At 43.4% G+C, this 1,153,433-nt stretch overlaps 1 protein-coding gene across 1 annotated transcript; it reads left to right on the forward strand.

Annotated features, from left to right (window-relative positions):
- The first annotated feature begins 29,549 nt into the window (after positions 1–29,549).
- On the forward strand, positions 29,550–648,370 carry LOC124589405 (brain-specific angiogenesis inhibitor 1-associated protein 2). The gene is made up of 13 exons (XM_047131551.1): positions 29,550–29,809; positions 254,223–254,298; positions 402,619–402,711; positions 473,177–473,238; positions 519,263–519,334; positions 537,030–537,230; positions 543,686–543,880; positions 548,727–548,934; positions 560,170–560,304; positions 564,275–564,377; positions 624,249–624,507; positions 631,691–631,830; positions 647,898–648,370. Exons 1-13 carry the CDS (start codon positions 29,765–29,767, stop codon positions 647,968–647,970), a joined length of 1,662 nt encoding a protein of 553 aa, XP_046987507.1. The 5' UTR covers positions 29,550–29,764; the 3' UTR covers positions 647,971–648,370.
- Positions 648,371–1,153,433: the final 505,063 nt, after the last annotated feature.

Genomic DNA, 1,153,433 nt, shown 5'->3' on the forward strand with positions numbered 1-1,153,433 from the left:
TGTATTTCGCTACAATTTTCTAATGCAGCAACTTCTCTGTATACTACAGCATCATCCGCGAAAAGCCGCATGGAACTTCCGACACTATCTACTAAGTCATTTATATATATTGTGAAAAGCAAAGGTCCCATAACACTCCCCTGTGGCACGCCAGAGGTTACTTTAACGTCTGTAGACGTCTCTCCATTGATAACAACATGCTGTGTTCTGTTTGCTAAAAACTCTTCAATCCAGCCACACAGCTGGTCTGATATTCCGTAGGCTCTTACTTTGTTTATCAGGCGACAGTGCGGAACTGTATCGAACGCCTTCCGGAAGTCAAGAAAAATAGCATCTACCTGGGAGCCTGTATCTAATATTTTCTGGGTCTCATGAACAAATAAGGCGAGTTGGGTCTCACACGATCGCTGTTTCCGGAATCCATGTTGATTCCTACATAGTAGATTCTGGGTTTCCAGAAATGACATGATACGCGAGCAAAAAACATGTTCTAAAATTCTACAAGAGATCGACGTAAGAGATATAGGTCTATAGTTTTGCGCATCTGCTCGACGACCCTTCTTGAAGACTGGGACTATCTGTGCTCTTTTCCAATCATTTGGAACCCTCCGTTCCTCTAGAGACTAAAGGATTGCTGTCAGAGACAGCAAAGGACTTGGAAGAGCAGCTGAAAGGAATGGACAGTGTCTTGAAAGGAGGATATAAGATGAACATCAACAAAAGCAAAACGAGGATAATGGAATGCAGTCCAATTATATCAGGTGATGCTGCGGGAATTAGATTAGGAAATGAGACACTTAAAGTAGTAATGGAGTTTTGCTATTTGGGGAGCAAAATAACTGATGATGGTCGAAGTAGAGAGGATATAAAATGTAGACTGGCAATGGCATGGAAAGCGTTTCTGAAGAAGAGAAATTTGTTAACATCGATAAAAGATTTTAGTGTCACGAAGTCGTTTCTGAAAGTATTTGTATGGAGTGTAGCCATGTATGGAAGTGAAACGTGGACGATAAACAGTTTAGACAAGAATGGATTAGAAGCTTTCGAAATATGGTGCTACAGAAGAATGCTAAAGATTACATGGGTAGATCACATAACTAATGAGGAGGTATTCAATAGAATTGGGGAGAAGAGAAATTTGTGGCATCTCGACTAGAAGAAGGGATCGGTTGGTAGGGCATCTTCTAAGGCATCAAGGGATCACCAATTTAGTATTGGAGGGCAGCGTGGAGGGTAAATATCGTAGAGCGAGACCAAGAGATGAATACACTAAACAGATTCAGAAGGATGTAGGTTGCAGTAAGTACTGGGAGATGAAGAAGCTTGCACTGGACAGAGTAGCATGGAGAGCTGCATCAAACCAGTCTCAGGACTAAAGACCACAACAACAACGAAAAATACGATGTTTAACAAACCTTATGTTTAAGAGCAGAAAAGTAGAAGGGTATTCATGGAAAACATTCTTAACTCGGATCGTCTTACTTATTTTGGCTAATTCTGAGACAATTCATTGAAGACCGTGGACAATACTCTCTCGTCTCCTTCCTCGATTTAGAGCTACCATCGCGAGGTAACTTGACACAGCTCTCACCATGCACTGGTTAACTGTTTTACGGAAACATCTGAGATACTCGCGTTCTAGTAGAGGACTGAGCTCGGCGGAAAGCGACTCTGCGCTATCGGCAGAAAGCCATCGGCTCGCCTGGAATTCCTCGCCGGCCGCGCCGTTTCCGTAAGAATTATGCCGGCTGGGAGCGCGGCGACCTCGCCCGGACAATGGCAGACGGGCAGGCGGTGCGCGGCTGTTTTATTGCGACGGGTTCCGTGGCGCGTGGGAAGCCTGGCCGAGCCACTGGCGGCCGTCTATCGCCGACTGCCGCCCACCGCCGCCGCGGTAACTCAGGGCCGCACCTGCCACCAGACACCTACTCTGTCGGCTGCTGCGCTCTGCGCTGCCGGCCGGTGAAAGTCGCTGCTACGTCAGACACGAAAACTGTACGAATACGCTGATCACACGTAACTTTATGACCACTGAACTAGCGTTGATATACACTACTGGCCATTAAAATTGGTACACCAAGAAGAAATGCAGATGATAAACGGGTATTCATTTGATAAATATATAATACTAGAACTGACATGTCATTACATTTTCACGCAATTTGGGTGCATAGATCCTGAAAAATCAGAACCCAGAACAACCACCTCTGGCCGTAATAACGGCCTTGATACGCCTGAGCATTGAGTCAAACAGAGCTTGGATGACGTGAACAGGTACAGCTGCCCATGCAGCTTCAACACGATACCACAGTTCATCAAGAGTAGTGACTGGCGTATTGTGAAGAGCCAGTTGCTCGGCCACCATTGACCAGGCGTTTTGAATTGGTGAGAGATCTGGAGAATGTGCTGGCCAGGGCAGCAGTCGAACATTTTTTGTATCCAGAAAGGCCCGTACAGGACCTGCAACATGCTGTTGTGCATTATCCTGCTGAAATGTAGGATTTAGTAGGGATTGAATGACACACTACACTATTCAAAGTGCCGTCAATGCGAGCAAGAGGTGACCGAGACGCGTAACCAGTGACACCCCATACCATCACGCCGGGTGATACGGCAGTATGGTGATGACGAATACACGCTTGCAGTGTGCATTCACCGCGATGTCGGCAAACACGGATGCGACCATCATGATGCTGTAAACACAACCTGGATTCATCCGAAAAAATGACGTTTTGCCATTCGTGCACCCAGGTTCGTCGTTGAGTACACCATCGCAGGCGGTCCTGTCTGTGATGCAGCGTCAAGGGTAACCGCAGCCACGGTCTCCGAGCTGACAGTCCATGCTGCTGCGAACGTCGTCGAGCTGTTCGTGCAGATAGTTGTAGTCTTGCAGACGTCCCCATCTGTTGACTCAGGGATCGAGGCGTGGTTGATCGATCCGTTACAGCCATGCGGATAAAATGCCTCTCATCTCGACTGCTAGTGATACGAGGCCGTTGGGATCCATCACGGCGTTCCGTATTACCCTCCTGAACCCATCGTTCCCATATTCTGCATACAGTCATTAGATCTCGACCAACGTGAGCAGCAATGTCGCGATACCATAAGCTGCAATCACGATAGGCTACAATCCGACCTTTATCAAAGTCGGAAACGTGATGGTACGCATTTCTGCTCCTTAGACGAGGCATCACAACAACGTTTCACCAGGCAACGTCGGTCAACTGCTGTTTGTATATGAGAAATCGGTTGGAAACTTTCCTCATGTCAGCACGTTGTAGGTGTCGCCACCGGTGCCAACCTTGTGTGAATTTTCTGAAAAGTTAATCATTTACATTTCACAGCATCTTCTTCCTGTCGGTTAAATTTCGCATCTGTAGCACGTCATATTCGTGGTGTAGCAATTTTAATGGCCAGTGGTGTAAATCTGTCCAGGCGATAGCAGCGTCTGCTGGCGGGGAATGACTGCTAGTCAGACACAGGCACGGCCCGTGTAGTATCAGCGAGGGTGGTATCCGTGTGTAGAATGGGGAAGGTGTGCGATCTATCTGCACACAGCATTTAGGAAACTGCACGACTTTTCAGGTGTTCGAGGCGTGCTCTAGTGAGTCTCTTGAACACGTGGCAAAATGAAGGTGAAACTACGTCCAGACGTCTTGGGGGGGGGGGGGGGGGAGGTGGCCACCCCTCGTTAAAAATGACTCACGTCGTAGTTTTGGCAGACAGGTAAAGCAGGAGAGGCGGCTAACTGTGGCGGAACTAACATGAGACATTAGTGGTGGGCAGAGTACGAGCATGTCTGAACACAAAGCGCACTGAACACTCCTAACGAAGGGCTTCCGTAGCTGCCGACCCATACACGTGCCAATGTTAACACCACAACATCGGCAACCACGACTGAAGTGGGCCCGTGAACATCGGTAACGGACGTTGGGAGCAGGCAGCGCGAAGCGGCCACGCGGTTTGAGGCGCCTTGTCACGGATTGAGCGGCTCCTCCCGCAGGAGTTTCGAGTCCTCCCTCGGGCGAGGGCGTGTGTGTTGTTCTTAACATAAGCTAGTTTAAGTTAGTTTAAATAGTGTGTAAGTCTAGAGGCCAACGACCTCAGTAGTTTGGTCCCTTAGGAATTCACAAACACACGTTGGCGCAGTTGCTGTTCGTTACATGGTCTGAATGAATCCAGGTACCATCTTCATCACGCAGACAGGAGGGCGCGAGTCTGTCATCTTGTAGGAGAACAGCTCCTTGACACATGTACTCGTGCAAGGCACTATGTCGGACAAGGACCACGCACACCGCTTCATGACGACCATGTTTCACGACGGCAGTGGCATTTTTCAACTAGATAAAGCGCCATGTCACAAGCCCAGGAGTGTGATGGAGGAGTTCGAGGAACACAGTGGCGAGTTCCAATTCATGTACTGGCCCCACGACTCAGCAGATCTGAACCCGATCGAACACATCTGGGATCTGATCGAACGCGTCGTCAGAGCTCATTGCCCCCCTCCCCGGAATTTACGGCAATTACGTGACTTGTGTGTGCAAACATGGCGCCAACTCCAGTGACCTTCCAATGCCCCCTTGGTCCCATGAAACGACTCATCGCCGCTGTTAACAGTGTCAAAGTTAGACATACCGGCTATTAGATAGGTGGTCATAATATTCTGGCAGGTCAGTGTACAGTTGTAAGTGAAACATGTTTACTGTGTGGGATCCGCCTATTATATGAACAGTTGTCCTTCTTAATTCCCAAACATGTTTCAGTATGTACGGTCTGTGATGTAAGAGCATGGTCAGTTTTACCTAGTTGTTTCACAGTCCAGTAGAGGGAACCTTTGTCTTTCATGTAATGTCCATAAAGCGTTAGTTTATTTTGAATTCTTGACTAAGGTACGCAAGAAGAGACATGAGTACAGCTTACACTTCGCGTATTGAGGCTGAGTTACTATGTAGCCACCCCAAAGGTACGAAAATCAGCCGTGCGATGGCGTCCAAACATTTGTACAACGGCGGTTAACACTCTATGAACTAGTTAAAAAAGTGGATGACTTTGAAAAACGTAGCTCAGTCATCAAGGCGACTTCAAAAGTGGAAAATCATCATTCTTAATGTTTTCTCCGGAAACCCATTCTTAAAAATGCGACAAGTGGAAGTAAAATTCACTTTGAAACAGCTGTTAACGCAGTTTCAACGAATTTGGAGGTCTCTTCCAAGTGAATTCACGGAAAACTTGATTTCAAGCATGCCCCGGAGATGCTAAGCAATTATCGATGCTGAAAGTGAGTGGACATGTTATTAATTGTAATTGCAGTTTTCTTTTGTTCATATTGATGTACCGGGTGACCAAAAAGTCAGTATAAGTTTGAAAACTTAATAAACCACGGAATAATATAGATAGAGAGGTAAATATTTACACTCATGTTTAGAATGACCTAGGGGTTTATTAGAAAAAAAACGAAGTATTGCTAGACGCGTGAAAGATCTCTTGCGCGCGTCGTTTGGTGCTGATCGTGTGCTCAGCCGCCACTTTCGTCGTGCTTGGCCTCCCAGGTCCCCAGACCTCAGTCCGTGCGATTATTGGCTTTGGGGTTACCTGAAGTCGCAAGTGTATCGTGGTCGACCGACATCTCTAGGGATGCCGAAAGACAACATCCGACGCCAGTGCCTCACCATAACTCCGGACATGCTTTACAGTGCTGTTCACAACATTATTCCTCGACTACAGCTATTGTTGAGGAATGATGGTGGACATATTGAGCATTTCCTGTAAAGAACATCATCTTTGCTTTGTCTTACTTTGTTATGCTAATTATTGCTATTCTGATCAGATGAAGCGCCATCTGTCGAACATTTTTTGAACGTTTGTATTTTTTGGGTGTAATAAAACCCCATGTCATTCCAAGCAGGTGTGTCAATTTGTACCTCTCTATCTACATTATTCCTTGATTTATTCAGTTTTCAAATTTATACTGACTTTTTGATCATCCAGTATATACACGTTTTAGTTTGTTGCCAAATACGTTTTTGTACTGCGTAACCGGATCACGATTTTACGAACTGTACAAACAACTTACGTGAAAGGAGACAACCACTGATATTTCGACAAGTCAGCACGCTGTCATTTTCAAGCCACAAACACGGGATGAGTCCTTGATGATGTTAAAAAATTTCAGGGATGATGTCTCAGTCTGAGGCAGTCGAACCTAATCCACAAACGATCGAGTCGAAAATTATAATTGAAAACCGTTCTGATACCTCTGACAGTAGAATACATGTAGCGGTACGGTTGTTGCTAAGATTCCAGGCTAGGCAAGTTTCAGAGGTGTTAGTCAGGACCAAAACAAGAAAAGACTTTCTAGTAAACACTGACTCTAACTCATACCTCAACAGCTATGAGCAATTGTTTATCTTCGATATTGTGGAACAAATATCTTCTACTGCAAGCTCTTTGGTTTCCAAATTTTTAGAGGAGGTAGCAAGGACCAAACAGGAAAAAAGTGTCAAATATGGGATCTAAAATGCATACCTTAAGAGCTACAGGCACTTGTTCAGTAGAAGAGATGTGTTTCACAAAAGCGAAGCTTAACAAGGATGTGTTTCAGAGACCACGTCTACTGTTTCTTCCTTGTTACGGTCCATGCCAGCACCTATCATGCTAGCAACCCAACTGAAGTGTCTGTTGGTGACGTTATTGTGAAGTGGCAACCACAACTATGTACAAGGTATACAGTACAGGGATCTTCAACCCCTGACGAGAGTGGTTGTAAAAAATCGCATATAATTAGCGGATAGAATCACTAGTGAGTTAAAATAGTGCTAGTAGCAGTCGAGCTGCGTTTAGGGACTTAAATAGAATGGGTAGCATGGTCGAGCAACTCCTGATAAGACATACATTTCTGTAATGCTAAGTGACTGGTGTAAAGAGCGACGGTGGACGAGTGGAAACAAGTAATTTGGAGTGAGAATCACACTATACCCTGTGGCAATCCAATGGAAGAGTTTTGGTTTGGTGAATTCATGGAGAACATTACCTGTCATGTTGTGTAGTGCCAACACTGCCCTACGCAGCAGGTGGTGTCACGGTATGGAATAGTTTTCCGTGCTTACTGCACTTAGAAAACGCTGAATGCGAAAGGATATGATCAAATTTTAAAACATTGTGTACTGAGTGCTGTAAAGGAATACACTCCTGGAAATGGAAAAAAGAACACATTGACACCGGTGTGTCAGACCCACCATACTTGCTCCGGACACTGCGAGAGGGCTGTACAAGCAATGATCACACACACGGCACAGCGGGCACACCAGGAACCGCGGTGTTGGCCGTCGAATGGCGCTAGCTGCGCAGCATTTGTGCACCGCCGCCGTCAGTGTCAGCCAGTTTGCCGTGGCATACGGAGCTCCATCGCAGTCTTTAACACTGGTAGCATGCCGCGACAGCGTGGACGTGAACCGTATATGCAGTTGACGGACTTTGAGCGAGGGCGTATAGTGGGCATGCGGGAGGCCGGGTGGACGTACCGCCGAATTGCTCAACACGTGGGGCGTGAGGTCTCCACAGTACATCGATGTTGTCGCCAGTGGTCGGCGGAAGGTGCACGTGCCCGTCGACCTGGGACCGGACCGCAGCGACGCACGGATGCACGCCAAGACCGTAGGATCCTACGCAGTGCCGTAGGGGACCGCACCGCCACTTCCCAGCAAATTAGGGACACTGTTGCTCCTGGGGTATCGGCGAGGACCATTCGCAACCGTCTCCATGAAGCTGGGCTACGGTCCCGCACACCGTTAGGCCGTCTTCCGCTCACGCCCCAACATCGTGCAGCCCGCCCCAGTGGTGTCGCGACAGGCGTGAATGGAGGGACGAATGGAGACGTGTCGTCTTCAGCGATGAGAGTCGCTTCTGCCTTGGTGCCAATGATGGTCGTATGCGTGTTTGGCGCCGTGCAGGTGAGCGCCACAATCAGGAGTGCATACGACCGAGGCACACAGGGCCAGCACCCGGCATCATGGTGTGGGGAGCGATCTCCTAACTGGCCGTACACCACTGGTGATCGTCGAGGGGACACTGAATAGTGCACGGTACATCCAAACCGTCATCGAACCCATCGTTCTACCATTCCTAGACCGGCAAGGGAACTTGCTGTTCCAACAGGACAATGCACGTCCGCATGTATCCCGTGCCACCCAACGTGCTCTAGAAGGTGTAAGTCAACTGCCCTGGCCAGCAAGATCTCCGGATCTGTCCCCCATTGAGCATGTTTGGGACTGGATGAAGCGTCGTCTCACGCGGTCTGCACGTCCAGCACGAACGCTGGTCCAACTGAGGCGCCAGGTGGAAATGGCATGGCAAGCCGTTCCACAGGACTACATCCAGCATCTCTACGATCGTCTCCATGGGAGAATAGCAGCCTGCATTGCTGCGAAAGGTGGATATACACTGTACTAGTGCCGACATTGTGCATGCTCTGTTGCCTGTGTCTATGTGCCTGTGGTTCTGTCAGTGTGATCATGTGATGTATCTGACCCCAGGAATGTGTCAATAAAGTTTCCCCTTCCTGGGACAATGAATTCACGGTGTTCTTATTTCAATTTCCAGGAGTGTAGTTCGGAGACAATGACTGTATTAGCATAACAGTGTACCATGTCATAAACAGTGTCAATGAGGCAATGCGTTATGGAGAATAACTTTGCAGAAAAGGACTGTCCTGCCCAGAGTGCCGACGTGAACCCAATGGAACACCTTTAGGTCGAGGATGAATGTCGACTTCGGTCCAGATCCCGGCGTTCGACATCCATTTCTCTTTATTAAGTAGCAATAAACGAATTTACAACCATTCGTCAAGTAATGCAAAAATTCATGCATTCCATGTATCAAACGCCAGCAGCTTTGCCGCAGTGGTAACACCGGTTCCCGTCAGATCACTGGAGTTAAGCGCTGTCGGGCTGGGCTAGCACTTGGATGGGTGACCTTCCAGTCTGCTGAGCGCTGTTGGCAAGCTGGGTGCACTCAGCCCTTGTGAGGCAAACTGAGGAGCTACTTGATTGAGAAGTAGCGGCTCCGGTCTTGTAAACTGACATGCGGCCGGGAGAGCGGTGGGCTGACCGCATGCCCCTCCATATCCGCATCCAGTGACGCCTGTGGGCTGCGGATGGCATGGTGGTCGGTCGGTACCGTTGGCCCTTCCAAGGCCTTTTCGGACGGAGTTAAGTTATCGCTTAAAGAGAACAGATGTCCATTTCGGTAGATGGAATAATGGTGACGACCGTGGCGTCAAAGGATACTGCCTGAAACGCACACCAGACTTGAATCCTGACCCTGGTACAAATTTTCATTCGTCCTTTCAGTCAGCATATATGTATTACAGATGTTAGAGACTTGAAAAGCTCTCTTCAAACAAACAGTTCAACTTGAAATAAATATTTTAACTTATTTGTATGAATTATTGCCGAAATGTCATAATAATTTTTGGTTCCAAAATATTGTCCATAGTGAGTTTTTTGCATCAAATGCTCAGTCAGTATTTAATCTATATAATATCAGGTGTACATATCTATGGTATTACATAGAATATACAACTTCCAACAATAAGACAAACAAACAAATATTGAATTTCATGTAATGTTCAGACATGTGCACTCCAAGTAATATATCAATACACATAAACATAAGAAACATACATAAATACAAACGATTAAAGATGAGAATAGTTCGAGGTTCTGCCGAGGCCTTCTCACTTGGAATAGGTTGAAATAGGCTATCATCAACCAAGAAGCTGCTTAGACTATGTTACACATCCAAATATAGTATATTACTTCCCTCTACATATTATAACTTATTTTCACCACACTTATTACATTAATTTTTTTATTTGACATATGTATTAAATACATTATATACTCATCAACTAGGGAGAAACAAATCATGTACAACGACTTTAACAACTGTTAAACATTCAATTCTCCGTAACCTTAGAGAAATTCTTATATATTTTGTTCTCTATATTATTTTAAAAATAAAACTGTGTACCAATAAGATTTTAATAATAAGAAGTGTTTGCTGTTAGATTTAGAAGCATCCGACCTACTTTGCATTTCAAGGCGGTGGGTTACTCTGCATAACTTTGCCTGGTTTCGATTCTTGAGGAAGAATGGGGAGTCATTGTCCCACAGGTATTCAGACACACCACTGAAAGTCTACCCTGCACAGGCTAGACCGTAACAGAGATGACGGGTAGAAACATCCCATATTAATGCCCACTAACAGGTTTCCAGATACTTTTGATAGGGTAGTGTATGAAGTCGACACTGTTGTTTTGCCTCGTGACAGGGAAAATTAGCACGGACATTTACAACATCTAAGTTGAATCCAATCGAATATTCGCTTCACTGTAGAGATAGAAAAAGGATGGCTTCCTTCCGTTTCTTGTTGTGCAGGTCAGAAGGAAGGAAAACCGTTCTTTGTTGTTTGTGGGCATCTAATTTCTCGGATTTGTATTTTTAGGCTGATAGTTGTCACTATCTGGCTTAATCTCGAGGGATACATCGTGCCACCATTCAATAGGAACTACATCATCTAACACTTTGAAAGCTTGTCAGCTTAGATAACCCACCCCGACGTCACGTTTCGTCAAAATGGTTCTAGTGAAAGCCAGATCAGTCACATGGTGCGATATCAGCCAACAATGAATCGGGTGAGTGATAAAACTAACAATGTGACTCTTAAGACTACGGCATACTGTGCTTTGAGCGTGTAGCATTCCAAAGGGAGTAGCAGCGTATTGCGGAAACTCGCTGTGAAGTGTGTTTTTCGACCACTAGCGAAGATTAGGGTTCATTTAGGAAAGGATGACCTTGGTTTGTGTAAAGCGTGTGTCTACCATAGCCCCTACAGTTGTGGCGTGTCTTACATAGGTCACATCATCCGTGGAGGACCCGCTATAGAGCATAAGCTCACACACGATTACAACTGAGTTAATCTGCGATTGCAGAACATTGTCTTGGTTCTCTTGGTTGTCTTGGTTCAGGTCGTCGTATGGAATATAATAGAAAAGTGCACTTAGACTAGTGTTAATAAGGACGTAGCTGAGATTAAATTAGCAAATCGCCATATAAATGAAGACGGAGGTTTTAGCTTAGTTTCTGCTTGATAACCTGCTCTCTCCTTTGCCAAACAGCAGAGGGGCAAAGTTAGCGCTGCTCCTTCAGCCGTTCCTAAGTAATGCTCATTATCGATAACTTATAACGTTTGGTTATTTTTGGTTGGCTGTTGGCGCTAGTTGTTTATGTTGTGCATGTTGTCTTTCTGCGCATGCTGCATTATGGTTCGGCGTAGCCCCGCCTATCGAAGGTTTAAATTTCCTTGTACAGTTTAAATTTCCTTGCACAGCGCACTCCGGTTGTATTTATGATTTAAAAGCGACGGGATGTACACCTGTTAAAATATCACCGCTCGTGAAAGATGTCACCTGTCGGCATTTCCGTATTTGGTCTGAATATTTTACAAGCTGGAAGAAACTGAGGTTTCATATGTTTCAACTTCGTGTTCATTATCCAATGAACAGAATACTTTCTTCCTGATATCCAGCCTCGACATCGCAAATGTCTGTCAGCTGAACCCCATCTGCGATATGTGCAGATGTCATCTTAAAAAAATTAAAGCAGAATAATTATTCCCACCGTAATTTCTTATTTTCATTCTTGAGAAATGCTTCATCATGTGGAACAGAAATTTCAATTTGAAATATCCATTCGCAGCTGTGTCCGAAACGAGGAACATTTTACCAAATGGATTTTCAAGGACGGAATCTGTCTACCAACAGACGACACTGTAGTGCTTGTGTAGTTCAAAGTACGATAGAATGTTGCTTCGGACATGTACGTTGAATCGTACTTCTGAACACAGGCACTCAAATACCATACTTATCCGCGAACACCGGGCAAGCGACTTTCCATTAAAATGTCCCTGTACGGGAATATATAAAATATAAAAATGCAGTAAATGAAGCAGGCAAAAGGGAATACAAAATCTCAAAAATGAGATCGACAGGAAGTGCAAAATGGCTAAGCAGGGATGGCTAGAGGACAAATGTAAGGATGTAGAGGCTTATCTCACTAAGGGTAAGATAGATACTGCCTACAGGAAAATTAAAGAGACCTTTGGAGAAAAGAGAGCCACTTGTACGAACATCAAGAGCTCAGATGGAAACGCAGTTCTAAGCAAAGAAGAGAAAGCAGAAAGGTGGAAGGAGTATATAGAGGGTCTATACAAGGGCGATGTACTTGACGACAATATTATGGAATTGGATGTAGATGAAGATGAAATGGGAGATACGATACCGCGTGAAGAGTGTGACAGAGCACTGAAAGACCTAAGTCGAAAAAAGGCGCCGGGAGTAGACAACATTCCATTAGAACTAGACGGCCTTGGGACAGCCAGTCCTGACAAAACTCTACCATCTGGTGAGCAAGATGTATGAGACAGACGAAATACCCTCAGACTTCAAGAAGAATATAATAATTCCAATCCCAGAGAAAGCAGGTGTTGACAGATGTGAAAATTACCGAACTATCAGTTTAATAAGTCACAGCTGCAAAATACTAACGCGAATTCCTTACAGACGAATGGAGAAACTAGTAGAAGCCGACCTCGGGGAAGATCAGTTTGGATTCCGTAGAAATGTTGGAACACGTGAGGCAATACTGACCTTACGACTTATCTTAGATGAAAGATTAAGGAAAGGCAAACCTACGTTCCTAGTATTTGTAGACTTGGAGAAAGCTTTTGACAATGTTGACTGGAATACTCTTTTTCAAATTCTAAAGGTGGCAGGGGTAAAATACAGAGAGCGAAAGGCTATTTACAATCTGTACAGAAACCAGATGGCAGTTGTAAGAATCGAGGGGCATGAAAGGGAAGCAGTGGTTGGGAAGGGAGTGAGACAGGATTGTAGCCTCTCCCCGACGTTATTCAATCTCTATATTGAGCAAGCAGAAAAGGAAACAAAAGAAAACATTCGGAGTAGGTATCAAAATCCATGGAGAAGAAATAAAAACATTGAGGTTCGCCGATGACATTGTAATTCTGACAGCAAAGGACTTGGACGAGCAGTTGAACGGAATGCACAGTGTCTCGAAAGGAGGATATAAGATAAACATCAACAAAAGCAAAACGAGGATAATGGAATGTAGTCGAATTGAATCGGGTGATGCTGAGGGAATTAGATTAGGAAATGAGACACTTAAAGTAGTAAAGGAGTTTTGCTATTTGGGGAGCAAAATAACTGATGATGGTCGAAGTGGAGAGGATATAAAATGGCAAGGAAAGCGTTTCTGAAGAAGAGAAATTTGTTAACATCCAGTATTGATTTAAGTGTCAGGAAGTCGTTTCTGAAAGTATTAGTATGGAGTGTAGCCGTGTATGGAAGTGAAACATGGACGATAAATGGTTTGGACAAGAAGAGAATAGAAGCTTTCGGAATGTGGTACTACAGAAGAATGCTGAATATTAGATGGGTAGATCACACAAATAATGAGGAGGTATTGAATAGAATTGGGGAAAGAGGATTTTGTGGCACAACTTGACTAGAAGAAGGGATCGGTTGGTAGGACATGTTCTGAGGCATCAAGGGATCACCAATTTAGTATTGGAGGGCAGCGTGGAGGAAAAAAATCGTAGAGGGAGACCAAGAGATGAATACACTAAGCAGATTCAGAAGGATGTAGGTTGCAGTTGGTACTGGGAGATAAAGCAGCTTGCGCAGGATAGAGTAGCATGGAGAGCTGCATCAAACCAGTGTGAGGACTGAAGACCACAACAGCAACGGGAATATACATAATGTATGTATGAGAGGAGTTTGTTGACATGTGATTGACGCCATATGGAAGGTTTGGTATGGCCGTAGACGTGCTCAGACAGCCCAATTGTAAGGTAACCGATTGGCGATAAGAAGGAAACCCAGGCTCGGGTCCGGGTCGAAAACAGTTTTTCGTTGTCGTCATTCCATTATACAACTGGTGGTTGTTCATATTCGCAACTGCTTACACATTCCATATAACAGAAAATAACCTCGGATTTGTGTTAAACAAGCGTGTGGTATATAATTATCACAAGTTTACACTATATATGAACAGCATTACAAACTTTGCTAGGCTTCTTTTAGGTCAGGGGACTATCCATTCTTATGTTTCTAATGTGAAGATATGTGTACCATATCCAGTCTGATAGACGAAGTTGTGCTGTTGTAGAACGAAAAAACTAAGAGATGCAAACTGGAATCAGTATAACTACAGAAATAACTAAAATTGAGTAGGGAAATACGAAGTAAATCGTTTCCTTATTTACACTTGTAAAGGAAGGGTAAGGATTTTTTTTTGATAGGATACCTGAATTTTGAAATTAGCGATGTAGGAGCAGGGTTTATATTTTTCCGTTATGTGAAATCTAAATGTAACTAAAGCAACAAGGAAATTCGAGCACTGCCACTTGGTTCATCGATTTTTTGTGAAACTTGTCACAGCGTGCACTACTGCACCACAACAAATGATTGTCTAAAAACGCAAGCAGTCAGCCATGTATCGAAAGCAAAGGATCACAACGACCGATATATCTTGTTGACTCATGTTAAGTTTTACAAAGTATCGTTTAATTTCATTTGGCCTCTAAGAACAATACAGGATACACGGTAATGTCAAAACCTTCCTGCAAGATTCCATTAAGTGGTTTCCAATGAGGGATATCGTACATGGCGATTCAGCAGGAATCACGAAGTAAAATTACTCACAGCCTACCCGGAGGTATATAAACGCACATTCCTATAGCAGCGCAGCCAAAAGGAATTTATTAAAGAGAACTTGTGTTTGTTAACAACGAGTAGCTTGCCAACAATGCAGACAAAAATTACAAGAAAAAATTAAGAGCACAATTACAGATGCTTTTTCCTTTAGCCCCATTTGACACTATATATTTCTTGAAACTTTCCTGGCAGATTAAAACTGTGTGCTGGATCGAGACTCGAAGTCGGTAGAGCACTTGCCCACGAAAGACATAGGTCCCGAGTTCAAGTCTCGGTCCAGCACACAGTTTTAATCTGCCAGGAAAGTTTCATATCAGCTCACACTCCGCTGCAGAGTGAAAATCTCATTCTGGAAACACCCCCAAGGCTGTGGCTAAGCCATGTCTCCGCAATATCCTTTCTTTCAGGAGTGCTAGTTCTGCAAGGTTCGCAGGAGAGCTTCTGTAAAGTTTGGAAGGTAGGAGATGAGGTACTGGCAGAAGTAAAGCTGTGAGGACGGGGCGTGAGTCGTGCTTGGGTAGCTCAGTTGGTAAAGCACTTTCCCGCGAAAGGCAAAGGTCCCGAGTTCGAGTCTCGGTCCAGCACACAGTTTTAATCTGTCAGGAAAGTTTTATATCAGCTCAAACTCCGCTGCAGAGTGAAAATCTCATTCTATATATATCTTGTTACATCACTCGCCTGCTGATACATCGTCCGTCTTTACACTGTCAATAAATTTCGAGCTATAATCAGAAAAAGATGGCATGATAAGCCTCAGGAACACCTTAAACAGTGCCGGTATTCGACGTTGAGCATTATTCCACCGTATCCTCTCTGTAAATAACGCAGTGCAATTCTCCCGCTTCCAGTTCTGTAGGTTTTTGCTTGGATATACCAGACCACTGCTTCTCCTTATAAAATAATGAGGTCGATCGGTCTTTAAATTTTAATGAGAGTCGGAAACAGGGAAGATTTGTCACTTACGGTCTGGAATATTTACTCGTATTAGGTGTTCTACATAATTCATGTCTTGAGACAAGCCAGTGGTAACGCTGGTGGTAATCTTGATAACAGACCGTCGCGCCGTTGTTCGTCAGTCACAGAGAATACTCAAGAGCTTCATGGAGCATGGGGTAAGTACGACAGCTTTCCCACTGCACTTAGAACGGTGCCGTCACACGTTTTTATGTGAATCTCCGATAATGATCGTAGGAAAACGCGACTTCATGTCTTACTCCCAGGAAGTTTACTGCAGAGAACAACGAGGAAGTAATCATCCTTAGCTCTCAGCACATTTTAAAGCCCATTACAGAGTCTTCGTGAAATTGTGTTTTTAATGGAACATTAAAACGGAAGGAATGTTAGCGTGTAAAGTACTGTCGCCTGTCGATGGCGTAGTTATTAGCCATGGATCACTTGTTTAAACTGACAAGTATGAAAAGGGCAACAGGTCGTTGCATACTCGAAGGAGCCATTTAACAGATTTAGGTTAGTCAAGAAAAACCTAACATGAACGGCCGGATGCTTTCACCAAAGCAACTAAGCAACTGTACCACTCCACTCGACAGAAAATAAATGTAGACTATGAACAGAAGTCTGTTGCTAAGGCAGAATATTCAGAATTTCTGGGCGTGTGCATTGAAGAGAAATTGTATTGGAAAGAACACATCGATGATCCGCTGAAACGGCTGGGTTCTGCTACTTATGCTATCAGGGTTATTGCAAATTTTAGTGATAAACATATCAGTGAATTAGACTACTATGCCTATTTTCATTCACTGCTTTCATATGGCATCATATTTTGGGGCAATTCGTAAATAAGTGAGAAAGTATTCATTGCATAAAAGCGTGTAATCAGAATAATTGCTGGGGCCCACCCAAGATCACCTTGCAGACATTTATTTAAGGATCTTGGGATATTCACTTATGAAATTTGTCATTAATAACCCATCCCAATTCAAAAATAACAGCGAAGTGCATAGCCACAACACTAGAAGAAAGGATGATATTCACTATTCTGGATTAAATCTCACTTTAGCACAGAAAGGGGTGAATTATGCTGCCACAAAAATCTTTGGTCATTTGCCAAATAGTGTTAAGAGTCTGACAGATAGCCAACCAACATTTAAAAGCAAATTAAAAGAATTTATGAATGACAACTCCTTCAACTCAATAGATGAATTCTTAGATATAAAGTAGTAAAAAAATAATTAATTAATTAATTAATTATTTTGTGTAAAGAAAACTTACGTTAAAGTGACACGTTCCACATCATTACGAAATGTCGTATACATGATCTATGGAACAATGATTAATGTATGTATGTATGCAGGTATGACGTTACGTAACGCATATAAGTACATATATCAGCTCATACGAAACGTCTTTAGTTTCCTAAAATACCATGGCTGAATTTTGCGTCTGGAACGATTACAGCTTGGCAGAGAAATAATTCGTACTTTCAAAGCTCTTTTTGCATATTTCTTTGAAACTGAGTTATAAGAAAATATTCGAAGCTTTTTTTTTCTTTTAGAGAGTCAATCCAGATTACACTTGACGTAATTCACGATCTCTATAGCTTCCTGGAGATACCAGTTTCCTCCTTCTTAGGTTTGTTAGACATCTGAGTTTTGTCATCATTATTCAGCCCCTACCAAAATTCACTAATGCACAAACATTACGACGAAAATAATGAGAATAAGCACGTCGAAATATACTTCTATTACCTGTTAACAATTCATATTGCGTTTCTAAATTCTGACATATAACCAAAGCCTGTGCGTTGCAAGTACACAAGATATGTGCAGTCAACCTCTCGAACAGTGGTCGTTCCGAGACAGACAACAGTGTATCTAGAGTAGAAAATGTAGGCTGCTCATCTGCGCAATAATGCTATTTTAATTAATGGAAAGCACTGGTGTGCTTTTGTTGTACAGTATTACTTTTATTGTGTTAACCGGTTTTCGGCTTACAAAGCATCATCAGACATTCACTGAGTACTGTCACCAAAGAAGTTACAAAGTTTGTAAGCAACATTGGAAGAGAAGTTATATGCCTACATTGAAGCAGAAACATACAGTGAGTGACATCTTTGACAGTGTGGTGGTAATGTAATGTAAAAAGTAAATTTTTTTGAACAGTAGATAAATAAAAATAAAAACGCAGAAGACACGAAAAAACTTTAAAGAAACAGCATGTCTACATAAGTTTTTATTAATAAACAAAACTAATAAAATAAAATAAAATTAGTACTTGACAAGTCTACTTCAGGAGGTATAAAACATGGAGAGGGATACACAAATCAATTAAAAGCAGAAAGAATTATAAATGTAACTACAGAGTATATGAGGAATGTAAGCAATAACAATAAGATAAAGAGAAATGCATAAATGCAGGAAATGGAGGGATATGAGGGAACATACTGTAAGTGCAATCTTGGAGAGTGTGGTGGTACTGCATTTTAAAAGGTACAAAAGGCTGACCAATACACAAATACAAATGAAGCAGAAAAACATTAACATTATACTCGAAACTGTGACTATGTAACAGTTTTCATTAACTAAATGAACCAAGTAAAATAAAAACAATATTTGATGAGACAACTACAGGAGGTATTAAACATGGAAGGTAATACAAGTACCAGTTAGAAGAAAGCCTTAACAATTGAAACTACAGTTTATATGGACTACATACACAATTTCAAGAAAATAAAAGAACTTGATGAATACAGGGAAATGGGAGTATGTAGGAACAGACAGTATAGGAAGTAATGAAAAACAGAGATGGTTATGTGAAGTTTAGGAGAGGGAAGTATTGAGCTGTGTCTGGTCATTTGGGATTGGATCAGGACTGTGAGCTAAATACTTGTTAATCTCCAGGGCTTCCAGCAGATTGAGTTTATGGCCTTTGTTTTCTAAGTGAAGGACATGGGACTCTGTCTAGTAGTTGCGACCCTCATTCAGTACACGCTCAGCAAATGCAGAGTCAAAATTCTGCAACCTCCAGCTGTGTTCGTGTTCAGCCAGTCTAGTTAGTATGTCTCTGCCTGACTGACCAATGTAAAACTTGTCACAATCAGAACAGGTAATTCTGCATACCCCGCAGTTGGCTAATAACTGGATCTTATCTCTGCTATTGAAAATACACTGGGCTGTCGTGTTCTTAACATAGTAGGAAAGCCTATACCTGCAGGCTTTCAATGCTTTGGCTGTAATCTATGATATCTCTCCTAGATATGGGAATGTGCTCCATTTGTTGCAAACAGTAAATGGAGAAGCAGATGGGGCTTAGAGGAGGGGTATAATTTTCTGTTTTTGTCTCCTATGAAAGATGTGGTCAATAACGTCTGGACTGTAGCCACTGTGGACATGGGGACAGATACGAGACGGTGTACCATTAACTGAAGAGCTGCATGTTTGTGAGCTGTGGGGTGTTGTGAGCAAGAAGCTATTACTGTGTCTGTACTTGTGGTTTTCAGATGGTTCAAATGGTCTAAGCACTATCGGACTTAACATGTGAGGTCATCAGTCAACTAGACTTAGAACTACTTAAACCTGACTAACCTAAGGATATCACACACATCCGTGCCCAAGGCAGGATTCGAACTGGCGACCATAGCAACCGCGTGGTTGTGGACTAAAGCGCCTAGAACTTGTGGATTTATTACAAATTTTGAAATAATGTATCTGTGTGCTGATGACCATGGTGAGATCTAAGAAGTCTATGGATTGTTGCCAATGTCCATTGTGATCAGAATATTTTTATGTTGACTGTTAGGTTTTTCAAAAATGTGTTGGGTTGTCTTGTAGTAGCCTACCAGCCCACATACACAGGACATCATCCACATATCTAAACCAGTATTTGATATTTGCACTTAAAGGTTCTTTTTCCAGAAAATATTGTTCAAAATGGTCCATACATATTTCAGCCAATAGTGGACTAAGAGGGGAACCTATAGCTAAGTCATCTAATTGTTTCTAAAGAATCCCTTGGATGTGGAATTAGTTCTGGGTCAAGCATGTCTGAGTGGACAGTTTCAAATCATTCAATTCCACAGGATTGACATTAGACTCGTACATCAGCTCTGTCAGGATATGAATGCATCCCACTACTGGCATGTTGGGAAACAAACTGCAGACAGAAAAGGATACTAATTTGTCACTGCATGAGACAGATATACCTTTTATTCTATTTACAAGGTCCACAGAGTTTGAAATACCATGCTTTGATTTGAATTTAGCTTTGCTCTTAATTAAGGCATCCGGTTTACTAGCTAGTTTGTAATATGGAGCAGTAAATGATGATACAACTGCATGGATAGCAACATCTTGTTTATGAAGTTTAGGATGCCCACACATTGTAGGAGGCACTGGGTTCATATTAATTAACACCTTTGCTTTAAAATCAGAGAGTATGTTTTTGCATGAATTGAGTGCATATTTAACATCCTGTGTGAATAATGTAGTAGGACCTTTAGGAAGGACTTGGAAGCATGTGGTACTGAGGAAATCATTAACTTTATCCACATATCACGTATTTTCAAACGTACAGTACTGCTGTCTATATTAGATTTTGTGGCAACGATATCTTGTTGTTGTAATTTCTGTTTTAAGGACTTGAGGGTATGAAAGTCAATAGCTCGTGGGATGTTACACTCGAATTGGTTTCTTTCTTTGGTGTAGTGGCAACAGTTTTTTTTTTTTGCAGTGGTATCTTGGTAATGCCAATGCACTTTTTTGTGTGTTTGTGTACGTGTGTGTGTGTGTATCCGTTGATGAATCAATGTTTATTTAATTATTGCTTTAATTTAATTTTATTTATTTATATTTTTATTTGGTTTTTGTATATTTAGAAAAGAAAATGAGAAAATGTTAAATTCTCCATATTCACTAAATTCACCACTTTCAGCACAGCCATAAACTAAACTCTAATCATTCAATTGTGCAAAAAGTAGCTGGTTTCCAGTATATGCTGCACATACAGAAAAAAACACTGATGACAACTTAGAAAATGAATTACAGACAACTAATATGATACAAACATTGTAGAGAAACTGAATCACAAAACTAAAACTAAAACAAAGAGGACACTCAGCACACAAAAACAACCTGTCACCAACTTACAAACCCTGACACACAGAACATAAACACACTTAACACTGTGACACAGAACACACTCACAAGCACACATGAACAAGGAACACCCATAATAAGAATCAGACGGCACACTCTCGTTTACAGCAAGAAAGCAGTCCATAGAATAGGCAACGTATTCAAAAACAAGGACTAAAAATAGCCTGCAGGACAGACAACTAAATACAGAGAAAACTAAGGGCAACCAACACCAGCACAGACAAACAAAAATTTGGCATTTACCAGCTGATATGCCAAGACTGAAAATCCCTCTATGTAGGGTAGACAAGTAGAAACTTTAATACCAGATACACAAAGCGCAGAAGAGCATTAAAAAGTAACAGCTGTCATTTTACATTTGCTTAAAACCTTATGGACATAAAAAACAGCCCAACAAACATTAACACTGACCAGAAAATTCTCAAAAGAAGCAACACCTACGCGCAAAAACTGATAACTGAAGAAAACTATCAAATACAAAAATCCACAGTTGAAGGTAAATAAGTAATAAATGAATATAGACTTCCCCTCAATGGAACACATACACACACAATTTAAAAAAATAAAAAGTCAAATAAATACATAAATGAATAAAGTTAAATTAAAAAGCAATAACTAAATAAATAAAACTCACACCCTTCCACTATCGCTCGCATGCACGCACGCAAACACACACACGCATACACATACAAAATGACAGACACACTCCGCCAAGACTCACTTCGCCAACATTCACTCCACCAAGATTCAAAACTCCCATCCACAAAGCATTCAATGTTCAGATGCCTGCCTTCTTGTTTCTATTGTTTGCAACCAGTGACAAGTAAAGTTTCTTAATGCAGGCCTTCACAATGAAGAAAATGGGGAATCCGGCGAAAGTAAGTGAAACATATTGCAAACACACACACTCACACACACACACACACACACACACACACACACACACACACACACACAAGCACACACACACATACACACACAAACAAACACAAACACAGTACTCCACGTAGTATTAGTTAATGGTAGGCATAATCATAACGAGCCGAGTCGTAAATTTTCGAATTTAATAACTGTTCTACATTAAGTTCTATATGGTAGCCACAAACAAATCAAAATCAATTTGCTTAAAAAAAGAAAAGATATTGTACATTACTTTCTGAACGCCCGTCTTTGATGTAGTAAATCACCCAGCAAAATATCTCCGACAATATTTAGGCATCGTCAGTTTTGAGCGATACACTGTACTGTACTATAGTATAGACTGTGTACTACAGACTTTTTTTTCTCTTTCTGTGCAGGGGGGTATACGGTATCAAACTAACGAAGATCCTCACAAGAAACTAGAGATAATCCATTCACAATTTTAGTGACACAGGTAATATTAAGGCATATTTTAATCCTCGATGCCTGAAGTTGAGCACCAATGGCTTACAATGCTTCACAAATACGGTAACGTTATAGGCCTATAATTAGTTATCCATAAACATTGTGACTGAATAATCCACCGGAAAAAAATATATACATCCTTTTAGGGGTATCCATTTCACTCTGTATTTATTACTGCACAGTGTATATGGAGTACACAAAATGATAACATTTACAGGTCAAAAGCAGAAATGGCTCTGAAGTACACCCATATTAATGCGTCGTGTAGCCTCTACGGGCAGCAATGCTGGCCTGCTCCACCTGTTCATGTAATTGCGAAAGAGTAGTTGGTTGACGAGTCGCGCGACTTGTTTTCGTCCCATCGTATCTCACACTTGATAGATTGGAGACAAGTCAGGAGATAGTGCTACCCAGGGAAGTTGCTGCATGTCTTACAGAGCACGTCCAGTTACACAGAGAGCGTGAGGGCGAGTCTTAACCTGTTAGAAGAAAACATTCCTGTTGCAAGAACGGCAAAATATGATCTAACAACGTCTTGTACGAGGCCTGTCCAGAAAGTAAGTTCCGATTGATCGCGAAATGGAAACCACAGTGAATATCAGAAATGTTTTATTTGTAACAGCTAGCTATACCTTCGAGCTACTTCTCTAGGTAGGCGCCGTTCTGACTTAGACATTTGTCGTAGCGTTGAACCAACTTTCCAATACCCTCATCATAGAAAGCAGCCACCAGTGCTTTCCGCCGATTCTCCACGCTGGCCTACAGCTCGTTGTCTGTGCCAAAATATTGTCTTCATAGACAGTGGTTCATGTGACCAGAGATCAAACTCAGAGGAAACAATTACGGGCTGTATTGTGGGTAATCAAACATTTCCGATTGAAAACGATGGTGGAACCTCTTCATTGCCCCTGCAGAATGCGGCTGAGAATTATCTTGAAGAAGAAACACCACGACAGTTTTGTAATGTTGACTGCATAGCTTCAGGCGAAATTTCTCACCAGGCCCTCGTACTTGGCGGGAGATACTATTTTCTAGACATACGCTCCTGGAAATTGAAATAAGAACACCGTGAATTCATTGTCCCAGGAAGGGGAAACTTTATTGACACATTCCTGGGGTCAGATACATCACATGATCACACTGACAGAACCACAGGCACATAGACACAGGCAACAGAGCATGCACAATGTCGGCACTAGTACAGTGTATATCCACCTTTCGCAGCAATGCAGGCTGCTATTCTCCCATGGAGACGATCGTAGAGATGCTGGATGTAGTCCTGTGGAACGGCTTGCCATGCCATTTCCACCTGGCGCCTCAGTTGGACCAGCGTTCGTGCTGGACGTGCAGACCGCGTGAGACGACGCTTCATCCAGTCCCAAACATGCTCAATGGGGGACAGATTCGGAGATCTTGCTGGCCAGGGTAGTTGACTTACACCTTCTAGAGCACGTTGGGTGGCACGGGATACATGCGGACGTGCATTGTCCTGTTGGAACAGCAAGTTCCCTTGCCGGTCTAGGAATGGTAGAACGTTGGGTTCGATGACGGTTTGGATGTACCGTGCACTATTCAGTGTCCCCTCGACGATCACCAGTGGTGTACGGCCAATGTAGGAGATCGCTCCCCACACCATGATGCCGGGTGCTGGCCCTGTGTGCCTCGGTCGTATGCAGTCCTGATTGTGGCGCTCACCTGCACGGCGCCAAACACGCATACGACCATCATTGGCACCAAGGCAGAAGCGACTCTCATCGCTGAAGACGACACGTCGCCATTCGTCCCTCCATTCACGCCTGTCGCGACACCACTGGAGGCGGGCTGCACGATGTTGGGGCGTGAGCGGAAGACGGCCTAACGGTGTGCGGGACCGTAGCCCAGCTTCATGGAGACGGTTGCGAATGGTCCTCGCCGATACCCCAGGAGAAACAGTGTCCCTAATTTGCTGGGAAGTGGCGGTGCGGTCCCCTACGGCACTGCGTAGGATCCTACGCTCTTGGCGTGCATCCTTGCGTCGCTGCGGTCCGGTCCCAGGTCGACGGGCACGTGCACCTTCCGCTGACCACTGGCGACAACATCGATGTACTGTGGAGACCTCACGCCCCACGTGTTGAGCAATTCGGCGGTACGTCCACCCGGCCTCCCGCATGCCCACTATACGCCCTCGCTCAAAGTCCGTCAACTGCACATACGGTTCACGTCCACGCTGTCGCGGCATGCTACCAGTGTTAAGGACTGCGATGGAGCTCCGTATGCCACGGCAAACTGGCTGACACTGACGGCGGCGGTGCACAAATGCTGCGCAGCTAGCGCCATTCGACGGCCAACACCGCGGTTCCTGGTGTGTCCGCTGTGCCGTGCGTGTGATGATTGCTTGTACAGCCCTCTCGCAGTGTCCGGAGCAAGTATGGTGGGTCTGACACACCGGTGTCAATGTGTTCTTTTTTCCATTTCCAGGAGTGTATTTACGCGCTCACTGTGAGCTCAGAAACGAGAAGAGCGACGTGATGCCATCTTGGGTCATACTAGAGACACTGCCCAACACATCTATGCAAAAGCTTTATGGGATTTTCATAGTAGTTTCCATTTCGCGACCGATCGGAACTTACTTTCTGGACGCCCCTCGTACATACCGAGCGCTCGTTGGCACCCCTTCAGAAAGACCAACGAGAGTAGTAGCTCAACGCACCTCGGACTGTAAGGCCTGGGGTATGGCCGGTGTGTCTCGAACGAATATACTCTACGAGAAGCACTCACCAGGCATACGTCGTATGTGGAAACAACCATCACTTGCGTGCAGGCAGAATCGATTTTTTTTTCGCTGAAGACCACAGCGCGCCATTGCATCTTGCAATCGATCCACTGACGCCATCAGACGAGCCGTGTACCATAGTGCTGTGGAGATACTATACGAGGTGCATTCAAGTTCTAAGGCCTCCGATTTTTTTTCTAATTAACTACTCACCCGAAATCCATAAACCCTGGCGTTACTTCTCGACGTAATCGCCCTGCAGACGTACAAATTTTTCACAACGCTGACGCCATGATTCCATGGCAGCGGCGAAGGCTTCTTTAGGAGTCTGTTTTGACCACTGGAAAATCGCTGAGGCAATAGCAGCACGGCTGGTGAATGTGCGGCCACGGAGTGTGTCTTTCATTGTTGGAAAAAGCCAAAAGTCACTAAGAGCCAGGTCAGGTGAGTAGGGAGCATGAGGAATCACTTCAAAGTTGTTATCACGAAGAAACTGTTGCGTAACGTTAGCTCGATGTGCGGATGCGTTTTTTGGTGAAACAGCACACGCGCAGCCCTTCTCGGACGTTTTTGTTGCAGCGCAGGAAGGAATTTGTTCTTCAAAACATTTTCGTAGGATGCACCTGTTACCGTAGTGCCCTTTGGAACGCAATGGGTAAGGATTACGCCCTCGCTGTCCCAGAACATGGACACCATCATTTTTTCAGCACTGGCGGTTACCCGAAATTTTTTTGGTGGCGGTGAATCTGTGTGCTTCCATTGAGCTGACTGGCGCTTTGTTTGTGGATTGAAAAATGGCATCCACGTCTCATCCATTGTCACAACTGACGAAAAGAAAATCCCATTCATGCGTCAACATTGCTTGGCAACATGCCACACGGGCAGCCATGTGGTCGTCCGTCAGCATTCGTGGCACCCAACTGGATGACGCTTTTCGCATTTTCAGGTCGTCATGCAGGATTGTGTGCCCAGAACCCACAGAAATGCCAACTCTGGAGGCGATCTGTTCAACAGTCATTCGGCGATCCCCCAAAACAATTCTCTCCACTTTCTCGACTGTGTCGTCAGACCGGCTTGTGTCAGCCCGAGGTTGTTTCGGTTTGTTGTCACACGATTTTCTGCCTTCATTAAACTGTCACGCCCACGAACACACTTTCGACACATCCATAACTCCATCACCACATGTCTCCTTCAACTGTTGATGAATTTCAATTGGTTTCACACCACGCAAATTCAGAAAACGAATGATTGCACGCTGTTCAAGTAAGGAGAACGTCGCCATTTTAAGTATTTAAAACAGTTCTCATTCTCGGCGCTGGCGGTAAAATTCCATCTGCCGTACAGTGCTGCCATCTCTGGGACGTATTGACAATGAACCCGGCGTCATTTTAAAACAATGCGCATGCTTCTATCTCTTTCCAGCCCGGAGAAAAAAATCGGAGGCCTTAGAACTTGAATGCACCTCGTAAGACAGGCCAGAGGTGTACGTGCCCGTATATGCCGTTTGCAACAATTCGTGTTGACACGTCTGGGATCACAAGTCCTCTTACCTGTGCTGTGATAGCTGTACGATCTGTCACTGCTGCCCTTACAATACGATGACCTTGGCGGGTGTTTGTGCTGGGTGGACGTCTAGTACCTCGTCTAAGGGTGTGAGAATGTTCACGTGACCACTGATGCCAGCATCGTTACACAACTGACGCAGCACGTCCAAATTGTGTGACGGTTCTCCGCAAGGACCATCCCACAACTCGAAAGGCCACAATCTGACCACTTTCAAACTCGCTCAGGCGGCTGTAGGAAGCACGAGTGCGTCACGGTGGTAGGGTTGCCTGCTTGCTTCACACGTTTGTACCACTCTGAACCTTCTGGCTGTGAGCATTCCCCATTAAAGACTAGACACAGATGACGCTCTGGTAGCTATGACACTATGCTAACTGTTCGCGCACGACGTTGAAACTATTATCAGTACAACTACTATCCCCCAGATGGCATAAAGGCGTCATCGGATCAGAATCAACATCATCTTTTGCCAGGTGTAGTAATTTTTTCCTGGCAGTGTATAACCTTCAATGCAGGGGTTGTTTTGTTGGGAAAGGACATCGCTGATATCGATACCCTATGCGAGGTTGCACCCCCGTATCTATTGACATCCTTTGTCGAAAAGATATCAGTCTCCAATTCATTGATTCATTTCCGTGTCCGATCAGCATTTCCAGAAGGTAGCAACTCCAATGGCCTTGTTGTTTCCCTCGATCAGGTCCTGTGTTGTGCAGGGTTGTTCAGGTTGAGGACAAATTAGCAGGCCGGTCGGGTCTTGTGTTGTTCCGCACTCGCAGGATGTACCTCCATCAACTGGAAGAATGCTCCGTTTTCGCATGTTGGTCTTGCAAAGAGGAACGGCCACCCTAAGAGGATTGAGCGACATCCAAATAGGGTAGGGCAAGTCATTTTTTGGAGCTAGCTCTTCCTTTACAGGGATATCAGGTGGTATCTTGCTCTTCCACCTGGTGATGCGGTTAGACTCTGGTGCCCCCTCTAGTGGTTGAGTCCTGGCGATGAAGCTCTTTCTCGACTTCAGTCGCCGGTCTACAGCCTGATGATCAAGCAGTGGATGTCGGGGATCATAAGTTTGCTTAGCCCTCTCTACATCAGCAGCAACAGCCCTTCTAATAGTGTGTATGTGGGGGGGGGGGGGGGGGGGGAGAGCTATTCCAACAATTGGGTGGTTTTTTTAATCGACTGGAGTTGGCTTCATACATCCCGACATTCGGACGGTCTATATTAGATTAGATTAGATTAGTACTTGTTCCATAGATCATGAATACGACACTTCGGAATGATGTGGATCGTGTCAGGTTAATAAAAGGTGTCTATACAAGATATTACATTACACAAAATATTACGACACTCAATATTTTCAAATATTTTTTTTTTTTTTTTTTTTTTTTTTTTTTTTGTGGGGGGTTCGGGAAATTACCCACTCACTATATCCAAAAATTCATCTAATGAGTGGAAGGAGTTGCCATTAAGAAATTCTTTTAATTTACCTTTAAATACTATATGGCTATCTGTCAGACTTTTCATACTATTAGGTAAGTGACCAAAGACCTTTGTGGCAGCGTAATTTACCGCCTTCTTCTGAGCCAAAGTTATATTTAATCTTGAGTAGTGAAGATCATCCTTTCTCCTAGTGTTGTAGCCATGTACACTGCTATTACTTTTGAATTCGTTCGGATCGTTAATAACAAATTTCCTAAGTAAATATATATATATATATATATATATATAATCAGGTGGTAGCTTGTGTTCATTGCACAAAAGCGTGCAACCAGATTAATTGCTGGAGCTCACCCAAGATCATCCTGCAGACACTTATTTAAAGAGCTAGAGATCTTCACTGTAGCCACACAATATATATATATAGTGTGGCTACAGTGCAAAGCTTTGCATATATATATTGTGTGTCTGCAGGATGACCTTGGATGAGCTCCAGCAATTAATCTGGTTGCACGCTTTTGTGCAATGAACACTCTTTTACTCAATGGTGAGCTACCCTGGAATATGAAGCCATACGAAAGCAGAGAATGAAAATAGGCGTGGTAAGCTAATTTACTTAGATGTATATCGCCAAAATTTGCAATGACGCTAGTAGCATTAGTAGCTGAACTCAAACGTTTCAGTAGATTCTCAGTGTGTTTTTTTCCAGTTCAACCCCTCATCAATGCATACACCTAGAAATATTAAATATTCTACCTTAGCTACAGATTTCTGATTTGAGAAATCACCAGTTTTTGGCATATTATGTGAACTGCTTATTTCAACTTTCTGCACTCTTCCAGTTAGGTACGACTTAAACCATTTGAGCAGTGTCCCATTAATACCACAGTACTTGAGCTTATCTAGAAGTATTCCAATTGATTTGCAATATCAACCGGTTTGGCTTGAGTGGATGCATTGCACACAGGTGAAGCATACTCTGCAGCGGCCACACACAGAGCAAGAGCCGAAATTCTCAGGACGGGAGGACTTGCTCCCCAGGCGGTGGATGTGAGCTTCCTCAAGATGTTATTCTGTGGACTAGCTTTCAGCCCGGTGTTATGGCAATGTCTCCAATGAGAGTTGGTCTTTTGTCAAAAGCACAGCCTCACGTGGAGTCTCCGGAGTCTAGTGTAGGGACTGAATGTTACTGCTGTATTCGGAAGGAACAGAAGAGTTACGATGTCTCATACTGCAATGAAAGCAATAAAAATTAGGTACGTGAGGGTAAAATAACTATGTGAGGACTATATACGAGTTGTAAACAATGATTCAGAGGGTAGAGTCGATTAAAACGGAGAGCCTTCCAGGAAAGGGACGGGGAGCAAAGAGTGCCCACACTATGCTCGCTTAGGAGAAATCGAAGAAGTGCGTGAGCGCGTCGGGGCCCTGCTTCGCGCCTGCGCACTGCGGCGACTGTGGACGCGGCGCGCCACGGACGGGCGCTCAGTCGCGCGCGGACCGCCAAACCGCGCACATCGGCAGAGCCACGACTCGGCTCCCCCACTCTTTGCGCGGACGCCCGACACACTGCCGTCGGCAGCCGATAGCTGGGCGGGGTCTGGGAGCGCGCGAACTGCCGCCGTGTTGAGTCAGGTCGAGTGCGCTTCGCCGTAGTCGCCACCTTATTTTTCTTATCCGCACGATGACTTACTCGGGATTCTGAAGTGACGGACAACAGCCATGGAGACGGAAGAGATAACGAAGCTGGTCGACGGCATCTACAAGGTAAGTGACCACTGTGCGCGGATAAACTTGTACCACTCTCTCAGGACTCTGGCGATACAGTTCCATTGTTGCTGTCGACATTTCACTATGAAATAACAGAAAAAAAATGTAGTCTATGATCAATCTGGCAAGCAGCTCCACTGGTACAATGCGCGATGAGCAGATCATTGGACACACCGGTACCGGGTTCGACACAATACAGGACCACGAGTTGCCTAGCATCTTGGTATAACTCTCATCATTGTCATATACTGTTCTCTTAATGTCCTGCTGAAGAAAAAAAAAAATTAAAGCAGACGTTCTTGTCGTATTACGCAAGTTCTTCTCACTTTGCAGAAGCCACTGATCACTTAATCTATGAAACACCGGGCTAAATAACAGTGCAATCTGTCTTGAAAGCGGCTTCTGGTGTGTATCTCATGAGCTGTTCATTTCATTCAGTGGCGCTGGGATTCTGTATTGGGGGACCAGTTTAATTACCTGCTTTGCCGTAAATATCACCGTAATGGCTGCATATTATCTTTAGTTCTCTCAATTCATGATTTAAAATACCACTGTTTTGCCCAAAACTTCTCTTTATGTGTACGATTTTAATATTCTTCTCGTTCGTTCCAAATTCTCGGGAACGATAAGGTAATGAGTGATTAAGGCCTCAGAATAACTAAGATCTGATTCTCATTGGCATTTGATGCACATACCATCCAGCCAACACTACATTATATAATACAGTTTTGCACGAGATGTTAGCCTATCAGCTTCTGTTATTCTGTGTTACCTGTTCTTCTGGATGCGAAACATCATAGGTGCATCAAGGTAAATGACTGACAGAAAAGCGATTAAAGAGCAGCATTGTTAAAAATGTCGCAGAGAGGGCGGTTTACTGTTTTGAGCCGCTCTAATAAAGATCGAAAACGCAATAAAGTTCCCAGATTTTTCAAATTTCTCGCGTTAAAGCAGACGTAGTCACACGTTCTTTTATTATCCTGATCACTGGATAAAATGAAATGCTGTCTTCTAAGCTACGTCTTCAGTTTTAGTACACTTACTTCTATTCTGAATTTTACATTTAGAAACTATCACAAGCAACGGGAATGGACTATTTAAATGCAACAATCTAACGACTGGATATACATCTTCTTCAATTTTAATTTAGGAAAAACGGAAATAGTTCAGTTAGTTAAATGGGAACCGAATTAAATCATGAGAAGAAGAAAAAGGAGTAGCTTATGTGTGTGAAGATGATAATTGCTGTGTGTTCTCAACGGCCCTTACACTCTGGAAGGTATGTCACGTCGTATACCTACTGTGGAAAAAAAATAGCCACACAGTTTTCGTCGACATGCTTGTCTAGCTCTTTTCATCGTTTCTGACTTATCATGAATGACGAAATGGAGCAACGCTGCAAACCTGTGGCTGTGACTGAAAGTACTTTTTAAGATATAGGAGTGCCTTCGGGTGTGTGTTTAATACTAGTTTTTAAAATATCAAGTGACGCAAAGTGTGATTTTTGTAGCTGATTTATAACAACGCCCTTCTAGTAGTTCTCATATTGAAACGAAATACGAAGTAGCCAATTTTTAATAAATTTGTGTAATATAGTATGTGGGATTCAGAATACGTTACAGCTCGCTGATGAACTATATTTCTCGCCTATATCTGGATAATACCACAGAAGACAATGGCAACTGCTATTTTTTCCAAATATCACAGACATCCATGCCCGAGGCAGGATTCATACCTGCAACCGTAGCAGCAGTGCCTAGAACCGCTCGGCCACAGCGGGCGGCAATCGGTTTGAGTAAAAGTCGTTTACAGAGGGAAGCTCTTATACGAGACGTATTATTAATTCGATGGACGCTGCTGCTACATAGGCGTCTAAAACGACATTAAATTCAGCATCTTGAACAAAAAAAAAAAAAAAAAAAAAAAAAAAAAGAAAAAAAGGAAACGATGTAACATACTAGAGTATTCTGAAAATTAACTGATATTACTAACAAAAATGCGCCTATGGTAAACACGCATTATGTGGAACAACTGAGAATAGAAAAGAGATTGCTGCTAATGTTTACATTCAACCAAATAAACAACAAAGCTGTGCAGAATAGACGAGTGAGAAAAGAATTTATACTGAATTCACAGAATATTTATTTCTCCCTGGACATAATTTATATTTAGAATCAATATCAGTTACAGCTATGTAAGAGGTGGAAACACGAGTCCCAACACCTACTTGTCCGGGCCAATAATCTTGAAATTGAGTCATCCGAGCACTCGTCATGAATACGTTCAAAGCTTCGGATTGTTGTTTGTCTGTTCCGTACAAGGACAAACCAGGGTGTATTGACTTTCCACTCTTGAAATTTAAGTTCGCATCTAAAATGAGATCATCTGGGATGAAGTTATAGGGTCGCGTTCGAAGGAGAAAACAACAGGGGGCTTAACATGCCCCCAACGATAAAGTCAGAAGAGACAGAATAGACACTTACGTACGAGGGTAATCCCAAAAGTAAGATATTCTATTTTTTATAAGTTCATAAACTTGTTTATTTCTACAATGATTTGCATCAGTTTACAGCTTGAACATTTAGCTATTTTTCGACATAATCACCATTTCTGTCGATGCATTTTTGTAGACACTGTGGCAGTTTTTGTAAGCGCATGTCATACCAGCTCGCCGCCATGCTGTTCAGAAAGTTATGAACCTCTTCTTTCACCTTGTCGTCGGAGCTGAATCGCTGGGACCACAATTAACGCTGACAGGTACTGTGAGACTCTGAAAAAACTCAAACGGGCAATTCAGAACCGGAGAAGAGGAATGTTGAGCAAGGGCGTACACATTCTCCATGACAACGCTCGCCCACACGTCGCTCTTGATAAACCGTTGCTCTCCTGCGACAGTTTCAGTGGAACATAATCACCCACCCACCCTACAGTCCTGACTTGGCGCCCAGTGACAGTCACCTGTTCCCTAGGTTAAAAGAATATTTGGCCGGAAAGCGATTCAGCTCCGACGATGAGGTGAATGAAGAGGTTCATAACTTTCTGAACAGCATGGAGGCGGTATGACATGGGCATACAAACACTGCCACAGCGTCTATAAAAACGCATCTACAGAAATCGCGATTGTGTCGAAAAATAGCTAAATGTTCAAGCTGTAAACTGATGTGAACCATTGTAGAAATAAACAGGTCTTTGTACTCATAAAAAAATAGGAGACCTTACTTTTGGGATTACCATCGTAGAAGAATGTTTCTAAAGTTAGCCGCTGGATGCTTTTCAACGCAAACATCACAGAATGACCCTCAATGGGCATACAAAATCGTGGAAATTATAAATCTGACAGTAGAGACTGCTTTTTAACCCCTGATCATCCACAAAAAAAATTTTGTGCCTTGATTAATCCATCACCTCATTCGGTGTTTGGAAGTAATACTCACTTTAACAGGTGCAACAGCAAGTACATAATCTTAGTGAGATTTGGTCAGTATTTCGTAGACGATGCATCACAAATGGCTGAAATAGCTCTGAGCACTATGGGACTTAAGTTCTGAGGTCATCAGTACCCTAGAATTTAGAACTACTTAAACCTAACTAACCTAAGTACATCACACACATCCATGCCCGAGGCAGGATTCGAACCTGCGAGCGTAGCGGTCGCGAGGTTCCAGACTGTAGCGCCCAGAACCGCTCGGCCACTCTGGCCGGCGATACATCACATTTCTACTGCATAATGTCGATTTGTAGTATACAATCGTCACTGCTCTCTTTGAGACCGTTAACTCCTTTGGCATACTAACGGTTCTTTGTGCTTTATTAAACAATTAACTACAGAAACGACTTTACATTTGTCCATCTACGAAAAAAACACCTTCTTGTGTACTGACGCTTATCATCGTCTGCAGTTGGTGAATTGGTGCCTTGGAAACCACAGTGTAAATCAGATGAAACCTTGCATAGAACCGGAACAAGGTGGCGCAGTGGTTAGCACACTGGACTCGCATTCGGGAGGACGACGGTTCAATCAAGCGTGCGGCCATCCTGATTTAGGTTTTCCGTCATTTCCCTAAATCGCTCCAGGCAAATGCCGGGATGGTTCCCCTGAAAGGGCACGGCCGAATTCCTTCCCCATCCTTCCCTAATCCGATGAGACCGATGACCTCGCTGTCTGGTCTCCTCCCCCACAAACACCACCTTGGATAGATGTGTTGGACAGTATCTCTAGTATGTCTGTCGATCGCGTCATGTCACTCATGAGTGGGCACCTAAAGATGCCAAGAAAATAGTGTTTCCCAACAAGTATGAGTGCCTGTGAGAGATTTCGCCTAATTTAATGCAGCCTACACAACGAAGCTGACATGCATTCGCTTCTTCGTGACAATTCTCGGCCGCACACTATAGAACCAATCAGGACACCCCTGCAGTGTTTTCAGTGGGAAGTGTTTGGTCCCCGAACGTACAGCCCGGCCTTTTCTCCCTCCGATTTTTATCTATGCTCAGATGAATCGTTGGCACAGACAACAAACCGCCGATCAGCCTAGAGAATTGGCAGAAAGCACAGGCTACTGCCGTCTGTGACTAGGATATCGCAAAGATGGTACAATACTACTAGAAGTGTTTAATCGAGAGCGGCGATTATGTAGAGAAGTACCTGGAAGGTGTAGCTACCTGTTGCAAATAAAACAAATTTGATTTTCACTGTGGTTTCCACTTCGCGACCATACGGACCTTACTTTTCGAATAGCCCTCGTAGGTGGTGCCAAAACGACTGCTCCAACATTATTGTTCCTTATGTTATGTACACCAGTGATGTAACACTGCAGAAAGGCGTCAGCCTCTTTAGCGGAATATACAGGGTGTTACAAAAAGGTACGCCCAAACTTTCAGGAAACATTCCTCACACACAAAGAAAGAAAATATGTTATGTGCACATGTGTCCGGAAACACTTACTTTCCATGTACAGCTCATTTTATTACTTCTCTTCAGATCACATTAATCATGGAATGGAAACACACAGCAACAGAACGTACCAGCGTGACTTCACTTTGTTACAGGAAATGTTCAAAATGTCCTCCGTTAGCGAGAATACATGCATCCACCATCCGTCGCATTGAATCCCTGATGCGCTGATGCAGCCCTGGAGAATGGCGTATTGTATCACAGCCGTCCACAATACGAGCACGAAGAGTCTCTACATTTGGTACTGGGGTTGCGTAGACAAGAGCTTTCAAATGCCCCCATAAATGAAATTCAAGAGGGTTGAAGTCGGGAGAGCGTGGAGGCCATGGAATTGATCCGCCTCTACCAATCCATCGGTCACCGAATCTGTTGTTGAGAAGCATACGAACACTTCGACTGAAATGTGTAGGAGCTCCATCGTGCATGATCCACATGTTGTGTCGTACTTGTAAAGGCACATGTTCTAGCAGCACAGGTAGAGTATCCCGTGTGAAATCATGATATCGTGCTCCATTGAGCGTAGGTGGAAGAACATGGGGCACAGTCAAGACATCACCAACAATGCGTGCCCAAACGTTCACAGAAAATCTGTGTTGATGACGTGATTGCACAATTGCGTGCGAATTCTCGTCAGCCCACACATGTCGATTGTGAAAATTTACAATTTGATCACGTTGGAATGAAGCATCATCCGTAAAGAGAACATTTGCGCTGAAATGAGGATTGACACATTGTTGGATGAACCATTCGCAAAAGTGTACCCGTGGAGGCCAATCAGCTGCTGATAATGCCTGCACACGCTGTACATGGTACGGAAACAACTGGTTCTCCCGTAGCACTCTCCATACAGTGACGTGGTCAACGTTACCTTGTACAGCAGCAACTTCTCTGACGCTGACATTAGGGTTATCGTCAACTGCACGAGGAATTGCCTCGTCCATTGCAGGTGTCCTCGTCGTTCTAGGTCTTCCCCAGTCGCGAGTCATAGGCTGGAATGTTCCGTGCTCCCTAAGGCGCCGGTTAATTGCTTCGAACGTCTTCCTGTCGGGACACCTTCGTTCTGGAAATCTGTCTCGATACAAACCGCGCCACGGCTATTGCCCCGTGCTAATCCATACATCAAATGGGCATCTGCCGATTCCGCATTTGTAAACATTGCACTGACTGCAAAACCACGTTCGTGATGAACACTAACCTGTTGATGCTAGGTACTGATGTGCTTGATGCTAGTACTGTAGAGCAATGAGTCGCATGTCAACACAAGCACCGAGGTCAGCATTACCTTCCTTCAATTGGGCCAACTGGCGGTGAATCGAGGAAGTACAGTACGTACTGACGAAACTAAAATGAGTTCTAACATGGAAATTAAGCGTTTCCGGACACATGTCCACATAAAATCTTTTCTTTATTTGTGTGTGAGGAATGTTTCCTGAAAGTTCGGCCGCACCTTTTTGTAACACCCTGTATGAGTGTATTAAATGGTACGGCAAGCACATACGAACATGCTCCTCAGAAGTACGTCATCGCATGCAAGAATGGTCCATTGTGCGGTACGTGGTGTTTGTAATGCAGCCGCCGCAGCAGGTGGGGCGCCAGAATGTGCTCAAGTGGAAGCTCGAGGGGGTCAGGGCGCAGGGGGGGGGGGGGGGGGGGGGGAGCGTTAGCAGGTTTCCTCCGTCACCCTAGCTCGGGCGCCGAAACTCAATTCTGCTGAACCGCGCGACTGCGAGTGTGCAAGGAGCAACTGACATCACCGTCCCCTCGCCTCCCCCCTTTCACCACCCACATCTCATTGGTGTCAAAAGCACATGATATGCTTTGTGTTCCTGCCCGCTACGAACACCCACACCCACCTACGAAAGCACACACACACACACACACACACACACACACACACACTTACATAAATTCAACTTTGTACCTTCTCTGCCTCCTCGTGCTCCTACTTCCGCGACCACCTCTCCCCGCCCCCTCAACCCCTTTACCACCATCCTCCCCTCTCATTTCCTCCCTTCCTCACCACCATACACACAAAAAATGCGAGTCCTACTCTCGGTACACCTAGTGTAGTGTCCGAACTATCCTTGACAGTTACGAAAATTTTCCACATTGTTGGTGTGACGTTTGATACCCACTACGAAATTAAAAAAAAAAAAAAAATGGCACTGAGCGCTATGGGACTTAACTGCTGAGGTTATCAGTCCCCTATAACTTAGAACTGCTTAAAGATAATTAACCTAAGGACATCACACACATCCAGGAAAGGAAACATATTCGGGAGAACGGCGACTGAGATCCACATCCGGCATCCAGATAAAAGTTTTGCGTGATTTTTCGAATCCGTTTTAGGCAAATGATAGGATAGTTGGTTTCAAGCTAACGGTGGACTCCCTTTCCCTGTCCACGCTCGTATTCAGTCACTAATGACAGCATCGTCGACCGGCCGTTGCACCCCAGCCTTTCTTTCTTCTTTCCTTTTCACTGGACCAATTTTAGTATTCCCTTTATGTGGTTCTGGGAAGCTGTGGAGCCTTAAATTTCACTGGTCGAAAGTACACTCCTGGAAATGGAAAAAAGAACACATTGACACCGGTGTGTCAGACCCACCATACTTGCTCCGGACACTGCGAGAGGGCTGTACAAGCAATGATCACACGCACGGCACAGCGGACACACCAGGAACCGCGGTGTTGGCCGTCGAATGGCGCTAGCTGCGCAGCATTTGTGCACCGCCGCCGTCAGTGTCAGCCAGTTTGCCGTGGCATACGGAGCTCCATCGCAGTCTTTAACACTGGTAGCATGCCGCGACAGCGTGGACGTGAACCGTATGTGCAGTTGACAGACTTTGAGCAAGGGCGTATAGTGGGCATGCGGGAGGCCGGGTGGACGTACCGCCGAATTGCTCAACACGTGGGGCGTGAGGTTTCCACAGTACATCGATGTTGTCGCCAGTGGTCGGCGGAAGGTGCACGTGCCCGTCGACCAGGGACCGGACCGCAGCGACGCACGGATGCACGCCAAGACCGTAGGATCCTACGCAGTGCCGTAGGGGACCGCACCGCCACTTCCCAGCAAATTAGGGACGCTGTTGCTCCTGGGGTATCGGCGAGGACCATTCGCAACCGTCTCCATGAAGCTGGGCTACGGTCCCGCACACCGTTAGGCCGTCTTCCGCTCACGCCCCAACATCGTGCAGCCCGCCTCCAGTGGTGTCGCGACAGGCGTGAATGGAGGGACGAATGGAGACGTGTCGTCTTCAGCGATGAGAGTCGCTTCTGCCTTGGTGCCAATGATGGTCGTATGCGTGTTTGGCGCCGTGCAGGTGAGCGCCACAATCAGGACTGCATACGACCGAGGCACACAGGGCCAACACCCGGCATCATGGTGTGGGGAGCGATCTCCTACACTGGCCGTACACCACTGGTGATCGTCGAGGGGACACTGAATAGTGCACGGTACATCCAAACCGTCATCGAACCCATCGTTCTACCATTCCTAGACCGGAAAGGGAACTTGCTGTTCCAACAGGACAATGCACGTCCGCATGTATCCCGTGCCACCCAACGTGCTCTAGAAGGTGTAAGTCAACTACCCTGGCCAGCAAGATCTCCGGATCTGTCCCCCATTGAGCATGTTTGGGACTGGATGAAGCGTCGTCTCACGCGGTCTGCACGTCCAGCACGAACGCTGGTCCAACTGAGGCGCCAGGTGGAAATGGCATGGCAAGCCGTTCCACAGGACTAGATCCAGCATCTCTACGATCGTCTCCATGGGAGAATAGCAGCCTGCATTGCTGCGAAAGGTGGATATACACTGTACTAGTGCCGACATCGTGCATGCTCTGTTGCCTGTGTCTATGTGCTGTGGTTCTGTCAGTGTGATCATGTGATGTATCTGACCCCAGGAATGTGTCAATAAAGTTTCCCCTTCCTGGGACAATGAATTCACGGTGTTCTTATTTCAATTTCCAGGAGTGTAGATCTGAAGTCTACTCCGCGCGATTGCAAATTTACTGCCATAACCGGTATGCTATCCCTTTCAATTATTTAATTTATGTTTACTATCTGAAATACGAACAGCTTCGAGAATTGTTTCTCGTCGAGAAGTCACTACATCTTGGCCTTCTTTCAGCAACACGTCGATGTTTTGTAATTTTCCTGTCTGTCACTTTGTAATAAGTAACTTACATAACGACAACGCTGAAATTTTGCTGCAGTTGTTGAGAAACATACATCGGTCCAAAGACTGGCTTGGACACAGCACAGTTTCATTAGCCTTTAACCGTCTACATGCCTTCCATCGACCCGTGAACCGGCCTGGTTTCCTCGCTGGAACGTTGTTGATGCCCTTTGCTGGCCTGGCCTCTTGAGTTCCGGAGTTGTGAACTTCCGCGTCATCCGAACTTTAGGGGCTGAGTTTGCTATAACCCACACGATGCGTAACTGTGCAGCGCGTGTTGTCGGCGCCTGCTGTCTCGGGCACTACGGCAGAGATGATGCAAGGAAGGGCTACGAATTTAATCATGGCATCGTTAAGTAATTGGTAAAGCTTCAGGGTGATGTTCAACTTATAACACTGCAACAGCATTTACGTAGCTTGTACTATGAAATACCAAATTTGGTTTATTACGTAGTATGCCCCAACAGAACAATTAGTCCTGTCACGGAATAGCCACGTATAACACGACCGTCTGCTACTGTTATACCATAACCTTAAAGTTGGAAGCAGGTCGTGAAATAACACTATCTTGTTAAGGCAACTATGGTATAAAGCGACAGAGCAGTGTTACCCTCTGAGAGGAATTTTGTTATGTTGACCGTGTTGTACCTAACAGAGGTGGCCTACCGGAAATGAAAGTCAGAATTACGTAAATGTTTGAACAGTAACAAACAAAATTTTGCCTATCTGCACTGTTTAACTGATAATGGAAAACGGTCGCCAGCCTAACTAGGCAAGAGATTGATTAACATTCTCGTTCAAGGAAATAGTTATTAGTAATTTTTAACGGATAAACACAACCTATACTTGGCCACACGCGAGTGCAATGAACTCTGACACACTCATATGTTTACGGTAAGATTGAAACTAACAGTTGGAGCAGCACAAACTATTTACAAAATTATAACAGGTACAGAAAAACACTATCACTTTCAGGGCTTACACAAACTGAGTGGTCTTTATAACACTACCATTAACATTCCCTCTAGGATCATAAATTGGACATAGGTTTAGGTTAAGTCTCTCTCAGTTAAATACTTTACTATTTAAAATGAAAGTTAGTTGAAATTCACTGACAGGTTACTTATCACTGTCTTTCTAATAAATAGATTATGGTTTTCATAAATAGAGATCTTTCCGTTATTTATTACCTAGCATTAGCACACTAGACAAACTGTGGATCCTGTTATACTGTTAATATGCACTTATAATACACAAGAGAGACAAACACTTAGTAATCATGAACATATAATTTCCTACTATGCAGTTTTCCACTTTTACTACCGTGAGACATAAAATTAACATTTGTGTAAGATACTGACTCACTTTCTGCGATTAACAACAGGTAGTAATGTGATCATTTACTAAGCAAAACTTTATAAGCCTCAGTCTTGAGAAATTTTAATTTGAAGTTGGCAACAACACATTAATAATCAGTTTTACTAGGAAAATTATTTCAGCAAGCATCATTAACTTTAACTCGCTCTCTTGCCACATTAACTTTAACTTTCTCTTTACTATGTTCAAGAGGCATTAATTAGAAAACTGGGTTTTAATGTACTTTCAGTAAGGACACTCGGTAATCACTTTAGTTCAAACGGAGAGGGCCCTGAGAGGTGTTATGATGAGGAGAAAAATCAAGGTAGGTACATAAATTCAGATATAAATTACCTTTTATTTGAGCACAATAACACATCCATTAAGCTGATCCTTCACTGTACATCATTATAGCATTCCGATGCAATGATTGCGCAATGTGGTGGCAACTGCAAGTTGGTAGGTGGAATTGCAGGTAGAATTGCTGGACTCAGTCATTTCTTGGTGGCTATGATAGATACAAATTTCAGAATAGTTCCAGCTATTTATCCATCCATCCGAAGCATTGGAAAGCAGCAGAAAAAGCCTCTCTCGAAACCAGCACTATGCAACTTTTACATGGCAGTGCCCCGACTCGTAGCTCGTCTCCGACTCACTATCAGTTCCACCTTTTCTACGTAGGCCAACCACAATTTGCGAGCGCTACACAGTTCCGTTCCCGAGGGGAACCACTACACCTTTTACTTACAAACTAACTAAGAACCCTAAGTGAGGATCAGCAGTTTATATAACAGTAAACAATCATTTTAAACAAAACAGAACATTTGTATATATAGACATTTCTACCAAAAATTATTCACACAAAATTACAATCATATATAGTAAGTTTTGTTCCCTCCAAATGGGACAAAGAGTTTAAATGAAAGATATGCTACACAGTATAGAAACAAAACATGACATCAAAGTTTGTATAAAGAAAGCAGTACACAATTTTATGTTATCGATTCAATCACACACATTTACAGAAGCACAGCAATGTAACATTAAATGAAACAAAAGCAAAATAAATCAGTACAGCATTAGAGCTATGGTGTTACAAACTCAGTGGGAGATGCCTAGAGGGAGGCGTTGTGGTTCATGGAGAGGTTTACTTGCGAAATTCCTAGAACATACGTTGCAAGAAGCGTGAAACAAAATATTCCTTCCTCCCAGATATGCCTCGCGAAATGATCACAATGAGCAGATCAGAGAAATTAGAGCTGATACGGAGCTTTATCGGTAGTCGTTCTTCTCATGTACCTTTCGGGAATGGAAGAAGAAAACGTGATTTCAGATGAAAGAGAAGGAAATTTTAAGCAAAATGTCAAAGCCGTAGAAAAATATAAACATAAATAGGAATAGGAAAGGCTTGACATGACTTGAAAACAATGTCCAAAAGATAGTAAGAAAACAATATTAAGAAAACAAGTAGATATTATCGCACATTGTTCGCCCCTGTGGAGATGTTACAAAATCTTAATAATGTGTGAAAACTGATTTTTCTCTTAGAAGGAGAAGGTGTTTTAGACGTAGAACTAATTAGTCTGGGCAAGGAACAAGCCGGAAAAAGCCTTTGCCGATTTCAAGCTTTGGGATTCGCCTTAAAATAATCTACGGAAATCGCCAGACATAGGAGACTAGGTAGCAGCCTCGGGATTCAAAAGACGCTCCTACAGTTTACGAGTCGTTTAGCTTCACCATTGCGCCATCTCTCTGTTACTGCCTCGTATGAGGAGCAACACAATCTCTATTGGAGTCGTATATCGTCATATGACTCACAAGAGATGCGTTACGCATGACGTTTACACAACTCTGTGGGTTGGATGCGAAAGTGTACCTCATGTTATCGTTCACAAGCTATTTCCGTAAGCGCGCCACGTGAAGCGAAAAGGGTATAAAACTTTCCGGAGAACTGCGATAGGCTGACGCCATTTCATCGAACTCCGGTAGGCGGGATATTCCTTTCACCGAACGAGGATCCATTGCAGATCACACCACTAGCGCTGCGAACTGCTGGGGAGTAATGAAAGAGAGTCTAGAAGGCTCTTGGCGATTGCGACAGCCGTCCTCGAAGCATTTATCGATCCTAAGGCATTTCTGTCCAAGGTCTAGAAGTACAGGGCAACATCAATAAACAATACTATTTTGGGGAACACTGTGTAACTGTTTTATTCGTAACGGCATCCATTCTTCTAGAGATGAAAATGTCTAAAATTTGACTTACGTTTACGATTTTCATTCTCTGAGCGTTATGCCATGAGACTTATGGCATCTGGCATTTTGGGGTAACTCATCATTGAGGAAAAAGTGTTTGTCTCACAGAAACTTGTATTAAGGACAACACTTGTAAGTGGTGCCCACTCTAAAATCTCTTGCAAACTGTTCTTTAAACAGTATTACTACAAGAAACTTCTATTAGAAGTCTTGAAGAGCTACTCCCTCCCGATACGTTCTGACACAGCCATCGGCCAAGAAGCATTTTGGGCTATTGAAAATGACCAAAGAGTCGAAATAGATATAACTACGGTAGTAAACAAAATATACGTCAGCATTGATTGTTAGTCTTTATAGTCAAATGAAGTGATCTCATTCACCCTCTCCGCCAACAACATCGCAAATGCGAACTTACTTCGCAGCACTTTCTACATGACCAGGATATAATTGTAGTTTTGTATAGTGGCTCATCTCCACGATCAACATGCTAAAGGGCTTGGTCACAATGTGACCGGTTTGTCGGCCTATTTTACCGATCGACTTTTGGTGATAAAGTGTGGTAAAAAATGTCCTCCATCTTTGCCACATCTTCTGATATTCCAACCCACATGGAACCGAAAACAAAGACCATATCACCGTATGTTCTTTTCAGGGGTGCTTTATTTATCTGAATTATTCTGTGATCACTTTTGTTATCCCATAGAGTTCTGCAAAAGTCGATGCGTTTGCATCTTAATGGCTTCAGAATATACTTGTGTGTGGTAGGAGCTGCAGCTTGGCACTGGGCCTTGTCTGTTAGCACACTCTCAGTGGTTGGTTGTGGCTGGCCGCTTGTCAACCGTACTCATCAAAGTCATTAGACAGAGGGTCCTAACTCATTTGGACAAATATGGGGAGGGAGGGAGCAAGGAGGGAGTGGGAAAATATGCTGAGATATTCATGAAGGAACCCCTTTGGCATTAACCTGCAATTATTAATGACGGCACTGAATAAAACTAAACGTAGGTAGCCAGATAAGAGTACTAAGGTCACTGCTGCTGAATAAGAGGTCAGATTCTCATTCACTGTGACACCTAGCACGATGTGAATATTTGGATCTCGTACAAACGGCTGTTGCAAGTTTCTGTGCCAAGTGAAATTGTAGACTTCAGTGTAACACGCAGTTAGGCACCTGAAGACTCAAAAAGACTAGAATGTCTGTTTCAATGCATAAGGATCATACAAATGAAAAATGAGCCAGGTGACTCAGTGGTTAATTCAGTGGACTAGTACTTAAAGAGGACGGCAGCATTAATCTCCGTCCAGTCATGCAAAATTAGTTTTCCTGTGTTTTACTGCACGCAGATGTTGAGATGATTCCTTTGAAAAGAACACGGTTGATTTCCTTCACTATCATTCCCCAATTCGAAGATGAGCTCCATCTCTAATGACCTCGACGTCGAAGGGACGATAAACCCTAACGTTTCTTCCATCAGCCATCTAGAATCTCCTCTAGGGAATGGGATGTTGTATTGTTCTTACGTTCGTGTCGTCATAACTGACATGAAAATCGTCTCAAATACACTGTCGTGTTATCTTTCCGTTATTGAGGTGGGCGAATGGACCAATAAATTGAAACTAGAAAAGAAGAGTGCAACTGCCATTATAATTCATCGCGCCCTTGAGAAGATAGCTCTCCCACAAGACTGAAAAATTTCCGTACGAGAACGGAACAGGCCAGATCCGTCAGCAAACTCAATCTGTTTTAGAATACGCTAATTCAGATTCTGCTCTGCTCTTCAAAGTTCCCAGTCATATGATGTGGAACGGAATTCACCCTCGCGGTCAATTTATGTAAAGCGTCTGCTTCAGTACATCATACACATCCACTGAAGAAAGGTTAGGTGAACGTAATGTGACTGAAACTTTATGTAACGGGACTGAAACCACCGCGGCAGGCAGAATACGGCGCCGTCGTGTGGAGTGAGAGAGAGTTCCCAACGGTCTCTGAGATAACAGCTAGTGTGCCTCGGGGTTTCGTGAGGGGGCCACTTGTTTGTAATGTGTGTTAATGGCTCAACGCTAAACTTTAGGATGTTTGCAGATGACGCTGTTGCCTCTGATAAGGTAGAACCGAATAAGGCCCCCCGAATTTCCTGTCTGGTCTGTGGCGTTCAAGCTTAATGCAGCTGGTCTGAAGTGTGTGAGTAATTATGAGCGTACTTAAAGCGGATTTTGTCAAAGCCTGAACTTATCAGTAGATATGCGAGGGAGAGTGGATTGAACTCGTGTATAGGCTTCTGTGATACTGAAACTCTAGCTCGAGGCTTAGTTCTGGTGATACGTTATATATGCTGAATACCAACAAATTTAGTAGGGACCTGACAGTTCTCAGTGAAAAGCATTGATTAAAGTATAGCACTTAGCTTCATATGGCGGTTTTAAGGTGTTCGTAATTAGAAGAGAAGCTTGTAGCTTTGTTCGGAGTGTTTCCTTCACATGTCTTGAACATGAATCCAGCCGAAGTTCTGTTTTCGACAAAAATTACGCCTTAATTTTGATGAATTGTGTGATCAATATTTACACCCTCTCCGCAACAAACTCCTGAAACTGTGCAACGTCATTTAAGATATTCCACGTTGGTAGCCACCAGATAACTGAAATGCTAGTACATAAGGGAAGATATTCACCAGTATACAGCAGTGAACGGTCTGTGTGGGCCGCAGCAAGTCGGTCGAAACGTCGGCATTTTGTTGTTTTAGTAATTTACATTGACACACCCCAATACCCAAAATTATTTCATCCAAAGTATTTACAGCGTTTATTTATACATAGAAAAGTCATGTCGTTCAAGCATATGACGTGTTTAGAAGTAGCGAAGAACATATCCCCTTTCGATTTTCGTGCTTTAAAATTTCCCTGACTTCTCCAGCTCACTTGAGACGAATTATGATTTTTTTTTTCGTGTGTCTAGGATCACCAAGATGGCCAGGAGACATTAAATTCGAAGCTAGTTCGGATTTAATTTGTGGAGCGATTCCATTGGTGTTTCAAGAATCACGAGATGGTTCCCCGTCTCTGAGTCATAAAGAGAATTAACACGTGCTGCAAATTTGACAGTATGAATTTCATAGAAAAATTAACCGCTTTCAGTTACATGTTATGTTAAGATAAAACGTTGTGGTAGCAGACAGGAGAGAAGTCATAGAAATAAATACCTCTTCCAGGACGGGCTAATACTGACCACAGATAAATGCAGAGAAATATTGATTGGACTCTATGTATAGATAAAGTACTCGTGTTGGAGGAGATCTCTAATGAACTTCGCATAATATTCTAGATAAGACACTAGTTAACTTTCTTATGATTTTCTTGAACGTGTTTTCCTTGGAACGCTTTCATATTAGAATAATCGTTTACATATCTCCTTCAACTATTCCTGAAGCCCATATTAAATGATACGATTAAGAATTACGATGTCGTTGACTCAGCTCTTGCTCTGCTGAAAGAACTTCTATCTGCAAGAGCACTGTTACGCACACGCCGCTTTTAATCTTCTCGATTAGAATTTCGTACTCTGGGAAGAGACGCTTCTCAGACTCTTTATATGTTTGCACGGATTAAAGCGTCTGTCATACGCTCTCACAATTATACTACCCGGTCTGTAGCAGACAACCGTGATGCAGGTTTCATGTTCGAATCTTGATGGAGGGACGAATTTTCATCTGGAGTATATGGTCACAAAGTAGGATGTTACCATCAACAGACGTTCCTCTTAGGTCCTTGTTTAAAAACCAAACCTCCCCATCATGTACAATGAGTACGTATGACGCTGTTAATGGTACACAGACCGTTGAATGGTGAAGATAACGACGACGGACATCTTTGCTCTGCTTAAGAATATTACGGTGTTTGCCGGCAACGTGTTTACGCTCTCCATTGCATAATAGCGTCGTTAACTTGAGGATGTACTATATACTCCCTCTTTACAGTCACCATCACGAAGAAACAGTTACGCTTAAGACATCTGGAACACATATCGCCAAAATAGTGCGAAACAGAAAAAAAGGAGACAGCCTACACTATGCTTGTCCGTCCTCTTTTAGAATAGTGCTGCGCGGTGTGGGATCCTTACCGGATTATACTGGCGGAGTAGATCGAAAAAGTTCAAAGAAGGGAAGCACGTTTCGTATTATCTAGACATATGGGAGAGAGTGTCATTGCAATGATACAGGATTTGAGTTGGACACCATTAAAAGATAGGCGTTTTTCGTTGCGACGGAATCTTCTCACGAAATTCCAATCACCAACTTTCTCCTCCGAATGCGAAAATATTTTGTTGATACCGACCTACATAGGCAGAAACGATCACTACGATAAAATAAGGAAAATCGGAGCTCGTACGGAAAGATATAGATGTTCGTTCTTTCCGCGCGCTGTACGAGATTATAATAATAGACAATTGTGAATGTGGTTCGATGAACCCTCTGCCAGGCACTTAAATGTGATTTGCAGAGTATGCATGTAGATGTAGAGTCACAGAGCTGGCACAACGTATATGCTACAATGCAGAGTGTTTTTGAGCGGTTGATTGATTATCTATTAGATGTTTTCATTACCACTGATAAATTTCATTCTGTTTCACTGAATTTCAGTCAATGCGAAATTCATATTTACGTTGAGGTAAGGGCGTAACGTCTGCCTGGCTGTAGTTGCTTCACGTACAGTGACGGAAAAATGGCGCAACGCCAAAAAGAAGTTGTGCGACATCAAAGAAAGTTGGTATGCACGTTGTAACACGCCCGGGAGTACTAATTTGTGAGGGGGACTCTTAAACTGGTTGTCGTTTCGACCGTGCGCCCTGTCCACACCACGTACCTGGTAATCCCGCGGCGGTCGTACTGTCCTGCTCCACACTGCTGGCTTGCCTGAAATTATCTATCGAAATATGCAAGCGGGTTTAGGGGAGTCACTCAACGTTAGAACACAACACTGTTCGACGTCTGGTATGAACAAATATATTCTGAGACGATTAAAGGAAAATCGCAGGTTGCACTGTTTACATTCCAATTCAGAAGTTTCATCCCAATTAATGGATGATTAACAGTCCACAAAATCATTCGGACGAGCTTACGCGTAACCGACACGACGCGGATGATTGTTGATGATGCAAAAGCCGAATGATCGCACGAAAGTTCTTACGCTCGTCACGCATACACAGATATTTGGTACCAGTCCTCCGTGTCACTAGTAATGATATACCACTGTTCGTAAAGTTAATTTTTCAGTTCTCCGTTCTCACTTGTGCGAGCGTGCGCGAAACCGTCACGGCGCGGCTGATTGTTGATGATACGGAACGCGATGAACGAACGCACGCCTTCACGCTCGCTACAAGACACTGGCACTTAAATGCTTTCTTCTGTCGTAAATAGTATTACTGATTCACATCAGTTCATTCTTGGAGACCGAACATGGCGCGAATGATTGATGAACGGTGCGACGCGCAACGAGAGGATACACAAATACGTCATTGGTGGAACTGCTCTCTTTTAATTACGTCATTACGCACTTTCCTCTGAATCATTTACTTATTTTATCTCTTTGCTGTAATAGCACTTGTAGCAACATATCAACTTCCATACTAAAAATGCCTCTCACATGCAGAGCTACACACTGCACAACATAACAGTTACGTGTCCCGCGCTTGACTCTGCAGACGCGGCTGCCTGCAAAGATACTTCACAACTAAGCCAGCGATATGACAGTACGCTTACAATGACTCTACATCTGAAAGATGATTCCTATACAAATTTTTTGTGAGTCGCAGAAGAGTGTCACCAGTAGCACCACTATGAGGATGTAAATGAGGTTTGCTTTAAATGCACGCTATAACGGTCGTGAGCTTTATTTACCTTTGAGGATTGGACGTGCTGAGTTGATGTTAGCCAAGAATGCCTTTAAGGCCTCGAAGACGCCATTATCATACCTTACTCAGTTTGAACGAGGTCATGTAATAGAACTACGAGAAACTGGAGGTTCCTTCTGCGATACCGTAGGTAGGATTGGCAGAACTGCAGCCACTGTACATGACTGCTGGCAGTGGTGATCACGGGAATGTACGGTCGCTAGAAGAACGGGCTCCGGAAGGCCAAGTGGCACTACCACCAGCGAAGACCATCATGTTTGACATACGGCTCTGGCGCATCGTACTGCAATATGCAGCAGCAATCTGAGGAGCCATTGGCGGCACAGTCACAAAACGAACAGTTACAAATCGGTTACGTCAAGGACAGCTCTGAGCCAGACGCCCTCTAGCATGCATTCCACTGACCCCAGACCACCGCCATTGGAGGGCATGGAGGAGATCTTTTGTGCTTACTGATGAAAGTTGGTGTTTCCCTCGGAGCGAGCGATGAGCGTGTGTTGGTTAGGAGGAGGGCAGTTGTGGGCTTGCAACCATCGTGTCTGCGTGATGGACACACTGGATCTACATCTGGAGTTAAGGTCTGAAGTGCGATTTCGTATGACAGCAGGAGGACTTTCGTGGTTATCCCACGCAGCCTGACTGTAAATTTGTACTTCAGTCGACCCGAGGAGCTGCTGTTCATTAATAGCATTCCATGGGATTTTTTTTTCTAACAGGACAATGCTGCCGCACGTATCGTATTTATAATCCAACATGCTGCACAGTGTGTCGACGTTTTGTCTTGGTCTTCTCGATCACCAGGTCTGTCTCAATTCGACAACAATCGTACGACGACTCCAGGGTCATCCAAACACAGCATTAACCATCCCTGTATTCTCCGACCACGTGCAACGGATGTAGAACTCTATTCCACAAACTGACATCTGGAACCCGTGCAACACAATGCACGCAAGCAGCCAACATTCTGGCGGTTACACCGGTTATTACCGTACCAGGATTTCACATTTGCAATGGTTTTTCTCTAAGTTAAAATTACCTGTGATCTTACTGTGTTAATCTGTTAAATATGTTACAAAGACAAGTGTATTCATGAAATTTGATTGCTCTACATTAATTAGTTCCTACTATTGAGGTTTTTTTCCTTCTACATCGGGATATAAAGCAAATTCTCTTGTTTGCTATACAATATTGTTCTGGATAAAGCAGATAATACACAGTATTTTACAGATTTCCCGTCAATATTTCGGGGATATCCGCTTCTCGTGCAATAAACGCTGCTCTGAACTGACATCAGCTGCATGGGCATCGGACGCCCAACGGCAAGATCGTGAAGAGATTCCCTTTCAATCAGCTGGAGTACGAACGTTCTAAATGAAATGTATTGTATCATTGTGCAACATTTACATTATCATCCAGAACTGATGTATAGTCAAGTAGCAGCATTTTGCCGTTACGGTTTTCCGGAAGTGTTTGAGACCAAAATAAAAACAAATTATTATCTCGTAAGTGTAATTAGAAAGTTCCTGGAAACGTCTGTATATACAGAAAGAACAAAACTGGAATATTTCTTACACATCAGCCAATAGAGGTTGCCCTTTACTGCCACACATGCTTGGTAGTGATATTTGTTGAGGTGGTTTTAGGTGTGCCATTCTATAGAGGCCTCCCTATAGGAACTTTCCGAGAGTCCGGCTCCTACTTACCTGCACCAGGACCAGCTGCCTGTCACGCAAATAGTAGGGTCCTCGATTAGCCGACGGGGGGGGGGGGGGGGGGGGGGGGGGAAGGAATTGGGCGCCTCTCGAAATAGGAGGTTACTGCTGAATATGTATCAATAATCAATAGGCGGCTGCAGACTCAGGCATTGTGACTCCAACTCTGAGGGCCTCTTGAAATGAAAGGCTGCTGCTGAATGTCCTGAACAGGCAGTACTACACCAGAGACTATGGGCTCGCTGTAAGATCGATTCCAGCTAAGGGATAGCCCACGCATCGGTACCAGGCCTGGCCTGCTGTAGTGGGAGGTTGCTGCGAATAAACTGAATAAGTGACTGGCGTGGGCCCGTCCCAGTGGACGGTCGCTACCGAATATAAGGAACAGGTAGTTCCAGATAGATCCACAGAACCGGGTAACTGGCCAGGGCAATCGTTGGAGGAGTCGGGTTACGCTTCTCAACTTGGGAATAACTAGCAACAGAGTTCCATCATATCAGCATGGCCACGTTGCAGTCATGACAACTGCACAGGGATTACACGTTACAAATGACCAGATGCTACCAAATCCCTATTCACGCCTTTGAGGAAGGGTATAGGACAATCTCAGCAGACCCATTATTGTAGTAGAAGCTCGCATTGGCGACCTCGGTTGTTACTCGTCACGCTGCGAGAGGAGTCACGGAAACACAAGCAGTATGGTGGGTAAGCACCACACGAACAAGCGGTACATGTTGGGAAAGCCGTTAGAGGTGCCGCTTCACGTCGTGGCGTGAATTACACTCATGCTCATAAATTAAGGATAATTGCAGAATGTGGTGCCACGCAACGTGGCACTACACAAAACTGGCGCTAATAGCATAGGGACATCCGGAACATACACGACACAGATCTGTAAGTCCACGGTGTTGGTGATAAGTTGAGAAAACCGTCCCGAAACACATGTGGTACAAAACGCCACTGTTTCCAGCGCATGTACCCCGACATCAATATCGGATATGATCACATGCACACGTACACAGGCCGCACAGCGGGTTGGCATACTCTGGGTCAGGTGATCGAGCAGTTGCTGGGGTCTAGCCTCCCATTCTTGCACTAGTGCGTGTCGCAGATCCTTAAGTGTCCTAGGGGTTTGAAGACGTCCAGCGATACGTCGACAGAGAGCATCCCAGATGTGCTCGGTGAGGTTTAGGTCTGGAGAACAGGTACACCACTCCATTTGCCTGATATCTTCTGTTTCAAGGTACTCCCCCACGATGGCAGCTTGGTGGGGCCGTACGTTATCATCCATCAGGCGGAAGGTGGGACACACTGCACCCCTGAAAAGGAGGACATACTGGTGCAAAATGACGTCCCGATACACCTGACGTGTTACAGTTCCTCTGTCAAAGACATGCAGGGGTGTACGTGCACCAATCATAGTCCCACCCCACACCATCAAACCACGACTTCCATAAAGGTCCCTTTCAAGGACATTAAGGGATTAGTATCTGCTTCCTTGTTCACGCCAGATGAAAACCCGGCGAGAATCGCTGTTCAGACTATGCATGGACTATGCATGGACTCGTCTGTGAACATAACCTGCGACCACTGTTCCAATGACCATGTACTGTGTTCTTGGCACTAGGCTTTACGGACTGTCCTGTAACTACGGTCAGTGGAATGGCACCTTGCAGGTCTCCGGGCCAATAAACCATGCCTGTTCAGTCGTCTGTTGACTGTGTGTCTGGAGACAACTATTCCAGTGGCTGCAGTAAGGTCCCGAGCAAGGCTACCTGCAGTACTCCGTGGCCGTCTGAGGGCACTGATGGTGAGATATCGGTGTTCTTGTGGTGTTGTACGCTGTGGACGTCCCGTATTGTAGAGCCTGGACAATTTCCTGTCTGCTGGAATCGTTGCAGTAATCTTGAGATCACACTTTGTGGCACACGGAGGGCCCGTGCTACGACCTGCTGTGATTGACCAGTCTCCAGTCGCCCTAGTATTCTACTCCTGATAACATCATCAACATGTGTTCTTTGAGCCATTTTCAACACACAGTCACCATTAGCACTTCTGAAAACGTCTGCACACTTACTCGCTGCACCGTACTCTGACATGCACCAACACACCTCTGTGTATGTGGACTGCTGCCAGCGCCACCGTGCGACGACAGCAGGCCAAATGCGTCGTATGGTCATAACCCGAGGTGATTTAAACCCGAAAACCGCCCATCAGAGCGCTGTTTCACCATGTATTAGCATTATCCTTGACTTATGAGCACGCTGATGACCTCGACGTTGAACGCCCATAAGCCCCAACACACACGAGTTATGAGCATGAGTGTAGAATCCGAATCCTAAGTAATACAAGCGATGTCCGTTTACTTACAAAACTACCGGAATTTACTCAGTCCTAGTGCGAAGGATTGATACTCTAGGGAACCGGCCATTTCCGGTAAAAGAGAGATGTGTGATAAACACTCGCTATAGAGTCTCGACATTGACTCGTCTCACTGGTGAGATAAAGCTTGTATATCAAATAGGTAGTATTTATTCTGTACTGTGATTACCAGAAAGTAGAACGCGTTTTACAGAGAGAGGGATTGCAGCTGGTGTTCCGTACCACCTCCTATGATGGCCACGTTCTCATCGACTCGCTATTTGCTAGCAACGTTTCTGGTGTAACCGTTCCATCCTGGTTATTGAGGGTCTGATCAATCAGATGTCGTCGTGTTGCGGGGCATAGAGAAAGTTGGGAATACGAAGGGGGAAGTGGATTTCTAGTTTCTAGTTCCAGTATTTGCCTCATGACCATGAGAAACCACCAGAAAACGTTATGCAGGAACAAGGGATGGGAACTAGTAGGGGTGTTCTATAAGCATCGCGCCACATTTTGTTCTCAGCCAATTTCCGTTGGAAAAAAAATGCGGAATTTCTTGTGGGACATCGTGGAATATACCCGCTTCAGTCCCTATGGTTTCCCGAAGTTCCGATAGAGGCGGAACTATACGTAGCTTTCCAAATGGTGTCGGTAATGGAAGTGCGTTCCAATCAGAGCTGTCGGCGGAAAACCAGAGCATCGCAGATATTCATAGGCGCTTCCGCTATGTCTGGGGAGACCTCGCAGTGAATAAAAGCACGGTGCGACGTTAGCCGAGGTGTCTGTCATCATCGCAGTAAGGTCGCGCAAAGCGGCTGACTCCTGCAATGTTGGAACGTGTGGACACTCTCATTCAAAGTGATCGACAGATGAGTCAACACCTCCCTGCACAACTGGACGTCTCTGCTGGTAGTGCAGGCATACTCATCCACCAATTTGGATACGCAAAGGTGTGTAAAGCTGAAGAAACCACTTCAGCGCGTGCGTCTCCACAAAAATGCAAACGAACTTCTCCTTCTCCGTGACAGCGCGAGGCCTCACCGAAGTCTGCGCACCCGAGAGGAGCTCACAAAACTTCACTGGACAGTTCTTCCTCATACAGCCAACAGGACGGATCTCGCACCATCCGACTTCCATCTGTTTGGCCCAATGAAGCAGTACGTGGATGATGCAACAAGACGTTGGCTCTGACGTCAGCCAGTAGAGTGGTACCATGCGGGCATGCAGAGCCTGCCAGTAAGGTGGCGGAAGGCCGTTGCACTGAACGTAAATTATTTTGAAAAAAATAGGTTTTGTAGGAAAAATAGTTTGGAGTAAAATGGTGTAGTGCAATCCTGAATAAAACCAACCTGTTTTCGGAAAAAAAACGGTGTTGGATTACTTATTGAGCGCCCCTCGTATTAATTCTGGACAAATATGTCACATACAAAAAATTCAAAACTTCGCGTATTTGTATGCAAAGTAAAATCGATGACACACTCGAAATTGGCAGCTTACTCACACTGCTCTCGGCACACTGCATGGCCGTCGGCGCCACAGAGGCTGGACCGAGGTATACTTTGTAGTTGTGTACCCTCTGTGGCAGATGGAGAAAGCGCTCAAATGGCTGAATTCTTGCTTGATACACAGAATTCGATATGGGGCAACACAGTTGTGAGTTCTCTGTGATTTAATATAGCGGGGGCCCGATTACAATCTCGTCCAAATCAAGAATACTAATGTGATTTACTGAATGTGTTACCAATCGAATCTCCACGGCCTCCTCAAACACAGAGACCCAAGACGGTGAAGTGGATGCTAGACTCTTCACTCTGTACTCCATAGAGTGGCTCATATCTATGCAATGTTCCACCACTTCTGACTTGTTTCGCTATAGCTAGTGAGTGTACGGTTGGTGCACATCGCGCCTCTCCCGAGTGGTTTGTGTTGTTTTGCTAATATCTGAACTACGACAACTTTCACAAGGAGTCTTTCGAAGCAACAAGTCATCCTTCGCAGTGGCGAGTAGGCCTGCAGTCTTTACAGGAGGGCAAAGGATCACTTGGTGTTTTCCGAGGATACTGTCTATCTTCAAGCAAAGAGAAGTCACGTAAAGAAGAAAAACAATAACAGTAAGATACTGATACGTATTTGGGTATTTCTTTCAGCACGAAACGCTTTGCGAGTCTGTTGCTGGAAATATAACAAACGAATAAACATAAACACTTGATGAGTGTATTTTATCCATAATAGATGCAGTTGAGCTCCGTGACTGTTACTTTATAGGGCGTAGAATAAACACCGCTGCTAGTCACAACACAAGGTGGTTTTATCTAACACATGGCCGGTTTCGGACGTGTGCCCATCTTCAGCTGGTTTGCGTTCATGTAGCTTTTCCCATACCACCGTTGGGATCACTGTGTAACTCAAAAACAAATAATGTGATGATGAGTGAATAGAAACAAATGAAACATTTGGGAGTGGATAAGCGACATGTGTTGCTAAATATTATAGTACTTACCTGTAGGTGGTGCACACATATCGTTTTCACATTACATTCATCATATTTTTTCAAAAGTATTCCGTTTTTTACACGCTAATTTTTGGTGCTTCCACATTGTTGTTGTGGTCTTCAGTCCAGAGACCGGTTTGATACAGCTCCCCATGCTACTCTACCCTGTACAAGCTTCTTCATCTCCCAGTATTTACTGCAACCTACATCCTTCTGAATCTGCTTAGCGTATTCATCTCTTGGTCTCCCTCTACGATTTTTACCTTCCACGCTGCCCTCCAATACTAAATTGCTGATCCCTTGATGCCTCAGAACATGTCCAACCAACCGATCCCTTCTTCTAGTCAAGTTGTGCCACAAATTTCTCTTCTCCCCAATTCTATTCTGTACCTCCTCATTAGTTATGTGATCTACTCATCTAATCTTCAGCATTCTTCTGTAGCACCACATTTCGAAAGGTTCTATTCTCTTCTTATCCAAACTATTTATCGTCCATGTTTCACTTCCATACATGGCTACACTCCTTACAAGTACTTTCAGAATCGACTTCCTCAAACTTATATCTATACTCGATGTTAACAAATTTCTCTTCTTCAGAAACGTTCTCCTTGCCTTTGCCAGTCTACATTTTATATCGTCTCTATTCCGACCATCATCAGTTATTTTGGTAACCAAACAGGAAAATACATCTACTACTTGAAGTGTCTCATTTCCTAATCTAATTCCCTCAGCATCACCCGATTTAATTCTACTACATTGGGTTACCCTCGTTTTGCTTTTGTTGATGTTCATCTTATATCCTTCTTTCAAAACACTGTCCGTTCCGTTCAGCTGCTCTTCCAAGTCCTTTGCTGTCTCTGACAGAATTACAATGTCATCGGCAAACCTCAAAGTTTTTACTTCTTCTCCATGAATTTTAATACCTACTCCGAATTTTTCTTTTGTTTCCTTTACTGATTGCTCAATATACAGATTGAATAACATCGGGGATAGGCTACAACCCTGTCTCACTCCCTTCCCAACCACTGCTTCCCCTTCATGTCCCTCGACTCTTATAACAGCCATCTTGTTTCTGTACAAATTGTAAATAGCCTTTCGCTTCCTGTATTTTCCACTCTACCTTCAGAATATGAAAGAGAGTATTCCAGTCAACAATCATAATGTAAGGTAATTTTATTTAACACATGACCGGTTTCGGGCCTGTGCCCATCTTCAGGAGTTTATGTTGTGTACGATTTCAAACACAACGGTAAGGTGAGGTGGACTACAGAGTGGTGTGACAACTGTTGTCGTGAGAAAGCTGAACACGAGCAGAAACGTACAAGTGATCATAGTAAACAGAAGATTTACTTGATTTGTATTTCTGCCAACCGTGAGAAGACTCATTACAAATAATGCAGCAAGAGGTAGAGTCCAACTAATACAAAGACAACAAGGATGAGACACTAAAGCACGAACGATGGTCTCGCAGCCGCGACTGTGCGGCGTCTGTGTAGGGTCACGCAGCGAAGTGGCTCCGAGTGCGAGTGTGCTCTGTGGCAGCCGCCGGCCATCGTATACTGCGGCGGCAGAGGCCGCCCACAGTCCTGAGCTGCTGGGGGCGTGGCGCAGCAGGCTGGCGCTATTGGGTCTGCCAGACCCCACACGACTGCTGTCGGCCCTATCGAAGTCTGACGGAAACTTGCACTTCTGTTGCCCACTATAAGACGCCAGTAGGGTGGTATCACTATGTGATACCACAGTTAGCATTCATGTACATGTTTCCGTACTCAGTGTTGGAGAACGCAGTTAAAATTAAAAACAAACAATGTGATAATGACACAATAGACACAAATCAAACTTCTGGAAGTGGCTACGTGACATGTAAAATATTATAGCACTTACATGTTGCTTCCGTGTCCATATCGTTTTAACATTACACTTATTAAATTTTTTTACAAATATAGTTCTTTTTTTACATATTAATTGTATATTAGTCACCATGCTAATTGTTGGTGCTTATTTCCACGATCTCGCGCACTTCTGCCTTAGATGGAGCCATCAGTCGTGGTCAAAGATCACCTCTGCGTCCTTTCTCATTACACAATACTTCAGAACAATTGAGACGACGGCTGTGGTCCAGTGTTTCGCACTGGCCTTGCTCTCTTTCTCTCTCTATCTCTCTATCTCTCTATCTCCCTCTCTCTCTCTCGCGTCGACCATGGCGTCATGGAAAAGAAACTGTTATGTAGTTGTTTTAAATTTCATTTTTCATAATTTGTAATATCTGTTATGTATCTGTATGGGAAATATCTCTGTACTCCTCTGACCGAAGCTCTTTGACCATAACTTCTTTTTTCCATTGTAAAAGAGTTTGGATCTCGCGAATGGATGTGCTTCTGCAGTTACTAAAACCTTTATCGCAGACATAATATTGAAGCGACTTCAAGAAGAATATAATAATTCCAATCTACAAAGAAAACAGGGGTTGTAAAAATTACCGAACTATCAGTTTAATAAGTCACGGCTGCAAAATACTAACACGATTATTTACAGACGAATGGAAACACTGGTAGAAGCGAACCTAGGGGAAGATCATTTTGGATTCCATAGAAATGTTGGAACGTGTGAGGCAATACTGACCCTACGATTTATCGTAGAAAATAGATTAAGGAAAGGCAAAATAACTGATGATGGTCGAAGTAGAGAGGATACAAAATGTAGACTGCCAATGGCAAGGAAAGCGTTTCTGAAGAAGAGATATTTGTTAACATCGAGTATAGATTTAAATGTCAGGAAGTCGTTTCTGAAAGTATTTGTATGGAGTGTAGCCATGTATGGAAGTGAAATGTGATGATAAATAGTTTGGACAAGAAGAGAATAGAAGCTTTCGAGATGTGGTGCTACAGAAGAATGCTGAAGATTAGGTGGGTAGATCACATAACTAATGAGGAGGTATTGAATAGAATAGGGGAGAAGAGGAGGTTGTGGCACAACTTGACAAGAAGAAGATACCGGTTGGTAGGACATGTTCTGAAGCATCAAGGGGTCAGCAATTTAGTACTGGAGGGCAGCGTGGAGGGTAAAAATCATAGGGGGAGACCAAGTGATAATTACACTAAGCAGATTCAGAAGGATGTAGGTTGCAGTAGGTACTGGGAGATGAAACTTGCACAGGATAGAGTAGCATGGAGAGCTGCATCAAACCAGTCTCAGGACTGAAGACCACAACAACAACAACGTTATGACTGTTAGCGGTTATTATTCTACGCCATGTGAGTGTGGAACACGTGGAACAACAGTACTGATTGTCTTGTTAAGTATACAAAATTAAAGTGAAACTGAAGAAACACAAATGCATAGTAAGGAAACGCGGGTTCAAAAAAGATGAAAAACTGCGAGAAGTGTTCTTCAGCAGGGTGGATGCATGCAGTTTACAGAAGGGTCTTTCTTTGCTGACACCTGTTCTCGATACGACTTGTCCCCTAAACACGTCGACGGAAAATAAACATTCGTACTATTCCTCGGTATGGCACGAGGGGGCCGAGTAAATTTAAATAGACGCCGCATCTCAATTTAAGTAGGAGCGACACCCGACGACTCGGACTGATGGACGGCCGCTCGGAAATCGCTTTCGAGGCGGCGCGGCGGCGAGAAATAAATATTTCCAGTTGCGTAGCCGGCGCGCTCCTTGGTGCCGCCCCTGAGGGCTGCGGGACAATTATAAGAGCGGCCTAAGTTGGATTGGTGGCGGCTGCCCCTCGCCACAACTCACGGCCGTGACAGCCGCCGCCTGGGGGTTGGGCGGCCAGGAAGAGGCGGGGGCGGCAAGGACAGGCGGGGGCGGACCTGCTGCCTGCTGTCGGCCATGGCGCCTGCCTCTCCACGCTGAGCCTCGACAATTAACCGTACGGCATCTGCCCGTGACAACAGGGGCAGGACCGCTTCAGATTAATTATCCCGTGTGATAACACCATCACATATATCGCTTTGCGATTTTAAGTAAAATTAGTAACCTAATCTTCTTAACTGTTCTCGATGGAAATACATCGTTAGTTACCTGCTCCTTTGAAAAGCGTTGCCACTGCTAAAGGACAACGGTTGTGACTTTTGGGTGATGGGGCAATACTCCAGTTTCTTCAATGATACAGCATCAACGCAAACATTTAATGGCCGAAAATATCCAGTATCGTTGTCTCCCATACGCATCACCTTAAGCCCTTCGATTTCTGGTTACGTGTCAGTTTAAAAGCTTTGCTACATTCCACACCTATCGATAATATGCTCACATTACAAAGCGTGTGCCACATGCATGGGGACATAGCCAAGTGTCACAAGAAATGTTGGCGAAAATTCTTGATTCATTGAGGAAAGTTGGTTAGTATATAAGAATCAGCGAAAAGCAAATTGATCACCTCCTGTAGAATCAAAAAATGGCTCTGAGCACTATGCGACTTAACTTCTGAGGTCATCAGTCGCCTAGAACTTAGAACTAATTAAACCTAACTAACCTAAGGACATCACACACATCCATGCCCGAGGCAGGATTCGAACCTGCGACCGTAACGGTCACGCGGTTCCAGACTGAAGCGCCTTTAACCGCACGGCCACACCGGCCGGCTAGAATCAAAAGACTGATTGTTGTCGTAGGTCTGGATGACACGTATCTCAACCAACATTTCTTTCTGGACATATATCTATAGGACGATCAGTTAGTTAGTTAGTTACATGTTTCATACAGCATTTGACCGATTCTTTGATCGAAATGTTGTCGAACAGGTTTGTGTACTTGATTGGTCTTAAAGAACATATTCTTCTCTTTTAGAGCTATTCATGCAGCTAGAGTTTTTGCTTTACTACCTGTCACACATTTTATGTTATCGGATAAATGACCAAATATTCCTGTTGCTGCATATGTAACTCCTTTCTGAGGCACTGATACCTGTAATAATTGGTAATAAAGGTTATTTTCCCTTTAGTGTTTTAGGTATGGGCCTCACTGTTCTTCCCAAAATGTATTGTGGCCGTGCAGTTAAAATGCCTAGTTGCTTGAAGACACACCTAGACAACATCGGCAACTGGCTGCCTCATGAGACCGGCCATCCTCCTACAACGCCTAACAAAGGCAGCGTATCTGTACTTCGTGTAAGTAACGCTGCATTCCCTGCTGGAATACGAGTGTTCGGTGGTGCAAAGGATATTGTGTACACCATGGAGCTCCAGCTCACTGCTCTCTTGAGTGTGGAGCTAGCTCGTTTAGGCAAAATATTCGAACTTTTCTGACGTGTTCTCACGCGTGTTCTCAATCACTGAAACCTACAGTATCAAAGGTTCTCTACGTCCACCTTCGAATGGTGTCCATCTCCCGGAACGCATTTCCGTCCACATGTCCATTTCATCATTCTTTCTCTTTATCCTATCCTGCAATTTACCCGCCATTTAGCAAAATCACCCTGCGTAAAGAATGCAGACGATGTTAATCTCAGTCTTTTTTCAGCTGTTGCTATTACACTTCATGCCAATTTGACATTCGTTGTATGCTTTCTCGATGGATTTACAATATTAATAACAATTAATAGCGCCTTGCCGGAAATATTCATCATTTTGTTTTGCAGCTCCTTGTATTGGCCGTGTTTGCAGTTAAAATTGTTGGATGTGAGGTCCGCCAGTTATGCAAAACAGCGTTTTTTCTAAGTACCCAAACATGTTTCGGCACCACTGTGCCATCATCAGTGGGTTTTCGTTTTTATTTACTCTGCAATGTGAACATTTTTGTTAAATGATTATAAAATTATGTGTATCTTTAGTTAAAACAACTGATTCTTTCTTTTTGTATATACCTTTAAATTTGGCGTACCTGTAGTAATTAACACAAAAGTGATCCAGAAAATTCATGCACACAAAATTAAAAGGTATTTACAAAAAGAAACGATCTGTTGTTTGAAATAAAGATGGGCATAATTTTATAACTATTTAACAAAAATGTCAACATTGCAGAATAAATAAAAAGGGAAACCCACTGATGATGGTACAGTGGTGCCGAAAAATGTTTGGGTACTGAGAAACAACGGCGTTTTGCATAACTGGTGGACCTCACATCCAACAATTTTTGCTGCAAATGTTTAAATTTCTCTGACCGAAGCCAAAAGTTCGTTCAAAAGTAATCCCGACGGCACATAATTTCCTCATTATTCGTTGCATCAAGCCACGACTGCAAAATACTAACACGAATTCTTTACAGACGAATGGAAATACTGGTAGAAGCCGACCTCGGGGAAGATCAGTTTGGATTCCGTTGAAATATTGGAACACGTGAGGCAATACTGACCCTACGACTTATCTTAGAAGATAGATTAAGGAAAGGCAAATCCACATTTCTAGCATTTGTAGGCTTAGAGAAAGCTTTTGACAATGTTGACTGGAATACTCTCTTTCAAATTGTGAAGGTGGCAGGGGTAAAATACAGTGAGCGAAAGGCTATTTACAATTTGTACAGAAAGCAGATGGCAGTTATAGGAGTGGAGGGGAATGAAAGGGAAGCAGTGGTTGGGGAGGGAGTGAGACAGAGTTGTAGCCTATCCCCGATGTTATTCAATCTGTATATTGAGCAAGCAGTAAAGAAAACAAAAGAAAAGTTCGGAGTAGGTATTAAAATCCATGGAGAAGAAATTAAAACTTTGAGGTTCGACGATGACATTGTAATTCTGTCAGAGACAGCAAAGGACCTGGAAGAGCAGTTGAACGGAATGGACAGTTTCTTGAAAGGAGGATATAAGATGAACATAAACAAAAGCAAAACGAGGATAAAGGAATGTAGTCGAATTAAATCGGGTGATCCTGAGGGCATTGGATTAGGAAATGAGACACTTAAAGTAGTACAGTAGTTTTGGTATTTGGGGAGCAAAATAACTGATGATGGTCGAAGTAGAGAGGATATAAAATGTAGACTGGCAATGGCAAGGAAATCGCGTCTGAAGAAGAGAAATTTGTTAACATCGAGTATGGATTTAAGTGTCAGGAAGTCGTTTCTGAAAGTATTTATTTGGAGTGTAGCCATGTACGGAAGTGAAACGTGGACGATAACTAGTTTGGACAAGAAGAGAACAGAAGCTTTCGAAATGTGGTGCTACAGAAGAAGCTGAAGATTAGATGGGTAGATCACATAACTAATGAGGAGGTATTGAATAGAATTGGGGAGAAGAGAAATTTGTTGCACAACTTGACTAGAAGAAGGAACCGGTTGGTAGGACATGTTCTGAGGCATCAAGGGATCACAAATTTAGTATTGGAGGGCAGCGGGGAGGGCAAAAATCGTAGAGGGAGACCAAGAGATGAATACACTAAGCAGATTCAGAAGGATGTAGGGTGCAGTAGGTACTGGAAGATGAAGACGGTTGCACAGGATAGAGTAGCATGGAGAGCTGCATCAGACCAGTCTCAGGGCTGAAGACCACAACAACTATACATACAGAATAAATGAGCGTTCCCACCAGCTGGCTGTCCGCTACGGTCCGACCTCTACGTACGGCCCAGACACTCAGGGCATTGCCCCACTGTGCAGACCGTCATTTGCAGTTCGCTGCACTGCCTTACGCCGCACAATCGTATTCTTCTCGTTCTAGAACAACGTGTCTCGGGGCACTCGTTACGGCCTACCGTAGCTGCACCTGCAGAACAGACAGTGGCCTAGCTTGCCACAGGCGGCTGCAACGGACACGACGCCCGCGGCTCTCCTTCTCCGCTGCTGGTGCGAGACGCCGTCCAAGGTCAGGGCCATGGGCGTGGCCGCACTAATTAACCAGGGGGTGGTGGCGGCTGTTTACGCAGCCCGCCACTGCTACACGACGCTGTTAATTAGAACAAGTTCCCCGAGAACGGGCCGCCTGCTCGGGCGCCGACTGCGCGAGACGGCGCCGCCCCCGCCGACGCCGCCTCCGCCGCCTCCCGCGCTGGCGACGGCGGGTGGTGGGAGGACGCCGGGCATCAAGATTCTATTACTGCAGTAACGACGTGGCGCCAGCCGGCGACGTCGGAGGGTGGTCGCCCCTTCTCAAAACGACAAGCGCTTCTCCCCTGGACCTAGCTTCCCCTGTCCCGCGCCTTGCTTGCATTGTCGTTACCGAGAATTATTTCATCGCGAAAGGGGGATGGCCAGCTAATAATGCCTGACGCTTTCTCCTTCCGCGTATTATGATCTCGCAGTCCGAAAGCCCTCGCTCGATGACTGTAGTGAATGTTTGAGAGCTGCAAGCGTTGTGTCCCAACAGAAACTGAACGGCGCCGTTGTCAGAATGGCCAATAATTCCTTTCAGTTCCTAGAAAACGCGTAAGGCGACCTAAGCACTTCCCAGCGTCATGCACTGAATTAAGAAAATAATTCATTGTCGGAAGAAAGTGTTATATAATAATGTCGTGTGACTACGGCCTGAAATTGGATTGGGCATATATTAAGAAAGAATGATGGACTGATAAAAGCAGTTTTAGAAGGTTATGTAGAAGGGAAAAGGAAGCGAGGAAGGAAGAGATTCCAGATACTGGATGACATAATGGACGGTACAACATACAGTAGCCTTAAGAAGGAAGCAATGGATCGCAGAAAATGGAGAGGCAAAGGACCTGCTAATATAGCAGATAACTGATGATGTTGATGACTACGGCCTCCCGTCGGGTAGACCGTTCGCCGGGTGCAAGTCTTTCTATTTGACGCCACTTCGGCGACTTGCGCGTCTATGGGGATGAAATGATGATGATTATGACAACACAACACCCAGTCCCTGAGCGTATAAAATCTCCGACTCAGCCGGGAATCGAACCCGGGGCCTTAGGATTGACATTCTGTCACGCTGACCACTTTTTTCACTTTTTTTTTATTTTTTTATTTTGTAAGGGCTTCCCATTTCCCCTTCTGGCCCTTCCATTCGCTCTCCTTCAAGCGCCTTCTTCGGCGAGCGTCTATGCCCCACTTATTTTTATGGGTTATGAAACTGAATTGCATCTTGAAGACAATGTTAGAAAATTGTAATCCGAATACATTACCGTGAAAATAACTCTCTCTATAATATTGTTGACTGCATTAACGGAACGCAAAATATTCTTCCACTAGAATTTAAACAAAAAGGAGAGAGAAGCAAAAGTAAAAATTAAGAGAGGAAGTTAAACTTCTTCAGTGATGCATGTCTTATGCATTAGAATAGCTTGTCCCTACTATTCTTGTGCTGTGGCATGACTCCTGTTACTTTTTGACCTCGCGACTGCTACGGTCGCAGGTTCGAATCCTGCCTCGGGCATGGATGTGTGTGATGTCCTTAAGTTAGTTAGGTTTAAGTAGTTCTACGTTCTAGGGGACTGATGACCGCAGATGTTAAGTCCCATAGTGCTCACAGACATTTGAACCATTTGTTACTTTTTGGGAAAACATGCTTTCTCGGGGTTCTGTTGACGCCTTCACGGCTACCGTATCGGCCCCGGGGCACACGAAGTCCCCACCGTACTTCACCCTCAACAGCAATGCCCTACTTTGGCAGTCTATCTTGTTCCGTCGATTTCATATTATTTAGGTATTAACCGATGCCTTGTTTCTGAAACAAAATTTGCATTATATTCCCGAACTTATTTTTATGGTCTTTGTTGCGGTATATTTTGAAGTAATCGTCTTTCATATATTCTCGATATTCTTGTATATTGTCATTGCCTTTGTTGTTGACAACATAATTGGCAAAATTTCCGAATAGCCACAAGATGACATTATTTTTTCGGGGTGGCCACTCAGCTACCGGGGGCGGACGGAAGAAAGTATTGAAACGCATGGATAAACCAGCAGGACAGAACAGGTAGTTGGAATTGTGGAAAGGGGCCAAAAATGAGCGGCTGTCAGTTACACTCAAACACATATACCTTTATTTAGTAGCCCAAACATTACAGCGCAAATTTCCGAGCTTGACTATCGACCGAATATGTCACACAATCGTATGGCTTAAGGGCACAACCTCTTTAATTTTTAAATCAGCTCAAGGTCCATTATTTAAAACACAACTAAAAGCATACAAATTCAAACCATCGGCTATGAGCCATTAAAATACACAATCAAACACCAATGAGAAAAGGCAGTACAGCCAGTGGAGCTCAGACGTTTCCGGGGGTCGGTCTGCACTTGAAATATTAACGTTCGCTTAGGGGACACAGGTAGTCGGCCCAACTATATCTTCCCACCTGCAACCCAACAAAGAGACAGTCAACGGACCCACCGTCAAGACGATTTGCTTCCTACCCAACCAGTACACAAGGAACTCCAAAGCCAAAACGTAAAAGTCGTAGCCGCCCAAATCCAAGTATGCATAAGCTGTCAAAACTACACACACTTGTTGGACAGCGACAACACGGTGAGGAAAGGACACTGCCTGAATTTAACGTCAGCGGCCAGGGCAGGTAACCGGAACGCTAACGGCCAGAAGAGAGAAAATTCCGCTTGTGCACTTGGACTTCAAATAACCAAAATACAGGTAAACTCCACAGGATGGTGGCCAAACTTGCGCCAGCTCGAACACTCGCTGTTGCTCACGGGAATACCCCCAACAGCGAACCACGAAAACCAACGGGACAATCCGAATAGTCTGGCTTCGGTAATTAAATCACCTTGATGCCCTGGGTCAGTGAGCCACGAATCTCGTAGCAATCGGAACAGCTCCCACACACTCCGACACTGCGTAGAGACCGCCAACGCTCCCGGCCCACTGCGCCGCGCGGAGATTTCCTGGCTGATCCACGCCAACCGACCGACTGCCGCACAACGGGTAGCTGGAAACTATAAGCACCAGACCAAAAATAGTACAAGGTGCGAATATCGATACACACCGCTGCTGCCACACGTAGAAAGACGAAGAACCACGGGTAACCGCAATAACCGCGGAAAACCAAATGCAGAATAACAGTCAAGGTTTAAACCAATACATCAGCCGGGGCCAGCACGGCTCAAGTGTGTTATCGTATTTTCTTGTACCGATTTTGATCCGATGACGGCATATGTCACCTGGAGGGAAGTAGATGTACTGATATTGATTTCAGCGTCGTCCGTCCACACATAGCGTGGTGGCGAAGCTACTACAGCGCCATCTGTGTCTAACCTTTGATCGGGAATGCTTACTGCCAGACGGTTCAGTGTGGAACAGATATGTGAAGCACGGAAGCAATAATGCCACGGTGGGGCACCTGTGCTTCCTACAGCCAACGGAACGAGTTTGAAAGGGGTCAAACTGTGGCCTTCCGGTTGGTGGGACGGTGCTTTCGGAGACGTGTTGCGTCAGTTGTGCAACGATGCTGGTATCAGTGGTCACGTGAACATTCTCACACCCATAGACGAGCTTATGAACGTCAACGCAGCATAGACGGCCGCCAGGATCGTCATATTGTAGGGGCAGCAATGGCAGATCGTACAGCTGCCACAGCACAGATAATAGGGCTTGTGAGCTCTGACGTGTCAGTACGAAGTGTTGAGAACCGGTTACTAGCACTGGGATTATGGATACGGAGAACTTTGGTCTGTCTTCTATTCAGACCACAGCATCGATGTGCACGATTCGACTGGTTCCGTCAGAGGATCATTTGGAAGATGGAATGGCGCTCCATGGCCTTCAGTGATGAAAGGAGATTCTGCTGCACGCAGTTGGTGGTCGTTTGCGCGTACGAAGTAGGCCTCATGAACGCTGTCTCGTAGAGTGCATTCATCCAAGGCACAATGGTCCCAGTCCAGGCCTTATAGTCTGGGATGTGAGATGCTTCAGCTCTCGTTCACCTTTGATCTTTCTGGAGGCGCTTACCAGCTCTCGGCACGTGGAGAATGTTGTTAGACCCTCTCTTTCCCCATTTTTGCAACAGGAAGGTTATGTATTGTTCCAACAGGATAATGCTCGCCCACACACTGCCTGTGAAGCTCAACGTGCTCTTCAAGACGTGCAGAAACTTCTCTGTACAGCACAATCACCGGACTTGTTCCAATCGAACATGATGGAACGAGAAGTGACTAGTGTGACTCGTCAACCAACAACTCTAACAGAAATACAGGGTGTTTATAAATGAATATCGGGTTTTTAACGGTTTATAATATTTATTATATTAAACGTACAGTTATAAATGATATGCCAAATGAAAGAGCAACTCAAACAGTTTTACCAAGAACCTTATAAATGTTCAATATGAGTACCTTTTGTCACGCGGCACACATCAAGTATATAGCCGAGTTCTTCCCAAACGTTGATAAGTGTGTCTTCAGTGATTGTAGCAACAGCTGCTTCAATCCGGTTTCTTAATTCAGGGAGGTCTGCTGGTAGCGGAGGCACGTACACACGATCCTTGATGAAGCCCCAAAGGAAAAAATCGCATGGCGTTACGTCGGGTGAACGTGGAGGCCTTGCAAAGCAAGCCCTGTCATTGGGCCCCTTGCGGCCTATCCAGCACTAGGGTACAGTGAAGTTCAACGAATCGCGTACTTCGATATGCTAGTGAGGTGGCGCACCATCTTGCTGGAAAATGAAGTTCTCTGGCTCACCTTCTTCCAACTGAGGGAAGAGCCATTGCTCTAGTGTGTCAAGGTGAGAAGTGCCAGTTACAGTAGTTTGACCAAAAAGATAGACCCATAAACTTTCTGCCGGGATACGGCACAAAAAACAGTCACTGTAGGGGAATCTCGTTGCGTTTGTACCACCTCGTGAGGATTTTCTGAGCCCCAGATGCGCACATTGTGAGTGTTAACATGTCCACTAAGGTGAAAGGTCGATTCATCACTGAAGACATGATCCAGAAAATCTTCATCGCCATGAAACAACGTTTCGTTTGCGAAGTTGGCACATAATCCATGGTCTGCCGGCTTTAGAGCCTGTAATAACTGTAAACGGTAAGGACGCAGTTGTACGCGTTTTCTTAAAACTTTCCAAACAGTCGACACGAGAACTTGTAATTCGCGACTAGCCTCTCTCACTCACACAACAGTCTCTTCACTAACTCTTGGTCGTCCTGTGCTCTTCCCTTTACAAAGGCAGCCGGTATCTTCAAATTGATGATACCATCTACGAATGTTATTATCACTTGGAGGATCACAACCGAACTTCAGCTGGAACGCACGTTGCACAGTAACTACAGATTCGGTCTTTGCAAATTTGCAAAACACAAAACGCTTTCTGTTCACTAGTCGCCATCTTCGCTAACACCGCTGTGTAGCGGATTGCAGCGGAAACATTGCGCGCTGCGCAGTGGTGCCAAACACAATTGTTAAGAGTTGCTCTTTCATTTGACGTATCATTTATAACTGTAAGTTTAATGTAACAAATGTTGTAAAGCGTTAAAACCCCGATATCCATTTATAAACACGCTGTACATTAATAGGTAGTGCAAGAGCATTCGCCGTCTGTGTTACCGGCTCGATACCAGAGTCAGCACCTTCATAGCCGCCTCTGAAGGCTACACCACATAGTAATATGGGTGTTTCAGTGCGGGACGATACCTGGTAGCTCGGAAGTGATCGTGCTATTGAAGTGTAAATGTAATCATTTCATGTACTCGATGTGCACTGTTGCAACAATAAATCTCGAGTGAATTTTAAATCTCTGAAAGGGTGCACTATTTTTTTCTGTAGTGTATATACCGGGGGGCCAAAACAAGGGAATGTTGTCCAATTTAATGATGTACCGCGTATGAAAGATGAATACGTAGGCCTGATACTGGGCATGGCCTAAATATGGAGCCATTATCTGACCAGTCTGTTACAGACTCATGTGTGATGAATATGGAAGTACATCGTGAGTTTGCGTGGGATGATAATCGCTGCAAGACGCATGGTTCACAGTATATCTGAGGTTATACAAGAATTCGGCATTCCCAGCGAACAGTATCCCTAGTGGATCTTGAATGCACAGAGACAGTGAGTGTTTTCACACGCGTTCACAGGAGGGTCAGAAATGAATTAGGAACGGACGTCACATGACCCCTTAATGGATGATCGACGGTCCCATACGAGTCAAACCGCCTCTGATTTTGTGTGTGTATGTATGTATGTGTGTATATATGTGTGTGTGTGTGTGTGAGAGAGAGAGAGAGAGAGAGAAAGAGAGAGAGAGAAAGAGAGAGAGAGAGAGAGAGAGCGCCCGCTCGTGAGTGAGAAATGGTGGTGGAAGTGGCGTCAGGTTGTCAGGAATTCGTTTCTACAAGGACTGTTCGAAAATCAGTCACAACCTGTTTCTTCCCAGTACTTTTGGCCTCTCGGTATATTTACACCACACATACGTACAAACACACACACACACACATAAAATGTTTACGCAATACAGGGCCTACGTCTGCGTGAAAGTGACGAAACTGGAAATGGAAGCTCCGGATGGCTAAGGGTTTAGAAAGAATCTCATCTTTGGCGCGGGTACGGCGCTGCATGATCCTTTAGTGTTATTGCAGAGTAGGGAACCCTAATCCAAGGGTCGTTGGGTAGAGTCCCTGTGCAGCAACTTATTGGTTTTACTTTCCATTTTTACGTTACTTACACTGCAAATAAATCGAAGAAATGCTCAGTATTTTGTATTTATTAACACTTCATAAAAGTTTGAAAAGAAAATGAGAAGGAAAATTTGGGGGAAGAGTACATGGAAAAATAAAGGAATGTCGTCACTGCTTCATCAAACCCTAGGGCTCTTGCAGCAACCCTAAAGAAAAATTTTCTGACTCGTGTGATGAAGCCTTACGTGGAAGAGAATAAATTCCTTCTCTTGAGAGACTCGTGGGGAGAAAAGAGAAAAAAGAAATCTGTAACTATACGAAGAGATTTTTCAATTCAGTATTAAAGCGATTTCACCCCTTCGCCTCCACCACCATACGCAGTCGCTAGCGCAGCCCTTAGATATCTATTTTTATCGTCAGCTAAAGAGTTTGATCCAAAAGCTTCCAAGCTGCTCTTATCTCATCGAGAGAGAAGGAGAAATCACATACCGTGAAGACTGCTTCAGATTATATTCCACTTCCAATACTTGCAGAAATGATGCGTTACGCATTTTTTGCTGCCACACTGTGCGATGGGAGGGAACCTTTTATTAATAAACCGAATCTGTTTTTCTGTAGATACTTTAAAACCACCACGTAGTTCTTAAAACGCGGCGTGTATAACGGGTGCAAGATGGCAAAACAGTTACTTCTTTTCCTGTTTTTAAGATCAATACATACTAGCACCTCTCACCATCCGCTGTATCTAATATTTTACCCAAAGTTCTCAAGCACGCCTTACGATGCCTTTCTGAAAATTTATTTGCAATCCTATATTTCCATTGGCGTTTCCTTCACGCCTTTTATGAAAATATTAATAAATACTATATACTGAGCATTATTTTGGTGTATTAGCAGTGTAGGTGACGTAAAATGTAAAAATATGAGAAGGAAAATGATCTTTCCGCATTACTATTCTCTACTCTTTCTGCTGCGCCAACCGGTCCCTGGAAACTACACTAACGGAAACGGCTTATGATTCCCCCCGATAGCTGCCGAAACGCTATTTTTTCCAAACGCTTGGCCACTTCTGTCGCTTTTATTTAATATACCATAAATTTGGACGAAATCGGTGATGACGTGAAGGCCAGTCTCCATGTTAGTACCAGAAGACAAATACCGTGGGGTGTAAGACGTATGTAGTATCCATATTTGTGGGTGTGCCTATACAAATCTAGGGCACCTGGTATAATTTCTGTCAAATTTGGTGGCTCTAACACACTACTTTGAAGGAATATACTGTTGGTGTCAGCATGCTTTATAATTTGTAGTCTGTATTTACGCTCCCAATGGAAGCATGGAAAAATCTGGGAGAAAGGGAACTGATAGTCTCTGGGATCTAACGCAGAAGATCTGGAAAGGAGAAAGAATGCCGCATGCGTGAAGAAGCAATATACTGGTTCCAATATATAAGGGGAAAAGTGGATATCCAAAGCTGTGGCAACTATAGAGGGATAAAACATATGTCCCACACAATGAAAATTTGGGAAAGAATAATTGAGAAGAGGTTGCGTCTAGAAACAGAAGTATGTGAAGAACAGTTCTGATTTATGCCGGGAGACGAACAACCGACACAATATTTGCAATAAGGCGTAGAGAAGTACAAGCCAAACTGCAAATGCCCTTTATCGATCGTGAGAAGGTGTATGACAGAGTACCGAGGCAAGAGATCTGGAGGTGTCTGAGAAGTAAATGCCTGCCAGAAAAATATATCAGGGTGGTAGAAGACATGTATGAAAGTGCAATGACACAAGTCAGGAGCTGTGCAGGTGTACATCAGGGATCTGCTCTCAGCCCATATATCTTTGACTTTGTCATGGGTGTACTAGTCAAAGGTGTGAAAAAAGGGCACCTTGGAGCATGATGTTTGTCGATGATATTGTAATCTGTGAACCCACCCAGGAGGCACTTCAAGACAAGCTTGAACAATGGAGAAAAGTTCTAGAGGAAAGGGGAATGAGAATTAGCAGAGTGAAAACAATGTGTACGAAGGATGCCAGAGACCTATATATTAACCTGCAAGGAGAACAACTGACGCTGGTCAAGATATTTAAATACCTGGGCTCTTATATGCAAAGCGATGGAGGACTGGAGGCCAAAATACAGTACAGGATAAATAGTGGATGGATGAACTGGAGGAAACTGAGCGAAATAATGAGTGATAAAAAGTTTAGCTGCAGAGTGAAAGGAAAGCTTTACAAGTCTGTGGTGAGGCCTGCGATGCTGTATAGTGCAGAAACTTGGCCAATTAGCAAAGCCCAAGAGAAAAAGATGGAAGTGGCAGAAATGAGAATGTTAAGGTGAATGAGTGGGGTGACACGAAAGGATAGACTAAGGAAAGAGTACATCAGGGGAACTGTGAAGGTGGGGCCCATAGGGAAGACGATCCAAGAAAGTAGGCTAAGATGGTGTGGACATGTGTAGAGAAGAGGGGAGTACTACGTGGGGAGAAGAATTGAAGACCTAGAAGTAGAAGGATTAAGGAGAAGAGGAGGACCGAAACTGAGATGGAAAGACAAGGTAGCAGGGGACCTACAGGAGAAAGGATGACTTAAAGAAGAAGCACTGGAGAGGCATCTATGGAAGAGAAGGATCCAGCGAAGCAACGCCGACCACGCATGACGTGGGAAAAGGCTGAGATGATGATGATTTACACTTTTAAAAACATATAAACTAATTTTACACTCCTAACAGATATCCTATCTAATTTAAGATTTGAATAGGTGAGTAATTTCTAACAACATTTAAGTGCAACTTAGTTCAGGTTAGACACACTTTAAACAATATTAAGTCTGCTTCCAAATTAAATCTTCAAGTGTAAAACATTTAATTGTGAATGGTTTCAGTATTAGAGTAGATCTTTTGTTCCTGGTGGCCAGATTAGAATCGCGCGCGGTTCTATACGCGACACTTCTGCATAGCTAATGGCCAGTGATAAGTATACGTATTTCTTTTTATTTTAAATTTTAAGTTAGTCAAAACAAGGCCGCAGACTGCATGTTCTCACTCGCCTGACCAAGAGCCAGCAAAAAGAAACCAGAACCACACAAGTTATATAAAATGTCAAAAAAGAATAAGTTTCGCAATTAAGTATTGAGAAGAGCTCAATGATCGTATGAAATCACCAGTTTTTTGTAGCAGTTTCTTGACGATGAGCAGTGGAAAGCACGACACATTCAGGGTGTAAATTACAATCGAATAGCATGGAATCACCATTATCTCTTTTCTTTTTGTTCAGACCATGTGCAATGGAGAAGTGACTGCAGGAGCACAGACAACAATACTCGCTGTGCGCTCTTACGATACTCGCTAACGCAGTACACTCTGAGCCATAAAACGTGACAGTATATAACGAGACGTTGTACCAGGTAACCAGTTAACTGAAAATAAGACAGGCAACAATAATCGCTGGAGCCTGATGCCAGATTTAAGGGCCAGAGCTGTAAAATGACCGGCTTTATACTGAGTTGTCTTTGGATGTCTTCTAATATCGTGTCGGAGCTCTTTTTGACCAACGTAGTTCAAACGTCAACGTGTTATGGACTCAACAAGTCGTTGGAATTCCCCTTCAAAATACTGAGCAATGTATTGTGCGGCCGCTGTGACCGAGCAATTCTACGCACTTCAGTCCGGAACTTTGTTGCTGCTACGGTCGCAGGTTCGAATCCTGCCTCGGGCATAGATGAGTGTGATGTCCTAGGATTAGTTAGGTTTAAGCAGTTCTATGTCTAGGGGACTGATGACCTCAGATGTTAAGTCCCATAGTGCTTAGAGCCAGTTGAACCATTTTCGCCTCTGTAGCCGTCCATAGGTGCGGAAGTGTTGCCGATGCAGGATTGTATACGAACTGAGGTCTCGATTATATCCCGTAAATGTTCGAAGGGATCAAATTCGGGCGATCCGGGTCGCTAAATCATTCGCTCGAATTGCTCAGAAAATGTTTTCAAACCAGTCGCGAACTGTTGTGGTTCGGTCACATGGTGCATTGTCGTCCGTAAAAGTTCCATTGTTGTTTGGGAACATGAACGCATATATTGCTGCATGGTCTCCATGTAGCAGGTGTGCCAGAGGACCCAATCTGTTCAATGTAAACACAGCGGACACGTTTACAATGCCATCACTAGCTTGCACTGTGCACTAATGACAACTTGTGTCCACGGCTTCGTGGAGTCTGCGTAAAACTCGAACCCTGTCATCAGCTCCTACTAGTCGGAGTCGAACCTCATCTGACCAGGCCACGGTTTTCCAGTCGTCTAGAGTCCAACTGATGGAGTGACGAGTCCCGAAGAGGCGTTGCAGGATGTAAGCAAAGGCACTCGCGCCGGTTGTCTGCTGCCGCAGTCCATGAACACCATATTTTGCTGCACTATACCAACAGATACTTTGGTCGTGCGTCCCACGTTGATTTCAGCGGCTATTTCAGGCAATGTTGCTTGTCTATTAGCACTGACAACTGTGCGCATACGGTGCTGTTCTCGGTCGTTAAGCGAAGGCCGTCGGCAATGCGTTGCCCTTGGAGAGAGGTAATGCCTGAAACTTGGTATTCTCGGCACACACTTGACATTGTGGATCTCGGAATATTGAATTTACTAACGATTTTCGAAATGAAATATCACATGTGTCTACACTCATGCTCATAAATTAAGGATAATTGCAGAATGTGGTGCCAGACAACGCGGCACTACACAAAACTGGCGCTAATAGCATAGGCACATAGGGAACACACACGACACAGATCTGTAAGTCCACGGTATTGGTGATAAGTTGAGGAAAAAACGCCACTGTTTCCTGCGCATGTACCCCGACATCAATATTGGTTATGATCACCATGCACACGTACACAGGCCGCACAACGGGTTGGCATACTCTGGATCAGGTGGTCGAGCAGCTGCTGGAAAATAGCGTCCCATTCTTGTACCAGTGCCTGTCGGAGCTCCTGAAGTTTCCTAGGGAAGACGTGCAGCGATACGTCGACCGAGAGCATCCCAGACGTGCTCGATGCGGTTTAGGTCTGGAGAACAGGCAGGCCACTCCATTCACCTGGTATCTTCTGTTTCAAGGTACTCCTCCACGGTGGCAGCTCTGTGGGGCCGAGGAGGACGGTGGGACCCACTGCAGCCCTGAAAAGGCGGACATACTGGTGCAAAATGACGTCCCGATACACCTGACCTATTACAGTTCCTCTGTCAAAGACATGCAGGGGTGTACGTGCACCAATCATAATCCTACCCCACACCATCAAACCACGACCTCCATACAGGTCCCTTCAAGGACATTAAAGGGTTGGTATCTGGTTCCTGGTACACGCCAGATGAAAACCCGGCGAGAATCGCTGTTCAGACTATACCTGGACTCGTCCGTGAACATAACCTGGGATCACTGTTCCAATACCATGTACTGTGTTCTTGACACCAGGCTTTACGGGCTCTCCTCTGACCAGGGGTCAGTGGAATGCACCTTGCAGGTCTCCAGGCTAATAAACCGTGTCTGTTCAATCGTCTGTAGACTGTGTGTCGGGTGACAACTGTTCCAGTGGCTGCAGTAAGGTCCTGAGCAAGGCTGCCTGCAATACTCCGTGGCCATCTGCGGGCACTGATGGTGTGATATCGGTCTTCTTGTGGTGTTGTACACTGTGGATGTCCCGTACTGTAGCGCCTGGACACGTTTCCTGTCTGCTGGAATCGTTGCCATAATCTTGAGATCACACTTTGTGGCACACGGAGGCCAGTGCTACAACCTGCTGTGTTTGCCCAGCCTTCACTCGCCCTAGTTTTCTACCCCTCATAACGTCATCAATATGTGTTCTTTGAGCCATTTTCAACACACAGTCACCATTGGGACGTCTGAAAACGTCTGCACACTTACTCGCTGCAACGTACTCTGACATGCACCAACACACCTCTGTGTATGTGGACTGCTGACAGCGCCACCGTGCGACAACCGCAGGTCAAAGGCACCACACGGTCATACCCCGAGGTGATTTAAAACCGCAAACCGTCCACCAGAGCGTTGTTTCACCATGTATCAGCATTATCCTTAATTTATGAGCATGAGTGTAGCTCTAGGTCCCATTCCGGATTCAACATCTGTTAATTCCCTGTAGCACGGCCATTATCACGATGGAAACAGTTTCACGTGGATCACCTGAATACACATGACAACTCCTCCAATGCATTGCCCTTTTATACCTTGTGTATCGCTCTATTACCGGAATCCGTATATAAGCATATCGCTATCCCATGACTTATGGTTCAAATGGCTCTGAGCAGTATGCGACTCAATTTCTGAGGTCATCAGTCGCCTAGAACGTAGAACTAATTAAACCTAACTAACCTAAGGACATCACACACATCCATGCCCGAGGCAGGGTTCGAACCTGCGACCGTAACGGTCCCGCGGTTCCAGACTGCAGCGCCTAGAACCGCTCGGCCACCCCGGCCTGCTGACTTTTGGTACCTCAGAGTACAAAATTGAAGTTGGACCGGCAACGAGCTGTTACTGCAAAGTATTCGTAGCTTCTTCAGACAAATTCCGTGACAGTCTGTTGGTAAAGTGTAGGGCTTGATCAGCTCCATAAGCAAATTTCTATAGACGATGCAGTTTCAGTGGTTGGTTTGTGTGAGCTCGCTATGTGCCGTTTTATTACAGTGCTATCTTCATCGACTGATTCTTTGGTCGAGGCGCTGTATCAGTATATGTTCAGGTGTTCCATATTTTTCTCGGATATACTTGTGGACGCTCCTTGTAATGAACTGGCAAAGGTAATCAGTATACCGTTCGTTGCATTTCAGAGTGTGGATCATATCCTTCGACATAATTAGATGATTTAGTTTCGGTCGTTCGCTAATGTCTGGTAGAATACTATACGTACGTTGTACCAGTAAAATGCATTTAAAAAGTCATAGTTTGTGAGGTATAACAGGGACGAAGTCGAACGTGTTGTAGTGCACAGAATATGAAATGCTAGTAGATTTGCCGGCCGGAGTGGCCGAGTGGTTCTAGGCGCTACAGTCTGGAACCACGTGACCGCTACGGTCGCAGGTTCGAATCCTGCCTCGGGTATGGATGTGTGTGATGTCCTTAGGTTAGTTAGGTTTAAGTAGTTCTATGTCCTAGGGGACTGATGACCGCAGCAGTTAAGTCCCACATTACTCAGAGCCATTTGAACCATTTGATAGTAGATTTGGTTGAGACTCTGTGGGAATCTCAAAATCTATGGATCCTAGACGAAATGGTAATTCATAATTCTCTAATTTAGTTCATGACATACAGAACGTTCATAGAGCGATACCCACGTTTAAATGCTGCTTGTTTGTTTCGTGTTGTTAGGTCAATTTTTTTGTTTGTCGTATCACATCCAAAGGTTTACTTTTGAGAACCGTGTCGTTTAGCGCAAACAATAAACTCATCGATGATAGATTCAGTGCTCATCTCAGCATCATAGAACTTGTGTCGGGTTCTGAATCTATCGCTTAAAGCTGCTTATATAGGTGAAACAACTGATTTTCGGAAGGCAGATCAGAGTTTGTTTGCATATAGCGGTGACAAAGTTTAGCATTTGTTACCAAACGTTTTGGTGTTCTGAAAGGGCAGTTAGCTTTGTGTTTCAACACTGTGCAAGACTTGCGTTCCAGCTGTGACAGGCGCTCTGTTTTCCAGGAAACTGGCGCAATGAGAGCGTGATTGCGCTTTAATGTAACGTCGTGCGCAGCGGCGCCCGCATCACTCATTTCGCCGGCGGGGCCGTTTCATTTCACTTTGGACCGCCAGAAGCTATCAATTCGGGCTGACAGTTACTGCTCAGTGATTGACAGTTGTGCCACGCAATTTACTTCCTGCTGGTTGGACGCAAATTTGTACGCCGCTGTCTGTTTTAGGAGACAGGCCCGGACGCGACGTCACGTGCAGCCTTTGAAATTTGATTTTTTTTTTCATTTCGTTTTTTTTTCCCAGTTGGTTAAGAGGGACATTTCATATTTGGTGCCCGGCACGCGTGCACATACTTTTTTTTTATTTCCAAAAGCGCAGCAGTACTGTATGTAAAATTGAGTTACTCGATGCGCGTGATGCAGAGCTATTACGAAGAAGCGGATTTTGCCTGTCTGGTATTATTATGCCGGGGGCCGTGAGATGGTGTTCTAACTCCAAAACAGTTCCAGAGCCACAACTGTGTGTTTAGTTGCGAGAAACGCGGGACAGTGTCTGTGCATCAACATCACTTCCATCTCAGCTGCGAAAACATTCTGTTGGCACCCACCTACATAGGGAGAAACGATCATCACGATAAAATAAGAGAAATCAGGGTTCGCACAGAAAAATTTAAGTGCTCGTTTTTCCCGCGTGCCGTCCGAGAGTGGAACGGTAGAGAGTCCGCAGCTCGTGGTCGTGCGGTAGCGTTCTTGCTTCCCGCGCCCGGGTTCCCGGGTTCGATTCCCGGCGGGGTCAGGGATCTTCTCTGCCTCGTGATGACTGGGTGTTGTGTGATGTCCTTAGGTTAGTTAGGTTTAAGTAGTTCTGAGTTCTAGGGGCCTGATGGCCATAGATGTTAAGTCCCATAGTGCTCAGAGCCATTTTTGAACGGTAGAGAGACACCGTGAAGGTGGTTCACTGAACCCTCTGCCAGGCACTTTATTGTGAATAACAATCACGTGATGTAGATGTAGATCTCATGATTGACTGCTTGCAAGCTCTCGTTCTTGATCAAGTTATTCTTCTCCCCGCAGTAGTCCATGAACAGGCGATATATGTCACCTAGCGTAGAACGCAGAGGAATTCTATAGTTCTACTATTCACTGAAAAACGGTTGCCATGGTTAACGTTTATGCCGAAACATTGGTCGTGGTGCCATAAACAAGGGAATTATTGCCATACAGATACAAGTTCGCAGTTATTGTTGAAAATGAGACGATTATAATTTAGCACGACCACCAGAGAGCGATATATAAACCATTTCATGCAACATGAAATTGGGAAAGTAAGATTTACCTCTTCCAGTTGTTAAGCCTGCTATGCTTCCTTTCTCAGGAATAAAATAAGTATGATAGTCTCCTGCACTGTGCCAAGTAACGGAAATAACCAAATTTCTCCAGCAATTAAAAAAAAAATATCATTAGTAATACTAATGCGCTTATCATTTTCGAAAGTCTGTCTTAGGACTCAGATGAATAAAAATTGAAACAAGAAATTTATCGAGTTGGGGAAAACTTATAAGCGGAAGGTCCGAACATGGGAAAATAAAATTTTGTGACATACAGAACCAGAATAGGACGGAACAACTAGCACACGTTTCCCTGAAAATCGCACACAACAATGTATCGCTCACTAAGCTGTATGGATCCCTAGACGAAGCACAGCTTTTTGTTGAAAGGGCCTGCATTTCTGAAAGCCAGAAAAAATTGTGTAGGTGTTATGGCGTCAAAAATAACAACGATTTGTCTTATAGTCTTCAGTCCAGAGACTGGTTTGATCCAACTCTCTATATTACTGTATCCTGTGCAAGCCTCTTCCTTTCTAAATAACTATTACAACCAACATCATCCTGAATACGTTAACTGTTTCATCTCTTGGTCTCCGTCCAAGATTTTTACCCCAGAACCTTCCCTCCAGCACTAAATTAGTGATCCCGTGATCTCTCACAATGTGTCCTATAAACCGATTCCTTGTTCTAACCAGGTTGCGCCACAAGTATTTTTCTGCCTCTTCATTACTTACGTGATGTTGTGAATCTACCCATTAAATCTTCAGCATTCTTCTGGAGCACCACATTTCGAAAGCTTCTATTCACTTCTGATTTAAACTGTTTATCGTCCATGTTTCGCTTCCTTACATTGCTGAGCACCATACAAAAACTTTCAGAAAATAAGAATTTTAAACATTGCAGAGCGTCAGAAGTCGTGAATAATTTAATGATTATAGAGAATCCGCCTCGAATGCAAATTGAAACCGGATGTCGACCTAGGTTTCGGTGCGGATAACCACGCCTTCTTCGAAACACATTTAAACTACAAACTGCCTAAAGAGGCATGTTCCAACATTAACGTTCTGTATTAATGTTGGACCATGCCTCTTTAGGCAGTTTGTAGTTTAAATGTGTTTCGAAGAAGGCGTGGTTATCCGCACCGAAACCTAGGTCGACATCCGGTTTCAATTTGCAATCGAGGCGGATTCTCTATAATCATTAAATTATTCACGATTTCTGACGCTCTGCAATGTTTAAAATTCTTATTTTCTGAAAGTTTTTGTATGGTGCTCAGCAACATTAACGTTCTGTATTAATGTTGGACCATGCCTCTTTAGGCAGTTTGTAGTTTAAATGTGTTCCGAAGAAGGCGTGGTTATCCGCGCCGAAACCTAGTCAACATCCGGTTTCAATTTGCAGTCGAGGCGGATTCTTTATAATCATTTCAGAAAACACTTCCTGACACTTAAATCTATATTCTGTGGTAACAAATTTCTCTTGCACAGAAATTCTTTTCTTGCCATTGACATTTATATCCTCTCAACTTCAACCTTCATCAGTTATTTTTCTGCTTAAATGTCAAAACCCGGTCTACTACTTTAGATGTCTCGGTTGCTAATCTAATTCCTTCACAATCACTTGGTTCAGTTCAATACATTCCATTTTCCTCGTTTTGCTTTTATTGATGTTCACCACATACCCTCTTTTCAAGACACTTTCTATTCTGGTGAACTGCTCTTGCAAGGCCTTAGCTGCCTCTGACAGATAACGTATTATAAAATACGTCGTGCAGTTTTATAGTAATCAGGTTTGTAGAAAAGCTGGTATATCGGAGATACTGGTTTTAAGAATGTCAGTTGCAAGTATAGACGCTGTATGTGTGGCAACACTAACGCCACTGGCTCTCCTATAGAGAACATCCACTTTTGTTAGTGTAGTTAGATTCGTCACACAAAGCAGTAGAGGGGGACTGGGTTGTCGCAGCATGACAGGAAGGGGGGTGGGGGTGAGGGGAGCACATTGGGATGTGGGACCGCAGCCACCGGCGAGCCGCGCTGGGGGAGCGTGGAGTAGAGTCGTGTAGGGCCACGCGCAGCAGAAATAGATTAGCATACGAAATTGAATTTCAGATTGATCGCCAACCTGACTTGCGCAGATTTATGCGGCAAAACTTCAAACAATCGTTTTCATCACATGTAAATTTTACTAGTGCCGCTGCAGCGCTGGCACCCACAATTTGTTTTTCTGCACAACAAACATTACATAGAGATGTTCCTCCGTGGAACCCTTTCGCTCTGAAATGCATTGATTACCGCGACAGAGGATAGCGGAAAAAAACTGAATTACCTCCACTGATAGAGGTTCGGAATATATATATATATATATATATATATATATATATATATATATATATACACTAAATTATGAAAGCTTTGCGTACTGGCCGAGCTAAGCGGACATCGATTGAAATATCCAGACTCGAACTACCTACGAAATATATATTTTAGTTTCTTTCCTACTTTTCCTTTTCTCTATTTTGCCATTAAGTGTGTGTAGAAACATGCAACCTCAGTCAAGAACTTGCGAGGTGCCGGGGCAAGCAGTGTATTTAACACTAAATTCTTCTAGAATCTACATATGCAAATGATGCTCTAAGCCCCCCCTATTCTAACTCCGACTTTTGCTGTTGCACATGGATTAAAAAATATACGTGAACTGACTGTAATCAACCCTGCAAGTGGAGTAGAAAAGAGTTTGGCACCTGCAATAATTTAATTTGATAAAGAAGTTAAATAAAGGAAGGTTTCATTAACGTAGTGAGAAATGATGGGTTGCTCTACCGATTAACAGAATGAAAGTTCTGTCCAAAATAACAATATGATTTATTAAGACTAAACACAAAATAATAAACAAAAACACATGAAACATTTATAATACATCAAATTGGCTCAAATTGGATACTCAAACAAACGCTGTGAAGGAGAAGTTGTCCCTAAACTAGATTGTGAGGTTTATGACGAAGTGGTATGTGGAGCCAATTCCTTGCCACTCAAATCTTAAGAGAGACACACAGCTAACCCAACATTAATTGCTGCTACTCAAGACAGAACAAAGTTAGAAAAAAGACGAACAGGCGCGCTCTGCTGAGCTCTGATTATCACCTAGGAAAATCCCTATCTGCCGGTGCTGCGGACATACATTACCAAACTGTCTTCTTAACAGGCAGAACACGATCTGGCATACCGGAGGCGAGAGCTGGTGGCTTCGACGTCCTCGACCGAAAGGCGAGAGCCGACTCTCCACAAGAGCACCCGTACAGGCCGAACACAGAACATTCCCGCCCCCACGACAGTGGCCGTGGTTAAACATTCCAATCAGCAATTCGAAAACCGGCGGAAAATTCCACTCCATTGCCGGAGCACTACCATTCCACCAATGGAGATTCTTGGCGCCAATTTCTGGGCTGATTTTGCTACATCACGGAGCTATGTCCTGAGCAAGCCAATCACAGTTACTATTTTGCAGAAAGCGCGGGAATTTTCCCGCCACAACTGCCTGGGTACACAGGTCATTCCCACGCCTCGCTGGTAGCCCGCCAGAAAGTGTTTTCGCTAAGTTTCTGCGAAGTAACGGAACCTCAAGCCCAGCCGCTACTTCAGGCCCCTCCGGGCGTGTCTTTTGACAATATCGGCGTCTGGAAAGCATTCAGTCGACTCCCTCACACTCGTCAGCTTAACCCTCTCGAGATCCGCAGAGCCCGCCTGTCACCGGACCACCCGGGTGACAAGAGACGCTGCGTGGGAAGTCCGCGTGTGAAGGAATAGCAACTTTTCACCGCATGCAATTAGAGACGAAAATCGTAAGATAGAAATATGAGAGGGGGCTCATGCCACCTCTCAAACTAACCTCTTAAACTTAAGCCCCATCAGTAAATGAGCAACCATACTCGTGCATCGTTATTGGCATTACTGGAAAAAAAAATTGCAACACTCACAAGGACAAGACCATTTTAATTACAAGTGATGTAACTGGCAGTCCTTCAGTGTAGGAGTAGGTGATAAATGTAGACCAAATGAAACAGACAGTAAAGGGTACCCAAACAATGGCATCAGTACACAAGGTACACAGGGAACCCCCCTCTCGCGGCATCACTGGAGTGTATTCTCGCATGCAAACAATCGTAAAGGTGTCGAATGGCTCCAAGAGATAGATTGTCCCGAGCGCCTTACACCTTTTGTTGCAATTCGGCAGTTGTTCTTGCAAGCTCTGGATAGCTAGTAGTCCCCGCTTCACCATGTAGAGGACCTGTTCAGCTGGCGAGAGATCTGATAATTTTACTGGCGGTTGTTCTGCACCACGAACAGCACATCGCATTGCACCAGCCGTACGTGGACGTACAGTGTCCTGCTAAAACACACATCACCTTCCTTTCGCCGGCCGCGGTGGTCTAGCGGTTCTAGGCGCTCAGTCCGGAACCGCGGGACAGCTACGGTAGCAGTTTCGAATCCTGCTTCGGGCATGGATGTGTGTGATGTCCTTAGGTTAGTTAGGTTTAATTAGTTCTAAGTTCTAGGCGACTGATGACCTCAGAAGTTAAGTCGCATAGTGCTCAGAGCCATTTGAACCATGTGAACCTTCCTTTCGAAGAAATGGAAGACGCATGGGGATAACAACCTGTGCAATGTAGCTGTCACTTGTTACTTTACCCTTCAGAAACAGGAAATGTGACCGCGAATTGTAAATGATGCCCCCCGCCCCTACACCATGAAGCCTGGGATGGTGTAATCCCTGACACAGTACTCGTTAAAGCCTGTGCTATGGTAAGTGAGCGGGATTCACCTTATGAGAAAGGATTTTCGTACAGTTATCGACCGCGTATACCTGAATGGTGGCAAATCAGACTTATATCCATTCTTTAATAACAATTATCCGTCAAGTAAGTTCGAAATGCAATGACACGTCAGGATGGACCAAAAGCAACCCAGAAGATAATAATATGGTCGCCAGCCTAATTAGGCATTAACTGAATTTCTTCCCTATACAAGTTGGTATATATTCATGCAAAACAACAAGTTGTAACACTGCATAATATAGTAGAATTTTAGAACCAGAAAATCTATTGAACTGATAGTTTCACGTTCTGTACTGATGTGGATGAATACATAACACTACACTATAATGTATACTACAAAACTTTATACTGTCTATTAACCTGATTAAAATCGGGCATAGGTTACCCTAGAAAATGCACTTTCGTGCCACACACAAAATGTCAATTTTGATCAAGATAAAACACTGATAAGTTTTGACTTTTGTATTGACTTTAACTTATGCTGGTCAAACCAATTTAGAACACTTCAGAATTCAAATGTATGAGGGGGGACCCTGAAACTATTATGATTGCTGTGTTTAAAAAATTGCTAACTGAGTTTATTATGCGTTCAAGATTTCCAGTGTATAAGTTACTACTCTTTTCATCTTATTTACTGCTCATTTAAATGCCTTTAAATCTGTCTCGAAATAATGAACTTCATTACTATATCAATACACAAAGTTATCTTTCAAGTTCGTTAGACCTTCGTTATTCATTTACTGGTTCATTAACAAAACATTTCTTTAAACACCATTCTAACATAGCTAGTTCTGAAAATAATTAATATTATCACAAATTTTAATTTTCATTTCGGGACACTCGGATTGCGCAACATTTGGAAAGGACCCTGTATAGGTTAGTTGTGAGGATAATTAAATGATGGGAAAGTTCTGCTAAAATTTGAGTTATTATTGCACCAAACAAACACAGTGCACTCTGTGATCCACACGAATACAGTACTAAAAGTTTCAACCTGCTAGTATCGATGCGGCGGCTGGCGGGCGGCGAGATGGCGAGGCACAGAGCACACATACAACCACAGCTATGGCTCTTGATGAATCGGCACTTTAATTCTTCTTAGCGTCGCAATACTTTTCCATTTAGTGCCTATGAAATTTGGCCATCCTGTGTGGGCGTTGGAACAGCATACTCGAGGCTCAGTGAAGCTGTCTTCCAGGAGAGCCTCTTCGCCCCAGAAGGTGTTGCTCAAAGCAGTGCCAAATTCCAAAAACTACTGTGCCCCTTGTGCCGTGCAGTGCCCGTGCGCATTTTCCCGCGCTCGCCTGCCATCCACCTTTTACCACTCCCTGACTGACCGGGTATTCACCCGATGTTTTGCATTCTACATATCCTAACACATTGCCTACGTATGGACCAGACGCACAGTTACAATTTTAAACATCTTTCAACAGTTTCAACATTTGTTGCATTTCAATTGTATTACAATATTACTTGACATTTAACATAAACATTAATATTCACATTTAAACTTGTTTACAGTTTTCTTAACACAATGGCATGAAAAAAAAATTGAAATCAGAACATCAATTACCCAAGCTTATCGAAAAATCAGATGGAAAAAATTACTTATATGTACAATAGTACAGCGTCGTTGTTGTTACCTTGGGACTTGTGTGCCGCTGGCGAATGCACTCCGGAATACGCCACTCAGCAGGTGAACGACCATCGCCCGCATGTATACAGAAACCTACTCCCATCACTGAAGATAACACAGTGCCATTTCATTCCCTAGTCGGCTCTCTCTCGACACCAAGGTAGCCGTACCTGTCGCGGTGCCAGTAGTAGCCTGGCTAGATCTTAGTAATGCTGCAACCAGGCTTTCAAAAAATGGTTCAAATGGCTCTGAGCACAGTGGGACTTAACATCTGAGGTCAAATGGTTCAAATGGCTCTGAGCACTATGGGACTCAACTGCTGAGGTCATTAGTCCCCTAGAACTTAGAACTAGTTAAACCTAACTAACCCAAGGACATCACACACAGCCATGCCCGAGACAGGATTCGAACCTGCGACCGTAGCAGCAGCGCGGTTCCGGACTCAAGCGCCTAGAACCGCTCGGCCACAGAGGCCGGCGCAACCAGACTTTGCCCAGTGGTCCTCGGTGACACATGAGAAGCAACATGTGCCCACATTTGTTTCCCTGGTCACTGCTGCTCTCGTAACGCTTCGATATTGATATGCATCTGTTCTATTCGGACGCCCAGAATCTGTCTATATGTGCTGAAAGCGGCGGCACACCAACGATAGAATGTGCTCAATATGTGCCGCAACCCCTTGATGCGCCCATCTAGATGTGGCAAATACGTGATTTCTAACAAGTTTGTTTGTATGGCCATCCTCCGCAGCAAGCATATAAATACTTGTTTAGCAAATCAAACTGCCTTTTCCTGCTGCTAGTTATTTTATTTATTCCATACGCGTTTCGCCTTCTCCTGTTCTAAGGCATCATTAGTGGGATGATTTGTTGATCTGCGTTTCCTCACATCTGATCTGGAGGGCGCACTACCACTTTTATCACTGTCCTACATTCATATCTTTGCGTTTTCGCCATCCACACACTGTTCACCATGTTTCACACTCTTTTTTGAGGTGGGCTTTTGTTCTTCTGTCACTCGATACAACTGTTTCCGAATTAGTTGTATCGAGTGACAGAAGTGTATGGTGAACAGTGTGCGGATGCCGAAAACACAAAGACACGAATATAGAACAGTGATAAAAGTGGTAGTGCGACCTCCAGACCAGATGTGAGGAAACGCAGATCAGCAAATCATCCAACTGATGATGCCTTAGAACAGGAGAAGGCGAAACGCGTATGGGATAAATAAAATAACTAGCAGCAGGAAAAGGCAGTTTGATTTGCAAAACAAGTAGGTAATTTCTATTTTTATATACGTACCGAGGTGATAAAAGTCGTCAGATAGCGACTCACATACACACGGACGGCGGTAGTGTTGCGTACACAAAGTGTAGAAGGGCAGTGCATTGGCGTAGCTGTCATTTGGACTCAGGGGATTCACGTAATAAGGTTTCTGACGTGATTATGGCCGCACAATGGGAAATAACAGTGCTTGGATGCAGAGTGGTAGTTGTAGCAAGAAGTATGAGACATTCCACTTCGGAAATCGTTAGAGAACTGAGTGTTCCGAGATCCACAGTATCAAGAGTGTGACGGGAATACTCCATTTCAGCCATTACCTTTCACCTCGGGCAACTCAGAGGCCGACGGCCTTCTCAAAACAACCGAGAACCGCGGCGTTTGCATAAATTTATTAGTGGTGGTGGTGGTGATTGGTGTTTAACGTCCCGTCGACAACGAGGTCATTAGAGACGGAGCGCAAGCTCGGGTTACGGAAGGATGTGGAAGGAAATCGGCCGTGCCCTTTCAAAGGAACCATCCCGGCATTTGCCTGAAACGATTTAGGGAAATCACTGAAAACCTAAATCAGGATGGCCGGAGACGGGATTGAACCGTCGTCCTCCCGAATGCGAGTCCAGTGTGCTAACCACTGCGCCACCCCGCTCGGTATTTATTACTGACAAGCAACCGTACAGTAGGGGGGCAGTTACTGAATGGGTTTATTAATATAAAAATTTGTTTTTCATTTTTTCACCTTATGTTCGTCAGAGCCTTCTGCCTGGCGGTAAGCTGCAGCGTCTCAGTCACGTTGCCCGGAACCGGATAGAACCATCCTGAAACTCACGTGCTGAACCATCAGCAGCTAAACTCACGTGTTGCTGACGAGGTAACGCTACCGAACTGCGCGTCTTACGATCTGACCGACCAATAGGGAGCCTTGGAGGTGGTCAAGTGCGGGTGGAACCGCGACCAGCTGCCGGGAGAGGGCACGCCGTCCGCTCTCTTCTGCTGGCAGCTTCCAAACCGACCAGACGCCCTCCTCGCCTGCTCTCTTGGACGGCTGTCCATTCAGTCTCGGTGACTTGTCCAGGCCTGCCTTCCTTTACGGCATCAAAACCTCATACACTTTAAACTATGTTTTATTCTTCACCTCAACAGGTGTCTACTGCTTTCCCCTCCTGGCCATTCCTGACGCATTAACACAACACTGCGTCAAATCGACATGGCACGTACGACGAACGTATCGGTTACGATAATGCTGCGAAATCTAGCGTTAATGGGCAGCAGACGACCGACGCGAGTGCCTTTGCTAGGAGCACGACATCCCCTGCTGCACCTCTCCTAGGCTCCTGACCATACCTGTTGGACCCTAGACGACTGGAAACCCGTGGCCTGGTAAGATGAGTTCCGATTTCAGTTGGTAAGAGCTGATGGTAGGGTTCGAGTGTGGCGCAGACGCCACGAAACCATGGACTCAGGACGTCAACAAGGCACTGTGCAAGCTGGTGGAGACTGTGTTTAGGTGGAATGGACTGGGTTCTGATTATGTTGGCTGCTTGGAGAACGTTTGCAGCCATTCACGGACTTAACCTCGCCTAACAATGATGGACTTTTTATAGATGACAATGCGCCATGTCACCAGGCCACAGTTATTCGATTGGTTTGAGGAACACTCTGGGCAATTCGAGAGAATCATTTGACTACCCATATCGCTCGACATGAATCCCATCGAACGTTTATGGGAATATTCGAGAGTTCAGTCAGTTTCCAAAATGCTGCAGCGAAAACGCTTTCGCAATTATTGACGGCTATATAGGTAGCACGGCTCAATATGTTTGCAGGGGACTTTCTATGATTCGTTGTACTTCGAGTCGCTGCACTATGCCGGGCAAAACGAAGTCCTTCGCGATGTTAGGAGGTATCTTACTACTTTTGTCGCGTCACTGTAAACCGATCTAGGTCAAAGAAAGGTTGTATCCGTACTCATTTTAATAATACAAAGAGCTGTACTTTATGCAATGTGTCCCGCAAAACACCAATGCTCAGCGCTTAGTTGAAAGTTTACCGTCTAACCTCCTTGCCTAGGGATGCCAGATGAAAGTTGATGTCGTCAAGCCCTGAATCAAAATTGCGCAACGGATAACTGGGGAGGGGAGCTTGAGAGCGCTACCTAGAGAGCGTGTCCTTTCTGTACGATACTAGGCAAGGGGCTGGAGGGCTCACACGCTGATGTGTGGGTCCCTGCATTCTATAGCTTTTATTTTAAATAAATTCCTTTAACTTGACTTCTTTGTGATTTTTTAAGGTATGTTAAAGATTGATGACAGTTGGTTTCCTATTTATTTTAAACATTATCACTCGACTTTACAGCGATTCCAGCAATTGTTTCAGTTTACAGATATTACAATTTTACAACTTATATCTCGGGTATATTATATACTAATCTGCACGCACATTTCTACGGGTAAGACGGAATTGCGTTGGCCAAATGTATACCACCAAAGCCTCCCAATATTTTACATAGGACACCCACTACGTGAGGAAGATAACAGGCAAACTGGAGACCAGATACATTAACACAGGGGGTCAAATTTCCGAAATTAAACGAGAACGTTCATTTCCTTACACAATCCAAAGCTGGAAATAAAAGAATTAGTACAAATATTCAAATACCTCTCTTCCATGCTTGAACATTGAGACAGACGCATTGAGGGCACGTCTGCTCACTTAGCCGTCTTCTGTAACACTCCTTGAATATGGCGGGCACCCGGAGGTCTTCCTGGGCCCCGGTGGAGGGGATGGTCGAACCACTTGGCCGTGACCAACCTCTCCACCCCAAATCTTGTGACACTGGAAAGTCTTTGACTTTTACCTGCCTGTGCTGTCTCTCTGATCCACTACCCAGGAGTAAGGTTGGCACTACTATACTACAGAACTACTTCCCAACAAAGGTTTGACCACGCTTTACGGAAAGGTGTGAGGAGGATTAGGAAAGTTCATGTGCAGATTCACATTCACGTACAAGAAATGCATAATACACGACACATATAAATACGAATTATGAAGCCTGACGCATTTCTTTCCACCCGTCCACATGGGTTCTGTTGCACCCGCGGCCGGCCGCGTCGTGTAATAAAATTGGCTGCGGAGCCGCCTCTGTTTCTATTTCCCGGTGCGAGCGAGCAACGAAACCTGCTGCTTATAGACGTGGAAACTACTGTACCGTTTCATAGTACGTCGTGCAGGAAGGCACATTGAATGGTTATCGAGAAGGAATCCGTATCCCGTAAACGCACTCCTTGGGAGCTGGATAACGTCGAAGTCTGAGAGCTGTGACGTTGTGACGATTTGTCCAATTCGTTTTGGTATCTGTTTACGGAAGGTATGCAACCCTTTAGGCAACTGTGTATTGGGAATGGACTACCTGAGCATAGTAACAGTCCTGCGGCGCAGTCGCTACGCTCCTCCTTACAGCCCTTGTGCACATCCTAAGGCGGATCTTCTGTGGTGTGCCAGTGCACTAACGTTCCTGTAAATGTGAATGAGCGTACGGCTTTGTGGGCCGGGAGTCCCCACTCGGGGAAGTTCGGCCGCCGAGGGCCAGTACTTATTGCATTCGACGCCATACTGGGCGACTTGAGCGTCGGAGATGGGGATGAAATGATGATGACGACAGCACAATACCCAGTCACTTAGCGGAGAAAACCTCCTGCCCCAGCCGGGAATCGAACCCGGGCCCCTTGGCGTGGCATTCCGCCGCGCTGAACACTCAGCTAACGGGGGCAGACTGTGAAGTTGCTGACAGAAGTATATAGCTGCGAAAATGACCAACATAGTGCTTGCATACGGCGAAGTGGATTGCAGTGGGAGATTTGCTGCAAGATTTATGCGGAAAGTTTTCCAAACTGACGTAGCAAACATTATTGCACGTGCGCGGCCATCGAGATACGTCTCAGAGAAACCAGAATGTTCCACGTAGATATTTTCTGCCTGAGGTGTGTCTGTTGTACATTAAAGTAGTAGCAATTTGTGTTCATACTTCCGAATACTACCCACAGTCTACTGTTTGTTGTCCGGTAGCTGCTGATACGAGATGCGAGTCGCCCACGTTAGGCTCGAACACTAAAGGAGGAATCGCTGAGGACTCAGCCACCAGTACTCGTCGGGTGCCACAGGGGCTGCAGACGAGTAAAAGTGTCGTGTGCCGTATTGTCCATGAACACCGGCTTCACCCATACCAGAAAGCAGAAAGTCCTCGAAGGATACAGTTCGCGCAATGGTATTTACAAAAACGCATACTCCAGCCACAATTCCCGAACTCGGTGCTATTCACGGACCATCACAGGGCCGGTGCTAAAAAGCGAGGTGCAGTGTCAGTACTAAAAGCCTATACCTACTAGGTGCATAAACTAACGTCTTAGCTAACAAATTTTACAAGCAGAAAGTTTTAGCCGCCATGCTGCTTTATTGTGGCGAGCGTAACCTTCCAATTCTTTTTTTTTTTTCTTCTTCGCGGATGGATCACTTAGGACCACGCGTAATCAACATTTGTTGGCCTTCCTTTTCGCCCAGTATTCCTTCATAAACAACGAATGGGCTAGCTTTTGTTGCGTACACCATATATGTCGGTTAGTTTTTCTCTCTTCTTCCTCAAAACCCCGTGTGTTCGTGATTTTTCTGATTTCATTTCTATCATGTAGATTTGGAGACCCTAATTCTCTCAGGTCTTTTTCCGTCTGTTTGTACCAGTTCGGTCTTGTAATTTTGTTCTTTAAAAATGTATGGATTTTGTGCGTTAACCTGTTTGAGTCCATTCTTTCTAAGTGCCCCATGAATTGGATTCTTCTCATGCGCATTGTGTCTGTTATTTTGGAGATATTTTTATATATTTCTGCATTGGGTTTTGGATAATGTACCCCATCTTTAGTTCTTGGTCCTAGGATTTTCCTCATTATCTTACGTTCTTTCACTTCTAATTCCTATTTTAGTGTTCTGTGTTGAAGGTTTAGTGTCTCAGATGCGTAGAGAGCTTCGGGTCTAATTACTGTTGTGTAGTGTCGTATTTTGCAGTTCCACGCTAGACTCTTTTTGTTGTAAATGTTTTTTGTTAACTGAAACGCCGTCTCCAATTCTATTTATTTTTTATGTTCTTTTTTCCCCCTCGTACGCGTACTTACAGAACGACAGATCTTTAAGTCTTCCCACACTCACAGGGAATCTGGTATATGCCGGCTTTCCGTAAACCGAGATGGTCTTTGACACTTCCCAATAATGTTCGTGTTTTATTGGGCGGGCAAATGATAGTTCCTACTCGGTGTTTCCTCAATATTCGTCCTATTTTCCCCGATAGTGCGCCAGTATACGGTATATAGGCGGTGGCTGTCTCTTCCTCCGTGACTTCGTCCATCTCCACACGCTGTACTGTAGAGGTGGGGCGGAGAGCGCTTCTGATCTGCCATTCCGAGTACCCGTTTTTCCGAAATACAGTTTTGAGGTGTTCCAACTCATGGGGAGACTCTCTGCATCCGAGATGGTGCGCATCCTGTGCACCAGTGTTCTTAGTACCCCATTCCTCAGCGAAGGGTGGTGGCAGCTGTTTGCATGCAAATACAGGTCGGTGTGCGTTTTCGTCCTGTATACCCCATGGCCCAAGGTGACATCCGCTCTTCTTTTGGCATGACGTTCAGGAATGGTAAACTTCCTTCTGCTTCGGTCTCCATAAGTTGGGTTGGGTTGTTTGGGAAGGAGACCAGACAGCGAAGTCATCGGTCTCATCGCATTAGGGAAGGACTGGGAAGGAAGTCGGCCGTGCCCTTTCAAAGGAACCATCTCGGCATTTGCCTGGAGCGATTTAGGGAAATCACGGAAAACCGAAATCAGGATGGCCGGACGCGGGATTGAACCGTCGTCCTCCCGAATGCGAGTCGAATGTTTAACAGTCTCCATAAGTAATTTGATGTTCGGATGTATGGAGTTCAAGCGTGTAAGGAAGTCTAGGAGCTTGTCCATTCCATGGGGCCATATCACGAACGTGTCATCAACATAACGTAGAAAACAAGTAGGTTTCCATTTGGATGACGCCAAAGCTTCCTACTCGAAATACTCCATGTAGAAATTGGCGACCACAGGCGAAAGTGGGCTCCCCATTGCAACTCCTCCTGTTTGCTCATAGTATCCTCCATTAAACAGAAAATACGTGGAGGTCAGGACGTGCCTGCAAAAAAGGTCGGTCGTCTTCTCGTCAAATTTCTGTGCAATGGGCTCAACTGACTCTCGAAGAGGCACCCTGGTGAATAACGAGACGTCAAAAATCACCAGGATATCTTCTTCTTTAACTGACAAGCTAAAAATGGGATTATTGGCGGACTAACAATCACGAGCCTAACCCTGCAGTTGCTTTTGCGCTATGCTAGCGAATTTTACCTTGAATTCCATCTTCAAGCATAGTCAAGGCATCTAAATCTCTCCTGGCTATATAAATGAAATCAAGCACTGAGTGTGGTAAGATCTCCCATCACCGACTTGAGGGCAGCGTAACACGTCTTCTGTCTCAGAGCTCTCGACCGCGACTGCTACTTCCACTCTCGCGAACAGACCCCGTCTCACAACAAAGCTTAGAATCACGCTCTCATGTTTCGCCCTCAGATTGTTACTATCGATATCTGAGTGCTTACACCATCCAAAGAATAGCGTTAAGTTGGGTATATTGTTTTCAATGTAATGGAGAGTTCTGACACACTCCTTACATTCGCCATATATAACATATATGCAATATTTACAGCCAATGTTGTCTATGTTCGTCTGTGAAAATAGATTCGATAAGCAACCTGAGCTGTCAGCAAACGGAAACTAACTTGCCCAACACTGTGTGCGTGTTGTATGAGCGTCAGTTTTGTTTACGACTTGTAGAATCACTATGGGACGGGGGCGCGAGGAGGAAGTGACATATGGAGCATTTGTAATACACACACACACACACACACACACACACATATATATATATATATATATATATATATATATATATATATATATATAAACAGGGTGAGTCACCTAACATTACCGCTGGATATATTTCGTAAACTACATCAAATACTGACAAATCGATTCCACAGACCAAATGTGAGGAGAGGGGCTAGTGTAATTGGTTAATACAAACCATAAAAAATGCATGGAAGTATGTTTTTTAACACAAACCTACGTTTTTTAAATGGAACCCCGTTAGTTTTGTTAGCACATCTGAACATATAAACAAATACGTTATCAGTGCCGTTTGTTGCATTGTAAAATGTTAATTACATCCGGAGATATTGTAACCTAACGTTGACGCTTGAGTACCACTCCTCCGCTGTTCGATCGTGTGTATCGGAGAGCACCGAATTACGTAGGGATCCAAAGGGAACGGTGATGGACCTTAGGTACAGAAGAGACTGGAACAGCACATTACGTCCACATGCTAACACCTTTTTATTGGTCTTTTTCACTGACGCACATGTACATTACCATGAGTGGTAACGGAAACCACGTGTGTACGTGTACCTCACCCCTCATGGTAATGTAAATGTGCGTCAGTGAAAAAGACCAATAAAAAGGTGTTAGCATGTGGACGTAATGTGCTGTTCCAGTCTCTTCTGTACCTAAGGTCCATCACCGTTCCCTTTGGATCCCTACGTAATTCGGTGCTCTCCGATACACACGATCGAACAGCGGAGGAGTGGTACTCAAGCATCAACTTTAGGTTACAATATCTCCCGATGTAATTAACATTTTACAATGCAACGAACGACACTGATTACGTATTTGTTTATATGTTCAGATGTGTTAACAAAACTAACGGGGTTCCATTTAAAAAACGTAGGTTTGTGTTAAAAAACATACTTCCATGCATTTTTTATGGTTTGTATTAACCAATTACACTAGCCCCTCTCCTCACATTTGGTCTGTGGAATCGATTTGTCAGTATTTGATGTAGTTTACGAAATATATCCAGCGGTAATGTTAGGTGACTCACCCTGTTTATATATATATATATATATATATATATATATATATATATATATATATATATATATACTACTGGCCATTAAAATTGCTACACCAAGAAGAAATGCAGATGACAATGACAAACGGGTATTCATTGGACAAATATATTATAATAGAACTGACTTATAATAGAACTGACATGTGATTACATTTTCACGCAGTTTGGATGCATAGATCCTGAGAAATCAGTACCCAGAACAACCACCTCTGGTCGTAATAACGGCCTTGATACGCCTGAGCATTGAGTCAAACAGAGCTTGGATGGGGAGCACAGGTACAGCTGCCCATACGGCTTCAACACGATACCAGAGTTCATCAAGAGTAGTAACTGGCGTATTGTGACGAGCCAGTTGCTCGGCCACCATTGACCAGACGTTTCCAACTGGTGAGGGATCTGGAGAATATGCTGGCCAGGGCAGCAGTCAAACATTTTCTGTATCCAGAAAGGCGCGTACAGGACCTGCAACATACGGTCGTGCATTATGTAACACGCCCGGAAGTACAAATGGGTGGGGTACTTTATACTGACTTCTCGTTTCGTGACCATTGCTTTTCTTGACCGTGCGCCTTGTTCACACCACGTACCTGATAATCCCGCGGCGGTCGTACTGTTCTGCTCCACACTGCTGCTGGCTTGCCTGGAATTATCTATCGAAATATGCAAGCGGGTTTAGGGGAGCCACTCAACGTTAAAATTCAACACTGTCCTATGTCTGTTATGAACATCTATATTCTGAGACGATATGGAAATCACAGGTTGCACTGTTTACACTGCAAATCGTAAATGTTTATACCAATTAACAATCTTGATGATTAACAGTCCAAAAAGATCATTCAGACGAGCGTAAGCGTAACCGACACGACGCGGGTGATTGTTGATGATGTGGAAGCCGAATGATCGAACGAAAGTTCTTACGCTCGTCACACATACACAGATATCTGGTAATAGTCTTCCTTGTGACTAGTAATGATATAACATTGTTCGTAAAGCTAATTTTTCAGTTCTCAGTTCTCACTTGTACGAGAGTGTGCGTAACCGTCGCGGCGCGGCTGATTGTTGATAATGCGGAGACGCGATGAACGAACGCACGTCCTCACGCTAGTTACAAGACGCTGGCACTTGACTGCACTCTTTTATGGTAACTAATTTCTACTGATTCACATCAGTTCATTCTGGGAGACCGAACACGGCGCGGATGATCGATGCTGCACGGCACGACACGCAACGAGAGGATACACAAATACGTTATCAGCGGCAATGCTCATTTTTAATTACATCTTGACGCACTTTCCTCTGAATCACTTCCATATTTCATCACTTTACTGTAGTAGCACTTGTTGCAACACTTCATCCTGAATACTAACAATGCTTCTTGCATGCAGAGCTACACACTACATAACATAACAGTTTCGTGTCCCGTGCTAGACTCTCTACAGACGCGGCTTACCGCAAAGATACTCCACAACTAAGCCAGCGATATGACAATACGCTTACAATTGTTGTTGTTGTTGTGGTCTTCAGTCCTGAGACTGGTATGATGCAGCTCTCCATGCTACTCTATCCTGTGCAAGCTTCTTCATCTCCCAGTACCTACTGCAACCTACATCCTTCTGAATCTGCTTAGTGTATTCATCTCTTGGTCTCCCTCTACGATTTTTACCCTCCACGCTGCCCTCCAATGCTAAATTTGTGATCCCTTGATGCCTCAAAACATGTCCTACCAACCGATCCCTTCTTCCCTTCTTCTAGTCAAGTTGTGCCACAAACTTCTCTTCTCCCCAATCCTATTCAATACCTCCTCATTAGTTACGTGATCTACCCACCTTACCTTCAGCATTCTTCTGTAGCACCACATTTCGAAAGCTTCTATTCTCTTCTTGTCCATACTAGTTATCGTCCATGTTTCACTTCCATACATGGCTACACTCCATACAAATACTTTCAGAAACGACTTCCTGACACTTAAATCTATACTCGATGTTAACAAATTTCTCTTCTTCAGAAACGATTTCCTTGCCATTGCCAGTCTACATTTTATATCCTCTCTATTTCGACCATCATCAGTTATTTTACTCCATAAATAGCAAAACTCCTTTACTACTTTAAGTGTCTCATTTCCTAATCTAATTCCCTCAGCATCACCCGATTTAATTTGACTACATTCCATTATCCTCGTTTTGTTTTTGTTGATGTTCATCTTATATCCTCCTTTCAAGACACTGTCCATTCCGTTCAACAGGTCTTCCAAGTCCTTTGCTGTCTCTGACAGAATTACAGTGTCCACGCTTACAATTATCCTGCTGAAATGTACGTTTCGCAGGGATCGAATGAAGGACAGAGCCACGGGTCGTAACACATCTGAAATGTAACGCCCACTGTTCAGAGTGCCGTCAAGGCGAACAAGAGGTAACCAATGGCACCCCATACCATCACGCCGGGTGATACGCCAGTATGGCGGTGACGAATACACGCTTCCAATGTGCGTTCACCGCGATGTCGCCAAACACGGATGCGACCATCATGATGCTGTAAACAGAACCTGGTTTCATCCGAAAAAATGACGTTTTGCCATTCGTGCACCCAGCTTCGTCGTTGAGTACACCATCGCAGGCGCTCCTGTCTGTGATGCAGCGTCAAGGGTAACCACAGCCATGGTCTCCGAGCTGACAGTCCGTGATACTGCGAACGTCATCGAACTGTTCGTGCAGATGGTTGTTGTCTTGCAAACGTCCCCATCTGTTGACTCAGGGATCGAGACGTAGCTGCACGATCCGTTACAGCCATGCGGATAAGATGCCTGTCATCTCGACTGCTAGTGATACGAGGCCGTTGGGATCGAGAACTGCGTTCCGTATTACCCTCCAGAACCCACCGATTCCATATTCTGCTAACAGTCATTGGATGTCGACCGACGCGAGCAGCAATGTCGCGATACAATAAACCGCAATCGGTATATGCTACAATCCGACCTATATCAAAGTGGGAAACGTGATGGTACGCATTTCTCTTCCTTTACGAGGCATCGCAATAACGTTTCACCAGGCAACGCCGGCCAACTGCTGTTTGTGTATGAGAAATCGGTTGGAAACTTTCCTCATGTCAGCACGTTGTAGGTGTCGCCACCGGCGCCAACCTTGTGTGAATGCTCTGAAAAACTGTTCTTTTGCATATCACAGCATGTTCTTCTTGTGGGTTAAATTTCGCGTCTGTAGCACGTCATCTTCGTGGTGTAGCAATTTTAATGGGCAGTAGTGTGTATAACCTTTCTTGTTTTCTGTGTCTGTGCAAAGCCCTGTGAGAATACAGCAAAACTGGAAAAACGCTTCAGTCATTTAAAATAACCTTGAACTTTGAGGAAAGTATGGGGAGTGGGATCAGAATTTGGTTGGGGTTGATCCGGCAGAGAGTTGTGTGCAGAACGATAGAGACAGGATGGAGTGGGAAACAGAGACGAGAATACTGCAGTGGGCGTGGCGCGCTCAGGTAAACGGATCGGCCGGCGGGGAGCGCGGAGACTGCGGCCTGCGGCGGCCGCTCCGTGTGGTGTGTGTACTGCACGGCGCTGGACTGGACGGGGCATATTGATGGCGAGGCAGCCGGCCCCTTTCTTAGCAGAGGACAGCGGCCGGCTGGCGGCCATTGTTCCTGCGGGCATTATGCCGCGTCTGCCCACAGCCCGTCCCGCAGGCAATATCTGGCGACGCGGCTGTTTGCCTTCCGCATTACTGGCACGGTCCCGCCACGCACGCGTGCGCCAGGGCCCACACTGTGCAAGTACAGAAGGGGGCGCGGGTGGGATTGGAGGTTACTGCCTGTGTCTCAAGGGGGAGCGCGCGCTACGGCCGTGTCGCTGAACGCTGAGGAGTCTGTGGTTCCAAACGAGGCAGTACAGAAGAAGCCAGTAGCCTCCTCCGAGGAAAACAGTGTAGGCTCCTGTATCATTTTTATCACGCAAAACTTGGCGTCCGATTTTCTAACTTGCTTGGTTTTTTTGAGTCTTTCAAGAGTTTCGAAAAGCTTTCGATGCAGTACCTAAATCAATAAATCCCTATGGAATATCTAATTACGTTTGTGACTTGATCGAAAACTTTGGTTTTCGACGTAGATAGTACAGAGAAAGCTAATAACCCTCTCCAACGGAATCATCCCGAAAACACCAATCATGCGACACTCATCAAACGGTATCCAGAGTCCCATAGTTAGAGAAAACCCGATTTCTTCGGTCGCAATGGGAACATTCGAACTGCCCGTCACCGACTGAATTCACATTGAGATGATATGTAGGGCACGGCTAGGACTTCAACATATGTATGCAAATTTCACCCCTTTTCGAGGGGAGGAAGTTCAAAAATTTTAGAGGTGCCTATATACTTTGTGTGGTCTCTAGCATTCCATAAGTCAAAAACAGTGCGAGTAAGCTCTTGGATTCATAAGTGCGAGTTTGTGGTTCAAATCTCACTGCCGGTACATTTTCCTTTTCATTCCAACAACAGATATGTTTACTTGCGTTTAAGTCCTAATCGTGCCCCAGTCATCTTGTCAACGTGAATCAAATTTCTGAGTGGAAGTTCGTACGGCCTCCTTTTCAGTTATCACGGCAGTGGCATCTAAATAAAATACGTTCCTTCGGAATAGCTAAACGGATTTGCTACTGAATCGAACGTTTCCTGGTACGCTCGGCGCAGCACCTCATTTTGGATGGATGGTCGTCTACGGTCAGTGAATTGTTGTGTCCTCAATGGGACTGTAATAGAACCATTGTTGTTCATGAATACGCTATTAGCGGAGAGATCTTTTCGTCATCAGGCTTCTGACTGATTCCGTCCGATCTGCCACGAATTCCTCTGCTTTGCCAACCTCTTCACCAGAGTGTAGTTCTTACACTACACCCAATGTCCTCGATTATTTGTTGATTACTTTCCGATCTACGTCTTCCCCACAGATTTTTGCTTTTATGGCCGCCTCTAGTACTGTGGAAATTACCCCCAATATCTTATCACATGTCCTATCATCATATCCCCTGCATTTATTTCCTCCCTCGATGACACTGTGGAGGATATCCTCATTACTTAACTAATTTTCGGCATCATTCTGTAACACCATAACTCTTTTTTCTACAGTCCTTAGTACACATATGCTGTGCTACAGACTTATTTTCCGAGGAATTTCGTCAAAATTAAGCACAATGATAACTAGTGGATTTCTCTCTTTGAGGAGCGCCCTCTTTGTTTTTGCTAGTTTGTTTCTTACATCTTCTTTCCTTCGTGCTTCATGCACGTGTTTGCTTCCAAGGTAGCAGAATTTCTTCGTCTGTTTCGAGGTCCCCAATTCTGATTTGAAGTTTATCACTAATCTATTACTTTTATCTTTCTTTGGTTTACTCTCAGTCCATATTCTTTGCTAATTAGATTATTCAATCCAATCATCAGATTGCTTCTTCGACGTGTAAGGTGAGCAGTAGAGGAGAATGATTGCATGCCATCCTTAATACCTCTTTAATCCGAGTACTTCGCCTTTTGTATTCCAGTCTTATTGTTTCGTCTGTTTGTCACATATGGTATGTGCCAACCGCATTTGCTCATAGTTTGCCCTTGTGTTATTGCACGCTGACCGACCCTTTTTCAGGACGACAACGCGACAGCAGAAGCCTCTATGTGAAGAGGACATAAGCGCCGCGACCTACTGGTCGCGGCTCAGTCGATGAGTAGCTTCAAGGCTAGCGATCTGAACAGAAGAGTGAAAGCTCATTACTTCACCTGTATTAGAATTGTTATAGTGAAGAAGCTTGTTTATTTCGGATGTCGCCCTTTGCTTGGGACACATCTATGTAATTCTCAAAGTTAAGTAATATCTTTTACTTTTCGTAATGAAACTCATTAATTCGATTTGCTTGAATTGTTGTCTAGCGATCTGAGAAAGCAAGTTTCCTAGACACCCCATATTCGACTACTAGGCAGGATTTAACTGTTCCTACTTTTATGAGAATTTAAAACATATTGTACTATTGATGAACTCTTGTTATCAGCCGAGTCGCGGAAACCTGTTGTCTGAAAGCTTCGACAAGTTTCATACTCGTCACCTTCGTCTCAAGAGCAGGAAATCCGTTTAAACGTTGTGACAACACGACGCTACGATTCGGCTGATAGAGAGAGGAAATAGATGAAATGTTACCACTGATCGACGAAAGAAGGTAGCACACAGATGTTGAGGGAAAGGCAAGCAATATAAGTCACTTAAGAATGAAATAAAGTCAAGGCAATATGGCTGAGAGGAAAAAGAAATCCAAAATAAAAATGGTTATCACAAGAACTGATTCAGCATGCGGGAAAGTTATAGCACCCTACTGCGAAATTAAAAACTAGGGCATCAACATTGAGAATACAATGTGCACTCCACAGTTAAGTGCAGAGGAGAGAGCCGGTTGTTGGAAAGAGTATACTGAAGGCCTCTTCGAGGGGGAGGACTTGTCTTACGACGTAACTGAGGAAGAAATTGGAGTAGATGAGGGAGACATAGCGGATCCAGTATTAAAGTTTAATACGGAAGGAATGGAAGATTTTCGACCAAACAAGACGGAAAGGAAAGACAAAATTCCTCCGAAATTTCTAAAATCATTGGAGGAAGTTGGAACCAAGCTACATTGAAAGTGGGTTTGAGGAACCTATGGGGCTAGAGACACCAGATGCTCGGAAAATACCGGTATCTTCCACAGAATCGCAAAAAGTAACAAGAGAAGATAAGAGCGAGAACTAACGCACAAGCAGATTAACAGCTCATGAATCCAAGTTGCTGACAACAATAATACACAGGAGAGTGCAAAAGAAAATTTAGGATATGATGAATGACGACCAGTTTGGCTTTCGGGGAGGTAGCGGCACTAGAGAGGCAGTTCTGACTTTGCTATTGTTAATGGAAGAGAGACTTCAGAAACATCAAGATACGTTCATATGATCTGTCGATCTGTGAAAAGCACTCGACAGTTTGAAATGGTGCAAGATGTTCGAAATTCTGAGAGAAATAATAGTAAGCTGTACGGAAAGACGGATAAGATAGAAACTTAACATCTAAACCTGACACCACGAAGCTGACGAAGATCAGAAATTCAACTACCTTAGAAGCAAAATGACACACGACGGACGAAGCAAGGAGAACCTAAAAAGTAGACCAGCAAAGGGAAGGAGCGAATTCCTGACCAAGAAAAAACTGCTAGCATCAAAAATATTCTTTAATATGAGGAAGAATTTCTTAGAGTGTACCTTTGGAACACAGCATTTTTAGATAGTATATCATGGATTGTGAAAAGAAAAAAAAAAGGAACAGGAAAGTAAGAGAATAGAGTTTGAGATGTGGTGCTACAGACGAACGTTGAAAATTAGGTGAACAGATAACGTAAGGCGTGAAGGAGTTCTTCGCAGAATCGGCGAGGAAAGGAATATGTGCATAACACTGACAAGAAGAAGGAACAGGACGATAGGTCACATATTAAGATACCAGGAAATAACTTTCACTACAGCTGTAGAGGGTAATACAGGACGCTAATACGAGACTGGAATATATTCAACAAATAATTGAGGACTTGGATTGCTAGTAATAGTGAAGTGTAAAAATTTTTGTGATCAAGACGGACCTGTAAAATAAAGTGACAGTCTCCTGGCGTCGCTACCTTCTTACTGACACGTACATCATCTTTGAACAGCCTCACGGAACTTCCGACGTTATCGACGACATCTTTTACATACATTGTAAATATTAGATGTCCTATGGCACATCCCTGTACTCCTAAAAATACCTTTAGATCTGTCGATTTTGTTCCGTTAAGATCGACCTGTTGAGTTCTATTTGCAAGGAAGTTTTGCACTGAGTTCACAAATTCGCTCTGATACTCAGTGATCTCGCATTCGTTTTACTAAGCGACGTCAGGGAACACGGCATCAACTTGCGATGTGTACTGCCCTCAGTCTTCATTGGCGAACAGAGAGAACAGAGTATTGTAGGATCTCTGTTTGTAGAACCGTGTTACCTTTTGTTGAACAGATTTTCGTTCTGCAAAATCTTCACACAATACGTGAGTGTAGAACGTGTTACCTAAAATGTGTCGGATGGCTGTGAAGGAACGTTGTGGGTTGTACCTGCGTAGCACCGTCGATAGACCTATGTCCATGAAAGTTTTAAGCTTCCACGAAATTTCAACAAAAGTCTCTTCAGACAGCAACTGGCATTATAATACCAGCATTGGCGTACTTCCAGTAGCAGTGCGCATTGCTTTCGGAAGAGATTCACTTCAAAGAACTTTAAAATGATAGCATTAGCTGCCCCAGTTTTTTTGAGTCATCAGTCTTGTGACTGGTTTGATACAGCCCGCCAACCTCTCCATTTGATCTGTCAGGCTGTAAGATTTTATTTTATAGATGTTTTTAATCTTATACTTTTTTATACTAGCTTTTATACAATTGTATGTTTTACCTTGCCAGCTAGGAGTTTCACATTGCTAGTATTTGCACTTTTTACGTGAATTTTAAGTATGGATCCAATTCCACGTGTAGTATGTCAGTACATGTTTTATTGTCAGATGCTCGTTTTGCTTTGAGAAGTAATTTTAATTAATGAGTACGCATACCGCTGTTTAACCATTACATTTGCGACACTGCCCTCTGCTGGCCTCGGTTTCCTTGTATAAATACCGGAAATACCAGACGCATTCTGATCATCAGCAGCACTTACTATATACCTACATGCTTAGTTTGACGTTGATACTACAGCAGAATATTTTATGAGATGTATGGCTGGTACACATGGCTGTTAATCATGTAAATACTTTTTATCTTTATTATGTACCACCGGGACTTTTATAGATTTAGCGTCAGCAAACTGAACTTAGTTGGTTACACACTGTTTTCGTTTGTAACAAATCTGAAGATGGCAGTAGCCGAAACCGGCAATAGTGAAGTGTAAAAATTTGTGTGATCAAGACGGACCTGTAAAATAAAGCGCCAAAAATACGATCACAGACTCATTTTCAGAATTTATGTCTTCAATTGACAAGGGGACTGTAGCGAGTTGCTGGCCGGAGTGGTCGAGCGGTTCTAGGCGCTACAGTCTGGAACAGCGCGACCGCTATGGTCTCAGGTTCGAATCTTGCCTCGGGCATGGGTGCGTGTGATGCCCTTAGGTTAGTTAGATTTAAGTTGTTCTACGTTCTAGGGGACTGATGTCCTCAGAAGTTAAGTCCCATAGTACTCAGAGCCATTTGAACCATTTTTGAACCATTCGTAGCGAATTGCAGAAATATCTCCAGAGGAGCGACGACTTGTGCAGGGTCTGGCAGTTTACCCTGAACATATGTAAAGGTAAACGTACTGCGCGTTAATAGCCGAATAAATCCACTGCTTTGCGATTGCACAATTGGCGACGAATCACTGGAAAGAGCAACCACCGTAAAATATCTAGGAGTAACCATCAGGTGGGAATTAAAATAGAATGACGATATATTACGCCGGCCGTAGTGGCAAAGAGGTTCTAGGCGCTTCAGTCTTGAACCGCGCGACCGCTACGGTCGCAGGTTCGAATCCTGTCTCGGGCACGGATGTGTGTGATGTCCTTACGTTAGTTAGGTTTAAGTAGTTTTACGTTCTAGGGGAGTGATGACCTTAGCTGTTAAGTCCCATAGTGCTCAGGGCCATTTGAACCATATATTACGTTGCTGCGTAAGTTCGTAGCGTTATTTTTGCTTGTTGGTGTTCGGGTCGCTAGAGGTTTTGCTCATAGATTGTCAATTTGTATTTGTAGTTCACAGTTGCTATTTGTGTTTACATACTGTCGGTTTGTGATCAGGAGTTAGTGAGCGGAGCTGTCTACACTAGAAAATTGAGTGCCAAGTGGAGAAATCGGCACATTTCCTTCCGTGTACTTCTATTTGAGTTTAGTATAGGGGTGACAACAGCGGATGCGAACACAAAAGTTTGCACCGTGTTGGGGAATACGGCAAGAAAATGATTTTATCGTTTTAAGGAGGATCTTTTTGACATTAGTAACTCTCAAAGTTCAGGAAGTGTTTCGGGGTTTGATGAAGGATATTTAAATGCATTAATCCTCAATTATCCACGTCAATATGATGGATTGTGATCATTCGACCATCATGCGACGTTAGCACGCAATGGGGAATGTTCAAAAATCGGGTGTATGGGTAACGCATGTTCTAAGCCAAAGTCACAAAAATCAACAGATGACCATATGTGCATCTCTACTAGCTCGTCATCAATTGGCTCGTGAACAGTACCGACCGTTATTGCACTGCTCCTTTACAGATGGCGAGAAATTTTGACTTGATGCTAACTTAAGGAAAAGAAAGGAATGGCTGACCCAAAACGAAGCAGCAACTCCCATTACAAAGATCTGCGCGCATCCAGAAAAAATAATTCAAAAATGGTTCAAATGGCTCTGAGCACTATGGGACTTAACTTCTGAGGTCATCAGTCCCCTAGAATTAGAACTACTTAAACCTAACTAACCTAAGGACAGCACACACATCCATGCCCGAGACAGGATTCGAACCTGCGACCGTAGCGGCCGCGCGGTTCCAGACTGTAGCGCCTAGAACCGCTCAGCCACTCCGGCCGGCAGAAAACGTAATATTATGCATCTGGTGGGACAGCGACAGTGTGGAGTAATATGAAATGCTTCCAAGAGGTTTAACCATCACGGCTGACATTTACTGTCAACAACTGAAAATTCTTGGAGACGCAGTTCAAAAAATGTTCAAATGTGTATGAAATCTCATGGGACTTAACTGCTGAGGTCATCAGTCCCTAAGCTTACACACTCCTTAAACTAAATTATCCTAAAGACAAACACACACACCCATGCCCGAGGGAGGAATCGAACCTCCGCAGGGACCAGCCGCACAGTCCATGACTGCAGCGCCTCAGACCGGGAGACGCAGTTCAAGGACAACGACGAGGAAGACTGCGTGATGTGATACTAGTCCACGATAGCGCCAGCCTGTATTCTGCTACCCTTACGAAGAACACTATACAGGAGTTGTGTTGGGAAGTCATTCCTTATCCACCTTATTCACCTGGTCTTGCGCCTTCAGATTTTCAACTATTGCGCTCTCTATCTAACGACTTTGAAGGAACTTCCTGTACGAATGAAAATGCGCGCCGAGCATGACTCGACGAGTTCTTCGCCTCAGAACCACGTGATTTCTACGGTCGAGAAATCGAAAAACTACCCCAGAGTTGGCATACTATTGTAAATACTGAAGCAGAATACGTTATTCATGACTGAAGTCTCTGTTATGAGAATCTATTGTGTTTACTGAACTTACGGAAAACGCTCAGAACTTGCGCCCAACCCCATTAAACAAATTGTTGGAAAAGTACATGTCGGGCTATCAAGGGGAGGCCGCCAATTGTGAAATTCAGATTCGATTCATACTGCACATAATAAAAGCTCATGGCCAGAGGTGTAATGTGGCAAAGCACCAAGATGCACTTCTCAGCCGTTGTCGAGAAAATCGACAGTTAAAATAAACCATTGCGGTGAAATACTCTCGACGATTAATAAATCTCTACAGCGTCGTGGCGCAGCGGTAAACGCTCGGGTGTGTAATCGGAAGGTCGCCGGATCGAATCTCACGCCATGCAACATTTTTTTTATTATTAGTTTTTCGTAATTCAAATATATATATATATATATATATATATATATATATATATATATATATACTATTAATGAATTGCTTATGCATTTTGGTGAAGGCGGATCGCTCTCCAATTGTACCGCCTCCATTTTTCCGTTTGTTTAACAGGGTGTACCAAAGCTCTCACGTCCGCACTGATTTTCGACGATGTTATAAGTTGCCCTAGGGACCGCATCTACCTTCTTTCGAAGTTAGCACGCAACTACGCTTTTATGCGGCGGCTCGTTTCGGCCCATTCAACATCTGTCCTTCAAGTGTAACGAGCGAGTAACCGAGCTTATATTTCATACCTGCCACAGCAAATTTGTGTTCGTGGGGTTTCTATTCTAATTCGAACGTTTGACTTACGCTATACGTATTCGTTTTGGAATATCGTTTCTACGTCTTCCGTTAACTATACGTGGTTAACATTATGAAGACAATAACATTTGTGAAATACAACTTTGTTTGCGGAAAAAATAATGTGTGTGTGTGTGTGTGTGTGTGTGTGTGTGTGTGTGTGTGTGTGTATAGACACATTTGAATAACAAAAAACAAATACCAAAAAAAAAAAAAATTGCATGGCGCGAGATTCGATCCGGCGACCTTCGGATTACGAACCCGAGCGCTTACCGCTGCGTCACGACGCTGTCGATTATTATTAATCGTTGAGAGTATTTCACCGCAGCGGTTTATTTTAACTGTCGATTTTCTCGACAACGACTGAGAAGTGCATCTTTGTGCTTTGCCATATTACACCTCTGGCCATGAGCTTTTATCATGCGCAGTATGAATTGAATCTGAATTTCACAATTGGCGGCCTCCCCTTGTAAGATACATTGGAAGACTCTTAAGGGAATGTAATTCACCCAAGGAAAAAGTGTCATACGAGGTGCTTTTTCGACCGATTCTTGAGTTTTGATCATAAATCTGGAACCCTTTCAGGTAGGACTGATAGAAGAGGTAGATATCCAACGAAGAGCGGCGCGTTTCGTCACGGGTCGTTTTGTCGGTGCTGGAGCGTTACAGAGATTCTTAACAAACTTAGATTCTACAAAAGAGGCGCTGTGCACCACGCTGTGGTTTACTATAAATTCCGGGAAGAGTCGGGCAACATGTCACTTCTCTCCACACACGTCTCGCGAAAAGATCGCAAAGAGAAAATGCAAGATATTAGAACTAATACGGATGTTTACCAACCAGTACTCTTCCCACGCGCCAGAAATCTACCAAAGGGAAAACGAAAGTGGTACTTTCCCTCCGGCACCCACAGTAAGGTGATTTCTGAAGTATTGATGGAGCTGAAGGTGTCGACTGAGTAGATCTAGTCACCCGCAACACCTGTAAATCTGTATGTGCCACAGACTGTTCGTACTCTTGATACGACGAGTTTGCCACGATAGCATTCTACTGTACGTAATCGATACAGAACATACTCCACCAAGAACAATTTTTTCGAAACTTTTTCCTCTGTGTAAATTTTGTTTTTGTTTCTGAAATTCCGGGAGTTTCAAATCTTAAAGAGGGGCTTCTACAGTGGATATGGAAATGGAAATGAGCGTTTGGCGTCATTGGCCGGAAGGCCCCTTGCGGGGCAGGTCCGGCCGCCTTGGTGCAGGTCTTGTTACATTCGACGCCACATTGGGCGACCTGCGCGCCGGATGGGGATGAAATGATGATGAAGTCAACCCAACACCCAGTCCCTGAACGGAGAAAATTTCCGACCCAGCCGGCAATCGAACCTGGGCCCGTAGGACGGCAATCCGTCACGATGACCACTCAGCTATCGGGGCGGACTACAATGGATATGATTAATTCCCACCTCTGTAAAGGATAATAGACTTTTTGTGTGCTGATAACGGTGTGATGTATACAAGCGCAAAACAGGACCGGGCAGAGCAAGCTGTCGTATTAAACAGCTGCCTGAGAGAGGTTTATCGACCACAGCAAACTGATTCTCGCCATATTTTAATTTAAAAACACAGTGTCTCTGTGCGTAAATATTTAATGTCAAAAGCCATTACTGTACGCGAACATAACAAGTTCTGTGTTTTAACGCGTGAAATGTCACGCTGGTCGCACTAGCATCACATGAAGTGGATACAGCGCATTTCTCTGCAGAGAGTTTTTAAAATGTATGGAGAACTGTACTGCGTCCACAAAATAATTAACTTTTTTAAACTTTTTAGCGGAAAATTCTGTCTGGGCTCCGCATTATATCAAAGCAAAGAATTTATTTGTTCAGTGACGGTAAAAAGTGATTGAAGTACTAAAATAACGTCCAGTGTGAAAGGCATCAGTTTTAAAATGCAGTTATTCTAGATGCGTGACGGCTTAGTTTAAACGAAGAAGACATTTCTAACGAAAGTGCTTAACTGATTCACACTCGATTGATATAGCTTATATATATGGAGATGGTATCTATTCTAATGGAAAACTGACATGTCTGAAAGAACATATACCATCTTTATATATATCGTTAAGGCCTTTTGACCATCTTCTTCTGTGCGGATGCATAAACAGTGCCTGAGCTCTTACGGGAATCGGCAGTAAAGCCGCGAGTAATGAGTATAGTGGGCAGCGGCACTATGAATATAGTGCGGGACAATAAGTTGCGAATGTTGGTCTCACGGTAGGTGTGCCAGAGATAAATCCTATGTGTCCTCGGTGGCTCAGATGGACATTTGATCAAGAGCAGACGGCGGGGACACTTCGCTTGCTATTGAGACTATGTACTACTTACGACGGGTATAAGACTTCGCACCTCATTGCAAAGTTATGTATGCCCTGTATTTATTCATTCACCAGTACAGCCGGCACGGTAGCTCAGCGTGTTCGGTCCGAGGGCTGCGTGCTCTCTGTAATAAAAAAACAGAGTCAAGGACACAACGATCAACTTGAACGGATGTCTTGTGACGTCCGCCCAGACCAAACACAACGAACTATGTCGAAAAGAAAAAAAAAAGATGGATAGAGCGCCTGCCCTGTAAGCAGGAGATCCCGTGTTCGAGTCCCGGTCGGGGCACACATTTTCAACTGTCCCCGTTGACTTATATCAACGCCTGTACGCAGCTAGGGGTATTCATTTCATTGTGATATAGTTTATACCAGTTTTTTGCTGCCTAACACGGTCACTTAACCTAAGAATACGTAGTATGTTCCTACATATTGCGCTCCACATTTAATATTTTCAAACCAAAGCTTTAATGCAAATTGGTTGGCATGAGAATACTGAGAGTTGAGCAGTCTTCCGTGTTATCTTCAGCTCAGTCAGTCCTTGAGAGCTGTTACATTTCCAGTCTTCGAATCGCCTAAGTCCAATTATTATTGCTGCATTGATCTGATGAATACCTCTTTTTTACTTTTATTTCTCATTAGTTTTTTTCCTCCTGCTTCTCCCTGCTCTTCACCTTCTCCTTCTCCGCCTCCTCTTCCTCCTTCTCTTCGTTCTGGCTCTTCTTCTCCTTCTTCCTCTTCTTCATGTCCTAATCTCCAGATGCCATTGGAAAGCTCTTTATTTGTTACTGACATATTTTCTGAGAAATGGATTTTTATACATGACATGTAGAAGCCAGTCGAAATGAAAAGAGGATAGACTAATGCTCCGTCGATGTCAAGATCAGGAGATAACAAAGACGAAGGAGGGAAAGGAAAGTGACTGTAATGAGGGAACCAACGCGGCACTCTCCTGAAGCATTTCAAAGACTCAAATGTAATTCTGCTGCAATAAATAGTAACTCACTTGTGGAAAGAGACGACCTCGTGAATAACTAGTAACTCACTTGTGGAAAAGGGCGATCTGGTGATGTGGCATGAGCGCCTAATGTACAGAGAATGGATGGAAAGACAAAGGTCTGAAAGAAAAGAATTAGACAGCATTTCGTACTCTGTTAAAGAAAGGATTGGTAGATTTCTGGCCGCATCTCATTGTCAGGAAGGAGTAGGTGGTTCAAGTTTCGTTGGAGCAGTATGTGCAATCCGTAAGAGTGTGAGGTTGGAGAGATGTGTTGGTTAGTCGTAGCACAGTACAAGTCTTAATAAATTAGGATTAAAAGATAGGGTGGTTGAAGTCTGTCGTAAGTGTAGGAAATCCTAAGGTGTTCATTGTAGGAGAGGCAAGAGGAGGAAGTTTATACATGAGCCTCGTGAGAGAAGGGAGAGTCTGGCCGTGCGGTTCTAGGCGCTTCAGTCTGGAACCGCGCGACTGCTACGGTCGCAGGTTCGAATCCCGCCTCGGGCATGGATGTGTGTGATGTCCTTAGGTTAGTTAGGTTTAATTAGTTCTAAGTTCTAGGGGACTGATGACCACAGCTGTTAAGTCCCATAGTGCTCAGAGCTATTTGAGCCATTAGAAGGGAGAGTTGTACGGAAGGCGAAATGGAGTGCGCGTTCGAAGGATTGGAGGCAAAGGTAACTTTACGGGGGAGTGGAAACACAGGAGACGTGGATAGAGAGGGAACTGATCGGATTAAGGTCTAGGGGTCGCCGGCACGGTAGCTCAGCGTGTTCGGTCAAAGGGTTAGCTGCCCTCTGTAATAAACGAAAACTGAGTAAATGGATCAACAACGAACTTCAACGGGCGTCAGGTGACGTCCGTCACGAACAATTGAAACGAACAATAATGAACAAAATGAGATTTAAAAAAAAGGGGATATCGTCTTTGATTCATAATCAGCATTGGCTGCCGAAGACTTCCGGCATAAGAAGTCAGCCTCATTCTGCCAACGGCCTTGTCAAAGAGGGCGGAGGAGCGGATAGTGGTTCAGGGCACTCTCTTGTCCTAGGGGTGGGAAATTGCCCCTAAAGGCGGAAGAATCAGCAATGATCAACGACATGAGGATGCAGAAGGCAATGGAAACCACTGCATTAAAGACACCTAACGTGTATCCACAGGACATGTGGCCCGTAATTGAAGAAGTGTCATGATGATCTCTCCATTGGCAAAAGATTCCGGAATAGTCCCCCATTGGGATCTCCGTGAGGGGACCGTGAAGGGGGAGGTGACCATCAGAAAAAGATTCAACATCAACGAAAGTATCACGTCCTACGAGCCGGGGCAGGGAATTTCAGAAGCTTGAACATGGTAGGGAAACAAGAAAATCTGAAAAGGGAAATGCAAATGCTCAATCTAGATATAGTAGGGGTCAGTGAAGTGAAGTGGAAGGAAGACAGGGATTTCTGGTCAGATGAGTATCTGGTAATATCAACAGCAGCAGAAAATGGTATAACAGGTGTAGGATTCGTTATGAATAGGAAGGTAGGGCGGAGGGTGTGTTACTGTGAACAGTTCAGTGACCGGGTTGTTCTAATCAGAATCGACAGCAGACCAACACCGACAACGATAGTTCAGGTATACATGCCGACGTCGCAAGCTGAAGTTGAACAGACGGAGAAAGTGTATGAGGATATTGAAAGGGTAATGCAGTATGTAAAGGGGGATGAAAATCTAATAGTCATGGGCGACTGGAATGCAGTTGTAGGGGAAGGAGTAGAAGAAAAGGTTACAGGAGAATATGGGCTTGGGACAAGGAATGAAAGAGGAGAAAGACTAATTGAGTTCTGTAACAAGTTTCAGCTAGTAATTGCGAATACTCTGTTCAAGAATCACAAGAGGAGGAGGTATTCTTGGAAAAGGCCGGGAGATGCGGGAAGATTTCAATTAGATTACATCATGGTCAGACAGAGATTCCGAAATCAGATACTGGATTGTAAGGCGTACCCAGGAGCAGATATAGACTCAGATCACAATATAGTAGTGATGAAGAGTAGGCTGAAGTTCAAGACATTAGTCAGGAAGAATCAATACGCAAAGAAGTGGGATACGGAAGTACTAAGGTATGACGAGATACGTTTGAAGTTCTCTAACGCTATAGATACAGCAATAAGGAATAGCGCAGTGGGCAGTACAGTTGAAGAGGAATGGACATCTCTAAAAAGGTCCATCACAAAAGTTGGGAAGGAAAACATAGGTACAAAGAAGGTAGCTGCGAAGAAGCCATTGGTAACAAAAGAAATACTTCAGTTGATTGATGAAAGGAGGAAGTACAAACATGTTCCGGGAAAATCAGGAATACAGAAATACAAGTCGCTGAGGAATGAAATAAATAGGAAGTGCAGGGAAGCTAAGACGAAATGGCTGCAGGGAAAATGTGAAGACATCGAAAAAGGTATGATTGTCGGAAGGACAGACTCAGCATACAGGAAAGTCAAAACAACCTTTGGTGACATTAAAAGCAACGGCGGTAACATTAAGAGTGCAACGGGAATTCCACTGTTAAATGCAGAGGAGAGGGCAGATAGGTGGAAAGAATACATTGAAAGCCTCTATGAGGGTGAAGATTTGTCTGATGTGATAGAAGAAGAAACAGGAGTCGATTTAGAAGAGATAGGGGATCCAGTATTAGAATCGGAATTTAAAAGAGCTTTGGAGGACTTACGGTCAAATAAGGCAGAAGGGATAGATAACATCCCATCAGAATTTCTAAAATCATTGGGGGAAGTGGCAACAAAACGACTATTCGCGTTGGTGTGTAGAATATATGAGTCTGGCGATATACGATCTGACTTTCGGAAAAGCATCATCCACACAATTCCGAAGACGGCAAGAGGTGACAAGTGCGAGAATTATCGCACAATCAGCTTAACAGCTCATGCATCGAAGCTGCTTACAAGAATAATATACAGAAGAATGGAAAAGAAAATTGAGAATGAGGTAGTTGACGATCAGTTTGGCTTTAGGAAAAGTAAAGGGACGAGAGAGGCAATTCTGACGTTACGGCTAATAATGGAAGCAAGGCTAAAGAAAAATCAAGACACTTTCGTAGGTTTTGTCGACCTGGAAAAAGCGTTCGACAATATAAAATGGTGCAAGCTGTTCGAGATTCTGAAAAAAGTAGGGGTAAGCTGTAGGGAGAGACGGGTCATGTACAATATGTACAACAACCAAGAGGGAATAATAAGAGTGGACGATCAAGAACGAAGTGCTCGTATTAAGAAGGGTGTAAGACAAGGCTGTAGCCTTTCGCCCCTACTCTTCAATCTGTACATCGAGGAAGCAATGATGAAAATAAAAGGAAGGTTCAGGAGTGGAATTAAAATACAAGGTGAAAGGATATCAATTATACGATTCGCTGATGACATTGCTATCCTGAGTGAAAGTGAAGAAGAATTAAATGATCTGCTGAACGGAATGAACAGTCTAATGAGTACACAGTATGGTTTGAGAGTAAATCGGAGAAAGACGAAGGTAATGAGAAGTAGTAGAAATGGGAACAGCGAGAAACTTAACATCGGGATTGATGGTCACGAAGTCAATGAAGTTAAGGAATTCTGCTACCTAGGCAGTAAAATAACCAATGACGGACGGAGCAAGCAGGACATCAAAAGCAGACTCGCTATGGCAAAAAAAGCATTTCTGGCCAAGAGAAGTCTACTAATATCAAATACCAGCCTTAATTTGAGGAAGAAATTTCTGAGGATGTACGTCTGGAGTACAGCATTGTATGGTAGTGAAACATGGACTGTGGGAAAACGGGAACAGAAGAGAATCGAAGCATTTGAGATGTGGTGCTATAGGCGAATGTTGAAAATTAGGTGGACTGATAAGTAAGAAAGAGGAGGTTCTACGCAGAATCGGAGAGGAAAGGAATATGTGGAAAACACTGATAGGGAGAAGGGACAGGATGATAGGACATCTGCTAAGCCATGAGGAATGACTTCCATGGTACTAGAGGGAGCTGTAGAGGGCAAAAACTGTAGAGGCAGACAGAGATTGGAATACGTGAAGCAAATAATTGAGGACGTAGGTTGCAAGTGCTACTCTGAGATGAAGAGGTTAGCACAGGAAAGGAATTCGTGGCGGGCCGCATCAAACCACTCAGTAGACTGATGACAAAAAAAAAAAAAAAAAAAAAAAGGTATGGAGTGTGGTAGATGGATAGTCAGCAGTTTAGTTTTTTGTGAGATTATTTTGTTGGAGTAAGTGCGGTTGGTTGACTCTCAAGTGTTAGTGCGAGGCACTGTAGAGCGTTATTTACTTGGATAGGTCTTCTGTAAATAGCTAAGTGAGGTCATGGGGAGGGGGACCGAAGCTGCTGGTAATTCGAGGTATACACTGCTGAAAAAAAAATATTAATATACCCGGAAAGAAGACTTCGATTTTAATATGATGACGTCATATGCTGTGTGGGAGATAGTAGATGTAATGATAATAATTTCAACAACTGCCAGCAGGTAGTGTAGTGGCATAGCTAGCAGAGCGCCATTTGTATCTACCCTGTAATAGTTAATCAAATGGCTCTAAGCACTATCGAACTTAACATCTGAGGTCATCACTCCACTAGACTTAGGACTACTTAAACCTAATTAACTTAAGGACATCACATACATCCATGCCCGACGCAGGATTCGAACCTGCAACCGTAGCAGCAGCACGGTTCCGGACTGAAGCTCCTAGAACCGCTCGGCCACAGCGGCTGGCAATAGTTAATCCTCACAGCCAGAAGGCCCAGTGTGGTGCAAAAGTGTGAAGCGAGCAGACACTCGTGCTTCCTACAGCCAACCGAACGAGTTTGAAAGGCGTTAAATTGTGGCTTTCCGAGTGGTGGGATGGTCCTCTCGGATTACCGGCAGACAAGATGGACGCGCTGCGTCAGTTGTGCAACGATGCCGGTATCTGTGTCACGTGAACGTTCTCACACCTTTAGACGAGATTCTGGACGTCCACCCAGAACAGACAACCGCCAGGACCGTGGCAGATCGTACAGCTACCTACATCTACATCTACATCTACATCCATACTCCGCAAGCCACCTGACGGTGTGTGGCGGAGGGTACCCTGAGTACCTCTATCGGTTCTCCCTTCTATTCCAGTCTCGTATTGTTCGTGGAAAGAAGGATTGTCGGTATGCTTCTGTGTGGGCTATAATCTCTCTGACTTTATCCTCATGGTCTCTTCGCGAGATATACGTAGGAGGGAGCAATATACTGCTTGACTCTTCGGTGATGGTATGTTCTCGAAACTTTAACAAAAGCCCGTACCGAGCTACTGAGCGTCTCTCCTGCAGAGTCTTCCACTGGAGTTTATCTATCATCTCCGTAATGCTTTCGCGATTACTAAATGATCCTGTAACGAAGCGCGCTGCTCTCCGTTGGATCTTCTCTATCTCTTCTATCAATCCTATCTGGTACGGATCCCACACTGTTGAGCAGTATTCAAGCAGTGGGCGAACAAGCGTACTGTAACCTACTTCCTTTGTTTTCGGATTGCATTTCCTTAGGATTTTTCCAATGAATCTCAGTCTGGCATCCGCTTTACCGACGATCAACTTTATATGATCATTCCATTTTAAATCACTCCTAATGCCTACTCCCACATAATTTATGGAATTAACTGCTTCCAGTTGCTGACCTGCTATTTTGTAGTTAAATGATAAGGAATCTATCTTTCTATGTATTCGCAGCACATTACACTTGTCTACATTGAGACTCAATTGCCACTCCCTGCACCATGCGTCTATTCGTTGCAGATCCTCCTGCATTTCAGTACAATTTTCCATCGTTACAACCTCTCGATACACCACAGCATCATCTGCAAAAAGCCTCAGTGAACTTCCGATGTCATCCACAAGGTCATTTACGTATATTGTGAATAGCAACGGTCCTATGACACTCCCCTGCGGCACACCTGAAATCACTCTTACTTCGGAAGACTTCTCTCCATTGAGAATGACATGCTGCGTTCTGTTATCTAGGAACTCTTCAATCCAACCACACAATTGGTCTGATAGTCCATATGCTCTTACTTTGTCCATTAAACGACTGTGGGGAACTGTATCGAACGCCTTGCGGAAGTCAAGAAACACGGCATCTACCGGTGAACCCGTGTCTATGGCTCTCTGAGTCTCGTGGACGAATAGCGCGAGCTTGGTTTCACATGACCGTCTTTTTCGAAACCCATGCTGATTCCTACAGAGTAGATTTCTAGTCTCCAGAAAATTCATTATACTCGAACATAATACGTGTTCCGAAATTCTACAACTGATCGACGTTAGAGATATAGGTCTATAGTTCTGCACATCTGTTCGACGTCCCTATTTGAAAACGGGGATGACCTGTGCCCTTTTCCAATCCTTTGGAACGCTACGCTCTTCTGGAGACCTACGGTACACCGCTGCAAGAAGAGGGGCAAGTTCCTTCGCGTACTCTGTGTAAAATCGAACTGGTATCTCATCAGGTCCAGCGGCCTTTCCTCTTTTGAGTGATTTTAATTGTTTCTCTATCCCTCTGTCGTCTATTTCGATATCCACCATTTTGTCAACTGTGCGAGAATCTAGAGAAGGAACTACAGTGCAGTCTTCCTCTGTGAAACAGCTTTGGAAAAAGACTTTTAGTATTTCAGCCTTTAGTCTGTTATCCTCTGCTTCAGTACCATTTTGGTCACAGAGTGTCTGGACATTTTGTTTTGATCCAAAATTTCTTAGGATTTTCTGCCAAGTCAGTACATAGAACTTTACTTTCGAATTCATTGAACGCCTGTCACATAGCCCTCCTGACACTACATTTCGCTTCGCGTAATTTTTGTTTGTCTGTAAGGCCTTGGCTATGTTTATGTTTGCTGTGAAGTTCCCTTTGCTTCCGCAGCAGTTTCCTAACTCGGTTGTTGTACCACGGTGGCTCTTTTCCATCTCTTACGATCTTGCTTGGCACATACTCATCCAACGCATATTGTACGATGGTTTTGAACTTTGTGCACTGATCCTCAACACTATCTGTACTTGAGACAAAACTTTTGCGTTGAGCCGTCAGGTACTCTGTAATCTGCCTTTTGTCACTTTTGCTAAACAGAAAAATCTTCCTACTTTTTTTAATATTTCTATTTACGGCTGAAATCATCGATGCAGTAACCGCTTTATGATCGCTGATTCCCTGTTCTGCGTTAACTGTTTCAAATAGTTCGGGTCTGTTTGTCACCAGAAGGTCTAATATGTTACCGCCACGAGTCGGTTCTCTGTTTAACTGCTCAAGGTAGTTTTCAGATAAAGCACTTAAAAAAATTTCACTGGATTCTTTGTCGCTGCCACCCGTTATGAACGTTTGAGTCTCCCAGTCTATATCTGGCAAATTAAAATCTCCACCCAGAACTATAACATGGTGGGGAAATCTACTCGAAATATTATCCAAATTATCCTTCAGGTGCTCAGCCACAACAGCTGCTGACCCAGGGGGCCTATAGAGACCTCCAATTAACATGTCTGGTCCTGCTTTAACCGTGACCTTCACCCAAATTATTTCACATTTCGGATCTCCGTCAATTAGCACAGATAGGAAGGCCTGTGAGACCAGGTGTGTCAACACGAACTGTTGCGAAGCGGCTATTAGCAGTAGGACTACGGGAACGCACACCTGTAGCCCGTCTTCCACTCGTACCACAGCATCTACGTGCACGGCTCGACAAGTGCCATTAGAGGATCACTTGGAAGCTGCAATGACGCGCCGTCATCTTCATCGATGAGACTAGATTCTGCGTATACGCAAGCGATGGTCATTTGCGAGTAGATTTAGACCTGAAGAGCGCCAACTCGTTGAGAGCTTTCGTCTCTGACACACTGTTCCCACGCCAGGACTTACGGTGTGGGGTGTGACAAGCTGCAACTCTCGTTCACCTGTGGTGTTTCTGGAGGGGACGCTATCCAGCGCTCGGCAAACGCAGAATGTTGTTCGACCTGTCCTTTGCCATTCTAGCAACAGTAAGGTGATGTGTTGTTCCAACAAGGTAATACTGGCCCACATACTACTGTATAAGTGAAACTCAAAGTGTTCTGCAAGACGGGCAGCAACTTCTTCGGCCAGTACCATCTCTGTTGTTACTGTATCTCCAATCGAGAACTTGCGGGATATGGTGCGACTCATGTCACGGACTGCGCGGCTACTCCCGCCGGAGGCTCGAGTCCTCCCTCGGGCATGGGTGTGTGTGTGTGTTGTTCTTAGCATAAGTTAGTTAAAATCAGTTTAAGTACTGTGTAAGTCTACGGACCGATGACCTCAGCAGTTTGGTCCCTTAGGAATTCACACACATTTGAACATATGATGCGACGAGAAGTGACTCGTGCAACTCGTCTGCAGACACCTTTTACAGAACCACATGGACAGGTTGAGCAAGAGTGGAATATCGTACCCCAAGACATTATTTACCATTTGTACGAACGACTGCATGCGAGAGTCGGCGCATGCGTTGCAGTCCCATGGACAGTGCACTACTTAATAATACGGGTGCTTCAGCATGGGCTGATACCCGGTGCCTCAGAACCTCTTTTGCTAGTGATATGTAAAATTAATAATTTCATGAACTCCATATGGACTGTTACATCAATAAATTTTGAATGAACTGGAAACCCTTAAGTGGTATGTACTAATTATTTACAGGACTGTAGATATTGCCTGGGTCTTGATAGCATCGACCTTGAAGAGCCGTTGGTTGCACCAGAGAGTAAACTGGTTGATATCGAGTTGAAAGGGTCATTGGGATTTCAGGGGGGTTGGTATAGTAGTGTCGTCGAGGTAGTGGATGAGGCACATAGGGGGACGGGATTATATCGGCAGTGTAGAGGGTGGTTGTAAAAATACTGGAGTGTACCCCTCCCAGTTTATCGGGCGTAAAAACGAAAGTGCTGCCACAGTGAGCAGGCCCTAGTCTAGTTTGCCTCGTAATATGCGTCTGTAAGCAGTACACGCCATGCAACTCCCAAACATGAGTCGATGTCTCCTTTATTAGCACTAACAACAAAATGAGTTACAGCAAGCACCACGTAAACAAGGTTAGGGCGAAATGTATCACGCAGATCCTCAAATTCTCTCCTTGAAACATAAACGCTGTCTACATCTACATCTTCATGGATACTCCGCAAATTACATTTAAGTGCCTGGCAGAGGGCGGTTCATCGAACTACCTTCACAATTCTCTATTATTCCAATCTCGTATAGCGGGCGGAAAGAATGAACACCTATAATTTTCCGTACGAGATCTGATTGCCCTGATTTTATCGTGGTGATCGTTCCTTCCTATGTAGGTGTGGTGTGCGTACTGTGAGACCTTCAGTACACACACCATCAGATTATTTGACTTGTCGCTCTAACGAAGTAGGCGAGTGTCGGCAATATGTCTCGTGGTCTTATCGTGGCGTGTTTATCTTCTGCCGTTAGGTCAGACGATAGAAATGCCACTTGCACGCTTAGAGTAGAAGATTGACGGTGACCAACTTTAAACAGAACTTGATTAATTTTCACACACATTTATTAAAATAATAACAAGCATAAAAATTACTTAACTTGGTTCTGGATGCTATTTACAATTCACAATCTGAAGTTCCTTTGGTATTGGTACGTTAATCTTTATTTTCACACATATCTCTGATACTTGAGAAAAGTGTCTATTCATTTAATTTCATGGCTATGTACAGGAATAGGGTGATCTTATTAGGTGCAGACTGAAACTTGACTATGGACTGGTACAGACTAATGCAGACTGGTACAGACTGATGCAGACCGATTAATCGGAGGTCTGTACACTCGTTATAATACCTCACGCATTCATGAATCACATCGTGAGTGTGATCCGTGAGGAGAAAAGGTTCTACGTTAGCAGCAATCTCATTGGCTGCGTTACATATTAATACGCGGATCGGCGGAAGCAGAATTTGGTCCGTCTTTATGGCAGTGCCATCTCGTAGTGCGGAGACGGACGAGCGATGCGCCAGCGGTGTTGTGCTTAGTGGGGCGCGCTCTAGTGGGAAAGTTGTGTACGCGTTGACTACGCGGAATTACGTACACAACAGTTGGTCGGTGTCATAAAAATATTTTCACATTCGGAGGAGAAAGTTGGTGATTGGAATTTCGTGAGAAGGTGGCGTCGCAACGAAAAACGCCTTTCTTTTAATGATGTCCATCCCAAATCCTGTATCATTTCTGTGACACTCTCTCCCATATTTCGGGTTAATACAAAACATGCTGCCTCTCTTTGAACTTTTTCAATGCACTCCTCAGTCCTATCTCTTAAGGATCACACACGGCGCAGCAGTATTCTAAAAGACAAGCGTAGTGTAGGCAGTCTCCTTAGTAGGTATATTCTAAGGAAACGCGTATCTGATTGCAGACCACTTATTTTATTACGTGCCAAGCCCGCAGCTCGTGGTCGTGCGGTAGCGTTCTCGCTTCCCACGCCCGGGTTCCCGGGTTCGATTCCCGGCGGGGTCAGGGATTTTCTCTGCCTCGTGATGGCTGGGTGTTGTGTGATGTCCTTAAGTTAGTTAGGTTTAAGTAGTTCTAAGTTCTAGGGGACTGATGACCTCAGATGTTAAGTCCCATAGTGCTCAGAGCCATTTGAAACATTTATTACGTGGCAAAACAGTAAATGTTAGGACTAACCCGGCATGAAATGCCGAACCTTTTATTTTGCAACTGACGCGTACGTATACCACCACATCGCCGAAATGCGAGACGGTTACCTGGAAATTATTCCACGCAGCGGCGCTCTGGGGAATCTCGAATGAGAATCTTCATCCAAGGTAGGAAGTAGCACACCAGAGATCGGGAGCAGCCCCGCCGTCATATCTGGGCGAGGATCATCATAGGCCGCCATTACCTGGCGTGGGCACGCATTCTGATGCACGGTGCATCACAAGGAGTGCAGTAATTAGCGGGTGTGCGGGAACGCTGGCTGGGAACGCCGCGGCATTGTCTCACACGCAATGGGCGGCGGCACGCTGGGAAAGGAAGTGTGTTTTACTCCAAACGTGCAGCAGTCTAACCTCAGTAGCGTTCTTAAAGTCACCCAGATTTACGGTCAGCGCTACCGGTTCCCACGCACGCTGAACTTTAAGTTATCATTATATACATAACACTTTACACCCTGCGACCAACATGTTTTCAACAGTTGCTTTAGTAATAAACGACAAACATATCTGTAAATTAATACTATTCTCTACATGAATGGAGAGCTTATAACGTCATTAGTACGGGAAACGTTGTTAACAAACAGTTCGATTTGAGCTGTCCGTGACTAGCTTCTATACGAATATTACATGTATTTTCTACTGATATTATGCTGTCTTTAGCCACAAAAGTTTATATTTCTATTGAAGTCCGCCGCATATCGGAGTTGTAGCTCCGTTTTCCGGGGCTTTATTGACCTTTCGTGATTTTAAATGTCCTTCAGTTTATCGTCCGCACCAAAACATTCGCCATCGGCATTGGCGCAAAACTAACACAATTGTGTTGTCGACTACAATCATAAACATATTCAATCAAGTGAATACGTGCGGATTTTTCTCCAGTACAAAACACATGCCATTTACGACCAGACACGGGTAACAAACTGAAGGAAATATAACGCCCCAAAACGTCAATGTACTTCTCGGAGTGCCGGCCGCGGTGGCCTTCAGTTCGGAACCGCGCCACTGCTACGGCCGCAGGTTCGAATCCTGCCTTGGGCATGGATGTGTGTGATGTCCTTACGTTAGTTAGGTTTAAGTGGTTCCGAGTTCTAGGGGACTGATGACCTCCGGTGTCCCATAGTCCTCAGAGCCATTTGAACCATTTTACTTCTTGGAAATGTAGTTGAACATCTGAAACGTGTTGAACATCAACAAGAATAATATACTGTGGCTGGGGACGTATTATGAGTAAAAAAAAATCTGAACCTGGTATTAGTAAAAAATCAACAATAACGCATTAAAATTCATTCACATGCATGCAGAGTGGACGAATTTTGTATATTTTCGACTAACGTTGGTGAGCATCAATTTCCGATCGAAACAGTTGAATAAAAGGAGTTTCAGATTGTGGTGTGCGTACTGTGAGACCTTCGGTACACACACCATCAGATTATTTGACTTGTCGCTCTAACGAAGTAGGCGAGTGTCAGCAATATGTCTCGTGGTCTTATCGTGGCGTGTTTATCTTGTGCCATTAGGTCAGACGATAGAAATGCCACTTGCACGCTTAGAGTAGCAGATTGACGGTGACCAACTTTAAACAGAACTTAATTAATTTTCTCACACATTTATTAAAATAATAACAACCATAAAAATTACTTAACTTGGTTCTGGATGCTATTTACAATTGACAATCTGAAGTTCCTTTGGTCTTGGTACGTTAATCTTATTCTCACATATCTCTGATACTTGACAAAGTGTCTATACATTTATCTTCATGGCTATGTACAGGAATATGATAATTTTCTTAGGTGCAGACTGAAACTTGACTATAGATTGGTACACACTAATGCAGACAGGTACAGACTGGTGCAGACAAATGCAGACTGACTAATCGGATGTCTGTACACTCGTTATAACACCTCGCGCGTTCAGGTATCACTGCGCGAGTGTGATCCGCGAGGAGAAAAGGTTCTACGTTAGCAGCAATCTCTTTGGCTGTGTTACATATTAATATGCAGATCGGCGGAAGCAGAATTTGGTCCGTCTCTAAGGCAGCGCCATCTCGTAGTCTGGAGACGGACGAGCGCTGCGCCTGTGCTGTTGTGCTTAGCGTGGCGCGCTCTAGTGGGAAAGTTTTGTACGCGCTGACTACGCGGAACTATGTACACAACACAGACTCAATTTCTTTCTGTTTTACGCCCTTTTGTTGAAATTTGTAATATCGGCGCCACAAAATGGGACACGATACTATTTGCTCATTTCTGAAGCTCATATGGTTATAATTTTTTATTATGTTATTTTTGCTATCGATCACAAAAACATATACTGATTTCCGCTGTTCATTCCACTTTCAGCGTCACAGTGAAGGAGGGAGAAGACAAAAAAGTGCTGTAACGAGAGCCATACATGATGCACTCAACGATTTGAAAAACAAAATCCTATCCGTCTTAAAATCTCCTTGTTAAATCAGCATAAGGAACAAAGCTCTTTGTCCAGACACTCGATGAACGAAAGGGCATCGAAACGGCTGATGACAAAGACAACGCTGAAATAATAAATTTATTTGATTTTTCAGTTTCTCGCGCCGTATTTCTTGCTCCAACAGTCCACGGAAGTACTGCCAGTCCACAGTGTCTATAAGGCACTATGGACCGGCAGTACACCCGTGGACTGTTCGAGGAATAAATTTATTTCTCCGAAATTGTTTCATTGTGTAAAATTGATGTACGGTCCCTCCTTTCAGTCATTCTATGTACAGGAGTGCTGCTACGACAAAGTACTGCAGGATACCTTGTATGAAGTTTGGAAGTAGTATGTGCGGTTCTCGTGGAAGTAAAGCAGTGAGGATGGAGGGTGAACCATGCTTGGATAGTTCAGTCAACAAAGTGCTTCTTGCAAAAGGGTAAGGATCTAGGATTGAGTCCCATGTCCGGCACACAGTGAATTTTAGTAAAATGACAAATGTTAACGACCGCGGGAAAAGAAGTCGACTAAACTGGTTCATAAGAGGAAAGGCCCCTGAACTTGATGACATACCAGTGCGACTCGAAATAGTGTATACGATTGATATTTTTCCCTTTCCAACAGAATATACTGTAGGTAGCTGGAGAAAAAAGCGTTCCAATGGATTGGAAACATGCGCAGTTCATTCCTGACATCAAGGAAGGTGATCAAACAAACGCACACACCTATATCTCCGACGTCAATCTATTGTGGAATTTTGTGCTCACTTAATACGCGCTCTTTGGAGGCAGAAAATCTCCGTCTTAGGAAACAACATTGATTCCGCAAACAATGATCGCTCTTTTCGCCCACGATACACGAAAGCTACAGGCGCGTAGGTTGATGGCTTGATCATTGACTTTCAGAAGGCGCAAAATACGGCTCTATACTATCGAATAATGAACAATATATGAGCATACTGAAAATAAGACCATCTTTGTGGTTGAAGTGAGGAATTGCCAACAAATAGAATGGCAGAGCACTTGCCCGCGAAAGACAAAGGTCCTGAGTTCGAGTCTCGGTCCGGCACACAGTTTTAATCTGCTAGGAAGTTTCATATCAGCGCACACTCCGCTGCAGAGTGAAAATCACATTCTGGAAACATCCCCCAGGCTGTGGCTAAGCTATGTCTCCGCAATATCCTTTCTTTCAGGAGTGCTAGTTTTGCAGGTTCGCAGGAGAGCTTCTGTAAAGTTTGAAAGGTAGGAGACGATGTAGTGGCAGAAGTAAAGCTGTGAGAACGGGGCGTGAGTCGTGCTTGGGTAGCTCAGTTGGCAGAGCACTTGCCCGCGAAAGGCAAAGGTCCTGAGTTCGAGTCTCGGTCCGGCACACAGTTTTAATCTGCCAGGAAGTTTCATATCAGCACACATTCCGCTGCAGAGTGAAAATCTCATTCTGGAAATAGAATACAGCCTTTCGCTCTGCGAGAAATCATCAGACAAAAAGGAACATTACCCAGACGATAACATCAGAAGCTCCATGAGGTTTTTCAAATGTTCAAAATGTTCAGATGTTTTGGAATTCCTAAGGGACCAAACTGCGGAGGTCATCGGTCCCTAGACTTACACACTACTTAAATTAATTTAACGCCAAAGACAACACACACACACACCCATGCCCGAGGTAGGACTCGAACCTCCGGCGTGAGGGGCCGCACACTCCGTGACATGGCACCTCTGACCGCGCGGCCACTCCGCACGGCTGAGGTTCTTCGTGGACGATGAGAAGTTACATTGCTAGACGACTTTAGCGAAATCCAGGAAGACCTGAAGAGGATCGATGTTTGTTACAGGAAGATACAGTTGATCCCTATCGTAAACAAATGTAAAATTTTACCTGTTACTGTATGCCAAGAGCGTGCATTCCTAGGAGAGTCGAGCAGTATATTAATCTTCCTACATATATCTCTCAAACAGATAATTAAGATATAAGGAGCGATGAAAACGTTTCCTTTCGAAGGCCGTCCAATCCAGAATCGGTATGCAAATCAGGAAAAATCATAAAGAGCAATCATGTCACCGACACACCAGGTTGAAAATACCTTTCTGGTAAATCACCGTATCCTGCTGCGTGATGAAGTCCGTAACTCCCTATTCCACATATTCGTCCGATACGAATCGTTGACCTTCAATGCCTTTTCTTTAAGAGAGCAATGGCGTAATGGTCGCATGGGGAGAGATCAAGACTCTAGTGCTCAAGTGTTTCCCACCTGAGTTGGCGTAACTTCTGCGTTACGACATTTGATATATGGGAACTTGCGTTATCATGAAGCGCCCCTTGTCGCAGTTTCCCCGGATGTTTCGCCTTAATTTCGCGCCGCAATTTCTCCGGCGTAGAACATTCCTGTTCCCTAGTAACGGAGACACCAGGTCCCTTGAAATAAACTAGCACTGGGCCCCGGCAGTCAAAGAACAGGGTGCCATCACCTTTCCAGCAGATGGTTGGCTCTTGAGCTTCTTGGGACGAGGGGAGGATGGTTGACATCACTGCACTGCCGACTATCATTTGTACTGAGGCGATTTATGTGAAAAGGGGTCCGAACTGGTTATGGCCGGACGAAAGCAGAATGGTGCAATAGTTGGAGCTAGACGCATGGGACATCCCATTCTGGGAATATTCGGAGATCCAAAGTGTCAAGAGAGTGCCGAGAATACCAAATTTCGGGCATTACCGCAGTGACCGACAACCTTCACTTAACGAGCGAGAGCAGCGGTGTTTGCGTAGAGTTGTCAGTACTAACAGACAAACAACGCTGCGTGAAATAACCTCAGAAATCAATGCGGGACGTACGACGAACCTATCCGTTAAGATAGCGTGCCGAATTTTGACGTTAATGGACTCTGGCAGCAGACGATCGACGCGAGCGCCTTTGCTAACTGCACGAAATCGGGTATAGTGCGGTTCCTAGGTGAACTATAGACGACTGTAATATCGTGGTCTGGTCAGATGAGTTGCGATTTCAGTTGGTATGAGCTTTTTAATTTAATCGTATGGCTAGGGCCCCCTGTCGGGCAGACCGTTCGCCGGGTGCCGGTCTTTCAATCTGACGCCACTTCGGCGACCTGCAGTCGATGAGGATGATAGGATGATGACGAGGACAGCACAACACCCAGTCCCTGGGTGGAAAAAATTCCCCGTCCCAGCCGGAAGTCGAACCCGGGCCCAGAGGATTGACAGTCCGTCACGCTGACCACTCAGCTACCGGAGGCGGACTTGGTATGAGCTAATGGTAAGAGTTAGGCTGTGGCGCAGACCGTAGGAAGACATGGACCCAAGTTGTCAACAATGCACTGCAAGCTGGTAATGGCTCCGGAATGGTGTGGACTGTATTTACGTATAATGGACTGAGTCCTCGGTTGCGTTCGGCTACTTGGAGACCATTTCCAGCCATTCATGGATGTCGTGTACCCAAGCAACGATGGAAACTCTATGGACGACAATACGCTCTGTCACCAGGCCATAACTGTTCGCGATTGGTTTGAGGAACATCTGGACAACTGGAGCGAATGATTTGGCCACCCAGATCGCCCGACGTGAATCCCATCGACTGGGACACAATCGAGAGGTCAATTCGTGCACAAAATCCCGCACACTTCCGCAATACTGGACGGCTGTAGAGGCAACGTGGTTCAGTATTACCTCCATGGGATTCCACCGGCTTGTTGAGCCCATGCCACACCATGTTGGTGCATTATGCATGGCAAAGGGCACTCCGACACGATATTAGGAGGGGGACATCCACCGGCTTGTTGAGCCCATGCCACACCATGTTGGTGCATTATGCATGGCAAAGGGCGCTCCGACACGATATTAGGAGGGGGACTTCCACCGGCTTGTTGAGCCCATGCCACACCATGTTGGTGCATTATGCATGGCAAAGGGCGCTCCGACACGATATTAGGAGGGGAACTTCCACCGGCTTGTTGAGCCCATGCCACACCATATTGGTGCATTATGCATGGCAAAGGGCGCTCCGACACGATATTAGGAGGGGGACTTCCACCGGCTTGTTGAGCCCATGCCACACCATGTTGGTGCATTATGCATGGCAAAGGGCGCTCCGACATGATATTAGGAGGGGGACTTCCACCGGCTTGTTGAGCCCATGCCACACCATGTTGGTGCATTATGCATGGCAAAGGGCGCTCCGACATGATATTAGGAGGGGGACTTCCACCAGCTTGTTGAGCCCATACCACACCATGTTGGTGCATTATGCATGGCAAAGGGCGCTCCGACATGATATTAGGAGGGGGACTTCCACCGGCTTGTTGAGCCCATGCCACACGATGTTGGTGCATTATTCATGGCAAAGGGCGCTCCGACATGATATTAGGAGGGGGACTTCCACCGGCTTGTTGAGCCCATGCCACACGATGTTGGTGCATTATGCATGGCAAAGGGCGCTCCGACATGATATTAGGAGGAGGACTTCCACCGGCTTGTTGAGCCCATGCCACACCATGTTGGTGCACTATGCATGGCAAAGGGCGCTCCGACACGATATTAGGAGGTATCTCATAACCTTTGCAACCTCGGTGTATAAGATCGGGAATAGGTTAGAACCTTGTCTCACACGCTTCTTAACAACTACTTATCTAACGACTACAGTCTGGTTTCTGTACAAACTGTAGATAGCTGTCAGCTCATTGTATTTCATCCCCGTTACATTCTAATCTCCGAACATTGTATTCCGGCCAACACTATCAAAAACTTACTCTAAATCTACAAACGTTACAAAAGTAGCTCTACCCTTCCTTAACCTACCTTCCAAGAAGAGACGGAGGATCAGTCTTACCTCGTGTGTTGTTACATTTCCCCGTAACCCAAATTGATCTTCGCCGTAATTTGTTTCTACCACTTTTTCCATTATTCTATACATAAAATGATTGTTCGGTATTCGTGGGAAAGACTATTAGCTACTCGCTGGCAGCTATTCTTCGATGTTTCAGATTTTAATCGCCCCTGAACGATATGAACATTGGTAGGGGTAATGTGTTACTAGACCCATACCTCCAAATAAGTTTCCCGTTTCTTGCGATTAGAGTATTGCAGAAAGTACCACGTTTCTCGTAGAATTCTCTTATGGTTTCTTTACTTTAGTTATACACGAGGTGCGTTCCATAAGTAATGCGACCAAATTCATAAAAAACCATTTATTGAATATATTCGTACAAACAATCAAAAATTGTCAAAATAACACCCTCTTGCGTCGATACACTTCTGGAGACGGTGTTTCCATGCCTGGAAGGCATCCCGGAATGCCTTTTCCGGAATGTCCTTTAGAGGTGATGTAACATGCGCCTGGATGCTTTCAGTCGTGTCCCAATGTTTTTCTTTCATGACTCCTTTTAGCCTAGGAAACAAAAAAAAGTCAGCGGGAGCCAGATCAGGACTGTAGGGAGGCTGGGTAACCAATGGGGTCTTGGTCCTGGCCGAGAAGTCGTTGACAATGAAGGCGCTGTGACTCGGCGCGTTGTCGTGGTGAACTTTCCACGTGTCCTTGATGTCGATTCGGCAGCGCGAGACCCTCCTTTTCAGTCTTTTGAGCACTTCCAAATAGAACGCTGAGTTCACTGTAGTCCCGGTAGGTACGAATTCGTGGTGGACAATGTCTCTGACGTCAAAGAAGACAATGAGCGTGGTTTTGATCCTGGACTTGCTCATTCTTGCCTTCTTGGAACGGGGCGATGATGGGGTGTGCCACTCTGAACTCTGCCTTTTTGTCTCAGGGTCGTACTCAAAAATCCACCTCTCATCACCAGTGATAACTGAGTTTTAAAAAATGAGGATAATTTTCACACATTTCCAACATTTCTCGGCACCGAAGCACTCGCATGTGCTTGTGTTCGTCGGTCAACACTTTTGGGACGAGTTTGGCACAAACCTTTCTCATGTTCAAATCTTCGGTCACAATGCGAAAATCGGTTGTTTTTGACATGTTTAGAGTTTGTGCTATCAATTGAAGGCTCAGCCGTCTGTCAGAGTTCAAACAATCGCGCACACGCGTCACATTTTCGTGGACTCGTGCGGTTGATGGCCGTCCACTGCGAGGTTCGTCGGTAATCTCCTCTCGGCCTCCCATGAACGACTTTTGCCATTTGAAAACTTGTGATTTGGACAAGCAATCATTCCCAAAGGCACGCTGAAGTAATGGAAACGTTTCGGTGGCGGACTTCCCAAGGTTAATGCAAAATTTGATAGCGTACCGTTGCTCTACAGAATGATCCATTGTGCCGTGTTACATAAACTCAAAACGAGGTGGACGGAGACGCAGCTCGTAGCCGAATGAGACAAAGATCGTTTTGAAGACAACATCCCCCTCCACTTAGCCCAGCCGGTTACAACACGCTGTGGTGTACCGTCTGCGTCAGAAAACAAAAAATGGTCGCATTACTTAAGGATCGCACTCTGTATGTACTATTCTGAAGCTTCGAGTGAAGTTTTAAATTTATCATTAAGCTCAAGTTAAAGCTTCCCTCTTTCATTGGATTCAGTAGACGGCAGGCAGTGCTACGGTAAAGACTGCAGCGTCATTTTCGCGGACTGTTCCACCGAATGATAAAGCTTTGCAACTGCACGCACAGTCGAGCATTGGGAATGAACTGTCCGTTTCCGTTTAAATGGAGCTCAGTGTAAGCCCCTCTCTCGCTGAACGGCTTCGGAGATCCAATTAAAGCGTCTCGATAAGTATCCGCACGAGAAAGAACTTTCCAAGTTCCCAATCCTATCGAGGAGTAAATTTAAAGTTGCTGCCCCGCTGAGGGTTTGGTGATGGCTCGTGCTACTCAGCGCTTTAGAGACGGTAAAAAAAAAGTGGAATAGACAGGGACGTGCAGATTCAGATTTCTCAGGTTTCCACCTTCGGGTGACGAAAATCTGAAAAACGGAATTCAGGTGAAGAGAGAATTCTCGCAGTTGTAAATACCTAATAAAAATTACTGTTAATTATGTTTCTGCACCGCATGGTACAGTGTGTAAGGGAGTGAACTCATATTCGGGAAGAGTGGAGTTCAAATTGCGTATTGGATTTTCCATAGCTTCCCTTAATCGCTTCTGCTGAGTGAATGACACAGGCAAGTATAAAGCCTTTCTCATTCGATAGTTGTGCTTCTTTCTGTTTCAAATACATTACATTCCAAGCTTCCTTCCTCTGAAATTCCAGTTTCTTTTTTATGAGCAAAATACAGTCAAGATCACGTGATGAAAAAAATTTTAATCGTTTGTTTCAGCCGAATGTGGCCATCTTCGGATCTAAAATACAGGAGGATTGTAGGTACCATCGGCGCCATCAGTACCATTGAATTTTATTTGTAGTAGAATTTTTAACATACACTGAAGAGCCAAAGAAACTGGTACACCTGCCTAATATCGTGTGGGGTCTCCACGAGCACGCAGAGGTGTCGCAACACGAAGTGGCATTGACTCGACTAAGTAGTGCTGGAGGGAAGTGATACCATGAATCCTGCAGGGCTGTCCATAAATCCGTAAGAGTACAAGGAGGTGGAGATCTCTTCTGCACAGTACGTTGCAAGGCATCGCAGATATACTCAATAATGTTCAAGTCAAGGGGTTTGATGACCAGCGTGGTCGGAAAAGTGTTCCTGGAGTCACTCTGTAGCAATTCTGAACGTTTGTTGTGTCGCATTGTCCTGCTGGAATTGCCCAAGTCCATTGGAATGCACAATGGACATGAATGGATGCAGGTGATCAGACAGGATTCTTACGTGCGTATCACGTGTCAGAGTCGTATCTAGACGTATCAGGGGTCCAATATCACTCCAGTTGCACACGCCCCACGCCATTACAGAGGCGCCACCAGCTTGAACAGTCCCCTGCTAACATGCAGGGTCCATGGATTCAGGAGGTTGTCAAATGTTTTTTTAATTCCAGTCTTTGATCACAATATAATGTCTTTCGACGATGACCGGTTTCAGTCAGTAACGACCATCTTCAGATCTACAATATAAAAAATATACACCTACTGGGCAGCCTATCTTTCAAAACAATACAGCATTTCATGTCACGATATACTCTCATACACACTGGGAAATGTACAGGTAAAAAAGGGTAAAGCGTGCTTATTCTAGACCATGTCCTAACGTGATAAAACCGTAATGGCATCGTCAAAACATATAATACACATAGCAAAGCATCGTCACGTAGAGCTAAAATATGGTGTAAAATAGGCCACACCGTCCGCATAGTCCTTTTGCAAACTGTCTTTACTGTACAAAACATACTGAAGTGCAATAGCTACCAGAAATGTGTTTGCCTACATGCTTCACAGATGTCGGTACTGTGGGCTTAGATGTATTCTTCATTTACGTAAAAGCCATAATATGATGTAGGTAAAATACATGTAGTAGATTTTTAAATTTTGATACCTATTATAGAAATCAATTGTAATAAAATGAAAGACTAATACAGTTACCGAGCGAGGTGGCGCAGTGGTAAAATGAAATGTCGTGTGGCTAGGGCCTCCCGTCGGGTAGACCGTTCGCCTGGTGCAGGTCTTTCGATTTGACGCCACTTCGGCGACCTGCGCGTCGATGGGGATGAAATGATGATTATTAGGACAACACAACACCCAGTCCCTGAGCGGAGAAAATCTCCGACCCAGCCGGGAATCGAACCCGGGCCCTTAGGATTGACAGTCTGTCACGCTGACCACTCAGCTAACGGGGCGCAGTGGTTAGCACACTAGACTCGCATTCGGGAGGACGACGGTTCAATCCCGCGTCCGGCCATCCTAATTTAGGTTTTCCGTGATTTCCCTAAATCGCTCCAGGGAAATGCCGGGATGGTTCCTTTGAAAGGGCGCGGCCGACTTCATTCCCCATCCTTCCCTAATCCGATGAGACCGATGACCTCGCTGTTTGGTCTCTTCCCCCAAAAACAGCAACAACTAATACAGTTAACATTTTAAAATTATTTAAAGGATATATATAAGGCTAATAGGTCTGTCACTTTTATGTCATGAGGTCGTCTCCATATGCGTGCGCGTCCATCTGCTCGACACAGTCTGAAACGGGACTTGTCCGACCAAGCAACGTGTCTCCAGTCTTCAACAGTTCATTGTCAGTGTTGGCGGGCCCATGCGAGGCATAAACCTTTGTCTCGTGCAGTCATCAAGGATACACGAGTGTGGACCTTCGCCTTCGAAAGCGCATGTCGATGATGTTTCGTTGAATAGTTCGCACGCTGACACTTGTTGATGGCCCAACATTGAAATCTGCAGCAACGTGCGGAAGGGTTGCATTTCTGTAACGTTGAACGATTCTCGAAGTGGTCATTGATCCCCTTCTTGCAGGATCTAGATCCGGGCACAGTGATGTCGGAGATTTGATGTTTTACCGGATTCCTGATATTCACGGTACATTCGTGAAATGGTCGTACTGGAAAATCCCCACTTCATCGCTAAATCGGAGACGCTGTGTCCCATCACTCGTGCTCCGACTATAACACCACGTTCAGACTCACGGAGATCTTGGTAACCTGTCATTGTAGCAGCAGTAACCGATGTAACAACTGCGCCAGGCACTTGTTTTCTTACATAGGCTTTGCCGACCGCAACCCCGTATCCTGCCTGTTTACATGTCTCTGTACTTGAATGCGCATGCCTAGTCCAGTTTTTTTGGCACTTCAGTGTATACAGGTACAAGAGACTGTCAAATGGAAGCGAAAGACGGAAAAGAAGTAAATAAACTGCCTATAATTTCAAAAGTAATCGCCGCGATGGTTAACACATTTATCTCACTGAGAGGCAAGACGCTCAATGCCTTCATGAAAAATGTTTGCGGCTCCTATGGGAATATGTTTATATCTAGGCCTGCAGCTTTTCATCCGGAGCAAGCTGACGGCCACGAATGCAGTTCTCCTGGGCTCCACATAAATGGAAATCGCGTGGGGAGCGATCGAGACTGTGTAAAGGATGTGTAAGCGTCACCCAGAGAAACTCCTGCAGCCTACTCGAAACAGCCCTGTCAACATTTAGGCTGCAGCAAGGCAATAGCAGCCACTGCGGACCATGGTCGTGCTGTCACCGCTGGAATACTGAATATTATTCGTGTTGTACTGTCCCTATTAATGCATATCTGTAAACGGGATATTGCATTAGAGTAATTTGGGATTGGTGGTTAGCATTACGTACTCGCATTCGGGAAAACAATTTAGGTTTCCTGTGATTTCCTTAAATCGCTCCCACAGAATGCCGGTATGGTTTCTATGAAAAGGTCGCGGCTGATTCCCTTCCACATTCTTTGGTAATCTGAGCGTGTGCTGCGTCTCTAATGACCATGTTGCCAATGAGATGTTAAACTCCAATTATCCTTCCCCGTTGCATCGGATTGTGATAAAGAGACGACGTACTGCCCCAACTTTTTCCCTTTCTTCCTCCGTCCCATTTGCACTTACAATAGAACCCAACTAGCTCCCCGCCAAATATGATGTTTCACACCTTTGTTGTGATTTGTATCAGGAGAGAAATCTGTCACATCCCACTCACATCTTTTTCTTTTCCACACTGGTCTTTGACTTTTTCCACTTTCTGAATGTTTGTGAATACAATCAACCTCTCGGAGAGAAGTGTGCCATTGTTTTCTTTGGGTTCGCGTGCTTGATAAATGACTGTCTGGGTCAGCAATCCTGACTCCATTTCTAATCGAACTACTGCCAAAATAAATCTGACAACAGGCGACAAAGAGGCAGATTAATAAAAGGAATATGCGAATATGCTGGCGCGTGTCTCACCACTTGCGTTATGATAGAGACATCCGACTGCTGTGATTAAAAGTCGGTTAATACTGGTTTCACCATTAATTTGACTGTGTGCCTAAGCAGAGCAGAAACGATTGCTGCCACCTTCGTAATTAGCTCCTTTTAATATAATCCAGATAGACAGTTTGATACTCCTTGTAAAAGGACAAGCAACAAAAACTCTCTCTCATTCGTACAAGGAGGCCCACACAAATGTTTAAGATATTCCTCTACTGTATTCCACTGTACCTTTTCTTTCCTCTTCATATCGGAATAATTTAATGTGTGAAGAAGAGAGTGTAAGTAACATTTAAATGTGTATATTCGCAGGAGTGAGGTAGTCTGCTACTGTGACAGTATAGCCAACTTCAGGAAACACGTAATGGGTAGCTAAGAGCGTTCTGTTTGCCTTGGTCAGACTTTTCGTGTAGGCTGACACCCTACAAAGGGCTGGTTCACTGGTCACTTCCTTTGGAGGACAAACACCGTTTGTCGGAGAACGATATCGTCGCTCTTCCGAGGGATACGAGATGGGTCCGGTCGGCTGCGCAGAGCAGTCCCTCTTCAATACTAAGTTAATGTTGTTTCATCTAAGTTTTCGAGTCTAGTCAAAGTTAGTGATTCCTTTCATCGTTCATACGTTATTGACGCTGTGTAAGAAAATTTACTTTCTACACTGAAGCGCCAATGAAACTCGTATAGGTATGCATATTCAAATACAGGCAGAATACGGAGCTGCGGTCGGTAACGCCTGTATAAGACTACAAGTGTCTGGCGCAATTGTTGATCAGTTACTGCTATTAAAATGGTAGGTTGTCAAGATTTGAGTTTGAGCGTGGTGTTACAGTCGGCGCACGAGCAATCGGACACAGCATGTTCGAGGTAGCGATGAACTGGGTATTTTCCCCTACGACCAATTTACTAGTGTAGCGTCAATATCAGGTATCCGGTAAAACATCAAATCTCCGATATCGCTGCTAGAGCGCTACCAACGACGACTGAAGAGAATCGTCCAACGTGACAGAAGCGCATCCCTTCCGCAAATTACTGCAGATTTCAGTGCTGGGCCATGAACAAGTCTCAGCGTGTGAACCATTCAACGCAACATCATCGATATGGGCTTTCGGAGCCGAAGGCCCATTCTTGTACCCTTGATGACTGCACGACACAAATCTTCACGCCGCACCTGTGCCCGTCACCACCGACATTGGACTGTTGATGATTTGTTAACATGTTGCCTGGTCGGACGAGTCTCGTTTCAAATTGTATCGAGCGGATAGACGTGTACGGGTATGGAGACAACCTCAAGAATCCTTGGACCCTGCATATCAGCAGGATACTTCTCAAACTGGTAAAGGCTGTGTACCGGTGTTGGTCGTGTGCAGTTGGAATGATATGAGACCGCCCATACGTCTAGATACGACTCTGACAGCTGACACCTACGTAAACATCCTGTCTGATCACCTGCATCCATTCACGTCCATTGTCCATTCAGACGGACTTGGGCAATTTCAGCGGGACAATGCGATACCCCAAACGTCGAGAATTGCTACAGAGTGGCTCCAGGAACACTCTTCTGAGTTAAAAATTTCCGCTGGCCATCAAACTCCCCAGACATGAACATTATTGAGCGTATCTGGGACGTCTTGCAACGCGCTGTTCAGAAGAGAACTCCAACCCCTTGTACTGCTACGGATTTATGGACAACCCTGAAGGATTCATGGTGTCAGTTCCCTCCAGCACTACTTAAGGCAGTCGAGTCCATGCCACGTCATGTTGCGGCACTTCTGCGTGCTCGAGGGTGCCCTACACATTATTAGGTAGGTGTACCAGTTTCGTTGGCTCTTCATTGTAGTTCGCGAGTGTTAAATGCATTAGAATCCACGGTGTGTGTAGGCTGTTGTTCAGTTCAACCGTTTACTCTAACACGTGGAGCCGTATTAAGTGTATTTGTGAAACAGTTCATTTAGTTTATTGTTACTTTCACGAGCGTATCTATATTGCGGATGATTTCAGTGGTCTTATGACTGAATTTTCTGCATTTCGGCCCACATGTTAATTTTCAAATGGTTCAAATGGCTCTGAGCACTATGGCACTTAACATCTGAGGTCATCAGTCCCCTAGAACTTACAAGGGAACCTCCCCATCGCAGCCGCCTCAGATTTAGTTATAAGTTGGCACAGTGGATAGGCCTTGAAAAACTGAACACAGATCAATCGAGAAAACAGGAAAAAGTTGTGTGGAACTATGAAAAAATAAGTAAAATATACAATTTGAGTAGTCCATACGCAAGATAGGCAACATCAAGGACAATGTGAGCTTACGAGCGCCGTGGTCCCGAGGTTAGCGTGAGCAGCTGCGGAACGAGAGGTCCTTGGTTCAAGTCCTGCCTCCAGTGAAAAGTTTAATATTTTATTTTCAGTTTATGTGACAAACTCTTATGTTTTCATCACTTTTTTGGGAGTGATTATCACATCCACAAGAAAACTTAAATCGGGCAAGGTAGAAGAATCTTTTTACCCATTTGCCAAGTGTACAAGTTAGGTGGGTCGACAACATATTCCTGTCATGTGACGCACATGCCTTCACCAGTGTCGTATAGAATATATCAGACGTTTTTTCCTGTGGAGGAATCGGTTGACCTATGACCTTGCGATCAAATGTTTTCGGTTCCCATTGGAGACGCACGTCCTTTCGTCTACTAATCGCATGGTTTTACGGTGCGGTCGCAAAACACAGACACTAAACTTATTAAAGTGAACAGAGATTTCAATGAACGAACGGACAGATGATAACTTTGCGAAAATAAGAAATTAAAATTTTAACTCCAGGGCGGACTTCACCGTTGACCTTTCGTTCCACGGCTGCTCACGCTAACCACGGGACCACTGCGCTCTAGAAGTCACACTATCCTAGATGTTGCCTATCTTGCGCATAGACAACTCAGTTTGTATATTTTGCTTATTTTTTCATAGTTCCATACAACTTCTTCCTGTTTTCTCGATTGATTTGTGTTCAGTTTTTCAAGGCCTATCCACTGTGCCAACTTATAACTAAATCTGAGGGGAGTGCGATGGGGAGGTTCCCTTGTTAGAACTACTTAAACCTTAGTAACCTAAGGACATCACAGACATCCATGCCCGAGGCAGGATTCGAACCTGCGACCGTAGCGGTCGCGTGGTTCCAGACTGAAGCGCCTAGAACTGCTCGGTCACACTGGCCGGCCATGTTAATTTTCTCCTTCGCTACTTGCTTGTTCTTGTTAACGCTTGTCAGCGCTTAGGTCTAAGAGTCTTAAACTCGTAGGTTTCCATATAGTGAATTCTGTGCACACTCACTTCTTCATTTAATATTCCACTCTTACATTGTGCACGGTTTTGTTTGTGAGGACCACGTGTTCTTGTTTTACTGAAAACGTCAACAGTGCCATAACGTAAGTGATATACCCCCATAGAGTATCCAAGTTAATTGTGATTCTTAATTATCCTTCACTCTTCAACAAGTCATTTTAATAAAAAACAGCTCCTCTTGGTAAAAATGTGTGCTGTAGTGTAGGTTTTTAGTTCTTTGCCTTCCTTTTAGTCTCACGAGTGCGTGTGAATGAAACTGTTTTGATTAAAACCATCCTCTGATCATTCCTCTCCTATAGGTCATAAACCTCGAAGGGGATTCCGAAGTAAAGTTCCAGGTTTCATTTATATACAGCGTAGAAGATCGCAGGTAACAACAACCATCACGTTACTTACTGTACGTACTCTTGTGTGGAATTAAATTTACCAAATCAAATAAGTGTCCTTCGTCCAGAGTTTGTGCTTACGCTGAGCTGCTAAAATCCCATTCCATGCTTCATCCAACTCTTATTTAGGGTACATCCTACTGCATTCCTTTTACGCAACAGTTAAACGAATGAAAAAGTTTACGATTCACAATTAACTGCCGGCCTGAGTGGCCGAGCGGTTCTAGGCGCTACAGTCTGGAACCGCGCGACCGCTACGGTCGCAGGTTCGAATCCTGCCTCGGGCATGGATGTGTGTGATGTCCTTAGGTTAGTTAGGTTTAAGTAGTTCTAAGTTCTCGGGCACTGATGACCACAGCAGTTAAGTCCCATACTGTTCAGAGCCATTTGAACCATTTGAACAATTAACTGTGAAGATACCTCCGTAATAGTTTACCTTTCACATTCAAGATTAAGTATAAGCCAAGATTCACACGCAAGTCGCATGCGTCTTCCGGCAAGGTGACCCCTTGTGCCCTGCGGACAATAGAGAGCTCAAGTAATGTATGTATAACAGAGTCGCTGCCCAGGGCGGTCACTTTATTAGCCCGGCATGGGTTCGTCATGATTTGTTCTCTGCGGTATGCGCCGTGGAGGAGACATCACTGATTAGCGGTGAAGACACGCCTCCTGCAGTAGCAAAGAGATAGCTCAGTAACTGACGACTGCTTACGCCTCCCAGCGACACTATGGCGCCCTTCGAATGTTGATAGTTTGCTGATTAAGTGGGAAGTTACGCCCCCGGCAGACGTACCGATGCCAAAGGTGTTTACCAAAACCGTGGGAAGAGTTAAGACGGTTTTTAAAACTATTCAGATTGGCAGGAGGAGAACGAGCATTTAGTCGGGTTTGATAGGCGACTAATATATGATGTTCACCTTTATGACCATCATAAGACGAGAGGAGGGGACTCATTTCGAAAAATTTCTCCCTTCTTGTTGGTGAAACAAATAAGCACGACCTCTGGTTGACTGTGTTTTTGGCAGAATTGTTTTTTGGTGAGACGCCAGAGTTTGAGAAACGAGAAAGTGGAGAGAACACTCAGTTTCGGAGAGCACTATAGAGAAGATTCGGTTTTGGAGAGCGGCGGAGAGATTTGGTGGACAGAACTTTTGGTTTGGGAGATTGACAGAGAACATAAACTTTCTGGTTCTGAGGTCAATGGAGAACAGATGGCGTTCATTATAGATACGTTGCAGCAGCCAGAATGGTGGGTATTCGAGCTGCAGTATTATGATTAATTGAAGTCGGCACCTTGTGAAGTTTAGGAACTTATCTGCCAATTTAGAGTCGTTTCAAAGCCATAGCCATGTTTCTTCACTATTCATTTCAATTTTTTTTCGATGTGGGACTTGACAATTGTTACGGTGAGGTTGAGTTGCCAAGACTTGCTCCTTAACTCGCCCTGTCCACATATTAACCATGGTGTATGTCTAATCTCTCCTTTATAACACGGCCAATGCAATTACGAGTATTTTTGGCACCTCATTTAAAGATGATTCAGTCGCGATCTCTGGAAGAAACGCCTCTTGCACAATGTGTTTTCCAGGTCTTTGCAGACCCACTGAGACAGTTTAATACTTGATTTACATCTTGTTATTCTTGAACGAAGACGTTCACCGTGTTTAGTTTGTACCATGTGTTAAGATCTTTGTAAAATAAATGTGATATAAAACACGTAAGGCCATCATCCATACATGTATGTGAGGGGCTTTGTTTCTTATGACAGTTCCGTGGTGCAAATCTTCTTTTAAATAACAGTTTACGATTAGCCTACAGGCCATGGGATATAGTCCTTTATTTTGTATTACTCGTTGATGCTCAAGCATCTGGCGACCCTTATAATTGGTTCCTGAATAGAAACAAACAGCAACAGCTTACTTAGTTCCTCCTCTCACAGCAATAGGGAGGTTTCGATATAATTGTGATTTTTGTGTTTCGGATATTTGTCCACATTCCTTTCTTCCTCCATTGCCAAGGCTCAACGGAGGAGCACCTCTGAGGATGTCTGGCGCAGTCCTGGACGAAACGTCAGGAACAGAAGAGCTTGTTGGACCACGACCTCACATCCCGAACGGTTTACCAACAGCTATATCTTCCGGTCGTGAAAGCCTTCATTCTTTATTGTCTCAAAAGCCAAGTCGGTGAAGCGAACGGGTTTCTTCTAGTAAGTTCTGTTTTTTCAAGTTGTCTTTTATATGACTTCGTCATCCAGAAAAAGGAACGGGGATTGAGACTACTGCTTGCTTGATTCTACAGAGGGCCAAACGGAGGCACCTCTGCATGAAGTCAGGCTAGCTGTTTTGAACCTATGAAGCGTCAGCGATGCTAGCAAAACATTGTTGGAGTGCAGATATTTACTCACAACGTCTACAAGTCGTCCTTATTCCGCACCAGCCTCGGCTGTTGCTCAGTCAGCCGTGTGTTGGATTCCAGCTGACGTCCGCCGAGTCAGATCAGCATTTGCACCACTAGCAGAAGACGTCAGCTACCCTGGCGCAACGGCGTAATGCCGGCGAGCTGCCGCTACCATCTCGGGCTGGCTACTGGAATGTCCTCGGTCCCACGCCAAAAATCTACGATGACCCCTGATGACCCACCTGCGATGTACGTGGAGTCAGCAGTCGTGTGGTCGGTTGATCTCATCCTTACCCTTAGTAGGTGTCAGCACCGGAAGGCGCCTCAGTGTTGAACAAGAATGTGAACCCCATGTGGCCCTGTTGCTGGCTTCCGAGTTGAAGTAAGGTATTGGCAGCTCTGTGCGGTCCCATGTTATCGAAAGGTAATCAGTTTGTCAGTATGGTAGGCAGCGAGCAGCATGAACTTCTTCAGGTGGAGGCCATCGTCTTGAGTATATCTTCGGCTCGTTCATAGATTGTTCTGGAGCATCTGGCACATAGATTCACTGCAGTATCGCAATCATGGAATCAGATGCTATTAATGTGAATGCCATCGATCTCAGTGATCAACAAATCGTTAGAGCTGTAGAGCTGGAGTATTTAAAGTAAGCTAGAACGAGAGAAAGTAAAATTTCTCGCTCCGTTATGACAGAACGTGTCCTACTCATTGTCTAGTCATTTAAGAGGCTGTTAGCTGCTGTGTCGGTTTCTCTTACGAAAGAGACAGAGTCTCTTGAAATATGTCTCAGGAGCTAACGAATATGCTTGTCTCGCTTCTTTTGCATTTCTGTCGCAGTCTACTTCTGCTGGATGCGTATCCTTATTCGGCAGACGGCATCGTCGATCTGACCCACTTGCAACATACTGGCTCCCTTCCTTCTTCCGCCTGTGTCTCTGGCATGACTTGAATTTTCCTGAGCCAATGCGAGCTTTAATACACTACTGGCCACTAAAATCGCTGCACCAAGAAAAAAATGCAGATGATAAACGGGTATTCATTGGACAAATATATTATACTAGAACTGACATGTGATTGCATTTTCACGCAATTTGGGTGCATGGATTCTGAGAAATCAGTACCCAGAACAACCACCTCTGTCCGTAATAACGGCCTTGATACGCCTGGGCATTGAGTCAAACAGAGCTTGGATGCAGCTTCAACGCGATACCACAGTTCATCACGAGTAGTGACTGGAGTATTGCGACGAGCCAGTTGGTGAAAGATCTGGAGAATTTGCTGGCCAGGGCAGCAGTCGAACATTTTCTGTATCCAGAAAGACCCGTACCGGACCTCCAACATGCGGTCGTGCATTATCCTGCTGAAATGTAGGGTTTCGCAGGGATAGAATGAAGGGTAGATGGTTCAAATGGCTCTGAGCACTGTGCGACTTAACATCTGAGGTCATCAGTCGCTTAGAGCTTAGAACTGATTAAATCTAACGAACGTAAGGACAGCACAAACATCCATGCCCGAGACAGGATTCGAACCTGCGACTGTAGCGGTCTCCCGGTTCCAGACTGTAGCGCCTAGAATCTCATGGCTATGAAGGGTAGAGCCACTGGTCGTAACACATCTGAAATGTAACGTCCACTATTCCAAGTGCAGTCAATGTGAACAAGAGAAGACCGAGACGTGTAAACAATGGGACCCCATAGCGTCACGCAGGGTGATACGCCAGTGTGGCGATGACGAATACACGCTTCCAATGTGCGTTCACCGCGATATCGCTAAACACTGACGCGACCATCATGATGCAGTGAACAGAACCTGTATTCATCCGAAAAAATGACGTTTTGCCATTCGTGCACCCAGGTTCGTCGTTGAGTACACCATCGCAGGCGCTCCTCTCTTTGATGCAGCGTCAAGGGTGACCGCAGCCATGGTCTCCGAACTGATAGTCCATGCTGTTCCAAACGTCGTCGATCTGTTCGTTTAGACGGTTGTTGTCTTGAAAACGTCCCCATATGTTGACTCAGGCTTCGAGACGTGGCTGCACGATCCGTTACAGCCATGTGGATAAGATGCCTGTCATCTCGACTGCTAGTGATACGAGGCCGTTGGGATCCAGCACGGCGTTCCGTATTACCCTCCTGAACCCACCGATTCCATATTCTGCTAACAGTCATTGGATCCCGACCAACTCGACCAGCAATGTCGCGATACGACAAACCGCAACCGCGATAGGCTACAATCCGACCTTTATCAAAGTCGGAAACGTGATGGTACGCATTGCTCCTCCTTACACGACGCATCACAACTACGTTTCACTAGGCTCAACTGCTGTTTGTGTATGAGAAATCGGTTGGAGACTTTCCTCATGTCAGCACGTTGTAGGTGTCGCCACCGGCGCCAGCCTTGTGTGAATGCTCTGAAAAGCTAATCATTTGCATATGACAACATCTTCTTCCTGTCGGTTAAATTTCGCGTCTGTAGCACGTGATCTTCGTGGTGTAGCAATTTTAATGGCCAGTAGTGTATTTGTTGTACTGAACTGAATGTATGTGTTACTTCAAAGTTTAGGAAGAGTTCATTTCGAGAGAACGACTTAATAATTCTCTCTAATGGGAGTTATTATAACACTAGTATCGTTTGAAGAAGGCACCAATTTTGCTTATTGAATTTTATGCGGAAGCTCCTTCACGCATATAAAGATTAGGAGTGGACCTCAAATTGAACATTGTGGGATACTCTTTGTTATTTTTTTCCCCCCAGTCACTAAAGTTTCTACCTTTCCGATACTGTCTGAATTCTTTATAATTGTCTATAACGGATAAGAGGTCGTGGTTGTTACAGTAGTGTGTAAAATTTTTCTAATATCTCTCCCTTAGTATTCTGTCCCGTAACAATTCAGCAAACCTCTGATTTCTTGCTGTAACTGAGTTCCTGTAGTCTACTTACACATTAGTGACGGATGTACACGAAGGTTGATGGTAGCTTTAAGTTGCACCGTTCGGTCTGTCGAATCCACAGTGGCTGTGTCACTATGTTTGGTGCGGGTGGGTGGGAGACGGGCCAAAATGCCACCTCTCCGCCAGCTGCCTCCTCCCGGCGCAGATACCGTTTGAAGCGCCACAGCAGCTGGCGGGGGTCCGTCCCTTTGCGACGGACAATACGGCCGGTGCTTATTGTTGCCGCGCTCGCTAACGCGCCCTTTTAGCGGCGTGTGGACGCGGGCGCACGCACGCACGTCGATGAACCCCAGAGGCGAAGGCACGTGGCGAGGGCCGTCCCTCGGCAGCTGCTGCGCAGGGCTGCGCTGCGCTGCACCCTGGAAAGAGAGGAGACGGGGCGTCCGGACGGGGCACAAAGTGCACGCGCGCGGCTCGGGGGAGGTGGCGCGGCGCAGCTGTGGGGATGGCTGCGCCCACAAAGGTAGCCCAGCCAGCCAGCCCGCTGCCTGGCCGTCGGCAAGCGTTTCTTGCTGAAAGGCAATCTGTCCGACATCTGTACCGCGGGCGATTAGCTCCCTATACTGCAGCTAATGCTGTCAGTGTTATTACGTCGCGTCTCTACTGCAGTGATTTATACAGGGTGTTACAAAAAGCAGAAATTTGTCAAAGATTCCCGTGATAAGATCCTGACCAACGATAGGGACATAGCTGAGAGATGGAAAGACTACTTTCGACAGCTGCTAAATTGTGATGAACCCGAACTGCAGTTTCATTTCCGGTACCCAGTTACAGCCGATGCAGACTATCCCCCACCCACCCTGGATGAGATAAAAACCAGAATCAGACACCTTAAACAGAATAAGAGTCCAGGTCAAGATGGAATACAGGCTGAAATTATCCTGGCAGGAGGAGAGAAACTTGCAGAAAAAATACAACGACTGATACAGGCAATATGGACCAAAGAAGAACTACCAGGAGAACGGAAAACAGCTCTGATTTGTCCAATACATAAGAAGGGCGACAAACTGAAATGTGACAACTATCGAGGAATCGCCCTGCTTAACGTCTACTATAAGATCCTGTCCAATTGCCTCATACACAGAATTCAGCCAGTGGCAGAATCGGTGATTGGGGAGTACCAGGGAGGTTTCCGGCCAGGACGGGCAACAGTAGATCACATTTTCAGTCTCCGGCAGCTCACTGAGAAACTGGGTGAATATGGTAAAGATTTGCAAATTTTATTCGTTGATTTTAAGAAGCCTGTGATTGGGTACATCGCAAGAGCCTGCTCAACTGTTTAAGGGAATTTGGCATAGCAGAGAAACTCATCAATCTGATAAAGATCTGTCTGAACGAGACACATGCAAAGGTGAAGATAGGAAATCGCGTAACTGAGGAATTTGAAATTGTGACAGGACTCAGGCAAGGAGATGGGTTGTCCCCTATCCTGTTCAACTTTGCCCTCGAGAAGATCATACGCGAGACCTTCCAAGAGAACGAAGGGATTGAAATTGGAGGAAAGAGACTGGCATACTTAGCCTATGCAGACGACATCTGTTTACTCTCTAGGTCGGAAGAGGAGTTGGAGCAAATGACCAAAGCACTAAAGGAGGCTGCCAGCAAATTTGGGCTAAACATAAACGAAGCCAAGACAGAGTACCTCGTTATGACGCGTGGCCATTGTCAGACTGCTGATCATCTACAATCACTGCAGGTTGGGGACCAGTCCTACAAGAGAGTGCAAGAATTCAAATACCTAGGGGCACTTTTCACTGAGAACTCGTCATGTGAAGCAGAGATCAATGCCAGAATACAAGCAGGAAACCGATCTTACCACAGCCTAGCACAACTGCTTCGGTCCAAATCTCTCTCCAGACGGTTCAAGATTCGACTGTACAAAACCCTGATCCAGCCTGTTGTTCTATATGGCTGTGAGACATGGAGTATCCGGAAACAGGACTTCCATAAGCTCCTTGTCTTTGAGAGAAAAGTGCTTCGGAAGATCTTCGGTCCGGTTCTGGATGCAGATACAGGGGAATGGAGGATCAGGTACAACCAAGAGCTTGAGGAACTATACCAGCAGCCCAACATAGCAGGAGCTGTCAAAGCCAAACAAATGCAGTGGGCCGGCCATGTGGCCCGGATGGAGGATCACAGATGGCCTCGGAAGCTCCTGGATTTCACACCTACAGGAAAGAGACCGCCAGGGAGACCCAACAAGCGTTGGAGGGATGGACTCCATGAAGATTTAAACCAAGTGTCAACAGATGTGGACGGCTGGCGGATAGCAGCAATGGACAGAATACAGTAGAGGAGGAAACTTGTAGATGCGTGCGGTCCACTGGGCCTGATCACGTAGTAGTAGTAGTAGTTACAAAAAGGTACGGCCAATTTTTCAGGAAACATTTCTCACACACAAAGAAAGAAAATATGTTATGTGGACATGTGTCCGGAAACGCTTACTTTCCATGTTAGAGCTCATTTTATTACTTCTCTTCAAATCACACTAATCATGGAATGGAAACACCCAGCAACAGAACGTACCAGCGTGACTTCAAACACTTTGTTACAGGAAATGTTCAAAATGTCCTCCGTTATCGAGGATACACGCATCCACCCTCCGTCGCATGGAATCCCTGATGCGCTGATGCAGCCCTGGAGAATGGCGTATTGTATCACAGCCGTCCACAATACGAGCACGAAGAGTTTCTACATTTGGTACCGGGGCTGCGTAGACAAGAGCTTTAAAATGCCCCCATAAATGAAAGTCAAGAGTGTTGAGGTCAGGAGAGCGTGGAGGCCACGGAATTGGTCCGCCTCTACCAATCCATCGGTCACCGAATCTGTTGTTGAGAAGCGTACGAACACTTCGACTGAAATGTGCAGGAGCTCCATCGTGCATGAACCACATGTTGTGTTGTACTTGTAAGGTCACATGTTGTAGCACCACAGGTAGAGTATCCCGTATGAAATCATGATAACGTGCTCCATTGAGCGTAGGTGGAAGAACATGGGGCCCAATCGAGACATCACCAACAATGCCTGCCCAAACGTTCACAGAAAATCTGTGTTGATGACGTAATTGCACAATTGCGTGCGGATTCACGTCAGCCCACACATGTTGATTGTGAAAATTTACAGTTTGATCACGTTGGAATGAAGCCTCATCCGTAAAGAGAACATTTGCACTGAAATGAGGATTGACACATTGTTGGATGAACCATTCGCAGAAGTGTAACCGTGGAGGCCAATCAGCTGCTGATAGTGCCTGCACACGGTGTACATGGTACGGAAACAACTGGTTCTCCCGTAGCACTCTCCATACAGTGACGTGGTCAACGTTACCTTGTACAGCAGCAACTTCTCGGACGCTGACATTAGGGTTATCGTCAACTGCACGAAGAATTGCCTCGTCCATTGCAGGTATCATCGTCGTTCTAGATCTTCCCCAGTCGCGAGTCATAGGCTGGAATGTTCCGTGCTCCCTAAGACGCCGATCAATTGCTTCGAACGTCTTCCTGTCGGGACACCTTCGTTCTCGAAATCTGTCTCGATACAAACGTACCGCGCCACGGCTATTGCCCCGTGCTAATCCACACATCAAATGGACATCTGCCAACTCCGCATTTGCAAACATTGCACTGACTGCAAAACTACGTTCGTGATGAACACTAACCTGTTGATGCTACGTACTGATGTGCTTGATGCTAGTACTGTAGAGCAATGAGTCGCATGTCAACACAAGCACCGAAGCCAACATTACCTTCCTTCAATTGGGCCAACTAGCGGTGAATCGAGTAAGTACAGTACATACTGACGAAACTGAAATGAGCTCTAACATGGAAATTAACCGTTTCCGGACACATGTCCACATAACATCTTTTCTTTATTTGTGTGTGAGGAATGTTTCCTGAAAGTTTGGCCGTACCTTTTTGTAACACCATGTATAGGGTGACCATTAATAAAACCGACAAACTGCAGGGACGGATTCTCGGCTGGAAATAGAGGAAAATAGGTCTTAAGAACATACCGGGTGATCAGAAAGGCAGTATAGGTTTGAAAACTTAATAAACCTCGGAATAATGTAGATAGAGAGGTAAAAATTGACACACATGCTTGGAATGGCATGGGGTTTTATTAGAACAAAAAAAAAAAAACACTCCATATTGCTAGACGCGTGAAAGATCTCTTGCACGCGTCTTTTGGTGATGATCGTGTGCTCAGCAGCCACTTTCGTCATGCTTGGGCTCCCAGGTCCCCAGACCTCAGTTCGTGCGATATTGGCTTTGGGGTTACCTGAAGTTACAAGTGTATCGTGATTGACCGACATCTCTAGGGATGCTGAAAGACAACATCCGACGGTAGTGCCTCACCATAACTCCGGACATGCTTTACAGAGCTGCTCACAACATTATTCCTCGACTACAGCTATTGTTGAGAAATGGTGGTGGACATATTGAGCATTTCCTGTAAAGAACATCATCTTTGCTTTGCCTTACTTTGTTATGCTAATTATTGCTATTCTGATCAGTTGAAGCGCCATCTGTCGGACATGTTTTGAACTTCTGTATTTTTTCGAAGTGTCTAAGGCAAGTAGATGGCCAAGGAAGAAGGTTTATATAAAGGCATAGTTGCAGGTCATCGCCGCTGTTATTCAACTTCTACAGCGAAGAAGCAGAATAGAATGTGAAGGAAAATTGTGGAAGTGCGGTAAACACCCTAAGCTTCACAGACAACATAACCCTCTCCGCTGAATGTGAGGAAGACTTAGTATACAATATAGCTCAAGAATAAACAGAGCAAAGTTGAAAATGATGAAGAGTAGAAAAATGGAGAATTACGAGATGCTTAACATCAAAACTGGGAACGACGCACTAGTGTAAGAGATGAATGAATTGTATCCAGGAAGTAATACTACACAGGACGGTCGAAGTAACGAAATTATCGGAAATGGACTGGCATAAACGACGAAAGTATGCTTCAATAAAAGAGATCACCATCAGTTTCGTATGAGTAACTGACATCGGAAGAAGTTCCTGACTGTGGACGTCAGGAGTGCAGAATTTTACGAGTATGAAAAGTGGTCCTTTGAAATGTTGGAAACGAAATTGGAATCATTTGATATGCAGTTCTTTCCAGGAATGTTGAATATTAAATGGATAGATAAAGTACAAAATGCAGATGTACTAAGAAGACTTGTTGAGAATAGAAGCCTATGGAAGACAGTTACCACAAATCGGGACAATGCTACGGAATGGTTAAAGTGGTGGTAAAAGGTGTATTAGAAAAGAGAATTCGAGAGGACTTGAAAAAGTATGTACTATATTATTATCGTGCGCCAAGTAACTTACGTTCAATGCTACGTTATACGACAAAGTGACATAGACATGCGATGCTATTTTTTACCACAGTCTTCAAGCGTCTGTATACAACAGATGCTGTACATAATGAATGACATCGATTATAAGGACGAGGTAGTTTAATAAATAAGTTATCTTTTTCTATCACAATTGATTACACATAAAGGAAAATATGCATGTGCTGCAACTTTTAAAGTTACTTTTGCACGAGTGCGAAGTTTCAAAAAAAGGGCCGTAGTAAACAATCAAACTGGTGCCTACGTAAAACATTCTTTACAGCAAAGTGCTGTAACCGAATTCTAGATTGTGGGAAAAGAAACAGTGGTGAACATCCATACACGTTTGCGTACTGCAATGACGCAGATGATAGGAGTGCTGTGGACGATGGATAAATAGAGCTAAAATGTCAGGAAGAGCGGAAACTGAGGACTATGATCGCCCACGTCCTTTCACAGACGCTGTTACCGACATGGTGATTCGTGAGGATTCCATTATTCGTACAGACTGTTTCATCAAAACTCGATAGTTGGCCTACAGCTATCGGTGAGAATTGAAAGAGAGTGTGCAGTGACTAACCAGTGTCCAAATGGGTTCCACAAATGCACACATAAGATCAAAAGATCCAAAGAAACGCCATTTAATTTGAACTGTTGAAGGAGTTTGAGGCCAATCGAAAGTCCTCTCTCTCATGAAGCACAAACAAAACGGTAGTCAATGTGGTGACACCGCCAAAGATCACCAAATAAGAAGAAAATCAAGGCAGCTCCCTTTACTGTCGGGGTCATGATGACAGTCTTATGCGATAGTGATTCTCGTGCGTATGTCACCAAAAGGGTTAATCATTAATTCAGAGGCATATGGGATGACTCTCAATCAACTCGAGAACCATTTCCGATGTGTTCCTTCTGGCAAGAATCAAAAAGAAATTTTGCTTCGCTAAGACAATGCATACCAACTGCCTTGCCACAGTGGTAACACCGGTTCCCGTCGGATTACCGAAGCTGTCGGGCTGGGCTAGCACTTGGATGGGTGACCATCCAATCTGCCAAGCGCTGTTGGCAAGAGTCCTTGTGAGGCAAACTGAGGAGCTACTTGATTGAGAAGCAGCGGCTCCGGTCTCTAAAACTGACATATGGCCGGTAGAATTGTTTGCTGACCACGTGCCCCTTCATATTCAAATCAAGTGACGCCTATGGGCTGAGGATGACACAACGGCAGGTCGGTACCCTTGTGCCTTCACGGGCCTGTTCGGGAGGAAGACAATGCATATTCCCACGCTCACCTGGGAATGCACCACCGGGTTGTATTGGACATCACTGCCTCGTCAACCCTACAGCCTTGACCTTGCACCCTTGGATTTTCTTCTGTTTGGACCCATTGAGAGTTTGCTACATGGGTCACACTTTGAGATCACAAGAGCGTAATTCACGGAATGAAAAAATGGCTACGGAGCATAGGGCAAGACCTGGTACTAACAGGGAATACATGCTCTTGCTCAACGCTGGCGCAAGGGCAGCAGACGTGACATCTGCATCTACATCTACATTTATACTCCGCAAGCCACCCAACGGTGTGTGGCGGAGGGCACTTTACGTGCCACTGTCATTACCTCCCTTTCCTGTTCCAGTCGCGTATGGTTCGCGGGAAGTACGACTGTCTGAAAGCCTCCGTGCGCGCTCTAATCTCTCTAATTTTACATTCGTGATCTCCTCGGGAGGTATAAGTAGGGGGAAGCAATATATTCGATACCTCATCCAGAAACGCACCCTCTCGAAACCTGGCGAGCAAGCTACACTGCGATGCAGAGCGCCTCTCTTGCAGAGTCTGCCACTTGAGTTTGTTAAACATCTCCGTAAAGCTACCACGGTTACCAAATAACCCTGTGACGAAACGCGCCGCTCTTCTTTGGATCTTCTCTATCTCCTCCGTCAACCCGATCTGGTACTGATCCCACACTGATGAGCAATACTCAAGTATAAGGCGAACGAGTGTTTTGTAAGCCACCTCCTTTGTTGATGGACTACATTTTCTAAGGACTCTCTCAATAAATCTCAACCTGGTACCCGCCTTACCAACAATTAATTTTATATGATCATTCCACTTCAAATCGTTCCGCACGCATACTCCTAGATATTTTACAGAAGTAACTGCTACCAGTGTTTGTTCCGCTATCATATAATCATACAATAAAGGATCCTTCTTTCTATGTATTAGCAATACATTACATTTGTCTATGTTAAGGGTCAGTTGCCACTCCCTGCACCAAGTGCCTATCCACTGCAGATCTTCCTGCATTTCACTACAATTTTCTAATGCTGCAACGGAGATTATGTAAGGAAAAAAAATAAAAAGAAGATAGTACATTGTTATGTGATCGCCGGGAACTGCCACGTCATAACGCACGAAAATTCGTAATGAAAGACTCACTTGCTCGGAATTTTTAACTGACGCTGAGGAATATGATAAAAGACAGTACTAGTGATTGCCAGTTACTGACTAATGTAACGTCACTCTTCTTTTACTCTTGATTTGGGTTTGCATGCCTCGTAGAAATGAAATAACAGTGCAAAAAGTCAGGGGCAGTAAGAGTCGGCCGCCACCCTTAGAGTCATTTCGCAGAAGTCCCTCTGAGAAAGAGGCGAAGACCAGTTGTGCACGTCCAGGCAATTCTTTTTGGTGCTGCCCTGGAGCGCGCAAGGCTTCGTGGACTCACAGGTAGGACCTGCTGCAGCGCGAGCTCCCGCCGCCAGCATTTTACAACCCGGAAAGAGAGAAACGTTTTAACAGAAAGCACTATTGTGGACTAAAGCAGAATCGTGGACCCACAGTTTTGGGCCTTTGCATATGTGAGACACCGCTGGACGTATTGACTCCACAAAAAAATCAAATTTTCGTGTCACATAAGTCTCGCAGGGACTGACTCTAAAAAATTACAGGTTCAATTTAGGGGTGTCCGTCAGATTACATGGACGAGGGACTTCAGCTGTTAATATGTAAGAAAAATTACCAGCACAGCTGTATCTTTATTGTGGAAATGCGCCAAAGACATCTAATGGTCTCTTGGCAGTGGTGGGGCCTGAAGATGGCGGTAATGTGCCACCGAAACTAATCGTTTGAGACAATGATGACATTCTCAGGATACAGCTGTGGTGATACTTTTTCTCGTACAAACTACAGGTTATACAGAGAAGTTCGGCTGTGCCTACGAAGACCGCTTCATTGGTCACAGAGAGAGAGTGAAGTTACATTTTTCTACAAAACATGATAGGAAGAACGTTACTGGTTAACGAAACGGAGGAGAGGAGAGAGGAGTGACTAGCACATTCTAAGGGGTGGGTTGGTTTGTTTGGGGAAGGAGATCAGACAGCAAGGTCATCGGTCTCATCGGATTGTGGAAGGATTGGGAAGGAAGTCAGCCGTGCCCTTTCAGAGGAACCATCCCGGCATTTGCCTGGAGTGATTTAGGGAAATCACGGAAAACCTAAATCAGGATGGCCGGACGCGGGATTGAACCGTCTTCCTCCCGAATGCGAGTCCCGTGTCACATTCTAAGGAGCATTCATCTATTGGATCTTTAGGAAGTACCAATGGTCTTTCGCCCACAGAGCTGGTGTATCGAGTGAAGATTTGCACTTTGCTGTTGGAATGAGTTGTTGGTTCTGCCAATGACTGATTTAGGAGTCACTTTAGCTTCCACCTAGAACACTCGGGTGAGATTCAGCTGTAACTGCGATCCGAAGTGTAGGAAAACTACAGCCACTTAATGAAATATGGATCGTTTGAAACTTCACGTTGAAGATTTGTCTTTCGTATCAAACAACAGTCTGATTTCAATTCCAACCACAGGTGTGACGTACTCCCTTCTGAAGTACTAAGTGTTTTCAGTTAACGCCGCGACAATCACGTGGCACTTCGCGACTGTAATTAATTCACTTTGACGGTTATTAGCACGTTTCCCCCTGATATTTATGTAAGTTATGACATGGTCTTATTATATTAATGCTGCCACTGTTTTTATTAGTATTGTGAATAATTTTATTGGCATAAATCAAAGGAATTTTGATTAGTGTCTCGTTTAGTGGTCATAAGTTTCCTCATTCTTTAGTTTGGAGGGCACGCTAATATTTTGAGACGCTTACCAGGATTATAGTTCATTTAAAACCTAGTCACCTTGCAAAATGTAAAAGAAATTGTGGTTGATATTGTCCACATATTCTCTTACGAATGAATGTCATAGAGAGAAATAAGAAAAAAAAATGTGAGGGCATTCTTTATTGAACGAGTCTCGTATGTATTTACTTTTCTCGTACTTTCCTCTTAGCCAGCTCCTGTAACAAGTGATTTTGTTCATTGGAAATGTCAGAGAAAATGTCTTTCATGTGCCTGAAAATGGTAAAGTTCGCGTAAAAGGTTGCTATTTGTATCGGATTTTAGTAAAATGCTTTGTGATGTTGCCCCATCACTGAAACTGCTTCATTCAAGTTCAAAACGCAACAGCCCGCCTGCTCCGGGACTATTGATTACATAGGCGAAACGAGTGTCCGTACTAGAAAAGTGTGCCACGCTGGTCGGAATTAGGTCACTCTCGGGTGGGGCACTTATCCTCCGCGGCACGGCACGTATTGGCCGCTACGCCCGCTTCAGTGAGTAAGACGAAGCCCCTGGGTCGGCGAGGAAACCCCTGAAAAACCGCGCCTCGCAATGACGTCATCCGAAGCCGCGCGATGCGACTTACGGGCGCCGCTAAGAGGCTAAAGAGCGGCGGCAGCGGTGGCGCCGCCACGCGCTCGAAAAAGAAAACGCTCACGCGGCACCCGCGGCCCGAGAGCCAACTCAGCACGCTGCACGGCCAGCCTCAGGGGGCGGCCGTGCTCGAGCGGCGACTCCACTCGGCTGGCCGTGCGCGAGAGCGACGGCCGCTCGCCGAGGGCAGCCTCAATTAAAAGCGCCTCTCAGCACGCCGGCAGGAGCAGCGGCCCATTTGCTTCCGCTGCTAGTGTCTACAGCAGAGTCTGTAGAATGTTTTAGCTTCGTAAAAGTGTCGTGTACAGCAGTGCTCGTCAAACTGCAGGCCGCTTGAGGCTCAGATCAAGTATTCATGATTTTAGAAAGAATTTGACAATGTTGACTGAAATACTCTCTCTCAAATTCTGAAGGTGGCAGGGGTAAAATAGCGGGAACGAAAGGCTATTTACAATTTGTACAGAAAGCAGATGGCAGTTATAAGAGTCGAGGGACATGAAAGGGAAGCAGTGGCTGGGAAGGGAGTGAGACAGGGTTGTAGCCTCTCCCCGATGCTATTCAATCTGTATATCGAGCAAGCAGTAAAGGAAACAAAAGATAAGTTCAGAGTAGGTATTAAAATCCATGGAGAAGAAATAAAAACCTGTCAGAGGCAGCAAAGGACTTGCGAGAGCAGTTGAACGGAATGGACAGTGTCTTGAAAGGAGGGTATAAGATGAAGACCATCAAAAGCAAAACAAGGATAATGGAATGTAGTCAAATTAAGTCGGGTGATGCTGAGCGAATTAGATTAGGAAATGAGACATTTAAAGTAGTAAAAGAGTGTTGCTATTTGGGGAGCAAAATAACTGATGGTGGTCGAAGTAGAGAGGATGTAAAATGTAGACTGGCAATGGCAAGGAAAGCGTTTCTGAAGAAGAGAAATTTGTTAATATCGAGTATTGATTTAAGTGTCAGGAAGTTGTTTCTGAAAGTATTTGTATGGAGTGTAGCCACGTATGGAACTGAAATATGGACGATAGATAGTTTAGACAAGAAGAGAATAGAAGCTTTCGAAATGTGGTGCTACAGAAGAATGCTGAATATTAGATGGGTAGATCACGTAACTTATGAGGAGGTATTGAATAGAATGGGGGAGAAGTGGAGTTTGTGGCACAACTTGACTAGAAGAAGGGATCGGTTGGTAGGACATGTGCTGAGGCATCAAGGGATCACCAATTTAGTACTGGAGGGCAGCGTGGAGGGTAAAAATCGCAGAGGGAGACCAAGAGAGGAATACACTAAGCAGATTCAGAAGGATGTAGGCTGCATTAGGTACTGGGAGATGTAGAAGCTTGCACACGATGGAGTAGCATGGAGAGCTGCATCAAACCAGTCTCAGGACTGAAGACCACAACAACAACAAAATGGTTCAAATCACTCTGAGCACTATGGGACTTAACATCTATGGTCATCAGTCCCCTGGAACTTAGAACTACTTAAACATAATTAACCTAAGGACATCACACAACACCCATTCATCACGAGGCTGAGAAAATCCCTGACCCCGCCGGGAATGGAACCCGGGAACCCGGGCGCGGGAAGCGATAACGCTACCGCACGACCACGAGCTGCGGACAACAACAATAACAATGATAGTATGCATCTAGCAACTAACAGCGGACTCCAGAATAGTCGACCAACCTTAGACATTCTTAAGAGTGCAGTTCTCTTACTCACTAATAAACAAAAATTTTTACTATTAAAAACAGTCTTGATCACGATTTATTGATCAAGGTGACCGGTTTCGACCACTACTGTGGTCATCTTCAGAACATTGAGTAGGAACCTCTTTCTGCTGGAGAATCACTACTGATTAGTGATTCTCTCAATGTTCTGAAGATGACCACAGTACTGGTCGAAACCGATCACGTTAATAAATAAATCGTGATCAAGACTGTTTTTAACAGTAAATATTTGTAACACATTGATCACTGTCATTCCCATAATGTATTCAAAAGTAATTAATAAACAAAAACACGTAAGACAGAGAGTATTATTTTAAGCGGTGCTCAATTTTAACTGACGCTGGTAAGCTCGGCCATGAGCTAATTAAAGTTGGTCGGTTGCATCAGGGCAAGGCCCACAAGAAAGGCAGGCTTTGGGGCGTACGTCAGAGCACGTGACACTGCAGGTCTTACGAGTACCAGCAGCCGTCTCCAACGGAGAGCGAGTAACTATTTCAAACTAGTTTAACAATTATTAAATGCGCGTTTAAATGCAGTTGAGTTCTCGATAGCACACGACAGAATTAAGATCTACAGTGGATACCTTTTCGATCAGATATTGATTTCACGTTTACCCTGCACGGAGCTGATCGTTCGTAAAGTGTGGTGGACAAGGCGACTGGAGGCCTAAGAGAAAGACAGGCCGCGGCGCTTACGTCACGAAGGTAGGCCTGAACTCGCTCGCTCGCTCAGCTCGGCAGACAAAATGCGTTTCTAAACCTGTTGACTCACGGCTGTGCATGTAAGTACTGACGGGAATTGCATCATCTAATGGAATCTGCTACTATAAAGTCTCAATGATTAACAGTACTACAAAACAATTTAAGACCAATACTCGATCAAAATGGATAATGGCTTGTTTATAGCATTTAGTCTCTTCTGTTTAACAGCCCTTCTTTCACACAAGATGTGGTGCCTTATGCAACTGAATCATTTTGGCATGAGTTTAATTATATTGTACCCCAGTTCAAAATTTAAATGGCTCTAAGCACTATGGGACTTAACATTTGATGTCATGAGTCCCCTAGACTTAGAACTACTTAAACCTAACTAAGCTAAGAACATCACACACATCTATGTCCAGGACAGGATTCGAACCTGCGACCGTAGCAGCAGCGCGGTTCCGGGCTGAAGCGCCTAGAACCGGTTGGCCACAATCGCCGGCTGCCCCAGTACAGCCGTAACAAGTTATAAGTAGGTGTATGGACTGTCGATCCTTGCAGGATTAATAACAGAAAGTCTCCACAGTAACGGATTCCAGTAGGTGATGCAATTGTCGTTTGTACGTACCCACCTAGTTATGCATTAAGAAGCGTAGAAACGCAGTTTTTCTGCTGAGCTGAGCGAGTTAGCGAGCGCAGGCCTACTTTCGTGACGCACGCGCCGCGGCCTGTGTCTTTCTCGTGGGCCTCGAAGACGACTAGTGTGACGTCACAAGTTCGTTGCAGGGCCCGTAAATCTCGTTGGCCCCGCTTCAGGGCCAGAGGGGTAAGTAGCACAGCCACTGCAGAGTTAAAGGATGTGACAGCGGGAATGTTTTACTATTTGTCAACTCAAGGGCGGACGCGACTCGCACAGATCAGCACCTACGGTATAAATTTTGACACGTAAGTGACATAGATTTGTGAATGTGCATTACAGAGACAGTCATCTTCAAGTGCGGTACTAATTTTTAGCAAATAATATCATATTATGTTAAGGATGTTGAAATAAAGCACAACGAATAGAAGAAAAATGACAATCAAACATTTCATAAATTGTTTGAATCGAGTTTCCGATTGCATAACGCATTTAGACATAAGTACAATTACTGTTCTTAACCAGTTAACAATTACCTCATACAGACAACACAGAACCACTTCGTTAGGCAGGTACAGCGTCACAACTGTTAGATTCCTGAAGGTGGCGCGATATGAAACAGAACAGTAGGCATAAAGAGTTCAGAATGGAGCCGTCTTTTAACGATGTGTACCTGAGGGCCGTGGTCTACTTACCAAGCCCTTACTATCGCTAGACTATTCGGAGCTCATAACATATTGTTTAACGTATAAGACCAATTAATAATAAGATCAGTGCATATGGGGCCGGAGGTGCCGCTCCACAATATCAGTATTGGCTCTTGAGCAAAAAAAGTATTGATGAACACTGGTGTAGAGCGCGTTTTCTTACGTTTCCCATACTGGTCCGTCATTGTCGTCCTCTGCCATGGCATCATTCGGATAGGGCAGAGAGAGTACACCACTCTACGGGCTGCCGCCAGTTTCTGAGACCCTCGAGGCGCTGTTTTCCGCACCACAGGGACAAAATATTTCACTAGTACTGGGAACTGAACCCTGGTCCTAAGCATAGGAACACGCGCGCTGATCACTTAGCTCCGGAGCAGAAAATCGATTTTTACGACCTGATGTGAATTAGTTGGCGGCTGATGTTTAAGGTTCAAAGTTTCGACGTTGTTGCCAGAAGTATTGTCTGCAGGTAGCTCCCACAATAGTCTGCATTCGGCGGCGCTTTGAAGACTATCAGGGTTGGTTTAACATGCCGCGCAGCCCATATCATTGAGGAACTGTGAGACCCCTGCGCAGCATTATGTGCTTGCATTTTTCTTTCATATATATTGTTCTGCTTCCTCGTAAAATATGGAGAAAACATCTGACATAATTTTATTTCATAATTTGAACGACATCTTGTCTAATAGATATAACAAAAATGTTGGTTTGAACACAGCATTGCTTTATTAGGCATTGTCTTATTAGAGATGATATGCCATTGCATTCCTCTGACTTTCGAGATTGAGGGATGGGTAGACTGGGGGTGGTGGAGGGGGGGGGGGGAGGGGAGGAGGAGGGAGACCTTCATTTTAAGGTCGATACGTCGATTGTAACAATGTAAATATTCGGAATTTATCACATTATTGAACACTGACGTTAGTGTGACAAATGATATGTGGCAGAAAAAAATCCCAGGAGTGACTGATTAGGATGATGAAACAAAGAACCCTAAATTTCTGGATCCACTTTATCACAAAGCTACTAATCCACGGAGACTATCATAACACTGAATGCAATTTTAGAACCACTACCTACTTAGATCGTGTATACAATGATATTATCCGAGCGATTTCAGTGTTCTAGCTCTCGTTTTCACTGGATGGGACGAGTAAGATAACCGCTCTTCCAGGTTGTTATTGTTCGAACTACCCGTAAATGGAAATGACAATCACCCACCGTTGCAGGTGTTGACTTGTACAGCCAGTCTCTGAACTATAAATTATTGCAGCTCATGCTGAAATTAAAGTATGTTGTACTACAAACTTGGAGTCAATGGTCTTGCCACGGTGGTAGTACCATTCCTGTCGGATCACGTAAGTTGAGAGATTGGATGGGTAACTGTCAGGATCTACCGAGCGCTGTTGGCAAATGGGGTGCACTCAGCCCTTGTGAGCCCAAATGAGGAGCTACTTGACGGAGAAGTAGCGGCTCTAATCACGAAAACTATCAACTGCCGAGAGAGCGGTGTGCTGACCAAAGGCCACTCCCTATCACCCAGTGATGCCTATCGGCTGAGAACGACACGACTGTCGGTCGGTACCGTTGGGCCTCCCGACAACTGTTCGGATGGAGTTTAATTTTATTATAAACTTACAAAGCTTGCACCTCTGTACATCACAAAATTTTGTGACTGATTCAATGGGAGTATACCATTCAGTAAAACAATGCGATGCATCCTTTGGGAAAGCGTGATGTACACTCCTGGAAATTGAAATAAGAACACCGTGAATTCATTGTCCCAGGAAGGGGAAACTTTATTGACACATTCCTGGGGTCAGATACATCACATGATCACACTGACAGAACCACAGGCACATAGACACAGGCAACAGAGCATGCACAATGTCGGCACTAGTACAGTGTATATCCACTTTTCGCAGCAATGCAGGCTGCTATTGTCCCATGGAGATGATCGTAGAGATGCTGGATGTAGTCCTGTGGAACGGCTTGCACGCCATTTCCACCTGGCGCCTCAGTTGGACCAGCGTTCGTGCTGGACGTGCAGACCGCGTGAGACGACGCTTCATCCAGTCCCAAACATGCTCAATGGGGGACAGATCCGGAGATATTGCTGGCCAGGGTAGTTGACTTACACCTTCTAGAGCACGTTGGGTGGCACGGGATACATGCGGACGTGCATTGTCCTGTTGGAACAGCAAGTTCCCTTGCCGGTCTAGGAATGGTAGAACGATGGGTTCGATGACGGTTTGGATGTACCGTGCACTATTCAGTGTCCCCTCGACGATCACCAGTGGTGTACGGCCAGTGTAGGAGATTGCTCCCCACACCATGATGCCGGGTGTTGGCCCTGTGTGCCTCGGTCGTATGCAGTCCTGATTGTGGCGCTCACCTGCACGGCGCCAAGCACGCATACGACCATCATTGGCACCAAGGCAGAAGCGACTCTCATCGCTGAAGACGACACGTCTCCATTCGTCCCTCCATTCACGCCTGTCGCGACACCACTGGAGGCGGGCTGCACGATGTTGGGGCGTGAGCGGAAGACGGCCTAACGGTGTGCGGGACCGTAGCCCAGCTTCATGGAGACGGTTGCGAATGGTCCTCGCCGATACCCCAGGAGCAACAGTGTCCCTAATTTGCTGGGAAGTGGCGGTGCGGTCCCCTACGGCACTGCGTAGGATCCTACGGTCTTGGCGTGCATCCGTGCGTCGCTGCGGTCCGGTCCCAGGTCGACGGGCAAGTGCACCTTCCGCCGACCACTGGCGACAACATCGATGTACTGTGGAGACCTCACGCCCCACGTGTTGAGCAATTCGGCGGTACGTCCACCCGGCCTCCTGCATGCCCACTATACGCCCTCGCTCAAAGTCCGTAAACTGCACATACGGTTCACGTCCACACTGTCGCGGCATGCTACCAGTGTTAAAGACTGCGATGGAGCTCCGTATGCCACGGCAAACTGGCTGACACTGACGGCGGCGGTGCACAAATGCTGCGCAGCTAGCGCCATTCGACGGCCAACACCGCGGTTCCTGGTGTGTCCGCTGTGCCGTGCGTGTGATCATTGCTTGTACAGCCCTCTCGCAGTGTCCGGAGCAAGTATGGTGGGTCTGACACACCGGTGTCAATGTGTTCTTTTTTCCATTTCCAGGAGTGTATATATTACAGAGCTTAGCGCTGGAAACTTGACGCTGCAACAGTCAAAGGGAGAAAATCAGCACAATGGCGGATCATATGAAAACAATGGTTAAATGCCTTGGAACGTAGGAGACGAACCTACAGTGAAAGTACACTCACTGGATTTAAAACTAATGAAAAATTCCGAACTAATTTAGCTAAATGAACACTAACCTTAATTCAGATGGTTATGGGACGGTCAAAAAAAGAGATCTTTGATGCTGTAGTATTACGCTGACCATCTCGTCACTGCAAAAAATAATGATGCAAATTAGAAAATACCGAATTTATTAAGAACGTCATTGGGAAACTGACTTGTTGTGCCAGTACGAAAGTTTTTGTTCCAAGTGTCATTAACACAGAGGCAGTACGTTTTGTTTCTGATAATAAAAGTACGGAAATACAATAATAATATTTTAACTGGAAGTATTGCAATTAACAAGAACCATTTCAGATTTATTTTAAATTTTTGTAGGAGAATAACAGAAATTAAAAAAAAAAAAAAAAAAAACTCTCGGTACTGACGTCTGTTCCTTACACAACTCCATTCTTGCTATTGTTTGTTGCAAAATTGACAGTCTACAGAATGTCTACAGGTCTTTCTGTTTTGTAGCTGACAAACATGGCTGGTCTTTCAGTTGGAGTAGTGCATGGCATACATTAACCGAGGTCTTCCCTCTTTTGAATACGTTGACGTATTTCATTCTTCTGCTTCAGAGTAAGTATTTTATGTAGCTGTTTGAGATGGAGGAGCATGAGACACTTTGATCACACTGGTTTAGGAGACCTTACAAGCCTGCATTGGCAACAGTGTTTCAGCAGCATCTTTAAGTCAAAGAAGTCAGTTGTATACACTGGAATTATACGGAATGAGTTCATAGCTTTAGCAAACTGAACAATCTTGTGTAAATCCATCGACACAAAGACTTTACTTACCTTTCTCCGTTTCTTTATAATTGTGAAATCTCTCTCGCAGCTCAAAAAGATGTGCCCACTCACCAAAAACTTCTGTGTTCTGTTTTCACACCAACCCCATGAGACCTTAACTTATGGAAATTGGAACTCTACTGGGACCACTATTTGGCAAAAAGACCATGCGCCTTCTAGTAGTGAATGTGTGAAACATTTTATCAACGACTGTCTCTTGGAACAAGTCTAGCGATATGTAGCAGAATACAGAGAACATAGTAGCACTGTAAACATGTTTTGTGACCAAATAGCACGTAAAATGGTTTCCATTTCCACTAACCATATGATTTTAGGCTACAAAGTAAACCGAACAACATCTGATGACAATATTGTGACACAAGTTCGTATCAATACACAACAGACGACAAAGGAACCTGTAACTAAACCACTCGTGAAATTTTGTAGTACGTAAAATGTGGGTCAATAAAGTAAAATTACAGTCACTGTATTCTTCAGACGTTTAGAAATACACAAAAATTTTTGTCGATGGTCCATTATTTCTAGTGTTGCACAACCCTACGCACATAATTATTATTTTCAGTTCTGAGCTTCTAACTTTAATTTACCCCCAATCAACGGGCAGTTCGGTTGCGGAGTCTCTGGCAACGTGGTGCCTGTACTACAAGTACCGTGTGGATAAAGCGCATATAGACTATACTCTTGCAAAAAGCACGAAAAGATCTGAAAGTACGTCAAAAATGTGTTCCTAATCTTAATTTGTACCAGAATTATGGTATTGTTTTTGAAGTGCGTGAAATTTTCAATCCTGTTAAACAGATTCAGACTAATCACCTCGTATCTGGACAGCTATTAAACTCATTGCAACAAAGCCTTCAAAAGTTTTTTTTATCGCAGTGCGTTTGATTTGTATAAATTTCGGAAAGTGGCGGCTTTAGCAATTTTATCAATATTTAAATCGTAAGAAATACGAAATTTTCTTTTCGTGTATCCCACAAAAATTGTGTAAAAACTTGAAATTCTCATTTACTCTCATCTCTGTCTCAACACCTCTAAAACCTGTTCTCATTTTTAATCAGGATCGGAGTTGCGTTTCGTTCTTGAAATATCGACATTTCACGTCCGGAAAAGTGTCCTCCTTTACAAATGGCAGACAGTGCCTTTCGCAGCGGGAACGCCACCGCAGTGGGAGATAATAATACCAGGTGCCATTGTTGGACTGGAGGTTGAGAGCAATTCAGCCCCTTAGCCGCCAGATATCTACTAATTTAAACTGGCTACACATTAGGCGCACTCTCATAGACTGCAAGTAATGACCAACACTCGTGGTCACTCTGCAGGATGTCTCACAAGATTTGTTCGAGAAGTTCGCTAGTGATGTGGTACCATATCTATGAAGAGTGGCTGTTCACTAGCCCCTTCTTAAATGCTTTGCCATTTTAGCACTCATTATCTATAATGAATATAGACTGTAGAGGCCTGTAGAATTCGATGAACGTCTGACACTTACCAGTAGAGAGAAAGCGGAGCCTACTGTTCTCTTCATCATTATCAATGATAGCTTGTAAGCCTGTATTCCTCAAAGAACTTAAAATACTAATCAGACAGATGTCATGAAATAGCAGCGTAACTTCCTGTGCGAGGCTTTTGTTCCGTTTCGTCAATTTTTAGATCTTATATCCCTTATTGTGCACTTTAATTTTATCGCTTACAGTTCTTCGTAATGTGGAATGAGTCGATAAAAATTGAAAGGCTGTTTTCTTTAAACCCAGTTTTCTTTAAACAACTCTGTTCATTGTTTCATTTGCTGTTTGATTCGAAGCAACATTAACACTTTGGTCGATGTGATATACCACCGAAATTATAACCTGTTAATGTTGACCTTGCATTATTTAGAGTGGTAACTACTGCATTAGGCCTTTACAGCTGCCACAACTAGAGGGGTTTAGAAGATACTAACAGGATACTCTTTCTGCGGTATATCAGTTCGATCAGAGTGCTAAAGAGCTTCAAGGTGAAGGCGTAGTTGCTTCAAGATCAACTGCAAATAAATTAAAACTATTCAGCGAGCGAAAGAAATAATGATAAAAGCCTTTATTCTCAGTAACGAAATATTACGCAGCTGACATCGCCAGTTGCGATATGGTAGCAACAAGATTGAAATACTGATCGCGGTTACCATGTAGTGGTAATTTTTATTCTTCTGGAGAATTCAGGAAAAATTGTGACAATAAATAAAAGGTGTACATTCAGAATGGTGAATGATTTCTGTAGCAATACCACAGGGATCAATATTGGGTCCGTTTTTGTTCTTGTTACACGGCAGTAATTGTACGCTGGTCCGTTCCCATCCATGTCTCGCAAGCAGTTTCACACAGAGTTAACGCACTGCAATGGAATTGCTGACCATCAGATCAGAGATTCGTGAGTAGTCTGCAAACGCAGCTCAGATTAACATTTCGCATAACCAGTGTTTCGATCTCCTGCACTCACATTGGAGCACAAACAGGTACTTTGAGCAAATTTCAGTCACATGGTTGTAAATGCGTATCGAGTTTCTCTCATGTTGATTACTGGTACTCGAATGTTTAGCACAGCGAATGAAGCTGGTTCATTGAGGGCGCATTTAAATAATGTAAATGTTCTTACACTCGCGCTGCCAGTTTGCTGAGTGATACATTTCGATAGTGTATTTGCATGTCATACATCCATTAACTCATTTCTGTAAGTAATTGTGTTTCTTCCACACGCTACTTTCAATGCCCCCCCCCCCCCCCCCCATTTGTCAGTAAGATACGGTAAATGTTTTTAAAGGGTTGACTTTGTTGTGCTACTTGTGATTAAATTGCCTTTTCGTTTTGATGTCATAACGAATACGTTTTGTTAATGAAGGAACGTCCCAGCATATTTGAGTTTACTCTGATCAGTCAAAACGTGACGACCGCCTATGTGTAACCGAGCTGATCCAATGTTGACTTGCAACAATCGTATGTGTGCTCGTGAAATGGATTCTACTACTCTTTGGTGTTCCCCTAGTATAGTTAATTTTAAACGTTCAGCCAAAGTAGAGCTCTATCTGCAAACTATAACAAGAATCGGTCGCTATGATAGCATTCTATAGGATTCCAAAAGCGTCCAATAGTTTTCGAAGTAAGCAAGGTTTGAGCAAGGAGCACAACTTAAATTAATTAGCGTACTCCTCATATCACTGTTATACAACTTTGCCATTGTAACGCGGACTTTTGTCCCGCTGTTGCTGTTGCAAATTCGCGAAACTGCAACAAGCACAGTTACATAACGTACTAACAGCCAAAGACTTTGACCCCGTTTTTTTTTCTTCTCAACGCCCGCCACGATTTCCTTTCCCATGCCAACCTCTTCGTATGAGTGTAGCCCTCACAGACAATGTCCTTATTTATTTGTTGAACGCATTCAAATCTCTGTCTTTCCCTACGGTCCGCAGCTCGTGGTCGTGCGGTAGCGTTCTCGCTTCCCACGCCCGGGTTCCCGGGTTCGATTCCCGGCGGGGTCAGGGATTTTCTCTGCCTCGTGATGACTGGGTGTTGTGTGATGTCCTTAGGTTAGTTAGGTTTAAGTAGTTCTAACAAGGGAATCTCCCCATCGCACCCCCCTCAGATTTAGTTATAAGTTGACACAGTGGATAGGCCTTGAAAAACTGAACATAGATCAATCGATCAATCGAGAAAACAGGAAGAAGTTGTGTGGAACTATGAAAAAAATAGTAAAATATACAAACTGAGTAGTCCATGCGCAAGATAGGCGACATCAAGGAAAAATGTAAGATTAGGAGCGCCGTGGTCCCGTGGTTAGCGTGAGTAGCTGCAGAATGAGAGGTCCTTGGTTCAAGTCTTCCCTCGAGTGAAAAGTTTAATTTTTCAGTTTATGTGAAAAACTCTTATGTTTTCATCACTTTTTTTGGAGTGATTATCACATCCACAAGAAAACCTGAATCGGGCAAGGTAGAAGAATCTTTTTACCCATCCGCTAAGTGTACAAATTAGGTGGGTCGACAACATATTCCTGTCATGTGACGCACATGCCGTCACCAGTGTCGTATAGAATATATCAGATGTGTTTTCCTGTGGAGGAATCGGTTGACCTATGACCTTGCGATCAAATGTTTTCGGTTCCCATTGGAGAGGCAAGTCCTTTCGTCTACTAATCGCACGGTTTTGCGGTGCGGTCGCAAAACACAGACACTAAACCTATTACAGTGAACAGAGACGTAAATGAACGAACGGACAGATCATAACTTTGCGATAGTAAAGAAAGTAAAATTTTCAGTCGAGTGAAGACTTGAACCAAAGTCCTCTCGTTCCGCAGCTACTCACGCTAACCACGGGACCACGGCGATCCCAACCTCATATTCTCCTTGATGTAGCTTATCTTGCGCATGGACTACTACGTTTGTATATTTTACTAATTTTTTTTCATAGTTCCACACAACTTCTTCCTATTTTCTCGATTGATCTGTGTTCAGTTCTTCAAGGCCTATCCACTGTGCTAACTTATAACTAAATCTGAGGGGGGTGCGATGGGGAGGTTCCCTTGTAAGTTCTAGGGGACTGATGACCGTAGATGTTAAGTCCCATAGTGCTCAGAGCCATTTTTTTCTTTCCCTACAGTTTAGGATAGTTGTGAACTGACGCTGGCAAGAGTACGAGGTGACGGCTTGTGAATTCACAACCAGGGCTGAAATGGAGTGATACACTGCATGGGAAGTCAAAATTCTTTATTTGAACCTATTTTGTAGTATTACAATCGTTGTAACTGAATACACGGAAGTAGGGGCAACAAACTTGCAACTTGTTCTTACTGTCAAATTATACACTCCTGGAAATTGAAATAAGAACACCGTGAATTCATTGTCCCAGGAAGGGGAAACTTTATTGACACATTCCTGGGGTCAGATACATCACATGATCACACTGACAGAACCACAGGCACATAGACACAGGCAACAGAGCATGCACAATGTCGGCACTAGTACAGTGTATATCCACCTTTCGCAGCAATGCAGGCTGCTATTCTCCCATGGAGACGATCGTAGAGATGCTGGATGTAGTCCTGTGGAACGGCTTGGCATGCCATTTCCACCTGGCGCCTCAGTTGGACCAGCGTTCGTGCTGGACGTGCAGACCGCGTGAGACGACGCTTCATCCAGTCCCAAGCATGCTCAATGGGGGACAGATCCGGAGATCTTGCTGGCCAGGGTAGTTGACTTACACCTTCTAGAGCACGTTGGGTGGCACGGGATACATGCGGACGTGCATTGTCCTGTTGGAACAGCAAGTTCCCTTGCCGGTCTAGGATGGTAGAACGATGGGTTCGATGACGGTTTGGATGTACCGTGCACTATTCAGTGTCCCCTCGACGATCACCAGTGGTGTACGGCCAGTGTAGGAGATCGCTCCCCACACCATGATACCGGGTGTTGGCCCTGTGTGCCTCGGTCGTATGCAGTCCTGATTGTGGCGCTCACCTGCACGGCGCCAAACACGCATACGACCATCATTGGCACCAAGGCAGAAGCGACTCTCATCGCTGAAGACGACACGTCTCCATTCGTCCCTCCATTCACGCCTGTCGCGACACCACTGGAGGCGGGCTGCACGATGTTGGGGCGTGAGCGGAAGACGGCCTAACGGTGTGCGGGACCGTAGCCCAGCTTCATGGAGACGGTTGCGAATGGTCCTCGCCGATACCCCAGGAGCAACAGTGTCCCTAATTTGCTGGGAAGTGGCGGTGCGGTCCCCTACGGCACTGCGTAGGATCCTATGGTCTTGGCGTGCATCCGTGCGTCGCTGCGGTCCGGTCCCAGGTCGACGGGCACGTGCACCTTCCGCCGACCACTGGCGACAACATCGATGTACTGTGGAGACCTCACGCCCCACGTGTTGAGCAATTCGGCGGTACGTCCACGCGGCCTCCCGCATGCCCACTATACGCCCTCGCTCAAAGTCCGTCAACTGCACATACGGTTCACGTCCACGCTGTCGCGGCATGCTACCAGTGTTTAAGACTGCGATGGAGCTCCTTATGCCACGGCAAACTGGCTGACACTGACGGCGGCGGTGCACAAATGCTGCGCAGCTAGCGCCATTCGACGGCCAACACCGCGGTTCCTGGTGTGTCCGCTGTGCCGTGCGTGTGATCATTGCTTGTACAGCCCTCTCGCAGTGTCCGGAGCAAGTATTGTGGGTCTGACACACCGGTGTCAATGTGTTCTTTTTTCCATTTCCAGGAGTGTACATGCCGAAGATAATCTTTACCGACCGGATGCATTTCGCCGATAACGTGCAACATTGCCTCTAGCCTTACTAGTAGCCTCAGTTTGGCGAGGACGCTTGTTGTACCAGGGACAGATGGACAGAGAAAGAACAAGCTCCCTACTAGACAAGTAACGGTATATATTTAATTAGGAACAGCATAAATAACGACCCCGTCGTAGTCACGTAGGCTACCATTGAATTATTCATTGAAGAACACAAGAAGGAACTTCTGAATGTAGTGTGCACTGTTACAGTCTCATAGTTTTGTTAATCGATGACACTTCTTAATTAGGTGTGCGTGATGAAGCACAAACTCTGTGAGTCGTAGTCCAGCGTCTGTGTGCCGACAGGAAACAAACTGGACTGCAGCCTGGTGTTCACAAGAATAAAGTCTATGATAGTACTATACAAATTCCGATGACCTGAGTCCCCAGGCGCCATGCTCGGAGATGACAGGCTGCTCAAGAGGGTGAAGCTGGTGAAGACAAAGTTAGAGTCCCCAAAGATCACAGTCAGTGGGACTAAGACTTTGGACTGACGAACTTGCAACGCAGGAGTACAGTGCTTGTTAAGACGGAGAACAAATCTGTGGCCAGAGTCTCGCAGTAAACCGTCTGGCTGCTCTGTGTCAGTGGCCGGACTGTGTCCTGCTTTGGCTGCTGAGTCTGACAGGTTCCGTGGGAAACAGACTGACAAGGGGGCGTTACAGCCTCGGAAATTCAGTTCGGGAGACACTCCACAGGATAGTAGCGGTCTCGCACTGCCTCGTGGGCGATCCAGGTTCCATTCTACCTTCTTATAACCTTTTATTTTGTGTTTTAAATTGTTTCAAAAATTATAACAACTTTTAAATAAAGTTAATGACCTAAAATATTAGCCTTTAAATCATAAAGAATTTTATCTTTAGTGATATGATTATTACAGAAAATTAACATAAAATATCCATTACAATTAATACTTCTTTTTAAAAAGTTTTATAATTTCAAATGCATTTTAGTGGAGATAAATTAAAGCTGTGATTACAACTGTAACAAAATTTCGGATATGGTTTTATTTATGTAGAACGGTTCACAATATCGTCTTTATGTGCTAATTTTGTATTTTACACAGAAGCGCTACAATAATAACTATGAAAACAATGAGAACAAAAAAAATATTTTGACATTTTGTAGAGTTTATGAAGGACGATTGCTTACACGAACAATAATCTTTTTTTAAATATCTGTTGGAAAACATATTCTATTAACAATCATAAAACATCTCTTTCAACATAACACCTGATTGCATGTCAATAAATTAAAAATTGGAAATCATAGTCGATGATCCGTTACTGATTTTGTTTTTGTACAGTCTTCACAGAAATTTATTTCTCTATTATTTTTAGTCAGATAAGCGCTATTTTGTATATGTCGTTAGATTTTTTGCGTACCTATGAAAACAGACGTCATGAGGTTGAACAGAAGTAGTACATTTTGGAGGGATCAGTTTAATTGTACATGTCGGTGATTTCTCGTCTTGTCCACCCCAAGAGTCAGCAATTAATAAAAACTGACCTTTTCCCACATAAGTTTGTAAACAACGGTTGAGATAGTCAATATATGGTCCTGGCGTTAGCTTCCCGGCTTAGGTGTAACATTTATTTCACAAATAATTTTTTTATGATTTAATTCATAATACCTTAGGTCACGAACTGTATTTAAAATTTGTTACAATTTTTAAACCAATTAACAACACTAAATAAAAAATGAACAGAAGGAAGATTCGAACATTAATCGCTCGCGTGGCAAGGCGGGTCCGTTACAGGCGCAGCCAATTCGCTTTGCTGCCGTTATGGCCGTGCGGTTCTAGGCGCTTCAGTCTGGAACTGCGGGACCGCTACGGTCGCAGGTTCGAATCCTGCCTCGGTCATGGATGTGTGTGATGTCTTTAGGTTAGTTAGGTTTAAGTAGTTCTACGTTCTAGGGGACTGATGACCACAGATGTTAAGTCCCATAGTGCACAGAGCCATTTGCCGTTATGTGTAAACAGACTGATGTATGAGCTGCTCGTAAACATTTAGACCCTTTTTCTCGGATTTTTTGGTTAGCGCGATTTACAATTTTTATGTGTGGACCCTTGAGGTATACTGCGAAGTCTCAATGAAGCGGGGTCAGTAGGCCCGCGTTGTTACTATTGTCATTCAGGACTGTTGTGTTCGTTGGTCGATGACGTGCCGCCAGCTGGCCCGTTATCCGGTAATCCGCCTAAACAATCTGTATTTGCTGGTGGACTACTTGTCCCGATTCAGCTATCCTTCCAAAAAAAGATGGGAGACCATCTCGCCTCCTTGGAATCTGGCTGTGTCGGCGTTGCACTACTGAAGCCACCCACTGATTATTAGATAGAGTACAGCTACCAACTTGCTGGGAAGTTGATTACTAAGTTTCACCCGCTGTTCCAAATTCTTGCAGACATTTTCTATGTGATTAGGATCAGCTACTTTAGCGGGCCAGGCCAGACGCAGTAGAGAGTCTGAGTGTTCGTAAGACTTAATTTTGCAGCCCCGTGAACACGTTTGTTGTCGTCTTGGGAGTGTCCACAGTATGCTCATCGTGAAGGAAAGGGACCCACGTGGTCATTCTTCAAGTTGATATGTATGAGTCAGTCTGTGTCACGGTACGAAAAATACCCCATAAACGCCACAGAACCATATCTGTCCGCAATTAACCCTACAGACATTGCTGGTTAAACGCCGCATTGGGTCGCTGGTGCTCTCAACAATTTATGTGTTGTTTGACCTACTGAAAACGTGCACCTTTACAGTATGTGCCACTGTGAGTTGTGCTGTTATGACAAATTGTATGTCTATTGAGCATCGTCTCACTTGTGCATCAAGATTCTTGCTTTGGTGTCAGCCGCGCGGGGTAGTCGTGCGGTCTGAGGCGTCTTGTCACGGTTCGCGCAGCTTCCCCTTCGGAGGTTCGAGTCCTCCCCAGGCCATGAGAGTGTGTTGTTCTTAGCGTAAGTTAGCTTAAGTTAGATTAAGTAGTGCGTAAGCCTAGGGACCGATGAACTCAGCAGTTTGGTCCCATAGTACTTAACACAAATTTCCAATTTCCTTTGCTGTCATGAATGACGGGAATTCGTCAAGTGAAGCAGAACTGATATAGGCACTTTTCTGCTCCTGATCTGTAAAAATGATTTAGGCGACAATCTGAGCAGTTCTCTGAGATAGTTTGCAGGTGCTGTTGTCGTTTAATGTCTAGTAACGTTCCTCAAAAGATCAAAAGAAACTGAAAAATGATTCGGACATGATCCCTGCTTGGTGCAAAAAGTGGCAGTTGACTACGACCAATAAAAAGTGCGAGGTCATCCACATGAATGCAAAAAAAAGTGCGTCAAATTTAGGTTTCACGATAAATAACGGAAATTTCATAGTGTAGACTCTACTAAGTATCTATGGATTGCAGTAATATAGAACTTATATTGGAACCAACCCAGCAGAATTTCTGCATGGAAGGCGAATCAAAGACTGCGTTTTGTCAGAACACTTGGGAGATGCAACAAATCTACTACAGAGACTGCCTACGCCACGCTGCTCAGTCCTCTAATGAAGTGTTACTAAGCGGTATGCGATTCTTACCATATAAGACTGTCGGAGGACACCGAAAAACTTAAAGGAAGGACGCCTCATTTTAGGTTATCGCGAAGTTGGTGGGAGAGCTTTACGTATGAGCTTAAACAGCAGTTATTAAAACAAAGACTTGTTCATTGCGGCGTGAGATTTCCACGAAATTTCAACCGCCAACTTTTTCTCTCTAATCTCAAAATATTTTATTAATTCCCATCTACAAGGGGGGGGGGGGGGGATAAATATCCATTAGGAGAAAGTCAGAGAAATCAGAGCTCACACGGAAAGATCTGAGTTTCCATTTATTGCAAGTGCTCTTAGAGAGGGGAACGGTCAAAAGATAGTCTAAAAGTGGTCCTATGAATCGTTTGACAAGCTCTTAAGTGTGAATTGCGGAGTAACCATGTAATACACTAACCAGCGGGCCGTATCGTGACTCAAACTTATAACACAAGGATTTAGTTCATGCGGATAACAAGTTCGAGGAATCTGGTGTTCGTGGAGTTATTTCCTTCGGATGGGTTGGAGAGAGAGTCGGAATAGCGATAGTAATGCGTATAGCCAATACTGGAAATCCATGCAGTATTTACCGCAGCGCGGCTCGAACACAATGATGTTGGAGTCAGTGATAAGTTGCTGTTAACTGCATCGCATGTGATACCTGTATGACAGACGCTAATCTGCGAAGCCCTCAGTAATTACCTCGTCACAGAGTCAAGTCGCTACTCTTCCCAAATAAAATGAAAACATGTGATCCTCTTCCGGGTAATTACTGAACATTAAAATTATCTCTCAGTCGTTCGTTGACAATATGCGCTTTGAAACCGACAACGTTAAAGTTACGGTTAAAAATGCAAATTAAAACCGAAACATTACTCCCTCAACTTTTTATGGTCAGAGTTTAACGCTCAATCGCCATAGAAGTAATTACTGGTGGGTATTTTAATTGGTGTATCACACCGCAGAATAGCCAACAATCAGAAGCTACCCACGAATGATAAATATTCTGGAGTGGTGTGTTTAAACACGTTGCCTCGGTGACGCAAGCCACTGAAATTTCGACGTATCAAATACTTATTGTCTTGTACAGCTTCTATCTTTATACATTTTCAAGGCGGATTCCTCACACCAAAGCAAGAACAGAAGTCCATACAACAGTAAGTCCGAAAACCGTTACTAGTGAAAGATCATTTTACGGAGTCATCAAGTTATAAATTCGTAACAAATGTCAAAAACTCCTCCATTTGCTTCTACATATAAGTGGGCTCTCACTTAAAATCATAGTTGGATGATAATCTTAATGTTACAGTTCAGACTACACGACAGCAGTAGGTTAAAGTATGGGCATGAATTGTAGTTGTGTGTGTGACGTTGCAGCATGTTCAGCCCGACAACTGGATTATTTCAGACGGCTTGTTACTCGAAAATATGGTTTTCCGATACAGTAGTACATTTCGTGGTACGGTATTTAAAAACTTAACTAAGTAATTATGTGATTACACTTTTATTTTAGTCTGTGAACTTGAGAATTGTTTCGCATTTGAGAGAGCAATTTCTGTCGAAAATTCTTTGCAACGGGCAGGGACAGATCGTCATACTAAACAGTCATAGACTTAGAAATGAAAATGGTGCCATCTGTTTAGCTAAAGAATAGCCAACACTCAAGGGTCACTTTGTAACTGTCTGGTAAGTCCTTATGTTTTATCTACACGACTTGTAGGCACTGTCGACAACTGCTTTATTTAGAATAGTCTTCCAGATTTATCAAAGGATGAGGATCAGAGGATACGAGTGGAATAAGTGTAGCTGTTGTGCTACTTGGCTTCAGCACATTTCACACATTTTGTTCAAGATGCTCTGGATGCAATATACTGTGGCACATGGGTATGTAGGGGAGGCCCTTGTGACAAGGCCTGCTGATCCTCCAAACATTAGTTCTCTGCATATTATATTTGCGGACATCTGAAACAATTCATTTATTCAGCAGACAATCCTACAGCATATACACTCTGTGATCAAAAGTATCCGGACAACTGACTGAAAATGACTTGCAGGTTCATGGCACCCTCCGTCGGTAATGCTGGAATTCATTATTGTGTTGGCCACCCTTGGCCTTGATGACAGCAGACATACGCTAAATCAGGTGCTGGGAGGTTTCTTTGGGAATGGCAGCCCATTCTTCACGGAGTGCTGTCTTAAGTAGAGGTAGAGGAGTCGGTCGGTGAGCTCCTGCACGAAGTCGGCGTTCCAAAACATCCCAAAGTTGTTCTATAGGATTCAGGTCAGGACTCCGTGCAGGCCAGTTCATTACAGGGATGTTACTGTCGTGTAACCACTCCACCACAGGCCGTGCATTATGAACAGGGGCTCGATTGTGTTGAAAGATGCAAGTGCCATCCCTGAATCGCTCTTCAACAGTGGGAAGCAAGAAGGCGCTTAAAACATCAATGTAGGCCTGTGCTGTGGTAGTGCCACTCAAAACAACAAGGAGTGCAAGCACCCTCCATGAAAAACGCGACCACACCATAACGCTACCGCCTCCGAATTTTACTGTTCATCACTCCACAAAACGTTTATCCATTGTTCGATCGTGCAATGTTTACGCTCCTTACACCAAGCGAGGCGTCGTTTGGCATTTACCGGCGTGATGTGCGGCTTATGAGCAGCCGCTCGACCATGAAATCCAAGTTTTCTCACATCCTGCCTGACTGTCATGGTGCACGCAGTAGATCCTGACGCAGTTTGGAATTCCTGTGTGATGGTCTGGATAGATGTCTGCTTATTACATATTACGAATCTCTTCACCTGTCGGCAGTCGATCTGTACGCTTTTATGCTGTACGTGTCCCTTCACGTTTCCACATCACTATTACATCGGAAACAGTGGACCCAGTGTGTGAAAATCTCGCGTACAGCCGTATGACACAAGTGACACCCAATCACCTGAGCACGTTCAAAGTCCGTGAGTTCGGCGGGGCGCCCCTTTCTGCTCTCTCACGATGTCTAATCACTACTGAGGTCGCTCATATGGAGTACCTGGCAGTAGGTGGTAGCACAATGCACCTCATATGAAAACGTATGTTTTTGGGGGTGTCCGGATACTTTTGATCACATAGTGTTCTATAGAAGCTCATCAAGGAGCCTGTGAGACTATTTGACACTACCCGGCTGTGTCTGAAATGGAGTATACATAGGTAGAAGCAAGCGAAGAACATATCGACTTCTCACATTTTAATGATGACGTTAATAATCAACAAGGTACGTGGTTTACGTTACTGTTAAACAATCTTTGGTCTTGTTCGGGGCACAGTCTTTGGCTCTCCGCAATCTGATACATTCTTAGAAGAAGTGTGGTAGGGGGCATGTGTTTATATAGGATTTTGTTCTTGTCTTGTGTGAGAAATCTTCCCCTCCCCCCTTTCCCCACCCCCATAGGTTGTAATCTATATTTGATACTCTTTGTATTTTAATTGAACAAAATAATGTAAATACACTCATAAAATGGTTTCTGTTTACGTATGGCTTTCGAATCAATCTATTCCTCCTTAGGTACCTGAATGTGGTCAATAAGGCTTAGTAGGAACGAAGCATCAAAAGAAACGTGCTCGGATTAAAACTCGTGTAAGGCAAAGATGGCGTCTGCCTCTCACGTTGGTGAACCAGTGTATGGAAGAAATAATGACGAAGTGAAGTGTAGGTTTAGCATTCGGATTAAAAGTCGCTACGGTCGCAGGTTCGAATCCTGCCTCTGGCAAGGACGTGTGTGATGTTCTCAGGTTAGTTAGGTTTAAGTAGTTCTAAGTTCTAGGGGACTGATGACCTCAGATGTTAAGTCCCATAGTGCTCAGAGCCATTTGAAATGATATCAGTGATTAGATTAGCCAATGATAATGTTATCCTCAATGAAATGTGAGAAAGTATCACACGGCCTGTTGACTGGGATAAACAATCTAATGAGCACAGAATTTGGATTGCGATTAAATCCAAAAAACTGCAATTAAGACATAATAAGCAGACTAGCATACCCAAAGAGGGTATCCCACGGCTAAAAGAAGTTTAATGGTATTAAACAGACCTGAATTGGAAGATAAAATTTCTGATGACGGACGTCTTGAGCACGACATTTATTGTATGATCACACGATTGCAGAAAAATCACTGGAAGCAGTTACGTCCATGAAATATCTAGGCGTATGCGCACGGAGCGATTTGAAGTGAACAACATAAAGTTAATCGCGCGTACGGCAGATATCAGATAAGATTCATTGGAAGAATTCTCAGGAAACATAGTGAATCAGGAAAGGAAATAGCCTACAAAACACTCATTCTACCAGTACTTGAAAATTGCCCGTCAGTGTGGGATCCGTAACACATTAGACTGATAGAGGAAATAGAGAAGATCCAAAGAAGAGCAGCAGGTTGCGTTACAGGGGAAAGCGTCACGAAGATGCTCGGTTAACTACAGTGGCAGACGCTGAAAAACAGGCGTTCTGCATCACTTTTTTTTTTAATTCCGATATATCGTACGTTCCTTGCAGCCACAAACAATATTCTCTTCCTCCAACGTATATCTAGCGGAAAGACCATCGAGATAAAGTTAGAAAGACTCGAGGCCACACGGAGGTTTACCATCAGTTGTTCTTCCTGCTCTGGCGTTAGGATTTGCATATTCTGTATAAGAAACAGTAGTAAATAATAATAGTGAGGCTGTCACTGTTGGTTGGTAATATTTACTGGCAAAATGCAAAATGGTTCAAATGGCTCTGAGCACTATGGGACTTAACATCTCAGGTCATCAGTCCCCTAGAACTTAAAACTACTTGAGCCCAACCAACCTAAGAACATCACACACATCCATGCCCAAGGCAGGATTCGAATCTGCGACCGTAGCGGTCGCGCGGTTCCAGACTGAAGCGCCTAGAACCGCTCGGCTACCGAGGCTGGCGGCAAAATGCAACCTAACACTAGATTGCGTACTTACGGATATCCTGTGTGGCCGTTTTTCATTACGACTTGAGAGGAGGGAGAGATTATTAATTGATCACCGATGCGTCGGTTCTCTGTTGTGTTCAGGAGACGTACGGACTGATTACGCGAAGGTGTTTCCTTAATCGACCTTTTGACCCCGATTGCCTTCATACAATCAGAATCTTCGATGAAAATACCTAAGGGACCTGTTTGAATATGAAAATGGAAATGAAAGCAAATTAGTGGAATTTTGCAAGAAAAAGATTAACGGATCGGGAGCTGAACACATTAGTGGCCTGCTAAATACAATCGAGACACCGCGATAAAGAGCGAACCTGTAACAAAGCTCACATACACTTTGAACATAATTTTTGGTTAGTGAAAGAAAAGAATAAGAAGAAAATTACTGCCTCGTGAAATATTAATATATTTTGAACAAATTGGCTTTAAACTTCTAGACATTGACAAACATACAATGAATACATGACTTATATCTGATATTTCTTTTGTACATGACGCAGTCCAATAATCGCTGTTTTGTCAGTCTGTTCCTTCCTAAAATTAAATGTCCTTGCATGTGCGTAAGTACATTATATCTTCACCCAAGGTACCGAAACGTTTGTTCGTCGTTTCACGTAGTTTTTACACAAAATAAAAGAACAACTTGTAGCTATGCTGTGTAGTACGTCTTAACATGTCGGCGACCAAAAGTACAAAGGGTAATTAAGTCTCTAGAATATTTCTTAACAAATGATAGATTGTTATTTATTCTGTTGCGCAACTTTCTTGCTATCAAGCTCTGCGGCAATGATTTTAAATATCTGCGCTCAGCGGGGCATAATGTTTGTTTAAAGTATTTAAACGCTGGACGCACGTCTTGGTATAAGCGCACATTAAAAAAATATTTCGTCTCTTTATTCTCGCGCTGTAATGCTTAGAATCTTGACGAACCACAGCTCATTGGCTGTCCTTTTCTTTTATGACAAATATCTCATATGCAAAGAATCTGAAATCGAATAATATTACACTGGGAACCACGCCCGACTTGAACAGGAAAATGGGGAAGTCTCAGTCGTACACAAAGTACACGCCGCCAAGCACAGTAAGGTTTCTTCTGGTGTATAAATGTAGATGAAGATGTAGAGATTATGTGGAAGTGAAAATTAGACTGTGGGAAAACCCAGAAACGATGGGAATCGAAGCGTCTGAGTCTGAGATGTGGTGTTACATGAGGAAGCTGAAAATGCAGCTATAGTAAAAGAGAAGACAAGGTTCTCTGTAGAATTTTTGACGAAAGAAATATGTAGTAAACGACGACTAGAAATGAGGCCAGGATGAGAAGTGTAGTGAACTCAGAGAATAACTTCCATATTTCTGTAGAGATCGTAAAAGGGAAAAAACTGTAGTGGAAGAGAAAGATTGGAATGTGCCAAACAAATAACCGATGTCGATGGTAAAACCTTCTTAATCGCTTTGCCGCATCGTCATACTCCTGTTCAAAGGTCTTCAGTGCTCGATGTTTCGATTCTTCTGCTGGGAGGATGCTTTCCAGGAGTCCACTGGTGTCCCTCGACAGCATCCACTCTTTTACATGAGGAAGCTTTCTTCACCTGTGCCAGTCTATTCCTCCTGCCTGATTTGATTTAGCATTATTGTATAATCTTGCTCAAAATGGTTCAAATGACTCTGAGCACTATGGGACTTAACATCTATGGTCATCGGTCCCCTAGAACGTAGAACTACTTAAACCTAACTAACCTAAGGACATCACAAAACACCCAGTCATCACGAGGCAGAGAAAATCCCTGCCCCCGCCGGGAATCTAACCCGGGAACCCGGGCACGGGAAGCGAGAACGCTATCGCACGACCACGAGCTGCGGACTATAATCTTGCTGTCCAAGAAGGAAGACCCAAGTAACGCATTTTAATTTTGAACCAAGTGGTGTGGATACCTTTGTCTGATTCAATCGAAGAGATGTTCCAAGAAAAACAAAAAAAAAACTGACGGCTTCACCCTAATCTTCAGCCAAACAGCTTCTGATACTTCAGTCACTTCACATCACAGCACCCCCCCCCCCCCCCCCATTTCCTTGCCACCCATACCTCGATAAAAGCTGCAGAATTTTTTATTCCGACAATATGTGATCGAGATATACTCTGCATAGGAAGTTATTCCATACAGCTAAACAGCAAAGAGAAAAATAAAAGAAACAACTCTCTTTAAGTGATCTACATCTCGTATAGACATACGAAAGAGGCACATTCCGAGTTCTACAAGCAGGTATTCCCTGATTACACCCATCACTGAGTGATCAACTCTTCAAAATTATCATCAAAGTACATAACTCAGAGAGTGAAACTGACCTCATTAAAAAATAAACAAGGGGTAGATAGTGTTAATTAGGGACGTGGGATGAGCGGACGCCGTGCGTTGGTGCCGCAACACACCAGCCGCAGTGAAATATGGTTTCCTGTGTAATTATGCAAACATGCCCCAAGGCAACGCGCACGTGTACACTGGTTTCAAATGAGGGCGTGCTTCCCAATACTATCGCCCGCAAAGGCGATAATTTAGCGTCACTGATGATGTCAGCCACTCCGCTGATCCCAGCTAGCGGTGGCACTAATAAACATTTAACATTTAGCTTTTTCACTTCTGGTAAACTAACACAAATACATTGTTTTTTTGCAGAAACTGAAATATCTGTACAGAACGGGATTTGTATGCACAATGTTCTTAGGACTGCTACGAATCGATGAGTTTCTACATGTTATGTCGTCAGTCATACGACCACACTGCCGCCACAGAGATCGATCCGCCGGATGCGATTCTCTCGATAAACGGAACAGGTGAGCGGCTGTGCTAGCCAAAGAGTACACAGCCAGTCGCAGTACTTATGCTCGCCGTGACGCCACTTCATGTGTAGCAAACGTGTAGTGCAGTAGTGCCAGTCTACAGTTCGTAGCCGCGCTCAGTGGTCAGCCAGTGCCATGTTAGTCATCGTCTGCAGCTCAGTCATTGCTGCCATCAACCAAATACTAAATTGGTGATCCCTTGATGCCTCAGAACATGTCCTACCAACCGATCCCTTCTTCTAGTCAAGTTGTGCCACAAACTCCTCTTCTCCCCAATTCTATTCAATATATGCTCATTCGTTATGTGATCTATCCATCTAATCTTCAGCATTCTTCTGTAGCAGCACATTTCGAAAGCTTCTATTCTCTTCTTGTCTAAACTATTTATCGTCCATGTTTCACTTCCATACATGGCTACACCCCATACAAATACTTTCAGAAACGACTTCCTGACACTTAACTCTATACTCGATGTTTCCTCGTTTTGCTTTTTGTTGATGTTCATCTTATATCGTCCTTTACGTCCATTTCGTTCAGTTGCTCTTCCAGGTCCTTTGCTGACTCTGACAGAATTACAATGTCATCGGCGAACCTCAAAGTTTTTATTTCTTCTCCATGGATTTTAATACCTATTCCGAATTTTTCTTTTGTTTCCTGTACTGTTTGCTTAATATACAGATTGAATAGCATCGGGGAGAGACTACAACCGTGTCACACTCCCTCGCAACCACTGCTCCCCTTTCACGTCCCTCGACTCTTATAATTGCCATCTGGTTTCTGTACAAATTGTAAATAGCCTTTCTCTCCCTGTATTTTACCCCTGCCAACTTCAGAATTTGAAAGAGAGTGTTCCAGTCAACATTGTCAAAAGCGTTCTCTAAGTCTACAAATGCTAGAAACGTAGGTTGGCCTTTCCTTAATCTATTTTCTAAGGTATGTCTTAGGGTCAGTATTGCCTCACGTGTTCCAACATTTCTACGGAATCCAAACTGATCTTCACCGAGGTCGGCTTCTACCAGTTTTTCCATTCGTCTGTAAAGAATTGGTGTTGGTATTTTGCAGCCAGACTTCAAATTCACCAGATTCGACATTCAAGATTACGAGACATTAATTCGTCACTGCAAAATTTGTGACTTGTAAATTATGTCATTCTACAGACGCTTTGTCTGCTCACGTAATTTTCAACCAACAGATCATGGGCTACAACCAAGTTCAGTGCTAAATACTTTCTTATTTTGTACTCCAGCTAATTACTTGTGTTTTCCTGTTGTAGCTACCAAGCAGTCTCGGCGTAGTAGAACCCACGTTTCCACCTCATTGGCTACCTCATATTTGCTACCTCATGTTGATGGACTCGGTTATGGTGGAAGATCGAGAGCCATCACTACAGAAGTCTTATTGATAACAGTGTTTATTTACATCGCACTACTGGCTAATTTCGTGTGTAAGTTACTATCTTTTGCATCTCGTACCCCTGAAAATGAGTCTAAAATTGCAATTTTGTAAATAAACGTACATTGAGGTGAGAAAGTCACGGGATAGCGATATGCACAAATACGGATGGCGGTAGCATCGCGTAGACAATGTATGAAAGGGCAGTGCATGGGCAGATTTTTTCCGAGGTGATTCATGTGAAAAGGTTTCCGACGTGATTGTGCAAGCACGACGGGAATTAACAGGGTTCGTAAGGGGAATGGTAGTGGGAGTCGGACGCATGAGACATTCCATTTCGGAGAACGTTAGGGAGTTCGGTTTTCTGAGATCCACTGTGTCAAGAGTGTGCTGAGAATATCAAATTTCAGGCATTATCTCTCAACGCGGACAGTGCAGTGACCGATGGCCTTCACTTAACGATCGAGACCAGCGGCGTTAAGTAGAGATCTCAGTGCTAACAAACAAGGAACACTGCGCGATATAATGGCAGAGATCAAATTGGTTCAAATTGGTTCAAATGGCTTTAAGCACTATGGGACTTAACATCTGAGGTCATCAGTCCCCTAGACTTAGAACTACTTAAACCTAACTAACCTAAGGACATCACATACGTCCATGCCCGAGGCAGGATTCGAACCTGCGACCGTAGCAGCAGTGCGGTTGAAGATTCAAGCGCCTAGAACCGCACGGCCACCGCGGCCGGCGTAGGAAGAACGTATCGGCTTGAAATTGCAGAGAAATTGAAGGTTCATGGGCTATGGCAGCGGACGACCGACGCGACTGCCTTTGCTAAGATCTACATCTACATCTACATGTATACTCCGCAAGCCACCCAACGTTGTGTGGAGGAGGGCACTTTACATGCCACTGTCATTACCTCGCTTTCCTGTTCCAGTCGCGTATGGTTCGCGGGAAGAACGACTGTGTGAAAGCCTCCGTGCACGATCTAATCTCTCTAAATTTACATTTGTGATCTCCTTGGGAGGTATAAGTAGGGGGAAGCAATATATTCGATACCTCATCCAGAAACGCACCCTCTCGAAGCCTGGCGAGCAAGCTACACTGCGATGCAGAGCGCCTCTCTTGCACAGTCTGCCACTTGAGTTTGTTAAACATCTCCGTAACCCTATCACGGTTACCAAATAACCCTGTGACGAAACGCGCCGCTCTTCTTTGGATCTTCTCTATCTCCTCCGTCAACCCGACCTGGTACGCATCCCACACTGATGAGCAATACTCAAGTATAGGTCGAACGAGTGTTTTGTAAGCCACCTGCTTTGTTGATGGACTACATTTTCTAAGGACACTCCCAATGAATCTCAACCTGGTGCCCGCCTTACCAACAATTAATTTTATATGATCATTCCACTTCAAATCGCTCCGCACGCATACTCCCAGATATTTTACAGAAGTAACTGCTACCAGCGTTTGTTCCGCTATCATATAATCATACAATAAAGGATCCTTCTTTCTATGTATTCGCAATACATTACATTTGTCTATGTTAATGGTCAGTTGCCACTCCCTGCACCAAGTGCCTATCCGCTGCAGATCTTCCTGCATTTCGCTACAATTTTCTAATGCTGCAACTTCTCTGTATACTACAGCATCATCCGCGAAGAGCCGCATGGAACTTCCGACACTATCTACTATGTCATTTATATACGAGTATATTGTGAAAAGCAACGGTCCCATAACACTCCCCTGTGGCACGCCAGAGCTTACTTTAACGTCTGTAGACGTCTCTCCATTGATAACAACATGCTGTGTTCTGTTTGCTAAAAACTCTTCAATCCAGCCACACAGCTGGTCTGATATTCCGTAGGCTCTTACTTTGTTTATCAGGCGACAGTGCGGAACTGTATCGAACACCTTCCTGAAGTCAAGAAAAATAGCATCTACCTGGGAGCCAGTATCTAATATTTTCTGGGTCTCATGAACAAATAAAGCGAGTTGGGTATCACACGATCGCTGTTTCCGGAATCCATGTTGGTTCCTACATAGTAGATTCTGGGTTTCCAAAAACGTCATGATACGCGAGCAAAAAACATGTTCTAAAATTCTACAACATATCGACGTCAGAGATATAGGTCTATAGTTTTGCGCGTCTGCTCGGCGACCCTTCTTGAAGACTGGGACTACCTGTCCTCTTTTCTAATCATTTGGAACCATCAGTTCCTCTAGAGACTTGCGGTACACGGCTGTTAGAAGGGGGGCACGTTCTTTCGCGTACTCTGTGTAGAATCGAATTGGTATCCCGTCAGGTCCAGTGGACTTTGCCTGCAGCGCCTCTCCTGGGCTCTTGACCATTTCGGTTGGACCCTAGACGGCTGGAAAATTGTGACCTGATGAGATGAGTCCCGACTTATGTTGGTAAGAGCTGATGGTAGGGTTCGAGTGCGGTACAGAACCCACGAAACCATGGCACAAGCTATCAACAAGGCACTGTGCAAGCTGGTGGTGCCTCCATAATGGTGTAGGCTGTGTTTGCGTGGAATGGACTGTGTTCTCTGGCTATGTTCAGCTACTTCGAGACTAATTGTAGCCAAGGACTTCAAGCTCCCAAACAACACCGGGAATTTTAAGGATGAGTGTGCCCCCTGTCACCAGACCACAGTTGTTCTCGGTTGGTTTGAAGAACAAATGAACAACTGGAGAGAATTATTTTGCCACTGAGATGGCCCGACTTGAATCCTATTGAAGACAATCGAGAGGTCAGATCGTGCAAAACTGGTGCACCGGCAACACTTTCGGAACTATGGACGGCTATATAGACTGCATGATTCAGTATTTCTGCAGAGGACTTTCAGTAACTTGTAGAGTCCATGCCATCTCCGGGCATAAGGAGATCCGACATGATATTAGAAAGTATCCCATGACTTTTGGCACCTCAGTGTTGTGAGAAAACGCGTTTTCTATTGGTCCAAACGCGATAATGCTCATCAGAATTACGACATCCTTACGTCAATCTTGAGACTTCAGCTACCTTTGAGCCACTTGTTAGCTTTTTGTGTCACATACTTAATGTAGGGCCGGCCGCTGTGGCCGAGTGGTTCTAGGCGCTTCAGTCCGGAACCGCGCTGCTGCTACGGTCGCAGCTTCGAATCCTAAGGCATGGATGTGTATGATGTCGTTAGGTTAGTTGCGTTTAAGTAGTTCTAAGTCTAGGGGACTGTTGACGTCAGATGTTAAGTTCCATAGTGCTTAGAGCCATTTTAACCATTTTTTTTTAAATTAATGTAGGAACCATTTGGCGCAGTGACTTCCTCATACTCTTCACTTACCTTCTTAGGTAATTTATTACTTGTTTCGGACCCTGTTTTTTCTTCTTGGTCTGCCAACATTTCTCTTCTGGCTTAAATTCTTTTTGTTATCTATTGACAGCCTTTCAGGAAGCAAGAAATTTAAGGATTTGTGTTGTTAAACTGAATTTCGCAGCAGGCTTGCCTTCCTTCCCGCCCAGTCGGCAGAGGCAGTGATGCTGTATCGTTCTCAGAGTTTGACCAGAGGGTGTGGTTGACGCCGCAGCAGTGCCAGCCACGCCAAGCTTGCGGGTGATTGTGAGGGGGGGGGGGGGGGGGATTGGCGCGACTTTGTTTACACCGATTCTTTTCGTCTCCATTTTAACCTGACTGCGAATGTCGCTCACAATAACCGGTTTCTGAGATAATCGATTTTCGCTTTTTTTATTGCTGTTACTTCCAGTAATAAACGTAGATTTCAAACAAAGACTGAAAAATTCTAATGGAGGTGAAGGAGCAGATCACGATTGACATGTGGCTGAGGCTGCGGCTGGAGTCAGTGTCATTGCGTCCATCAAAGATTGTGAAGATGAAGGAGACGGACACAGCGATAAAGTGAGCGAAAAGTCACGAGTTGTTAACTTCTCTGCATCGTCACTTTTGAATGGTATCAGTTTTTCATCTTGCATCAACCAGAAAATTAAAGGTTTAATTATTATCGAAATTTTATAGCAAGCCATAAAATTACAGAAATATAAATCAATTACCGTGTGTTACTATGGTCTTCGTGGATATTTTTCTCCTTATGAGACGTCCAAAGTTTGTTGTTCCTCGTCCCGTTTTTAATCTCTTACAGCAAATGGAACATTGTACTTCATTGCTACCTCACGGCCGGCCGGTGTGGCCGAGCGGTTCTAGGCGCTTCAGTCTGGAACCGCGCGACCGCTACGATCGCAGGTTCGAATCTTGCCTTGGGCATGGATTTGTGTGGCGTCCTTAGGTTAGTTAGGTTTAAGTAGTTCTAAGTTCTAGGGGACTGATGACCTCAGATGTTAAGTCCCTTAGTGCTCAGAGCCATTTGAATCATTTTTTGCTACCGCACTCCGTAAAATACTTCCTAACTAGTGTGATCCTATTCTGCAATACAACTAGTGTCCGAGGACGACAGCGAGAAAGCACCCAAGAGACCACATGCTGGCAAGCCTTACAGACTGCACGTACATGCTTAATATCTAATAGGGCATGCCACACGGCAACAAGTACTTTACTATCTCTGCAGTGGTGCTTGTTACCTGTTTCTAAGTGTAGCCAGCCGTTGCTATTAATATAGTCGCGATTGCTTTCTCCTATGTCTGTAATTATTCATTACTACGGAGTATCGAAAATTTTACGAATGAAAATTACTCGTTTCTTTTAAAAAATACTGTTATATTTAAAGACAAAGAAATTAACACCACTGTTATGACAAATTGGTAGGACGTCTTTTTTTCTTTTTACTCAGTCGTTAATGAAAAGTTAAAAAATCCTGTTATCACCCAGACCAAACATGTACCGATTATTCAGAACTGAGATACTGGTATCGGTCTTAACTAGTAGGTTTCTCCCATCCCTATGTACAACACACGAGAGATTAGTCAGCTGCACCGAGTGGTGACGACAACCTCATCTGGAAGCCAGCACCACCGCTGTGGTGAAAGCCTCGGGAGACAAGCCTGCGGCATCTCGTCGGGGCCAATGATCTCCACTGTGGTTGGGGTCATCTGTATTGGCGGTCTGAGCCTGGACTTTTAGGGCAGTGGGAGGTGGAGATGCAGCCACTACTTCAGGCACTGCTGGAAATCGCAGAGGCTGGCAGCGGATGAGTCACGCAGCGGCGCCGGTCACGCTATGGGGTGCTATCAAGACTTGCGTTGGGTGTAGCGTGGCGGCCCACGTTGATGTTAGGCCAAATCTGCTTGGTGACAAGCAACTGGGACGGAAGTTCCCGTCCGTGACGTAGTGTGCTGCGGAGCGGAGCAGCCTGTCATGATGATCAACGAGGGGCGTGGCCGAGCTGTCGTGGACATGGACTATCTGGACGACAGACTGTGCCTTCTCCCGGATGCCAGAGAACGGGGCCAGCAGCCAGAGACGGGGGACAGTGGAGCTTTGATATTGCTGTAGTGTACCGAACCCTAGGAGTGTGCTTTGGATGTCAACAGTGGTTGGTTGGCAGCTGGTAAGTGTTAGGCTGATGTTATTGTACTGAGCACACTGATGATGGTGTTTGGCTTGTAGGGCGCTCAACTGCGCAGTCATCAGTGTCCCAATTTTTTGACAGTCCAATTTTTTTTTACAGTCCAATCTAGCCACTGTCATGAACGATGAGAATGGTGATGAAATGAAGAGGACAACACAAACACCCAGTGTCTGGACAGAGAAAATCCCCAATCCGGCCGGGACTCGACACCGAGACCCCCTGATCCAGAGTTAGCAACGCTGGCCACTAGACCACGGGCTGCTGACACTAAGCACACTGATACAGGCATTGAATGGTGTGTGTTTGAATATGGCGCGTTCGTTATAATGCTATACTGTACGTCGTTGCCATGTTGGCGTAAGAATGTATGTTCTGTAGTGTATTTTCGTGCTGGAGGATTGTTCAACTGTTGTACATAAGTTTTCTGAATTTTATATTGATGTTTGTCTTTATACAGGTTGGTCCATTGATCTTGTCGGGGCGAAATATCTCACGAAATAAGCCTCAAACGAAAAAACTACCAAGAACGAAACTTGTCTAGCTTGAAGGGGGAAACCACATGGTGCTACGGTTGGCCCGCTAGATGGCGTTGTCATTACACGTATTGCCAAATGCATTGAGGTTGACGGACAACTTTTTGAGCATTTACTGCATTAACGTGGCATTTACAGCTAATCACGCTGTAACAGTATGTCTTCTCAGAAATGATAAGTTCACAAAGGCACATGTATCACATTGCAACAACCGAAATAAAATGTTCAAACCTACCTACGTTCTGTATTTTAATTTAAAAAACCTACCGGTTACCAATTGTTCGTCTAAAATTGTGAGCCATATGTTTGTGACTATTTCAGAGCCACCTATCACAAAGCGAAAAAAGTGGTCCAATTAAAACATTCATATTTCTTTACGTACTACACGAATATGTAATACAAATGGGCCAACCATAGCGCCATCTGGTTTCCCCCTTCAAGCTAGACGAGTTTTGTTCTTTGTAGTTGCCGGCCGCGGTGGTCTAGCAGTTGTAGGCGCTCAGTCCGGAGCCGCGCGACTGCTACGGTCGCAGGTTCGAATCCTGCCTCGGGCATGGATGTGTGTGATGTCCTTAGGTTAGTTAGGTTTAAGTAGTTCTAAGTTCTAGGGGACTGATGACCATAGATGTTAAGTCCCATAGTGCTCAGAGATATTTGAACCATTTTTTTCTTTGTAGTTTTTTCGTTTGATGCTTATTTCGTGAGATATTTGGCCCGGTCACGATCAATGGACCACCCTGTAGATTGGGTGGTCTGAGTAGCCTGGTGCGGTCCTGTTGTCTGGAGCAGCAGTGAGTAGCTCACACACGTCCTTGCTCCTGTTGCGATTTTATTCATTTATTGCGCTGTGTTATTACGATTTTCCTACCATGACGTACTGCAGGCTGAAATTGTGAAGACGGTGACTGCTATTCTGCTGTTCTCGATTGGTGCCCGCTTGTGTGTCTCAAGGTTTGAATCAGATTACAGTTATACGTCTTGCACTGGTGTGCAGCACTTAAAAACGAGAGCAACTTTCACATGATGTGGCACCGCCAAGTACCATAGCTCGATTATACTTTAACCACACGTAGAAAGAACTGCTACAGCAGACCACAGATGAAAACAGAAACAAGTACTCAACGAGGCGAGCAGCTATGATTCCTCTGTTCTAACATAATATTTACGATGAGGAAACTGTATAATTTTCTATTTCGCCCGTCTCAGTAACACTGACACAAAATTCTGTAGCAGTGGTTACCAGTTTTGGGCTGACACGTCCATTCTCAGACTATGCATCTTCACATTAACAATAGTTATTTGTACAATACGGCGACAAGTACCCTCACTGATATTAACCTATGCGTCTGTTGCAACTAACTGACACAACCAACTGGTGGCCTCTTTTTGCACAAGAACTATTTCTGGACAAAATACTGTTGATGTTTTGCTAACTGACAGTCATTTATTGTGATGTCATTCTACTTGCATAAACCCTAGCCCAAACCACATTCTAAACATATCCCGTGCCACGGATATGACGTCCTATCAAAGACGAGGTCATCAGAGACGTAGCACAAGAACGAATTGGGGAAGGATGTGGATGGAATCGGATTTCTTCCTTTATAAAGAGCCCACATCGACATTTGCCTTACGGGTCCACGGAAAAAGTACGAGTAAATGTCGATTATCGGAGAGGAGTCTGAAAGGACGTTCTCGTGAATGCCAATGCAGTGTCTTATCTGTCATCTGGTTAGCCTTTCTAAACCCACAGTCCACAGAGCTTCACTCCACCTTCCATTTGTTTCTCGTAACCTTCCTAACACTTACAGTGATTTACGAATATCCGTTTTTACATACTGGTTTTCCACTTTACAGTCTGTTACAGAACTGTATGAAACTTGTATTTCCGCGAATGATGGACGATTTACAGAAAACGAATAATCTTTCGTTCTGCAGTGGAGAGTACGCTGTTTTGAAACTTGATGGTAGATTTAAAATGTGTGTAGGGCCAGGACTCGAACCCGGAGCCTCACATTCGAGGTATGCGTTAAATGTGAAGAAGAGCTAATGCCTAGTATGGAAATTAGTAGGGAGGTACTAGCAGAAGTGAAGCTGTGAGGGTGGGTCGTGTTATCTCAGTCAGTAGCATCATTGACCACCAAAGGCAAGATATTAAGTTCGAGTCCAAAACCGGGACGCAGTTTTTGTCTGAAAGGAGGCTGCAATCGATAATTTTTCTGAAATTCATGAAATATCGTTCGTGTGAAACACAAGTGGCTCTTTATTCAAATGAAGTAATGATTTCTATCTACAGGACATGCTAAATCCGTATTTATTGCTTTCCAGAAGGCTCTTGACACGATTCCTCATCAGAGGCTTCTAATCAAATTGTGTGTTATTTCCTGTCACAAGGGGCACAGGCCGTACAAGCTGACGGGAAGTCATCCACTGAAACCGAAGTGATATGTGGGGCTGCCAAACGAACTAGGGAGCCAATCTGAAAGAACCCTCTTACACTGTTTGCACATGTTGCTATCGTTTATCGTCTAGTAAAGCCGTTAGAAGATCAGAATGAATTACAAATGATTTAAGACAAGATATCTGCACGGTGCGAAAAGTACAGTTGATCATAGTCAATACAAAGTGTGAGGTACCCACCTTGAATACGCAAAAAATTCCATTAAAATTCAATTACACGATGACTCACGTGAAATTTGAGCTAAATACAATTAGTAAGAACTTAACTTGGGACAATCATATACAAAATGTTGTGGGGAAGGGGAACAAACAACTGTGTTTTATTAGCATAAAAGTTAAAAGGTGCAGCTCGAACGAGACTGTCTACAGTACGCTTGTCCGTCATCTTTTGGAGTATAGCTGTGCAGTATGATATTCTTACCAGATAAGACCGACGGAGGACATCGAGAAAGTTCAAAGGAAGCGAAACTCGTTTTATGTTATTGCGAAACAGGGGCGAGAGTTTCCCGGACATGATAAGCGTGTTGGTGTAGCAATCCTTAAAACGAAGGCATTTCTCATTACTGTGAGACATTTTCACTAAATTTCAGTCAGACACTTTCTCTTTCAAATCCCAAAATATTTTATTACCTTCCCCCTCCCCTCACACACACAAAGAAAGAAACTGCCGTCACTTAAAAGTGAGATACATCATTGCTCACTTGGAAAGCTTTAGATCTTCATATCGGCCACGTGTTGGTCAAGAGGAACGGACGAGAAATAGTCTGAACGTGATTCTGTGAGCCTTCTACCAAGCAAAATGGTTCAAATGGCTCTGAGCACTGTGGGACTTAACTTCTGAGGACATCAGTCCCCTAGAACTTAGAACTACTTAAACCTAACTAACCTAAGGACATCACACACATCCATGCCCGAGGCAGGATTCGAACCTGCGACCTTAGCGATCGCGCGGTCCCAGACTGTAGCGCCTGGAACCTCTCGGCCACTCCAGCCGGCTCTACCAAACACTTAGGTGTGCATTGCAGAGTAGCCTTGTAGATGTACAGGGTGGTCAGCAATAGTCTGACATATTCGTAAGGATGTTGGAGGATAGGTTGTGCTCAGAATTAACTGTTAAGAAAAAAAATTCGATAGGTTGCACCGTTTCCAAGTTAATTACCATTGAGGTTAACCAGTTAGGCCGTTGCGCACGCAAATTCAAGCACTCCGCCAGAGAAGGTTTCGCCAAACTTGTGCTTATTTGGTTTCCTAAAACGGAGCAAGAGAGCGATACAACAATCTAACATGCGACGGTAGTGAGGATCGAACCCGAGAAAAAGGCTGTGTGGCTGGATTGAAGAATTTTTAGCAAACAGAACACACCATGTTGTTATCAATGGAGAGACGTCTACAGACGTTAAAGTAACCTCTGGCGTGCCACAGGGGAGTGTTATGGGCCATTGCTTTTCACAATATATATAAATGACCTAGTAGATAGTGTCGGAAGTTCCATGCGGCTTTTCGCGGATGATGCTGTAGTATACAGAGAAGTTGCAGCATTAGAAAATTGCAGCGAAATGCAGGAAGATCTGCAGCGGATAGGCACTTGGTGCAGGGAGTGGCAACTGACCCTTAACATAGACAAATGTAATGTATTGCGAATACATAGAAAGAGGGATCCTTTATTGTATGATTATATGATAGCGGAACAAACACTGGTAGCAGTTACTTCTGTAAAATATCTGGGAGTATGCGTGTGGAACGATTTGAAGTGGAATGATCATATAAAATTAATTGTTGGTAAGGCGGGTACCAGGTTGAGATTCATTGGGAGAGTGCTTAGAAAATGTAGTCCATCAACAAAGGAGGTGGCTTACAAAACACTCGTTCGACCTATACTTGAGTATTGCTCATAAGTGTGGGATCCGTTCCAGATCGGTTTGACGGAGGAGATAGAGAAGATCCAAAGAAGAGCGGTGCGTTTTGTCACAGGGTTATTTGGTAACCGTGATAGCGTTACGGAGATGTTTAATAAACTCAAGTGGCAGACTCTGCAAGAGAGGCGCTCTGCATCGCGGTGTAGCTTGCTCGCCAGGTTTCGAGAGGGTGCGTTTCTGGATGAGGTATCAAATATATTGCTTCCCCCTACTTATACCTCCCGAGGAGATCACGAATGTAAAATTAGAGAGATTAGAGCGCGCTCGGAGGCTTTCAGACAGTCGTTCTTCCCGCGAACCATACGCGACTGGAACAGGAAAGGGAGGTAATGACAGTGGCACGTAAAGTGCCCTCCGCCACACACCGTTGGGTGGCTTGCGGAGTATAAATGTAGATGTAGATTTAGTCTCGTGCGCTATGAAAACAACTGACAACAATAGTATCTGACGTGCCGCTTGAATTTGCATGCGGAAAGGCGTGACTGGCTATCTTCAATGGCAATTAAGTAGGGAAAGATGTAACGTATCGAATATTTTATCAACAGTTACTTCTCATCACAGCCTATCCTGCAATGACTTTACAAGCTTTATAGACTGTTCATGACCACTCTGCAGATTTGGAAATGGATAAAGTTCTTTTGGAGAGAGATGTGTGCAAATTGTTCATTTGAACCTACCTAGTTTGTAAAAGGTGGTTCAGTCCTTGTGGGAAAGTTTCGGCGCCCCTTATAGTTATAGGTTGGAACGTATTACGAAGAAAATAAGCGTTGTAACAGGTGTCGTTGTCAGTGGGACAGCTGCGAAACTTCATCATCTACACTTTGCCGCGTGAGAGACGTTTGTCTCGCAGCCACAACAGAAGCCTACGATTACTGGAAATGGCCTTCCGGAGAGGCGCTTTACGTGAAAGCCGGCGTGGCGCGGACAGGTCCACTTTGCGAGAGACTTTCCGCCGGAAATCGAATGAGGCGGCGCCCCCCTTGTTTGCTCTCCTGCGGACACTCGCGACCCTCGACCACTTGTTCGACCCTGCCGAGTCCCACCCGCAGGACACCGCGCCATCTGCGGTGCTACCAGTTTCTACAGCTGCGCGCTCGCTGTACTAGATGATGGTGTTGTCTTGCAACACTAACAGGCGAAGTTATCGGTTCGACAACATGATTTGGTGCAGGTGATACAGCACAGCTGCTAAAAATCACAAGAAAGACATATTTAACATGCGACAAGAGCTGCTCATGAAAACCTTAATTCACTGCTGGTAGTCGGAGACCGACGCTACAAAAGAGTTCATAATATTAAATGGTTCAAATGGCTCTGAGCACTATGGGACTTATCATCTATAGTCATCAGTCCCCTAGAACTTGGAACTACTTAAACCTAACTAACCTAAGGACATCACACAACACCCAGTCATCACGAGGCAGAGAAACATAATTTTAAATGTCTGAGGGTAATCTTCACAAAGAACGCATCTTATGCGCCAGAAATGAAAGTGAGGATACAAGCAGCAAACCGATCGTACTTTAGTCTGAGTCATTTTTTTTTAAATAACGCAGTCTTTCAAGGAATTTCAAACTATAGCTGTACAAAACAGTGATCCAATCCGTGAAGGTATGTGGCTGCAAAACTTGGAAAAAAAAAGACTTAACTAAGCTCCTCGTTTTCGAGGGTAAAGTGTTGTGGAAGATCTATGGCCTGGTACAAGATGTGCTGGATGATATACACAAAATATCAAACATTGCAGCTCTGATGAGAACCAAACGGCAGGTATGGGCAGGGAATTGTTGCTCTGAGGCGTAACGCCTTCGCATCGCTCCTGTCACTTGTTAGGACGACATCGTTATAGGCATGAGTCATCGACAGATGTCACCAGCTGACATGGACCTGAGTTACAGAGCTGCACGTAGTTGTACTAGTAGGCGGCAGAGGTCAGCAGTTGACGGACAGTGCTAGCAGTCGTAGTCGAAACAATGTCGTAAAGTTATGTTTGACTAATATTTAATGTATTTGCATAATTATAATTATTTTATATGTGTAGTAATTAGCAGTGTGAGTGTTGAATGAGTGAAGAAGAACAGAAGTAAATGAAAATTGTTTTGTTTATTCACGAAGTACCAGTTAAACTATACAGGGGATTTACAACAGTTAAATGTGCAGTCAGTTTATGGTACTAATAAATCGTGAGTAGAACGCAAATTAATAGGTAATTTAGGAAGGAGTAGTTTTATATTTGATACTTTTCTAAATTTATTTATTTAGCAACTGCCATAGAAAGAAATGCTTTACCGTGATTGGTCATTGAAGTAAAGCGCGGGTTAGCGCGGGATAATACTGCAACCTGATTTGCTGTTTGTGATATCAGCCAATCAGAAAAATGCAGGCTCGCGCCAATCTATGCTGGGAAGAAAGCCTTTGGTGTGATCTAGTCAAGTCGGGGCTGAGGGTTCGAACTAGTAACATGTCATTGAAAGCATCTCCGACGAAAGTACTATAAAATCGCAGAAAATTGCTAATTACGATTTCGCGAAGTAGTACAAAGTGTACTTAAGTGAACGGTATAGTGCAAGTCGTGTGGAATTTCGGACGGAATATCAAAGTTATTGCTGTTGACTGTTAGTTAAAACCGCGTGGCGTGTTGTGCGATCTAAGACTGGAACAGGTATTACATGTAGAGCAGAGTGCACAACATTTGAGCGAGCATTTTCATAACTAAACGATCCCGTGAACTCTATTAACTTCGGTGACGGTTGTAAATACCATAAACTGGCTACGTGTGTGATTGTGGTGTGCGAGGGAACTTTACATTGTGTAACCACTTAGCACGGACTTGGCAGCATTAAATGTGATCTTTATCGTAAAAATACACCGGAAAATTTACATTGCCAAGTTAAAACTTTTATTTCAGTAGCTGGCCACATCCCGTTTACCGGACAATTCTATGTATGTTGCGACCTGCAGTAGACAGTAGTGGTCTAGTATTTTCTACTACAGCTTTTAGCTAGACAAATGAACATTGCTGGACACTGGCAGGGCGGTAAAAAGTAACGTGCCGCGCCGTAGCTCGGATGAAGAAACACCGATAAATTTTGAATTTCATGGATTTTAGTACCTCAGAAGAAGGCCTCTAGACAGACACAAGAAAAGTGGAGAGACATAATGCATGAGGACTTGCTGCAGGTCGCCATAAAGGGTGATGGGAGGTAAACACCAGGAAACAGAACTTAATGGAAGTGGAGCCTTGTTGCTGTATCTTTTCCTTTCTGCTTCATCGTTTAAAGTAAAGTACTTCCCATCATCCTGTTCATCATCAGGTAAAAAAATTATTTACATCAGCCTGTATGATGCTGCGGTCTTCAGTCCAAAGACTGGTTTGACGCTCCTCTCCATACTAATCTATCCTGTATGGGCCTCTTCATCTCCGAATAACTACTGCAACACATATCCTTCTAAATCTGCTTCCTGTATTCTTCTCTTGGTCTCCTTCTACGACTTTTACTACCAACAGCTCCCTCCAGTGCTAAATTGGTGATCTCTTGATGTCTCAGAATTGTCATATCAACCGATCCCTTCTTTTAATCAAGTTGTGCAACAAATTTCTTGTCTCGTCAGTTACGTTCAGTACCTCCTCATTAATTCCCTGATATACCCATCTAATCTTCAGCATTCTTCTATAGCACCACATTTCACCCCTATCCTCTTCTTGTGTAAACTGTTTATCGTCCATGTTTCACTTCAGTCCATGGCTACACTCCAGACAACTACCTTAGGAAAAGAATTTCTAAAACTGACGTCTATATTCGACGTTAACAAATATCTCTTCTTCAGAAACGATTTTACTGCCATAACTAGTTTACATTTTATATCATCTCTAGTTAAGCCATCATTAGTTATTTTGATGCCCAAATAACATAAGCTATCTACTGCTTTAAATGTCTCGTTTCCTAATTTAATTCCCTCGCCATCATCTGATTTAATTCCACCACATTTTATTATTATTGTCTTGCATGTGCTGATGTTCATCTTGTATCCACTTTCAAGACACTGTCCATTACATTCAGCTGCTCTTCCAATTCTTGTGTTGTCTCTGTCAGATTTACACTATCATTAACAAACCTCAAGACTTTATTTTTATTTCTTCTTCCTGAACTTTACTTCCCACTCATTATTTTCCTTTGGTTTCCTTTAATGCTTGCTCAGTGAACAGATAAAATAACATCGGTGATAGGTTCAATCACTGCTTCCCTATCATGTCGCTGTACTTTTATAACTACCACCTGGTTTCTACAAAAGTTGTAAACAGTCTTTTGCTCCCTGTATTTTACTCGTGCCACGCCGAGTATTTCAAAAACGGTATTCGAGTCAGCACTGTCAGAAGCTTTCTCTAAGACTACAAATGCTCTAAACGTAGGTTTGCCTTTCCCTAACCTAACTTCTAAGGTATATCGTAAGGTTAGTATCACCAAGCGTGTTTCTAGATTTCTTCGGAATCCAAATTGATCATCCCTGAGGTCGGCTTCTACCAGTTTTTCCATTCTTCCGTTAATAATTCGTGATAGTATTTTGCAACCATGACTTATAACTGCTAGTTCGTCAATTTTCACACCTGTGAGCAACTGCTTTCTTTCGAATAGGAATTATATTCTTCTTGAAGTCTGAAGGTATTTCGCCCGTCTCGTACATCTTGCCCAGCAGATGGATGAGTTTCGTCATGGCTGGCTCTCGCAAGGTATCAGTAGTTCTGACGGAAAACTGTGAACTCCAAGGGCCTTGTTTCGACTTAGGCCTTTCAACGCTGAATCAAATTCTTCTCGCAGTATCATATCCTCTAAGTCATTTTCATCTACTCCCTCTTGCATTTCTGTAATATTACCATCAAGTTCATCTTCCTTGTATAGACCTTGTATATACTCCATACAACTTTCAGCTTTCCCCTCTTTGCTTAGCACTGGTTTCCCATCTGAGCTGCTGATATTCATGCAAGTCGTTCTCTTTTCTCAAAAAGTCTCTGTAATTTTCCTGTAGGCGATTTATATTTTCCTCCAAGTGAAACATGCTTCTAAGTCCTTACATTTGTTCTCCAGCCATCCATGTTTAACTATCTAGCACTTCCTATCAGTCTCATTTTTTAGACGTTTGAATTTCATTTCAGGTGCTTCATTTGCTGCATTTTTATATATTCTCTTTTCATCAGTTAAATCCAGTATCTCCTGTGTTATTCATGGATTTTTACCACGTCTTGCCTTCTTACCTATTTGAGCCTCTGCTGCCTTCACAATTTCACCTCTTAAATCTACCTATTCGTCTTCCATCGTATTCCTTTTCCCTCTTGCAGTCAACCATTTCTAAGGCACCCTCTGAAACTCTCCACAACCTCTAGTTCTTTCAACTTATCCAGGTCCCATCTCCTTAATTTCCTACCTTGTTGAAATTTCTCCAGTTTTAATCTACAGTTCACAACCAATAAATTGTGATCAGAGTCCACATCTGTCTATGGAAAATCTTACAGTTTAAAATCTGCTTCCAAAATCTCTGTCTTACCGTTATATAATCAGTCTGAAAACTTCCGATGTCTCCAGGTCTTTTCCACGTATATGAACCTCTCTCACTATTCTTAAACCAGGTCTTAGGGATATTTAAGTTATGCTCTGTGCACAGTTCTATCAGTCAGCTTCCTCTTTTATTCCTTTCCCGCAGTCCATATTCACCTACTACTTTTCGTTCTTTTCCTTTTCCAATTACGAAATTCCTTTGTCAAAATCACAGAGCTCAATGAATTTCCCCTTATCTTCGCTAGGGTGATTACCCTCGGTGACTGCTCCGGTTGTATACTTTTGTTACCGCGTCACACGCCAGCAACGCAGTCAGGTCGTATCCATCGTCGCTGTGGACCGTGGTCGTAATGTTTTGGCTGTTCACTGTGTTATCTCGTAGGTGATGATACACGGTCCAGTCACATTAATGTGACCACCGGCTATGTTCGACGTCAACGTGCAATAACCACTCAAGAACGGCAGGTGGTCACTGACAGTGGAGGGTATACAAAGCGTGTCGGGAGAAACGCGAAAACAGTGTAATCGTCGTCGTTATGCGGTAACGGTGCGATTTATCTGACATCCACAATGGCATAATGATTAGTTTTCGGGCCAAGGATGAAAGCATTTCCGAAAAGGCAAAGTCTGTAAACTGTTTACGTGCCGCCGTGATTGAAGTATCACGTGCGTAGGAAAATGGCGTGATGCAAAACCAGCGCCGAGCCAACTATGGTGAACTAGGGGCCTTAGATGACACATGTGAACGACACCTGCCCAGATACGTAGGGGCGTATAGACATGCAGCAGCTGAGCTGCTGGCCACCCGGATGAAGCATTGTGCTACTGACAGTGCCTCTGCAACGGTCGGTCAGCGAACAATGCTACAGACGGGTCTCCTTAGCAGGTACCTGGTTCATGCATCCCTGCTGACTGCTACTCATTTGCGACGAAGACTGGAATTTGAGCACCAGTACGGCAGCTCGACGTCTTCTGAGTGGCAACACGTGACCTTTTCAAATGAACCACGGTTTATGTCCCATCGGAGAGATAGCAGTTTCCGTGTGTGAATATCTGACAGCGAAGGGTCCAGACCAATAGAGGGAGCGTTATGGTTTGGGGAATGTTTTCGTGGCATTCCCTGGGTGATATCGTCATTCTGGAAGGCACACTGGATCAAGAGACAGGTATGTTTCTGGTTGCGGGGTTGCTGAGAACAAAAGCGCGGCGGGACCAAACGGGAGCGGCCTGCGAACAAACAAAACGGACGGGGAAGGACGGACACGAACAACGACGGCCGAATGAGCAAGACGTTATGAACAACAAGAAGCAAGAAGCAACGGGGTCACCAATCAAGAACGTCCACGGAAACAAAGTGAAGTAAAAACGCTGTCTGTAGGCGAGATGCTGATAGGACTCCAGCTGATATCAGACTGCCTCCCTGATGGAGAGGCATGCGCTTAAATACACTACTGGCCTTTAAAATTGCTACACCAAGAAGTAATGCAGATGGTAAACGGGTATTCATTGGGCAAATATATTATACTAGAACTGACATGTGGTTCCATTTTCACGCAATTTGGGTACATAGATCCTGAGAAATCAGTACCCAGAACAATCACCTCTGGCTGTAATATCGGCCTTGATACGCCTGGGCATTGACTGAAACAGAGCTTGGATGGCATGTACAGGTACAGCTGCCCATGCAGCTCCAACACGATACTACAGTTCATCAAGAGTAGTGACTGGCGTATTGTGACGAGCCAGTTGCTCGGCCACCATTGACCAGACGTTTTCAGTTGGTGAGAGATCTGGAGAATGTGTTGGCCAGGGCAGCAGCCGAACATTTTCTGTATCCATAAAGGCCCGTACAGGACCTGCAACTTGTGATCGTGCATTATCCTGCTGAAATGTAGGGTCTCGCAGGAATCGAATGAAGGGTCGACCGACAGGTCGCAACACATCTGAAATGTAACGTCCACTGTTCAAAGTGCCGTCAATGCGAACAAGAGGTGACCGAGACGTGTAACCAATGGCAACTCTTACCATCACGCCGGGTGATACGCCAGTATGGCGATGACGAATACAGGCTTCCAATGTGCGTTCACCGCCATGTCGCCAAACACGGATGCAACCACCATGATGCTGTAAACAGAACTTGGATTCATCCGAAAAAAATGACGTTTTGCCATTTATGCGCCCAGGTTCGTTGTTGAGTACTCCATCGCAGACGCTCCTGTCTGTGATGCAGCGACAAGGGTAACCGCAGCCATGGTCTCCGAGCTGATAGTTCATGCTGCTGCGAACGTCGTCGAACTGTTCGTTTAGACGGTTGTTGTCTTGCAAACGTCCCCATCTGTTGACTCAGGAATCGAGACGTGGCAGCACGATCCGTTACAGCCATGCGGATAAGATGTCTGTCATCTGGACTGGTAGTGACACGAGGCCGTTGGGATACAGCACGGCGTTCCGTATTACCCTCCTGAACCCACCGATTCCATATTCTGCTAACAGTGCTTGGATCTCGACCAACGCGAGCAGCAATGTCGCGATACGATAAACCGCAATCGCGATTGGCTACAATCCGACCTTTATCAAAGTCGGAAACGTGATGGTACGCATTTCTCCTCCTTACACGAGGCACCACAACAATGTTGCACCAGGCAACGCCGGTCAACTGTTGTTTGTGTATGAGAAATAGTTTGGAAATTTTCCTCATGTCAGCACGTTGTAGGTGTCGCCACCGACGCCAACCTTGTGTGAATGCTCTGAAAAGCTACTCATTTGCGTATCACATCATCTTCTTCCCGTCGGTTAAGTTTCGCGTCTGGAGCACTTTATCTTCGTGGTGTAGCAATTTTAATGGCCAGTAGCGTACATGATAGGATACGTCGCTATTGGCCGCTGGGACCACATGCTCCACTGTGCCGCCCTCACGCTATACACTGCCAGGAGCACGCGCAGCCACTGCTTATGGCGCGATGGCTGCAGAGACCTCTAGTGGTAACCGGGGTCATGCCGTCTGGCGCGGATTCGAAACCCGTGGTGCTCGGTACCAGACTATGCTTCTATCTTTCGGGACAGTGTCCACGCCTACATGCATTTTGTTTTCTTTAGTACGAAGGTATCTACCAGCAGAACAATGCAACATGCCACACAGCTCGCAGCGAACGTGTGTGGTTAGAAGAGCAGCGGGATGAGTTTACCGTACTCACCTGGTAACCGAACTTCCTGGATTTAAACTGATTTGAGAATCTGTGAAACCACCGCGATCGGGCTGTTTGCACCATGGATCCTCGACTGAGAAACCTAACACAGGTGGTCAGGGCACTTGAGTCGCCATGGCTTCGCATCCCTGTCGGTACCTTCCACAACCTCATCGACTCTCTTGCTGCACGTCTCTCGGTACAAAAGGTGGCTATTCAGGCTTTTGACAGGTCATCAAGTTAATATGATTGGACAGTGTAGTAATCAGTTATGAGAACGTATAATTTTCTTTGGTTGCGCTTCATAAAGCTTCTGCACGGCAAAGTTACCATTTTCTTATTTCTTTATATTTCTTTTAAAAATGTACGTATCTTCACTATGCTCCTATTCTGATACATTTCGCTTCAGATTTTACAAATATTGTACATGTACTGTATTTGACAATTGAATTCCTTTATTTTTATCTTGAAGCAACAGGCTGAAGGAAAAAAAATGTGTTAAGTATTGGATTATGCTATGAAGTGTTTTGTTAAAGAAGTGAGCCTTCACTGACAAATTTAACAAATATCTTTCTGTGAAAGTGCTTTATTACAGTAAAGAGCGCTTGAATTCAGAACAGCATTTGGAATTTATACGATTAAATTAAAAAACAACTACGAAAATACATTCTTCGTCATAATATACGAATCGACTAACACTCATGACCCGATTTTTTCGCTACGTTTCTTATAATTTCGTGGACTACAGTACGCAGATTTATCTCTATTTTCTCGAATGAAAAACAGCCCACAGTTGCACTAAATTCTGTTTATTTTAAACCTTGACCATGGTTTCTGCTATAATAATATAGCCTTCTTCAGAAGTCATACACTCTAATAAATGAAAAATGTCTTAGCCCAGCAGCTGCGTAATTTTATTTATGAAACTTCCTGGCAGATTAAAACTGTGTGCCCGACCGAGACTCGAACTTGGGACCTTTGCCTTTCGCGGGCAAGTGCTCTACCAACTGAGCTACCGAAGCACGACTCACGCCCGGTACTCACAGCTGTACTTCTGCCAGTACCTCGTCTCCTACCTTCCAAACTTTACAGAAGCTCTCCTGCGAACCTTGCAGAACTAGCACTCCTGAAAGAAAGGATATTGCGGAGACATGGCTTAGCCACAGCCTGGGGGATGTTTCCAGAATGAGATTTTCACTCTGCAGCGGAGTGTGCGCTGATATGAAACTTCCTGGCAGATTAAAACTGTGTGCCCGACCGAGACTCGAACTCGGGCTGTGAGTACCGGCCGTGAGTCGTGCTTCGGTAGCTCAGTTGGTAGAGCACTTGCCCGCGAAAGGCAAAGGTCCCGAGTTCGAGTCTCGGTCGGGCACACAGTTTTAATCTGCCAGGAAGTTTCATATCAGCGCACACTCCGCTGCAGAGTGAAAATCTCATTCTGGAAATTTTATTTATGTTATAAACAGGCTTATGTCTGTTGAAGTTATTTTATTGGGCTTGACGCAGCCACTGGGCTAAGACGTTTTTCGTTTGCTAGTGTGTATGACTTCTGAAGAAGGCAATATTATTATAGCAGAAACTAAGGTCAAGGTTTAAAAGAAGCAGAATTTAGTGCAACTGTGGGCTGTTTTTCATTCGAGACAATTTCGTAACGGTTGCTATTGTCGCTGCCATGATGAAAATAATATTTCTATTTTATTATAATCTCACCCGGATGTAACCTAGTAGTGATGCTAAGCCATAGTCAGTATATTTTCTATTGCATGCTATAACAATTTGGGACTCACGGCCAGTTGAGAATATCGTGTGAAATTCAGTATCAGCAGACTGAGAAATAAGCAAAGGCAATGAAAGCAGCTGATAAAAATCTGTTTCTTCAGAAAATGTTTCGGCAGTAAAAATACGTACCTGCTCGTCGGTACCTTATTTCACATATGGCAGCGAAATGAAAAAAAAAAAAAAAACCTTCCCGGCACGACTCGGTATTTATTGAAACAACCAGAGGATCCTGAAAATGATGATCCGTTTGATGGACGGTACGCGCCACAGGTTCCCGCGTGTGTACACAACGCGAATATCTGTACGCGATATTGGAGTAGCGAGCAAATGTTTATTCGTTACCTGTTTTTATTTCGGCGCCAGCACCGGCGCCGGTGTGATTAAAGGCGTGTTTGCTCTGGGCCTCCGACCCCAGTCGATCAGAGGCGGTGGGCTGAGTTGCGTGTTCCTCCCATACATCTTCCAGGAACTGTAAGCTGCAACCCTGCTGCGGCAACAAGGCTTGATCCTCCGGTAGTAGGAGACTTATCACCTATCCCATGACCTATTTCCGTAGGTGACGTCCTTCTTAAATTGCAAACGTATGCCGCAATATAATATGGTGCTGGTCCGTAGGAAATTAATCTAATATTGGTGTAGGACGTAATCTACTGACTAAAATACTTCTTCCAATCCATCTGTGCCATGAATCAGCAAACCAATGCTTAGTAGTATTAGTTGAAAACAGTCTTGGTTGCAATTTTAGTTTTTTATTTATCAACTACGCGTTTCACCTTATTTAGGCATCTTCAGGCTGATCTTGACGCTGCTGTGAACGTGATCGCGTTATGCAGGTCTTGGAGACACTCGTGTCCATCTAGAAGGTATTTACTGAGGTTAACGAAGGCGATGTTGGCCTGATGTACTCGACGATGCCCTTTAGCTACATACTAACAAATACCAAATTAAGATCAGCCTGAAGATTCTTAAATAAGGTGAAACGCGTAGTTGATAAATAAAAAACTAAAAGTGCAACCAAGACTGTTTTCAACTAATACTAAAATACTTCTCTTGGATTGTAACATATGAGTCTTCTTCTGATAATGCTGAAACTATTTAGCACTTATTAGCTACACAGTTGTAAACAGTCGATCTGGTTGTCGTTGTTGTCCCTATTGATTCGGTGGAAATAAGATGCGCTGCCTATCGCAGTTTCCCTATTAGCAGATAAATGTACTCCCACCTGCCAGTCTTCTGTCCCCTGACCGTGGAGACATCAGAAGTCTTCTCCTACGGTAGATGTTTCTATCAGATCGGTTCGTAACATAATTAATGAAGGGGACAGAGAGAAAAATAAGACCAGTAACAGGGAGTCAAATGAGAATGAATAAAATAAATTGACGGAAAAATTTCCAACACCCAGAAATAATTAACGTAGAGTAGTGAAATTTAGACAATACTTTTCTGTAGTTAACATAGCACAAGTAAGATAGCAGCAGTTGACATAGCAAGTAATAGAACCCAGTACGTTGTCCTCGATGGTAACTGTTCATCGGAGGTGAGGGAATCATCTGGAGTGCCCCAGGTGAGTGTGGTAGGTCCGCTGTTGTTTTCTATCTACATAAATGATCTTTTGGATAGAGTGGATAGCAATTTGCGGCTGTTTGCTGATGATGCTGTGGTTTACGGGAAGGTGTCGTCGTTGAGTGGATGTAGGAGGATACAAGATAACTTGGACAGGATTTGTGATTGGTGCAAAGAATGGCAGCTAACTCTAAATATAGATAAATGTAAACTAATGCAGATGAATAGGAAAAAGAATCCCGTAATGTTTGAATACTCCATTAGTAAGGTAGCGCTTGACACAGTCACGTCGATTAAATATTTGTGCGTAAAACTGCAGAGCGATATGAAGTAGGACAAGCATGTAATGGCAGTTTTGGGGAAGGCTAATAGACGTCTTCGGTTCATTGGTAGAATTTTGGGAAGATGTGGTTCATCTGTAAAGGAGACCGCTTATAGAACACTAATACGACCCATTCTTGAGTACTGCTCGAGCGTTTGGGATCCCTATCAGGTCGGATTGAGGGAAGACATAGAAGAAATTCAGAGGCGGGCTGCTAGATTTGTTACTTGTAGGTTTGATCATCACGCGAGTGTTACGGAAATGCTTCAGGAACGCGGGTGGGAGTCTTTGGAGGAAAGGAGGCGTTCTTCTCATGAATCGCCACTGAGGAAATTTAGAGAACCAGCATTTGAGGCTGACTGCTGTACGATTTTACCGCCGCCAACTTACATTTCGTGGAAAGACCACAGAGACGAAAGAGATTAGGGCTCATACAGAGGCATATAGGCAGTCATTTTTCCCTCGTCCTCTTTGGGAGTGGAACAGGGAGAGAAGATGCTAGTTGTGGTACGAGGTACCCTCCGCCACGCACTGTATGGTGGATTACGGAGTATGTATGTAGATGTAGATGTAGGATCACAGGTTAGCATAAGCGCGAGAAAAGCCATTGCCAATGTGAAATGCAGGTACGTTGATAATCGGTTGCGAGCTAACATCCCCAAGATGTTTGGGCTCACATGCGGTTCCTCTTCGTCGAAATATCTTGGCTCAAACTCGTCTAGGGGTCGAACCGCACGTGTCACATCACACGCCCTAAATTACACACTTGTGACCCTTTGGTTAAATCGTCTGGCTGATGGCAAGTTTGCGAAATACAAAGTTGACATAACATATAATAACAGTAATAATAATGTCGGGAATTAAATTAACGACCCGTAAAAGATGTAGGCCTCACGGTTGCGATTTGGTTAGAATAATGTTTATTCAGAAAGCAAACGAATAGCGAAAGTGGTAGTATTTAGAGTTACTGTTACACTCGAGCGCATATCCATTTGACAGAGTTCGATCATTCACAATCTCCGTGAGAAATGCAAGTTATCTACGCGAAAAGATAAGAGACTAAGTCCCACGATACCACACAACGCGAAATTTTCTAAGTCGTTTCACTTCCTAACTCCATAAAGAGCGACTGTCCGCTTTCGCGTCTCAATCCCAACTGTACCCTTTGGTGTCTCCAGCCGAACTGTCCGCTTTCGCGTCTGCACCAGCACTCCCTCTGACCGTCCCCGGCCGCGTTTCCCGCGCGCCAAATATCCTCGCTCAACTGACTATGGCAGTTCCCACTCCTGAAGTCGTCCATCTGATTGGCAACAGCTTATTCTGTATTACTTCACATTTTAACATACTTAAATAATCAAAACCTGAGCACTTTCACGTTCTAAATGGAGTAACAATAGCCGGCGAAGTGGCCTAGCGGTTCTAGGCGCTTCAGTCTGGAACCGCGCGACCGCTACGGTCGCAGGTTCGAATCCTGCCTCGGGCATTGATGTGTGTGATGTCCTTAGGTTAGTTAGGTTTAAGTAGTTCTAAGTTCTAGGGGACTGATGACCTCAGAAGTTAAGTCCCGTAGTGCTTAGAGACATTTGAACCATTTGAAGTAACAATAATATCCATTACATAATTAACGTTAAATTCTTTTACATAAAACCGATACAATTTCCTTCTTAACTTTGAATGTCACGGTCAGTAGCCTTGCACCAATGTGCTTTCTGATAAATAAATGAAGAACAAAAGTAACTATTATGCACTAAACTTAACAACAAATATTCTATTATCTAATGGTTCAGTAAGGTGTGATGCTGTCATCGTTCAATGGGTTTGTGTGGAGGAAATGACGATCTGATGCTTAAGTGTAAATACTGATAATTTAACTTTACTGTATCTTTTAACCAAATAAAGTTGCAGAGTTGATATTTACAACGTATGTCGTTTTAATGATGCGCTTCTATATGAAATGTCATTCGTTAAGATCGACCAAAGCGTTCAGATTTTAGCGTTCAGGTCTTTGTTACAAAACTTGTTAATTTCACTTAAACAGTAAATCATAAGCTATTATAGATTTGATCAATATTCAAGTTTTATTGGGACCACCATGAAAATTTATGGAGAATGGCAGATTAAAATTGCTGTGGCTTGATTCCCTGAAGCAGTACAGAATTAAATAGTTTGCATAATGTTTCCCTTTGTGGACGATCTTAGATCCGCCATATTTACTAGTGCTACGTCTCATTGGCCACAAGAAGCTTCTACTGGGTTTCCCTATGATGACGTAGGTTCTCGTATGTCCCACTCGTACGCGTAGGCCTCAATAGACAGTGGACGACTGTGAGTTTCCCTAATCTCGTGGTGAATCTGCGCCCTTTGCGGCACTCGATCCTGGACGACAGGGTTCGTTTCACAATTCCTGTAGGCCGACTATTTCGGCCATATATTTAAATGAGAGCTCAATGCTCGTTTGCTCATCTACATATACATCTACATCCATACTCCGCAAGCCACCTGACGGTGTGTAACGGAGGGTACCTTGAGTACCTCTATCGGTTCTCCCTTCTATTCCAGTCTCGTATTGTTCGTGGAAAGAAGGATTGTCGGTATGCCTCTGTGTGGGCTACAATCTCTCTGATTTTATCCTTATGGTCTCTTCGCGAGATATACGTAGGAGGGAGCAATATACTGCTTGACTCCTCGGCGAAGGTATGTTCTCGAAACTTCAACAAAAGCCCGTACCGAGCTACTGAGCGTCTCTCCTGCAGAGTCTTCCACTGGAGTTTATCTATCATCTCCGTAACGCTTTCGCGATTACTAAATGATCCTGTAACGATGCGCGCTGGTCTCCGTTGGATCTTCTCTATCTCTTCTATGAACCCTATCTGGTACGGATCCCACACTGCTGAGCAGTATTCACGTAGTGGGCGAACAAGCGTACTGTAACCTACTTCCTTTGTTTTCGGGCTGCATTTCCTTAGCAGTCTTCCAATGAATTTCAGTCTGGCATCTGCTTTACCGACAATCAACTTTATATGATCATTCCATTTTAAATCACTCCTAATGCGTACTCCCAGATAATTTATGGAATTAACTGCTTCCAGTTGCTGACCTGCTATATTGTAGCTAAATGATAAGGGATCTATCTTTCTATGTATTCGCAGCACATTACACTTGTCTACATTGAGATTCAATTGCCATTCCCTGCACTATGCGTCAATTCGCTGCAGATCCTCCTGCATTTCAATACAATTTTCCATTGTTACAACCTCTCGATATACCACAGCATCATCCGCAAAAAGCCTCAGTGAACTTCCGATGTCATCCACAAGGTCATTTATGTATATTGTGAACAGCAACGGTCCTACGACACTCCCCTGCGGCACACTGAAATCACTCTTACTTCGGAAGACTTCTCTCCATTGAGAATGACATGCTGCGTTCTGTTATCCAGGAACTCTTCAATCCAATCACACAATTGGTCTCATAGTCCATATGCTCTTACTTTGCTGATTAAACGACTGTGGGGAACTGTATCGAACGCCTTGCGGAAGTCAAGAAACACGGCATCTACCTGGGAACCCGTGCCAATGGCCCTCTGAGTCTCGTGGACGAATAGCGCGACCTGGGCTTCACGACTTCCTACAGAGTGGATTTCTAGTCTCCAGAAAAGTCATTATACGTGAACATAATACGTGTTCCAAAATTCTACAACTGATCGACTTTAGAGATATAGGTCTATAGCTATGCACATCTGTTCGACGTCCCTTCTTGAAAACGGGGATGACCTGTGCCCTTTTCCAATCCTTTGGAACGCTACGCTCTTCTAGAGACCTACGGTACACCGCTGCAAGAAGGGCGGTGTAACCGCCAGAATGTTGAATGTAGGCTTGCAAATTGCATGAACTGTGTCATACAGGCGCCGGTTATCCGTTTGTGGGATGGAGTTCCATGGCTGTCGCACTTGGTCGCTCAATACAGGATGGTTACTGCTGTGGACGACGCCGGGATTGTCATCCGATGATGCCCAATACGCGCTCGATTGAAAGCAGATGTGGCAGTAGAGCAGATCAAGGCAACATGCCAACACTCTCCAGAGCAATTTGGGTTACAACAGCGTTGTGTGCGCGAGCGTTATCTTGTAAGAAAACATCCCCTGGAATGCTGTTCGTGGATGGCAGCACAACAGGTCGAATCACCAGACTGATGTACAGATTTGCAGTCAGGGTGCTTGAGATAACCACTAGAGTGCCCCTGCTATCATACGAAATGTCACTCCAGGCTATAGCTCCAGGTATAGATCCAGTGCGTCTAGGCCGCAGAGAGGTTGGTTGCAGGCGATCGCCTGGTCTCCTTCCAACAAACACACGGCCATCACTGCCACAGAGGCAGAACTACTCTCATCAGGAAACACGACAAACCTCCACTCCACCCTCACATCAGCTCTCGCTTGACACAACTTGTAACACCAAGATTGATTATAAATAGTTTATACTGTGTAATTTTATTTATTGTATGTAACTATGAAATGTTTGGTCTTTAGTGATTAATGTCTTTCAATTGCCAGAGGGAAGTGGAAGTTTGTGATAGATATTTGAAAAAACTTAACAGTGTATTTAAGTAATGAAAAGGTGGATCTGGCAGTCAATCTTGGTGGCAAGAGAGAGAACACATTACGCAGAGGGAAGTGGAAGTTTTTGATAGATATTTGAAAAAACTTAACAGTGTATTTAAGTAATGAAACTTTATAAAATATGCCTGTTTATAAAAGAGAAATTGTACGTATAAAACTGGTTCATACTTAGGGAAGTTGTATTATAAGGAAGGAAAAGGTGTAGGGAACCCCCTCCTCTACGGAAAGGGCTTGGCGCGTGGGAAAAGGTGGATCTGGCGGTCAATCTTGGCGGCAACAGACAGAACACATTACGCAGTCGGTGACCAGCAGTTGTACAGTCAGCACTGCGGGTGTCAAGTGAGGCACTCAGGAATGGCTCTAAAATGCTTAATACGTCGCCAAGAAGATTTGAATAGAGCATTAAACCGCAAGAGGCGAGACCAGATAGCCGCCACGTGCTTGCCACCTCTATTGCGCCACTGCTTCACTTTGAAAATCAGATATGTATTCCAGTATGAACCAGTACGCTTGTGTGTGAGTGTTTCTCAATACTAATTTCAATGATAAAAATTCGTGTTTGAACTTTGAAACTGTTCTGTTCATGAAACCAAGCAGGGTTATATCCAAAGCGTGCTAAAGACCGAGTATCCTGTTTATGAAGAACCACTAACTTGTTTCTACTCGAATGTGTATAGCATATAAATGTTGTTAGTTAAAATCACTTGCATCACAAGTAATGAAAGAGGCACACGATATCGAACCTACTTGAAACTTAACTGTACCTTGAACTTAGTTTTGAAGTTAATTAAGAATATTGTCAGTGTAAATTTGTCGACCTGGAAAAAGCGTTCGACAATATAAAATGGTGCAAGCTGTTCGAGATTCTGAGAAAAGTACGGGTAAGCTATAGGGAGAGACGGGTCATATACAATATGTACAACAACCAAGAGGGAATAATAAGAGTGGGCGATCAAGAGCGAAGTGCTCGTATTAAGAAGGGTGTAAGACAAGGCTGTAGCCTTTCGCCCCTACTCTTCAGTCTGTACATCGAGGAAGCAATGATGGAAATAAGACAAAGGTTCAGGAGTGGAATTAAAATACAAGGTGAAAGGATATCAATGATACGATTCGCTGATGACATTGCTATCCTGAGTGAAAGTGAAGAAGAATTAAATGATCTGCTGAACGGAATGGACAGTCTAATGAGTACACAGTATGGCTTGAGAGTAAATCGGAGAAAGACGAAGGTAATGAGAAGTAGTAGAAATGAGAACAGCGAGAAACTTAACATCAGGATTGATGGTCACGAAGTCAATGAAGTTGAGGAATTCTGCTACCTAGGCAGTAAAATAACCAATGACGGTCGGAGCAAGGAGGACATCAAAAGCAAACTCGCTATGGCAAAAAAGGCATTTCTGGCCGAGAGAAGTCTACTAATATCAAATACCGGTCTTAATTTGAGGAAGAAATTTCTTAGGATGTACGTCTGGAGTACAGCATTGTATGGTAGTGAGACATGGACTGTGGGAAAACCGGAACAGAAGAGAATCGAAGCATTTGAGATGTGGTGCTATAGACGAATGTTGAAAATTAGGTGGACTGATAAGGTAAGGAATGAGGAGGTTCTACGCAGAATCAGAGAGGAAAGGAATATGTGGAAAACACTGATAAGGAGAAGGGACAGGATGATAGGACATCTGCTAAGACATGAGGGAATGACTTCCATGGTACTAGAGGGAGCTGTAGAGGGGAAAAACTGTAGAGGAAGACAGAGATTGGAATACGTCAAGCAAATAATTGTGGACGTAGGTTGCAAGTGCTACTCTGAGATGAAGAGGTTAGCACAGGAAAGGAATTCGTGGCGGGCCGCATCAAACCAGTCAGTAGACTGATGACACAAAAAAAAAAATGTATAAAGCATTCAGAGATAAATAATAACAAGTGGGGTTGGAAATCGGTATTAGTGTGATGCAAATTGTTTATGGAATGGGTGCATAGTTTGCTTATAAAGGAAGTGAATGTTTAGAGTCCCCACTTTAATCTTTAATATGAGAAATTTATTCTAGTTATACTAATAAAATATGAAACATTTTCACAGCAGAGTAAATATAAAATGGGTATATAAAGTGCCATGATTTGCATTTGTGATGTTTGGGTTTTAGTTAAATCAGGACTCTGTTCATGCTCAAATTTGGTCTTGTGATGCCTTTGATAACATTTCGAACTGAATCGGCAAATTGTTGAAATGATAATTATTATTAATAGATGTATAGGGCCAACTGTCTTTCTGTGACTGCCCATCAGGCGAATCATAACTACTGTTCAGTTCGTCTGGTAGTTGCGTGTGTTCATTGCAGTTTACAACGCAACGAAAGTTTCCTTTCGTAAAATTATAGTTAAATTCATTGAATTTTAATATTCTAAATTATTATGCCTAATTAGGCTGGCGACCGTATGTTCATTCTTTTACGTGAATTCAGTTATTTTCTTAACTTCCAAAAATAAAGTCTTTCAGTTTTTCTGCTAATTGCAATTTGTACGAAATCACAGTTTGTTACCCTCTGTCCACTAGGTCAACACGGTTAAACTACGCAAAATTCCTCCCAGGTGTTGACGCTAGTTACAATGAAGTGTTATACTTAAGATTATACACGACATGCATTTGCGTTACAAACTGAAGTCGCAAACGGCGGTGGTTTGGGGTCAGTGGAATGCACGTTACATGGCTGTCCTTGTAGTAACCGATTTGTAACACTTCTTTGTGTCACTGTAGTGCCAATCGCTTCTGCAGCCGCAGTACGATACGCCAAAGTCATACATCGGAAACTACGGTCTTCCGTCTCTGTAGTGCCACGAGGCCGTCTTGCGCCCAGTCTTCTTGGGACCGTCCCTTTCCGCGACCACGGTTGTCACCAATCGTGTGCAGCAGCCACATTCCTGCCAAGTCTTTTTGCAATAACTGGGAAAGAACATCTAGGTTCTCGTAACTCTTTTACTCTGCCCCTTTCAAACTCAATGAGTTGTTTTTAATGGCGACTTCGTCGTCTTAAAGGCATTCTTGACTAACATCAACTCACTACGTCCAGTCTCAGAGGTAACAAACGCTGACGACCGTTACAGCGTGTTGTGAAGCAAACATGATTTGCGTCCTCATAGCAACGCTACTAGCGCATCTCTTATGTGACTCGCGCAACGTGAACAGACATCATTTCTCAGATGTAGGGACACACCTACCAACTTTGTTTTGCACAAGTCTTTGGTGTTGAGATTCTTTCTATTAGTGTATCTTATCTTAGAAGAAAGATTAAGGAAAGGCAAACCTACGTTTCTATCATTTGTAGACTTAGAGAAAGCTTTTGACAATGTTGACTGGAATACTCTCTTTCAAATTCTGAAGGTGTCAGGGGTAAAATACAGGGAGCGAAAGGCTATTTACAATTTGTACAGAAACCAGATGGCAGTTATAAGAGTCGAGGGACATGAAAGGGAAGCAGTGGTTGGGAAGGGAGTAAGACAGGGTTGTAGCCTCTCCCCGATGTTATTCAATCTGTATATTGAGCAAGCAGTAAAGGAAACAAAAGAAAAATTCGGAGTAGGTATTAAAATCCATGGAGAAGAAATAAAAACATTGAGGTTCGCCGATGACATTGTAATTCTGTCAGAGACAGCAAAGGACTTGGAAAAGCAGTTGAATGGAATGGACAGTGTCTTGAAAAGAGGATATAAGATGAACATCAACAAAAGCAAAACGAGGATAATGGAATGTAGTCGAATTAAGTCGGGTGATGCTGAGGGAATTCGATTAGGAAATAAGACACTTAAAGTAGTAAAGGAGTTTTGCTATTTGGGGAGCAAAATAACTGATGATGGTCGAAGTAGAGAGGATATAAAATGTAGACTGGCAATGGCAAGGAAAGCGTTTCTGAAGAAGAGAAATTTGTTAACATCGAGTATAGATTTAAGTGTCAGGAAGTCATTTCTGAAAGTATTTGTATGGAGTGTAGCCATGTATGGAAGTGAAACATGGACGATAAATAGTTTGGACAAGAAGAGAATAGAAGCTTTTGAAATGTGGTGCTACAGAAGAATGCTGAAGGTTAGATGGGTAGATCACATAAGTAATGAGGAAGTATTGAATAGGATTGGGGAGAAGGGAAGTTTGTGGCACAACTTGACCAGAAGAAGGGATCGGTTGGTAGGACATGTTCTGAGGCATCAAGGGATCACAAATTTAGTATTGGAGGGCAGCGTAGAGGGTAAAAATCGTAGAGGGAGACCGAAAGATGAATACACTAAGCAGATTCAGAAGGATGTAGGCTGCAGTAGGTACTGAGAGATGAAGAAGCTTGCACAGGATAGAGTAGCATGGAGAGCTGCATCAAACCAGTCTCAGGACTGAAGAGCACAACAACAACAACAGTGTATATTGACGATAACAACACGTTACATCAGAGATAGTCTTGTCACATAAATTGGAACTTAATCAACTCAAAGGCCGCCGTCTTTCTGTAGGAGACAACCAGAAACAAAATATAACGCGTCCCGTACCGAGAGAGGAGAGAGAGGGACAGAGAGATAGAGAGAGAGACAGAGAGAGAGAGAGGCACAGAGAGAGAGAGAGTGAGAGGGAACGAGAAAATTGATATGACTTCTGGGAAGTGAAAATCACGAAAGGCAGTTGTTAGCCATAAGAAGTTTCGTAATACGAACGCCTGGACGGGAGCAACAGGACAAGACTTACCGTGTAAACAGTTAAACAGTTACGAAAGCGCAACTCCGGGTGCTCGTGGCGCAGTCGACGTAACCGCATAAAAACCAAGACTGAAGTTCTACCACAAAACATCTTAACTATAACTGAGCCTGCCGGCCGGAGTGGCCGAGCGGTTCTAGGCGATACAGTCTGGAGCCGCGCGACCGCTACGGTCGCAGGTTCTAATCCTGCCTCGGGTATCGATGTGTGTGATGTCCTTAGGTTAGTTAGGTTTAAGTAGTTCTAAGTTCTAGGGGACTGATGACCTCAGAAGTCAAGTCCCATAGTGCTCAGAGTTATTTGAACCATTTTTTTTTAACTGAGTCTGCACATGGGTCCGTCCAAGGCTATGAGAGCCAGCCCATGTACAATAAACTCCCGCACTACTACTAATAACGCCTTGAAGCCCACCAAGAACTGCAGTGGAATGGATTCCGGAGAGCATTTCTGTGCTTTTGTAAACTAGGATGCAACACAGCACTGTGCGTTCTCCGATAGACAAGACTGCCGTAGCCAACTTGTATGTGGGTAGCAGCGAATACTGTTGCTGCTGCTTTCAGCAGGTCGGCAGCTCGGCCTCCTGGCTCTCAAGTTGGGAACCTGTCCTGGCCCCACAGTTGCCAGTAACGTGGGCGGAACTTGCGACGCTACACACCAGTTTTGCTGCAGCTACAATCTGAAGGCCCTGACTTTCTACATACTGTATATTCGCTTTCTTATGAATTTTCTGAATTATATACCACACTGTAATTTAACTGAAGCACTTTGCCGATGGTTCATTGAACCACTTCCATGCTGTTTCCCTACCGTTCCAATTCTTCAATAACACCTGGGAAAAACGAGCACCAAAATCTTCCCGACTGAGTAGCAATTTCTCTTATTAGTATTAGGGTGGGAGTCGGCAATATACGATTTTTTTTTCTAATTCTGTGGAGAAATTAGGTGACTAAAATTTTGTGAAACGATCTCGTCGCAACGAAAAACTTCTTTGTTTGTTGACTGTCACCCGACCTCGAGTATCATGTCTGTATCATATCACCTTTTTCGCATTCTTGCAAAATGAGCTGCCCTTCCCAATTTTTCCAATTTGGACTTCACTAAGGTCCGAATAATACACTTCTAACTACACAAAACTCTGTTCTGACCACGGTTGACACTCGAGATGTATTGAGGACTTTGTTTGGATAACGTTCGTGGTGCAACTTGGAGACTAGGCTAGCATGTGTATTTATTTTGTTGATGCATAAGTTCGTAGCGTTTTTGATTTGCTATGGGTTAGCAAAGAGAAAGCTTTTGACAACGTTAACTGGAATACTCTCTTTCAAATTCTGAAGGTGGCAGGGGTAAAATACAGGGAGCGAAAGGCTATTTACAATTTGTACAGAAACCAGATGGCAGTTATAAGAGTCGAGGGGCATGAAAGGGAAGCAGTGGTTGGGAAGGGAGTAAGACAGGGTTGTAGCCTCTCCCCGATGTTATTCAATCTGTATATTGAGCAAGCAGTAAAGGAAACAAAAGAAAAATTCGGAGTAGGTATTAAAATTCATGGAGAAGAAGTAAAAACTTTGAGGTTCGCCGATGACATTGTAATTCTGTCAGAGACAGCAAAGGACTTGGAAGAGCAGTTGAACGGAATGGACAGTGTCTTGAAAGGAGGATATAAGATGAACATCAACAAAAGCGAAACGAGGATATTGGAATGTAGTCAAATTAAATCGGGTGATGCTGAGGGGATTAGATTAGGAAATGAGACACTTAAAGTCGTAAAGGAGTTTTGCTATTTAGGGAGTAAAATAACTGATGATGGTCGAAGTAGAGAGGATATAAAATGTAGACTGGCAATGGCAAGGAAATCGTTTCTGAAGAAGAGAAATTTGTTAACATCGAGTATAGATTTAAGTGTCAGGAAGTCATTTCTGAAAGTATTTGTATGGAGTGTAGCCATGTATGGAAGTGAAACATGGACGATAACCAGTTTGGACAAGAAGAGAATAGAAGCTCTCGAAATGTGGTGCTACAGAAGAATGCTGAAGATAAGGTGGGTAGATCACGTAACTAATGAGGAGGTATTGAATAGGACTGGGGAGAAGAGAAGTTTGTGGCACAACTCGACTAGAAGAAGGGACCGGTTGGTAGGACATGTTCTGAGGCATCAAGGGATCACAAATTTAGCATTGGAGGGCAGCGTGGAGGGTAAAAATCGTAGAGGGAGACCAAGAGATGAATACACTAAGCAGATTCAGAAGGATGTAGGTTGCAGTAGGTACTGGGAGATGAAGAAGCTTGCACAGGATAGAGTAGCATGGAGAGCTGCATCAAACCAGTCTCAGGACTGAAGATCACAACAACAACAATGGGATTATTTGTCGCTTGTTATGTTTTTATTTGTAGTTCACTGTTGCAGTTTGAGTTTACATATTGTCATTTTCATATTTGGAGGTGCTGAGTGGAGGCATGGACGCTAGAAAATAGAGTTCCAACTGGAGTAATCGGAATGTTTCCGATATATTGTTGTGTTTGAGATCAATGGATAAGTGACAGCAATGGAGGCAGACACATTTGCGCCGTGTGTGTGGATGATGTCATTAAATAGAGCACGGCAAGGTAATGGCTTTTTTTTTTTCTTTTAAGGAGGCTCGTTTTGACATTAGCGACTCTCCGCGTTTAGGAAGACGTTCGGGGTTTGAAGAAGATCGTTTAAACCCATTAATCCTCAATGATCCACCTTAATGTACTCGAGAACTGGCGACTGTGATGAAGTGTATCATTTCACTATCGGGCGACATGGGAAGGTTCGAAAATCAGATGTATTAATACCGCATCCTCTAAGCCAGCGCGTTCCAACATGTACATTTATGATTGCTCGTCATGGATTGGTTATTGAGCAACACCGATAATTCCTATGCTGTATCATTACGGGTCACGAGGCACGGTGTCTTTATGCTAACATAATGAAAAGTAAGGAATGACTGAGCCCGAACATAGCAGCAACTGCCCGTACAAAGAGGTGCGTGCACCCACAAGAGAATACGTTATGCTTCTGATGGAACAGTGACGGTGTGGTGTACCACAAATGGCTTCCCCGAGATGTAGCCATCACTGGTGACATTCACTGTCAACAACTGAGACGTGTTGCAAGTGCAGTCGAAGAACAACGACCGGGCAGACAGCGTGAAGTGCCGGCCGGTGTGGCCGAGAGGTTCTAGGCGCTTCAGTCTGGAACCGCGCTACCGCTACGGTCGCAGGTTCAAATCCTGCCTCGGGCATGGATGTATGTGTTGCCGTTAGGTTAGATAGGTCTAGGTAGTTCTAAGTTCTAGGGGACTGATGACCTCAGATGTTAAGTCCCGTAGAGCTCAGAGCCATTTGAACCATTTGAACAGCGTGAAGTGTTGCTGCCCACGTGCATTCTGCTAGACTGACAAAAAAAAAAAACACTGTATAGGTGTTGGGCTGAGAAGTCATTCGGCAGCGCCCTCGTTCACTTGATCTTGCGGCCTAAGAGGATTGCGGTTGGACTGTCTGGGGAAGGAGTCCAGACAGCGAGGTCATCGGCCTCATCGGATTAGGGAAGGAAGTCGGCCGTGCCCTTTCAAAGGAACCATCCCGGCAGTTGCCTGGAGCGATTTAGGGAAATCACGGAAAACCTAAATCAGGATGGTCGGATGCGGGATTGAACCGTCGTCCTCCCGAATGCGAGTCCAGTGTCTAACTACTGCGCCACCTCGCTCGGTATTGCGGCCTAAGATCTTCACCTTTTCCCCTCTCTATCAAACAGCCTTCCAGGAACTTCCTTTCCAGATGGAAATGCACTGCGAACGTAGCTCGACGAGTTATTCGCCTCAAAACCAAATGATTTCTATAGTCACAGAATCAAAAAGCTACCCCAGCGTTGGCAGACTGTTGAAAACATCGAAGGAGAACATAATACTGAGGACTGAAATGTCTGTTATATGAATCTGTTGTGTTTATTAAACTTATAGGAAAGAGGGACGAACTTATTCATCAACTAAAATAATATATTCTAGCGTGCTATTCTCACGATATTTCCATATTTTTGTGCACCTTCCTCCAGATCACAAGTATCACACACCGTAAAGCAGCATGTGGAGCATATATGTAGATATAGTAGTGTACTTTTATTTAGAGCGGTGCTATACTTTTTAAAGACGGTCAACATGCTGTGAAAAGTAGCAAGGTAGCGCGTAATCTAAGCCTGGCTGCTCGCCGATTCGTCTTCCTGACACCCGCCTTCCCTCCAAGCCGCTTCCTGCGGTGTGGCATAGCCGGTGTCAGCTTCTTGCTGACTTGTGTTTATGATGCGCCAGCAGCCTCGAGCGTATCACGCCGCCGTCTCGACGTGCGCCGTGCGTAAGCCAAGTCACATTAATTATACCACAGCTTGACAGCTCTCTCGCACGGCTCTGTGGCCTTATGAGCACGCAAACACGCACACACACACACACACATTATCCGCAGTCAAGCTCCTTACATCTAACTCCTCTAATTATTATATGACCTTTGTATACGGTCCTGATAACAACACAGAATTTTTATTTGTCAGAAATTAATGATGTTCTCTTAATGCGATTCTGTTGCGGTGCAGCAGAAATGGTTCCCGCATGTGAATAGCACCCTGCCACATCTACGGGGAAAAATCAAAATTATTCTTTTTTCATAAAAGAAGGAACGCGACTTTTTCTGTGATTTATAAAAATGGCTCTGAGCACTATGGGACTTAACTTCTGAGGTCTTCAGTCCCCTAGAACTTAGAACTACTTAAACCTAACTAACCTAAGGACATCACACACATCCATGCCCGAGGCAGGATTCGAACCTGCGACCGTAGCGGTCGCGCGGTTCCAGACTGTAGCGCCTAGAACCGCTCGGCCACCCTGGCCGGCTATGATTTATAGTGATTATATGGTTCAAGAGACAGTTGTTGAGGATAACACATTGTTTTAGCAGTTCATCGTTCAGCCACTTGTCTGTGTAAAAATGTAAAGTAATAAAAATTATATACGGCAGTATATTCATGAACGTCTGTCGTATAGCCCCGATGAAAACTCTATGGTGCGCTATAAAGGAATTTGTCGTATGATATCGATGCGTTCACAATGAAGAAAATTGTATGACACTTCCATTACGGAAGTGTGTGGCCCGATCTTGATGAACTTGTAGCCTATAAATCAAACAGTTCACACCCTTTTGCGAGAGGAAAATACCCAGACCATAGATATTTTTGGCACTCTCGATCTAGAATAATGTTTTTCACTGAAGGGACATAAAAGCTAAAATCTTTGCATGTAGTTTCCACTATTATTCAACAGTTAAAGAAAGTAATACGATTAGGAGGCAATGCTATTTCACCAGAGACACAATTAACATCGCTTAACATATCATGAATAATGGATGAAAAAATCCATCTTTATAGATTATTTTAAAAATACATCGTGCATTTTTTATGTAACAGTGCTCCTCAAGAATAAATTTACTCTGCAATTCTTTGTTTAAAAGTCTTGACTTTTTTTTAATACACTTTAGTGATATGACAATCTTACCCTTACGGCAGATAAATGTAACGACCACGCATATGAAAGGACCAACTCATTCGGTATCAGCTTTGGGGCTAATCAGTAAAACCTTATTATGTTATTTTCCATTATTCTATCATTTATAACATCTAAGATATTAAAAAATTTTCCCTGCACGGCAACGATGACCTGTTCTGCTACTTAAAGCAATTGTGTTCAACTTGCATTCAGTACTAAAGGACCACTATCAGTTGCCTGTGGATGTCTTCTGCCGGCAATTGTGTGCATCAAGATGGAGATTACCGTAAATTTTACGAGGGCACTGCGTACACACAGTGTAATATCGACAAAGCCTATGCTTCCAGTAAAATAAGAAGAGCAGTCTCAAACTGGAAGTATTTTTACATACACTTTTCCTTGTCCTTACGCCCGTGCATCCTTAGATGTGTTTGAGTAGATCGGAATGTTGTCAGGCATAGAATCAGTAAGGTTTAACTGCGCCATTTGGAATGCTTACTGACATTTTTAGGAGCTTTGAACGAAATTTTTATCTTGAATATGTTCCAACATTGTTATAAAAAGAAATAAAAGTGGTGTTTCCACAGTTTCATTACTGTGGGTCTACGATGAGATATTTCTAAAATACTGTTACTGGGGCTAAGTGTTCCATAAATCCGTCTATGATCCTGACGTCTCAGTGATACTGGCAGACGGATTTGGAATGGTGTGAAAATTATTTCTGTTTATGAACTGTGAAAAGTTGACCGAAGTGCAATAGCCCTCACAATCGATTCACGCTGAAACGAGTACTGAATTTGATTTTCTACAAATGTGTCACTGTAGCACTACAGTGAACTCTAATGCTGGACGCCCTGCTTCTATATACGATCTTTTGAATTGCGATTTTTGTATGTCGTGCTTCTTGGAACCGTCTTAGGTGAGTGCCAGTATGTTTCTTTAACGATGCCAAAGAAGATATACACTCGGGTGACGACAGTCATGGGATAACGATACGCACACTTACGTAAGGCGGTAGTATAGTGCACACGAGTTTGTTGTTGTTGTTGTTTTCGTTTTCAGTCCCGAGACTGGTTTGATGCAGCTCTCCATGCTACTCTATCCTGTGCAAGCTTCTTCATCTCCCAGTACCTACTGCAACCTACATCCTTCTGAATCTGCTTAATGTATTCATCTCTTGGTCACCCTCTACGATTTTTACCCTCCACGCTGTCCTCCAATGCTAAATTTGCGATCCCTTGATGCCTCAAAACATGTCCTACCAACCGATCCCTTCGTCTAGTTACGTTGTGCCACAAACTTCTCTTCTCCCCAATCCTATTCAATACCTCCTCATTAGTTACGTGATCTACCCACCTTATCTCCAGCATTCTTCTGTAGCACCACATTTCAAAAGCTTCTATTCTCTTCTTGTCCAAACTGGTTATCGTCCATGTTTCACTTCCATACATGGCTACACTCCATACAAATACTTTCAGAAACGACTTCCTGACACTTAAATCTATACTCGATGTTAACAAATTTCTCTTCTTCAGAAACGATTTCCTTGCCATTGCCAGTCTACATTTTATATCCTCTCTACTTCGACCATCATCAGTTATTTTACTCCCTAAATAGCAAAACTCCTTTACTACTTTAAGTGTCTCATTTCCTAATCTAATCCCCTCAGCATCACACGATTTAATTTGACTACGTTCCATTATCCTCGTTTTGCTTTTGTTGACGTTCATCTTACATCCTCTTTTCAAGACACTGTCCATTCCGTTCAACTGCTCTTCCATGTCCCTTGCTGCCTCTGACAGAATTACAGTGTCATCGGCGAACCTCAATGTTTTTATTTCTTCCCATGGATTTTAATACCTACTCCAAATTTTTCTATTGTTTCCTTTACTGCTTGCTCAATATACAGATTGAATAACATCGGGGAGAGGCTACAACCCTGTCTTTCTCCCTTCGCAACCACTGCTTCCCTTTCATGCCCCTCGACTCTTATAACTGCCATCTGGTTTCTGTACAAATTGTAAATAGCCTTTCGCTCCCTGTATTTTACCCCTGCCACCTTCAGAATTTGAAAGAGAGTATTCCAGTTAACGTTGTCAAAAGCTTTCTCTAAGTCTACAAATGCTAGAAACGTAGGTTTGCCTTTTCTTAATCTTTCTTCTAAGATAAGTCGTAAGGTTAGTATTGCCTCACGTGTTTCAACATTTCTACGGAATCCAAACTGATCTTCCCCGAGGTCCGCTTCTACCAGTTTTTCCGTTCGTCTGTAAAGAATTCGCGTTAGTATTTTGCAGCTGTGACTTATTAAACTGATAGTTCGGTAATTTTCACATCTGTCAACACCTGCTTTCTTTGGGATTGGAATTATTATATTCTTCTTGAAGTCTGTGGGTATAAAAGGGCAATATACTAGCGGAGCTGCCGTTTGTGCTCAGGCGATTCATATGAAAATGTTTCCAACGTGATTTTGGCCGCAAGACGGGAACTAACAGACTCTGAACACGGAGCAGTAGTTGGACGCATGGTATAGTTCATTTCTGGAATCGTTAGGGCATTTAGCACTCCGTTATCCACAGTGTCAAGAGTGTGTTGAGAATACCAAATTTCAGACCTTACCTCTCACCACGGACAAAGCAGTGGCCAACAGCCTTCACTTAACGACCAAGAGCAGCGACATTCGCGTAGAGAGTTCAGTGCTGAGAGACAAGCAACACTACGTGAAATAAAGTGGGATGTACGACGAACGTATGCATTAGGACAGTGAGGCGAAATACGGCGATAAAGATATATGGCAGCAGACGACCGACGCGAGCAGTTTTGTCAACATCACGACATCGACTACAGCTCCTCTCCCGAGTTCATTGCCATTTCGACTGGACCGTAGACAACTGGAAAACCGTGGCCTCATCAGATGAGTCCCGATTTCAGTTGGTAAGAGCTAGTGGTAGGTTTCGAGAGTGGTGCAGACCCCTTGTCAACAAGACATTGTGGAAGCTGGTAGTGGCTCCATAATAGTGTGGGCTGTGTTTACGTGGAATGGACTGGGTTCCCTGATCCAACTGAACCGATCATTGACAGGAAATGATTATGTTCGGCTGCTTGGAGACCATTTGCAGCCATTCATTGACTTCATGTTTCTAAACAACGGTTATGGATGACAATCCGCCATTTCATCGGGCCACAACTGTTCGCGATTGGTATGAAGAACATTCAGGACTATTCGAGCGAATAATTTGGCCAGCCAGATCCATCGATGAATCCCATCCAAAATTTATGGGACACAGTTCGTAAACATGAAACATGAAGAGAATCGAAACTTTTGATGCTTGTGGGATATGGGCAATGATTAATTTTCCGAATGTCTGATGCAGCACAACTACAGATATTCACTGCCAGATCTGTGGCATTCACGTGGATAAGACAGAGAGTTAATCGGAGGCGGAAATGTTCAGTTCAGATCGGGAAATGCTATTGATACAGAAGAAATCGAGCGAACATCAAAAGAGAGTGATATACTGGAAGAATTCTGTTAGAGATATCATTTCAGATTCCTGCAACGAAGATATATAAAACTGATCACAAGCTAGCACGTTTCAGCAATGGAGGAAGTTACGTAGAAGTTTAGGACGTTGTTAAAAATGGTTCAAATGGCTCTGAGCACTATGGGACTTAACTTCTGAGGTCATCAGTCCCCTAGAACTTAGAACTACTTAAACCTAACTAACCTAAGGACATCACACACCCATGCCCGAGGCAGGATCCGAACCTGCGACCGTAGCGGTCGGCGGCTCCAGACTGTAGCGCCTAGAACCGCTCGGCCACTTCGGCCGGCTTGGACGTTGTCTCCATACGTGAGGAATAAACAGTATCATTGTTATTATTTGCAACTTTTCAGTTTCGCCTGTATTAATATTCACACAAATACGACATTAAACAGTGTACAATGATTTATTTACCTTTTAGTACATTGGCACTCACTAAGCAATATGTCAATGGATGAACCGAATCTCCTGCCAACACGATCCTTTTTTCATTCCTACATAACGTTGCATTATATGGTAGTATTCTTTGGGCCACATATATACACTCCTGGAAATGGAAAAAAGAACACATTGACACCGGTGTGTCAGACCCACCATACTTGCTCCGGACACTGCGAGAGGGCTGTACAAGCAATGATCACACGCACGGCACAGCGGACACACCAGGAACCGCGGTGTTGGCCGTCGAATGGCGCTAGCTGCGCAGCATTTGTGCACCGCAGCCGTCAGTGTCAGCCAGTTTGCCGTGGCATACGGAGCTCCATCGCAGTCTTTAACACTGGTAGCATGCCGCGACAGCGTGGACGTGAACCGTATGTGCAGTTGACGGACTTTGAGCGAGGGCGTATAGTGGGCATGCGGGAGGCCGGGTGGACGTACCGCCGAATTGCTCAACGCGTGGGGCGTGAGGTCTCCACAGTACATCGATGTTGTCGCCAGTGGTCGGCGGAAGGTGCACGTGCCCGTCGACCTGGGACCGGACCGCAGCGACGCACGGATGCACTCCAAGACCGTAGGATCCTACGCAGTGCCGTAGGGGACCGCACCGCCACTTCCCAGCAAATTAGGGACACTGTTGCTCCTGGGGTATCGACGAGGACCATTCGCAACCGTCTCCATGAAGCTGGGCTACGGTCCCGCACACCGTTAGGCCGTCTTCCGCTCACGCCCCAACATCGTGCAGCCCGCCTCCAGTGGTGTCGCGACAGGCGTGAATGAAGGGATGAATGGAGACGTGTCGTCTTCAGCGATGAGAGTCGCTTCTGCCTTGGTGCCAATGATGGTCGTATGCGTGTTTGGCGCCGTGCAGGTGAGCGCCACAATCAGGACTGCATACGACCGAGGCACACAGGGCCAACACCCGGCATCATGGTGTGGGGAGCGATCTCCTACACTGGCCGTACACCACTGGTGATCGTCAAGGGGACACTGAATAGTGCACGGTACATCCAAACCGTCATCGAACCCATCGTTCTACCATTCCTAGACCGGCAAGGGAACTTGCTGTTCCAACAGGACAATGCACGTCCGCATGTATCCCGTGCCACCCAACGTGCTCTAGAAGGTGTAAGTCAACTACCCTGGCCAGCAAGATCTCCGGATCTCTGGTCCAACTGAGGCGCCAGGTGGAAATGGCATGGCAAGCCGTTCCACAGGACTACATCCAGCATCTCTACGATCGTCTCCATGGGAGAATAGCAGCCTGCATTGCTGCGAAAGGTGGATATACACTGTACTAGTGCCGACATTGTGCATGCCCTGTTGCCTGTGTCTATGTGCCTGTGGTTCTGTCAGTGTGATCATGTGATGTATCTGACCCCAGGAATGTGTCAATAAAGTTTCCCCTTCCTGGGACAATGAATTCACGGTGTTCTTATTTCAATTTCCAGGAGTGTATGTTCTCTTGATGCTCGAAGATGTGCCTTTTGCGTTCAATATATCAAATGTCTCAAAGATATAAATTATGATATTAGGACCCTTTTCTCACTCTTACATAACGTTGCATTATATAGTAGTATACTTTGAGTCCCATTGATATGTTCTATTGATGCTCGAAGATGTACCTTTTGGGTTCAATATAGCAAATGTCTCAGAGATATAAATTATTATATTAGGATCCTTTTCTCACTCCCACATCAAGTTGAATTATATGGTAGTATACTTTGGGTCCCATAGATATGTTCCCTTGATGTTCGAAGATGTGCCTTTTGGGTTCAATATAGCAAATGTATCAAAGACATAAATTATTATATTAGATTGTCAATACGAAATCTACACGGCATTACCTTCATTAAATAATGACTGAAGTATATTACATTTAAATACAATTGTCTTAAGTATCTCAACGATTAACCTTTTCAGCAGAGAAGAAGGACTTTATTTAAAGCAGGTTCCTCAGCTTTAAACTCCACTACATTGTCCTCAAGACATATATGATTTATTTATTAGATAACTATATCTATGTAAATCGTTTCTCTTCGTCTCTTGAACTCTTTGTCGGATATTTTTTTAAACGTAGCATTGTACTCGAGCTTTAAGCTGTTCTTCTAAATCTGAAACAGTAAAGAATTTCTCAACGTACTTGGTCTCAGGCCCCTTACGTGGATAAAAGACGTAATTAAAACTTTTAAGCAACAAAGTTTCGCAAGATGATTGCTTATTTTACTGTTCTTTTATCATTGATATCTGTAGCAAGGGGTATTATTGCTTTGAAGGTGCTTTCAGATCCATTTCCTCCTTTTTGCTGAGACTGATGTTTGTATCAGAGCTAAGGAATGAACAGCAGTGAAGTTAGCAGAAGGAGTCTTCTTCAGATGAATTACGTTTTCCCAGCAGCCATTCAAACCTATACAGTATACTAAGTTGTTCTGACGTTAGCAACAGTGCGCATCCATTACGTAATTGCATCTACAGAATTTTTTCCCCCATTAAGTTTGATTACTTGGAAGCAGGAGACTTCGTGGGTTGGAGAAGGAGAGTAAAGTAACGATTTGGTAAGAGTACAGCGAGTCTCTAAACTTCATAGGTTTCATGTGTAATACAAAGCAGAAAGAGTGAATAAGTACGCGTTAGAATATGACGGGAGAGCTGCGTTTAAAAAAGGCCATTGATCACAAAAGTAATAAAACAATTTAATATATGGGCCGAATAAGCATTTAACACAATAGCTTCGTCTTGAATAAATTTCTTTCCGGACAGAATGCTGACTTATGCTATGAAATGAGGTGAAGTTTCGATAAATTTTGAAAGGTCCTTGTCGGGACGTCCAAATGTGTTATCAAATAAGCTCCATTGACTGATAGTGAAGCAAAATAGTATAGACAGTACATCAGTTCTCATCATTAGCAACTTTATATACTAGTGAACAGAAGAATAAATCTGTAGAAGAATCTATGGAATACCATATGAAATTAACGAAAGATGTAAATAGGAAATCTAAGTGAAGCTAAAGGGACTAATGTGGGTTCCACCAACACAAAAGGAATTTAGCGTTGTAATGACAGGCGAACAAGCCATTTAACTAAAACGAAACGAAACTTTCAGAATCAGTCTTTTATCTCAGCTGTCTTGAGTTCCGTTCACGATACTCTCACGTATTATTTTCTTTAATGAATGATCAGCAGAGGAGAGTAAAGTAGAAGAACGAGGGGCACGGAAAATGATGTAGGGGAGATTAGTGCTTAACATTCCATCTGCGACGTGAGCTTCAGAAACTGAACACGAACGTGGCGATAGTGTGGAAGTAAGCCAGCGAGTGTCTGTCTTCTTTAAAAGAGCCATGCGGCTTTCGACGTCACTGAAACCCCTCAAAATCTAAATCCCGAGGGTCGGACCGGTGCTTGAACTCCGGAACCCCACTCCTCCCGGATGCGGGCTAATTGGCCTAACCAGTAAGCAGTCACGTAGGAGAACAAGAGGGATTAGAGAAAGGAGGAGGAGGCTGACGTCACGTGCCCTGTGGAAGTGATACGGTTGTAACATTTTACAAAGACCTTCGTACACAGGACAGAGGCAGGTATCCGTGATACATTTTGATAGTTAAATTTGACCGTTTACCAGTTAATTAGGGTCTGAATTCGTTTAGCCTGTGCTGATGCTGCTATGAAACTGGCTGGGACTGTGGGTAGGAATGCGTTAAATTTACAGTCATATTAATGAAAAGTAGACGCGGTTTCAACCGTTAATCACAGTTTGTGATGCGTCCGTAGCCGTGAGGCTTTCCATCTTCACTATATCAGCAAAAACTTTCGTTTCGGTATTGCATTTTTTGATGTCTAGGCTATGGTTTTCGTAAGCAATTCTCACTGTTACGGCTTTTTAAGCAGCCATTCCCCATCGCAGTGCAGCAGTTTTAGTGAAGTACGGTAATTACCTCCATATCAGCAATATATTAAGCTACTTTTATGTTACTGCTATGTACATCGATGACTTTATTTTGCAAACGTAGGACAAGTAGAAGATATTTACTTTACGATGTCATGGGTAACAACCCAAACTCTTTGCAGAGTCTAGTGGGACGAGCAAACTCGGCCGAGGTGATAGTGGTTAGTAGGACGCATGGCCAGTAAAAAAGTGACAATCATCGTAATTCTGTATGTGAGGAATATGCTCTGTGTGTCGAGCTTCCTCTTTCGTGATAGATGACTCGTCAATAATTTACAAGTTACAAGAAAAAGGTATGTAGAAACTTTCGGGACATCTACTCACACAGAGAAAATACAGGACTTTCGTGAAGTCTCTTTTCATATTCAAAAACGTATTACACAGGAAAATGAAAATAAATTTATATGTGTTAAGGTTTTTGGCCATAACTGTTACACCTCAATACAGGCACGGTTAGATGGACGAAGTTCATGAATACGATATTCATTTTCCTGCCATGTTCGCTGTAGCAGATGCTCAACAATTTTGGCAACGGCGTCGGTAATCCTGTGCTTAAGTTCAGTGATGTACGGTACTTCTTTAATGCAGTCCCACAGAAAGGAGTGATGTAAGGTGAACGAGGTAACTAGAGCATTGGGCTACACTTCCAGTTCACTGATATGGAAATGTTTCATTTATGAACTCACTAACATGCATTCTGTAATGCAATGATGCCTTATCAAACTGGAAAATGATGGTCTGTTGAAGGTCATGTAGTTCTGGAGTCTCGTAATGTGTTAAAAAAGTTCCCGATGAATATTTGCAGACATCTCACCGCACAAAAGGGCCAATGGTGCGATTACACGCATGTTTATTACATCGCTGAAGTTCCCTAGTTACATTGTTTTCTGATTCCCGGGTTCTGACATTGCGAAAGATAAAATGTTGCCTAATCAGTGAGAACAACTTGGTTGATAAATATTTCATGCGTGGACATTCTTTCCAGCACGTTTACTGCAAACTCTTTTCGTCTTAGTTCATCAGTAGGCACAAATTCCTCTAACAGTGACGCATTAAAAATGCAGAATCGCAAATTTTGGTGTAGGACTTTGTGGACTGTTTAAAGCTGTAGCTGTAACTGCCTGACAACAATACGGAGTGACTATCTCGGAGAATGATCGTCTTGTCTTACACGAAGTTTTCCTCAGACTTCTCCCATTCTCTCCGTCTCCATAAATTTCCTGTGCCATGTTATAATTGATGAGCGCGAGTGTGGAGCTCTTTCATACTGCGTTCTGAAGTTTCGCTGAGTCTACATGTCCGATTTTGTTTCAGTAAAAATTAAAACACACACATAGAGCTTTCTCTTCAGGAGGAACCATCTATGGAGTTCGTTTTATTGTATCTCATCGATCAACAGGATACGTGAACTTTACAAATGCAATCTGAACAATTGCTTTTGTCGTAAATTTTTGAAACTGTAAAGAGGCTTTCTGGACAACTTTTATGTCAGACTGAGGACGCACCAGGCTGCAACATGAAAGTCTTTCATATGGAAACTGCCCACTTGTTTGCTACCGTAGGACCCACAACTGACAAGCAAGTAAAGGGGCTGAATCACGATGTTACACAAATCACATCCAAGTTGGTATATTTTGAACCTGCACAAAGTGTATGACGCAATCTTTCAATGGCCCTGATATAAGTCCTATGCGGGAGGCAAGCCTTTCATATAATTTATTCATTAAATTAACTCAAGGACTTTCTCTCCAAAAATGACGATGGGAAAGGATTATGGTGAGGGTGATTGCTTAACAGATAAATGTCGTCCCAAAATATTACAATTACGTTTACTTTCTATAAATGGAACACACACAAAAAAAACTGGTTCAAATGGATCTGAGCACTATGGGACTTAACATCTGAGGTCATCAGTCGCCTAGAACTTAAAACTAATTAAACCTAACTAACCTAAGGACAGCACACACATCCATGTCCGAGGCAGGATTCGAACCTGCGACCGTAGCGGTCGCGCGGTTCCAGACTGAAGCGCCTTGAACCGCTCGGCGACAACGGCCGGCGAACACAAAATTGACATGAATCTACAGGGAACAATCACATATATTAATATGAATGGAATGTGTGAATACCCTCACCTGGTAGAGGTGTTGGAAAGAACCTAGTACAAACGACACTGCTTAGGATCTAATGTGCTTTTCTGCTACGAGAAGGGGGAGCTAAGAGACCAGTTAAAATATATAGTATCGAAAAACAAGTGGGTAATCGGGTGCAGTACCGTGATATCACCTAAGGAGGCAAAGTGGTACTATGGATGTCACCGCAGAGCAACCTCAATTCGAATTTTGCCTGGCTGAAAAATCGGCTGAAACCCTACAGACGGGAGCTGATTATTTTACCGTCAGTATGGCGCAAGGCGGTATGCTGATGACAGTTTCTACTCGTGGTCGCCTCACGTACGTGGAAGTGGGCTCCCACTCGGACAGCAATCGAAGCGCAAGCACGGAAAAACTCTAAGAGTTTGTCCGGGTGGCCAGACAAGTGAAATTGCGAATGAATCTACTGTGCAGAAAGGGCGGCAAAGTACGCGACCGACTCCTGCGGCAGGCAGGAACCAACTTCCCTCAAACTCTCTGCTGCCTGCGCCTAGAGAACGACTGCTCTGCTTGTGCGCATAAGTCGGCCAGTCACCGCGATAAACAAGGTTTTCGCCAATTACGGCCTTACAGCCGACCACAGCCACTGCGGGGACGTTGTGCGAGAAACTTTCTGCCGATGGGCGCCAAAGGAATATGATAGTTGGTGTGACACGTGTGGCGACTTTCTGTCGGCTATCCCGTGGAGCGGGCGACCGTTTACCGGAAACGTCCAAAACAGGAGCGCAAATGTGCCATAGAGCTGACGCGTTCCTCTCAAAAACATGAAGCTTTCGTGAGAAAATTGCCCTAGCCACTGTAAAAATAGCGAGCGTCCTTCGCTCTGGTTCCTGAGACCTGACATCAAAAGGAGAAAGATGCCGCTGCGACGGATTAGTCGAGCGGTCTCAAGCGCTGCAGCCATGTACTGTGCGGCTCATCCCGGCGGAGGTTGGATTCCTCCCTCGGACATGTGTGTGTGTGTGTGTTTGCCCTTAGGATAATTTAGGTTAAGTAGTGTGTAAGCTTAGGGACTGATGACCTTAGCAGTTAAGTCCATAAGATTTCACACACATTTGAACATTCAAAAGATGCCAGCCTCGGCTCGGGTTCAAAAATGGCCCAAAAGTTCCCACTCGTATCCAGCATGAAATGAATAGAATTATGATACGCATGCATCATACGCCCAATAATGTAATGCTGGTACATAGCATCCGATTATCTACTACGCATGACAGTGTAATACGTTAACATAATGACGTAAATTTGCATTTGTGCAAATTCAGGTTTTAGAAATGCAAAATAGAGTAGTTTGATGGCCCTTTATAAGTGTATAAAGAGGCTAAAGGGTCGCCTTCCACGTACATGAGAAAATATCTATCTCTCTCTCTTTACGGAGAGTCAGGAGTGCCTCAGGGAAAATCGGTAGAACCACTGTTATCTTCTGTTTTCACTGATAAGCCAAAAATTATGACCACTGCCCACCACGACGTTGGATGCCAGCTGGTGGTTCAGCGGGCGCGTGACGCAGTAACAAAAATATGGAAGCGGAGCAGACATCACCCTACCGATGATACGGGCTGCAAATGGCGGAATCCATTGAGACAAGCGGCTTTGGCAAAGGACAAATTATTGTTACACAGAGCCTGTAAATGGAAATGAGCGTTTGTCGTCATTGGCCGGGACGCCCCTTGCGGGGCAGGTCCGGCCGCCTTGGTGCAGCTCTTATTACATTCGACGCCACAGTGGGCGACCTGCGCGCCGGATGGGGATGAGTCATGATGAAAACAGCACAACACCCAGTCTCTGAGCGGAAAAAATCGCCGACCTAGGCAGGAATCGAACCTTTTTTTGTAACCATATATATTTATTTAAATATATTAACAACGATACATTCAAAATAAAAAATTTCATTCTATTAACCTATTTCTAGAGTTGGTTAACATTACTGTCATTTTATGGGCTTTCGTTTGTATATTCTTTTCGTTTTTCGCTTTTCTCTTATTGTTGTTCCTTGAACCCTTTTACACGACCATTTGTCTTTTTTTTTTTTTTTTTTGTTTAAAAGTATTGCAGGACAGGCATAATAATTTATACATAGCATCGACAGGTTGATTTTGAGTTCAAGTTTCTGTATGTCACGCACTTGTGTTGCCACATTCACATTGTGTATTCTTGTTTGATGTCTTCCTCTAGTTTGCACTGTTACGTGGGACAATAAGAGGGAAAACATCAACATGATAGATGGAGCAGGAGTGCAAGAAATTTTTTTACATGTGCTACATATTATACATAAATTGAATACGAAAGAAAAACTTATGTCTTATTATATACACTCCTGGAAATTGAAATAAGAACACCGTGAATTCATTGTCCCAGGAAGGGGAAACTTTATTGACACATTCCTGGGGTCAGATACATCACATGATCACACTGACAGAACCACAAGCACATAGACACAGGCAACAGAGCATGCACAAGTCGGCACTAGTACAGTGTATATCCACCTTTCGCAGCAATGCAGGCTGCTATTCTCCCATGGAGACGATCGTAGAGATGCTGGATGTAGTCCTGTGGAACGGCTTGCCATGCCATTTCCACCTGGCACCTCAGTTGGACCAGCGTTCGTGCTGGACGTGCAGACCGCGTGAGACGACGCTTCATCCAGTCCCAAACATGCTCAATGGGGGACAGATCCGGAGATCTTGCTGTCCAGGGTAGTTGACTTACACCTTCTAGAGCACGTTGGGTGGCACGGGATACATGCGGACGTGCATTGTCCTGTTGGAACAGCAAGTTCCCTTGCCGGTCTAGGAATGGTAGAACGATGGGTTCGATGACGGTTTGGATGTACCGTGCACTATTCAGTGTCCCCTCGACGATCACCAGTGGTGTACGGCCAGTGTAGGAGATCGCTCCCCACACCATGATGCCGGGTGTTGGCCCTGTGTGCCTCGGTCGTATGCAGTCCTGATTGTGGCGCTCACCTGCACGGCGGCAAACACGCATACGACCATCATTGGCACCAAGGCAGAAGCGACTCTCATCGCTGAAGACGACACGTCTCCATTCGTCCCTCCATTCACGCCTGTCGCGACACCACTGGAGGCGGGCTGCACGATGTTGGGGCGTGAGCGGAAGACGGCCTAACGGTGTGCGGGACCGTAGCCCAGCTTCATGGAGACGGTTGCGAATGGTCCTCGCCGATACCCCAGGAGCAACAGTGTCCCTAATTTGCTGGGAAGTGGCGGTGCGGTCCCCTACGGCACTGTGTAGGATCCTACGGTCTTGGCGTGCATCCGTGCGTCGCTGCGGTCCGGTCCCAGGTCGACGGGCACGTGCACCTTCCGCCGACCACTGGCGACAACATCGATGTATTGTGGAGACCTCACGCCCCACGTGTTGAGCAATTCGGCGGTACGTCCACCCGGCCTCCCGCATGCCCACTATACGCCCTCGCTCAAAGTCCGTCAACTGCACATACGGTTCACGTCCACGCTGTCGCGGCATGCTACCAGTGTTAAAGACTGCGATGGAGCTCCGTATGCCACGGCAAACTGGCTGACACTGACGGCGGCGGTGCACAAATGCTGCGCAGCTAGCGCCATTCGACGGCCAACACCGCGGTTCCTGGTGTGTCCGCTGTGCCGTGCGTGTGATCATTGCTTGTACAGCCCTCTCGCAGTGTCCGGAGCAAGTATTGTGGGTCTGACACACCGGTGTCAATGTGTTCTTTTTTCCATTTCCAGGAGTGTATGAGAAGCAGAGTGGAAAGTGTGAGTAAACAATATAAATATTATTGGACACATAGTATAGGAAATCATTCAAAAAAAATTATGAGTAGTTGGCACTTTCCACTAAGTACCCCGGGCCCGTAGGACGGCAATCCGTCACGTTGACCACTCAGCTGTCGGGGCGGACAAACAGAACCTGTGAACGAGTGTGTCTAAAATAGCGAAGCTGGTCGACTGTTCACGTGCTGCTGTCGTGGGCATCTACGGGAAGAGGTAGAAGGATAATAAAACTATCGCTAGACGCTAAATAGTTGGACGTGCACTACTCTTCACAGAACGTGCGGTTCGGAGGCTTACTTGCTCTGTGAAGTAGGACTGATGGTGATATGTGGCATCTCTGGCGAAACAGCACAATGCTGGTGGACGCACGAGTGCTTCGGAGCAAACCGTTCACTGTAGATCGTTGAACATGGAGCTCCGCAGCATGCCACCCTTACATGTTCACGTGTTGACCTAACGGCATCGTCAGTTACGGTTATGGGTGGCACGGGACCATCGGCATTCGACCGTCGATCAATGGAAACGTGTCAGCTCTTCCGGTGAAACACATTTTTGCTACACTAGGTAATGGCCGCTATCGACAGGGGATCTCAAGTTGATTCCGTATTTCTAGATTTCCGGAAAGCTTTTGACACCGCTCCTCACAAGCGGCTTCTAATCCAGCTGCGGGCCTGTGGGGTATCGTCTCAGTTGTGCGACTGGATTCGTGATTTCCTTACAGGAAGGCCGCAATTCGTAGTAACAGACGACAAATCATCGAGTAAAACTGAAGTGATATCAGGTGTTCCCCAGGGAAGCGTCCTGGGACCTCTGCTGTTCCTGATCTATATAAATGACCTGGGTGACAATCTGAGCAGTCCTCTTAGGTTGTTCGCAGATGATGCTGTAATTTACCGTCTAGTAAGGTCATCCGAAGACCAGTATCAGTTGCAAAGCGATTTAGAAGAGATTGCTGTATGGTGTGGCAGGTGGCAGTTGACGCTAAATAACGAAAAGTGTCAGGTGATCCACATGAGTTCCAAAAGAAATCCGTTGGAATTCGATTACTCGATAAATAGTACAATTCTCAAGGCTGTCAATTTAACTAAGTACTTGGGTGTTAAAATTACGAACAACTTCAGTTGGAAAGACCACATGGATAATATTGCGTTTCATTGGCAGGGCACTTAGAAGATGCAACAAGTCCACTAAAGAGACAGCTTACACTACACTCGTTCGTCCTCTGTTAGAATATTGCTGCGCAGTGTGGGATCCTTACCAGGTGGGATTGACGGAGGACATCGAAAGGGTGCAAAAAAAAGGGCAGCTCGTTTTGTATTATCACGTAGTAGGGGAGAGAGTGTGGCAGATATGATACGCGAATTGGGATGGAAGTCATTACAGCAAAGACGTTTCTCGTCGCGGCGAGATCTATTTACGAAATTTCAGTCACCAACTTTCTCTTCCGAATGCGAAAATGTTTTGTTGAGCCCAACCTACATAGGTAGGGATGATCACCAAAATAAAATAAGAGAAATCACAGCTCGAACAGAAGGGTTTAGGTGTTCGTTTTTCCCGCGCGCTGTTCGGGAGTGGAATGGTAGAGAGATAGTATGATTGTGGTTCGACCAACCCTCTGCCAAGCACTTAAATGTGAATTGCAGAGTAGTCAAGTAGATGTAGATGTAGGTGCTCGTCTCCAGAAACGCCGTCGTCGAGGTGAATGCGACGCGAAACGGGTAGTTCGCCATGGACGCAGGCTCGTGGGAGCAGTATTATGCTGTGGGAGACATTCTCCTGTGCTTGCATGGGACCTGTGCTAGTAACCGAAGATACGCTGACAGCTGCGAACCACCTGCATGGTTGCGCGCTCGATGTCTTCCCCGATGGCGATGACATCTTTCAGCAGTTTAATTGTCCGTGTCTCGGAGCCCGAACCGTGCTACAATAGTCTGAGGAGCATTATAGTGAACTTACGTGGATATGTCGGCGACCGAATACACGTGATGTAAATCCTATGGAACCCATCTGGGTCGCTATCAGGCGCCATCACTGCGGCCCCATTATTTACGTGGATTACACGACCTGTGGGTAGACATCTAATGCTACATACCTCTACAAACCTAGCAACAAACTGTCTGATCCCTGACACGCAGTATCAGTGATGTATTTCGTTCCAAAGATGGACAGACGAGCTATTAAGCAGATGGTCAAAATGTTTTCGCTCATCTGGGTACATAAATGATTTGACGGACAGGTTAAGCACCAGAATGAGATTTTCACTCTGCAGCGGAGTGTGCTCTGATATGAAAGTTCGTAGCAGATTAAAACTGTGTGCCGGACCGAGACTCGAACTCGGGACCTTTGCCTTTCGTCGGCAAGTGCTCTACCATCTGAGATACCCAAGCACGACTCACTCCCCGTCCTCACAGCTTTGCTCGTCTCCTGCTTTCCAAACTTCACAGAAGCTCTCCTGCGAATCTTGCAGAACAAGCACTCCTGGAAGAAAGGATATTGCGGAGACATGGCTTAGCCACAGCCTGGGGGATGTTTCCAGAACGAGATTTTCACTCTGCAGCGGAGTGTGCGCTGATATGAAACTTCCTGGCAGATTAAAACTGTGTGCCCGACCGAGATTCGAACTCGGGACCTTTGCCTTTCGCGGGAAAGTGCTCTACCAACTGAGCTACCGAAGCACGACTCACGCCCGGTACTCAGAGCTTTACTTCTGCCAGTACCTCGTCTCCTACCTTCCAAACTTTACAGAAGCTCTCCTGCGAACCTTGCAGAACTAGCACTCCTGGAAGAAAGGATATTGCGGAGACATGGCTTAGCCACAGCCTGGGGGATGTTTCCAGAACGAGATTTTCATTCTGCAGCGGAGTGTGCGCTGATATGAAACTTCCTGGCAGATTAAAACTGTGTGCCGGATCGAGACTCGAACTCTGGACCTTTGCCTTTCGTCGGCAAGTGCTCTACCATCTGAGACACCCAAGCACGACCCACGCCCCGTCCTCACAGCTTTGCTTCCGCCAGTACCTCGTCTCCTGCTTTCCAAACTTCACAGAACCTCTCCTGCGAATCTTGCAGAACTAGCACTCCTGAAAGAAAGGATATTGCGGAGACATGGCTTAGCCACAGCCTGGGGGTTGTTTCCAGAATGGGATTTTCACTCTGCAGCGGAGTGTGCGCTGATATGAAACTTTCTGGTATATTAAAACTGGTAGAGCACTTGCCCGTGAAAGGCAAAGGTCCCGAGTTCGAGTCTTCGTCCGGCAGACAGTTTTAAAATGCCAAGAAGTTTCAGGTTAAGCACCAGTCGGCGGCTGTTTGCTGATGATGCTGTGGTGTTCGGGAAGTTGTCATTGTTGAATGACTGTAGAAGAATGCAAGATGGTATACATAAAATTTATAGTTCGTGTGATGAATGGCAGCTACCTCTAAATGTAGAAAAATATAAGTTAATGCAGATGAGCAGGAAAAATCAAATCCTTGAAGTTGGGATAAAGCGTCGGTGGCATCCCGCCTGACACAGTCATGCCAATGAAATATCTAGCTATAACGTTGCTAAGGAATGTAAAATTGATTGATCGTGTAAGGTTTGTAATGGGTTGTCGGTTTATTCGGAGAATTTTAGGAAAGTGTGGTTCATCTGCAAAGGAGTCTGCGTGTAGGACACTAGTGCTACCGACTGTTGAGTACTGTTGAAGTGTTTGGGATTCTCACCAGGTCCAATTAGAGGAATAAATCGAAGCAGGTGATAACCGACTGTTACATTTGTTACCAATAGGCTCTAGCAGCATGCAAATATTACTGTGATGCTTCAGGTACTCAAATGGGAACCACTGTATGGAAGGCGTCATTCTACTCGAGGAGCACTGTTGAGAAACTTTAGAAAACTGTCATTTGAGATAGTCGGCAGAACGATTCTACTGCCGCCAACTTACATTTCGTGGAAGGGGCCACGAAGGTAATTTTAGAAAGATTATGGTTCGCACGGTGGCATATGATGATGTTGAGTTCCCATACTCCGAGGAGCATAGGGAACTATGCGGGAGAGCCGCACCGCCGTCTAGGCAAGGTCCTTGCGGAGGTGGTTTTCCATGGGCTTCCTCCGACCGCAGTGGGGATGAATGATGATGTTGATGATGAAGGCAACACAACAACACCCAGTCATCTCGAGGCAAGGAAAATCCCTGACCCCGCCGGGAATCGAACGAGGGACCCTGTGCGCGGCAAGCGAGAACGCTACCGCAAGACCACGAGCTGCAGACCGGTGGCATATAGAAAGTCGTTTTTCGCTAACTCTTTTTGCGAGTGGAACAGGAAAGGAAATGACTAATACTAGTACAGGGTACCCTCCACCACGCACCACACGGTGGCTTGCGCAATTTGTATGTTGGTGTAGATATACAGGGTGGTCGATTGATAGTGACCGGGCCAAATATCTCACGAAATAAGCGTCTAACGAAAAAACTACAAAGAACGAAACTCGTCTAGCTTGAATGGGGAAACCAGATGGAGCTATGGTTGGCCCGCTAGATGGTGCTGTCATAGGTCAAACGGATATCAACTGCGGTTTTTTATTGCATATTCGCGTAGTACATAAAAAAATACGAATGTTTTAGTTGGACCACTTTTTTCGCTTTGTGGTAGATGGCGCTGTAATAGTCACAAACGTATAAGTACGTGGTATCACGTAACATTCCGCCAGTGCGGACGGTATTTGCATCGTGATACATTACCCGTGTTAAAATGAACCGTTTATCAATTGGGGAAGAGGTCGATATCGTGTTGATGTATGGTTATTGTGATCAAAATGCCCAACGGGCGTGTGCTATGTATAATGTTCTGTGTCCTGGACGACATCTTCCAAGTGTCCGGGCCGTTCGCCGGGTAGTTACGTTATTTAAGGAAACAGGAAGTGTTCAGCCACATGTGAAACGTCAACCACGACCTGCAACGAATGATGATGCCAAAGTAGGTGTTTTAGCTGCTGTCGCGGTCAATCCGCACATAAGTAGCAGACAAATTGCGCGAGAATCGGTAATCTCAAAAACGTCGGTGTTGAGAATGCTACATCAACATCGATTGCACCCGTATCATGTTTCTATGCACCAGGAATTGCATGGCGACCACTTTGAACGTCGTGTACAGTTCTGACACTGGACACGACAGAAATTACTGGACGATGACAGATTTTTTGCACTCGTTCTATTTAGCGACGAAGCGTCATTCACCAACAGCGGTAATGTCAACCGGCATAATATGCACTATTAGGCAACGAAAAATCCACGATGGCTGCGACAAGTGGAACATCAGCGACCTTGGTGGGTCAATGTACGGTGCGACGTTATGGGAGGAAAGATAACTGGCCCCCATTTTCTCGATGGCAATCTAAATGGTGCAATATATGCTGATTTCCTACGTAATGTTCTACCGATGTTAGTACAAGATGTTTCACTTCATGACAGAATGGCGTTGTACTTCCAACATGATGGATGTCCAGCACATAGCTCGCGTGCGGTTGAAGCGGTATTGAATAGCATATTTCATGACAGGTGGATTGGTCGTCGAAGCACCGGATCTGACGTCCCTGGATTTCTTTCTCTGGGGAAAGTTGAAGGATATTTGCTATCGCGATCCACCGACAACGCCTGACAACATGCGTCAGCGCATTGTCAATGCATGTGCGAAAAATTACGGAAGGCGAACTACTCGCTGTTGAGAGGAATGTCGTTACACGTATTGCCACATGGATTGAGGTTGACGGTTACCCTTTTGAGGATTTATTGCATTAATGTGGTATTTACAGGTAATCACGCTGTAACAGCATGCGTTCTCAGAAATGATAAGTTCACAAAGGTACGTGTATCACATTGGAACAACCGAAGTAAAATGTTCGAACGGACCTACATTCTGTATTTTAATTTGAAAAACCTACCTGTTAACAACTGTTCGTCTAAAATTGTGAGCCATATGGTTGTGACTATTACAGCGCCATGTATCACAAAGCGAAAATTGTGGTCCAACTCAAACATTCATATTTCCTTACGTACTACAGGAATATGTAATAAAAAATGGGGGTTCCTATTTAAAAAAAAACGCAGTTGATATCGTTTGACCTTTGGCAGCGCCATCTAGCGGGCCAACCATAGCCCCATCTAGTTTCCCCCTTGTAGTTTTTTCGTTTGACGCTTATTTCGTGAGATATTTGGCCCGGTCACGATCAATGGACCACCCTGTATATACGATTGTCGTTCGTCTAGAACAACAATAAATGTGACCGGTAACTGAATGACTACACTTGGAACTTTTCGCGAACAGAGCCCACGCTGCGGGTATGCTGTATTTCACCCTCAGTGTTCCTGGGGCCGGCAGGAAGACGTGTGCCAGCCCCCGACCCCTGCAGCCGCGGACACACTCAGGTTCCCGGCTGGCGGCCTGCCACGTGGCCAGCCGGGCGGCAGAGCAGAGGAACAGGTTGCCGCCCACCGGCTGGCCTGCGCTGATTGATTGCAGCCGCGGACACCGGGAGCCGTTCCCACGACCCCGAGAATCCATCATCCGCCGCGAGATACACGGCTCCGCGCATCCCAATAACTCCTCTCCTCACTTTCCATCCGCCGTAAACTTACTCTTCCAACTCCGTGGCGGAAGAGTGGCCACCTGGGATTCACCGAGTCTCAGCTGTTTGTGGCTACCAGTGCTAAGACGTAAGCAATGGAACACACTAATCACTACGGCAGCAACTGATAGAGAAGGATTAATTTATAGCTGCTATAAATAAATATGCGATACACTGTTGTTGTTGTGGTCTTCAGTCCGGAGTCTGGTTTGATGCAGCTCTCCATACTACTCTATTCTCTGCAAGCTTCTTCATCTCGCACTACCTACTGCAACCTACATCCTTCTGAATCTGTTTAGTGTATTCATCTCTTGGTTTCCCTCTACGATCTTTACCCTCCACGTTGCCCTCCAGTACTGAATTGGTGATCCCTTGATGCCTCAGAATATGCCCTACCAACCGATCCCTTCTTCTAATCAAGTTGTGCCACAAATTTCTCTTCTCTCCAATTCTATTCAATACCTCCTCATTAATTATGTGATCTACCCATCTAATCTTCAGCATTCTTCTGTAGCACCACATTGCGAAAGCTTCCATTCTCTTCTTGTCTAAACTATATATCGTCGACGTTTCACTTGCATACATGGCTACACTCCACAGAAATACTTTCAGAAACGACTTCCTGACACTTAAATCTGTACTCGATATTAACAAATTTCTCTTCTTCAGAAATGCTTTCTTTGGCATTGCCAGTCTACATTTTATATCCTCCCTACTTCGACCATCATCAGTTATTTTTCGCCCCAAATAGCAAAACTCAGTTACTACTTTAGTCGTCTCAAAAATGGTTCAAATGGCTCTGAGCAATATGAGACTTAACTGCTGAGGTCATCAGTCCTCTAGAACTTAGAACTACTTAAACCTAACTAACCTAAGGACATCACACACATCCATGCCCGAGGCAGGATTCGAACCTGCGACCGTAGCGGTCGCGCGGTGCCAGACTGCAGCGCCTAGAACCGGTCGGCCACACCGGCCGGCTTAAGCATCTCATTTCCTAATCTAATTCCCGCAGCATCACCCTATTTAATTCGACTACATCCCATTATCCTCGTTTTGCTTTTGTTGATATTCATCTTAAATCCTCCTTTCAGGATACTGTCCATTCCGTTCAGCTGCTCTTCCAGGTCCTTTGCTGTCTCTGACAGAATTAAAATGTCATCGGCGAACCTCAAATGTTCTCGCTTCCCGCGACCGGGTTCCCGGGATCGATTTCCGGCGGGATCAGTGATTTTCTGTGCCTCGTGATGACTGGGTGTTGTGTGCTGTCCTTAGTTTAGTTAGGTTTAAGTAGTTCTAAGTTCTAGGGGACTGATTACCATAGATGTTAAGTCCCATAGTGCTCAGAGACATTTGACCATCTTTTGAACCTCAAAGTTTTTATTTCTTCTCCATGGATTTTAATTCCTACTCCGAATTTTTCTTTTGGTTCCTTTACTGCTTGCTTAATATACAGATTGAATAACATTGGGGATAGACTACAACCCTGTCTCACTCCCCAACCACTGCTTCCCTTTCATGCCCCTCGACTCTTATAACTGACATCTGGTTTGTGCGATACATACAATGACAGGAAGAAAATCGCAATACCAAAATATAATTAATGTAGAGTAATGAAATTTAGGGAATACATTTACCTCGGTAACATGAGAAACATTGCAAGATCACGAGTTAATGTAAGTGCGAGATAAGCCATTGCAAATGTGAAATGCTGGTGCATTAATAACCGGTGTAACCACCAGAATGTTGAAAGCAAGCGTGCAAACGTGCATGAATTATGTTGTATAGCTGACGGATGTCGATTTGTGGGGCGGAGTTCCGAGCCTGTTGCAGTTGGTCGGTCAATACAGGACGGTTCATACTGGTTGTAGATGACGCTGGGGTTGTTGTCCGATCAGTCCTTTACTGGAGACAGATCAGGCGATCGAGCATGTCAAAACTACATGTCGCCACTCTTTAGTGCATATTGGGCTGCAACAGCGGTATGTGCGCGAGCGTTATCTTGCAGGAAAACACCGCATGGAATGCTGTTCATGAATGGCAGCACAACAGACCGAATCAAGAGAATGACGTATAATTTTGCAGGCAGGATGCGTGGTATAACTATGAGAGTGGTCCTGCTATCATACGAAACCTCACCGCGGACCGTAACTCCAGGTGTTGGTCGAGTGTGTGTAGAACGCAAATAGGTTGGCCCTTAACTGACATCCTTCTAACCGAGACACGGCCATCACTGGCACCGAGACAGGAACCAGCTATCATCAGAAAACGCAACAGACCTCCATCCTGCCCGCCAATGAGCTCTCGCTTGACGCCACCAAAGTCGTAAGTGCCGATGGTTTTGGGTCAGTGGAACGCACGAAGCTGTCCTTCAAGTAACTGATGTTACTGTGGAGCCAACTACTACTGAGATTGCTGCTACAGATGCAGTACTATGCACCATAGCCATACGCTAAACACAGTGGTCTTTCCTGTCGGTAGTGCCACGTGGCAATCCGGTCTTCTTGCGACAGTACAGTCCCGTGACCACCGCTACCAGCAGTCATGTACAGTGGCTTCATTCCTGCTACGACTTCCTGCAATATTTGCGGAAGTAATATCCACCTTGTCGTATCCCCATTACACTTCGTTCTTCGAACTCGGCGAGGTGTCGATAATGGCTTCTTTGTCACTTTAAACGCATTATTGACTGACATCAACTCACCAGTCTGAAAGGTAACTAACGCTGACGACAGTTAAAGCGTACCTGATTTACGTCCTGATAGAGGCGCTACTAGTGACATTGTTATGCTACTTGCGCGAAACTTGAATAGACGTCATGTTTCACAGGCAGAAACACTCTTACCAATCTTCGTCATGTCGCACAACTAGTTCTTGGTGTAGCGGTTTTTCTCCGTCAGTGTAGTAATGAAAAACAAATCATCTTATTCTGCCAGTCCAAGATTAGGTCTTGTGGCCTGTTCTGGACACAGCATCTCCTCCTCGGCCCCCTTATACGCCTTCTTCCAATAGGACTGTATACCACTGCATGTCGAGAGATTCCAATCCTGCGTTTTTGGATTACCTTTTCAGTTAATGGCTGTAATCCCCCGTCCCCCGTTCTTTCCTTGTTTCTTCGTTTCTTGTTATGTCTTCACCGATCTAATGAACTTCACTTCTGACGTCTCAAGGTGTCTTAGGTCTTTTGACCTTGATATCCAACTTTTAGGTCCATATAGTACTGTGGATAGTGCAACGATTTTATAAAATTTCATTTGAGTTTCTCTTCTAGTTTTAGTCTTTATTGTTCTTCTTATCGAGCCACCTGTTGGTTGAAAGATGTTAATTTCTTTATGTTTTCCTCTTCTTCAAAAGTTATCTCATATCATAACTACTGGAAATGGGAGACCTGTTCTATTATTGTGTTATTTATGACTATCTTATTCCTTGCAAGGTACTTTCCTAAAAACGCCATTACTTTTAATTTTCCTGTTCATATCTTTAGATTGTAATTTAGGCTTGTATTGTTTAAGCTACGTGCCACTGTTTCTAATTTTTCTTCATTGTCCTATCTGATTAAATGGTTCAGCAAAATGAATTGTACTTAGAAATTTGCCTGGCCCAATTCTTATGCCTTGAGGTATTCTGTCCATCATCCACTACCTGACCAGGTCGTCGATGTAGACGTTGAACAGTGTTGGTGACATACTACAGCACTGCCTTACTCCCTGCTTTATCTCAATTTCCTCGTGTCAGCTCTTTGCCTGTCTCTATCCTTATTTTGGTGTTTTTGTATAAACTGTAAGTAGGCTGTTTAGGTTTTCTTATTGGTAACGCCACGTAGCGCTCTGTATGAAAAATCACTGGCTGTGCTGTGTGCAGTCTGTGGCTAGTTTGCATTGTTGTCTGCCACTAGCGAAATCTCTTTGCTCCATTACTGACCAGAGTTTTTGCTGTTGATGCCGTCAGATGCCTTCTCGAAGTCGGTAAGTGCTGTGTTTGTTTCCAAATTAAAATGTCATCTTTTTTGTGTAACTTGTTTCATAATGAAAACATCGTCAGCAGCTATGCTTCCTTTTCGGAAGCGTGCCTCTTGTTCTAATGAAACAGAATCACAGATGTTTGAAATCCTGACGTTAATTATTTTGCTGTAGAGTTAATAAGAAGCATCCAGAAGACTGGTTGCCCTACAATTAGTTCTGCATCTTCTTTCTCGTTTCTTAACAATGAAATGACTTTAGCGCACCTCCATTATTTCGGTGTTTCACCTGTAAACCAACACGTGTTATATAGGTGGAGCACTCAGAATTCTAGAAATGTTTCGCCGTAAATTATCAGCCCTCAGTTAACTTCATCTAATGTAGGTGTTTTTCTATTTTTTGTTTGACTTGAATGACTGTTCTAATTTTGTTAAATCTGTTAGATCTGTCCCTTCCTCCGCATTCTTTGCGTTGTCTTTTCTGCATCCAGATTACACAAGAATTTCATGTAGTGACTTATTCAGTCTTCTGAAGGAATGATATTTATATTTGCAGTATATATGTATGTTTTAAAACCACCATGAGCTCATGATAATTTTCTTTTTAGCTCACTACCGTTTTCGATAAACAGTTCATCTTTAGACGAGTTACAGTTATTTGCGAATGCCAGGAAGACAGCATTATTAATCTACAAGCCATCCTACATCATTTTACAATGACTGTTCAAATCCTTGTTGTACTGTCCACATTTACCTTTCCAGTAGTTTCCTGTATTCACACAAGGTGAATGCTACCATAACTGTGCCGATCGGGCTTCTGATGTCTTTCTTATTTGTTCGCTGTCAACAGGACGTTAAACATTACTTCATTAGAAATTCACCGGAGTCGCCTATTATGATGAACCTGATGTTAACGTTGTTCGCTGATATTGACTAATTCCGACGTCAAGCAACTTCAGCTATTCATTATATTTATAATTTCACTTGTAAACTATTCACTTTTCTGAAACGTATTGAAAGTGAAAATAATTGCATCACCTCATTTTCTGATGCCAAATTATCATATCGTGTCATGGAACTTTCGTTCTCTGGTTCCCTGCGTTCGTCCTGTCATACGTATTCTACTGTTATTTGCGATTTGGCAAATGTAATTTATTTAATTTTATTGACCTAACGACAGGGAGTAATGTGCATCACATGTCTGTACGTAATCGTTTTAACTGTTTGTACAGGATTATTCATAAGCACCTCTAGTGTTTCAGAACACGACTGCACCAAAACTACAACACATGCGGAAAAGAGACATACAACATGTCCAGCGAAGGAGCCCCTGGCATTAAAATTAAATACCTCGAAAACTGAGATCGATAGACGAGTGCAACAAAAGGTGTGTTTATTGTGAAAGCTGTAACAATTTTACACAGATTTTAAACAGAAGTTTCGAAATAATTCGAAAAGTTGATAAAAGATGGCGCTGTAAACGCAATATGTAGAGTCTGTGAGACAAGAACGATCATTTCCATTGTTGAAACGCGAATGAGGTTAGTGTAACGGAGGGAGAGGTTTAAATAATGTATTCCCCACTACAACGTGTCTTCCTGGTACTGAAATATTTAATGAATCTTGCCTCGTTGGAACTTGCGTACATCAATTGAAATGAAATTTCCTGGCAGATTAAAACTGTGTGCCCGACCGAGACTGGAACTCGGGACCTTTGCCTTTCGCGGGCAAGTGCTCTACCAACAGAGCTACTGAAGCACGACTCACGCCCGGTACCACAGCTTTACTTCTGCCAGTACCTCGTCTCCTACCTTCCAAACTTTACAGAAGCTCTCCTGCGAACCTTGCAGAACTAGCACTCCTGAAAGAAAGGATATTACGGAGACATGGCTTAGCCACAGCCTGGGGGATGTTTCCAGAATGAGATTTTCACTCTGCAGCGGAGTGTGCGCTGATATGAAACTTCCTGGCAGATTAAAACTGTGTGCCCGGCCGAGACTCGAACTCGGGACCTTTGCCTTTCGCGGGCAAGTGCTCTACCAAACGCGAAAGGCAAAGGTCCCGAGTTCGAGTCTCGGCCGGGCACACAGTTTTAATCTGCCAGGAAGTTTCATATCAGCGCACACTCCGCTGCAGAGTGAAAATCTCATTCTGGATCAATTGAAATGTTCCATTTCGTACAGATTCTGGCCAGACTTGGGTGAATTTCCACACTTAAATTGTATGTTTCACATCTGAAGATGTATTTGAAGTCATTTGATTGCCATAAGTCTATTATTCTGATAATATATTTTTTATTATTCATAACGATCCATTTCGTTGTGTCGATCTTGAACCACGAAAATTAGTAATCATAGTTGTCCACACAATTGATCTAAAAACCACTCTACAGTAAAGACAATATTGATATGCTTCATTTTTCATTCTAACTAAGTTTTTGTCTTTGTCTAATTTTCTGATTAATATTATTAATATATAAAAATATATAATATGTAATAATATATATAATTTAAATATAATTAATATATAATAATGTTTATCATTTTTCTAATTTCACTATCGATAATTAAATCGATCTGATAAGATTGCAGGAAACTGCTATTCTCTATATTGTCAAAATTTTCAACCTTTGTTATAAATCTTCATGTATGTAATTATTTTCAGAAAACACTATACAAACTAAATATGAAAAAATTATTTCAATTAAGACGGTCATGTTAATATTAATTTTTATTACGTCCTGTTCTAGAAGGTGATGAAAGCTAGGTTCATAATACTTATATAGATTTTGGTACCAAGTGCATCACAGTTCTTTTAGACATCTTAAGATGGAGAGAATGGGTTTAACTGACATAAATTTTGTTACATGTTACTCTCTGATCGACCATGTTCTTCTTCTACTTTAAGAATGTTGCACAATGTATTTTTGAGAAGTTATGTTGTAAAAACTGTGTCAATAACATAGAAATAAATAAAGACTGCCTTTAAAAGCAACACAATATTCCAGTGATCTGTTATCTTAAAAGACCTAGTCGGAATATTCTAACGGTTTATATAGGAACAATGACGCCAACCCAGGCACTGAGGCAGACTTTGCAAGATAAGTAACATTTATCTGGTACTGTAATGTAGTTTCCCTTACGTAATAATTTAAACATTGTCCTAACACTATATAGTTAGGACAATTATTGCACACAAATTTCAGTTCTTCGGTATAGCTGAACATTAAGAGAATTAAATAATAAATACAAAAGATCAGAACACAGTCCTGCGCCAACAAGGCGCAGTTTCCAAGCACTATTTGATGTTCCAAAAGGATCCGATGTGAAAACCATTCACAAGCTCTTCGCCAGATTCCGATACACAGGGAGGTTGGCCGATTATCTAGCGGGGAATGTAGGCCGACTGTAGTACTGCTAACAACGTCGCCATGGTTTGCAGAGTTATTCAGCAAAATCATAGGAAATCCGTCCGAAGAATTGCAACAGAGACTGGTTTGGAACGTTCCAGCATGCAAAAGTATTGAGACATAGCCTGCACACGTTTCCAGTTCAAAATCTAAAGCCACTATTGTTCCACCGGCATGAGTTGTGCGAAAGCGGGCTCAACATGCGAACCACATTATTGATTGATAATGAAGGATTCGATGTTGATGCATGTGGATCACAGGTGAAGCACACTTCCACGAGAATGGAGTAGTGAATAACCAAAAAGGGCGACTTTGGGGTTCCGAAAAATCTATTTTTAGCGACGCGAAACCACTGTATTCCCACAAATTTATTGTTTGGGCTCTAGTATGGAGCAGACGCATTATTTGAATGTTTTTCATGCAAAAACTGTCACTAGTGAACGTTACATTGAAATTTTGAAAAAAAGTGTCACACAGCTAGCGCTGCGGGATCGACCAAGCACCGAGTGGTTCATGCAAGAATGGGCCAGGTAACATCACAACTAACAAGTGCATCACTTCTTTGATGTTTGCCAGATCTGAAAATGTAGTAAACGAAAACACAACACTTTGCAACAACACACTCTTTACCGCTCTGTGAGAACTGACCTAGGACACAGAACAGAAAGCACACACACGCAAAAGAACCACTTCCGCATCACACACAGACATAAATAAGGGACAGAAGTCGCCTAATTCCCGCTACAGTTTTCATAGCCTTTCTCGCCTCATGGAATACACCTCTCACGAAACACGCGAACAGCAAGATGGCGTAATATTCTTGATCATAAACAAAGTGCGAAACTTTTGTTTTTATGTGTATAGAATCAGCCACATACCATCCAACGAACGTGAGTACACGAATAGGTAAGTAACAGCTCAGTACACACCAATTACCTGGATTCCACTGCGCTATCGCAACCCCAAGTGTATATTGCTAACATACGAAGTTCACCTTTTAGTGTTTTGTCTAGTAACAGCCGCTCACACAGTTGCAGATGATATCATGTTCTCTGAGTAAAAACGGCAACAACAAAAAAAAGCGCACAGAAAATATGTCGCAAGCAGCGACAATAATTCTCAGAAACATGCTGTAACATACAATAAATAAGGTAGTATGAAAGTATCCATAGAAAACTATATTTCAAACACGTGTAGTGAAAATTTAATAATGTGTCACTGTGTTTTAGAACCATGCTATTTTCTGCATGTTTTAAAAAAATCCACTGATGATGGTGATATTTGTCGCCGAAACTAGGTTGGGAAAATAAAGAAATAAACAAATAACAAAGTGTTTTGCATCAAGGTGGAGTCAGTTTCTGATATTGTCGTTGATCTGACTCCTTGTGACCTCTTTTTGTGGAGCGCATTAAAAGACACTGCCTACCGAAACCATCCAATCATCCTCGGCTAGCTTGAATCGGCGGTCTGTAAGGCATCTAAATACGTTAAGTCACTACAGCACATGATGGCGAATTTGTCTGTTTTCGCCACATCCATACTGAGAGTGGTGGACATTTCTAAAAGATTGTGATGTGACTGTGAAGACTGCTTGCAGAGGATGAGTTTATTTTTGCACTCTGATACTGTACGACCTGCACAGCGTACAGCTCCATGTGTTACCAGCTTTTCAAACTATTCCGAAACTCCTGTATAAAATTCTTACACCTTTCACAATAAACGTACCGTTTGATTCACTCGGCTGTCGATCTTAGTTTTCGAGATATTTGATTTCAAAATAAGGGACTCCTTCGCTGGACACTCTGTGTCGATGGAGAGAGCGTGTTTTGAATGTTTTTGACTCCCATTAGAGGTGCCCAACATGGGCAGTGTTTGCTACGCAGCAGACCTCGATGCTGCTGCTGGCCGGAAAGCAGTGACAGCTGATTGCTTTGGAAATATTTTCATTGGGTCGCCCATCCGCAGGCGGAAATTAATTCGATGTGACAATACGGAGAGGTGATTTGTCTTAATGTTCTGACACGCCGGCCTCTACTGGTGCCCTCGGCAGCTACGGCGTGGCCATGCATATGACGAATTACGACTGTGGCCCCTAACCAAGGAAAAAGCGTAGCAGAAGATCCTTTATTCATCTGTATGTTGAGATAAGCTTCATTACGAAAATTTGACTATACTTACAAGAAGTTTCCGCAGTTCGTTTCTGAATGATGTAGTGACGTTTTGTTTTTAGGGTCCCATATGAGAATGGATCCGGAATGAAACCCCATTTCTGTGCACCAGAAGCAGTGAAGCTCTTTCAATGTTGGTTTTTTCTTCAGTGGTTCATAATACCGAAGAAATTGCTGGGTAATAACACATCCATCCATACTGCTAAGCAAAAACTGTGTGCACTTTGCTTCTTCTTTTCAGCAGATACTTGAATACCTTGATCCTTGGCAATAAGCCACTCCTTCCCCAATTTTCAAACATTTTTACACGTTAGTCTTGCAGTGCCATTAATTTCTTCTTCTCATCATCAACATATTTAATGAGTTCAAAAGTTGGTCATTGCACCTGCCTGCGAAAATATTTTTCGCGATCACTACAACATACCAACGTACACTACTTTGAACTTCAACGAGGCTGTACGTGACCAGATGATCGAGTTAGCTATCGATACGGGTTGAAATGATGAATCGAAAAGTATGGAGATGCTCTAACCACTGATAAATGTCATTCTTCGGTATGGTTTGTAGTTTTCGCGTATTCGTCTTTTGTAACCCCAGAGGTGCTTACGGATAATCCTGCACATCATATTATCTGAAGCTGAGATTGGCGACCATCCCACCATTTGCTTAAATGATCTATCCAAACCTTATGTTCTGGGTGGATGTTGTACCAGATCAATGGTCGTTAAACTACCACTTCTGATCTCACAATCTTGAGCGTCCTGCTTCAACATATCCTAGTAGGTGCGTATCTTATCACTAATAATACCCCACTGTGATAAAATGGTAAGACTGAAGATTGCTCTGAGGACTGTCTTCTCTAAGTCATTTAGAAAGCCAGACATTTGCAGCCTCAAGCACACCTTTCTCTGATAAACCTTGCTGACGAAAGTAAGATAAATTCATAGGGAGACGCTCGTAGAGCAAGATGGTTAAAGAGTTGTTGCAAGCCCTCAAACATCATTCCCACAATAAAGACAATTTTATTTAAGTTTCTCAGCACTGCGCACAACAATAAATAACAATACTATTCAGTTCCAGCAGATGCTCATTAAATCAGATATTACAATAATACAAATGCGGGCAGGACTCAAAGCTGCCACCAGTTCGCAATACTAAATTCGCTATACTGAGTAGCGCAGTTAATGATACTTCTGAAACATAAAATAGAAATACACTTAACGTACACACAAAATCAGTTTACAAAGCGAACACTTCTTCTAAGTTCGCCAAAATTACAGACTGCATTGCATGTATTCAGAAGAAGTTTAGAATAATCACTCAGCACACAAATAAATAATGTAAACCGCATGGATAAAATAAACAAGTTAAACCAACACTGCTTGTACGTTACGACAGCAACAGCTAACTCTGGAATAGCCAACCATCAGCCAGCAGCAGCTAACTCTGGAATAGCCAAGCATCAGCAACAAGTACTTGAATATATTAAATGGCACAAATAAAAACCAGAATGAATTCAAGCAGAGCTTGTGTCTGACGGCATTTTTTTTAAAATAATACTTAAAAAAGCAGGGAGTAGTTAAAACGCTAACAGCCATAATTTATGGCGATGGCTGTAAACTCTTGAACAGTCAAACGGGGAGTCCTGGCGAACTTGGTACAACAGTAATACAGCTAGCTTGAAACTTGTAAAGACAGTGTAAATGATTGGAGACTAATCAAATAACATTATGCAAAGCAGAGCTCCAAATAAAACAAGTTACCAAAACCACGTCACAAAAATTTAGAGCCAAACACGCTGACTAAGAAAGGTGAGACCAGTTGTATCGAACTTTTTTTTTAACAATTTACCCTGGGACACAAACTGATAAATGGTCAATTTAAACCATAAGCAAAAAAATCTAATTCTAACTGGCAATTTAAAAAATCTTACTGTGGGTGGAAACCATTTAACATGAAAAATAGTCCACTATCTTCTTAGGCTGTCGACAAGTATTAACCACCAAATAAAAGGTGACGGCGCTTAATAGAAAATAGCGCTAAACAGATTGTACTATATTTGAAAGTCAGCTTCGCGACACAAGCTCACTATGACAGGCAGAGTTCTGAAACGTGGTCACCGGGTATAGATCTTTTAGTTGAACATCGGGTGCCCCAAATGGCCATTGATACACCAGTCTTTCTGTGGCCACTTCCCGCGAGCCGGCAGTTTCTTGCTTAGTATACACTGAGGTGTAAAAAATCAAGGGGTACCTCCTAATATCACGTCGGAAGCCTCCGGCGTAGTGCAGCAACTGGGCGTGGCATGGACTCAACAAGTTCGTTGGATGTCCTCTGCAGAAGTACTCGTATTGAGCCACGCTACCGCTATAGATGTCCATAATTGCGAAAAGGCCCTTGCTGCATTTTGGGCAGGAACTGAACTCTCGATTACGTCCCATAAATGTTCGATAGCATTCATGTCAGGCGATTAGGGTGGCCAAATATTTCGCCCGAACTGTCCACAACGTTCTTCAAATGAATCGCGAACAATTGTGGCCCGGCGTAATGACACAGTGGTTTGCGAACATAAAGTTAATGAATGTCTCCAAATGGCCCCAAAGTAGCCGAATATAACCATTTCCGGTAAATTCCAAGAATGATTGCCTATTGAATCGCGGGGTCCAAACGACACATATCGAACGTGCGATTGTAACTCGATCATGCGAGTCTCGCGGCGCGTTTTGATCAATTATTTGTGATCATCATTTTTATCTGTTTTATGTTGTTCATTTACTTGCTCTGTTCTCCGTGAAATAGTTGTGACTTGCTTGGGAAACGCAGACGATTTCTGTGGATAGTGAGTGTGGTGTCCGGTGTTCCTGACGTTTCTTCGGTGGATTCTCTCACATGGAAAAATCTCATTCCATGCGTATCCACCTGAGAGAATTGACTTGCAGGCAACAGCATCAGAAAGTGAGTTATTCGCAAATAACGTGAGTGACTATTTCGGGTTTTACCGAGAAGTCTATTGTGTGGTAGTGACAAACAACAGTGTACCAATTGGTGGAGAAAATAAAGTTGTGGAAGTTGACGAATCTCATATAGCTAGACGGAAGAACCATAGAGGATGACCTTCAAAAAGTGAAATCGATCTCATTTGGGTATTCGGTTAAAAGAGACTCGCGGAAGTATTTCGATGTCAGAGTATTGTCCAGAGGGAAGGTCACTTTAGTGGGCCTGATAAAGCACCTCATACTCCCTGGTACTAAAAGACGGGTTTCAGTCATATAAGACTCTGAAAGCTGAAAAATTCGATCACGAATTCGTGAACCACTATGTGGAGTTTGTATCTTCGGATGACCCCAGCGTCCACACACTGTATATTGAGCGGTTATGGAAATCTGTAAAGTCTTCCATTAAAAGAGAAGGGCGTCCAGAACATCTTGCGTTTGCAGGGAAAAGTTAACGCATGTGACACTCTGCCGATATTCTTGCGTGATATTGGCAGCGTTTAACCAGGCTATGGGAAAAAGGGAATTGTCCCTGTATCGTACACATCACATGGACTTTCCCATGACGATAACAATGGCGACGATTAAGGTAAGACGTGTACTTTGTAATTACAAGTATTTTTTAACGCTCTTCTTTTGCCGTAGCCAGGATGGCCGAGCGGTTCTAGGCGCTGCAGTCTGGAACCGCGCGACCGCTACGGTCGCAGGTTCGAATCCTGCCTCGGGCATGGATGTGTGTGATGTCCTTAGGTTAGTTAGGTTTAAGTAGTTCTAAGTTCTAGGGGACTGATGATCTCAGAAGTTAAGTCCCATAGTGCTCAGAGCCATTTGAACCATTTTTTTTTTCCGTTGCTTTAGTGACCACCGTAAACAGACTCGTAACACCCACCACGAAACTCAAATGATCGAGTAACAATCGCACTTTCGATATGTGTCGTTTGGACTCCACAAGTTCGATAGGCAATCATTCTTGGAAAGTACCCCATTTCCAGTGAATGATCGGTTCAAATGGACCCCCCACCAGCTTTGTCCACAACTAAGGTCAATGGCTTCGTGGAGTCTGCGCCACACTCGAACCCTACCATCAGCTCTTACCAACTAAAATCGGGACACATTTGATCAAGCCACGCTTTACCAGTCGTCTAGGGTCCAACCGAAATGTTAGCGAGCCCAGCAGAGGCGCTGCAGGCGATGATGTCATGCTGTTAGCAAAGACACTAGAGTCGGTCGTCTGCTGCCATAGCCCATTAACGCCAAATTTTTCCGCATTATCCCAAAGAAACCATTCACGTTGATTTCTGCGGTGCTTTCATGCAGTGTTGCTTGTCTGTTACCAGTGACAACCCTACGAAAACGCCGCTGCTCTCAGTCGTTCAATGACAGCTGTGGGCCACTGTGTTGTCCGTGGTGAGAGGGAACGCCTGGTATTTGGTATTCTCGGGGCACTCTTGACACTATGGATCTCGGAATATAGCATTTCCTAAGGATTTCCGAAATAGAATGATTCAAATGGCTCTGAGCACTGTGGGACTTACCATCTGAGGTCATCAGTCCCCTAGACTTAGAACTACTTAAACCTACTAACCTAAGGACATCACACACATCCACGCCCGAGGCAGGATTCGAACCTGCGACAGTAGCAGTCGCGTGGTGCCGGCCTGGAGGGCCTAGAACCCATCGACCACAGCGGCCGGCCGGAATGGAATGTCCCAGGCGTCCAGCTCCAACTAGCATTACGTATTCAGAGTCTGTTAATTCCTGCCGTGCGAGCATAATGACGTCGCAAACTTTTTCACACGAATCACCAAAGCGCTGGCCTTTTTTTACTTTGTGTGCGCAATACTCCCGCCAACTTTATCTGTGCATATCGGTAGCCCATGACTTTTGTCACGTCAGTGTAACAGCTGCCGCCTACGCCTGCTGCGCGCACGCTCACGCAGCTGCCGGCGCAGAGTTCATGGACTCAGTCACGCCCTCCTCACCTTATCCGTCTGTAGGTGAAAGTCACTAGTTTGCTTCTTGGCCACCAGGCCAACACACCAGTTTGCGAGTCCGGTACGTCTGCAAAAGGCTGGGAACTCGACGCGCACCTCATTTGTTGCGACACGCGCGAAGCTGAGATTAGATTAGATTAATTATTCATTCCATAGACCCACAAAAGAGAGGATCCTCCTGGGTGTGGAACATGTCGGATAAACGCATTACAAAAATGTAATTATAAAAACTTGAGTTTCATTAATTTTAATGATCCTCAGTCAATAAACGCTAAAATTATGTACATGAATTAAAATTAAACTTCTAATATTTACAGGTTTAATACTTACATTTGCTTTCATTAAATCCATCATTCACACAGTAGCTAGTTACTTGGCTATTGCAACCAAGTATTGTCAAAAATTATAGTAAATTATTCATTTCATTGATCCTCAGCTAAGAACAGTCAAATTATGTACAAGATTTAAAATTAAACTTCCACTATTCACAGACTTGAGACTTACATCTGCTTTCCATACGTCCATCATTCACACAGTAGGTAGTTACTTCGCTGTTACAACCAAGAATTGTCAAAAATTAAAGTATAATAAATTTTCATTAAAATGATCTACTGCATTTGTTGAGAATTTCATGGATGGGGCAGAGGGAGTTGGCCACCAAAAATTCTTTTAAATTATCTTTAAACTTTGCCTTGTCTGAAACTAAACTCTTAATGATTGCTGGTAACTTATTGAAAATATGCGTTGCTGAATACTGGACTCCTTTCTGGGCAAGAGTAAGTGATTTTAAATCTGTATGTATATTTTTCTTATTCCTAGTACTGATGCTGTGTACTAAGCAGTTAGTTGGAAAAAGAGATATATTATTTACAACAAACTTAATTAAGGAATAAATATACTGAGAACCTGTGGTTAGTATGCCCAATTCTTTGAATAGGTTTAGACATGATGTTCTTGGATTTACGCTACATATTACTCTTATTATACGCTTCTGTATTCCAAACATTTTTTCTTGGTTTGTGGAGTTACCCCAAAATACGATACTATATGACATAATGGAGTGAAAATAAGCAAAATATGCCAGTTTTTTTATATTTATATCTCCTATGTCTGACTTCATTTGCATTGCAAACACAGACTTGTTTAGGAGCTCTAGAAGTTCGTTAGTATCTTGCTCCCAACTGAATTTATTATCAAGTTGTAATCCCAAGAATTTTACACTCTCACGTCTCCTATTTCCACACTGGAAGGAAATCTCTTGGAAATTCTGAACTGCATATAGTGGGTCTTTTCAAAGTTTAATGACAGTGAATTGGGTATGAACCACTTATTAATGTCAGTAAAAATATCATTAGCTGCCATTTTTAAATTTATATTTGATTTACTATTTATTGCTTGGTTTTTGTTGCTTAGTAACAGTGAAAGAGTCTAACCACCCGCAGTACGGACAGGAGCCGACACGCTTCACACAGCAGTACGAAAGAGTCTTTTGTATCCCATTTGTCAAGTTGTGTGCTGTCTTTGGAAAATGGTTAGAGGTTTAAAAGGAAACTTGTCCCAGCAGGAGCTGAACGAAAATATAAACCTACTTGTCTACGAGTTGTACATGTATATAATAAGCTGCGATTTTTTGTAAGTAGTACATTTACTAATTATAATCTTTAATAGGACGGAAATAAAAGGAAGATATTGTTTGTTCCAGAATATCCTAGACAAGTTCAACCCAGGAGCGAGACAGCTGATTCAGGCTGGAAAGGCATACCTCAAAGCCCTGCATGGTGAGTAACAGAGGTCTCTCCTTGTTTAAGTACTTAGATAAAATCTTTAGTAAGATACTGTACATGTTATAAAACTCCCTCGCTTCGAATCTCACAATTTTTAACTCGACATACCGCAATTTAGTGATGCATAAATTTAACATGCAGATAAATATAGAAAATGAAATTTGTGTCCAACATTCACAAGAAAGCGATTAACACGAAATTAAATGAAACAAAATCTGGTTTCTCATTGACGCTATACGTATTCTGCAAAAAATAATAAAGCGGCTACCTGAAATCTTGTTTTCGAGCAATATCCTTAGGTACGCTTCTGCGAAGATCGTAGAGGTAAGAAAATGATACCGGCAGAATGAACGTAGGATGCTGGAATGAGATATGGCTTGTAAGAGCAATGCCAGCGACATACTCTCTGTACTACAGATATTTTTTAAAATTAAAGACGTTTCATGGCAGCTTACTCTCTATACAGAAAGACTGAGTCATGGCAAAACGTCTTCTCCACGAAACATGTGGGTAGTGTTTAGAAAAGTGATCAACAATGCACGCAGACAGTTTATTTTTGGGAACGCTTGTGACGACTCATTTCATTAACTCAGGCCGAAGAGACTGATATTTCAGACAGGTTATGAGACAAATAGTTGTTTTCCGATTACGATGTTGCTAGTGTGCCATCACCTGACACGTGTTCCTGTCATCAAGCGAGACGCTCAGCTAAATTGTAAAGTTTTCATCGATTGACGAAACCTGTTCAGATTCAGAAAAGAAAAGTTTTCAGCTACGATCATAAGGATTTGTAGTTGGTCAGTGACAACTCATTCCTGAGGGTACATTCGTCGGGACCGCTGAACCAGACAGCTTAGCATCATCGAGGAAGATACGTTTTACGCAACCACTACAGAAAACGCAGGGGAAGAAGCTAGTATCAAAGTGCCAGTAGGATCTGGCTTCACTGGGGAACAACGTTGGTGGGTGATACAAGTTCCGAATGCCTTAAGATCTTGTAGGAAACACAAGCGGCCCATGCTGAAGCACGATATCTACGACTGGGGATCACCCATCAATTAGCCAGCGCTCATACAGATTGTCGCCCGCTGAACTACAAATAATCCTCGAGGCAGTGGAGAAGATGCGGCAAGATTACACCAGTGAACCTTCAGAGAGTCCTTGGTCCTCTTCGGTGATCCTTGAGAAGGAAAAGACGGCACATAGCGTTTCTGCGTCGTGTACCGACAATTGGACAAACTCGAAAAGAAGATGTTTGTCCATTGCTGCTTGAAAGGGGCAAAGTGCAAGGTGCATCTGAAAAATTCCACGAATGGTCTCAGAAAATAAAGGAAAGAAGAGTTAGAAACAAATTACCTTTACTGTCCTTTCAAGTAATCGCCATTAACTGTAATACGCTTCTGACATTGGTTGTAAGGTTGTTGGAAACTGTGTAGAAACGCTTCTTGTCCAATCACTCGAAGCACAGTGGCCGCGCTTTGTTTGATAGCTGCGTCATTACAGGAGATTGGCGCTACCAGTACGATCTGGAGATCAAGCAACGATCATCATCTTCCCCACCTCCCTCAGCGAGAAATTCTTGGTGGATCAAGGCCTTGCTGTCAAGGAAGACGATCAACGTCGTCTTAATATTGGATTTTGTAAGCTGATCTTTTTGTTTTGTTTTAGGTCGTTGAAGAACATCTAAGTCCATTGACAACTGTGTTGAAGTGTGGTCAGCTAACAGACCTCTACCTGAGTCTGAGGAAGCACTGTTTGCTACCACATAAATAAAAATCTTGCGGCACCTAATGAATGGTGATAGGGTCCATCCCGATACAAAGAAAATAAGATCAGTCACAAATTTTCCAATTCCTCGGAACATTCGTGACGTTAGAAGTTTTCTCGGAATGTGCTCTTACCACCTGTTACCAAATCACGCACCTTGCGAGAACTACCGCACGGAGATGCCAAATTCTCCTGAATCGACGTGTGAGAAAGATCTTTTCTTGTTCTTAAAAAGGCACTAAAACCTTCTCCAGTCCTAGTATTTGTGGTGTCACCGCCAGACACCACAGTTGCTAGGTGGTAGCCTTTAAATCAGCCGCGGTCCGCTAGTATACGTCGGACCCGCGTGTCGCCACTATCAGTGATTGCAGACCGAGCGCCGCCACACGGCAGGTCTAGAGAGACGTCCTAGCACTCGCTCCAGTTGTACAGCCGACTTTGCTAGCGATGGTTCACTGACAAATTACGCTCTCATTTGCCGAGACGATAGTTAGCATAGCCTTCAGCTACGTCATTTGCTACGACCTAGCAAGGCGCCATTATCATTTGCTATTTATCTTGTGATGCATGTGCCGTCAGACCGATGTTCACCAATTATGGATTAAAGTTAAGTATTCCAACAGCTACGACCTTTTTTGCTAAAGTCTAACTTCCTTAAATGTTCCAGACCTCACGCCAGCCTGCGTGAGCTTAACGCGTGCCTTTCGGCTAGCAATCATAGTGGCTTGGCTGTCTTGCCAAGTCACAACAGTATTATATAAGGAGAATACCGAGACAGAGCTTTACACGCTTGCGATAATGGTACAGGTGCAGTTATAGTACAAATTCAGCAAGGTGCTGAAAAGGTGTGAACTTAAGCTTCCAGAGTATTGTCCAAGACGGAGGTGAACTACCCTCTGACCGAAAAGAAGTGCCTTGTAGTTGTTTGGGCGACAACAAGTTCCACGCCTATTTATTTGGCAAACTGTCCATCGATGAGGTAGAATACCATTATCTTTGCTGGCTGACTAGCCTGCAACAACCGTTGGGTTGACTGTTGACGTCGGCGCTGTAGCTGCAGGAATACTTCATCACGGTGGTGTACAAAAGCAGACGCAAACACAAGGACGCCGACTGCCTTTCTAGGAATCCTTTGGCGGAACACAAGAGCGTGGATGAGATCTCAGTCATCGCTGCAGTAAGTGCCATTGTTGCTGAACGGAGCTAAAATCCATCACCGTTGGAAACAGAGAAACCCTGAAGAAATTTCAACTTACGAGGGTCTATTATCCAATTGGCGGATACTGTGTCTCGGCTTCTGAACATAAGCATCACACACGCTTACAGCAACCGTGCAAATTTGCTATTGGCGAACATTGTCTTCGCACCGGTCATCCTATGGGTTATGACAACACTGAGATTCTAGGCCTGGAGAAATTAAAATTTCGTATAGAAGACCTAAAGCATGAGGGTGACGCTATAAACTAAAGAGTGGTTTGGACTTTGAAATGAGATACAGGGAATAGGTGCAGTTCAACGGAACAGGAGGTCCGCAGCTCGTGGTCTAGTGGCTAGAGTTGCTGCCTCTGGCTCATGGGGTCCCGGAATCGATTCCCGGCCTGGTTGGAGACTTTTTCTGGCCAGGGACTGGGTGTTTGTGTTTTCCTCATCATTTCATAACCATTATCATCACTCGTGACAGTAGCTCTACTGGACTGTGAAAAAAATTGGGACTTCGAAGGTCGCTGATGAGCGCGCAGTTGAGCGCCCCACAAACCATGATCATCAACGGAACAGGAAGAGTGTAGCGAGTACACGGTACCAGCTATACTTTTGCTACGTTATACGCTCGTGTACCACTGAGAACAGGGTGAACATGATTCCGACTTCAGTTATGGCTCGTTAGTACGATGAATCCCACGAATGAGAGGAACAAATGAGGCAGATAACTGCAGTATTCTCCAGTGCGACACGTTTATCTGGGATGAAGCTGGGTCTGTCATATGTGTACCATCGATTCTCGTGGACGAGCAAGACGGGAAACTGTTCAGGTGAATCCGTTTGTCTGAGTACAACACCACTATGACAACCTGTATCTCCAAAAAGGAATTGCACAACCTCTTCGCTCCTTCTTTGTGTGCGAATAGTTTGAGGGGGGCACAGCGAATACTCATATCACCTGTCCTCAGTGGTTAGAAGGACATTTGGGACACAATGGCGCTAAATTCAAGCGTCTTGGACCCAGCTCTGAGTTGTTGGTGGAAGTTAAGTAGTCGCAGAACAAGGCAGCTCCACAATGCTAACTATGTTTCGTAGAGTCTATGGCAGGAAGTGTCGTCAAAGCGTCAGAGCAGAAGGAATTGTTACGCGCTGCTAATCAAGTTGTTCATAAGTATGTTAGTCAGACATTTTGATCCTTTAATATCTGCTTATTTAGTTTTATTTCACTATCTGCGTGTTTAATCCAGTTTGTATTTTATATATCTGCCTGTTCACTTCGGAGGAATAATAATTACATTTCTTTTTCGAGCCTTCAGTCTTCTGACTGAAATGAATTAAGTGGGAAGAACCTCGCTGATTAGCAGCCGGTAGTAATCTACGGAAATCACGGGAGGAAAAAGCGGTGACATTAGATGTTTGAGTAAAGCCTGATGGTTAAGGCGAATGCCCACGATAAACAGAAAATCTGGGTTCAAGTTTCCGTCTGCCGGAAATCAACAGTTGCCATTAAATACACTGCTTGACAAAAAAAGTAAAGCACACACAATGATAGTAGGAAACGAAATGGAATTTCACTGGTCGAGAGGTTGTGTGATATTACCGCAGTGATTACAAAATCGAGTCAATTCTACAAAGAACTTGTCAGTGTGAACCCACTTATCAGTATCACGCTACCCCGTCTCTGGCCTGGATGCTGGACTGACTCGGTCGGGAAGTGTGTCATTAATCCCTTGCATCCCCTCATGAGGCGAGCCGTCACTTGTAGCCAGCCGTTAATGTCCTCGATACAGCTACTGGGTCAGAGTTGATATCGGAGCTGGTCCACACATGTTCTGACGAGGACTGATCTGGAGATGTTGCTGGCCACTGGAGTACCTCAGAATCACACGCTGTTTGAAAAGGCCGCCGCGATATTGTCAAGTAAAAGGAAATATAGGAAGACGCAAGGTGTCTGTGACGTACCGATGTGCCGACAGATGTCTCTGAATCACTACCAGGTATGATCTGAGATCATACCCTATCGCCTATCGTTCCCCGCATCATAGCGCCGGGAGTAAGACTACCTTGCCGTAAGGGGTTCAGAAGGAGACCCACGATGAGGCCACTTTCAAACTATCTCATGTACTGGAAACGCCATCTCACTGGAATAACTCCGTTTCCTCGAATCCCCGTTGCTCAATAATTTGTGATCACTCAATATCTGTCCACCCCCGGTAGCTGAGTGGTTCGTGGACATTCGCCTTAACCATTAGGCTTGACTCAAACATTCAGTGTCACCGGTTTTATCCAATGGATCCACTAGTATGGGCGTCTTTCGGGTAGCGTTCTCAATGTCCGCAAATCGACTATGATGCACATTGGGCGCGGCCTCCCGGTTATGGTGCCGACCCCACTCCCAGTCAGTACTATCCTTCGTTACTTGTGTATAGAATTTACGAGCACTCCACACCGCGCAGTGAACCTCGCTTACTGGCGGCTTTTGCAGTCGATTCGGCACCATGTCCGCGGTCGAGTGGACCGTATCTTAAACAAACTTCAACGTGTTTCCTATGTCAACATGTATGTCGCCCCAAAACTGGTACACGTCACCCAGATTCTCGCAATGCCGTTACTCCTTGGCAGCCGCATCCAATCAGCCTTTCGATATTTCGTGTCAGCAGGGATACTTTTCAAAGTCCGCTACAACACTCTAACACCGCCTCCTGCAAAAGGTGGCCTCGGTCTCGTCAACGTGCGGGCACGAGCTTCTGCACTCTTTGTCCACACTATGTTGCGGCACTGGCGGGGACCGGTCCCGTCCTTAACACGCAGTCTCTTAGATATCCTCTGACCAGCTTCTCTCGATCCACCGATCAATGTGGCACCTATTTCTCCATTATTGTACCACGTCGCCAATTGTTTCATAGAATTCAGCTACGTTCTGGCCGATCTTCCAGTCATCCGTCTTCCCTGTACAAAAGACTGTTATCGTTTGTTTATGCTGTCCAACCCTTGCGACCCCATGGTGCTACAGCGCCCTGACATTAACTGGCGAACGGTTTAGTGGTGTGTGCATGCACCCTCTTTACTGTCTGCACTCTGGTATGTTTTAGTCTATGGCAAATTCCCGAGTAATAGTCGACTTCATCGCATAGAACTGACCACCTCCCCACTCTGCCCTGACTGTCAGCTCGAAGACACCGACGAGCACCATATTACGTGCCCCTGAAACGAAACGTATGGCTCCTCATCCAACGAATCGTGGGCTTTTAGGCTTTTACCTCCGTGCCCCGCCAACGTCGGTAACCCCAGATTTCTTTTGTTGCCTCAGACATTTCAGTACCCTCTTGCTAAGCACCAAACACTCATCTGGTTTTGAGGACAGGCTTTAGAATACCTCTTTCAGAGTGGTCCGCTTACAGTCCTCGACTTCTGGTACCAAGTTGTGACCGCGCATAGCACCCTAACCCGAAAACTATCTTACCGACAAATTTTTGCTGGTTATCTCCGCAGCGTCTTCCCTGACCCCCTCAAAGTTGGGGTGTGCCATGCCTACCCGTCACATGATGCAACACCCTTATCCACGCTCACATGCATCGACAAATAAAGAAAAATAAATAAATAAATAAAATAAACACAGAATATCTTATATTTTGTTGTATTTAATGTTTTTCTAATATTTCTGTAAATTCAAAAAGAAAGAAAAAAATGGTCAGCACGATAGACTGTCAACCATAAGGGCACGGGTTCATTCCCGGCGGGGTCGGAGATTTTCTCCGCTCAGGGACTGAATGTTGTGTTGTCCTAATTATCATCATTTCATCCCCATCGACGCGCAGGTCGCCGAAGTGGCGTCAAAGCGAAAGACTTGCACGCGGTGAACGGTCTACTCGACGGGAGGCCCCAGTCAGACGACAGTTCTTTTTACTCAATATCTGACGCTGTTCACCCTCCCTAACACCTTTCTAGGCCTTGTAGCAACACTAAACACGAAAAACATTAAAGTACTCTGCTGTTCGTTTTGCCTATCAAAAATGGTTGCAAATACACTCCTGGAAATTGAAATAAGAACACCGTGAATTCATTGTCCCAGGAAGGGGAAACTTCATTGACACATTCCTGGGGTCAGATACATCACATGATCACACTGACAGAACCACAGGCACATAGACACAGGCAACAGAGCATGCACAATGTCGGCACTAGTACAGTGTATATCCACCTTTCGCAGCAATGCAGGCTGCTATTCTCCCATGGAGACGATCGTAGAGATGCTGGATGTAGTCCTGTGGAACGGCTTGCCATGCCATTTCCACCTGGCGCCTCAGTTGGACCAGCGTTCGTGCTGGACGTGCAGACCGCGTGAGACGACGCTTCATCCAGTCCCAAACATGCTCAATGGGGGACAGATCCGGAGATCTTGCTGGTTGACTTACACCTTCTAGAGCACGTTGGGTGGCACGGGATACATGCGAACGTGCATTGTCCTGTTGGAACAGCAAGTTCCCTTGCCGGTCTAGGAATGGTAGAACGATGGGTTCGATGACGGTTTGGATGTACCGTGCACTATTCAGTGTCCCCTTGACGATCACCAGTGGTGTACGGCCAGTGTAGGAGATCGCTCCCCACACCATGATGCCGGGTGTTGGCCCTGTGTGCCTCGGTCGTATGCAGTGTTGATTGTGGCGCTCACCTGCACGGCGCCAAACACGCATACGACCATCATTGGCACCAAGGCAGAAGCGACTCTCATCGCTGAAGACGACACGTCTCCATTCGTCCCTCCATTCACGCCTGTCGCGACACCACTGGAGGCGGGCTGCACGATGTTGGGGCGTGAGCGGAAGACGGCCTAACGGTGTGCGGGACCGTAGCCCAGCTTCATGGAGACGGTTGCGAATGGTCCTCGCCGATACCCCAGGAGCAACAGTGTCCCTAATTTACTGGGAAGTGGCGATGCGGTCCCCTACGGCACTGCGTAGGATCCTACGGTCTTGGCGTGCATCCGTGCGTCGCTGCGGTCCGGTCCCAGGTCGACGGGCACGTGCACCTTCCGCCGACCACTGGCGACAACATCGATGTACTGTGGAGACCTCATGCCCCACGTGTTGAGCAATTCGGCGGTACGTCCACCCGGCCTCCCGCATGCCCACTATACGCCCTCGCTCAAAGTCCGTCAACTGCACATACGGTTCACGTCCACGCTGTCGCGGCATGCTACCAGTGTTAAAGACTGCGATGGAGCTCCGTATGCCACGGCAAACTGGCTGACACTGACGGCGGCGGTGCACAAATGCTGCGCAGCTAGCGCCATTCGACAGCCAACACCGCGGTTCCTGGTGTGTCCGCTGTGCCGTGCGTGTGATCATTGCTTGCACAGCCCTCTCGCAGTGTCCGGAGCAAGTATGGTGGGTCTGACACACCGGTGTCAATGTGTTCTTTTTTCCATTTCCAGGAGTGTATAATCATTTACAATCCCGTCTAAGGTTCGCTTTGACATCCGACTATGTTCCATGTTTTCTGGGTGCTTTCCCCCTTTTCTCAGGCCGTGTACTTCAAAATGGTTGCAAATATAATCATTTACAATCCCGCCTATGGTTTGCTTTGACACCCGACTATGTTCCATGTTTTCTGGGTGCTTCCCCCCTTTTTTCCGTCCGTCTACTTAAGCATTATACTTCTTTTAGCAATTCCTGATTTGATGCTCAATACTGCCATAGATTGACTCTTCTCAGAAGATACGAAGAGCGCGCTACAGTCCTCGTACATATTCTACAAACGATTTGTGCGTCCTCTTGTGATCGACACTCCGCAAGCCACCCAACGGTGTGTGGCGAAGGGCACTTTGCATGGCACTGTCATTACCTCCCTTTCCTGTTCCAGTCGCGTATGGTTCGCGGGAAGATCGACTGTCTCAAAGCCTCCGTGCACGATCTAATCTCTCTAATTTTACATTCGTCATCTCCTCGGGAGGTATAAGTAGGGGGAAGCAATATATTCGATACCTCATCCAGAAACGCACCCTCTCGAAACCTGCCGAGCAAGCTACACCGCGATGCAGAGCCCCTCTCTTGCAGTCTGCCACTTGAGTTTGTTAAACATCTCCGTAACGCTATCACAGTTACCAAATAACCCTGTGACGAAACGCGCGGCTCTTCTTTGGATCTTCTCTATCTCCTCTGTCAAACCGACCTGGTACAGATCCCACACTGATGAGCAATACTCAAGTATAGATCGAACGAGTGTTTTGTAAGCCACCTCCTTTGTTGATGGATTACATTTTCTAAGGACTCTCCCAATGAATCTCAACCTGGCACCCGCCTTACCAAAAATTAATTTTATATGATCATTCCACTTCAGATCTTTCAGTACGCATACTCCCAGATATTTTACAGAAGTAACTGCTACCAGTGTTTGTTCCGCCTTCATATAATCATACAATAAAGGATCCTTCTTTCTATGTATTCGCAATACATTGCATTTGTCTATGTTTGGGGTTAGCCGGCCGCGGTGGCCGAACGGTTCTAGGCATTTCAGTCCGGAGCCGCGCGACTGCTACGGTCGCAGGTTCGAATCCTGCCTCGGGCATGGATGTGTGTGGTGTCCTTAGGTTAGTTAGGTTTAAGTAGTTCTAAGTTCTAGGGGACTGATGACCTCAGATGTTATGTCCATTAGTGCTCAGAGTCATTTGAACCATTTATGTTAAGGGTCAGTTGCCATTCCCTGCACCAAGTGCCTATCCGCTGCAGATCTTCCTGCATTTCGCTGCGATTTTCTAATGCTGCAACTTATCTGTATACCACAGCATCATCCGCGAAACATCTGTATCAAACGATCGAGACCCTTCGTGAAACTGATGCGTCAGGAGTATCTAATTTTTTGGGACAAAGATGATCTTATTCTTGCCTCAGAAAAAATATGATAATCGCAGAAAAAGTGACACTACATAGACCTCTTGCACCCTCATTTAATTAAATAGGCAAGAAGGAAACTACTGCTGCATAAATTACTCTGTAATTTGGCCCGGACTGTCTCATTCATCTACCTTCGCGAGGCGCTATTTCTCCCGAGAAGGTTTACTACATTCCGCGAGGTAGAGGTTTTCTTTTTGTGCAGAATTAAGTTTCGATAGAGCGCTTCTCCAGGAGCGCACCAGAGGCCGGCCCGGCAGTTAATAGCACCTCTCAGCGGCGCCCCGCCGTCGCTCCAGGGAGTGTGCTCTCCGTCCCTCCGGCTGGAGCATAACTCCAGGGCTGGAGAGTTACGACGCTCCCCGTGGCTTCGCAGGATTAATTGCCTTAATCGCGCTGGCGCCCCCTCGAATACATCTTTCTGGGCGGGAGGCACCTCCACTTTTATGAGCTGTGCCACGAGGCCGACGCCACACCCCTACCGCGCCCGAATTATCTTCCCATATTTTCTGTGCGCCACCTGTAAGAGGTACTCCGACTGCGTTTTTGTCCTGCTTTCATTAGCTCGTCCTGGCTCTAACATGCAGGGTGGTCAGAAACAGTCTGAAAAGCTTGTAAGGGTGTTTCAAGCGAGGCTGTCCTGAGAAATAACTGGGATTAGCCCAGCGATTGCCGGCACGGTAGCTCAGCGTGTTCGGTCAGAGGGTTAGCTCCCTCTGTAATAAAAAAACTGAATTAATCGATCAACAACGAACTTAAACGGATGTCTTACGACCTCCGCCCCGAGCAGATGCAACGAACAAAATGAGATTAAAAAAAAAAATAGCGGTCTAAGGCGCTGCAGTCATGGACTGTGCGGCTGATCCCGGCGGAGGTTCGAGTCCTCCCTCGGGCATGGGTGTGTGCGTGTTTGTCCTTAGAATAATTTAGCTTAAGTCGTGTGTAAGTTTAGGGACTGATGACCTTAGCAGTTAAGTCCCATAAGATTTCACACACATTTGAACTTTTTTGTGGGGGGGGGGGGGGGGGGGGAATAACTGTTAAGAAAAAGATTTGACACGTTGTGACGTCCCCTTGTTATTTGTCACTGAAGTTAGCCAATGGGGTCGTTTGGCGCTCGTATTCAAGCAACTTGCTGGAGACTGTGCCGCCAAACGCGTTTTTCGTTTGGTTTCCTCAAACCGAACCAACGTATCTGTTGCTCACCTAGCTTAAATTTATCACTTGCGAAAAATGCTCATTTTAAGTGAGAATGGGCGTTTCAAAGAGTCGCAGCTTATGGACCAAGATATGTCTGCCACTATCCCATTTTAGCGCGTACATATGATTGAGTTAGCGCGCGAGGTCCTGACTGGATAAATTCAATGCCAAATCAGACTGATCTTTCATCGTGAGAGGATTAACAGCCAAGAGTATATCAGATTTCACCATAGCATGGGTGTACACAGTATTCTTACACATTTACGTGCATGCCTGGATGAACAGACATTAATGACAATTGACAGCAGTCCGAAATTAAGATGAACGCTTGCGATAAGCGAGAAATCCGGGTTCGAGTCCCAATCCAATACAAATTTTCATATGACCAATAGGTAGTAATATCAAATATACTTAACGGAACTGATGCCAAGATATTCGCAATCACGGAATTTATTCTGAACTAAGTTCTTATACGGGGTGAATCAGGAGGAAAGGTACATACTTTGAGGTGTAATAGTCTTTGTAATTCTGAACAAATAACTTCATATAAATATCTGGTCCTAACGGTTTCCGAGCAAACTGATGAAAACAGTGGGGAACAGGGTAAATGCTGGTGATAGCAAATGAAACAATGTGATGTAATGTTCCGTTTGATTGTGTACATTTCCTCATAAAAGGCGTTCAAAAAGTCCACCGTCAACTGCAGTGCATTTTGCCGCTCTTGTAGACAGCTACTGTGTTACTGATCTGAGCTCATTCGTATGCTCCAGTGGTTCTGGAAGTTGGTACGGGACATCCTCCTCTAGCATAATTTTTCCTCAACAGTAGTCGTCGATATCAGAATTGTTTTTCCAATTTTGAACAGGTAAATATTATTTCAGCTGCTTTTCTGAAAAATTTCATAAAATTTTATATATATATTATGTTATATTTCAAGCTAAAATTTATGAAAAGGAATTACTTTACTTTAGATGTTACAATCGATAAGTACTATCTCTGATGTACAGTTAAAATTATTTATTTAGAAATATTTCAAATTACGAATTATTTGCCATACTTAAAGTATCTATTACTAATAATCTAATCTACTGTTTACTATTTTTATTTCTCGGATTTTTTTATGGAATAATAATCGAAACTAACAGAAATTCTTTTATCAAGAAAAATAGTAAACTCTTTGGAATATAATTATTACCGTAGACTCAAGTAGTACCAAGCATGCCTCTGATGTGATAGGACGTGTTTTTGTATTTTGTGTGAACAGTATAATTTCGGTTTTGTTAATGTGAAAGTTCAAAAGACTGTATGATATACCAAAATGTGACAAAATATATTAACGTAACAAGAAAAATTCTACAACAAAAACCTTCAATTATATTTAGATCAATTCAACGACGATGATCTAAAATACGAGAATTTCAGCTTGAAGAATCAGACCCCTAGACAAGAAGAACTGGAGCCAACTCTACACGAAAAACAAAGTAAACTAGAAATTTTATTGTAACCTTCGCTCCTCTAAAATTTTTCATAAAAGACTTTGATTATTGTGGACAATGACCGTAATTAGGAAGGGGAGAGTACAAAGTCCCATTGCAAAACCCATAGGCAACGATCATGTGAGCATACTCCGCATGTGTGAAGAGCTGTGGCATTTTTACTACACTGACCCGTACTATTTTGACTGTACACGTAACAACACTGTAGTACTGAGACATTAGGTAAACAACGTGCCGACTTGCAGGAATTGTCGTCCCACCCTACGGAAGCGAAGTGCGCATTGAAATGCTCGGTAAAGACAGCACGGGACAGCTTAATTTCACTTTCGTTGTATTCGCATGTGTGTGGTGGGGAAGCAGGATATGCGACTGACGCCTGTGACGTTTAAACAGCTGTCTGTCGGATACGGTTAAGAAAAGGGCATATGTTCGTTTGGAGTTTTCTCTTCAGAACAACCAACACTATCACCGATAAGAGAATGCGTTGCAGAGGAGATAGTACTGAGAAATAATTGTTAAGAAAAAATGCGATACGTTGCGCCTTTTCCGAGTTAAGAATTGATCTTTTTTGCATATTAGTCAGCTTGATTATGAAGTGGATTTCTTTCCGCTGTTGACAATAGCTATTGTGATTACTTACTTCGAAATGAAATAAAGCACAGCGCATATTTTGCAAAGTTTGCAGTAGAAAATGTAGTCGCCGGCCACTTTACGATTGGCGCATTTTAGGTCATACAATACTGGATACCAAATGTAGCTAACATATCCAGACTCTTTTTAAATGCATGGCGTATTTGGAAGTTTTAGGCGACGAGGGTGGCAATTGCGCAACACTCGCAAGGCTCTTGCCGTCTGCTGTGTGTTGCTGCTTGCCGCATCACTCCTGTGGGTACACGAGTATCACACGGAAAACTGTCGTATGGTGCGACCTTTACTTAAACATGTAGTTCCCGATATCGTATTGCCTCAGTGAGAACCACGCCTTGCAGTGGAACTCAGGAAGGGTGTTGTCGTTCAGTGGAGTGTTACTAGCTGTTTTTTGTCATTTTCTTTAATTTATTTCCTTTTTCAATTTAGTTTTTTATGTTTCTTAGGCTACTGAGAGATGAAATAATGAAGACAGCAGAGTATCACATGGGTAAAAAGACAAGGCCTAGTAGAAATCCTTGTATATCAAGCGACATATTGAATTTAATTGTTGAAAGGAGAAAATATAAAAAATACTGCCATTGAAGCAGATGAAAGCGAAGATAGGCATCTAAAAATGGCATTGACAGAAAATAACAAGTAGCTAACTGCCTATAAGAAAATTAAACTTAATGAATAACAAGAACTCAGATGAGAAACAGGTTCTAAACAAATAAGGGAAAGCTGGAAGGTGAAACGTGTATACAGACGGTCTTTATAAGGGAAGTGAAGGCAATTTCATAGACAGGGAAGAGGACTTAGATGAGATAGGAGATACGATACTGCGAGAAGAATTTGACAGAGCACTGAAAGAGCTAAGCTGGAACAAGGACCAAGGAGTAGACAACATTCCTTTAGATCTACTGACACCCTTGAGAGAGTACTCTGTGATAAAATTACTCCATCCGATACAGAGAGAAGGGAAATACCCTGAGACATAAAAAACGACGTAATAATTCCAGTTCCAAAGAAAGCAGTTGTGGACAGATGTGAATATTACCGAACTGTCAGTTTAATAAGTCATGGTTGCAAAACACTGACACGATTTATCTACAGAAAAGTGGAGAAACTGGTAGAATCCGACCTCGGGGAAGACCAGTTCCGGAAAATTTAAGAACATGTGAGGTAATGCTGTTCCTACGACTTACATTAAAGTAGTGGTTCCCACCCTTCCTTAGATCATTACCCCTGAGTGCAATTAGACGTTAGTCAGTGTGCCTGCCCTTCCTCCCCCACTCCCATCCACCCCACCGACTGTGGCCCCTCCCCCGCCCAATATTATCACCAACTTTAGCACGTAACTGTAGAATGAAAGACTTTTCTTGGAATACTTTTATTTTTAAAATGATGAAAGATGAATGATATGTAGTTTGTGTGTGTGTATGCTAGAATGAGTGACGAAGGAATTAGTGGTGCATTGCAAGTGGTAGTCAAAACTGCTTCTCAGATGAGAAAGCTATAACAGTGAGAGTAGACACTTGCTACATAACATACTACTTCTGCATTACTCCTCTGCATTGGGGCACATTCTTGGCCTGCACACTGCAAACCCATTTAAAAACAACCAAGCTGAAATGTGTGCACCGTACTTAACGTTCGTGAATCACTTGACTGCTGCACTCCTTACGTCTGAACTGGCAGAAATTAAAAGACTTCAGGCTGTTGATGCTTACTAATAGTAATAATAATAACGATAATAATAATATTGCGTACAGCACCATGTAGGCCTTAAGTAATTACAGCTGTGCCGTGCTGTCAATTAATTCATTTCTGGACCTCTGCAGGTACTATCTACAACTTGGAAACTTCATTTTCTTGAGGTATTTAGCATTTGTTGCGTATTTGTCTCACTTTTCTGTACAGGATGTACAGGACAAACCACAACTTACGAGTGTAGTTCGTGGACTTGGTGAGAAACTTCCAACGCGTTAACGTTACTAATTGACAAAACGTGTCGGCCGCTGTGGCCGAGCACTTCTAGGCGCTTCAGTCTGGAACCGCGCTGCTGCTACAGTCGCAGGTTCGAATCCTGCCTTGGGCATGGATGTATGTGATGTCCTTACGTTAGTTAAGTTTAAGTAGTTCTAAGTCTAGGGGACTGATGACCTCAGATGTTATGTCCCATAGTGCTTAGAGCCATTTTTTGAGAAAATGTAATTATTGATAACTTATGTAACTGTATTAGAGTCTTATAAAATCATGATAGTAGTAATAATATTTTGAAAATAATTTAGTTTCATGACTGAAACAGAATCGAATCTTTAGTTTTTACCCTTCAGAAAATTTCATTTCACTCCTCAGGGGTTAATTACCCCCAGGGTTGGGAACCACTGTTTTAGAGGATAGGTTAGCGAGAGGCAAACGCACACTTATAGCATTTATAGATTTGGAAAAAACCGTAATACATTCTTCGAAATTCTGAAGATAGCAGGGGCAAATAAAGAGGCGAAAGGTAATTTACTACTTGTGCGGAAACCAGGAGGCAGTTACAATAGTCGAAGGATGTGGAAGGGAAGTATTGGTTTATAAGGAAGTGAGACAGGATTGTAGCCTATCCCAAATGTTATTCAGTCTCTACAATGAGCAAGCAGTAGATGAAATCAAAGGGAAATTGAGAGAAGTTCAGGGAGAAAAAAGAAAAGCTTTGACGTACGTCGATGACATTGTTATTCTGTCAGAGGCAGCAAAGGGCTTGAAAGAGCAGTTGGACGGAAGTGACAGTGTCTTGAACAACAGCAAAACAAAGGAAACAAAATGTAGTCGAATTAAATTAGATAACAGTGAGAGAATCAGATTAGGAAATGAGGCAGTAAAAGTAGCGGATCAGTTTCGCTATTTTAGGAGCGAAAGAACTTATGCTGAATTAAGTAGAAAAGAGATAAGGTTTACACTGGCAATGGCAAGAAAAGCCTTTTTGAAGAAGAGAAATTTGTCAACACTGAATAAAAAATTTAAATGTTAGAAAGTGTTTGTTGAAGGATTTTGTATGGAGTATAGGTTTATACGGAAGTGAAACAAGGACGATAAGCAATTCGGACAAGCTTTTGGAATGTGGTGCTTCAGAAGAATACTACAGATTAGATAAGTAGATCACGTAACTGATGAGGAAGTATTCAGTAGAAATGGGGAGAAAATAAATCTGGGGTATAACTTGATTCGAAGAAGGAATTGGTTGACAAGATACATTCTGAGACATCAAGGAATTATCACTTTTAATACTGAAAGAGAGTGTAGAAGATAAAAACTGTAAATGGAGACTAAGAATAGGTTCAGATGGATGTGGGTTAAAGAAGTTATTCGGATACGAAGAGGCTTTCATGGGATTGAGAAGCGTGGAGAGCTGCATCAAACCATTCATCTGAATTGGGACCTCTACAATAAAAACAGACTTACAAGACTATATTGTGTATTAGGTGACATAAATATGCGACATGTTGATGCTAGTAGACTCAGGAGGATTGTTTCCAGAGTACAGAAGTCTGGGTAGTCACAGTCAGCATTCAACAAACAGAAAGACGTGTTTTATAGAAAATTTAATCGTTGACTTAGAAAAATATGGTCTCCAACAAAATCTACACTGTAGAGTATTATAAGGCATGCGCTATCGCAATTTGTTTTGAAAATATGTTAGTATAATAATAATAATAATAGGGAAAGTGATAAAGAAATAATCCCTTGAAGCTGTTTGGTGGGACATCGCAAACAATGCCTAGTCACAGAGTACAATAGAAGTGCAAGTATCCTCTGTGAAGCCAGTTTCCAGTACATGCTACGCATAATGAATAAAGCTTCACTCAATGAGAAGAACTATAAAAACGGGCTGCATACAAACAAATAGCTGAAACTTCCTGGCAGATTAAAACTGTGTGCCCGACCGAGACTCGAACTCGGGACCTTTGCCTTTCGCGGGCAAGTGCTCTACCAACTGAGCTACCGAAGCACGACTCACGCCCGGTACTCACAGCTTTACTTCTGCCAGTACCTCGTCTCCTACCTTCCAAACTTTACAGAAGCTCTCCTGCGAACCTGCAGAACTAGTTCTGCAAGGTTCGCAGGAGAGCTTCTGTAAAGTTTGGAAGGTAGGAGACGAGGTACTGGCAGAAGTAAAGCTGTGAGTACCGGGCGTGAGTCGTGCTTCGGTAGCTCAGTTGGTAGAGCACTTGCCCGCGAAAGGCAAAGGTCCCGAGTTCGAGTCTCGGTCGGGCACACAGTTTTAATCTGCCAGGAAGTTTCATATCAGCGCACACTCCGCTGCAGAGTGAAAATCTCATTCTGGAAACAAATAGCTGTTGATAATGTATATGAAACTAACATGATGGGAAAACCGAGCAATAAAATTAAAACAAAGACGAAATGGACACCTGAAGAACAAAAATAAATAGAACGTTGCCAATAAGCGGATATGGAAACTATAACATAAATGCACAGAACACAAACACAGAGTTGGTAACATGCTCACAAAACAAGGACGGGAAATAGCCTACTGGATAGATAAGTAAACACAGAAGGAACTGAGGACATTTTTAATTAAAAATTGTTGAAATGGCTCTGAGCGCTACGGGACTTAACATCTGAGGTCATCAGTCCCCTAAAACGTAGAACTACTTAAATCTAACTAACCTAAGGACATCACACACATCCATGCCCGAGACAGGATTCGAACCTGCGACCGTAGCGGTCGCGCGGTTCCAGACTGAAGCGCCTAGAACCGCTCGGCCACACCGGTCGGCCATTTTTAATCAATACAGACAAAGACAATATATCCGGCAGTTACCAGGCGCATGTTAAAACTGTAAGGCGGTTTATATCAAACAGCCTGTTAGAAACTTTAATATTAGATACTCAGAACACAGAAGGGCACTAAATAGCAACAGCTGCCATTCAGCATTTGCATAGCAGCTTATGGACATGAACGCCAAGTCCACAGACATTAACACTGACTTACAAATTCTTAAATTCAGCAACAGTCCTCCATAGAATTTAATAACCGACGAAAATTGCCACATACAGAAAGTCATAACAGCAGAGAATCAAATAAATGAATACACGACTCTCTGTAATGGAACTCTGTTGTCTGCTCTCAAAGAACTGTCAGAAGATCCAAACTCATATAATACAAAACAAAACTGAAGTTCTGTCTCTCTCTCTCTCTCTCTCTCTCTCTCTCTCTCTCTCTCTCTCTCTCTCCCGCCCCCTCTATCTCTCTCCCTCTATCACGCACGCGTACACGCGCGCACACACACACACACACGCACACACACACACACACACAAACTTCAAAGCATGAAGCTGTCAAAACAGAGTACGAAATTTCCTCTCGGAAAACGTAAAATGAGATGACCGAACATTTCGTAAACAGTGAGACAGTGTGTGTTTGTGAGAACAGTTTCACAGTTAACGTTAAAACCACGAAAAGTAAGTAAAAACAGGTACACCACCTGCCCCTATACACGAATTTACAAAGCCTTCACAACGAACAACTACAGTAACCTAATAAAAGTTGAAGGATAATTAACATAGCACTGTTTACACAGAAAATAACAACGCATTAACAGTAGTAAGATAATAATAACATTAATAAACGGCAAAAAAGCCAAACACAACATCTTTATTTTAGGGTCAACTTTTTCACTCCATATAAGCAGTGTGGTCTAGAGAAATTACTGTTATCTGTAATAAATGTACTGCAGACGGTAGACAACTACACTGTCTGAATAAAAGTATGTGGACACCTATTAGTAGACATTAATACGGGGAATGTCCACCCTTCGCCTTTATGACGACAGGCCATGTCTGGAGACGCAGTTATTTATTTTTGGCAGTACACAGTAGCAGTACATAAAACCTGAAATATATAAATATAAAATCTTAAAAATACAACATACAATATATTACTGGAAGCTTTGCAATTTTGTATCAGATTTGTAAGTCCACTGCCATCAACCAGGCTATGCATCGATTCGATTAGAACTCCGATAGGTCCTCGATACACTCTTTCTGGGCACTTTCACATTATGCGGTCTACAGTTTGCTCAGGTTACCCAAAATCACACGCCGGAGAAGTTGATAAACCCCACCCACCTGTCATGGAGCTGCATCGCGCCTGGCCTGTTTAGCTTTTCCACGCGTTTGTAGGGAAATTCGTTCCTGGAAGTTCTTGCAATTGGATCTGCGATATCTAACATATCATCCTCCACATTTTACTAATACCGAAGTTTGGTTTTCTGATATTTTGCCAAATTGTTTTTCGGAACTTCAGCAGACGTTGTGGCAGAGGTTTCTGCTCATACGGGAAGGCTAGTTTTGCGGTGGGTTATGGTCATGAAATTCCTTGCACACTCGCAAAGCTGCCTGTTGGTCGTGTCTGAGGTGGCATAACCAGATACACTGTGGTGGCAGCGTAGTTTTGAAGTTACCTGCTTATTATACACGAAATTTCGGTGAGATATATATATCCATTTTCTCACTGAACCTGCATCACTAGTATTTAATATTTGTGTCAGTGACATGTCAGCCATTTTTTTTTGGGCTTGATCAGTCTTCTGACTAGTTTGAGGTGGCCCACCAAGAAACTAGGCGCTTCAGTCTGGAACCGCGTGACCGCTACGGCCGCAGGTTCGAATCCTGCCTCGGGCATGGATGTGTGTGATATCCTTAGGCTAGGTAGATTTACGTAGTTCTAAGTTCTAGGGGACTGATGACCTCAGATGTTAAGTCCCATAGTGCTCAGAGCCAATTATTTTCTGGGTGTATTCCAGTCTCCTTTTTTCCCTACAGTAACTTTTTCCCTACGTAACTTTTAGAGTGACCTCTAGTACGATGGAAGTTTTTCCCTAACCTGTCCTTTCTTCTTGTCAGTGTTTTCCATATGTTCTGCGGAGAACCTCCTCATTTCTTATCTTATCAGTCGATCTAATTTTAAATATTCTTCTGTAGCACCACATCTCCAATCCTTCGATTCTGCTCTGTCTGGTTTTCCCGCTGTTCATGATTCAGTACCATACAATGCAGTGCTCGAAACATAAATTCCTGTAAGTTTCTTCTTCACATTAACGCTTATCTTCGATGCCAGTAATCTTCTCTTGCAGGAATTCCCTCTTTGCATGTGTTAGTCTGCTTTTTGTGTCCTCTTTGCTCCGTCCATCATGACTTATTTTGCTTGTCAGGTGGCAGAATTCCTTGACATCTACATTATGACCACCAATTTTAATGTTAAGCATCTCGCTGTCATCGTTTCTGCGATATCTTACTCAAAGTTACTTTTGTTTTCCTCCGGTTTACATTCACATCATATACCGTACTCATTAGATTGTACTTTTTCATCCAACAGATCCTATAATTCTTATTAACTTGTATTGACAGCAGCAATGTCGTCGGCGAAGATTATCATTGAAATACGCTCACCTTGAAGTTTGACTTGACGCTTGGAACTTTATTTCATTTCCGTCATTGCTTCTTCATTGCATAGACTGAACAATAAGAGTGAAAGACTGCATCCCTTGTTACACCCTTTTGATCCAGAACTCTTCGTTCTTTGTCTTCCACTCTTATTGTTTCCTCTTAGTTCTTGTACATACTGTGATCAGCTGAAAAATGCTCCAGTCGCTGTACGTAAACGGTGAATACGCTGCTCTGTAAAAACACCGTGTCAGGATAAAAGGTAATCAGCTGCTTCCATCCTCATTCCACCTCCCTCACTAAAAATTTTGGTGTGCGAACGTATTCGCAGTCTTTCAACGCAGCACATTCTACAACTTCTTCCCATTCTCTCTTTGTAGTGAAGCCTTCATACTCAGCATCTGTCTCTCACTGCCACTATACAGAGTAAAGAAACATTCGCGGACTCGGACTTATCAGCGAGATTCCTCACATACCAGCAATAGAAAAAAGTCTCTCAGAAAATTTCGCCCTGCGTATATTTACGACAGTAAATGGGACATTAAACTTTGGCAATCCGGCAACACTGTAATTACATTTACGGTGACTATCTGCGTCAGCATACAGGATTAATGCTGTGCGGTAGGTCCAGTGGCTAGCGTTTTGGTTTAGCACCTAGGAGACCGACGGTTAGATTCAGGTTCTAGGCGTATTTGTTTTTGTTTGTTAATGTTGTCTGCATGGTACGGTCTCTGTCGTCTTAATCGTCATACAGCGATTAGAATGGATCTTCTACAAAATATTTGCACTTACGCACTACAAACGTAGAAATGGAAGTAGAATCCTTCCAGTCGTCAGCTTTTAAAGAAGCCGTTTGCAAGTCGTGGACGCGAATTGTTTCGCAGCAGTGTATCAACTACATTCCAAACCTTTCTTCTTTGTATCCTCCCTCTGCGGTCCCATCGATTAATACCGACTATTACTTTTGCCATGTTCAGGTCCATTCCAAGTTCAGGTCCATTACATTTCGTTAGGACCTTACGCCACCATTAGGGCTAGCAACTTTCTTTGCAAATAATCTCCAAACTCGGTTACTATATGCATGTATTATCATCATGGAACCACTAATTGTACCTTCCAGCACTGAGTCTGACAAGCGCATTTTTTATTATCTCTATGCATTACTGTTATTATTCATTTATTATTATTATTATTATCGATGAAAATGTGGAAACAACGCGTCCCTACCGCTAGGGAAACAGTGTAAATCGAAACCGAACATTTCGAAATTAGCAGAAACTGAACGGATCATGCAGAACAAAAGCTATAAGACAGGTGACGCGGGTTAGGTGGAGCAGCCAGCTGCCACTAATTAGGTGTTTATACTGTATGTGCTAGTCACCAGACAGGGACTAGTTGCTAGCGCAATAACGCACGTGACAGCCTCTATGTTCATCCCTACACATATCGTATTTTCTTCTTGTGTTATTCTAAAACAATGTGGCCGATGTACGGCATACACAAACGATGAATACGTGAATATAATTCTGGTCTCGGAGCGCCTGATAACTGGGCTGGTGTTGCCACTCGCGGGTACGCTGCTAGATGAACTGGTCGACGTCCTCCAGATAAAATGTGTTCCCTCGTCTGGAGCTTCGCCTTCTACATCTACATCTACATTTATACTCCGCAAGCCACCCAACGGTGTGTGGCGGAGGGCACTTTACGTGCCACTGTCATTACCTCCCTTTCCTGTTCCAGTCGCGTATGGTTCGCGGGAAGAACGACTGTCTGATAGCCTCCGTGCGCGCTCTAATCTCTCTAATTTTACATTCGTGATCTCCTCGGGAGCTATAAGTAGGGGGGAAGCAATATATTCGATACCTCATCCAGAAAGCACCCTCTCGAAACCTGGACAGCAAGCTACACCGCGATGCAGAGCGCCTCTCTTGCAGAGACTGCCACTTGAGTTTGCTAAACATCTCCGTAACGCTATCACGGTTACCAAATAACCCTGTGACGAAACGCGCCGCTCTTCTTTGGATCTTCTCTATCTCCTCTGTCAACCCGATCTGGTACGGATCCCACACTGATGAGCAATACTCAAGTATAGGTCGAACGAGTGTTTTGTAAGCCACCTCCTTTGTTGATGGACTACATTTTCTAAGCACTCTCCCAATGAATCTCAACCTGGTACCCGCCTTACCAACAATTAATTTTATATGATCATTCCACTTCAAATCGTTCCGCACGCATACTCCCAGATATTTTACAGAAGTAACTGCTAACAGTGTTTGTTCCGCTATCATATAATCATACAATAAAGGATCCTTCTTTCTATGTATTCGCAATACATTACATTTGTCTATGTTAAGGGACAGTTGCCACTCCCTGCACCAAGTGCCTATCCGCTGCAGATCTTCCTGCATTTCGCTACAATTTTCTAATGCTGCAACTTCTCTGTATACTACAGCATCATCCGCGAAAAGCCGCATGGAACTTCCGACACTATCTACTAGGTTATTTATATATATTGTGAAAAGCAATGGTCCCATAACACTCCCCTGTGGCACGCCAGAGGTTACTTTAACGTCTGTAGACGTCTCTCCATTGATAACAACATGCTGTGTTCTGTTTGCTAAAAACTCTTCAATCCAGCCACACAGCTGGTCTGATATTCCGTAGGCTCTTACTTTGTTTATCAGGCGACAGTGCGGAACTGTATCGAACGCCTTCCGGAAGTCAAGAAAAATAGCACCTACCTGGGAGCCTGTATCTAATATTTTCTGGGTCTCATGAACAAACAAAGCGAGTTGGGTCTCACACGATCGCTGTTTCAGGAATCCATGTTGATTCCTACATAGTAGATTCTGGGTTTCAAAAAACGACATGATACTCGAGCAAAAAACATGTTCTAAAATTGTACAACAGATCGACGTCAGAGATATAGGTCTATAGTTTTGCGCATCTTCTCGACGACCCTTCTTGAAGACTGGGACTACCTGTGCTCTTTCCCAATCATTTGGAACCCTCCGTTCCTCTAGAGACTTGCGGTACACGGCTGTTAGAAGGGGGGCAAGTTCTTTCGCGTTCTCTGTGTAGAATCGAATTGGTATCCCGTCAGGTCCAGTGGACTTTCCTCTGTTGAGTGATTCCAGTTGCTTTTCTATTCCTTGGACACTTATTTCGATGTCAGCCATTTTTTCGTTTGTGCGAGGATTTAGAGAAGGAACTGCAGTGCGGTCTTCCTCTGTGAAACAGCTTTGGAAAAAGGTGTTTAGTATTTCAGCTTTACGCGTGTCATCCTCTGTTTCAGTGCCATTATCATCCCGGAGTGTCTGGATATGCTGTTTCCAGCCACTTACTGATTTAACGTAAGACCAGAACTTCCTAGGATTTTCTGTCAAGTCGGTACATAGAATTTTACTTTCGAATTCATTGAACGCTTCACGCATAGCCCACCTTACGCTAACTTTGACATCGTTTAGCTTCTGTTTGTCTGAGAGGTTTTGGCTGCGTTTAAACTTGGAGTGAAGCTCTCTTTGCTTTCGCAGTAGTTTCCTAACTTTGTTGTTGTACCATGGTGGGTTTTTCCCGTCCCTAACAGTTTTACTCGGCACGTATCTGTCTAAAACGCATTTTACGATTGCCTTGAACTTTTTCCATAAACACTCAACATTGTCAGTGTCGGAACAGAAATTTTCGTTTTGATCTGTTAGGTAGTCTGAAATCTGCCTTCTATTACTCTTGCTAAACAGATAAACCTTCCTCCCTTTTTTTATATTCCTATTAACTTCCATATTCAGGGATGCTGCAACGGCCTTATGATCACTGATTCCCTGTTCTGTACATACAGAGTCGAAAAGTTCGGGTCTGTTTGTTATCAGTAGGTCCAAGATGTTATCTCCACGAGTCGGTTCTCTGTTTAATTGCTCGAGTTAATTTTCGGATAGTGCACTCAGTATAATGTCACTCGATGCTCTGTCCCTACCACCCGTCCTAAACATCTGAGTGTCCCAGTCTATATCTGGTAAATTGAAATCTCCACCTAAGACTATAACATGCTGAGAAAATTTATGTGAAATGTATTCCAAATTTTCTCTCAGTTGTTCTGCCACTAATGCTGCTGAGTCGGGAGGTCGATAAAAGGAGCCAATTATTAACCTAGCTCGGTTGTTGAGTGTAACTTCCACCCATAATAATTCACAGGAACTTTCCACTTCTACTTCACTACAGGATAAACTACTACTAACAGCGACGAACACTCCACCACCGGTTGCATGCAATCTATCCTTTCTAAACACCGTCCGTACCTTTGTAAAAATTTCGGCAGAATTTATCTCTGGTTTCAGCCAGCTTTCTGTACCTATAACGATTTCAGCTTCGGTGCTTTCTGTCAGCGCTTGAAGTTCCGGTACTTTACCAACGCAGCTTCGACAGTTGACAATTACAATACCGATTGCTGCTTGGCCCCCGCATGTCTTGACTTTGCCCCGCACCCGTTGAGGCTGTTGCCCTTTCTGTACTTGCCCAAGGCCATCTAACCTAAAAAACCGCCCAGCCCACGCCACACAACCCCTGCTACCCGTGTAGCCGCTTGTTGCGTGTAGTGGACTCCTGACCTATCCAGCGGAACCCGAAGACCCACCACCCTATGGCGCAAGTCGAGGAATTTGCAGCCCACACGGTCGCAGAACCGTCTCCGCCTCTGATTCAGACCCTCCACTCGGCTCTGTGCCAAAGGTCCGCAGTCAGTCCTGTCGACGATGCTGCAGATGGTGAGCTCTGCTTTCATCCCGCTAGCAAGATTGGCAGTCTTCACCAAATCAGATAGCCGCCGGAAGCCAGAGAGGATTTCCTCCGATCCATAGCGACACACATCATTGGTGCCGACATGAGCGACCACCTACAGATGGGTGCACCCTGTACCCTTCATGGCATCCGGAAGGACCCTTTCCACATCTGGAATGACTCCCCCCGGTATGCACACGGAGTGCACATTGGTTTTCTTCCCCTCTCTTGCTGCCATTTCCCTAAGGGGCCCCATTACGCGCCTGACGTTGGAGCTCCCAACTACCAGTAAGCCCACCCTCTGTGACCGCCCGGATCTTGCAGACTGAGGGGCAACCTCTGGAACATGACAAGCAGCCATGTCAGGCCGAAGATCAGTATCAGCCTGAGACAGAGCTTGAAACCGGTTCGTCAGACAAACTGGAGAGGCCTTCCGTTCAGCCCTCCGGAATGTCTTTCGCCCCCTGCCACACCTTGAGACGACCTCCCACTCTACCACAGGTGAGGGATCAGCCTCAATGCGGGCAGTATCCCGGGCAACCACAGTCGTAGTCCGACCGGGGGATGCGTGGGACGAGCTGGCCGTCCCCGACAAACCCCCATCCGGACCCCCACAGTGATGCCCATTGGCAACAGCCTCAAGCTGTGTGACCGAAGCCAGCACTGTCTGAAGCTGGGAGCGAAGGGATGCGAACTCAGCCTGCATCCGAACACAGCAGTTGCAGTCCCTATCCATTCTAAAAACTGTTGTGCAAAGAGCGTCTGAACTAATCTACAGAGAGCGCAAACAAATCGGCAAAATTTAAACGGTTATTAAAATACAAGATTGCCTAGTAAATGCAGTAATGCTGCTACTTGCGCACTGCTGACACACTGCTCGGCGGCGGAAGGAGACTACGCGATTTTACACTATTCAGGTACTAAAACGCGATGCTACAACTCTCAAATACTATAATACGACCGAAATTTATGAATTAAACAATGCAAGTGCCAAAAACACGCAAAGAAATTAAGAATTAAACTATGTAACAAATGAGTGAGCTAGGAGTATACGACTTGCTGCTGCAGCTGCTTATCCAACGGCGGCAGGGAGCACAGGTTCTCTCTTTCCACTGTACGTGTGATTACAGTGTTGCCAGATTGCCAGTCTTTAACATCCATTTACTGCCTGAAATATGCGAGAGACGAATTTTTTTGACCGGCATTTTTTGCACTGCTAATAAGTGAGGAATCGCACTGCGAAATCCGAGTGCGCGAATTTTTCTTCACACTGTCTCCTTTTCCTCCCGCGTTGTCCGCCTCTCACAGTGTCACTGTCTTCATCCTTTTCTTTCGCTCTTCTTTACCAACGTCTTCTTCTCTCCCACTTTCATTATCTCTCTGTCCCACTGACATTGTCTTTACCCATTCTTTCTCATCGCCACTGTTTCTTCCTTTCTTTCTCGCATATAGACTTGTGTTTTCCTCGAAGTTCGCCGGTCTGGAGCGGGGAAGGACGGGGCGGTTGGGAGGTGTGTGGGAGAGGGTATGGGGTGGGGGGTCCAAGCACGTCAAATTTATACAGGGTGATTTACGAAGATATGCAAATATTTTAATATGTTATTCTAGAAGTAAAACTAAAGAAAAAGTTCATATAAACATAGCCCCGCAAATGTTCAGATACGGAGTAACCACTAATAAAAGATTTTGCTTGAAATTCAGCAGCTTGGCTAATATGAAGCCATCGAAAAACTGTACGAGGTTAAAGTACAGCACGATTTCCATTTATGTTGTTGTTATTGATCTGGAGAATATAATAAAACGTGTGCCGGACGTGTATCTGCAGTAGTTTTCCAGAACAACCAGAGAAGCAAAGACGAAATTTTGTAAAATTTTTAATTTATTAACTACTTGGACCAATTTGTTTTTTAAATTCCAGACAAATCCATGAAGTTTTCAACAGAAGCTGCAGAGAATTTAATTTTGGAGAAATTATGACAATAACATTAACTGAAACTGTATGAATCTGCTTTTATTAATACCATAGCACACTTGAATTCATGTTAAATCGGAAAAAAACAATGCTTATTGGGTAAGGAACTTGTACAGTGTACATACAATTTCACAAGATGTTCACAATAAATGTTCCAAAACGTCTCCACCGATTTCAATACATTTAGCTGCTCGTGTATGAACAGATTTTGTTGCTCGTTTCAGTTTCAGAGCGTTCTTATTATTTTCTTCAAATAAACGTCTGAGACATGTTTTATTAGATTCACCACACCAGTAACAACAAAATATATGGAAATCGTGCTTTACTTTAGCCTCGTACAGTTTAGCGATGGCATCATATTAGCAGTTGCTAAATTTCAGGATAAATCTTTTATTAGTGGTTACTCCGTAAGTAAAAATTTGCGGATCTAGGTTTATATGAACTTTTTCTTTAGTTTTACTTGTAGAATAACGTATTAAAATATTTGCATATCTTCATGAATCACCCTGTATATGGTCTCCACTCATTTCTATGTCTTTTTTAAAATCTTTTCTTCGCTCTTTTGCTCCCACTACTACTATCTCCACATCTCTCTCTTTCTCTTTTACTCCGTCTCTCATTGACTATCACTGTTTCCTCTCTCTTTGGCTCCCACTGCTATTGCTTTCATCCATTTCTTTTCCTCTTCCACTGTCACTTTCTCTCTCCATCACTTATCTCATTCCTCTTTCTCTCCTACTGGCACTGTCTACTCGCACTTCCACTTTCACTGACTGTATGCTACTGTGTGCTACTCTCTTCCAGCACAAAAATGAGCGAATATGTTCACTTGCCAAAATTTTTGCGGAGGAAGGTGATATGACGATCGAAGCATCTGGTTTCCCTCTGTTCTATCAGAGTCTTTTAAAGAGGACCATAGCTGGTTTCCTTCATCTCCTTGTTACAGCAGGGTGTGCTGCTCATATCAAACGAATTTAGTAGATCAATAGCGTTCTGACAGTTTATTTATATACTACGATACAATTACATAGTTTGACGCAATAAACGACAAGTAGGAAAGCACAATAAATTGTTAAAGAAAATCGTCCCCCATCCAATATAAGTCCCCTTCACATTAATTTACTTTGAAATGTACAATATATTTAGGATACACCTACAGTACACAAAAATGCGGTGTTTGAGTTGCAAATACAAAGGATTTCGTGTGACAAAACAGTTTTTGTAAGGTCTTTGCGCCGCCAGGTGAAATCAGAGAATAATTTCCAGGTCAAGACAGCCTCTATAAGTGCGAGGTGCCTATTATATAGACACAACTCGTCATAAAGTTTTACTGATGAAAGAATGTTGACTAAAAATATAGTTTGGAGACCTCAGTACCCTGGCAACGGCCCCAGAACGCTTCTCACATCTTCACCACGTCAGGCATAACTGCATTTACGCCTCAGACAGGAGAGTACGTGAATAAGTACGGTAAATTTGAAACTGTGGATCTCGGTAACGAATAATGATATCGAAAAAAGTTTCAAGGATTCTCGAGAACATCTTTTTAAGAATACATGATAAAAATTTTAATGATTTGCCATAAATAGAAATTAGAGAAGTGGCTGTCCACACAATTGCTACTTTTGGCGCCCAAAAGTCACATTTAATGCAAAAGGACCAAGCAATTTGCTCAATTTACTTGGGCTGAAGGAAGTGGGATAGCTACACTATGCTTTGAGTGCCTGAAATGTGGCTGACCCATACGGTAGCATGGTCTTCCCCCACCTCGACAGAGATGGGAGATGACCTAGAGAACGGCCATGTTTCAGCACTCTGCCGCTGGATCTTGTGCTGTTAAGACCTGTTTTAGTTGTGCTCTGTAATGACGAAAGAGTGGAGACATGGTATGCATGTGGAATATTTAAGAGTAGTTTGAAATAATAATTTCTCTATTTCAGGAACTTTTGTGGGGAGAATTAAATGTCAGGCAGGTAATATTAATGGGATTGTAGTAATCTTCGGAAGTGACCAACGCTCACAATGAAACCACATGTAGCAATAAGTTGAAATACTTCCGTGTGCTTAAGTTAAGCTGAATTACTAGCGTGTGTACAATAAGTTGAAATATTTAAGAAATAGTGTGTGTAGCATAAGTTGAAATATTTAAGAAATGGCGTGTGCAGGACTTGAAATTAGAGACGAGTACTTCCACGTGGTGAGTACTGTGTGAGTCTCAATCTGTGTATGAGACAAAAGATAAAGAGAAGTACTCGTCCATGGTATCAGTTGAGGACTCGCGTGTGTGATGAATACGTTCTTAATATTACTTTGCGTGATATGATTCCGTGTGACGCTAGATTGTAACTCTGAGAGAGAGGCAAGGTGAGTCGGCCGTCTATCCAGCAACACTACTTGGCTTGCAGTGCACAGGAAGACGTGCATATATCTCCAGTGTTCATAGTAGGAAAGTAGAATTACAAAGTGGGGCAGTGTCGTGTGAAACTGGTTCAAATGGCTCTGAGCACTATGGGACTCAACTGCTGAGGTCATTAGTCCCCTAGAACTTAGAACTAGTTAAACCTAACTAACCTAAGGACATCACAAACATCCATGCCCGAGGCAGGATTCGAACCTGCGACCGTAGCGGTCTTGCGGTTCCAGACTGCAGCGCCTTTAACCGCACGGCCACTTCGGCCGGCGTGTGAAACTGGGATAAATACTAATTGAAGTGGGAAAGCTGAAAGTGATAATGTTGTGACTATTTAGTGTTTTGTATTTCATGTCGTAGAGTGGTGTATGTCATGTAATTTAAGTATGTGTGGTTTGCATGGGAGAGTAGCAAGGTAGTTTCAGAGGTAGTGGGTATGCATGTTCCCTTTGTACTGCTCGGTCTGGAGGATAGTTTCGTGATGATGATTGTGAGAGTCGAAGTATGAGAAATAATAAAAGATCCACCATCCTATCCTGTAGCGTTAAATAATTACGAGACCATAATATAGAGATTCACCAATGTAAAGCCATGCCCACTGGGCGGAATTTCTCATGTGTTATTGTTGTAGGTTATAGAATTTGTGTGTTTAGGTTAGAGAATTTATCGGAATAAATAAGATAGTGAAAAGAAAAAGATTGGTGGACTTTTCCATTGAATTGTATGTTGTCATGATGTCCCGAATTTATAATGTGTGCGCCATTCATATTCAGTGCGGTGGCCACGTGTTGATAAAAGCCGTTAAATAAAAGACAAAAAGAAAATGTGGTATTGCCAGTGCGTAGTGAACAGTCAGAGTTCTATAAATTACCGATAGTCAGATGCGTGTTTCCGTTGCGTATTGTTCATACAGGAGGATAATTTGTAACTAAATTGTGAGTACGAGAGTTCATGTTACTCGATAAATTAAGAATGAATCCACTCGCTTGGCAGACCACTCATCTTGCAGGCCTGACTGCTTGATGCCACAGTATGAGCAAGGCATGTGGGTGCCTCTCAGCCTAAAGAGCTGCATTTTCGTGCTCAACATTTTAGAACATACTGTGCACTATCGTGACGGACCAATTACATGCCTTCCCCTATGGCTTACTCCCATTTTTTCTCAGAATTTCGAACATCTTGCACCTCTTTACAGTGTCGAACGTTTTCTCTGCGTTGACATATCCAATAAACTTAATTTTTTCTGTGTTTCTTTCATTATTAAGCGCAATGTCACACTGCTTATCTAGTGTATTTACCTTCCCTGAAGTCAAACTGATAGTCATGTAACACATCGTCAGTTTTCTTTTGCCTTCCCCTGTATATTATCTTTGTCAGCAGCTCAGATGCATGAGATGCTAAGCTAATTCTGCGTTAGTTTTCGCACTTACCTGCCCTTGCTAACTTCAGAACTGTATGGATGATATTTATTTTGATTGCCACTTTCACCAATGATTCTACAAATTCCGATGAAATGTTGTCTATTCCTTCTACCTTATTTGACCTAAGGTCTTACAGAGCAAAATACCTTCGCTCAGCAGCAGTTGCTATCGTCTATCCCTGTGTGATTCAAAAGTTCACAAGTTAAAAAAAAATGGATAGGAAGTGGTACATACTGAACATGGAGAAAGATGAGTTCACATGAGTCTAATAACCACGTAAAAAATAATAGTGGACGATATTCAGTCACAAAAGATACTGAAACTATTTGTTTTCAGTCTGGGTACATATACACGCTAACAGTAATAATAAATAAACCTTATGGAGCAGAAATCGGTAGATGTAATATACATGTATGGACAAACAATACAATTTCAGAGAAACTGGATAGTTTATTCAAGAGAAAGAGCTTCACAAATTGAGCAAGCCAGTAAAGCGTTTGTTCACAACAGGTTATTATGCAAGCAGTTATTTGGTTTTGCGAGGTGGTGGTTGTCCTCTTGAGGGACATGGTGCCAAGTTTTCTCCAATTGGGGCGTTATATCGAAATTCACACCGTGTGTGGGCGGGCTTTATCTTGCTGAAATTTAAGCCCAGGATGACTCGAAGGGCAACAAAATGGGGCATAGAATATCGTCGACGTACTGCTGTGCTTTAACGGAGCCATTGATGACAACGAAAGGGAAAAATCTGTGAAAAGAAATGTCTCTGCAGGGCTGTATGGTAGGGGGGAAATCAAGTTGATATATCTCCCTTGTCCGGAGCGTCTCCAGAGACGTTTTCGCTCGGCATCAGGGCTCAGCTCTCGCAGCGTAGACGATAGCGCACGAGACTGCTCAGACATTGGCTTAGTTTCGATCCTCACTACAGTCCGAAGTCCAGTTTTTGTGCTGCTCTTTTGTCCGGTTCTAAAAAACCAAACGAAGAACAAGTTCGGCATCGCCGTCTGTGGCGGGCCACTTGAATCTGTACGTGCAACGTCCTGATTCTCTAACTTCAAAGCTAATTAACTCGGAAACGACACAATAATCGAATTTTTACTTAACAATTTTGTCTCAGCACAGCGTACACTCCAGCACCCTTCCTTACAAAGGTCTTGAGACTGTTTCCTACCACTCTGCATTTCCGCTTCACAGTCACGCCACGTTGTGTGTAACTGCACATGGTGGCATGTAGTCAAGGTATATTAGGAAATTGCTTTAAAAATTTATTTCAGAGGGCTTGTCAAATATTTACAGGTTTTCTCACAGAGCAACTTCGGCTGTGCTCACGTGACACACATTTCCTGCCTTTCAGAACCGAGGCAGTTTTGTCCAGTTATAGCTTCTGACAAGGCATACCTTGAACCCTCTGCTGAAATTGGTAGTGAATTTACACCACCGGTTTTAGCCAACAGCGTGCGTGGGATTCAGGTCACGTGTGTGGACTCTGGACGGTTCTGCAATGCAGTACACACTCGGTTCGCTCTCTTGTGAGCCAGAGCTTCGCTAGCACAGACATCTGATGTGGGAGGCACAACCTCTCGTTCTGTACCCCGTGATTGGCCGCCAACATAACTTAATCCATTCCGTTGCCCGTTTATTTAGTTGTTCGTCCTCCTAGGCTTGCCTACACATGTTAACTTCCTCCCGAGGCGCGCCCCTTTTATAGGGTACATTGAAATATATTCTTTTTATTTTACCTAATTTTCTGTTCTGTCATTCAACGGCAGCCCTGAATGCCCACTTACATGTCCTGACCGCTCGACCTCCTGTACATTGTCGTCATGGACGCAACTATCTTCTTCCCTCTTCCTGCCCATACACACACTCTGCAGAAACGCCCTCAGACGCAGACTTTTTGATCACCCCTTATACATTACAGTCGGACATCGTCGATGTCTTTCCACGATATTTCGGCTGACAACTTTTCAGTCTTCTTCAATTCAGTCTTTTAGGCTGAAGGCTGCTGTTGTCTGTCTCGAAGTTTATAACAAAAATTTGCAGGGAGGCACATGTGCATAGACTAGCGCTGCGTCAGCGCCCTCTGCCGAGTCACCACCCTCTATCGAAGCTACAAATTCGCATATCAAAACAAAACTTTATCATTCCAGATTCCACTTAAGACGTCTTAAAGTAAAAGCCAAAAAATGTCTGGAAGAAGTAAAATACATTGCAGCAAGAAAAGGCGGGTTTTATTTACAAAACGAATATTCTTCCATCTGAGGCATGTAGGCCTCCATAGTTGTGATACTGCTTTGCTCGCCCACTGTCAAATTGCGGGCCCGCAGAGTTAAGATTCAGGTCTCACAATAGAAAAATTACCTTCGCTAATAGTTCCCCCCCCCCCCCAAATTCTATAAGTCCCTCCAGATCCTCGAGCGCCAAGCAGTCCGCCTCGCCTTCCATATACACCTTCCGTCCCACACGCGGATCCTCTATGACCTGATTCCCTTCCCCCATCTGCTCCTTTTCCTCAAACATATTCACTTCCTCTACACCTCCTGCCGCCTTGATCCACTCATCTTCTGGTTGCTCCTCTCCTCTACAACCCCTGCCCTATGAAACCCCTACACTGTAGTGTCCCCCCTACCCTTCAGCTCTACATCTTCCATCTCCTTTCCCAAGGTGGCTTCCATCAACTCCCCCTCCTGGATGATGCCCTCTCTCCCTCCATGTTTACCTCCTATCAACTCTGATCCTCACCTCCCCCTCCCTTCCTCTGTCCTTTTCCCAAGCTCCCTCTTCCCCCTCTTCCATCCTGTTTTTTTTTCCCCACCTACCATCCCTCTGCCTCCCTTCTTTCTCCCGAGTCCTTCTTGCACTCCTATCCATTGCCTTTCCCACTCTTTCTCACGTCCACCCAGCCCCTCACCCTTTTCTATATCCCCTCCCTCCATCCGCTCCTCCTTTTTTCATTTCCTCTCCTTTCCCCATTTCCCCCTCCAGTCTGGGTCCTCCCTCCCCCTGCCCCCCATATGCCGCCGTGTCACCTGTATAGTGCTGTTTTAAGTGAGTGTTCAGCATTGTGCGTCCCCTGTCAGTGTTGTGAACAGCCACCATACTGTTACTAGTTGTGTTTTATATCTCGTGCGAACAGAACCCAGACTGTCGCCTTGTTTTTTAATTATGCTTGTCTACTTATTGTGTGTCTGCATCTGCATCGTCACTGCAGTGCTTTTATATTTTAAATTCCACAACTTTCAGCCATTTTACAGTTTTTTTTATATTGTCACAGTTTATCGTCTTTTTTCTTTTTTCTTTATATTCTCATTAGCTTTTTTAACTTTTCTGTAGGCTGTAGAGCAGCATATTACGCTGCCGGCATGCCAGCCTGCCGCCCCCCCCCCCCCCCCCGCACTCTGGAGTCGGGGGTGGCGGAAATCGAAATACAAAAAAGGGAAAAAAAAGACGCTAAACGTGTCTTTAGCCGAATTTTCTTCTTTGTCTATATATTAAAGTAAACCTCATCAAGATGTAAGCCGTTATCAAGACACGACATCGGACGCTAAGCATGACAGAGGGCGCTCAAGCAGCAGTAACATGTGCATTTGACTTAGCACCAATTTCCGGTACGAATTAATCGACGTGTACAAGCGATCTCCTGTATAAAACTCTCACTTGACGACGAGTTAATCGTCATCAGCTGAAACATCAAGACAAGATGACGACGTCATCCGGTTACAATCCCTAAACCTCATTACGCCAGAAAAAGTTCCAGAGTCACATTAGTTTTAACTATTGAGAAACAGCACTGTCACTGTGCACGGTAAAAGTGGTAGACGTGGGGTGTGTCTGTCACATCCCACAGTTATTTGAGCAGCATTTTTCCTGAAGCGAGGCCGCCCCTCGAACTCTCAAGGACAACAAATTGAAAAATGTTACTCTGCGCCACAGGAACGGGAGACGCGAACCGCGGATGAATGCATCTCTGCGGGGTGGGGTGGCTGGAAATGTTAATGACACGCCACCCCCGTCTCCGCAGTGACGGAGTAGGGGGGAGGGAGCAGCGGGAGGGCTCTTAACACATTTCGGCGCTATACATCACGGCGCCCCTCCTATTGTCTGGCTTATCCCGCCGCCGGCTCCGGGCGACACCCCCTCCCAGCCGCCAATACTCGACGCGCGGCCTCAATACAAGATTTACATGGGTCGGCCGCACCCCTGCCACCTGCAGACTCCCCCGATAGCGCCGTCCTAATCCTCTGCGAGACGAAATCTTTCTGCAAAGTGCCACGTCTGCCCGACCGCGACCCGGAGCTAGCGGCTGCAGAGCAACAGCAACCATTGCGACAGCGCGTTGAGTAGCACGCGGGGGGTTTGCCTTTTCGGACTGACTTCAAAGCCCCTGAACCTTAGGTGTTGCGAAACAACTCAAATCTGGTCCAGATGCTATACCAATCAGGTTCCTTTCAGAGTATGCAGACACAATAGCACCTTTCTTAGGGAACCATATACAACGGCTCACTTTTGACGAAAGGTCCGTTCCTAAAGACTGCAAAGTAGCACAGGTCACACGAATATTCAGGAAAGGAAATAGGAGAAACCCATTGAATTACAGACTCATACCACTGACCTCAATTTGCTGTAGGATTTTGGAGCATGTACTGTACTCGAACATTATGAATCACCTTGAAGAAAATGGCTTATTGATACATAACCAACACAGCTAGCTCTTTATCCCCATGAAGTAATGAGTGCTGTCGACAAGAGATCTCAGATCGACTCCATATTCCTAGATTTCCAGAAGGCTTTTGATACCGTTCCTCACAAGCGACTATTAATCAAATTGCGTGCATATGGAGTATCGTCTCAGTTGTGTGACTGTATTCGTGATTTCCACTTAGAGAGGTCACCGTTCGTAGTGATGGACGGTAAATCATCACGTACAATGGAAGTGATATCTGGCGTTCCGTTAGGTAGTGTCGTAGGCCCTCTGCTGTTCCTGATTTACATAAATGATCTAGGTGATAATCTGAGCAGCCCACTTAGATTGTTTGCAGATGACGCTGTAATTTACCGTCTAGTAAAATTATCAGACGATCAATTCCAATTACGAAATGATATAGAGAGATTTTCTGTATGGTGCGAAAAGTGGCAATTGGCACGAAACAAACAAAAGTGCGAGGTCATCCACATGGGTACTAAAAGAAATCCGATAAATTTAGGGTATACGATAAATAGCACAAATCTAAGGGCTGTCAATACGACTAAATACCTAGGAATTACGATTACGAGCAACTTAAGTTGGAAAGACCACATAGATAATATTGTGGGGAAGGCGAAACGGAGACTGCGCTCTGCTGGCAGAACACTTGGTAGTGCTCAGAGCCATTTGAACCATTTGAAGGCACTTGGGTTTGACCTTCGAAGTTGGCGGACTGGTCTAGTGTGTCTTTCCAGGTATCGTGGTATCGTCCGGCTATCACCTCTGATACTACCACCCTTCAGACAGATGTGTCGCAGAAATGGACTGCATTCCTCGACCACTCGCTACACGGACTGAGGCGATCAAATGGAAACAAGTTCCCTGGGCGTGGAACCACAATCGGACGAACGCTACGCTTGAGCGATTTGGTTGGGAGACACTGCAGCGTCCTCTGTACTGCTTGTATCTTTCGCCTTTCGATTTTGACACCTCTGGCGACCTGAAGAAAGACATGCAAGGACGTCGGTTTCAGTCGGACGAGGGAGTGCAAGAGTGGGTGCGGTTGTTGATCCAACAGCGACCGACGGTGTTCTACGAAACAGGAATTGATCGTCTCGTCTCCCAGCGCGATAAATGTCTTAAAGCGTATGGTGACAAGTTTTGAATGGAACCGTTCCATGGTCCATGGTCCCATTGTGACGGGTGTTCGGTTTTCGTTTGTCTGCCCTCCATATTTCCATTTTAATCTAGATGGCCTCCAAAGTGGAATACCGTCGAGCATGTACGAAATATATGCGTCTATAGTCTAGTGATATGTTTGTGTTGATAATGATGATGAACGTCCGAGGGTGAAAAGCACTGCCGGTACATATCCGACTCACCAACGGCCGTCAAGTCTCAGGGTCACCGTCGACAGTGTCATGTGTCCTCACTTCAGAAATGACAGCGTGTGAAGGCATTGCTAATTACGCATATAAAATTTTTTTTCGTGATTTTCTTTAGATTTCTATTCTTTTTCTTTTGTTCATATGGGCATTTCTAATTGTGATTACGTAACATTCTACTGTGGTTTTTAATGTAAAGATGTGATTGTGATTATTTCTTTTGGCAATGGATAAATATGTTTCTTGCTTTGTACCTGTGGTAAAGTTTCTAAAGTTGTGAAAAATGCAGTCAATAACATTTATAAAGGTTTATGTAATTTACGATAACGATGTAACATCTATAGACAGGGGACAGCGATAGTGATATCGAGAGTCGAAAGGTTGTTGCGTAGTAGAGGGGGATGGTGGATGGCGTGTCTGTGAAGCGCGCGCGGGAAAAAATAGTACTGTGTTTCATGAAAAGCATACGTAATTTTATGGACAGTGATACCGAACTATCAGATTGTTAATTCTCTTTACTACTGCGGTGTGTAATGCCGTCGCCAGCGAACTTTAAGAGCAAATAAACCGGACTGTGAAAGTGCCGCTAACTTTACTTTGTTGTGGCCGACACGAACTGTGCTTTTACGCGAATGAACTTTGCTGGTATTGGTTTTGGGTGGTGGAACTGTTGTATACCACATTCTATCAATCCATGAAAGTGAAGACTAATTAACTGTGCAATATAAATGACTTTCAGTGACGTTGTCGAAGTTTGAAATGCGAGAACAGAGTGGACATTGTTTACGGTGAGCTTCACACACAAGAACAATTCTATGAACTGTGTATTTGTGGCTAAGACTATATGAATGTGACGAACTGTGTAATTATGGACGATAGGGTCACGGACAAGAGAGGACATGTCAACAACGTTCGTATACTGGCGTCTTGTGGTTTGTTAATCACCACGGGGTTAGTGATACAGCTGTGCCGGAACTTTTATTTGCGTTTCGCCGGAGAAGATTAACCAGCGGAACTGCCTGTATCCTGCTCTCCTCGTCGTAACCCGCCGACACCGTGCTGCCTAACGCAACGCTTCGTATGCAACAAAAAGTTAAGGGATTTCGCTGAACGCTATCCTCTGACCTAGAAACTTTCTTTCTCTATTAAAAGTATAAGAATTACAGACTCTGTTTAGTTAAATTCTTTGTTTAGTTTGTTTGCTTTCTGCTAACGAAAATAAAATTACAATCAGTGAATTAAAAGTTGCCTGGTAGTCATTGTTGAAACACCAGTAAATATAAACTTCTTCCTCTCATTAGGACTAAATCTCCTTGCATGTCAAAATTATTGTAGATTTTATGTAGTTTTATGTATTGTTATGAGACTAGATATATGACAGTAACTAATAAGAGTACTTTGTCGCTAAATATGGCTTCGCGCGAAAATTACGGCGACTGCCATAATTGCTTGCGTTCTGACCAATAATGTAAAAGCTGCTATTCACGTATTGGTGCTTTTCCTGACGTGAGCGTGAATTATAAATGTCAGCTGTCAAATCACGTAGTGACTCTTTACCCAGTAAATATTGTATTGCTACGAGTCGTAGTATTAAGAGACACTGGTTATACTCAAAAGTGGGTAGATGTATGGTGAACCCCCCCCCCCCCCCCCAGTGTTCATGCGATTATTAACAGTATTGTGTGTGATTCACGAAATTTTATCACTTTTTCTAATTCCTTTGAAGTTTCAGAGAATATACACACAATTTTGTCGGTTCAGGTTAATTTCAGAGCAGTTTCTAGTGAATATTAGAGTTTTCAGTTCATAAACAAAGTTGGATTGTGACCAATTTAGAAGTATAACAAAGAGTGTGGTTTTCCAACTAGAATTTTGGATGACTTCACAGTTCAGATTTTGATAATTATTTTTCCTGTGGGTTGAGGTCATCACAAGCGGAGAGGTTTGGAATTTCATCCACGACATTGGTGCATAGACCGATGATTGGAAACCTATCGCCACCAACACCCCTCCCCTGACCGGTCAAATACTACCAGTGAAAATGTCATCCCTCACGAGAAGTCGAACTGACGTCTTTCCAAATGGTTCAAATGGCTCGGAGCACTATGGGACTTAACATCTGAGGTCATCAGTCCCCTAGAACTTAGAACTACTTAAACGTAACTAACCTAAGGACGTCACACACAACCATGCACGAGGCAGGATTAGAACCTGCGGCCGTAGCGGTCACGCGGTTCCAGACTGGAGCGCCTAGAACCGCTCGGCCACAACGGCCGGCATGTATCTCCAACTCGACGCCACCGGACACGCTTGAGTTAGTGCCCTCGGCTACGTGGCGGGTGTTAAACCGGGACTCCAAACCGTACCGATTAACGTATGCACACACAACTGTCGCTACTCGCCTTGACCACATTATGTTGCGACGTTAGCGAAAAACACACACTCTTTAAAAGATGCACCAAATCCACAATTTTGAAAATACGGTAATAAATTGTTGCAGCACGCTTTATAAGAAATTAACACGTTTACTGGTAAGTTCCATGTATTATAGACATTTTACTTTTTCATGTCAATTTTATTTTCAAAAAATAATAAATTTATCTTTTTCTCAGAAAATTTTCATGAGCTTTCTTCAAAATTACCAATGTTCACTTTGCATGTAGCAAGCTTCTCTCATGAGGCTTTCTTTTAAATATATATCGAATAGGACAATTTCGTAGTGAAACATGGACGATAAATAGTTTGGACAAGAAGAGAATAGAAGCTTTCGAAATGTGGTGCTACAGAAGAATGCTGAAGATTAGGTGGGTAGATCACATAACTAATGAGGAAGTATTGAATAGGATTGGGGAGAAGAGAAGTTTGTGGCACAACTTGACCAGAAGAAGGGATCGGTTGGTAGGACATGTTCTGAGGCATCAAGGGATCACAAATTTAGTATTGGAGGGCAGCGTGGAGGGTAAAAATCGTAGAGGGAGACCAAGAGATGAATACACTAAGCAGATTCAGAAGGATGTAGGTTGCAGTAGGTACTGGGAGATGAAAAAGCTTGCACAGGATAGAGTAGCATGGAGAGCTGCATCAAACCAGTCTCAGGACTGAAGACCACAACAACAACAGGACAATTTCAATAATTTTTAATTAAATTTCTGTACGTATAACAAAATTCATGCAAAGCTCCAAGTACTTCACTCCATATCTCAGCTTACACTCAGAATTTCAAAATTTGCTGTTGGGATAACATTTATTGGGTTTATAGAAATATGTGTACAAAATTTCATAATTCTGGCCTTCATAGATCCCGAGAAAGAAACCACATAAACCTTAAAAACATGATTTTCTGGAAATGCAATTTATAATTCAAACTAATGTTTCCCCTTATTTCACATCCTCGCCGGCCGGGGTGGCCGAGCGGTTCTAGGCGCTACAGTCTGGAACCGCTAACGACCGCTACGGTCGTAGATTCGAATCCTGCCTCGGGCGTGGATGTGTGTGATGTGTTTAGGTTAGTTAGGTTTAAGTAGTTCTAAGTTCTAGGGGACTGATGACCTCAGCTGTTAAGTCCCATAGTGCTCAGAGAGCCACATCTTCATAAGGCCCCAGATTTGTGCAGAGGACGCTCTGTCCTTTGTTTTCCGCCTTCTTTCCGTTACCAGGGCCTCAGCTGACATTCCAGGTGCATAGAGGCGCTGTAAATCCATTTTTCTCAAGATATCTCTTTAATACCATCATCTCTAAATTCCCGTCATTAAATACAAGGGCTTCATCATAAGTTGCAATTCTGACAACTGTAACAGATGAAAATGTGGTATTAGGGCATCGTCTTCATATGAATGAATTTAGAGACTCGGTTGGATTCTGGATTTTGCCATAAATACGCTCTTTTGGAAGTTCGGGATAGCTCAGGGGCCTATAAGTGGGCTTGACAACACGCAGTATACAATTTGGAAGCCTCTCCTTGTGAATGTAGCGGTTATTATCCCTTTGAGCGTGTAGACATTTACACCAGATTATGTGACACAGTTGATGAATGGGAAGTTCATCTGTATTTTTCATACACTTCTGACGTGAATTTCGTCATGGAAACTTTGGAACTTATCGTACATGAGTTCTACTAATTAATAAAGAATATATTGAAAATTGCCATTTTCTGTCAGTTTCATGAACGTTCCCCATCTGCGGGTCGTGATGCCTGGTGGAAAGTGCACTTTTGTAACTAGGTTGTCTGACTACGTAGAGAAAGCAAGACGGATAAAGAAAAGCTAACAACAAGGTCGTATACTTACACAGTTTAAAGGATTTGTGAGTGTGGAAGCAAAAGAAAATCAACGAAACATTAGAAATCACGCAGTTGATACAGCGCGACTATATGCACGAAACTGGGAGGCGAAGGGGGTAAGGGCAATGTTTGCCGGAATTAAAATTCAGAAATTATTTGGAAGTGCGTGACGTAGTGAGCGAGTGCAGATATGTGCCGATGCGGCGCGCCAGTGTGGGCTATAACACGTACTCGCGATGCACGCCCCGAGCGCGCTTGCCGAATTCAAAATATACGCGACATATTGGTTAGAAGCTGTGTTCCGGACGAATTACTGCCAGTCTGAATTACGGTCTGGGCCGTCGAGTCGCGTCGTAACACGGACCTCAATTTATCCCGGCCGAGCCTGCAAATCAGCCCCCGCGCGCAGTGTTTATGGGGTCGTACGAACGCACGCGCGCACTCCTCCCCTTGGCGGCTTGCGGTCGCCCTGTTTCGTCCCCGGGGCGAGTGTTTGTTGTTAATTATAGACGCGCGCCAAGCGCCGAGCTTCGTGTCGCCCGGCCGGCCTTCCCAGTGAGACCCCGCGTGTCGCTTTGTTACGTCGCTACTGCGCGACCACTGTGCGACGAACGCGGGAACAAGTAGGCAACACGCGGCCGGCGAGGTTCGCTGCTTTGTCGTGTTTGTCCCTGAGAGACACGGATGAGCACCAGCAATTGTTTACAAGGAAACGAAGTACCACAAATAGTACTCAGAATCTTCCTTCTTTCGTCAAGGGAAATTTCAAATGTTCCTTCCACAGATGACAGAAATGAATAGCGAATCTTTTCATCTTCTTCTTCGTGACTATACAAGCAGAATTTTCTTTCTCGGTCGGTAGCTGATAAAGTATTTTTCTGAGACAACCAGCTCTACACACATACTCCACTGTTTTCATTTTCTTTATTTTGCTTTCTTTGCGTCCAGTTTCGGGATCGTAGCCTCATCTGCATCTGTTGATTCTTATTCAAATGATACAAAACAACCAAGCTGTCAACATGGATCCTGGCATCATCAATGGTCACAGTAGGTCCCAAGAGTCGGGTGTTCCTGTTTGACAGGTTCGGTGATTCCAAGAATGAGAGCTTGAGAGTGGTGCAGCGAATCCTGAACTAGCTGGAAATAAATGTTGTTGTTGTGGTCTTCACTCCTGAGACTGGTTTGGTGCAGCTACTCTATCCTGTGCAAGCTTCTTCATCTCCCAGTACCTACTGCAGCCAACATCCTTCTGAATATGCTTAGTGTATTCATCTCTTGGTCTCCCTCTACGATTTTTACCCGCCACGCTGCCCTCCACTACTAAATTGGTGATCCCTTGATGCCTCAGGACATGTCCTACGAACCAATCCTTTCTTCTAGTCAAGCTGTGCCACAAACTCCTCTTCTCCCCAATTCTATTCAATACCTCATCATTAGTTATGTGATCTACCCATCTAATCTTCAGCATTCTTCTGTAGCACCACATTTCGAAAGCTTCTATTCTCTTCTTGTCTAAACTATTTATCTTCCATATTTCACTTCCATACATGGCTACACTCCACACAAATACTTCCAGAAACGACTTCCTGACACTTAAATCTATACTCGATGTTAACAAATTTCTCTTCTTCAGAAACGCTTTCCTTGCCATTGCCAGTCTACATTTTATATCCTCTCTACCTCGACCATCATCAGTTATTTTGCTCCCCAAATAGCAAAACTCTTTTACTACGTTAAGTGTCTCATCTCATAATCTAATTCCCTCAGCATCACCCGACTTAATTCGACTACATTCCATTATCCTCGTTTTGCTTTTGTTGATGTTCATCTTATATCCTCCTTTCAAGACACTGTCCAGTCCGTTCAACTGCTCTTCCAAGTCCTTTGCTGTCTCTGACAGAATTACAATGTCATCGGCGAACCTCAAAGTTTTTATTTCTTCTCCATGGGTTTTAATACCTACTCCAAATTTTTCTTTTGTTTCCTTTACTGCTTGCCCAATATACAGATTGAATAGCATCGGGGAGAGGCTACAACCCTGTATCACTCCCTTCCCAACCACTGCTTCCCTTTCGTCCCCCTCGACTCTTATAACTGCCATCTGATTTCTGTACAAATTGTAAATAGCCTTTCGATCCCTGTGTTTTACCCCTGCCACCTTCAGAATTTGAAAGAGAGTATTCGAGTCAACATTGTCAAAAGCTTTCTCTAAGTCTACAAATGGTAGAAACGTGGGTAAAGATAAATAAATAAATGAAATAAACTAAAATCAGTTCCAACATGGTTCTAATTGCTCTACGCACCATTGGACTTAACATCTGAGGTAAAAAATGTTCAAATGTGTGTGAAATCTTATGGGACTTAACTGCTAAGGTCAACTGTCCCTAAGCTTACACGCTACTTAACTTAAATTATCCTAAGGACAAACACACACACCCATGCCCGAGGGAGGACTCGAACCTCCGCCGGGACCAGCCGCACAGTCCATGACTGCAGCGCCCTAGACCGCTCGGCTAATCACGCGCGGCATCTGAGGTCATCAGTCCCTTAGACTTAGAACTACTTAAACCTAACTAACTTAAGGACATCACACACATCCATGCCCGAGGCAGGATTCGAACCTGCGACCGCAGCAGCGGCGTGGTTCCGGACTGAAGCGCCTAGAACCGCACGACCACTGCGGCCGGCTCTAAAATCAGTAAAATGTAAAACGTATCTGTAGAACTGTACACAGTGATGGAGGTTTGTTGTCCGTGAAACTCCAACAGTTGTTGTCACTTTTTTGTTCTTTTCTTTTTTTAAAGAGTGCGACAAGCCTCCATATGTTACAGCTCTCTTTGTACGTCAGTTACGGCTCCATCTGCTTATGAGTACAAAATATGGAAGATATTTTTAAAATTGTGTATCCAGTCAAAAAAGCCGGAAAAATTTTGAAAATTGAATATGAGGCAAAACATCATAACCACCTGCTTAATAGCTTATTTTTCCAATTTTGGAACGAAACACATCGCTGATTGTGCATATCAGGGATCCGGCAGTTTGTTGGTAGGTTTGTGGAGGTATACGACATTAGATGTCTACGCACAGGTCATGTAATTCGCTTATATAACGGGCTCCTAAGCAGCGTACGCGCTAACGCGGCCGGATAGTGACCAAGATTAGTTTCATAGGATTTACATCAGGAGTATGTGGTCGCCGAGACATCAACATGAGTTCAGTATAATGCTCTTCAAACCACTGTAGCAGAGTTCTGTCTCCGAGACACGGACAGTTATACTGCTGGAAGGTGACATCGCCGTCAGGGAAGATATCAAGCGTGAAGGGATGCAGTTGGTTCGCAGCTGTCAGCGCGTCTTTAATTACAACCACAGGTCCGATGCAAGCGCAGGAGAATGTCTCCCATAGCATAATACTGCTCCTGTCAGCCTGCGTCAGTGGCGCGCTCAATGTTTCGAGTCGCCGTTCATCTCGATGACAGCGTTTGTGGAAAAGGGCATCGATCTTGTGTAGCAAGAGCCGACACGTTTCCATCGATCGACAGTTGAACCCCCGATGCTCCCGAGCCCACTGCAATCGTAACTGACGATATTGTTGGGTCAACAAGTGGATACCTAGGGGTGGTCTGCTGCACAGCTGTTCAACAGTGTTCTATGAACGGGGTGTTCCGACATTTGAGAGTGCGCCAGCATTGTGCTCTTTCGGTAGAGATGACACAGGTCACCACCTGTCCTACTTTACAAAACAGACAAGCCTCCGAACTCTACTTTCTGTAAAGAGTCATGGACGTGCAAATATTTGACGCCTAGTGGTAGCTTTACTGTCCTTCCCCTTTCCGTAGATGCTCACGACAGAAGCACGAGAACATTCAACCAGCTACGCCGTTTTCGAGATACTCGTTCACAGTCTCTGCATAATAATAATAATCTACCCTTTGTCATAGTCGTTGATCTCAATCGATTTCCCCGTATCTTCGTTAGGGTGATTGAACCGTGAATTTACTTTCAAAACTTTTTTTTAAGAATTTACTTTATTTACCAGCGATTCATCAAGAACATTAACACATTTAATCACACAATGTGAGCGTGGAAGTAGTTGCCAATGGGTGACTGATGAAAACAAATTAAATTTCTTTCAACAAATGGAAATTTTATTCCTAAAAGCATTTTTTAAAAACAGATTTAAAATTATAATCAGAAAGCACCCTCAAAATATCAAGTCACAATTTTATTCAGAGGCAGAAAGAACAAATATTGACAGTATGAGCTTTCGGGCTGAGAACCTTGCCGCTGCCTTTTGACACGGCCGTAGTCACGACCGCTCACAGCAACCTCTGAAACACTACACTGGTGCAAATTCTTCAACACACCAGATTACTTTAAACTAAAAATTTTAACAACTCACACAAGAACATAAACTATGCACCCCGTAGGAGGGATGGAAATGGTACAAAACACTAACATGAAAAAAATTAACTTGCCACCGAAGGTGCAACTTCATTTAAAAAAACGGTGGCAGGGCGGCAACTTTATATACTAAAATGACCATTTAAATAAAAACCCATGAAATTCAGTCTTACATAAAATATACAAACATGCTATACATTACACATATACCGCCTCTGAAGATGATAGGCAAACAAAAACGTATTTCAGGAATTCGGCCGTTACAATTCAAGCAATAAATTCGTTAACACCGAATCCGACAAGCATGACAGAGGCAGCTATTAACGTACGGCAGAGCGACAGACAGACAGACAGACACTAACTGCCTAACAAATGCCGACGAGAGACAGACGAGCAAGCTGTGGACGAGAGACTGACCAAGAAAAGAAGTAGAATTTAACAAGTAAATGGAACAACATATCACGAATCACTTAACTTATAATACACTGCGATTTATGGCGAAGACACGGCGCAGCACCCCCAAAACGCTCTCCCGAACCGTCCACTGCCAGCCGCTTCAACGGACGCATGAAGGCGCGCCGATCTCCCGTCTCACGGCGTCACAGCTCGCACCGGCCAGACCATGTCGTGGGTTGACTCCTGTTGCTCTCGTGTCGGCCGCGAAGCCACTACCCCTCGCTATACGGCGCGGCCCACTAGACTGACGTGGCGACCTCACATGCGCCGACGCTCAAGACGGAAAAGTCATCTTGTGTCTCAGTGCGCGACCGACCAACCGATCGATCCAACCGCCAATGACCATTGCCTGAACAAACTCGAGCAGACTGGTGGCCTAACACATACTAACACTCCGGACGACAGACAGACACTGACTGCTCCACACTGTCCCAGCTGACCAACTGACCAGACTTACCGCTAGCGAGTTTTTGTTTTTTCTTTATTGTTATTGTCAAACCTGTTAACAGGCAGGCCAGCAGCAGCATGCTACGCCGCTCTTTGGCCTCAGAAAAACACACAAGATACAAATGAAGACATCGAGAGAAAAAACATGGTGGACATAGAAACGGAGACAAACACTTTTTAAAATACATGGAACCATTCACGGGCCTAGAGTCCAAGATAAAATTTGTTCAGACACTTGGACAGAGACGAATATTGTCACACGTGAATGTAAGTGCACAAAAACGAATAACACTGAACCACTTAAGCACAAAACGACGACACACACAGAACACGAGGCGTTGATCTCCGGCGCGGGAATGTTCACTAACCGTGTAGGAGTCCCGGGACCTGCCAAGAGAGGAGGAGTGGGGGTGGGAGAGGGAGAGGGGAGAGCAGATGCCAAGGGCAGGGGAAATAGGGGGAAGGGAGGAAGGGGGAGGGGAAGCCCGGGGGAAGAGGGGAGGAGGGAGGGGACAGGGGAAAAGGAAAGAGAAGGGAAGAGAAGGGAAGGAGGGTGCCGAAAGGAAAGGACAAAGGAAGTGAGGCGGGGAGGATCAAAGTTGATAGGAGGGGTAGATGGAGGGGAGGACATCATCAGGGAGAGGGTAAGGAGGGTGGAGAGATGGAGACCGCATGGGACGTGGGAATACAGGCTCGGCAGGGGGCGGGGGGGGGGGGGAGAGGATGGGTGAGACAAGCGGATGAGGAGGATTGAGTTTGCGGGAGGTGTACAGGATCCGTATCCTTTTAAGGAAGAGGAGGAGGTGGGGAACCGCTAGCGAGGGGAGGACATCATCAGGGAGAGGGTAAGGAGGGTGGAGAGATGGAGACCGCATGGGATGTGGGAATACAGGCTCGGCAGGGGGCGGGGGGGGGGGGGGGGAGAGGATGGGTGAGACAAGCGGATGAGGAGGATTGAGTTTGCAGGAGGTGTACAGGATCCGTATCCTTTTAAGGAAGAGGAGGACGTGGGGAACCGCTAGCGAGCTCATAGCCCCCCTTAAATGCACGTGAGCAGGCTACCTTTCCCCTTTCCCACCAGAGGGAGACACCAAAGTTGCGACTGCCACAGCGGCGCCACCGCCAGAAACGGATGGCGGCTGCATCACACTACGCGCTGTGGCGCGCTCTTCAAAATACGCAAATTTACCATGGCTCAGTGATCCCACATCGGTGTCTCCGCTTATACACTTTTTTTTTTTTTTTTTTTTGTTTTACCGCGTCACGTGCCTGCAAAGCCACTGGCTGGCATCTAACGTCCCGTTGGGCAGTGGTCACACTGTTTTGGCTGTACAGTTCGTAATTGATAACACACAGTTGAGGGACGTTAATGTGACCACCGCTTATGCTCGACGTCAGCGTACAGTAACCACTCACAGACTGCAGGTGGTAGCACTAGCAATGGAGGCAAGCAATACTGTCGTTGTCGTAATGCAGAAACGGAGAAATTTGTCTGCACACAAAAACTGCATGATCATCGGCTTTTAGGCCAAAGGTGGAAGCATTCTCTAAAAGGACAAGTTTGTAAACTGTTCACCTGCCGCTGCGTTTAAAGTATACCGTGCTTGACAAACTGGCGCTATCCGGAACCGGCGCTGAGGCAACAGTGGTACTCTATGGGCCATAGAAAACAGGGATGGACGATGGCTGTCGAAATGTGTGCGGGCGAATATACGTGTAGCTACTGGTCAGCCGATCGCCCAGATGAACCAAAGTGCTACCAATAGTGTCTTCTCAACGTTGTAGCGTATAGGCCTTCGCAACAGGCGACTGGTTCACGCACCGATGCACACTGCTGGTCATAGGCGACGAAGGATGGCATTTGCACGTCAGTAGAAGAAGAATGGGTAGCTCTGAGGGATGAAGTAGTGAAGGCAGCAGAGGATCAAGCAGGTAAAAAGACGAGAGCTGGTAGAAATCCTTGGGTAACAGAAGAAATATTGAATTTAATTGATGAAAGGAGAAAATATAAAAACGCAGTAAATGAAGCAGGCAAAAAGGAATACAAACGTCTCAAAAATCAGATCGACAGGAAGTGCAAAATGGCTAAGCACGCATGGCTAGAGGACAAATGTAAGGATGTAGAGGTTTATCTCACTAGGGGCAAGATAGATAATGCCTACAGGAAAATTAAAGAGACCTTTGGAGAAAGGAGAACCACTTGTATGAATATCAAGAGCTCAGATGGAAACCCAGTTCTTAGCAAAGAAGGGAAAGCAGAAAGGTGGATGGAGTATATAGAGGGTCTATACAAGGGCGATGTACTTGAGGACAATATTATGGAAATGGAAGAGGATGTAGATGAAGATGAAATGGGAGATATGATACTGCGTAAAGAGTTTGACAGAGCACTGAAAGACCTAAGTCGAAACAAGGCCCCGGGAGTAGACAACATTCCACTGGAACTACTGACGGCCTTGGGAGAGCCAGTTCTGACAAAACTCTATCATCTGGTGAGCAAGATGTATCAGACAGGTGAAATACCCTCAGACTTCAACAAGAATATAATAATTCCAATCCTAAAGAAAGCAGGTGCTGACAGATGTGAAAATTACCGAACTATCAGTTTAATAAGTCACAGCTGCAAAATACTAACACGAATTCTTTACAGACGAATGGAAAAACTGGTAGAAGCCGACCTCGGGGAAGATCAGTTTGGATTCCGTAGAAATGTTGGAACACGTGAGGCAATACTGTTCCTACGACTTATCTTAGAAGAAAGATTAAGGAAAGGCAAACCTACGTTTCTAGCATTTGTATACTTAGAGAAAGCGTTGACAATGTTGACTGGAATACTCTCTTTCAAATTCTGAAGGTGGCACGTGTAAAATACAGGGTGCGAAAGGCTATTTAGAATTTGTACAGAAACCAGATAGCAGTTATAAGAGTCGAGGGGTATGGAAGGGAAGCAGTGGTTGGGAAGGGAGTGAAACAGGGTTGTAGCCTGTCACCAATGTTATTCAATGTGTGTATTGAGCAAGCAGTAAAGGATAGAAGAGAAAAATTCGGAGTAGGTATTAAAATCCATGGAGAAGAAATAAAATCTTTGAGGTTCGCCGATGACATTGTAATTCTGCCAGAGACAGCAAAGGACTTGGAAGAGCAGTTGAATGGAATGGACAGTGTCTTGAAAGGAGGGTATAAGATGAAGATCAACAAAAGCAAAACGAGGATAATGGAATGTGGTCAAATTAAGTCGGGTGATGTTGAGGGAATTAGATTAGGTAATGAGACACTTAAAGTAGTAAAGGAGTTTTGCTATTTGGGGAGCAAAATAACTGATGATGGTCGAAATGGAGAGGATATAAAATGTAGACTGGCAATGGCAAGGAAAGCGTTTCTGAAGAAAAGAAATTTGTTAACATTGAGTATAGATTTAAGTGTCAGGAAGTCGTTTCTGAAAGTATTTGTATGGAGTGTAGCCATTTATGGAAGTGAAACATGGACCATAAATAGTTTGGACAAGAAGAGAATAGAAGCTTTCGAAATGTGGTGCTACAGAAGAATACTGAAGATTAGATGGGTAGATCACATAAGTAATGAGGAGGTAATGAATAGGACTGGGGAGAAGAGGAGTTTGTGGCACAACTTGACAAGAAGAAGGGACCGGTTGGTAGGACATGTTCTGAGGCATCAAGGGATCACAAATTTAGCATTGGAGGGCAGCGCGGAGGGTAAAAATCGTAGAGGGCGACCAAGAGATGAATACACTAAGCATATTCAGAAGGATGTAGGCTGCAGTAGGTACTGGGATATGAAGAAGCTTGCACAGGATAGAGTAGCATGGAGAGCTGCATCAAACCAGTCTCAGGAGTGAAGACCACAACAACTACAACATCGCAGCTGGATGTCCAGTGAGTGGCGGCAGGTAACTTTTTCAGATGAACCACTTGTTATGCTCCAGCAGAAAGACAGCCGCTGGGCCTGTACGACTCGGCAACAATCGTCGGAAGAGGGAGCGTTGCGGTCTATGAAACGTTTTCATGGGCCTCGCAGGATAGTCTCGTTATTCCGGAAGGCACAGTGGAGCAAGAGAAGAATTCATCTATCGATAGGCATCATATCCAACCCCAAAATGCAGTTTGCATTTCCTCGGCACGATGGCATATACCAGCAGGACGATGCAACGTTTTACATAGCTCGCAGTGCACGTGCGTATTTCGAAGAGCGCCAGCATGAGATACCGTACTCTCATTGCCACCAGACTTAAAACCTAGTCGAGAATCCGTGGGACCATCTCGACTGGGCTGTTCGCGCCATGGATCCTCAGCGGCACTGGAATCGGCATGGTCCCACATCTCTGTCCGTACCTTCCAGAACCTCACTAATTCCCTTCCTGCCTGTCCACGCTGCAAAAGGTGGCTATTCAGGCTTTTGACAGTTGGTCGCGTTAATGTGCCTGGATCGTGTATAACCTCACGAAAAATGATAAAGACAAACACAGCATTGTGTGTGGTAAGCTGTTTCGTCTTACAGATGGTAGCGACGCATCATGTCGTGGACTCTACGAGACATTAAGAGATTCGTGAGAGATCTTCTTCAGTGTTCTGACTGGTCTGATGCGGGCCACAACGATTTCCTCTTCTGCGACAGACTCTTCATTTCGGAGTAGAAAACTCAACGAATTCTAATATTTGTTGGATACATTTCAGTCTCTGTTATCGCCTACAGTGTTTGCCACATGCGGTTCTCCCTACCACCATTGAAGTTACTGCGTGATGTAACACATATCCTATAATTCTGTCCTTTCTTTTTGTCAAAACTTAACATACGTTTGTGTTATGTATGAGGCCGACTATGGGCCCCATGAAGAAAAGCGTGACCCGCTGAGTCACACAATTTGATTCTTAGTCTCATCACCAGGTGTGGCCATTAATTGCACGCGTTCATCACGGAGGCTAACGTGAGGATCAATGAAATATACTTGACGGGATGTACCTGGAACATCTTAGGTGATTAGAAAGTTAGTAGACAGGAATACAATTAAATACTTAGCTTTAATTCAGCATAAGCGGTGAATGTCGATCTTGACTTTGTGCAATAATGTTTACAAGTGCAGTTATAGACTGAACTGGGAATACTTCTTTACAATTCAGATTGCTTCACACATATAGACCAATTATCATTGCATAAACTGTGTGTGGCGCCTGGCTGAAGGCTATACTAACTAACGTCTCTGCAAATGAGATCTCTGAAGCTATAACGAGTGAACCATTCCTATTAGAGTCGGCTGTAGAACTGGCCAGTGCGCCAGCTCGTCTCGTAAGACCAGCTTAGTGGCGGCGCTCGGTCTGCTAGCGTGGACAGTGGCGACTCGCGGGTCCGATGTGTACTGACGGACCGCGGCCGATTTGAAGCCTACAGCCGAGCAAGTGTGGTGCCTTGCGGTGACACCACAGTTTCTCTACTCCCCGTTTTTGTGGAGAACCTTCTCATCCATACATTTTAAAAGTGTATGTATCTATGTGAATATCACATCTCTTCCTAAACGACCGGTCCACATTCAACCAAGCTTGGTACAAATATCACTTACTGTCTGGAAAGAGTCACTGTGGGTTTAAGAATCACCTACGTATCACAGGGATGTGGATGAGAGCGAAAAAATGGCATAGCCCATGACGTGCGAATATCCATATTTGATTCATGGAGTATTTGAGAAGGAGAGGAATTAGTGACTTGCAACAAATTTTACACATAATTTCAAACATTTACAAGAGATTGTCTCGTTGATAAACCACACAAAATGATGAAAGGAAAAATGTTCATCGCTTACTGCATTTTCGCTGTTCAGGCTGTAAAACTGTCCCATTAAGTATGACGTTTTAATCTATCACTTCTTTACTACTAACTGCAGTCGGGAAAAATTTTGCAGACAGTATTTACATACACCACGGTATGTACCAGAAAAACCCTTGTACGAGTCATAGTTCAGGAGATATGACTTCATAAACTGTGAGATTCGTGAGAAACTGTCGCAGCATGCAAGACGTTAAAATTTATTGCTTATTTGCTTCTAACTGTATTCGCATTTCCCAGAAAATAGCCATGTATACCATTTTATTCCGAAATTCGCTACAGACGTGTACAAATACGTGTGAAATATGTTAAATATTTGTGAAATATATCTGAAATGTACTTATGAGGGCAAAACCAAGGATAAAAAGCACGTCGTAAGCACCTGGAACTGTTTCAACCAAATTTGGTCGCTAAATGGAAACCACCGTGAAAATCAGAAACATTTTATTTGGAAGAGTTAGCTACACTTTGAAGATACTTCTCTACATAGTTGCCGCTCCGACTTAGACATCCGTCGGAGCGTTATACCAAATTTCCAACACCATCGTCATAGAAGGCAGCCGCCTGTGCATTCCGATAATTCTCTACGCTGGTCTATAGCGCGTAGCCTGCGTCCAAGTGTTGTCGTGGTATCCAGCGTTTCATGTGAACAGATATGCTACTCAGGACGAGCCAATTAGGGCTGTGTTATGGGTGATGGAACACTTCCCATCCAAAAGGCTGCAGGCGCGTCTTCACTGCCCCCGCAGAGTGCGGCTGAGAATTGCCACGAAGAAGGAAGTGCGCGGCAGTTGTGTTAAGTGGGCTGCATTAATTAAGGCGAAGCCTCTCAGCTGGCCCTCCTACCTGGCCGGAGACATCGTTGTTCGAGGCACCTTTACTCGCTCACAGTGCACTCACAACTGAAAAGAGCGTCTTGATGCGATCGACGGGCATACTAGAGACACTGCCCAAAACATCTGTGCAAAGCTTCATCGGGTTTTCACTGTGGTGTCCGTTTCGCGACCGATCGGCACTTACTTTCTGGACAACCCTCGTATTATTTACGGTCTGGAAAGAAGTACTATAGCAGTAAGAACCACCAGCCCCCTAGTGGAGTGGTGGTGATAACGTGAAGAGAGAAGGGGGATGAGGAGATGGGCAGACAAAGGGGGACGGAAGGAGGTGAACACTGATAAGAGGGACGAGGGCACGGGTAGTGAGAAGGTGTGAAAAGGAGGAGGGGTGGAGAGGACGGTAAGAGGAGGAGATGTACAGAAAAACGAAAGAGGAGATGGTGGACACAGACAGGGTGAGGAAGAGGTGGGCAAAGAGAGGGGGAGGAGGAAACAGGCAGGGAGGGAGGGAGGAGGAAATATTTGGAAAATGGAAGAGAAAGTGATGGACAAAGAGAGAGAAAGAAAAGAGGAGGAGATAGACAGCGACAGGATGGAGGAAGATATGAAGAGCGAAAGGGGGGGAGGAATAGATGGACAGAGACAGGGGGAAGTGGAGAAAAACAGAGAGAGAAGGCGGAGGTGAAGGAGAGAGAGGAAGGGGAGGAAGAGATGGACTAATAGAAGATCTGAATAAATACATATACAGAGTGGTCCATTGATAGTGACTGGGCCAAATATCTCACGAAATAAGCATCAAACGAAAAAACTACAAAGAACGAAACTCGTCTAGCTTGAAGGGGGAAACCAGATGGCGCTATGGTTGGCCCGCTAGATGGCGCTGCCACAAGTCAAATGGATATCAACTGCGTTTTTTTAAAATAGGAACCCCCATTTTATATCACATATTCGTGTAGTACGTAAAGAAATATGAATGTTTTAGTTGGACCACTTTTTTCGCAATGGGATAGATGGCGCTGAAGTAGTCGCAAACGTATAAGTACGTGGTATCACGTAAAATTCCGCTATTGCGAACGGTATTTGCTGCGTGATACAGTACCCGTGTTAAAATGGACCGTTTACTAATTGCCGAAAAGGTCGATATCGTGTTGATGTATGGCTACATTGATCAAAATGCCCAACGGGCGTGTGCTATGTATGCTGCTCGGTATCCGGGACGACATCATCCATGTGTCCGGACCGTTATTTAAGGAAACAGGAAGTGTTCAGTCACATGTGAAACGCCCACCACGACCTGCAACAAATGATGATGCTCAAGCAGATGTTTTAGCTGCTGTCGCGGCTAATCCGCACATCAGCAGCGGACAAATTGCGCGAGAGTCGGGAATCTCAAAAACGTCGCTGTTGAGAATGCTACATCAACATCGATTGCACCCGTACCATACTTCTATGCACCAGGAATTGCATGGTGACGACTTTGAACGTCGTGTACAGTTCTGCCACTGGGCACAAGAGAAATTACGGGACTATGACAGATTTTTTGCACGCTTTCTATTTAGCGACGAAGCGTCATTCACCAACAGCGGTAACGTAAACCGGCATAATATACACTATTGGGCAACGGAAAATCCACGATGGCTGCGACAAGTGGAACATCAGCGACCTTAGTGGGTTAATGTATAGTGCGGCATTATGGTTCAGAAAATGGTTCAAATGGCTCTGAGCACTATGGGACTCAACTGCTGTGGTCATAAGTCCCCTAGAACTTAGAACTACTTAAACCTAACTAACCTAAGGACATCACACACATCCATGCCCGAGGCAGGATTCGAACCTGCGACCGTCGCGGTCGTGCGGTTCCAGACTGTAGCGCCTTTAACCGCTCGGCCACTTCGGCCGGCCGCGGCATTATGGGAGGAAGGATAATTGGCCCCCATTTTACCGATGGAAATCTAAATGGCGCAATGTATGCTGAATTCCTACGTAATGTTCTACCGATGTTACTACAAGATGTTTCACTGCATGACAGAATGGCGAAGTACTTCCAACATGATGGACGTCCGGCACATAGCTCGCGTGCGGTTGAAGCGTCTGATGTCCCCGGATTTCTTTCTGTGGGGAAGTTGAAGGATATTTGCCATCGTGATCCACCGACAACGCCTGAAAACATGCGTCAGCGCATTGTCAATGCATGTGCGAACATTACGGAAGGCGAACTACTCGCTGTTGAGAGGAATATCGTTACAGGTATTGCCAAATGCATTGAGGTTGACGAACATCATTTTGAGCATTTATTGCATTAATGTGGTATTTACAGATAATCACGCTGTAACAGCATGCGTTCTCAGAAATGATAAGTTCACAAAGGTACATGTATCACATTGGAAAAATCGAAATAAAATGTTCAAACGTACCTGCGTTCTGTATTTTAATTAATAAAAATCTACCTGTTGCCAACTGTTCGTCTAAAATTGTGAGCCATGTGTTTGTGACTATTACAGCGCCATCTATCACAAAGCGAAAAAAGTGGTCCAACTAAAACATTCATATTTCTTTACGTGCTACAGGAATATGTAATAAAAAATGGGGGTTCCTATTTAAAAAAACGAAGTTGATATCCGTTTGACTTGTGGCAGCGCCATCTAGCGGGCCAACCATAGCGCCATCTGGTTTTCCCCTTCAAGCTAGACGAGTTTCGGTCTTTGTAGTTTCTTCGTTTGACGCTTCTTTCGTGAGATATATGGCCCGGTCACGATCAATGGACCACCCTGTATGGTCATCGCAGAATACTTAGCTAGTTACATATAAGTGCACCTAATTTTTAACATTCTTAAGAAGCAGGTACCTCAAACGCTGTTTCCGTTTTTTTCCGTTTCTTCCTAAGTCCGTGATTGCGATTCATAAATGATGTGCTCCAGATGTACCATGTGAAAAATTTCAGAGGCGCACAATGGCGTCCCAGAAGTCCTCCTTCGGACTGAGGTCTTCCGACAGCTTTTACGACCATTACATTAGTCTCATGTTCATTCCGATAAAATTTGCGAAAGGTGCATTACGCCATATGGCCAGGTAGACGAGAAATCGATGCACATGATCAGAGAGTAAGTTGCTATATCATGCTGATTGTGTACCTTCGTCACTTTACGATACAGTCGACTGCAAATGTTGTCATCAACACTTTTCCTACGTCAGTTGGCACTCTGATTTTCTTTGACACAGTGATTTTTTTTAAAACTCCTTTCTTTGCGCGTCACGTAAGTGGTTCAAATGGCTCTGAGCACTATCAGACTTAACATCTATGGTCATCAGTCCCCTAGAACTTAGAACTACTTAAACCTATCTAACCTAAGGACATCACACAACACCCAGTCATCATGAGGCAGCACGTAAGTGGTGTGACACATGAATCTGATGCCCTAATTATGCCCACATTCAACAACTCTGATATCGCCTCTTTCTCCCTTCTGCACTTCACTCTCACGCTGTTGACTAATGCTAAATCTGGCGTAGTCTCAGTCACGTGACACGCCGATGTATCACATTACCTGAGATAACAGCTATTTATAATTCGATTGCTTGCAAGTGTAAGGTTAGAAACACCTCACTTATGCAGCACCGCCTTCTTGGATACACATTTTCTACATCTACATACATACTCCGCAATCCAATATACGGTGCGTGGCGGAGGGTACCTCGTACCACAACTAGCATCTTCTCTCCCTGTTCCACTCCCAAACAGAACCAGGGAAAAATGACTGCCTATATGCCTCTGTACGAGCCCTAATCTCTCTTATCTTTGTGGTCTTTCCGCGAAATGTAAGTTGGCGGCAGTAAAATTGTACTGCAGTCAGCCTCAAATGCTGGTTCTCTAAATTTCCTCAGTAGCCTCCTTTCCTCTAGATACTCCGACCCGAGTTCCTGAAGCATTTCCATAACACTCGCGTGATGATCAAACCTACCAGTAACAAATCTAGCAGCCCGCCTCTGAATTGCTTCTGTGTCCTCCCTCAATCCGACGTGATAGGGATCCCAAACGCTCGAGCAGTACTCAAGAATAGGTCGTATTAGTGTTTTATAAGCGGTCTCCTTTACAGACGAACCACATCCTCCCAAAATTCTACCAATGAACCGAAGACGATTATCCGCCTTCCCCACAGCTGCCATTACTTGCTTGTCCCACTTCGTATCGCTCTGCAATGTTAGGCCCAAATATTTAATCGACGTGACTGTGTCAAGTGCTACACTACTAATGGAGTATTCAAATATTACAGGATTCTTTTTCCTATTCATCTGCATTAATTTACGTTTATCTATATTTAGAGTTAGCTGCCATTCTTTACACCAATGACAAATCCTGTCCGTCATCTTGTATCCTCCTACAGTCACTCAACGACGACACCTTCCCCTACACCACAGCATCATCAGCAAACAGCCGCACATTGCTATCCACTCTGTCCAAAAGATCATTTTGATTGACGTTATTAGAGGAAGATACGACCGACAGCACAGGGGCTAAAATATTTTGCAATGGAGATAGCGTTAAAGGTTATATAAATTTAAGGGAAGACGCAGGTTCTAATTCATACCTCGCATTAAGGAGAGAACGGTTTAAAATAAAGTACACGAATTTGCAGGGAGTGGAACTGTGTAGAAAGGCACCTCAGACCACGTTCGTCTGAAAGAAAATTGCCCATAACGAGGTGCTTTTCCTCGACGAGTTCTTATTAGAGCGAGGAGCTCTCATTAATTCGCGCCGCCACACCCCGGGCTGTCTGTTCGCGTCGCGTCGCGGGCTCCGCCTCGACAGCGGGCAGTTTAGCGGCGCGCGGCCGCCGTAATTAAAGAGCCTCACGTGTGACTCTAAATGAAATTAATGAGGCTTTAAACGCTAAGCCGGAGCGCGCCACAAAGGAATTCCAACTTTAATCCGCTCAGCGCCGCCGGCGCAGCCAGCGCAGCGCACCGCACCTCACCGCACTCCACCCTGCCACGGCTCCGGAAGACGATCCGTCGCGGAGCAGACACCACTCGCTGTCCGTCTACCTGCCGCTCGCTGCGACTCCGGTGTCCCTCGAGGGATAGCCACTCTGGTACAACGATAGCAACACTCTCCTACTCAACCCTCCAGGCGTGACAAAGTTCTGTCACCTCGATAAAAATAGAGATTTGACCATGAAACTTGGTGGTGGCGTTCGTTCATTTCTACTTATTCACTCGTAAATGCGCAACACCTCTGCAAGCAGTCGATAACTTCGCAGAGACCTAAACTGCACAAAAGAATTAAAGGACCACTTCTTCGAACCCCCCCCCCCCCCCGGCCCCCTCCACCTCCATGTCTCCCATAGCGACGCCTAAGTTTGAAATTTGGCTCAAACGTGCCCACAACCTTCAGCAGTAATGGTGTAAGTTCGTGGAGTCCTACATTTCAACGCCGGTCTTTCCAACTCTTTATCCGCAAGGTGCCTACACATGGTGAAAAAAAAGGAGAGAGAGAGAGAGAGAGAGAGAAAAAAGGAAAGGGGGGGGGGCAGTTGTTCATGTGAGCTGTATGGTGGGTTAATGATGTCACATTGGCATCACAATTCCGCCCAGCTTGAGGCGTAGCGCCGTATAACGATCCTGCCTTGGAGGCGGTTAAGTGGGAGATGTGTTTCAGAGCTGGATAGTGACAAATGGTGACGCGAGACTGGATGCGCACGTAGTTTATGTGTCAGCCGATAGAGGACAGTAGTGGATAGGGGACTGATTTAGTTTCGATTGTGCCCAGTAGAGTGCACTAAAATAATAGACTGCTTTTCATAAACTGTTCTGGTATATTCATAAAGTGTTATTATGTCTTTTTCTGTATGTAAAATGTTATAAATGTGTTTTTAGCAGTATGAATGATGCGTGAGTGTGGATGAATGTTAATATGACTATAATTGTTTAACGAGTTATGTAGTAGGATTTAGTGTGGGAACATTTCGAAGAGGTATGGATATGAACAAAGGGGACTTTTGTAGAATAGATTTGTAAAGTAAGTTTACGGTAAAGGGAAAGTTAATGCAGGTATAAATAACATTAGTAAATAACTTTATGCATAAACCAAACTTCAGCATATTACATAATTACGTCGGTAAAAAGTGCAGTCATTAGGTTTACTATTCTGTGATTGGTTATGGACGAAAAGCGCGGACTGACGCGGGAGAATGTTGTTTTGCTATTGGCTGTTGAGTAAACTGACCAAAGGTAAAGCAATATTCTTCGCGCGCCTTTCTCTGCGGGTGGAGAAGACTGAGAGTATTCTAGAGACGAGTCGAAGCCTACCCATGAAAGAGTAGTAGTAAGTTGCTGGATCTAACAGTGTTTCATACATCAAAAGTGTGGTAAAGTGACGGCATAATTATTCCAATGGGTGTGTAGAAATTTCAGAATTTTTAAGTGAATTTTGTGACGACAAAAGACATATATTCCGTGTGGCGTATTGAGCAGGTCGGTGGCTAAAAACTGTGACTGCATTTGGTACCGACAGGCTTAATATTTGGCGAGCGTTCTCAATCAAAAACAATCAGTATTTTTGTGGCTATTACGTTTTCGGGAAATGCAACACCATAAACTTGCTAACGTGAGTGAAAGGGACTGTGAGTGACTGTGTTAAGACTAGCACGGGCTTAGCGGTGATACTTGTTCACCTAAGTTTCAGAATGTATTAATTGAGGACAAAATTTCCAACCTTTCATTTCGTGTTTCTCCCGAAACGTAGATTAGTGATTATAATTGAAGCCTGGTTCACGTCGAAGTACAGAAGGTTTCACTCAGCTTTCCTACTGATGATCTCCTGAGACAATGTTCACAGGTAGGTGCAGGTTCGTCGTAAAGGGACGGAAAGAACCGCGCCGCCGCAAGCTCTCTGTTGACGAGTCACACGATGGGAAGTTCGTCACAGCCCTGCTTACCCTTCTCTCACTCCCTCTCTTGACGCCTCTGCCATGGAGGTCAGAACGGCGAAGGCCAGCGTCGAAATTACGCGGTTGTCTTAGAAGTGGCCGAGCAAAGCGTTTCAGACAGCGCTGTTCAGAATCGACAAGAAAAGGCCGAAGGAGGTGACAGGAAAGCCGTCAACGAAACCACTCCTGCTCTTGGGGTGTTCACCGAACACTTTTTCCTGTCGAAAACGATATTTTACACTGCGGTTAGCAACAGAACGACAATCTCTACAACTTTTGACACTGCTGACACCTCCAGGCTATTCAGTCTTTCTCCAAGGACATAATTTTTCTGCGACCCAAATGAACGTGATCTGACCACTTTGGAGTGTAGCCAGACTGCAATTTTTGCTCTGCTATGAATGATGGAACCAATAGCGACTGATCAAACCATTCGACGGAATATCAAAGTGATCTGAGGCAACAAAGAGTGTTTATGCTTTTACAGCCCCCATATTTTGGAAACTTATGTGGCGTGATCAAGGGGAGATGTCGTGGCGAGTGAGACTTAACACGTGTATGAATAACAGTGCTAAGGGTTCATCTATGACCCCCTAGTTCAGAAACACTGAGGGTCATATGACTGCAATTCTTGCTCTGCTGTAGAGGGCATAGTTAAAAATCACGAAATGTGAACGTAGCTGCAAAGCCTGTTTATAATTTTTCAGCCCTCATATTTTGCAATTTTATTTAGTGTGATCAATTAGGGGGGGGGGGCGGGGAGGGCGACGAGTGACATTGACACATGGAAGAAAAAAACGCGGCTAAGGGTCTATTTGAAACCCCCAGGTCAGCAACGCCGTCGGTGGCACCCTCACACGTTTGTTGAGCACCTGTGCGGAGGAAACCTTTGACCGACTCCTGGCTGTCTGTGAGCAGGCAACCCCTTTGACTCCCCTCAGATTCTGCATAAATCCAGGACGAGTCAAATGTCCTTGGACACCTTCATAAGTTGGAAGATTAAAGTGAAAACTGAAATGTGATGATGTGTACACTAGTTTGATGTGGGGCCGCAACTTTTGGAGTTAATGACATTCATGGCCGCCATCTTGAAATCCGCCATTTTGGATTCAAGTAATTTTTTTTAGATGGGAAGGGGGGTGTATGACACATCAGAGAACACTCGCTTGAGCTCTGTTATTTAGTGGTGTACTTTGTTTTTGTCTATCTTGTACAGTTTAGAGGTTATTAATGTTCAAAGTTGGAAATTACCTTCATACCGAATGCTACAACACATGTTCTACGTGTAGTCCATCCCGTGCAATCCACAACTCTAGTCACCGCAACTACTCTGTACAAGATAGACAAAAACAAATTACACTACTAAATTCCAGAGCTCAACTGAGTGTTATTTGATGTGTCATACACCTCACCTTCCTACTTAAAAAAATAGACTTCAATCCAAAATAGTGGGTTTCAAGATGGCGGCCATGAATGACATTCACTCTAAAAGTTGCGGCCCCACGTCAGACCTATGTTCCCATAATCACATTTCAATTTTCCCTTTAATTTTCCAACTTATGAAGTTGTCTAAGGACTTTTCACTCGCCCTGTACTTTTATTACAAACCCACGATCGATTTCGCATCAATGGATGTGAGGAAATGCATGTTCGCGTAATCTGTGCAAGAAATTGTAATATTAAAGAATTACAATGTCATAAAGCGCCATATATCAATGACAGCCAAGAACCCATAGGTTATTTTTTAAATAGTCATGGTACGTCAAAGTGAATGCTTAGAGCAAAGTCCCATCGTTGAACCAATATCACGCTACAAGCGGTGATTTATCATTAGACTGACTGGGTTCAAATGGTTCTGAGCACTACGGGACTTAACTCCTGAGGTCATCAGTCCCCTAGAACTTAGAACTACTTAAACCTAACTAACCTAAGGAAATCACACACATCCATGCCCGAGGCAGGATTCGAACCTGCGACCGTAGCGGTCGCGCGGTTCCAGACGCAGCGCCTAGAACCTCTCGGTCACTCAGGCCGGCGACTGACTGGGATGGTGCTGCGCCAGTAAGTGACAAGAAGCCGCTTAGAACTATTGAAATTTCTGAGTCCTGCCTATTTTAAAACCGTTGTAATTCTTCAGTGTTTCAGTTTCTTATACAGATCACCTGAAGACACATCTTCATTGACGCGAAACCGGTCGTGACTTTTCAATTAAAGTATTTCAACAGCCAGTGCGGAACATTTTATTCACCATGTGGAACTTTGGCTGGGGTTGGCCGACCTCTAAAACAGTATGGTGTAAATGTGCTTTAGATTCAAAGGAACAATGTCGAGAGCTACTGAGAGACACATACCAAATGGATTAATAAGAGGTGGTACAGATACTACATAGTACAGTAAACAGGTCAGAATACTGTTACGGAACCAATGAGAAAAGCATGTCTAATTTTAAAGAATGCAGAACCCTCAACACTGGCGATGTTTTACAGAAGCTCGAAATTTAGCACGAACTTCGAATCGAGATTCTCTTCATAGTTTCTATAATGAAACTCTGTCTCGAAATCTGGCAGAAAATTCAAAGAGATTCTGGTCGTACGTGAAGTACACCAGTAGCAAGACACAATAAATATCGTATTTATCCATCAACAGCGGGTAAGCGACTTTCACGTAAAATGTCTCACCTGTACGGGAATATACATAACGGATGTACAAGTTGTAGACGCATGGTTGGCGTAATCTGGAACTTTGGGTCTGGGATAACCAAATCGCAAGGTGACAGCTGGCGATAAGCGGGAAATCCGGGTTCGAGTCCCGCTGTGGCATAAATTTTGATTATCGTCATTCCATTCGAAAGCTGATGGTTGTCCATATCCGCAATTGCGAATACATTTAACGTATTTCATAACAGCTGTAGTCGACGCCGTGCCTGTTGCTCTGAACATGCATGCGTGTCCAAAGGAACTTTGCATCGTAATTCAGAATAACAGGGGCACTGCAGTACCGTATCATACCGATTTTCAGCAGGATTTTGGAACATACGCCATGTTCAAACATTATGAAATACCTCGAAGAAAACGATATCCTAACAAACAGCCAAGATGGATTTAGAAAATATCATTCTTCTGAAACACAGCTAGTTCTTCACTCATACTAAGTAATAAGTGCTCTCGAAAGGGAATGTCAAATTGATTCCATATTTTTAGATTTCCAGAAAGTTTTTAACACGAATCCTCACAAGCGAATTCTAATCAAATTGCGTGCCTGTGGTGTATTGTCTCATTTGTGCGACTGGATTCGTGTTGTTCTTTCAGAAAGGTCACAGTGATCGAGTAAAACGAGTAATATCTGATGTTCCCTAACGAAGGTTTATATGCTGTCTGCTGTTCCTGATCTACATAAATGATTTAGGAGACAATCTGGGCAGCCCTCTTAGATTGTTTGCAGACAATGCTATCATTTACCGTCTTATAAAATCATCAGACGATCAAGAAATTGCAGAATGGTTTAGACAACATACCTGTAAGGTGCAAAATTTGGCAGTTGGCTCCACAAAAAGTAATTAAAAGTATGTAGTCATCTACAGGAGTGCCATACTAAAGGGACTCCACCAAATTTCAGTTACTGGATAAATCACACGTATGTAAAGGTTGTTAATTTAACTAAATACTTAATGATCGCAATTATGAATAACTTAAACTAGAACGATCGCATAGACAGCAATGTGAGGAAAGTGAACCAAAGACTCCGCTATACTGGCAGAACACCTAGAATACGCGACAGGTGTACGAAAGAGCCTGCCTACGCTACACTTGTCCGTTCTATTCAGGAGATGTCTCACTCTTAGGACGTTACCTCAGCTACTCATTCGACCAAATGACATCCTTCCATTGTTCCATAGTCCAAGTTTTATGTCTTCGCCAGCACGTTTTCCTTTTATGTGCATCTGCATGATTGATGAGTGGTGCTGGAAATCCAGCTCGCGCTGATTGAGATCCCTTCGTGTTGTTTTGGTGTTGACAGAGTTCCCAAGTGTGACAATCAGCTCAACAGCGATTTTTCCAGCTATCAGCCTCTTATTTTTCGTCACAATGCTCTTCAATTAACGTCCGTCATTATCAACAGAAACGTTCTTCCGGGTTGTGACTGATCGAATCATGTATTTCCGATTTCCATGTAAAATATTCCATACGGTGCCTCTTGAAACACCAAACACTTGGGCTATCTTCGTTACGGAAGCTCCCACCGTACGAACACCAACAATTTTGCCACGTTCGAATCCACTTAGCTCTTACATAGTGCACTCATAACTACATGGAACGCTGTTATGACCGTAACTGACACTTGTTACGTTTTGAGGTCATACCACAGGTGCAGTTTGTGGTCAAATACTACAGTGAAGCCTGTAGGATTGGCTTGAATCTGCTTTTATATTCAGGCCTGTAGTTTTCACAATGTTTTCATATTTTTGTCCAACCCCGTGTACATTGGGCTTAGAGTAAAGCAAAGAAGAACTCGATGAAGAGAAATAGCAGAATTTGGCGTGGTAAACTTGAAAACTATGGAAGACAGTAGAAAAAGTGAAAGAAATCTCCTATCGAGGCAGCAAGATTACGAAATTAACAGGAAGAGAGAAACTGAGAGGGAAATAACAGAAAAAATTAACGTAAAGTATTGTACTTGTTGATTAAACGCACTTTCCGGTAAATTAAATCTGTATGTTATCAACTTACGGGGTAATACCCTATTAAGCCCAGAAAAATGTTGTGAGTCTGCTGGACGTTCTAAAGTACTTACAATGGAAACGTTATTCCAAAGTGCGATAGAGACGAAGGCGTTAATGTGGAAGAAAAAAGTAATTGGTATTGCTAAAAAAATCTGATGAATACTTGCATGTTTCAGCTCAAATAAGTACAAGGAAATACGTACGCTAACGCATGAAGTTCTAAAAGCACCAGAAAGTAGAAACGTAAATCTGTGAAACTAAAAAAAGGAAACGAAAACTGGAGGGGAACAAGTGCCAGTACAGATAAGTGCAAGTGCATCGAATACAAGCACCATTGATTAGCGGGGTGAAAGATAAATTACTAATTAAAGACAAAGAAACAGTAGCAGCAGAAGTAGTGAAATCTTTGCTACATAAGAAGCAGGACTGTAGACGACAGACAGAAGGAGATCGACATGGGCGAACAAATATTTCTTCAACAGTATGGCCGTACTCTTGACAGTTACTGATAAGGGGTTGAGGGAAAATTTTTAGAAATAGTATGTCTGTAATTGAGTATTGTGAGGAAGTGAATCATGGACAATGGCAAAAACGGAACAGGAGAACTGTCAAAGGGGAGCTTATACGCGTTCAAGAAGAATTACTTGCACAATGGACGGAGCAGTGAGGAAGAAGAATTGTACCAACGATTGAAAATAAGTGTGAAAATATTAGCACTAGATGGAAAGAGATGACGGACTAAACCGAAATAGATTTGTGGAAAAAGAAAGAAAAAAGTTTAGAGATACAAATATGATGCCAACGGCCTTGCCGCAGTGTTAACACCGGTTCCCGTCAGATCACCGAAGTTAAGCGCTGTCGGGCTGGCCTAGGACTTGCTTGGGTGAACATCCGGTCTGCCGAACGCTGTTGGCACGCGGGGTGCACTCAGCCCTTGTGAGGCAAACTGAGGAGCTACTTGACAGAGAAGTAGCGGCTCCGGTCTCCGAAACTGACATACGGCCGGGAGTGCGGTGTGCTGACCGCCTGCCCCTCCATATCAGCATCCAGTGACGCCTGTGGGATGAGGATGACACGGTGGCCAGTCGGTACCTTTGGGCCTTCATGCACTGTGCGAGAGGAGAGAGAGAGAGAGATAAAAATATAATCAAAGGGGTCCAAATTACTGTAGATTATATAAGATCAGACATTTCGATCAGACATTTCTCGTGATGTTATTACGTTATTTCACAACCTCTTCGTTCGTATGGTCAGGCCAAAATAAAAATAAAGGTGTTGCTTGCGCTGCGCACCCAATAGCACGACGGCACGTGAACTTCGTCTGTAAGAAAAAAATGGCTCTGAGCACTATGGGAATTAACTTCTGAGGTCATCAGTCCCCTAGACTTAGAACTACTTAAACCTAACTAACCTAAGGACACCACACACATCCATGCCCGAGGCAGGATTCGAACCTGCGACCGTAGCGGTCTCGCGGTTCCAGACTGTAGTGCCTAGAACCGCTCGACCACCCCGGCCGTCCGTCTGTAAGAAGTATTTGATACGAAAATATGATTCACTTCAGAGAATACGATTTCTTTAGTTATCTGCGTCCTTATTTCGTGTTAGGGTAACATGGTGACAGGCTGTTTATGCAGCTGTTGTAGAATCTCTTCTGGAACAGGCGGCGAGCTCTGCACTTCGACCATTGACAGTAATTTTTGTCCCTCATGATGACGTACCCGACAGTTCGCGGTTTGTTGATGGGCCCTGTGGACACGAGAGAAATTGCTCTGCTATGAAGTTGAGAGGATCGTTAGGGTTTAAAGAGCCGCATTATTCATGTCAAGCGATAAGCTCGACGACCCCGAGCCGTAATTTGAGAGGCGTACGCTGCGCGGCGCCACTGCGCTCCAAGCCCACCCCCACTGTGCCTCTCGTCAACAACATAAACACAGCACTCTGTACGCCCTTATCGTAGCATCTATAACTGGGCTAATGGTTTCCAACGGGGGTGGCATCGTCCACTTGGATGATCCAAGGGAGCTTCTTTGACGACAGAATTTTGAGCACATCTCCCCCGTTTCCTCTTCCTCTCCCAGTCTCACCACTAACAGTTAAAAAAAATTGCACTGAAATATTTCACCTACATCTGTCTATACCCATACATGAAAGCGGATGAGCGTTCCACATCTGCTCCTAATCCACGGGATCGATTTCAATCAGACTTGACCTTGAAGATAATGCATCAGGAAGCTTGCAAGTCGACGCGCTACGAGCTTGTTTCTCAAAGTAAGCACCTCTGCAACGTTCGAGGCGGTCAGATGCAAGGACGTTGCCATAGAGCCACATAAATTAACAGCAGAATAATGATAACATGAAATATCTCTTGCTACAAGTCGATTGTGGTCCCACTAATGGTAATCATCTTTCTAGATAGTAAATAACATTATAAAAACAGTTCTATAGATTCTTGTGTCAAAATGCTCGACGTCGAATTATTCTAATGGTAAAGGATCTGAATCAAATATTCTGAGATATGGAATTAATGATAATGATCAACTACCCCCCCCCCCCCCCCCGCCCCCCACCATTTTTCATTTTTTACGCAAATCTGTATCTATACTACTATATAGAGACCAGACGGTGTTTAACGTTTTAACCAAAAATCCGAAACTTTCTTAACAGATTTACTTCATATTCTTACACGATACGCTAGTAAAAGTTCCGACGGAAATAGACTACATAATTTTGAATGTATGCGGTGTATAAAGGGGAAACTTTGTTAGCAAAAATTTCGAGAAGTCCCTGACGATTTACTTCCAGTTTTTACGCAGTGCTCTAATAAACTTTCAGATGGACATGGCCTACAATACATTATATGAAAATTTTTTAGCAGAAATCTCGAAATGTTCTTCACTGACTTCTTTCAAATGATTACATGATTCTCTAACAAACATTCGGATGCGGATAGGCTCTATATATATTTCAAACAACAATTTACAGGTTTTCTATTACAAATAACTGTAAGAAAGAAAATACAATGATATGAAAATGCCCTGATTTCGTTTTCTTCCCCGCACCCAGTTTTAACTACAGTGCCAGGGCATGTAAAACGTTAGACCAATGGTTTCCCCCATATATGTTCTTACTCCTTATATACAGTTTTAAACGAAAATTGTATACACAACTATGTGCTGTTTTTCTTCTTCCCCGCAGTCGTTTTTAGCAGGATGCAGGGTAGATATACTTAAGACTTATCGGCCTGTGATTAGAATACTACTACGGAATCTGAATGGTCCGAAACATTGTAACTCAACAGTTTGCAAACTAAAACTGTGCAGAATACTGTCATCGAAGGTACTATCGTCACAGATCATCAGCAGCAGGAGTGGTCTCTTACGTCTCTTGTATCAAATAATCCCAAGTGATTTACCCATTCACTTGAAGCGACTTAAATTCCCATCAAAGTTTCATTGACAACAACAAAAAATAAGGCTCAAGGTCAGAGAGAGAGAAGAGGAGAAATTCATGAAGAGAGAGGAGGGAAGATAATGCACATAGAGGGGAGGGGGGAGGAGCAGTTAGAGAGAGGGTGTAGGAGAAGGTAGAGAGACATAGGGAGTAGGAGGAGGCAAGGAGAGGGGGCAGCTACTGATAGACGAAGAGAGAGGACAAGGAGAAGATGGAAAAATAGAGAGGAGGAAGAGATGGGCAGAGAGAAGCGGCAAAGGCGTTTAAGACATAATCCAGATCCCATACATATTTAGCATTTGTAATGCATTGCTGGGTTCGCTATTAACGTTATATGCACAAATTATCAGAAGTGTTATGGGGGCTGTTTATTGTGGCCGAGCGATTCTAGGCGCTTCAGTCCGGAACCGCGCGCCTGCTACGGTCGCAGGTTCGAATCCTGCCTCGGACATGGATGTATGTGATGTCCTTAGGTTAGTTAGGTTTAAATAGTTTCTAAGTCTAGGGGACTGATGACCTCAGATGTTAAGTCCCACAGTGCTTAGAGCCATTTTGTTAAGGTGGTTACTGCAAATCTCTGCTTAAGCATTGTATCGTCATTTCTTCTTCAGGCATCATTCTTCTGACTGATCTGATGTGGCCTCATACGAATATCCCTCTTGTGCCAACCCCTTCCCCTCAAAGTAGTACTAGCACCCCATGCCCTCAATTTTTTGTGGGATGTATTGCAGTCTCTGTCTTCCCCTAGAGTTTTCACCTTTACAACTATGTCGATTGCCAGAAAAGCCACTCCCTGACATTTTAACTTATGTCTTATCATCTTGCCCCTTCTTCTTCTCAGTGTTTTCTGTATGTTCCTTTCTTCGTCGAGAATACGTCTACCCAATTTTCAGTGTCATTGTATAGCACCACATGTCACCTGCTAAGGTAGCCGAGGGTGCTAAGGCCTTGCTTCCTGGACTTGGGTAGGCCCACTGGCCCCGGATCGAATCCGTCCAGTGGATTAACGACGAGGGTCGATGTGTGCTGGCCAACCTGGATGTGGTTTTTAGGCGGTTTTCCTCATCCCGCTAGGTGAATACCGGACTGGTCCCCATGTTCAGCCTCAGTTACACGGCTCGCCGACATCTGAATACATTCCACATTCGGACTCTTCCATAGATTACACTAGACGCAGGCAGTTGGGATCCACTAATTCCTTCCCAGGCTGGCGACAGCAAGGGCATCCCGCCACCCCTTAAAAGAAAAAAAAAACTTTCGTCTGCCTGCGGTTTAATCTCAGTCCACTGTATGTGTTCACTAGACTGTTCATTCCATTCGACTGAATCAGTTACTATTCACTTTCGCTATGTATAAATGTGTCATCAGTGAATCTTAATATTGCTGTCCTGTCCTCTGAATAACAATAGGGGTGAAAGGTTAGATCCTTGTCTTACACCCTTTTTAATACGAGCTCTTCGTTCTTGGTCTTCCACTCTTATTACTCCCTCTTGGCTGTTGTACAAATTGCACATGACCCGTCTCTCCCTATAACTTACCCTACTTTTCTCACAATTTCAAACGTCTTGCAGCATTTTACATTGTCGAACGCTTTTTCCAGGTCGACAAATCCTATGAACATGTCTTGTTTTTTCTGTAGTCTTGCTTCTATTATTAACCGCAACGTCAGAATTGCCTCTCTCGTGCCTTTACCTTTCATAAAGCCAAACTAATTGTCATATAGCGCATCCTCAATTTTCTTTTCCAGCCGGCCGCGGTGGCCGTGCGGTTCTGGCGCTGCAGTCCGGAACCGCGGGACTGCTACGGTCGCAGGTTCGAATCCTGCCTCGGGCATGGGTGTGTGTGATGTCCTTAGGTTAGTTAGGTTTAAGTAGTTCTAAGTTCTAGGGGACTTATGACCTAAGATGTTGAGTCCCATAGTGCTCAGAGCCATTTTTTTTTTCTATTCCATTCTTCTGTATATTAGTCTTGTCAGTGGTAATTCTCGCACTTGTCACCTCTTGCAGTCTTCGGAATTATGTGGATGATGCTTTTCCGAAAGTCAGATAGTATGTCGCCAGAGTCATACATTCTACACAAGGACGTGAATAGTCGTTTTGTTGCCACCTCCCACAATGATTTTACAAATTCTGATGGAATGTTATCTATCTCTAGTGCTTTATTTGATCATAAGTCCTCCAGAGCTTTCTTAAATTCTGGTTCTAGTACTGAATCCCCTATCTCTTCTAAATCTAATTCTGTTTCTTCTTCTATCACATCAGACAAATCTTCCCCCTCACAGGCGCTTTCAATGTATTCTTCCTACCTATCCGCTCTCTCCTCTGCATTTAACAGTGGAATTCCCACTGTACCACACAATAAATGTCTGCCTCTGTGTGACACTCCACGACTGCCAACGAAAAATGAATAACGAAGACATCAGTGCGGACGCGTCGCAGACGATTGTCACCTAAATTTCGTTGTAACTCTACCACCGTCTTCATGATAACCACTGTTTTGTTCGAAAACGTTATTAGTTTACAAACGTGTGTCTCACAACCGATTCCCATTCAATACCGCATACATCCGGAAATTTGACCTGAAAATACTCTTCATATTAACAGAATCTTCCGTCGGATCTTGGTAGAATAACCTTATAATAAATGAAAAGCACCAGTTTGCTTTTGTTCTACAGTAAAAAAGCAAACTGGTGCTTTTCATTTATTATTGAAAATACTCTGTTGGTGTGTGGTGCTAAAAGTGGCAAATTACGCCAAACAATAAAGAGGGTACTAATTCAGTTAAATACCAATACGAACAACTTAAATTTGAACCACGCACCGAAAATGTTGTGGGGAAAGCGAAGTGAAGACTGTTTTTTATTGGCAGAACACCTAGAAGATGCAACGGGTCTTCTTAAGTAACTGTCTGCGCAAATCGCGTCCATCCTCTTCTGGCATATTGCTGCGTGAAATGGAATTCATGCTAGATAGGGTAGACAGAGGACATCGGAAAACTTCAAAGAACGGCAGCTCGTCTTGTATTATTGCGAAATAGGGGAGAGTATGCGATGGATATGATACGAGAGTTGTGGTGGCAATAATTTAAACAAAGGTGTTTTTTTAATTAAACAAACACTGTTTTTAGCCTTGTTTCACAGTGTTTGTTTAGTTAATTTACAATGTTCCACCAAGAACCCACAGTTGATTCAATTAAAATGTTTTTATTTAGTTATTTTTAATTTTTTTGTTTACGAAATTTCAATCGCTGTCTTCTTCGAATTTTAAAATATTTCGTTGACTACCACCTACACAGGGAGAAATGACTATTGTAACTAAACAAGTGAGCGCCGAGCTCGTATGAAAAGATGTGGGTACTCATTTTCGCCATGTGGTGTTCGATAGTGGAACGAATGAAAAATAAAGTGCTTCTGTGAATCTTACACCACAAGTCTGAATTGCAGAGTAGTGATGTAGATATAGATGTTTAGTGATCTGGAAGGTCTGTGTTATGATAACATTTAGGGTTTTGGATACCTTGTAGAGTTTGATGACCCACGCACTGAGACAGGCATTTCTCCTGTGTGGAGAGAACCCTTTGATCTGACTCCTAGTTTGCAACTCCTGTATTAATGTAGCAGTTTCCTAACGAAAACAACCATTTTATTGGTCATATGTACCATACGGATAGGAAAATAAGCGAGTCAACTCACAAACCTAGTGTAATTGTGCTTAGAGTATTTGTTTCCACCACTAATTTGTTGTTCTAACCAGTGTGATGGAAATGTAATTGTGAATGTTGTCTCTTCTACTGAATGATATGGCAAGAACGTCACGTGAAGATGGTTTGCCTATCATTTCATGCTATGATAATGGTATCTCCATCGGATGATATCATAGGTTTTCTAAACACACTTTACGAATTACGAAACATCTGACAAGAACTAATCCATTCCGCTGTCAGAGATTCCTCCCTCTTAGTGGTACGATGTGTTTGGAAACGATGTACCCTGTGTTACTGTGGCGGACGACAAGCCATACTTGCTCCGTGTAGAATGTAAAGCCATAAAGTTCCCCCTACTTCCTGAGAAATCCACTTAATAGGCTGGAAAACGCAGTGACAGATGACTGCGAACGCTGCACGCGACGGCTGCGCGAGGGTCACATAGTTCCCTCTCTGAAGGACAAAAAAAAAAAAAAAAAAAAAAAAAAAAAGTTGGACTCGTGTGATTACATACTTTAAATGAGGAGGAATAGATTAGGGGGGCAGGCTGGTGCGTATGCTGATGTTCTTTAAACGTAAGATGTACGTGTACTTGAAAGAGAAATATAAGAAAGCAAATGTAATTACGTCGTGTAAGTATACATGAAAGACTAAAACATGGATTCCCGCCGGCCGGAGTGGCCGTGCGGTTCTGGGAGCTACAGTCTGGAACCGAGCAACCGCTACGGTCTCAGGTTCGAATCCTGCCTCGGGCGTGTATGTGTGTGATGTCCTTAGGTTAGTTAGGTTTAATTAGTTCTAAGTTCTAGGTGACTAATGACCTCAGAAGTTGAGTCGCATAGTGCTCAGAGCCATTTGAACCATTTGAACCATGGATTCCGGTTATCTCTGGTTTTTTTATGCGGGAGATACATTTGACGACGACTTAGAATATTTTAAAAGGGGCTAAAAAATTTAATATGAAGCCTTCAGCAAATTATATTTAGCAAATCAGTTTTTTTTAACTCATTGTACTCACTGCAGATTTTTAACTATTGCGAAACAGGAGCAATAAGGTATTGTTAGTTTTTATTTTAATGGGATAAAGTATTTGTTTTCGAGCCGGCCGCGGTGGTCTAGCGGTTATAGGCGCGCAGTCCGGAACCGCGCGACTGCTACGGTTGCAGGTTCGAATCCTGCCTCAGGCATGGATGTGTGTGTTGTCCTTAGGTTAGTTAGGTTTAAGTAGTTCTAAGTTCTAGGGGACTGATGACCACAGTAGTTAAGTCCCATAGTGCTCAGAGCCATTTGAACCATTTGTTTTCGAGGCATTTGACATGTCTTGAAAAGATACTTCTTGTTGCTTTCAGTCAAACGTTTCGCGAAACAGTAATGCAAATGAGGTAAAGACATGGCAGATGTTTACCGACACGGGTTAGTTTTAATTTCACGACTTTAGTTTCCTCTTGCTAGAAGGAAGGAGAATTGGAATTCAAGGTCCCGTTGAAACTGGTGTTTCGAGTTAATGGACCATAACATGACGACTCTTTTGGGTTGGTGTACGAGGAAGTATATAGAACTTAAGGATTTATCTGTCAATATACTGATTCGTTACATGCTGGTCCCGATCACTTTAGTTTGTAGGTTGTTTCTGGAATATGCCAAGGTCCTCTGAAAATGAAATAAATAAATTCAACAGGTAACAAAACGTTTCGAAAGATGTATGGTGTTCATTACTTACACTGCGCACAGAACCCGCACTCCAGAAGCGTAAAGAGAGTCGTTGTTTAATTAAAGTTGTAAGATGGTCGGCAAAAATAATTCTGGGGGCAGGTCATTTTTATTGCGACTCCGTAATTTGTGTATGGCACATGAGTACAAAATTTCTCGATGGTCACACCATGCCGAATTTATGTTAAGCTATCGAAGATAATCACCACCTTTCGTCATCTCCTAAATAAGAAAATGATCACCTTCGATAATTTGAGCTTTAACTCAGACTTGACGCGGTCTGAACACAGAGAAAATTTTACTCAAGAATTTCGTCGCAAAAACTGTCGATATCGTGTCATATAATGTCTGTTCTTTATATAAGTTACTTCAATAAAAGTTGAAGATTGACTAACATGATGTGTGAAAGCCATGGCACGAGGAACGTCTTTTTCAGCTGAGAACCTTCAATAATGATCGCCACCACAAAGGGAGGTAAGACCACCTTAAAATCAATGACTTCGTGGCAACGTATGTCCGTGATTTCCCTAAATCGTACTCTTCAAACTTATCGTTGCTCTTCGTTCCTATAACGATTTCAGGACTTTTTCTTAGTTCCTTACCGACCGCTGTGGCCGAGAGGTTCTAGACACTTCAGTCCGGAACCGCGCTGCTGCTACGGTCGCAGATACGAATCCTGCCTGGAGCGTGGATGTGTGTGATGTCCTTAGGTTAAGTTAGGTTTAAGTTGTTCTAAGTCTAGGGGACTGATGATATCCGATGTTAAGTCCCATAGTGCTTAGAGCCATTTGAACCATCTAAATTCCTTAAATGTGTCAACGAGGTGTAAATTAAATGCTGTAGAATTTCTGCAGTCAAAATAGTACTGTACTACTTAGCGAACGCAAGGGAAGACTGGTTAAAGCACTGGACTCGCATTAGGGAAAAGCAGGGTTGAAATTCACCTTTGGCAATCTAGATAAAGTTTTCTGTCGTTTTCTTACCATAGCCTAAGATCAATGCCGGGTTGGTTTCTTTAAAACGTACGTACTCTGTATCTTTCCCCTTTTTTGTCTTATTCGAGACCGTTCATCATCTCTGGCGGGACGTTTAAACTTAATCTATCTAGTTTTTTCTCCCTCCTCCTCTTTGTGGCGGAGATAATAACGTTGTGGAGCTGTTGACCGTAGGAATGGTGGACATGAAGCTTAATTTCTGCTTCAGGATTGTCTTTGTATCGATGGGCATTATTTATAATGATATACGCTCTGCGTAGAACATCTGAACACAAAAAAGTTCGCTTATTTCTCATTTAGAAGTTTAAAATACTGACACAGAGGAGGAGCATTTTTAAGAATTTTGTATCTATCCTTGTAGTCTCCCCAGCCTCCCACGGGAATGCAGTACTGTGTACGAGGCAATGGCTTGATACTTTCCAGTCGACGTCTTAAACCAGCACGGGTGGAACTGCGTCTGTTTCAGTTTCGTTTGTGGCTTCGTGCACCGCCAGCGTCAGCAACACCGGTTGTTCGGAAGCGGCATTGCTGAACGCGTGTAGATGATTGGAAACATTGTCGGACAGCTAATGTGGATGACGTTCAACCTGCAGTATTCTTATCGAGGTATTGGATACGTAAATATGTTGGTCCCGGCCAGTTTTAAAATCTACAAATCATTTGAAGTGAACGTTTACGTCAATACAAAACCAAAGAACCGAAATAAATTACGGTTCGTAAAGACAAGCGGGACAGTTCTACTTTTCGATAGTAGTGGACTCGGTATTTAGTGTTAGGATTTAGCGGGTCTGTAGTCCCAGGGCACCGCAATTAGGACTGTGTCACCCCGTTTAAACACAGGTAATAAATTAAAGTGATCCGAGCCTCGCCACTCTGCTTAGACCAGACTTCCTGTGGCGCTCTGATGGATTCTGTCGGATTACGGATTGTTTACACAGCAGCCATTCACTGTTTTAATCTGGAGTCTAGTCCTGGATTTCCGCTACAAATTGCTCAACTAATTCCCCGCTGCAACTCACGGAACTGGGGCGAAGCTGGAAATAGCCCAACTGGTTTGCAGAACTGCTGTTCGTAAACCGCGGATCTTTCCAGAACGTTGGATGCAAAAGATCAGCACATTTCGTATCTATGGGATTTTAATCAACCGTTACAATTTTTCGTGAGAGACCAGGTGGATTTCATCATTTCTCACACTTGATGTGACTACACAATCCATACATTCATTCGTATCACAAAGATGTATGTATGTATGTTCCACATCCCCTCCTGAACTACTGGCAGATTTCAACCAAACTTAATTCACACATCCCTTACCGTCAGGTAGCAATCGAGGCGAGGTTAGGACCACCTATCTATCATAATTCAGGAGATCGGACGGCATAAACAAGATCCATGAAACAATGCCGCATCATGCATGACGTTCAAATTTATTACCTCTGCGGTACTATATTATCAGTGAATTTCTCAGACAGTATCCAAATATGCCGTTAAATGTAGCAAAATTTTTTTATCATGGTAGCATACATAATTGAGGAGATATGACGTCATAAACACTGAGATGGGTGAAAAATTGCGTGATCGAGCATGACGTAGATTTATCATTTCTTTGCTACTATATTCGCATAATATTTCACAGATAATATCCACATATACTGCTGGATTTACCTGTCATTGTACGACGTGCTAACCACTGGGATGCGTGAAAAAATGTCGCGCCGCACACGAAGTTTTAATACATTTGTTATTCGCTACTAAGACAATCCTACAGTCGAGACAACTTAAGCAAACCCCTGACACCTGCCAGCGCTTTTGACAGTTTTCAGCTGAGAAGTGCGAAGGAGTGTAGGGGGAAACAATATCTGTTTATATAGCTATGAAGAAGCATTGCCATAGAGAAGCTTACAAAATGGAGTTGTAGGCACGGGAAGCAGGTATACCTATTATGCATATTTCTTTGTACGACTGTTTCGTAATTTCAAAGACGTTTTGACGAATACATGGAAATGAAACATTTGTAATTTACTCTACAAACACAGTTCATTTTTTATTATAGTTTCTAATAGAAAATTGGCAAAATGAGTACCCGGGCTATGCCGGGTTTGTCACTTAGTCATTTGTCAATGACACTCCGTTTTGAAGAGGAAAATTGTCACTTAATCAATAATTAAATACAGAACATGATTAAAAATACAACTTACACCATTATGATCAGTCGAGAAGGTTGAATAGCACTATGCGCAGGTAAGGTTCATCAGTGAATTACAAAATTCGTAAGTTTCGCGTACGCAGATACGTGACAATGGCAGTTTGCTTTATACTGACCTTCACACGGCTGGCATCCTCACATATGTGGGTTCACAACAGAGTGCTAGAGAAGAAATCGGGAAGAGCTCCACTGTTAGTCACATGATTGTTTGGTTATTGTGAGAGTCACACAGAGGTGCTCAACAAACTACAGTACGGGCGTTACCAGAAAGGCGTTGTGCATCATGGTGAGCATTATTAAAAAATATTTATCGAGAGACCAAATTTCAAACTGAGTAAAGAAGCAAACTACTTTATTCAAAATAACATATCGCTTTATCACCAGTACACTAAGAGAAATTCGTGCCCTTTGAGAGACATTACGACAGCTCGTGAATGAGAGAGGAAGAGCAAAAACCTTAAGTCTGCTGTCAGATGTACTCGTATTTCAAGCCGTGTATCCTTGAGCGTTCGGTAGGCGCTTGTCTGTTTCAGAGAACCTGTAGCTGCCTGCTGCGATAGCATATCGCTAGGTGGAAAATGCAAGGTATGTCTTAGCAAGTCGTCTGAAATTTGACATGACGCAGCCAATAGAAAGGCCAGGTGGGCGGAATCGGTTAGCGAGTTGTCTGGACTGTCGGTTCTTCTTCGTGCTGCTGTGTGGACGTCCTGACCTGTTTAGTACAGATACTTTTCTTGTGATAATGAAACGGGCTCATTGAAGCTACTTCGTTGTGGATTATAGTAAGATGGTTGCCGGCTCGCATACTTACACTGCATTCGTGTAACTGTACGTTTTGTGTTTCTAGATTACGGCACATTAGACTGTTTCCTTCGGATATTTTCCAATCTTATTTAACATGGGAAAAGTTTAGTCATTTTTTGAGTTCAGAACTTCGTTAGAACACGTGAGAATCAGTATTTAAGTATTATTCAGTTATCCTAGCTTTCAGGTTGTTTATGTCATTGTTTTTCCCATGTTAAATAAGATTGCAAAATATCTGAAGGAAATAGCCTAATGTTCCACAATCTAAAAACGCGAAACGTACAGTTACACGAATGCAGAGTAAGTATGCGAGTCAGCAACCATCTTACCATAATCCACAACGAGGTAGCTCGTTTTTTTTTCAGATAATTCCGGGCTTTAACGGTAATATATGATGATTATATTTGTCGTATGTGGATGGTCATGTTAAGATATGTGATCCGTCCCGTTGAATGGGATTTGTTTGGGAAATATGGGATATTGTATTCAGTTTCTGAATACAGTATTAACTGAACACATCAGTTGGCCTTTTTACGAAGTTACTAATCCTGTGTGAGTCACATTTTTACAACTGTACATCTACATTTACATCTACGTGGAAACTCTGAAAATCATACTTAAGTGCCTCACAGATGTTTCGTCGAACGACCTTCAAAATAATTCTGTATTATTCCACTCCCGAACAGCGCGCGGAAAAAACGAAAATCACCATCTTTCCGTGCGACCTCCGATTTCTCTAATTTTATCGTGATGATCATTTCTCCCTATGTAGGTTGGTGCCAACAGAATGTTTTTGCAGTCGGAGGAGAAAACTGGTGACTGAAATTTCGTGAGAAGATCCCGCTGCAAGAAACGCCTTTGTTTTAATGATGTCCACTCCAAATACTATATCATGTCCGTGACACTCCCTGCCCTATTTCTCGGCAATAGAAAACGTGCCGCTCTTCTTTGAACTTTCTCTTTGTATTCCGTTAATCCTATCAGGTAAGGATTCCAGAACGCGCAGCAGTACTGCAAAAGAGGAAGGGCAAGCGTAGTGTAAGCAGTCTCCTCAGTAGATTTGTTTCATCTTCTAAGTGTTCTGCCAATAAATCGGAGTCTTTGGTTTGCCTTCCCCACAGAATTTTCCAATTTAAGTTCTCCTACACGTAATTCTCAGGTTTTAGCTGAATTTACGCATTCAGATTTGATTGATTTATTGCGTAACCCAAGTTTAACGGATTTCTTTGAGCACTCATGTGGATGCCTCAAATATTCAATTATTTGTGGTCAATTGCCAATTTTTGCACCACACAGATATCTTTTCTACAGCGTTTTGCTATTTGTTTTGGTCTTCTGATAACTTTGCTAGACGATAAAGGACAGTATCATCTGCAAACAGTATGAGACGGCTGCTCAGATCGTCTCCTAACTCGTATATAGATAAGAAACAGCAGAGGGCCTATAACACTACCTTCGGGAACGAAATCACTTGTGTTTTACCCGATAGCATTCCGTCAATTGCTACGAATTGTGACCCTTCTGACAGGAAGTCTCGGATCCAGTCGCATAACCGAGACGATATTCCATAAGCACGTAATTTCACTACAAGCCACTTGTGAGGTAGAGAGTCAAAAACTACAAATACGTAGTCAATTTTTCAGTAGAATTCAACACTTCGTGTGACTAATGAGCTAGTTGTGTTTCATAAGAACAATGTTTTCTGAATCCTTGTTGACATTGTGCCTACAGACAATTTTCTTCGAGGTAATTCGTACTGTTCGAACACAGTATATGTTCCAAAACCCTGCTGCATATCGACGTTAATGATACGAGCCCGTAATTTAGTGGATTACTCCTATAGCATTTGTTGAATACTGGTATGACATGTGCAACTTCCCAGTCTTTGGGTACGGATCTTTCGTCGAGTGAGGGGTTGTATATGATTGTTAAGTATAGAGCTATTGCATCAATATAGTCTGAAAGGAACCTAACTGGTATAACGTCTGAACCGGAAGACTTCTTAAGTGATTTATGTTGCCTCACTAGTCTGAGGTTATCTAGTTATAAGTTACTCATGTTGGAAGCTGTTCTAGATTCGAATTCTGGAATATTTACTTCGTTTTCTTTGGCGAAGGAATTTTGGAAAGATGTGTTTAGTAACTCTGCTTTAACAGCACTCTCATCGATAGTATTTCCATCGCTATCTCGCAGAGAAAGTGTTGTGTCTTGCCGCTAGCATGCTTTACAGACGACCAGAATCTCTTATCTTCGTTGATCCATTATGGATCGTGGGACGACGGCTGGCATGAACTTCTTGATGCAATAATTTACCAACAGCCGTATGTAATGCAGAAATTTATTTTATTTCATGAACATCTGTGTGCTACCAGTTTCGGCATTATATTGATGCCATCATCAGGCCCCACTCGTTATAGTCGTAAACCACCACACACGGAAGGAGCCGCATAACTGGATCCGTGAATCAATTCGTCTTGCAACAGCTCTTGGTGGCCTGGTGGTTGGACGGTTGGTGGTACAAGAATGCGGAGCGCTGTCGTCAGTTCTGTGTTACGTAGACGAATGTCATTAAAGTGCAGGCACCCAAGACTAAGACGTCAACACTTTTGTGTTGATAGCAAGTGGGTGGTTGCGAATGGTTTGTCCAGTGTCCAGTGGTTCAGTGTGATCGGGTGCAGTTATACGACGACTGCCATATGTTAGACCAACCGGAGAAGGACTAGCTACGGGAGATACTAGTGAAGGGAAGAGACATTTCGACGTTTATTAAAATGTGTTGAACTACACTGCCGAAAAAAAAACGCAACACTGGCAAATAGTTATGCAAAATAGATGAAATTTTGAAGACCTGTTTCTGCATCTGGAAGATGATGTCTAATCATATTTCACAGCAGTCTCATAACAGTGGCTCTAGTTGCGCCACTATAAGGATGCAAATTAGGTTCGCCTTAAATACACGCATTAACGATCATAAACGTTAGTTGCCTTTGAGACTGGGAGTGGTGAATTGATGTTAGTCAAGAATACGTTTAAGGCGACAAAGCCACCATTTACAATCACTCACTGAGTTTGTACGAGGTCGTGTAACAGGTCTACGAGAAGCTGGATGCTCCTTAATCGATAGTTCACCAAGACTTGGCAGGAGCTGCGCGGAGTGGCTGTGCGGTTTGAGGCGTTGCAGTCACGGACTGCGCGGCCCCTCCCACCGGAGGTTCGAGTCCTCCCTCGGGCATGTGTGTGTGTGTGTGTGTGTGTGTGTGTGTGTGTGTGTGTGTGTGTGTGTGTGTGTGCTGTTCTTAGCATAAGTTAGTCTAAGTAGTGTGTAAGTCTAGCGACCGATGACCTTAGCAGTTTGGTCCTTTAGGAATTTACGTACACACTTGGCAGGAATGTAGCCACTGTACATGACTGTTGGTAGCGGTGGTCACGTGAATGGACGACCAGAAGAACACCGGGCTCCAGACGGCCTCGTGGCGCTACCGAGAGGGAAGACTGTCGTGTTCGGCTTATGGCTCTGACGCATCGTACTGCATATGCAGTAGCAATTTGAGCAGCATTTGACACCAAAGGCGACATTGGAAGAATCCTAAGGAAATGCAATCCGAAAACAAAGGAAGTAGGTTACAGTACGCTTGTTCGCCCACTGCTTGAATACTGCTCACCGGTGTGGGATCCGTACCAGATAGGGTTCATAGAAGAGATAGAGAAGATCCAATGGAGAGCAGCGCGCTTCGTTACAGGATTATTTAGTAATCACTAAAGCCTTACCGAGATGATAGATAAACTCCAGTGGAAGACTCTGCAGGAGAGACGCTCAGTAGCTCGGTACGGGCTTTTGTTAAAGTTTCGAGAACATACCTTCACCGAAGAGTCAAAGTACATTGCTCCCTCCTACGTATATGTCGCGAAGAGACCATGAGGATAAAATCAGAGAGATTAGAGCCCACACAGAAGCATACCGACAATCCTTCTTTCCACGAACAATACCAGACTGGAATAGAAGGGAGAACCGATAGAGGTACTCAAGGTACCCTCCGCCACACACCGTTTGGTGGCTTGCGGAGTATGGATGTAGATGTAGACGTAGACACAAAGAACTGTCACAAGTCGGTTATTTCAAGAACAGCTGCAAGGCTGACGCCGTGTAGTGTGCATACCACTGAGCCCAAATCGCCACCATTTGCGACTTTAGTGAAGTCAATCGAGAATTCATTGGAGGGCAGGGTCGAGGTTTGTTGTGTTTCCTGATGAAAGCTGGTTCTGCCTAGGTGTCAGTGAAGCATGTGTGGTGGTTAGATGGTGGCTAGTTGATGAGCTGCAACCAACGTGTCTGCGTGTTGACACACTGGGCGTACACTTGGAGTTATGGTCTGGGGAGCGATTTCGTATGACAGCAGGAGCACTCTCGTAGTCCTCCCAAGCACCCAGACTGCAAAACTGTACGTCAGTCTGGTGAGCCGACCTGTTGTGCTGCCATTCATGAACAACATTCCAGAGGGTGTTCTCCAACAGGATAACGCTCCCACAAAAACCGATGCTGTAACCCAACATGCTTGCCTGCTCGATCATCAGTTCTGTCTCCAGTCGAGCATATATGGCACACCATCGGGCGACAAATACGTCATCCACAAACCGCAATATCCGTCTCAGAATTGGCCGGCTATGTGCAACTGGTGTGGAACTCCATCGCACAAAATGGCATCAGACACCTGCACAACACACAGCATGCACGTTTGTGTACTTGGATTCAACATTCTGCCAGCTACACCGCTTATTAATGTACCAGCATTTCACTTTGGTAATGTCTTATCTCTCCCTTGTATTAATCTGTGATCTTGCAATGTGACTCAGTTAAATATGTTACTTAGACAAATGTATTTTCGAAGTTTCGTTACTCTAAATTAATTATTATTTGGTGTTGCGGTTTTTTTTCGCAGTGAATTTACCCCCTTGAAACAATGAGAGGTTAGCTGGGAAGCTAGTATCCGAACTTGATAAAGCTGAAGAAATAAATAAGTCACTGAGACAACGACCACTTTCGAACCTGAAAACGTTCATAGCATAAAAAATACAAGTTCTAATCTGTCCTTGATAATGTTTTAATTCTGGTACCATAGTGTCGATTTTCGAGTTACATTCATTCGTGCCCTAGTGGGAGAGGCAAATACTGTGCATTGGCCTATTCACGGACACGGCAAATAACCAGAGAGACGCGTGTAAGCCATTTCTCTTCACGTTAACTGCTCCACACGTCACAGATTGCGGTTATGGGCTGCCCAACGTTGTGGTTACTGCGCTTGTGGGAACGAGAACCACAAGTACTTTCAGCAGAACTTCACCAGTCACAGCCAAATGTTATACGACAAACTTGGTCGTATGAAAGAGCAGTAATTGTTTGTTTTGTAATATTCTGTGTATGTCAGTATCTTTTAAATGGTTCTGTGCACTGAGGTTCCGATAAAATTTGGTTCCGATAAATTCTACTGGGTTGTTAATAGTGTGAAGACCAGACGTTTCGATCACTAGAGGTGTCATTACTTCCGTATCACCCAGTCAGTTTTAGAGGACATATAGTGTTGAATGTGGAATCAGAACCGTGGTTGACTTCGTCATTTCTCACACATACAAAAAGGCCCTGACGGTCCCATTATAAGGTGTTCCTCCCTCTCTGTATAAATCTATATTTGTATGTGTAAACGAAATTTAATTACGACGCTGACACATCGGAATTACGGTGTCAACACTACAAGTAGCGGCACATCGATGGAAAAATATTCAAGTATTGTACCTTGAGTGTTATACAATGATCATAACATGTTAACCAAAAACACAAAATCCTTTCACAGCCTGCAGGATGGCTTCTCGCAAAAACAACACAACGTTGCCACGAATATTTTATCCATACACCGCTACTGACACAAAACTTGTTCTTTTGGATCGGAGAAGACATTAAAAAAAAAGTCATCACCACTGAGAAACGTAAGTGCACCCCTTCCACGATAAAAAGAGGGGCATTCCTTTGGATTTGAATAAGCGTTAAGTACGAAAATTGTTAGGTTGGTATGAGGGCTACAATTAATTTAAAAATTATGTCGTCCACAAAACATGATTTCAGTTGTTGCTACTTGCTTCTATAGTACGAAGAAAAGAATTTAAGGATAGGTATCATGCTAGAAATTTTCATATTATAAAAATTCTGTCATTCTGCCGTATAGATTTTTCCGAACAATACTCTCTACGTCCTCTATCTTTTTCGGAGGAAATACACTCCTGGAAATTGAAATAAGAACACCGTGAATTCATTGTCCCAGGAAGGGGATACTTTATTGACACATTCCTGGGGTCAGATACATCACATGATCACACTAACAGAACCACAGGCACATAGACACAGGCAACAGAGCATGCACAATGTCGGCACTAGTACAGTGTATATCCACCTTTCGCAGCAATGCAGGCTGCTATTCTCCCATGGAGACGATCGTAGAGATGCTGGATGTAGTCCTGTGCAACGGCTTGCCATGCCATTTCCACCTAGCGCCTCAGTTGGACCAGCGTTCGTGCTGGACGTGCAGACCGCGTGAGACGACGCTTCATCCAGTCCCAAACATGCTCAATGGGGGACAGATCCGGAGATCTTGCTGGCCAGGGTAGTTGACTTACACCTTCTAGAGCACGTTGGGTGGCACGGGATACATGCGGACGTGTATTGTCCTGTTGGAACAGCAAGTTCCCTTGCCGGTCTAGGAATGGTAGAACGATGGGTTCGATGACGGTTTGGATGTACCGTGCACTATTCAGTGTCCCCTCGACGATCACCAGTGGTGTACGGCCAGTGTAGGAGATCGCTCCCCACACCATGACGCCGGGTGTTGGCCCTGTGTGCCTCGGTCGTATGCAGTCCTGATTGTGGCGCTCACCTGCACGGCGCCAAACATGCATACGACCATGATTGGCACCAAGGCAGAAGCGGCTCTCATCGCTGAAGACGACACGTCTCCATTCGTCCCTCCATTCACGCCTGTCGCGACACCACTGGAGGCGGGCTGCACGATGTTGGGGCGTGAGCGGAAGACGGCCTAACGGTGTGCGGGACCGTAGCCCAGCTTCATGGAGACGGTTGCGAATGGTCCTCGCCGATACCCCAGGAGCAACAGTGTCCCTAATTTGCTGGGAAGTGGCGGTGCGGTCCCCTACGGCACTGCGTAGGATCCTACGGCCTTGGCGTGCATCCGTGCGTCGCTGCGGTCCGGTCCCAGGTCGACGGGCACGTGCCCCTTCCGCCGACCACTGGCGACAACATCGATGTACTGTGGAGACCTCACGCCCCACGTGTTGAGCAATTCGGCGGTACGTCCACCCGGCCTCCCGCATGCCCACTATACTTCCTCGCTCAAAGTCCGTCAACTGCACATACGGTTCACGTCCACGCTGTCGCGGCATGCTACCAGTGTTAAAGACTGCGATGGAGCTCCCTATGCCACGGCAAACTGGCTGACACTGACGGCGGCGGTGCACAAATGCTGCGCAGCTAGCGCCATTCGACGGCCAACACCGCGGTTCCTGGTGTGTCCGCTGTGCCGTGCGTGTGATCATTGCTTGTACAGCCCTCTCGCAGTGTCCGGAGCAAGTATGGTGGGTCTGACACACCGGTGTCAATGTGTTCTTTTTTCCATTTCCAGGAGTGTATGTTAGTATTAAATTGATAACAAGTAAGTAAAAATTATATCTTTTATGAACTTTCTACGCTTCCTAAATATTTACCCAATATAATTTCTTTTTCTACATTCAGTTACTTCCAGCAGTTTACTTCACACTTTTGTGAGCACCTCTTTGCCTATCACTCTGAAGTTTTTCGTACTCAACTACTTTCTTAAGGCGTACCGTTTTTTTCCAATTCTTTACTTGTACTTCAGCTTTTAATACACTACGATCGTCATCTGTTTTTCTCAACCCCATTAATATACATTTCTTTCAGATCAAATATACTCGTCGACAGCAGCTTCACCAAATTTATCATCAAAACTATAAAGCGTGAGCACACGCACACACACACACACACACACACACGCACATAATATATCGGCCCGTACATTAAGCAGACATCTTAGTGTCTGATACGTTAACGCAGTAATAAAAATTTTAAAATGTTTTGTAATCTCGCAGTTATCTATTTATCAACCACGAAGCGAATATTTAAATCGGTAACAAATGTCTTATCAATAATATAGTAATGTTCACTAAACTGAATCCCCGAATACATCCACAAGTATCTCGCGTGAACAGTTGTATCAGACAGGCTGCATTCCATTTTTCCCGCCAGTGTAACCAGACACAGTAACTGTTCCATGCAAATCTCGCGGTGCGCGACCGCAACATGACGCGGAGCGTGTTCCTCACCCATCATTTGAATATAGGCTTACGCCGTCACCGACACAGCTGTCTCCACTGAGTTGCGGAATGCATGCATCAGCTTTGGCTTTCTGACAGAGCAGCCTGCCTGCTGGAACGAGGTTCACCGTTGTGTTAGCCTACGCACTCAGTACAAGCCAATCACCAACGACACGCAGCCGTTCTGTATTTAAAAACTCGCAGCACGTGTAGTGAGGCACATAAATACCGGCGCAGCTTTCACAGCAGCTCCGTGAATTCTCGCGGCCTGGCACGGGCCCAGTTCCGGTTCGCCGCGGACCAACAAGCTGCCGCACCGCGCCTGAAAACCTGCAACCCACATTACGGAGGTGCATCGCAGGTAGAGTACATGCCAGTAGTCACGGTCGCTGCACGTTGAAGAGGTGACGTTATTCACACCTCGAGAACAGGGAAGACAAGAGGGCACACATCGAACAGGTTCTATAAAATGGTACAGTTTCCGAAAGTAGGCAAGATACTTACTGGTTCAACTACATCTATATATTACGAAAAGAAACTTACGTAGTGTATCGGGGATATAACTTACACCATTATCTTTTTCCCTGTTCCATTTACGAATGGCACCTTGGAAGAATGAGTGTCGCTAAACCACCGTACTAGCAAATAATTTCTCTGATTTTCATTTTCATATCGCGGTCATTTCGCAGGACTCTTCTTCGAAAGTAAGATCTCTGAATTTGAACAATAAACGTTTCCATAATCCACAACCACTCTCTTCATCTGCCTTTCTAAGTTTCTTGGTCATCTTAACGCTCTCGTGTCGATTAAACGCTCACGACACAAAACCCTGTGATCTCATCGATGTCCTCTATTGCTTCTAGTAATCTTGTTTAATAAGATATGACATGACAAATACTCAAGTATCAGTCGAACAAGTGATTATTATGAAACCTCTTTAGTGTATACAGTCCTCTTAAGGAATCTCATCCTGGCATCAACTTTCACTATATTTTGTTTTACGTGTTAATCCTAGTTTACGTCTCTCTAGATAGTTCCACGATCCGTTACTAGTCGGGCCACTCGGGACTGACCGACCGCCATGTCATCCTCTGCCAATGGCGTCATCGGAAGCGGTATGGAGGGGCATGAGGTCAGCTCTCCTCTCTCCAGCTAGTGTCGGGTTTCTTGACCTTGGAGCAGCTACTATTCGGTCGACCAGCTCCTTAGTTGGCCTTATGACGGTTAGTGAAGCCCATACTAGTCTTCTAGCCAAGGAAAATTCCCGGGTGGTACCGAAAATCGAAGTCGGGTTCTCCACTTGGTATTCAGCTGTCCTGATCACTCAGTCGCGAAGACAGATTCTCTGAATAGCTACTGCTACGTGTTTTGTGGTAGTCATTTTCGTATAGCCATTTGTCGACTAAGCGTAATCGAACTGTAGTAGTTTTTTTGCGTTTTTACACGAAACGCGTTTACTTATTTACTTAAGAGTTAACTGTCAGTCCTGCTCTAGTTGTCAATCCTTAGTAAGTCTTAATGCGTTTCGCTTCAGTTTGCTGTCTTTGTAGCCTTCCCATAGATAAGAGCATTTTCTGTGAATAGTTTCACGGAGCCTCCAACTTTATCCCTCAAGACCATTAATATAAATTCTAAAATATAGTGGACCCATAACATTCTCTTGTGGTGTTCAAGAAACTGCCTTTACGTCTAGTGGTACTGCTCAGCTAAGAACAACACGTTGAATTCCTTATGTAAGGCAATGCTGAATCAAAATATGATCCAATAGTCGGTAAGCTGGTATACTTTCCACTAAGCAATAGGTCGGAAATGTATCGAAAGCATTCAAGAAGTTAAAGATTAAGGCATGAACTTCGGAGTCGTTTTTCTTCAGCACTTCTGTTCTCGTGCTCGAACTGAGCGAGCAAATTTCCTAAGTTCTCCGTCTGCGGAATACGGGAGAGTTCCGTCCTTCAAAAAGTCATAATACGCGAGCGTAAAATATGTCCCATAGCTCTACAACAGATTGTCGTCAGCGAAGTGTTCCTATAATTATGTGCTCCTGTCGGATGCCACTTCATGACAGCAGCGATATTTTAAACTTTTTTATCGATCGCTAGGTAGAGGTATTTGTGGTGGACTGAATCAGTTCAGTCAGAAGACGAGAAAAATGTCCCTCCGTACTTTCGTTTCTACCATATACTACTGCAAGAAGGGGAGCAAATTGGGATATTCTCAGTAGAGCCTCATATGCATCTCACCCGATCCAACTGCTATTTCACTGAAGAGCAGTTCCATTTGAGTTTCCATTCCGCGATTACTGATCTCAGTTTACGCAGTTGTAACATCTTAGAACAGTTCTAGTGGTGGCTTCAGCGGCCCTTCTTTCCAGATTATGTGACCGCATCTTCATGTTCCCTAAGTAAACGTCTCGGCGACTGTTGCAAGTGGTCTTCATCAGGATGATGTGTTTACTATTGAGCAGCATAGAAATCCTATACAGGGTGAAAAGTATTTAAACCGACAAACTCTGGGAGGTTTTAGGGGACATCAAAACAAATATTTTTCCCTAATGTCATTTTTTTAGGATTATTTAAACCGGTGGAGGCCCTATTACGCTCTTCAGTTGTTAGAGGCCGTATTACGATCTTCAGTTGTTAGAGGGCGTATTACGCTCTTCAGTTGTAGGCAACTACTGTCCACCAGTGTAGTAGTGCATTGTCTCTGTTTACTAACATGAGCGATACACCTGGAGTGAGTACACTGATATGGTTGGTGCGTACTACGTAGCGCACCACAACGGACGAGCTACACAGCGGGTTTATCAACAACAATATCCTAATCGCCGAATCCCGCATACGACCTTTGCCACACACCGTCAGTATGGATGTAGATGTAGATGTGTACCAACGTCTGCGTGAGACCGGATTTCCATCCTCTGTGTTGTTTACCGATGAAGTAACGTTCGGGGGTGATGGAATCTTCAACATGCACAATTCGCATGTTTGGAGTGAGGGTAACCCACATGTCACAGTTACTAGCGCTCATCAAGTGCGGTTCTTCGTTAATGTGTGGGTCGGTGTTGTTGGGGACTGTTTAATTGGGCAGTATCTTCCACCTAGGATATTAAATGGTAGGCACTATTACAATTTTCTCGCAAGAGCGTCGCCAGAATAGCTGGAATACGTCCCGCTCCCTACAAGACAACGCGTGTGGTTCCAACATGACGGGGCGCCGGCACATTTCAGTCGTCGTGTGCGTCGATTCCTCGACCGACGGTTCCCAGGAACGTGGATTGGCAGAGGTGGTCCTGTACCATGGCCTGCTCTATCCCCAGATATGTCCCCTCTGGACTTTTTGTGTGTGTGTGGGGGGGGGGGGGGGGGATGCGCAACCTTGTTTACGCAACCCCTGTTGCATCAGAAGAGGATCTGGTTGCCCGGATAGTAGCAGCAGCAGGAACAATTCGGGATAATCTTGGGGTTTTTGCCCGTGTCAGACAGAACATGATTCGGCGGTGTGTTTACGTGTCAATGGAGGCATTTTTGATAATCTACTGTAATTGGAATTGGGTTATGTTAATGTGTTGTCTCTTGGTCGTAAAAAAAAAATGGAAAAATGTTTGCAGGTTTTATTAATTTGCTGCCAGAGAAATCTTCCTCTACTGGTTTAAATACTCCTCACAGGAGAAAATGACACTAGGGATAAATATTTGTTTTGATGTCCCCTACAACCTCCCACAGCTTGTCGGTTTAAATATTTTTCACCCTGTGTAGTGTAAGTTCATCCAGCTCGCAGAGTAAGTTTGTCAGGAGCTTAACTGAGTTTAATTGTGATTCGATGACACGAGAAGTTTTTGTTATAGTTCATATTGGCTAATATCGGTGAAAACATTTACATCTACATGCCTAGTCTGCAGTTTGCACGTAAGTACCTGGCAGACGGTTAATCGAACCACCTTCAAGTTTTATGCCACCATTCCATTCTCCAACAGCTCGCGGGAGAAACAAGCACTTCAGTCTTTCCGTGGGAGCTCAGATTCATCTTGCTTTTTTCCTTTTTAATTTTTTTTTTGGTGGTGATCATCTCTGCCAAATATTTTCACATTCGGAGGAGAAAGTTGCCGACTGAAATTTCGTGAAGAGAGCACGCCGCAACTAAAAACGCCATTTTTATATTCTCTCGCGCATCATATTCGCGACATTCTTAATATTTTGCAGTTATTTTGCAATAATACTAAACGAATTGGCCTTGTTTGAACTTTCTCAGTTTCCTCCTTCAATCCTGTCTGTTGTGGATTCCACACCGCGCACCAGTATTCCAGATGAGGGCGGACAAGCGTAGTGTACGCATTCCCTTTAGTAGAACTGTTACATCTTCTAACAAAGGAAACTTCCCATCACACCCCGTTCAGATTTATGTGGTAAGATGGCTCAGTCGGTAGCCCGTCAAAAACAGAAGACAGATTAAGTATGAAAAGAGGAAGAAGGAAGGTGAAAATTAAGAAAAATAGAAACAGTGAACGGTCGAACTATAAGAACTCCATTTGAGAGCAGCCGGGAACAGCAACGGCGCCATGTGTAGTTGCTACGATGTTGGACTACTGAGCGGGTGACCCATGCTCTGACCTCTCTCGTGCTTTTTTTTATTTATTTTTTCACAACCTTACGAACTGTTCGTTCGGACAGTGAAATGTTTGTTCGCTTTCTGTAGTCTTGGTAGTTGTCGCAATATACACTAATTATAGAATATAAGTCATGTGACAAGTATACGTTAACGTCGCAAGTAAACGTGATTAATAGTGAGAACAGGCGAGATACCACATAGGCGTTACGCAGAAATAAAAACAACGAATAGACGGGTGTGAACTATGTTAAAACAAAGAAATTCAGGAGTCGAAACTTGCAAAACGGGACACATCTTCAAGAACACTAGAAACATATGTTTTGGCAGAGCACAGAGAAACTGTGTGATTGTGAAAGTGTTACGTTAACTTGTTGCAGCTTGTATGACAAACTATTTCCTTGAGAGTGAACAAATTCATACGAACACCTGAATTGGACAAGGCGGCATATCTCAGTCACTTAGAAGACGTACAAATTAGATGCGCTGGTAAGAGACTGCTGCCATATGACTCACGTACTATCACTAGTGGCGTGTATGACATACCAGACGTGTTTTTCGGTGGAGGATTCGGTTGACTTGTTGCCTTGTCATTAGACTTATGCGGTTCCCATTCTCAAGCCACAACTTTCAGCGGTTATTGGAATAGTTTTGGAGAATCACTATCATTATAAGTCCCTTCCTTACACCTCGCTGTTGCAAACGGACGTTACACCACTACACAGATACAAGTTTGAATACGGCGAACAGCAACAATAAGGAAACAGCATTAGCGAGTCTTGAAACCGGATCGCTCCCATGGCACTTCAACACCGTGAACACTTAGCCACAACGACATTGCTGTCGCTGGCTACTCCAAATTTTACTTCTTGTTATTCGATGTTCACAGTTTCTAATGTGCTTTTTTTTTTTTTGCGCAGTTCAGTACACCTTCTTCCTGTTTTCATGCTTGATCTGTGTTCAGTTTTTGACGTGCTTTCGACTGAGCCATCTAACCACTAAATCTGACGGGGTACAATAGGAAGTTCCCTTGTAAGTGTTCTGCCAGTAAGTCGCAATCTGTTGGGAATACACTCCGCGCGGGATTAGCCGAGCGGTCTAAGGCGCCGCAGTCATGGGCTGTGCGGCTGGTCCCGGTGGAGGTTCGAGTCATCCCGCGGGCATGGGTATGTGTGTTTGTCCTTAGGATAATTCAGGTTAAGTAGTGTGTTAGGGACTGATGACCTTAGCAGTTAAGTCCCATAAGATTTCACACACATTTGAACTTTTTTTTGGGAATACATCAAAGATGCAGCTATTTTTGCACTTATACATGAAAACGAAACTTCACAACTGGACCCTGCACGTATTACTGATTCATTTATGTAGAACTTCAACAACTGTGATCCTATCTTTATTTCCTGTTTTTATCTGAGAGTGTCCTCGTTGGCAACCCTGTTATAATATCATCTTATCTTGCACGTGAAATCCTCACTCCAGTAACGATTCACATGTCCCGTGGAACCATTTATTCGTAAAAAGTATATGATTTCGTACAATGTTATTCACGTTGTGCATCCAGAATCGTAGACTGTATCTGTTATTATTGCGGCCGGCCACTTGTAGCGAATCATGTGGAGCGCGTGATATGGGTTTCTCACTGGCGGCGAGTGATCCGCTTCCCGCGGCGGTAATCCCACGTTAATCGGTCATAGATGTCTGTATTGGTTCCGCTAGCAGCGCCCTTCCTATTAGCCAGTCGCGCCTGCTCGCTAGAGACCTCTCAGGCTATGAGCCGTCGGTCGTCCCGGAGCAAACAGCTAAATGCGCGCGAGCTGGTGCTCCACCGGAGCGATGTTTGTGGGACTCCGATACTTAACAAGGCGATAATTGCTGACAGCCTGCTGTTTCAGCTCGTGAATTATCTGGCAAAGTTCAGGTCTAGAGAAACAGCTGACAAGGGACACCTTTGAAATCGAACGCTCTGAACCGCACGAAACCATGCTTAGAATAACAGTCGGTCATAAAAAACAGCGGTCTGTGGCATTTCTATGGAAAACTTTGTACTCCACTACAACTGTCATTTTAATAGGAGAAACAAATTAACAAGACATCAGTACCACAGGAGATAAAATTCACGTAATTCAGTGGCGGCAGCGTACCGTTACATTTTCAACGAACAGTGCCAAAAACCCTCTGCTAAAAGTAATAAACGCAAATATCCTACACAGCTGATAGTGCTTGTATTAATCCTCATAATGCATAAGTGGGATTTCGGTGAAGTGGCTAAAACAATGTGGGAAGAACAATTGCACGTCTCACTAAAGCCACGTTTTTACATTCAAAATCACTTCCGCATTCAAACAGCTCTGTATCAAAACCCACACTAATTACACTTTTCAAATGATGATACGGGTATGTTTCTGTCATAACCTACCTATCGCCAAGCATATCGTGATACAGGCGTATACTTTGGTGCAGAAAATGGATTGTACATCACATAGAGGAGTTCATGATAAAATAACGATAATGTATCTTCGCTTGTGGTTTGGTGCACTTCAGTCTCACAAAATCAGCAATCCTTCTGAAATAGAGCTTATATTGCCAAAAGAAGTAAACGTCGAAGGGTTGGTAATACTTTTTTTTGTTTTCGATGGAAATATCTACAGCATAACACCTTTGTGAGGAAAATTTGCATCTACAGGGTTATTACAAATGATTGAAGCGATTTCACAGCTCTACATAACTATATTATTTGAGATATTTTCACAATGCTTTGCACACACATACAAAAACTCAAAAAGTTTTTTTAGGCATTCACAAATGTTCGATATGTGCCCCTTTAGTGATTCGGCAGACATCAAGCCGATAATCAAGTTCCTCCCACACTCGGCGCAGCATGTCCCCATCAATGAGTTCGAAAGCATCGTTGATGCGAACTCGCAGTTCTAGCACGTTTCTTGGTAGAGGAGGTTTAAACACTGAATCTTTCACATAACCCCACAGAAAGAAATCGCATGGGGTTAAGTCGGGAGAGCGTGGAGGCCATGACATGAATTGCTGATCATGATCTCCACCACGACCGATCCATCGGTTTTCCAATCTCCTGTTTAAGAAATGCCGAACATCACGATGGAAGTGCGGTGGAGCACCATCCTGTTGAAAGATGAAGTCGGCGCTGTCGGTCTCCAGTTGTGGCATGAGCCAATTTTCCAGCATGTCCAGATACACGTGTCCTGTAACGTTTTTTTCGCAGAAGAAGAAGGGGCCGTAAACTTTAAACAGTGAGATTGCACAAAACACGTTAAATTTTGGTGAATTGCGAATTTGCTGCAGGAATACGTGAGGATTCTCTACCGCCCAGATTCGCACATTGTGTCTGTTCACTTCACCATTAAGAAAAAATGTTGCTTCATCACTGAAAACAAGTTTCGCACTGAACGCATCCTCTTCCATGAGCTGTTGCAAAGCGTTTGACTTTGTCATCGGGTGTCAGGGCTTGTAGCAATTGTAAACGGTAAAGCTTCTGCTTTAGCCTTTTCCGTAAGATTTTCCAAACCGTCGGCTGTGGTACGTTTAGCTCCCTGCTTGCTTTATTCGTCGACTTCCGCGGGCTACGCGTGAAACTTGCCCGCACGCGTTCAACCGTTTCTTCGCTCACTGCAGGCCGACCCGTTGATTTCCCCTTACAGAGGCATCCAGAAGCTTGAAACTGCGCATACCATCGCCGAATGGAGTTAGCAGTTGGTGGATCTTTGTTGAACTTCATCCTGAAGTGTCGTTGCACTGTTATGACTGACTGATGTGAGTGCATTTCAAGCACGACATACGCTTTCTCGGCTCCTGTCGCCATTTTGTCTCACTGCGCTCTCGAGCGCTCTGGCGGCAGAAACCTGTAGTGCGGCTTCAGCCGAACAAAACTTTATGAGTTTTTCTACATATCTGTAGTGTGTCGTGACCATATGTCAATGAATGGAGCTACAGTTAATTTATGAAATCGCTTCAATCATTTGTAATAGCCCTGTATAAGGGTACGATCAGTATAGCCCGACCAGGAAAGCCACAGGAATAGGCTTTTTTCACTTTTTACAGGCTTTTGTTTCTTTCGGTTAGGCTAGCTCAGTATCGGTTAGCTCGTCTGTGACAGAGCACCTCGAGTTCCTGCTGCTAATAAGGCGAGTACACGCTCGTTTCTTACACATTTTTACGAGCTTCAAACAGGAGCGACTTCAGTAACGGATAGGAACCGTGATTGCTGTGTACAGATGCAAGCTGAGCTGGAGACCCTTCGCTCACAGCTTCCTCACACAGCTAGAGGCTGCTGCCGAGGGGCGTCACTGTAGGGGTGTCGGTTGCGGGGATGCGAGGGACGTCGAGCACGTCCCACGTGTTCCCCTATCGGCCCACTGGTGTGGCCGCCCCGAGAACTGCCCCTTTCTAATGGGGCCCCCAGTAGGTTGTCACCCGCAGCCGATGGTCCTGCAGCTCCGAGTAAGTGCGCTGGCATGCGCGACAGCGGCATCTCCCATCCGTCCTCAAAGTGATGTTGTGTAGTGTCGTCACGTGACCGGTGCTCCGTCGAATTAGAAGCTGTGTTATGTTGGATATCCTCGGCTTCTTGACTACTACTGGTAGCATTTTCGTACTGGCTTCTTCTGAATCCCAGAGCGGTACGCAATTGTTTTTGAAGAATTTGAGTGGTCTAGGTGGCGTCCGTATGCATCTATTTTGAAGCGCATAGTTGAGGGACGACCTGTGACCGTTAATGTGAAGAACAAGCCAGGCATGGTTATCAAACACCGAGTCTTGGTCATATTTGTATCAAATGAATTTGCTATAGGTGATGAAGCTTTAATATCACGTTTGGACGTAGTGCATGCTGATTGTCATATTATTCATTGTTTACCTATGAAGGCGGAAATGGCGTCGGACTCGTCGGATGTGGAGGCCCCGGAGGAAGTTATTTGCGTTTCGTCGGATAAAGATGAACCGCAGGGTTCGCGCTGCACGCCCGAGGCGTTGGATACGCCGTCGGACGATTCTCAGTAGGCCGTTTTTCAGTCGTATGTGTAGGTGGCGCACCGAATATACGCATTCGGATTCTGCTAGCTTCGAATATGGAAAGATGGGTGCCACCGAGAAATACGATGAGAATGCCATGAATTTTACTACATTAAAACATTATGACATAACAGATGAGTTTAAGTTTTTTGCTAACAAATATGCATCAGTAATAATTAATAAAGTAGTAATGTATGTATGTAGAATTAATGTAAGAGTGGAACGTTTAACATTGAATGATAGAGCAAATAAGAAAATCTTTGAAGACCAAGGAGCTTTGGAAAAAGTTCGTATAGCCTGTAGCAATAAAATAGGTCCATTTAGTCTCAGACCTGAACGTTCATCTGGTGTTCCTTGGCGTAAGTACACTAGAAAGAATCGATTCAAGTTTGTAACGTATTCCAAGCCCGAGACAAGTGCTGATATTTCAAAAGTTAAATCATGGACGGATTTGGAGACCCAATGTCGAGCAAAAAATAAGATATTTCAAGGTGTTAATCCTTTTTATATTGGTTTGCAAATTGCTGGAGATCAACCTGCTAAGAATGATGTAGTACAAAGTGAAGTGAAATATGTAACGTTTGTTGTTAGAAATAGAGTGTACATGACTTTTTGTAAACGCAAGGGTACAGTAACGTTCTGAATAAAGATTGTTGTTTACAGCTAATGTCTGCGTTGACCCCTCTCCGGTGGTCGATTGGGAGATAATTCCAAAGTCTGGCAGGCAGCAAAAGACTTTTCGAGGGCCGGATGCAGTCGTCCACCCTGTTCCAGAGGAAGATTCTCGGCCCACAAGGTCTGGGCATTCACAGAGGGTGGGTTTCCTGGTAGTTGGGAGCTCCAACGTTAGGCGCGTAATGGGGCCCCTTAGGGACATGGCGGCCAAGGAGGGGAAGGAAGCCAGTGTGCACTCCGTGTGCATGCCGGGGCCAGCCAGCGTGCAGCCAACTGTAGGTGGTAGTTTATGTCGGTACCAATGACGTGTGTCGCTTTGGATCAGAGGAGATACTCTCTGGTTTCGGACAGCTTGCGGAAATGGTAAAGACTTCCAGTCTTGCTTCTGAGATTAAGATGGAGCTCACCATGTGCAGCATCGTCGATAGAACCGACTGTGGTCCTTTGGTACAGAGACGAGTGGAGGATCTGAATCAGAGGCTCAGGCGGTTCTGTGACCGTGGTAGGCCGTAGATTCCTTGACTTGCGCCATCGGGTGGTGGGTTTCCGGGTTCCACTTAATATGTCAGGAGTCCACTGCACACAGGAGGCAGCTACACGGGTAGCGTGGGCTGTGCGGAAGGGACTGGGTGGTTTTTAGGTTAGAGGGTATCGGGGAACCACAGAAAGGGCGTCCGTCTAAAGGGGAACAGGTAAAACACAGTAAGGTAATTGTAGAAACGATCGGTATTGTAGTTGTAAATTGTCGTAGCTGTGTTGGGAAAGAACCAGAGCTCCAAGCCCTAATACAAAGCACTGAAGCTCAATTAGTTATAGGTACGGAATGCTGACTAAACCCGAAAATAAGTTCAGCAAAATTCTTGTCAAACGGCCTAACAGTGTTCAGAAAGGACAGATTAAATACGGCAGGTGGGGCCGGCCGCGGTGGTCTAGCGGTTCTAGGCGCTCAGTCCGGAACCGCGCGACTGCTACGGTCGCAGGTTCGAATCCTGCCTCGGGCATGGATGTGTGTGATGTCCTTAGGTTAGTCAGGTTTAAATAGTTCTAAGTTCTAGGGGACTGATGACCACAGATGTTAAGTCCCATAGTGCTCAGAGCCATTTGAACCATTTGAACAGCAGGTGGTGGAGTATATATTGCTGTCAGAATTAGTTTGCCTTGTTGTGAAATTGAAGTAGATAATTCCTGCGCCTGCGTAATAATATGTGTAGAGGTTATACTTGACAATCGGAATAAACTATTAGCTCTATTAGCTGGATCTTTTTACCGACCCCCCCCCCCCCCCCACCGACTCAGAAGATATAGTTGCTGAACAGTTCAAAGAAAGCTTGAGTCTCATTTCAAATAGACACCTCAATCACACAATTATAGTCGGTGGTGACTTCAATCTACCCTCGATATGCTAGAAAAATTATACGTTTAAAGCCGGCGGCAGGCATAAAACATAATCCGAAATTATTCTGAATGTTTTCTCAGAAAATTATTTTGAACAAGTAGTTCAAGAGCCCACTCGAAGAGTAAATGGTTGCGAAAGCACACTTGACCTCTTAGTAACAAATAATCCTGGACAGACAGGGAGTGTCTTGACGAACACAGGGATTAGCGACCAGAAGGCAGTTCTGCTAGGCTGAATACCGTGACCCCCACAACCATCAAAAAGAAACGCAAAGTACATCTATTTAAAAAAAGCTGATAAAAATACTCTTAACGCCTTTTTAACAGACAGTCTCCACTCCTTCCGATCTGATCATGGTAGCGCAGAAAAGATGTGCAATGATTTCAAAGAGATATTATCGACGGCAATTGAGAGATATATACCACGCAAATTAATAAGTGATGGTACTGATCCCCCGTGGTACACATTACGGGCCAGATAGCTGTTGCATACGCAACGAAAAAAGCATAGCAAATTTAAAAGAACGCAAAAATCCCAAGATTGGCAAAGTTTTCCAGAAGTTCGAAATATAAGGCGTACTTCAATGCGAGTTGCTTTCAATAATTTCCACAACGAAACTCTGTCTCGGAATCTGGCAGAAAACCAAAAGAGATTCTGGTCATACGTAGAACACACCAATGCCAAGACGCAATCAATACCTTCACTGCGCCATGGCAACGGTGAAGTCACTGATGACAGTGCCACTAAAACAGAGCTATTAAACATGGTTTTCCGAAACTCCTTCCCCAAAGAAGACGAAGTAAATATTCCTGAATTCCAACCAAGAACAACTGCCAAGATGAGAAACATAGAAGTAGATACCCTCAGTGTAGTAAAGCAGCTTAAATCACTTAATAAAGGAAAGGCCTCCGGTCCAGATTGAAACCAGTCAGGTTCCTTTCAGAGTATGCTAATACAATAGCTCCAAATTTAGCAATCATATAGAACCGCTCGATCACAGAAAGATCCGTACGTAAAGACTGGAAAATTGCTCAAGTCACACCAATAGCCAAAAGGGGAAATAGGAGTAATCCGCTGAATTACAGGCCCATATCGCTAACGTCGATTTGCAGCAGATTTTTGGAACATATACTATGTTCGAACATTACGAGTTACCTCGAAGAAAACGATTTATTGACACATAGTCAGCACGGATTCAAAAAATATCGTTCTTGTGAAACTAGCTCTTTATACTCATGACGTAAAGGGTGTATCGACAGGTGATGTCAAAGTGATTCCATACTTTTAGATTTACAGAAAACTTTCGACACCGTTCCTCGCAAGCGTCTTCGAACCAAACCGCGTGCCTGTGGAATGTCACCTCAGTTGTGCAACTGGATTCATGATTTCCTGCCAGAAAGGTCACAGTTCGTAGTAATAGACGGAAAGTCATCGAGCAAAACAGAAGTAATATCCGGCGTTCTCCAAGGAAGTTTTATAGGACGTCTATTGTTCCTGATCTATATTAACGACATAGGAGACAGTCTGAGAAGCCCTCTTTCATTGTCTGCAGATGATGCTGCCATTTACCTTCTTGTAAAGTCATCAGAAGTCCAAAATGAATTGCAAAGATAAGTAATCTGTATGGTACAAAAGGGGCAATTGACCCTGAATAAAGAAATGTGTGAAGTTATTGACATGAGTACTTAAAGGAAACCGCTAAATTTCGATTACGTGATAAATCACACAAATCTGAAGGCTGTAAATTCAACTAAGTACTTAGGGATCACAATTACAAATAACTTGAATCATCACGATAAAATAAGAAAAATCAGGGCTCACACAGAAAAATTTAAGTGCTCGTTTTTCACGCGCCCCGTTCAAGAGTGGAACGGTAGAGAGACAGACTGAAGGTGATTCACTGAACCCTCTGCCAGGCTGCTTATTGGGAATAGCAGAGTAGTCACGTAGAAGTAAATGTTACATTATCGCCAAGGACTGAAGGTAGAAAACGTTTCACGTGTTCTTTAGTCTTTTGTCCACTTCTGCTTACCTCCACGTGAACGTTACGTTGGCAGGTTGTTTCAAGATTCTTTCAAATATGTGGTCCGAAAGTGAATTGTGTCTCTTGAAAACAAATGTTCAACTTGTTTGCTAGTCTGCCTGTTATTGGCAAAACCACATAAATTGTTTAGCTGCGGCTAGAACTACTTTATGTACGGACTACAGCACACTAGTTGGTTGGTGGTTAGTGTTTAACGTCCCGTCGACAACGAGATCACTAGAGACGGAGCGCAAGCTCGGGCTAGGGAAGGATTGGGGAGGAAATCGGCCGTGCCCTTTCAAAGGAACCATACCGGCATTTGCCTGAAACGATTTAGGGAAATCACGGAAAACCTAAATCAGGATGGCTGGAGACGGGATTGAACCGTCTACAGCACACTATCTGCAGTTTTCTCTGCTCTATGAGACAGTATTGATGATGAAGACATTCCATGCTGGAAATGACTCTGGTCACTGTCCCAAACAGTTCCTTATCCTGCACCCTGCACTTTTATCAGCCTGTTCACTTCCTCCACAAACTGTCGTATATTATTATAGTCTTTTACGTACTTACGTGCTACAAATGTAGTAATATACCTGAATGAAATAGCATACTCAGTTGTAAGATTGTAGATAAAAGAAATCGAAGCTTTGAAATTTTCCAAGAAAACCATTTTACACGATTCTAGTGCCCACATTTACAGATGGCTACAGTGAATTTTAGATCCTTACAACCTTGCTCTAACAATTAACGATATTACTTGATCTTTTATAATTTATAATTGCGACAGCCTGTTTCTTCTGAAACAAGCTCCTGCTCGCCTCTTGCTAGACATAATTTAGAATTAAGATGCAATTTGATTAACTTTTAATGCACTTATAGCGCCTCATTGGTTCGCTATGGGAATTGAAGTCACGATTATAATAGTCACCATATATATTCTTTAGTACTATGTCACCAATATTTTCTAATACACTGGGCCTCGACTATCTGGTTGGAGATAGTGCATGTTGCTCTGGAGATGAACGTCGTGTACTACTGGAATAGTAAACTTCAGATTCAAGTCCTTCCTGTCCTTCAAAATCAGTATATCTATTCAACGTGAAGTCATGTATTTCTGTGTCATCCTCGATATATTTATGAATTATCCGCTAACTCTCTGACCTCGACCCCGATTTCATTTCCGTATTCAGCACTTCGCATCTTTGTCCCTAACATTTGGTCCACTTTCGTAGGACTAATTCTGTTCATGAAGTAACTGTGTACAGTTTACACAGTAACCCGCACGTGAACACTCGAAGAGACACATTCGTACTGCTGCTGTACCATTAACATAAGTCGAGCACTTGTTAGTGCAGCTACAACATACCACCATCTGGTGACGCTACCAGACAAGTGAAGAGTTTTTCTTGGAAATGACACAGACCACTGTTGTGCTTGTGATTGAATGTTAGTCTAAGAACGATTTCGTGTGATTCCGAACGTTCGAGGTCAAAGTTGCCCTTGTGAATAGCATATACTGTATAAATAACCAGTTGATCTGGTTAAGCCGGAGACATAAATGTTTTCACTCGATTTATCACTGGATGAAAACTTCACAAGAGAGCGACGATTGGCGCCAATTTTGTTTAGGATATAATGAAGTATCTCTGATCAAAGAAATGTAGACGATTATGTTTTAAGAGTCGTGGAATTGGTATGTACAATTAGTTGATGACAATGCTATTAGTCATGAGAGAAATAGACTGAAGGAACTAGCCATGATTACACGATTCCAGACGATATGTTGGGTCTTTGAGAAGAATGTAGTAATCCCAATTCAAAAGAACGAAGGTGCTGGCAAGTGTATATTGAACCATTAGTTTAAGGTCATGACTGAAACATACTAACAGCAATATCTACAGAAGAACAGCCGAGCCGGCTGGGGTGGCCGAGCGGTTCTAGTTGCTGCAACCTGGAAGCGCGCGAGCGCTACGGTCGCAGGTTCGAATCCTGCCTCGGGCATGGATGTGTGTGATGTCCTTAGGCTAGTTAGGTTTAAGTAGTTCTAAGTTCTAGGGGACTAATGACCTCAGGAGTTAAGTCCCATAGTGCTCAGAGCCATTTGAACCACTTTGAACAGCCGATGTAGCGGAAGATCAGTTTGGGTTCCAGAGATATATAGGAACACGCGAGTCAGTACTGATCCTATACACATCTGAGAAGGTAAATCGAATCGGAGTCACATTCAAAACATTCGCAGATTTAGAAAACGCTTTTGACAGTGTTGACTGGAATACACAGATTGAAATTATTAAGGCAGCACGGACAATGTACAGGGAGAAAAAGGTAATCTACAAGTTGTACAGAAACTAGCGTGCAGATGGTAAGAGCTATAATTATAACAATTTCGTGTGAGTCACTGCGCTGGTGAAAGTCTTTCAATTGTATACCACATCGGCGACTTGTAGTCTTCAGTTATTCGACTGGGGGAAGGGCACCTACAGTGTAACATGATCCGGTTCATGTGACTTTTCTGTCGAGTTCTCACATCCTTGAGAGACGAAGACTTGGTTTAAAAGTAGACTGAAAAATCTGTCGTCGCACCAGGACTCGATCCCGCGATCTCTCAGTGTCCAGACACGCGCTTTATAGATCTCTTTTTTCTTTTTTCGATTCTATCTTTCTGTTGCTTCGTCACTTGTCGTTAGCAGTTTTAAGTGAATGTCGCATGACATCTCTCAGATTTCGTCGATGAAAACTTCACTCGGTTTTTTACTGTAGAGGATGGACAGTCCTCTGACGGAACCACAATGACGACCGTTCCGATTTCTGTTGGACCACCAGGCCTGAGAGTAAGAGTGAAGGACATGAAAAGGAGATAGTAATGCAAAAAATAACGAATGACATACATTGTTAGTGTATCTGCATATTGAGTGAGAAGTCAATAAGCTAGGAAGAAATCTAGGAAGCAATTATGGTTCAGGGACAAGAAATAAATCTTCAGTTTTTGCTGACGACACTAATAGTGAAAACTGACAAGGGGGAAAGTGCACGGTAATACAAGCAAAATCGTCCTAGTATATGTGGATCCGCAAACGAGCTACTTGCTACAGAATTGCAAATGTTTCCTTGTGTGTCACAACTGACTTCAGTATATAATCTGGCACTCCTAAGTAGAATTGTATTTGAAGCGGAACTTTTAGGTTAAGTCCCCATTTAACTCGATTTAAATGTCATGTCTGACCCGTGGTTGAAGAATGCGGTACATGCCTATTGGGACACTAACGTATTTTGCTGCCTATGTATGGCATTCGATGCAGCAGTATGACCCATGTTTACTGGAACGGCTATCGATTCTGGAAATATGTACTTCGACATATGTTAATTTATGCTATTAATGATACAGCCTGTATATTACGTGCCAGTTAAAGTCCAGGTTGTGTCCACTGAAGACCATGCAATGTGTAAGTGGGTACAGCATGTGACTTTTGATACGCAGTGATAAGGAGGATGTATCTCGATCCGTTTGTAAATAATTTCACTATGTGTGTGAAATCTTATGGGACTTAACTGCTAAGGTTATCAGTCCCTAAGCTTGCACAATACTTAACCTAAATTATCCTAAGGACAAACACACACACCCATGCCCGAGGGAGGACTCCAACCTCCGCCGGGACCAGCCACACAGTCCATGACTGCAGCGCCTTAGACCACACGAATTTCACTATATCTTGTGAAACATTCCATCGATCTTTCATTACTTTTACCACTTATATTAAAACACTGTATCTAGTCCAGTTCTACAGAATTTTGTATTTTTGATTTCTATTCTACTTTGGTATGTTTTTATTTTGCAACTGTACTTGAAATCACGAGCTCCGCAATATCAAAGGATACCGCATCAACCGAGGTGCCACATTCTTTAAGGGACGGACACTTTCTTGTGGCAATGTCCTGTTAACATTGTGAGTTTTCGATCCGAAAGCGCTGACATTCTCTGTAGTCATTTGGTAGGAGCCCAATGTGGAAGGGCGTCGCGAGCGGAGGTAGAGAGAATCTACAGTGTATCAAAGTTATATTGATTATTATTGAAGTATCATCGTCATGAGGAGTGATCTAAGACACTTTGAATTACTGTTTATTAACAAAACAGAACTCAAATATGATGCCCCTGGGTGAATATCCGGTCTATGGCGCTGCAGTCATGGACTGTGCGGCTGGACCCGGCGGAGGTTCGAGTCCTCCCTCGGGCATGGGTGTGTGTGTTTGTCCGTAGGATACTTTAGGTTAAGTAGTGTGTAAGCTTAGGGACTGATGACCTTAGCAGTTAAATCTTATAAGATTTCACACACCTTTGAACATTTGGATGAATATCCACACAACTACATACAGCAGAAATGACTTTTCTGTGACGTTGTCTGTGATGTGCCCACAGAACGAACCCCAGAGCCGTGGTACGTGGTAGTCTGATGTAACTGTCAGAAATTTCACGGGGGATATTACAGGGTGACAGTAACCAGACTAAAAATAGTTTTGTGAAGGCAATTGTGAGTCTGCCTGCGGATTAAAGTGTTGTTATGATGTTACTGTGATTTTAATTGTAAGTGCCTTTGCTTAATTATTTAATGCCAATAAAGACACTATGCAGGATGAATCCGTGATGATGGATAAGGGTATATGTATTAATCTGAAGTAACAGAGCCTCGTCTGGAAACAACCGAGTCGAAAGTTATAATCGAAAGTCATTCTGATACCTCTGACAGTGGAACATACGTACCAGTACTGGTGTTGCAAGGATTTTGGGTAGGCAACATTGTGAGGTGATATTATGGACCAAAATAAGGAAAAAAAGTACAATAAACATGGTCTCTGAAATGCATACCTTAAGAACTGTCAGCACATGTTCATCTTCGATACTGTGAAACACATGTCTTCTACTCCAGATTTTTGGTTTCCTTACTATTGGAGGAGGTAGTACGGACCAAAAGAAGAGAAAAGGCCAGTAAATATGGGTCTTCTACTCCATATTTTTGGTTTCTGTACTACTGGAGGAGGTAGTAAGAACCAAAACAAAAAAAGTCCAGTAAATATGGGCTCTAAAGTGCACATCATAAGAGGTATGAGCACCTGTTCATCTTCGATAATGTGAAGGACGTCTCATCTACCCGACAAGTACTGTTAATGTTTGCATTTTCGAGCCCATGTTTACTAGACTTCTTTCTTTTTTTGGTTTATACTACGAGGACTATTCGGAAAGCAAAGCCCAGTCGGTCGCGAAATGAAAACCACAGTGAAAATCAAAAATATTTTGTTTGCCATCGTTAGCTACACCTTGCAGCTACTATCTACATAGTCGCCGCTCCGACTGAGACACTTGTCGTAGCATTGTACAAACTTTCCAGCGTCCTCATCGTGGAAGACAACCGCCTGTTTTTTCTGCTAATTCTCTACGCTGATATGCAAATTCTTGACTCTGTCAAATAGTTGTCTTCGCAGCTAGTGGTCCATGTGAGCGGTTTGTATGGTGGGTGATCAAACAGTTCCCATCGAAAACGCTACAGGAACGTCCTTATTGCCCATTCAGTTTGCGGCCGAGAACTGTCATGAAGAAGGACATGTCTGACGGCTAAGTCGTGTGGGCTGCACGAAATAAGTCGACAACTCTCACAGGCACTCATATATGGCGGGAGAAACTATTTTATAGGTGTCTTTACATACTCACTGTGCGCTCAGAGCTGCAAAGAGCGACGTGACGCGATCGACAGGCGTAATAGCAAAGCTTCATCGGATTTTTACTGTAGTTTACTTGCTGCTGCCGATCGAATATACACTATTCGCCATTAAAATTGCTACACCACGAAGATGACGTGCTACAGACGCGAAATTTAACCGACAGGAAGAAGATGCTGCGATATGCAAATGATTAGCTTTTCAGAGCATTCAGCCAAGATTGGCGCCGGTGGGGACACCTACAACGTGCTGACATGAGGAATGATTCCAACTGGTTGTCGCCGGTGGCGACACCTACAAGGTGCTGACATCAGGAAAGTTTCCAAGCGATTTCTCATACGCAAACAGCAGTTGACAGGCATTGCCTGGTGGAAAGTTGTTGTGATGCCTCGTGTAAGGAAGAGAAATGCGTACCATCACGTTTCCGAATTTGATAAAGGTTGGATTGTAGCATATCGCGATTGCGGTTTATCGTATCGTGACATTGCAGCTCGCGTTGGTCTAGATCCAATGACTGTTAGCAGAATATGGAATCGGTGGGTTCAGGAGGGTAATACGGAACGCCGTGCTGGATCCCAACGGCCTCGTATCACTAGCAGTCGAGATGACAGGCGCCTTATCCGCATGGCTGTAACGGATCGTGCAGCCACGTCTCGATCCCTGAGTCAACAGATGGGGACGTTTGCAAGACAACAACCATCTGCACGAACAGTTCGATGACGTTTGCAGCATCATGGACTATGAGATCGCAGACCATGGCTGCGGTTACCCTTGACGCTGCTTCACAGACAGGAGCGCTTGCGATGGTGTACTCAACGACGAACCTGGATGCACGAATGGCAAAATTTCATTTTTTAGGGTTAATCCAAGTTCTGTTTACAGCATCACGGTGATCGCATCCGTGTTTGGCGACATCGCGGTGAACGCACATTCGAAGCGGTTATTCGTCATCGCCATGGACGTTACATTTCAGATGTGTTACGACCCGTGGCTCTACCCTTGATTTGATCCCTGCGAAACGCTACATTTCAGCAGGATAATGCACGACCGCATGTTGCAGATCCCGTACGGGCCTTTCTGGATACTGCTGCCCCGGCCAGCACATTCTCTATATCTCTCATGAATTGAAAACGTCTGGTAACTGGTGGCCGAGGAACTGGCTCGTCACAATACGCCAGTCACTACTCTTGATGATATGTGGTATCGTCTTGAAGCTGCATGGGCAGCTGTACCTGTACACGCCATTCAAGCTCTGTTTGACTCAATGCCCAGGCGTATCAAGGCCGTTATTACGGCCAGAGGTGGTTGTTCTGGGTAGTGACTTCTTAGGATCTATGCACCCAAACTGCGTGAAAATGTGATCACAAGTCAGTTCTAGTATAATATATTTGTCCAATGAATACCAGTTTACCATCTGCATTTCTTCTTGGTGTAGCAATTTGAATAGCCAGTAGTGTATTTTCCGAGTAGCTGTCCATCACCTCTGAAAGTTGCTTATCCTGCAATCTGGCAACAGCAGTACCGTTAGATGCATTCTACTGTCAGAGTTAGATGGACGATTTTCGCCTATAATTGTTCATTCGCTAATTTCCGGATCATGGACCAGTACCTCAGATCGATACCTTTACCATTCTCAAATATCCCTGAAAATTTGTAATATCGACGCGGAATCATCTTGTATAACCTATTAATTTACATTGAACATTGCATTAAATAGTAGTAAAAAATGGAAAGAACGACATGGGATTGGTATCAGACACACGGTCACATCTTTTAACCTTCCCTCGTTCTCCTGTCTGTAACTTCCTCTACCCCAGTTAAATATTTTCCAATCATCTTTTATTCAAATTCGCGAATGATAAATGAAAATTATTAGTGGTGTGAGAGGGAGGGGAGCGTTACGTACAGAAATTACTTCCTCGAAGCAAACAGCTGGATGGTAATGATGCCGTTCTTCGTACTAAAACAGTAGTCTGAAATGTGCTCCCTGAAGTGTAGCACGTTCCTTTTTGAGAAAGTGTGGCCCGTGGGAAAGAGAGCACCGCCAGATGTTGTACAGACCCTAATGAAGAGAGACGCCAGCCGATGCTGCTGCCTCGGTCGTGAAGCAGCTATTTACAGTTAGTCCGGACATCGTGGTACACCACTGGCCGCGCGGAGGCGCTGCATCCAGGGCCGCGGCTGGCTTTACGAGCGCCCCCGCCCGGTCCTAATGGTAACCAGGTGTGGCGGCCCAAATTGGACTTTACTCCGCAATCAGCGGCCGCTGCTTAAGTCGCCGGCCAGCGGCACAAGTTTTAATGAAGCTGTCAGTGGGTCGCGGGGCGCCGCCGCCGCCGCCGCCGCCACAGCCCGCTCCGGACGCGCCAATCATTGACACGCCTGCCATCCCGTCGCGAATTCTGCCGCTGCCGGCTAACAACCATTTTCCGGAGTTCCAGCGCCACCAATCCGATAAATTATGTACGCTTACGAGTTTCTGTTGTGAAGACTAAGCCAGTTCCAGTTTCTCAGTACTGACCCCAACAAATGTAGACTTCCCTGCGAAACACAGGTTCATTACCTGTTAAAACGTCAGCTGATCCACTTACTTAGACTGTAAAAAACACTAAAATTGACACGTTTCTAAGGTCAAGACTTCATCATCAGCATTGAACAGAAGAATTTCTTGACCTTGGAAGAGTATAAATTTTTTACACTGTAAACAAGCGGTTGAGCCGATATTTTAACACTACTGTAGCAATCACGACCTCTTCTTGTTATAGATAATTATAAATAACTCAGACAGTATCGGAAAGGTAGAAACCTTTAGTGACTGGGAAAAAAAATCACAAAATGAGTCCCACAAAGTTCAATTTTGGGTCCACTCCTATTCTTTATATGCGTGTATGAGCTTCCACATAAAATTCAACAATCAAAATTGGTGCTTTCTGCAAACGGTGCTAGTGTTATAATAACTCCCATTAGAGAGAATTATTAAGTCGTTCTCTCGAAATGAACTCTCGCTAAACTTTGAAGTAACACACTACATTCTGTTCTGTACAACAAATAGATTCATACCAACAATTAATATAGGACACTGGCAGTAATCCGTAAATAGGATAGAATATTCCAAATTTTTGGTTGCAGATACTGATGAAAACGTGAACTGGAAGAAGCAGATTACTGAGCTTCTCAAACGGCTAAGTTCATGTACTTTTTCTCACGTATAATTCTTTCAAAAATGGTTCAAATGGCTCTGAGCTCTATGGGACTTAACTTCTGAGGTCATCAGTCCCCTAGAACTAAGAACTACTTAAATGTAACTAAGGCCATCACACACATCCATGTCTGAGGCAGGATTCGAACCTGCGACCGTAGCGGTCTCGCGTTTCCAGACTGTAGTGCCTAGAACCGCTCGGCCACCCCGCCGGCGTATTATTCTTTATTCTGAAATCAAACGTATCAGCCTCGTGATATAGTTTACACATTTCCACTCAATAATGTCTTGAGAAATAACTTTCTGGGGTAACTCATCATTTAAAAAGAACGTATTGATTGTACAAAAGCGAGGAGTAAGAATAATATGTAGTGTTCACCGACAGATGTTATTGATGCACAACTTCAAGGTGCTAGGCGTTTTAATGTGCCGTCACACTACATATATTCGCCAATCAACTCCGTCATAAATAACCCATCGCACTTTGAGAATGACAGTGATGTTGATATCTGCAACACTAGAGACAAAAATGATCTTTATTACCCATTGTTAAAACTGTCAGTGGCGCATAAAGGGGTTCAGTGTGCTGCAACAAAAATTTTTGATCGTTTGCCCAGCAACACAAAGTTTCTGGGCAACACATGCTATTCCACTGGCGAATTTAAGTGTATCAGGACTAAAAATAACAATGTGTTCCTTAATGCACAAGATTTTGAACGTAGGATATCCGCAGTTGAGAGACACGATAATTAACTTAGAGAGAATCCGTTACAGTTGTACTGATATTTATTTAAACCACGACCAATTTCGGGACTTAAAATCTCATCTTCAGGTGTATGAAATTATTGTGTCGGTAATACACAACGTGCAGTCGGGCCAGTCAGTGCAACAGTTCGAATCACTGCAAGTTGGTGGAAACTGTCCGCCACTGGGCAGCCACACATTACGAGCGCCAACCACTACTGCTATTGCCTGCCTGTCGTCTGTGAGTGTTTATTGCACGTTGACGTCGAACACAGGTGATAATTACATTACTGTGATTCAGCCGTGTACGTCCATGCTGTGCGGACTACCATAAAGTGTAGTGTAAAAAGTATGTCACGTTGAACCCATTATTAGTTCTTTTTCCATTTCAGTTAACGTATTGGGCGCGGAAGGAATGGCTGTTGGAATGCATTTGTGCTCTCTGAAAAATAACCAAATTTTGTCCTCACCACCCCAATGGAAGCGATACGTAGGGGGTGTAGTACATTCCTAATGTCATCATTTAAACCTGCTTCTTAAAACTACGTAAGTAGACTTGGCATGGATAGTTCTCATCCATACTCAAGTGTCTGCCAGTTCATTTTCTTTAACGTCTCTGTGACACCCACGAGTCAAAAGAAACATCTGAACAGTCGTGCTGCCCTTCTCTATATACCTTCTGTATCCCCTGGTAGCTCTATGTAGTAGAGGTCCAACGAACTTGAACAATATTCTACGATGAGTAGCACAAGTGGTTTGTAATGATCTCTTTCGTAGACTTACTGAATTGCGTAACACTGCGTAGTAAAAAAATATGGCTTTCAAAGAAAGGAGAATATTTCAACAAAACTTTTAAGAAACCCAAATACAATAACATAGATGGCCATCAAGATAGTGTCTTGATATCCATTAATGACATCCCAGGAAAGTGTTAGGCAGCGAACCATCCTGTTGGTGGATCATATCAACAAGTTACCTACAGGTAAAATGCCTCCTGTTAGTGGAAGAAATTTTGAACCTTGAGAGACGTTTACAGTTGGTCAATAGCAGTAGGCTGAGGCTAAATGTAAAGAAAAAAAATGACATGGATTTCAGTTTCAAGAATGTTAGTATTACTGTCAAACTTAAGACAGACGACATTTCCGTAGACTAACAATCTCACAAGCTCTAGCGATGGATACTGTTTGAATACATGTAGGAAAACTTCCCTCAAGGACAGAGGAATGAACAATGATCATCAGCCCGAGAGTAAGGAATGCAGTGAAAAATGGTGCATAAATACACATACTGTGAAGCCGAAGCAAACCTGCCCTAGTACTGAAAAAGTGTGATAATAATGTTTCCAGATTATTTCTTGTTCCCCTGTTCGTATCTTCGGGAGGGGACCGCAGAGAGGAAGGTGAACATGAGAAATAGACCGGAAAACTAACGAAAGGGTAACGTGCTACGCATTGCAGCGCGGAATATGAAAAAGTCTGTATTATGTAGGGAAGTTAGAAAGTATGATGAGGGAAATATACAGTCTACATAATGATGCGTTAGATGACAGTGAAGTGAAATGGAAAGAAAATAAGTACTTCTGGTCTGGCGAATTCTGAGTAATGTCAGTACCATAACAAAATGATGTTACTGGATTAGGATTCGCTATGAATACGAAGAAAAGGCAAATAGTAAGTCACTGAAAACAGCTCAGTGACAGAATAAATGTAATCATGATCGAATCCACAGCAACGCCTATAACTGTGGTTCAGGTATAAATGCTACGCCGCAGACAGAAGATGGCAGAGTGTGTGAGAGAAATGAAGGGATCTTTCAGTATTTGAAGGGGGATAGAGTCTAGTAAGGGACTCGAAAGCTGTAGCAAAATAGGAACAGGCAATGAAACCGAAAAATATGGAATAGACAGTATGAACGAAGTAGGAGAGTGATACTTTAAGTTTTCCAAATAGTTACAGCCAGTAACAGCAAGTACTCTGCTCAAGAACCTCAAGAGGAAGTGGTGCACATGAAGAGGCCTCATAACATTGAAAGATACCAGCTTGATTACATCGTGATGAGACAGGTATTTCGAAATCAGTTATCGGATGTAAGCTGTATGCAGGAGCACGTTTACATTTACCCAACATTTAGTAATGTTGAAGCGCTGGCTGAAGTCCACTAGAATCATGAGAAAGAGTCAACGTACTTTGAAGGGGATATTGAGGTACTGATGATAAGATGCGTTCGAAGGCTGTAGATCCTATGACAATGAATACCACCGATTGCAGTGCAATGGAGGAGAAATAGCCCCTAAAAACTGTGGAATCAATAACCACAAAGAAGTCTTGGATAACGAAAGAAATATCTCGATTAAGAGCAAAAAAAGATATACAAAATGTTCAGAAACCGCAAAAGCTCTCACGAGTACCCCGTGATTAGGATTTCTCGCACTGATTTGGTGCTGGAATTTGGACGCTGGTCATGAATTCGAACTAACCAAATGCACAGCTGCACATTTTTGTTTATTTACAAAATTCTACATTCCCGACAAGAAACTGCTCCTGAAACGGACTGATACATTCGGAAAGCTCCACTCTGCCATTTGTTCCAGGTTATATAGGTTTCTTGAGTGCGAATATAAAACGTTTTTTGCTATAAATCGGTTGTCCAGTGGACTATTATTACTTTGATATCACGCGTCAGCCTGTCTCCGCTACCATCTCCAGGGTTCTATCCTGGCAGCTAGATTTCTATGTGTACCAGACGTTACGTAATATAGTCGCGTCGTAGCCCTGAAATATGTGAAGGCCGCGTAATGCAAATCGGACCTTGAGGCAACATAGTGCAGATCCAGTAAATTTCTAAGTTACTCACACTTTAGTAAGCCAACCCACAGTTCGACAGGAGACTGCACTAGTTCTATTAAATTGTGCAATTGATCTCTAAATCAAGTGTTCAAAACAATTTTGAGAATGTTTTGAAGAAGATAAAAGTGCCTGGAAGTTTGTCCCGTGAACTTTGGCTCCCGTACAAAAACAACAACGCGTAGACGCCTGCCGCGACTTGATTCAAATACGAAAAGAGAACAATTATTTTCTGTAAAAACCGTATCTAGTGAGTCGATTTGGTATTATCAATAAGAACCTACCAGCGAACGACAAAGTGCAGAAATTCATACGAAAGATCTACACTATGATGTAACCGACATTCAAATTAGTCGGACGTGTGAATTGCACAACATCCAAATAATAAATTTTTTACAGTATCACATCTTTATGTGGACGTTCTGTGAGTCACAACAAAGAGGGTGAAAAGAACACCTGAAGCATTAGAGCCACCATCTTAAGTTTTCTCGATTTCGTTATCAGTCCTATCTCGAAGCTTTTTGGACGGAATTTACAAAGAAATACGCATGCCGATAGATATTAAAACACTTTGGAACTGCATATAGTCGTTGTTAACTTTGTGAGGTACCTGGAGTTATAAATTTTATTACGAACTTCCAGCAGGCTGGAGTAATTGCAGGGCAACAACTTGTGTTAATCAGTATAAGTGAAAGCACCCTAAGATGGAAATTTCACTCTTACTTATTTGATGATTAGTTTCGTGTCGGAAACATTTTCAAATCATCCACATAGTCAAAATGGTTTTTCCCAAAATACAGGCACCATGCAAAGACAATGAACATATACATACATCAAAGTGCACTTTTTTATAGGTATATGTTTATTGACTTGACATGCTTCTTACATAATACCATTATGACTATCTGGATGATCTGAAAATGGGTCTCGGCCCGAAACTAGTCATGAAGTAATTAAAATTAAGTTTGCTACTTTGGCTGTTTTTCAGTTGTACAAATTTTATTATCTCGGTACCTTCCTTCCGCATCATGTAATGATTCTATGGATAACTATTCGACCCAGGAAGACGAATTATTTGATGCGCTGCAAATCAAGTTCCGGAATCAGTTTCATTTCGCAATGTTAGAGTGGCACTAAACGACACGTTAAAAATGAAAAATTTCTGAAGAAAATTTAAAACGTTAGGAGATTTTACGCTTTTCCTTCTGATTGCCTTCCAAATTTAACTGTCACCAATTAACTTGCTTTACCCTCTTTTTCTTCTCGTCCGTATTCATTCTTTAAGTTTTTCTGTTATGCATACTGAGATACATTTGAACAATGAATAAGACAAAGTTAGAAGTAAATTCTAAGATCAGGTTCACTTGATGTTTGTTGGTTACGTTGAATAGGATAATCTTAACGTGATAAAAGAAGAAGAAATGCAATCGCATATATATGAAATATCTCAATCGATATCCCTGAAACTACTCTTCCTCACGGGAAGACCTATTTCACTTCTTAGGAGATAGTTGGTGGTTGTGGTGCTATTTTTAATTAGTGTTATGAATACACGGTGTTCTTCCTCAGTTCTTTTCACTTCAGGACACCACTTCAGTTAGCTTTCGGCTTTTACACTGCCAATTTAATAAGCCATTAAAGGACATTTAATCTTAATCCTAGACCACAGTTCAATACTTCCAGTTGTTCTCTTCAAAATAATGCTTTCCCTGTGCTAGTTCCTTTTATGACTTTCTTCCTTTGCTTGTATCGTTTCCTGAGAAGAAAAATACCGTCATACTTTTATCTACTGAATCGTTCTTAGCCTTCACATTCATTATCTCTCTCTCGTTTCTTACTTTTACATTTTCTTCATATTTACTCTAAATTCGTCCCTGCAGAGGTTCTTATTTCTTTGTAGTAGCTCGTAAGGTCTTATTTACCTTTAAAGACCAGGAAATGAGGAAATATTTCTAGCGAAAATTGACGCACTTCATTTCCACACTGTCACTTTTTCTTCTCGTACTGCTACTGCTACTACAACTACTATTACTTCGTGTTTTCCTTTCGTGTACTTCAATATATAAATTAGCCAGTTGACACAACTGGATTGATTCCTACACTGTGGATGACAACTGTGTGTCATTTCCTTAATAATAAAAAACAGGAATATTTTCAGTCAACATCGACTTTCTCTCCTTTGCTTCACAGTCTAAACACGAGTATCAGTAAGTACTTTTGATATCTTCTTCTCTTCTTCTAATGGTTTCAGAATGTGTGTTATGGCTGTAAGACTGGTGCATGTTATTTCGCGAGAGTTCATTTCACCGCATTGTATGTCACCGTCCCTGTGCATTCACTTCGGTAACTTCTCAGCTGGCCTCATAGAGGTGAGTGCATCCCGTCCCAGACGTTTTCATGGAAAAAAACCGTCTGAAGCCATGACAAAGTATCGAATCTGAGACATATATGTCAACAGCCAATTACGTTAACCATCACATTCATGGCGACTCGTTAAAATGATACCGCGTCTCGAAACGGCGTCAGTGTGAGGCATGCCAGCGAATCAGTCTCGTTTAATGGAAGTGAATATGTTTAGTTGCAGAGCATAATAAATATTAACGCGAAATAAAATTAATGAAATACGCGAATGCAGTGGAGCGGCACACTGAGATTACACCGTTTGTTTGAGTTGCGATGCAGAGTCACAAAACTGGATAAATGTGTCAGTGTAGCGCCATACGTCACGCCCGCAGAAAATACGGCAGAGCAAATAGCAGCAGGGTTGTGGGATGGGGTAGGGGTGTGAGTGGGCGGGGCCACGGGGGGTGGGTGGTTGGGGTGGCGGAAGGGGTGGCAGAGGGTAAATAAGCCGGAAGAGCGCGCTCCGGCCTTGCGCCGCCAAACACCGCTCATCGATGTGTCATTCTCTGGCGGCGAACCTTGTTTGGCGAAATGATTTACAGAGGCTATGCAACGCGCTGTTCCTCGCAGCTTTTTGGGGAAACTCTTCATGCGGCTCCGCTTCCTCTCCTTTGCTCCACAGTCTAAACACGAGTACCAGATTCATTGACAATTTCATCTACACATGGGTATGAATTGCAGGTAGAGCTTTAACTACTGGGTTATAAAAAAGTCAGTATAAATTTGAAAACTGAATAAATCTCGGAATAATGTAGATGGAGAGGTACAAATTGACACACATGCTTGGAATGACATGGGGTTTTATTAGAACCGAAAAAATACAAAAGTTCAAAAAATGCCCGACAGATGGCGCTTCATCTGATCAGAATAGCAATAATTAGCATAACAAAGTAAGACAAAGCAAAGATGATGTTCTTTACAGGAAATGCTCAATATGTCCACCAACATTCCTCAACAATAGCTGTAATCGAGGAATACTGTTATGAACAGCACTGTAAAGCATGTCCGGAGTTATGGTGAGGCATTGGCGTCCGATGTTGTCTTTCAGCATCCCTAGAGATGTCGGTCGATCACGATACACTTACGACTTCAGGTAACCCCAAAGCCAATAATCGCACGGACTGAGGTCTGGGGACCTGGGATGCCAAGCATGACGAAAGTGGCGGTTGAGCACACGATCATCACCAACGAAGCGCGCAAGAGATAATTTAACGCGTCTAGCAATATGAGGTGGAGCGCCATCCTGCATAAACATCGTACGTTCCAGCAGGTGTTTATCAGCCAGGCTGGGGATGATGCGATTCTGTAACATATCGGCGTACCTCTCACCCGTCACGGTTGCAGTTACAAAACCAGAATCACACATTTCCTCGAAGAAAAAAGGCCCGATAACGGTATATGTGGTCAATCGTGAAGTGGAGTTTCCACGACAGTTCTAGGATTTTCGGTAACCCAAATTCTGCAGTTGTGGGCGTTGACAGACCCTCAGAGCGTGAAATGAGCTTGGTCGGTCCACAACACGTTACTCAACCAATCGTCATCTTCCGCCATCTTTTGAAACGCCCACACCGCAGATTCCCTCCGCTTCACTAAATCGCCAGGTAACAGTTAATGATGCCAATGGATTTTGAACGGCTAGCATCGGAGGGTACGCTAAGTGCGAACCAAACAGTAGTGTATGGAATGCCGGTGCGACGTGCGACTGCACGAGCGCTGACTTCCCCGTGCATAGACGAATCCGCTACAGTCTCCATTTCTTCCTGAACTGTCGCAGCAGCATTACGCCTTGTGCTCGGTCGGCCACTACGGGGTCTATCGTCTAAACAACCCGCGGCTTCTCGCCACAGCTGATTTGTCTACGGACCTGCACCCGTTCGAATCCCCTTCCTATGACGATAGGATCGAAACGCTGAACTAGCACATTCCCCATTCTGATAATACATCTTCACTAAAAGCGCCTTTTCAGTGAACATCAACATACTGCGACTGCTGGCGCATCTGATTCTCTCTCTCATTACAGCTCCTTTTGACACGATTGTCATGCATAGTCACTGACGTTTTGCTGTCCAGCGCCATCTGTCGGACATTTTGTGAACTTTATTTTTGGTTCTAATAAAACCCCGTGTCATTCCAAGCACGTGTGTCAATTTTTAACTCTCTATCTACATTATTCCTTGGTTTATTAAGTTTTCAAATTTATTCGGACTTTTTGATCACCCGGTATATAGTATAAAAACCTAACATCGTTCCTGTCAGCTGAGGAGAAGACCACCGTGGCTGTATCGGCTGGTTCTCCAACTTCAGCAAAACGTAATACAGGGAAAAATTTTCGAAAAATGGTCATAAAGTTCAGTTCAAATACCGTCACTTAATTAACAGTGAAGAAATTGGGTGACAATCAACTTGGCAATAGGGAAGGTCGAGGCATCAATGCTTCTTACACTCTCCTTACTTCTTCACGCACTATTCCCTGAAGTATTAGCACATATCATTTCATCGTGTCAGCTCTTCAAGTCAGAATTTTTTACGTATCATTACTCCGACGATTACTCGGAGAAACTCCGGCTTTTATCGTATAAGCCCACTACATTTTGCCGGCCGGTGTGGCCGTGCGGTTTAGGCGCTTCAGTCTGGAACCGCGTGACCGCTACGGTCGCAGGTTCGAATCCTGCCTCGGGCATGGATGTGTGTGATGTCCTTAGGTTAGTTAGGTTTAAGTAGTTCTAAGTTCTAGGGGACTGATGACCACAGATGTTAAGTCCCATAGTGCTCAGAACCATTTTGAACCCACTACATTTTCAGCATCCTTGTATAATATTACTTCTGAAACAGTCCCATTCTTTTCTTTTCCTGTTTTCACACTATCCAAGATTTATTTTCATGCAATGATGTGCTCCAGATGAGTATTCCTAAAAATTTCTTCCTCAAATTATGTCCTTTTTTGGTATTTGTAGGTATCTTTTAGTGTAGAATGCTTTCTTTGCCTGTTCTGTTCTACGTTGATTCGTCCATCACGTGTCCTTATGCTTCCAGGCTAGCAGAATCACTTCAGTTCATCTACAACATGGTTTTGTCACCTTTATCAAGCGCAACAACAGTTGAGGGCCTGGGAACAACCTGTCTGCGTGTTAGAAACCTATACCTACACCTGGTGTTATGGACTGGGATGCGTTTTCATATGATAGCAGGAACACTGTCATGGTAACCCCACGCACCTGATTGCGAAACTGTACGTCAATCTGGTGATTAGACCGGTCATGCTGCCGTTCTTTGACAGCTCTGTTTTCCAATAGTTTAACTTTCGCCCACATACCACAGTTGTTACCCAGCATACTCTATAGAGTGTCGACATGTTTCCTTGAGCTTCACGGTCATCAGATTTGTCTCCAATCGTGTGTAACTGGGACATAAAGGGACGGCAACTCCAGCGTCATCCACAAACGGAATTAACTGTCCCTGTAGTGACCGACCAAGTGTAACAGCCATGGAACTGCATCCCACGAACTGACACCAGGCACCTGTACAACACAATGCATGCATGTTAGCATTGTTACGTTCAGCATTCTAGCGGTTACGCCAGCTATTAATGTAGGAAAGTTGCAGGCACCTTGCCGGCTGCGGTGGTCTCGCGATTCTAGGCGCGCAGTCCGGAACCGTGCGACTGCTACGGTTGCAGGTTCGAATCCTGCCTCGGGCATGGATGTATTTGATGTCCTTAGGTTAGTTAGGTTTAAGTAGTTCTAAGTTCTAGGGGACTGATGACCACAGCTGTTAAGTCCCATAGTGCTCAGAGCCATTTGAACCATTTTGCAGGCACCTTTATTAAAACTAAACTGATAATCTAACGACTACCTCCTTATAATGTGCTTACGATATTGTGATAAAGTTTCATTTCTGCAATGTGATATGGGGAGAAAGAAAGAAAAGTATAAATGGCAAGAACGCAGTTGCTTATAGTACCTATATTTGTCATTACATATATTATGACAGCCTATATTGGACTAAAAACTTGCTTTGCTACTAAGAGCTTCACTTTAGCTTGTCAATTTTATTTAATTTAATGTCTCTGGAGCTATATCCCATTAGCATGCTGTTAATATGCTCAGATAATGTCACAGACTGGGTGCGTCAGTGCTGTGCAGACTTGCTGGCGTGCCCTTATTGTATGGCATTGGATGTTTTCCACCGCCAAACATTTTCTTACGCGTTGGCTACTTGTCCCACTAACATAATCGTTTTAACTAAGAAGGCTGCGCCTTCTACATTCTTTGCAATGTTGTGTACCGTATTTTAATCTTTATTTGCACCTGATGATTGGGATACGAGCCACCAAACCTGTAGTGTCTTAATAAAATTGGTTTAAATACAGCTGTTTGTGCATTTCTTGCTACACAATGCACCACAGCTGTATTAAAGTACATTTACTATGCCACAACGGGTTTCGTTCATTTAACATCAGGTACCACTGCCTAAGTGAAGACAATGAGTAATTACTATAAGAATATGTGTGTTTGTGAATGCCTATAGACGACGTCTGTGAGCATGTTTAAGTATCTCATGTCATAATATTTGTGCAAACATGTAGTATTTTAATATTTTCTGTATTCATATGGCTTATTTCCATACCTTAGTCGGAATGACGGACATATTACACCATAGATAAATCTAATTTTGTGGGGTACCTTAAGCAATAAAATTTCTTTAACTTTCTGGTAGCATTTATGGTGACTAGCGTAACAAACGTTTAATTCTAAATTTTCTTTATTTTATGTATCAATTGGCTACTTTTCAATATTTCCTTAAATATCACGTTTGTACACTCACTGATTCAATTATATTGCCAGATTACGAAGCTATCGTAACGTTACGTATGTCTGGTGTTGCACGAGATCCCGATAACAAGTAGTTTCAACTATTTTTTGCGAACGCTTACGACACCTGTAAAGTAGTTCTTCGAAGAAAGAAAACTAAAATCTCTTCGGAAGTCTTATAAAGCGTCATATCACGAATCTAGGGGATATGAAAAGCAACAACTTTGCGAATTTCTGTCAATTTGTGCAAATCAGTAACTTCTGTTTTGTTTTGATCTTAACAGAGTCATTCACTACCTACACTAACAGTGTAACTGTTGAGAAATGTAGCACTCATATCCCTCTTGGCACAGCAGAATTCTGTGATTGTTCTCTGTTTAAAGCGTGGTTAGACCAATAAAGTAACTAAAAGGGCTTTTGTCGACTTTGACAATGGTATTAAACTTCCTCCTTTAGCGGTATCGTGCAGGAATGGTTATCTCCAGTGAATTCTGCCTGCAGCAACATTTATTGTGCTGGAATGTGCAGGAGGCCTTTCTCACCCAAAAAATGACCGTAAGGTTGCTGATATATCTGAAATTTTATGACTAACGTGAATAAATGTGAGTGTTACCATTGGGAGCCACAGTTCGTTTCAGTCTTTTGTGGTTGTGAAGACGCCATTGTAAAAATACTGATCCCAAAATTTGGAATAAAATTACAGGCGACTATCAGCTGACTATGGTAGGACAAAATACAAAAAAATCCTCAAAAACGTAGGTAACAGTGCTGTGCTGTCATATGAAAGTGCTCGCCAGTATTTTTTCACAATTGCAAACACCTCTAAGCAGTAACGTCTGCAAACTTGATGAAAGATAATACTTACTTGAGATGTAACACTCTAAACGACTTGGCCATTTTATTGGCAATTGTTGACTTGTAGTTCATCATTGCACGAGTATATGATAATAAATTCAGACCATATGAAACGCACATGTCACAGCAAAGCATGCCCAAATTGTCGTATCAATACACATTGTACCCCCCTCTGGCAGCAACGCAAGTGTGCATTCCCGCATGCAAACAATCGTAAACATGTCGAATGGCAGCCTTTGATAGATTGTTCCAAGCACCATTCACCTTCGGTTCCAATTCGGCAATGGTTCTTGCAGGTTCTGGAGAACGAATGGGTTCCCACTTCACCATGTCCCATACGTCTTCAGTTGGCGAGAAACAGAATGATCCTCCTGGCCAGGACATTACTGTACACAGTTGCACAATGGTGGTGGGGGAACAATGCATCGCAGCAGTCGTATGCGAACGTGCTTTGTCCTGCTGAAAAATCATATAACATTCCTTTAGAAGTATTGGCACTAAACCTGGAATAACAACCTGTGCACTTTGGCGGATACTGGTTACCTCAGCTTACAGAAACACCAAATGTGACCTCACACCATGAGGTCTGGGGTGGGACTCGTGTGTGGTGGGTGAATATATCCCTGAATAACGTCCACCACTCACATGAAGACAGAACCTGGTCTCTTCACTGAAGACCACAGAGCACCATTCCACCCTCAAATCGACTCTTTCAGGACACCAGAGAAGCAGCGCTTTAACGTTATTGTGGTGTCATTCGTAGTCTGGTCACAGGCACATGTGATCTTAGTCCTGCAAGCGCACGGTTCCCAGTGGTCTTCAGTGACACTTCAGGGGCAACATGTGCCCACACTTCTTCTCTGCATGATGTTAGACTCGTCACTGCTTCTCGCACAGTGCGTCGATAGTCAGGTGAGCCTGCCCTGCGCGAGCGATCACAACCTGTTCTACGGCTGTGGCAATGTTGTAAGACGTCGTGGTCTCCTGACCTTCATTCCTTACATATTCCGCCCTCACAGTCATATTCCGTACGCCAAGACGCTTCATTCGAACCCAAACTCGATAAGATAAAGTCAATGTTGTATGAATTCATGTAAACGATATGCGAATAACAATACTCGAGGCTGGCATACACACTCACATTCAAGACACGATGGTCACAAAAGCTTTTAGTTCGGGAGAGGCAAACCACACGCCAGGAGGCCGGTCCCTTTAGAGGATGAGTCAACCTATCTATGTCGGCTGGCGACTGCACATAGAGCAGAGAGTGTTTGCCTGAGTGAAAGTGAGAATGACCCCGTGTTCAGCTTAAAAGCAAATTCCGCTACATTGTGTGGGAGCGCCCAGCCTACGCATTCTTTTCAAACATAGCACGCAGTTTCAGAGGTTTTCACAGGGAGACAGCAAACGCCAAACGCCGATGCTACAGATTTCCGGATTGGTCGCCTTAAATGAAATGTCATTCTCCCGTTTTAGAAGAGCAATGCTGATTGGCAGACAATATTCCTGACACTGTGAGCTGAAGGAGTAATGGAAGAGACCGAAAGATATACCCCTTCACATCTGGCATGGAGAGGGGCCGTTCCATTGTCGCTCTTGGAGCGAGAACACGTAACGAGAGCGTGCGCGCTCGTACGTGTACTCAAAGAGCGAGGAACAAGTCTCTCCTCAGTACTTCACTGGGAGAGCACCTCTGTCGAGAGCGAATCAGAGTGCGAATCTATACTGAGTCCTTGCGATTAAGTGTTGTTCACTGTGTTGGCCGCCACACTTATTGTGTGGTGTGAACGGACAGAGTTATAGTTAAACGCCTGCTAGCGAATTTTTGAGTGGCACCGTGGTGGACTGGTTATCTAATCGGTGTACTACGCCAATAGTTAGACTAGGGGCGAATAGAAGTCCTTGACTTCATCAAGGCGTAGGGAGAGTTTGATTGGCGAAGGTCAATCCAGACAGAACGAGAGTTATCTTACTTGTCAGCAGTGAGAGGCGCAGACAGCAGTCATCGCAGCTTACTGTACTGTGCGCTACAGCTCTTGCGAGCCCCATATTTCCTCCACAACAGTACACATCACTGCATTTCACACGCAACAGCCTCGACTATACCTAGCAAGATTCTAACGGATAATTATTCAAGTTGAGTAGGTGCGGCTCTCAGCCATTCTGCCAAGTCTATAACAATCTTAAACTTTGTATAGAAATTTCATTAGGGAATCCTATCCTTAAGAGGTAACTTTACATTCAGAAAAGAACCTGGAAATAACTTGTTCAGTTCATAACTAAAAGTGCCATTGTGATTTCTCAGAATTTTTGCAAAATAAATAATAATTTTCGTTAGTTTCATGTTTTTCTTACACTAACTAGCACTACTCCAGTACCCAAGTATCCCACTAGTTAGGTAAGGAATTTTGTGCATTTTTGTGTCATTTCCTTACAGCGAACGACTCCAGAAGATATTTATTGCTGAAAGTTTTTCAGGCATTTCTCTTTAGAACGTTGGGAGCGTCTCTCTGACTTCTGTAGTAGTGTGGGGGTGGAAATTACGTCTTGCAGGAGACACAGGGTAAAGGGTTCATCTCAGATTAATCCGTTGCGCAGAATGACAGAATAGCACCCACATGTTCACCACAGAATGTTCCACAGACCACTGTGGCAACACACCACCGATATATCGTGCCCTTGTGCCCAACATGTTTGGCAACCCGTCACTACTTCCATCCAGCCTACCGCAGGCCTATAATGCAACTCTAATCAAATGGCCGACGCTGTCTAACAGAAGTATGTACCAATCGGTAGGGCGCGGTTGTATCCACCGTTCCCCACTAAACTCAGCAGAGTTACTGCCTGCGGCGTCAAAACAGTGGGCTCACAGACGGGCCTCCAGAGTGCCATCTGATTGCCGATGACCGCGACAAATGAATCACTAACACCAAAACCCCTTAGTATGCACACTACCGCCACTGAACGCAGTCCATGAGGGCGATGGAATTTTTTCCGATAGTGTATGTGTTACAGTATTTCACTTACTGGAGTAAAGGAAAAACATAGCCAACGACATGTAGAAAGGGTTAGTTTCCCTCTGAATGCAAGTATTTAATTTAAAACGCCACGTGTTCTTTCTTGGTTAAGTTGTTCACATGTTTGCAGGAAGATGATGTTGACGATTGTGCATATTGTTTCGTCAGATGTTCTTCCCAGACACATGAGGTGTTGCAACGTGGGAGTCAAACATGATATTAGATGTGATGGAAGTTGGGCAGGGCAGGAAATTCTTACTGCGGTATAATACCGTACCGCACCGACGATGTGTTGCGGTATTTAAAACACTGGAGTCCCTTTTGGCAGACTCTACCTTCCAATTTCCGATCACAGTCCAAATTCTGTGTGGATTCCTTAGGGTGAACTATTGGATGGTTCATTTGAAACCGAAAAGGTCGATTTCCTACCCCGAACCTTGTCCTGCACTAGACTGATGTTAGACTCAAATGATTGTTGCTTGTTTTATGACTAGATGCCTTGACTAGCCTGCTTATTTAGGCGAATACGCAACTACCATACTAGTCGCTGAATCACGACGCTGAAATTAGTGGAAAATATGTGTCAACGTGACCCTTCTTCATGGTTTTTTGTTCCTAGCCCAGAAAACTAATTGTGGGGACGCCACTTCTTTAAAATCTACGCTAGTGATTTACATGTAGGTTGCTACCACGAGTTATAAGGCTCTGAGGCATAGATACTGAAGTGGGGAACCTGAATAATAAATAATGAGGTAGAAAAATTTCTAACAAAAACCATCTTTAGTTTAAACTTCGCTTATTATCACAAAACAGAGAAACAGCGACGAACGCCGTCTGCGTGAAACTAATGAGTTCTGGTTATTTTGGATTACAGAGTTGCTCTCCTGTCTCCCACATAGACACGGTGAGCTGAGACGCAATTTGAAGCTCACGTTTATCCTAAGAATTCCTGACAGAACCAGCGACTGGAAGCTTGCAGTCTGCTAGCGAAAATCATGCACTCGACACATGTAGCTGATCGTGAGACTGGCAATCGAATCGAGTCCCCTCAGGCAAGGGACAAACTGACTTATTTCGCCGGTGCTGCCTGCAGTGCTCACCTTGAATTGTACGCTGTGATGAATGGTGCTGATATGGATGTGTCTCTGCAGAGAAGACGAGGGAGAGTTGCGACAGTTGTAACTTCGTCCCTTGCTGGTCTGTCTAGCTGCTCTGCTATCCACCTCACCTGAAATCCGCAATCGAATATTCGTCTCCTCTCCACCCGCTCGAGGCCCGGACGCCTGATTCCTAGCGCCCACGGTCGGTGACCGAATCCCCTCAAAATGTCTTTGGTCTGCGCTCATTCCCCACCAAGCAGTGCCTGGCGTGTTTTTTTTGGGGGACTCCTGCAAGCTGGCAACCCGCGACGTAGCATCGCTATGCGGGTCATCGCTCCAGTTCCGTAGGCGCAGCGACCGAAGTCGCCCGAACTTCGCTTGACCTACAGGAAGCTTGCTAGTTCAGAGGGCGCGCGCAAAAGCAATAGAGGCAGCCACCTGAATGGACCTTTTGCCGCATCCGCCCCACCATTTACCTTACCCAAAATGAGATTACAACGCTAGACCAGTAGTTGTCTGGTAGTCATTCGCCACGTGGGCATAACTGGCCTCGCCCCCCGAGCAGCAGGCAGTTCCGTCTCCGCCTGCTGAATTAGATCACCAGCACCACACGGCCGCTCGGACTCGACTTCGCACTTGCCACGCGGAACCACCGGACATTGCGATCTGCTGCTCCGTCCGTGGACTCTGTTGCTGGAACTCCGTGGCCTGCTCGTGGTGGGCGTCTAAGAAGGTAGTCTGTTTCGTTTGCAAGAGAACTTTTCAGTAGATCGTTTCACGCAGAGACTTACTTGTGTTGTTTTCCCATAACTTTAAGTTCTCAAAGAGGTCATTCTTTTAGTTTCAAGAAGAACTTTCCTTATTTCTTTTGAACTGCTAACGGATCGCGAATAAAAACTGATTGTGTCAATAAATTGGTTTTTGAGGGTAATCAACAAACTTACTGTGAAAGTGCCGTAAGCCAGGACGCTTCAGTATCCGTTGCAAGTAGAAAACCTGCAAAAGCACTGCGGCCTAATAGCAAGGTCTCCCTCCAGAACAGACTTCCGCCAAAACAATGCATCATCTTGAGACACCAATCACGTCATACAGTGCCCCCACTACATCCAGAAAACATGCGCCCTCGCTATGTTACCGTGACATCACATTCGAACACTCCAATCCTGTGCCTTCACGCCCACGGCACTAGTCTTGCATCTGAAGGCTTGCGAAATGAGGAAAATGCTGCTAGCAAGACGAGCACGTTATTTTGTGAGCCTTCCATCTTCCGAAGTGACCGATGGCGATTTCCAAAGCCACACTGCTAAAGCACGCAGAAACAGCCCTGGCCTCCCTCCCGTGATTCCTCCACCCCTGACGCCTCGGCGTCCCACACGCAGCTAGAGGCTGGAAACGCAGACAATGCCTAGCCGACGCCGGGGCACCCCGGTTGGCTCGGTTCCACGAATTCGCCACATGATCCTCCGGTCTTCCCGCACGGGGGCGCTGCCTGAAGCATTTCCTGTTTCCCCAGTCTTAGTTCCATTACACTGTGTCTCCTCACAATGCTAAAAACATTCAGAACGATTGAGTACTTCACCATGTTAGAGGAAAGAATAGATACTTAGGGAAACGTACTATCAGGCATAGTGGTACTTGCTCATTAATAAAGTACTCAGTAACCCCGTTAGTTCTCTTTATCTAAATTATGCAATCAACAGCCGAAGAAAAATGAAACAGCCATTCAAATTTCCCTGTCGTGTTTCAATATTTTCGAAATCGAATTTAAATTGCTCCACAAAAAATCGCATTCCCGAAGTGTTACCTGTCGAATTTTGTGCTAATATTCCTAAAAACCATTTCTTTGCCTCAGAACTGCCAATATAAGGTTTCAATGCTCAAAAGCAGAGATATCGTGATTCCAGCCACAGGTTATCTGTAATCGTTGTGCAGCACCTTACGAAGCAAAAGTCAGTGTAAGATGAAACGTTATTCACTTTTAGGAATAATGTGTACCTCCAAACATGGGAGTAGCTACATTATGATACTACTGTGGTAGTATTTCGTAATAATGTTAGAGTTGGAAAATGAAGTCGAGAATATAAATGAGTGGAAAAGTTATAAAGAATAGAAACGTTGAAATAAGGAAGAGGAAAAGTGGCTCAGATTGGAGTAAGGTACACAAAACGGTCTTTGCCTTCAATTACCATCCCGAAAGTAATTTAGGGAACGTACGAAAAGCTTAAATCTGCATAGTCGGTCTTGTAGCTGAATCCTTATTTATATTTAGACATAATTTTTCCCCGTAAAACAACCTACGGTATATGGCGTAGGCCAAAACGTATCATAATCCCATACCCTATGTTTGATACTAAAAATGTACTTAGAGGCCTGTGCATATTTCGCGATATTAACTCAAAGTAATTTTGGTACTTTTAACTACCTTTTGGAGAAGATAAGTTAGCTTAGTCATTACGTCACCTCAACTCCAACACAGCATCCAAATCACTGTGGAAATAATGAAACAATGTGTTCCGCCTTCCTTAGACAGTTTGGTTAGACGAAAGAATGATGACACTGTAGTGCATTCAATTTCTTCATCTACATGGATATTCTGAAAATCACACTTGACTGCGTGGCAGAGGATTCATCGAACCACCTTCACAATAATTCTCTATTATTCCAATCTCGAACAGTGATCGGGAAAAACGCACACCTATATCTTTCCGTACGAGCTCTGACTTCCCTTATGTTATTGTGGTGATCGTTCCTCCCTAGGTAGGTCGGTGTCAACAAAATATTTTCGCATTCGGAGGAGAAAGTTGGTGATTGGAATTTCGTGAGCAGATTCCGTCGCAAAGAAAAACGCCTTTCTTTTAATGATTTCCAGCCCAAATCCTGTATCATTTCTGTGACACTCTCTCCCATATTTCGCGATAATGCAAAATGTGTTGCCTTTCTTTGAACTTTTTCGATGTATTCTGTCAGTCCAATCTGGTAAGGATCCCACACCGCGCAGCAGTATCCTAAAAGAGGACGAACAAGTATAGTGTAGGCAGTCTCCTTAGTAGATCTGTTGCATTTTCCAAGTGTCCTGCCAACAAAACGCAGTCTTCGGTTAGCATTCCCCACAACATTTGCCGGCCGGTGTGGCCGAGTGGTTCTAGGCGCTACAGTCTGGAACCGCGCGACCGCTACGGTCGCAGGTTCGAATCCTGCCTCGGGCATGGATGTCTGTGATGTCCTTAGGTTAGTAAGGTTTAGGTAGTTCTAAGTTCTAGGGGACTGATGACCTTAGAAGTTAAGTCCCATAGAGCTCAGAGCCATTTGAACCATTTGAACTACAACATTTTTCTATGTGTTCCTTCTAATTTGAGTTACTCGTAATTGTAATGTCAAGTTATTTAGTTGAATTTACGGCTTCTAGATTAGACTGATTTATCGTGCAACCGAAGTTTAACGAATTCCTTTTAGCACTCATGTGAATGACCTCACGCCCATCGTTAAATAGGATCAACTGCCACTTTTCGCATCATTCAGATATCTTTTCTAAATCGTTTTGCAATTTGTTTTGATCTTCTGATGAATTTATTAGTCGATAAACGACGCCGTCATCTCCAAATAACCGAAGATGGCTGCTCAGATTGTCTCCCAAATCGTTTATATAGATAAAGAACAGCAAAGGGCCTATAAAACTACCTTGGGGAACGCCAGAAATCACTTCTGTATTACTCGATGACTTTCCGCCAGTTTCTACGAGCCGGCCGGAGTGGCCGTGCGGTTCTAGGCGCTACAGTCTAGAACCGAGCGACCGCTACGGTAGCAGGTTCGAATCCTGCCTCGGGCATGAATGTGTGTGATGTCCTTAGGTTAGTTAGGTTTAATTAGTTCTAAGTTCTAAGCGACTGATGACCTGAGAAGTTAAGTCGCATAGTGCTCAGAGCCATTTTTTTTAGTTTCTACGAACTGTGACCTCTCTGACAGGAAATCACAAACCCAGTCACACGACTGAGACGATATTCCATAAGCACACAATTTGGCTACAAGCCGCTTGTGGTTGTGAAGGCAATTCGGAAGGCTGTGTTTAGTAACTCTGCTTTGGCAGCACTGTCTATCGCGCAGAGAAGGCATTGATTGTTTCTTGCCGCTAACATACTTCACATACGACCAGAATCTCTTTGGATTTTCTGCCATGTTTCGAAACAAAGTTTCATTGTGTAACTGGTATAAGCATCTCGCATTGAAGTCCGCGCTAAATTTCGAGGTTCTGTAAAAGATCGATAATCTTGGGAATTTAGCGTCTGTTTAAATTTGGCATGTTTGTTTCGTTGTTTCTGCAGCAGTGTTCTAACCAGTTTTGTGTACCAATGAGGATCATCTCCGTCGTTTGTTAATTATTTTTGGTATAAATCTCAATTGCTGCCGATAGTATTTCTCTGAATTGGTTCAAATGGCTCTGAACACTATGGGACTTAACTTCTGAGGTCATCAGTCCCCTAGAACTTAGAACTACTTAAACCTAATTAAGCTAAGGAAATCACACACATCCATGCCCGAAGCAGGATTCTAACCTACGACCGTAGCGGTCGCGCGGTTCCAGACTGTAGCGCCTAGAACCGCTCGGCCACTCCAGCCGGCTCCTCTGAATTCAAGCCACATCTGGTCTCCACTTATATTATTAATGTGGAATGAGTGGAGATTGTCTCTCAGGAAGGCGTCAAGTGAATTTTTATCTGCTTTTTGAATAGGTATATTTTTCGATTATTTTTGGAGGATTTGGGGATTACAATATTCAATCTCGTTATAGCAACTCTGTGTTCACTAATCCCTGTATCGGTTTCGATGCTCGTTAATAACTCAGAATTATTTGTTGCTAGGAGGTCGAGATTGTCTTGTAAATCGTTTATATAGATAGATAAGGGGGAGAAAAGGGCTGTAACACTACACTGGGGAACGCCAGAAATAACTTCTGCTTTATTCGATGATTTTCTGTCAACTACTACGAGCTGTGACCTCTCTGACAAGAAATCACTAATCCTGTCACATACTTGAGATGATACTCCATAAGCATGCAGTTTGACTACAAACCACTTCATCATAGGCCAACTCATTCTTATTGGCATTTATGGAAGTCGAGTTGTCATCACCCGTCGAAACTATGAGCGTGCCTAAATGATTTGCTCACAGAGCTCACACAGTTTGGGATGCGGACGGTTTGCCTTAAGAACTAAATACCATTCAGAGTAGATTAACAGTTTTGTACTAGTTAAAGCAAACCGTGGATAACTAGGAGAACATTTCGACAAAATCTTCAGCATTTCTTATTTTTGGTGTAAATTTTTCGTTCAAGATTGAATTCGCCGTACATTTCAGATCAAGATAGTTTTACACTCACCGCCTAAGACTGCAGACCATTTACGATCAGTGAAGGACGCTTTCTTATTGCCATGTCCGGAATTTACAAAATACCTCACCAATGTAGTACGGCTTCCATAGGACAGACTATGTGCACCATTGTAGAACGCTGCTGCGAAAATCAATGCTGCAGTCGCCTTTTGCGAAACATTCCTAGTTTGTTATTGCTGAAAATGTTATCTCCACAACAAATCTAGTTTCAGCTTTTAGGGACTCCATTGTTACAGAATCCGTGAAAATACGCATTGTGGAAAACCTGGTGAACCATGATAGCAGATACAAGTTGGATTATTCGTGGAACCTCATCATTTTCAACGTTTGCGCAAAACTAAGACGACAGAGTATTCCGATGGTCACGGCTTGTGACTAACCTGACAGCAGTTGATTGTGAGTTCTCCAGTTTCACCAACAACGTCACTGGTCGCCTCGTTGTGTGCTCAGTCTGTCATCACGATTGTAAAGCACGCGCAGAGATATTTGTAGAACAACACTGTTACACAAAGGCAACTGAAACAAGAATGGAGTTTCATTAGGCACTACAGCTGTGCAGAGCGTAATTGAATACCTTTCCTGGAGCTGAGGATGGTCAGATTCACGATTGAAATCAATCATTAAAAGAAAAAAAATAGTAAAGTTGTGCATTACACAACATATGCGTAAACTCCATCATACCTGCGTAGCAACGCCTATGAATAATAATTCAGATTATTGGTTTTCTTCTTATGAATCCACTTCATACAGCTGTATTTGACCTTCTTTTCTAAACGCTGTCGATTATTTCGAAGCCCTCGAGGTAGCCGTGGTGGCCATCCCGATACTGTGCGACCGCATCTTTCTCGTGTCTGGGACATCAAATTGGTGTTTTTCTTTCTGAAAATATGGTTTCTGTCTTGCACAGGATTCACAGGACGGAATATTCGAGAGGCGTTTATGATTAGAGACTCGCTTGATAAACTCTGTCCGTGGATTGGAACATTTTGTAATGCACTTGTAATGTAATAAAATAAAAATAGTTTTGACTCTTTTTCTTTACTATAGGTGTAATGTAATAGAATGAATATGAATCGTGACTTATATAAAAAAACACACATCAATGCAATGGCTCAGCATAAAAGAGAAATAACTAATGTTGGAATATTATTAACAGAGTAATATGCTGTTTAATTTAGTCCGACGCGTATAAGCACTCAATAACCCAGCTCAGTGCTCAGGGGGTAAGGAATTGTAAATACTCATTGGCTTAGCTATTAAAACACTAAATATATTCGTCAATACATGCCTAGTCGACGTCAAGTTAAAAGTCGTGCTTGTAGCACCAAAGAATACTTCACCAGTCCGTTCACTGTACAACAATAAATTCCGTAACTCAAAATCGTGGTTTCGTCTTCATTCCCAATATAATATAACAAGCGTAGCTTTTGCAAATAAAATCTTATACCCGAACTAGAATCCTGTGACCACACCTTCCTGCCTGGGATGTTATCTCGCAACTTTGAGAAAATGTGAAAGTGAATGTTATTAAATTATTTGCAGCGACCGCCAGGCTCGTAGAATCTGAAAGAAAGGTTTAGTTCTCTAATCGGCAGCAGCTTTCGACGATGAGCTAAAAGGAAGTTCTTAATTATTTTTTAAGATGGCGCCTAACAATGAAGAATTTCTGTTAAGGCCCATCTCTACTCTAGACAAGGAAGGTTTAAGATTACAAATGAATTCAATACGGACACAATTTTTAGGTCACAAACAACTCTATTTTCAGTTTTGTTAATAACTAACACTGGCAGATACAACAAGATGAACCTTCATTAAACGCTCCTTACGGTTGGCGTCCATATCATAAGCCAAGAAGAAGAATAGTAATGACAAAAAAGGTCAGAGTTTAAACACAGAATCTCAATTCCATGGAACAGGCATACATTGTAGCATAATATATTGTTTCTTGGTAAAACTCGCAAGTTATTCATTCAATACTTATGGTAAAAACATGTGATCTATACATTTCACATTCATGTCCACCCAGGAGAAACAGTACACGCTAAGAAGGTCGTATTCTGTTTAGGGTTGCGGAAGCTGTTTTGCTACTGCTAACGTTATCATTGCTTGTAAGTTACACTGTCCAGTCCTGTTAAAGCGACCACCTTTCAAAAGCCTGAATAACCAACTTTTGTAGGGAGAGTATCGATGAGGTTGTGGATGATACCGACAGGAATGTGGGGCCTTGCTGATTCCAGTGCCGGGCCAACTACACTATGTTTCGCGGTTGAACAGCCCGATGGAGGTGGTCCCACAGATTCTCGGCTAGGTTTAAGTCTGAGAAGTTTGATAGCCAGAGGAGTACGCTAGACTCATCTTGGTGCTCTTCGAAACACGCAAGGACACTGCGAGCTGTGTGACACGTCGCATTGTCGTGGTGGTGGATGCCATCGTGCCGATAAAAAACAGACAGCATGTAGGGGTGGACATGGTCGCCAAGGATAGATGCATAGTTGTGTTGATCCATTGTGGCTTCTAGAACGGGGAGATCAAATGGTTCAAATGGCTCTGAGCACTATGGGACTTAACATCTATGGCCATCAGTCCCCTAGAACTTAGAACTACTTAAACCTAACTAACCTAAGGACAGCACACAACACCCAGTCATCACGAGGCAGAGAAAATCCCTGACCCCACCGGGAATAGAACCGAGAACGCTACCGCGCGACCACGAGCTGTGGACCGAGGAGATCAATTAGACAATGCCACAAAAATAATCCCCAGATCGTCATGTTCCCTGCCAGTTGCAAAGTGTTTGCTTTCAGACGCTCCCACGTCCAGCTGTCCGATGGAGTATAAAAGGTGGTTCATCTGAGAAAGCCACCTGTTGCCACTGCGGTACTGACGTGCGAATAACAGTCTTCGTAGCCGACGAAAAGCAGTGAACATGGGTGTTCGAAGCAGGCGTTCGCTAAACGGTCGTTGAGGAGACACTGTCGGTAGGACCTTGGCCGATCTAAGCAGTCGGTTGCTCAACCTTCACGCGTGTACTCTTTACACTTCTCAGCAGGCGTCGTTCACCCCTGTCATTTATGGCCTGTGGTGCACCACATTTGACTCAGCGCCTGTTTTGGATAGCGATGCAAAATGGTTTCACCCTTGGCCCGGAAGCAAACTATCATGGCCTCGTGCATGTCAGATGACTGGCTCTGTTTCCGCATTACGACAATGACTCCACTGTTCCCACGTCTCACCCACACGCTTGATATACCCTCCACTACCAGTGTTGCCACCTGCCGTCTGCGGGTTAAAATAGAGATGGGGCCCCTCCACGCGCGCACCAACGTGGTGACCAGACCAAAAGTTCTACTGACATCTCCGTCAACACGTTAGTTATCTAACAGGTGGATCACAGGATGCTGGGCTGTGATGTTATCCGTGCGTCTGAGTAAGACTACGCATTAAAAGGGTTCATCAGGTGATAGATAGTGGACGAAACGCGAATGAGGGTAACAATTTGAAGAGCAGAGGGGAAAAAGTGCCATGGCTAGTCCTGAGGGGAAAAAAAATCCTCTGCGACAGTGGGATGGGTAATAAGAGCAGTACTAGCTGCTATAGTTCACGCAGGATTGTGTTTGTTAGTGTGGGTATCATGCGTCAATACCGTGGCAGGCGATGGTGATGTATCCCTGTTTGCTGCAGCCGCTGCATTCCTGGAACAATCAGGATCGTTGTATATTAGTGGGAGATCGACCATAGATCATCTCACTGTGTGGGGGATGTGTGGAGCTTGTTTGCATGCAGTGTACGGTACGGCTTCCCTGCGTGGTGCCAGTTTTTCGGCAGTGTGTTCCAACTGGGTATCCAGTAAATATGGCTGATTAACCGGGGGCTCACCTGTACCGTTGTGTTTGCGTGTACTTGGCCATAGATGTTAGGTCCTTGCAAGTATGTCTTTTGGTCTGCTATGTTTCCATCTATGGTTGTGGTGGTAGTTCCCCAGATTCAGAATAAACGGGTTCTGTTTATATCTGGAGTTTCTGTATAGTCTTGTGGTGAGTTTGTGGATTACCTCCGTGAGAGTCTCAAGTCGGTATTCCCGTTGAAGATCTGCGATGCGCGTGTATCGTGGAGCATTGCTTATGAACTCGAGTACTTTGTTTTGTATGATCTGCAGACGGCGCAGGCGTGTGGGCGCAGCGTATCCCCCGACAGGGGCTGCGTACGTCATCAGGGGTGGAGTAAATGTCATGTACATGGACCTCGACGCCCGTCTGTTCAGTGTGCTACGCCTGTTGAGCATGGGGTAGAGCTGTTTGAGCCTCGCGCTTGCTCTGTTGGTCATGTGTTGTATGTGGTCCCCCCAGAGTAATTTCCGTTCCAGCCAGACACCAGGGTATATGACTTTCTTGCGCAAACGTATTGGGCGTGCATGTAGAGTTATTGGTCTGCAGTAGCGGTGTTTGCGCAGTTGCTTCGGTCTTCTAGTCAACAGAACGGCTTCGCACTTGTCGACGTTTACTCTAACACGCCATTTCTCTAACCAAGGCTCAGCCAATCTGAGTGCAGTCTGCAGTCGTGACGTAATGTTTCGGGTGGTTACTGCACGTTAACGTCGAACACAGCCGGTGGTCAAATTATTGAGAAAAATTTGGAAATTTGTGGTAAGTTCCTATGGGACCAAACTGCTGAGGTCATCGGTCTTACACGCAACTTAATCTAACTGAAACTAACTTACGCCAAGGGCAACACACACACCCATGCCCGAGGCAGGACTCGAACCTCCGACTGGGGTAGCCGCGAGAAACGTGGCAAGACGCCCTAGACCGCGCGGCTACCCCGCGCGGCAAATTAATGAGACTAGCACTTATTTATCTGTGCTGTCACATGGCACCAATCTTTTGATTAACAATGGCATAATGTTAAAATTACAATAGCAAAATTAAACTTCTACACCCGTAAGCGGGTGTGAAGTCCTTCCATCACTACTGCCCATTAAAAATGCTACACCAATAAGAAATGCAGATGATAAACGGGTATTCGTTGGACAAATATATTACACTAGAACTGACATGTGACTGGATTTTCACGCAATTTGGGTGCATAGATCCTGAGAAATCAGTACCCAGAACAACCAACTCTGCCCGTAATAACGGCCTTCATACGCCTGGACATTGAGTCAAACAGAACCTGCATGGCGTGTACAGGTACAGCTGCCCATGCAGCTTCAACACGATACCACAGTTCATCAAGAGTAGTGACTGCCGTATTGTGACGAGCCAGTTGCTCGGCCACCATTCACCAGACGATTTCAGTTGGTGAAAGATCTAGATAATGTGCTGGCCAGGGCAGCAGTCGAGAAAAGCCCGTACAGGACCTTCAACATGCGGTCGTGCATTATCCTGCTGAAATGTAGGGTTTCGCAGAGATCGAATGTAGCGTAGAGCCACGGGTCGTAACACATCTGAAATGTAACGTCCACTGTTCGAAGTGCCGTCAATGCGAACAAGAGGTGACCGAGACGTGTAACCAATGGCACCCCACCCCATCACGCCGGGTGATACGCCAGTATGGCGATGACGAATACACGCTTCCAATGTGCGTTCACCGCGATGTCGCCATACACGGATGCGACCATCAGGCTGCTTGAACAGAAGCTGGATTCATCCGAAAAAGTGACGTTTTGCCATTCGTGCACCCATGTTCGTCGTTAAGTACACCATCGGAGACGCTCCTGCCTGTGATGCAGCGTCAAGGGTAACCGCAGCCATGGTATCCGAGCTGATAGCTCATGCTGCTGCAAACGTCGTCGAACTGTTCGTGCAGATGGTTGTTGTCTTGCAAACGTCCCCATCTGTTGATTTAGGGATCGAGACGTGACTGCACGATCCGTTACAGCCATGCAGATAAGATGCATGTCATCTGGACTGCTAGTGATACGAGACCGTTGCGATCCAGCACGGCGTTCCGTATTACCCTCCTGAACCCACCGATTCCATATTCTGCTAATAGTCATTGGATCTCGACCAACGTGAACAGCAATATCGTGATACGATAAACCGCAATCGCGATAGGCTACAATGTGACCTTATCAAAGTCGGAAACGTGATGGTACGCATTTCTCCTCCTTACACGAGGCATCACAACAACGTTTCACCGGGCAACGCCGGGCAACTGCTGTTTGTGTATGAGAAATCGGTTGGAAACTTTCGTCGTGTCAGCACGTTGTAGGTGTCTCCACCGGCGCCAACCTAGTGTGAATGCTCTAAAAGGCTAATCATTTGCATATCACAGCATCTTCTTCCTATCGATTAAATTTCGCGTCTGTAGCACGTCATCTTCGTGGTGTAGCAATTTTAATGGCCAGTAGTGTAATTAATACAAGCTTTGCATATTTCTTACAAGAAGTTGTTTTTAAATAAATTATGTGACGACTCACTAAAGCTTTACACGAAAAGCCAAAAAAAATGGAAATCTCAATCATGTGTGTTCTGAAGCTGTGAAAACGAGAAAAAAAAGAAAATACCGGATGCTAGGTAGCGAACGTGAGATTATATAGAATGGAACTGAAAACCTAAACCGGCTGTGCAGCCAAGTTTCGATAGTCGAAAACTCTCTTAGGATGCGCTGGTTATCTGACAGGAATGGACAGAAAAAGTGTTGAAACCGGTGACGCGAATAATTAATAAAGTAATACTCGAAAGAAGCGTTTTCCTCGAGAGGCAATTTACCAGGGATCTGGCCGTAAATCTCTCGCTGAACGGTCGCAGCTAAATTTACTCCTTTTCCGCAATAAGAAATTTTGTCAAAGAAGAGCAACGGACTTGGGTCTTAATGAAACGGGCGAGGCGCACAGCGACCCTCGCCTTGCCACCTACCTAGGTGGCATTATTTAATGGTCTGATTCGCCCCGACCTTAGAAAGATAATTAAGGCACACGAGGCAAATATCTTACACGGATGATAAACATCTTTCGCATTAATTTCGTTCCAGCGCCTAATTGAGCAGAAGGCGCGACGGAGGAGCTCCGTAATTGAAACCGTGCCGCGTGAAGGACAGGCGAGGTCGCCCCGTGGTGTGCTGACATTCGCCACGCCGGACATTTGCCACGATTTTACCTGCTCCGAAGGGTTGGGTCCCTTGTCTCCCCCTCCTCCTACTCCTCCTCCTCACTCGCCGCCCGACCCGCAGTAAAGGTACTTACTGAGCCTTTCCGCTGCTTTTCTTAACATAGGACCAGAATCTCTATGGATTTTTCGCCACATTTCTAGAGACAGTTTCGTTGCGGAAACTATTAAATGCATCTCGCATTGAAATCTGCACCAAATTTCGAGCCACAGTAAAACTTCGCCAATCATGGAGATTTCGCGCTCGTCTAAATTATACTTGCCTTTTTCGGTGCTTCTGCAGCAGCTTTCTGTCGTGTTTTGTGTACCATGGGGGATCAGTTCCGTCTGATATTAATTTAATTGGTATGAATCTCTCGAATCTTGTTGATACTATTTCTTTGAACCACATGTGGTCTTCACTTACATAGTTTGGAAGGATTGGAGACTGTCTCTTAGAAAGACGTCAACCGAAGTTTTAGTTGCTTTTATAAATATATATATATTTCGCGTTTAGTTTTGGTGAATTTCTTTGTTACGGAATTGAGTCTCGCTACGACTGTGTATTCACTAATTCCTGTACCCGTCATGATGCTCAGGATTATTTGTGGCTAAGAGGTCAAGTGTGTTTTCGTAAGCGATTACAATTTGAATGGCCTCGTTAACTAATTGTTCAAAATAATTTTATAAAAAGCATTTAGAACAATTACGGAAGTTGTTTTCTATCTACGGTAGGGTCTGAAAATATATTTTTTTCGACATACGGAAGGTAGATTGAAGTCACTGCCAACTATAATTGTAAGAGTAGGGTACCTATTTTCGATTAGACTCGAGTTTTCTTTGAAATGTTCAGCAACTGTTTCATCTGATACCGGGGGCTGGTAAAAGGAGCCAGTTATTAATTTATTCCGGTTGTCGAATATAACCTCTGTCCATACTAAGTCACAGGAACTAACTGCTTCAATGTCGCTTGTGAGCTGGAATACACATTACATTACTTTTCCTTAAGTTGTGCTTCTTGTTTCTGTTGTAGTGGAAATCATTACAATTACGGCTTTTTCCTCCAAAACCTAGAATGCATTCTCTGTGACCCTGTAAATGCCAGAGCTAAACAATGCAGAACAACAACGTACGGTACAAGCGTAACATTCTGTATTACTTCATTTCCTTACTTCTAACATTTTAAAATTGTACGTCGACTTTAGATGACATGTCAATCATAGACGTTCTTATCTCTGTTTATGAACGTACTTTCAGTCATGTTTTGAACATTGTCCCGCTACACTTTATTAACTAATGTTTCGCAGCAAGGGATATCGGATTTTAGAGTAAATTAATATGAAGTATGTCGTCCTTCTTTTCAAACATTCACATACCCGTTTCTTCTTTCCTTATTGTCTTTTGGGCATGAAGTTGTAGCAATTGAAGTAGGCACAAGTGCAGCGATCAAAAAGAAATGCTTAGCGCACATTCGCGTTCTGTTTACAACGTTCCTTTCTTGTTGCTACCATGGCGATGGACTTCTGTATCGCAATTAGTAAGCGTGAAAGGAAGCTACCGTACAGACAGATGGATCTATATTTATACTTGGCAGAACTAATTACATACTGACATAATCGTCGGCATTGCTTTCGTTTGCCAAAAGATACAAATATTTCCATTTCGGAAAAGAAGCTCTGTATTTGGCCAAGATGTCGAAGAAGAAGCTCCCTTACGTACTGGTTGTATCGAGTAAGATGTGGAGACGGTGTTTTGAAAGCGGACAGAAGAAGTAGGAGAAAGGGCGTCCCTTACGTGAGGGATCGCTACCTGGCGAAGGGGCAAGTGTGGCAAATGTCCGGCGTGGCAAATGTCCGGCGTGGCAAATGTCCGGCGTGGCAAATGTCCGGCGTGGCAAGTGTCCGGCGTGGCAAATGTCCGGCGTGGCAAGTGTCCGGCATTCCGCCCCGTCGGGACTGGCAACACCTCTCCGGCGAGCGGAGGCGACTTGAAGGACTTCGGGACAGAACAGAGCAGCGTCGTGTAGCGCACGCCGAAGCGCCTTAGCGGCAGCTTTCCGCTGCGGCCGGAAGGGCTAATTGTAAAATTGCTCGCGGTTTTAATTAAAGCCAGGAGATGTAATCTCAGGATGGATGTCCTGTGTTGTTGTTGTTGCCGTTAGTGGGGGAGGCGCCCGCGCCCTTGTAATTTACAGCTGTTTGCGAGACCCCGCGCCGCTTGTAGCGCTGTAAGCCGGCCCTGTAAATCTCTTCCGGGGCATCGCCGGTCGGAGCGCCGCTGTCGGCGTTTATCCCACCGGACGTGATTGGTGGCCGTCAAGGGGCGCCTTGCCCGCTCGCCGACGTCACGGGCAGGTTCTGGCTGTCGCCACACGCCTCACTTCCAGGTCGCGGTGCTCGTCCGAGCTGTTGATTCCATTTTCCGCACCATACTTCCTCCTCTTCAGGTACTACTATAGTTCAATTCTTTTATCTCGGCGGTTCGCTCATGCCCGCCCAGACGCGGGAGATAGCTGCGTTGCCAGTTCTACGCACCAAGAGAAGCAGCGCCATAGTATAGTTCGCAAACTTACGTTTAGGGGGGAGCGCGCAGTTCACGAAGTAAAGCCACCACGGCCGCATTAACCCTCTCGCTGCTACAGATACGTGCTCCCCGCATTCCGCGCTGTGCGCGATTTTGTCATCATTGCACTGCTCGCCTGTGCAGACACATGGTGTTTCGACTGCTTTGACACACTTCATCATTCGATTTCACAAAAACTATTTGGCCCAAAAATTTGATTTTTACACATCTTCTTGACTGATACTCCCCCCCCCCCCCCCATAAATGACTTAATTTTGTTTCGATGTTCAACGCAGTTATTGTGCAGCATTATATGTAGTAAACCATTGCATGAAATTTTTGCAGAGGTAAAAATCCATAGCGTATACTTTCCGTATGGTCGATTTTAGCTGCCACTAGAAATTTCAAAAAATTACATTCAAATGAATAAAATTCATGAAGTAAAACACTTCAATATTGTTTTTAAAATAATGAAAACATTAATCACCGATCAAGGTTTGAACATACTTTTTTTTTTTTTTTTTGTAACCCAGCTTGGCATTCAATATGTCTCCCGGAGAACTTAAACATATCACGCAAAATACCGACAAACACTGTTGGTATGATTATGAATTACTCACGTTTACTCGAAGTACAATAGGAAATAAACAATTACCGCTGTTCTTCATTGCGAAAAAGCGGTTAGTGGGAATGATTGAAACACCTTTCCTTGCAATCGCCTGAATTAGGAGATTTATTGCTTGTTTGTTTTAATTAATTAATAGAGTATGAAGCAATTGGTATAAAGAATGCTTTTTCCAAACTTTGTATAAAAGAAAGTCTGCTATCAAGACATTGCTTTAGTTCAATTACTTTATTTATGACTGAACGTTTCTAAAACTGAACACACTCGTCCGTGCTCTGCACTGCAGTCGAGCTCTGGCAACGTCGTTCTCTGTTCATTGGCTGACTGTGTTTTGTGACGTCAGATGCGCAAAACGAATCTAACCTCGGCCGCCGTCATAAATGACGCGCACTTTAGCTGTGTTGTTACCTGTACTGGCTGTCCGCACGAGACTGTCAAGTAAATGTAAATGTATTTTGGATTGAGGACAGTGACAGAGCGAGTGGTCGACGAAATGCAATAATACTGTACCAACAGCATTTATGTTGTTGTTGTTCTATTAGGCAACCAGTTTCGACGTTCCGATGATGTTATCTTCAGGGCTGTCGCATGAATTACACCGAGTGCCCCTCGTGCATGTATAAGACAAGGCAGTTGTTGTTGTTGTTGTTGTTGTGGTCTTCAGTCCTGAGACTGGTTTGATGCAGCTCTCCATGCTACTCTATCCTGTGCAAGCTTCTTCATCTCCCAGTACCTACTGCAACCTACATCCTTCTGAATCTGCTTAGTGTATTCATCTCTTGGTCTTCCTCTACGATTTTTACCCTCCACGCTGCCCTCCAATGCTAAATTTGTGATCCCTTGATGCCTCAGAACGTGTCCTACCAACCGATCCCTTCTTCTTGTCAAGTTGTGCTACAAACTCCTCCCTAATTCTATTCAATACCTCCTCATTAGTTACGTGATCTACCCATCTAATCTTCAGCATTCTTCTGTAGCACCACATTTCGAAAGCTTCTATTCTCTTCTTGTCTAAACTATTTATCGTCGATGTTTCACTTCCATACATGGCTACACTCCATACACATACTTTCAGATACGACTTCCTGACACTTAAATCTATACTCGATGTTAACAAATTTCTCTCCTTCAGAAGCGCTTTCCTTGCCATTGCCAGTCTACATTTTATATCCTCTCTATTTCGACCATCATCAGTTATTTTGCTCCCCAAATAGCAAAACTCCTTTACTCTTTTAAGTGTCACTTCCTAATCTAATTACCTCAGCATCACCCGACTTAATTCGACTACATTCCATTATACTCGTTTTGCTTTTGTTGATGTTCATCTTATACACTCCTTTCAAGACACTCTTCAACTGCTCTTCCAAGTCCTTTGCTGTCTCTGACAGAATTACAATGTCATCGGCGAAACTCAAAGTTTTTATTTCTTCTCCATGGACTCTAATACCTACTCCGAACTTTTCTTTTGTTTCCTTTCCTGCCTGCTCAATATACAGATTGAATAACGTCGGGGAGAGGCTACGACCCTGTCTCACTCCCTTCCCAACCACTGCTTCCCTTTCATGCCCCTCGACTCTTATAACTGCCATCTGATCTGGTTTCCGTGCAAATTGTAAATACCCTTTCGCTCCCTGTATTTTACCCCTGCCGCCTTCAGAATTTGAAAGAGAGTATTCCAGTCAATATTGTCAAAAGCTTTCTCTAAGTCTACAGATGCTAGAAACGTAGGTTTGCCTTTCCTTAATCTTTGTTCTAAGATAAGTCGTAGGGTCAGTGTTGCCTCACGTGTTCCAATATTTCTACGGAATCCAAACTGATCTTCCCCGAGGTCGGTTTGTATCAGTTTTTCCATTCGTCTGTAAAGAATTCGCGTTAGTATTTTGCAGATGTGACTTATTAAACTGATAGTTCGGTAATTTTCACTTCTGTCAACACCTGCTTTCTTTGAGATTGAAATTATTATATTCTTCGTCTTTTTCAGGTACCACTAGCTGTGTTGTTACCCGTACTGGCTGTCTGGACGAGACTGTGAAGTAAATGTAAATGTATTTTGGATTGAGGACAGTGACAGAGCGAGTGGTCGACGAAATGCAATAATACTGTACCAACAGCATTTATTTTGATGTTGTTCTATTAGGCAACCAGTTTAGACGTTCCGGTGATGTCATCTTCAGGCCTGTCGCATAAATTACACCGAGTACCCCTCGTGCATGTATAAGACAAGGCAGCTATATTCGTATATCGTACCGTAGATATCCAAACTTCATGAGCGTGTGTGCTCTTTCCACATGTGACTGCAGACTGTGAAGTGGTGTTTTTATTTTCCTTTTTTTTTTTTGGATGTGTAGTCTAAGTCCCATTGCCTTTGGGCGACTTTACTTCTTGTTTGCGAGTAAAGCAAAGTTTGATAGCACTTTATTTACACTCACGCTCATAAATTAAGAATAATGCTGATACATGGTGAAATAATGCTCTGGTTGGCGGTTTGAGGGTTTACATCACCTCGGGGTATGACCATGATGTGCATTTGACCTGCAGTCGTCGCACGGTGGCGCTGGCAGCAGTCCATATACGCAGAGATGTGTTGGTACGTGTCAGAGTACGGTGTAGCGAGTAAGTGTGCAGACGTTTTCAGACGTGCTAATGGTGACTGTGTGTTGAAAATGGCTCAGAGAACACTTATTGATGACGTTATGAGGGGTAGAATACTAGGGCGCCTGGAGGCTGGTCAAACACAGCAGGTCGTAGCACGGGCCCTCCGTGTGCAACCAAGAAGATTATGATAACGATTCCAGCAGACAGGAAACGTGTCCAGGCGCTACAGTAAGGGACGTCCACAATGTACAACACCACAAGAAGACTCACATCTCACTATCAGTGCCCGCAGACGACCACAGAGTACTGCAGGTAGCCTTGATCGGGACCTTACCGCAGCCACTGGAACAATTTTCTCCAGACAATAGTCTACAGACGACTGAACAGACATGGTTTATTCGTCCGGAGACCTGCAAGGTGCATTCCACTGACCCCTGGTCACAAGAGACCCATAAAGCCTGATGTCAAGAATACAGTACATGGTCACTGGAACAGTGGTCCCAGGCTATGTTTACGGACGAGTCCAGGTATAGTCTGAACAGTGATTCTCGCCGGATTTTCATCTGGCGTGAACCAGGAACCAGATACCAAACCCTTAATGTCCTTGAAATGGGCCTGCATGGAGGTCGTGGTTTGATGGTGTAGGGTGGGATTATGATTGGTGCACGTAAACGCCAGCATGTCTTTTACAGAGGAACCGTAACAGATCAGGTATATCGGGACATCATTTTGCACCAGTGTGTCCGCCTTTTCAGGGGTGCAGTGGGTCCCACCTTCCTCCGGATGGATGATAACGCACGGCACCACCGAGCTGCCGTCGTGGAGGAGTAACTTGAAACACAAGCGAATGGAGTGGCTTGCCTGCTCTCCAGACCTAAACCCCATCGAGCACGTCTGGAATGCTCTCGGACGATGTATCTGCACCTCTTCAAACCACTAGGACACTTCAGGAGCTCCGACAGACACTGGTGCACGAATGGGAGGCTCTACCCCAGCAGCTGCTCGATCACCTGATCCAGAGTATGGCAACCCATTGTGCGGCGTGTGTACGTGTGCATGGAGATCATATCCCATATTGATGTCGGGGTACACGCGCAGGAAACAGTGGCGTTTTGTAGCACATGTGTTTCGGCGTAGTTTTCTCGACTTATCACTAATACCGTAGGCTTACAGATTCGTGTCATGTGCGTTCCCTAGGTGCCTATGCTATTAGCGCCAGTTTTGTATATTACCACGTTGTATGGCACCACATTCTGCAATTATCCTTAATTTATGAGCATGAGTGAATTACACTTTGGAGGTTTAATAAATGGGACTGGTAAGGTAACATTCGGCCCATTTCTTCTATAAGATTCAGTTTTACAGGAACTGAGCTAAAATACTTGGAATTTTATACACCTTCCAGTGACGTTATATGAACACCGCCTATGTTCGGCGTCAGCGTGCAATGACCGCTCACACATGGCAGGTGGCAGCACCAGCAGCGGAGGTATATAAATCGCGTCAGGGTGTAACACGTCCAGGGGTACAAGTGGGTGGTGTCCCTTAAACTGTTTTCTCGCTTTTTGCCGTGCGCCCTGTCCACACCACGTACCTGATACTATCGCGGCGGTCGTACTGTTCCGCTCCACACTGCTGCTAGCTTGCCTGAATTTATGTTTCTAAATATGCAAGCGGGTTTAGGGGAGCCACTCAACGTTTAACACGAGACTATCCTACGTCTGGTATGAACTACTATATTCTGACACGATAAGTAAATCGCAGGTTGCACTGTTTACATTGTAAGTCATAAGTGTTTATCCCAATTAACCTTCTTGATGATTATCTGGCCACAATATCACTTGGACGAGCGTACGCATAACCGACGGGACGCGGGTGATTGTTCATGATGCGGAAGTCGAATACTCGAACGAGAATTCTTACGGTCGTCACGCACACACAGATATCTGGTACCAGTCCTCCTAGACACTTGTAATAATATAACACTGTTCATACAGTTAATTTTTCAGTTCTCAGTCCTCACTTGTACGAGCGTGCGGCTGATTGCTGTTGATGATGAAACGCGATGACTGAACGCACGTTCTCACGCTCGCTACAAGACACTGGCACTTGATTGCACTTCTTTGTGCTAACTGTTTTTACTGATTCACATTAGTTCATTCCGGGAGACCGAACACGGCACGGATGACACGCAAACGGGCGGATACTCAAAACGTTATCGGCGGCACTGCTCATATTTAATTACTTCTTTGCACCCATTTTCACTGAATTCGCTTCCATATCTCATCACTTCACTGTAACAGCACTTGTAGCAATACTTGAATGTCCATAATAATACCTTGCACATGTAGAGCTACCCACAGCACAGCCGGCCGGAGTGGCTGAGCGGTTCTAGGCGCTTCAGTCTGGAACCGCGCGACCGCTACGGTCGCAGCTTCGAATCCTGCCTCGGGCATGGATGTGTGTGATGTCCTTAGGTTAGTTAGGTTTAAGTAGTTCTAAGTTCTAGGGGACTGATGACCTCAGATGTTAAGTCCCATAGTGCTCAGAGCCATTTGAACCATTTTTGTAGTTAAACTCACGTAGTAGCCCGTGTGCTTGCAACGGTCGTATTGATCACTGGAACGGTTGAAGTTACCTGTACCATGAAATGACATACGTCGCATGGCAACAAGGACATGTAAACCAAAACAGTTGCTGTACCGAATGTAACTAGACGTGACCAAGAATGCATGTTCCCTGTGATTCTTACGTTCTGTTCTTTTAACATGGAAACAAAGTATTTAAGACACGTGTTCATTTCTTCGTCTACGTGTGAGGAATTTGTACTGCAATTTGTCACTCACATTTTTGTTACACCCTGTATGTGCTCGCTTTCGTTGTGGGGAATTCTTTTGTCAAACACTGAGGAGCTGAGATTAGATCTTTAAAAACTTACTGGTTTTCCATGATAAAGTAACAGAAGCAGAACTGCTCTTTTTTATTCCAAGGCTCAGAACACATTTAAAAGGGGAAAATGTTCTAGTTTCTAATTTGGTATATCTAGACTTCTTTAAGTTCATCGTGGAATGATACTTTATAGACTCTCATTAATCCTCATACTCGCTCTAAATTTATTCCCGGTGATTTGCGTGTCAGTTGCTTCGTGTGAGAGGAGTTTTAGTAAATCAAAATTAATTCAAAAAATACTTACGATTAACAATATGCAACACGAGGCTAAACAGGCTTACCATGTTAGCTATCGAACATGGAACCACATGAAATATTAATTTTGCAACTGTGATTTCAGAGTTCGCAGCTGTTGAAGCTAGAAAGATATTTTAAGTGTCTGTATCTGGCTCCAGCAGCTAGTCGTCTGAAGAACGTATAGTAATACACAGGGTGGCTCAGCTGCCCCTACTTATGGGTTTTATGCAAAAGAATCACAAGCAAGATTTTAATATTCCTTCGATCGCTACGCGCAAACTACTAGACCTACAGAAATAATAACAGTACCTTTTTGCAGGATATTTAATGTTGTTAAATTTTGTCCTGGTCTACGTTTTCGTTGGATGCCTCGATTTTCGAGTTATTCAATAAGGACGCATTTTAAGGTCACTTTTGCATACAACAAACTGAGACACCTACAGCTATCGTTAAGATGTTATCTAATGCATGGCTACCAGTTCGGTGCTTCATTACACCATTTTCAGGCCATAACTTATGCTGAGGGATTAACTCTAATCGTATGCACGATTCATCGGTGGCGAATATCTATGAATTGATTTTGGCAGACTACCTGTAACAACGATGTATGTTTTTAATATTTCGAAAATACGGCCTCTGGCGGAAACGTATCCCAGTACAAAATTTAACTACATTAAATTTCTTACAAAAATATCGTCTTTTTCTGTAGGGACGGCCGACTCTAAGCGCTTAAGTCCGGAACCGCGCTGCTGCTACGGTCGCAGTTTCGAATCCTGCCTCCTGCATGGACGTTTATGCTGTCCTTAGGTTAGTTAGGTTTAAGTAGTTCCAAGTCTAGGGGGCTGATGACCTCAGATGTTAAGTTCCAAAGTGCTTAGAGCCATTTGAACCATTTTTCTGTAGGACTAATAGTTTGCGTGTAGCGAGCGACAGAATATGAAAATCATGTGAGTGGTATTTGAAGGTGTTGCAAATTGTATAAAACCCATGGGATGAAGCACGCTGTATAGTGGGTAATACTTTATAATAACGTAAAATTCGTAATAAAGGATACTATTATATTATATATTCCAATTTGATTATTAATGACTCTAATGACTTTCGTTTGATTACTTAAGATCATAATTGGACTCGTACTTTTTTTGTTTTAAAAGCTTTTATTCGTAGAGTGACATGGTTTTTACGCGAGCCGGATGCCACTGCTGATAGCTATACGGGTATGAACACATACTAACCTTGGTTCAAACCATTTCTACTTACATCAGACAGGTATCAAGGAATCAAGACGGTCAGAAGAAGGAAGATGATGTAAATCACTTGCTGCTTTACTGCAGTTTCTTAAAAACACAGCCGGCCGAAGTGGCCGTGCGGTTAAAGGCGTTGCAGTCTGGAACCGCAAGACCGCTACGGTCGCAGTTTCGAATCCTGCCTCGGGCATGGATGTTTGTGATGTCCTTAGGTTAGTTAGGTTTAACTAGTTCTAAGTTCTAGGGGACTAATGACCTCAGCAGTTGAGTCCCATAGTGCTCAGAGCCATTTGAACCATTTTTTTAAAAACACAGAAAACTTCTTACTACAGATCCTTTTGAAAATGAAATTACACCTACGAACAAGAGCTTCTGTCTTGCCGTGAATGTACTAAAAATATACAAAGCCCTCTTCGAATTTATATGACAGTAGCTTGTGCTTATGAAATTTGTTGTAACATCAGCGGTTACATACACATTTCTATCTCCTAATATATGCTTCCCAATTTTCTTTTTCAGTTTTGTAATCTATTTTGCATACAGTTGATAACACGTTAAGATTCTTTAGCGATAAGTGTGTGGATCCTGTAAAATAGTATTAAATCATTGCTCCAACTGCGTACTTTGTCGGTTCTACAGTGTTTTTACATTTGTCGGTGATGTCCACATCCAGCTGAGATGTTACTGGTGTCGGGCTGGCAGCAGACGGCGGCCTGGGAGAACACTGCAAGCCTTCCATCTCACAAGCGTGTCTTCAATGTTTCAGGAGCTGCGGCGGCGTCCCGGCTGTACGTGGACGCCATCAGCAAGCTGGCCAAGCAGGCACAGCAGGGCACCTGGGGAGCCTCCGCCGATGTCGGTGAGTGCGCGCGTTGTGTCATAAAAGTTTCATGTTTAGAGACCAATACGATAATAAGGCTGAGAGGCTACGCATCCACTACACAGACTGTTGAGCAAAAGTTAAAGACGACAGGTACTCTCACATCGTGCGTCACTCTACCATTCAACGTACATCGACTAAACTTGGGCCTTACGTAGAATGAACTGCTACAGTACATTACGGAAGGTAAATGAAGGAAATACACAGTAGGACAACATGAAATGATGCTATTATTCAGAATCATTAATTATATTGAAGTCACCGCAATTCATGATGCCCCATGAACATTATAAAAGGCGAGACATGGTACTTAATAGTGTGTATGATCACCACTGACTTCATTTCTTGCTCTGCATCGTGCTCCCATGGTGGCCGCAAGGTTGGAAAGGACTTCTTGTGTTAGCTCCTCCCATTCCTCCACCAGCGCTGCTGACAACCACTGGCTGGTCGCTCCTACATGCGGATGTGGTGCAATGTGTCTCCCCAACGCATCCCACACGTTCTAGATAGTGCTGAAGTCGGGGGAACGGGCAGGACAGCCCGTTTTCCGAATATCATATCGCTCAAAAAGCTCATCCAACTGAACTGTTCGATTCGGTCGCACATTATTATCCATAAGCATGAAGTCGGGGGCCAAAGAAGCCCTGAAAAGCCGCACATGCGGAAGGAGTATAGCGTCACAAGAACATCGGCAGGTGAGCTGTGGTGAAAGATTTGGAGACCAGCACAACTAAGCAAGATTATGCCTTCTGATATCATAGCACCTGGGCCACCAGAACGCTCACATTCTACAGTAGTGGACGTACTTTCATACACTATGTGGTCAAAAGTATCCTGACACCTGGCTGAAAATGACTTAAAAGTTCGTGGCGCCCCCTATTGGTAATGCCGGAATTCAGTATGGTGTTGTCCCAACCTTAGTCTTGATGACAGGTTCCACTCTCGCAAGCGTACGTTCAGACAGGTGCTGGAAGGTTTCTTGGGGAATGGCAGCCCATTATACACTAAGGAGAGGTATCGATGTCGGTCGGTGAGGTCGGGAACGAAGTCGGCGCTCCAAAACATCCCAAAGTTGTTCTGTAGGATTCACGTCAGAACTCTGTGCAGGCCAGTCCATTTCAGGGATGTTAATATCGTGTAACCACTCCGCCACAGGCCGTGCATTATGAACAGCTGCTCGATCTTCTTGAAAGATGCAATCACCATCCTCGAATTGCTAATCAACAGTGGGAAGCAATAAGGTGCTTAAAACCTCGATGTAGGCCTGTGCTGTGATAGTGCCACGCAAAACAAAGAGTGCAAGCCCCCTCCTTGAAAGACACGATAGCACCATAACACCAATCTCTCCGAATTTTACTGTTATGCACTATACACGCTGGCAGATGTTCACCGGGCATTCGCCATACCCAGACCTTGCCATCGGATCGCCACATTATGTACCGTGATTCGTCGCTCCACACAACGCTTTTCCACTGTTCAATCGTCCAATGTTTACGCTCCTTACAGCAAGCGAGGCGTCGTTAGGCATTTACCGGTGTGATGTGTGGCTTATCAGCAGCCGATCGACCATGAAATCCAAGTTTTCTCACTTCCCGCCTAACTTTCATAGTACTTACAGTGGATCCTGATGCAGTTTGGAATTCGTGTGTGATGGTCTTGATAGATGTCTGCCTATTACTCTCGACGGTATCTGTCAGTCAATAGAAGAGGTCGGCCTGTACGTTTTCGTGCTGTTCTTGTCCCTTCACGTTTCCACTTCACTATCACATCGGAAGCAGTGGACCTAGGGATGTGTAGGAGTGTGGAAAATTATGACTCTAAGCACTGAAGCGCCTAGAACCGTTCGGCCACAGCGGCTGGTGACAACGAGGTCATTAGACACGGAGCACAAGCCCGGATGAGGGAAGGATGAAGGAGGAAATCGGCCGTACCGTTTCGAAGGAACCAGCACAGCATTTTCATTGAGCGACTTAGCAAAATCGCATAAAACCGAAATCAGGATCGCCAGATGCGGGTCTGAATCGTCGTCCTTCCGAAAGCGAGTTCAGGGCGCTAACGACCGCTCCATCCGACGTCGCAGTGTTAACAATGGCACATGCGTGGTTCGTCGGCTGCGGAGGCCTATCCTTAGGACTGCCCTGCACTGCGTGTATGTTTGGGATCACCTGCAAAACTCCTGAATGGATTGCAACCAAGTCTCACACAGAAACAGCTGACATCACAAGTATTAGCACTGTAGCACTTATAGCCTCCTACCTCCTATAGGAGTGGAGACGCAGACATGTTTTATCCTCACTCTGGCATACATTGTGCCCTGCATGACAGGCTTGTTGTGTGGGACTGTATCGGCCTGAAAATCAACTTGCTTTGTATGGCAGCCTACTTGTAAGGGGTAACAAACTGTTTTTGTGACCCCATCATGTAGCCTGCTCAGCATTAAAGTCTGATATTAGTTATGCCACAGTTCGCCACCTGCACTCTTTTACCAGTCTTCCCAGCATTCGACGTCCGATATCCGTAATGATGTGTGGCCGCCCAGCCCACCGACGTCTAGATGTGGTTCCACACGTTGAAGTCAGTCACCAAAGCACTCCTCGAACATGCGACAAGTCGTACAGTTTCTGAAATTCTAGCGCCGAGCCTCCGTGCTGTCACAATCTGCCCTTGCTGAAACTCAGATAGATCGCGCGCCTTCCCTCTTCCACACACGAGCAGCACGCTCACTGACCAGCAGTCATTCCTCGCCAGGTGACGCTGCTATCGCCTGGTCGGGATTATAACAATATTATGTCGGTGGTGATAATGTTCTGGAAGATCAGTATATGTTGGGACAGTTGTGCGAGAATGCTACTCATTTGCATTTCTGTCCGCCCCGATAGCTGAGTGGTCAGCGCGATGGAGTGGCGTGAAAAGGGGCCTGGTTTCAATTCCTGGCTGGGTCGGAGATTTTCTCCGCTCAGAGACTGGGTGTTGTGTTGTCTTGATCATCACCTCATCATCCCAATCAACGCACAAGTCGCTGAAGTGGCGTCGACTAAAACAAGTCTTGCACCAGGCGATTTGTCTACCCGACGGGAGGCCCTAACCACACGACATTTCATTTCATTTGCATTTCTAAGCTTGCATTAAACGCGATGCAGTTTGTCATTTGTCGCCTTTCGCTTGCATGGTGCTGCAGTTTTAATGGGCGAAATTTGGTGCATCTCTGACATAAGAAATAACGCTATCAGTTACAAAAATCAAGCCGTTTCTGGACGTTTTGGTCAGATGGAAAGTGGATGGATCATTGGTGCATTCCATTTACAGTAACTCTTCATATACAGATCTGTATTTGCAGGAGTCTGTTTGCCACCACCCATCAGAAACTACGGGCGTCCTTCGAACAGTAGTACACTGGGCACATGTTGTTTCTGACGGAGATAGTCTTGCAAAGGAGGTGGAACACTTAGTCTTTGTTCAAAGATAGCAAATATTCTCCACATGAGATCACCACAGCTTTAAAGGAGAAGGAACATGACCACCCACAAGATCAAAGAGGAGAAGGAACGGTGCAGTCCCGGGCGTTCTTCCCGTGCATCGGCAGTATTTCGTTGAAATTAGGCGGAATCTTAAGGAAAGTGTGGGGCGGCTGGTTGAATTAATGGTGTGTTATAAAATTTTGTAGAAACCAGTCCTATTATTTATGCTGTCTTTTGCCGTTCTCAACACTGGCTCTCTAACTACGATATTGGCAACCAGAAAGTGATTAGCAAAACGTGAAGCCTGTAATTAGAATTTCTAGTGCCCACTTCATCTGAGAAATACACTTATAGCTACAGCTTATAGCTCTGAGAAATTAGGAGATTGTCTGGGATTCACAATCAAAAACGATTTTGATTAAAAATAGTTCAGTATATTCTGAAAGTCACAGATGAAAAAAAAGAAGAATCCACACAATCTGACTAACAGAGCAGTTCAGCTGATGCAACTATAACTGTCCAAATTAAATGTTTACGTGAATGCTCGCCATAATTTGATGATAATGCTCATCAAACGCCACGCTAAATAATGGTTAATGTCTGTCTCGCGTGGCACGTGAAAATACGACGTACGCAAACTGAAGATAGATTATTAGTCATCCCAGAATTAACACTTCACTCGAAAATGATTTCATGGTTACGCGTATCCCGAGTAACTTAATACGGCATCCGAGGCTGTTTATAGCAATGATACCGACGCGACGCGACTCCCGACACAGATGGTGTGCTATTCAGCGTCTGGAGAGAACTGGGGCCTTTCTTCCTCTCGCAGAGTTCTTATATATAAAGCCGCGGTGCGGACGGCTAAGGGAACGCCTGATCAAATCGGCTCTCCCGACTAGCCGCTGGGCTAGTAATGCACTACCTTTAGTTACCGAATAAATCATCGCTTCCTTTGCTGATGGCCGATGAAGCTCTCAATTTAAATGTGAATTCAGCACGCAGGTAAGTATTGATAATAAAAGTTTGACGTGGCTAAGTTAAATATTTTGGGCGAGAGAATTAATTTAATTACACTGCACGCAGTAGACGAGCTCTGAACTTGCCCTTTGGAGATACGCTATCGCTATAGTTTTATAGTTATTCAAATGAAACTTCTCACACCTTTATGGTTATAGCGGATCTCCATTCTAATTAAATATAAACATCCTAGCCTTATTTATTAGCCTACTTAATCTATCTTGCTTCCTTAATTTTTAAGACAAAAACCAGAAAATTATGAATTTCAACTAAAATCTTAATTTGTGAGATCCAAAGTACTGTTTCTATTAAATAATTATGAAAAAGGAATCTAAATACAAATTTTTAAGTTTCTAGCTCTTTTCTGTTGCGCCAATGATTTTTACAGAAAAACGTCAAAATTTCGAAAATGGTTAAAGTTATCGAACTGATATTCAACACATATTAATTTAGTATTACTCCTGACATGCTAGAACCGTTTCAGGTTATTCACTTGATTTTTAAAGTATTGCGCAACATTTATGACGTCAGAGCTAGTTACAGCGGACTGGCTGGCACACATTGGAAAGATTGATGTGAATTTACTACAGCGCGAGTAGGCTGCTTCCCTACAAAACATCATGCTAGAGTAATTTTCCGCCAGTCTACAAGGTCTTGTGGTTTTCTCGGTTAGGCAAAGTACGATCTGAGTTTGCGGAAGGCTGGAATCTACAGAAAACCTTGCCAGTGTGGCAAAGCGTACGTTGGTAAGACGATGCGCACAGTGCATGATAGATGCGTCGAACTTGACCGCCACACTCACCTTTCGCCGCCCAGCAAGTCAGCCATAGCCAAGCATTGTATCTCCACAGGAAATGCTATGGATTATTCTAACACGGAAATCTTGGGCTCGATGAGATCCTTATGGGATTCAGTTATTAAGGAATCGGTAGAAATACGTTGAGCGCAGATCTTATTAATCGTGCTGGCGGCTTTCAACTCGATTAGGCATGGGACCCGGTGACTTATTTAATTTCTTCAGAAGGAAAACATTTCATGACGAATGACACGTTTAACGACATTTAATTTTATTAATTCTGACAGTTGAATTTTAACTTTGCAGCCAGCCGAGGTGGCCGAGTGGTTCTAGGCGTTTCAGTCCCGAAACGCGCGACTGCTACGGTCGCAGGTTCGAATCCTGCCTCGGGCACAGATGAGTGTGATGTCCTTAGGTTAGTTAGGTTTAAGTAGTTGTAAGTTCTAGGGGACTGATGACCTCAGATGTTAAGTCCCATAGTGCTCAGAGCCATTTGTGCCCACCTTTCTTTTAACTTCGCGACTGTGCATTCCGACAGAGAGAGCGCTTGTTGTATCAAATTACGCATGCGCCTCCGCGTATTTAAACTCCCTACCTCATCCTTCAAAACAACCTGCCCTTTCTTGACGACCTGAGCAAAGCCAGTCACTTCGCATCCTATCTCTCTGACCTCTTCTCCATACCTGACGATCCTCGCGTTGACTACTCCAACTTCCCTACTGATCATGGACGCACCGATTCCACAGTCCCACCCCTGGCTCCTAACTTACGGTACTTGAACAACATACCAGAAACAGAATCACAGCACAGGACGTAAAGCAAGTTATTAACAAAAAACGCAACACATCTCATGGTCGCGTCCGTATTAGCTGTCGCCACCTCAGAGAATGGCCTATCTTCTTTCTCATCGCTCTTGCATCCCTTTATACCATTATTCTCTCCACAGACTACAATCCAGACGTGTGGAAAACATCCAAACCAAACAAACCCACCACTGCAACGTCCTCCTACCGCCCCATCCGCCTCACCTCAGTGTTTGGCCTTTGAATCCATCCCCTCTCGACCTATCCACCGTCATCTGCACCAACATCATCTGCTTTCTATTACCCAGTGTGGCTCCTGTCCCTTCTTCTATGCTGATAATCAACTCCTGAACCTAACCAATCTTATATCCCAACAACTCAGAACAGTAAACCCGCCCTTGACCTAGGAAAAGCATACGACCGTGTATGGAATTTCGGTCTCCTTTTTAAATTCCAGATTACGCACTTCCAATCAACTATATCCGCCTTATCTCATTCTTCGTCTCCAGTCACCCATCCCATGACCTTGTTAACAAGATCAATTCCCATACCTTGTAACCCACTGCAGGAGTGGCCCAAGATTCCGTTCTCTCCCTTCTTCTTTACCTCTTATACACTACCGGTATGCCCAAACCACCTCCTCCCATCCACGTCCTTTAGTATGCTGATGAAACCGCTTCCATCGCTCTCTGTCCAGAAATCCCAACGATCCATCCGAATCCATCTGTCAGTTTACCTCCTGGTGTAATCACTGGCTCCTTAAGATTAACCCCTCCAGACCCAAGGCGATACTTATTGGACGCACCAGCCATAGACATCCTACTTAAACTAGATGCGGGCTATGGACGGATCGGTTGAAGTGTAGTTTAGAAAAGGATTCCTTCACAGGTTTTAATCATTCAGGAGGAATTGCGGATAGTTAGAACCACGACACATGCTCAGGTAGTTACAAGACCTGCACTATCTAAATAAGTGTTCACTGTCTTAACTGCGGTCTACCTGGACCAATGTAATCAACTTGGTTTGATGAACTGGCGATAGTGGACGTAGGTTTCATTATTTTTGTATCTGTCGAAAGTTTGTGTAAAATTTTTTGCAGCGATGTGATGTTCTTCTTTAACTGTGTTACAATAAATGCATGAGGATTAAAACGAATGTAGTATACTGGAAAACATTAATTTATTTCTGTGGTTGTTCGAATAAAACAACGAAGCTATTTTACAGTTAATTACTTTTCACCGCTGACAAAGATTATATTTGTCAGCCTAATACCTTTAATTTCATTTTTAACTGAGTGTGTTTAGCAAATATGTGGAGCTTTGGCGTAAATAATCGAAACCGCTCGCATGTAAATATGGAATGTAACACAGATGCTACACAGAAACTCGCCAAAGTCCCACCGTTTCGATAACTAACACACTGCAGTTTTGTTAGTGTATACAACTGCCACGTCACAAAGGGCCTGAATTTAAAATTTGGGCAGTATAGAATGTTGTAGTGGTGACAAATTATTAGTCTTGGATTGCACTGAGTACAGCATCGAATGAAATTTGTTCCAATGTCTGGTATCCCCCTCTCCCTTCTCTCAACATCTTCATAGACAAACACGAAGCTACGCTTAACATGCTCTGATTATAGTCATCTACAGCAGAGATATGCAAAGACATCTTACACGCAAGCCGCCCATTGAATAAACTCGTATCGGGCAATAAGGCACAAGATTAAATATAACAAAATAAAGAAAAAATAATTTTCGGGGTAACTATTCATCCTCTGAATTGCATAAATAGGCACATAGAACAATTCTAACGATTATTTATATTGAAAAAGTGAATCGTGTAGCCACACTTATCACACGTTTCATTACACTATCTGCACTTGATCGTACAGAGGATCACGTTTTTTGGACTGCCTGGTACCGACGAAGCGATCCTCCGTCAGTAATTTGATCACGTGACGCTAAAATGAGATCGAGATAACTTCGTTCGCCTCTGATATTACCCAGTTAACCTAGTTACTGTTAAATGAAGAATTACATGCCTAAAATCTACGCTCTCAAAGACCGATAATTTCATTCGGTTTGTATATAAATGCCCATCTTTTAGTCGCAAACGGAAAAGCAATCCGACGCTCTTCACGTCCGTGCTGTTGACGAAGCGCTAAACCGAACCAATGAAATAACGTGATTCAGCGCTGACATCAAAAAATGCGACCGTGGAGATGGAGAGAAACGCTACATGTCGTAACACTCGACTTAATATACTGCCCACTGGCAGTGCGTTACCAGTAAATAACGTCTGAACTGTGTCCCAATTACTACACGACAGAAGAGAAAGAGAAACAGGAGGCAACAATACCACACTCTGATGTTTGATCTTCTCTTCAGATCAACTTAGTTACTCTCCTTCTCATATTACTTTTATATCTATAACGCAAAAAAACAAACATGTTGCTCATGCAGAGCAGTATATAACAGGATTTGAGGAAGATAAAGTTAAACATGTAATTCAAATACCTTTCAATTTTTTCTCATGAGCCCATCATAATTAATGGGGATTACAGAAATTATCCAAAATACAGGATTTATAATGCAGCTCTTCTGCTGTCAAAACCGTCCTCTCCTGGAATGTCTCAAGCAATATGACCGCAAGGTCTATGATGGGTGGCCGGCCGGAGTGGCCGAGCGGTTCTAGGCGCTACAGTCTGGAGCCGCGCGACCGCTACGGTCGCAGGTTCGAATCCTGCCTCGGGCATGGATGTGTGTGATGTCCTTAGGTTAGTTAGGTTTAAGTAGTTCTAAGTTCTAGGGGACTGATGACCACAGCAGTTAAGTCCCATAGTGCTCAGAGCCATTTGAACCATCTATGATGGGTGATCTGACATCTGTTGCCAACAAATCTTAAAACCACAGCGGAGCATGTCTAGGCGACTCTGATTCCACGTGTATTGGGGCGTACGGTGCCCTCACACTGTTATTACACTCCTGGAAATGGAAAAAAGAACACATTGACACCGGTGTGTCAGACCCACCATACTTGCTCCGGACACTGCGAGAGGGCTGTACAAGCAATGATCACACGCACGGCACAGCGGACACACCAGGAACCGCGGTGTTGGCCGTCGAATGGCGCTAGCTGCGCAGCATTTGTGCACCGCCGCCGTCAGTGTCAGCCAGTTTGCCTTGGCATACGGAGCTCCATCGCAGTCTTTAACACTGGTAGCATGCCGCGACAGCGTGGACGTGAACCGTATGTGCAGTTGACGGACTTTGAGCGAGGGCGTATAGTGGGCATGCGGGAGGCCGGGTGGACGTACCGCCGAATTGCTCAACACGTGGGGCGTGAGGTCTCCACAGTACATCGATGTTGTCGCCAGTGGTCGGCGGAAGGTGCACGTGCCCGTCGACCTGGGACCGGACCGCAGCGACGCACGGATGCACGCCAAGACCGTAGGATCCTACGCAGTGCCGTAGGGGACCGCACCGCCACTTCCCAGCAAATTAGGGACACTGTTGCTCCTGGGGTATCGGCGAGGACCATTCGCAACCGTCTCCATGAAGCTGGGCTACGGTCCCGCACACCGTTAGGCCGTCTTCCGCTCACGCCCCAACATCGTGCAGCCCGCCTCCAGTGGTGTCGCGACAGGCGTGAATGGAGGGACGAATGGAGACGTGTCGTCTTCAGCGATGAGAGTCGCTTCTGCCTTGGTGCCAATGATGGTCGTATGCGTGTTTGGCGCCGTGCAGGTGAGCGCCACAATCAGGACTGCATACGACCGAGGCACACAGGGCCAACACCCGGCATCATGGTGTGGGGAGCAATCTTCTACACTGGCCGTACACCACTGGTGATCGTCGAGGGGACACTGAATAGTGCACGGTACATCAAAACCGTCATCGAACCCATCGTTCTACCATTCCTAGACCGTCAAGGGAACTTGCTGTTTCAACAGGACAATGCACGTCCGCATGTATCCCGTGCCACCCAACGTGCTCTAGAAGGTGTAAGTCAACTACCCTGGCCAGCAAGATCTCCGGATCTGTCCCCCATTGAGCATGTTTGGGACTGGATGAAGCGTCGTCTCACGCGGTCTGCACGTCCAGCACGAACGCTGGTCCAACTGAGGCGCCAGGTGGAAACGGCATGGCAAGTCGTTCCACAGGACTACATCCAGCATCTCTACGATCGTCTCCATGGGAGAATAGCAGCCTGCATTGCTGCGAAAGGTGGATATACACTGTACTAGTGCCGACATTGTGCATGCTCTGTTGCCTGTGTCTACGTGCCTGTGGTTCTGTCAGTGTGATCATGTGATGTATCTGACCCCAGGAATGTGTCAATAAAGTTTCCCCTTCCTGGGACAATGAATTCACGGTGTTCTTATTTCAATTTCCAGGAGTGTAAATATATGAGTAAAACACGACGCGTTCCATTTGAATAAATAATTCCTATACCCTCACAGCGTAACCTCCTCCCGCCATCCTCGCCCCTCATGCGTTTGGAATTAACTTATATTTGGTCTTCTGTGTTGTTGCGCTGTACAGCATTCGTAAAGATTGTGTCTGACAGTACTGAGAGGTTAGTCATGTGTTTGGAAGAGAAGGAAACGTATAAAATGATTACATGTGAGGAATTTAAATTTATGACAAACACGACAGCACACTTCTTGGCACTCTGCAATAATGGAACCATCCGACAGATTTATTTGTACATCACACGCGTGACAGTCGAATATTTGCGATATTTTCCGCAAAATGCATCGTTGATCAGGTGCAAATATGGAGAAAGACCCTTTAGTGTATAACACCACGGTTACGGAATGACCACGGAAAGCAGTGGAACGATCACATGTAAATAATCGCTGGAAAGACACATGCCAGATTGTCATTGATTGGAAGCATCCTCAGGAAGTGTAATGCATACACGAAGGCGGCAGCTTACGAAACCGTCCTTCGACCGATGGTTCAGTGGTACTCGACAGCCTGGAAGTTACTCGTCAGCCACTGTCCACTGTCAGGACTGGTACGTTATGTAGAGAAATTCCAAAGAAGTACTGTGCATTTTTTTTTCAGAAGGCCTTACTTTTTCTTGAGCCACCAGTCTTCTGAATGGTTTGACGAAAAGAATTCCTATCCTGCGATAGGAAGGCCCTCTTCATCTCAGAGTAGAACTTGCACACTACGTCATCAATTATTTGTAGGACGTGATCAAAGGCCTGTCTTCTCCTACAGGTTTTAACCACTACAGTTCGCTCTCGTAACACGGAGATTATTTCCTGATACTTTAACACGTGTCCTGTCATCCTGTCCCTTCCTCTAGTCAGCGCCTTACGTATGTTGCTTCCTCCGTCAATTCTGCGGGAAACCTCCTCACTCCTTATCAGTCCACCTGATGTTTTACACTCCTTTTTAACACCACATTTTAAAAGCTTCGAATCCCTTCTGTTTCGGTTTCTCAAAGTCCATCATTCATTGCGAAACAGTCCGTTCCTTAGCTGAATGGTCAGTGCGGTTGGTGGCCATGAAGCGGACCTGGGTTTGACTCCCGGTCGGATAGGAGATTTTCTCCGCCCTGGCCTGGGTGTTGTGCTACCCGCATTGTCATTTTATCATCATCAACACACAAGTCTAAGAGTGTGGCGTCAACTGAGAAGACTTGCAACTCGGCGGCCTAATTTCCGCGCGTGGAGAGTCCCGGCCGTCAATGTCATTCGATCGCTTAATTTTCATTTGACGGCCATACAGTACTGTGCTCCAAAGATACATTCTCAGAAATTTATTCCTCAAATTAGGGCCAATGTTGACAACAGTAGATTTCTCTAGCCCATGAATGCCTTCTTTGTCCGTACTAGTCTACTTTTTATCTCCTGCTTGCATCGTACGTTGTGGGTAATTTTGTTTCCAAGGTAAAAGAATTTCCTTTCGTTCGTGATCACAAATTCTGATGTTAAGATCTCGCTGATCTCATCTCTGCTGCTTCTCATTGCTTTCGTCTTTCTTCCATTTACACTCAGTCCATATTATGTACTCATTAGGCTCTTCAATCCATTCAGCAGATCCTGTAATTCTTCTCCACCTTCACTGAGCATAACAATATCATCAGAGAATCTTATCATTGAAATAATTTCACCTTCAGTTTAACCCCACTCTTTAAACATTCTTTTATTTCCGTCATTGCTCCTTTGATGTACAGGTTGAACGTTAGAGGCGAAAGACTACATCCCTGCCTTACAATCTTTTTAGTTCGAACACTATCAACCGCAACTTCAGAATTGCTTCTGTGCTGTCTTTATCTTCCCTAAAGCCAAAATAACCATCATCTAACACACCCCCAACTTTCTTTTCCATTGTTCTGTATATTACTCTTGTCAGCAACTTGGATGCATGAGCTGCTAAGCTGACTTTTAAGCCTTACAAAGCTGTTTTAAATTATAATGCTGGATCCCTTATCTCATCTAAATCGACTTCTGCTTCTTCTTCTATCGCATGGGACAGATCTTCTGCCTCACAGACGCCTTCAGTGTACCCTTTCCACTCATCCGCTCTCTCTTCTGCATATAACAGTGGAATTCTCGTTGCACTCTTCATGTTACCGCCCTTACTTTTAATTTCACCTAAGGTTGTTCCGACTTTTTATATGCTGAGTCAGTCCTTCCGACGATCACTATTTCTTCGATTTCTTCACATTTCTGATGCAGCCATTTCTCCTTAGCTTCCTTGCACTTCCTCTTTATTTCATTTCTTAGTGACCTGTGTTGGTGACTTCCTGAATTTCGCTGAAACTTTTTGCGCGCTTACTTCTTTCGTCAATCAACTGAAGTATTTCTTCTATTACCCGTAGTTCCTTCTCAGTAACCTTCCCTGTATCCATGTTCTTTCTTCAACTTCTGTGACTGCCTCTTTTAAAGATGTCCAGCGTCCTGAGCTATTCATTATCACAGTATCTATAGCCTCAGAGAACTTCGAGCTCATCTTTTTATTCCTTAGTTATGTTATCTTATGTTAACCGGAGACCTAGAAACGACGGAGAGCCTCCGTCCCCGCCGCAGCCGCAGTGGTCCACAACCCCACGACGACTACCGCAGTCCACTTCGCCCCTCCGCCGCCCCACACCGAACCCAGAGTTACTGTGCGGTTCGGCCCCAGGTGGACGCCCCAGGGAACGTCTCACACCAGACGAATGCAACCCCTATGTTTGCGTGGTAGAGTAATGGTGGTGTACGCGTACGTGGAGAACTTTGCCCAGCAATCGCCGACATAGTGTAGCTGAGGCGAAATAAGGGGAACCAGCCCGCAACCGCCGAGGCAGATGAAAAACCGCCTAAAAACCTTCCACAGACTGGCCGGCTCACCGGACCTCGACACAAATTCGCCGGGCGGATTCGTGCCGGGGACCAGGCGCTCTTTCCCGCTCGGAAAGCCGTGCGTTAGACCGCACGGCCAACCGGGAGGGCTTCATTCCTTAGTACTTCTGTACGTCAGTTCTTTATACACTGATCATTCGTGACTGGTCTCTTAAACTTCAGCCCACCCTTCATAAACTTCAGCCTACCCTTCATCGTTAAAAAACTGTGATTTGGGTCCACATCTGCTCCTGAGTACGTTTTACAGCCCAGTATCCGATTTCTGAATCTCTGCCTGACGATGATGTAATCTAATTGAAATCTTCCCTTATCTCTCGCCCGTCTCCAAGTATATCTCCCCATCTTGTGATTCTAGAACAGAGTATTGGTTATTAAATTTATTGCAGAACTCAATTAGCCTTTATCCCCTCTCATTCGTATTACCAAGCCCATAATCTCCCCTAACTCCTTCTTTCAGTTCTTCCCATACAAGTGGATTCCAAACCCCCATGGCTATTAGATTTTCATCTGTCTTTACGTACTGAATCAACCATACACTTTCTCCAGCTCATGATCATCTACTTGTGACACCGGCATGTATACCTGAACCATTGTTGTCGGTATTGGTTTGCTGACGATTCTGTTGAGAATAACTCTATCACTAAACTGTCCACAGCAAGCAACCCATTCTCTGCCCTGCCTTCCTATTCATAACGAATCCTACTACCGTTATATTATTTTCTGCTGCTGTTTGTATTACCCAATACTCACCTGACCAGAAAACCTTTCCTCTTTACCATTTCACTTCACTGACGCTCACTATATCTAAATTGAGCCTTAGCATTTTCCGTTTCAGACTTACTAGCTTCTCCATAAAGCCCAACGTTCTCCCCGTCGGCTACAAAGTAACTCTTTCGTTCGTTATTCAGTCTTCTTCTCATGGTCACCTCTCCCTTGGCAGTATCCTCTGTGATATCCGGCTGCACGGCTACTCTGGAATATTTTGCCAATGGACAGATGATGACGATACTTTTTCAACTGTAAGTCACTTGTCCTGTGGATACATATGAAGTGTCTTTAATGCATCCTCTTGGCGTTAAGCATTGCTGATTCTTCCACCTTTTACGGGCAGTTTCCTACCCCTAGGCGAGTGGAGTGCTCTAAACCTCTCTCTGCTCCTCCGCCCTCTCTAGCAGACCAGGGGTGACTTCTTATGTTGGAAGTCTTCGGCCACTTTTACTAATGATTTTTATTCAGAATTAAAGGAGCGTCTAGGTTGTAACCCGAGACATTTCAGTTAATAGTCAGAGACGCTATCACTAGAGCCCGAGCGTATCGTTTGATCGTTTGTTTAGCAGGCGAAAAAACGTCACAAAGGTCTGCACCAAGCTCCAGTGGCAAACGGTACAAGAGAGGCGTTGTGGATCAAAGTGCGATTCACTGATAAAATTCAGAGAGCATACCTTCCTAGAACATGCAACCATCAAATTGTTTTCTCTTACATTTACGTCGCGAAAACATCATGAAAAAAATAGGCAGATTCAAGCGTTCGGGCGAACTTAAAAGCAGTTTCTTTTCCTTCGATCAACGAGCGACTGGAAGAGGAAAGTGGGGAAATGACAATGGTAGCAGATTACCCTCCGACGAGCACCAGAAGGTGTCGTTCAGAGTATGGATGTAGTAATACATGTAGATGCTTTCTTAAGCGTTTAAAATTTTTTACACTATCAATTTCTTTAAAATGATGAAAGCAATCATTTATCGCCTTGTATGCCGGCCCTTCTGTGCTGTTTGTCTTTGAAACGTACGCAGAAATGCGGCAAATCTTAGGACATATTTTTCTTGCGTACACGTAATTTCGTGGATAGCCAGTACTAGTTGTAGTACAGTACTAGTGACAAGAAACTATTATTGACCAATGATGATGTGGAGATAGAAAACTTGCCTCAAACAGTGCGAAGTGAGGTGGGCGTGCCCTGTTGCTCTTCTGCTTCGGAAAGCGTGCAGAAACAGACGAGACTTCCGCTCGTGTGTACGACCAAGCCCTCCCTCGCGGGAGTTAGCCACGGGGCTGCCCGCACGTTTCCGTGGCGCTGCGGCAGAGAGACAGCTGTCTGCTCCGGCTGTCCACTCGTGTTCCCTTCCATTCACCTTATCAGCAAAAAAGTTCCCCTTTGTTCGCCGTACTCAATTTTTTTTCTCTTGGTTTGACGTCGGGAAACGTAAAAAAAAAAAAAATCCTGTGTGGAGCGCATAAAATGAATTACCGTACTGCAACGATGAGCAGTTGCAGGATAGCTGGCTTTACTCTCGACGAACGTGGTAGTTCTACCTGTCACCTGACCATGGTCAAACGTGCACCGTCGAGCGTTTTGTGTACAAATGTTTCACTAACTTAACAACAGCTTTCAGTTCATATGCCATAGGAGAAGGTAGCTCTTACTTTTCGGATTTGAGTTCTGTCTTTGTGTTACATACCAGTTAGTTATATCGTAAATAAAAATAAGTTGTGTATAGTTCGAGGTCAACAGGGAGAGAGGAAGGCGTGCATCCTCAAGCACTACATGCGAAAACTACCTAAAAGTCACGTGAAGAATAATCAGTAACGTTATTAATTTCAGCCTGATGTTGCTTAATAACTTTAACAATATAATCTGGAAAGCTACTAAGCAAAATGACAGTGGGTCAAAAAATGAGGAAATCCAATTTTCTTTGAGTCATCTCTCTCCCGACTGGTCTGATGCGACCCGCCACGAATTCATCTCGCGTGCCAACCTCTTCATCTCAGAGTGGCGCAACCTATGTCCTCAGTTATTTGCTGGATGTATTCCGATCTCTGTCTTCCTCTACAGTTTTTAACATGCACAGCTCCCTCTGGTACACTGGAAATTATTCCCTGATGTCTTAGCAATTATCCTATCATACTGTCCCTTCGCACTGTCAGTGTTTTCCGTATATTACTCCCCTCGTCGATTCAGCGAAGAATCTCCTCATACCTTACCTTACCAGACCACCTAAGTTTTAAACATTCCTCTGAAATGCTTCGAGTTCCTTGTCCATATTTCACTAACATACGACGCTGTTCTCCAGACGTATATTTTCAGAAGTTTCTTCCTGAAATTAAGGCCTATGTTTGATACTAAGTAGCCTTCTCTTAGCCTGGAATGACCTTGTACGAGGGTTATTCCAAAAGTAAGGTCCGATCGGTCGCGAAATGGAAACGACTATGAAAATCCGATAAAGCTTTGCACAGATGTGTTGGGTAGTGTCTCTAGTATAACCCCAGTTAGCATCACGTCGCTCTTCTCATTTCTGAGCTCGCAGTGAGTGCGTAAAGATGTCTAGAAAATAGTGTCTGCCGCCAAGTACGAGGGCCTGGTGAGAAATGAAGATGCTCCTGCATCGTTTTCAAATGGAAATGTTAGATTACCCACAATACAGTCCGCAATTGTCTCCCCCTGAGTTTCATCTCTGGTCACATGAACCGCTGTCTTTGAAGACAACATTTTGACACAGACAACGAGGTGTAGGCCAGCGTGGAGAATTGGCGGATAGCACTGGCGGCTGCCTTCTATGATGAGGCTATTGAAAAGTTGGTACAACGCTATGACAAAAGTCTAAGTCAGAACGGCGACTACGTAGAGAAGTAGCTGAAAGGTGTAGCTAATTGTTACAAGTAAAACATTTCTGATGTTCACTGTGGTTTCAATTTGGCAATCAATCGGACCTTACTTTTGGAATAACCCTCGTATAATGTTCATATCGTCCTGCTCCGTCCATCACGGGTTATTTTGCTGCCTAGGTAGCAGGATTCCTTGACTTCCTCTACTTCGTGTATCCCCAATTCTGATGTCAGGTTGCTTGTTGTTCTCATTTCTGCTACTTCTAATTACTTTCGTCTTTCTTCATTTTACGCTCAGTTCATATCCTGTACTCATTAGGCTCTTTATTCATTCAACACCTCCTGTAATTCTTCTTCAGTTTCACTTAGGAGAGCAGTGTCATCGGTGAATCTTATCAATGATATCTTTTCACCCTGGGTTTTAATCCTATTCTTGAACCTCTCTTTTGCTTCTTTCATTGCTTCTTCAATGTATAGAATGAACAGTAGCTGCGAAATACTGCATTCCTGTCTTACATCCTTTCAAATCCTAGAAACTGCGGTCTTTGTCTTTCCGTCTCATTGATCCCTCTTGGTTTTTATACATATTGTACCTAACCTGTCTTTCCCTACAGCTCAATCAAATTTTCTCAGAACTACGAACATCTTGCATCATTCTACGTCGTTGAACGCTTTTTATAGGTCGACAAATCATATGAACGTGGCTTGGCTTTAGTCTTGGTTCCAATAAGAAACGCAGTGCCTGAAATGCCTCACTGGAGCCTGTTGTGAATTATTGTAGGGCCAATTTTGTGTTGTTTGGAGTCACAACATAATACGTTCTGTTTTGAAGACATTTTGTAACTTTCAAGACTTTCAGTTCATCTAAAGAAAGAATGAATTATATGAATGTGTGGTGTCTGTTCTTTCGGACATGTCCAAAAGAACAGACAACTTGCATGTATACAACTGATTCGCCTAGATGAACAATGGATCCACTTTCTTCACTGTGGATGAACAACTACGTCCGATCTCCTGCGGGAATCTCACAGTAGCGAGCATGGAGTAAACAGAGAGGAACTGCTGCGAATGGTTTGCACCCGGTGTGACTGTGGGTCGGCCATGGGGCAAGCCGATATAGTCTGCGCATTTGCCATGAACACTGTGACACGGATGGCCCAGTAGTTGACGCACCTAGTAAGCACGAAACGATGGGTTCGAATCCCGGTCCGATACACAGTTTCGTTCGTCGTCGCTGATTCCGTGTAATGTCCCAATGTAGCTGGCATCAGTGCACTCGTCCATTTCCTTTCTCCCCTCCTCTACCTTCAATTTTTATAGAAAGATGATTTATTTTTCGATCTAAGGCAGCCCCCACCATGAACCATGGACCTTAGCGTTGGTGGGGCGGCTTGCGTGCCTCAACGATACAGATGGCCGTATCGTAGGTGCAACCACAACGGAGGGGTATCTGTTGAGAGGCCAGACAAACGTGTAGTTCCTGAAGAGGGGCAGCAGCCTTTTCAGTAGTTTCAGGGGCAACAGTCTTGGTGACTGACTGATCTGGCCTTGTAACACTAACCAAAATAGCCTTGCTGTTCTGGTACTGCGAACGGCTGAAAGCAAGGGGAAACTAAAGCCGTAATTTTTCCCGAGGGCATGCAGCTTTACTGTATGATTAAATGATGATGGCGTCCTCTTGGATAAAATATTCCGGAGGTAAAATAGTCCCCCATTCGGATCTCCGGGCGGGGACTACTCAGGAGGACGTTGTTATCAGGAGAAAGAAAACTGGTGTTCTACGGATCGGAGTGTGCGATGTCAGTTCCCTTAATCGGGCAGGTAGGTTAGAAAATTTAAAAAGGGAAATGGATAGGTGAAAGTTAGATATAGTGGAAATTAGTGAAGTTCGGTGCCAGGAGGAACAAGAATTTTGGTCAGGTGAATACAGGGTTATAAATACAAAATCAAATAGGGGTAATGCAGGAGTAGGTTTAATAATGAATAAAAAAATAGGAGTAAGGGTAGGCTACTACAAACTGCATAGTGAACGCATTATTGTGGCCAAGATAGGCAGGAATCCCACGCCTACTACAGTAGTACAAGTTTGTATGCCAACTAGCTCTGCAGATGACGAAGAAATTGATGAAATGTATTAGGAGATAAAAGAAATTATTCAAATAGTGAAGGGAGACGAAAATTTAATAGTCATGGGTGACTGGAATTCAAGCGTAGGAAACGGGAGAGAAGGAAACATAGTAGGTGAATGTGGATTGGGGCTAAGAAATGATAGAGGAAGCCGTCTGATAGAATTTTGCGCAGAGCACAACTTAATCATAGCTAACACTTGGTTTAAGAATCATGAAAGAAGGTTGTATACATGGAAGAACCCTGGAGATACTAAAATGTATCCGATAGATTATATAATGGTAAGACAGAGATTTAGGAACCAGGTTTTAAATTGTAAGACATTTCCAGGGGCAGATGTGGACTGTGACCACAATCTATTGGTTATGAACTGTAGATTAAAACTGAAGAAACTGCAAAAAGATGGGAATTTAAGGAGACGGGACCTGGATAAACTGAAAGAACCAGAGGTTGTACAGAGTTCCAGGGAGGGCATAAGGGAACAACTGACAGGAATGGGGGAAAGAAATACAGTAGAAGATGAATGAGTAACTTTGAGGGATGAAATAGTGAAGGCAGCAGAGGATCAAATAGGTAAAAAGACGAGGGCTAGTAGAAACCCTTGGGTAACAGAAGAAGTATTGAATTTAATTGATGAAAGGAGAAAATATAAAAATGCAGTAAATGAAGCAGGTAAAAAGGAAAACAAACGTCTCAAAAATGAGATTGACAGGAAGTGCAAAACGGCTAAGCAGGGATGGCTAGAGTACAAATGTAAGGATGTTGAGGCTTATCTCACTAGGGGTAAGATAGATACTGCGTATAGGAAAATTAAAGAGACCTTTGGAGAAAGGAGAACCGCTTGCATGAATATCAAGAGCTTTGATGGAAACCCAGTTCTAAGCAAAGAAGGGAAAGCAGAAAGGTGGAAGGAGTATATAGAGGGACTATACAAGGTTGATGTACTTGACGACAATATTATGGAAATGGAAGAGGATGTAGATGAAGATGAAATAGGAGATATGATACTGCGTGAAGAGTTTGACAGAGCACTGAAAGACCTGAGTCGAAACAAGGCCCCCGGAGTAGACAACATTCCATTAGAAGTACTGACAACCTTGGGAGAGACAGTCCTGACAAAACTCTACCATCTGGTGAGCAAGATGTATGAGACAGGCGAAATCCCCTCAGACTTCAAGAAGAATATAATTATACCAATCCCAAAGAAAGCAGGTGTGGCCAGATGTGAAAATTACCGAACTATCAGTTTAATAAGTCACAGCTGCAAAATAATAACGCGAATTCTTTACAGAGGAATGGAAAAACTGATACAAGCCGACCTCGGGGAAGATCAGTTTGGATTCAGTGGAAATGTTGGAACACGTGAGGCAATACTGACCCTACGACTTATCTTAGAAACAAGATTAAGGAAAGGCAAACCTACGTTTCTAGCATTTGTAGACTTAGAGAAAGCTTTTGACAATGTTGATTGGAATACTCTCTTTCAAATTCTGAAGGTGGCAGGGATAAAATACAGGGAGCGAAAGGCTATTTACAATTTGTACAGAAATCAGATGGCAGTTATAAGAGTCGAGGGGTATGAAAGGGAAGCAGTGGTTGGGAAGGGAGTGAGACGGGGTTGTAGCCTATCCCCGATGTTATTCAATCTGTAGTAGGTATTAAAATCCATGGAGAAGAAATAAAAACTTTGAGATTCGCCGACGACATTGTAATTCTCTCAGAGACAGCAAAGGACTTGGAAGAGCAGTTGAACGGAATGGACAGTGTCTTGAAAGGAGGATATAAGATGAAGATCAACAAAAGCAAAACTAGGATAATGGAATGTAGTCGAATTAAGGCAGGTGATGCTGCGGGAATTAGATTAGGAAATGAGACACTTAAAGTAGTAAAGGAGTTTTGCTATTTGGGGAGCAAAATAACTGATGATGGTCGAAGTAGAGAGGATATAAAATGGAGACTGGTAATGGCAAGGAAAGCGTTTCTGTAGAAGAGAAATTTGTTAACATCGAGTGTAGATTTAAGTGTCAGGAAGTCGTTTCTGAAAGTATTTGTATGGAGTGTAGCCACGTATGGAAGTGAAACGTGGACGATAAATAGTTTAGACAAGAAGAGAATAGAAGCTTTCGAAATGTGGTGCTACAGAAGAATGCTGAAGATTAGATGGGTAGACCACATAACTAATGAGGAGGTATTGAATAGAATTGGGGAGAAGAGGAGCTTGTGGTACAACTTGACTAGAAGAAGGGATCGGTTGGTAGGACATGTTCTGAGACAGCGAGGGATCACCAATTTAGTATTGGAGAGCAGCGTGGAGGGCAAAAATCGTAGAGGGAGACCGAGAGATGAATACGCTAAGCAGATTCAGAAGGATGGAGGCTGCAGTAGGTACTGCGAGATGAAGAAGCTTGCACAAGATAGAGTAGCATGGAGAGCTGCATCAAACCAGTCTCAGGACTGAAGACCACAACAACAACATCTCAGGTAGTGCTTTTCCTTCCTGTGATGATGGTCAAGTACCGAAACCGATGAAGGATGAAGAGTAATTCGAGAATATGGAGGGTAAAATTCAGTTCTTCGGGTTACTGACAGCTGTAGGAAGTCACCTCATTAAAATATTAGCTACAATGCAATATATTATAGATATTTTGGCTTACGTGACTTATTCTCATGTGTGCTATTTTGCCTGTTTGTCCTGCTGTAGTGCATTTCTAGAAACTTAGTGTGCAAGATAGTATTGTGAGTATGTTTTTGATATGTAACTCTCTATTTATTAAGGACTGCAAGAATTGTAAGTAGATTTCAGGACTTTTATTGTATGCACAAAAGATGAACTGGTTCTTTATTTAATCGTCACCAATCGATTTCTGTCTACACTGGGCGATATTCAGGTTATATAAATATGAAGAGCTGAAAACCACATAAAACTGTACTTAAAATTACTGTACAGGGCATTGACGAAGTTGTCTGAACGCCGTGCCACTGAAACTGATGAAATCCCCTGGTAGTCTTTCCTGTTCTGCTCGCAGCCAAGGAACATTTTATACATGACTTCTGCAAAATTTTTGTATGCCGTGAAATGGTCATATTGTAAATATAGTTTCGCGCGATGCTCCACTGATCGTGTTTTATATACCTTAAAGATGTTAGGGTGCAGACCTAAATCGGTTATTGACTTGTAAATTAAAAAAGAAAGAACACAATGTGTGGTACATACACTGTTGATGTTCCATAGATACAGAGCGTAACGGGCATAAGTGTAGACATTTCTGTATGTGGTAACTTAATATGTCCACACATCAGTCTGTTAGTTATTTTTCTCTGCTTTGAACTGCCTCCGCACAAAAATTTCACAATCTTTAAGACCTGATGTTTTCTGCATGGTTGTCCTCTAAGTGGACAAAGCCTGTCAGAATATATTAACCTTCTACGTCCATACATCCACACTTTAACAGCTTACCTGCTGTGCAGGCGAAAATACACTAACAGCTTGCTATCGCTCCACGTACTTAGAAATACTAACCTATCTAAAAACATACGAGTTGTAATTAGTAAACATGCTTATCAATATGTTCCAAAACGCCACTAATAAAAAAGGGATCTTATGGTCTCATACCTCAGATTCTATTGGCCATAAAAAGCTGGAGTCAAATGTTTTGGATAGCCTTTAAGCGAGGGACCATTTGTTCAACACGCAGAAGAATCATTTTAGCGAGACTGTCCTACAGTATAGAGTCAAGGTAAGAATATTATACACTTCCTCCAACTTGAGGAAATAGAGCAAATCGGGTGGTTCTTTTTTCATTTAATGTGGTCTAGATGGGCATCATGGGGCTTATGGAGGCACCACTGGTTCATCGGCGGCTCCTCGGAAATTTTTAGAAGTGCTGATTAAGGTAGAATGAGGCAGCTGGTACGCTACCTCTCCGTCGCAGTCTTTTAATACAGAAGAACATGTTCATTTTTTATGCTCTAGTAGGAGCGTTTTTCCGCTAGTGGCTATAATTATTATTCTACAAATGATGTAAATACTGATGTATATTGTTACCCAGTCACCAATAGAAGTGTTTTCACTTATACTCATGGGACGCTGTACCTTTCAGCTGTCAGTGACTGGATACTCAAAATAAAGTTGTACTGTTGTGCCGACCTGCAGAGTAGACACTCTGCGTACTGCTATATAGGCGGATCGGAAGACCGTTTAAACGCAATGCAGGCGGCGGGAGAGGCAATTTTTGGAAGGGCAGCGCGGCGCTGGGTTTGGCGACCGTGCCAGGACGCGCGCAGCCGTCGGCGAGGAGGGCGGCCGGCGCCGGACAAAGGGTTGTCGCCCCGTGCCCTGCCCGCCGTAGATCACGCGCCATAATTATGTATTGGCAAATGGTGGACGCCCAGCTGGGGAGGCACCGCGGCGCGAATTTTCCGGCCCGAGGCTGCGAGCGCGTGCTAATGAACGTCCGGGGCTGCGCGCGGCCGCTTCTCGTCGTCTCGTGTCACGTACATTGCGAGCTGAAAAAAAGGGGGGCGCTGTTAAAAAAGGAAGAGCCGTAAAATGGAGAGAGGAATGTGGAATGTGCGCGAGAGCGGCGGTCACCGCAGCGTTTCAGAACTCGGTGGCCTACTGCAAGCAACAAAATGAAGTGCGACGCTACAGGGACGACGACGAATTCATAAATCTCATTCCAAAGGTAGTTCCTCTCTAGCGCAAACGTAAAAAAATAAAAAAGACACGCAGAACAACAGTGTTCATTCATATCGGGTGTCCCCAAGATTCGCCAGGTGCATTTTCTCTGCAGTTTCGGCAGGTATTTTCAATTTAGCTTGTGCTATGAGTAGCTGGCATTAGCCCAAACAATTGCTGCTCATCATGTCTTTCATGTGAAGCCCAGTGTCGACGAAAAACGTCGGTTGTTTCCAGTTACAAACAAAACAAGTCCACTAAAACACAAAGTATAATCATTATAATCATTAATCCAAACTGACTGAGCAGCGCTGCCGCGTGGCGGTAGCTGAAAGTGCTGGCCAGAAATGGCTCTGAGCATTATGGGACTTAACATCTGAGGTCATCAGTCCCCTAGACTTAGAACTACTTAAACCTAAGTAACCAAAGGACATCACACACATCCGTACCCGGGCAGGATTCAAACCTGCGACCGTTGCACCAGGGTGGTTCGGGACATCACACACATCCATGCCCGAGGCAGGATTCGAACCTGCGACCGTAGCAGCAGCGAGGTTCCGAACGGAACCACCTAGAAGCGCTCGGTCACAGCGGCCGGCGAAGTGCTGGGCAGTGTCGCGCTGCTGCTGATGGAGTACTAGCTATTCTTCGTTTTCAATGTCTCAGTTAAGGCACGTGGATAAAGCGAATGTCGCACAAAACAAATTTGAGACCGCTTTATCGAATGGACACGTAAAAAATTCCTCTTCAAAAATCATCTTGTTTGTAACTGGAAACAAACTTCGATAATGGGCTTCACATGAAACACGAGATCAGGAGTATTTACTTGGGCGGACTACAGATACTCTTGGCAAAGACAAAATTCCAAATATCTACCGGGACACCAGAGAAAATTCGCCTGACATCTCTTCGGAGGGACACCCAGTATATCCAAATATGCAGCGACCACTACTTTTCTACACAGTAGCCGTTTATCAAAAGTATCTTACGGCATTACTAAAAGGGTGGGAGAGTAGGTAGAATCAGTAAAAGTGTATGAAGGGCAACATTTACGTAGAGGTACTTCGCTTCAATAAAAAAAAAAAATAGAAATTGTGTGATGATGGTGAGATTAACAGTTTGTTTCTCAGGCTTCATCAATGAGTCAGAGCTGTTCAGTTATATTGGTGTGACTGTAACGAAACATTTGTGGATACCGCAGGGAAGCGTGATAGGGCCTTTATTGTTTACAATATACATAAATGACTTAGTTGACAACATCGGTAGCTCCGTGAGGCTATTTGCAGATGACACGGTTGTCTACAAGAAAGTAGCAACATCAGAAGACTCGTACGTACTCCAGGAGGACCTGCAGAGGATTAATGCATGGTGCGACAGCTGGCAGCTTTCCCTAAACGTAGATAAATGTAATATAATGCGCATACATAGGGGCAGAAATCCATTCCAGTACGATTATGCCATAGGTGGTAAATCATTGGAAGCGGTAACGACCGTAAAATACTTAGGAGTTACTATCCGGAGCGATCTGAAGTGGAATGATCACATAAAACAAATAGTGGGAAAAGCAGGCGCCAGGTTGAGATTCATAGGAAGAATTCTAAGAAAATGTGACTCATCGACGAAAGAAGTAGCTTACAAAACGCTTGTTCGTCCGATTCTTGAGTATTGCTCATCAGTATGGGACCCTTACCAGGTTGGATTAATAGAAGAGATAGACATGATCCAGCGAAAAGCAGCGCGATTCGTCATGGGGACATTTAGTCAGCGCGAGAGCGTTACGGAGATGCTGAACAAGCTCCAGTGGCGGACACTTCAAGAAAGGCGTTACGCAATACGGAGAGGTTTATTATCGAAATTACGAGAGAGCACATTCCGGGAAGAGATGGGCAACATATTACTACCGCCCACATATATCTCGCGTAATGATCACAACGAAAAGATCCGAGAAATTAGAGCAAATACGGAGACTTACAAGCAGTCGTTCTTCCCACGCACAATTCGTGAATGGAACAGGGAAGGGGGGATCAGATAGTGGTACAATAAGTACCCTCCGCCACACACCGTAAGGTGGCTCGCGGAGTATAGATGTAGATGTAGATGTAGATAGGGTGTTTCACTATTCCCGTTAAAGGCTTCTAGGGATTGTGGATGTGAATTGATAGATACAGTTGTGATATCGAACCCATGTAATGAAATATGTCTGATAATAGGATCACTTTCATAATTCTCGCTCACGGTACAGTATTTAGTCGTAGAGTAGCACAATGCATGTACCGAGTACTTCTCCCAGTCGCCACAGTCCATTACGTACAACAACGACTGCGAGGAACTGACTGTGAGCAGTAACATTTAAGTTAACAAACTAAAGGTTCAGAAAATAGGTGCAATAGCTATAAAAGCACGGGAAAGTATCAATTAAATATTAATGAACAAACAGGAATGCATGAATAAAACATATGAAGTATTGCAGAAAAGTAATATTGAAAAACTGAAGTCTGATTCAACTAATACATTTGAAATAAAATTGAAAACGTATTAAATGATATAAAAACCATTCTCTAAAAATACAGAAACAAAATGTAATACAGAAACATCCAATGAGTCAGAGCTGTTCAGTTATATTGGTGTGACTGTAACGAAACATTTGTGGATATAGGGTGTTTCACTATTCCCGTTACAGGCTTCTAAGGATTGTGGATGTGAATTGATAGATACAGTTGTGATGTCGAACCCATGTCAGGAAATAAGTCTGATAATAGGATCACATTCATAATTTTCGCTCACGGTACAGTACTTAGTCGTAGAGTAACATAATGCGTGTATCGAGTACTTCTCCCAGTCGCCACAGTTCAATACGTACAACAGCGACTGCGAGGAACTGACTGTGAGCCGTAACATTTAAGTCAACAAACTAAAAGTTCAGAAAACAGGTGCAATAGCTATAAAAGCACAGGAAAGTATCAATTTAATATTAATGAACAAACAGGAATGCATGAATAAAACATATGAACTATTGCAGAAAAGTAATATTGAAAAACTGAAGTCTGATTCAACTAATACATTTGAAATAAAATTGAAAAACATATTAAATGATATAAAAACCATTCTCTAAAAATACAGAAACAAAACGTAATACAGAAACATCCAGCAGCACCAGCGCTCCGAAGACAGCCAAAAATAATTAAAGACTATATTCCTATGGGACCAATCATTTTTTTCTGGAGGCATCCACAAATCACATCGTAAAGTTTGTACACAAATACTTCACTGAACATTTAAGACTAGAGAATAACAGAAATATAGCAATCTCCTGAGAGTAATTCCAAAAAATACAAGATACACATACCTCATAACTGAAAAAATGATCTCCTTTGATGTGAAAGACTGCACTCTTCTATTCCACTTGATGACACCCTTAACACAGTAAGCGAGCAACTGACAGGAAGCCAAAAATCTCCAAACAAGCCCTATGGAAGAACATACACAACCCATACACCCATAAAAGTGGTCACTTAGCAAAACTACTTTTCATACATTTAGACAATATGATACAAAGGAGGAACAGCGATCTGGTAATACAACTGGGTTAAAACAATAGTCTAGATCCATCTAATATTTTAATAATGACTGGTTCCAACTTCATGTAGAAGTCATCTTTAGAAAACGAGCACAATCTGGCAGTTTGCGATTGTGTTTCCACGTGAGCATCCGAGGAGGTGCCAGCAGCAAACAGGCGATACTCACGTTTTTAAGATGACTTCTACATGAAGTCAAAGTCGTTCATTAATGAAATATTATTCCGATCTAGGCCGTTGTTTTAGCCCAAAACTACTTTCAGTTTAACAGTTAATTCCATTTACAATATGGAGGCCTGCCAACGGAAAGATCAGTCTCATACATCCACATGAATCACACTGAAAACAAAATTTTTGTAGAAATGTATTTTCATGTTCTGAATTTATGTATTTTCATGTTCTGTTATGTATTTTCGTGTTCTGTTATCGATATATGGACGATATATGCCTCATAGATGAATCACAAGAAAATACAAATAGTTTGCACAGATAAATAACATAGACCACAACGTTAAGTTCACGAAGGAAACAGAAACAGAAGAGACACTACACTACCTTGACCTCAAAATCATTAAATATGAACATCAGACACAATTTAGATATCTTCAGAAAGGAAACAAGTCGTATGCAGACTGTGTAAAATCCTCTGACCAAAGAGAACTATGAAGAAGAAATAAACGTGACCATTAACATGGCACAAGGTAATGAAAACAGCAGCAGCACGGTACACAAATCACATGACACCATTAAAAAGAAAATGCAGATAGAAGACAGCAAAATTAAGAGCAATCCAGCTATATCATCAAATAACAACAACACACAATGCATCCCCGCACCAGGAAACACACCCCTGAACAATACAAAATGACACACCGTGACATGTCACAGCCAACTCACACACAAGATTAGTAACATCGTCAATAAACATAAAAGTATTATATACTTCAAGACAACTACCAAAATACAAAAGAAACTGAAAAATGTGACAGAAGAGAGAGATAAATACAGTTGAATAATACATGAATTTCCTTGTTATAGCTGCAACCTTAAATATATTGGAATCACTATAAGAAATTTTATCATCAGGTACAAAGAACATACACTATGCAATCGAAAGTACCATGACACCTGGCTAAAATGTCTTACAAGTTTGTGGCGCCCTCCATCGGTAATGGTGGAATTCAGCATGGTGTTCAAAAATGGCTCTGAGCACTATGGGACTTAACATCTAAGGTCATCAGTCCCCTATAACTTAGAACTACTTAAACACAACACAACACCCAGTCATCACGAGGCAGAGGAAATCCCTGACCCCGCCGGGAATCGAACCCGGGAACCCGGGCGTGGGAAGCGAGAACGCTACCGCACGACCACGAGCTGCGGACTCAGCATGGTGTTGGCCCACCCTTACCCTTGATGACAGCTTCCACTCACGCAGGCATACGTTGAATCAGGTGCTGGAAGGTTTCTTGGGGAATGTCAGTCCATTCTTCACGGAGCGCTGCACTGAGGAGAGGTATCAATTTCGGTCGGTGAGGCCTGGCACGAAGTCGGCGTTCCAAAACATGCCAAAGGTGTTCAGTAGGATTCAGGTCAGGACTCTGTGCAGGCCAATCCGTTACACGGATGTTATTGTCGTGTAACCAATCCGCCACAGGCCGTGCATTATGAACAGGCGCTCGATGGTGTTACAAAATGCAATCGACATCCCCGAATTGCTCTTCAACAGTGGGAAGCAGGAAGGTGCTTAAACATCAATGTAGGCCTATGCTGTGATAGTGCCACGCGAAACAACAAGGGGTGCAAGGCCTCTCCATGAAAAACACGACCACACCATAACCCCACCGCCTACGAATTTTACTGTTATGCACTACACACGCTGGCAGATGACGTTCACCTGATATTCGCATTTCCACACTCTGTCATCGGGAAGACACATTGTGTACCGTGATTCGTCACTCCAAACAACGTTTTCGCACTGTTCAATCGCTCCTTACAACCAAGCGAGGCCTCGTTTGGCACTTACCAGAGTGATGTGTGGCTAATGAGCAGCCGCTCGACAATGAAATCCAAGTTTTCTCACCTCCCGCCTAACCGTGATAGTACTTGCAATGGATCCTGATGCAGTTTGAAACTCCTGCGTGACGGTCTGGATAGATGTCTGCCTATTATAAATTACGACCCTTTTCAACTGTCGACGGTCTCTGTCAGTCAACAGACGAAGTCGGCGTGTACGCTTTTGTGCCGTACGTGTCCCTTCACGTTTCCACTTCACTATCACATCGGAAACAGTGGACCAAGGGATATTTAGGAGTGAGGAAATCTCGCTTACAAACGTATGACACAAGTGACACCCAACCCACGTTCGAAGTCTGTGAGTTCCGCGGAGCGCCCCATTCTGCTCTCTCACTATGGCTAATGACAACTGAGGTCACTGATATGGAGTACCTGGCAGTAGGTGGCAGCACAATGTACGTAATATGAAAAACTTTTATAATTAGAGGCGTCCGGATACTTTTGGTCACACAGTGTATAAGGCCACTGAAGAGTGAATATACCCCCGCCACAAATGCTGTACGCCTGATAGAAGAAAATTACATCACAGTGGGATGCAAACAGGCATATCAGTCTTGTGCCATAACAATAAGAGAAAGGGAACGATCATTCTACAGGAAGAATAGTTCAAACAGAAGGCCGTAAATAAAAATGAAAATGATCATATTTGCGAAAAGAGCAACAACAGAAGAATATTACTCATTCTAATTCATAATGTACCATAAAAAAGATAAATCATAAAAATACAAAGCACACAGACACAAACATACACACAACACACACACACTCACCCCGCTCCATTGTCCTCTTGTACAGGTCCTATGATTCATCAGTCAGCTTTAAGCATATGACCAAGCAGTGCAGACATGTGAAGTACATTATAGCACAGGTTACGTGCAAAAAACGTTTACTGGAAGAAACATCTACTATGTGCATCTAGCGAATATCGTTGCATGAAGCGGACACAAAATGAATGAATATAATAAAAAAAAGCAACCGTTTGACTATAGATAGAAATAGCTACATTTAAACAATACTGCCAAAGAATCACTAAAAGTCTCATAAGAAAAAATGTAAAATTAAATAATTTTTAAATATTATAGACCACTGAAGATGCCTAACATGAATACTAGAAACATGTGTGGTACATAGAAATAAATCCAGTTGTAAAGGAGGACGAAATTTTTATAATTATTATTAAAAATGTGACCTATCCACATTATTTTAGTTTTGATACACAACTGACATCGGCGGAAACAAAATCTGAGAATTAAAGTTTGAAATCATGTAACTAACTGAGTAAACTAACCTTTTTGTGAACATCAAGTACCGGAAGTAACTGAAAACATTTTACAATACAAACACAGAGCACACACGTTATTACGCGAATGTACTCTTCTTTGCGTTCTGTATTCGAAAACGTCGCAAGCTGGACTGTTTACTCTATAAGACAGCAGAAAAATAAAGACTCGTTTCACAAGTTCGCTCAACATAAAACTCAGATAGACCTTGGAAAGATTAACTGTAGTATTTGGATTTAGCCCTTGGGGTTAAGCGTGATGAACCCTCTCGCGCAGCAGTATATCATGAACTATGTTCCCCAGTGACGTACTTTGGTGCACAAGAATTGGAATTGTGTAAAAGATTTCTTCTTTCTCAACATGTATTCAGTAACAACCTATTTTCTTTTTACTTCTCAAGCTTGTCAATAAACGGTAATGAACATAGTAATTCTAGTTCAGTATATTTTATAATAGGAATTTAGTAATAGCGTGAAATGAGGTTAAAAGAGTAATCCCATATAATGAATGCACTAACTCGAGAAAATTGCGACGAGGAACTTGGAAATAAACTCCGACGTTTAAGCGCCTTGTAATCCCTAATGTTATCGCACTTGTAAGGGGATTATTACTCCGAACAGCACTCTCAAGAGTGCCCTAGCCGACAGGACGCGGTAAACTCGTCGAGCGATTATACGTAAGGGCTATAATTAATCCTCTAAAGGCGCTTAAGTGCATCGCATCGTGGAAGAGTATTTTGTAGCCGCATTCCGTGTCCTAGTACCCCTTTCGGGTCTGATAATTTTAATTAACGAGCTGCGTATAGCAAGTGATGAAGACTGTTTTGGGCTTTTCCTCAACAAATCGATGAATTGTTAAAGCATATGATACCCTGCTTGAACATAATCTTCTCCATTAGAGCTCCGATTATAGAAAAGAACGTTCAAATTTTTATTTAAATATACAAATGAAATCCTCAAAATTAAAATAAAAGTCCAGAAAGCTGTACTACTGATTTGGCACTAGCCAGTAGTAATTGCTATGTCGCGCTAAAAGACCAACAGTTGGCAATATTCTGCTGCATTACAGAAAAGGAAACTGCGTCAGTGCAAAGTTGACTGCTCCATTGTCGACTTGTGCCGCGATGGTGCAGCGATTTGTGATACGAGAAACTGTTGAACTTATGGTAATTCATCACAGGATTAAAGCACAGTATGTTGACTCGTGCGTGTGCGTGCGTGCGTTCATGTGTGTGTGTGTGTGTGTGTGTGTGTGTGTGTGTGTGTGTGTGTGTGTGTGTGTGTGTGTCTCCTGCAGCAGTTGTAGGAATGGTACAAAAAGCGCGCGGCCCAGGCACACCGAGCTGTCATGAACGAGAAGAGCTTGTGAAGGAAAGTAAGTATGTTACAGTAAACGAAATAGCGGGAGAGAGAGAGAGAGAGAGAGAGAGAGAGAGAGAGAGAGAGAGAGAGAGAGAAAGAAAGCGAAAGCGGGGAGGGGGAGGGGGACGGAAGGGCAGATATCTAAACACGATCGAAGAAATAAACATCACTACTCTCATGGAAAAAGATCCGAGCGTTATTCTAAGTGAGCCAACCGACCTAAGAAACAAAAAATATGTTCGAAATTTTACAAATACCCACTGTAACAAAAAAATGGTTCAAATGGCTCTGAGCACTATGGGACTTAACATCTATGGTCATCAGTCCCCTAGAACTTAGAACTACTTAAACCTAACTAACCTAAGGACATCACACAACACCCAGTCATCACGAGGCAGAGAAAATCCCTGACCCCGCCGGGAATCGAACCCGGGAACCCGGGCGCGGGAAGCGAGAACGCTACCGCACGACCACGAGCCGCGGACCACTGTAACACGCCCGGGAGTACGAATGGGTGGGGGGGGGGGGGGGGGTACCATATACTGACTTCTCGTTTCGTGACCGTGCGCCCTGTCCACACCACGTACCTGGTAATCCCGCGGCAGTCGTACTGTTCTGCTCCACAGCTGGCTGTTGGCTTGCCTGAAATCATCTATCGAAAAAATGCAAGCGGGTTTAGGGGAGCCACTCAACGTTTAAACACAACACTGTCCTATGTCTGGTATGGACATCTATATTCTGAGACGATATGGAAACCACAGGTTGCACTGTTTACACTCTAAATCGTAAATGTTATCCCAATTAACAATCTTGATGATTAACAGTCCAAAATACAATTCAGACGAGCGTAAGCGTAACCGACACGATGCGAGTGATTGCTGATGATGCGGAAGCCGAATGATCGAACGAAAGTTCTTACGCTCGTCACACATACAGACACCTGGTAATAGTCCTCCTTGTCACTACTAATGATATTTTAACACTGTTCGTAAAGTTACTTTTTCATTTCTCAGTTTTCACTTGTACGAGCGTGCGCGTTAGTCGCGGCGCGGATGATTGTTGATAATGCGGAAACGCGATGACCGAACGCATGTCTTCACGCTCGTTACGAGACACTGGCACTTGACTGCGCTCTTTTAAGGTAACTAATTTTTATTGATTCACATCGGTTCATTCTGGGAGACCGAACACGGATCGGATGATCGATGCTGTGCGACACGCAACGAGAGGAAACAAACACGTTATCGACGGCATTGCTCATTTCTTCATTACTTCTTGACGCACTTTCCTCTGAATCACTTCCATATTTCATCACTTTACTATAACAGTACTTGTAGCAACACTTCAACCTGAATACTAAAAAAGCCTCTCACATGCAGAGCTACACACTACACAACATAACAGTTCCGTGTCCCACGCTCGACTCTCTAGGCGCGGCTGCCCGCGAAGATACTCCACAACTAAGCCAGCGATGTGACAGTACGCTTACACCACGTCTTGAGATGAAAACCCTTCCAAAGTTTATACTAATTGTATTTTATACAGGGTAATTTCCAGATTGTGTTACAAAGTTTCAAGGATTTTGGCGAAGGGCAAATGCTTCAATTTGAAGTACGGTACCCTCGAGGGGAAACGTTATAAGAGGAAATCGGTCTGATACGACATTGGAATACATGTTCCGGTACCCGTACCTGAAACATATTCCACTTGTTTAAAACATAATGGAGCCCCGCCTCGCTTTGGACTGAGGTTTCGTGAACACCTGGATCTGACATTCCCTGAAAAGTGGATAGGAAGAGGGGGGTCTTGTTTCGTGGTTAGCTTGCTCACCTGACCTTCCCTAACTTGATTTCTTCTTGCATGGCCTTGTGAAAAGTTTTGTGTGCGAAATGCCTGTCGAGACTGAAGAGGATCTCCTGTCAGGAATTAGAACTTTGTACGACGATGCCACGCCAGAATTGGAGGAGGCCATTTTGAACAACTGTTGTAAATATAATAGCGTGTGGAACTTGTGCTGGTAAGCCGAATCCATTATTACTGTACTGTAGGATTTTAGGTCTTTCTGACATCAAGGTATATGCACCATTACTAGCCCATCAACAGGGGAAATTATTTAATGGTATAGGGGAGTATTTAGCGGGAAGTCTGCAAGTCATGATCGGGGTTCGGTTGTTGGGGCCATTACTTCGAGCGTCGAGCGAGGGTAACAGGGAACGTGCATTGATTTTCGCTTATAGCTTTCGATCGCTCTTTTGCGGACTAGGGTCGCTCTCCTCAAATTGATACGTCTGCCCTTCTTATTCATCCCAGAAATTTCTGTCTTTGCACCATCAGGAAACCACCCTGTATACTCATTATCAACAAAGGAAACAAAGTTACTAAATAAAACTTTTACACACATCAAATAATGCACAAAGAAGCACTATGCATGAATTGATATTTTTGACGACATCGGTAGTGTTGTTTAGCACTCTGCCTCACCCTTAAAACTATGAGGACGTACTGAAAACCACCTAAAATTAAAGAATAATCTCTAAAAGTTAATCAAACGTTAACTACTGTGCATTCTAGCATAAAATTGTGTAGATGTCACAAATCCCGTAGCATAGGTTATGTACTCTATTATTGTGTGTCTTCTGTAGGCTCCTGATGATGGAAATGTAGACCGATACAGGTCCGTCAAAATAAAAAGTAAACAATCAGCCTTTAGTTGGCTGCCAGTCAGTTGACTGCTGAATTGGGAGATCGTCACCTATGGCTATGAGCTGCTCTATTACTCGCACCAACCTGAAACTAAAGTCTTTTGTCATGTGACGATGTATCAGTTCACTGAAATTTTAAATGACTTGATGATGTTCAGAGTGCTTAACTATTTGTCTGTAACGAAGCTATCTGTGGATTAAGCACATCTGAAGATAGTTCCTATTTGCCTATAGAGGTAAAATGCTATTCTTTTACACCTAAGCTATCGTTGGCATAGTAAATTATTATACAAACATTACAGAGGTCGCATACTTCCAGTCGTCAGTATGTCTATTTTTTTAAAAAAATCTTACAGGATCACCTATCAAGGCCTGTGGTGGTCAAGACAGTAGACTTGTATTTTAGAGAGGTGGAGCTCAATCCACTGTCTTGTCGTTTGAGTTGTAGCGTCCCCGGGAGTTGATAGGTGGTTATGTGACGTGGTTGCGGATATATAGTGTCAATCACCGAAAACATCAGTGTTGACGTTGAAACTTTTCGAAAAATCATTCTCGAAATAAATGAAAATTTAAAGACCATGCGGCCAAAATTGGCTACCACGGTGTAAACTCCGCAAGTTGAGTCCTTCATTCCAGTCTCCGTCGTTATATACAAGAAGAACATACTGAGACAATACTTATATACTCTTGATGAAACTTTTGTACTACACTGTCACAAGACCAACTAGGCCAGTCGTGAATGGAAATGTACGAATATGCTAACTTCTGGTGTACCATGAAGGGTTGACGAAAACCATTTCAACTTTTTGTACATATACTTGTTTACGTGAACAGCTTAAATACTTGATACGGCGAAGCCTGGCAAGAGAGCCACATTTGTTCCTCCGAGACTACAAAGTAGCCGAATAGACACAACCAGCTGACTTTGGAAGGACTACATATTGTCTGAACTTCGTGTGTCTTAGGCCTCAGATAACTTTCTAAGGACTAACATTCAGGCGGTGAATTAAACAGGGTGTTTCAATAAGGACTTTCCAACTTTGAAAATTCATATAAATTAGTTCATAGTACCTAAACAGGTAACTGTAGTGTCAATTTGTAGGGAAATACATCAAGTTTTGTCTCGCGTAGTTCGCTAGTGCCAAATCGCAACGTAAGGAGCGCTAGCGGCAGTTGCGTTGAACATGGCTGCCTTCACTGGATCCGAGCGTACAAGCTGTGTGTTTTGGTTTGAAGAATCGAAGTCAGCGACAACAGTTCAGCGTAATTTCCATACCAATTACGCTAAAGATCCTCCTAGTAGACCTATAGTTTATGAGTGGCATAAAAATTTTGTAGAAACAGTGTGCTCGGTAAGACATGGGAAATTATCAGATCATACAAGCACATCTGACAACGTCGTTGAGCGAGTGTGACAACGTTGTGTCAACAGCCCTACGAAATCGACCCGGGGTTCATCTCGCGAACTGCAAATCTCACATATGACTGTTTGGCATGTGTTGAGAAACAGTTTGCATTTGCAACCGTACAAACTGACGATCGTACAAGCAATAAAAGACATTGATAAAATTGCTCGCAAGAACTCCTGTGCGGATATATCAAATCGATTACATGAGGATGAACATTTCTTGGACAAGACCATCTTTTCTGACATGTCGACTTTTCATTTAAGTGGAAAGGTTAGAAACGTAATAGTGGCATTTGGGGCAGTGAAAATCCACATAAAACATTGCAACATGTTCATGATAGCTCTAAACTGAAGGTTTCTTGTGCGTTGAGCAATAACAAAGTGTACGGCTCCTTTTTTCCGTGAGAGAACCATCAACGGGATAGTGTACCTGCATATGTTACAACAATTTTTGATACCACAGATCGACGAGAATGACCAAGAAGGAAAACTTTACTTCATGCAAGTTGGTGCACCACACCACTACCTGGCTGACGTCCGGGATTTTCTCAGTGACCACTTTCCAGGTTAATGGTTTGGCTGTGATGTGCCAATTGCATGGTCCCCACATTTCCCATATCTGACACCACTCGATTTTTTTATGGTGATTCATCAAAGATATCGTGTTTGTACCTCTAGTGCCGGCTTCTCTACCTGAACTTAAGAGTAAGAATTTACGCCACCACTGAGAAAGTTACACCTGCAATAGTACAGCGAGTTTGAGAAGAAACTGAATTCGGTTGGGATGCGTGCAGGATAACCAACGGAAGCCACAGACAACATCTTTAGTTCAAGGTAAAAAAAGACTTGATATGTTTCCCCACAAAATAACCCTAAACCCAGCTCTGTATCTTCTTTCAATAAATTTTTAAGAATTTTTAAAGTTGTAAAGTCCTTTTTGAAACACCCTGTAAGATAGTGTGTTACTTGGTTCAAGTGACAGGTAGCTCGTATCAGGACGGCTAGGTGAGCTTGTACAAACTGATTTTGCTGACTTGGACTCAGTAAGAACCTTCTCGAGTCATGTCTTAAACGATGACAATTGTCTGTTAAGTAGTCAAAATTACACTTCTTTGGTCTAAGGAATATGAAGAAACCATCACATATCAGAGTGGCGCAGAAGTTCCATAATTTCTACCACATCTGTTAGGGGGATTGTAAGAACACTGGTCAAAAATTAGCTATCCCCATGTGTCATCATACTAACAGTGTGTAAAACAGACTCTAGCCTTGATTGGGGCCTCAGTTTGGAGGCGATGAGAGTCATCAAACTTTTTCAGCTATTACATTTCCAGCTTTGGCCTCACATTCATGATTACATCCAGCAAAGCAACTTAATTGCGGTGGTGTTGGTTGCTATTTTTCACCCGCTGTTCCAAATAGTCCCACAATCGTCAATTGGGCTGAAATCGTGTAATTTAGTGAACCAGTCAATCTGCAATAGGGTATAGAGTGATAAGTATTCGTCGAACAAAGAACGTGTGAATGTTTGCAGTAATCTGAACTAGTCGGCTCAAGTCATGGTACAAATAAATACCACAGAACCACCTTTATCTTGAACTACATACTCGTAATATCAAAGGTTACATGGCTCATTGTACTGTAGGTGCACTCGATGTCTTTGCATCAATCACCAAGAGGCAAATTGCCGACTCTTAACACCACACTACACGCCCCCAGTCATCTATTCTCCAGTTTCTGTCTTGTATGGACAATTGAAGAAGTGCTGCTTAATGTGCCCTTGTAAGCAATGGTCTTTTGTGAGGTATCTGACTCCAAACGTTCATTCCAAGCACTTCCCATTGCAATGTTCATTTGGAAAGTGGTTAAAATGGACTTGTATTCAATGACAGCAGAAATTCCTCTCGGCTTTGCAACTGTCACTGACAAGGCGTGATATTCGTAACTGTGACATGTCAGTTAAGATGTTTTTATTATCACTGTTCTTATGCCGTATTAACATTTTCCAGCTAGATATGACTAACCTCGTATGTTTTGGATCTACTTCACTGATAGCCAATCCTTTCTAGAACCTGTTCAGTTTGACTTATTCACAGTTCTGTTTTTACGAGAATATCCAAGACATGAGTTCGGGAAGCGAGTGGAGGTCGAGGGTGGGTGGTGGTTAGGCAGTGGGGAGTTCATATTGGTTTTGTGCTGAACAGCGATATAGCTTTGAGATTTCATGATAGATGGTTCTACGTGCAGTTGGTACTGAACTGATACATACAGCAGCTGGACAAAATATGGAAATATCACATTGCCATGCTTACAGCGGTGTAGGAAACCAATTGACATTGTTATACCATAGACAATAAGAGAGGTAGACATTAAAATTTTTCTTAAGTACACACTACTACAACCACAGGCAACACGAGGCTTAGGTGGTGACATAGCTCTGCAGCAGAAAGAAACAACCAACACTGTAAGTTGGTCCCATACATGAGCACTAATTCAGATGTGATAACACATGTCAGAGACTTCACAGCGCAGTTAAGATCTCGTAACAAATTATTAAGCAAACACAGCAGAACTAGGACTGCTACCACCAGTACAGAAGCTGCCCACATTCGGTCGTAACGAACAGATCCTCGCATAATTACCTCCCGGCCGTTTCCATAAATAACGCAGTTCGCCAGCTCTGAATTAATTTGGTCATTAGGACTGATGGCATTCATACTGAAGCACCCGATTCAGGGATTATTAAGGTGCTGTTACATCTGTGTGTAAGTTTTCCAGGACTTTGTAATGAACACACTGCTTCCCATTCCCGGGATGATAACATCCAAGTAACGATGACCTCCCGCTCGTGTGACTTTGCATTGGCTAGCACCTACCACATTGTTCACGGGGAGACCGAGTGTCTACCAACCCTGTACATCTCACGGTGTTTATTGCTCTGACATCATCTTCACTGTTGGGTGAGAGGGCCATCTGGTGTCTTTGTTCCTGATTGTCGCTAAAAGCACGTCAGTGACCCAGACCTACCTGTATGGTGGGGACAGCATCAGCCGACTACGCGACTTCCTGCAGTATGTGACATCATGATGGGACATCAGGGGTCAGTTTTATCTTCCGGAGTGGGGTCGAGGATGCTCCAACAGTGTGGGAGCGTATTCTCACGCTATGGCTTCGCCTGCAGACTGCTAGGCTGCAGCCCGCAAGACTTCAGCCGAATAGCTGATGTAGTGGCCTTGGCGAACAGCCAGCCGTGTCGGAAACCGGAATCAGTGGAATTCTGCCGTGTCACTAGCAGGGCGCATCAGCTGAGCCTGACCGAACGACACAGAACTGTAAATATGAACGAATAAATGTCAATTTTTTAATCACGTTTTATTAGTGCCGAAAGATGCTCTATAGGTCCACAACTCCATGTCCGCCCCCGGTAGCTGAGTGGTCGTAGTCTGCGTTCGGCAGGGCAGCAGTGAGCACCACGCTCGGCCGTCCACGCCGCTGCGCGCGCGGAGTGTTTTGTTTACTTCCTCGTCACAGCGCTTTTCAGTCGAACAAGCTCTAATGGCCAACTCTTACAGGAAGAACACTCTTAAGTTCACCTTCTCAAATGAATACGCACGACCCAAAGCACTGGCCGTCGAACGCTTCCTACGCGAATACGTGAAGATCCCGCGTGACGCACTCATCGGCATACACCTATCGATCATTAGCAGCGTCGTTTATGTTAAGATGAGTTCCGACGCTGCCTGCAACGAGATTATTCAAAGGACGCGACATGGACTAAAATTTCGGCGCTCCGACGGAAACGTCGGGCCTGTGGATGTCGACCATGCAGGACTTGGCCTTCGGACGATCCGTGTATTCGAACTGCCTTTCGAGGTGAATGAAGATGAAGTCATCGCGGCGCTAAGCCCGTTCGGCAAAGTCCAGAGCCACGTAGCCGAGACATGGGCACAGTTTACGACGTATCCGGTGCTTAATGGTGTGAGACAAGTCCGAGTCGATCTCAAACGGCACGTTCCATCGTACATTTCTATCGGCGGCTGCCGTGCGGTGGTCATTTACGACGGACAACCTCGAACATGTTCCGGTTGTGGCAAAGAAGGCCATGTCCGTAATGAATGCCTGCAACGCCGCATCACACAACTAAGGCCCGACGATACGAACACCGACAGAACCACGACCACCCTTCCAGTCACCTATGCGGCGACACTGCACGCCCAGCCCACACAAGACGCCGTTCATGAGCGTCTCTCTGGTCCGATACACCCGGAAGCGTCCCAGCACATTGACACCGGCGATGCCGCCCGTGAACATGTCCAACAGCCGGACACACCCATGCTAGAAGATCACAAGGATACCAATGAGAGTGTTCTGGAGAATGACGACCGCATCATAGCACCCGCGGCTTTTGTACCGGAACGACGTGAATCTCTTCCTTCCTCAGACACCGAAACTCATTGCCGAAAGCAGAAGTCGCCCAAACGACAAAAAAAACGCCGAAAGACATCAGAATCGACCATTGAGCCTCCTCCGCAGGACGAAGAGATGGCACATCACTCTGACGGAGAACACGATAACACTTTCTCCTCTGCCACGGAGACGCGTCATCCACAAGACGGTGAACCTTCCAACAGAGATCGTGCGCAAGCACCGCGCCCAGAAGCCATGGAACACAGCACTCCTGTTGTCACCGACGCAATTGAGCCGACTCGGCCAGCGCTGCCGCCTCTCGCCGATGTCAAACCTGTCGGACATTTTTCATGGGTGGATGACACGGATTTTCCACCTCCATCTGATGCGGAAATGACATCTGTTCCTCCGTTAGACCGACACTAAAATGGGGGAAGTTTCAACGGCGACTCCTGCGACTTCTATGGACTTCCAGCATCCACCACAACAATCTTCACCAGCTACGAACCTATCGGCAGCACGGATCTCCCATCAGGCGTACCGAATAGCTACTATCAATACTAATAATATCGGCTCCCATGCTAAACTTCAACTGCTCCGTGACACGCTAAGAGCAGCGGACATCGACATCGCCCTGGTACAAGAACTGAGGACAGCAACTTGGAGTGGGTGTTATGGATATGAGACGTACGCCGCCCCTGCAGCTATGGAACACACAGGCGCAGCTATCCTCCTCCGCGAAGGGATTGCAGTTTCCGATGTCGCATACCTCCCAACAGCGCGAGGGGTGGCCATAACAGTTGAAGGACTCAAAATCATAAATCTCTACGCCCCATCGGGCACTGATAAACGGAGAGATCGCTCCCAGTTCTACGCAGAAGATATCACGCCTTTATTCCTCGGCCGATACGATCATCTCATCGTAGGTGGAGATTTCAACTGTGTTCTCGAGCCCACAGACCAATACCCCCATTTCACTACATGTCCGGAACTTCGCTTCCTCGTCCGCCGCCTTCGTCTCCTCGACACTTGGCGATTGGTACACGGCGACCGCCCGGGGTATACACACATCACGAGCCACTCCGCCCGCCGGTTTGATAGAATATACATCTCTAACGCTCTAAAATCGGTTCTCCTCGACGCGGAACGTTGGCCGTCTGCCTTTTCGGATCATGACATCTACATCTGTACCATGAACCTACGTCGACAATCTATATGGCGCAGTGCAGGACCTTGGAAACTCAATGTCGCGCTACTGCGGGACCCTGAATGTCGACAACAGGTCACCGACACGTGGCACACCTGTGTTCAGCGCATTATGCGTTACGAGACCACACTGCAGTGGTGGTTGCTGTGCGCCAAACCGGCCATCCGACGCACATTGACACACTATGGCAGAGCCAAAGCCAGGTGGAATCACAATACAACTGATTTCTACTATAGCGCTCTACGTGAACTCATGGATCAACCTCCATCCCCGGAACGTCTAAAAGAAACTAAACGCATCAAGGCAAAGATTTTAACCTTGACCATATGCCGTCTAGAGGGAGCTATTGTACGCGCACGCAGCCAAGATAGGATTAACGGTGAAGAACCTTCTATGCATCATATTATTCAAAATGTTCGTCGACGCCGACAGGCTTTAATGACAACTTTAGTCTTACCTGATGGACGACGGCTGACTTCGCAAGCTACCATTGCGGATGCATTCTCAACGCACTATAGACTTTTCTATCAGGAAGTACCTGCCGGTGCAGAGGCCATTGCTGAGGTTGCCCAGGAGACACTTGGTACTCTAAACGCAGCAGCTGCAACCCTCCTGACTTCTGAAGTGACCACCGACGACGTCCAAGGCGCTGTGGCCAAAGGGTCTCTGAATCGATCTCCCGGCCCGGATGGTTTACCTCTCGAATTTTACAGAACCTTCCAAGATTTCATGATGCCACGATGGAGGGACATGTACTGGGAACTTTTGTCCGGCGCGGCGAACCCGCCACCAATGTTCATGGAAGGCTTACTTGTACCAGTCCCGAAACCCGCTGGAGGAACACGACTCGACAGTTATCGGCCGATCACGTTACTCAATTCCGACTTCAAGATTTTCACACGCCTTCTAGCAGTGCGACTCAAACATGTCTTACGAGACATTGTTTCCCACGAACAAACATCTTTAGGTGGCGATCGTAATATACAGACAGCCCTCAGTGAATATCGAGATGTGATCGCTGTGGCAACACACTCGCGACTGCCAGGCGCTTTAATCTCCATCGACTTCAAACAAGCGTTTGACCGCGTCAATCATGCATTCCTCAAAGCAGTGATGGACCGAATGGCAATTCCCCCGACGTTCACGGAAGTGATTATGCGGCTCCTTCGTGGAGCAACGTCCAGACTTCTCGTCAACGGCAGACTTACAGAACCTATACGGATTGAACGCTCAGTACGGCAGGGTTGCCCTTTGTCGACTGTGCTTTATGCCATTGCGATGGAACCACTCATTTGCGGATTACGGCGACGTTTGATAGGTATTCCACTCCGGGATCATATGATCCGCTGCCGAGCTTACGCGGACGACTTGGCCCTCGTCGTAAGTTCAGCGGCCGACGTACAAGCTGTCATGCAGTGGATTACCCGTTACAGTGCAGGGGCAGGAGCGCTATGAACGTGGCAAAATCATGCGCCATGAAGATCGGCCGCGGCCTTCCCGCAGACAGCGTAGTCCCATTTCAACTGGTGGACACCCTTCGTTGTCTCGGGTTGGTGTACACGCGAGACATTCGCCGCACCTCGGCGATCAATTTTCGGGCGCTGCTGCAACGCATCCGGGGCAACATACAAAATCACATACTACGCCCGCTGAATATGTGCCAGAGAGTCACCTTCGTCAATACCCATCTGGCAGCCCGGATACCCCACATAGCGCAGATTCTGCCCATCACTGCGACAATGGCGGCCAGATTACAGGCGGCTTTCGGCTATTTCATTTGTTCTGGACACATATTCAAAGTCCAGTATGAAGCTCTTACCTTACCGAAGCGGGATGGTGGCCTCGATCTGGTTAATGTGAGAGCCAGGTTTACGGCACTTTACACCAATACTATGCTCCGGTAATGGAAAAGCCAAAATGCTAGTTTTACTGGAATGTTGACCACCGAGCTCGCGCCTGTTTCGAGACGCCCACCGACGTCTTTGGCACACATCCCACCTCCGATGTCACATGTCGGCCGTTTCTTTTTGGAGTACAGCTACATATGCACCGAGCTCCCCACGACCAGGAAGACGACCACCCGCGACATCTACCGCCTTCTCCGAAAGTCCCCACCCCGCAACCCCGTCGAAACACGTATCACACCACTGACACCACCTCTATGTGGCACCTTCTCGTCAACGGCAAGTATACTACAAGACAGAAACTGCATCGCATCGCACTGGTGGACTCACCCCTGTGCCTCAAGTGCAATGTCGAAGATACAGATTTACATCGTTTTGAGTGTGGGCCAGCAGCAGCTGTCTGGACCCTCGTACAGAAGATTGTGGCTTTCTACCTCAGAGTACCACCACATCACGTTTCTCCTACCATGATGATATATCCCGACACGACCTACTTTCCATCGGCTAAGTGGCACGCCATCACATGGATCAGTGGCATGGCTGTCAACTACCTCTTCCGGGACGACATCGTCGATCCGGTGGACTTTTGGACACGCCTCCAAGTACATCACCACACCCTTCGCCGACATCGACACTATCGGGCCACTTTCGCGAACTATTTACACAGTATTTTCACCAACCCGCCTCAAAGCTGGAATCTCAACGAACCGTGCCAGCCAAGACTGGACGATCCTACGTTCCCCTTCAATGGTCAATGATAGAATGCATTTTGTTCTGATGGCGCGCCAAAGTGGAGCATGGCGCGGAAAGTATTCCTATTTTATTTCACTTCTCTTTTCTCCTCCTCTTCTAAGTTTTTTTTCTCCTTACACATGTTTATTCCTTTCACACATAGCTCTCTATCTGCAGCCTCTTTGTTTTTCTTTCTCCTGTGCTCCCAAAAAAAAAAAAAAAGAAAAGATTGCTGCTGACGCTGTATACTCATTTATGTCAACAAAAAATAAAACTAATAAAAATAAAAAAGAATAAAACAAGAAGGCCGTTGCGGAAATATAGCTACCTTTTATGTTTTCCGTTTTCAAAGGATATTGTGTTATTTTATGAAGAACGTCGTCTTTTATTTTCATACACAAGAGGTTTTTATTTGTTTTCCTATAAACTGCAAAAAAAATCTAACAAAAAATAAAATAAAATAAAAAATACAAAAAATAAAATAAAAAAGGTAAAAAAAGATGGTAGAGCACTTGCCGACGAAAGGCAAAGGTCCCGAGTTCGAATCTCGGTCGGGCACACAGTAAAAAAAAAAAAAAAAAAAAAAGTGGTCAGCGCGACAGATTGTCAATCCAAAGGGCCCGGGTTCGATTCCCGGTTGGGTCGGAAATTTTCTCCGCTCAGGGACTGGGTGTTGTGTTGTTCTAATCCATTTCGTCACCATCGACACGCAAGTCGCCGAAGTGGCGTCAAATCGAAAGACTTGCACCAGGCGAACGGTCTACCCGACGGGAGGCCCTCGTCACACGTCATTTCCATTTCCACAACACCATCCTGACAACATACGGGTGCCTCCATGCAGCCCCCCTATAGCGTTCAAAACAACTACCAATCGTCTCGAAATGGTTTTCAATTGAATTTTGTACCATTCACCCCGAAAATTATCGGAAAGTCCCGCTAAAGATTCTGGTGATAGGCAGTGGTGACACACTCTTCTCTGCCGCCTAGGGTGGCCGAGCGGTTCTAGGTGCTACAGTCTGGAACCGCGCGACCGCTTCGGTCACAGGTTCGAATCCTGCTTGGGCATGGGTGTGTGTGATGTCCTTAGGTTTAAGTAGTTCTATGTTCTAGGGGACTGATGACCTCAGAAGTTAAGTCCCATAGTGCTCAGAACCATTTGAACCATTTTAACACTCTTCTCTCCAAAGTAGACCACCCCAATTGTTTTGGGATCTGGTGATTGTGGGGGTCAGAGGACATATGACAATTCATCCTCGTGTACACAATGAGAGTTTTGGGCCACGCGAGCTGTGTGAACAGGGGCGCTGCCATGGTGGAACACAGCGTCACCATTGAAGAACAAACATTTGTGTTAATGGGATGGACCTGATCTGCCAAAATGATCACATAGTCTTTGACAGTAATGCGACCTTGCAGGGTAATCATGGGGCCTATGGAATACTTCGATATAGCTGCTCATATCGCCAATGAATTCCCGCCGTGTCTCACTCTTGGGAAGTAAACTAGTTCAGAAGATGGAAACAGTGTGGAACAAGACTCGACCAAAAGACGTCCTTCCACTGCTCCACAGTCCAGCATTTATGACTTCTGCACCATGTTTTAATGTAATGGACATTTGCATCATTGTCGAGTGATTTTGTAATTCTAGCTCGCCTTGCAATTCCCTACTTTTGGAACTCCCGTCTTGTTATTTTGGTACTGACAGGGTTCACGAGGGCTTCGTCCAGTTCCGCAGTGATTTTTCAGCTGTAGTCTTAGTTTTTGTCGCAGTCCTCTTCAACGACCATTTGTTACAATCACTAATTTGCTATGCAGTCCTCTTCAGCGACCATGTGTCACAATCACTCAGCACACTTTCTTTGCGTTATGACTTAGCGGATGATGTTTTCCACTTTCCGACGCCGAGCGGCGTGGCGCAGTGGTTAGACACTGGACTCGCATTCGGGAGGACGACGGTTCAATCCCGCGTCCGGCCATTCTGATTTAAGTTTTCCGTGATTTCCCTAAATCGCTCCAGGCAAATGTCGGGATGGTTCCTTTGTAAGGGCACGGCCGACTTCCTTACCCATCCTTCCCTAATCCGACGAGACCGATGACCTCGCTGTCTGGTCTCCTTCCCAAAACAACCCAACCCCACTTTCCGTGTATGCGGTGCCTCTACAACAGCAAATAATTTAGCTACCTTTGTTATGGAATCACCTACGGCCACCAGCAAGTTGCCACTTTCGAATTCGCTTAGCTCCGACATAATGCATTCACAGATACACACAAGACTGTTCTGTGGAGGACTGACACTTCCACACATCGATTTGGACATGGCACAGGTGACAGTCTGGTTCAAATACAACAGCGCAACCTGCAGAGCTTGGGGAGAATCTATATTTATGTTCAAGCATGCACTTATTAATGTGTTACAATATTTTTGTGCAAACCATGTACACTTCTGGACATTAAAATTGCTACACCACGAAGATGACGTGCTACAGACGCGAAATTTAACCGACAGGAAGAAGTGGCTGTGATATGCAAATGATTAGCTTTCCAGAGCATTCACACAAGGTTGACACCGGTGGTGACACCTACAACGTGCTGACATGAGGAAAGTTTCCAACCGATTTCTTATACACAAAGAGCAGTTGACCGGCTGTGCCTGGTGAAACGTTGTGATGCCTTGTGTAAGGAGAAGAAATGCGTACCATCACGTTTCCGACTTTGATAAAGGTCGGATTGTAGCCTATCGCGATTGAGGTTTATCGTATCGCAACATTGCTGCGCGTGTTGGACGAGATACAATGATTGTTAGCAGAATATGGAATCGGTAGGTTCAGGACGGTAATACGGAACGCCGTGCTGGATCCCAACGGCCTCGCATCACTAACAGTCGAGATGACAGGCATCTTATCCGCATGGCTGTAACGGATCGTGCAGCAACGTCTCGATCCCTGAGTCAACAGATGGGGACGTTTGCAAGACAACAACCGTCTGCACGAACGGTTCGACGACGTTTGCAGCAGCATGGACTATCAGCTCGGAGACCATGGCTGCGGTTATCCTTAACGCTCTATCACAGACAGGAGCGGTTGCGATGGTGTACTCAACGACGAACCTGGGTGCACGAATGGCAAAACTTCATTTTTTAGAATGAATCCAGGTTCTGTTTGCAGAATCATGATAGTCGCAGTCGTGTTTGTCGACACTGCAGTGAACACACGATGGAAGAGTGTATTCGTCATCGCCATACTGGAGTATCACCCGGCGTGATGGTATGGGGTGCCATTGTTTACACGTCTCGGTCACCTTTTGTTCGCATTGACGTCACTTTGAACAGTGGTCGTTACATTTCAGATGTGTTACGACCCGTGGCTCTACCATTCATTCGATCCCTGCGAAACTCTACATTTCAGCAAGATAATGCACGACCGCATGTTTCAGGTCCTGTACGGGCCTTTCTGGATACAGAAAATGTTCGACTACTGCCCCGGCCAGCACATTCTCCAGATCTCTCACCGAATGAAAACGTCTGGTCAATGGTGGCCGAGCAACTGGCTCGTCACAATACGCCAGTCTCTACCCTTGATGAACTGTGGTATCGTGTTGAAGCTGCATGGGCAGCTGTACCTGTACACGCCATCCAAGCTCTGTTTGACTCAGTGCCCAGGTGTATCAAGGCCGTAATTACGGCCAGAGGTGGTTGTTCTGGGTACTGATTTCTCAGGAGCTATGCACCCAAATTGCATGAAAATGTAATCACATGTCAGTTCTAGTATAATATATTTGTCCAATGAATACCCGTTTATCATCTGCATTTCCTCTTGGTGTAGCAATTTTAGTGGCCAGTAGTGTATGCATGTATGGCCAGTCTTGCTATGAGTTCTGTGGCGACCAGCTTCACCTTTGCACACAACAGAGTGTGGTTCGCCCTGCGTGGCAACAAACTCCACTCTCTTGTGTCTGGTACTGTGCGGATCAGGCGGGATAGAAAGGGCAGACGTGCGCTGCGCTTAAGAGGCGGCGGGTGCAAATGCTCTCGCTGCTCTGTGATTGTACATTCAGTGGTTTCCAAATCGTCGGGTGCCAGATCCACGCACATTCATCGCCCATAAGAGATACAGGTGCTCTAGGGTTTAGTTGTCCAGTCACAAGGTTTCGTAATGTGCACATGCGCTCTGAAGACCTGCATCAAAACCCAGTGCATTCATTTTGTGATACAGCTGCGCGGGGTGGACGGACATGGTCGTCAATGCACACAGCGTTCAACACAGTTTGAAGAGAAGACGCAAGCACTGCTGCGAAACATACCCTCAGCTCGCGCAGTGTTGCTCGAGAAATTGGTGTGGTTGTCCCAAGGTCTGACTTGTGTGAAATGAAGATAATTTATACATTTGCCGCTTTAGTAAAGGTTGTATACCGATCTTCCCGGCGGCAAGCGACTCTTTTAGATGATGCCTAGTGAAGAACGCAAAGGGATGCAAACATCGCTTCATCCATGAAAGATACTTGTTTTGACCCATTCTATCAGCCTTTTCATTTCTTATATTTATTTTAGAAACACACTGTATATACAAACTCAAACGATGCCTGTGATGAATATCAGCTGTGAAAGGTAAAGTATAATCACGGGCACCTCATTGCCAAGAACACAGTCTATCATGTCAAAAAAACAGTTGCAGCGCACCAAGATTTTTTGTCTTAATTTCTATGTATAATTAAAAGAAGCTGATAAATACTGGCCGTGGATTCTAAACGACATACGAAAATAACTAAGAGTTGAGATACCGAGAACGGTTCAAAATTGAATAAAAACGAGAGATCTCAATGAATGAAAGGATCTAGATACTGAATGAAGAACGGTGGGGCTGGAGAGAGGAATGAGTGATAGTCCCAAAAGGAATGAAACCGAATCGGGAGCACCGAAAGGCGGAACGGGCACAAGCAATAACTGACCTCTCGAAACGGAACGGGATCGACCGAACGATACTGGGACAGAAAAGGGACGTAACTGAAGGGAACGGTGAACGACCGTACTTGGAAGTCGTCAATCCGTCCTTGGGTTGAGTTTAGTGAAGCATTCCTTTAAACACGCCGAGCAAGGTGGTGCAGTGGTTAGCACACTGGACTCGCATTTGGGAAGATGACAGTACAGATTCGTGCTCGGTCATCCAAATCTAGGTTTTCCATGATTTCCCTAAATCGCTCCAGGGAAATTCCAGAATGGTTCCTTTGAAGGGGCATGGCAAATACCCTCCCTCCTCCTCGAAACAGTCCGAGCTTGCGCTCCATCTCCAATGACGTCGATTATGACGGGAAATTAAGCTATAATCGGCCTTCCTCCCTTCGAAAAAAATGGTTCAAATGGCTCTAAGCACTATGGGACTTAACTTCTGAGGTCACCAGTCCCCTAGACTTAGAACTACTTAAACCTAACTAATCTAAGGACATCACACGCATCCATGCCCGAGGCAGGATTCGAACCTGCGACCGTATCGGTCGCGCGGTTCCAGACTGTAGGGCGTTGAACCGCTCGTCCAATCTGGACGGCTTCCTTCCTTCCTTCCTTCCTACCTTTAGACCCGTTATTTCCCGTTTGCTTTCGCGTTTTGTACCGGTTCGTAGTTTTAAAGTAGAACATCACTGAAATTTATGCCGAGCGAATGTGCGTTGAGTCAGAGGAAGTCTCCACTGTTCCATAGGGGAGACTCGTGGACGTTCAGCTTTTGTTTACTTCAATAAGTATCAGTAATACAGGCCATTTCATTCTATAGAGGAGACGGGTAGAGAGAGCGGACCGGAAGATGGCGCCTAGGCTTGTCTTCGTGCCGGAACGGGCCGCTATTGTTATTGCCTGGTGGGGAAACGGAGGGACCGACCCCCATCTTATTTAGTCGGGGCCGGCGCGCTCCCCGGATTGGGAGAGAACTTTATTGGCAGCCTGTGCTCGCAATGTCCCGTCCCGTCTCAGCTCCCATCGTAAACTTAATGGACTGGTCGCTCGCTGCCGCACAGACGGCAAACTTGGGAGCCTCCGCAAGCCCGCTGCGGACATCTTCTCTGTGTCTGGCGGCCCTGCCTGCTGCTGCCTGCGGGCGGCAGGCTCCAACGCGGCCTGCGGAGGAGAAGCAAGCAGTATCGCAGCACACACACACACACCCACCCACCCACCCACACACACACACACACACACACACGGACGCACGCACACTTATCCCCTCGTACCTTCCATGTAAAAACTTCCGCGGGGGGCAGCAAAATGGGCAGTCAACACTGTCTTTATAGAAAGTCATGATGGCGTCATATACTGTGCAACGCAAGTGCAAACAGAAAATGTTTATATGCTATACTACTGGTCATTAAAATTGCTACACCAAGAAGAAATGCAGATAATAAACGGGTATTCATTGGACAAATATATTATACTCGAACTGACATGTGATTACATTTTCACGCAATTTGGGCGCATAGATCCTGAGAAATCAGTACCGACAACAACAACCTCTGGCCGTCATAACGCCCTTCAGTCGCCTGAGCATTGACTCAGACAGAGCCTGGATGGCATGTGCAGGTACAGCTGCCCATGCAGCTTCAACACGATACCACAGTGCATCAAGAGTAGTGACTGGCGTATTATGACGAGCCAGTTGCTCCGCCACCATTGACCAGACGTTTTCAATTGGTGAGAGATCTGGAGAATGTGCTGGCCAGGGCAGCAGTAGAACATTTTCTGTATCCAGAAAGGCCGTACAGGACCTGCAACATGCGGTCGTGCGTCATCCTGCTGAAATGTAGGGTTTCGCAGGGATCGAATGAAGGGTAGTGCCACGGGTCGTGCCACGGGTCGTAACACATCTGAAATGTAACGTCCACTGTTCAAAGTGCCGTCAATGCGAACAAGAGATGACCGAATTTGTAACCAATGGCACCCAATACCATCACGCCGGTGATACTCCAGTATGGCGATGACGAATACACGCTTCCAATGTGCTTTCACCGCGATGTCGCCAAACAGGGATGCGGCCATCATGATGCTGTAAACAGAACCTGGATTCATCCGAAAAAGTGACTTTTTGCCATTCGTGCACTCAGGTTCGTCGTTGAGTACACCATCGCAAGCGCTCCTGTCTGTAAAGCAGCGTCAAGGGTAACCGCAGCCATGGTCTCCGAGCTGATAGTCCTTTCAGCTGCAAACGTCGTCCAACTGTTCGTGCAGATGGTTGCTGACTTGCAAACGTCCCCATCTGTTGACTCAGGAATCGAGACGTGGCTGCACGATCCGTTACAGACTTGCGGATAAGATGCCTGTCAACTCGACTGCTAGTGATACGAGGCCGTTGGGATCCAGCACGGCGTTCCGTATTACCCTCCTGATCCCACCGATTCCATATTCTGCTAACAGTCATTGGATCTCGACTAACGCGAGCAGCAATGTTGCGATACGATAAATCGCAATCGCGATAGGCTACAATGCGACCTTTGTCAAAGTCGGAAACGTGATGGTACGCATTTCTCCTCCTTACACGAGGCATCACAACAACTGCTCACCAGGCAACGCCGTTTAACTGCTGTTCGTGTATGAGATATCGGTTGGAAACTTTCCTCATGTCAGCACGTTGTAGGTGTCGCCACCGACGCCAACCTCTTGTGAATGCTGTGAAAAGCTAATCATATGCATATCACAGCAGCCTCTTCCTGTCGGTTAAATTTCGCGTCTGTAGGACGTCATCTTCGTGGTGTAGCAGTTTTTATGGCCAGCAGTGTACTTGTCCTACCTGCTAGTAACATTCGTAAATAAATCTTACTTTACGTAAACTAAGATGAAGTTAATCTTCGGAAAAAAAATTGCGCTTTCAGTGTCACGAAAGAAAGTAGATGGTTTACTGGAAATCATCAATTGACTATTTACCGTTAATATAAACAATTCGGTTATTTTCAATCAGGGACGCAGTCACTTTTAAGTACACCTGAACATTCCCTGTTAATATGTAAATGATACAATTACAGTATCTTTTGACGTCTAGTCGCTGGTTTTACAGAGAGAGACAGAATGGCGTATTTTGATATGCGAATACCGTATTTTATTCATTGATTGTTCTAGCGAGCTGAAAAGAATAACGGCAAGAAACCATAAATTCCCGCCCATATACCGCCATCAGATCTCTGCTCGAACACAAGCAGAGATAAAACATTGCACTAATTACACGTAACGTGATCAGTTACAGTGTAGTGACAGAAGTCATGGGATAGCGATATGTACGCATTCAGATGGCGGTAGTGTCGCGTACACAAGGTAAAAAAAGGGCAGTGCATTGGCGGAGCGGTTTTTTGTACTCAGGTGATTCATGTGAAAAGGTTTCCTACGTAATTATGGCCGCATGACGGAAATTAATAGTCTTTGAATGTTGAGTGGTAGTTGGAGTTAGAGGCGTGGGACATTGCATTTCGTAAATCGTCAAGGAATCCAATACTCCGAGATCCACACTGCCAAGATTGTGGCGAGAATACCAGATTTGAGGCATTGCCTCTCACCATGGGCAACGCAGTGACCAGCCGCCTTCACTTAAGGGGCTCCGGAAAGGCTCAAAATCATGAAAAGTTCAATTTTTACTTTTTTGCGTTTTCTGAATCTGCAGACTATTACCTTTTAATAGATATATAATTTATTCAATTCCGAAGACTACAACTATTTTTAAATTTTTTTTGAAATGTGTTCTACATGGGCGTGACCCACTGTGGCGCTGTTAAACTGCTGCCAAATGGTGTTATTATTAACGTCCGTGTTCATCAGGTACATTTTAGTGATGTGAGATAAAGTATGTGTTGTGGCTAACCTGTGATGATTCAATATATATCGCTGGTGTGATTGTCGATTGTTTCTTGTTTATTTACTCTGTCGTTATCTCGAAAATATTCGTAATTAAATCTGTTTCTTGAGTCTCTGTTTTGTTGAAGTATAATAATGAGTAAAAGTAAAGTTATTAGAAATCCTCTGAAGGCTTTTAAGAAAAGGAGAAATGTTGGAATGCCAAAGGTATGTGTTATTACTGTAAACAATAAAGACGATAACCAAGTGAGTGAACCTAACCTCTCAAGTACACCTGCCCATAGCAGTCAAAGAGGGAAAGAAAATACTTCACAGAAGAAGCTTGGTTCAATGAGTGAAAACTATGAATGTTTTATGGGCGAATCGGATGTGAATGAAATATTTGATATGTCGGTTCTCAAAGGAATTTTTTCAAACTGTGTAAGACGTATTCATTGTAGTGAAGTTGGTCTGGAACTCTCCATAATAAAGCACGTAGGACTTGCTAGTGAAATACAACTGAAATGTGATAAGAGTTCATACATGACCACCTTTTGGAACAGTGTTGCAGTAACTGCAACTGAAGAAAATGGTAGCAAAATCTACGAACACAACAACGAGCGATGCTTGCTTTAGACAAGGAACGCCTTCGGGCTGCAGACAGGGCTGTAAAGAGTCTAGAAATACAAGCAAGAGTAAACAAGAGGAGGAACAAGAGGAAGCTGGAGGAGGAGTTTGCAGAGGATGAAGATAATCCATCCTATGTACCTGGAATGCACTAAAAAGTTAATAGAATCTTTGTCGCTCGATTCCCAAAACTTTTATTTTCTCATACTAATTACATGTTTTCTAAGGATCTTCCAAACATATTTGTTTCAAACTTTCAGTAAATGTTACACAGTACCTTGTGCATAATTTAACACAGCCTTTTTCCAAAAAACTGTATATTTTTTAATATATAAATAAAAAATTGCAAAAAAATGTTGTGAATTTTCATTACAATTGAAAAAAAATCATCTTTAATAACTGAACTAAAATTTTGTAAAATCCCTGTGGTAAGTTGTAGCCCATATTGCAATAAATAATCTGTAAAAAGTTCAACTTCCTGCCTCAAATACTTTGTGAGGAAAGATGTAATTTACGAGCGTTATTTTAACATTGCAAGTATAGGGCGTTCCGGAGCCCCTTAAAGACCGAGAGCAGCGGTGTTTGCGTAGAACTCTGCCAGTCCTAACAGACAAGAAACACGGCGTGAAAGAACCACAGAGATCAACGTGGGACGCACGACAAACGTGTCCGATAGGACTGTGCGGGGAAATCTGGCGTTAATGGACTACGGCAGCAGACGACCGACGATGTCCCCGTTGCTAACACCACAACATCTCCTGCAGCGCCTCTCGTTGACTCGTGACCATATCGGTTGGACCATACACGATGGAGATGGGTCGCTCGCGAACTGACGGGTCCATAGGACTGGTTCACCAAGATGAACAGAAAGAACGAGGAACGAATTCTAAGGAACGGTTTCTCATAGTTCACTTCGGTCGCAGCTTTCTACTTATGGTTCCCGGAAACGCAAAACGGTCGGTCTCGGTCCCGCAACGGCACGTCGGCTGATCTCGTTCCAGCCTCGGTCCCGTTCGTTTCTGTCTCGGCCTCGGGCTCTCTCGGCCTGACTCGTCCTTCTTCGTGTGGCCACTCGTCGAAGTTCCACTGCCTAATGCTCATAGTTAGTTTAGTGTCGAGTGGCTGCGCGTTTCGTTCGCTGCGCACGCCCATTTTAGATCTGTTTCAAACATTTTTTTGAACTCTGGACTTTTGGTTCGTCTCATATGCTATTCAACGTCCAAGACCAGTAATTAAAATATATTTTATAATTACGCAAATTCCATGAGAATTATGTAGTATGCAATACATGCATCTTTTCAGGCAACAAAAGGGCATATCAGCTTACTTCACTATTACGATAAACAGCAGAAGACATGTTTATAAAAACGCAAGTTTTTTGTTGTTACACATGCAAAAGAAGTCGGCATTGCACAGACGAGTGGCCATTTTCCGTCCTTTCTTGATCCATTGTAAAACAGCATGTTCATTGTTATGGAAGGCAGACCGACTTACAACCCAATAACGCCCGCACTCCATAATAGAGTGTCTGGTGTCACATTTTATAAAGAGAATGTGATAACTTCTGCAATATTATTTCAGTGGTACAGGGCGGCGCACGAAGAATCGACCCCGAGCACTAGACTGCTCATTATCACCCACCAACCGTCATCTATTGTTTCGAAGTTGTTGTTTGCATTAGCTTATTTGTTACTTCTTCAGTGCCTAATCATGACATGTTTATCTACACTGCTCGTAGCGGTCACAAATCGTGCGTATTAGGCGAGCAGTCTGTATTCGTGGCCGGATTTTCGTGTTCCACCTTATATTATTTCACTGCGGTGAGCCACATAACGCTACAGTTGGCTAAACGAGAGTTTTTGCGGAATCACGAAAATTATTTCTACAAGTGTGTGAGAATACTGTAATGAATAAAAACTCTGTACTCCAGGGGGAGGCAAGTGCCCGCTTTTGGCGCATTCAATCTTCAGTCACCCATGCTACTAATTTTCAGTTTTTCATAAGAACCATATTCCATGCTCAAATGAACAGTAAACGAGTAAAAATGAACGGTTCCCAAAAAAGAGCGATCACCAGTGAACTAGCTCCCAAGGATGAATGAGTTTGCACATCTGTACCACACGACCAGAAAACCGTGGCCTCGTCAGATGAGTCCCGATTTCAGTTGGTAAGAGCTGATGGTAGGTCTCAAATGTAGCGTAGGTACCACGAAGCCATGGACCTAAGTCGTCAACGAAGCACCGTTGAAGCTGATGGTGGCTCCATCACGGTGTGCCCAGTGTTTACATTGAAGGGACTGGGTCCTCTGGTCCACCTGAACCGATCATTGCCTGAAAATGATTATATTCGGCTACTTGGAGACTATTTGGAGCCATTCATGGACTTCATGTCCCAAACAACGATAGATTCTTTTGATTACAGTGCGTCGTGTCACCAGGCCACAGTTGTTGGCAATTGGTCTGAAGAACAGATTAGATTAGATTAGATTAGATTAATACTAGTTCCATGGATCATGAATACGATATTTCGTAATGATGTGGAACGAGTCGAATTTTCCAATACATGACATAATTAGGTTAATTTAACAACATACTTAAGTTAATATAACTACTTTTTTTGTGTTTTTTTATTTTTTTTTTTTTATTTTTTTTATTTTTTTAATATTTTTTTTCTTGATTTATATCTAAAAATTCCTCTATGGAGTAGAAGGAGTTGTCATTCAGAAATTCTTTTAATTTCTTCTTAAATACTTGTTGGTTATCTGTCAGACTTTTGATACTATTTGGTAAGTGACCAAAGACTTTAGTGCCAGTATAATTCACCCCTTTCTGTGCCAAAGTTAAATTTAATCTTGAATAGTGAAGATCGTCCTTTCTCCTAGTATTGTAGTTATGCACACTGCTATTACTTTTGAATTGGGTTTGTTTGTTAATAACAAATTTCATAAGAGAGTATATACACTCCTGGAAATGGAAAAAAGAACACATTGACACCGGTGTGTCAGACCCACCATACTTGCTCCGGACACTGCGAGAGGGCTGTACAAGCAATGATCACACGCACGGCACAGCGGACACACCAGGAACCGCGGTGTTGGCCGTCGAATGGCGCTAGCTGCGCAGCATTTGTGCACCGCCGCCGTCAGTGTCAGCCAGTTTGCCGTGGCATACGGAGCTCCATCGCAGTCTTTAACACTGGTAGCATGCCGCGACAGCGTGGACGTGAACCGTATGTGCAGTTGACGGACTTTGAGCGAGGGCGTATAGTGGGCATGCGGGAGGCCGGGTGGACGTACCGCCGAATTGCTCAACACGTGGGGCGTGAGGTCTCCACAGTATATCGATGTTGTCGCCAGTGGTCGGCGGAAGGTGCACGTGCCCGTCGACCTGGGACCGGACCGCAGCGACGCACGGATGCACGCCAAGACCGTAGGATCCTACGCAGTGCCGTAGGGGACCGCACCGCCACTTCCCAGCAAATTAGGGACACTGTTGCTCCTGGGGTATCGGCGAGGACCATTCGCAACCGTCTCCATGAAGCTGGGCTACGGTCCCGCACACCGTTAGGCCGTCTTCCGCTCACGCCCCAACATCGTGCAGCCCGCCTCCAGTGGTGTCGCGACAGGCGTGAATGGAGGGACGAATGGCGACGTGTCGTCTTCAGCGATGAGAGTCGCTTCTGCCTTGGTGCCAATGATGGTCGTATGCGTGTTTGGCGCCGTGCAGGTGAGCGCCACAATCAGGACTGCATACGACCGAGGCACACAGGGCCAACACCCGGCATCATGGTGTGGGGAGCGATCTCCTACACTGGCCGTACACCACTGGTGATCGTCGAGGGGACACTGAATAGTGCACGGTACATCCAAACCGTCATCGAACCCATCGTTCTACCATTCCTAGACCGGCAAGGGAACTTGCTGTTCCAACAGGACAATGCACGTCCGCATGTGTCCCGTGCCACCCAACGTGCTCTAGAAGGTGTAAGTCAACTACCCTGGCCAGCAAGATCTCCGGATCTGTCCCCCATTGAGCATGTTTGGGACTGGATGAAGCGTCGTCTCACGCGGTCTGCACGTCCAGCACGAACGCTGGTCCAACTGAGGCGCCAGGTGGAAATGGCATGGCAAGCCGTTCCACAGGACTACATCCAGCATCTCTACGATCGTCTCCATGGGAGAATAGCAGCCTGCATTGCTGCGAAAGCTGGATATACACTGTACTAGTGCCGACATTGTGCATGCTCTGTTGCCTGTGTCTATGTGTCTGTGGTTCTGTCAGTGTGATCATGTGATGTATCTGACCCCAGGAATGTGTCAATAAAGTTTCCCCTTCCTGGGACAATGAATTGACGGTGTTCTTATTTCAATTTCCAGGAGTGTATACTGAGAAGCTACTGTGAATATCCCTAGATCCTTAAATAAATGTCTGCAGGATGATCTTGGGTGGACTCCAGCTATTATTCTGATTACACGCTTCTGTGCAATAAATACTTTATTCCTCAGTGATGAATTAACCCAAAATATGATGCCATATGAAAGCAATGAGTGAAAATATGCGTAGTAAGCTAATTTACTAAGATGTTTATCACCAAAATTTGCAATGACCCTTATTGCATAAGTAGCTGAACTCAAACGTTTCAGCAGATCATCAATGTGTTTCTTCCAATTTAGTCTCTCATCAATGGACATACCTAAAAATTTGGAATATTCTACCTTAGCTATATGCTTCTGATTAAGGTCTATATTTATTAATGGCGTCATACCATTCACTGTACGGAACTGTATGTACTGTGTCTTATCAAAATTCAGTGAGAGTCCGTTTACAAGGAACCACTTAGTAATTTTCTGAAAGACAGTATTGACAATTTCATCAGTTAATTCTTGTTTCTCAGGTGTGATTACTATACTTGTATCATCAGCAAAGAGAACTAACTTTGCCTCTTCATGAATATAGAATGGCAAGTCATTAATATATAATAAGAACAACAAAGGACCCAAGACTGACCCTTGTGGAACCCCATTCTTGATTGTTCCCCAGTTTGAGGAATGTGCTGATCTTTGCATGTTACGAGAACTACTTATTTCAACTTTCTGCACTCTTCCAGTTAGGTACGAATTAAACCATTTGTGCAATGTCCCACTCATGCCACAATACTTGAGCTTGTCTAGCAGAATTTCATGATTTACACAATCAAAAGCCTTTGAGAGATCACAAAAAATCCCAATGGGAGGTGTTCGGTTATTCAGATCATTCAAAATTTGACTGGTGAAAGCATATATGGCATTTTCTGTTGAAAAACCTTTCTGGAAACCAAACTGACATTTTGTTAGTATTTCATTTTTACAGATATGTGAAGCTACTCTTGAATACATTACTTTCTCAAAAATTTTGGATAAAGCTGTTAGAAGGGAGATTGGACGGTAATTGTTGACATCAGATCTATCCCCCTTTTTATGCAAAGGTATAACAATAGCATATTTCAGTCTATCAGGGAAAATGCCCTGTTCCAGAGAGCTATTACACAGGTGGCTGAGAATCTTACTTATCTGTTGAGAACAAGCTTTTAGTATTTTGCTGGAAATGCCATCAATTCCATGTGAGTTTTTGCTTTTAAGCAAGTTTATTATTTTCCTAATTTCAGAGGGAGAAGTGGGTGAGATTTCAATTGTATCAAATTGCATAGGTATGGCCTCTTCCATTAACAGCCTAGCATCTTCTAATGAACACCTGGATCCTACTATATCCACAACATTTAGAAAATGATTATTAAAAATATTTTCAACTTCTGACTTTTTGTTCGTAAAGTTTTCATTCAATTTGATGGTAATACTGTCTTCCTCTGCTCTTGGTTGACCTGTTTCTCTTTTAATAATATTCCAAATTGTTTTAATTTTATTATCAGAGTTGCTGATTTCAGACATGATACACATACTCCTGGATTTTTTAATAACTTTTCTTAATATAACACAGTAGTTTTTATAATTTTTGATAGTTTCTGGGTCACTACTCTTTCTTGCTGTCAGATACATTTCCCTTTTCCGGTTACAAGATATTTTTATACCCTTAGTAAGCCATGGTTTGTTACAAGGTTTCTTACGAGTATATTTAACTATTTTCTTGGGGAAGCAGTTTTCAAATGCATTTACAAAAATGTCATGAAATAAATTATATTTTAAACTGGCATCAGGTTCACGGTACACCTCATCCCAGTCTAACTGCTGTAGGCTTTCCCTGAAATTTGCAATTGTTAAATCGTTGACTGAACGTACTACTTTGGAGGACTGTTTAGTATTGCTGAATGGAGCTATGTCATATATTGTAACCAGCTGTGCACCATGATCAGAAAGACCATTCTCAACAGGCTGAGCATTTATCTGGTTAAACTTATCTTGGTCTATAAAGAAGTTATCTATCAGTGAGCTGCTATCCTTTACCACCCGAGTAGGAAAATCAATAACGGGTGTCAAATTGAAAGAACCAAGTAATACTTCAAGGTCATTTTTCCTATTACCCTCTTTCAGCACAATTCGAGCAAAGATTTTGCCACACGTCGAACGTTTATGGGACAAAATCGAGAGGTCAGTTCGTACACAAACTCCTCCACCGGCAGCACTCTCGCAATTATGGACGGCTACAGAGGCAGCATGGCCTAATATTTCTGCAGAGGATTTCCAACGATTTCTTGAGTCGCTGCCACGTTGCTGCACTACACCGGGCAGACGTGTGTCCGGCATGGTATTAGAAGCTGGACCGTCACATTTGCCGCCTGACTGTACATCACCCTCAATGGCGACTGCATAAGTATGGCGCCATTCTATTCCAGTTGCTTTTACAATTCAAAATATATTTCGAGTCTGAATAGGGTTTTACCTTGGCTGAGTATACATGTTTCAGGAAAAGATTTTCGTACGATACAGAATTTTTTCCGTTCGTTATTTGGCTTTAGAGTGAAACAAATATTTCTCTTCCACCGCAAGTTTTTATCATTTTGTGAATGAGTTTTGTAGTCTGGAGTTTTCAAAATTAGGTTCAAGAAATTTCCAATAGTGGAACAAAGCACAGAAAAGTTTTGTTAGTTATTTCGTTACATTTGAAAAGTTTGGCGTTATCGTTGCTCGTGCTACTAATGAGGTTGGACAGCTTTTTCTGTCTGGGGTATATTTATTACTTACGCTTTCCCATTATGGCTTGTTCCGCGGAAAACTCAGCAAAACTGAAAATCGCCTGCAACCTCATGAGACATTTATTGTACAATGAACTATTTCACTTTCCAAGATATGCTTCAAATTATTTCAGATTTTTACTAATGAGGTTTCTTTTTATAAGCGATTAGTTTCTTCTGGAAAAAGTCCTTTGATATTGTAGTTTGCGATCCACAAAATATTTACATACTCCTTACTACAATACCTTTATACTCAGGTGTGACACGTTTTAATAGCTAAGCGGAGATGTGACACTTTCGTTCATCAGGAATTTTACCGAATTTATTTGTTTCATCAGTCGATTCGTTGTTGCATTAGTCATTAACAGGCTTTAACAGGTAAGTTACTCTTTGTTTTGTTGCTTGGTAAATATGCTGTCATGAAGTAATCTTGATCGGGAGTCAGTTGAGTTTGTAGGATTGAGCAAGCTGTTGTGAGGATATGACTGGTTAAGACATCTTATGGGTTTTCAGCAAAGACGAAGTTACTGCTTGGCCCTCCATCCCAGATGGCCGTGAACTAAGGGTATGAAAAATACACTCCTGGAAATGGAAAAAAGAACACATTGACACCGGTGTGTCAGACCCACCATACTTGCACCGGACACTGCGAGAGGGCTGTACAAGCAATGATCACACGCACGGCACAGCGGACACACCAGGAACCGCGGTGTTGGTCGTCGAATGGCGCTAGCTGTGCAGCATTTGTGCACCGCCGCCGTCAGTGTCAGCCAGTTTGCCGTGGCATACGGAGCTCCATCGCAGTCTTTAACACTGGTAGCATGCCGCGACAGCGTGGACGTGAACCGTATGTGCAGTTGACGGACTTTGAGCGAGGGCGTATAGTGGGCATGCGGGAGGCCGGGTGGACGTACCGCCGAATTGCTCAACACGTGGGGCGTGAGGTCTCCACAGTATATCGATGTTGTCGCCAGTGGTCGGCGGAAGGTGCACGTGCCCGTCGACCTGGGACCGGACCGCAGCGACGCACGGATGCACGCCAAGACCGTAGGATCCTACGCAGTGCCGTAGGGGACCGCACCGCCACTTCCCAGCAAATTAGGGACACTGTTGCTCCTGGGGTATCGGCGAGGACCATTCGCAACCGTCTCCATGAAGCTGGGCTACGGTCCCGCACACCGGTAGGCCGTCTTCCGCTCACGCCCCAACATCGTGCAGCCCGCCTCCAGTGGTGTCGCGACAGGCGTGAATGGAGGGACGAATGGAGACGTGTCGTCTTCAGCGATGAGAGTCGCTTCTGCCTTGGTGCCAATGATGGTCGTATGCGTGTTTGGCGCCGTGCAGGTGAGCGCCACAATCAGGACTGCATACGACCGAGGCACACAGGGCCAACACCCGGCATCATGGTGTGGGGAGCGACCTCCTACACTGGCCGTACACCACTGGTGATCGTCGAGGGGACACTGAATAGTGCACGGTACATCCAAACCGTCATCGAACCCATCGTTCTACCATTCCTAGACCGGCAAGGGAACTTGCTGTTCCAACAGGACAATGCACGTCCGCATGTATCCCGTGCCACCCAACGTGCTCTAGAAGGTGTAAGTCAACTACCCTGGCCAGCAAGATCTCCGGATCTGTCCCCCATTGAGCATGTTTGGGACTGGATGAAGCGTCGTCTCACGCGGTCTGCACGTCCAGCACGAACGCTGGTCCAACTGAGGCGCCAGGTGGAAATGGCATGGCAAGCCGTTCCACAGGACTACATCCAGCATCTCTACGATCGTCTCCATGGGAGAATAGCAGCCTGCATTGCTGCGAATGGTGGATATACACTATTCTAGTGCCGACATTGTGCATGCTCTGTTGCCTGTGTCTATGTGCCTGTGGTTCTGTCAGTGTGATCATGTGATGTATCTGACCCCAGGAATGTGTCAATAAAGTTTCCCCTTCCTGGGACAATGAATTCACGGTGTTCTTATTTCAATTTCCAGGAGTGTAACTAAACGGGCATAAAATTATGGGCTTCCTGAGGAAGAAATAATGGAAACGATTACACAAACAGGAGGTAGAGGTATGATCTCTTGCCACATCTCATCTCAAAATGACACTACCATAGAGCCCGAAATCATGAATGTTAGAGGTCAGCGGTCCGTAAGGAATCATTTCTAATGACTTTACACGACGTTCTCCTTCTTTTCAGACCAGTTTCCTCATTTGGCTTGGATCCCCACTCACTTGTCTGGTTTTGTAAATATTCGCCACTTACACACAGCAATAATTAAGCGTCTCTGTAGTCTTGCCTTTCGTTAGAATTTGTGGATAGTAAAGCATTACATTCGCTGCTGTAATGTGACAAAACTCATGGCATACCACCTAATATCGTCTCGGACCTCCATTTTCCTGACGTAAAGCAGCAAAAGGATGCTGCAAGGACTCAAAAAGTTGTTCGAAGAACCTTACAGCAATATTGAGCCACACCGCCTGGATACGAACACATATTTGCGTAAATGTTGATGGCGCAGGATTTTGTGCACAAACTAACCTCTCGATTGTGTCCCATAAGTGTCGATGGGATTCTTGACGGGTGATCTGGTTGGCCTAATCATTCACTTGAATTTTCCAATCGCGAACAATTGTCCCGTGACATGGGGCATAGTAATCCACAAAAATAAAGTCCATGAAAGACTGCAAATGGCCTACAAGTAGCCGAACATAACCATTTCCAATCAATGATGGGTTCAGTCGGACCAGAGGACGCAGTCCCTTTCATGCAAACACAGCCCACACCATTATGGAGCCGCCACCAGCTTGTACAGTGCCTTGTCGACAACTTGGCTCGGATCAGCACCACACTCGAACCCCACCAGTAGCTCTTACCAACTGAAATCGGGACTCATCTGACGAGGTGGTAACGCCGCAGTGACGTATTCTCGGCACGGCATTATTGACACTGTGGATCTCGGAATACTGAATTCCGAAATGGAATATCCCACGCATATAGCTCCAACAACTATTCCGCGTTCAGCTTCTGTTAACTCCAAAGGTACAGTCGTAATCATGTCGGAAACCATCAAGTGAATTACCTACGTACAAGGGGAGTTTGAAAAGTCCGTGCAAAGTCCTAGAGATGGCACCACCGGCACGTATCAACCTCATATTTAGTTAGTAGCATCTTTGGGAAGAACGCACACCAAGTTTCAGCCATATTGGGCTATTTCTTTGAGTTTGGCATTCATGTGAATCAAGGAAGTCGAGTGATTGTCAAAACATGGACGAAAAATAATTTCGTGTGGTGATTAAACATTACTTTATGAAAGGCAAAACGCCTCAGGAGACTAAAGAGATGCTTGGTAAACATTACGGTGACTCTGCACCTTCGATTAGAACAGTTTATAGGTGGTTTCAAAATTTTCGAAGTGGCCATATGGGCACAAGTGATGCTGAACGTTCTGGTCGCCCCATGGAGGTTACGACTCCAGAAATCATTGATAAAATCCATGAATTGGTGGTTGATGACAGAAGAGTTAAGGTGCATGAGATTGATAGTGCTGTGGGCATCTCGAATGAACTGGTACATAATATTTTGCATAAACATTTGGACATGAGAGGGCTATCCGGAAGATGGGCTCCGCGATTGCTCACGCATGACCAAAAACGGAATCATGTAAAGTGTTACAAGGATGGTTTGCAGCTGTTCAGGAAGAATCTGCAGGACTTTAAGCGTCGTTTGCGTCGTTTCGTCACTGTGGATGAAACATAGATACATTACTATACTCCTGAGACCAAACAAAAATCTAAACAATTGGTTACCAAGGGAGAATCTGCACAAAAAAAGGAGAAGACCATTCCTTCGGCAGGAAAGGTTACGGCGACTGTCTTTTGGGATTCGCGAGGGATAATCTTCATCGACTATCTGGAAAAGGGTAAAACTATTACAGGTACATATTTTCCAGCGCTATTGGACCGTTTGAAAACCAAGCTGCAAGAAAAACGCCGTCGATTGGACCACAAAAATGTCTCTTTCCATCACGACAATGCACCAACAAACACCTCAGCAGTTGTGGTCACAAAATTATTGGAAATAGGATTCAAACTCGTCCACATCCCCCTATTCTCCAGACTTGGCTCCCTCGGACTACTATTTGCTCCCGAATTTGAAGAAATGGTTGGCGGGACAAAGATTTTATTCAAACGAGGAGGTGATTGCAGCAACTAATAGCTGTTTTGCAGACTTGGACAATTCCTATTATTCGGAAGGGATCAACATATTAGAACAGCGTTGGACGAAGTGTATAGGTCTAAAAGGAGACTATGTCTAAAAATAAAAAAAGGTTTACCCCAAACATCTAAGTAGTTTTTATTTTTTCACGGACTTTTCAAACGCCCCTCGTACGTATCACAGCTCCGTCATTGTACTGCCCTTTTATATCTCGCGTAGGTGATGCTACCGCCATTTGTGTATGTGCATATCGCTATGCCACCTCAGTTTATAACGCCACATCAATAATGTTGGCAGCTGGCAACCTGGATTGCCAATCCGCCCACGCTGCACAGACCCAGTTCGTTTACGATTGTGTTTGTGTGAGTTATGCACAGTGTTTTTCTCTAACACACGTATGGGTTCGCGTTCACTTCTGGGACTGCTTCCACACACAGGCACACATTCTTGAGTTTCACATGCTTCCAGGTGAAATTTATATTTTTAAGGTATATGTCACTTATTGTTTGCGTCAAATGTACACATCTTTTGTTGCTTAGTACCTTACTTTCACTTAAATGTCAGTTCAGTTACTAGTTACTCCACAGCTTAGCAACTACCTTTTCACACAGACGCTCTGCGTATATCAACCCGTGCGATTCATATCGCATGGCTACAATATTATTTTCCTAGAGCACCATTCCAACTCTCTCGCCATCGCAGATCATGCTTCACTGAATTAAAATTAATTATTTATCACTACTGAATCATGTAATTATAATCTCTCAAATTCCACTCGCACCTCTGCTTCACATTATCCTGGGTGGCTCTCTTGTCTACTGGTTCAGCACGTTCACACAAACATGAACAATTCAGAGTGCGTTTTTCGCATTTTTACTCTTTCATACTGATTCTACTTGTATCAAGCTCGTCGAAACAAACGTGTGACCTGAAGATAAAGTAAAGGAATCGAATCAGCTAAACAAGTCGAATTGGAAAACATCAGTTCAACTCTGGATTTAAACTTGAAATCTAGCCTGTACTACATCGCTCAACTTTGAATTTTTCTCAGTTCATTATTTAATTCAACATTATGGGTTTAATAGCGATTTACTTTGCTCAGCTTTTACTTAAGTCTCCTGCTTTCCACGTACAAATGAACTTCAGTTTCCATCGCCCTTAAGAATGTTAGGTATCTACACGAACAGTTTGTCCATTCATCATAGAAGGTTAACTTTATCATTCTTCGTTTACGCCACTACGTTCTATTTCTGATAATGCTACAAGATTTAAACACTAAAGATTAATCTCTAACTATATTACCTCTAATCAGCAGATTGAACTGTCCGCCTTTCATGCCCTTGTACCATGTCCTCGTAAATATTTGTTTTGTGTAACATTACCTTCACATTTCTTTTTCATCGCCTTCCTCTTTTGTTGTGTCCCGGCATAGATGAACTTAGGTTACTCTTTTTCTAGATCACTCTTCACATTCATCCTTGGATTCAAAACCTGAGCTAATTTCATTGAAGTCAAATATCTAGTATACACATATACAAATATTGGGTTGGTGCATAAATTTCGTAGCGCTTTTCCATAAGTTTAACAAACAGAACATATACAAATAATAGAGACTTCAGTCATCAGTAGTATATTCTCCTTCACTATTTACATCAGTCTGTCAACGCTGGGTTTACTGTTCGACACCGCGACTGTAGAAATGACGTCATTTTGAGGCGAAGAACTCGTCGAAGCGTGTTCGGAGTCTTCCGAAAAGGTAGTTCCTTGAGGTTGTGTAATAGAGGGCGGAAAAGATGAAAATGTGAGGATAGATGAATAAGGTGGTTGCAGGGTGACTTCCCACATCAATTCCTGTATGGTGTTTTCTGTCAGTGTAGCAGAATGCAGGCACACATTATCATGGCATAGCGTCACTTCACGGCCGTTGTTCTTGGACTGCGTCTGCTAGATATCTCAGTTGTTGACAGTAAAAGTTAGCAGTGATGGTAACACCTCAGGGAAGCAGTTAGTAGTACACCACACCGTCACTGGTCCATCAGACGCATAGTATGATCTTTTGTGGATGCAAGCAGGTCTCAGTACGGAAAGTTACTGCTTTGTTTGGGCTCAACGAGTGCTTTCTTTCCCTTATGTTAGCATAAAGACGCCATTTCTCGTCACCAGCGTCATACAGGATAGGAATAGTCGGTGTTGTTCGCATCCAAGAGACGACCAGCAAGCAGAGATGTTCATATGGTCACACCAGCAGATTTTTTTGTGATTTTTGCTTGGAACCTACGGTACTCACACACTCGGTTTTTGGATCTTCTCCATTGCACTCAAAAGCCGCACAATAGGGGAATGTTCACAGTGAACCACATGTGCCAATTCTCGAGAACGCTCACGTGGATCATTGTCGATTAATGCGTTTAAGCGATCTTCATCAGACGCTCGAGGTCTTTCTGAACGTGGAGAGTCCCTCACGTCAAAACAATCCTCCTTAAAACGAGAAAACCATTTTCTTGCCGTGCTCTGTGCAGTGGCATTATCCTTATAAATGGCGCACAAATGTTTTTGGCGGCCTTTGCTGCTGTCACCACTCTATTGAACTCAGAGACATACGTCGAAAAATGTTCCGATTTCTCCACTTGTCACTCCATTTTCTAGCGTCCACAGCTCCACTCACTATCTCCAAATGACAATATGTAAACTCAGATAGAACAGTGATCTGCAGATAAAAAAATCACCATCGATTAATAAAACCATAGCAACCCGAAAACCAACATGAAGACAAAAACGCTATGAACTTATGCACCAACCTAATATCTGTGTAGCGCACTCATCTACAAATATAGGTACATAGTTCATTTTCACTTACAGATTATTAACGAGATGCTAATCAATCATTAACTAGTGTGTGTGTGTGTGTGTGTGTGTGTGTGTGTGTGTGTGTGTGTGTGTATGGGGTGTTTGATGAGGAAAGGTCAATATTTTACACAGTGATAGTATAAGTAATTCTGAACAAAAAATTTTAAATGAACATAGGTCCGCACATGCTTCGTTAGGGAGGTATAGGTATTGAAAGGAACTTTAATTTCGCAAAATTGATGTGCACAACGTGAACGTATATGCAGTACAACTGGACCGTAACGAGCTTTTCCTGAAAACAATGTACGAGTACATTTCATGTTTACGCTATGCAACCTACGACGTATTATGACCATGTGACGTACGTAGTACAATCACCACCCGTTGTTTGCGCAGTTGTGCCGTGTAAGCGGCATTGAGTAATTACCGGCGACGGATCGGTTACCTGTGTAGTGTATGGTGTTAACAGTGTTCGTGAAAGCGCTGTTAACAATGCCACACGTCTACATTATTGAGGAATACGCAGATACAGTGTACGTTTATGGCTTCTGCGGCGGTAGTGCTACCGCTGCAAGAGAATTATACCACAGGTGCTTTCCGACTCGCAGGGTGTTTACCAATGTGTTTGCCGGCCGCTGTGGCCGATCGGTTCCAGACGCTTCAGTACAGAACCGCACACCTGCTAAGGTCGCAGGTTCGAATCCTGCCTCGCGCATGGATGTGTGTGATGTCCTTAGGTTTTTTAGGTTCAAGTAGTTTCTAAGTCTAGGGGACTTACGACCTCAGATGTTAAGTCCCATAGTGCTTAGAGCCATTTGAACCATCTTAACCAAAGTGTTTATCACTTTGGGTGCAATAGGTTCTCTTCCAAGTAGACATTTTTCGTCCAAGCATGCACGTCAACAAACATTGCAAGAAGAGGAAGATATTATCTCAAGTGTTGAGCGAAGTCCCGGTACGAGCATACAAAGAATGTCCCTGCGTATGAATGTCCCACATACAGGTGTATGGGAAACATTACATGCGGAAAACCTGTAACAGCGTGTTCAAAATCTCCACGTTGGTGACAATGCCCAATGACTTCAATTCTGTCACTGGGTGATTGACTATAGTCATTTGCTTTCGTACATACTATTGACTGACGAAGCCCAGTTTTCACGACGTGGAATAAACAACAAACGCAATAATCATCGATGGTCACGGGAAAATACACACGCTTCAGTGGATACCAGTTTCCAAGTTCGTTCTGCCATAAATGTTTGGTGTGGCATGATCGGTAACCTTTTGATACGTCCAGTTATTATCAGTCAGCGATTGACGGGAGAGAGGTACCTGCATTCTTTTGGAAAATTCATTTGTGGAACTACTGAAAGACGTTTCTTTAGCCAAGCGAACTGGAATGTACTTTGAACATGACGATGACCCTCCACATGTTATCTTACGTGTGAGGGAGCATCTCAACCGCACCTACCCTAATCGCTGGATTGGCAGTGGCGGTGCTATTACCTGGCCTACAAGATCACCTGAACTCACACATTTAGATTTCTGTTAATGGGGTTGGATGAAATCAGAAGTGCACAAAGTGAACGTAAATACACGAGATGGACGCTTCGTCGCACCATGGACGCGGCTGAATTGATTAGCAACCAACCACAGGCAACTGAACATGCAACACAACATGTTATCGCTAGAGCTCAAAAGTGCATTGACGTTCTTGGTGGGATATTCGAACCTGTTCTGTGAACTGTACAACATCGTACGATAAGTATTGAAGCCGTTTGGAAAAGACATGGTACGTTAAACTTTGGTATGTTAAACTTTAATCTTACTTCTCCATGCAAGATAACATGCAGCGTCCACCGAATACATATTCAGTCCAATCACAAATTTCGTTTGATAGCCCATATGATCGTTCTTCCATTAATACGTGTTGATATGGTACTGAATCAAACGGTTTGTGGAAGTCAAAGACACAACATGCGCTTTATCCATGTGACGGAAGTGTGACGTTTTGGATTTAACCAACAGTGGCGCATCATCCGGTTATAGAAGAAAACACGTAATCACCTCCCCTTTGTATTTCAAATAATGGAGACGAACATTTCTTTCACCTGTAAGATTCGTACCTTAATTACATGTAATTAACGTATGCAGAGAAGAGATCAGTATCTCTTAGGGCTCAATTTAATTTACTGTAACAGTCTAATCATTTCTAATGTGCTAGATCTGGTTCGCCTAATAAAATGGCACAATTTTTTCCTTATTGATCAGTACTGTTTATTTTACTTTGCAGGGTCGGCGTTGATGCAGATTGTGGACGTCTACAAGGAGACTCACGCGCAACAGATGAATATTGTAAGTAACAAAAATACGTTACTGGCTAACTTAGCGGATTTGAATAACAGGGTACTTTAGATGCCTTAATTTCTGTGTTATGATAACGAGCATTAACCAGCTTTCTATTTCTTTTTCTGTTGAAAAATCGATGAGTATCCCAAAAATAAAAATATAGGTCGGGATCAGGCAAGTTTATCAGTTTCACGATTAAATACGAGATGTAACCAATAGCTACGGCCAAACGTTAGGGACGTACTGCTCACAAACAGATATGAAAGTATTTTATTTGAAATGAGTCGAGAAACACTTTATTTACAGTCACTACTTATGTTACCAAATTTATTTTGTTGTTCTTAACTGACGTCGGTTGTTTTACCCTCATCTACATAAGGTTCACACTTAGGCCATTACGAAAAGCAGATAATTGGTCTAATATCTGCTCTTAAAACTCAAATTTATTTGCTTTCGTTAGTGAGAATACTGAAATATGAGTATACTACAGCGGAATCGCATAAACCATCGAAAAAATTATGTCTTTTTCCCGAGATGAAGCTCAATTTTCTGCAAGTTTTCATACTACGTTAATCATAAGAACCACAAAGAATTGAACGTATCAGTGTACAAACGCCTCATCCGAACACATGTTCAAAATACCCTCAGTTAGCTTTCGACCCTGTCATCAATACATTGTTGCATTGAATCCTGGATACTCTGATGTATCCATGGAGTATTGCGCATGATTTCAAAGTCTTCACATTACGGTCTCGACGATAAATTCCAGACATAAACCCACTATTCAGAACTGCAGTGGCTGTGTTGTTAAGAGGAACGATGCAGTGCTCCTTCGGATTTGCATGTATATCCGAAGGAAAATTTCATCGTTCTCGTTAACAACACATACACTGCAGTATCGTATTTATCCGCAGATACCAAGCGGCGACTTGCAATTAAAATGTTCTCCCTTGTAAGAGAATTACATAATGTGTGTGCGAGTACAGTTGTGACGAAGGAAAGACGTCTTATTGAAGTATAGGTCCGGCCATGAGTCGTACACGGATAGCCGAAGCGATTAAGGCGGCCGCTGCCATAAAATCGAGAAATTTGGATTTGAATCCCGGTTCGGAACAAATTTTCATTGTCCTCATTCTCTTATAGTCCGCTCCTGGTAGCTGAGTGGTCAGCGAGACGGAATGTCATATCTAACGGCCGGGTTCGATTCCCTGCTGGGTCGGAGATTTTCTCCGCTCAGGGACTGGGTGTTGTGTTGTCCTTATCATCGTCATTTCATCCCCATCGACACGTAAGTCACCGAAGTGGCCTCAACTCAAAAGACTTGCACCAGGCGAACGGTCTACCCGACGGAATGCCCTAGCCACACGGCATTTCCATTCTCTTATACAGCTGATAGTTGTTCCCATTCACAACAGCGAACGAAGAGCGACTGTTGTTATGGATTCACATAAGAGCTTTCACACCCGTGGAGAGGGGTAGTATCTCTAAGTATTAATCAAAACGTCCTGGATCCCGCGTTGCATCGCAGCCACTGCTTAAGTTTTGAATAAAAACCAGCAACAATTTTAATAAGAAATAACATACAGGAGGTGTTGCGGTCATTTCAAAAGCTGTGGCTGCCCCACTCATCAAGTGATCTGTAAATTATAAGCAATGGCGACCGAGGACTTCCCATATAACTTGCCACTCCCGTTGAGCCAATGGACTTGTCAAGAACAGTGGAGGAGCAGACCGAGTTGGGTGTACGGAATCTCTCGTACAAAGCGGAAGCATCAGCAGTGATTAACTGCATGAGAAAGTAACGCAAACTGCTGCATTAAACATCCATAATGCGTGTCCCCAGAGCATCTGGCTCGTCACTGAAAATGAGTCATGATGCACTCTTCATTGGCTAACGGTTTAGGATCACGCCCCATTTCGGATCTTCGTGCAGGGGAGATATCAGAAGTTTGAATGCGGTAGGGAACCTTGGAAATCTGAAACGAGGATTTCAGAGACTCAATGTAGGTAAAGTGGGGGTAAGTGAAGTGAAATGGATAGAAGATTAGGTGATGCTGATACTAGCAGAAGAAACTGGTATAGCGGGAGCGGTTTGGTGAGAGGGTCGTGCTCATCCTAATCGATAACAAACGAACGCCAACAAAAATAGATCAGGCATACAGGCTTACGTCACAAGCATAAGAGGAAAAGATACAGAAATGTAGAAAGGTACTGAACGGATTATTCATAACATAAAGGGAGGTGTTAATATAATACTCTTGCAGAATTGGAAAGCTTTAGTAGGAGAAGAAATAGACGAAAGAGTTAAGGATAAAGACAAATTAAGTCCCGTAAAAAATTTCAGCTAGTAGTAGATAACAAATAAACACAAGAAGGGGAAGTATATCTCGTAGAATCGGGTGTACTGCTGGTGGTCTGCGTTTTTCTAACACAATATTTCGACGTAGTACCTCGGCGCCTTCATCAGGTGCGTCCAGTCACAGGAAGCACCTGATGAAGACGCCGGGGTATGACGTCGAAATATTGTGTTAGAAAAACGCAGACCACCAGCAGTACACCCGATTCATCGAGATGTCACAAAACTGCCGGGAAAGTGTAAGAAATTACAGGGGAGGTATACTTGGAAATGGCCTAAACACACGCGAAGATTATAGCTGGATTACATCACGCCCAGAGATTCCGAAGCAGATTAAAACTGTCTGTCAGACCGAGACTCGAATTCGCAACCTTTGCCTTCTGTGGGCAAGAGATTTGCTGACTGATCTACCCAAGCATGACTCACGACACGTCCTCACAGCTTTTCTTCCGCCAGTGCCTCGTCTCTTATTTTCCAAACTTCACAGAAGCTCCCCTGCGAAACTTGCAGGACTAGCACTCTTGGAAGAAATAATATCGCGGAGACGTGGCTTGGCCACAGTCTGGAGGACGTTTCCAGAATGAAATGATCACCCTGCAGCGGAGTGTGCGCCTATATGAAACTACCTGGCTGATTAATACTGTGTTCCGGACTGAGACTCGAACTCGGGACCTTCGCTTTTCGTAGACAAGTACTGGCAGCAATAAGGCTGTGAGGATGGACAGTGAGTCATTCTTGGTTGTTCAGCCTGTGGCAGTCTGCCTTTAGGTAGCGGTGAGGCGAGGGCGTCTTATTTACGTCCAGCTTGACGTGCAGCACGGCCGCGAATGTTGCCTGTTTACCCTCTCGCAGAGGCAAGTGTATCGTGTCCGTCTTTCGAGAGGGTCACGGCACACTCGTACTGCCAGGCAACGATTGATATCGCTTTTCAAGCAGAACACACAAGATCTCCGGCACACAAAACTGAACATTTTATCTGGGACGATCTGCATATTGCACCTCATGACATCTCTGGGTTCCACTTGTCCATTACTGGCAGCGGTATCTGTATTAAACTGATGACTGGGGAAATGTGTAAAGACGTCGTGTGAAGACACGTTTGTAATCTCAAATTTAGGCACTCTGACGGCCGTAAAAGGGTGTGAAAACTTATGGGACTTAACTGCTAAGATCATCAGTCCCTAAGGTTACACGCTACTTAACCTAAATTATCCTAAGGACAAACACACACACCCATGCCCGAGGGAGGACTCGAACCTCCACCGGGACCAGCCGCACAGTCAATGACTGCAGCGCCTCAGACCGCTCGGCTAATCCCGCGCGGCTGACGGCCATAAAGGCGCTTTCACGACAGAACACGCTGGACTTGGCCTCCGCACACTGTCTTCGGCATCCCTTTCGAAGTCCCATCAGATGTTGTGATGAGAGCATTCAGACCGTATGGTACCTTGGTAAGCCACCTCGCCGAAAAGTAGCAAACGTTTGTGACATTTCGTGTCATGTGTGCGGCAAATGAAGATTGAATTCAGAAATCATGCACCGTCCTGTTTAGTTAGTGGAGGCTGCATGGCCATCGTCATGTATGATGGACAGTCGCGTATTAGCGCCGGTTGCGGCCAAGAAGGCCGTGTCCTGCCGGCATGTATCCAACGCAGAGTGCTTCAGACACTGGTCGGCGGCGCTGCAGCCCCTGCGACGCCCACTGCACTCCCCCTTATCTTCCCGGTGGTTAAGAAAGGAACAATGTTCTTGCCCTGGATAGATACACCACGCCGCCGTCGATGGTCGGCGACAGTGCTTCGGACCACGTACCTCCTTCCATACTGTCTCTGGCCTAATTGCCTAAGGAAAGCGAGCGCTCGCACCCAAAGGCTGAATCTCATCGGACGGTTGGTGCTGAATGAGGAGTTGCACCAACTTCTACCTCTCTCCTGACGGGGGCAGCGACGGATGATTTCCACTCTCACTCCGACACGAAGTAATATCTTCGTACATCCATATTTAAACTGGATTAAGGTGGGACAGAGCTGGTATAATTTTTATTAAAAATGAAACTCCTCCAGCTGTACTAAGATTTTATATTTACACTCCTGGAAATGGAAAAAAGAACACATTGACACCGGTGTGTCAGGCCCACCATACTTGCTCCGGACACTGCGAGAGGGCTGTACAAGCAATGATCACACGCACGGCACAGCGGACACACCAGGAACCGCGGTGTTGGCCGTCGAATGGCGCCAGCTGCGCAGCATTTGTGCACCGCCGCCGTCAGTGTCAGCCAGTTGGCCGTGGCATACGGAGCTCCATCGCAGTCTTTAACACTGGTAGCATGCCACGACAGCGTGGACGTGAACCGTATGTGCAGTTGACGGACTTTGAGCGAGGGCGTATAGTGGGCATGCGGGAGGCCGGGTGGACGTACCGCCGAATTGCTCAACACGTGGGGCGTGAGGTCTCCACAGTACATCGATGTTGTCGCCAGTGGTCGGCGGAAGGTGCACGTGCCCGTCGACCTGGGACCGGACCGCAGCGACGCACGGATGCACGCCAAGACCGTAGGATCCTACGCAGTGCCGTAGGGGACCGCACCGCCACTTCCCAGAAAATTAGGGACACTGTTGCTCCTGGGGTATCGGCGAGGACCATTCGCAACCGTCTCCATGAAGCTGGGCTACGGTCCCGCACACCGTTAGGCCGTCTTCCGCTCACGTCCCATCCCATTGAGCATGTTTGGGACTGGATGAAGCGTCGTCTCACGCGGTCTGCACGTCCAGCACGAACGCTGGTCCAACTGAGGGGCCAGGTGGAAATGGCATGGCAAGCCGTTCCACAGGACTACATCCAGCATCTCTACGATCGTCTCCATGGGAGAATAGCAGCCTGCATTGCTGCGAAAGGTGGATATACACTGTACTAGTGCCGACATTGTGCATGCTCTGTTGCCTGTGTCTATGTGCCTGTGGTTCTGTCAGTGTGATCATGTGATGTATCTGACCCCAGGAATGTGTCAATAAAGTTTCCCCTTCCTGGGACAATGAATTCACGGTGTTCTTATTTCAATTTCCAGGAGTGTACTTGGCTACTAGTTTCGGCGTTGCATCAACGCCATCTTCCGACACATACACTTTGATGAAATCAATTGTGTGTGGCTCAGTACCGGAAGTCCGCGGTGAGACCAACACTTGCTCCACATGGATGGCGGGCAGTAACTGGTACTGAGCCACACACAATTGATTTCATCAAACTGTACGGTCCTGAAGATGGCGTTGATGCAACGTCGAAACTAGTAGCCAAGTAAATATAAAATCTTAAGTACAGCTGGAGAAGTTTCATTTTTAATAGAAATACGAAGTAGTGTGTCCGCAGACAATGGTTCTCATGAAGACACAAGAAGCGGCGCCGTAACCCAACTCACGACTGTCTTCTTGGAAGGCAGGCTCGAGAACCTGACATCAGATGACGCAAAGGACCCTACCACCCAGTCGTCGGGTGGAATTACCCCCCTCCATAGTGCCGTAGCCCGTCTTTCCCTTCACGATGTCGCAGCGACTGCAGCACATGCGCCTGCCGCCGACGGTACACCTTCTGCTGCTGAGCATGCTCGCGAGGGCTCTGCTGACAGTACTCTGCTGCGGCTACGGGGTTTTACACTTGACTCTTGGACGGACGACGTCGAAGATGGACCAGAGCACTCCATGGGCGCCGAGGGTGGAGTGCCCCGCGGCCGTGTCGAGCACCATCGCTTCACAGCTACCGCCGCTGCACCGGTAGCTTTGATGACACCGACTCTGGCGGCTGCAAACACTGTACTAAACAACTTATTGAAAGGGGCGACTGATCAGACTTACCGCCTAGAAACAATTAATATCAACAACACACGTGCTCGCCATAAACTGGCCACGCTTCAAGACACGATCAATGTAGCGGACACTGACATTGCCCTCCTTCAGGTGGTGCAAGTGGAAGATTTCACAGGACCATTCGGATACACGACTTGGGTCTCACGTGTGTCTGGTAGTGGAGTGGCGGTCTTCTGCGCGAAGGTATACTTGCCGAAGACGACGTGTATCTCCCTGACGCCAGAGATATGGCTTTTACTGTACAAGGAGTCAGACTCAAACATCTGTGCGCCTTCCGGATTCGGTCAGTGTCGTGAACGACATACCTCTGTCGTGGATATGATCAAGTCTCTCTTTACGGGAAAGCAGAACACATTGTTACTGGTAAGGGATTCCCACTGTACTCAAGCTCCAAGGTTCAGTTATCACGTCACTCTCCATGTGCAGAACTTGTCACAATTGTGAATAACCTTCAGCTTGTTGATTCATCGGAGCAGGTTCATGGGGACGGTCTGGATTTACAAATTACACTAGCCATTCACCTAGCCACATCGGATTTACATCTCGTGGTCCATTGTAAGTGGGACGAGAGTTGCCGAAATGTGGTCTGTGGTCCAATAACGTGGAGTGACCTGCACTCGCCGGTTCTTACCAGTCTGCCCTTTCGTGGTGATTACTCTGCCCCAAAAGTGCACACCAGAAGAATTTGATTGCCTAGAGACATGGCCCCCAGGAGGTGACATTCCACGGGACTTCCGTTACAACACTATGCGGGAATGTTCCACATTGACGCACTTTCCCGCACGGCGGAGGATGGCGAATTGTGCGAAGGCCCAGAACGCCACCCTCATACGCAATGATCTTGAAGCGGCGTTCGTCAAGGCGCACACTCAAGTCACAGTGGTTCAGCATGAACCGTCCATGTATCATATCACTGCAGAAACAAAACGCTGGCGAAAGGCTTTGATCCACATTGTCACAACGACCGATGGACGACGCCTAAATACTCAGCGCTATAAAGGGTACGCCTCTCACGCTAGGCTAAACTCGAAGCATCGCCGTCTACAAGAGATGATCGCGGAGGTCACTCAGCTCACTTTTAGCACGATTCCCCTGCCTGCAGTAACGGATTTAATTGAAGGTGTAATGGAGATGGAGGTCCTTGAAGCGATACAGACAGGAACTGCTTATAAGTCGCCGGGATCAGACGCCCATCCTCTGGAGTTCTACTGGGCTTTCCAGCAATTGCTGACGCCATCCTGAAAGGACATCTGGCGCAATCTACTGTTCACCATGGCGCAGCTCCCTGGAGCCTTCGGTGAAGGACTGATCGTACCCACACATAAACCACGAGGTGGTCCGCGACCTGTGATTATCGGCCGTTGACCTTTCTCAGTAGTGACAGTAAGACATTCACTCGACTACGGGCGGCGTGTCTCAGGCGGACGGCTCGTTATGTCGTTTCACAGGGCCATGCATCGTTAGGGGGTGACCACAACACCCGCACTGCAATCTGTCGGTGTCGCCACATGATTTCACATGCCACATGCCTGAGGACTTGGCCTCCCTCGACTTCAGCCAGGCCTTTGGTAGAGCTATCCACGCGGATTCGACGGTGGTGCTACGGCAAGTGGGGTACCCGGACACCATCGTTGAGGTACTGATACGTCTTCTTCGTGACGCGATGTCCAGGGCGCTGTACAACGGCCACATCACGCCGCCGATCCTTATCCAGCGCTCGATGAGACAGGACCGTCCCTTTTCAGCGACATTATACGCCTTCGCTTTCGAAACGCTGCTTTGTGGCTACTGACGACGCCTGATTTGGAGTGGGTGGTGACGTTTTCGCGCAATCGGACAGTAGTGTTAACGTCTAAAAATCACATGCTCTCTCTATAGATAAGGGGCAGTCCGATGTGCGACTCGCCCCATATGAGTAACTGACATGATGCTTCGCCTGGGCGCATGATAGCCATCGGCTACAGGCATCTGTTAAACCAGATCAGAGCAGGCCTAACTAATGACCGTCTTAGGACCCTAGCGTCTGCAACGGACGCGATATGCCAACCTTTATTTGGCAGCGCTCATTCCCTAGGTTGCGCAGAGACTTCAGATCCTACCACCTCTGCTTCGCCTTATGCTGGTGGCTTTGGGATCCTTTGTTAGTATTGGCATGCTTTTTAAGATCCAGGACGAGTAGCTCACCCTCCAGAGGGGCAGAGGGAGTTGATGTCTTTGTCATGTTCAGGACAAAGTGAAGGCCTTACTTATAAGCTCTCACATGAAGATCTGGTAACGTTGTTCGACCTGTCTTACAAGCCTGCTGCAGGAGGCCTTAGTGCCGATTTCTCTCTCTCTCTCTCTCTCTCTCCCTCCATCTCTCTGTATGACTTTCCACCAGTGCTGTTATCGGACATCCCAGCGCCTTTTTTCAACATTAGCCAGTTCTTCCTTGAAATAAGTTACATCCACACTGCACTATTGCCCACACGGCTTGCACCTGAGAGAGCGATACACGATAACAAGAACCAGGTAGGGCAGCGAATATGATTGAAAGGAAACGCCCCCACATAGTATGGCGTGTTGTGTGGCAGGTGGTGAGTGCCGCCTCTCTTGATACGGACGTTCAGTCCGCTTGGTACATAACACTTAACGGGAAGCGGATGTGCCAATCTCGCCTACATCAAATTCACATCCCGGACTCTCCATTGTGTATCACCTGCCGAGTTATGGATATGGATGACCTTCTCCCTGTCTGCGGATCGGGGAAGGATGTTTGGCATTTGGTGCGTCAGATGTTGGCTTTCCTCAAACGCTTGACTTCCGCCGGGATAACTGCACAACCTTTACTCTTCCCGGATGGGGTATATTTTTCGAAAGCAAAATCGAATTATGTGACGTACATATACGGCCACACCGTCCATTACTTGTCTCATATTTTGGCACTACTTAAAGGAACTACTCAGTGCCATCATACACAACTCCTGTTGTCAGCAATACTTCTCAAATTTTCTCTGTAACACGTTCCATAACCCAGGCCACAGCAGGACTATCCATGACAGAAGAAGTTCAAACATGAACTTTTTTTATTTTGTTAGAATTGAACTACCAAAGGCAACGACATTGATACCAGAAGACATGCATTGATGATTCCGCAGTGAGTAGCACCATAGAGCGCTGTCACCTACAGTGCGGAGCTCTTGTTTTTCATCCTGTTTCGCAGCAGACGAGGACCGGCTTTCATTTACCTACCCGTTGGTATTGTGAGGCATGCTATAGCACGAGCCTTTGCAACACATTGGTGATGCTGATATATATTTTAGTGTGCCAGGAAGTTTCTTATCACTGCACATTCGCCCCAGAGTGAAAATTTGATTTCAGATACTGGACTCTATGACTTACTCTGGAGGAGATACATACTAAGATCACAGTTTAGTAATTATGTTTAAGAGACTCGTCGAAAAGAATCAGCATGCAAGCGAGTGGGATATTGAAGTAGTGGGCAATGATGAGATCCGATTGAAGTTCTCGGAGGCTATAGACACTGCGGTAATGAATATCGTAGTAGACAATTCAGCTGAAGACGAATGGACGTCTCTAAGAAGGACAATCACGGTAGTTGCAAAGACAAATATACGGAGAAGGAAGGTAAATACAAAGAAACCTTTGGTAACAAAAGAAATACTCCAACAAATATGTAAAAGAAGGAAGTACAAAAAATTAGAGGGAAAGATGTGAATAAAGTGATATGAGTCGCTTAGGAATGAAATAAATAGGTTGTGCAGAAAAACCAAGGAGAAATAGCAGCAGGAAATGTGCTGAAAACAAAAAAGTAGTATTCTTTGGAAGGAATTATTCAGCATATTGCAACGTCACAATAAACATCGGTGAAATTAAAAGCAAGTGGTTTAACATTCAAAGGGTGCAATAGAAATTAGATCCTTAAACACAGGGGAGACAGCTGACAGGTGTAAAGTGTACACTGGAGACCTCTACGAGGACGACGAAATGATAGAAAAATAAACGAATGTCGATGTGTAAGACTGAGCTTTTGAAGACTTGCAGTGAAATAATTAGGGAGGTAAACAAAACATTCCTTCGGAATTTCTGAAATCGTTGAGGGAAGTGGTTAATAAACGACTATTCAGTCTCATCTGTAGAGTCTGAGGATCTGGAGACATGCCATCAGACTTTTGAAAGAGCACAAGGGCAGAAAAGTGCGAAGACACAGTGAGCATATATTCCATGCTTCGAAACTGTGAACAAGAATAATATACAGAAGAATGGAGAATCTTTTAGATGACTATCGGTTTTTTCGGTAAGACAGAGGCAGCAGAGAAGTAGTTCTGACGAAGCAGTTCATAATGGAACCAAAACTTAAAAAAATATATCTTCGTGGCATTTGTTGATGTAGAAACAGCGTACAACGATGTAAAATTGTGCAAGACTTTTTAAATTCTGATAATAATAGAAGTATAGGGAAAGACAGGTAATATACAACACGTACAAAATCAAGGGGGAGCAATAAGAATGGAAGACCAAGAACGAAGTGCTCGGATTAAAATTAATGACGAATGGACATTAATGACAAGATAAGCTTATGAAATTACTATCCTTAACATAAGTGTAGCAGAATTACAGGACCAAATGAGTGGAAAGAACAGTCTGATGAGTACGGAATATGAATTGATGGTGACCAGTAGCAAGATGAAAGTAACGCGGAATAGTAGAAATGAGTATCAGTAAACGTAACATCAAACTTTTTGACTAAGAAGACGAAATCAATAAATTTTGCTACATTGGAAGCTAAACGACACATAACGGAATAAGCAAGCAGGACATAAAAGACAGATTAGCGTAAAAAAGATGGCATTACTGGCAAAGAGAAGTCTACCAGTATTAATCATTGGCCTACATTTCAGGAGGAAATTTCTGAGAACGTACGTTTGAAGCACAGCATTGCTTGAAACTGAATCATGGACTGTGAAAAAACCGGACAAAATGAGAATCGAAGCAGTCGAGATGTGTGAATATATGAGGAGGTTCTCCGCACAGTCGGCGAAGAAGGGAAAATACGGAAAACACTGATAAGAAGTAGGAACAGCAGGATAGGAAATTAGGAAATAACTTCAATGGTATCAAAGGGAGATGTAGAGGATAAAACCCGTAGGAAAAAGAGAGAGATTGAGATAACACAACAAACTGTTGAGAATATAGGTTGTAAGCGGCACGTTGAGATCAAGAAGGAGGTACGAGAGAGGAATACGCCGCGGGCTGCTTAGACCAGTGAGAAGACTGATGATTCAGAATCGCATCAGGATCGGACAATGGTACAAGATGCTATGACTGTCGATATTTTGTAACAGTAAGAATAAAGACTCTGCTGTAGCCTGAAGTGCTGGTAGTGGATACGTACCGAGCGAAAACCTAGTGAATACTTACCAGAGAAAACATCTGCAAAAAGTCTCATGTGTTTCGTCACATTCCCCATGAAATGAAGTCAGCATTTTTGGGAGCGGAGTACTACGGTAAACTGTCACAAAATGCATCTGCGCAAATGCTAGGTCATCGAAATGATAACCGATAGCGTGTTACCATTCTAGAAACCAGACACCAAAACATTTCAGTTTGTCTGGAAGGCATTCGTTATGACCTAGTGGCCTTCTAGAATCCCAAGAATCGCTGGTAACATAAATATGGACCAAGCTTGAAGGTACACAACCTTCTTCTGCGGTATTCCCGCCGTGCACGATGCAGTTGCTCCGATCTACGCCGTTGGCTTTTCTCGTCTATGAACCTCAAAAAGAAAAGATTGTTTTTCTTTCTGTTTGCAGTTTCATTTTCTTTGGTTGTATAATAATTAACATCTACATGGTTTCTCTGCAATTCACACTTAAGTGCCTGGCAGAGGGTTCATCGAACCATTTTCATACTACTTCTCTACCATTCCACTCTCGAATGTCATCTGTAAAAGGGAGACCTAAATCTTCCCATTCGAGCTCTGATTCATCTTATTTTATTATGATGATAATTTCACCCTACGTAGGTGGATGTCAACAAAATATATACGTCTTCGGAAGAGGAAGTTGGTGATTGAAATATATTAAATAGATCTCGCCGCAAGGAAAACCGCCTTTGTTTCAGTGACTGCCACCCCAACTCACGTATCATATCAGTGACACTCTCACCCCTACTGCGCGGTAACATGAAACGAGCTGCCCTTCTTTGCACTTTTTCGATGTCCTCCGTCAATCCCACCTGGTAAGGATCCCATACCGCGCAGCAATATTCCAGCAGAGGACGGACAAGTGTAATGGAGGCGGTCTCATTAGTATGTTTGTCGCATATTCTAAGTGTTCTGCCAACAAAGCGCAGTCTCGGTTTCGCCTTCCCCACAATAGTATCTATGTGGTCTTTCCAATTTAATTTGCTCGTAATTGTAATTCCTAGGTATTTAGTAGAATTGACAGCCCTTACATTTGTGCGATTTATCGTATACCCAAAATTTACCGGGTTTCTTTTAGTACCCATGTGGATGACCTCACCCTTTTCTTTGTTTAGTGCTAATTGCCACTTTAAGCACCATACAGAAATTCTCTCTAAGTCACTTTGTAATTGGAATTAATCGTCTGATGATTTTACTAGACGGTAAATTACAGCGTTATCTGCAAACAATCTAAGGCGGCTGCTCAGATTATCACCTAGATCATTTACATAAATCAGGAACAGCAGAGGGCCTATGACACTACCTTGCGGAACGCCAGATATCACTTCTGTTATACTCGATGATTTACCGTCTATCACTACGAACTGTGACCTCTCTGACAGTAAATCACGAATCCAGTCAAGCAACTGAGACGATACTCCATATGCACGCAGTTTGATTGATATTCGCTTGTGAGGAACGGTATCAAAAGCCTTGTGGAAAGCTAGAAATATGGAATCTATCTGAGATTCCTTTTCAACAGAGCTCATTACTTCATGGGAATAAGGAGCTAGGTGTGTTGCAGAAGAAAGATATTTTCTGAATCCGTGTTGGTTATGTATCAACAAGTCATTTTCTTCAAGGTGATTCATAATGTTCGAGTACAGTATATGCTCCAAAACCTAATTCAAATTGAGGTCAGTGATATGGGTCTGTAATTCAATGGGTTACTCCTATTTCCCTTCTTGAATATTGGTGTGACCTGTGCTACATTCCAGTCTTTAGGAACAGACCTTTCGACAGTGAGCGGTTGTACAGGGTGTCCGAAAAGTCTTTCCCTGATTACATTAATTGATAACTCAGGCTAGAAGTAAGATACAAATATGAAACTGGTGTCTAATTGTTGACAAACTATCAAAGTTTATTTCACACATCAGTATACTTCGACATGAGCACCCTTGGTAGCACGTAGCACATCTAGGCGATATTCAATTTCCGGCCACACATTAGCCAACATCATTGGAGGGATCGGTTCAACGACTGTGGTTATCGGTTGCCGCAGGGTTTTAAGATCTGGTACACGTGTTCGGTAGACCTTTGTCCTTGACATAACCCCATAAAAAGAAGTCTAATGGGGTTATGTCAGGAGAGCGTGGAGGCCAAACCGTTGGCCCATCAAGACCAATCCATCGCCCAGGAAAGGTCATATCGAGATAGGCACGGACGTCCAAATCCTAATGAGGCGGTGCACCGTCTCGCCGAAACAAGATATCGGGGTGATACTGAAGCAGCTGAGGAACAGCATACAGTTGCAACATGTCCAGATACACTGCAGATGTGATGGTAGTCTCAGCGAAGAAGAATGGCCCGATAATTCCATCGTGCAACAGCGCGCACCAAACATTCACCTTTGGACTGCCTCTGGAGCACACAATGACCTCGCCAGGGGGTTGTGAACCCCAAATGCCCACATTATGGTGATTCACTACTCCACTGGCAAAAAAGGTCGCTTCATCGGGAAAGGCAATTCGTCTGAGATAACCATCATCGTCCTCAATACGTAATAGCATTTCGACCGCAAAGTCATTGGGCAACAAGGCCTGAACGATTTGCACTTTGTATGCACGAAACAATAAAAGTTTGTGTAAAATGTCATGGAGAGAGCTTTTTGGCATCTGTAATTCACGTGAGGCCCTGCGCACCGATTTCTTCGGACTTCGCAGAAAAGACTGCCTTACAGCTTCCACCATGTCTGCTGAGGTTCTTGGTCGACCAGACATCGGAAGGTAAGCAACCGATCGTGTGTTCTTGAACTTCTCATACCAGGCTTTAATGCTCTTGACATCAGGTGGATTCCTTCCAAATGTTGTCTGAAGTGTGTCTGCACTGTGGTTGGTGATTGTGTCTCATGGTACCAAAGGACACACTGTACCTTCTCCTGATTGGTTAACATGGGTTCTTGGACACTGCACCTCATCCACTACTTACGTACTGCGAACCTAAAACAGAAAAAAGACTTTGTTAGTTGTAATCAATTCGACACAAGTTTCATATTTGTATCTTACTTCTAGCCTGAGTTATCAATTTATGTAATGAGGGAAATTCTTTTCGGACACCCTGTTATTGCTAAGAAAGGTGCTATTGTGTCTGCATACATAAGCTAAAAGTCCCAGAAATGTAATAATACGGGAAGAAAAAAAAGGCAACTTCCGTATGCACTAACCTATTGTTCCCCGATGTAAACTACCATTCTGACCTGGCGATGGCAGAAAACGGTTCACTCCCTTCAGCGAGTGGAGTCGCGTGACGCCGTGCGCTGAAGCCCTGCCCATTCCAGAACTCCCGCCCCCACATCTACCCCCACCCCTTATACCCCCACGCCTTTACCCCCTGGCAATACCCTTCCCCGCGGCTTCGGTCCCGCGATTGGCGCCAGCCGCACTAAATCTCAGCCGACTGCCGCCAGGGGACCAGCTTCTGCGCTCAAGGGGTATTATGTGTCACTGTGCGATAATTTACGACTGTGCTCCAATTTTATTCTGTTAATCTCTATAGAGCGGCGATAATTTAAGAGATTGGCGATATTTTATCGTCATCTGACGCACTTTCGGCTGTTATTACCACAAAGCGCCGACACAAGGAAATATGTCTGTCAGACTGTTCGTCATGCTCGAACCTCATTTGACGTGAACTGCAGACGGATTTACTGGCACGTATCAAATTAGACAGGCAGAACGATTTGCAGTTACCTAATGTGTGGCAGGATAGCTGTTGCTGTTCGCAGAATATGCGAGTTATACACACTGTGTTCACATAAGATAGCTGACTTTCAAGCCTGTGAGGTATGGAAATGAGCCAGGTCTTGATATAATCTGTTAGTTGTTTACTAAAACGGCTGGTGTGGATGTCGCTCGTATATGTTAAGAATAATCTTAAGCTTTCCTGGCGAATCTACTGTTTGTATTGTTCTCGTGTGCCCAGTCAGTGATACCTGCAGAATGAGTGTCTTCGCTCTACATCCGGCCTCCTTTGTACTGCGATCGACCCCACTCCTTCCGCTACCTGGTCGCATGACTTTTTGGGTGAAGAGATGGGTGGATGGCGTTGTCGAAGGCTGGGCACGAACCCCAGTCCTTCAGTGCTTCTGCACCTGCCATCGGGCGCAGAAGTAGCTCTCGGTCGATGCTGAGGTTTTAGCCGGCAGAGCGCCGGATCCCAGGCTTTTATTAGGGTCTAGCCGCTGTCTCTAAAGATCAGCCCATCGGATATTCGAATTTCAATAGCTTCTTTCAGCAAACACTCTGAAAACGACGAGATATGTCTTTACACTTTCGTTTCTACATCCATAGTTGAGTGTCCTATGGACATGGAATTTTCTTTACCATGTTTTACACTTATTGCTGATCTAGTATCTCTAGATGTGCAGAACAGAGTATTTTGTGAATTTCTGAAAACGAGAGTGAGACAAATTATTACAGACCAACGATACTTTTGAGAACATTATTGACCGTTTCTTCTATATGCTGTATGTATGCTGGTATTGATTACAATACTAGTGGCGTCCACAAAAAGATCTAAGTCCACTTTTTGTGTATTATATGGAAGATCGTTTATTTACATGAGGGACAAGAGCAGTCCTAAAACTGAGCTTTTGGCAATCTCATTCGTAATTTCTCCACAGTTCTAAATATTTCCGCCGATTAAATTGGTTGAATTATTTAGTAAAACTTTCTGATTACTCAGGGTTAGATATGACGTTACCTATTGGTTGGCTATACCATCAGTCCCATAAAACCTCAGTTTTACCAGGAGAATATTGTGATTTACACTGTGGAATGCCTTAGACAGTTCGCAGAAAATACCAGCTGGTTTTGTTATTTAATGCTTGCAAAATTTGGTGAGTGTATGTGATAAATCGCTCTCTGTTACGGCCTGGTACAATCCATCACACAGCGGTCTTCTGGTTGACGCCAATATTTAAACCAACATTTAATATAACCCAGCAATTGATATAATCGTCTAATCTGCTCTCATTGCTGAGTAGCGATTCCTTCCATTCACCTCACCAGCTGAATCTTTCACTACAGTATTTCACGCTGACACTTTGGTGGCAGGGATTGATAATGTGCTTAGGTATTGACACACTGTCTCGAAGAAATGTCTACGTGCTTATTAGTCCAGTAAGATGGATCAGTCATCAGATATTAACGTCACGATCTCAGCGTTTCCAACTCAGTACATGGTTCCTACTCCTTCCCCAGACCGGCGATATCTTCCACTGTTATAGAAAGTGTGGCAGACGCTTATTCGACCTTGATGCTCATTGACGTTAGGAGAATTGTCTTCAGTGACGAGCCTCTCTTGGAATTGAGCCCCTCTGACTAGCGAAGAGGTTTCTGCAGACGCCCCGGACTGTGTTAGGGTACCAACCGGACTGAACCCCTCCATTCGGCCAGACAAGTAGGAAGGATGGTCTGGGATGCCATTTCTTTCCACAGCAGGACCCCCCGCCCCCCTTTGGTTGTCATCCGCAGTACCCTTACAGCACAACGGTGAGTGGACCATATTCTAAGCCCCATTTTCATTAACTTCATGGCAAGCCATCCTGGGCTTATATTTCAGCAAGATATCGCATCCGCATATGGAGAGATTTTCTACTGTTTCTCTTCGTGCTTTCCAAACCACACCTCTGCCAGTGAGGTCGCCAGATCTCTCCTCAAAGGAGAACGTTTGAAGCATTATGAGTAGGGGCCTCCAACCACTAGGGATTTTGACGATCTAACTCACCAGTTGGACAGCATTTGTCACAAAATCCTTACGGGAAACATCCATTAACTCTACTAATCAATGACAAGCAGAATAATTGCTTGTATAATGGCCAGAGCTGAACAAACGCGTTATTGACTTGAAACTCTTGTTGAAGCACCTGTGTGAAACTCTTTTTCCTGAATAAATCGGTTTTATTTAAATTGTTATCACTTGTTTGCTTGCACATATACGATACATCTGCCGATTTCCGTCCCATTCGCAAATTCCGTCGTAGTCGTCGTTTTTGTCTTAGAGTGTAACTAAGTAACGCAAAGTTCATTACTCGAAAACTCCGAACGAATTGCCATGCAAAATCACCATTTTAGTGGACACAGAAGTAGCACATCTTACTTACCAGCACCGAGACTCGCCTGCGACTCGACTCTTCCGCGACCTAGTAACTCATCCCCAAAATTAACTTGCCTCATCTCCGAACACAGAGACCAAATAAAACCTGGAAGAGGCGAACTAACCAATCAACAAGAATTCTTTAGTGCTGTCGGACATCTCCTCCAATCAGAAGTCTGGAGAGATGACCCATGTTTACTCATTATCAACAATTTTTCATCGGTTCAACGTCAGACTTCAGTAATTTGAAGGAAGGCGTCCCTCGCGCTTGGCTCTAACAACGGGACCGTACGAATGTCTCTTCAATGGTTTGATTCATACTGGCATGGTGTGCAGGGATCGATTAGTACTTGAGCATATGCAAACTGGATATGCAACCGTCAATAGTTTTGAGGAAAATTGAGTCTGGTAATTTTAGGCGTCCTGACGTACTTTCTATGATCAAGGTGTTCCAAGCCGAATGAGTAAGCATTTAGTTAGTGAGATTTATGCATTTAATTTCACTGCGAGTACATCCTTTTTTTTTTTGATTCTCAGATTATTCTAACAACAGATTTATTATGACAGTGCAAATTCTCAATATTAAATGATTCATATATTTTTTTCATAACCTTTTTCCAGAAAAAGGAGACAGAAGCTTTTGTGAGAAGATTGGGTATAAAAATCAGTGTAGCTATTCTATTTGTATTATTGTACCTACATTTGTGAATATAATGTGTAATCTATGGAGCGCTGTACGAATTCGAGTGATACTGATCATCTACATCTAAAATATAATTATTGCGACATAAAGCACATATAATGAAAGCTGCGTTTTGCATGGGCACGGTCTTTTGAATGTGTCTATTGTAAAACAAACTTGGTTCACATTTGTAAGCGATTCTCCGTCATCCCACAATTTCGTCGCTTACCACGCATAGCCATTGATAGAATTACGCAGAATGAAAAAGGAAAGGACCGGGATTCGATTCGGAGACCTTGCAGTTACGAAACTGCCCGCTTACTCGCTCACCTGCGTATTCCTTGAATGCTAACGACCATATGAGGTGTACACTGTGATGACCAAAGTCATGGGACACCTCCTAATATCGTGGTTGTGGTGGACCTCCTCTTGCTCGGCGTCGAGCAGCAACTCGCCGTAGCGTGGAGTCAACAAGTCGTTGCAAGTTCCTTGCACAAATGTCTAAGCGTGCTGCCTCTATAAACGTCCGTAATTGCGGAAGCGTTGCCGCTGCAGGATTTTGTGCACGAACTGACCTCTTGACTGTGCCCCATAAATGTTCGATGGGATTCATATCGGGTGATCTGGGTGGACTAATCTTCGCTCGAACTGTCCAGAATGTTCTTCAAATCAACTGTGAACCATTTTGGCCCGGTGACATGGTGCACTGTCATTCATAAAAATTCTATCTCTGTCTGGGAACGTGAAGTCCATGAATGGCTGCTAAAGGTATCCAAATAGCCGAATATATCCATTTCCTCTTGCAATACAACAGCTGTTCAGTACAAAATGTCGAATCAAAAAATCTTCTTCCTCTACATTTCCAGTTGTTATTTAATTTGAGCAACCAGTTCAGCGCTACATTACGCAAGTGCTGATCAAAGAGATCGCTGTGTTAAAAAGAAATCTACGGATACCAGTCTCTGAATTCTGACGTCTATTTTCACCGGACCAGAGGTGGGATTCTTCCTACGCGTCGGTCACGTGGCCTGAAAATGGCGTAATGTAGCGCTGAAGATGGTTGCTCAAATAAAATATCAAGTGGATATTTAGGTGGCTGACTGTGATTTGATTTAACTTTTCGCAGCCATTCCTAATCAATTGTCGATTCAGTTGGAACAGAGGACCAAGTCCGGGTGGGGCCACTAGCAGCTTGCACAGTACCGAGTTTACAACTTGAGTCTATCGCTTCGTGCGGTTTGCGCCATCCTCGAAACCTACCGTCAGCTCTTATCAATTGAAATCGGGATTCGCCTGACCAGGCCACGGTTTTCCAGTCGTCCAGGGTCCAACCAAAGCGCTCAAGAGTCCGTGAGAGGCGCTGCAGGCGGTGTCGTGCTGTTAGCAGAGGCACTTGGATTGGTCGTCTGCCGTCGTAGCCTACTCGCAAAATTTCGCAGCAGTATTAACGGATACGTTCGCCGTAAGTCCCACATTGATTTCTGCGGCTGTTTCGCGCAGTGTTGCTTGTCTGTTAGCACTGATAAACCTAAGCAAAAGTCGCTGCTCTCGGTCGTTAGGTGGAAACCGTCGGCCACAGTGCCAACCGTGGTGGGACGTAACGCCTAAAATTTGCTATTATCGGCGCCTTCTTGACACCTTAGCTCGCGGATTATTGAATTCCCTAACGATTTCCGAAACGTAATATCCAGTACGTCTAGCTCCAAATACCATTCCGCGTTCAAAGCCTGTCAATTCCCATCATACGACTGTAATCACTTCGGAACCTTTGGCACATGAATAACCTGGGTACAGATGAGATCACCGCCAAAATAGTTCAAATGGCTCTTCGGAACCTTTGGCACATGAATAACCTGGGTACAGATGAGATCACCGCCAAAATGGTTCAAATGGCTCTTCGGAACCTTTGGCACATGAATAACCTGGGTACAGATGAGATCACTGCCAAAATGGTTCAAATGGCTCTTCGGAACCTTTGGCACATGAATGACCTGGGTACAAATGAGATCACCGCCAAAATGGTTCAAATGGCTCTTCGGAACCTTTGGCACATGAATAACCTGGGTACAAATGAGATCACCGCCAAAATGGTTCAAATGGCTCTTCGGAACCTTTGGCACATGAATAACCTGGGTACAGATGAGATCACCGCCAAAATGGTTCAAATGGCTCTTCGGAACCTTTGGCACATGAATAACCTGGGTACAGATGAGATCACCGCCAAAATGGTTCAAATGGCTCTTCGGAACCTTTGGCACATGAATAACCTGGGTACAGATGAGATCACCGCCAAAATGGTTCAAATGGCTCTTCGAAACCTTTGGCACATGAATAACCTGGGTACAAATGAGATCACCGCCAAAATGGTTCAAATGGCTCTTCGGAACCTTTGGCACATGAATAACCTGGGTACAGATGAGATCACTGCTCTTCGGAACCTTTGGCACATGAATAACCTGGGTACAGATGAGATCACCGCCGAAATGGTTCAAATGGCTCTTCGGAACCTTTGGCACATGAATAACCTGGGTACAGATGAGATCACTGCCAAAATGGTTCAAATGGCTCTTCGGAACCTTTGCCACATGAATAACCTGGGTACAAATGAGATCACCGCCAAAATGGTTCAAATGGCTCTTCGGAACCTTTGGCACATGAATAACCTGGGTACAAATGAGATCACCGCCAAAATGGTTCAAATGGCTCTTCGGAACCTTTGGCACATGAATAACCTGGGTACAGATGAGATCACCGCCAAAATGGTTCAAATGGCTCTGAGCACTATGGGACTTAACATCTGAGGTCATCAGTCCCCTAGAACTTAGAACTACTTAAACCTAAGTAACCTAAGGACATCACACACATCAATGCCCGAGGCAGTATTCTAACGTGTGTAGCAGCAGCTCGATTCCGGACTGAAGCGCCTAGGACCACTCGGTCACAGCGGCCGACCCGCATCGCCAAAGAACTGCCATTTTACACATCGTGTACTCAATACTACCGCCATCTCTGTATGTGCATATAGCTTTCCAATGACTTTTGTTACGTTAGTGTACACGAACGCCTAAAATTTTCAAACTCGTTTTCCCCAAAAAAGTTGATTGTTGTGTCTCCGTGTTTATGTTCGTTGAAGTCCTAGTTGTTCCCTAGACACAGCTATTAATGTCAACGAGAACGGTGAAGCGAATTTCATACGGACACCTTGTAATGGAGCGAACCGCACCCCTGGCTACGAAACCCAGATGAGGCAACGCTTCAACGCGCCGCCTGAGCGGCACCCAAAGCCAGCTCTGAAAGTTGAAAGTTTCCAGGCCTCTTCCGCAAAGGTAAACCAAGTATACAGTGTCAATAATATCAAATGCAATAAAAAGGAGAATAAGGCACAACTTGGGTTCGCGTAGTGGTCTTCCTTCCTGGCTTGAAAAATACTTGAGACAATAGAGGCACAGAAAAGACACTGTGCCGAACATGTTGGAGCCTCTTAATTATAAAAGCAACTAACGTATGTGAAAGACGGATTGACTGCCATCTATCGGTGGTGTGTAGAACAGTCTTAGTTATCGTCAGGACAGAGCAGGGTTGGGGCGCGGCAGCGTGTGTTCACGATACAGAGCTGCACGTCGGATGAATCCCGGCGAGAGCTCTCGGAGAGGGACAGACGAGCCCTCCGCCCTCGACCGCGGGCCGCCCTTTGTGCGTGCACGCACGCGCGTGTGCGGCCGTGTCACGCTGGCCGCTTTGTGCCGCGCATAACAAACTGCGCGGAATTACCCGCGGCTCGGCGAGTAAATGATCCGATCCGGCGATTGTCATCAGACGGGTCCATTGGCCGCTCTAACAGGCTGACACACTGATTACGTGCGCATACACTTCTAGATTGCATCCTGCTGCCTGATGTCAGTTGAGGAAAGCTAAAGCTGTGCGGCAGCAACGCGCTAGTGTTCAGTCCGGCTTCATACAACCAGGCCTCTTTGCCAGGTCTAGAGACCTTGGATCAGTGACCCAATAATATCACGCAATACATCGCTACTGTTCTATGTAGCCTTATGAAAGCAACGTTTCTGAGTTCCTTGCTAATTATCTGATAGCGATGGGATAAATAACATTCCTACAGAATTTCTGAAGCCTTTGGTTGAACTGGCAACAAAACTACTATTCAGCTTAGTTTGTAGAATCTGTGACTCTGGACACAGGCCATTTGACTTTCGGAGGGATTGACATCCACACAATTCAAAAGATAGCAAAGGCAGATAAGTCCGAGAACTAACGTACAAACAGCGTTAATAGCTCATTCACCCAAGTTGATGATTAGAGTGACATATCGAAGAATAGCAAAGACAACTGAGGATCTATTAGACGATCACTTATGCATCAGGAAAGTTAAAGGCAACCGAGAGGCAGTTCTGATATCGTGCAAGACTTAAGGAAAAATCGAGACACGTTCGTGCGATTTGTCGACCGGGAAAAAGCGTTCTCCGACATAAAATAATGCTATACCGATATTCTCAAGAATGTATGTGTAGGTCGTAGGAAAACATGGGAGCAGTATTTAATATGTACAACAACCAAGAGGGAACAATAAGAGTGGAAGACGAAGAACACAGTACTCGTATTGGAAAAACTATCAAACAAGTATGTTCTCTTTCTTTCCTGAAATTCAATCTATACATCGAAGGAGTAATGAAGTAATAAAAAAAAGGTTCAAATGGTTCTAAGCACTATGGGAGTTAACTTCTGAGGTTATCAGTCCCCTAGAACTTAGAACTACTTAAACCTAACTAACCTAAGGACATCACATACATCCATGCCCGAGGCAGGATTCGAACCTGCGACCGTAGCGGTCGCGCGGTTCCAGACTGTAGCGTCTAGAACCGCTCTGCCACAATAAAAGAAAGGATCCATAGTGAAATTAAGATTCAGGGTGAAAGGATGTCAATGATAAGATTCCCTAATGACATTTTCGATCTCAATGAACGTGAAGAAGAATTACAGGAGCTGCTGAACGGAACAGAGTAATGAACATATCTTATCGATTGAGAGGACTCCAAAAATGACGGAAGTGATGATAAGTAGCAGCAATGAGAACAGCGATAAGTTTAATATCAAAATTGGTGACCACGAAATAGACGATTTTAAGAGACTGTGCTACCTTGGAAGAAAAAGAACGTATAACGGACGAAACAAGGAGTACACAAAACGCAGAGTACCACATGCATTGACAGATTTTTCTAGCCGAAATAAATCCTTTAGAATGTAACACCGACTTTAATTTGAGGAACAAATTCCTGAGAATGTACGTTTGGAGAACAGCATTTTATTGAGGTGAATCACTGACTATGCAAAAACTGGAAAAGACGAGAATCGAAGCGTCTAAGATGTTATGCTGCAGAAGAATTTTGAAATTTAGGTGGACTGATACGAATTGACGATGTTCTCCGCAGAATCGTAGATGAAAGGAACTTAAGGAAAACAAGACAAGAAGAAGGGATAGGTTGAAAGTTCATGTTTTTCGACATCAGCGAACAACTTACATAGAGCTACAGGCAGCTACAGAGAATATAAACCGTAAGTGAAGACCATGTCAGGAACGTATCAAACAAGTATGAGGGCGTGCTGGAAAGTAAAACCTCCGACTTTTTACGCGAAAACTCTTAATATATTTTAAGTAAAACAAACGTTATTAATATTCTGCAATTTTATTCTTCCTGTCTACATATTTATTTGTCAGCATAGTCACCCTGGCGACGAGCACATTTCTCCCAACGAGAGACCAGTCTGTCGACACAGTCACTGTAGAATATTTAACTTTGTTGAGTGATCCACAACGTCACCTCTGCTTTCGCCGCTTCGTCACCACCAAAGTGAAGTCCTCGAAGGTGTTCTTTAAGTTCTGGGAATAGACGTAAATCGGATGGGGCCAAGTGGGTACTGTACAGAGGGTGACCGTTGAGAGTAAATTGTTGCAGATATCGCAGCGCTCGTGTGTGATATGGCATTGTCATGTTGCAGGAGAAAGTGATCCATGTGTTGATGAACTCTTTGAATTTGAAACTGGATTGCAACAGGCAGTTTCTCACGCGCAGATACTTTGTTACACACCGTCATGTTTGATGCTACAAGTCACAGCTCTCTACTCGCACAGGACTTCAGATATGTAGACACGAAAAATGAATATGGAGAATGTTAATAGCCTTAGTTTTATTTTAAAGTGTTTGAGAGTTTTGACATGAAAAATTCGGAGACATAATTTCAGCACGCGCGCTTAATTGAGTACGTATTGTAATAGTGTTATTCCGACATGAATCAGGATAGCACCGAAGAGGAATTCATGGAGGGAAAATCAAAGTAGTCAGGAGTCTGACGACCGCCCCCCCTTCCCCCTCTCCTTAAAAAAAGTTCAGAAGGAGGAAGGTGGAAAGAAACCACTTTGCGCAAAGATAGAGATTAACATATACAAAAGTCGTGGCCTTCATGATACAAATTTTCAGATATGATGGAGAATGGGAACTGTCTCAATTTCAGATACCGAATTGCTGATCTGGAAACGTCTGGACCGAAAATTATGGAGCTAGACTTATTGTGGGATAATACTCTCAGTGGAATAGTGTCACCTGCGAAGCAAACTGTGTACTTTGTAATAAATTTTCATATTACTTAATTGTTTCCTAATGTTGCAGCGTAGTCAAAATGCGATGTACTTCCAATAATTCTGTGAAGTTTTCGTGATGTGTACAACGATGATGTGAGTGCTGATGTGAGGGTCTGTGTCAGAGCTCACTTTGCGCATCTTGTTCATAAACAGCGACTTCAGACAATTAGGCGTTTTGAGGAAGATGGATAGGAAGTGCAGATCCTGTCTCGTTACCAGTTTGTTTGCCTTATATAACTCCCTTTGATTTCCTCTTGTAGGGTGATATTTAATATTTTATGTTGGAGGCAGCTGTCGAAACTTAAGGCAGTATGCTGTCAACAACTCTTCATTCCTGGGCCATTGTTGTCCAGCATAGTGGAGAGATCCGCGACAACAGTAGTACAGTACTTTACTAAAGAATGTTGGAGCCCTTAGCTAAGTGTTACAATAGACCGCAGTAAGAGACATTACTAACAATGAGGTGCTCGAACAGGTGTGGCACTGTATAATTATGAAGGTAGCACCTTGTACCAGTTGTGGTGAGAAATAAAGTTACTGCAAAAAATTAATCTAGCCGAGTTTTTGTCATCGTCCGCAAATCAATAGCAAATTTTACATATTCTCGTTTACACTTATAAATGTCGACTATGTGATTCGAGACGAAGGTACCTTATCTCAAAACCATACATTTCTTTTGTCCATAAAAAATGCCTCATCACATAGACACTCATTACACATGTAGATATGTGAATTTTTTTCACCTTGAACAATATTGTACTGGCGTACAAGAGCACATCATCCAAGAGATTGTTTGCTACACTGAGGCTGGACGCTGATAGGACAATATCAGGAGTGCAAGTACAACAAGCTATGCATGAGGAATACTGTCGATTTTGGAAGAACAGACTTACTGAAGTTTTGAGTCACGACAAGTGGTCGTCACAGATAGCTCAGTTGGTTAAAACATTGCTCACGAAACGAGCAAAATGGTCGAGTTTTGATTCTTATGTGGAACACTAAGCCATCAATTAATGTGATGCCGTAGCAGATGCTAATAATAACTCTGCTAAGTCCATGGCGGTTTTGGCCTTTACATTAGACCATTTTGAAGTCCGTTTGAAGGTCGCAAAATGATTGTGGACTTAGTAAAGTTCTTATTAGCAACTGCAGCGGCATTTCAATAACTGAACAAGCAGGATCTGCACATGGAAAAACTAATACCTAATCCTTCAGCTACTTTCGTTAACAATGTCTACATGTAGTACAATGATAGCTCAATGTCTTCTGTTAGTCTGATAAATCTGAAGTCGTGGTTCGTTCTATTTTGACTTGAGAAATAAACAGGTTTTGGCTGGCGGTTATTAGTATTCCACCAGTAAATCTCCGGTTCTTTAAAGAATCGCACTACCAAATAGGAGTACGAGGGTTGTTTGGAACGCAAGGTCCGATTGGGCCTGAAATGGAAACCGCAGTGAAAATCCGATGAAGCTTTGCACAGCTGTGTTGGCCAACTCTCTAGTATGCCCGCCGGTCGCATCACGTCGCTCTTATCAGTTCTGACTCAGAACTAGGCACACAGTGAGCACATTAGGGTGCCTAAAAAAATTAGTGTCACCCGCCAATTATGTGCACCTGCCATGAGATATCGGCTGATTTCATACAGCCCACATAATGTAACCCTTATGCAGATCCTTCTTCATGAAGATTCTCGACAACACGCTGCAGGTGCAACGAAGACGCTCCTGCAGCGTTTTCGATGAGAAGTCGTTTGATCGCCCACCGTACAGCCCCGACGTGGCTGCCTCTGATTTTCATTTCTGCCCACATGAACCGCTGGCTGTGAGGACAACATTTTGGCACAGACAACGACCTGCAGACCAGCGTCGGAAAGGACAGCCGCCTATCTTCTGCGACGATCGTGTCGGAAAATTGACACAATTCTATGTCAAATGTTAAAGTCGGAGCGATGACAACGTAGAGAAGTAGCTGGAAGGTGTAGCTAACTGTTGCAAAGAACACATTTTTGATGTTTACGCTGGTTTCCATTTCGCAGCCGATCGGACTTTACCTTCGGAATAGCCCCGTATAAAACTTCAGATTACTTTACAAATGAATTAATATGTTCAGTAGTTGATGTCAGGAAAATAAGAGAGAAAAAATTTAGGTAAGGTTTGATATTATGTGTTATCTCATTCTCAGACACTTCATGAATATAGTCTGGGTATTTAGCCGCTGTGAGTTACGCTGCCCCAGACATACACAGTTTCTAGCTGTAACACTTGTCTCACTGTGTTGATAATGAGGAAAACCTTCCATCTGAGAGCTTTTCACACTGTTACTGCTCACGATACTTTTCCCCTACCGACGGGAGACCATCGAAAGCGGCTACTTATGTTGCTCCTGCAGTTTAAGGAAAGAGCGAAGACTAGGGTTAAACGTCTCGTTGACGACGAGGTGATTAGAGGCGGAGCACAAACTCGGATTAGAGCAGGATGGCGATAGAAATCGGCTGTACCCTTTCAAAGGGATCATTCCGGAATTTGCCTTAAGCAGTTCATGAAAAGTATGGGGAACCTAGATGTGGATGGTCGGACGTGGATTTGAACCGTTGTCCTTCCGAAAGTAAGTCCAGGGTGCTTACCACTGCACCACCTCACTCCGTTTCTGCAGTTCACTATCACAACACATACAGCATGTTTAGAATATCGAGTCATATGTTTATTACCGACGTCTATAGTAAACTGCAAGTTGTAAAGTACGGTACAAGGATGTCCGAAGTAGTACAGATCCATAAAATTTCATTCGAAGACAGCACGCAGTTGGGTGAGGATATGTGGTTCTCAAAATGCAGTAGGGTTGTGCTGGTGCCTAGTAGATGCAAAAGTGGTAATAAGTGTCATAATAGGAGAAAAGATGATGGAAAAGAAAGAAATATACTTTAAAATGTAGTGTGACTTCCTCCGGCAGCCCGATCATCCAAACGAAGAAAACTGTGAAATAAATTAAGAAAGAAAAGTTGTTGTATTGTGTGAATCCTGACATATTAGGCAAACATGGATTAGGGCCAAAGAGAATCGAAACATTGTTTACTAGGTGTAAAGTAAATACACATATTTAAAACTGATTGTGGCTGATTTTCTCATGTCACCCTAACCTTAACGGATTCTATTTTCCTCCCTACGCAATCGTATTGTTTACATGCACCCTAAAGATGAATACATGAGAAACCAATATAAAAACGAGCATTCAGTTCGATCAGGCAAGGAATTATCGCACCGTTTACCGAGAGAAACAAAATAAGTGTCTTTATTGTATTGCCTCACGTGGAGTAAGAGCCACAAAAAAGTGTGCAGAAGCCTTCAGCTGAAGTAGTCATTTCTTTTAACCATAATTTTTACCAGTTTCTTTAATCTTTAAGTGAAGTCAGCTATCAAAGACTCGCTCCGTATACCTTTCAAACGCTTGCAATGAAGAAAAGCATTGTGCTGCCATATTATGATGGGAACCTCGTTCACGGACTATTCTAATCCCCTTATGTCGAATACCACTATTCAGTGAATATCACTATTCAATGTAAATTTGAAAAAACATGCTTAGAGAGGAGAGAGAATAGTTCTTCTGTATGCAGCAGAAAACTACGATCAGCTGTTCACTGTCTATGTACAAGCAAAATACTTTGGAGATTGTGTTGCCAAGTCTTATGTAAGTGTAACATTCTCTCCTATCGGTATTTTGTCCTCCTTTTGTAGCATGACATTTAGATATAGCTGATTCCATAAGACCTTCATTATATATGATCTTTGAAAGAAAAACGAGAAACGGGAAAGAGAGGAAATTTTTCTGAACGCAAAAAATTCGAAACAACAACTGTTCAGGAACATGTTTATACGGTACTAGTGAAACGGTTTGGGTTAGGAGCGTTTTATCGTTGAGAGAATGGCGAAACATTTGTAAAGCAGAATTTGTAGCTGCTCTAAACTTAGGGAACGCAAGGATATGCATTCAAAAAACTCTTTAAAGACCCACAAAGAACCAAAATTCCACAGCGTGACACCAGAAAAGATCAAAGAAGCAAAGAAGGAGGACAAAGGCAGCGTGAGAGGGCTACTCAGCTTAATTAGAAACGTGAAGAGAAACAAGGACAAGTTATGAGACTGGAAAGAATGACGAAATGAGTTGCGGCAACAGCAACTATCGTATTTTCTTCTAAACCACAAACTCCCCTCACCCAATCCTGAAATAACCGAACTCACATGTATAAAACAGATTCAAACGTCTGATTGTAGATAAGTTAATATGATAAATATTTGACATTAAACATTTCGAAACCTTCATGCTTGAACACACAAAGCCCTTATTATACTGGTTTTATTAATTTTGAATTATTCTCCCACAGAAAACTGAAAGAGTCTAACTCGAAACTGGTAAAACAAAAAAGTGATAAACCGTTTACATGTTCGTGTAACACCTTTTTGGCAAGTAGTGCATAGTGACAAACCGTTAGAGAAAAAAGATGTCAAATACTGCATGGAAATAGTTCGTGTAATTTGCGCGCAGTAAGTTTTATTGCAGAAGACATGTTGGTAGTTTCTGATTTCAATATTTGACATATCGCGTTAAAGCTTTAACGTAAGAGTCAACCTCTCAATGAGTAGCGTATGATAACATTGTAAATTTGTAAACTTACTCAGTGATGTTATATGACTTACTGGAAATCAATTTTTGCTGCCTCTGGAAGGCATTATACAGGCAGCCTGCAGCTGTGATCTAGCACCGTTTCAAATGTTTAGTAATACAGGTATTGCACTGTGAATGACAGTAATTCACAGTGTTTTGACGTGGCTAACGTCGCCTCGATACTACGACTGCCCGGGTGTAGTATCAGGAACAACTGTGCAGGAACTGCTCCCTGTTTAAGAACTATTTATTCACTCAGTCTCGTAAGAACTGAATAAAATGAACGTTCCTGGAACAAGTCCCTCCTAGCACGTAAGTTCAACACTGACGGGTGCAAATAGTCCGACATAGCCCCATGTTAAGTGCACAGCCGCCAAATACACTTCCGAGCAGGCGTCCCGGAAATCCTCGGCGGCGAAGTTGGCTGTAACTGCGGCTGCAGGCTCGCTAAGGACTGCCGCATAGGCTCTGCGGGTCAGATTACAATATCACAGGGAGGGATATGCTCCCTCCCCGTGACTGGCTGCCACCGGTCGCGATGACGATTTGCTCGCTAATTGGCTCGTCGGACGAGATAATGTCATCCGACGTTTGATTGGCGTCTGAGTAGGGCATGGAAAAGTAGTTTCCCTCGTTTGGAGTGCTCTCTGGAAGAGCCGTCGATGTTTGCGTTGCTGAATGTCCGCGTCTGCTGCGAGTCAAGCTGCTGGTAGCATCGACACGTGTGGAGGGCTGTCGCCCTACAGGCGCTTAGGCCTGTAAAACGGCGTCAAAGACCGCATGACTCGCTGCTACAAAATCACACGAAAAGCGCTAGTTTCCTAGGAGGCGGGATAAGGTAGACAGACAACGATCGTACCCCCCCCCCCATATATATATATATATATATATATATATATATATATATATATATATATATATATATCCTGCAGGACTGTCCATGAATCCGTAAGAGTACGCGGAGGTGGAGATCTCTTCATCGACATCTTCATCGTAATCCACAACCACCTAATGTTGTGTGGCGGAGGGTACTTTCGGGACTACTATCTGATCCCTGAAACCCAGTTCCACTCGCGAATAGTGCATGGGAAGAATGATTGCCGGTAAGCCTCTGTATTGGTTCTAATTCCATGAATTTTCTCCTTCTGGTCAATAAGCCAGATGTATGTGGGGGTAAGTAATATGTTGTCCGACTCCTCCTGGGAAGTGCTGTTCCGACATTTCAATAGTGAATCTCTCCGTGAAGCGCAACGCCTCTCTTGTAACGTCCGCCTGTGGAGTTTGTTTGGCATTTCCGTAACGCACTCTCGCCAGCTAAACGATCCCGTGACGAAACGCACTGCTCTTCGTTGGATCTCCTCTATCAGTCCTACCTGACAGGAATCCCAAATAGATGAACAATACTCAAGAATCGGGTGAACAAGTGCCTTGTAAGCCACTTCTTTCGTGGACGTGTTACCTTAAGATTCTTCCGATGAATCTGAGTGTAATATCTGTTTTTACCAGTATTTGCTTTATGTGGTCATTCCACTTAAGGTCATTCTGGATAGTTTCGCCTAGATATTTTATGGCAGGTGCTTTCTCCAGCTGTTTGTCATCAACGGTGTAGCTGTACAGTACTAGATTTCTTTTCCTATGTATGCGCAGTATGTTACATTTATTTACGTTTAGGGTCAACTCTGCAGGTTGTTCTGCAAATTCTTACCATCTTCTGGCGTTGCTACTTCGGTATAGACAACTGCATCATCTGCGAATAGCCTTAAAGAGCATCCGACACTTTCTACTAGATCATTTATTTTACTGTACACATTGTAAACAGCAGCGGTCCTATCACAATTCCCTGTGGTACTCTGAATATTATCTTTACATCCGTCGATTTTGTTCCGTTAGGAGCGACGTGTTGAGTTCTATCTACAAGAAAGTCTTGACTCTAATCGCAAGTCTGCTCCAGTAGTCTGTTAGCTCGCATTTTATTTCATTAAACGGCAATGCAGGACGAGCTTTTGAACAGCACTTTCCAAGGCACCCCAGATATCCTCAATAATGTTCATGTCTGGGAAATTTGGTGGCCAGTGGAAGTGTTAAAACTGGGAAGAGTGTTCCTGGAGCCACTCAATAGCAATTCTGGACGTTTAGGGTGTCGCACTGTCCTGCTGGATTTGCCCAAGTCCGTCGGAATGCACAATGGACATGAATGGATGCAGGTGATCAGACAGCATGCTTACGTACGTGTCACTTATCAGAGTCGTATCTAGACGTATCAGGAGTCGCATATCACTCCAATTGCACATGCTCCACACCATTACAGGGCCTTCACCAGCAGGAACAGTCCCCTGCTTACATGCAGGGTCCATGGATTTATGAGGTTGTCTCCATACCCGTACACGTCCATGCTCTCAATACAATTTTAAACGGGACTCGCGCGACCAGGCAACATGTTTCCAGTCATCAACAGTCCAATGTCAGTGCTGACGGGTCCAGGTGAGGCGTAAAGGTTTGTGTCGTGCAGTCATCAGAGGACACACCAGTGGTCCTTAGTCTCCGAAAACCTATTTCGATTATGTTTCGTTGAACCGTTCTTACGCTGAAACTTGTTGATGGCCGAGCATTGAAACCGGCAACAATTTGTGGAAGGGTTGCACTTCTGTCACATTGAACGATTCTCTTCAGTCTTCATAGTCCTCTTGCAGGATCTTTTTCCGGCCACAGCGACATCGGAAACTTGAAGATTTACCGTATTCCTGATATTCACGGCACACTTCTGAAATGGTCGTGCGGGAAAATCCCCACTTCATTGCTACCTCGAAGATGCTGTATGCCATCCCTCGTGCGCCGACTATAACACCACGTTCCAACTCACTTAAATTGTGATAGCCTGCCATTGTAGCAGCAGTAACCGATTGGCGGTGGCCGTTGCACCTGTCAAACGGCATGTACCCCCGTCCCCTCCCACCATCCCCGTTCTCCAGTTCCATTCAGAAATGGTACATGGGATGAAAAACTTTCGGAATTTTATGGGCAAGTCTCTGTGCGATGCAACCCTTTTCTGGGACGTCTCTCACAGAAGTTGTTTGAGCATCTCTGCGACAGTCTCTTAGAGCTAAAAAAAAACTTGTGACGAGTCGTCCAGTTCTTATTTGAATAGCCTTTATACATTCAAACATTCCTATTTAGAAAGGATGCCAGGTAGCCAAACAATACGCAAGAATTAGTCGAACGGAGGTTATTTTAAGCGTTTCTCGCACGTGAATGACACTTACTTATGGTTCTAGCAATGCATCCGAATGTCACATCTTATACAGGAAGTAAACGATATCTGTATACAGTGTAGGAAAGTGGTGAAAGTGACGTCGAGACGAAAAAATTGATTTAGAACACTTGTGGTGTACCAATTTGGGAAACAAACTCTAATTGACCTACAAAAGTGCAATTAGCATGAAAATACTTTGTGACTGGACGTACTTTAAAAACGTTTCTAATGTCTTGACCACACTTCTATTATTTCCAAACGCATCTCACGCGTTTCGACATTCCGTCATTTCTAAAGACAATATTATGTCAATTATTTAAAATTGTCCATTAGATGGTTTGTATCACGTCAATATCCCCAATATAGGGACAAGTTCATATAGCTGACATAACACACTGCCTTTGAAAATGGCAGAATGTCGAAACATGTAAGGTATTTTCAGAAATAATAAAAGAGTGGTCAAGAGATATGAGAAGTTATTCTTCCGCATATAAAATGTAAAACTTAAGTGTGAGTCACTTTTGTCTCAAGATATTGTGAATTTTAATAGCATTAAATTAACAATTAAGTAGTGTTATTTGTCTTGATTTCTTGATACAAAACTACTTTGCTTGTAAGGGTTAGAGTTATACCGAATTGTAAACTTAATTAGTTTTTACCTAACGTTTAAAAATGTCTTTTTTCATTACCTTCACGAGAAGTTTATATATAATGTGAACAAAATGGCCGACAAGCCGCAGGCGGAGGACAACGATACGATATTGAAAACCTCCCGCGGCGCGCTTGCGCGGTTACTTAGACGGCTTTTGTAGGCTAATATGAGGTTGTTTACCAGCTTATAGCCCAAAATAATTGATCTGGCGGACAGTGTGCGCAGCAATCTACACTTATTTGCTGGTGATTATGAAGTTTACGGGAAGATGTCATCGTTAAGTGACTGTACGAGGACAAAAGCGGACTTCGACAAAATTTCTAGTTGATGTGATTGAGGCGTACCGCCGTAGAACGATCCTGCCTTGGAGGCGGTTAAGTGGGAGATGTGTCTCAGAACTGGATAGTGACAGATGGTCACGCGAGGCTGGACGTGCACGTAGTTTATATATCAGCCGATAGAGGAGAATATTGGATAGGGGGACTGTGATTTTAGTTTCGATTGTGCCCACTAGAGTGCACTAAAGTAACAGAATGTTTTTCATAAACTGTTCTAGAACACCATAAACTTGCTAACGTGAGTGAAAGGGATTATAAGTGACTGTGTTAAGACTAGCACGGGCTTGGCAGTGATACTTGTTCACCTAGGTTTCAGAATATATTAATTGAGGACAAAATTTCCAACCTTTTTTAGTGTTTCTCCCGAAACGTAGATTAGTGACTTAAATTGCAGCCTGGTTCACGTCGAAGTACATTAGGTTTCACTTGGCTTTCCTACTGATGATCTGCTGAGACAATGTTCACAGGTAGGTGTAGGTCCGTCGTAAAGGGACGGAAAGAACTGCGCCGCCGCATGATGAATGGCAGCTAGCCCTAAATTTAGACTAATGTAAGTTAACGTAGATGAGTCGGAAAAATGAGGGGATAATGTTCGAGTATGGCATTAGTAGTGGTTGCTTGACTCTGTTACGTCGTTTAGAGATGTGGGCGCAACGTTGCAAAGCGGTATGTAATGGAACGAACATGTGAAGTTTGTGGTAGGGATGGTCAATGGTCGGCTTCGGTTGTATTGGGAGAATTTTGAGAGAGTGTGTTTCATCTGTAAAGGAGACGGCATATAGGACTCTAGTGCGACCTGTTCCTCAGTACTGAAAGAGTGTTTGGTATCGGCACCAAGTCGGATTACAGGAAGACATCGAGACAAGTCGGAGGCGGGCTCAAATCGGAATCTCTGCATAAAAGGCGAAGTTCTTTTCGAGAAAGACTACTGACAAACTTTAGAGTACCGGCATTTGAAGTTGACGCAGAACGATTCTACTTCCGCCAACGTACATTTAGCGTAAGGACCACGAATATAAGATAAAAGATATTACGGCTGATACGAAGGCATATAGACATTCGTGTTTCCCTCGCTGTATTTTCGAGTGGAACACGAAGGTAAATGACTAGTTGTGTTACAGGATACTCTCTGCCACGCCCCGTAAGGTGACTTGCGGAGCATGTATGTAGATGCAGAAGTATACAAATCAAATTCCTCAACTTCCCTTACATCAATGTGGTACGTTGCAACTAGCTTTCTTTTACAGCTCGTATCATTTCATTCTCTGGGTAGAGCAAACTGTTCAAGTAATGTTACATGTAGGGTCAGGGACGTTTCAATCAAATACTAGAGGAGATGGTAGTGGGTATCTCAGTTTGGAATATCATCCAATACTGTTTCTCGGCGAGTGAAAGTCCTGCGCCAGAAGGTAATGGAAGTGACACACATAGAAACATCGCGCCATTTCGTCAGACTCACTAAGCGGGAAAATCAGTAGCGCCGTAAGCCTATTAGCCCAATTGGGAACATATCAGAGGCGATTTGCAGTTCCGGTATTCGTCTTACAACCAAGGGAAACCTCTGGAAAAGGTTCCTCGGAACTGAGAATGGGAGCTACCGGGTGGTTATAATTAATGTGAAGCAATCGCAGAGGTCCAGTGTGTGCCGTAATTAACGTATGACAGCAAAATCTGGTAGATATTCTAATGCGTTAATGCGGAACTCCTTTACGCTTGGAGAAAAAGCCAGTTCCATTTTAGGGCTCGAGACGCAAATCTGGCTCTGTGAACGCAAGAACGACGTATAGAAATGAAGTATCATCCATCCCTTTAAGCCGTCAGATACATCCCATTAAGCCGTCAGATACAGTAACCGTACTTAATTTTTAAAAAAAGTATAGAAATATTTCCACATACAATAGATTATGAGCAGGACCTGTGCAGAAACGGTGAAGCCAATAAGACAGGCATGATATTGACATTAATGTTAACTGAAGCTTACACAATTTGTTCAATATGAGCGCCGAATACGTCGACGGGATACTAAGCAGCTTGAGATTTGCATCTGGAGGCCAAAATTGGAACTAATTTTTTTCCTGCATAAATCGATTCCGCAGTAACACATTAGGATGTCTACTAAATTTTGCTGCCTTACGATAATTACAGCCTACACTGGAGCTCTGCAAGCAACTGCATTTTCATTATAACCACCCGCTATTTTTAATTTTATTCTGCGACACTATGTACCATACGAAAAAAGGAAAGAACCTAGTGTATTTGTTTAGTAGTATTCTTGTTCGAAATGTGCAGTGCACCCATCTCGTTACCTTTCACAAGCAAAGCATCTGACTTGACCACGCCTAAATTTTAGCGGTAATCCCGTCTTAAACCGTTGTAGGCATTTCTGTATACATTATTAATATCCCCTGCCGTCAGAATGACATTTTCACTCTGCAGCGGAGTGTGCGCTGGTATGAAAATTCCTGACAGATTAAAACTGTGTGCCGGCCCGAGTCACGAACTCCACACTTTTGCCTCTCAAGGGCAAGTGCTTTACAGACTAACCGAGAGAGCACTTGCCCACAACAGGCTAAGATCCGATGTTCGGGTCTCTGTCCGCTACATACTTTTAATCAGCTGGGAAGTTCCATCCCCCGCAGTATTTTTTATTGTGTTTGTATGCGAATGTCAGTCCCAGAAGCTACTGTAGGGCTTTTGATAAAGTTTTCAGTAATATACAAACCTATACACGACGCAGGTTTGTGTCTATAATTTATAAAATATTCGTCCAGGTTGGCTGAACTACGATGAATTAAACGTTCTCCGGCGCGTTTTACACTTTGTATGTGGAAGCTAATTTCAGCAACTACATTAAGGATTTTGGCACGATTTTCACTAATGAATAGGTTGACTGACGTGGAGGGTTTGTGTGTACAAGTTCTTACCGGTACGCCAGTGATACACATCAAAAAAAATTTTGCGTCACCTCGGTTCCCTGAACTACTGAAGATACACGTTGAGTGTGGATATTGTATCACAGACACAGTCCCTTTGACTGTTCAGAGATGTCACTAAACCCGCCCAAATATGTAAACAACCATGCATGAGCAGCGTCTATTAGACGGAGTAGGTCCGACAGCCGATCAGTTCCCGTCATTCCACCAGGAAGGAGGTACACTACTCGTGTTGTCTGTAGTTCAACCATGCTGTGTTGTTGGTTGGCTCTGAGTACTATGGGACTCAACTGCTGAGGTCATTAGTACCCTAGAACTTAGAACTAGTTAAACCTAACTAACCTAAGGACATCACAAACATCCATGCCCGAGGCAGGATTCGAACCTGCGACCGTAGCGGTCTTTCAACCATGCATAGACGGTTGTAACGGAACTGAAATGATGGTGGGCTGACAGTAATTTGGAGCCCGCGCGTCGGAAACGGGCGCGCTGGTGTGAGACTGCCAGGGAGTGCACCCTGATGCCATCTATTGGCGAAACTGGGAATTAGCGCTGCCTCTCAGACAATGCACTAAGCTCTCGGAGTCAAATGTATTCTTTTTCTTGGTAATTATAAGCTATTACTGTATGATTTAATGTTATAAAGCGCTAGTAGTAAATTATTATGACTGGTATGAACTCCAGGGTAATAAATATAAATATTCTTAAATACTAAATGATTTCGGTGAAAAGGTGGTAGGGGAACGCCCCCACTCTTGGTGATACGAGCATAGCTAGAGGTAGCTGGAGACACAGGGACTGAACAAGGGAATGGCCTGGAGAGTGTTGACGTGATCGGACGTGCGTAACTGTGCTCACGCAAAAGTGATTGTGCAACAGCGAAGAGGCGAACATCGTCGCCGTTTGTGGAGTAGAACGCGATGAATGGTTGTCGAAGCCGTCTCTATGCCGCTGGGGCTGATTGTAAGAGTTCCTGCGCCCAGATTTTATGGCGGACGTGCAGTAGCTTATACGAGTGCTACAGCTCGTAGTTCCAGCCGCCGTTAAGGGCATGAGGCGTGAAGAGCTGCGTTAGCCACAGGCATCTCACCACCAGCACCGACACGTCTACCCAAGGCAAGACTGCTTGAAATTGTTAAGTCGAACTTTGTATACATGTAAAAGGAGAATACCAGTTCTCTTTTGTGCAAGTGCAGAGGACAGAATATAGTAATGAGTAAAATTACGACGCATGTTGTTCATTGTAAAGTGTAGTAACCTGAAACATGGTGTAGTGAAATCAGACTGAGGCCACCATCGCCTCTTTCATTTACAATTCTTTTGGTTGTAGAATACTTTAGCGTTTAAGAATGTTGAAAAGAGCAATGGTCACACCAGAATGAGTCGCCTATTTATAGTTACTTAAATTTTTCTGAGTAACCTTTCAAGTAAAGTCACTTAACTAATTCTATATCAATTGTCCAAAGAGTACTATCCAAAATCATTAAATAACTTGAAGGATAGAATTTTGTTAACCTAAGTTGCATAAATTGTCTTGGTGGTAATTACCAAGCCAACTCACAGAAATTGAGAGAGTATTTGCTTTGTAGAATCACCTAGAATGATCAGAAAGAGTAATATTCAGAATTAAGTTTAAATTCAACTCAAGCCGTTTCACTTTGAAACGAGCCAAAAAATTGATTTATTCTCTTGCTCCTTCAGAGCTGGCGACCGTAGTTATAAGTATTTTCAGGAGGATTCGACGGTAAGTCTGCTGCTCTCGTCGTGCTGATAGGATTATCCACTGCTGCTAGCAGTGGTGATTGGATACATAAGCTCACTACCAAGTCAAGTGGGTCAGGTAGGCAGTGTTACCGTGTGAACTGTAGGGCACTGTAGGCCGTGGATCGAACCCGTTCAATCATCACAGCTCTTTGGGAAATAGTGCGGTTAGGAGTGTACTAATCCAATAGGTAAATACTGGCGAGTAACGGTCAAAAATGTATACGCAAGTGAATTTAGCAAGGCCCATGTAGCACCTAGTTAATGTGGTGTAATGGCGAGGGTAGGAGTGGAGTAAAAGTGAGCTGAGCTTGTGGCAGCTGTGCTGTCTTCAAAGATTAATAACGTGAATTCACTACTACCTCTTACCATTAGGGCTGAGCTATTTACGGTTAAAATACGTAGCAGTAAGCGCAAAGGCGTGACAGCTACAAGTCCGTATTGGCTTTATACATACGGAAGTAGGAAGCGGGTCATTCCGTCAGTGGAGGGGTTAAAACAACTGAGTCAGTTGAGGACATACCCCATTTACTGATGGAAAGATTCGGCGGTTCGGTCGCACGGTCAATACTGCGGTTCGATCGCGTCCACATTATTACGTTCTGCCAGGAAGGTTTCTCAACAAGGGAAGTGTCCAGGAGTCTCGGAGTGAACCAAACCGATGTTGTTCGGACATGGAGGAGACAGAGAGACAGGTTTCAGACAGATTACATAACGGTAAGACATAGATTTAGGAACCATGTTTTAAATTGTAGGACATTCCCAGGGGGAGATTTGGACTCTGACCACAATTTATTGGTTATGAACTGTAGATTAAAACTGAAGAAACTGCAGAAAGGTGGGCATTTGAGGAAATGGGAACTGGATAAACTGACAGAACTATAGGTTGTAGACAATTTCATTGAGAGCATAAGGGAACGATTGACAGGAATGAGACAAAGAAATAAAGTACACTAAGAATTGGTAGCTTCGAGGGATGAAATAGTGAAGGCAGCAGAGGATCAAGTAGGTAAAAAGACGAGGGCTAGTAGAAATCCTTGGGTAACACAAGAAACATTGAATTTAATTGATGAAAGGAGAAAATATAAAAATGTAGTAAATGAAGCAGGCGAAAAGGAATACAAACGTCTCAAAAATGAGATCCACAGGAAGTGCAAAATGGTTAAGCACGGATTACTAGAAGACAAATGTAAGGATGTAGAGGCATATCTCACTAGGGGTATGATAGGTACTGCCTACAGGAAAATTAAAGAGACCTTTGGAGAAAAGAGAGCCACTTGTATGAATATCAAGAGCTCAGATGGAAACTCAGTTCTAAGCAAAGAAGGGAAAGCAGAAAGGTGGAAGGAGTATATAGAGGGTCTATACAAGGGCGATGTACTTGAGGACAATATTATGGAAATGGAAGAGGATGTAGATGAAGATGAAATGGATGATATGATACTGCGTGAATAGTTTGACAGAGCACTGAAAGACCTAAGCCAAAACAAGGCCCCGGGAGTAGACAACATACCATTAGAACTACTGACAGCCTTGGAAGAGCCAGTCCTGACAAAACTCTACCATCTGGTGAGCAAGATGTATGAAACAGGCGAAATACCCTCAGACTTCAAGAAGAATATAATAATTCCAATCCCAAAGAAAGCAGGTGTTGACAGATGTGAAAACTACCGAACTATTAGTTTAATAAGTCACAGCTGCAAAATACTAAAACGAATTCTTTACAGACGAGTGGAAAAACTGGTAGAAGCCGACCTCGGGGAAGATCAATTTGGATTCTCTAGAAATATTAGAACACATGAGGCAATACTGACCCTACCACTTATCTTAGAAGATGGATTAAGGGAAGGCAAACCTACGTTTCTAGCGTTTGTAGACTTAGAGAAAGCTTTCGACAATGTGGACTGAAATACTCTCTTTCAAATTCTAAAGGTGGCAGAGGTAAAACACAGGGAGCGAAGGCTATTTGCAATTTGTACAGAAACCAGATGGCAGTTATAAGAGTCGAGGGGCACGAAAGGGAAGCGTTGGTTGGGAAGGGAGTGAGGCAGGGTTGTAGCCTATATCCGATGTTATTCAATCTGCTTATTGAGCAAGCGGTAAAGGAAACAAAAGGAAAATTCGGAGTAGGTATTAAAATCCATGGAGAAGAAATAAAAACTTTGAGGTTCACCGATGACATTGCAATTCTGTCAGAGACAGCAAAAGACTTGGAAGAGCAGTTGAACGGAATGGACAGTGTCTTGAAAGGAGGATATAAGATGAACATCAACAAGAGTAAAACGAGGGTAATGGAATGTAGTCGAATTAAGTCGGGTGATGCTGAGGGAATTAGATTTGGAAATGAGATGCTTAAAGTAGTACATGAGTTTTGCCATTTGGGAAGCAAAATAGTGACGACGGTCGAAGTAGAGAGAATATAAAATGTAGACTGACAACGGCAAGGAAAACATTTGTGAAGAAGAGAAATTTGTTAACATCGAGTATAGATTTAAGTGTCAGGAAGTCTTTTGTGAAAGTATTTGTATGGAGTGCACCCCTGCATGGAAGTGGAACATGAACTATAGATAGTTTGGACAAGAAGAGAATAGAAGCTTTCGAAATGTGGTGCTATAGAAGAATGCTGAAGATTAGACGGGTAGATCACATAACTAAAGAGGAGGCATTGAATAGAATTGGGGAGAAGAGGAGTTTGTGGCACAACTTGACTAGAAGAAGGGATCGGTTGGTAGGACATGTTCTGAGGCATCAAGGGATCACCAATTTAGTATTGGAGGGCAGCGTGGAGGGTAAAAATCGTAGAGGGAGACCAAGAGATGAATACACTAAACTGATTCAGAAGGATGTAGGTTGCAGTAGGTACTGGGAGATGAAGAAGCTTGCACAGGATAGAGTAGCATGGAGAGCTGCATCAAGCTAGTCTCAGGACTGAAGACCACAACAACAACAATAACAACATTACGATAGTCATTGTATCAGACACATTAAAATATTATTCACCAGTTAATCAAACATATGTGTATTCCTGTTAGGTAACGTCATGCTACTGTAGTACATTCACAGTAATTAGACAGTCAAAACATCCCTCCAACTAATTTAAATCCTAAGGAATGAACCTAAAGACATCTAGGCGTATTTACGTATCCATGGGTCCATCCACACTTCCATGGAGCATAAAATCAGGTAAGAGACGTGCCTCTCCTGTTGCACGTCCCAAGTCTCTCAAGGCTCCTCTCACAATGAGCTCTTGGCTTTTAGTTTCTAGCAGGCTGACGTTCCTTTGCCTCCAACTGCTCAATTCCGAAATAAATCAATGGGCGGCTGCCAAATCCCCCACCACAACCAGGCCTCATTTCCTTAGATTAAAACTATATTATATATATTAATTTTTCACGAGAGGTACGTCTCCCTACATTAAACATGTGTGTTTGTCCTTTTTTACTCGTAATTATTAAATTAGAACCCTCTTTGTGCTTCTAACTCTTATATAACTGGCGATTTCGCGCTAGGGACTGTTCCCACAGCTCCTTCAGCTGTGATTCGGTGCTACTTGCTTAACGCTCTTCTGATATCTTGAACAGAGTCTTTATTTCATGTCTGGAAATATAAAATAAATTACCTCCTCGTTCGATACGAGAAATAAACTTACCAAATCCTGATGACAATTGTACTAAGGTAGACTCCATTATAGACTACAATATACAATGGCTTAAAAGAAAATGCTAAAAAAAAATTATAGCTGGAAGTTAGTTTGATGTACAAGAATGTCGGAAGATTGTTCGATTGTGTGTGAATTCATAAGGGACCAAACTGCTGTAGTCATCGGTCCCTAGACTTGCACACTACTTAAACTAACTTATGCTAAGAACAACGCACACACACACGCTCGAGAGAGGACTCGAACCTCCTGCGGGCGGGACCGCGAAATCCGTGACATGGTGCTTCAAACCACGCGGCGTGTCCGCGCGCCAATATCGGAAGAAGAAAAACTATACAATAAAAGTGGAACTTCAGTGGCTGATGCTAAAAAATGTGCTTTGTAATTATGATTCCTTACAACGTGGAGCAACTGAATAACAAGCTGCCTATATAAACAAATTTCTGAGATAATCTTATGAATGTAAGTTCTGATGGCCTTAATGCAATCAATTGTTGCAAATTAATCTGGAGGATTTATGCGTGAAATTTAAAATCACACTACTGAGTTGAAAGGACGTTATATTAACCAAGCAAAAAGTACGTTATCCTCGATGAAATACCTGTAAGAATACTGTTCCTTTGCTAAAATTCGAAACGACAAGTGAGTAGGTTTTGCACAGCGTTTTCACTAAAGAACCCTTATAGATCAGAACGTTCTGATACGCTTTGAAGACATCTAATGCAAGTGATAGGTGCAGAAAATCGGTGTTGCTTTTACAGAGTTATTTTTGCCACAGAAGGATCTATTTTATTGTCATCTATTACAGACTGGTTTTCCGTATCCGCTTAAATGGTGATTTTTGATGATACCGATATAAAGCGGTGTAGAACTTTTAGCGTTTTCTACTTCTGCTTGTTCAGGGTAATATATATTTTTATCTCAATGCTGTCTTCACATGTCACTCAAGATCATTTTTTTGCTTATATACACTCCTGGAAATTGAAATAAGAACACCGTGAATTCATTGTCCCAGGAAGGGGAAACTTTATTGACACATTCCTGGGGTCAGATACATCACATGATCACACTGACAGAACCACAGGCACATAGACACAGGCAACAGAGCATGCACAATGTCGGCACTAGTACAGTTATATCCACCTTTCACAGCAATGCAGGCTGCTATTCTCCCATGGAGACGATCGTAGAGATGCTGGATGTAGTCCTGTGGAACGGCTTGCCATGCCATTTCCACCTGGCGCCTCAGTTGGACCAGCGTTCGTGCTGGACGTGCAGATCGCGTGAGACGACGCTTCATCCAGTCCCAAACATGCGCAATGGGGGACAGATCCGGAGATCTTGCTGGCCAGGGTAGTTGACTTACACCTTCTAGAGCACGTTGGGTGGCACGAGATACATGCGGACGTGCATTGTCCTGTTGGAACAGCAAGTTCCCTTGCCGGTCTAGGAATGGTAGAACGATGGGTTCGATGACGGTTTGGATGTACCGTGCACTATTCAGTGTCCCCTCGACGATCACCAGTGGTGTACGGCCAGTGTAGGAGATCGCTCCCCACACCATGATGCCGGGTGTTGGCCCTGTGTGCCTCGGTCGTATGCAGTCCTGATTGTGGCGCTCACCTGCACGGCGCCAAACACGCATACGACCATCATTGGCACCAAGGCAGAAGCGACTCTCATCGCTGAAGACGACACGTCTCCATTCGTCCCTCCATTCACGCCTGTCGCGACACCACTGGAGGCGGGCTGCACGATGTTGGGGGGTGAGCGGAAGACGGCCTAACGGTGTGCGGGACCGTAGCCCAGCTTCATGGAGACGGTTGCGAATGGTCCTCGCCGATACCCCAGGAGCAACAGTGTCCCTAATTTGCTGGGAAGTGGCAGTGCGGTCCCCTACGGCACTGCGTAGGATCCTACGGTCTTGGCGTGCATCCGTGCGTCGCTGCGGTCCGGTCCCAGGTCGACGGGCACGTGCACCTTCCGCCGACCACTGGCGACAACATCGATGTACTGTGGAGACCTCACGCCCCACGTGTTGAGCAATTCGGCGGTACGTCCACCCGGCCTCCCGCATGCCCACTATACGCCCTCGCTCAAAGTCCGTCAACTGCACATACGGTTCACGTCCACGCTGTCGCGGCATGCTACCAGTGTTAAAGACTGCGATGGAGCTCCGTATGCCACGGCAAACTGGCTGACACTGACGGCGGCGGTGCACAAATGCTGCGCAGCTAGCGCCATTCGACGGCCAACACCGCGGTTCCTGGTGTGTCCGCTGTGCCGTGCGTGTGATCATTGCTTGTACAGCCCTCTCGCAGTGTCCGGAGCAAGTATGGTGGGTCTGACACACCGGTGTCAATGTGTTCTTTTTTCCATTTCCAGGAGTGTATGGTATATAGCTTTTAATCACATACGGCTGAATGGTACCCAACGTGATCATATAAGGTAGAGATCCGTTCCATTCCCTTTAACGGCGCTGTTTTTCTGTGATTTTCCTACACCACAACATGCAAATACCAAATGGTTCTTTCAACGTGGATTGAGGGAAAGACAATATCGAAAGGTTTATAACTTGAAGTGAGGTGTGGCACATATTCATTAAAAAGTAAGAGAGCAATTTATCACGAAATCAAATTTTTTTGGTACTGATATATTACCAAATCAAAGTCTGTGAACTTATTAATCTTTACGGATCACGTTATTACTTCCGTATTGCCTTATAACAATAATTTCACAATAGCGGTTTCGGTATTTTATTGCGATCTTCAGATGTGATTAACCCACTAACAATTTCGTCATTATATATTGTAATTTAAGTTATGGACTTTGAACATAATAAAATAATATAAAATACGTCAATCAATAATGGATCACGTCGACACATAGTAGAAGAGAATTCGCCCCTTGATGTTCAAAGCATATGACTTGAATTTCTACTGTATATATCGCGACGAAGCTGTTAGTGGATTAATTGCCACATCTGAAGATGGAAACAAATTGAAAAAACTGGTAATGTGAAATAATGGTTGAGGGGCGATCTTGACTAATAAATAAACGAAATCAAGAAGTAAAGAAACTAATGTGTGTGGGAAGAAATCTCTAAGAACAAGAGACACGGCTAAGGCATCTGGGAATAGGCAACTAGGTAAAGGAAGGTGTTGTAGGAAAGTCAGGATCTACTGGTTATATGATTAAAAAAAAGTCCGTTTGTGAGCCTATTTTATTGTGTCTACGAGTGTACTTCTTCCGGTTGAGTGCCAGCTTCGAGAGATGACAAAACCGTTAACGTTGATGCTAAAAGCAAGATAGAACTTGTGTTCGTACTGCATACGTTTTATGAATCGTATGCGAGCGGATAAAAACTGAAGACGCAGAATGAATGGAACGCACAGTTTAGTAAGCGCAGCTTAAGTCGATTACCCATATAGTTTTAGCAGTTACGTTGTTTATTTTTGTTCTCTGAATGTCGTTCGGCGTCAGTCTGAAATCAATTTTAATATATATTACATTATTCGTCAGTTGATAAAAGGTACTACAATGCGACTGTGGATAGTTAATAACCTAGGAAATACAATCGTTATTCCTACATATTACTTTTTTTATTATCCAATATACTAATAAAATGAATACATACAAATAATTAGCTAATGTTTCTTACTTCTGTTACAGTTGAAAGCCTTCTACGTTGACCTCCTCGTCCCCCTGGAAACTAACCTCGAAAAGGACACCAAAGTCGTACAGGTGAGTGAAATGAACACTTTTTTCATATTTATGGTCTAGTTCTAATCAGGACCAGAAAATTAAACATTTCAAAGGTATGAGTGTGTATTACTTAATGGAACTATATTGGTGACGGTTGGGACTAGTATAAGGAACAGAGCTTCCGGTTTCTCTCTCTGACGGACTGTTTTCTCCGCATTTTCTGTGAGTATGGATCATGAAAAGTGAGTCACAAGTCTGGGGAAACTTTTCTGGGAGAAAGCCAATTATAAAACGATTTTTTGTGTCTCATGCACAATTTTTTTCTTAAAGTAGAAAACAACTTCCAGCAAACTTTTGACAAGAGCAGATGTTTTCCAGTATTACAGACTATCTCAGAGTATGAATTGCTTCGATTTGTATAGACTAGTGTGTGAGTGACACCTGAGGGATGGGAATCGATTTTGGCCTTCGTTAACGAACTATTTCAGCACTCGCCTGCGGATTATTACGCAAATAAATTTGGAAAAAATGAAAAAAAAGCTACAGTGTGCATTTAAATTTCCCACCACATACACTAATAGTGGAAAAAGCCTTTCTTTTAGGAATGTTCTGTAGTATACTTTCTGTCTGTTCAAACAGTATGGTCACACAGTCGCGAGATATTTAGTCAGTTGTTTGTGGAGTTTTAATGACGATTCAGTTTTCTTATTATTTAAGACTCTTTCTTTCCACTTCTGCTTTCATTATGTCCGCCCATGGCAGTTGAGTGGTCAGCGCGAATGAATGTCATGTCTGACGACCCGGGTTCGATTCCCGGCTGGGTCGGAGATTTTCTCCACTCAGGGATTGAGTGTTGTGTTATCCTTATCATCACCATTTCATCCCCAACGACACGCAAGTCGCCGAAGTGGCGTCAACTCGAAAGACCTGCACCAGGAGAGCGTTCTACCCGACAGGGGGCCCTAGCCACACGGCATTTCCATTTACTTTCATTATTAGCTTAGCTGCGTTAGTCAGAAATGTAACTGACCTATCTTGAAGTATGAAGTAGTAGCCTTCCAGGACTTTATTCAATACATTCATAAACTATCCACGTACAGGTAAAGTTCTGGCAGTTTCTTGATACAGTATGTTTCTGATTTCCTACCTATACATGTTCCACCCGAATCTTTCCCCCATTTCTAATTTTAGCCTATAGCAGTAAATGAGTTTTTGTAGGTTCGGTACCTTGAATCTGAATGAAAACGCAGAAGATAGTCGTTGTATTTTGAAATTTGTTCACAAAACGTGATGTATGCATATTAAGTTGTCAAACAGGATTTGTAATGTTAGTCTTTCGGCTAAGTAGACCAGGACAAAACTGATGTTCCCACGCTGCCCGGTGAATGAGGATGCAAACGCAGCTTAATTTTTAACAATTAAACACGCTGACCACACTGGAAACATCTGATCCTGTTTTTATTTGTTGGTTTCGAAATGTATTTCCTATTACGAAAAAAGGTATAAATCTGTGGAAATTCTACATCTACATATTTACTTCGAAATCATTCGCAAGCACTGTTCAGTACACGACGAGGGGTATGTATGACCAGTATTATCAAGTTTCTTTCTTATCCCAACACGTGTTAAACTACAATAAATTACTGTTTGTATAGTTCTGTATGTGGCCTAATCTGTCTTCATTCTCATCATCTCTAAGCGAGAGATCCGATGGAACCAGCATATTTGTCGAACAGTCTTTCTCGGAAACAGGCTCTCTAAATTTACCAAATATTCTTTCATGTGAACTTCGCTGTCTCTCTTCTAAAGGTTCTTATTGTTATCCCCCGAGAATTCCTGTTATACTATCGTACGAGCTACTGCACAGTTACTCGATACGCTGAACTATATTCTAGAATCGATTTTCTCACGGTCGGGGTAAAAAAAATGTACAAAGATTCTCCGTATTATCCTATCTTTCGGAAATTTAGGTGCTGTTTTGGAACAACTCAGTCATTGGACGTCTTCAGCTCCAGTGAAATGTCGTCCTTCGCAAAACACTTTTGGTGCTCAGGGCCACGTGAAATGCTTTCCTGGTCTGTGGGTTGCTGACCAGTGTTCTGTAGCAACTCATCTTAGCTTTCCTTTAGCTCCTTGCTGAATTACCTTCCTTGTACACATCCGTACAGTGGGACGCGACTCGGAGTTTAGCTGGTTCGGATCCTGGTGGCGGATGAAATGTTCACTGCCGGTATTTGGAAAGCAAGCAGAGAAGAGAAGGTGGCGTAAAGTTTCTGATCACCAGTCTTTGCGCCAATGTCCTGGATTAAATACAAAACCCATCCGCAACGTCTCACGAAATGAAGGCATCTGACACTTTTGTGACGTTAAGCTCGACGGTTGCTAATCGAGACGAGTGGGTTATGAGGCGTTACTGTGTTTCATCCTCTACTTCTCATCGTCATAAAACACAAACATAACATGACACGCATCCATTACGCTTACCAAGTTTCTAGAAGCACGCATAAGACACAGCTCTCATACATCCACAAGGAAAGGGGCCAAAGTGCGCGGAGAAAGAACACCCCTTCCGACAGGCGGCTTAACGCTCCCCGTGGTTCATGCCAGCCAACGACGTCGTAAAACATTTACAGTCAACACAAATGAGTTTTCCGTCGGTGCTTCCCTAAATATTATAGTACTGTTAAATAGAGAACACTTCCTAATGCTCTGCAAAGTTATGTTTATTTGGTCACTCTCGGCTTTCGGCTTATTAGGCCATCTTCAGGTGACAACTGAATATCGCAAACACAGATAAAGTTACGTGCGATATATACAGTTATTGTTTATACAGAACATACAAATATGAATGTAAAGCGTTTACATAAGAAATATTTACATATTCTGACACATAGAAGTAGTTACATTAACGAAAAAAGGGAATCAAAGTTTTTTAATGTGGAAATACACTTAACAACAGATGAAAAATAGCGTTGAAATTAGAATTTTAACAAAAGCTTAATTTAACACAGCGGAGAAAGGAAACTGACTATTGCCATTTGATATGAAGCTGGCATTCAGTGACATAAGTTTGTTGATTTCCAGTAGTATAATCTATTTGCTTTTCTTAACAACTTAAAACTTTATAAGCTACGTCATATGAGTGATTTGTTAAAAGATGATCAGCAATCCTTCTTTCTTAATCTCCAGCTTGTCTCATGTTCATCGAATTTATCTACCACAACTCTGCCTGACTAGCCAATATAGACTTTTCCAGTGTTTGCACTTGATTTGTTACGCACTACATCGGGCCAAGGGAGCCAGTTCGTCTTTATTATTGAATAAAAATTTAGATTCGCTGTTGGTATTACAAATTCAGGTTTTTAGTTACGAGACTTTAATTTTTTTACGAAAATAAATAACATTTTGACAATATATGTTTATAGTCCGGAACCACGACTACAACATTTAAACGCTCAACAAAAGAAAATTCAGTTTACAATGGAGTTGGGAGATTCTTTTATAAGTTTATTGAACCTTGAAATAGATATTAGCACTTGTTTAGCATTTACAGAAAAACAATAGCTAAAGATACGCTAATCCCTGCAGCCACAAACAAGCAGCTTTCCATTCGATGATGCATCGCCTCGCATCTGTTCCATTGTCTAAATCTGGCTTTCGTATAGAACTACACACCGTCAAACATATAGTTTCCAGTAACGACTATACCTCTGCCCAGTACCAAAGTGTGTAGTGAAGAAAGGTCTGGATTATTAAAGCGCAAAATGACACCTCCAACATTTATTAACTGAACACGTAGAGCTTTTTAATATATTTTTTAAAAGAAACAAAGCGTATATGCCAAGGAAGAGAGTAAAACAACTTACATAAGCACAGTAATACAAAAAGTAGCTCTGGTAACTACTTAGGCAAGGGCACATCTACAAGGTACAAGTCGTTAGTACTTAAGTTCCATGCTGGCTACTCTGTTACGGGCTAGAGGCCTATTTGAAAGTGACTCATGTCATCTGAAAAATAAAATGTTATGCCACTGGCCAATTGTTGTCCAACTAACTCGCGCCTGTGGCTGTCAGACTCCTTCCAGCCCGCCGTACATAAGAAGGTTACAAAACGGCCCCAATTGGAAGTTAAACTCTTCAAAATGCATTAACAATCCACAAACCATACCCCGTTAAATAATTAATACTTACTCGAGAAGATACCTTAAAACAAAACCCACTCAGACCATGGTACAAAATTTTACAAACATGTTAGTAACATACGTTAAAGTAACGCCATATTAGATTACTATTGCACGATACTTGCTTTCCGCAAAGCCTTGGAGGCATCCTAAACTTGAAAATGGCACCTCTGTCTTTTATGAAAGACGCCTACGACCGTTTTTACGAGAAAACATCACTACACAAAACTTCTGCTCAGTGGTTCGCTTGAAGTTGAAGTTTTCAATAACTTGATTGAAATGCTGACGGAAATATGGCGTTTCTGTGTGAAAACATGTTAAGAATTCTATATAAGACAACATTTATATCCTAAAAACATGTGAATATTACTCACTTTACTTAATAATTCGATTCTATGGAATGCTGGCCCATCATAAGTAATACGAAATTAAAATAGCAATTTTATCCAACCTATCTCTCCTAACTAAGATTATAGGAGCCATCACGCAGAGCGTCTATACTCACCAGAGTCTCAGAAGGGAATGCCTAACCGTCTCCCCTCGTCCGGCGTCCACACACGGTGGCCAGAAGAGCTCAGAGAGTCAGCACAGGTGCTATTTGCCAACCTAACGGGGCCTGATAACGCGCGAGGAACTTACGTCTCTGTGGTCAAGTGCAGCCGCACTCTGCTTCATACCACGGTTGGCTAAACTGCATCAACACATTCATAGACCCCACAGCAGGCAGCCCATGCATACATCAACAGACGACCGCATTCACACTTGCAGACAATACTAAGAATGATAATTTTAGTAATTAACTATACTAAACACAATTTCGAATAATGAATCGAAATTGATCTTCCCTGAGTGTCAGAGGGACACTCAGGTGTGTTGTGTCAAGCCGTGTACCGGCTCACATGGAGCCATCACACCATCATGGGGAGGCCCAGTTATATTCTAAAGCCCTAAGAAAACCTTGGTAGATATAAAATAACTTACAAGACCGAGTTGCTAACCATTACAAGATACTTCTTAAAATATAATGCATAAAAATTTACATCACACCCTCAAGTCATCACTGTGGCCCAGAATATTAAATCAGCTTAACACGTAAAGGACCAGTGTAATATTTGTGTCAAGTTACCACTCGTTAGAGCTGGCTCGTTGAACATTAACGCCTAACACCCAAAGAGGTAACAACTTCACAAACACAAGCCACTGTGCCTAGTTAGCTATGTCAGAAACAGCCACAACCAAATCAGAGGGCCGCGCGGAATGGCCGCACGATCAGAGGCACCATGTCACGGATTTTGCGACCCCTCCCGCCGGATGTTCGAGTCCTCCATCGGGCAGGAGTGTGTGTTGTTCTTAACATAAATTAGTTTAAGTTATTTTATATAGTGTGTACGTCTAGGGACCGATGACCTCAGCAGTTTGGTCCCTTAGGAATTAACACGCACACACACACACACACACATACACACACACACACACAGACACACACACACACACACACACACACACACACACACACACACACACACACACACACCATAGGCGCCGCCTGAGAGCTCTGAACGAGATTACATGCTTAAATCCAACCACACGAGTTAGCAAACGAAACCTCAGACAGCCAGTATGAAATACACAATCTAGTAACGGGAATACTCTCGTAGATAGTCTAGATTAAAGAAACTTCTTGGCAGATTAAAACTGTGTGCCAGACCGAGACTCGAACTCGGGATTCGCAGGAGAGCTTCTGTAAAGTTTGGAAGGTAGGAGACGAGATACTGGCAGAAGTGAAGCTGTGAGGACGGGGCGTGAGTCGTGCTTCGGTAGTTCAGTTGGTAGAGCACTTGCCCGCGAAAGGCAAAGGTCCCGAGTGCGAGTCTCGGTCGGGCACACAGTTTTAATCTGCCAGAAAGTTTCATATCAGCGCACACTCCGCTGCAAAGTGAAAATCTCATTCTAGATTAAAGAAGCCTCTTTAGGCAACAGAAGAAATGTACCTTCTTGTATGTCATATTCCTTAGAATGCCTAACCATATCCATTCAAGTAACATTTTGCCCTCCTGTATGTTCAGTTGTACTTTTATAACACTCCGAAGTATCGTAGATAATTGCCATTCATGTAGTGCTGGGCGGTAATGCGGATTCCGGTACAGTTACACGCCTTACGACGTGCTGCAGTAAAACTGGCCAACATTCCTACAACTACCACGGCACACTTCCCGCAGCTCCACCCTGTAACGGCAACCATATGTTACAAGTACTGCAGGTACCTTCTAGGTCGCAGGCCCACAACAAACTGGCCACGTTGGCCATTTCCGGCACTCTTCACGGCAACCGCTTACAGGTTTCGCCACCGCACGGAGCGGAACATCCCCATGACAACTAACAAATATCGCCAAGTAATGCAACCCTGATTAACACATTACAAAGAAGAAAATATGTACATTTGCACTGCTTCTGTACGCTGGGCAACAGAAACCAGCCGTTAGGTGCAAAAACTGTTGCATCATTCTCTGTGGCCAAGAATCTAACTTCTTTTGAGGAGTTTATGGGTCAGATGTGTCTAAGCACTATGGGACTTAACATCTGACGTCATCAGTCCCCTAGACTTAGAACTACTTAAACCTAAGTAACCTAAGGACATCACGCACATCCATGGCCGAGTCAGGATTCTAAGCTGCGACCGTAGCAGGCGCGCGATTACGGACTGAAGCGCCTAGGACCGCTCGGCCACAACGGCCAGCCTGAGAGCTCGGAACCAGTTTACATACTTAAATGCAACTATACAAGTTAGGAAACGAACCCTCAGACAGCCAGTATGAAATACACAATCAATTAACGGGAATACTCTCGTAGACAGTCTAGATTAAACAAACCTCTTTAGGTAACAGAAGGACTGTACCGTTTGTATGTCATATTCCTTGGAATGCCTAACCATACCCATTCACGTAATTTTTCCCCTTCCTGAATGTTCAGTTGTACTTGTATAATACTCCTAGGTATCGTCGATAATTACAAGTCATGCAGTGCTGGGTGATAATCCGGATTTCGCTACAATTACACACCATACAGCATGCTGCAGAAAAAGTGCCCAACATCCCTACCGCTACCACAACACACTTCTCGTAGCTCTGCCAGCAAACGGCAGCCGGCAGGTTACAAGTACTGCTGGTACCTTCTAGGTGGTAGGCTCATAACAAGCTGTCCACCCAGGCCACTTCCGGTACTCTTCATGGCAACCGCTTACAGGTTTCACCACCGCACGAAGCGGAAGATCCTCATGACAACTAACATGTGTCGTCAAGTGATGCAGCCCTGATTAACATACTACAAAAAAGAAAATGCGTACATTTACACTGTTTCTGTGCGCTTTGCAACAGAAACCAGTCGTCAGCTACAAAAACTGTTGCATCATCCTCTGTGGCCAAGAGCCTAACTTCTCTTGAGGAGTTTATGGTTCAAATGGCTCTAAGCACTTTGACTTAACATCTGAGGTCATCAGTCGCCTAGACCTAGAACTACTTAAACCTAACTAACCTAAGGACATCATGCACATCCGTGGCCCAGGCAGGATTCGAAACTGCGACCGCAGCAAGAGCGCGGTTCCGGACTGAAGCGCCTAGAACCGCTCGGCCACAGGGGCCGGCCTTGAGGAGTTTACAACAGACCCTTGCACAGTTACTTCTTGCGAAGCTCGAACGTATTTCAAAGACGGAATCGATAAGGTCGGTGTAGGTGGCGCTCGCTCCCGGGAGGGAGCGTCCACTCTGTCGGACTGTCGCCCCCTGCTGAGACAGGTAATGGACGCTGAGCGCCGCGCTTAAGAGGCCGTTGTTTGCGCCGCCCCTGCTGGCTGCAGCGTGGCTGATCCTCTGGCCAGCTGCGCCTCCCACGCCGCTTACCGGCGGCCCGCCAGCTGCTTGGCCCGCCTCGGCGCCCCACGCAGGTTGTGACACCTGCTGTCGCCGGGAGGGGCGCCGTCCTCCGTCCACTTCTTTGTGTGCGTATCCTGCTGCCTGCGGGCCGAGACAAAGCCGAAAATCGCATTTGCGAAATGGTGCGCGCCCACCGGGAGATATCCATTTTGTTCTCCATTGGCTGCTTTCATCTCCATTCCTCACAGGCACCGCCATTCTCTAGCCCTTCTGTAGTTTTCCCCGCTTCTCCAGACAAGAGAGCAGGAATGTCTTCTGAGAGAGGATAGCGAACCGCGCAATTCGCCAACGTCAGGCCCGAATTGAAGATATCGACTGTAAAGTATGGTTAAGGGGCAGGGCGACGAGAAACAGTTACTATACGTAGAGCATAGTGCGTTGACAGTTCCGCTACAACTGAGAATTGGCAGCTCCATTTCTAACTTTAATGGATGGATCGATGATTTGCCGGCCGCTGTGACCGAGCGCTTCTAGGCGCTTCAGTCAGGAACCGCGCTGCTGCTAAGTTCGCAGGTACGAATCCTGCGTCGGGCATGGATGGGTGTGATGTCAGGTTGGTTAGTTTTAAGTAGTTCTAAGTCTAGTGGACTGATGACCTCAGATGTTAAGTCCCAAAGAGCTTGGAGACATTTGAAACATTTCATGGATGATTTGGCAGAGTGGACCAAACAGGTTGGTCATCGGCCCCATCAGATTGGGGTAGGATTGGGAAGGAAGTCGGCGGTACTCTTTCAAAGAAACCATCCAGGCAATAGCTGAAGCAATTTCGGGAAAAAAACGGAAAACCTAAATCAGGGTGACCCGACGCGAGTTTGAACCGTCGTCCTCACTAATGATAACATTCTCAGGATGTGTACCAGAAACACTACTACCAGTAACAGTAACGTGTGCTGTGTTCGTGCCAGGAAAATGCTTCCAAGGGGCCATTTGTACACATCCGAGAGTGAAAGAGATGACTACGACTCAGACAAAGCTGCTGAATATTTTCCTGAACACAAATGCGCTTCGCCGCACGGTTTACGGCGCCTTGTCACGGTCCGCGCGGCTACGTCCGTCGGGAATTAGAGCCCTCCATCGGGCATGGGAGTGTGTGTTGTCGTTAGCGTAAGTTAGTTTAAGTTGGATTAAGTAGTGTGTAAGCTCAGGGACCGATGACCTCAGCAGTTTGTTCCCATAAGATCTTACCACAAATTTCCAAAAAAAAATTTACAAATGCTCTTCAAAAGTTCTTGCTAATAATGTAAAAGTGAATCATTATTTAAGCTAATAAACAATGTTCAGTTGTGTCCCTTACCATAGTTTACATGAACTCACATGACAGAGTGGTGGAAGAAATGTTAAGGATATTGCTTAACACTGTTTATATGCTGTAGTAAGGCAATAATAAAATTGATTATATACTGAGCTGAATTTTAATTTCTAAGGTTGTTATACCATATTGGTACAAAAATAGGTAATGCAAATCTTGGTATCATAAGCTAAAACACCATGGGCCTCATAAAAGTTTTTGAACGGTATCGAAGTAATGTTTCATTGACTCTACAAGCAAGTAAACAGTGGTAACTTAATGCTAATCCATGTTGAGTGTACTCAGTTTGAGTGTGAACAATGTTAAGTGCACATTGACGTATTTTAAGAACAACACTGTTCATAGAATTTACGATTTAAAAAAACGAATATTTGAAAACAGTGACTTATCCCAATAAACAAATCACATTGGATATGTTTTAAATATGTGATTTATGGAATTTTATTGAACTTTTACTGCTCAGTTTCTGAAAAGAAGCAGTTGATCCCTTAGCATTGTTTACATTCGAGATTCTCTATTATCACGTGACTTTAGTATAACACTCCAACTTACACCGAAATTTTAATAGAATTATTTGACCTCATCTTACACATTTGTTTATTATTAGCAGATGAATAATTTACGATGGTATGTGCTCAAATCGATTTTATGACAGGAAGAAAAATTACGTAGCATAGGTAATTTGCTAAATGCCTAATTATGGCTATTGTGCCAGAAAGAGGCGCATTATGTGTTGAAAAGTGTCGAAGATACTACTCTGTCAGTTATTTCCCAATCTACGACATGTACTGTCACTAGAATGATACCCCATTATTCTCTTTTCTGCTGCTTAGATAAAGGATGTCCATAATTAAAGTTCTGGTTTCAAGACAGTAGGGAGAGGACCTCAGAATGACATCAAATTTGAATGGCACATTTGTTGTGTACGACTTCATACACAACGGTGAGCGGAGGTTGGCTACGGAGCGGTGCAGCAACTGTCTTCATACAGGGTGTTTCAAAAATGACCGGTATATTTGAAACGGCAATAAAAACTAAACGAGCAGCGATAGAAATACACCGTTTGTTGCAATATGCTTGGGACAACAGTACATTTTCAGGCGGACAAACTTTCGAAATTACAGTAGTTGCAATTTTCAACAATAGATGGCGCTGCAAGTGATGTGAAAGATATAGAAGACAACGCAGTCTGTGGGTGCGCCATTCTGTACGTCGTCTTTCTGCTGTAAGCGTGTGCTGTTCACAACGTGCAAGTGTGCTGTAGACAACATGGTTTATTCCTTAGAACAGAGGATTTTTCTGGTGTTGGAATTCGACCGCCTAGAACACAGTGTTGTTGCAACAAGACGAAGTTTTCAACGGAGGTTTAATGTAACCAAAGGACCGAAAAGCGATACAATAAAGGATCTGTTTGAAAAATTTCAACGGACTGGGAACGTGACGGATGAACGTGCTGGAAAGGTAGGGTGACCGCGTATGGCAACCACAGAGGGCAACGCGCAGCTAGTGCAGCAGGTGATCCAACAGCGGCCTCGGGTTTCCGTTCGCCGTGTTGCAGCTGCGGTCCAAATGAGGCCAACGACCACGTATCGTCTCATGCGCCAGAGTTTACACCTCTATCCATACAAAATTCAAACGCGGCAACCCCTCAGCTCCGCTACCACTGCTGCACGAGAGACATTCGCTAACGATATAGTGCACAGGATTGATGACGGCGATATGCATGTGGGCAGCATTTGGTTTACTGACGAAGCTTATTTTTACCTGGACGGCTTCGTCAATAAACAGAGCTGGCGCATATGGGGAACCGAAAAGCCCCATGTTGCAGTCCCATCGTCCCTGCATCCTCAAAAAGTACTGGTCTGGGCCGCCATTTCTTCCAAAGGAATCATTGGCCCATTTTTCAGATCCGAAACGATTACTGCATCACGCTATCTGGACATTCTTCGTGAATTTGTGGCGGTATAAACTGCCTTAGACGACACTGCGAACACCTCGAAGCTTATGCAAGATAGTGCCCGGCCACATCGCACGGCCGACGTCTTTAATTTCCTGAATGAATATTTCGATGATCGTGTGATTGCTTTGGGCTATCCGAAACGTACAGGAGGCGGCGTGGATTGGCCTCCCTATTCGCCAAACATGAACCCCTGTGACTTCTTTCTGTGGGGACGCTTGAAAGACCAGGTGTACCGCCAGAATCCAGAAACAATTGAACAGCTGAAGCAGTACATCTCATCTGCATGTGAAGCCATTCCGCCAGACACGTTGTCAAAGGTTTCGGGTAATTTCATTCAGAGACTACGCCATATTATTGCTACGCATGGTGGATATGTGGAAAATATCGTACTATAGAGTTTACCAGACCGCAGCGCCATCTGTTGTTGAAAATTGTAACTACTGTAATTTCGAAAGTTTGTCTGCCTGAAAATGTACTGTTGTCCCAAGCATATTGCAACAAACGGTGTATTTCTATCGCTGCTCATTTAGTTTTTATTGCCGTTTCAAATATACCGGTCATTTTTGAAACACCCTGTAGGAAAGCTGTACAGGAGCAGAAATGATTAGTGTACAAGTAACACTAAAAACAGAGTATTTAATTAACTTGTATTTCTCCAAACATATGAAGACTCATTACAAATGATACACCAAGAAATAGAGTCCGTGTATCGGAGTGTTACAAGCAAGAGGCTCCAAGCGCGAGACGGCTGGATCACTGCTGGCTGCCATCCTATATCGTGGCTGCAGAGGGCGCTCGTAGTCCAGAGCCGCTGGAAGCGTGGCTGAGCTGGCGTGCTCCAGTGGGTCTTCCGAATCCTGCCTGACAGCTACCAGCGTTGGACGGAAACTTGCTACTCAGTTATTAACTGTGACACGCCTGTGGGGGAGGTGTGGACACGTGATACCTCAATACAGTGTATAGCAAAAAGAATCATCCGATTAGGCATGTCTACATTTCTGAAACTAATGAACATTTATAATGAATTTTGTTTTTTGATGAACGGGAAAGTCAAAAAGCTTTTTTTTTTTTCGTACCTTTTCATAGGCGTTCAACATGTCCCCCTCGAGGTGCATGGCTTATGTGAATGCGGTATTCATATTGTTCCCACATCGCAGCGAGCATGTCTTGAGTTACAGCTTCCACAGCTCCTATTGTGCGATGTCTCTGTTCATTCATTGTTGCTGGTAACGGAGGCATAGAAGCAGAGTCTTTTATAAGCCCCCACAAGAAATAATCACATACAGAAAGGTCCGGTGACCTTGGAGGCCAGTAACATAAGGCTGAATCATTTGGTCCAGTGCGACCGGTCTATCGTTCAGTAATCCTCTGATTTAAAAATCTCCGCACTTCTAAATGCCGGTGTAGCGGTGCCCCCCAAACTGTTGGTAAATGAAGCCTTTCTAATTAGTTTTTCAGTTGTGGGAAAAGAAAGTTCTCCAGCATGTCGAGATATGTGCTTCCTGTTCTCGGCAAAGAAAAATGGACCATACACCTGTTACCACGAAACAGCGCAAAACATACTAAATTTTGGAGAGTCCCCCTCATGTTGTGCAACTTCATGTGGTTGTTCCGAAACCCATATTCTCACATTATGACAATTCACCTTTCCATTTCAATGGAATGTTGACTCGTCACGGAACACTAAGCGTGGAAAAAAAACTGTCATCCTCCATCTTTCCTACAACGAAATTACAGAACTCCGCCGGCTACTGTGGCCGAGCGGTTCTAGGCGCTTCAGTCTGGAACGGCGCGACCGCTATGGTCGCAGGTTCGAATCCTGCCTCGGGCATGGATGTGTGTGATGCCTTTAGGTTAGTTAGGTTTAAGTAGTTCTAAGTTCTAGCGGACTGATGACCTCAGATGTTAATTCCCACAGTGCTCAGAGCCATTTGAACCATTTAAACAGAACACACGTTGTTGTTTGTCACCTTCACGAAGAGCTTGCAGTAACTGAAGTTTGTATGATTTCATGTGCAAGCGTCGACGCAACACACGCCAGACGGACATCGGGTCCACGTTGTGCTGTTGAACTGCACAGCGAACGGATTTCTGCGTACTCCTTATGAAACTATGGGGGATGCTTTCGACATCTGTGTCAGACAATCGAGGACGGCCCGACGATTTGCGTTTACACAAACAACCTGTTTCTCGGAATTGTTCATGCCATCGTTTAATGCTCTGTGCTGTAGAAGGATCCACACGGTACCTAGTACGAAAGTCACGCTGAACAGTTAATACTGAGCGACGCTGCGCAAAACGTAGAACACAAAATGCTTTCTGTTGTCCCGACACAATTTTTACTAGAACCGAAGTGGGCGCGCCTCTGCTACTAGCGGGAACCATGTAAAATTTGAGTGTTTGCTCTTTCCAATAGTACGTTGTTCACGCACATATCTCAAACAACACAATAGTTATAATTCTTTTAAAAATCGGATCATTGTTTTTGATACACCCTGTATTATTGATTTTTTGACACAGCTGGAAACGTCGAGCAACAAAAAAGTTTAACAATAATGTTACCAATAAATGGCACTGTAAGTGTCTTAACGTCATTGGGGTCAGCTACAAATGACAGATGAATCGCAATACGATGGCTATGGTTTTAGTTGCACATTACTGTATCTGTACTGCTCAGTCTACATGCCTGTACTAAAACTCTGCTGCAGAGTGAAAATTTCATTCTGATGCCTGTACTAGTTCGACAATCAAAAGTTGTGGCACTGTTTACTTGGGTAAGCCTATCCACTACGGAAAGCGTACCACATCGCACAGGAAAAATCAGTTTTTTAATGTCCTGAGGCCAAAAAACATATAAAAATCAAAATTACAACGGGTTTTGATTGTCCTGGGATCAAAAAGCACATAAAATGCAAAATAGCATCGGTTTCTAACTATCGTGAGACTGATGCAAAACCAGTTCAATACGCTGTCCACCGTTTCCTGTCGAAACTTGAAATCGAGAAACAGCATCTTACACAACTGATAGGATTGTCTCAGGGTTCACGTTCAGCATGTTTTGCGCAATGCGTGCCTTCAATTCATCTACGTTCATAATTGGAGCACTCAGCACAACATCTTGCAGAAACCCACAGCCAGAAGTCACACGGATTAAGAACGGACGATCTCGATGGCCAAAATGAAGGGAAATAGCGGCTGATAATTCTATCATTTCCGAAATACCTCTGCAGCAGCAGCTTCATTCGCTGTCCAATGTGTGGAGGAACGCCGTCTTGCACAAAAATGATCCTGCACTCACGCATATACACTGTTGAAGGGTTGGAATGACGTTGGTGCGCAAAAGAATCTCATAGTGTTTACCAATGACGCTGCACGTAACAGAATATGCAGGATTCCTCTTCTCGAAGATTACGGGCCTACGATAAACGAAGCCGTCAACCCACACCACACCACACCACACCACACAGTCACCTTTACAGAATGAAGTGGTACTGACTGATGTGCATGCGGATTTTCAGTTGCACAACATATGCTGCAGTTCGCCGAATTGGCATATCCTTGAAGTTGGAAATGGTCTCGTCTGTCCAGAGAATGTTCCATGGCCAGTCATTGTCCACTTCCTTGGGTGGTTCAGATGGTTCAAATGGTTCTGAGCTCTATGGGACTTAACATCTGAGGTCAGTAGTCCCCTAGAACTTAGAACTACTTAAACCTAACTAACCTAAGGACATCACACAGATCCATGCCCGAAGCAGGATTCGGACCTGCGACCTTAGCAGCAGCGCAGGTCCGGACTGAAGCGTCTAGAGCCGCTCGGCCACACTAGCCGCCTTCCTTGGGTGGAAGAAATTCCAGATCGAACATTTGTCTTGCCGGTAGATCAGCAGGATGGAATTCGTCAACATGGGTGACTGTGTATGGATAGCAATGCAGGACGTTTCGTAGGATTCTATGCACCGTGTACGCAGGCAAGTCCAAAAGTTTGGTCATTTCCCCGTGCACTGCACCGCTCGATCCCTCACGATGCTGTTGTGGCCACGTCTCCCAGCCGGCCGGAGTGGCCGAGCGGTTCTAGGAGCTACAGTCTGGAACCGCGAGACCGCTGCGGTTGCAGGATCGAATCCTGCCTCTGTCATGGATGTGTGTAATGCCCTTAGGTTAGTTAGGTTTAAGTAGTTCTAAGTTCTAGGGGACTGATGACCTCAGGAGTTAAGTCCCATAGTGCTCAGAGCCATTTGAACCACGTCTCCCACAATCGTCGGATTAGCTGCTTTGTCCGATCAGCTGCTTTCGTCTCTCTGCCACACTGCAGTTCAAAAGGACCTGTCATTTCGAATTTTGTAATCATTTTCTCCATACCCTTAGCAGACTTCGGAGGAACTCCTTTTTTCATACCCTTGACTGTCAGGAATTTCTGGAGTGCTACTGGCGCACAGTAATCGAACTGTGAAAGAGGTTTAGCAGTAGCGCGAGCACCTTCATGGAGACAGTTATGCGGGGGCATCTCGGACGCAAACCGGGGAACAGCCGTGAGCCGCGCGTTTGTTGGTGCGCGTATTCTGACCTTTTTTTTAGCTCCCGTAGCCTAATGGTCAGCGCGTCTGACCCGGGTTTGATTCCCAGGAGTATCAGAGATTTTTTTGAAACTTCCTGGCAGAGTAAAACTGTGTATCGGACCGAGACTCGATCTCAGGACCTTTCCTTTTCGCCGGCTAGTGCTCCACCATCTGAGCTACCCAAGCATGACTCACGATCCGTCCTCACAACTTCTTTTCTGCCAGTACCTCGTCTCCTACCTTCCAAACTTCACAGAAGCTCTTCTGTCAACCTAGCAGAGATTTTTTGTCGCTCGGGGACTCCTCATAATCATCGACACCCAAGTAGTCCACTGAAAAGACATGAAACTCGGCGGCCGATCATCTCCGGATGGGGACTCCCGTCATCAGTGCCATGCGATCTTTCCATTTCAGCTCATTAGCGGCATTTATTTCATCTACATCTACATCTACATGATTACTCTGCAATTTACATTTAAGTGCTTGGCAGAGGGTTCATCGAACCACAATCATACTATCTCTCTACCATTCCACTCCCGAACAGCACGCTGGAAAAGCGAACACCTAAACCATTCTGTTCGAGCTCTGATTTCTATAATTTTATTTTGATGATCATTCCTACCTATGTAGGCTGGGCTCCACAAAATATTTTCGCATTCGGAAGAGAAAGTTGGTGACTGAAATTTCGTAAATAGATTTCGCCGCGACGAAAAACGTCTTTGCTGTAATGACTTCCATCCCAATTCGCGTATCATGTCTGCCACACTCTCTCCCCTATTACGTGATAATACAAAACGAGCTGCCCTTTTTTGCACCCTTTCGATGTCCTCTGTCAATCCCAGCTGGTAAGGATCCCACACCGCGCAGCAGTATTCTAACAGAGGACGAACGAGTGTACTGTAAGCTGTGTCTTTAGTGGACTTGTTGCATCTTCTATGTGTCCTGCCAATGAAACGCAGCCTTTGGCTCGCCTTCCCAACAATATTATCTATGTGGTCTTTCCAACTGAAGTTGTTCGTAATTTTAACACCCAGGTACTTAGTTGAATTGACAGCCTTGAGAATTGTACTATTTATCGAGTAATCGAATTCCAACGGATTTCTTTTCGAACTCATGTCGATCACCTCACACTTTTCGTTATTTAGCGTCAACTGACATCTGCCACACATATAGCAATCTTTTATAAATTGCCTTGGAACTGATACTGCTCTTCGGATGACCTTACTAGACGGTAAATTACAGCATCATCTGCGAACGACCTAAGAGAACTGCTCAGATTGTCACCCAGGTCATTTATATAGATCAGGAACAGCAGAGGTCCCAGGACGCTTCCATGGGGAACACCTGATATCACTTTAGTTTTACTCGATGATTTGCCGTCTATTACTACGAACTGCGACCTTCCTGACAGGAAATCACGAATCCAGTCACACAACTGAGACGATACCCCGTAGGCCCGCAGCTTGATTAGAAGTCGTTTGTGAGGAACGGTGTCAAAAGCTTTCCGGAAATCTAGAAATACGGAATCAACTTGAGATTTCCTGTCGATAGCGGCCATTGCTTCATGCGAATAAAGAGCTAGCTGCGTTGCACAAGAACGATGTTTTCTGAAACCATGCTGATTACGTATCAATAGATCGTTCCCTTCGAGGTGATTCATAATGTTTGAATACAGTATATGCTCCAAAACCCTACTGCAAACCGACGTCAATGATATAGGTCTGTAGTTCGATAGATATGCCTCGTAATGTTTGCTTCGTAAGTTGAGGAGACTAGGAGTTTGTGTCCGCTGTGTTTCAGAGCGAGCAGAAGCGCTTTCTCCAGCAGCACAAGCAGCGGTCGGAGACGTACAGCAAGGCGGCGGCGGCGGTGAAGAAGCAGCGCAAGAAGACGCGCACGAAGCCGCCGTCGGTGGCGCTGGACCGCGAGGTGAAGAGCCTCCAGGCGCTGGAGGAGGAGCGCGCCAAGCTGGACGCCTTCTGCGAGGCCAGCCTCAAGACGGTGAGTCGCTGGCGGCGATGTGCTCTCCTGGTCGATCCGTGATCAGACACATCAAATAGATCTGAAGTGGCATTTTTCAACAGCGAAGAACTGCTATATTTACTACTTTTTACAAACACATTTGATCATCACGCTCGCTAACTACAGTCCACCTATGCCAGCTGTTCCCATTCTCCAAACGAAATTTCTCTTACGGGATCCTCCCCATCTAGTAAACTTTAGATATAGCATCGAAGGGCAGTCCGTTCAATTGAGGCATACGCCACAGCTGTGCTGAAGTTGGCTCTACAATTAATTCAGTTTGTCGACACCAAATGAACGAACATTTCCTTCCGTGCCTTACTGTCAACCACTTCCACCGTATACTTCGGCTAAGATGGATCCACGATGTATGTAACATGTCACGCAAACTTAAACACATATACAAATGTACACAGTGCGTTTTGAGTGCTTCTGTGAGTGCTATGTATGCGAAAGCACCCACATGCACAACATGCTTCTTAACTGTAAATGTGTATAATTTGCTGCAGTTTATCCTCCATAACGGCAACATGGAATGAGAGACTAATACACAGTGGAACACCTTTTATAACAAAATTTTTTGACGCTATGTAAATGTACAGCGGCAACGGCCTTGCCGCAGTGCCTATACCGCTTACCGCGAGCTCACCGAAGTTAAGCGCTGTTGGGCGTGGTCGGCACTTGGATGGGTGACCATCCATGCCGCCATGCGCTGTTGCCATTTTTCTGGGTGCACTCAGCCTCGTGATGCCAATTGAGGAGCTACTCGACCGAATAGTAGCGGCTTCGGTCAAGAATACCATAACGACCGGCAGAGCGTTGTGCTGACCCCATTCCCCTCCTATCCGCATCCTCCACTGAGGATGACACGGCGGTCGGATGGTCCCGGTAGGCCACTCGTGGCTTGACCACGAAGTGCTATGTAAATGTACAGCTTCCATTTCTGTATTTGTAATGTCAAATAAAATTTCCTTCATCAAATATTTTTTCATAAATTATTATAGGAGATTTGTTAAAAGTATAGGGCATTATGATGAAGACCAGAAGATGGCAGTTACAAGTTCGAAACCGATTGTCAACAATGAAGACTAATTTATCCGATCTTGACTATTGAAAGATTTTTCCCAAGCAAAACATAGATCGCTCCCCCTACGTTCACAGTATGAGAATATTCAGCCTTCGTCCAGTTTTCCTTTGGACTCCTCTGATGGAATCATCGCCTAGCGGGCCCAGGCAGATCATGGCTGTGCTTTCACGCCACGAAGGAGGAAAATAATCAGCCATGGTGCGTAGGGAATAGAAGTAAGTACTAGGGACCACCTGTGGGCACGACAACATTTTGGTGTTCTCCCTCTCTTGGCCTGATCCGCTCTAACACTCACGCAGTCGTTCACCTTCTTAGTTACGTGTTTGTATTGATTTTATATTTCTCTACTGTTCAGTTTCGAGATATGCAAACTAAGAGTATCTTTCATTGTGTTAAATTTAAAAGTCTGTCTTAAAGGATGACCCTGTCACTCATAAATATCCCCCTAACGAGATGTATAGAGCACAAATTATAGAAAACATGGACGGTTGCCCAATAAGAGTATCTTTCAGTATGAACTTATCTAATAGAGTGTTCTCAATATAGTAGTCTCAACGTATTAGCTGTAATAAAAATTGTCAATATAACAGCTTTTGGCGGTATGAAGATGTCATTTCTAAACAATTTGCCAGCTGTGGACCACTACCTGCAAAAAATATTCTTGACAGAAGAATGTGTGCCTGGGAATCTTCGCAGTCTCACAAGGCAAGAAATCAAATGAGATTTTATTGCATAGTTAGAGAGCATATAAGATAAACAGAATTTGTCAGAATTCGGACTAAATGTTCAAAGTTTGCATATGTATTTAAAAGACATCCACAGGAAATGAAATTCCACTAGTGGAAGTGAGCAACCCTGTACTGGGGTCTCCTGGTGAAGCCATCTGGAGGCGGCGGGTGTCAAACACTGTCCACCTCGAGATTTTAAAATAAAAGTGCAAAATAACGCTGTCTGGTCTCCTAGAAGGATGTACTTTGTTATTGTGTTCTGTAGTAAGTCAGTATAACTGAAGGACTGGGCCTACGAAAGTGTGGTCAACAGAGATATCAGAAAAGTAACAAGCTTGACCTACATCTGTTGTTTGTGAATTTTTTGCCGCAAACACGACAACGGAATAAGCATCGGTTGTCTCCTTGCATTACTCGGTGAGCCACATTTTCTTCAGGTTACCGATGAAACCTGATAACAGAAGACTGGAAGGGATCAGCTAGCGAGCCATACTTACAGCATGAGCCAGAAGACACACAATCCCAAATTTTAAAAAAAGTAGTCTTTTAAGAAACTAAGTTTATTACCGCGATAATGTTTCTCTCGACAACGGATGACATTGTGGGAGATGCACAGTAAGTGATATCCAAACACTTGCCCACCGTTTTGATTCAGTGTAGAGTTAGTTGTGTTTTTCTCAGTCTGAACGTGTATTCAACCTTGAAAGTAACTTCAAATAGCAAAAATCTCAGGAAGACTCTAGGGTAACTTTTCCTGGAACAAGGTTGCCTAACAAACCAATGATAGCCGCTTGTCTCAGAAAAGCTAGTAGCGTGAATGTATGTGGACATTCCTGACGACTTTCGACGTTAAGTGAGACCCAACTGGAAAATGTTCGCGCATCTTTGCTACTTTAACCAAGGACGTCGACGCGGAAACTGTCAGTAAACTGGAATGTCTTACGGAAGTGTTTGTACAACCACAAAGAAGCAAACTCTGTCCGTAATGCATTCACGTTGAACATGAAATTCGAGAACAGTGGAAAAAGACTACATAACTGTGAATTTTATTTGCGTTTTATTCGGAGCGTTGTTTCGGTGTTGGACTATGTTTTCTACTCTGATGAAGAAAAGTTTCATCTAAGTAACTATGTAAACAGCCAGGACGACAGAGTTTGGAGTTCAGAAAACCCTTTCACTCTCTATGAGACCCGAATGCGTTCACAGAGGGTTGGAGTTGGTGGGCTGAACGTTACCAAAACATTATCATGCAATACTCAGAGTTGCTAGAGCCTGATGAACGACATTGTTGGATGCAGTAATTTGGTGCAACAGTGTTGAGGGCGAGTAGCAGAATGCTAATGTTGCTTGAGTTCGATGGGGGACACATCATTTCAATGACCTATGGCGCCAACAACCATAGATTTATCTCTCCACACACTTTTCTGTTTGGAAACATCTGAAGAACTATGTCTATGAGAAAAATCCTCACACAATCGACCAACTGAAGCACAACATCGATAACGTAACAATCTGGATAAGTATAGCGACCATCCAAAAAGTACCAGCCAACGTCAAGAAACGTATTGAAATGTGTGTAGCAGCATATGGAGGACATTTACAGCATCTATTGTGGGAAAATACCTATTGCAAATGAGTACATTTTAAGTATATTAATAAAGATTTGAATTTTTTTAATTTCAGGTTGCGTAACTTTTGGCCCAAGCTGTGTAAGTAACGTTGTAATAAAGTCAACAACATGAGTAAAAATGCGAAATCGATATAAATGAGTTAATAAACTGAGAAACTGAAGAATGAAATACTCACAGGAAAAATTTAACTTGCCTACAGGAAGTGTAAAGTAACTAAGCAAACGTAGCGAATAAAGGTGTTTATGTACATCGCTAATTTATGTATAACGCGTAGCTGAGCAGCAGCGGAGAAGATTGATGCGTAAGAAATTTTTAATTATGTTTTAGAACCGTTCGTCGCCTTCAGATGTCAATGTAATTGAGACATGCGAGTAATTATAGCCAGTCACTCAATATTCCCTGTAAGCGTTTCGGAGGATTACATTTGTATCATCACATAGTTTTATTTAAAAAAGGCATAACATAGACGTTTCTATGGGCATCCCGTGACCGCTGGATTAACATCACATTGGGTACCAGAAAAACTTTGTTACTTAAAATTTCAATAAAATCACCCGATGAAGTAGTAATATACTTCGAAAAGCGTAGTGGCATTATAAATAAAGTGACTAAATACAGTTATTTATATCTATCAGTTCATATTAACAGGAGTAACTGTTATGCTTAATATAAAACGTTTTCAATCAGAGCTCAAGTTAACTTTAATAATAAACAATAAATTTCAGTTTGTCATTCATTTCTTTAATTGTGGAAATTACTGTTCCTCTCATAGAGCACTTTGTTACATTAAAGATAAATGTTATCAAATGATGTGAATCATTTTCGCAACAGCCACACGATTCTTCATAACCAGACGGCATTTCATTAGAGTAAAGCAATAAAATTCCTATTGTTTCGTTTTCTATGTAGCCTATTTTAAAGGTACTGTGAATTCTCACCTGTAAAAAAAAATATATTGAGGCCTTCGTTATTTTTACATTTTCTACAAATTATTTATGCAATCGTAAATCAAAATTTCATTTTCATACATATTTTCACTAGATAGTTGGTTGATGCTTTAAAGGAGATTCTATAACAATCATAAGTTAGAAGTAGACTTCAAAAACTGGCACAAACAATAAATGAAAAGTGGTAAAGCAGGAATGGCTAGAGTAGTAACATGCTTTACTATAACAAAGAAGAGTTATTTGAAGAAAATACACTGTGGTGTATACACATCAGGAACTTAGATGGAAAGCTAGTATTAGACTAGGAAGAGAAGGCTGAAAGGTAGAAGAGAGCAGAGAGGGACTATATAAAGGAAAGAAAATTAATTACAGTATTACGGAAAGGGAAGAGGATGTGGATGAAGATGGGATGGGAATGCTATACTACGAGACGAGTTTGACACAACGCTAGAAGACCTTAGTCGAAACAAAAGATTTGAAATGGGTGACTTACCCAAGTAATTACTAAGATACGTGGTGAATCAATTATGACTAAACTGATCGAACTGACATCTAGTCTTTATGAGACAGGTGAAATATCCTCGGGTTTAAAGGGGAGTGTAATAATCTCAATTCCGAAGAAGGCAGTTTCTGACAGATACTTCCGGCTTAATAAAAAATGCAAACCAATAACACAAATTACGTACACCGTAGTAGTACATGCAGAAGTTAATCCTGAGGAGAATCAATTGGATTCCGGAGAAATGTAGGAATTCGTGAGGTAATACTGACCCTACGATTTGTCTTAGAAGACAGGTTGAAGGCTCGCGGTCGTACATTTATAGCATTTGGAGATTTATAAGAAGATTTCGCAATGATAACTGCATTGCCCGTTTGAAGTTATTAGTTATCTGGAAAAAAATACAAGGAGTGAAGGATTATCTACAACCCGCAAAGAAATCAGACTGTAGTTATGATTCGAAAGGCACGAAACAAAGAGAGTGGTTGACAAGTGAATGAAATAAGTCGTAACTTATCCTACACGATATTCAGTCTGTACGAAGAACAAGCGGTAAGGGAAACCAAGAAGAATCATTGAAAAGGAATTAATGTTCAGAGAGGATAAAGGAATTCGCTGAGATTTGCCGACGACGTGATTCTGTGAGAGAGAGCAAAGGAATTGAAAGATTGGATCTAATATGGGCAATGTCTTCGAAATATTCTATAAGATGTATATAAATGAAAGTAAAATATGGACAATGGAAAGTAGCCGAAATTTATTAGCCGATATTGAAGGAATTAATCAGGATATCAGCTGTCAAAATATGATACAGTGAATTGCACGTAGAATTTCTTGTCTGCCCGCCACACTTCCTCCACGTGGTCAGCAGAATATGTATGATCAGTGTTTTTGGATTTGATCTTCAACGTCACCTACTACAGCCAACTAGACTGTTTATATCAAGAGGCCGGCCGCTGTGGCCGAGCGGTTCTAGGCCTTTCAGTCCGGAACCACGCGGCTGCTACGGTCGCAGGTTCAAATCCTGCCTCGGGCATGGATGCGTGTGCTGTCCTTGGGTTAGTTAGGTTTACGTAGTTCTATGGGACTGACGATCTCAGCTGTTAAGTCCCATAGTGCCTAGAGCCCTTTGAACCATTTACATCAAGAACACGATATTTATGGGAAAACTTGATTAGAAGAAAGGATCAGTTAATGGCACATATTCTGAGACATCAAAGAATCGTCAGTTTCAAAAAAGAGGTGGAAGAACGGGCGAGGGAGTGGGGCATAAAATTGCGAAGCGAGACAGAGACTTAGCTGCAGTAAGTAAAGTCGGTTGGCTGTAAGTTGTGAAGAGATGAAGAGGCTTGCACAGGATAGACTAGCGTGAACAGCTGCAGCAAAATTCGTCTTCCGACTGAAGATCATAGCAACAAGTAAGGGGACGGCAAATTGTATCAATCAGACATCTTTAGCTCAACAATGTTACATGACCGCAATGCCTTTGTGTTCTGTGGTGCGTGATTTAACGTTACTGAAAACAAGGTTCACGTGTTGCAGGCGATGACGCAGGAGCGGAGGCGGTACGGGTTCGTGCTGGAGCGCCAGTGCTCGCTGGCGAAGCACTACCTGCTGCACCACACGCAGGGCAAGCAGGCGCTGGAGGAGCGGCTGGACTCGTGGCAGGACGTGGCCCACTCCAGGGAGGCGCTGCCGGAGGGCGTCGAGGCCGTCCTCACCGCCAGGCTCCGACAGGTGAGTGCCATGTACGTAGGGGTGGATGGTTCAGGTGAGGACAACTGGACGCCGAGGGCATCAAAGCCGGAGCACTGCTGTAAGATGGAGAAATGTTTTCACAACTTTTTTTAATACTGTAATGGCGTCACCTAGCACATGCCTGTCTCACAAGTTCAATCTATTTCTTTCTTTCTAAGGCGTTCTTTGTCTTTTGTATTCCAATTCAACCTTGTGACGACTTCGTCGATGTTTTTTCGGCCATATACTTCCGAGTTTTTCTGTTTCTCGCCTTCCATTTTGTGTTTGGTAGTTCATCTTCGGACGTCTTACTGTATTAGAACCCTACGAAACCACCCCTTCTTCAGCAGTCACACACGTTTTTCATACCACTCCAGTACTTCATGTTTCTTCTAATCAAATACCTGTTATCTGCATCAAATACGGAGGTAAACAAAAAAAGAATACTTTTGTTCTTCATATGGGGTAACCTCAGCTATTAATTAGTAAATGCTAGGGACGTGGTCGGTTTCGGCTCTTATTGCCTGAGTTTCAATCATTTTATTTACTCACCTCGTAAGTAGCGTGAATAAAAGGTCGCTATATGTAAGAAGTGTGAAGCGCACTTTGAGTGTATCCTGATGACTAAAAGAGCCAAGCGCACTTTGAATAAGAAACGCTATCCGACATTTAAATCAACGTAAAAGATTGGGTCGCCACGAACTCTAGCCACACAACAAATAGGTTGCGCTGAGTCGGAAAATTATTTAATGTATTCACAATAAAAACTCACAAAAGAACATTCATGCTAAAGTCACTGATAAAGACTGGGATGTAATTATTAATATGATCCAGGCATTGTTCCCGTGAATCAAATATCGAATAAAGTGAAGAGTGCGCGAACACTGTGCATAAGTGCAGCTTGCAGCAACATTCCTGAAAACAAAATCTATTCTAGAGCATTTGTTTTAAATAAAAAAAGGACACTATTTATTGGACCTGTGCACATGAAAACGCTATGGATGGGCTAACAAGGAAAACTACAAGCTAAATAGCGTATTTAACGGAGACGTAACATCGATACACTGGATAAGATTGGAGGCAAAATTATTTATTCCTTAAATCATTCAAGTAATGCATCTATAGAACTGCTGTTGCCTGGTAACTAAATACAATCGCTTGTAAAACCCTACACGTTTCACAGCAGACTCGTGTGCTCACGTGGTTCGCGGAGACACACTTTCTACCTGCCGTGGCGAAATTTCAGTAACATAAAACCACGCAGTCGCGATCAGTTAACATTTTACAGATGACACATTTGAATAGACAACGGATAATGCCAGAGGGCCAACAAACTCTAATATTAATCCATGTGGATGGTTTTCACCGGACATAAAGTAATGAGACAAAGAAAATTCACAAAGAAGCAAAAATTACCAAGAGTCTGAAAAGACTAGAATGCACACATACGCAGTTGCAGGCACGCAAACATTCACACTGAACCGAGGACGCTTCAACATATACAACACTTTTGTGCTACGTTCTTCTTACGGATCAATATCAAGTCTGCATTAGGAATCAAACTAAAAGTCAGCAAAAGCCGCGCATTCCCTGCTGCGACACAGCAAATTAATCTTTATAAGATGAAACGCGATACCAAAAAGCTAAAAGCTCCCCTCTTGCTGTGAGACAAAGCGCCACACAGTTAAGTCAACTCACCCTTCTTCGAAGAGACTTCGGCTGCAGACCCTAGCCTAGCTGGAAGCATACTGACACACACTCCAGGGAAAACCAGAGATGAGGTTTCCGCCACCTACCTAACACCGGTAACTTTCACACAAGTGGACAAACCTCTTTGCCTATCTGAAAAGTGCAACGCTTGGCCATTCTGTACGACTACCGCTGATTCTCGGTAGCAGACTAAACCACTGTATAGCAAAATGAAAGACACCCACATTCATCCACTCACGCATGCCAGAGAGTTCTGTATCACTGCAAAGCAAATAAAATGATAATGAAAGGGGACTACAGGACCCTTTCAATCTGTACACGAATTGCCGTAGTTATCAAATCCAATAACATGTAGGCATACTCTCATTATAGCTCCCAATATCCTCCATGGCAGGTGGAAGAAATAACACCAATGTACCCTATTGTAATTAATAGATACAGCACGCTCGCCCAAACGCGAATTTTAAAAATAATAGTTACTGAAATAAAGAAACGGTCATCGTTCACGCTATTAAGACGTCACAAAACACTCGTCCTCACTTTAGTGCTGCCTGACAAATTTATCAAAAGTAGCGCAACACGAAAAGGTACATGACATGTAGCATTTAGCATGTCGGTGTTTCAAAATGACACCTTCTCCACGTATCAAAGTCAAGAGGCTAGTGGTCCCTATCCGTTCTGCACGGGAATAGGGACCGCTGCATCTGTACGAGAATATCTTGAAATCTACTACTTGGTAAGAGTAACGTCGATTTACAGCTGATCTTTTCTTGTGTTATGAAGCTATTGGCAGTAGCTGAATGTGGCAGAGAAACCTGTGCCGACACTAAGAGCGCTGGTCAGAAGCACATTCCGACACTGCTGGCTGGTGAAACCTGTCCCTATCACTGTACTCCGGGACTACAAGAGAACAACCAATATTTTCAGTTGTATTTTGTCGTTTTTTCATCATTTTTAACTACAGAATGGTGAGGGCAACTTTGCTAGCCTTTTGTCCACCTATTTCATAGCTGAAACAAGACGATTTTTTAATTTTTTATTCCATTTATTAAATTTTTATTTATTTCTTATTATTTCATTTTTTGTAACTAATGTCTTTCCCCTATAATATTTCTATTATTTCATCTTCAAAATCTTATCCGATGATTTTCAGCGCTGATCATGACATGAAAATGTCATTCGTACGTTTCAATCTACGATCGAAAAATATGCTACTAATTTTTAGTACCCTTCTTTAGCACTGGATCTCAGATTCTTTTATTCTCTTCCTTTTCGGTCTTCCTACACTCCATGATTCAGTGCTGTTACCGCAACGTACAATCTCTGAAATTTCTTTCTTAATGGCTACATTTGATAGTCGTATAGATGTTTCATCGAGTAATGCTCTCATAGCAAGAGCTAGGCTCCTTCTTACATCTTCTGAACGTCTTCGTGATGTGCATTTTCTTCCAAGGTAGCAGAACTCCCTCACTTTATCTACTGCATACTCCCCAGTTTTGATGTTAAATTTGCCACAAATCTCATTTACGCTACTCTGCAACTCATTTGTGTCACCGTGATTAATTTTTAATCGGTACTCCGTGGTTCAGAAGGCTGTTCATGCCATTCAGCAAGTCCTGTCATACTTCGGGACTTTCACACACGATGGCAATGATAACAGCGACATCTACTGCTGTGAATCAGTATCAGGCCTCTGCGACATCTTGAAGAAGGGCAGCTTTTTGTAATTAAAGTAGATAGATCATGATTTCGAGGATGTACATATTGATTCCGTCACAGCTTGCTGCACATATAAGAAAGGTCCAGAAAGGTACATTATTCACATTGCTGTGAGAATTTTCAGCAGGCAGTACAGGAATATTTTTCTTTTGGAGTTTCAGTCGAATGAATTCACATAAATCACTTTAGTGTAGTAGCTGTATCGCGTACTTGATGGAATAGTTTGTGTCGGGTAGTGACAGCAGTATGAATCTGATGGTTAACACTAACCCATACTAGTTATTCGGGAAACCAGATATTCGGGAAGCTTATGCAGAAAAATTGCTATTTGGACAATACATTGCAATGAAGTGTTAACAAATTGTAAGCAAATATTTACTACTAAAAGCAGTCTTGATCACGATTTATTTATTAAGATGACCGGTTTCGATCACTACTGTGGTCATCTTCAGACCATTTAATAGGAACCTCTTTCTGCTGGAGAATCACTAGTGTAGTGATCCTCCAGCAGAAAGAGGTTTCTACTCAATGGTCTGAAGATGACCACAGTAGTGGTTGAAACCAGTCACCTTAATAAATAAATTGTGATCAAGACTGCTTTTAATAGTAAATATTTCTAACACATTGATCTTGATCACTGTCACTCCCATAATGTATTCAAAAGTAAATTGTAAGCAGTTGTGGATGCAATGACTTGATCGCTTTCCTTGTTGACAGAAGCTAAAAAAACGATGTGCAAAAAACGTGATACACTTGAGTATTTTCTTAGGAAAACTTACTTAACATAATAAACTATTTCAGGGTTCTATCACAATATGAAATATTGTTCGAATGTGTCTGAAAAGTTGTTACATCCACTTATGTAATAGTAACTAACCAATCATTTAGTCATATATTTCAGTGCAGTGGCGACCCAAAATTAGGGCTTTCGAGGAGTAATGGTATTTATCCTTAGGATTCCTTCTTGAATTAAACTTACAAGTTTTGCTCAGATAATCACAGGCGCCATTTTTAGTGATTTCTTGTCGGGATAGTCGAAACCTGTGTTGTGATTCTTCAATTTCACCAGGCATATTTTATGACGAAATAAATCTCGGGTGAACAGCCTGGTATGAGTGTGCATAGGACACAATATTTCGGCAGTCGACCACGTTGCCATCATCAGCTGCGCTCATGTACTGTGCATCAGCGCACCTGATGATGGCAACGTGGTCGATTGCCGAAATATTGTGTCCTATGCACACTCATACCAGGCTGTTCACCCGATATTTACTTCTTTGAAACCTGTGTTGTTTAATCAGTTTCAAAACTAAAACCGTTTTAATGGAATTATCTCATTCGCATCTGTTCTGCAACGTCCGAAACTAGGGATTAATCACCAGATGTATTCAGACGCAGTGTTCCGAACTGATCGCAGGTGAGCTTCTGGCCAGAGGACAGTCCGGGAGGCACGGAGGACGACCGGCTGTCGCTGACGTCACAGCTGCGGAAGACCAAGTCGATGGACGCATCGTGCCTCGACATGCGGTCCATCGGCGAGGCGGTCAACCACAGCCCCATGAAGCCGCTCTCAAGGGCCAAGTCCGACTTCAACCTGGCCGCCTCCACGCACTCGCTCGAGCAAGGTAGGGACGTGGACTCCGTCCCAAAGTGTAAATATCGTCTGTAAACAGACAGTTAAGCTTTCCAGAAAGATGTGGTTAAAAAATGAGAAAAAAACTCTGTAGCTGATATCTCTACTGATAATGTTGTTGTTGTGGTCTTCAGTCCTGAGACTCGTTTGATGCAGCTCTCCATGCTACTCTATCCCGTGCAAGCTCCATCTCCCAGTACCGACTGCATCCTACATCCTCCTGAATCTGCTTAGTGTATTCATTCATCTCTTGGTCTCCCTCTATGATTTTTACCCTCCACGCTGCCCTCCAATGCTAAATTTGTGATCCCTTGATGTTATAATAAGTCTGATGTTATAATATATATATTCACAGAGTTATCATAACACATATATATATATATATATATATATATATATATATATATATATATATATAATAAGTCTGATGTTATAACACATATATATATATAATAACATCAGACATATATAATATATATGTTATAGATATATATTATATATAATATACACAGGGTGGTCCAAAAGTCCGGAAACACCCTGATAAAATTCAAATGGAGTAGCAAACAAGGAAATAGAGTCCATACACACGAGGAACGGGAAGGGGGAAACTTTATAGGCTATGCCACCAACATGGCGGCCATCTTGAAAGCCGCCATATTGGATTCAAAATTTAAAATGGGAATGTGCTCATGTGACATATCAAACAGATAGAGAATTTCACCAGAAAAACAATGCCGTTGTTATTTTAAACATAGCTTTATTCACTCTCGGGTTATAGCCAATTACTTGCGGCAGCAGTGGGACGCTCGGCAGCGTGAGTATTACGTACTGAGAAGTCATAAAATGGAGTCTGAAACGGTGCAAAGTGACTATCCCATGCCTGATATGTTACATGTGTTTAACTGTTAGGTATCAGTTACTCATGGTAACGTTTTAATCAATGGTTATCTGAGGTTATTGGATGAAGAAGTGTTTCCCTCGCTGTTAAGGGAGGATGGGACATTTCCGGAATTCTTCCATCATATTGGAGCCCCACCACATTATGGGCACAATGTGCGAGCATACCTGGATGTGCAGTTCCCTCAAAAGTGGATTGGTTGTAGGGAGTGGCCACCACGTTCACCAGATTTAACTCCTTTGGATTTTTACCTTTGGGGTCATGTCAAAGCAATGGTTTATCCTGTGAAAATACGGGATTTGCATCATCTAAAGCAGCGCATTGTTGATGCGTGTGGTCAAATTCAGCCAGATGTGTTGGTCAAAGTTCATCAGTACTGGCTTCGGAGGATAGAATTAACAATCCAACATGTTGTTGTTGTTGTGGTCTTCAGTCCTGAGACTGGTTTGATGCAGCTCTCCATGCTACTCTATCCTGTGCAAGCTTCTTCATCTCCCAGTACCTACTGCAACCTACATCCTTCTGAATCTGCTTAGTGTATTGATCTCTTGGTCTCCCTCTACGATTTTTACCCTCCACGCTGCCCTCCAATGCTAAATTTGTGATCCCTTGATGCCTCAGAACATGTCCTACCAACCGATTCCTTCTTCTGGTCAAGTTGTGCCACAAACTTCTCTTCTCCCCAATCCTATTCAATACCCCCTCATTAGTTACGTGATCTACCCACCTTATCTTCAGCATTCTTCTGTAGCACCACATTTCGAAAGCTTCTATTCTCTTCTTGTCCAAACTGGTTATCGTCCATGTTTCACTTCCATACATAGCTACACTCCATACAAATACTTTCAGAAACGACTTCCTGACACTTAAATCTATACTCGATGTTAACAAATTTCTCTTCTTCAGAAACGATTTCCTTGCCATTGCCAGTCTACATTTTGTATCCTCTCTACTTCGATCATCATCAGTTATTTTACTCCCTAAATAGTAAAACTCTTTTACTACTTTAAGTGTCTCATTTCCTAATCTAATCCCCTCAGCACCACCCGATTTAATTTGATTACATTCCATTATCCTCGTTTTGCTTTTGTTGATGTTCATCTTATATCCTCCTTTCAAGACACTGTCCATTCCATTCAACTGCTCTTCCAAGTCCTTTGCTGTCTCTGACAGAATTACAATGTCATCGGCGAACCTCAAAGTTTGTATTTCTTCTCCATGGATTTTAATACCTACTCCGAGTTTTTCTTTTGTTTCCTTTACTGCTTGCTCAATATACAGATTGAATAACATCGGGGAGAGGCTACAACCCTGTCTCACTCCTTTCCCAACCACTGCTTCCCTTTCATGCCCCTCGACTCTTATAACTGCCATATGGTTTCTGTACAAATTGTAAATAGCCTTTCGCTCCCTGTATTTTACCCCTGCCACCTTCAGAATTTGAAAGAGAGTATTCCAGTTAACGTTGTCAAAAGCTTTCTCTAAGTCTACAAATGCTAGAAACGGAGGTTTGCCTTTTCTTAATCTTTCTTCTAAGATAAGTCTTAAGGTTAGTATTGCCTCACGTGTTCCAACATTTCTACGGAATCCAAACTGATCTTCCCCGAGATCCGCTTCTACCAATCCAACATAATGGACAACATATCTAGCCATTCCTATGACTGTTGGTGATCTCTCGGGACTGTAACATCGGCGTAATGCCTCTTCGGCACATAACACACATGCTGCCGAGCGTCCCACTGCTGCCACATGTAACTGGCTATAACCGGAGAATGAATAGCGCTACGTCTAAAATAACAACGGCATTGTTTTCTTGGTGAAATTCTCTATCCGTTTGATATGTCACATGACCATATTCCCATTTGAAATTTTGGAGTTGAATCCAAGATGGCGGCTTTCAAGATGGCCGCCATGTTTGTGGCATAGCCTATATAGTTTCCCCCTTCCCATTCCTCGTGTGTAGGGAGTCTGTTTCCTTGTTTGCTACTCCATTTGAATTTTGTGAGGGTGTTTCCGGACTTTTGGACCACCCTGTATATATATGTTACGATAACTCTGTGAAACTGTCTTGTCTATTTGTCTTTGAACACGCTAATCTCTAAAACCAGTAGACGGATTTTTATGGGGTTTTGACTGGTTAACTTCAGCGTAGTTAAGGGGACCGCATACGCCATATTTCATCAAAAACGGATGACGAAAAAATATACACTACTGGCCATTAAAATTGCTGCACCAAGAAGAAATGCAGATGATAAACGGGTATTCATGGGACAAATTTATTATACTAGAACTGACGTGTGATTACATTTTCACGCAATTTGGGTGCATAGATCCTGAGAAATCAGTACCCAGAACAACCACCTCTGGCCATAATAACAACCTTGATACGCCTGGGCATTAAGTCAAACAGAGCTTGGGTGGCGTGTACAGGTACAGCTGCCCATGCAGCTTCAACACGATACCACAGTTCATAAAGAGTAGTGACTGGCGTATTGTGACGAGCCAGTTGCTCGGCCACCATGGACCAGACGTTTTCAGTTGGTGAGAGATCTGGAGAATGTGCTGGCCAGGGCAGCAGTCGAACATTTTCTGTATCCACAAAGGCCCGTACATGACCTGCAACATGCGGTCGTGCATTATCCTGCTGAAATGTAGGGTTTCCCAGGGATCAAATGAAGGGTAGAGTCAGGGGTCGAAACACATCTGAAATGTAACGTGCACTCTTCAAAGTGCCGTCAATGCAGACAAGAGGGGACCAAGACGTGTAAGCAATGGCACCCCATACCATCAGGCCGGGTGACGAATACACGCTTTCAATGTGCGTTCACCGCGATGTCGCCAAACACGGATGCGACCATCATGATGCTGTAAACACAACCTGGATTTATCCGAAAAAATGACGTTTTGCCATTCGTGCACCCAGGTTAGTTATTGAGTACACCACCGCAGGCGCTCCCGTCTGTGATGCAGCGTCAAGGGTGACCGCAGCCATGGTCTCCGAGCTGATAGTCCATGCTGCTGCAAACGTCGTCGAACTCTTCGTGCAGATGGTTGTTGTCTTGCAAACGTCCCCATCTGTTGACTCAGGGATCGAGACGTGGCTGCACGACCCGTTACAGCCATGCGGTTAAGGTGCCTGCCATCTCCACCGCTAGTGATACGAGGCCGTTGGGATCCAGCACGGCGTTCCGTATTACCCTCCTGTACCCACCGATTCCATATTCTGGTAACAGTCATTGGCTCTCGACCAACGCGAGCAGCAATGTCGCGATACGATAAACCGCAATCGCGATAGGCTACAATCCGACTTTTATCAAAGTCGGAAACGTTATGGTACGCATTTCTCCTCGTTTCACGAGGTATCACAACAACGTTTCACCTGGCAACGTCGGTCAACTGCTGTTTGCGTATGAGAAATCGGTTGGAAACTTTCCTCATGTCAGCCCGTTGTAGGTGTCGCCACCGGCGTCAAATTTTTGTGAATGCTCTGAAAAGCTAATCATTTGCATATCACAGCATCTTGTTCCTGTCGGTTAAATTTCGCGTCTGTAACACGTCATCTTCGTGGGTTAGTAATTTTAATGGCCAGTAGTGTATATTCATAGGTATTACAAAAGTATGTGTGTGTATGTATGTCCCACATCTACACCGAAACAGCTGGACCTATTTCAACCAAACTTACTGTCTGGAATGAATCACTGTGAGAGTAAGAATCACCTAAGAGTCAAGGGACGGCGGTGAAAAAGAAGTAAAGGCCACGATGTGCGAATACTCAGATTTTATTCAATCCAATATTTCAGAATGAGAGCACTTTTTGACTTAGAACAAACTTTACACATGACTTCAATTTTTTAAGAAACTTGTTCTCGCTCACATGCACAAAATGATGAAAGAAAAAATTTATCGCTAATTTTCGTTTTCCATGCAGTAAAACTGTCCCATCAGGCATACTGTCATTGTATTTACATTTATTGCTTCGTTTGTAGTAACTGTAATCGCAACACATTTGGCACACAGTATCCACGTATGCTGTTGAATGTGACTACAAAATTATATCATTTTACTACACAGATTTCAGGAGGTATGAGGGAAGGAGAAATTGGACAGAGAAAAGGTGAGGAGGAAATGGACAGAGAAAAGGAAGAGGAGGAGAGGACAGAGATAGGGGGAGGAGCAGATGGAGAGAGTGAAGGAGGGAATGGAGATGGACAAAGAGGAGGCAGAGGAGATGCACAGAGAAATGCACCAATAAAACTGCAAGAAATAAATACCACGGCAACACGGGGTACTCAGCCACAAACATGTAGTAGTGTCATAATTGATTCTTATGCTTCATGCACGTACTGTAAGAGTAGACGGAAGTGTGCTTTTCAATCTCAGAAACCCCTTAGGCACGATATTAAAATGTAACCGTCTCAGTTATTGAAATTAACGTTGGTTTTTGGATTCATCACCATGTATAGTACAACTGGTTGTCGACTTAGGGAATTTAGAAGAGGGTGAATGTTTGATTTTAATTCAATTTTCTTGCATAACCTGATCGAAAGAGGGTCTTCCGTCTATCTATTAATTATGTCAGCGTTTTATACGCAGACAACTTCTGTATCACGGTTAAATAAATATAATGACGAATAAATATATTTTAAACAGAAATAATGATACTGAAGAATGGTTTTGAAGAATCTGTAGAATTCAGATGTTAAGAAACAGCGGTGAAGAGGACGTGTGATCGTAGATATTGCAAATCCTTTCCGTCTTTATCTGATCAAAGCTGTAAATCTAAATCGTTGCTCCCTTCAGGTAAATTACAATGTGTCTACGACTACCATTCTGCTGTTTAATCAGATATCAGCCGCATGGGGGCAGGGGGGGGGTGGGGGTGTCCCCTCCAAGGTACTTAAGTTCAAGATGGTTTGAACTAGTTTAAGTTACTTAACCTAAAAGCAATTCAATTAATTTCACTTGTAGGGCAATAATTAGCGATGTAGTAGTTAGAAGTTAACAATAATAGTGATGATAATCGGCATGATAATGGACAAACCAATCCTTTGTAATGGGCATGATGTAACACAATCGATGAAACTGAGAAAGCTTGCTTCCTCTCACAGACATAGCTTTAACCAACACTCATAATTTACAAAAGAAACAGCATTGAAAAGAAGGTAAAATTCAGAAACCAGGCGGGTGATATAAATGCCATGCGCAAACACAAATCGGTACATATCGTCCGTTTGGTAATATCGGACACCGGCGTTGTCCCAAAACTGACTGAAGAGCCCACAGAACCTAAAATGACATCCTTCGCTCAGTTGAAAACCGCCAAACAGATTTTCGGTTTCTTGCACAATATAATTAATCTAATGATATCTTGTTATTTAAACCGTCATCATTATATCAATACTATGAAAAATTAGTGAACAAATAATAATAATAAGGAAAATATAGGAAGAGTGTTTCAGATAGAGGCTATGGCATATCGCAAGTGAGAATTAAAGCTCAATGGTCAAAATTATAATTTCAAAATATCTGTAGAAAACTACAATGCGTTCATAAATAGTGACAGTAAAGAAAAGAATCAAGTAAGTAAGTCATTTTAACTACCTGGGCTGAAAACCTATGGTTATGATCAAGATACAAACAATAAGACAGTAAAATTTCAGGATTTCTGTGGAACAATAAAAAACATTAAACAAAAACACAAGCAAAGAAACACAAGTGGAATTCTATGCCGTAAGTCGGATAGTTAGGTCGAAATGAAATCAAAAAGATCAGTTAAAGGATGTAAAGTAGAAGATAGTTTAAGAGGCGAAGCTATTAGAAATGAGCTTAAAATATTTCCAACAACTGAAAAAAAAGAACTCGCTACATTTATCTAGAAATGGCAAGAACATTTAAACGGAATGGAATAAGACAGATCCATACCAGTATTATACGAGTGAATGCGAAAGTAGCTCTGCCTGTTAGGTTTTCACCACTAAACCGCTGAATCGATTTTGATGGAATTTGGCTTGGAGGTAGCTTGAACGTCGAAGAAGAACACAGGCTACTTTAGAAATTGTGTAGTACGTGATATTTATTGATTTGAAGAATATGACGTAAAGTATTGAACAATAATCACTTGCTGAAGAAGCTATTTACTCTTTGTCTTTTGAAATTTATCATATTTGCGAAAACGCCTAACTGCTTGATTTTTCTACATAAATATGAGTCACCGTAATGAACACAGTCGTTGTACAATCCACAACGCCTTTGATTCAAACATGCTCGTAGCATTTCAGCCACTGAGTGTCACGCAGTCCTTACAGCTTCTGAGACCCTTGAAGACACACAACGCCGTCTTCATTCAAATGCTGTTAGACAAGCAGAGAAACCTTGTGTTTAACACATACAATGCGGCAGCCTTTCAATGAGGTTGAGATGCGAGCACAGTCGCGGCCAACAAACAGACACGTGAGGGCAGCTGACGTTGTTGCACGTACAAATATTGTAAAATATGTGCTGCACCGAACTACACTTTCTTTCTTCGTCTGTTTAACATTATTTAATAATTTTAGAAGGTCCACGCTTTGTTTTAGTACTTTTGTGATCACTCATCGCAAGAAAACTTCTGATAGCTCGTGCTGTGGTTAGCATTTTCCACCCTCGCTCACAGAGTCCAGGGTTCCATTCCCGCCCAGGTCGGATTTTCACCATTCAGGACTGTGTGTGTGTGTGTGTGTGTGTGTGTGTGTGTGTGTGTGTGTGTGTGTTTTCATCACGATATCATCACCGGCACGCAAGTCTCCGAGGTGACGTCAAATAAAGAGAGTTGCACTTGCTCGGCGAACATGCTGAACAGCGTCTCCTGGCTAACATGGCCAAACTGATATGGATAAGGTAAATGTAAGTGGATATAAGCTCTCTGCACATGTAACGAGAGAAAATATGGAGAAAGGAGGAGTTGCCATATATTTCAAAAGTTATCATTGTGCAAAAAGTATAGAAACAAAAAAGTTTTGTGTAGAGAAACATATAGAAGCATGTGCCTGTGAGCTTAAATTAAATAAAGGCACATTTATAATTGTAACTGTATATAGGTCCCCATCAGAAAATTTTCATCTATTTCTGAAAAATTTGGACTCCTTGTTGTGCTATCTGTCAGACATGGGGAAGCAAATTATTATTTGTGGGGACTTCAACGTAGATTCTCTGAAAGAGGGTAATAGGAAAAATTACCTTGAAGCATTACTCGGTTCTTTCAATTTGACACCCATTATTGATTTTCCTACTCGGGTGGTAAAGGATAGCAGCTCACTGATAGATAACTTCTTTATAGACCAAGATAAGTTTAACCAGATAAATGCTCAGCCTGTTGAGAATGGTCTTTCTGATCATGGTGCACAGCTAGTTATAATATATGACATAGCTCCATTCAGCAATACTAAACAGTCCTCCAAAGTAGTACGTTCAGTCAACGATTTAACAATTGCAAATTTCAGGGAAAGCCTACAGCAGTTAGACTGGGATGAGGTGTACCGTGAACCTGATGCCAATTTAAAATATAATTTATTTCATGACATTTTTGTAAATGCATTTGAAAACTGCTTCCCCAAGAAAATAGTTAAATATACTCGTAAGAAACCTTGTAACAAACCATGGCTTACTAAGGGTATAAAAATATCTTGTAACCGGAAAAGGGAAATGTATCCGACAGCAAGAAAGAGTAGTGACCCAGAAACTATCAAAAATTATAAAAACTACTGTGTTATATTAAGAAAAGTTATTAAAAAATCCAGGAGTATGTGTATCATGTCTGAAATCAGCAACTCTGATAATAAAATTAAAACAATTTGGAATATTATTAAAAGAGAAACAGGTCAACCAAGAGCAGAGGAAGACAGTATTACCATCAAATTGAATGAAAACTTTACGAACAAAAAGTCAGAAGTTGAAAATATTTTTAATAATCATTTTCTAAATGTTGTGGATATAGTAGGATCCAGGTGTTCATTAGAAGATGCTAGGCTGTTAATGGAAGAGGCCATACCTATGCAATTTGATACAATTGAAATCTCACCCACTTCTCCCTCTGAAATTAGGAAAATAATAAACTTGCTTAAAAGCAAAAACTCACATGGAATTGATGGCATTTCCAGCAAAATACTAAAAGCTTGTTCTCAACAGATAAGTAAGATTCTCAGCCACCTGTGTAATAGCTCTCTGGAACAGGGCATTTTCCCTGATAGACTGAAATATGCTATTGTTATACCTTTGCATAAAAAGGGGGATAGATCTGATGTCAACAATTACCGTCCAATCTCCCTTCTAACAGCTTTATCCAAAATTTTTGAGAAAGTAATGTATTCAAGAGTAGCTTCACATATCTGTAAACATGAAGTACTAACAAAATGTCAGTTTGGTTTCCAGAAAGGTTTTTCAACAGAAAATGCCATATATGCTTTCACCAGTCAAATTTTGAATGATCTGAATAACCGAACACCACCCATTGGGATTTTTTGTGATCTCTCAAAGGCTTTTGATTGTGTAAATCATGAAATTCTGCTAGACAAGCTCAAGTATTGTGGCATGAGTGGGACAGTGCACAAATGGTTTAATTCGTACCTAACTGGAAGAGTGCAGAAAGTTGAAATAAGTAGTTCTCGTAACATGCAAAGATCAGCACATTCCTCAAACTGGGGAACTATCAAGACTGGGGTTCCACAAGGGTCAGTCTTGGGTCCTTTGTTGTTCTTATTATATATTAATGACTTGCCATTCTATATTCATGAAGAGGCAAAGTTAGTTCTCTTTGCTGATGATACAAGTATAGTAATCACACCTGACAAACAAGAATTAACTGATGAAATTGTCAATACTGTCTTTCAGGAAATTACTAAGTGGTTCCTTGTAAACAGACTCTCACTGAATTTTGATAAGACACAGTACATACAGTTCTGTACAGGGAATGATATGACGCCATTAATAAATATAGACCTTAATCAGAAGCATATAGCTAAGGTAGAATATTCAAAATTTTTAGGTGTGTCCATTGATGAGAGATTAAATTGGAAGAAACACATTGATGATCTGCTGAAACGTTTGAGTTCAGCTACTTATGCAATAAGGGTCATTGCAAATTTTGGTGACAAACATCTTAGTAAATTAGCTTACTACGCCTATTTTCACTCATTGCTTTCATATGGCATCATATTTTGGGGGAATTCATCACTGAGGAATAAAATATTTATTGCACAAAAGCATGTAATCAGAATAATAGCTGGAGTCCACCCAAGATCATCCTGCAGACATTTATTTAAGGATCTAGGGATATTCACAGTAGCTTCTCAGTATATATACTCTCTTATGAAATTTGTTATTAACAACCAAACCCAATTCAAAAGTAATAGCAGTGTGCATAACTACAATACTAGGAGAAAGGATGATCTTCACTATTCAAGATTAAATCTAACTTTGGCACAGAAAGGGGTGAATTATACTGGCACTAAAGTCTTTGGTCACTTACCAAATAGTATCAAAAGTCTGACAGATAACCAACAAGTATTTAAGAAGAAATTGAAAGAATTTCTGAATGACAACTCCTTCTACTCCATAGAGGAATTTTTAGATATAAATTAAGAAAAAAAAAATTAAAAAAAATAAAGAAAAACAAAAAACACAAAAAATAAAGTTGTTATATTAACTTAAGTATGTTGTTAAATTAACCTAATTATGTCATGTATTAGAAAATTCGACTCGTTCCACATCATTACGAAATATCGTATTCATGATCCATGGAACTAGTATTAATCTAATCTAATCTAATCTAAAACGCATATTTCATTTCATTTTACTGATACGCAAGCTGAACTGCGTGTATCAGCTAGTATTTCATAAAGCTTTACAATATATACACAGAGCCGTTAGGGACATGGGTTGGCCCATGAAACAGTGGAGCTGAGAAGCTGAAGACGGAACAAGTTCCTTTAACCTAATCCGTAAATGTAGACAATGATGATTATGATGATGATGATGAAACATGCGGTAAGTGACAGGAAACATTAACATGGCACGCAAGTCGCCAAAGTGTCGTCAAATAAAGAGACTTGGACTTGCACGCCGAACATCCCGAACGGCGTGTCCTGGCCAATATCTAACCGTGGACATGTGGATTTCTAGACAGTCAGTTACACACGAAGCTGAAGGGACACACACCAATCGCGTATGGAAAAGGAAAGAACAGTACTGGTGGTGGTGCACGAAGCGCCCTCCACCAGACACCGATATGAGTAGATGTAGATTTGAATGCAGAGACATGACGTGGTGGTACAGTGCCTACCTTGTTATGCACAGAGCCGGAGCCGCGACCCAAGTCCATGGCAGTGGCGTCTGGCTGGGACAACCAGCTGGCGCGGGCGCTGTACGCCTACCTCTCCAGCGGCGACAACCAGCTCAGCTTCCTGGAGGGCGACCTCATCGCCCTCATAGGTGAGTGTGCCTCAGCTCCAGCAGCACAGTCCCGCCAATAGACGATAAATAAATATACTTAATCTTCTTCTTAGGTATTATCTGCCTTACAAAATAGAGGTTCATCCGCAAATGTTCTCCACTTTCCTCTGTCCTGTACTTCTTTAATCTGCTGCTAACTTATGTAAAGGTTTTTTAAATTACCGCTACGTCACAAACTTTGTTAACTATTGTATGACTTATTTATTTAGCGACATGTTTCGAAGGAATACCTCATCTTCAGGCTAAATGGCATTACAAAAACGATTTTACAATGAGGTGATACTGATGTTACATAGTCTTTACATAAACGCTGTGGTTATCCTGTACATGAAGAGAAACCATAGTAAGAAGCGATGGCACTTTGGAAGCTGGACTGATGTTTCCATGCAAATGTTTTGTAACGGTCACTCACTTTGGTCTTCTGGCGTGGCAGTCTCTTTGTGATGCGCTGAGGTTTTTACATTTCCGTGGCTCTCTTGGCTTTCTTGGTCACTCTTCACAAATTTTCACTGACGTAACAGTAACTTGGAAACACGATCACAGAAACAAATCTGTAGTGCGGTAGACATGATGGCGGTCGAAATACAGCTGGTTTCGATTAGACTATCGATTGTCGATCTATGTGGAGCCAGATGTTTACATGTCTTCTGCATGATAACAAGACGTGCCATTTAGCCTGCAGATGAGGTATTCCTTCGAAACATGTCGCTAAATAAATAAGTCAGACAATAGTTAACACGTTTCTTGAGACAGTCGGGGTCGAAAAATAGTCAAAATGGCTTCAAATGCTGCCAACTTCATAGTCCTTTTTTGTTATTCGGCAACCTTCTTCCTGTCCATCTCATTCTGCATCGTCACTGATTCTTCGTCACGAGGAATTTCTTTGTAGTACATGTTCCATCCGTTTCTCTAACTAATTTCCTTCACTTTTATCTCCTCTCCACTTCTTTGGAGTACTCCTTCATTCGTCATTTTGCCAGTCTATTTGACTTTTTAACATTTTTCTCCACAACTGCATTTCAGAACTGTCCAAATACACAGTCCAGTCTTATTAATGTCACCACCACCTACGTTCGACTTCAGTGTGCAGTAACCACTTAAAGACGGCAAGTGAAACACTAGCAGGGGAGAGTACGTAAAGCATGTCTGCGGGGCGTGGAAAACAGTGCAGTCGTTGCCGTGACGCAGAAACCGAGCGATTTATCTGGCTTTCGATCCAAGGGTGGAAGCATTTCCGGAACGGCAAAGCTTGTAAGCTGTTGGCGTGCCGCCGTGGTTAAGGGGCTCCGGAACGCCCTATACTTGCAATGTTAAAATAACGCTTATAAATTACATCTTTCCTCACAAAGTATTTGAGGTAGGAAGTTGAACTTTTTACAGATTATTTATTGGAATATGGGCTACAACTTAACACAGGGATTTTACAAAATTTTAGTTCAGTTATTAAAGATGATTTTTTTTTCAATTGTAATGAAAATTCACAACATTTTTTTGCAATTTTTTATTTATATATTCAAAAATATACAGTTTTTTGGAAAAAGGCTGTGTTAAATTATGCAGACGGTACTGTGTAACATTTACTGAAAGTTTGAAACAAATATGTTTGGAAGATCCTTAGAAAACATGTAATTAGTATGAGAAAATAAAAGTTTTGGGAATCGAGCGACAAAGATTGGATTAACTTTTTAGTGCATTCCAGGTCCATTAGCTTCATCCTCTGCAAACTCCTCCTCCAGCTTCCTCTTGTTCCTCCTCCTGTTTACTCTTGCTTGTATTTCTAGACTCTTTACAGCCCTGTCTGCAGCCCGAAGGCGTTCCTTGTCTAAAGCAAGCATCGCTCGTTGTTGTGTTCGTAGATTTTGCTACCATTTTCTTCAGTTGCAGTTACTGCAACACTGTTCCAAAAGGTGGTCATGTATGAACACTTATCACAATTCAGTTGTATTTCACTAGCAAGTCCTACGTGCTTTATTATGGAGAGTTCCAGACCAACTGCACTACAATGAATACATCTTACACGGTTTGAAAAAATTCCTTTCAGAACCGACACATCAAATATTTCATTCACATCCGATTCGCCCATAAAACATTCATAGTTTTCACTCATTGAACCAAGCTTCTTCTGTGAAGTATTTTCTTTCCCACTTTGGCTGCTATGGGCAGGTGTACTTGAGAGGTTAGGTTCACTCACTTGGTTATCGTCTTTATTGTTTACAGTAATAACACATACCTTTGGCTTTCCCACATTTCACCTTTTCTTAAAAGCCTTCAGAGGATTTCTAATAACTTTACTTTTACTCATTATTATACTTCAACAAAACAGAGACTCAAGAAACAGAATTAATTACGAATATTTTCGAGATAACGACAGAGTAAATAAACATGAAACAATCGACAATAACACCAGCGATATATATTGAACCATCACAGGTTAGCCACAACACATACTTTATCTCACGTCACTAAAATGTAATTGATGAACACTGACGTTAATAATAACACCATTTGACGGCAGTTTAACAGCGCCAAAGTGGGTCACGCCCATGTAGAACACATTTCAAAAAAAATTTAAAAATAGTTGTAGTCTTCGGAATTGAATAAATTATATATCTATTAAAAGGTAATAGTCTGCAGATTCAGAAAACGCAAAAAAGTAAAAATTGAAGTTTTCATGATTTTGAGCCTTTCCGGAGCCCCTTAAAGTAAACCACGCACGGCAAAATGGCGCTGTCCAAACCCAGTGCCGAGGCACCTCCGGTTCACCGCAGGCCATAGATGACGGGGCTGAACGACGGCTGCGGAAATGTGTACAGACGGACAGCAACTGACCGCTCTGATGAACCACGAGGCTACCAACAGTGTCTCCTCAACGACCATTTGTCAACGTTGCAGTGTACGGACCTCCGCAGCAGGCACCTGGTTCGTGCATCCATTCTGACTGCTATTCATCGGCGACGAAGGCTGGAATGTACAAGCCCGTACTGGAACTGGACGTCCACTGACAGGTGTCATTTTCACATGAATCACGTTTTATGCTTCACGCGTGAAACGTCTGAAAGCAAACACTCTGCAACTATCGTCGGAAGCGTGCAGGCCGGAGAAGGAAGCGTTATGTTCTGGGGCACGTTTCCGTCGCATTCCCTGGGTGACCTCGTCAGAAACGTCTGAAAGCAAACACCCTGTAACAATCGTCGGAAGCGTCGAAGCCGGAGGAGGGAGTGTTATGTTCTGGGGAATGTTTGTGTGGCATTCCCTGGGTGACCTCGTCATTCTCGAAGACACAGTGGATTAACGAGTATGCATCTGTCCTACACCACCCCTACATGTAGTTTGTTTTTCCTAGGCACGAGAGCATCTGTCAACAGAACACTGCAACGCGCCACACAGCTCGCAGTCTAAGCACGCGGTTCAAGGAGCACCTAGGATGAGTTTACCGTTATCCACTGGCCACCAAACTCCCCGGATTTAAACCCAGTCGAGAATCTGTGGGACTGCCTCGATCAAGTTGTTCGCGCCATGGACACTCTGCTGAGAAAATCTACCGCACCTGGCCACGACACTGAAGTCGATATGGCTGCACATTTCTGTCGAGTCCTTCCAGAACCTCACTCTCTCTCTCTTCCTGCAAGTCTCGCAGCGGCCCTCCCTGCAAAAGATGGTTATTCAAGCTTTTGATTGGTGGTCACATTAATATGTCTGCACAGTGTATTTTCCTCATTGTTTTTTACTGTCCAATACTCGAAGCTACATTTTATAAAAAGCTATTACCTATCGACAGTCTATCTCCTTATATCCTCCACATAGCTTCCATTATCTGTCACCTAACTTCCTGTGAAGCGCTTCAAAGATTTCACTCATTCCAAAGTCTATCCTTTCAATGATATTCTAACGGAACCTTCAAGTTTGCTAATTTTCACCACTTTGGTCTTTCCTCTGCTATTCCCTGCAGGTGAACGGAACAAGGGGTGGCAGTTCGGCGAGAACCTGCGCACGCAGTGCACCGGCTGGTTCCCGCTGGCCTACACAGAACTGCTGCTGGACGGCGTCGACAGGTAGGCAGCGCGTCTCCAGCACTCTCCCACACAACGCTATACTTTGAGTGACACTTGAAACTATTCTGAGGTCAGTGCAAAACTGTTAAACTGAAACGTCCCCTTTGAACAATTATACAAGACTGTGCTTAAATTGACACACAATATTTTGTTAGCGCAACGCAATCTGACTTTCAAAATTCCCTACAAAAGAATGGCCCTGACTAACATTAAACTATACCTTTCACAAATCACTTACCTCACAAAAATCTTCGCTGCTCAAGCTACTGCAATACAGCGAGCGCCACTACTGCCAGCTAAATAAAGGATTCAAACTATGGAAGGCACTAACTACTGATAGGGATACTTAGCAAATGAAAGATATTAATAGAGAACGAACAATGTATTTACCTTGATATCATCATATATAAATATAGCAGTTCATGACAAATTTCAAAACTCCGCCATCTCTCTCCCCACATCCACCACTGCTGGCGGCTCACCTCCAACTGCGCAACGCTACGCGCTGTTCACAGCCAGCTGCCTAACACTACAATGGCGAGTATTACAACAATGCAAAGCAGCCACAGACTGCACACAGCACAGCCAGTGATTTTCATATTGAGCGCTACGTAACGTTGCCAATAAGAAAACATAAACAGCCTACTTACATAGAGAAAACATAAACAGCCTACTTACATAGAGAAAACATAAACAGCCTACTTACATAGAGAAAACATAAACAGCCTACATAAGAGAAAACATAAACAGCCTACTTACATAGAGAAAACATAAACAGCCTACTTACATAGAGAAAACATAAACAGCCTACTTACATAGCCCCCATGCTCCCCACAAAAAATTTTACAAATTTTTTTTTGGGCAGTGGCCAATAATGATTTGATACAATTTTTCATAATTACAATAACAAAGAAATCAAATGCACACACTTAATGATATTATGTTGGTCAAAAGCTCAAATTTTCTCACAGTCCATAAAGACAGTCCTAATCGTACATAACAGGAGAATAGCAGTGTTTTTCTCAAAGTCTGAGCAGTAAAAGAAAATGCACACAGAAGTAGTGGATTTCCATGCAGTCTTGAAGAAGTAGTGTTGTCCTTCCAACGGAAAGACAGTGCTGACTCTCGACATGCAGACAAGTATTGGTCCACTACAGAGCAAACCCACAGCAGAGTCAGTCGAAGTTTTGATGAATATTGGTAGGTAGGTCATCACAGAGCAGACCCACTGTAGTCCTGGTAGAGATTACGGTATTGGTGGGCCATCAAAGATGTAGACCCACTGTAGTCCTTGTAGAGACGACCAGCAGCCATCTGTTGCAAATGTGCAGGTGCACAATCACCATCGAAGAGTCTTGCAGAGAATATAGCAAGTCCATAAACCACCACTTGTGCACTCACAACGTTTTTGGAATTGTCCTTAGAACCAGCAATGCTGTTATCCAGTCCCTTGCTGAATTATTAACACACGTGCAAACACTATCAGTCCCTACTTCTCACATATTGTCCATGTACTATGACCAACAGAAACGTGTGCAGTGAAATGTTACTTAATTTGAAGAACTGGTAACAATTACAATTTTATAACATGAGAATACAATAACAAAGGTACACAATACATCATTAAAAACATAACAATATAGATAACATTTGTAGTAATAGGGGCTTTACAAAAGAATAGAAATAGACATATACGTCAGTGTTACAAAAATAGTGACATAAGTACATACATAAAATAATGAGAATAGTTTTCGAAACATTAATTTCACACATGAACATTGAAACAGAACAGAATTGTAAACAACTTTACAAAGAAAATAACATATTATTAATGCAACTTATATTTGAGGATAACAGTATTCCTCCTCATAGTGAATATAGCTTAGTATTAGAAGAGAAAAAAAATTCTATGAAACAGTACACAGAGACAGGAAGAAAACAAATACTCAAGGGTACACAAACACATAGTGGGATAACACCAATAGGAAAGGACAGGGTTCGTTTTCAGTGTAACATTTGGTACTGCAGTCCAACCCAAAACTTCATATATCTTTCCTCTTATTTCATCCTTTGTTTCCACCAAAAAAAATTCTAACTAAGCATGCTTTCTGTGTTTATATGTTCACACATTTCTTACCTCATTTTTATTTTCCATTATCTTACCTCATCATTTATTTCCAAGAAAATCCTACCTAAACCTGTTTTCTCAATGCATTTCTTCCAATTCATCGCAACTCATTCTCTTAGAGGCTACCCCCTCTTAAGCTAACTTAAATCTACTGAGCTCAGATGCTAAACTAAGGAACGAGGCAATGCAGCAGCACAAAACAATTAACACAAGCAGCAATGACAAAAAATACAGATTGGCAAAGCTAGCAGCAGCAAATGTAATAACTTATATCAAAACATGACATAGCTCAAGCAGAAAAAATAGTACACTAAAGATAACAATGCAGATAAGGGAAATGTGTAATCACATCTTAATGTCTATGTAATTAAAGTGGTGCACCACAAATTATTCTACAAAAGAAATTACCAAGTACTTGAAAAGAAAATTATAGATGCAGTTACTGGTACTAGTTCCTTCTTATTGTTCTTTCCTTTCCAAGAGCTCCTTTATCGAAGAATGTGGGTCATAAAATAATTATTTAATAGATCTGTTGACATAAAGTGTTCACATTAGCAAATGCATCTAAGTTTATTTTATAAAACTAATGCTGTAACACAGCTGGAAAACAGATATGAAATGAAATAAGCAACTATGAAAAGCAAAGCATAAAAATATCATTCAGTAGTCATGTGACATTTCATAAGTTAGTAGCTCTCAACTCTCGTAGAAAGACACTTGTCATTATATTGGCCTCCCTTTTTTTTTTTTTTTTTCTACCTGTGCCGCTGAAAAGGGCTCGCAATAATGGCTTTTTCTCCAGGCGTCTGACACAGCTGGGTGCCCGCGACGCATTACGTGCAGGTGGTCACTTAACTTTCGTACGGAAATATTTACGACAGGAGATTCTGCTACCGTGGTAGTCTCATATAAAAATATTTCACAGGTCAAGAATTAGCGTTGCAAATCTGTAGAAACAAAACCCTATAAATATAACAGTGTCCAAAAAAATTTTCAGTGGCATTGTGATACATTCGTGCATATACACACACATTTCATAACTCTTAAAGTACGATTCTTGGTTTCCAACAACCTTTTCATAAATCAGAGTCCCTAACCCCTACTCCTTATTCCTTACCTTATTACACATATACATATTCATATTCATCAACACGTCTTCAATATTTCATCATAATAGCTACATAGCATAATCAGATTCCTCATATAGCATCAGCTTATTTATCATAAACATACCTCAACAGCATAGTACACATCGTCGTCGTAATAATAACATCATAACACTTCAGTCAAATCTTAAAAACGTCGTAACTTCCTCCAATAATTTCAAAACGTAAAAAAAATTCTCTGCTCATTTCAATAGTGTCATCTACCTCAAACGTACTTTAAAATCATGCTCCCTTACCAAATATATCATTCAAATCTCTCATAGTATCACAATGGTTCCGAAAAAATATGAACAGTTTACAAAGTACAGACAAAATACAGTTTCATAAGTGTGAAGTTATCCAACCGTGTAATTGCGTAAACATGTGTCACTGATGCAGTAAAATAAATGTTTGTCTCTCTCAGTTAAATAATCAGATAGCTGTGTAATTTGTGTGTTAGAGAAATAAGGTACCGATGTGTAAAGTTGTATAAGCAAATACCATATTAGCTAGGGTTCCTTGTGGTTGCCACACACATGGTACACAAAGTAAGTGTGTACCCCCCTGAGGATAAATGTAATTATGCCCTCAGGTGTTACAAATTACAGCAATGGAATGAAATGTATCACGGAAAACTTTCTTTGTAATTAAAAAATCTTTAAAAATAAATGTTTCAAGTACAAAATTAATCACTCAAATACGTGTACTGTAGCGCTAAATGTGCGTCTTGTTGCAACATAATCTGTGTGGAAGTGTCGTAGTTATCGTCCTCCGAAAGCTAAGTTCTGCAGAAGCCAATGTACTTACCTCATGATAAACAAAAGTGAAATGCTTTGCGTATAGATATCATACTTATTACGCTTATTGCCGTGATGAAGAAAGTACTGTGCTGTAACGTATTGTTGTGCTACAGAAAAGGCTGTCTCCTTGTAGCTATACCATAAAAGTTACTACTAAAACATGTTTTACTTTCCAGAATAATACAGAAAAACTGTGCAGATATAAAACAGAAACACCGCAAAATCAACATTGTACATTGTCACTCATTAGTAGCGTCGTGATAAAAATCGTGTAGCTATCACATAAACTAACCACTGTGTCGTCTGGTATCTCACAGAAAGTACTTTAAACCAGAATGTATTTTCAAGTAAACCAAAATGTTGCATTAAAATCTCATTAGCAGTACCAGTATGTGTCCTAAGTATGTAACCCTGATAGTCGTTACGTAATCGTGCAACTAACAAGCAAGAATGTACAAATACAACACTGTGTCGTCTGTTCACTGTAACAATGCATTCGTAATTTCTGTTTTAAAAGTGTTCCCTAGGTTCTAGACTGGATATTTAACTTCAAACATTGTTGCATGTTAACAGTTTCTTAAGTCTGACAAAGCATACTAAAAATGTGAAGTGAAAAGTTATATGACAAAGACAAAGTTAAAAAGCAGATTATCTTTCAATAAATGGTTTTACATGTGAAATGTGGTGTAAACCTTTACTCTTCCTAATACGCAGAGTTTCAACTTCAACGCAATTATCATGTGGTATACGTCGGATTCTGTATGGTCCATTGTAAACTAGAAAGAATTTGTGACTCAAGTGTTTCTTCTTATGTGACAATGAATGAGCTTTAATGAGAACTTTCTGACCAATATACAATTTCTTTGCATTTGCTTTACCGTGTAGTTTTCTCCTTTTGTCTGCTGCAGATTTTATATTTTTAAGAGCCAAATCAATTATGTCTTTGTGTCGAAGTTTACGTGTATTCGGGAAAGGTACAAGCTCTCTGATTCTGTTCGGTGGTTCTTCATTCTTCAGTACAAGAGTAGGTGGTAAAGCAGTGGAATCATGAGGCATTTCATTCAGCACGTTTTGAAATAAGTGTAAATATCTGTCCCAATGCTGATGCTTTGTGTGACAATAAAGCCTGCAAAGCTTATTGATTTCTTTCATAATCCGTTCGGAGGGGTTACAATGTGGTGAGTACAATGAAATAAAAACAGGTTTGATTTTATGGTTGCGAAGCATGCGTGACCAAACAGCAGATCTAAATTGCGGTCCGTTAGCTGAAATGACTTTAGCAACGTGGCCAACTTCACGTAAGAAATTTTTAACAAAGGCGTTGGATACAGACCGTCCAGTGGCTTTACGTAACGGAGTGAAAGAAACAAATTTTGAAGTAAGTTCAACAGCGACTAGAACGTACGAAAATCCATTAGATATTCTGACAAGCGGTCCCAAGAGATCAACAGCAGCAAATTCTTTTAATTTAGAAGGAATAATAGGAAACAACGGAGCACGATGTGAGACAGTAGATGGTTTCGCCTTTTGACAAAGTTTACAAATAGATAAGACTCTTCGAATTCTTTTTTCCATATTGTTAAAATAACAAGTCGTTCGAAGAATATGATAACATTTTCGTGGACCAAAATGTGCGTAGCTGAAATGAATGTACCAAATGAGCTTATTAACAAAATCGTCTGGAATGCAAAGTACCCATAGCTTGTCATCAACAGTGCAGCGTTTGAAGAGTATGTTGTTTCTAACCAGGTAATAATGCCGAATCTGTGTGTGTGTCTTTTCATGCCATTTGCTCTTGATGTCTTTCCAAATCGGATCTTTATCTTGTTCATGAGCAATGTCCTTTAAAGATGTGGTGATGAAGTTTTCAAAGGCGACTTTCTGAATGTAAAGAATACTAAAATTTTTCTCGAGGTTGCCTTCTGTGGTACTTTTCTCAAGCCCAGCCGGTGCGCGTGACAGTGCGTCCGCAACAATGTTCTCCTTGCCGGGAATGTAGACTATTGTGAAGCGGAATTCTTGCAGAAACAATGCCCAACGTTTTAACCTGTCATGATTTAATTTTGAAGACATAAGAAATTGTAATGCACGATGATCACTGTATACTTTTACGTGCTTACCAGAAAGAAAGAAACGGAATTTGTTAAATGCCCAAACGATAGCTAAAGCTTCTAATTCAGTAACGGAATAATTTTTTTCAGATTTTGTTAGCACTCGGCTAGCAAAAGCATTGGTTTTCTGAACAGTAGTGTCATTTTCTGTGGCTTCTTGAAATAAATGGGCACCAAGACCGACTTTAGAAGAATCCGTGCTAAGGCAGAAATCTTGTGACAGATCTGGATGAGCTAAGATTGGCGCGTGAAGTAACGCTTCTTTCAAAGAATTGAATTCCAACTGTGCTTGTTCGTCCCAGTTCCAAATAGTATTTTTTCCAGTGAGAGAACAAAGTTTTGGTGTAACAAGAATTTGCATATTCAGAAAACGACGGTAAAAATTTACGAGACCTAGAAAACTGCGGACTTGTCTTTTTGTAGATGGAACTGGAATGGCTCTGATTGCTTCTAACTTTTCAGGATCCGGCTGAATGCCTTCAGAAGAAATAATATGTCCCAAAAACTTCACTTTTGTCCTACCGAATTCAGACTTTTCCAAGTTAACTGTAATTCCAGATTCTGCAAAAATATGTAACAAACTGTTGAGAATGCGATTATGTTGTTCCCATGAAGCTTCTGCTATCAGAATATCGTCCACATATAAGGTGATGTGACGTTTTAAGAACTCAGGTAATATGGAATTTAACCCACGAATGAATGCTGCCGAAGAAATGTTCAAACCAAAGGGAAGTTTCCGAAACTGATAACAAACGCCGAAACAAAGGAAAGCTGTGTATTTTCTGCATTCTGGATGAAGTTCGATCTGATAAAAGCTGGATCTGAGATCAATGGAAGACAACACTTTTACACCATTAAAATTTTGAAGAAGTTCTTCCATCGTCTGCGGCCTGTCTGTTTCAGGAATAATGATAGTATTGATTTGTCTCGAATCTAAGACAAGTCTGATCGATCCATTTTTCTTCTCAACAACATGTAACGGATTGTTGTATGAGCTTACTGCAGGCTCAATAATGCCCTCGTCAAGCATAGATTGTATTTCTGTTCTAACACGGTCCCTATAATGCGCCGGAATTACGTATGGTCTAACACAAAATTTAGTATGCTCACGAACACGAAATTGGTATTGAAATCCCTTGATTGTTCCTGTTTTATGAGTAAAAACTGTGGGATGTTCTTGTAAAATCTCAAAAAGGTCCTGCCTATTAGTGTCATTACAATTCTCAATTGCTTGAATTTTATTCTGAATTAACTCATTAATTTCAAATATGCCGTCGATGTCATCCCTGTCAGTACTTGCAGAGTGATTGTTAGTGTCAAGTTCCGTCGAAAATTCCGAACTGTTGTCTAACAGAAGGTAAAGCCGATTAATTTCCTCGTCATGGTTTGAGAGCCAATCTTCAAATTTCAAAGCTACTGACTTACCTTCTTTTTCTAAACTTATTTCAGCATCGTGAAAGTTTAAGATTGCTTTGTATTCATTCAAAAAGTCTACTCTCAGTATAATTTCCGTCGACAATAATGGAACAATAAGAAAGTTCATAGAGAAGCTGTGGCTTTGACAAAAGAATTCTAAGTTGGTTTGTTGGCGTACATCTACACTTTTTCCAAAGATTGCACCTTGTAATTTAATCTTACGTAACGGAAGTGTGGGGCAATCGTTCGATTTGTTGCATTTGCTAAAGGCTGTTTCACTGATTACTGAAATGGGACTGCCAGAGTCAAGTACTGCCGTAAATTTTATGTCATTTACTGTAATGTGAATCACAGGATATGCAATGTTGTTATGTTTTATGTCGTGTTCCTGGAGTAAGATGTCCCTAATGTCTTCCATTTTTACGTAATTACTAGCTACGGCAGCTGCGTCGTCAGTTTCATAAGTATGTTTTGTGGCTGCCAGCGGTGTGAGTCATTGCCTATTGTCTCTTTGTTGGCGCGCGTCGTTATTGGGATTTGGAGACCTAACTTCTACAAATTCACCTCCTCGAGAGGGCCCTGCCCTGTTTAAATCCCGCCAGTTCTGATGCAATTCAGGTCTGTCGTTACGATCACATCGTCTGTCGTCATGTCGATAGCTCCTGTAGTTTCTTTCTTGTCGGTTAAGTGGTGGAGAATTTCTCCCTGAATCGTAACTGCGCGCTGGACCGTTGCGTCTAAAGTTATTCTGTCTCCCTTGATAATAATTGTTTTGGTTCCCATATTGTCTGTTTCTCTGATTGTCTCTGTGATAGTCATTACCACGGAGAGGTGATCTTTCCCTGTAATTATTACTACTCTGCCAACGGTTGTCATACGGGTGGTGTCTGTTTTGGTCACGATATGTGTTGTGAGAATAGCCTTGTCGTGTCCAGTTATTATTTCTTTCATCGTGGAATTGTGACAGATGTGACCTGTAATTGTTGTGCTCCTGTTTCCGCGTTCCCCGATTGTCAGTGTCAATTTCCAATTCTTGTAACAGACCCTGAAATGCTTCAATGTCATCTTTGCAACGTCCTGCTAAAATAATATGTCGTAAATGTTCAGGCAATTTGAGTAAGCAAATGCGGATGAGTTCTGAGGGGCTGTATGGGTTTGAAAGATATTGATTCTTATGCAACATGTCTTCAAAATATTTGACAAGACTGGAAAATTCAGATTGTTCAAAGTGTTTCATCATCATGATGCTATGTTTTACACGGTCTTGTGTAGCTTGAGACCAATACGCTGAGAGGAAGGCATGGTAAAATTCTCCTTCACTGTGGCAATCGTGAATTACCGATCGCATTCTTACAGCTGGTTCATTCTCCAAGTAGCCACACATAAATTCTAATCTGTGTTCCAATGACCAGTTGGGAGGGAAACAATGAGAGAATTGATGGAGCCACGCTTGTGGATGAATGTCGTTGGCAGAATTCTTAAACGTTTTGAATTTACGTGTAGTAATGAACAGCTTATAGTCAAAATCATCGTGTCGGCGAGTAGCATCTCGGTCATAGTTACGTCGTGTCGGCGGTTCCATCTCAAAATTCGGTGTACCTTGCCAATTTCTTTCATAATTACCGAAATGCCCTGTGTTATTATTTTGTGGCTTTTGCGTATTTCTAAGTTCCTCTTCCCGTGTTGGAGCGCGAGTGTCTTCTGAAATACGTAATTCTTGTATTACCTGTGTCAGCTGATCTTGTACTTCCCGGATTTCTCTTTGGTGTTGTGTATTAATTTGATTCTGATTTTGTTTGAATTTTCTGATTTGTTCATACTCTTCTGTGTCAGTGAAGGCTACGGGTCTTGTGTCATTCAGATCATCATCTACCTTTGTAGATAAGTTAGTGACCTGATCCGAAAGTTCGGCTACTTTCTCCGATAGTGTACTTATTTCCTCCATGTGTCTTTCTGAACCAATTTTCAGGGTATCTACTGTGTTCTTTAAGTTTTCCTGAGTTCTTGCAAGTTGCGTAACTGAATCGGTAGATGCAACTGAGTCAATTTTAGCTTGCAAGGTCTCATGATTTTCATGAACAATAATTTGCAGTTCTTTTATGGCTGCTTCGTGATTCTCTAATACATTTTCATGACGCAAAAAAATAGGTTGGAAATGCTCACAAATTTGTGTTTTTACGTCATTACAGACTTTTTGACATTTCGATTCAATGTGATGTAACTCAGTAGTTAAATCTTCACGCGTTTGTTCAAGAGTTTGTTCCAATGAGTCTAACTTTTGAAGCTGTTGCTGTGTTTGTCTTTGATTTTGTTCCATTGTGTCTAACTTTTCAAGCTTTTGCTGTGTTTGTCTCTGATTTTGTTCCATTTGTTGCATTAATTGCAATAATAATGTATTAGTGTCTGGAATCTGTTTCTCTATGCTTTTCGGCAGTGCATTTGCACCGGCAACATTCACATTTTGACAAGCAGAAAATGTGTCTTGACTTATTTGAGAAAACGGTGATGACCCAAAACCTGAATCTACAGTATTTGCGAAATTGTGTCCTGTCATTTCGGATTCCTGAGGCGAGCTATTGCCGACCGGTCGATCGATAATGCTTCCCTCTTCACTAATTGTTTCACTGTCCACGCCATTGTTTGACGCCCGCTCCATTTCCCTGTGCACAGTTACCAAATTACTACTTTGAACATTAGTAAATTCATTACTCGGCGGCGCTGATAAGCTACGCTCGTCATCACTATTATTTCTCAGTTTAGTTTGGAGCCTAGTGTTACGTTTTTCACACGCCATTATTGTCACAGTATTTCACACGACAACACAGAAAAACACAATTTGAAGATCAAAAATAAGAGAACACATTAACATAGCACTGAAAATAATATCTAGTTAATTGCAAGCGCAGCTGCGAAATACTTGCTGCAAATCTACATGCATGCCACAACTGTTTTACTGCACAACAATGAAAAACTACAACTACAAAGGAAATTCTCTCTATAATTACGCGCTAGCAGTAAACAAAAGCTACACTAATTACACAAACAACAAGAAAAAATCAGAAGATTCCAGTGAGGTATCCTCGGCTAAGGGTCGACATATGAAACGTCCCCTTTGAACAATTATACAAGACTGTGCTTAAATTGACACACAATATTTTGTTAGCGCAACGCAATCTGACTTTCAAAATTCCCTACAAAAGAATGGCCCTGACTAACATTAAACTATACCTTTCACAAATCACTTACCTCACAAAAATCTTCGCTGCTCAAGCTACTGCAATACAGCGAGCGCCACTACTGCCAGCTAAATAAAGGATTCAAACTATGGAAGGCACTAACTACTGATAGGGATACTTAGCAAATGAAAGATATTAATAGAGAACGAACAATGTATTTACCTTGATATCATCATATATAAATATAGCAGTTCATGACAAATTTCAAAACTCCGCCATCTCTCTCCCCACATCCACCACTGCTGGCGGCTCACCTCCAACTGCGCAACGCTACGCGCTGTTCACAGCCAGCTGCCTAACACTACAATGGCGAGTATTACAACAATGCAAAGCAGCCACAGACTGCACACAGCACAGCCAGTGATTTTCATATTGAGCGCTACGTAACGTTGCCAATAAGAAAACATAAACAGCCTACTTACATAGAGAAAACATAAACAGCCTACTTACATAGAGAAAACATAAACAGCCTACTTACATAGAGAAAACATAAACAGCCTACTTACAAAACTTGCAGAGACCTTTCTGTAAACCAGATAAAGTAGAACAGATCCACTCAGTTACAGTGACTGCTGACATGTAGTAGTTTTTCAAGAGGTAATTGCATTACAAATGAAGATGGGAAGAGTGTATGTCTCTAGATACAACTAGTACCTGCAACTATTTAAAAATGCATACTTTTAATCTAAGCACCAATAAGAAAAACTACAAAAATCCACGAGAGTCTTTATCAGATTCCAGTTACCCAGATCTACGTCGTATCGAAATCATTTTGTTACATCTTAAATATTTGTAATATTTAACCTAGAAAAAATACCTGAGAAATTACAAAAAACATCAGCCGTTTCTTAATTTTTTTGAGGGAATTTTCTATTTAACGAACAGCAAATTTCAAAATTTTACTTATGTAAATATTAAAGTGAATGTCTCTTAAGACTGCAAGGTAGACTAGATTAGATTAGATTTACTTTCATTACAATTGATCCGTAGTGAGGAGGTCCTCCAGGATGTAGAACATGTGAGAAAAACAATAATACATGACAAATATTTACAACTGAATCAAATAAGCTAATGTACCTTCCACAGGTCCCAAGTGGAATGATCATAATTTTTTTAATGAACACTATATGAGAAAATCATTTTACAAAGACTAATGCACTGAATTTAGAAAAAAAAGTTTTTTTTTATTTATAAGGTATTAAATATGTAACAGAACTAATATAATACATATTTACAATGAACACATTACTGCACTGAAATGGTGCAGAACTTAGATTGTACTTACTTACACACACACACATTATATATATATATATATATATATATATATATATATATATATATAAAATGGCCACTCGATGTCATTTTTCAGCAGGGGTGCTTCCCCCCTCCCCTCATCCCCCTCACCCCTCATCACTCCCCACTGCTATCATGGTGATGTTACCACATTTCTCCATGGTTTCCTGAGCATTGGTTCCGAAAGTGTGTCCCAATGTCTGGCTCCATCGATCTCCCAATCTGACTCCACTGTAGCTCATTGGACTGGGGTTCATAAAGGACATTTTTTCACAGAATAAGCCACTTGACAAAATATCTTAAATTTCGTATTCACAAATGTTACAAAATACTGCACGAAATGGTGTAAACAAAGACTAATGTTCCGTAGATTAGGCGGTCACACTCGTTTCGAACGAACTGCACTGTGCATGTGTAAAATGCGGCGGACCTATGCTGGCGCCGCCTCTAGCTGTAGCATAAATGGATAACACTGTCTTGTGATTCTTCGAAGTATTCCCATTGACTTGGTCCTATATTATTTTTGTGGTACCTTATCATTATTTCTTGGATTGCGGTTAAAGACTTTTGGTCTTCGATGCACTGAGCAGTCATTTATCGTGTAAAATGATTCTCGGAAACGCCGTACACTATGCTTGCTACTGTTTCTACCGAGCGAGGTGGCGCAGTGGTTAGCACACTGGACTCGCATTCGGGAGGACGACGGTTCAATCCCGTCTCCGGCCATCCCGATTTAGGTTTTCCGTTATTTCCCTAAATAGCTCCAGGCAAATGCCTGGATGGTTCCTTTGAAAGGTCACGGCCGATTTCCTTCCCAATCCTTCCCTAACCCAAGCTTGCGCTCCGTCTCTAATGACCTCGTTGTCGACGGGACGTTAAACACTAACCACCACCACCACTAGTGTTTCTGCAGTAGTACCTCTGTGTCCCATTGCGGGGACCGAGCGAGGTGGCGCAGTTGTTAGCACACTGCACTCGCATTCGGGAGGACGACTGTTCAATCCCGCGTCCGGCCATCCCGATTTAGGTTTTCCGTGATTTCCCTAAATAGCTCCAGGCAAATGCCTGGATGGTTCCTTTGAAAGGTCACGGCCGACTTCCTTCCCCGTCCTTCACTAATCCGATGAAACCGATGACCTCGCAGTTTGGTCTCTTCCCCCCAAACAACCCAACCCTATTGCGGCCGGCCGGTGTGGTCGAGAGGTTCTAGGCGCTCTGGAACCACGCGGCTGCTACGACCGCAGGGGACTGATGACCTCAGATGTTAAGTCCCCAAGACTTAGAGCCAATTGAACCATTTTTGAAGTCCCATTGCTTATTTTGTGTCCAGAATATTGAACATTATGGTTTGGTATATATATACGTGGTAATTAACTAGAAACAAATTGCAACGTTAGTTGCAATTTTATTTTCAAGTTGTTTGTTGCTACTTTCTCTTTTTATGTAACTTGTAGTGCAACTGCTGTAACGTTACGGTCCATATTTATTCAGTTTATTCTAGCTTCCATTCGGTTGTGCATTACCACTACGTTGTACCGCTGGCTGTTTGCATATGTTATGTGGACCTCGGTCTACCTCCGTTACGTTTTCCCCACCATCAGCAGCAGAAGCAGCAGCGAAGTCAGCACCCACACTCAGGCTCTTCATATAGTGAAGCAGGCGTCCGAGGTCAATTATATTGCTCGTATTTGCGGACTGACTGCTCATTTTTGGGTCCATTAGGGCAATACCGCTATAATTATTAACTGTATTTTGCGCTCTATACATTAGCACCCGATATTCTAGTTATATTTAGGACACATATCACCGCGTTTTAGTAAATCTACGAATTTTTCAATTTATAAAATTAAGAGACACCTATGCTTCTGAGCCTTTGAGCTACATGCTTGAAGCTCGGCGTGTGTTGCAACATACACACTCAAGAATGAACTTTCACTGTGCACTAGAGTGTGCATTAATTTGAAACTTTCTGGCACATTAAAACTGTGCACCGGACGGAGACTCGAAGCTGGGACCACTGTCATTCACGGGCAGTTGCCGAACCGACTGTGATTTCCAAACAAGACGCACGACCCATCCTCACTGCTTTACTAAAGCGCGTTCCTCACCTCCCACCTTCCAGGTATTAGAGAAATTCTTCTGTAATGCTGGAGTACTAACACTCCTGGAAGTAGCACTGTCATAAAATTCAGTCTCTCCTCTCTTTCTCTCTCCGTTTTTTCTTCTTTTTACGACGCCTGTTGGTCTAATTGCAGCCGAGTTATTGAAGTGAGATTGAAATGAGTACATCGTCAAAAACTATCACTCACTTCCGTGCGCTGCCGTTCCAGGTCCAGCATCGAGTTCCACGTCGAAAAATACTGCCTGGTTAATACAAGTAAAGAAAAAAAACTGTAGCTATACACATTTTTTTAATGATTTATCTTGCTATAATTAGTTTCTGGTCTAGGCCTACCATCAGAAGGCAGTGAGGATTTTCGTACAATCTTTTTCTTGAAGTTTTACTTTATACAGACTGTTCGGAGATTCTCGTTTCAAACTTCTAGGACTTGCAGAGGGGTGTGGGTAGATAATACTCCGAACTGGAACTCATGTGCGGAAACGTACCGTTTCCGTGATACGACCATTTTGTTGACAATGCGACCGTATATTTATGTAACTGATTCGGTAACAGTCGAGAAGAGGAAAGAAGCCAGGAAGCTGTGACTGCATTATAAGGAGAGTGAGGACAGGAGAGAGAAACAACAAGAGTTCTACCAACAGAGAAAAGGAAGTGTCTATCTGGAGTCCTAGGATCTATATAAGTGGAAAGTAAGAATAGAAACTCAAAGAAGTTGTTTCAGTAAACAAAGAAAAGTAAGACAGGTTATCAAAGTGAAAACCTATTCATAAAAGATAAAAATCAAAATATGCCAACACAGCTGGAAGATATCCTCGAAAGATGGACAGAGTATTTCTCAGAAATGTTAAATTCCACTGATCCGCACATAACCTTCAATTACGCAATGTCTGCGAATAACAGCATTAATAATGACGAATGTAGAATCACAGAACAGGAAGCGATCCACACCACTCAAAAGTTGAAAAACAACAAGGCAGCAGGCGATGACCACGTATCAGCAGAAACTTAAAAGAGAACTGCAATAATTTGTCCCACACACAAGAAAGGAAAGAGAATGGAATGTGGAAATTATAGAGGTATCAGTTTGCTGAACATAATATACAAAATCCTACACAAAGAAATTATGACCTTATCACAATGGTATGGAAAACTGAAACACTGCCTGAATATTGGAAAACTGCAATAATTTGTCCCACACACAAGAAAGGAAAGAGAATGGAATGTGGAAATTATAGAGGTATCAGTTTGCTGAACATAATATACAAAATCCTGTCAATGATCATTCTGGAAAACCTTAAACCTTACGCAGAAAACATTATTCAAGATTACCAGGCTGGATTTCGAACAAACCGTTCCACAACTGATAATTTGTTTACTATACGACAGATCTTTGAGAAATACTGGGAATTCAACAAAAACATCCACTGTCTCTTCATTGACTTCCAGCGAGCCTATGACAGCATCCGTAGAAGTAGCCTGTACAACGCATTACGAGAATTTAGTACACCCAGTAAAATCATTAGGATGATACAACTGTGCGTGGATGGCTCGCAGGCAGCAGTGAACTTCAGAGGATCCACATCCCCGCCTTTCCAATTACTATAGGCTTACAACAAGGAGACGCTCTTTCGTGTGTCCTCTTCAACCTTGCATTAGAGAAAGTGTTTCGGGAGAGTAATCTACAGCTATGCAATGGTCTCCGATCCGAACACAGTGAAGTAAAACTCCTGGCTTATGCAGATGATAGAGTGTTGCTGAGTGAAACTGAAGGACATGTACAGATCTCTCCGGCGCAGTGCCAGCAAAATGGGGCTTTTGATTAACCAAGAGAAAACAGAATATATGGAAACAGATCTAGTCATAAACCCAAATCTTTACTTTTAAATTGACCAACATTCTAAATTCAGATAAGTTCTTCAGTTTAAAAACCTTGGATCACATTTGAACAGCAAAAATATCATAACAATGGATATAAACGAAAGAATAGCCTCAGGGTCAAGATATCTCTACTCACTAAGGAAGCCGTCCGGTGTGGCCGTGCGGTTCTAGGCGCTTCAGTCTGGAACCGCTTGACCGCTACGGTCGCAGGTTCGAATCCTGCCTCGGGCATGGTTGTGTCTGATGTTCTTAGGTTAGTTAGGTTTAAGTATTTCTAAGTCATAGGGGACTGATGACCACAGATGTTAAGTCCCATGGTGCTCAGAGCCATTTGAACCATTTCACTAAGCAATCCACTCAAAAGTAAAGCTTTGTCAATCACCATAAAGATGAATATACGCAACACTATTATCTGCCCCATAGTACTGTACGGTTCAGAAAGCTGGACGCTTACAAAGAATGAAAGAGAAAAACTGAATGTTTTCGAAAGAAAAGTAATGACAAAAATCTGGGGACATGTTTTGGAGAATGTCGTGTGGAGAATTCGAAAGAACAATGAAACTTATCAGCTAATGAAGCAACGCATAATCATGCAGAAATTAAAAAGTGGGAGACTTCAGTGGGCTGGACCTTTGACTAGAATGGAAAACAACAGAATCACCAAGAAAGCGTTTGAAGGAACTCTCCATACAACAACACCATTGGGCCGACTTCGTACAAGGTGGAAAGATGACGTAGAGAAGGACATGGCAGCATTGGGAATTTCCATAGGGTGGAGAGAGGCTGCGAGAGATAGACGGCGGTGGAAGCAGATAGTTGATGCAGCGCGTGGTCTACAGGGCCTGTGACCGCTGAGGAGAAGGAGAAGATTAGTTATGACCCACTGCATCACTTGTTTTACAGTTCCACTCATTAATAGCCAAAGAAATAGTCCGTGTTCTCATTGACGGATTCTCTTCAACGTGATGCCGTACGGCCTCTTCCATTTCGGGGGTGCGGGGTCTCCTTGGAGCACCACAGTCAAGCCTGCTGAAGTTGAAGGTACCCTTTCTCGAAGAAGCTGCGTGGCGGAGAGGGTATGCCGTGGAGTCGGACCTTGTGGAGGACGAAGAGCAGCTTTTCCATTAACATGAGCTTCGCTGTTCAGATGGGTGGTGTCGGTGTATTCTGGAAACGTGTACTCAACCGTGTTTCTCTAACACTTACAGACACGTGAACGAGGCCCGAACCAAGTCAGAGAGGTAGGACAAAAGTAAAATTGCTTCAGCCAGTCCGACGGAACTACTCCTCATCATGACTACCCTGTTATTGGACAGGGGTTCCTATTCAAAATATTATATACCCACTCCTCTCTAAAAGTCCTCGAAGAATTTCCGAACACCCTGCATACAATATGATTCAGCTGCCCGAACCTATCGGTTTCATGCAACCTGCAATGGCTTCAAATACCAAGGGCAAATTTCCATATTCTCTCGCTCGCTCCGCGAATGCTGTTGGTCCTACAGAGAAAATGAACAGGACTTTTCTGTACGAAATTTAATGCAGTTAAATTTTGTCTCAGATACTTTTACGCTAGAGGCCATAGTTTCGAATTATTCAAGAAGACCCTACGGGTAGTCCTTGAGTAAATCGAAAACCGTGGTCTCCAGCAAAAACATATCCCAGTACAAAATTTAACCACATTAAATTTGCTCCAAAAGTTCCTGTTCATTTTTTCTGTACGACTAACAATTTGCGCCTAGCGAGCGGGAGGACACGAAAATTTGCATGTGATGTTTGTAGGTATTTCGTGTTGCATAAAACCTACATCTACATCTACATCCATACTCCGCAAGCTACCTTACGGTGTGTGGCGGAGGTTACTTTGAGTACCTCTATCGGTTCTCCCTTCTATTCCAGTCTCGTATTGTTCGTGGAAAGAAAGATTGTCGGTATGCCTCTGAGTGGGCTCTAATCTCTCTGATTTTATCCTCATGGTCTCTTCGCGAGATATACGTAGCAATATACTGCTTGACTCCTCGGTGAAGGTATGATCTCGAAACTTCAACAAAAGCCCGTAGTGAGCTACTGAGCGTCTCTCCTGCAGAGTCTTCCACTGGAGTTTATCTATCATCTCCATAACGCTTTCGCGTTTACTAAATGATTCTTTAAAGAAGCGGGATGCTCTCCGTTGGATCTTCTCTATCTCTTCTATCAACCCTATCTCGTAAGGATCCCACACTGGTGAGCAATATTCAAGCAGTGGGCGAACAAGTGTACTGTAACCTACTTCCTTTGTTTTCGGATTGCATTTCCTTAGGATTCTCCCAATGACTCTCAGTATGGCATCTGCTTTACAAACGCTCAACTTTATATCACTCCGTTTTAAATCACTCCTAATGCCTAGTCCCAGATAATTTACGGAATTAACTGCTTCCAGTTGCTGACCTGCTATATTGTAGCTAAATGATAAAGGATCTTTGTTTCTATGTATTCGCAGCAACCTGTAGGCAGGCACAGCTGTATACCCCTGTATAACAGCATTGAGATCAGCTTCATGAATATATAACACGCTGATATATAAGCAATGAGCTAGAGTTCCATCCGACATCGAGACACGGAAAGGCAATCATGATTGCCATGTGACAAATCTTGAAACAAGTAATGCAACTACGCAAATTCGTATGCTGTAGATTGAGCATAGCCCTTGCAGCATAGTACAATTAATTAAATCTATTGTTTTTATGACCATAAACGTTATTAACGTTTGTCATATACGAGCTGTTACCCAAGGCTGCCCTAAGTACTTCTGTTATGACGAGTGATGGGGAGTAAGCAAGCTGTTATATGTGCATACGAGCGGTACAGTCAGGCGTTCCCCTCATGTCTGTTCCTGCTAGCACAGCTCGTGGTGGGTGACCCCTTCCCCCTCCTCATCCTACTCGCCCCCCCCCCCCCCCCACCACCGCCCCTCCCCCTCTCTCCCGCGGCCTCACTGCCCCAAAGCATGACGCCGCAGCACACGCAGTGTCGCTGCTCACAAGGGGAGGCCGCCAATTGCGAAATTCAGATTCGATTCATACTGCGCATAATAAAAGCTCATGGCCAGAGGTGTAATGTGGCAAAGCACCAAGATGCACTTCTCAGCCGTTGTCGAGAAAATCGACAGTTAAAAGAAACCGCTGCGGTGAAATACTCTCTACGATTAATAGTTTTCTACAGCGTCGTGGCGCAGCGGTAAGCGCTCGGGTTCGTAATACGAAGGTCGCCGGATATATATATATATATATATATATATATATATATATATATAAACTAGTAATGAATTGCTTATGCATGTTGGTGAAGGCGGATCGCTCTCCAATTGCACCGCCTCCATTTTTCCGTTTTTTTTAACAGGGTGTACCAAAGCTCTCCCGTCCGCACTGATTTCCGACACGATGTTATAAGTTGCGCTAGGGACCGCATCTACCTTCTTTCGAAGTTAGCAGTCATCTACGCTGTTATGCGGCGGCTCGTTTCGGCCCATTCAACATCTGTCCTTCAAGTGTAACGAGCGAGTAACGGAGTTTATATTTCATACTTGCCACAGCAAATTTGTGCTCGTGGGGTCTCTATTCTGATTCGAACGTTTGACTTACGCTATACGTATTCGTTTCGGAATATCGTTTCTACGTCTTCCGTTAACTATACGTGGTTAACATTATGAAGACAATTAATAACATTTGTGAAATACAACTTTGTTTGCGGAAAACATAATGATGTTCGAAGTCGCCAGTTTTTCCACGACAAACGACTTTCAACAACTTATTATATGCGTAATTGTTGCAACTGATTGCCGGGAAATATATATATATTGAATTACAAGAAACAAATACTAAAAAAGAAAGTTGCATGGTGCGAGATTCGATCCGGCGACCTTCGGATTACAAACCCGAGCGCTTACCGCTGCGCCACGACGCTGTGGAAAATTACTAATCGTAGAGAGTATTTCACCGCAACGGTTTATTTTAACTGTCGATTTTCTCGACAACGGCTGAGAAGTGCATCTTGGTGCTTTGCCACATTACACCTCTGGCCATGAGCTTTTATTGTGCGCAGTATGAATCGAATATAAATTTCACAATTGGCGGCCTCCCCTTGTCAGTGGTGGTGCTTGCGGAGGGGCATGGGGAGAAACGTATATCTCACCATCGTGCTATTCGAGTAGCTGTTGTTATATAACGTGTACGTTATATAACAAATTTAGAATTTTTTGGACATGGTTTACGTTCACTGTGTAATAGGAGACGCTCCAATCCTTGCTTCACTCTCTCAATGGCCTCTTTTCCCTACTTTCTAAGGTAGCCTATTTTCTCCCTTAGGGTCTAGCTATCTCCATTCTAAATTTCACTGAAATTGGTTCAGCGGTTTAGTCGTGAAAACGCAACAGAGATACTATCCCATTCAATAATATTACTATTGATTAAATGCTTCGAGGGCTGTATACGCATCGTATTGATTATTTTAAATCGTATTATGTAAACCATGTTATCAACCATCAAAAGCATTTCTAGAAATATGATAAAGTTCAAAGATAAAAGAGTAAATAGCTGTTTCAAAAAGTAAATATTTCTCCTGATTCGCTTTACATTCTTAAAATCGATAAATACCTTGTACTGCACACTTTATAAACTAGCCTACGTTTTTACTATGCTATAAAGCTATTTCCTTATCAGATTTCCTCGAAGTAAGCTCAGCTATTTAGTCGTGATAGGCAAGAGACAGAGTTACTTTCATCTTTATGTATGCTGGGGCACATAGACTTAAAAGTGGCAAAAATTGGGTCTCATTCGGATTTCCAGAATCACTCCCTACATAATGAGTGAGGTAAATACAGGAATGGCTAGGGTAATGCCTGCCGACTATATAATAACTCCCAACTGCTTCGACAAGCCTTACAACATAACAATTGCAAGCAGGGAGCAGTGGGAGAAAACTTCGACACCGTACGGGGGACATCGTTTGGTTCACTGATGGGTCGAAAATAGACCAAGCCGTTGAGGCAGGGGTGTACGGGGTTCAGCCAAGACTGGAGGGCAGCATCTCTCTAGGGAAAATGGCCTCTGTATTCCAGACTGCAATTACTGCAATCAGGGCATGTGTGGAGGAGAATATGCGTAGGTGTTACAAGGACCGTAGCATCTACATCTATTCAGACAGCTCGTGCAACAAGATCTAAGATTGTTGCAGAATGCCACAGGGCTCTGGTGGAACTAGGGGGAAGCAATAGTTAAAACCAAGTGTGGGTCCCTGGCCACTCAGGGATCTGTGGCAATGAACAAGCCGACATATTGGCTAGGATGGGGGCAAAAACTCCATTTATTGTACCGGAGCCTGTCCTGACAATCACCATGGATATGTTCAAATTAGAACTACGGAACTGGCTTAGGAAACAGCACGTAGGTTGTTGGACCAAGGTCCATAAGCAAAAACATGGTAAGGTAATGATTCCCAAGCTATGTTTTAAAAGAAACTCTGTAATCCTGGGATTTAACGGGAAAGAGATCAAACTCACGACTGGACTGATGACCGGCCATGGAAATTTCAAAAAACACCTACACACAATGCGTACAACGGAAGAGGACCCTAAATGTGGGATCTGTTATGAGGGTGAAGAAACTGCATAACACCTAATCTTCGAATGCATGGCACTGCAGAGTAAAAGATACAGAATCTTCGGGACAACTGCCGCGCGGGATTAGCCGAGTGGTCTGAGGCGTTGTAGTCATGGACTGTGCGGCTGATCCCGGCGGAGGTTCGATTCCTCCCTCGGGAATGGGTGTGTGTGTGTGTGTGTGTGTGTGTGTGTGTGTGTGTGTGTGTGTGTGTGTGTGTGTGTGTGTGTATGTATGTGCGTTTGTCCTTAGGATAATTTAGATTAAGTGGTGTCTAAGCTTACGGACTGATGACCTTAGCAGTCCCATAAGATTTCACAAACATTTGAACATTTGTTTCGGGACAACTAGACCTGAATAAATCGTGTCTAATAGAAAACAGGTAGAGGGACTCCTTGCACTATTTAAGAGCATTAGTTGGCTTTACCAGATATACAGGGAGCGATACCGCGCAATAAACTTAGTTTCGGTGCGAGCAGTGGCGTGTTAGACCTAAGCTGTTTTAGCTTCCCTGTTAAAATCAAGTCAAGGGACGATCGAAAGGCTTCCGTTCAGCAAGACAAATGGTCCGGCATCGCTATGCCAGTTAGATAAAAGCGCCGTCTCCGTTGAAGCTATCATCCCATCGACGCAGTAGGTTGAAGATATCGTTTGGAAAAGCACAGTGTCGTGCTACATGAAGGAACCTGTAACTTCCTGCTGCACATCCTCGTCTGACAGTAATCATCGACACTTCAAGGCCTTAAGAGACTGTCTGCTTGATAATCGTGTGGGGAGAAATCGGCACTATAGGTCGGGCGCTCGAGGGTCTCGCACTTCAGTTGGCGTAACATCTGCGTTACGACATTGGTCATGTAGGGACGTCCTTTAATACGAGGCAGCAACACGCCTTGATGCACCATTCGAGAATGGCGGTTTTGGACACATTCTTCATTCTCCAATGGATTTCTACCGGCGTATGTCTTTCGGCAGGTATGGAAAACTAACGGCGTGTTGGTCCCGTTTGGAAGCATATGGTAATAACTCCGCTATGGTTCACGTTTTCGCGTTTACCTCACACACACCGGAAAGACGTGAATGCCACAATAATCCCTTGCTACATGTCGGTGTTTATTTACCTGCATCATACTCGCGTTATGTTGGATACAACGCTGCTGCAACGCCCTCAAATGGAAACGTTTTGATCGCTCGTTATAGTATTAGTATGGTTGGGTAAACAAAATAATCAGCCCATGATAATTGTGGATATTTAGTGTGCAAAGCGTTTTGGTCACTTAACATTTGTCTTTATTTATAACGTCTTTCCGGCTGCCGCCACCATCACATCAAATCTTAGAACGCTTGAAACGACGTTTCGTGTCAGTAACTGCGGCGGCGCGGTTCTTTCCGTCCCTTTACGACGGACCTGCACGTAGCTGTGAACATTGTCCCAGCAGATCATCAGTATGAAAGCCGAGCGAAACCTACTGTACTTCGACGTGAATCAGGCTGCAATTTAAGTCACTAATCTACGTTTCGGGAGAAAGTTTTCATACAAATGAAAGGTTGGAAATTTTGTCCTCAATTAATACATTCTGAAACTTAGGTGAACAAGTATCACTGCCGAGCTGTGCTAGTCTTAAGTCACTCACACATAATCCCTTTCACTCACGTTAGCAAGTTTATGGTGTTGCATTTCCCGAAAACGTAATAGCTACAAAAATACTGATTGTTTTTGATTGAGAATGCTCGCCAAATATTAAGTCTGTCGGTACCAAATGCAGTCACAGTTTTTAGCCACCGACCTGCTCAATACGCTACGCGGAATATGTATCTTTTCTCGTCACAAAATTCACTTAAAAATTCCGAAATTTCTATACGCCCGTCGGAATAATTATGCCGTCACTTTCCAACACTTTGATGATTCAAACACTGCTAGATCCGGCGACTTATCGTTTCCATCGCAACTACTACTACACACGTCCGAACTGTTTCCTGGCTGGGCTTCCACTCTTCTCTAGAATACTCTAAGTCTTCTCTCCCAGCAGAGAGAGGCGTGTGAAGAATATTGCTTTACCATTGGTCAGTTTACTCAACCAGCAATAGAAAAACAACATTTTCCCGTGTCAGTCCGCGCTTTTCATTAATAACTAATCACAAAATAGGAAGCCTAACGACTGCACTTTTTACCGAAGTAATTATCTAATATGTTGAAGTTTTGCTTATGCATAAAGTTACTTACTATTGTTATTTATACCTGAATTAACTTTCCCTTTACCATAAACTTACTTTACAAATCTATTCTACAAAAATCCCCTTTGTCCATATCCATACTTCTTCGAAATGTTCCCACACTAAATTCCACTACTTGGAAGAGCAGTTGAACGGAATGGACAGTGTCTTGAAAGGAGGATATAAGATGAACATCAAAAAAAGCAAAACGAGGATAATGGAATGTAGTCGAATTAAGTCGGGTGATGCTGAGAGAATTCGATTAGGAAATGAGACACTTAAAGTAGTAAATGAGTTTTGCTATTTGGGGAGCAAAATAACTGATGATGGTCGAATTAGAGAGGATATAAGATGTAGACTGGCAATGGCAAGGAAAGCGTTTCTGAAGAAGAGAAATTTGTTAACATCGAGTATAGATGTGTGAGGAAGTCGTTTCTGAAAGTATTTGTATGGAGTGTAGCCATGTATGGAAGTGAAACATGGACGATAAATAGTGTGGACAAGAAGAGAATAGAAGACAAGAAGAGAATAGAAGCTTTTGAAAGATGGTGCTACAGAAGAATGCTGAAGATTAGATGGGTAGATCACATAACTAATGAAGAGGTTTTGAATAGAATTGGGGAGAAGAGGAATTTGTGGCACAATTTGACAATAAGAAGGGACCGGTTGGTAGGACATGTTCTGAGGCATGAAGGGATCACAAATTTAGCATTGGAGGGCAGCGCGGAGGGTATAAATCGTAGAGGGAGACCAAGAGATGAATACACTAAGCACATTGAGAAGGATGTAAGTTCAAATGGCTCTGAGCACTATGGGACTCAACTGCTGTGGACATCAGTCCCCTAGAACTTAGAACTACTTAAACCTAACTAACCTAAGGACGTCACACACATCCATGCCCGAGGCAGGATTCGAACCTGCGACCGTAGCAACACCGCGGTTCCAAACTGTAGCGCCTAGAACCGCTCGGCCACCCCGACAACAACAACAACCTTGAAACACACTCACGCATCATTCATACTGCTAAAACACATTTATAACATTTTACATAGACAAAAAGACATAATAACACTTTATGAAAATACTAGAATAGTTTGTGAAAAATATTGTATTACTTTAGTTCACTCTAGTGGCCACAATCGAACCAAAAGTCACAGTCTTGCTATCCAATATTGTCCTCTATCGGCTGATATATAAACTACGTGACGTCCGGTCTCGCATCACCATCTGTCACTCTCCAGCTCTGAGACACATCTCCCACTTAACCACCTCCAAGGCAGGATCGTTATACGGCGCTACGCCTCCGTAACAAAAGACGAATGCTAACCACGTATACGACCTGGCTTAGTGGGGCGTCACTCAGCCTTTCTAAGGCATATGTTTTATAGTTACTGTCAGTAAACGTTTTTTTACAAGCGCTACGTATTGATCTGATGATGGCGGTGGCCGAAACAGAGTCATAAAGAAAGACATATATTAAGTGATCTAGACGGTTGCTTTCGATAAACAGCCTATCGTGTAACTTTACCGCATTGCATCACTCAATGCGTAGAGACGACTTGGCTTGCGAGGGTGGCTTCGGTACGCTAACAACGACGTGCCATTGTCTCCTGGACAGCCAGTCGGCGACGGGTCATTGGAAGGGCTGTCAGGCCCTCCATTCGGGCTAGAGCAACCAGCGTCGCACCGCTGGGCCTAATGGCAGCGGGCCCTTCACGGACAGCCGCCCTTCATGGCTCGTTACGGGAGGGTAGGGTCCGCTTTAGGGCAGGCCGCGTATGAGCGGCGCCGTCGCCGCCGAATTAATGCGGCTGTGTACGACCTCGCGGCCGGCACTCCGGAGCGACCATTAGCCAGAGGCGAGGACAGGGCGCGCGCCGTTGTCCCACCTAATGGCCGGTGGCCGGCCCTGGGCCCGCAGGACACCCGCCGCTGCAGATAAGGGCGGCGGCTGCCGGCGCTGTGTTTATGGAGGCGCCAGGTATTATGCTAAAGCGGTTAGCACGTGTGTGGCGAGGGCGCAGTCAGATTCCTCTGGCTGGCGGCTCTGTGTCGTTTCGCGACGTCGCTGAGCATACCGCACAGGTCAGTGGGCTGCAGCAGGAGAGCACTGGTAGCGTAGCCGTAGACTGCTCGGCTTTGTTTTCATATCGTTTGGCCACTCACGTTTCAGTATCATTCTTAGGCGGCGAGCACCTGCGTGGAACGATTCAGGCAAAGGGGTGGCAGTGAAAACTGCAGCTGTGAAAAGATCTCGGAACGTGGTCAGTGAACCATATGAGTGTAATCAACAAACCAGCAGTGACCTATTAACCCAAAATTTGCAACAAGAGATGAAGGTGCCAGAGGATGAGATCTTCAGTGTCATTGCTGGTCTGAGGCAGAGCTCCACGCTAGCCTATTCTGTGGAAGCCTCTTATTCTCTGCATATCTACATACACATTAGACTATTTTCGGGTTTTAAAATTTCCTTCTCAACGAGTAATAGTTTAAAGCGAAATTTGGTTCATACCCTTGAGAAAGACTGTGATAAGTAAGCGAAATCAGGTGTATATAAGATTATGTGTGATGATTGTCCATGTTATTACATAGTCAAACAGGCAGAGCTATAGCAGTAAGGTTTAAAGAACATTTTCCAATAAAGGGCGTAGGAACACGGGGATCAGCCTTTGCGGAACATCTGGTGCAAATGGCTCATACACCTAAATCTTTACGTGACATAGAGCTACTACATCATGAAGTTAAGGGTTATAGACTCGACAAGCTTGAGGAACTACAAATTTATGCACACCTAATTACAGATAGAGGCAATTTACTGAACGATCAGCTGTATCTAAAAAATAGGGCATATTTTGAAGGCTTCCAGCCCATATTAGGATTACAATAATTCATAATGCCTGTGACCATTACAGTACCTGTAATAATAGAACCTTTCCTACAGATATTCATACGAGATTTGTTGGTCAGTTCATAAGACTCTGTAGTAGAATGTAAAACGTAGTCATGCTGGATACTGTAATAAACTTACAATGGTAAAGTATAAAATTAATTCATAGCAAAAAGGTTATCTGACCCGTGCGTAATAAGAGTTTGATTCTATACGTCTCGCGAATGCGCGCTGCCCTCTGTGAGGCAGACCGAGGAGACCTCGCGATCCGCAGTCGCTAGTCACACGACGAGGGCCATACAACGGGCTTAAAGTGAATTTCTACAGTTGGTTTGATAGAAGTGACAAAGCCTTATGGTTATGCATCAAGTTTTATAAAGTTGACTTAGGACATGGCTTATTTTAGGCAAACATTTAAATAATATTTTATGTAAGTACTACACGTTGCATCCTGTAGGATGTCCCTATCTAAAATAATTTACTAGCACATTATAATATTAACATTTGCAGGTTCTTAAGATGTTATTACTAACGTTGAAACCTAGGTAACCGATAAAGTTAACCATCAACTGTAGGCTGTATATTCTTATATAAACAATATCAGTTGCTGTTGCTGCATAAAAATGTTAAAAATTAACACATTAGACTGCTTTCTGAACCCAAGTTTTAATACTATAGTGGTCGAAGTTTTTAAAATATATGTTATTAAACTGCATTTCAATGCAACATTATCATCCATCCACATTACTAAAACGGTAGGACAGGTGTACATATGTATCTACTTATGTTCCACATCTCGCAAACCAATTGACTGTTTTAAACCAAACTTGCTAAACGCATCAGTTAATGTCTCGATAGGATCACAATGGCGGTAAGGACCACCTATACAGACTCATCCAGTATTTGAGAATAAGAGAAATTAGTGACGTGCCACAAACTTTTCAAATAATTTCTAACCTTTGTCAAACTTTTTTAACTGACAACTCCCACAAAACGACGGATGGATAAATGTTTATCGCTTACTACATTTTCGGTTTTCATGCACTAAAATTGCCTCATCAGGCATGGAGTTCAAATTTATTCCTTTTTTGCTACTGATTCCATCGATAAGAAAATTCAGATGCTGCTGAATGTTCCTACTACATTATATCATTGTACGACACATATTTCAGTAGGTATGACTTCATACGCACTGAGGCCCGTCAAAAACTGTCGCATCGTACATGAAGTGTAAATGCATTACCTCTCCGCTACTTACACTTTTCACACCGCGTTTTTAACATAGTATCCACATATACCACTGAATGTAATGCAAAATTACATCGTTTCATGATGCACAGATTAGGAGATATGATTCCATAAACATTCAGATGCGTGAAAAACTACCGCACAATGTATAACGTTTTAATTTATTACGTTTTTACTACTATCTCGATTAGGAACACATTTCGCGGGCAGGATAATAATATTACACTGAGCGTACCTGTAAGATTGTACCATAGTACGACGCAGTGCTCAGGAGACATGACGTCATAGAGATTGAGTTGGGTGAAATCGAAACTGCAGGATGAAATTCGCTACAGACGCAGATGATCTATGTGTACAAATTTTTATGAAATATGTAAAACATATGTGAAATGTGACACTTTCATAATGCGGTAAGGCCGTGGTTAAATGCCTCCTTCAGAAACCATGATTTCTACCCAACGTGATACACATCTGGAAACAAATACAATTCAGGTAAGGAATGAGTGAGGGTGATAACATGGAAAGAGAAGGGGCAGGGAAGAGATGGACTGACAGTGGGAGAAGGAGGGTACGGACACAGATATGAAGGTGGAGAAAGTGGACAAGGTGAGGGGGAGTGGGAAACTGACAGAGAAATGGAAGAGTAGGAGATGGCAGAGAGAGGGTGAGGAGCAGATGGCCAGAGGATAGAAAGAGGAGGGAAGGACAGAGAGGGGGGGGGGAGAAGGAAATGGACTGAGGGTGTAAAAGGAGTTGAGCAGAGAGATGGGGAGGAGGAAATAAATAGGAGGAGAAGAGAAGATGGACAGAGAGAAAGGGGAGGAAGAGAGAGAGGGGGGAAGGAGAAAATGGACAGAGGGAGAGGAGGAGGTAAAGGGAGTGAGTAGGAGATACATGGACATGAGATGATGGGCTCAGAGGAGGATGAATGGAGAAGATGGAGTGAAGAGAAGGGAGGAGATAGAGATGCAGAAGCCGATGGACAGAAAGAGGAACAGGAGGAGACAGACAGTGGGGGGTGTGGAGTGTGTGGAAAAGGTGAACAGAGAGATGGGGGAGGAGCAGACTAACAAAGACAGGCGAAGGAGGAAACGGCTACTCAGCCAGTATTAAATAAAAAATGAATCAATCAAAATGTGTGGCATTTGCATGGACAATAAAAATTATTAGAGATGCCAGCGGAAAGAATTTAAGGAGATTAGTCATACACATTTATTTGTAGAAGCAAAATGCTTTTGGAGCACGGTTATTCAAATAAAATAACAAATTAAATTTACTCGCTAGAAAAGAAAATAATAATTTTCCCGTTAACAAATACAAGTTCTCAGTATCATTACCAGGATGTTTAAATTGTGCTTGCTATGAGACAAACGGAACTGGCAGGCGGACATACAAGGAGATGAGAGGGCTAGCTGCAGCGCATTTTACTGGGCAGTGACCGTTCTGTTGACGGCGGAGCTAACGGCGCACTGTGGCCAGTTAACGACCTCTTGTGGCAGCGTGAAGTCTGCAGTAGGCGTCCTGGAGCCAGCTGTCCCCATCTCTCTCGGACTGGTGTCGCGTACGTGGCGGGCAGCGCGTATCTCTGGCTGCTACCGGGACTGGATTTCCGGCTCAGACATCTGTCAAGAAGTGTCGCTGCTTCCGTGTCGATCACAAGTGTCCCATTTATTCGACTCTATCGCCAGTGTTCTTCAAAATGATATTTTCACGTTCTATAGAGTCCTTTGGCTTGGCGTGGACACTCACCCGATCGGCTATTTAATGTTATTTTCTTCTTCCAGTCAGAAAAATTATTAAAGTTTTAGACAACATAGTTGTGTGGAGATAAACAGTGATTAATTTACTTATAATCAATTATTCAAAATGACAGTGACAATCGCGTTATTTATTTTGCCGCCAAACCGGCTTCAACACGCGATGGGGTCGTCTTCAGGGTAATTTACACCATTTGGTCGCTCGCTGGACTCGTCACCCTGCCTGATCACGGTTGATAACTATTAATTATTCCTATGTTATTAACAGTTGGTCGTATAGGCCAGCCTTGTTTGTACAGTTTTATTTGGACTCTAAGACTTGGTATTTGCGTGTTCATTATTATGAGAAGGAATTTTTCTTTGGGATGAAATAGATTTTCACTCTCGTCTATCACTTACCGATTTTTTGCTTGAAAATTGGGTAGTGGGACCTTTGTAATTACGTTAATGTCATTCTCTTGACAAAATACTTTAATTTTGGAAATATAGTCACTTTCGGTTATGACTACAAGGGTGTTGCCCTTATCTGCTTTCATAATGATTGATCAGCGATAATTCGTTTCTTCTTCTTATTATTATTTGTGGGGGGATGTTGTATTTTAATCCTTTATTAAGTAATTTTAATGCAGCTGATGAAAAATCGATTCTGGTTAGATTTGCAAATCTTGGGTAAAAATTTATGGTGGCATTCAGAAAATTGTAATTTAGGAGCGATTTCTTCGCTTATTAGTTTCTGTATTTTCTTCTCTTATAATCGTATAATAGTTTTGATACACTGATCTATCTTTTGATCAAATGCATTGAGAATAAATGAAAATATTAATGGTGATAAAAGATTACTTATCTTAAGGTGCATTTCATACATTCTAATGTTCAAACAATCTTTCTGTTTGTACGCCATCCTAACCTCATTTTTCATGAAAAAAATACTACTTCCCATTTGTACATCATATGTTACATGGTATTTTTTATTAATAATTTTCTTAGCATAATTCGGAATAATGTTCTGTTGCAAACATTTTCTATTAAAAGATATTTTAGTATTTAATTTCATAATATTAGTTCTAATTTTCCTAAATGTCTTAAGTTCTCAAACAACCTGACTTGGTAACTATCACCAACCGTGCACAGGCAGCGTGACGACTCCAGCGGGCGGCGGAATTGTGTAAATTACCCTGAAGATGACCCCATCGCGGGTTGAAACCGGTTGGCGGGAAAATAAATAATGCCATTGTCACTGTCATTTTGAATAATTGATTCTAAGTAAAATTATTGTTCATCATCTTTGTTAAATTTTCAATGCTGCTTACAATTACCACTGCTGGATGACCACACGCAGACCTTCTTGTAAGTGCAATTTCTTCAACGTGCGATCTCCAAATCGTAAGTTAAGAATAGATACCCTGTATTCTGTCCATTTGTCACCTCGTCCTCCTCTGCTAAAATCTCCTTCCACTTCAGTGCTATCTTTCCCATACTTTCTCTCCGCAGAAGAACACACGCAAGTGCTAAAAGGCCCACACAGCAAGCGTTCTTTCCCCTAGCAAACTTCAAACCGCCCATTTCACATCAGTAGCTTACGCCTTTAGAGGCTTTCAACAGTCTCCTGTGCACTTTCATCTGATCCACGCAAATGCTAAAAGGCCCACACAGCAAGCGTTCTTTCCCCTAGCAAACTTCAAACCGCCCATTTCACATCAGTAACTTACGCCTATAGAGGATTTCAACAGTCTCCTGTGCACTTTCATCTGATCATGGGTGCCTTCTACTCTTCTCAGCAGCATTATGAAGCACGATCGCGGCTTCCGAAGGGGACGGGCAGTGTGTCTCGCTTCGGTTGGTCTACCTGCCTCCCACAGAATAGGCCAGTGACTGCAGGCGCAGTGATCAGGACTTTGTCAGGTTCATTACAATGTCCTTCTACAGTTTCCTTCAATCTCCGCCCACAAACAATGTATGTTGGCAGCAGTAGACTCCTTCGGCAGTCAGCTCCAAATGCGGGTTCTCTAAATATTATCAACAGTGTCTCTCGAGAAGAACGTCACCTTCCCTCCAGGAATTCCCATTTGAGTTCCCGAAGCATCTCCGTAGACACTTATGTTTTGTTCGAACCAACCGGTAACATATCTAGTACTCCACCCCGTAATTGCTTCGATGTGTTCCTTCAGTCCGACCTGGTAAAGATAACAAACACTAGACCAGTACTCAAGAATAGGTTGCACCTCCGTCCAATAGTGGGTCTCCTTTACTGGGGAACCACTCTACCCTAAAATTCTCCCAGTAAACCGAAGTCTACCATTCGCCTTCTCTACCGTGTTTCTCACATGATGGTTCCACCTCATATCACTTTGGAACGTAATGCCCGGACATTAAAACGACATGACTGTGTCAAGCAGGACACCGGTAGTACTATATCCGAATATCACACGTTTGATCTTACTACTCATCCGCGTTAGCTTACATTTTTTCACATTTAGGGCTATCTACCACTCATCACACCAACTGGAAATTTTGTCTAAGTCGTCTTGTATCTTCCTACAATCACTCAACTTCAGCATCTTACCGTACACCACGGTATCGTCAGAAAACAACCGCACATTGTTGTCCACCCTGTCAGCCAGTTCATTTAAGTATATAGCGAATAACAACCCCCTATCAAACTTCCCTGGAGCGCTCCTGACGATACCCTTGTCTCTGATGAACGCCCGTCGTCGAGGACAACATACTGAGTCCTATTATTTATGAAGTCGCGCTACAGTCTGGAACCGCGCGACCGCTACGGTCGCAGGTTCGATTTCTGCCTCGGGCGTGGATGTGTGTCATGTCCTTAGGTTAGTTAGTTTTAAGTAGTTCTAAGTTCTAGGGGACTGATGACCTCAGAAATTAAGTCCCATAGTGCTCAGAGCCATTTGAACCATTCTATATGCTCGTACCTTCGTTAATAGCTTGCTATGGGGCACCGTGCCAAATGATTTCCGGAAATCTAGAAATGCAAACTCTGCCTGTTGCCCTTCATCCATAATTCACAGCATATCATGTGACAAAAGGGCAAGCTGAGTTTCGCATCAGCGATACTTCTCAAAACTATGCTGATTCGTGCACATAAGCTTCTTAGTCTCAAGAAAGTTTATTATATTAGAACTGAAAGTATGCTCAAGGATTCTGCGGCAAACACAAGTTAGGGATATTGGTCTGTAATTTTTCGGGTCCGTTCTTTTACCTTTCTTATATACTGGAGTCAACTGCTCTTTTTTCCAGGCGCTTGGGACTTTGTGATGGGCGGGAGGTTCACGAAAAAATGCAAGCGAGGTAAGGGGCCAATGCGTTAGAGAGCTCTCTGTAAACTCGAACTGGAATTCCATCTGGACTTGGTGACTTATTTGCTTTCAATTCTTTCAGTTGTTTCTCCACGCCAGGGATGCTTAACAACATGTCGTCCAAATGGGAGTCTGTGCGATGGTCAAATGACGGTATGTTTGTACGCTTCTCGTGCGTAAACAATATCTTGAACCTGAAATTTAAAACTTCAGCTTTCGTTTTGATATCTTCAACTACCACACTAGACTGGTCAACAAGGGAGTAAATGGAAGCCTTAGACCCCCTTAGCGATTTTCCATACGACCAGAATGTTCTCGGATTCTCTGACAGGTCTTTTCCTAAGGTGTGAGGGTGGTAGTTGTTGTATGCTTCGGGCATAGATCTTTTCACAGACGCACGAATCTCTACTAACCTTCGCTTGTCGTCATTTATGTGTTGCCTATTTTGAACCGAGAGTGTAATACTCAGCGTCCGCCGAATTTCGTTATTAAACCATGATGGGTCTTTACCATGCTTTATTCACGTATAGGCACATAACTCTCCAGACCACGATTTACAGTCTCCTTAAACTTTGCCCGTAATTCCACTACATCCGTCTTACTGAAACTAAGTGATGCCAAATCAGTGTCTAAGTGAGATATTAATAATAGCTTACCTGCTCTATCTAGAAGAAACGCTCTCCTAGTGACATGATGATGGTTTCTATACTGAATTGTCCATGAAGTTCGGCCTATTTGTAGCTACAAGGTCTGAGATATTTCCATTGTTTGTGGCCTACCGAGCAAGCTGCTCACAAGAATTTTCAGGAAACGTGTTTAAAAGTGTTTCGCTTGACTGTCTGCCAGTACCCCCGCGGTGAATCTATAGACATCCCAGTCTATACTCGGCGGGTTAAAATCGCCTCCAACGAGTATTGCATGATCTGGGTATTTACGCGGTATTGGCCGCAGAGTTACTTTGAATGACTCTAGAACTGTCACAGGAGAATCTGGTGGTAAAAACATTCAACAGTTAACTTGGTTTCACCTATACCTACTATACGCGACCGGGTCACACTCAACTTCGACCTCAATAGAGACAATATTTTTATCTACTGCAGTGAACACTCCTTCTTCTATGGCCTCTAATCTGTCTTTCCGATGTACATTCTACGACTCGATAAATATCTCTGAACTTCGCACTTTGGGTTTCAGACATCTCTCGGTACCAAGAATAATTTGAGGGCGAGAACCTCCCTGGATGGCAGTATATTATGGAACTTTACAACGAATACTTGGACAGTTTACTTATAAAATTGTGACAGTCGAAGTGTCTTTATTGTGAACGCCGTTTGACTTCACTTGCTGCATATCGACTGGTAAGTGTTCATCAGAGCACATCGAACTACTGTCTAGCTTAAAAAACTCTCATGTGCAATCCACAAGTACTCTGTTACCCGAGTAGCTGCTTCCTTTGTGTAGTGCACCCCTGATCTATCAAAGGGAGATCTAAAAAATCCCAACACGACAACGCAGGTCTAGAAATCTGCAGCCAAGACAGTCACAGAGATGACGATGCCTTTGTTGTGACCTTCCACTCGGCTCCAAACCAAGGGACCCCGATTAACTATGTGAGAACATTTGGAGCATTATAGTCATGGCTCTCCATCCAGCTTGAGATTTTGACGATCTAACGCACTACTTGGACAGAATTTGGCACGATATCCCTTAGGAACACATCAAAAACGCTGTCAATTAATGCTAAGCTGAATAACTGGTTGCATAACAGCCACAGGTGAATCAAGGCGTTACTGACTTGCTCAATTTGTTAAGCTCTGTCTTTTGAATAAATCGTCCAGCATTTCTGAAACTGTAATTATTTGTTTTTCTGTACAGGTACGTCACATCTACCAGTTCGATTCCCTTTCGGGTAATTCCTACGTGGTGCGTTTTTCTTTGTCTTAGAGTGAATTACTACTCTGTCACAAACATTATTCCTAGATGCCTCAGGAAACGTCTTATTAACGTATTCATTATCCTAGCCAAGTCGCGCTATTAAATTACTTTTCCTTGCTCTATTTAGCACCTCATCATTCACCAATCTACCCATGTAATATTGAAGATTCTTCTGTAACAACTGATTACGAAAGCTATTATTCTCTACTTGAATATATTACTTATGGCCCACGTTTCACTTCCAAGATCACACTCCAGGCAAACAGTTTCAGAAAAGACTCTTTAGGACTGAAATTTGTCTTCGATGTTAACATATTTCTCCTTTCCAGGAAAACTTTCCTTAGCCTACCATTGCAAGTCTGTTTTGATATCCTCTTTGATTCAGACGTCGTCGCTTACTTCCGTATCCAAATAGCAAAAAACCTTTACAAATTTTATTGGCTCAATTACTAATTGAAAATCTACAACATCAACAGATTTACATTACCCCCCGTAACGGAATGGACAGTGTCTTGAAAGGAGGGTATAAGATGAACATCAACAAACGCAAAACAAGGATAAGGGAATGTAGTCGAATTAAGTCGGGTGATGCTGAAGGAGTTAGATTAGGAAATGAGACACTTAACGTAGGAAAGGACTTTTGCTATTTGGGGAGCAAAATAACTGATGATGGTCGAAGTAGAGAGGATATAAAATGTAGACTGGCAATGGGAAGGAAAGCGTTTCTTAAGAAGAGAAATGTGTTAACATGATTTAAGTGTTAGGAAGTCGTTTCTGAAAGTATTTGTATGGAGTGTAGCCATGTATGGAAGTGAAACGTGGACGATAAATAGTTTAGACAAGAAGAGAATATAAGCTTTCGAAATGTGGTGCTACAGAAGAATGCTGAAGATTAGGTGGGTAGATCACATAACTAATGAGGAGGTATTGAATAGAATTGGGGAGAAAAGGAGTTTGTGGCATAACTTGACTAGAAGAAGGGATCGGTTGGTAGGACATGTTCTGAGGCATCAAGGGATGACGAGTTTAGTATTGGGGGGCAGCGTGGAGGGTAAAAATCGTAGAGGGAGACCAAGAGATGAATACACTAAGCAGATTCAGAAGGATGTAGGTTTCAGTAGGTACTGGGAGATGAAGAAGCTTGCAGAGGGTAGAGTAGCATGGAGAGCTGCATCAAACCAGACTCAGGACAGAAGACCATAACAACAACAACCCTTGTCTTCACTTTTTATTTGACATTCGTCTTGTAACCTCTTCTCCGCGGCTGTCAAAAATGTATTATAACACGATACTCAACTTCATCAGAGCTCAGTGTCATTTTGTTTTGGCCACTCTAGCGTCGTTTAACGGTAAGCTGGCATTCCACTGTTCACCAACGTTGCAGACATGTACCTGCAGACAAACAAAATAATTAATTATGTACCTACTTCTCGAGGTGGTAATTAAAATTTGTTACTACTCCTCGTTTTATTTTGCGCCAAAGCATAGTAGACAAGAACATTACGCGCGAGAAGCATTGAACACAGTGGTACAAAAGGAAGATGAAAATACGCATTAGTTATTTGCTGTATATGAGGAGAATTTGCGACAGTTGCATCTGCGTGGAAAAAGAGGGTATCGAAAAGTATAGTTCTGCAGCGACATGCGACAATAGCGATGTTTTTTTTTTTTAACCACACCATTTCTGCAGGAACATTTCAGCGGAGCGCGCAACCTTTAGCCCGTGTCAGCCAAATACAACGAAAGGGTAAAAAAAAAAAAAATTGCGCTATAAAATTTAACAAACATGCGAAAAATGCGGATGCGTGGCTGCTGTCTCCACATGTCCCGCGAGGCGTGTTGCGCCGTGCCGTTAGTTTGTTCAGTGTCTGGTCTGCTCTGTGGCGCGCGAAAAAAAGGGAGGGGGGGAGGCGGTTGGATGGCGGACGGGGTGACGGGCGCCGTGTTGTTCTAGCGTCGACTCTAAGGCCACCGAGTGCTATTTTACGCTTGAATATTCACGGTTTTTCCGAAACGAGTGGTGAAAAGCAACTTTTTATTTGTCAGACATTGCGTCACCGAGTGCGGCTCTTGGACGGCATACCAGTTTCATCACCACTTTTGCGCTACCGTTCAAAACTCATGTGCTAATATGGGCAGGTCGATAATCGACGCCGTACCCCGAAAGCTATGGAACGTCTCACAGCTGAACAATTTGTCACTCAGAGCTCTGTAAATTAACACAACTCTGCTTCTAAAAATTGTAATACTTTAAAAAATAATCATGTAGGAGCTATAAAACTCCCATATATATATATATATATATATATATATATATATATATATATATATATATATACTTCAGAATTTTTTAAATTGCGCTATCCGAGCGCTAGCACACAGAAAAAATTATCACTATTTATAAAAATGACACGGGTGTGCAAGAGCAGGGAAATCAAAGGATATGAGGGATACGAGATGCTTAGGAAAACAGCTTAAGGGAACGTCGTATTTCGTTACTTTTGCTGGGAATCTTTTATGTTGTAACTCACACAAATGGATTAAAATTTACGACTCAAATGTGCAAGAGGAACACTTTGCTTTCTTGAGTTCCGCAAACTGAACATTATTAGGGGAAACGAAAGAAGAGAAAAATTAAGGAGATATTCTTTGTACCACTTTTTAAAACGACAGAGAGATCGCTTTATCGTGTCACAAGAAAGGACAATAACGACCTGATGAACGACAAAGAATTTGCATGCGTCGTCAAACATGTTAATGAATACAGCCGTCAAGGAGAAAGATAGCACAAGAATATAGAAACAATGGAAACAGTGAAGCATATTGGCGCAGGATTCCTTTAATAAATAATGAAAGCCATGAGGATGATAAAAAGCAAAGATTAGTCCCGTAAGTATTGATTATCAATTCCTGAAACCTTCATGCTACGCGAAATTTGTAATTCCCATCTCCCAGAAATATAAACTGAAATGCTATCTGATTCGCGAAGTTAAATGGAAGTAGTCATGCACACATATGTAGTTTCATAAATTCAGTGCAACGGAAACTAAATGCGGCCTGTATGGCTTATTCTTGAATATCTCACACAGAGGATTGATTCGTGAAGGACAGTGAATTAAATTGAACATGTGTTAGCTTTTTCCTTTCAGAGTCCACTGACTTTTCCTCAGTTCTATAATTTTTGCCTGAGAATATAAGGACTATGCAAACCATAAAGTTAATTTATGAATGTCACTTTCACGTACCGAAATCTATCCGCACGATGTATAATCAACAGCAGTCGTTGAAACGGCTCTTTAACCTACCATGACTTTACCTGAAGCCTAACAGCTTGCAAACGAAAGACACTTTTATTAATGTCTTTTGAGTTTAGGAATTTAGTAACTGGTTGCCCGGACACCGTGGATGGTTGTGGATTCTAAAGCTATGCCGCAAAGTTGAACAGGATGGCACCTATCCCATGTGGCACATTGAAGTGGCATAATACAAACAATGATAAGGTATACTATGAAACAATTCGGCAAGAACGGGTTTGATAAGCAATTATACATTGTAACTGAACCAACGGAAATGATTTCACATCCTAGCAGGAGTACTCGAACCTACCAGTACAAGATTCGGATGTACGACAAGCAGTAGGAGCATGATATTCTCATCCGGCAATTCTTAAATAAGTACTTCAGGAGGGGCAGTATCTCTGAATTTACCACACGACGAAGTGAAAAATAATGTACGATGCTATAAGCATCTCCCATTCAGCAAAGTACGAGCAGCCAATGAGCATCCGTTTTATTATGTGAGCACATGCCCGCTTCCCACTCATAAAGTCATCGCAAACATACTGAGCCAGTCTAACCTCTCCACAATAACTAAGCTTCACCACGGAAAGTAAACTGAAACGGTCTCACCAAAGTCTTCATTCATTCTAGAATCGTACAAGATGAACCTCCGCAACATAAATGAAGTCTTCTCTCGAAATTCAGCTCCACCGACTAGTATCCAACCATCCCGGAACAATACAGAGACTCGAAAATAAAGTAATGACGAATTATATTTCATACAAGCAGGACCACAAGAACCGAAACCTGCGAACAATTCCTACTGGCCGCAAACAAACTGGTTCCACAATCATGTAAAAGTGCTTCACTGACCAAACAAAGAGGACAGTGCTTACATCAGTTAATCGAAACTGATTATAGCAGACTCGAGGTATTGAAAAGATAAATACCATATTCTGCTAAAAATGAAAAACAATGGAAGAAATGAAAGTGTTCAATGAACAGGCAATTTTAAATATATCAAAATAGTCAATAGTTGAGAAATGAGTGTATGAGACTACTGTTCTGAAAGGAAGTGTGAAATTAAGCCGGACAACGGGTGACTGGTGAAGGAAAAAGTGGGAACTTGGGAATATAGTGCTGTTGAAAGGTATTAAAATTTAAACGGATACTTATAATTGCCATGTGGTGGAATTACTACAAAAAATAACGAAGGTATGGAAAAACGTTACGAAAAGTAGCAAGCTTATGTTACACATTCTAAGCCATTTATGAAGAACTAGCTGTGGTATCCGGCTTCGCTCAGGGAGTTGAAATGTGATCGTGTGGTAGTTGAAATGAAAGGATAAAAAAGTATAAGAGATAAAAAATATTATTAAAAACTTATTCTATTTTCAATACCTGTTAAAGTGTAAGAGGTGAAAAAAAATATTAAAAACATATTCTAACTGTTTTCCATATTAGTTAAGCTATAAGAGGTATAAAACTTTATTGAAAACGTATTCTAACTATTTACAATACTTATTCACAAACAAAATTTTTCATTTCGATATCTATTTTTTTTTCTAAATTTCTACTCGATAGCAAGCTACGTATAGCTGACCATGAGAAAAGCCGGAGTCTTTGAGGTTGATGCGGAAACATTTTAAACTTTGTCCTTGCGTTTAGTTAATTGTAGAACTGTAACCTAATTTTATTGGAAATAGCAGTCTCTTAAATGGTGATGGTAGTTGAGGAGAGATCAGTGATACACTGGGGCTCTGGGGATAAATGGATTGTTTCTTTTACAATTTCCAATCGTAAGTTCGATTTCGATGATGATATTCGATAGCTGTTTGACCATCATCCTTGTTCCAGTACATAGGTTTGGTGAGTTGAGGTTTCTGAGATCCAATTTTAGGTGGAAGGCAGTGTAATGGCATCCCTGGTACTCGCAAAAAGTTTAGAAGTTCTGTATGGAAGCTCACAACTTTTTCAATAACTACCAACTTGTCGATAGATTTGTGTACTCTCTCTTCACCAGGAATTTTGTTTTGAATATTAAAGTTGATATCATGGGAAATATTATTTTTAGTTGCCAAAATTGCCCTTTCAGATAGCCAGTCCGGATTGCTATAGTTTTCAAGAATTTTTCGATAATAATTTTATTTTGCATTTTGTTTACGACCTTCCACTAAGGAAGGGATTCTATTTGTGTTTATCTGCTCTGCATAGTAACTAACAGTTCTTGATAAAACTTTACGTAGTTTTCGTGTTAGATTTCTTAGTGTTTTCTTGATCGTTTAGAACAGAAAGCGCCCTAAAACCGTCTTTTGTTTGTTTCGCGGCCGTTAGCCACTAGTCACTTGAATCAGCAGTTGTCTTGTGACAGCCAGAGCGACAGCACCAGCAGCAGCGAGTACTGTTTGTATAAAGCGTTTATTTTGCATTTTGTTTACGGCCTTCCACTAAGGAAGGGATTCTATTTGTGTTTATCTGCTCTGCATAGTAACTAACAGTTCTTGATAAAACTTTACGTAGTTTTCGTGTTAGATTTCTTAGTGTTTTCTTGATCGTTTAGAACAGAAAGCGCCCTAAAACCGTCTTTTGTTTGTTTCGCGGCCGTTAGCCACTAGTCACTTGAATCAGCAGTTGTCTTGTGACAGCCAGAGCGACAGCACCAGCAGCAGCGAGTACTGTTTGTATAAAGCGTTTATTTTGCATTTTGTTTACGACCTTCCACTAAGGAAGGGATTCTATTTGTGTTTATCTGCTCTGCATAGTAACTAACAGTTCTTGATAAAACTTTACGTAGTTTTCGTGTTAGATTTCTTAGTGTTTTCTTGATCGTTTAGAACAGAAAGCGCCCTAAAACCGTCTTTTGTTTGTTTCGCGGCCGTTAGCCACTAGTCACTTGAATCAGCAGTTGTCTTGTGACAGCCAGAGCGACAGCACCAGCAGCAGCGAGTACTGTTTGTATAAAGCGTTTATTTTGCATTTTGTTTACGACCTTCCACTAAGGAAGGGATTCTATTTGTGTTTATCTGCTCTGCATAGTAACTAACAGTTCTTGATAAAACTTTACGTAGTTTTCGTGTTAGATTTCTTAGTGTTTTCTTGATCGTTTAGAACAGAAAGCGCCCTAAAACCGTCTTTTGTTTGTTTCGCGGCCGTTAGCCACTAGTCACCTGAATCAGCAGTTGTCTTGTGACAGCCAGAGCGACAGCACCAGCAGCAGCGAGTACTGTTTGTATAAAGCGTTTTTGTACTTATTTGCTGCGCTTAGCTTTTAAATAGTTTTTCTGGGAAAACCTAGCGTAGTTTTCGCGTCTCGTATTTCAGTGAGTGTTTCTTGATTATCAGAGTAGCTCATCAGAAGATTATCTTGGGAATTTGTCACCGTATAGAGTAGGGTAAACATAGTCATGTGTAGGGACTGTGGTTGTTGTGAGCGGACGCAAGGAGAATTGGCCACTCTTCGGGGGCAGGTGGAGGCTTTGTCTGTTAGGCTCATCGAGCTCGAGGCGCAGGCGTCGGCTCGTAGTGGCGTTGGGGCAACTGTGGTGAGACCTATGCCTACTTCGGTGGCCTTGGAATCACATGGAACCCCTGATGTCGCTGCGTCTTCCGGCAGTGAGCATCTTACCGGTCAGCCATCACTCCAGGGTGAATGGCGGACAGTGGTGGGCTCGCGCGTGCCTGGCCGAAAGGCGAAGGTGGGATCTGGCCGCGTGGCAGCTGCCTTACCCCTTTCCAACAGGTACGGGGTGCTTCCTAGTGGTGATGACATCGTTTCCGAGCCACCACAGGGTGCCTCGCCTGTTGGGCCAGTGGCCGATTCTCCGGCAAGGTCCCGACAGTCACAGAGGGCGGGCCTATTAGTTATAGGGAGCTCCAACGTTAGGCGGGTTATGGAGCCCCTCAGGAAAATAGCGGGTAGGTCGGGGAAGAATGCCAGTGTGCACTCGGTGTGCTTGCCGGGGGGTCTCGTCCGTAATGTGGAGGAGGCCCTTCCGGCAGCTATTGAACGCACTGGGTGTGACCGGCTGCAGATAGTAGCACATGTCGGAACGAATGACGCCTGCCGCTTGGGTTCTGAGGCCATCCTTGGTTCCTTCCGGCGGCTGGCTGATTTGGTGAAGACAACCAGCATCGCACGCGGAGTGCAAGCTGAGCTTAATATCTGCAGCATAGTGCCCAGAGTCGATCGCGGTCCTCTGGTTTGGAGCCGTGTGGAGGGTCTAAACCAGAGGCTCAGACGACTCTGCGACTATAATGGTTGCAAATTCATCGACCTCCGTTATTGGGTGGAGAACTGTAGGGCCCCCCTAGACAGGTCAGGCGTGCACTACACACCGGAAGCAGCTACTAGGGTAGCAGAGTACGTGTGGCGTGCACACGGGGGTTTTTTAGGTTAGAGGGACCCCCCCCTTGGGCGAAACGATAAAATACCTGACGGCTTACCAGAGAGGACATTATCATCGTTTATAAAGAATGTCCGTCCTCGGAGACCAAAAACAGGAAAAGTTAACGTAATATTGGTAAACTGCAGGAGTATCCAGGGCAAGGTTCCTGAATTAGTATCTCTTATTGAAGGAAATAGTGCGCATATAGTATTAGGAACGGAAAGTTGGTTAAAACCGGAAGTGAACAGTAACGAAATCCTAGACACAGAATGGAATATATACCGCAAGGATAGGATAAACGCCAATGGTGGAGGAGTATTTATAGCAGTAAAGAATTCAATAATATCCAGTGAAGTTATTAGCGAATGCGAATGTGAAATAATCTGGGTTAAGTTAAGTATCAAAGGTGGGTCAGATATGATAGTCGGATGCTTCTATAGACCACCTGCATCAGCAACCGTAGTAGTTGAGCGCCTCAGAGAGAACCTGCAGAACGTCGTGAAGAAGTTTCGTGATCATACTATTGTAATAGGGGGAGACTTCAATCTACCAGGTATAGAATGGGATAGTCACACAATCAGAACTGGAGCCAGGGACAGAGACTCTTGTGACATTATCCTGACTGCCTTGTCCGAGAATTACTTCGAGCAGATAGTTAGAGAACCAACTCGTGAAGCTAACGTTTTAGACCTCATAGCAACAAATAGACCGGAACTTTTCGACTCCGTGAATGTAGAAGAGGGTATCAGTGATCATAAGTCAGTGGTTGCATCAATGACTACAAGTGTAATAAGAAATGCCAAGAAAGGAAGGAAAATATATTTGCTTAACAAGAGTGATAGGGCACAAATCGCAGAATATCTGAGTGACCACCATCAAACGTTCATTTCTGAGGAAGAGGATGTGGAACATAAATGGAAAAAATTCAGAAACATCGTCCAGTACGCCTTAGATAAGTTCGTACCGACTAAAGTCCAAAGCGAGGGGAAAGATCCACCGTGGTATAACAATCATGTACGAAAGGTACTACGGAAACAAAGAAAGCTTCATCATAGGTTTAAGAGTAGTCGAATCATAGCTGATAAGGAAAAGCTGAACGAAGCGAAAAAGAGCGTAAAGAGAGCAATGAGAGAAGCATTCAACGAATTCGAACATAAAACATTGGCAAACAATCTAAACAAGAACCCTAAAAAGTTTTGGTCATATGTAAAATCGGTAAGCGGATCTAAATCCCCTATTCAGTCACTCGTTGACCACGATGGCACCGAAACAGAGGACGACCGAAGAAAGGCAGAAATACTGAATTCAGTGTTCCGAAACTGTTTCACTGCGGAAAATCGTAACACGGTCCCTGACTTCAGCCGTCGCACGGACGCCAAAATGGAAAATATTGAAATAAACGATATCGGAATTGAAAAACAACTGCTATCACTTAGTAGCGGAAAAGCATCCGGACCAGACGAGATACCCTTAAGATTCTACAGTGATTATGCTAAAGAACTTGCCCCCTTTCTATCAGCAATTTATCGTAGATCGCTGGAAGAACGTAAAGTACCTAGCGACTGGAAGAAAGCGCAGGTCGTTCCCATTTTCAAGAAGGGTCATAAATCAGATGCGAATAATTATAGGCCTATTTCGCTTACGTCAATCTGTTGTAGAATAATGGAACATGTTTTGTGTTCTCGTATTATGACGTTCTTAGATAATACAAATCTCCTTCATCATAACCAACATGGATTCCGCAAACAGAGATCATGTGAAACTCAGCTCGCCCTATTTGCCCAAGAAATTCACAGTGCCGTAGACACTGGCGAGCAGATTGATGCCGTATTCCTGGACTTCAGGAAGGCATTTGATACGGTTCCGCACTTACGTTTAGTGAAAAAAATACGAGCCTACGGAATATCGGACCAGGTTTGTGACTGGATTCAGGATTTCCTAGAAGAAAGAACACAACATGTCATTCTTAACGGTTCAAAATCTGCAGATGTAGAGGTAATTTCGGGAGTACCGCAGGGAAGCGTGATAGGACCTTTATTGTTTACAATATACATAAATGACTTAGTTGACAACATCGGTAGCTCCGTGAGGCTATTTGCAGATGACACGGTTGTCTACAAGAAAGTAGCAACATCAGAAGACTCGTACGTACTCCAGGAGGACCTGCAGAGGATTAATGCATGGTGCGACAGCTGGCAGCTTTCCCTAAACGTAGATAAATGTAATATAATGCGCATACATAGGGGCAGAAATCCATTCCAGTACGATTATGCCATAGGTGGTAAATCATTGGAAGCGGTAACGACCGTAAAATACTTAGGAGTTACTATCCGGAGCGATCTGAAGTGGAATGATCACATAAAACAAATAGTGGGAAAAGCAGGCGCCAGGTTGAGATTCATAGGAAGAATTCTAAGAAAATGTGACTCATCGACGAAAGAAGTAGCTTACAAAACGCTTGTTCGTCCGATTCTTGAGTATTGCTCATCAGTATGGGACCCTTACCAGGTTGGATTAATAGAAGAGATAGACATGATCCAGCGAAAAGCAGCGCGATTCGTCATAGGGACATTTAGTCAGCGCGAGAGCGTTACGGAGATGCTGAACAAGCTCCAGTGGCGGACACTTCAAGAAAGGCGTTACGCAATACGGAGAGGTTTATTATCGAAATTACGAGAGAGCACATTCCGGGAAGAGATGGGCAACATATTACTACCGCCCACATATATCTCGCGTAATGATCACAACGAAAAGATCCGAGAAATTAGAGCAAATACGGAGACTTACAAGCAGTCGTTCTTTCCACGCACAATTCGTGAATGGAACAGGGAAGGGGGGATCAGATAGTGGTACAATAAGTACCCTCCGCCACACACCGTAAGGTGGCTCGCGGAGTATAGATGTAGATGTAGATGTAGATGAGTTCGTTGTCAGCAGTGGCTAGGCTGTAGAAATTACTGTTGATTTTAATGACGCCAGCCGTCTGGCCGGTAGGATATGTGCCTTCACATGTTTCGTGAAAGTTCCTGAGCAAAATGTGCTGCTGTTCCGTCTTTCGAAACCTCAACTCTCATATTTTTTTTTTTAGTCGCAGTATTTTTAGGTGTGACCAGAGATGTGATTTTTTTAAGCATCCACTGATCCCGTCTGCTGGTGTTGACTTGAGGATAATTGGAGGTGTTTCTTAAAAAGTATGAATAGAGCTCCTCCCATCACTTCAGAGTTTCCTCGAAAGTCTTGTAATGTTCTGTCCATGGCTCCGAGTGATTGTTTTACGTGCCATTGTGCATTCGTCCCAGTAGATAATTTTAGGTTGCCTTAGAAGTTCACCTCGTCCAGATGCTCTCGAGACTTTACATTCCGGGAATTGTTCTTCGGCCATATTCAGCGGTAGTTGTAGGGCGAAATGGGCAGTTCGTCCTCCTTCCGTAAGTGTGGCTGCAATGCCGGATGATGCCGGTGCAAGTGCGATGTGTTGTTCAGCACGTATTTCCGCCAGCATTAGATTTGTTAGAACCGTTTTACCGGTGCCTCTTGGAGCGTCGAAGTAAATATCTTCGCTTTATATTCATTCACTGTACCACTTTGAATACTCGCACTTCACTGCTGGTTTTTATCCACTCACTGCACTACTTTTTCCGTTCCTCCCTTCGTCACTAATAAGAAACTGACATCAGAACCCACGACGGGTACCTCTACCAATGGATAGCCGCACTAGTGGCGAAGTCCGGAACATACCAAACAGGCTTTGAATGGTCCATAATGTTCCAGGTCATTCCACAACATTCAGGCGTGTTCTGAAATGTTCCACAATGATCTGGGATGTTTTGGGATGATCCCGAAAATTATGGAACCTTCCAGAATATTCCAAACTATTCGCGAACATTCCAGAACTTCGTGGATCATTCCGGAACTTCGTGGCTCATTGCGGAACATTCCGGAACATTCTGGAATTTTGTGCAATGCTCTCGAATACTGAAAAATGTTCTGAAATGTTCTAGAAATTCCTGAAGGGTGAAACTGCCCAGGTCTTATACCTTCTAAAGCACGGCCTTCTGGTAAAGACGGGAACCTTCTTCATGGATGGGAGATAGAGGGCTACCACACCGTGTAACTTCCTCGATCGTACGGAGACTGCTTTCTGAGTTTTATCGGCATGCACGTTGTACACTAGCTTTTACAATAGATGTTCTTCGAATAGCTTGGAATGAGAAGATACCGACGAGGCAACATTTTAGGGATGGAAATGGAATATCTGTCGTAAGCTAGTGCATCCTAGAAGGTTGTAAATCGTCAAAGATAAGGAAATTTATTTTTTCCTTTACTGAATTTCGATTCCACCCAGAGGGAGGGAGTGGGGGAGGGATGGGCTGGCAGCAGCTTAATATGCCGGTTCTTCAGCCTACAGAAGAGTTAAAAACATAATGAGAAGATAAGAAACAATAAAAAGAGCGATAAAACGGCGAATTTTTAAAACTGTAGGATGGAGGGAGGTAGTGGAAGTTATAATAAAACCAAAAGGCTTAGTGATGCTAATTAAGACACACAGTAAGTAGACAGGCACAATTAAAAAACACGGCGACAGTCTGGTTTCTGTTCGCAACGCCCATAAAAGGGCACGCACAAAACTGAACACTCACTTCGACACTGCACTATAGAGTAGATACGAAGATGACACACCACAGCCAAAGGCAGATGGGGGGGAAGGAAATTTATAAACATTTATCTTACATTAAACATATATACAACATATCAAATGAGACCCAAATTTTCTCAGCTTTCCGATAATGACTTTGGTTTTTTTGGCTGAGCCTTTCAATTTCTCATAAATTACAGTTTTTTTTAGTGTAATCGTCACATTATGACGTTTTGCTGTTTAAGAATTGCACAGTCCGACCATAAGTTCGGCGTCAAGTGCAGCAACCACTCACACACGGCAGTTGGCAGCACTAGGAGTGAAGAGGGTCACAAAACCTGTCCGGAGACGCAGAAAACAGTGTAGTGGTTCTCGGCATGCGTGAACCGAGCGACTTATTGTGGCGCGTGCCCCCGGACCCAAACCGCGTGCTGATGTAGTCGACGCCGTAGAGCTGCTACTGAGTAGACACACGATGTGATATAACGTCAGTCCCCGTAGATCAACGGGAGAAAAAACCTGAAAAACTTCCGAACAGGCGTTCCTCGCGTAGTCGTTGTATCCCAATTACAATTCCGCAGCGTTTCCACTAATGCGAATTCGTATAACTGATGCTTTTTATTATCAATATTGTATTGTTAATTGCCCGGATTTGCAGTAGTTATTAATTCTTCTCTCGTTCGCATAGCACACACCTTTGATTGCGAGGAAATATTTTAGTTATCAGTTTTTTTATGCTGTTGTCCCGTTGCTATGGAATTGTTGTGCTGGTATGCAGCGAGATCCAGAGATACCTTTTGATTCAGTCTTTGTAAGATTGCGTCGTAATATGAAAATATTTTAAAGTACAATTCTCAACTAATGACGTGAATATTTGCACTTCAATGAAATAGTCTTTGATGAGTAGTCGTTAATTTAGTCATTTATCAAACTATTTAATGATGTAGTCCACACCGGGTATTTAACTGGTAACGAACAATTTATTGTTATTTGGTCACTAAATACTTATAACTCCCGCACCACACGCACACAGAATGGTTTAGTTAAGTCAGTCCGATTGAGTTACAGTTACTTGGCAATTACAACTCAACACTTTAGCGTAATTGCTTTATCTTCATGATGTCGTGTACTTGGGTCCTACTCAAGACTAATTGCGTGTATTCTTTCATAGAATGTTCACTTCACCTTAAGGTCCAACTAATTTAAAGTCAATTCCAATGTTCACTAATTCCGTTATTAAATTTCAATTAACCCGTAGTGCCCGGTTAAATGAGTCTATCTGTTCCTGTCTCAGTTCATAAAATCAGTTTCTTAAGCCGTGAATCCAGTCACGCAACAAACACTTCTAGACTCGAAAACAATCTCGTCACGATTCGCAATCTCAATAATTCAGATCAGAACTGCTCTCGTACGTCTGCACTAGATGAGTTCTAGCAAGCGACTTCTTCTGTGGAAGAGCATTGTAAGCGCATTGAATCTCTTCGTTGCGCTTACAACTCTCTTCCACATAAAAGTTATCTCTGATGATATTACTTTGGACTTAACTTTTGAGATATTAATTTCACATTTGTGACATGTATATTTGTCCATTGCTGAAATATGATGTTTCTTCTTTCTCTTTCGCTAGAAAATATGCTCAGTGGTGTACAACGTAGTTGTTGACAAAGCCCTTTCGTCTTAGCTCATCGGCAAAGATGTCGTAACTGCCAAGATAACTTTCCCTACATCATGTTCTTTGACTTTAAGGTGGTCATTGTGGCGTTATATTATCTGACTCCAAAAGGGCATGATTATTGGCTTTCGACCTAAGGGTGGAAGCATTTCCGCAACGGCTAACTACTGGTCTGACTGAGGGCTTGTCACACATACTCGTCTGATTTTCCCTTTTGTATAGAAGTGCCCGTCTTGGTTCGTGTTTTGCAAGTTATTGACGTATTTAGTCAAATAGTAGTATTTTATTTCCGCCAAGTAAATGACCCCAATGGCAGAACGCCGCGGGGTTTTTTCCAGATCACGTGCCACACCAACAGTTAAACTCGCATTCCTGCGGCCGTGATATTCTCGTGCTATAGTTTCCGCCAGTCAACAGTCTGAAATCTGTCGCCTGCTTATCTAGGTGACTCAAACCTCCCGCCATCTTCTAGCGAACACTACGACTATCTGGCTGCCGCCTCGTGAATCTAGACAAGCACGAGCAGCACGCCCCCTTGGCTGTCGCGCCTGCTTTACCGCCGTAATAAGTCGCACGCGCACGGCTGCGTCTCTTTTTTAAAGTTCTGGGGTCGGGCCGTATCTGTCTATAACTCATACGGCTACGGCCGATTTCTCTTTCCAATCTTTGGCAAACGGGGGAACTTCTTCAGTGCCACTAACCATGACGAAAAAAATAAAAATTGTTTCTTTCTTATTGTTACTGATACCTCAATTTTGTCCGTGTATAGCGTATTCCAAACAAAAGAAATAAATAATTCTCCCCAAGATACGACAGACAATAAATAATAAAGGGAAATAAGTAGAGGAACGCTGTTCATAAATTTCGCTCTCTCATTTCAGCAAACAGCCATTTCGTCGTACACATTACACCCAGAATCATTATACGAGCGATGCAGTGTATTCCGTGTTGCGCGTACCACCTCTTTCACAGAAGCAGATACAATACCGGGAGAAATACTAAAATGCTTGAACCACAATGGAATAAGAGAAATATTGAGGTTATGTAATAAAATATATGACAGTGGTGAATGGCATGAGGACTTTTTGACAACAGTAATGATTCCATTACCGAAAAAACAAGGAACCAAGAAATGCAGCGAGCACAGGACAATCAGCCTCATTTCACATGCAGCCAAAGTGATGTTAAGAATAATTAATAAAAGACTTGAAAAAATAATAGAGTAGAATCTCGGCGAGGAGCAGTTTGGCTTTAGACGGAATACGGGCACCAGAGATGCAATAGGGCTCCTACGAATATTGGGAGAAAGGTTTATTGAAAAAGGAAGAGACCTATATATGTGCTTCATCGATTTAGAAAAGGCATTTGACAATGTGGTTTGGGACAAGCTGGCGACTATTATGGGGGAAAAGAGAGTGGACTGGAAAGTCAGAAGACTTATAAACTCATTGTACCTTAATCAAAAAGTTTCAGTTAAAGTGAGAGGAGAAAGTACAAACTGGATCAGACTAGGGAAAGGAGTAAGACAAGGATGCTGTTTATCACCTACTCTTTTCAGCCTGTACTTTTAGAAAACAGTTGAAGTTCGTCAACGGCCTCTGGGAGAGCAACAACTCAGCTTTATTATATTTTATTCTCAACGCCTGAGGCAGAAAATAGTTTCATTGAATCAATAAGTGGAGGGTTCTGTATGATGGCCTCCTACGAAGGAAACAGTAGATACTGATACTAGTGAATCAATGATGATTAGTAATAGCCTTGACTTAAATAATGAGTTCCAGAGACAGTTATAGAAATAAAGGGTTCAACGTGAGATTAGTGGGCACCATTTAGCGATATTTATCAACCTTAAAGCATCCACATTCCACTCGATCACATGAACCTAGCAGTAGCCTCAAAGCTGTAGTGAAGTGCAAGGGGTAACCTGAGGTCTCTCGTATGTGTGAACATAGCAGGACAATACACATTGATTGGTAGTATGATGGGCTGTACCCTAGGTTAATTTCGTTTAAATAAACTTTACATGTTTTTAAGTCGTCAACCATATCTTTTGTGATTATTGAATTCAAGTAGGGGAAATTCTTCTCTGTCTTATTCTTTGGAAGCAGCCTCAGACTTGGGCTCCCTGAGTTGTTTTCTATTACACAGAATTGTAAGCTACTCTCAGGACATGGGAAGAAATGAGAAGATATCGTGTCAAGAAATTTATCTGCACCAATCCGCAAAGTACGCTTCTTGGTGTTGGGCAGATACACCCAGCTGAGGGCCCGTCTGTATCGTCCACTCCACATACTCATTTTTGTGAATTACAATTAGACGGGTGTGATACGGGATTTAAGATTTTGCGTGTTGTCTAGCCTCCTTCCAAAATATTGAGAGTGACATTTTAGCGTGTTTCAAAATAGTTGGAATTCTAATTATTAATAAGGTGTCAGGTAGTCGTAGTAATCAGACCCCTGTATTTATCCTGCAATTTTATAACGGATTTGATCAACAGATACTCATCGATATTCTTATCCGTTCTTCGGATTATTTTTTTATCTTTTTCTCGGTTTAGTATTGTATTTTGCATCCAGTTCATTGAGTCTACGTTGCTGCCGTATGCTTCTGGATCTCATTGTTTTTTCAACCGAACTACATTCGTTTCCATTCACCTTATATAAGGACGCTGATGTTGCCGTTCAGCATCGTAATCATCATCATCATCATCAAAATCATATTTATCATCAACAACAACATCATAATCTTCATTAACCGTCAAAAACTGTTGGAATTTTGTGCAGGTGGACCCCCACAAGTCGCAAGTATTTGGGTGCAGATGTTTCTCTACAGCTCGCAAGTATTTGAAAAAGTTCATACGAGGGCTGTTCGGGAAGTAGTGTTCGATCGGGCCCAAAGCTTTGCACAAATGTGTTGGGCAGTGTTCGTAGAATGCCCGCCAATCGGGTCACGTCGCTCTCTCTAGTTCTGACTCAGAAATTCTGAGCGCACAGTGGGCGCGTAAAGATACCTAGAAAATAGTGTCTCCCACAAAGTGTGTGCGCCTGCTGTGATATATCGCTTGATTGCATGCAGTCCACATCATATAACTGTCATACAGTTCCTTCGTCATGAAAATTCTCGGCATCACACTGCAGAGGCAAGAAAGATGCTCCTGCAGAGTTTGCGATGGAGAGTCTTTTTGATCGCCCACCATAAAGCGCGGACCTGGCTCCCTCTGATTTTCATCTCGGCTCACGTGAACGGCTCGTTGTGAGGACAACATTTTGGCACACACGACGAGGTGCAGACCAGCGTAGAGGATTGGCGGAAAGCACATTTGGGCATCTTATATGACGAGGGTTTTAAATTGTAAGACATTTCCAGAGGCAGATGTGGACTCTGACCACAATCTATTGGTTATGACCTGTGCATCAAAACTGAAGAAACTGCAAAAAGGTGGGTATATAAGGAGATGGGACCTGCATAAACTGACTAAACCAGAGGTTGTACAGAGTTTCAGGGAGAGCATAAGGGAACAATTGACAGGAATGGGGGAAAGAAATACAGTAGAAGAAGAATGGGTAGCTCTGAGGGATGAAGTAGCGAAGGCAGCAGAGGATCAAGTAGGTAAAAAGAGGAGGGCTAGTAGAAATCCTTGGGTGACAGAAGAAATACTGAATTTAATTGATGAGAGGAGAAAGGAGTAAATGAAGCAGGCAAAAAGGAATACAAACGTCTCAAAAATTAGATCGACAGGAAGTGCAAAATGGCTAAGCAGGCATGGCTAGAGGGCAAACGTAAGGATGTAGAGGCTTATCTCATTAAGGGTAAGATAGATACTGCCTACAGGAAAATTAAAGAGACCTTCAGAGAAAAGAGAACGACTTGTATGAATATCAAAAGCTCAGATGGAAACACAGTTCTAAGCAAAGAACGGAAAGCAGAAAGGTGGAAGGAGTATATATAGGTTCTATATAAGGGTGATGTACATGAGGACAATATTATGGAAATGGAAGAGGATGTAGATGAAAATGAAATGGGAGATATAATACTGCGTGAAGAGTTTGACAGAGCACTGAAAGACCTGAGTCGAATCAAGGCCCTGGGAGTAGACAACATTCCATTAGAACTACTGACAGCCTTGGGAGAGCCAGTCCTGACGAAACTCTACCTTCTGGTGAGCAAGATGTATGAAACAGGCGAAATACCCTCAGACCAAGAAGAATATATTAATTCCAATCCAAAAGAAAGCAGGTGCTGACAAATGTGAAAATTACCTAACTATCAGTTTCATAAGTCACGGCTGCAAAATACTAACGCGGATTCTTTACAGACGAATGGAAAAACTAGTAGAAGCCGACGTCGGGGAAGATCAGTTTGGATACCGTAGAAATGTTGGAACGCGTGAGGCAATACTGACCCTACGACTTATCTTAGAAGCTAGATTAAGGAAAGGCAAACCTACGTTTCTGGCATTTGTAGACTTAGAGAAAGCTTTTGACAATGTTGACTGGAATACGCTCTTTCAAATTCTGAAGGTGGCAGGGGTAAAATACAGGGAGCGAAAGGCTATTTACAATTTGAACAGAAACCAGATCAGATGGCAGTTATAAGAGTCGAGGGGCATGAAAGGTAAGCAGTGGTTGGGAAGCGAGTGAGACAGGGTTGTAGTCTCTCCCCGATGTTATTCAATCTGTATATTGAGCAAGCAGTGAAGGAAACAAAAGAAAAATTCGGAGTAGGTATTAAAATCCACGGAGAAGAAATAAAAACTTTGAGGTTCGCCGATGACATTACAATTCTGTCAGAGACAGCAAAGGACTTGGAAGAGCAGTTGAATGGAATGGATAGTGTCTTGAAAGGAGGGTATAAGATAAACATCAACAAAAGCAAAACGAGGATAATGGAATGTGCTCGAATTAAGTCAGGAGATGCTGAGGGAATTAGATTAGGAAATGAGACTCTTAAAGTAGTGAAGGAATTTTGCTATTTGAGGAGCAAAATAACCGATGATGGTCGAAGTAGAGAGGATATAAAATGTAGGGCGGCAATGGCAAGGAAAGCGTTTCTGTAGAAGAGAAATTTGTTAACATCGAGTATAGATTTAAGTGTCAGGAAGTCATTTCTGAAAGTATTTGTGTGGAGTGTAGCCATGTATGGAAGTGAAACATGGACGATAAATAGTTTGGACAAGTAGAGAATAGAAGCTTTTGAAATGTAGGGCTACAGAATAATGCTGAAGATTAGATGGGTAGATCACATAACTAATGAGGAAGTATTGAACAGGATTGGGGAGAAGAGACGTTTGTGGCACAATTTGACTTGAAGAAGGGGTCGGTTGGTCGGACATGTTCGGAGGCATCAAGGGATCACCAATTTAGTATTGGAGGGCAGCGTGGAGGGTAAAAATCGTAGAGGGAGACAAAGAGATGAATACACTAAGCAGATTCAGAAGGATGTAGGTTGCAGTAGGTACTGGGAAGCTTGCACAGGATAGAGTAGCATGGAGAGCTGCATCAAACCAGACTCAGGACTGAAGACCACAACAACAACAACATATGACGAGGGTATTGAAAAATTGGTACAATACTGTGACAGATTTCTAACTTGGAGCGGTGACTACGTAGAGAAGTAACAGGAAAGTATAGCTAACTGTTGCAAATAAAATACTTTTGGTTTTGACTGTGGTTTCTGTTTCGTGACCAGGATCTCACTTTCCGAACAGCCCTCGTACAATAAGTTCTCGATTTTCTAGGCTCAGATAATCCAGCTTGCGGACTGTATGTGTGTATTTCAGCGATTTTAGAGAAGATTAAAAAGCATAGTATTATGTTATAAAATTAGAACGAATATTTTCATTTAGAGTTACGTTTCACCTTAGGATGGTGATGTGGACACATATCCGTATGTCGATAATAGTAAGTTTGCTGTCTATCTCTATCTCTCTCTCTCTCTCTCCCTCCCTCTCTCTCTCTCTCTCTCTCTCTCTCTCTCTTTGAGTGAGAGGGGAGAGAGAGAGAGAGAGAGAGAGAGAGAGAGAGAGAGAGAGAGGGGGGGGGGGGAAATCACCTCGGTACTGGAAGAGAGTGGAGTCAAGGTGATCGACGAACCCCGACGAACCCATTTCCATTGATCCATTAAAAGACGTTGATCTGTTGTTATACTATGCAAGCCTATACCTACATTCTGAGTCTCCAAACAATCAGAAACGTCGAGTGTCATCAGGAAAAAAAGTAAGTGAAAAACAGAAACAGGAAAAACTTAACTATCGGATTCGGAATATTAACTAAAAGCAAAACACATGAAATTCAGTGTGGTTTTGAAACGTAATTTTGTACGAAAGATGTCAGCTTACGACAAGTAATGTGTGTAAAGGTCATTCAGAGATGGCATGTAGCATGCTTTGGAAATATAGTGAATAGAGGAAAGGCAAAGATCTCGGGTTATAGTCCGGGTCCGGCATACAGTTTTAACCCACCAGAACGTTTCATATCAGCACACACTCCATTGGAGTGTGAAATAAACGTTCTGGACAGTTAATATTAGTTTACTTTAAAAGCATGGATATTTTCAATGCTACACTTTTCTTGGTTATCCATTCCATCTCGGTTTTGTATTAACCCGAATAATCGGGGGCTGTACTTCCAAACCACGAAGATAAGCAGATAATTTTTTTTAAAATTTACTGCTGATTTCCATGTTCTTGAGATAGCCTTCCATAAAGTTATTTACAACAACCTGCATGGCAATATTCTTACGGTAGAATCAAAATAAAATCCGTCTTGCGTCTTTTTATGAAAGTAGGTAACATTGCACAAAGTTTAATGCTGTGTGAACGTTATTGCGATGTGGTGTTTTTCCGGTCTGTATGGATCATCTTCTGGCACTGGACATACTGTCGCTTCATCATTTTGCTTACTGATTGGTTATCCGCACCACATGCCACTACAGCCAATCCTGATGTTTGTGTGTGGAATTCAGCATTAAGGGAACTATGTTGAATACATTATAGACTAGCAGCACATCTCAGTACAATTTATCCAGCAGCTGATTGTCTACAGAGTGATTCCATGATGATGTTACAAACTTTCAGGGATGATGCAGAAGAACGAATTTATCAGTTTGAGGTGTAGTACCCTGGTCCGCAATCGAGCAAGTCGAAAGTTTAAAGCGAAACTCATTCTCATATCTCTGACAGTGAAATTCATATACTGATACCGTTGTGGCTATGATTGTAGGGTGCACAATTTTCAGTAGTAGTAATATGGACCACAATCAGAAGAACTGTTACTAAACGTCGGCTCTGAAACGCATATTTTAGGAGCTATGGACACTTGTTTGCCGTCGATACTGTGGAAAAATTTCCTCTACTACAAGCTCTTTGGTGTCCATATTTTTCGAGGAGGAACTATAGAGCAAAACTAGATGAAAGTCTCTATTACACTGGGCTATAAAATGCAGACCTTACAAACTATGAGCACTTTTATCACTACAAGAGGTGTGTATCGAAGAAGAGCAAGTGCTCATAGCTCATAATGAGTGCATTTTAGAGCCTATGTATATCAGACATACTACCTCCTTTGAAAGTCACCTATCCTACAATCACAGCGAAGACAGCACCTGTAGATGTACTCCACCGTCAGAGGCACCAGAACGATTCCCGCTTTTAATTTTCAACTTGGTCATTTCCGGAGCAGGGTCCTGTAGCTCAGTTTGACACATTTCCTCTTCAGTGTCCCCCTGAAAGTTTGTAGCATCATGAAGGAATCACTCTGTATATCTTCCAGTAAATACACACATCAAAAAAAGTTTTGCAAGAGTTCCGGGACATGTACAGAAAATTGGAATAGAGAAAAACATAAACATCATTTCCACCATTTTTATTGCTCATGAAAACCATACATTGCATGTTCTAACACCATATAGCGAGATCTTCAGGGATGGTGGTCCAGATTGCTGTCCACACCGATACTTCTAATACCCAGTAGCACGTACTCTTGTATTGATGCATGCCTGTATTTGTCGGGGCATACTATCCACAAGTTCATCAAGGCCCTGTTGGGCCGGATTGTCCCACTCGTCAGCAGCGATTCGGCGTAGATCCCTCAGAGTGGTTGGTGGGTCACGTCGCCCAAAAACAGCCCTTTTCAGTCCATCTCAGGCATGATTGATAGAGCTCATGTCTGGAGAACGAGCTGGACACTCCAGTCGAGCGATGTCGTTATTCTGAAGGAAGTCATTCACAAGATGAGCACGATGGGGGCGCGAATTGCCGTTCATGAAGACGAATGCCTCGCCAATATGCTGCCGATGTGGTTGCACTATCTGTCGGAGGATGGCATTCAAATGTCGTACAGCAGTTACGGCATCTTCCATGACCACCAGCGGCGTACGTCGGCCCCACATAATGCCACCCGAAAACAACAGGGAACCTCCACCTTGCTGCACTCGCTGGAAAGTGTGTCTAAGGCGTTCTGCGTGAACGGGTTGCCTCGAAACACGTCTCCGACGATTGTCTGGCTGTAGGCATATGCGACACTCATCGGTGAAGAGAATGTGATGCCATTACTGAGCTGTCCATTCGGCATGTTGTTGGGACCATTTGTACCGAACTGCATGGTGTCGTGGTTGCAAAGATGGACCTCGCCATGGACGTCAGGAGTGAAGTTGCGCGTCATGCAGCCTATTGCGCACAGTTTGAGTCGTAACACGACGTCCTGTGTCTACACGAAAAGCATTATTCAACATGGTGACGTTGCTGCCAGTGTCCTTCCGATCCATAACCCGTAGGTAGCGGTCATCCACTGCAGTAGTAGCCCTTGTGCGGCCTGAGAAAGGCATGTCATCGACCGTTCCTGTTTCTCTGTATCTCCTCCATGTCCGAACAACATCGCTTTGGTTCTCTCCGAGCCGCCAGGACACTTCCCTTGTTGAGAGACCTTCCTGGCCCAAAGTAACAATGCGGACGCGACCGAACCGCGGTATTGAACCGTTTAGGCATGGTTAAGCTACAGGCAACACGAGCCGTGTGCCTCCTTCCTGATGGAATGACTGGAATTGATGGCCTGTCGGACCCTTCCGTCTAATAAGCGCTACTCATGAATTGTTGTTTACATCTTAGGACGGGTTTAATGACATCTGCAGAGCTATAGACCTGTATCTCTATAACTCGATCAGTTTTAGAATTTTGGACCAGGTATTATATTGGAGTATAATGACTCTTCTGGAGACTAGAAATCTACTCTGTAGGAATCATCAGGGTTTCCGGTAAAGACGATCATGTGAAACCCAGCTCGCGCTGTTCGTCCACGAGACTCAGAGGGCCATAGACTCGGGTTCCCAGGTAGATGCCGTGTTTCTTGCCTTGCGCAAGGCGTTCGATACAGTTCCCACAGTCGTTTAATGAACAAAGTAAGAGCATATGGACTATCAGACCAATTGTGTGATTGGATTGAAGAGTTCGTAGGTAACAGAAGGCAGCATGTCATTCTCAATTAAGAGAAGTCTTCCGAAGTAAGAGTGATTTCAGGTGTGCCGCAGAGGAGTGTCATAGGACCGCTGGTATTCACAAAATATATAAATGACCCTTTGGATAACATCGGAAGTTCACTGAGGCTTTTTGCGGATGATGCTGTAATATATCGAGAGGTTGTAACAATGGAAAATTGTACTGAAATGCAGGACGATCTGCAACGAATTCATGCATGGTGCAGGGAATGGCAATTGAATCTCAATGAGGCCACGTGTAATGTGCTGTGAATACACAGAAAGAAAGATCCTTTATCATTTAGCTACAATATAGCAGGTCAGAAACTGGAAGCAATTAATTCCATAAATTATCTGGAACTGATTTAAAATGGAATGATCATGTAAAATTAATCGACGGTAAAGCAGATGCCAGACTCATATTCATTGGAAGAATCCTAAGGAAATGCAGTCCGAAAACAAAGAAGTAGGTTACAGTACACTTGTTCGCCCATTGCTTCAATACTGCTCACCGGTGTGGCATCTGTACCAGACAGGGTTGATAGAAGAGATAGAGAAGATCCAACGGAGAGCAGCGCGCTTCGTTACAGGATCATTTAGTAATCGCGAAAGCGTTACGGAGATGATAGATAAACTCAGTGGAAGACTCTGCAAGAGAGACGCTCAGTAGCTCGGTACGGGCTTTTGTTGAAGTTTCGAGAACATACTTTCACCGAGGAGCCAAGCAGTATATTGCTCCCTCCCACGTATATCTCACGAAGAGAACATGAGGATAAAATCAGAGAGTTTCAGCCCACGCAGAGGCATACCGACAATCTTTCCATGAACAATACGAGACTGGAATAGAACTGATAGAGGTACTCAAGGTACCCTCCTCCACACACCGTGAGGTGGCTTGCGGAGTGTGGATGTAGATGTAGATGTAGATCTCTGAACAGTCGAAGGGACTGTGTCTGCGATAGTGTCCAGAGTCAATGTCTATCTTCAGGAGTTCTGGGAACCGGGTTGATGGAAAACTTTTTTTGATATGTGTATATTGCAATTGCTCAAAGTGATTAGAAGGTTGCAACGAGTGGTAATGAATGAGAAATTATTTGAGCTTTTACGCTCGGCGCTTTTGACTTGGGAGTTTTTCTTGTAGATGGCAGCTAACATGTCTGTAACTATTGTAATCAGGTGTTTATGCAGTTAGCTATTCACTGTTTGAAGATTATGGTCGACGTCGAGCTACATGCTTTTCATTTAATGTGTGCCGAATGTACGAGGTTTGTGTCGGTGGTGTGCTGACTTCGGCTCCTGCGTGTGGCAGGTCGCCGACGCACGGGCGTCCTCCGGACGGCCAGAGCGTGAGCAGCGGCGGCAGCGGCAGCAGCGGCGCCGGATCCTCGTCCGCCAGTGCCACGACGCCAGGCTCGCCCACCGGCAGCTCCGTCAGCGGCGGTGGGGGCGGCGGGGGCGGAAGCGGAGGCGTGGGGGGCGGGCCGCGCAGCCTGCCCCTGCTCACGGGACGCTGCGCGCCGCCCGCACACGCGTCGCTGCCGCCTGCCAGGAGCCGGCCCCCACTGCAGGTCAGCGCCGCCGCTTCCTGGGGCACCCCACGTGACACCTGCTACCTGCCACCTGCTCCATCCACATCCGTGTTCTGGGGATGTCGCTTACATCCTGTACGGTCACGTGACCATCGTGCGGGCTAGGATAAGATCGGCCAAGAAGTACTGTCTTGCAGGATCTTCTTTTCTTCTCCTCCTCCTTCCTCTAACATTAGATCAGGTCTTAAAGTGCGATTCCTTGATCCACCCAACTTCTCTTGGGTCCAACAACGCTCGTTCTTCCTGTAGAGATGTTCTGTTGTTTCGGAATACGTTCACCGACCATTGCTTCTATATATTCTTTACATTCTTTTCTGTATTCCTTCTCATCATCATCTTCTTCTTCTTAGGGTTTACCCCCCTAGCCTTAGAATTCTTTCATTGCTTCCTGTATGTACTTCCCCAATCTTAGCCCTTGCGGGCGGCTCCCAGTTTAATATCTTCCTACGGTTGGGACGTCCTCCGTACGTCCTGTGTCACTGAAGTGCTCTATTCTCCCAGGCTTTTGTTATGGAGCACGTTATTTCCATTCACCTCCATACCTCCTCGTTTCTTGTCCTATCTTACGTCATTAAATGTAGGCATATTCTCATATACTCCATCATTTTTCGGGAGCTCAATCGGGATCTCATTAACTCTTATCCCGGATATTTCGGCTGGCAACTTTTCAGCCATTCTCAAGGTGAGTGGCTTGTAAGAATTTTGAAGTACTTTACACTGTTGAGTAAACGCCCATGAGTCAATGATTACACTGTCGGTAACAAGAGCTTCAGATATAGATAAAACTTTACACGTCTAAGAATAAAACAAAGCAAGTGCAGACTCAGCAAATCCACAGTGCTTACGAAGTATTTGGCTCATTATTATGGATGGCATTTGTTGGGATACCAGGCAGTGTATACAAATAACAGTATTTCCTTTGAGATAGCAGACGTGAAATGAGGGCTGTCTATGATTTTTTGAGGTGGAAACCCACGTCTCGGATGAGCAGGTTTCCTACTGATTGTATTTCCAGAGCTTCCTTGACTACTTCTATCCTAGTAGAATCAGGCTGCAGCCAGTACCTATGCTTTCCCGTAACCCATGGAATGGCCAGTGGTAAACGGTGCATTGGACGAACAATAAACACTGTAGAAGGATATTGCATTGAACACCAGCGATTCATTCGCCTACTACAGCCCACCAAATCTGCAATGGTTGAAAATTGTATTTCCACTGGCCATTCCATGGATTTCGGGAGAGTTAAGATGCTGAACATAGCCTCATCCCACTGGTATTCAGCGGTTAAGGAATCTATGAAGATGCATTTAGCAGACAACCTATTCAACCGAGACGAGGGTTTTCAGCTCGACAAGTCATGGAAATACCTAATTTCACCTTTGAGCTCTCAAAGGAAGTACTGTTAAAGGTCTCCACCGACTGAAATATCAACTTATGCCATCCATATAATCAGCTAAATACTTCGCAAGCAATGTAGATTCGCAGACTTCAAGCTTGTTTTGTTTTACTCTTAGAACCGCAAAATTTTATCTGTGACGACGCTGTTGTCATCTTTGACGCATGGGCATTTATTCCACTGAGCAAAGTGCTTTACATATCTTGCAAGACTCTCACCTTAAGAATGGCTGATAAATTGTCAGCCACAATATCGGTACAAGAGTTAATAATAACTGGGATGCACTCCAAGAAGTGACGGAATATTCGATCCACCGGGAAAAATTCAAAAAACAATCTTCTCATATAGTCCATTTCCATTGTTCTAATTTCTCCATTAACTTCCTTGTTTGAGGCCACATCTCAGCTCCAGACAGATGTTCTCCACCACACTGTGAAATATTATTTTCTTGTTGTCCTGCCGATTATGACTATTATCCAATATTATTCCGTGCAAAGCTGTAGTGGCTCTAGATGAAATGTATTTACAGTTGCGAATACGAATAAGCATCGGCTGCAAAAGGGAATGACGAGAATGGAAATTTGTGGCGGACTGGCACTCAAACCCGAGCTTCCCACTTCGCGCGAGCGGTCGCCTTCACCGCTTTGTTCTCCCCGTGCACGATTCACAGCGAGACCCAAACTTCTATATGTCGCCGTTCCTGTGTCACAAGCAGTACTCGTACACGCATTGTGTGATTTCCGTGCAGGGGAGGACATTTTGATTGAAAATTCGCTGCTCAGTACCGGCGGATAAGTACGATATTACAGTGACTGTGTTGTTCAGAAGATAGTCAACCAATTCTGGGCTGCACTGTTCACAACTAACACATCAAATAAGCGACGTAACCATTCACTGCCAATTCAGCCACCTAATACTTTACATTGTAGTTGCGAAACATTAATCACTCAGTTGAAATGTTTGGAGCACAAACACATAAAACCAACAGTTCAAGTTGTAACCTCCCCCCTCACTTATCGACCTTAATGACAGTGAAAAATTAAACCGCGTGTACCTAATGGAAATTTGGGAAAAGCAATCGTCACCGAAGTTAATCCATCGGTAAAGAGGGAGGAAAGGGTTACATCTAAATGAAAGGAAAAATGCAAATGAAACTGGTGGAAATTAATTTTGAAAAGGGGTAAAGATAATAAAGAAAGTAAATGTGCGGCCGTTACGTTAACAATTAACTAGCGGTAATTAGATATTTGAGATTTGGGGGAAATCACGGTCGCCAGTCCTAAGGACAATTACTATAGTAACTGAAAAAGAAAGGTTATTACACATATAATTAACACTAGAAGCGTGGCAACTGAAGGTTGACACGTGTAGTGTGAAAACTGAAAGTTTGTCAGAAGTAATAAATTTCGCTACACTCTGACTTAATTTAGCAAAAGAATTAATAAAACCGGAAAATCGAAAGTTAATTTAGTGACTGAAGTTAATAGTGAGCTTTCTTTCTGAAGCACCTCGAAATCCAGTAAAATACGGTTAGTCTTGGACTACCTCAACAATCATTTCAAAAGCAACTTGACTCTACGCAATTTAGAAACAAGAGATTTAACTTTGAACTTGAATTAAATGATTCTGAACTATTAACAATAGTAAAATTTAGTACGTACCAAGCTGAGCTGCAGTCACAGGTAAGCTAAAATATGCTAACAAAACTCGCACTCTAAATTTGTGCTCGTGTAACCTAAATATTGTAGCCAGCTACTGAACTTTGAAATTAAAGCAGTGAAATCTAATTATATTATTTTAATGCTGGCGTTTGAATTTCAACGACACTCGGGTTCATTTCGGAAAAGGAAGGGACCCTGCTTGGCAATGCAATTGGGACAATGAGCAACAAAGGTTCATGCTAAGTTGCTGTAATTTTGCGAGGCAAATGGAACAATTTGAAAAGCTGAGGTCTGCCATACAGTTCTGAAACTTTACGTGCTTTTAGTCTTCCTTGTTGGTTGATTGAAGGTTTGAAGCCGTCGATCGAGGAGGTGGCGACAGTCACTCATTGTCGGCCGTCGCTGTTGCAGAAGCTGGATGTTGGCGCGCCTTCTTCTCGACACGGTCACCAGGCGAAACGGGCTCTTGATGTGCGCCAGCTAATGCTTCCCGTCCGCGACACCATGTCAGAAACTATCATCGCGAGTCGAGCGCAATTACATGCTTCCAAACCCCGAAAGCGCGGCAACTCGCGGGAGCGTCACACAACACCTGCTCCACTCGCTACTCCCGCCAGACTCCCACACTGTTCTGCCCGCGCTCCACGCGGCAGAGTTAACACTACCAAAGATCCTACACACTTTGATTCGTCACACGACCTATCGACGTAATCGTTCGATAGCAGTTTTCCCTAGGCAAGACCCAGCGTAAAAATACAAATAATATTTACGAAACAAACCAATTATACATCGACATGAGTGCATAAATATATATATACAAACAGTAAAACAATTACAATATATAAAGAGACAGAAATGTCATATCTTGAGGTAACAAAACAAGGAAAAAAAAATAATAGTACAATAGATGGAAATAGGAGTATATGCATTTCCGGCGTTACAAAGTACGTTGCTATCAATTTAGACGATTGCCAAAGTTCTTGCAGTTCGCATTAAGCCTTTCTCGTGGCGTTAATAGTTGTTTTCATGAGAGTACCCGAGTCCGATTGCGACGCATCTGTGTGATGTTTCAGCGATACAATATCCGAATGAAAAATGTCTACGCTAGTGATTTTGGTCAAACTGAATATGCAGTGTGTTCGGAAATTCCCGTTACAGTCTTCTAGGATACGTAGAGGGGAGTGATTGCATAATATTTTGAACAGGAATTCATGTCCGGAAACGTACAGTTTCCTTTCCACGACTGTTTCAGTTCAGATATGTAACCCATCCACGGTTGCTGAGGGAAAGAGAATATTCTCAGAGTTGCTGGTTCTTGTATGGAGTACGGTAGACGGGATGACGTGTAGTACGTCAGACGATCATGTAATGTCACTTAACGTCTGCAAAGTTTAATTTACGAGACTCCTGTTGAAACACAGGAAGATCTGCTGGCACGGATTCTGGCTGCTGTACTAAAAATTGAAGAGACACCAGGTGGGATGAAGATTGTATACCAGAACACGTCTCGTAGGAATAGTGTTTGTAACGCAATTGGTGGTCGTCACATTCAGCTGCTGCTGTAAGGCATCAGTGCTGTTCTGTACGTTCGTTCTCTGTTTCTTTCTTTTATTTATTTTTTATTTGTTATTTACTTATTTATTTTTTTAGTACCGTGAACACGTAATGTTTAAGTGTTAATGAAAAGCACTTAACTGATAAATAGATGTTTCTTTACCTTTCCTTTCGAATTATTACCTGATTACTATACTGCGTTACGTTTAATTAAATTCCTCAAGCAGATGCGGTTGAGTTAAAAATTTGAATTGAAACAGTCGTAGAACGGAAGCGTTACGTGTGCGGACATTAGTTCCTATTTAATTATTATGCACTTACGCTCCTCTACAAGTGCGGGAAGTTTGTAATGGGAATTTCCGTAGTGCCTATATGACTCTCTCTCTGTCACCTTTAAAATTCACCCGAATAATTGTTCAGTACACAATATTTGTTCCGTAATCGCTCCAATGGTTCATTGTTGTTCTCGCGACATGACACACGATCTTGGAGTCATCAATATTATGTGTGTGTGTGTGTGTGTGTGTGTGTGTGTGTGTGTGTTTTAAGTTCCTATGGCATCAAACTGCTGAGACCATCGGTCCCTAGGATTACACACAACTTAATCTAACTTACGCTAAGAACAACACACACACACACACACACACACACACACACACACACACACACTCCCATTCCCAAGTGTGGACTCGCACCTCCGGTGGGGGGACGGGGGCAGCCGCGCGAACCGTGGTAAGGCACCGTAGACCACGCGACTACCCACCGCGGCTCAATCTCGCGTAGATCAGCAACACTGAACCGTCGAACACAAACTGCCGTGGCAAGACTTCTAATTACTTAGACATACGAGGGGGGACCCAAAAGAAACCGGACTCCGAGGGCGCTGCCACTCGTAGACGTAGTGCAGCGTTCTCACGCTAGATGGTGTTAGTAGAGACCTTCATGAAACAGCTGTGCAGACGGTGTCAGTGTAGAGCTGAACGTGCAATTGTGGTATTGTGTTTCTCTGACTGTTGGCGTGTTACCTCTGCGAAGTCGTTATGGAAACTTTAAAAGAACAAAGAGTGTGTGTGAAATTTTGTTTCGTGCTTAAAGAAACTGCAACGAAGACACACCAAATGCTTCAGGAAGCTTTCCAGGAGGACGCTATGAGCCGCACACAGGTTTTCCAGTGGTTTGGGCGCTTTAAACGTGGTGAGATGTGTGTTGAAGACCAAGCTCGTTCTGGACGCCCTTCAACATCGCGAAATGAGAAGAACATTGAAAAGGTCCGCCAAAAGATCAACGAGGATCGTCGCCAAACGACCGACCAAATTTCAGCAGAGACAGGAGTCAGTTGGAGCTCGTGCCAGCGGATTTTGAGTGGAGTGAGGATTTGCACATGAGACGTGTTGTTGCTAAATTTGTTCCGCGCCTTCTCACACAAGAGCAAAAAACCATCCGCATGAATGTGTTTCCGGACTTGAAAACAGAAATTGCAGGTGATCCAAACTTCTTGAACAAAGTCATTACAGGGACTGAGAGTTGGTGTTACGGGTTTGACCCAGAAACCAAGCAAGCGTCAAGCCAGTGGAGGACTCCCAACTCTCCCAGACGAAAACAAGCAAGGCAAGTGAGGTGAGATGTGAAGACGATGATCATTGTCTTTTATCATGTTCGTGGAATTGTGCATCGGGAATTCGTACCCCATGGCCAGACTGTTAACCAGCACTTTTACTTGGATGTTTTAAGGTGTGTGCGAGAGGATGTGAGGAGGAAACTCCCGGAACTTTGGCGATCAAGTGACTTGTTTCTGCATCAGGGCAACGCTCCGGCACACACGGCCTTACGAGTGACCCACTATTTGGCATCTCAGAGGTGGTCTTTCGTTCACCACGCTCAGAATTCGCCGGACCCAGCCCCATGCGACTTTTTCCACGAATGAAAAAAACGCTAAAAGGGGAGCGTTATGACGATGTGGAGGCGGTAAAAACAGCTTTGCAAAGGGCACTGGACAATATCAAACTTGAAGAGTTCCAAACATGCTTCCAACAGTGGGAAAAGAGACTTGACAAGTGCATCGCACGGAATGGAGAGTATTTTGGAGGTGGCTGAAGTAATTTAGTAAAAAGGTTCATCAATAAATTTCTTATGACAACAATCCGGTTTCTTTTGGGTCCCCCTTCGTATTTAATGTAAATAGCGTTCAGCAGTGACTGCACCAAAACTCCATGATGACACAGCGCTAAAGAAAAGCCACCGCTCTCCTTCAGTCGCACGCTGTGCTCACCAGAGTGGCGAGTATCGATATCCGCATGCGGTACAGACAGCTGTAGTATAACAAGCTTACAAACTATTTACTTACATTTCTTCTGTCTGTCTCGTTTTCGTTTGACTGTCCTTAAGCTTGCAGTTCACAAGATCTTCCGATCTTCGAGTGAACAAAGCTGCAGGCTGCATCGGCGCGTAGCTGAAACAGAGCATGTGTGTGCTGCAGACACCGACGGGCGGGGGCGGAATGCTGACGGGGGGCCGAGCGGGCCCGCCGCCCCCGCTGCCGCCGGCGCCCGTCCCGCGGCGCGTGCCGCCGCCCCCGCTGCCGCCCACCTTCCGCATGGGCGCCACCAACACCAGCAGCCTGCACAGTAGCAACGACAGCGGCTTCAGCAACCCCACCCCGGAGGCCGACTTCTCAGACGACGACAGCGTCAGGTGAGCACGAGCCGTCCCTCGATAATCCTCATGTGCTTACTGTGAGGTGGCCAAAGTCATGGGATAGCGATATGCAGATACACAGAAGACGGTAGCATCGCGTACACAAGGTATAAAAGGGCAGTGCATTGGTGCAGCTCTCATTTGTACTCCCTTGACTCTTGTGAAAAGGTGTTTGACTTGATTATGGCCACATGATGGGAATTAACAGACATAGAACGTGGAATGATAGTAGCAGCCAGACGCATGGGGCATTTAATTCCGGAAATCGTTAGGGAATTTAGTATTCCGAGATCTATAGCATCAAGAGTGTGCCGAGAATACCAAATTTATAGCTTGCCTCTGCCCACGGACAACGCATGACCGACATCCTACAATTGACAACCGAAAGGTTATAGCGCTAACAGACAAGCAACACTGCGTGAAATAGCCACAGAAATGAATGTGGAACGTACGATGGAAGTATCTGCTAGCGCAATGCGTCCAAATGCGCCGTTAATGAGCTATGGCAGCAGACAACCGCCGCGAGTGCCTTTGCTAACAACACGACAATTACAGCGACTCTCCGGGGCTCATGACCATATCCCTTGGGCCCTAGACTACTGGAGAACCGTGGCCTGATCAGATTACTCCCAATTTTAATTGGTAAGAGATGATGGTAGAATACGAGTGCGGCACAGACCTCACGTAGCCCTGGAGCCAAGTTGTCAACAAGGCACTGTGCAAGCTGGTGGTTCCACGAGGTGTGAACTGTGTTTGCATGGAACAGACTGGGTCTTCTGCTCTAACTGAAGCGATAGTTGACTGGAAACAGTTATGTTCGGCTGTTTGCAGACCACTTGCAGTCATTCAACAGTGGAATTTTTATGGATGACAATGCACCATGTCACAGGGCCATAATTGTTCACTATTGGTTTGAAGAATATTCTCGACAATATGAGCGGATGATTTGCCACCCACATCTGCGGACATGAAACCGACCGAAAATTTTGACACATGTCAGTTCTTGCATTAGCAGCACTTTCGCAGTTGTGGATGGCTATAGAGCAGCTTGGCTCAATATTTCTGCAGGGTACTTCCAACAACGACTTGTTGAGTCCATACGACGTAGATCTGCTGCACTACCCCGGGCAAACGATGTTCCGGTAAGATATTAGGGGGTGTACCATGACTTTTGTCACCACAGTGTGTATGTCCCCAACTTCAACTGAGTGCATAAAATTCATGGAGTGATTCTAGATATAAAATGGAACTAAAAATCTATATGTTCGCCCCATGAACACAGGCATAGGGAGGGGGAGGAAGGGGGGGAGGCAGTATTATGCTCCTGGGGAGACTCATCTGAACTCCTATGAGACGAGCGGTAGTAATCGAAGGCACTACTAAAGCTATGGACTATGTGGCCATTTTTGCTGACCACCTCCATCCCTTCATGCTTGGTCTCTTACCCAACGCTGATGCTATCTTTCTGTCCGCGTTACAAGCGGAGAATCGTGCTACTTTGATTTGAGGGGCATGATAGCCAACTTACCTTGATGTCTTGGCCACCATATTCTTCTGATGTGAACCCGATGGAACACATCTGGGGCCATACAGTGCGCCATTTCCGAGCCCAGAAACCACTGGCCCCTAATTTATCGGATTGCATGTCCTGTTCGTAGGCATCTGGTCCCACATACCTTCTGAAACCTACCAACGTCTTGTCGAAGCCATGCCACGCAGAATCGCTCCTGCATTTCGTTCCAAGCAGTTAATAATGATGTTGTGACTCATCAGTGTATTTTAAAATATATCGTTTCAAACGCTTTTATAATTTTTTGCACGGTGACACCGAGCCAGGCGGCGCAGTGGTTAACAGGGGAGGACGACGGTTCAATCCCGCTTCCGGCCATCAAGATTTAGGTCTTCCGTGATTTCCCGAAATAGCTTCAGACAAATGTCGGGACGGTTCCCTTGAAAGGGCACGGGCAATTTCCTTCCCATCCTTGACATAATCCGAGCTTGTGCTCCGTCTCTACTGACCTCGATGTCGACGAGACATTATGGCCAATCTTCCTTCCTTTGTAGAGCAACGCGTAACTCTACAGTCTTAAGAAACTTTTACCTTCGAAATCGGTGCTACAAAAATGTATGGGCCTCAGTGTGTGGTGCAACAATATGTCTCTCTATGTTAATTCAGTTTATTTGCTTTCAGTCGTTTCGGATGGTGAACTTCACTTGTTGAAGCAAGTGGGAGCACTGTTATTGTAGATTGTTATTTCATCAGTCTTTCTGAGTTTTCTTCCAGTCAGAAATGATATCTTGTCAACCTTTTCTTTTTCCTCGTTGCACCTTCGATACACTAATTAATCAACAGTGCTGATAAGCCGCAGATCTATTTGAATTCTGTTTTGTTTTTAGTTATTTTAAGGTTTAACTATTTCTAGTTGGTTTCCGATAATAAACAGGTTAGATGTAGGAAGCCATCCATTCTATATTGTATCACTGCGATTGACCAAGTCAATGGCACCTGCCCTCGTCATCCTCTCTCATCAATCATCAGCGTCTCAGTCGGCTCTGTGACCATTCCCTCCGCTTCTCTTCGGGGGGAAAGTCAAATATTCTGGAAGTATTACTTCATATTATACCAATTTTTCCTTTCTCGTCTGTTTTGGCAGTTCCTCGCCTATGGTTTGGCCATAACTTTTCTTCCGCTACTTTCTCTAACTTTTCTGTCTAGACAGAATTCTTCCACGCCTTCTTATACTGAGACGCTGAGTAAATCACGCGAAAATGCAGAGGGAAATGTAGTAACGCACTTGATATGAATGCGGCCATCGCTGGTATCCGAGATAAACGGAAATTCCGATAATGCCTTTTGCAACGGATGCATATGCCTTTGTCTCTATTCATGGAGCCATTGTAGCGTGCTCCATCGTCGGTCACGGACGACGTAGAATTATGCATTATGGATTGTTATACAAGGTGTTCAACGGGTATGTAGCGCTTTGACATTGAACAACAGTTTGGAAGGGTGGGCTAGGCAACGGAGACAGGTCACGCATAGATACTGAAATAATTTAGGAAGTGTCGCAGGGAAATTAAAATCTGCCGGGAAACTGCACACCACCTACACAATAGTTTCATTCCTGATGTAACTATAATAATCTGCTATGCTCCCAACCTTACACGTACACACCCTCAGCATCCTATACCAATGAAACTTTAACTATCTCCCCCTGAACCACTTCATGACTACGAAATACACTTAGAGATCTACTTATCATTCAATCTTCAACAAAATTCCTATTTTCCTCTCTGCATCAGGGACACTCTTCTACCTACTCTTCTTCCTTTCCAACAGCTTCGTTATGTGTCAATATCCGCAACGCTTCAGTTTCTCATTAGTTCCAAATCACTCGCAAGCAAGAATACTCATTATGTACTTCTCACTTTCTTCATAAAAATAACAAATCTTATTTCTTATCCATTCCCTCTTCCAGACTATCGCAAAATCCTGCAACATTAGCGAAATATATCATTAGAAATCGGGGTTTTACATTCACAGAACATTTCTTGATAGTAATAGGTTGTTGAGCTCATAACTCTTCTGTAATTCAACACCTTCCGGTGTCTTTAAGTCACTTTTATAGTTTTTTAAATCTTTCTGATTGAAGAACCTATGAATTACTGTTGACAGCCTACATTCTGCTGTTTGGGACAAGAGAATAAAAATAACAATAAAGGGAAAAATATTACAAGGGAATGCGATGAAGCTTGCCATTAGTGTTCGTAGCCATCTTATACTTGTTGCATATGCCGAAGATCTTTGTAAGAAAGTGTGGCAGTAATGACTAATCAGGTCTTTGGGAAACGAAAGCGTAATACAAAGTAGGACAGTTAACTCTCAATGTAAGGAAACGAACAGTCCTGCAGTACGCTTAACGTAAATATTAAGGAATTTTTGACTGTTCGATTAATGTGGCCAAAATGGAGTCTGTGACAGCACACAAATAGTTGAAAATAACTATGAGCGCTGCTACATATTTCTCTGATCACATAGTCTCAGATGTAAACTTTAGTTTCCATTCTTCGTGTCCGAAAAATTTCTTAGCAGTTTTTCAGTCCAATATTGGGCTACCTCCAACGCTTCTTCCTTGTCAACTCTTAGGTCGTCAAGGGTACATCTCGTGGGGTAGTAGGGACATTGATGAAGATGTTCGATAATCTGTATTTCACCACAGTGCAATACTAGGGAATCTCCTATCGTCTGCATGAAGCACCGTGTTGAGAGTGGCACTCATCCGAAGTCTAAGCAAATTTATCTATATGCTCATGCTCAATTCATCTAATCTGGCTCCTCGTTTACTATCCACTAGTTTCCTCAAGATGTTGTTCCTGGTGGCCACCTAACGGCGGATCTCCTAGCAATGATATTTGTAAGTCAGCTGTCTCTTCAGCACGACACACAGGCATGTGGGTTTGTCTACGTGTGTTCCAGGTCGCTCCCATTCCAGTACAACTTTCTGAAACAGCCTGTAGTTGCGTTTTGTGACGTAGTAGGGTAAAGAGATTGGGGACTCATCTGCTGGTTCTTCAGTTCGCGGACCTGCAAACGAGATAAGTGCAGGACCACAATGTGGCGGCCTGCCTTCCGTGACTCGTCTATCCTCGACCTTCCTCCGGACCGTTACACCCCAGAACACAATCTTTCAATACATTTATACTCCACTTAGATGTGGTTCATCCATTTAATAAGTGTTCTTAATCCAATTCATTTATCTATAAAACCTAATTTTATATGATTTAAATAATATTTTTAATAAATTCCGATTTTTCATCCAATGGGACGCGAAAACTATTAGTTGTAAGTAAAAATTAACAGCATATTTTTTCAGGAAATTTAATTTAGTTTAATTTTGTTCCTGAAAACATTTTCGCTAGAGACTGCGGTTTTCGGGTTGTTAAAGGAAAACGTAAACTGATGCGAAAGGACAGCGAGAGTCGCGAACGAAGCAGGTATTTCTTCTGTAGGTTATCGGTTTCAGGGCAATGCCCAATTTCGAGCCAATATATATATATATATATATATATATATATATATATATATAACTTTTTTCCCCTTTATTGTGTTTCAGTGCCCCATCTGGGGTGGGCTGGCAGCAGCATATACGCTTCTCTTCAGCCGAAAGACAGCAATCATACAAAGAAGACATTTAAGATAACAGAATGGAGAAAATATGGCGTACATAGATAGAAAAAATGCGGAACAGTACAGAAGAGAACGGACAAAAAGCGGGGGACTGTAAAATGGAGATAAAAACCATAAAAAGTTAGCGCACACGAAACAAAGCGACACACTGGATCATAAAAGGATCGACGGACGGCGTAGCACATAACAATTAGTGACAAGAACACTATGTCCAGCGCACTATTAAAATCACAGCTCTTGACGCACAGGAGAACAGCACCAATTACAACACTGACGTAGGACACTTATGACGATGAGCAAACAGAGAGGAGCTGTCAGGAGCATACAGACGAGGGAGGTGGGAAGAAGGGAGGGAGGGGAGGAGATGGGGGAGGGATGTATAAAATTTTTTTTTTTTACTTTATTGTTATTTTAAAACCTGTACAACTCAGGTAGGCTGGCAGCGGCACACTACGCCGCTCTTCAGCCATAGCGTTTTACAAGAGTATAAAACATGGTGAATGACAATGAACAAAGTGACGGGCAAAAGAGAGAGGGCACAGAGACATAAAAAACACGGAGTCGTTCACATGGGACGAGAACAACACTGAAAACACGTTGGCATGGCGCACAAAACACTGATGAGTCCGACGGCACAAGTGAACGTAGGAGTGGGACGGCAGACACCAAAAACACTATACGACGTCACACACACGAGACAAAAGGCGACGATCTCCGGCGCGCGAATGTTCACTATACATGTGCGAGTCCGGGGACCTGCCAAGAGAGGAGGAGGAGGAAGGGGAGTGGGAGAGCGAGAGGGGAGAGCAGAGATGCCACGGGCAGGGGTGATAGGGGGGGAGGGAGGAAGGGGGAGAGGAAGCCCGGGGGAAGAGGGGGAAGGGACGGGACAGGGAGATGGAAAAAGAAGGGAAGAGAAGAGAAGGGAGGGAGGGTGCCGAAAGGAAAGGACACGGGAGATGGGGGGCGGGGCAGGGTCAAAGTTGATAGGAGGGGTAGATGGAGGGGACGAGGACATCATCAGGGAGAGGGAGCTGGCGGAAGCCACCTTGGGAGAGGGTATGGAGGGTAGAGAGATGGAGACCGGGTGGGACGTGGGAATACAGGCGCGGCAGCGTGCGGGGGTGGGAGAGGATCGGGGAAATGAGCAGGTGAGGAGGATCAAGTTTACGTGAGGTGTACAGGATACGTATCCTTTCAAGGAAAAGAAGGAGGTGGGGGAAGGGGATGAGATCATACAGGATCCGCGTGGGGGAGGGGAGACGGATGCGATAGGCAAGGCGGAGAGCATGGCGTTCAAGGATTTGGAGGGATTTATAGAAGGTAGGGGGGGCGGAGATCCAGGCTGGATGGGCGTAACAAAGGATAGGGCGGATGAGGGATTTATAGGTGTGGAGGATTGTGGAGGGGTCCAGACCCCACGTGCGGCCGGAAAGGAGCTTGAGGAGACGGAGTCGGGAACGTGCCTTGGCTTGGATTGCCTGGAGATGGGGAGTCCAGGAGAGGCGACGGTCGAGGGTGACGCCAAGGTACTTAAGGGTGGGAGTGAGGGCGATAGGACGGCCATAGACGATGAGATAGAAATCAAGGAGGCGGAAGGAAGGGGTGGTTTTGCCTACAATGATCGCCTGGGTTTTGGAGGGATTGACCTTGAGCAACCACTGGTTGCACCAAGCGGTGAACCGGTCAAGATGGGATTGGAGAAGGCGTTGGGAGCGTTGCAGGGTGGGGGCAAGGGCGAGGAAGGCGGTGTCATCGGCAAACTGGAGGAGGTGGACGGGGGGCGACGGCGGCGGCATGTCCGCCGTGTACAAAAGGTACAGAAGGGGGGAGAGGACGGAGCCTTGGGGCACACCGGCGGAGGGGAAAAAGGTGTAGGAATCGGTGTTATGGATGGTGACATAGGAAGGACGGCGGGAGAGAAAGGAACCGATCAGACGGACGTAGTTAATGGGAAGGGCAAAGGTTTGGAGCTTGAAGAGGAGACCGGAATGCCAGACGCGGTCATAAGCACGTTCGAGGTCAAGTGAGAGGAAGATGGCGGAGCGACGGGAATTAAGCTGTTCGGAAAGGAGATGAGTGAGGTGAAGGAGAAGGTCGTCGGAAGAGAAGGATGGCCGAAAGCCACACTGGGTGACGGGAAGGAGGCGGTGCTGGCGGAGATGCTGGTGGATGCGGCGGGTGAGGATAGATTCTAGGACCTTGCTGAAGACCGAGGTAAGGCTGATGGGACGGTAGGAGGAGACGGCGGACGGCGGTTTGCCAGGTTTAAGGAACATGAGGATACGGGAGGTTTTCCACAGGTCGGGGTAGTAACCGGTGGACAGGACTACATTGTAGAGCCTGGCCAGGGTGGAGAGGAAAGAGACAGGAGCTTCACGAAGGTGACGGTAGGTGGCACGATCGTGACCAGGAGCGGTGTTGCGTTTTGTGCGGAGTGTATCAATGAGATCCTGTGTAGTGATAGGGGCATTGAGTTCCGTGTGTGTAATGCTGTCCAAGTACTGGAAGCCAGGAGCGAGGGGAGGGGAAGAGGTGTCAGTTCGATCGCGGATATCTGGGAAGAGGGAGTAATCGAACTGGGGATCATCGGGGACGGAAAATACATCGGAGAGGTAGGAGGCAAAGTGATTGGCCTTACTAAGGGAGTCAGGGAAAGGGTGATCATCATGGAGAAGAGGATAATAGGGGGAGGGTTTAGTTCTGGTAAGGCGACGGAAGGCCGACCAGAACTTGGACGAGTTGATTGGTAGGGTTGCATTTAAACGGGTGCATGTCTGTCGCCAGTCCCGGCGTTTCTTAGCTGCTAGCAAATTACGAAAGTGTCGCTGGAGTTGCCGGTGGTGTCGTAGTGTGTCCGGGTCACGCGTGCGGAGGAAGGCACGGTAGAGACGACGGGATTCACGGAGGAGGAGAACGGCCTGTGGGGGTAAGGTAGGACGGTGGGGGTGGATGGCGACAGTAGGAACGTGGGCCTCCACGGCCTCAGACAAGGTCCGCTGGAGAAAGGAGGCGGCATGGGTGACATCGTCAGGGTGGTGGTAGGTGAGAGGGTGGCTATCGACCTGGGTGGAAAGGGTATCCCGGTAGGCACTCCAGTCGGCTCGGGAATAGTCGTGGACATACTTAGGGGGAGGGTCAGTACGAGGGTCGGGGCGAGGGCGACGACCGTCTGAAACGGTGAGGAGGACAGGGAGATGGTCGCTACCAATAGGCTCCAGGACATCCACCGTTATGCGGCCAAGGAGGTTGGGGGAGGAGAGGATAACATCAGGAGTGGAGTTGGATTCAGGACGGGTATGCCGGGGGATGGGGACGAGGTCACCTTGAAGGGTGGAGAGGAACCGATGCCATCGCCGTAACTGGGCAGCGGAACGACTATGGATGTTGAGGTCGGCGGCGATCACGTAGGAGGAAAAGGTACGATCGACGTGGGAGAGGAAGTCGAAGGGAATAGGAGCGTTGGGGCGGACATAGATGGTGGCGCAGGTAACGGTAAGGCCGGGGAAGAAGAGACTAAGGATCAGGTGTTCGGTGGGGTCGGGAAGGAGAGGTTGGAGCCGAACGGGGATCTGGCGGTGGTGACCAATGGCATCTCCGCCACGCGCAATCGGGAGGGGATTATCGGAGCGGTGGAGGAGGTAGGGCGAAGTGTGAATGGTGTGGTGGGGTTGGAGGAAGGTTTCATTAAGGAGGAAGGCATCCACGCGGTGGGTGGCAAGAGTGTGCAGGAAGAGGTTCCTGTTGGCGGGTAGGGAGCGGATGTTGTTGAAAAGGATACGTTGCTGTCGCGCCATGATAGGGATTTAGACGAGGGTGTCGAGGCGGGAGAAGGTGAAATGGGCCTGGTTGTTGGAGTAGGTGGCGTACATCTTGAGTTGGAATATGGAAGGGGCGGCGAGGGAGATCTGTTGGAGGGTGTGTGGGCGCTGAAAGGGATGAACATTCTGGAGGACGATGGTAAGGAACCTGATGATGTCCTCAGCGGTGGGGGGGGGGGGGGGGGGGGACGAAGGGAATTGCCAGGAGGGGTGGGGGCGTCCAGGGGACGGACAGGGACGGTGAGTTCAGGAGTGGTTGGAGGGGGTCGGGCTTTACACTTTTGGGAGTAGGTGGGATGGGGGAGATTGCAGGTATTGCAGGAAGGAGGGGATTGGAGGTTGGGGCACTGCCTGAGGAAGTGCGCTTGCCGACAATGCGGGCAGGTGGAGGCCTCGCGGCACTCAGCTGTGGGGTGCGCGTTATAGCGTAGACACCTCTGGCAGCGCAGGGATTGAGGAGGGGAGCGGGAGGGGTCGACCTTGTACCGCTGGTTAAAAAGGAGGGCACCCTCCTTCAGGAGACGGTCAATGGAGGGGGCGTGCTCAGAAAAAACCCGCATAAGGCGGGTGGGGCCGGCAGCGTTATGTATGCGGCGAACCGCACGCACCTCCAAATGGGGATGCGCCTGGAGCTCCGCCAACACCTCCTCCTCCGTGATCACTGGACTAAGCCGAGTGATCACGGCGGTGAGAGTTGGCGGGCGACGCGGAGGTTGGGGTTGGCGGGAGGGAGGTGGTGAAGGAGCAGGGGTGAGAGAGGCATGAGGGCCAAAGCGGGTGACAGGGATGCGGGAAAGGAGGTAGGTGTGGAGGGTTGGGCTGGGGGAGGAGATGAGGACCGAATCTCGGCGAGGAGTGAGGAGGGAGATGGGGGCACCAGGACAATGCTGGCGAAGGAAGAGGGTGAGGTTCCGGGCTTCAAGGAGAGAGGGATCAGGACGGGAGAGGAGGTAGCGGTAGGAGGAAGGGGGAGAGGAGGAGGATGAGGGGGCAGGGACAGGCGGGGAGACTTCCATGGCATCATGGGTGGGGGAAGGAGGACGAGGCGCAGCCTTTTTGGAAGCAGAGGAAGCAGGAGTGCCACCGGGGCGCTTGACGGCGGTGGAGGAGGTGTGGGGGATGGGAACAACGGGAATATGGCGGGGAGGGGCAGGTCCCGGGGCCGGAGTCGGCGCCGGAGATGGTGACAGTGACGGTGAAGGCGAAGGCGACGGCGACGATGACGATGACGGTGGCAGTGGCGGCGGTGATGGCGAAGGTGACGGGGAGAGCTGGGCGTGGGCAGTGGCCCGACGGGCCACCACCCGAGCCGGAGCTGCAGTGACAGGCTGGGGGAGTGGGGGGAAGGGATCAGAACGAGAGGAGCGGGAGGAAGAAGCGGGAGAGGGGGCGACAAAGATAGAGGGTGAAGGGAGAGTGAGGAGAGGTGGAATGGAAGGAGGGGGGTGGGACTGGGCACACCAAGTTATAGTGGTGGAGGCGGCGGAAGGGGAGGTATAGACAATGGCGGTGGTGGTAGTAGTGACAGTGGTGGTGGGGGCGGACATGACGGGAGAGAGAAACAAGAACGAACAGAACGAAGAGGAGAGGACAGAAACTGGGGACAGACAAAGACGAAGACGGATGAAGACGAAGAAGGCCGTAGATCAGGGTCAGGACGGATGTATAAAAAGTCAAAATTACAATACATAAAAACACATGTTTAAACTAAGTACGAGAGCAAAGCATACATGGGCTGCATATCGTCACCCGTACATACCCAGACTCGCGTAGTTAAATGTACGTCGAAAATAACATTAAATAATTGGGATACTTACATGTCGGGATCCAAGTGGACGTCACTGAAGTTCGTTGACGAATGACACTGATCAGCTTAGAAGCTACTAGGAGAACTAGGAGAGATGGCGCCCTCATCTGGCCTTGATTCTTCTACTTCTGGAAATGTTACTTCCGCAGTAATCCACAATCTTAAAAACAAGCGATATATTAAAAAGGATTACACATCATTCGTCGCAGATGCACAGGTTTTGTAAGTATACTAATCTACATAAATATAATACTCTGAAATAATGAGTGCTACAATATAAAACCAAAAACTGTAGGACGCACGTGCCGTAAGGCGTGAAACATATCAATACATCGTCGTCGGAAGTACGAAATACAACATTGCCATTTCGTATCATATACATCGTTGTTACAGGGTAGCATAATTGCGCGAAAAACACAACAAACACAAAAGAATGTTTAAAAAACATTATGAAAAGATGTCCACAAACATACACGTTTCAGTAATTAAACTGAACTAAAAATAGGCCAATACGGGTTGCGCATAAAGTCATACTGTATATGACAATAAGATCACATTCAATGACATATAATCCAGAAATAGAGACCATAATTATATTGACAGCAGCATTTGGGCAATCAGTATAATTACAAGGAAAGGGTAGGGGAAGGGAGGAGGATGAGGGGTAAGGAGAATAACAGAGTGAAAGGAAAAGGGGGGGGGGGAAACGGGGAGAGGAAAAAGAAAAGTGCTAAGGGAAGGAATGTGGATAAGGTAGATACGATGAAAAGAATCAAAAGGAAACATGTGTATGTGCCGCTTATGTTGTGTAATCATATTTTGTTCATTGCTTCGTTGAGCCGGCTGCGGTGGTTCAAAATGGTTCAAATGGCTCTGAGCACTATGGTACTTAACATCTGTGGTCATCAGTCCCCTAGAACTTAGAACTACTTAAACTTAACTAACCTAAGGACATCACACACATCCATGCCCGAGGCAGGATTCGAACCTGCGACCGTAGCTTTCGCGCGGTTCCAGACTAGAACCGCTCGGGTACAACGGCCGGCGGCTGCGGTGGCCGAGCGGTTCTACGAGTAGATGCTTCAGTCCGGACGCGTGACTGCTACGGTCGCAGGTTCGAATCCTGCATCGGGCATGGATGTGTGTGATGTCTTTAGGTTAGTTAGGTTTAAGTTGTTCGAAGTTCTAGGGGACTGATGACCTCAGATGTTAAGTCCCACAGTGGTCAGAGCCATTTGAACCATTGCTTCGTTTTAAGATTGTGGATTACTAAGGAAACAACATTTCCGGAAATAAAAGAACCAGGGCGCCACGATGGCGCCACCTTCCCTAGGTTTCCAATTAGCTTCGACCTTTACCTGCATCGTTCATTAACGAACTTCAGTGATGTTCACTTGGATCTGGACATATATGTTCGGAATTGTTTAATGTAGCCTTGAACGTACCCTCAACTTTGCAAACTTTGGCGATATGCAATCTGTTTATACTTTGCACTTGTACTTAACGTAAACGGGTGTGTTGATACATTGTAATTTTGATTTCTTCTACGTTCTCCACGTACGTGATTGCCGCTGACCTCAATATCCACAGCCGTGCTCCTGCCGAACTCCAGCGGTGGCATCAGTTCAAAACCACCCTCCAGGGAGACCTGGTTCCCCTCCCCCAGCAGATCCGACCCGAATCCAACATCACTCCCGACGTGGTACTAGCCTCTCCCAATCTCCTTGGGCGCATCACCGCCGATGTCCTTGACCTCATTGGCATTGACCATGCTCCCGTCTTCCTCACTATCTCTGATGGTCGCCATCCCCTCCCAACTCTTCGCCCTGACATCCCTCCTAAACTTGTCCACGATTACTCTTGCGCCAACTGGGATGCCCAACAGGACTCCATACACACTCAAATCGAACACCACGACCTTACCCTCCAATCTCCTGACGACATCTCCTGCACCGCTGCCTTCCTCCACCAGATCTTGTCCGACGCCGTCACCGCCCATATCCCTACTAAAGCCATCCACCCTCACCGCCCAGCCTTGCCCCCATAGGCCGTCCTCCTCCTTCGTGAATCCCGCCGCCTCTACGGCTTTGTTCTCCGCACTCGTGACCATGACACACTCACACGCCACCAGCAATTACGACGACACATCCGCAACATGCTTACTGCGAAGAAATGCCGTGCTTGGCGACAGAAATGAAGACAACTGAACACCACGCTCCCAATAAACCCTTCCTAGTATTGGTCTGCTTTCCACCGCCTTACTGGGACCCGCCCTGCCTCACAGTACCCTCTTCTCCCTGATGACCGTCCCTTTCCTGACAACCTCAGTAAGGACAACCACTTTGCCTCCCACCTATCTGATGTCTTTTCCATTCCAGGTGATCTACAATTTGATTATTCCCTCCTCCCTGACATCATCGAATGTACGGATACCTCTGTTCCTCACCTTCCTCCTAGCTTACAGTACTTGAAACACACACCAAAATCTAAAATTAACACTCCCATCACTTCACAGGACATCAGCTTCACACACTGCATTAAATGCAGCACTGCTCCCGGCCACGATCACGTTACCTACCGCCATCTCATACACTGCCCTCCCTCCTTCCTTGCAGTCCTTGCCACCCTCTACAGCGTAATCCTTGCCACTGGCTTCTACGCCGACCTGTGGAAAACCTCCTGTATCTTGATGTTCTCCAAACCCAACAAGCCTCTATCTGATGCCTCTTTCTATCGCCCTATATGTCTCAGCTCAGAATTCAGCAAGGTCTTGGAATCCATCCTTACCTGGTGTATCCATCACCACCTCCACCGACACCACTTTCTCCTCAACACCCAATGTGACTTTCGACCTCCCTTCTCTGCCAACGACCAACTCACTCATCTCCTCTCCCTCCAGGATTACTCCCGTCACTCTGCCAATTTTGTCTCTCTCGACGTCGAAAAGGCCTATGACCATGTCTGGCATCCCGGTCTCCTGTTTACTCCATACCTATGCCCTTCCTATCAATTATGTCCGTGTGATTGCCTCCTTCCTCTCCCACCGCCCCTCCTACGTTACCATCCATAACGCCGGTTCCTACACCTTCTACCCCTCTGTGGGTGCCCCAGGGCTCTGTCCTCTCCCCTCTTCTCCACTTCCTGTAAACGGCAAATATGCCCCAACCCCCCCCCCTCCAGTAGACCTGCAGTATGTCGATGACACCGCCTTCCTTGCCCTCGCTCCTACCCTTCAACAGTACCAATGCCTTCTCCAGAATCACCTTGACCTTTTTGCTCCATAGTGTAACCAATGGCTCCTGAAAATCAATCCTTCCGAGACCAGACAATCATCGTTGGTCATTCCACTCGCTCCTTCCTGCTCCTTGATTTTCCCCTTACAGTCTGTGCCCGTCCTATCTGTCTATCCCCCACCCTCAGCTACATTGGCCCTTCCATTGACTGTCACCTCACCTGGATCCCTCATCACCGCTCTGTCCAATCCAAACCCCACAACTACCTCTGCCTCCTTAAACTCCTCTCTGGTCAGACATGGGGGTTGAACCCCTCTACCATCCTCCACACCTACAAATCCTTAATCTGTCCTATCCTCTGTTATGACAGTCCCACCTGGATATCTGCTCTCCCCCAGATCCTTGAGTGACATGTGCTCTGCCTCACCTTATATATATGCCTCCCATTCCCCATGCAGATCTGCTACAACCTGATTCCTGTCCTCCATCTGGTCCTTTTCCTTGAACATATCCACACCTCTCACCAACTTGATCCCCCTCAACCCCTGGTTGATCCTCTCCAACCTTCTCCCTGTGCTGTGCCTTCACTGTTGTGTCCCCCCTACCCTCTCCCCCATACCATCCACCTCTACACCCTTCATATCCTTTCCCAAGGTAGCTTCCATCGACTCCCCCTCCAGGATGATGCCCTTTCTCCCTCCATTTATCCCTCCTATCAACCCTGATCCTCACCTCCCCCTCTGTCCTTTTCCTGGTCTCCCTCTCCCTTCCGTCCTGTTTTTTCCCCACCTACCCTCTCTCTGGCTCACTTCTCTCCCCTGAATCCTTTTGCTCTCCCCTCCACTGCCTTTCCCATTTCTTCTCACATCCGCCCTGCACCCATTTTTTCTGTATTATCTCCCTCCATTGCCCCCCTTTTTTCTTTTCCTGTCCTGCCCCCTTTTTCCCCCCTCATTGGTCTGGTTCATCCCTCCGCCCCCACCATCTGCCGCTGTGTCGCCTCTATGGTGCTGTTTTAAGTGAGTATTCAGTGTTGTGTGTCCCCTGTCAGTGCTGCAAACGGCCACAATACCGTCACTAGTTGAAACCAGACAGTCCCGTATGTTTTTTCTTTAGTTGTGCCTGTCTGTTTACTATGTGTTTTACTCAGCATCACCGACCGTTTTTTTTGTATTTATTCGCATCTTTTTCGCCAGGTTTCAGTTTTTATCAGTCACCATTTTATCACCTGCTTTTATTGTTCTGCTATCTCTTAATTCTGTTTTTTCAACTTTTCTTTTTTCTCGGGGGGGGGGGGGAGGGGGGGGGAATCGAAATCCAATAATTAACACTAAAATGGTCACTTACGGATTAAACATCTGTTTTACTTTCTACTGTGGCTGTTCCTTTGGAACGTAAGCGAATAAGAGTTGCTGTTCAGCAACATCCTGCACGCTGTAAATATGCAGAAAGGTAAAAAATCTGACCTTTAAATGCTCACCCCCTTCCTGTACCCCAACGATCACACCTCACCGGTTAGAAATTTTAGTATGTTGTTCATGACGCAACCTCCTATCACTACACAACAATTTGCGAAAACAAGAATTTTTTCCTACAATTTTCCTTTGTTGAGCTGTCTACTATGGCAAAGCGTTGGAACAGCTTCACCAGCAGATTTCAAAATGCCACTATTCGTGAAAGTAAATAACACTAATAATGATTCAGAAAGAAATATATAAGATAGCAATCCTCTCACGCTACATCCATAATAGAGGAAGAGATGATTCTTCTTCCATTATTTTCTTTTTCAGGGGTTTCCAAGTAGTGTGTACAAGCTTGCATCATATGTTTTCTCGTTTGCTGCAATTTCTGCTAGAGATGAAAGGTAGCCTTGCAGAGTATGTATTTTCCCGCAGTGCAATTTAAATAAAATAAATGTCTCTCGCTTATGCAGCGCGTGTTAGTGACGCAGCATGCAAATGTGTAAAAAATGGAGTGGCCTCACACGGCTCGCCCGTCTTTCTGTCTGTCGGCAGGAGCAACGTGTTCGCCACGGTGAAGCTGCGGAAAACCAAGACGAACGACCGCTCGGCTCCGCTCATCCTGTAGGCGGCGCACACATCCACACACACACCTGCCCTGTTTCTCTTCCTGCCAGCCGCAGAACCGCGGGGCTCCCCCGCGCTGCATAGCTTCGCTGTTTTCTCCGAGTCCGACCAGCTATTACGTAGTATGCGCTAGAACGAGTCCCTCTGTTCCCGTCTGGCTGTACGTGACACCGGCGGGCTGACGTGGAGGGGTTCAGAGGGAAATATTTTTAAATTAGATTCCTACAAGACACAGGCGACGAAGAACCGTGACGCAAAAGGGTGCAGAGGGAATAGAAACCATTTAGGGTTAAATACATTGTAAGTGGCTGGAAGTGTTCCAGTTTACAGCTAAGGAAAACTGTTGAATTGTAAATTAGCTGTAAATAAATATCCTAATAAAAGTTTATCTCATATATAAACACCTCCTGTACCACCACCACCTACCAACCAATTTAGATAAAGAACTCAGCCAGTTCTCTTAGTCGCCTCCCCCTCACCTATCGACCTTAATGACAGTAAAATTAAACTGTGTGTACCTAATGGAAATTTGGGAAAAGCAATTGCCACCGAAGCTAATCTGTCGGTAAAGAGGGAGGAAAGGGTTACATCTAGATGAAAGGAAAAATGCAAATGAAACTGGTGGATATCAATTTTGAGAAAGGGTAAAGCTAATAAAGAAAGTAAATGTGCGGTCGTTACGTAAACAGTTAACTGGCGTTAATTAGATATTTCAGATTTGGGGAAAATTACGGTCGCCAGTCCTATGGACAACTACTATAATAACTTGAAAAGAAAGTTTATTGCACAAATAATTAGCACTAAAAGCGTAGCAACTGAAGGTTGACACGTGTTGTGTGAAAACTGAATGTTTGTCAGAAGTAATAAATTTCGCTACACTCTGACTTAATTTACCAAAAGAATTAATAAAACCGGAAAATTGAAAGTTAATTTAGTGACTGAAGTTACTAGTGAGCTTTCCTTCTGAAGCACTACGAAATTCAATAAAATAAGGTTGATCTTGGGCTACCTCAACAATCATTTCAAAAGCTACTTGAATCTACGCATTTGAACTTGAATTAAATTATTCTGAACAATTAACAATAGTAAAATTTAGTATGTACCAAGCTGAGCTGCAGTCACAGGTAAGCTAAAATATGTTAACAAAACTCGCACTCTTAATTTGTGCTTGTGTAATCTAAATATTGTAGCCAGCTAAGAATACCTTAACTGAACTTTGAAATTAAAGCAGTGTAATCGAATTATATTACTTTAATGCTGGCGTTTGAATTTCAACGACACTCGAGTTGATTTCGGAAAAAGTAAGGGACCCTGCTTGGTAATGCAATTGGGCGAATGAGCAACAAATGTTCGTGCTAAGTTGCTGTATTTTAGTGATGCTAATGGAATACTTTGAAAAGCTGAAGTTTACCATACAGTTCTAAAACTTAACGTGCTTTCAGTCTTCCTTGTTGGTTGATTGAAGGTTTGAAGTCGTCGATCGAGGAGGTGGCGACAGTCACTCATTGTCGGCCGTAGCTGTTGCAGAAGCTGGATTTTGGCACACCTTCTTCTCGACACGGTCACCAGGCGAAACGGGCTCTTCATTTGTGCCTGCTAGTGTTTCCCGTCCGCGACACCATATCAGAAACTATCATAGCAAGTCGAGCGCAATTACATGCTGGCAAACCCCGAAAGCGCGGCAACTCGCGGGAGCGTCACTCAACACACCTGCTCCACTGCCCTACTCCAGCCAGACTCTGCTCTGCCCGCGCTCCACGCGGCAGAGTTAACACTACCCAAGATCCTAAAAACTTTGGTTCTCCACACGACCTATCGATGTAATAGTTCGATAGCACAGTTTTCCCTAGGCAAGACCCAGCGTAAAAATGCAAATAGTATTTACAAAACAAACCAATTATACATCGACATAAATGCATATATATATATATATATATATATATATATATATATATATATATATACATAAATAGTAAAGCAATTACAACATATAAGGACACAGAAATGTTATATCTTGAGGTAACAAAATAAGGAAAAGATTTATAGTACAATAGATGGAAATAGGAGGATATGCATTTGCGGCATTACACTCTGCGCAAAGCATTGTTCTGAATGCGAAAATTACGCCCCTTTGAAGAAAAATCCAACTTAGGCACTAATTTAAGAACATATCGTCCATATAATTTGAGACGGTATAAACGTCTAGGCTACACGTGAATTTCAGAATTGTTACGTGTTTCTTGTGGATCAAAGAAACTTCGGAAACATCAATTGCTGAGGGAGGTATTTTTATATCCAACGGAAAAAAGTGCATCATTGAGTTCAATGGTTTAAAACATATGAGCTTGAAGTTCTGGAAGAGTAAAAAGTTCACCCGATTTTTAACAATTTTCACAAGATACAGAAAGGACGTCTATACAACTAATGAGTTTTTAAAAATTATGTGGTTAATAATTGTCGCCGTGTCCTAGGACGCATAATTTCCATTGCTATAATAAATACACTAATACTCCATGCATCATAACTTTTTATTTCCAACTGCCGGTTACGATCTCCACTGCAAATTATCTTCAGGTGGAGGAGGGAACAGGAGAAAAGCAAGAAAACGCCATTGCATCAGGTCTTGAAGGCCCAACGGCACCGACCGGCTGCCGTGTCATCCTCAGCCCTTAGGCAACACCGAAACCAGACACGGGGTACCGCTACTTCTCAGTCAACTAGCTCCTCAGTTGGCCTCACAAGGAGAGACCCATCGAAGTGCTAGTCAAGTTCGAATGCGCTTAACTTTGGTGATCTGACGGGAACCGGTGTTTCTACTCCAGCAATGCCGTTGGGTAAGAAATACGTAACAACAATAAAAAGTTATATAAGAGTGATATTACATACAATACTCTCAAAGATTGTACAAGTAACAGAAAGTACTATGACTCACACATACCTGGCAGTGCCAAGTGCAGTTGTAAATAGCTCCACAAAACTAATGTAAAAAGCATGGATGTAGTGGTAAGAAAGCTTTTTCGTACTGTCACTTGTGTAATCCTTAGAAGAGCACACTGAAACAGCGTAAAAGAGATTCCTCGATCGTAAAAGAAAATAACTGATAAAAATTAAGGATTGAAAGACACTTTAATGTAATACATTTCGGGGTGTATTATTTGTTACACACACACACACACGAATATAATAAACAACCTCAAAGTACATTGCACACCGTATATTTTTTGGTCTTATTTATATATTGTAAAAGACAGTGCGAATTTAACGAACACATGTCATTTGCATAGCTTGAATAATCTATCTGTTAAAATAAAACTTTAAGAATTTGCTTTTATTTTAATGAGTAGACAATAAAATACACGTACGATCCTTATTGTAAGTTGAAAACTCGGAGTAAAGACTTGCAGTAAGAGTACGATAGAAACATAGTGAACCAGTGAACCCTATGCACTCCACCCATGCGACTTGTTTCTGCATCATACCGTGAGTGGCATTGCGTATCATATCGTATCGCCTCAGGGAGAACCGCGCCTTAGGTACCGTCTGTAGTTGGCTAAATGGTTCAAATGGCTCTGAGCACTATGGGACTTAACTTCTGTGGTCATCAGTCCCCTAGAACTTAGAACTACTTAAACCTAACTAACCTAAGGAGATCACAGACATCCATGCCCGAGGCAGGATTCGAACCCGCGACCGTAGCAGTCGCGCGGTTCCGGAATGAGCGCCTTAACCGCGAGACCACCGCGGCCGGCCCCGTCTGTAGTTCAGGGGCTGTACATAGTCCAATTTCATCACAAATTTCGGACTCAGAAGAATTGTGGGGCTTCGTCAGAATAGGTGTTTGCTGAAAAATAGAGTGAAAACTATCTAGAAGTTGAGGAAAGAATTAGTTAATATCTTAGATTGTCTATAGATGAGATTCGCTATTGTCTTTGAGGCTGTGGGCTCCGACGTCAGAACTTTCCAATTGGGTACTGATATTGTGAAGTAAAAAAAGATGACATAGATAAGGTTGTTATAATTTAAAATTCGTAGAATGGTTAGGAATATACCACACACTTTCAGTAAAAAGTAAATTATGGCTTAAGTCAACCATTCCCGTGGGACTTTACTTGAATCCTTAAGTCTGTCAACAATTTCATAAGTAAATAATGGAAGACAAAAAATAATAACCAGGTTTGCACTTCTTTACTGTTAAATCTCTTGTGTGGCGTAGAATATACCTGACAGTAAACAATACGTCTGTGGCAGCAGAATAGGCAGAATACACAGAATGGCAGACATTACATTTCACTAGCGTTCAGCAATGTTGCGTCATGTGCTATAGAATGCAGAGAACACCAGATGGCCTAAATGTTGTATCTGAGTATAGCGACAGCAAGTCTGATGAAGAATTATGCAGACAGCTCTGTGGAGCACGATCGAGGTCAACGCCATCACGGAGCTGAGCGTTCTAGAAAGATACGCCAGCCGTACCAGGCGGATAAATAACGCCGCATAACCACAGCCAGCACAGTCCATCAGGTGTACCCACTGCAATGTGATGACTACGCCGTCTTCCATGCTGCATCCAGTCAGCCATCCATTAATGTCGACAATACCTCCAGCATCATCTCAACAATCCGCTTCTGGGGTATCTGGTTCAACCATCAACCCTGCAAAATACAGGCAATTACCAACGTACACCCTACCCTCCTATCGGAGCACAAAAAAAGCTAAAATGTTCCTGTTTACTTAGAAGGCTCTGACTGCAAAGTGAGTACCAGTTGCCTCATTCTACCTTCCTCAGCACCTTTAAAAATTTTCCCAAAGCTTTTGGCATGCGTGCATTGTTGCTGTCGTGGTTATCAGTCCTGAGACTGGTTTGATGCAGCTCTCTATGATGCTCTCTCCTATGCGACCCTCTTCATCTCCGAATAATTACTGCAATCTACATCCTTCTGACCCTTCTTACTGTAATCATTTCTCGGTCTCTCTTACGACTTTTACCCCCCGCCTCCCCGACACACACTTCCCCCCAATACTGAATTATGGTCATTTGATGTCTCAGAATGTGTCCTGTCAACCAATCCCTTCGTCATAAACTTCTTGTCTCCCTAGTTGTTTTCATTACTTACTCGATAGGGTCGACCCATCTATTCTTCAACATTCTTCTGTAGCACTACATGTCGAAAGCTTCCATTCTCTTTTTATCCAAACTGTATATCGTTCATGTTTCACTTCTATACATGGCTACACTCCAAAAAAAAAAAAAAAAAAAAAAAAAAAAAAACACAGAAAAGATTCCCTAACACTTAGATCTATATTTGGTGATAGCAAATTTCTCTTACTCAGAAATGCTATTGCCAATCTACGTTTTATATCATCTCTACTACGGCCATCATCAGTTATTTTGCTGCCAAGTAGCAAAAGTCATCTACTACATTAAACTTTTGATATTTGGAGCCTGCGGTGCTAAATATGTCTTTTAATGACATGATTATTTATGAATAATATCCAACTACACTGCTATGTAAGTTGTTTATATTTTATGTAGTCCAAAATGAGCCAATTACGGCAAATTTCCATCGTCAGGTGGTCTGTAAATACATAGATAAGCGATGGTCTTAATATAATGGTTTTGTAATAATATTCTGAAAATTTATAATATATCATTAGGTGTTTTACCTCACACGTAACATCGTTGCTGTCATATCCTGTCTGTTTTGCAATGATTACTTTCTTCCAGGTGTAGAGTGGAGATGTATATTAGATATCAGTTGCTTGTTTCCCAAATATGCTACTTTTCTGACAGTTGGATGACAGTGCGGCAGCGATGTTACAAGTTTGTATAGTAACCATTAACAATACATGATGTGTGTAATTCAGTTATTTATTATTATTTTTTCATATAGGTTTGTTTCTAATTATATTTTTGCCTACAGTTAGTTTCAGTTTTATTTTACGTTTTTAATTTTTCGTAATAATTGTTGTCTATGATTTATGTTGGTGTTCTGCCGTTGGAGTTCTGTCTCTGTTTTACACTACTCATGTTTTCACTGTTACTATGGATATGTGTTTTTTAGAGTACTGGTATTATTATTTACCCGTTTTCCCTATTTATAATGTGATAAAGTTTTCTATATACTTTTTGTAGTTTAGGTCGGTATGTTCGTTCAGTAAATTTGTTGGGTTGTTGTATTCGCGTGAATAATCTCTATTTTCTCAAGGATGTTCAACAATGTTCCCTTTTGCGTAATATGGAAGATTTCTAGTGCTTCGTTTATGAATTTTACACAGTGTTTCTCTGCTTGTAAATGTTGAAAAAAAAATGTAAATGCGTTATTTTCACTTTCTCTCGTGTACTCATTATACCTAATTTTGAAGTTTCTACCATTTTGTCCTATGCAGAATTTTTGACATGTGTTACACGAAATTTTGTAAACGCCGGGATTTTCGAGATGCCTCTGTGAATTTTGTGTTTGAGGCTGTTTGTGTTTTGAAATGCAAATGCGATGTCGGTTTTGTTGAATGATTTGTTAATTTTATTCGAGATGTTTTCTAGATAGGCCGTGGTTAAGTATTTTGTTTCCTTCTTTTTCGTTGTATGTATGGTTACTGTTATTTCTTTATGTATATTGTGCCTTTCAGGTTGTGTTTTACTGTGGTATAATTGTGTTACCAATTTGGGGTCATAATCGTTTTGCTGGGGTATGCATTCTAAGATTTTTATTTCCCTATGAATTTCTTCGTCTTCCAGTTGTAAGTTTATTAATCTGTTCAGCATTGTGTGAACGAATGCGAGTTTGTGGGCTTTTGGATGACGTGAGTATGCATTGATAATACAGTCTGTTGTAGTAGGCTTTCTATAAATTTGGACGCAATGTTTGTTGTTAGTGTCCTTAATAGTTAGGTCGAGGAAGTTAATTATTTTGTTAGTTTCGTATTCTATGGCGAATTCACATTATAAATCGGGAAAACGGGTAAATAATAATATCAGTGACTCTAAACAACACATATCCATAGTAACAACGATAACATGAGTGGTGTAAAGCAGAGACAGAAGACCAACATAAATCATAGACAACAACGATTATTACGAAAACTTAAACACATAAATAAATTTGGACCTAACTTTAGGCAAAAAGATAATTAGAAACAAACCTATATGAAAAAAATAATAATAAACAACTGAATTTCACACACCACTTATTTATAACTACGTAAACATGTAACATCGCTGACCCACTGTCATCCAACTGTCAGAAAAGTAGAATATTTGGAAAAAAAGTAACTAACAGCTGATATACATCTCCACTCTACGCCTGGGAGAAAGTAATAATTGCAAAACAGACAGGACATGACAAGCAACGATGTTACGTGTAAGGCAAAACATCTAATGATATATTATAAATTTTCAGATCATAGTTACTCGTATTAAGACCATCGCTTATATGAAGAACTTACATAGCAGTATAGCTGGATATTATTCATAAATAATAATACCTTAAAGTGTCTCGATTCCTAAATTAATTCCCTTAGCATCACCTGATTTAATTCGACTACATTATATTATTCTTGTTTTGGTTTTGTTCTTACATACCCTTTTCAAGAAAATGTTTATTCCGCTCAGTTGCTCTTCCAAGTTCTTTCTCATCTCTGACAGATTTAAAATGTCATCGGCAAACCGCAATTTTTTTATTTCTTTTCCCTGAACTTTCATTCCTGCTCCTAATTTTTCTTTAGTTCCAGTTACTGCTTGTTCAATGTACAGATGAATAACATCAGAGACAGGATACAATTCTGTCTCATTCTCTTCTCAAATACTGCTTTCCTTTCATGCGCCTCGACTCTTACTCCGGCCGTCTCGTTTCTGTACAAATTGTAAATATTTATCCTTTCGCTCCCTGTATTTTACCTCCGCTATCTGTATAATTTCAAAGAGAGTATTCCACTGAACGGCAAAAACTTTCTCCAAGTATACAAATGCTGCAAATGTCGGTTTGCATTTCCTTCACTTACCTTCTAAGATAAGTCTTAGAGTCACTATTATCTCGCGTGTTCCTATGTTTCTCCGGAATCTGATCTACCTCGAGGTCTGCTTCTACCAGTTTTTCCATTCGTCTGCAGAGAATTCGTGTTAGTATTTTGCAATCACGGCTTATTAAACTTACTTTGGAAATTTTCCCACCCGTCAGCAAATACTTACTTTGGAAATGGAAGTATTATATTCTTCTTGAAGTCTGAGTGTTGTTCGCGTGTCTCATACTTTTTCCACACCAGATGGAAGAGTTTTTTCTTGGCTGGCTCTCCCAAGGGCGTCAGTACTTCTGACGGAAAGTCGACTACTCTCAGGGCCTGTTTTCGACTTATGACATTCAGAGATCTGTCAAATTCTTCTCGTACTATCGTATTCCCCATCTCATCTTCATCTAGTGCAATTCCGTTTCGATAACACTTCCTTCACATATAGACACTGTATGTACTCCTTCCACCTTTCAGCTTTGCCTTCTTTGCCTAAGACTGGTTTTTCATCTGTGTTCTTCATAGCCGTATAGCTGCTTTTCTTTTCCCCACAGGTCTCCTTTAATTTTTCTTTAAGCGGTATCTATCTTTCCCTAATGAAATATGCTTTTAAACCCTTACATTTGTCCTCTAGCCATGACTGATTAGCCATTTCGCACTTCTTGTCAATCAGATTTTCTAAACTTTCTATTCCCTTTCGCTCACTTCATTTGCAACATTTTTATATTTTCTCCTTTCATAAATTAAACTCAATATCTCAGTATTTGTTATCCAAGAATTTCTACTCCGCCTTGTCTTTTTACCTGTTTGATTCTCTGTTGCCCTCACATCTTCATCTCTTAAAGCTACCCATTGTCTTCTAGTGTATTCTTCTCCCCTTTTCTAGTCAATCGTTTCCTAATGGTACCACTGAAACTCTGAGCAGCCTTTGGTCCTTTCAACTTATCCAGCTCCTACCTCCTTAATCCAATGTCTCCGGTTTTACTCTACAGTTCATAACCAATAAATTGTGGTCAGAGTCCGCATATGCGCCTGAAAATGTTTTACAACTTAGCACCTGGCTCCTAAATCTCTTTCTTACCATTATATAATCAATCTGAAACATTCCGGTGCCTCCAGGTCTCTTCTACGTATACAACCTTCTTTCACGATTCTTAAACCAACTGTTAGGGATGATTAAATTATGCTCTATATTTCCTTCCCTTCCTTTTCGTACTATCGAGTCCCGGTCCCCCATTACTATTAAATTCTCGTCTCCCTTAACTATCTGAGTAATTACTTTTATCTCGTCAACCATTTATTCAATTTCTTCATCATCTGCGAAACTAGTTGACTTATAAACAAGCACTGTTGTGGTGCTTGTGAATTTCGTGTCTACCTTGGCTATAATAATGCGTTAACTACTCTGTTCAAAGTAGCTTACCCGTATTCCTATTTTCTTATTCATTATTAATCCTACTCCTGCATTACCCTTATTTGATTTCGTATTGATAACCATGTGTTCTCTAACCAGAAGTCCTGTTCCTCAAGCTCCCGTATCTCACTAATTCCCTCTATGTGTAACTTCAACCGATCCATTTCCGTTATTAAATTTCCTAATCCACCTGCCCAACTAAGGGATCCAACATTCCATGATCCTATGCGTAGAACGCCAGTTTTGTTTCTCCTGATGACGACGTCCTGATTAGTGCCCGCCAGGAGATCTGAATGGAGGACCATTTTACCTCCGGAATATTTTACCCAAGCGGATGCCATCGTCATTTGACCACACAGTAGTATGGCCCCGGGAAAAATTACGGCTGTAGTTTCCCCTTACTTTCAGCCTTTCGCAGTACCAACACAGCAAGGCCCTTTCGGTTGATGTTACAAGGCCAGATCAGTCAATCATGCAGACAGTTACCGCTGCAATTATTGAGAAGGAACCACACGTTTGCCCGGCTTCTCAACAGATACCTCTCCGTTGTGGCAAGATTATCTGTATCGCTGAGACACGTAAGAAGACCTTCGATTTGAAGGTGTATGGTTCATGGGGGAGGAGGGGAGGGGCGGGTGGGGGTAGGTATGGGGGGAAAATCATGCGAACATATTCGTGCTTTTTTTCTAACATGCAACTCACCTCTAACTCCCACAATCTCCTCTAAAAGTAACTCATTGACACCCTAGTCTATCGTTGTAAGTCGCACATACCCATTTATTCCCAGTTGCCCCTTCTCACACACTCAGTCAGTCCAACTCATTGTCATTATTTCTTAATGTGTCACTAGCATTGTTTCCAGTCCCAGTCGTCTTGTCCTACTCTACGGTCTTCTTTCGCTGTCACTGCCACTGTCTTCCTCTTGCTCTCTCTTACTGCTAACACTTCATTCCTTCCTTCCTACACCCGCTGCCCCTCCTCACTGTCACTATCCCTCTCTTGCTGGTTGTCATTATCATACACTCTGTCTCTCATCATCACTGTCGAACCGCACAACGGATTCGGTGTGAGGCGGTGGAGTGTTGAGTGGACTTCTGTAGCCTGTTGTGGAGTTGTGTACCACTGAGGACTACGGCGGGAACGAAGCCTCTCAGTCGTTTCTAGGTCTCCAGTTCAATACAATACAATACAATATATAAAGCCTTCTTAATCTTCAATCAATTCCATCGAAAATTGCTGCAACTGACAGTGGAATACTGTGTACGACTTGTGACATTTTACTGTCGTGTCACCATTTTATTCACGTGCTCCATTTAGCAAAAACTGCTTCTCGATGAACAGCTGACGATAGTTGTAATTTTTTGCTCTTTCACTGTCACCTAAATGCAAAAATTATTTCCGCATAGTGCTGTAATGTCGTTCCATAGCAAATTTGCGGTATCCGTCGATTATATTGCTGTATATCACTTGATAAATATTGAAAATTCTTATACTACTCCTCTGCCAGACACATTCACTTTTAGAGGCTTGTGACGATAGGTCGCTAGACTGTTTCCTATTGTGCAAATAGCCCCTGGACGCTTCCTGTCTGTAATGATACCCACCTACCAACATCTGCACCCAATCCATTACCACTCTATTATATACAAACCAAAATCTTTCCATGACCTGCGTAACACTTCTCTCTCTTGCGCTCATATTGCTTTTATTGCCGTCTGAAGCATATTACGTATTGCAGCAGGTAGCTGCCGTCACAAAAAAATACTGAAAGGTGTTTGGCACAAAGAGAAGCCGCCACATCTCGGTTTGGTCACGGTACTACAGTTCGGTAAACTTTTGTTTTTATCTGAGGTGTAACCAGAGGAGCGTGCCACACTCTGATTTCCTATTGGTGTCGAATTGCACATAATATTTATTAATTAAAGAAGACTAAAATAAGAATTGTCTAAAGAGCAAAAATGTCTATCTTCGGTGAACTGATTGGGACGTATTAATTAAAATAATCTAACTGTAACATTTGTAAAACAAGAAAAGATATTAAAAGAAACAACAAGTTTACTGTTACCAGTCACCGTTTTATTTTTTCCACGACGCGTTTCGAAGGTTTAAACCTCCATCATCGGGTGGATTTACATTAGTTAGTATTACATATGTGTGTATGTTGTGTTACGGCTTTGGAGGAACTTGTGGCACTGCCTCCAGCGGTCACAGGTTCCTTTTTCTGTCGTAACACTTAATATGTATACTGCCACATTTGTAAACAAATATGGCGTCTGGAATCAGCTGGTTGCAAGTTGCAGATGCCATATTTGTTTACAAATGTGGCAGTATACATGTGAAGTGTTACGACAGAAAAAGGAACCTGTGACCGCTGGAGGCAGTGCCACAAGTTCCTCCAAAGCCGTAACACAACATACACACATATGTAATACTAACTAATGTAAATCCACCCGATGATGGAGGTTTAAACCTTCGAAACGCGTCGTGGAAAAAATAAAACGGTGACTGGTAACGGTAAACTTGTTGTTTCATTTAAAGTCAGTAACAGTCACGGTAAAGCCTAACCTAAAAATGTTCGCATTTAAAGAAAAGATATGAAAGATTTAAACACTTCGTGAATTTTCGGGTTGTAACGAGCAATGATCGAGTAAGTGATCCACGCTGGCAAATGGTAATTGGCTGCTCACCTTGGCGGCAGCAGTGTAGTTGCGTGATGTTGCGAGCATGCGAGTAATGCAGACTAAATAATTATTAGGAAAGTTATTTGTTGCTCATTATGCGTGGAAAGATTTCTTGTACTATACGTCGATTATAGATCGTTGATCGTTGTGAGCACACGACCTCGTGATTATGGCTTTGTTATTTTACTAACGCCAATGTCTTGATGAACATAACTGGCATCCCTTGGAAAAAATCGACTACATCGCTTGATAGTAAGCTTAAGACTTGATATCCGGGTCGCGTATAGTAGCAATCCATTTCAGACTACATAACCTGATACACAACCGACTCCTCGGCTAACACTGCGCTGTGACAACTGCTTGGAGTGAAGATGCCAGGTTAGTGCAACTTTGATAACTCTGTGATCTTTTTCGACGTGTTAAGATCCATAATCCAACTGCGACCCACACACCGACTATAGTATCAGCATAAATGGGGACAACACCGTGAATACAGTCATAATATTTGTAAAATATGTTTATCCTACAAATACGAGAAGTTTTCAGCAATGTAGGTATAACTGAAGTCTTTATTTAACAGTAATTACCAGAGGCCTTAGCAGAAGTATCTCAATGTTCCACGCGTCAAAGGATTCCCTGTTCCCAGAACTACTGTTTCTGTGACAGGAGCCATTTTGTGAACTGTGTCCTTCAGTTCGTCATCTGAATTACAGCGCTTCCCTTTGAGACGCTTCTTTGGCGAACCAAACACAGTGAAGACACAGGAAGACAAGTCCGGGCTGTACGGTGAATGCCCTAGCTGCTCCCCCGTGGACTTAACCACGACGCTTTGTGTGACCTAGGAGTTTCTCTGCCTCGTGATGACTGGGTGTTGTGTGATGTCCTTAGGTTAGTTAGGTTTAAGTAGTTCTAAGTTCTAGGGGACTGATGACCATAGATGTTAAGTCCCATAGTGCCCAGAGCCATTTGAACCATTTGACCTAGGAGACTTGTGGATGTGCGTATTTGTGGAACAGGATCGCTCTCTCCGGGAGCAGCCCAGGCCGTTTGCTCTTGATGGACTTGTGTAGGCTACGGAGTGTCTTGCAGTACGCGTCAGTGTTAAAGGTTTTTCCATTCTTCAGGTATTCTATGAGTATCTGACCTCGGACGTCGAAAAAGATGGTGATCATCACCTTGCCTGCTGAGGGCAGAGCTTTTAATTTTTCAGGGCGAGGTGACGGCGCTACTTCCGCGTCCCATACATCTCACTACGTTACCCCAAATCTGCGTATGCAATCTTCAGTCGGTTTGGCTGTTACGCTGTTTGTATCTTTTCATTTGAATATGCCTTATACGCTCATGCTCATAAATTAAGTATAATTGCAGAATGTGGTGCCACACAACGTGGCACCACACAAAACTGGTGCTAATAGCATAGGCACACAGGAAACACACACGATACAGATCTGTAAGTCCACGGTATTGGTGATAAGTTGAGAAAACCGTCCCGAAACACAAGTGCTATATAACGCCATTGTTTTCTGAGCATGTACCCCGACATCAATTTGGTATATGATCACAATGCACACGTACACAGGCCGCATAACGGGTTGGATCAGGTGGTCGAGCAACTGCTGGGGTATAGCCTCCCATTCTTGCAACAGTGCCTATGAGAGCTCCTGAAGTGTCGTAGGGGTTTGAAGACGTGCAGCGATACGTCGACCGAGAGCATCCCAGACCTGATCGATAGGGCTTAGGTCTGGAAAACAGGCAGGCCACTCCATTTCCCTAATATCTTCTGTTTCAAGGTAATGCTCCACGATGGCAGCTCGGTGGGGCCATGCGTTATCATCCATCAGGAGGAAGGTGGGACGAACTACACCCCTGTAAAGGCGGACTTACTGTTGCAAAATGACATCCCGATACACCTGACCTGTTGTAGTTCCTCTGTCAAAGACAAGGAGGGGTGTACGTGCACCAATCATAATGCCACCCCACACCATCAAACCACGACCTCCATCCACCCCACACCATCAAACCACGACCTCCATGCAGCTGCCTTTCAAGGACATTAAGGGGTTGGTATGTGGTTCCTGGTTCACACCAGATGAAAACCCGGCGAGAATCACTGTTCAGACTATACCTGGACTCGTCCGTGAACATAACCTTGGACCACTGATCCAAATACCATGTACTGTATTCTTGACACCAGGTTTTAAGGGCTCTCCTGTGTCCAGGGGTCAGTGGAGCGCACCTTGCAGGTCTCCGGGCGAATAAACCACGTCTGTTCAGTCGTCTATAGACTGTGCCTGGAGACATCTGTTCCAGTGGCTGCGGTAAGGTCCCGAGCAAGACTACCTGCAGTATTCCGTGGCCCTCTACAGGCACTGATCGTGAGACATCGGTCTTCTTGTGGTGTTTTACACTGTGGACGTCCCGTACTGTAGCGCTTGGACACCTTTCCTGTCTTCTGCAATCGTTGCCATAATCTCGATATCACACTTTTTGGGACACGGAGGGCCCGTGCTACGACCTGCTGTGTTTGACCATCCTCCAGTCGCCCTTACATTCTACCCCTCATAACGTCATCAATATGTGTTCTTTGAGCCATTTTCAACACACAGTCACCATTAGCACATCTGAAAACGTCTGCACACTTGCTCGGTGCATCGTACTCTGACAGGTACCAACACACCTCTGCGTATGCGGACTGCTGCAGCGCCACCATGCAACGACCGCAGGTCAAATGCACCGCATGGTCATAACCCGAGGAGATTTAAACCCGCAAACGACCCACCAGAGCGTTGTTTCACAATGTATCAGCGTTATCCTTAATTTATGAGCATAAATGTAAATTAATTGTCACACTTTTCCGCTCCAGTTAGTCTCATTTGGATCGTCCTCCTCCACAACTATCATTCACAAACATTCCTGCTTCGTCCAATTAATAATTGTATTACTTTCACGTATATTAATTAAAGGGCGAAGAGTGGAATCTTGGATGCTGCCAGCCCGCCTCATGTAAGGGGGTAATGTAGGTAATAAATAACCATTACATCTGACATAACTTGTATATTGCAGACATGTTTGTCAGGACCAGCTACGATAACATCCACACATCACAAATCTTTCTGTAGGACTTTCTGTGAAACTTCAGTGTACACAGCTGACCATCCTAAGCTTCCACCGTGGACTGTCACTTGTTATGGTGTCTGTACTTCCGTGCTGGTGGCACAGTACTACTCACGTCCGGTGTACTTGAGTATGTGCTACAGCCCGTCATGCAGCAAAAATTACGACTGACCTGGTCATTTTAATGTAATGAGTTCCTTTCGGGTTTCTTTTCGTGTAAATTTGTAGTTCGTCAACTTCTGGCAAAAAGATGGATTAAATGGGCTACAGAACGAGGTCAAGTCTTGCGTATTGATGAGTGTTGTATTCCGAACACACTGAGGTGAATTACGACCAGTTCTATTCTGGTACATCATTAAATCTTTGAACATCAAACTAATGCATTTAACACTTTTATCTGAAGGTCCTCCGCCAATTAATGCCTGCATATTAGCATTATTTGATTGTTAATTACCTGGCGAAAAGATTCGTTATTTAGAAGAGGCATGTATCGTCTGGCGTAAGTGTTTCATCTTTACTATGTAATTGTCGCGGTTAATCGGAATATTAATATACCATTTTCTTACGTCACGGCATGTTCTATTAATAGAACAGTATAATGATTTTTAATTTAAATTTAAAGTACTTAAATAAATCGTAAGTGAAAAAGCTACAGTTACAAGACTTGTGGAAAGTGTTTTGGAGTATCGTGTATTGTCTTTTCTGTGATAATATCTCTTGTTAATGATACAGTGCACTGATACATATTGAAGAATAAGAGAACACTAAACCATGGGAATTATTGTCACTATTTCAGCTGAGTTCACCAATGTTTATTTCACTGTTTTACAAAGATCGCAAATAAAATACAAAATACTCTCTTGATCCGAACATCCAACATATGTCCAGTCTCTACGCGTGGAACACAGCACCCAGTGTTCTTCGAATGGCTGCAAAACGTAATACACTTCAGAGTCTCTTCTGTTGGTCCATTATTTCAAGTAAATTCCAGTTTTTTTCCACACTTTTGTGTTTACCTTCTATTTTTTTTAAAAAAAAGCCTGATTTAAGTTCAGCTATCTTTAAGCTCTTTTCAGACTATGTTTTTTCTGCCTTTAACCTATTCTCTTCGGTGGCGAATTATTTACTTTCCTCTCGTTTTCCACCATTTCGATCTAAATATAAATAAAAAGAAGAAAACGTAATTTAAAAATTGAGATTACTTCTGGCCGATATTGAATGACTGGTACTGCACGACGAACACACAGTAGGATCTAATTATATTGGACGTTCTGTTATAGAAATTACCATGAAAGATTTGTCTGATACCATTCCTTATATACCACAAAAAATGGTTCAAATGGCTCTGAGCAGTATGGGACTCAACTGCTGTGGTCATCAGTCCCCTAGAACTTAGAACTACTTAAACCTAACTAACCTAAGGACATCACACACATCCATGCCCGAGGCAGGATTCGAACCTGCGTCCGTAGCGGTCGTGCGGTTCCAAACTGTAGCGCTTTTAACCGCTCGGCCACTCTGGCCGGCTATATACCACAGATAACCGAAATATATCAACGAAATTAGTCACTTAAAAACGGTAACCACAGTCCTCAAAATCTCTTCCATCCGCCAAGAGCTATAGCAACATCACCAACCCTCAGAATAGGCAGAGCACTGAAGAGAGGAAGAAGAGACTCGACTCCAGCGCACATGGGTACACAAGCTTACTTCGGCTTACCTCTGGGCCGTAGTTTATGTTTTAAAGTGGTTGTTAATTCGGAATTCTGGGTTCTTGATGATCAACGAGGTTACTTTTCTGGCACACAAAAGCAAGTATTTGAAATTGAGTTTCCCTGTGCGGGCGTTCGAACTCTATTTGGCGCACTTTACTCTTGTCCTCGGCCAGTGTTGCAGATTAGTGAGAAGACGCTACAGAGCTGAGAGTCGAGCTATTAGTCAGCTGGAGACAGAGATGGATAAAGTAACGCACCTGTCTAAGGTTACCTGGTACCTATAATTTTCATTTGTATACGTATAAATTAGAGTATCGTGTATTTGTGGGACATTTTCGTTATTAACTTTGAACTGTATACTGTATTCCTGTTTTACTGTTGTGGTGATAATGCGAAATACCAGCATGAGCCCTCAGCTGATCTGTGTCAGTCTCGGCCTCCTGTGTGGCAAATCGCTTCCCCAGACTCAATGCTTAATAAAAGTCAGGCAACGGATCTGACGAACATAATTAGTGCAAAAGGGTGGCCTTAATTTGAATTCGCATAGTTTACTGTTAACTAAATTTATGAAAGAGATTTACTGTCTACAAATGAAAAGTTTGGCCCCGGTACATCTTAGTACTAATTATAAATCTCTTTGTGTACAAATTTATGAAGAACATTACAAGATTTCTGATGCGGCACACAGAAAAATATCGAATATGACGCTTAAAACTAAGTTATAATAAGGAAAGGTACAGTGTGCAAAAATAATTTGACAGGGAAATACTTTACAAAAAAACAGTGAAGTGAAACCAGTGACTGCAAGGTCGTGTCGAAAGAGAACGTGAGATTACTTGCAACTTTTACGTCTGCCTAGTCATGAAAAGCTAGTGTGAATTTACTGGAACGTTAGCTAATATTTAACATTTAACCAGCCTACCATCTGATATTCTCACCATTATATGCGTTTGTACGTGCAGATTGCTTGTTGCAGATGGATGTCTTGGCCCAGCCTGCTCTACAACTAAACTCTGTCTCTTTGTTTGTAAGTCATCCATCCAAAAGCCGTCTGCTGCAAGGGGTGAAGTCTGCCACCTGAGAGAAAAACTGCTACTCGAACTAAATCTGCCACAATCCGCTCCGAGAGTGAACTTTGTGAGAATGAATGCGAGAATGCTACAAGAGTGAATCACAGCACAACTCCCCTGTGTTTTATTGCTCATATTTTCCTTCGAAAGAACATCACACATCAATGAGCATAAAGTTGTCTTGGCGCTAGCCAGTCTTGTGATTTTTAAGTTCCTAAATACTTCCACCATGTACTGCCTAAAAATCATCCTCTAATCGTTCATTCTCCCATGCGCATCATTCTGAAAATCACAGGGAAGAGGGCCCACGTCAGAGACTATGTTTTTAAAGACCAGTCAGTAGTCTCCTATAGAAAATTTTGGCAAGTGGTCTGTGACCACCGTTTCTTAACTATCATTCTCAAAACACTCAAGTCATAGTTTCCATGACTGTAGGATGCAAAAGTTTTCGATCATTACACTTCCCTTCTACGAACTCGCCAGCCAATGCACAATTCCCTCAGCAGTAACATGTTGCCGGAAAGATATACACTACTGGCCATTAAAATTGCTACACCACGAAGATGACGTGTTACAGACGCGAAATTTAACCGACAGGAAGAATATGCTGTGATATGCAAATGATTAGCTATTCAGAGCATTCAGACAATGTTGGCACCGGTGGCGACACCTACAACGTGCTGACATGAGGAAAATTTCCATCCGATTTCTCATACAGAAACAGCAGTTGACCTGGTTGCCTGGTGAAACGTTGTTGTGATGCCTCGTGTAAGGAGGAGAAATGCGTACCATCACGTTTCCGACTTTGATAAAGGTGCGATTGTAGCCTAACGCGATTGCGGTTTATCGTATCGCGACATTGCTGCTGGCGTTGGTCGAGATCCAATGACTGCTAGCAGAATATGGAATCGGTGGGTTCAGGAGGGTAATACGGAACGCCGTGCTGGATCCCAACGGCATCGTATCACTAGCAGTCGAGATGACAGGCATCTTATCCGCATGGCTGTAACGGATCGTGCAGCCACGTCTCGATTCCTGAGTCAACAGATGGGGACATTTGCAAGGCAACAACCATCTACACGAACAGTTCGACGACGTTTCCAGCAGCATGGACTATCTGCTCGGAGACCATGGCTGCGGTTACCCACCACGCTGCATCACAGACAGGAGCGCCTGCGATGGTGTACTCAACGACGAACCTGGGTGTACGAATGGCAAAACGTAATTTTTTAGGATGAATCCAGGTTCCGTTTACAGCATCATGATGATCGCATCCATGTTTGGCGACATCGCGGAGAAACGCATACTGGGAGAGTGTATTCGTCATCACCATACTGGCATATCACCCGGCGTGGTGGTATGGGGTGCCATTGGTTACACGTCTCGGCCACCTCTTGTTCGCCCTGACGGCACTTTGAACAGTGGACGTTACATTTCAGATTTGTTACGACCCGTGGCTCTACCCTTCATTCAATCCCTGCGAAACCCCACATTTCAGCAGGATAATGCACGACCACATGTTTCAGGTACTGTACGGGCCATACTGGATACAGAAAATGTTCGACTGCTGCCCTAGCCAGCACATTCTCCAGATCTCTCACCCATTGAAAACGTCTGGTCAATGGTGGCCGGGCAACTGGCTCGTCACAATACGCCAGTCACTACTCTTGATGAACTGTGGTATCTTGTTGAAGCTGCATGGGCAGCTGTACCTGTACACGCCATCCAAGCTCATTTTGACTCAATGCCCAGGCGTATCAAGACCGTTATTACGGCCAGAGGTGATTCTTCTGGGTACTGATTTCTCAGGATCTATGCACCCAAATTGCGTTAAAATGTAATCACATGTCAGTTCTAGTATAATATATTTGTCCAATGAATACCCGTTTATCATCTGCATTTCTTCTTGGTGTAGCAGTTTTAATGGCTAGTAGTGTACATTATAAAAGGTCCACTACACGGGAGCCAGGCCATCAAAAGATATACACTCCTGGAAATTGAAATAAGAACACCGTGAATTCATTGTCCCAGGAAGGGGAAACTTTATTGACACATTCCTGGGGTCAGATACATCACATGATCACACTGACAGAACCACAGGCACATAGACACAGGAAACAGAGCATGCACAATGTCGGCACTAGTACAGTGTATATCCACCTTTCGCAGCAATGCAGGCTGCTATTCTCCCATGGAGACGATCGTAGAGATGCTGGATGTAGTCCTGTGGAACGGCTTGCCATGCCATTTCCACCTGGCGCCTCAGTTGGACCAGCGTTCGTGCTGGACGTGCAGACCGCGTGAGACGACGCTTCATCCAGTCCCAAACATGCTCAATGGGGGACAGATCCGGAGATCTTGCTGGCCAGGGTAGTTGACTTACACCGTCTAGAGCACGTTGGGTGGCACGGGATACATGCGGACGTGCATTGTCCTGTTGGAACAGCAAGTTCCCTTGCCGGTCTAGGAATGGTAGAACGATGGGTTCGATGACGGTTTGGATGTACCGTGCACTATTCAGTGTCCCCTCGACGATCACCAGTGGTGTACGGCCAGTGTAGGAGATCGCTCCCCACACCATGATGCCGGGTGTTGGCCCTGTGTGCCTCAGTCGTATGCAGTACTGATTGTGGCGCTCACCTGCACGGCGCCAAACACGCATACGACCATCATTGGCACCAAGGCAGAAGCGACTCTCATCGCTGAAGACGACACGTCTCCATTCGTCCCTCCATTCACGCCTGTCGCGACACTACTGGAGGCGGGCTGCACGATGTTGGGGCGTGAGCGGAAGACGGCCTAACGGTGTGCGGGACCGTAGCCCAGCTTCATGGAGACGGTTGCGAATGGTCCTCGCCAATACCCCAGGAGCAACAGTGTCCCTAATTTGCTGGGAAGTGGCGGTGCGGTCCCCTACGGCACTGCGTAGGATCCTACGGTCTTGGCGTGCATCCGTGCGTCGCTGCGGTCCGGTCCCAGGTCGACGGGCACGTGCACCTTCCGCCGACCACTGGCGACAACATCGATGTACTGTGGAGACCTCACGCCCCACGTGTTGAGCAATTCGGCGGTACGTCCACCCGGCCTCCCGCATGCCCACTATACGCCCTCGCTCAAAGTCCGTCAACTGCACATACGGTTCACGTCCACGCTGTCGCGGCATGCTACCAGTGTTAAAGACTGTGATGGAGCTCCGTATGCCACGGCAAACTGGCTGACACTGACGGCGGCGGTGCACAAATGCTGTGCAGCTAGCGCCATTCGACGGCCAACACCGCGGTTCCTGGTGTGTCCACTGTGCCGTGCGTGTGATCATTGCTTGTACAGCCCTCTCGCAGTGTCCGGAGCAAGTATGGTGGGTCTGACACACCGGTGTCAATGTGTTCTTTTTTCCATTTCCAGGAGTGTATTTTTAACGTATGTAACACGACCACGTGCACTGCTTCGTTTCCAGATTTGTCAGTAGTCGACGACTGGGTCCGCCGAAGTGGCGCAAACACAACAGCACACAACACCTCCGCAGCCCGCTTGTAAGTTGCCACAAGGGTGCCCTGGGAGTTTCGGGCCAGGGAGTGCCGGTCACTGCCCTTCACTCTCTGTTAGCACTGTCTGCTCACGGCTTCCGTTTGCAAGCGAATATTGAACATAGATGCACCAAGTCCCAGTTACCAGGTTGCAAGGTGATTAATAAACATGACTTGATCCACACAGTGACTGCCATAATCCTCTTTATTTGAATAAATAAGAATAATTTGATTGACTTACACATTACTTCGATCGGTGTCTGATGTGATTTGCTTATAAAAATGAAAGGTGTCAGGCCTGGAAAAGCTCAATTCTTTTCAATTGTCGGCAGGAGTCCCTAGTAGTGAATTGGAGGTATTGTATTGATCTATTAACAGTGAATTTTCCAGTCCATTGGTCGAGTCACAGAATCTTTCCTGAGAGTAGTTACATAACTACAGGGCTCTTAATTACTGACACTGAAGTTGTGCTAAATTTAACCCTACCTGTCATTATGTGGCTGGCGACCCTTATTTAAATTCATTTTACTTGCGTAGAAATGCCAAGAGCTAATCTGCGCCCGCTAATAAACGCTTCCAATTAGTCTGCGGAGCAGTATGTTAAATAGGTCATCTCAAACTCCGGACTTCACCGTCAGTATGTGGATTCTGGCAACGGCCACGAGTGTGATTTTGTAGTAGGCCATGGAAGCTACAATGAACTAACGAAAGTAACGTTCCAAGGTAAGTAACTTGAAGGAAAAGCATTTAAGGTCTTCCTAGAGGACGTGTGTGAATATGTGGTTACTTTAAACGGCGTAAGATTTTTTTAAAAAGATGTTGGAGATGTTGGCAGATTTCTGGTCAGATTTTATGGGTAAGTAATTCAGTTTTGTGAAGGACTTCATTTTTAATAAGTTTTTTATTACCTTGCTAATTATCAAGATTATGTAGTCGATAAAGCAATGCTGCGCTGATCATTGATCTGTCTTTCTTTCAGTTATTTTGTCATACAGGCATTCTATCTTTCATAATTTATAGGATGCTACAGGCAATGTATTACGTATATTTTATTTTTGCTCGTAAATTCACCATTAAAGTTTCAGACCTATTATCTTTATATGTTTTCTTTCAACAATTGTATATGGATAACTGTATTCGTCTTTTACTTTATCACAATTGGTTTCTATAATAGTTATCAGTATTTAAAAGTCTGCTACATGTATTTTACCTAATGTGTTTTTATCACATTACGTTTCTTATGTAAATGATGACTACATCTAAGCCCACAGTAGCGACATCAATGAAGGATGTAGGCAAACAGATTTCTGGTAGCTACAGCACTTCAGTAGGTTTTGTACGATAACGCCAGTTGCAAAATGACTGTGTGGACGATGTGGCCTATTTTACATCATATTTAAATCTATATGACGATGCTGCGCTGAGTATATTTATATGTGTTGACGATGCCATTACGGCCTTATCACATTAGGACATGGTGTAGAACAGGTACCTTTTACCGTATTTTATCTGTACATTTCTATGGTTGTATCCCGCCCCCTGCCACATCTTCACTGTTGTGTCCCCCCTACCCTCCATCTCTACACCCCTCATCTCCTTTCCCAAGGTGGCTTCCGTCGAGTCCCCCTCCCTGATGATGCCCTCTCTCCCTCCATTTATCTCTCCTATCAACTCTGATCCTCACCCCCCTCCTTTCCTCTGTCCTTTTCCTGGGCACCCTGCCCCCCCTTCCATCCTCTTTTTTCCGCCACCTACCCTCTATCTGCCCCCCTTCTCTCCCCCGAGTCCTTTTCGCACTTCCCTCCTCTGCCTTTTCCCATTCCCTCTCGCATCTGCCCTACCCCTCCTACCCTTTATGAGTCCTCTCCCTCCTTTGGTTCTCCCCTTTCGTTTTTCCTCTCCTCCCTCCTTGTTCCCACCCCCTCCCCCCCCCCCCATCTGTACATTCCTCCCCCCCATCTGCCCTTGGCTATGGTGTGTCATCTTTGTGCCGACATTTTAGTGCAGTGTTTAGAGTGAGTGTTCAGTGTTGTGTATCTTTTCCCAAGTGTTGCGAACGGACATTATACTGTCACTGAGTGTGATTTTTATATCTCTTGCGAACAGAAACCAGACTGTCGCCATGTTTTTTAATTGTCTGTCTACTATGTTACCTGTCTACTTCCTGTATATTTTATTAGCTTTGCCAACCCTTTGCTTTATGTTTTAGCTTTCCACAGTTTTCCGCCATTTTACAATTTAAGTCACCGTTTTATCGCCTGCTTTTATTGTTTCTTATCTTCTATCTTCTTCTTACGTTTTAAGAAGTCTGCAGGCTGCAGAGCAGAGTAATAAACTACTGCCAGCTCGCCCCCCTTCGGGGGGGGATCGAAATTCAATAAAGGAAAAAAAAAGTGGTTGCATGATAGTATATGGTGATACGTAATGGTGTACTGTGTTGGAAGGCACACTGCCCACTATGTGTACATATCTTTTATATTGTAGATCTGATTGAAACCGGTTATCGTCAAAGGAATTGATATTGTGATCAAAAACTGGAATAAAAAACGTTTGAGAGAAGAATACTTGTTGACGACATTACTGGACAGTGATACATGTGACGGAGATGATTTCGGATCAGCTATGAGCTCACACTGAAGTTTCTGTATGGCCATCTAAATTATGTAGTGCAGTGTCATTGCGAAAAACATTTCTCCACGCTTGCCCAAACCGAGTTCCTGCTCATACCTAATGATTTTTCCGACACCACATTAAATGTAACCGTCAGTACCAGTTCACAGATAAAACTTAGCTCTTATTGGGATAGCAATTAATACCGCATCTAACAATTATGTGGCCAATTTTGTTTAACTAAACTGATGAAAAGAAGTTTTTCATTGGCTAAATGCTTGTAAAAGTGTTGCGATAAAGCAATATATATTTATGTATCTCCAGGAATTTCTAAAGCTTTGGACCGATCTTAGCCAAGTTTGGCACACAGCGAACTTTACAGGTGTCAGCACCGTCAAGTTCATATCCTCCTAATACCAACAGGCACATAGACAAATTAAAAAGGTGTTTCTTAGTCGATGCTGAAAACGCTACCAGCGCGAGAAGCATTCATTGTGGAAATAGTATTGGTCTACCTTACCGACATGCTTTGCGGAGGCAGCCCCTGACATGTAAGCCTCCCTGTACAACAGGCATGTTGCATTGCAAAAGTATCAGCCTGTATTGCAACGATTTCATGTGCAGTTGGGCATGGATGGGGAAGCTTGAAATGGACAGAGCAGGGGATGACAACAAACAGAGTCGCGAAAATGTACAGTGGAGTTCTCAGTTGTGTGAAAGTGGGAAATGAAAGGATTTATTGGTTATAGTAAACAAGTGGTATGAAACAGGGCAGTGTATTGTCACCTTTCCTCTTCATTGTGGCTTTGGTTGAGATAATGATGAAGAAGGCAGACAAAACTGGAGAAGAAAATATAAAAGCGACGATATTTGTGGATGAATTGATGATCTGGGTAAACAGGAAGGAGGAGATTCAAGAACAGCTAGGTGCTTGGAAAGAAACGGCGAGACAGTATGAAATGAAATTTAATGTAAACAAATTTGAGATCCTGGTTACAAATAGCGGAGTAAAGATTGGAGGTGAACAACTGAAGGAAGTGGACAGTGTTAAGTAGTTGGGAAGTGTGACAGAGGAAAATATAAGAAATGAGAAAGAGATGAGTGAAAATGGCAGACAGGCAGAAGCGTTCCTGCGATGTGTTAGGAACCTCATTTGGAATAAAGACGCCCCACAAGGAAGCAAAGAAGTGATATATAGAAGCTACAACAACCTGATAGTGACCTATGCATCTGAAAAATGGGTAATGGAGAAACGAGATGTAAGCAGATTACAGGCACGTGAAGTGAAGTTCCTCATTAGTAGGATAGGAGTAACAAGGAGAGACAGGATGAGGAATGAAAGGGTAAGGGAAACCTTGCAGAGGAACATAGAGACATCGAGGCTAACATGGTATGGGAACTTAAAGAGAATGGGAAACGAGAGGATTCCCAAGGAGGTACATGAAATGGAGATGCAAAGGAAACGATCAAGAGAAATACCAAAGGAAGCAGGCGTCTGTTGAAAAAAAGAGGCGAGGTCTGGACCAGAGACAACACAGAAATATGTTGGGAAAACAGTACTGTATGAAGAGGCTTATGTTCCAAACAGACCCATCCTGGGTCTGGAAACTGTTCAAGATATTGATGATGATGATGATGATAATTTGGGATGGACAGAGAGAGGAACCAGGAGAGGGTAGGTAGGATGAGAGGGGAACAGAATTGGATGGAAGTGTGAAGGGGCAGGAGGGGATGGACTGAAAGGGGGGAAGGAGAGGAGGGACAGAGTGTAAGGAGGAGGAAATGGCTGGGGAGAGGGGTGGGAGGAAATTGATAGAGTAAAGGGGACAGGAGGAGATGAATAAGGGGAGGGTGGGTGGGCCGTAGATATGGAGACGGGAGGGGGCAAGACATGAATATAGAGATGGTGGAGGAGGAGATGTGCTTAATGTATGTGTCAACCGTGTATGTAGTAGAAGCTGCGGGGAGGAGGCTAGCACTAAATAAAAACGTGAAGGAATTAGCCTCATTACATCTATAGCTGTATCTATTTAAAAACAACTTACGGGAATTCAGCCAGGTAATATTAACAGCGACTGCCGATATTTCAGCGGGAGCACATCCCGTCATTTTCAAGGCAAACTGCCACTCTGCCTGGAAACTGGCGGGGTGTGCTCCCGCCGAAATATCGGCAGTCGCTGTTAATATTACCTGGCTGAATTCCCGTAAGTTGTTTGAAAATTGTATACGCCAGGAGAAACTCAGGTCTCACAGGTGTATCTAAGTTCCAAAGCCAACTGGGGGTAGAGTACATCTAGTATCACTATCATTTCCCCCTTCCCTGTTTCATTCGCCAATGACTTCGGCCACTTGCTAGCTGTTTGAGCGTGTTATCGACCTCTCCGAAAGAAGTATGTCATTATACACTTCAAGTTTTCATCGTTTGTAAACAACGATATGAGCCGGGACGTATTAGTGCTTTCCCAAGCCAGCTTCTATGGAAATTCAGACCGACAACGGATAACACAGAGCAAAGAGAAGTTATTTTGGGGGGGGGGGGGGGAAATAATAAATAAGAGAACTATCCTTGCCACAGAAGTTAACTTCTTGTCGAAGGAACGTATCCATAATATGTAAGTTGGTTGATGGCACTACTTTATCGATGATCAAAGGATAACAGAGGTAATTAACGAAATGATAAAAGAATTTCAATTGCTGCACTTTTTTTCACAAGAATTTATATACATGGGGAGAAACTAAACATATCGAACGTGTTCGTTCACCATTAATACAATGACATGAGGCATTAAACTGCCTCAGTTATGCATAATATACAATGATTTGCCCCTCAAGGAACTGGGAAACAGAGCAGATGTTACTGCCACAGATCGCAACTGAATCGATTTCATACGATGTGACAGAAATAATTCCTTAAGCCATGCGACAAGGAGAGATGGTATGCAGACTTGCACTTCGCGAGATAACGAGCATGTCGTGGTAACACAAGATTCCTTGTCACAAGATCCACTCCCAAGTGGCGAAAGATTGAAATAACTAAACTAAGAGTCATGCCTTAGCAACACTTAACGTTACTGTGATATTACTAAAATTCACACGGAACCAGTCTCGATTAAATTCATACACCGAAGCGACAACAGTCACCAGTCTTCATCGTACCAGACTCACAACCACATTTCTGTACTGATGCACCCTTGGACCTCCCGTGCTCTTCACACCAATATCCACTCGACGTTCTCTAATTCTGGCGTACCATCAAGAAAAGCTACCGTCAAAACCCGCGTCAGCCAACCATGGCTGTATTATTTGTTGATCTATCAGAGAGAGAAAATTTCTGATGAGCACCAGAGAAATCAATACTAGCCGCCAATCAGAGGTCAAGTCTTGCCGTTAGCCTGTGTGACAAGCACCATTGATAAACATAGCAAGTGGATATATTTTTCATTAAAAGAAAAATCCAAAACCAGAAATTCTTTACGGAGTTAATTACGATGAAGCGCCAAAGAAACTGGCATAGCCTTGCGTATTCAAATACAGAGATACGTAAAACAGCAGAATACGTCACTGCGATCGGCAACGCCTATGTACGACAAAACAGATGTCTGACGCAGTTGTTAGATTGGTTGCTGCTGCTACAATGACAGGTTATCAAGATTTAAGTGAGTTTCAACGTTGTGTTGCAGTCGGCGCACGAGCGATGGAACGCAGCATCTCCGAGGTAGGAATGAAGTGGGGATTTTTCCTTACAACCGTTTCACGAGTTACCGTGAGTACCAGGAATCGGGCAAAACATCAAATCTCCGATATCGCTGCGGCCGGAAAAGGATCCCGCAAGAATGGGACCGACGACGACTAATGAGAATCTTTCAACGTGACTGAAGTGCAACCCTTCCGTAAATTTTTGCAGATTTCAATGCTGAGACATCAAAAAGTGTCAACGTGTGAACCATTCAACGAAACGTCATCGGTATGGGCTTTCGGAGCCGAACGTCCGCTCGTGTACCCTTGATGAGTGCAAGACACAAAGCTTTACGCCTCGCCTCGGCCCGTCAGCACCGACATTGGACTGTTGACGACTGGAAACATGTTGCCTGGTCGGACGAGTCTCGTTTCAAATTGTATCGAACGGATGGACATGTAAGGGTATGGAGATAACATCGTGAATCCATGGCTCTGTAATGGTGTTGCGGTGATATCGGACCCCTGGTACGTCTAGATACGACTCTGACAGGTGACACGTACGGAAGCAATCTGTCTGATTACCTGCATCCATTCATGTCCATTGTCCATTCAGAAGGACTTGGGCAATTCCAACAGGATAATGCGACACCCCACAAGTCCAGAATTTCTACAGAGCTGCTCCAGCGAAACTCTTCTGAGTTTAGACGCTTCCGCTGGCCATCAAACCTCCCAGACATGAACATTATTGAGCATATTTGGGATGCCTTGCAACGTGCTGTTGAGAAGAGGTCTCCACCCCTCGTATTCTTACGGATATATGGGCAGCCCTGCAAGATTCATTTTGTCAGTTCCCTCCAGCACTACTTCAGACATTAGTCGACTCCATGCCACGTCGTGTTTTGGCACTTTTTCGTGCTCGCAGGGGCCCTCCGCGATATTAGGCAGTTGAAACAGTTACTTTGGCTCTTCATTGTATAAATGTCAATAAAACGGGGCGAAGCTACTAGGCTGATTGCAGTTCCCTTTGCTGTGCTTGTGCATACTGTTGTGGCGTAACAAGACAGCTACGCCACACTGAAGTAGCCGAAAGGCACGCGTAATCTCACTTAGGCTAGATAGAGGTCTGAAACAGGATACGTAATGAATGGTAGCAAGAAAAGTACGTAGCTGCTTTAATACTTAACTTTTAATCCTTCATGTGAATACAGCATTCCTTGATGATACAAGTGAGACTCTATCTTAAAATGGTTAATGGCGCCTTGCTAGGTCGTAGCCATTGACTTAGCTGAAGGCTATTCTAACTATCTGCTCGGCTAATGAGCGATGCTTCGTCAGTGTAGTCGCTAGCAATGTCGTCCGTACAACTGGGGCGAGTGCTGTTCCGTATCTCGAGACCTGCCTTGTGGTGGCGCTCGGTCTGCGATCACACAGAGGCGACACGCGGGTCCGACATGTACTAAACGGACCGCGGCCGATTTAAAGCTACCACCTAGCAAGTGTGGTGTCTGGCGGTGACACCACACTTACATTGAAACAATTGGAGAAAATTAATTTTAAACGACTGTTCATCACAGCAGGAGAATGTACGAGGGGCGTTCAGAAAGTAAGCTCCGATCGGTCGCGAAATGGAAACGACTATGAAAATCCGATAAAGCTTTGCACAGATGTGTTGGGTAGTGTCTCTAGTATAACCCCAGTTAGCATCACGTCGCTCTTCTCATTTCTGAGCTCGCAGTGAGTGCGTAAAGATGTCTAGAAAATAGTGTCTGCCGCCAAGTACGAGGGCCTGGTGAGAAATTTCGCCTGAAGCTATGCAGCTAACATTACATAACTGTCGTGCTGTTTCGTCTTCACGACAATTCTCAGCCGCATTCTGCAGGGGCAATGAAGATGCTCCTGCATCGTTTTCAAATGGAAATGTTAGATTACCCACAATACAGTCCGCAATTGTCTCCCCCTGAGTTTCATCTCTGGTCACATGAACCGCTGTCTTTGAAGACAACATTTTGACACAGACAACGAGGTGTAGGCCAGCGTGGAGAATTGACGGAAAGCACTGGCGGCTGCCTTCTATGATGAGGCTATTGAAACGTTGGTACAACGCTATGACAAAAGTCTAAGTCAGAACGGCGACTACGTAGAGAAGTAGCTGAAAGGTGTAGCTAATTGTTACAAGTAAAACATTTCTGATGTTCACTGTGGTTTCAATTTGGCAATCAATCGGAGCTTACTTTCTGAACAGGCCTCGTATCACTCAAAGTTCAAGTAGTGAGACGTATACCAGCATCTTCATATGTTCCTTTATTAATTTACCGTTTTGTTATCCGTTGTTGCGATGGATTTCCTGATTAGTTGGCTTCGGAATGGAGTTAGGAGTGCGAGCCCACATCATTATTTGTGAATCATGAAAACATAAAGAATACAATGACACTTTTCTTTCGGAGAGGTTGGCAACATCACAGACTGATATCATATAGTAAAAACAAATGTACAGCTAAGAAAGGTTGAAAGATATGAGAGGGGTCTGACAGGTTTCTCTCAACATGGGAATTTCCTGTGGTTGAAGGAGCGTCTAAGAAAGTTCCCTATGAAATAAAATATACACTTTGCTTCAGAGTCATACTTATTGTGGTGGGGATATTACTCAAAAACGTGATGGAGCATAGCTAGTACACTAGTCGGAGGCTACTTAGTGAGCGTGCAACAGGTTTCTGCGTACAATGTGTTCAATAGTATGTTGTGTGTGTGTCGCATGTTTGTGTGGAACACGGTACTCCTGTTGTAGGGAAGCAGAATACCCCTGCGCACACAATGAGATGACGCTGTGCAGGCCAGTTTACTTGCAGATTAGTGGCCGCCACAGTCAGCGAGGGGTGGTCGTGAGGGCTCATTGTCGACATTACCGTCATTTCACGCCTGTGAAGAATAAAGCAGCAGGGAAGAACTAGTCGGTGGCGTAAACGTTGGATTTCGTTCTGAAATTTATCCTTAATTTCCCTCCCAACTTGCGCTAGTTACAGATTAAATAACGTGGCTGTAGGTTACAACTGTATTTCATACACTTCTCTGTTACTGCTTCCAATGTTCTTAAGTGTAACTGCAGTAAGGCTTTCTTATTTATTTTTTTATTGTACTCATCACTCTCCTGACTGGTTTGACGCGGCCTCGCACGACTTCCTCTCCCGTTGAAACGTCCCCTTCGAAGAATTATACACGACTGTGCTTAAACTGTCACACAATATTTTTAGCGCAACGCAATCTGACTTTCAACAATCCCTACAAAAGAATGGCCCTGACTAACATTAACCTATACCTTTCACAAATCACTTACCTCACAAAAATCTTCGTTACTCGAACTACTGCAATATAGCGAGCGCCACTACTGACAGCTAAATAAAAGATTCTAACTACTGAAGGCACTAACTACTAACAGGCATAGTTAGCAAATGAAAGATTTTGATAGAGAACAAATGATGTATTTACCTTAATAGTCATAATATATATAGCAGTTCATGACATCCAGTCTTACAAATTTCAAAACTCCGCCATCTCTCTCCCCACATCCACCACTGCTGGCGGCTCACCTCCAACTGCCCAACGCTGTGCGCTGTTAACATACAGCTGCCCAACACTACAATGGCAGACAACAATGCAAACTAGCCACAGACTGCACACAGCACAGCCAGTGATTTTCATACAGAGCGCTACGTGACGTTACCAATATAAGAACCTAAATAGCCTACTTACACCGTGCCAACACTTTTTCTTTTTCTTCACCACAGAGTAGGACTTGCAACCCACATCCTTAGTTATTTCCTGGGTGTGTTCCAATCTCTGTCTTTCTCTATAGTTTTACCCTCTACAGCTCTCACTAGTACCACGGAAGCTACTCCCAGATATCTAAACAGATGTCCTATCGTCCTGTCCCTTCTCTTTGTCAGTGTTTCCCATATATCCCCTTCCTCGCCGATTCTGCGGGAAAACCTCCTCATTCCTTATCTTATCAGTCCATCCAATTTTCGACAGTGTTCTGTAGCACCAAGTCTCAAATACTTCGATTCTCTTCCGTTCTAGTTTTCTCAAAGTACATGTTTCATTTCCATGTGATGCTGTGCTCCAAACGTACGTATTCAGAAATTTCTTCCCAAAATTAAGACCAATGTTGATACTACCAGACTTCTCTTCGCCAGAAACGCTATTTCTATGTCCTCTTTGCTCCGTCCACCATGGGTTATTCTGCTGCCTAGGTTCTGACGTCAAGTTTCTCGTTGTTCTAGTTTCTCCTACTTCTCATTACTTTTGTCTTTCTGCGATATATTCCCAATTTATTGCATTCAACAGATTCTGTAATTCTTCTTGATTTCGACTGAATATAGCAATGTCATTGGCCAATCTTATCACTGATATCATTTCACCTTTTAATTTTAATCCCACACTTCAAGCTTTCTTTCATTTCTGTCAACGTTTCTTCGATGTGCAGATTGAACAGTAGGAGTGAAAGACTACATTCCTGTCTCACACCCTTTTTAGCCCGAGCCCTGCGACCTTGGTTTTTCATACTTACCGTTTCCTCTTCGTTCTTGTACATATTGTATACCGATCTCATAACGTGAATAATTCTTGCGTCAATCAGCGCTTACACGTTTCATTTATATATCTTGCCACAGATACACGACTCCCACACTGCTGCAGACAATCAATAAATACGTGCCATCTGATGATGAATCGCTAGGCGGTTGGAAACGGGTAATGGGACAATAAAAATTGAAGAACAAAACAAAGAGCACAGATAGTCCCAGTCTTCAAGAAGGGTCGTCGAGCAGATGCGCAAGGCTATAGACCTGTATCTCTGACGTCGATCTGCTGTAGAATTTTAGAACATGTTTTTTGCTCGCGTATCATGTCATTTCTGGAAACCCAGAATCTACTATGTAGGAATCAACATGGATTCCGGAAACAGCGATCGTGTGAGACCCAACTCGCCTTATTTGTTCATGAGACCCAGAAAATATTAGATACAGGCTCCCAGGTAGATGCTATTTTTCTTGACTTCCGGAAGGCGTTCGATACAGTTCCGCACTGTCGCCTGATAAACAAAGTAAGAGCCTACGGAATATCAGACCAGCTGTGTGGCTGGATTGAAGAGTTTTTAGCAAACAGAACGCAGCATGTTGTTATCAATGGAGAGACGTCTACAGACGTTAAAGTAACCTCTGGCGTGCCACAGGGGAGTGTTATGGGGCCATTGCTTTTCACAATATATATAAATGACTTAGTAGAAAGTGTCGGAAGTTCCATGCGGCTTTTCGTGGATGATGCTGTAGTATACAGAGAAGTTGCTGCATTAGAAAATTGTAGCGAAATACAGGAAGATCTGCAGCGGATAGGCACTTGGTGCAGGGAGTGGCAACTGACCCTTAACATAGACAAATGTAATGTATTGCGAATACATAGAAAGAAGGATCCTTTATTGTATGATTATATGATAGCGGAACAAACACTGGTAGCAGTTACTTCTGTAAAATATCTGGGAGTATGCGTACGGAACGATTTGAAGTGGAATGATCATATAAAATTAATTGTTGGTAAGGCGGGTACCAGGTTGAGATTCATTGGGAGAGTGCTTAGAAAATGTAGTCCATCAACAAAGGAGGTGGCTTACAAAACACTCGTTCGACCTATACTTGAGTATTGCTCATCAGTGTGGGATCCGTACCAGGTCGGGTTGACGGAGGAGATAGAGAAGATCCAAAGAAGAGCGGCGCGTTTCGTCACTGGGTTATTTGGTAACCGTGATAGCGTTACGGAGATGTTTAATAAACTCAAGTGGCAGACTCTGCAAGAGAGGCGCTCTGCATCGCGGTGTAGCTTGCTCGCCAGGTTTCGAGAGGGTGCGTTTCTGGATGAGGTATCGAATATATTGCTTCCCCCTACTTATACTTCCCGAGGAGATCACGAATGTAAAATTAGAGAGATTAGAGCGCGCACGGAGGCTTTCAGACAGTCGTTCTTCCCGCGAACCATACGCGACTGGAACAGGAAAGGGAGGTAATGACAGTGGCACGTAAAGTGCCCTCCGCCACACACCGTTGGGTGGCTTGCGGAGTATCAATGTAGATGTAGATGTAGATGTAGGTTGCAGTAATTTCAAGAAACCTTTCAATATATAATAGTCTCACGAAATGAAAAAAAAATAGTGCCTGGTAGACGCGTGGCTCGAACTCTGACCGCCGGCCGCTGTGGTCGAGCGGTTCTAGGCGCTTCAGTCCGGAACCACGCAGCTGCTACGGTCGTAGGTTCGAATCCTGTCTCGGGCATGGATGTGTGTAATGTCCTTAGGTTTTTTAGATTTACGTAGTTCTAAGTCTAGGGGGACTGATTACTTCAGATGTTAAGTCCCATAGTACTTAGAGCCATTTGAACCATTTTCGAACCCTGACTCCCATGCACATTGGAGGGGAGCCACACCTATGTGAATACTTTCTTCGGTTAGGATGGTCTAGTGCGACAGACAGGTAGACTTAACCACTGCACGTGCGGCAAAGGTACATCATCTGCTTCTTAAATGTTAGTAATAATCACCCAGTAAAATGAAAAATGTTTACGATCAGGATCAACCAACCCAAAACTCCTACAGCCCAGTCAGCTGGCCAGAGTGGATTGCAGCACACCGAACGGCGGAAAATAAAGCCGACAACTTCCACGACATTACAATGAACGTTCCTGTGACAAGATTGTGGCGTCAACAAACAGAGGTAAGGCGACATGTGAGCTGTGTGACTTGCACCGATAATTCGACACAGGAGAATATTTTGGGGCGCCGGAAACTAAGGACACTCTTTACAGTATGCTGTCTGTTTCTACAACTTGGTTTATAGTTTCTGTGATGTACCACAAGCATTCTGGTCACAAGCAGGTGGGTCGTGGGTCGGTTCGGCGATTGTAACACCTTGTCCACTGTTTGTATAAAAGAAACATTTGCGAGTACATACTGTCATATTCATGAGCGTATGGCGTTTTAATCTTGAAAAAAGGAAGGAACTAAGATAAAGTTTTATACACGGCTCGGCAGATGGACAATTACCTGCAGCAAGAAAAAATCATTGTCTATGAAACGTTCTTGCCCTTACATGTCAACAACAGAGGCGAGGTGTCATTGCCAACCGTGCTGGATAGCATGGCACACCGTATACGGAAACGTCCATCCCGTATTGCCAAGCGAGGGAACCACATCCCGTACTGACTTTCGGTATGCCATTGGCGAAGGAACGGTAACTCAAAGGACCGCCTCCTGCTCATGGATGGTTGTCTGGATTACCTTATTTCCGTATCAATCTGTCCATTGTTGCCGGAGTGCCTTTAGCTGCGTATATTACCGTTATGTTTAATTTTGTGAATCACGTCTATCCCACAACCTTTGGACATATGTGTTTAAGTAAAGAGTGTGCGAGGAAATTCAGTTGAACTATGAACTGTCACGCATAAGACTCTATAATAATCTACTACAAATCCAATATGTAATTGTTTACCAGGTTCGTTGAGGCCCCCTCCAACCAAATATGTGAGCATGGTACTGACAATTTATTAGTGATCAGGAATCTGTGTTCAGGGTGAAGGAGAGCAATCCTAGAAGGTGAGAACGCGGTAGGGGGCGTGGAATTGAACAAAATGTTGTAAATAGCCGATGGTCGGAAATGCAACGCTATGGAGTTACGGCGACAGCGAAGAATTTTTCCTGTAAGTAAACTTGTTTTGGTGCGTCTAGATGCTGCTGTGTAATGCTTTTTAACTTAACAAATTAACGGCATTACGTCACTTTTAGCGTAGTTGATTAACCTGCCAAAGTTTACATAGTAAACGTCGCAAAAATATAGTGTCTAACATAACCAGCCATGGGTAAGAATTTAATGTTTGCTTAGCTTTTGCTGTTCAGCTGTAATTACACAACCGGAAAAAATGCAGCATTTCATGAACAAGGTCATTTTATTGACAAATGAGTTGGCAGGTAATTCATCATTGTAAGATTGTATGACAACAGATTCAGACGAAATGATACACGTGTCACTGTAGAGGGTACACAAGCAGTCACTTCAACATACAGTGTGCCGCCCCCCCCCCCCTCTCACTCTCTGGCGAAAAGTAGGCGCGTATTATGTAAGTCTGCAGGCTTTTGTCGCCATTGTCACAGCAGTTAAAATGTTCTGGAGAGATAGGCGCTGCTTCATATTTCTTCGAACAATCAACGTTTCGACCCCTCTTCTGGCATCTTCTTCAGGATCTTTCGGCGTCCACCGTAGACAGCACTGTCAAGAGACCAGTGCCGCCTTCTCTTATAAAGGGGACTTTTCCCTCGCTTCTGCTGGAGATGTAAGATTATTGGGTGAAAATCTTGGGCTACCGTTGGTGGCCATGGTGTCTAGACAGTAAGAGAAGTTGTTTGAAGAAAAATGGCGAGGCCTAACAACCAAGGAGATTTCACCTTTAGGCGTGTATTCTTGAATGTAAACGATACGCTACTGGCCATTAAAATTGCTACACCACGAAGATGACGTGCTACAGACGCGAAACTTAAAGGCAGGAACAAGACGCTGTGATATGCAAATGATTAGCATTCACACAAGGTTGGCGCCGGTGGCGACACCTACAACGTGCTGACATGAGGAAAGTTTCCAACCGATTTCTCATTCAGAAACAGCAGTTGACCGGCGTTGCCTGGTGAAACGTTGTTGTGATGTCTCGTGTAAGGAGGAGAAATGCGTACCATCACGTTTCCGACTTTGATAAAGGTCGGATTGTAACCTATCGCGATTGCGATTTATCGTATCGCGACATTGTTGCTCGCGTTGGTGGATATCCAATGACTGTTAGCAAAATATGGAATCAGTGGGTTCAGGAGGGTAATATGGAACGCCGTGCTGGATCCAAACGGCGTCGTATCACTAGCAGTCGAGATGACACGCATCTTATCTGCATGGCTGTAACGGATCCTGCAGCCACGTCTCGATCCCTGAGTCAACACATGGGGAGATTTGCAAGACCACAACTATCTGCACTAACAGTTCGACGACCTTTGCAGCAGCGTGGACTATCAGCTCGGAGACCATGGCTGCGGTTACCCATGACGCTACATCACAGGCAGGAGCGGCGCCGATCGTGTACTCAACGACGAACCTGGGTGCACGAATGGCAAAACGTCATTTTTTCGGATGAATCCAGGTTCTGTTTACAGCATCATGATGGTCGCATCCGTGTTTGGCGACATCGCGGTGAACGCACATTGGAAGCGTGTATTCGTCATCGCCATACTGGCGTATCACCTGGCGTGATGGTATGGGGTTCCATTGGTTACACGTCTCGGCCACCTCTTGTTGGCATTGACGGCACTTCGAACAGTGGACGTTACATTTCAGATGTGTTACGACCCGTGGCTCTAACCCATCATTCGATCCCTGCGAAACCCCACATTTCAGCAGGATAATGCACGACCGCATGTTGCAGGTCCTGTATGGGTCTTTCTGCATACAGAAAATGTTCGACTGCTACCCTGGCCAGCACATTCTCCAGATCTCTCACCAACTGAAAACGTCTGGTCAATTGTGGCCGGGCAACTGGCTCGTCACAATACGCCAGTCGCTACTCTTGATGAACTGTGGTATCGTGTTGAAGCTGTAAGGGCAGCTGTACCTGTACACGCCATCCAAGCTCTGATTGACTCAATGCCCAGGCGTATCAAGGCCGTTATAATGGCCAAAGGTGGTTGTTCTGGGTGCTAATTTCTCAGGATCTATGCGTTAAAATGTAATCACATGTCAGTTCTAGTATAATATATTTGTCCAATGAATACCCGTTTATCATCTGCATTTCTTCTTGGTGTAGCAATTTTAATGGCCAGTAGTGTAACAGTGGTGTCGAATGGCATCCTGCAATACATTGTCCCAGGTATCTTCCACCTTTTGTTGCAGACCTGTGATGGCTATCGTATACCCTGGAGAACGCCGAATCTTCGGAGGAGAGTTACACCACACGGAAGCTGGACTGATTCGTCCCTGTACGGCCTGTACACCGGACGTCTGCAGCCACTATGGTCGCTGCGCGCAAATCCGTGCTTCACACGTAACGAGTGAGGCGGGTCTTTCGAAACAGGTGTACACGCACTAGCACACGCACAAGCACGCGCTCACGGGGCGGGCAGTGCGTCGGGCTGCTGCCGGCCTTTGTGCGACAGTAATGAAGTGTTAATGAAGCGACCGTGCGCGGCGAGGCGTGCGCGCCCCGCGTCACAAAGGGGCTCCCCCGGGCTCGAACCTGGACTCCCGCCAGGATTACACGGCTTTGCTCTTGTTCAATAATTTGTACTAAGTCGATTTGCCGCGGTGCGAGGAAATGGAAGCCGTCCGCGCTAAACGCTTACGGCTCGGCATCGCTGGGAGCGTTGATTGCGATCGGCCCGATACTGGAGGCCGGGATTTGTGGCTGCGGTTGCGCAGTCTCTCGATTGCACTGTTTATCACTACCAGAGTGGTCTTTGACTTTCGCCTGCGTTGATGCTAGCAGTACTTCGTTCGGCTGTGACCTGGTTTCGCTGTAGGTGGTTAGCCCGTACAGCGTAGCCGTTCCATCTGTGGCCCTTCATTGCAAAGGCTTGAACTGAATTTACACATAACGGTGAAAAATTGTTCGTCCACATGAACAACAGGCCAAACACATTCGGAGTACTCAGCCAAACTGCAAACCTTTCACACAGTGCAAAGGTACGCGTTCCACGAACTCAGTTCCATAAAATTAATAACGCCTCAAAATACTGACCTGCATTGCAACCGACTGACATAATATAGAAAGTTGTCTTGAGTAATTCATAGTGTGTTTGTAGGAAAGAAAGTTTTAGGAATTAGAAATAAATCTCGACTGGTATCCAAAAGGGTCCCATTTTTTTCCCCAGTCCAATACCCGATACATCAACATGGCTACTTCGCAAATCAAACTGAAATGTCAGGCACATGGTTCACCGAAATAACCCTCCATTGAACATACATAAAGCAAAGTTAGTCTTTTTCCTAATTACGAAGGTAATCCCAAAAGTAAGGTCTCCTATATTTTTATAAGTACATAGACCTTTCTATTTCTATAATGGTTTACATCAGTTTACAGCTTGAACATTTGGCTATTTTTCGACATAGTCACCATTTCTGTCGATGCATTTTTGTAGACGCTGTGGCAGTTTTTGTATGCCCATGTCATACCAGCTCACCGCCATTCTGTTGAGAAATTTATGAATCTCTTCTTTCACCTTGTCGTCGGAGCTGATTCGCTGGGACCACAATAAACGCTGACAGGTACTGTGAGACTCTGAAAAAACTCAAACGGTCAATTCAGAACCGAAGAAGAGGAATGTTGAGCAACGGCGTACACGTTCTCCATGACAACGATAGCCCACACATCGCTCGGCAAACCGTTGCTCTCCTGCAACAGTTTCAGTGGAACATAATCACCCACCCATCCTATAGTCCTGACTTGGCGCCCATTTCCCTACGTTAAAAGAACATTTGGCCGGAAAGCGTTTCAGCTTCGACGACGAGGTGGAAGAAGAGGATCATAACCTTCTGAATAGTATGGCGGAGAGCTGGTATGACATGGGCATACAAAAACTGCCACAGCGTCTACAAAAATGCATCGACAGAAATGGTGATTATGTCGAAAAATAGCTAAATGTTCAAGCTGTAAAGTGACGTAAACATCTGTAGAAATAAACAGCTCTATGTACTTATAAAAAAATAGGAGACCTTACTTTTGGGATCACCCTCGTATATGAAGGTTTTTTAATCCTATTAAAGAGACAGGAACAGAAGAATTTGGTAATAATGAATTTGTTAGGTGGACCACTACAAATAGATTGCATTCAAATATGCACAACGATAAGAATAACGCTAACAAATAATGTTGCACATGAACAGTACTACGTAAATATCCTTTTTTAAGAGTGCGTACGGAAGAAAATCTGATATGAAAGAAACATGTTACTGAACACCTCTACAACTACATGGGTACTCTGCATATAACACCTAAGTGCCGGGCAGAGGGTTCATCGAACCACCTTCAGACTAACTCTCTATTACGATAATGATGGACGCTGAAGAAATTATTTCAACAGCTCGCGGAAAAAAAGAACACATATATCTTTCTGTGCTACGTCTGATTTCCCTTATTTTATTTTGATGATAGTTTCTGTGTATTTGGGTCGGGGTCAACAAAATATTTTCTCAATCGGAGGACAAAGTTAGTGATTGAAATTTCGGGACAAAATCCCGATGCAACAAAGAAAACCTTCGTTTTAATGATTTTCACACCACACCCTGCATCAAGTCCGTGACGCTCTCACCACTATTCATCGATGATACAAAACGCGCTGCCCTTCTTTGAACATTCTCGATGTACTCCGTTAATCTTAACTGGTAAGGATCCCACACTGCCCAACAGTACTCCAAAAGATGACGGACAAAGCTAGCGGAGGCAGTATCTTTAGTAGAACTGTTTCATCTTGTAAGTGTTCTACCAGTAAAAAGTAGTCTTTTGTACGCCTTCCCCACAACATTTTCTATGTTCGTAAATGCAATTCCTAGCTATTTAGTCGAATTTCTGTCCTTTAGATTTTATTGATTCATCGTGAAACCGAACTTTAACGGACTTCTCTTAGTGTGAATAACCTCACACGTTTCATTATTTAGGGTCAATTGCCAATTTTCGCACCATACCGATATCTATTCTAAATCGTTTTTCAATTGGTTTTGATCTTCTGATGAGTTTACTAGACGATAAACGACAGAACCATCTGGAAACAACGTAAGACGGCTGCTAGGATTGTCTCGCAAATAGTTTATAAAGATAAGGAACAGCAGAAGACCTGTAACACTACTTTGAGGAACGCCATGAATCATTTCTGTTTTACTCGTTGACTTTCCGTCAATTACCAAAAACTGTGACCTCTGTGACAGGAAGTCACGAATCCAGTCTCAGCTAATCTCTGCTTTACTTATAATTGCTAGATTCGAAAACAAACAAATAAACATCCCAACACATTTTGCGTAATTCCACTCAACCCTGTCTTATATTATTTTTCCCTGGTGTAACTCGTCACGTAGGAAAGAAGTAAGGAATGCACAAAAGGGAGCAGCGGAAGTAATATGTTGTCCTTACTCACAATAATTTTCACGCATAGTGGTTAATGAAATCTGTTACAAATAATTCATCGCAATTTGAGACGAAGGGTAATTTCCATAGCAGTAACGCTGGAATATCGTAGCTGTAACACTAGAAGAACGTTGTTTAAATTGCCTTATTACTAATGCCTTCAGTGACTCATAAAACTGTTCAACATGCTATCAGAACATTGCTCTGCCAAATCGAAAACAAAGTGTTACAGCAAAGCTAATTTCAAATGCAATCTCATCTACTTTCTTCTGGACGACAGCAGTAGTTGTATAAACGAATTTTAAATTAAAGTTTGGTGAAGATAAATATTACCCTTCCTCCTTATTCAGTGTTTCATTAGTATCATATACTGTGTATCTGAGTGAAACCGATTTTGAATATGAAAATTGCTCGACAGCTTGTGTAAGCTTTCTTTTCGATAGTATTTTGCTACTGGGCACGAGACAGTGAAGGTATTATGTAGGAAGGTAGTGTTGGAGTGTAAATTGTGAAATTTACCGTTCGCCATTCCTAAGGTAATGAATAAATGGTAGAGAATGGTTCGTAGTGTGAACGACTAAAACAGCAATCGAGATTACAGCTCTGGAAGTCTTTTACTCATGCTCTTTAGTCGACACCACCCGGTATTCTCACTTATTGTATAGCTTTAAAATCTTTTCCTCCTGTTTTTTCTAACTTGCTATGAACCTTTATAACGCCTTCTTAAACATGGAGAACTGCAACGCATAGACTAATACACGACATTAGCAGATACTAACTGGTCAAAGGTGCTTATCATGGATGACAATAAGTCTAACAGATTCTCATACGAGGCGAGTTGGTGTATTGGGTAATGTAATGGACTCGTACACGGGAACAGGGAAAAGATGTTTCCACTGAACCGTCTCAGTTCCGCTTTCTTGTGGTTTCCCTAAGCATTTCAGGGAATGCTGCGTTGGTTCCTGGAAAAGACCCTGCTTGATTCCTTCTCTGATCAAATCAGTAGATATCCCTGCCAAAGAGATACTATAAGAGGCGATCAAATATATCGTTTGAAAGCCACCCAAGATGCTACTCCGGGCGGGAGTAAAATGAATGTGCGCATCGGAAAATAATAAACCCTAAAATGAAGATTTGGCCCTGTCTGACTATCCTCTGAAGCAGATCTTAGGATCTCTTAATTCTATAAATTACAATCTAAACATAAGTGAATGATAAAGGTAACTAATCCTAGTAAACGATAAACGTTGTTCCTGCTTGTATATGTATTGTACACTCCTGGAAATTGAAATAAGAACACCGTGAATTCATTGTCCCAGGAAGGGGAAACTTTATTGACATATTCCTGGGGTCAGATACATCACATGATCACACTGACAGAACCACAGGCACATAGACACAGGCAACAGAGCATGCACAATGTCGGCACTAGTACAGTGTATATCCACCTTTCGCAGCAATGCAAGCTGCTATTCTCCCATGGAGACGATCGTAGAGATGCTGGATGTAGTCCTGTGGAACGGCTTGCCATGCCATTTCCACCTGGCGCCTCAGTTGGATCAGCGTTCGTGCTGGACGTGCAGACCGCGTGAGACGACGCTTCATCCAGTCCCAAACATGCTCAATGGGGGACAGATCCGGAGATCTTGCTGGCCAGGGTAGTTGACTTACACCTTCTAGAGCACGTTGGGTGGCACGAGATACATGCGGACGTGCATTGTCCTGTTGGAACAGCAAGTTCCCTTGCCGGTCTAGGAATGGTAGAACGATGGGTTCGATGACGGTTTGGATGTACCGTGCACTATTCAGTGTCCCCTCGACGATCACCAGTGGTGTACGGCCAGTGTAGGAGATCGCTCCCCACACCATGATGCCGAGTCTTGGCCCTGTGTGCCTCGGTCGTATGCAGTCCTGATTGTGGCGCTCACCTGCACGGCGCCAAACACGCATACGACCATCATTGGCACCAAGGCAGAAGCGACTCTCATCGCTGAAGACGACACGTCTCCATTCGTCCCTCCATTCACGCCTGTCGCGACACCACTGGAGGCGGGCTGCACGATGTTGGGGCGTGAGCGGAAGACGGCCTAACAGTGTGCGGGACCGTAGCCCAGCTTCATGGAGACGGTTGCGAATGGTCCTCGCCGATACCCCAGGAGCAACAGTGTCCCTAATTTGCTGGGAAGTGGCGGTGCGGTCCCCTACGGCACTGCGTAGGATCCTACGGTCTTGGCGTGCATCCGTGCGTCGCTGCGGTCCGGTCCCAGGTCGACGGGCACGTGCACCTTCCGCCGACCACTGGCGACAACATCGATGTACTGTGGAGACCTCACGCCCCACGTGTTGAGCAATTCGGCGGTACGTCCACCCGGCCTCCCGCATGCCCACTATACGCCCTCGCTCAAAGTCCGTCAACTGCACATACGGTTCACGTCCACGCTGTCGCGGCATGCTAGCAGTGTTAAAGACTGCGATGGAGCTCCGTATGCCACGGCAAACTGGCTGACACTGACGGCGGCGGTGCACAAATGCTGCGCAGCTAGCGCCATTCGACGGCCAACACCGCGGTTGCTGGTGTGTCCGCTGTGCCGTGCGTGTGATCATTGCTTGTACAGCCCTCTCGCAGTGTCCGGAGCAAGTATGGTGGGTCTGACACACCGGTGTCAATGTGTTCTTTTTTCCATTTCCAGGAGTGTAGATTAAAAAAAGCCTTTATATTACAAAGTTTACATTTCCTAAGTAAAATTTCTAATCAATTGCCCGACTCTACCCCTTATTATGACTGCGCGATCTAATCAATAACGCGAAATGACTGACATCTTCTACGTGACAAGCACTAGAAGACACTACTTTCAAAGATGATCTACGGTGGTGTGGAACCTCAGTGGAAATAAGCTAACGTGATCACAGCTGCTTGGCTTTATAGCACAAATAGACAGATGCAATTTGCGATATCACCGTCTGGTGCGTCGGCGTGCTGATTCTCTCACGCGTCTACGTCGATGGAAGAACTCCAGCCGCAAAATAAAACTCTTTCAAAGACTAGGACAGCAAAAGGCGGTCCTCTGACTACTATTCTCTAATACTGTCTTCTCCTCTCTGTGTTCTACACACGAGAAACGCGAACTTCCAGGCGCAAGGACGGAGTTCAGATAACGTCTGAACGCAAGCATAGGCAGAAGGAGTGCCCTCAATTACTGAATACTGCGCACTCAAAGACGACATACAACACGGAGGTGAAGTCGAGAATCGTATAGGTTCGCAACAGTACAGTACCTAACTGTTCTAACGATAAACTCTCCTGAGAGCAGAGACAGCTAGTCCGTCTGTACCAACAATGCTGATACTGTGCGACCGTCACACACGGGCGCCCACAACGGAAGACCTCGTCTCTCCACCACTGGCTCCACAGCGAGGCTCGGCTCCCCACTCTCGTAATTCCGAAACGAATCATATTCCCGAAACCACGGAATATTCTCCCTCTCTACAGATTCTTCCGAACGCCGACCAACCATATTTCAGTCTTTTGTCGCCCAGCGCGGAAAGTTTGCGAGGAAAAACCTATATTCGTACAATGGTACGCTTCTGACTAAAAATCCTTGGAAATAACACAGCCTGCGTGGTTTCCAAGGTGACGCTTCCTCGTTCCTCTCAGCTGCGTCCAAGATGTTCGTAGTTTCCGAAGTATAATCCCTCTGGTTAGGCTACAAACCGGCCGGTCGCGACTCTATTGTACCCCAGCGCTCAGGTGTCCCAACGTCCGCCTTGCTGCCGGCCGCGGTGGTCTCGCGGTTCTAGGCGCTCAGTCAGGAACAGCGCGACTGCTACGGTCACAGGTTCGAATCCTGCCTCGGGCATGGATGTGTGTGATGTTCTTAGGTTAGTTAGGTTTAAGTAGTTCTAAGTTCTAGGGGACTGATGACCACAGATGTTAAGTCCCATAGTGCTCAGAGCCATTTGAACCATCAACCATTTCCGCCTTGCTACTTCTTGTGTTTAAGCAGGGCCAACACACCTGTGCGGGCCTTCCACCCACGGTCTGAGTTCCGTCTGCCGTTTCATTTCCACTGTCGTTCCAACCTCTACTAGTATGATAATAAAGACACTCCGTCACCTTTCATGCAATAAGCGTTAACAATTACACAGCTCTACAAAATAAAATTTTTTTTTCGTTGCCAGGGAAGTTTGAACGAAAATGGGATATTGTTATGATACTCATTCCGAGTATATTTGTACTTTTTCCAAATTGGCTCTGGTTTTTGAGATATAGGTTATTTGTGGAAATGAGAGTTTCATGTGGATAATATCGACTGCAGGGTCCATATATGGTGTAATGTATTTGCTACCTCTTTTTTAATTAGTGATATTGTACTATCTTTATTGAACAATTGTGCTCAGGGAGTGCATCTGTGTGGTTGAGGATTACATCATGCAAACATCACACTGTCAGCATGTGTTCAGTCCTGATGTGCGATGCGTGTGTTGAAGATATTGAGGGTTGTGCAGATTTGAATTCGGCGGTACTCGACATTCATTTGTTGGCCGAGGTAATCCCCGCAACAGCCGATAGGTAGCGTTCAGTGTCAACAAGAAAAATGGCGATGGTCGAAAGTCACACACATGTGCAGTGCAGCTTCAAGGAGATAGAACCTTTTCATCGTGACGTAGCAAATAAGAGGTGAGTATTCATTTCACACAAAACAATTAATGATGTTTTTTGGATGTGATTGACATGCAAATACAAGAAAGTTCTGCATAATATGTAGTATTTGTGCAATTTTGTTTTAGGAAAACATGAGTTCTTCACGCCGTCTTTGCGTGAACCATCCAGATGAGTTCTGCTACATTTGTGGTGAATACGTTCTTCAAAAGAACAGGAAGAATATCACTCCTTTTGTGAAGGAAGCGTATCTGGCATATTTTGGAATTAAACTTGGAGATCAAGACAAGGCGTGGGCACCCCATAAAGTTTGTAAATGCTGTGTGGAGTGCTTACGGCAGTGGACAAAACGAAAAAGGAAAAGCTTAAACTTCAGAGTGCCTATGGTATGGCGAGAGCAGAAGAACCATACAGATGATTGCTATTTTTGCATTGTTAATGTGAAAGGTTTTAATAGGTTCAAAAAACGAAAGTGGGAATATCCCGATTTGGAGTCAGCAAGAAGACCGGTGATGCACAGCAACGATGTTCCTGTACCAACCTTCACAACATTACCCACGCTAACATCATCAGATGACGATGTGCACGGCGAGGAATGTACAAGTAGTGGTTCGGAATACGAAGGACGTGAGACACAACCCCAGCAGTTCGACCAAAAGGAGCTCAGTGACTTGATACGAGAACTCAATCTTTCAAAGCAAGCATCAGAACTCTTAGCATCCAGGCTTAAGGAAAAGAACTGTCTTCATCCAAGTGTTAAAGTAACAGCTTATCGGACGAGAGAAGAAAACATTCTTCCATACTTCAACCAAGAAGAGGTTATAGTGTATTGCAGCAATATACCTGGACTTTTACTTGAATTGGGGCTGCCGGAATATAGACCACTTGGATCGATTTCCTCGTAATCTAGGTGATTTCAGTGAGGAACAAGGAGAGCGGTTCCATCAAGATATGAAAGGAATAGAGGAAAGATATGAAGGAAGATGGGACAGGCATATGATGGCAGATTATTGCTGGAATCTGCAACGTGACTGTTCTGAAGAGACGTATAAAAGGAAAGCGTGCAGGAAGCGGTTCGTCATGGACGGAAAATGATATGCTTATAGAGAAACTTTTCAATTATGTTTTATACGTGGACAAATGCCTATCAGGTTTTCATAGAAGCTATTTATAAAGATTATTTTCTTTTTTCATTGTAGTTTGTAGCGCTCGAGTTCAGTATTAGCAATTTTTTCTAATTTTTTGAATAAATCATGCACTAACCCATCCTGAAGCTACTCAAATATCCTTGGCAAGAAAATGAGTGTTGACCAGTGTTATTTACAAGGCGTACGTGACAATGTCAGTCTCCTTTATATATTCATTTATACGATGTACAACCTATCACGTGATACCTAATTGTGTTTGTAGGTCATGGCAAAGTATGAGGATGGGTGCTTGTAAGGTGCGAAATGATAGCGACCTTAGAGCAGTACCGTCCAGGACTGGTATGTCAGTCAGACAAATTCGCCGTAAGCAATGAGGCAATCGTACCATCGGCAAACTAGGTTGAAGATATCCGTTTGGTAAAAGAAAGTATACTTTTGCGTGAAGAAATCCGTAACTGCCTGCTGCACATGCACGTGCGACAGGAATCGTCGATCTTTCAAGACCTTTTTTTTTTATAACAGGCAGAATGTGTAATAATCGTGTGGGGAGAGATCAGGACTATAGGGCGGGTGCTCGAATGTCTCCCACTTCGGTTGGCGTAACTGCTGTATTAAGTTATTTGTGATATGGGGACGTCCGATAGCAAGAGGCGGCAGCTCCCCATGCTGCAGTTTTCCACCACGTTGGTTTTCGACTGACGTGCTGCCCCACACACATTCTTCATTTTCCTGAAGGATGTCGACTGGTATTTGTTCTTTGGCAGTCGAGAAAAGAATGACAGCGCGTTGTTCCTGTTTGGAAGCATTTGGCAATAACGTCGCCACAGTACAGATTTCCGCATACACCGGGAAGACGCGTGTGCCACACTAATCCCTTGCCTACACGTCGTGCTTATGCAGTGTGAGTCACTAACTACTGCCACGTGGAATAACTCAGAAAGTATGTCGGACAAAACTTCCATGGGACAAAGCGGGCCATAATATGACGATGGTTTTTTATTGCTAACTGGAGTCGCTTCAGAGATATGAAGGTCAACATAGTTTTTGTATTTTAAATGGGTTGCTATAGTTTAGTACTTATTTTGTGATAGCGGCTATCGTAACGAATCCAATGATGTGTAACAGCAAGATCTTTGAAGGTCAACGAAGGTCACGAAGGTGGCATAATTGTTCAAATGCGTGTGAATTCCTAAGGAACCAAACTGCTAAGGTCATCGGTCCATAGACTTACACACTACTTAAACTAGCTTAAACTAACTTATGCTAATGACAACACACACACCAATGGCCGAGAGAGGACTCGAACCTGTAACCTCCCCCTCACTTATCGACCTTAATGACAGTGAAAAATTAAACCGCGTGTACCTAATGGGAATTTTGGAAAAGCAATCGTCACCGAAGTTAACCTGTCGGTAAAGAGGGAGGAAAGGGTTACATCTTAATGAAAGGAAAAATGCAAGTGAAACTGGTGGAAATTAATTTTGAAATAGGGATAAAGTTAATAAAGAAAGTAAATGTGCGGCCGTTACGTCAACAATCAACTAGCGGTAATTAGATATTTGAGATTTGGGGGAAATCACGGTCGCCAGTCCTAAGGACAATTACTATAGTAACTGAAAAAGAAAGGTTATTACACATATAATTAACACTAGAAGCGTGGCAACTGAATGTTGACACGTGTAGTGTGAAATCTGAAAGTTTGTCAGAAGTAATAAATTTCGCTACACTCTGACTTAATTTAGCAAAAGAATTAATAAAACCGGAAAATCGAAAGTTAATTTAGTGACTGAAGTTAATAGTGAGCTTTCTTTCTGAAGCACATCGAAATACAGTTAGTCTTGGACTACCTCAACAATCATTTCTAAAGCTACTTGAATCTACGCAATTTAGAAAGAAGAGATTTAACTTTGAACTTGAATTAAACGATTCTGAACAATTAACAATAGTAAAATTTAGTACGTACCAAGCTGAGCTGCAGTCACAGGTAAGCTAAAATACGGTAACAAAACTCGCACTCTTAATTTGTGCTTGTGTAATCTAACTATTGTAGCCAGCTAATGCTTGAATTGAACTTTGAAATTAAAGCAGTGAAATGGAATTATGCTGGCCTTTGAATTTCAACGACACTCGGGTTCATTTCGGAAAAGGAAGGGACCCTGCTTGGCAATGCAATTGGGACAATGAGCAACAAAGGTTCATGCTAAGTTGCTGTAATTTTGCGAGGCAAATGGAACAATTTGAAAAACTGAGGTCTGCCATACAGTTCTGAAACTTTACGTGCTTTTAGTCTTCCTTGTTGGTTGATTGAAGGTTTGAAGCCGTCGATCGAGGAGGTGGCGACAGCCACTCATTGTCGGCCGTCGCTGTTGCAGAAGCTGGATGTTGGCGCGCCTTCTTCTCGACACGGTCACCAGGCGAAACGGGCTCTTGATGTGCGCCAGCTAATGCTTCCCGTCCGCGACACCATGTCAGAAACTATCATCGCGAGTCGAGCGCAATTACATACTGCCAAACCCCGAAAGCGCGGCAACTCGCGGGAGCGTCACACAACACACCTGCTCCACTCGCTACTCCAGCCAGACTCTCACTGTTCTGCCCGCGCTCCACGCGGCAGAGTTCACACTACCAAAGATCCTACACACTTTGATTCTGCACACGACCTATCGATGTAATCGTTCGATAGCAGTTTTCCCTAGGCAAGACCCAGCGTAAAATACAAATAATATTTACGAAACAAACCAATTATACATCGACATAAGTGCATAAATATATATATATACAAACAGTAAAACAATTACAATATATAAAGAGACAAATGTCATATCTTGAGGTAACAAAACAAGGAAAAAAAAATAATAGTACAATAGTTGAAAATAGGAAGATATGCATTTCCGGCGTTACACGTGCCCCACATTGTCTGAGGATGTTCGTGTAACGTAAACAGACTCAGAAAATGTCCCAAAAAAGAAACAGCGGAAATGCATATGCTCAAAACATCAACAAAATTTAGCATTCGTCTAATTAACCATAAATCAATTTTTAGACCATAATAATTGAGTGGAGACACTCCTAATCTTATTCCACTCTGTCATCTTGCACAAAATAAAACAGGTTGACAACATATTAAAATTCATAGAAAACATAGAAAATGGTTTAGCTATTCTAAAATTGTCAAAATTCCCAACAGTATCAAGAAATGGAATACTATTTACAAAATTAAACAGAGTACATGGTCATAAAAACAGGTAGATCAAAATACGCAAATTAATAATTAATTTCATAGAATACACATATTTACATAACCCTTTCATAATTAATATTCTCGTCATGGGAGTCCATTAAACGCTAAACAAGAAAATAACACACATCAGATCGAAAAAAACATAAATATTGACAGTAGAATTCTTTCAGCTGTCCAGGAAGAAAAACAATTCCGCCTTCCGTACTCGCAAGTACAAAGAATGCCGACAGTGGCACAAGAGCCGACAGCGGCACAAGAGCCGACAGCGGCTCGCCTCGCCAGTATTGTTGCGCCCGCCTGTGCGGCACGCTTGATCTCACTCGCCTGTGTAACGGCATTTCCAGAACGTCCGTTTCACTGAATTCTTTAGGAAAAACTCACTCCCGAGTAATCTCAAGGAGTCCCTTAATACTATCACAGTGGATAACTCAACACTGTCCATCATCACACGCATGTACTAGCCTGAAACTTAAAACAGCGTCTAAGTACATCGGCAATGACTAGTAAAACACATATTCATGAAATCTTACAGCTAGTTACAAAATCATATTTACGTTGCTTAATCTACTGTGACTCAGCTGAAAACTTAAATTAGCAGCTTGGATTTTTCAATTGATAAATAATCACTCTCTCTTAAATCATTTAGTCAAAATTAATTACTTATTAGTTACAACTTCTTTAATGTCCTCTTGGTCAGTCAAAAGCATGGCAATCTAGCAAACCTTAAATCTTACACTCTATATTTACATATTGTACAAATTACCCATTGTGTGGTATTAATCGATCCTAGGTTGGTACAATTTCAAATCTATTATATTTCGTATACCTAATAGCTTTCCAGAGCTTGGATACTCTAAGCAATAAGCATTTGTGTGAGGTATACCACTGACTTTATATGGTCCATTATAAACAAACTTAAATTTAGAGATTTCATTGTCTATCTCGCTCGATTTCTCATGAGCTTTTACGAGTACTAAGTCTCCGATCGCAAACTTAGCAAAACGCGCTTTAGCGTCATGACGACGTATGCGAGCATCGGCTTTAAGCTTCATTACTTCTCGCAAACGATCTTTTTTCACACCAATACTAATGTCAATCCGTGGAGGGAATTTGATTATCTCTTCCACTAAACTTTTACTTCTGTCATCCAACAGGATTTCCTATGGAGAAAATCCCGTCGATTCATGTCTCAAGGTGTTCATAATTCTCTCAAATACTGCTACATATTTGCCCCATGCCCTATGGTTGTGATGGCAATAGGTACGGCACAGTCGGCCTAGCTCGCGCATATACCTCTCAGCGGGATTCCCAGCCGGACAATAAGCTGAAATATGGATCACCTCGACCCCATTACTTTCCATGCCTTCATTCCACAACTTAGAAGTAAATTGTGCCCCATTGTCTGATAGAACCGCCTTGGGCTTACCAATATGAACAAAATAATCGTTCACCAGCTTGCTATAGACCGCTTTGGCTGTAGCTTTCCTAATCGGGTATAGTTTGATGAACTTGGAAAAAGCTTCTAGCACTACTAAAATGTAGGCAAAGTTTCCTGATGACTTGGGCAAAGGTCCGTACAAGTCCACGCACAGTAACTCAAAGGTGTCGTTAGGCCTTATACTTTGCATAGGACCACGACTCGTACAGTTGGTAACCTTCACCTTCTGACATAAATCGCAAGTTTTCACTCTGTCAGTAACTCGTTTTAGCATGTTGTTGAAATGCACTACTTCACTCAGCTTTTCCGTACATTTCTTTGGTCCACAGTGACCATACGCCAAATGGTAGTAGTCTATTATTTCCGTGACGTATTTGCTGGGCCAGCATACCCGCCAAATACTACTATCTTCACCCTTACGTATGTACAAGATATGATCGTATATCTTGTAATACTTCCTTAATTTCTCTCCTTCTGGACTCTTTTCATCATATCGGGTTTTCACCATATTTAAACAACCATCCTCGTTCTGATGACGACGTAGATTCTTACAAATGTTCATTATTAATTTACGTCCCTCAACTTCTTTAAAATAGTACAATTTGACCACTCCATCTGCCTCATCTTTCAATAGACCTTGATTAGACTCGGGCAACCGCGACAGCGCATCCGCTACGCAATTGTCGGTCCCTTTTACGTAACAGATGTCATAGTTAAATTGCTGTAAATACAGCGACCACCTAGTCAGTCTTTCGTGAAGTAGTTTACAATCCTTCAGATAAGTGAGCGCCTTATGGTCCGTATGAATAATCACCTTACGGTCCCATAGGTAACCCTTGAACTTCTTGAATCCCCACACGATAGCGAGACACTCTTTCTCAGAAATCGTGTAGTTTCGCTCACTTTTTGATAAAGTTCGACTCGCGAACGCTATCGTCCGGTGTTCCTTATCCTCTCCTTTACCAACTTCTTGGAACAGTTCTACCCCCACCCCGTAATTCGACGAATCCGTTCCCAGATGGAAGGGTAGCGATAAATCAGGATGAAATAGTATGTTAGATCTTAACAACTCGTCTTTTAATCTCTCGAAAGCGGTCTGACACCCGTCAGTCCACACAAACGGAACATTTTTGCGCAAGAGGTTATTCAAATTTTCGTCATTAAACACTTGTCCTTTTACAAATTTACGGTAAAATCCTGTGAGCCCTAGAAAACTGTTTAACTGTTTCCTAGACTTGGGTGGAGGACAATTCTTTATTGCCTCTAGTTTCTCTGGGTCTTTCGTAATACCAGCAGTGGTAATTACATGCCCTAAAAATTTCAGTTCCTGCTTCACAAATTCGCATTTCTTTAGCTTTCATTCCGCCACGGCGCAATGCTCTAAAAACTTCATCTAACAGGTCACAATGGTCATGCCAAGTGGCATTGGCCAACAATAGGTCGTCAACATATACAGTTAATCTTGAACTCAAAGCCGGTCCTAGCACTTTATCTAGGGCCCTGATGAATACGGACACAGATATATTAAGTCCAAACGGCAGTACTCTATACTGATAACACCTGCCCGCAAACAAGAAGGCGGTGTATGGCCTAGATTCTTCTTCGAGTTCTATTTGCCAGTAACTAGCTGTCAGATCGAGGCTAGTCATGAACTTAACGTCATGAAAACGTTGCAAAATCTCCTCCATACTCTCTGGTCTGTCTGTTTCACGTTGAACGACCCTATTCAACGTGCGTGCGTCAATCACAATACGCACACTACCATCCCGTTTTGCTACAATGACCAAACCGTTATTGTATGGACTCGTACTTCTTTCAATCACTCCCCATTCGATCATCTTATCTATCTCCCGTTGCACTGCTTCCTTTTTGGACAGCGGTATAGCATACGGTCTCACGAAGAATGGTTCGTGCGGAATTACGTGCAACTTGCATTTATATCCTTCCATAAGTCCCGGTTTGTCTGAAAACACACTCTTATTCCTCATTATTACTTCATACAGGCCTCGTCTTTGTTCGTGTGTTACGTTTGACACACCGTCTACAATAATTTCCAATTCACTATCTATACTATTGTCAATGCCGAGATTCCTCACATTACAGCAGTTCAAATTCATACCTACGTCAATACCATTGGGCCAGTTAACAATGCGTATAGGCTGGTATTGCCTATGCACACCGTTTCCTGCCTCGTCAAAACTAACTACTATCGTTTTACCTAGTGACATACATGTCAAAGTTTTGCTTTCGCAGTTAATCACTGCACGGTACTTTAATAGCCAATCTAACCCGATAATTACTTCCGTAGTTAAGTCTGGCACGACGACAAACTCTTGCTCAAATCGTGCCCCACATATCTCGAAGTTGACAAAAATCTGTTTTGTGACCGGTTTACTGGCCTTCCCAGTAGCACCGATAATTTTCACTCCTGTTACTGGCATAACTACGATGCCGGGTCTGTCTTTCAGTAACTCAAATATTTTCCCAGATACAGCACTCAATTCTGCACCGGTGTCAATCAACACGTTTAGTTGTAGGTCGTGCATATTAACAGACACTACTATCTGTCTACACCTGTCCTCGACAGTTTCTTTATTTTCCCACAGTAAATCCTCGTCTATATCCAGATCATTCCAGAAAAAACCATCCGGCTTTGATCCTAAATTCGGCTTATCTGGCGGCTTTTTCAGCCTCTGTTCACATACAGTTTTAATTTCAACACGTCTGTCCTGAGGCTTAGTCTGTAGCTTCGCCTCCAATACCGAAACCTTTTCCTGTAGCTCGTCAACTAGTGAGTGCTGCTTTGCTATCACTTCACTAATTGTCACCTTCGTTGATTCCTCTTTGGTCAGATTGATCTCATCTGCCAATCTACCTGGAAGAATGTGCCCAGTAGCATCTGAAATTACTTCCTCTGGATCTGCGCAACCCACACTGCTACCGTCTGACCGTATAACGTCAGCTCTAACCTCATACACGCTGTAATCTACGTGCTTTTCTACCAATCGTTTCCGGCTATCACTAAAATTTTCGTAATCTTTCTCCTTAATACTCTCGCAATGTTTAAACTGGATGTTCGCGTCGGATGGGTCGGCTACTTCTACCACTACAACTTTCGGTAAAGTCTGCCGGTTAGGGCCAGATCTTTCCGTTACTACTTCAACATTCAACTCCTGCGGGACGAAACACGACGCATCTTGCTCGTGCTCCCCGTTAACATCAACTATTTCTAGTAAAGTCTGCCGGTTAGGGCCAGAACTTTCTATCACTTCACAATCACTATCTTCCTGCGGGACGAGACGCGGCAAATCCTGCCCGCGCTCCCCATAACCACTTCTCCCGTACAGGCCCCTATAATCTCTTAGTTCGTCGTATAAGCGACCGAACTGCCTTAACCAGACCTCATCCCTCTCTGCATCCCCTCGCTCGATGACGGACGTTTTATCCGACATCTGATCTTCTTTCAACACTTGCGAATCATTCTTAAACTCAATCTCCAGTTCCACTGTGGGTGTTACAGCTGCCACTTTATAATCGATTTCCGGAACACTGCTTAAATTGTTCTCACTGACAGTGAATGTATTTTCTACTGCCGTGTCTACAGCTGATCTACTACTTGTGGGCGCACTCATTTCTCCTAATACTGGCACACTCTCCCGCCGTTGATTATTCCATACGGAATTTTCATAACGACGACACCTGGGTTTTCTCCTGTTATTGGGCCGCCAAAATTTCTCCACGCCCGGTCGGCCCCTCACGGGGGCGGCTAATGGTTTCCCTGTCTCGTCCCAGCAGATACGCTCCCCGGATACTGCTGAGGCGGCTGGTCACACCCTCTGGCGTTATTACTATTCTGCGCAGCCCGTATCATGCTAGTATGATACTGGTTTCCGTCATTCCGGTTATTATTTGCATTGTACCGATTGTCATTACGGCCCGAACCATTATTGTTATTGCTGCCAAGATTGCGGTATGCATTATTCCCATAGTTATCGTTGTTGTGGTTCCTGTTGTTGTTACCACGGCCTCCACCACTGTCGCGATTATTGCGCCAATTGTCCTCGTCCTCAACTCTTTCCAGGAAATCATTGATTGTCCCGTAATTGCTTCCTACGTAGCGTTTTGTATCATCTGGAAGCTTCTTGTAGAGTTCCCAGACTATTTCGGATTCCGTGCGGCGATCACGCAAATATGGCAACTTGCGGATCCAGCCCTCACAAAACTCCTTCATCGAAACGCGCGAATTCGCATCGAAAGGCCTCGATACGACAAATTCGCGCCAGACACCTTGCTGTTTCTGCTCTGACCAGTATTCAGCCAGAAACAAATTTTTAAACTCGTCAAAAGTCAGGTTCGTAATGTTGAGGTTTAAGCCCCAACGCTTGGCATCACCAGCCAACACATCAATAACCGCATTAATTTTTCTCTCATTAGTCCATGATCTGGGTAAAACTCTTTCACAATTTTTAATGAAATCCGTCGGGTGTATACCGCCTTTTTTCAAGGGGTCGAACCGCTCCTCTTTCGTCAACAACTCCGAACTATGTGCACAGATTGGCACATAGCTCTGTTTTTCGTCAAGTTTCCTTTCTAATTCCGACACCCTCGTAATCACTTGGCAAGTGGTTGTCGCAAGCGTTTCCACTTCCCTCTTTTTCTCTTCGCAGGTATTAGCCTGCTTCGTCACTTTGGTATCTACTTCGGATACTAAAGCCTTTAAAGTTTCCACCTTCTGATGATCCTCTTTTCTCACTAATTGAATTTGTTCCGTCACCTTATTCTCGATGATCGGAGCAACTGCGTCTCCTACACTTTTCTCGATTCTGCTAATTTCGGAATCAAAACGAGTATTTATGCTCGCAATTTCCGCCTGAACGCCTATCATCTCCTGTTTAAGATTACCGATTTCTGTATTAATTACAACAATATCTTCTTTGATTTTATCAACTTTTGTGTTAACAACTCCAACATTGTTGATAACAACGTTAATAGCTTTGTTCTGATTGTCTAGCATCCGTTCAAATTTTTCAGACTGAGCTTCTTGCTTGGCAGCCCGAGCTTCTTGCTTGGCAGCCTGATCTTCTTGCTTGACCGATTGACTCTTGATTTCGTTAATCAAAACGTTCAATAAATCAGTTAAATTCCCGGAAACTACCGGTTTTACTTCCGTAGCGGCTTCCTCTTTAATTGTCCCCGCGTGTTCGTCATCAAGGGGTTCAGATTTGATTTTCACTTCCGATTCCGAAACATATTCTAAAGTTTGGAATTCCATTTCTGCTCTTTGTTGCGTTTCGGCGGTCGCGTCTTTCACGCTAGCCGCCTGCCCCTGAACAATGGGTACCGCGGTGCGCGTTTCCCACTGTTCGACCGATTGTTCCGTATCCAAGGCTACCAAATTTTGGCAATTGTTGCCTTCACTCATTTTAATAATTTTCAATATAAATGACAAATCTCAAATATAATTAGGATTACTCCCACTAATATTCCCGCTGACGTATCGACCATTTCGTAACCAGTACTTCGTTACGAGATTTGCACAATGCAAAATTCGTGTCCAGAACAACCTCAAAATTGAAGATTGTCCTGTCACCAGGTCGCCACGTGTAACCTCCCCCTCACTTATCGACCTTAATGACAGTGAAAAATTAAACCGCGTGTACCTAATGGAAATTTGGGAAAAGCAATCGTCACCGAAGTTAATCTATCGGTAAAGAGGGAGGAAAGGGTTACATCTTAATGAAAGGAAAAATGCAAGTGAAACTGGTGGAAATTAATTTTGAAATAGGGATAAAGTTAATAAAGAAAGTAAATGTGCGGCCGTTACGTCAACAATCAACTAGCGGTAATTAGATATTTGAGATTAGGGGGAAATCACGGTCGCCAGTCCTAAGGACAATTACTATAGTAACTGAAAAAGAAAGGTTATTACACATATAATTAACACTAGAAGCGTGGCAACTGAATGTTGACACGTGTAGTGTGAAATCTGAAAGTTTGTCAGAAGTAATAAATTTCGCTACACTCTGACTTAATTTAGCAAAAGAATTAATAAAACCGGAAAATCGAAAGTTAATTTAGTGACTGAAGTTAATAGTGAGCTTTCTTTCTGAAGCACATCGAAATACAGTTAGTCTTGGACTACCTCAACAATCATTTCTAAAGCTACTTGAATCTACGCAATTTAGAAAGAAGAGATTTAACTTTGAACTTGAATTAAACGATTCTGAACAATTAACAATAGTAAAATTTAGTACGTACCAAGCTGAGCTGCAGTCACAGGTAAGCTAAAATACGGTAACAAAACTCGCACTCTTAATTTGTGCTTGTGTAATCTAACTATTGTAGCCAGCTAATGCTTGAATTGAACTTTGAAATTAAAGCAGTGAAATGGAATTATGCTGGCCTTTGAATTTCAACGACACTCGGGTTCATTTCGGAAAAGGAAGGGACCCTGCTTGGCAATGCAATTGGGACAATGAGCAACAAAGGTTCATGCTAAGTTGCTGTAATTTTGCGAGGCAAATGGAACAATTTGAAAAGCTGAGGTCTGCCATACAGTTCTGAAACTTTACGTGCTTTTAGTCTTCCTTGTTGGTTGATTGAAGGTTTGAAGCCGTCGATCGAGGAGGTGGCGACAGTCACTCATTGTCGGCCGTCGCTGTTGCAGAAGCTGGATGTTGGCGCGCCTTCTTCTCGACACGGTCACCAGGCGAAACGGGCTCTTGATGTGCGCCAGCTAATGCTTCCCGTCCGCGACACCATGTCAGAAACTATCATCGCGAGTCGAGCGCAATTACATACTGCCAAACCCCGAAAGCGCGGCAACTCGCGGGAGCGTCACACAACACACCTGCTCCACTCGCTACTCCAGCCAGACTCTCACTGTTCTGCCCGCGCTCCACGCGGCAGAGTTCACACTACCAAAGATCCTACACACTTTGATTCTGCACACGACCTATCGATGTAATCGTTCGATAGCAGTTTTCCCTAGGCAAGACCCAGCGTAAAATACAAATAATATTTACGAAACAAACCAATTATACATCGACATAAGTGCATAAATATATATATATACAAACAGTAAAACAATTACAATATATAAAGAGACAAATGTCATATCTTGAGGTAACAAAACAAGGAAAAAAAATAATAGTACAATAGATGAAAATAGGAAGATATGCATTTCCGGCGTTACAAACCTCCGGCGGCAGGGGCCGCATGAAAGTTCATTTACAGAAGGTGTTAGAAGTGATGACCACTGCTATCAATGCAGTACTGCAATCTTCTCATCATGGACTCAATGGTATTCCTTATTACATCATGCTCTGACAGTTCTCTCTCGCATGTCTTCAACTGTAGCTGGAACGTCTTTATAAACATTGTCTTTTACGAATCCCCAAGAGAAAAATTCAGAGGCGTCAAGTCTGGCGAAGGAGCCGGCCACGACACATCTCCTCCGCGTCCAATCCAACGATTTGGGAATTGTCTGTGCAACCCATTCCTATCAATCATCGAAAAATTTGGCGGACGCTCATCATGTTGACACCACATCCTGTTCCTTGTTCCTAAAGGTATTTCTTCCAATAACAGACCTAATGTGTCTTGCAGGGATGTTGTGTACTTCCTACGACTAAGATTTCCTTCAATGAAATACGGACCTATAATTCTGTCTTCCAGAATCCCACACCATACCTTCACCGACACGGTTTTTGATATGCAACTTGTCGCAGCCAACATGGATTTTCAGTCGTCTAATAATACCTGTTATGCAAATTAACAATTCCGTGGTTCGTGAATGTAGCCTCGTCAGTAAATAAAATCAGATCAATAACTGTGTCATCCCTCTGAATCTGAAACTGAGCCCATCGGCAGAATTCAATGCGACGCACACAATCCGTACCAGTTAATTCTTGGTGGAGATCGATATGGTAAGGGTGATATTTATGTCGATGCAGAACACGAACAACACTACTCTGGCTCATGCCAGATTCCCTTGCGATTTGACGCGAAACTAACACAAGGGTCTCGAACCACAGCAGCATGAGGACCAATTTTCGTTTCCTCGTTAGTAACTTTCCTTTGCCGCATATGTTTCCGATGTGTTAAAGATCCAGTTGTTCTCAAGTTATCATACACGTATTTAAATGTACGACGTGTAGGGTGAGTACGTTGAGGATATCTTTCAGTGTATAAGTCTCTAGCACTCACTGAATTTCGTTGGCATTCTATGTAAATGAGAAGCATATCGACTTTGTCTTCGAGGGAAAACATCATTCACACTCGCTTGATTTGAATATACTAGTCTTACCGTTCCTATTAGTGTTGTATTGCGAAAGCGTCGACTCGTGTTCACATGTCAATGGCACGTTAGATGGATACGCCGTATTCGGCGAATGTTTACTATTTGCCGGATATACGAGAGAGAAATGTCAGAGCACGTGCTTCGATAAGAGCCGATGTGATAAGGAATACCACTCAATCCATGATAAGAAGATTGCAGCTCTACATTGGTAGGCCTGCCAATTGCCATCACTTCGAACATTTTCTGTAAATGGACGTTCATGCCACCTTAGTGACCTTCGTTGACCTTCAAAGACCTTACTGTTACACATCATTGGATTCGTCTCGATAGCCGCTATCAGAAAATAAGTATTAAAATAATTTTTAAAAAATTAGAAAAAATTAAAAACAGAACAAAGTTGACCTTCAGGTCTCCGACGCGACCCCACCTAGCAACAAAAACCAACGTCATATTATGGCCTCCGTTGTCCCATGCAACATCTGTCCCACAAACTTCCCAGCTACTGTCATACTTTGGGAGTTATTCCCGGTAGCAACAGTTAGTGACCCACCCTGTATATCAACATCAGAGTCGCGACACGTTGCATATACGCTGCAACAACGCCGTCAAACAGAAACGCTTTGATCGGCCCCATGAGTGATACAATATTCTAATTTTTAAGTATATATACTTAAGAAAATTTGATATGAAACGAACATATTACTGGACGTCTCAATCAGATAAGTTCAGAAGCTTCTGCTTTTCTCATGCTTGCTGTATTCGGAAAAAAACTTCCCATCAAATTTCGCATAATTCCAGTCATTTATGTCTTACCGCATAACCTCATGGCGTAACTCTTCACGCAATAACGAAGTATTGATTGCACAAATCGAACATTGCTGAGCATCCACAGTCATTTTCTATACATTCTTGGTACTGAAACACGTCACAAATAATTCATCACAACTTGAGACGAATGGCAATGTCCATAGCCGCAACACTGGAAAAACATTAATGTAATTCCTTCGTTCTTTCAGCGACTCATAAAGGTCTTCAGTATTCAATCACAAAATTCCTCTGTCAAATAACGTAAAAAATTCCTAACAGCAAAGCACGTTTCAAATGTAATCTCGTATGTTTTCTGTCATCGGAAATAGTTGTACAGACAAATTATTGATTAAAATTTGGTAGAAGATAAATACACTAACGGAAAAAAGGTAACATAAAAAAATAATTAATGTAAAGTAATGACATTTCGGGAAATACATTTGTCTTGGTAAGATAGTGAAGTGAATAACATTGTACGATCACAGGTCAATGTAAGCGTGAGATGAGGCACTGCATGTATGAAATGCTGCTACATAAATAACCGGTGCAGCCGCCAGAATGTTGAATGCAAGCATGTAAACGTGCATTCATTGTGTAGCACAGGCACCGGGTGTCAGTTTGTTGGCTGGAATTCTATGCATGTTGCCTTTTCGCTCAATACAGGGACGGTTAATGCTGTTCGTTGATGACGCAGGAGTTGTCATCCGATGATGTCCCATATGTACTCGATTGAAGTCAGATCTGGTGATCGAACAGGCGAAGGCAATATGTGGGCGAGCGTTACCATGTTGGAAAACACCCCCTAGAAATTCTGTTCATGAATGGCAGCAGTACTGAAGGCCGTTAAAACGGCAACACTAGGAAGTATAGAAAACGATAATTTTCATACTGGGCGTAAATAGTATAAAAAATACATGACTGGATTACAGGTTTCAGGGAATGAATGCCGGGTGCGATGTTTGCTACTCAGTGTTATCATGTCTGACAGTAAAAATGGTTTTAACCCAATTGTATAACGAATCGAACATACTTTGGGCGGCAGAGAAGTGTATACCATTGCATATAGCTTCAACAGGAAAGGTTTATATGTCATGAGTGACGGAAGTTTTGTTTGGAATCTTTGCCATTTTTAATGTCTTTGGTTACCCGAACACGTGAATAATATGTTACTCTTTGGCTACCATAGGTTGTAATAATAATAGTAGCGGAAACACAGCTTAAATCTCCTGCGAGTAAGCGAGAGTCGTCAGTGAGTGAAGAGCTTTGAAGAGGGATGTGCAGAACAGAGGATGATTTTTATTTCAGATGTTGCCTGGTGTGAATGAGGATAGAGAATAATTTTTACATGATTTCAAAGAGTGGCAGCACATTTGGAAAAAAAGTAACATGAAGAGAGTTTATTTGCTGCAAGGGCTAGCCGAGTAATTATTGAAGTGTAAGGATTCCATTTTATTCAACAGTATACACGTTTTGGTATCTAGGGTGAATTATCGGTCATGTGTTCAGAATATTAATTATTATTCGTCACCGTTTATTTCTACTCAAAAGTGTTTTGCAGGAAAAGCAAAGAGTAAATTTGTAACTCATGTACTGTTTGTCTGATCGCCCGGTTAGCCGTGCGGTTTAACGCACTTTGTATGGTTCTTTATTTATGTGACCATTACGGCACTCCACCCCAGTTCTCGATACCAGTAATATCGTACCACTTTTCTGCGAAGTAACAGATATATTTTTGTGTCAATATTCACATTTGGTTTTACTAATGTATAGGTACTCCGATGTATCGATATAATTACAGTGATATGGTTCTTGTGTGTATTCATTTCTGTGACACTGTCATAATCTTTGACTTACTTGTAACCGTTTTGGCGCGAATGCGCACAGAGCAGTCTTTGTTTTACTTAGCAGAAGTTAAGTTGTTATTTCACTTTGTAAAAGAACAGTCAAGTCTTGTGTTTGGTTAAAGTGGAAATTAAATATATGCAGATCGATACAAAACTGTTTTCTTGATGATGTGTCAATTAAGCAGAAGTATATGTGAATTTAGAAGAAGTTTAATAAAAATGTGGATCGTGAACACCAAGTCAAAATTATTTCTACCATACTATTGTTCTGATATGGGATTGTTTGATCACTAAGAATTTCATGAAAAACGCATTTGTTAGGTCTTCAAATATTGCTAAAATACAGGTCTGGACCTTCTAGCGGTCAAAGTTGAATCACCCTAGAATCAACAAGATGAGCCATAACAACTTCGACGAAATGTACGTGGGAATCCATTCAAGATAAGTGCCAAAATTAACGTCTTTTTTACAGTGACTTCATTATTTCCATTCTGATGATACCATCCACAGTCAATAACTTTGCTGTTGCCCGATAAAGAGAACATATGCTGCTTGAGCAACATTATTAATCTGATTTCTAACCTACTTTGCAAGTGGTCGTAATGTCAGAACTTCTTTCGGACACGAAGGCATGCTGGTCGCCGGCACGACTCTGCCCGGCCGATTAGTGTGGAGGTCTGGTGTGTCGGCCAGCCTGTGGATGGTTTTTAAGGCGGTTTTCCATCTGCCTCGGCGAATGCGGGCTGGTTCCCCTTATTCCGCCTCAGTTACAATATGTCTACATCTACATCTACATTTATACTCCGCAAGCCACCCAACACTGTGTGACGGAGGGCACTTTACGTGCCACTGTCATTACCTCCCTTTCCTGTTCCAGTCGCGTATGGTTCGCGTGAAGAACGACTATCTGAAAGCGTCCGTGCGCGCTCGAATCTCTCTAATTTTACATTCGTGATCTCCTCGGGAGATATAAGTAAGAGGAAGCAATATATTCGATACCTTATCCAGAAACGCACACTCTCGAAACCTGGCGAGCAAGCTGCACCGCGATGCAGAGCGCCTCTCTTGCAGAGTCTGCCACTTGAGTTTGCTAAACACCTCCGTAACGCTATCACGGTTACCAAATAACCCTGTGACGAAACGCGCCGCTGTTCTTTGGATCTTTTCTATCTCCTCCGTCAATCCGATCTGGTACGGATCCCACACTGATGAGCAATACTCAAGTATAGGTCGAACGAGTGTTTTGTAAGCCACCTCTTTTCTTGATGGACTACATTTTCTAAGCACTCTCCCAATGAATCTCAACCTGGTACCCGCCTTACCAACAATTAATTTTATACGATCATTCCACTTCAAATCGTTCCGCACACTTACTCCCAGATATTTTACAGAAGTAACTGCTAACAGTGTTTGTTCCGTTATCATATAATCATACAATAAAGGATCCTTCTTTCTATGTATTCGCAATACATTACATTTGTCTATGTTAAGGGACAGTTGCCACTCCCTGCACCAAGTGCCTATCCGCTGCAGATCTTCCTGCATTTCGCTACAATTTTCTAATGCTGCAACGTCTCTGTATACTACAGCATCATCCGCGAAAAGCCGCATGGAACTTCCGACACTATCTACTAGGTCATTTATATATATTGTGAAAAGCAATGGTCCCATAACACTCCCCTGTGGCACGCCAGAGGTTACTTTAACGTCTGTAGACGTCTCTCCGTTGATAACAACATGCTGTGTTCTGTTTGCTAAAAACTCTTCGATCCAGCCACACAGCTGGTCTGATATTCCGTAGGCTCTTACTTTGTTTATCAGGCGACTGTGCGGAACTGTATCGAACGCCTTCCGGAAGTCAAGAAGAATAGCATCTACCTGGGAACCTGTATCTAATATTTTCTGGGTCTCATGAACAAATAAAGCGAGTTGGGTCTCACACGATCGCTGTTTCCGGAATCCATGTTGATTCCTATATAGTAGATTCTGGGTTTCCAAAAACGACATGATAGTCGAGCAAAAAACATGTTCTAAAATTCTACAACAGATCGACGTCAGAGATATAGGTCTATAGTTTCGCGCATCTGCTCGACGACCCTTCTTGAAGACTGGGACTACCTGTGCTCTTTTCCAATCATTTGGAACCCTCCGTTCCTCTAGAGACTTGCGGTACACGGCTGTTAGAAGGGGAGGGGCAAGTTCTTTCGCGTACTCTGTGTAGAATCGAATTGGTATCCCGTCAGGTCCAATGGATTTTCCTCTGTTGAGTGATTCCAGTTGCTTTTCTATTCCTTGGACACTTATTTCGATGTCAGCCATTTTTCCGTTTGTGCGAGGATTTAGAGAAGGAACTGCAGTGCGGTCTTCCTCTGTGAAACAGCTTTGGAAAAAGGTGTTTAGTATTTCAGCTTTACGCGTGTCATCCTCTGTTTCAATGCCATCATCATCCCGGAGTGTCTGGATATGCTGTTTCGAGCCACTTACTGATTTAACGTAAGACCAGAACTTCCTAGGATTTTCTGTCAAGTCGGTACATATAATTTTACTTTCGAATTCACTGAACGCTTCACGCATAGCCCTCCTTACGCTAACTTTGACATCGTTTAGCTTCTGTTTGTCTGAGAGGTTTTGGCGATTGCTGCGCGAAAACTTTCTCCACGTACGCGTACACTATAATTATACTACCACGCAAACCGTAACATTAATGCACTGTCACACCTTATAGTTTGCAATGATTCCTTGGACAGCTGACTACGTTTTTGTAAAGATAGTAAAATTCTTATTTGTCAAAGCAGACTAAAGTAAATGATATGGTAACCAGCATCGCAGTCATTTGTATCACGATCAGGGAGTGCAGCACTTGGTATCCTTGTGATCGAACAGATAGAGAAGAGCTAAGTTATTCGTTGGAAGTAAGAAACAACTTCAGGACCTAAACAGATCTTGTGAGATGGGAGTAGGAAAGTGTATTCATTTGAAAAAAATTTTATATAATTCAGTACATGTGTCTTGTAGCAGGGTACAGTTTCAACAGGCCACAGCTACCCTGTGTTTTGATCTTTATTGATGGGGAAGCTATTCTATATACTGTTGGTGCTATTCGTTGTATTCAGTCGCATTTACAAACAGTTGGATTCATGTTGGACTAATTGGCATCACACATGTCAAAATTACGAGGGTTGTTCGGAAACTAAGGAACGATCGGTCGCGAAATGGAAAATACAGTGAAAGCCTGATGAAGCTTTGCACAGACGTATTGGGCAGCGTGTCTAGTATGCCCGTCGATCGCATCATGTCGCTCTTTTCAGTTCTGATCTCACAGTGAGAACGTAAATATGGCTGAAAATTAGCGTCCCCCGCCAAGTGTGAGGGCCTGGCGAAAGATTTCGCCTGAAGCTATGCAATCCACATAACATAACTGTCATGTGGTTCGTTCTACATGACATTTTTCGGCTGCACTCTGCAGGGGCAATGAAGATGCTCCTGCAGCGTTTTCGATGGGAAGTGTTTGATCACTCACAGTACAGCCCATAATTGGCTGCCCCTGAGGTTCATCTCTGCTCAAATTGAACCGCTGTGTATGAAGACAATATTTTGGCACAGCCAGCGAGCAGCAGTCCAGAGTAGAGAATTATGAAAAGCACTGGTGTCTGTCTTCTATAACGAGGAAATTGAAAAGCTGGTACAACGCTACGGAAAACGTTTAAGGCTGAGCGGCAACAGTGTAGAGAAGTAGCTGGAAGGTGTAGCTAACCGCTGCAAATAAAACAGTTTTGATTTTCAATGTGGTTTCCATTTCGAGACCTAGCGTTCCTTACTTTCCGATTGTCCCTCGTAATTTAAATAGTTAATATTCGTATTTAAAAGTAGGGAAGCAAAAGCTATTGTTGATAAGCGTACATGGGCGACTCGGTAATCGCCGTTTAGTTCGCTAGGTTTCATATTGCTGGCAATACACTGAGGCACTGTATTATTGTATAAACAAAACAATGTCCGCCCCGGTAGCTGAGTGGTCAGCGTGACAGACTGTCAATCCTAAGGGCCCGGATTCGATTCCCGGCTTGGTCGGAGATTTTCTCCGCTCAGGGACTGGGTGTTGTGTTGTCCTAATCATCATCATTTCATCCCCATCGACGCGCAGGTCGCCGAAGTGGCGTCAGATCGAAAGACCTGCACCAGGCGAACGGTCTACCCGACGGGAGGCCCTAGCCACACGACATTTCCATTTCCAACAAAAAAATAAAAGAGTTCATGCTACTGCTAAAAGTGTACAAAATGTACAGTAAAGTTAGTGGGAAAGATTCTTAAACCAGATGTCTTGTCGCACACAGTTTGCAAGTATAAGCACATAACTTTCAAATTCTATGCCACTTCTCAGTCATGGCGGATGGCGGGTGGCGGAGTGCCAGTATCCCGGTAGTCCTCGACCAGAGGTTCCCAGTGGGTCAGATATCCGGAGAACGTACTAGACGGAGCAACTTTCGAACAAGGAGGTAGATCAGGATAATGCTGGGTAGCACACAGTCTTCCGTTGTCTTACTGGAATATACCGTCAGGCAAATCACGAAGATAGCACACAGCCACCAAACTTCAGAAATACAAAGCTTACTATCGAAATTATCGGCTATGCGAATCAGAGGCGGTCGTGTTACGTACCTACTGGAACCCCTTACCATCGTAACAGGTTCTGAGCCAGTATGACAATGACTAATGCAGTATAACAATGTTCACTCTCCTCGAAGCCTACATATCCTGATACATCCATCGTGATGCTGTACGCAGATCTGCGATTAGTCTGAGAAGATGATGTCGTTCCAGTGCTCAGAGTAGTTATTGGACAGTGCACTGTTAATGAGACTCTCAGTGCTGTAGAGCAAAGGGAAGCTGTCACAGTGGTCGCCCTACAGACATTCTTCGCTCCTCTAGACGTTTTAATACTGTCCTGGAGTCAACGTACGTTACATGACTCTACGATGCTGCACGTTTCAGTCGACAAAGTATTAGCAGGTGTGTTAGCTGTGTGATGCTGTTGAGAAGACACTGAGTGTCCCCATCCTCAGCCCAGCGGCTCTCTCTTCGAATGGCTCTCTTCGAGCAGCAATATCTTGGAATGGGAAACTGCCATCTCGATAGGCCGCGATCCTGACTCTGTCTTGTAGACGTTTCTCCTTCTTGCACAAGGCATAACACAGTCTTCTCACAAGCATCAAACGCTGTTTCTGAAGCAGGAAGCGTCTGCGTAGTTTTTACTTCTATACAGTATAGGGATGGCGTCCATCATACTTTGAGAGGTGACAAAAGTCATGAGATTACGATAGCAACATATACAGATGGCGTCTCCAACATAAGCTATGAAAGGCCAGTACATTGGCGGAGCTGTCATTTGTACACGTGAAAAGGCTTACGACATGATTATGGCTGTGCAACTGGAAATAACAGACTTTGGACGCGGAGTGGTAGTTGGAGCTAGGCGAATGGGATATTCCATTTCCGAAATCGTTACGGAATTCAATGTACCGCGATCCACAGCGCCTAGAGCACCAGATTTCAGGCATCATCTCTCACCATGGACAACGCAGTACCGATAGCCTTCACTTAACGACCGACAGCTGCGGCGTTTCCTTAGAGCTATCAGTGCTAACAGACAAGCAGCACTGCGTGATACAGAACAGCGAAATCGAAGTGAGACGCACGACATGGCCACATCGGTTGGACCTTAGACAAGTGGATTCCCGATTTCAGTTGGGTTGGTAAGAGTTGTTGGTAGAGTTCGCCTGTGGCGCATGCTCCACGAAGCCATGGACACAAGTTGTCAACAAGGCATGTGCAAGCTAGTGGTGGATCCATAATGGGGTGTGGGCTGTGTTTACACGGAATTGACTGAGCCTCCTGGTCCACTGAACCAATCATTAACTTGAAATGGTTATGTTTGGCTACTTGCAGGTCATTTGCAGCTATTCATGGACTTCATGTTCCCAAACAACGATGTCATATCACTGCGCCACAACCGTTCGTGATTGGTTTGAAGAACGTTCTGAACAACTCGAGTGAATGATTTGGGCATCCAGATTGCCGACATGAATCCCGTCGAACCTTTATGAGTCGTAAACGAGAGGTCACTTTGTGCTCAGCATCCTGCACCGGCAACAGTTTCGCAATTATGGACGATTATAGAGGCAGCATGACTTCTAACTACTTGTTGAGTCCATGCCACGTCGAGATTCTGCACTATGCCGTGCTAAAGGCGGTCCGGCACGATATTGGGAGGTCTCCCACGAATTCGGCAGCAAGGCATGTCATTTCTTGTTGATCGAGTCAAAGCCCTATCCCCCATATTCACTTTTGCGTTAGCGGAAGAGCCAACACCGTGTTACGAGTGGAGGCCGAAATGCACGCGTTTTAGCTCACGCAGGCTGGCGTGAAGAGGGAAGAACTATACTGACGTGAGGTCTGGAACACGAGAAGGAATGAGAATTCAGAATGCGGACGTAATTAGTTTGATACTTAACTTTAATCCATTAATGATGAACGTCGCTCTTGACGGTACATGAGTCACAACATTATCTGTTCAGAAGACAAAGTAACTGAATATGGCGCCTTGCTAGGGCGTAGCAAATGACGTAGCTGAAGGATATGCTAAACTGTCGTCTCTGCAAATGAGAGCGTATGTAGACAGTGAACCATCGCTAGCAAAGCCGGCTGTACAACTGGGGCGAGTGCTAGGGAGTCTCTCTCTAGACTATACCTGCCGTGTGGCGGCGCTCGGTCTGCAATCACTGATGGTGGCGACACGCGGGTGCGACGTATACTAAAGGACCGCGGCCGATTTAAAGGCTACCACCTAGCAAGTGTGGTGTCTGGTGGTGACACCACATTCACTTTCCTTGAAACTACCCTAAGAAGCCTAATGAAATACATGAGATTGATCACATGTAAGTAGGACTCATGCACTGAAAATTCCGTACTAATTTAATTATATATATGACAAGTTCATTCATCCCGGTTATCGAAAGTTTCCTCGATTTTTGCCTGTCGATGTAAATAAACAGTTCATTTATACCGTGAATCGAAGATTTACTCGATTTTTACCTGTTACCGACACTGATACTGGCAAGATATCGGTCCTGGAAAATACTAGACTTTCGACAATCTTTCATTTTCGTTTGATGTGGAATAAAAATGACAAAAGGAATATTTTTTTCGTGTGACTTCATTAAAAATTTTAATTTTTCCGTTTTTTTTTTTTCCTTTACTTGTTCTGTGAAACCTGGCTTCCTGTGAAATTTCATGATGGTAGGGCAACTGAAGGAAACCAACAAGTTTTGGCGAATGAGTTTGCGAGTATCGAAGTATGTGACGTAAATGACGGTACCATTTGATTACATTGACTTAGAAGTTTAGCTGTTTTACGCCAGCATGGGGAAATAGACCTTAGTATGTGACATACATCTCAGCTTCATTATTTCCTGAAAAAAAAAAGAACCGGCGTTTTAACGGACGGACTGACAGACAGTCGGCTCACAAACGAGAAAAACATTTTTATCGTATGTTGTAATCTCAAATTAACAATTTCGGATTTTTATCTTTACTCGCACAGTGACGCCTTTCTTCCTGCCAGATGTCAAGATTAGAGACCAACGTGAAGTACGCTATAGGCGAGTGAGTTTGCGAGTGACATTAATGACTGCATCTTTCCATTGTATTCACTTGGAAGCTTACGTTCATTTAACCGCCAACAACCAAGTTTCAAATTTATACGTCGACCTCTTCCTGTACAAATGGGTTCTTAACAGATGGACGGTCAGAGAGCAGAGTCGGATGAAAAACTTTTTTTCCTGTCATATGATGACAAATTAACAGTCTGCGAATTTATTCTGTTAGCTGTACTGTGAAACCTTGCTTCATGGCAAATTTCAAGGTTCTAGGTCAACGTCAAGTACACTACAGGGCTATTACAAATGACTGAAGCGATTTCATAAATTCACTGTAGCTCCATTCATTGACATATGGTCACGACACACTACAGATACGTAGAAAAACTCATAAAGTTTTGTTCGGCTGAAACCGCACTTCAGGTTTCTGTCGCCAGAGCGCTCGAGAGCGCAGTGAGACAAAATGGCGACAGGAGCCGAGAAAGCGTATGTCGTGCTTGAAATGCACTCACATCAGTCAGTCATAACAGTGCAACGACACTTCAGGACGAAGTTCAACAAAGATCCACCAACTGCCAACTCCATTCGGCGATAGTATGCGCAGTTTAAAGCTACTGGATGCCTCTGTAAGGGGAAATCAACGGGTCGACCTGCAGTGAGCGAAGAAACGGTTGAATGCGTGCGGGCAAGTTTGACGCGTAGCCCGCGGAAGTCGACGAATAAAGCAAGCAGGGAGCTAAACGTACCGCAGCCGACGGTTTGTAAAATCTTACGGAAAAGGCTAAAGCAGAAGCCTTACCGTTTACAATTGCTACAAGCCCTGACACCCGATGACAAAGTCAAACGCTTTGAATTTTCGGCGCGGTTGCAACAGCTCATGGAAGAGGATGCGTTCAGTGCGAAACTTGTTTTCAATGTTGAAGCAACATTTTTTCTTAATGGTGAAGTGAACAGACACAATGTGCGAATCTGGGCGGTAGAGAATCCTAAAGCATTCGTGCAGCAAATTCGCAATTCACCAAAAGTTAACGTGTTTTGTGCAATCTCACAGTTTAAAGTTTACGGCCCCTTTTTCTTCTGCGAAAAAAACGTTACAGGACACGTGTATCTGGACATGCTGGAAAATTAGCTCATGCCACAACTGGAGACCGACAGCGCCGACTTCATCTTTCAACAGGATGGTGCTCCACCGCACTTCCATCATGATGTTCCGCATTTCTTAAACAGGAGATTGGAAAACCGATGGATCGGTCGTGGTGGAGATCATGATCAGCAATTCATGTCATGGCCTCCACGCTCTCCCGACTTAACCCCATGCGATTTCTTTCTGTGGGGTTATGTGAAAGATTCAGTGTTTAAACCTCCTCTACCAAGAAACGTGCCAGAACTGCGAGCTCGCATCAACGATGCTTTCGAACTCATTGATGGGGACATGCTGCGCCGATTGTGGGAGGAACTTGATTATCGGCTTGATGTCTGCCGAATCACTAAAGGGGCACATATCGAACATTTGTGAATGCCTAAAAAAACTTTTTGAGTTTTTGTATGTGTGTGCAAAGCATTGTGAGAATATCTCAAATAATAAAGTTATTGTACAGCTGTGAAATCGCTTCAATCATTTGTAATAACCCTGTATATGTTTGGATGACTGAGATTGCGAGTATCTAAATACGTATCGTTTGATTGCACTGATGTAGAAGTTTACATTTACCTCACCGCCAAGCGACTATAGACCTCGGTATGTTGTTGAAGTTTCATCCTGATTCGTCTACCTGTTCCCCAGAAAAAGGGTTTGTAACAGTCGGACAAATAGACAGACAGGCAGACAGATGGACAACAAAGTGATCGTATTGGGGTTCAGTTTCTATAACAGTATCAATAAATTATGGCAAATATCCTCTGCTTTTTCTGGCGTTCTCAGACGCAAGTCTAAAATTCACAACTGATTATTGAAATAATTTTGAAAATACTTAGTAAATTTACAAACTGAAATCATAGCTGCTGCTTTTACAGGTTAATGATGTCATTAAGATTAATCTGTATTAGTGTAGACTGAACGTACCACTGTTATATGGTAACATGATTCCTCTTACGTCTACGGTTTATTAAAGTGCAGTATATGGAGGCGGAGGTACTTACAACATACATATTTATTTAAAACGTACATCTTTGATACATATACTTATTTGCGTATACTCAAGAACGTAATAACTTTCAAACAGCATGGAACTTTCACATTTAAACAAGACGCCAATTAGGAAGATCATTCATGTTGGCACTGCTGATATCATAAATGTGGTGCAGATTGGCAGGTTTTGAGGGCATGGACACCCATATCTTTGATTCACATCTAGTTATAAGACTGTAACTGAAAAGGTGCTGTACATGCACTATGGCGGAGCATCAGGAATCGGAAGAAAAGCTGTTTTCATTTTCGGTTATACATTACCACGAAGTACTTAACATTTGTACGCATTCTTTCGCATTTTATTTGCTACTTCAATTACGTTTATAACCAGAACGAAAAATGCTCGTAATGTAGCACAAGAAAGGCGAATATATTCTGGGCATAGTTGGGGATGTAAAAGAAAGGTACTAGCCGTTAGCCTTATCTGGCAGCTCCAAAACGTTTTAAGTCAAAACATCTTGTCATATTAGCGCCTTTTTACTTGGATCAGTATCAATGATCGTCTCAAGTAAAGTAACATGACACATGATGTCATGTCGCATAACGTGACACGTGCCATCACGTCACATGGCATTTGTCATGTCGTGCACTATGACACAATGTGACATTAAAGCTTAGGATGCATGCATCCCCACTCTAGGACACTTCCTAATACAGCTGCACACCCACTCTCGGATACTTCCTATTGTAGATAAACTTGTGAATATTTGTTCTTACATACCATACCATGCATGTAAGAGGGTCTGGGTCTAAGAGAGCTCACTGCGCTGGGCAATTAAGATTAACTCGTGAAAAAACGGCGAATATTTCAAGATGTTTTGATTCAACTGTCTTTGAGTTGGGTTATTTGGGGGAGGAGACCAGACAGCGATGTCATCGGTATCATCGGATTAGGGAAGGACGGGGAAGGAAGTCGACCGTGCTCTTTCAAAGGAACCATCCCGGCATTTGCATGGAGTGATTTACGGAAATCACGGAAAACCTAAATCAGGGTGACAGGACCGGGATTGAACCGGCGTCTTAGTGAATGCGAGTCCAGTGTGCAACCTCTGCGCTACCTCGATCGGTCAACTGTCTTTGAAGCTGCCAATAAGTCGAAAAGCTAGTTCCCTTCTTTTACATCACTAACACTGCCCAGGATATATTCGCTTCTTTGGACTACGATAGCAGCATTTTTCATTCCAGTTCCCATCTTTTAATCTACCATAATTTTGACACAGTTTGGCGACCGATGTAGGTTTATGTTGAGTCGGGCGACTACCAATCCGATATAGGTTTTTATATTGTCTTTCGAACCATGTTGCTTACATCGTGGCTTCGGATGAAGTTTTCACAAAAAACAAGATGCCTATTAATTACGTGTATTTGTCTACAAAATTTGAACCGATTTGCACAGATTTGAGGCATACAAGTGGTTCGCGTGAAAAAACTCATAAAAAAGTCTTTTTTGTTCGTAAAATGCGAATCAGGCGAGATTCGTGAGAGCTACTTTCCAGTTTTATCGTAAGAATGCATTTTTTTGTTTATCTGATTCACTTTAAACCGTTTCCGCGCACTCAGTTCACGTAAGAATGAATTTTATGTGCTATATTTACAGCAATTAAAAACTAGCGTATCTCGACAACGGCTAAAAATTATCTGATGGAAAAAACGGGATTTTGTTTTCATTCGTTTATTTAAGTGTGAAGCGATTCGTAGAACTTTTATACGTAGGCGTGTCGCTCTTCAAAAACCTCACAGAAAAACGCGTTTTTTAGACGTAAAATCCAAACGAAGTGAGATTTCTTCAAACTGTTAAGTCTTAGTCCAAGTTTCCATATTGCGGTGCACCAAATGTGGAACACCATACTCGCTGCAGACCGCTGTTATTTAAGGTTGACTGCTTTTCTACGTGAATCCCAAACGAGAGTTATTGTTTTCGCACGTAAAATCCGAACGGTGCACTTACAAGTGGGACCATTAGCTGAGCATTAATTTGAAACCAGTTAAAATCCTTAGAAGAAGAAATTATCGATTCGTACATTTTGCCTTGATCGTAGCTCCGGTTCGTCTTTCAAGCCTTGCGTAATTTACTGTAACGGAGCTGCAGTAAGAGGGATGTTTGAACGGTTATAAAAATGGCCACAGGTCCAGGCTAAGCCAAAAACTTTTCACCCCACGTTCCTAGCTCAAATAGGAACCGAGCATTAAGAACTCCAAACAGCGTCTCTGCACATGACGTTTTCCGCGCTGTAACGATAAAGATGAAAATAGTATTCGTATTACGAGTAATCAGTGGCTGTGATGTCTCGTAGTCTTTCTTGTGCTAATTGATTCTTGTGTATGCCTTCCAATTAAATAAAAAATTTCAACGATACAGACATATCGTTGTTTATGAATAAAGAGCGATTTAGACGCACCTCAAAATGGTAAGGAAAGAAACTGTGTAAAGTATGTATGTAGAACTGTAAATGGATCCTAGCCAAGGCATACATACGTTACGTACCAAGAATAATGGAGCTGTAACCCTTGTGCGCAATTTTGGTTAACCCACCTCACAAGGACAATTATAAATTTAAAAATTACAGGGTCGCCACCAGCCCAAGCCCTTCTTAACAATTAAAAAAAGACCGGATTGGAAATCATCACTTCAATTAGATTAAGAATTTAATTATAAGAATGCAATTTTTTTAAAGACACTACCAAGACAAACAGCATTGCATGTCGTATATCAATGTGCTTGTTTAATTAAATTGATTTTTCCTCCCATTTTTGTTCATCACAAGCAAGCAGATTAACTTAAAATAATCAGGGAATAGAAAATTATATTGAAAACTGGCAACAATGAGAAAGATAAGGACGCAGAGTTTATCTTTTACGTAGAACATTTATTTCATAACTGAATTTGATACACATCCTATGAATACACGGGACTAGTGCCTGAATGAAAAATTTAACTAAATAATTCGCCTAAAATGGTAGAATAGCGCAATTACAAAAGGAAAAACACACAAAAGGGAAATGGAACACAATAATTCAATCTTTTAATCTACATACCCACGACAGAAATAGTTCAGAGAGATACCTATCACCATAAGCTCATGTACTAGCTTGGAAAGAGGTTTATCCTATTCGCAAGGTTTGTATAGTAGATATACGACATGGAATCTGCACCTGCCGCTTACGAACGCCCGAACTTCAGCACGTGGTAAACTTGATTACGAGTTAACTGTTCAGAAATTAGACATTAAACCAGGCACAAATGAAGAAATTTTAATGGTGCAATAGCACAATGATTTTGCCGTCACGAAATAAAATTAACTCGGCACGGCAGAAACCCTGCCTAGGAGCTACGAACTGTACTCACCAACTGCTAGCTGCAGAGTGTCCTTTTTCCACCGAGCTTCGCCTAACTACCGGGCAATGGAAGCTATCAGAGGGGTAGGCTTCCGCCACCAACGTGACAGACAAACCAACCTCAGACCAAAAGGGATAAACCTTTCTGTCCAGGTACTGGGATCCTAAGTTGGTCGTCCTGTGCTACCGTCCAAACGAGAAACAAACATCAGCTGCTCCTAACAGACGACAACCAACTCAGCGTCCCCCACAAAAGAAACTCGAAACCATTCGTAAATAACTCATTCAGTCACATTCACGCACACATAGGGTAGGGTGAAGGGAAAAACGTAATAAATACAGGACATGATTTCCTATGGAACACAAAAAAATCAAACATGATATCATTTAATAAGCCTTAGTTTGATTGCTCAGTCTTTCTGGGAGAGTTAATAAATTAAACCGCAACCAGCTGGTGGACAGAATAGGACGCACAGAATCCAGTGAGACAAGCGTCTATGAAACGACTTCACAGAGACGTTTCAACTGGTTACATTTTCTAATGCATGTCCTTATTCGCGTCTTGTACTGAATAATTAGAGTACTCGGCGTAAATATTCGAGTTCGCTGCGGCTCCATACTTCGTGTTTTATGTGCAACTACCGCCCTCCAAAAGCCCTGGCAGTTCTCGTGTCTCCTTTACGACCACCGCGAGACATCCTGCTCCCATAAGGGAAACTGCGCCTCTGCAGACACGACTGGCAAACAGCGAGATGCCTGTCACGTTACCGAAATTTATGCCTTGGACTCCCCCTTGCCCAGATGTCGTTTGTTATGCTTCGTTGTTGCTAACTTTTAAGCCCTTTGTTGAGCTCCTCGTCCCATGCATAAATTTTACTCCTCGTAATCGATTTCCAGTCCCCCACTTCTTCCCCGCCCTCCGTATTCTTAACCCAGAATTGATGCCTCCCGCGGTAACTTGATTGCGTCGCTTGTCCCGGAGCCTGCAACGTGCTGAATCGCATTAAATTTCGCTAAATATTTTCAGCTCAGATGACAACCAAGTAATTTGAAAATAACATCGTGTGATGTCTTACCTAAAGTAACTTGTAAACTAGGTGAGACTGTGCTAAAAAGCTGTAACGTCACAGAGACTACATTATATACATAATGGATGTAAGTGTGAATTTTTGGACGTAATTCGGGATGTCCTCAGCAAAATTTGGTACACAATCACAGGAATAAGATACAGTGACCTTAAGACATTCCTAGCGCTGTTAGTGGTTTTTGTAGGGTGGGAATGGTGTAGCACGCAAAAATACAGGGTTATTACAAATGATTGAAGCGATTTCACAGCTCTACAGTAACTTTATTATTTGAGATATTTTCACAATGCTTTGCACACACATACAAAAACTCAAAAAGTTTTTTAGGCATTCACAAATGTTCGATATGTGCCCCTTTAGTGATTCGGCAGACATCAAGCCGATAATCAAGTTCCTCCCACACTCGGCGCAGCATGTCCCCATCAATGAGTTCGAAACCATCATTGATGCGAGCTCGCAGTTCTGGCACGTTTCTTGGTAGAGGAGGTTTAAACACTGAATCTTTCACATAACCCCACAGAAAGAAATCGCATGGGGTGAAGTCGGGAGAGCGTGGAGGCCATGACATGAATTGCTGATCATGATCTCCACCACGACCGATCCATCGGTTTTCCAATCTCCTGTTTAAGAAGTGCCGAACATCATGATGGAAGTGCGGTGGAGCACCATCCTGTTGAAAGATGAAGTCGGCGCTGTCGGTCTCCAGTTGTGGCATGAGCCAATTTTCCAGCATGTCCAGATACACGTGTACTGTAACGTTTTTTTCGCAGAAGAAAAAGGGGCCGTAAACTTTAAACTGTGAGATTGCACAAAGCACGTTAACTTTTGGTGAATTGCGAATTTGCTGCACGAATGCTTGAGGATTCTCTACCGCCCAGATTCGCACATTGTGTCTGTTCACTTCACCATTAAGAAAAAATGTTGTTTCATCACTGAAAACAAGTTTCGCACTGAACGCATCCCCTTCCATGAGCTGTTGCAACCGCGCCGAAAATTCAAAGCGTTTGACTTTGTCTCACTGCGCTCTCGAACGCTCTGGCGGCAGAAACCTGAAGTGCGGCTTCAGCCGAACAAAACTTTATGAGTTTTTCTACGTATCTGTAGTGTGTCGTGACCATATGTCAATGAATGGAGCTACAGTGAATTTATGAAATCGCTTCAATCATTTGTAATAGCCCTGTATATATAACTCTAGGTAGTCTCGAGCGCTTTTAACGACACTTGGTTACAATAAGAAAAACTTTGTCTATGACACCCGTAGCATCCTACCAGAACAACACACACTAACGCCAAAACCTCTGGTACAGGTCCTTCAGTTGAGTCACAATCAGAGTTCCATGATCAGTTGAGGGAATAATATCATGAACTACGAGCTCTCAACACGGCGGACAGACCGTTTCATTGTTCTCTGCCAGTCGTCAGAAAGGACCATTTAAGAACTCAGAATAGTTGTAGACGTTGTTTCCTACGACGTCAGCCTTAATCTGCATATGGTTGTCATCTTTGCCTTGAAGTACTGCTAGGAGGGTCTTTTCAGACATTCCCCAGCGAGTCGCACTTAGCTGATCTAATTCTCCTTCATTCACCTGGTCTGATGAATGTAGGGTATATTAACAATAGCAGAAAATAGTGTAACGGGAGTGTGATTTGTTATGAATAGGAGACTGGGGCTGCTGTCAACAGTTCAGCGATAGGGTTGTTCTCTTCAGATTCGACAGCGAACCACGCCGAAAACGATGGTTCAGTTATATATACCGACGCCGGAAGCAGAAGATGAAGAGATAGAGCAAGTATATGAGGATATCAAACATGTAATTCAGTGTGTATATGGAGATGAATACTAATAATCATGGGGAATTGGTATGCGCTTGCATGGCAAGGAATAGAAGAAGGGTTTACTGGGAAATGTGGGCTCGGCACTAGGAATGAGAAAGGAGAAAGACTAATTGAGTTCCGCAGAAAATTTCAGGTGGTGATAGAGAATACGCTGTTTAAGAGTCACAAGAGCAGGAGGTACACACGGCAAACGCCGGTAGACATGGGAACATTCGAACTGGATCACATGGTAAGATGGAGGTTTCGAAATCGGGTGTTGGACAGCAAGGCTTACCCAGTGTACGTGAAAATTTAGCGATAATGAAGGGTAGACAGAAGTTCAAGAAAATTACCTGAAAGGATCAGTGTGAAAGGAAGTGAGATACTGAAGTATTAAGGAATGACAATACGCGTATGTACTTCGGGAACCACAAATGGTGAACAGACAAACACAGATGCAAAGAAGGAAGCTATGATGAAACCTTGAGTTACTGAAGAAATGCTTCGGTGGCGTGAAGGAGGAAGTAAGTACAAAAATGCTCAGCACTGTATATCAAATGTTTCTGACATAAACAGTCAGAAAAGTGGAAACAAGAAACTGCCTCATCGAGAAGCTATGAGGTTCAACCTGGGAAGCATCGGCACCCCTCCGGTGTTCCTATGTTGTGTTTGACCATACACCCACAGCCGGCCGGTGTGGCCGAGCGGTTGTAGGCGCTTCAGTCTGGAACCGCGTGACCGCTAAGGTCGCAGGTTCGAATCCTGCCTCGGGCATGGATGTGTGTGATGTCCCTAGGTTAGTTAGGTTTAAGTAGTTCTAAGTTCTAGGGGATTGATGACCTCAGATGTTAAGTCTCATAGTGCTCAGAGCCATTTTTGAACACCAACATGCAGAAAAAATAGACTTCGACTTAAATAACACCATGACAATGATTTCTGGTGGTGCCAAACATACCCCTAAGCAATAGCTGCTAGTACTAACCCACATTTCACTTTCTCAACTGCGACACTTAAATGCCCTCACGAATTTGTACGGAAGGATCGTGGATGGTAAAAATCGAGGTACTGAGCATGTAAACCATTCTTGTATTCAAGAATGGACTGGAGAGTAAATAACAAGTGAGGTTTGACCTACCACGCAAAACGTGGTCGATGCTTAACATAATTAGAATCATCATGACTTATGTGCATAGTTCAGACACAAATAGGGTAAGCAGCTATCTCTACATTGTGATTGCACAAAATCACGAATCCTCTATCACATCACACAAAAATATGCGTCACAAGAGTGTATTATGCTATGTCAGCAGACTCCCTGTTGGCGGCTCAAAAGCCGACAAATTACGTAACTACCATGCATGTTTCTTTGTGAGTTTTAATATTGCATATAAGTGTATTATCCTCTACATTGTACGTGTTTTTAAATCTATATACATAAAAGAAAGTCGTGTTAGTTACATTATTTATAACTCAAGAACGACTGGACCGCTTTTGGCTGAAAATTGGTGGAGAGGTAGATTAGAACCAGGAGACGGACATAGGATACTCTTTATCCCGTTCGACCACTATGAAACGTTGTATAACAAAAACGCATCTGGCATGGAATCACAAAACGCAAATGTCAGCTAAACGTCACTGTAAAACGTGGTATAACAAAAACGCATCTGACATGGAATAACAAAACACAAATGACAGCTAAAAGTCTATCGATAAGTATCAGTATATATCATTAATTAAAAATTTAAAGAAGTAATTTGTATTTTCTTTGAATCATCATTAACAATGCCGCGACCAAGATGATAGAATATTTCTCGACAAAGCCGTAATGCAAGAAGGATACAAAACATTGCGAATGAAAGGACTGAGAAGAACAACAAATTGCCCGTGAAGAGAGACGCGTTAGTCTGGCGAGACTTCGTGCTTCTCAATCACGAGAGCAAAGTGAGGCAGCCCGTGAAACGGCTCAGTTGGCAATACGAAATCGTCGGGCGAACAACAGAGATCAACATGTAGGTACTTTTCGACGCACAAGAAGAGATTTATCACCTGATGATTTGAATCGAGCAGCGTTTAGATACGATTGCAGCAATGATTACTGCTTGCATCCTTGCATTTGTGTTGGGCCGATGGACGTTGTTTGCTAGTATTGTGGCGCATTGAAGTTTTCCGAAGAAACGCACGAAATGTGTTGCCTTACTGGGAAAGTGAAATTGCCGTTAATGACTCTGCCACTTGAGCCATTGCATTCATTGCTTTGTGGCGACACACCCGAATCACGTCATTTTCTTGCAAACACCAAAAAATACAATAGTTGTTTCCAAATGACCTCATTTGGGGCAGACAGTATCGAACAACGAGGACTTAATCCCACATTCAAGGTATTTATTTATTTATTTTTCTACTTGCAATATAGTAGAAGAATAACTCACTATACTCATTCGTACGTATTATGTTTGCTAAATACTCTCTTTCAAATTCTAAAGGTGGCAGGGGTAAAATACAGGGAGCGAAAGGCTATTTACAATTTGTACAGAAACCAGATGGCATTTATAAGAGTCGAGGCACATGAAAGGGAAGCAGTGGTTGGGAAGGGAGTAAGACAGGGTTGTAGCCTCTCCCCGATGTTGTTCAATCTGTATATTGAGCAAGCAGTAAAGGAAACAAAAGAAAAATTCGGAGTAGGTATTAAAATCCATGGAGAAGAAATAAAAACTTTGAGGTTCGCCGATGACATTGTAATTCTGTCAGAGACAGCAAAGGACTTGGAATGGACAGTGTCTTGAAAGGAGGATATAAGATGAACACCAACAAAAGCAAATTGAGGATAATGGAATGTAGTCGAATTAAGTCGGGTGATGCTGAGGGAATTAGATTAGGAAATGAGACACTTAAAGTAGTAAAGGAGTTTTGCTATTTGGGGAGCAAAATAACCGATGATGGTCGAAGTAGAGAGGATATAAAATGTAGACTGGCAATGGCAAGGAAAGCGTTTCTGAAGAAGAGAAATTTGTTAACATCGAGTATAGATTTAATTGTCAGAAACTTGTTTCTGAAAGTATTTGTATGGAGTGTAGCCATGTATGGAAGTGAAACATCGACGATAAATAGTTTGGACAAGAAGAGAATAGAAGCTTTCGAAATGTGGTGCTACAGAAGAATGCTGAAGATTAGATGGGTAGATCACATAACTAATGAGGAAGTATTGAATAGGATTGGGGAGATGAGAAGTTTGTGGCACAACTTTACCAGAAGAAGGGATCGGTTGGTAGAACATGTTCTGAGGCATCAAGGGAGCACTAATTTAGTATTGGAGGGCAGCGTGGAGGGTAAAAATCGTAGAGGGAGACCAAGAGATGAATACACTAAGCAGATTCAGAAGGATGTAGGTTGCAGTAGGTACTGGGAGATGAAGAAGCTTGCACAGGATAGAGTAGCATGGAGAGCTGCATCAAACCAGTCTCAGGACTGAAGACCACAACAACAACAACAACAACAATTCTAAAAAAGTGTATATAAATCAGTAATATTTTATTTTGTAGATACAAGGACAGATTCACCATCGAATTGGATCATTGCTACCTCTCGAAGACGCACAGCATAATTTTTTTACAATTATACTTCATGGGAAACATAGAAGAACAATACAGCAATGAAAAGAGCAACTCTTCAAGAACTCTTCAACTACTTCATGAACATCATGCGTTGGTCAGGCTGTTCAAGAGTGCTTTAAAGCGCATACCAAATGATGACTACAAAGTCGTGATCAGAGCAGATAAACGACCATCTGGAACACACGAACGCACATTTAACGCTCCAACAATAGATGAAGTTGCCATCCTGATTGTTAGTGAACACTTGGAAACACGGGATATTGTGCTTACACGTCGCGATACTGGGCAACTGCAACGAATATATGAAACACATCGTTCATATGAACGTTGCAATACCTGCTGATATTTTGACAAGGAGAAGATGGATATTATATCAGTATCAAAATGATAAATCCATTGAATGGTGAGTATTAATATCATAGTTCAACATGACGTACATTTTACACTGTATGGTATTGTTTTACAATAAAAGACCAATTTCACTGCTTATTACCAGGAAACGATTAGGAGTTGTTTGTGTGGATAAAATTGGACAAATGACTAGCCACCGATTTTAAATAATTTAGCTTCACCTCTTTATAATTATCAGTGATCGGATTAGGTAGTGCAGTTTGGAGTGAATGACCTCAAACATTATTCTTAATATGGATAAGCCGCGGGACTACGGGACTCTTATTTTTCAACAGGATATTTTTTTGATGTGACAATATTTACACTTACTCTTACCTATGCGATAATGCTTTTTTAAAATAAAACATGTTGTCATTTTCAACCAACTTAAAAAAAAGAGGTTACTCAATTAAAAAGTTTATATTTTTTTAAAATATTTTTTCATGGTTTACTCAGAAACTACTGGGCCAATTGAAATGCTTTTTGTTTGTTGCATCAAATGTTCCTTAAGGGTAGTTTCATAAAAAAATCATGAATATCAAGCCTAGTAAAAAATTGAACTTAACATCCAAACTCTGATTATTTGTTGGCTTTAAAGCGGAACAGAGTTCGCCAGGTCAGCTAGTGTGTTATAAAGCCATACTATATTAGTAAACAAGTGTATTTTTTCCGATGATTCATTTCCCTACAACGCTGTGCTCTGAACGTACATCCTAAGGAATTTCATCCTCCAATTAAGGCAGACATTTAATACCAGTAGACTTCTTTTGGTCGGGAATGCTTTCTTCTCCTGTCCTCCATACTCTGTATGTAATTCCAATATGTGCTTCCAAGGCACCAGAAGTCCTTCAGTTCGTCTAAGCAGTGTTCTAGTCTAGAGTTAAGTTTGTCGCCAATCTCGTTTCTGGTGCTCCTCATTACTTTCGGCTTTCTTCGGTTAATCCGTATTCTGTGCACAGTACACTGTTCATTTCACTCGACATGTCCTGTAATGCTTTTTTGCTTTCACTGGAAAGAGAAAGGTCACCAGTGAATCCTACCGTTAATGTCCTTTCACCTTGGAACTTAATCCCAGTCCTGAACATAGGTTTTGTTTCCAGCATTGCTTCATCGATGTAGAGACTGATAAATAAAGGTGAAGCTTGCATTCCTGTCTTAGAACATTTTTAATGCGAGCAGTTTGTTCTTGGACTTTCATTCTTGTAGTTTACGTCATTTGCAAATGAATTCTGTTTGAAATATCTGAATTTCCTGTGCGTTTATTTCTGGAGTAGATACAGCATCTGCTGAAACAAAGCACTTAACATCAACGGAGCCAGAAATGTTTTCCCGTATTCGACTTAAACTTCGGAACGTGATACATGAAACGAAACATTACAGACGTAATGATGATTGATGCCTTATATTAATTTTTCTTTGTGAATTTTTGATTTCTCTGCCAGTCAGGGTTCCACAACATAGATTTGTTCTTATCTTCATACCTGTAATTACGGAGCTTTCTTTTGCAATGTTACCTAGCCAGTTTTCCTAGTTTTGATGAGAGAGTTACGGATTAAGTGGTACAAACGGCCATCTCCATAAATTAAACGTACATGCTTGGCTCTCAATACTTATAAATGCTGTGTACTGTGTCTAAGTCAAAGAGCTGGAGAAATGCATTTTTGCTGTCACATTACTTATTTCTATGTCGGCTAATAGCTGTGTGTCTCAGTTGCCAGCAAATTAATCTCCTCTGCCTGCTACGAACGATAGGAATCATTTCCGCCGGCCGCTCAGTGCGCTAATGTATTTCCGTAGTGCCATCCGGTCCCTTACTCCCCCTTACTTCGACGACGAGGAATAATTAATACATCTGAAAGTTGCTTTATCAATCAATTTATCATGCAGTCCATTAATCACGCTGGAGTGTGCCGGATGTCCTCCCCCCACCGCAACTTTTGTGTGCTTCTTTGGGCCATCTCCTGGTGCGTCTGTAGGCACCATTTACTTCTTTTAACCTACCACTTGTCCTTTGCACAGTCACAATTTTTGAACTGTTTTCAAAAACGTAGTGTCACGTGGCGATGTTTTGCTAGTACTTAAACTTGCAAGTGCCGTGGTTAACGAGTACATGTAAGAATGCCTGCAGATTGTTTTCCTGATTAAAACTCCCACTTATAAACTATGAACACCGACGAAACTTTTATTTTCTCGCTATCTGACTTTAAGAATAAGCTCACACAGCGATCACATGGTTAATCAATAGATTTACGTGAATATTTAAATGCATCTCTAGTTGCCTATCAATGGATCAATCAGTTGACTTACGAAATGTCTAAATGCTCCGTCTCGTAGGCGAAACATGTAATATGACCATGCCTGGCTCACGATTGTGTCTTAAATGCCATTCCAAACAAAGACAGAAAATACTGCATGACACAAGAGTACTGATTAGTTACTGGTACATCATTAACTGCTCCAATGATCTCCACGTAAACCCTCCTTCTGCAACCTGAACTAATTATATGGAAAGGCTACTAGCGATATTGTCCTCAATAAATGCGTAAATACGTGAAAGCCACTTACGTTCGCTGAAGTCAAGCGATCATAGCAGATTCCCAACTACCGTATCTTTTGTACAGCCCATGAGCAAATGGCTTACTAGATAGGATCGTTAAACGTGTGCTATCAATTTAACAATGGCAAAGAGTTTGAGTAAATTCAGATAGATCGTGTGTAAGTTACTATTTCTACTCAAAAACGCAGCTCATAGCACGTGGAAGAACATAATTAATCTTGCATGAACCACATGGCATTCTGTTCCACTGCTTAACGAAGAATTTATTCACAAAGTATTAGAGAAAGCGACGAACGGATTTATACAGTTTGTCTATGATTCATTTTGTGGACTGGCCAGAGCGCCAATCCACAATGACGGGTAGCCGAAAGGCACGCGTTTAAGCTCACGCAGGCTGGCGTGAGGTCTGGAAAATGACAAGGAATTGAGACTAGCAAAAAAGGTACGTAGCTTCTGGAATACTTAACTTTAATCCATAATTGGAGAACATCAGTCTGACGGTACATGATTCACAAGGTAAATAGCAAATGATAATGGCGCCTTGCTAGGTCGTAGCAAATGACGTAGCTGACGGCTATGCTAACTATCGTCTCGGCAAATGAGAGCGTAATTTGTCAGTGAACCATCGCTAGCAAAGTCGGCTGTACAACTGGGGCGAGTGCTAGGACGTCTCTCTAGACCTGCCGTGTGGCGGCGCTCGGTCTGCAATCAGTGATAGTGGCGACACGCGAGTCCGACGTATACTACCGGACCGCGGCCGATTTAAAGGCTACCACCTAGCAAGTGTGGTGTCTGGCGGTGACACCACAATTCACATGTGTGCCGGCCGGTGTGGCCGTGCGGTTAAAGGCGCTTCAGTCTGGAACCGCGTGACCGCTACGGTCGCAGGTTCGAATCCTGCCTCGGGCATGGATGTGTGTGATGTCCTTAGGTTAGTTAGGTTTAATTAGTTCTAAGTTCTAGGCGACTGATGACCTCAGAAGTTCAGTCGCATAGTGCTCAGAGCCATTTGAACCAATTCACATGTGTAATACAAAGAAAACGAGTTCCAGTCAACTTGAATTGGGGCTGGCTGCTTCGTAGTAGAAGACAAGTTGAATAATATAACTGCTCAGCACTGACGTGAATTCTTTGTGCTAATGTAACACGCCTAGCAGTTCTATGCAGTTAGTTACCTCGCTACTTGTAGCCCGTAACCGCAGAATGCAGGAAACAAATCTCATAGCAGCTTTCCAGACACAGGTTCAAACAGCAACCATCACCCAACCTCTCCGTCTACATACATCAAAACAACCTCAGACTAAGAAAAAGACAAGATTCCTTTGCGTCCCATTTGAATAACGAATACGTTCATACCCTACTGGTCGAGATATTCAGCATCGTTTACAGCGTCATTTAGACTTCCCATTTCGACTAAGCAAAGACTCTCTTCGCCTCAGACATCGATTAGTGGGCACGGATTACCTTATTAAATGTGTCTGCTTGTTAAGAGGTGCGAAAATATGAGAATCAGACAGTAGACATATGCCACAGGCAATTTTAACGAATAATGCGTCCGAATTATGGACGAAGGGGACTGTAGATTTATATTATAGTTACAGCTTCTAGGAGACCGTACAACTTCTGTCTGTAACAGTATCAACAGCACAAAACGCAGTCGCCACAAAACCTTGCACCATTCCTGAACTGTTATAATGATACGCTTCGAAAAATGAATGGGCAATTTTTTTCAGGCTGTTAATCATAAGAGGAAGTCTGAAATGGGAAAACAGAATAGGAGCACGAGACATATCTCACTAACCATTACTTCTTAATTTTCACCAATATTGTAATTGTTTTGTTTGATTTGTTTTGTATGTTGTTGTTGCGGTCTTCAGTCCAGCAGCTCTCCATGCAAATCTATCCTGTGCAAGCTTCTTCACCTCCGAGCAACCACTGCAACCTACATCCTTCTGAATCTGTTTAGTGTATTCATCTCTTGGTCTCCATCTACGATTTTTACCCTCCACGCCTCCCTCCATCACTAAATTGGTGATCCCTTGATGCCGCAGAACATGTCCTACTAACCGATCCCCTCTTCTAGTCACGTTGTGCCACAAACTTCTCTTCTCCCCAGTCCTATTCAATACTTTCTCATTAGTTACGTGATCTACCCACCTACTCTTCAGCATTCTTCTGTAGCACCACATTTCGAAAGCTTCTACTCTCTTCTCGTCTAAACTATTTGTCGTCGATGTTTCACATCCATACATGGCTACACTCCATACTAATACTTTTAAAGAAGACTTCCTGACACTTAAATCTATACTCCACATTAATAAATTTCTGTTCTTCAGAAACTCTTTCCTTGCCATTGCCAGTCTACATTTTATATCTTCTCTATCTCGACAATCATCAGTTACTTTGCTCCCCAAATAGCAGAACTCATCTACTACTTTAAGTGTCTCATTTCCTAATCTAATTCCCTTAGCGTCACCTGATTTAATTTGACTACATTCCATTAACCTCATTTTGTTTTTGTTGATGTTCATCTTATATCCGCCTTTCAAGACACTGTCCATTCCGTTCAACTGCTCTTCCAGGTCCTTTGCTGTCTCTGACAGAATTAAAATGTCATCGGCAAAACTTAAAGTTTTTATTTCTTCTTCATGGATTTTAATTCCTACAACAAATTTTCCTTTTGTTTCCTTTACTGCTTGCTCAATGTACATATTGAATAACATCGGGGTAGGCTACAACCTTGTCTCACTCCCTTTCCAACCGCTGTTTCCCTTTCATGCCCCTCGATTCTTATAACTGCCATCTGGTTCTTGTACAAATTGTAAATAGCCTTTAGCTCCCTGTATTTGACCCCGCCACCTTCAGAATTTGAAAGAGAGTATTCCACTCAACCTTGTCAAAAGCTTTCTCTAAGTCTACAAATGCTAGAAACATACGCTTGCCTTTCTTTAACCCATCTTCTAAGATAAGTCGTAGGGTCAGTATTGCCTCACGTGTTCTAACATTTGTTTTATATACAGGTCTTTTATTCTTCAGTCCCATGTGCGTATATATTTTAATGTGAATGTTCTGTCAACCTTCGCTCACGTAAAGGCTATCTGATGGAGAGAGTCACAAAAAAAAAAAAATAGTTCAAATGGCTCTGATCACTATGGAACTTAACATCTTAGGTCATCAGTCCCCTAGAACTTAGAACTACTTAAACCTAACTAACCTAAGGACATCACACACATCCATGCCCGAGGCAGGATTCGAACCTGCGACCGTAGCAGTCCCGCGGTTCCGAAGTGAAGCGCCTAGAACCGCACGGCCACCGCGGCCGGCTAGGTTGAGTTCCAAAAATGAACAGCATAGAGACAGAAGTGGTAACACTTTCTGCAGGACCTTGCCAATATTTTGCAGGACAACGCTGAAGCACGTACAGTGCAGGCTGTTACTGATTTGTTTTACTGATGGGGCTGCTAAGTGCTATACCACCTACTGCACTCCCCTGACTTAAGCACTCGTAAGTTCAACTCGATTTCTGAACTGATGGAAACACTTCACGGCATTCGCTTCAGAACTACTACAAATTCGACTGGCAATAGACCGCACCGCTCGAACTGTCAACGCAGCTGGACTGCTAAAAGTATCTTACGACTTCCACATCGCTGGCAACGGATTATACACAATGCTGGTGACTACTTTGAAGGTCACTAAGACTTTGAAACACGTATCTATTTTGTACGAGCTGTAAATAAGTAGTTCAATGAATTCGAAAGTAAAGTTCTATTTACTGACTTGGCAGAAAATCCTAAGAAATTTTGGTCTTATGTCAAAGCGGTAGGTGGATCAAAACAAAATGTCCAGACACTCTGTGACCAAAATGGTACTGAAACAGAGTATGACAGACTAAAGGCCGAAATACTAAATGTCTTTTTCCAAAGTTGTTTCACAGAGGAAGACTGCACTGTAGTTCCTTCTCTAGATTGTCGCACAGATGACAAAATGGTAGATATCGAAATAGACGACAGAGGGATAGAGAAACAATTAAAATCGCTCAAAAGAGAAAAGGCCTCTGGACCTGATGGGATACCAGTTCGATTTTGCACAGAGTACGCGAAGGAACTTGCCCCCCTTCTTGCAACGGTGTACTGTAGGTCTTTAGAAGAGCGTAGCGTTCCAAAGGATTGGGAAAGGGCACAGGTCATCCCCGTTTTCAAGAAGGGACGTCCAACAGACGTGCAGAACTATAGACCTATATCTCTAACGTCGATCAGTTGTAGAATTTTGGTACACGTATTGTGTTCGAGTATAATGACTTTTCTGGAGACTCAGAGGGCCATAGACACGAGTTCACAGGTAGATGCCGTGTTTCTTGACTTCCGCAAGGCGTTCGATACAGTTCCCCACAGTCGTTTAATGAACAAAGGAAGAGCATATGGACTATCAGACCAATTGTGTTATTGGATTGAGGAGTTCCTAGATAACAGGACGCAGCATGTCATTCTCAATGGAGAGAAGTCTTCCGAAGTAAGAGTGATTTCAGGTGTGCCGCAGGGGAGTGTCATAGGACCGTTGCTATTCACAATATACATAAATGACCTGGTGGATGACATCGGAAGTTCACTGAGGCTTTTTGCAGATGATGCTGTGGTGTATCGAGAGGTTGTAACAATGGAAAATTGTACTGAAATGCAGGAGGATCTGCAGCGAATTGACGCATGGTGCAGGGAATGGCAATTGAATCTCAATGTAGACAAGTGTAATGTGCTGCGAATACACAGTAAGATAGATCCTTTATCATTTAGCTACAAAATAGCAGGTCAGCAACTGGATGCAGTTAATACCATAAATTATCTGGGAGTACGCATTATGAGTGATTTAAAATGGAATGGTCATATAATGTTGATCGTCGGTAAAGCAGATGCCAGACTGAGATTCATTGGAAGAATCCTAAGGAAATACAATCCGAAAACAAAGGAAGTAGGTTACAGTACGCTTGTTCGCCCACTGCTTGAATACTGCTCAGCAGTGTGGGATCCGTACCAGATAGGGTTGATAGAAGATATAGAGAAGATCCAACGGAGAGCAGCGCGCTTCGTTACAGGATTATTTAGTAATCGCGAAAGCGTTACGGAGATGATAGATAAACTCCAGTGGAAGACTCTGCAGGGGAGACGCTCAGTAGCTCGGTACGCCCTTTTGTCAAAGTTTCGAGAACATACCTTCACCGAAGAGTCACGCAGTATATTGCTCCCTCCTACGTATATCTCGCGAAGAGACCATGAGGATAAAATCAGAGAGATTAGAGCCCACACAGAGGCGTACCGACAATCCTTCTTTCCACGAACAATACGAGACTGGAATAGAAGGGAGAGCCCATAGAGGTACTCAAGGTACCCTCCGCCACACACCGTCAGGTGGCTTGCGGAGTATGGATGTAGATAGATGTAGATGTAGATTAAATTCACAACCCTCGTATATATATTTCTTTGAATTTCAGTCTGTAGTCGCATTTGTTTTTACTACTGGTTTCGCTCCATTGCATAGCAACCTGTGAGTTACATGTGCTGTACTCATGTTCTATAAGCCACTGTCGCACATATAACTGTAGGTTAGCTCTGCAGGTGAAATAGATCTGAAATGGAACGAAGCTAGGAATGATTGCAAACACAAATGGAGATATAGACTGAAATAAAAAATATTAAGATAGTATTATCTCTAACCAACAAAAAATGGCCTTCTAAAACGTTCGTATAGATTGAGAACAATACAGGGCCTACAGCTCTTACTTGAGGGATGGCATACGTAACTTTGTCCGCTACATTTCTAGGTGTCAGTTACTACCAACTGCGACCTTTCTGACAGGAAATGACAGGTCCAATTGCACAGCTGAGATGATATACCATAAGCATGCACTTTGAATGGAGGCCGCTTGTCAAGAACTCTGTGAAAGGTGTTCGGAAAATACAGAAATTTGAATCAACTTGTGATCCTCTATCTTTATAACTCTTTACCTCGTGTAAATAAAGAGCCTATTGCGCGTTTTCTGAATGTGTGCTGCTTGTGTTTCGATACATCGCTTCCTTTATAGGTATTTTATAACGTAGGAACACAGTATACATTTTCAAATGCTATGACAAACCGATGTCAGCGATATGGGTCTATAATTCAGCAGCTAGCTTATATTTCCTTTTTTGTCATCAGTGCAACTTTGAGTCTTTCTGTACGAATTTTTCGTTAAGCCAATGCTTTTATATGACTGTTAAAGGCGAAGTTATTTGATCAATATAGTCGACATTAATTCAGAAATGCTGATAATGTTGAGAGAGCCTGCTAAGATAAAACTATTCCACCCCCAGTGCAAGAGCCGGTGCTGACAGGTGTAAACATTCCAAAACTATTTAATAAGTTCTAGTTGCAAAATAGCCAAATGCTGACACGAATAATTTACAGAAGAGTTAAAAAACTCGTTGATGCCAACCTCGGGGAAGTTCAGTTTGGGTGTCAGAGAAATGATGGAAAATGCGAACCAATACTAACTGGTGTGTGGTGCCTAAGGACACACCGAAATCACAATCGAAATCAGTTGTAGTTGCCACACACTTCTTTATTACAAACACGTAGCTCATAATACATTCACAGGAACCATAATTACAACAAAGCTTCTCTTATAGAACACCAAAATCTTTTAAGATATCTTCCACATATCGTTTTCTTTCAACCACTTTCATTAATTTAAACCATGTCCATGGACTCATAATTAATACAATATGACTGACGAATAAATCACACCTACATCATCACTTGCACGGTAACTCTTCTATCTATCTTTTCATCACATCCAAGTTCGGAGTTCAACAGTCAGTAATGTTTCAAGACTTCTTTGCTCAACTTTTCATAATTTACAGACAACATTCATAAAAATCATCCTTCGTCAAATATAACTGACTTAACTAGCTCAGATGAAGGTTCTGAGTTCAACAAGTACCAATACTTTTAAGGTTTACTCGGAAAACTTTTCATTAAATGAAACATTACTCAATAAACCGATATTGGGATAAATTCGGCTGACATAACTAACCCAGTGTTCAACAGACAATAATGTTTTAAGGCTTCCTTGGCCAACGTTTCATAATTCAAACACAATATTCATAAAAGCATGCTTGTAAAATATGACTAACGTAACTATCTCAGATAAAATTTCTGAGTTCAACAAACATCAAAATTTTAAGGTTTACTCGGCCAACTTTTCATTAAGTAATACAATATTCATAAAATCCTGATTCATAAAATAGGACTAACATGACTAATTCACATCAAAGCTCTGAGTTCAACATTCCAAAAAATTTTTAAAGTTTACTCGGCCAACTTCTGATTAATTGGAACAATACTACTTGCATATACCAGGTTCGTACAATTTCCTTACCTGGCTGTAACGAGAAGATATTCCCAAGAAAAACTTAACACAGGCCGCTTCCACTCTACAGGAGAATTAGTGATGGACGCGAGCTCACCACAAAATTTTAACCAATACAAGAAATCCACGGGACAGGAAATGAAATAAAAAGGTACTCAACTTTGCACTGCGATTGAGCTTCAGAAACCATCTCTCTCCACCGAAAGGATGGAATTACATGACAGTAACAACATCACCCGAACCGCAGGGCCTTAAATACCACTCTGCCATACCAATTATCTGCAACATAAAACATATCAGCGGCAGACAATATTCTGAGGCATGAAATACGCAATCGTAACTGCACAACTAATTATCAATATCTTTCAGTGATATACTCCACAAATGAAACCAACAGAATTAACCACCGTGACTCAATTGGGCAGTCACGGTTCTTAAATTTTGGTTAGTCAGCCCCTTAAAACCATCACTAAAATAATGGCATAAAATTTAGAATAGCAAGAATAATATCGGCGCACGTTTAAAGGCCAGACTAAAATAAGGCGTAACAGGTAGAACGGCAAAAATACTTCAGCGTAGCTGGGAACGCCAAACACAGACTTGCGCACTACTTAGTTACACTTCAAGCTACGTGTTTAGCCATGCTTCGTGTCTGTTTGGTGGGCATCGTTACACTTCCGTAACTGCCGTCAAGGCGTCAAGTGACGACACCAAATTCAGTGATAAGCATCCGGAACAATTCCAAATGGTTTTTGGTACACTGGAATATTTAGTTAACATGAACACCATCCACCGAAGCAGCTCGACGACTTCAATTCATTCGGCCTGCTTAACTTGTAACCAACTGGACGGAACTCGTCCTTCCAACCTCGAGGAAATCCCAATCACCATGGACCGAAGATCTGCATTGTAACGGTTAAATTCGCAATAGCGGCTGGTCACGCTCCTTCGTCGTGGCGACTCGGCCTCTCGCCGTGCTGCGAACGAACACAGTCCCACGTCACTCCATCTCACACTGCCGATTCTCGCACACCAGCCCCCCAGCAGAGCGCGCGGACTGCAGTTAAAATCCCTCGCCGCGAAAGATGTGAAGAAGACAAATAAGCATCAAAGTCGACTCAACGATCAAAAAATAATCGATAGAAACTCGCACCAGCAACACACCACCTCACTGACCTTATAATTTATCTTAAAAGATTAGTGAATGAAAGGCAAACCTGCGATTCTAGCTTTTGTACACTTAGAGAAAGCTTTTGAGAATGTTGAATGGAATACACTCTCTGAAATTCTGAAGGTGGTAGGGGTGAAGTACAGGGAGCGAATGGTTATATACAACTTCAGAAATCAGGTGGCAGTTATAAGAGTCGAAGAACATGAAAAGAAAGTAGTGCTTGGAAAGGGAGTGAAAGAGGATTGTAGCGTACCCCTTATGTTATTCAGTCTGTACATCGACCAAGCAGTAAACGAAGCTAAAGAAAAATTCGGAGAAGGAATTAAAGTTCAGGGATAAGAAATAAAAACTTCGAGGTATGCAGGTGGCAATGTAATCCTGTGAGAAACAGCAGAGGACTTGCAAGTGTGTTGAATGGAATCAACAGTGTCTTGAATGAAGCGTATAAGATGAACATTTAAAAAAAAAAGCAAAATGGTTCAAATGGCTCTGAGCACTATGGGACTCAACTTCTGAGGTCATCAGTCCCCTAGAACTTAGAACTACTTAAACCTAACTAACCTAGGGACATCACATACATCCATGCCCGAGGCAGGATTCGAGCCTGCGACCGCAGCGGTCTCGTGGTTCCAGACTGTAGCGCCTAGAACCGCTCGGTCACTTCGGCCGGCTAAAAAAAGCAAAATAAGGTTAATGGAAGGCATTCGAATTAAATCGCGCTCTTCAGGGTGAATCAGATCAGAAAATGAGACGCTGAATAGTAGTAGATGAGTTTTGGTAATAGGGCAGTAAAATAACTGATGACGGAGGGAGTAGAGAGAAAAAAGCGTTTGTAAAGAAGAGATATTTGTCAACATCGAACGCAAATTCTAGTGTTGGGGTGTTTTTTCTGAAGGTATTTGTCTGGAGTGTAACCTAGTGTGGAGGTGAAGCGATGGCGGTAAACAGTTCAGACAAGAAGAAAGGAGAAGGTTTTTAAATGTGGTGCTGTAGCAGAATGTTGAGGAGTTAATGGGTCGATCGTGTAACTAATGAGGAATTAAGGGACAGACTGTAAATTGGAGGTAAGTGTGGGAATGCAGCCTGGGGACGGGTGCAACAGGCGGGTTCTGCTTGTAACGCCGCTGCGCAATGAGAACTGTCGGTTCTATTGTGCATAGCGATGTATATATATTATTACCGTCACATCTGTCAATCTGTCATACATATTAAAGTGCAACAGTCGTCTCATACATTTGTTTGCCAATGTCCCATCTGTCATATACATTAAAATGCAACAGTGGTGTCACATTTGGAGGGAGGGTGTGGGAATGCAGCCTGGGGGCGAGTGCAACAGGCGGGTTCAGCTTGTAACGCCGCTGCGCAATGTGAACTGTCGGTTCTATTGTGCATACCGATGTATGTATATTATTACCGTCACGTCCGTCATACATATTAAAGTGCAACAGTCATCTCATACATTTTATTGCCAATGGTCCATCTGTCATATACATTAAAATGCAACAGTGGTGTCATACATTTGCTTGTCAATGGATTGTACACCTAATTATCCTAAGGCAGCGGAGCGTTTAACTAGTATTATTGTAATATTCCGACTGCGAGTGCAAGCAATGATGCCCTACCGTAATTGAGACGACAACGCTTTTTCCTATGAAAAAGAGCATCTATGCCTTTTGGAATTTTGTAGAGAAGGAATGGCTATTGGACATTGTTTATTTTTTTGGGGGAGGGGGGGGGTCAGATATGTCGTTTGCGTATAGACGTAATTTGAAGTGCAGAGAAGATACAACATGTAATCGCAATTGTCAAGAAGAAAAAATCTGTTTTATGAAAAATATCGTCTACGAACTTTTATTCGATCTTGGATCCTCGGACCTTCATAAAACGATTAGTGCGTTTTTTTGCAATCTAGTGCATAATGATTTCTTCGCAAATTAACAATACTGGGCGAATCTGCTACTATCACGGTCCGAATGACGCGAAATATTTCGCGGCCAGCTTGTGTGTTAAAGACGTTCCCTAAGCGACCAGTTTGATAGTAAGAACAATCACCCTGCCACTGTTCTTCAACCTTCTCACTCTAAAAGTGTTTCCAGAAAATCTTACGGCGACCGTGAGTACTTTAGCTGTCACGAGAGACGGAGCTTTCATCGCGATTTGTAGCAGTTTTCTCCGACTTTGCCTCGCGTTCTCTGAGAACCGGAGAAACGTAAAATTCCGACCGCCATCCTGTACCGAACCCCTTTCTCTCGTTACAGCAGCCACGATGAAGACATATTCATCTATAGGTAATTTTTTTACAAAGTTTTATAATAGACAGGCCTAAATTTTAAAATCTATGCATCTAGGCAGAAAAACGAAAGTGAGTTTAAACGCAGTGCCTGTCGTATCTGTATAGGAGTCAAAGTCCGCAGCTCGTGGTCGTGCGGTAGCGTTCTCGCTTCCCACGCCCGGGTTCCCGGGTTCGATTCCCGGCGGGGTCAGGGATTTTCTCTGCCTCGTGATGACTGGGTGTTGTGTGGTGTCCTTAGATTAGTTAGGTTTAAGTAGTTTTAAATTCTAGGGGACTGATGACCATAGATGTTAAGTCACATAGTGCTCAGAGCCATTAGAAGTCAAAGGTCAACTTCATAAATTTTTTCTTTACGACGTAGCAGTGCATTATAAGCTTGATTTAGGAGGCACTAGTTATTCGGAGACGAAGAGGCTAGCACAGGATAGAGTAGCACGAAGAGCTGCACGAAAGTAGTCTTCGGACGGAAGACCACAACAACACTCGGAAACAAACCTAGTTAGTGTACAATTTGGACCGAAAAGCTTCACTTTATTAAATGACTTAAGCTGCTTCACTGCAGCAAGAGTATCTTTTCTGATGTTGGCAACTGTTCTTTATCCGAATTCAAAAATGGCTCTGAGCACTATGGGACTCAACTTCTGAGGTCATCAGTCCCCTGGAACTTAGAACTACCTAAACCTAAGTAACTTAAGGACATCACAAACGTCCATGCGCGAGGCAGGATTCGAACCTGCGACCGTAGCGGTCGCGTGGTTCCAGACCGTAGTGCCTAGAACCGCTTGGCCATTCCTATACGAATCCAGGAATATTTCTTCATCTTTAGTGTTGAGCCGTCCGGCTTGCTTTCAGAAGATTCTTTTACGATGGTTCTGCTGGGCCGTCTCACTTCTTGGATAATTCGACTATTGCCTAAAAAATTTTCCGTGACGTAGTGCAGGGATCGAGAGGCTATTTGGGCTCATGCGCTTTGCTGTGAGGTTGTCTTGGAGGGTGGGGCCGTTGGTTGTTCGGTGACCCTCCGCGAGGTGTCGCGAGTGACGCGGACTGCGACGACAGGTGCACAGACAGTCCACTGTAGCGTGTCTGAGGTGCCTGTTACTTGTGTAACAGCGGTGGTCCAGCTTGCCATTGCTAGAGGCGTGTGTCACCAAAGGTTCCATTAGCATCCTTAAGAGCAGATCAACAGAGTGTGTGCTCTTTTGGAATTCTGTGGAGGGGGCTTTTGTGGAGTCTGCAATGAGCTGGTGACGTTGTGGCAGAGTCTGGAATTCTGACTCCACGGTATTAATTGTAGCTGGTCTAGAGAGCTAACCTATGAGCTGGTAGTTTCCTTCTACCTCGTCCTCCAGCAGGTGCTGAGAATTTTTTTACTACTTGTATTGTTCCCGCTCCCTGGTTACATGTGAAAGCAGAGTTTATTCTGCTCTTAAAGTTCGAACAGTACTGGGCCCTCAAGTTACTTGTGTTTTATTAAATTCTAATAAATAGCTTTTGCTCGTAACAAGTGTATAAGTGGCATACCATATGAAGGGCTTATTTCAATAGTGGTACAAGCCCATTTTTGTTCATTCTGAGAGAGTCCTAAAGTTAAATGAGCGCTGAAAAATCTGCAGTTGAGATACCAGAAATATTCAAGCATATGGCTTCTTGCTAGAGATGAACTTTTCTTTCTGTTTGTTTCAACCATTAATTTCAGAAGCATTATAGACATAATGGTGGAGGTAATGGACTTCTACCTCTATTGAATATGTTTTAGTTATATTTGTTGCTTGTGGGAACAAATCTATGTATCAGGTGTTACCACTCAAATTTTCTTCTTTGTTAACACATCGTAAAGGCCACCTTGAACACAGTTGTTTTGTTAAGCGCCCAAAAAGTAGCCATTTGACACTGAGGCTTGTACCTGTGTGTTATTCTTTGGAGCCAGGTCCTTAAGTTAAGTAATCAGGGATTTAATTTGTCTTGTTGCAATCTAGTTAATGTTTTTCTTGGAACTGCCACTCTTTCTAATGACATGCTTTGGCTCCTATGGTAGATACTGTTTGAAAACCTGTGTGCCTGAGATTTACGTTACTTTGTATTTTTGCATTCAATCTATCCATTTTAAAGTGTTCACTACCTGAAGTCATGTAATTATTGTTACTACGCTACTGGCCATTAAAATTGCTACACCAAGAAGAAATGCAGATGATAAACGGGTATTCATTGGACAGATATATTATACTAGAACTGACATGTGGTTACATTTTCATGCAATTTGGGTGCATAGATCCTGAGAAATCAGTACCCAGAACAACCACCTCAGGCCGTAATAACGGCCTCGATACGCCTGGGCATTGAGTCAAACAGAGCTTGGATGGCATGTACAGGTACAGCTGCCTATGCAGCTTCGATACCACAGTTCATCAAGAGTAGTGACTGGCGTATTGTGACGAGCCAGTTGCTCGGCCACCATTAACCAGACGTTTCCAGTTGTTGAGAGACCTGGAGAATGTGCTGGCCAGACCTGCAGTCGAACAGTCGAACATTTTCTGTATCCAGAAAGGCCCGTACAGGACCTGCAACATGCGGTCGTGCGTTATCCTGCTGAAATGGAGGGTTTCGCAGGGATCGAACGAAGGGTATAGCCACGGGTCGTAGCACATCTAAAATCTAACGTCCACTGTTCAAAGTGCCGTCAATGCGAACAAGAGGTGACCGAGACGTGTAACCAATGGCACCCCATACCATAACGACGAATACACGCTTCCAATGTGCGCTCACCGCGATGTCGCCAAACACGGATGCGACCATCATGATGCTGTAAACCCAACCTGGATTCATCCGAAAAAATGACGTTTTGCCACTCGGTGCACCCAGGTTCGACGTTGAGTACACCATCGCTGGCGCTCCTGTGTGTGATGCAGCGTCAAGGGTAACCGCAGCCACGGTCTCCGAGCTGACAGGCCATGCTGCTGCAAACGTCGTCGAACTGTTCGTGCAGATGGTTGTTGTCTTGCAAACGTCCTCATCTGATGACTCAGGGATCGAGACGTGGCTGCACGATCCGTTACAGCCATGCGGATAAGATGCCTGTCATCTCGACTGCTAGTGATACGAGGCCGTTGGGATCCAGCACGGCGTTCCGTATTACCCTCCCCAACGCATCGATTCCATATTCTGCTAACAGTCATTGGATCTCGACCAACGCGAGCAGTAATATGGCGATACGATAAACCGCAATCGCGATAGCCTACAATCCGACCTTTAACAAAGTCGGAAACGTGATGGTACGCATTTCTCCTCCTTACACGAGGCATCACAACAACGTCTCACCAGGCAACGGCGGTCAACTGCTGTTTGTGTATGAGAAATCGGTTGGAAACTGTCCTCATGTCATCACGTTGTATGTGTCGCCACCGGTGCCAACTATGTGTGAATGCTCTGAAAAGCTAATCATTTGTATATCACAGCATCTTCTTCCTGTTGGTTAAATTTCGCGTCTGTAGCACGTCATCTTCGTGGTGTAGCATTTTTAATTGCCAGTAGTGTACTTTTAAAATATGTTCACTGTAGTTAACTTGCCGTAACACCTTTCAAAAGTTCTAATTATTTATACGGTAACTGCAGGTTCTTTCTTCTGGAATTGAATTAAGTGAAAATACGTGTTAGAAGAGCTAAGTTTTGTAACTCATACTTAAACTAAAATTGTTATCACCTAATCTCTATGAAATTTGTCAGTTTTGAAACCTTCTTGTCCTGAGTTATAACCGGCATGTTAAACTTGTGGTTCCAGCGCTATTTCATGCGGATCATCATCACATTCTTAAAATGCTGTTTCTTGTAGCACTATGTCATCATAAATTGTAATATGAAATACTTAGGCCGTTTTATTCATCCTATGAAAGATAAAGAAAGGGTTTTGAGTTTTAATATAAAAGTTCGATTTTCTATGTGGTAAATTATTTTAAGGAAAATGTGAAATGTAACCTCCGCCCAGCATCTTAGTACTTCGCTCGCGCTCCTACCACTCCAAGGGTGATTCTCGTTTAATGACACTGTCGTCGTTAAGATTACCACTGCTGTTGTGTGGTGTCTTACAGGTGACGAGGTAAGTGCAGCAGTTTTGTGGCATCAGTAGGTTTACGCGTGGGTCCCACGAGCAGGCACGTGGTTCGACGCCAGGACGGTGGGGTCCGCAGCTCGGCAGCTGCGGGGAGCGCGTCAGTCCGCAGGCGGGGGCGTGGCCGGGACAGAGGCGGGCAGTCAATGCGGCGGTCGATAGCGACCAGCGGCTCCGCGTGGCCTGGCGGCTATCTCGGGCGTGAAAGCGGCCAGACTTGCTGAACTCCGTGCAGCCGGGATCAGCGCCGCCGCAGCGGCGGCCGCCGCCAGCCCCTAATCGCCGCTAACTGCTGCCGCTGCGGCTGCGGCGGCTGCCGCGCCACCCCCGCGGGGGTGGATCACTGTGCGCCAGCCGCTCTCCGATGCTCTGTCGGCGGAAACACTTTGACCGTCTCGATGTACAGACGCTGTCCAGTCCGCCAGCTTCACAAGCTGTATATCACTTGCCGTACCTTACTGTAAGAGGTATCTCTTACCCTTCAGTAGCGTTCGAAGAATCCCTCGTATGCATTTTTTATTTGTATCTTTAAAGAACGAAAATGGGGAACTTTCCAAGTGTCATATCTCACATCTGTCAGGAGGATGAAAAGAACAACGTAAATCTACCGTACGTAATGGATTTGTACCCAAAAATCGGATAAGATATTCTGATACAAAAGAACTATTCTGTTCACTGCACCATCGCAAAAAAACAAAGTAATTAAAACATAAATAGTTTATCACGAGTATCTTAAGCGTCATAACAAGAGACTGACTGGTTCAGGGTGCCAATAACAAAACTTTTTACAAGCTGAAATTTCCTGATAGGTTAAAACTGTGTGCCACACCGAGACTCGAACTCGAGACCTTTTCCTTTCGCGGGAAAGTGCTCTACCAGCTGAGCTACCCAAGCGCGACTCAGGACCCGTCCACACAGCTTTAATTCCTCCAGTACCTCGTCTCCTACCTTCCAAACCTGACAGAAGCTCCTCTGTGAACCTTGCAGAACTAGCACTCCTGCCAGGAAGCTTCATCATATCAGCGCTCACCCCGCTGCAGAGTGAAAATCTCACTGTGGAAACATCCCCCAGGCTGTGGCTAAGCCATGTCTCCGCAACATCCTTTCTTCCAGGAGTGTTAGTTCTGCAAGTTTAGCAGGAGAGCTTCTGTGAGGTTTGGAAGGTAGGAGACGAAGTACTGGCGGAAGTAAAGCTGTGAGGAGGCATCGTGAGTCGTGCTCTGGAGTGGCTCAGCTGGTAGAGCACTTGTCCGCGAAAGGCAAAGTTCCCGAGTTCGAGTTCCGTCCGGCACACAGTTTAAATCTGCCAGGAAGTTTCATATCAGCACTCATCCTGCTGCAGAGTGAAAATCTCATTCGTTTTACAAGCTGATTCTTCCAAATTAATGTAACCAGCAACGAATGTAATTTACGCGTGAACACCCGTCTGAAGACGGATCTCCCGGTTCGCAACAGTAACACGGCGCTATTTCTGTAAGTAAATAGCGTTATTAACAGCGGCAGGGTGCTGATACCTTACCTGCAACAATCGGCTGTGATGCTCAGACCAGTTGACATCACAGCAGCTGAGAAGATTGCTCCACCTACCATCTTCGAAGAACGCCATGGGTCTGATGATGGTCGTGTGATATGAACGAAACCGGTCATTTATGTCCTTGCAGCATACGTGGCGCGATCAAGACTGAATTTTAAACAGAAACATTTTTGCCTAGGGACTTATTGAGGGGCTGAAGTTGGAATATTGCACGATGTCCCATACCATATTCCGTATCTTTTCGACCGAAATTGTCCGAGAAAAAAACGTCTTGCGTTACTTATTGAACGCCCCTTGTAATATCACAGATAAAACCGTAATGCCTCAGTATTAATGGCACACGGAGCAGAAACGTTCGCTCTGCTATTTTGTCGACAACTGATTTTTGACACTGTGGCTGTGTACAAAGTACAAGCTGATTGTTGCAGAGAAGGTAACAGCACCCGGCCGCTGTTAATAACGCTACAGTCTGGAACCGCGCGACCGCTACGGCCGCAGGTTCGAATCCTGCCTCGGGCATGGATGTGTGTGAGGTCCTTAGTTTAGTTAGGTTTAAGTAGTTCTAAGTTCTAGGGGACTGATGACCTCAGAAGTTAAGTCCCATAGTGCTCAGAGCCACTTGAACCATTTTTTTACGTGATATGAATTCTTATCTGTTGGTGTATCAAGCCTGGTAATTACGTAGCAACTTTTATGAAATACTTTGACAGGAAAATACTTTATTGTTGTGTGCGTGTGGTACTGTGCGACAAAACTGTTCAGTTTGCTTAAAGAAAAGTGCTGCCACCTCGAGATAACAGTAGCGTTAATTTGATAAACGATCTCCAACAAGCAAAGTCTTTAGAATAACAGCTCGGAAATTAATAAAAATCATTAATCTTGTATAGTTCAGATTACTTATCATACATTTATCTTGTTTGTTGGTTATAAATGATTATTTTCGTGAATGAACTTTGTGACAACATGAGACCACATTGAGAAACAACATTGCTACACGTTCCCAGGTGGAGAGTTCTTTAACAAAATGACGGTCATTTGCCGGGAAAAGTAGTGATAAACTAAAGCCTCATGTCACATTAACAGTAAGTAAGTAATTCTATTATAATCTCGCTGAACTTGTAAAACACAACACACCCACAATTACACCACACGTTACAACAGAGGGAAGTACAGCTTGACAGCTTGGCACAAATCGACTAACATGTTTGACAAACTTTCTCCATGTTTTGGCACCTCAACAAGTCTAGGAACATCTACATCTACATTTATACTCCGCAAGCCACCCAACGGTGTGTGGCGGAGGGCACTTTAAGTGCCACTGTCATTACCTCCCTTTTCTGTTCCAGTCGCGTACGGTTCGCGGGAAGAACGACTGTCTGAAAGCCTCCGTGCACGCTCTAATCTCTCTAATTGTACATTCGTGATCTCCTCGGGAGGTATAAGTAGGGGGAAGCAATATATTCGATACCTCATCCAGAAGGCACCCTCTCGAAACCTGGACAGCAAGCTATACCGCGATGCAGAGCGCCTCTCTTGCAGAGTCTGCCACTTGAGTTTGCTAAACATCTCCGTAACGCTATCACGGTTACCAAATAACCCTGTGACGAAACGTGCCGCTCTTCTTTGGATCTTCTCTATCTCCTCCGTCAACCCGATCTGGTACGGATCCCACACTGATGAGCAATACTCAAGTATAGGTCGAACGAGTGTTTTGTAAGCCACCTCCTTTGTTGATGGACTACATTTTCTGAGGACTCTCCCAATGAATCTCATCCTGGTACCCGCCTTACCAACAATTAATTTTATATGATCATACCACTTCAAATCGTTCCGCACGCATACTCCCAGATATTTTACGGAAGTAACTGCTACCAGTGTTTGTTCCGCTATCATATAATCATACAATAAAGGATCCTTCCTTCTATGCACTCGCAATACATTACATTTGTCTACGTTAAGGGTCAGTTGCCACTCCCTGCACCAATTGCCTATCCGCTGCAGATCTTCCTGCATTTCGCTACAATTTTCTAATGCTGCAACTTCTCTGTATACTACAGCATCATCCGCGAAAAGCCGCATGGAACTTCCGACACTATCTACTAGGTAATTTATATATATTGTGAAAAGCAATGGTCCCATAACACTCCCCTGTGGCACGCCAGACTTTACTTTAACGTCTGTAGACGTCTCTCCATTGATAACAACATGCTGTGTTCTGTTTGCTAAAAACTCTTCAATCCAGCCACACAGCTGGTCTGATATTCCGTAGGCTCTTACTTTGTTTATCAGGCGACAGTGCGGAACTGTATCGAACGCCTTCCGGAAGTCAAGAAAAATAGCATCTACCTGGGAGCCTGTATCTAATATTTTCTGGGTCTCATGAACAAATAAAGCGAGTTGGGTCTCACACGATCGCTGTTTCCGGAATCCGTGTTGATTTCTACAGAGTAGATTCTGGGTTTCCTAAAACGACATGATACGCGAGCAAAAAACATGTTCTAAAATTCTACAACAGATCGACGTCAGAGATATAGGTCTATAGTTTTGCGCGTCTGCTCGACGACCCTTCTTGAAGACTGGGACTACCTGTGCTCTTTTCCAATCATTTGGAACCTTCCGTTCCTCTAGAGACTTGCGGTACACGGCTGTTAGAAAGGGGGCAAGTTCTTTCGCGTACTCTGTGCAGAATCGAATTGGTATCCCGTCAGGTCCAGTGAACTTTCCTCTGTTGAGTGATTCCAGTTGCTTTTCTATTCCTTGGACCCTTTTTTCGATGTCAGCCATTTTTTCTGTTTGTGCGAGGATTTAGAGAAGGAACTGCAGTGCGGTCTTCCTGTGTGAAACAGCTTTGGAAAAAGGTGCTTAGTATTTCAGCTTTACGCGTGTCATCCTCTGTTTCAATGCCATCATCATCCCGGAGTGTCTGGATATGCTGTTTCGAGCCACTTACTGATTTAACGTAAGACCAGAACTTCCTAGGATTTTCTGTCAAGTCGGTACATAGAATTTTACTTTCGAATTCACTGAACGCTTCACGCATAGCCCTCCTTACGCTAACTTTGACATCGTTTAGCTTCTGTTTGTCTGAGTGGTTTTGGCTGCGTTTAAACTTGGAGTGAAGCTCTCTTTGCTTTCGCAGTAGTTTCCTAACTTTGTTGTTGAACCACGGTGGGTTTTTCCCGTACCTCACAGTTTTACTCGGCACGTACATGTCAAATTCGCATTTTACGATGGCGTTAAACTTTTTCCATAAACACTCAACATTGTCAGTGTCGGAACAGAAATTTTCGTTTTGATCTGTAAGGTAGTCTGAAATCTGCCTTCTATTACTCTTGCTAAACAGATAAACCTTCCTCCCTTTTTTTATATTCCCATTAACTTCCATATTCAGGGATGCTGCAACGGCCTTATGATCACTGATTCCCTGTTCTGCACTTACAGAGTCGAAAAGTTCGGGTCTGTTTGTTATCAGTAGGTCTAAGATGTTATCTCCACGAGTCGGTTCTCTGTTTAATTGCTCGAGGTAATTTTCGGATAGTGCACTCAGTATAATGTCACTCGATGCTCTGTCCCTACCACCCGTCCTAAACATCTGCGTGTCCCAGGATATATCTGGTAAATTGAAATCTCCACCTAAGACTATAACATGCTGAGAAAATTTATGTGAAATGTATTCGAAATTTTCTCTCTGTTGTTCTGCCACTAATGCTGCTGGGTCGGGAGGCGGGTAAAAGGACCCAATTATTAACCTAGATCGGTTGTTGAGTGTAACCTCCACCCCTAATAATTCACAGGAACTATCCACTTCTACTTCACTACAGGATAAACTACATCTAACAGCGACAAACACGCCACCACCGGTTGCATGCAATCTATCCTTTCTAAACACCGTTTGTGCCTTTCTAAAAATTTTGGCAAAATTTATCTCCGGCTTCAGCCAGCTTTCCGTACCTATAACGATTTCTTCTTCGGTGCTTTCTATCAGCGCTTGAAGTTCCGGTACTTTACCAATGCAGCTTCGACTGTTTACAATTACAATACCGATTGCTGCTTGGCCCCCGCATGTCCTGACTTTGCCCCGCACCCTTTGAGGCTGTTGCCTTTTCTGTACTTGTTCGAGGCCATCTAACCTAAAAAACCGCCCAGTCCACACCACACAACCCCTGCTACCCGTGTAGCCGCTTGCTGCGTGTAGTGGACTCCTGACCTATCCAGCGGAACCCGAAGACCCACCACCCTATGGCGCAAGTCGAGGAATTTGCAGCCCACACGGTCGCAGAACCGTCTCCGCCTCTGATTCAGACCCTCCACTCGGCTCTGTACCAAAGGTCCGCAGTCAGTCCTGTCGACGATGCTGCAGATGGTGAGCTCTGCTTTCATCCCGCTAGCGAGACTGGCAGTCTTCACCAAATCAGATAGCCGCCGGAAGCCATAGAGGATTTACCCCGATCCATAGCGGTGCACATCATTGGTGCCGACATGAGCGACCACCTGCAGATGGGTTCACCCTGTACCCTTCATGGCATCCGGAAGGACCCTTTCCACATCTGGAACGACTCCCCCCGGTATGCACACGGAGTGCACATTGGTTTTCTTCCCCTCTCTTGCTGCCATTTCCCTAAGGGGCCCCATTAGGCGCCTGACGTTTTAACTCCCAACTACCAGTAAGCCCACCCTCTGCGACCGCCCAGATCTTGCAGACTGAGGGGCAACCTCTGGAACAGGACAAGCAGCCATGTCCGGCCGAAGATCAGTATCAGCCTGAGACAGAGCCTGAAACCGGTTCGTCAGAAAAACTGGAGAGGCCTTCCGTTCAGCCTTCCGGAATGTCTTTCGCCCCCTGCCACACCTTGAGACGATCTCCCACTCTACCACAGATGAGGGATCAGCCTCAATGTGGGCAGTATCCCGGGCAGCCACAGACGTAGTCCGATCGGGGGATGCGTGGGACGAGCTGGCCGTCCCCGACAAACCCCCATCCGGACCCTCACAGTGATGCCCATTGGCAACAGCCTCAAGCTGTGTGACCGAAGCCAACACTGCCTGAGCGAAGGGATGCCAACTCAGCCTGCATCCGAACACAGCAGTTGCAGTCCCTATCCATGCTAAAAACTGTTAGCAAAGAACGTCTGAACTAATCTACAGAGGGCACAAACAAGTCGACACAAAATTTAAATGGTTATTAAAATACAAGATTGCCCAGTAAATGCAGTAGTGCTGCTACTTGCGCACTGCTGGCAGCTGCTTATCCAACGGCGGCAGGGAGCACACTGGCTGTGACCAACCGACACTGGCCGTTCAAAACAAAAACAGAAGACAGACGACTACGCGAATTTACACTATTTAGATACTAAAACGCGATGCTACAACTCTCAAATACTATAATACGCCAGAAATTTATGAATTTAACAATGCAAGTACCAAAAACACGCATAGAAATTAAGAATTAAACTATGTAACAAATAAGTGAGCTACGAGTATACGACATTCTGCTGGCAGCTGCTTATCCAACGGCGGCAGGGAGCACACTGAGTACAAGAGAGCACCGAGGACAAAATAACATTGCAAATGTGATTGATCAAAAAATGGAACTTAGGACCATTTCCACTCCTCATTTCGTTTTGCTGACGTCCGATTTCACCACATAAATATTGTCAAAAAATATTGACGTGATCCATATAAACCAACTATGAAATATCTCTTCATTTCCGTGAACTACTTTTAGAGCATTTAAAACAAAATGTCGTGAGACTGGGGCCTCCCGTCGGGTAGACCGTTCGCCTCGTGCAAGGCTTTCCATTTGACGCCGCTTCGATGACTTGCGCGTGAAGAGCCTTTTAAGACATGCAAGATAAGGCATGAAGAAGTTTACATATTCATGTTTTAGCATGACACCGGGTACGGGAGATTGCTTTACTGTGACAAGAAAATAGGAAACACTTTGCATCGTAGCAGAATTTCTTTACTTATTGTCGTAGTACAGAAGGCGCCGGCATTGACATCCAGTTTCATTGACTATATGCCACAGAACTAAGTTCTGTTATAAACTCTGTCACCAAAAGCCGGCAAGCATTCTGCATTTGCAGATGATTCTCGCCAAAATACTACGACTTTTTTGGTATGTAATAGTTATGTTTGTTTGGGCAAATACATTGAAATAGACTGTGGTTAATAAGAATATAGAAGAACATCCTTGCATTAAATACAGAGCCAGAAAATGACAGTTGATATTATAGTGTTGTATTTGCATGACCTTGTGCTGTTGCCTGGTGATAAACACGGTTCGTTTACTGCAGATAAATGGCTCTGAGCACTATAGGACTTAACGTCTGAGGTCATCAGTCCCCTAGAACTTAAAACTACTTAAACCTAACTAACCTAAGGACATCATACACATCCACTCCCGAAGCAGGATTCGAACCTGCGACCGTAGCGGTCGCGCGGCTCCAGACTGTAGCGCCTAGAACCGCTCGGCCAGTCCGGCCGGCTACTGCAGAGACACATAAACAAAATACATGGTACAGAAAACGAAAATGGCTCTGAGGCAACCGTATATGTTCATCTTCAACGTGTCCAGATCACCAAATAGAGAGCACAAACATTTGTGGAAAGACAAAATCGTTTGCTTCCTATGGAGTGTTCTTCACAACATTTCTAATGAACATCAATACTTGATGGAATGTCCCCCTGCTGGCTAATTTCATGATATTGATTTTGAGAAATTTACATATTGCTTCCACTGGAGAAAATTCCCAATAAATGGTTGTAAAGAAAGATCTATTGCCCATCTAGAGAGGATTGTTTCTAATGTTATCACCGTTTTCCGTTTCATCTTCAGAATCTTCATATTCTGTAGAAATAAGAAAAATTAATTAAGTTAGCGGAATTACATTAATTACATGAGTTGAAAATGGAGGGAAGGGAGCCGGCAAAATTTCAAGAAATCTCATTGAATCGGAGGGGCGGGGAGCAATGCAAATCACATGTCATCTTTTTCAATCTGAGAATTGTATCACTATCGTAATATATAAGAGTTTGTTTTATAAAATTAATGCTAAGCATACACAGTATTAAAATGCACACCAATTTTCATGGCCTCTCTCTGAAGTGAACTGAATGCCTGCATGCCAGGGATTCCCCGATATGAAACAAGTGCCACACAAGTGTCAGATTTCATCCGTGGAGTTCCGTACCGCACTGGTGGAATTCAGTGTCAGAGAGCCACTCGAGATATCCTGCAACGTGTATAAAACTGGTGTTATTGTGCTCACCATCAAGTTGTACCAGGACTTAGTACGAGGGCTGTTCGGAAAGTAACATCCAATCGGTAGCGAAATGGAAACCACAGTGAAAATTATAATTTTTTTATTCGCAGCAGTTAGTCACACATTTCAACTGCCTCTCTAAATAGTCGCTAACCCGATTGACACATTTGTCGTGGCGTTGTACAAACTCTCCAGTACCTTCGTCACAGAAGACAGCCACCTCTGCCCTCCGCCAGTTCTCTACGCTGGCCTGCCTATCGTTGTCTGTTCCAAAATGTTATCTTCGCAGCCAGCGGTTCATGTGAGCAGAGGTGAACATCGCAGGGAGCCAAGTAAGGGCTGTATTTTGGCTGATCAAACACTTCCCGTCGAAAACACTGCAGGGGTGTCTTCATTGCTCCTGAAGAATGTGGCTGAGAATTGTCTTGAAGAAAGAAACGCATGACATTTATGTTAAGTGGACTGCATAGCTTAAGGCGATGTCTCTCACCAGATCTACACACTTGGCAGAAGACACTGTTGTCTTAGGCATTTCTACGTGATCACTTTACGCTCTGAAGTGAAAAGAGCGACGTGAAACGATCGACAGGCACACTAAAAACACTGTCCATCACATCTGTGTAAAGTTCCATAGAATTAAAACAGTGGTTTCCATTTCGCGCCAAATCGGACCTTACTTTTCGATTCCACCTCGTATAACGAGCAAGTTAAGTGGCAAGCTGACAAGTAGAAATAAACTTACCAATGGCTAATCGTTCATGGAAGGAATGTAAGATGAAATTCACTGACAAGAACGCTCCTTGTGATCGTATAAATCAAGAAATTGAAAAGCTGTGAAATCATACCGTTCGAAGGAAGGTACAAAATATGTCTTTCATCTCCAAAGTAAGTAATGATCAGTGCCGTTCTGTCAATCTGTCTCTGTTTGCCTGCCAGTCCATCGGAATACTATTCAGGGTGTAATTGCGTGCTTATGGAATATCGTCTCAGTTATGTGACTGGATGTGTGATTTCCTGTAGGAGAGGTCACAGTTCGTAGTAATTGACGGAAAGTCATTGAATAAAACAGAAGTGTTGTTTGGTGTCCCCCAAGGTAGTGTTATAGGCCCTTTGCTGTTCCTTATCTATATAAACGATTTGGGAGACAATCTGAGCAGCTGTCTTCGGTTGTTTGCAGATGACGCTGTCGTTTATCGACTAATAAAGTCATCAGAAGATCAAAACAAATTGCAAAACGATTTATAAAAGATATATGAATGATGCGAAAAGTGGCAGTTGACCCTACATAACCGAAAAGTGTGAGGTCATCCACATGATTGCTAAAAGGAACTCGTTAAACATCGGTTACACAATAAATCAGGCTAATCCAATAGCTGTAAATTCAACCAAATACCTAGGTATTACAATTACGAACAACTTAAATTGGAAGGAACACATAGAAAATGTTATGGGGAAGGCTAACCAAAGACTGCGTTTTATTAGCAGGACACTTAGAAAATGTAACAGATCTACTAAGGAGACTGCCTACACTACGCTTGTCCGTCCTCTTTCAGAATACTGCTGCGCAGTGTGGGATCCTTACTAGATAGGACTGACGGAATACATCGACAAAGTTCAAAGAAGGGCAGCACGTTTTGTATTATCGCAAAATATGGGTGAGGGTGTCACAAAAATGATACAAGATTTGGGCTAGACATCATTAAAAGAAGGGCGTTTTTCGTTGCGACTGTATCTTCTCACAAAATTTCAATCGCCAACTTTCTCCTCCGAATGCGAAAAGATTTTGTTGACACCGACCTACAGAGGGAGAAACGATCACCACGATAAAATAAGGTAAACCGGAGCTCGTACGGAAAGATATAGGTGTTTGTTCTTTCCGCACGCTATATGAGATTGGAATAATAGAGAATTGTGAAGGTGGTTCGATGAACCCTCTGCCAGGCACTTAAATGTGATTTCCAGAGTATCCATGTAGATGTAGATGTAGAATTATTCAGCACATCCATTTGTATTCTGTTTGGTAAGTATGATTCAAGCCAGCTCTGCATAAAGTAGTCAGTTGCTTGAAACATGAGTTTTTCAACGAGAGTAACATGATTTACACAGTCAAAAGCTTCGGAAATTTCCCAAAAATTTCATCTGGCAATATTTTATAGTTTAAGGGTCCTGCTATCTGTTTAGTGAATGTACAAACACCTTTTTCAGTCAAGAAACCCGTCTGGAATCCTAACTGATTAAATTATTTCTACTTAAGTGTGCGACTGCTCTTGAGTACATCATATTATCGAATATTTTGGAAAATGTTATCAGCATGAAAATTTTTCGATAGTTGTTTAAGTCTGTCTTCTCACCCTCTAATCAAGACGTTTAACAATCGTATATTTTAAACTGCCTGGAAAAATTTCCTTTGCCATTGATGCATTATGTCTATAAATATGGACATTACTTATTATGATTGAACAACTTTTCAGAATTCCGTTTAGAATTACATTAACATCACATGCACTTTTTATATTGTTTTATAATACTATTACTACCAGTGTAGAATGATGGTGCTATTTCTAGTTGCTTAAAGCTTTGTAAAATGGTAGTTTTATATATATATATATATATATATATATATATATATATATTCTCTTGCTTCTTCAAATGAACCATTTACTCCTATTTTTTGCTGCAATATTTACAAAATTATTGTTAAAAGTATTTGCAACTTGTGAATTATCAGGCACAACGCTGTCATTTAGTTTACCTGTAATGGTATCTTGTGTACTGACTGGCTGCCCTGACTCCTATATGACAATAAACCATATTGTTTTCATTTTATTGTCTGTGTTACTTATATCTTTCTCGACGTGCATACTTCTGGACATTTTCATTCGACTTTCCTTCAAATGTTACCATTCGTTTTCCTTTGTCGTATGAAAGTAATGTCCGATCTTGACTTACTCTGGAGTTTATATCAATTTCCGCGGCTTGCTTGTTTTTTTAATGTCTCACCTTGTACGTTTTTTAGGACTTTCTGTCCAAGAAATGAAAGAGCAAGTAGGTCAGGAGGAGTTGTGAAAATATGGGCCCCTTCAAATTATGAGACTTATATGCAAATTATTCAATCAGATTGTAGAGGGGGAGTAAATTTCAAGGAGAGTGGTGTGTATCATAAATATCTGCTATCTATGAACAGGGAAACAAGAAGCATCCAAGTAATTATAGGGGAATTAGTGTTACGGCATCTATCAGCAGACGTTTTGGCGCTATACTGAAAAACAAGTTTATTTATACATTTACTTACTCGTTAAGTTCCGTAGGACCAAATCTCCAAGGTCATGGAACGTGTCATGTTATGAAATTACAACATAAACGTTAAACAGATAAAAATAAATGTTCATGAACCTTAAAAAACTCAATCCATAAGTTTAAGTAAACGCTATCAGCAATACAATAAAAATCAGCTTAAATTTTCAAGGACCTCCTCGGCAGAATAGAAGGAGTGACCCATGAGGAAACTCTTCAGTTTCGATTTGAAAGCGCGTGGATTACTGCTAAAATTTTTGAATTCGAGTCGCAGTTAATTGAAAATGGATGCAGCAGTATACTGCACACCTTTTTGCACAAGAGTTAAGGAAGTCCGATCCAAATGCAGGTTTGATTTCTGCCGAGTATTAACCGAGTGAAAGCTGTTTATTCTTGGGAATAAACTATTATTGGTAATAAGAAACGACAATAAGGAATATACGTATTGAGAAGCCAATGTCAAAACAACCAGACTCGTGAACAGAGGTCGACAAGAGATTCATGAACTAACACGATTTATTGCCCGAACCACCCCTTTTTGAGCCAAAAATATCCTTTTAGAATGAGAAGAGTTACCCCAAAATATAATACCACACGAGAATAGCGAATGAAAATAAGCAAAGTAGACTAATTTTCGTGTCGAACGATCACTCACTTTCGATACCGTTCGAATAGTGAAAATGGCAGTATTAAGACTTTGAACAAGATCCTGAACGTGGGCTTTCCACAACAGCTTACTATTTATCTGAACACCTAGAAATTTGAACTGTTCAGTTTTACTAATCATATGTCCATTCTGTGAAATTAAAGCGTCAGATTTTGTTGAATTGTGTATTAGAAACTGTAAAAACTAAGTCTTACTGTGATTTAGCGTTAGTTTATTTTCTACAAGCCATGAACTGAGGTCATGTACTGCACTATTTGAAACTGAGCCAATGTTGCACACAACATCCTTTACTACCAAGCTAGTGGCATCAGCAAACAGAAATATCAGAAATATTTTAGAGTTACCCGTAATACTAGAGGGCATATCATTTATATAAATAAGGAACAGGAGTGGCCCCAAAACTGGTCCCTGGTGAACCCCCACTTGACAGTAGCCCACTCAGACCCCACATCACAGCCGTTATCAACATTGTGAATAATGACCTTTTGTTGCCTGTTTCTAAAGTAAGAAGTGAACCAATGGTGAGCTATTCCCCGTATTACGTAATGGTCCAACTTCTGGAGCAATATTTTGTGATCAACACAATCAAATGCCTTAGTTAAATAAAATAAATATGCCAAGCTTTCGAAACCTTTTGTTTAACCCATCCAGTGCCTCACAGAGAAAAGAGAATATAGCATTTTCAGCTGTTAAACGACTTCTAAAGCCGAACTGTACATTTGATAGCAAATCGTGTGATATAAAATGATCAATTATCCTTACATACATAGCCCTTTCAATAACCTTTGCAAATACTGATGGCATTGAAATAGGTCTAAAATTATCTACATTATCCCTTTCTCCCTTTTTATAAAGTGGCTTCACTACTGAGTACTGTTGAGTGGTACTTAAGATAGGTAAATAAATTAGTGAAATCAATGTCAAGCGAAGTAGAAATTAGAAAATAAATGAAAAATTGAGTTTAGTTTAGAAGAATTACACACTGGCAAACAATAGGCAGAGCAGAAGAGGCAATGACCGTGAAGACAGCACCATCACGAGAAGCCATCGCCCTCCCCACATAAGCGAAAGCTGTCGATTCAGCCGACAGGGCATCGCCCGACCGGCTCACGTGTTTCTCAATTGTCACATGTGATCAAAGGCCGTCGTCTACAATCCAAGAGCCATCGACCGACGTTAGGAAGATTCTTCAAGAAGCTTTTCAACGTGACGGAAGAGGCAATGACCAGCTCACGTGTTTCTCAATTGTCACATGTTATCAAAGGTCCTCGCCTACATTCCAAGAGGCAATGGCCGACGTTAAGAAGATTCTCCGAGAAGCTTTTCAACGTGACAGAAGAAGCAATGACCGCGAAGTCGTTCACCTCCAGTGAACTGAAGTAAATAAATACGCGAGATGCAGTGGGCCCAACAGTAGTAGAGTAGTGTTCAGTTCCAGTACAGTTCACTCGGTGCTGAAGACCGTCATGCAGGAAGAGACTACATCGTACACAGAAGCACCCTAGTCCACCGTTGTAATGGAATAGCAAGCAGCAGCCTCGCCGCCAGAAAACAGAAGTTAGGAGGTACTTGAAGAATGATTTTTATGTAACCGGGTGAATCGTGAGGACGGGAAGGAGACAGCCTCACACCAGCAGTCACCTGTGAGCTGGCAAGCTGGAGTCCGTTGTTCGAGTCAGGGACATTGGCCTTCCCCCGCCGCGCCGCTATGCTGGCCGACGCACACCACTGACACATGCGGCCGCATAGAGAAGAGAAACACTGGGCCGCCACATCCAAGGTATCACCATCCGATTCACGACTTCGTTCTCAATAATTAAACGGGCCATCTCGCGATGCGCGTCTCCAGTCAACTGGGCGACACACCGACACGAGATACATACCGCCAGGCGTAATCAGACGCCGCCGCTGCCGTAGCAGATGGCTTCGCAAACGACACAGCTGCCGCTCTCCCAGCCAGAACAACACAGTAAGGAAACCGTTGTACAAATCTTTCAATAAAAGTTATCTTATGTAAAAATGCTGTTTCATTCTACCTCATACCCGAGCCAAGGAAGAACCCACCCTGCCCACATGTTGTTAAGGGAGAAAAAGTAATTTATTTAGTATTTTTCACCCTGACGTAATGCTATAGAATCAAATTCCCTTTGCAGTAATGCTCATCCTGACAACTGACTAGCATCAAAAGAGGTTACCCATTTACAATACTGACAATTTGCGTACATGTGTTGGACGTCTCATATTGACCTGGAAATTGCTTTCCACACTACAAGCAAGTCAGATTGCGTTGCGCTAAAATATTGTGGGTCTGTTTAGAAATGATCAGAATAAGTAAAGAGGAAACTGTTTGAGTACGTTCAGTTTTATTCAGCTGTTTCTGTATCAAATAACGTAGAAGTCTACCCGCACAGTCTTTCTTTACATTCAGAGAGGAAGTTTCAAACTTAATTAAAAATGGTTCAAATGGCTCTGAGCACTATGCGACTTAACTTCTGAGGTCATCAGTCGCCTAGAACTTAGAACTAATTAAACCTAACTAACCTAAGGACACCACACACATCAATTCCCGAGGCAGGATTCGAACCTGCGACCGTAGCGGTCGCTCGGTTCCAGACTGAAGCGCCTAGAACCGCTCGGCTACTCCGACCGGCAAACTTCATTAGAAATAAACAGTTTTGATCATTTTAACTTTATACTGTGCGTGCATAGTATATTTGAGAGAAATTTGAAATAAAAGTAAATCTGTTGTGCGAGTGCTTTGACAACGTATACACTCCGTGTTTTACCCACAGCTCACATCTAAATCCCACCGCGCCGTTTTACGGTGAAAGGACGACAACGTTTCACGTCAGACAATCGATTTTTGGATTTGTGAATTGCAGAAAAATACCTTTTACGTGATTTAGAACGTATGAATCGGGAGCCAGTGCCAGGTACCAGCATTCAGGCCTAGCTCATCCTGAAAGTCAGACATCACAACAGTTCTCTTTCACTTCCTGCAACTATGACTAGTTTAGGCACGAAGCAAGAAATTAATATCTTTGGAATTGTTCCATCCAAACAATAACACAGAAAAGTTAGTATGTCACCACACTATAATGCATAATCCGAAATGTCAGTGAAGTCTGAGACTTAATAAAGTACAAGAAACTCTTATTTAAGACCGGAAATAACAAAAGTGAAATTGTTGTTGCCGTTGTGGTCTTCAGTCCTGAGTCTGGTTTGATGCAGCTCTCCATGCTACTCTATCCTGTGCAAGGTTCTTCATCTCCCAGTACCTACTGAATCTGCTTAGTGTATTCATCTCTTGGTCTCCCTCTACGAATTTTACCCTCCACGCTGCCCTCCAATGCTAAATTTGTGATCCCCTGATGCCTCAGAACATGTCCTACCAACCGGTCCCTTCTTCTTGTCAAGTTGTGCTGCAAACTCCTCCCCAATTCTATTCAATACCTCCTCATTAGATATGTGATCTACCCATCTAATCTTCAGCATTCTTCTGTAGCACCACATTTCGAGACCTTCTATTCTCTTCCTGTCCAAACTACTTATCGTCCATGTTTCACTTCCATACATGGCTACACTCCACACAAATAGTTTCAGAAACGACTTCCTGTCACTTTAATCTATACTCGATGTTAACAAATTACTCTTCTTCAGAAACGCTTTCCTTGCCATTGCCAGTCTACATTTTATATCCTCTCTACTTCTACCATCATCAGTTATTTTGCTCCCCAAGTAGAAAAACTCCCTTACTACTTTAAGTGTCTCATTTCCTAATCTAATTCCCTCAGCATCGCCTGCCGGAGTGGCCGAGCGGTTCTACGCGCTACAATCTGGAACCGCCAGCCGAAGTGGCCGCGCGGTTCTGGCGCTGCAGTCTGGAACCGTGAGACCGCTACGGTTGCAGGTTCGAATCCTGCCTCGGGCATGGATGTGTGTGATGCCCTTAGGTTAGTTAGGTTTAACTAGTTCTAAGTTCTAGGGGACTAATGACCTCAGCAGTTGAGTCCCATAGTGCTCAGAGCCATTTGCACCTCACAATCTGGAACCACGCGACCGCTACAGTCGCAGGTTCGAATCAAGCCTCGGGCATGGATGTGTGTGATATCCTTAGGTTAGTTAGGTTTAAGTAGTTCTGAGTTCTGGGGGACTGATGACCTCAGATGTTAGGTCCCATAGTGCTCAGAGCCAATCTGAACCCTCAGCATCACCCGACTTAATTCAACTGCATTCCATTACCCTCGTTTTACTTTTGTTGATGTTCATCTTATATCCTCCTTTCAAGACATTGTCTATTCCGTTCAACTGCTCTTCCAAGTCCTTTGCTGTCTCTGACAGAATTACAATGTCATCGGCGAACCTCAAAGCTTTTATTTCTTCTCCATGGATTTTAATACCTACTCCGAATTTTTCTTTTGTTTCCTTTACTGCTTGCTCAATACACAGATTGAATAACATCGGGGATAGGCTACAACTCTGTCTCACTCCCTTCCCAACCACTGCTTCCCTTTCGTGCCCTCGACTCTGATAACTGCCATCTGGTTTCTGTACATATTGTAAATAGCCTTTCGCTCCCTGTATTTTATCCCTGCCACCTTTAGAATTTGAAAGAGAGTATTCCAGCCAACATCGTCAAAAGCTTTCTCTAAGTCTACAAATGCTAGGAACGTAGGTTTGCCTTTCCTTAATCTTTCTTCTAAGATAAGTCGTAAGGTCAGTATTGCCTCACGTGTTCCAACATTTCTACGGAATCCAAACTGATTAAACCATCAATTTAAAAATTGTAGGAATCCGACATTCGCCAAACTTGTAATAATGTACACGGCGCTAATGTCCTTTCTCGCAGTTATTTGCCACACACCTCGAATACAAATACAATTAATTATGATCGAGTTGTATTGAATACCTGTGGTACATACACAAGAGATGAAATATATGGTTCTGTTGAAGTATGCTCGAGTTGTATTATATACTTCTAGTTAATGCACGAGAGATGAAACATATGGTCTCGTTGAAGTTTTAATACGCTAATTGGTACGCGGATCAGACTACGTCATTTAGTCAGGTGAATATTGTGTTGTAGGAGGATTTGAGTCAGAATAACAGAAAACTCGTTAATTCACCAGTTCGGTGACTCACGGACGTACCGCGCCCTGCGTGGCGCAATGCTTGTGAGTCGGTCAAATATCAAAATGGTTCAAATGGCTCTGAGCACTATGGGACTTGACATCTAAGGTCATCAGTCCCCCAGAACGTAGAACTACTTAAACCTAACTAACATAATGACATCACACATCCATGCACGAGGCAGGATTCGAACCTGCTACCGTAGCGGTCGCGCTATTCCAGACTGAAGCTCCTAGAAACGCTCGGCCACATCGGCCGGCGAGTCAGGACCCACAGAGGCGGCAAGCATAACGTCCCCGCAGGATTGCTTGCGGGCAAGTTCCGGCGAAGTGCAGTGCGGCGCAATGTACTGGAGTAGGCGACACCCTTCTTGTTCTGATTTCTTTTGAAGATAAGCATCCGCCGCTTGTAGAAATCACAGTTCACACGAAACAAAACTGTAGCCTCGTAATGGTCCTCTGTGAGTTTCTCGAACACAGTTGCGAGGCTATGGACATTGGCAGGAGAACGTGCGGTTGGCGTAAGGATGGTTTTTCTTCCGAGGGAATCCTCGTGACTGGACCGCAGTTGTTAGTACGTTTTTGCGGCAAGGCATATGCGTGGTGTAAGTGAGCGCCAGAAGTGAAGCTCTTGGCGGTACGACGCTGGCACTGTGAAAATATTCTAAGTCCAAGCTACTGCATATACTATATAAGCGAGCGAGAGCCGCGCAGAGGCTCATTCGCGCTGCTGCTGCTGCACAGGCAACTGCATTGAACGCCGCCACGGTGCCTTACAGGAGAATTCGTCGCCGTTCTAAACAGACAGTGTATAAAACCATCGAGTTCGCCACTACAGCTGGAGACAAGAAGAACCGCATACCAGTTAAGAGTGTGGCTGTTACCGCACTTCTCGACGGACCTTGTGTTTTCTGTGGTTGTAGACTTAATTTTAGTATTGACATTAAGTATACTTTTGGTCATGGTAATGGTTGGCTCACTGTAGCTATTGTACGTGGAGGTACGGGAGTTCCTAACGTACCTGGACTTGAAAGTTTTGTTGATAGAGACATTATTGCCTATCCTGATCGACTTTTCGGAACAGCGCTGTAGAGGCCGCCACGTCACAGAGTCCCTCAAAGGTACGGAGGACTTCATCTTTGTGAAGGGGCCAGCACACAGCCATATTTACAGTGAGCATAAATCGCAGCACCGGCAGAGTAGTTCAATTTGATTTCACACCTGTGGAGCCCAGAATGATCGCCTGCCTCATCTCCTTTTGCACTGGCATTGAATGTGTTAACTTCTGTCACTGTTCCGATCGAGAATTACAGAATTAAATAGTTGTGAATTACCGTGAACATAGAGAGACAGTACATTGTTAAGAGGGCAATAAGTCATTTAACTGATTGTAAAGTAACACTGCTTACCACGTAACCTTCAGTGAGTCTGCATAGAAATAAGTGTCACTGTCTTTTTATTACTCACTTTGTATGTCGATCACATAATTGTGTTTGTGAATAAATGGGAGATCTGAAGTTGATCACTAATATCATCAAACGACTGACAGATAGCCATATAGCATTTGAAAGGAAATTAAAAGGATTCCTGAATGGCAACTCCTTCTACTCATTAGATGAATTTTTGGACGTAGTAAGTGGGTAATTTCCCCACCGCCCCCACAAAAATTAAAAATATTAAAGGTCCTGTAATATTTCGTGTATAGTAATACCTTGTATAGACACATTTTATGAAACTGACTCGTTCCACATCATTACGAAGTGTCGTATTCATTATCTATGGAACAAGTACTAATCTAATCTAGCCGGCCGCTGTGGCCGAACGGTTCTAGGCGCTTCAGTCTGGAACCGCGCGACCGCTACGGTCGCAAGTTCAAATCCTGCCTCAGGTATGGATGTGTGTGATGACCTTAGGTTAGTTACGTTTAAGTAGTTCTAAGTTCAAGGGGACTGGTGACCTCAGATGTTTAGTCCCATAGTGCTCAGAGCCATTTGAACCATTTAGTTTAATCTAATCTACTCTAATCGCTCTCTTAACACGTATTAAGTTACAGGACTGTAATTTATATTCTGGAAAATATTAGTAATCAGATCAAAATCATAACCAACATAGCATTCCAGTCAGATAGCGATAGATTTTCTTTCCACTTTAAGAGCTAGACTTTCGTTATTGTGTGGGGATTTGTAGGACTCCCCTCGATAGGGCATGGTGCACTACACAAAGAAAGCAGCTACTTGGGTATCAGAGGACTTGTGGAGTGCACGTGAGAGCTTTTTAGGCTAGATAACAGTTTGAGGTGCTCTGATGAACACTCGCCAGTCGATATGCACCAAGGGGAGTCAAACAGCGTTAAGAAAAAAGAGACTTCGACTGTCACAATTTTATCAGTAGACTGTCGACGTATTCGTAATAAAGCTCACGAATTTACTGCCCTCCAGGAAAGTTCTCGCGCTGAAATTATTCCTGGTGCCGGTACCGAGAGATGGCTGAATCCCAAAGTCGAAAGCCCTGAGATATTTAGCGAGTCGTGGAATGTATATCGGAAAGATAGATTAGAGACCATTGTAGAGGGAGTGTTCATCACAGATGACAAAAATATTTATATGCGAAAATCGAGATTGGGGGTTTAGGCTGTGTCACGTGGACTATGGTAAACACAATTATCCGCCTGGCTAAGTGGCAATAAATTACAGTTTTACCTCGAGTCCTTTCCAAAACATTTCGTATCCTCATTTCTCGTAACAACTTACATACGAGTCAGAAAGGAACGTGTTTTAATTACATCCACATGGTTTTGTGCAATTGTGTATTCGTCCTGAAAGTTGGGGACTTTAAACCATGTAAGGTGGTTTCTGATAAGAACGATTTTCAAAAGGTAATTTCTAGATATTTAATAGGAGATACGTAATTTTATGTCCACATGTCTGTAAACATGGTAATGGGAATTTGTGAGCATGTACTGCAAATGTGACGTAACTGTGTTATGGGAATGGCTATGGTGAGTGGATGTTAAGTGCAGTGTTATTTTTGCTGTATGAAGTTGAAAACGAAAATAATGGATACGATAAAATATGGTCGGGCCATCAATCGAGGAATATACAGTGTGATTAGAGTTCGCACATGCGAGCAGCGGCGTAATGAGATTAGTGGAGGGCTGTAATTGCGTAATGGACTGCCATTACTGTTAGAGTGTGCTCATCGCGCGAAACTCTTCTAAAATGCTTCACACGTGATATCTCATCATTTCCGTAGCTTTTAAATTCTGGAGACCGAGCGTTAATAATCGCTGAGTGAAGGTAAGCTAAGTGATTTACTTACCCCACTTGGGAAAATAGTATTTCAGTTTTTTCATGCAGCAAAACCCATTCGGCAGCTGCCGTACTGATGAACATTTACGCCGCCCTAGCTCTTTCACCGACTCGCCAGTTACATAAACTGTTATTTAGTGACATCGTAAGGAAGACTACCTATCAGCATCTTTACCGCCCCAGTCAGGAGGAAAGCGAGGGCCGATGTACTGCCTAAATGGCTCGTGGTTCCTTGAATTCACAGACTTTTTAATACTGTCAAAATGATGTGTGGTGTCAGCAATATGTCTCGTGGTCTTATCGTGGCGTGTTTATCTTCTGCCGTTAGGTCAGACGATAGAAATGCCACTTGCACGCTTAGAGTAGCAGATTGACGGTGACCAACTTTAAACAGAACTTGATTAATTTTCACACACATTTATTGAAATAATAACAGCCATAGAAATTACTTAACTTGGTTCTGGATGCTATTTACAATTGACAATCTGAAGTTCCTTTGGTATTGGTACGTTAATCTTATTCTCACATATATCTCTGATACTTGACAAAAGTGTCTATACATTTATCTTCGTGGCTATGTACAGGCATATGGTAATCTATTAGGTGCAGACTGAAACTTGACTATAGACTGGTACAGACAAATGTAGAACTCGTACAGACTGGTACAGACTAATGCAGACTGGTACAGACTGATGCAAACTGACTGAACGGAGGTCTGTACACTCGTTATAATACCTCGCGCGTTCATGTATCACGGCGCGAGTGTGATCCGCGAGGATAAAAGGTTCTGCGTTAGCAGCAATCTCATTGGCTGCGTTACATATTAATACGCGGATCGCCGGAAGCAGAATTTGGTCCGTTTCTATGGCAGCGCCATCTCGTAGTGCGGAGACGGACGAGCGCTGCGCCTGCGCTGTTGTGCTTAGCGGGGCGCGCTCTAGTGGGAAAGTTGTATATGCGCTGACTACGCGGAACTATGTACACAGTAGATGACAACGAGCTATTCTTCTCAGGGGTGCTATATAGGCCTACACTCAGGTGACGAAAGTCATGGAAAAATTTTGTAAGTTCCTACGGGAGCAAACTGCTGAGGTCATCGGTCCCTAGGCTTACACACTACTTAACCTAACTTAAACGAACTTACGCTAAGGACAACACACACACCCAGGCCCCTGGGAGGACTCGAGCCTCCGCCGGGACCAGCCTCACAGTCCATGACTGCAGCGCCTGAGACCGCTCGGCTAATCCCGGGCCGGTGGAAGTCATGGGATAGCGATATGCACATATACAGATGACGGCTGTATCACGTACACAACGTGTAAAGGGTCAGTGCATTGGCGCAACGGTCGTTTGTACTCCGGTGATCCACGAGGACAGGTTTCCGACGTGATCATGGCCGAACGATGCAAATTAACAGACTTTGAACTCGAAGTAGTGGTTCGAACTAGACGCAAAGGACATCCCATTTCGTCAATCGTTAGAAAATTCAGTATTCCGAGATTCACAGTATCAAAAGTGTGCAGAAAATACTGTATCATATTCCAAGCACTACCTCCGACCATGAACATCGTAGTGGCTCACGGCCTCCACACATCGAAATTCAAATTTTGATTTTGTGTTGCAAAGAATCGCTCATTTCACGTTTTATGTACCTGAAACTTCAATTGAAAGATTTTGTGTGTAGGTGGCACAAGATGTTTGTAATGAACTTAATGAAGAACTGCAGGTGGTAACTTAGTTTTATTGAAACCGATTACCTACAATAATGGTTTCTTCTCCTACGTAATCACTGCAGGTTGCCCCTACGAACTCAGTATGAGAGCAAACTAGCTGTACCTTTTCTTTCCTTGAACCGCCAGCTTTCTCCTGGTTCGGATCCACTCGATGGACCCGATCCGTCTTCTCATCTTCTATCCTTAATGTAACAGGAGTTGGCACCTCAGCTGCCCGACACGATCCGACAAAACTAGGGTATAGCTTTCCCAAGGTCTTCTCTGCTTGATCACGCCGATAGGTAAGCTTAACATTAACCATCTCCCCCATCTTAACGCTGACTGGCCGGCGACCACTGGCCGGCTTCTCTCTGACGAACTCCTCACTCCTCTTTGTCCTGTTCTCAATAATCTTAGGACTAACCTCAGCGGGAAACAATTTGTAAGAAACCAAATAGTGGAAAGAAGAGAGTTCAAAGAATAGCAGATATTAAGGAGGCCAGATTAGCGTTGTGTACTTCATGAGTAGCTGTATTAAAAGACAAACTTACCCATGATCTCTCAGATCCGGCAAGGTAAATAATTAACGCTGTTTTTTTTTTTTATTTCTGGTAAATCTCTCAGTGTAAGATGGCTGAAGATACAAGCGCGTCGGGGTCACCTGAGTTATACCATGCCGAAAACAAAATTTCTTAAACTCTTCTGGTGGACAAAAGGGCGAGAAAAATGCCAGTTAAAAGCCTAATACTCAGACTGGCAGGCACCAGCCAAACAAAAGGAGGAAACGCATCAGCCGCTACAAACATGAACGACATCCCCTTGGGGTGCAGCGTAAAGGATGCACGTAATCAATATATAGGCGCTCCATAGAACGTTGAGAAGGGACTGATGAAACTACCCTCTACAACCATCAGAATTACGCTTCGCAACCTTGCTCGCTTGACGCTATCTCACCATTCTTCTTACATCCAAATAGAGCGAGGGCCAAGATGGGACTTGCTTTACTTTGTGAATGGTCTTATAAGCCCCCAGATATCCGCAAATTATGGAATCATGTCCATACTGAAACACTGCAGGGACCAAGACTTCCGGAGACAAATTTTCAGTTGGCCATTCTGTCCCCTACAGTAACACACTATCCCTTTCTGAAGCTCATAGTCCTACTCCTGTTCGCCCTCGCCCAAGCGACGCCTGATAGATTCTATGTGGGTCACCCTCTTGCTGTTTCTTGATGTCATCAGATAACGCCAAAGCATTGCTTAGGATGGCATACGCCGAGTCTTCGAGCTCGTCAGGAAGACGAATTTTCGATTCATCATCATAGCACATAATGTAACAGACTATCCTCTTCTGGAGCTCATAGCACATCACCTGCTTGCCCTTGGCCAAGGGAGTTCTCATAGTTCCTAAGTGGACGCAGAGCTCCTGCTGTTCCTCTATGTCATCACATTACGTTGAACCCCATTCTCTTCTACCTCAAACATCCTGCTCAGTGTATCCACAACATTTTTAGTGCCCCTTATTGGTTTCAAAGTGCATATAAAGGCTGAAATTCGTACTGCCCAGCGCGCTATTCTACAAGTCTCCCTAGGAGGTGCGAAGACCCGACTGAGAGCCTGAGAGTTGGTCTCAAGACAGAATTCCTTGTTTTCCAGGTAAAATATAAACCTTTCAACTGCAAAGAAGACCGCAACTCATATGTGCAATAGCGGCTTTCAGCTTGAGTAAAGCCCCTGCATGCGTATGCAACTACCCTACGCCATAGTTCTGTTACTGTAACAAGACGGCAGCCACCCCTGAGTTAGTAGCTTCGGTCTGCATGATAAAACCCTGTTCAAAACCATGGACCACTGACATGGGAGCGTTGTTCAAGGCGACCTCCAGAGCAATAAAAACGGCCTGGTGGCTTTCGGTCCATTTGAAAGCTTCCCCATTCTTACGCAATTGATTTAAAGGGACGGCAAGTTCTGCGAATCCGGGCACAAACTTACGAAAAAGTCACTTTTCCTGTGAACTCAGCTATTCCGTTTTTGTCCCCGCGGTTGAAAGTTTTGGGCAGTGCGAGACCGCATATGACTTCCTCAGTGGAGACAAGATGCCTCAAAAAGGAAATCTCCTTTCGCACTAGCTTGAATGCTTTGTGGTCAGCCGCATTACCCTCAAGACCTGCTTAATATGCTCAAAGCGTTCTGAAAAGCTTCCACTGTAAATCACCACACCAGCAATGCAATTGTAAACGAATTTATATCTAAGCAGAATCGCCGGCCGAAGTGGCCGTGCGGTTAAAGGCGCTGCAGTCTGCACCCGCAAGACCGCTACGGTCGCAGGTTCGAATCCTGCCTCGGGCATGGATGTTTGTGATGTCCTTAGGTTAGTTGGGTTTAACTAGTTCTAAGTTCTAGGGGACTAATGACCTCAGCAGTTGAGTCCCATAGTGCTCAGAGCCATTTGAACCATTTTTTTCTAAGCAGAATCACATAGCCTGTACAGCGCCGCCGCACCGGTGGGTAAACCAAAGAGTAACTGGTTGAATTCGCAAAGACTCCAGTTGGTGGAAAAGGCAGTCACCGGCTTGGATTCCTCTGCTAACGGAATGTGGTAGTAGGCCTGATGAAGATTGAACACACCGGAAGATTCCGTAACATAGACAAGGCCTAAAGGTATTGATATCAAGGTATACAATGTGACATTCGCCAGTTTGTCATCATACCTGGCCGTGAGTATGTTGTTGGCAACGTCATGCTCTTAAGAACGATGGACAATACTATCTCTAATGCATCTTTCAACAAACAGATTACAAGCGGCAATTCTGCTTTTTCATTTTCAGCAAAGCATCACACACACACACACACATACACACACACACACACACACACACCAAGTCAGGTGAGGTACTGTGCAGGGTCCATGTCATATGTTTGAAGGTAAAGACCTCGAAAGTTTCCAAATATGTCTACAAGGAGCATCACGTCACCTTCCTGGGAGACAATACTCACTGCTCGTTCCAGTTGCTTGCAGAAATTGCAACACTGAATGGGGAGAATAGCATGCACAAGCAATCAATGGAGAAAGATTTAAGTTCGTTAAGAGTAATATGTATTCGTTAGGCTTACAATTTGTGGTTGCACACGTCTTATTGGAAGAAAAACTGTTGAACGATGTTGATGGTTAACATTAGACGACACCAATGCCTTGCCTTGAATTGAAGCTCAGCTTTTATAACCCCTGATGACTAAACAAGTGGTGGGGAGGGAATTCCCTGGAATTTCTTATCTCATATGAAATACAGTTGAATGAAAAAGTGGTACACTATCGAATTACTCTCAGTTTCATATTTCATGTTAAATGCCTACTCATAGGTTTCCAGGCGTTTTTCCGACGGCCGAAAAAGTGATAAGTCCTCTCTTGTCAAATTATGCTTTTTCTTCTAGATTTGAAATAGGAAACAGATACGCAGATTCAAAGTACTCAAATTTAGGTGTCGCTTCCTCACCTTTGTAATGCATAGATATACATGCTAGCTGTAATTATAATTTCACAGTTAAATTAACTTGATTGTCTAATTCTAACCATTGCATGAGGATAGAAAAATCAGCTGTAGGCATCGCCAGCTACGCCCTCAATTATTTGTTTGATGTATTCCAACCTGTCTTCCTCTACAGCTTTAACCCTACACAGCTCCCTATGGTACCATGGAAGTTTTTCTGTGATATGTTAAGAGATGTCTTACTATCCTATTGTTTCTTCTTGTTTGTGTTTTCCACGTAATCCTTTCCTCACCAATTCTGCACAGAACCTGCTCATTCATTACCTTATCAGTGCACATGATTTTCAACATTCTTCTATAGCACCACATCTGAAAAGTTTCGATTCTCTTTGTCTGTCTTTCCCACAATCCATGTTTCACTGCCATACAGTACTGTGTTCCAAACGTACATTCTCAGAAATTTCTTCCTAAAATTAATGCCTATGTTTGATACTAGTAAACCTCTCTTGGCCAAGAATGCCCTTTTCGCCTGTGCTAGCCTGCCTTTAATGCTCTGTCCACCCTGTGTTATTTTGCTGCCTAAAGAACAGTATTCTTTACCTTCATCTACTTCGTGATCACTGGATAAAACCAGTTAGAAGACAAGGTCGAACTCGAGCCCTTGTGAGCTATTTCTCGATCTAGCTTGTGGCGAGTATATTTGCAGTTGATCGGTAGGTGGATCTTTGGTGGTTGTCGTCAGGGAGCGGCCGGAAGATGGGGGATACAGAGGCGGTCATGCGCGGGTAGTGGTCTGGCGACAGTGTTCTTTGAGGGGAAACAAGAAAAGTGCTTTCGTCCGCAAGCAGTGTGAGCGCAATGTTCTCTGCAAAAACGTTCAGTTGCATTTCCGGGTTGGAGTGCAGTTTGGTAGCCGGCAGTAAGCAACAGACTTCCGTCTCCTGTACAGAGAGTTCGCTAGGCAGGGCCATAGCCGACGGATTTACCTCTACAGTGATGGGTCTTGGGTGGCGCCTTTCCGAAGACAGTACGACCGCTTGTCGTATATTCAAAGCTGCACTCGATCTTGCTGTGGTTCCTATTATGGTGTTTGACCAGCTTACTTCGAGTAGATTTAATGTTAATCCACGTTTCAGGTATGTGGTTCAGTAATAATTGTAATGTATACAGGTAACTCATGTAAGTCCTCCCTCAAATCTGTTATGTTGTACCTTCACATATCCGGTGATGCCACCTTCGGAGTGCTGAAACCGGTCATCTAGTAAACGGTATTGAAGCGATCGTGGCTTTTCAATTATTTTAAAAACACAGTGATCGACCCACGACACACCATGTGTTCACTGCAAAATACTGTTATGTGTAGTTGTGGGTGCATTACGACGTAGCTAAGTGAATTAGAATGTGAACAAATGTTGCTGCTCATATGGTGGTTGCTCCTGTAACCGAGGTAGCCTAGGTGTTTGGTATTTCAATAGCCGACGTACCGAATACTCATATCACATACAGTGAAAGCAGAAAAACATCATCCAATAATTCACAACGAGGACGAAAGTGTGTGTGGAGTGGTCGCGACGGACGGTCATTCAAGAGGATTGTGACGGAAAACAAGTGAACGACAGTTGCAAAACTGCAGAACTAAGTGTCTCACTCGCAAACCCTGTCAATAGAAAAAGAAAAAGAAGGGAGCTCAATAAGCAGAAAAGTCATCATCATCATCATCATCATCATTTAAGACTGATTATGCCTTTCAGCGTTCAGTCTGGAGCATAGCCCCCCTTATACAGTTCCTCCATGATCCCCTATTCAGTGCTAACATTGGTGCCTCTTCTGATGTTAAACCTATTATTTCAAAATCATTCTTAACCGAATCCAGGTACCTTCTCCTCGGTCTGCCCCGACTCCTCCTACCCTCTACTGCTGAATCCATGAGTCTCTTGGGTAACCTTGCTTCTCCCATTCGAGTAACATGACCCCACCATCTAAGCCTGTTCGCCCTGACTGCTACATCTATGGAGTTCATTCCCAGTTTTTCTTTGATTTCCTCATTGTGGACACCCTCCTGCCATTGTTCCCATCTACTAGTACCTGCAATCATCCTAGCTACTTTCATATCCGTAACCTCAACCTTGTTGATAAGGTAACCTGAATCCACCCAGCTTTCGCTCCCATACAACAAAGTTGGTCGAAAGATTGAACGGTGCACAGATAACTTAGTCTTGGTACTGACTTCCTTCTTGCAGAAGAGAGTAGGCCGTAGCTTAGCGCTCACTGCATTAGCTTTGCTACACCTCGCTTCCAGTTCTTTCACTATGTTGCCATCCTGTGAGAATATGCATCCTAAGTACTTGAAACCGTCCACCTGTTCTAACTTTGTTCCTCCTATTTGGCACTCAATCCGTTTATATTTCTTTCTCACTGACATTACTTTCGTTTTGGAGATGCTAATCTTCATACCATAGTCCTTACATTTCTGATCTAACCCTGAAATATTACTTTGCAAACTTTCAATCGAATCTGCCATCACAACTACGTCATCCGCATATGCAAGACTGCTTATTTTGTGTTCACATATCTTAATCTCACCCAGCCAGTCTATTGTTTTCAACATATGATCCATTGTGCCATTCCTGCTTTGACTCCTGACAGGTAGACCTTGTATTCTCCCACTACCTCTTCTTTCTCACCCCTTACCCGAATGTCACTAACAGCTAAAACGTCCAGCCCCATCTTACTTGCAGCCTCTGCCAGTTCTACCTTCTTCCCAGAGTAGCCCCCATTGATATTAATAGCTCCCCATCTCATTACCATTTGTTTGCCAAGTCGTATCTTAGGAGTCCCTGGTTTGTCAGTTAGAGGTGGGACTCCGTCACCTCCAAAGGTCCGAGGCATTTTGAAGTGCAAAAAAAAAAAAAAAAAAAAAAAAAAAAAAAAAAAAAAAAAAAAAAAAAAAAAAAAAAAAAAAAAAAAAAAAAAAGGTTCAAATGGCTCTGAGCACTATGGGACTTAACTGCCGAGGTCATCAGTCCCCTAGAACTTAGAACCACTTAAACCTAACTAACCTAAGGACATCACACACATCCATGCCCTAGGCAGGATTCGAGCCTGCGATCGTAACGGTCGCGCGGTTGCTGACTGTAGCGTCTAGAACCACTCGGCCACTTCGGCAGGCAGGGAATTGCAGTGCAAGCTGGAATTCAAAGATCATTCATCAGTGAAGCAAGTGCTCATAACAGGAAAATGTAATGCCGAAACCATAAAACTTGCGCTATGGAGTCACGGAAGAAAGTCATTCAGTCGTGCGGGCCTTATTGCGCACTGTTTCCAACACCTGTCCGAGATACCATCCCAAATGAAACATGATTGTGTTGTAGTGTTCATTTAGGCATTCACATCGTGATATTCCATAGGCCCTTTGGTTACTCTGTAAGGTCACTGCCAACGATTATGCTACCAGTTTTCCTGATCAGGTCCATCCCATGGCACCATGTTCCTCAATGTTGACGCTGTTTTCCATGACGAAAGGACCGCCGTTCACATGAGTAGCATCACCCAGGACTGGTTTTGTGAGCATGAGGATGACCTGTCACATCTCTGCTGAGTCACCAGACCTCAATATTACTGAGGCTTTGTGGTCTACTTTGGACGGAAGAGTGACTGGTCGCTATCCACCTACGTCATCGTTACCTAACTTGCCACTATTTAAAAGGAATAATGTTATACGATTCCCTTGGAAACCGTAGAGGACCTGTATTTATGCGATCAGAGACGACCGGAAATAGTTTTGAATTCCGGTACTTTTCCTACACCGTATTGGTGTGGTAAAGTGTTCCCACACGTTTGTCTATCGTCTGCCATCACGATTCCCAACTATCAGTGTGGTGAACTTTACTTTCTGGCTGGCTCTGAGCACTGTGGGACTCAACTGCTGAGGTCATTAGTCCCCTAGAACTTAGAACGAGTTAAACCTAACTAACCTAAGGACATCACAAACATCCATGCCCGAGGCAGGATTCGAACCTGCGACCGTAGCGGTCCTGCGGTTCCAGACTGCAGCGCCTTTAACCGCACGGCCACTTCGGCCGGCTTTACTTTCTGAACTGATATATCACAGAAGAGTAAAGAATATGGACCCAGCTGATTTCGAAATTATTCACACATGTTGTTGTTGTTGTGGTCTTCAGTCCAGAGACTGGTTTGATGCACCTCTCCATGCTACTCTATCCTGTACAAGCTTCTACATCTCCCAGTACCTACTGCAACCTACATCCATCTGAACCTGCTTAGTGTATTCATCACTTGGTCTCCATCTATGATTTTTACCCTCCACGCTGCCCTCCAATGCTAACTTTGTGATCCCTTGATGCCTCAGAATATGTCCGACTAGCCGATCCCTTCTTTTTGTCAAGTTGTGCCACAAACTCCTCTTCTCCCCAATTCTATTCAATACTTCATCATCAGTTATGTGATATACCCATCTAATCTTCAGCATTCTTCTGTAGGACCACATTTCGAAAGCTTCTATTCTCTTCTTGTCCAAACTATTTATCGTCCATGTTTCACATCCATACATGGCTACACTCGATACAAATACTTTCAGAAACGACTTCCTGACACTTAAATCTACACTCGATGTTAACAAAATTCTCTTCTTCAGAAAAGCTTTCCTTGCCATTGCCAGTCTACATTTCATATCCTCTCTACTTCGAGCATCAGCAGTTATTTTGCTCCAAAAATAGCGAGACTCCTTTACTACTTTAAGTGTCTCATTTCGTAATGTAATTCCCTCAGCGTCACCCGACTTAAGTCGACTACATTCCATTATCCTCGTTTTGCTTTTGTTGATGTTCATCTTATATCCTCCCTTCAAGACACTGTCCATTCCGTTCAACTGCTCTTCCAAGTCCTTTGCTGTCTCTGACAGAATTACAATGTCATCGGCGAACCACAAAGTTTTTATTTCTTCTCCATGGATTTTAATACCTACTCCGAACTTATCTCTTGTTTCCTTTACTGCTTGCTCAATATACAGATTGAATAGCATCGGGGATAGGCTACAACCCTGTCTTATTCCCTTCCCAACCACTGCTTCCCGTTCATGTCCCTCGACTCTTATAACTGCCATCTGGTTTCTGTACAAATTGTAAATAGCCTGTCGCTCCCTGTATTTTACCCCAGCCACCTTCAGAATTTGAAAGAGAGTATTCCAGTCAACATTGTCAAAAGCTTTCTCTGAGTCTACAAATGCTTGAAACGTAGGTTTGCCTTTCCTTAATCTAGCCTCTAAGATAAGTCGTAAGGTTAGTATTGCCTCACGTGTTCCAATATTTCCACGGAATCCAAACTGATCTTCCCCTAAGTCTGCTTCTACCAGTTTTTCCATTCGACTGTAAAGAATTCGCGTTATTATTTTGCAGCTGTGACTTATTAAACTGATAGTTCGGTAATTTTCACATCTGTCGACACCTGCCTTCCTTGGTATTGGAATTATTATATTCTTCTTGAAGTCTGAGGGTATTTCGCCTGTCTCATACATCTTGCTCACCAGGTGGTAGAGTTTTGTCAGGACTGGCTCTCCCAAGGCCGTCAGTAGTTCCAATGGAATGTTGTCTACTGCCGGGGCCTTGTTTCGACGCAGGTCTTTCAGTGGTCTGTCAAACTCTTCACGCAGTATCGTATCTCCCATTTCATCTTCATCTACATCCTCTTCCATTTCCACAATATTGTCCTCAAGTACATCGCCCTTGTATAGACCCTCTTTCTGCTTTCCCTTCTATGCTTCTAACTGGGTTTCCATCTGAGCTCTTGATATTCATACAAGTGGTTCTCTTTTCTCCAAAGGTCTCTTTAATTTTCCTGTAGGCAGTATCTATCTTACCCCGGGTGAGATAAGCCTCTACATCCTTACATTCACACATACTTTTCTTCATACATATGTGCCCTGTACAAAAACTGTGTATAAGACGTCAGTTTTTACTCATACAGTATCACTCACTCCGTCTTCAGGCCACGAGTGGCCTACCGGGACCATCCGACCGCGGTGTCATCGTCATAGAGTATCACGCAGTGATGTAAATGTCAGGTATCAGAAGAGAGGGTACAGTGGCTCGATGATTAACTCATAAAGGTTCTTCATTCTTACGTATAAAGTCATTGATTTTGGTTACGATTTATTTTCCAGAGCTGAATGTGAAAATAATGTACTCGCTAAGGATGAAGCACTCTACTGATTCTGAACACTTCATAATCTATGCCATACCGCGGAAAAACGTGATCCGTTTTTTATAATAACCAAACAAAATAAATAAACAAATACTGTCTGGATCACTTCTTTTATTACCGGCAATCGGTTTCAATCTGCGCTACAGATCCTCATGTCTGATACATATATATATATATATATATATATATATATATATATATATATATATATACGTGTTTACTCTGCTATTCACAATTAAGTGGTGTCTGGTAGAAGGTTCAATGAACCACCCTCAGGCTGTCTCTACCGTTCCACTCTCGAGCGGCGTGCCGGCCACTGTGGCCGTGCGGTTCTAGGCACTTCAGTCTGGAACCACGTGACCGCTGCGGTCACAGGTTCGAATCCTGCCTCGGGAATGGATATATGTGATGTCTTTAGGTTAGTTAGGTTTAAGTAGTTCTATGTTCTAGGGGACTGATGACCACAGATGTTAAGTCTCATAGTGCTCAGAGCCATTTGAACCATTTTTTTTCAAACGGCGTGCGGGAAAAAGAAGCACTTAAACTTTTCTGTGCGAGCCCTGATCTCCCTTATTTTATCGTGATGATGTAGGTGGGTGCCCACAGAATGTTTTCGTAATCGGAGGTGAAAACTGGTGATTGAAATTTCATAAGAAGATCCCGTCGCAACTAAAAACGTTGAAATTTTAGCAGAAGATCACGTCGCAACTAATAACGCCTTTGTTTTAATGACTGACACTCCAATTGACGTATCATGTCTGTGGTACCATCTCCCCTCTTTCACAATAATACAAAATGAGCCACCCTTCTTTGAACTTTTTCGATGTTATCCGTCAGTCCCACCTGATGCGTATTCCACATCGCACAGCAACACTCCAAAATAGGGCGGACAAGCGTGGTGTAAGCAGTCTCTTTAGTAGATCTGTTGCACCTTCTAAGTGTTCTACCAATAAATCACAGTCTTTGATTTGCTCTACCCACAACATTATCTATGTGATCGTTCCAATTTAGGGTATTTGTAATTATAATCCATAAGTATTCAGCTGAATTAAAAGCCTTCAGATTTGTGTGACTTATCGCGTAATAGAAATTTAGCTGATTTCTTTTAGTACTCATGTGAATAATTTCAAACGTTTCTTTATTCAGGGTCAACTGCGACTTTTCGCACCACACAGATATCTGAATCATTTTGCAATTCGTTTTGCTCATCTGATGACTTTGCAAGACGCTAAATGACAGCATCATCTCCAAATAATCTAAGAGGGCTACTCAGATTTTCTCCTATGTTGTTTATATAGGTCAGGAACAATAGACGGCCTGTAACATTTCCTTGGGGAACGCCGGATATTACTTCTGTTTTAATCGATAACTTTCCGTCTATTAGTATGAATTGTGACTTTTCTGACGGGAAATCACGAATCCGGGTGTACCACTGAGGCGATATTCCATAGGCACGCAGTTTGGTTAGAAGACGCTTGTGAGGAACTGTGTCGAAAGCCTTATGGAAATCTAAAATTACGGAATCAATTTGACATCTCCTGTCGATAGCACTCATTACATCATGAGAGCTAGTTGTGTGTCACAAGAACGATGTTTCCTGAATCCGTGCTACGTGTCAATAAATCGTTTTATTCGAGATAATTCATAATGTTCGAATACAGTTTATGTTCCAAAACCCTACTGCAAATCTACGTTAGTGATATGGCCCTGTAATTCAGAGGATTACTCTTATTTCCCTTTTTGGGTATTGCTGCGACTTGAGCAATTTTCCAGTCTTTAGGTACCGAACTTTCTGTGAGCGAGCGGTTGTATATAATTACTAAACATGGCGCTATCGCATCAGCATACTCTGAAAGGAACCTGGCTGGTATATAATTTGGATCGGAGACCTTGCCTTTATTGATTTAAGCTGCTTTGCTACACCGAGGATATCTACTTCCATGTTTCTCATCTTCGCAGTTGTTCTTGATTGGAGTTCAGGAATACTTACTTCGTCTTCTTTGGCGAAGGAGTTTCGAAAAACCGTGTTTAATAACTCTGCTTTAGTGGCACTGATATCAGTGACTTCACCGTTGTTATTGCGCAGTGAAGGTTTTGATTGCGTCTTGCCACTGGTGCGCTTTATGTACGACCAGAATCTCTGGTTTTTCTGCCAGATTCTGTGAAAATTATTAAAAGCATCTCGTATTGAAGTACGCGCTATATTTTGAACTTCTGCAAAAATTTGCCAATCTTGGCCATTTTGAGTTGTTTTAAATGTGGCATGCTTTTTTCGTTGATTCTGCAGCAGCGATTTGACCAGTTTTGTGTACCATAGGGGATCAGTACCATCGCTTATTAATTTATGTGGTATATATCTCTCAATTTTCCTCGATACTAACTCTGAAATCATTCCACACCTTTTCCAGGCATATGTGATCAGATCGGAAGGAGCGGAGACAAGCTCTTAAAAAGGAGTTAAGAGCATTTTTTTCAGCTTTTTTAAATAGATGTACTTTGCGTTTATTTTTGATGGGTGTAGGTGTTACGGTATTCAGACTAGCAGCAAGTGCCTTGTGGTAGCTAATCCCTGTATTCGTCATGATACTCCCTATTTGTGCAGAATTATATGTTGTTAATAGGTGAAGAATACTTTTGCAACCATTTACGCTTTGCGTGGGCTCATGAACTAATTGTTCAAAATAACTTTCTGAGAAATCATGGAGTACAATTTCGGATGAGGTTTATGCCTGCTGCCGGCTTTAAACGTGTAATTTTTCCAGCATATTGATGGTAGATTGAAGGCGCCACCAACTATAATTGTATGAATGGGGTACCTATTTGAAATGAGACTCAAATTTTCTTTGAACTGTTCAGCAACAGTGTCTTCTGAGTCGGGAGGTCGGTAAATCGATCCAGTTAACAGACGCCACAAAATTAGGTCACAAACTGCACTATGTGGCGCAGACCTGAAGCGCAAATTGAAACCTGTCGTCGGCAAGAAAAGAAGTGATTCAGACGGTGTATGTTTATTTATCTGAACATGCAACTGCTTTTAAAGTGCATGATACGTATAAATGTATTTATTTCACGGAACTGTTCCTGTTTCAATACAATAAACTGGTTGACTGTTAGAGTAAGGATATATCATTATTTTATACTATTAGTTTGCCAAAAAATATAATTCAGTAACATTTAGATTTTATTAAGGCAGCTGTCAAAACTTTGTTGTCTAATAGAGCTGTCTGAAATATTTACTCAAATTGTAACACCCTTCCGTTTGCAGTGGATGATATTCTAAAAATGGACGAAAATGATGATTAAATTCGTATTTTTCCACTGTGTGTGGCAGTAAGTCAAAGTTCACTGTAATTAACAATATGAAAATGCAAACAAGTTATGAAAATTTGGTAATATTTTGGTGTTGTATGGCCACACATTTGAGATCAAATTTAATGATGAGGCACAGAGGGAAAGAGGCAATTTACTGCCGTGTATAAATCACAGAGATGATCAGACAGATGCGTAAATATTGTTTATAATTTATGACATTGTGTGTATACACATTTATGAGATGAAATTTAATGACAAGGCGGAGGTGGAAAGAGAGAGAGAGGAAATTTACAGAGATCTGTAATTCAGGGAGATGATGAAATATTGTGTACACACGTCAGGAAATTTAATAGTGAGGCAGTATAGTATTTTTAGAAGTGGAACATTAAGCAGTGTGTGTGTGTGTGTGTGTGTGTGTGTGTGTGTGTGTGTGTGTTTGTGTCATCCAAATATAAGCAGTTCACAGGCAAATAACGCCTTTTATGCCATCTAGTGGCAAATACTTTTGAATATTTGAGGAGAGACCCGGGCCCCTATCTCGCCCATGTTAATTCACCTATGTTAATGACCCATTATCTCAGAGACTGTTGTAGATACGGATTTGAAATTTCTGCATTATATTGTCTCTTTATTCTACTGATCTATGATGGAAAGTTCTCCATCAAAAAAAAAGGTTTTACAAATTTTTTACTCAATGCCTGTATTTCTGCAAAAATTTTGTTAACATAAATATACATAGAAATAGCTGAGCTGAACGCATATTCTTGGTTGTAGATCCATGGCTTACTGGATAGTTGTGCAGGAGCCTGTAAAAGTTTCAGCGCAATAGGATGAATGGTTTCTGAGAAAACGGGGCATTTGTAGTGAAAAATGTATAAACTGAGAAAAGGACGTTTAAAGTTTTCATATGAAATTCTTTACCCTTATTGTTACATAATGTTATTAAAAACACCCTGATACATATTCTAGGTTATCGTCACCACCAGTTCTATCAAGTAACAGCTGCCTTCTCCTTTTCCTTGCCTCGTTGGTCACATGTTTTGCTGAAACCTCACCTTTTTTCACTCTACTGATGTCCACTTTGTGAAGACCTTCCACTGTATGCTTCCCCAAAATCACTCTGCCACTAGATCCATTATGAAATGTGATTAGAGTGTCATACGTTCCTAACCATAGGGTCTTCATCCCAACAAATACACATTTGGTGTGCGAGTCCAGAGAAGATTATTGAAAGATTCGTTGACGTTTTGTGTTTTCTCATGCAAACACCTTTTCAACAGATGTGGATGGGCCAGATATCTAAATATAGGCTTCAGAGCCTCCATTACTGCTTGAGGCACACTGTTTTTATGCTTAAAATTTGCCACAGATCCTTCAGCTTCAGATTTTCTATATTTGCACCATGTCTCAGTAGGAAGAGGACACAAACAATGGTCGGGGTTGTTATCAGTTGAAATTTTATGATAGTAGATAGCCCACACCGCTATCACCATCTTGTGCAAGTAATTGGTGTTGTTCCTGATAGCTTTTCCATAATAATCTTGAAACTGATCTATCACCTTGTCAGTCGGTCTGCCAGGACCTTTTATTGTTTTACAATCTGACGGCTTTTCGTTGCCAAGTTTTATTTTCAGCTGTCTGAGACGTGCACCCATACTCTTTTTTCACATGGCCTACACACTCTGGTTTAGTTATGGGTACACTGTAACGTTTGCTGTCCTGAAAGACTTGCTGTCACCATCTCCCAAGAACTGAACGAACCTAACTCCCCTAAGTTCCTCAGATTGCTGAAAAATATTTACTGCAGCAGCCATTTCCATCCCTCCACTTGTTCCCTCATAATTTTTTTCCACAGCTTGGCTTATGGGATTCTACTCTCTCTCTACCCACGCCAGCACATGTGCATCCTTGACAATATTTCGTCAAAAATCTCAAGATCCAGGACTTTTCCTGTGTCAACACTTGTTGCCGTTGCAACTCCATTCTTATATTTGTTTCCTCGTCTCTGCCAGGAACCATCAAAGACGACACTAATATCAGTGCAACCATCATTTGCTTCCACTGCTTCTTTTGTTGCAGATATCATGGAATCTGTAGCCACTTCCTTTACACAATCATCAATAACATTTGTGTAGTGTTCATACTCTGTAGGAGGACCTGGCAAATTCATGATGCTGCACAAGGTTTTCCCAGCTGCCTGACCCTTTCCAATGCACCTCAGTCCATATACTAATCTTACATCATTAGTATACAAGTTATTTTTGCACTTGCTTGATGTGCAAAACGATTTAGAGAATTCGCAGTTCTGACAGGAAATACGTAAATGACAAACAATTCCTTTCTTATCTGATTCATCTTCAGACCGTGTTACTGCACCACTACAAAGAGAACAACTCACTGCTTCACTTAGAACATGAACGAAATTACCGAACTCCACAATTACATTCGTATCCATGACTTTTTCTACACTGAGCTCTTCATAAACTCTAAAATCAAGTTTCCTTTTTGAAGCACTGTGGGGGAGGGGGGGGGGGGGGCAGAGAGGGTGTAGGCACTGTACTTCCCTTGTCACTGCTGTCTCTTGTAGTTCCTTGTGATATACTCAAACAAGCTTCATCAGCTACACATTTTTGGTAAAATCTGTTACCTTTGTTGCTTCGCTTCTTGAATATTCCACTTGGTTTTGTGATTTTTCTTCTGCAAAATGCTGTCAATGTCTGCTTGCTGAGCGACCTAAAACCCACTAAACAGAAAGTAATTCACGAAACACTTCGCTCCATTCAAACGAGGAGCTACGCAAACAATACACTGTGTAGAGCAGACTGTCAACTACAAAACAGCATAACCACAGCCTTCTATAGTGAACAGTTTCGGAAACATGACCATTCAAATGAGTGAATGTAAGTCAGAGGAGGAAAACTGACAATTCAGATATACAGTAAAGGACGATAATACCAACAAGATAATATTTCCACCAAATAAATATCAGAATGTTCAGGAGATTCCGTAGATTTTAATGGAACAAAAAAATAATAATCAATTTTTTTCCATTTTTTGCCCCGGGTCTCCCCTTGAATATCACGCCAGTTCAACGGAGCCTTTTTTTTTTTTTTTTTTTTTTTTGTAAGTACTGCACATTTTCAAACACGGCTCCATTTTTACACAATTCAAGTGAATGACAGCCTCATTTTAATACTGTGCTGAGATTGATATTTGGTGGAAGGGATAGAGGACGAGCGTAACGGAAGTGGTGGGGGGGGGGGGGCGGAGGGGAGGAATATGAGTCGTGTGGCTCGATCAGCGATATTCCCGCCGCCGGTGTGGGTCATCTTTCCGGTGGTGTGCGCAGAACGCGCCGTGGCGCCACCTACCGGGCCGATCAGGGAGCGAGGGGTAAGCTCAAGCAGGTAGCGAGGGTTTTTCCTTTGGGACGCCTAGCAGTAACGTCGTTTGGGAAGTCTGGCGGACAGTACATGCGCTTTGCGAGGCAGCAGGAAGAGCGCAACTAAAAGGGGATGTTTACCCGGGTGACGGCTCCGTAGCAAATATCGCCGGCGTGGAAGCAGTCGCGTTACTGGGAAGCCGTAGGTGTATTTCGCTTCTTGCATTTCTCCTGGCACCGTGATCTGCGGCTGCTGGCTTCGTCGAACAAGCAAGAGGGTGAGGGCCTTGCTTGTGCTGTAAATTGTGGCCGGAATCGACTACTGGTTCAGTGCTGTTGACTTCATTTTCGTCGCTGGCCATTGCTACTCCTACTGTCTGTCCTCGAATGTGTTGATTTTAACTTGCTTAGTGCGCAAGGTTCTAGTGAGAGCTGTATGTGATGTGATGATTAACATTTACTAGGGCCTGGAGTGCTGATACATTCTGTTTACGGATTGCTACTGTCAGTGTTAACCGCCATTGAAAGCAGCTTGGCTGCTCCTTGTCTAAGTGCCGCCTGGTTGTTGTATTTATTATCACACGAAAGAGTGAAGCTGGCCAGTTGCTATAGATATACACGGATAAAATTTTCCCTGGATATGTTTTGCTGCGAATTGAAATTACATTACTGTTACGTTTCAATCTGAAGTGATAGTGTGTCTGAGAGACACGCGTTTAACTCTAAATGAGTAGTTTCATAAATTCCTATAACTTACTGAGAGGCCAGTTGTTATTGTGTGTTTAAATAGTTTGAAACTGGTTCTATTAATGAAAGTACAATAATTCCTTCAATGACAGTATGTGGATATGGCAATTAATTCTGATTTAATCAGAAATTTAAGTGTGGCTACTTGCTGTAAGTCGCCTTGTATGTGGTCTCGATATTTCGATATACCCTTAGACTGCACGCTAGTTACTTGCATTTGATTTCGTTTTATCGGGACTTCTGCTGTTTGTCTTGGTAGCGGGTGCGGGGTTCTGGGTCCTGCTTGTGCTGTTGTGTATTTTCCACCCCCTTTACCGGCGCGTGCCGGCTGACCGTGTATCTAGTTCGCTCGCGACTTAATGTATCATTGGCCTTACACACATAAGATAATAGATTTGTACTGCTTAGCTGATGTTCATTAATAGGTTGATTAATTCTATAGATGATGTGCTGTAATGAATTATTGTGTTTCTAGTTTCTTAAGGGAGATGTCAGTTTGTTGTAGATCCACTGGTTCTGGGATTTTTCATGTCTATTTGTGACCGTTGCTGCTCCCGTTTGGGGGGCATGGACCCCCAAATATGCCGAGCCTGTGTTGGAAACAACTGAGGCGGCAGGCGTCATCTTCTGGGCATAGTTTGTGGAAATTTTTAGACAACATAGTTGTATGGAGGTAACAGCGATTAATTTACTTATAATCAATTATTCAAAATGACAGTGACAATCGTATTATTTATTTTGCCGCCAACTGGTTTCGACCCGCGACGGGGTCATCTTCAGGGCAATTTACACCATTTGGTTGCTCGCTGGAGTCGTCACCCTACCCGTGCACGGTTGGTAACTATGTATAGTGTAAATTGCCCTGAAGATGACCCCATCGCGGGTTGAAACCGGTTGGCTGCAAAATAAATAATGCGATTGTGACTGTCATTTTGAGTAATTGATTATAGTTTGTGGAATCCCACGATGTTGCTTGGTCAGAAGAAATTTTATATTTTTTATCCTACATTGTAGGGTGCCTGCCATTAACTAACGGGGATGTGTGCCATGGCATCTGATTTGTTGTTGCCTGTACTCTGAATTACTTTGGTAATACCAATCACTACAGTAAGGAAATACTACATTTCCTCGTTAAATTTCACTAAATTGTTTATCAGGTTGATCATAGTTTTTGAGTAAATATTTTTTAACTCATTTCACTAAATGTGTAACAGGCCATAAGTGCCATGGTTTATGAATGTTTGAATTTTGAAGTAACTTGCTCTCACCTGAATGTGCTGATGGTTTTATTTGTTATTTGTCTTGTTTAAATGTGCCAAATAAATGTTCAGGGCAACTGTCGATGGTGATTGCATGATGTGTCACTTCGTCCAGTCCTATCCAGTCCTGCCACTCCACAGCCTATTGTGCTGAGCTTGTGTCGTTGTGTAAAAGTTGAATTCCATGCTGTGCTGACACATCATAATGTAGCTTATTGTTAGGAAGAACTCCAATTACACCTGGCATGATTGCTGTTTATTAAAATACGGCCGCTTTCGCGGCTTCGAGTGGCGTCATCAGGTGAAACTACACGCTAAAATCCAGAGTACAGTGTTACCTGATTTTGTGGGTATTAAAATTAACAAAGGAATGTCTAAAATATTCTCACAACATTAAAAGATCTTAGGCACACCCATCGCTGCTTGTCAAAATGTACTATTCAAAGAATGTCGACCTATGGAGAGCGGAAGGTAAAGTCAATGTGCTCCATTGCCTAAAATTTACCTGCATCTAAAATGAAAATGAAAATATTTTACAGTGAACGAACACAAAATTTTCAAGAGAAGCTCGACTGTCAATAAAGAATTATTACTGCTAACATGATGCAAATTACTATGTGGAAAGTACCCACTGGCAGTGTCTTACCAGTGTGACAGCAGAAGAGCTCAGTGCAGGTCAGGGCAAAAGCGGCCTGCACGAACGACAGAGAGAGACTAGGTGGCTGACGGATGATATCCATGTGGTCAATGTGACGTCATACTCATGACTGGGAGCACTGGGTCGCTACCTTTCAAAGCGAGAATAATACAGAATTTTTTTTCATACTAACACCTAATCATACAAACAACAAAAATTAGCCAGAATGTGTTTTTAATACTAAAATTAGCAGGATGTCGGAAATGTTTATTCAGATACTCAACAAGTTGCCTTTTCTACTTCATAACCTGCGCTCTCCTCTCTCCCCCCCCCCCCCCCCCCCCCCCCTCCGGACATTCACAATCGGGTGAAGCTTTACAGTACATCGTAATTTTGGTGCAGTTGGTTGCATAACTTGAGATCTGCATTAAGAGCGCACTTTCTTGATGAGGGCCACAGCATCAGAAGCCCTTCAGAAAAGTTAAAAGTACTTCCCAAAAAAGAAAAAAAGCAATATTTTTTAATATATCAGCGGAAGTGGAAATTTTTAGATATAAGAAAACAACACGCACATTTCACTTTGAATAACCAATTGAAACGCCATAGTGACCTAGTAATTTCAGTATTAAAACGAGGAAACAGCGTATAAACAGCTAAGACGATCTAATCACACCACCAACTACACGTATGACAGCATGTTACGTCAATAACATATATGCTAATACGCCTATTGCACAGGTACATAATATTATCGTGAAGAATCTGAGTACCTCCGCGGAAGAGCCCACCTAAAGAGGTGGAAGACCGTTTCATCTTTCAATTATTTTAAATTCGGGAATGATTTTTATTCACAAAAATAAGGCTTAGCCATGGGTTCTCCACTTGACTACTGCATAGCAAATATTTTTATGACCAAATTTGAGGAACGATTTATGGCTAAATTTCCTCTATCTGTTAGAACATTAATTTATGGAATAGATTGTTGACGATGTTATCATGTTATAAGTTGATAATAATGTTGAAAGTGGCCAGCTTCTTCGAGATCTAAATAGTTTGAACCAAAAGATACAGTTTACTGGGCTATGCGCGAAGGATGACACTTTGCCGTTTTTGGACCTCCAAGAGACCATAAAACATGGAAATATAGGCTTCGATGTTTACCGAAAGCCAACCACAACAGATCTTGATATTCACAGGCAGTCATGTCACCCAGTGAAATATATATTTGCAGCATTCTGAGCCATGTTAAACCGTATGTATGAAGGGCCCCTTACCAAAAAAGCTCAAGTAGCTGAATATGACATAAGTATACGAGGTGCGACAATAAAGTAATGAGACAGATGTTGCTTATCGTTTTAGTCAAGTTTAGTTTGTCTCCTTTAAAGTAGTTACCTCCTGATTGCACACATTTTTTCCAGCTCCTCTGCCATTGATGGTAACATTTCTGGAACTCATCTTCTGTAATATCCTCCAAGACCCTCGTCACAGTTTTTGGACAGCTTGTGTTGTTTGAAAATGGTGTCCCTTGACCGCCGTTTCGACTCTTGTAAGTAGAAAAAAGTCCCAGGGAGCGATATCTGGTGAATAAGCTGGCTGTGGTAGTACAGACATTTGTTTTGAGGTTAAAAATTGCTGTATTGACAAATGACGCATTATCGTGATGCAGAATCCAATTATCAGCAATGTTGGCACGGACACGTAGAACTCTTTACCAAGTCTTTCTAATATTTCTTTGTAGTAATATTGGTTAACTGTTCGTGCAGGAGGCACATACTCTTTGTGAACAATTCTCTTGTAATCAAAGAAGCACATAAGCATGCATTTCAGTTTTGACTTTGACATGCGAGCTTTTTTTGGTCTGTGTGATCCCATTGAGCACCATTGCGGACTACGACGTTTTGTCTCTGGATCGTACTGAAAAAACCAACTTTCATCACCAGTGATAACACCGCTCAACAATTCTGGATTGATTTCCGTTTGCTCTAACAGATCGGCGGCCACGTTTTTCCGTGTTTCTCGCTGTTGTGGTGTGAGATTTTTGGGGGTCATTTTTTTAACTAATCTTTTTCATACCAAGATCTTCAGTTATTATTAGACGAACCTTTTCTCGATTGATGTTCAGTTCTTCTGCAATCATTTTCACAGATAATCTTCGATCAGATCGTACGAGTTCACGCACCCTGGCCAAGTTGACATCCATCCGTGAGGTTGATGGTCGTCCACTGCGGTCTTCATCTTCAACATTCGTTCTGCCTTCACTAAACATTTTATGCCAGAAAAAAACTTGAGCTCCTGACATAACATCCTCTCCAAAAGCCTTCTGAAGCTTACCGTAAGTTATCGTCGCGTTTTCACCCAAGTTAAAGCAAAAAGAAATGGCATACCTTTGCGCAATATTATGCGGTTCCATTTCCGTGACGAGAGACACAAACACGAGTTAACTTTTCGCAGCACAACTCACGCCTGAGCAGTTGCATCGATGTGCTGCTTGGACTAGAAGCAGCTTATACACCAAGGTCAAAGATACTGTGCCTATGAAAGCCTGCAGGGTTGCCACATCTTGTAAAGAAAATCGGTCTCATTACTTTATTGTCGCACCTCGTATATTTTATCAAAACTGCTACAATCCAGAATTTGTTAATGCAGTTAATATAATAGCGGATTGGAGGCAAATTTTACAACGCTTAGACCAGCCGAGCAAACAAAGGAAGGCCCTATTTTTTGTAGAAAACAGTAACTGGGTGCAATATACGAAAAAATGGACAGACGTATGAGATCCAAAAACATTATTCCTGCGTATTTTACATTTTCAGATCCAGGCATAAAACCCAGGCACAAAGAAAAAGCTATGATATGTAAATACAGGGAATATAGGGAAGATTTCATTACATGCAATGAATGCTCTAAGAAATATATAGGACGAACCGGTAGGTTATTTCTAATAAGATTTCATGAACACCTCAACTTCAATAACTCCTGAGATCTGCATTAACAGCGCGTTTGCCCGATGAGGACCACAGCATCACAAGTCCTTCAGAAAATTTTAAAATACTTCACAATAAAGAAAAAGCCATGTTTTGAATATATTACAGGAACTGGAAATTTGTAGACATAAAAAAAAGAAAATGTACATTTCACGTTGAATAACCTATTGGAATTAAAGCAACATAGCATTCTCTCTAATTTTGTTTCTTTGTATGATTATGTGTGAGTATGTAATAAAATTGTGTATTATTCTCGGATTTAAAGGTAGCGACCCAGCGTTTCTAGTCATGATTATATGATGTCACACTGTCCACATGGATCTCTTCCGTTCCGTCAGCCAGCTAGTCTGTCTGCCTCTTTTCGTCGTTCGTGCGGGCCGCTTCTACCCTCCCTGCACTGAACTGTCCTGATGCCACGCTGGTAAGACACTGCCACGTGATACTTTTCACACAGTAATTTTGATTGCCGGGGACTAATCATGTTAGCAGTGACAATTCTTTATGGACAATCCGGCCTCTTTTTTCAAAAATTTTGCGTCCGCTCACTGTGGAGACGCGCAGGACAGAATTTTGCACCGATAAAGTCGCAGCACTACGGTTCAACAACCCCTTCCGTAAAACAGTAAATGGGTTCTTTAATATCAGCCAGTGATTACTTAGCCTTCAAATTCGACGAAAGTAGCGTTGCTAACCAAACGATACAGCTGAGGATCTGGGGGCCATTGTGCTTTGTTTCATTCGAATCGATCACCCTGACCACGCAACACCTTCGATATGTCCAGTCGCTGCAGAGTAGCTGGCCACAGACACACCAGCGGTCGCGACAGCCTGACTAATTTTCTAATAGAGCAGACTGCTTCATATTGCGCACTCACCCTGAGGTGTCTTGAAACGTCGATCTGCGTACGGCAGTTTTCTAGTAATGAGCAAGTATGTTGTCTTCATTGGCCAACGACCACTTCATGTACTCTCAACACATTCGTGCGCATTTATATGCAGCCACGACCCGTTCACACAAAATATCTACTCCATTGTAGAGTTGTTAACAGTCTCACATGTGCGTCTGCCGAACTCGTATGTGCAAGGCTATGCGTATCAGTTTCTCGAGAACCAGCTAGCATGCGCTCTAAGTTGGCTCAGCGTTATGTTCACTCAGAAGTTCCAAGTTTTGTGTCTATATTACGATGTACCAAGGGTGGTTTGCGTTTTACGTCACCGAAAAAGTCCTACGAAAGGAAGACTGCTCCTTCAGGAAGAGAGAGATTTCGGAGAGGCGCATATCTTGTGCTGAGTGAAAGCTTTCGCTTCCGCAGCTGGTAACAGAGCAGCCGATCGAATTTACTTCCGCCACTCACGCAGCTTTTATCGAGTAGCAGAACGCATTTGGTGGGATCAGTAGAGACGTAATGCAGAGACAAGAGGGAGGGCTGGAGAACACGCTACAGGAAGAAGCACACTATCAGAGTCTACATCTGTTCCGGAGATCTCCCAAAAGGTCATTAACGGAAAAGAGTGTAAAATTTTATGCTGCAGCCGTTGTCAAGAGGAGTATTTGTGAACGGATAACTTTAATCAAACCGTAGATATTCATTACATGAACCATCAGCTTTGTCCCAGTTATTTTTGTGGTGTCACCGCCAGACACCACACTTTCTAGGTGGTAGCCTTTAAATCGGCCGCGGTCCACTAGTATACGTCGGACCCGCGTGTCGCCACTGTCAGTGATAGCAGACCGAGCGCCGCCACACGGCAGGTCTAGAGAGACTTACTAGCACTCGCCCCAGTTGTACAGCCGACTTTGCTAGGAAAGGTTCACTGAGAATTACGCTCTCATTTGCCGAGACGATAGTTAGCATAGCCTTCAGCTAAGTCAATTGCTACGACCTAGCAAGGCGCCAATTATCCTTTGCTATGTATCTAATGAAGCATGTACAGTAACAAGACCAATGTTGACCAATTGTGGATTAAAGTTAAGTATTCCAGCAGCTACGTACTTTTCTTTATAGCATTCATTACGTATCCTGTTTCAGACCTCACGCCAGCCTGCGTGAGTTTAAGCGCGTGCCTTTCGGTTACCCGTCACTGTGGACTGGCTGTCTTGTCAGCCCACAACAATTTTTATATTGAACGTCATCATCACAGACTTCTCCCCGCATTACGATTTACAGCGATACACATCGGCGTTGATTCTGACATTAACTGCAAACTTCGCTTTTCAGGACATCGGGAATAGTCTTGCAACCTTTCTTTAACTTATTATAAGCATTCTTCTTGGTTATCTCGGGTGTCTTTTAAAGTAGAATATTTAAACCGCCGTCCCTATCTACATCTACATCTACATCCATACTCCGCAAGCCACCTGACGGTGTGTGGCGGAAGGTACCTTGAGTACCTCTATCGGTTCTCCCTTCTATTCCAGTCTCGTACTGTTCGTGGAAAGAAGGATTGTCGGTATGCTTCTGTGTGGGCTCTAATCCCTCTGATTTTATCATCATGGTCTCTTCGCGAGATATACGTTGGAGGGAGCAATATACTGCTTGACTCTTCGGTGAAGTTATGTTCTCGAAACTTTAACAAAAGCTCGTACCGAGCTACTGAGCGTCTCTCCTGCAGAGTCTTCCACTGGAGTTTATCTATCATCTCCGTAACGCTTTCGCGATTACTAAATGATCCTGTAACGAAGCGCGCTGCTCTCCGTTGGATCTTCTCTATCTCTTCTATCAACCCTATCTGGCATGGATCCCACACTGCTGAGCAGTATTCAAGCAGTGGGCGAACAAGAGTAATGTAACCTACTTCCTTTGTTTTCGGATTGAATTTTCTTAGGATTCGTCCAATGAATCTCAGTCTGGCGCCTGCTTTACCAACGATCAACTGTATGATCATTCCATTTTAAATACTCCTAATGCATACTCCCAGATAATTTATGGAATTAAATGCTTCCAGTTGGTAACCTGCTATATTGTAGCTAAATGATAAGGGATCTATCTTTCTATGTATTCGCAGCACATTACACTTGTCTACATTGAGATTCAATTGCCATTCCCAGCACCATGCGTCAATTCGCTGCAGATCCTCCTGCATTTCAGTACAATTTTCCAATGTTACCACCTCTCGATATACCACAGCATCATCCGCAAAAAGCCTCAGTGAACTTCCGATGTCATCCACAAGGTCATTTATGTATATTGTGAATAGCAACGGTCCTACGACACTCCCCTGCGGCACACCTGAAATCACTCTTACTTCAGAAGACTTTCTCTCCAGTGAGAATGACACGCTGCGTTCTATTTTGAGGAGCTGTCTTCATTCGTGGGCATTCTGTAAAAATTTAGCAAATTCTTTTTGCATTACTTTGCCTATATTACTAGTAAGGCAGCATCACCTTCTCGCCCCTTTTTCCTGCATACCTCGAATGACTTTGTGGACCGTATCTGCCACTACGTCCAGAGTGTTATTATTACATGTAATGCCTCACACAAACTGTGAAACACCCAGAAGGTGAAAAGAAAACGAAATAAATCCACGTCTTGGGAGAACATACCATGCTATTTCAGTGGTTATAGAACTGATTTAAAATTTTTCAAAGAACTTGTTAGTGTCAGCTCACGTATCAGTGTACGTTGCACCATCTCGGGCATGGACTGATGGAACGATTCGGTTGAAAAGGATGTTACAAAACCGCTGAATCATCTCTTGAGGTAAACTGGCCGACTACTCCAGTAACAGGTCCTTGATATCATGGATGCTGGCACTAGGACGGAGGTGACATCCGAGCTATTCCCAAGCATGTTACACTCCCGACAGATCTGGGCATCTTGATGGACACGGAGGTAGCTCAGCATCGCGTAGTTCATAGACGCATGTGCAGCATGGTCGAGCATTGTCCTACTGAAAGATTTCAGCACGATACTGTCACATGAGAGGCAACACATGAGGATGCAGGATCTGTGTGACCGTCAGAGTTCCCTCAGTCACTGCCATCGCTGAACGAAGGCTCACCACCGGGAGTAACACTTCTGTGCCTCTCCAAAACAAAGGAAGAATAGGACCTTTCTCCATGTCGTCGCCATATTCACCGACCATGGTCATCCAGGGTAGTGCAGAACCGCGATTCATCACTGAATACAATCTGACGCCGCTGTTCATTGACAGTTCATGCTCCCCAATCACAACATACCCCAAACGGCGGCATTTGTATTCCGATGCTGACCGCAGCCAACTTTTTTTTTGGTCATCAGTTTACTGACTGGTTTGATGCGGCCCGCCACGAATTCCTTTCCTGTGCTAACCTCTTCATCTCAGAGTAGTACTTGCAACCTACGTCCTCAATTATTTGCATGACGTATTCCAATCTCTGTCTTCCTCTACAGTTTTTGCCCTCTACAGCTCCCTCTAGTACCATGGAAGTCATTCCCTCATGTCTTATCAGATGCCCTATCATCCTGTCCCTTCTCCTTATCAGTGTTTTCCACATATTCCTTTCCTCTCCGATTCTGCGTAGAACCTCCTCATTCCTTACCTTAACAGTCCACCTAATTTTCAACATTCGTCTGTAGCACCACATCTAAAATGCTTCGATTCTCTTCTGTTCCGGTTTTCCCACAGAGCATGTTTCACTACCATACAATGGTGTACTCCAGACGTACATCCTCAGAAATTTCTTCCTCAAATTAAGGCCGGTATTTGATATTAGTAGACTTCTCTTGGCCAGAAACGACTTTTTTGCCATAGCGAGTCTTCTTTTGATGTCCTCCTTGCTCCGTCCGTCATTGGTTATTTTACTGCCTAGGTAGCAGAATTCCTTAACTTCATTGACTTCGTGACCATCAATCCCGATGTTAAGTTTCTCGCTGTTCTCATTTCTACTACTTCTCATTACCTTCGTCTTTCTCCGATGTACTCTCAAACCATACTGTGTACTCATTAGACTGTTCATTCCGTTCAGCAGATCATTTAATTCTTCTTCACTTTCACTCAGGATAGCAATGTCATCAGCGAATAGTATCATTGATATCCTTTCACCTTGTATTTTTATTCCACTCCTGAACCTTTCTTTTATTTCCATCATTGCTTCCTCGATATACAGATTGAAGAGTAGGGGCGAAAGGCTACAGCCTTGTCTTACACCCTTCGTAATACGAGCACTTCGTTCTTGATCGTCCACTCTTATTATTCCCTCTTGGTTGTTGTAAATATTGTATATGACCTGTCTCTCCCAATAGCTTACCCCTACTTTTTTCAGAATCTCGAACAGCTTGCACCATTTTATATTGTCGAACGCTTTTTCCAGGTCGACAAATCCTACGAAAGTGTCTTGATTTTTCTTTAGCCTTGCTTCCATTATTAGCCGTAACGTCAGAATTGCCTCTCTCGTCCCTTTACTCCAAGTTACGGGACGGCAATTCGCTACTCTGGCTGTTGCTACTCTTAAACCAATTGTGACACATAATGTTTTAGTGAGACCATAGTTAGTCCTCTGGTGGCAGGGGCAGACGCTAAGGGGCTACAATGTGCTTGGTGCACAACATAGTGATCCTCCATTGAGGTGGTCAGACGCTATCGACAGTAACTTTGATGGGAAGTGTGAGCCTGTTCTCATGTAAGCCTGTGCTCCTGCTCCCATACAGTCCAAAATAGGGCTACTGTCACATGCGAAAGCCTTAGAAATCAGGACATTTCACGATTCGACCAGGTGACGAAATGAAGATGTACAATGAAGACCCTTTACAACTCTGTTAGGTGCTGATAACGCTGTCTCACCTTGACAGACCTTGACAGTACTCACTCAACATCTGACGCTGTCCAAGCCCCTTATATATCCTATCAGATCTGATGACAGCACTACAAACGAACAACCCTAACGCGCTCTGGTGGCAACGTACGTATCTTTACGAAATTATATTATCATCCGACCATGTATTCTAAGTGCTTCCATTTTTGTGTCTACATCTACATCAGCTTGTCAAGCTCTGTATTTGTGTTTCAGATATATCTGATCAACTGAACAGGTGTTTAATAAAACAAACTATACAGATACTTAATAAGACGCTTTAATGCTTGTACTATCTCTCTCTGTAATTATCTACTGTGTGATACTGCATACAACTCATGACATTGTGAGGCATTTCTGTGGGAAAATTTTCCTGGCGCCATTATTTACATTTATTTTCTTTTCTCTTAGTTAAAATTATTTATGTTACCTAAAATATGTGAATTCATATACACTGACGCGCCAAAGAAACTGGTACAGGCATGCGTATTAAAATACAGAGATATGTAAAAAGGCAACTGCAAAAGGCGCTGCGGCCGGCAACGCCTATATAAGACAAAAATCAAAAAGTTCAAAAAATGGTTCAAATGGCTCTGAGCGCTATGGGACTTAACATCTGAGGTCATCAGTCCCCTGGAACTTAGAACTACTTAAACCTAACTTACCTAACGACATCACACACATCCACGCGCGAGTCAGGATTCGAACCACTTCGAAACTTCCAAAAAACTTATTCACGGTGTAGTAAAATTATTCAGGAAAGGAACGTTACGGTTTTAGAAAGTGTTTTCCATAAATAGTTGTCTGTAAGGAGGAAAATACAAATAATGGCTGCGAGTGGGGACCGTTAGAATCGTTGTGGTTAATAATCAGTAAACTATCAACCATTCGCCTGCTGGTCTACAGTTGAGGCCCATGACTGGACGCCGAAAGGTTACGAGGTCGAATCTCCGATAGACTACGAAATTTTTCTCTTTGTCTTTAAGCTAGGCTTCACCTCCCAATGGTATGAACATACCACAGGAGCGAAACGCGTCTGGGACTTCATGTAAAACTGCAGGTGCCTCTTCCCCGGTAGGGTAACTACGGCAGGTTAACGCTGCTCGAGTCTACAAAGCGGCGTCCAACTGACAGGACTTGCGAACAGGCGCCTGAACAAACAGCCAGCCAATCACACGACGCGAATATGCTTTACTCTTGAACACAAAAACCATAAACAGTACAACCGAGCCAACATGAATTGACCCGCATGTTCATTCAGAGTGTAACAATAATTTATACTTTAAACCAATACGCAAATTAACTGCTTCCCTTTCGTCATTAAAGAAACAAATCATTTTAGAGGCATTCTGATAGGCTATATTAACTGAACAGTTGTTGCATTTACTTCGTTATTACCAGTTGGGATTCCCTCTGCTCCAGTCCCAGCCTACTGGGATGGCTGAGTGAAGAGGAAAAGTCTGCCCTGCTCTCACGAGATGGAAAGAAAGACGCAAACTAAAGACGTTGTGCTCTAGATCATGTATTTAAAAATTGACAGGCCGTAGTTTACAAAGGCTGCTAAAATCCTTCCCCTTGGTTTCTGCCTCAAACTACGGTTTTATGAATATTGTTTTGAAATATCAATACCTTTTACCGTTCTATGAATGTTCAAAGGAACCGTGGGAGGGAGGGGGGGGGGGTTGCTACATCTTTGTAGAACAGTGTGACGTGTTTTATACACTATGTGATCAAAAGTATCCGAACACCCCCAAGAACATACGTTTTCCATATTATGTGCATTGCACTGCCTCCTACTGCCAGGTACTCCATATCAGCGACCTCAGTAGTCATTAGACATCGTGTGAGAGCAGACTCGGGAGCTTCGCGGAACTCACGGACTTCGAACGTGATCAGGTGATCGGGTGTCACTTGCGTCATAGATGTGTACCCGAGATTTCCACACTCCTAAACATCCCTAGGTCCACTGTTTGCGAAGTGATAGTGAAGTGGAAACGTGAAGAGACACGTACAGCACAAAAGCCTACAGACCGACCTCGTCTGTTGACTGACAGAGACCGCCGACAGTTGAAGAGCGTCGTAATGTGTAATAGGCAGACCATCACACAGGAATTCCAAACTGCGTCAGGATCTACTGAAAGTTCTATGACAGTTAAGCGGGAGATGAGAAAACTGGGATTTCATGGTCGAGCGACTACTCATAAACCACACATCACGCCGGTAAATGCCAATCAACGCCTCGTTTGGTGTAAGGAGAGTAAACATTTGACGACTCAACAGTGGAAAACGTTGTGTGGAGTGACGAATCACGGTACACAATGTGGCGATCCGAAGAGGGGTTGTGGCTATGGCGAATGCCCGGTGAACGTCATATGCCAGCGTGTGTAGTGCCAACAATAAAATTCGGAGGCGGTGGTGCTATGGTGTCGTCGTGTTTTTCGTGGACGGGGCTTGCACTCTTTGTTGTTTTGCGTGACACTATCACAGCACAGGCCTACACTGATGGTTTAAGCACCTTATTGCTCCCCGCTCTTGAAGAGCAATTCAGGGATGGCGTTTGCATCTTTCAAGACTATCGAGCACCTGTACGTAATGCACGACCTGTGGCTGACTGGTTACACGACAATAACATCCCTGTAATGGACTGGCCTGCACAGAGTCCTGTCCTGAATCCTGCAGAACACGTTTGGGATGTTTTGGAACACTGACTTCGTGCCCGGCCTCACCGACTGACTTCGATACCTCTCCTCAGTGCAGCACTCCCCGAAGACTGAGCTGCCATTCCCCAAGAAACCTTCGAGCAAGGACTGAACGTATGCCTGCGAGAGTGGAAGCTGTCATAACAGCTAAGGGTGCGCCAACACCATACTGAATTCCAGCATTACCGATAGAGGGCGCCACGAACTTGTAAGTCATTTTCAGCCAAGTGTCCGGATACTTTTGATCACATATGTAGTTATCGTATTGAGATTAGTGGTGGTGGTAAGTTCCTATGTCGCCACACTGCTGAGGTCATCGGCCCTAGTCACTACTTAATCTAACTTAAACTAACTTACGCTAAGGACAACACAGACACTCATGCCAGAGGGAGAACTCGAACCTCCGAGGGCGGGAAGCCCTTGAACCGTGGCAAGGCGCCCAAGACCGCGCAGCTGAGATCGGTGGCAGTAAAAGGAAGTACACCTAAAACTGCTGGAACGTCAATTTCAGTTTTTATTGCTACCTTTACGAATGGTTTTGGCAATCAATCAGTCGAGTAATATGAACAGTTATACATCTCGGAATTATGTGAAAATTAATTAAATTGAAGCCCATTTACTGCTTCTTATTCAACACCGCAATTATTTAGGCGTTATGAGTTTACCGAAGTTTCGAGATGTGGGATTATGTGTAGGAAAAGTGGGAAATTCCTTTCAAACGTATTGCATGAAGTGGTGGGTGATTGAAAACTGTTTGTCTAAGTGGTTTCAAAGTGAAACCACCTCCTGAAAACAACTGATTGGTTACTATTCGTGAATTTTTTCTTATATCCGTTGCTTACTGCGACAAAGGTTAATTATGTGAAAAATTTTAAAATTATATATTTTTTCGTATTGTTGGGACTTTGAGTATTAATAACTGACGTGTTACAGCCAGTAACAAACTCACTTACTGCAAGTAGCATAACAGTTCTACTTACAACAACTGTTCACAAATGATGATTTTTTTTAATGGGGTGCAGAATAATAAGCGTTAGACTCACAATCGTTGCAGTTGTGACTGGTAGCGGTTATTATTCTGCACGCTATAACTGAACAGTCACAGACTTCGGCTGCGCGTATTAGAGTAGAATTAACTTTTTCCAATGTTGAGCATATGCATGGAATTTTATTTGTAAGTTGTTAATACACTGTGATGCCGAAGTAAAGATACATAGTGAGAGAACATTAGTAAGAAATAAAATATAATAAAGGACACTGATACAGTTATATCCGCATCATCAGTTGTTGTTGTTACGTTTTGTCCCGTTCTTACATCACTTTCAGTTGTTTCTTTTCAATATTTTCATTTTATTCTCTCACATTCTCCCAAAGATACTTCCGTATAGTACTAGAAGATACCAGAAGATGCAATAAACATTAGATAAGACGAACAATTGCACACAATAAGTTGAAAGAATCACTGTTACCAACTTGTAGTAGATACCACAACTATTACAACATGATTCGGGCAGAAATATTAACTAGTCACGATTTATTGGCTTGAAATATTAATTCCCCAATGACTTGACATTCAAACCAATGCAGGCTCAGTGTCGGATGAGAGATTAACTGTAAGACTGCCATGAAGTTGTGGCAACAGGAGCCAGGAGGTTGTCCGTAACTACACGCCCAAACAAAAGGGCACTACGACTAATATATTATTATGAACCAGCATGGTTGAAATCTTTTGAAATGGGTGATGTTTGTTTGTAGTTGTAACCTACTCTCTTTCAAAGGAATACAAATTTTGCTCAAAATACCAGGCTAACCTAAGCTAGTTTGATGTGTGTTAATAACCCCTAAAGATCAGTAAATAACCGTTGTGTGGCATAACAATTCATAGATGTTGCAAAATCGTTCAACAGGTATCTTGGCCTCTTCTTTTTAGTTTTCTCGATGTGTCTGATTTGTAAATTATGTCTAGAAGTAAGTTTGCTGTTTAAAGACGGGAAATCTAGGATCGTAATTGTGGTTATGCTCTGACTTTATAGATGACTGGTTGCCAAACTCTTTCTCGTAATTGTCTCCCTTTTTAATATTGTTAACTAAAGACCTTGCCGTAGGTCGGGTGGCTTGCGTGATTCTGTGATTCAGAAATCCGTACCGTAGGTGCAATCACAACGAGTGGGGGGGGGGGGTTACTGAATGGCCAGAGAAACGTTTGGTTCCTGAACAGGAGCAGCAGTTCAGTAGTCACAGAAGTAGTCGTCTGGATGACTGACTGATTTGGTCTTGTAACATAACTAAAATGGCGTTACTGTGCAGGTATTGCGAACAGCTGAAAGCAAAGGGAAACTACAACCGCAATGTTTCCTGGAGCATGCAGCTCTACTGTGTGGTTAAACGATGAATGCGTACTCTTGGGTAACATATCCCGGATGCAGAATATTTCGCCATTCAGATCTCCGGGTAGGTACTACTCAGAAGGATGTCATCATCAGGAGAGTCAAAACTGGCGCTCTACGAATCGGAGCGTAGAATGCTTAATCGAGCAGATAGGTTGGAAAATTTAAAAAGGGACATGGATAAATTAATGTTGGATATAGTGGGAACTAGTAAAGTTCGGTGGCAAGAGAAACAGGAATATAGGGTTATAAATACAGAATCAAATAGGGGTAACGCAGGAGTGGGTTTATTAACAAATAAGAAAATAGGAATGCGGGTAAGTTACTACGAACAGAATAGCGAATGCATTACGGTGGTCACGATAGACACGAAGCCCACACCTGCGACTTTAGTACAAGTTTATACGCGAGCTAGCTCCGCATAAGATGGAGAGATTGACGAGATGTATGACTAAGTAAATGGAATTATTTAGATAGTTAAAGGAGACGAAAATTTGTGATCTGGGACTGGAATTCGATACTAGGAAAATGAAGAGAAGGAAAGATAGTGGATGAATGTGGGCTGGGGGAAAAGAATGAAAGAACCAGCCGCCTGGAAGAATTTTGCATAGAGCATAATTTAATCTTAGCGAACATTGGTTTGAGGATAATGAAAGAAGGTTTTATAGGTGGAAAAGACCAGGAGACACTGGAAGATACCAGTTTGAAGACAGAAAGTTCGGAACCAGATTTTAATTTGCAAGACATTTCCAGGGGCAGATGTGGACACCACAATTTATTGTTGGTGAGCTGTAGATTGAAACTGAGCAAACTGCATAAAGGTAGGAAATTAGAGAGATGGAACTTGGATAAGTTGAAAGAACCAGAGGTTGTTCAGATTTTCAGATGGAACATGAGTAAACGGTTGACTAGAGGAGGGGAAAGGAATACAGTAGAATAAGAATAGGAAGCTTTAACAATGCAATAGTGAAGCTAGTAGAGATTCCAGTAGGTAAAAAGGTCATAGAAATTCTAGGATAGCGCAATAGATATTGAATTTAATTGCTAAAAGGAGGAAGGAGGAAAGCAATACAAACATCTAAAACTGATTTTGACAGGGAGCGCACAATCGATAAGCAGGAATCGTGAGAAGACGAATGTAAGGATTTAGAAGCATATTTCTCTAGGAGAAAGATCGAGAGGTCTTTAGAGAGAAGGGAAGCAGTAGCGTGAATATCAAGAGCTCGGATGAAAAACCAGTCCTAAGAAAAGAAGGGACAGCTGAAAGATAGAAGAAATATATAGAGGACATGAAGGCCATTTGATAGAAACGGAAGAGAACGTACATGAAGTGGGACATACGATAATGCAACAAGAATTTGACACAGCACTGAAACACTTAAGTCTACACAAGGCCCTGGAAGCAGACGACATCCCGTCAGAGCCACTCATAGCCTACGGAGAGCCAGTCACGCCAGTACTTTTCCATCTGGTACGGAAGATGTATGAGACTGGATAAATACGCTCAGACTTCACGAAGAATCTAATAATTCCAAATTCCAAGAAAGCAGGTACTCAAAGGTGTGAAAATTACTGAACTATAAGTTTAATAAGTCATGTTTGCTAAATACTAACAGAAATTCTTTATCGAATAATGGAAAAAAGATGGAAAAGCCGATCTCGTGGGAGATCAGTTTGAATTCTGGAGAAATGTAGAAATACGCAAGGCAATACTGATCCTACGACTTAGAGGATAGGTTAAGGAAAAGCAAACCTATGTTTATAGCATTTGTAGACTTGAAAAAAGAGTTTGAAAATAGCGACTGGATCTTTCTTTTGGAAATTCTGAAGGTAGTAGGGATAAAATACAGGGATCGAATGGCTGTTTATAACTTTTATAGAAACCAGACGGCAGTTATAAGAAGGGTATCATAGGGGAGCAGTAGTTGAGAAGTAATACATGGTTGTAGCCTATCCCCGCTGTTATTCAATTTTTACATTGAGCAAGCTGTAAAGGAAACCAAAGAAAAGTTTGGAAAAGCAATTAAATCCAGGGATACGAAACGAAAACTTTGATGTTTGCCGTTGACACTAATTCTGTCAGAGACAGCAAAGGCCTTGGAAGAGTAGTTGAGCGGAATGGACAGTGTCATGAAAGGAGGATATAACAACAACAACAAAAGCAAAACAAAAGTAATGAAATGTAGTAGAATTACATAAAATGATGCTAAGGGGATTAGATTAGGAAACCAGACACTTATAGTAGTAGGTGAGTTTTGCTATTTGGGCAGCAAAATAACTGATGATGACCGAAGTAGAGGGGATACAAAATGTAGAGTGGCAATGGTAAGAAAAGCATTTCTGAAGGAGAGAAATTAATTAACATCGAATAGAGACATCAGTATTCGGAAGTATTTTCTGAAGGCATTTTTCTGGAGTGTAACCGTGTGTGGGAGTGAAACATGGACGACAAACAGTTTAGATAAAAAGAGAATAGAAGCTTTCCAAATGTGGTGTTAGAGAACAATGCTGAAGATTAGATGGGTCGATCATGTAACTAATGAATAAGTACTGAAAAAATTGGGGAGACAAGAAATTCGTGGCACAACTTGACCAAAAGAAGGGGTCAGTTGACAGAACACAGGGGATCACCAGCTTATTACTGGAGGGAAGTGTGGGGGATAAAAATCGCAGAGGGAGACCAAGAGATGAATACAGTAAGCAGATACTGAAGGGTGAAGGTTGCACTAGTTATTCAGAGATGAAGAGCCTTGTACAGGATAGAGTAGCTCGGAGAGCTGCATCAAACCATTCTTTGGGTTAAGGACAGCAGCAACAACAGCAATACTTCGTTTTAAGAACACATTATAACACACAAAACAACGAATAAGAAATAAATTTTTATAAACATTTCCACCTAAGCACCCCATCTGCACACAACACACCTTTCTCAATAACGTGCTATAAAGCTCGTCTCACGACTACTGAAGATGCCCCAAAAAGGTGAAGAAATCAGCGATGTATTTAGCTTTACAAAGAAGTTGTTAGAAAACGATCCACACAAGAGGACAATTTAATGAACAATTTATAATTTTTAATTACTGACATAAATATTATAAGCGATCATAAAAAAGTGTAGAGATAATAATAATACTAATAATAACAATCATTACTGATGTTTTTCAAAATTGTAAAATAGCGTCGTTTTATATGTTTACACTGTAGGAGCTTAAAAATCATGGAGACATATTCCGTCTTTGCGACTAAATGGAAGGCGATTCTTTTATCGAATTAATGTGGCACGAATCAGTTTACGGGATATGTATACATTATTAGTGTTAACATTAATTAACGGATTATCATTCTATTCCTGAACCTGTAACTACAGTTTTAAAATTTTTACTTTTCTTTTTCTTCTTACTGGATACCAATTTTTAAGTAGAATTTCGTCGGTGGAATAGAAGGACCGGTCCAGAAGAAATGATGTTAAACTAGATTCATAATTTGCTTCGCTACTCGTCGGACGTTTTATGTCATTGGGCAAACGACCAATATTGGATACTGATCTGCTCTCTGAGCCTCTGAGGGCTTTAGCATTCTGTAAGAAACGACCTTTTCCCTCCAGTGTTATAGGTATCAACATCACTGTTCTCAAATTCTGATGGATTATTTATGACGAATTTCACTGGGGAAAATATGTATTGTGCCGGCGCATTTAAAATGCCCTCTTTGAAGAGGTGCATACATGACATCTGTGTATGCACACCATATATAGTTTTGACTGCTTTTGTGCAATCAATGCTTTCTTTCGAAGTGATGAGTTACTCCAGAAAATCATCCTTCATGAGATTACTAAGCGGAAAAATGGAAACTAAGAGATTGAATCTTTGTTCCCAAGGTTATCAATTATACGGCTGGTCCCGGTGGAGGTTTGAGTCCTCCCTCGGGCATGGGTGTGTGTGTGTTTGTCCTTGAGATAATTTAAGTTAAGTAGTGTGTAAGCTCAGGGACTGATGACCTTAGCAGTTAAGTCCCATAAGATTTCACACACATTTGAACATTTTTGTTATTTTGAATCTCTGTAGCTGTATTAATTTCAGTGAAGGATGTTAGTGCTACTTCTAGATGCTTTAAATTTTGTGGTATGACGTTCTTAATATGATCTCTTTCTTCTGCAACTGAATCATTTAACATATTTGCTACTACGAGAAAGTGATAATCAAAAATATTGGAAGTTGTGAATTATCTGTCAAATCATTGTTACTTAGTTTAATTGTAATGGAATCTTGTACACCGACTGGATGTCTTCCATTTTGCAATATCCTATTTAGTTTGAACCTAAGTATCTGCATTATTTATTTCTGTCAGGACTTGCATACTTCTGGAGATTTTAATGACTTTCCTTAAAAACTAAAACATTTTTGCTGTATGCTAATAATGTCAGATCTTGAGTTTCTCTGGCCTTTACATTAATTTCTCCCTTCCTGTTACATGAGACTTTAATTTCATACTTATTTTTTACTGGCCATTTTGGATAATTTTTTTAGAAAATCAACTTTCAAATATTGACACAGATTTATTATGGAATAAATTGAATTGGACATTTGTTCTCACTAATATGACTCACTTATATGTAGGGACCTGCCCCTGGGTTGTAAAGTGCTGTGTTCATTATTACCATTCGTTGTGCATCATGATCACATAGTTCATTACAGTGAGTACACATTAATTGTTTCAGCCTGAACACTGTCTATGAAATGTTATGAATCAGTGTCTTACTATATTGCTGCACACGAGCTAGAAAATTAAGTAGTGAAATTAGTTTGAAACACCCAAATAAGAATTGTAGTTCATTTTTCCTGTCCATATCTTTTAAGAAATCTACATTTAAGTCTCCACAAACTACTAACTGTTTCTTTTTGTCTGACAGGTTGCTCAATAATGCATCCAGATTTTTCATAAGGATCTGAAAGTTTCCTAGAGGGGAGCTGTAGACTGTTACTATTATTAGAGACGTATTCGGTAGTAATAACTCACAAGCTTATGCTTCCAGGTTCTGATCATCGCAGAACCTATTTGTTTCAATACTTATGTTTTCTTGAATTTTACGCAACAACTTTTGCAGAGCATATTTCGTGAAGTTAAATTACTATTTGGTGTTACGACTTCTGATGATATTACTCTATGTGTGTCGTCCTAGAAATGCATTTAATTGGTCTGAAGAGTCAGGTGAAAAACCAGGTAAGACAGTTTTTATGTAACCTGAGAAAAAAACTATTTTATTGTTTTAAATATGATTACATCAATACAGAACTGCCGTACATAAAATAATTTCATAAACTAAACTTCTTGGGTGCATCGAACGTCGAAATAGCGTTACTGGCATCCAGTGTTTTCCTAGACTGAAGTAGAATGAAGTTATTTCGCAAAATACAGTCAAACGTCAGTGTGTAAAGGGAAAGAACCACGGTATATTGATAATTTTTACTTATGGACCGTCTGACAGCAACTTAATAAAACACAATTTTAGTGCCATACGCGTTTACCGTCAACCGAAAGTACATAAAGACGGACTGCCAATGAGAGCTGTTATCAACTTCAAGAAAGCTCCAACATACCGCATAGTCAAACACCTCCAAAAGTTAGTTACAAAACACTATAAAGTAGAAAACAACAGAACAGTGATAAACACAGTCACCTATCACAGAAACAATAGAAATCATGGAACAAAATCTCTCATCCCACAGCAACCTCACCACAGACGCAATAAAAGAAATAACAGATATGCTCAGACTGACAACTGAACAAAACTACTTTCAGTTTGAGAAAGAATATTATCTACAAACTGATGGACTGCCCATGGGATCCCCAATATCAGGAACACTAGCAAACATTTTCATCAGTCACCTAGAAAATCAAATATTTGATAAGATAACCAAAAATGAAAGTTTCAAAATCATATGTTGGTACAGATACGTGGATGACATTATTTGTCTGGTAGATGAGCCAAGTGAAAAAATAGATGAACTCCATTCAGAAATAAACAAAGCTCATCAGAACATAAAATTCACACTTGAAAAAGAAAAAGGAAATCAAATAAATTTTCTTGACATTACAATTAAAAAAGAAAATGGTAAACATACATTTAAGATCTTTATAAAACCAACATCCACAGATACAATAATACATTCCACATCCAACCACCTCCACAGCCAGAAACGTGCAGCACTAAGACACATGTTACATAGATTAAACAGTATCCCAATCAGCAAGAGAAACTATGAACAAGAAATGAGTACAATCATACAAATAGCTAGGAACAACAGGTACGACACACATGTGGTACACAAGCTCAATCAAAAAATAAAAACACAAATAAAAAACAAACACAACAGTTCCAAAATACAAAAGAACTCACAAGCTGAAAACTTACAAACCAAACACACTCAACAAACACACACAATGACAACACCACACAGAAAAGAACCAGATGGTACGCCATGACTTACACACATAAACTAACACACAGAGTTGCAAACATCCTAAAGAGACGGCTTCAAAATAGCATATAAGCCTGGGCAAACCCTTCAATCACACCTGAGCCAGCCAGCTACCAAGAGGGACAAATTCCAACAATCAGGAATATATAAATTTGAATGTCAAAGTTGTGATGCAGTATACATAGGCATGACGTGCAGGAATTTTGAAACAAGGTACAAAGAACATATCAGATGTTGGAAGTATGAAACAAACCATTCCACATTTGCACAGCATTTAAAACACTACAACCATCATCGTACAAACATGGAACAAGAAATGAAAATAATGAGAATAAGCAACCATGACAAACATCTTATACAAATGCAAGAAAACTTCCACATCCAGAAAGCCATAGCAGAAAACAAACATGTGATAAATGAACAAACACACATCACTACAGGCTCCCTACTACAATTAATAAAGGAAATGATAACATAAAACAAAAAACTCTTCCCCACACCATCTGAAGACACACACACACACACACACACACACACACATACACACATACATAGCAATATATATATATAACACCAAAATACACACACGCACACAGTTGTTGTTGTTGTTGTTGTGGTCTTCAGTCCTGAGACTGGTTTGATGCAGCTCTCCATGCTACTCTATCCTGTGCAAGCTTCTTCATCTCCCAGTACCTACTGCAACCTACATCCTTCTGAATCTGCTTAGTGTATTGATCTCTTGGTCTCCCTCTACGATTTTTACCCTCCACGCTGCCCTCCAATGCTAAATTTGTGATCCCTTGATGCCTCAAAACATGTCCTACCAACCGATCCCTTCTTCTAGTCAAGTTGTGCCACAAACTCCTCTTCTCCCCAATTCTATTCAATACCTCCTCATTAGTTACGTGATCTACTCTACATTACAAAAAAATATATATCACACCAAAAAACACTCACTCACACACACACACACACACACACACACACACACACACACACACATACACATGCACAAACGCACACACAAATGCATACACGAACAGACCACAGATACTCCAATAGTTACACTCGTACGTTTGGCAATAACATTCGATCTTTGGCAGAAACATTTGACAGTCGGCAACATAAACCAAAACATTGCATTGAAACAATCGTTCAGTGCATAGTGCTGTGGAATGTGGAAAAAACCGCAAATTGGCGTTCATAAGAAGAAGAACAACACCAAAAATACAACAGGAGCGCAATATGTAAGAAATTGTCCACGCAACCTGTAAGTACGGTTCAAAACATTACTACTTAATAGGAAATACCAACCACCAGAACTGTTTATAACCTATAGTCCCAATGACAAAAATGTTAATAAAATAGCTAACATATGTACATATTCCAGGCTACTGATGATGCCTTGCAGAAAATAAAGGCGAAACGCGTATGGCACTAAAATTGTGTTTTATTCAGTTGCTGTCAGACGGTCCATAATTAAAAATTGTCAATATACCGTAATATTTCACGCAACTGAGAAAGACAGGACTATAAAAGGGAAAGAACCACGTAAATCAAGCAAAAAAAGATGCAGTAATTCCATAATAATCATGACTAATCTAATTTCTGGTTGTGGTAATACAACGACAGTACCCGCATTATGTATATTTAGCTTTGGGGCAGCAGACTGAAGAACTTCACAGTACCAAGACGATAAAACTTCATCAGGCTTTGCAAATCTTATTTTAGCCTGGAAACTGGAAGGATATCTAGAATAAACAACAGAATTTATTGAGCTATACTGCAACGAACAGAAGGTAACTGCAAAGATATTGTGCACTAAACAGGTAAGGAGCTCTGAAATTAAACATGCACTTAAAAGCAGGAACGGTGATTGAAACAGCCCATACATTTAGTAGATATTGTTGTGGTGTCATTAATCAGTCTGCATTTCTCCATAGTAAATAGCGTGAAATCTGAGCTTACGTGGTGCCTGGATACAGATGATATCTTAATAGGCTTCGTTTTGAAAGGGAATCTGGCAGAGTACTTTGAGTCTAACGGTATTATCCAGTCTAAGACCTTTCCCTGTTTAAAACTGACCGCAGTGAAAGGGAATGGCTAACATCTGGATGCTTCGCTTAGTCCCTTGAAATCTACAGGTGTTTCCATCAGTGCCTTACCGATTCGTGACCCAACACTTTTATTGCATTCCTAATACGAGTGGCCACATACAGGGAATGTAATTTTGATCTTCTTCAGGCCACTAATTTGACTGAGAGTTACGTAATCAATGAATTGGAAGAGCTCTTCAACATCCTTCTCAAAACCATGAGTGGTAAAGCGAGAAAGGAATGACGCCGCTTCATTTTCTCCCGTTTTCGCAATGCATTCGGGACATACATAAAAATACGTCGGATTCGCCTGATGCAAGAACGTGGATATTGAACGAGCATATCAAAAGATTTTAAACAGGACAAATCAAACAAGGGTACATGATCTGTCACCAGGATAGTCAGACATAGACTGTCCACGTATATTTGAAAAAACATGTTGACAAAACGCTTAGTAGAGCCAGTCCACACCCTTTGCTGAGTGGTCAGCACGTCTGACTGCCGAGCAGCGGGCCGGGGTTCGGTTCCCGATGTGATCGGACATGTACTACCATTGGGGACTGCGTGTTGCATTGTCCTCATGACCATTTCATCTTTACTGACACGTAAGTTGCCAAATGCGGCGTGAACAGAAAAGCACTGCAAATCGGCAGCCGATCTTTCGGGGAATCTTTGCCATCAATGCCATACGATCACCTTTTTTTGTTTAATAGATCCGATCATGAAATGAATACAGCCCATAAACAATTTGATGTGCCCCACTTGAGCATAATCGTGAGCACAGTCTGCTATGCATACAATATCGGTGCCTAGGGAATCTCGCCATCCACTATAGTTCGGCTTACATTCAGTTGTTTGATTCAAAATAGTTGCATGAAAAGAGCTCTAACTTTCATGTTTCATTTGAAAAATACACATACATTACCACTTTTATAATCAGCTATCCTTCTTTCTTCTGATCAGCATACTTAAATGCAGTCATTTTTATTAGAACATCATAACAAACGGTCAGCAAAACACACTTTTTCTCTAGCATAGCCTTGAACCGGACCGGACGAACAAGTTTGTCCGTGATGAAAACTTGCACAGTATACGTGGCGTCCTTGCGCCCTGGCTTCTCAGCGGCTGAGGCCACAGTCGCTTCGTGAATCATCAGCAGGACGCACCGTAGCAGATATACGGAGGTCGACCAGTAGGTTCAGAGATAAAGCAAAAGTCGCTAGAGAGCAATAATAAACCTAATATCTCGAAGTTGACAAACATAACAGATAACTTTCAGAAGGTGAAAAAGTTGCTGTGGGCCGCATCGAAGTAGTCTTAACAACGATTAAAAGAAAAAAAAAAATCCGCAGCCCTTAGCATTTCTTCGCTTAGGTCATAATTACCAGAAAGAGGCTGAGAGGATAGGAAGATTCCAACTAAACTTTTTCAAGGGCAGGTATTGAATCTGACTCACTTACGTTGCAATCAAATGGTCTGACAGCTGAGTTGCTGACGCAGACACGATTTAAAACTTCCTGGCACTCTGAAATTTAGTCTGACCGAGACTCGAGCCTAGGAAATTTTCACAAAGTGTTCTACCGACTGATCTGTCCACGAATCACTCCATGATTCGCCATCACAGCTTCAATCCGTCGTCCAAAGCTCGGAAAAGAGGTACTGGCGAAATTAACTTATGAGGACTGGTTATGAGTTGTGTTTAGATAGCTCAGAGGAAGGCAAAGGTGTCAGGTTCCAGTCCCGGTTCAGCACGCATTTCTATCCTGCTGAGAAACTTCAAATCAGCATACACTACGCTGCAGAGTGAAAATTCGTTCTGCAAGAGTAAATTCGTCTGAAAGACGTATACTCAAAAGAAATCACTGTCAAATTCATAGCTTTACAATGAGAAGACAAACGTCATAGGATACCTCATAATACCGTGTCGGACCGTCTTTTACCCAGCCTAGTACAGTAGCTCAGCGTGGGATGGACTCCACAAGTCGTTGAAAAACACCTGCAGAAATACTGAGCTATGTTCCCTCCATAGAAGTCCCTAATTGCGAAACAGTTGCCGGTGTAGGTTCTGTGCACTAACTGATCTCTCGATTATATCCGATAAATGTTCGATGGGATCTATGTCGGGCGATTTGGGTGGCCCGATCTTCTGCTCGAATTGTCCAGAATGATCTTCAAGTGAGTCGTGAACAGTTGTGGGCCAGTGACACTGCTCATTGTTATACATGACAATTCCATCTTGGTTTGGGAACGTTAAGTCCATGAACATAACCATTTCCAGTAAAGAATCGGTTCAGTGTGACCAGAGGGCCAAGTCCACTATTTAAACACAGTCCACACCATGATGGAACCACCACCAGCTTTTACAGTCCGTTGCTGACAACTTGGGTTTATGACTTCGCGGGGTCTGTGCCACGCTCGAAGTCTACTATCAGCTCTTACAAACTGAATTGGGGCTCATATAACCAGGCGACGGTTTTCCATTCGTCTAGTGTCCAATCGACATGTTCACGAGCCCAGGAGAAACACGGCAGACGACGTCGTGCTCTTAGCAACTGCACTCGCATCGGTCGTCTGCTACCATAGCCCAGTCACAGCAAATTTTGTCCCACTGTCGTAACGAATACGTTCGTCGTATGTCTCACATTGATTTCTGTGATTATTCCACAAGTGTTTCTTATCTGCTGCGCTGATAACTCTAAGCAAACGCAGTTAAGTGAACGCCGCCGGTGACTACGTTGCCCGTGGTGTGAGCTCATGCCATCAATTTGGTAATCTAGGTACACTCTTGACAATGTGGTTCTCGTAATACTGAATTGCCTAACGGTTTCCCAAATCAAATAACTCATCCATCCAGCTGCAACTGACATTCCGTGTTCTAAACCTGTTACATCCCGTCGTGCGACCATAATCTGTCGGAAACCTTATCACACGAATCACCTGAGAACAAATAACAGCTCCGACAGTTCACCACCCTTTTATACCTTTCCTACGCGGTACTTTCGCCATATGTATACAGTGTGTATCATAGTTAATAGTGTAAACGCATACAGATGAAAGTACACGACACTAGAAGCAAAAAAGTCGGAGTCAACGTAGGATCGAAAATGCATACCTTAAGGGCTACGGGCAATTTTTCATCTTCGATACTGTGAAACTAGTCTCTTCTACTGCAAGCTCTTTGATTTCCATATTTTGGGAAGTGGCAGTATGGACCAAAACAAGAAAAAAAAGTCCAGTAAACACGTACTCTAAATGCATACTTTAAAAGCTACGAGCAACTTTTCATCTTCGCTACTTCAAAACATAACTCTTCTAATGAACAAATGCTCATAACTTTTAAGGTAAGCATTTTAGAATACACGTTTACTGGACATTTTTTTCTTGTTTTGGTCCATACTGCCACTTTCCAAGATATGGAAAGCAAAGAGTTTGCACTAGAAGAGACTTGTTTAGCAGTATCGAAAATGAAAAATTTCTCGTAGCTCTTAAGGTGTGCATTTTCGACCCTATGTTTACTGAGACTTTTTTTGCTTCTAGTGTCGTCTACTTTCAACTGTATGCGTTTACTCCTTTATTTATGTCACACGCTGTATGTGCACACCGCTATCCCAAATCTTTTCGTTACTTCAGTATCATTTGTTTCTATGCAAGTGTGATCACAACCCAGCTGTGGAAGTAGTATAAAATGTATTCGCCATTATAATGGTGCTTATATCTTAAACAGAGTGGAACTTGCGTCAAAGCCAGGCAAGCAGGCAAACACTTTGCCGGCGGCTGCAAGGAGTGGGGGCTTGGCGGCAGCACTTCATTTACCACCGCCACCTTTCCTCCCCCTCCCTCACACTCTCCCGCCGAGCGACGATGGCTCACCCCTTAGACAATCGCCGCGGGCTGCGTGGGGTCGCCCGATCTACAGGGACGACGGCAGCGGCGGCGGCGGCGGCCTGCCTTTGTGCTCCTGGAATGTGTCTATTACATTCCGCGCACTAGCCGTGGGAGGGGAGAGGAGAGGAGAGGAGAGGGGAGGAGGATAGAAGCGCCTCTCGTTCAGTTCGCCTCGGGGCGCGCGGGGTCGCGCCCCTCCCCAGGCGGCAGAGTGGGGCAGCCGCCTCCCCTCCCACCTCCCGCTGGCTGGCTCCGGGCTTTTCCCGCCCTGGCGCGGCAGCACGCGCCGTGCATCAATCAGGATTCGCGGGTCCAACTTTGGCTGCGGCGCCGCGGCTGGCCTGCAGTAGAGAGATGGCGGCGCGCATCCGGATCGTGTTTCACGGGACGCCGGTCACAACGCGCCACAGGAAATAGCTGCCGAGGCCCGTGATCCTCCGCGGCGGCAGCGCCAGCACGCTGCGTACAAGTGACACGTAACCTATCCGTGTAAATAAACCCCCGTACTTTGTGCATACCAAAAACTGGAAAGATAGTTAGGTCCTAAGAATGGTTTGTTCTAGCTCTCTACGTCAGTCTACCTTGAGGCAACTTCTTCATCTCTCCGCAACAACTGCTACTTGAACCCATATCGAAATGAACGTCTTATACAATATACACTCCTGGAAATTGAAATAAGAACACCGTGAATTCATTGTCCAACGAAGGGGAAACTTTATTGACACATTCCTGGGGTCAGATACATCACATGATCACACTGACAGAACCACAGGCACATAGACACAGGCAACAGAGCATGCACAATGTCGGCACTAGTACAGTGTATATCCACCTTTCGCAGCAATTCAGGCTGCTATTCTCCCATGGAGACGATCGTAGAGATGCTGGATGTAGTCCTGTGGAACGGCTTGCCACGCCATTTCCACCTGGCGCCTCAGTTGGACCAGCGTTCGTGCTGGACGTGCAGACCGCGTGAGACGACGCTTCATCCAGTCCCAAACATGCTCAATGGGGGACAGATCCGGAGATCTTGCTGGCCAGGGTAGTTGACTTACACCTTCTAGAGCACGTTGGGTGGCACGGGACACATGCGGACGTGCATTGTCCTGGTGGAACAGCAAGTTCCCTTGCCGGTCTAGGAATGGTAGACGCTGGGTTCTATGACGGTTTGGATGTACCGTGCACTATTCAGTGTCCCCTCGACGATCACCAGTGGTGTACGGCCAGTGTAGGAGATCGCTCCCCACACCATGATGCCGGGTGTTGGCCCTGTGTGCCTCGGTCGTATGCAGTCCTGACCATCATTGGCACCAAGGCAGAAGCGACTCTCATCGCTGAAGACGACACATCTCCATTCGTCCCTCCATTGACGCCTGTCGCGACACCACTGGAGTCGGGCTGCACGATGTTGGGGCGTGAGCGGAAGACGGCCTAACGGTGTGCGGGACCGTAGCCCAGCTTCATGGAGACGGTTGCGAATGGTCCTCGCCGATACCCCAGGAGCAACAGTGTCCCTAATTTGCTGGGAAGTGGCGGTGCGGTCCCCTACGGCACTGCGTAGGATCCTACGGTCTTGGCGTGCATCCGTGCGTCGCTGCGGTCCGGTCCCAGGTCGACGGACACGTGCACCTTCCGCCGACCACTGGCGACAACATCGATGTACTGTGGAGACCTCACGCCCCACGTGTTGAGCAATTCGGCGGTACGTCCACCCGGCCTCCCGCATGCCCACTATACGCCCTCGCTCAAAGTCCGTCAACTGGACATACGGTTCACGTCCACGCTGTCGCGGCATGCTACCAGTGTTAAAGACTGCGATGGAGCTCCGTATGCCACGGCAAACTGGCTGACACTGACGGCGGCGGTGCACAAATGCTGCGCAGCTAGCGCCATTCGACGGCCAACACCGCGGTTCCTGGTGTGTCCGCTGTGCCGTGCGTGTGATCATTGCTTGTACAGCCCTCTCGCAGTGTCCGGAACAAGTATGGTGGGTCTGACACACCGGTGTCAATGTGTTCTTTTTTCCATTTCCATGAGTGTATATGACGGTAGTATCTGTTGCCGAAAGAACAGTTACCGTAGATGACTATGCAGCTTTTGCTGGAATGAAATGATAATTAAATAGACGCCCTAGCTGCAACCAGGCGTTGATATACCTCATTGCGGACACGCTGAAACTGTGGGCCCCGATCGGGACTCGAACCCGGTATCTCCTGCTTACATGGCAGACGCTCTATCCATCTGAGCCGCCGAGGTCACAGAGGCAAGTGCGCCTGCAGCGACTTATCCCTTGCACACTCCTCGTGAGACCACCTTGTGCGAACGCACACGTATGCCCGAACTCGTGCGGGACTTGGTAGATTAATCTGCCACGAGTAATGAGTATGATGGGCAAACAACTATTAGCCGCACTACGAATGTAGTGGTGTGGACATGTTGGGAATGTGCGTCTCTCGGGGAGCGTGCAAGGGATAAGTCCCTGCAGGCGCACTATCCTCGTGCCCTCGGTGGCTGAGATGGATAGAGCGTCTGCCATGGAAGCAGGAGATCCCGGTCGGGGCACACATTTTCAGCATGTCCTCAATGAAGTATAGCAACGCCTGGCTGCAGCTAGGGTGTCCATTTAATTATCATTTCAATCTTATACAATGGTGAACAAAACTTAAGAGCGAAAGTCACTTCCGCATTACATGCTACTGCCGAGTCAATGTGGGGTAGATTTTCACCTGAATTCAAATTGAACTCATAGATTAGGTTGTAGCCTACAACTCGTCCAAATTCCGCTTTGTCTGATTATTCATTACGTAGAAATTTACAATTTAACAAAGAAAAAACTCTTGAGTTTTACCCCACATAATAGGGTAAGGCCTGTCAGCGCAGGCCTGGACCCAGTCTGAGATAAATATGTATAAAATAAGATGACTGCATAATAAAAACACTTTGAATAACCTTACATAACACTGTTGTATTGTAGCCTAGTTAACCAACATAATACTGACCTTAAAATTTCAACATAACACTTGTACAAAATCAATACTTCCTTCTCCACGAAAGTATGAGTATTCATCATTTTGATTTGCAGCTCCTTGTATTGGTCATGTTTGCAATTAAAATTTTTGGATGTGAAGTCCGCCAGTTATGCAAAACACTGTTTTTTCTTAGTACCCAAACAAGTTTCGGCACCACTATTTCATCATCAGTGGGTTTTCGTTTTTATTTCTTCCTTATATTTGGTGAGCATGAATTTCCGGGTCACTTCTGTGTTAATTACTACAGATTGCTTGTCATGTTTTCATGTGGCAAGCAGTTTCATTTTCCGCATCATGGTGAGGTGTTGTAATGCGCACGTAACTATAACAAGTATTTTGCGCAAATGACGTAGTAAAACACATTTCACTTCACCAAAACACAGTGTGAATGTCATGACAAGCTACCAGTAGTAATTAACACACAAGTGATCCGTAACATTCATGCACACCAAACATAAAGAAGAAATAAAGCGAAAATCCACTGATGACGGCACAGTGGTGCCGAAACATATTTGGGTACTTAGAAAAAACGGTGCTTTGCATAGCTGGAAGACCTCACATCCAACAAAGAATAACCTGAAAGAGTTCAGTGAGGCTAAGCTATATAGGTAAATAGTGTATTTTATTAGGTCTTCTGAAAAAGTTATTGCGTTATGGAATTGTGCTGTGTTCACATCTGTGGGTGTCACATCGTCAGTGCTACTGAATGACTCTTCCTGTGCCTCGAGAAATTTGGAGGCTCCTGCGGTGTCGTCACATTGTTGTAGCTGTGGGCATTTACCCCAAAACACTTGCAGTGATTTTCCCCATTTTGCCATTGTCTCACATATGCGCCAACGTGAACTGGGGGACCAGCTGGAAAAATTATTACCACCAGACAGTGCAGCTGAAATGCAGTAGCGTCAATGAATAATTCGTTGAATCTTCTTCTCAAGCTCTAGATTTTACGGTGTTCAAGTGAAACACAGGAAAGTTACAAATAAGTAGTAAAACTCTGAATTACCTCACTTTCTCAGCTCTTATGTGAGCTACCCGGACGAACTATTGACCTGCCACGAGGTGGGGATCTCCTGAATCTACGGAGGCCAGTTCAAAAACTCAGTTCGGACTTTTATCCCACACAGGGATTTACCCTCACCTACTCTTCATAGAAAAAAAATTGCTACAGTATAGAAGGTAACTGAAAGAAATACGCAATGAGACGAACAGAAATGACACTTTTATTCAAGGACATTAATTTGCAACGAAGCCACTGTGATTCAGGGTGGTCCTGTGGATATACAAAAGCGGGACATGGTACTTAATACGGTGTGTGATTACCACGGACGGCCATGCATGCTCTACAACGTACGCACTTCCTGGCTGCAAGATTGCTAAGGAGTTCTTGTAGAAGAGCGTTACGTTCCTCCACAATCGCGGTTTACAGTTGGTGGGTGGTCATTAATGCATATAGACATGCAGCAGTACGTCTCCTCAACGCATTTCACATGTGCTCGATTACTTTCGTTTCGAGGGAAAGGAGAGACCAGTCGATTCATTGAATGTTCTCTGTTCCGAGACCGTTTCTACCTCTCCTGTTCGATGTGGCCAGCCATTGTCATTTATAAAAATGAACCCAAGGTCAGATGCACTCTCGCAAAGACGCATATGGGGAAGGAGTACAGTCTCAGAGTAATGTTAACCGGTGAGTGTACCAAGGCTAAAATTTGGTAACGTTACGCCTTCCCACGCCTCTGCTACCAGTACTAGCATCTTCGACAATGTTTCTGTGTGTGTATTATGTGTTCCCAGCTACCGTAATATGAGAGTGCATCAAAATCACCTGTTAGACTGAATTTGCTCTCATCCGACAAGAGCACGCAGCCCCACTCATCTTTGGTCCATTTCCTACGCTTTTAATACGAACGCAAACGATCCCGCCAAAGTGCGCGTACAAACGGGACACAACGTACTGGTCGACGGGCTAAGTAGGAGCCGGCTGCTGTGGCCGAGCAGTTCTAGGCGCTTCATTCTGGAACCGCGCGACCGCTACGGTCGCAGGTTCGAATCCTACCTCGGGCATGGATGTGTGTGATGTCCTTAGGTTAGTTAGGTTTAAGTAGTTCTAAGTTCTAGGGGACTGATGACCTCATATGTTAAGTCCCATAGTGCTTAGAGCCATTTGAAAAGCTAAGTAGGCACCCCGCGCCACTATGGAGCTTCGGGTTGCCTACCCTGCCCTCCCTTTAAATGTGTTTGCATTTTGACGTGGGTCCCTTCTTGCCTGTTGCACTGTATACTCGTGCTACGAGCATCATCTGCTGCTGTAATTGACCGTAGTCGACCATCCCTCCTCCTTCGGGTAACAGTGCTTGTGGTTCGGATGGCTGTTCACGCACGTGAGAAAATCCCGTGAGCAATACCGCACACGTGGGCTACACTCGGCACACTTCGTCCTTCTTCCAGTTTCCGGATGATTCTTCCCCGTGTGAAGTCATCCAGTTCTTTTCTCAGGGGAATGTTGTAATGTAGATCACCATCACAGTGCACTGTAACTGCTCGCAGATTCAAGAACATTAGTTTCCCAGTCCTTCAACTGCCTCGCGTTGTGTGGCCAGCCCCATTAAGCGGTAGAGTCACCCTGACCTCACGCCACTGACGTCCAACATTCCGTACACGACTGGGAGACGTCTGGCAATATTCAATCGCAGTTTCATTCATTCCCACCTGGTAGTTAATATCTTACGATACTTTATCTACATTGTCCTTAACTTTTGCAGAGCAATGTACATTATGAAAGTCACTGTGGAGAGCATGATGCAGGGTACATCCTACCAATATTATCAATTTTTTTAATACATTCGTGTAACGAGTAAGGAAAAAGTGTCACTGTAGGAGCAATATTCTCTATTGTGCTACTGTCACGGTCTCTACACGACATATGATGTGATGTGAAGTGTCACTGTAGGAGCAATATTCTCTATTGTGCTACTGTCACGGTCTCTACACGACATATGATGTGATGTGAAGAGATGTCCTCTTCGCCGTCAGTCGTTTAGTCCGTATGGTGGCGGACTCGGATGTGGCTTGCAAAACCCAGCTTTGCTTTGAAGATCCGGTCGCACGAAGTGCAGTACAGTTGACGTACGTATGATGGCTAATTCTCCGGAATCTCTCCAAACATTGTAAGTAGGCTGTTTAGATTTTTATATTGGTAACGCCACGTAGCGCTCTGTATGAAAATCACTGGCTGTGCCGTGTGCAGTCCGTGGCTGGTTGGCATTGTTGTAGTATTCACTATTGTAGTGTTGGGCAGTTGGATGTGAACAGCTCGTAGCGTTGCGCAGTTGGAGGTGAGCCGCCAGCAGTGGTGGATGTGGGGAGAGAAATGGCAGAATTTTGAGAGCGGACGATCTGGACGTGTGTCCATCAGAAAGAGTAAATTTGTAATATTGGGTATCATGAACTGATATATATTATATATGATGACTTTGGAACATTATTAAGGTAAATACATTGTTTGTTCTCTATAAAAATCTTTCATTTGCTAACTATGCCTATCAGTAGTTAGTGCCTTCAGTAGTTAGAATCTTTTATTTAGCTGGCAGTATTGGCGCTCGCTGTATTGCAGTAGTTCGAGTAACGAAGATTTTTGTGAGGTAAGTGATTCATGAAAGGTACAGGTTATTATTAGTCAGGGCCATTCTTTTGTAGGGATTATTGAAAGATTGCGTTGCGCTGAAAATATAGTGTATCAGTTTACAGTTAATCAGAATAGGTGAAGAGCGAAATGTCTGAGTACGTTCAGTTCTGCTCAGCTGTTTGAAAATCAAATAATGTAAGAGGTTTATCAGCACAGTCATTCAGAAATTTTTCTAGGGGGATGTTTCAACATACATGAATCTGATAAATGACTCCTGCAGGAGATTTGGTTTAGTCGTAAGCATTACCAAGACGCAAGTCCTTCAACAACCACTTAGGGGTTCCAATACAGACGACTGCGGTATTAAGTTGGACAACAAACATTTGGAAAACCTGTCACACTTTGAATATCTAGGTAGCCAAATGAGAGGCGATAACAGCCTGACAACAGAAATTGCAGCTCGTATAGCCAATGCAGCCTCAGTTTTCGGCAAACTGAATCACCGAGTATAGAAATCACATGATCGCAGACTACAAACTGAAATTGCGGTCTACAAAGCAATAATATTACCAACTTTACTCTACGCCACGGAAACCTGGTGCTGTTATAAAGCTGACATTGGGAAGCTAGACACCTTTCATCTTCGCTGTCTGAGATCAATTCTCCGCATGACATGGGAAGACCGTGTTCCAAAAACGAAGATTTTGCGTCGTGTGTAACTGCCTGGCATTGAAGCTCTCTTAATGAAACACCAACTGACATGGAGTGGCCATATCATACGCATGGACGACAGTAGACATCCCAAAGCGGTGTTCTACTCAGAGATCTCTTGTGGAAAGTGGTGGCAAGGTGGCCAACACCTGTGATATAAAGACACCATCAAACGCCACCTCACAGCCTGTGGCATTCCGAGCAAACGTTGGGAGTAGCTTGCGTTGCACCGATAAGAGTGGCGACAACTGTACACAAGAGTGTGGAACAATTCGAGCGTATCCGCCTAAAGAACATGGACGATAAACGAAAGCTACGCAAATCTAAGTCCCGCTTAATTACATCAATACGTATAACTCCACACGATATATATAGTTGTATCAGCGTAATTGAAGCACTTTCTTCGATTACTGAGTCTCTAAATTCAATCAACATTTGGAAAAACTACGTCATCTTTCTTGTTAGGACTCTTTTAAGCTTTTAGAACATTTCTGCTACCCTTCTGTGCGGCGTATTACTCCTCTAAGGATCCTAGCAACGGATCTCTGAATTCGTTAGTTGGCTGCTGTTTCGCCTATCTGATAAGGAATCCAAAAACTGTGACAGTAATCTAGATTGGTCGCACTAGCTGCTTACATACTATTTCTTAAGCGTATGCAGTAAATTTTCTCAGAACTCTCGTGACAAGTCTAAATCTTCCTTTCGCCTTCCCTAACACTGATTTCATGTTATCGTCTCGTTTCATATCACTTCTCTGCAACAGGCCAAAGTATTTATGCAATGTCACATTTTGGAGATGTTCATTGTTAACTTTTTAATCATACCCTAAATGAAACTTCCTGGCAGATTAAAACTGTGTGCCCGACCGAGACTCGAACTCGGGACCTTTGCCTTTCGCGGGCAAGTGCTCTACCATCTGAGCTACCGAAGCACGACTCACGCCCGGTCCTCACAGCTTTACTTCTGCCAGTATCTCGTCTCCTACCTTCCAAACTTTACAGAAGCTCTCATGGGAAACTTGCAGAACTAGCACTCCTGAAAGAAAGGATACAGCGGAGACATGGCTTAGCCACAGCCTGGGGGATGTTTCCAGAATGAGATTTTCACTCTGCAGCGGAGTGTGCGCTGATATGAAACTTCCTGGCAGATTAAAACCGTGTGCCCGACCGAGACTCGAACTCGGGACCTTTGCCTCTCGCGGGCAAGTGCTCTACCATCTGAGCTACCGAAGCACGACTCACGCCCGGTCCTCACAGCTTTACTTCTGCCAGTAAAGTTTGGAATGTAGGAGACGAGATACAGGCAGAAGTAAAGCTGTGAGGACCGGGCGTGAGTCGTGCTTCGGTAGCTCAGATGGTAGAGCACTTGCCCGCGAAAGGCAAAGGTCCCGAGTTCGAGTCTCGGTCGGGCACACAGTTTTAATCTGCCAGGAAGTTTTATATCAGCGCACACTCCGCTGCAGAGTGAAAATCTCATTCTGCATACCCTAAATGTTGGCCTCAGAGTCGTGTCACCGTTGATTGTTATGACCCGCATGCTTGGGACGCGCCAGCTCGATGTTGCGTCTGGCCCTTCTCCAATTATACCCGATACCCTGAGGAGTTACCTGATCAACAAGGATCTCATTCATGGACAATAAATTCGACAACGAAGAATTCAGTGCAAACATTAAGGCGAAAGGTGTTGCCTCCATCGCTTCATGCTGAGCAGAATTAAAGGCGAAGTTGAGTCAAGGAATTGACACATCCCAATTCTTCTGCGACATTGTCACAGATATAAGATCTCCGTTCACCCTCTCCGCGAAGAATGGCTGCGGATAATAACGGATAGTGGTAATATGCCAAACAGCGTTCTCAAAAACAAAACTTTTTAAATTCCTCAGAAATAAAGGCAGGATCACTGTCGAATATCAGGCTCTTGAGCAAACCAAATATGAAAAATGTCTAGCACTAATTATTAATGAACAAATCCAAAAACTCAATAAAATTAAACTAAAAGATACATAATCAAAACAAAAAAACATCTAATTACATTCAAGTCAGCATATGAATATACGAGTAGACAGGACGGCAGTTACCTCACAGCTCGAAATTAACGAAGTAAACCTAGAGAACCCATCTACCACGACAAGGACATAACAATTTCCATATCAAGTACGTGAGAGGGATCCGGCGTAATCAGTAAAGAGCATATCCATAAGACAGCTGTCCTGCACTGATTGCGAGGTGCCCCTTGGTGACTTGGGGCTCGATTTGGGAACTTGCCATAATTCACACAATCCCACCAAGCGTCGAGTTGACAACTTTACACAAAGCGTCTAATATCCTTATGCTCTCGGGTCTCAGTAAGAGTTATGTGAACATCCAAGCGCTAATTAGCAAGGAATTATGGAAATAATGGAATATCGGAGGTGCTAACTCATTAGGTAAGCAGATCTTAAAATTTTTGTTGATAGACTTAATCAACGGGTCCTCTTCCTGCTTGCTAGTGAGATAACTAATCAGTGATGGCACCTCTGACAAGACGCCCGACAGCTATGGAACCTGTTGAACTTTACCCAGGTCGTCCTCATTGTTATCTTCTTCAAACATGTGGCCCAATGTATCTGATATTCTGTTCTCCAGACCCCTAATATCTTTGACCGTAAACCGGAAATGCTGGTAGCCCACCGCGCTATCCTGTCGGATATCCTGGGGCGGGCCAAAAGACAGCTAAGTGCCTGATTGTCCGCTTGTAAGGTGAACTCCGTGTGTTCCATGTGAGACCCAAACTTCTCAAAGCCTAAACGGACCACCAGAGCATCCCACTCATATACCGAACACTTAAGTTTGGCCGGCGCTTCTCACCAGACGTCATGCACACTAATATTTCTGCGTGAGAACAGCCTCAACGCTCGACTTCGAGGAATCCGTTTAACCACAAACAGACGTTCAACGGAATTGCCGAAACCGAACGGTTGCTAAGGGCCGCCTTAGTGGCTTCAAAGGATGTTTGATGATCAAATGCTTGAACCTTCTTGCGTATGTTGTTAGGAGAGGCCGCTAATTGTACAAAATATGGCATGAATTTGTGAAGGAAGTTGGCCATGCCTATGAATCTGTCCGTACCCTTCCTGTTCTTCGGAGAGGGAAATTTTGGCAAATTTCAAGTCCGATCTTGTTCAGTACTAACCCCATTAGCCGAAACTAGACTCCCCAAAAGGGAAATTTGTCGACGGGCCAAGGTAATTTTTGAGAGTGTAATAGAGAGCCCAGTCTCTCTTCCACGGACCAGCACCTCCTGCAAATGTTGAAAATGCTCAGAAAATGAACATTATAGACAATGATGTCATCTAAGTAGTTTTAAACTAATTTGAATCTGAGCTCATCCAGCACATTGTCTAAGAGACGTAATAATACATCAGCCCCTAACGAGAGTCTGAAGGCACCTCGCTTGACCTCGTATAGATTCCAGTTCGTACAGACGCCAGTCACATGCTTACAGCCCTCCATTAACGGGATCTGATAACAGGCTTGGTTAAGTTCGAGTACAGTAAAGAAATGTGCACCCGCAAAGCAGATAAATGAATTACGGAGATCGGCGAGTGGAAGCGATTGCAAAACAGCTTTCTGATTTAATGCTCTATAGGCCACGACTGGCCGATCCTCCCCAGCCTGCCACTTAGGGAAAAGATATGCGGGAACATCGGTTGAAGGCCGAATCACCCCATCACCGATCATACTATTCATTATCCCCTGAAAAATTTTCGTCTTGTGAGGAGAAAGCCTGTACAGTGTTTGTCGGGCCAGAACCTCGTCCGTTATGTGGATTTCTTGCTTAATTTTACTACCAGTCCACAGTTTGTTAGACAGGATGGCAGGGAAATGGCCAAGAACTTACAAAAGTTGGGTAGCCTCTGCTGGATGGCCAACCACAAAATCAGAGTGCATAGGCTGAACGCTATTCACGCCTTGGAAGACCTCACAAGAACATAAGGCTGTCCTTTCACAAAGGTGGAATAAGAAAAAAAAGAAACCTCCACCAGGGTAATCCAGAGCCACGACAATTTTCTACATGAAATCACATCCCGAAATAAGGTTAGCAGAACAATTCTTAACCAAATTTAAATCTACAGACCATGGAAAACAGAGTACACTGAGCATGTCGCGCAACTCCACCAGAGGCAACACGTGTTCATTGACAACCTGGCATGTCTGAGACAAAGTGCTCAGGGAAGGCATCTTACAAACTGTTCTGAACTCAAGGCACCAATTACAGTCCAACACGGAAACAGTGCTACCAGAATCGACCCCGATTAAGCTGAGCACAAACATAGAGGAGCGCCTAGCTAGGAACTGCCCTAATATGAGGGCACCGTGACAGTGCGACATGAGCATGCCCCATTCCTCATTTTTGATGGCATCAGCTGTCCGAACGCGGGACACGCCTTACTGGACAGTCACGCACAAAATGACCCCCATCCCCCCATCGGAAACACACCTTCAGCTTGGATTTGCGCGGAGGGATACTTCTAGAATTCCCCTGCTGGACCTAGGGATGAGACGGTTATCCGCTACCCAACCTTCACAGCTCATCTGAGTCCTAAGGCATTTAGTGTCAGAGAACCAGGTATTAAGCTCCACGAATGTAGCGGATTTCCGTGAGTAGGTTATAAACAAACGATCTTCAGGTTTCACTTTCCAACGTGTTGGTAACAGTTTCCCCATCAGTGCCCTGTAATTCTAAAGCAGAGGTTGCCATGAGAATATTCTCAATATATTTTTCCAGTCTTTCTCTCAGGGATTGCACTCGCCAAAAATGTTTAACTTCAAGTTCACTTCTAATTCATGGAGATAATTTAACTGAATAAGGCCCTTTCTTAAATCTCACAACAACTCTTGATCCTGTTAAACCTCCGAAAATATCCTACGTAATAGACCACAGGTTAATGGATACAATAGCTGGAGAACGACAAGACGTGATACTTCCGAGGCATCGGAATGAAATCCAAAACGAACCGTCAGCCATAAAATAAACTCAATGTGTTCAACAGAAGGTTTACTAACTACCTGAAGTAAATGAACCGTCTGATTAGGCAGTCGAGTGAAAGATTCATTACTCAGTCTACTTCCTGCTATTTCCCCTTCATGATCACTAAGTTGGAATAACTGACCAATGGCCAAAGCACTTTCCTCGATAGTTCACAGCATATCATCTACATCAAGAACACTGATATGCCCCTGTAATTATCTAAACTGACCGAGCACGTGATCAATAGAATTAGCCTGTCTAACACTCTCAGTTATTTTAGATACACAAGGCGATTACTCCAGTGAGTGGCTTCAGCCTGAAATATACACACTTGCTTTCGGGCAAAGTGGATAACTTCCAGAAATCCGATATTAGCGTGTATCATTCCAAGAGCACCCACAAATGCTAAGTGAATCACACCACCTACCTCACTAACACTGTTAGGGGTGAGGGTCAGCGGTAAATCCAAGGCAGTTACAAACTTGTAGCTAACTCTGCCATGGTATCATCCGCCACCTGCTGACGAATTCAAAGTTCATACAGCAACTGCTTCTGCTTCAGAAAATCAAATACTGAAATGAGGAAATTTCACCCCGAGGAAGGTTTAGGAAAACACTCATATGGAAGGATTTGGTCCAGAAGGCATTCACCGTTTAACTTCGAACACAAGTATATGTTTATTATAACCATACAGAAAACAACAATTTAATTACATAATTAAAAGAAGATTATTTTAAACCATCAGTTAATCCAAAATTTGTTGTACCAGTCTCAAGAGTATGTCATGAAATCAAGAGTATGTCATGAATCTAATAACATCAAAATCAAGGTTCACAGGATGACTAATGCTTCGATTAAAAATGAACATTCAGTTTTTTTTCTTTTTTAAAAAAATTAAATTCATTTACCACAAAGAACAATCCCCCTAAGGACAACTAGATGAATAAAGAAAATTGCACCCTTTAAGAAAATCAACTGAAAAAGTTACAAGGGTAATTAAAATTAGTCATGTTGCCATAGAGAAATAAGAGTAAAAACAATACATAATTAAGGGAATATTTGGCCTGTAGAACTATTAACCATCACAGTAACAGACCATATGCAACGACATGAATCAATACATTACGCAACTTCTTGGAAAATGAAAAACAAATGTTTCATGGGAGTGGTATTCCGCCTTATGGAAGACAGCTTTGTTGCTTCTTTTCAGCCAGACGTATTTAATCACTTTTTGTGTTATGTTCATTGGTTTATTTATTTTCTTATTTGCAAAATTGTTGTTACATATAAACCTTTAATGAAATCTTTGGTAAAACTATTTACATTTGTAAAATGAGCGATTCTATTCAAGTACTTTACATTTATTTGCATACAGTGGAGAGCTGAGACATATAGACTTTCTTGAACCATTCTATGTTGTTTATTTACGATGTGTGTAAGGGTTTAATTTTGTACTACATGTGGAAATAAAGTGGATGTGTGCATTTGTTTACTTATCTCACATGAAGCTATGGATGTTTACGCTGGTAACTCAACGTCTACTTTTTTTTGTATCCGGATTCCGCTCCAGCTACTACCGGGTCTGGGTGCTTGCGAGTCCTCTTCATTTGGCTTGGGTCCTCCCACCACTTTTCTTCCTCCACTTGCTGCCAGGTCACACCTCTCCTTTCCACAGATATTCTCACTCCCGTTTTCCACCGTGTTCTTGGGCGCCCTCTAGGTCTTTTTCCATCCATCTTTAGTTCTTTCATAATTTTAGGAAGTCTCTGCTCACGCATCCTCTTAACATGCTCATACCATCTTAATCTCTTTTTTTTTCATTTCTTCTCTCATACTTCCTTGTTTAAGGTCCTTTCTAATATCTGCATTCCTTACGATGTCCATTCTTGTTTTTCCCTTAACTGCTGCGAGAAATTTCATTTCCTCTGCTTGCAGTCTGGTCCGGTCCCTTTCTGTCATTCTCCATGTTTCTCCTGCATAGTTGACAATGGGGAAGTAATAACTCTTATAAACAAGGACACTTGCTTTTTGCAGAAAAACTTCCTTATTCCAAGTCAGGTGTTTTATTATTTGGTAGAAATTTCCTCCTTACTGTAACCTCCTAATAATTTCGTTGGTCAACGTCTATTAAGCAGTCTATAATCAGTCGTCTGCAAACAGCAAAACATCATTTTCTTTTTCCGTTTCTTATGCATTTTTCACCGACGACCACTATGTATCGACATAATTAGCGTGTTACTTACAGTTCTGGAAGTTATGGTGTACTCATTTTGTGTCGAGGTAATACGCTTAGTTCTTGTGCTTCTGTTTATTATGCATTTCCAACAGAGAATCAATATGTACCGTGTTAATTAACATGTACTTACAGTTTTTGGTGTTACGGTGTTGTTACTTTGTATCGAGGTAAGAGGCTTATTTCTTGCACTTTTGTCGAGGCACATGCGTTTCTTACGATTAGTTCGCCAAGCACAGGGTTTCCATCGTTTGGTATTTTCGTGTCTTGGGCTATTGATTTTTGAATGTGATAGTTTGCTTGTATCGTCAATTTTAGGTATAGGCTACTACTACTTTTAAGGATTTTGAAGTCGGTTGCGAAGTTCATTGGGTGGTTATTCTTAGTTATTAGGTGGTCAAAAAATGTTGACTGAACTTTCGCTTAATGTGCTTTCAGGTGTGTTGTACACTTGGTTCTAAGATTTCTGCGTGTTTGACTCCCAATGCTGGTTGTATTTCTTCCAGGTCTCATGTGTATTTTGTTTTTGGTTCTGTAAGGTATGTTGAGTTCACTGGTGAAGTTAATAAGGGGGTGTATAGGGGTACCTGGTTCGTGAATTTTGGGCAATGGTTTTTAGAGTGGAGGCATTGGGATTTTTCTGTATCACTTTTTTAATCTGTATGTCTGTCAAAATTCTTCCTATGTTTTTCTGAGAGTCTTTGGTATTGGTTTTTTGAATCACTTGTTAATTCTGAAATGTTCTTTTGGATGAATTCTAATATTTTGACAATGTATTCCTTTTCTTCTATAAGTGCAGTCGACCTGCCCTTGTCAGATTTTGTGGTAATAGCATACGGAGTATCGGTGCTCTCAACGGAACTAAATCCACAGATGTAAAGGTAATATCTGGAGTACCACAGGGAATTGTGATAGGACCGTTTCTGTTATAGATTATATATATGTACGATATAATAGAAAGCGTGGGATGCTCTTTAAGTTTATTCGCAGATGATGTAGTTGTTTATACCAAAGTAGCAACGCCAGAAGATAGTAAGAATTTGCAGAACGACCCGCAGAGAATTGATGAATGATGCAGATTCTGGCATTTGACCCTGAACGTAAACAAATGTAACATATTGCGAATTCAGAGGAATAGAAATCCACTACTCTACAGCTACACTATTGATAACGAACAGCTGGAGACAGCGTCTGCCGTAAAATATCAAGGCGTAAATATCCAGAGCGACCTTAAGTGGAATGTGTTGAGACTGACAATTCGCGATTTTTCAAAAACATAAATTTTATTTATGTACGTTTACAAGGTTGGCGACTGAACAACAAAAGAAAGGTAACAATAACGATGCCAGTTAACGTCTCCTAATTGAGGCAAACAAAAGTCCACTTCTAAGTTTCCACAAAGGTTCGTGGTAACACACACACACACACGAACTAAACAGCTCAATCGTCAACAACACTTCAAATCCTGGTATGACATCCCAAACGAACACACCACGAAACAAATGAACACCACACAGCTGCAGCCAATGGTGGCGAAACGTCTGTGTTTGGCGAAGAAATCGTAAGAAATGCATGTGCCGCGACAAAATAGCAACAAATAAGCGTGTTACCTTGACACAAATTAAGAACACCGTAACACTGAAAACTGTAAGTACTCGTTAATTAACACGATACATATTGAATCTAAGTTGGAAGTGCAAAATAAACATAAAAATAAAATAAAGTATTGTTCGTTGCAGATGATAAGATACAGATTGCACAGCTGACCCAGAGATACTATCATTAACATCCATACCTTCGTGGGAGGTATGTAAACAAATGCATACGTACACATGTACTACAAAATTAACACCTTCATAAATAAACACAGTGATACACGTCTCAGTCCTTTACTGTATTCAAACCAATGTAAAATATTTGACAAGAGTCGCACATTTTAGAAATGTAAATAATTTTACTAAAAGTTTCTTTAAAAGTTGGCATGTAACAACAATATAGCAGAAGAAAGATAAATAAACCCACTGAAGATAGCAAAAAAAAGTGCTGAAACATGTCTGGGTGAAAACAAAACAAGAAAAATGTCTTGCATACGACGGAATTCCTCTCCAATTGTCTTTGCAAGCACGGGAATAAGAACTGTAGCACTCACAAGATGAAAATAAGTTTCAGTTATTAAATGAAGTACTAAGGGCCCAAATCAAGTTTTCCACCACAATGAACAACAAATTAACTTTGTCAATTAGTTGCGTTGATTCGTTGCAATGGGCACAATACACAGAAGGAGTCCCTCGGGAATAGATACACACAAGGCGTTTCGCCCGATGCCTACTTGCCCCTGATGTGCAGACTGGCCAGCGCTATCCTCTCATCGGCCCAAACATCAACGATTAACGCAGGCAAGAGAGTACCACGCAATTAAGATCATCAGCAACTAGGATGAGAGGCAGACATAGGATACAAAGACTTGCTAGTCGAGATACAAGAGGGACACCTCGCTTTAACTGCACAGAGGGGTACACCACATTTTAACTACAGTATGAGTATTAAATTTTCATTAGCAAAACCTTGCAGCGCGTCACACCGAATGCGACTAAACAAATTTACGCAATCGTCCGAGATACCTGAGCCTTACTACTTTGGAACCTCAGTAACACGAATAAGCTTACAAACGCGATAAAATGCGATTAATCTGGTGACTACTCAGCACAATAAATTTACTGAAATTTGCAGTAAAATATTAGCTAGTTTAAAGTTATTATTTTTATTCTCTCTATCATTTAATGGGCGTTTTCTTAATGTGATTGCGTATTATTATTATTTGATTCTTATTTATGGTTTTGTTTAGCGATTCCTTTTCACTGTTTGCTCCTTTTATTTGAGTCCTTTTAATTATGTTTCTGGTGGTTATGAAGTCTATATTGCTTACTGTTCTCCGTAAGGTAAAGAATACGGTAACACCATATGCGTTTCGCAGCAGCAGATCTCATTGAGTCTCCTTGCTGGAACTTCTCCACTTGAAATCGCTAAAGATGGTTTTTCGCTCTACGGAAATCGATCGGTGCAGCCAAGCGCTACGCTGTGTCTTGTGTATTGAATGTGGCTTCCAACTTTAGTTAGTAAAATTATTTAGGTCTTCGGAGAAATATTCTCGACGAATCCCAAAACCGTGTAAAACTGCAGGTTCGCACCATCAAACCACACAACACTTCCGAACGACTTGAGTCTTTATAATCACTGAATATTTCTTTTTAAATGATTAAGGGTTATAAACTCTATACACCTGATACTCCTTTGGTGCTTTTATACGTATACATTTTCTTCAATACCATAAAACATAGATTACTGCCTTAATGGCGGCTTCCAACAATCTACTCTCAATCCGACATAGAACATCTCTCTTTTAATGTCCAACATGGAATAATTATCTCTTTGCCGTAGCTTAATACAGTCTGTATATCTGTGTTATCAAGTTCACATGGAAATGCTTAAATTCCACAGAGTATCTACCTCTCGCGCTGGTATTTTACATTTATCGTCGTATATCTATGGGCTCGTACATTATTAAATGCTATACCAGGTCGGAAAGTTAGTCGCTCAGATGTACAATGCTGCACAGCATGCTGCATGTGGAATTCCAGAAGGCAAATCAAATTACAGTAGCTTATAGTCGACTGCAGTACAGCGGTGAGTCGACGAGTAAATAACAGGTCATAAACACCCAGCACCACAACCGTCCGGTTAGTCGCTGCTGTCTGAAGTTAGCAGTCCGCGTGGACAATACACTAAGTTCTCCGTCTATTTTCAATACAAATAATGAATAAACTTGAAACAGATTGCTCACGTGAAAACTTAAGCAATGTCACATTACATATAGACAAAGCAATGAAGGCAGTCATCTAAAATACAATCTCTAGCCCTCTAGCAATATACAGGGCTATTACAAATGATTGAAGCGATTTCATAAATTCACTGTCGCTCCATTCATTGACATATGGTCACGACACACTACAGATACGTAGAAAAACTCATAAAGTTTTGTTCGGCTGAAGCCGCACTTCAGGTTCCTGCCGCCAGAGCGCAGTGAGACAAAATGGCGACAGGAGCCGAGAAAGCGTATGTCGTGCTTGAAATGCACTCACATCAGTCAGTCATACCAGTGCAACGACACTTCAGGACGAAGTTCAACAAAGATCCACCAACTGCCAACTCCATTCGGCAATGGTATGCGCAGTTTAAAGCTTCTGGTTGCCTCTGTAAGGGGAAATCAACGGGTCGACCTGCAGTGAGCGAAGAAACGGTTGAACGCGTGCGGGCAAGTTTCACGCGTAGCCCGCGGAAGTCGACGAATAAAGCAAGCAGGGAGCTAAACGTACCACAGCCGACGGCTTGGAAAATCTTACGGAAAAGGCTAAAGCAGAAGCCTTACCGTTTACAATTGCTACAAGCCCTGACACCCGATGACAAAGTCAAACGCTTTGAATTTTCAGCGCGGTTGAAACAGCTCATGGAAGAGGATGCGTTCAGTGCGAAACTTGTTTTCAGTGATGAAGCAACATTTTTTTCTTAATGGTGAAGTGAACAGACACAATGTGCGAATCTGGGCGGTAGAGAATCCTCACGCATTCGTGCAGCAAATTCGCAATTCACGTTACAGGACACGTGTATCTGGACATGCTGGAAAATTGGCTCATGCCACAACTGGAGACCGACAGCGCCGACTTCATCTTTCAACGGGATGGTGCTCCACCGCACTTCCATCATGATGTTCGGCATTTCTTAAACAGGAGATTGGTAAACCGATGGATCGGTTGTGGTGGAGATCATGATCAGCACTTCATGTCATGGCCTCCACGCTCTCCTGACTTAACCCCATGCGATTTCTTTCTGTGGGGTTATGTGAAAGATTCAGTGTTTAAACCTCCTCTACCAAGAAACGTGGCAGAACTGCGAGCTCGCATGAACGATGCTTTCGAACTCATTGATGGGGACATGCTGCGCCGAGTGTGGGAGGAACTTGATTATCGGCTTGATGTCTGCCGAATCACTAAAGGGGCACATATCGAACATTTGTGAATGCCTAAAAAAAACTTTTTGAGTTTTTGTATGTGTGTGCAAAGCATTGTGAAAATATCTCAAATAATAAAGTTATTGTAGAGCTGTGAAATCGCTTCAATCATTTGTAATAACCCTGTATATGCAGAAGGAGTCAATTACAATGCTTGGATCCAGAGTTCGGAACAGTAATACCTTCTCTTCGGGAATATCGGCTTCCTCCTCACTACAAAACACCATGCACTTTGTAAATAAATTAAGCGTCTAAAGTAAAAAATCTCTAGTTCTGATATTCACTGGGTTCATGACTTCCAGTTCCAGATGACCGCAAGACAGCACTGTCGTAAACATACCAAGTAAATTGCGTATCAGTTACGCTAGAGAAGGTTAGCTCTGGACTGGTGTGCCGGTCGGAATGCCAACAAGGCATATCGCCAATATAACAGATGTCAGCCATTGTCACACAACCTCACAACGAGGCAGGTAGAAACTCATAGACTGACGTGCTGCAGAAAAAGGCTCTGTGAGCCGACACTACATACGTACAAAGCCAGAGCACCACTGCGAAATCAAACGTGGGCACAAAGAACAGGGCTCAGTGACGCAGAATAATTACTATAGCGGGGCAAGGAACGCAGCAGGTCAGGTAAACGAGAGCAAGAGCGCTCATACCTGGAGAGCTGGTACTTTTAAATACCGAGGCTTCCGGTGTTCGGAGAAACACTGTCGTGCCGCCATTCTGTCAGTGTAGCTAGAACCATGGAGAATGACAATCTATAGAGTTCCAGTGGAACCACGACAAGATGATCGGTGGTGGACTGCCAGCTTGTTGACTTCAGTCCCGAGATGCAGCTAACCTGATGCTTACCGCAGCCGTGGAGCGACGGTCTGTCTTTGCTGCTTACTGGGATATCGCGGATGAGAAGATTGTGGTGCTGCCAGCCCTCCTACACTATGGGTCATCGTGGATGATCTGCAACTTGCCATCTACACACCGACAAGGTGTGGTGCGTTCGTACAGCTTCCTCTCTTCCTCGCGAGCATCTGCAGTAGTCTTGGCCTATTCATGGTGGATCTAAGTTGGCAGTCTCCCCCTGCATCTACATCTGCACCTATGTGTTTACTCTGCTATTCACAATAAAGTTCCTGGCAGAGGGTTCAATGAACCACCTTCAAGCTGACTCTCTACCGTTCCACTCTCGAACAGAGCACAGGAAAAACGAGCACTTAAATTTTTCTGTGCGAGCCCTGATTCCTCTTATTTTATTGTGATGATCATTTCTCCCTACGTAGGTGGCTGCCAACAGAATGTTTTCGCAATTGGAGGAGAAAACTGGTAATTGAAATTTCTTGAGAAGATCCCGTCGCAACGAAAAACGCCTTTGTTTTAATTATTGCCACTCCATTTCACGTGTCATCTCTGTGCCACTATCTCCCCTACTTCACGATAATACGAAACGAGCTACGCTTCTTTGTACTTTTCCGTCATTCCCAGCCGCCCGGTGTGGCCGTGCGGTTCTAGGCGCTTCAGCCTGGAACCGCGTGACCGCTACAGTCGCAGATTCGAATCCTGCCTCGGGCACGGATGTGTGTGATGTCCTTAGGTTTGTTAGGTTTAAGTAGTTCTAAGTTCTAGGGGACTGATGACCTCAGAAGTTTAGTGCTCAGAGCCATTTGAACCATTTGAACCGTCATTCCCATCTGATGTGGATCCCACACTACACAGCAAAAATCCAGAATAGGGAGGACAAGCGTGGCGTAGGCAGTTTCTTTAGTTGACCTGTTGCGTCTTCTAAGTGTTCTGTCAATGAATCGCAGTCTTTGGTTGGCTCTACCTTCAACATTATCTATGTGATCGTTCCAATTTAAGGTATTCGTAACTGTAGTCCCTAAGTATTCAGTTGAATTTAGAGCCTTCAGATTTCTGTTTCTTACCACGTAATCGAAACTCAGCGGATTTCTCTTAGTATTCAAGTGAATACCTTCACACTTTTCTTTATTCAAGGTCAATTACAACTTTTCTCACCATACAGATGTCTTATCTGAACTATTTTGCAATTAGTTTTGGTCATTTGATGACTTTACAAGGCGGTAAGTGACAGCATCATCTGCAAAAATCTAAGACGGCTACTGAGATTGTCTCCTATGTCGTTAATATTAAAGCGGCACTACCGTTTAGGGTAGGGAAAACTAGTTTTGTGCAATATTCTGAGCACAAGGTGTAACACCATAACTCTAGTACTTTACTGATTTATTTTGCTTTTGTTCCATTTAATATTACATCGTTAAGTTCCGTAAACGTGTTTGATTGAATAGATAACACAATATTGTATAGTCCTTTCTTTGTATAAATTTGATGTCATGGTTTGGTTCTATGCAAAGTAGTGTATCTGTCATTTAAATTCTTTGTCCCATTTAGAGGGAACGAAACTTACTGTATATGATTGTAATTTTGTGTGAATAATTTTTGGCAGAAATGTCAATATGTGAAAATGTTCTGTTTTATTTAATGTGTTTGGTTGCTGTTATGCAAACTGCTGATCCTCACTTAGGGTTCTTAGTGAGTTTGTATGTAAAAGGTGTAGTGGTTCCCCTCTGGAACGGAACTGTGATGCGCGCGCAAATTGTGGTTGGCCTAGGTAGAAAAGGCGGAACTGATAGTCAGTCGGGGACGAGCTACGAGTCGGGGCCGAGCTACGAAACTGTGCACTGCCATGTAAAAGATGCATAGTGTGCTGGTTTCGAGAGAGGCTTTTTCTGCTACTTTCCAATGCCTCGGATGGATGGATAAATAGCTGGAACTATTTTGGAATTTGTATCTATCATCGCCACCAAGAACTGACAGAGTCCAGCAATTCTACCTGCAATTCCACCTACCAACATGCAGTTGCCACCACATTGCGCAATCATTGCATCGGAATGCTACAATGATGTACAGTGAAGGATCAGCTTAATGGAGGTGTTAGTGTGCTCAAACATAAGGTAATTTATAACTGAATTTATGTACCTACCTTGATTTTTTCCTTATCATAACACCTCTCAGGTTCCTCTCCGTTTGAACTAAAGTGATTACCGAGTATCCCTACTGAAAGTACATTAAAGCCCAGTGTTTTGCTAATTGATGCCTCTTGAACATAGTAAAAAGAAAGTTAAAGTAAATGTGGCAAGAGAGTGGATTGAAGTTAATGATGCTTGCTGACAATAATTTTCCCAGTAAAACTGCTTATTAATGTGTTGTTGCCAACTTCAAATTAAAAGTTCTCAACACTGAGGCTTATAAAGGTTTGCTTAGTAAATGATTACATTACTGCCTGTTGTAAATCGCAGAATGTGAGTCAGTATCTTACATATATGTTAATTTTGTGTCTCACGGTAGTAAAAGTGGAAAACTGCAGTTGCAAAACGTTAAATACTCATGTTTGCTAAGTGTTTGTCTCTCTTGTGTATTAGAAGTGCATATTAATAGTATAACAGGATCCACAGTTTGTCTATTGTGTTAATGCTCGGTAACAAGTAACGGAAAGACCACTAATTAGGAAAACCATAATATCTTTATTCAAATGATAGTGAGAAGCAACCTGTTAGCGGATTCCAATTAACTTTCATTTTAAATAGTAAAGTATTTAACTGAGAGAGACTTCACCTATGTACAATTTATAATCCTGCAGTGAATGTTAATAGTAATGATACAAAGACCATTCAGTTTGAACAAGTCCTGAAAGTAATAGAGTGTTTAGGTATCTGTTATATTTTTGTAAATAGTTTGTGCTGCTCCAGTTGTTAGCTTCAATCTCAATGTAAACATATGCAGGTGTCAGAGTTCATTGCACTCGCGTGTGGCCAAGTCTAGGTTGTGTTTGTCCGTTGAAGTTATGCATACCTACTTTCTTAAACGAGAATGTTAATCATTCTCTTGCCTAATTAGGCTGGCGACCGTTTTCTTTATCCGTCAAATGGTGTAGATAGGCAAAATTTTGTTTGTTACTGCTCAAATATTTACGTAATTCTGACTTTCATTTCCGATAAGCCACCTCCGTTAGGTTCAAAAATGGTTCAAATGGCTCTGAGCACTATGGGACTTAACATCTGAGGTCATCAGTCCCCTACAACTTAGAACTACTTAAACCTAACTAATCTAAGAACATCACACACATCCATGCCCGAGGCAGGATTCGAACGTTAGGTACAACACGGTCAACATAACAAAATTCCTCTCAGAGGGTAACACTGCTCTGTTGCTTTATACATAATTGCTTTAACAAAATAGTTTTATTTCACAACCTGTTTCCAGCTTTAAGGTTATGGTACAGCAGTAGCAGACGGAAGTGTTAGACGTGGCTTTTCCGTGACAGGACTAGTTTGTTGTGTTGGGGCACAATACGTAATAAACCAAATTTGGTATTTGGTTACATAGGCTACGTAAATATGGTGTTGCAGTGTTATAAAGTTACAGCCAGGTGAGGGCCGAATTCCAGTGAGTTATGCATACCAACAGTTGCGAAGTGGAATAAAAGCCACAGGGCCATCAAATTGCTGAAAGAGTATACATAGCAGTTTTGAATGTCGCAAATGACAGGCAGAAGGGGCCCACTGGCCAAACTAGCGTGTTATGAGTACTTGGCATGAAGCAGTGCATATGGCAAAACAGAGGTGCACAGCCGTGTATAAATAGGTGCGGGTTTCTAACGATATTCATTTAAGTGTGGCAGCTCTCATGGATGGCTGGGTGTGTCACACCACCAGCTACACGCAGCAGCAGATGGGGCGCTAGCGTTCCAGTCCACAGCGGGTCACTGGTTCAACCCTCTCAGGTCGAGCAGGGTCTGTAGCCAGTCAGCGGTGTGCCACTCCATGGCTCGCTACTGCGGGTAGTCGTCCTGTCTTCCAACACACACTGGAGGCATCCTGAGGCGTTGGCTGCAGATTCGGACTCCGGATCGCAGGCGATTGTTGTCACCGCGATCTTAGCCTCGCCAGAGAGAGGCACACAGCTGGCTGCCTGTGGCTCACACCAAGCAGACTGCGTTGGCAGGGTTGCAGACAGCTGAGTCACTACCGGCATCCTGATGACAGTGCAACTCCACTGCCATACAAGGCCGACACAAGGGGCGCTGAGGCAGCAATTCCGCGCCAAGCCGTTTCACTGACAGCGAAGTGGCGTCCTCAGTATTGCCGGACCCATTGACACAGATCGAGAGGACTGAGGGCACTGTAGTAGGAAGCAATAAATCACTTGGAAAGCTCGGATGAGTCTTAATATGGTGCTATCAACCTCTTCCTGCTACATTTGGGCCGGCCAGAGTGGTCGAGCGGTTCTAGGCGCTTCAGTCTGGAACCGCACGACCACTACGATCGCAGGTTCGAATCCTGCCTCGGTCATGGATGTGTGATCTCCTTAGGTTAGTTAGGTTTAAGTAGCTTTAAATTCTAGGGGACTGATGACCTCAGATTTTAAGTCCCATAGTGCTCAGAGCCATTAGAACCAGTTTTTGCTACATTTGGTGTTGCTATTACATTCGGTGGCAGAAGTTGCCTCTACATTTAGTGTCAGAATAGAAGATGTCGTCTGTCCAGTACGACGTTCGAGCCCACCACCCGCATTACGTTCACGAGATGTGAGTTTTAACCAGTTTTCTTTTCAGTATTGGACGTTTTCTTGCCTTTTTGAGTTTTATAGTACGGCCCATGGCAGCCCATTTTAGATGTTTTGCGTAGGCATATTATTTTTTTTTGTCTGAATAAGTGTTAGTGTATTTGGGGCAGTAAGATTTTTTTTCGTGGCATTTAACTACTTTTGTACTGGTTTCAGTATGTTGTTACCGAGTATGATGATACTGAATTCTAGGTAGCTAGGTTATTCTTGTACTTAAATGTTTTGTTTCTGGACTAACTGGGAACGAAACCAACACAATGGCAGGGCCAGGGCCGTGAGGTGTGTCGAAACCAGAAGTGGTGCCAGCCAGTGTGGCTGTGTGGTTCTAGGCACTTCAGTCTGGAAACGCGTGACCGCTACGGTCGCAGGTTCGAATCCTGCCTCGGGCGTGGGTGCGTGTGTTGACTTTAGGTTATTTAGGTTTAAGTAGTTCTAAGTTCTAGGGCCCCCCATGAACCATGGACCTTGCCGTTGGTGGGGAGGCTTACGTGCCTCAGCGATACAGATGGCCGTACCGTAGGTGCAACCACAACGGAGGGGTATCTGTTGAGAGGCCAGACAAACATGTGGTTCCTGAAGAGGGGCAGCAGCCTTTTCAGTAGTTGCAGGGGCAACAGTCTGGATGATTGACTGATCTGGCATTGTAACACTAACAAAAACGGCCTTGCTGTACTGGTACTGCGAACGGCTGAAAGCAAGGGGAAACTACAGCCGTAATTTTTCCCGAGGGCATGCAGCTTTACTGTATGATATAATGATGATGGCGTCCTCTTGGGTAAAATATTCCGGAGGTAAAATAGTCCCTAAAATAGTCCCCCATTCGGATCTCCGGGAGGGGACTGCTCAGGAGGCCGTCGTTATCAGAAAACTGGCGTTCTACGGATCGGAGCGTAGAATGTCACATCCCTTAATCGGGCAGGTAGGTTAGAAAATTTAAAAAGGGAAATGGATAGGTTAAAGTTAAATATAGTGGAAATTCGTGAAGTTCGGTGGCAGGAGGAACAAGACTTTTGGTCAGGTGATTACAGGGTTGTTGTTGTTGTTGTGGTCTTCAGTCCTGAGACTGGTTTGATGCAGCTCTCCATGCTACTCTATCCTGTGCAAGCTTTTTCATCTCCCAGTACCTACTGCAACCTACATCCTTCTGAATCTGCTTAGTGTATTCATCTCTTGGTCTCCCCCTACGATTTTTACCCTCCACGCTGCCCTCCAGTACTAAATTGGTGATCCCTTGATGCCTCAGAACATGTCCTACCAACCGATCCCTTCTTCTGGTCAGGTTGTGCCACAAACTTCTCTTCTCCCCAATCCTATTCAATACTTCCTCATTAGTTATGTGATCTACCCATCTAATCTTCAGCATTCTTCTGTAGCACCACATTTCGAAAGCTTCTATTCTCTTCTTGTCCAAACTATTTATCGTCCATGTTTCACTTCCATACATGGCTACACTCCATACGAATACTTTCAGAAATGACTTCCTGACACTTAAATCAATACTGGATGTTAACAAATTTCTCTTCTTCAGAAACGCTTTCCTTGCCATTGCCAGCCTACATTTTATATCCTCTCTACTTCGACCATCATCAGTTATTTTGCTCCCCAAATAGCAAAACTCCTTTACTACTTTATGTGCCTCATTTCCTAATCTCATTCCCTCAGCATCACCCGACTTAATTAGACTACATTCCATTATCCTTGTTTTGCTTTTGTTGATGTTCATCTTATATCCTTCTTTCAAGACGCTGTCCATTCCATTCAACTGCTCTTCCAAGTCCTTTGCTGTCTCTGACAGAATTACAATGTCATCGGCGAACCTCAAAGTTTTTATTTCTTCTCCATGAATTTTAATACCTACTCCGAATTTTTCTTTTGTTTCCTTTACTGCTTGCTCAATATACAGATTGAACAACATCGGGGAGAGGCTACAACCCTGTCTTACTCCCTTCCCAACCACTGCTTCCCTTTCATGTCCCTCGACTCTTATAACTGCCATCTGGTTTCTGTACAAATTGTAAATAGCCTTTCGCTCCCTGTATTTTACCCCTGCCACCTTTAGAATTTGAAAGAGAGTATTCCAGTCAACATTGTCAAAAGCTTTCTCTAAGTCCACAAATGCTAGAAACGTAGGTTTGCCTTTCCTTAATCTTTCTTCTAAGATAAGTCGTAAGGTCAGTATTGCCTCACGTGTTCCAGTGTTTCTACGGAATCCAAACTGATCTTCCCCGAGGTTGGCTTCTACTAGTTTTTCCATTCGTCTGTAAAGAATTCGTGTTAGTATTTTGCAGCTGTGACAAGTGGTTCTCTTATCTCCAAAGGTCTCTTTAATTTTCCTGTAGGCGGTATCTATCTTACCCCTAGTGAGATAGGCCTCTACATCCTTACATTTGTCCTCTAGCCATCCCTGCTTAGCCATTTTGCACTTCCTGTCGATCTCATTTTTGAGACGTTTGTATTCCTTTTTGCCTGTTTCACTTACTGCATTTTTATATTTTCTCCTTTCATCAATTAAATTCAATATTTCTTCTGTTGCCCAAGGATTTCTACAAGCCCTCGTCTTTTTACCTACTTGATCCTCTGCTGCCTTCACTACTTCATCCCTCAAAGCTACCCATTCTTCTTCTACTGTATCTATTTCCACCATTCCTGTCAATTGCTCCCATATGCTCTCCCTGAATCTCTGTACAACCTCTGGTTCTTTTAGTTTATCCACGTCCCATCTCCTTAAATTCCCACCTTTTTGCAGTTTCTTCAGTTTTAATCTACAGGTCATAACCAATAGATTGTGGTCAGAGTCCACATCTGCCCCTGGAAATGTCTTACAATTTAAAACCTGGTTCCTAAATCTCTGTCTTACCATTATATAATCTATCTGATACCTTTTAGTATCTCCAGGGTTCTTCCATGTATACAACCTTCTTTCATGATTCTTAAACCAAGTGTTAGTTATGATTATGTTGTGCTCTGTGCAAAATTCGACCAGGCGGCTTCCTCTTTCATTTCTGTCCCCCAATCCATATTCACCTACTATGTTTCCGTCCCTCCCTTTTCCTACACTCGAATTCCAGTCACCCATGACTATTAAATTTTCGTCTCCCTTCACAATCTGAATAATTTCTTTTATTTCATCATACATTTCTTCAATTTCTTCGTCATCTGCAGAGCTAGTTGGCATATAAACTTGTAATACTGTAGTAGGCGTGGGCTTCGTATCTATCTTGGCCACAATAATGCGTTCACTATGCTGTTTGTAGTAGCTTACCCGCATTCCTATTTTCCTATTCATTATTAAACCTACTCCTGCATTACCCCTATTTGATTTTGTGTTTATAACCCTGTAGTCACCTGACCAGAAGTCTTGTTCCTCCTGCCACCGAACTTCACTAATTCCCACTATATCTAACTTCAACCTATCCATTTCCCTTTTTAAATTTTCTAACCTACCTGCCCGATTAAGGGATCTGACATTCCACGCTCCGATCCGTAGAACGCCAGTTTTCTTTCTCCTGATAACGACATCCTCTTGAGTAGTCCCCGCCCGGAGATCCGAATGGGGGACTATTTTACCTCCGGAATATTTTACCCAAGAGGACGCCGTCATCATGTAATCATACAGTAAAGCTGCATGCCCTCGGGAAAAATTACGGCTGTAGTTTCCCCTTGCTTTCAGCCGTTCGCAGTACCAGCACAGCAAGGCCGTTTTGGTTATTGTTACAAGGCCAGATCAGTCAATCATCCAGACTGTTGCCCTTGCAACTACTGAAAAGGCTGCTGCCCCTCTTCAGGAACCACACGTTTGTCTGGCCTCTCAACAGATACCCCTCCGTTGTGGTTGCACCTACGGAACGGCTATCTGTATCGGTGAGGCACGCAAGCCTCCCCACCAACGGCAAGGTCCATGGTTCATGGGGGGGGATTACAGGGGTATGATTACAGGGTTATAAATACAAAATCAAATAGGGGTAATGCAGGAGTAGGTTTAATAATGAATAAAAAAATAGGAGTGCGGGTTAGCTACTACAAACAGCATAGTGAACGCATTATTGTGGCCACGATAGACACAGAGCCCATGCCTACTACAGTAGTACAAGTTTATATGTCAACTAGCTCTGCAGATGATGAAGAATTTGATGAAATGTATGACGAGATAAAAGAAATTATTCAGGTAGTGAAGGGAGACGAAAATTTAATAGTCATGGGTGACTGGAATTCGTCAGTAGGAAAAGGGAGAGAATAACTTAATCATGGCTAACACTTGGTTCAAGAATCATGAAAGAAGATTGTATACCTGGAAGAATCCTGGAGATACTAAAAGGTATCAGATAGATTACATAATGGTAAGACAGAGATTTAGGAACCAGGTTTTAAATTGTAAGACATTTCCAGGGGCAGATGTGGATTCTGACCACAATCTATTGGTTATGAACTGCAGATTGAAACTGAAGTAACTGCAAAAAGGCGGGAATTTAAGGAGATGGGACCTGGATAAACTGATAGAACCAGAGGTTGTACAGAGTTTCAGGGAGAGCATAATGGAACAATTGACAGGAATGGGGGAAAGAAATACAGTAGAAAAAGAATGGGTAGCTCTGAGGGATGAAGTAGTGAAGGCAGCAGAGGATCAAGTAGGTAAAAAGACGAGGGCTAATAGAAATCCTTGGGTAACAGAAGAAATATTGAATTTAATTGATGAAAGGAGAAAATATAAAAACACAGTAAATGAAGCAGGCAAAAAGGAATACTAACATCTCAAAAATGAGATCGACAGGAAGTGCAAAATGGCTAAGCAGGGATGGCTAAAGGACAAATGTAAGGATGTAGAGGCTTGTCTCACTAGGGGTAAGATAGATACTGCCTACAGGAAAATTAAAGAGACCTTTGGAGAGAAGAGAACCACTTGTATGAATATCAAGAGCTCAGATGGCAACCCAGTTCTAAGCAAAGAAGGGAAGGCAGAAAGGTGGAAGGAGTATATAGAGGGTTTATACAAGGGCGATGTACGTGAGGACAATATTATGGAAATGGAAGAGGATGTAGATGAAGATGAAATGGGAGATAAGATACTGCGTGAAGAGTTTGACAGAGCACTGAAAGACCTGAGTCGAAACAAGGCCCCGGGAGTAGACAACATTCCATTACAACTACTGATGGCCTTGGGAGAGCCAGTCATGACAAAACTCTACCATCTGGTGAGCAAGATGTATGAGACAGGCGAAATACCCACAGACTTCTAGAAGAATATAATAATTCCAATCCCAAAGGAAGCAGGTGTTGACAGTTGTGAAAATTACCGAACTATCAGTTTAATAAGTCACAGCTGCAAAATACTAAAGCGAATTCTTTACAGACGATTGGAAAAAATGGTAGAAGCGGATCTTGGGGAAGATCAGTTTGGATTCCGTAGAAATGTTGGAACACGTGAGGCAATACTAACCTTACGACTTATCTCAGAAGAAAGATTAAGAAAAGGCAAACCTACGTTTCTAGCATTTGTAGACTTAGAGAAAGCTTTTGACAACGTTAACTGGAATACTCTCTTTCAAATTATGAAGGTGGCAGGGGTAAAATACAGGGAGTGAAAGGCTATTTACAATTTGTACAGAAACCAGATGGCAGTTATAAGAGTCGAGGGGCATGAAAGGGAAGCAGTGGTTGGGAAAGGAGTGAGACAGGGTTGTAGCCTCTCCCCGATGTTATTCAATCTGTATATTGAGCAAGCAGTGAAGGAAACAAAAGAAAAATTCGGAGTAGGTATTAAAATTCATGGAGAAGAAGTAAAAACTTTGAGGTTCGCCGATGACATTGTAATTCTGTCAGAGACAGCAAAGGACTTGGAAGAGCAGTTGAACGGAATGGACAGTGTCTTGAAAGGAGGATATAAGATGAACATCAACAAAAGCAAAACGAGGATAATGGAATGTAGTCAAATTAAATCGGGTGATGCTGAGGGGATTAGATTAGGAAATGAGGCACTTAAAGTAGTAAAGGAGTTTTGCTACTTATCGGCGGGGTCAAAGGTCAAGCGCTCAGAGAGCTGACGTAACATGCTGTTGCATACTCTATGTCGACAGATTCTAGATGTACATTCCCCAGTTCTCAGCTACGCTACAAATCAATTTATTTATGAAAATACAAAGTACAGTCTCCAACAAATTTTACATATTCACAAGTACCTTTACCTTTAATCCAAATAAATACAGTTTCATTTACAGATATCTTACGTCTATTACGAGTATACAAGGAAAAGGGTGAGGGTGAAGTGTATGATGATTTGCCAAAGTCTTTATTTGCATTTTCGCAAACATGATATGTCTGGTAGGCTATAATGTCTCTGTCTACGAAACTTTCCAGTCCTGTTACATTGGGTACGCCTGTACCACCTCGTACAACAGCGACAGTCAGTCAGCCGTTTCCATGCGAAAATGTATCATTCAGATCAATACTGAAGTGCAGTCTACATCCACAGAAGACAGCGGGTCCATCTATTAGTGAATGTGTACCACCTCGTACAACAGCGACAGTCAGCCAGCCGTTTCCATGCGAAAATGTGTCATTCAGATCAATACTGAAGTTCAGTCTACATCCACAGAAGACAGCGGGTCCATCTAGTAGTGAATGTGCCATACAGAAGATTCCGTCGTCGTGCAAGACAGACAATATATAAAACAATAGAAGACGTGGAAATGACAACATCTGCTGCTGACAAGAAGAAGAACACTATAAAATCTGTCGCCGCACATTCACTACTAGATGGACCCGCTGTCTTCTGTGGATGTAGACTGAACTTCAGTATTGATCTGAATGATACATTTTCGCATGGATGATGGTGGTCGAAGTAGAGAGGATATAAAATGTAGACTGGCAATGGCAAGGAAATCGTTTCTGAAGAAGAGAAATTTGTTAACATCGAGTATAGATTTACGTGTCAGGGAGTCGTTTCTGAAAGTATTTGTATGGAGTGTAGCCATGTATGGAAGTGAAACATGGACGATAACCAATTTGGACAAGAAGAGAATAGAAGCTTTCGAAATGTGGTGCTACAGAAGAATGCTGAAGATAAGGTGGGTAGATCACGTAACTAATGAGGAGTTATTGAATAGGATTGTGGAGAAGAGAAGTTTGTGGCACAACTTGACTAGAAGAAGGGATCGGTTGGTAGGACATGTTTTGAGGCATCAAGGGATCACAAATTTAGCATTGGAGGGCAGCGTGGAGGGTAAAAAACGTATAGGGAGACCAAGAGATGAATACACTAAGCAGATTCAGAAGGATGTAGGTTGCAGTAGGTACTGGGAGATGAAGAAGCTTGCACAGTATAGAGTAGCATGGAGAGCTGCATCAAACCAGTCTCAGGACTGAAGACCACACAACACAACAACAAGTTCTAGGGGACTGATGACCACAGATGTTAAGTCCCATAGTGCTCAGAGCCATGAACCATTTTTTCAGCCAGAAGCGGTACGGATTTTGTTGGAAAAAGTAGCTCAGTTGACAGCAGACAATAGGCAATTGAGAAATGAATTAACATCTAGAAGTGAGTAGTAAACCTCGTCTAATCAGTCGTTGTTGCCTAGGGTGCAGGAGATTGACCCAGTTGCCGCGAGTTTGATTATTCCGTTTTCTGGCAAGGCATCTGAGTGAGTCGACAGGATAAGGGAAATTAATGAGTATACTTAAGAGTTGGGTCAGAGCAATGGAGCGAGTAGTATTCTGTTGCAGGAGGCCGAGCAAAGGGCACTTGATGTATTTTTGAGAGGGTTACCGGCGGCATACGTCACGGAAAGTGTGTGAAGGGGTTCCGAAAGATTTGTATTCAGCCATTCAACTGGCATTTCAATGTGAGGAAAGAGATGTGGCAACAGGGGTATGCGAGAGGCAAACAGTGTTTACAGCGGGTGTGAAATGTTTTATGTGTGGTCATACGGGATATGTGCAGAGGCAATGTACATTGTCACTGAGGAATAAAGGAACGGCTGGAAGTTAGCAGTGGGGAGGCTAGAGAAGTGGAGATAGGAAAGGTGTACAAGCGTTAAACGGAAGAGGGAACCCAAGATCTACCTAAGAGAGCTCCTGTTTAATTTCTATGCCACGAATACGTACGCAGAGATGGAATGTTCAGTGTTAGGATCCATAGGAACTAAGAAGTTTAAGATTTTGTTGGACTCAGGGGCACAGGTGTCAGTGGCTACTAAGACTATAATGTGATGAAGGAAGTTAGACCCATGACGTTATAGGTTGCGTGGAGTGGGGGATAAGGAGGTCATGCCTTTGGGGTCGGTGACAGTTGACTTTCGAATAGGGGAAGTCCAATTTAATGTATGCATTGAGGTAGTAACATGGGTAAGCGAGGGCTACGACGTGATCCTAGGAGTAGAGTTCTTGCATCAACATCATGCGAAAATTGACCTTGGATAACGAACTGTGGAACTTGGCGGAATATTATTTCCGCTAGGGGAAACTGTTGTCAATGCAGAGCTGTCGTGAGGAGCGTTCAACGTAATGACTGCACCAACTGAACTGTGTACATTAGCATTAAGGCTTAATTGGCGCGAGTGTGTCTAGTGGCACCAGGAAGTCACTTTGGGTAAGTGTGGAGTCAAATCTACCTGCGAGTACAGTGTGTGTTATTGAACTATTAGAGGATAATGAAGTTTTGGGTCCATTGGATTGTTTTGTAAAAAATAGTGTTGTACGCGTACAGCATCCTCGACGGTCGAGTAGTTCCCGTGAACGTGGATACTTTTAGTGCTGTAGACGCGAATTTGAGGAAAGGAGTTTTAATAGCAGATTTGAATGTGCCAGATGAGGAAGACCGGTGTTCGAGAGGTAGGCGAAGCGATCAACCACTAACTGCCGATAGAACTGCATTGCGTGACAAAATTAAGCATTTGAAAGGAGGGGAAAGAGAGCTTATGGAAAAATTATTGTGGGAATTTAAGAATTTGTTTTTTCCACAAGCACTATTACCAGCAATTCCATTAGTTCAACATAGGATACCAACAGGGAATAAAGCACCTGTTTACCGTAAACCATACAGAATACTGAGGTATTTGCAGCCGATTGTGGAAGATTTCATTGATCAGCAGCTTGCGGTCGGTATTATAGAGTATAGTAATAGTTGCTGGGGAGCGGGCATTGTCGTTATGCCTAAAAAATCTATGGATGGAACTAAGAAATACAGGTTCTGTTGTCACTACTGATACCTCAACAATAAGACAGTAAGGAACAAATACCCCATTCCAAACATATCGGAGACTTTGGATGACTTAGGACAATGCCAGTATTTTTCTACGATGGATGGGACGAGTGGTTATCATCAGTTGAAGGTGGCTCTAGAGGATCGTCCACAAACTGCATTCTCTACTCTTGGAGGCCATTACCAGTACATTAGAATGCCATTCGGTGATAAAAACTCTCCGGCAACGTTTCAGAGACTGCTAGACAGTGTCTTGAGGGGTTTGCAACCACGGCAGTGTCTGATCTATTTGGATGACATTATAGTGTTCTCAAGTAGTATGGAGCAACAAAGACTAGTTAAGGGTAGTCCAAGTCCGAGTGGATTGTATACTGAGGGCGTGAGACGAGTAGGTAAGGAGTCGATCAAGCAGTCATCGTCCAGTAAGGAATTTTTTCGTTTTGTTTCATGTCATGGTTTTAAGGGGCACTAGACCACATTTAAGTTGTAATTTCTTAGACTTTCCCGGCGATTTGATGACATCTCGTGGAAATCGGTTTTTCTGCCGGATATCAGTGTTTTACAAACACGATATTTCGACGTCATTACTTGACATCTTCATCAGGTGTTCCCTGATGAAGACGTCAAGTAATGACGTCGAAATATCGTGTTTGGAAGACGCTGATATCCGGCAGAATACCCGATTTCCACGAGATCACATTTAAGTTTTCTAATAGTAAGGAAATATGCCATAGGTGCCGATCCAAACAAGTTAAGAGCTAGTTAAGGTTCGAACCAGGGACCGAGTCTTTCCGAAGGGGGGAATAATGTAGTGGCACCACCGTTTAGGATAGGGAAAGATAGTTTTGTGCAATATTCTGAGCACAAGTTACAGCCAGGTGTGGGCTGGATTGCAGTGAGTTACGCATACCAACAGTTGTGAAGTAGGATAGAGGCCACAGGGCCGCCAAATTGCTGAAAGAGTATACGTAGCAGTTTTGCATGTCGCAAATCACAGGCAGAAGGGGCCCACTGGCCAACTTAGCATGTTATGTGTACGTGATGCGAAGCGGCGCATATGGCAAAACAGAGGTGCACAGACACAAATAAATAGATGCAGGTTTCTAACGAGATTCATACAAGTGTGGCAGCTCTCTTAACAGCAGGGCATGTCACACCAACAGATAGATGCAGCAGCAGATGGGGCGCCAGCATTCCAGTCCATGGCAGGTCACTGGTTCGACCCTCTGACGCCGACGCAGGGTCCATAGCCTGCCAGTGGCGGGCACTGCATGGCTTGCTACCGTGGGCAGTCGTCCTGGCTTCCAACACACGCCGCAGGCATCCTGAGGCGAGGGACACAGATTCCCGCTCCAGATCGCATTCTCTTGTTGTCACTGCTGTCTTAGCCACGCTGGCGAGAAGTATGCAGCTGGGCGCCTGCGGCTCACACCAGGCAGTGCTGAGACGACAGGGTCGCAGACCATTGAGTCAACTGCCAGCATCTTGAGAACGCCGTAACTCCGCTGCCGTACAAGGCCGACACACAGCAGTATGTGCATGGGTCGCTGAGGCAGCCATTCCGCGCCGAGCCATTTTGCAGACAGCAAAGTGGTGTCCTCAGCACTGCAGGACCCAGTGACGCAGATCAAAAGGAACAGGGTCACTGTAGTTGGAAAGAATAAATGACTTGGAAAGCTTGGACGAGTCTTAATATGGTGCCTTCTAACTCTTCCTACTACATTTCATGTTGCTGTTACATTCGGTGGCAGACGTTGCCACTACAATATAGATCAGGAACAATAGAGGGCCTGTAACTCTCCCTTGGGGAACATCGGATATTATTTCTGTTTTACTCCATGACTTTCTGTCTATTACTACGAACTGTGAACTTTCTGACAGGAAATCATGAATCCAGTCGCACAACTGAGACGATATTTCATTGGCCCGCAGTTTGGTTAGAAGATGCTTATGAGGAACGGTGTCGAACAGCTTCTGGAAATCTAAAATATGGAATCAATCCGATATCTCCTACCGATGTCATGAGTATAAAGAGCTAGTTGTGTTTCACAAGAACGATATTTCCTGAATCCATGCTGACTAAGTGTCAAATCGTTTTTTCGAGGTGCTTCATAATGTTCGAATAGTATTTGTTCCAAAATCCTACTGCAAATCGACGTTAGTGATGTGGGCCTGTATTTTAACGGATTACTCCTACTTCCCTTTTTGTGTATTGGTGTGACTTGAGCAATTTTCCAATCTTCAGGTACTGATCTTTCTGTGAGTGTCTAACGGGCTGCTTTTGACATGATTGAGAAGTGCGCCGCACTGTCGTGGGACATATGGCATATGACGCCATCTCACTCCTACACTATTGCCATTACAACAAACGGCCCTGGCTCTGACCCGCGGGGCGATGGTGCGACTTGCTTACAAGGCATCACCACTTCTCCATTGCACTTGCGTTTATGCGCGGCCACTGATTCCTCTTCTCTACAACTTTGTAATTCTGTGCACTTTGCACAATAAATCAATGTTATTGGAAATATCACTGTGCTACTAAAGCATCCGAGTGTGTGCTGGACCACTACCCACACTCCGCACACGGCCTACTATGCACAATGTGATCTCAGCTCTCCAGGTCCAAACGGCTGGTTGCCGAGATGAGCATGCCAACGACTACTCTGGAGATGTTCAAAAATTCCTGCTCAATACACAAAATCAGCATATGAAAAGTTGTCTGTTTTATTCTATTTTGCTTTAAGGCGCAGAAACAGCTGGGGTCATACGTGAAGTCAAAACTATAGAACACGATGACAGAAAGGTGTTAAGAAACAACTATACGTCAGTCACAAGTGACGTAAGAGAAGACAACTAAAAACAGGGACGTGGAGAATGGGCTAAAAAAGACACCGTATACAAACGGAGGTCCAAAACTAAAAATTAAATGGCCTTCGCCATATTGCTTTGGCGGATAAAAAGTAAAACGTGGTCGACAGCCCGCGCGTCATTTGCTAAAACGGCCGACAAATCAGACGGCAAACACAAGCGGGAATGTAAACGGTTAAAAAATGGGCGTCCCGTCAGAAAGTGGCAGACAGTTAAAACTGGTTGCCGAGATAAGCATGCCAACGACTACTCTGGAGGTGTTCAAAAATTCCTGCTTAATACACAACATCAGCATATGAAAAGTTGTCTGTTTGTTTTGTTCTATTTTGCTTTATGGCGCGAAAACAGCTGGGGTCATACGTGAAGTCAATACTATGTGTACAAAGTGGTGGGGGTAGCGCCACTTATGAAATGACGATGGCTAAAAAGGAGTGCCCACTACGCAGCCGAGTTAAAATGTCCTCCGTGCGGGAGGGCAGAGAGAAGGTCGTCCAAGCCGCTGGGATCTTATTCCCATGACGGGAGGACCTTTGGCGATGCCAAAGGGTCCCCACCTCCTGACAGACGGCATCACAGACACCGTCAGAGGGAATATAGGAACTCGCGGACTGAGGTACGAGGACTGCACAGCATTGGCAGCAGCGTCAGCAGCCTCGTTTCCTGGCAGCCCGACTTCACCAGGGACCCACAGAAACATAACAGTGGCTCCACCAAGAGTGAGCAAGTGACAGTTTTCCTGGACCCGTTGCATTAAGGGATGAACAGCGGTGTACAGCGCACATAGACTCTGATGGGCGCTGAGTGAGTCTGAGCAGAGGACACAATTGAGAAGTCGGTGTCGCCGGATGTAGGATATCAAAGTGAAGGTCTTGTTAAAATGGTTGCAGTTTACAAAAGATTGCCAGAATCTGGGTGTGCTGTGTACACGATCTCTTGCTCATCAGGTGCGCCATGGGCATAGATAGTAGACTGACACTGAATATATCACCGCAGATCTTATAAAATGATAGATTACCCCCCTGAAGCTAATAGGCTATTTAAAAAAATCAACGGTCACGCATATCGGACAACGTATTTTGATAAGTTCGTAAAAGCGTAAGGGGCCACGTCTATCGTAGATGGTTTAAAGACTCGGACATCTCATTTTTCTTAATTGAATTATTTACTTTAATGATTTCTGAATGATAGATTATGATCTGGCAAAGAAATATCTATTCAAACGGTATCTGAAAATTACTCATAACAGATAAACTTCGAGGTTATAAAACAATTCGAGAACGAATTTATATCATTAAAATAGAGCAATGATAAGAAGATCAATCGTTATTAGGGTCGCCACTAGCATGATGCTGGACAATTACGGTTGCCCAGACACGTAAAGGAAACTAATTATGCTTTCAACCGTGATTGCTAACTTTAAAATTACACAATAAGGCATTGATTTGAATGGAGCATACAACATATCAATGAATAAAGGAAGAATGAGGAAGAAAATCGCTCGGTGGGCGAGCTCCAACTAGTTAACTAAACAGCGAAACAAACATGATTGGTTACGCAAAAGAATCCCCTATGCACCAAGAATCAGATAATAGAGAAACTTGCATACCAGTGCGTGAAGCTGGTAGATGAAGTTAGGAATGCTAAAAGTAAAAAACCAGGAATGAGCTCCTCTTCCGTCAATATACCGTGATTCCTGAAGTCGCGAGTGCACATTGCAAATGTGATACTGCCATGACTGTCATTGAGGTGGTTGCCGATAAGTCGGGGTGCTTTGAACTGCGGTCGCAGTCAACTGTTGTTGGGCTGAACTGATGTGATGAGATTTCAAAACGCCGATATCATTCTTCCCCTGATTTCTCGCCGCAGATGCGTGTAAGTTCAAAAGACTTAGCAGAGGGTCGACATCAAGAAAACCACGCACGAGCGCAAGTCAGGAGTAGCCTCACCAAGTTGAAGTTCGAATCAGAATATCCTGCGAATCCGAATGCGACGACGTATGCCTCAGTTCTTGTAGCCTTTCTTCGGACTTCGGAAAAGCCGGCTGCTGTGGCAGAGCGGTTCTAGGCGCCTTAGTCGGGAACCGCGCTGCTCCTACGGTCGCAGGTTCGAATCCTGCCTCGGGCATGGATGTGTGTGATATCCTTAGGTTCAAATGGCTCTGAGCACTACGGGACTTAACATCTGAGGTCATCAGTCCCCTAGAACTTAGAACTACTTAAACCTAACTAACCTAAGGATATCACACACATCCATGCCCAAGGCAGGCTTCGAACCTGCGACCGTAGCGGTAGCGGGGTTCCGGACTGAAGCGACTAGAACCGCTCGGCCACCACGGCCGGCTTCATGTCCTTAGTTAGGTTTAAGTAGTTCTAAGTCTAGGGGACTGATGACCTCAGATGTTAAATCCCTTAGTGCTTAGAGCAACTTGAACTTCGGAAAGGCGCCCCGCGCACCCTTCTCTAGCCAGTCCCAGAAGGAACCTTAGTGCCGTTCCAACCTGGGGTCTGCAATTTCCAACCCTCTCTTCCACCATAAAGTTAAAATGTATCCGCCAGTGAGATTGTGTATGCGGAAACGAGAGACGAGTTCTCAAGTCAAGGCTTAATTGTCGGAAATTCGGGAAATTTTGTCGGCCTTGGCACACCGTTCCCACCGGAGGGACGTTCTTTGTAATTTTGCAGATACACGATTGGCTACATATTTTGCTTCAGGAAACGTAGCATAATGACAAGTGGGCAGCCGAGGATTCCATCAGAAGTTTACTAACAAACCAGAGTTCTCACTCCTTCCACCAATGGTTTGTCATTCTGCTACTGAGGACACCAGTCTTCCTTTCCGCCACTCACTCTCCGCGGAAGCTCAAGCGGGAGGATAGTCCATGCACAGGCTCTTTCGACTGTCCATGCAGCCCAGTAGCCTGAAACCTTGAACTCTAAATTCTTTGCAAACCTTCCGGAACGTGCGAAAGTTCCTAATGTTTTCGCTCCAGTAAAAACAAGTTCCCTGGTAAAGACCAGATCCATTTAATGGAAAAAAACTACTACAAGAATGAAACGTTAGAGGGATGTGTTACTACATTGCTACATGCTAACCCCTGGTCACCCATATAAACAACACGCGATACAAGTGGAAAATCGACAAATAATACTGTATTTGAAAGTAAATGAAGCAAGAGAGTCTCGTATGCAAATTTAGTATGCAAATAGGATAAAATGTGAGAAGAAAAGCCTGAAACAGGCCGACACCTTACAAGATAAGTTATGAGTAAATCTATGTGTGTTTTAATATTAAATATCGGCTAAACTTTGCCCCAGTCCCACCTATGATGAACTTTGTCACTACAAATCCTTGTATTACTATTGTCAGACCTACAAATCTGCGTAGATATTTTACTGCTGGCTACCACTGAAACATCTATACCTGCCTTTTGTAAGCTACCTGCTCTTATTTTGTAACGATCTGAGTACATGAAAGTATATTTTCAGAAAAACGCCCTCTCACCATTACTTATAGAAATTTCATAATCTGACTCGGATGATGTATAAATAATGTTCCTCGCATGCAGATCACGTGGATTGAGCATGTGTGGCTCCGTCTGATATCCTAACACTCTTCCACAGAGAACTTGAAATGTAAATACGTACAAAAGCCACTTCAAATGTAATCTAATAAGCAGCAAGCAGTCACTGTCGCTTACCTTCCAAGCCGTCAGGCAAGCAAAGAGCAAGAAAAGTTTTATGCTGATTGCAGTTCTAAAAGAGCGTATGCTGATTCCGGTTTTGCTTCACACTGACAAATGTTCCTGTTTAAGCCAGAACTTTGACTAAAGTTCCTGCTTTAAATTAAGTGTGGATTGGAAGATGAGCACAAAGCCTCGTAGTTAGTTACAGTTTTGGATAAGTCATCATAAATGACCTGGGAATGCATATAACTCGTAGGAGCTTCGGTTGAATTGATGATAATGAACACAATCGATAACCATTAAAACATGAAAAGTCACAACAGTCCATACGTGGACCACAAGCCATAAAGGCTTTCGCATAAGAAAGAACTGAACAAAGAGAAATTCTAGATACATTAGAAACTCCTAAACAAATTAAAATAATTGAGGTTATGATGTTGTCAGTATGACTACGATACAGATGTAGCAGGCGCATCGATAGCTAACTACCACAGCTGGATGTCGGCGCGCCTTCTTCTCGACACGGTCACCAGGCGAAACGGGCTCTTGATGTGCGCCAGCTAATGCTTCCCGTCCGCGACACCGTGTCAGAAACTATCATAGAAAGTCGAGCGCAATTACATGCTGCCAAACCCCGAAAGCGCGGCAACTCGCGGTAGCTTCACACAACACACCTGCTCCACTGCACCACCCCAGCCAGACTCCTCTCTGCTCTGCCCGCGCTCCACGCGGCCGAGTTAACACCACCAAAGATCCTAAACACTTTTGTTCTCCACACGACCTATCGATATAATCGTTCGATATCGTAGTTTTCCATAGGCAAGACCCAGCGTATAAATACAAATAATATTTACAAAACAAATCAATTATACATCGACATAAATGCATAAATATGTACATACAAACAGTAAAACAATTACAATATATAAAAACACAGAAATGTCATATCTTCAGGTAACAAACAAAATAAGGAAAAAAAAATTATAATACAATAGATGGAAATAGGTTGGTTCGTTGGTTTGTTGGGGGAAGGAGACCAGACAGCGAGGTCATCGGTCTCATCAGATTAGGGAAGGATGGGGAAGGAAGTCGGCCGTGCCCTTTGAAAGGAACCATCCCGGCATTTGCCTGGAGCGATTTAGGGAAATCACGGAAAACCTAAATCAGGATGGCCGGACGCGGGATTGAACTGTCGTCCTCCCGAATGTGGAAATAGGAGATTATGCATTTCCGGCGTTACAAAGTACATAAAAACAATGTTTGGTGGGTGTTTCTCAGACAAGTCCCTAATCATTGGTCTCTGTTTAATTTATGGGAATCGCAAGTATCTCGAGTTCCTAAGATGTACTGCTGCCGCAGTTACTGGAAGACATCCCACTAGACATAAGGCTATCAGTGTGGTACCAACATGACAGATCCTCTTAAGAGAACATCTGGAGAGTACTGGAACGGTCGTTCAGGAAACATAAAATTGTCTCCACACTTAACAAGTTTAATACTTCCACGCTTCGATCTGTGCGAAAATTAAAACCAGGAGTCTATTGGGAATCACCTACTACCCCCGAGGACATGAAGTGCCATACAACGAGAGCCCGCGTTGCTCTTAACTCCAGATAAAAATCAATGTGCAAAATCACTTTACATCGTCTAGCGATGCTCATTATCGACATTTTGGGTACTTGATATGCCAGCCGTGATAATAAACACTCGAACCGTACTTGAGTTACGTGTTGGCTTATTTACATTTGGTATAATGTGTGGAAACACTTCTCCTAACGGTGATCACTGTTCCGCGGCGCTATTACCTTGATACTATGTTATTAAGTCCCATTCATGTTATGTCGTTGAAGTTCTCTCAGAAGCTTCTCACAAATGCCACTGAAAAAAGTATACAGTTCCATTAGTAAAAACGGAATCGGTGTCGTAATTCGACGACTATAAACGATAAAAATTACTTGCGGACGTGAGGAAAATTCCCATATTATCTGCTATAACTTGGATAAAACCACACTTCGATACATCCCTTCATTATGGGCCTGTTTGGAGTACCCTGTCTTAAATGCCTGACATCTCACTGACTGGAGTAGAATTATCTTCAGTCACGAGTCTTCGAACTGAGCCCCTATGGCCAGTGAAGATGTGTCTGGAGAATCCCCGGACACCGGTGGGATACGGATCTCACTGTCACCTGCCATGCGAACCGACAACCGGAAGTTCCATTTCTTTTCATAGCAGGACCTCTTTGATTGTCAAAAATGGTTCAAATAGCTCTAAGCACTATGGGACTCGACATCTGAGGTCATCAGTCCCCTAGAACTTAGAATTACGTAAACCTGACTAACTTAAGTACATCACACACATGCATGCCGGAGGCAGGATTCGAACCCGCGACCGCAGCAGCAGCAGCACGGTTCCTGACTGAACCGCCTAGAACCGCTCATCCACAGCGGCCGGCTCTTTGATTGTCATCTGTGGCACTCTTACAGCGCAACGGTACCGTGCAACGACGATTCTACGCCCCAAACTGTTGCCCTTCATGGCTAGCTATCATCTATCATTTCAGTAAGATAATGAGCGTTTGCAAATTTCGAAAGGTTCTACTGATTGTCTTCGTGCCTGCCAAACCGTCTCCCCAAAAGAGCACGTTTGGAGCGTTGTGGGCAGGGCTCTCCAACCGGCTATGGAGCCAACTGGACAGAACTGTGCACTACGTCACTCAGGAGGAATCCAACAATTCTGTCAGTATCAAGCCGAATAACGACCTGTAATATGGGCCAGAGGTGGACCAAAGCGTTATTGACTTGCTTAATTTGTGAAGCTTCTAACCTCCCCCTCACTTATCGACCTTAATGACAGTGAAAAATTAAACCGCGTGTACCTAATGGAAATTTGGGAAAAGCAATCGTCACCGAAGTTAATCTGTCGGTAAAGAGGGAGGAAAGGGTTACATCTAAATGAAAAGGAAAAATGCAAATGAAGCTGGTGGAAATTAATTTTGAAAAGGGGTAAAGTTAATAAAGAAAGTAAATGTGCGGCCGTTACGTTAACAATTAACTAGCGGTAATTACATATTTGAGATTTGGGGGAAATTACGGTCGCCAGTCCTATGGACAATTACTATAATAACTGAAAAAGAAAGGTTATTACACATATAATTAGCACTAGAAGCGTGGCAACTGAAGGTTGACACGTGTAGTGTGAAAACTGAAAGTTTGTCAGAAGTAATAAATCTCGCTACACTCTGACTTAATTTAGCAAAACAACTAATAAAACCGGAAAATTGAAAGTTAATTTAGTGACTGAAATTAATAGTGAACTTTGTTTCTGAAGCATATCGAAATTCAGGAAAATACAGTTAGCCTTGGGCTACCTCAACAATCATTTCAAAAGCTACTTGAATCTACTCAATTTGAAACTAAGAGACTTAACTTTGAACTTGAATTAAATGATTTTGAACAATTAACAATAGTAAAATTTAGTACGAACCCAGCTGAGCTGCAGTCATAGGTAAGCTAAAATATGGTAACAAAACTCGCACTCTTAATTTGTGCTCGTGTAATCTAAATATTGTAGCCAGCTACGAATACTTTAACTGAACTTTGAAATTAAAGCACTGAAATCGAATTATATTATTTTAATGCTGGCGTTTGAATTTCAACGACACTGGGGTTCATTTCGGAAAAGGAAGGGACACTGCTTGGCAATGCAATTGAGACAATGAGCATCAAAGGTTCATGCTAAGTTGCTGAAATTTTGTGATGTAACAATTTTAAAAGTTTGAAAAGCTGAGGTCTGCCATACAGTTCGAAAACTTTACGTGCTTCCAGTCTTCCTTGTTGGTTGATTGAAGGTTTGAAGCCGTCGATCGAGGAGGTGGCAACAGTCACTCATTGTCGGCCGTCGCTGTTGCAGAAGCTGGATTTTGGCGCGCCTTCTTCTCGACACGGTCACCAGGCGAAACGGGCTCTTGATGTGCGCCAGCTAATGCTTCCCGTCCGCGACACCATGGCAGAAACTATCATAGCAAGTCGAGCGCAATTACATGCTGCCAAACCCCGAAAGCGCGGCAACTCGCGGGAGTTTCACACAACACACCTGCTCCACTGCACCACCCCAGCCAGACTCTCTCTGCCCGCGCTCCACGCGACAGAGTTAACACAGAGTTAACACTCCCAAAGATCCTAAACATTTTGGTTCTCCACACGACCTATCGATGTAATGGTTCGATAGCATAGTTTCCCTAGGCCAGACCCAGGATAAAAATACAAATAATCTTTACACAACAAACCAATTATACATCGACATAAATGCATAAATATGTACATACAAATAGTAAAACAATTACAATATAGAAAGACACAGAAACGTCATATATTCAGGTAACAAAATAAGGAAAAAAAAATTATAGTACAATAGATGGAAATACGAGGACATGCATTTCGGCGTTACAAGCTCTTTTTGTTGAATAAATCAACCAGTTAGACCCTATTTCTGATAGTGTAGTCACTTTTTGTCTGTAAATGTGCGCCACATCTACCAATTTGCGTCCCATTCGAATAATTCCTTCGTGTTGCGTCATCTTTTTGTGTCTCACAGTAGATTGGAGAATCAGTCTCTCAGCAAGTCAGTTCTTTGAATCTAGTGACATCACCAGGATCTTTTTCATTCTGAACGAAGTGGACGATCTTCGTTCAAAATACGCTTGATTCCACGGTCTTCAGAATATTTCTCGCAACTGGATGTCTACAAAAAGGAACGTTCCCTTCACAGCTTGTTTAAACCGAAATTTTCTGTCGTATTCCATTCTTGGTGACGCACGCCGTTGTAAATGGTGATTACTAGGTAGAAGTAAAGAATATTTCATCCATGACACAAGTTCACTAGTTAGTTTTATTAACAACTGTATGATCGTTGGTGATCACTTGAGATTAACGGAAACAAAAGGTGACTGGCATGGTACCAGATCCGACACGAACCTCATACCGAGCGGTTTGTAGAACGGCCTTCTTATGGGCCACGTCGTGTCGAGTAATGTGAACCAGTGCGGTGTAGAACGCAGCGTCCGGGCTTGTCTCGGCGAATTCCGAGTTCCGATTGACGAGGTACGGGGCGCAGCCGGCTCCTGGCTCGAAATTGAGGACGCTATTAAATCCCATTGCTGGAGGTTGCGCTTCACCTGAAGTGTCGCCCTGGTAGAAGGAAGTCCTCGACCACGTGACATTGTTTTCTCCATAGCAGCGCCATCGGTTTCGTGATGTTCGTGCTGCTCGGCAGCGTAGCTGGTGCCCCTGATGGAGCCTGCAACAAACGGTGTATCAACAAACCATTTGCACACAGTATTGTGTCCACAACACGCGTTGCCCATGCGGTTGCTGTAAATAGACTCCGCAGTTTTGTAAATAGACTCCGGAGGTCCAACGCCTGCGGGCCAGTGGTAAGCAACCCGCAGGGTGGAGACGTTGTTCTGGAAGCCTAACGTAGTCGGCCAACAGTCGAGGTACGAGTTACTGTTGCACAATGTAAGCTTCTTGAAAAGGATACACTTCAGTTCTATGTTTTTCTCCGATCGTTCAGCAATCTTGTGTAGTTATTCGCGACACGGCTTGGCTCCGCATCTATCACATTTCGTTTAGTAATTTGATTATATCTGAATATAAGCCCACAACTTCGCGTCTACTGTGACTCACAATATTTAAATATTACACTCGCGTTGGTGTGTCGACCAGGCTGCCATAGTGGCCGACAGCGCCTTACCCTAGCTATACACTGGAGCGTCTTTAGCCTCTCACTATCTTCATATCGACACCAACGATTCTTCAGTCATGTTAGTATAATGTAAGGTATTTTACGTTTATCTATTATGGACCTAAATGGGTAGTCTGACGACGATATTTTGTGACTATCGACTGGAGCTGTAGAAACAAATTCTGAATGTTCAAGAGACTGACAACAGATGTTTTAAATTTACGTTTACATCTATTTCCCAGAGATTAGTGTAACTGACCTTAGCTGTTTGAAAGGAAATAACTGACCAAGCTCCTAGAAGAGCCATTAAAAGAGAGATCCATTCAGTGTCAGCGAATAAATTTCTATACGATCTACATTAGAGGCCAAAACAAAGAACAGAGCTGTAGATAGAGAGACTGACTACTGTAGTAGAATCGTATCGAAAGATCTCCCACGAGATGCCGAAAAAGCTTAGTCACATGTAAAGGCAGTCAGTGGCCCAGTCGTTTGTATCTATACGCTGATGTATGAGAGGCCAACCGACATTGGAGGTAGCAGTGCAGAAACACAAGTATTGATTCCTGTTTTCATCGCCTGTAGGATCCTAGAACACGTTATGAGCACAATGACCTGTACGGAGTCTACCATAAGCCTTAGTAGGGAAGAAAGACCGCAACCTGATATATCAATAGCAAATATGTCGGTAGAGAACTGCACCAAACAGATTTCCAGACCAAAACCTCACTAAAGTTTATCATCTTTAGTAAATAATTTCACATATAAAAGCAATAGCAACATCACTTTTAGCAGGCAAATAAAAAACAAGTTCAACTCAAGCTGCAACGATAGTAAGCGCAGAAAAAGAGTCTCATACGCAACTATTTTATAGAAATTTACAATTCAGGCGTATCACTGACATACCTGTGTTGCAGATGAATGTGTATTAATTCAGACTTATGATGATTTCTGTTAGCGGTCACAGGGCACATATAATGTAAGAAAAACATGAAGTACACACGCACACTAAAAAAAATCCTTTTTGTAGTGCCCTTATCCCGCATCGAATCATGATCAGTATAATTATGAACGGATTGGGCTTGGTTAATTTAAAGGGTGGCCAGCTCCCCTTCCTGTCGCCACTGCGTCAACCTCCAGGACGGAATATGTGATCCCCGAAAGTGCATGTTTAGCGTTATTCATATGAAAATGAACAATTTTTTTTTATGTTTGCAATCTTTGTAACTGAGACTAGCCCAGTATTCACCTGTAGGTATAGGTACCAGGTGTGATCATTAAGTAAAGGGAATATTTCTTTTTCTTAAAAAAGCTTCATTCATTCATCAACATCAACTTTGTCCCCTTCAAAGTAATACCCTTCACATATTGTACACTCGCGCCAGCGCTTTTTCCAATCTTGGAAGCATTGTAAGTAGGCTGTTTATGTTTTCTCTATGTAAGTAGGCTATTTATGTTTTCTCTATGTAAGTAGGCTGTTTATGTTTTCTCTATGTAAGTAGGCTGTTTATGTTTTCTCTATGTAAGTAGGCTGTTTATGTTTTCTCTATGTAAGTAGGCTGTTTATGTTTTCTCTATGTAAGTAGGCTGTTTAGGTTTTTTTATGGTAACGCCACCTCTGTATGAAAATCACTGGCTGTGCTGTGTGCAGTCTGTGGCTGCTTTGCATTGTTGTAATACTCGCCATTGTAGTGTTAGGCAGCTGGCTGTGAACAGCGCGTAGCGTTGCGCAGTTGGAGGTGAGCCGCCAGCAGTGGTGGATGTGGGGAGAGAGATGGCGGAGTTTTGAAATTTGTCATGAACTGCTATATTTATATATGATGATATCAAGGTAAATACATTGTTTGTTCTCTATTAATATCTTTCATTTGCTAACTATCCCTATCAGTAGTTAGTGCCTTCCATAGTTTGAATCTTTTATTTAGCTGGCAGTAGTGGCGCTCGCTGTATTGCAGTAGCTTGAGCAGCGAAGATTTTTGTGAGGTAAGTGATTTGTGAAAGGTATAGTTTAATGTTAGTCAGGGCCATTCTTTTGTAGGGAATTTTGAAAGTCAGATTGCGTTGCGCTAACAAAATACTGTGTGTCGGTTTAAGGACAGTCTTGTATAATTGTTCAAAGGGGACGTTTCATATGTCGACCCTTAGCCGAGGATACCTCACTGGAATCTTCTGATTTTTTTCTTGTAGTTTGTGTAATTAGTGTAGATTTTGTTTATTGATAGCGCGTAATCATAGAGAGAATTTCCATTGTAGTTGTAGTTTTTCATTGTTGTACAGTAAAACAGTTCTGGCATGCATGTAGATTTGCACCAAGTATTTCGCAGCTGCGCTGGCAATTAAGTAGACATTATTTCCATTGCTATGTTATTTTATTTTGCTCTTCAAATTGTGCTTTTCTGTGTTATCGTGTGAAATATTGTGACAATTATGGCGTGTGAAAAACGTAATACTAGGCTCCAAAGTAAACTGAGAAATGACAGTGAAGACGAAAGCCGTGTGTTAGCGCCGCAGAGTAATGAACTAACCGATGTTCAAAGTAGTAATTTGGTAATTGCGCATAGGGAAATGGAGCGGGCGGCAAACAATGGTGTAGACAGTGAAACAGGTAGTGAACAGGGAAGCGTTATCGATCGATTGGTCGGCAACAGCTCGCCTCAGGAATCGGGAATGACAGAACACAATATTGCAAATACTGCAGACTCAGGTTTTGGGTTCTCACCGTTTTCTCAAATGAGTCAAGACACACTTTCCGCTTGTCAAAATATGAATGTTGCCGGTGCAACTTCACTGCCGAAAAGCACTGAGGAACATGTTTCAGACACCAGTGCATTGTTATTACAATTAATGCAACAAATGGGACAAAAGCTTGAAAAGTTAGACACAATGGAACAACACCAGAGACAAACACAGCAACAGTTAGACACAGTGGAACAAAATCTCAAAAAGTTAGACACAGTGGAACAAAATCTTAAAAAGTTAGACACAATGGAACAAAATCAGAGACAAACACATCAACAGTTAGACACACTGGAACAAAATCAGAGACAAACACAGCAACAGCTTCAAAAGTTAGACTCAATGGAACAAACTCTTGAACAAACGCGTGAAGATTTAACTACTGAGTTACATAACATTGAATCGAAATTTCAAAAAGTCTGTAATGACGTAAAAACTCAAATTTGTGAGCATTTTCAACCTATTTTTTCGCGGCATGAAAAGGCATTACAGAATCACGAAGCAGCCATAAAAGAACTGCAAATTATTGTTCATGAAAATCATGAGACCTTGCAAGCTAAATTTGACTCAGTTGCATCTACCGATTCGGTTACGCAACTTGCAAAAACTCAGGAAAACTTAAAGAACACAGTAGATTCGATTTCAACACAAATGGACACTCTGAAACTTGGTTCAGAAAAACACATTGAGGAAATGTGTTCACTATCGGAGAAAGCAGCCGAACTTTCGGATCAGTTCACTAACTTATCTACGAAGGTAGATGATAATCTGAACGACACAAAACCGGTAGTCTTTAATGACACAGAAGAGTGCGAACAAATTAGGAAATTCAAACAAAATCAGAATCAAATTAATACGCAACACCAAAGAGAAATCCGGGAAGTACAAGATCAGCTGACTCAGGTAATACAAGAATTACGTATTTCAGAGGCCACTCGCGCTCCAATACGGGAAGAGGGACTTAGAAATACGGAACAACCACAAAATAATAACACAGGACACTTCGGAAGTTATGAAAGAAATTGGCAAGGTGCACCGAATTTTGAAATGGAACCGCCGAAACGACGTAACAATGACCGATATGCGACTCGCCGACATGATGACTTTGACTATAAGCTGTGCATTACTACACGTAAATTCAAAACATTTAAGAATTCTGGCAACGACATTCATCCACAAGCATGGCTCCATCAATTCTCTCATTGTTTTCCTCCCAACTGGTCATTAGAGCACAGATTAGAATTTATGTGTGGCTACTTAGAGAATGAACCAGCTGTAAGAATGCGGTCGGTCATTCACGATTGCCACAGTGAAGGAGAGTTTTACCATGCCTTCCTCTCAGCATATTGGTCTCAGGCCACACAAGACCGAGTAAAACAAAGCATCATAATGATGAAACGTTTTGAACAATCTGAATTTTCCAGTCTTATGAAATATTTTGAAGACATGTTGCACAAAAATCAGTACCTGTCAAACCCATACAGCCCCTCAGAACTTATCCGCATTTGCTTAATCAAATTGCCTGAACATTTACGACACATTATTTTGGCAGGACGTTGCAAAGACGATATTGAAGCTTTTCAGGGACTGTTACAAGAATTGGAAATTGACACAGACAGTCGCGGGATGCGAAAACAGGAAAACAATCACTACAGGTCACTTCCGTCACAATTCCGTGACGACAGAAACAATAACTGGACACGACAGGTCTATTCTTACAACGCAAATCGTGACCAAAATAGACAGCACCCGTACGACAACCGTTGGCAGAGTAGTAATAATTACAGGGAAAGATCACCTCTCCGCGGTAGTGACTATCACAGAGACAATCAGAGAAACAGACAATATGGGAACGAAAATAATTATTATCAAGGGAGACAGAATAACTTCAGATGCAACGGTCCAGCGCGCAGTTACGATTCAGGGAGAAATTCTCCACCACTTAACCGACAAGAAAGAAACTACAGGAACTACCGACATGACGACAGACGATATATTCGTAACGACAGACCTGAATTGCATCAGAACTGGCGGGATTTGAACAGGGCTGGGCCCTCTGGGCAAGGTGAATTTGTAGAAGTTAGGTCTCCAAATCCCAATAACGGCGCGCGCCAACAAAGAAACAGACAATGACTCGCACCGCAGGCAGCCACCAGCGCCGGCTGGCTCAGGGAAAAATAACATAGACGCTAACCTTGAAAAAAAAAATTTCAGTATTCTTTACCGACGTATACCAAATGACAATTGCATTCAAGTTCAAACTCTGAGTACTAGGAAGGGTAAAGGTTTACACCACATTTCACATGTAAAACCATTTATTGAAAGATAATCTGCTTTTTAACTTTGTCTTTGCCATATAACTTTTCACTTTACATTACTAGTATGCTGTGTCAGACTTAAGAAACTGTTAACATACAACTATGTTTGAAGTTAAATATCCAGTCTAGAACCTAGGGAACATTTTTAAACAGAAATTACGAATGCATTGTTATAGTGAACAGACGACACAGTGTTGTATTTGTACATTCTTGCTTGTTAGTTGCACGATTACGTAACGACTATAAGGCTCACATACTTAGAACATTTACCAGTACTGCTAATGAGATTTTAATGCAACATTTTGGTTTACTTGAAAATATATTCTGGATTTAAAGTACTTTCTGTGAGATACCAGACGACACAGTGGTTAGTTTATGTGACAACTACACGGTTTTATCACGACACTACTAATGAGTGAAAATTTACAATGTTGCTTTTGCAGTGTTTCTGTTTTATATCTGCACAGTTTTCTGTTTTATTCTGGAAAGTAAAACAGATTTTAGTAGTAACTTTTGTAGTATAGCTACAATGAGACTGCCTTTTCCGTAGCACAACAATACGTTACAGTACAGTACTTTATTCATCACGGCAATAAGCGTAATAACTAAGACATTTATATGCAAAGCATTTCACTTTTGTGTATTATGAGGTAAGTACATTGACTTCTGCAGAACTTAGCTTTCGGAGGACGATAACTACGACAGTTCCACACAGATTATGTTGCAACAAGACGCACATTTAGCGCTACAGTACACGTATTTGAGTGATTAATTTTGTACTTAAAACATTTATTTTTAAAGATTTTTGAATTACAAAGAAAGTTTTCCGTGATATATTTCATTCTATTGCTGTAATCTGTAACACCTGAGGGTATAATTACATTAATCCTCAAGGGGGTACACGCCTACTTTGTGTACCATGTGTGTGGCAACCACAAGGAACCCTAGCTAATATGGTATTTGCTTATACAACTTTACACATCGGTACCGTATTTCTCTAACACAAAATTACACAGCTATCTGATCATTTAACTGAGAGATAAACATTTTTTTTACTACGTCAGTGACACATGTTTACGCAATTACAGAGTTGGATTACTTCACACTTACGAAACTGTATTTTGTCTGTACTGTGTGAACTGTTCATATTTTTTCGGAACCATTGTGATACTATGAGAGCTTTGAATGATGTATTTGGTATGGATTCATGATGTTTAAAGTACGTTTGAGGCAGACGACACTTTTGACATGAGCAGAGAATTTTTTTAATTATTGGAGGAAGCTACGACGATTTTGAGATTTGACTGAGGTGTTATGATGTTATTTTTACGACGACGATGTGTATTATGCTGCTGAGGTATGTTTACGATTAATAGGCTGAGGCTATATGAGTTATTTGATTATGCTTCATATTTATAATGACGAAATATTGACGAGTGTCGATGGATACGTATATGTGTAATAAGGTAAGGAGTAATGAATAGTGGGTAGGGACTCTTGACTTGTGAAAAAGGATGTTGGAAACCAAGAATCGTACTTTAAGAGTTATGAAATGTGTGTAAATGCGTGAATGTATCACAATGCCGGCGAAAATTTTTTGGACAACGTTATATTCATAGGATTTTCTTTCTACAGATTTGCAACGCTAATTCTTGACCTGTGAAATATTTTTATGTGAGACTGTCACTGTAGCGGAAACTGGTGTCGTAAATATTTCCGTAAGAAAGTTAAGTGACCACCTGCACGTAATGCGTCGTGGGCATGCAGCTGTGTCAAACACCTGGAGAACAAGCCATTAGGGTGTGCCTTTCCGGAAGCACAGGTAGAAAAAAAATGAAAAAAGGCAGGCCTTTATCCTCGCCATTGGCATTCCTTGAGAGAAAATATTGCAAATGCGACACCCTCATTACTTCCATTAACCTTGCTATTGACATTCCTTTGTAGAAAGCATCGCAAATATTACACGCTCATTACCTGAAAACATATGATTACTCGTACTTTGTACTAATTACTGCAATGCTTATGAATTGATGGGAAACATTCGTACATCTGCACACCTGATTATGACAAGTGTCTTTCTATGAGAGTTGAGAGCTACTGACTTACGAAATGCCACATGACTATTGAATGATATTTTTATGCTTTGCTTTTCGTAGTTGCTTATTTCACTTGATATCTGGTTTCCAGCTGTGTTGCAGCATTGCTTTTATAAAATAAAATGCATTTGCTAATGTGAACACTTTCTGTCAACAGATCTATTAAATAATTATTTTATGATCCACATTCTTTAAAAAAGGAGCACTTGGAAAGGAAAGAACAATAAGAAGGAAATAGTAACAGTAACACATAAATTTCTTTTCAAGTACATGGTAATATTTCTTTTTACAATCAGTTGTTGTGGTGCACCACTTTAATTTACATAGACATTAAGATGTGAATATACACTTCCCTTATCTGCATTGTTGTTTTTACTGTAATATCTTTTCTGCTTGAGCTTTGTCATGTATAGATATAAGTTTTATATTTTTTATATTTTTTATATTTGCTGCTGCTGTTTGCCAGGCATAGTGCTACTGAATTTTAAATTGTGTTACTCTGTTAAGCTAATTTTATTACTGACTTATTTTTCTTGCTACTGTACATTGGCTCATATTAGTTGTAATGTTGCATTGCTTGGTAATTTATATTTACTGTAGCTTGCTTTGCAATTTTCCATTTGTTTTGCATTGCTGTTTGTGTTAATTTGTTATGTGCTGCTGCATTGCCTCGTCCCTTAGTTTAGTATCTGAGCTCAGTAGATTTAAGTTAGCTTAAGAGGAGACTGTATAAGAAACTAACTATTATAAATTTATAAGAAATGCATTGAGAAGCTATCAGAAAATGGTCTGGCAAAATAAAAAGGATACTGTACAGTGGAGAAAAACTATTATTGACAGAGGATGTGAACAGAATACGGAAAGCAGAGAGAAAAACTATTTTTTACAGAGGATGTGAACGAAATACAGAAGGCAGGCTTAGATAGGACTTTTGGGAATAATGATGAATGAAGGGAGATCTCCAAAAAGCAAAGAAAGTTTTGTTTGCAAAATACTGCAATGAAACAAACCCTGTCCTTTCCTTTTGTGTTATCCCACTATGTGTTTGGGTACCCTTGTGTATATATGTTCTTCCTGTCTTTATATGTTTACCTCATCAGACTTTTGTTGTAGAATTTTTCTCATACTCAGCTACATGAACTATGATGAGGAATACTGTTATCCTCAAATATAATTTGCGTTAATAATATGTTATTTACTTTGTAAAGATGTTAGACATTATTAATTCTGTTTTGTTTTAATGCTCATGTGTAAAGTTGATGTTTCAAAAGTTATTCTGATCTTTTATGTATTTACTTATGTCATAATTCCTGTAACACTGATGTATATGTTTATTTCTATTCTTTTGTAAAGCCCCTATTACTACAAACGTTATCTGTATTATTATGTTTTTAATGATGTGTTTTGTACCTTTTTTATTGTATTCTTCTGTTATAAAATTGTAATTGTCACCAGTTCATGATATTATTAACTTGTTAGTTACATTTCACTGCACACGTTTCTGTTGGTCATAGTATATGGACAATATGTGAGAAGTAGGGACTGATAGTGTTTGCACGTGTGTTAATGATCCATCAAGGGACTGGATAACAGCATTGCTGGATCTAAGGACAATTCCAGAAACTTTGTGAGTGCATAAGTGGTGGTTTATGGACTTGCTATATTATCCGCAAGACTCTTCAATGGTGATTGTGCACCTGCACAGTCACAACAGATGGCTGTTGGCTATCTCTACAAGGACTACAGTGGGTCTACATCTTTGATGATCCATCAATACCATTATTTCTACAAGGACTGCAGTGGGTCTGCACCTCTGGTGGCCCACCAATACCGTAATCTCTACCAGGACTACAGTGGGTCTGCTCTGTGATGACCTACCTACCAATACTCTTCAAAATTTCGACTGACTCTGCTGTGGGTTTGCTCTGTTGTGACCCAATACTTGTCTGCATGTCGAGAGTCAGCACTGTCTTTCCGTTGGAAGGACAACACTACTTCTTCAAGACTGCATGGAAATCCACTACTTCCGTGTGCATTTTCTTCTACTGCTCAGACTTTGAGAAAAACACTATATTTTACCGTAATGAATGATCAGGACTGTCTTTATGGACTGTGACAAAATTTTAGCTTTTGACCAACGTTGTATCAATAAGTGTGTGCATTTGATATCTTTGTTATTGTAATTATGAAAATTTTTTTCAAATCTGTATTGGGCACTGCCCAAACCAATTTGTAAAATTTTTTGTGGGGAGCATGGCGGCTATGTAAGTAGGCTGTTTATGTTTTCTCTATGTAAGTAGGCTGTTTATGTTTTCTCTATGTAAGAAGGCTGTTTATGTTTTCTCTATGTAAGTAGGCTGTTTATGTTTTCTCTATGTAAGTAGGCTGTTTATGTTTTCTCTATGTAAGTAGGCTGTTTATGTTTTCTCTATGTAAGTAGGCTGTTTATGTTTTCTCTATGTAAGTAGGCTGTTTATGTTTTCTCTATGTAGGTAGGCTGTTTAGGTTTTTTTATGGTAACGCCACCTCTGTATGAAAATCACTGGCTGTGCTGTGTGCAGTCTGTGGCTGCTTTGCATTGTTGTAATACTCGCCATTGTAGTGTTAGGCAGCTGGCTGTGAACAGCGCGTAGCGTTGCGCAGTTGGAGGTGAGCCGCCAGCAGTGGTGGATGTGGGGAGAGAGATGGCGGAGTTTTGAAATTTGTCATGAACTGCTATATTTATATATGATGATATCAAGGTAAATACATTGTTTGTTCTCTATTAATATCTTTCATTTGCTAACTATCCCTATCAGTAGTTAGTGCCTTCCATAGTTTGAATCTTTTATTTAGCTGGCAGTAGTGGCGCTCGCTGTATTGCAGTAGCTTGAGCAGCGAAGATTTTTGTGAGGTAAGTGATTTGTGAAAGGTATAGTTTAATGTTAGTCAGGGCCATTCTTTTGTAGGGAATTTTGAAAGTCAGATTGCGTTGCGCTAACAAAATATTGTGTGTCGGTTTAAGGACAGTCTTGTATAATTGTTCAAAGGGGACGTTTCAGCATCTCTAGTACTTAGTTTTAGTTATAGTATTCAGCTCCTTCTGCGACTCTGTTTTTATCTCACCAATGATGGAAAAACGATGTCCTTTCGCGGTTCTCTTCAGGCTCGGGAATAGTGGGGCCACGTTCGGTGAATATAGAGGCTGAGGCCATATACCGGTTTTGTTCCCTGCCAAAAAATAGTGAATAAGCATTGAGGTGGGAGCGGGAGCACTAACGTGATACAATTTCCACGAGTTGTTTTTTCCACAATTCTGGTCGTTTACTTCGTACGGGTAAACGCAAACTGCGTGCCCAGGTAGTATTCCTTATTCAGCGTACAACCGTCAGGTAGAAACTCATAATGCATTTCCCGCTTTTCTTCTCTTCTTCTTTTCTTTTTTTTTTTTTTTTTTGAGTTGTCAGTCTTCTGACTGGTTTGATGCGGCCCACCACGAATTCTTTTCTTGTGCCAAGCTCTTCATCTCAGAGCAGCACTTGTAACCTACAGCCTCAATTATTTGGTGGCTATATTTCAATCTCTGCCTTCCTCTACAGTTTTTGCCCCTATAGATCACTGTAGTACCGTGGAAGTCATTCCCTGATGTCTTAACAGATGTCCTATCAACCTGTCCCTTCTCCTTGTCAGTGTTTCCCACATATTCCTTTTCTCCCGATTCTGCACAGAACCTCCTCTTTCCTTACCTTACCAGTCCATCTAATTTTCAACATTTGTCTGTTTCACCACATTTCAAATGCTTCGATTCTCTTTTGCTCTGGTTTTCCCAAAGTCCATGTTTCATTACCATACAATGCTGGACTCCAGACAAGTGTTCACAGAAATTTCTTCCTCAAATTAAGGCCCATCTTTGATACTAGTAGACTTCCCTTGGCCAGGAGTGCCCTTTTTGCCTTTCCTAGTCTGCTTTTGATGTCCTCCTTTCCCCGTCTGTCATTGGTTAGTTTGCTGCCTAGGTAATAGAATTCCTTCATCTACTTCGTCACCTTCAATATTGATGTTAAGTCTCTCGCTATTCTCATCTCTGCTACTTTTCGTTACTTTCGTCTTTCTCCGATTTACTCTCAATCCATATTCTGTACTCATTAAACTGTTCGTTCCATTCAGCCGATCACGTAATTCTTCTCCACTTTCACTCAGGATAGCAATGTCATCAGCGAATCGAATCATTGGTCTCGTTTCACCTTGCATTTTAATCCCACGCTTCAAGCTTTATTTTATTCCTATCATTACTGCTTCGATATACAGACACAACAGTAGGAGCGAAAGACTGCATCCCTGTCCCACACCCTTTTTTCTCCGAGCACTTCGTTCTTGGTCGTCCAGTCATATTACTCCCTCTTGGCTCTTGTACATATTGCCCGTTTCTTCCTATAGCTTACCCCTATTTTTCTGAAAATTTCGAACATCTTGCACCTTTTGCATGGTCGAACGCTTTTTCCAGGTCGACAGGTGCTATGAACGTGCCTTAATTTTTCTTTAGTCTTGTTTCCATTATCAACCACAACGTCAAAATTGCCTCTCTGGGGCCTTTACCTTTTCGAAAGCCAAAATGATAATCTTCTAATACATCCACAATTTTATTTTCGATTCTTCTGTATATTATTTTTGTCAGCAGCTTCGATGCACGAGGTGTTAAGCTGATTGTGCGATAATTCTTGCGCTTATCATCTCATTTAGTGTTTGGAATTGTGTGAATGATGTTTTCCCAAAAGTCAGACGGTATGTCGCCAGACTCATACATTCTACATGCCAATGTGAAAGCCGTTTTGTTCCCACTTCCCCCAACGATTTAGAATTTGTTCCACTGCAACCGAATAAAACAATGAGAAGAACCTTCACATGTGATCGAACTTCTCGAAGATTTCTTGGTCTTGTCTCTTCAAGCCGTCTTCTTTGGGACGATTGGGCCTTTGTTTCAGCGTTATCCCCATATACCTATGTTTTATCACCTATCTTCTTTAGACGTTCTGTATCGTTGTCGACTTTATTCAACAATTCCTGAGCGATATCCACGTGACGTTGTTTTTGCTCGAAATTCAATATGTAGCAACAGTATCGAAACGAAATTGCTCCTACACGTTTCATACCCCAAAAGTTCGAAAAAATTGCTTGGCACTAGCCAAAGGATATGCCGATATCATTAGCGACCTCTCTGGTGGGAAATTCGGCGATTTTCCTGAAACAATTAATTTACTTCTTCAATATTGTCGTTAGTAATTGACTAAACCAAGCAGAAAGATATATATCTTCAGTAATCTAGATAAAAAAATTAGTAATGTCTTAGTGAGGAACTTGAAACTTTGTCAGCATAGGTCAGGAGCGTGCTCAAGTTTAAAAGAATAGATGACCATGTGCTGGATAGATAAGGACGCAGAAGAGCAGCTCATAATGTGAGGAAACTTCCATGTTATACAGTCACTGTAAAGAAACTTCCAGAAAAACAAAGGTTGCTGCGTAATAGATTTAAAACAAAACGTAGGGCTAAGTTAGAGAGATGCTGAATGAAATGTGTTTTGCTGTCAAGAGAGCAATGCATGATTCCCTCAATGACTAGCCTAGCACAATATTGTCAAATGATCTTTCACAAAATCCAAAGAAATTTTGGTCCTATGTAAGGGATGTTAGCGGCACCAAACTAAGTGTCCAGTCCCCAGCGAATGAGATAGGAACTGAGATTTAGGGTAGCAAAGCAAAAGCTGAAATGCTTAACTGTGCTTTCAAATGTTCATTAGAAAGGAAAATCTGGGAGACTTACCCCAATTTAATCCTCGTATCACTGAAAATATGAATGAAATAACTACTAGCGTCAGTGATGTTGAAAAAAGCTGAAATCATTAAAATTCAGCAAAGCTCCAAGGCCCGATGGAATCCCTATCAGATTCTACACTGAATTTGCGGCTGAGTTAGCCGCTCTTCTCACTGCAATCTAGCATAGATCCCTCGAACGAAAAACTATACCCAGTTCTTAGAAAAAGGAACAGGTCACACCTGTGTACAAGAAGGGTAGTAGAAGTGATCCACAAAACTACCGTCCAATATCTTTGACATCAGCTTGTTGTAGAACCCTAGAATGTATTCTGATCTCAAAAATAATGAGGTATCTTGAACAGTATGACCATCTCACTGTCAACTAGCATGGTTTTCAAAAACATCGATCATGTGAAACCCAACTCGCACTTTTCTCACATGATATACGAGATCACGGCAACCAGGTAGATGCAGTGTTTCTTGATTCCTGAAAAGCATTTGACTCAGTACCGGTGCCGCACCCACGCTCATTGTCAAAAATACTGTCATATGGGGTGTCAAGTGAAATTCATGATTGGGTTGAGGAGATTTTGGTAGAGAGGATAGAACATGTTATATTCGATGGAGAATCATCGTAGAAGTAAGTTGGGTGTGCCCCAGGGATGTGTGTTGGGACCCTTGCTGTTCATGTTGTGTATTAATGTCCTTGCAGACAATGTTAAAAGTTAGATCAGAGTTTTTTCAGATGATGAAGTTATCTATAAAATACTATCCGAGAGAAGCTGCAGAAATATTCAGCCAGATCTTGATAAGATTTCAACATGGTGTAAAGATTGGCTACTTGCTCTAAATGTTCAGAAATGTAAAGTTGCGCACTTCACAAAACGAGAAAACGTAGTATCCTATAATATCAATGGGTCACTGTTGGAATCGGCCAACTCATACAAATAGCTGGGCTTACGCTTTGAAGGGATATGAAATGGAATGATCGCGTGGGTAAAGAAGTTGGTAGACTCTGTTTTATTGATAGAATACTGGGGAAGTGCAATCAGTCTAGTAAAGAGATTCCTTACAAGTCACTCGTGCGATCCGTTCTAGAATATTGCTGCAGTGTGTGGGACCCATACCAGATAGGAATAACAGGGGATATTCAATGTATACAGAGAAGGGCAGCACGAATGGTCACAGATTTGTTTAATCCAGGGGAGAGTGTCATGGAGGTACTGAAGGAACTGAAATGTCAGAGAAAGTCTATTAATAAAGTTTCAATAACCCGCTTTAAATGATTACTCTAGGGATATGCTACAACCCTCTACGTTTCTCTCACACAGGGATCATGAAGTTAAAATTAGAATAATTACTGGCATTCAGACAATCATTCTTCCCGCACTCCATTCGTGAACTGAACAAGAAGAAATCCTGATAACTAGTACAGTGTGACGTACCCTCTGTCATGCACCTGACGGTGGTTTGCAGATTATAGATTTAGATGTAGGTAGAGCGTCGAGGGTGGTCGTAGCATTCAACTTCTTCTCGACTCTCTTTCACACGTTTGTATCAATCGCAAACTTTTGTCTTACTCACAGTAGATTCGCCAAAAGCCCAAGTCGACATTTCGAATGCGGTGCTGCACTTTATCCCATTATTAAAAAAAACTGATTCATTATTTAAAGCTTACATGTTATGAAAACTGATTCATATTTCAGCTGAGCAACCGGAAAACATATAACCTTTTTCAATGTTAACAATAAACTGAATATTCAAATCAGCTGAAAATGCAAACATGAATCAGGAACATGTGTATGAACAAGATAAAGAAAAACAGATATTTGTTGTGGCGACTTCTCTAACCTAATGCGTCAGGATGACCAAACCTAGTGGGAAGACACCAAATGTAGCGGGTGATGCCAGGAGGTGCCGCATTAAAATTTAGCGAGCACTTTCTGAATGATTTATTTGTTTCCACCACAGCGCCCCCTACACCTTTGTCCTCATCACAGGGTCCCGAAATACTGAGGCCACCACCTCAGTGACCCAGTGCAATGCGCTGTGTGTCCGCCATGTACGCCAGCGGATAGCGTCATTGTCAGGATGCCAGGAGTTTGCTTTGTGGTCTGCGTCACTGCCAACTCAGCTCAGCTTGGTGATAGCCACGGGCAGCCAGCTGCTGCTTCTTCACACCAGCATGGCTGAGTCCGTGGCAACGAACAAGGGCGCATTATCCAGCGTCCGAATCTGCAGACCTCGCCTCGGGAAGTCTGCGGCGTGTGTCGGGAGCTGAGACGACTGCTCGCAGTAGCGAGCTGAAGAGTGGCCCGCTACTGACTGGCTATGGACGCTGTGTCGGCCTCAGAGGGTCGAAGAACGACCCCGGCATGGACTGGGACGCTGGCAACCCATCTGTTGCTGCGTGTAGCCAGTGGTGTGACATGCCTCGCCGTCCTGGAGACCTGCCACACTTGAATGTCCCGCATTGGCCTCAGAGGTTCGAACCAGTGGCCTGCTGTGGACTGGAATGCTGGCGCCCCATCTGCTCTGCGTGTAGGCGGTGGTACGACACGGCCCGCTGCCCAGGAGAGCTGAGCTGCCACACTTGAATGAATATCGTTAGAAAACGGTTCCTATTTTTGCTCGGCTGTGCGCCTCTGTTTCGCTAACGCATTGCTTCGAGTCACGTACACACTGCACCCCGGTTACGTCAGTGGGCCCCTTCTGCCTGTAGCTTATATCATGTGAACCGCTGCATTTAAGCTTTTCAGTGGTTCGACGGCCCTGCGGCCTCCATTCCACTTCTCAACCGCTCGTCAGTTTAACTTACTGCTATCTGGCCCGCACCTGGCTGTAACTTGTGCGTTCCGAAACATTGCACCAAATCTAATCCATTGTGGTGCTGTTACATATTTAAAGCCTGTGAAATTAAAAAAAAAAATGCCGTTACTTTTTGATGACATGTCGTATGAGGGAAACTGCCTAAAAACAACATCCAGGCTGGCCGCTACAAGAACCCTTGTCTTCAATCCGCCGTCCGGGAAGTGGCGCTTTAACAACACGTACGTGTGTTCAGGCGAGTAAAAGAAAACAGCAAAATCTGTTACCAACATATTTCTAGCCTACTAAAATTTGTGTGTATATAAATTTCTAAAACAGTAACACGAAAAACCCGCTGAAGAAGCCACAGTTGTAGTGAAACGTGTTGGAGATTGAACAAAATATATTCTTGTAGGAAAACAGATCCCGTTTAATTCATTATATTGAGAACCATCTGCCATATTCCACACAGTGGTTTGAGGTGTATGTATGTATGTAGATCATATATGCAGATATGGATGTAGACAGTGGATTACCATACTATATGCAAGTTATTCGAAATAAAGGATCACGTTGTGCTGATGCGAGGTGCTCATAACGCGTTACGGGTGATGGCGTATGCGAAAGTATGTGTGAATATTCGGTGGAAGGATTATTGTGTTGCAACACTGAAACAGAAGATGATGAGTGATTATCATCTAGTTTTGTGGCTCAGGCGCCCTGGCGCATTGTAACTGCCCTCTGAGAAATCGACGAAATCGGTGCGTCGAAGACAACTGCTTTAAGTGGCAGAATATTGCCATCGGCTCTTAGCGCTTATCAACGTGACATATACGGCCGTACTAACTACTGGCCAATTACTCCGTTATCGCTGGCGCGCTAATCTGGCGACAAACGGTGGAGTGGCGCTTCGCTTAGGGCCCGCCCGCCTCTGCCTGCGTTTACGACTGAGCGGGGCGCGGTCGGAAGAAGCCGGCCGATTTGCCAGGGTACACAGTGTTATTACGGCCGTCCCCCGGCCGCGGGCCGCATTTAGTGCGCGAATTACCATTATTCATGAGCGGGCGGCGGGGGGCGGCGGCAGGGACACTCTTTGATGCGCCGCGGCCCGCGCGGGTCGACAATAAGGCGGCGAGGTCGTTTGCAAGCTGGCGGGCGGGCGTCAGCTGACGCAATCTCCGCCAGATGGCGACTCGCCGGCGGACGTCGAGTTACGTACACCACGGAGCGCCTTTCTCAGAGCTGAACACGCAGCGTTAAAATGTCACACACATACAGCTTGCAGCATCCTATCGTTCAGGATACTTTCTGCATAACACTGAGCTGGGCCCAGAAAGACAAGGCGGATTACGAACACCGTTGTCAGGCAGTTAGATTGTACCACACCTACGAAATGATTACATTCTTAAATTTGAAGAAGCGAAATTTATCGCGCCATGCGGCCACAAAACGTTGCTAGCGTTCTCCATTATGAGAAGCGTCAGTTTTATAAGTTATATTTGCCACAGAGAGCGTCTTTACAGACCTGCAAATATGCGTGATATGCAACTCTTTGGTTCTCCATCGACATTTACACTCCGCAAGCCACCCAACGGTGTGTGGCGGAGGGCACTTTCGTGCCACTGTCATTACCTCCCTTTCCTCTTCCAGTCGCGTATGGTTCGCGGGGAGAACGATTGCCGGAAAGCCTCTGTGCGCGCTCGAATCTTTCTTAATTTTACATTCGCGATCTCCTCGGCGGGTGTAAGTAGGGGGAAGCAATATATTCGATACCTCATCCAAAAACGCACCCTCTCGAAACCTGGACAGCAAGCTACACCGCGATGCAGAGCACCTCTCGTGCAGACTCTGCCACTTGAGTTTGCTAAACATCTACGTAACGCTATCACGCTTACCAAATAACCCTGTGACGAAACGCGCCGCCCTTCTTTGGATCTTCTATATTTCCTCTGTCAACCCGACCTCGTACGGATTCCACACTGATGAACAATACTCAAGTATAGGTCGAACGAGTGTGTTGTAAGCCACCTCCTTTGTTGAAGGACGACATTTTCTGAGGACTCTCCCAATGAATATCAACCTGGCACCCGCCTTACCAACAATTTATTTTACATGATCTACATCTACATCTACATGATTACACTGCAATTCACATTTAAATTCTTGGCAGAGGGTTCATCGAACCACACTCTGCACCATTCCACTCCCGAACAGCGGGCGGGAAAAACGAACACCTAAACCTTTCTGTTCGAGCTCTGATTTCTCTTATTTTATTTTGATGATCATTCCTACCTATGTAGGTTGGGCTCAACAAAATATTTTCGCATTCGGAAGAGAAAGTTGGTGACTGAAATTTCGTAAATAGATCTCGCCGCGACGAAAAACGTCTTTGCTTTAATGACTTCCATCCCAAAAAAACGGTTCAAATGGCTCTGAGCGCTATGCGACTTAACTTCTGAGGTCATCAGTCGCCTAGAACTTAGAACTAATTAAACCTAACTAACCTAAGGACATCACACACATCCATGCCCGAGGCAGGATTCGATCCTGCGACCGTAGCGGCCGCTCGGCTCACGACTGCAGCGCCTAGAACCGCACGGCCACTCCGGCCGGCCTTCCATCCCAACTCGCGTATCATATCTGCCAAACTCTCTCCCTTATTACGTGATGATACAAAACGAGCTGCCATGTTTGCACCCTCTCGATGTCCTCCGTCAATCCCACCTGGTAAGGATCCCACACCGCGCAGCAATATTCTAATAGAGGACGAACGGGTGTAGTATAAGCTGTCTCTTTAGTAGACTTGTTGTGTCCTGCCAATGAAACGCAACCTTTGGCTCGCCTTCCCCACAATATTATCTATGTGGTCTTTCCAGCTGAAGTTGTTCGTAATTTTAACACCCAAGTATTTAGTTGAATTGACAGCCTTGAGAATTGTACTATTTATCGAGTAATCGAATTCCAACGGATTTCTTTTGTGACTCATGTGGATCACCTCACACTTAGCGTTATTTAGCGTCAACTGCCACCTGCCACACCATACACCAATCTTTTCTAAACCGCTTTGCAACTGATACTGGCCTTCGGATGACCTTACTAGACGGTAAATTACAGCGTCATCTGCGAACAACCTAAGAGAACTGCTCAGATTGTCACCCAGGTCATTTATATAGATCAGGAACAGCAGAGGTCCCAGGATGCATCCCTGGGGAACACCTGATATCACTTCAGTTTTACTCGATGATTTGCCGTCTATTACTACGAACTGCGACCTTCCTGACAGAAAATCACGAATCCAGTCGCACAACTGAGACGATACCCCATAGGCCCGCAGCTTGATTAGAAGTCGCTTATGAGGAACGGTGTCAAAAGCTTTCCGGAAATCGAGAAATATGGAATCCACTTGAGATCCCCTGTCGATAGCGGCCATTACTTCGTGCGAATAAAGAGCTAGCTGCGTTGCACAAGAACGACGTTTTCTGAAGCCATGCTGATTACGTATCAATAGATCGTTCCCTTCGAGGTGATTCATAATGTTTGAATACAGTATATGCTCAAAAACCCTACTGCAAACCGACGTCAATGATATAGCTCTGTAGTTCGATGGATTACTCCTACTACCCTTCTTAAACACTGGTGCGACCTGCGCAATTTTCCAATCTGTAGGTACAGATCTATCGGTGAGCGAGCGGTTGTATATGATTGCTAAGTAGGGAGCTATTGTATCAGCGTAATCTGAAAGTAACCTAATCGGTATACAATATGGACCTGAAGACTTGCCCGTATCAAGCGATTTGAGTTGCTTCGCAACCCCTAAGGTATCTACTTCTAAGAAACTCATGCTAGCAGCTGTTCGTGTTTCAAATTCTGGAATATTCCATTCGTCTTCCCTGATGAAGGAATTTCGGAAAACTGCGTTCAATAACTCCGCTTTAGCGGCACAGTCGTCTATAACAGTACCATCGGCACTGCGCAGCGTAGGTATTGACTGCGTCTTGCCGCTTGTGTACTTTACGTATGACCGGAATTTCTTCGGATTTTCTACCAAATTTGGAGACAATGTTTCGTTGTGGAACCTATTAAAGGCATCTCGTATTGAAGTCCGTGCCAAATTTCGTGTGTCTGTAAATTTTAGCCAATCTTCGGGATTTCGCGTTCTTCTGAACTTCGCATGCTTTTCCGTTGCCTCTGCAACAGCGTTCGGACCTATTTTGTGTACCATGAGGAATCAGTTCCATCTCTTACCAATTTATGAGGTGTGAATCTCTCAATTGCTGTTGCTAGTATATCTTTGAATTTCAGCCACATCTCGTCTACATTTGCACAGTGAGTTCGGAAGGAATGGAGATTGTCTCTCAGGAAGGCTTCTAGTGACAATTTCTCCGACTTTTTAAATAAAATTATTTTGCGCTTGTTTCTGGTGGATTTGGAAGAAACGGTATTGAGCCTAGCTACAACGACCTTGCATCAGTCTTGATGCTCTCTATTAGTTCTGGATTGTTCGTGGCTAAGAGGTCAAGTGTGTTTTCGCAACCATTTACAATTCGCGTGGGTTAGTGGACTAACTTCAAATCGTTCCGTGCGCATACTCCCAGATATTTTACAGAAGTGACTGCTATCAGTGTTTGTTCCGCCATCATATAATCATACAATAAAGGATCTTTCTTTCTATGTATTCGCAATACATTACATTTGTGTATGTTAAGGATTAGTTGCCACTCCCTGCACCAAGTGCCTATCCGCTGCAGATCTTCATTGCAATTTTCTAATGCTGCAACTTCTCTGTATACTACAGCATCATCCACGAAAAGCCGCATGGAACTTCCGACACTATCCACTAGGTCATTTATACATATTGTGAAAAGCTAACACTCCCCTGTAGCACGCCAGAGGTTACTTTAACGTCTGTAGACGTCTCTCGATTTAGAACAACATACTGTTTTCTGTTTGCTAAAAACTCTTCAATCCAGCCACACAGCTGATCTGATATTCCGTAGGCTCTTACTTTGTTTATCAGGCGACAGTGCGGAACTTTATTGAACGCCTTCCGGAAGTCAAGGAAAATGGCATCTACCTGGGAGCCTGTATCTAATATCTTGTGGGTCTCATGAACAAACAAAGCGAGTTGGGTCTCACACGATCGCTGTTTCCGGAATCCATGTTGATTCCTACTGAGTAGATTCTGGGTTTCCAGAAATGACATGACATGCGAGAAAAAATCATGTTCTAAAATTCTACAACTGATCGACGTCAGAGATATAGGCCTATAGCTTTGCGCATCTGCTCGACGACCCTTCTTGAAAACTGGAACTACCTGTGCTCTTTTCCAATCATTTGTAACCTTCCGTTCCTCTAGAGACTTGCGGTACACGGCTGTTAGAAAGCGGGGGTGGGGGTGTGGGGGGGGGGGGGGGGGGGGGCAAGCTCTTTCGCGTGCTCTGGTTACCAGGGGTTGTGTTAGGAGCGAGACCCACGACAAGGACAAATGATTGTGCGTACGTTACAGCACGTGACACAGTAGGGCTTCGAATGCCAGCGCCCTCTCTTCACAGGGATGATGATGATGAGGTCCCATACTCCGAGGAGTGTAGGCACGATGCGGGAGACCCGCACCGCCGTGCTAGGCAAGGTCGTAACGGAGGTGGTTTGCCATTGCCTTCCTCCGACCGTAATGGGGATGAATGATGATGATGAAGACAACACAACACAACACCCAGCATCTCGACGCAGGGAAAATCGCTGTCCCCGTCGGGAATCGAGCCCGGCACCCCGTGTGCAGGAAGGGAGAACGCTATCGCAGGACCACGAGCTGCGGACTCTTTACAGGGAGGCGAGTAACTATTTCAGACGATTTAACAGTTCTAGATTTCGCGGTTAAATGCCTGCACATTCTCGATAGTATACGAGAAAGTTAAGACCTGTAAGGGATACCTTTTCAGTGAGATATTGATTTCCCACAGGCCCTGCACGGGCCGCGTGTTCGCGAAGTGTGGCGGACAAGCCGACTAATGTGACGTCACAAGTTTGTTGCGGGGCCTGTCTTTCTCGCGAGCGTGGGTTAGGAGCAGACGCCATCACTGTTCTGCCGTATTAACCCATTAGTAAAGACGAAATAATTGAGCATCTCACTGCATTTTCAATTAGTGTATTCATTGCAATTTGTCAAGTTACTTGCGCCTTTTTTTGTTTGAAAATGCGAACCTGAAAGCTTTAGGAAACTGACCACACGATATCAACTGTAGATGGTAAATTAGCAGGTTTACATGATATGTCATAGTAGCTCACTCAAAAACAAAAAACAAAAAAGAGGAATCTACCAAGCCGGCGGTGTGGCCGAGCGGTTATAGGCGATACAGTCTCGAACCGCGTGACCGCTACGGTCGCAGGTTCGAATCCTGCCTCGGGCATGGATCTGTGTGATGTCTTTAGGTTAGTTAGGTTTAAGTAGTTCTAAGTTCTAGGGGATTGATGACCTCAGATGTTAAGTCTCATAGTGCTCAGAGCCATTTTTGAATCTACCAAGAATCTGATTTTGTTTTCTATCTAAGCGAAAAATGCGTCAAGTAAGCAAAGCAGAAAGGAATCCACATTAAACTCGACTAGCGTAAACTACCAATACCAGAATATGGTGTTATTGGAAATTCTCATATGTCCGACATCCGAAATGCAACAGTGTCGTCATACGTCTGTTTACGCCAAAACTAGAAATAAAATGAGCTGGAGCTCAATGCAGACATTACAGTGAATTTGTAAACACTACGAAATACACACTTCGTAAAAATGTCTAGTTAATTAGAAACAGGGTCTAATTACTGTAACGCCCAAGTTCTTCTAACTGAAAATGTGTTACTTTAAAATGGTTATTAATATTTTCTATAACTACATTCAAAAGGAAGTCAATATTTCTGTCATTTTAAGCAGTAAAATGCGTTGAACACATTTCCCATGCTTTATCGTATATACTACTCATGTTTGCCCTATGAAGATAGTTTGGCTGGCCGGTGTGGCCGATCGGTTCTAGACGCTACAGACTGGAACCACGTGACCGCTACGGTCGCAGGTTCGAATCCTGCCTCGGGCATGGGTATGTGTGATGTCCTCAGGTTAGTCAGGTTTAAGTAGTTCTAAGTTCTACGGGACTGATGACCTCAGCAGTAAAGTCCCATAGTGCTCAGAGCCAAGATAGTTTGGATATTCACCACAATACTATAAAAATTTTGGACATGGCCAATGGCAATGAACATAAGGAAAGTAGTCCGCCGTTGCACACGAAACTTAGTACATTGCGTTTAAATGTCGAATATCATAGCAAGTAACAGAGATTATTTCTCCAAGTAGTTTAATATGTTTAGCCTACTTTACTTGATAGTCAACTTGTACAGAATTCTTCTATCTAGTATTTGTAAGTGCGGAAAGTAAAGGTCGGATGAGGAATGTTAACAAAGTTGTGCATTTTACTCATTTGAAGAACCTTTTGTATATATTGCCAGCACAATATGTTCACTTGAGACCTGTACTTGAGAAAATATCTCTTCGATCATCTATGTACAGTAAAAGTGCCTTACTCATGAGGAGTGGGGGGGTGGGGGAATGTGCCAGAAAGTAAATGAGAAATTAATTTTGCAATATGGTGGTCGACTTGGAACCTCATTTATTGGATATATTAAGATGGTATCTGCTCTTTCGGACATGTCCGAAAGAACAGGTACCATCTTCATACAGTTAAGGCGAACCGGCCATTGACCTTCTTCTTCTGTGCCGGATGCACACGCATCGCCCGAACTCTTACGGGACTCGGTAAGATTGTCTGCCGCGAGTAATGAGTGTAATGGGTAGGGGCACTACGAATCTAGTGCGTGGACATTAAGTTGGGAATGTGGGTCTCACGGGAAGCGTGCAAGGGATAAATCCATGCACTCACACTATTCTCCGTGCCCTCGGTGGCTCAGATGGATAGAGTGTCTGCCATGTAAGCAGGAGATCCCGGTCAGGGCACACATTTTCAATTGTCCCCGTTGATGTATATCAACGGCTGTCGACAACGTAGGGTCTTCATTTAATTACCATTTAATTCATTTATTGGAGTCGAATTGTGTCTTCAGAGATGAATCTCGGTTTGAACTGATCCCCGATGGCCAGAGAAGACATGTCTGATTACGCCCCGGTGAATGCTGGGATAACAAACTGCCCGACGACGTGCAGTAGTAGTGTGGGGTGCCACTTCTTTCCACAGCAGGATCCCTTTGATTGTCATCCGCGGCAGCCTTACATCACAGCGGTTCGTTGGCGACATTCGACGTCCTGTTTCGTTGCCCTCCGTGGCAAGCCATCCTGGATCAGCAAGACAGTGCCTGCCCGCACACGGCGAGAGATTCCACTCCGTGCTTGCGAAACCCCACCTTGGTAACAAGGGAGCCAGATCTGTCACAATTGAGACCATTTGGAGCATTGTGGGCAGGCCCCTTCAACCAGATCGGGATTTTGAGTATCTAACGGGACAATTGGACAAAATTTGGCACGGTATCCCTCAGGAGCACATCCAAAACTCCCATAGTGCTCAGAGACATTTGAACCATTTGCAAATTGACAGGTACCACAAGGGAAGCGCAACCCAGCGTAATACGCACCTCCACTCTTTCTCTGTATTTCCCCGTTACAGTGTAACCCACGCTAGTCTGGAGAAACTCTACTCCTGCTAATGAACTTGATGTGCCTCTTCATGGGACAGGCCGCATAGTCACCAACGCTAAGACCACCTCCAGTCAATAAGGTCGTTCCACCAATGGGAGTAGCACATGCAGATGTAAAGAGGCAGGCGGCAGCAGAGACTGAAAAGAAGAATCGAGAAGCCAAATCAAACGCGTCCATTTTTTGGAATTGATGCCTATCCATCACGACTAAAATCCAGGAAAATTTTTTTCGCCATCGAGGGTTATGGACAGAGAGGTGCCGTCTGACTATTATCTCTTGAACTGAACTTGGAAGGCTGTCAACAGAGTGAGAACAGGAGTGACATGGTGCAAAATTAATTTTGAGAAGAAGGGCATCAGGAATGACAAATTTTGTGTGGGGTAAGGCAGGAAGCTGAACGTTGTAAGTCTGCAGTAATATGAACGAATTCTGTGACGTGCGAGTTCTACTTGTAGGCAGTGACAGTGCCGTTTTCAATGTGTAACATTGGGTTCACCAGGAATGAGATACTTTCCGTCATTAATATTACATTGTAGGCGTACGACTACAATGTGATTTAGTCTTTTTGACTCGGATAAATAAAATCTATTAGAGTTGATGGAGACTGTGTAATGAAGAGGAACTTATTCCATTATAGATTCATTAACCAGTTCCAAGAATGTAAGCGTAGGCTTCCGCGGCCGTTGTCTTCTTCAATAAAATAATAGGGAAGAGGAGAAGGAGGCACAGAGCATTGCTGTGTTACCATATGTACAAGGGGTCACCGAACGTATTGGCAAAATTCTACGAAAAGCCGACATCAAACCAATTTTCCGAAGCAGAAACAAAATATCAGACATGCTCGGTTCTACCAAGGATGCAGTTGACAAACTACACACAGCTGGCGTGTATGAAATTGGTTGTGCGTGTGGATTAGTCTACATAGGTGAGACGGGACGTCCGATTAGCACAAGGCTCTCGGAACATGAAAGATATATCCGCCTGAAACAGCACACTAAGTCAGCAGTGGCGGAACACCGAAACGAGTGCGGGAAACCAATATTTTTTCAAGAAGCCCGCGTCCTGGCGAAACAGCCTCTCACTTTCAAAAGAAAGATTAGAGAGGCGATAGAAATAGCCAAAAGACCCGCCAACATGAATAGAGAGGACGGGTACAAGCTTCCGAGGTCTTGGCTGCCTGCAATAGCAGGGCTACGGAGCGGCGGCAGAGCCGTGGCGGCCCATGCAGACACGCGGAGAGCCGCAGTAGTGGTCGCGAGCACACAAAGCAATGGCACGCCGCAGCCGGCTTCTGGACAGCATGGAAACAGTGTGACGTCACAGCCATCACCTGTTCGCTATTCGTCCGTCTCCTCCAATGGGGTGGATTAATATAAAGACCAATAGAAAAAAGCTATTTCAGCCAATGACAGATAATAAAGGAAACATCAATAAAGCATACCTTTCACCCCTTCTCCTCCTCCTTTTACAGCCAATCAAGTAACGACACGGTTTTCTCGTGCAGCTATTTAAGGAATCTAGTGTGTTCATTTAGCAGTTAACGTAAGGCCCTGATGAAGGCTAGCTGCAACGCTGGCCGAAACGTTGGCGCATTTTAAATTATGACGATGCAGTCTGATACCCTGAAGAATTTTATTGAAACAGTTCCAAGAACTTTACACTTCTACTAATACAACTTAGGTGACAAATAGCAAAATACTGCTCCCCGAAGTCAATAAACACGTACATTGCGTAAAGACCAGTTATAGCTCCAAATTGATATACACTCTAATAAAAAAAAACGCCCATGAAGGAATTATTCGAATGGGATTGAAATCGGTAGATGTGATGTATATGTACAGCCAAACATATGATCACAATTTATTCATGAGAAGGAACATTAAAAATTGTGCATGTCAGTAATGCGTTGGTCCACGTCTAGCCGTGATTCGACCAATTATTCGGCTTCACACGGCTAAAGTCATTGTGGACAGGACCCTCCAACCAGCCTGTGATTTTGACGGCCTCATGCGTCAGTGAGGCAGAATTTGGCACGATATCCCTCAGGAAGACATCCAATAACTATATTAATATATGCCAAGCCGAATAACTGCTTGCGTACGGGACAGAGTTGCACCAACGCGTTATTGATTTCTCTCCATATGTGCAGCTCTTTCTCTTGAATAAATCATGTAATTTTTCTGAAACTGTAATCATTGTTTTTGCCTGTACATAATGTCTCCGATTTCCGTCCCATTCCGATAATTCCTTCGTGAGGCATCGCTACTTTTTTATTTTAAGAGTGCATTTTACGGAGGTGAAGCCCCCCTGGTTGTATTTATTTTAACAAGAATCGTGTTTGAGGACCCCAGGAGCTGCCGACACATATCATTTGTTAATATACTTTTATTTATTGAATATTTCATTTTATCCCACGGTAAGAATGTAGTAAATAATTGTAAATAATTTTACGTCCCCTGAAGTAGATAAGATGGTCGAAACCAGTAGCTGATACAGATTTTCTTATCAGGTATTCGGTTTCAAAATAAGATTCGTTCAGTTCTTTGATGCAACACGTTAGTTGTTCTTGCGTACATTTTGCCTAACGATCGTAACGGAAAAATCGGAGAAGGTGGAGCTTACGGTTCTCGTTCAACCCGTGCATCATTTCAGAATGTAAATGGAAAGAGGGGACAGTTATAGTGTGGTAACTAAAGTTGCCTCAGAATATTCCGTAAGGTGATTTCCATATCACGATGTAGCACTGCCGAAAAAAAAATACAGAAACAGCACGCTCAAGGACTACGTTCAACGATACATGTGTGCCTCTAGCCAGTATGCCACTGACACCCCAGTACTCCCAAGCACAGCTACTCTGGTGTCGTGACAGAGTTGATTTGAGGGTGGTGTGGACATATATTGCCTATTCCAGAATACATTTGTCCACATTACATGGCTTGAGGGATGAGGGCGGCATCAGTTACAAATAACGCTTAGATTTGACGTTTCTGCGGGGTAAAGTAGCAAGCGCTGCTACTGAAGTGTCGAGACAACATATAATTCCACCTTTTATGCAACGACACAAACTCAGCACAATAGGCTGTAGGGTAGTAGGACTGGACCGAAGTAACGCATCAGGCAATTGCCATTGAGGGTTGCACTACACATTTTATTTGGTATCTTTAAACAAGAGAACTTGACAAATAAAACCATAACATGTTTAAAACTACCACACATCTTTAAAATTACCATTCAGGTGAAAATAAATTAGTTCAGTTTTAAACATTCATAAAAACGCGGCATTTACGGCTTATTACACATTTACTGAACTGAATTAAATTTTATATACTCTAAACTGTAATCAATCTGAAGAACAATTTACTAAAATTTAACTAATGTATTCTTTCATTACGACAATGATTGTTATTACCAAAATAATTCAGAGTTCAGGCAACAATCATATGCCATGGCACACAACAGGTTGCTTGAATGGTAGGCACCACATAATTTAGCACATGAAACATAAAATTTCATGTGAGCAAACAAGCTCGTGAGATTCAACAACTACGCTCAGAAAACGGACGCCCGCCCGTTCAGCTGTTTCCAATACAGGCTCGACATGGAACCCCAGACAGGAGCAGCAACAGTCGCGAATAGGCACGAGAAAATCCCAGAACTAATGGATATCTACAACAGACTGACATCTGCATTAAATAACTAGAAACACAATAACTCATTACAACACATCATCAGTAAAATTGATACATGATATTAATTACAATATCGATCTACTGTCATTGAAGGAATTCTAGAAGCAGCATCAATAGAATCCGTTTCAAGCCATTAAACACACAATAACAACTGGTCTTTCAATGACTGGTAAGAATTTAGGAAAGTACTGATTCCAAAATTCTACATGTGTCTCTCAGACACATTATTAGTTCAAACAGAAACGTAACAGTAACGTTCAGGGGACTAATAGTGACTGGTCATCTTAACTCCGTGGTGCGATGTATATACAATAACCAGGCGGTACTTAAACAAGGACGAGCAAAGATTTCAATGGTGGTTAAACCTTGACAGTAGGGATCTACAACGGAATGTCTCAGCACTCCAGACCCTCGTAAATGTGAATGATCACACCACATACACTTTAAAACATTACGGATTAAACCAATTAAAATCAACACATTGAAGGTCAGTCTCAGCAGGAGTAGCAACGGCCGCCCAAGAAAATACAGTCAACCGCACAGAACCCAATAGTGGATTCCGACCACAATGTACAAGGCAAGCAAGGCCCCTACCCTCTTGCTTGTTCGACGAAGCCAGCCGCCGCAGGTCCCGATGCCAGGAGACATGAAGCAAGCGGAAAAACAACACCAACGGCTTCCCAGTAACGTCTCTTTCCACGCCGGCGATATTTGCCAGCCGGCCGAAGTGGCCGTGCGGTTAAGGGCGCTGCAGTCTGGAACCGCAAGACCGCTACGGTCGCAGGTTCGAATCCTGCCTCGGGCATGGATGTTTGTGATGTCCTTAGGTTAGTTAGGTTTAACTAGTTCTAAGTTCTAGGGGACTACTGACCTCAGCAGTTGAGTCCCATAGTGCTCAGAGCCATTTGAACCATTTTTGATATTTGCCAGGGTGCCGTCACCCGGGTAAACAGCCCCTTTTGGACGTGCCCTGCTTGCTGGCTGACACCGGACCTTAGCTGGCCGCCACAGTTTCCAAAACGCCGTTAGTGCTCGGCGTCCTTCAGCGTCTTCCTCAGCTTTTTCTCTCGCTTCCGATCGGCCCGGTAGATGGTGACAGCGCGCTCTGCCCACACCGCCGGAAAGATGACCCATACAGGCGGCGGGAATATCGCGCTGTTCGAGCCACACGGCTCAGCTACGTTACACAGTCTGTGATCCTCATGCTCCTGCCAGTTTTTCAGCAGAAAGGTGACTTTTTTTTTTTTTTTTTTTTTTTTTTTTTTTTAACCATGGAAATGCATGTCTACATACGGCTGTTGCGACGCAAGGTGCTCTTCGTAGAGTACAACAACTTTCCTGGCTAGCAGGATCACCACATCTCTCACCAATTGAACTGAACACGCATGAGACACTATGAAGTCGGAACCTGCTCGTTCTCCAGAGCCTGCAAGAACAATTGCCTAATCGCAAAAAAAGCGCAAAGTACTTGGCATAGCCCATCGCAGGATGCTATTCAGCATCTCTGTGAACGTTTGCATTCGAAATACTTATCTTCGTCGCCTCCGTACGGGGGTATACTGTTTATTGATGAGAGTATTTGGGTACTCTTTATTGTCATCTTCAATTTGTCGTGTGTACTTCATTTGGTATGAATCTGTTATCATACACTTCTACAATGATGGATCGTTATCGCACTTGTCAATAAATTTGCATTTTTTCCGGCAACGTAAAATGTCGTACGGTAGGTCAGCTCCGCTGCTGGTGTTGATCTTCGGAGGGCAAGCCGGGCAGACGATCGGCCGATCCGGGCATCTTGTTTTGGATCGTCTCGTCCCACCTCTTCTCGCGAGGCGGTGCGGTGGTAGCGGCAGCTTGTTATCTGAAGCAGTGGCCGGCGCGCGTGTTCTTGAAACGCGACCTGCAGGCCGGCAACGCTGCCCCGGGGGCTCAGGGCGTGCAAGCCGAGGCTGCCGCAGGGGGCGCCACGGCGCCAGCGGCGTCGATTTCTCTAAGGGTGTACGCCCAGGACGTCCTAGGTCTGCTAGAACTGGGGCGGAGCTCGGTGCTCAGTCTTCACTCTTAAAAAGAATATCTGTACCGTCATGCACGCGAGGCCGAGTAATTGAAAGCAGGGGTTGTACCCACATCTACTGATCCGGCGAAAAACCTTTATATACCCAATTATTTTAGTTTTACATTAGAAGGCCTTCCAAAATTACACTGACAAACTTTTAGGGGACGTGGAACGCGTCTTCAAGATCAAAATGACAGGAACCCGCGTCCGTAAACATCAACCAACGACGCTGCAGAGCGTCGAAGTTTTAAGCACGGGAACTTGTTTAAGTATTTATATACAGTATGATTCCGTGATGATGCTGCAAATTTTCAGTTATGATGGAAAAGGATAAATGCACCAGTGACGTAAGGAACCCTGGTCCGAAAACGAACGATTCGAAAGTTATAAGCGAAAATCGCTATTATACCTCTGACAGTGGTATGCATGTACAGGTACTGTCGTTGCTAAGATTCTTGGGTTGATAACTTTGAGAGATGGTAATATCGACCACAACACAACAAAATGGCCAATAAACATTGGTTCTAAAATGCATCCCTTAAGAGCTATGAGCAGTTGTTCAGTAGAGGAGATGGGTTCCACAGTAACGAAGATGGACAAAAGGTCATAGCATTTTGGAGCACATGTTTACTACTCGTAGACTTATTTTTTGTTTTGGTCCATGCTACCACCTCTAAAAGTTACCTACCCTACATTCTTAGCAGTACCGGTACATCTGTTCCACTCTCACTTATAACTTTGATACCTTCGCTTCTTGAACCAGGGTCCTTTACCTCACATTGATACATTCATCCTTCTCTATCATCCCTGAGTCACTCTTTATGTACGTACTTATACAGGCGCCAGAACCTAAAACTTCGGCACTCTACAGCGTGCTTGGTTTACATTTCGGGACACTGGTTCTCATCTTCATTTTGCTCTTCAAGACACCTTCTACATCCGATCGAGGTTGTCGATATAATTTTGAAACAACCTGTATTAACTTGCTCACTTCGTGATACGTCCAAATCGATACGCAGTAAGCTAGCTTCGCTGCCTTGACTTGTGGTGTCTAGAGTGTTCTTGGCGTTTCGCACGTCTACGTCTACATCTACATCATTACTCTGCAATTCACATTTAAGTGCTTGGCAGAGGGTTCATCAAACCACAATCATACTATCTCTCTACCATTCCACTCCCGAACAGCGCGCGGGAAAAACGAACACCTAAACCTTTCTGTTCGAGCTCTGATTTCTCTTATTTTATTTTGATGATCATTCCTACCTATGTAGGTTGGGCTCAAAAAAATATTTTCGCATTCGGAAGAGAAAGTTGGTGACTGAAATTTCGTAAATAGATATCGCCGCGACGAAAAACGTCTTTGCTGTAATGACTTCCATCCCAACTCGCGTATCATATCTGCCAAACTCTCTCCCCTATTACGTGATAATACAAAACGAGCTGCCCTTTTTTGCACTCTTTCGATGTCCTCTGTCAATCCCAGCTGGTAAGGATCCCACACCGCGCAGCAATATTCTAACAGAGGACGAACGAGTGTAGTGTAAGCTGTCTCTTTAGTGGACTTGTTGCATCTTCTAAGTGTCCTGCCAATGAAACGCAACCTTTGGCTCGCCTTCCCCACAATATTATCTATGTGGTCTTTCCAACTGAAGTTGTTCGTAATTTTAACACCCAGGTAATTAGTTGAATTGACAGCCTTGAGAATTGTACTATTTACCGAGTAATCGAATTCCAACGGATTTCTTATGGAACTCATGTGGATCACCTCACACTTTTCGTTATTTAGCGTCAACTGCCACATGCCACGCCATACAGCAATCTTTTCTAAATCGCTTTGCAACTGATACTGGTCTTCGGATGACCTTACTAGACGGTAAATTACAGCGTCATCTGCGAACATCTTAAGAGAACTGTTCAGATTGTCACTCAGGTCATTTATATAGATCAGGAACAGCAGAGGTCCCAGGACGCTTCCCTGGGGAACACCTGATATCACTTCAGTTTTACTCGATGATTTGCCGTCTATTACTACGAACTGCGACCTTCCTGACAGGAAATCACGAATCCAGTCACACAACTGAGACGATACCCGGTAGGCCCGCAGCTTGATTAGAAGTCGCTTGTGAGGAACGGTGTCAAAAGCTTTCCGGAAATCTAGAAATACGGAATCAACTTGAGATCCCCTGTCGATAGTGGCCATTACTTCGTGCGAATAAAGAGCTAGCTGCGTTGCACAAGAACGATGTTTTCTGAAACCATGCTGATTACGTATCAATAGATCGTTCCCCTCGAGGTGATTCATAATGTTTGAATACAGTATATGCTCAAAAACCCTACTGCAAACCGACGTCAATGATATAACTCTGTAGTTCGATGGATTACTCCTACTACCCTTATTAAACACTGGTGCGACCTGCGCAATTTTCCAATCTGTAGGTACAGATCTATCGGTGAGCGAGCGGTTGTATATGATTGCTAAGTAGGGAGTTACTGTATCAGCGTAATCTGAAAGTAACCTAATCGGTATACAATCTGGACCTGAAAACTTGCCCGTATCAAGCGATTTGAGTTGCTTCGCAACCCCTAAGGTATCTACTTCTAAGAAACTCATGCTAGCAGCTGTTCGTGTTTCAAATTCTGGAATATTCCATTCGTCTTCCCTGGTGAAGGAATTTCGGAAAACTGCGTTCAATACCTCCGCTTTAGCAGCACAATCGTCGGTAACAGTACCATCGGCACTGCGCAGCGAAGGTATTGACTGCGTCTTGCCGCTTGTGTACTTTACGTACGACCAGAATTTCACGGATTTTCTACCAAATTTCGAGACAATGTTTCGTTGTGGAACCTATTAAAGGCATCGCGCAATGAAGTCCGTGCCAAATTTCGCGCGTCTGTAAATTTTAGCCAATCTTCGGGATTTCGCGTTCTTCTGAACTTCACATGCTTTTTCCGTTGCCTATGCAACAGCGTTCGGACCTGTTTTGTGCACCACGGGGGATCAGTTCCATCTCTTACCAATTTATGAGGAATGAATCTCTCAATTGCTGTTGCTACTATATGTTTGAATTTGAGCCACATCTCGTCTACATTTGCATAGTCAGTTCGGAAGGAATGGAGATTGTCTCTTAGGAAGGCTTCTAGTGACACTTTATCCGCTACTTAGCCCACACTCGCAGTTACGATTGCCAACTGGGAAAGGCGACGAGTTTTTCAGTTTGGAGCTGGTTGTGTGATTGTTAGCCACATTTAAATTCTTCAGTTCCATCCTGGCGTTTAGATTGCTGGTCTGGAGCATTTGTATGTGGCGCATCCACGTTCTGATGGCGCATCGAAAGTATAAGAGCCGTTCAAAGAGAAACGAGCCGGAGTCTGGAACGCTCATACCGGTGACAGGAGGGTAATATCGTAGCGTATGTAACGAGGTGTGGTACCGACCAGAGCGTGGGAGTTCACATCCCGTCGCCAGAGGGCACACGTGCACGTCACGTGAGTATACATAGCTAGCAGCAGCATACGTCAATCGTTCAGCTCTGCCAGTCGCATTGCGAACCGCGACATGGAGGCGTCAGAAGACGAGCAAAGGGGTGTTGCTCGTTTTCTGATCACGGAAGGAGTAGGAGGAAGGGACATTCATCGACGAATGTCACAAGTGTACGGCGAACACTGCATGTCCCTTGCAAGGGACGAGGCGTGGTACAAGCTTTTCAGGAAAGGACGGGTGTAGTTAGCTGACGATGCACGGTCTGGAGAACCACACCGCATTACCGATGACATCGTCCAGTCAGAGGATGCATTCATTACGCAGGACCGCCGACTGACAGTGAAAGTCATAGCCGCTGTGGTCGGATTGTGCGTCGGAAGTGTTCCCACCATCATGAAGGAACGACTGCACATGCGCAAAGTGTGTGCGCAATGGGTTCCCCACAGTCTTCAGCCACACCAGGAAGCATGTCGAATGGCTCAACGTCTTGTTCATCTGCAGTGCTATACTCAGGAAGGGAATGCGTTCAGCCGGCAGAAGTGGCCGTGCGGTTATAGGCGCTGCAGTCTGGAACCGCGAGACCGCTACGGTCGCAGGTTCGAATCCTGCCTCGGGCATGGATGTGTGTGATGTCCTTAGGTTAGTTAGGCTTAACTAGTTCTAAGTTGTAGGGGACTAATGACCTCAGCAGTTGAGTCCCATAGTGCTCAGAGCCATTTGAACCATTTGGAATGCGTTCCAGGCACGAGTGATGGCTGGAGATGAGTCATGGTGTCATCACTTAGAACCAGAATCAAAACGACAAAGTCTCCAATGGAAGCATCCAGGGATACCACCTCCAAAAACTGCCAAGGCCATCCATACGAGTGCAGGAAAGGTTATGCTGACGTTCTTGTTTGACCAAGATGGTCTCCTTCTGATTCACTTCCTGCAGCACAGGACAACGGTGGATGTCCAGCGTTACTCGGAAACCTTGGCCCCCTTTCGCCAAGTGATCAAATCAAAAAGACCAGGAAATCTCAGCGGTGGGATCATTCTGCTCCACGACAATGCAAAGCCACTTACGGCCAACGCAGTCGCGGGACTCCTGTAGAAATTCAAATGGGAGGTTCTCGGCCACCCTCCATACAGTCCAGACCTCTCTCCCTGTGATTACGCGATTTTGGCCCCCTTACAACGACTCTGAGGGGCAATGGATTCACCTGTGATGACGACGTCCAGCTGTACGTGCGGAACTGGTTAACATTGCAGCCCCGGGAATTTTATGACACAGCCATTTATCGCCTTGTGTCACAGTCGGACGATTGTCTCGACACCCAGGTCAACACATACAGGTACTTGTTTCTGTAATTATGCTTCCGGCGCGTTTATTTTTTATCGTTCCTTATAGTTCACCGAGGAATACCTGCTGTGACCTCATTGTGGCAGTCATCATCCTTATGTAACGGAACGTAATGGTGAACTTCCGTCTGCTAAGATAAATCTTAATGGTGCTTACCTGTACGAAAGCGAGTGACCATACTACTTACGTGGGTAAATCTCGATAGTGCTTGTCAAGATTGGCTGCCCTATCATTTTAGTGTCGACGAAAATTGGTTCCGTGTTTGATGTGTACAAATCTGGTGCCATCTATTGTGGTACAGTATTGAATTTATGTGTTCTTTTAAGATCCTAAGTGCGACGGGGCCGAAGAGGCCGTGTAGTCAACCCCTTTACCGGAATACTGATGTGATAAATTGATATACGCTGATGATTTGTCGGAAAAGTGTTAGTCTGCTATCTTCGCTTGAACTATAGATAATAGTTTTTAATACGTTATGTCACGTGTGGTAATTCCGGCGAATCTGAATAACGCTGCCAGCTTTAGAACGAAGTTTTTCTGGGTGTGTTTTTAATTCCCTTCGTTGGCTATTGGCAGACTGTTTTGGTACTGTAATTAAGTTGTGGACCGTAATTTAACTCTTATTATGGGAATTCTGTCTGTTACTAGTTTTGAATTAATTGAAAGTTGATGCACAGAGATCCTTCAAGGGGAAAATATCCTGATGTTTGAAGTGTCTGATTTACTTGTTGCTGATTTTAAATAGTTCATCAATTAAATTTCGAATGTTAACTAATCAACTTTGCACAGACTACCAGCATGCGCCTTACGTAAAATTGTTGGTGTGAAATAAATTGTGATATTTTATTTTGCGACATCTGAACTTGGCAGCTTACACTCCCGGATTCTAACACTTATCACTTCGCTAACTGCCTTCCCCACAACGTTATCACTTCGTAATTGTACTTCCTAGGCATTTAGTTGTACTGACAGCCTTTAAATTTGTGTAACTTATCGTGTAAGCGAAATTTAACGTATTTCTTTTCGTATTTGCGTGGAACCTGATACGTTTCCTTATTCAGAGACAATTGTCACATTTTGCACCACACAGGCGTTTTATTTAAATCATTTTGCAGTTGGTTTTGTTCTTCTAACGACTTTTGTATGACAGAATCATCTGCAAAGAGTCGGAGACAACTGCACATATTCTCTCATAAATTGTTTATATAGATTAAGAACAGCAGAGGACCTGTAACACTTGCTCGGGAACGACGGAAATAAGTTCTGTTTTACTCGATAAGTTTTCGACGATTACAACATATTGATACCTTTGTGACAGGAAATAACGAGCCTTATAGTATAGCTGAAGCGATACTCCATTGTCACGAAATTTCATTAGAAATTTCTTGTGAAGAATGGTGTCAAAAGCCTTCTGGATATCTAGAAATATAGAATCAATTTGGATCCCCTGTCGACAGTACTCATCATTTTGTGAGAATATAGAGCTAGATGTGTTTCACAAGAACGATATTTTATTAATCCATGCTGAGGTAATTCATAATTTTCGAAAAGAGCATTTGTTTAGAAATTCTACTGCAAATCGACGTCAGTCATACGGGTCTGTAATTCATCGGATCAATCCTATTTCCTTTCTCGAGTGTTGGTGTGACTTTGGAACTTTCTAGTCCTTGTGTACGGACCTCTTGTCGAGTGAGCTTTTGTATATACTTGCTAAGTATGTGGCTATTGTAACAATATACGAGTACTCTGAGAAGAATGTAATAGGTATACTATCTGGACCGGAAGACTTTCCCTTATTAAATGAGTTAAGCTGCTTCGCTACACTGAGAATACCTATTTCTAAGTTCCACGTTGGACTTTCTGTTAGATTTTAAGACCGAGTTTCTGTGTGGATTCTATCAAAACTATCTCGCACTGAAGGTCGCTCGAAGTTTCGAGCTCCAGTAAAGCATCGGTGCGACATGCTTTTGTCTTCCTTCTGCAACAGTGATTTGAACTGTTTTGTGTACCAGGGGTGATCAGTACCATCCTCTATTAATTTATACGGTAAAAGTCTCCCAGTTGTCGCAGATTCCATTACCTTGATTTCAAGTCGCATCTGTACCCCACTTACGTAGTTTGAAAGGGGTTGAGACTGACTCAGAAAAGCGTCAAGCGAATTTTTGTCCTATTTTTTAAATTGATATACTTTGTGTTAACTTTCAGTGTGGTTGGATGTTGCGGTGATCAGTCTCACTACAACAACATTGTAGTCACTAATCCGTGAATCCATGTTGCTTCCTGTACGCTCAGGACTGCTGAGAGTTCAGGGATGTTTTCGCAACCATTTACGTTTCGAGTGCCTTCTGATGTAACTACTGAAAATTATTTTCGGAGGACGCATTTAGTACAATTTTTGATGATGTTTTATACTTACCACCGACTTTGAACATGTATTTTCGTCAACATGTGGAGGGCAGGTTGAAGACACTATCAAGTGTCCTTGTATGAGTAGAGTACGTATTTCAGACGATATTCGAATTTTCTTTCAAATTTTCAGCAGCTGAATAATTGCAGTAAGGGTAAGGGGTCGGTAAAAGGAACCAATTATTAATTTATGAAGTAAAATGGACACTTGTAGCCGTCCTAACCATGTTACTCGTATTTATTGTGTGGCTACCAATTTCGCTGCTTCAGTAAATCGCCCTCGGTCCTCAACTGAGGCTCAGGAGGTTAACTCCAACCGTATACACGGTCCCATCGGTGGCCAACATCTGAATTGGTTAACGCAGTCTACTTGTAACAACGATGTTGTGCCTCCAACTATCAAATACCAAATGACAACATCGTTGTTACAAGCACTCTGCGAAAAATAATTCACAGATGTTGGCCACTGATGGTGTCGTGTAGGCGATCGGATCCAGCCCCCACAGCTTCAGTTAAGGCCTGAAGATGGTTCTCTGAAACATCGAAACGTAGCCATACAACAAATAACATCGCAAGGACGGTTATAGGTGTTCCATTTTATTACGTAAGTGGAGGGCCGACGTTCCACAAACTTCCAATCAGAAGGGTGGACATGCAAAAATTTATTAAGTTTTTCCATTTGTCGAGTATAGCCTCTATCCACACAAGCTCACAGGAACTATCTACTTCAGTTTCGCTAAAGGATAAACTACTTCCAACAGCAACAAGTACACCGCTACCCAGTGTTATGATGTTGTTGTTGTTGTTGTTGTGGTCTTCAGTCCTGAGACTGGTTTGATGCAGCTCTCCATGCTACTCTATCCTGTGCAAGCTTCTTCATCTCCCGGTTCCAACTGCAACCTACATCCTTCTGAATCTGCTTAGTGTATTCATCTCTTGGTCTCCCTCTACGATTTTTACCCTCCACGCTACCCTCCAATACTAAATTGGTGATCCCTTGATGCCTCAGAACATGTCCTACCAGCCGGTCCCTTCTTCTTGTCAAGTTGTGCTGCAAACTCCTCCCCAATTCTATTCAATACCTCCTCATTAGATATGTGATCTACCCATTTAATCTTCAGCATTCTTCTGTAGCACCACATTTCGAAAGCTTCTATTCTCTTCTTGTCCAAACTATTTATCGTCCATGTTTCACTTCCATACATGGCTACACTCCATACAAATACTTTCAGAAATGACTTCCTGACACTTAAATCTATACTCGATGTTAACAAATTTCTCTTCTTCATAAACGCTTTCCTTGCCATTGCCAGTCTACATTTTATATCCTCTCCACTTCGACCATCATCAGTTATTTTGCTCCCCAAATAGCAAAACTCATTTACTACTTTCAGTGTCTCATTTCCTAATCCAATTCCCTCAGCATCACCCGACTTAATTCGACTACATTCCATTATCCTCGTTTTGCTTTTGTTGATATTCATCTTATATCGTCCTTTCAATACACTGTCCATTCCATTCAACTGCTCTTCCAAATCCTTCGCTGTCTCTGACAGAATTACAATGTCATCGGCTAACGTCAAATTTTTTTATTTCTTCTCCATGGATTTTAATACCTACTCCGAATTTTTCTTTTCTTTCCATTACTGCTTGCTCAATATACAGATTGAATAACATCGGGGAGAGGCTACAACCCTGTCTTACTCCCTTCCCAACCACTGCTTCCCTTTCATGTCCCTCGACTCTTATAACTGCCATCTGGTTTCTGTACAAATTGTAAATAGCCTTTCGGTCCTTGTATTGTACCCCTGCCACCTTTCGAATTTGAGAGAGAGTATTCCAGTCAACATTGTCAAAAGCTTTCTCTAAGTCTACAAATGCTAGAAACGTAGGTTTGCCTTTCCTTAATCTTTCTTCTAAGATAAGTCGTAAGGTCAGTATTGCCTCACGTGTTCCAGTATTTCTACGGAATCCAAACTGATTTTCCCCGAGGTCGGCTTCTACTAGTTTTTCCATTCGTCTGTAAAGAATTCATGTTAGCATTTTGCAGCTGTGGCTTATTAAACTGATTGTTCGGTAATTTTCACATCTGTCAACACCTGCTTTCTTTGGGATTGGAATTATTATATTCTTCTTGAAGTCTGAGGGTATTTCACCTGTTTCATGCATCTTGCTCACCGGATGGTAGAGTTTTGTCAGGACTGGCTCTCCCAAGGCCGTCAGTAGTTCCAATGGAATGTTGTCTACACCGGGGACCTTGTTTCGACTCAGGTCTTTCAGTGCTCTGTCAAACTCTTTACGCAGTATCGTATCTCCCAGTTCATCCTCATCTACATCCTCTTCCATTTCCATAACATTGTCCTCAAGTACATCGGCGTTTTATAGACCCTCTATATACTCCTTCCACCTTTCTGCTTTCCCTTCTTTGCTTAGAACTGGGTTTCCATCTGAGCTCTTGATGTTCATACAAGTGGTTCTCTTATCTCCAAATGTCTCTTTAACTTTCCTGTCGGCAGTATCTATCTTACCCCTAGTGAGATAAGCCTCTACATCCTTTCATTTGTCCTCTATCCATCCCTGCCATTTTGCACTTCCTGTCGATCTCATTTTTGAGACGTTTGTATTCCTTTTTGCCTGCTTCATTTACTGCATTTTTATATTTTCTCCTTTCATCAATTAAATCGAATATTTCTTCTGTTACCCAAGGATTTCTACTAGCCCTCGTCTTTTTACCTACTTGATCCTCTGCTGCCTTCACTATTTCATCCCTCAAAGCTACCCATTCTTCTTCTACTGTATTTCTTTCCCCCATTCCTGTCAATTGTTCCCTTATGCTCTCCCTGAAACTCTGTATAACCTCTGGTTCTTTCAGTTTATCCAGGTCCCACCTCCTTAAATTCCCACCTTTTTGCAGTTTCTTCAGTTTTAATCTACAGGTCATAACCAATAGATTGTGGTCAGAGTCCACATCTGCCCCTGGAAATGTCTTACAATTTAAAACCTGGTTCCTAAATCTCTGTCTTACCATTATATAATCTATCTGATACCTTTTAGTATCTCCAGGGTTCTTCCATGTATACAACCTTCTTTCATGATTCTTAAACCAAGTGTTAGCTATGATTATGTTGTGCTCTGTGCAAAATTCTACCAGGCGGCTTCCTCCTTCATTTCTTAGCCCCAATCCATATTCACCGACTATGTTTCCTTCTCTCCCTTTTCCTACACTCGAATTCCAGTCACCCATGACTATTAAATTTTCATCTCCCTTCACTATCTGAATTATTTCTTTTGTTTCATCATACATTTCTTCAATTTCTTCGTCATCTGCAGAGCTAGTTGGCATATAAACTTGTACTACTGTAGTAGGTGTGGACTTCGTGTCTATCTTGGCCACAATAATGCGTTCACTATGCTGTTTGTAGTAGCTTACCCGCATTCCTATTTTCCTATTCATTATTAAACCTACTCCTGCATTACCCCTATTGATTTTGTGTTTATAACCCTGTAGTCACCTGACCAGAAGTCTTGTTCCTCCTGCCACCGAACTTCACTAATTCCCACTATATCTAACTTCAACCTATCCATTTCCCTTTTTAAATTTTCTAACCTACCTGCCCGATTAAGGGATCTGATATTCCACGCTCCGATACGTAGAACGCCAGTTTTCTTTCTCCTGATAACGACATCCTCTTGAGTAGTCCCCGCCCGGAGATCCGAATGGGGGACTATTTTACCTCCGGAATATTTTACCCAAGAGGACGCCATCATCATTTAATCATACAGTAAAGCTGCAAGCTGCATGCCCTCGGGAAAAATTATGGCTGTAGTTTCCCCTTGCTTTCAGCCGTTCGCAGTACCAGCACAGCAAGGCCGTTTTGGTTATTGTTACAAGGCCAGATCAGTCAATCACCCAGACTGTTGCCCTTGCAACTACTGAAAAGGCTGCTGCCCCTCTTCAGGAACCACACGTTTGTCTGGCCTCTCAACAGATACCCCTCCGTTGTGATTGCACCTACGGTAGGGCTATCTGTATCGCTGAGGCACGCATGCTTCCCCACCAACGGCAAGGTCCATGGTTCATGAGGGGGAGCCAAGAGTTGTACTCACATAACAGGATGGCAACTCAAACTAGGGGCAGCATAAGCGCCGACCGACCGACTAACCAGTCCGTCTAACGTCCAATCATTACTACAACGATGGAAGATTTTTTGGCAAGGGCGAAGAGACAGACAGTACTACACCTTCAGAAAACAGCTAAGGCCAAAGGAAACACTAGAACCAAGTTAGGCGTCCCAAAAAATATGCAAAGTACGATACAAGACGCTGTGGAACTACATGCCGTGTCGGACAGCGTCAACACGACGAGGATAAGTACGCTAACCTCCAGGGCAGGTAATTGCGGCTTTAGCGGCCACAAGGCAGAAAATATCGATGGTTGCACTTGACTAATAAGAATAATACTAAACTTAACAATGAATAACGAATAGAGAAAGACGGCTGCAATATTTCACCGCCTCGATAACACTTCACTCGTTGCTGCCAGGCTCAGCGGCCCCGGGAGCAACAACCCACCGACCAAAGGCTAGACATCAGAATAGTCGAAGTTGCATTAGCAGTTAACTCTTCACTCAAACGTCCAGGGTTCAGTGCGTAACGGAGTCGTCGCTCTCGCAGCTACCCCTCCTCGATGGTCAGTGGCAGCCCGCCGCCAGCGGCGCCGGCTGGCCCCCGGGCTGCACGGGCGTCCTCGCTGCTGCGCCCCCAACCGACCGGATGTCCGTTCGCAACACCAACTCTAGGAAAACAACCCGGAAGGTCTAGTGGTCACTCCAAAGATAGTACCACACTACACGTATCGATAAGCGCTGCTGCTGCCACTCATGGGCAGGTAAGCCAGCAACTTAGTGACGCCAGTAAATCGAATAAGAAACGAAATGCCATAACCGCAATGACGGGCTGCCAAGCAATAAACGGCATGAACACGAGCCGCGCACGGCTCAGTTATGTGTTTATAATTACAAACTACCTAACAGGAAAGATTACAGGGCAATTCATTTCAAGAGTGTTATTAACAGTTGTTGTATGTAAACATGTACACTCTACGTTAGGCGACCAACTTTGTGTTACAAACTGCTCCAATAAAACTTTGGACCAGTTCATTGTCTTTTTAGTCCACAGGAGCCCGCTAGGTACGTCTAGTAGCGTAATAGAGGTAAAAGTACGGAAGTAATTCTCATTGCGGTTCTGCAAAGTGCGCTGTGCCTACAACGCGCCTCGTGTACACTTGTGCATCAAGTCTTGATGTCTCGTTTCAAGATCATGGCAAGAATAGTTGTTAGCAGGGGAAGCAGCCCCCCACACTGGCTGACAACACATCGACGTCATTAGTACATTTAGTTTCTTTGTGAGACACAAACCACTGAAGTCTGTTTTCTAGTGCTCGCCCACAGTCAACAACACCAGCTGATGTCTGACACTTTTCTTTTTTCACGAATTTACTGCACTTTTGATACCATAGTAATTATCTGAAGTGTCATATCACTGCTTGCACACGTTAATGGAACTGAAGAAGTTAATAAGTGTGTATAATACATTTGAACTCCCAACATCCAATATCTTTACCTTCGAATAAAGCGTTTATGGTGTAAGAAGTCTAAGAAGTATAGACATGTCAGACACAAGGGATTATGGCAGATATTACAAATTACGAGAGTGATCATATTTACATGTGTGTGTAACCGCACTGTCATAAAAAAAGCTTGTAAATAATTTCGGTGAAATTGGCTATTTGTCTTGCTGCAGTGAATGATGTGCTGTTGTAGCTGATTGTTAGTGTCTAAGGACATTTTAAAACCAACGTTTCGAAAAAGGAAATTTGTTTATTTGTTCTTGTGAATCTGGTTTAGGAGGAGTGCTTTGTTTCATTTCATTTTCATTGTCCCGTTTGTATAAATTTCTGTTTGCTAAATTTTTTGATAACTTTAATTTATTTTTGTTCATCAAGAGGACTGAATGTGTTAAGCGTAGATCTGAAGGATGTCGTTCGGTGTTATATATGGTTACAGGGGGACCTGTTTTTGTGGCGGTTCAAAAATGGCTCTGAGCACTATGGGACTTAACATCTGCGGTCATCAGTCACCGAGAACTTAGAACTACTTAAACATAACTAACCTAAGGACATCACACACATCCATGAGCGACGCAGGATTCGAACCTGCGTGCGTAGCAGTCGCGCGGTTCCAGACAGAAGCGCCTACAACCGCTCGGCCACCGCGGCCGGCTTTTCTAGTGGTTTTTCGGTAAATCTGAAAATATATTTGTTATTTACATTATAAATTGTAAGGTCAACAAAATTATCAGTTCATCTATTTGATGTTTTATAGTGAAGTTGTGTTGTTGTGCATGTTACTGAGGACATCTGAAAACTTTTCAGTCAGTTCAGTTGAGTTATAAATATTACAAATCCGCTAAAAGTTTAGAAATGATTTCTGAGGTGTCTAATCCTGAGATGGATTTGTATTACCATTTGTTCTGAAACAGGTAGAATGCAACAAAGGCATGATACTCTGTTCACAAAAGCTCACTAAAATGTGCCAGCCTGACTCATAACATAAACCAGGAAAAAAAAGCTCAGCAAAGGAATGGGGCGGAAATCGGTCGACGTGATGTACATGGACAGACAAACAAAGAATTTCAATTTTATAAAAATTGGATTATTTACTCTAGAGAACGAGCATCACAAACTGATAAAGTCAATAATACATTGCTCCACTTCTGGGCCATGTGCAAGCAGTTATTCGGCTTAACATTGATTGATAGTGTTGTTAGATGTCCTCCTTAAGAATATCGCGCCAAATTATGACCAGCTGGCGCCTTAGATCCTGACAATTCCGAGACGGTCGGAGGGCCCCACCTACAACACTCCAAACGTTCTCAGTTGGGGAGAGATCCGGCGGCCTTACCGGCACGAAGACAAACAGTAGAACATCTCACAATGTGCGGGCGTTCATTATCTTGCTGAAATGCAAGCATAGGATGACTCGCTAAGGAGGGCAACAAAACGGGGCAGATTACATTGTCGACGCACTGCTGTGCTGTAAGGATGCTGGCGATGACAGCCAAAGGGCTCCTGCTATGAAGTGGAATGGCGCCCAAAGACCACGACTCCCGGCTTCCGGGCCGTATGACAGGCTAAAATCAGGTTGCTATCCCACCGCTGTCTGGGGCGTCTGCAGACACGTCTTCGGGCTGGAACGTCATCGACTGAAGTAAAATTATCTTCAATTATGGTCCTGTTTCGAGCTCTGCCCGCATGATCAGCGAAGACGTGTATGGAGGCGTCCCTGACAGCAGTGGGTTATCAGCCTAGCTGTCGCCTGCCATACAGTCCGACAAACAGGGGCGATGGTCTGGGGTGCCGTTTTATTTCAAAGCAGGTTCCCTTTGGTTGTCGTCCTCAGCACCCTTACAGCACAGCGGTACGTCGACGATGCCCCGTTCCGTTGCCCTTCATGGCAAATGGCAAACCATCCTGGCCTTCCATCGCAGCAAGATAATGCCGGCCCGCACAGGACGAGTGTTCGTAACGTTTTGTATGTTTGACATTGAGTCAGTCGTTGAGAGCGGTCTGAAAGTTACATAATCTTGAAGAATCAAGTTTCCAAAATCACTAGTAATCTTTTCATTATTATTGCTGGTTTTGAAAGATCTACGCTGTCATTATTGGATGATGCAATATTATTAGATGCGCATGCCTTTTACGAAATCACTATGTGACTTCCACCGTCGTAAAAAGCATGTACGTCTAATAATGTTACAAGATCCGGTGATAACAGAGAAGATCTTTCGAAACCGGTAATAATAATAATAATAATAGGAAGAAGAAGAATTACTAGCGATCTTGGCAAACTTACATCTGCAAGAATAATACTTCTACTGTTTATCTTCGTGCTTGCTAATGCTTATCTTCACCAGCAAGGTCATCTAATCTCTACCCAATTTTAAACTTTTGGAGCATTATGGACAGAGCTCTTTACCAGCTTGGAATTATGACGTTCTGATATGGAAATTGGACATAATTTGGCACGGTATCCTTCAAGAGGACATCCCAAAATCTTTCAGTCAATGCCGAGCTGAATAAATTCTCTGTTCTACATTTACATCTACATCCGTACTCCGCAAGCCACCTGACGGTGTGTGGCGGAGGGTACCTTGAGTACCTCTATCGGTTCTCCCTTCTATTCCAGTCTCGTATTTTTCGTGGAAAGAAGGATTGTCGGTATGCCTCTGTGTGGGCTCCAATCTCTCTGATTTTATCCTCATGGTCTCTTCGCGAGATTTACGTAGGAGGGAGCAATATACTGCTTGACTCCTCGGTGAAGGTATGTTCTAGAAACTTTAACAAAAGCCCGTACCGAGCTACTGAGCGTCTCTCCTGCAGAGTCTTCGACTGGAGTTTATCTATCATCTCCGTAACGCTTTCGCGATTACTAAATGATCCTGTAACGAAGCGCGCTGCTCTCCGTTGGATCTTCTCTATCTCTTCTATCAACCCTATCTGGTACGGATCCCACACTGCTGAGCAGTATTTAAGCAGCGGGCGAACAAGCGTACTGTAACCTACTTCCTTTGTTTTCGGATTGCATTTCCTTAGGATTCTTCCAATGAATCTCAGTCTCGCATCTGCTTTACCGACGATCAACTTTATATGTTCATTCCATTTTAAATCACTCCTAACGCGTACTCCCAGATAATTTATGGAATTAACTGCTTCCAGTTGGTGACCTGCTATTTTGTAGCTAAATGATAAGGGATCTATTTTTCTATGTATTCGCAGCACATTAACTTTGTCTACATTGGGATTCAATTGCCATTCCCTGCACCATGCGTCAATTCGCTGCAGATCCTCCTGCATTTGAGTACAATTTTCCATTGTTACAACCTCTCGATATACTACAGAGGTGGACCAACGCATTACTGATTTGCTCAATTTTCACGAAATTGTAATCATTTGTACACTTGCATCACATCTACCGATTTCCGTCCAATTTGGATAATTACTTTGTGTTAGAGTGTATTTCCCCCCAACTGAAAGCAATTGCAATGCTGAGATATTATCCAAATAACGATGTTTGCTATTCAAATACCTCCATATTGACACAAGACTGAAAGACTACTTACTGTGGGATAGTACTCTGGACGACTATCGAAAACGAAGGAAACATTGTCACAAAGAGAACCCGACTCTGTCGCCTCTTGTTGTCATTGGTCGAAGACTCTCAAAGACCTCAGCTAGTCCTACGAGACTCTGCACATCTTAGAACTGCCAACGATACGTCGTCCCAGGGATAAGAGACGTCATGTGAATGTCCGTCTTCTTTCAATAAAAGTGACTCACTTCGAGCTTGGAGCTGTCGTGCAATACATGGAAGGCATCGTCTTTCAAACGGAGCACCTGGAACAGAGACTGGATCACTGAGTCGAGTTCCTTCCCCGACTGCAGGATTTTTCTGACACCTAAAGACAACCGTAGAAAACTGTGAAGATAATCAGTAGCAAAACACATCTCAGGGATGCAATGCCACGATTAGGAACAGGGAATGGGGTATCGTGTATGTATGACTAAGTGTAATGGGTGTAAATCCAGGAGTGTGCAGTATTGGGACATGAGTCTCAAGCCTCTTGTTCAGTCCTGCAGTCAGCATATCGACGGTGGGTTCGCCTTCCACGGCGACGATGCACGGGCGCACCACATCCCGCTCGGGAACACCTTTCGCTACCAGGCAGAATTCAATGGAACGGAACTGTCTGCGTTATATACTCCCGTAATGCAAATCTGGAGCATTTAAGACAAGTTGAGACTTACAGGGTGTCTTCCCGGAAATCCTTTCGCATGCTAGGTGAAGTGAGACGAGCTACTTGAGAGCAACGCCTCTCTTACGTTGTGAGCGTGTGTCAAGACGGAACATCTACGTCTACATCTACGTGGGTACTCTGGAAATGACACTTAGTGTAAGCAGTCTCTTTAGTCGATCTGTTGCATTTTCAAAGTGTTCATCAATAAAACGCATTCTTCGGTTCGCCTTCCCCACAACATTTTCCATGTATTCTTTCCTAATTAATTTGTCCGTAATTGTAATTTCTAGTTACTCGACGACTTTCCGACAGTTGCTACGAACTGTGACTTCTCTGAGAGGAAATCACGAATGCAGTCACATGACTGGGACGATATTTCATAAGCACGCAGTTTAATTACAAGATGCTTGTGAGGTATGGTGTCGAAAGCGTTCTGGAAATCTAGAAGTACGAAATCAATTTTAATGCCCTTGTCGAAAGCTCTAAGTACTTCGCGTGAGCAAAGAACTAATTGTGTTTCACAAGAACGATGTGTTTTAAATCAGTGTTGACTGGGTCCCAATAGACAGCTCTCTTCGAGATAGTTCATAATGTTCGAACACGACTATATTACAATATACGAGGTGCAGAAATAGTGTTGAATGTTACCAGCAGAACATTATCACGCCACATATAATTCATAATATTCGAACACAACTATATTACAATATACGGGATGCAGAAATGCGGTATTGAATGTTACGCAGTAGAACATTATGATGCTCCAGGTGTGCGCTCTCTAATTCCCTTTACTTTGGTAATTATTTTGTTTTCGTGCATAGTATAATTAAATAGCTGTGAGTACCGGGCGTGAGTCGTGCTTCGGTGGCTCAGATGGTAGAGCACTTGCCCGCGAAAGGCAAAGTTCCCGAATTCGAGTCTCGGTCGGGCACACAGTTTTAATCTGCCAGGAAGTTTCATATCAGCGCACACTCCGCTGCAGAGTGAAAATCTCATTCAGTATAATTATATTTTTAATTTCATTTCTTGTTCCCTTTAAATGAAAGCTGAAATACATCATGGATACAAAGGTGGTGTAAATCTTTTCTTATATGGATTTGTTCAAATGGCTCAGGTGACTGACCGTCTAGTGGCTATTTTAATGTACTTTCCCGACTGAACTTGGATGTAAATAGAAAAAAAACATGTATTAATTTTGTATACAGCTGCGGCCAATTAAAATATCACATGCTGACGAGGAAACATATCGACTCTGCCCGACTGAATCGATACACAAAGTGTTATGACCGAGTACAGCCGTAACATTTCTGATACCACAAATTACAGTACACCCTCGATGAAGTGTTTTAATTGAAACATGGAAGCAAGGCTACATCATAATGTACAACCATTGCATAATTTTGTAATGAAACAAAGTGTGGAGGGTCCAGTCATGAGGGTACATTTGCTACCTACAATCTCAAGTTACATTTCCTTCGTTTACGGTTTGATTCCCTCTCTGATTTTCGAGATACAACAATGACAGGACCTCAGGAGAATGAAGACAACAGCACTTGCCGTACTAAGGTCCCTGAGAAGGTAAACAGTGCGAATGATCTGTTTTTAATTGCAGCACGACGAGTCGGTGCCTTGTGAAATCCGTGCACAAAGCGAATAATCCGGCTGACTCTGAAAAGACATTACAAAGGGTAACGGGCACAAAGAACGGAGAAGGCGGATCTCCCAAGGAGCTTAATTCCCCAGAAGGAACTGACGTGCCAGGGGAGCGCAAGGGATTAAATGATGAGAAACGCGTCTAGCGCTACTTTCACTTTTTGTGTGAGCAGCAAAGTATCTCACTGTTGACTTTAAATTTTAATACTGTCGGAAAAGTTGTATTTATAGTCAAATATGTACAAATCCTCTGATTAGTTTTCTTGAGACGCCAGTGATATGTGCTGATAACAGCCAAGCTTGTACAATATTGAGACGTTCAAAGGCAGTATATTGACAAACACAGTTTTAATTTTTTCTCCAGAATTGCTGCCTGTGAAATCCTCTTGTAGGGAGCAGCAGCTATGATTTCTTTATAAATTATTCATATAACTGGTGAGTTATCTACGATGTTAAGATGAAACACTTCCTTAACCGTTTAAGAACTTTATTCAGTTTAGAGCCAGAAAAGTTGTTAAACACTCTTCACTGAATTAACGTGTAGTCTCTCTCTCTCTCTCAGCATTATCCATCACATGTTTCAGTATCAAGTGCTGCCAGTATCACAGATCTGAGGCATGGCTACATACTGCAAGTACGTTTTATGACACGTGACGGTCTCGTTCTCCACTTATAACGAAACTCTCATCGTAACCACAAAATAATTGTTTTATTTCTTCCTCACACCTTACGGTATTTCTTAGTTGTCAAAGGAACGTAACTCCGGAGTTTGCAGTTATGATAAGCAAGAGAAAGTTGGAAGCGACATTTATCAACAGCGAAATGCCACCACTTGTAAGGAAGAAAGAAGACAAATATACTGTGGTCAAGACGAGAGATTCATTACAAGGTCTGAAGCACCAGAATTCAACGGCGTTACACTCTCTAAAATCGTATAAGTTGTTTCAGAGATTTTACACTTATTTTAACCCTTCGAGCCTCAGCAATATAAAAAAATTAAATTTTGCAAGGAATGGACCTTCATCACTACAGTAAGCAACGAATGAAAGAAGAAACTGGGAAAATATATATAATTAATTATTTTAAGGAAGTGGTTCCACTTTGGAATGTAATTTTAAAAATTTTCACAAAATTGACCTTTATTACCATAACAACCAATGAATACAAGGAAAAAATTAACAAAAAGTCGTTGTTTCAATCTGAAACCACTGAGACATACAGTTTTCAATGACTCACCTTTTCATTAGACATATTTGAAAACAATGCCACTCTTTTCCTAGACGCAATACCACGTTCTAAACTTCCATCAACACTAAATATCTAAAACAAATTATAGTCCTTAATAACCAACAAAAATGATACTAAAATTTAATAAATTTATATCAAAAGTATGCACTGCTCCAGTGGTTGGATAACACTAGTGCTGTCAACTCAAACTTACGTTACAATGACTTTAGGTATACGTACTTTCTCTATCAGTGATACCCTTAAAATAATCGCTATAAAAGAAGCACATGTGACAATCTCCCACAATCCCGTAGGGCTATTCCCGCGCCTACCGTTGCTTTGAACGTTGTAAGTGACTGCTACCATGCGCTACATTCTTAGAAGTGCCACTAGATGTCTCTGCCTTGCAAAAGCATCGGTTGTTTCACGAGAGAAACGGTAGTACACTAGAAACAATTATTCAGCACGGAACCACTGATACTCAGTGGGTTAGCTTAGGATATTTCTTAGGTGGAAATTGGTGATATGGCATGAGACTGTCTTGCCCGGTAGATGGGTTGTTCCAGACTGACGCAGCTCACTAAGACTACCCTCAAATTCGAAACAGAGGACAGACTGAAATAGAGAACTGCTTACTTTTCTGTCCCTTTCATAACGGTATCGGGAAGGCAGTTTTGATTATTACGGCATAATATCACGATCTTCTCCAAAAGGCGTCCATCAGTTCGATTTTCAAAGAAGGGAAATCGTAATTTCATTGTAACTGTTCTCGGATATGGGAGAGTGAAAGGTCACTCGATTCCTCTGTTTCAGCTTTATACTAAAAGATGATACGCCTAAAGTTCGATTTGAAAAAGGAAAGTTGGCTGGAATTGTTTGAAGATATATGACACCGAATAATACAGTGTCCGATACGTATCATGAACTATTTTTGGATTCTGCTCAGTAACACCTTTTCATTTACTTGTCCTGCTCTCATGTCCCAGTTATCTGCTTCTACTATATGTTGCTCACACCAATAATGTGTATTCGTTCGACGGTAAGCTGTAATAAATCTCCGCAGAAATACAGCTTTCTATCATTTCATGAAAAATATGAATAAGAAACAAAGATGTTGCTGAAGATCAGATTTTGGAGAGAAAAAAAAGAAAAAAGAAATCGCTTGGTACAGCCGAGCGCGTTAACACACTGCTTCAGATATTCGGGGAGGAGTACGTGCCCAAGATCGAATTCAACTCGTGGATTAACGACGAGAACTGGTGGGGAACTCAGCCTCGATTTGATTTTTAGGTGGATTTCCACATTCAGCTAGGTAGATCCACGTCCCGCCTGAGATGCACGCTACGCAAACATTTCGGAACGTACTCACTCTTGGACATAAGATTTACTCCAGACGGAGTATGAAGATACTATCACAGCCAGTGGGAAAGCAGAAATTGTGGCTGGCGAAGAGCAGAGGATCAAGTAGGTAAAAAGACGAGGACTAGCAGAAGTCCTCGGGTAACAGAAGAGATATTGAATTAAATTGATGAAAGGAAAAAAATATAAAAATGCAGTAAATGAAGTAGGCAAAGGGGAACACGAACGACTCAAAAATGAGATCGACAAGAAGTGCAAAATGGCTAAGCAGGGATGGCTACAGGACAAATGTAAAGATATAGAGGCATATATCACTAGGGGTAAGATAGATACTGCATAAAGGAAAATTAACGAGACCTTTGGAGAAAAGAGAACCATTTGTATGAATTTCAAGGGCTCAAATGGAAAACCAGTTCTAAGCAAATAATGGAAAGCAGAAAGGTGGAAGGAATTTATAGAAGGTCTAAACAAGGGCGTTGTACTTGAGGGCAATATAATGGAAATGGAAGAGGACGTAAATGAGGATGAAATGGGAGATATGATAGTGCATAAAGAATTTGACAGAGTGGTGAAAGACCTAAGGCGAAACAAGGCCCTGGGAGTAGACAACATTCCATTAGAACTACTGATAGCCTTGGGAGACCCAGTCGTGACAAAACTCTACCATCTGGTTAGCAAGACCCATGAGACGGGCTAAATATAAGTCACGGCTGCAAAATACTAACACGAATTGTTTACAGGCGAATGGAAAAACTGGTGGAAGCCGACCTCGGGGAAGATCAGTTTGGATTCCGTAGAAATGTTGGAACACGTGAGGCAATACTGACACTAAGATTTATCTTAAAGTATAGATTAAGGAAAGGCAAACCTACGTTTCTAGCATTTGTAGACTTAGAGAAAGCTTTTGACAGTGTTGACTGGAATACTCTCTTTCATATTCTGAAGGTGGTAGGGGTCAAATACAGGGAGCGAAAGGCTATTTACGACAGTTTGTACAGAAACCAGATGGCAGTTATAAGAGTCGTGGGCCACTGAAAGGGAAGCAGTGGTTAGGAAAGGAGTGAGACAGGGTTGTAGCCTCTCCCTGATGTTATACAATCTGTATATTGAGGAAGCAGCAAAGGAAACAAAAGAAAAATTTGGAGTCGGAATTAAAATCCATGGAGAAGAAATAAAAACTTTGCGGTTGGCCGAGGATATTGTAATTCTGCCAGAGACAGGAAAGGACCTGGAAGAGCAGCTGAACGGAATGCACAGTGCTGTGAAAAGAGGATATACAATAAATATCAACGAAAGCAAAAAGAGGATAATGGAATGTATTCGAATTAAATCAGGTCATGCTGAGGGAATTAGATTAGGAAATGAGACACTTAAAGTAGTAGATGAGTTTTGCTATTCGGACAGCAAAATAACTGATGATGGTGAAAGTAGAGAGGATATAAAATTTTGACTGGCTTAGGAAAGGAAAGCGTTTCTGAGGAAGAGAAATTTGTTGACATCGAGTATAGATTCAAGTGTCAGGATGTCTTTTCTAAAAGTATTTGTGTGGAGTGTAGCCGTGTACATAAGTGAATTATGGACGATAAATAGTTTAGACAAGAAGACAATAGAAGCTCTAGAAATGTGATACTACAGAAGAATGCTGAAGATTAGATGGGTAGATCGTATAATGAATGAGGAAGTACTGAATAGGACTGGGGAGAAGAGAAATTGGTGGTACAACTTGACGAGAAGGAGGGATCGGTTGGTTGGACATGTTCTGAGGTATCAAGGGATAACCAATTTGGTATTTGATGGGAGCGTGGAGAGTAAAAATCGTAGAAGGAGACCAAGAGATGAATGCACTAAGTAGATTCAGAGGGATGTAGGTAGCAGTAGTTACTTGGAGACGAAGAAGCTTGCACAGGATAGAGAAGCATGGAGAGCTGCATCAAACTAGTCTCTGGACTGAAGACCAAAACGACAACAACAGGGAACTGTGTTACATATAACGAACATGTAATGAAGATCATTTCCTCGAATTGTCCAGAATGCTCTACAATCCAGCCGCGAGCAATTGTGACCCGCAGTGTCATCCATAAAAATTACAACGTTTTTTGGGAACATGAAGCCCTTGAATGGCTGCAAATGGTCTCCGAGTAACTAAACGAACCACTTCGAGTCCGGTCGGTTCAGTTGGAAGAGAGGGCCCCGTGTACTCGAAGGAAACACAGCTGACTCCATTATGGGGCCACCAACAGCCACAGTGACTTACTGACAACTTGGGTCCGTGGCTTTGTGCGTTCTTTGTCACACTCGAACTCTACCGTCAGCTATTGTCACCTGAAATCTGGATTCATATGAACAGGCCACGGTTTTCCTGTCGTCTAGGGTCCATCCAATATGATCACTAGCCCTGAAGATGAGCTGCAGGCGATGTCATACTTTTAGCAAATGCGCTCGCGTTGATTTTCTGCTGTTGTAACCATTTAACGCCAAATTTCCCAGACTGTCCCACATTTATTTCTGCGGTTATTTCAAGCGGTGTTGCTTGTCTGTCAGCACTAACAGCTATACGCCAACTCCGCTGCTCTCGGGATTTGAGTGAAGGCCGTCGGCCACTGCGTTCTCAATGGTGAGAGGTAATGCCTGAAATTTGGTATTCTCGGCACACTTTTGACACTATTGGTCTCGTGATACTGAATTCCCTAATGATTTTCGAAATGGAATGTTCCACGCCTCTAGCTCCAACTAATATTCAGCGTTCAAAGTCTGTCAGTTCCCGTCATTCGGCCATAATCACGTCGGCAACCTTTCCACATGAATCACCTGATTACAAATGATAGCTCCACCAATACACTGCTCTTTCATACCTTGTGGGCGGAACACTACCGCCATCTACATACGTGCACATCACAATCCCATGTCTTTTTTTCACGTCACTGCAGTGAATCCTGGATTATGAGAGGGAAAGGTTGTAGTCATGTGAAGACAGTTGAACTGAAATACTTACGAGCAGTGGCCCCTAAGCTCGTCATGTTTCCTAGTGAAAACCTTAGACAAGCACTAAATATTTATCTTACGTAAATGGCATAAACAAAACAGGAAGGAACATGTGAACAAATGTAAGAAGCAATAACACAAAAGTTGTCCTTACGAAAGTAACACAGCCGGCCGCGGTGGTCTCGCGGTTCTAGGCGCGCAGTCCGGAACCGTGCGACTGCTACGGTCGCAGGTTCGAATCCTGCCTCGGGCATGGATGTGTGTGATGTCCTTAGGTTAGTTAGGTTTAAGTAGTTCTACGTTCTAGGGGACTAATGACCACAGCAGTTGAGTCCCATAGTGCTCAGAGCCATTTGAACCATTTTTGAAAGTAACACAACGGAAATAAGGGTATAGGGCTCTCAGTTTAACGACGAAACTAAGGCCAGAACAGATGGATGGGACTAATCTGTGAAAAGGACAATAAGAGGAGGAAGAGGAAGAATTCAAAATATTACCAGTTGTCGAAGACAAGGTCTACTAGAAATCCTTAGATATCCGTGGACGTATTAAATGTAATTGGTAGAGGAGGAAATATAAAAATACCGCAATTAAAGCGGTTGAAGGGGAATACAAACGTCTAGGAAATGAGAGCGACAAGAAGAGCAAAACAGCTAAGAAAAAATCTCTACATGACAAGTAAAAGGGCTTAGAAGCTTGTATCACCAGCGGTAAGATAGATACTGCCTACAGGAAAATTAAAGAGGCCTTTGGAGAAACGAGAAACACTTGTATGAATATCCTCTTCCTGCTAGTTTTATATAGCATGTGGCGTCCCTCTCATCCAGGTTTCCGTCTCGTTCTAGCCTGCCAGTCCTCTTATATGACCCTGTGCTGGATAACACGACTGACTCCATGTTTCCAATGTAGCCTGAGTCTTCCTTTTTTTCGGTGTCATGGAAGTCTCTACTGGCATATTTTAGAGGGACGTCTTTCGTGCAGCATTCTTCTAGGATGTCCTTTCCATGTTATCCGTTTATTTTCAACTCTATCTACAATATCTTCTGCGATTTTAGGATAGGACCCTTTCCTGTTAAATCCTTAGCAACCATGCCACTATCCCTCCTTTTCACCGACCGTCCCTTGCCTTCTTTGCCCGCTCTCAATTCCCCTCCCTCCATTTCACTATTTTACGCTGTTTACATTTTACATTCACTATTAGTGTTTCAACGAGAACTTCTACATAACTATACGTTCTATAATTGTTATATCACATCCCCACAACCCTCATCTTTCTTTCCCCTCCACCAGTCAGCTTTACTCCATTTCCCCTTTCACCCTCCCCACCCGTTAGCCAACATATATCTATTCAATACCGTGACTGAAGATGGAAAACGCAGCACTTTGATATGTCGTTCTGAGTAGATGAGACAGATTGCTGACGCAAGCACTTAGATAAATTTTACGTTTATGTACAGTTCTTTTCTTTTCTACTTATTGTTAAACATGAGATGATACACGTTAATTTGTCCTTTCCTTTAGATCTGAAGATGTTCCAAAGAAACAGAAACATGTAATTAAAAATATGCAACTGAGACCGGATCAATAAATGGGAATCATCTTAAATATCTAGACAGTTTGTGAATGTCTCAAGACGATTATGTCAACAATATTGCAAAACTTTGAGGTTTGCCGATGGCACTGTAATTTTGGGAAGGGACCCTGCATGGTAATGCAATTGGGACTGTGGTGTCACCGCCAGACACCACACTTGCTAGGTGGTAGTTTTAAATCGGCCGCGGTCCATTAGTACATGTCGGACCCGCGTGTCGCCACTGTGTGATCGCAGACAGACCGCCACCACAAGGCAGGTCTCGAGATACGGACTAGCACTCGCCCCAGTTGTACGGACGACGTAGCTAGCGACTACACGGACGAAGCCTCGCTCCTTGGCCGAGCAGATAGTTAGAATAGCCTTCAGCTAAGTCAATGGCTACGACCTAGCAAGGCGTCATTAGTAACATTGCATGTATCTAAAGAGTCTCACTTATATCGTCAATAGCGATGTATACAACAAGGATGGATTAAAGTTAAGTATTCCAGAAGCTACGTACTTTTCTTTATAGCATTCATTACGTATCCTGTTTCAGACCTCACGCCCATCTGCGTGAGCGTAGCGCGTGCCTTTCGGCTTCCTCTCATTGTGTCTAGGCTGTCTTGTCTAGACACAACAGGGACAATGAGCAACAAACGTTCATGCTAAGTTGCTGTATTTTTGTGAGGCAAATGGAACAGTTTGAAAAGCTGAGGTCTGCCATACAGTTCTAAAACTTTACGTGATTTCAGTCTTCCTTGTTGGTTGATTGAAGGTTTGAAGTCGTGGATCGAGGAGGTGGCGACAATCAGTTATTGCCGACCGTCACTGTTGCAGAAGCTGGATGTTTGCACGCCTTCTTCTCAACATGGTCACCAGGTCAAACGAGCTCTTGACGTGTGCCAGATAATGTTTCTCGTCCGCGACACCGTGTCAGAAATTATCACAGCAAGTCGAGCGCAATTACATGCTGCCAAATCCCGAAAGCGCGGCAACTCGCGGGAGCGTCACACAACACACCTGCTCCACCGCCCTACTACAGATAGACTCAGCTCTGCCCGCGCACCACGCGGCAGAGTTAACACTACCAAAGATCCTAAACACTTTGGTTCTACACATGACCTATCGATGTAATCGTTCGATAGCATAGTTTTCCATAGGCAAGACCCAGCGCAAAAATACAATTATTATTTACAAAACAAACCAATTATACATCGACATAAATGCATATATATATATATATATATATATATATATATATATATACATATATATATATATATATTGTAAAACAATTACAATATATAAAGACACCGAAATGTCATATCTTCAGGTAATAAAATAAGGAAAAAATTTATAGTACAATAGATGGAAATAAGAGGATATGCATTTCCGTCGTACTATCCTCCTGGCACGTTCCAACTGACTCCACGACAAACGCCAACCGGGAAGTAATAGCAGTGCAGCAAAGATAACACGTGAGAGCTAGCCAGACAAAGCAGCAACTCAGTGACAACAGAAATTGAAACTAACATAACGAGGTGGCAACACGAAAAAAAAAAACAGGATGTAAAATAAGAGATGGCACGAGCGCGAGGCACGCATGGCTCACCCGTCTTCAGACTGAAGACGACAACAACAGCAGCCACCCAGTAAACATACGTGGAAAGTAAATGAAATCTGTTCATTCTGGTGATGAATGATTTCGACAGAGACAGGAAGAGGCTTTTTGAGCAAAACAGATCAAATAGGGACCGAATCGCTACACTTGTATCTTTTGCAATTTACAGAATTGCCAAGGATTTAGCGAAGCAAATAACAGCCACAGACAGAAGAAAATTCTTCGTTATTCTGGGAATAAATCTGGAAAACGTGTTACCCGGATATCTGTGTCGAAGGAGGCTCGATCGCCATTTTTCCCGCGCCCCCACAGTCAGCCTAATGTGCGGTTCCGAGGCGCAGTAGGGTGCGGTCGTAGCGGCAGCCAACCCAGGGAATTCGTTATCGGCTTTCGAATTTTAATTCCTAATAGGCGTTTCTGCGTTAAGCCGAGAGCCCGGCTATTTTTCACAGCTGATGCCGTGGCTCTGGAGGAGAGGGGGGAGGAAGGGTTGGCCGGCTCGCGGCCGCTAGGCGGGGGGGGGGGGGGGGGGAAGCGTGGCCGGCGCTGCAGGGATGCTAATTCCCGGCGTAAAATATTCCTTATCACGGGCAGCGGGGGAGGGGGGGGGCGTCTTGCCGACGCCGACGCACCTAGCGTACGGCGAGGGGGTTGTTTAGGCGCTCAGGCACACACGCAACTGCTCCACACTCGCATACAGCACATCCAGCCATTAAAGCTGTTAACGTTGTATCAGAACGCTCTCAATAAATGTTAATAAACTACCCATGGTCGTCCAAAGTTACAATCCCATGCATGATTTTAAACATTGCTGCCAGCTGCAGCTGTAAATAATCTTTCAATAAACTATGTATACATCTGGTCAGTTGCATAAACTTTATAGTAACAAGCCAATGACCAGGTTTCAATACCACTAGGATTATCTTCTTCAGAACAAACAGTTGTAACACGCCCGGGAGTACAAATGGATGTGGAGGTCCCTGAAACTGTTTGTCGTTTCGGACTGTTTCTTTTCTAGACCTACATCTACACCTACATTTATACTCCGCAAGCCACCCAACGGTGTGTGACGGAGGGCACTTTACGTGCCACTGTCATTACCTCTCTTTTCTGTTCCAGTCAGCCAGCCGGAGCGGCCGACCGGTTCTAGGCGCTACAGTCTGGAACCGCGCGACCGCTACGGTCGCAGGTTCGAATCCTGCCTCGGGCATGGATGTGTGTGATGTCCCTAGGTTAGTTAGATTTAAGTAGTTATAAGTTCTAGGGGACTGATGACCTCAGAAGTTAAGTCCCACAGAGCTCACAGCCATTTGAACCAGTTTGTTCCAATCGCGTATGGTTCGCGGGAAGAACGACTGTCTGAAAGCTTCCGTGCGCGCTCGAATCTCTCTAATTTTACATTCGTGATCTCCTCGGGAGGTATAAGTAGGGGGAAGCAATATATTCGATACGTCATCCAGAAACGCACCCTCTCGAAATCTGGCGAGCAAGCTACACCGCGATACAGAGCACCTCTCTTGCAGAGTCAGCCACTTGAGTTTGCTAAACATTTCCGTAACGCTATCATGGTTACCAAATAACCCTGTGACGAAATGCGCCGCTCTTCTTTGGATCTTCTCTGTCTCCTCCGTCAACCCGATCTGCTACGGATCCCACACTGATGAGCAATACTCAAGTATAGGTCGAAAGAGTGTTTTGTAAGCCACCTCCTTTGTTGATGGACTACATTTTCTAAGGACTCTCCCAATGAATCTCAACCTGGTACCCGCCTTACCAACAATTAATTTTATATGATCATTCCACTTCAAATCGTTCCGTACGCATACTCCCAGATATTTACAGAAGTAACTGCTACCAGTGTTTGTTCTGCTATCATATAATCATACAATAAAGGGTCCTTCCTTCTATGTATACGCAATACATTACATTTATCTATGTTAAGGGTCAGTTGCCACTCCCTCCACCAAGTGCCTATCCGCTGCACATCTTCCTGCATTTCGCTTCAATTTTCTACAATTTCAGACCGTGCGCCCTGTCCACACCATGTACCTGGTAATCCCGAGCCGGGCGTACTGTTCTGCTCCACACTGCTGTTGGCTTGGCTGAAATTATCTATCGAAATATGCAAGCGAATAAGGGGAGCCACGCAATGTTAAAACACAACACTGTTCGACATCTGGTATGAACAACTATATTCTGAGACGATTAAAGGAAAATCACGGGTTGCACAGTTTACATTCCAATACAGAAGCGTTATCCCAATTAATGGACGATTAACAGTTGTGAAACCATAGCTCTAATACTCTACTGATTTATTTTGCCTTTTGTTTATTTAATATTATATCATTGAGTTTCCGTAAATGTTGTTGGATTGAATCCATACCATGCAAGTGTTTATTCTTTTCTCTGTTATAAACTTGATGTCTTTTGGGATGTGAGAAGTTTGACCTATGTAATATATACGATATGAGCAAATGATATGTTTGTCTTTCTCACTTCATTTCTTTGGTTATCTTTGAGATTGAATAATTTTGTTTAAATATTTTTTTTTTTTAGAAATACCGATGTGTGCAAAGGTTCTGTCTTATTTAAAATGTTTGTTCTCAGTTATGTAAACTGCTGACCTTCACTTAGGGTTCTTAGTTATTTTGTTTGTAAAAGATGTTGTAGTTCCCCTTGGGAACGGAACTGTGTAAAGCGCGCAAATTGTGGTTGGCCTAGGTAGAAAAGGTGGAACAAATAGTCAGTCGGGAACGAGACACCAAACCGTCAACTGTTCATGAAAAAGTTGTACATTGTGCTTGTGCCGAGAGAGGCTTTCCGTGCCGCTTTCCAATGCCTCGGATGGATGGATAAAGAGCTGGAGCTATTCTGGTGTTGCTCTCTATCATCGCCACCAAGAAATGACAGAGTCCAGAAATTCTACCTGAAAATCCACCTACCAACATGCAGTCGCCACCACATTGCGCAGTCACTGTAACGGAACACTATAATAATGTACAGTGAAGGATCAGCGCATTGGATGTTTAGTGTTCTAAAATACAAGGTAAGTTGTAACTGAACTTTTGTACCTACAGTGATTTATCCTCAGTGACATATCCTATTACTGTCCCTCCCACGCTGAAGTGCTTAGCGAGTGTCCTTTATTGAAAGAAAATTAGAGTTAATGTGGCAAGAGAGTAAACTAAAGTAAATGATGATTGCTGAAAATAATTTTTCTACTAAAACTGCTTATTAATATGTTGTTGCCAACTTCAAAATTAAAAGTTCTTAAGACTGAGGCTTATAAGGTTTTACTTAGTAAATGATCACATTGCTGCCTGTTGTAAATCGCAAAAGGTTAGTCAGTATCTTACAAATATGTTAATTTTGTGTCTCACTGTAGTAAAAGTGGAAAACTGCAGTTGTGGAAAGCTATATACTCATGTTTGCCAAACACTGGTGTCTTCTGTGTATTGAAAGTGTGTTTAGTATGCTCTGCTACAGTGGTCAAGATTAAGGGCCCCCCTCCACTGAAAGTAGTTCAAATGCACAAAGATACTTAACTGTAGCTAGTTTCAATTACTCTTCCTATTCAAGTGAACTTCTGTACATTATGGGACTCCCTTTGTGTATTAAAAGTGCGTATTAATGTTGTAACAGGATCCATAGTTTGCCTATTGTGCTCATGCTACATAACGATTAATGGAAAGACCATTGTCTATGAAAACAATAATTTCTTTATTCAAAAGACAGTGAGAAGTAACCTGTTAGTGAATGCCATTTAACTTTCATTCTAAATAGAAAAGTATTTAACTGAGAGAGACTTAACCTATGATTAGTTCATAATTTTGCAATGAACTACATTTACAATTTTATGTTAGCTAGGAAAATGTTTGAAAAGTAATACTGAACCTATGTCCAATTTATGATTCTACAGTGAATATTAATAGTAATGTTATAAAGACCATTCAGTTTGAGTAATCCATGAAATTAATAGTGTGTATTGTTATCTGTTATATTTATGCCAGTAGTTTGCCTGATCTGTTAACTCCAACCTTAACCTGAACACACTGTATTCAGGTGCCAGAGTTCATTGCACTTGCGTGTGGCAAAGTATAGGTTGTGTTTGTCCGTTGAAGTTACTCAAACCTATTTTCTTAAACAAGAATGTTAATTATTCTCTTGCCTAATTAGGCTGGCGACCGTTTTCTTTATTCTTTAAACAGTGTAGCTAGGTAAAATATTATTTGTTATTGTTTGAATATTTACGTAATTCGGACTTTCACTTGCGATAAGCCACCTCCGTTAGGTACAACATGGTCAATATAACAAAATTCCTCTCAGATGGTAACACTGCTCTGCTTCTTCATACTATAATTACTTTAATAAGAATAATCTCACTATACGAACTGCCCTCAGCTTTGAGGTCATGGTATAGTAGTAGCAGACAGTGTTATATGTGACTTTTCTGTGGCAGGACTATTTGGTCTGTTCGGGCATAGGACTTAATAAACCAAATTTGGTATTTGACTGCACAAGCTATGTACATACAGCTGCAGTGTTATACAGTCCACAAAATATCATTTAGCCAAGCGTACGCGTAACCGTCACGGCGCGGCTGATTGTTGATAATGCGGCAAAACGATGATCGAACGCACGTCCTCACAAGACACTGGCACTTGACTGCACGGTTTTATGGTAACTAATTTCTACTGATTCACATTGGTTCATTTTGCGAGACCGAACGCGGCGCGGACGATCGATGCTGTGCGACACGCATCGAGAGGAAACATAAATACGTTATGGACGGCACTGCTCATTTTTTCATTACTTCTTGACGCACTTTCCTCTGAATCACTTCCATATTTCATCACTTTACTGTAACAGCACTTGTAGCAACACTTCAACCTGAATACTAAAAAAAGCCTCTCACATGCAGAGCTACACACTACACAACATAATAGCACCGTGTCCTGCGCTCGACTCACCACAGATGCGGCTGGCCGCAAAGATACTCCACTACTAAGCCAGCGACCTGACAATACTCTTGTACAGTGAACTAGAAAACAATCAATTTCTCTTCTTATAATGAGCTTTACCTGTGGAGAAATCCGTGCTGTTTCTCATGGAAAACCTAATCTATGATTTCTGCTATTTGACTTGAGAGTTTCAGCTTCTAATATATGCTTACAATTTTAATGTAATGTAGGTTATATGACTTTATATCTTCTGAAGAATATACCCCTAGTGGTATGGAAACCTGATGAAGGCTTATTACGATAAACATAAAGCAACCGGTTGACTGATACACCTCAAACAAAGATGAAATGTTCATAATGGTTGCGTAAATTCGAAGTAGCAAATTCAAAGCAACAAACTGAAAGCAGAAAATTGAAATCAGCTATTCCTAGCGGAAAATTCAAAGCAGCAATAACGTTCACTACAGAATTTTATCCTTCATCAGCGACTGTATTTCTGTTTGTTGAAATAACCAGCAAACAGTTGTACAAAAGAAATTTTATTCCTTTACCGGTTTCAGGCACCTAGTGGCTTCCATCAGAACATTATAGCTATCGCATTGTTGGCGAGCATAAAAAGTAAGATGTGGGCAGTTTCTTGCTGTGAGGACGTGTTTCATAGAGCCTTACAAAAAAATTTATAAGGAAACCAAGCAAGTGCAGACATCATGCCAGAACTGGAGCTAATCAGGCACTGGCATTTGTTGTTTGTTTTCCTTATGCAATTTTTGTATGGGCACTATGAACCACTTGATCACATCTGCATACATGTTAATTTTGACCCTTGCAAATAATTCGATGGTTGTAACGTTCAGAAGAAGAGCACTAGGTGCCTGAAACTGGTAAAGTAACAAAATTTCTTTTCTGTAAGTGATTCCTGATTAGTTCATAAAATTCACTAAACACTTTTCCTTTGGGTCAGCATCAGTGTCAGTGTCATCCAATCCAATTCTACACGGATTTGCAAGACGTGAGACTTTTTCCAGTTCTTTTTTAAACGCTGTCACTACACAAAAGTTTAACCTGTGAGTTCATAATATGCTATTACTCTAGTTTTAAAGATATGAAAATATGCCCCTTTATATACTTCAAGTAGCTATATACATTTAGTAAAACACTTATGAGAACCAAAATACATTAATATAGGGGTTCCGCAAGGTACCATACTAGGACTAATACTATTCCTGATATACATCAAGGACTGTCCCAGCAGTGTTACTCAGGATGAAAAAATTCTCTTTGCTGATGACGGCGGCTGATGACAATGATTGAGAAAACAAGAGAACTCCTTGTAGAGAAAGCAAATGAAACACTCAAGGAAGCTAACGATTGGCCAATAAGCAATAAAGTGACATTGAACATAAAGAAATGTAATGCCATGAAGTTCAGTTCGAAGAGGGAGAATGACGATGTTAAATTAAATTAGATAGTACTTCTATAGTCTGTGGAACAAATGCAGAATTTCTAGGAATGAATACTGATTCTCAGTTGAAGTGGTGTAAACACACAATACACTTGAAACAGTGTCATCAGCATTTATGACCTTAGAATCCTATCTTCAGTGTGTAAAATGCATTGTCTTTTAGTTACACACTATTCATATCTACACTAAATTCTTAGCTACATCTTCCTTTATTGGGGAACAAATGCACAATATATGAACACAATTTTCAAACCCCAGAAAAGAGTCATAAGAATAATAACCAAAAATAGTAGTTGGGCTTATTGTAGAGATCTCTTGAAAACACTGGGGATTTTAACTGCTCCATGTGAATGCATTAACCAGTCAGTTGTACACATAAAAAATAATATTGGTAATTACTGCACAAACGGCTCTGTCTATGAGCATGGAACAGGAGCTAGACTCAACTTATGTTTGACAAGAAAAAATAAACATAAACCTCAAAACAGCATTTTCTACCAAGGAATAAAACAATACAATAAATTAGTAAATGAAATTAAAGAAAGTGCAAAAATACACTTCTTTAAAAAGGTGCTAAAAAGTACCTGTTATGCAATACATTTTATACATGGAAGCACTTCTTAGATAAAACAGTGCAGGTGTTTGGTAAAAAAAGAAAGTTATACAAATAAATAATAATAATGATTATAAAACATTCGACATTGCACCTTCACATTTTTTCCCTTCTTTTTGCTATTCTAGAAGAACTTACCCCAAGCTATGCGTAGCACAATACTAACACCTCTTGCACTTTCTGAGCTCAACATCCCACTCATTGTAGAGGGATGCTGACACAGTTTTTCAGGATAGAAAATGGGAAGTTGTGGTACAGGAAATGGCCCAGAAATCACCAGTATGTGTTGTTTGTGTGTGTAGTGAGTGAAGTGATATGAAACAATGTGTGTATAGTGTGTGCAGTGAGAGATACGAGTGAACACTGTGGCATTAAATTGTTTAAGAAGTTACTTGTAAAAGAAGTATTGTATACCAAGAATAAATCTAATGATTGTGTCTACCTGTAAGTCTGCAGATGTATGTGAATACGAAATAGCTTATTTTTAATTGGATTAAACTTGTAAATACTTTGACATGTCCTATACCCTTGTAAAAAGAGATCTACGGATGAATCAAGCTACTACTACTACTACTACATGGTATCATTTCCATAAGACAACAAGACGCAGTCTGACTACCTTTACCTTATACGCTATAGTGATCACGAACTTGCTGATAGCGCTGGGAAATAATGAAGGGCGAGTTAACATACGCTAACCCAAGAGATACTGAAACAATAACCTTTACAACAGAACTCGTGTAGCTACTCCACGCCTGTGTTAAAGATTCATTTCTTGTAGGTGCAGTGCAAATGGACTTGTACAGTGTATCGTACAACAAGAAATGAAACGATGTCGCGTGGCAGTTATCTACCAACGTCATTTTCACTGCAAACACGTGCCATGAAGCTCCACTGCAGTATGCCCTTACCTTCTTAGTTGAAACTTTGATTTAAAAAGGAGATAGTATCGCCCCTGTTGAAGGCATTTCATTCCCTCCCGTGTTTAAATATGATAAATTCGAACGCAATTTTCTCACGAACGAAGTTCCTAAGTGAGCACATGTGAGGATTTCAGTAACGATCAGTTGAGTGAAAACAATTTGGTAAAATTTTATGAATATTGAATAAGCATGTATACATTTTGCAGAAAATATACAGAATCTCATATCTCACATACAGGAACCCTTCAACAGGCCACCTGGCCTTAAATAATTATATTTACAAAAGCAGAGAAATAATACTGTATTCATATACACAACCATAATGTTGTACATTTAGTGGAAAAGCAATGAGGTAAGTTTCTTACAGGTCCAGATGACTGAACAGGAAACGGATGTTCATTCTCATGTACTTCAGGTTGTGAAACAGAACAAAGAACTAGCGTTGGTCACATAAAATTACAGCTGCAGAGATACCTTCGGTAAATAAATCTGAAAAACAAGATGAATTATAATTATTATCTAAAGACAGTGCAAGCCAGACACCATAATACTGCACGAAGTCATTTCATTGTGCTCGTTTCAATAACCCAAGGCAACGCGTCTATATTACAGTTTCGGCACGTCTGTGAAATAGCAGGAAAGAATGCACTCACGGCAGCAAGGGAAAGCGGCCTGTGTCCCTTTGTCCACACGTCATGCAGGTCCAGCTAACTCGCCGCAGCATACAATACGATGATTTACCCAGAATCGTTTTATCTACATTAGGGTCCTGCATATAGCCTATGAAATAATTAATCTCTTTATCATAAGTGTTGCACAATGTACACAGTTTGCAGTCTTAATAATCTTTCACCAAGTTGTTGAATACCTTATCTTTGAGAGTTTGCTTCTTGGGGGGTCCCGCCCACTCGTCTCGTATTGGGTGCCTAAAGGATGCTGCGTTCTCGAAATGCTATACAATAATTCAAGCAAAATCACATTAATAGTTTGTATTACAAATAAGAAGACTGAACAATATTTGTATTTACAACAAGTAGTCACAAGCGATGGGCGAAACGTAAATAAGTGTCCTTTGCTATATACAATGTTCATGCAAGCAACTAAATATGGATCGCACGTCACTGCTATCGTAACACACCGTGCTAATACTGTCCGAATACTAACCGCCCGTCGCTGGCAGGAGCGGCCCTTATATTCTCTTCGTGTAGAGGCCGCTCCTGTCGTGGTGCGGTCCTAGTCAGTGCACCATTGTCAGACGTCGCCTCACCGCCTTCTCTTCTCTGCGTTCTTCATCTTCGTTCCGGCGCTTGTGGTTACGCCAGAACATTGCTGAATTCTAATATTTCATGTTGCCATCTAAAATATGCACAAGCTTGCGCTTGCCCTTTATAGATCATTGTGACAGCATTCCAACAGCATTTCTATTTCTGGTAATTTGAAGTGTACTAGGAGATGCCTTACCATGAGGCAACTTAACCCAAAATATCATGTCCAAATATCTTGTGCTTTAAATTATCAACGAACTAGTTTGGAAGTAATATAGTAATTGATAAAAACATTCGTAAAGAATATCACTGTAGCGGTGAAATACGGAAGTTTCAAAGTGCTCTGGGCATTTTTTTTTAATGTTTCAGGCTAATATCCTACCTTCGTAATCTAAGAAATGTTGCGGACGTTGGAACCCTTAGTTTGAGCGCTGCGCGAGGCTAAGCAGTAACTTGAGTCGATTTTCGTTTATATCGTTCCACTCGACGTTTCTGGATTAGGGCCTCTAACATCAAATTGACGCATTTCGCCTTCTCCATAATCTTAAATCATGTAGTGAAGTAGTTTTACAAATTTCCCATTTTAATGCACGAATCTCTAATCTTGTGTATGTGTTACACTAATACAGCCTTGCCCAGTCCTTTAGACAAAGAAGAAAAGGATAATTTATAACTAAAATAGATATTTTAATTTTTACGTTAAGAAGTAGGTACGGACTTTGTAGTCAGCTGTAAGTTTTTCACAGAAGAGGCCTTGTGTGGAATATTTTCGATGTTGAAGGCCTTGTGACGTTTCAGGAGAAAGTCGAGCTTTGGAAGCTTTACTCAACCTTCGTTTTGAGGTGTCTCATTGCTGATATCGATTTACTATAACTGAAATGACGTTGTCATACATTACTGGCCTTTAAAATTGCTGCACCAAGAACAAATGCAGATGATAAACAGGTATTCATTGGACAAACATATTGTACTAGAACTGATATGTGATTACATTTTCACGCAATTTTGGTGCATAGATCCTGAGAAATCAGTACCCGGAACAACCACCTCTGGCCGTAATAACGGCCTTGATACACTTGGGCATTGAGTCAAACAGAGCTTGCATGGCGTGTACAGGTACAGCTGCCCATGCAGCTTCAACACTATACCACAGTTCATCAGGAGTAGTGACTGGCGTATTGTGACAAGCCAGTTACTCGGCCACCATTGACGAGACGTTTTCAATTGGTGAGAGATCTGGAGAATGTGCTGACCAGGGCAGCAGTCGAACATTTTGTGAATCCAGAAAGGCCCGTACAGGACCTGCAACATGGAGTCGTGCATTATCCTGCCGAATTGTATGGTTTCGCAGGGATCTAATGAAGGGTAGAGCCCCGGGTCGAAACATACCTGAAATATAACGTCCACTGTTCAAAGTGCAGCCAATGCGAACAAGAGGTGGCCGAGACGTGTGACCTATACCATCAAGCAGGGTGATACGCCAGTATGGCGATGACGAATACACGTTTCCAATGTGCGTTCACCGCGATGTCGCCAAACACGGATGCGACCATCATGATGCCGTAAACAGAACCTGGATTCATCCGAAAAAATGACGTGGCTGGACGATCCGTTACAGTCATGAGGATAAGATGCCTGTCATCTGGACTGCTAGTGATACGAGGCCGTTGGGATCCAGCACGGCGTTCCGTATTACCCTCCTGAACCAAACGATTCCATATTCTGCTAACAGTCATTCGATCTCGACCAACGCGAGCAGCAATGTCGCGATACGATAAACCGCAATCGCGATTTGCTACTTTTATCAGAGTCGGAAACATGATGGTACGCATTTCTCCTCCTTACCCGAGGCATCACAACAACGTTTCACCAGGCGACGCCGGTCAACTGCTGTTTGTGTATGAGACATCGGTTGGAAACTTTCCTCACGTCAGCACGTTGTAGGTGTCGTGACCGGCGCCAACCTTGCGTGAATGCTCTGAAAAGCTAATCATTTACATACCACATCATCTTCTTCCTGTCGGTTAAATTTCACGTCTGTAGCACGTCATCTTCGTGGTGTAGCAATTTTAATGGCCAGTAGTGCAGAGGCGTGTGGGGGTTAAGATTCGCATGTGCAAAATCAGGAAGTTAGTAGCAGATGAGTCTAATTCCCTACTCAGGTAGGCCAGGGTTATGTTGTGGAGTAGAATGGGATCTTTACTTCAGGTTCTTAATTTTTTCTCATTATGGCTGTTCCAATATTTCAAACTTCGCCCCGCTTGTACCTGTCTCAACGCACCGCCAAAACTACAGCTTTTCTCTCTATTAAATTTATCTGCATATAAATTTATGTCAATCTGCTATACAATCCTAGTAACAAAAACAAATAATACGATTTCGCTACCTTAAAATCTGATATTATGCCCTTTGTAAGGTTATGTCCCACTATCATAACTGTAAGATGGCCACTTATTTGTGGAACAAGGCTACCATTTATTATTCAAGTGAGGTCCCTCCCTCTCTTTTACCTGCCAAGAAGATGCCGTTTTAAAATTTTGTAAACCATTCAGACTCCAGCCATAGTTTTTAGGTTGGAGGTTTCAGCGTGTTGCAGAGTGGCTGGTCTGTCACCTTTATTTTCAGGCATCATCTTACCACATGAATCTACTGTACTGTTATAATATATGTTTGATTATGTGTGTATATTTAAGCCCATATGTTGGGAACTAACATCTGATATGCTTGTGTTGTGTGTGTGTGTGTGTGTGTTGTGTGTGTGTGTGTGTGTGTGTGTGTGTGTGTGTAGGACTGACTGTATGTGTATGTGTTTCACGTATGATATCTTAGGTAAACATTTATTATCCTTATGTAATACAAGGTGATCTCGATCTCAAATCCACGCCAAATTTCGCTGAACCTAGAATTTATTTAATTTCCTTCGGTGGTCCCAACACTGACCCAGTAACACATTTACCTAGCATGCGGCCTATCATGCTTTAGGTACCTCAAAAGTGTAAAGGAATGCTACGGGTCTAACTTCCTTTGTTGGGTTATTTGATGTGTACCTTCTTTCATAAGCGAACGCATGTGTGCTCTGTTATCGTACATATACGATCTGTCTAAGACCAGCTCTGAGATATTTATGACTCGAGAGTGTCGTGTAATACAGAATGGTCTGAACTCTACACGTAAAGCGTTTTTGGTAAGATACTTCAAATCTGAAGTTTGGAAACTGCGCTTTTAGAAAAAGATCAGCATGAATCGGCTTCCAGTACACGTAATAGACCACCTTCGTTCAAGTAATAGAACCGCTTATTTGTTTTTCTATTTCAGTTAAAAAACATATGACGAAGGCAGTTCGTGTAGTCGAAGAAACGATAGGCCTACACTGCATTTATTCAGTTGGGTTGTAAATGTGTGATTTGCATAATGTAAATAAAGATTTCATTGTGAGGAGCGGTCTCTAAAGGTCCTTCTTTAGATCCTTTCATGAAAACGTTGATGGTTGTTGATACTAAACAGTCATGGTAAATATCAAAATGGATCCCACTGAACACAGAAGGAAAGCTCACAAGTTTAACATCACTATGTAGGCTTTCGCAACCGGTGTCGTGATGATTAAAATTCTTCCGGGTATTGTACCGCGTTACTGTATAAAATGTATCATTATAAAATATGAAACCCATTTTCGACTCTATTTCAATGGCCTTCTTCAGGGCATGATTAATTTTGTAAAACGGCGAAACTGTTTGATTTACTTCTCAAAGTTTTAGAACTATTATCGATTTCTCTTAGACACCTGTCTATGTATTCTAACACTGACCTTCTCAGTTACTGGGGCTCAGCATCTCTAAGATAATTAATACCACTGTCACAAGTACTGAGTGAGTATTGTTAACAAGCGTCCATCAGCCATATGTCGCCAATGTGCACCTTGTTGTTTCTATGTTATCTTCCTCGCTCACTTCACTGATACAGTTTGAACATATATAATCTCCTCTTCCGAGAAAGTTTATCAGTTGAGACAGACGTTACAGTGGTTATTGTGGGCTGCAAGAAGACGATGTTAATGCGGTTAATGTTGAGAGGCACCCACATGCCTTGCTCATACTGTGGCATCAAGCAGTCAGGCCTGCAAGATGAGTGGTCTGCCAAGCGAGTGGATTCATTCTTATTTATCGAGTAACATGAACTCTCGTACTCACAATTTAGTTATAAATTATCCTCCTGTATGAATAATACGCAACGGAAACACGCATCTGACTATCAGTAATTTACAGAACTCTGACTGTTCACTACGCATTGGCAATACCACATTTTCTTTCCTTTTTATTTAACGGCTTTTATCAACACGTGGCCATCGCACTGAATATGAGTGGCGCACACACTATAAATTCTGGATATCATGACAACATACAATTCGAAGGAAAAGGCCACCAATCTTTTTCTTTTCACTATCTTATTTATTCCGATAAATTCTATAACCTAAACACACAAATTCTATAACCTACAACAATAACACATGAGAAATTCCGCCCAGTGGGCATGGCTTAACATTGGTGATTCTCTACCTTATGGTCTGGTAATTATTTAACGCTACAGTGCACTTTCTGGATAGGATGGTGGATCTTTTATTATTTCTCACACTTCCACTCTCACAATCATCATCACGAAACTTTCCTCCAGACCGAGCAGTACAAAAGGAACACGCATAACCCACTAATCTTTTGAAACTACCTCGCTACTCTCCCATGCAAACCACACATACCCAAATTACATGACATACACCACACTACAATATGAAATACTACACAGGGAATAGTCACAACATTATCACTTTCAGCTTTCCCACTTCAATTAATATTTATCCCAGTTTCACACGACACTGCCCCACTTCGTAATTCTACTTTCCTACTATGAACTCTGGAGATATATCAACGTCTTCCTGTGCAATGCAAGCCAAGTGGCGTTGCTGGATAGACGGTCGACTCACCTTGCTTCTCTCTCAGACTTTGAATCTAGCGTCACACGGAATCATATCACGCAAAGTAATATTAAGAACATATTCATCACACACGCGAGTCCTCAACTGATACCATGGACGAGTACTTCTCTTTATCCTTTGTCTCATACACAGATTGAGACTCACACAGTACTCACCACGTGGAAGCACTCGTCCCTAATTTCAAGTCCTGCACACGCCATTTCTTAAATATTTCAACTTATGGTAAAGACGCTATTTCTTAAATATTTCAACTTATTGTACACACGCTAGTTGTGGTGTCACCGCCAGACACCACACTTGCTAGGTGGTAGCCTTTTAAATCGGCCGCGGTCCATTAGTATACGACAGACCCGCGTGTCGCCACTATCAGTAATTGCAGACCGAGCGCCACCACACGGCAGGTCTAGAGAGACTTACTAGCACTCGCCCCAGTTGTACAGCCTACGTTGCTAGGAACGGTTCACTGAGAATTACGCTCTCATTTGCCGAGACGATAGTTAGCATAGCCTTCAGCTAAGTCAATTGCTACGACCTAGCAAGGCGCCATTTATCCTTTGCTATGTATCTAAGGAAGCATGTACAGTAACAAGACCAATGTTCACCAATTGTGGATTAAAGTTAAGTATTCCAGCAGCTACGTACTTTTCTTTATAGCATTCATTACGTATCCTCTTTCAGACCTCACGCCAGCCTGTGTGAGCTTATAGCGTGCATTTCGGCTTCCTCAAATAACACGGTGTTGGCACTTCTGCCGACACTTCACTAGTAATTCAGCTTAACTTAAGCACATGGAAGTATTTCAACTTATTGCTACACGTGGTTTCATTGTGACCGTTGGTCACTTCCGAAGATTACTACGATCCCATTAATATTACCTGCCTGACATTTAATTCTCCCCACAAAAGTTCCTGAAATAGAGAAGTTATTATTTCAAACTACTCTTAAATATTCCACATGCATACCATGTCTCCACTCTTTTGTCTTTACGGAGCACAACTAAGACAGGTCTTAACAGCACAAGATCCAGCGGCAGAGTGCTGAAACATGGCCGTTCTTCCAGTCATCTCGCACCTCTGTCGAGGTGGGGGAAGACCATGCTACCGTATTGGTCAGCCACATTTCAGGCGCTCAAAGCTCCGGTAAGTTTCATCTCTTTGGTTCCACCAAAGGTGGCCAAAGGATCGTCTCAAAGATGATCATATACTCACATTCAATATCTGCGGTTAGCATTCATTTCACAGATCTCACCAAACTGGATGTAGGGATTTATTTTGTGGGAGTGCACATGTGATCGATTAAATAAATAAATTGTCATTCTTTCCCATACTGGTATCCGGCTTCACCGTATTAATTGAAATTGAGTTATTATTAGAAAAAATATGTTGTTCAGACAAAAATAATGAAGTATGTTGTACCTATTTTCACTGTCGGGCGGTACTGTACCCTTTCAATGTTAATGTTGTGAACACCACACTGACTCGGTTTCACACTTCCAGAGTTGTCGTCACAAATCAGAATATTTATATTGCTACATGTTTTTCTGAACTCACAGTCAAACTTCTTCTTGCAGCCCACGATAAATACTGTAACGTCTGTGTCAACAGAGAAACATATTCGGAAGAGGAGATTTTTTTTGCATCGTCCTTGATCATCTGTAAACAGAACTTTGTCGAGATGACCAATTATTTAATATGTATGGTGTTTTGCATCCATCAGCCATATGTCGCCTATGTGCATCTTGCTGTTTCTATGCTGTCTTCCTCGCTCACTTCACTGACACAGTTTGAACATATATAATCTCCTCTTCCGAGTAAGTTTATCAGTTGAGAAAGAAGATACAGTGGTTATTGTGGGCTGCAACGATGTTAATGCAGTTAATGTTAGTGTTGTGAACAGCACACTGACTCGGTGTCACACTTCCAGATTTGTGGTCGCAAATCAGAATATTTATATTGCTACATGTTTTCCTAAACTCAGAGTCAAACATCGTCCTCTTGCAGCCCATGATAAATACTGTAACTTCTGTGTCAACACAGAAACTTATTCCGAGGAGGAGATCTTTCGTATCGTCCGTGATCGTCCGTAAACAGAACTTTGTCTAGTTCACCAATTATTTAATATATATATATATATATATATATATATATATATATATATATAATTTTTAGTGGTGGACCTAAAGTTCCACTTGAAATTGCCCTGATTAAAGATGCCCTCCATATGAGAAGAATACCACAAACAAAATAACTTTATTACTTGATCACGGTATTTTTAAGTCTGAAATTAATTACTATTGATCAATGATTAACTTTCCCAGTACTGAACTTAAGTTTGGATCTCAGAAGCAACATCTTTATCTCGCTTACTCAGTGGGATAGATATCAAAGTCGAGAACTCATTTCTGAGCAGATAACGTAATGTTATCATAAAACATATTATTAGGATGAGGAAGCAGCTGCTGCCCTGAAGTTCTAGAGCCAACTTACCTTTTCTGACCTGAAAACCACATGTATACGTGAAAGAAATCTATATATATTTTTATCTAAAAATTCAAGATACGAACCCGCTTGGCAGAATCTAAAATTTTATATGTGGGCACCCACCACGCACCTGCACACTCACTTTTACAGTGAAGGAAGTTGTGCTAAACTGTGCAGGGTCCTGAACATCTATGTAGGAATTTTCCAGTTGTCTTCATTCCAAGGAGTTCGCCTGACATTTCAATGATTAATAAATGTTTATGCGTCTTCCATAGCACTGCGGCCACTGTGTCAGTAATAGATTTCACTTTAGCAGACTGGGATCGTTAAGTCTTTTCAAAAAATTGCTGGCTTTGGATTACAAAGAGTTCATCTTCAGATCTATTTTTATTACAAAGTATCTTGATAGTTCAAAATTTCCTCTGATATTTTGTGGCACGTCTGTTACTTAAACGACGTTACTTCTAATGAGAGAAAATCTGAGGACGGATTGGAATCTCAAACCCAATACATTAGAAACTACTTTTCACTCTCGGACTGCTATATTACAAATTCATTCACTAAGTATGCCACCTCTGTAAAGCATCAGAATGTCTTTCCTAACAGAATTATGTGCGAGACATTGAATGAATTTTTGTTATAATTAAAGTGTAGCTTATCAGCAGAGGAGCCGCGCGGGATTAGCTGAGCGGCCTAGGGCGCTGCAGTCATGGACTATGTGCCACTGGTTCCGGCGGAGGTTCGAGTCCTCCCTCGGGCATGGGTGTGTGTGTTTGTTCTTAGGATAATTTAGGTTAAGTAGTGTGTAAGCTTAAGGAATGATGACCTTAGCAGTTAAGTCCCATGAGATTTCGCACACATTTGAACATAAGCAGAGGACCAAGACTGTTGTCCTTCAGCATAGTGTTCTCCTTAATATTCAGTCCCTGGACTACGTAATCATTATGTTCTTATCATCAGCAAATGACTTTTGTAGTTACCAGGTACATCAGTTAAGTCACATATGTTAGGACAAAAAGGAGATTCCGAATGAAATTCTAAGGAAGATTTATTTACTTATTTACTTACTTGTTTATTTAACCTGGGCTGGGGGCATCAGGCCCTCGGTTACATTTGGTCGGGGATTTACACACACAGTATCCTTTTTACGTCGTAGTTACCTAAGAAATAACAATTTCAATACGACAAATAGTATTAAAATGGTTTTAATGTTTAGAGAGACAATGTGAATAAATGAAACTTATCATGACTTAATAAAGTTAATACAGGCAGTATATGTACTACCCATGCTGCAGACACTACAATAGTAACAATGACAATAACCGTGACAAAAAGAGTGGTAGATATAAAAATCGATGTTTTATGTTATAGCGAGCACTGGAAAAAGGAAATTTAAGGAGGCTGTACTAGCTAAGAGTAATGGGAAATGAGGAAGACCTGGTGGGATAGAATGATGTACATACAGGAACAACGGTAATCCTTATTGTTCCTTTAGCACATATGTCATCAACTGTCTTCTGAAGCTGGAGATGTTATTCAGTTCTCCAATATAATGCGGGAGGGTATTCCACAGTTGCGTTCCTGTTACTGTGAAGCACTTCAAGAAAGTGGCTGAACGATGGATTGGTACAGAAACGATTTTGCTCTGATGGGAAAGGGAGTGCTTTTAGACTTTTTATGGCATGGAAAGACGCTGATTCCTTCTTGCACACTGCAGACTGCGCACTGCAAACCGCAGAATCCAATTTAGATTTTCATCAAGACTCTTTACTGCGAGAGAGAAGTTGATATTTTTTTCCCACTTAGGGTTAAAGGGAATAGGATTTCCCAGTATTTCGGACTAATGAGCCTAGAATGACCAATAAGTACCACTTGGGGTTTCGATGAGTTGAGTTTTAACCCTACATTCTGTGCCCATTTTGATAGCGCACGCAAGTCGGTATTGGGATGCCAGACAGCTGTCTTCAGGTTTATCGATTTTCGATATAAATACAACTGGAGGTCCTCAGCATGCATGTGGAATTTACAATAGTGCAACACAGATGACGCATCATTGAGATACAACGAAAAGAGAACAGGACCTATTACTGAGCCCCGAGGACGCCTGATACTACATGCCTCCATTAGAATGCAATGTCTCTATAAGTTAATTTCTTGTTACAGCGCATAGCAGAATTCCATTCTTATTAGATACACAAATCTGAAGTCAACTGTAAAAAAGAATTATTTTGTACATACCCTGAAAAAGGATAAATATAATTACTGGCTTGTTGTCAACAGCAGTCAACAGCAGATTTTCGGTATATGTTTCCGCAGTTCCTACTCGCCCAACCATGTCTATTTTCGACAGTGAACAGTTTTTATTCCGAATCGGTAATAAACGGCAGCCACTGCGTATCGCACATTACAATCACCGCCACCACCGAAGAACCCAATACACAGAGCGAGCAGCGGGACAAAGCCGCTGGAAGCCGGCGCGTTTTGTTTCTGCCACGGCAGCTGCGTGTTTTATCCGAGGGCTGATCGCGTTATAAAGCACCGCGGTGAGACTGCAGCGGCGGATCCGCGCAGATTAAAAACAATGCGCGCCCGACAACAAGTAGGCGGCTCTGCGTTTGCCGGGACACACACCATTGTCGCGACACACAGCGCCGAGTGCCGCCTGCGCTTTGAAAGCGTGCCGCCCGCCGGCAGAGGCCCACGCTGATGGACTTACACCGACGCTGTTAATTCTGCCTTATGGCCAGCCGTTTCTACATTTTGCGCCTTTGCGTTTAACACCATAAGCTTCTTCTCTCTTCCGGCTGAGTGATATAATAATTGGAATAAGCTGTTTGTAGCAGCTTCTATATGTGTTTTATACGCTTTCATCGCTTTTTAAATCCGAAATGTAAGTACGAAGTCTATGAAATTTATTCGCAGCTGCGGAATCTTTCTAACTTGAGTTGCATTAGATATGAAGAGAACACATTTTGGTGTCACTTGAGTATCTGCACTGGATCGGGACTCGAAAACGCTTGTCGCGAGACGTCGCTGTAACCACTTGGGCTGTCCGAGCCTGTGTCCAGGACCGACCCAAACTTCCGTATGACATACCGTCTACGACGCCATCGCTCACAACTTTACTTGGATTTCTCCCACAGGATTTCAAAGAGACAAACGTATTCAACGTTATTATTACGGCCATCATTTTGCCCCTGCAGGCTTGTGCGGGCTTTCAAATAAAATGACGGAATGGTGTGGTGGCCCTCTACTATGTTCCCTCAGACTCAGTGTTGAAATATTAAAAATTTTGGCTGGTTTCGTTGTTTAGGGGCTGGGATACGTAGTTGCCGCATTACAAGCCAAATCAATCGAATGGTCGAAGGTTCCTGTTACTCGGCAATTGCGAATGTAACGTAGAAATTTATAAATGAAAGAATGCAATTAATAAAATTTTGTAGATATTGTCTTAACGACTTTAAATGATGAGAACGATGGTAGAAGTACTTTTGAGAATGCGGTATATTTCTGCAACCACTTATTCGTGTCGGTGGCCCAGGAATGGGAATGAAATATACGTTGAATAACAGGGAAACAATAGATTTCCACTGCAATTAATTACCTATGAACAACAACATAGCTCGCGAGATATTCACGTCTAAACGCACACTACGTCTTCACTAGAAATGGGTAGTTCGCGAACGAACAGGTGCAAAGGAACGGTTTACTAAGATGAACGAAAGGACCGAGGAACGAATTTTAAGGAACGATCGGTTCATAGTTCAATTCGGTCGCGGCGGTCTACTTATAGTTCCCGGGAACGAGGAACGATCGGTTCATAGTTCACTTCGGTCGCGGCGGTCTACTTACAGTTCCCAGGGAGGAATGATCGGTTCATAGTTCACTAGTTCACTTCGGTCGCGGCGGTCAGTTCAGCAGTTCTCGTTCCAGCCTCGGTCGCGTACTCGTCTCAGTCTCGGTCTCCCTCGGCCGCACTCGTCGTTATTCGCAGTTCCACTGTCGATGCTGAGTCTACAGCATACAATACGAATATACACATGAGTCGAATGGCAGAAGTTTGCTATTACTCGGCAATTGTGAATGTAACTGTGGTGTGCGTACTGTAAGACCTTTGACTTGTCGCTCTAACGAAGCAGGCGAGTGTCAGCAATATGTTTTGTGGTCTTATCGTGGCGTGTTTATCTTCTGCCGTTAGGTCAGACGATAGTAATGCCACTTGCACGTTTAGAGTAGCAGATTGACAGTGACCAGCATTAAACAGAACTTGATTAATTTTCACACACATTTATTAAATAATAAAAAGACATAGACATAGACATTAGGTAACTTGATTCTGAATGCTGTTTACAATTGACAATCTGAAGTTCCTTTGGTCTTGGTACGTTAATCTTATTCTCACATATCTCTGATAGTTGACAAAGTGTCTATACATTTCTCTTCATGGCTATGTACAGGATTATGATAATCTTCTTAGGTGCAGACTGAAACTTGACTATAGACTGGTACAGACTAATGCAGACTGGTACAGACTGCTGCAGACAAATGCAGACTGACTAATCAGAGGTCAGTACACTCGTTATAATACCTCGTGCATTCAGGTATCACTGCACGAGTGTGATCCACTAGGAGACAAGAATAAGTGTTTTGCAGAAATATACCACATTCTCAAAAGTCCTTCCACTATCGTTCTTATCGTTTAAAGTCATTAAAATAATATCTGCAAAATTTTATTTAATTGCATTCTTTCATTTATAAATTTCTACGTTACTGTTGTGTACATAGTTCCGCGTAGTCAGCGTGTACACAACTTTCCCACTAGAGCGCTCCCCGCTAAGCACAATAGCGCAGGCGCAGCGCTCGTCCATCTCCGCACTACGAGATGGCGCTGCCTTAGAGACGGACCAAATTCTGCTTCCGCCTCTCCGTGTATTAATATGTAACGCAGCCAATGAGATTGCTGCTAACGTAGAACCTTTTACATCCACTTTCTCATAGAGCCGCCGCGCGTTGTTGCGTATGGTCGTCTTTAGGGGGACGATATCCGCTTCCTCGTGGAGAGTGACAATTCTCGTGAGTGGCGGGGCGTGCAGGCTCCACCTGAGCACCTTGTTCTGCAGGCACTGCAATGTCCGCATCCTGGCGACACTAATCGTGGCCCATGCCGCAGATCCATACGTGAGGGCAGGCAGGACAACTGTTCGGTAAATGCGGAGCTCGGTATGCAGGTTAAGTTCCCTACTGCGAAAGAGCGGGTACAAAGCCCTGGTTAGCTTTTGCCCCTTGTTGGTGACATACTCCGCATGACAGTGGAAGAGCAACTTGTGGTCCATCTGAACCCCGAGATAGGTGGTTGTCGGGGACCAGGGCACCTGCACACCTGCAATCGAGATATTGCGGCTGAGGACTGGGCGCCGTTTCGTGAAGTAAACTGCTGTAGTTTTGGCGGCATTGAGAGATTTTGTTTGTCCGGCACCAGGTGATAGTGGCGTCCACCTGTCGCTGGAGGCGGGCGACGACGGCGTCAGTAATGCGGCCAGTGGTGTATAGTGCTGTGTCGTCAGCGTATTGTGCAAGGTGGCACTCGGGGATGACCGGCATATCATTGACATAGATATTAAAAAGGATGGGAGATAGCACCGATCCTTGCGGAGTTCCTGCCGACAATTGGCGAATGCCAGAACGCATTCCCCGTTGAGCCACTAGGAAAGTCCTGCCACGGAGGAAGTCATCCACGATCTTGACATAAATATCAGGTATAGGGGTCTGTGTCAGCATCTTGTGTACGAGGTTGTCTTGCCAGATCTTGTCGTAGGCGTTTTGCAAGTCCATAAAAACGGCAGCTGTCGACTTGGCAGTGTTGAAGCCTTTGCTGATCAGTGATCCGTAGGACCTGAAGTTCAGCAGAGAGGTGCGAAGTGAATCCAAACTGTTCAGGACGGATCGTCCCAGCTGCCGCAAGGGGTTGGGAAAGTCGGTCAAGGATCACAGATTCAAGGACCTTCGCCATAGTGTTTGGGAGGCTGATGAGCCTGTTGTTGGTAGGGACTGTAGGGTCCTTGAACCTCTTGGGGATCGCAATCAGCTTGGCTTGTTTCCACTGAGGGGGGGAAAAGCCCAGATGTGAGACAGCAGTTTAAAATGTTGGGTGAACAAGATGAGTGGTGTGCGGGGAAGGTAGCAAACATGTTCATTTAAAATTCAGTCCAATCCAGGTGCCGACCGGCCACGTGTCCGTCGAAGGATCGGTATAGCAGAGAATATACGTTGTCACTATCTTTTAATATATAAACAGATTGTCAGGCAAACTAACTGCGAGAATTACCATAACAGAGTCAATGACGTAAATACGAGGGTTGGAACTTAAATAGTGGCAACTAACTATTCACAACCGATACAAAAGAGTTACATGTTTGCACCTGTTACTGTCCTTCAAAGTACTCATCAGCGTTGTGTAGAATCCGTTGCCAGATATGTGGAAGTCATTGTACACCGTTAGCACAGCCTGTTCTGTTGATGGTGCGAATGGAGCGGCCTACTGCCTGTCGAATCTCTGGAACAGTTATGAAGCTAATGGCACGAAGTGGTTCCTTCATCTTCGGAATCAAATCAAAGTCACAAGGACTTAAGTCACAAGGACTATGGTGGATGGTACAATACTTCCCAGTCCCATCGATCGAACAGAGCAGTCACAGCTTGCGCTGATGCGCCCGCGCATTGTCGTGTCAAATGATGGGTGGGTTGCGCAGAAAGTGTCGCCGCTTCTTTCCAAAGCTGGTCGCAGTTGATGCTCCAAAAACGAACAGTAGTACTATGCATTGACGGTCTGCCGTGGAGGAACGTAATGCGTTAGGTTAACACCATCACAGTCGTACACAAGAATCACCATAACTTTCACCATACTGGGCCTCTGACGCACTTTCGACTTTCGCGGCGACCCATAATGGCGCCACTCGTTGTATTGGAGTTTCAGTTTTGGCTCGTACGATGTGGCCCATGTCTCATCCAGTGTTACGATACGGCGCAAGAAAGCCTCTCGTTCGCGCTCATAGCGCCCCAAGTGCGTCTGAGCAGCGTGGTAACGCATCCATCTCTGCGTTTCCGTCAAGTCATGCGGAACCCATCGTGATGCCATTTTTCGCATGCCCAGGCGTTCCTTCAGGATGCGAGGCACAGTCTATGCGCTAGTCCTGTTTCGTGGGCGAGCTCACGAATAGTATGCCGTCGATCACTGTCCACTAACGCGGCAACAGCATGCACGTCTTCTTCAGAGACGCTAGGACGACCTGCCCGATGCATGTCTGCCACAGTTTGCCGACCGTCGTTGAAGGTTTTTACCCAACGTGCCACTGTTCTGTACGGCAATGCCGATTCCCTGTACGCCTCTTGAAGACCTTGATGACACTGTCGTGCTGTACGACCTATGGCACATTCAATGTTGATCCAACTGTGTTGTTCCTGTTTCGAAAACGTGGTGACACCGTTACGCTAGACCGCTCGCTCACAAGTGACTGTGTTTCCCCCCGATTGAGCGCACGCCGGTGACGTGGGACGGGCGAGTCCATTTGCTAGGACGTAAGGTAGGTATGTCAACAATATGTGCCATCAGCGACAATAGTAGATTCCATTGCATCGTGGCTTCATAGCAGTGTTGCCACTATTTAAGCTCCAACCTGCGTAGAATCGATGATATGGCGGAGAACTTCGTTATAGAAATCTCTATTGTGGGCTGCCAGGAAACGTTCCACCTCGAATAACCTCGTCGCTGTTCTGAAAATACACTCCTGGAAATGGAAAAAAGAACACATTGACACCGGTGTGTCAGACCCACCATACTTGCTCCGGACACTGCGAGAGGGCTGTACAACCAATGATCACACGCACGGCACAGCGGACACACCAGGAACCGCGGTGTTGGCCGTCGAATGGCGCTAGCTGCGCAGCATTTGTGCACCGCCGCCGTCAGTGTCCGCCAGTTTGCCGTGGCATACGGAGCTCCATCGCAGTCTTTAACACTGGTAGCATGCCGCGACAGCGTGGACGTGAACCGTATGTGCAGTTGACGGACTTTGAGCGAGGGCGTATAGTGGGCATGCGGGAGGCCGGGTGGACGTACCGCCGAATTGCTCAACACGTGGGGCGTGAGGTCTCCACAGTACATCGATGTTGTCGCCAGTGGTCGGCGGAAGGTGCACGTGCCCGTCGACTTGGGACCGGACCGCAGCGACGCACGGATGCACGCCAAGACCGTAGGATCCTACGCGGTGCCGTAGGGGACTGCACCGCCACTTCCCACCAAATTAGGGACACTGTTGCTCCTGGGGTATCGACGAGGACCATTCGCAACCGTCTCCATGAAGCTGGCCTACGGTCCCGCGCACCGTTAGGCCGTCTTCCGCTCACGCCCCAACATCGTGCAGCCCGCCTCCAGTGGTGTCGCGACAGGCGTGAATGGAGGGACGAATGGAGACGTGTCGTCTTCAGCGATGAGAGTCGCTTCTGCCTTGGTGCCAATGATGGTCGTATGCGTGTTTGGCGCCGTGCAGGTGAGCGCCACAATCAGTACTGCATACGACCGAGGCACACAGGGCCAACACCCGGCATCATGGTGTGGGGAGCGATCTCCTACACTGGCCGTCCACCACTGGTGATCGTCGAGGGGACACTGAATAGTGCACGGTACATCCAAACCGTCATCGAACCCAGCGTTCTACCATTCCTAGACCGGCAAGGGAACTTGCTGTTCCAACAGGACAATGCACGTCCGCATGTATCCCGTGCCACCCAACGTGCTCTAGAAGGTGTAAGTCAACTACCCTGGCCAGCAAGATCTCCGGATCTGTCCCCCATTGAGCATGTTTGGGACTGGATGAAGCGTCGTCTCACGCGGTCTGCACGTCCAGCACGAACGCTGGTCCAACTGAGGCGCCAGGTGGAAATGGCATGGCAAGCCGTTCCACAGGACTACATCCAGCATCTCTACGATCGTCTCCATGGGAGAATAGCAGCCTGCATTGCTGCGAAAGGTGGATATACACTGTACTAGTGCCGACATTGTGCATGCTCTGTTGCCTGTGTCTATGTGCCTGTGGTTCTGTCAGTGTGATCATGTAATGTACCTGACCCCAGGAATGTGTCAATAAAGTTTCCCCTTCCTGGGACAATGAATTCACGGTGTTCTTATTTCAATTTCCAGGAGTGTATTTGCCATGCAATGGCTTCTTATTCTGAGGAAACAGGACTATGCCACTGGGTGCCAGAGAATAAGAGGCAGAGGGGAGGGGAGCAAAACAGCCCATAGAAGCAGTATGTTTGTGTTCTGAATGGGCCGAGACCTTTATTGTGGAACAAGAACACCCCCTTAAACAGATTCCCGTTACGCTTCATCTCGTGAGATTTGGTATTCGGACCTCTGAGGCTTTGCCTCTTATGAACCTGATCTTTTAACAACACACTATGGCAGTCCCAGAAAAGCACGTATTTTCACATAGGCGATGACAGCTGGCTCTTATTGGATTTAGGACCTCTGAGGCTTTGCATCTTATGAACCCGATCTTTTAACAACGCACTATGGCAGTCCCAGAAAAGCACGCATTTTCACATAGGCGATGACAGCTGGCTTAGTGGATTTAGACGATGGAGAATCTACAAGTTTTAACTAATCGTATTGCTGCGTGGTCGTAGAGCTACTCCAAGTCATCTAGAGTAGCGTGATACAGCTGAAACTTTTCAGCTGCTGCTTCGGTTCGCTGCGCTTTCAGAGTGAGTGGGACCAGTAGTGGAACCAAGCGCTTTGCGACAGTCGTTTGCGCACAAAGCGTCGTGGAAGATGACGAAAACTGATTGATACCAATTTCCACTTTTCTACTGTTGTCTCGACTGTTATGCTCCGCTCTTCGACCACAGAGCTCTTGAGTTCAGCAGGCCGATGTGGCCGTGCGGTTCTAGGCGCTTCAGACTGGAACCGCGTGACCGCTACGGTCGCAGGTTCGAATCCTGCCTCGGGCATGGATGTGTGTGATGTCCTTAGGTTAGTTAGGTTTCAGTAGTTCTGAGTTCTAGGGGACTGATGACCACAGATGTAAAGTCCCATAGTGCTCAGAGCCATTTGAACCCATTTCTTGAGTTCACTTGCGATGCAGTCCACTGTGCGGAGGGATAGTGCACCACTTCGTTCTTTGTCTTTTAGATTTGTTTGAGCACGTTGGAAGCATATATCGCGTGTCATATGACAGCTGATTGTTGACATACATTTCCACTAACTCAGCTTGGATTACTACAGCGTTATTCTCTTTCAAATGTAGAAAATGCGTTATCGAACATAACTCAAGTTTATCACTCGGTTACGCCATTTTGTTTGGCTGCTGTCGTGGCATGCTGCGGTACACTAGTGCGGTGATTTCAGTTTATACCAGAAATGCAAACAAACCAAAACATTGATTAAGTAATTTTTCTTGAAATTATTATTAAAACTTTGATCATGTTGGATTCCCATGACCGTGATATAATCCAGGACAGAAAGTAGGTCTGCGACGATCGAAATATCAGCTGTCTTTTCGCAATATCAGCTGTCTTTTTTATTGCAAGTCTAGATTACAGTTCACAGTGCCGCTGTCATCACTGCGTCATAGGTAATCATGTGGGCTCAACGTAATTATAACGACACGTAATCCAATTTAACTTAACGTGTGTATAAGCACTAGTCTGGATCTGATCTCACAATTAAAACTGCTTCATAAGAATGAGAATGAAATTTTTTGGATTTACGGGAGATGGAGATTTTGTGTCATCACCGATATTATGACGCTTTCTTGCACAATGAGCAAGCGGCAATGCGTAGCATTCATTTTAGGAGTTTTTTGAAAACCGCCTTCTTGCTAGATAGTATGATGAAGACCCATGCAGAACGCATTCAGCTAATTTTCTTATTGCTATTTCGTCCCCCAGTGCCCCATATGGCCAGGGCAGTAGGCTTTGAGCGGTACAGTAAACACGCGCTTCAGACACCAATGACAACAAAAAACTGGAAAGAAAACAAGATTCAGAAAAGTGAGAAATTTACAGTGAATTTAAAATTTTTTAAAGATGAAAGCAAAATGGAAGAGATATGACTTCTTGTTAAAACAGTAACAATAAAACGTACACTGAAACACCAAGAAACTGGTACAAGCCTGCGTAATCAAATACAGTGATACGTAAACAGGCAGACTATAAGAAAACAAGTGTCTGGCGCAGTCCTTAGATCGGCTACTGCTGCTTCAAAGGCAGGTCACCACGATTTACCTGAGTTTGAACGTGGTGTTATAGTCGGCGCACGAGCGATGGGACACAGCATCTCCGAGGTAATGATGAAGTGGGGATTTTTCCGAATGACCATTTCACGAGTGCACTGTGCATATCAAGAATCCGGTAAAACATCAAATCTCGGACATCGCCGCCGCTGGAAAAAGATCCTGAAAGAACGGGTCCTACGACGACTGAAGAGACTCGTTCAACGTTACAGAAATGCAACCCTTCCTCAAATTGCTGCAAATTTCAATGCTGGGCCACCAACAAGTGCCAGCGTGCGAACCATTCAAGGAAAAATCATCGATATGTGTTCTCGCGGCCGAAGGACCACTCGTGTACCCTTGATGACTGCACGACACAAAGCTTTGCGCCTCGCCTGGGCCCGTTAACACCGACATTTGACTGTTGATGACTGGAAAAGTATTGTCTGGTCGGGCGAGTCTCATTTCAAATTGTATCGAGCTGACGGACGTGCATGGGTATGGAGACAATGAATCCATGGACCCTGCATGTCAGCAGGGGACTCTTCATGCTGATGCAGCAGGCCGGTGTGGCCGAGAGGTTGTGGGCGCTTCAGTCTGGAGCCGCGCGACCGCTACGGTCGCAGGTTCGAATCCTGCCTCGGGCATGGACGTGTGTGATGTCCTTAGGTTAGTTAGGTTTATGTAGTTCTAAGTTCTAGGAGACCCATGACCTCAGAAGTTAAGTCCCATAGTGCTCAGAGCCATTTGAAAATGCTGATGCAGGCTCGGCACTGGTGCGTGGCGTGTGCAGTTGGAGTGATAGGGAACCCCTGATAAGTCTAGATATGATTCTGGCAGGTGATACGTGCGTAAGCATCCTGTGTGATCGCCTGCATCCATTCATGTCCCTTGGGCGCTACGATGGACTTGGGCAATTCCAGCAGGGTACTGAGACATCCCTCACGTCCAAAATTGCTACAGCGTGTTTCCTGGAACACTCTTCTGAGTTTAAACATTACCGCTGGCCACTAAACTCGCCAGACATTATTCTCCATATCTGGGATGCCTTGCAACACGCTGTTCAGTAGATATCTCCACGCCGTCGTACTGTTACGGATTTATGGACAGCCTTGCAGGATTCATGGTGTCCGTTCCATTCAGCACTACTTCAGACATTAGTCGTGTCCATCCCACGTTGTTTTGCGGCACTTCAGCGTTCTCGCTGGGGCCGTACACGGTATTACGCAGGTGTTCCAGTTCCTTTGGCTGTTCAGTGTAAAAACATTTAGAACCATGATGAAAGAACACTGATGTTTTAAAGAACCACTTTTTTTTCACTGAAACTGGAAAGACGTGTCCTGACATAGGAAGTCTGTTGAAAGGACGAACGTTCGTCGCTAAAGAGGGGATGAATGGTGTAGTTTACGGATGGAGAACTGGTGGATAGCATTGATCGTATGGGAGTAGCTGTTGGGGCAGAAGAAGTGGTGGACTTGGACCGGGGAGTAATTGGTAAGGCTAATACTTGATGGGGATAGGGGGTGGGTAAAGAAATGCAGACAGGAGAAAAGGTGGGGTAAAAAAATGAAGGAGAGAGGTAGCCCTCATGAAGTGGAATGAGTGGGTGGATTTGGAGCTGGTAAGATGGGTCCGACTTCATGATCTAATAGAGGGAGATGGCTGATGTTCCTTTGGGAGTGTATCTGGAGGGTGTCTAAGCGTAAGGTTGATGGGATGTGTTAGTAATTGCGTGGCAGCATACGAGGATTGGAAAGAAGAGAGATAACTAGAGAATTCTTGGAATCAACTTTGTGGATGGTGTAGGTTGGTTGGAGGTGTTCCATCTGAGTGCAGAGAAGTGGGGTGATTGAGTTGGTAACGGATCCTTGTGAGGGAAGGAATTCTTCCTTTTTATTGTTATTTCATCCTCCCTTGCCCCTTGTGGGCGGGGCGGTGGGCCGGCAGCAGTACAAGCGATCTGTTCTTCAGCCACTTGAGCTTGTCTCTAACTTATATGCTAGAAAATGAACAAGGAGACACATGTACAAAGAACTTAAAATTATTTTAAAAAGTAATATTAGTGAGAGAACATAAGTAATACAATGCTGCCTTCATGGATTGCTTAGAAACAATGATAAAAACAGGCGGCACAGTTGAAAATGCTTGAGAAACACTCGAAAAACACTAAACACTTGGGAGAAATACTTAAGAAACACTGAACATGACGGAAGATACACTGACCCTTAAGAACCAGGAACAGTAATTTTCACCAAAATTGTAAAGAGACCTGCCTTGGGACAGTAGATTGTAGATGAAAAGAAGGGTGTATATGGAGATAGAGGGTGATAGTGATATGGACTGAGGACTGGTAAGAGGTGGTGACGAGAGAGGTGTGTATGTGGCTGACAAGAAGAGAGGGGTAGCTGGTACTGGGATATACAGATTTGAGAGGAAAACGGGATTGGAGCGACAAGGGAGAAGGGAAAGGAGGAGATCTGGGCTCGGGAGAGAATGAGGAGAGAGGACTTGGGGGGAGGGTGGATGGGGTACGAATGGGGTACGATGGATTCAGAGTTGGTAGGACAGGTGTATGTTGGGGCAGAGCCCATGGTTCAGGAGAGGACATGGAGGATGCACAAGGTGAAGGTTGGTGGGATGGGTAGGTAGAGGCACAGCAACACTCTAAGTTTCAATAGGAGAGGGTACGCAATAGAATTGTTGGAGTCAGTTTTATGGACGTTGTAAGTTATTTTTAGGTTCAGTGTGAGTGAGGAGAGGTGGGAAAAGCATCCTTGAGGGTGAAGGCTAGAATTATGAAGAAAACCGATGTCAAGAATATTGGTTTGTAATACTGTGGACCTGTTCTTTTACCCGTCGTATATACAGGAGTCACCTGCTCTTTTTTCCAATCACTTGGCACTTTGTGCTGGCTGAGAGGATCTGGAGAGACCGACAGAACTTAGGAGGGTGGATATAATGCAACGTTTGCGTAGCAAAGGGTGGGGTAGATCAGGGATTGGTACATGTGAAAGATAGTGGTAGGGTGTAATCCGCATGTCTACATTCATCTACATCTACACCTACATACAAACTCCGAAAGCCACCGTATGGTGCGTGAGCAGGGTACCCTTTACCACTGACTATGTGGCTCCCCTTGAGCCCTAATCCCTCCCGTCTTATCTTCGTGATCCCTATGTGAAATGTATGTACGATCGTTCTGCAGTAAGCTTCAAATGCCAGTTCTCAAAACTTTTTCAGTAGTGTTCTTCGAAATGAATTTGAGCACCCGAAGCGTATCTATAACACTTGCATGCTGATTGAACCTAACAGTAACAAATATAGCAGCTCGCCTCTGAATTGCTTCGATGTCTTCTTACAATTGGACCTGGCGTGGGTCCCAAACAGTCGAGTAGTAATCAAAAACAGGTCACTCTTGCGCCCTAAATGCGATCACCTTTGCGGATGAAGCACACTTTCCTAAGATCTTTCCAATAAACCTAAGTCGACCATTCGCCTTCCCTACCACAATCCTCACGTGCTCGTTACAATTCGTATCGCTTCGCAACGTTATACCCAGATATTTAAACGACTTGACTGTCAAGCAGAACACTGCTAATGCTGTATCCGAAAATTACGGGTACGTTTTTCCTACTCATCTGCATTAATTTACGTTTTTCTACATTAAGAGCCAGCTGCCATCCATCATACCAACTAGAAGTTTTGTAACTTGAAACTTCCTGGCACATTAAAACTGTGTGCCGGACCGAGACTCGAAATCGGAACCTTCGCCTTTTGCAGGCAAGTGCTCTACCAACTGAGCGCCCAAGCATGAGTCACGCCCCGTCCTCACACCTTTACTTCTGCCAGTACCTCGTCTCCTACCATCCAAACTTTACAGAAGCTCTCCTGCGAACCGTGCAGAACTAGCACTCCTGAAAGAAAGGATATTGCGGAGAGATGGCTTAGCCACAGCGTGGGGCATGTTTCTAGAATGAGATTTTCACCCTGTAGCGGAGTGTGCGCTGTTGGTAGAGCACATGCCTGCGAAAGGCAAAGGTCCCGAGTTCGAGTCTCGGTTTGGCACACAGTTTTAATCTGCCAGGAAGTTTCACATCAGCGCACACTCCGCTGCAGAGTGAAAATCTCAATCAGTAGAAATTTTGTCTAGGTCATCTTTTATCAAACTACAGTCACTTGTCTTTAACACCTTCCCACACACCACAACATCATCACCGAACAATCACACATAGCTGCCCACTCTGTTTTCCAGATCATTTACGTATTAAGAAAATAACAACGGTGGCACCACGCTTCCCTGGGGCACAACTGATGTCACCCCTGTCTCCAATGAGCAATCGCCCTCGAGGACAACATACTAGGTTCTATTACTCAATAAGTCTCCTAGGTAGTCAGATATCTGGGAGCCTCTGCACGTACCTTCGTTAATAATCTACACTGGGGTACTGTGTCCAACTTTCTTCGAAAATCTAGTAATATGGAATCTTCCTCTTGCCCTTCATCCATAGTTCACAGTTGACGACGTGAGAAAACAGCAGCTGCGTTTCATATGAGAGATACTTTCTAAAGGCATGCTGATTCGTGGACATGAGCATTTCGGTCTCTACGAAATTTATTGTATTCGTACTCAGAATTTGCTCTAGAATTCTGAAGCAGACCGATCTCGAGGATATTGGTGTGTAATTCTGTGGATCGGTTCTTTTACCCTGCTTATACAGAGGAGTAACCTATGCTTTCTTTCCAATCGCTTGGCACTTTTTGCTGGTCGACAGGCTCGAAATAAATTCAAAATGTCCAATTGGTAGTAGTTTTAACGTCTTGTGAGCTCTCTGTTGGATAGTAAGTAGGTGAGGTTTCTACGTTAATTGCCAGTCGAAGATCAGTCAAGGTATTTCAGCGTGTTATCTGGACGGGACGGTCGTAAAGGTGAGGAGAAGTCTTGGAGACGGAAAGAGTAGGTGCTGCGCCTTGTAATTATTGTCTGGGTTTTGTCGGGGGTCAGATTTAAACGGCCACTGGTTACACCAGGAGGTAAACCGACTGATGTGGATTTGTGGGGATCGTTGGGATTTCTGTAGTGTAGGACAGAGGGCGAGGAATGAGGTGTCGTCAGCATATCAGCATACTGAAGGAGGTGGATGGGAGGAAGTGATTTGGGCATATCATCAACATGTAAGAAGTAAAGGAGAAGGGAGAGAGCGGAATCTTAAGGCACTCCTGCAGTATGGTGAAAAGTATGGGAATTTATGATCTCAATTATGACATAGGATGGGCGATTGGAGAATAAAGATGAAATAAGGTGGGCATAGTTGATTGGAAGTGAATATCTGTGGACTGAAAAGGGACCAGAATGCCATACATGGTCATATGCTTATTACAGGTCAAGGCAAACAAATACAGTGGACTGACGGCAGTTGAGCTGTTGCCATAGGACACGAATAAGATTCATGAATTGATCATTAGCAGAGAAGGAGGGATGAAAGCCACACTAATAGGAAGCAGATGTTGTTGGTGCAGACGGCGGTGGACATTTCGTGAGAGGATATGGATTCAAAGACCTTGCTAAACACAGATGTGAGGCAGATGGGGCGGTACAAGGAGGTATCAGTGTGTTTTTTTTTGGGGGGGGGGTTGCTTAGTTTTGAGTAAAAGTAAAATTTCCACAGGTCGCAATATCAGTGATATACAGAGAGTTGCAAGGCTAATTAGAAAGGAGACAGCGCATTCTTTGATATGAAAATAGGTAATACAGTCATGACCAGGTATCTGTGTGTTTATGGACAGTAACAAATTTGGAGCAGTCAAAGTGAGGGTCGTTAGGGATGGGGAAAATGTTGAAGATATACGATGCAAAGTGATTGACTTTGCTCATGTCGTAGTGTAAGGAAAGGTTGTTGTGAAGAATCGGGTAATTAGGAGTGGGATGGGTGCCAGCAAGTCGGCGGAATAATTTCCAGTACAAGAGTTAACTGGGAGTATAGAATTGAGTCTGATGCATGTCAGGCACTAGTCCTGGCGTTTTTGGCGTTGAGTATTTCTAATGTGTCGCTTTTTTGCCAGTTGTATGTGAGTGTATCCTAGTCATTACCCTGCGGGAAGCAGCGATGTAACAGGGTTCTTGGAGCAGAAGGAAGGTTTGTGGTGGGACAATGAGGATATATGGCTTTAGTAGGGATATGGATGGAGACAGCAGATGACCAGATCTTTTGGGGGAGGAATGTGACATGGGGGATATAATCAGGTTGCTGGAAGGTTAGGTGGTGGCTTCCAATCTGGGTATCTAAGGATTCCCAGTAAGCATTCGAGCTGGCGTTGGAGTAATCGTGGAAAACTTTTGGATGGATACTGGGAAGGTGTGCATAGGGAAAGCGTAGTTTGGAGGATATGGTGAGGAGGACAGATTGGTGGTCACTTCCAACTGGATCAAGGACTTCAGCAGTAAGGCATCCAAGGAGGTTTGGAGATGCTAGGATGACCCAGGGGTCGTACTGCTTTCAGGGCAAGTGTGCTGTAGGATGGAAAAAATTTCACCATGGAGGGGTTTGATAAACTGACAGCACTATTGGAATTTGCAGGGCGTCCACTAAGGAAGTTGAGGTCAGCAGCAATAATATAGATGGAAAAGGTATGATTGATGTGGGCGAGGAAATCATGTAGGATAGGATTATTACATCAGATTAGATGGTAGCACAAGTAACAGTTAGGGCTTTGAAGGAGATACTAAGTTGTCGATTGAGATTATTGAATTAGGGTTGTGGCCAAAAGCTATGTTTCTCTGACAGTCAGTTATTACTCCACCTCTCGTCAGGGAGAGAGAGAGGGTGTATCAGTGCAGTGGAGGATATAGGGAGAGGCGCAGATGGTGTGGTGTGGCAGGAGAAACGTTTCGTTAAGGTTGATTGTACCGATATTTTGTTAGTGGGCAGGAAATGAATGTTGCTCTATAGGACTCTGTAGTGCTGTCACCACACCATGATGAGAGGCTAGAGATAAGACAGTGGAGCTTAGGGCTGGAGAGGCTTACACACTGGTGGACCTTGTTTCAGGATTATGTGGCTAGGGTGTTGAGGAGGACTAGTGAATGAGTAAAAAGGGGATTGCACTGAAAGAAGTTTGGTCATTGAAAAGGGCGGCTAGTTTGGAGGATGATGGTAAGGAAACGGACGATAACCTCAGCAGATGGGGGAGAGGGGATGGGCGGAAGGTATTGCTGGGCTGGATGAGATAGTCAGTGGTACAGATAGACATAGTTAACTCAAGTTTGATGGGTAGGGTGTCGTCTTGCTTTTGGCAGAGTTAATAGGTTGAGCATCATTACAGGTGTTACAGGTGACAGGTGGGGAAGGGTTAATCTGGGTTGGGACTTTGTTTAAGAAAGTGGAATTGCTTACAGAGGGGGCAGACAGGAGGATTCTTACAGTCAGTTGTTGGGTGGTCGCCGTTTTTCTCTGGATGGTTTCATGCGACCCATCATGAACTTCTGTACCAGTGTCTTCAACTCAGACTAGTACTTGCAACTTATTTTCTCAATTATTTGCTGGATATATTCCTATCTCAGTCTGCTCTACAGTTTTTGCTCTCTACAGTTTCGTCTAGTACCACAGAAGTTATTCCCTGATGTCTTAACAGATGTTCTACCATCTTGTCCCATCTTCTTCTCAGTGTTTCCCATACTTTCCTTTCCTCACAGATTCCGCAGAGAACTTCTCATTCCTTACCTTATCAGAACATCTAATTTTCAACGTCCTTTTGCAGCACCACATCTCAAATGGTTTTCCCACAGTCCATATTTCACTAATGTACAGTGATGTGCTCCAAACATACATTTTCAGAAATTACTTCCTCAAATGAAGGTATATGTTTGATACTTATCCCGGTCAGGAATGCCCAGTTTGTCAGTGATAGTCTGCTTCTGACGTCCTCCTCGCTCCGACCGTCATGGGTTGTTTTGCTGCCAACAAAGCAGAATTCCTTAACTCCGTTTATGGTCACCAATTCTGATGTTAAGTTCCTCGCTGTTCTCATTTCTGCTACTTCCTATTGCTTCCATATTTCTTCGATTTACTGTCAGTCCAAATTTTGCACTCATAACACTGTTCATTCCATTCAATAAATTTAGCACTTCTGCTTCACTTTCGCTGAGGCTAGCAATGTCATCAGCGCATCGTATCATTGATATCCATTAACCTTGAAATTTTGTTCCATTCTTGAAACGTTCTTATATTTCTGCCATTGCTTCGTCAATAATTAAATCGCTGAAGACTAAAGAATCTCATGGATACAATGGAGTGCCTAGCAGTATATTAAAGTACTGTGCTGCACATGTTAGCCCTGTATTTAGCCACATTTGTAATTTTTCCTTTAGGAATGGCCAGTTTCCTGAACGATTAAAGTACTCAGAAGTAAAACCGATTTATAAAAAGGGGGAAGGGATAATGCAGACAATGGTCGCAGGCTAGAATCATGCCTTGGGCATGGATGTGTGTGATGTCCTTAGGTTAGTTAGGTTGAAGTAGTTCTAAGTTCTAGGGGAGTGATGACCTCAGATGTTAAGTCCAATAGTGCTCAGAGCCATTTTTAATAACGTAGACAATTTTAGAACTATTTGTATGCTATCAGCGTCTGCTAAAGTTATTGAAAAGGCTATGTATGTAAGGATAATTGATCATTTTATACCACACGATTTGCTATCAAATGTACATACAGTTCGGCTTTAGAAGTCGTTTAGCAAGTGAAAAGACCATATTACCATTTCTATGTGAGATACTGGAAGGGTTAAACAAAAGGTTTCGAACGCTAGGCGTATTTTTTGATTTAACTAAGGCGTTTTATTCTGTTGATCAGAAAATATTGCTCCAGAAGTTGGGCCATTACAGAATACGGGGAGTATTAGCAACAGTCAGCAAAAGTTCACTATTCACAATGGTGAGAATGGCTGTGATGTGTGGTCTGAGTGGGGTACAGTCAAATGGGGGAGTGACCCAGGGATCAGTGTTGGGGCCGCACCTGTTCCTTATGTAAATGATACGCCCTCTAGTATTATGGGTAACTGTAAAATATTTCTGTTTTCTGCTGACATTAGCCTGGTAGTAAGGAATGTTGTGTGCAACGTTGACTCGGTTTCAAATAGTGCACTTCATGACCTAAGTTCATGGCTAGTACAAAATAAAGTTACGCTAAACAACAGTAAAACTCAGTTTTTACACTTTCTAACACACAATTCAACAGAACCTGACATTTTAATTTCACAAAATGGGCTATAATTAGTGAAACTGAGCAGTTCACATTTCTAGGTGTTCAGATAGATAGTAAACTGTCGTGGAAAGCCCACATTCAGGATCTTGTTCAAAGACTTAATGCCGCCATTTTTACTATTCTAACGGTATCTGAAGTGAGTGATAGTTCGGCACGAAAATTAGTCTACTTTGCTTATTTTCATTCGCTTATGTCGTATGATATTCTATTTTGGGGTAACTCCTCCCATTCTAAAAGGATATTTTTGCCTCAGAAGTCGGCGGTTCGAGCAAAAATGTTGTAAATTGGCGAACCTCTTGCCGACTTCTGTTCACGAGTCTGGGTACTCTGCAATTGGCCTCTCAATATATATATTCGTGACCGTCATTTCTTGTTAAGAATATTAGTTGACTCCCAAGATATTAAACTTTTAAATCCAAGCAAAAATTGATATTTAATGCACAAATACAAAAATTCCTCTTTCAGTAAATATGTACATACACTTTGAATATGCCTTATTTTTAGAAATATACTTTTCATTCACATCTCCTTGAAACAAGATACTTTATTTGTCTCTAAAAGACTTGTGAACCCTAGTTATGGGTCATATATAACCGAAGAAGCTGAAAAAGTATGTAAATAACATCACTTAAGTCGAAACATCGAAAACATTCAGTCAATGACCGCAACTGACGGAGACTTGTTTCAGTCGGTTCTCTCACACTGAGTGAAACCTCTCAGATTCGGTGACTGAGTGATAGTATACATATACCTGACATGGCCGCAGAGAGTAGTTTCATTCGGTTGTTACATTCGACTGAAGAAACCAACTGGACGAAAAAAGCAATCGACTGACCAATCGATCGGTAAAAACAGGCGATTGACTTCCACTATCAAATAGTAGTGAAAGTTTTTTTGAAAATAAATCAGTATTAAAGAACTACTAAAACATTTTTAAAGCCTTAACTATGCAAACTGATATCTGACTTCTATGTTAGAAGCACAATACCCTGTTTCAGTGTTTTTGGAAACTCAACCACCTCAGGGAGTGAAGTAGATGACGAAAATTTTTATGAAAGTACTTCGCTATTAAAGTATTTTCAATGCTAAATATATGACAATACGTATTTGTCTTCTCTGTTATAAATTTAAAAAATACGAGTTTTATTGTTTTTGAAAATTGAGCGCTTAAGTGGGTGAAATAGGGGATGAAAATTTTTAAGAACTAATTTCGTTGTATTAAAAATTTTTAAAGGAAAATCTGTGAAAATGTGTGTTCCACTACGCGGTTAGCTTTAAAGAAATATGTGCTAGGGAATGAAGGGTTGTATGGAAATATTGCCACAAGAACGCAAAAAGCGTGACTAAGTAAAATCTTGAACACCAGCTACCATAATCGCTTTTCGGTCAGAAATGCATTCGGAAAATACCATGCCTCTTAGGCCCAAATTAGCGTGACCAGTTTAGAAGTGTTGCAATTTGAAGACAACATGAAAATTTCATTAATGAAAAACGGACGAAAAAGTCTGTGCAGCGAGCAAATGAGGCAGCGGGCGCAAAGTTAGTTAGCAGCAAAAAGACAGATGACATGCTGACCTCTCCATCCTGTATTAAAACTTTGTCTACCCCTTATATACCTATTACATTGTAATAGGTCGATTGTAGTGGAGGCACTGCATAACTTTTCAGTATGTGAGAAAAGTTATGTTGAGAACACCGACTTTAATTTCTGTCGCTTTCGATTATCCACATGCAAATTAATCAATATCTTAATATACCGATGCAGTAAGAGAGTGTTCGCTTCTATAGCTGAGTGGTCAGTGGAAATGGCTGCCTTGTACAAGACCCGGGCTCGATTCCCAGTAGCGGTAGTGCCAACGATTTTTCCTTGGTGTAAGGACTGGACGGGATTGCACTGACAGAATGAGCAGCTCCAAGGTCTAAACGTCTGCAATGGCCGAGAGGACGGTGTGCTGAATCCAGGGGTTCCTCCATACCGCATGGGTATGACGCTGCACGTGGCAAAAGATCACCAGTCGGCATCACCTGATCTTCAGGGACTGATCACAGAATTCCGTTCCTCATTAACAACTTTGGAAATTGTCATCCTGTATTAGTAGATACAAAGTCAATTTTAACTCAAAAATTTTACTTCCGATAAGAGCACATGCAGTGAAGCTCAGAATGAGACTATCGATATTAGTAGCAAAAAGATGAAGTAGAAAAATTAATAACATCGTTGAGAAAATCTGGTGGCTGTTCACAAATGTTAACACCGGAAGATGGTTCGGAGAGCTTGAAAATTGCTTCCTGTTTCCCGTTCCATTAGCTAAAGGAGCAGGGGAAGAGGACTTCTGCTACGTCTGCTAGAGTAATCTAATTTCCCTAACTGACGTCTTACGACCATTTTGCAAGGATTTTGTGCGACGAAGTAATACGTCGCTCGCACTGAATTTTATTAGAAAGGCTTTCCGCGACGTACAGCATCTCGCTTGCGGTATCTGCAATGTTTGAGAAGATGCCTGTAACGCTCTAGCGCTTCGTAAACGAAGTCCTGCTCTTGTTTGCATTTCCACCTCCTGTATTTACTCCACGGTGAAGGACGTCGAAAATAAGATTCACTGGAAGCACTACTGCGTTCTGTGTACAGGAGTAATTGGAAGTCTCATGCGTGACATGGAGGGGTCTACTGAGGACAGAATACGGACTGACAGTAAAGGACAGGCAGAAACAAGAATTACAGTAATTAATTTTAAATGAAAATGAGTAACGCGTATTAGATGAAGTGAAGGAGCTCTGCTCCTTTGAAAGCAAAATAACCCATTGTGAACGAGCAACAAGGATACAAGAAGCAGTATAGCACAGTCATTGAGAGCCTTTCTTACTCTGTGACTAACAGATGCTGCTCTCTGTTTGAGAAAGAAGTCTGTAAGAATTTACGTCGGCAGGTGTGAAAAGAAGAGAAACGAAGCATTTGACACGCGATATTTTAAACTAAAACAGGTTGACCAATCAGAAAATGTGAAGTTAAAAGTGGAATGGGAGAGGTAAAATAAAATACAAAAGTCACTTTGTAGAAGAAGGGTCAAGACGACAAGACTCAAGTTAAATCACCATAAAATAACTCCGACTGTGGTAGATGGAGACGTGGGGGGAAATAATATAGTAGAAGATAGAGACTGCGCAGCATGTAACAAAGGGTGTGTGTCAATGCTGCTCCCAGACGAAGAGGTGTCAACCTCATGACATAGGAAAGGAAATCTAGGGAGGCCACTTCAAAACAGTGTGAAGAAAGACGAACAAAGAAAGTTATTTTTCCTATTGGTTAAGAAAACTCAGGAAATTTAGATAATCTACATTTATATCAACAGGCATCTCCGTAAGCCAATGTACGGTGCATGACGGAGGGTAGATTGCACCAGTACTAGGCATTTCTTCACTGTTCCGCTCGCCAACTGAGCCAGAGAACCACGACTGTCTAAAATTCTCCGTACAAGCCGAAATTTCTCGTGGTCCTTCTGAAATATGTACGTTGGCACCGATAGAATAGTTCTGCAGTTGGCCTCAAATGCCAGTTCTCAAATTTTCCGCGGTACTTCCTCACGGAAAAGCGTCTTCTTCCCTCCACGGATTCCCATTTGAGTTCACGAAGTATTTCCGTGATACTTCTGCGCTGATCAGAGCTATCGGTAACAAATCTAGCAGCACGCCTCTGAACTGCTACGATGTCTTCCTTTAATCAGGTCTTGTGGGGATCCAAAACACTCTAACAGTGCTCAAGAATGGGTCGCACTAGCTTTCATACGCCATCTCTTTAATTGATGAGCTACGCAGTCCCAAAATTCTCTCAATAAAACGAAGTCGAACATTCGCCTTTCCTACTATCAATCAGACGGTTCCACTTTCTTGCTGAAATATTAACCTTCTAAGACGTCGCTGTATGCAGAAGTCTCAAACGAAGAAACAGTTTGTCTCGGAGGCCAACGAATATCAAGTATAACATGACGCGATTTCCAAATATTTAGCTTACGGCGCCACTCGCCTATTGTGCAACATACTCGGCTAAAATGGCTCTATTGATCTGACGCTACGTGTTTGAATATTAAACGCGCGTAGCCAAAACAGTTTCTGTTCGAGGCCAGCGAATATCACAATTTAACATGACGCGATTTCCAAATATTTAGCTGACGGCGTCAGTAGCATATTATGCAACATACTCGACTGAAACGGCTGTATTGAACTGGCACTAAGGGTTTGAATATTAAAATTGCGTAGCCATGAAACTTGTGCAAAAATTGTTCCAAAATAAAATAGGAGTGTCCTGTTGTTACTATACCCTCGACACTTTGAGAACAATAAGAGTCCACGAATTTCTTCCACCTACAATACTGGAAATGATACTGAGGATTAAACAAGTTCGAAGAAACACGGGATCAGCGTTTGTCTAACTGAGAGAACTACAATAAAGTTAATGAAAGCAAGTCAAACACAGTTTATCAGTTAAAAGTCGACTGCTGCCCATGTAAAGAGGGTTCAACAAGGAATGCAAGACTAGGAGATGCGTTCACTGGTACGCATCTCTGCAATTAAAAATAATTGTTTTTTATGGCTCGATGATAATACTACGGTTCTTCAGTGATCAGAGCTGACTTCCCAAGGCTAAACACAATTTCGTGCACAGTTTTAGGAAAACAATGATATGTGAAAATATTATGAAAGTAGCTGAAAACCTGGTGATGCAGTTTGGACGAATAATAATACAATGTACCCAGCCTATTTCAGACTAAAAATTGACTAATAACAGATAGAGAAGACTGAAGGTACCTTTCTTCTAGACATAAAAACTGTGAAATTATAGTATCTTAGAATGTACGATAGAGTCATACTGATAACAACATAAACAAATTAAGTTTCAGTTGTCCGCACCGAAGGCGGAGACCCCAGAATCACGCCCAATTCCTGGTTCAACGAGAAAAGGCAAAGCAAGATGAACGTTCTCATACAGCTAAGACGATGATGCAGTTGTCGTCAAAGACATATGGTTCCACAAATTCAGTAATAGAGAGTACCCCCATCAATGATTATATAGTACTGAAGAAAAATCGCGTAAACATTGACAGCTGAAAGAAGAAAACCATCATTATTGCATAAAGTGTTAAGAATAATTCGAGACCCAATTCGCTTTTTTCACCATTACAGGTGACTTTTTCATTGTAAATTACCAAAATACACTCCTGGAAATTGAAATAAGAACACCGTGAATTCATTGTCCCAGGAAGGGGAAACTTTATTGACACATTCCTGGGGTCAGATACATCACATGATCACACTGACAGAACCACAGGCACATAGACACAGGCAACAGAGCATGCACAATGTCGGCACTAGTACAGTGTATATCCACCTCTCGCAGCAATGCAGGCTGCTATTCTCCCATGGAGACGATCGTAGAGATGCTGGATGTAGTCCTGTGGAACGGCTTGCCATGCCATTTCCACCTGGCGCCTCAGTTGGACCAGCGTTCGTGCTGGACGTGCAGACCGCGTGAGACGACGCTTCATCCAGTCCCAAACATGCTCAATGGGGGACAGATCCCGAGATCTTGCTGGCCAGGGTAGTTGACTTACACCTTCTAGAGCACGTTGGGTGGCGCGGGATACATGCGGACGTGCATTGTCCTGTTGGAACAGCAAGTTCCCTTGCCGGTCTAGGAATGGTAGAACGATGGGTTCGATGACGGTTTGGATGTACCGTGCACTTTTCAGTGTCCCCTCGACGATCACCAGTGGTGTACGGCCAGTGTAGGAGATCGCTCCCCACACCATGATGCCGGGTGTTCGTCCTGTGTGCCTCGGTCGTATGCAGTCCTGATTGTGGCGTTCACCTGCACGGCGCCAAACACGCATACGACCATCATTGGCACCAAGGCAGAAGCGACTCTCATCGCTGAAGACGACACGTCTCCATTCGTCCCTCCATTCACGCCTGTCGCGACACCACTGGAGGCGGGCTGCACGATGTTGGGGCGTGAGCGGAAGACGGCCTAACGGTGTGCGGGACCGTAGCCCAGCTTCATGGAGACGGTTGCGAATGGTCCTCGTCGATACCCCAGGAGCAACAGTGTCCCTAATTTGCTGGGAAGTGGCGGTGCGGTCCCCTACGGCACTGCGTAGGATCCTACGGTCTTGGCGTGCATCCGTGCGTCGCTGCGGTCCGGTCCCAGGTCGACGGGCACGTGCACCTTCCGCCGACCACTGGCGACAACATCGATGTACTGTGGAGACCTCACGCCCCACGTGTTGAGCAATTCGGCGGTACGTCCACCCGGCCTCCCGCATGCCCACTATACGCCCTCGCTCAAAGTCCGTCAACTGCACATACGGTTCACGTCCACGCTGTCGCGGCATGCTACCAGTGTTAAAGACTGCGATGGAGCTCCGTATGCCACGGCAAACTGGCTGACACTGACGGCGGCGGTGCACAAATGCTGCGCAGCTAGCGCCATTCGACGGCCAACACCGCGGTTCCTGGTGTGTCCGCTGTGCCGTGCGTGTGATCATTGCTTGTACAGCCCTCTCGCAGTGTCCGGAGCAAGTATGGTGGGTCTGATACACCGGTGTCAATGTGTTCTTTTTTCCATTTCCAGGAGTGTATATTGCTCCAATATTTACGTATCGCGATTTCTTTCAGCTTACAATCGATCTTTAGGTTTTGAGGCATCATACAGGGAGCAAAGTAACGAAACACCGCGAAAAGTAATTGGTTAATATACACTGAAGCGCCAAAGAAACTGGTATAGGCATTCGTATTGAAACAGGCAGAATACGGCGCTGCAGTCGGGAACGCCTATATATGACAACGTCTGCGGCATATAGTAGATCGGTTACTGCTGCTGCAAGGCAGGTTATCAAGATTTAAGTGAGTTTGAACGTGGTGTTATAGTCGTCGCCCGAGTTATGGGACACAGCATCTCCGCGGTAGCGATGAAGTGGGGGTTTTCCCGTATGACCATTTCAGGAGTGTACAGTGAATATCAGGACTCCGGTGAAACATCAAATCTCCGACATCGGTGTGACCTGAAAAAGATCCTGCGCGTACGGGACCAACGACGACTAAAGAGAATCGCTCAACGTGACAGAAGTGCAACGTATCCGCAAATTTCAATGCTGGGCCATCAATAAATGTCATCCAACGAAACATCATCGATATGGGCTTTCGGTGCCGAAGGCCCACTCGTGTATCTTTGATGACTGCACTACACAAAGCTTTACGCCTCGCCTGGCCCCCTCAACATAGGAGACACAAAATAAAATTTTTTTCTTTGTGTGTTATTCTCATATTATGTAGAAACACATGCAACATTATTAGTAACCACGATTGTACTTTAAAAGCACGTAAGTACCTTGTTCCTCCAGAACTGCCTTCGAAGATATTAATGCTTTGGATATACTGGTTCTTTTTCACCATCATCTTTTCGCTCCTGGAATTTGTAATACAATTATCATTGTCGTGGAAGACCACGTCAATAACCGTATTTTGATCAATTTACGAGTCACATCTTAACGCAACCGCTTCGATTTCCATGGAATAAAGTAGTTTAGTGATTAAAATGTTGAATTTACTTGGTAAAGAGTGGATTTCAAATCAAAGTTTCCTTAAATCACTTCAGCAGAATTCCAGTTGATTCCTTTGAAAAATCGGAGGAAATTTCTTTTCCCATCCTTATCTCATCTGAATAAATTGGGAAAACAACATCACCTGTTTTCATGTTTCGCCCATTACCGATGCTAAATGTCTTCATTCGGCAGGCATTTTTGAAAATACGAGACATGAAATGTGCGTCGCAGCATGTGACGTGGTCTTCGGAGTGATGAAGGGACTACCTCTTGACTAATTTTCAGTCTGGCTTTTTATGATACTATACGAGCAAGCAACGGAATGGACGGAATACTATTCGCAGATGTATTGAAATAAAGATACGTTCAAATGACATGTCGAGCTGGAAAAAGCTCTCGATAATGTAATATGGTGCAAGATGTTCGAAATTCTACGACAAATACGGGTAAGCTATAGGGGAAGAGGGTTATACACAATATGTACAATAACCAAGAAGAAACAAAAATATTGGAAGATCAAGAACGAAGTATACTGGTTAAAAAGGATGGAAAACAGGGATGTAGTCTTTCGCTCGTACTTTTCAACCTGCACATCGAAAAAGTAATGAAGGAAGTATAGAAATGGTTAAGGACCGAGATTAAAATTCAGAAAGAAAGGGCATCAATGATAAGGTCCGCTTATCACTCCTTAGTCAAAGGGAACATGAGTTAAAGGGTCCGTTGAAAGGAATGTACAATCCAATGAGTATAGAATCTAGAATGACAATAAACTGAGGAACGACGAAAGTACTGAGAAGCAGGAGAATTGAGAACAGCTAGGAACTTAACATTAGAATTGGGGGTCACGAAGGAAACAAAGTTAAGGAATTCTGCTACCTAGGCAACAAAATAATCCAGGATACGCGGACCAAAAAGGACCTAAAAAGCAGACAGACTCGCGTAAAGGGCATTCCTGGTTAACAGAAGTTTTCTAATATCAAACATAGCCATTAATTTTAGGAAGAAATTTCTGAGGGAGCACAGCAGTGTATACTAATGAAATATGGACTGTAGGAAAACCAGAACAGGAAAGTATGCGGTGCTACAGAAGAATGTTGAAAACTGGATGGTCCTATAAGGTAAAGAATGAGGTGGGTTTCTGCAGAATCGGAGAGGAAGGGAATATATAGAAACCACTGAAAAGAAGAAGGGACAGGCAGATAGGACATGTGTTAAGACATCACGGAATACCTTCTATGGTAATAGAGGAACCTGTAGAGGCTAAAAACTGTAGCGGAAGGCAGACGTTGGAATAAATGCAGCAAATGATCGAGGACGTGGGTTGTTTGTGGTACTCCGAGTTGAGAGGAATTAGTGGCTGCTGGCCTCATCAAAACAGTCAGAAGACTGATGATTATACACCCCACTCCACCCCAACCCTTTCGGAAAGAAAAAAAAACAGACAGAGACAAAAGTTGAAGCCAACATTAGGATTGAAATACATAGTGAAATTGTGACCATCCAATAAAATTATTGTGCATGTGACGTATTTTATCAGACAGAAAAAAGTGCTGAAGTATGAGCGTAATGGTATCTATATAGCAACGTTGTCAGGATTCATTAATACTCTGACGGAAAAAGATTAGCACACTTGTAGAGATGACGTCGATGTCGATTCTGATCCGATGACGGCACATGCCACCGGGGGATATTAGATGTACTGATAAAAACTCTTGGCGAAACCTTCAGATGTCCTTTATTTTGCACATTCAACTACTTGTTTCAGTCAATGACCATTATGAAGCTTAGCGGACATAAATGTCAGGAAAGGTACACCATAAATTGAACAAAAGTAATTTGCTCTTTTGAGCCCATCACAGTACGTAAAAAATTTTCACAATAATAATTTTGTACAATAGTTTTCGTCAAGAAGCAAAGTCCATATCGACAGCTAGTAACACACTCAACGTCGTCCGCCAACAGATGGCGTAGTGACATAGCTGTGAGGGTACCATCTTTTTCTACCCTTTCATAGGCAACACTCACAGCTAGAAACCTCAGTGTGGTGCAAACGTGTGAATCAAGCAGGCTACCAACCCATGGAGACCTGCTCGTGCTTCCTACAGCCAACTGAGCTAGTTTGAAAAGGGTCACACTGTGGCTTTCCAAGTGGTGGAATTGTCCTTTCGGAGAACTGCCATACAAGTTGGACTAGCTGCGTCAGTTGTGCTGCGATACTGGTATTAGTGGTCACGTGAACGTTCTCCGACTGTACATGAAATTCCAGATACCACACAGTACAGATAAGAGGGTTTGTGAGCCCAGAAATCTCAACACGAACTGTTGCGAACCGGTTTTTAGCAGTGGGATTAAGGGCACGCACATCTCCAGCCCGTCTTCCACTCATACCACAGCATCGAGGACCACTTGGGAGATGGAATGGAGTGTCATGGTCTTAAGTTATAAAAGTATATTCCGCCTGCACGCAACTCACGGTCATTTGCGCGTCTGACGTAGACCTGGCCAGCTCTGTCTCGTAGAGTGCATTCGTCAAAGATACATTGGTTCTATAGCAGACCTTATGGTCTGAGTTGTGATAAGCTACAACTCTCGTTCACCTTTGGTGGTTCTGGAGGGGACGCTAACCAGCACTCTGTTCGTACTTTGTTAGACCCGTGCTTTGCTGTTCTTGATGTGTTACTCCAACAGGATAACGCTCGCCGACACGCTTTGTGGGAAACTCAACGTGCTCTGCAAGAAGTGCAGCAGTTGCCATGGCCAGAACGATCTCCAGACTTCTCTCCAATCGAGCAAGCGTGGGATAGGACGAGAAGTGAAAACTTTGGAAATTTTTGGTAAGATTGACGCGTAACGCCGTATAACGATCCTGCCTTGGAGGCGGTTAAGTGGGAGATGTGTCTCAGAGCTGGATAGTGACTGATGGACACGCGAGACTGGACGCGCACGTAGTTTATGTATCAGCCGATAGAGGACAATATTGGATAGGGGGACAGTGATTTTAGTTTCGATTGTGTCCACTAGAGTGCACTAAGGTAATAGAATGTTTTTCATAAACTGTTCTACTATTTTCATAAAATGTTATTATCTCTTTTTGTGTATGTAAAATGCTATAAATGTGTTTTAGCAGTATGAATGATGCGTGAGTGTGGTTTAAGGTTAATATGAAGATAATTGTTTAACGAGTTATGTAGTAGAATTTAGTATGGGAACATTTCGAAGAAGTATGGATATGGACAAAGGGGATTTTTGTAGAAAAGATTTGTAAAGTAAGTTTATGGTAAAGGGAAAGTTAATTCAGGTGTAAATAACAATGGAAAATAACTTACGCATAAGCAAAACTTCAGCATATTAGATAATTACGTCGGTAAAAAGTGCAGTCGTTAGGTTTACTATTTTGCGATTGGTTATTGATGAAAAGCGTGGACTGACGTAGGAAAGTGTTGTTTTGCTATTGGCTGTTGAGTAAACTGACCAATGATAAAGCAGTATTCTTCGCGCGCCTTTCTCTGCTGGTAGAAAAGACTTAGAGTATTCTAGAGAAGAGTCGGAGCCTACCCATGAAACAGTTCGGACGTGTGTAATAGTAGTTCCGATGGAAGTGATAAGTTGCCGGACCTAGCAGTGTTTCGTACATCAAAAGTGTGGTAAAGTGACGGCATAATTATTCCGATGGGCGTGTAGAAATTTCAGAATTTGTAAGTGAATTTTGTGACGAGAAAAGGCATAAATTCCGCGTGGTGTATTGAGCAGGTCGGTGGCTAAAAACTGTGACTGCATTTGGTACCGATAGACTTAATATTCGGCGAGCATTCCCAATCAAAAACAATCAGTATTTTTGTATCTATTACGTTTTCGGGAAATACAACACCATAAACTTGCTAACGTGAATGAAAGGGATTGTGAGTGACTGTGTTAAGACTAGCACGGGCTTGGCAGTGATACTTGTTCACCTACGTTTCAGAATATATTAATTGAGGACAAAATTTGCAACCTTTCATTTCGTGTGAAAACTTTCTCCCGAAATGTAGATTAGTGACTTTAATTGCAGCGTGATTCGCGTCCCAGTAGGTTTCTCTCAGTTTCCCTACTGATGATATGCTGAGACGAAGTTCACAGGTAGGTGCAGGTTCGTCGTAAAGGGACGGAAAGAACCGCGCTGCCGCGAGGTCTTATGGGACCAAACTGCTGAGCTCATCGGTCTCTAAGCCTACACACTACCTAACCTAACTTAAACTAACTTACCCTAAGGGCACCGCACACGCACCCTCACACACACGCACCCTTGCTCGAGGGAGGACACGAGAAGTGACTTGTGCGACTCGTCAACCAACAACTCTTACAGAACTACATCAACAGGTTGAGCAGGCGTGGCACAACGTATCCCAGGACAGTATTGTCAACTGTACAATCGATGGATGCCAGAGTCAGCGATACCATTGCCACCCCTGGGGGCTACAAAACTTACCATTATGGATGTTTCAGCATGGGTCGATAGCTAGTACCTCAAAACCGTTTGTGCCATTATTCTCTAAATGTAATCATTCCATATACTCCATGTATATCGTTACTATCTTCTGGTAAACCTTCCGGGATGTAAGGTCGTGGTGCATGAAACTCTTCAGCTCCTAACGTTTCGTCCAGAGCTGCGCTGGACATCTTCAGAGGGGTGTTTTTCCTCCGGTGAGTCGGCAAGACTCACCGGAGGAAAAACACCCCTCTGAAGATGTCCAGCGCAGCTCTGGACGAATCGTTAGGAGCTGAAGAGTTTCATGCACCACGACCTTACATCCCGGAAGGTTTACCAGAAGATATGTCATCCGGTCGTGAAAGCTTTCATACTATATCGTTACTACAATAAATATTGACTGCATTGGAGACCTCTAAAAGGGTGTACAATATCTTTTTTTTCACGGCAATGTAGAATGTCGTTGCCGGCTGAGGTATCGTACTTTATCGGTGGGTTGCCACAGTATAAGTGAACTCCTGCAGTTCTGGGATGTGAAAAATTCCCTGGCAAGTGCTCGGGCGTCAGAAGCGCCGCACAGCTGTGGCGCCGCATGCGTCCGTCCGGCTCCGAAGCGCCGCCTGGGCCGAATTAGAGTGATCCGATTTATTGTACCCAGCCAGCCTGTAATAAAATCCAATATGGCCGCGGATTCGACTGATATTCCCTTTCGGTTTCCGATTCGAACGAATCAGGGAATGAAGTCAGCTTCGTTATTTAACTCCAGTGTCACAGGCGACGGATTAGAGAGAGTAATTTTGACGGCCAGAGGCCATTTTAGTTAGAAAATGCCAGAGAATGCACCTCGTCGAGAGACACTCGCTAGGAAAATTCCCGTAACAATGAAAATATTTCAAGAGATAATCATCGTACCTGCATTAGTTATAATTCAGGAAGAAGTGGTGGTTTTAAAAAAATTAAAATCTGTACACTATGTCAGCAATCATTTCTCTTTGTTTATGTTACAGTCAATTAAACGAACATTTGTGTAGTTGTTCCTCAGTGATAGGGATGATTTGTTCTTTTTACCCGCAGAATGTATCATAATGGGGAGTTTGAACATTTCTTAGTGTTGAAATGGCGAAACCATCTTATGAGGACTCCAGCAGCCGTTGAGGAAATGGTAATCAACAAATATCTTGTGAGCGTGGGTGCTATTCTGTCATTCTGCGCAACGGATTAATCTGAGATGTACCCTTTACCCTGTGGCTCCTGCAAGATGCAATTTCCATCCCCACACTACTACAGAAGTCAGACAGACGCTCCTGAAAAACTTTCAGCAATAAATATCTTCTGTAGTCGTCTGCTGTAAGGAAATGACACAAAAATTCACAAAATTTATTGGGTATTGTAGTAGTGCTAGTTAGTGTATGAAAAAGATGCAACTAACGAAAATTATTATTTATTTTGCAAAAATTCTGAGAAATCACAATGACACTTTTAGTTATGAACTGAACAAGTTATTTCCGGGTTCATTTCGGAATGTAAAGTTACCTCTTAAGGATAGGATTCGCTAATGAAATTTCTATACAAAGTTTAAGATTGTTATTGACTTGGCAAAATGGCTGAGAGCCACACCTACTCAACTTGAATAATTATCCGTTAGAATGTTGCTAGGTACGGTGGAGGCTGTCGCGTGTGAAATGCAGTGAAGTGTACTATTGTGGAGGAATTATGGGGCTCACAAGACCTGTAGCGCACAATACCGTAAGCTGCGATGACTGCTGTCTGCGCCGCTCGCTGCTGACAAATAAGAGAACTTTCGTTCTATCTGCGTTGACCTTCGTCATTCAAACTCTCCCTATGCCTTAATGAAGTCAAGGACTCCTATTCGCCCCTAGTCTACCTATCAGCGTGGTACACTGGTCAGATAACCAGTCCACCGCGATGCCACTCAAAAATTCGCTCGCAGGCGTTTAACTATAACTCTGTCTGTTCACAGAGCACAATAAATGTTGCGACCAACACAGTGAACAACGCTTAATCGCAAGGACTCAATATAGAGTGGCACTCCGATTTGCAGGTGCTCTCCCAGTGAAGTACTGAGGAGAGACTTGTTCCTCGCTCTTTGAGTACACGTACGAGCGCACACGCTCTCGTTACGTGTTCTCGCTCCAAGAAGTACAACGGAATGGCCCTTCTCCACGCCAGACGTGAAGGGGTGTATCTTTCGGTCTCTTCCATTACTCCTTCAGCTCAAGGCGTCAGGAATATCGTCTACCAATCAGCACTGCTCTTCTAAAACGGGAGAATGAAGTTTCGTTCAAGGTGACCAGTCCGGAAATCTGTAGCCTCGGCGTTTGGCGTTTGCTGGTAAAGACCTCTGAAACTGCGTGCTATGTTTGTAAAGAATGCGTAGGCTGGCCACTCCCACACAATGTAGCGGAATTTGCTTTTAAGCCAAACATGGGGTCATTCCTCCTTTCACTCAGGCAAACACTGTCAGCTCTACAGGCAGTCGCTGGCCAATGTAGTTAGGCTGACTTGGACCAGCCTCCCAGCGTGCAGTCTGCCTCTCACGAACTAAAAGCCCCTGTGACCGTCGTGTCTTGAATGTGTGTGTGTACGCCAGCCTCGAGCATTTCAGTCTCGGAGCGCACTTGCGATTTACTAGTTATTAGCATATCTGTTTACATGAATTCATACAACATTGACTTTATGTTATCGAGTTTGGGTTCGAATGAAGCGTCTTGATGTGCGGAATATGATTGTGAGGGCGGAATATGTAAGCAATGAAGGTCAGGAGACCACAACGTCTTACAATCTGTACCTTCGAAGAATCTCAGAACACTCATTATGAAAATGTTTCTTCTTGTCTCGGACGATGGATAACATTTCTCAAAAATAGAATTAAAAGTAGTACGAATTTCCTGATTCTGGCCCAGGTTTTCGAGAGTTTTGCCACTGTGCGCGCTAACATCCCAAAGATGTTCGGGATCACATGCAGTTCTTCTTCATTGAAATGTCTTGGCTCTAAAGATTGAACGCCACGTGTCGCATTACACGCCCTAAATTAGACACTTGTGACCCTCTGCTTAAATTGTCTCGCTGATGCCCAGTTTTCGAAGTATAAAGTTGACGTAACATATAATAATAGTAATAACAATATCGGGAACTAAATTAAGGAGCAATAAGTGATGTAGGCCAAGCTGTTGCGATTTTGTTAGAATAATGTTTACTCAGGAAGCAAACCAATAGCGAAAAATGCACGCCCGTTTAGTCGTGCGGTCTAACGCACGGCTTTACGGATTGGGAAGGAGTGCCTGGTCCCTGGCACGAATCCGCCTGGCGGACCTGTGTCGAGGTACGGTGAGCTGGCCAGTCTGTGGATGGCTTTTACGCTGTTTTCCATCTGCCTCGGCGAATGCGTGCTGGTTCCCTTCATTCCGCCTCAGCTACTTTATGTCAGCGATTTCTGTGCAAAAAACTTCTCCACGTACGCGTACACCACCATTACTCTACCACGCAAACATAGGGGCTACACTCGTCTGGTGTGAGACGTTCCCTGGGGGGTCCACCGGGGGCCGAACCGCACAATAACCCTGGGTTCGGTGTGGGGCGGCGGAGGGGTGAAGTGGACTGCGGTAGTCGTCGTGGGGTTGTTGACCACTGCGGCTGCGGCGGGGACGGTGCCTCTCCGTCGTTTCTAGGCCCCCGGTTAACATACAATACATACATACAATAGCGAAAGTGGTCGTATTTAGAATTACTGTTACACTCGAGCGCATATCCATTTGACACACTTCGATTATTCACAGTCTCATCGCGAAATACGTGTTATCTTAGGCGAAAAGTTAGAGTTCACACCAGGCGCGCTGCTGCTCACCGCCCAGAGACTAAGTCCCACGATACCACACAACGCGAAATTTTCTAAGTCGGTTCAAATCGTAGCTGCCTAAAGACCGACTGTCCGCTTTCGCGTGTCAATCCGATCTGTACCCTTTGGTGCCTCCAGCCGAACTGTTCTCTGCCCGTCTCCGGTCGCATTCCCCGCGCGCCGAACGTCTTTGCTCAACTTACTAGTGCAGTTCCCTTTCCTGAAGTCGTCGGTCTGATTGGCTACGGCTTATTCTAAACTGTTTTACATGTTAACATATTTAAATAATCAAAGCTTGACCACTTTATTGTTTTAATAAAGTAACAGTAATATCCATTATATAATAATTGTTACAATCTTTTACATAAAACCAATACAATTTACTTCTTAACTTTGAATGCCACGGCCAGCAGCCTTGCAACAATGTGCTTTCTGCTAAATAAGTAAAGGAAAAAAGTAACTATCATCCATTAAACTTAACAACAAATATTCTATTACCTAGTGATTCAATAAGGTGTCATGCTGGCATCGTTCAATGTGTTATTTGTGGAGGAAATGACGATCTGATGCTTAACTCAAAATACTGATAATTTTAATTAACTATATCTTTTAAACAAATAAAGATACAGAGTCGATATTTACAACATTTGTCATTTTAATGATGCGCTTCTATATAAAATGTCTATCGTTAAGATCGACGAAAGTGTTCAGATTTTAGCATTCAGGTCTTTGTTACAACACTTGTTAATTTCACTTTGACAGTAAATCCTAAACTATTATATACATGATGAATATGCAAGTTTTATTGGGATCAGCATGAAATTTTATGGAGGATGGAAGATTAAAATTACTGTGGCTTCATTCCCTGCACCAATACAGAATTAAATAGTATTCATAAAAATGGTTCAAATGACTGTGAGCACTATGGGACTTAACATCTGAGGTCATCAGTCCCGTAGAGCTTAAAACTACTTAAACCTAACTAACCTAAGGACGTCACACACATCCATGCCCGAGGCACGATTCGAACCTGCGACCGTAGCGGTCGCGCGGTTCCAGACTGTAGCGCCTAGAACCGCTTGGCCACAACGGCCGGCAGTTTTCATAAATTTTTCCCTTTGGCCGACCTTAGGTCCGCCATATTTAACACTGCTACGTTTCCTTGGCGACAAATGGCTTCTACTGTGTTTCCCTATGACTCATCTGTCTCACTCGCACACTACAGCGCTTAGGCCTCAATAGGCAATAGACGCCTTTGAGTTTCCCCATCTCGTGGTGAATCTGCACCCTTTGTGGCAAACCGTCCTGGACGACAGGGTTCGTATCACAATTCCTGTAGGCTGAATCTTTCGGCCATATATTTAAAATGAGAGCGCGATGCTCGTTAACTCACAACTGGTGTAAAGAAACATGCGATCCCTCCTATCTACTTTCAGTTGGGGAAACCTCTGTCCAGTTTCTAGCGCTACTGATAAAATTAGTGAACAAAATTTTACTTTTTCCTGTAACCGGCATGAAAACTGCTAATCTTCATGTTATTGAGTGTGCTGATAACGAAAATGTTAATGGAAATGCAAGATTAGCTCTCTTTTGAAGTTATGATAGCTTAATGTTATTACCTATATGAGCTTACGTGCGTATTTATCTTGTTGTTATCGTCGGAGGAACGTCGTTTATGGTGCAACCACTTTGACTGGCGTTTGTAGTTTCCTGCTGGCGATTCCCTGATTAGTGTCTGGCAGCAATCAGCTAACAGTGTCGCACTCCACTTTACCTGGTATGTCCGAAATTTGCTGATGGAAGCATTGTCCGTGCTCGTCGGTTGCAGAACGACAGTTGTCAGGAAAGAAATCCAAGTCGGAATCTAGGCAACTAGCTTTTAGGACATGTTGCACCCCAGTCTGTTGTAGCAGTGCAGAAGATTTGCCACAAGATTCCTATAGATTTGTTGCATCTTATTTCCTAGAAAGTTTGTTGACACTTGAACAATGGTATCCCAGGCTAACTTTTGATTACCTCTCAGAGCGGTGTTATATGCTCATCTTTGTACAATTTGTGTATCTGGAGACCAACAGAAATTTCCTCTTTTATTTTCACCTCACTAAGACATGGAATTTCTTGCGACCTTAACGAAGTTTTTCATTAGGTCCAATTTTACATGAAGAGCAACGAGAATTATGTTCTTGGAATATTCAAGTTCATCGTGCATAGCATTGTGAGATCCTGGTTCAACTGATTGACGCTTAGGCCATTTTTTGTTTTATAATGAAGTACTTCGGCGCCGCTATCCCAGAGGCACAAGATGCAAAAGAATTTGATGTAGCCGTGCTGCAGCGCAGTAAAATGCCTATGACTTTTAGATCTCCGGATATCTGCCATTCATCTTGTCATAGTTCAATCGGAAATAACTATTGTTTCGTATTATCATACGGTTATTTCATGTAAGGTACATACCCAATTGTAATCGATGGTAATACGTTGCCATTATGTGGTAACATACACTTGAGGCCTACTTTGGATCAGTCGTTGAACAGTCTATATTTGATCACTTTTATAGTCAATGCCATTAGTTCATAACCACAAAAAAACAAGTTCTCTTCACTTTCGGAAAAATGGAAGGAATGACATATGGCGGTTATGGAACGCAGTCAATTTACCGTCTTACCAAAGACAATTCTACTGCTGTAGTTTTGACGCCAACAGTTCAGCATTACCTTTCGGTAATTCCAGATCTCTGACTACGTCGTTCAGTCCGGAACCACGCTGCTGCTGCGGTCGCAGGTTCGAATCCTGCCTCGGGCATGGATGTGTATGATGTCCTTAGGTTGGTTAGGTTTAAGTAGTTCTAGGTTCTAGGGGACTGATGACCCCAGGTGTTAAGTCCCATAGTGCTCATAGCCATCTGAACCATCTGATTAAGTCGTTAAGTTCAAACTGTGTTATTTTGGGAATCTCTGTACACTCATCGTTACGCAAAAAATTAGGATATTTCTAAGAACCGAATTTTGAAGGTGATTGCGCAGCACTAGTTTCAGTACAGCTCTAGTCACCATCGCAAACAGGTTGGACAGGGCAGGCAGTCCGTCCCCGTGAAGCACTGGTCGCAAGGCCGGGGGTATGTTAGGACACGTCAGGGAAGTCTTTTTCTTCTGGGGAATATAGTGTGTTAATGAAGTTGTCATAAATAGTAACGACCATTTGAACGGTTTGATGGTTCTCACCACATCATAGGTACAGCAAAGCCCAAGGAAGATCTCTTACGATTCAAAACCACAAATGAAGACTGGCAGTACAAAATATGCAACATACATGCGAAGCCCGGGGTTATCCTGATCCCACATTTCACAGCCAAAGTACAGTCTGTAAGTCTTCCTAATATATGGCCTCCTTTGCGGTTTTAATGTATCCTATCCGCAAATATAACAAAAATTGTCAGAATTGTTTACGCATTTACGAGGCATATTGAATCACAGGAACTACAATGACCACACGCACAAACTACACTTCAGTAACACGTTCTTCCAGACTACGAACACGACACAACTTGTAACAGACTGAAACTACGCTTAAATGAAACATGCTGCGCTTCTCCCTTCGTCTTCCCCTTTCACTTTTTGCTACAACTTCGGGCGAAAAATAGCGACAAAGGACACACGGTTATTGTCGCCTGAAATTTCGTAACTCTGTCTATCATCAGCAGGATTTCGAAGCCTATATGGGGAGAGAATGATAAAGAACCACCTCACTTTAGCTTGGAAACTAAAGCTAATTTCACTGTCGTCTTCATTAATAGCGTGGTCGATATAGTTAAAAACATGTATTTCATACCAGTTACATTTTCACGTTTGGCTAGTGTAACTGGAGGAAAAGAAGCCAGGCTCTGTAATGTGTCATGTCTGCAACAGCCCACTCTACTCCTTGGAGTAAAAAATGAAAAGTACGAAAAAAGCTCAAGAAGAATATTGGCAATACAGGTGTGAAAGACTACACCGCAATATCAAACTGGCTTTGTTGAGAAAGCAATATTTACATCCAAGAAATTTGAAAACAACATTTCTACCATAGAGAATTAATTCCCTTATTTTATGGATAGTAATTCCAGTGATGAGCATATTTGCCAATTTACAACTGTACAGCGGCCCAGGGTTCGAATCTGGATCCGTACCTTCCCCAGGCAGTACACTACCAATTGCGCCATCTGAGCACACCTAACAGACAGGTTCAGAACTTGTCATCGAATCTACTTCCTAGCTATAACTGCAAGGGTGGTAGATTCGAACACCATGTCGGTACGCAGTTTTTAAATTGTTACACAAAGTCATTTTTGTTATTGGTAGGGGTCATATTTATAAAAATAACAACGTGATTGAAAACGACTCTTTCTCTTAGTTGAAGAGACATGGTCTAAATCATTTACCATTATCAAACAAATCACTTTGGCATTGACTTGCTACTACGAGACAATAAAAATAGCTGAACGTGCAGTAGAATACTACGCAACTCGAGTAAGAGCAGTGACACGTGAAGTCAGTTATCTTCCTGGTGATACTTTTTGGGGACAATGGAACTATTTGAAACTGTGACAGTAAAATTTAATTCGGAAATATGAGTCGAAAGTTATGAGCAAAACTATGATAATGCTATGTTTAAATAAGGACTGGTGAAGGAGGTGGAAGACGAAAGATAGAAACATCGTTTTAATGTTTATCTACACAAATTTCATAAGATGATACATTGGTCAATGTTGTTCAAAGCAGTGTCAGACAGTTTCTTACCGAGCTTGTCGTTTGTCGTGCAATACTGATACCGACATTGATTTGTCAGTGATAATGATGGCTTAGATCCATCGTTATGAAGTAAATTCTTTGAAGAAAAACAGCAACCAGTCACTATTTATACACTTTTTTATGTCAAGACGCGTTTTATGTTTCATGCGTTTTCAATAATTGACGTAGTACGTCAACACTCCATCAGTACTACGTTTTGTTTTTTCGAATGTACTTCGGACGCCGCTGCTGCCCTGCGGACAGTAACAATTCAATGTTCCCTGCGTTCGATGTACACGTTAGGAAGACGAATGGTTAATGCTATACGTAATTAAAAATGAGATAAATAGTTTATTTTGCTCATTAACGTTTACGAATAGGCTAAGAAACGCACTACATGTGAGAAACGCAACTTATGTGGATCAAAGTTTTCAAATACGAACTATATATGGTGTTCGTTCTAGAACGCTGTGCAGAGAAATCAGCAATCATCTTGGTATTTTGTCACCTGTTTCATATTTCAGTAATGTTGACCGTCGTGCCCGATTTTTCTCTGTTCTCGAAATATGGTATAGTCATTAACGTTTAATTATGACCTCAAAAAGTAATCCTAGGATGACGAATTTGCTGATAAAAGCAAAACATGGATTATGGAACATATTCGAAGTAAATCAGGTGATGCCGAGGAAATTAGGTTAAGAAACGAAACGTTTAAAGTAACACATGATTTTTGCTATTTAGGCAGGGCAATAACTGATGGTGACCGAAGTAGAGAAGACACATAATGCGGACTGGAAATGACAAGAAGTACGTTTCCGAAGAGGAGGGAATTTGTTAACATCGAATATAGATTTAAATGTCAGGACGTCTTTCCTGAAGGAATTTGTGTGATGTGTAGCCATGTACGGAAGTGAAACACGGACAACAAACATCTTAGACAAGAAGAAAATACAACCTACTGAAATGTGGTGTTACAGAAGAATGCTGAAGATCAAAAGGGTAGAACGCATAACTAACGAGGATGTACTGGATAGAACTGGGGAGAAAACAAATTTGTGGAACAACTTGACTAAAGGAAGGATCGGTATCCTTTATTCATTCTAAGACATGAAGGGATCACCTAAGAGTTTTTAGTATTGGAGGAAGTGTGGGGTGTGTGAATCGTAGAGGGAGATCAAGAGATAAATACAGTAAGCAGCTCCAGAAGGATGCGGGTTGCAATACTTCTTCAGACATGAAGATAGAGTGGCTTGGAGAGTTGCATCAAAGCAGTCTTCAAACTGAAGGCCACAGCCACAACAATAGTCACATTCCAATAATACACTTTTTCCAATGATGAATGACTTAGCTGACAATTTCAGGAACTGTGCATTAATATCCCATTCTGAGCGTCGATTAGCCACCATTCTTGGAATACATGGCACGCAATGGTTTCTTCATACGAAGAAAAGGACATAAGTAATTGGGTACTATGTCAGAAGAGTATCGAGGTGACGCCAAATTTGTGACGACAAAGAAGCAGCATGTGTGGTTCCGTACTGTTTACAATGAGCCGCGACGTTTTCGAGGAGTAAAACAACCCATTGCATAGTTTTCCACCACGTTTCATATAGACAGATGTTTCCAGAACCTATGTGCCTTTGTCAGTGTGTTTTCTTTATAGAAATCTGTAAAATATGAGCATGTTTTAAGTAACAGTTAATCTAACACAGTTTTCGTTTGTTGTTGTCAAATGAAATAATCTTATAGCATTATTGGCCAAGAGATCTCATATAGTGGCAGTTTGGCTGTCTAGTCCTTTTATTGGACGCCATTTCAGTTATTTTAATGTCGAAGATGACGAAATGGTGAGGACAACATCCAGTCCGCGAGCGGGTAAAATGTCATTAGTTTTACGTTTAGGTGCAGGATCACTTACCTTATTGTATACATGTATCACATCATACAGGTTTCGACAGATCTGTGCTGTCATCATTGAATCTCGTAACGTATGAACAAAAGTTCATGATCTTTAAAAATTTGCAAGGTACATGAACTTCTGTTAATATGTAACAAAATTCGATGGCAACAGCACCGAAACCGGTAACGAACAAAAGGATTTACGGGGGATTATCAAGAACCTGATTTTATAAGACTACAATAACACATTTAGTAAAAGCAGTCCTTGTCGCATATGAGTTGGCAATTTTTATTTTTAGATGACCGTTTACGATCTTCTTAAGAGATCATCATCAGATCTAGATTCCCTGATGACAGTAGGAACCGCTAGCGTGGTGCAGGCCCGTCCATCCTGGCGTGCAGAACACGCAGTGAGCAGTGTTCGTCTAAAAATAAAAATTACCAACTCATATGCCACAAGGACTGTGTTTTTTTCTTTTCTTTTCTCTTTTTTTTTTATACGTCAAAGTGTTAATACGTTGCTGTTTTCCTTGAACAAAGATCGAAACAATTGTAAATAATATAGAAATTCAGATCGACCCCAACAGACAACACAATATCAAACATGTATTTGTTATACAGGGTGTTACAAAATGGCACGGCCAAACTTTCAGGAAACATTCCTCACACACAAATAAAGAAAAGATGTTATGTGCACATGTGTCCGGAAACGCTTAATTTCCATGTTAGAGCTCATTTTAGTTTCTTCCACCACACGCTCAATGGAGCACGTTGTCATGATTTCGTACGGGATACTCTACCTGTGCTGCTAGAACATGTGCCTTTACAAGTACGACACAACATGTGGTTCATGCAAGATGGAGCTCCTGCATATTTCAGTCGAAGTGTTCCTACACTTCTCAACAACAGATTCGGTGACCGATGGATTGGTAGAGGCGGACCAATTCCATGGCCTCCGCGCTCTCCTGACCTCAACCCTCTTGACTTTCATTTATGGGGGCATTTGAAAGCTCTTGTCTAAGCAACCCCGGTACCAAATGTAGAGACTCTTCGTGCTCGTATTGTGGACGGCTGTGATACAATCCGCAATTCTCCAGGGCTGCATCAGCGCATCAGGGATTCCATGCGACGGAGGGTGGATGCATGTATCCCCGCTAACGGAGGACATTTTGAACATTTCCTGTAACAAAGTGTTTGAAGTCACGCTGGTACGTTCTGTTGCTGTGTGTTTCCATTCCATGATTAATTTGATTTGAGGAGAAGTAATAAAATGAGCTCTAACATGGAAAGTAAGCGTTTCCGGACACGTGTCCACATAACATATTTTCTTTCTTTGTGTGTGAGGAATGTTTCCTGAAAGTTTGGCCGTACCTTTTTGTAACACCCTGTATATGCTTCAGCCAGTCACGAGGACTTTTACATGTCTGAACTACATTACCGAAATACCACGGTTAAGCTCATCTAACTGTACACCATATTTAAAACAAACAAACCAATTTGCATGCATACCTTCTCTTAAATAATAATCCTCAACAGCAGTGTAGTGTGAGGACGCTATCACTTATGATACTTTGAGGAATCGTTTGTGGAGAAGAACGTTGTTTTTTTCTTCAAATGATGTGTACACGTTACAACCACGCATTACTTTAAATTTAAGTTCATATACGGTTGAAAGCAGTTTATTTCTCAAATATGGATTACTTCAGCTGCAGTTGTCCATAACACAAAAGTATTATCTGAAGAAACTTCAGATACCTACAACCATTATCTCTGCAAGTGCTTCATTCTTGCGACAAATGTGTCGCTGTGAATCGTGTAAGGACAAACACCGGCACCAAGTCCATGGTCGCAGCTTTATCTTTAAGATGTTATAAGAAAATCTTGATTGATTCTCATAAAATTGGTATAAATAGTTTACATTGTTTTTGAGTCATCGGTCTTCTGGCTGGTTTGATGTGGCCCACCACGAATTTCTCTCCTGTGCCGACGTCTGACTCTCAGATTAGGACTTGTAATCTACGTTCTCAGTTAGTTGCTGTCTGTATTCCAGTCTCTGTCTTCTTCTACAGCTTTTACCCTCTACAGCTCCCTCTAGTATCGTGGAAGTTACTCCCTGATGTCTCAACAGATGTCATACCATCTTGTCCTTTCCTCTTTTCTGTGTTCCCCATATATCCTTTTCCTCGCCGATTCTGCAGGGAACCTCCTCATTCATTACCTTATCAGTCCATATAATTTTGAACATTCTTCTATAGCATCACATATCAAATACACCGATTGTCTTTTGTCCCGGTTTTCCCACAGTCCATATTTCAGTATCATATAATGCTGTGCTCAAAACATATATTCTCAGAAATTTCTTCCTCGAAGTAAGGCATAAGTTTTATATTTATGTTGTCTAGGAATGCCCTTATTTTCAGTGCTAGTCACCTTCTTATGTCCTCCTTGCTCCACCAGACATGTGTTATTAAGCTGTCTAGGTAGCAGGCCGCCTATGTGTTTTAACAAACAAAAATGAAATAAAATAATAATAATAAATTGTAATAATTATTGTTTGGAGAAGTAATTGAGAGATTAAAGTTTGTTTCGCCTTTAAGATTGGAACCGAATTTCTTAATGTTTCATAATATCTTACGTAGCATTGCTCATTGAGGTCACACAATAAAGTAAATCCAATTTACGCCGTGAATTTATCGAGTTTCGCATGTCCGAAGATGTACGGAACGTAGCCAGGGCTCATTATATATTTTTTGTAGACAAAGTCTGATATCTGACCTCAGCTTCAGTCATGACAATGGGGTGACTATAACTACTAAAACAGAGAAGAGCATACGATTAAATAAAACATGTATTCATTTCAACATATACATTACGATATGAATGGCACTTACGTAAAATTCTAGGCAAATAACTGCAGATAATTCACAAATGAGAGCGACTTATTAATTCTGCGCCTGTTTTCTGCAAGTAAGTATCAATATGGCTAACTGTGGAGCCACACAAAATATTACGTTCTTCTAGGACAACGAATGACATAAGAGTGCTGATGCCTGCTGGCTGCGACAAGAGAGCGGTGTTAATTCTTTTGTTTTGCTTTATCTTGTCTTAAAAAATCGATACACATAATCTATGTTCAGTAAATTAAATATCGTCTGTGCTCGAGTGCAAATGGTTCCTTAAAGTGTGCATTAATTCCCAAGCGTGTACTGACACTAGGTGTTGATTTTCTTGCTTTCCCGCGGCTTCGTACTTCGAAGGCGGTCTCAGCTGTGTCGGACTCCCGCTTACAGCCTTCACCTTGGCCCTCGCACTTGCCGGCTGGTGCCCAGATCGACCCCGAATCGTCGGCAGGCGTCCCACACCCCCTCCGCCTCCGCCTTCGCCCCGCCCCTAATTCGGTGGCGGAGTTTACTGCCGGCTCTGCGAAGTCTGGGCGTGACCCGTGCTACTCCTGCCCGGCCCTCTCCAGGGACTGCCGCCGGCTTTTATGACTCCGTTTGTAAAGTAGCCTTCGCTATCAGCTGGAGCCGGGGCTCTCCTCTGCAACCTTTCTCTCGAAGCCGGAGTAGACAGAGAGGCCTGCTTTCTTCAGAAGGAAGAAACCCCTGAAGCTTACGTAAGTAAACCCAGAAATGCAATACCTTTACCACCGTCGGGCAGTAAACAAGAACTCCGTTTCCAGTGTAGTAAGAGCATTTCTTTGCATATTGAATACGAATTCCGTTGAAGAAGACTCGAGGATATTCAGAGTGCTTTGTCATTTAGTACCGTAATGTTGTAATAAGTAATGCAATACATTTATTCTCGCCCAATTTCGGTTAAAAAAAATGCGGAAACTGTTGTGGGATACCGAAGAATATTACCACCTCAGCCCCTATAATTTGATGAGCATTAAAATGACGTCTATTACGGAGGTGCTTTGCAAGGAGAGAGCTGTCGCTGAATTACTTTTGGCAGAAAACAGATAGCAGATGTTCATAGGCGCTTGCAGAATGTCTGCGGAGTCCTGGGAGTGAACAAAAGCACGGTGAGTGGTTGGGCGAGGCATCTTTCATCATGCAACAAGATCGCGCAGACCTGTCCGATATCCCACATACTGGCCGACAGCTGTGACTCCTCCAACCTTGCAATGTGCTGCACACTCATTGGAGGTGGTCTAAGGATCACAACAATACATCACTGTGCAACTGTCCGTCTCTGATGGTAGTGCTGGCACACGCATCAACCAATTTGGATAATCAGAGGCGTGTGCCCCCCAGGTCCTCCTCCGGTTAAAAGAATGCCATAAAGCGTAACGAAGAACCATGTGTGGTGAATTTGGTTCAAATGGCTCTTAGCACTATGGGACTTAACGTCTGAGGTCATCAGTCCCCTAGAACTTAGAACTACTTAAACCTAACTAACCTAAGAACATCACACGCATCCATGCCCGAGGTAGGATTCGAACCTGCGACCGTAGCAGTCGCGCGGTTCCGGACTGAAGCGCCTAGAACCGTGTGGTGGAGTAATCGCTTGCGCATTAAAAGGGCTGACCGTGACAAGTCTTTGTCGAACGTCGTCACAGTCACCTCGAACCGGAAAAACAACAATTTATGGAGCGGCTGCTCCTCCGAAGAGAAGGTTCTAAGCAGCAACCTCAGCGTAGAGTCATGGCGACTATCTCCTGGGACTTTGAAGGGGTTATTCGGTTTCTTGTCCTTCCTCATGCTGCTACACTATGTGATCAAAAGTATCCGGACATCTGACTGAAAATGTGTTACAAGTTCGTGGTGCCCTCCATCGGTAATGCTGGAATTCAATATGGTGTTGGCCCACCCTTAGCCTTGATGACAGCTTCCAATCTCGCATTCATACGTTCAGTCAGGTGCAGGAAGGTTTCTTGGGGAATGGCAGCCTATTCTTCACCGAGTGTTGCACTGAGGAGAGGTATCGATGTTGGTCGGTGAGGCCTGGCAATAAGCTGGCGTTCCAAAATATTCCAAAGGTATTCTATAGGATTCAGGTCAGCACTCTGTGCAGGCTAGTCCATTACAGGGATGTTATTGTCGTGTAACCACTCCGCCACAGGCCGTGCATTATGAAGAGGTGCTCGATCATATTGAAAGATGCAATCGCCATCCTCGAATTGCTCTTGAACAGTAGGAAGCAAGAACGTCCTTAAAAAAATCAATGGAGGCCTGTGCTCTGATAGTGCCGTGCAAAACAAGGGGTGCAAACCCCCTCCATGAAAAACACGACCACAACATAACGCCACAGTCTCAAAATTTTACTGTTGGCACTACACACGCTGGCAGATGACGTTCACCGGACATTCGCCATACCCACACCATGCCATCGGATCGCCACATGGTGTACCGTGATTCGTCACTCCACACAACGTTTTTCCACTGTTCAGTCGTCCAATGTTTACACTCCTTACACCAAGCTAGGCGTCGTTTGGCATTTACCGGCGTGATGTGTGGCTTATGAGTAGCCGCTCGACCATTAAATCCATGTTTTCTCTCCTCCCGCCTAACTGTTATAGTACTTGCAGTGGATCCTGTTGCAGTTTCGAATTCCTGTGTGACGTTGTGGATAGATGGCTGCCTATTACACATTATGACGCTCTTCAACTGTCGGCGGTCTCTGTCAGTCAACAGACGAGGTCGGCCTGTAGGCTTTTGTCCTGTACGTGGCCCTTCACGTTCGCACTTCACTATCACATCGGAAACAGTGGACCTAGGGATGTTTAGGGGTGTGGAAATCTCGATTACAGGCGTATGACACAAGTGACACCCAATCACCTGACCACGTTCGAAGTGCGTGAAACCTGCGGAGTACCCCATGCTGCTTCCTCACGATGTCTAATGGCTACTGAGGTCGCTGATTTGGGGTACCTGGCAGGAGGTGGCAGCACAATGCACCTAATATGAAAAAAGTATGTTTTTGAGGGTGAGGGGATACTTTTGCTCACATAGTGTACGACCAACTCTGAAGCGTGTTGCGCTACCCTCAGGAAACTGAAGAAACTTCAGCAAGTTCTTCGGCACAAAATTGCCAACGAACTTCTCCTTCTCCATGACAACATAAGGCCTCACACAAGTTTGCGCATCCGAGACGATCTCACATAAGTTCACTGGACCATTTTTCCTCTTCCACGCTGCAGTCCGGATCTCGCACTTTTCGAATTCCGTCTGTTTAGCCCAACGAAAAATGTACTCCGCAAGAACCAGTATGTGGGTGATGGTGTGTTGATTTATGTAGCAAAACGATGGTTCTGAGGTGACCAGTATAGAGAACATACAGGCCCTCTCAGTAAAGTGGCATCTGGCCATCGTATTGGAGGGAAATGAAAAATAGGGTTTTGTAGCCAAAAGAGTGGGGAATAGTATGGTGTATCGGAATCCTGAATAAAACCATTCTGCTTTAAGAAAAAAAAGTGTAGCATTACTTATTGAACGTCCCTCATAATTTTTTTCATATTTAGACATCGCACTGCTTGACTAATGACAGAGCTCACATCAGTAGGCCGCATTTGTAGCCACCAACAACGGTGTGCTTTAACAAATATTACGGCAAATTTATCGTGCGAACTGTACACAGTGTTTTAAAGTGCACAACAAACTTCTAGGGGTGACAGATAATATAATTAGATACAACTTTGGTTAGATGCGAAACGTTCGCTGATGCTTTCCAGTGACGCTAAGCTCCGCTTAAGACTGGTTATGAGCGTTAGTGGCGTCAGAGCATAGGCTGTAACGTGCGTATGCAATGTGAGTTTTTTATCATTGAATGATCTGCTCTGCATGAAAGGTGGTAGAAACAGACATTAACGTTCGTCCTTAGCTTCAAAAATTTTTTCGTATTACAGACATTCATTCTCGTACTTATTTTGGTCAGAATCAATCTATACATTTTTGACACTCATTCTTCTGTTTTACATTGTTCAGAATCAATCCATCAGTTTATTGAGATAGGTAATATGCTTCACACCTGGCTAGTAGCCCCTGCTAGTTCAGTAAAATCTCGTCTTCCCAGGGCTGGCAAATACACACATCAAAAGAAGTTTTACATCACCCCGGTTCCGAGAACTCCTGAAGATGTTGACTGTGGATATTGTACCACAAACACAGTCCCTTCAACTGTTCAGACCCGCCCGAAGATGTAAACAACCATACATGAGCCGCGCCTATTAGACGGAGGGGGCCCGTCAATCGATCAGTTCCAGCCATTCCACCAAGAAGGAGGTACACGGCTCGTATTGTCTGTAGTTCAACCATGCCTAAACAGTCAATACCGCAGTCCGCATTGTTAGTTTGTGCCAGGAAGGGCTCTCAACAAGGAAGGTTTCCATGTGCCTCGGAGTGAACCTAAGCGAAGTTGTTCGGACATGGAGGAGATACAGAGAGAGACTGGAACTGTCGATGACATGCCTCGCTCAGGCCGCCCAAGGGCTATTACTGCAGTGGGTGGCCGCTACCTATGGATTATAGCTCGGAGGAACCCTGACAGCAATACCACCATGTTGAATAATGCTTTTCGTGCAGCCACAGGACGTGCGCAATAGGCTGCATGATGCGCAACTTCACTCCCGACGTCCACGCCGAGGTCCATGCCGAGGTCCAACTTCGCAACCGCGACACCAAGCAGCGCGACACAGATGGGCCAAACAACATGCCTAATGGACCACTCAGGATTGGCATCACGTTCTCTTCACCGATGAGTGTCGCGTATTCCTTCAACCAGATAATCGTAGGAGACGCGTTTGGAGGCTACCCGGTCAGGCTGAACGCCTCAGACACACTGTCTAGCGAGTGAAGCAAGGTGGAGGTTCCCTGGTGTTTTGGGTGGTATTATGTAGGGCCGACGTACGCCGCTGGTGATCATGGAAGGCACCGTAACGGCTGTACGATACCTGAATGCCATACTATGACCGATTGTGCAACCATATCGGAAGCATATTGGCGAGGCATTCGTCTTCACGGACGAAAATTCGCGCCCCATCGTGCACTTCTTGTGAATGACTCTCTTCGGGATAACGGCATCGCTCGTCTAGAGTGGCCAGCATGTTCTCCAGACATGAACCCGCCAACCACTCTGAGGGATCTACGCGGAATCGCTGTTGAGATGTGGGACAATCTGGACCAACAGTGCCTTGATGAACTTGTGGATAGTATGTCACGACGAATACTGGCATGCATCAATGCAAGAGGACGTGCTACTGGGTATTAGAGGTCACGGTGTTTACAACAATCTGGACCCCACCTCTGAAGGTCTCGCTGTATGATGTTCAACACGCAATGTGTGGTTTTCATGAGCAATAAAAAGGGCGGAAATGATGTTTATGTTGATATCTATTCTAACTTTCTGTACAGGATCCGGAACCCTCGGAACCGAGGTGATGCAAAACTTTTTTTATGTATGTATTAAACGACGCCTAGCAGTGCTGGAAGGCTTCAGCCAACAGTTTGTCTTCAAACAAATGTTGTCCCCCATGATACGATCTATCGCCCATAGATTTTTGTTATCAAAACTTTGAAACACCTGGCAATCTGCGGTTGCAGCCAAGTGCCTCTAAGACATAAGTTTCACCTAAACAACAAGATGTCCAATTAGGTGCTCGCTGTCTACCTCGACAGAAGATGACTCAGACACAACTGAAACTCAAAATATATAGAGATCACGCTTGATAGAACACTGTTATCACATACAAGAAACGTATTCACAATTGCAAACAATGATTCGTAATTTGGAACAACACAGGCGCTGCAGCATCATATTTATCCACCGATATACCGGGCACGTGGTTATCAAGTTAAATGTCTCCCCTGTACGGGAATATACATAATGGTTGTACAAGTACAGTTTGTAGACACAAGACTGACGACTTGTGGGATTTTTTGTCTCGCTGTGAGTCATGCTCGGATAGCCTAGTTGTAAGGTGACCGATCGCGATTAACGGGAAATCAGAGTTCGAGTCGCAGTCCGGCGCAAGATTTCATTGCTGTCGATCCATTATACAGCTGATGATCGCCCATATTGGCTTCTGAGAATAACTTTCTTGATTGTCCACAAGGTGAAACAATTGTTCAAATAGCTCTAAGCACTATGGGACTAAACATTTGAGGTCATCAGTCCTCTAGACTTAGAACTACTTAAACGTAACTAACCTAAGGACATCACACACATCCATGCCCGAAGCTGGATTCGAACCGGCGACCGTAGCAGCAGCGCGGTTCCGGACTGAAGCGCCTAGAACCGCTCGGCCATACCGGCTGGCTGTCCACAAGGTGAATCAGTAATGATTCTGGCCTACTGTCACTGCACTTCAGAGGAAAACTTCGTCCATCAGGCCCGCAGCTCGTGGTCGTGCGGTAGCGTTCTCGCTCCCCCCGCGCCCGGGTTCCCGGGTTCGATTCCCGGCGGGGTCAGGGATTTTCTCTGCCTCGTGATGGCTGGATGTTGTGTGATGTCCTTAGGTTAGTTAGGTTTAAGTAGTTCTAAGTTATAGGGGACTGATGACCATAGATGTTAAGTCCCATAGTGCTCAGAGCCATTTGAACCATTTTTTTTTTTCGTCCATCAGAACGATAGACGAAGGGAAGATGGGCAGTGCATATTTCAATTTCAGAATGATCCCCTAGCTTGTTCACTAAAAGCTTTGGAAGAACTAAGATTGTCTAGTAAATTTTCGAAGACATACTAACGGTGTTAACTACACCAATAGTTGCAGGTTACGAAAAATCAATTTATTTTGTTGTTGTAGTTACGAATCGAAAGTTGTACTCTACGAAAGATAGTCATAATCGTGATAAGATGCGACGAAAAACTCGTAACATAAAGTTAATTTACCAATAGGAAAGATGGGAGTAGGGTCGTTACAGTCCATGAAGTACGTTACAGGTCTTGAAATACGAAGTCCGGTCTGTATTGTCCTGCATCACTATATTTGCTTCCTATTCGGTTTTATCTATAGAGAGTTCACAGTTTTACTGTCTGAAGAACATGATACATTTCTCATTAGTAAGAAGTGATTTGCTGCCGCCGCTCATTGTATAGCACGAAAGAAAGTTCAGTACACCAAGATCGATTTTTTTTTATACCTTCTAGTTTGTGAGGTGTATAACGGTATCCACATGATCAGCTCATATCGCAGAGGGCCTGAAGATAGTGTAATGTATCACAGAAATTGACGGAAAATAAAATAAAGCCTATAAATAGAGATGAAGTTATGATCGGTACTACTTGACGAGTGTCACTAGTTCCTGTCTATCCTATTCATTTACTATAGCGTTACCGCGCAAAATGATCGTGGAGCTATTGGATTTCTTTCACGTCCTCTGGGCTCAGTTAGTGGATTTACCTTTTTTTCTCTTGTAGCTATGTCTTGCTCTCTCCCATACCGCACCGTCTAGATGATGTAATCGAAGTCCTATTTTACTCCTAAGATGTAGATTCTTTTAAGACTGCCTCGTTATAGCCGGCCGCTGTGGCCGACCGCTTCAAGGCGCTTCCATCCGGAACCGCGCTGCTGCTACGGTCGCAGGTTCGAATCCTGCCTCGGGTATGGATGTGTTTGATGTCCTTAGGTTTAAGTAGTTCTAAGTATAAGGGACTGGTGATCTCAGATGTAAAGTCCCATAGTGCTCAGAGCCATTTGAACCATTTTTTTTTTTTTTGCCTCGTTATGGAAGCTGTGTTCCCATCCTCGATACATTCTCGTAAGACACTGGAGTTTCCTTTTCGCCAGTCACAGCACACTTCACAATTGCGTTCAAATATGTAGGATGAGACCATTGTCTGGGTAGGTAATGGGAAAAAATATTTTTATCTGAAGCCTCGCGTTTATGTCAAGAAGAAACTGGAATTGGCCCCAGATGATTTCCACCTACGCTGCGAGTTTGCAGATTTTATTTTTTTGAATTCATTTCATTCATAATTGGCTGTTCGAGAATTACGTGTAGCTTCCCGCACTATAATTTTTTTCTCTCTCAAGTAAATTTTTGTACACCACACTCGGCGCATTGGGGTGTATGACGTGAACAACAAATCGTATTTTTAGACTATGTGTTGCTCACTGACGTCTATTTCAAGGGAATATGTTCCGTCAGTACTTGAACTCGTGGCTGCACAGTTGTCCCGTAGATTGAACTTTTTAATGTCGGTCAAAGCGGGTAGAGCACGGGGAGTGTGGTGTTAGCAGTTTGCGGACGACTCGCGTGTGAAGTCCGCTGTGTAGTGGGGGGAGATTGAAGAGCCCGGCTTAGCGTAACACGGCGACACCGACCAGCACTTCATTGTCGCTGTCTGGTTACATCAAAAGTCGTGTTCGTGCTCTGGCTGGTGCGTTACGGAGAGCAGGAAAAATGTTCTGTCTGCTACAGCGGAAGATTTACGGACGTCCCGCTGTTAAAAATTGCACGCGCACAGGGATATAAAGACACTGCTCTACACCGCGGTCTGTGTACGCCGGCGGCGACAATGTTTATAGCGATGTAGCGTCAGAAGCAGAGATATGCTATCCAGGGCACCGCTGTCTGTACTGTCCGAGAGTTATTTTTTACTCTCAGCTGTCTGATTGTGAACCAAACGAAATCGAACGCCTGTGGGCGAACATTGTATTCGTCATTGTCTACGATCAATGTAACACTTTAGAATCGATTCTGGCTTTCATCCTGTAATTTATTTACTGCGTTAGTTTTAGGATGATCGTCAATAAAGACACTCCATAATTACATCTGCTATTGTCTGCTGAAAATCCTTTGCATATTAAAGGACTAATTACCCCGTGATCGGAGGACTCCAAGATTTTAGCACGTAAAAGGAACGTAAGAACAAAATGTTGTTTACTCCAGCCGGCATGATTATTTGATTACGATTACCCACGGTAGACAAAAAATAAGACTGACACGGAACTGACGTTTCTTAATGATCTCATGAACTGCCTATCACCAAAAATGGCGGAAACCGTGATTTCGGTGCATCAGTCGGCCGCTGGCTCATGTCTATCCATCTCCTGCATCCTCTGTCACGAGTATTTTTGTATTTAACAACCAGTTGAATGCAATACAAAATGGCTTTCACGATAAGGCACCGCGTGTTCTTAGTCGAGTGTTACCCACAGCAGAATTCGTAAAACGTGTGCACAACATTTTGAACATGTAGATATGACTGGAAGTGTTTTGGTGAAACCTCCAAGAAAGCATGAAAAGCAAAACTTCGTGGAAAAATGGCCCAAACAAGCTCTGTAGCGAACCTCTAGAAAATAACTGATGTCTCATGTTGTACGGAGACATTCGCAAGAGAGACAGGCAGTCACAATATATCTAGTTTATTTCTCGAACACAACTTTAACAAAGTCATCATTGTTTGACGGGAGTAAAGTTTGCTCAAGGCGGAAAATAAACGAAGTTCTTCCACATTCAAAAAAAGGTCAATAGTTTTTTCATAGGCAAACAAAGCACTCAGTAAAAAGTTAATTAAGCTCCTCAATACATGAAAAGTGTCGGTTGATAAATCAGAAAACAACAACCTTCAAAGTCGGGCAAAAATCGTGAAGTCTGAATCAAATACGTTCCTGAGGGGGTGGGGAACACTGCACCCGTGCTATAGGGGTAAAGTCTCTCATTAATAATCGAAACGTCTTCGGTCCCGGGTTAGAATTCACCCACTGCTTAGATTTTGATTAATAATCAGCATTGGCGGCCGAAGTCTTCCGGCATAAGAAGTTCCCTCATTCTGCCAACTGCCTTGTCAAAGAGGGTGGAGGAACGGACAGAGGGTCTCTAATCGTACCGTTGCCGTGCCCACGACCAATTTCCGTAATTTTTATGTTAATCTCGTTTACCGACCTGGCAATATCCAATATTTATCGAAGATTTATCCAAGATTTTTTGCTCTGGAGCATGAAACGTATGATTAATTACGTCGAAAAAAACTCTAAATATAGTATGTACTTTAGTATTTTCATTCATTCTTTTGACAACACCAAGCTGAGCATACATATTATATTTAAATATGTGATCATAATAAGCACCCAAATACGTCGCCAAATTGCAATGGCGTCTCTTTTATGTAATGGCGGAAAACATCGTTATTGCGTCGTGTTATTTACAAGGACCAGGTAAAAATAATTTATCAGTCTGGCGTCGTTTTGGACTCCATAAAGATGAAGACAAATAAGCGTCCAGAGAGCAATAAAGATAGTTGCAATGATGTTGATTTTTCCTGCGCTTGAGTCAGCAAAATGATCAGATATTGCAGCTTCCAAGGTAAACTACCCCCACGGTATGAGAGTTCTGTTGTGGACTACGAAGCGGCAAAGGTAAAGAAGAGAATGTAGCATGTGCATACGCGCTCGCAAAACTGTGGGAAGAGTTGGGTTTTTGTTGTGCGTCAGGTGGAAAGTGCATTGAACATTTGTGAAAGGTAAATAAAATCTTTCACTCTAAACGTAATTGCAAAAAGCACTCCCCATGATTACATGTGAATACATGTACCAGAAGTTCCCTTGTAAAACCAGTTGGTTATTTTGAAAATGGAATACGAAACTTAAAATTTAGCTCATGTTTCTATCTTCATGCACGTAGAAGATTGTGAAATCGATTGAATAATTTTGACACAATGATTACATGAGACACGTGAAACACAGAGGAGTAGAACGTTTCAGAATAACATAAGAAACCCTTCGTTACACGGACTGCTGAAAATGCCTTCCACTACCATGATACGTGCACCAAGATTCCGTCGCACTGAACGTTGCATGCGCTGGCCCATCCTTTCAGTAATGGTTATGGTTTCGCAGTTTTTTATTGCACGAAAATAAATACTCTCTGCTTCTTGCACCGAGGTTCCATGCACGAGATCTTTCAAATAACATAACAGATAAAAGCTTAGTGAGGCTAGATGCGTAGAACGTTCAGACCTCCGACTTTTTCTACATATCTCATGCGAAATCTGCAATACAGGAGGCGGCGGATATTAACACCGAAAAAAGAGAGGAATCCTAGTACAAGTTGAACATGTGTCACATTTGTTCGCATCGATCAACGCAAATCTCTCAGCACATCACGTAGGTATGCCAATATTCTTTGTTCTTGTGTGTTTTCCATCATCAGTGCACTAGGAAGAGCTGTAGAAAATGCTCTCTAAAATGAAAATAAAGCGTTACCATACCTCCAACATATTCCGCTCTCCGATGCGTCAGAAACAACGGAAATATATATTTGTAACATCGTATAGAATTTTCAAAATATAAAAATCAATAACAGTGATCTTTACAGACCATGTAATCAGTAATCACTGCTGTATTTATTTAAATGTGTGAGTAAATAAAAGCCATTAAATGCTCTTTAAAAAGAACTTCACGAGTGGCTCATTCTGGCAATGAAATGCGATTAATCGCCGAAACGGTATTACTGCATGAAGCACTCGCTTCTGCTGATAGCTTTCATCCATCATTTGTCATGCTGTTGCAACAACAACAAACGTGATCAGCCGATGAATTACGGTTCCAGTGTTGTGAAACTCTGTCAGAGAGATAACATTGACACAATGCAGACTTTAAGTGCATTACTTGTTTTGAACATAAGCGATGATCGGTGGGGGAAATGGTGGACGATAGGTGGGGCGTGAGGGAGGTGAGGGGGAGGGGAGGGGGAGAGGGAGGGGGAGGGGAGAGGAGAGGAAGAAGAGTGCGCGATAGCGGCGTTATTTTGTTTATCTGTTGCTGCAGTGCTCTGGTGAGAGCTCTGGAACAAGGCTGGACTGCGTGCGAAATCTGATCATCCGGGCAGACAAGTAGATAAACGACGGCGACTTCTTCATTCAATTTACGAATTCACTTTCATTTTATGGGATTAAATACATTTCTTTTTGACGGCACAATTGTGTCAGAAACAACAAATATGTCAGTAAAAGTGCCACAAAAATTGAAAAGGACATGCAAATAACGGAGAACGAAATTATTTTGAAATTCTTCTTTCTTACGCACTGACTGCATTTGATGGTTTTTCCCTTCATCGTTAGAAACCACACGTGCTATCTCATTGGATGAAAACCGAAGGGAAATGATATGAAAGCTTTTGCAGATGTGACTCAACCTTTTTTTTCCGAGTCATCAATCTTCTAACTGGTTTGATGCGGCCCACCACGAATTTCTCATCTGTGCCTACCTCTTCATTTCAGAGTAGCACTTGCAACCTACGTTTTCAAATATTTCCAGGATGTATTTCGATCTCTGTCTTTCTCTACGGTTCTTGCCCTCTAACAATTAATGCAATTAAAATGTCGTGCGCTATGTGCGTGATATTTTATATCTCATGTGACGTCAGAGAACCCTGGAAGTTTTCCCTAATGTACAAGTAAGCATTCTACTCTCACTGCAGAGAATTACTTGCGGTTGTTGTGGTCTTCAGTCCTGAGACTGGTTTGATTCAGCTCTCCAATGCTACCCTATCCTGTGCAAGCTTCTTCATCTCCCAGTACTTACTGCAACCTACATCCTTCTGAATCTGCTTAGTGTATTCATCTCTTGGTCTCCCTCTACGATTTTTACCCTCCACGCTGCTCTCCAGTGCTAAATTTGTGACCCCTTGATGCCTCAGAACGTGTCTTACCAACCGGTCCCTTCTTCTAGTCAAGTTGTGCCACAAACTCCTCTTCTCCCCAATTCTATTCAATAACTCCTCATTAGTTATATGATCTACCCATCTAATCTTCAGCATTATTCTGTAGCACCACATTTCGAAAGCTTCTATTCTCTTCTTGTCCAAACTATTTGTCGTCCATGTTTCACTTCCATACAGGGCTACACTCCATACAAATACTTCCTGAAAAGACTTCCTGACACTTAAATCAACACTCGATGTTAACAAATTTCTCTTCTTCAGTACCGCATTCCTTGCCATTGCCAGTCTACATTTTACATCCTCTCTACTTCGACCATCATCAGTTATTTTGCTCCCCAAATAGCAAAACTCCTTTACTGCTTTAAGTGTCTCATTTCCTAATCTAATACCCTCTGCATCACTCGATTTAATTCGACTACATTCCATTATCCTGGTTTTGCTTTTGTTGATGTTCATCTTATATCCTTCTTTCAAGACTCTGTCCATTCCGTTCAACTGCTCTTCCAAGTCCTTTGCTGTCTCTGACAGAATTACAATGTCATCGGCGAACCTCAAAGTTTTTATTTCATCTCCAAGGATTTTAATACCTACTCCGAATTTTTCTTTTATTTTCTTTACTGCTTGCTCAATATACAGATTGAATAACATCGGGGAGAGGCTACAACCCTGTCTCACTCCTTTCCCAACCACTGCTTCCCTTTCATGCCCCTCGACTCTTATAACTGCCATCTGGTTTCTGTACAAATTGTAAATAGCCTTTCGCTCCCTGTATTTTACCCCTTCCACCTTCAGAATTTGAAAGAGAGTATTCCAGTCAACATTGTCAAAAGCTTTCTGTAAGTCTACAAATGCTAGAAACGTAGGTTTGCCTTTCCTTAATCTTTCTTCTAAGATAAGTCGTAGGGTCAGTACTGCCTCACGTGTTCCCATATTTCTACGGAATCCAAACTTCTTCCCCGAATTCGGCTTCTACCAGTTTTTCTATTCGTCTGTAAAGAATTCGTGTTATTACTTTGCAGGCCTTATATTGACAATGAACTCAGTCGTTTCATATTAGATAGTGCCTATTTATTTTGACGAGAAATAACTAAAAATACAGACAGAGAGAGGGGGAACGTAGGGCAAAGAAGGCATGCAGGGATCTGCGTTAAAACAGCTGAAGTTGTAAGTAGGCTGTTTAGGTTTTTTTATTGGTAACGCCACCTCTGTATAAAAATCACTGGCTGTGCTGTATGCAGTCTGTGTCTAGTTTGCATTGTTGTCTGCCATTGTAGTGTTAGGCAGCTGGCTGTGAACAGCGCGTAGCGTTGGGCAGTTGGAGGTGAGCCGCCAGCAGTGGTGGATGTGGGGAGAGAGATGGCGGAGTTTTGTAATTTGTCATGAACTGCTATTTATATTATGACTATTAAGGTAAATACATTGTGTGTCCTCTATTAAAATCTTTCATTTGCTAACTATGCCTATCAGTAGTTAGTGCCTTCCGTAGTTTGAATCTTTTATTTAGCTGGCAGTAGTGGTGCTCGCTGTATTGCAGTAGTTCGAGTAACCAAGATTTTTGTGAGGTAAGCGATTTGTGAAATGCATAGGTTAGTGTTAGTCAGGGCCATTCTTTTGTAGGGATTTCTGAAAGTCAGATTGCGTTGCGCTAAAAATATTGTGTGTCAGTTTAAGGACAGTCATGTATAATTGTTCAAAGGGGACATTTCAAAGTAGTACAGTCCTGAATGCACTTCTAGCCTGCTAGCAAGATTCATCTGAATGTAAATACAGTCACGGTCATTACAGAATGAATAATTCTAACATTCTTCGTCTCGACCAGAAGAATACACATGTGAGAAAAGAAGTTGACATATAAGAAAAGATTCTACGAAAAGCTGCGTACATGATGTCACGCCTTAATCATAGAGGTATAGTTTACAACCATAGTTTGTATGAATAATTAGACACGAATCTGGATTCTGGCGAAAATCAAGTGGATGTGGAAGAGCGTTAAGGAAAGTGATAGAATAAGGCAAGGTTTTCAATGTGGAAAAACGTAAATTCTTTTATAATGCAGTCACAGCCCTCACGCAAACTGGCAGACAGTCGACGCTGTAAGTTAACTTCCAAGAAACGTCGAGTTTCAATAAAAATTCAGGCGACCACGACGTAACAGCACCAAATATTTTAAAAAGTCTTCCAAGAAGTGTTGTGTAGAGTGTATCTATAGCCGCTTCCTAAGAATTCGTAAAGTTAGATTGATTACGCGCGATAAAATATATAATATCTCATCCTTCCCGTAATATTTGTGACGTATCACCAGTCAAGCTCTGCACACGGTTGAGTCAACTTTGTAAACACATGCATGTGGACTACTTTTGCTTTAATTCTAGCTATAAACTGACGGGAAATGAAAACATTATTCGTATGTGACTCACGCATGCGAAATTTACAGAACCATTCATGGATGTGTGACGCAGATTTTCTCGATTATAATTAGCATAGTGTCATTTACTCATCGTTCAATGTATTTACACAGGTTTTTTCATTTTTTAAATTTTTTTACACAAATGATATACACTGAAGCGCTAAACAAACTGGTGTAGGCATATGTATACATATACAGAGATATGTAAACCGGTAGAATACGGCGCTGCGGTCGGCAAGCAACGCCTGTATAAGACAAAAAGCGTTTGGCGCAGTTGTTAGATCGGTTACTGCTGCTACAATGGAAGGTTATCAAGATTTAAGTGAGATTCAGCGTGGTGTCGGTCCTAGAGCGGATGGGACACAGCGTCTTCTAGGTAGCGATGAAGGGGGAACTATTTCACGAGTGTATCGTGAATATTAGGAATCCGTTAAAACATCAAATCTCCGACATCGCTGCGGCCGGAAAAAGATCCTGCAAGAATGGGATCAACGACGACGGAAGAAAAAGGTTCAACGCGACAGAAATGCAAACTTTCCGCAAATTGCTGCAGAGTTCAACGCTTGGCCATCAAAAAGTGTGAGCCTGCAAGCCAATCAACGAAAAATCATTGATAATGGCTTTCGGAGCCGAAGACCCACTCATGTACCCTTGATGACTGCATGACACAAAACTTTACACCTCGTCTGGGCCCGTTAACACCGACATTGGACTGTTGATGACTGGAAACATGTTGCCTGGTCGGAAGAGTCTCGTTTCAAATTGTATCGAGCGGATGAACGTGTACGGGTATGGAGACGACCTCTTGAATCTATGGACCCTGCATGTCAGCGGGGGACTGTTCAAGTTGGTAGAGGCTTTGTAATTGTGCGGCTCGTGTGCATTGGAGTGATGTGGGGCCCTTGATACGTCTAGATACGACTCTGACAGGTACCACGTACGTAAGCATCCTGTCTGATCACCTCCATTAATTCATTTGCCTTGTGCATTCCGACGAACTTGGGGAATTCCAGCAGGACAATGCGACACCAAACACGTCCAGCGCTGCGATAGTGTTGCTCCAGGAACACTCTTCTGAGTTTAAACGCTTCCTCTGGCCACCAAGCTCCATAGGCGTGAACATTATTGAGCATATCTGGATGCCTTGCAACGTGCTGTTCAGAAGAGATCTCCAACCCCTCTTACTCTTACGGATTTATGGACAGCCCAGCAAGGTTCATGGTGTCAGTTCCCTCCAACACTACTTCAGACATTAGTAGAGTCCATGCCGCGTCCTGTTGCGTCACTTATGCATGCTCGCGGAGGCCCTACACGAATTTAAGCAGGTGCACCAGTTTCTCTGGCTCTTCAGTGTATGTACACACATCAAAAAAGATTTGCATCACCTCTGTTCCGATAGTTCCGGAACCTGTGCAGAAAATTGGAATTAAGGCCAACATAAACATCATTTCCGCCCTTTTTATTGCTCATGAAAACAACACACTGTATGTTGTACCACCATATAGCGAGACCTTCATAGATGCTGGTCGAGATTACTGTACATTCCGGTACCTCTAATACCCAGTAGCACGTCCTCTTGTATTGAGGCATGCCTGTATTCGTCGTGGGATACTATCCACAATTTCATCAAGGCACTGTTGGTCCGGATTGTCTTAATCCTCAACGGCGATTCGACGTAAATCCCTCAGAATGGTTGGTGATTCACGTCGTCCATAATCAGCCCTTTTCAATCTATCCCAAGCATGTTCGATAGGGTTCATGTCTGAAGAACATGCTGGCCACTCTAGTCGAACGACGTCGTTATCCTGAAGGATGTTCTTCACAAGATGTACACGATGGGGACGAGAATTGTCGTCCATGAAGACGAATGCCTCATCAATATGTTGCCGATATGGTTGCACCAGCGGTCGGAGGATGGCTTTCACGTGTCGTACAGCCGTTACGGCCCCTTCCATGTCCACCAGCGGCGTACGCCAGCCCCACATAATGCCACCCCAGAACAGCAGGGAACCTCAACTTTGCTGCACTCGGTGGACAGTGTGTCTGAAGCGTTCAGCCTGACAGGGTTGCCTCCAAACACGTCTCTGACGATTGTCTGGTTGAAGTAAGATGCGATGCTCATCTATGAAAAGAACGTGATGCCAATCCTGAGTGGTTCATTCGGCATGTTGTTGGGTCCATCCGTATCTCGCTGCGTGGTGTCGTGGTTGCAAAGATGGACCGCGTCTTGGACGTGGTGAGTGAAAACATTTTGGAAATTTGTGCCCCTCCGTCTAATAGGCGCTGTTCATGCATGGTTGTTTACATCTTTGCGTGGGTTTAGTGACATCTCTGAACAGTCAAAGTGACAGTAGCTCGGTACGGGCTTTTGTTAAAGTTTCGAGAACATACCTTCACCGAAGAGTCAAGCAGTATATTGCTCCCTCCTACGTATACCTCGCGAAGAGACCATGAGGATAAAATCAGAGAGATTAGAGCCCACACAGAAGCATACCGACAATCCTTCTTTCCACGAACAATACGAGACTGGAATAGAAGGGAGAACCGATAGAGGTACTCATGGTACCCTCCGCCACACACCGTCAGGTGGCTTGCGGAGTATGGATGTAGATGTAGATGTAAGGTCTTATGGGACCAAACTGGTTAGGTCATTGGTCCCTAAGCCTACACACTACATAATCTAACCTAAACTAACTTACGCTAACACACAAACCCATGTCCGAAGGATGACTCGAACCTCCAATGGAGAGGGGGGGGGGGGGGGGGGGAGAGCCGCACGGACCGTGATAAGACGCCTGAGACCGGGCGGCTATCCTGTGCGGCTCGGTAGTGAAATTGTGCACCAAGCAGCCTATTGCGCACTGTTTGAGTCCTAACACGACGTCCTGTGGCTGGACGAAAAGCATTATTAAACATGGTGTAGTTGCTGTCAGGATTCCTTCGAGCCATAATCCGTAGGTAGCGGTCATCCACTGCAGTAGTAGCCCTTGGGTGGCCTGAATGAGGCTTGTCATCGACAGTTCCTGTCTCTCTCTGTCTCCTGCATGTCCGAACAATATCGCTTTGGTTCACTTAGAGACACCTGGACACTTCCCTTCTTGAGAGCCCTTCCTGGCACAAAGTAACAATGCGGACGTGATAGAACCGCAGTATCGACCGTCTAGGTTTCGTTGAACTACAGAGTAGGCAGAAGTTCAAGACATTAGTCAGGAAGAATCAATACGCAAAGAAGTGGGATACGGAAGTACTAAGGAATGACGAGATACGTTTGAAGTTCTCTAACGCTATAGATACAGCAACAAGGAATAGCGCAGCAGGCAGTACAGTTGAAGAGGAATGGACATCTCTAAAAAGGGCCGTCACAGAAGTTGGGAAGGAAAACATAGGTACAAAGAAGGTAGGTGCGAAGAAACCATGGGTAACAGAAGAAATACTTCAGTTGATTGATGAAAGGAGGAAGTACAAACATGTTCCGGGAACATTAGGAATACAGAAATACAAGCCGCTGAGGAATGAAATAAATAGGAAGTGCAGGGAAGCTAAGACGAAATGGCTGCAGGAAAAATGTGAAGACATCGAAAAAGATATGATTGGCGGAAGGACAGACTCAGCACACAGGAAAGTCAAAACAACCTTTGGTGACATTAAAAGCAACGTTGGTAACATTAAGAGTGCAACGGGAATTCCACTGTTAAATGCAGAGGAGAGAGCAGATAGGTGAAAAGAATACGTTGAAAGCCTCTATGAGGGTGAAGATTTGTCTGATGTGATAGAAGAAGAAACAGGACTCGATTTAGAAGAGATAGGGGATCCAGTATTAGAATCGGAATTTAAAAGAGCTTTGGAAGACTTACGGTCAAATAAGGCAGAAGGGATAGATAACATTCCATCAGAATTTCTAAAATCATTGGGGGAAGTGGCAACAAAATGTCTATTCACGTTGGTGTGTAGAATATATGAGTCTGGCGACATACCATCTGACTTTCGGAAAAGCATCATCCACACAATTCCAAAGATGGCAAGAGCTGACAAGTGCGAGAATTATCGCACAATCAGCTTAACAGCTCATGCATCGAAGCTGCTTACAAGAATAATATACAGAAGAATGGAAAAGAAAATTGAGAATGCGCTAGGTGACGATCAGTTTGGCTTTAGGAAAAATAAAGGGGCGATAGAGGCAATTCTGACGTTACCGCTAATAATGGAAGCAAGGCTAAAGAAAAATCAAGACACGTTCATAGGATTTGTCGACCTGGAAAAAGCGTTCGACAATATAAAATGGTGCAAGCTGTTCGAGATTCTGAAAAAAGTAGGGGTAAGCTATAGGGAGAGACGGGTCATATACAATATGTACAACAACCAAGAGGGAATAATAAGAGTGGACGATCAAGAACGAAGTGCTCGTATTAAGAAGGGTGTAAGGCAAGGCTGTAGCCTTTCGCCCCTACTCTTCAATCTGTACATCGAGGAAGCAATGATGGAAATAAAAGAAAGGTTCAGGAGTGGAATTAAAATACAAGGTGAAAGGATATTAATGATACGATTCGCTGATGACATTGCTATCCTGAGTGAAAGTGAAGAAGAATTAAATGATCTGCTGAATGGAATGAACAGTCTAATGAGTACACAGTATGGTTTGAGAGTAAATCGGAGAAAGACGAAGGTAATGAGAAGTAGTAGAAATGAGAACAGCGAGAAACTTAACATCATGATTGATGGTCACGAAGTCAATGAAGTTAAGGAATTCTGCTACCTAGGCAGTAAAATAACCAATGACGGACGGAGCAAGGAGGACATCAAAAGCAGACTCGCTATGGCAAAAAAGGCATTTCTGGCCAAGAGAAGTCTACTAATATCAAATACCGGCCTTAATTTGAGGAAGAAATTTCTGAGGATGTTCCTCTGGAGTACAGCATTGTATGGTAGTGAAACATGGACTGTGGGAAAACCGGAACAGAAGAGAATCGAAGCATTTGAGATGTGGTGCTATAGACGAATGTTGAAAATTAGGTGGACTGATAAGGTAAGGAATGAGGAGGTTCTACACAGAATCGGAGAGGAAAGGAATATGTGGAAAACACTGATAAGGAGGACAAGATGATAGGACATCTGCTAAGACATGAGGGAATGACTTCCATGGTACTAGAGGGAGCTGTAGAGGGCAAAAACTGTAGAGGAAGACAGAGATTGGAATACGTCAAGCAAATAATTGAGGACTTAGGATGCAAGTGCTACTCTGAGATGAAGAGGTTAGCACAGGAAAGGAATTCGTGGAGGGCCGCATCAAACCAGTAGACTGATGACCAAAAAAAAAAAAAAAAAAACAGCCAACACGAACTGTATACGTCCTTCCTGGTGGAATGACTGAAACTGAACTGCTATCGGACCCCCTCCGTCTAATAGGCGCTGTTCATGCATGTTTGTTTACATCTTTGCGTGGGTTTAGTGACATCTCTGAACAGTCAAAGTGACAGTGTCTGTGATACAATATCGACAGTCAACGTTTATCTACAGGAGTTCTGGGAACCGGGGTGAGCATAACTTTTTTTCATGTGTGTATATTTGTGTTTCCTATATTACATGTAGCGTCTTAAATAAAACTCTGTGTAAATATTATCTGTAAATGAAACCACTATGGTCCAATTGGATAATGTTATATGTCTGTCACTCGAAAATTAATGTGAGAACTGTCGGGACCTAGAACCTAGGGACAGAGGTATCTGTCGGTTGGTGTTGTGGACGTTCGTGTTCGGAAATTTCGAGGCGAATAAGCCAGATTTGGTTATGGAACAGCAGCGAGTTTATGATGCAATTTGAAGGAAACAGCTCTCTGAAGATCAGCATTAGAGGGAGGAAGACTCTACCAGAAAATCACCATGATGTCATCTTTGCAATGTATCTTTAATTTTTAAAAGGAACATCGAGAACGAAGACTTACGGAGGAGAAGAAAGAAGACGGATGTCCCAAAGGCTGAAGATGACAACGAAGAAGGTTTTTGTAAGAATGTATACGCAGAAGATGACCGAAGTGTCAATATACCAGAACAGAACGAGGATCGTGGGCGATTTTCGTCATAGAAACGCGATATTGGTGTATTAGCAGTTTTGCGTCTGTAATAAATACCAGTTTTTATTTTGACTGAGATTGGAAAAGAGACGGTGACCTACAGTGCAGAGGCGAATGATACAACAGAAAGACTGTTCTGCAACCTGTACTGAAGACAGATAAAGAAATGTAATGCGTTTATTAAAGTCATTTGCTGCGAGGGCCATAGAACACGTCGATTTAAAAATACAAGTCTTAAAATATACTCACACACAGTTTCTATTAAATGCTTCGGTGGGTGTCCTTTATTGAAATCAGATAACCATCTGTTCGTAATATACGCGGGAAACGCAATCTCCATAGCTCATCTGAAGTGCTTTGTGCTTTTATGTCATATAATCAATTTTTGGAGCAATCATTGGAAAAATAGTAATTAAATAATTTTCGGTGTTCGGATTGGGAATTCGTCGCTGTCTTAGCGGGTTGCTGTGAGCCGCAGAACATCTGCCGCACTGCAGATCCAGGGACAGTCTTCCACTGCAGCAGTTACTGACCACGTGAGAGAAGCCATCCAACATGTATGGGCACCAATTCTTACGACCCATCGGCGAGTGTTCATCTACGAGTTGAATCAAACTATTATGGACAGTATTTTAGATGTATATACCAACAATGTACAATGTAATAGCATCATTGCTAAAGGTAATAACGAAACGAAACAGATATTTGTAAAGCACTTGTATGAATAGAATGTATGAATCTGGCTAGATACCATTTGACTTTTGGAAAAATCATTCACACAATTCCGAAGATATAAAGAGCCGACAACTGCGAGATTTATCGCACAGTCAGCTTAACGCCTCATGTATTGAAGCTGCCGACAAGAATAACACACAGAAGAATTGGAAACAAAATTAACGACCTGTTAGATGACGGTCAGTTTGGCTCTACTAAAGGTAAAGGCACCAGAGAGGCAATTATAACGTTGCCGTTGATGCTGAAAGCTATGCGTGTTCACGGGATTTGTCAAGCTGGAGAAAAGCGTTCGGCAGTGTAAAATGGTGCAAGATGTTCGGAATTCTGAGGAAAATAGGGGTAAACTATAGGGAAAGACTGGTAATATACAATACGTACGAGAGCTAAGAAGGAACGATAAGAACGGAAGACCAAGAACGATAGAAGCAACAATCAGGGAAACGAAAGAAGGGTTCAAGAGTGAAATTGAAATTCAAAGTGAAAGGGTATCAGCGATAAGATTCACTGACGACGTTGCCGTTTTCGGTGAAAGTGGCGAAGAATTAGAGGATTTTCTGAAGGGAATGAGTGGTCTAATAAGTACAGAATATGGACTGAGATTTAACTGAAGAACAATGGAATATCAGTAATGAAATTAGCGGTATAATAAACTTCAAAATGTAATAGACAAAATAATAGACCTTGCAAGCAAAATAGCGGACGTTGAACAAAGGAAGGAGGACATGAAATAAATTGACACACAATGAAAGCATGTATCGTTGAGAGAAATGTGCTACAGGATAAACAGGAACTTTAAGAAATATGATATTAAGGAGAAAACCTGTGAAACTCTGTTAGTAGCAGGGCGACCATTTTGGAAGCCGTATCGTTGATACGATTCATAATTTTTATATGAGATGGGGGTAGTGTGACTTATTAAAGAGATAGAAGATTAAACGAGAAAAACAATGGTGCAATTTAATTTGAGTAAAAGTTTATTTATTCTCGAGTTATGACTGATGTTTATTTTTTACTACTGACGAGAAAACTGATCTGAACTTGAGCCGAACCCGTTAAGATTTCCCTGATATCAGGAGAGAGGAGCAGTCGTTTTAGCGTATAAGATTTCTAACAACAACACCCAGACAGACCACTCATTACCCGCGATGGTCTTGTGAAACTTCTAGCGAAATTTTGGGAAACTAACTTCTCACAGACTAAACGAAAGCTGGACAATTGGAAAGAGTACGGATGAAGTAACATCAACTGCTGCTCCGGCGTCGTCCAGCAAGAGTCCAGAGCAGCATATCTTATAGTAAACTAGGGTCAGCCGAACATCAATAACGAGAATGCAAATGCTACATCTCAGTAAGAACGATCCAAATCAATGGGCATAGTTTTGAGAACGGGTGACCCATACGCTGGACGAAAAGTGAGGTTTCCCCTGTGATGTTACGAATGAAGCTAATTTTTGCATTAAGGAAGAGTAAAATAATCGCCGATATGGTATCAAATGTCAACTCTCACTGGGAACCGCGAAAGGTAGTTGGCACATCAATAAAAGGTTTGATGTGGAGCGTGGGTATACCGCAGTTTTGAGCACTTATTCCTTCAGGGGTGCTAACAGCAGCCCATAATATAGAGTGGTCAGACGAAGATCTGCTGCTTTCGCTGCTATCTGGAGAAGAGACAGTTTCAATATTTCTTTCAGTACCATGGTGTTCCATCTCATTACTCGCTAGCTTTCTGGGTGTACGTGTATACACAGTTCAAAAATGTTCAAATGTGTGTGAAATCTTATGGGACTTAACTGCTAAGGTCATCATCCCTAAGCTTACACACTACTTAACCTAAATTATCCTAAGGACAAACACACACACCCACGCCCGAGGGAGGACTCGAACCTCCGCCGGGGCCAGCCGCACAGTCCATGACTGCAGCGCCTCAGACCACTCGGTTAAGTATACGGAGTAGATAGGTCGTAGACGTGTGGTGAAGCGGCCACCATTTTCCCGCATTGAAGTCCACTTAATTCCTATGTGCCACATGTGAAGGAAGGTATGCTTTCAGTGGAGACCAGAAACCTTGCACACACAAAGGCGCGAGTAGTGAACTGTTGATGCTTGAGCTCACATTCAGATATATGTGTTCGTTAAAGTGGATGAGGAATGGATGAAGCGGATAACAATAAGCTTACAACGTTATGGACAACGCAGCTAGCACATCACGTAATCTGTATACGTTATCACACCATTTGCCTTCTTTTGTATAAAATTTAAAATATCTGAGAAAGAATGAAGCTATAATCAAACGAAAGATGGCATTGTTTTCCTGTTTGCTGTGTCACAAGGCCCTTTTTTTTGGTCGCGAGACCCTTCTTCCTTTTGAAAATTACTAGTTGAACCCAAGATGGCGGCTTCTAATCTAGCCGCCATGTTGTCAACATAGGTCCACACGTCTTTCCCACTATCCGGCCGGAGTGGCCGAGCGGTTCTAGGCGCTAAAGTCTGGAACCGCGAGACCGCTTCGGTCGCAGGATCGAATGCTGCCTCGGGCATGGATGTGTGTGATGTCCTTAGGTTAGTTAGGTTTAAGTAGTTCTAAGTTCTAGGGGACTGATGACCTCAGAAGTTAAGTCCCATAGTGCTCAGAGCCATTTGAACCATTTTAAACACCTGTTTATCAACCTGTTTTTGTTTTAGAGGAGTGGTTTCACACCTATGGACAACCCTGTTGAATCAAACAGCCTTAACCGCAGACTGAAATTTCCAAAACTGTGTGTTTGGCAGAAAGCTCGGCATTTTATGGAAGTGAGTCACGGACTCCACGAAAACCCAAATAGAAAACAGCCTTTTGTTGTGGTGTGTTAAGGAATGTTTACAATTAAGGGAGTGATAAAGAAGTAAATAGGAAAGAGAATCTGGGAGGAAAAGATGTGCGGAAAACACGGAAAGTTTGTGAAGAATACAGAGCATAGCTTCCACGACACTAGACAGAAACGTAGAGGGTAAAAGCTGTAGGGAAGTATATCCAACAAATAACTGAGAAAGTTGAGTGTAAGTGCTATTCTGGGATGAAGAGGTTGACAGAGAAGAGACCATTCCACCAAGGTGCATCAGCCTACTCAGAAAACAGATGTCATCCCCCCTCCCCCCCCCCTTTCCCTCAGTTTCTACAGAAAGCAAAGAAAGAAGATACTTCTAAATTTTGTTACAGAGCGGTCAACGCAGGAACAAAGCTTCAGTGGGGACAGAGATTCCAATATATAGCATTATTTGCCGTCAAAGTGTTTCAGTTTAGCAGAAATATGAAGTAGATAAACATTTAAAATTATCTTTTTAGAATTTTTTACGCAGAAATACGTAACTGTTACACAGCTACTCCATTTTTTTGTATGTTTCTCGGGTAGGCAAGCCTACTCTCAGCCGCTTATTTTCGTTCAAGTATTCGAAGCAGTCGTGTTGGATTATTTTATTTGGGCCCCATTACAGCTTGCCTGTTATGTAAGCGAGTGGCCGCTTCAGAATGAAGCCAGTAACGATCAAAGAAATAGAAAAATAAATGCGTATCTATGAAAGCGTTATTTCTACGAGATATACCTTATCAGCTACGGACAGGTGCATGCGAATTCTATTAATAAAATAACGAGGATGATCACGAAGCAAAACTGGAGAAGCAGAACTGGAGAGACGGCTGCCGGATTCCACAGTGGCGCGTTGCAGTAACGAGCAGAGCTGGAATGAGAAGGCGGGGTGGCGGTGGCTGCGTCGGTGCCAACTGCGGCCACGTAGCAACGACCCCGTGACCGCAGCCTCTGCCGCCACGGACACCACTGCAGAAAATAGCAATCTGCTAGCGATAGCACGGGACGAGAGCGGTTCGGAGGTAAGCGTTTCCCGAAGCTCTATAGAAGGGGATATTTCGGGGATACGAATATGTTACCAGCCACACATTGTGTGTGGCTTCCCGTGATTAGTAGTCAGACTAAGCCGAGATGCTAGTTTGTATTATGAAACAAAAATGTGTCAGTATCTCTTTCGACCTATCAGTTTAATAAGTCACAGCTGCAAAATACTAACGCGAATTCTTTACAGACGAATGGAAAAACTGGTAGAAGCCGACCTCGGGGAAGATCAGTTTGGATTCCGTAGAAATGTTGGAACACGTGAGGCAGTACTGACCCTACGACTTATCTTAGAAGAAAGATTAAGGAAAGGCAAACCTACGTTTCTAGCATTTGTAGACTTAGAGAAAGCTTTTGACAATGTTGACTGGAATACTCTCTTTCAAATTTTGAAGGTGGCAGGGGTAAAATACAGAGAGCCGAAGGCTATTTATAATTTGTACAGGAACCAGATGGCAGTTATAACAGTCGAGGGGCATGAAAGGGAAGCAGCGGTTGGGAAGGGAGTGAGACAGGGTTGTAGCCTCTCCCCGATGTTATTCAATCGGTATATTGAGCAAGCAGTAAAGGAAACAAAAGAAAAGCTCGGAGTAGTTATTAAAATCCATGGAGAAGAAATAAAAACTTTGAGGTTCGCCGATGACATTGTAATTCTGTCAGAGACAGCAAAGGACCTGGAAGAGACCAGCTGAACGGAATGGACAGTGTCTTGAAAGGGGGGTATAAGATGAACATCAACAGAAGCAAAACGAGAATAAAGGAATGTAGTTGAATTAAGTCGGGTGATGCTGAGGGAATTAGATTAGGAAATGAGACACTTGAAGTAGTATAGTTTTGCTATTTGGGGAGCGAAATAACTGATGATGATCGAAGTAGAGAGGATATAAAAGCCCGCATCTCGTGGTCGTGCGGTAGCGTTCTCGCTTCCCACGCCCGGGTTCCCGGGTTCGATTCCCGGCGGGGTCAGGGATTTTCTCTGCCTCGTGATGGCTGGGTGTTGTGTGCTGTCCTTAGGTTAGTTAGGTTTAAGTAGTTCTAAGTTCTAGGGGACTTATGACCACAGCAGTTGAGTCCCATAGTGCTCAGAGCCATTTGAACCATTTGAGGATATAAAATGTAGACTGGCAATGGCAAGGAAATCGTTTCTGAAGAAGAGAAATTTGTTAACATCGAGTATTGATTTAAGAGTCAGGAAGTCGTTCAAAAATGGCTCTGAGCACTATGGGACTTAACTGCTGAGGTCATTAGTCCCCTAGAACTTAGAACTAGTTAAACCTAACTAACCTAAGGACATCACACACATCCATGCCCGAGGCAGGATTCGAACCTGCGAACGTAGCGGTCTCGCGGTTCCAGACTGCAGCGCCAGAACCGCGCGGCCACTTCGGCCGGCCAGGAAGTCGTTTCTGAAAGTATTTGTATGGAGTGTAGCCATTTATGGAAGTGAAACATGGACGATAAATAGTTTAGACAAGAAGAGAATAGCTTATGAAATGTGGTGCTATAGAAGAATGCTGAAGATTAGGTGGGTAGATCACATAACTAATGAGGAGGTATTGAATTGAATTGGGGGAAGAGGAGTTTGTGGCACAACTTGACTAGAAGAAGGGATTGGTCGGTAGGACGTGTTCTGAGGCATCAAGGGATCACCAGTTTAGTACTGGAGGGCAGCGTGGAGGGTAAAAATCGTAGAGGGAGACCAAGAGATGAATACACTAAGTAGATTCGGAAGGATGTAGGCTGCAGTAAGTACTGGGAGATGAAGAAGCTTGCACAGGATAGAGTACCATGGAGAGCTCCATCAAACCAGTCTCAGGACTGAAGACGACAAAAACAACATCTTTTTCTTATGAGGCATTCAATACATTTATAAATGTTAGCGAACATATGACAAACCCCCCACCGCCGCTTCCAGTGTCACACAAAACCATAACCATTTGCTTGTCTGTACGCGTAAAACCGACTTCCGTACCATTCGGAAAATTCCTTTGGTTGGTTGGTTGGTTGGTTGGTTGGCTGAGTCGGGGAAGGAGACCAAACAGCGAGGTCATCACCCCATCGGGTAAGGGAAGGAAGTCGGCCTGTGCCCTTTGAAATGAACCATCCCCGCATTTGCCTGAAGTGATTCAGGGAAATCACGGAAAACCTAAATCAGGATGGCCGGACGCGGGCTTGAACCGTCGTCCTCCCGAATGCGAGTCCAGCGTGCGAATCTCACTCGGTGATAATTCCTCTGTGGAGTATCTTCTTACAAAGGGTTTTCAGACATAAGTGTCCAACACTGTGAGAGGTGGTAGTACTCTTCGGAACAAGAAAAGTAAGTCTAATAAACATGGATCCGGAAATGCATACTTTCCGCTATAAACAAGTGTTTACAATTCACCCCTCTGCAAAAAAAATGGTTCAAATGGCTCTGAGCACTATGGGACTCAACTGCTGAGGTCATTAGTCCGATAGAACTTAGAACTAGTTAAACCTAACTAACCTAAGGACATCACAAACATCCATGCCCGAGGCAGGATTCGAACCTGCGACCGTAGCGGTCTTGCGGTTCCAGACTGCAGCGCCTTTAACCGCACGGCCACTTCGGCCGGCCCACCCCTCTGCACTCCGCCGTAAGGAATGACGCACCATTTGATGTACAGCGAAATGGTTCAAATGGCTCTGAGCACTATGGGACTTAACATCTGAGGTCATCAGTCCCCTGTAACTTAGAACTACTTAAACCTAACTAACCTAAGGACATCACACTCATCCATGCCCGAGGCAGGATTCGAACCTGCGACCTTAGCGGTCGCGCGGTTCCAGACTGTTGCGCCTAGAACCGCTTGGCCACTCCGGCCGGCGATGTACACCCGGTTGTTGTTGTACTCACTGGCACGCATTGAAGACGTGGCTCCATAGTGACCTCACATCGTTGATTGGTGTGGCGTAGACCAATTCCTTCTAGTTTCCCCATGATCAAATGTCTTGGTGCTTGAGGACTGAGGTCTGGTGTACGAGTAGGTTTTGGCCACCCCTCCCCCCCCCCCCCCCCAAATCCAGCGGTCCTGAAATGTCTGCGTCAGATGTGTGAGCACACTGTGACGAAAATGGGTGCTGGTGCGCAATCATGCATTAACCACATTTGTATTCGTTGCTGCAATGACACAGCCTCCAGCAAGGTAGCAAATACTTTAATGATAAAGCAAGGTAGCAAATACTTTAATGATAAAGTCCAGATAATAAGCCACAGTTAATTCTTGTGGTAGAACGAACGGCTCCATTAATCAGTCGCCAAGTACGCCTGCCATTGACGTTGATTGAGAATCGGTGTTGGTGCCCTCTTTCCTGATTTGCTTGGTGATTTACATCTGCCTATACATGCTGGTTATGGAAGTAACAACACCATTTCTTGTAAACCTTCCCTCATCGGCAAATAAAATCTTGGACATGAACAGTGAATCTCCAGGACACTTCTGCAACAGCCATTGTCAGAACAACCATTTGCTATGATGATCCTGTGGCGTTAGGGCCTGAACGCTCTGGGTATACCAATTCTTCATGAAGCACCCTCCCCCACCCCCCCACCCCCCCACCCCACCCCAAATAAGAGAGTGAGACATGAGACATGCCTTCTGCTGCTGCCAATCATTGCACACCGGACCCAGGCGTTTCTTCCATTGAAAGTAGCACACGCTCCTCCATGTGAGTTGTGCGGACTCTGCTGGGCCTTTCACTGTCAGTCTTCCGAGGTGCAAGGGTACCTGTGTTCCTCAATCCTGAAAAAGTCTGTCGAACATATCCGCCACTTCACTTGTCGAGAAGTAGTCTTACGTTGCTAACAAGTGGTGGAAGAGAGAAAATGTAAATGTGCTGAACCATTTGTACGTACAAACACCGCAGTAACTGTAAACGCATATGTGAACCATTTTGGAAGAAGGTAAACCACCATGATAGATACCCCAGGTTGACAGTACTGTATAATAAGACACACAAACATGACGAAAACTAACGTAGCCTACAACACGACTCAAACCACACAACTGACAGCAGTCTACATTATGAAAGATAGAGTACTGTAAGTGAGACATCATAATAGCCTCTGACTTCATAAATGTTGAACAATACTTTAAAAATCAAGTAAATAACCTGAAACGGTTCTAGCATGTCAGGAGTAATACAAAATCAATATGTGTTAAATATCAGTTCAATAACATTAACCATTTTCGAAATTTGGATGTTTTTCTGTAAAAATCATTGGCACAACAGAAAAGAGATAGAGATTTAAAAATCTATATTTAGATTCCTTTTTCATAATTATTTAATAGAAACAGTCTTCTGGATCTCACAAATTAAGATTTTAGTTGAAATTCAATATTATCTGGTTTTTGTCTTAAAAATTAAGGAAGCAAGATAGATTAAGTAGGCTAATAAATAAGGCTAGGATGTTTAAATTTAAGTATATGGGAGATTCGCTATAATCATAAAGATGTGAGAAATTTCAACTGAATGACTACAAAACTATAGCGATAGCGAATCTCCAAAAAGCAAGTTCAGAGCTCGTCTACTGCGTGTAGTGTATTTAAATTAATTCTCTCGCCCAAAATATTTTAGTTAGCCACGTAAGACTGTTACTATGATTACTTACCTGTGTGATGATTGCCCATTTAAATTGAGAGCTTCATAGGCCATCAGCAAAGGAAGCAATGGTTTATTCAAAAACTTAATGTGGTGCATTACTAGCCCAGCGGCTAGTCGGGAGACATAATTGAGTAACATAATGGCAGACGTGAAACATTATTTATAGCTCAGCATAAATACACTTCGGTGGAGTAAGTACATAATTGCAGATGTGGAACTGACACAGCAGCAGAGGACCAATAAGTGGATTCAGTAGTCAACTAAACGTAGTGTGTTTTGAACACTCCGAACTGTACTATTACCAGAAGTTACTCACATGTACAAAGAAGCTGAGAATACAACTACTAATCAAATATACTCATACTACCTCTAAGAATAAGGTAATCGAAGATGAGTCAGCTAAGTGAATAGAATATAGAAATGTATCACGAATGTACCGAGCATTGGTTCAGTGTTCCGGCCCAGAAATAATAAATTGAGATTAAATAGGATTCATGATTGTATGCCTTGAGCATAAATTTTTTCTAGTACGTCACTAAAGGCGATTTGAGCCATTTTTTTACCGATTTTATGACAATTAAGTAACCACTACAGTAAAATTGAAAAAGTTCTGTTAACTTTGTTCCAGCAAAATATTGAAAGATAAAATGTGTATATCCCCATTTCATTGTGACCTACCCTTAGATATTAAGTGAACAGAGTCTGAGGCACTCTTTTTGTTTGATCTACAGGGCAAACGAGAAAATGGCAGCCTGGTAGCTGCGTGAAAGCGTGGAGTGACTTGGACACAACTCACAGTGACCCCTCCCCTTTCCCCATGTAATAAGAGTGAACGTGAAGGACGCACACCATAGCAACTTCCCCTCCTCTACCCTTGTGAATGGAAGTGTAGAGCGGCAGCCAAAACGCTTACAACCACGTGTGTAAAAATGAAATTGTCATGATTATAAAATTTTCTTTCAGGTTTAGAAAAGACTGGTAAGATATAATCATCTGTTTATGTATCATGAATAACTGTGTTATTTTCTTTGAATTTGTGTATGTAAAAATGTATTTAATGGATTTAAGATTTTCATAATTTTAAATCCTTTTATGTGTTTGTTTGTCGAAGGCAATATGTATGCCAAAGTGTTTCATTGATTTTGCTTAAATTTTGAGGGATAATATTGCTTAAGAGGCAGTGAACATGCCAGTAATTTAAATAATTGAAGTAGGTAATCAGTTTTCTTTTAATATTTCTATATGTTTACAATTCAATTTTAATTTTTCATAAGGAGTTAAGCTGTACTCTTGCTTCCCCTTTTGTAATTAAATTTTTTTTCTTCGTTCATTAACATTCAAAAACAAACAAATTTAAGTAGAGGGTGATGTAGGGAAGCAGCCTACTCACGCCGTAGTAAATTCACATCAGCCTTTCCATTGTGTGCCAGCCAGTCCGCTGTAACTAGCTCCGACGTCATAAATGTTGCGCAATACTTTAAAAATCAAGTAAATAACCTGAAACGGTTCTAGCATGTCAGGAGTAATACAAAATCATTATGTGTTGAATATCAGTTCAATAACTTTAACCATTTTCGAAATTTGAATGTTTTTCTGTAAAAATCATTGGCGCAACAGAAAAGAGCTAGAGACTTAAAAATTTATATTTAGATTCCTTTTTCATAATTATTTAATAGAAACAGTCTTCTGTATCTCACAAATTAAGATTTTAGTTGAAATTCAATATTTTCTGTTTTTGTCTTAAAAATTAAGGAAGCAAGATAGATTAAGTCGGCTAATAAATAAGGCTAGGATGTTTAAATTTAAGTAGAATGGAGATTCGCTATAATCATAAAGATGTGAGAAATTTCAACTGAATGACTATAAAACCATAGCGATAGCGTATCTCCAAAGGGCAAGTTCAGAGCTCGTCTACTGCGTGTAGTGTAATTAAATTAATTCTCTCGCCCAAAATATTTTACTTAGCCACGTCAGACTGTTATTATGGTTACTTACCTGTGTGCGGATTGCACATTTAAATGTGCCGTATTAAGTTACTCGGGATACGCGTAACCATGACATCATTTTCGAGAGAAGTGTTAATTCTGGGATGACTTTAATTATCTATCTTCAGTTTGCGTATGTCGTATTTTCACGTGCCGCCGCGGGACAGACATTCTACCATTATTTAGCGTGGCGTTTGATGAACATTATCATCAAATTATGGCGAGCATTCACTTAAACACTTAATTTGGACAGTTATAGTTGCATCAGCGCATTAGACTCTGAACTGCTCTGTTAGTCAGATTGTGTGGATTATTATTATTTTTTTTTTTCATCTGTGACTTTCAGAATATATAGAACGTTTTTACACGATCGTTTTTGATTATGAATCCCAGACAGTTTCCTAATTCCTCAGAGCTTTAAGCGGTAGCTATAAGTGTATTTCTCAGATGAAGTGGGCACTAGGAATTCTAATTACAGGCTTCACGTTTTGCTAATCACTTTCTCGTTGCCAAAATTGTAGTGAGAGAGCCAGTGTTGAGAACGGCAAACAACAGCATAAATAAAAGGAACATTTTAAACAACATAATTCCACCCGCCGCCCCACAACACATCTGACGGAGCGCCAACGCAACGAGTGTGCCAATGTCGGCAACTAAGCGTAGCGCAGCCCTTCCTACAAACGTGTTTATTTCCGCGTTCCCGGACCAGTGTTTAAAGAACTTCTTTTCTTTGTTTCGATGAGTACCTATTCTCAACTTATTGGACAATATATGGCTGCGTTCAGCACCTGACGCTTGGCTTCTATTTTAAGCCACATAATAGCCCCCCCCCCCCCCCCCCCCTATAAACCATGGACTTTGCCATTGGTGAGGAGGCTTGCGAGCCTCAGCGATACAGATAGCCGTACCGTAGGTGCAACCACAACGGAGGGGTATCTGTTGAGAGGCCAGACAAACGTGTGGTTCCTGAAGACGGGCAGCAGCCTTTTCAGTAGTTGCAAGGGCAACAGTCTGGATGATTGACTGCTCTGGCCATGTAACACTAAAAACGGCTTTGCTGTGCTGATACTGCGAGCGGCTGAATGCAAGGGGAAACTACAGCCGTAATTTTTCCCGAGGGCATGCAGCTTTAGTGTATGGTTAAATGATAATGGCGTCCTCTTGGGTGAAATATTCCGGAGGTAAAATAGTCCCCCATTCGGATCTCCCGGCGGGGACTACTCAGGAGGACAATGTTATCGGGAGAAAGAAAACGGGCGTTCTACGGGTCGGATCATGGAATGTCAGATCCGTTAATCGGGCAGGTAGGTTAGAAAATTTAAAAAGGGAAATGGAGAGGTTAAAATTAGATACAGTGGGAATTCGTGAAGTTCGGTGGCAGCAGGAAGAAGACTTACAAGAAATTTTGTCTGGTGAATATAGGGATATAAATACAAAATCAAATAGTGATAAGGCAGGAGTAGGTTTAATAACGAATAAATAAAAAATACGAGGGCGGGTAAGCTACTACAAACAAGGTGAACGAATTATTGTGGCCATATACACTGAACCCACGCTTACCACAGTAGTACAAGTTTATATGCCAACTAGCTCCGCAGATGACGAAGAGATTGATGACATGTATGATGAGTTAAAAGAAATTATTCAGATAGTGAAGGGAGACGAAAATTTCGTAGTCAAGGGTGACTGGAATTCGACAGCAGGAGATGAAAGAGAAGGAAACGTAGTAGGTGAATATGGAATGGGGTAATAAATGAGAGAGGAAACCACGTAGTACAATTTTGCACAGAGCATAACTTAACCATAGCTAACACTTGGTTCAAGAATCATGGAAGAAACCTGGAGATACTGGAAGGTTTCAGATAGATTACATAATGGTAAGACAGAGTTTTACCAACCAGCTTTTAAATTTTAAGTCATTTCTAGGGGCAGATGTGGACTATGACTACAATCTATTGGTTACGAACTGCAGATTAAAACTGAAGAAACAGCGAAAAAATGGGAATTTAAGGAGATGGGACCAGGATAAACTGAAAGAAACAGAGGTGGTAAGGAGTTCCAGGGAGAGCTTTAGGGAACGATTAACAAGAATGTGCGAACGAAATACGGTAGAAGAAGAATGGGTAGCTTTGAGACGTGAAATAGGGAAGGCAGCAGAGGATCAAGTAGGTAAAAGACGAGGTCTAGTAGAAATTCTTGTGTAACAGGAGATATTGAATTTAACTGCTGAAAGGATAAAATACAAAAATGCAGTAAATGAAGCAAACAAAAAGGAATACAAACGTCTCAAAAATGAGCTCGACAGGAAGTGCAAAGTGGCTAAGCAGGGATGGCTAGAGGACAAATGTAAGGTTGTACAGGCGTGTATAACTAGGGGTAGGATAGATACTGAATACAGGAAAATTAAAGAGACTTTTGGAGAAAAGAGAACCATTTGCATGAATATCTAGAGCTCAGATGGAAATCCAGTTTTAAGCAAAGAAGTGAAAGCAGGAAGGTGGAAGGAGTATACAGCGGGTCTATACAAGGGCGATGTTCTTGAGGACAATATGATGGAAATGGAAGAGGATGTAGATGAAGATGAAATGGGAGATATGATACTGCGTGAAAAGTCTGACAGAGCACTGAGAGACTTAAGTCGAAACAAGGCCCCAGGAGTAGACAACATTCCATTAGAAATACTGATAGCCTTCGTAGAGCCAGCCTTGACAAAACTCTACCATCTGGTGAGCAAGATATGTGAGACAGGCGAAATAGCCTCAGGCTGCAAGAAGAATATAATAATTTCAATCCCAAACAAAGCAGGTGTTGACAGATGTGAAAATTACCGGACTATCAGTATAATAACTCACGGCTGCAGAATACTAACAGGAATTCTTTACAGAAGAATGGAAAAACTGGTAGAAGCCAACCTCGGGGAAGATCAGTTTGGATTCCGTAGAAATGTTGGAACACGCGAGGCAATACTGACCCCACGACTTATCTTAGAAAATAGATTAAGGAAAGGCAAACCTACGTTTCTAGAATTTTTGGACTTAGAAAAAGCTTTTGACAATGTTGGCTGGAATACTCTCTTTGAAGTTCAGAAGGTGGCATGGGTAAAATACAGGGAGCGAAAGGCTATTTACAATTTCTACAGAAACAAAACGGCAGTTATAAGAGTCGAGGGGCGCGAAAGGGAAGCAGTGGTTGGGATGGGAGTGAGACAGGGCTGTAGCAACTCCCCGATGTTATTCAATGTGTATATTGAGCAAGCAGTAAAGGAAACAAAAGAAAAATTTGTAGTGGGAATTAAAATCCGTGGAGAAGAGATGAAAACTTTGTGGTTCGCCGATGGCATTGTAATGCTGTCAGAGACAGCAAAGGATCCTGAAGAGCAGATGAACGGAATGGACAGCGACTAGAAAGGAGGATATAAGATGAACATTGAAACGTCCCTTTAGAAAAATTAGTGAATTACTGTGCTGGTAAACCCCTTACGTTATTTGATTCTCAAACAGCTGAGCAGAACTGAACGTACTCAGACATTTCGCATTTCGCTCATTACCTATTCTGATCAACACTAAAATGACACAATAATTTTTAGCGCAACGCAGTCTGACTTTCAATAATCCCTACAAAAGGATGGCCCTGACTCACATTAAACTATACCTTTCACAAATCACTTACCTCACAAAAATCTTCGTTACTCGAACTACTGCTATACAGCGAGCGCCACTACTGCCAGCTAAATAAAAGATTCAAACTACTGAAGGCACTAACTACTGATAGGCATAGTTAGCAAATGAAAGATTTTGATAGAGAAAAAACAATGTATTTACCTTAATATTGTTCAAAAGTCATATTATATATGTCAGTTCATGACATCCAGTCTTACAAATTTACTGTCTCTGTCCAGGTCATCCGCTCTCAAAACTCCGCCATCTCACTCCCCACATCCACCACTGCTGGCGGCTCACATCCAACTGCGCAACGCTACGCGCTGTTCACATCCAGCTGCCCAACACTACAATGGCTGACAACAATTCAAACTAACCACAGACTGCACACAGCACAGCCAGTGATGTTCATACAGAGCGCTACGTGGCGTTACCAATAAGAAAACCTAAACGGCCTACTTACAACATCAACAAAAGCAATAAGAGGATAATGGTATGTAGCCGAATTAATTCGGGTGATGCTGAGGGAATTAGATTAGGAAATGAGACGCGTAAAGTAGTAAATGAGTTTTGCTATTTGGGGAGCAGAATGACTGATGATGGTCGAAGCAGAGAACATATAAAATGTAGACTGGCAACGGCAAGGAAAGCGTTTGTGAAGAAGCGAAATTTGTTAACATCCAATATAGATTTAAGTGTCAGGAAGTCGTTTCTGAAAGTATTTGTATGGATTGTAGCCATGAATGGAAGTGAAACGTGGACGATAAATAGTTTAGACAAGAAGAGAATAGAAGTTTTCTAAATGTGGTGCTACAGAAGAATTCTGAAGATTAGATGGGTAGATCACATAACTAAGGAGGAGGTATTGAGTAGAATTGGGGATAAGAGAAATCTGTGGCACAACTTGACTAGAAGAAGGGATCGGTTGGTAGGACATATCCTGAGGCATGAAAGGATCACTAATTTAGTATTGGAGGGCAGCGTGGAGGGTAAAAATCGTAGAGGAAGACCAAGAGATGAATACACGAAACAGATTCAGAAGGATGTAAGGCGCAGTAGGTACTGGGACATGAAGGAGCTTGCACAGGATAGAGCAGCGTGGAGAGCTGCATCAAAACAGTTTGTGGACTGAAGACCACAACAACAAAAACAAGAATTATAGTTTTTGTTATGAAAAAAGTTTCATCATATTGCTGCAGATGCTGTGATGGTGTGTGCACTTGCACTGTCTTGCATGTGGTACTAACAGTAAGCATCATTTTAAGTAAGAAAATGAAACACCTTCAGCCATCCTTATGACGTCTTTTGGGTAGCTACCAGGTTCGGCTCTACAGTGCACCATCTTCAGGCCATTATGCATAAAAAGGATTGATAGAATTATCAATTTATCAACTATGCAATAGAAATATTAAAAACAGAATGACAATTAAGAACAAGACTATACAGGTCAATTTACAGTAATCATTTGGTAGAACTAATTATACCTAAAGTATACCATAACGGATTTCCACTCATTTCATTGTACACTTGTATTATATATTGTATATTAAGAACATCATTAAAGGAATATTCATCTTTGATTTTTATTGGCCAGTCGGAGGATACATTATCCGCATAATGCTGAAATAACCTACTGAACGACAAAATAACTGTAGAAAATGATGAAAGTATGAATGAACTACTATCTTCAGAAACAAGTAAACTGAAGATACCTGATCTATCTGCTGAGTCAAAATAGGAAATGCTGACGTGCAAACCTCTCAGGGGTACACTTATGCCATGTACTTAAATTGGATGTCCAAGGCGTGTCAGAGCACCAAATATACGACGACACGGATGATCGTAACATACGAATAACATAAGAAAAACTCGCGCAAGAGCTGCTCATGGTGAACAACATTCATGTGCGAATGCATCCATGTATCATGTACTGCCATGAAACAATAGCACCCAAGGACACTAACTAGCCTGCGAGGATGCACTGCAGCCGGTCGTTGAGGCCGAGCGGTTCTAGGCGCTTCAGTTCGGAACCGCGCTGTTATTACGGTCGCAGGTTCGAATCCTGCTTCGGGCATGGATTTCTGTGATGTCCTTAGGTTAGTTGGGTTTAAGTAGTTCTAAGTTCTAGGGGACTGATGACCTCATATGTTAAGTCCCATAGTGCTTAGAGCCATTTGAACCATTTTGATGCACTGTACCATAAAGTTTGACTGACTAGCAAACCACTGAAAAAGGATTCATATGTACTAAAACTAGTGAACACAACACTAGTCCAGTCTCTTCATTTCAGAATATAACTTGCACCCCACATCCTTAAATATTTGTCTGCAATATTCCAGTCTCTCTCTCTTTTCCTACGGTTTTTACCATCTACGTCTCCTTTTAGTACCACATAAGCTATAACTTGATGTTTTAATACATATCCTGCTATGCTGTACTTTCTTGATGTCAGTGTTTGCCGTAACGGCCTTCCCTTGCCGATTCTGCGAGGGGCTTCCTCATTCTTCAGCAGTCGTCCATATTTTCAACAGTCTTCTATAGCAACACATCCCAAACGCCTTAATTCTCTTCTTTTCCACAGTCCACGAGGCACTACGATACAATGCTGTACTCCAACTACATCATCAGAAAGTCTGTCCTAAAATAAATTTCTTTTGCCAAGAAATGCTTCTTTGCCTTTGCTAGTCTGCCTTTTACGTCTTCCTTCCTTGCTTCGGTCCACCATATGTTACTGGGCTTCCCAGATAGCAGAATTTCTTCGCCTAAAACGTGGTCCAAAATTGTAACGGTTTGATTCTCATTGGTCTCATTTCGACTCCTCCTTATTACTTTCGTCTTTCTTTGGAATGTTCAGAATTGAAGGTGATTTGTAGTGCGGAATTACTTTTGAAAAATCACGATTTTCGGAATAACTTTTTGTCATTTTATTACAAACAGCCGTTTGTTCAGTCTTCCATACGGTACAATGAGCTCGTAAGTTCAGTTAGTTTAGATACATTAATTTTTAAGTCGTTAGGTGATAGAACAGTTACCACATGTTAAGTTGTCAATAATGTTTTTAATATTTCATTGACACAAGAGTTTTATATCCTATGACTAACATTTACCCTTAGTAAACATCTTTGGGGATGATTCTACAATCTTTGATACTGTTTATGTGCCACTTCAGTCTGACAATCTGGTGTGTTAAACGTAGTGACGAAACTGACTTTTGCGTGATGCGTTGCTGCCAAATAGCATAGCTCGATGAAACGTGATACATACAAAGAACAGTTATACAGAACACAAAAGGTAACAGAAAGAAATACGCTATGAGACTAACAGAAATGACACTTTTATTCAAAGGCAATACTTACATTGATGTCATCGCGATTCATGATGGTCCCTAGGACATGAGAAAAGGAGGGCTAGGGTTCTTAATACGGTGTATGATCACCAATGACGGCAACGCACACTCTGCAGCGTGTTGCCATACTTGCCACAAGATTGATGACGGGTGTGGTAGAGCGTTCCATTCCTTTACTAGCGCAGACGGCAACTGTTAGATTGTTGTTGGTGCCTGGGAAGTGTTGCAGTACGTCCCCTCAATGCATCCCAAAGGTCCTCGGTGAGATTTAAGTCGGGAGAAAGGGTAGGCCAGTCCTCTGAGTACCCTCTCCTTCCAAGAGCTCATCCACCTGCGCTGTTGGATACGATCGCGCATTTTCATTAAAAAAAAGGAAGAAATAAATTGTCGAACTGAGAAGACCCCCGAGGGGAAGGCGTTGACTGTAGCAAAAACGTCCACTAGTCTGAGCCTTCCGTGTTCAAATGTTTGGAGGACAGTACGCTCATGAAACATTATGCCTCCCTATTCCATAACGCCAGGACCACCAGAACGATCATACTCGACTATGTTCGTCTGTGCCTTGCGTGTTCCCATCTCTCACCTTACGAGGTAAAGTCCAGAATCACTGCTCCTACTGAATCTGCTCTCATCAGAAAAGAACACGCTACCCCCCCCCCCCCCCCCTCCCCTCCTCGTTGGTCTAGTCCCTACGCTCTCGGCATAATTGCCAACACTGCCGCCACCGGTGTGCGGGCGCCAACGAAATACAATGCACAGGTCGCCGGCCAGAGAGACTCCCAAGCAGTGGGCGTGTCACTACGGAGCGCGGGACTTCACGCTAACCGCGAATGTGGTTGTAATTGCACCCGCTAGTCAACGTGGGGCCCATCGTGCCTGGTGCTCAATGTAACGGTCATCTTCTGTTGTATTTGACAGTGATCGACCACCTTCTCTGATTTGGACACTGGTGTCTGTCGTTCGTGACGCTCCCCAAGCTCGCGAAACAAAGCTGTGATCCAAACCAGACTCTTGGGTTTCGCCCTTCTTCCGGTTTCCCGATGGCTCCAGCCTGCGTGCATTCATCCAGATGTTGTCTCTGGACCATCTTGTAATTATGAGCACCACCACACTGGACCGTAACTGCTCGCTGATCGCCACGCAGTGTCTTTCCAGTTCCTTCAGCTGCCTCGAGTTGGGGGGGGGGGGGGGGCAGCCCATTTGGCACTACGGCAAAGTTCACCGCACGCCATGTGATGACCAGCTTATTTTCAAGGCTGAGAACCTGTGACAACCTCCGTCAAGAAAGCCGAACACTCCACAGTGACAGTATCAAGAAACTATCTTGTTGGGAGAAATGCGTTCGTCACCATGGTGACAGTGTTGAGAAGTATGTAGACTCGAAGAGTAGAGGTGTACGATGTTAACAACGTTTGCTTTATTTAAGATACCTTAAGAGCTTCCACCTAAAAAATTTGGAACCATTCCGTTCGTCAATTTGATATGCACATCTTTAAACACAATTGTTAATAGAACTGACACTATGTGTTATGTCCATTTTTTTTTTTTTTTTTTTTTTTTTTTTTTGTGACAACCTCATCCTCTCAGAGTGTCACTGCACTTGCAACTTACTTACAACTTGCAGCTTACAGCCGAGCGGTTCTAGGAGCTTCAGTCCGGAACCGCGCGAGTGCTACGGTTACAGGTTCGAATCCTGCGTCAGGCATGGATGTGTGTAATGTCCTTAGGTTATTTAAGTTTAAGTAGTTCTAAGTTCTAGGGGACTGATGACCTCAGATGTCAAGTCCCATAGTGCTCAGAGCCATTTGAACCATTTTTTTGCAGCGTACAGGAGAAGATAACGAAGATCACTGCTGCTAGTTTTCGCATATTCTCTTCCCTACTCTACAGATTAATTGAAGGAAAGGGTTAATTGAGAAACATGGCGTCAGTTTTGTAATAGGTTGCAATTGGCGTAAAATCCTCCACATAATGAGAAAAAATTGATTTATTTACCTCGTTTTCAGGTCCCCGGATGACATGTGTGAGATCCATCAACAACTGTGTATAAGCGCGATTCATAACTATGTATTTCAAAATGGTGAACAATGACTTAACGGAAAAGTTAGTTTTTGGTGATTCACTTCGCCTTATTCTTGTAGTGAGGACAACTTTTTATTTCTGTTTGTTGAATCGGAGGCTATTAACGGGCCAAGTCGCGATGTGTTACACGTCGGTGTTGGAGATGCTCTTACTTTCAGAAGCGCTTTTTTCCTATAGTTTTGACTCAGCACCTTGAGTAGGGGAAGCTAAGAACTGAAGGTACATATACCTTAACCACAGCAAAACCCTTGTAGATATCCTTTGGTTACTGTTCTCTCTTTTCGAAGATTGTTGACAGTCAACGTTGCTGTTTTGCGGCTAAAGTAGCTGCTGGTCAAATTCCCAGAAAATTGAAATTCGCGCAAGGTTTTTCAAATACTTGCTCACCAAGCTGCGCCGAAGGCTCCTTGTACATCATGATCACGTATAGTTTGACTGTAAGGGTGCTACTGAGAAATTTTGTGATTGCCCATAACGTGTAAGTCGTTCCTGTTTGTGGGGAGAAACCATACTGATTTTTACGTAGAAATATCTGGAGTAGCTGAAATGCATTATTCTATTTATTAAAAGTTTGTCCAGGGTATTTGCTTCTGTGTATAAAAGACTTATTGGGTGAAACTTTGTGATTTTGCTGCTGCATTCTTTTGAGAGCTTCACGGTAGGTTTTATCTTAGCTCCCTCTCATAGTTTTAGAAAACATTCACTTGTAAATTTCTGTAAAGAATCCAAGGAGAGCCTTAAGTATGTACTATTGTACTACGGAAACACTTTTTTCTCTTTGAGTATTTTTCAGCCTCCATGTTCAAGAACGTCACAGATTCCCTGTTGCGTGAAATCCTTAGCGTCTTCGTTTCTTCCTGGAATTGCAGTAAAGCGCCTGCCTTCTTTATAGTATTCAATGTCATCGCCTTCTTTATCTACTGGTATGAAGTAGTATAAAGAGGCGTTCAACGTATCCTCTAAGTTTAATGTCACCTCACCGTCTTCTTTTAGCAGACTCGTCATGAAGGACGCCTTCCTTACTTTGCATGATGCTGAACGATCAGCTAGATTCCATAGATTGTTTCCACTACTACAATATTCCTTCAATGGTTGTAGTTTTTCTTTACGAATTGCACCTCTCTACGTAGAGTTCTTGTTGTCTCGTCGTTTTTCGTTCCTTGATACAATCGCGTTGCAGCATTAGCCTATTTTCTCTGGATTGTTAATCGGACTGTCCACCAAGGGACTGACCACCTTTCAGGCTCAGATCGTAATGGTTCTTATCCAATGAAGACGTCATACACGCCGCGCCTATAATGCGAGGGCATGCTGAAAAGCAATGCCTCTTAAAATTTAATGTGAAAATTCTTGAAGCTTTTTAAACAAAACAAACGTCATCAACATTCTATATCTTTATTCTTCAAGTCTACACGTCTGCAGCCCTCTGCCGCTTTGGGGCTCCGAATTGTAGCGCATGACATGGCGGTGTGTAAAGTAACTATGTCGCTTCGTGAGAAACAGTGTTCTGTAATCGAGTTTGGAATTCGAAGAATTCGTCCACAGATGGAACATCCTTTCAGTACAACAATGCCAGACCACACACGAGCCCTACGACATCTGCAATAATCAAGAACAATGGTTGACAGACATCGATCATTCTTTTAGCCTCCCAACTAGGACCTGTCCGATTTTAGTCTGTTTCGAAAACTTAACGAACACTTCTGGGAACTTCTCTTTGATTGTGATGAAATCGCTCAAACAGATGTGAAGTTGTGGCTCCGTCAACAAAGTCAAACATTCTACAATGACAGTACCAAGAAAGTATCTTGTTGGGAGAAATGCTTTCGTCACCACGATGACAGTCCTAAGAAGTATGTAGACACGAAGAGTAAAGATGTAGACTGTTAATAAAGTTTGTGTGGTGTCACCGCCAAGCTTGCTAGGTGGTAGCTTAAATCGGCCGCGGTCCATTTAGTACATGTCGGACCCGCGTGTCGCCACTGTGTGATCGCAGACCGAGCGCCACCACAAGGAAGGTCTAGAGATACGGACTAGCACTCGCCCCAGTTGTACGACGACTTTGCTAGCGACTACACTAACGAAGCCTTTCTCTCATTTGCCGAGAGACAGTTAGAATAGCCTTCAGCTAAGTCCATGGCTACGACCTAGCAAGGCGCCATTAACCGTATCTGAAGATAGTCTTATTTGTATTATCAAGAGCGATGTACCACAAGGATAGAATAAAGTTAAGTATTCGAGGAGCTGCACACTTTTCTTATTAGAATTCACTACTTATCCAGTTCCAGAATTCACGCCCGTCTGCGTTAGATAGCGTGCATTTAGGCCGCCTCTATCTACAAGGTGTTGGCACATTTACCAACACATCAGTTTGTTTTACGTGAAACGGGGTGCAAAGCTAGTTCGCGTCCGTAGTTGAAAACTACACACGTGCACCCTGGGTAACGCTAAATGAACTAGCACCATACTGGCGACCAGACAATCGGTAAACGATCTCCTGGTCATAATCAAATCACGATGACCCACAGAAAACGGAATGCTGAGTGTACGTCTGAGGGCAACTTGACTAGAGAGCTCGGGCCGATCGTACGAGGTTGCCAACTTAATATTGAAGGCATCAGTAAAGCCAAATGCCAATACATGCATAAAATTTTAACACTGTACAACATTGACATAGTTGCAATCCAGGAGACCCATACAGAAAACGATGAGCAGCTAAGATCAAGAGGTAAAATAACGGGCTATGACCTGATAGGTGCCTCCGCAAGTTCTACAACCCCTGCCTCACCCCACAATATATGTGGTTGACTTCAACAGCCACCACGAACTGTGGAAATACCGCACATCTGACCAGAATGGTGAAGACTTGGTGAAATGGGCTGAAGATTGCAATACACAGCTAATCTTTGACGCCAAAGACCAAAGTACATTTAAGTCAGCTACATGGGGAACTGAAACCCACCCTGATATATGCTTTGTTACGGCAGACACTAATAACAAACCTATACCAGCCTCCCGCAGAATACTTGGGGACTTGCCTCACTCCCAACATCGTCCGATGCTCATAGAAATAGGCCTTACTATCCCCCTAATTTGCTCGTATCCTCGGCCCAGATGGAACTCTGGGAAAGCGGACTGGGCTACTTTCTCAGAGAAACTTGATAAACGCCATGGATGGATACATCCAACTTGCAAAATTTGCAAAAGATTTGTGGGAGCAGTCATCAGCTCAGCTAAGAACAGCATTCCCCGGGGATTTAGAAAAGAATACGTGCCGGGGTGGAACGAAGAGAGTGAGCGCCTCTATAAACAGTTCCTAGAGCATGGAGATAGGGAGACTGCAGATGACTTATTGCCCAGTCTGGACGCTGCCAGGTGCACTAAATGGATAGAGACTGTTGAGGAAATGGACTTCACAAAATCAAGCAGAAAGGCGTGGTCGCTACTTCGGAAGCTTGGTGGCAGTAGCAGGAACCAACTACCAACCAGTTCTATTTCTCCAAACACAGTTGCGGCGCACATCAGTAAAACCTCTAGAGCTCCAGGGGATCGAGCTCATACCATAAAAGTTAAAAAGGAACTTAAAAAGTTGGAATCTTTAATAGGAAACAATTCATTACACTCGCAGCCCTTCTCAATCGAAGAGATAACACTGGCTCTGAGAGACATCAAGCCACGGAAAGCCACAGGGCTTGATGGAATTCATCCAGAGTTTCTGATTCACTGCGGTAAATTTGCAAAATTATGGCTTGCACAGTTCTTCTGCAGCATGATGGAAACTGGATGAATACCAAATACGCTTAAGAAAGCAAAAATCATAGCGATACTGAAACCAGGTAAATCGAATGACCAACCAAACAGCTACCGCCCACTTGCCCTTCTTAACACGATCTACAAACTACTGGAGAGACTTATATGTAACAGAATAAGTCCAGACATCCTAAAGTGTATCCCTGTGGAACAAGCAGGCTTCCGGCCAAACAGGAGCTGCACAGATCAAGTCCTCTCACTAACGTCCTACATCGAGGCAGGCTTCCAAAGACAAGAAAAAACATCCGTGGTATTTATAGACCTGACAGCGGTTTATGATACTGTATGGAGGCAAGGCCTGATTTACAAACTATTCCGCATCGCGCCATTTTTGAAAATGGCTAACCTTACCAACGAGATGCTTTGCAACAGACCATTCCAGGTGATACTTGGAAATTATAGGAGCAAAACAATGAAGCTCAATAATGGCTTGCCCCAAGGATCAGTCCTGGCACCGCTACTTTTCAGCATGTATATAGCCGATATGCTTAATACTAAATCTGAAAAGTTTGGATATGCAGATGACTGGGCCATAGCTACACAACATCGAGATATGGACCATACTGAGACTGTCCTGACAAGCGACGTGTCCTTGCTGGGAACGTACTTTCGTGAATGGAGACTACAACCCAGTCCAACTAAAACTGAGGCTATGTGTTTCCACCTGAATAATAAATTGGCTAACAGACGCCTTAAGATATATTTTGATAACAATATTCTTCCTTACAATAAAAATCCAAAATGCCTGGGAGGGACATTAGATAGAACCCTGAGCTACAAACAACACCTCATCAACACTGCTGCAAAAATCCGTAGTAGGAACAATATCATTCAGAAACTGTGTGGTACCAGCTGGGGTTCCTCCGCCTCTAACTTGCGATGGTCTGCTTTGGGACTTGTCTACTCTGCGGCAGAGTACTGTTCCCCTGTTTGGCAAAAGAGCTCTCACACCAAGATGGTGGACACAGTACTGAACCAAACTATGAAGATTATTTCAGGTACAATAAAATCAACCCCCATTCACTGGCTACCTGTACAGAGCCACATACCACCACCTCACTTACGAAGAGAACATGCGCTTCTCAGAGAATTTTAAAAAAATACAAGACAACCCGCAACTTCCGATTCACGCTTTGAGCAATGGCATTGACAGAGATAGATTGCGCTCTAGACATCCACCTCTTATAAGGGCCAAAGATCTGGAGGAAAATGGTTTCTGTCTTGCAGAACGCTGGAAAGTGGAATGGGAAGAATCAGCACCACCACAGGTAAACACCTTACTGAAACCGTCGAACTGGCCTCCAGGCTTTGGATTACCACGTAAAACCTGGACCATCCTCAACAGGATAAGGTCGAGCCACGGTCGATGTGCGGACTCTCTACACAAATGTGGAAGAGCACCACCCCCAAAGTGCGACTGCGGCGCTGAGAAGCAGACGATCCGGCACATCATTGCAGAGTGCCCTCTGAGAGCCTACTCAGGTCAAAGAACGGACTTACTAGATGCGACTCGAAGTGCAGTTCAATATATTAAAAACCTAAATGTTAATTTGTAATTATATATATTTTGTTCATGACATAACTGTATTTAATTCTTTATGTCTAGTTTTTAGTGCCAAAGTTATAAAGTTATTGTTGTTGTTGTTGTAGTCTTCAGTCCTGAGACTGGTTTGATGCAGCTCTCCATGCTACTCTATCCTGTGCAAGCTTCTTCATCTCCCAGTACCTACTGCAACCTACATCCTTCCGAATCTGCTTAGTGTATACATCTCTTGGTCTCCCTCTACGATTTTTACCCTCCACGCTGCCCTCCAATGCTAAATTTGTGATCCCTTGATGCCTCAAAACATGTCCTACCAACCGATCCCTTCTTCTAGTCAAGTTGTGCCACAAACTTCTCTTCTCCCCAATCCTATTCAATACCTCCTCATTAGTTATATAATCTACCCACCTTATCTTCAGCATTCTTCTGTAGCACCACATTTCGAAAACTTCTATTCTCTTCTTGTCCATACTACTTATCGTCCATGTTTCACTTCCATACATGGCTACACTCCATACAAATACTTTCAGAAACGACTTCCTGACACTTAAATCTATACTCGATGTTAACAAATTTCTCTTCTTCAGAAACGCTTTCCTTGCCATTGCCAGTCTACATTTTATATCCTCTCCACTTCGACCATCATCAGTTATTTTACTCCCTAAATAGCAAAACTCCTTTACTACTTTAAGTGTCTCATTTCCTAATCTAATTCCCTCAGCATCACCCGATTTAATTTGACTACATTCCATTATCCTCGTCTTGCTTTTGTTGATGTTCATCTTATATCCTCCTTTCAAGACACTGTCCATTCCGTTCAACTGCTCTTCCAAGTCCTTTGCTGTCTCTGACAGAATTACAATGTCATCGGCGAACATCAAAGTTTTTATTTCTTCTCCATGAATTTTAATACCTACTCCGAATTTTTCTTTTGTTTCCTTTACTGCTTGCTCAATATACAGATTGAATAACATCGGGGAGAGGCTACAACCCTGTATCACTCCTCTCGCAACCACTGCTTCCCTTTCATGCCCCTCGACTCTTATAACTGCCATCTGGTTTCTGTACAAATTGTAAATAGCCTCTCGCTCCCTGTATTTTACCCCTGCCACCTTTAGAATGTGAAAGAGAGTATTCCAATCAACATTGTCAAAAGCTTTCTCTAAGTCTACAAATGCTAGAAACGTAGGTTTGCCTTTTCTTAATCTTTCTTCTAAGATAAGTCGTAAGGTTAGTATTGCCTCACGTGTTCCAACATTTCTACGGAATCCAAACTGATCTTCCCCGAGTTCCGCTTCTACCAGTTTTTCCATTCGTCTGTAAAGAATTCGCGTTAGTATTTTGCAGCTGTTACTTATTAAACTGATAGTTCGGTAATTTTCACATCTGTCAACACCTGCTTTCTTTGGGATTGGAATTATTATATTCTTCTTGAAGTCTGAGGGTATTTCATCTGTCTCATACATCTTGCTCACCAGATGGTAGAGTTTTGTCAGGACTGGCTCTCCCAAGGCCGTCAGTAGTTCTAATGGAATGTTGTCTACTCCCGGGGCCTTGTTTCGACTCAGGTCTTTCAGTGCTCTGTCAAACTCTTCACGCAGTATCGTATCTCCCATTTCATCTTCATCTACATCCTCTTCCATTTCCATAATATTGTCCTCAAGTACATCGCCCTTGTATAAACCCTCTATATACTCCTTCCACCTTTCTTCCATCCCTTCTTTGCTTAGAACTGGGTTGCCATCTGAGCTCTTGATATTCATACAAGTGGTTCTCTTCTCTCCAAAGGTCTCTTTAATCTTCCTGTAGGCAGTATCTATCTTACCCCTAGTGAGACAAGCCTCTACATCCTTACATTTGTCCTCTAGTCATCCCTGCTTAGCTATTTTGCACTTCCTGTCGATATCATTTTTGAGATTATATCGTTATTATAGCAGCTTATTTCTCTATAAAGGTGATTTGTACTTGCCATACGGTAAATAAAATAAAATTACGTAAAACGTCTTAAGAGCTTCCACCTAAAAAATTTAGAGCCATTACTTTTCAGTACGCCCCAGTAGCATCGTAGTCTGCCACGAAACTGTCGACGTCTGTTTCATTTTCCACCAAGTTAATGTGCAGATGTTCCTTAATTGTGACAGTTGGATTTAGATACTTTTGTTCCAGTTCTTGTTTAATACTCTGTTCAAAATAATTCAATTTTTTCTCATTCATTTGGTATTTGATACTGTCTAAACGAAGGACACAACGATGTAGTGAAGGTATCCTATGCTAAAATCGATGAATCTGTAATCAGAACAACTTTCTTCGTCGCACCATTTCCATAGACTCAATGCTCATACAAGGGAGCTGCTGTTTAGATTAGATTGAAGTTGGTGCTACAGTGCTATCTCGAACTTAATAATGTCACTCGGTTCGTTCATGATCAAAAAGGTTATTAGCTCTCACACATGGTTCCATTCCTTTCCCTCTGAAATTAGTAATTTTATTGTTCCACGTTGTTGATCGAGCATTACGATCGACGAAAATTAGAGCTCCAATTCCATTCTTAAAACTAGAATGTTGCCTAGTTTATCAAACTCAGTATTAGACCTCTTGTTACGTCTCTGCACAAGCTGGCTCCATCAAATTTGTGAAACTCTTTGGTGAGCTCCAACATCACCGTGTAAATCTGAAAATTGTTGCAGCATTATGGCATCTATTAATTTACTGCTGCCCATATTCCCTTCATTATTCTATAATTTCGTCCTATTCCAAGTACATTAGTGCTTAAACACAGGTTCTTTCAGAAATATGAAGCCAGTTTTGTACTATATTTCAGTGTATGTAAATGTCTCCACAAAATGAGAACAAATTGATTTATTTACCTTGTTTTTAGCTTCAGGATGATTACCAAAACAGGAATAAAAATACGTTTAGCTGATTGTACGGAGAAAGCTTTCGGTTCCGTTCGACGCCATCGTATTGCTTATAAACTAAACCACACACAACAACCCACACACTTGTTCAAAAAGAGAAATTGCAAGTGCGCTTAGGGAAAATACATAAATCAGAACATATCGCAACAGAAGGCACAACACAGCATACGATCACCTTAGAAAGAACAAAGAGCGACACAAAATATAATAACATATGAGTACATAGCATTGATGTCTTATGTAACAGACCGTAAATCACAGTAGCCTGAAGGATAGACACATCGACATCGAAAATAGTGATGTCAGAGGGTAGAGCCTAGGGAATTGAAACAGAATCGAATCTTACCAAAAATTGAAATACTTGTGGGTCTGACTATTCACGACAAATCCGCAAGAAATCTAGAATCAGGAGAAGCCGCTTAAGGTTGACAGTTACATTCAATTTTTCAAGAATACCGACACCACAACCTCTTAAAAATGTTGAAGCGCATCTACATATGCTGAAAGACAATTCTCTTATATCCTACAGAAAGACAGCTGCACATAAAAGGCAATAGCGAAAAAGGCACTACGTATTTCCCACTGTTTAAGTTTGATCAGTAAGCAAACAATTCTGCCACCTATGAAATCTGAAGACATACCGTCTCAAGAAGCTAAAAGTGTATTAACAATCGGCATCTTTAAATGGCACATCACTGAAAAATTATATACAAGCGATTTTCACTGAGGGTTGAAGTTTCCCAGGTAGACGGAGACACATAGATGAGGATACACGAAATAAACGTCTGAAACTGCTAAAACATGTAGAAAATCTGAAATACATGCATGTTAGTGTAATCGGGACAGTACTGTAAAACTCGAGAATGCATGTTCCTGACATGTCACAGATAATGCAAAGACACAAGAATAGTGTATATTATACCTACATTTTCAACTTACAGGTGAAGATTCCAAATAGTTGTCAAGTAAACGGAAACCACTCACGAGAGCAACACATGTTCGTTTCACGAGAATATTCCACTACCGCCGTAGATCCGTTATTTAGTAATGTAAAATTAACGTCGGTAGTAAATATACGGCAACAAAATGTGCCCATGTCTCGCAGTTCCTCGAACGTTACATTTAAGGCAAGGAAAAAGGTTTTGGACGCTTCAGAGTATTGCAACTGACAACATGACAAATGAAGGTAACTTCATTTCAATTTTTTTCATTTTTTCGTACGCTATTCAGAATTCTAGTAATGTTAAATGAACAGCGATGGTAAAGTGATGTCAACAAAAAGCGCCTGTATTTTACAGTGCCTGCTACGTCACACAAAAGCAAGGAAAAAAGTTTTGGGACGCTTCAGAGCATTGTAAATGATAAAATGGAAAATGTTACCTTCGTTTCATATTTCTCCTTTTTCTGAAGCCATTTCAGAATGTAAATGCCCTTAATGATAGCCGAGCTTCTCTGAAACTACGATAAAGTGTTTCGTATGAAGCTGAAGCCAAAAATCCCACATGGGTTTCCACAGACACGGAGCAATCAGAAAAAATTTATATAAAAAGTATTGTTCCTGTATTGTAGATACGATCTCTTGTGATAAGGTATCAGCGAACGAGGCGACACACTCTTAGGACACTGGGCTCGTATTCTCGAGGATGACCACTTAAATATCCGTATGACCACCGAGGGCGATTCCGTTAAATCGCGCCGGCCGCGGTGGTCTCGCGGATCTAGGCGCGCAGTCCGGAACCGTGCGACTGCTGCGGTCGCAGGTTCGAATCCTGCCTCGGGCATGGATGTGTGTGCTGTCCTTAGGTTAGTTAGGTTTAAGTAGTTCTAAGTTCTAGGGGACTGATGACCACAGCAGTTTAGTCCCATAGTGATCAGAGCCAGAGCCGTTAAATCGCTGTAGGTGAATGCCAGGGTGGTTATTGTGGAAGATCCGGAAGATTTTCTTCTCTTTCCTTCACCAATCGCAGGATCTGCTCCCTCTCTTATGCCTTCGTCGTCGACTGGACGATAACGCCTAAACGTCCTTCCTTTTTTCAACGTACATTCTCCACCTTTCGTCAAGGAACTCCTGCATGCGAAACACTTTGTGCATCACATTTAGAATTAGTTGTTATCATTGGCCATATCACAAATATTCGTAAAAGAGAAACGAGTGTAAGGTCAGTACTTATAGTGATTGCACACGTGTCTGCTACAGCGAGCTATATAAAACCATAAACGCCACAACAGCAAAAATGTTTTTAAAAAAGTTCAAATGGTTCAAAATGGCTCTGAGCACTATGGGACTTAACGGCTGAGGTCATCAGTCCCCTAGAACATAGAACTACTTAAACCTAACTAACCTAAGGACATCACACTCATCCATGCCTGAGGCAGGATTCGAACCTGCGACTTCAGCGGTCGTGCGGTTCCAGACTGTAGCACCTAGAACCACTCTGCCACCCCGGTTGGCTAAAGAAGTAAAATATGCTGCCTGCAAGGATGAGTAAGAAAATTATGCTTAATACATGATTAATACTTTGTTTCTTGAAATAATTTATGAATAAATAGCTTACTTAATTACACTTAGGCAGGGCCACAAGATAAGTTGACACGGTGTAGAATAAGAACATGAGCGATGGTAGATATAGCGAAACCCCCCTTAACCGGACTACAGGGGGAGGGGCGGTTTCGGACAATAAATGTTTTTGTTACAACAATATTTTGTATTGTAATTGCAGTACATAAGTGCAGAGTGCCGTACCTGTTATAACCCTGTCCAACCACTCAGAGATTGAAGAAAGAATTGTTCCTGCCTCACTTAACAAGTCAGCTAACATTTCAACTTTTTATTACAGTCTCAGGCCAGTCAAGGCCATGCTTTTTTCTTGTTTTGGGCGAACTAAAGAAAAACTGCTACCCCTGCTTTTCCGACGTCGGAAGTGTCCAATGTTTATCTGAGGTTTTGTCACAGCTTGCTCTAGAAATTTAGCTTTAGATTTCATCTATTCTGAGCGCGAACCCCGTAATTAGCTGCAACAGTTTTCTATAAATTTCCTTTTTCAGCTTCATTGATAGCAGTTAACTTATCAGCTTAAGTAATCGCAACATGTTTCCGCTTAGCCACCATAGCATAAAAATACATCCACAATGGAAAGAAACAAACAGTCGAACGCACTATTGTTGCCAGTGAAGCTTCGTTTAGACTGGTGAATCGATGGCTTGGTAAGCAACCGAAGGTCATGCATTCACGTCATCCCGCTCTCCGCAGCCTGGCATACACCAACCTCGAATCATTTCCGCACAGTGCATTTTTGTCTGCAATTTTCGGAGGCGTTTAAGATACCCTGGGTTTCGGTTGTCCAAGTTCGGTTAACCGTGGTTTTGCTGTATATTACTTAGCTATTCATTTATTGCAGGTAATTTAGCATAAAGTTCGGTTCACGGGTATCCCTAAAACGTTAGAGGCTTGTATCGGGACGAAGCGATACGGTAATTTTCCTTCTACATGCTTCCACAATCCGAGCCCGCCATCGACGAGACGGTAAACCCTAAGCTCTTCCTTCCTTCCTTCAATTCAAACGACAGATATGTAGGAATCGGGAAATGTTTTTTATTCGTTTGGAACGATCACAAGCCAGTTATGAACGCCCTTGCTTACGATCACTGGAATGAGAAGGAAAGTTATAAACATGCAATGTATTCGCAACTGCGAATACGAAAAACCATCATCTGTACGAGGAAATGACGAAAATGAAATTCTATACCGTGTCGGGACTCTAACCCGGATTTCCCGCCTTCCCCGCCTTACCATTAGACTATCCCAGCACGACTCACGGCTAGACTCAAAGTACCATATGCTGTCTCTACAGGCTACACTGCCGGCCGGGGTGGCCGAGCGGTTCTAGGCGCTACAGTCTGGAACCGCGCGACCGCTACGGTCGCAGGTTCGAATCCTGCCTCGGGCATGGATGTGTGTGATGTCCTTAGGTTAGTTAGGTTTAAGTAGTTCTAAGTTCTAGGGGACGATGACCTCAGAAGTTGAGTCCCATAGTGCTCAGAGCCATTTGAACCAGCCTACACCCGTTCATTAATTCTGTATATTCCCGTTCAGGGGAGACATTGGGCAAGTGACATTGAATAATGTCGCCCCTATAAGGGAATATACACAACGAATGCGCTAGTGTAAGCTGTACACACGTGATTGGCGACGTGAGTCCTGCTCGGATAACCTAATGTTAAGGCAACCGCTGGCGATGAGAAGGAAATCCGATTTCATGTCCCGGTCCGGCACAAATTTTCGTTGTCGTCACTGCCTTATACAGCTGATGGTTGCTCGAACTCGCAACTGCGAATACATTTCATATACGAGGCCTGTTCAGAAAGTAAGCTCCGATTGATTGCCAAATTGAAACCACAGTGAACATCAGAAATGTTTTACTTGTAACAATTAGCTACACCTTTCAGCTACTTCTCTACGTAGTCGCCGTTCTGACTTAGACTTTTGTCATAGCGTTGTACCAACTTTTCAATAGCCTCATCATAGAAGGCAGCCGCCAGTGCTTTCCGCCAATTCTCCACGCTGGCCTACACCTCGTTGTCTGTGTCAAAATGTTGTCTTCAAAGACAGCGGTTCATGTGACCAGAGATGAAACTCAGGGGGAGACAATTGCGGACTGTATTGTGGGTAATCTAACATTTTCATTTGAAAACGATGCAGGAGCATCTTCATTGCCTCTGCAGAATGCGGCTGAGAATTGTCGTGAAGACGAAACAGCACGACAGTTATGTAATGCTAGCTGCATAGCTTCAGGCGAAATTTCGCACCAGGCCCTCGTACTTGGCGGCAGACACTATTTTCTAGACATCTTTACGCACTCACTGCGAGCTCAGAAATGAGAAGAGCGACGTGATGCTAACTGGGGTTATACTAGAGACACTACCCAACACATCTGTGCAAAGCTTTATCGGATTTTCATAGTCGTTTCCACTTCGCGACCGATCGGAGCTTACTTTCTGAACGCCCCTCGTATTTCATAGCGGCTGTAGAGGCCGCAGTGCCTGTTCCATTCGGATGTGTGTGCGTGACCGAAGCAACAATGCGTTGTACTTTCGAACAACACATTATCATCATCATCATCATCATCAATGTTCTGTCTAAAGGCAGGTTTTCACATGGTAGCTCTCCAGGCTGTCCGGTCTTCTTCCATTCTCTTCAGGTCTGCATAATTTCCTCTTCCCTTTATATCGTTTATCATCTTGTATCTCCTTCTTCCTCTCAGTCTTCTCCCACAAACCAATCCCTCCAAAGCATCTACTAGCAAGCACTCCCTTCTCAATGAATGTCCCAACCAGTTCTTTTTCCTTTCTCTTACAACCGTCAGCAGACATCTTCTCTCACTAACCCTTTCCAATACTCTTTCATTACTCACTCTTTCCATCCAGCTTATTCTCTCCATTGTGTTCCACATCCACATCTCAAATTCTTCTAACCTTTTTTCATCCTCTCGTCTCAGTGTCCATGTTTCTGCCCCATGTAGTGCCACATTCCAGACAAAACATTTGCCAAGCCTTTTCCTTAGTCCTTTATCTAATTTGCCACATAAGAGTCTCCTCTTTCTGTTGAATGCCTCCTTCGCTATGGCAATTCGAGTTTTCACCTCCTGGTTACATCTCAAGTCTTCAGTTATTGTGCTTCCGAGATATTTAAATTCCCTTACTTGGCTAATGGTAGATTGTCCTAATATTGGACAGTCTGCGTCTTGTACTGATGACCATACTCTTTGTTTTTGCTGTGTTTATTTGCATCCCATATTCCATACAAGCTTCATTCAGATCTTTGAACATGTTATTCACTGTCGGCTCACTTTCTGCCACTAATACCACGTCATCAGCAAATCTTATACATTCAATTCTCTTTCCACCAATACATATTCCTCTTTTTCCATCTCTTCACGGTATACGTTAAACAACGGTGAGGAAAGGCAACAACCTTGTCTAACACCTCGTCCGAAGCTGCATCCTTCTGACATTTCATTTCCATTCCTTATCCTTACTTTTTGGTGTAAATATAGATTCTGTATCAGTCGTCTCTCTTTCCAATCTACACCTTTCCTCTTGAAAATATCCATCAGCTTGTTGTTGTTGTTGTGATCTTCAGTCCTGAGACTGGTTTGATGCAGCTCTCCATGATACTCTATCCTGTGCAAGCTTCTTCATATCCCAGTACCTACTGCAACCTACATCCTTCTGAATCTGCTTAGTGTATTCATCTCTTGGCCTCCCTCTACTATTTTTACCCTCCACGCTGCCCTCCAATAATAAATTGGTGATCCCTTGATGCCTCAGAACACGTCCTACCAACTGATCCCTTCTTCTAGTCAAGTTGTGCCACAAACTTCTCTTCTCCCCAATCCTATTCAATACTTCCTCATTAGTTATATGATCTACCCATCTAATATTCAGCATTCTTCTGTAGCACCACATTTCGAAAGGTTCTATTCTCTTCTTGTCTAAACTATTTATCGTTCACGTTTCACTTCCATACATGGCTACACTCCATACAAATACTTTCAGAAACGACTTCCTGACGCTTAAATCTATACCTGGTGTTAATAAATTTCTCTTCTTCAGAAATGCTTTCCTTGCCATTGCCAGTCTACATTTTATATCCTCTCTACTTCGACCATTATCAGTTATTTTTCTCCCCAAATAGCAAAACTCCTTTCTACTTTCAGTATCTCATTCCCTAATCTAATTCCCTCAGCATCACCTGACTTAATTCGACTACATTCCATTATCCTCGTTTTGCTTTTGTTGATGTTCATCTTATATCCTCCTTTCAACACACTGTCCATTCCGTTCAACTGCTCTTCCAGGTCCTTTGCTGTCTCTGACAGAATTACAATGTCATCGGCGAACCTCAAAGTATTTATTTCTTCTCCATGTATGTTAATGCCTACTCCGAACTTTTCTTTTGTTTCCTTCACTGCTTGCTCAATATACAGATTGAATAACATCGGGGAGAGGCTACAACCCTGTCTCACTCCCTTCCCAACCACTGCTTCCCTTTCATGCTCCTCAACTCTTATAACTGCCATTTGGTTTCTATACAAATTGTAAATAGCCTTTCACTGCCTATATTTTACCCCTGCCACCTTCAGAATTTGAAAGAGAGTATTCCAGTCAACATTGTCAAAAGCTTTCTCATCCATCAGCTTGTTCCACTAAATTCTGTCAAAAGCCTTTTCTAAATCTATAAAAACAGCAAAGATTTGTCTATCCTTTTCCATATATCTTTCCCCTGTAGTTCTTAGCAGGTCAATAGCATCTCTTGTTCCATTTCCTCTTCTAAATCCGAACTGCTCCTCTAAATCCGAACAACACAGGCGCTGCAATATCGGAAACGTAAATGATTGCGGACAAAAAACGTACATGAAACGGATGCAATAAGCTTTTTGCGTTACATATGTGCATAAGTTCCTAACTGCCAATAACGGGTCTGCGGAAAAAGAAACATTATGAATATCGAGAAGCAGAAAGGCTAGTAGCCGTATCAGCAGTGGAGAGGAGCGAGGCGCGGTATTGGTATTAGTGAAGCTCTGCTGCTGGCCTGATATTCCCCGCCGCCCGAGGCGCCTTGCGGGTAGGCCACCCACTCTGCGCGACCCACTTCTCCGGGGATGCGATGCGGACATTAGCCTACATCGGCGCCGGCGCTTGGCTGCGAACGACTCGTAAATTCGGCGCCGTGACCCAGTACCGGCAGACATCGTTCCCCGCCGCCTCACACACGCTATGCTCCACCCTCTCTCATATCCTCGCCGCGCTGACAGTGCAATCCAGCCGCCAGGGTATGATACGAGTTCTTCTGCGTGACACCATAGTGCAGAGTGTCCAGGCTAAGTACACACTGAGGTTTCAAAAGTCATGTGATAGCCATATGCATGTATCAGATGCCGGTAGTGACAAGTACACAAAATATAGAATGGCCTTGCATTGGCGGAGCTGTGATTTGTACTCATGTAATTTATGTACAAAGATTTCCGACATGATTATGTTTCCTTCAGTTTAGAAATCGAGTTGAACTTACGAGGGCTTAGGTCAGGGGAACGCAGCTCCATCTGTCAATCAAATCAGTAACAGCTTGAACTGTAGGTGCTTGAACATTGTCCTGCAAAATGATGGTCAGGTCCTGCAGAAAGTGTCGTCACTTCTGTCTCTATACTGTTCATTTCTGGAATACAGCCCACGGCCAGCTTAGAGACAGAAGTGATGACACTTTCTCCAGGACCTGACCATTATTTTGCAAGACAATGCTCAATCACGTACAATGCAAGTTGTTACTGATTTGATTGACTGATGAAACTGCTAAGTGCTCTACCACCTACTGCACTCTCCTGACTTAAGCCCTCGTAAGTTCAACTCGATTTCTAAACTGAAGGAAACACTTCACTGCATTCCCTTCAGAACTGCTACACCGTTCGCAGCTCATGGTCGTCCGGTAGCGTTCTCACTTCCCGCGCCCGGGTTCCCGGGTTCGATTCCCGGCGGGGTCAGGAATTTTCTCTGCCTCGTGATGACCGGGTGTTGTGTGATTAGGTTTAAGTAGTTCTAAGTTCTAGGGGACTGATGACCATAGCTGTTAAGTCCCATAGTGCTCAGAGCCATTTGAACTGCTACACCAAGCGGTCTAAGGCGCTGCAGTCATTGGTCTGTGCGGCTGGTCCCGGCGGAGGTTCGAGTCCTCTCTCGGGCATCGGTGTGTGTGTTTGGCCTTAGGATAACTTAGGTTAAGTAGTGTGTAAGTGTACGGACTGGTGACCTTAGCAGTTAAGTCCCATAAGATTTCACACACATTTGAACATTTTTTGAACTGCTACAAATTCGTCGGGCACTAGACCGCGCCGCTCGAAATATCAACACAACTGGCACTGCTAAGAATGTCCTACGACTTCCACATCGGTGGCAACGGGTTATACGATATGCTGATGACTACTTTGAAGGTCAGTAAAACTTTGAAACACCTATGACTTTTGTACGAACTGTAAATGAATAGTTGCCACTATTAAAGTTACAACCCTTCTATTTACTGGCGGTTTGCTTCTACGAGTGTGGTTCGTAAATCATATTAATTTCTCTATTTGCTTGCTGCAGTTGCTACCGAATGTGCATGCAAGTATCTGCTTTGTTCACGTAAACGCGCATGTTCTCTATAGCAAAACGCGTTATGTGTGCTTTCTCTTGATGACCTAAAGTCTATTACATAGGTACAACGTCGTTTTCGACGTTCTTATGGGCTGAGACCAACTGAAAATGTTCGTAGTTGCGTAACAGTCAAGAAATGGGACAAACGTATTTTGAAAATTGAGAGTTTCCTTTCGATGTCGGGTCACCACGCGAAACCAGCAGTTCCAGAGGCTTCTGTTGAATTAATCCCTACGGAGTCGAGCGGAGCCCTCGTAATTCAATCAGCTACTGTTACCTCTTTCTACAGTACACGATGCCATCCATAAAACATTGCGCCAATGGGCGTACTACCTGCGGCTTCGTCACAAAATCAAGCCTGAGGAAAGGCAGCTGCGGACGGCATTAGCGGAAAATATTCTCGTAGAAGTGGATGAAACAAAGCATTCCTCGATTTCATCTGTTTCTCAGACGACATTACATTCCACACTCTCGGCAACGTAAATACACATAACTGCCGCATATGGTGAACTGAAGCCCACGTAGTGACAGAGTGCGAACGTCACTCTCCGAATATGAGTTGTGTATTGGTGAAGGACAGGGTAATAGCCCCATTATTTTTCCGGATAATATATACGTACACATGTTGGAGCTGTATGCTGGGCTAAAACTTCCTCTTGAGGTGATCTTTCAACAATATGATACACTATGCCGTTTTGGGAATGGAGGGGAGGGGGTTACCAGATCGCTGGCTTGGAAGAAGCAGTCCGACGAATTCTTGGCACCCTAGAAGCCGATAAACTACGCCAAACGTTTTTTGGGGGGTTTATGAAGAATCAAGTGTACCAAACACCACTTCGTGATTTACCAGATCTGCGATATCTTATTCCTGCAGCTATCGCGTATGCTATGCCTGCAATTCTGAAAAAGACTTGGAAAGAAGAGGAATGCAGATAAGATGTCCGTCGGGCCACTATGGCGTGCGATGTGTATTAGGTGTGTAAGAAAACATATTGAGGTACCATACTTGTACAAACATACCGTCAATAAAATTTCTTTTACAGTCGTGAACACGTACGCTGTCTGGATGTGTTAGTATATAGAGATGATATCATCCAGTTGAAGCAAAAACAGAATCTAAATGAGTTTCTAAAATCTAAATCTAAAGGAGCTGCTAATATACACCGAAGTGTGGCAACATGCGAAAGACTTTCTTGACGATTTTCTCAGCCACCTAAATCACGCTAGTAAGATGATCAAATACACGATGGAAATCAAGGAGAATACTTACCTCACGTCTCTGGATATCAATAGTCAGAAGAAACATAACTGAACTCTACGAAGTAGCGTTTCAAAACTTAGTGTCTGTCTACAATCGACAAACTGCTTCTACCCGGGACAGAGATTTTCGTGTCTGATGTGTATACAGCAAGGACGACATCTGACAAGACAAGAAACTCCAATGGAGGTGGAATATCTGGAAAAGATCCTTGTTTGCATCTGCAAAAATTAGAAATCTTTTGGGCAGTCTAAACATAACCTTGGGCTTCGTACATCTGAAGTCTACTGCGTCCCATCAGACGTAACGCTTCGCCTCCGAATTGTCAATCCAATGTAGACGGAATAGCTGAGTAGAGCTTAACAGATGAGCTGATGGAAATAAGAGAAAACGTCACTTATCTGTCCAGTGACTTGTTTCTGGTACAGTAGAAATAATGGGGCACTCGAAATATGTGCATGGCATTAAATTTAGTGATCTATGACAGTGGGTTTGGTCTCCGTGCCCCTTGGCAACCTCGACTGTGATGACAAACATCATGAGAGAAATCCTAATATCGTGGAGGGCGGACCTCCTTTCGCCCGGATTAGTGCATCAATTCGACATGGCACGGACTCAACGAGGCGCTGCAAGTCCCCTGCAGAAATATTGAACTACGCAGCCTCCACAGCCATCCGTAACTGCCAAAGTTTTGCTGGTGCTGGAGTTTCTGCACGGACTGACCTCTCGATTATGCCCCATAAGCCGGCCGCTGGTGGCCGCGCGGTTCTGGCGCTACAGTCTGGAACCGCGCGACCGCTACGTTCGCAGGTTCGAATCCTGCCTCGGGCATGGATGTGTGTGTTGTCCTTAGGTTAGTTAGGTTTAAGTATAACTCTTCAGGCTTTCCCGGCGATCTAATGACATCTTGGGATGTCGGGTGTTCTGCCGGATATCAGCGTCGTACTTGCACGATATTTCGGTCACGTAGCTCGTAACCTTCATCAGGTGCGACCTGAGACTGCTCCTCGAGTGGACCTGGTCCAGTATTTATGCCTATGGCCTTCCCCCTCCACCAACGGCTGCAGGCGCTTCCTCTGTGGTCCGCGCCCATTCCCTGCGACCTGGTGGAGCGCTGCTGTCCCGTTTTCGGTCCGCTGCGGTTCTACGTGTTCCCTCTGCGGTCCGCGCCCACCAGACCCGCTCCTGGGGGTTTCATCTACGGTCTGGGGTACCAAGCGTTCCCCCTGCGGTCCGCGCCCGCTCACCACGACCTGTTGGAGCGTTGCCGCTCCCTTTTTCGTCCGCTGCGGCTCTGGATGTTCCCTCTGCGGCCCGCGTCCACCAGTCCCACTTCTGGGTGTTCCATCTTCGGTCTGGTGCGCCTGGCAGTCCGTCAGGGGCTCGTTTTCCATCTCCATGTCTCTGGTTCTTCTGTTTGTGTAGTGTTGCAGCTGGCCCCGTTGCTCCTTTAACAATTCCAGAGCCGGATCCCAGGCTCTGCTTAGCTGGTACCCTGTGTCACGGTTCATAAGATCGTCAGCCGTTTTAATTTCTATCGATTCTCTTATAACACTGTCCCAAAATCTGGGTGTTTGTGCTAGAATCTTGGTATCCTCATACTTCATGGCATGATCTAGTTCTAGACAGTGTTCAGCAATGGCTGACTTAGTCACACTAGATTAAGACAGGTCGCAGGGAATGGGCGCAGACCACAGAGGAAGCGCCTGCAGCCGTTAGTGGAGGGGGAAGGCCATAGGCATAAATACTGGACCAGGTCCACTCGAGGAGCAGTCTCAGGTCGCACCTGATAAAGGTTACGAGCTACGTGACCGAAATATCGTGCAAGTACGACGCTGATATCCGGCAGAACACCCGACAACCCTAGGTTTAAATAGTTCTAAGTTCTAGGGGACTTATGACCTCAGCAGTTGATCCCATAGTGCTCAGAGCCATTTGAACCATATGCCCCATAAATGTTAGACGGAATTAATGTCAGGCGATCAGAGTGATCAAATAATTCGCTGGAACTGTCCAGAATGTTCTTCAAACAAACGCGAACAACAGTGACCCCGTGACATGGAGCATTGTCACTCATAAAAATTCCTTCGTTGTCCGGAAACACGAATCCTACGAGTAGCTGCAAGTGGTCTCCAAGTAGCTGAACATAAACACTTCCAGTCAGCGATCGGTTCTGTTGAACCAAAGGACCCAGTCCATTTCGAGTGAACACAGCCCACAACTTTATAGAGCCACCACCAGCTTACACAATGTCTTGCCAACAACTTGGGTCCATGGCTTCCCGTAGTATGCGCCGCATTCGAACCCTACCATCAGCTCTTAGCAGCTGAAATCGGGACTCACTTGACCAGACCACGGTTTTACGGTCGTCTAGGGTTCTACTGATGTGGTCATGAGCACAGGAGATGTGCTGCAGCCGATGACGTATTGTTGGGAGAGGCACTCGCTGCATCATTTCCTGCCATAGCCCATTAACGCAAAATTTCTCCGGACTACACTATCGGATACGCTCGTCGCACGTCCCATGTTGATTTTTACGGTTATTTGATGCAATGTTTCTTGTCTGTCAGCACTGACAAAGCTACGCAAACGTCACTGCTCTCGATTCTATTGCGAAAGTCGTCGGCCATTGCGTTGTCCGTGGTGGGAGGTAATCTGTGAAATTTGGTAGTCTCGGCACACTCTTCATCTTGGAACATTGAATTCCCTAACGCTTTCCGAAATGAAATGTCCCAAGCATCTAACTCCAACTATCATTTCGCGACCAGTTTCTGTTAATACCAGTTGTAGAGTCTTAATAATGTTGAAAACACTGTCACATGGATCACCGGAGGACAGATTACTGCTTCGCCAATGCAGTGCTCTTTTATACCTTGTGTACACGAAGCTACCGCAATCTGTGTACCTGCTTATCGCTATCCCTTGATTTTTGTCACCTCAGTGTTTATTAAAACCCGTAAGAGCGAGCGACGATACGCTATATTTCGTGGAGCAGCGGTGGACAGCGAGTTTGCCTTATCAGCCACGTAAACACCCTACCAGATAGCAATTAATGTGTTGTGGAACAGTATTTTCGGAGATTTAAATGTAAATTACCAGTGAAGAATAGATAGTGAGATAAATTCGTAGACAGTGGCACTTAGAGGAGATTGAAGGAGATAATACTTACGCATTATGAAACTTCGTCGTTTCACAACGACATGGCTCCGAAAGAAACCCCAGAATATCTTACTGCATTAAACTGTTAGTGATTCAGTAGGTGACGATAAGACACCACAGAAATCAGGAGTCTTACTGCCTGCATTTCTATCCCCAGGTCACGAAGGACCACGGCGTATATTCACAAGCATAGTGGTCCCATATAGTTTCACATCGGTGAGAATTCGAATAATTTGAGGCCAGTGAAATATTTTGTACCTGTGTTCTACGTATTTCTTGTATACATTATTGGTGAAAAGTTTCGAATCTCCCATGATAAAATGTATATTCTTTATTCCAATGTACACACACATCGTACGAACTAAACAGAACATCAAAATAAATATTTTCTCTCTCTGTTAGTAAGTACAGTACAATATAGTATACACTCCTGGAAATTGAAATAAGAACACCGTGAATTCATTGTCCCAGGAAGGGGAAACTTTATTGACACATTCCTGGGGTCAGATACATCACATGATCACACTGACAGAACCACAGGCACATAGACACAGGCAACAGAGCATGCACAATGTCGGCACTAGTACAGTGTATATCCACCTTTCGCAGCAATGCAGGCTGCTATTCTCCCATGGAGACGATCGTAGAGATCCTGGATGTAGTCCTGTGGAACGGCTTGCCATGCCATTTCCACCTGGCGCCTCAGTTGGACCAGCGTTCGTGCTGGACGTGCAGACCGCGTGAGACGACGCTTCATCCAGTCCCAAACATGCTCAATGGGGGACAGATCCGGAGATCCTGCTGGCCAGGGTAGTTGACTTACACCTTCTAGAGCACGTTGGGTGGCACGGGATACATGCGGACGTGCATTGTCCTGTTGGAACAGCAAGTTCCCTTGCCGGTCTAGGAATGGTAGAACGATGGGTTCGATGACGGTTTGGATGTACCGTACACTATTCAGTGTCCCCTCGACGATCACCAGTGGTGTACGGCCAGTGTAGGAGATCGCTCCCCACACCATGATGCCTGTGTGCCTCGGTCGTATGCAGTCCTGATTGTGGCGCTCACCTGCACGGCGCCAAACACGCATACGACCATCATTGGCACCAAGGCAGAAGCGACTCTCATCGCTGAAGACGACACGTCCCCATTCGTCCCTCCATTCACCCCTGTCACGACACCACTGGAGGCGGGCTGCACGATGTTGGGGCGTGAGCGGAAGACGGCCTAACGGTGTGCGGGACCGTAGCCCAGCTTCATGGGGACGGTTGCGAATGGTCCTCGCCGATACCCCAGGAGCAACAGTGTCCCTAATTTGCTAGGAAGTGGCGGTGCGGTCCCCTACGGCACTGCGTAGGATCCTACGGTCTTGGCGTGCATCCGTGCGTCGCTGCGGTCCGGTCCCAGGTCGACGGGCACGTGCACCTTCCGCCGACCACTGGCGACAACATCGATGTACTGTGGAGACCTCACGCCCCACGTGTTGAGCAATTCGGCGGTACGTCCACCCGGCCTCCCGCATGCCCACTATACGCCCTCGCTCAAAGTCCGTCAACTGCACATACGGTTCACGTCCACGCTGTCGCGGCATGCTACCAGTGTTAAAGACTGCGATGGAGCTCCGTATGCCACGGCAAACTGGCTGACACTGACGGCGGCGGTGCACAAATGCTGCGCAGCTAGCGCCATTCGACGGCCAACACCGCGGTTCCTGGTGTGTCCGCTGTGCCGTGCGTGTGATCATTGCTTGTACAGCCCTCTCGCAGTGTCCGGAGTAAGTATGCTGGGTCTGACACACCGGTGTCAATGTGTTCTTTTTCCATTTCCAGGAGTGTAGATTTAAGCCTCTTCAAAGTATTCACCCGTTGTCCTCAGAACAGCTCCACAAATTCTTTGCATTATGCAGGCAAGATTTTATACTGTTTCTGCAGATATTGCAGTCCAACATGTTAGTTGTTTATTACATAGCTCTTCAGTATTATATAATCTAAGTTTTCTGACCTCTCTCTCAAGTTCATACCATTAGAGTTCTATGGGGTGTAAGTTATATGACTGACTTGGAGAAATCATATTCTGCATTTCCCACATTTCTGTTTTCTAAATACATACTTCTGCACTGTTTAGAAGCATGTATGGTATTATTGTCCTACTGGGGAATAAACCCACGACCATTAAGTATCTTTGCATATGGAACTGCATTGCTGATGAGTGTCCTGTGATATCCTTCCTTACCTGACATTCCAATAATTCTCTCTAGACCATCGACTTTATCACCCGCAAGACATGCCGACTTCATGACTAACCTTCCTCCATGTTTCACCATTGGCGTCACAGTCTTCATGCATTCTCAATGAAGTCACGAACAAACACTTGACAATGGCTTCCAAATATTTCAAACTTATATTCGTCCGTGAATAACACAGTGGACTATTGCCGAACGCGCCATTTGTGTTGCTGTGCCTGTTGCCTCATTTATATCTCATTTTGTTTGGACAATAGAGGTTTTATTGCCACTATGCACCCCTTTACACCTTGTACATGAAGATGGCGTAACACAGTTGACACAAAGATTGGGCCGCTCGAATACTGTTTTCTTTCTCGCGAATTTTGCGTGTATATCTATATCTGTTTTATTATCCTAACGGGGATATGACAAAATATTCAGAACGAAATCCATGCTGTAACCACAAATCCGTTGTTTCATATGATCAAACACTTTGCACCTATTGTGTACATTGCCAGCCGTGTACTATGGTGTATTCTTTTGCTGAAAAATCTCATGGTCTCAGAGCAGAAAGACATATTTGAGTTAAAAAGAACGAGAATGATTCAAGTATGCCTTCCACGTCGAAGGAATAACACAGACTCATTGACATGTTGTAACGTTCTCTTCCTCTAGCGACAGCAGGGGGTTGTTTCGTTCTCAGATGTTTCTCGCTAGACATGCTTGTCGTCCATCTATTCAATAAAATGGATGAGATCATGCGTCAGTTAAGTCTAGCCGCCGGCCGGAGTGGCCGTGCGGTTCTAGGCGCTGCAGTCTGGAACCGAGCGACCGCTACGGTCGCAGGTTCGAATCCTGCCTCGGGCATGGATGTGTGAGATGTTCTTAGGTTAGTTAGGTTTAAGTAGTTCTAAGTTCTAGGCGACTGATGACCTCAGAAGTTAAGTCGCATTGTGCTCAGAGCCATTTAAGTCTAGCCTTCATCAGTCAGCTGTAGTGGTTTCGAGCAAATCCTTTAGTGCCGGGCAGTACAGCTTTCACAGGATACGGTGACCGGAGTGTAGTGACCAGTTTTTGTCCAAAGCGCTGGGCGAGTTCATTCGTTTGTTCGTAAGGGGTGGCCGATAAGTCGATAAGTATTTCCCACCTTCTGTCAGCGATGACAGAATCGAGCCGCGCACACTACAATTTTCCTCAAACGATTCTAAAGAAACTAGTCGGTAAAACATTTCATTTTAGCTTTACTTATAGCTTTATGTGTCAGGTTCATGATGTTGTGCCCATCATTTCGTTAGTGTTCATAGTTATTGTGTTATTTACGTGAAAGTAAGATATTGCGAGAAATTCGGAAAACTGTGCAATGAAAAAAAGAGGTCGCTATGATTTGTGTCTGATGTTGCGTACGAAATTTAGTTAATATATTGAAGTTTTCTTTTGACATGGGTAGAGGTGTCACCCTCTCACCAATCTCGTGAAAATTGATCTGATGAAGCACACTTATTTGCAATCGCGCCGCGCTAGCGATAAAGCTATGGCGAAATATCCACAACATCCGCCATGTTTCATGAACGGTTTGAGATATCGAAATGGGATTCTGGAAAATGATAGCACACAAAGAGGAGAGTTTATTGCCATTTAGATATTATGTAAAATTTCATTATCTACCGTGTTATTTCAACAACTACAGACTTTTTCGGTGCAAGAATGAAATTTTTAAGTGACATCGATAGCTGGTGAAAAGAGAAATGCTACGGGTTTTGGAACAGCTTATGTGAAGGCATTACAGGTTTTCTGGTACTGAGGATGTGCTTTTTAATAAGCTACCGACTTTACTTCTAGTCAGCTTCTCCCTTAATAAACCACTGTTTCAGAGGTGTCTCGTAACTGTGTCTACACAATATGTTAGTGAATTGAGTCAGTGTAATCTCCGATGTGTTTTGGCAAAAAAGCAGTTTTGACATGGCCACCAGAGAAATGTGTAGGCTTGAAACTTTTTGGCAGATTAAAACTGTGTGCCGGACCGAGACTCGAACTCGGGACCTTTGCCTTTCGCGGGCAAGTGCTCTACCAACTGAGCAACCCAAGCACGACTCACGCCCCGTCCTCACAGCTTTACTTCTGCCAGTACCTCGTCTCCTACCTTCCAAACTTAACAGAAGCTCTCCTGCGAACCTTGCAGAACTAGCACTCCTGAAAGAACGGATATTGCGGAGACATGGCTTAGCCACAGTCTGGGGGATGTTTCCAGAATGAGATTTTCACTCTGCAGCGGAGTGTGCGCTGTAATAAAACTTCCTGGCAGATTAAAACTGCGTGCCGGAGCGAGACTCGAACTCGGGACCTTTGCCTTTCGCGGGCAAGTGCTCTACCAACCGAGCTACCCAAGCACGACTCACGCCCCGTCCTCACAGCTTTACTTCTGCCAGTACCTCGTCTCCTACCTTCCAAACTTAACAGAAGCTCTCCTGCGAACCTTGCAGAACTAGCACTCCCGAAAGAACGGATATTGCGGAGACATGGCTTAGCCACAGCCTGGGGGAGGTTTCCAGAATGAGATTTTCACTCTGCAGCGGAGTGTGCGCTGATATGAAACTTCCTGCCAGATTAAAACTGTGTGCCGGACCGAGATTCGAACTCGGGACCTTTGCCTTTCGCGGGCAAGTGCTCTACCACTTGCCCGCGAAAGGCACAGGTTCCGAGTTCGAGTCTCGGTCCGGCACACAGTTTTAATCTGCCAGGAAGTTTCATGTCAGCGCACGCTCCGCTGCAGAGTGAAAATCTCATTCTGGATGTGTAGGCTTTACTCAAAATTTGCCACTCATGACACTTCAGTGAAAGTTACAAATGGTTAACAGGCCAGGCGAAAATAAATCGCTACATTTTCGGCGGAAAAAGCACAGGTGGCAGTAGATGTTTTTGAATGGTCATCGTGCAACTGTGTGTGTGGAGGTGCCACACTCAGTATGACAAAAAATGTGAGAGAAGGCTTCAGTCTAGAACGGCGTCCAGCGCTCAGAGTTTCCTCTGCAGTGCTCAGCATTTCCTCTGCAGCGCTCCGAGTGTGGGCGGAACCCCCATCACTGCCACTCTCCCCGCGCTTCCCCAGCCGACTGCACATCTAGTGGCCACGGCATTTTGGGCGCACTGTGTCTAGCTTCTGGGGAGCTGGCCAGTGACTGACCGATCTCATGAGTTCAGGAGACTGAAGAAGCGACAATTCTGGGAACGTGGAAAAGACTTGTGCCCTTATGCACTGAAGCAGCTATAGCTCGAAATTGAAGACAACGGTTCGGAAACTCTACCGAATTTCACCATCTTGCAAATTATTGGCAACTAGCTTAGCGCCCTCTGCTTCACTTGGGTAGACAGTATGGTCTACACAGATTTGTTGTTTTTGGTTTTCTCGACTCAAATTTTTATGTTGTTCACAAATTACAACATCTTTCACACTAATTAATGCCATAGAAGGACGGTCTTTTCAGAAGCCACTTCTGTCCGAAAGGCGATTCTGGTAGCTTGGTCATTGTTATTTCTGCCTTTTGAGTTGTGCCATGGAAAGTTTCAACCCCAAATAAACATTTCTTTAGGAGCCAAATACCAGTTCCATAGATTTAGCTTTGAAAATGTTTTAACATAACTAACATTTTCATAAAAATTTTCATATGTTATTTCACCACCTTAGGGGTTGAATTTCTAAAAACACAGAGCATGTATTTTTTAATTTTTAGCCAAAATCCAATTGAAACTTTGAAAGACTCAGCTTCAAAAATAGCATTTTTAATTAAATATTTCCACAAAAACTTTATTCCCTACTTCATCCACTTAGCGGTCGAATTTCGAGAAACACATTTTTTTTTTATTCTAGCAGTGCTTTCATAGACATAAGTTTAAAAATTCTTTAGTAGCTCTTTAGTAATGATTAATTTTGAAAAATATCTCTCTTCCATTATTTCACCCCCTGTAGGGGTTACATTTCCAAGAAGGTGACCACGTGTATGTCTTTACTTGCGACCAAGAAATTAAATAACTGATTGCATAGTTCTAGCTTCAGAACTGCCTTAGTAGTTACAAAATTTTCGCGAAGTGTGCTGAAGAAGTACGACTGTCGACAAGCCTCATTATGACGAAATTAACTGATTCTTCCGACATTGCCACGCTTTGAGATATGCAAAGTGATTATAATTAAATTTAAACTTCAAACCGCTGTAGAAATAACACCACTGGTCAGAATGACATCAAATTGCAACAGAACATTATCGGAGAAGGGGCAAAACGCATGACTGAAGAAAAATAAATAGTTACAAAATGTAGCAATAGATGGCACTGTAAGCATCATAATTTAATAGTGGTCGACTACAAACGACAAATTAATCATACAATAATGTCTAAGGAGTACGTTTGACGTTAAACAAACTGCACTACTCAGTGTACATGGAAGTACAGGCGTGAAACTGTTAGTTACATAAGCCCATCCAACAGGGCAAAAACCAAATAAAAAGCATGTCACATCGGTTGTCAATTGTCCTGAGACCAAAACCCCCATAAAAAGCATCAATTACACCAGTGTTTAATTGTCCTGAAACCAAAAACCGCATAAAAGGCATCAATCAAAATCAAATCGGGTTATTAATTTCCGTGTGACTGGGGCAAAACATGTTCAATATGCTGTCCGCCGTTTTCTGCAACAAGTTGCAATGGAGAAACAGCATGTTCTACAGCTGATCGAAGTGTTTCCAGCGTCACGTCCAGAATCTGTTGCGCAATGTGTGCAGTCAATGCAGCTAAGTTTGCAGTCGGAACACTGAACACAACGAAGTGGTTCAAATGGCTCTGAGCACTATGGGACTTAACATCTGGGGTCATCGGTCCCCTGGACTTAGAACTACTTAAACTAATCGAAGGACATCACGCACATCAATGTCCATGGCAGGATTCGACCCTGCGACCGTTGCAGCAGCGCGGTTCCGAATTGAAGTGCCTAGAACCACTCGGCCACAGCGGCCGGCTGAACACAACGTCTGTCAGAGAGCTTCACATCCAGAAGTCACACAGATTAAGATCAGGTGATCGGGACAGCCAGGCTATAGATAATTGGCGACTGATAACTCTAGCAGGAGTAGGTTTAATAATGAATAGGAAAATAGGAATGCGGGTAAGCTACTATAAACAGCATAGTGAACGCATTATTATGGCCAAGATAGACACGAAGCCCACACCTACTACAGTAGTACAGGGTTATATGCCAACTAGCTCTGCAGATGGCGAAGAAATTGAAGAAATGTATGATGAAATAAAAGAAATTACTCAGATAGTCAAGGGTGACGAAAATTTAATAGTCATGGGTGACTGGAATTCGGTAGTAGGAAAAGGTGGTCAGTTTCTTACAAATATATCAATATTGTATCTCACTGCAGTAAAAGTTGTGAACTGCATTTGTGGAAAGTTATATACTCATGTTTGCGAAGTGCTTGTCTCTCTTGTGTACTGAAAGTGCAAATTAATAGTGTAACATTATCCAAAGTTTCTCTGTTGTGCTTATCCTAGGTAACAGACAGACCACTATATATGAAAAAAGTACCTTCTTTTATTCAGAGGACAGTGAGGAATAGTTTATAGTGAAATATTTTTTTCCGTGTCAGATAGAAATGTAATTGGCAGAAGAGAGACTAAAGCTATATCCAATTTATAAATTTATACTAAACATTAATAGTAATATTATTGGAACCATTCAGTCTGACTAAGCCCTGAAGGCAATAGTGTATGTCGTGATCTGTTGTATTTACGCAAATAGCCTTGTTCTTCTGTAACTCTTAGCACGTTCTTTAACGTCAACAAATCCATGTGGCAGAGTTCATTGCACTCTAGTGTGGCAAAGTATAGGTTGTGTTTGTCCGTTAAGAATACTCATACCTATTTTCTTGAACAAGATTGTTAATCATTCTGCCGGCCTTGGTGGCCGAGCGGTGGTCTGGAACCACATGACCGCTACGGCCGCAGGTTCGAATCCTGCCTCGGACATGGATGTTTGTGATGTCCTTAGGTTAGTTAGGTTTAAGTGGTTCTCAGTTCTAGGGGACTGATGACCTCAGCAGTTGAGTCCCATAGTGCTCAGAGCCATTTGAACCAATTTGTTAATCATTCTCATGCCTAATTAGGCTGGTGACCGGTTTTATCATCATTTGGACACTCTGGATAGGTAAATTATTGTTTATTACTGTTTAAATATTTACGTAGTTCTGACTTTCACTTCCGATATGCCACCTCCGTTAGGTACATCACTGTCAACACAACAAAATTCCTTTCAGAGGGTAATACCACTCTGGTTCTTTACACTGCTGTTTTATACCATAATTGCTTTAACAGGATAGTTCCATTTTACGATCGGCCTCAAACTTCAATGTCATGGTTTAGCAGTAGCAGACGGTAGTGTTATACGTGGCTTTTCCGTGACAGGACTATTTGTTTTGTTCGGGCATACTGCGTAATAAGCCAAACTTGGTATTTGATAGCACATGCTACGTAAATGCAGTTATAGTATTATACATTCTTAAGGGAAAACTCTCTAGGAAAGACGCTGATCTCGACACCTAGTCGCCGGCTGCGGTGACTGAGCGGTTCTAGGAGCTAGGAGCGTGACTGCTACGGTCGTAGGTTCGAATTCTGCGTCGGGCATGGATGTGTGTGACGTCCTTAGGTTAGTTACATTTTCAAGTAATTTGGGTGCATAGATCCTGAGAAATCAGGCCGTAATAACGAACGGCCTTCATACGCCTGGGCATTAAGTCACACAGAGCTTGGATGGCGTGTACAGGTAAAGCTGCCCACGCAGCTTCAACACGATACCAGAGTTCATCAAGAGTAGTGACTGGCGTATTGTGACGAGCCAGTTGCTCGGCCACCATTGACCAGACGCTTTCAATTGGTGATAGATCTGGAGAATGTGCTGGCCAGGGCAGCAGTCGAACATTTTCTGTATCCAGAAAGGCCCGTACAGGACCTGCAACATCCAGTCGTGCATTATCCTACTGAAATGTAGGGTTTCGCAGGGATCGAATGCAGGGTAGAACCACTGGTCGCAACACATCTGAAATGTAACGTCCACTTTTCAAAGTGCCGTCAATGCGAACAAAGGGTGAACGAGATGTGTAACCAATGGCACCCCATACCATCCCGCCGGCCGGCGTGGCCGAGCGGTTCTAGGCGCTACAGTCTGGAACCGCGCAGCCACAGGTTCGAATCCTCCCTCGGGCATGGATGTGTGTGATGTCCTTAGGTTAGTTAGGTTTAAGTAGTTCTAAGTTCTAGGGGTGTGATGACCTCAGATGTTAAGTCCCATAGTGCTCCGAGCCATTTCAACCTAGAGCCATACCATCCCGCCGGGTGATACGCCAGTATGGCGATGACGAATACACGCTTCCAATGTGCGTTCACCGCGATGTCGCCAAAGACGGATGCGACCGTCATAATGCTGGATTCATCCGAAAAAATGACGTTTTGCCATTCGTGCACCCAGGTTCGTCATTGAGTACACCACCGCAGGCGCTCCTGTCTGTGATTCAGCGTCATGGGTAACCACAGCCGTGGTCTCCGAGCTGATAGTCCATGCTGCTGCAAACGTCGTCGAACTGTTCGTGCAGATGGTTGTTGTCTTGCAAACGTCCCCATCTGTTGACTCAGGGTTCGAGACGTGGCTGAACGATCCGTTACAGCCATGCGGATAAGATGTCTGTCATCTCGACTGCTAGTGATACGAGGCCGTTGGGATCCAGCACGGCGTTCCGTATTACCCCCCCCCCCCCTGAACCCACCGATTCCATATTCTGCTAACAGTCATTGGATCTCGACCAACGCGAGTACCAGTGTCGCGATACGATAAACCGCAATCGCGATAGGCTACAATTCGACCTTTATCAAAGTCGGAAACATGATGGTACGCATTTCTCCTCCTTACACGAGGCATCGCAACAACGTTTCACCAGGCAACGCCGGTCACCTGCTGTTCGTGTACGAGAAATCGGTTGGAAACTTTCCTCATGTCAGCACGTTGTAGGTGTCGCAACCGGCGCGAACCTGATGTGAATGCTCTGAAGAGTTAATAATTTGCATATCACAGCATCTTCTTCCTGTTGGTTACATTTCGCGTCTTTTGTACGTGATCTTCGTGGTGTAGCAATTGTAATGGCCAGTAGGTGAATATGGATTGGGGCTACGAAATGATAGAGGAAGCCGCCTGGTAGAATTTTGCACAGAGCACAACTTAATCATAACTAACACTTGGTTTACGAATCATGAAAGAAGGTTGTATACATGGAAGAACCCTGGAGATACTAAAAGGTATCAGATAGATTATATAATGGTAAGACAGAGATTTAGGAACCAGGCTTTAAATTGTAAGACATTTCCAGGGGCAGATGTGGACTCTGACCACAATCTATTGGTTATGACCCGTAGATTAAAACTGAAGAAACTGCAAAAAGGTGGGAATTTAAGGAGATGGGACTTGGATAAACTGAAAACTCAGAGGTTGTACAGAGTTTCAGGGAGAGCATAATTGACAGGAATGGGGGAAAGAAATACAGTAGAAGAAGAATGGTTAGCTCTGAGGGATGAAGTAGTGAAGGCAGCAGAGGATCAAGTAGGTAAAAAGACGAGGGCTAGTAGAAATCCTTGGGTAACAGAAGAAATATTGAATTTAATTGATGAAAGGAGAAAATATAAAAATGTAGTAAATGAAGCAGGCAAAAAGGAATACAAACGTCTCAAAAATGAGATCGACAGGAAGTGCAAAATGGCTATTCAGGGATGGCTAGAGGACAAATGTAAGGATGTAGAGGCTTACCTCACTAGGGGTAAGATAGATACTGCCTACAGGAAAATTAAAGAGACCTTTGGAGAAAAGAGAACCACTTCTATGAACATCAAGAGCTCAGATGGAAACCTAGTTTTAAGCAAAGAAGGGAAAGCAGAAAGGTGGAAGGAGTATATAGAGGGTATATACAAGGGCGATGTACTTGAGGACGATATTATGGAAATGGAAAAGGATGTAGATGAAGATGAAATGGGAGATATGATACTGCGTGAAGCGTTTGACAGAGCACTGAAAGACCTGAGTCGAAACAAGGCCCCGGGAGTAGACAACATTCCATTGGAACTACTGACGGCCTTGGGAGATCCAGTCCTGACAAAACTCTACCATCTGGTGAGCAAGATGTATGAGACTGGCGAAATACCCTCAGACTTCAAGAAGAATATAATAATTCCAATCCCAAAGAAAGCAGGTGTTGACAGATGTGAAAATTACCGAACAATCAGTTTAATAAGCCACAGCTGAAAAATACTAACACGAATTCTTTACAGACGAATGGAAAAACTAGTAGAAGCCGACCTCGGGGATGATCAGTTTGGATTCCGTACAAATACTGGAACACGTGAGGCAATACTGACCTTACGACTTATCTTAGAAGAAAGATTAAGAAAAGGCAAACCTATGTTTCTAACATATGTAGACTTAGAGAAAGCTTTTGACAATGTTGATTGGAATACTCTCTTTCAAATTCTAAAGGTAGCAGGGGTAAAATACAGCGAGCGAAAGACTATTTACAATTTGTACAGAAACCAGATGGCAGTTATAAGAGTCGAGGGACATGAAAGGGAAGCAGTGGTTGGGAAGGGAGTAAGACAGGGTTGTAGCCTCTCCCCGATGTTATTCAATCTGTATATTGAGCAAGTAGTAAAGGAAACAAAAGAAAAATTCGGAGTAGGTATTAAAATCCATGGAGAAGAAATAAAAACTGTAAGGTTTGCCGATGACATCGTAATTCTGTCAGAGACAGCAAAGGACTTGGAAGAGCACTTGAAGGGAATGGACAGTGTCTTGAAAGGAGGATATAAGATGGACATTAACAAAAGCAAAACGAGGATAATGGAATGTTGTCGAATTAAGTCGGGTGATGCTGAGGGAATTAGATCAGGAAATGAGACACTTAAAGTAGTAAAGGAGTTTTGCTATTTGGGAAGCAAAATAACTGATGATGGTCGAAGAAGAGAGGATATAAAATGTAAGCTGGCAATGCCAAGGAAAGCGTTTCTGAAGAAGAGAAATTTGTTAACATCCAGTATAGATTTAAGTGTCAGGAAGTCATTTCTAAAAGTGTTTGTATGGAGTGTAGCCATGTATGGAGGTGAAACATGGACGATAAATAGTTTGGACAAGAAGAGAAAAGAAGCTTTAGAAATGTGGTGCTACAGAAGAATGCTGAAGATTAGATCGGTAGATCACATAACTAATGAGGAAGTATTGAATAGAACTGGGGAGAAGAGAAGTTTGTGGCACAACTTGACCAGAAGAAGGGATCGGTTGGTAGGACATGTTCTGAGGCATCAAGGGATCACCAATTTAGTATTGGAAGGCAGCGTGGAGGGTAAAAATCGTAGAGGGAGACCAAGAGATGAATACACTAAGCAGGTTCAGAAGTATGTAGGTTGCAGTAGGTACTGGGAGATGAAGAAGCTTGCACAGGATAGAGTAGCATGGAGAGCTGCATCAAACCAGTCTCAGGACTGAAGACCGCAACAACGACAACTCGATTTCAAAAATGGCGCTTCAGCAGCTGCTTAAGTAAATTTGCAATGTGCGGGGGTGCGCCATCTTGCATAAAAATAATCCCATCAACACCTCCAGGCTGTTGGAGAGCTCGAATGACGTGGTTGTAACAGAACCGGAAGCACGTTTCTCTTTGAAAAAATAAGGCCCTATCATAAATGATACCGTAAACCCGTACCACACAGTGACCGTTTAAGGATGAAGTGGTACTGGTTGATTTGCCTGTGATTTTCCGTTGCCCATATTCTACAATTCTGTGTCTTGCCAGATGGAAGTGGGATTTATCTGTCCACGAAATCTACTATGACCGATCATTGTCCATTTCCACGGGAGCAAGAAATTCTAAAGCAAAGGTCTCTCTTGCTGGCAGGTCAACAGGTAGCAACTCATGCTCATGGATAATTTAGAATGGATAGCAAAGAAAGATGTTTCGTAGGATTCTACGCACCGTGCTCACAGGTATGTCCCATGATCGGGCAATCCTCCGTGCACTACACGTTCGCTCACCGCCACTCGTCTCCTCCTGAATTGCTGTGGCCACTGCTTCCACTGACGTCGAACCAATTCTTTTCCTTCTTCTAACAGGTTGCACACCAAAAAAACGTCTTTTCGAATTTCCGAATCTGTTTCTCCAGACCCCCGGCAGTTATCGGACCAATGATTTTTCGCAGAGCGACGTGTGCACATCATCATTCTCTAATACAGCTTTACAACTAGAGCGCGAATGTCATGGCGAACGTCGCAGACGCGAAAGAAGGAAAAGCATTGTACTCTGCGTGTTTATACCAACTTCAATGGGTCGTACGCATGACAAGTGTTTACATTTGCGTATTCTGACACATACAGTGCCATTTATTGATCAATTTTCACACTTTTTTTCTTCTGCCGTACGTTTTTCCCGTTCTCCGATAATATTCCGTTGCAATTTGACGTCATTCTGACAAGTGGTGTTATTTCTACAGCGTTTTCAAAGTTTAATTGCAGTCACCCTATACGTCGCATTAAGTAAGATGTTGCTTTACCTTTCGTGTAACGTGCTTTCTGCTAAGAGCTAAATGTGCAAGACAGACGGAAAATGCTCATACCGTACTATTTCTACATTTGAGACCCTGTATCTGCCTTTATTACAATTAGCTGACAGCAATCAGAGTAAGCCTCGTTTGCTGCAAACACAGAAACTAGACGAGCTCCTATTGAGTCAGTGATGCTGCTAGATCTCCACTGACATCAGGGATCAGGACAATACAAAATGTTCTTGTTCTCCTTACCGCATCGAAGTAGAAGAGAAACTCAATCTACCGACACCTACCTGTTTCGTCAGAAGCAACTGATTGTCGCAATCGCTGCTGTGATTGGTTTCTATAGCAAGTAGTCTGCCTGTGATTGGTTGATCTATGTCATCACAACTTCTTGCTCCCAGAGGTCTTGTCTATGTCAGCGATGTAAAAGTCAGAGGTGCCACTGCTCACTTTGGCACATAAGTAACTTGAATATCTCTGCTGTCTCCCGATGTCATGAACTTGATTCCGAGGAATACAAGGACGTCTACCAAAACAGGTGGAATACCACCCAGACGGGGAATTTTCTGACAACCCATGCAGAGAAAACTACCTGCGCCAGGATAAGGGTAAGTTTAACCTCAGGGTTTCTGGAATGCACAATACTAGTCACCTTATCTCTCTGTCAATCTGTACCATTTCCGAAATGTATGAGAACAATTAATTGCAGATTAAAAATCGAGACTTGATAACATGAGCACTTGCTGAACGCAGTCGTATGAATAACAAAAATATTTCGTTTGATGCAACAATCATCTTCATGCGTGGAACTATCTGTTGCGACTTCCGTCATCCGGTGTCCACCAGTCTCCTCTAGAGATGTGGCAAGGGGTGTTTCTGATGGAAGATGATCGCGCTAGGCACACACTCATGTACAAAAAAATATTCTGTAAACAGAGATGTATTGCAGGACTTCAGTGTGTTTCAACAACGCAATCATGGAACCACCAAAAGCTGTTGTAAGGTATATTTATTCATGGGCAGCCACTTTCCGTCAAACGAGAGTCTTCAAATCGTCTACATACTAATAAAAATATATACGGAATTTTTATTTGCCAAAACAGTTACGCTGAACAATGTATTGTACACAGCAGATACTCACAGATTAATATTCCATCAGGTCAAAGGAAAGTTCTGTGGCATGTAAGATTTCTTACACTTTTTTATTATTATGAAGGTGGCTCAAAGATGCTTACTTAACGGAAACTGGTTCCCGGTGAATAAATACTCGTTCCCCGAGCCATAATTTTTTTTTTTTCCTCAGTCGCTTCTCTCCTGACATTCCATCGAGCGTCTGTAAAATAAAACAGAAAGCTGCATTTACCTGAAAAGACTCACGGTCAGCAATCAGCGCCAGTGAGGTTCCAGTGCTGTCAAGCAGACCTTTTCCAGAAGTACGCTGCGCACAGGTACGACAGCTCAGCAAGATTGCAGGACATTTTATTCAGTTTGCTCCACGTTTTATTTGGGTGCTAAGTTGTTCTATTGTAGGCATTTGATTGTATGTGGGACTGTGAAATCAATATCTTTGATGCCAGCAGCAGTACTTCTACAGTCTACCTTCCGGTGAGAGGAGAAGAGTGTGTCGAGTAGTACTATGGTTGACCGCCATTCCTGATGCCATCACGCGACCCAATGAGAGGTGACCAATATGTCTGCGGGGAATGTTGTACCAACTGCAGCAATAAAACATCGTGTTACAACAGTGGTTATGAAAACTGTGGTGTCACCGCCAGACACCACACTTGCTAGGTGCTAGCCTTTAAATCGCCGCGGTCCATTAGTATACGTCAGACCCGCGTGTCGCCACTATCAGTGATTGCAGACCGAGCGCCGCCGCACGGCAGGTCTAGAGAGACGTCCTAGCACTCGCCCCAGTTGTACAGCTGACGTTGCTAGCCATGGTTCTCTGACAATTACGCTCTCATTTGCCTTCAGCTACGTCATTTGCTACGACCTAGCAAGGCGCCATAGCATTGGATATTATTTTATATTGTGGTTATAACATGTACCGTCAAGAGAGATGTTCTACAATTGTGGATTAAAGTTAAGTATTACATCAACTACGTACTTTATTTGCTACTATTAATTCCTTTAACTGTTCCAGACCTCACGCCAATCTGCGTGAGCTTAACGCGTGCCTTTCGGCTTCCTCTCATTGTGACTTGGCTGTCTTGCCAAGTCACAACAAAAACATACTGAACGACAGAAATCGGAGACGAGCGTCACGTATTGTCTATTACAACCGTGTTCAGACCCGAAACGAAATGCTGTTATCAGTGAACGCACGTCGATGTCACCCAGCAGGGTGTCTACACAAACTTGCAGAACATTACAGAGTGATTGTGTCATAAGAGGCTCCCGATAAGTCAAACGAGTGGGGGAGAGGCCCTGAGTATCTCGCATTACAATGACGACTTTCGGCATTTCTTTCCCTCACGGCTGAGACATACAGAGAAACGTCGAAGCAATAGGACTCATCACTTTCCATTCCACAATACCTCATTATGCAGACTAGTCTGTTTTTTTTTTTTTTTTGCAAATTAGCGTCAGTCTGACCTGCAAATCAATTACGCCTCAAATTAATTTCAATCGACATCAGGGAGACTGCAGAAACGCACGTTTATTTCTAATGGCAATACGACAGCAGTATTTTTGTAGGTGTTATCTTTCTTTTCTTCCGTGTAGACACATGTAGATTTTCCACTGCATGTACTGGGTATGTGCTAAAACTATTTCAGCATGCTGTGCCAGCCACAAAGCAACAACGTCAGTTCAAAAGAAGAATCTTTCGAATACCTACTGGTTTAGCAGGCAAAGAGTGCGTTGGCCTCTGGTGCCGGACTCATACGACGACAACGGGTGCTGGAGACAGCAGTTCATTATACTCTCGCTGCATTCTGAAGGAACTTTGTCAACCAGGCACACTCTGCAACTTTTTTACAGCCAAAGACAATCTCCGAAACGTCTCCACGGTGGAAAGAGAATTTGGTGAAGAGCATGGCCAGTTTTTGAACCATTTGTAACACCACAGCTTAGACATTACATACCGTTTGTTGATTCATTTAGCCTTCAGTTTTGTTCAACATCCAATCACTGAACTTCTGTAATTAGTGTATGATTAATTTGATACTGTAATTTAGTGTAAACTCTGTAATATGCACAATATGCGCAAATGATTTGTTTTGTCTTTCTCACATGATTTCTGTGGTTGTCTTTAAAATCGAATAATTTTATTTACATAATTTTGCGTACAGTTACCAATATGCGCAAGTTATATGTTTTGTTTAAAGTGATTATTTGCTGTTATGTAAACTGCTGACCTTCACTTAGAGTTCTTAGTTATTTTGTATGTAAAAGGTGGTGTGGTTCCCCTCCGGGACGGAACTCAGTAGCGCGCGCAACATGTGGTTGGCATAGGTAGAAGAAGTGGATTTAGAGTCTGTCGGTGACAAGCTACCAAACTGTCAACTGCTCATGTAAAAGTTGTGTATTTTGCTGGTGCCGACAGAGGCTTTTTCGTACCGTTTTCCAATGCCTCGGACGAGCGGATAAAGAGCTGGAACTATTCTGGAATTGGTACCTAACATCGCCACCAAGAAAAGACAGAGTCCAGCATTTCCGGCTGCAAATCCACCCGCCGACATGCACTAGCCACCACGTGGCGCAATCACTGAAAAAAGGAACCAAGGAATTGTAGGAATGTACAGTGAAGGATCAGCTCATTATATGTTTTAGTGTGTTCAGTTATAAGGTAACTTATAACGGAATTTACATGCCTGCCTTGATTTTTTCCTTATCAAAACACCTCTCAGGTTCCTCTCCGTTTGACCGAGTGTCCTTGTTACGGAAAAAATGAAAGCCTCAAAGCCAAACAGTTAATTAAATAATGTTGTTTGATATTTGGGGAGTATTCAGATTTACTGTGGATTTGGTAAAATTGTGGGAGGTAGTAAATGTAGCTTTGTGAACGCCTCCCAGTGATTGAAACAGTCGAATTTAAAGTTTTGTGGACTTTCAAAGTTACGTATTTAATCATTCACTTTAAAGTAGAAGACTATGGTAATAAAGACAGGCAATAAACCATCTTGAGGTTAGTTCCAAAAGTAAATATTACTAATGTTTGGCTTGAAATTTTCTTCTTAATAAACAATTTGCTGTTACTTGAAAGTTCTTAAAACTGAGGCTTATAAAGTTTTGCTTAGTTAATGATCATAGTGCTGCCTGTTGTAAAATGTAAAAGGTGGTCAGTTTCTTACAAATATATCAATATTGTATCTCACTGCAGTAAAAGTTGTGAACTGCATTTGTGGAAAGTTATATACTCATGTTTGCGAAGTGCTTGTCTCTCTTGTGTACTGAAAGTGCAAATTAATAGTGTAACATGATCCAAAGTTTCTCTGTTGTGCTTATCCTAGGTAACAAGTAACAGAAAGACCACTATATATGAAAACAGTACCTTCTTTTATTCAGAGGACAGTGAGGAATAGTTTATAGTGAAATATTTTTTCCGTGTCAGATAGAAATGTAATTGGCAGAAGAGAGACTAAAGCTATGTCCAATTTATAAATTTATACTAAATATCAATAGTAATATTATTGGAACCATTCAGTCTGACTAAGCCCTGAAGGCAATAGTGTATGTCGTGATCTGTTGTATTTACGCAAATAGCCTTGTTCTTCTGTAACTGTTAGCACTCTAGTGTGGCAAAGTATAGGTTGTGTTTGTCCGTTAAAGTTACTCATACCTATTTTCTTGAACAAGATTGTTAATCATTCTGCCGGCCTTGGTGGCCGAGCGGTTCTAGGCGCTACAGTCGAACCACATGACCGCTACGGTCGCAGGTTCGAATCCTGCCTCGGGCATGGATGTCTGTGATGTCCTTAGGTTAGTTAGGTTTAAGTAGTTCTCAGTTCTAGGGGACTGATGACCTCAGCAGTTAAGTCCCATAGTGTTCAGAGCCATTTGAACCATTTTGTTAATCATTCTCATGCCTAATTAGGCTGGTGACCGGTTTTATCATCATTTGGACACTCTGGATAGGTAAATTATTGTTTATTACTGTTTAAATATTTACGTAATTCTGACTTTCACTTCCGATATGCCACCTCCGTTAGGTACATCACTGTCAACACAACAAAATTCCTTTCAAAGGGTAACACCGCTCTGGTTCTTTACACTGCTGTTTTATACCATAATTGCTTTAACAAGATAGTTCCATTTTACGATCGGTCTCAAACTTTAATGTCATGGTTTAGCAGTAGCAGACGGTAGTGTTATACGTGGCTTTTCCGTGACAGGACTATTTGTTTTGTTCGGGCATACTGCGTAATATGCCAAACTTGGTATTTGATAGCACATGCTACGTAAATGCAGTTATAGTATTATACATTCTTAAGAGAAAACTCTCTAGGAAAGACGCTGATCTCGACACCTAGTCGCCGGCTGCTGTGACTGAGCGGTTCTAGGAGCTAGGAGCGTGACTGCTACGGTCGTAGGTTCGAATCCTGCGTCGGGCATGGATGTGTGTGACGTCCTTAGGTTAGTTACATTTTCAAGCAATTTGGGTGCATAGATCCTGAGAAATCAAGCCGTAATAACGAACGGCCTTCATACGCCTGGGCATTAAGTCAAACAGAGCTTGGATGGCGTGTACAGGTAAAGCTGCCCACGCAGCTTCAACACGATACCAGAGTTCATCAAGAGTAGTGACTGGCGTATTGTGACGAGACAGTTGCTCGGCCACCATTGACCAGACGTTTTCAATTGGTGATAGATCTGGAGAATGTGCTGGCCAGGGCAGCAGTCGAACATTTTCTGTATCCAGAAAGGCCCGTACAGGACCTGCAACATCCAGTCGTGCATTATCCTACTGAAATGTAGGGTTTCGCAGGGATCGAATGAAGGGTAGAACCACGGGTCGTAACACATCTGAAATGTAACGTCCACTGTTCAAAGTGCCGTCAATGCGAACAAGAGGTGACCGAGACGTGTAACCAATGGCACCCCATACCATCCCGCCGGCCGGAGTGGCCGAGCGGTTCTAGGCGCTACAGTCTGGAACCGCGCAGCCGCTACGATCGCAGGTTCGAATCCTCCTTCGGGCATGGATGTGTGTGATGTCCTTAGGTTAGTTAGGTTTAAGTAGTTCTAAGTTCTAGGGGACTGATGACCTCAGATATTAAGTCCCATAGTGCTCCGAGCCATTTGAACCTAGAGCCATACCATCCCGCCGGGTGATACGCAAGTATGGCGATGACGAATACACGCTTCCAATGTGCGTTCACCGCGATGTCGCCAAAGACGGATGCGACCATCATAATGCTGGATTCATCCGAAAAAATTACGTTTTGCTATTCGTGCACCCAGGTTCGTCATTGAGTACACCACCGCAGGCGCTCCTGTCTGTGATTCAGCGTCATGGGTAACCGCAGCCGTGGTCTCCGAGCTGATAGTCCATGCTGCTGCAAACGTCGTCGAACTGTTCGTGCAGATGGTTGTTGTCTTGCAAACGTCCCCATCTGTTGACTCAGGTATCGAGACGTGGCTGCACGATCCGTTACAGCCATGCGGATAAGATGTCCGTCATCTCGACTGCTACTGATACGAGGCCGTTGTGATCCAGCACGGCGTTCCGTATTACCCCCCCCCCCCCCCCCCTGAACCCACCGATTCCATATTCTGCTAACAGTCATTGGATCTCGACCAACGCGAGTACCAGTGTCGCGATACGATAAACCGCAATCGCGATAGGCTACAATTCGACCTTTATCAAAGTCGGAAACATGATGGTACGCATTTCTCCTCCTTACACGAGGCATCGCAACAACGTTTCACCAGGCAACGCCGGTCACCTGTTTGTGTATGAGAAATCGGTTGGAAACTTTCCTCATGTCAGCACGTTGTAGGTGTCGCAACCGGCGCGAACCTGATGTGAATGCTCTGAAAAGTTAATAATTTGCATATCACAGCATCTTCTTCCTGCTGGTTAAATTTCGCGTCTTTTGTACGTGATCTTCGTGGTGTAGCAATTGTAATGGCCAGTAGTGTATAATCTGTTAGAGAGCTGAACTTCCATCAGGTGCTTCCCTCCCTGCATGTTGTAAATCGCGCGTCACTTCAATTTAATCTTGTTTTGTCTTTATTATTATTGTCGTTGTATCTGGAGTAGCGTTCACTGTATTACTTGGCAATGTTTTTAACAAAATCAGCTTGTGCTAACAAACTCAGGGGTTTATCGCAACTCTGAATTTCATTTCACAGAGAGTCACCCGTGGCCATAATTAAGGAAACTATGTGCTTACCACTATCTACTGATCCAGTGCTCGGCCGAGAATGAGCGTTTATTAACTCTGTTGCACACGGTTTAGTTAGCGTGGTTCCTTGGGGAGACACCTGATGCATAACTTACTAGCATATCTCTCACTCTCTTTAATAGTGAGGGCGGTTTCGCAATACTAGCCAATAATCAGTATTTTGAACGCGGTTTTTAAACATCAGTCATTCATATGGAATAGTATTTATACGATGAAGACGATTTTAAATATTAACTATTTTAAAATTTGTGATTAACATAGCTCAATGTTACCTACCTTAGTCAACGTCATCCTTGCTGGATAATGATGACTAACCCAATGACAGACAGTTGCCTCTTACGGAACCATAGCATTCCATTCGTGTTAAATGTTTACTGAAATTCAAGAGTACGATGTGTTTGTGAATAAAGGTCCATCTAGTATGAAGTTAGTTTGTTAATGGTTTCCTCAGGGTGCACACCAGCACGCCATTCCACGTCACGCGGTTATTAACTTCATGTACCCTGAAGAAGAAAGACTGCGAGGCTTTTAGTAAAGCTCAGTCCCTGATCGGTCGACCTGGAGTCCGGTAGTTGGATTTCCGTTGCTCGGTTTCTTTTGATGAGACATGAGCCAAAATTCAGTTAATGTTTATATGACTCTGCTTTCAGCGATACTTAGAGAACGATAAACGCTGATTTCCTCAATACGAAACTCACTGCCACGAAGTCCATGTCATACGACAAAAGTGTCCTACCAAAGAACCATTTACCAATATTTAGAATTTTCTGTTATTTTATAAACATTTGACAACGGTTAATTTTGAGAAATTAATTCAGTCCAGACAGACAAAAAAGATATTTGTTTTAATACTAATGATTGCGAATTTTCTCCAAGGACATACTGTCAATTTTTGCAAAATATTGTCGTGATGTTTCTTCTGGGTGACCGATTTTTTAGCTGGTATTCTTAGCTCTAAATTACTAAACCATTTCAAAATTTATGATTGCAGCTGGTACCAATTCGCGGTTTCCTCCAATCTGGTATCGTTAGTATAGAGTGTAAAACAGAACATTTTGCACGTATTTTCTATGGGACAGATTACACTACAGGCCATTAAAATTGCTACACCACGAAGATGACGTGTTACAGAGGCGAAATTTAACCGACAGGAAGACGATAATGTGGTATGCAAATGATTAGCTTTCCAGAGCATTCACACAAGGTTGGCGCCGGTGGCGACACCGACAACGTGCTGACATGAGGAAAGGCTCCAACGGATTTCTCATACACAAACAGCAGTTGACCGGCGTTGCCTAGTAAAACCTTGTTGTGATGCCTCGTGTAAGAAGAAGAAATGCGTATCTTCACGTTTCCGACTTTGATAAAGGTCGGATTGTAGCCTATCGCGATTGCGTTTTATCGTATCGCGACACTGCTGCTCGCGTTGGTCGAGATCCAATGGCTGTTAGCAGAATATGGAATCGGTGGGTTCAGGAGGGTAACACAAAACGCCGTGCTGGATTCCAACGGCCTAGTATCACTAGCAGTCGAGATGATAGGCATCTTATCCGCATGGCTGTAACGGATCGTGCAGCCACGTCTCGATCCCTAAGTCAACAGATGGGGACGTTTGCAAGACAACACCCATCTGCACGAACAGTTCGACGATGTTTGCAGCAGCATGGACAATCAGCTGGGAGACCATGGCTGCGGTTACCCTTGACGCTGCATCACAGACAGGACCGCCTCCGATGGTGTACTCAACAACGAACCTGGGTGCACGAATGGCAAAACGTCATTTTTTCGGATGAATCCAGGTTCTATTTACAGCATGATCATGATCGCATCCGTGTTTGGCGACATCGCGGTGGACGCACATTCGAAGCGTGTATTCGTCATCGCCATACTGTTGAATCACCCGGCGTGATGGCATGGGCCGGACGGAGTGGCCGAGCGGTTAAAGGCGCTACAGTCTGGAACCGCACGACCGCTACGGTCGCAGGTTCGAATCCTGCCTCGGGCATGGATGTGTGTGCTGTGCTTAGGTTAGCTATGTTTAATTAGTCCTAAGTTCTAGGGGACTTATGACCACAGCAGTTGAGTCTCATAGTGCTCAGAGCCATTTGAAACATTTTTTTGATGGCATGGGCTGCCACTGGTTACAAGTCTCGGTCACTCTGAACAGCGGACGCTATATTTCAAATGTGTCACAACCCGTGGCTCTACCCTTCATCCGATCCTTGCGAAACCCTTCAATTCAGCAGGATAATGCACGACCGCATGTTACAGGTCCTGTACGGGCCTTTCTGGATACAGAAAATGTTCGACTGCTGCCCTGGTCAGCACATTCTCCAGATCTCTCACCAATTGAAAAGGTCTGGTCAATGGCGCCCGAGCAACTGTCTCGTCACAATACTCCAGTCACTACTCTTGATGAACTGTGGTATCGTGTTGAAGCTGCATGGGCAGCTGTACCTGTACGCGCCATCCAAGCTCTATTTGACTCAATGCCCAGGCGTATCAAGGCCGTTATTACGGCCAGAGATGGTTGTTCTGGGTACTGATTTCTCAGGATCTATGCACCGAAACTGCGTGAAAATGTAATCACATGTTCCTTCCAGTATAATGCATTTATCCAAGGAATACCCGTTGATCATCTGCAGCTCTTCTTGGTGTAGCAATTTTAATGGCCAGTAGTGTTTTTGAGAGCTTATAATTAAAAATATGTTGTCACAAAATTTACAATGGTGGTAGTAACAATGCAACATTTGCCCTCATTTCGTGGTCTAGTGTTAAACGGGTGTAAGTGGAAGAGAGTCGCTGTTGGCGGAATTTATAAATCCGCTACTGGAGGGAGAATGTGCGGCAGTTCTACATCGTCCGTCGCGTATTTCTTGCAGTTACCGTGAGAGTAAGAAGTCCACTCCAGGTGAGACGAGCAGTTTGCTGGGAGGCACCAGTTGCCCGCACATTCCGGGCAAATTGCGCTGCGAGCGGACACACAGTCCTTGACGCGTGGACAGGTGGCGCCACGGAAATGTCAGATTCCAGCGCGGCCTGGCCTGGAGCGGACTGGCGAGGTATGCCCTTGCATTGTGGCCGCGCCAATTAAGCCGACGCCGTGTAATTAGACCGCGCGCGCTTTGACATTTAATGCCGTCTGCAAATAAAAGATTGCGCCGTAATCACGCCGCCACAGAGTCACCGTGAAGCGTACAATGGCTTCATTATTGTACTCCTACCAGATCAGGGAATAATACCGGATACGAGTACAATAATAGGGATACTCCGCTCCTTACAGCGATTCAACGAAACATGAATTTTAAATTATGAGCCAGTGACGTAGTGCAGCGGTGAAGTCTCCAGACTGTTGTTCGAACAGTGCAGTCCAGATCCACTTCCGAGAATCCCTCATTATGCTTTCTGTGATTCTGCTCAACACAGGGGTTGTTCCTTGGACAAGATCACGACTGGAATTTCATTGCTTCCAGTCTATGATCACAAAAACTGCCTTCAGACTATCGATTTCGGTCAGTGATGACCATCATCACGAAAGGGGAATCCCAATACACCTAATGGACAGTGTGCACCTCTTAACATTAAATTACGACATCTGTGCTTGTAGGTTACATGAGCTCTAAAATGTGGCGAGGCGTACCTATTTAAAAAGTATTCTAACAAAACCAAAGTGGCATTTTCAAGAGTTAAAAACAAACTTAACTAGGCACCGTTGAAGATAACATGATGAGAAATGGACCACAGTGCCGGCAATGGCAACATGTGAACGGTGGTACTGTTGCAAACTGGGGCGCAATGCTTGCATCGTGGACTCTTCGGGTGTCATTAATGTACAAATATAAGGGCTCGACAAAAATATGCAAACACTGCGAGAAGGTCATGCTTGAACATATATGCAGATACTGGCCCAGCCTGCAGGTTGAGCTGTTGCATTTGACCACGAGCGGCATCCGTACACCAATTCGTTGCAAGCGTCAGTCGTGGTTGCAACAGTTTTGTGCCTAGTTCTGAGTGCGTTATGTCGAAAGCATGTGAATTCGAAAGCAGGCGTGTTTTTGGTGATCATAGGATGTGTGCTTCCGTAACCAAGGTAGCCCAAGTGTTTGATGCTCCAAGAGGCACCGAATCTACGATTACTACCGCATAGAGGGATAGCGGTTAAACATCATCCACTAAGCCACAGTATTGACGAAAGTGTATGTTGTGTCATCAACACAAACTGTCATGGAAGATAATTGTAGCGAAAAATAAACGAACGAATACTTCAAAACTCGCGGCAGAACTAAACACTGTCAACATCGAAACAACACGAATGTAGCATGGTAAGCGGGGAATTGCAGGGTGAGGTGAACTTCCAGAACCATTGCTCACTGCAGCAAATGTCCAGAACAAGAATTATAGTTGAGTCCTGTGTCGCACTGTTTCCAACTGCTGGCCGTCCCAAGAATGAAACATAGCGGGGGATCAATAACAATTTATGGAGCCATTTCGTGGTATTCCATGAGCCCCACGATTACATTGTCGCGCTAAACCAAGTATTAGGGCCGCTAATTGTTGATTTTAATTCAAGAAAACTTATTGACATACGACAAATTACCTGTAGACAATATTAATGAAACAACCAAAACCATCAAAGCAATCACTTCATAAAATTACTTCTATTTGAAAAGGAATATTACTTGCAAAAAAAATGGGCGTCCAGAGGTCTCCCCAATATCAGCAGCATCGAGAAACATATTCCAAGTGTGTAGAAAACAGAATCTTCGTTATGGCTATCACAAAGAAAAGATACATAGTTGTATACTGGTGCAGATATGTGGATGACATAATCTGTATGGTAGCTGAACCAATGGACGAAATAGATAAACTTCATACATACACAAACAATACACATCAAAATTTTCAGTTAGCTATGGAAAAAGAAACACAAAAGCAAATACATATCTTGGATACAACAACAAAGGACAGCAAGAATCACGCGTTTGACGTCTTCAGAAAGCCAATAGACACAGACAAAATTATGCATGGTTCATCCAACTACCTGCAAAATCAAAATTAGCGGGCGTACGACACACGTTACACATACTGATCAAAGAAAACCATGAAAATGAATTACAAACAATACAACTCATAGCCACAAACAATGGTTACGACACGCTTGTAGTATAAAGACTCAACTAAAAAATCGAAACACAACTAAAGATAAATGAAAACAAGCAGAGAACATGAACACTAAACAAAAGCACAGACACAACAGCACACGCGGAAACACAAAACAGGAACACTCATGACATGGCTAATAGAAAGAAATTGTACACTTTCACAAACAAACACAAATCAACACACGGGATAGCAAATATATTAAAGAAACATTGCTTGCAGAACGTGAATCCAACTCTAGTCACATTTACAAACAACAACAAACAAACCAGATATATATACCAAGTACCAGATATATGCCAGTTACAGTGCCAATAATGTGAATCAATATATCTACGATATTAGAAGGTATAAGATTATATAATGGTAGGACAGAGATTTAGAAACCAGGTTTTAAATTGTAACATTTCCAGGGGCAGATGTGGACTCTGACCACAATCTATTGGTTATGAACTGTAGATTAAAACTGAAGAAACGGCAAAACGATGGGAATTCAAGGAGATGGGACCTGGATAAATTGAATGAACCAGAGGTTGTACAGAGTTTCAGAGAGACCATAATGGAGCAATTGACAGGAATGGGGGAAAGAAATACAGTAGAAGAAGAATGGGTAGCTTTGAGGGATGAAGTAGTGAAGGCAGAAGAGGATCAAGTAGGTAAAAAAAACGAGGGCTAGTAGAAATCCCTGGATAACAGAAGAAATATTGAATTTAGTTGATGAAAGGAAAAAATATAAAAATGCAGTATATGAAGTAGGCAAAAAGGAAACAAACGTCTCAAAAATGAGATCGACAGGAAGTGCAAAATGGCTAAGCAGGGATGGCTAGAGGACAAATGTAAGGATGTAGAGGCTTATCTCACAAGGGGTAAGATACATGATGCCTACAAGAAAATTAAAGAGACCTTCAGAGAAAAGAGAACCACTTGTATGAATATCAAAAGCTCAGATGGAAACCCAGTTCTAAGCAAAGAAGGGAAAGCAGAAAGGTGGAAGGAGTATATAGGGGGTCTATACAAGGGCGATGTACTTGAGGACAATATTATGGAAATGGAAGAGGATGTCGATGAAGATGAAATGGGAGATATGATACTGCGTGAAGAGTTTGACAGAGCACTGAAAGACCTAAGTCGAAACAAGGCTCCGCGTGTAGACAACATTCCATTAGAACTACTGACAGCGTTGGGAGAGCCAGTCCTGACAAAACCCTACCATCTGGCGAGCAAGATGTATGAGACCGGCGAATACCCTCAGACTTCAAGAAGAAAATAATGATTCCAGTCCCAAAGAAAGCAGGTGTTGACAGACGAATGGAAAAACTGGTAGAAGCCGACCACAGGGAAGATCAGTTTGGATTCCGCAGAAATATTGGAGCATGTGAGGCAATACGGACCCTACGACTTATCTTAGAAGATAGATTAAGGAAAGGCAAACCTACGTTTCTAGCATTTGTAGAGTTAGAGAAAGCTTTTGACAATGTTGACTGGAATACTCTCTTTCAAATTCTGAAGGTGGCTGGGGTTAAACACAGCGACCGAAAGGCTATTTACAATTTGTACAGAAACCAGATAGCAGTTATAAGAGTCGAGGGATGTGAAAGGGGAGCAGTGGTTGGGGAGGAAGTGAGACAGGGTGTAGCCTCTCCCCGATGTTGTTCATTCTGTATACTGAGCAAGCAGTAAAGGAAACAAAAAAAAATTCGGAGTAGGTATTAAAATCCATGGAGAAGAAATAAAATCTTTGACGTCCGCCGATGACATTTTAATTCTGTCAGAGACAGCAAAGGACTTGGAAGAGCAGTTGAACGGATTGGATAGTGTCTTGAAAGGAGGATATAAGATGAACATCAACAAAAGCAAAACGAAGATAATGGAATGTAGTCGATTTAAGTCTGGTGATGCTGAGGGAATTAGATTAGGAAATGAGACATTTAAAGTAGTAAAGGAGTTTTGCTATTTGGGGAGCAAAATAACTGATGGTCGAAATAGAGAGGATATAAAATGTAGATTGGCAATGGCAAGGAAAGCGTTTCTGAAGAGGAGTTTGTTTATATCAAGTATAGATTTAAGTGTCAGGAAGTCGTTTCTGAAAGTATTTCTATGGTGTGTAGCCATGTACGGAAGTGAAACGTGGACGATTAATAGTTTGGACAAGAAGAGAATAGAAGCTTTCGAAATGTGTTGCTACAGAAGAATGCTGAAGATTAGATCGGTAGATCACATAACTAATGAGGAGGTATTGAATAGGATTGGGGAGGAGTTTGTGGCACAACTTGACTAGAAGGAGGGATCGGTTCGTAGGACATGTTCTGAGGCATCAAGGTATCACCAATTTAGTATTGGAGGGCAGTGTGGAGGGTAAAAATCGTAGAGGGAGACCAAGAGATGCATACACTAAGCAGATTCAGAAGGCTGTAGGTTGCAGTAGGTTCTTGAAGATGAAGAAGCTTGCACAGGATAGAGTAGCATGGAGAGCTGCATCAAACCAGTCTCAGGACTGAAGACCACAACAACAAAGGCAACATATCTGGAATGACAGGCAGGAATTTCAAAAACGTATAAGTTACATATAAGAAGCTATAAGTATGAAAATAGCTATTCTACCGTTGCTGATCACTTGATAAAACATGAACATGTACCATCATACATGGAACAAGACATGAAAATTATTAGAGTGAACAATCACAACAAAAAACTCCTGACATTACAAGAAAACTTTCACACACAAAGAGCCCTTAGAAAGAAAGAGAAAGTAATGATTAAATCAATGTAAGTAATATCTCACTGATCACATTAGCCACTAAATCGATAGAAATCTGAAAACATATCAGAGGAAATATTTAATGAATCATCCTCTCCCCCCTCTCTCGCTCTCTCCCTATCTCTCATCTCTCTCTCTTACACCCCCCCCCCCCCCCTACACACACAACGAAAAATGACAAACACACAACACAAAACAAAGAAAAGACGAAAGATAAACACACAGCGACAGTTGGCTACATTACACACTGTAAACACACACATGTTGATCACAAAACGAAAAGTGCTAGCGATTTATTTTAATAAATGTGGGTGAAAAAAGCCCCGGAAATAGGCCAGCCGGAGCTGTTGGACCCGACAAACACATCTCCAGGACCAAACATTAACTGACGACAATGGAAACCGTAACACCAACGACAATTTAACCCCACGAAATTTGTTCTGCAAACTTTGTTTCTGAGCTGAAAAACAAGGGAAAACAATGAAACACGTATCTACCACAGAATATATTTATTATATCTACAAAAAGAAACAAGAATTACACGCCTAAGAACTTTCTTGAAAAATAAAAGAAGCGAAACGTGTATGGCAATAAGCAGACTGTTTTTCATTTAGTTGCATAGAAGGAATATACCTTCATGAATTTTGAAGCTGCTAAGGAACGACGTAAAATGCAAAAAATAGCGATAGTTTAGATATCTAAGCTATAATCAGAATTATAACTGGGAAGGAACTTGTCAGTATGTCAACTTTCAAAACTGATCTTATTTCCACGAATTCTGAACCACAATCATATTGAAAATACGTTCTGTACCAACTGATCAACTTTTTCGCTGACGACTGGAGTGGTAGCTTGCTATGTAGTTGCAGATAGTCATTCGCATGCAACGTGTTACAAAAGGAAGCTGATTTTGTAGATTGTCATGCAATATTTTAAGATCTTTAACATTTCTATACTCGTGTTCAAACTTAGCGTCTGTTGTTCACTGAGATGGTTAGCTTTTGCTGCACGTCAAAAAATCTTGGGTTTTCATCGATTCATCCGCATACTAGGCGTGTTACGTACATCACACTCTCGTTTGCTTAAATGCTTCCAGTATTTTCTAATGTATCTAGGCTTTTATGTTTAATACTCTCTTTTGTGGTGGTCCTGTATACCAAGCTGTCGGCGCACGTTCACTTGGATTACTTCTTGTAACAAACATTACAGACTAATTACATTTAACTGAAGCTTCTACGATTTATTTCCATTCTCATGTTATTGATGAATTTATGTTTAAAGATATGGCTACTTAAGTACCTTGCAATCTGCATTTTATTTCAGATACGATGTATAACTCGTGCTCTGCCTCCAACAGGAATGTTAGTCATTGCGAGGAACAGATGCAGTCAGCATGAGCAGAACTGTAATCAGCAGATACACTTTTTTGTTCTTTCCGTTTTTTACAGGTAGCAAGTTAAGTGAAGGGGTAAAGACATCGAGACTGTTTATCGTATTATGTTCGACGCGGCTCTTGTGGACCTTTATACTTCAAATTTTGTGTTATCAGCGGTTACGTGATAAGACGGTGCCACGCATATGATTTAACTGTAAGGTGGATGACGTACACGATCTTTGCAAGTGATTATTAAATTGCTAGAGATAAGTGTGATATTTAAATTTATTCAAGTATTCGTTTATGCCCCCACCGTTTCAGTTCTTTCAGTTACTTAAAGTAAGCTTTATCTACTCCTGAATATGTTTCTGAAATATAGTCTTATTGCGTTATAAGTCATATCTTGGGACAAAGATGTATGCCGAAAGGGGTTCTTAGGGCATTTTTCTGAAGACACACGTTATGTATTCAAAACGTTATAGGAGAAAGAATGCGTGGCTTTCAAACTTGTAAACACGACAAACAGAACTTATAATAGTGTAGTCCTACATCATAGCTAACGATTACACGTGAAACGTTACGCGGGTGAACGGCAACCTTCACACCATTTTATTTAGCTGTATTTGAGGCGAAAGTGTGAACAATGGTCCGGGGTGCTACTAAGTTAGAGCGACACCGACCGCTCTGAATTTTGCTAGTTTCAATTTCTGTTCCTTCAAGCAGAAGTGGGCAGCGTAGTGTGCTTCCCTCCCTTCACTAGATACCTGGACAAGTTGAAAAGATTATTCATTCAATATCTGAACGACATAAACGGTTTTTCCTAAAAGTACCACACAGTTAACACATCTGGCTTTCAGTTGGTCAACTATTACCAGTTAGCTAATAATCTGTGTAGCTATACACTTGATTTATATGCTGAACCATTTCTTTGCACCCCTATTGATGCTGAATGCATTAAGATTCATCCATTTCAAATTAAGAGTCCTTGGTGCACATTTTTCCACAAATGGGAGAATAAATTGCATAAAACACTGTATAGGTCCTTGCACAGTATTGGAGAGAAAGTAATACTATTCAGCTACATTCTTTTTACCAGCATCCATAGTCCTGCAATGATTCAGAAAGGACAATATTTTCCACTTGTACTGTAAGAAATTTATTTAACCACCCCGATCGTGATTCCCGCTTATTATGCCATTCTCAAGTGTCGATGGCATTCGTAAATCCATTTTAAAAAATAGACGGAAAATTCTTCTGAAATTACTTAAAAGTATTCAAAGGATTCATGTTGTTCTAAACACACTAAGTGTGAAAACTACAGATGGGGTGGACGTACTGTAACTTAATAGTGCGGACAAGAGCGTCGTAATATTCTGTGATGTTGAAAACCTCAAAATACTTGGCGTGACACAATAAACGATGTTGGAACTTCGAAGTACTGCACAAATCTTTTGTCATCTATTTATGATCCATGGACTTGTTAACGGACGTTGTGTTAAGTAGTTTTCTTCTTTGTTGAGCGATAAGAAAACTTCACCTCATCAGCATGTCTCTTCAACAGTTGTTGATAAAGGTGATATTGTCTGAAATTATGTCCGTCAGGAATGTTTTCAGACTTTGAAAAAAGCATAATGAAAGTTGGAAGGGAAGTGTGGACTAATGTAAAAATCGTTGGTTGTAAATTTCATCAAACACAGAGCTGGAAGCGGAAGATACAAACGTTGTGATTTGGACATTACTACTGTTCCAGAAATGAAATCGGGAAGTTTCCGTTTTATATACTTGATCTGTGAGTACTGGATCCTGATATAATTGGTGCATATTTTGTTGAGGTCTTAATGTACCTGAAAAACTGCAAACTTTCTTGTAGCCGAACATACAAACGTTCGGATTTGCAGCTGACTAGTATTGTACAAATGAAATCTGAAGTTTCTGACTCATATATTTGGTTTTCCAGTGCTGGATCCATCCTGATATGATTGGTGACTGATTTGTTGAGGTCTTAACATATGTGAAAAACTGAAAACGTTCTGCGATTAATTAGTAGATACTTATATAGACAAAAAAGCACTCTTTCCTCCACCTATGTGGACAGAAGTACGAGGGTTATTCCAAAAGTAAGGTCCGATTGATTGCCAAATTGAAACCACAGTGAACATCAGAAATGTTTTACTTGTAACAATTAGCTACACCTTTCAGCTACTTCTCTACGTAGTCGCCGTTCTGACTTAGACTTTTGTCATAGCGTTGTACCAACTTTTCAATAGCCTCATCATAGAAGGCAGCCGCCAGTGCTTTCCGCCAATTCTCCACGCTGGCCTACACCTCGTTGTCTGTGTCAAAATGTTGTCTTCAAAGACAGCGGTTCATGTGACCAGAGATGAAACTCAGGGGGAGACAATTGCGGACTGTATTGTGGGTAATCTAACATTTCCATTTGAAAACGATGCAGGAGCATCTTCATTGCCCCTGCAGAATGCGGCTGAGAATTGTCGTGAAGACGAAACAGCACGACAGTTATGTAATGTTGGCTGCATAGCTTCAGGCGAAATTTCTCACCAGGCCCTCGTACTTGGCGGCAGACACTATTTTCTAGACATCTTTACGCACTCACTGCGAGCTCAGAAATGAGAAGAGCGACGTGATGCTAACTGGGGTTATACTAGAGACACTACCCAACACATCTGTGCAAAGCTTTATCGGATTTTCATAGTCGTTTCCATTTCGCGACCGATCGGACCTTACTTTTGGAATAACCCTCGTAAGTTGCAAGGGACATAAACCACCAATGTTTGTGAAAGTTCCCACAGCAAGTACAACACTAAGTTATACCCCTGCAGCACAGATATATACAGATATATTGAAGTTCAGATCGACACCAAAACTACAACCAATTCCTCAAAAACAAAAATAAGGAAATTTTCCCGGATTTAAAATTCATGAAACAAAAGGAGGAAAACTTCAAAGGCGGAAAAATTACAAGAATGCAATATGTGAAATTAGTTTCCTGTAAAGTAAACCCTAAGCAGTTTGCTTCCTCGCAGTGCACTCTGGATGGTGTTAAACTAACTGGTACAGAAAGCACTATTTCATATTCAAGCAATAGCACGATAATCTTTGACGTTTATCCCTATTACTTATGACAGAAAAACGGTTCACAGCTTCGGCTAACATTACGTATGTTACTACCTGCTTCCTTCCTTGCCTGGAGGAGGTCTGGGACCTTTGCCTGCTTCCCTTACCTTTGCCGGGCAGACACACAAAAGAGAATATCTCTCATCAGTATAATATGAAATGGTTATCTCCAAGGACAGAGCCACTGAAAAGGCTTGTTACGAAAACGTGTTTCTAGAAAGATTATATTGATTACCTCCATTTATTACCATAATTTTCACAAGATAATCATTTCTATGTAATTTAAGTAAATATCTACCAATTTCTGGACTGGAATAGTTATTAGGAAAATATTAGCAAAATTACGACCTAGAAGCTCTTCATAGTCCGCTCGAAGAGGTGCTATAACACATTTCACGCCTTCTTCGATCTTCTAGTACGAGGTGCATTCAAGTTCTAAGGCCTCCGATTTTTTTTCTAATTAACTACTCACCCGAAATCGATGAAACTGGCGTCACTTCTCGACGTAATCGCCCTGCAGACGTACACATTTTTCACAACGCTGACACTATGATTCCATGGCAGCGGCGAAGGCTTCTTTAGGAGTCTGTTTTGACCACTGGAAAATCGCTGAGGCAATAGCAGCATGGCTGGTGAATGTGCGGCCACAAAAAGCCAAAAGTCACTAGGAGCCAGGTCAGGTGAGTAGGGAGCATGAGGAATCACTTAAAAGTTGTTATCACGAAGAAACTGTTGCGTAACGTTAGCTGGATGTGCGGGTGCGTTGTCTTGGTGAAACAGCACACGCGCAGCCCTTACCGGACGTTTTTGTTGCAGTGCAGGAAGGAATTTGTTCTCCAAAACATTTTCGTAGGATGCACCTGTTACCGTAGTGCCCTTTGGAACGCAATGGGTAAGGATTACGCCCTCGCTGTCCCAGAACATGGCACCATCATTTTTTCAGCACTGGCGGTTACCCGAAATTTTTCTGGTGGCGGTGAATCTGTGTGCTTCCATTGAGCTGACTGGCGCTTTGTTTCTGGATTGAAAAATGGCATCCACGTCTCATCCATTGTCACAACCGACGAAAAGGAAGTCCCATTCACGCTGTCGTTGCGCGTCAACATTGCTTGGCAACATGCCACACGGGCAGCCGTGTGGTCGTCCGTCAGCATTAGTGGCACCCACCTGGATGACACTTTTCGCATTTTCAGGTCGTCATGCAGGATTGTGTGCACAGAACCCACAGAAATGCCAACTCTGGAGGCGATCTGTTCAACAGTCATTCGGCGATCCCCAAAAACAATTCTCTCCACTTTCTCGATCATGTCGTCAGACCGGCTTGTGCGAGCCCGAGGCTGTTTCGGTTTGTTGTCACACGATGTTCTGCCTTCATTAAACTATCACACCCACAAACGCACTTTCGACACATCCATAACTCTATCACCACATGTCTCCTTCAACTGTCGAATTTCAATTGGTTTCACACCACGCAAATTCAGAAAACGAATGATTGCACGCTGTTCAAGTAAGGAAAAAGTCGCCATTTTAAGTATTTAAAACAGTTCTCATTCTCGCCGCTGGTGTTAAAATTCCATCTGCCGTACGGTGCTGCCATCTCTGGGACGTATTGACAATGAATGCGGCCTCATTTTAAAACAATGCGCATGTTTCTATCTCTTTCCAGTCCAGAGAAAAAAAATCGGAGGCCTTAGAACTTGAATGCACCTCGTATGGCACACTCGTTTCGTCATCAGCTAAAATGGATGGCTGACCTTCACCTAGAATTGCCTCTGTCGTCTGAACACAAGATGAAATCCACTCGATGTTCTGATGATACCATTAGTATGCTAGGTCCAGGTACGGGAACAAAACCGAGAGTATAAATTTAATGTTAACAGACTTCCTGGGCAGTTCTGTGTGCCATTTTTTGCATCCGGTGGGATTGTTTTCCCTGCGTTTAACCTGTCTGGTGAGGACCACTGGCGCAGCCTCGTTGGCGCCACTCAGCGCGGTAATTCGCTGGCGGCTGAGCCCTGTGAGGGAGTAGCGGCGTCGTGGGCGACCGTCTAACAGGTGGCCAGCGAGATGGGCCGCGCAGATAAGCCCGCGGCTGCGGCTGCGGCTGCGGCTGCACTGCCGCTCTGACCCGCCACGGGCCCCTCCTCTCTGCCGCGCTGTCACCACCTGCTGCAATCACTTCCCTCAGACCGTGTCACCACATCACCATTCCGGGATTCACCGCATGTCTTCTGAGCTAACATGTGCAACACTCTGGCCAATGTTAAAAAGTTAGGCGAGGATTGCTGTTCTATGTTCTATTTTTTTTTTTTTTTAAGAAACGACGTATCAGTGGTGATGGAGACATTTGTGACTGTTAAATTCATTTTTAAAAAGTCACGCAGAATCACACAAGATTTCGAAAGGACAATACCATCCATCTTCAGATCATAAGACGAATCAGTTGCACATTGAAAAACAACGTTAATAATGTCCCCCACTAATCTCCTTAGACACTGATAGTTTCACTTTTGAAAAAGCAGTGCCACCAAGAAACTAGTTCAAACGTTATTCTAGGTACTGGAAGCAAGACACGCGAAAAAAAAAATTCATAGGGTTTGAGACTTAGAAAAAAAATTCGACTATGTAAATTGGCGTAAAATATTTTAAATAGACGGAAAAATATATGGGCGCTGTATAGAAAGACAGGTAACAGACAATACGAATAAGAAAAAGGCGGAAAAATGAGAGTTGAATATTAATTCGACAATGTAAACGGGTGTAAAATGTTTCACATCCGCGGAGAAATATGTGGGCACTGTTCATAAAGACTTAATAGACAAAATGAACACGAAAAAACAGACCAATGAGAACATCAGATTAACAAAGTTGTGCTCGCATTTTAAGAGACGTAAGACAAAGATACAGTCTTTCCGCCCTACCACTGAACCCTCACACTGAAGAAGCAACAAATCAGGAATATATTAATGAGGATTCGCCGATGACATTGCTATTATCCGTGAAAGTGTGAAGGAGCTACAAGGTTTGATGACCGGAAGGAATAAGTTCCCGATAATGCAAGTTTGAAGCATAGAATAAGTAACGAGAGTAAATCAAAGACGAACAAAGGTATTACCGAGCAAAAGAAATTACATTGGTGACAGAACTAACATTTTAAATTTGGAGGTTTTGCGATAGCCTGAAAGCAAAATAGTGAATGCCGGAAGAAACAAGCAGGATACAAGGAGCAGAACAGCAGAAGCAAAGAGGTTATTCCTTGGTATAAGAAGTCGACTGTTAAACATCGACCTTATGTTGAGGACGGAGATTCTGAGAATATACGTTTGCGGCACAGAACTGTATCAAAGTGAATCATACACCTCGGTAAAAGCGAAGAAGAAATGAAACGTAACGTTAGAAATGTAATGTTGCAGCAGGAAGCTGTAAAGTAAGAGTATCAATAGGTCATGAGGTTTTCTGCGGAACCGGTGAAGACAGGAATATGTGAAAAACAGTAAACACAAAAAGGGATAGCATCATGGTACATACGATAAGACATCAAGGAATAAAATCCGCGGAAGCTAAAAGTTTGAGTGGATGGAGACTGTTATACATCCATAAAATAATGGAGGACATTGGATATAGATGCTACTCCGAGGTGAAGAGACAGATGTGCAAGAGGAATTCGGGAAAGTCGTATCGAACTATTCAGCAGAATCATGTGAAAAGGACATTCATCATCTCAGTTCTTACCAGTTTCGTACGTTTCATCTGAAAACATCCCTGCCAGTTACGTAGCTGGCAACGTTTCCTGCCTCATAAGTGAACATATTCCTGTGTCTGGCGGCTAACAACTAGTATTCACAACCTCAAGAGTGACTGTAACAGTGTGAAGTCGTAGGTTACCAGAAAGGCTTGTGTTTACGGAGTTTACCATTAGTACAGTTTTCTGTTCAGTGACCATTGCATATGTAAGGATGAAGTTTTGGCTACCTCTTCCAAGAAGAATACGACTACCAGGATTCTTGTACTGTCATCCATACAGCTACATATTGTGCAAGCGTTATTCTAAAAAAAAAGACTGGAAAACTAAATTTTAAAAACTGTTACAATTTACTAAAATATAGCGGCACGTGGCAAACATGCTACATCAAGACTCGAACACCATTTTTATACTCCTAATGTCTTGTTTTCAGGGTTACTTTGACGTAATTTATTTGTAAATGGACAACTGAAATACGTAAGTATGTTTAAGTAAATACCACAAAATCTTATTTTACTGTTACATATACCTGAAAAAACAATCAGAAAATTTTTCATACGTGAGTACTTCAAAAAGTGAGTTGTTATGGCAGGTCAAATCTTGCTACACTACACTTCAATGTGATTTTCAACGTAGCCAAGTCTCTGTAAACAACGGGCGGAAAGTTCTACCAATCGTTCACTCCCTCGACGATAGAAATCAGCTCTTTGATCACAGAACCACTCGAAAACCGCTGTGTGAACGTCTTCGTCGTCGAAAAACGCGAATCAGTTCCTCGAGTGCCTGGAGATTTTCGCCCGTGGCCAATGTAGATTGTCTTTCCTTCCGATCAGTATCACCCATCGTTGTGCGACATTGGTCCAGTTGTTGTAATTGTTTCACTACGACGGGACGCTACAATTCATTTGGTCCATATGCTGCACGAATTTCTCAGTGAAACTAACAAGGCAACCTCCCCATCGCACCCCCCTCAGATTTAGTTATAAGTTGGCACAGTGGATAGGCCTTGAAAAACTGAACACAGATCAATCGAGAAAACAGGAAGAAGTTGTGTGGAACTATGAAAAAATTTAGGAAAATATACAAACAGAGTAGTCCATGAGCAAGATATGCAATATGAAAGAAAATGTGAGCTCAGGAGCGCCGTGGTCCCGTGGTTAGCGTGAGTAGCTGCGGAACGAGAGGTCTTTGGTTCAAGTCTTCCCTCAACTGAAAATTTTATTTTCGCTAAGTTATGATCTGTCCTTTCGTTCACTGACGTCTCTGTTCACTGTAATAAGTTTAGTGTGTGTTTTGCGACCGCACCGCAAAACCGTGCGATTAGTAGACGAAAGGACGTGCCTCTCCAATGGGAACCGAAAACATTTGATCGCAAGGTCATAGGTCAACCGATTCCTCCACAGGAAAACACATCTGATATATTCTATACGACACTGGTGACGGCATGTGCGTCACATGACAGGAATATGTTGTCGACCCACCTAACTTGTACACTTAGCGAATGGGTAAAAAGATTCTTCTACCTTGCGCAATTTAGGTTTTCTTGTGGATGTGATAATCACTCCCAAAAAAGTGATGAAAACATAAGAGTTTGTCACATAAACTGAAAATAAAAAATTAAACTTCTCACTCGCGGGAAGACTTGAACCTAGGACCTCTCGTTCGGTAGCTGCTCTCGCTAACCACGGGACCACGGCGCTCCTAAACTCCTATTGTCCTTTATGTTGCCTATCTTCGCATGGACTACTCAGTTTGTATATTTTACTAATTTTTTTCATAGTTCCACACAACTTCTTCCTGTTTTCTCGATTGATCTGTCTTCAGTTTTTCAAGGCCTATCCACTGTGCCAACTTATAACTAAATCTGAGGGGGCTGCGATGGGGAGGTTCCCTTGTAAGTGTAATTTACACGTTTTCGCCACAAGAATCGCATCGTCCCACGTATTTAAATTTTAAACTAAGTTTACGGTTGGTGCGCCATTTCATTCCCGTAATGCGATCCACTAGTTATGCGCACCACAGCAGAACTGTGTCTGCGGGACACTTATAACATCTACTATATTCTGACTGTTCCATCATGCAGTGGTCTTTGCGTGGGACGAGTTGCATGACTAACTGTTTAAGTCCCTACGACTTGGTGTGGTGCAATGCACGAATGTAGAATCCTTACGTCCAGGAAACCCACATCTGACATGACTTTCCAGAACTTTATTCAGTATGTCAGGTAGACATGCATGGCATGGAACATCTTAGGTGTTGGTGATGGCACAGACTCTAATGTTCTGAAAATATCACTCATTGGAAATTCATCTTTATCATCACAGTCTTCTTCTTCTTTAGTCCGTTCTCCCCTTCTGTTTCGTCTTGTGAATGTGAAAGTACAGATCGTTGCCGAATGTAAACCCACTGATACATAGAAAAAATTTAGCGGCGCATTCTTATGAGAAAATAAATCATCACTTAACTGATAGTGTCTGTTTACTAGCATATTGCGACATATGCTAAAACACTTTTTATTTCAGAGCTACAAACAGAAGTAGAAATTACCTTTATTTTTCCAAGCCATACTAACACTGCAATAAAGAGCTTTCTTCAAACAGATGCTACTACTCATAAACCGCAGAAAAGAAAGCAAGTTATGTACACAAAAGACATGATGTAAAATACTTGCTACAATCACGCACAGCAAGTTTAATTAATTGCATTAGCTGGGAAAAATGGTAGTTGGACGGGTCTCATAATGCTGACTATGAATAAGGAGGATAGTGTGTTTCTGGTCCCTTACGTACATGCAGCCAGCATCTCAGCGTTGCTACGGGTTTGCCTGATTGCTAGGATATACCTGCAAATACATCCTTCGAAACCGGTGTTTCTTAAACAGTGTTCCATGGAAATCACTCAAGGGTTCGATGAAATTTTCGTTCTTTTTTTATAACATTCAAGAAAATAACTTACAAAAACGAAACAAAATCGAATTTGTTTAGGAATGCCACACTTTGCGAGTAAGACTGTATTTATCAGAGGACAAACAGCAACCTCGCAGTGGAGCGCTTGATGTGGGAACGAGTCCACACAGCGTCACTGTAGAAGGTCCGTCAGACCACCAACGTCGTTCACCTCGCAGTGCCCCCGTAGCCACAACAGAACGAATAATTCTGTCCTCTTTCCCATGAGATGACCGAGCCACGTTGCGCTAACCAATGTTAATCTGTGTGTATAAGGAAGAAATCTAGTTTTACTCGTACTGTGGGGCGGCGGGTGGAAATTATACTTGTTAATATAAGTTTTGTTTGTTTTGTAGAAACACTGCATTTCCCGGCCGTTTAACCATATGTGGGGCTGCAGGTGGAATTATGTTGTTTAAAATGTTCCTATTATTTATGCTGTTCTCAACACTGGCTCTCTAACTACAATTTTGCCAACCAGAAACTGATTAGCAAAACGTGAAGCCTGTAATTAGAATTCCTAGTGCCCACTTCATCTGAGAAATACACTTATAGCTACAGCTTATAGCTCTGAGGAATTAGGAGATTGTGTGGGATTCATAATCAAAAGCGATCGTGAAAAAACGTTCGCTATATTCTGAAAGTCACAGATGAAAAAAAAGAATCCACACAATCTGACTAACAGAGCAGTTCGGAGTCTAATGCGCTGATGCAACTATAACTGTCCAAATTAAATGTTTAAGTGAATGCTCGCCATAATTTGATGATTAGGTTCATCAAATGCCACGCTAAATAATGGTAGAATGTCTGTCCCGCGGCGGCACGTGAAAATACGACATACGCAAACTGAAGATAGATCATTAAAGTCATCCCAGAATTAACACTTCACTCGAAAATTATTTCATGGTTACGCGTATCCCGTGTAACTTAATACGGCATCCGAGGCTGTTTATAGCAATGATACCGACGCGACGCGACTCCCGACACAGATGGTGTGCTATTCAGCATCTGGAGAGAACTGGGGCCTTTCTTCTCGCGCAGCGTTCTTATATATAAAGCCGCGGAGCGGACAGCTAAGGGAACGCCTGATCAAATTGGCTCTCCCGACTAGCCGCTGGGCTAGTAATGCACCACTTTAAGTTATTGAATAAATCATTGCTTCCTTTGCTGATGGCCGATGAAGCTCTCAATTTAAATGTGCATTCAGCACCCAGGTAAGTAATCATAATAAAAGTCTGACGTGGCTAAGCCAATTATTTTGGGCGAGAAAATTAATTTAATTACACTACACGCAGTAGACGAGCTCTGAACTTGCACTTTGGAGGACGCTATCGCTATAGTTTTATAGTTATTCAATTGAAACTTCTCACATCTTTATGATTATAGAGAATCTCCCTTCTACTTAAATTTAAACATCCTAGCATTATTTATTAGCCTACTTAATCTATCTTGCTTCCTTAATTTTTAAGACAAAAACCAGAAAATATTGAATTTCAACTAAAATCTTAATTTGTGAGATCCAGAAGACTCTTTCTACTAAATTATTATGAAAAAGGCATCTAAATATAAATTTTTAAGTCTCCAGCTTTTTTTTGTTGCGCCAATGATTCTTACAGAAAAACATCCAAATTTCGAAAATGGTTAAAGTTATTAAACTGATATTCAACTCATATTGATTTAGTATTACTCCTGACATGCTAGAAACGTTTCAGGTTATTTACTTGATTTTTAAAGTATTGCGCAACATTTATGACGTCAGAGCTAGTTACAGCAGACTGGCTGGCACACAATGGAAAGACTGATGTGAATTTATTACGGCGTGAGTAGGCTGCTTCCCTACAGTACCTTGACAGAATTTTGCATAACTGAGGCTCAGAATAATCGAAGGTCCTCTCCATGTGCCTCATTTGCATTTTCCAAACATTTAAGGCAAATTATGTGCACGAGATTGCTTGCATGAATAAGTGTGTATCTATAGTATGTTGGCAACAGTATAAACGTAAACACAGGCGGTGTACAAAAATATGGAAAAACCAAAACCGCAGCCCAATACCTTACCAAAGATTGTGTAAGCTTACCGTTAGCATTCAAAACAGCCTTCAGCCGTGTCAAAACGGATGTATAAAGGTCTTGTATGGTTATCAAGGGAATCTTACGCATTTCTTCCTGCAAAATAGTGGCAAATTCAGATAACGATGACGGAGCTGGCCACTGATCACACAACCTCCTCTCCGAACTTGGCCACAGACTCTCAATAACGTTGAGATCTGGTGAATGGTGATTAGGCAGCAATTGGTTCCCTTGCTCACAAAATCATTCCGGGCCGCTGCAAGCTGCGTGTATAGAGGTCCTGCTGTCCTGGAACACAGCATCTGCTTAGAGAAGCAAATATCGTACCATGGAATGGGGACATAATCCTTAGCAGTAATGCGGCCTCACACAGTAATCACGGTGCCCATGGAATAGCACGATATGGTTGCCCAAATAGTCGCTGAACCCTCGCCATGTTTCACTCTTCGCGCGTAAACTCGACCGGAAGTTTGAAACAATGTGGAACAAGACTCATCTGACCCAGTGACTTTCTTCCGTTGCTCCTTACCCCAGGTCTTATGTATTCAGCAACACGTTTTCCCCTTAGGGGCATTTATTTCACTGATACGTGCTTTGGATTTCCAGCTGGCCCTCTGGTTCCGTGCTTATGAAGCAGCTCCCTTCGCGTTGTATTGGTGCTCACAGGTTCGCGTGTGCAACATTCAGTTATGCAGTGACTTTTTCATCTGTTGTCGTCTTAGTTTCATCATAACTGTCTTCAGTGGCCGTCTGTCGCGAACATTCACTTTGCTCTCCGTTGTGACTTGGCGGATAATGTTTTTCGTATTCCCGCTTTCTCTGTTTGAGGTGTAAATCTTCGATACAGTGCCTCGTGAATCAACGAACACTTCCTTTACCTTGGTTACGGAAGCATCCACCATGCGAACACCAACACTGTTTCCACTTTCGAATCTACTTACTCCGACGTAATGTCTTCACGACTACGCTAAGCACCGTTATGATCACGACTGAAATATGCAAGGTGTTGAGGACATTGCACAGGTGCTGTTCGTGGCTCAACTTGCAGGCTTGGCTAGCATTAATCACGGTCTTCTGGAGGGTATCTTTGTCCAACCCCTGTAACTGACGTACTGCACCAAACATAGGCCAACAGTTGGGGTGTTTACCTAAACACCTGAAGTTATCAGTCTGTGCTAACCTGTTACAGCGATCAGACAGCTTGCTCGTACAGCTATTCACTTTCGAAATACAGTCAAAGAAATGTGTACCGTTGTCTTTCTTGGTGAAAGTCGAAAACTGTTAGATACGTGGTGCGGTTGTATGCTGAAGAGTATCGTGATGTCATTTCTACGTAACCTTCTCTTTGAAAAAATTACAGAAATTTCATAAAACATTAACAGTGGAGAATTGAATACTAGGACGAAAAAAGGTGATGAGGAAAATGCAACAAACATTTGTGCAGTGATAGAACACGATCCGCCGTACAAGGCAGCTTGAACGTGTGAGTGACACCAAAGGGCGATGCAATTACAAGGGCTCTTCAGAAAGTAAGGGCCGATCGGTCACGATTAAAAATTTTCTATTCGCAACAGTTAGCAACACCATCCAGCTTCCTCTCTAAATAGTCGCCACTCCGACTTAGACATTTGTCATGGCGTTCTACAAACTTCCCTGTACCCTCGTCACAGAAAGCAGCCGCCTGTGCTTTTCGCTAATTCTCTATGCTGGTCTGCCTTTCGTTGTTTGTGCCAAAGTTGCCTTCGTAGCCAGCGGTTCAAGAGAGCAGAGATGAAAAATGGAGGGAGCATATTAAGGGCTTTGTTGTGGGTGGTCAAGCACTTCCCACCTAAAACGCTGCAGGAGCGTGTTTATTGCCGCTGCAGAATGCGGCTGAAAATTGTCTTGAAGAAGGAAACGCATGACATTTATGTTATGTGGACTGCGTAGCTTCAGGCGAAATCTCTCACCAGAACAACGTACTTGGCGGGAGACAATGTTGTTTTAGGTATTTCAAAGTGATCACTTTTCGCTTTTTCTTCTACTTCTTCTTCAGGTTCCTATCCGTTCCGGATGTTGGCAACCATCTTGGCAGTGCTTTTCCTGTCACTTGCAGATCTAAACAGCTCTGTAGATGTTTTTGATGTCTACGCTCTGATGTTCTTAAGCCAGGATATTCTTCTCCGGCCATGGCTTCACTTCCCCTTGCGCTGTCTGTGCAAAATTGCATCGGATTTTCACATCGGTTTCCATGTCACTCCTAACCGGACCTTATTTTCCGAATACGCCCCGTATTACGTTGCAATGCGTGCATCCTTTCCTCATTTCGCTCCATGAACAGCTTCGCAGCTATGGTTTTCAAACGCTGTTACACTTTTCCAAAGGATGTCTAACGAAAATCTATGGAAGATTTTGTATACGGATGAAGCCTCGTTTAAAACACATAGGAAGTTCAATCTTCGTTATACGATTACTGGCAAGTTGAAATGCCACGTTGGCAACGTGCAGCGTGGGCTTTTCAAAAATTCCTTTCAAAATCCTGTTTCATTGATGGGACTCTAAATAAACGCAAGTACCCACACTTCCTTGCAGATGTGCTACTGAAGTTACTGGAAGACACACTACATCATGCAGAACGCCGCGACCATCGGCACGGTGCATGGGGGGCTTAATTAAATATTTTGAAAATATTTTTAATTTTTAATAGCTGTATGTCCGATTACGCTGTTTCGTAAACGGTTGGCCCTGACTAGTATTATTACGCTATCTGACTGCAACAAACAATGTAAGAAAATTTCCGTAAACACAGTTAATTAATTAAGTCCCCAGCAACTATAAAACCTACAAAACCAATGAGCACAAGAGTAACTGTTCTGTATGTGGGAGTGTGACTCAACGTCCACATCTGGCACGGTTGTTTTCCAACAAGACAAGAATTTTTAAATACCAACTATACTGACGTGACAAAAGAAATTTAGAAAAACTATAATTACGCAAGAAAATCACAATTACACTCTAATCCAAGAACACAAGCCAGATGCTTTGTTGACTGAACCTGTAGTGACACATTATTTCAGATACACAATTAATAAAAGAATATTGTAGTTTTTACCTTCATATATATTGACGAAATGCACACAATAACATCTGCTATCTCTCCCATCAAATAACTGCATAAAACATGGAACAACACTCTTTACTACAACATCTTACTCCGACTTCACGACAAGCAGTGCCCACTAGCACATCTCGGCACGAACTCTTAACACACACTGTCCTCTACGAGCTCTCTACTAGCACTCACTGTGGAGGCGGCTTAATAGTACTCTTTGGCGCACTCTCTGGCGCAGTGGCACAGTGTAGCCACCTTTCATATGCCTCTCCTCCACAGGCCAGAATTTGATGGTATTTTTGCCAGCATTGGTGGTGAAAATACCACCAAATTCGTCCATAAAAATACAGACAAAAATAAAAGATAATATTAATACCTAAATATCACATAATTAGTTAAAAATTTTGGCATTGCACTGACCTTTCACTAACCTAATATATGAAATACAGTAAGCAATACAACTTCTTTTCATACATGTGACTTTACATAATAGTTTACACAATATACAAAAAATCAGTTTATACAAATGTTCACCTAAAATGCTTTCAATGATTAGTTTATACAAAAAAGAACACCAACAGGTAACATCTTTTCAGTAAAAGCAGTCCATCAGTTGCACCCAGCAATGTTGAGAGCAGGTGCAGACACCAACAAGTGATACCATTTCAGTAAAAACAGTCCATCTGTGGCACCCAGCAATGTTGAGTAGGTGCAGACAGCAAAAAGTAACATTATTTCAGTAGAAGCAGTTCCATCTGTGGCACCCAGCAATGTTGAGAGCAGGTGCAGACACCAACAAGTGACACCATTTCAGTAGAAGCAGTCCATCAGTTGCACCCAGCAATGTTGAGCAGGTGCAGACAGCAAAAAGTAACACCATTTCAGTAGAAACAGTTCTAACAGTGGCACTCAGTAAAGTTCAAGAGGTACACACAGCAACAAGTCACATTAGTTCAGTAGAAGCAGTTCATCAGAGGCACCCAGCAATGTTGAGTAGGTGCAAACAGCAACAAGTGACTTCATTTCAGTAGAAACAGTTCATCAGTTGCACCCAGCAATGTTGAGTAGGTGCTCACAGCAATAGGGGACATCTTTTCAGTAGAAGCAGTCCATCAGTGGCACCCAGCAATGTTGAGTAGGTGCAGACAGCAACAAATGACCATCATTTCAGTAGAAGCAGTCCACCAGTGGCACCCAGCAATGTTGAGTAGGTGCTCACAGCAATAGGGGACATCTTTTCAGTAGAAGCAGTCCATCAGTGGCACCCAGCAATGTTGAGTAGGTGCAGACAGCAACAAGTGACTTCATTTCAGTAAAAACAGTTCATCAGTTGCACCCAGCAATGTTGAGCAGGTGCTCACAGCAATAGGGGACATCTTTTCAGTAGAAGCAGTCCATCAGTGGCACCCAGCAATGTTGAGTAGGTGCAAACAGCAACAAGTGACTTCATTTCAGTAGAAACAGTTCATCAGTTGCACCCAGCAATGTTGAGTAGGTGCAGACAGCAAAAAGTCACCTCTCTCAGCAGAAGCAGTTCGATAAAATTCACTAGCACTGATCACACTGTTCATCAGAGTTTATGAGCAGAAATTAAACATGTCCTGCTGGCACCAATCATGTAGAAAAGGTACAAGTAACAGTCCATAATTTTTTTTTACAATCACTGATCACACAGTTCATCAGCAGAAATTAAACACGACCAAATGTCACACATCATGTTGAAAAGTGCAGGTAACAGTTCAGAATATTTATCTTCACTAATCAGACAGTTCAGGCATGAACAATAGTTTGAATGCACATACAAATGCTTTTACAGTAACATACAAATCATAACAAACACACAAATGATATCAGATAATTGTCCTATTAACTATTACAATACACAAATACCAGTAAACCTATAATATTCATGGGTGTCAGTGCAAGCCACTATAAACAAATAAATAATATTTACGAGATAGGTGGGTAGGATTAGTAAAGGGAAACACACAAAACACACTCACTCATCTCTCATCCACATTAAGTACTACTGTGTAATTGAATAGTGTTAATTGTGTAAATGAAATTCTGTCTAAATCTGATGTTCATCATGTGTATCAAGTAGTACTGGCAGCAATGTATAATAGTCAATAATAGTTAGTCAACGTCATAGTCATCATGTCAAGACCAATGTTTGCCAAGCCAGATCAAAATGTACTGTTGTTGAACAACTGTCAGTGAGCCAAGATATGCAATTACTTCTTCTCTCCAAAAAAAAGTATATACTGCTTAGTGATTTAACAAAGTGTGTGTATAGACTATCTTCCTTCTATTTTAGTGTTCTAGTCTGCTATCTTCATCCTCCTTGTTCCATAAGACCAACAAAAAAAAAATGCTCCTCACTTACTTTACCTCTTATACACCAAAACTCCAATAATCATCAGCATCACATAATCTCAATACGTCACTAATACTTCTTCAATACGTCGATACATATAACTCTTATCATCAATATCATTTACCTTACCTTTTGTCCACAAAAACTCCAATAATCATCAACTTCATATACTCTCAATACCTATAATAATACGTCGATAAATATAAACCTCAGCACCAATATCATTTCACTTCCATAACAACTCTTTTCTCTAGTCAGTCTCCTCGAACAAGTACAGATAAAATCCTAATGCAACTTCAATTCAGCATCCCATACAATCCGAAGACACACTGTCAACACACAACCTCTGTGTAATCCATCTGAGCCCAATCTTCTACTCATTATGAATTATAAACAAAGAAATGCATACATGACCTCTAACAGACTTAGTTCGAATAACTCTCAGTAATTAAGTACGATTACGGAGTGTGAATGATCATAATATTTCACAGTGTGTACACCACTTCAAGAATCATAGCAGAAGCAAACATGTGGAGTATTTTTTGTGTCAAGTGTCACTTCCTATTTCAATTACTCACGAAAAATGCAGTGCAATAATTGTTAATGGTCTAAACCTATTTTTGGTATGTCATGTCGTTAGCTTCCTTCCTATTAGCATAAATTTATACAGCTTCCATAAAACCTCAGCTCATGTGACTTCTATGACTTTCTTGTACTAATGTCGTTCGTCGAATTATAGCAGTTAATTTTCTTATCTTAAAAATATAAGGCACTGAGCGTAAGCAAAACTTGCAATAGCGAGTAAATATACCAGTAGAGAACAGAATGTCAACAAGTGGATGCAGCACAATTCCTACAACGAGGCTCTACCAAGCGAACAATCTATAATTAATACAGTAGCGTGACCTAAACTCTATGTTTATACACTGTACATCAGCATTGCTATACACCAAATTAAAGAGCAGTTGTGACGACAAACAGAAATGTATAAATATGCAATACATACGCATAGCAGCAAACAGGTCATTAGCGTCATATCAGCATAAGCAAATAAATGTCCATATGTCATCCTAATAAGTAAACATGAAGGCGCAAGCAGATAAATCACAAAGTATAACCTACATACATAACCACAGTCAGCACAATTAATCAGGTTACAATTATAATTTAAATAAATAAGCTCAGCAGGCACTTAATTAAAAAAATATGACATCAGTGAAAAAGCAGTGCAGCCAAGCGATGCATAATATACACAAGTTACAACCCAGCTCATTAATAATCATTGTCAAAATCAGTTAACGTACGCAAGCACGTCGCTTCACACGTAAATTCATAGAACATGAAATTAGCACAAAGTATGAATCACGTAATCGCGAGCAGCAAATTACTTCTAAAGTGCGTACCTAAGTGGAAATTTGTTACCTGAAAAATAAACTCAATTAATAGTTACCTTTTTTAGTTAATTAGTTTCTTCTTGGAAATTATATTCTTCCTGAAAATTTCTCGATAGCAGGTCGTCTTAACGTCGGACACGCACAGAATTTACCTGAAGTTCTTAAATACTTTATACAACCGTATCCTGCAAAATACTGAATGTTAATAACACAATTCATCAAGTCACTATAGCTTTATACTGAATTTAGTCGGAGAAATTAGACTGTGTATTTGTTTACGGCTGTCAGTGCATTCGCACTGAGCGCTCGATCAGCTGTGGGCGCGTGACGTAGGAAGCTATTGTTCGCGGTCAACGACTGCCTTGTGCGGCGCGCAGACTTGACTGTTGCTTTGAGTATGTGCCGCCGCCAAAACACAGCGCGGTATCCTTGTACTCTCCGCATGTTTACATGTAGCTGTTAGTTTTCCAAAGTATGTTATTCCACAAAAATTTTAACGTTTGATATATGATGTATTCCTTTAGAGCGTCGAGATTTAAGAGTTTCTACTTCGACAGTGTTATCATGAATAATTTTGCGAATTCTATATGGACCGTTATAAAGCAGAAAAAATTTGCGACACAAGCCTTTTCCTTTGTGCGACAAACGATGAGACTTAATTAACACTTTTTGACCAACTGACAAAATTTTTAAACGACCAGGACGCTTAGCTGATTTCTCTCTTCTAGCAGCCGCAGATGCAATATTTTGCAGAGCCATGTTCACAACTTCAGAATGCCGCAGTTTCCGTGAAGGCGGAAAAGGAACGATTTCAGAAATGCGATTTGTTGGTACTTTATTTTTTAATACCAGTAGAGGTGGTAAAGAAGTTGAATCATTAGGAAGTTCATTCAGAATGTTTTGAAAAATATGAAGATACTGATCCCAAGTTCTGTGATTCTGATGACAATAAAGACGGCACAATTTATTGATTTCCTTCATCCATCTCTCTGAAGCGTTAGATTGAGGGTGAAAAAGTGAAATGAAAATTGGTTTAATTTTACGACGGTGTAGAGTACGAAGCCAAATTTTAGAGCGAAACTGTGATCCATTATCTGATATAACTTTGTCAACATGACCAACTTCTTTAAGAAAATGGTTAATGAAAGCATTAGATACTGAACGAGCTGTTGCTTTGCGTAACGGTGTAAAACACACATATTTTGATGTCAGTTCCACTGCTACGAAAATGTACGCAAAACCATTAGTAGAACGAACCACTGGACCAAACAAATCGACTGCAGCCATCTCCTTTAATTTCGCTGGAATGATGGGAAACAACGGTGCTCTGTGAGAAATCGTTGGAGGCTTAGCCCTTTGACATAATTTGCATTTGGCCAGAACAGATCGAATACGTTTTTCCATATTACTGAAGTAGCAATTTTCTCGTAATTTATGAAAGCATTTTCTGGGACCAAAGTGTGCATAACTGAAATGCGTATACCAAATCAGCTTATTAACCCACTCATCAGGAATACAAACTAACCAAACGGAGTTGTCGACCGATTTTCATTTAAAAAGGAATGTCATTGCGGACTGAATAGCATCTAGTTTCTCTGGATCAGGAAGAATACCTTCTCTAGCAATAATGTGACCGAGAACTTTCATCTGAGAACGACCATATTCAGATTTTTCTAAGTTCACTGTGATGCCAACTCTTGCAAAAATACGTAACAATGAATCCAAAACTTTGTTGTGCTCACTCCAAGAACGTTTAGCAATAATAATGTCGTCAACATAAGAAGTAACATTGTCACGAAGATAAACAGGTAAAATTTCATTTAAGCTACGAATGAATGCTGCTGAAGATACAGTAAGTCCAAACGGTAATTTACGAAATCACTTTTAGGTACAATTAGTCAAATCCGGTTATTGTTTACTTACTCACTAGATAGATTGATAGTCGAAGAGTTGTTTTGACAGATGCAAAGAATAGTAAAAGAGTAGGCAGCGGTACAGAAAACTAAAAGAGAAATAGCACCACTACAGCTCGGGGCCCTATGCTCGCTACGGCACATATTCACTTAGAGTAGTGAATCCCCTGAGGACTTTAATAGCTGCACATAATTTCAAGTTTGTGACTTAATGGCAACTTTGGCGGAAGTGCGTACGCAAATTGACCTGACCATGAACATGGATGTATGTCATTCTTAGAATTGCGAAATATCTTAAATTTCCGGACAGTCAAAAAGTGTTTATAATCAAAGTTTTCGCCTCGTGGCGACAAAGACCTACCTCATCTGTCCCAGTCCGAATGTCGATTATTGTAAAGTTCGCGCGCCTGGCGCTCTCTTGTTGCATCCCGTAAATGAAACAAATTATTTTCTTCACACCCTTCTGCTAAACTAACACTTGTCAATTTATCTGAGATCTCCTCAACTCTTTCCGATGAGTCACTTAATTGTCCTTTCTGTCTATTTATGTCTTCTGTAAATGTCGCGACTCGGGTTTCAGTATTGACACATTTGGTAGCTAGCTGTTCATATTGTTGTGTTAGGTTATTTATTCTGTCATTTGGTACGGATTCCTCGATTCTTTCAAATATATCTTTCTTATCGTTTGCACGTTGTAAATTTAACTCTGAAAATTTTTGTACTATCACGCGATCTCTTTCTTCCTGTTCTCTATCCTGTTCCCTTTGTCTGATTTCTACTGCAATTAATCTATTATTGTGAGAATTCAGAATCGGTTGTACTTCTTCCCTGATTTCTTTCTTTAATTCATCTTTCATATTTTTGAAACATGTCCCTATTCGTGAATCTATCCGTGTTTCCAAAGTTCCCATCTCTGTTTTAAATTCAGATCCTAACCGTGTTTCCATTGTTCCCATCCGTGTTTCCATTGTTCCCATATCAGTTTTAATTTCAGATCACAAAGTTCCCATCTGTGTTTCCATTGTTTCCATTCGTGTTACCATTGTTCCCATTTGTGATCCCAGATTTAATATTGCACCCATCAACTGCTCCATATTAACTTGTTCTAAATTCTTTTCGCCCCTAACATCTCCCGCAAAACTAACTTCCTTCGTCACAGCTGTAAAGCTATCTGTGTTCGATACTATTTCAGAATCTTCTGTCGTTAATCTCAGATTCTGTAAATTTTCTGATTGAGAAAAATTTTGAAATGGTTCCGGACTGTCTTCCCGACTTATTACATTGTTTTCCACTCCATTATCCATCATACTGTTTTCCTCTGTTGGCGAGTTCGCCATGTCAACAATTTCGTTATTCTCACTATTCATCATTTTCGCCTTTTTCATTGATCGCATAATCATTTACAAAATATACGAAAGATTCGTCACTGTACGAAAATTACACACGGTGACTCTTTATCTCAACAATACCATTCACATGCAATGACTCCCTCAAACACGATTGATCGGACAATTGAAATAATTGCACTAATTTGTCAAACGCGTATACAAGGCAATAAAAATTAAATTTTGAAAAATACCATTAGAAGAATGCCAATTACCAAATCTACACATGCAAAATAGACTACAATTAATAAACTACAAATTACTACAACAATACTACAGTCTACTATTTTTACAATCAGAAAAATCCAAGGGACGATCCGAAGCAGCGGTCGCCACGTGCATGGGGGCTTAATTAAATATATGGATTGAAAATATTTTTTGTTTTAATATGTCTGTCCGATTACGCAGTCTCGTAATCGGTTGGCCCTGACTAGTATTATTACGCTATCTGACTGCAAAGAACAATGTAAGAAAATTTCCGTAAACACAGTTAATTAATTAAGTCCCCAGCAACTATAAAACCTACAAAACCAATGAGCACAAGAGTAACTGTTCTGTATGTGGGAGTGTGACTCAACGTCCACATCTGGCACGGTTGTTTTCCAACAAGACAAGAATTTTTAAATACCAACTATACTGACGTGACAAAAGAAATTTAGAAAAACTATAATTACGCAAGAAAATCACAATTACACTCTAATCCAAGAACACAAGCCAGATGCTTTGTTGACTGAACCTGTAGTGACACATTATTTCAGATACACAATTAATAAAAGAATATTGTAGTTTTTACCTTCATATATATTGACGAAATGCACACAATAACATCTGCTATCTCTCCCATCAAATAACTGCATAAAACATGGAACAACACTCTTTACTACAACATCTTACTCCGACTTCACGACAAGCAGTGCCCACTAGCACATCTCGGCACGAACTCTTAACACACACTGTCCTCTACGAGCTCTCTACTAGCACTCACTGTGGAGGCGGCTTAATAGTACTCTTTGGCGCACTCTCTGGCGCAGTGGCACAGTGTAGCCACCTTTCAACGGGTAATTACAGACATCGTAGATTGGCTGTAGTGGTTGGTTCAAATGGTTCAAATGGCTCTGTGCACTATGGGACTTAACAGTTGTGGTCATCAGTCCCCTAGAACTTAGAACTACTTAAACCTAACTAACCTAAGGACATCACACACACCCATGCCCGAGGCAGGATTCGAACCTGCGACCGTAGCAGTCGCGCGGTTCCGGACTGCGCGCCTAGAACCGCGAGACCACCGCGGCCGGCATAGTGGTTGGTGAGCGCCACCAAGTCTGTAGGTAGATAATTCTGTAGATGCACAATTAACAGAAGAAATCAGACGTACTGTATATCACTTTTCCCTATTAGTAGAGAAAGTAATTTCGTTTGCCAGTCTTCTGTCTGTTACCCGCGGAAACGTCAGACGTAATTTCCTACTACAAGTATTTCAGTCCTCAAAATAAACAGCGTAAAGAATGAAGGGTAGAGGGCAAAAATACGGAGCCGCGGCAGACTTTCAAATAAGTTTTAGTTATAACGCGTTCTTACCAGGTAAAACTGGATTATACTGAACATGTATGTTACCACTAGAATATACTGCAGGTCAAAAATGAATGGCAGCTAAAACTGATTGTAACCAGACAAAATGTGTTTTAACAAAACGCCTCAGTTAAAACTGTTCTATCCAAATCAAGGTCCATTTAGCTTACACGTTAGAACAATTCTGGCTGGTCGAGCAGAGTCGCATGGGTCGCGTGGCGAGGCGGTCGACAAGACGCCAGCCTGCGCACACCCGCTCAGTTCGTCTCCCGCTTAAAGCACTTGTACATCCACTTGTACGAATCTATCTCTCTCTTTTTCTGAGTCCTCAGTCTTCTGACTGGTCTGATGCGGCCCGCCACTAATTCCTCTCCTATGCCAACCTCTTCTTCTCAGAGTAGCACTTGCAACCTACGTCCTAAACTATCTTCTTGATGTATTCCAATCTCTTTCTTCCTCTACAGCTCCCTCTAGTACCGTGGAAGTCATTCCCTGATGTCTTAACAGATGTCTTATCAGCCTGTCCCTTCTTCTTGTCAGTGTGTTTCACATATCTCTTTCCTCTCCGATTCCTTACCTTATCTGACCACCTAATTTTCAACATTCGTCTGTAGCACCACATCTCAAATGCTTCGACTCTCTTCTGTTCCGGTTTGCCTACAGTCCATGTTTCGCTACCACTTAATTCTGTGCTCCAAACGTACCTTCTCAGAAATTTCTTCCTCAAATGGAGGCCTATGTTTGATACTAGTACTATTGGCTAGGAATGCCCTTTTTGCCGGTGCTTGCCTTCTTTTTGATGTCCTCCATACTCCGTCCGTCATAGGTTTTTTTACTGCCTAGGTAGTAGAATTCTTGGACTTCATCTACTTCGTGACCATCAATCCTGATTTTAGGTTTCTTGCTTTTTGCATTTCTACAACTTCTCTTGACCTTCGTCTTTGATTTACTCTCAGTCCATACTCTGTACTCATTAGACCGTTCATTCGGTTCAGCATATTATGTAATTCTTCTTCACTTTCACTCATGATAGCAATGTCATCACCGAATCATATCATTAATATTCTTTCACCTTCAATTTCAGTTCCACTCCTGAATCCTTTCTTTTATTTCCATTGTTCGTTCTTCGATGTAAAGATTGAACAGTAGGGACGAAAGACTACATCCACGTCTTACACATTCTTAATCCAGGCACTTCGTTCTTGGTCGTCCACTCTAATTATTCTCTCTTGGTTCGTGTGCATTTCTCATAGCAGATCTAGATCAAGACATCTGATGAAAAGAAGAGTCTTTGAAAATGTTGTTACAGATTGATCAACACGAGAAAGAAAGAACGACTGCAATGTAATGAGTTATGACAAAATAGGAGCACAGTACGTTGTACTCAACAGATGTAGAGGAAATATTCTATATTTTCGAAGCAACTCACGGAGTTCGATACAGCTAAAAAGTGATACATTAAGAAAGTATGAGAACACTGCAACATAGGTGAAAAATATTTGTCAATCTATGTACGAAATTTGACACTGTTAAAACAGTATGAGGAAAGGGGACTTGTTACGAAACCTATACTTAATTTAGAAATTAACATTACGGTAGGGGTTAGAACATCGTGGATATAAGTTTATAATGGAGTATCAGGATCACCTCATATTGATTTTTGTTTTTTTTTATAAATTCACTGGAAAGCAAGAGAGCTGTGGAAGTGGAATATCAATCAACAAGTGAATATCTTTCTAACATTTGTAGCTACTTGCATTTTACTCTCTGGCAATGACAGAGAATATGTAAATTCTGTCAGAAGTGAGCTTTGCTAACAACACAACGTCGCTTGCAGCGCCTTTACTGGATTCTTGGCCATATCCGTTGGACCCTAGACAACTGAAAAACTGTGGCTTCATCAGATGGGTCCCGATTTCAGCTGGTAATAGGCGATGGTAGTATCGTGTGTGGCGTAGACACCATGCAACTGTTTAGTGGCTCCATAATGGTGTGGGCTGTGATTACGTGGAATTGACTGGAAATGATTATGTTCGGTTATTTGAAGACCAGTGGCAGATATTCATGGCCTTCATGTCCCCAAACAACTATGGAAATTTTATGGATAACTCAGTCATTGGGCCACGATTATTGGCAATTAGTTTGAAGAGTATTCAAGGCGATTCGAGTGAATGATTTGGCCACCCATGGAACATTTATGGAACATAATCGAGAGGATAGTTCGTGCACAGAATCCTGCACCGGCAACACTTTCGCAATTATGGACGGCTACGGAACAGAATGGCTCATTTGTGCGGTGGACTGCCAAGAACTTGTTGACTAGATGTGACGTCGAGTTGCTGCAAAAGGCGGCTCTGCAGGAAAATAGGAGGTATCCCCTGATCTTTGTCACCTCAGTGTATTTGTGTGAGTCACGTGTAAGAACGGCGGAATCAAATACGACAATGGAGGGGCTGTTCGTCTACGAGATTACCTTCAGAAGAGTAGACTGTCTACAGTCGATCAAACGTGTGGCTCAGAAACCTTTAAAAAGATCAGAAAAGACGTCGAGAACCACTTCCGAAACAATTAATGAAACATCGATGTCCACTATGACTTCGACGTCACATGATTTGTAACGTGAAACGGGGAAATTGTGTACTAAAACCAAGTTTTCTTATTCATAAATAACTTCCGCATTTATCGCTAATAGCAGTCACCAGAAAAGAAGGAATTCAAGACAACCTCCTCTGGCTGAAAATTCTTGGTGAGAGTCTTTTGGGATTGTGATGGCGTCATTCTCGTGAATGTGAAGCCAAGAGGGTCAACCATCACTTCAGAGGCATACGTGAAGACTGGACAAACTCAAAAACCATTTCCGAGGTGTTCGATCGGACAAGGATCCATCAGAAGTATTGCTCCAACACGATAATGTACGCACACACACAAGTCTGAGTACCCCGGAACACATCACCAAATCGGGTTGGACATCACAGCCTCACTTCCCTGCAGTCTAGTCCTGGCGGCCTCGGACTTGTATCTCATTAGGCTGCTTTAAGATTCTCTACGGTGACACACTTTGAAGATGACGAGAGTGTCAGTCATGCAATGAAAACATGACTACGTCTACAGGACAAGAGCTTTTCTACAACGTTGGTGTACGGAAATAGAATGTGATGGAGACTACTTAGAAAAATAGAACGTGGACAAGACATGTTGATGTACATTGTCATCAAACTATGACTCTTAATAATGAGTATGTTCTGAGAAAAGATTTTTGACTTTACTTATTGAACGACCCTCTTAGATTAGGAAACGAGACACTTAAAGTATTAAATGAGTTTTGCTATTTAGGGAGGAAAATAGCTGATGATGGCCGAAGTAGACAGGGTATAACATTTAGACTCGCAATGGAAAGAAAAGCATTTCAGGAAAAGAGAAATTTGTTAACATCGAACGTGGACATTAAACAGCCTAGACAGAAAGAGGATATAAGCTTTCGAAATATGGTGCTACAGGAGAATGCAGAAGATTAGATGGATCGATCACGTAGCTAATGAGGAGGTACTGAACAGAATTGGGGAGACAAGGCACTATTTCTTTGAAGTCGATACTGCCATTAGACTGTTTATTTACAGTGTTACATTTACGCTTACAGAATCATGATTTCGGCTTCAAAGTGCCATTATCAAGTGTTTTAAGTGTTATAAATGGCCTAAGATAACATACTTGATAATGGCACTTTGAAGTCAAAATCATGATTGTGTAAGTTAAATGTAACACTGTAAATAAACAACAGTCTAACGGCGGTACTGACTTTAAAGAAATATATTATGACTGTGGCCCCGCATTACGAAAAAATTATTACAAGGCATTTACGCCACAAGTTGACCAGAAGAAGGGATCGGTTGCTAGGAGACAAGAGACATCAAGGATCGCCTGAGAAGGGAGGGGTAAAAGCTGTAAAGGGAGGCTGTGGCGACGCAACTAGTGCGCGATCGCCCATTTGTTTATTCAAAGCTTTACTTCAGAACGTATGTGGGCTGCAATGTAAGCCGGTAGAGTATTATACGGTCAGTAACGGACGAGTTGTGTCCTGCAGACTGACGTCACGACCATCTGTTGCAGCTGCGCGTGTGAAAGCAGTGGAGTAGCGCTGGCAGGCCACTTAAATTATACGAAACTAAAAAATATTAATAACTAATAAAGGAATAACCTGAGGAACGTCATATTTGATGTACAACCTTCTGTTGTGAAAACAATATGTCAAAGTCTGAGATAAAAAATAGTTGTATTTTGGAAGTTAGTAAAATTCCAAAAAAAAAAACGTAATTTTCTGGTAGTCAAGAATTTAAATAAATACAGTGATGTAATAGTTCACGTTCAGTGACTATGTACGACGATCTGATAACACTTTCAGTGTTCATATATAAATATGGAAAGTTTTTAGTTTCAGAAAATCTCTGTGACTTTTCTATAATAATAATTTCAAGAATTCTAAGTAAATATGTGTGTTGTGTGTTAGGGTGCAGGTGAATGAGAATTGGCAAGTGTTCCAGCTCTGTAACGTGGGAACGAATCCACTAGTGGATCCCCTACTAGCGAATGTCGGATGTCCAAGTATGTATGCTTATGTATAAGACAACCAGAACATTCGCGACTACATAATAAATTTCCAGATGTAGAGTAAATCTTATAGTTCATTTTGTTTTGTTTATTTAATTATAGAGTTTTGTGTTATTTAATTTGATGACGTCAATGAGCCTAGAGAAGTGGTTGGTGCTTGCTAGATTTTGGCGCGAACCGCGCCGTAGAAGTGAGTTCTCATTGGTCGCAAGTGCTGACAGCCAATGAGAAGCGAGATGGTTGGCCGCCTAGCGAGGAGATATAGTTTGGAGTGTGGGAGAGTGAGGGAGTCGCGAGTTAGCTTTGATTGGAGGCGGTTATGCTGGATGTGACTTTTCGCATTATGTGTAAGATGAAGTCTTGCGATGACTTCCGCGTTATGGTCCAATGTTAATGGTATCTGGTAGTGATCAGAAACTGTTTATGAAAACTTTAGAGTGTTGTGATAATTCGTTCCGACGAAAATCGCGAGTGAACTTTGAATTATATAGCGTGGCGATACTGAGTATATTCTTACTGAGTATTTTATGGCGAGCATAAACTTTAACTAAAGAGAACCACTGAATATCGTGTGCAGAAGCAATTGGCCGATCATTGACTGTGTTACAAGTAATTGGTTTCGGAATTTGCGAAGGTAAAAGTTCTGGCTGTTTTAGGTATGGTGATAACTGTGAGCAGAAACTTTAGCAATTTTCGTAAATATGGGCTGATGATCTTGCTTAACGACAATAAAGATCTATTGAGGGTTAAATTTGAACTTTATGTTTAAAGTACGAGTGACATCCCTTTTCCGAATCATTTCTTTAAAGTACATAGACAATTTTCAGCAAATTTTACTTATAGCGGCCTCCGGCGTGCAGCTATGAGGTTACAGTTTCCTCAATTCTGCTTTTCTGTGATCTCGTAAGTAGCTGCAGTCAGGAGTTTACGTGCGAAGATCTACTGCTGTAAAGAGGTAGATGAACAAAAATTATAAAAGAAATTGCATTGCAGCACACAAGATAGAGCAGCATGGAGAGCTGCATCAATGCAATCGGGCTGAAGACCACAGAAGCAACAACATATACTCGTCATGAATATGTTACGTGTGACCTGTTTTAAATGGCTCGCACTGTCTAAAAAGATCACGAGCATTAACAATAGTTTCTTGTCCAGCATTTGGAGCACGTTGGTTCAGGTTCTGCGACTGTAGGGTCAGGTTTGAGTGAAATGATGGTAGCACCGTTGTATATTTCTCCTTATTTCAAAAACGATGACTGGATTCGCCCCTGCTATGGCCATTGTCCAGTGGTGCTGAGAGAAGAACGGCCGTGGCTTTTAAAATCAAATGGGCAACTGGTGCTGATATTTTACTCAAAACATTGAAAACTATACGCGTTTTCGGTCCGATCACATTGACAATCCGATAGAAAGTATCCGGACACCACTGTGAAATGCGGCATTGACCACTACACGCCACAGGAGACGGGCCTGCAGGTATAAAAGCAGCAGAGAAGCAGTGAGAGCAGATTGGGTCGGTCAGGAAGACTCAGTGACCTTGGACGTGGGCTTGTCACTGAACATCAGCTGAGTAACAAATCCATCAGGGACATTTCAACCTCTCCACAGCTGCCCAGGTCGACTGTTGGCGACGTGTCTGTGAAGCGGAGACGCAAAGGAATAACCTCAGATACACGACGGTCAGGCGGATCTGATGTACTGCGGAGAGGGACGGTCGAGCATTGTGGAAGGTGGTTGTAAAAGTCGAAAAACTGTGCGTGGGGAGTTGAAAAGAATGGGATAGAGCAGCTCTTCATAAGCCACAAATTTCTGTAGTTAATGGCAATCGACGCTTGAGATGGGGTAAAGAGTGACGCCATAGGACAATGGATAAATGGAAACCAATGGAAAATGTTATATTACCGCCGGCCGTTGTGGCCGAGAGGTTCTAGGAGCTTCAGTATGGAAACGGGCGACTACTACAGTCGCAGGTTCGAATTCTGCGTCGGGCGTAGATGTGTCTGATGTCCTTAGGTTTAAGTAGTTCTAAGTCTACGGGACTGATGACCCCAGCTGTTTAGTCCCATAGTGCTCAGAGCCATTTTTGTTATATTACCGGCAAGTCTACGGGACTGATGACCTCAGCTGTTAAGTCCCGTAGTGCTCAGAGCCATTATTGTTATATTACCGCCCTGAGAAGTTCATAAAACACTTTAACTATACAATCAGTTTCAGTGGTCTGACCATCATCAGGTTCATAGAAGTAGTCACAGTATCATGTTAGGCGAAATATGGAATTGTTATCAGGTAGTAAAGCGAAGAATAATACACTGTCGCCATATCGTAATACGAGGGTTGGAACTTAAATAATGCCAACTATTTATTCACAACCGATACAAAAGTGTTACATGTTTGCCTCTGTTCCTGTCCTTCAAAGTAGTCACCAGCGTTGTGTAGAATCCGTTTCCAGCGATGTGGAAGGCGTAGTATACCGTTAGCAGATCCTGTTCTGTTGATGGTACGAATGGATCTACTGCCTGTCGAATCTCTGGAACAGTTCTGAAGCGAATGCCACGAAGTGGTCCCTTCATCTCCGGAATCAAATCAGAGTCACAAGGACTTAAGTCCGGGGAGTATGGCGGATAGTACAGTACTTCAAAGTCCCACTGACCGAACAGAGCAGCCACAGCTTGCGCTGTATGCACCCGAGCATTGTCGTGCAAAATGATGGGTGGGTTGCGCAGAAAGTGTCGCCGCTTCTTTCTCTAAGTTCGTCGCAGGTGACGCTCCAAAAGCGAACAGTAATACTGTGCATTGACGGTCTGCCGTGGAGGAACGTAATGCATTAGGATAACACCATCACAGTCGTGCACAAGAATCACCATATCTTTAGACCGCTCCATTCGCACCCTCAACAGAACAGGCTCTGCTAACGGTATACTACGCCTTCCACATCGCTGGCAATTGGTTCTACACAACGCTGGTTACTACTTTGAAGGACAGCAACACGTGCAAACATTTAACTCTTTTGTATAGGTTGTGAATAAGTAGTTGCCACTATTTAAGTTCCACCCTACATACACAGAATTGTGTCTTGGCACACTGTAACTGAGACACTAATACTGGTACAGAAAGAGGAAGGTATTATTTGTGAAACAGTTGTGTATGCAGACTACATCTACTAGTAATTCATATGAATTCCCGGGCAGGATTGGAGGTAAGAGAATGGTATAGTTTGTGATTTAGTTATGTATGGAGACTACATGCAACTGGTAATTTACCTGAATTCCCGAACAGATTTGGTGATATGGGCAAGAGTTGTGCTTGCCCTTATGCACCGCTGGTAAGCAGAAAGGGGAACTGGCTGTAGCAGCAAACAAGACGACCTGCATGTACTGCTCAACAGGCAATCTCTCACAGAGTAGGAATTTATGCCTAAGAATTTAGAACTATCCAAAATCAAGTAGCACCATCCTCGTTAATTTGAAATGGAAATCTATGAGAAATTGTATGAGTTACGTTAACTATGCTATAGGAGAAACTGCAAAGTTAATCTACGAAACTGTTTATACTGGCACTATGGACAATGAAATACATTACAGGTTGTACGGATGCACCACAGTTCAGTTTCAACGCTCTTGTTGGCTTTCGTAACGTTACGTGTATGTAGCCGAGCTAGTCTGCCTCGTAGAACTGGTAAAGGTATCTACATTCCATAGCACAGTTTTTGTAGATTCCGATATATTACAATATGATGACAGTATATCATTCATGGTTTTATCACCTAACGTTAACGATTTTATATTTTTCCTAACTTGCTGCCGTGGATACTTTTATGAACCTGATTATGGACAGACGACTGAAACTGGTTGCATGCGTAGTATTTTAAGAGCAGCTCAAGCTGGTAATATAACATTTTTCAAATATATAAGAGCTGTGGGACAACAACTTCTGAAAATACATTGTGTAAGACGTCATGGCCTCCTGACCTTTATTGCTTACATATTCCGCCCTCACAATCATATTATGCACATCAAGACGCTTCATTCGAACCCAAACTCGGCAAGATAAAGTCAATGTTGTATGAATTCATGTAAACGATATGCAAATAACAAGTAAATCGGAAGTCAACTGCGCACCGAGGTTGAAATACTCGGGGCTGGTGTACACACACACACATTCAAGACACAACGGTCACAAAAGCTTTTAGTTCAGGAGAGGCAAACCACACGCCAGGAGGCCAGTCCCGTCAGAGGACGAGTCAACCTATCTATGTCAGCCGGCGACTGCCCATAGAGCAGACATCGTTCGCCCGAGTGAAAGGGAGAACGACCCTGTGTTCGGCTTAAAAGCAAATTCCCCTACATTGTGTCGGAGGGCCCAGCCTACGCATTTTTTACAAACATAGCAGGCAGTTTCAGAGCTTTTCACACGGAGACAGCAAACGCCAAACGCCCATGCTACAGATTTCTCGATTGGTCGCCTTAAACGAAACGTCATTCTCCCATTTTAGAAGAGCAATGCTGATTGGCAGACGATAATCCTGACGCCTTGAGCTGAAGGAGTAATGGAAGAGACCGAAAGATATACCCCTTCACATCTGGTGTGGAGAGTGGCCATTCTATTGTCGCTCTTGGAGCGAGAACACGTAACGAGAGCGTGTGCGCTCGTACGTGTACTCAAAGAGTGAGGAACAAGTCTCTCCTCAGTACTTCACTGGGAGAGCACATCCGTCGAGAGCAAATCAGAGTGTGAGTCTACATTGAGTCCTTGCTATTAAGCGTTGTTCACTGTTTTGGCCACCGCACTTATTGCGCAGTGTGAACGGACAGAGCTATAGTGAAACACCTGCGAGCAAATTTTTGAATCTCATCGTGGTGGACTGGTTATCTGACCGGTGTACCACGCCAATAGTTGGACTAGGGGTGAATAGGAATCCTTGACTTCATCAAGGCACAGAGAGTTTAATTGGCGAAGGTCAATCCAGATAGAATGAGAGTTACCTTATTTGTCAGCAGCAAGCGGCACAGACAGTAGTCATCGCAGCTTACAGTATTGTGCGCTACATCTCTTGTGAGCCCCATATTTCCTCCACAACAGTACACTTCACTGCATTTCACACGCAACAGCCTCGACTGTAGCTAGCAACATTCTAATGGATAATTATTCAAGTTGAGTAGACACGGCTCTCAGCCATTCTGCTAAGTCAATAACAATCTTAAACTTTGTATAGAAATTTCACTAGCGAATCCCTATCCTTAAGAGGTAATTTCACATTCCGAAAAGGACAAGGATATAACTTGTTCAGTTCATAACTAAAAGTGCCATTGTGATTTATCAGAATTTTTGCAAAAAAAAAAAAAAATAATAATAATAATAATAATAATTTTCGTTAGTTTCATGTTTTTCTTACACTAACTAGCACTACTCCAGTACCCAAGTATCCCACTAGTTATGTAAGAAATTTTGTGAATTTTTGTGTCATTTCCTTACAGCAGACTATTCCAGAAGATATTTATTGCTGAAAGTTTTCCAGGCATTTCTCTTTAGATCGTTAGGAGCGTCTGTCTGACTTCTGTAGTAGTGTGGGGTAGAAATTACATCTTGCAGGAGCCACAGGGTAAAGGGTACATCTCAGATTAATCCGTTGCACAGAATGACTATAGCACCCACACGTGTCTCACAATTGGAAACAAATGATTTAGTGCGACGAATCATGTTATACCCCACTGCAGTCAGGTGGAAGGGTTCGAGTTTGTGGAAAGCCCTCATGTGTTGTGCCAACGTGAAGTATAGAGGAGGTGGGGTTTTTTCGTTGTTATGGCGTGGTCCCTTTACAGCAGACAATAAACCACTAAATGCGGAAGGATGTGAACACATTTGCCATAATTGCGTAGTGTGAAGAAGAACAATTCGGAGTCGACGATTCTATCAGTGCAGACCTCAGTACAACAGAACACCTCTGGGATGAGTTAGAACGTCGACTTTTCTCCAGACCCCAGCATCCTACATTACTGAGCAGGAATTGGGTGCCATTCCTCCACATTCCTTTCAGACACCTCACTGACCGCGTCCTGAGCACGGTTCAAGAGTCATAATGGCGAAGGGCAGACAACACGTCTTATAATGTACACCATTAAGTGTCCGGATACTTTTGATGAGATTATCTGTAGGTGTATTGGCGAGAATTTGTGACGGTACGTCGAAGGTTTCGCCTTGAAAACACTGGCACCGTACATTTGAGAATGAAAGTGTTGCCAGTTACCCCGAACGGAATGTACACTGACGTGACTTTTCGCCCGGTCCGTTATTCCAGCGCAGACCGATTTGCGAGGCTCTCCTGCAGGTAGCAGGTCGGTGGGGTCTGACGGATGGCGGCCCGGCGGCTGGAGGGCACATATTCCTCCTGGGATCGCCGCCGCCGGGGAATTGGATTCTGCCGGCCGCAGACGTCACGGGTAGTCTTCTCTCAGCACGTTCGCGCTTTTCGCTCCCACGTGTAATCCTGACGCACAGCTCCTGGATACGGCCGATCGCTACCAGCAAAACCCTCCCTTCCACCTCTAGTGCCTGCCTTCTTTCCGCTCAACCACCGCTGTTGCCTCTCTGCTTGGCACGATAGACAGGATGCAAGCTCGGGTGAAACAGCCTACACGTAAACTTGATTGCACAGACTATCTATGTAGTAGTGATTAAAATTCTTCTGGGTATCATGCCGCGTCATTGCTAAAAACTAACAACAGTAATAAACTAAAACCGACGTTTCGGCCGAATTGCAACGGCCTTCCTCGTGCCCTGAGGAAGGCCGTTGCAATTCGACCGAAACGTCGGTTTTAGCTTATTATTGTTGTTAGTTTTTAGCAATGACGCGGCATGATACCCAGAAGAATTTTAATCACTATGACACCGGCCGCGGAACCCTACGTTCTTGCCGGCCGGTGTGGCCGTGCGGTTCTAGGCGCTTCAGTCTGGAACCGCGTGACCGCTATGGTCGCAGGTTCGAATCCTGCCTCGGGCATGAATGTGTGTGATGTCCTTTGGTTAGTTAGGTTTCAGTAGTTCTACGTTCTAGGGGACTGATGATCACAGATGTTAAGTCCCATAGTGCTCAGAGCAATTTGAACCATTTGCCTACGTTCTTATATCTCTGTAGTGTTACGTTTTCATTAGAATATTTCATACATAATGTTAACGAGACGGTGGACAAAATTTAAAATCACAGCACACATTTTGCAGATGATGTAATTATCTAAATGAAGTACTGCACGAAATTAGCTACACAAATGTTCAACAACCGCATCTTGATAATTCGAGGCAGCTTCAAAAAGTGAGTTACTTTTTTTTTTTACAGGCCAAACTACTTTCATTATACTTCAGAGTGACACACACAAAAAACATTTTTTTAACATAGTGAACCAAATCTATGGAAGTAACAGTCGGTACGTTCTACCCGTCAGACAATTCTTCGAGGACCGAAGTACAGCCGCGCGGGATTAGCCGAACGGTCTAGGGTGCTGCACTCATGGACTGTGCAGCTGGTCCCGGTGGAGGTTCGAGTGCTCCCTGGGGCATGGGTGTGTGTGTGTGTTTGTCCTTAGGATAATTTAGGATAAGTAGTGTGTAAGCTAATCGACTGACGACCTAAGCAGTTAAGTCCCATAAGATTTCACACACATTTGAAAATTTTTGAACCGAAGTTCACTCTTCGTACACAGAACCATTCGAGAACTATTGCTGGTGTTAAGACAGCAACCAGCCACAAAATTATTTTCAGTTCTTATATTCAAAAGGTACCGTTACCAGTTTCGAATCATTACGATTCATCTACAGACGGTTTTCATCCTTTCATTGCAACATGTGGTGCGTTTTGCTACAGGTTAGTTGTCGTGAAATGTCAGTTTGGAGTGTTTGGTTTCATAGTTTTCGTCCAACACGTGTGAATACATTCCCACCAGCCACAAAATTATTTTCAGTTCTTCTATTCAAAATGTACTGTAACCTGTTTAGGATCATTACGATTCATTTACACACGGCTTTCATGCTTTCATTACAAGATGTGCATTTTTTTACGGAGTAACTGTCGTGAAGTATCGGATTGGAGTGCCTGTTTTTATAGTTTTCGTTCATCAGATCTGAATACATTCCCACCGCATTCTGTTGGACGAAAACTATGAAAACAAACACTACAAACCGACATTTCACGACAATTAATCTGTAAAAAAACGCATCACATTTTGTAATGGAAGCATGAAAACCGTCTGTAGATGGATCTTAATGATTCGAAACCGGTAACGGTACCTTTTGAATAAAGGAACTGAAAATAAATTTGTGGCTGGTTGCTGTCTCAACACCAGCAACATTAATCTTAAAATAACAGCCACGGTCTCCAACCATGTCATCACATGACAAAATTACATTCGAGAACTGCTGTGACAGCGGCGTCTTCGTCGGAAAACGTGCGACTGCTGCGAATCACTTCCTCTATTGCCTGCAGATGGTAGTTTGTGGTTGATGTAATGACTGTAGTCTACCTTCTCGATAAACATCACCCACATCTGTCCGGCCTTGGTCAAATTGTTGGTGTCATTTAACTACGATAGGACATGACACGGTATTTAGTTTGTATACCAGAGGAATTGCACGGTGAGTCTACGCACACTTTAGGCGTTTTCCCGACAAGAAGTGTGTTATATCGTCTATTGCGACTTTGGAATATGTTTCCGGCGCTGTGGTGGACGTGTTACCCGTTGTTGTTGTTGTGGTCTTCAGTCCTGAGACTGGTTTGATGCAGCTCTCCATGCTACTCTATCCTGTGCAATCTTCTTCATCTCCCAGTACCTACTGCAGCCAACATCCTTCTGAATCTGCTTAGTGTATTCATCTCTTGGTCTACCTCTACGATTTTTACCCTCCACACTGCCCTCCAATGCTAAATTTGTGATCCCTTGATGCCTAAAAACATGTCCTACCAACCGATCCCTTCTTCTAGTCAAGTTGTGCCACAAACTTCTCTTCTCCCCAATCCTATTCAATACCTCCTCATTAGTTACGTGATCTACCCACCTTATCTTCAGCATTCTTCTGTAGCACCACATTTCGAAAGCTTCTATTCTCTTCTTGTCCAAACTAGTTATCGTCCATGTTTCACTTCCATATATGGCTACACTCCATACAAATACTTTCAGAAACGGCTTCCTGACACTTAAATCTATACCCGATGTTAACAAATTTCTCTTCTTCAGAAACGATTTCCTTGCCATTGCCAGTCTACATTTTATATCCTCTCTACTTCGACCATCATCAGTTATTTTACTCCCTAAACAGCAAAACTCCTTTACTACTTTAAGTGCCTCATTTCCTAATCTAATTCCCTCAGCATCACCCGATTTAATTTGACTACATTCCATTATCCTCGTTTTGCTTTTGTTGATGTTCATCTTATATCCTTCTTTCAAGACACTGTCCATTCCGTTCAACTGCTCTTCCACGTCCTTTGCTGTCTCTGACAGAATTACAATGTCATCGGCAAACCTCAAAGTTTTTACTTCTTCTCCATGAATTTTAATACCTACTCCAAATTTTTCTTTTGTTTCCTTTACTGCTTGTTCAATATACAGATTGAATAAGATCGGGGAGAGGCTACAACCCTGTCTCACTCCTTTCCCAGCCACTGCTTCCCTTTCATGCCCCTCGACTCTTATAACTGCCATCTGGTTTCTGTACAAATTGTAAATAGCCTATCGCTCCCTGTATTTTACCCCTGCCACCTTCAGAATTTGAAAGAGAGTATTCCAGTTAACATTGTCAAAATCTTTCTCTAAGTCTACAAATGCTACAAACGTAGATATGCCTTTTCTTAATCTTTCTTCTAAGGTAAGTCGTAAGGTTAGTATTGCCTCACGTGTTCCAATATTTCTACGGAATCCAAACTGATCTTCCCCGAGGTCCGCTTCTACCAATTTTTCCATTCGTCTGTAAAGAATTCGCGTTAGTATTTTGCAGCTGTGACTTATTAAACTGATAGTTCGGTAATTGTCGCATCTGTCAACACCTGCTTTCTTTGGGATTGGAATTATTATATTCTTCTTGAAGTCTGAGGGTATTTCGCCTGTCTCATACATCTTGCTCACCAGATGGTAGAGTTTTGTCAGGACTGGCTATCCCAAGGCCGTCAGTAGTTCTAATGGAATGTTGTCTACTCCCGGGGCCTTGTTTCGACTCAGGTCTTTCAGTGCTCTGTCAAACTCTTCACGCAGTATCTTATCTCCCATTTCGTCTTCGTCTACATCCTCTTCCATTTCCATAATATTGTCCTCAAGTACATCGCCCTTGTATAAACCCTCTATATACTCCTTACACCTTTTTGCCTTCCCTTCTTTGCATAGAACTGGGTTGCCATCTGAGCTCTTGATATTCATACAAGTGTTTCTCTTCTCTCCAAAGGTCTCTTTAATTTTCCTGTAGGCAGTATCTATCTTACCCCTAGTGAGACAAGCCTCTATATCCTTACATTTGTCCTCTAGCCATGCCTGCTTAGCCATTTTGCACTTCCTGTCGATCTCATTTTTGAGACTTTTGTATTCCTTTTTGTCTGCTTCATTCACTGCATTTTTATATTTTCTCCTTTCATCAATAAAATTCAATATTTCTTCTGTTACCCAAGGATTTCTATTAGCCCTCGCCTTTTTACCTACTTGATCGTCTGCTGCCTTCACTACTTCATCCCTCAGAGCTATCCATTCTTCTTCTACTGTATTTCTTTCCCCCATTCCTGTCAATTGTTCCCTTATGCTCTCCCTGAAACTCTCTACAACCTCTGGTTCTCTCAGTTTATCCAGGTCCCATCTCCTTAAATTCCCACCTTTTTGCAGTTTCTTCAGTTTCATTCTGCAGTTCATAACCAATAGATTGTGGTCAGAATCCACATCTGCCCCTGGAAATGTCTTACAATTTAAAACCTGGTTCCTAAATCTCTGTCTTACCATTATATAATCTATCTGATAGCTTTTAGTATCTCCAGGATTCTTCCAGGTATACAACCTTCTTTTATGATTCTTGAACCAAGTGTTAGCTATGATTAAGTTATGCTCTGTGCAAAATTCTACAAGGCGGCTTCCTCTTCCATTTCTTCCCCCCAATTCATATTCACCTACTATGTTTCCTTCTCTCCCTTTTCCTACTGACAAATTCCAGTCACCCATGACTATTAAATTTTCGTCTCCCTTCACCACCTGAATAATTTCTTTTATCTCGTCATACATTTCTTCAGTTTCTTCATCATCTGCAGAGCTAGTTGGCATATAAACTTGTACTACTGTAGTAGGCATGGGCTTTGTGTCTATCTTGGCCACAATAATGCGTTCACTATGCTGCTTGTAGTAGGTACCCCGCACTCCTATTTTTTTATTCATTATGAAACCTACTCCTGCATTACCCCTATTTGATTTTGTATATATAACCCTGTATTCACCTGACCAAAAGTCTTGTTCCTCCTGCCACCGAACCTCACTAATTCCCACTATATCTAACTTCAACCCATCCATTTCCCTTTTTAAATTACCCGTACAGCGGTATAATTGTGTCTGCAGGAAACCCACGACATTTACTCCCTTCTGCCAATGGGCGCTCTCTTGCTGCACAACAGTCTTAACATGGGACGACATCTCTAGCTTGTTTTCTGAATTTGGATAATTGCTTCAAATGTCCAGAAATTTTAAAAAATGCACTTCACAAGAAACGAAAAACCATAGCAACTTATTCCTGTCCAATGGGAATCAGCCAACGCATACAAATACATCGGTACAACATCGTACGTCGCGACTGCAGTATAGGCACTCTTTATTCCAGGATGACCGGCTTAAACAGTCTTGTGCTGCCTTCGTCTGATATTATGGAACTAGTTATGAGATTGCCATGCTACATTACATAAGTAAAAAAAAGAAAAATGCACCTCCACATATACACGTCTCGATAAAATTCCTGTTGATAAAATGCACACATTTGATAAAATGCACGCAGACAATAAAGTGTGCACAGGCGATAAAATGTACATGGCTGACAAAATCTTCCTGTCGTCAATGCATGTTGGTGGCGAACATGGTTCTGGATTTTATCAACTGTATACATTTTATCGTTTGTGTGCATTTTATCATCTAAGTGAATTTTATCAACTGTCTTCAACTTTTGTAGTCCTGTCTTCCTTAGTTGCGTGTAATACGAGTATTACGGTATGTTGATAATTTTTACTTATGGACCGTCTGGCAGCAACTGAATAAAACACAATTTTAGTGCCATAAGCGTTTCGCATTTATTTTCTGCAAGGCATCATCAGTGGCCTGGAATATGTACATATGTTTGCTATTTAATTTACATTTTTGTCACTGTGCCTATAGGCTATAAACAGTTCTGGTGGTTGGTATTGCCTATTAAGTAGTAATGTTTTGAACTGTACTTACAGGTTGCGTAAACAATTTCTTACATATTACGCTCCTGTTGCATTTGTAGTGTTCTTCTTCATATGAATGCCAATTTGCGGGTTTTTCCGCATTCCACAGCACTATGAACTGAACTCTTGTTTCAATGCAATGTTTTGGTTTGTATTGCCAACTGTCAAATGTTTTTGCCAAAGATAGAATGTTATTGCCAAACTTTCGAGTGTAATTATTGAAGTATCTGTGATCTGTTCGTGTATGCATTTGTGTGTGTGTGCGTGTGTGTGTGTGTGTGTGTGTGTGTGTGTGTGTGTGAGAGAGAGAGAGAGAGAGAGAGAAAGAGAGAGAGAGAGAGAAAGAGAGAGAGAATACTGTTACATTTCTCTTATATGCTCTTGTTATTAAAAAAAATTGTATATATATCACATCAAAACACACACACAACCCATGCTTAAAAGTCACATCTCTGACCACACATACAAATGTACGACTAAGAAAAAATAGAGTTGAAGTATCGAAAGACGAAACTACCCTTTTTGCTTAAAAAGTTGTACAAATTAGCGAAGGCCAATATCCAATGTACCAGACGTCTGGCCTCACTAAAATCAACAGTGATTTCCGTAACATAGCTGATGTCTAAGCAGGGTGTGGAATTCAACTTTTACACAACGACAAGCTCAGAACAATAGGATGTAGGGTTGTAAGACTGGACTAAGTGACACATCAGGCAATCACCATCGACAGTTGCACTGAACATTTATTTGGCACATTTAAACAAGACAGATAACAAATAAAACCATTAACAAATTTTTAAAATTACCATTTTGGTGAGAGAAAGTTACTTCAAAATTTAAGCATTCATAAACCACGGCACTTACGGTCTATTACACAATTAGTAAAATGAGTTAAAAATTATATGCCAGTACTCAAAAACTATGATTACTCTGAAGAACAATTTACTAAAATTTAACGAGGAAAAGTAGTCTTTCGTTACTGTTGTGATTAGTATTACCCAAGTAATTCAGAGTACAGGCAACAACATTCATTAATAGAATCAGTTTCAAACTATTTAAACACACAATAACTACTTACCTCTCAGTAACCTGTAAGAATTTATGAAACTACTCATTTAGATCTAGACACGTGTCTCTCACACACTCTATCACTTCAGATAGAAACGTAACAGCAATATTGTAATTCGCAGCAAAATATATCCTGGGATAATTTTATGCATGTATATCTATAACAATCGGCCAGTTTAACTCTGTCGTGTGATATAAATTCAATTACCAGGCGGAACTTAGACAAGGACCAGCCAAATGGCTTTAAGCACTATGGGACGTAACATCAGAGGTCGTCAGTCCACAAGTACCAGCCAAACTGTTTTCAATGGCGGTTAACACTGACAGAAGCAACCTACAAACAGAATGTACCAGCACTCCAGGCTCTAGTAAATGTTAATCATCACATCACATACCGCTCTCACTAGAACCTTGCACACTAGCCAAGTTGGAATTAACACGTTCGAGGACAGACTCAGTAGGAGCAGCAACGGCCGGCCAAGAAAATGAAGTCAACAGCACTGAGCCCAGTAGTCGATTCCGGCCACAGTTTACAGCACAGGCAAGGCTCCCACCCTCTTGCTTGTTCGACGAAACCAGCCGCCGCAGGCTTTAAGCACTATGGGACTTAACATCAGAGGTCGTCAGTCCACAAGTACCAGCCAAACTGTTTTCAATGGCGGTTAACACTGACAGAAGCAACCTACAAACAGAATGTACCAGCACTCCAGGCTCTAGTAAATGTTAATCATCACATCACATACCGCTCTCACTAGAACCTTGCACACTAACCAAGTTGGAATTAACACGTTCGAGGACAGACTCAGTAGGAGTAGCAACGGCCGGCCAAGAAAATGAAGTCAACAGCACTGAGCCCAGTAGTCGATTCCGGCCACAGTTTACAGCACAGGCAAGGCCCCCACCCTCTTGCTTGTTCGACGAAACCAGCCGCCATAGATCCCCGTGCGAGGAGACATGCAGGGAGTGAAATACACCAACGGCTTCCCAGTAACGCGACTGCTTCCACGCCGGCGATATTTGCTACGGCGCCGTCACCCGGGTAAACAGCTCCTTCTAGTTGCGCGCTTCCTGCTGCCTCGCACGGCGCCTGTACTGTCCGCCAAACGACGTTACTGCTAGGCGTCCCAGAGCGAAATCCTCGCTCCTCGCTACTTGCTAGAGCAGGGCTTAACAACTGGCCGGTTTTGAGCGCGAGTACTCGCGTCTGCTCAGGCACGTGCTCGCGAGCAGGTGCAAGGTCGCGGAGTAGGGAGGGAGGGGAAATGCGCGCGCACGTTTGAATAGGGCCGCAGCGTGTCTATTGAATTCGCGCCAACTGTGTAACGTTTAAAGTACTACGATCAGCTACAACAGTCACTACGCTGGTTAAGAATCATGTCAAGTCGCCGTTGTGTAACCTTAACCATGCTTTCGCAGTTCAACCCCCATTGGGAGGAACTGTATCTGTTTACAGAAAAAGATGGTGTTGCAAAGTGTTTAGTATGTCACAAAACGCTGAATTCTTTTAGGAAATTTAATTTGCAGCGACATTATATGTCGTACCACGCGAAAGTCTACGGAAGTGGAAAATGTGATGGACCAGATCGTGCACAGGAAGTTATTAATCTTAAAAGGAAACTATCCGAAGAAGATCTGGACGACGAAGAAAAATCAACTGAGGCAGCTCTGTTACAAAATTGCTTTGCTTTTAGCAAAATCCCTGCGCCCCTTCACTGATGGCGATTTAATAAAAGAATGTTTGGTAGTTGCAGCGGAACATTTGTGTCCATTTCAAGTTGAACAGTTTCAGATTGTCACATTATCTAACATGACCATAATGCGTCGCATACAGGACATGGCAGACGATGTCCAGAGCCAAGTTGGAAATATCTGTAAAGATTTTATGGCGTATTCTCTAGCTCTGGACGAAGGTGTTGATATCACTGGAACAGTGCAGCTTGCCATATTTATTGGAGGTGTTAATAGAGATCTTCAGGTGAGGGAGGAGCTCCTCGATGTAGTATCCTTGAAGAACACTACAACTGGAGGTGATATTTTAAGTAGTGTTGAAGAAAGTGTTGAAAATATACGATTGTCGTGAAATTCTTTAGTTTCAGTGTCTACAGACGGTGCACCAGCGATGACAGGGAAAAAATCAGGTTTCGTTGCGCTGTTGAAGGAGAAAATGCAAAAACTGACAGTGCCGAATGAAATAATGGGCGTTCGCTGTGTGATCCACCAGGAAAACTTATGTGCAAAGAGTATCACTCTAAAAAATGTGATGTGTGTTTTTGTTCGTACAACCAATTATATAAAGAAGCATGGGCTAGAACAGACAATTTAAAAGCTTTCTTCAGTATGTAGACAGCCAGTATGGTAGCCTGACTTACTACACCGAGGTCCGCTGGCTTAGTCGTGGCGAATTATTAAATCGATTTTTTTGCCTACTACATGAGATAAATACGTTCATGGAAATAAATAACATGTGTGTTCCTGAATTGAAAGAGCCTTCATGCAAATGTGATCTCGCATTCTTAGCAGATTTAACTAGCCATCTGAATGCTTTGAACATTTTACTACAAGGTAAAGATCTGCTAATTACTCATTTCATAGATCGAATACGAGCTTTTAAAATGAAATTGACACTTTGGGTGAGTCAGCTGGAAACAGGAAATCTAGTTCATTTTCCTAAATTATCATCCAAGTAAGATGTTCCCAAAGACTGTGAACGTTATTCACATAGTTTAGTTGCCCTTAAGGAAGAATCTGATCAACGCTTTCAAGATCTGACAGCACTAGACAGTGATTTTGATCTGTTCTCCTCTCCATATTCAGCGAATATTGAAGAGATTCGTCCTGAGCTGCATCTAGAAATTATTGACCTGCAGTGTGACAGAAAATACAGAGACAAATTTCAGAACAAGAAAAACATTTTGGAATTCTACAGACACTTCCCTCAGGATAGATTTCCTCGTTTGCACAAACAGGCGGCTACAATTATATCAATGTTCGGTTCCACGTATGTTTGTGAACAACTGTTCTCTGCAATGAAATGTAACAAGACGCGCCTGAGAAACGCATTGTCTGATCGAAATTTAAACTGCACGCTGCGCCTACAATGCACAAGAACAATTACTCCGAACATAGACGCAATTGTAAATGGCAAAAAGTACAAGATAACCGAGAATCCCACACTTCAGTGATACCTTTTATAGTGTAACAGTTCACAAATTAATACGAATGTAGAGGCATACACTAAGCTAATAAAATTATGTGGCACGTATACATTCTCCTTTATTTGTTTCATTTGTCGCAGTAATAATTCGTGAGTGATATCCCTGCAGGTGGCCGCGGATTTACATTGACTGGCGGCAGCTGTTGTGTACCCCACGTGACTCTCCCCACTCTCCGCTCTGGTCCGGTAGTGGGGGTAGCGTGCTCGCGCTGCTCCGTGCTCGCGCCTTGCTGCTCACAGCTTGCTCCGCGAGCACTTATGTTGTGAAGCCCTGTGCTAGAGCCTACCCCTCGCTCCCCGATCGGTCAGGTAGATGGCGCCACGGCGCGCTCTGTGCACACCACCGGAAAGATGACCCACACCGGCGGAGGGAATATCGCTGATCGAGCAACACGGCTCAATAGCCACTGCTGAAAACGAACTCATCGACTAAATTTACCCAAACATTGCTCACAACTGTATCAATCCGGACTGGTTATTTGAAAGGGCAGTTTTGGCAACTAAAACTAATATTCTCGACGACATCAACTTTAATATTTTAAAAAAATCCCGGTGAAGAGAGAATATACATATCGACACGATGATAATGTTGAAGAAAGTGTGAATTTTCCTACAGAATTTCTAACCTCATTACAAGTACCAGGACTGACATTATACTGACTTCGACTTAAAATTGGATCTCCGATCGTACCACTCAGAAATCTCAACTCACCAAACTTATGTAATGCAACAAGGGTGGTAGTGAAACAGCTGTCGAATAACATCATCGAGGCCGAATTTATGACTGGAGAGTACAAGGGACACCCACTGCTTATCTCCAAAATACCACTGATCTATACCGGAGTGCTATTCCAATTTAAAAGACTAATTTTCAATCATATTAGCCTACTGTTTTACAATTAACAAAGCGCAAGGACAAAGTTTAAAATTTTGCGGCACCAACCTCAAAGACCCCTACTTCTGTCGCGGTCAGCTATACGTAGCTTGCTCACGAATAGGAAATTTGAAAAATTTATACAGGAAATTTGAAAAATTTATACATGTACACCCAGGATAGCAAAATGAAAATGTTGTTTACAAAAATTTATTGTTGATAGTTGGAATACGTTTTCAATAAACATTTTTACCCCTTATACTTTAACAGATATTGAAAATGGGTGAAACACGTTTTCAATCATTTTTTTACCTCTTTACTTTAAAGTTTATCCATTTATTTCAACTACGAGACAATCTCTTATCCACTCCCTGAGCAAAGCCGGTTACCGCAGCTAGTATTTTAATACAAATAGACGTGTGCGTTATATACACAAGAAAATAATCAATATGCATCCGTCCATAAAGACTGTAAAGCTTTTCTTTCTTAGTGGCTGTCTGAAAGGTTAAGAGTACTGCAATCGTAACGATTTCAGTTTCACACTGTGAAGAAAATTCAAAATAAATGTGAACCAGATCGGTACATGGCATAGTTCGTAAGAGATTTAGTTGGTATAAAAAAAATGGTCAAATGGCTCTGAGCACTATGGGACTTAACATTTGAGGTCATCAGTCCCCTAGAACTTAGAACTACTTAAACCTAACTAACCTAAGGATATCACACACATCCATGCCCGAGGCAGGATTCGAACCTGCGGCCGTCGCGATCACGCCTTTCCAGACTGAAGCGCCTAGAACCGCTCGGCCACAGCGGCCGGCTAGTTGGTATCAGTTAGTACGAGTTCGTAGAAACTTTATAAATATTTTTCCATTAATTATCAGTTTACGGATGAATTACACTGCATGGTGGTTACTTTTATTAGGAGAACTGATTGTCTGTAGCGGATCCCATAATAAACAATCGCAGATCAGCTATGCACAGACACGTTAAGCAAACCTGGTAACAAATGATAAGAGGAAATTAGAACCTAATGTTTCCTTGACAGCCAAACATCGGGTGACTAGATACACTGACATCGTATTCGTGAGGACGTAAGTCCTTATCATGCCCTCCATCTGAAAATAAAGAGGGATTCGACTTGTGCAGACAACTCGACTTTTTTTATATGGAAATTTGAAGTGGCCTGTGTGTGAAATTCTGATCTGTCATAAGTAAGAGAAAGCAGGGTGTAATTGTTGAGTCGGAGAAGTACAAGGAGGAGGCAGGGCAGGAAGGTAGACGTAAACTGTAAAAAAGCAGAAGCAAGGCAAAGGAGGGGTGGAGGGGAGACCTTAAGCCCATTCAGGAGACGTGTTCTGTGATTTGGTATAATGAGTGTGAGACTACTGCGTCCGTAGTTTGTTTATAATTGGGCGCTAAGACACATCAAGCAGCTGCTAAATGAACATTAGAAAATGTGAATCTCTAGTGTCTCCCGACACACCGAATGTTCAAAGAACTTGAGGGAATGTCGCCAGCTACACTACTGGCCATTAAAATTGCTACACCAACAAGAAATGCAGATGATAAACGGGTATTCATTGGACAAATATATTACACTAGAACTGACATGTGATTACATTTCACCCAATTTGGGTTCATAGATCCCGAGAAATCAGTATCCAGAACAATCACCTCTGGCCTAATAACGGCCTTGATACGCCTGGGCATTGAGTCAAACAGAGCGTGGATGGCGTGTACAGGTACAGCTGCCCAGGCAGCTTCATCACGATACCACATTTCGTCAAGAGTAGTTACTGGCGTATTTTGACGAGCCAGTTGCTCGGCCACCATTGAACAGACGTTTTCAATTGGTGAGAGATCTGGAGAATGAGCTGGTCAGAGCAGCATTCGAACATTTTCTGCATCCAGAAAGGCCTGTACAGGACCTGCAACATGCGGTCGTACATTATCCTGCTGAAATGTAGGGTTTCGCAGGGATCGAATAAAGGGTAGAGCCACAGGTCGTAACACATCTGAAATGTGACGTCCACATTTCAAAGTGCCGTCGATGCAAACAAGAGGTGACCGAGACGTGTAACCAATGGCACCCCATACCATCACGCCGGGTGATACGCCAGTAAGGCGTTGACGAATGCACGCTTCCAATGTGCGTTCACCGCGATGTCGCCAAACACGGCTGCGACCATCACGATGCTGTAAACAGAACCTGGATTCATTCGAAAAAATGATGTTTTGCCATTCGTGCACCCAGGTTCGGCGTTGAGTACACCATCGCAGGAGCTCCTGTCTGTGATGAAGCGTCAAGTGTAACCGCAGCCATGGTCTCCGAGCTGATAGTCCATGCTCCTGCAAACATCGTCGAACTGTTCGTGCAGATGGTTGCTGTCTTTTAAACGTCCCCATCTGTTGACTCAGGGATCGAGACGTGGCTGCACGATCCCTGCCGGCCGCGGTGGCCGAGCGGTTCTAGGCGCTTCAGTCCGGAACTGCGCAACTGCTACGGTCGCAGGTTCGAATCCTGCCTCGGGCATGGATGTGTGTGATGTCCTTAGGTTAGTTAGGTTTAAGTAGTTCTAAGTTCTAGGGGACTGATGACCTCAGATGTTAAGTCCCATAGTGCTCAGAGCCATTTGAACCATTTTGAACCACGATCCCTTACAGCCATGCGGATAAGATTCCTGTCATCTCGACTGGTGGTGATACGAGGCCGTTGGGATCCAGCACGGCGTTCCATATTACCCTCCTGAACCCACAGATTCCATATTCTGCTAACAGTCAATGGATCTCGACCAACGCGAGCAGCATTGTCACGATACGATAAACCGCACTCGCGATAGGCTACAATCCGACCTTTATCAAAGTCGGAAACGTGTTGGTCCGCATTTCTCCTGCTTACACGAGGAATCACAACAACGTTTCACCAGGCAACGCCGGTCAACTGCTATTTGTGTATGAGAAATCGATTGGAAACATTCCTCATGTCAGCACGTTGTAGGTGTCGCCACCGGCGCCAGTCTTGTGTGAATTCTCTGAAAAGCTAATCATTTGCCTATCACAGCATCTTCTTCCTGCCGGTTAAATTTCGCGTCTGTAGCACGTCATCTTCGTGGTGTAGCAATTTTAATGGCCAGAGGTGTAATATCCTAAACAGCTAACCTCCGGCCGGCCGCGGTGGCCGAGCGGTTCTAGGCGCTTCAGTCCGGAACTGCGCGACTGCTACGGTCGCAGGTTCGAATCCTGCCTCGGGCATGGATGTGTGTGATGTCCTTCGGTTAGTTAGGTTTAAGTAGTTCTAAGTTCTAGGGGACTGATGACCTCAGATGTTAAGTCTCATAGTGCTCAGAGCCATTTGAACCATTTTGAACCACGATCCCTTACAGCCATGCGGATAAGTTTCCTGTCATCTCGACTGGTACTGATACGAGGCCGTTGGGATCCAGCACGACGTTCCATATTACCCTCTTGAACCCACCGATTCCATATTCTGCTAACGATAAATCGCACTCGCGATAGGCTACAATCCGACCTTTATCAAAGTCGGAAACGTGTTGGTACGCATTTCTCCTGCTTACACGAGGAATCACAACAACGTTTCACCAGGCAACGCCGGTCAACTGCTATTTGTGTATGAGAAATCGATTGGAAACATTCCTCATGTCAGCACGTTGTAGGTGTCGCCACCGGCGCCAGTCTTGTGTGAATTCTCTGAAAAGCTAATCATTTGCCTATCACAGCATCTTCTTCCTGCCGGTTAAATTTCGCGTCTGTAGCACGTCATCTTCGTGGTGTAGCAATTTTAATGGCCAGAGGTGTAATATCCTAAACAGCTAACCTCCGGCCGGCCGCGGTGGCCGAGCGGTTCTAGGCGCTTCAGTCCGGAACTGCGCGACTGCTACGGTCGCAGGTTCGAATCCTGCCTCGGGCATGGATGTGTGTGATGTCCTTCGGTTAGTTAGGTTTAAGTAGTTCTAAGTTCTAGGGGACTGATGACCTCAGATGTTAAGTCTCATAGTGCTCAGCTAACCTCCGGCCGGCCGCGGTGGCCGAGCGGTTCTAGGCGCTCAGTCCGGGACCGCGCGACTGCTACGGTCGCAGGTTCGAATCCTGCCTCGGGCGTGGATGTGTATTATGTCCTTAGGTTAGTTAGGTTTAAGTAGTTCTAAGTCTAGGGGACTGGTGACCTCAGATGTTAAATCCCATAGTGCTCAGAGCCATTTGAACCATTTGAGCTAATCTCCTATTCGAACAGAAATACACAGTGCCATTTTGAGTTCTGATTTTTGTCCTGAAGATGACGGCGAATTCATCTGTCGAAACATCGACGATTGTCGAGGACGTTACCCACCGCAAGTGGCCGACAGACGAGACGGCTCTGGACTCGCGAATAGGACGTTGCCACCCAGCTCACCGTTGTAAATAGCTGGAGAGAAGCGTAAAGGAGAGAGGAAATGGAGACTCACGCGCCGGCAATCGCGACGCCGGTCCGGCGCGAAAGAGCGCGTCCTAGTATTTATTTATTCGCACTCGCGCTGCCCGCCATATGAGACAATTTATGCGAGAGCGGGCTGGGCGCCTCCGCCCGCTTGCCGGTTTAATTTCCCGGCGAATAAATCCGCTTCCTCGCAGTTAATTGGAATTCTTGCTGGCGAGCGGCAACTCCGGCGCAACACTACGGGCCGGACTACGGTGCCGCCGCCGGACGCTCCGCCACGGTATTCAGGATGTGCGCGAGACCGGCGCGCGGCCGAGCGCCGCCGAACACTCCCGAGCGCGCCCGAGCGGCCGCTGCAATAATCTGCGCGCGCATTGTCACTGCGGCACAAAAGTGCCCGCCCGCGCCACGCGAGAATCTCTCTCTTTCCGCGCTTTTCCTCGTTCTCTCTTTTGATACCGCCTTTCCTCCACCTCCTCTTCCTCCCCTCCCTACATTTTTTGTGTGCGCCGAACGATGCTGGCCGTTGGGCTAAATACGTCAGTGACGGCACGGCGAGGAGTAATCCCAGTTTAATTGTCCAACATGATTTACGCGGAGCTCACGCGAGGCTTAAATCACTGGCGGGAGGCGTGCAGTCGCGACTGCGCAAGCGCCATCCAGAATCTCGGCCGCAGCGTGAGTGCGCTGTCAGCTTGTGACAATGTGTCTGCTTTGTTTCGCGTCGTCGGCAGCGTCAACGTCATCACGTATTCGAAGGTGCGAATGAGAATGTCAACTGTCTTGCTGTCTGTCGCCTACTGTAGAAAACCATCTGAACTTTCACATTCACGATAGTGCCAGTCTTTGTGAACCCGAGGCTGGGCCCTAAATTTAGCTGTTCTCTTTAGTTTTTATCAATACTTTATAAGGGTGTTAAATCTGCACCACCAATCTCTGTCTAGTGAAGTTAGTTTGTTGCTGGAATAAGAGTCCCTTCATAATCTGAGGCTGAAGTGATAACTTTAGTACCTTCCTTATCGGCGCTCGCCGGAGTGGCCGTGCGGTTTAGGGCGCTACAGTCTGGAACCGAGCGACCGCTACGGTCGCAGGTTCCAATCCTGCCTCGGGCATGGATGTGTGTGATGTCCTTAGGTTAGTTAGGTTTAATTAGTTCTAAGTTCTAGGCGGCTGATGACCTCAGAAGTTAAGTCGCATAGTGCTCAGAGCCATTTGAACCATTTCCTTATCGGCTTTACGGTCGATAGCATTATAAGCCTTTAGTTGCGCATCAATGAAATATAGCTTTTTATGTCTCTGTCCATTTCCCATACTCTTCCGCAGCCAAGCGAGACGTGTCCTTTTGTCACTGACAGGGGAACCTCCCCATCGCATCCCCCTCAGATTTAGTTATAAGTTGGCACAGTGGATAGGCCTTGAAAAACTGAACACAGATCAATCGAGAAAACAGGAAGTTGTGTGGAACTAGGAAAAAAATAAGCAAAATATACAAACTGAGTAGTCCATGCGCAAGATAGGTAATATCAAGGATAATTTCAGCTCAGAAACGCCGTGGTCCCGTGGTTAGCGTGAGCACCTGCGAAACGAGAGGTCCTTGGCTCGAGTCTACCATCGAGTGAGAAGTTTAATTTTTTGTTTTCAGACAAGTATCAAAGTTCAGGCACTCACACATAATCAACTTCGCTCTCCAAAATTCCAGGACATGTTCAGATTTGTTTGGACGTATGCAGAATTTGACGGTCTACACGCGGAAAAATTTGAAAACGTTAAAAACATATGTTTTGACGGAGCACAGGGAAAACTGTGTGACTGTGAAACGGTTGCATTCATTTGTTGCAGTTTATGTGACAAACTCTTATGTTTTCATCACTTTTTTGGGAGTGATTATCACATCCACAAGAAAATCTAAATCGGGCAAGGTTGAAGAATCTTTTTACCCATTCGCCAAGTGTACAAGTTAGGTGGGTCGACAACATATTCCTGTCATGTGAAGCACATGCTGCCACCTGTGTCGTATAGAATATATCAGATGTGTTTTCCTGTGGAGGAATCGGTTAACCTATGACCTTGCGATTAAGTGTTTTCGGTTTCCATTGGAGAGGTACGTCCTTTCGTCTACTAATCACACGGTTTTGCGGTGCGGTCGCAAAACACAGACACTAAACTTATTACAGTGAACAGAGACGTCAATGAACGAACGGACAGGTCATAACTTTGCGATAATACAAGGACCGCTCGTTCCGCAGCTGCTCACGCTAACCACGGGACCACGGCGTTTCTGAGCTGAAATTATCCTTGATATTACCTATCTTGCGCATGGACTACTCAGTTTGTATATTTTGCTTATTTTTTCCATAGTTCCACACAACTTCTTCCTGTTTTCTCGATTGATCTGTGTTCAGTTTTTCAAGGCCTATCCACTGTGCCAACTTATAACTAAATCTGAGGGGGGTGCGATGGGGAGGTTCCCTTGTGAGTCTTTGTAATAACACTTGGGGGTAAAAAGTCACATCGTGCAACCAATTCTCGTTTATTACCCGTTTGACGATTGGTAGTGTCGTGAAAATTTATTTCATTGCATTGGGCAGTGTTCTCTGGTCTTCTACTGTTTCTATTTTAATGCCAATTTTACTCATGTCTTCGGCTTTCCGCGCGGGAAGGAGCGCCGGTCTCCGGCATGAATCCGTCCGGCGGATTTGTGTCGAGGTCCGGTGAGCCGGCCAGTCTGTGGATGGTTTTTAGGCGGTTTTCCATTTGCCTCGGTGGATGCGGGCTGATTCCCCTCATTCCGCCTCAGCTATACTATGTGAGCGATTGCTGCGCAAACAAGTTCTCCACGTAAGAGTACACCACCATTACTCTACCACGCAAACATAGGCGTTACACTCGTCTGGTGTGAGACGTACCGTGGGGGGTCCACCGGGGGCCGATCCGCACAATAACCCTGGGTTCGGCGCGGGGCGACGGAGGGGTGAAGTGGACTGCGGCAGTCGTAGGGGGGTTGAGGACCACTGCGGCTGCAGCGGGGACGGAGCCTCTCCGCCGTTTCTAGACCCCCCGTTAACATAACATAATATAACTCATGTGTTTCTATGTTTGCCTGTCGTATGACGGCGGCTGGACAGCTACGTGGCAAGCCTTCATGTCCATCCACTACGGTTTGACAATGGCATAACAGCGGATGTTGGTCGATGGCGAAAATGTTGTCATTTCAGATTTCTACAACGATACAAGAGGAAATACGGTGCGAAGAACCGAAAGTACACTAAACAAACTAGAGAAATTAAGACAGTATACAGCAGTTATACGAAGCGAAATGCGCCTAATGCTGTCGGTATTGGGCCAGCAAGACCGATACTACACGATCCTGTCCCATTAATGTGACCATCTGTCAAAAACGGGAATAACAACCACCTTTTGCAGCGCAGATCTGCCGGAAGAGAGGTACTGACAGAGTATGAAGCCATGTCGACTCCAATGCCGTGGCGTTCTGCACTATGTTTCACAGTTCAGGTTGCGGAATCCCATTTAACATTTGACGATGCCACTACGGCTGCATTACATTAGGACTTTGTTTTCATGAAACAGATCTGATGATGGTCATTAGAGACCGAAACCGGTAATCTGTTAACAAAAATTTTGTGACCATACACGTAAATTAAAGAAAACTTATTACGTATACGGGTCACTGTTTTTTCGCAGCGATGTCACAGCTTGTGAGGTTCTGTGAACTGTCTGTGGTACGTTGAGGTTTTCTTGTGACAAGCAAGATCCCAGATAGATCGCATGTGGAAGCGTCTCCCATGTCAACCCCTTCCCAGTTCCAACATCCGAGATACACTGAAGCGCCAATGAAATTGGCATAGGCATGTGTATTCAATTACAAAGATATTTAAACATGTACAATACGGCGCTGAGGTCGCGCAATGCCTATATAACACAACAAGTGTCTGGCGCAGTTGTTAGATAGGGTACTACTGCTGCAGTGCCAGTTTATCAAGATTTAAGTGAGTCTGAAAGTGGGGTTATAGTCGGTGCATGAGTGATGGGACACAGTGTCTCCGAGGCAGTGATGAAGCGGGGATATTGCCGTGCAACCATTTCATGAGTGTACCGTGACTCACATCGCTGCGGACGGAAAAAGATCGTGCAATAACGGGACCAACGACGACTGAAGAGAATTGTTGTGCGTGACAGAAGTGCAGCCTTTCCTCAAATTGCTGGAGATTTCAGTAGGCCATCAACAAGTGTCGCCGTGCGAACCATTCAACGAAACATATCGATTATGGGCTTTTGGAGCCGAAGGCCCACTCGTGTATCATCGATGACTGCACGACACAAAGCTTTACGCCTCGCCTGGGCACGTCAACACCCACATTGGACTGTTGATGACTGGAAACATGTTTCTTGGTTGGATAAGTCTCGTTTCCAATTGTATTGAGCGGATGGACGTGTGCGGGTATGGAGACAACCTCATCAGTACATGGACCCTTCGCGTCAGCAGGGGCTGTTCAAGCTGGTGGAGACTCTGTAATGGTGTGGGGCGTGCGCAGATGGAGTGATATTGGAACCCTGATACGTCTAGATACGACTCTGACAGATGACACATACGTAAGCATCCTCTCTGATCACCTGCATTCATTCATGTCCATTGTGGAATACGACGGATTTGGGCAATTCTAGCAGGACAATGAGACACTCTGCATGTCGAGAATTGCTAAAGAGTGGGTCCAGGATTCAAACACTTCCACTGGCCACCAAACTCCCCAGACATGAACATTTTTGAGCACATCTGGGATGCCTTGCAATACCCTGTTCAGAAAACATTTCCAACCTCTCACACTCTAACGTATTTATGGACAGCCCTGCAGGATTCACGCTGTCAGTTCCCTCCAGCGCTACTTCAGACGTTAGTCGAGTCCATGCCACGTCGTGTTGCGGCACTTCTGCGTCCTCGCAGGACCCTACACGATAGTAAGCAAGTGTACCAGTTTCTTTGGCTCTTCGGTGTATAAAGTACTATCTTTCCTCAGGATAGGATACAGTGGCATTATGAGACCCTTCCAAAACGATTCAGTGCGTGCCTGTGGACCAGAGGGTGTGTGCAACGTCCTAGTCATATGCGAGCACAAACTGTTTGAAAATTTGACTTGCGTTTGTAGTCCTTGAAATAATTCACATACACCGTCAACTGTGCAAAGTAGATGTATGGTGGTACGCAGGGTAACAGCGGCCTCGGATAATGAAGTACGAAGGTGTGCTGAAAAGTAATGCCTCCGAATTTTTTATTCTGTTCTTAGTATGGATCGAGGTATTATATGTCATGCATATTATTTGGTCGACTTTCCCGCATCGCTGACGCAAGTTTCAACGCTCTGCTCCTAAGTGTAGAGTGTACCACGGCGTTGTGTAACATAACTACGTCTCTGCATGAGGAACAGTGTGCTGTAACCGTCCACACACGGAGCACCCTCTCTTTCAGCATGAAAATGACAGACCACACACGAGCGTCGCGACATCTGCAATACTTCAACCCCTTGGTGTCATTTTCATTGATAATCCTCCCCATACGTTGCTGACTTCGCCCCATATATTTTCTTCTGTTTCCAAAAGTTAAAGAACTCCTTCGCTGATTTGATTCTGTTAGTGATGAAGCTGTGGCTCGTCAACCAAGTCAGACATTCTACAATGACGGTATCAATAAACTGGTCCCTCATTGGGAGATGCGTGTTTGTAGCTGGAGTGGCTTTGTTGGCCGGCCGCTGTGGCCGAGTAGTTCCAGGCGCTTCAGTCCCCAACCGCGCTTATGCTGCGGTCGCAGGTTTGAATCCTGCCTCGGGCATGGATGTGTGTGATGTCCGTAGGGTAGTTAGGTTTAAGTAGTTCTAAGTCTAGGGGACTGATGACCTTAGATGTTAATTCTCGTAGTGCTTAGAGCCATTTGAACCATTTGGCTCTGTTCAGAAATAAATATGTAGACACAAAGAATAAATATTAAAAATTCTGCAAGAGTTCTCACATAAATAATTACGATGCATTACTTTTCAGCAGGCCCAAGTACTAGGTCGCGGACGATAATTTTGGGTTGTTGTTGTTGTGGTCTTCAGTCCTGAGACTGGTTTGATGCAGCTCTCCATGCTACTCTATCCTGTGCAAGCTTCTTCATCTCCCAGTACCTACTGCAACTTACATCCTTCTGAATCTGCTTAGTGTATTCATCTCTTGGTCTCCCTCTACGATTTTTACCCTCCATGCTATCCTCCAATGCTAAATTTGTGATCCCTTGATGCCTCAAAACATGCCCTACCAACCGATCACTTCTTCTAGTCAAGTTGTGCCACAAACTTCTCTTCTCCCCAATCCTATTCAATACCTCCTCATTAGTTATGTGATCTACCCACCTTATCTTCAGCATTCTTCTGTAGCACCTCATTTCGAAAGCTTCTATTCTCTTCTTGTCCAAACTACTTATCGTCCATGTTTCACTTCCATACATGGATGGCTACACTCCATACAAATACTTTCAGAAACGACTTCCTGACAAATCTATACTCGATGTTAACAAATTTCTCTTCTTCAGAAACGATTTTCTTGCCATTGCCAGTCTACATTTTATATCCTCTCTACTTCGACCATCATCAGTTATTTTACTCCCTAAATAGCAAAACTCCTTTACTACCTTAAGTGTCTCATTTCCTAATGTAATTCCCTCAGCACCACCCGATTTAATTTGACTACATTCCATTATCCTTGTTTTGCTTTTGTTGATATTCATCTTATATCCTCCTTTCAAGACACTGTCCATTCCGTTCAACTGCTCTTCCAAGTCCTTTGCTGTCTCTGACAGAATTACAATGTCATCGGCGAACCTCCAAGTTTTTACTTCTTCTCCATGAATTTTAATACTTACTCCGAATTTTTCTTTTGTTTCCTTTACTGCTTGCTCAATATACAGATTGAATAACATCGGGGAGAGGCTACAACCCTGTCTCACTCCCTTCCCAACCACTGCTTCCCTTTCCTGCCCCTCGACTCTTATAACTGCCATCTGATTTCTGTACAAATTGTAAATAGCCTTTCGCTCCCTGTATTTTATACCTGCTATTTTGTAATTTTGGATAACGGGATGTAATGTGATTCGCATAAGTACCATACATTGCAGACTCTTGTAGAGGAAACATTCAGAAATAACTCGGTTGAATAATGCCAAAGGGAGTAGAAAATCTTAACCCCCAATGTGTGCCTGTGTTTGCTGGTGGCGGTGGTGGTGGCTGTGATTGTGGTGTGTGCTTGTGTGTGTGTGTGTGTGTGTGTGTGTGTGTGTGTGTGTATGTGTGTGTGTCTATAAATTTATTCTGTCGAGTTATGTGACAAAGTGGTTATGACACTAGAGGGACGAACAATTATACAGCACATTGTCTTAGGACACCTCCTGGTAAACAAACTGCAGATATCAGAATTCCGAATCGAACCCGTAACCTCATTTCTTTATTGCAAATTTAAAGACATTTCACCTTGCATTTTAAAACAGGTCGTACATATTCCATTTTTCGTTTGTCATCTTTTTTCTAGTTTTTCGTTTCCTTTTTATCTGCAACATTTGACACGGAATAACACTTTAAAAAAAAAAAAAAAAATTCGAAATATCAATAAAATTTTGTTGTTTTAAGAAGAATGTAAAAAGCGGAGAGATTTGTTAGTGCAATCACCGATTTTGAATGGTGATGAATACCTCGAAATGGAAGAACTTTAACAGTAATGAATTTCTTCCATTTGTATGCATAATGCGTTATATATATTTACGTTCGGGATCAAGTATCAATCTCTGCACAAATCGCCGCTAGTCTGCAGTCCTGCTGAAATTCACTACGGCCTTCTGACGTTAACACCTTCATATACACAACTGCGTTACCTGCGAACAGTAGCAACGAGCCTTGAACGTTGTCCGCTAAATCTTTTAGATATATAATGTAAACAGTAACAGTGGAATCACAGTTCATTTTTGTATTCCTGAAGTTACCTTTCCATCGGTCTTGTTTTGTTATGAACGACGTATTGAGGTCTATTTTCAAGGGAGTCGCAAATACAGTCGCAAACCTGATCCGATATTCGGTAAGTTCCTATTTCTTTTCACTAGACGGCAGTGCGGCACGGTATCAAATGCCTTGGTGAAGTCAGGGAACACGGAATCTACCTGAGAGCTGTTGTCCACAGCTCTAAGGATCTTTTTGTCTAACACAGCGGACTGAGTTTCGCAGGATCTCTCTTTGTTGATCTATGTTCATTTTTATAGAGGAGATTTTCGTTCTTCACAAACCGTCACGATACTCTAGCATAAAACATGGTTCATGATTTTATAACAGGCTGACATCAACGATGTATTTAGGTCTACAATTATGCCCATCCACCTTACTACCGTTCTTGAAAATGGGAATGACCTGCCGTTTTTTTCAACCGATAGGTACCCTTAGTTATTCTAGCTACCTACGATGATCTGTGTGCTAAAAAGGGGCAAGTACTTTCTATGTAGAATCCTACAGGTATCTCAGCCGGTCAGTACATTCACACTACGAAGCGATTGTAGTTATTTTTCTAATCCGCGATCACTGGCGTGTCATTTTCTTAACCGCTTTTCGTCCATCACATTTACTCAAGGCACTCCATTCACTCCAGTACGTTGTACATTTTTAGGTGAAAACGCAACCCTTACAGGATCACATGGTTGTCACTTTGTCTGTCCGTATTTTTGTCCGACTGTTAAGAACCATACTTTTCAGGGACGGATAGATGTATCACGTTGAAATTTGTGTCACACGTTAAGGTCTACGTCTACCTTCCCTCGGTGGTATGAGAAATTAAAGCTTCTAAGTCTGTTTAGCAGAAATATGCGGTCATTTAATTCACATATTTTATGCTAGCAAACTCACTCATTAAACTATTTTATATTCCGGGCAACCACAGCTGTTGGGAGACATGATATTAGGAAGAACTCCGCTCACAGCTGGTAAATGTTCGTTTATTAAGACACGACCGGTTTCGCGGCTTTAGGCCGTCGACGCCGTTCTCCAACTATGCCCTCTACATACACACTTTTCTCCTAAGTTCACGGTATATGTATAACCTCCACGATGATAGGGCAGCACTGCCAGCGTTCCTTACCGCCTTACTTCCCTTTCGCATTACCGGTATTTCTATTATACCACTGTGCTGGCACTGTTTTCAGATCGGAGGTGGTACGTGGAAAAATATAAACTGACTGAGAAACGTTTCGCCGTACTGCCTTGTCAGGGCTCCTTCAAGTGAAAGTACAAACGGTTAATGGCGGCAGAGTGCTGACGTACTAGCCGGCAGATCGTCAGGCGCTTCAGACCGAATGCAAGGCCATGCGGTTGGCGAATCGGAGAACGCGCTACGTGAGAGGCGTAGTGAGCGAGGCGGCCGTTTTATTTGCATGCCTGTATGATGCTGCAACGTGTGGATGCCAGCTGGCACCGCTGCGAGCGACGGTTACCCGGGACGCCTCGTACGTGATTCGCGTGGACGATCGTGACGTAAAGATCTTTGGACTCTCAGTGTGCTGTACTTCAGGTTATTATTCTACATTTCGTAGCTAACTACTATTCTACATCTGCATCTACATCTACATACATACTCCGCAATCCACCGTACGGTGCGTGGCGGAGGGTACCTCGTACCACAACTAGCATCTTCTCTCCCTGTTCCACTCCCCAATTGATCGAGGGAAAAATGACTTCCTATATGCCTCTGTACGAGCCCTAACCTCTCTTATCTTTGTGGTCTTTCCGCGAAATGCAAGTTGGCGACAGTAAAATTGTAATGCAGTCAGCCTCAAATGCTGGTTCTCTAAATTTCCTCAGTAGTGATTCACGAAAAGAACGCCTCCTTTCCTCTAGAGACTCCCACCCGAGTTCCTGAAGCATTTCCGTAACACTCGCGTGAGGATCAAACCTACCGGTAACAAATCTAGCAGCCCGCCTCTGAATTGCCTCTACGTCCTCCCTCAATCCGACCTGATAGGTATCCCAAACGCTCGAGCAGTACTCAAGAATAGGTCGTATTAGTGTTTTATAAGTGGTCTCCTTTACAGATGAACCACATCTTCCCAAAATTCTACCATTGAACCGAAGACGACTAGCTGCCTTCCCCACAACTGCCATTACATGCTTGTCCCACTTCATATCGCTCTGCAATGTTACGCCCAAATATTTAATCGACGTGACTGTGTCAAGCGTTACACTACTAATGGAGTATTCAAACATTACGGGATTCTTTCTCCTATTAATCTGCATTAATTTACATTTATCTATATTTAGAGTTAGCTGACATTCCTTACACCAATCACAAATACTGTCCAAGTCATTATGTATCCTCCTACAGTCACTCAACGACGACACCTTGCCGTACACCACAGCATCATCAGCAAACAGCCGCCCATTGATATCCACTGCTTCTAAGAGATTTCAAAGCCAAGGCTATAAACAAATTCCAAACTGAGATGCGTAGGCACTGAACTACGGTTCGAGCCGTAGCTTCCTGAAGAAAGTATCTCTCTTCTCTCCCGTCCCCTGAGTGGTATGGTTTTGATACTGTTCTCCACATCTAGGTTAGGCTCAACTACGGGATTTATAGACGAAAAGTCATCAGATATACGTCGGAGCGTTCGTAGCTATGACCCAGAACTCACATCTCTCCTGGGAAGCTGTCGCCTAGCTGATAGCTGGTGGTGGTGGTGGTTAGTGTTTAACGTCCCGTCGACAACGAGGTCATTAGAGACGGAGCGCAAGCTCGGGTTAGGGAAGGATTGGGAAGGAAATCGGCCGTGCCCTTTCAAAGGAACCATCCCGGCATTTGCCTGAAACGATTTAGGGAAATCACGGAAAACCTAAATCAGGATGGCTGGAGACGGGATTGAACCGTCGTCCTCCCGAATGAGAGTCCAGTGTGCTAACCACTGCGCCACCTCGCTCGGTAGCTGATAGCTGCTCAAGACCGAAGCAACAAGTACAAAAAATTTCGACCACACGGGGAACATATACCACAAAAATAAACTGTTCATTGTGAAAGAAAGAACGTCTAGCCTTGTCCAAAATGATTCTAACTGCGAACATATGTGAGTGAGAGTAACGTGGCTGGTGAACTTAGTTTAACAGTTTTTGTATTCTTACTGGGTGTCAGATTTATATTAGTCACAAAGTTATTCAGAAATAGTAGCAGAACCACACGTATATTATGCTCAGCAAGAATAAATAATACTGCTAAGTAATATCGAACAGATTGTCACGTTGCAGTTATTTCAAAGAAAATGCCTTTTCTGCATGCTGCACATCAAAATTTTTATTTTTATTTATGCACACAGACGCGTCTCGATTTTTTACAAGGCATCTTCAGTGGATGTCCTGAAATATTTCAGGACAGCCATTGAAGATGCCTTGTAAAAAAGGCTGAATGCGTCTGGGTGGAAAAATAAAAATCAAAATTTCGATGTGCAGCATGCAGAAAAGGCCTTTTCTTTGAAACAAGTGCAGCTTATATACAGCTGCTGCGAAAATGGCCACTACAATAAAGCTTTTACGTAGGTAATTGCACCTAAAAACTAGCCGGGCATCCCACACGCGTAAAAAAATTATCACCAGTACTACAACTTCCGGCTTCAAGCTAATCCTGCTGGATGAAGCAAGTATCCCACTCATTGTCCCTTTTCCTTATTAACCTGAAACTTTTTCTAGATGTTTCCTACTACGTGGAGAGGTCTTAGTAAAAGTTACTTCCAGCCTTAGATAGAAAGGGTATTGAACTGACATACAGTTGACATCAAATTCAGTCACACATTCATGCCGGCGGGTAAGTTACGAATCCAATAACCGAAAATCCAAGTCGACTGCATACCTGTTAAATGTAAATTTCCAATAAAATCGATTTTATTTGGGATGATGGACCCGCTAAAGTCTTGCTGTAGTATAGGGCTGGTGGATGGTAAGGCCAGAACAATTTTGACACCCAACAAGCATATATTAAAAGGTATTCCCTAGGCAGCGAGGATCATTGAATGAAACAGAGCTTCGTAGCCACATTGGCGCAGAGGAAAACCTTTTTTCTCGGTGTGCCCGAGAGGCGGCATTCGCCAGCCAGAACGTCTACTTCTACGTCTACATCTACGTCGATACTTCGCAATCCACATTACGGCGTGTGGCGGAGGATATCCCGTACCACTACTTGTCATTTCCTTTCCCTTCAAATTCAAACATAACGAGGCAAAAACAATTGACTATATGCCTACGTAACAGCCCTAACTTCTCGTTGCTTACCTTTGTTATCGTTACGCGCAATATTAGAGGCAGCAGAATCGTTTTGCAGTCAGCTTCAAATGCCGTTCTCTAAATCTAGCAGCCCGCCCCAGAAATGCTTTGAAAAAATGGCTCTGAGCACTATGGGACTCAACTGCTGAGGTCATTAGTCCCCTAGAACTTAGAACTAGTTAAACCTAACTAACCTAAGGACATCACAAACATCCATGCCCGAGGTAGGATTCGAACCTGTGACCGTAGCGGTCTTGCGGTGCCAGACTGCAGCGCCTTTAACCGCACGGCCACTTCGGCCGGCGAAATGCTTTGCTCTGTCCCTTTAATCCGACCTGGTACGTATCCCAAACATTCGAACAGTATTGAAGAATAGATCACATTAACGTTCTATAAGTTGTTCTAAGTTCTAGGTGACTGATGACCTCAGATGTTAAGTCCCACAGTGCTCAGAACCATTTGAACCATTCTTTTTTTTATGTGGACTGATTAGATGAGGAGGTTCTGCGAACAATAGGCGAGGAAAGGAATATGTGAAAAACACTGTCAAGGAGAAGGGACAGGATGATAGGACGTCTGTTAAGGCATCGAGGAATGACTTCCATGGTACTAGAGGGAGCTGTAGAGGGGAAAAACAGTAGAAGAAGACAGAGATCGGAATACATTTAGCAAATACACTCCTGGAAATGGAAAAAAGAACACATTGACACCGGTGTGTCAGACCCACCATACTTGCTCCGGACACTGCGAGAGGGCTGTACAAGCAATGATCACACGCACGGCACAGCGGACACACCAGGAACCGCGGTGTTGGCCGTCGAATGGCGCTAGCTGCGCAGCATTTGTGCACCGCCGCCGTCAGTGTCAGTCAGTTTGCCGTGGCATACGGAGCTCCATCGCAGTCTTTAACACTGGTAGCATGCAAGCGACAGCGTGGACGTGAACCGTATGTGCAGTTGACGGACTTTGAGCGAGGGCGTATAGTGGGCATGCGGGAGGCCGGGTGGACGTACCGCCGAATTGCTCAACACGTGGGGCGTGAGGTCTCCACAGTACATCGATGTTGTCGCCAGTGGTCGGCGGAAGGTGCACGTGCCCGTCGACCTGGGACCGGACCGCAGCGACGCACGGATGCACGCCAAGACCGTAGGATCCTACGCAGTGCCGTAGGGGACCGCACCGCCACTTCCCAGCAAATTAGGGACACTGTTGCTCCTGGGGTATCGGCGAGGACCATTCGCAACCGTCTCCATGAAGCTGGGCTACGGTCCCGCACACCGTTAGGCCGTCTTCCGCTCACGCCCCAACATCGTGCAGCCCGCCTCCAGTGGTGTCGCGACAGGCGTGAATGGAGGGACGAATGGAGACGTGTCGTCTTCAGCGATGAGAGTCGCTTCTGCCTTGGTGCCAATGATGGTCGTATGCGTGTTTGGCGCCGTGCAGGTGAGCGCCACAATCAGGACTGCATACGACCGAGGCACACAGGGCCAACACCCGGCATCATGGTGTGGGGAGCGATCTCCTACACTGGCCGTACACCACTGGTGATCGTCGAGGGGACACTGAATAGTGCACGGTACATCCAAACCGTCATCGAACCCATCGTTCTACCATTCCTAGACCGGCAAGGGAACTTGCTGTTCCAACAGGACAATGCACGTCCGCATGTATCCCGTGCCACCCAACGTGCTCTAGAAGGTGTAAGTCAACTACCCTGGCCAGCAAGATCTGCGGATCTGTCCCCCATTGAGCATGTTTGGGACTGGATGAAGCGTCGTCTCACGCGGTCTGCACGTCCAGCACGAACGCTGGTCCAACTGAGGCGCCAGGTGGAAATGGCATGGCAAGCCGTTCCACAGGACTACATCTAGCATTTCTACGATCGTCTCCATGGGAGAATAGCAGCCTCCATTGCTGCGAAAGGTGGATATACACTGTACTAGTGCCGACATTGTGCATGCTCTGTTGCCTGTGTCTATGTGCCTGTGGTTCTGTCAGTGTGATCATGTGATGTATCTGACCCCAGGAATGTGTCAATAAAGTTTCCCCTTCCTGGGACAATGAATTCACGGTGTTCTTATTTCAATTTCCAGGAGTGTAATTCAGGACCTAGAGTCCAAGTGCTATTCTGAGATGAAGAGGTTGGTGTGGGAGAGGAATTCTTGGCGGGCCGCATCAAATCAATCAAAGGGGCTCCGGAACGCCCTATACTTGCAATGTTAAAATAACGCTTGTAAATTACATCTTTCCTCACAAAGTATTTGAGGTAGGAAGTTGAACTTTTTACAGATTATTTATTGGAATATGGGCTACAACATAACACAGGGATTTTACAAAATTTTACTTCAGTTATTAAAGATGATTTTTTTTCAATTGTAATGAAAATTCACAACATTTTTTTGCAATTTTTTATTTATATATTCAAAAATATACAGTTTTTTGGAAAAAGGCTGTGTTAAATTATGCAGAAGGTACTGTGTAACATTTACTGAAAGTTTGAAACAAATATGTTTGGAAGATCCTTAGAAAACATGTAATTAGTATGAGAAAATAAAAGTTTTGGGAATCGAGCGACAAAGATTGGATTAACTTTTTAGTGCATTCCAGGTCCATAGGATGGATTATCTTCATCCTCTGCAAACTCCTCCTCCAGCTTCCTCTTGTTCCTCCTCCTGTTTACTCTTGCTTGTATTTCTATATTTCTAGACTCTTTACAGCCCTGTCTGCAGCCCGAAGGCGTTCCTTGTCTAAAGCAAGCATCGCTCGTTGTTGTGTTCGTAGATTTTGCTACCATTTTCTTCAGTTGCAGTTACTGCAACACTGTTCCAAAAGGTGGTCATGTATGAACACTTATCACATTTCAGTTGTATTTCACTAGCAAGTCCTACGTGCTTTATTATGGAGAGATCCAGACCAACTTCACTACAATGAATACATCTTACACAGTTTGAAAAAATTCCTTTGAGAACCGACATATCAAATATTTCATTCACATCCGATTCGCCCATAAAACATCCATAGTTTTCACTCATTGAACCAAGCTTCTTCTGTGAAGTATTTTCTTTCCCACTTTGACTGCTATGGGCAGGTGTACTTGAGAGGTTAGGTTCACTCACTTGGTTATCGTCTTTATTGTTTACAGTAATAACACATACCTTTGGCTTTCCAACATTTCTCCTTTTCTTAAAAGCCTTCAGAGGATTTCTAATAACTTTACTTTTACTCATTATTATACTTCAACAAAACAGAGACTCAAGAAACAGAATTAATTACGAATATTTTCGAGATAACGACAGAGTAAATAAACATGAAACAATCGACAACCACACCAGCGATATATATTGAACCATCACAGGCTATCCACAACACATACTTTATCTCACATCGCTAAAATGTACCTGATGAACACGGACGTTAATAATAACACCATTTGACAGCAGTTTAACGGCGCCACAGTGGGTCACGCCCATGTAAAACACATTTCAAAAAAAATTTAAAAATAGTTGTAGTCTTCGGAATTGAATAAATTATGTATCTGTTAAAAGGTAATAGTCTGCAGATTCAGAAAACGCAAAAAAGTAAAAATTGAACTTTTCATGATTTTGAGCCTTTCCGGAGCCCCTTAAGGCATCGAGGAATGACTTCCATGGTACTAGAGGGAGCTGTAGAGGGGAAAAACAGTAGAAGAAGACAGAGATCGGAATACATTTAGCAAATAATTCAGGACGTAGAGTCCAAGTGCTATTCTGAGATGAAGAGGTTGGTATATGAGAGGAATTCTTGGCGGGCCGCATCAAATCAATGAGAAGACTGATGACTCAAGAAAAAAGAAAGAAAATAAACCCGCAGGAGATACCTGTGCTTTTTTCCAGTCGTTTGGCACTTTACACTGGGCGATAGATTCACGATAAATACGAGCTAGGTAAGGGACCAATGCCGTCTTTGGAAAACCGAATTCGGATTCTATTCGGACCTGGTGAATTATTTATTTTCGACTCCTTCAGATGTTTCTCTAGATCAGGCATGCTTATTACTATGTGGTACATATGGGAGGCTGTTTGATGGTCGAATGACAATATGTTTGTACGATTATCCTGCGTGAACGATTTCTTGAACATAAAATTTAAAACTTTTTTTTCGTTTTGCTTTTGATTTGCCATTTCAGACGGTCAACAAGTGACTGGATCGAAGCGTCAGAGCCACTTAGCGATTTTACCTAGGACGAGAATTTTCTTGGATTTTCTGCCAGATCTTCTGCTAAGGTTTGACGGTGGTAGCAGCTGTATTTTTCGTTCATAGATCTTTTGACAGACGTCCTCTACTAAACTTTGCTTCTCGTCATTTGCGCGTTGTGTTTTAAATTGATAGTGCCAAAGCCTCTGCTTCCCCAACAGTTTGCGAATCTCTTTGTTAAACCCTGGTGGGTCTTTTCCATCCTTAATCCACTTAGTACACACAAAACTGTCCAGATCACGATTTACAACGTGCTTAAACTTTGTCCATAATTCCTCTGCATCCATTTTACTGGAATTGAGTGACGTCAGTTCATTGTCTAAGTGAGATACTAACAACTGCTTATTTGCTCTATCTAGCAGAAGCACTCTCCTAGACTTCTTGACTGACTTATTAACTTTTGTAACCATAGTTGCTGCAATAACGTCATGATCGCTAATCCCCGTTACTGACATTGTCGATAAGGTCCGGCGTATTTCTCATGACTGTCTGTCTGTACCCCCGGAAATGAATCCATACACATTCCAGTCTATACTCGGTAGGTTACAGTAGCTTCCAACTAGTACTGCGGTATTTACATGCAACTGACCATAGACATTCACTGAATGAGTCTAGACCTGTCGCAGCAGAATTGGATGACCGGCAAAAGCATCCAACACTTAAAATTGGTTTCACCTACACCTGTTGTACGCGAAAAGAAAACATCACTATTACACTGAAGTTCAACACGAATAGAGACAATTTTTGTGCCGGCCGATGTGACCGAGAGGTTGTAGGCGCATTTTTTGACATCCTGTTGAAGATGCATGATCATGAAAAGAAAAGCTGAAGATTTTTGGAAAGTTATGGCCAAACAGTAGATGTGTAAAGTTTCGAGAAATTTCGTAGCTGAAGTACATGGTAACAATACGTAAGAGTGGGAGAAACGAGAAAATCTGTCAACATCAAACGCTAACAATCTTGCTAGAAAAAGGGCTCAATTGTAAAGCTGTTGAATGATCAGTGCATACAGACAATTAAAATTATATGCGAACGTTCGAAATAACAACCTTGTTATAACTATTACATAAGTTGTGAGGGTACAGTATGAATCTATACGTGAAGTGATACAGCTAATCAATGCCCACCTTCTCAGACACGTAGATGCAGTCAGGCGTGTGCTATTTATTACAGTAAGACTGTGTCTTATCTGAAAGACGAAGAATCCCGTCCAGCAGTTAAATGAAATTGTTTTTTTTTCATCAAATCTGTGGATGGAATGCTTTCAGGGGCGCAGCGCGGGGTAGCCGCGCGGTCTTGGGGCGTCTTGCCACGTTTCTCGCGGCTACCCCCGTGGTAGGTTCAAGTCCTCCCTCGGGCATGGGTGTGTATGTTGTTCTTATAGTAAGTTAGTTTAAATTAGATTAAGTACTGTGTAAGTCTAGGGACCAATGACCTCAGCAGTTTGGCGCCATAGAACATTACCACGAATTTCCAAATTTCCTTTCTGGGGCAAGATTTTGGTGACTAGGATTTTCGATGTAACTGATCTTAAATAGTTGCCACTGTAGGGAAGCAGCCTACTCACGCCGTAATAAATTCACATCAGTCTTTCCATTGTGTGCCAGCCAGTCCGCTGTAACTAGCTCTGACGTCATAAATGTTGCGCAGTACTTTAAAAATCAAGTAACTAACCTGAAACGGTTCTAGCATGTCAGGAGTAATACAAAATCAATATGTGTTGAATATCAGTTCAATAACGTTAACCACTTTCGAAATTTGGATGTTTTTCTGTAAAAATCATTGGCGCAACAGAAAAGAGCTAGAGACTTAAAAATTTATATTTAGATTCCCTTTTCATAATTATTTAATAGAAACAGTACTTCGGATCTCACAAATTAAGATTTTAGTTGAAATTCATGATTTTCTGGTTTTTATCTTAAAACTTAAGGAAGCAAGATAGATTAAGTAGGCTAATAAATAAGGCTACGATGTTCAAATGTAAGTAGAAGGGAGATCCGCTATAATCATAAAGATGTGAGAAGTTTCAACTCAATAACTATAAAACTATAGCGATAGCGTATCTCCAAAGCGCAAGTTCAGAGCTCGTCTACTGCGTGTAGTGTAGTTAAATTAATTCTCTCGCCTAAAATAACTGACTTAGCCACATCAGACTTTTATGATTACTTACCTGTGTGCTGATTGCGCATTTAAATTGAGAGCTTCATCTGCCATCAGCAAAAGAAGCTACGATTTATTCGATAACTTAAAGTGGTGCATTACTAGCCCAGTGGCTAGCCGGGAGAGCCAATTTGATCAGGCGTTCCCTTAGCCGTCCGCACCGCAGCTTTATATACAAGAACGCTGCGTGAGGAGAAAAGGCCCCAGTTCTCTCCAGACCCTGAATAGCACACCGGTATCATTGCTACAAACAGCCTCCGATGCCGTATTAAGTTACTCGGGATACGCGTAACCATGAAATCATTTTCGAGTGAAGTGTTAATTCTGGGATGACTTTAATTATCTATCTTCAGTTTGCGTATGTCGTATTTTCACGTGCCGTCGCGGGACAAACATTCTACCATTATTTAGCGTGGCATTCGGTGTACATTATCATCAAATTATGGCGAGCATTCACTTAAACATTGAATTTGGACAGTTATAGTTGCATCAGCGCATTAGACTCTGAACTGCTCTGTTAGTCAGATTGTGTGGATTCTTTTTTTTTTTTCTTCATCTGTAACTTTCAGAATATATCGTACGTTTTTTTTTTTTCACGGTCGCTGTTGATTATGAATCCCAGACAATCTCCTAATTCCCCAGAGCTATAAGCTGTAGCTATAAGTGTATTTCTCAGATGAAGTGGGCACTAGGAATTCTAATTACAGGCTTCACGTTTTGCTAATCACTTTCTGGTTGCCAAAATTGTAGTTAGAGAGCCATTGCTGAGAACGGCAAAACAACAGCATGAGTAATAGGAACATTTATATAACAATTAATTCCACCTGCCGCCCCACACATGGTTAAAACGGCAGGGAAATGCATCCGTTGCTACATTACATGCTACATTATTATCAACATTAATTCCACCCCCGCCCCACACCACCATCTACAGAAACGACTTTCAGCAGAGGGCCAAAGGTGGCTCAGTATCTCACCGCAGCAACCGCTACCGTCAGCAAATAAGAACACATCACTGACCAGCCAGGACGTTATGACCACCTACCTAGTGGCCGGTATGTCCACTGTTGGCACCGATAGCAACAGTTATGCGTCCATGTCAGGAAGGAGTCTGGCCTTGGTAGATCGCTGGAGAGAGTTGGAATCACTTTTGCACATACAAGTCACCCAGTTCTCGTGAATTCCAGAGCGGGAGGTGATGAGCTCTGACGCCACGTTCGGTCGCATCTCAGATGTGTTTGGTCGGGTTCAGATTTGATGAGTTGGGGTCTCATCATATCAATTGGAACTCTCGAACCCCTCCATAACGAGACTGGCCTTGTCACATGGAGCATTATCTTGTTGAAGAATGCCACTGCTGTCGGGAAACACGACTGCCAGGACGGGCGCACGTGGTTTACGATCAGTGTACAGTACCCGTTGACCGTGATGGTGCCTTACACGAGCACCACTGGACCCATGGATGCCCACCTGAATAATAGAGCCGCCGCCTGCTCGTCTCCATGAAAAAGATAGGTGTCAAGGAGTTCTTCAGCCCGCGGACGACGATTCGCGCTCTCCCATAGGCCTGATCAATAAGGTATCGGGAATCATCAGACCATGCGACGCACTGACACTGCGCCGATCTTGAGTGCCCTTTTCAGTTGCAGTTGCCGATGTCGTGATGTGAACATTGTCACACACACGCGTCGCCGGCTGCGGAGGCACATCGTTTGTGTCCAGACACACTTGTACTCCGCCCAGCATTAGAGACTGATGTTCATTTCATGGCAGTTCGCCGCCTCTCCTGTTTTACCACTCTGCCCCGCCTATGACGTCCGACATCTGTAATGATGGGTGACCGCCCATTCCCCAGACTCTGGTCGTTGTTTCACGTTTGTTTCACCACGTGTTGAAGACACCTATCGACAGCACTCCCCGAACACCTGACCAGTCGTGCAGTTTCCGAAACGCTCGTGCCGAGCCTGCGGGTCATCACAACCTGCCCCCTGTCAAACGCAGATACGAGGTGCATTCAAGTTCTAAGGCCTCCGATTTTTTTTTCTAATTAACTACTCACCCGAAATCGATGAGACTGGCGTTACTTCTCGACGTAATCGCCCTGCAGACGTACACATTTTTCACAACGCTGACGCCATGATTCCATGGCAGCGGCGAAGGCTTCTTTAGGAGTCTGTTTTGACCACTGGAAAATCGCTGAGGCAACAGCAGCACGGCTGGTGAATGTGCGGCCACAGAGAGTGTCTTTCATTGTTGGAAAAAGCCAAAAGTCACTAGGAGCCAGGTCAGATGAGTAGGGAGCATGAGGAATCACTTCAAAGTTGTTATCACGAAGAAACTGTTGCGTAACGTTAGCTCGATGTGCGGGTGCGTTGTCTTGGTGAAACAGCACACGTGCAGCCCTTCCCGGACGTTTTTGTTGCAGTGCAGAAAGGAATTTGTTCTTCAAAACATTTTCGTAGGATGCACCTGTTACCGTAGTGCCCTTTGGAACGCAATGGGTAAGGATTACGCCCTCGCTGTCCCAGAACATGGACACCATCATTTTTTCAGCACTGGCGATTACCAGAAATTTTTTTGGTGGCGGTGAATCTGTTTGCTTCCATTGAGCTGACTGGCGCTTTGTTTCTGGATTGAAAAATGGCATCCACGACTCATCCATTGTCACAACCGACGAATAGAAAGTCCCATTCATGCTGTCGTTGCGCGTCAACATTGCTCGGCAACATGCCACACGGGCAGCCATGTGGTCATCCGTCAGCATTCGTGGCACCCACCTGGATGACACTTTTCGCATTTTCAGGTCGTCATGCAGGATTGTGTGCACAGAACCCACAGAAATGCCAACTCTGGAGGCGATCTGTTCAACAGTCATTCGGCGATCCCCCAAAACAGTTCTCTCCACTTTCTCGATCATGTCATCAGACTGGCTTGTGCCAGCCCGAGGTTGTTTTGGTTTGTTGTCACACGATGTTCTGCCTTCATTAAACTGTCGCAACCACGAACGCACTTTCGACACATCCATAACTCCATCACCACATGTCTCCTTCAACTGTCGATGAATTTCAATTGGTTTCACACCACGCAAATTCAGAAACGAATGATTGCACGCTGTTCAAGTAAGGAAAACGTCGCCATTTTAAGTATTTAAAACAGTTCTCATTCTCGCCGCTGGCGGTAAAATTACATCTGCCGTACGGTGCTGCCATCTCTGGGACGTATTGACAATGAACGCGGCCTCATTTTAAAACAATGCGCATGTTTCTATCTCTTTCCAGTCCGGAGAAAAAAAATCGGAGGCCTTAGAACTTGAATGCACCTTGTAGATCGCGCGCCTTCCCATTCTATACATGGACAGCGCGCACACATACACATGTACCGTGCGTGTGTCTGACTAGCAGTTATTCCTCGCCAGGTGACGCTGCCGTCACCCTGACAGGTTTATACTGATAGTAGGCCGGTGGACGTAATGTTTTGGCCGATCAGTGCATATCGCTACTCACCGGGTCAAGTACTGACAAAGACAATGAAGATGATTAGTTATCAAAGAATTTCAGGATTAACTGTAGGCTGTAGGAAATGTAAAGTAATAGCTGAGATTATACAGGTAATTTATAATAATGAAAGGAATAACAACATTACTCAGTGAGAACTGTTGCCCTGACACAGCGAGAATGCGAAGTATTTCCCGCATGCAAAACTTCATTAAATTAGGGATATAAACCCACTTAAAACCGTAAACTTTCGATGCGAATCTAAATGCTACGTGTTAATAGATGTGAGCGACTGTTCGTGTTGGCTGAACATTGTTGGTAATATAGGTTCTGTTGCTTGTTTTATTGCACAGCGGTATACTAATCAAAACTAGCTGTTATCGGAATGCTTTATGTAACATTAACTCCAGATGCTATAGATTCTTCGCTCATGCATGTGTGTCAATGTCGCTAGTCTAATTTGGAATATACGTGTTGGACTAGCACTGCCTGACAACAGGCTGTAAATATTCAGTTGCTTACGTTACTACACTGAGTGTATCCTAGAAAAGCAGAATGATAAACAATATTAACTATTATCAGAATCCCTTAAGCCATTAACTCCAGATGGTATAGTTCTGAGTTTCCGTTCATGGAAGCTTTTGTTTTTTAAGTTACCATATATATGATGAACCTCTACTATAATTTTATTTCGCGTTCTTCTACTGCTTTTGAATGAGTGTTTGCAGTCTACGCAGTTTAAAGACAACCTACTGAGGAAGCAGCTTATTCGAATTTAATAATCTACGCAGTTTACTAAAGTGAAGGTTGTCGTAGTTCAGAGAAATTAGTAGAGAGAGGATAATCAATGCGTTCTAACCACCACACTGAATTACAAAAAAACTAATTTCTTGCGAATGAGGACAGACCACCTTCCTGCCAGACACAAGCATATGGTGGGCAAATATAAACGGTACATCAAGTAGTCATGCGTAAAATTGGATTGAAAATGCACGACTACTAGTAACAAATTTTATGTTGTTTTCCGAATGCGGAAGGCTAGGCAGCTTGGTGGCGTATGCTCGTGTGTAAAAACTACCTCTTGGCAACGGCATAAGACCCGAAACTGGCTAATAGAGTAAAGTAAATAATAGTTACAATCGATGGTGGAAATAGTCTCGTTTAAAACATTTTATATGACTGTGGCACATGTCCGAAGGAAAGTAATTAAATCTATGTCTTTCTCGCTTCCCGAATGAAGAACACATGTAAAAAAAGGTGTAAATCACATTTTACACGTTTTTAAGAAGAGGAAATTTAAAGTTCCAAGATAACAAAAAAATACTTAAAACACTCTTATCGAGTGTAAACAACATGGTCATGAAGAAAAATTTAATGATCGTACAGGAAGATCATTACAAAAAATAGCAATTGACTTTCTGTGATAAAATAAAGAAAATATGCAAATAAAGAACATCCTTGCCACAAAAAGAACGTGGTAAGTCCATCAGTTTTTCGTAGGCTTTCGTTACTTCCTTGCGTTGTTTACTTTTGGAAGTTTCTTCTTGTTGCTCTCGGATTTTGGTTCCTTAGGAACAGAAATTTCTTGCTGCTTCACGAAAAAACTGCTTAAGTTCTTGGAGGTCTGCATATTTTTCATAAGATATATGCAGCGGCTCTCAAAATAGACCCCTAGGATTCGTCACTTGCAAAAAAAAAACTTGATTTACCTTAAAGAGTTTCATATTACAGACACTTACCATTTTCTGCTCGATAATGCCATATGTACTCATCAGGTCACTGCGGCTGATATTAGGGCTCGAAGTATACTTGTAGATCACCAGAACGTTCCAAATCTGTTGGTGTTCAGTAGCCTCCATCATAAGTAATCCTGTACTGGAATGTCTTTTCTTCCTTCATAATCAGAGTGGTCAGGTCCTGAAAGAACGCTTTTGTATGTAACGTGCTCCTAAAAGGTCTCCTAATCTCGTAGAATTTCTTGCTGAACGTGCTTTAGATTCACTTTTGTGGTGTCAAATGCATTAACCCGGTCTGATGGTAATTCTGCAATAGTTTTCCTTTTTAATTAAACGGAAGTTTTTATCATATTTTATGTAAGTTTGTCCTCTTATTGGAAATACTATTTTGTCAACAATGGTATGACGACGCAGTGAAGGTGCAAGAACACTGCATAGTTCTTACTCCATACTGAGCGCTAAAATTACAAAAACCCTCCGTTTTGTTTCATGGACTTAACTCTCATAATTGTGCAAAAAACTAATATCTCCATTCACTATTTATTCACAGCATGTATAAGATGTTGTCTCAGCGCTGGACATTTGATAAATGTTTGAATTCTAAAACGGTAACTGTTGCTCGTAATAAACATCACTACTGTTAATACTTGGGAAGTATAATTTTTATATAGTAAATGCATATTGCTCCATTTTCCGCTACCTTTTTTCTTTCTTACACCGCTTTTCGCTTTCTCGAATGAAATGTGTAAACTCTTAGCTTGTGAACCTGGTCTTCCACACTAAATACTTTAATTTTATTCTTAATTCCTAACTTTTCTGTTCCAGAGGCATTTTGTGAAAACTTTGCCTTCAGACTTTTTCTCACACTTTGAGCAGATATCAGTATTTTTTCTTCATATAATTCCTGGCATTTTTATTCATATTTCTTCTGGAAGGCAAATTCTGTCTGTCTTTCCTTTCTCGTAGTGGCTCTTTCTCCACTTTATGTGTGCCTCTGTGGTTTATAAAGGTTGCCTGCTTTTCTTTGGACAGTTTCCTAGACGAGTTATCATTCACACCTCTTCAGTATCTGTGATATCTTCCATACATTTCGTACTAAGGAGTATAGCCTGCAGTCTGCACTTTGGTATTCCATGCAAAGCAGTGAACGGTTTTTGGCAAACAGGAATTTCACCCATAGTATCACTTCATTTGATTCTTACAATGTATCGGAAAGAGCATTGGAATCGTCATGCCTAGGTCTCGCGCGAGCAATCGCTGTCACAGAAATGAAGCTGTCTCATTAGGAAGATTGATCAATCCACCTAATTAAAATTCTTGATAAGAAGTTCTCTTTCGTGGGGTCTGACTTGTTTGAAACATTCAAACAACAAGCATTTGCAGTCATCGACTAACTCATGAACTTTGCCCTAAAGCCATAAATTTGTGTCATTGTGGCCAATTAACATACGACATCTCAACTTCATTTTGTGATGATCCACACATTTTAAAGACCCTAAAAGGATCACACAACTAGCACACATCAAAATAAACACCTAATATAGGAAAACAACGCAGAGTAAGAAACACAACCGATCACGTCTATCGTAGCAACCCAGCACATCAGCACGTACGAGGACTGTCCAGAAAGTAAGTTACGATTGATCGCGAAATGAAAATCACAGTGAAAATCGGAAATGTTTCATTTGTAACAGTTAGCTACACCTTTCAGCTACTTCTCTACATAGTCGACGTCCTGACTCAGACATTCGTCATAGCGTTGTACCAACTTTCCAATACCCTCATCATAGAAGGCAGCCGCCAGTGCTTTCCGCCAATTCTCTACGCTGGCCTAAAGCTCGTTGTCTGTGCCAAAATGTTGTTTTCATAGCCAGCGCTTCGTTTGAGCAGAGATGAAACTCAGTGGGAGACAATTATGGGCTGTATTGTGGGTAACCAAACATTTCCAAT

The sequence above is a fragment of the Schistocerca americana genome, chromosome 2, assembly GCF_021461395.2.
Source record: "Schistocerca americana isolate TAMUIC-IGC-003095 chromosome 2, iqSchAmer2.1, whole genome shotgun sequence".
NCBI lineage: Eukaryota > Metazoa > Arthropoda > Insecta > Orthoptera > Acrididae > Schistocerca > Schistocerca americana.

Bases quoted from the DNA above. Each gene is read 5' to 3' on its own strand.
- LOC124589405 (XM_047131551.1), top strand. From the start codon at position 29,765: ATGGAGACGGAAGAGATAACGAAGCTGGTCGACGGCATCTACAAG. The intron at 254,299-402,618 runs GTGAGTAACAGA...TCAATGTTTCAG, and splicing joins ATACCTCAAAGCCCTGCATG to GAGCTGCGGCGGCGTCCCGG. The intron at 548,935-560,169 runs GTAGGGACGTGG...TGTTATGCACAG, and splicing joins CACGCACTCGCTCGAGCAAG to AGCCGGAGCCGCGACCCAAG.